The sequence below is a fragment of the Schistocerca gregaria genome, chromosome 11 (assembly GCF_023897955.1).
Source record: "Schistocerca gregaria isolate iqSchGreg1 chromosome 11, iqSchGreg1.2, whole genome shotgun sequence".
Classification (NCBI taxonomy): Eukaryota; Metazoa; Arthropoda; class Insecta; order Orthoptera; family Acrididae; genus Schistocerca; species Schistocerca gregaria.
In genome coordinates this window covers 73,400,469-74,549,286 of record NC_064930.1, presented here as the reverse complement: position 1 = coordinate 74,549,286, position 1,148,818 = coordinate 73,400,469, and the positions used below count along the sequence as shown (strand labels likewise).

Here is a 1,148,818-nt window from a genome sequence, read left to right as displayed (position 1 = left end):
GAAGGGTTGCACTTCTGTCATGTTGAACGATTCTCTTCAGTTGTTGGTCCAGTTCTTTCAGGATTTTTTACTGGCCACGGCAATGTAGGAGATTTGATGTTTTACCGGATCCTGATATTCGCGGTACACTCGCAGCTAATCCGCATATCAGTAGCGGACAAATTGCCCGAGAATCGGGAATCTCACAAAACGTCGGTGTTGAGAATGCTACATCAACATCGATTGCACCCGTACCATATTCCTATGCACCAGGAATTGCATGGCGACGACTTTGAACGTCGTGTACAGTTCTGCCACTGGGCACAAGAGAAATTACGGGACAATGACAGATTTTTTGCACGCGTTCTATTTAGCGACGAAGAATCATTCACCAACAGTGGTAACGTAAACCGGCACAATATGCACTATTGGGCAACGGAAAATCCACGATGTCTGCGAAAAGTGGAACATCAGCAACTATGGCGGGTTAATGTATGGTGCGGCATTATGGGAGGAAGGATCATTGGCCCCCATTTTATAGATGGCAGTATAAATGGTGCAATGTATGCTGATTCCCTACGTAATGTTCTACCGACGTTACTACAAGATGTTTCACTGCATGACAGAATGGCGATGTACTTGCAACATGACGGAAGTCCGACACATAGCTCGCGTGCGGTTGAAGCGGTATTGAATAGCATATTTCAAGAGAGGTGGATTGGTCGTCGAAGCACCATACCGTGGCCCGCACGTTCACCGGATCTGACGTCCCCGGATTTCTTTCTGTGGGGAAAAAATGGCTCTGAGCACTATGGGACTTAATTACTGTGGTCATCAGTCCCCTAGAACTTAGAACTACTTAAACCTAACTAACCTAAGGACATCACACACATCCATGCCCGAGGCAGGATTCGAACCGGCGACCGTAGCAGTCGCGCGGTTCCGGACTGCGCGCCAAGAACCGCTAGACCACCGCGGCCGGCCTGTGGGTAAAGTTGGAGGATATTTGCTATCGTGATCCACCGACAACGCCTGACAACATGCGTCAGCGTATTGTCAATGCCTGTCGAACATTACGGAAGGCGAACTACTCGCTGTTGAGAGGAATGTCGTTACACGTATTGCCAAGTGCATTTAGGTTGACGGACATCATTTTGAGCATTTATTGCATTAATGTCGTATTAACGGGTAATTAGTCTGTAACAACTTGCGTTCTCAGAAATAATAAGTTCACAAAGGTAGATGTATCACGTCGGAAGAACAGAAATAAAATGTTCAAACGTAGCTACGTTCTGTATTTTAATTTAAAAAACCCACCTGTTACCAACTGTCCGTTTAAAATTGTGAGCCATATATTTGTGCCTATTACAGCGCCATCTATCAGAAAGCGAAAAAAGTGGCCCAACTAAAACATTCATATTTCTTTACGTACTACACGAATACGTAATAAAAAATTGGGATTCCTGTTTAAAAAAACGCAGTCGATATCCGTTTGACCTATAGCAGCGCCATCTAGCGGGCCAACCATAGCGCCATCTGGTTTCCCCCTTCATGCTAGACGAGTTTCGTTCTTTATAGTCTCTTCGTTTGACGCTTATTTCGTGAGATATTTTGCCCGGTCACGATCAGTTGACCACCATGTATAATGATGAATAATTTTCAATCTCCGAGTGGGATACTTTCAGATCGTTCGCCTACGCTAACACTTCAGACCTCTACCCTGCATCAATGCTGACTCCTCACATTTAACATCCATCACTGCTGGCTGTTCACCTCCAACTGCCCAACAACACACCCATCACTGCTGACGACTAACTTCCAACTGCCCAACGCTACTGGCGATTAACTTACAGCAACGAGTCCAACCAGCCATAGAGTAAATATCCGTGCAGTGAGCATTACGTTCTGCGCATGTTAACAGCATTAAACCAGGATTGTCACGTGTTTTCGGGACTTCGCTATGCGCGTGTGCTTTCCGCAGACTTTTATGTTTAATATCAAGAGTTTTTGTTGTGTTTTCACCGTTTGTTGATAGTGTAATAGCTATGGTGAATTACTCTTGTTGCTACGGAAGCAAAGAAAAATATGTGAAAGGAGGGATAGTAACTTTTCATGGGTACTATATTTAAAAATTTCGCGACGTGTTACAATTAAGGCTTGATTCTGTAGAACTATTTTTCTACGATTTTATGACTATATAATAGATATTACGGCTTGTACAAAAGCTTACAAACAATCGCTTTCTCTCGTGAATTTGCTATTGGAACAGGAAAAGGAATGGTTAGTTGTTCCAGCAAATACTATCCTCCATGTATTTATCAGTGACTTCTCGATTATGTATCTAGATCTGAAAGACGGGAGACAGATAAATTCAATAGAGTGGGAGTCTGTAATTGTCTTCGTATAATATGTGTGTCCAAACATTTTTGTTTACTATAAAGTTTCAGTAGGAGGCCATGTTAAGTGTGTCTAGAACTTGGAGAATGATTATGTGTGATTTATATTTTAGCTTCCCTAAGGATGTACAACGAGTAAAGATGTGGCTCCAGAACATAAGGAGGAGTAATTTTGTCCCCACAAAATATTCCGAAGTATATTCAAAACACTTTGAAGAGGGATGTTTAGACAGAGAAAAATTTGGACGTGTGTGGCTGAAGGTAGATGCTATACCAACTATTTTTAATTTTCTACAGCACCTAGTACCAATTTCTGCATTCAGCTTAAATACATTTTCTGCCCAAATCAAATAAAAAACACGATAGTGCAGCTAATCAAAGTACGCATTCATCTTCTTTGGTGTATTTTGCCTTGAATTTATTTTCTTCACAATTTGATTAAGAAACGTAAAATATTAGTAAACATGTCCTCAAACTCTTTCATTTGTGTCACTTACCACTTCCCTTAATGGTGTTAAATAGGTTGACTGTTACATGACCAACTGTATTTGCTTTACAGTACATTTATTCTCCGGTCGCCTCCCCCCCCCCCCCCCCTCTTCTTGCTCAGTCTACTATTTATTTAATAAACTAGGAGCACGTACGTAAAATGCGTTAAATAAGCACTTCAAAGTGTCACCAGCAAGAAAAATTGTGCTTTAGGTCGCAAGAAAGAGAAAATACATACTCAGAGCCGGCCGCGGTTGCCGAGCGGTTGTAGGCGCCCCAGTCCGGAGCCGCGCTGCTGCTCCGGTCGCAGGTTCGAATCCTGCCTCGCGCATGGGCGTGTGTGATGTCCATAGGTTAGTTAGGTTTAAGTAGTTCTAAGTCCTAGGGGACTGATGACCACAGCAGTTGAGTCCCATAGTGCTCAGAGCCATTTGAACCATTTTTTTGAAATACGCAGAAATAGCAGAAAGAAGGACGAATTAGCACATCGCTAATGTGTGGCAAATTCTGTGTTTTTCGGACGCTTGCAAAAGTACTAGCGCACTGTCAAGTCGTTTTCCAAGAGTATCACTGCAAAAATGTACGTCAGGCTGTGTAATACTATAAAGTGCCGTATCATACCACAAATCTAGTGCATCTGAACTGTGACACCTATCGCAAAGAAGCAGAATGTAATATAACTTGCCCTTAAAAGTTACGCAGCTGGTTTATTGCCAGTATCAAATGGATATTGTTAAAATGTCTGCGCAACATACGTAAATAATCCACGACAGGTACGAAAAGAATCCGTCTGTAGTAGGGATGTAGTGACATTCGAAATATACAGGGCTATGCGGACAAACACACGACGTCCCGAGAACACGTGACCAGGCCGGCAATGTATGTTGACAACACAAAGTCTGCTCTGCGCATGTGAGTTAGTCTAGTGTAGTTGGCGAAAGAACTAGTTCGGAAGAACACTCACACAGGCGAACTGCGAGAACTAGTTCACGGATAAACTCGCTACTTCGTTCGTTCGCTTTTTTCCGAGGGCCGACGGACAATGGCGAGACGAAGCAGTAGGCTTTAAAAAAATCACGTGCTGCCCTTACTCGGTCCATTCTATAAAATTACGGTAGAAATCAGTGCCGAAAGAGATGTGACTTTGTCAAAAGTTATTGTGTTTTGTAACCCGCTCAACAGTTTTCTGCAGAAGCATGCTTCTAACAATAAAAAAATTGTCGCCGTGCAATCAGTGCTCAAGAAAGGCATGGCAGACGGTTTTAAAGGTTATGAGGATAACATTCTATACGCTGAGTGTACTATTGTGGACCCCCGATTTAGACAGAGGTAATTTAGAAATCAAAAAGCTTGTGAAGCTGCAATACAACGCCTCGAAAATAAAGTCGGCAGAGTGCAGTCACCTCAGAGGGAGAATCGAGATATTTTAGTGGCCGATCCTACTGCTAGCGACCCTTCGGCGTCTTGTTCTAGTGGCAGCAGAAATGAGCGGGGCGAGCATGACCAAGAAATAAGAAAAATCAATAGGCCAGATAACCAACTTGCTGCTGGTATTCGCGAACTCGATAAATACCTCAATGAAGAGTATTTAGATCGAAAAAAAGATCCGCTTGAATGGTGGCACGGGCGTCGCCAGTTATATCCTCGTGTATATGCACGTGTGTTAACGACATTTTCATAGCAGCAACATCAGTGCCCTGCGAACGGCACAAATCCTTAATGAACGAAGAACACTTATCAACGAAGAAAGTTTCCAAATTAATGTATAATAATATGTAAATTTTTGCAATACTTGACTCGAAAATTAGGAGACTGATTATTTAAAGAATGATAGTGCGAAGCAGAAGAAGTATGCTTTAGAATACCATCTCACTCAGGGGTCATAGTTATTTTTTCTATGTCTAATAGTTTGGTAACAAATTACAAGTGTCAGTGTTTCTTCTGTTAATGATAACGGTATTATTGTTTGTGCCATATAGTACTTAACCTGTACCTCAAGCAGAAATATTTTTGTTGGTTGTTTCACAAACTTTAAAAAAGTAAAATTATTTATGAAAGTGTATTTTTATTAAAATCGCATTTAGCATATTCTGTAAGTAATATTCCTACAATGAACTAATAAATAAATATATTTTAAAATTAAAATACTACGGGTGCACTGTATGTAAAGTAAAGTAGTTGACTACCCCATTTTACCCATTTGTGTAAATAACTGGTTTATTTGCCCTTTCCAAGTTTAATTACTCGACATAAAACTGTAATAATACAGGCATTGGCAACACTGGTCATTACTTAAAGGCACAGCGAACAAAAGAGCGTGTGCAATAGCGGTAGCAAAGCGAGCGAACTGACTTTCTGGAAAACGAGATGGGAGCTAACGAACTAAGAGAGCGACCTAGTTCGCGACGGAACCTGGAACTGAACTGAACGTTCCCATGCACAAGACAAATGCAAATGCTCACTGCGGAGATATTTACTCTATGCAACCAGCCCTTCGGCCACAGATACCAGTAGACCGGCCTCGCTGTGCAGAAGCTATAGAGCTGTGTGGCTCCAACAGAAACCGCGTGACTGTTAGCAAAACGTGGCGGGATTTCAAATCAGCGGTCTGCCATCCTACGTTTGTATCGTATTTTCCCCACATTTCTCAATTGACTGCCAAACGCTTCCAACAAAAATTACTGTTCTACTTGCGGAAAATTATGCCACAGCTACATTTGACCTGGATTTGTTACAGTACCATTTATAAAATCTAACAAATACATCGAAGACGCCTCTGGTGGGCAGCGGGACGAAACTACTATAAACTGTCAATTGGAGTAAAATGTCGTTAAAATTCTTTTAAACAGTAAGAGTGGGCTCGGGTCAAAACTTTAAACATTGTATTCGCCGCGTTTTGAGCTCTAGCCACTTATAAAAGAAGATGGGATATGGGAATTATGTCAACTATAGGTGCCAAAATTGTCGACTTTAGGAGCAGTTGCATTTTAGAGTGTCAAATTTAGGTGCTCTTCAAAGGTTCAGTTCCTACTATTTTTTACAAAAGTTTAAATTATCAGTTTAAAAAAATTATATTTTAGATGAAAGGTGAGACTTTGAAGTTTCAGAAAATAATTTTGGAGCCTACATTTATTTAATAGTATTAGAGGGTAGAAAAAAAATTCTCTTCATGTGTCGACTATAGGTGCTCTTACCTTATTATAGTCTCACCTCTATATACAAAAAGGCGCGTATGTGCAGATGGCTTAAAGATTTTCCGTTTCAGGGCCTGTATCCAAAGCTGCCTTCGTTTTTCATCCTTGGGGAACCTATGAGTAGGAACGAGAAACAGTTATACTTACTTATGTAACCGAATTATCACAGATACTTTCCAAGACGTAATATGAATCTGACTTTACAGGCATCACTTTCGACACTTTAATTTACGTGATACTCTATTTCAAGTGTAAAAAAAAACCATATAAAAGTCACTCCAGCAGATTTTAATAAACGCATCTGCACTATCATAGAAACCCTTACATGTGAAATGTAATGCCATTTCCCCCGACAAAACGCTGAGTTCAGCCATAAGCGCAACACGAAGCAATCATGTTTTGCCAACATTCACGTGACTTTAGCCCAGAGATGTTGGAGCTACGAAAATGACGTCAGGGCCAGTCTATTATATTTATGGTCGGAGAACCAGCCACAGAGTCTCTTACAAAGAAAGCGCAATCAGAGATCCAATGCAGAGCGCTATGCAGCGCCGCCAACACAGGAGCAGCCCACTAACATAGCCCACTCCCCCCCCCCCCCCCCCCCCTGCTCCACACAAAAGAATTACTAATTATTTTGGGCAGTGGCCAGGAGCAATTTGTTAATTTTTTTAGATTGACAATATCAAATAGACGAAATGCACACAATTATTAATGCACCCCAGGACAGGCGCTGCAGGCGATGTGGTGCACGCTGGCGCAGACCACTAACGCCGAACTTTTGCAGCAGGCCCTAACGGATACGTTCGTCGTAAGGCCCACATTCATTTCTGAGGTCATTTCACGCAGTGTTGCTGGTCTATTAGCACCGACAATTCTACACGCTCCCGATCGTTAAGTAAAGATATTCGATCACTACGTTCTTTGTGTAAGACGTGTATATTTCTATTGTCTATTGTCAAACCACAATTTATGAAAGATGTTTATATTTTATTAATAGGATTAAGTAGGAATAATTAATATTTGTCACGTTGGAGTAGATATTAAAATCCATCGAGAAGAAATAAAAACTTTAAGGTTCGCCGATGACATTGTAATTCTGTCAGAGGCAGCAAAGGACTTGGAAGAGCAGTTGAACGGAATGGGCAGTGTCTTGAAAGGAGGATATAAGATGAACATCAACAAAAGCAAAACGAGGATAATGGAATGTAGTCGAAATAAATCGGGTGATGCTGAGGGAATTAATTAGGAAATGAGACACTTAAAAGTAGTAAAGGAGTTTTGCTATTTGGGGAGCAAAATAACTGATGATGATCGAAGTAGAGAGGAAATGAGACACTTAAAAGTAGTAAAGGAGTTTTGCTATTTGGGAAGCAAAATAACTGATGATGATCGAAGTAGAGAGGATATAAAATGTGGACTGGCAATAGCAATGAAAGCGTTTCTGAAGAAGAGAAATTTGTTAACATCGAGTATAGATGTAAGTGTCAAGAAGTCATTTCTGAAAGTATTTGTATGAAGCGTGGCCATGTGTGGAAGTGAAACATTGACGATCAATAGTTTGGACAAGAAGAGAATAGAAGCTTTCGAAATGTGGTGCTAGAGAAGAATGCTGAAGATTAAATGGGTAGATCACATAAGCAACTAGGAGGTACTGAACACGATAGGGGAGAAGAGAAGTTTGTGGCACAACTTGACTAGAAGAAGGGATCGGTTGGTAGGACATGTTCTGAGACATCAAGAGATCACCAACTGAGTATTGGATGGCAGCGTGCAGAGTAAAAATCGTAGAGGAAGACCAAGAGATTAATACACTAAGCAGATTCAGAAGGATGTAGGCTCCAGAAGGTACTGCGAGATGAAGAAGCTTGTACAGGATAGAGTAGCTTGGAGAGCTGCATCAAATCAGTCTCAGAACTGAAGACCACAACAACAACAACATGTTGGAAATAAGACTACTGAAGGTATGTTTGCACATTGCTAGTTGTAAGATTATCGTAAAAAGTAAGTCCCATTTGAACGTTCGTAAAATCATTTCATTAACAAAAGTAAATATTTGAAGCGTTTTCAGAATATAATTAATTTTTGCCAGCAATGTTGCATTACTGATTATAATCCACCCAAGAAACCATCAACGTAGAACTCTGCAAAAATTTTATTGTTGTCAAGAAAAAGTGTAACTATGAATTACGTATCTTCAGCCAAATTAATTAAAGAATAACGTCAGCTTTGCTAATGAAGAATAATGTCAGCTTTGGTAATAAATACAGCCACTTATAATGACAGTACTTGCAGCGGATCCTGATAAAGTTTGGAATTCCTGTGTGATGTTCTGGATAGGTGTCTGCCTATTACACAATACGACCGCCTCCAATGTCGGCGGTCTCTGTCAGTCAACAGACGAGGTCGGCCTGTACGCTTTTGTGCTGTACGTGTCCCTTCACGTTTCCACTACACTATGACATCCTGAAACAGTAGGCCTAGGTATGTTCAAAAGTATGAAAATATTGTGTACAGACGTTTAGAAAATTGCAGCGAAATCCAGGAATATCTGCAGCGGTTAGGCACTTGGTGCAGGGAGTAGCAACTCTCACTTAACATAGACAAATGTAATGTATTGCGAATACATAGAAAGAAGGATACTTTATTTTATAATTATATGATAGCGGAACAAACATTGGTAACAGTTACTTCTGTAAAATATCTGGGAGTATGTGTACGGAAATTCTGGTCGTATGTAAAGTACACAAGCGGCAGTCAATGCCTTCACTGCGCAGTGCCGATGGTACTGTTACCGACGACTGTGCCGCTAAAGCGGAGTTATTGAACGCAGTTTTCCGAAATTCCTTCACCAGGGAAGACGAATGGAATATTCCAGAATTTGAAACACGAACAGCTGTTAGCATGAGTTTCTTAGAAGTAGATACCTTAGGGCTTGCGAAGCAACTGAAATCGCTTGATACGGGCAAGTCTTCAGGTCCAGATTGTATACCGATTAGGTTCCTTTCAGATTACGGTCATACAATGGCTCCCTACTTAGGACTCATATACAACCACTCGCTCGCCGATAGATCTGTACCTACAGATTGGAAAACTGCGCAGGTCGCACCAGTGTTTAAGAAGGGTAGTAGGAGTAGTCCATCTAACTACAGACCTATATCATTGACGTCGGTGTGCAGTAGGGTTTTGGAGCATATACTGTATTCAAACATTATGAATCACTTCGAAGGGAGCGATCTCTTGATACGTAATCAGCATGGTTTCAGAAAACATCACTCTTGTGCAACGCAGCCAGCTCTTTACTTGCACAAAGTAATGGCCGCTACCGACAGGGGATCTCAAGTTGATTCCGTATTTCTAGATTTCCGGAAAGCTTTTGACACCGTTCCTCACAAGCGACTTCTAATCAAGCTGCGGGCCTATGGGGTACCGTCTCAGTTGTGCGACTGGATTCGTGATTACCTGTCGGGAAGGTCGCAGTTCGTAGTAATAGACGGTAAATCATCGAGTAAAACTGAAGTGATATCAGGTGTTCCCCAGGGAAGCCTCCTGGGACCTCTGCTGTTCCTGATCTATGTAAATGACCTGGGTGACAATCTGAGCAGTTCTCTAGGTTGTTCGCAGATGATGCTGTAATTTACCGTCTAGTAAGGTCATCCAAAGACCAGCATCAGTTGCAAAGCGATTTAGAAAAGATTGCTGTACGGTGTGGCAGGTGCCAGTTGACGCTAAGTAACGACAAGTGTGAGGTGATCCACACGAGTTCCAAAAGAAATCCGTTGGAATTCAATTACTCGATAAATAGTAAATTTCTCAAGGCTGTCAATTCAACAAAGCATCTGAGTGTTAAAATTACGAACAACAGCAGTTGGAAAGACCACATATACAATATTGTGGGGAAGGCGAGCCATAGGTTGCGTTTCATTGGCAGGACACTTAGAAGATGCAACAAGTCCCCTAAAGAGACAGCTTACACTGCACTCCTTCGTCCTCTGTTAGAATATTGCTGCGCGGTGTGGGATCCTTACCAGGTGGGATTGACAGAGGACATCGAAAGGGTGCAAAGAAGGGCAGCTCGTTTTGTATTATCACGTTATAGGGGAGAGAGTGTGGCAGATATGATACGCGAATTGGGATGGAAGTCATTACAGCAAAGACATTGTTCGTCGCGGCGAGATGTTTTTACGAAATTTCAGTCACCAACTTTCTCTTCCGAATGCGAAATTATTTTGTTGAGCCCAACCTACATAGGTGGGAATGATCATCAAAATAAAATAAGAGAAATCAGAGCTCGAACAGAAAGGTTTAGGTGTTCGTTTTTCCCGCGCAATGTTAGGGAGTGGAATGGTAGAGAGATAGTATGATTGTGGTTTGATGAACCCTCTGCCAAGCACTTAAATGTGAATTGCAGAGTAGTCATGTAGCTGTGGATGTAGATTATAGAGCCTCCACCAACTCGGACACTCCACTGCTGACATGCAGGGTCCATCGATTCAACGAAAGTCGTCCGTGTTTCCAGTGATGTCGGGCCCAGCCGAGGCGTAAAGCCTTGTATCGTGAAGCCACCAAGGATATATGAGTTCGCCTCCGGCTCCATCTCGTCAAATGGTTCGCACGCTGACACTTGTTGATGGCCCAGCATTGAAACTGCAGCATTTTGCGGAAGGGTTTCACTTCTGTCACGCTGAACGATTCTCTTCAATCGTCGTTGGTCCCTTCTCGCAGCGACGTCGGAGAATTGATGTTTTACCGCACCGCTGATGTTCACCGTACAATCCTGAAATGGTCGTACGAGGAAGGGCAGTAGTTGACGGCGGCGGCTCAGGACAAACCCTCGACTTTCCGGCCAAAAGATGACGATCACCTTTTTGCAAAATTCCGGCGCTCACTTGACGCTACTTCGCTGCCACTCTTTTTTCGGAAGCGGCTTTTCGTGATCACTTTTTCTCGGAGAGGGCGATTTTCGTCCAAAAGATAGCAGCCCCTTTTTCGCGGGCGCATTTTGTCACAAGCGACAAAAACCGGCAATCACTTTTTCGCGGATACTTTTTTTAGGAAAGGACTTTTTCGTTGAAAGCCGGCAGTCACTTTTTCGCGGCCGCTTTTTTTTTTTTTTAAGCGACTTTTCGTCCGAAAGACACCAGCTTCCAGGTTTTTCGGAAGCGACTTTTTGACGGTTATTTGCGGCTACTGTTTTGCAAAATTTCAGCGGTTATTTTTCGCAAAATGTTGACGCCTTTCTCGCGGCCAGTTTACCAGCAACGACTTCATGGCGACCACAAGTCTGAAATTTTATAGGCCTTGACTTCATTTATCCTTACCAGTTCTTATATGACACCTTTATTAGTTCTTCGTTGGCAAATGTCGTATTAATTATTTCTATGCGGGCCAGGGTGGCCGAGTGGTTCTAGGCGCTACAGTCTGGAACCGCTACGGTCGCAGGTTCGAATCCTGCCTCGGGCATGGATGAGTGTGATGTCCTTAGGTTAGTTAGCTTTAAGTAGTTCTACGCTCTCGGAGCCATTTGAACTATTTTTGAATTATTCCTATATTGTCATCGAGAATGAGCTCGTACCAACGAGCAGGATCATCGACGAATTCTGTAATCACTGTTCCCATCAGTATACGCAAAAGTTTTTCTTTAATATCCCCATCGAAGTGCATCAGTTATGCCGTCTTGTTTCCTCTAGAAGCATACGCTTATCGTAGTTAAATTTAAACTCTTTTGCTACAAATTTATTCAGCAGGTTTTTCGTCTTCTTACCTCTCGTAATCATGTTGTTACTTATGATAATCTTATCTTCATAAGTCTGTATTAATTCAGTCTTCGTTTTCATGTCGAATTTTACGGAATTTTTTCAGTTCAGAGTATAGCGATTATTTTTGATAGCGTTTGCCTTTATATGTCTGTTAAGCATAGCATTTGGCCGAGTGCTTGTCCATTCAATGGCAAAATCGTCTTTGCCAAATTCATCTGTCCATTCGCCAAGCATGCAACCTGCGTGCACTGTTTTTGCCCTCATCAATATAAACAAGAGAGTTTTTCCGTAGTATACAATGTTATCACAATGTTAGCATATCATACAGCCTCATCCTAGCGTTAGAAGTGGTGAAGGCGGCAACGAATGCGTTAGTACTATGTTCCACATACTAATCGTTGTAACGGTATGTCACTTCAGTGACTTCCTCATTGATGAATATTACGTTAGTAAGATCTGTCGCATCATCGAGTAAAAGTTCATAGCAACGACTAGCATTATCTATAAATTCCGTTTGCGTCATATTCAGTCTTCGACCAAATTTTCTCCAAAGAGAGTTGAGACTTACTTGGAAACATCACGTTTGCCTGCGTTTGATTCAATATCGCTAACATAAAGGTCGATATCTTGCTTTTTTTTGATAACTCGTCTGTGTTCTTCATTTTACTTGTAACCATCTTCCAAAGAGCTAGTTTCCAGTTTGATCTTCATGAAGGTTTTTACGTAGTCTTTAAACAGTTCATTACTTATTCGAGCAAAATGTCATACCTCGTAAAAGTCTTGCATTTTATAGCCTTTTTCGATGGCTTTGTTGAGTTCTGTTGTTGTCCACGTTCCTACAAATGCTCGCTCATCGTCACTGTGGTTTCAACAGCGATGAGTTTTGATCTTCTACACATTTTGCCGTAGACCGAACAAAAGCTTTTCCTGTTTAACTGGTTGCACAGGATGATACAAGCCACGCGGCACAACCGCTTTGCATCTAACAAAACCAAACCATTCCTCGTCGCATTTTCCTGATTTCATTATCTGTGCAGGATGACCTGCAGGATAATTGTCGTAAAACATCGCTGTAGGACAAAGACTGCAGATGTCAATGTATCACTGCTTCTTGCTGAAACCTTCAATTCAGCAGTGTCTGTTCTTCCGCCGAAAAAGGCATCTCTAGGATTCACTAGTTCTACAACTTTTGTTTCTTTATTTACGTTCTTTTTGTAAGTCTTAGAATTTTTCCACTCACAACTCCCCATCTCCACAACGTTATAACAAGCATTCCTTAACTCTTGTGTGCGATATGTTGTCTTTAAATAGAGCTCGCCCATTGAAATATTATTCACATTATTTATAGTGTCGGGTTAATAATACTCAGGACAACCGTGCCTAAAGCAGCCGTGATACTGATACATTGTTTTCGTGTTTGCGTCTTGACCATGAACTTCTGCGCCGCATATTGTAACTTGCCCGCCATGTAGAGCATGCTGTACATTAGGGAAAGTATTTATCTATGCCAACGATTCTTTGCCGAACATTTCCTTCTTTTGATCTTTGAGCACGGCAATAGCATTAGGTTAAAGAAAATTTGACTTGTAAATCGCCATACTATTCACATCTCCACAACTTGACGACGTTATAACCAGCAATCCCTTAACTCTTGTGTGCGATATGTTGTCTTTAAATAGAGCTCGTCCATTGAATCATTATTCACCCTCCCGACAGTCTGGATTTAGCCCCGTGTGACTCGAAGACGAAGAAACGCCTTCGTGGGAGGCATTATCAATCATCAGAAGCAATGGTAAAGACTGCGGATGCGATTTTGAAGGACCTCTCAAGAAATGGTTTCCAGCATATATTTCAAGACTGGCAGGGACAATTGCATCGCACTCATGGGAGACTGCCTTGAGGAGCACCGTAAAAATTATGACATCAGTAAAGGTGTGTAGTCAAAACATAATCATTCTTTATTGAAGAGCCCTCGGGTTTTGTAGACTTCAAAATGGAATGTAGTATAACTTAGGTCTACACTTTCGTTAGATGTGACAATTCTATCAGTCTGTGCAAGTAGTCGTGAAGCACTGACATTTACGTTACCCTTCGATGATACTGCGAGATTAAAAGAGTCATTTTCAGGCACGATCTTCATTTGATCACTTTTCTTGATCTCAGTTAATTTGTAGCGTGTACGGCTTGTCTGACTGCTCTCATCTGCTCGAATGGATCGCCTTTCAAGTTCTACGGTAAGATGTCTGCCAAATGCTTTATTTTTTATGCAATTTCATACGAACACATGGCTTAATTTCGAAGGGTAGTCTGTCTTCTTTCAGTAAAGTAAACCCTTTTTGCTTGAAGGGAAAAATTTGGCCGAGGTTTTGTTCACGTGGTTGTTCATTACGTTGCTTCTTTTCTTTTCTTTTCTTCAATGTCCTAAATACATCGCGTTTAAATGGAAGAAGCTGACCTATTTTTTTCTCACAATTTTTTCTTACCATTCTTTTTCCTCGCCCGTGATTATGTGTTTTCCATCTAACAGTTCTGTTGTAAATTGAATTGTTGCTGATTTTCTTTAAAAATTCTATCTCTGCATCTATGAGAGCCACCAAACCATTTCTGTGTGAATTTGGAAACCCTCTAACTCTATTTTCCTTTGCAATCCGATTCAACTCACGTACAGTTTTGTTAGAAACTAAGTAAAACAAGCCGCTTGTCGCTGCTGTGGAATAACTCTTCTCTATAGCATCGACAAGAGCGTCCTTTTTCGTTTTGCATAAGCCTTTAACTCTGAGCGCTTTTCCGTGCGCTCAGAGACTTTGATAATAGTAATAGAATTATTATTTTTATTTGTATCCATTTTATATATAGAGATTATATTTGGAAATTTAGACGGTTCAGTTTTTCGAGACACCGCAACGTTGCCGTGTTAGGCACGGCTGACAAACTTCCGCGATAGCAGCGGCGGCGTAACCGCCGAGGCCACAGCCCCTCACCGCTTTCCTCGCTGTTATCGCTAGGCTGGCGCGTGATTCATAGCTTCAGCTGTTGTAAATTGACGATACGTTAAATGCTCTTGCAATAAATAAGCACAAAAATGCAGGCACACACGTGGACGACACGTTAATGTTATTGCAGCGTTTGTCCCTCTTTCAAAAAGGTTCAATTGGCTCTGAGCACTATGGGACTTAAGTTCTAACGTCATCAGTCCCCTAGAACTTGGAACTACTTAAACCTAACTAACCTAAGGACATCACACACATCCATGCCCGAGACAGGATTCGAACCTGCGACCGTATCGGCAAGAGCAGTTTCGCTCATGATCTTACGCACGGAATAATTAGTGACAACTTTTAGGCATGTGTTTCTTTAATGAATCTCGATCCACTGAAAATGTTCAGTCAATATTTCTCTTCATGACTGTTCTGCACATTGGACTGTTATTTTGCACTGATAACCACCCGGCAATGCATTCCTTATGAAAAAGGTGTTTGGATTTTGTCAGCACGAATTGACCACTTTCATTTGTTAAGCATATAGAACAGTCATTTTCAGGTTCTTCTGTCAGTATTTCATATGGACATAACATCTTTTGTCTGAACGATTCAGATAGATTTTGAAATTTTAAAATTACTTCCCAGTTTACTTACTGCTGAAATTCCATTACAGAACCTTCAGACAGCTTTTCACAAAGCGATATCCCATTCCAGAACAATCTATCCTGGCAAGCCCGCATCAAATCTTCAGACATCTTTTTTTTTGTGCAATGACATAAATTCCCAGTCTAATCTGTCAGCGAATTCTCGCCTGAAATTTTCAGACAGTTTTTGATGTGCTGATATTGGAAATCAATCTAATCTGTCTTGTAATTCTCTCATGAAATCTTGAGACAGCATTTCATGTTTTGATACGTTATGCCAGCATAATTTGTCTTGAAATTCTCTAATGAAATCGTCAGTTTGTGCTTCCATGCTATTGCATATCAGTATAATCTGTTTTGGAATTATCTTATGAAATTTTCTGATATTTTTTGATGCAATGACAAATATTCCCAGTTTACTCTGTCTACGAATTCGCGCATGAAATTTTCAGACAACGTTGCCCACATGAGGCATCATAACAACGTTTCACCAGGCAACGCCGGTCAACAGCTGTTTCTGTATGAGAAATCGATTGGAAACTTTCCTCGTGTCAGCAAGTTGTAGGTGTCGCCAACCTTGTGTGAGTGCTCTGAAAAGCTAATCATTTGCACATCACAGCATCCTCTTCCTGCCAGTTAAATTTCGCGCCTGTAGCACGCCATCTTCGACGTGTACCAATTTTAATGGCCAGTAGTGTATGTTTCGCAAGGCAAGCGCTCTAAAAAATTCGGGAAATTTGGAAATTTGTGTTGCTGACTCTTTTCAGCTATTCACCTGAGCCACCATTGTGACACTGGGTGGATACATGGTGTAACTGACTTGTGGTGAACAACGTTTCCTGACTGATGCTTGCCACAGATCTGCCTGTGACCCCTAATTGCACCAGATGTAGTGTTTAAGGGCAAAGGGCTGCTCAGTTGGCGACGACATGTTTCAGGATCATCTCCGATGTCACACGCTCAGAAGATGGAGGACGCGCCAGCAGAGGCAGTGCGTGCGCAGACTCACTCCACAGCCAGTGTCACGGGAGGCGAGACTGCGCCCGAGCAGATCGACTCCATACCCAGTGTCACGGCAGCTGAGGCGGTGCCTGTGCAGACTCACTCCATCCCCGGTCTGAAAGCAGCCGGGGCCGTGCGTGCTCTGACTCGCTCCGTGCCTGGTCTCACAGATGCTGGCGCCATTAACCTCTTAAAGGGTCACTTACAGCTGATGGCTGTACAGCATACGCACTCGACACCGAGTGTTACGGCAGACCAGGGAGCGTCTACGCAGAATCACTCCGCCCGCAGTCTCGAGGCAGCCTGGGCTGTGCGTGCGCTGACTGACTCCTTCCCCGGTCTCACGGGTCCTGGCGCCATTAACCTGTTAAAGGGTCACTTACAGCTGATGGCTATACAGCACAGCTTGGCACTCACGGAAGACAAGGCAAGGTAAGCATGAGCTTAGTCACTCACTTGTGTTCGCCGGTTCTGCACACATCCAAAAAAGTTTTGTATCACTCGAGTTCCCGGAACTCCTGAAGATAGACGCTGACTGGTGATATTGTATCTCAGATACAGTCCCTTTGACTGTTCAGAGATGTCACTAAACCCGACCAAACCATGCATGAGCAGCGCCTATTAGACAGAGGGGGTCCGACAGCCCATCAGTTCCGGTCATTCCACCAGGAATGAGTTACACTGCTCGCGTCATCTGTTGTTCAACCGTGCCTAGACGGTCAATACCACTGTTCGATCGCGCTTGCATTATCAATCTGTGCCAGGAAGGGTTCTCAACAAGGGAAGTGTCCAGGCGTCTAGCAGTGAACCAAAGCGATGTTGTTCAGACATGTAGGAGACGCAGCGAGACAGGAACTGTCGATGACATGCCTCGGTGACGCCGCCCAAGGGCTACCTACGGATTATGGGTCGGAGGAACCCTGACAGCAACGCATCCATGTTGAATAACGCTTTTCGTGCAGCCACAGGACGTCGTGTTACGACTCAAGCTGCGTCCAATAAGCTGCATTATGCGCTGCTTCAATCCCGACTTCCATGGCGAGGTCCATCTTTGCTAACAAGACACCATGCAGCGCGGTACAGATTCCGAATGGACCACTCACGATGGGCATAACGGTTTCTTCACCGCATATGCCTCCAACCAGACAATCGTCGCAGACGTGTTAGGATGCTACCCGGTGAGGCTGAACGCCTTAGACACACTGTCCAGCGAGTGCTCCAAGGTGAATGTTCGCTGCTGTTTTGGGGTGGCATCGTGTGGGGCCGACGTACGCCGCTGCTGGTCACGGAAGGCGCCGTAGCGGCTGCACGATACGTGAATGCCATCCTACGACCGACAGTGCAACCATATCGGCCGCACATTGGCGAGGCATTCGTCGTCGTGGACGACAATTCGCGCCCCCATCGTACACATCTTGTGAATGACTTCCATCAGGAGAACGACATCGCTGGACTGGAGTGGCCAGCATGTTCTCCAGACATGAAACCTCTCGAACATGGCTGGGATAGATTGAAAAGGGCTGCTTATGGACGACGTGGCGTAGTGTCCCACCAACCACTCTGAGGGATCTACGCCGAATCGCTGTTGAGAAGTGGGACATTTTGGACCGACAGTGCCTTGATGAACTTGTTGATAGTATACCACGACGAATACAGGCATGCACCAATGCAAGAGGACGGGCCGCTAGCCACTGTGTACAGCAACCTGGACCACCACCTCTTAAGGTCTCGCTGTATGGTGGTTCAACACGCAATGTGTGCTTTTCATGAGGAATAAAAAGGGCGGAAATGATGGTTATGTTGATCTCTATTCCAATTTTCTATACAGGTTCCGAAACTCTCGGAATCGAGGTGATGCAAAACTTTTTTCGAAGTGTGTATACACGTATGTGTCTCACTACCTACAGTGTCTGCCACTGTGTTCCTTAGTGGTATTTTGACTTGATTGACAACTACAAAAGGCATTTGCAGGTAGCACATACACATAATGCATTCACTGGCTGCCGTGGAGAAATGTTCTCAAAACTCCCCTGGCTAAAAACGCAGCTGAGAAAGATTCTAGCCCCCTGCCACACACTGTGGCTACAGGTAGGAGCACCTCAGAGCCATTCACAGAATGTACGGCCGCGTATATTCTCCATGTCACGTCAGTCTGAAAATTACAGTTAGCCGTAAACCATAATGTTTATTACCAGTAGAAAGTGTGTAACCGAATTAAACACAGTTTTTAATTACGTGCGTGAGCAAAATGACATTTAATGAATGGGCATCCTCTGTTATATTCTAATGGAATGTCTGTGGGAAACTTAGATTATTATCGAGAAGAAGCACAAGTCAACAGGGATTTCTTCTTCCGCAACATTACTTGCAGCTTACGTGGAGACAGCTCCCGAAACATTTCGAGGACTCTGGCTTCTCGACATGAAGATGATACGTGACGAATATGCAGATGAAGCCATCTTGGTGATCAGCAAGAAGGAAGTTTAGTTATCCAAAAAAGATACACTATGTGATCAAAAGTATCCGGACACCTGGCTGAAAATGACTTACAAGTTCGTGGCGCCCTCCACCGGTAATGCTGGAATTCAGTATGGTGTTGGACCACCCTTAGCCTTGATGACAGCTTCCACTCTCGCAAGCGTACGTTCTATCAGGTGCTGGAAGAATTCTCGGGCAATGGCAGCCCATTCTTCACGGAGTGCTGCACTGAGGAGAGGTATCGACGCCGGCAGATGACGTTGACCGGGTATTCACCACACCCACACCCTGCCATCGGCTCGCCACATTGTGTACCTTGATTCGTCACTCCAAACAACGTTTTTCCACTGTTTAATCGTATCATGTTTACGCTCCTTACATCAAGCGCGGCGTCGTTTGGCATTTATCTGCGTGATGTGTGGCTTACGAGCAGCCGCTCGATCATGAAATCCAAGTTTTCTCACCTCCCGCCTATCTGTCATACTACTTGCAGGGGATCCTGATGCAGTTTGGAACTCCTGTGCGATGGTCTGGATAGATGTCTGCCTATTACACGTTACGACCTTCTTCAACTGTCGGCGGTTTGTCAGTCAGCAGACGAGGTCGGCCTGTACGCTTTTGTGTTGTACGTGTCCCTTCACGTTTCCACTTCACTTTCACATTTGGAGCAGTGGTTCTCAGCATGTTTAGGAGTGTGGAAATCTCGCGTACAGACGTATGAGACATGTGACACTCAATCACCTGGCCACGTTCGAAATCCATGAGTTCCGCAGAGCGCCCAATTCTTTGTTTTTTTTTACTCCCGATACTTTGGATTACATAGTGTGTGTCAAAGTGACAGAAGTGAACGTTTCCTTTAAGAAAATCATAGCTTAGGAATAACTGGATTATTATGACCGAGGAAAGCACGTTGTCGAGTAGAGACATGATAAAAGCCAGCCCATATCTTCTGACAACAAGAATCCCACAGCAAATGCGCCAAGGATATCAAATAGCCTCTTGGCAGTGGTAGGCCCTGAGGACGGCGGTAACGTGCCGCAGAAACTCGTCGTGTGACACAATAGAGGCATTCTCAAGATACAGCTGTGGCGTTATTTTTCTCAGAATGTTCTTGCTTTTCTTTTGTATGGGTGTTGCTGAGTTTTACTTCTCCCCTCAAGTAACACAGTTTGCAGTACATCAACATACTTTGTGTGCTAGGTTCATTGTGGCGAAGCAATGAAAACAGAATTGTTTGTTTCTCAGTGCACACTTCAGCAGTGTTACGCATACAGTGTAGTGGAAAAGCCAAGGTTTACTTACAAGAAGTTTTGTCATTGTAACCTACATGAGTGCATGAGACATTACTGTAGTCTGTAAGTCCACAGGTTTTAAAGTCGCATTCAGATACATGGCAGGCATAATAATTTACTTGCAAGTGGATGTGTGTGTGTGTGTGTGTGTGTGTGTGTGTGTGTGTGTGTGTGTGTGGATGGATGCGTGTATGTGGTTGAGTGTGTTATGCAGACGTTTCTGTGCATCATGCCAAACAATAAGTTCTTGTGTTTGGTGTGGTTGAGTTGCGAAATTAACTATGAAGATGCCAAGCAACTGTTTTAAGCCCTCGCTGTAGATGTTTAGTGTCTTTGCTAGCTTGAGAAACGTTTGCTGCACACAAAGGACCAGTGATAGACGTATTAAGAACCTGTTTCATTGCAGGTCAGTTCTTAGATGTGAAGGTGAAAGGAAGTGAATGTCAAGTGTGACTCTGAGAAAATGTGTCAACAGAATTTCTTGAGTGATTGAGAACACGGATTCTTAATGGGAAATGGACGTGCATTTTGATACAGGGATGCAATGATATATGTGTACTTTAAGCGACACAGAATTCTATAAGATAAAAGGGAGAATGTTTTATATTGGTAATTTAGAACTGGACAGTTGCGTTTCATGAATTCTTGTCTGTTTCACATAGTTTTCTTGATAAAGTATGTGTGTGTTTATAGTAAAGTATGGGAATGTCTCTGTTTTGTGTAGGGAGCTTTCTCAAATGAACAGCCGGATGATCCAGATGGCAGATGACGGGATGGTGGAAGAGGTGGAGAGGCTGCTGATGTTAGGGGCGAACGTGGAGGCGAAGGAAGAGAGGTATGGCTGGACAGCCCTTCACCCTGCATCAATCGACGGACACTTGGGCGTGGTGCAGTGTCTGCTGAGGTACGGAGCGGATGTGGGCGCGAGAGACAGCGAAGGGCGGACGCCACTGCACTGGGCCGCGAGGTACGGACAATTGGAGGTGCTGGAGTATCTGCTGGAGAACGGGGGGGATGTGCAGGCGAAGGACGTCGAAGGCCAGACGCCGGTACACTGGGCAGCAAAGAATGGCAGTTTGGGGGCGCTGGAGGCCCTGCTGGAGAGTGTGGTAGGCGCCGAGGACAACAATGACGACACCCCTCTCCACTTGGCCGCAACCTGGGGCTACACAGAAGCGGCGCTGCTACTGGTGAGGTTCGGTGCTGACCTGGGTGCCGAAGGCCAGGAGGGGCTGACGCCGCAGCAGAGGGCCGAACGCTGGGGCCACGAAGGCACGGCAGCTGCACTGCTAGCAGCAGCCTCCCAGACTGGAGTCCAGCAAATGTCTGTGGACTAAAATTCAAATAGTTTCACTACACATTTTTTCTTTTCTGGAATAAAGCATACAAAAAAGTTATGCTACAGTCACTCATTTGCACCCTCTTTGCACTATACAACAACTGAAGTAAAACACTGCAGCTAAACTAAGATGAAGGTAGGTATGTCAAACTATTATCAAGTAAACACAGTAACAAGAGACAACCTTTCTTTCGAATGAAACGTCTGAAATACATTCGTAGGAACAACATTCGAAACTTCGACAAGAACTGAAAAATACACGCGGCGTCATTATTCGATAAGCGTAACTACTCAACAAGTTTTCACATACTGTAAAGTATTTCATAGTGGTTTGCTAGGTATTCTGTGCAACTAGTATAAATTGCACAGTAGCCACGTTAGAGCCACATAAGGTCTACGGTCAGAATGGATCTTCGAGTCAGATCTGTTCTAGAATTTAATGTATGTCTGTCTCTGCAGCACAGATGATGTCATGCTTTGATTAATTCCAAAATGAAATAATTGGCAATATTTACACTACATCGAGCACTTATCGTGAGGAATCTTATGATCAGTTCACGTGTAGCTCAGGAGAATCGAAGAACAATCTCCAATTGTATGTTGCTCGAATAGCTGTAACGCTGCTGTTCAGCCTGCTAAGTAAGACGAGTCGTCACTCTCAAACAACAGAAGCCTACAACAGATTTTCCGGCTTTCACAACATTCCTTACTACCACCTACAGCCAACTGATTGTGAGGCCGTTCCACTCAGACGGGGAACTCCACGTCACGTGTAACGCTGCTGGATGACAAAACATCGCTCCAACAACACTGCTTACGTTTGCTTTTCTCCACATACGCCACTGAATGACCTGCAGAAGAGACGCCCGCCTGTGTTACTCCACGCCAGTATAACGCCAGCACGGGTTCCACAATATCGTAAAAGCAGCGTCGGATTCACAAGGACACGGTACTGACTTTTAACGCATTTAATCGCGCTCGCAGACCGTCGAAATATAGAAGGTTGAGTTTATTTCTCCGTTAACTCTCCGTCTCCTGCGGCCCACAGAGCTTTGTCGATGCTTCAGCGACTGATTGTTGCTCCTGGCGCTCCACAATATCGGAGGTTCGCAACATTCTCGCGAGTGATGGTGGTTTTATGGAGAAAGTGAAAACGGGAAAAAATTATAACAAATGCACAATCACCAGTCAGACTTTACGTTTATCGAAGTTGTAAGCGAGTAACTGTATGTAGTCTATATAAACCAGCATTTAGTGTCAGGTCTCCTACACACAAACACGAAAAGATATCGTTCTGTCCAATCGAAATTACGCGTCGTATTCTTCGATGAAAAATGCTACTGACCTCTACCGATGACTTGTGGTGTCTTGCCTCCATAACACTTCCACCTTTCGACAGCAAACGATTGTGTACTACTTTACACACTCTGTCCGCACATAACAGCACTTCAGACTGCTGTGTGTAACGAAAGTATAAAGCGAATAATGCTAACAGTGCTGTTTGAGCGAGGTTTGCCATCCAGCAGCGTTATACAGGGCGTGGAGAAACAATTTGACCAAAATTGCAGGGCGAAAGGACACCATGAGACATAGGAGTTTCTGTATGGGAACTAAGAGTCGTAAATGCATGTTTTCAGCGCTACAGGAACGTAATCGAAATCTAACATACGGAGGCCCTTGTTCTAAATGACAGGTAATTTGCAGAAAATGTATCCGTAAACAGAACGTTGGCACTAACCAGTCGTCACGTTGAGAACAAGACAAATTTAAAACATCACTAACACGTGTATCGTATTTAGTTGACGAACGAGACGGTACTTGTTCAGAAATGAGGACAATCACATGTCCACGTTTCTTGTTTGGATATGTCTTAAAAAGGTCAAAATTGTTAACATAAGTATGTATAGAAAATGTTCAAACTGACCACCGTTTTCATGCTGGCATAGTGGTTTTTCTCTACTCAGATTCCTTCATTGATACTGCCTTCGTTAGATTGGTTTTCCGCGCCCCGTGTATGCCAGACAATGCATTACACTCTGTTGTTGGAATTCTCACGAGTCCAGTACTCTTAATCTTTGGTAGAAAGAGCTAAGAACGGCAAAATGGCGGGAATACGTTGGTAGCGACTAGTAACTTTAAAATACAGAAGACAGTAACTAGGTAAAAGGAAATGTGACACTTATAAGGAAGCACTACTTAATTAGACGTGAAACACGTTTCATGATTACAAAAAGTCCTCTAGTAGAGTGGTGGACGCAGAAATGCCGTGACAAGAGTGTCTGTCACGCTATTGTAGGGCAACGTATGAGGCCACACAGAATAGGTATTAGTGAAAGCAAGCACCGTTGCTCGGTTGCCAAAGCGTTTAAAATTAAAGACGAAATAAATTTATGCCGTCTACGATGTTGAAGTGATGTTTCGGAGCAGCATGACTACGGTTAAATTGATTATTCTTTCTTAGTTCGCTATATATCTACGACACAAGGACGATACCCTATGGAACCAAGTAACCCCTACTCCTTCTCCTGACCAGAGGCAAACACTATTCTACTTATTAACTGTTTTGATTATACTGAAATGTGGTGAATATTGCTTCTAGCCCTGCATCAAGGTGGGCTAACAGAATCGGATACCTGCTGCGAGTTTCCATGTTTGTACTGAGCAGTCGAGACGAACGGCGCGACACAGACGGCGAGCACGCGGGACACAACATCGGGATGACCAAATTTTCCGAAACAAATTTTCTGTAGTCCTGTTTACACGTTAAACCTTAATCTATTCTACTAGCCGGAACGAACGTCTGCGATACGTTCCAAGATTGATACGTTTCAGACCCATGGTCTCCGCTGAGCAAACTATCGACGATGGAACGAACTTAGTGGTGTTTTCGTATTGCGAAACGAAGAGGTCATCAAGTAATGTAGAGTACGAATCCCTCACGGACGCCAGTGAAAATATAAGCTGGGTGAGGTGAGACGTGAGGGGGTGTTCTAAAGTCTAAAGTCTTATCCAGGCCCACTACATCGTCAGTGGCTCCTCTGCTAACCGACCAGGATTACGCTCGTTGTCGAAAGAAATGCGAGGCGGCCACCGGTGGAAGGGTTTTACACCTGAAAAGATTAGGCGTAGGCGTTTAGGGATGGCCAGAAAACTTGTGATAGAGTAAACAATCAGTGTCGTGTGATGGAGCCTATGCCCCTAAGCGAGAGGTTGGCTGTGATTATAAGGGCATTTGCAGCATCGATATTGCAGTGTTTCCGTGATAAGACAGAACTGCTATTGACAGATCGATCTGCAATGACGGCCCTATGTGGAATGTATTAACAGTCCTACTACTTTACTGTCAAAGAGACGATTTGAAGACGTCACGCACATCCCTAAATATGTATATTACCAACAAATCAGGGATTCAAACAGTAGATAATAATTGTATGATAACAAATTTGTCGCAGATGTGCTTGTCCCACACTGGGGAATGATTTAGAAAGAGTACATAGATATACAAATCCCACTGACTTGAGGGACAACTCTGCGATGCGACACGAGGGACAGCTCATTCAATAGAGGAAATCAAAATGATAACTCTTGGAGGTTTCGCGGCAATTTATAAAGACCGCGTCATTTTGGTTGTTCGTTTATCTCGCACTGACGAATTACAGAGGTGTGACGCGGAGAGAAATGAGATTGCGATGATGAGTTGCAGGCTTTTCTTAGCTGCGGCGTAATCGGAGGAGCGCAACATTTCTTATCGTCTTTTCTGTGGATTAAGGAGGACAACACTATGCTCTTTTATTCTGCGAGTTTTGATATTTACTTCGAAACAAAAGTAGTAGGCGACATTCACTGAAATGTTCAGTGTACTTGTGACGCTACCTATGTAGAGTCAGGCAGATGAAAGATTCTAATGGTGCACAGTAGTTTCGACTCGGTGACTGCGTTTGCCCTAATTGGGACATGGCTTCCAAAGAATTGCATTACATGTACGGCGTTTGCCAATTTGTAGCACAGATTCCTAGTAGTATGGACTTTTCGGACACGTCGTACGAGAACCTTGGAGTGATAAATTTCTTCTCTATTGTCATCGAGGCAACTTTCATACTGGGCTGATACGTGGCTGGAATGTGCAAGAGGAAGAAGCAAACTACAACGAAAACTCTTTGGCAACAAAGGCTGTGCGATTCGTTTGTCGATGCAGAAAACAAAGCGACGGAAATTTGTGCGTTTGGAACTTGTAATCCCTGTTTTCCTAGCGACCGATTAGATGTGCGCCATTTATATGTTTTGATAGTATATTAAAGCAGTAGCAGTACACCATTTAGATGCTAAAACTTCAAAATAGGACAAATCTTTTGCAAATACTGAAGGCATCGTCTTAGTAAGAATACTGCAAGGCCGAGTTCTGTCTAAGGCAGGGGCTGCACGTGTGGCGCTGCAGAGTCGGCCGTAATAAACAGAGCGTGTGTGTCCGTGTTGTGACGTCACGGCTGTGGACCGCGCGACGAGGCCTGCCGCGATGAGTACAGAGTGCGCGGACACGTTGCACAGTAGGTGTCTACGCCTGCATGTTGTGCGTTCCCCGGCTGGGTGGGCGGCGGTGAGTTACCGGCTCTGCTCGCTGTACAAGTGCTTGCAGACCGTCTCAAACACACGCGAAACAAACGCCGTTACAGTTTGCCCGGTGGCGGAGCTGTGAGGAGTGTTTGGACACACTCTCTAAGTAGGGAGAATTTTAACCCCACTGACTCCACAAGCTACGCACGAAACTTGTTTCAAAGTCGTCGCATAGGTAGAAAGTAGGGATGGGTGTCGGTCGTCAGCTCCAAAACGCTACGAATGGCGAAGATTCTGAGGCGACACGATGTGAATCTCTAACTCGGTATGTGAATGTCGTCCATCAGTGACGTATTCGGTAGATCACGCTCCATATCTCGATACTGTGTCGCTATCTGTACTGGAGTATGCAGAGGTCATAGCCTCTTATTCTGTGCACTTTCGGACATCACGGATGTTAGTTCTTGAAGCATAATAACACACCTCACACGTACTCCCGATGAAACGGCCAGAAAACGATATTCCTCCCGCCAAACCGATTCTGCGGAAGCGGCCAGCTAAATGAGCCACATTCCTGCAAGAACAGGAATTCGTCGTATTACTGTATTCTGTCGTTTGTGAAAATAAAGAATTGTCAGGGCAGTGTTTGGAACGATTGATGTAGTTTCAGGTGGCCAACTGCAATCAGGACAGTTGTCGGATTAACACTGCGAGTCTTGGGGAAATTAGCTCAACTTCATTATTACGTGTGTGATACTAATACAACAAGGAGATCAGCTGTTGAAATGAGTCCTTGATTCTACCTATAAATGCTCCAGAATGAAATTTTTATAAATACTAAAACTGCCTTGGTTTCGAACCGCAACGCAGCAAGGATAGATGCACGTGCCTTATATGTGGTTATCTGTAAGGCCTAAGGTATGAAACGTGGAGTGTGTCCGCATGCGCCAAAGAGCAGTGTGTAACGCAGTCAGCCACCGTAAAATAAAGCTTTGCTGACTTTCGTTCTCCCGATCATTGCTCTCCGGCGACATGACAGAGTAATATCGCGGACAGAAGATTTTTTGTTTTTTGTTTTTATCGCCTTTCCAGTAAATTAGTTGTGACCTTCACGGCGGTTCTCCTCTTCACATATGCAGCGTGTGAAAGCTGACGACAGATCTCTTTTCTTATCCGTTACCAGACACGAACGCAATCTGTAGAAAGGGACGAACAACAGTTGGACACATTGTACGAAGTAAAACACGTTCTGATACTGCGGTTATAATCCGCGTCGATACGAAACACACGACGGTCTCAACTTCTTTATTATGTCTTGACAATCGATAGACGGTGACTAGGTATCTTCTGCTAATCCTATGTACGTGTTTAAGGTTTCGCCTTGACACGAGAGGAATTTTTCGAGCCATCACACGTCTTCAAAACCGTGCAGTCCCATCCCTTTTCGCTGCGCAAACTCCGCACAACGCATGTCATGCAAGCGAGCATAATAAAAGTATCACGTGCGGCAATTGGCTTGGATAAAAACGTTTTGACGGTATTTTTTGACGATTAGTATACGTGTTTTCGGGAAGATTTACTCACAGAATCCGCTCCTTCTCAGGAGTGTAGGGTAAGATCAGCTGGAGGCAGCTGAGACAGAAGGCTACCCATGTCGGTGCGGAGTGCGAAACAGCACACTTCGAATGCATTACAATGGTACAGCTGCCAGCGATTAGGAGTGCGATTCTTGCCGGGTTCGATTCCCGGCGGGGTCAGGGATTTTCTCTGCCTCGTGATGGCTGGATGTTGTGTGATGTCCTTAGGTTAGCTAGGTTTAAGTAGTTCTAAGTCCTAGGGGACTGATGACCATAGATGTTAAGTCCCATAGTGCTCAGAGCCATTTGAACCATTTGTAGGAGTGTGATTCACGTGTGGGAATGGACACGCATCTCGCAATTGGCGGACAACGCAAGAGTCTGCTGTTCCTAAATATTAAAAATTAAGTCGCTGTGCCAATTAGGAATTCACTATCGTTTCGATGACGAACGCTTGCATATATATATTTTCCTCCCGTTTTCGTTTATCTCAGGAAACCGCCGATACTCGCGGCAGAGCTAAAATTAACACCGACCCTCGTGGTGGCAGCAGCAATCAGTCACTGGGGCAGAGACAAAGCTCTGTCGGCTGCAGGAGACGGAAGACCAGCAGGAACAGGAATTCAGCTTCTCCACTCCTGCTGTGTACTTTTTTAAATTTGCTCACACTCTGCACAGTGTAATTGTGAGGAGCTGATGCTGGTTTGACGGCTTGTGTGTCGCGTGCTAGCGTTCCAGTGACGTGGTGGGCGATCGGCGTGGCAGTCATCGAATGACAAATGCGCAGCGAATGTAAAGCATTAAAAATTTAAGCAGTGCTGATTCAGCGAATCCAGCATCGTTATACAGGGTACATACAAAATATATGATGAAAAGTGCAGCCTGGAAAGGCTGCATGAAACACAGAAATTTGAGAATAGCATTTAGGCGTGCAATTGCACATTTTCGGCGGTACCGGAACGTAACTAAAATCTCCCACACGGGCGTCTTGGCACCAAATGATGGTTAATTTACCGGAAATGTAACGTATGAAATGATCGATGAAAATAAATGATTAATTGCAGCGGATACAAGAAGACTTGGTTGCCAAGTGACGTCACACGTCAGTGTGGTCTGCTGCCGTCTCTAAAGGCCCCTCAGCCGCTGTCGTCACCATTAAGACGTCACGGAAGCCTCAGCTGTCACGACACCCCTGTGATGGCAGACATCTGTAGCCAAGTCTTTCTGTTTTTTTGCTTGTTTATCGTTGTTGCCGAGAAAACTGCCGTATTCATTCACGCAATGTAGTAGGCCTACGTAATTCGGTTTGGAAGGTCACATATGAATTACATGTAATGACAAAATCATTCATATGTCGCAACAGGAAATGCTCTGGCTAAAGGTATTGTTTCCTGGGTGATAGCGTGCTAGACACAAGGCTACTACGCCATGTGAGCGTTTTGCTCGTTCGTTACGAAATGAAGATAAAAAAGTAGGAATAGTAACAGTCAACTTCGTCATGAATTACAGGCTTAATTATGTGTAGCTCATAAGAAATATTCTGATTCAGTTGTGTGTAAAATGAAATGTGGCAAGGAGGACAACTTTTAGTGAGTTTGTCCGTTGCGAGCGTAACTTTAAACTTTGATTTTTTTAAATAGATAAAACTCTTTATCTTTTAAAACTGGCGTCGCATTAAACAAAAAACAAAGTGCTGTCTGACTGCAAGCTGCTGCGTTCGTTACTTCTTTCTGTTTTCATTTCTTTAATGGAATCCCAGTTACTCCAGAGAAAGTCAGAATGTAACTGCCATCTTTCCGTGGCGCCTACGGCAACAATCGACCGCTGATGCACCGACAGAGCTCTGTGGTCTTCGAGAGATGGAGAATTATCGGAGAGATAAACTCGGCTTCTATATTACTACGATCTGCATTTGCAGAATGTGTATACGTAAACAGAATATTTGAAGAACAGGATAAATTAAAGGTATCACACGTGTATCGGACTTGGCTGACGCACCATGTTTCATTTTTCAACATCTCATAAAAAAGCCAAAATGAATGACGGATAAGCATCCACTTAATCTTTGATGGAAAGTGTGAAAAACGGCAAAATGACGGAATGCGTTGGTAGCAATTTGTAACTTTAAAATTCAGTGGATGATAACTATGAAACGTTTAACAAAGGCGCTAAGGAAATAGACGTTTCTTGATTACAAAATGTCCTCAGGTAAAGTAGTAAATGTACAAGTGTCGTAACAAGTGTGTCAGTCACGCTATTATGGGGAAACACGTGCGACAGCACAGTGTCAGTATTAATGAAAGTAAACACTATGCACCGTCGGTCAATTGCCAAAGCATTGAAAACGAAGCAAAATTTTTAACTGCGTTGGTCACATTGTTACCATCAACGTGAGTAAAGGCCGCACTCTTTTTTATCGTCTGTGATTCGGTATCGGTGACTCAGAGACTGTTGAATACAGCGATATTAACTTCTCTTTGTATTTCAATAAACATGTGAAACATGTGGACAACAATCTATGGAACCACGTGGACCTGGACCAGAATTTAATATTTTCTGTGATTTAGCTCCTAGCCTGGTTACTGAGCAGGTAAGGTGAACGGTACGACAGATATGACGTTTACACCGGACACAACATTCACAAGACGAAACTTTGGGCAACTGCTTTTCTCTAGTCATGTTTGCATATGAAACGTTAGTCCGAAGAAGCCTCTATTTTGCGAGCTTCATAACATTTACGCTCATAGCCTCTGCAATGCAACTATCCTCGGTACAGCGAACTTTTCGGTGTTTCCCTAATATCGAGAGGAGACATTAACAAACGGTGGAGGGTACGGACTTGTTACGGACGCCAGTGAAAACATGGGGAGCAGGAGGAGGTTGCACATAAATGGATGTTCAAAAGTATCCATGTCCGTTAGAGCGTTGGATGGTGCTGTATTGAGCGGCAAAAGTTACGTTTACTGGTGCACGGTTGTGGATATAGATATAGGTTGCGCACTTGTTTCTTTTACGGCTTTGTGGTGCCCACTATTCAAACACGATAGATAAGGGACAGGATACTAGACAAGAGGTTACAAAACGGATAACTTTACGTGTTTCCACATTGTCAACAAGACGAGTACCGGCCTGTTTTTGTACACGACCGGAATGTACAGGAGACCACAGCACCATTTCCGGAAAGAACATGTCACAGCGATGTAAACATGTCGTCTACACGGCTCGCGCCATCCTTTTGCACAACCAGCAGACAGAGCGATTAATAATTATATCAGTTGGCAGCTGTTGAAACCAGTCGGAAAGATGTCCGCCGTTTACGTTTTCAAGGTGTATTAAGCGTATAGTAGAGCAAAAATGAGACACATAGAAATGGGAAAAAATTGTTTCTTCTGTACTTTAGTAATAAGAATTTGAGGCCAGGGTCACTAGATTACAGGCGTGGCGTGTTTGCCAGTGCAGGATCGTTGGTAATGAATGACTCGCGAGTGTCGATGTTACGACGTCTCCACAGTGCATCAGCAAGAGACGCCCTCCACAGACCTCAATTTGTGTAACACAACTGAAGCGAAGGGAACAGTTAATTCTGGGAAGCGCGCCATGTTTCTAACATTTTCCCTCGTTTGCCACTTGCATCATCTAAGTGTAATACTTTGCCTAGCGTTTTACGTAAAAATAATCCGGCATCTGTGACCAGGTTTCGGGAGCCGATATGATAGCGTTTACATGACGAACCAGACGCGGTAGCGGCAGGTCGGTTTATAGAAAGTACATTCGTTAGCCGTGTGTAGAACTGTTAAATAACGTTTATATTTTGTTTGACAGAATGAAAGCGATTATTAACATACCGTTACTTTCTGTTACCAACAAAAAATATAGGAATACAGACATTCTTTTGTATAAGAAAAGGGCTTCACATCTTTCTGTCGTCAGAGAGGCCGCAAAAATCAGATCCCTCCCCCCCCCCCCCAAAAAAAAGAAAAAATTCGCTTTGTGCAGCGGCTATCCTACGGAGCAGTTGGTCGAATCATTTGCGTCCAGACGTGGGGGAGCAGCGTCGCAGACGTCGACACCTTGTCTGGCAGCACAGCGACAGTATAAAGGCGACTAATCTTTCTAAAGTAATCCTGAACAGATAGAAAAGTTTAACTCGACAAGAGCACGGACAGCGTATGACGCAAGAATGCCCTCGCGAGCGACTCCGTTCCCCGTTGTAACGGAGTTTTAGGCGCACAGCTGTTTTCGCGACAGTTTATTGTAAACACTGCGTCATTTGAATTGTCCGTTTATCTGATTGTGGCGAATTACAGGGCGGTGAACTGGAAGGAACTGCGGTTACGATGACAAGTTGAAGGTTTTCCGTAGCTGTAGATTAATCGGAAGAACGTAACATTTCTTATGGTATCTTGTGTGGATTAGGGGACACCACACCATGCTGATTCAGCCTGTTCACCTATGCGATGAAATGAAAGAATTAAACAGATTTACCCCTAGCTCGCAAATGCCTTCATCGCCTCGCTAGCACGGACGACCTCCAGATTCAGCCGTTGACGAAAGTTTGCTACCGACGCTTCCTTGTTTCCCACACAGAGCAGGGCACACAGCGAGAGGTGAATAACGTACACAGAAATGAATGACTTCGTTAAATATACTCATATCAGCTGTCTTTTTTTTCCTTTCTGCTCTCACTATGCAGCTACGGCACAAGAGTGACACACACTGTGTGACGAGGTGGTTGTGCGTGCAGGAACGGTAAAGTATAATGTGGCGCAACTAAGAGGTGCCATCAGTTTCTTCTGACCACACGACAAAGCAGCTTCAAATGTTACCAGTACTGACTAAACTGGACGACAAAGTTCCTTCGGCTGCAGGAGACGGAAAATTCACAGAAAAATAAACCCAGCTTCTACATTACTGCTGTCTGTATTTGTGACTAACGTCTAAATGTGCCGGCAATCAGTACAGAGTAATTATGCAGATCTGGTGCTGGTTTCGTGATTTTGTGTGTCGCGTGCTGGCTTTCCACTGACGTGGCGCAATGTGGCCGGGAGACCGGGGTGGGAGTCATTCAGTGACATATGTGCAGCGTACGTGAAAAGTGAACAATTCAAGCACTGCTGGTTGAGCAAGGTTTTGCCTTCCAGAATCATTATACAGGGACCGGAGAAACGATTTGACCGAAAGTGTAGGGCGGAAAGACAGTGCGAAACATACTGAGTACAACAAGTCAGGGTCCCAAATTTGTATTTTCGGCGCTACAGGAATGTAATTAAAATCTGACACGTGGACGTCTTTACTAAAATGAAACATAATTCACAGAAAAAGTAAGTGTAATCACAGTCTATGGACGAACCAGTCTCAGGAACGTAACAAGGAAAACTCAAAGCATCACATAACACGTGTATAATACTTAGCCGACGTTCCAGACAACGCTTCTTTAGACAATCACAAGTCCATGCTTTATATTTCAAGACGTCTTCAAAAGGGCAAAGTAAAGTAAAAAATAATCCTCCACTTAATTAGCGTCCTGTATGTCGCAGCAAATGTTCAAACTGCCCTCCGTTTTCGTGCTGGCATAGCGCTATAAATATTCAACAGCGACCTCTAGTTCCTGTACTCGGATTACTTGTTTTCAATGCTGTCTTTCTGCCCTACACTTTGGGTCTGTTTCTTCTCACGCTGTATATGTGAGACAAGACGAGGCAGAATGATGGTCAACTTCTCAGGAGTCCATAGAAAGTGCTGGAAACGGCAAAAAGACGGAATGCGTTGGTACCGGTAGATAACCTTAAAATTTAATAGAAAAAAATGCGATACGTTTAACCAAGGCGCTAGAGTGTAAGATACGTTTGTTGGTCGCAAAAAGTCCTCGACTGAAGTAGTGAATCTCTAAATGTCATGACAATAGCCTCCGTCACGTTACTATGGAGCAACATATGAGCCCCTACAGCATCGGTATTCATGAAACGAGACACAATGCACCGGTGGTGAGTTGCCAAAGCATTGACAATGAAACACAATTCTTAACTGTGTCGGTCACACTGCTCCCATCCTCGTAAGCAAAGACGAAGTATTTTTATAGCTCCTGTGATGTGGACGTGATGACAGAGACCGACGAATAGCGTGATATCAACTCCCCAGACACGTTAATGTATGGAACCAAGTAGCCCCCATTTCTTCTTCTGATCAGAGGCAAACCATATTCTATTTATTTGCGGTTTTGACTGTACTGAAACGTGGTGATTTTTGCCTCTAGTCCTCCATCCAGGTATCTGACACCTGCTGCGAGTTTCCATGTTTGTACTGAGCAGCCAAGATGAACGGTACGGCAGAGACGACGGTTGCACGGGAGACAATATTCAGGTGAGGAAAATTTCGGAAACCGTTTTTCTCTAATGACGTGATTACATGTTAAAAACTAATCGGCTTTGACACGATGAGCAAACGTCGACGTCCCGAGCTTCATAATTTTTACACGCATGGTCTGTGCAATGCAGCTACCCTTTGGCGAAGCGAACTTGTCAGTCTCTTTGTAATGTGAAGAGCCGACATCAACAGGTAGTGGAGAGTACGGATTCCTGGCAGACGCCCGTGGAGCCGTGATGTGGGGGACGGTGAGGAGGAGACTGCACCAGAGGGACGTCCAAAAGTCTCGTGCACTGCCACTGAGGCGTACACAGATGGTGTATTAAGCGACCTGGATTACGCTCGTTGTGGAAAGAAGTGCGAGATGGTCACTGTTGCAGACACATTTCACAAAAAGCTTTAGGCGTTTAGGCACGGCGACAAAACTTCTCGAAGGCTAAAGACCCATCCGCACGGCTGTGCAAAGAGTTAGGGGCTGCCTTGTCTGCGACCACTGTTTGCCGTAGCCCTCGCCACTAAGCGAGAGGCTGGCTGTGCCTGCAAGCACATTTCCAGAGTCCACATCGCAATGTTGCGTGATAGGCGGAACTGCTACTGGCGGGTCGGTTTGCAAACACTGCCCTACGTTCTATGTAGCAGCTGCCCTACTATTTGACGTTCACAGAAACGGACTGAGTACCAGATACGCTTTCCTACGTAACTTTATTACTGAGAAATCGGAGATTCGAATAGTAGAGAACAATTGTGTCATCGCTAATGCCCTGCAGTTGTGTTTGACCCATATTGGAAATCACTTCGTGAGAGTGTGTCGATATACAAATCGCGCCCATCTGTGGTACAGCTTTGCGATGTCGACTGTTGAAACACGACGAATGGTACGTTTAATAAGAGGAAATAAAAAGGACAACTTTTGTTTTCGTGGCCATTCAAATATATCGCGGGTTTGTTTTAATATATACCAAGAATGTGGAACCGACTACGGTAGAATTCCGAGATATAAGACGCTGCAGGAATAAAATCAGCATGTTGGCAACAGACGTCACGTAATCCGTTTGTCGAGGCGAACACAAAGCCATGAGGAGTACACGTTTTGCGCTTGTAGCCCGGTGAGTTAAACAAGATCGGACAGATATCCGCCGATTACACGCTTTCCAAGTGTGTTAATACCTGTAGTAAGAGAAAAGTCGTATTAAATGGGAAAAAATCTTCTGTCCAGAAATGCATGGCTCTTTTTAGAGTATTTACCGTGTTATTCTAGTGAGAAGCAAAAGGGCCGGGCCAGCACACGTGGTGGCAGTGCAGAGCCGTAATGAATGAGACGCGAGTGTGGATGTTATGACGTCACTCTGGTCTACGAGCAAGTGACTCCGGCCGCGGTCTTTAGTTAATGAAGTATCGCCGCAAGGAGACTGCAGAGCTACGCACTAAGCTCTCGATAATACGAGATACAATAATAACAACAACTCATTCTCTATCCATTATCGTCACGGCAATTGTAACACTCTTTTAGTGTGTGGCCGAATATGTAAAGGGACACAGCACCACGTCGCAGTGGAAGGTGCCAAATTAAACAAAACATCTCAGGCAGTCAGCTCCTAAAACACAGGTCTAGGCCAGATTAATTGTACGTAAGCGACAGAGTTGCAGACGGTAACATAAACACCTCTGAGAGTGTATTGAAGCTAGAGACAAACAAAAAAAGTATGCCACTGAAATTCCTTATCTTCCTTAAACGACGGTCTTTTCCGAGTGCTACACGTCTTCTCTTAGTGCGGCCAACAACAGGCCAAGCTGTGTCGGCTCTAGAATAGATGTAAACCTTCACAAGTTGCTTTCTCGGTAAGCAAATTTCTCTCCGATGCTGGTTTGACGACGCAGAGTTTCCTGCACTGCTACTGGTGCATTTGATTGCCGACGGCCACAAACACATGTGAAAACAGTGAGGGTATTAGGAAACCTGAATATGCTTAGGACGATAATGCGAGAAAACAGTTAGTAATAAATGTAAATATTCGCCGTAGAGTTTCGACAACATTATTTACATTACATATGTTCAGGTAAAACCAAGGTACATATTTTGCGTGAAAAGACAGGCCGCAGAGATGAGAATGTACAGCAGTAACTTGTACCGTCACGGCGGCTACTGCCTTAGGGTTGAGAAGCTGCAGAGGCTCTCCTAGACTTGATAACTTTTAACCCGTGGTGGAAGCAGCGTCGCAGACATCGAGATACGTCCGAACCTCGGTTTGTTACTCACGGCTAACCCGGCGAAGAACGCCGAAAGCGAGTGTCACAGCAATGTCGCTGCGACTCACTCCGTCCCCATTTGTAACGAAAGTTTCGGCTCGGTTCCAAGTCTCTGTAATTGTTCGTTTGCGTATTGCTGAAGAAACGAAAGCCTCTGAACTAATTACGATGGTGGGTTTACGAAACATTCAGCTTTTCGAAGACAACGGCTATGGAAATTACTCTGGCTTATCTAAGTTAATATCATTTTCTAGCGACCAGTATCATAGGTAGTTTCTGTTGGAACGAACGACAACTTTTGCGATTGAGTTTTACGTCTGCGTCTACGAGTTTCAACCGCTGTTTCAGAGCGATAAAACATTATCAATCCCTGTTAACAGGGAGCTCACGCAACGTTTGTGAATGCCGGCATGAGAATTAAGCAGTAACAAGACGAAAAATATTTTTAGCTCGTCAATTACTATTGCGAAATTATTGAAATGATTTTATATGCGGACAGTGTTTAATATAGCAGACAATCGTTTGCTATAGGGAGGTGGAACTGCCCCGCAAGCTCGACGCCACAAGTGATTAGTGGAAGTGAGTAGCATTATTCATTGAAGAATACGATGCGGAATTTCGATAGGACAGAAGGATAACTTTTTCGAGTTTGTGTGTGGAAGGCGTAACTCTAAGTGAGGGTTTACATGGACTTCATACAGTTATGTGTGCCCCGCCGACGTTATTCATCGTTTAAAGGTTTATCGTTTACATTTGATTGGTGTTTGCGCATTTACTACCATTTTTCCGTTTTCATTTTCTCCATAAAACCGCCATTGTCCGCGAGCAAGTTTCAAACTGCCGACATTGTGGAGCGCCAGCAGCAACAATCAGTCGCTGAGGCAGCGACAAAGCTCTGTGGTGCAGCAGACGCAGAATTAACGGAAAAATAAACTCAGCTTCTGTCTTGCTACGATCTGCAAGCGCGATTAAAAGTTCTCAACGTCACTACCGTGTCATTATGCGAATGCAACGCTGCTTTTACGATTTTGTGTAACCCGTGCTGGCGTTCGAGTGCCGTCCCTTCTGGCAGTCGGCCAGCGACGTGTGTGGAAGAAAAGACGCAAACGCGAGCAGCGGCGGCTGGCCGGGGTTTCGTCATCCTGCACCGTTACACATTATCACACATGACGGGACAGGGGTGGTGACCGCTGTCTCAGTTCTTCGATGAAATGAAAGTGCTTAAAACCGTAAAATGATGGAATGCTGTGCTAGTGTTCTTTGTCCCTTCGAAATACAGAAAGAAATCCGGCATCTGTGATCAGGTTTCGGGAGTCGATATGATAGCGTTTACATGACTAACCAGAAGCGGTAGCGCAGATCGGTTTATGAAAAGCACATTCGTTAGCCGTGTGTAGAACTGTTAAATAACGTTTATATTTTGTTTGACAGAATGAAAGCGGTTATTAACATACCGTTACTTTCTCGAAAAGGAAACAGAGAGAAACAAATATTTTATTTTTACGCTAAACATTTCTCCTCCTTTCGACATTTATAATTATCTAGAAAAAGGTACCAGAATTTCCGTGTCCATATTATACACAATGGAGCCCGTAGACATCTTTTTCGCGCTGTGTGTTCCGATTCACCGTCATATTCCCTGTATCAAAGTTTAACGCGGCAAGTCGCATGCTGCCATCTGTCGGCCATCGACGACACTGCGTCCTCTGTAACTCCTTTCGCAGTTACCTTCTTCTGCAACACGGGGCGCCACCACAGCGTGTCTTTCGATACCGCTGATTCGGGTGCGAATCAAGAAATAAAAACAGAACATTCGTACATCGAAATCTCTTGTTGTGGACAACAAGGGAAGGCTGTACCCTATTTGTATGACAGAAGGTAAATTGAGACAACTGTGAGCGGACAAGACTGCCACACCAGAGAAACGGGCGGCTGCGATTTCAAATCCGCCTCCACACAGCACCAGAGAATGTCGTGTAACGCAGTCAGGAGCCGTAGAATAAATTTCAGATTGTTTTCGTTCTCCAGCGAAGCGTTGGTCAGCACTTTCAAATACGTAATAGCATATTAAAACATGAAACAAGTTTATATTTCGTATTTATTTTGAAAAGAATGGAAATAAATACTGTTTTTTTTTCGTCACATTCCAACACTCCCCGGAACATCTTTTCTTTTTTCCTGAGAGGAAAAGAATTGATTTCAATGTCAGGTGCAGCTATGTTGCCCACGAAGCGTACTTTTCAACTACTTCAAATAATGAGTGGCATTATTTTTTCTTTAGTTCTTCAGTAAAATGGCACAATACGTAGCATGGAGTAACAAGAGGCATAAGCAGTTAGGTGCGACCCTTGATGATACTTTATCTGCATGGAGAAAGAGCCAAATTAACAACCGGCGGCAGTCTGTAGAGGAAGCGGTCGCGGATCGCGTGTTACGAGCGATCGACTGTCTGGCGGATTTTGAAACGGAGAATCTGAAGTACATCGGCAGCAGCGGGAGGCAAAGAGCGGAAAAGTTCTGTTAGGTAGGCAGAGTATGCAGGAATCTGTGGGCGGCGATATGGCACCGGGTGGACAGATTAAAATCGGCGTAACTGCTCGGTGAGTGGGACACGGTACTGGAATGGATCTTACAACTGGCAGCAGACGCGAAATGACGTCTGCGGTTTTCATAGACAATCAAGTTTTGCATGCAAATCATACAGATGTGTTACGCACCTAATACTGCTAGAGATGTACCTTGTAAAGGCGGGCCAAGTTTCACAGGTGCACGTAACTTGCTGGACGCTGGGTTTAGAATGAGGAAATACAGTAACTTACGAACAACTACCCGACAAAATTGAATGTAAAATTGTTAATAATCGTGCCGCTCGTGAAAAGTATGATACAGAGCGTTTAAATCGATTGTATTGATACCGAGAAAATATACTGGAGTTCAAAGGTGAGTTAATATGGAAATGCTCGATAAAGGGAAACAAGTGATTAGATACAGGAAAACACGTCGTGCGTTGTCTGGGAGACAGGGGTGCCTTGTGACGTCACCCCACACTGTGGGCTGCTGCTGCATCTGTAGCCGAGCCTCAGCAGCCGTGGCCACCATTAAGATTTCACGAATGACTCAGCTGCCACTGCAGCTCGCTGACGGCAGGTATCTGCAGCCGAGTCTCAGTATTTTGTGCCTGTTGTTCTTGGTTGCAAAATCGCAGCATTCATTCACACTATGCAGTACTTAACTCGGTTCGCCCTTTTACTAAATAGTTTATACAGTAAAGCATCAATTACATGCAAAGGTAATTCTAAGATCATTCCTGTGTCGGAAAACGAAATGCTCTGCCTGGAGGAATTGTTTCCTGGATGACTGCATGATGGACGCAAGACTGCTTTCTCGTGTCAGCATTTTGCTAATTCCTTTCCTAAAAAAAATACGAGTTAGTAGAAGTAATAGTCAACTTGATCATGAATTACACGCTCATTTGTGTGTAGTTTTTAAGAAATGCAATTCCGTCGTGTTTAAAATGAAAATTGGCGGGGACGATAACTATAGTGAGTTTGTCTGTGGAGGGCGCAACTTGAAATCTGGGTTTCTGTTATTGCTGGTAACTCAATCGCATCACGAACGTTCTCGTTCAAAATTGTCATCGCATTAAACTACAAGAAACGTACTGTTTTATTCCGAGTTGCCCCATTCGTACCTTCTTTCTCTTTTCATTCCTTTTACAGAATCCCAGTTGCTCGGGAGAAAATCTGAATCTACCTGCCATCAGCCCGTGGCGCCAACAGCGACAATCGACCGCTGATGCAGCGACAGAGCCCTGTGGTCTGCGGGAGACGGAGAATGAACGGAAAGATAAACTCAGCTGCTACGTTACTATGATCTGCAGTTGCGATTAACGTCCGAATGTGCTCACAACCAGTACAGTGTCACTATGCGAATCTGGTGCGGTTTCGTGATTTTGTGGATCGCGTGCTGGCTTTCCAGTGACGTGGCGGAATATAGGCGGGCGACCTGGCTGGTTGTCACTCAGTGACGTATGTGTGACGAACGTGTGGAGCGACTAATGTAAACAGTGCTGTTTGGGCGAGGTTTGCCATGCACCACCGTTATACAGGGCGTGCAGAAACAGTTTGACCGAAAATGCAGGGCGGAAGGACAGCTTGAGACATAGGAATGTGTGTATGGCAACTAAGAGTCGTAATTGCATATTTTCAGCGCTACGGGAACGTAATTGAAATCTGACATACTGAGGCCCTTGTTCAAAATGATAGTTATTTGACAGAAAATGTATACGTAAACAGAATGTTCGGACTAACCAGTCGTCACGATGAGAACAAGGTAAATTTGAAGCGTCACAAACACGTGTATCGCATTCAGCTGACGAACGAGACAGTACTTCTTCAGAAATGAGGACAATCACATGCACATGTTTCTTCTTTGAGTATATTTAAAAAAAGTTAAAATGAGTGAAAAATGAGCGACCACTTAATTAACAGGAGTATGTATAGAAAATGTTTTAACTGACCACCGTTTCCATGCTGCCGTAGCGCCTTCAATATTTAACTGCGACCTGTATTTTCTATACTCAGATTCCTTCGTTTGACGCTCTCTTTGTGCCCTACGCTTTTGGTCAAATAGTTTTTCCGCCCTGTATATGGCAGACGATGCGTTACAGAATGTTGTTCGAATACTCAGGAGTCCAGTACACTTACTCGTTCGTAAGATGTTCTAATAATGGCAAAATGTCAGTATGCGTTCGTAGCGATTTGTAACTTTAAAGTTCAGTAGACAGTAACTATGTTAAAGGAAATGTGACACGTATAACGAGGCACAACGGAATTAGACGTGTAATATGTTTTCTGATTACAAAAAGTTCTCTAGCAGAGTGGTAACTGCATAAATGTCGTGACAAGTGTGTCTGTCACGCTACTATGGAGCAACGTATGAGACCCCACAGAACCGCTATTAGTGAAAGTATGCACAGTTGGTCAGCTGCCAAAGCGTTTAAAATTAAACCAAACATTTAACTGGGTCTATGACATTGAATGAAGACGAAATAAATTTATAGTGCCTATGATGTGGAAGTAATGATTCAGCAACTGATGAATACGATGAAATTAATTCCTCTTCCTTTTTTTTTTTTTGTTCGGTAAATATCTACGACACTATTTAACCAAGTAGCCACTATTCCTTCTCCTGACCAAAGGCAAACACTATTCCACATATTAACTGTTTTGATTATACTGGAGTGTGGTTAATATTGCTTCTATCCCTGCACCAAGGTGGGCTAACAGAATCGGATGGCTGCCGCGAGTTACCATGTTTGTACTGAGTAGTCAAGACGAAAGGCGCGGCACACAACATTTAGATGACCAAAGTGTCGGAAAGCGATTTTCTGTTGTGATGGTTATGTGTGAGACCTTAATCGATTCCACTAGCCGGAACGAACGTCTGCGGTGCGTTCCAAGCTTCATACGTTTCACACCTATGGTCTCCGCTGAACAACTGTCGACGATGAAACAAACTTGGCGGTGTTTCCGTATTGTGAAAGGAAGACGTCAACATGTAATGTAGAGTACGAATTCCTTACGGACGCCAGTGAAAATATAACATGGAGAAGTGTGAGGAGCAGATCAAACGTAATGGGGTGTTCAAAAGTCTTATCCAGGGCCATTAAAGCGTTCGTGGCTGCTTTATTAGTAGACCGGAATTACGCTCGTTGTCGACAGAAATACGAGGCGGGCACTGGTGGAAGCGTTTTGCACCTGAAAAGATTAGGCGTTTAGATATGGGCAGAAAACTTGGAGTAAATTCACATTCCCACGGCTGTACGCAGGGTTAGGGGACGTTTTTGTCCCCAGCCACTGCTGTGAGCCGGGGCCTGTGCCACTAAGCGAGAGGCGGCTGTGGTTGTAGGGACGCATCCAGCATCGACATCGCACAGGCAGTCCTACTATTTTACTGTCACAAAACGATTTGAGGGTCGCATACAGCTCCCGTAAATGTGTATATAACCGACAAATCGGAGATTCGTATAGTAGATTACCATTGTATCGTAACGAATTTCCCGCAGATGTGCTTGTCCCATAGTGGGCAATCATTTAGGAAGAGTACGTAGACACACAAACCGCACTGGGTCGTGGGACAACTTTGCGATGCCGACTATTGAAACACGAGTGACAGCGCGTGTAATAAGACGCAATCAAAATACTGACTTTTGTTTTACGAGATAATCAAAAAAGTTGGCAAGATTGTTTTAATATATGGCAAGAATATGAAGGACACTACGGCAGAGTTTCGAGATTGGCCGAAGGTACGGAACACGGTTTGTGTCCAAAATTTTACACAGGCCGACGTGCAGCGACTAACGCATTCAGGCACCGTGAACAAAGCTCTCGTGGCGTTGGTTCTCGCGACCGGCTCTGCCCAGCAACAGGACAGAAGTGTATGGATGCACTGGTTTTTTGTTTTAATGTTGTTCCGCCTTGTCAGAGAATTACCGTTTGACTTGAACGTGTTCTTTGTCCTCACAGGTACAGTGTGTGAAGGTTCTGGATAGACATATTTTAATCTGTTTCCAGTTACGAATGGAATCTGTCGATACACACTGCGTTTAAATTCCGCATCGGCGCAAAGCAGGTGACACTGTCGACAATTTTTTATACATCTTCAGAATCGATGTCTGTTGACGAAATAGGCGCTGATAATGCGTATATGGTTAAGACTTGGCCGTGACTCAAGACGAATCTTTCTAGCCGTTACAGGTCTTCATAACCTTGAGGCGTAAATACGTAACACCTCTTACCACACAAAGCGTGTGATCCGGGTGAGCATAATAAAACAGAATCTCATGCAATAACTGACCCGGATAAAAATGTTTTGACGGTGATTTTGACGATTTGTGTACGTGTTTTGTGGAACATTCTCTCACACAACCTCCTCCTCAGAAATTTAGGATACTATCAGCTGGAGGCAGCTGTAACAGAAGGCCTCCCGTGAATGTGCGGACTGTGAAACAGCAGCGTCGCGATGCAGATGCATTGAAACAGTGCAGCTGGCCAGCGGCTAGGCGTGTGATTCACGTGTTGGACCGGACACGCATCTCGCGAATGGCGGGCGACGCGGCGTCCTGCTGTGGGCAGATTTAAAAAAAAATTTCCCGTTTTCAGTCACGTGAGAGAAGTGCCATCACTCGCGAGAGAGTCGAACTGCTGTCCTTTCGGAGCGCCATCAGTGGCAGAACTCTGTAGGTCGCAGGGGACGGAGAAGTGACGGAAAGATGTATTCGGCTTAACTATGTAAAATATTTGGCACTTGCGTTTTAAGCAAAAATATTGGCAGCACTGTTATTAATGCAAAACCGAAGTAAACAGACTATTTTATTTCATACAAGGGTTTTACGTCTTCTGTCATCAGAGAGGCCGCACAGATCAGATTTCGCAACTGTAGTTTCAACCTGGACAGCGGCTGCACTCCAGAGTAATTGGTCGAATCATTGACTTCCCGACGTGGGGAAACAGCGTCGCAGACATCGACGTCTTCTCTGACAGCACGATGGCAATGACACGGTCACCAAAAAAAGAGCCATGGAACTTCATAAGACAATCCTGGATCGCTATTCAAGTTTAACTCGGCGAGAACACGGACAGCGTCTGACGCAGAAATGCCGTCGCGACCATCTCCGTTCCCAGTTGTGACCGAATTTCCGGCCCACAGCAGGTTTCGTGGCAATTTATAAACAACGCGTCATCTTAGTCGTCCTTTTATCTCATAGGGAAGAGCTATAGAGCGGTGAGCGAGAAAGAAATTCGATGACGATGATGAAGTGAGGGCTTTTCTTAACTGTAGTTTAATCGGAAGACCGTAATATTTCTTATCGTGTTTTCTATGGGTTAAGGGAGACAACACTATGCTCTTTCAGTGAATTCCCCTACACAATGAAAGTGAAAAACAGAATATTTACCCAGAGTTGGGAAATCGTTTCATCGCCTCGCTAGTAAAGGCGACCTCATTTCATGGCAGCTGTGGTTTGGAAACTGAGTGTGAGCTGTGGGCAAAAGTTTGCTACCGAAACTAACTAGAGACGCTCCTTACTTCCCAAATAAAGCATCGCATACGGCGAGAACTGAATAACAGGCACAGAAATGAATGAGAGAAACTCATATATATTGACTTCATCGTTTTTTCCCTCTCTGGTCTCAATATATACCTGCGGCACAACCTGAGCAAAACGTGTGTGACGTTGTGGTCCACGTGTTGGAACGGCCAAGCATACTCTGTCGGAACAAAGAGGTGCTGTCAGTTTCTTAAGACCACAAGACAACACAGCTTCATTTGTCACCAATGCTGATTAGACTGAAAGCTGCTGCATGCGGCCTCTGGAACCGTACGTGGATAAACTCCAAAGCAGTTTCGATATTTACTTCGAAGCGTCGGTCGGAACGAAAGAATAGTAGTATGCGTCATTCACAGAAATATTCAGAGTACGTTATAGTGCTACAACGATGGGAAATAATATTTCGACACTGTCAAACCTTACTTTCATGATATAAAGAAGAACTGACGATATTAAAACCGTAATTACAATTTTATTATTTTAATTTTTGTGCTCAGTGAATCTATTGCACGGAATAAACTAGCATTGTTTGTACTACGAAACTATATATTTATGATTGTTAAGTGAGAAGTAATACTATGTAAGACATTTTGACTGGGCGGATTATGTTCTCGTACTGGTCAGTAGAGAAAGAAAACTTTCTTAATCGATGTATGTAATGTGAATGTATAAAGGCTATAAAAAGGAGAGAGAGAGAGAGAGAGAGAGATAATCCTTGCGGACAATGAACATATTGTATAAGAAAAGGTAAATAAAAGTTATTCAAAACAAATATCTCTAAAGCGTATCGTACTGTGATTTAAAAAGACTGAAAATTGCGGTGTGTAATCTAAACCTGTCCTGAATAACAGCGAAGAACATTTATGTCATCATATATTTTCTTTGCTTGACCAAGGGATTCGCATGTTACTTTTTGTTACGCGACGTGTTAGGAATATTTTCATCATACGCGCAAAAGTGCACACAGCTTTGATCGAACCTGCATCTTTCGGAAACGATAACTCTTAATCAGTACAATTACGCGAATACCGTCTGAATCGCAACCGTGATCACAAAAGTGTTTCCTGGACCTGATTTTTATTAATGTGTAGACTAGAAAGCGAACAATATTGCACTATCGCTGGCTCACAACAATTGAAAGAAACCAAAACAGGGAGCGAACAACTTTAAATTTTAAGGCCGTCAGCGTTACGAAATCTGAACGACGTAAGTTAATTAATTAAATATTAACAGGAAGAGAATTATTAAATTTTAAAGATTAAATGATAGCAAGAATTTAAAGCATTCTAGGATCAGTACGTTTCTTTGCATTAGTACTTGTGTATCAGATACCATCATATCTATTTAAAAGATAGTGCGTAAATAAAATTGCCACCTTTTATAATTATTGTTCCAGCAATTCAATGTGAGACGCTTTCCTACGTAAAGTCAGTGTATCGAAGACATATTAAACATTTTATTAGTACACACTAGTTTTAGCTTAGCAACTGTGCTTGCCGTAATTGGGACAAGGTTTTTAAAGATTATCAGCATACACAATGCGTGCCATTTTGTAGTGCGGTTTCCTGGTACGGACTTTTCGGACACGTCGGAGAGCGGACACGACACTTCGTACGAGCGCCTAGTAATGTCAAATTTCTTCTCTATTCTCACTAGGGCAACTTTCATGCCTATTTGATACGTGGATGGAATGTGTAAGAAATCACAGCACTACTTCGCAGAGGAGGAAGCAAACCACAACGAAAACTCTTTGGAACAAAGGCTGTGCGATTCGATTGTCGATGCAAAAAATAAAGCGATGGAATTTTGTGCGTTTGGAACATGTAATCACCGTTTTCCTAACGATCGATTAGATGTACGCCATTTATATGTTTTTGAGAGTATATTAGAGCAGTAGTCGAAGGCAAGGATAGATGCATTTGTCGTCTACATGTGTGTGTCTATGGTCTAACGTATGAAACGTGGTGTGTGTCCAAAGTTTCACGTACGCCAACGGGCGCCGTACAACGCAAACAGCCGCCGAAAAATAAGGCTTTCGTGGGGTTCGTTCTCGCGTTCGGCGCTGCCCAGACACGACAGAATAATATCGCTGACGCAAGACTTTATTTTTATGTTTATCACCTTTCCAGTAAATTAGTTGTTATTTTCCATACCGTACTTCTCCTCACATGTGCAGTGTGTTCAGGCCGATGATTGATCTTTTTCCTTATCCGTTACCAGATACGAATGCAGTCTGTAGAAACACAGGACAGCAGCTGGACACACTGCCACGAAGTAAGGCAGGTTCTCACACTGCGATTACATTCCGCCTCGATGCGAAGCAGACGACGCTGTCAACGTGTTTATTAAACCTTCACAATCGATGGGTGGTGACAACATATCTGCTAATCCTGTGTACTTGTTTAAGGTTTCGCCTCGACTCGACAGGAATTTTTCTAGCCATCATACGTCTTCAAAGCCATGGAGTGTAAATAAGTTCCATCCCTTACCGGTACGCATATTCTTCACCACGTGTTTCATTAAAATGAGCATAATATAAGTAGCACAAGCATTAACTGGCTTGGATAGAAAGGTTCTGAAGGCATTTTTTGGCGGCTTCTATACGTGTTTTCCAGAAGATTTTCTCACAGAATCGTCTACTTCTTAGGAGTGTAGGATACCATCAGCTGGAGGCAGCTGAGACACAAGTCCATCCATGTAGGTTTGGTGTGCGAAAGAGCACACTTGGAATGCATTACAATGGTACAACTGCCAGCGATTAGGGGATGCGATTCACGTGTGGGAATGTACACGCATCTCGCAACTGGACGGCTACGCTAGGCTCTGCTGCTCGTAAATATTAAAAATTAAGTCGCTTTGCCAATTAGCGATCCACTCTCGATCAGATTATGCACATACGTTTTTCTTCCGTTTTGGTTTGCTTTAGAAAACCGCCTTTACTCGCGGCAGACTTTAAAATTGACATCGTTCCGCGTGGTAGCGGCAACAATCAGTCGCTGAGGCTGTGACAAAGATCTGTCGCTTGCAGGACGCGGAAGAATAACAGAAAAAAGAAATTAATCTTACACATTACTACTATCTACATTTGTGATTATCGTTTAAATAATGCACATAATCGGTACAGTGTAGCTACGCGGATCTGATACTGGTTTCGTGATTTTCTGTGTCACGTAGCGTTCCAGTGACGTGGCAGATGTGGGTGACAGTCACCCAGCGTTCGTACAAAAAGAAAAATTTAAGCTGTTCTGATTCAGTGAAGTTTGCCATCCGGCGTCGTCATACAGGGTGCATAGAAACAATCTGACCAAAAGTGTATCGTGGAAACGGCAGCATCAAACACAAAAATTTTGAGTATAGCAAATAGGCTTCGCGAATGAATATTTTCGGCGGCACCGAAACGTAATTACAATCCCACACACGAGCGTCTTGGCTCTAAATGATTGGTAGTTTACAGAAAGTGTATACGTAAACACAGGCTGTGTGAACTAACCAACCGCTAATATGAGAACAAGATAAATTAAAAGCGCCACTTACACGTGTATCGCACTTAGCTGACTTAGAGATAAAGAGAATCGGATGTCCATGTTTCATGTTACAATACGTCTTAAAAAGGTGAAAATGAGTAAAACCCGATCCGCCACTTGTTGCTACATGTCATAGCAAATGTTCAAAGTGACCACAGTTGCCATGTTGGCATAGCCCCGAAATATTCAGCTGACACTTGCAGTACCGAAATTCCTTTACTTGATGCTGCTTTCCTGCTCTGCACTTTCGGCCAAATTGTTTTTCCCCGCCCTGTTTGTTCTAGACGTGACGCGACAGCAATGGTCGAATTCTCAGCCATACAATACACTTCGTCTATGGTGGAAAAGGCTAAATACGGCAAAATGACGGAATGCGTTACGACCGACTTATAACTTTGAAGTTCAGTAGACAGTAACTACGTAAAAGCGCATGCGATACATTTAACCAAATCGTTCGGAAGCAAGGAAGGTGTAAAATACGTTTCTCGATAGTGAACAATGATTTCTGAGGAGTATGTAGATGCACAAATCATACCAATCTGTGCTACAACTGTGCTATGTCGGTTATTTAAACGCGACGGATAGCACACTTCAGAAGACGAAATAAAAATGATAATTTAGTTTTTCGTGGTCAACAAAAAAAATGCAGTATTTTTTAACGTATAGCAGAAAGGTGAAACAGAATACTGTAGAATTTCGAGGTGGAAGACGTGACGGGAGCAGTGTCAGCATGTTGCCAACAGAGGACGGGGGATCCGTTAGTCGAGGCCAAGACAATGCCTTAAAAAAGTATTTTAGCGCTTATCGACCAGAGAGTAAAACACAGTCCAACAGTTATCCGCCATTTCCACGTTTTCAAACTGTACTACACTTACAGTAGAACAAAAATGAGACGCTTTGAAAAAGCGAAGAATTTACCTTTTTCAAAAAATCGTAATGTGTCAGAGCGCTCATTGTATTATTTTAGTGAGGAGAATGTGAGGCCAGCCCCACTCCATTACAGAGATAGCATACGTGGCAGTGGAGAGCCATTCGTAATGAATGAGTCGCGAGTGTGGAGGTCATGACGTCACCATAGAGTATCAGCAAGAGACGCCTGCCCGATCTGTAGATAATGAAGTACTGTCGCAAAGAAACTGCATTGATACTCACTAAGCTCTTGATAGTACGAGACACAATAATGGCAACTTTTTCTTTTCCATCACCATTGTCATCATGACAATCATAACACTCTCTAAATATGTGGCCGGAATATGTAAAGGGCCACAGCCTCACTTAGCAATGGAAAATGTTGTAATAAGGAAAACATGTCACCAGTCAACTAGTAGAAACACGGGTAAGGCGAGATAAATAATATGTTAGGTGCAGAGTTGCAAACGGTTACATATACACGACTAAATGTTTTTATGGCGTTTTAAAGCTAGAGCGAAACAAAAAGTGCGCCATTGACATTCCCTGACTTCCTAAACAGACGGAATTTTTCGGGTGCTAATTTTATTTTCTTAGTGTGGCCAATAACAGAGTAAGCTGTGTAGGTTCCAGAATACGTGTAAACTCTCGTAAGTAGCTTCCTTCCTATGTAAGCAAATTCGTCTCCGTGCTGGTTTGACGACGATGAGTTTTCTGTGCTTGTAATGATGCATCTGCTTGCCGACGGCCACAAGCACATACGAAAACAGTTAAGGTATTACGAAACCTGAATACATTTAAGATGAGTAATGCGAAAAAGCAGTTACTAGTGACTGTAAATATTGGCTGTGGTGTTGTACGCAAACATAGCAACGTTACTTATATTCACGTAAAACCAAGCCGCATCACTTGTGTGAAAAGACAGGCCGCAGAGAGGAGAATGTAGAGCAGTAACTTGTTGCCGTAGCATCGGCAGATGACAGAGGAGTGTCAAGACTCGTTTACGTTTTAAGCATGGGGGAAGCAGCGTCGCAGACGTCGACACCTTGTTTGGCAGCACGGCTGGTGTCAGCTGGTCCAGGAAGAAGCGGGGGAGACATTCACCCGAACTTCGGTTTGTTGCTCACGTCTCAGCAGGCCAAGAACGCCGGCAGTGCGAGCCACAAGAATGTCGCTGCGACACACTCCGTTTCCAGTCGTAACGGAATTTTCGGCACAGTGCTGTTTTAGCGGCATTTTATAAATATGTCGTCTTTGAAACTGTAGCTTTGTGTATTGCTGAAGAACTGAAAACACTTGACTAAGAAGAATGCAATTAACCGTTGACGAAACATTTAGCTATGGAAAGAGAACGGTTATGGAAATTACTGTCGCTTTTATCAATAAGTACAGTTTTCTAGAGACGAATGCGATAGTTAACTCATGTACCGATGAACGATGAGTTTCGTGATTCGGTTTCCACATGTGCTGTTTGATGACAATAAATCATTATCTCTCCGTGTGAACAAACCGGTGGTCGACGCTCACATAACATACGTGAATACTGACGTGATAATTAAGAAGACCAAAGGTGACAGCTTTGAGTATCTCCTAAATTACTATTGCGGAAATATTGAAGTGCTTCTACATCGGACAGAATGTGTAATAGAGCTGACAACCGTTTACTGTAGTGAGGTGGAAGTGTTATGAAAACATTACGCCACAAGTGATCAGTGGAAGTCTGTGGCATTTTTCATCGAAGAATACGATGCGTAATTTCGTTTGGATATAACGGTAAGTTTTGCGACATTGTGCGCGGAAGCCCCAACTCTGAATGTGGATTCATGCAATAACGGTTATGCGTGCCCCATTGTCGTAATTTATGGCTTAAGGCTTTGCTCGCCTATAACATCGCTAAACGTTACGTTTGACTGGTGGTTGTGCAATTATTATCATTTTCCTCCGTTTTCATTTCCTTAGTAATATAGACATTACTAGCTAGAAAGTTTCACTGCCGACGTTGCGGAAGGCTACCAGCAACAATCAATCGCTGTGGCACTGACAAAGCTCTGTGGGCTGCAGAAGAAGGAGAATCAACAGAAAAATACATTCGGCTTCTACGCTACTAAGATCTGTAAGCGTAATTAAATGCGTTCAAAGTCAATACAATGTCATTATTTGGCGATTTCGTGTAGCCAGTGCTGGTATTCGAGTGACGTGGCGGAACATGGGCGGACGACCCGATTGGAAGTCATCCAGAGACTGTGTGCCACGTGTGTGAAGAGAGGCGTAACTTAAGCAGTGCTGTTCAAGCGAGATTTTGTCGTCGTGCACTGTCGTTCTTGCCAGAGAAGAACCCACTAGAGCGCTGACCGCATCCCCAGGAATTCCATACTTAGTCTCTGATGAAACGATTGTGCTTCAAACGGTAAAATGATGGAATGTTGTGGTAGCGTGTTTTACCTTTAAAATATAGTAAACAATCCGGAACCAGTAACCGCATTTCGAAAACCGATTTGACAGTGTTTACATGACGAACCACAAGCGGTAGTGGAAGATCCGTTTGTGAAAAACACATTCATCAGCCATATCTAGAACTGCTAAGGAATGTTTTCACGCAATGAAAGTAAATATGAACATAGTATTCCTGTTACAAAACGGAAACACAGGGAAGCAAAGATTTTATTTTTACGCTTAACCTTTCTCCCGCTTTCGATATTTACAATTGTCAACAAAAGGCTATCAGAATTTTCGTGTGCACTATTTTGATCGCCGCGTGTCACAAGACGCCCAGTAGACATGTTACTCTTTTCCGCGCTGTTTATTTCTTTTTAGCGTCTTATTGTTTATATCACTGCCGAACACGGCAAGTCGCCTGCTGCCATCTGTCGGCCAACGGCTGCACTGCGTCCTCCGAAACTCCTTTCGCAGTCAACGTCTTCTGCCACGCGAGGCGCCAATACAACGTTATATCGCTGGTTCGGCGCGAATCACGCATTTTCGTGAAATGAAAAAAAAAATTTTAATCTGTTTCATGTGCGTGCAGAGAAGGCTGCGGTCATTTAGCACGAAAGGAGTTAACACGAAATATGAAATAACTGTGAGCGAACAAGACTGCCACGTCACAGAGACAGGCGGCTGCGATTTCAAATCCGTCAGCACACAGCGCCAGAGAGTATCGCATAACGCAGTCAGCCGGTGTGGAACAAACTTTGGATTGCCTTCGTTCCCTGCCGCAGCGTTGGCCAGCCCTTTCAAATTAATGTGTATTACAAATCTGGGATTAGTGGATTTTTTGTACTGCTTTTCTAGAGAATGGAAATAAATAGATTCCTTTTTTCGTCACAGCTTGCAACACTACAGGGAACATGTTATTTCGTTGAAGGAAAGCTCTGATTTGAATATCGGGTTCGAGGTTACTCGCTAAGAACTGTTACTTCCATCAGTTTAAAATAAGAGTCTACGTTGCCTTTTCATTCAGCTCTTCGTAATGCAGATCACCATTCATGGCATAGAGTAACAAGGGGCATCAGTCTTTAGATTCAGCGCTGGAACAAACGTTATGTGACTGGAGAAGGAGCTAAGCTCACAATCGGCGGCAGACTGCAAAGAAAGCGGTCGTGAAACACGGACTGGGAGCGACTGTCATTTGGCAAAGCTTGAAACGGAAAATGTAAAATGCTTAAACTGGAGATAAAGGCCTCGCACGTTGTGTTACGGAGGAGTGGTAGTCAATAATCTGTGGACGGCGAAACGGCTCTCTCTGGACAGGTTACAATGGCGTAACTAATCAGCGACTACACGTTGAAGGCGGCAGTATATGCGAGAATGAGGTACGGGCGGAGTTTCGGACATTAGTTCGCCACTTCAGGTAGGGAGAGACTCCAACGTGTATCTTTAACTGAGATAAGGATTGACGTCTGTCTTTTTCGTAGAAGATTCAGTTCTGCGTGTAAATTATAAAGACATGTTATGTACCTAATATTTATAGAGATGTACCTCGTAAAAAGGTCCAAGTTTCGGAGATACATGTGGTTTGCTTGACGCTAACTGAGTGTAGAAAGAGGAAATAGGGTAACTAGCAAATAAGCTATTGAAGAAAATTGAATGTAAAATTGTTAACAATAATGCCCCTCGTAAGGAAGTATTATACAACAGGTTTCATTTGTTTATACTGATACAAAAAAAACTGACGTTTTAGGTATGGGCAAATAGTGAATTGATCAAATGCAGCGAAACACGTTGTGGGTGGTCAACCAAGACAGGGGTGCCTTCTGACGTCACACCTCAGTGTGGGCTGCTGTGCGGTTGCCACGCGCCTCAGCCGCTGTGGTCACGGCCAAGGTTTCATGAACCACTCGGCTGTAACGGTGGCTCTGTGTTGCCACTCATCTACAGCCAAATCTCGGCATTCACTGATTGTTTATTGTTGTTGCCACCAAAATTGCAGCAATTATTCCCACTATGCAGTATGTAATCCGGTTGGACCTTTTACTAAATATTGACTTTATAAAGTTACAAATGATTTCCATGAATTCCATGTAGATGTAATCACAAGATCATTCCTATGCTGCAACAGAAAATGCTCTGTCCTGCGTCAGTGCATGTTAAACGCGAAATTGCTATTTCGCTCGTTCCTTACCTAAGAAGGATACGATAGTAGTAACGGACAACTTCGACATGAGTTATGGCCTGCGTTAGGTGCAGTTCATAAGTAGTAGTCAGAGTCAGTTGTTTGTAAAATGAGATGTGGCAAGGAAGAAAACTTTAATGAATCTGTACATCGAGGGTATAATGTAGCTTACTGTAATTGCTCTTAGTTCCACTGCGTAGTTTATTGTTTAAAATTGTCATAGCATTAAACCACCAAGAACGTTGAGTTTGACTGCTAGTTGCCGCTTTCGTTACTTCTTTCTATTTTCGTTTATTTCGTAGAATCCTTTATACTTTGGAGAAAATTTGAATTTAACTGCCATCATTCCGTGGTGGCAACAGCAACAATCGACCGCTGATACAGCGATACAGCTCTGTGGGTCGCACAGTACGGGAAACGGCCGGAGAAACGAGACGAGACATATTCATTGCTGCTTTCTGCAATTGCGATTAATATCGAAAGTAGCACACGATTAATACAATAGCTTTACAAGAATGTGATGCATGTATCGTAATCAAAGTCTTAACTCTATTGTTCGCCGAAACTTTCATCAATGACCATTATACGTGAATCTATTTTGAAACGATTCAAAATTACATACATCTCTTAACAGAGCCAGTTAATTTACTTCCTCGCATAGTCAGTCAGGACGACCGTGTGTTAATAATGTCTTTGCATTAAGCGTTTTGAAGATGTTCACTACAACAACAACTTGCAATGTCATTTTACTTACGAAATTAATATTATCTTAGCAAACAAGAAGTGAGTTATGTCGATGTGTGTAGGTTACCTAGCCCCATAAACTGAGTAGCTGTGACGTGAAGTCTTTCTGTTATCTCGTTATATGCATACGACACAGTAACGAATCTGCCCCTTGGATGGGACAGTGTACTGATACGAAGTGTTAAGCTCTGTCTGTGGAAACAAATAATCGCTTTTACTTTCTCCTGGCCAGAGATTACTTTTATTCTACTTACTAACAATTTCAACAATATCGGAAGGTGGTAAATGTTTCACATATTCCTTAATGTAATACTTGCTGTAAGTTACACGATGGCGATATCGAGACATCAGTATGAACTATGCAACAGAATTGTTTCCGGAGGTTTCAAACACATGGTGGCATTACACTAGGACCTGAATCACAGCTGTCGAACTGATTCGGTCAAGTTCAAAGTTTCACATGTGTGTCTGTGCACGATTTTCGCTGGATGCTTACTAAGATTGCAAGAGGGGAGAGGAATGGTTACCTCATCCAAACCAAGCGACAGAGGTGGATATGTATGTGACACTTATCCACAGCTTTCATACTGATTGCATGGGATGAAAGAGTTGGATTTATGAAATGTGATACGTTATGAACCCATCTCAAGCTTAGAGGATTGCTGCTTTAATCACAAACAGCGTAGGGAGCTCCCTAAAAGCAAGTAGCTCGAAAGACTTTATGTATGAGGCAAACATTGGTATTATTCTAGTTAGAGAAGTAAAGGGTACTGCACTACACGATGTGTTGGGATATAGTGCTGTAATTAATGCTGGAACTGGAGATGAAATGGAGACGGTGATACTGGCGAAAGAGCGTATAATAGTCGATCACATTGAAAATTGAGATGTCATACAGTTGTAGCTTGTACTGAGTGTTACACCTGGATATTTAATATATATCTTCCAGCAGTATACGACGTAATCGAGAAGAGTTTCTTTAAATACGAAATTGTCCCTCTCTTCAGATTTCATTAAGGTAATATCATTTTAGCAGAAAATATCAAAGGTGCTCTACGTCCAAGAGGTCAATCTCCTAATCAGAACTCTTCTATTGAATTATAAAACATTAGGAAACAGTACCACTAAATTGACACATGAGAGCACAAAACAGCGACATGGCTGGGTATACATTAATTATTAACTGCTTGGAAGGTCGCTCGTATAAGCTACATCTGTGGTACACAGACGAACGTGCTGCACACAGAAGTGTGGCGCAGCAGCTGCACTGAGCAAGCAGCACTCGTGTGCACAGCTGATGTGGAGCGACAGGGCGCCCACCACACCAGAAGTCATGACGGAAGCTCAACCCAGCACTCATACTGCCAGGTGCCCAATGCTGCGACCGTTCCCGCAAAAATCGGCAGGAATGCGAAGGTAAGTTCACATCCTATGTTTCTTCCCTGAGTTTGTGGACATTATGCACAAGAGTAAACTGTCTCCAGAAGGTGTGCTGCCTTTGGGATATGTGCTGTCTTTTGGAGGAGTGCTGTATTAAGGAAATGTGCTGTCTTTGCAAGGTGTCCTGCATTTGCAATGTGTGCAGCCTCCACAAGGTGTGCTGCCTTTGGAAGGCAGTTGTTCTTTTCAAGGTTTACCCTCTTTCCAAGATTTTTTGCCATTGCATTGTGTTTTGTCTTTGCAATGTGTGCTACTTTCGCTTGGTGTGCTGCCTTTGCAAGCTGTGCTGCCATGACACAGTGTGTAGCCTTTGCAAGATGTGCAGCCTATGCTATGTTTTCTGCCTCCACAAGATGTGAAATTTTCAGAAGATGTGCTACCTTCACAAGATGTGCTGCCTTCTCAAGGAGTGCTGCTTCACAAGATGTACTGCATTTGCTAGGTGTGCTGCCTTCACAATGTGTGCTGCCATTGAAAGGTTACCTTGCAAAAGCTGCATATCTGGTGAAGGCAGTCAACCTTTCGAAAGTAGCAAAACTTGCGAAGGTAGCACACCATGCAAAGGAAGAAGACCATGTAAAGAAATAAGGCACTGCAAGGGCAGTACATACTGTGAGGAAGGACCAACTTGTGAAGGCAGCACACCTTGTGAAGCCAGTACACTGTGTAAATGCAGCACACATTGTGAAGGCAGCACACATTGCGAAGACAGCAGCACTTGTGGAGACTGCAAACATCGCAAAGGCAGCACACATTGTGAACAAAGCACAAATTGCTAAGGCAGCATACCTTGTGAAAGCTGCACACATTGCGAATGCTGCACACCTTGCAAATGCTGCACACCTTGTAATCACTGCAAGCATTACAAATACTACACATCTTATGAAGGATGCATACCCTGTGAAGGTTGCTTGCCCTGTGAAAGCAGCAGAAGCTACAAAGGCAGCACACACTGAAAATGCAACACATGCTCAAATGCAGCACACACTGCAAAGAGGCACATCCTGCAAAGGAAGCACATGTTGCAAAGTCAGCACATACTGCAGAAGCACCACATGCTGCAAAGGCAGCACACATTGCTAAGCCTGAAACACACTGTAAAGGCAGCACACACTGGAAAGCAGCACATACTGTAAAGGCAGCACACACTGGAATGGCGCAGTTATTGGCAAAGAATCAGAAACTGGATATGCAAAACCCACTGGAAACGCAGAACAGACTGCAAAGCCACATCATTAGAAAACCACATACAATGAGAGGGAGCACACATTGCAACTGCAGCCTTAACAATGTGTGGTGCCTTTAAAATATGGGGTGACTTTCCAATGTGTGCTGCCTTTCCAATATCTGCAACCCTTGCCATGTGTGCTGCCATTGCTGTGTGTGCTGCCATTGCAGTGTGTTGCCATTGCAGTGTGTGCTGCCATTGAAGTGTGTGCTGCCATTGCAGTGTGTGCCAAGGCAGGACGCCTGGCCAAACATCATGTCTTCTCAAGACACTACACCTTGCAAAGAAAGCATGGCTTGCTAAGATAGAAAACCATGCTATGACAGAAAGGACCACACCTTGCCAAGACAGCACAACTTGCCAAGACAGTATGCCTTGCCAAGACAATATACCTTGCCAAAACAGCACGCCTTGCCAAGACAGCACAACTTGGCAAGACAGCACAACTTGCAAAGACAGCACCCCTTGCGAAGACAGTACGCCTTGCCAAGACAGCACGCTTTGCCAAAACTGCACACCTTGGAAAGACAGCACACATTGCCAATACAGCATGCCTTGCCATGACAGCATGCTTTGCCAAGAGAGCACGCCTTGACAGGACAGCATGCCATGCAGAGAGAGCTTGCCTTGCCAAGACAGCACACTATCCGAAGACAGTATGCCTTGCCAAGACATCACGCCTTCCAAGACAGCACACCTTGTCAATACAGCATGCCTTGCCAAGACAGCACGCCTTGCCAAGATACCACACCTTGCCAAGACACCACACCTTGCCAAAACAGCACGCCTTGCCAATAAAGCGCAAGTTGCCAAGAATGCACACCTTACAAAGACAGCACACCTGGCAAATACAGCACACCTGGCCAAGACAGAGGGCCTTGACAAGACAGCATGGCTTGACAAAATTGCACGTCGTTCCAAGACAGCATGACTGGGCAAGACATCACGCCTTGCGAAGAGAGTATGCCTTGCCAAAACAGCATGCCTTGCCAAGACAGCATGGCTTGTCAAGACAGCATGCCTTGTCAAGACAGCATGCCTTGCCAAGACAGCACGCCTTACCAAGACAGGACGTCTTGCCAAGACATCAGATTAAGACACCACAACTTGCTAAGACAGCACACCTTGCAACGACAGCACACCTTGTCAAAACAGCGCACCTTGCCAAGACAGCATGCCTTGTCAAAAAGCATTTCTTGCCAAGAGAGCACGCCTTGCCAAGATAGCACACCTCGCCAAGGCAAGACACCAAGGCAGCATGCCTTGCCCAGGCAGCACAGCTTGGGAAGACAGCATGCCTTGCCAAAACTGCACACCTTGCTAAGACAGCACGCCTTCCTATGACAGCTGCGTTGCAAAGACAGCACTCCTTGCCAAGACAGCACAATTTACCAAGATAGCATGCCTTGTAAAGACAACACACTTCGCCAAGATGTAACGATTTGCCAAGATGGCATGCTTTGCCAAGTTGGCACACCTTGCCAAGACAGCACGCTTTGCCAAGACTACTTACATTGCTATTTTAGCACCCTTTGCCAAGACATCACACCGTGCCAAGACAGCATGCCTGGCCAAGACAGCATGCCTTCCCAAGAGAGCACGCCTTTCTAAGACAGCACACTTTGCCAAGACAGCACGTCATGCCAAGACAACACGCATTGCCAAGACAGCACGCCTTGCCAAGACAGCACGCCTTGCCAAGACAGCACCCCTTGTGATGACAGCATCCCTTGTGAAGACAGTACACCTTGCCAAGACAGCATGCCTTGCCAAGACAGCACGCCTTGCAAAGACAGCACGCCTTGCCAATACAGCACACCTTGCCAATACAGCATGCATTGCCAATACAGCATGCCTTGCAAAGGCAGCACACCTTGCCGAGACAGCACACCTTGCCAAGACAGCACACCTTGCTAATAAAGCACACCTTGCCAAAACAACATGCCTTGCCAAGGGAGCACGCTTTGCCAAGACAGCACGCCTTGCCATGACAGCACGACTTGTCAAGAGAGCATGCCTTGCCAATACAGCACGCCTTGCAAAGACAGCATGAATTGCCAAGTCAACACGCCTTGCCAAGTCAACACACCTTGCCAAGACAGTTCACCTTGCCAAGACAACACGCCTAGCCAACACAGCACGCCTCATCAAGACAGCACACCTGGCCAATACAGCTCGCCAGTCCAAGACAGTAAGCCTTGAGAAGACAGCACTGCGTGACAAAACTGAACGTCTGCCCAAGACAGCACGACTGGCCAAGACAGATTGCATTGATAAAACAGCACGCCTTGCCAGGACAGCACGACCTGCAAAGACAGTACGCCTTGCCAAGAGAGCACGCCTTGGCAAGACAGAACGCCTTGTCAATACAGGACGCCTTGTCAAGACAGCACACCTTGCCAAGACACCACGCCATGCCAAAACAGCATGCCTTGTCAAGACAGCATGCTTTGCTAAGAGAGCACGCCTTGCAAAGACAGCATGCCTTGCCAATACAGAACTCCTTGTGAAGACAGCACGCATTGCCAAGTCAACACGCCTTGCCAAGTCAACACACCTTGCCAAGACAGGAAACCTTGCCAAGGCACCATACCTTGCCAAGACAGCACGCCTAGCCAAGACAGCACGCCTCATCAAGACAGCACACCTGGCCAATACAGCTCGCCTGGCCAAGACACTACGCCTTGACAAGACAGCATGCCTTGCAAAGACAGCATGCCTTGCCAAGACTGCACGCCTTGCCAACACAGCACACCATCCGAAGACAGCACACCTTATAAATACAGCACGACTAGTCAAGACAGCACGCCATGGCAGGAGAGCAAGCCTTGCCAAGACAGCACACCTGGCCAATACAGCTCGATTGGCCAAGACATTACGCATTGACAAGACAGCACAGCTTGACAAAACTGCACGTCTGTCCAAGAGAGCATAGCTAGCCAAGACAGCACACATTGCCAAGTCAACACGCCTTGCCAAGTCAACACACCTTGCCAAGACAGCACACCTTGCCAAGACAACACGCCTAGCCAACACAGCACACGTCTCATCAAGACAGCACACCTGGCCAATACAGCTCGCCTGGCCAAGACAGTACGCCTTGCCAAGACAGCACTCCTTGCCAAGACAGCACACCTTGTAACGACAGCACGCCTTGCCGAGACAGCAACCCTGCAAAGACAGCATGCCTTGCCAATGCAGCACTCTTTGTGAAGACAGCACGCATTGCCAAGACAACACGCCTTGCCAAGTCAACACACCTTGCCAAGACAGCAAACCTTGCCAAGACACCATACCTTGCCAAGACAGCACGCCTCATCAAGACAGCACACCTGGCCATTACAGCTGGCCTGGCCAAGACAGTACGCCAAGACAGCATGGCTTGCAAAGACAGCATGCCTTTCCAAGACAGCACGCCTTGCCAAGACAGCACACCATCTGAAGACAGCACGCCTTATAAATACAGCATGACTAGTGAATACAGCACGCCATGCCAGGAGAGCAAGCCTTGCCAAGACAGCACGCCTTGCCAATTCAGCACGACTTGCAAAGACAGCCCGCATTGCCAAGTTAACACGCCTTGCCAAGTCAACACTCCTTGCCAAGACAGCACACCTTGCCAAGACACCACGCCATGCGAAAACAGCATGCCTTGTCAAGACAGCGCGCTTTGCCAAGAGAGCACGCCTTGCGAAGACAGCAAGCCTCGCCAAGACAGCAGACGTAGACAGCACACCTTGCCAAGACAGCACACCTTGCAACAACAGCACACCTTGCCGAGACAGCAACCCTACAAAGACAGCACACCTTGCCAATACAGCACGCCTTGCAAAGACAGCCACCTTGCCAAGACAGCACACCTTGCCAGGACAGCATGCCTTGGCAAGACAGTACGCCTTGCCAAGACAGCATGCCTTGTTAAGACAGAATGCCTTGTCAAGACAGCACGCCTTGTCAAGTCAGCACACCTTGCCAAGACACCACGCCATGCCTTGCCAAGAAAGCAACCCTGCAAAAACAGCACACCTTGCCAATACAGAACGCCATGCTAAGACAGCACGCCTTGCAAGACAGTTCGCCTTGTCAAGACAGCTCGCTTTGTCAAGAAAGCACTCCTTGCAAAGACAGCATGCCTCGGCAAGACAGCAGACCAAGACAGCAAGCGTTGCCATGACAGCACACCTTGCAATGACAGCATGCCTTGTCAAAACAGCACACCTTGCCAAGACAGCAAACCTCGCCAAGACAGCATGCCTTGCCAAGACACAATGCCTTGCAAAGACAGCATGCCTTGTCAAGACAGCACACCTTGCCAAAACGGAATGATTTGCCAAGATGGCCCACTTTGCCAAGATGGTTCACTTGCCAATAAAGCACGCTTTGCCAAGACTACTTACCTTGCTAATTCAGCACACATTGCCAAGACATCACATAATGCAGAGACATCACGACCTGACAAGAGGGTATGCCTTCCAAAAAAGGACATCTTGCGAAGACAGCACAACTTGGAAAGACTGAAAGACTAGCCAAGACAGCACGCCTTGCCAAGACAGCACGCCTGGCGAGGACAGCATGGCTAGCCAAGAGAGCAAGCCTCTCCAAGTCAGCACACTTTTCCAAGACAGCACGCATTGCCAAGACAGCAAGCCTTGCCAAGACAGCACGCCTTGTCAAGACAGCACGCCTTGCCAAGACAGCACACCTTGCCATGGCAGCACACCTTGTTTGGCAGCACGGCTTGCCAGGTCAGCACGCCTTGCCAGGACAGCACGCCTTGCCAGGACAGCACACCTTGCGAGGACAGCACGCCTTGCAAAGACAGCACACCTTCCCAAGACAGCACACCTTGCCATGACAGCACACCTTGCCATGACAGCACACCTTGCCAAGACAGCATGCCTTTCGAAAACAGCATGCCTTGCAAAGACAGCACACCTTGCCAAGAAAGAATGCCTTGGCAAGACATCACACCTTGCCAAGAAGGAATACCTTGCCAAGGCAGCATGCCTCATCAAGACAGCACGCCTGACCAATACAGCTTGCCTGGCCAACACGGCACGCCTTGACAAGACAGCACGCCGTCACAAAACTGCACGTCTCTTCAAGACAGCACACCTGGCCAAGACAGCGGGTATTCACAAGTCTGCACACCTTGCCAAGACAGCACACCTTGAAAGACAGCACGCCTTGCCAATAAATCACGTGTTCGGAAGTCAACACTCCTGGCCAAGACAGTATGCCATGTCAAAAAAATATGCCTCGTTAAGACAGCACACTTTGCCATGACAGCACACCTTGACAAGACAACACGCCTTGTCAAAACAGCACGCCTTGAAAGACAGCACGCCTTGCCAAGGCAACGCATTTGGCCAAGGCAGAACAAGCTAAGAAAGCACGGCTTGCTAAAACAGCATGGATTGCTATGACAGCACGCCAAGCTAAGACTGCACAGCTTGCCAAAACTGCATGCCTTGCCAAGACAAATGCTTTCCCAAGACAGCATGCCTTGCCAAGACAGCACAACTTGCCAAGACAGCACACCTTGCCAAGATGGCACATGTTGCCAAGACAGCACACTATGCACAGACAGCACGCCTTGCCAAGACAGCACACCTTGCAAAGACAGCATGCCTTGCAAAGACAGCATGCCTTGCCAAGATAGCATGCCTTGCCAAGGCAACACGTGTTGCCAAGGCAACATGCCTTGCCATAACAGCAAGTCTTGCCAAGACAACTCACCTTGTCAAGACAGCACGCCTTTCCAGGACAGCATGCCTTGCCAATACAGCACGCCTTGCCAAGACAGAACACCTTGCTAAAACAGCATACCTTGCCAAGACAGCACACCTTGCCAAGACAGCACACCTCGCCAAGACGGCACATGTTGCCAAGACAGCACACCTTGCACAGACAGCACACCTTGCAAAGACAGCATGTCTTGCAAAGAAAGCATGCCTTGCCAAGATAGCATGCCTTGCCAAGGCAACACATGTTGCCAAGGCAACATGCCTTGCCATAACAGCAAGTCTTGCCAACACAACACGCTTTGTCAAGACAGCATGCCTTGCCAAGACATCACGCCTGACCAATACAGCACGTCTGGCCAACACTGCACGCCTTGACAAGACACCACGCCTTCACAAAACTGCATGTCTCTCCAAGACAGCACACCTGGCGAAGACAGCATGAATTAACAAGACAGCACATGTTGCAAAGACAGCACACATTGCCAAGACAGCACGCCTTGTGAAGACAGCACGCCTTGCCAAGAATGCACACCTTGCCAAGACAGCATACCTTGCCAAGACAGCACATGTTGCCTAGATGGCACACCTTGATAAGACAGCAAACCTTGATAAGACAGCACACCTTGCGAAGACTGCACACATTGCCAAGACAATACACCTTGCCAAGACAGCATGCCTTGCCAAGACAGCACACCTGCCCAATACAGCATGCATGAGAAACTTTGCACGCCTTGACAAGACAGCATGTCTTCACAAAACTGCACGTCTCTCCAAGACAGCACGCCTGGCCAAGACAGCGCATATTGACAAGACAGCACACCTTGCAAACACAGCACGTCTTTCAAAGACAGCACGCCTTGTAAAGACAGCATGCCTTGCAAAGGCTGCACTCCTTGTGAAGGAAAGCTCATCTTTTGAGGACAACACACCTTGTGGCTGCAGTCCATGTGAAGGCAGCACTCCATGCGAAGGCAGCACTCCATCTGAAGGCTGCACTCCATGTGAAGGCTGCATTCCATATGAATGGCTGCACTCCATGTGAAGGCTGCACTCCATGTGAAGGCTGCACTTCATGTGTAGGCTGCACTCCATGTGAATGCCTGCACTACATACGAAGGCTGTACCCCAAGCAAATGCTGCTGTAGGTGTGAAGGCTGCACCCCTTATGACTGATGCACTCCTTGTGAAGGATACACTCCATGCCAATGTTGCACTCCATTGGGAAGGCTACACTCCATGTGAAGGCTTCACTCCATGTGAAGGCTGCACTCCATGTGAAGGCTGAAATCCATGCAAAGGCCACACTCCATGCGAAGGCGGCACTCTTTGCGAAGGCTGCACTCCATGCGAAGGCTGTACTCCTTGCGAAGGCTACACTCCTTGCGATGGCTGCACTCTTTGCTAAGGCAGTACTCCTTGCGAAGGCTGCAATGCATGTGAAAGCTGCATTCCTTGCAAAGGCTGCACTCCATGTGAAGGCTGCACTTCATGTGTAGGCTGCACTCCATGTGAATGCCTGCACTACATACGAAGGCTGTACCCCATGCGAATGCTGCTGTAGGTGTGAAGGCTGCACCCCATGCGACTGACGCACGCCTTGCGAAGGCTACACTCCATGTCAATGTTGCACTCCATTGTGAAGGCTACACTCCATGTGAAGGCTTCACTCCATGTGAAGGCTGCACTCCATGTGAAGGCTGCAGTCCATGCAAAGGCCACACTCCATGCAAAGGCGGCACTCTTTGCGAAGGCTGCACTCCATGCGAAGGCTCCACTCCTTGCGAAGGCTGCACTCCTTGCGAATGCTGCACTCCTTGCGAATGCTGCACTCCTTGCGAAAGCTGTACTCCTTGCGAAGGCTGCAATGCATGTGAAGGCTGCACTCCTTGCGAACGCTCCATTCCTTGCAAATGCTGCACTCCTTGCGAATGCTGTACTCCCTGCAAAGGCTGTACTCCTTCCAAAGGCTGCAATGCATGTGAAGGCTGCATTCCTTGCGAAGGCTGCACTCCTTGCAAAGGCTGCACTCCTTGCAAAGGCTGCACTCCTTGCAAAGGCTCCACTCCTTGCAAAGGCTGCACTCCTTGTGAAGGAAAGCTCATCTTTTGAGGACAACACACCTTGTGGCTGCAGTCCATGTGAAGGCAGCACTCCATGCGAAGGCAGCACTCCATGCGAAGGCAGCACTCCATCTGAAGGCTGCACTCCATGTGAAGGCTGCATTCCATATGAAGGCTGCACTCCATGTGAAGGCTGCATTCCATATGAATGGCTGCACTCCATGTGAGGGCGCACTCCATGTGAAGGCTGCACTTCATGTGTAGGCTGCACTACATGTCAATGCCTGCACTACATACGAGGGCTGTACTCGATGCGAATGCTGCTGTAGGTGTGAAGGCTGCACCCCATGCGACTGATGCACTCCTTGCGAAGGCTACACTCCATGCCAATGTTGCACTCCATTGGGAAGGCTACACTCCATGTGAAGGCTTCACTCCATGTGAAGGCTGCACTCCATGTGAAGGCTGCAATCCATGTGAATGGCTGCACTCCATGTGAAGGCTGCACTCCATGTGAAGGCTGCACTTCATGTGTAGGCTGCACTACAAGTGTATGCCTGCACTACATACGAAGGCTGTACCCCTTGCGAATGCTGCTGTAGGTGTGAAGGCTGCACCCCATGCGACTGATGCACTCATTGCGAAGGCTACACTCCATGCCAATGCTGCACTCCATTGCGAAGGCTACACTCCATGTGAAGGCTTCACTCCATGTGAAGGCTGCACTACATGTGAAGGCTGAAATCCTTGCAAAGGCCACACACCATGCGAAGGCTGCACCCCATGCGAACGCCGCACTCCTTGCAAAGGCTCCACTCCTTGCGAATGCTGCACTTCTTGCGAATGCTGCACTCCTTGCGAAGGCTGTACTCCTTGCGAAGGCTGCAATGCATGTGAAGGCTGCACTCCTTGCGAAGGCTCCACTCCTTGCGAATGCTGCACTCCTTGCGAATGCTGCACTCCTTGCAAAGGCTGCAATGCATGTGAAGGCTGCATTCCTTGCGAAGGCTGCACTAGTCGCAAAGGCTGCACTCCTTGCAAAGGCTGCATTCCTTGCAAAGTTTCCACTCCTTGCAAAGGCTGCACTCCTTGTGAAGGAAAGCTCATCTTTTGAGGACAACACACCTTGTGGCTGCAGTCCATGTGAAGGCAGTACTCCATGCGAAGGCAGCACTCCATGTGAAGGCTGCACTTCATGTGTAGGCTGCACTTCATGTGTAGGCTGCACTCCATGTGAATGCCTGCACTACATACGAAGGCTGTACCCCATGCTGATGCTGCTGTAGTTGTGAAGGCTGCACCCCATGTGACTGATGCACTCCTTGCGAAAGCTACACTCCATGCCAATGTTGCACTCCATTGGGAAGGCTACACTCCATGTGAAGGCTTCATTCCATGTGAAGGCTGCACTCCATGTGAAGGCTGAAAACCATGCAAAGGCCACACTCCATGCAAAGGCGGCACTCTTTGCGAAGGCTGCACTCCATGCAAAGGCTCCACTCCTTGCGAATGCTGCACTCCTTGCGAATGCTGCACTCCTTGCGAATGCTGCACTCCTTGCGAAGGCTGTACTCCTTGTGAAGGCTGCAATGCATGTGAAGGCTGCACTACTTGCAAACGCTCCCCTCCTTGCGAATGCTGCACTCCTTGCGAATGCTGTACTCCTTGCGACGGCTGTACTCCTTGCAAAGGCTGCAATGCATGTGAAGGCTTCACTACTTGCAAACGCTCCCCTCCTTGCGAATGCTGCACTCCTTACGAATGCTGTACTCCTTGCAAAGGCTGTGCTCCTTGCAAAGGCTGCAATGCATGTGAAGGCTGCATTCCTTGCGAAGGCTGCACTCCTTGCAAAGGCTGCTCTCTTTGCAAAGGCTGCACTCCTTGCAAAGGCTCCACTCCTTGCAAAGGCTGCACTCCTTGTGAAGGAAAGCTCATCTTTTGAGGACAACACACCTTGTGGCTGCAGTCCATGTGAAGGCAGCACTCCATGCGGAGGCAGCACTCCATGTGAAGGCTGCACTCCATGTGAAGGCTGCATTCCATATGAATGGCTGCACTCCATGTGAAGGCTTCACTCCATGTGAAGGCTGCACTCCATGTGAAAGATGAAATCCATGCAAAGGCCACACTCCATGCAAAGGCGGCACTCTTTGCGAAGGCTGCACTCCATGCAAAGGCTGCACTCCTTGCGAAGGCTCCACTCCATGCGAATGCTGCATCCCTTGCGAATGCTGCACTCCTTGCGAAGGCTGTACTCCTCACGAAGGCTGCAATGCATGTGAAGGCTGCATTCCTTGCGAAGGCTGCACTCCTTGCGAAGGCTGTACTCCTTGCAAAGGCTGCAATGCATGTGAAGGCTGCATTCCTTGTGAAGGCTGCACTCCTTGCGAAGGCTGCACTCCTTGCAAAGGCTGCACTCCTTGTGAAGGAAAGCTCATATTTTGAGGACAACACACCTTGTGGCTGCAGTCCATGTGAAGGCAGCACTCCATGCGAAGGCAGCACTCCATGTGAAGGCTGCATTCCATATGAATGGCTGCACTCCATGTGAAGGCTGCACTCCATGTGAAGTCTGCACTTCATGTGTAGGCTGCACTCCATGTGAATGCCTGCACTACATATGAAGGCTGTAACCCATGCAAATGCTGCTGTAGGTGTGAAGGCTGCACCCCATGCGACTGATGCACTCCTTGCGAAGGCTACACTCCATGTCAATGTTGCACTCCATTGCGAAGGCTACACTCCATATGAAGGCTTAACTCCATGTGAAGGCTGCACTCCATGTTAAGGCTGAAATCCATGCAAAGGCCACACTCCATGCAATGGCGGCACTCTTGGAGAATGCTCCACTCCATGCGAAGGCTGCACTGCTTGCGAAGGCTCCACTCTTTGCGAATGCTGCACTCCTTGCGAATGCTGCACTCCTTGCAAAGGCTGTACTCCTTGCGAAGGCTGCAATGCATGTGAAGGCTCCACTCCTTGCGAAGGCTCCACTCCTTGCGAATGCTGCACTCCTTGCGAATGCTGCACACCTTGCGAAGGCTGTACTCCTTGCGAAGGCTGCAATGCATGTGAAGGCTGCATTCCTTGCGAAGGCTGCACTCCTTGCAAAGGCTGCACTCCTTGCAAAGGCTGCACTCCTTGCAAAGGATGCACTCCTTGTGAAGGAAAGCTCATATTTTGAGGACAACACACCTTGTGGCTGCAGTCCATGTGAAGGCAGCACTCCATGCGAAGGCAGCACTCCATGTGAAGGCTGCACTCCATGTGAAGGCTGCATTAAATATGAATGGCTGCACTCCATGTGAAGGGTGCACTCCATGTGAAGGCTGTATTACATATGAATGGCTGCACTCCATGTGAAGGCTGCACTCCATGTGAAGGCTGCACTTCATATGTAGGCTGCACTCCATGTGAATGCCTGCACTACATACGAAGGCTGTACCCCATGCAAATGCAGCTGTAGGTGTGAAGGCTGCACCCCATGCGACTGATGCACTCCTTGCGAAGGCTTCACTCCATGCCAATGTTGCACTCCATTGGGAAGGCTACACTCCATATGAAGGCTTCACTCCTTGTGAAGGCTGCACTCCACGAGAATTCTGAAATCCATGCAAAGGCCACACTCCATGCAAAGGCGGCACTCTTTGCGAAGGCTGCACTCCATGCGAAGGCCGCACTCCTTCCGAAGGCTCCACTCCTTGCAAATGCTGCACTCCTTGCGAATGCTGCACTCCTTGCGAATGCTGCACTCCTTGCGAATGCTGCACTCCTTGCAAAGGCTGTACTCCTTGCAAAGGCTGCAATGCATGTGAAGGCTGCATTCCTTGCGAAGGCAGCACTCCTTGCAAAGGCTGCACTCCTTGCAAAGGCTGCACTCCTTGCAAAGGCTCCACACCTTGAAAAGGCTGCACTCCTTGTGAAGGAAAGCTCATCTTTTGAGGACAACACACATTGTGGCTGCAGTCCATGTGAAGGCAGCACTCCATGCGAAGGCAGCACTCCATGTGAAGGCTGCACTCCATGTGAAGGCTGCATTCCATATGTATGGCTGTACTCTATGTGAAGGCTGCACGCCATGTGAAGGCTGTACTTCATGTGTAGGCTGCACTCCATGTGAATGCCTGCACTACATACGAAGGCTGTACCCCATGCGAATGCTGCTGTAGGTGTGAAGGCTGCACCTCATGTGACTGATGCACTCCTTGCGAAGGCTACACTCCATGCCAATGTTGCTCTCCATTGGGAAGGCTACACTCCATGTGAAGGCTTCACTCCATGTGAAGGCTGCACTCCTTGCGAATGCTGCAATCCATGCAAAGTCCACACTCCATGCGAAGGCGGCACTCTTTGCGAAGGCTGCACTCCAAGCGAAGGCTGCACTCCTTGCGAAGGCTCCACTCCTTGCGAATGCTGCACTCCTTGCGAATGCTGCACTCCATGCGAAGGCTGTACTCCTTGCGATGGCTGCAATGCATGTGAAAGCTGCATTCCTTGCGAAGGCTGCACTCCTTGCGAAGGCAGCACTCCTTGCAAAGGCTGCACTCCTTGCAAAGGCTCCACTCCTTGCAAAGGCTGCACTCCTTGTGAAGAAAAGCTCATCTTTTGAGGACAACACACCTTGCGGCTGCAGTCCATGTGAAGGCAGCACACCATGCGAAGGCAGCACTCCATGTGAAGGCTGCACTCCATGTGAAGGCTGCAGTCCATATGAATGGCTGCACTCCATGTGAAGGCTGCACTCCATGTGAAGGCTGCACTTCATGTGTAGGCTGCACTCCATGTGAATGCCTGCACTACATACGAAGGCTGTACCCCATGCGAATGCTTCTGTAGGTGTGAAGGCAGCACCCCATGCGAATGCTGCACTCCTTGCGAATGCTGCACTCCTTGCAAAGGCTGTACTCCTTGCGAAGGCTGCAATGCATGTGAAGGCTGCATTCCTTGCGAAGGCTGCACTCCTTGCAAAGGCTGCACTCCTTGCAAAGGCTGCACTCCTAGCAAAGGCTCCACTCCTTGCAAAGGCAGCACTCCTTGTGACGGAAAGCTCATCTTTTGAGGACAACACACCTTGTGGCTGCAGTCCATGTGAAAGCTGGACTCAATGCGAAGGCAGCACTCCATGTGAAGGCTGCACTCCATGTGAAGGCTGCATTCCATATGAATGGCTGCACTCCTTCTGAAGGCTGTACTCCATGTGAAGGCTGCACTTCATGTGTAGGCTGCACTCCATGTGAATGCCTGCACTACATACGAAGGCTGTACCCCATGTGAATGCTGCTGTAGGTGTGAAGGCTGCACCCCATGCGACTGATGCACTCCTTGCGAAGGCTACACTCCATGCCAATGTTGCACTCCATTGGGAAGGCTACACTCCATGTGAAGGTTTCACTCCATGTTAAGGCTGCACTCCATGTGAAGGCTGAAATCCGTGCAAAGGCCACACTCCATGCAAAGGCGGCACTCTTTGCGAAGGCTGCATTCCATGCAAAGGCTGCACTCCTTGCGAAGGCTCCAATCCTTGCGAATGCTGCACTCCTTGCGAATGCTGCACTCCTTGCGAAGGCTGTACTCCTTGCGAAGGCAGCAATGAATGTGAAGGCTGCATTCCTTGCGAAGGCTGCACTCCTTGCGAAGGCTGCATTCCTTGCAAAGGCTGCACTCCTTGCAAAGGCTGCACTCCTTGCAAAGGCTGCACTCCTTGAGAAGGAAAGCTCACATTTTGAGGACAACACACCTTGTGGCTGCAGTCCATGTGAAGGCAGCACTCCATGCGAAGGCAGCACTCCATGTGAAGGCTGCACTCCATGTGAAGGCTGCATTCCATATGAATGGCTGCACTCTATGTGAAGGCTGCACTCCATGTGAAGGCTGAAAACCATGCAAAGGCCACACTCCATGCAAAGGCGGCACCCTTTGAGAATGCTGCACTCCATGCGAAGGCTGCACTCATTGCGAAGGCTCCACTCATTGCGAATGCTGTACTCCTTGCGAATGCTGTACTCCTTGCGAAGGCTGTACTCCTTGCGAAGGCTGCAATGCATGTGAAGGCTCCACTCTTTGCGAAGGCTGCACTCCATGTGAAGGCTGCACTCCTTGCGAAGGCTCCACTCCTTGCGAATGCTGCACTCCTTGCGAATGCTGAACTCCTTGCGAAGGCTGTACTCCTTGCGAAATCTGCAATGCATGTGAAGGCTGCATTCCTTGCGAAGGCTGCACTCCTTGCAAAGGCTGCACTCCTTGCAAAGGCTGCACTCCTTGCAAAGGCTCCACTCCTTGCAAAGGCTCCACTCCTTGCAAAGGCTGCACTCCTTGTGAAGGAAAGCTCATCTTTTGGGGACAACACACCTTGTGGCTGCAGTCCATGTGAAGGCTGCACTATATGCGAAGGCAGCACTCCATGTGAAGGCTGCACTCCATGTGAAGGCTGTATTACATATGAATGGCTGCACTCCATGTGAAGGCTGCACTCCATGTGAAGGCTGCACTTCATGTGTAGGCTGCACTCCATGTGAATGCCTGCACTACATACGAAGGCTGTACCCCATGCAAATGCAGCTGTAGGTGTGAAGGCTGCACCCCATGTGACTGATGCACTCCTTGCGAAGGCTACACTCCATGCCAATGTTGCACTCCATTGGGAAGGCTACACTCCATATGAAGGCTTCACTCCATGTGAAGGCTGCACTCCACGAGAATTCTGAAATCCATGCAAAGGCCACACTCCATGCAAAGGCGGCACTCTTTGCGAAGGCTGCACTCCATGCGAAGGCCGCACTCCTTCCGAAGGCTCCACTCCTTGCAAATGCTGCACTCCTTGCGAATGCTGCACTCCTTGCGAATGCTGCACTCCTTGCGAATGCTGCACTCCTTGCAAAGGCTGTACTCCTTGCAAAGGCTGCAATGCATGTGAAGGCTGCATTCCTTGCGAAGGCAGCACTCCTTGCAAAGGCTGCACTCCTTGCAAAGGCTGCACTCCTTGCAAAGGCTCCACACCTTGAAAAGGCTGCACTCCTTGTGAAGGAAAGCTCATCTTTTGAGGACAACACACATTGTGGCTGCAGTCCATGTGAAGGCAGCACTCCATGCGAAGGCAGCACTCCATGTGAAGGCTGCACTCCATGTGAAGGCTGCATTCCATATGTATGGCTGTACTCTATGTGAAGGCTGCACGCCATGTGAAGGCTGTACTTCATGTGTAGGCTGCACTCCATGTGAATGCCTGCACTACATACGAAGGCTGTACCCCATGCGAATGCTGCTGTAGGTGTGAAGGCTGCACCTCATGTGACTGATGCACTCCTTGCGAAGGCTACACTCCATGCCAATGTTGCTCTCCATTGGGAAGGCTACACTCCATGTGAAGGCTTCACTCCATGTGAAGGCTGCACTCCTTGCGAATGCTGCAATCCATGCAAAGTCCACACTCCATGCGAAGGCGGCACTCTTTGCGAAGGCTGCACTCCAAGCGAAGGCTGCACTCCTTGCGAAGGCTCCACTCCTTGCGAATGCTGCACTCCTTGCGAATGCTGCACTCCATGCGAAGGCTGTACTCCTTGCGAAGGCTGCAATGCATGTGAAAGCTGCATTCCTTGCGAAGGCTGCACTCCTTGCGAAGGCAGCACTCCTTGCAAAGGCTGCACTCCTTGCAAAGGCTCCACTCCTTGCAAAGGCTGCACTCCTTGTGAAGAAAAGCTCATCTTTTGAGGACAACACACCTTGCGGCTGCAGTCCATGTGAAGGCAGCACACCATGCGAAGGCAGCACTCCATGTGAAGGCTGCACTCCATGTGAAGGCTGCAGTCCATATGAATGGCTGCACTCCATGTGAAGGCTGCACTCCATGTGAAGGCTGCACTTCATGTGTAGGCTGCACTCCATGTGAATGCCTGCACTACATACGAAGGCTGTACCCCATGCGAATGCTTCTGTAGGTGTGAAGGCAGCACCCCATGCGAATGCTGCACTCCTTGCGAATGCTGCACTCCTTGCAAAGGCTGTACTCCTTGCGAAGGCTGCAATGCATGTGAAGGCTGCATTCCTTGCGAAGGCTGCACTCCTTGCAAAGGCTGCACTCCTTGCAAAGGCTGCACTCCTAGCAAAGGCTCCACTCCTTGCAAAGGCTGCACTCCTTGTGATGGAAAGCTCATCTTTTGAGGACAGCACACCTTGTGGCTGCAGTCCATGTGAAAGCTGGACTCAATGCGAAGGCAGCACTCCATGTGAAGGCTGCACTCCATGTGAAGGCTGCATTCCATATGAATGGCTGCACTCCTTCTGAAGGCTGTACTCCATGTGAAGGCTGCACTTCATGTGTAGGCTGCACTCCATGTGAATGCCTGCACTAGATACGAAGGCTGTACCCCATGCGAATGCTGCTGTAGGTGTGAAGGCTGCACCCCATGCGACTGATGCACTCCTTGCGAAGGCTACACTCCATGCCAATGTTGCACTCCATTGGGAAGGCTACACTCCATGTGAAGGTTTCACTCCATGTTAAGGCTGCACTCCATGTGAAGGCTGAAATCCGTGCAAAGGCCACACTCCATGCAAAGGCGGCACTCTTTGCGAAGGCTGCATTCCATGCAAAGGCTGCACTCCTTGCGAAGGCTCCAATCCTTGCGAATGCTGCACTCCTTGCGAATGCTGCACTCCTTGCGAAGGCTGTACTCCTTGCGAAGGCAGCAATTAATGTGAAGGCTGCATTCCTTGTGAAGGCTGCACTCCTTGCGAAGGCTGCATTCCTTGCAAAGGCTGCACTCCTTGCAAAGGCTGCACTCCTTGCAAAGGCTGCACTCCTTGAGAAGGAAAGCTCACATTTTGAGGACAACACACCTTGTGGCTGCAGTCCATGTGAAGGCAGCACTCCATGCGAAGGCAGCACTCCATGTGAAGGCTGCACTCCATGTGAAGGCTGCATTCCATATGAATGGCTGCACTCTATGTGAAGGCTGCACTCCATGTGAAGGCTGAAAACCATGCAAAGGCCACACTCCATGCAAAGGCGGCACTCTTTGAGAATGCTGCACTCCATGCGAAGGCTGCACTCATTGCGAAGGCTCCACTCATTGCGAATGCTGTACTCCTTGCGAATGCTGTACTCCTTGCGAAGGCTGTACTCCTTGCGAAGGCTGCAATGCATGTGAAGGCTCCACTCCTTGCGAAGGCTGCACTCCATGCGAAGGATGGAAATATAAGACAAGTTATTTCGTCTTAAGTGTGCCGAAGTGCAATGTCACGCCTCTTGATAAAGCATGCTTCTATCGCACGTGGCTGTATTTCGCTCTGTGGATTTGAAACGTGTATATTTTGTACTGGATGCCATCAAACTTTATTCAGAACAGTGGAAGTTGAAATGTCTTGTGGTGCCTCTGGGATCAGTTTTTCAAGGCCTATCCACTGTGCCAACTTATAACTAAATCTGAGGGGGTGCGATGTGGAGGTTCCTTTGTCAGAGCCATTTAAACCATACACACCAGCTTCTCAAGCATGAGATCGAAAAGTAGTATTACGAAATTTTTATATAAATTTGGAATCGTCTTCTTCTTCCGTGATTTGTGTGATGTCCCCGTTTCTCCTCCTTCCTCGTTCTAACAAACAATCTTGTCATCAGCAATTCTGCAGTCATTCCTACCATTGCCAAATTTGTTCCCCGATTAATTTCAGTAATGCTGCCAGAATCACAGGTTTAGTTATCCTGCCATTGTTTTCCGGTTAGGCGTTGTTTCGTGTTCGTACAACACGATTTCCGCGTTACTTCCAGAATAGAACTTAAGCGGCTGCTAGCCGGGTACTGTGCAATTCGTCCTTACTAGTGTAGCGATCTGGCCAAACATTTTCTGTCAAAATATCATTTTCTTGGGTACACCTTGAAGATAGTACGTAATCTTCCTCACTTGTTGTTCCTGTCAGTCGTTTATTTCCTTCTGGTAGTCTGAATCTATGGACTTCGCTAGTAATTATAACAACGCTGATCATTCACAAAACCAATCAACCACATAGTCAGACAGCGATTGGCATTCATCCGTTCGGCTTTACTCCACACAGCTCGGATAGCCCCGACGCCTTTCGTCTGCGGAAAGTTTATTTCTAGAGGTGACGAGGATTCTCCTGACAGAGGTATCACGTACACTACGTACGCTTTCAAAAATCAACTTATGATTCTGTAAGGTGTCAGGCAAATCCAACACCTTCCATTTTTGTTTTGAACGCAGTTGGTTTTTACCATCCTGTATTAAAACATTTCCTTTTATCAAGAGTGCAATTTATAAACAATGTTTTGTGAGTAGAATAAAATTTCCAATGGTAAACGTACAATTTGTACAGAAACCAGGTGGCAGTTATAAGAGTCCAGGGGCACGAAAGGGAAGCAGTGGTTGAGAAGGGAGTGAGACAAGGTTGTAGTCTCTCCCCGATGTTATTCAATCTGTATATTGAGCAACCAGTGAAGGAAACAAAAGGAAAATTCGGAGTAGGTATTAAAATCCATGGAGATGAAAGAAAAACTTTGAGGTTCGCCGATGACATTGTAATTCTGTCAGAGACTGCAAAGGACTTGGAAGAGCAGTTGGACGGAATGGACAGTGTCTTGAGAGGAGTATATAAGATGAACATCAACAAAAGCAAAACGAGAATAATGGAATGTAGTCGAATTAAGTCGGGTGATTCTGAGGGAATTAGATTAGGAAATGAGACACTTAAAGTAGTAAAGGCGTTTTGCTATTTGGGGAGCAAAATAACTGATGATGGTCGAAGTTGAGAGGATATTAAATGTAGACTGGCAATGGCAAGGGAAACGTTTCTGAAGAAGAAAAATTTGTTAACATTGAGTATAGATTTAAGTGTCAGGAAGTCATTTCTGAAAGTATTTGTATGGAGTGTAGCCAAGTATGGAAGTGAAACATGGACGATAAATAGTTTGGACAAGAAGAGAATAGAAGCTTTCGAAATGTGGTGCTACAGAAGCATGCTGAAAATTAGATGGGTAGATCACATAACTAATGAGGAAGTATTGAATAGGATTGGGGAGAAGAGAAGTTTGTCGCACAAGTTGACCAGAAGAAGGGATCGGTTGGTAGGACAAGTTCTGAGGCATCAAGGGATCACCAATTTAGTATTGGAGGGCAGCGTGGAGGGTAAAAATCGTAGAGGGAGACCAAGAGATGAATACACTAAGCAGATTCAGAAGGATGTAGGCTGCAGTAGGTACTGGGAGATGAAGAATCTTGCACAGGACAGAGTAGCATGGAGAGCTGCATCAAACCAGTCTCAGGACTGAAGACAACAACATGGTAAACGTAACTGCTTTTTCTACGTTATTTTACCAGCTAACTAAAAATAGGAAAGCCTCGAACCACTTCCACTAAATTTAGTTAGTATTAAGATTGTTTTACAGGGAGTACAGTGGAGCTGACGCTGAGATCATTAAGTATTTGGTTATATCATCGCTAGTCTCACTGAACTCTTCTGAATTCTACACGTCGTGTGTGGTCTGGCGTCTCCTTACCAGCAACAGGTCCCAGGTTCAAACTAGTCAATTCCCTAAAAAACAAGCTCAGAGCGCCGTTGCGCGAAAGCGGTAGGGAGACACAATATAGAACAAACAGACACCGCCATGAATGTTTAGAAAATGGCGACCCTGCCAGGATGGTAAAATACCATGATGGAAGGTCGACCACATGCCTAAATATGTCAGAAAAATATCCTGTTGAAAAATTTTCGTGGTAAAATTTTTTTAAAAGTTATACATAGTCGAAAACAGTGGCTGCAGTGACAGATAGTAAGAAAGTATTCTAGAAATGTGAGACATTCTGGAAGAGACAATAGCATAATTAAGTTATGAATTTTAATATTGTTAGAATTAAGTTTTCTCTCCAATGCAAGCGCGCAGGCGGCGGATACCTCGTTGACAAGTTGATTCTGACCCAACAAGCAAGTGAATGGTTTGTCAAGTAGTGTGTGCAAAAAGTTTATGAAAAGCGTGAGATCGTATGAGCGCATGTTGACGCGAAGTAGGGCGCGTGAATTGCTTTTTAATCAGAAAATAAGGGATTCCGAAAGATTAGCAATGGCAGATCGAGACCTTGACCGAATTGAGGTAGAGACCCAGCATGAAAATGGACAGAGAATAGAGGACAGTACAACAGACGATGCAATATCGCGAGATATAGGACAGATAACGCACCATAACGAGGATAATGTACGCCAAGGCACAGAAAACCTAGGTCAGCGTACGACAGAGGAACAGGAAAGTAGAGAGACAGTCGATGAGGATTGTAACTTGCGTCTTGAATACGTAGAACCCATAGTTCAAGTAATCAGAATTCCCTTACCACAGAGTACAAGGAATGCGAGCAGAAACGTGTCACAGCACAGTTCAATGCAATCGGTTGCGAACCAACACTTGGGCGAAAGCACAGAGCGTAGGACGTCGGTAGAAGACGCAATAGGACTCACCAATCTGGCAGAATTATTGCAATTAATTACGGAAACCATGACAAGGCAAAGTAAAGCAATTGCGAACCAAATTAAAATTCAGAATGCAGAAACGACGAAACAAATTGCAGAAACCACGAGACAAATGCGTGAGATTAAAGAACAAAACAAAAAAATTCAGTTACACCCAAGTCATATTGAAGACAATCAGTTGAGAACAGACATTGACAAGGTACAAGCGGACGTACAAACATTGCGTAATGACACTCAGGACGAGATCAAAACATTACGAAACAACACCCAGGGAGAAGTCAAGAAACTAAAGAAAAAGATAAACGAAATTACTAGACAAGCAGCAGGTACAGCGCGTGAAATTGTTGAAAACAGTGTGTTACACAAACGTATCACAAAAGCGGCGCTGAAAAGATATGATAACCGCATAGTCAAAATAGAAGCGCAAACGAAGCGACAATTTCAGAAATTGCGAACAGAGTTGTTGCAAACCATTGAAGAGCGTAGTGAACAGGATCGAACAAGCACTGAGTCTGCAACCACGTCTGTATCTGTAACAGCACCGGACACACAAGTAATTAAGGAACACATTATGCATTTGCGATTCCAGTCACAAGCGGAAAGTAGCATATGTGAAATCAGACAGCCTGCACCGTGGCTACGCGAAAGTTACAGTGGACAATATCCAATGGATTTACCACAACCGGAAAGAACGACGAGAGAAATGATCAGAAACAAAAGTGGCGAAGAATCGCGAATTTCATATGGAACTATGACGAAGTACGACAACGATCATTTCCTCACAGTCAGAAAATTTCAACACTTTCGAGAAGGAAACTCATTACATCCACGAACTTTTATTGATCAATTCCGAGTAGGATTACCAGAACACTGGACGCTAGCACACAAATTAGACTTTATATGTGCACACATGTCAGGAACAGTCGCAGAAACCATGCAGAATGTTGCAGCGACATGCCGATCGTACGAAGATTTCAGAGAGAAGTTTCTCTCACGATATTGGTCCAGCGAAGCACAGAACAGAGTGAAGTACGAATTATTGCACAACCCATATTTTGACAATTCAGGAGAGAAGAGTCCCGTGAAATTTTTCGAAGTAATGGAAAACAAAAATCAATGCTTAGATGTACCATACAGTGACGGAGATTTGATTAAATTATGCGCGATGAAGCTACCATTGAAATACCAGCATTCATTAGTAGGTCGCGGAGGCAATGACGTCGAAGCATTTAAAGGTATTCTAAGGGAACTAGAGTTCATATTTTCGGAAGACGACGCAAGAAAAAGACGAAGCGCACGTGAAAAAGAAAGCAAAAAGCAGTGAAATCCACAAGACACAGTACGAAGAAAATAATTACGAACCACGTGATAACTTCGCACCAAGACAACAGGATCGGACAGAAATTACCCCACAACATCAGCACACAAAACCCTCTGCATCACACAGGCGTATACAAAATTAAATGTTTAGACTGTGACTGCTTCTACATAAGGCCAGACAGGGAGATCATTTGAGATTAGGTTCAAAGAACACATGGCAGCATTAAAAAACAAAAAATACCACACATCAGCTATTGCCACCCACCTACATGAAACAAAACACCATGTTAACAACACAAGTATCAGCATCCTACACATCCAACCAAAAGGCAGGAAACTAGACATCCTTGAAACACTCCAAATATACAAACATCAAACTAAACAACCTGAATGCATCTTAAATGACAAAAATGACAATATTTACAGTAGTATCATCTCCGTTTTCAACAACTGCCTACGTCATTAAAAATTGCTAAACACACACACACACACACACACACACACACACACACACACACACACACACACACAGACCCTAAGATTTACCACTAATATGTATTTATGTTACCATAACAGCCCTGAGTGTACAGGAGATTGACTTCATTTACAGATATACAATCACACCAACAGCTTGTACCCCTTGTCAGCTTGAAACTATGTATACAACTGCTGATACAAATGCACATCCATGTGCACTTTTTAAGCATTTACCAATGTATTACCACAATCTTTAGACAGTTAATACATGCAACAGATATAATCTTAAGATCCTTTGCCTTCTAAAGTTTGCTGTCATACAATCTCTCTCTCCACCCTCTCCCTCCCTCTCATGTTCTCTTTATATTCCTTCCCCCTCTGCCTCCAGCCTTTCATATCTACCTATGAACCCCTATAAGAATTGTCAATTGTATATTATTTTATTTTATTTTATCACTGTAGCCAATATGATTATTGTACTTAAAGTTTCTAACACCTCACCTGAGTGTATAAATGAGTATGAACTTTATGCTATTTTAAGCTGTCAAAATCGTATTTACTTACTGCCTGAAATATTTACTCCAACAAATGTATTCAGCACCTCCAAATCCTTCAAAAAAGTTTTCTGTAATAATGTTGTTAGGACGTATATTCTCTGGACTTTGTGAGAACGTTTTCTCTTTTGCTGTACGATCCATGCACCTAATAGATTACGACGCCATATTTGTTTATACAATATGATAGTGTTCATGTGATGTGTTACGACTGTGAAAGGATCCTGTGACCACTGGAGGTACTTTATCTTATTTAATTTATGTTTACTGCTAGATACAAGTTCAATTTTTGTCAAAACAGACCAAGTTCTGAAATACTGTTTTGTTTTCTCCACTAGACAGTGTCACAACTTCCTCCTAAGAAATCGTAACACAACACATACACACAAATGCCATATTAACTGATGTATATCCACCTGATGATGGAGGTTTAAACCTTCGAAACGCGTCGTGGAAACAAATAAAGAGTGACTGGTAACAGTAAACTTATTGTTTCATTTAGTACCAAAGCTCGTCTCCTCTCTCTCCGACGTGCACGACTGCATGGTGTCGTGGTGCGTTCCCGACGACAAGACCTCCTCCACGACGAAACCCCATCCGCATCCGACCATAGTCGTCGACGTCGACTTTTCGTCTCCAACATCACGACCTCCGATGGTGTTCACCACACAACACAGGCGGCGGTGGTGTCTGCCTTTGCTGAACATTATCGCCAATTTTATGATGATGAACAGATGGCGACGCCCATTCCTGATGATCTCCGTCCTTCCCCTGACCGGACCCTCACCGTAGCGGAGTCAACGTCCATGATGTCTGCAATCACCGCAGAAGAGGTGGTAGATGCGATCAACAGAGGGGCCAAGAACAAATCAGCAGGACCAGATGATCTCCCAGTGGAGTTTTACCGGGCGTTCACCACGTTGATGCTTCCTCGCTGGACGGAAATGATTCAGGAACTCTTTACTCCATACTTCCCAATTCCACCTGAATTCGTCACTGGCATTCTTCTACCTGTGCCTAAACCGAAGGGAGGGTCTCATGTCTGTGCATATCGCCCCCTTACACTCCTGAATGCAGACTATAGAATCTATGCACGCCTCTTAGCAGCGCGCATGCGCACCGTCTTACCTACGGTCCTTTCACCTGAGCAGACTGCACGTGGTTGTGGGGCCACCTTACAAACAGCCCTAGGAGAAAGCCGTAACCTCATCGCACTGGCGTCGGTTTGTCGCCTTCGTGCACCACTGGTATCCGTCGATTTCACGAGTGCCTTTGATCGCGTTCGACACCCATTCCTCCTCATGGTGGCCACACGTATGGGGTTCCCATTACTTTTTGTCGATGCCATTCGCCGGTTACTACTTCCCGCCGTCTCGATGGTACAAGTCAATGGGAGGCTTGTAGGACCGATTCCTACACGCCGCTCTGTACGTCAAGTATGCCCTATGTCTACTTTACTATATGCCATTGCACTTGAGCCCTTCATCACTGCAGGGCCTCACTTTGCGTGACCTCACCTTCCACTGTAGGGCTTATGCGGACGATCTCCCTTTTCTCACCTGCTCCTCCACGAAACTCAATGACGCCATCCAATGGATCCACCAGTATGGACGTGTTTCTGGTAGCATTCTTAATGTCCGTAAATCGACTTTGGTGCAGGTTGGGCGCGGCCTCCCGGCTATGGTGCCGAACCCACTCCCAGTCAGTACCACCCTTCGTTACTTGGGTATCGAATTTACGAGCTCCACACACCGCACAGTGGCCCTGGCATACCGGCGGCTTTTGCAGTCGATTCGGCACCATGTCCGCGGTCAGGTGCACCGTAACTTAAACCAACTCCAACGTGTGTCCTATGTCAACATGTATGTAGCCCCTAAACTGGTACACGTCGCCCAGATCCTTGGCCGCCGCATCCAATCAGCCTTTGGATATTTCGTGTCAGCAGGGGCACTTTTCAAAGTCCGCTACAGCACTCTAACATTGCCTCCTGCAAAAGGTGGCCTCGGACTCGTCAACGTGCGGGCACGATCTTCTGCACTCTTTGTTCACACTCTGTTGCGGCACTGGCAGGGGACGCCCCGTCCTTAACACGCAGTCTCTTAGATATCCTCCGACCAGCTTCTCTCGATCCACCGATCAATGTGGCACCTATTTCTCCATTATTGTACCACGTCGCCAATTGTTTCATAGAACTCAGCTATGTTCGGGCCGATCTTCCTGTCACCCGTCCTCCCCGTACAAAAGATTATCATCGTTTGTTTATGCTGTCCAACCCTTGCGACCCCGTGGTGCTACAGCATCCTGACATTAACTGGCGCACGGTTTGGGGGTGTGTGCATGCACCCTTTTTACCGTCGCCTGTGTCTGCGCTCTGTTACGTTTTAGTCTATTCCCGCCTAATAGTCGACTTTATCGCATAGGACTGGCCACCTCCCCACTCTGCCCTGACTGTCAGCTCCAAGACACCGACGAGCACCGTCTCACGTGCCCCCTGAAACAAAACGTATGGCTCCTCATCCAACGAATCGTGGGCTTTTACCTCCGTGCCCCGCCGACGACGGTAACCCCGGATTTCCTGTTGTTGCCCCAGACATTTCACTACCCTCTTGCTAAGCACCATACTCTCATCTGGTTTCGAGGACTGGCTTTAGAATACCTCTTTCAAAATGGTCCGCATACAGTCCTTGACTTCTGGTACAAAGTTGTGACCTCGCATAGCACCCTCACCCGAAAACCATCTTACCGACAAACTTTTGCCGGTTATCTCCGCACCGTCTTCCTTGACCCCCCCCCTCAAAGCTGGGGTGTACCATGCATACCTGTCACATGATGCAACACCCTTATCCACGTTTCCATGCATCGACTATATATATATATATATATATATATATATATATATATATATATATATATATATACACAAGAAGACAGAATATGTTATACTTTGTTGTATTTAATGTTTTTCTTTTTAATGTATTTATTTATTTTTTTGCTTAACTAACACTCATTTGTATATGTTTCAATGGAATGGTACCTTGAAGAACTCTTGCATAGTGAATATATATGTACCTTTAGTTTCTATAATACAAATTATTACAAAAAAAGGATGTTATATTTTGTTGTTGTTGTTGTTGTCTTCAGTCCTGAGACTGGTTTGATACAGCTCTCCATGCTACCCTATCCTGTGCAAGCTGCTTCATCCCCCAGTACCTACTCCAACCTACATCCTTCTGCATCTGCTTAGTGTATTCATCTCTCGGTCTCCCTCTACGATTTTTACCCTCCACGCTGCCCTCCAACGCTAAATTGGTGATCCCTTGATGCCTCAGAACATGTCCCACCAACCGATCCCTTCTTCTAGTCAAGTTGTGCCACAGACTTCTCTTCTCCCCAATCCTATTCAATACCTCCTCATTAGTTATGTGATCTACCCATCTAATCTTCAGCATTTTTCTGTAGCACCACATTTACAAAGCTTCTATTCTCTTCTTGTCCAAACTAGTTATCGTCCATGTTTCACTTCCATACATGGCTACACTCCAAACAAATACTTTCAGAAACGACTTCCTGATACATAAATCTATATTCGATGTTAACAAATTTCTCTTCTTCAGAAACGCTTTCCTTGCCATTGCCAGTCTACATTTTATATGTTGTATTTAATGTTATTCTAATAATTTGTTTACCTGACACTCATTTGTATATGTTTAACTGGTACCTTGAAGAACTGTTGCTTTGTGTATATATACATATGTACTATCCGTGTGTTCAATAAAAAATAAATAAAAAAACAAAAAAAAGTAGGTAGAAAAAAAATTAAAAAGTGGTCAGCGCGACAGAATAAAAAAATGGTCAGCGCTACGGACTGTCAATCCTGAAGGGCCCGGGTTCGATTCCCGGCTGGGTCGGAGATTTTCTCCGCTCAGGGACTGGGTGTTGTGTTGTCCTAATCGTCATCATTTCATCCCCATCGACGCGCAAGTCGCCGAAGTGGCGACAAATCGAAAGACTTGCACCAGGCGAACGGTCTACCCGCCAGGAGGCCCTCGTCACACGACATTTCATCTCACTTAGGCGAGACAGGTGGTAGGTCTGACTGCCTTTAATTCGTGCGAACCCAACCAAGGGACAGTCACGGACCGACCGATAACCGCTTGCTTGCAACGGCGGAGTACACGAGAATTCAAGGCCCCAAAACACTTACAAGTATCACTATCCCCAAACAAACGCGTATGTGAACTGAGCTGCCAAAACTACACACCATGTTGGGCAGCAACAACAGGCGAGGAAAAGAAACTGCCTGAATTTACGTTAGCGGCCACGGCAGGCAACCAGAACACTAACGGCCACAAGGGAGAAGATTCCACTGGTGCACTTGACTATGGATAAATTAATTTGGTCAATTCCACCTGACGGCTTTTTCCAAAGCTGTTTCACAGAGGAAGACTGCACTGTAGTTCCTTCTCTAGATGGATGACAAAATGGTAGATATCGTAATAGACGACAGAGGGATAGAGAAACAATTAAAATCGCTCAAAGGAGGAAAGGCCGCTGGACCTGATGGGATACCAGTTCGATTTTACACAGAGTACGCGAAGGAACTTGCCCCCCTTCTTGCAGCGGTGTACCGTAGGTCTCTAGAAGAGCGAAGCGTTCCAAAGGATCGGAAAAGGGCACAGGTCATCCCCGTTTACAAGAAGGGACGTAGAACAGATGTGCAGAACTATAGACCTATATCTCTAACGTCGCTCAGTTGTAGAATTTTGGAACACGTATTATGTTAGAGTATCATGACTTTTCTGGAGAATAGAAATCTACTCTGTAGGAGTCAGCATGGGTTTAGAAAAAGACGATCGTGTGAAACCCAGCTCGCGCTATTCGTCCACGAAGGCCATAGACACGGGTTCACAAGTACATGCCGTGTTTCTTGACTTCCGTAAGGCGTTTGATACAGATCCCCACAGTTGTTTAATGAACAAAGTTAGAGCATATGGACTATCAGACCAATTGTGTGACTGGATTGAAGAGTTCCTAGATAACTGGAGGCAGCATGTCATTCTCAATGGAGTGAAGTCTCCGGAAGTAAGAGTGATTTCAGGTGTGCCGCAGGGGAGTGTCGTAGGACCGTTGCTATTCACAATATATATAAATGATTTTGTGGATGACATCGGAAGTTCACTGAGGCTTTTTGCAGATGATGCTGTGGTGTATCGAGAGGTTGCAACAATGGAAAATTGTACTGAAATGCAGGAGGATCTGCAGCGAATTGACGCATGGTGCAGGGAATGGCAATTGAATCTCAATGTAGCGAAGAGTAATGTGCTGCGAATACACAGAAAGATAGATATCTTATCATTTAGCAACAAAATGGCAGGTCAGCAACTGGAAGCAGTTAATTCCATAAATTATCTGGGAGTACGCATTAGGAGTGATTTAAAATGGAATGATCATATAATGTTGATGGCCGGTAAAGCAGATACCAGACTGAGATTCATTGGAAGAATCCTAAGGAAATGCAATCCGAAAACAAAGGAAGTAGGTTACAGTACGCTTGTTTGCCCACTGCTAGAATACTGCTCAGCAGTGTGGGGTCCGTACCAGATAGGGTTGATAGAAGAGATAGAGAAGATCCAACGGAGAGCAGCGCGCTTCGTTACAGGATCATTTAGTAATCGCGAAAGCGTTACGGATAGATAAACTCCAGTGGAAGACTCTGCAGGAGAGACGTTCAGTAGCTATACAGATTCGAGAACGTACATTCACCGAGGAGTCAAGCAGTCTATTGCTCCCTCCTACGTATATCTCGCGAAGAGACCTTCAGGATAAAATCAGAGAGATTAGAGCCCACGCAGAAGCATACCGACAATGCTTCTTTCCACGAACAATACGAGACTGGAATAGAAGGGAGAACCGCTAGAGGTACTCAAGGTACCCTCCGCCACACACCGTGCGGTGGCTTGCGGAGTATGGATGTAGATGTAGATGTACATCTCGAACACTTCACCCGTTGTCTCCCACAGGAAAACCTCCACAACAGCAATGCCGGATACAACAACGTAATGCTCAAAACTACTAAACCTTCACGTCGGCAAGCGACGACGCTCGTACCGATCAGACAGCTCCAGGCAGACTCCGACACTGCGCAGAGGCCGACAGCGGGCCCAGTTGACTGCGCCGCACGGAGATGTCCTCGGACGAACCGACCGACCACCAGTCCACCAAAGGTCAGGCCCGGCTTATGAGATGAAATGAAATGTCGTGTGACGAGGGCCTCCCGTCGGTTAGACCGTTCGCCGGGTGCAAGTCTTTCGATTTGACGCCACTTGGGCGACTTGCGCGTCGATGGGGATGAAATGATGACGATTAGGACAACACAACACCCAGTCCCTTGGCGGAGAAAATCTCCGACCCAGCAGGGAATCGAACCCGGGACCTTTGGATTGGCAGCTCACGACCCGAACTGCCGCCGTGAACTCTCCTCCTCGCACGTTCCGACTCACTCCACGACAGATGGCAACCGGGAAGTAATAGCAGCCGAGCAAAGTTCCCATAAGAGGGGATATATCCATACTCGCTACTGGCGCCGATGACGGTCAGGAAAAACAGCAACTCAGTAGCGCCAGTAATTTAAATCAACCAGCTGAGATGGAAATGCGTTAAACAGGGTGTAAAAATACCAAATGGTGGGAGGGCGAGCCTTGCAAATACTTTTGCCACATCCTACATCAGTGTTCTAGCTTTGTTCCCCTTGAATAGTAACAGTGCACTGACATTTCTTTTTAATTAATATCCTTTTTAAAGGCTCGAACCAAAAGTACCATGCGAGGAAGGTTTCATGGCATCTTTAGGAGATGTCTTCCAGTATCAACATGTACATCTGATCCAAGTTTGTAGACAGTCCAGATGTTTGGTAATTAATTATCGGCGCGGGATCTGAGACGCCCTGTCACGGTTCGTGGGGCTTCCCCGTCGGAGGTTCGAGTCCTCCCTCGGGCATGGGTTGTGTGTGTTTGTCCTTAGCGTAAGAGTTTAAGTTAGATGAAGTAGTCTGTAAGCCTGAGGACCAATGACCTCAGCAATTTGGTCCCATAGAAATACAGGGTGTTACAAAAAGGTGCGGCCAAACTTTCAGGAAACATTCCTCACACACAAATAAAGAAAAGATGTTATGTGGACATGTGTGCGGAAACGCTTCATTTCCATGTTAGAGCTCATTTTAGTTTCGTCAGTATGTACTGTACTTCCTCGATTCACCGCCATTTGGCCCAATTGAAGGAAGGTAATGTTGACTTCGGTGCTTGTGTTGACATGCGACTCATTGCTCTACAGTACTAGCATCAAGCACATCAGTACGTAGCATCGACAGCTTAGTGTTCATCACGAACGTGCTTTTGCAGTCAGTGCAATGTTTACAAATGCGGAGTTGGCAGATGCCCATTTAATGTATGGATTAGCACGGGGCAATAGCCCTGGCGCGGTACGTTTGTATCGAGACAGATTTCCACAACGAAGGTGTCCCGACAGGAAGACGTTCGAAGCAGTTGATCGGCGTCTTAGGGAGCACGGAACATTCCAGCCTATGACTCGCGACTGGGGAAGACCTAGAACGACGAGGACACCTGCAATGGACGAGGCAATTCTTCGTGCAGTTGACGATAACCCTAATGTCAGCGTCAGAGAAGTTGCTGCTGTACAAGGTAACGTTGACCACTTCACTGTATGGAGAGTGCTACGGGAGAACCAGTTGTTTCCGTACCGTGTACAGCGTGTGCAGGCACTATCAGCAGCTGATTGGCCTCCACGGGTACACTACTGCGAATGGTTCATCCGCCAATGTGTCAATCCTCATTTCAGTGCAAATGTTCTCTTTACGGATGAGGCTTCATTCCGACGTGACCAAATTGTAAATTTTCGCAATCAACATGTGTGGGCTGACGAGACTGCGCACGCAATTGTGCAATCACGTCATCAACACAGATTTTCTGTGAACGTTTGGGCAGGCATTGTTGGTGATGTCTTGATTGGGCCCCATGTTCTTCCACCTACGCTCAATGGAGCACGTTATCATGATTTCACACGGGATACTCTACCTGTGCTGCTGGAACATGTGCCTTTACCAGTACGACACAACATGTGATTCATGCACGATGGAGCTCCTGCACATTTCAGTCCAAGTGTTGGTACGCTTCTCAACAACAGATTCAGTGACCCATGGATTGGTAGAGGCGGACCAATTCCGTGGCCTCCACGCTCTCCTGACCTCAACCCTCTTGACTTTCATTTATGGCGGCATTTGAAAGCTCTCGTCTACGCAACCCCGATACCAAATGTAGAGACTCTTCGTGCTCGTATTGTGGACGGCTGTGATACAATACGCCATTCTCCAGGACTGCATCAGCGCATCAGGGTTTCCATGCGACCGAGGGTGGATGCATGTATCCTCGCTAACGGAGGACATTTTGAACATTTCCTGTAACAAAGTGTTTGAAGTCTCGCTGGTACATTCTGTTGCTGTGTGTTTCCATTCCATGATTAATGTGATTCGAAGAGAAGTAATAAAATGAGCCCTAACATGGAAAGTAAGCGTTTCCGGTCACATGTCCACATAATATATTTTCTTTCATTGTGTGTGAGGAATGCTTCCTGAAAGTTTGGCCGTACCTTTTTGTAACACCCTGTACATAGGGTGGTCCATTGATAGTGACCGGGTCAAATATTTCACGAAATAACCATCAAACGAAAAACTACAAAGAACGAAACTCGGCTAGCTTGAAGGGGGAAGCCAGACGGCGCTATGGTTGGCCCGGTAGATGGCGCTGCTATAGGTCAAATGGATATCAACTGCGTTTTTTTTAAAATAGGAACCCCATTTTTTATTACATATTCGTGTAGTACGTAAAGAAATATGAATGTTTTAGTTGAACCACTTTTTTTGGCTGTAATACTCACAAACGTATGAGTACGTGGTGTCACGTAACATTCCGCCAGTGCGGACGGTATTTGCTTCGTGATACATTACCCGTGTTAAAATGGACCGTTTACCAATTGCGGAAAAGGTCGATATCGTGTTGATGTGTGGCTATTGTGATCAAAATGCCCAACGGGCGTGTGCTGTGTGTGCTGCTCGGTATCCTGGACGACATCATCCAAGTGTCCTGGCCGTTCGCCGGATAGTTACGTAATTTAAGGAGACAGGAAGTGTTAGCTATATGTGAACGTCAGGTGTTTTAGCTGCTGTCACGGCTGATCCGCACATCAGTAGCAGACAAATTGCGCGAGAATCGGGAATCTCAAAAACGTTGGCCCGGATTTCTTTCTGGGGGGAAAGTTGAAGTATATTTGCTATTGTGATCCACCGACAATGCCTGACAACAAGCGTCAGCGCATTGTCAGTGAATGTGCGAACATTACGGAAGGTGAACTACTCGCTGTTGAGAGGAATCTCGTTACACGTATTGCCAAATGCATTGACGTTGACGGACATCATTTTGAGCACTTTTTGCATTAATGTGGTATTTACAGGCAATTACGCTGTAGCAGCATACGTTCTCAGAAATGATAAGTTCGCAAAGGTACATGTATCACATTGGAACAACCGAAATAAAATGTTCAAACGTACCTACGTTCTGTATTTTAATTTAAAAACCTACATGTTACCAACTGTTCGTCTAAAATTGTGAGCCACATGTTTGTGACTATTACAGCGCCATCTATCACAAAGCGAAAAAAGTGGTCCAACAAAAAAAAAACAACAAAAAACGCAGCTGTTACCCTTTTGATCTATGGCAGCGCCATCTGGTTTCCCTCTTCAAGCTAGACAAGTTTCGTTCTTTGCAGTTTTTTCGTTTGTCGCTTATTTCGTGAGATATTTGACCCCGTCACAGTGAATGGACCAACCTGTATAATATAATAATCACTGGGGTGCAAGATAGTGCTTTTTGAACCAATCTGGTTACAAGACAAAAACATCCCTGTATTGGACTGCCCTGCACGGAGTCCTCGCCTGAATCCTACAGAACACCTTTGGGATGTTTTGGAACGCCGACTTCGTGCCAGCCCTCACCGACCGACATCGATACCTCTCCTTAGTGCAGCACTCCGTGAAGAATGGGCTGCCATTCCCCAAGAAACCTTCCAGCACCAGATTGAAGCTGTCATCAAGACTGAGGTTGGGCCAACACCGTACTGAAATCCAGCCTTACCGATGGAGGGCGCCACGAACTTGTAAGTCATTTTCAGCAAGGTGTCCGTATACTTTTGGTCACATAGTGTAGCTGTTTTGGAGTGTTTGTCAATTGCTTTTTAACACTATGCCATAAATTGCCCTTGTTGTGCTGCAGTTCTGAAAATTCTACAGTTCACTCACTGCAGTTTACATTTGAGAAACTCAACGTTGATCGCCCGCAGGCTTCTCCTCCAACAAATCTGAATGGAAGAACTAACACAGTGGGAGGTACAAGATTTTTGCCACCATACATGAATGATTTTGACACTTCATGTTTACTCTGTATCGGATTGCAATTTAGCTGGGATTATTGCATTATTGATCATATGTTGCTTGATACGAAGTGCTATCTTTCACACTAAGTATTCAGTCTATACCTCGAAGAAGCAATGAAGGAAATACAAGAAATGTTCAACAGTGAGGTTAAAATTCGAGCTGAAAAGATATTAGTGTTGTGGTTGGCAGGAGAGCCAACACCGTGTTACTGGAGGAGAGCGAAATGCACGCGTGTTAGCTAACGCAGGCTGGCGTGAGGTCTGGAACAGGACAAGGGAATTAGAATTGAGAAACAACGGACGTAGCTGGTGGAAATTCTTAACTTTAATCCATTAATGATGAACGTCGGTCTTGACGGTACATGATTTACAATATCAATAGTAACTGATAATGGCGCCTTGCTAGGTCGTAGCAAATGACGTAGCTGAAGGCTATGCTAACTATCGTCTCGGCAAATGAGAGCGTATTTTGTCCGTGAACCATCGCTAGCAAAGTCGGCTGTACAACTGGGCTGAGTGTTAGCAAGTGTGGTGTCTGGCGGGGTGACACCAGAATTAGTGATGATATACTGATGAAATTGCTATCGTCAGTTATGGTGAAGCAAATTTACAGAATCTGTTGAATGGAATGAGCAGTCTAATGAGTACGGAATGTGGAATGAGAGTAAGGCAGAAAAATACAAAAGCAACGAGAAGTTGAACATACGAGAGTAGCCAGGAAATAAACATAAAAATTTGTGATCACGTGGTAGAGGAAGTTAAGAAATCCTGCTAAACTGGAAGCAAAACAATCCATGACGTATGAGGCAAGGAGGACATAGAAAGCAGACTAGCACTGACAAGAAGGACACCCCTGGCCTCAAGAAGGCGACTAAAACATAGACCTTAGTTTGAGCAATGAATTCCTAAGAACGTACGTTTGGAGCACAGCACTGCATGGTGTTGACTCACAGACTGAGGAATCCGGAACAGAAGTAAAGCGTTTGAGATGTGGTACTACAGTAGAATGAAATACAGGTAGAGTGAGAAGGAATCGTGAGAAAGAATATATGAAAAAAACTGACAAAGAGAAGGGATAGGCCGATGAGACGTGGGTTAAGACGTCAGGGGATAACATCCGTACTACTACAGGGAGCTGTAGAGGGTAAAAATTGTAGGGGAAGACAGAGATTCGAAGACATCCAAAAAATAATTGAATACATAGGGTGACAATACTTCTCTGACGAGGGAAGGTCCCAAGAGGTGCAACGGACTTTTTAAAACTACAGTACTGGCCATTAAGATTGCTACACTACGAAGATAACGCGCTTCAGACGCGAAATTTAACCGACACGAAGAAGATGCTGTGACATGCAAATGATTAGCTTTTCAGAGCATTCACACAAGGTTGGCGCCAGTGGCGACACCTATAACGTGCTGAGATGACGAAAGTTTCCAACCGATTTCTCATACACAAACAGCAGTTGACCGGTGTTGCCTGGTGAAACGTTGTTGCGATGCCTCGTGTAAGGACGAGAAATGCGTACCGTCACGTTTCCGACTTTGATAAAGGTCGAATTGTAGCCCATAGCGATTGCGGTTTACCGTATCGCGACATTGCTCCTCGCTTTGGTCGCGATCCAATGACTGTCGGCAGAATAGGGAATTGGTGGGTTCAGGAGGGTAATACGGAACGCCGTGCTGGATCCCAACGGCCTCGTATCACTAGCAGTCGAGATCACAGGCATCTTATCCGCATGGCTGTAACGGTTCGTGCAGCCACGTCTCGATCCCTAAGTCAACAGATGGGGACGTTCGCAAGACAACAACCATCTGCACGAACTGTTCGACGATGTTTGCAGCAGCACGGAGTATCAGCTCGGAGACCGTGGCTGCGGTTACCCTTGACGCTGCATCACAGACAGAAGCTCTTGCGATGGTGTACTCGACGACGAACCTGAGTGCACGAATGGCAAAACGTCATTCTTTCGGATGAATCCAGGTTCTGTTTACAGCATGACGGTCGCATCCGTGTTTGGCGACATCGCAGTGAACGCACATTGGAAGCGTGTATTCGTCTTCGCCATACTGGGGTACCACCCGGCGAGATAGTATGGGGTGCAATTGGTTACACGTCTCGGTCACCTCTTGTTCGCATTGACGGCACTTTGAACGGTGGACGTTACGTTTCAGATGTGTTACGACCCATGGCTCTACCCTTCATTCGATCCCTGCGATACCATATATTTCAGGAGGATAATGCACGACTGCATGTTGCAGGTCCTGTACTGGCCTTTCTGGATACAAAAATTTTCAGCTGCTGCCCTAGCCAGCACATGCTCCAGATCTGTCGCCAATTGAAAACGTCTCATCACGATACGCCAGTCACTACTCTTGATGAACTGTGGTATCATGTTGAAGCTGCATGGGCAGCTGTACCTGTACACGCCATCCGAGTTCTGTTTCACTGAATGCCCAGGACTATCGTTTATTACGGCCAGAGGTGATTGATGTGGGTACTGATTTGTCAGAATCTATGCAACCAAATTGTGTGACAATGTAATCACATGCCAGTTGTAGTATAATATATTTCTCCAACGGATACTCGTTTATCATCTGAATTTCTTCTTGGTGTGGCAATTTTAATGGCCAATAGTGTAATGACACCTGGTGGTTACTGTAAATATACGTGTACAATGTATTAAGGAAACAAAATATGCTGTAGATGAGCCGTGAACGTCGACGAAAGCACAGGTGGTGAGCGCGCGCGACTTCAGCGATGCAACAACTCAGCTTCGCTGGGTCCAGAGATGCTGCCTGTACGACGCGCGGTAGCCGGCCGCTGTCGTGGAGAACCGACAACAGCAACGAAGAATTAATTAATTGTCAAAAAATGGCGTGGCACTGCGTGTTTGTTTGTTTTAATTGGTTCCTATGGTATGACATAAAGAGTTAGTTAGTCCCACCGACTAAGTGGATATATCGGAGTGCGTCTAGGTCTGACAGTGGAGCGACCCACTGCGTGGTGTATTGAGGCAACGCAGCCAGCGGTTAAGGCTTGGGAGAGGGAAAGGAGAACGGATGGGTGGTTCCAGTATTTTAATTTGGGTACAGTTCGCGGAGGCAGCGTGGTTAATATTCTGTTACGCCCCTGCTCATATACGTACGTGGCTGTGATGGTTGTTCCCTCCCAACGCTGAGCGAGGAAATTGAGCGGTAGTAAAGTTCGCTTCGAAAAGCGCGCCGCAGCGCGTAGCGTGAAGCATTTTGTGTAGTGAGAGAGGACCCCTAACACATCACGTGGTTAAAATATAAGGACGCACTACCCGGAAAATCCCGGGATAAATCAATCCAAAGTTTTTTAAGTGACGTATGTGTACAAAATGTGAACGCGTTGCCGAGTCGCCGTCTGTCCTAGATGTTTAGGGCTCTTACGCCAGAGGTCTCGGGTTCGATTCCTCCTCTGACACTTTTTTTTTCATCTGTTTCATTTTCTTTGGTTATTCCACCAATTATTCACAAACTTTCCCAAACCTAAACTGTCTTTAACAAATTAGTTTCAGTACTGAATAAAAGTTATTTGCTTTTTGTCCAACAACACAATTCATGGCGGTGGGGTTTCCATTTTTCATTAGATGTTTAGGGCTCGTACTCTTATGCCAGAGGTCTCGGGTTCGATTCCTCCTCTGGCACTTTTTTATTCACCTATTTCATTTTCTTTGGTTATTCCACCAATTATTCACAAACTTTCCCAAACCTAAACTGTCTTTAACAAATTAGTTTCAGTACTGAATAAAAGTTATTTTCTTTTTGTCCAACAACACAATTCATGGCGGTGGGGTTTCCATTTTTCATTAGATGTTTAGGGCTCGTACTCTTACGCCAGAGGTCTCGGGTTCGATTCCTCCTCTGACACTTTTTTTTTCATCTGTTTCATTTTCTTTGGTTATTCCACCAATTATTCACAAACTTTCCCAAACCTAAACTGTCTTTAACAAATTAGTTTCAGTACTGAATAAAAGTTATTTGCTTTTTGTCCAACAACACAATTCATGGCGGTGGGGTTTCCATTTTTCATTAGATGTTTAGGGCTCGTACTCTTATGCCAGAGGTCTCGGGTTCGATTCCTCCTCTGGCACTTTTTTATTCACCTATTTCATTTTCTTTGGTTATTCCACCAATTATTCACAAACTTTCCCAAACCTAAACTGTATTTAACAAATTAGTTTCAGTACTGAATAAAAGTTATTTTCTTTTTGTCCAACAACACAATTCATGGCGGCGGGGTTTCCATTTTTCATTAGATGTTTAGGGCTCGTACTCTTACGCCAGAGGTCTCGGGTTCGATTCCTCCTCTGGCACTTTTTTTTTCATCTTTTTCATTTTCTTTGGTTATTCCACCAATAATTCACAAACTTTCCCAAACCTAAACTGTCTTTAACAAATTAGTTTCAGTACTGAATAAAAGTTATTTTCTTTTTGTCCAACAACACAATTCATGGAGGTGGGGTTTCCATTTTTCATTAGATGTTTAGGGCTCGTACTCTTACGCCACAGGTCTCAGGTTCGATTCCTCCTCTGGCACTTTTTTTTTCACCTATTTCATTTTCTTTGGTTATTCCACCAATTATTCACAAACTTTCCCAAACCTAAACTGTCTTTAACAAATTACTTTCAGTACTGAATAAAAGTTATTTTCTTTATGTCCAACAACACAATTCATGGCGGTGGGGTTTCCATTTTTCATTAGATGATTAGGGCTCGTACTCTTACGCCAGAGGTCTCGGGTTCGTTTCCTCCTCTGGCACTTTTTTTTTCTTCTTTTTCATTTTCTTTGGTTATTCCACCAATTATTCACAAACTTTCCCAAACCTAAACTTTCTTTAACAAATTAGTTTCAGTACTGAATAAAAGTTATTTTCTTTTTGTCCAACAACACAATTCATGGCGGTGGGGTTTCGATTTTTCATTAGATGTTTAGGGCTCGTACTCTTACGCCAGAGGTCTCCGGTTCGATTCCTCCTCTGGCACTTTTTTTTTCATCTTTTTCATTTTCTTTGGTTATTCCACCAATTATTCACAAACTTTCCCAAACCTAAACTGTCTTTAACAAATTAGTTTCAGTACTGAATAAAAGTTATTTTCTTTTTGTCCAACAACACAATTCATGGCGGTGGGGTTTCCATTTTTCATTAGATGTTTAGGGCTCGTACTCTTACGCCAGAGGCCTCAGGTTCGATTCCTCCTCTGGCACTTATTTTTTCACCTATTTCATTTTCTTTGGTTATTCCACCAATTATTCACAAACTTTCCCAAACCTAAACTGTCTTTAACAAATTAGTTTCAGTACTGAATAAAAGTTATTTTCTTTTTGTCCAACAACACAATTCATGGCGGTGGGGTTTCCATTTTTCATTAGATGTTTAGGGCTCGTACTCTTACGCCAGAGGTCTCGGGTTCGTTTCCTCCTCTGGCACTTTTTTTTCATCTTTTTCATTTTCTTTGGTTATTCCACCAATTATTCACAAACTTTCCCAAACCTAAACTGTATTTAACAAATTAGTTTCAGTACTGTATAAAAGTTATTTGCTTTTTGTCCAACAACACAATTCATGGCGGTGGGGTTTCCATTTTTCATTAGATGTTTAGGGCTCGTACTCTTACGCCAGAGGTCTCCGGTTCGATTCCTCCTCTGGCACTTTTTTTTTCATCTTTTTCATTTTCTTTGGTTATTCCACCAATTATTCACAAACTTTCCTAAACCTAAACTGTCTTTAACAAATTAGTTTCAGTACTGAATAAAAGTTATTTGCTTTTTGTCCAACAACACAATTCATGGCGGTGGGGTTTCCATTTTTCATTAGATGTTTAGGGCTCGTACTCTTACGCCACAGGTCTCGGGTTCGATTCCTCTTCTGGAACTTTTTTTTTCACCTATTTCATTTTCTTTGGTTATTCCACCAATTATTCACAAACTTTCCCAAACCTAAACTGTATTTAACAAATTAGTTTCAGTACTGAATAAAAGTTATTTTCTTTTTGTCCAACAACACAATTCATGGCGGTGGGGTTTCCATTTTTCATTAGATGTTTAGGGCTCGTACTCTTACGCCAGAGGTCTCAGGTTCGTTTCCTCCTCTGGCACTTTTTTTTTCATCTTTTTCATTTTCTTTGGTTATTCCACCAATTATTCACAAACTTTCCCAAACCTAAACTGTCTTTAACAAATTAGTTTCAGTACTGAATAAAAGATATTTTCTTTTTGTCCAACAACACAATTCATGGCGGTGGGGTTTCCATTTTTCATTAGATGTTTAGGGCTCGTACTCTTACGCAAGAGGTCTCGGGTTCGATTCCTCCTCTGGCACATTTTTTTTCACCTATTTCATTTTCTTTGGTTATTCCACCAATTATTCACAAACTTTCCCAAACCTAAACTGTCTTTAACAAATTAGTTTCAGTAATGAATAAAAGTTATTTTCTTTTTGTCCAACAACACAATTCATGGCGGTGGGGTTTCCATTTTTCATTAGATGTTTAGGGCTCGTACTCTTACGCCAGATGTCTCGGGTTCGATTCCTCCTCTGGCACTTTTTTTTTCACCTATTTCATTTTCTTTGGTTATTCCACCAATTATTCACAAACTTTCCCAAACCTAAACAGTTTTAACAAATTAGTTTCAGTACTGAATAGAAGTTATTTTCTTTTTGTCCAACAACACAATTCATGGCGGTGGGGTTTCCATTTTTCATTAGATGTTTAAGGCTCGTACTCTTATGCCAGAGGTCTCGGGTTCGATTCCTCCTCTGGAACTTTTTTTTTCACCTATTTCATTTTCTTTGGTTATTCCACCAATTATTCACAAACTTTCCCAAACCTAAACTGTCTTTAACAAATTAGTTTCAGTACTGAATAAAAGTTATTTTCTTTTTGTCCAACAACACAATTCATGGCGGCCGGGTTTCCATTTTTCATTAGATGTTTAGGGCTCGTACTCTTACGCCAGAGGTCTCGGGTTCGATTCCTCCTCTGGCACTTTTTTTTTCATCTTTTTCATTTTCTTTGGTTATTCCACCAATAATTCACAAACTTTCCCAAACCTAAACTGTCTTTAACAAATTAGTTTCAGTACTGAATAAAAGTTATTTTCTTTTTGTCCAACAACACAATTCATGGCGGCCGGGTTTCCATTTTTCATTAGATGTTTAGGGCTCGTACTCTTACGCCAGAGGTCTCGGGTTCGATTCCTCCTCTGGCACTTTTTTTTTCATCTTTTTCATTTTCTTTGGTTATTCCACCAATAATTCACAAACTTTCCCAAACCTAAACTGTCTTTAACAAATTAGTTTCAGTACTGAATAAAAGTTATTTTCTTTTTGTCCAACAACACAATTCATGGAGGTGGGGTTTCCATTTTTCATTAGATGTTTAGGGCTCGTACTCTTACGCCACAGGTCTCAGGTTCGATTCCTCCTCTGGCACTTATTTTTTCACCTATTTCATTTTCTTTGGTTATTCCACCAATTATTCACAAACTTTCCCAAACCTAAACTGTCTTTAACAAATTAGTTTCAGTACTGAATAAAAGTTATTTTCTTTTTGTCCAACAACACAATTCATGGCGGTGGGGTTTCCATTTTTCATTAGATGATTAGGGCTCGTACTCTTACGCCAGAGGTCTCGGGTTCGTTTCCTCCTCTGGAACTTTTTTTTTCACCTATTTCATTTTCTTTGGTTATTCCACCAATTATTCACAAACTTTCCCAAACCTAAACTGTATTTAAGAAATTAGTTTCAGTACTGAATAAAAGTTATTTTCTTTTTCTCCAACAACACAATTCATGGCGGTGGGGTTTCCATTTTTCATTAGATGTTTAGGGCTCGTACTCTTACGCCAGAGGTCTCGGGTTCGATTCCGCCTCTGGCACTTTTTTTTTCATCTTTTTCATTTTCTTTGGTTATTCCACCAATTATTCACAAACTTTCCCAAACCTAAACTGTCTTTAACAAATTAGTTTCAGTACTGAATAAAAGTTATTTTCTTTTTGTCCAACAACACAATTCATGGCGGTGGGGTTTCCATTTTTCATTAGATGTTTATGGCTCGTACTCTTACGCCACAGGTCTCGGGTTCGATTCCTCCTCTGGCACTTTTTTTTCATCTTTTTCATTTTCTTTGGTTATTCCACCAATTATTCACAAACATTCCCAAACCTAAACTGTCTTTAACAAATTAGTTTCAGTACTGAATAACAGTTATTTTCTTTTTGTCCAACAACACAATTCATGGCGGTGGGGTTTCCATTTTTCATTAGATGTTTAGGGCTCGTATTCTTACGCCACAGGTCTCGGGTTCGATTCCTCCTCTGGCACTTTTTTTTTCACCTATTTCATTTTCTTTGGTTATTCCACCAATTATTCACAAATTTTCCCAAACCTAAACTGTATTTAACAAATTAGTTTCAGTACTGAATAAAAGTTATTTTCTTTTTGTCCAACAACACAATTCATGGCGGTGGGGTTTCCATTTTTCATTAGATGTTTAGGGCTCGTACTCTTACGCCACAGGTCTCGGGTTCGATTCCTCCTCTGGCACTTTTTTTTCATCTTTTTCATTTTCTTCGGTTATTCCACCAATTATTCACAAACTTTCCCAAACCTAAACTGTCTTTAACAAATTAGTTTCAGTACTGAATAAAAGTTATTTTCTTTTTGTCCAACAACACTATTCATGGCGGTGGGGTTTCGATTTTTCATTAGATGTTTAGGGCTCGTACTCTTACGCCAGAGGTCTCAGGTTCGATTCCTCCTCTGGCACTTTTTTTTTCACCTATTTCATTTTCTTTGGTTATTCCACCAATTATTCACAAACTTTCCCAAACCTAAACTGTCTTTAACAAATTAGTTTCAGTACTGAATAAAAGTTATTTTCTTTTTGTCCAACAACACAATTCATGGCGGTGGGGTTTCCATTTTTCATTAGATGATTAGGGCTCGTACTCTTACGCCAGAGGTCTCGGGTTCGATTCCTCCTCTGGCACTTTTTTTTCATCTTTTTCATTTTCTTTGGTTATTCCACCAATTATTCACAAACTTTCCCAAACCTAAACTGTCTTTAACAAATTAGTTTCAGTACTGTATAAAAGTTATTTTCTTTTTGTCCAACAACACAATTCATGGCGGTGGGGTTTCCATTTTTCATTAGATGTTTAGGGCTCGTACTCTTACGCAAGAGGTCTCGGGTTCGATTCCTCCTCTGGAACATTTTTTTTCACCTATTTCATTATCTTTGGTTATTCCACCAATTATTCACAAACTTTCCCAAACCTAAACTGTCTTTAACAAATTAGTTTCAGTACTGAATAAAAGTTATTTTCTTTTTGTCCAACAACACAATTCATGGCGGTGGGGTTTCCATTTTTCATTAGATGCTTAGGGCTCGTACTCTTACGCCAGAGGTCTCGGGTTCGATTCCTCCTCTGGCACTTTTCTTTTCATCTTTTTCATTTTCTTTGGTTATTCCACCAATTATTCACAACTTTCCCAAACCTAAACTGTCTTTAACAAATTAGTTTCAGTACTGAATAAAAGTTATTTTCTTTTTGTCCAACAACACAATTCATGGCGGTGGGGTTTCCATTTTTCATTAGATATTTAGGGCTCGTACTCTTACGCCAAAGGTCTCGGGTTCGATTCCTCCTCTGGCACTTTTTTTTCATCTTTTTCATTTTCTTTGGTTATTCCACCAATTATTCACAAACTTTCCCAAACCTAAACTGTCTTTAACAAATTAGTTTCAGTACTGAATAAAAGTTATTTTCTTTTTGTCCAACAACACAATTCATGGAGGTGGGGTTTCCATTTTTCATTAGATGTTTAGGGCTCGTACTCTTACGCCACAGGTCTCAGGTTCGATTCCTCCTCTGGCACTTTTTTTTTCACCTATTTCATTTTCTTTGGTTATTCCACCAATTATTCACAAACTTTCCCAAACCTAAACTGTCTTTAACAAATTAGTTTCAGTACTGAATAAAAGTTATTTTCTTTATGTCCAACAACACAATTCATGGCGGTGGGGTTTCCATTTTTCATTAGATGATTAGGGCTCGTACTCTTACGCCAGAGGTCTCGGGTTCGTTTCCTCCTCTGGCACTTTTTTTTTCTTCTTTTTCATTTTCTTTGGTTATTCCACCAATTATTCACAAACTTTCCCAAACCTAAACTGTATTTAACAAATTAGTTTCAGTACTGAATAAAAGTTATTTTCTTTTTGTCCAACAACACAATTCATGGCGGTTGGGTTTCCATTTTTCATTAGATGTTTAGGGCTCGTACTCTTATGCCACAGGTCTCGGGTTCGATTCCTCCTCTGGAACTTTTTTTTTCACCTATTTCATTTTCTTTGGTTATTCCACCAATTATTCACAAACTTTCACAACCTAAACTGTATTTAACAAATTAGTTTCAGTACTGAATAAAAGTTATTTTCTTTTTGTCCAACAACTCAGTTCATGGCGGTGGGGTTTCCATTTTTCATTAGATGTTTAGGGCTCGTACTCTTACGCCAGAGGTCTCGGGTTCGATTCCTCCTCTGGCACTTTTTTTTTCATCTTTTTCATTTTCTTTGGTTATTCCACCAATTATTCACAAACTTTCCCAAACCTAAACTGTCTTTAACAAATTAGTTTCAGTACTGAATAAAAGTTATTTTCTTTTTTCCAACAACACAATTCATGGCGGTGGGGTTTCCATTTTTCATTAGATGTTTATGGCTCGTACACTTACGCCAGAGGTCTCGGGTTCGTTTCCTACTCTGGCACTTTTTTTTTCATCTTTTTCATTTTCTTTGGTTATTCCACCAATTATTCACAAACTTTCCCAAACCTAAACTGTCTTTAACAAATTAGTTTCAGTACTGAATAAAAGTTATTTTCTTTTTGTCCAACAACACAATTCATGGCGGTGGGGTTTCCATTTTTCATTAGATGTTTAGGGCTCGTACTCTTACGCAAGAGGTCTCGGGTTCGATTCCTCCTCTGGCACTTTTTTTTTCACCTATTTCATTTTCTTTGGTTAGTCCACCAATTATTCACAAACTATCCCAAACCTAAACTGTATTTAACAAATTAGTTTCAGTACTGAATAAAAGTTATTTTCTTTTTGTCCAACAACACAATTCATGGCGGTGGGGTTTCCATTTTTCATTAGATGTTTAGGGCTCGTACTCTTACGCTACAGGTCTCGGGTTCGATTCCTCCTCTGGCACTTTTTTTTCATCTTTTTCATTTTCTTTGGTTTTTCCACCAATTATTCACAAACTTTCCCAAACCTAAACTGTCTTTAACAAATTAGTTTCAGTACTGAATAAAAGTTATTTTCTTTTTGTCCAACAACACTATTCATGGGGGTGGGGTTTCCATTTTTCATTAGATCTTTAGGGCTCGTACTCTTACTCCAGAGGTCTCAGGTTCGATTCCTCCTCTGGCACTTTTTTCTTCACCTATTTCATTTTCTTTGGTTATTCCACCAATTATTCACAAACTTTCCCAAACCTAAACTGTCTTAAACAAATTAGTTTCAGTACTGAATAAAAGTTATTTTCTTTTTGTCCAACAACACAATTCATGGCGGTGGGGTTTCCATTTTTCATTAGATGTTTAGTGCTCGTACTCTTACGCCAGAGGTCTCGGGTTCGATTCCTCCTCTGGCACTTTTTTTTCATCTTTTTCATTTTCTTTGGTTATTCCACCAATTATTCACAAACTTTCCCAAACCTAAACTGTCTTTAACAAATTAGTTTCAGTACTGAATAAAAGTTATTTTCTTTTTGTCCAACAACACAATTCATGGTGGTGGGGTTTCCATTTTTCATTAGATGTTTAGGGCTCGTACTCTTACGCAAGAGGTCTCGGGTTCGATTCCTCCTCTGGCACTTTTCTTTTCATCTTTTTCATTTTCTTTGGTTATTCCACAAATTATTCACAAACTTTCCCAAACCTAAACTGTCTTTAACAAATTAGTTTCAGTACTGAATAAAAGTTATTTTCTTTTTGTCCAACAACACAATTCATGGCGGTGGGGTTTCCATTTTTCATTAGATGTTTAGGGCTCGTACTCTTACGCAAGAGGTCTCGGGTTCGATTCCTCCTCTGGAACTTTTTTTTTCACCTATTTCATTTTCTTTGGTTATTCCACCAATTATTCACAAACTTTCCCAAACCTAAACTGTCTTTAACAAATTAGTTTCAGTACTGAATAAAAGTTATTTTCTTTTTGTCCAACAACACAATTCATGGCGGTGGGATTTCCATTTTTCATTAGATGTTTAGGGCTCGTACTCTTACGCCAGAGGTCTCGGGTTCGATTCCTCCTCTGGCACTTTTTTTTTCACCTATTTCATTTTCTTTGGTTATTCCACCAATTATTCACAAACTTTCCCAAACCTAAACTGTCTTTAACAAATTAGTTTCAGTACTGAATAAAAGTTATTTTCTTTTTGTCCAACAACTCAGTTCATGGCGGTGGGGTTTCCATTTTTCATTAGATGTTTAGGGCTCGTACTCTTACGCCACAGGTCTCGGGTTCGATTCCTCCTCTGGCACTTTGTTTTTCACCTATTTCATTTTCTTTGGCTATTCCACCAATTATTCACAAACTTTCCCAAACCTAAACTGTCTTTAACAAATTAGTTTCAGTACTGAATAAAAGTTATTTTCTTTTTGTCCAACAACACAACTCATGGCGGTGGGGTTTCCATTTTTCTTTAGATGTTTAGGGCTCGTACTCTTACGCAAGAGGTCTCGGGTTCGATTCCTCCTCTGGCACTTTTTTTTTCACCTATTTCATTTTCTTTGGTTAGTCCACCAATTATTCACAAACTATCCCAAACCTAAACTGTATTTAACAAATTAGTTTCAGTACTGAATAAAAGTTATTTTCTTTTTGTCCAACAACACAATTCATGGCGGTGGGGTTTCCATTTTTCATTAGATGTTTAGGGCTCGTACTCTTACGCCACAGGTCTCGGGTTCGATTCCTCCTCTGGCACTTTTTTTTCATCTTTTTCATTTTCTTTAGTTATTCCACCAATTATTCACAAACTTTCCCAAACCTAAACTGTCTTTAACAAATTAGTTTCAGTACTGAATAAAAGTTATTTTCTTTTTGTCCAACAACACTATTCATGGGGGTGGGGTTTCCATTTTTCATTAGATCTTTAGGGCTCGTACTCTTACTCCAGAGGTCTCAGGTTCGATTCCTCCTCTGGCACTTTTTTCTTCACCTATTTCATTTTCTTTGGTTATTCCACCAATTATTCACAAACTTTCCCAAACCTAAACTGTCTTAAACAAATTAGTTTCAGTACTGAATAAAAGTTATTTTCTTTTTGTCCAACAACACAATTCATGGAGGTGGGGTTTCCATTTTTCATTAGATGTTTAGGGCTCGTACTCTTACGCCAGAGGTCTCGGGTTCGATTCCTCCTCTGGCACATTTTTTTCATCTTTTTCATTTTCTTTGGTTATTCCACCAATTATTCACAAACTTTCCCAAACCTAAACTGTCTTTAACAAATTAGTTTCAGTACTGAATAAAAGTTATTTTCTTTTTGTCCAACAACACAATTCATGGTGGTGGGGTTTCCATTTTTCATTAGATGTTTAGGGCTCGTACTCTTACGCAAGAGGTCTCGGGTTCGATTCCTCCTCTGGCACTTTTTTTTTCATCTATTTCATTTTCTTTGGTTATTCCACCAATTATTCACAAACTTTCCCAAACCTAAACTGTCTTTAACAAATTAGTTTCAGTACTGAATAAAAGTTATTTTCTTTTTGTCCAACAACACAATTCATGGCGGTGTTGTTTACATTTTTCATTAGATGTTTAGGGCTCATACTCTTACGCCAGAGGTCTCAGGTTCGATTCCTCCTCTGGCACTTTTTTTTTCACCTATTTCATTTTCTTTGGTTATTCCACCAATTATTCACAAACTTTCCCAAACCTAAACTGTCTTTAACAAATTAGTTTCAGTACTGAATAAAAGTTATTTTCTTTTTGTCCAACAACACAATTCATGGCGGTGGGGTTTCCATTTTTCATTAGATGTTTAGGGCTCGTACTCTTACGCAAGAGGTCTCGGGTTCGATTCCTCCTCTATCACTTTTTTTTTCACCTATTTCATTTTCTTTGGTTATTCCACCAATTATTCACAAACTTTCCCAAACCTAAACTGTCTTTAACAAATTAGTTTCAGTACTGAATAAAAGTTATTTTCTTTTTGTCCAACAACACAATTCATGGCGGTGGGGTTTCCATTTTTCATTAGATGTTTAGGGCTCGTACTCTTACGCCAGAGGTCTCGGGTTCGATTCCTCCTCTGGCACTTTTTTTTTCACCTATTTCATTTTCTTTGGTTATTCCACCAATTATTCACAAACTTTCCCAAACCTAAACTGTCTTTAACAAATTAGTTTCAGTACTGAATAAAAGTTATTTTCTTTTTGTCCAACAACTCAGTTCATGGCGGTGGGGTTTCCATTTTTCATTAGATGTTTAGGGCTCGTACTCTTACGCCACAGGTCTCGGGTTCGATTCCTCCTCTGGCACTTTGTTTTTCACCTATTTCATTTTCTTTGGTTATTCCACAAATTATTCACAAACTTTCCCAAACCTAAACTGTCTTTAACAAATTAGTTTCAGTACTGAATAAAAGTTATTTTCTTTTTGTCCAACAACACAAGTCATGGCGGTGGGGTTTCCATTTTTCATTAGATGTTTAGGGCTCGTACTCTTACGCCAGAGGTCTCGGGTTCGATTCCTCCTCTGGCACTTTTTTTTCATCTTTTTCATTTTCTTTGGTTATTCCACCAATTATTCACAAACTTTCCCAAACCTAAACTGTCTTTAACAAATTAGTTTCAGTACTGAATAAAAGTTATTTTCTTTATGTCCAACAACACAATTCATGGCGGTGGGGTTTCCATTTTTCATTAGATGTTTAGGGCTCGTACTCTTACGCCAGAGGTCTCGGGTTCGTTTCCTCCTCTGGCACTTTTTTTTTCTTCTTTTTCATTTTCTTTGGTTATTCCACCAATTATTCACAAACTTTCCCAAACCTAAACTGTCTTTAACAAATTAGTTTCAGTACTGAATAAAAGTTATTTTCTTTTTGTCCAACAACACAATTCATGGCGGTGGGGTTTCCATTTTTCATTAGATGTTTAGGGCTCGTTCTCTTACGCCGGAGGTCTCTGGTTCGATTCCTCCTCTGGCACTTTTTTTTTCATCTTTTTCATTTTCTTTGGTTATTCCACCAATTATTCACCAACTTTCCCAAACCTAAACTGTCTTTAACAAATTAGTTTCAGTACTGAATAAAAGTTATTTTCTTTTTGTCCAACAACACAATTCATGGCGGTGGGGTTTCCATTTTTCATTAGATGTTTAGGGCTCGTACTCTTACGCCAGAGGTCTCGGGTTCGATTCCTCCTCTGGTACTTTTTTTTTCACCTATTTCATTTTCTTTGGTTATTCCACCAATTATTCACAAACTTTCCCAAACCTAAACTGTCTTTAACAAATTAGTTTCAGTACTGAATAAAAGTTATTTTCTTTTTGTCCAACAACACAATTCATGGCGGTGGGGTTTCCATTTTTCATTAGATGTTTAGGGCTCGTACTCTTACGCCAGAGGTCTCGGGTTCGATTCCTCCTCTGGCACTTTTTTTTTCATCTTTTTCTTTTTCTTTGGTTATTCCACCAATTATTCACAAACTTTCCCAAACCTAAACTGTCTTTAACAAATTAGTTTCAGTACTGAATAAAAGTTATTTTCTTTTTGTCCAACAACACAAGTCATGGCGGTGGGGTTTCCATTTTTCATTAGATGTTTAGGACTCGTACTCTTATGCCAGAGGTCTCGGATTCGATTCTTCCTCTTGCACTTTGTATCATCTTTTTCATTTTCTTTGGTTATTCCACCAATTATTCACAAACTTTCCCAAACCTAAACTGTCTTTACAAATTAGTTTCAGTACTGAGTAAAAGTTATTTTCTTTTTGCCCAACAACACAATTCATGGCGGTGGGGTTTCCATTTTTCATTAGATGTTTAGGGCTCGTACTCTTACGCCAGAGGTCTCGGGTTCGATTCTTCCTGTGGCACTGTTTTTTCATCTTTTTCATTTTCTTTGGTTATTCCACCAATTATTCACAAACTTTCCCAATCCTAAACTGTCTTTAACAAATTAGTTTCAGTACTGAATAAAATTTTTTTTCTTTTTGTCAAACAACACAATTCATGGCGGTGGGGTTTCCATTTTTCATTAGATGTTTAGGGCTCGTACTCTTACGCCAGAGGTCTCTGATTAGATTCTTCCTCTTGCACTTTTTTTTCATCTTTTTCATTTTCTTTGGTTATTCCACCAATTATTCACAAACTTTCCCAAACCTAAACTGTCTTCAACAAATTAGTTTCAGTACTGAATAAAAGTTATTTTCTTTTTGTCCAACAACACAATTCATGGCGGTGGGGTTTCCATTTTTCATTAGATGTTTAGGGCTCGTACTCTTACGCCAGAGGTCTCGGGTTCGATTCTTCCTCTGGCACTTTTTTTTCATCTTTTTCATTTTCTTTGGTTATTCCACCAATTATTCACAAACTTTCCCAAACTTAAACTGTCTTTAACAAATTAGTTTCAGTACTGAATAAAAGTTATTTTCTTTTTGTCCAACAACACAATTCATGGCGGTGGGGTTTCCATTTTTCATTAGATGTTTAGGGCTCGTACTCTTACGCCAGAGGTCTCGGGTTCGATTCCTCCTCTGGCACTTTTTTTTATCTTTTTCATTTTCTTTGGTTATTCCACCAATTATTCACAAACTTTCCCAAACCTAAACTGTCTTTAACAAATTAGTTTCAGTACTGAATAAAAGTTATTTTCTTTTTGTCCAACAACACAATTCATGGCGGTGGGGTTTCCATTTTTCATTAGATGTTTAGGGCTCGTACTCTTACGCAAGAGGTCTAGGGATCGATTCCTCCTCTGGCACATTTTTTTTCACCTATTTTATTTTCTTTGGTTATTCCACCAATTATTCACAAACTTTCCCAAACCTAAACTGTCTTTAACAAATTAGTTTCAGTACTGAATAAAAGTTATTTTCTTTTTGTCCAACAACACAATTCATGGCGGTGGGGTTTCCATTTTTCATTAGATGTTTAGGGCTCGTACTCTTATGCCAGAGGTCTCGGGTTCGATTCTTCCTCTGGCACTTTTTTTTCATCTTTTTCATTTTCTTTGGTTATTCCACCAATTATTCACAAAATTTCCCAAACCTAAACTGTCTTTAACAAATTAGTTTCAGTACTGAATAAAAGTTATTTTCTTTTTGTGCAACAACACAAGTCATGGCGGTGGGGTTTCCATTTTTCATTAGATGTTTAGGGCTCGTACTCTTACGCCACAGGTCTCGGATTCGATTCTTCCTCTGGCACTTTTTATCATCTTTTTCATTTTCTTTGGTTATTCCACCAAGTATTAACAAACCTTCCCAAACCTCAACCGTCTTTAACAAATTAGTTTCAGTACTGAATAAGAGTTATTTTCTTTTTGTCCAACAACACAATTCATGGTGGTGGGGTTTCCATTTTTCATTAGATGTTTAGGGCTCATACTCTTACGCCAGAGGTCTCGGATTAGATTCTTCCTCTGGCACTTTTTTTTCATCTTTTTCATTTTCTTTGGTTATTCCACCAATTATTCACAAACTTTCCCAAACCTAAACTGTCTTCAACAAATTAGTTTCAGTACGGAATAAAAGTTATTTTCTTTTTGTCCAACAACACAATTCATGGCGGTGGGGTTTCCATTTTTCATTAGATGTTTAGGGCTCGTACTCTTACGCCAGAGGTCTCGGGTTCGATTCCTCCTCCGGCACTTTTTTTTTCATCTTTTTCATTTTCTTTGGTTATTCCACCAATTATTCACAAACTTTCCCAAACCTAAACTGTCTTTAACAAATTAGTTTCGGTATTGAAAAAAAGTTATTTTCTTTTTGTCCAACAACACAATTCATGGCGGTGGGGTTTCCATTTTTCATTAGATGTTTAGGGCTCGTACTCTTATGCCACAGGTCTCGGGTTCGATTCCTCCTCTGGCACTTTTTTTTCACCTATTTCATTTTCTTTGGTTATTCCACCAATTATTCACAAACTTTCCCAAACCTAAACTGTCTTCAACAAATTAGTTTCAGTACTGAATAAAAGTTATTTTCTTTTTGTCCAACAACACAATTCATGGCGGTGGGGTTTCCATTTTTCATTAGATGTTTAGGGCTCGTACTCTTACGCCACAGGTCTCGGGTTCGATTCTTCCTCTGGCACTTTTTTTTCATCTTTTTCATTTTCTTTGGTTATTCCACCAATTATTCACAAACTTTCCCAAACTTAAACTGTCTTTAACAAATTAGTTTCAGTACTGAATAAAAGTTATTTTCTTTTTGTCCAACAACAAAATTCATGGACGTGGGGTTTCCATTTTTCATTAGATGTTTAGGGCTCGTACTCTTACGCCAGAGGTCTCGGGTTCGATTCCTCCTCTGGCACTTTTTTTTTATCTTTTTCATTTTCTTTGGTTATTCCACCAATTATTCACAAACTTTCCCAAACCTAAACTGTCTTTAACAAATTAGTTTCAGTACTGAATAAAAGTTATTTTCTTTTTGTCCAACAACACAATTCATGGCAGTGGGGTTTCCATATTTCATTAGACGTTTAGGGCTCGTACTCTTACGCAAGAGGTCTAGGGTTCGATTCCTCCTCTGGCACATTTTTTTTCACCTATTTCATTTTCTTTGGTTATTCCACCAATTATTCACAAACTTTCCCAAACCTAAACTGTCTTTAACAAATTAGTTTCAGTACTGAATAAAAGTTATTTTCTTTTTGTCCAACAACACAATTCATGGCGGTGGGGTTTCCATTTTTCATTAGATGTTTAGGGCTCGTACTCTTACGCCAGAGGTCTCGGGTTCGATTCTTCCTCTGGCACTTTTTTTTCATCTTTTTCATTTTCTTTGGTTATTCCACCAATTATTCACAAACTTTCCCAAACCTCAACTGTCTTTAACAAATTAGTTTCAGTACTGAATAAAAGTTATTTTCTTTTTGTCCAACAACAAAATTCATGGAGGTGGGGTTTCCATTTTTCATTAGATGTTTAGGGCACGTACTCTTACGCCGGAGGTCTCAGGTTCGATTCCTCCTCTGGCACTTTTTTTTTATCTTTTTCATTTTCTTTGGTTATTCCACCAATTATTCACAAACTTTCCCAAACCTAAACTGTCTTTAACAAATTAGTTTCAGTACTGAATAAAAGTTATTTTCTTTTTGTCCAACAACACAATTCATGGCGGTGGGGTTTCCATTTTTCATTAGATGTTTAGGGCTCGTACTCTTACGCAAGAGGTCTAGGGTTCGATTCCTCCTCTGGCACATTTTTTTTCACCTATTTCATTTTCTTTGGTTATTCCACCAATTATTCACAAACATTCCCAAACCTAAACTGTCTTTAACAAATTAGTTTCAGTACTGAATAAAAGTTATTTTCTTTTTGTCCAACAACACAATTCATGGCGGTGGGGTTTCCATTTTTCATTAGATGTTTAGGGCTCGTACTCTTACGCCAGAGGTCTCGGGTTCGATTCTTCCTCTGGCACTTTTTTTTCATCTTTTTCATTTTCTTTGGTTATTCCACCAATTATTCACAAACTTTCCCAAACCTAAACTGTCTTTAACAAATTAGTTTCAGTACTGAATAAAAGTTATTTTCTTTTTGTCCAACAACACAATTCATGGCGGTGGGGTTTCCATTTTTCATTAGATATTTTGGGCTCGTACTCTTACACCAGAGGTCTCGGGTTCTATTCTTCCTCTGGCACTTTTTTTTCATCTTTTTCATTTTCTTTGGTTATTCCACCAATTATTCACAAACTTTCCCAAACCTAAACTGTCTTTAACAAATTAGTTTCAGTACTGAATAAAAGTTATTTTCTTTTTGTCCAACAACACAAGTCATGGCGGTGGGGTTTCCATTTTTCATTAGATGTTTAGGACTCGTACTCTTATGCCAGAGGTCTCGGATTCGATTCTTCCTCTTGCACTTTGTATCATCTTTTTCATTTTCTTTGGTTATTCCACCAATTATTCACAAACTTTCCCAAACCTAAACTGTCTTTACAAATTAGTTTCAGTACTGAGTAAAAGTTATTTTCTTTTTGCCCAACAACACAATTCATGGCGGTGGGGTTTCCATTTTTCATTAGATGTTTAGGGCTCGTACTCTTACGCCAGAGGTCTCGGGTTCGATTCTTCCTGTGGCACTGTCTTTTCATCTTTTTCATTTTCTTTGGTTATTCCACCAATTATTCACAAACTTTCCCAATCCTAAACTGTCTTTAACAAATTAGTTTCAGTACTGAATAAAAGTTTTTTTCTTTTTGTCAAACAACACAATTCATGGCGGTGGGGTTTCCATTTTTCATTAGATGTTTAGGGCTCGTACTCTTACGCCAGAGGTCTCTGATTAGATTCTTCCTCTTGCACTTTTTTTTCATCTTTTTCATTTTCTTTGGTTATTCCACCAATTATTCACAAACTTTCCCAAACCTAAACTGTCTTTAACAAATTAGTTTCAGTACTGAATAAAAGTTATTTTCTTTTTGTCCAACAACACAATTCATGGAGGTGGGGTTTCCATTTTTCATTAGATGTTTAGGGCTCGTACTCTTACGCCACAGGTCTCGGGTTCGATTCCTCCTCTGGCACTTTTTTTTTCACCTATTTCATTTTCTTTGGTTATTCCACCAATTATTCACAAACTTTCCCAAACCTAAACTGTATTTAACAAATTAGTTTCAGTACTGAATAAAAGTTATTTTCTTTTTGTCCAACAACACAATTCATGGCGGTGGGGTTTCCATTTTTCATTAGATGTTTAGGGCTCGTACTCTTACGCCAGAGGTCTCGGGTTCGATTCCTCCTCTGGCACTTTTTTTTCATCTTTTTCATTTTCTTTGGTTATTCCACCAATTATTCACAAACTTTCCCAAACCTAAACTGTCTTTAACAAATTAGTTTCAGTACTGAATAAAAGTTATTTTCTTTTTGTCCAACAACACAATTCATGGCGGTGGGGTTTCCATTTTTCATTAGATGTTTAGGGCTCGTACTCTTACGCCAGAGGTCTCGGGTTCGATTCTTCCTCTGGCACTTTTTTTTCATCTTTTTCATTTTCTTTGGTTATTCCACCAATTATTCACAAACTTTCCCAAACTTAAACTGTCTTTAACAAATTAGTTTCAGTACTGAATAAAAGTTATTTTCTTTTTGTCCAACAACACAATTCATGGCGGTGGGGTTTCCATTTTTCATTAGATGTTTAGGGCTCGTACTCTTACGCCAGAGGTCTCTGGTTCGATTCCTCCTCTGGCACTTTTTTTTATCTTTTTCATTTTCTTTGGTTATTCCACCAATTATTCACAAACTTTCCCAAACCTAAACTGTCTTTAACAAATTAGTTTCAGTACTGAATAAAAGTTATTTTCTTTTTGTCCAACAACACAATTCATGGCGGTGGGGTTTCCATTTTTCATTAGATGTTTAGGGCTCGTACTCTTACGCAAGAGGTCTAGGGATCGATTCCTCCTCTGGCACATTTTTTTTCACCTATTTTATTTTCTTTGGTTATTCCACCAATTATTCACAAACTTTCCCAAACCTAAACTGTCTTTAACAAATTAGTTTCAGTACTGAATAAAAGTTATTTTCTTTTTGTCCAACAACACAATTCATGGCGGTGGGGTTTCCATTTTTCATTAGATGTTTAGGGCTCGTACTCTTATGCCAGAGGTCTCGGGTTCGATTCTTCCTCTGGCACTTTTTTTTCATCTTTTTCATTTTCTTTGGTTATTCCACCAATTATTCACAAACTTTCCCAAACCTAAACTGTCTTTAACAAATTAGTTTCAGTACTGAATAAAAGTTATTTTCTTTTTGTGCAACAACACAAGTCATGGCGGTGGGGTTTCCATTTTTCATTAGATGTTTAGGGCTCGTACTCTTACGCCACAGGTCTCGGATTCGATTCTTCCTCTGGCACTTTTTATCATCTTTTTCATTTTCTTTGGTTATTCCACCAATTATTAACAAACCTTCCCAAACCTCAACCGTCTTTAACAAATTAGTTTCAGTACTGAATAAGAGTTATTTTCTTTTTGTCCAACAACACAATTCATGGTGGTGGGGTTTCCATTTTTCATTAGATGTTTAGGGCTCATACTCTTACGCCAGAGGTCTCGGATTAGATTCTTCCTCTGGCACTTTTTTTTCATCTTTTTCATTTTCTTTGGTTATTCCACCAATTATTCACAAACTTTCCCAAACCTAAACTGTCTTCAACAAATTAGTTTCAGTACTGAATAAAAGTTATTTTCTTTTTGTCCAACAACACAATTCATGGCGGTGGGGTTTCCATTTTTCATTAGATGTTTAGGGCTCGTACTCTTACGCCAGAGGTCTCGGGTTCGATTCCTCCTCCGGCACTTTTTTTTTCATCTTTTTCATTTTCTTTGGTTATTCCACCAATTATTCACAAACTTTCCCAAACCTAAACTGTCTTTAACAAATTAGTTTCGGTATTGAAAAAAAGTTATTTTCTTTTTGTCCAACAACACAATTCATGGCGGTGGGGTTTCCATTTTTCATTAGATGTTTAGGGCTCGTACTCTTATGCCACAGGTCTCGGGTTCGATTCCTCCTCTGGCACTTTTTTTTCACCTATTTCATTTTCTTTGGTTATTCCACCAATTATTCACAAACTTTCCCAAACCTAAACTGTCTTCAACAAATTAGTTTCAGTACTGAATAAAAGTTATTTTCTTTTTGTCCAACAACACAATTCATGGCGGTGGGGTTTCCATTTTTCATTAGATGTTTAGGGCTCGTACTCTTACGCCACAGGTCTCGGGTTCGATTCTTCCTCTGGCACTTTTTTTTCATCTTTTTCATTTTCTTTGGTTATTCCACCAATTATTCACAAACTTTCCCAAACTTAAACTGTCTTTAACAAATTAGTTTCAGTACTGAATAAAAGTTATTTTCTTTTTGTCCAACAACAAAATTCATGGACGTGGGGTTTCCATTTTTCATTAGATGTTTAGGGCTCGTACTCTTACGCCAGAGGTCTCGGGTTCGATTCCTCCTCTGGCACTTTTTTTTTATCTTTTTCATTTTCTTTGGTTATTCCACCAATTATTCACAAACTTTCCCAAACCTAAACTGTCTTTAACAAATTAGTTTCAGTACTGAATAAAAGTTATTTTCTTTTTGTCCAACAACACAATTCATGGCGGTGGGGTTTCCATATTTCATTAGACGTTTAGGGCTCGTACTCTTACGCAAGAGGTCTAGGGTTCGATTCCTCCTCTGGCACATTTTTTTTCACCTATTTCATTTTCTTTGGTTATTCCACCAATTATTCACAAACTTTCCCAAACCTAAACTGTCTTTAACAAATTAGTTTCAGTACTGAATAAAAGTTATTTTCTTTTTGTCCAACAACACAATTCATGGCGGTGGGGTTTCCATTTTTCATTAGATGTTTAGGGCTCGTACTCTTACGCCAGAGGTCTCGGGTTCGATTCTTCCTCTGGCACTTTTTTTTCATCTTTTTCATTTTCTTTGGTTATTCCACCAATTATTCACAAACTTTCCCAAACCTCAACTGTCTTTAACAAATTAGTTTCAGTACTGAATAAAAGTTATTTTCTTTTTGTCCAACAACAAAATTCATGGAGGTGGGGTTTCCATTTTTCATTAGATGTTTAGGGCACGTACTCTTACGCCGGAGGTCTCGGGTTCGATTCCTCCTCTGGCACTTTTTTTTAATCTTTTTCATTTTCTTTGGTTATTCCACCAATTATTCACAAACTTTCCCAAACCTAAACTGTCTTTAACAAATTAGTTTCAGTACTGAATAAAAGTTATTTTCTTTTTGTCCAACAACACAATTCATGGCGGTGGGGTTTCCATTTTTCATTAGATGTTTAGGGCTCGTACTCTTACGCAAGAGGTCTAGGGTTCGATTCCTCCTCTGGCACATTTTTTTTCACCTATTTCATTTTCTTTGGTTATTCCACCAATTATTCACAAACTTTCCCAAACCTAAACTGTCTTTAACAAATTAGTTTCAGTACTGAATAAAAGTTATTTTCTTTTTGTCCAACAACACAATTCATGGCGGTGGGGTTTCCATTTTTCATTAGATGTTTAGGGCTCGTACTCTTACGCCAGAGGTCTCGGGTTCGATTCTTCCTCTGGCACTTTTTTTTCATCTTTTTCATTTTCTTTGGTTATTCCACCAATTATTCACAAACTTTTCCAAACCTAAACTGTCTTTAACAAATTAGTTTCAGTACTGAATAAAAGTTATTTTCTTTTTGTCCAACAACACAAGTCATGGCGGTGGGGTTTCCATTTTTCATTAGATGTTTAGGGCTCGTACTCTTACGCCACAGGTCTCGGATTCGATTCTTCCTTTGGCACTTTTTATCATCTTTTTCATTTTCTTAGGTTATTCCACCAATTATTAACAAACCTTCCCAAACCTCAACCGTCTTTAACAAATTAGTTTCAGTACTGAATAAGAGTTATTTTCTTTTTGTCCAACAACACAATTCATGGTGGTGGGGTTTCCATTTTTCATTAGATGTTTAGGGCTCGTACTCTTACGCCAGAGGTCTCGGGTTCGATTCCTCCTCTGGCACTTTTTTTTTCATCTTTTTCATTTTCTTTGGTTATTCCACCAATTATTCACCAACTTTCCCAAACCTAAACTGTCTTTAACAAATTAGTTACAGTACTGAATAAAAGTTATTTTCTTTTAGTCCAACAACACAATTCATGGCGGTGGGGTTTCCATTTTTCATTAGATGATTAGGGCTCGCACTCTTACGCCAGACGTCTCGGGTTCAATTCCTCCTCTGGCACTTTTTTTTTCATCTTTTTCATTTTCTTTGGTTATTCCACCAATTATTCACAAACTTTCCCAAACCTAAACTGTCTTTAACAAATTAGTTTCAGTACTGAATAAAAGTTATTTTCTTTTTGTCCAACAACACAATTCATGGCGGTGGGGTTTCCATTTTTCATTAGAAGTTTAGGGCTCGTACTCTTACGCTAGTGGTCTCGGGTTCGATTCTTCCTCTGGCACTTTTTTTTCATCTTTTTCATTTTCTTTGGTTATTCCACCAATTATTCACAAACTTTCCCAAACCTAAACTGTCTTTAACAAATTAGTTTCAGTACTGAATAAAAGTTATTTTCTTTTTGTCCAACAACACAATTCATGGCGGTGGGTTTTCCAATTTTCATTAGATGTTTAGGGCTCGTACTCTTACGCCAGAGGTCTCGGATTAGATTCTTCCTCTTGCACTTTTATTTCATCTTTTTCATTTTCTTTGGTTATTCCACCAATTATTCACAAACTTTCCCAAACCTAAACTGTCTTCAACAAATTAGTTTCAGTACTGAATAAAAGTTATTTTCTTTTTGTCCAACAACACAATTCATGGCGGTGGGGTTTCCATTTTTCATTAGATGTTTAGGGCTCGTACTCTTACGCCAGAGGTCTCGGGTTCGATTCTTTCTCTGGCACTTTTTTTTCATCTTTTTCATTTTCATTGGTTATTCCACCAATTATTCACAAACTTACCCAAACCTAATCTGTCTTTAACAAATTAGTTTCAGTACTGAATAAAAGTTATTTTCTTTTTGTCCAACAACACAATTCATGGAGGTGGGGTTTCCATTTTTCATTAGATGTTTAGGGCTCGTACTCCTACGCCACAGGTCTTGGGTTCGATTCCTCCTCTGGCACTTTTTTTTTCACCTATTTCATTTTCTTTGGTTATTCCACCAATTATTCACAAACTTTCCCAAACCTAAACTGTATTTAACAAATTAGTTTCAGTACTGAATAAAAGTTATTTTCTTTTTGTCCAACAACATAATTCATGGCGGTGGGGTTTCCATTTTTCATTAGATGTTTAGGGCTCGTACTCTTACGCCAGAGGTCTCGGGTTCGATTCCTCCTCTGGCACTTTTTTTTCATCTTTTTCATTTTCTTTGGTTATTCCACCAATTATTCACAAACTTTCCCAAACCTAAACTGTCTTTAACAAATTAGTTTCAGTACTGAATAAAAGTTATTTTCTTTTTGTCCAACAACACAATTCATGGCGGTGAGGTTTCCATTTTTCATTAGATGTTTAGGGCTCGTACTCTTACGCCAGAGGTCTCGGGTTCGATTCCTCCTCTGGCACTTTTTTTTTCATCTTTTTCATTTTCTTTGGTTATTCCACCAATTATTCACAAACTTTCCCAAACCTAAACTGTCTTTAACAAATTAGTTTCAGTACTGAATAAAAGTTATTTTCTTTTTGTCCAACAACACAATTCATGGCGGTGGGGTTTCCATTTTTCATTAGATGTTTAGGGCTCGTACTCTTACGCCAGAGGTCTCGGGTTCTATTCTTCCTCTGGCACTTTTTTTTCATCTTTTTCATTTTCTTTGGTTATTCCACCAATTATTCACAAACTTTCCCAAACCTAAACTGTCTTTAACAAATAAGTTTCAGTACTGAATAAAAGTTATTTTCTTTTTGTCCAACAACACAATTCATGGCGGTGGGGTTTCCATTTTTCATTAGATGTTTAGGGCTCGTACTCTTACGCAAGAGGTCTCGGGTTCGATTCCTCCTCTGGCACATTTTTTTCACCTATTTCATTTTCTTTGGTTATTCCACCAATTACTCACAAACTTTCCCAAACCTAAACTGTCTTTAACAAATTAGTTTCAGTACTGAATAAAAGATATTTTCTTTTTGTCCAACAACACAATTCATGGCGGTGGGGTTTCCATTTTTCATTAGATGTTTAGGGCTCGTACTCTTACGCCAGAGGTCTCGGGTTCGATTCTTCCTCTGGCACTTTTTTTTCATCTTTTTCATTTTCTTTGGTTATTCCACCAATTATTCACAAACTTCCCCAAACCTAAACTGTCTTTAACAAATTAGTTTCAGTACTGAATAAAAGTTATTTTCTTTTTGTCCAACAACACAAGTCATGGCGGTGGGGTTTCCATTTTTCATTAGATGTTTAGGGCTCGTACTCTTACGCCAGAGGTCTCAGATTCGATTCTTTATCTGGCACTTTTTATCATCTTTTTCATTTTCTTTGGTTATTCCACCAATTATTCACAAACCTTCCCAAACCTCAACTGTCTTTAACAAATTAGTTTCAGTACTGAAGAAAGTTTTTTTCTTTTTGTCCAACAACACAATTCATGGCGGTGGGGTTTCCATTTTTCATTAGATGTTTAGGGCTCGTACTCTTACGCCAGAGGTCTCGGATTAGATTCTTCCTCTGGCACTTTTATTTCATCTTTTTCATTTTCTTTGGTTATTCCACCAATTATTCACAAACTTTCCCAAACCTAAACTGTCTTTAACAAATTAGTTTCAGTACTGAATAAAAGTTATTTTCTTTTTGTCCAACAACACAATTCATGGCGGTGGGGTTTCCATTTTTCGTTAGATGTTTAGGGCTCGTACTCTTACGCCAGAGGTCTCGGGTTCGATTCTTCCTCTGGCACTTTTTTTTCATCTTTTTCATTTTCATTGGTTATTCCACCAATTATTCACAAACTTTCCCAAACCTAAACTGTCTTTAACAAATTAGTTTCAGTACTGAATAAAAGTTATTTTCTTTTTGTCCAACAACACAATTCATGGAGGTGGGGTTTCCATTTTTCATTAGATGTTTAGGGCTCGTACTCTTACGCCACAGGTCTTGGGTTCGATTCCTCCTCTGGCACTTTTTTTTTCACCTATTTCATTTTCTTTGGTTATTCCACCAATTATTCACAAACTTTCCCAAACCTAAACTGTATTTAACAAATTAGTTTCAGTACTGAATAAAAGTTATTTTCTTTTTGTCCAACAACACAATTCATGGCGGTGGGGTTTCCATTTTTCATTAGATGTTTAGGGCTCGTACTCTTACGCCAGAGGTCTCGGGTTCGATTCTTCCTCTGGCACTTTTTTTTCATCTTTTTCATTTTCTTTGGTTATTCCACCAATTATTCACAAACTTTCCCAAACCTAAACTGTCTTTAACAAATTAGTTTCAGTACTGAATAAAAGTTATTTTCTTTTTGTCCAACAACACAATTCATGGCGGTGGGGTTTCCATTTTTCATTAGATGTTTAGGGCTCGTACTCTTACGCCAGAGGTCTCGGGTTCGATTCCTCCTCTGGCACTTTTTTTTTCATCTTTTTCATTTTCTTTGGTTATTCCACCAATTATTCACAAACTTTCCCAAACCTAAACTGTCTTTAACAAATTAGTTTCGGTATTGAAAAAAAGTTATTTTCTTTTTGTCCAACAACACAATTCATGGCGGTGGGGTTTCCATTTTTCATTAGATGTTTAGGGCTCGTACTCTTATGCCACAGGTCTCGGGTTCGATTCCTCCTCTGGCACTTTTTTTTCACCTATTTCATTTTCTTTGGTTATTCCACCAATTATTCACAAACTTTCCCAAACCTAAACTGTCTTCAACAAATTAGTTTCAGTACTGAATAAAAGTTATTTTCTTTTTGTCCAACAACACAATTCATGGCGGTGGGGTTTCCATTTTTCATTAGATGTTTAGGGCTCGTACTCTTACGCCACAGGTCTCGGGTTCGATTCTTCCTCTGGCACTTTTTTTTCATCTTTTTCATTTTCTTTGGTTATTCCACCAATTATTCACAAACTTCCCCAAACCTAAACTGTCTTTAACAAATTAGTTTCAGTACTGAATAAAAGTTATTTTCTTTTTGTCCAACAACACAAGTCATGGCGGTGGGGTTTCCATTTTTCATTAGATGTTTAGGGCTCGTACTCTTACGCCAGAGGTCTCAGATTCGATTCTTTATCTGGCACTTTTTATCATCTTTTTCATTTTCTTTGGTTATTCCACCAATTATTCACAAACCTTCCCAAACCTCAACTGTCTTTAACAAATTAGTTTCAGTACTGAAGAAAGTTTTTTTCTTTTTGTCCAACAACACAATTCATGGCGGTGGGGTTTCCATTTTTCATTAGATGTTTAGGGCTCGTACTCTTACGCCAGAGGTCTCGGATTAGATTCTTCCTCTGGCACTTTTATTTCATCTTTTTCATTTTCTTTGGTTATTCCACCAATTATTCACAAACTTTCCCAAACCTAAACTGTCTTTAACAAATTAGTTTCAGTACTGAATAAAAGTTATTTTCTTTTTGTCCAACAACACAATTCATGGCGGTGGGGTTTCCATTTTTCATTAGATGTTTAGGGCTCGTACTCTTACGCCAGAGGTCTCGGGTTCGATTCTTCCTCTGGCACTTTTTTTTCATCTTTTTCATTTTCATTGGTTATTCCACCAATTATTCACAAACTTTCCCAAACCTAAACTGTCTTTAACAAATTAGTTTCAGTACTGAATAAAAGTTATTTTCTTTTTGTCCAACAACACAATTCATGGAGGTGGGGTTTCCATTTTTCATTAGATGTTTAGGGCTCGTACTCTTACGCCACAGGTCTTGGGTTCGATTCCTCCTCTGGCACTTTTTTTTTCACCTATTTCATTTTCTTTGGTTATTCCACCAATTATTCACAAACTTTCCCAAACCTAAACTGTATTTAAGAAATTAGTTTCAGTACTGAATAAAAGTTATTTTCTTTTTGTCCAACAACACAATTCATGGCGGTGGGGTTTCCATTTTTCATTAGATGTTTAGGGCTCGTACTCTTACGCCAGAGGTCTCGGGTTCGATTCTTCCTCTGGCACTTTTTTTTCATCTTTTTCATTTTCTTTGGTTATTCCACCAATTATTCACAAACTTTCCCAAACCTAAACTGTCTTTAACAAATTAGTTTCAGTACTGAATAAAAGTTATTTTCTTTTTGTCCAACAACACAATTCATGGCGGTGGGGTTTCCATTTTTCATTAGATGTTTAGGGCTCGTACTCTTACGCCAGAGGTCTCGGGTTCGATTCCTCCGTTGGCACTTTTTTTTTCATCTTTTTCATTTTCTTTGGTTATTCCACCAATTATTCACAAACTTTCCCAAACCTAAACTGTCTTTAACAAATTAGTTTCGGTATTGAAAAAAAGTTATTTTCTTTTTGTCCAACAACACAATTCATGGCGGTGGGGTTTCCATTTTTCATTAGATGTTTAGGGCTCGTACTCTTATGCCACAGGTCTCGGGTTCGATTCCTCCTCTGGCACTTTTTTTTCACCTATTTCATTTTCTTTGGTTATTCCACCAATTATTCACAAACTTTCCCAAACCTAAACTGTCTTCAACAAATTAGTTTCAGTACTGAATAAAAGTTATTTTCTTTTTGTCCAACAACACAATTCATGGCGGTGGGGTTTCCATTTTTCATTAGATGTTTAGGGCTCGTACTCTTACGCCACAGGTCTCGGGTTCGATTCTTCCTCTGGCACTTTTTTTTCATCTTTTTCATTTTCTTTGGTTATTCCACCAATTATTCACAAACTTTCCCAAACTTAAACTGTCTTTAACAAATTAGTTTCAGTACTGAATAAAAGTTATTTTCTTTTTGTCCAACAACAAAATTCATGGAGGTGGGGTTCCATTTTTCATTAGATGTTTAGGGCTCGTACTCTTACGCCAGAGGTCTCGGGTTCGATTCCTCCTCTGGCACTTTTTTTTTATCTTTTTCATTTTCTTTGGTTATTCCACCAATTATTCACAAACTTTCCCAAACCTAAACTGTCTTTAACAAATTAGTTTCAGTACTGAATAAAAGTTATTTTCTTTTTGTCCAACAACACAATTCATGGCGGTGGGGTTTCCATATTTCATTAGATGTTTAGGGCTCGTACTCTTACGCAAGAGGTCTAGGGTTCGATTCCTCCTCTGGCACATTTTTTTTCACCTATTTCATTTTCTTTGGTTATTCCACCAATTATTCACAAACTTTCCCAAACCTAAACTGTCTTCAACAAATTAGTTTCAGTACTGAATAAAAGTTATTTTCTTTTTGTCCAACAACACAATTCATGGCGGTGGGGTTTCCATTTTTCATTAGATGTTTAGGGCTCGTACTCTTACGCCACAGGTCTCGGGTTCGATTCCTCCTCTGGCACTTTTTTTTCATCTTTTTCATTTTCTTTGGTTATTCCACCAATTATTCACAAACTTTCCCAAACTTAAACTGTCTTTAACAAATTAGTTTCAGTACTGAATAAAAGTTATTTTCTTATTGTCCAACAACAAAATTCATGGAGGTGGGGTTTCCATTTTTCATTAGATGTTTAGCGCTCGTACACTTACGCCAGAGGTCTCGGGTTCGATTCCTCCTCTGGCACTTTTTTTTTATCTTTTTCATTTTCTTTGGTTATTCCACCAATTATTCACAAACTTTCCCAAACCTCAACTGTCTTTAACAAATTAGTTTCAGTACTGAATAAAAGTTATTTTCTTTTTGTCCAACAACAAAATTCATGGAGGTGGGGTTTCCATTTTTCATTAGATGTTTAGGGCACGTACTCTTACGCCGGAGGTCTCGGGTTCGATTCCTCCTCTGGCACTTTTTTTTTATCTTTTTCATTTTCTTCGGTTATTCCACCAATTATTCACAAACTTTCCCAAACCTAAACTGTCTTTAACAAATTAGTTTCAGTACTGAATAAAAGTTATTTTCTTTTTGTCCAACAACACAATTCATGGCGGTGGGGTTTCCATTTTTCATTAGATGTTTAGGGCTCGTACTCTTACGCAAGAGGTCTAGGGTTCGATTCCTCCTCTGGCACATTTTTTTTCACCTATTTCATTTTCTTTGGTTATTCCACCAATTATTCACAAACTTTCCCAAACCTAAACTGTCTTTAACAAATTAGTTTCAGTACTGAATAAAAGTTATTTTCTTTTTGTCCAACAACACAATTCATGGCGGTGGGGTTTCCATTTTTCATTAGATGTTTAGGGCTCGTACTCTTACGCCAGAGGTCTCGGGTTCGATTCTTCCTCTGGCACTTTTTTTTCATCTTTTTCATTTTCTTTGGTTATTCCACCAATTATTCACAAACTTTCCCAAACCTAAACTGTCTTTAACAAATTAGTTTCAGTACTGAATAAAAGTTATTTTCTTTTTGTCCAACAACACAAGTCATGGCGGTGGGGTTTCCATTTTTCATTAGATGTTTAGGGCTCATACTCTTACGCCACAGGTCTCGGATTCGATTCTTCCTTTGGCACTTTTTATCATCTTTTTCATTTTCTTTGGTTATTCCACCAATTATTAACAAACCTTCCCAAACCTCAACCGTCTTTAACAAATTAGTTTCAGTACTGAATAAGAGTTATTTTCTTTTTGTCCAACAACACAATTCATGGTGGTGGGGTTTCCATTTTTCATTAGATGTTTAGGGCTCGTACTCTTACGCCAGAGGTCTCGGGTTCGATTCCTCCTCTGGCACTTTTTTTTTTCATCTTTTTCATTTTCTTTGGTTATTCCACCAATTATTCACCAACTCTCCCAAACCTAAACTGTCTTTTACAAATTAGTTACAGTACTGAATAAAAGTTATTTTCTTTTAGTCCAACAACACAATTCATAGCGGTGGGGTATCCATTTTTCATTAGATGATTAGGGCTCGCACTCTTACGCCAGACGTCTCGGGTTCAATTCCTCCTCTGGCACTTTTTTTTTCATCTTTTTCATTTTCTTTGGTTATTCCACCAATTATTCACAAACTTTCCCAAACCTAAACTGTCTTTAACAAATTAGTTTCAGTACTGAATAAAAGTTATTTTCTTTTTGTCCAACAACACAATTCATGGCGGTGGGGTTTCCATTTTTCATTAGAAGTTTAGGGCTCGTACTCTTACGCCAGTGGTCTCGGGTTCGATTCTTCCTCTGGCACTTTTTTTTCATCTTTTTCATTTTCTTTGGTTATTCCACCAATTATTCACAAACTTTCCCAAACCTAAACTGTCTTTAACAAATTAGTTTCAGTACTGAATAAAAGTTATTTTCTTTTTGTCCAACAACACAATTCATGGTGGTGGGTTTTCCAATTTTCATTAGATGTTTAGGGCTCGTACTCTTACGCCAGAGGTCTCGGATTAGATTCTTCCTCTTGCACTTTTATTTCATCTTTTTCATTTTCTTTGGTTATTCCACCAATTATTCACAAACTTTCCCAAACCTAAACTGTCTTCAACAAATTAGTTTCAGTACTGAATAAAAGTTATTTTCTTTTTGTCCAACAACACAATTCATGGCGGTGGGGTTTCCATTTTTCATTAGATGTTTAGGGCTCGTACTCTTACGCCAGAGGTCTCGGGTTCGATTCTTTCTCTGGCACTTTTTTTTCATCTTTTTCATTTTCATTGGTTATTCCACCAATTATTCACAAACTTTCCCAAACCTAATCTGTCTTTAACAAATTAGTTTCAGTACTGAATAAAAGTTATTTTCTTTTTGTCCAACAACACAATTCATGGAGGTGGGGTTTCCATTTTTCATTAGATGTTTAGGGCTCGTACTCCTACGCCACAGGTCTCGGGTTCGATTCCTCCTCTGGCACTTTTTTTTTCACCTATTTCATTTTCTTTGGTTATTCCACCAATTATTCACAAACTTTCCCAAACCTAAACTGTATTTAACAAATTAGTTTCAGTACTGAATAAAAGTTATTTTCTTTTTGTCCAACAACATAATTCATGGCGGTGGGGTTTCCATTTTTCATTAGATGTTTAGGGCTCGTACTCTTACGCCAGAGGTCTCGGGTTCGATTCCTCCTCTGGCACTTTTTTTTCATCTTTTTCATTTTCTTTGGTTATTCCACCAATTATTCACAAACTTTCCCAAACCTAAACTGTCTTTAACAAATTAGTTTCAGTACTGAATAAAAGTTATTTTCTTTTTGTCCAACAACACAATTCATGGCGGTGAGGTTTCCATTTTTCATTAGATGTTTAGGGCTCGTACTCTTACGCCAGAGGTCTCGGGTTCGATTCCTCCTCTGGCACTTTTTTTTTCATCTTTTTCATTTTCTTTGGTTATTCCACCAATTATTCACAAACTTTCCCAAACCTAAACTGTCTTTAACAAATTAGTTTCAGTACTGAATAAAAGTTATTTTCTTTTTGTCCAACAACACAATTCATGGCGGTGGGGTTTCCATTTTTCATTAGATGTTTAGGGCTCGTACTCTTACGCCACAGGTCTCGGGTTCGATTCCTCTTCTGGCACTTTTTTTTCACCTATTTCATTTTCTTTGGTTATTCCACCAATTATTCACAAACTTTCCCAAACCTAAACTGTCTTTTACAAATTAGTTTCAGTACTGAATAAAAGTTATTTTCTTTTTGTCCAACAACACAATTCATGGCGGTGGGGTTTCCATTTTTCATTAGATGTTTAGGGCTCGTACTCTTACGCCAGAGGTCTCAGATTCGATTCTTTATCTGGCACTTTTTATCATCTTTTTCATTTTCTTTGGTTATTCCACCAATTATTCACAAACCTTCCCAAACCTCAACTGTCTTTAACAAATTAGTTTCAGTACTGAAGAAAGTTTTTTTCTTTTTGTCCAACAACACAATTCATGGCGGTGGGGTTTCCATTTTTCATTAGATGTTTAGGGCTCGTACTCTTACGCCAGAGGTCTCGGATTAGATTCTTCCTCTGGCACTTTTATTTCATCTTTTTCATTTTCTTTGGTTATTCCACCAATTATTCACAAACTTTCCCAAACCTAAACTGTCTTTAACAAATTAGTTTCAGTACTGAATAAAAGTTATTTTCTTTTTGTCCAACAACACAATTCATGGCGGTGGGGTTTCCATTTTTCATTAGATGTTTAGGGCTCGTACTCTTACGCCAGAGGTCTCGGGTTCGATTCTTCCTCTGGCACTTTTTTTTCATCTTTTTCATTTTCATTGGTTATTCCACCAATTATTCACAAACTTTCCCAAACCTAAACTGTCTTTAACAAATTAGTTTCAGTACTGAATAAAAGTTATTTTCTTTTTGTCCAACAACACAATTCATGGAGGTGGGGTTTCCATTTTTCATTAGATGTTTAGGGCTCGTACTCTTACGCCACAGGTCTCGGGTTCGATTCCTCCTCTGGCACTTTTTTTTTCACCTATTTCATTTTCTTTGGTTATTCCACCAATTATTCACAAACTTTCCCAAACCTAAACTGTCTTTAACAAATTAGTTTCAGTACTGAATAAAAGTTATTTTCTTTTTGTCCAACAACACAATTCATGGCGGTGGGGTTTCCATTTTTCATTAGATGTTTAGGGCTCGTACTCTTACGCCAGAGGTCTCGGGTTCGATTCCTCCTCTGGCACTTTTTTTTCATCTTTTTCATTTTCTTTGGTTATTCCACCAATTATTCACAAACTTTCCCAAACCTAAACTGTCTTTAACAAATTAGTTTCAGTACTGAATAAAAGTTATTTTCTTTTTGTCCAACAACACAATTCATGGCGGTGGGGTTTCCATTTTTCATTAGATGTTTAGGGCTCGTACTCTTACGCCAGAGGTCTCGGGTTCGATTCCTCCTCTGGCACTTTTTTTTTCATCTTTTTCATTTTCTTTGGTTATTCCACCAATTATTCACAAACATTCCCAAACCTAAACTGTCTTTAACAAATTAGTTTCAGTACTGAATAAAAGTTATTTTCTTTTTGTCCAACAACACAATTCATGGCGGTGGGGTTTCCATTTTTCATTAGATGTTTAGGGCTCGTACTCTTACGCCACAGGTCTCGGGTTCGATTCCTCCTCTGGCACTTTTTTTTCACCTATTTCATTTTCTTTGGTTATTCCACCAATTATTCACAAACTTTCCCAAACCTAAACTGTCTTTAAAAAATTAGTTTCAGTACTGAATAAAAGTTATTTTCTTTTTGTCCAACAACACAATTCATGGCGGTAGGGTTTCCATTTTTCATTAGATGTTTTGGGCTCGTACTCTTACGCCAGAGGTCTCGGATTAGATTCTTCCTCTGGCACTTTTATTTCATCTTTTTCATTTTCTTTGGTTATTCCACCAATTATTCACAAACTTTCCCAAACCTAAACTGTCTTTAACAAATTAGTTTCAGTACTGAATAAAAGTTATTTTCTTTTTGTCCAACAACACAATTCATGGCGGTGGGGTTTCCATTTTTCATTAGATGTTTAGGGCTCGTACCCTTACGCCAGAGGTCTCGGGTTCGATTCTTCCTCTGGCACTTTTTTTCATCTTTTTCATTTTCATTGGTTATTCCACCAATTATTCACAAACTTTCCCAAACCTAAACTGTCTTTAACAAATTAGTTTCAGTACTGAATAAAAGTTATTTTCTTTTTGTCCAACAACACAATTCATGGAGGTGGGGTTTCCATTTTTCATTAGATGTTTAGGGCTCGTACTCTTACGCCACAGGTCTCGGGTTCGATTCCTCCTCTGGCACTTTTTTTTTCACCTATTTCATTTTCTTTGGTTATTCCACCAATTATTCACAAACTTTCCCAAACCTAAACTGTATTTAACAAATTAGTTTCAGTACTGAATAAAAGTTATTTTCTTTTTGTCCAACAACACAATTCATGGCGGTGGGGTTTCCATTTTTCATTAGATGTTTAGGGCTCGCACTCTTACGCCAGAGGTCTCGGGTTCGATTCCTCCTCTGGCACTTTTTTTTCATCTTTTTGATTTTCTTTGGTTATTCCACCAATTATTCGCAAACTTTCCCAAACCTAAACTGTCTTTAACAAATTAGTTTCAGTACTGAATAAAAGTTATTTTCTTTTTGTCCAACAACACAATTCATGGCGGTGGGGTTTCCATTTTTCATTAGATGTTTAGGGCTCGTACTCTTACGCCAGAGGTCTCGGGTTCGATTCCTCCTCTGGCACTTTTTTTTTCATCTTTTTCATTTTCTTTGGTTATTCCACCAATTATTCACAAACATTCCCAAACCTAAACTGTCTTTAACAAATTAGTTTCAGTACTGAATAAAAGTTATTTTCTTTTTGTCCAACAACACAAGTCATGGCGGTGGGGTTTCCATTTTTCATTAGATGTTTAGAGCTCGTACTCTTACGCCACAGGTCTCGGGTTCGATTCCTCCTCTGGCACTTTTTTTTCACCTATTTCATTTTCTTTGGTTATTCCACCAATTATTCACAAACTTTCCCAAACCTAAACTGTCTTTAACAAATTAGTTTCAGTACTGAATAAAAGTTATTTTCTTTTTGTCCAACAACACAATTCATGGTGGTAGGGTTTCCATTTTTCATTAGATGTTTTGGGCTCGTACTCTTACGCCAGAGGTCTCGGGTTCTATTCTTCCTCTGGCACTTTTTTTTCATCTTTTTCATTTTCTTTGGTTATTCCACCAATTATTCACAAACTTTCCCAAACCTAAACTGTCTTTAACAAATTAGTTTCAGTACTGAATAAAAGTTATTTTCTTTTTGTCCAACAACACAAGTCATGGCGGTGGGGTTTCCATTTTTCATTAGATGTTTAGGGCTCGTACTCTTACGCCAGAGGTCTCGGATTCGATTCTTCCTCTGGCACTTTTTATCATCTTTTTCATTTTCTTTGGTTATTCCACCAATTATTCACAAACCTTCCCAAACCTTAACTGTCTTTAACAAATTAGTTTCAGTACTGAATAAGAGTTATTTTCTTTTTGTCCAACAACACAATTCATGGCGGTGGGGTTTCCATTTTTCATTAGATGTTTAGGGCTCGTACTCTTACGCCAGAGGTCTCGGGTTCGATTCCTCCTCTGGCACTTTTTTTTTCATCTTTTTCATTTTCTTTGGTTATTCCACCAATTATTCACCAACTTTCCCAAACCTAAACTGTCTTTAACAAATTAGTTTCAGTACTGAATATAAGTTATTTTCTTTTTGTCCAACAACACAATTCATGGCGGTGGGGTTTCCATTTTTCATTAGATGATTAGGGCTCGCACTCTTACGCCAGGCGTCTCGGGTTCGATTCCTCCTCTGGCACTTTTTTTTTTCATCTTTTTCGTTTTCTTTGGTTATTCCACCAATTATTCACAAACTTTCCCAAACCTAAACTGTCTTTAACAAATTAGTTTCAGTACTGAATAAAAGTTATTTTCTTTTTGTCCAACAACACAATTCATGGCGGTGGGGTTTCCATTTTTCATTAGATGTTTAGGGCTCGTACTCTTACGCAAGAGGTCTCGGGTTCGATTCTTCCTCTGGCACTTTTTTTTCATCTTTTTCATTTTCTTTGGTTATTCCACCAATTATACACAAACTTTCCCAAACCTAAACTGTCTTTAACAAATTAGTTTCAGTACTGAATAAAAGTTATTTTCTTTTTGTCCAACAACACAATTCATGGCGGTGGGGTTTCCATTTTTCATTAGATGTTTAGTGCTCGTACTCTTACGCCAGAGGTCTCGGGTTCGATTCTTCCTCTGGCACTTTTTTTTCATCTTTTTCATTTTCTTTGGTTATTCCACCAATTATTCACAAACTTTCCCAAACCTAAACTGTCTTTAACAAATTAGTTTCAGTACAGAATAAAAGTTTTTTTCTTTTTGTCCAACAACACAATTCATGGCGGTGGGGTTTCCATTTTTCATTAGATGTTTAGGGCTCGTACTCTTACGCCAGAGGTCTCGGATTAGATTCTTCCTCTGGCACTTTTTTTCATCTTTTTCATTTTCTTTGGTTATTCCACCAATTATTCACAAACTTTCCCAAACCTAAACTGTCTTCAACAAATTAGTTTCAGTACTGAATAAAAGTTATTTTCTTTTTGACCAACAACACAATTCATGGCGGTGGGGTTTCCATTTTTCATTAGATGTTTAGGGCTCGTATTCTTACGCCAGAGGTCTCGGATTCGATTCTTCCTCTGGCACTTTTTTTTCATCTTTTTCATTTTCTTTGGTTATTCCACCAATTATTCACAAACTTTCCCAAACTTAAACTGTCTTTAACGAATTAGTTTCAGTACTGAATAAAAGTTATTTTCTTTTTGTCCAACAACACAATTCATGGAGGTGGGGTTTCCATTTTTCATTAGATGTTTAGGGCTCGTACTCTTACGCCAGAGGTCTCGGGTTCGATTCCTCCTCTGGCACTTTTTTTTTATCTTTTTCATTTTCTTTGGTTATTCCACCAATTATTCACAAACTTTCCCAAACCTAAACTGTCTTTAACAAATTAGTTTCAGTACTGAATAAAAGTTATTTTCTTTTTGTCCAACAACACAATTCATGGCGGTAGGGTTTCCATTTTTCATTAGATGTTTAGGGCTCGTACTCTTACGCAAGAGGTCTCGGGTTCGATTCCTCCTCTGGCACATTTTTTTTCACCTATTTCATTTTCTTTGGTTATTCCACCAATTACTCACAAACTTTCCCAAACTCAAACTGTCTTTAACAAATTAGTTTCAGTACTGATTAAAAGTTATTTTCTTTTTGTCCAACAACACAATTCATGGCGGTGGGGTTTCCATTTTTCATTAGATGTTTAGGGCTCGTACTCTTACGCCAGAGGTCTCGGGTTCGTTTCCTCCTCTGGCACTTTTTTTTTCTTCTTTTTCATTTTCTTTGGTTATTCCACCAATTATTCACAAACTTTCCCAAACCTAAACTGTCTTTAATAAATTAGTTTCAGTACTGAATAAAAGTTATTTTCTTTTTGTCCAACAACACAATTCATGGCGGTGGGGTTTCCATTTTTCATTAGATGTTTAGGGCTCGTACTCTTACGCCAGAGGTCTCCGGTTCGATTCCTCCTCTGGCACTTTTTTTTTCATCTTTTTCATTTTCTTTGGTTATTCCACCAATTATTCACAAACTTTCCCAAACCTAAACTGTCTTTAACAAATTAGTTTCAGTACTGAATAAAAGTTATTTTCTTTTTGTCCAACAACACAATTCATGGCGGTGGGGTTTCCATTTTTCATTAGATGTTTAGGGCTCGTACTCTTACGCAAGAGGTCTCGGGTTCGATTCCTCCTCTGGCACATTTTTTTTCACCTATTTCATTTTCTTTGGTTATTCCACCAATTACTCACAAACTTTCCCAAACCTAAACTGTCTTTAACAAATTAGTTTCAGTACTGAATAAAAGTTATTTTCTTTTTGTCCAACAACACAATTCATGGCGGTGGGGTTTCCATTTTTCATTAGATGTTTAGGGCTCGTACTCTTACGCCAGAGGTCTCGGGTTCGATTCCTCCTCTGTCACTTTTTTTTTCATCTTTTTCATTTTCTTTGGTTATTCCACCAATTATTCACCAACTTTTCCAAACCTAAATTGTCTTCAACAAATTAGTTTCAGTACTGAATAAAAGTTATTTTCTTTTTGTCCAACAACACAAATCATGGCGGTGGGGTTTCCATTTTTCATTAGATGTTTAGGGCTCGTACTCTTACGCCAGAGGTCTCAGGTTCGATTCTTCCTCTGGCACTTTTTTTTCATCTTTTTCATTTTCTTTGGTTATTCCACCAATTATTCACAAACTTTCCCAAACTTAAACTGTCTTTAACAAATTAGTTTCAGTACTGAATAAAAGTTATTTTCTTTTTGTCCAACAACACAATTCATGGAGGTGGGGTTTCCATTTTTCATTAGATGTTTAGGGCTCGTACTCTTACGCCAGAGGTCTCGGGTTCGATTCTTCCTCTGGCACTTTTTTTTCATCTTTTTCATGTTCTTTGGTTATTCCACAAATTATTCACAATTTTTCCCAAACCTCAACTGTCTTTAACAAATTAGTTTCAGTACTGAATAAGAGTTATTTTCTTTTTGTCCAACAACACAATTCATGGTGGTGGGGTTTCCATTTTTCATTAGATGTTTAGGGCTCGTACTCTTACGCCAGACGTCTCGGGTTCGATTCCTCCTCTGGCACTTTTTTTTCCATCTTTTTCATTTTCTTTGGTTATTCCACCAATTATTCACAAACTTTCCCAAACCTAAACTCTCTTTAACAAATTAGTTTCAGTACTGAATAAAAGTTATTTTCTTTTTGTCCAACAACACAATTCATGGCGGTGGGGTTTCCATTTTTCATTAGATGTTTAGGGCTCGCACTCTTACGCCAGAGGTCTCGGGTTCGATTCCTCCTCTGGCACTTTTTTTTCATTTTTTTCATTTTCTTTGGTTATTCCACCAACTATTCACAAACTTTCCCAAACCTAAACTGTCTTTAACAAATTAGTTTCAGTACTGAATAAAAGTTATTTTCTTTTTGTCCAACAACACAATTCATGGCGGTGGGGTTTCCATTTTTCATTAGATGATTAGGGCTCGTACTCTTACGCCAGAGGTCTCGGGTTCGATTCTTCCTCTGGCACTTTTTTTTTCTTCTTTTTCATTTTCTTTGGTTATTCCACCAATTATTCACAAACTTTCCCAAACCTAAACTGTCTTTAACAAATTAGTTTCAGTACTGAATAAAAGTTATTTTCTTTTTGTCCAACAACACAATTCATGGCGGTGGGGTTTCCATATTTCATTAGATGTTTAGGGCTCATACTCCTACGCCAGAGGTCTCGGGTTCGATTCCTCCTCTGGCACTTTTTTTTCATCTTTTTCATTTTCTTTGGTTATTCCACCAATTATTCACAAACTTTCCCAAACCTAAACTGTCTTTAACAAATTAGTTTCAGTACTGAATAAAAGTTATTTTCTTTTTGTCCAACAACACAATTCATGGCGGTGGGGTTTCCATTTTTCATTAGATGTTTAGGGCTCGTACTCTTACGCCAGAGGTCTCGGGTTCGATTCCTCCTCTGGCACTTTTTTTTCATCTTTTTCATTTTCTTTGGTTATTCCACCAATTATTCACAAACTTTCCCAAACCTAAACTGTCTTTAACAAATTAGTTTCAGTACTGAATAAAAGTTATTTTCTTTTTGTCCAACAACACAATTCATGGCGGTGGGGTTTCCATTTTTCATTAGAAGATTAGGGCTCGTACTCTTACGCCAGAGGTCTCGGTTTCCTCTCCTCCTCTGGCACTTTCTTTTTCTTCTTTTTCATTTTCTTTGGTTATTCCACCAATTATTCACAAACTTTCCCAAACCTAAACTGTCTTTAACAAATTAGTTTCAGTACTGAATAAAAGTTATTTTCTTTTTGTCCAACAACACAATTCATGGCGGTGGGGTTTCCATTTTTCATTAGATGTTTAGGGCTCGTACTCTTACGCCAGAGGTCTCGGGTTCGATTCCTCCTCTGGCACTTTTTTTTCATCTTTTTCATTTTCTTTGGTTATTCCACCAATTATTCACAAACTTTCCCAAACCTAAACTGTCTTTAACAAATTAGTTTCAGTGCTGAATAAAAGTTATTTTCTTTTTGTCCAACAACACAATTTATGGCGGTGGGGTTTCCATTTTTCATTGTAAAGTATAGGAGACGAAACATTGCCTTTTTAATCAGAATAACAAAGTCGATTGGAAAACATCCACTTTTTATACATATAATAATTATAAACAAGAACCGCCGTGATAATTATCGTAAAGACAAACAAAGCAATAATTTCTGCGACTACTCGCGCAACATATAGAACAGGATTTTTTTACAATCACTGGGCGTTGGAATAAATCTGTACCAAAACATGGCCCATTAACATTTACGAAAATGTTTCGAGTTTCTGACAATTTTGAGAAAAACCAGGCATATTGAATCATGTCTCGGAATATTGGTTACGATAATTGATGGTGAATTATAAAATAAATTTTTGTACAATCTTCCCGGTAATTAATTTCACGATTCTCCTGTAACAATGCGCTGCAATTTTGCAAGTAACAGAGGAAAAAAGAAAAGTGCCGGAGGTGGAATCGAACCCGAGTTCTTTGGCGTAAGGCTCCGAGCGCTAGCCAGGTTTTTTTTTTCTTTTCTTCATTTTGTTCGTCGCCCCCCATGAACCATGGACCTTGCCGTTGGTGGGGAGGCTTACGTGTCTCTGTGATACAGATAGCCATACCGTAGGTGCAACCACAACGGAAGGGTATCTGTTGAGAGGCCAGACAAACGTGTGGTTCCTGAAGAGGGGCAGCAGCCTTTTCAGTAGTTGCAGGGGCAACAGTCTGGATGATTGACTGATCTGGCCTTATAACACTAACCAAAACGGCCTTGCTGTCCTGGTACTGCGAACGGCTGAAAGCAAGGGGAAACTACAGCCGTAATTTTTTACGAGTGCATGCAGCTTTACTGTATGATTAAATGATGATGGCGTCCTCTTGGGTAAAGTATTCCGGAGGTAAAATAGTCACCCATTAGGATCTCCGGGCGGGGACTACTCAAGTGGATGTCGCTATCAGGAGAAAGAAAACTGGCGTTCTACGGATCGGAGCGTGGAATGTCAGATCCCTTAATCGGGCAGGTAGGTTAGAAAATTTAAAAAGGGAAATGGACAGGTTGTAGTTAGATATAGTGGGAATTAGTGAAGTTTTGTGGCAGGAGGAAGAAGAGTTCTGGTCCGGTGAATACAGGGCTATAAACACAAAATCAAATAGGGGTAATGCAGGAGTAGGTTTAATAATGAATAGGAATATAGGAATGCGGGTAAGCTACTACAAACAGCATAGTGAACGTATTATTGTGGCCAAGATAGATACGAAGCCCACACCTACAACAGCAGTACAAGTTTATATGCCAACTAGCTGTGCAGATGACGAAGAAATTGAAGAAATGTATGATGAAATAAAAGAAATGTATGATGAAATAAAAGAAATTATTCAGATAGTGAAGGGAGATGAAAATTTGATAGTCATGGGTGACTGTAATTCGAGTGTAGGAAAAGGGAGAGAAGGAAACGTAGTAGGTGGATAAGGATTGGGGCTAAGAAATGAAAGAGGAAGCCGCTTGGTAGAATTTTGCACAGAGCACAACTTAATCATAGCTAACACTTGGTTTAAGAATCATGAAAGAAGATTGTATACATGGAAGAACCCTGGAGATACTGACTGGTTTCTGATAGAATATATAATGGTAAGACAGAGATTTAGGAACCAGGTTTTAAATGGTAAGACATTTCCAGGGGCAGATGTGGACTCTGACTACAATCTATTGGTTATGACCTGTTGACAGATGTGAAAATTACCGAAATATCAGTTTAATAAGCAACAGCTGCAAAATACCAACACGATGTCTTTACAGACGAATGGAAAAAATTGTAGAAGCCGACCTCGGGGAAGATCAGTTTGGATTCCGTAGAAATACTGGAACACGTGAGGCAATACTGACCTTACGATTTATCTTAGAAGAAAGATTAAGGAAAGGCAAACCTACGTTTCTAGCATTTGTTAGAGAAAGGTTTTGACAATGTTGATTGGAATACTCTCTTTCAAATTCTAAAGGTGGCAGAGGTAAAATACAAGGAGCGAAAGGCTATTTACAATTTGTACAAAAACCAGATGGCAGTTATAAGAGTCGAGGGACATGAAAGGGAAGCAGCGGTTGGGAAGGGAGTGAGACAGGGTTGTAGCCTCTCCCCGCTGTTATTCAACTGTATATTGAGCAAGCAGTGAAGGAAACAAAAGAAAAATTCGGAGTAGGAATTAAAACCCAGGGAGAAGAAATAAAAACTTTGAGGTTCGCTGATGACATTGTAATTCTATCAGAGACTGCAAAGAACTTGGAAGAGCAGTTGAATGGAATGGACAGTGTCTTGAGAGGGGTATATAAAATGAACACCAACAAAAGCAAAACGAGGATAATGGAATGTAATCGAATTAAGTCGGGTGATGCTGCGGGAATTAAATTAGGAAATGAGACACTTAAAGTAGTAAAGGAGTTTTGGTATTTGGGATGCAAAATAACTGATGATGGTCGAAGTAGAGAGGACATAAAATGTAGACTATCAATGGCAAGGAAAGCGTTTCTGAAGAAGAGAAATTTGTTAACATCGAGTATTGATTTAAGTGTCAGGAAGTCTTTTCTGAAAGTATTTGTATGGAGTGTAGCCATGTATGGAAGTGAAATAAGTAGTTTGGACAAGAGGAGAATAGAAGCTTTCGAAAAGTGGTGCTACATAAGAATGCAGAAGTTTAGATAGGTACATCACATAAGTAATGAGGAAGTATTGAATAGGATTGGGGAGAAGAGAAGTTGTGGCACAACTTGACCAGAAGAAAGGATCGGTTGGTAGGACATGTTCTGAGGCATCAAGGGATCACCAATTTAGTATTGGAGGGCAGCGTGGAGGGTAAAAATCGTAGAGGGAGACCAAGAGATGAATACACTAAGCAGATTCAGAAGGATGTAGGCTGCAGTAGGTAATGGGAGATGAAGAAGCTTGCACAGGATAGAGTAGCATGGAGAGCTGCATCAACCCAGTCTCAGGACTGAAGACCACAACAACAACAACATTTTGTTCGTTGTCGATCGTTGTTTGGCCGTTGCAGACGTCACAATGACATCCATTCAAGTGTGTTTGTTGATCCTTCCACTCAGTTTTTGTTTATTACATAGGCCAACTGGGTCTCTGACCGAACACGCTGAGCTACTGTGCCGGCATCTCTTTTTGTTCGCTTTGGTTCGTTGCTCTCTTCAGGGCGGACGTCGTACGACATACGTTTTAGTTCGTTGATGATCGATTACCTTACTTTTTTTTATTACTGAGAGCGCATAACCCTCTGTCCGAACACGCTGAGCTACCATGCCCGCCGATAAAATCTCATTTTGTTCGCTTTTGTTCGTTGTATTTGCTCAGGGCGGACGTCTTAAGACATCCGATGAAGTTCGTTGAGGATCGATTAACTCAGTTTTTTTACTACAGAGGGCACTTAACCCTCTGACCGAACACGCTGAGCTACCGTGCCGGCGTCTCTTTTTGTTCGCTTTGGTTCGTTGCTCTATTCAGGGCGGACGTCGTAAGACATCCGTTTAAGTTCGTTGATGATCGATTACCTGACTCTTTTTTATTACTGAGAGCGCATAACCCTCTGTCCGAACACGCTGAGCTACCATGCCCGCCGATAAAATCTCATTTTGTTCGCTTTTGTTCGTTGTATTTGCTCGGGGCGGACGTCTTAAGACATCCGATTAAGTTCGTTGAGTATCGATTAACTCAGTTTTTTTATTACAGAGGGCACTTAACCCTCTGACCGAACACGCTGAGCTACCGTGCCGGCGTCTCTTTTTGTTCGCTTTAGTTCGTTGGTCTCTTCAGGGCGGACGTCGTAAGACATCCGTTTAAGTTCGTTGATGATCGATTACCTGACTCTTTTTTATTACTGAGAGCGCATAACCCTCTGTCCGAACACGCTGAGCTACCATGCCCGCCGATAAAATCTCATTTTGTTCGCTTTAGTTCGTTGTATTTGCTCGGGGCGGACGTCTTAAGACATCCGATTAAGTTCGTTGAGTATCGATTAACTCAGTTTTTTTATTACAGAGGGCACTTAACCCTCTGACCGAACACGCTGAGCTACCGTGCCGGCGTCTCTTTTTGTTCGCTTTAGTTCGTTGGTCTCTTCAGGGCGGACGTCGTAAGACATCCGTTTAAGTTCGTTGATGATCGATTACCTGACTCTTTTTTATTACTGAGAGCGCATAACCCTCTGTCCGAACACGCTGAGCTTCCATGCCCGCCGATAAAATCTCATTTTGTTCGCTTTTGTTCGTTGTATTTGCTCGGGGCGGACGTCTTAAGACATCCGATGAAGTTCGTTGAGTATCGATTAACTCAGTTTTTTTATTACAGAGGGCACTTAACCCTCTGACCGAACACGCTGAGCTACCGTGCCGGCGTGTCTTTTTGTTCGCTTTGGTTCGTTGCTCTCTTCAGGGCGGACGTCGTAAGACATCTGTTTAAGTTCGTTGATGATCGATTACCTGACTCTTTTTTATTACTGAGAGCGCATAACCCTCTGTCCGAACACGCTGAGCTACCATGCCCGCTGATAAAATCTCATTTTGTTCGCTTTTGTTCGTTGTATCTGCTCGGGGCGGACGTCTTAAGACATTCGATTAAGTTCGTTGAGTATCGATTAACTCAGTTTTTTTTACTACAGAGGGCACTTAACCCTCTGACCGAACACGCCGAGCTACCGTGCCGGCGTCTCTTTTAGTTCGTTGCTCTCTTAAGCGCGGACGTCGTATGACATCCGTTTAAGTTCGTTGATGATCGATTACCTGACTTTTTTTTATTACTGAGAGGTCATAACCCTCTGTCCGAACACGCTGAGCTACCATGCCCGCCGATAAAATCTCATTTTGTTTGCTTTTGATCGTTGTATCTGCTCGGGGCGGACGTCTTAAGACATCCGATTAAGTTCGTTGAGTATCGATTAACTCAGTTTTTTTACTACAGAGGGCACTTAACCCTCTGACTGACACGCCGAGCTACCGTGCCGGCGTCTCTATTTGTTCGCTTTAGTTCGTTGCTCTCTTCAGGGCGGACGTCGTAAGACATCCGTTTTAGTTCGTTGATGATCGATTACCTGACTTTTTTTTATTACTGAGAGCGCATAACCCTCTGTCCGAACACGCTGAGCTACCATGCCCGCCGATAAAATCTCATTTTGTTCGCTTTTGTTCGTTGTATTTGCTCGGGGCTGACGTCTTAAGACATCCGATGAAGTTCGTTGAGGATCGATTAAGTCAGTTTTTTTACTACAGAGGGCACTTAACCCTCTGACCGAACACGCCGAGCTACCGTGCCGGCGTCTCTTTTTGTTCGCTTTAGTACGTTGCTCTCTTCAGGGCGGACGTCGTAAGACATCCGTTTTAGTTCGTTGATGATCGATTACCTGACTTTTTTTTATTACTGAGAGCGCATAACCCTCTGTCCGAACACGCTGAGCTACCATGCCCGCCGATAAAATCTCATTTTGTTCGCTTTTGTTCGTTGTATTTCCTCGGGGCGGACGTCTTAAGACATCCGATGAAGTTCGTTGAGGATCGATTAACTCAGTTTTTTTACTACAGAGGGCACTTAACCCTCTGACCGAACACGCCGAGCTACCGTGCCGGCGTCTCTATTTGTTCGCTTTAGTTCGTTGCTCTCTTCAGGGCGGACGTCGTAAGACATCCGTTTTAGTTCGTTGATGATCGATTACCTGACTTTTTTTTATTACTGAGAGCGCATAACCCTCTGTCCGAACACGCTGAGCTACCATGCCCGCCGATAAAATCTCATTTTGTTCGCTTTTGTTCGTTGTATTTGCTCGGGGCGGACGTCTTAAGACATCCGATGAAGTTCGTTGAGGATCGATTAACTCAGTTTTTTTACTACAGAGGGCACTTAACCCTCTGACCGAACACGCCGAGCTACCGTGCCGGCGTCTCTTTTAGTTCGTTGCTCTCTTCAGGGCGGACGTCGTAAGACATCCGTTTAAGTTCGTTGATGATCGATTACCTGACTTTTTTTTTTTACTGAGAGGTCATAACCCTCTGTCCGAACACGCTGAGCTACCATGCCCGCCGATAAAATCTCATTTTGTTTCTTTTGTTCGTTGTATCTGCTCGGGGCGGACGTCTTAAGACATCCGATTAAGTTCGTTGAGTATCGATTAACTCAGTTTTTTTACTACAGAGGGCACTTAACCCTCTGACTGACACGCCGAGCTACCGTGCCGGCGTCTCTTTTTGATCGCTTTAGTTCGTTGCTCTCTTCAGGGCGGACGTCGTAAGACATCCGTTTTAGTTCGTTGATGATCGATTACCTGACTTTTTTTTATTACTGAGAGCGCATAACCCTCTGTCCGAACACGCTGAGCTACCATGCCCGCTGATAAAATCTCATTTTGTTCGCTTTTGTTCGTTGTATCTGCTCGGGGCGGACGTCTTAAGACATTCGATTAAGTTCGTTGAGTATCGATTAACTCAGTTTTTTTTACTACAGAGGGCACTTAACCCTCTGACCGAACACGCCGAGCTACCGTGCCGGCGTCTCTTTTAGTTCGTTGCTCTCTTAAGCGCGGACGTCGTATGACATCCGTTTAAGTTCGTTGATGATCGATTACCTGACTTTTTTTTATTACTGAGAGGTCATAACCCTCTGTCCGAACACGCTGAGCTACCATGCCCGCCGATAAAATCTCATTTTGTTTGCTTTTGTTCGTTGTATCTGCTCGGGGCGGACGTCTTAAGACATCCGATTAAGTTCGTTGAGTATCGATTAACTCAGTTTTTTTACTACAGAGGGCACTTAACCCTCTGACTGACACGCCGAGCTACCGTGCCGGCGTCTCTATTTGTTCGCTTTAGTTCGTTGCTCTCTTCAGGGCGGACGTCGTAAGACATCCGTTTTAGTTCGTTGATGATCGATTACCTGACTTTTTTTTATTACTGAGAGCGCATAACCCTCTGTCCGAACACGCTGAGCTACCATGCCCGCCGATAAAATCTCATTTTGTTCGCTTTTGTTCGTTGTATTTGCTCGGGGCTGACGTCTTAAGACATCCGATGAAGTTCGTTGAGGATCGATTAAGTCAGTTTTTTTACTACAGAGGGCACTTAACCCTCTGACCGAACACGCCGAGCTACCGTGCCGGCGTCTCTTTTTGTTCGCTTTAGTACGTTGCTCTCTTCAGGGCGGACGTCGTAAGACATCCGTTTTAGTTCGTTGATGATCGATTACCTGACTTTTTTTTATTACTGAGAGCGCATAACCCTCTGTCCGAACACGCTGAGCTACCATGCCCGCCGATAAAATCTCATTTTGTTCGCTTTTGTTCGTTGTATTTGCTCGGGGCGGACGTCTTAAGACATCCGATGAAGTTCGTTGAGGATCGATTAACTCAGTTTTTTTACTACAGAGGGCACTTAACCCTCTGACCGAACACGCCGAGCTACCGTGCCGGCGTCTCTATTTGTTCGCTTTAGTTCGTTGCTCTCTTCAGGGCGGACGTCGTAAGACATCCGTTTTAGTTCGTTGATGATCGATTACCTGACTTTTTTTTATTACTGAGAGCGCATAACCCTCTGTCCGAACACGCTGAGCTACCATGCCCGCCGATAAAATCTCATTTTGTTCGCTTTTGTTCGTTGTATTTGCTCGGGGCGGACGTCTTAAGACATCCGATGAAGTTCGTTGAGGATCGATTAACTCAGTTTTTTTACTACAGAGGGCACTTAACCCTCTGACCGAACACGCCGAGCTACCGTGCCGGCGTCTCTTTTAGTTCGTTGCTCTCTTCAGGGCGGACGTCGTAAGACATCCGTTTAAGTTCGTTGATGATCGATTACCTGACTTTTTTTTTTTACTGAGAGGTCATAACCCTCTGTCCGAACACGCTGAGCTACCATGCCCGCCGATAAAATCTCATTTTGTTTCTTTTGTTCGTTGTATCTGCTCGGGGCGGACGTCTTAAGACATCCGATTAAGTTCGTTGAGTATCGATTAACTCAGTTTTTTTACTACAGAGGGCACTTAACCCTCTGACTGACACGCCGAGCTACCGTGCCGGCGTCTCTTTTTGATCGCTTTAGTTCGTTGCTCTCTTCAGGGCGGACGTCGTAAGACATCCGTTTTAGTTCGTTGATGATCGATTACCTGACTTTTTTTTATTACTGAGAGCGCATAACCCTCTGTCCGAACACGCTGAGCTACCATGCCCGCTGATAAAATCTCATTTTGTTCGCTTTTGTTCGTTGTATCTGCTCGGGGCGGACGTCTTAAGACATTCGATTAAGTTCGTTGAGTATCGATTAACTCAGTTTTTTTTACTACAGAGGGCACTTAACCCTCTGACCGAACACGCCGAGCTACCGTGCCGGCGTCTCTTTTAGTTCGTTGCTCTCTTAAGCGCGGACGTCGTATGACATCCGTTTAAGTTCGTTGATGATCGATTACCTGACTTTTTTTTATTACTGAGAGGTCATAACCCTCTGTCCGAACACGCTGAGCTACCATGCCCGCCGATAAAATCTCATTTTGTTTGCTTTTGTTCGTTGTATCTGCTCGGGGCGGACGTCTTAAGACATCCGATTAAGTTCGTTGAGTATCGATTAACTCAGTTTTTTTACTACAGAGGGCACTTAACCCTCTGACTGACACGCCGAGCTACCGTGCCGGCGTCTCTATTTGTTCGCTTTAGTTCGTTGCTCTCTTCAGGGCGGACGTCGTAAGACATCCGTTTTAGTTCGTTGATGATCGATTACCTGACTTTTTTTTATTACTGAGAGCGCATAACCCTCTGTCCGAACACGCTGAGCTACCATGCCCGCCGATAAAATCTCATTTTGTTCGCTTTTGTTCGTTGTATTTGCTCGGGGCTGACGTCTTAAGACATCCGATGAAGTTCGTTGAGGATCGATTAAGTCAGTTTTTTTACTACAGAGGGCACTTAACCCTCTGACCGAACACGCCGAGCTACCGTGCCGGCGTCTCTTTTTGTTCGCTTTAGTACGTTGCTCTCTTCAGGGCGGACGTCGTAAGACATCCGTTTTAGTTCGTTGATGATCGATTACCTGACTTTTTTTTATTACTGAGAGCGCATAACCCTCTGTCCGAACACGCTGAGCTACCATGCCCGCCGATAAAATCTCATTTTGTTCGCTTTTGTTCGTTGTATTTGCTCGGGGCGGACGTCTTAAGACATCTGATGAAGTTCGTTGAGGATCGATTAACTCAGTTTTTTTACTACAGAGGGCACTTAACCCTCTGACCGAACACGCCGAGCTACCGTGCCGGCGTCTCTATTTGTTCGCTTTAGTTCGTTGCTCTCTTCAGGGCGGACGTCGTAAGACATCCGTTTTAGTTCGTTGATGATCGATTACCTGACTTTTTTTTATTACTGAGAGCGCATAACCCTCTGTCCGAACACGCTGAGCTACCATGCCCGCCGATAAAATCTCATTTTGTTCGCTTTTGTTCGTTGTATTTGCTCGGGGCGGACGTCTTAAGACATCCGATGAAGTTCGTTGAGGATCGATTAACTCAGTTTTTTTACTACAGAGGGCACTTAACCCTCTGACCGAACACGCCGAGCTACCGTGCCGGCGTCTCTTTTAGTTCGTTGCTCTCTTCAGGGCGGACGTCGTAAGACATCCGTTTAAGTTCGTTGATGATCGATTACCTGACTTTTTTTTTTTACTGAGAGGTCATAACCCTCTGTCCGAACACGCTGAGCTACCATGCCCGCCGATAAAATCTCATTTTGTTTCTTTTGTTCGTTGTATCTGCTCGGGGCGGACGTCTTAAGACATCCGATTAAGTTCGTTGAGTATCGATTAACTCAGTTTTTTTACTACAGAGGGCACTTAACCCTCTGACTGACACGCCGAGCTACCGTGCCGGCGTCTCTTTTTGATCGCTTTAGTTCGTTGCTCTCTTCAGGGCGGACGTCGTAAGACATCCGTTTTAGTTCGTTGATGATCGATTACCTGACTTTTTTTTATTACTGAGAGCGCATAACTGTCTGTCCGAACACGCTGAGCTACCATGCCCGCCGATAAAATCTCATTTTGTTCGCTTTTGTTCGTTGTATTTGCTCGGGGCTGACGTCTTAAGACATCCGATGAAGTTCGTTGAGGATCGATTAACTCAGTTTTTTTACTACAGAGGGCACTTAACCCTCTGACCGAACACGCCGAGCTACCGTGCCGGCGTCTCTTTTTGTTCGCTTTAGTTCGTTGCTCTCTTCAGGGCGGACGTCGTAAGACATCCGTTTTAGTTCGTTGATGATCGATTACCTGACTTTTTTTATTACTGAGAGCGCATAACCCTCTGTCCGAAAACGCTGAGCTACCATGCCCGCCAATAAAACCTCATTTTGTTCGCTTTTGTTCGTTGTATTTGCTCGGGGCGGACGTCTTAAGACATCCGATGAAGTTCGTTGAGGATCGATTAACTCAGTTTTTTTACTACAGAGGGCACTTAACCCTCTGACCGAACACGCCGAGCTACCGTGCCGGCGTCTCTTTTAGTTCGTTGCTCTCTTCAGGGCGGACGTCGTATGACATCCGTTTAAGTTCGTTGATGATCGATTACATGACTTTTTTTTATTACTGAGAGGTCATAACCCTCTGTCCGAACACGCTGAGCTACCATGCCCGCCGATAAAATCTCATTTTGTTTGCTTTTGTTCGTTGTATCTGCTCGGGGCGGACGTCTTAAGACATCCGATTAAGTTCGTTGAGTATCGATTAACTCAGTTTTTTTACTACAGAGGGCACTTAACCCTCTGACTGACACGCCGAGCTACCGTGCCGGCGTCTCTTTTTGTTCGCTTTAGTTCGTTGCTCTCTTCAGGGCGGACGTCGTAAGACATCCGTTTTAGTTCGTTGATGATCGATTACCTGACTTTTTTTTATTACTGAGAGCACATAACCCTCTGTCCGAACACGCTGAGCTACCATGCCCGCCGATAAAATCTCATTTTGTTCGCTTTTGTTCGTTGTATTTGCTCGGGGCGGACGTCTTAAGACATCCGATGAAGTTCGTTGAGGATCGATTAACTCAGTTTTTTTACTACAGAGGGCACTTAACTCTCTGACCGAACACGCTGAGCTACCGTGCCGGCGTCTCTTCTTGTTCGCTTTAGTTCGTTGCTCTCTTCAGGGCGGACGTCGTAAGACATCCATTTTAGTTCGTTGATGATCGATTACCTGACTTTTTTTTATTACTGAGAGCGCATAACCCTCTGTCCGAACACGCTGAGCTACCATGCCCGCCGATAAAATCTCATTTTGTTTGCTTTTGTTCGTTGTATCTGCTCGGGGCGGACGTCTTAAGACATCCGATGCAGTTTGTTGAGTATCGATTAACTCAGTTTTTTTACTACAGAGGGCACTTAACCCTCTGACCGACACGCCGAGCTACCGTGCCGGCGTCTCTTTTTGTTCGCTTTAGTTCGTTGCTCTCTTCAGGGCGGACGTCGTAAGACATCCGTTTTAGTTCGTTGATGATCGATTACCTGACTTTTTTTTATTACTGAGAGCGCATAACCCTCTGTCCGAACACGCTGAGCTACCATGCCCGCCAATAAAATCTCATTTTGTTCGCTTTTGTTCGTTGTATTTGCTCGGGGCGGACGTCTTAAGACATCCGATGAAGTTCGTTGAGGATCGATTACCTCAGTTTTTTTACTACATAGGGCACTTAACCCTCTGACCGAACACGCCGAGCTACCGTGCCGGCGTCTCTTTTTGTTCGCTTTAGTTCGTTGCTCTCTTCAGGGCGGACGTCGTAAGACATCCGTTTTAGATCGTTGATGATCGATTACCTGACTTTTTTTTATTACTGAGAGCGCATAACTCTCTGTCCGAACACGCTGAGCTACCATGCCCGCCGATAAAATCTCATTTTGTTCGCTTTTGTTCGTTGTATTTGCTCGGGGCGGACGTCTTAAGACATCCGATGAAGTTCGTTGAGTATCGATTAACTCAGTTTTTTTACTACAGAGGGCACTTAACCCTCTGACCGACACGCCGAGCTACCGTGCCGGCGTCTCTTTTTGTTCGCTTTAGTTCATTGCTCTCTTCAGGGCGGACGTCGTAAGACATCCGTTTTAGTTCGTTGATGATCGATTACCTGACTTTTTTTTATTACTGAGAGCGCATAACTCTCTGTCCGAACACGCTGAGCTACCATGCCCGCCGATAAAATCTCATTTTGTTCGCTTTTGTTCGTTGTATTTGCTCGGGGCTGACGTCTTATGACATCCGATGAAGTTCGTTGAGGATCGATTAACTCAGTTTTTTTACTACAGAGGGCACTTAACCCTCTGACCGAACACGCCGAGCTACCGTGCCGGCGTCTCTTTTTGTTCGCTTTAGTTCGTTGCTCTCTTCAGGGCGGACGTCGTAAGACATCCGTTTTAGTTCGTTGATGATCGATTACCTGACTTTTTTTATTACTGAGAGCGCATAACCCTCTGTCCGAACACGCTGAGCTACCATGCCCGCCAATAAAATCTCTTTTTGTTCGCTTTTGTTCGTTGTATTTGCTCGGGGCGGACGTCTTAAGACATCCGATGAAGTTCGTTGAGGATCGATTAACTCAGTTTTTTTACTACAGAGGGCACTTAACCCTCTGACCGAACACGCCGAGCTACCGTGCCGGCGTCTCTTTTAGTTCGTTGCTCTCTTCAGGGCGGACGTCGTATGACATCCGTTTAAGTTCGTTGATGATCGATTACCTGACTTTTTTTTATTACTGAGAGGTCATAACCCTCTGTCCGAACACGCTGAGCTACCATGCCCGCCGATAAAATCTCATTTTGTTTGCTTTTGTTCGTTGTATTTGCTCGGGGCGGACGTCTTAAGACATCCGATGAAGTTCGTTGAGTATCGATTAACTCAGTTTTTTTACTACAGAGGGCACTTAACCCTCTGACTGACACGCCGAGCTACCGTGCCGGCGTCTCTTTTTGTTCGCTTTAGTTCGTTGCTCTCTTCAGGGCGGACGTCGTAAGACATCCGTTTTAGTTCGTTGATGATCGATTACCTGACTTTTTTTTATTACTGAGAGCGCATAACCCTCTGTCCGAACACGCTGAGCTACCATGCCCGCCGATAAAATCTCATTTTGTTCGCTTTTGTTCGTTGTATTTGCTCGGGGCGGACGTCTTAAGACATCCGATGAAGTTCGTTGAGTATCGATTAACTCAGTTTTTGTACTACAGAGGGCACTTAACCCTCTGACTGACACGCCGAGCTACCGTGCCGGCGTCTCTTTTTGTTCGCTTTAGTTCGTTGCTCTCTTCAGGGCGGACGTCGTAAGACATCCGTTTTAGTTCGTTGATGATCGATTACCTGACTTTTTTTTATTACTGAGAGGTCATAACCCTCTGTCCGAACACGCTGAGCTACCATACCCGCCGATAAAATCTCATTTTGTTTGCTTTTGTTCGTTGTATCTGCTCGGGGCAGACGTCTTAAGACATCCGATGAAGTTCGTTGAGTATCGATTAACTCAGTTTTTTTACTACAGAGGGCACTTAACCCTCTGACCGACACGCCGAGCTACCGTGCCGGCGTCTCTTTTTGTTCGCTTTAGTTCGTTGCTCTCTTCAGGGCGGACGTCGTAAGACATCCGTTTTAGTTCGTTGATGATCGATTACCTGACTTTTTTTTATTACTGAGAGCGCATAACCCTCTGTCCGAACACGCTGAGCTACCATGCCCGGCGATAAAACCTCATTTTGTTCGCTTTTGTTCGTTGTATTTGCTCGGGGCGGACGTCTTAAGACATCCGATGAAGTTCGTTGAGGATCGATTAACTCAGTTTTTTTACTACAGAGGGCACTTAACCCTCTGACCGAACACGCCGAGCTACCGTGCCGGCGTCTCTTTTTGTTCGCTTTAGTTCGTTGCTCTCTTCAGGGCGGACGTCCTAAGACATCCGTTTTAGTTCGTTGATGATCGATTACCTGACTTTTTTTTATTACTGAGAGCGCATAACCCTCTGTCCGAACACGCTGAGCTACAATGCCCGCCGATAAAATCTCATTTTGTTCGCTTTTGTTCGTTGTATTAGCTCGGGGCGGACGTCTTAAGACATCCGATGAAGTTCGTTGAGGATCAATTAACTCAGTTTTTTTACTACAGAGGGCACTTAACCCTCTGACCGAACACGCCGAGCTACCGTGCCGGCGTCTCCTTTTGTTCGCTTTAGTTCGTTGCTCTCTTCAGGACGGACGTCGTAAGACATCCGTTTTAGTTCGTTGATGGTCGATTACCTGACTTTTTTTTATTACTGAGAGCGCATAACCCTCTGTCCGAACACGCTGAGCTACCATGCCCGCCGATAAAATCTCATTTTGTTCGCTTTTGTTCGTTGTATTTGCTCGGGGCGGACGTCTTAAGACATCCGATGAAGTTCGTTGAGGATCGATTAACTCAGTTTTTTTACTACAGAGGGCACTTAACCCTCTGACCGAACACGCCGAGCTACCGTGCCGGCGTCTCTTTTTGTTCGCTTTAGTTCGTTGCTCTCTTCAGGGCGGACGTCGTAAGACATCCGTTTTAGATCGTTGATGATCGATTACCTGACTTTTTTTTATTACTGAGAGCGCATAACTCTCTGTCCGAACACGCTGAGCTACCATGCCCGCCGATAAAATCTCATTTTGTTCGCTTTTGTTCGTTGTATTTGCTCGGGGCGGACGTCTTAAGACATCCGATGAAGTTCGTTGAGTATCGATTAACTCAGTTTTTTTACTACAGAGGGCACTTAACCCTCTGACCGACACGCCGAGCTACCGTGCCGGCGTCTCTTTTTGTTCGCTTTAGTTCATTGCTCTCTTCAGGGCGGACGTCGTAAGACATCCGTTTTAGTTCGTTGATGATCGATTACCTGACTTTTTTTTATTACTGAGAGCGCATAACTCTCTGTCCGAACACGCTGAGCTACCATGCCCGCCGATAAAATCTCATTTTGTTCGCTTTTGTTCGTTGTATTTGCTCGGGGCTGACGTCTTAAGACATCCGATGAAGTTCGTTGAGGATCGATTAACTCAGTTTTTTTACTACAGAGGGCACTTAACCCTCTGACCGAACACGCCGAGCTACCGTGCCGGCGTCTCTTTTTGTTCGCTTTAGTTCGTTGCTCTCTTCAGGGCGGACGTCGTAAGACATCCGTTTTAGTTCGTTGATGATCGATTACCTGACTTTTTTTATTACTGAGAGCGCATAACCCTCTGTCCGAACACGCTGAGCTACCATGCCCGCCAATAAAATCTCTTTTTGTTCGCTTTTGTTCGTTGTATTTGCTCGGGGCGGACGTCTTAAGACATCCGATGAAGTTCGTTGAGGATCGATTAACTCAGTTTTTTTACTACAGAGGGCACTTAACCCTCTGACCGAACACGCCGAGCTACCGTGCCGGCGTCTCTTTTAGTTCGTTGCTCTCTTCAGGGCGGACGTCGTATGACATCCGTTTAAGTTCGTTGATGATCGATTACCTGACTTTTTTTTATTACTGAGAGGTCATAACCCTCTGTCCGAACACGCTGAGCTACCATGCCCGCCGATAAAATCTCATTTTGTTTGCTTTTGTTCGTTGTATTTGCTCGGGGCGGACGTCTTAAGACATCCGATGAAGTTCGTTGAGTATCGATTAACTCAGTTTTTTTACTACAGAGGGCACTTAACCCTCTGACTGACACGCCGAGCTACCGTGCCGGCGTCTCTTTTTGTTCGCTTTAGTTCGTTGCTCTCTTCAGGGCGGACGTCGTAAGACATCCGTTTTAGTTCGTTGATGATCGATTACCTGACTTTTTTTTATTACTGAGAGCGCATAACCCTCTGTCCGAACACGCTGAGCTACCATGCCCGCCGATAAAATCTCATTTTGTTCGCTTTTGTTCGTTGTATTTGCTCGGGGCGGACGTCTTAAGACATCCGATGAAGTTCGTTGAGTATCGATTAACTCAGTTTTTTTACTACAGAGGGCACTTAACCCTCTGACTGACACGCCGAGCTACCGTGCCGGCGTCTCTTTTTGTTCGCTTTAGTTCGTTGCTCTCTTCAGGGCGGACGTCGTAAGACATCCGTTTTAGTTCGTTGATGATCGATTACCTGACTTTTTTTTATTACTGAGAGGTCATAACCCTCTGTCCGAACACGCTGAGCTACCATACCCGCCGATAAAATCTCATTTTGTTTGCTTTTGTTCGTTGTATCTGCTCGGGGCAGACGTCTTAAGACATCCGATGAAGTTCGTTGAGTATCGATTAACTCAGTTTTTTTACTACAGAGGGCACTTAACCCTCTGACCGACACGCCGAACTACCGTGCCGGCGTCTCTTTTTGTTCGCTTTAGTTCGTTGCTCTCTTCAGGGCGGACGTCGTAAGACATCCGTTTTAGTTCGTTGATGATCGATTACCTGACTTTTTTTTATTACTGAGAGCGCATAACCCTCTGTCCGAACACGCTGAGCTACCATGCCCGGCGATAAAATCTCATTTTGTTCGCTTTTGTTCGTTGTATTTGCTCGGGGCGGACGTCTTAAGACATCCGATGAAGTTCGTTGAGGATCGATTAACTCAGTTTTTTTACTACAGAGGGCACTTAACCCTCTGACCGAACACGCCGAGCTACCGTGCCGGCGTCTCTTTTTGTTCGCTTTAGTTCGTTGCTCTCTTCAGGGCGGACGTCGTAAGACATCCGTTTTAGTTCGTTGATGATCGATTACCTGACTTTTTTTTATTACTGAGAGCGCATAACCCTCTGTCCGAACACGCTGAGCTACCATGCCCGCCGATAAAATCTCATTTTGTTCGCTTTTGTTCGTTGTATTAGCTCGGGGCGGACGTCTTAAGACATCCGATGAAGTTCGTTGAGGATCAATTAACTCAGTTTTTTTACTACACAGGGCACTTAACCCTCTGACCGAACACGCCGAGCTACCGTGCCGGCGTCTCTTTTTGTTCGCTTTAGTTCGTTGCTCTCTTCAGGGCGGACGTCGTAAGACATCCGTTTTAGATCGTTGATGATCGATTACCTGACTTTTTTTTATTACTGAGAGCGCATAACTCTCTGTCCGAACACGCTGAGCTACCATGCCCGCCGATAAAATCTCATTTTGTTCGCTTTTGTTCGTTGTATTTGCTCGGGGCGGACGTCTTAAGACATCCGATGAAGTTCGTTGAGTATCGATTAACTCAGTTTTTTTACTACAGAGGGCACTTATCCCTCTGACCGACACGCCGAGCTACTGTGCCGGCGTCTCTTTTTGTTCGCTTTAGTTCGTTGCTCTCTTCAGGGCGGACGTCGTAAGACATCCGTTTTAGTTCGTTGATGATCGATTACCTGACTTTTTTTTATTACTGAGAGCGCATAACCCTCTGTCCGAACACGCTGAGCTACCATGCCCGGCAATAAAATCTCATTTTGTTCGCTTTTGTTCGTTGTATTTGCTCGGGGCGGACGTCTTAAGACATCCGATGAAGTTCGTTGAGGATCGATTAACTCAGTTTTTTTACTACAGAGGGCACTTAACCCTCTGACCGAACACGCCTAGCTACCGTGCCGGCGTCTCTTTTTGTTCGCTTTAGTTCGTTGCTCTCTTCAGGGCGGACGTCGTAAGACATCCGTTTTAGTTCGTTGATGATCGATTACCTGACTTTTTTTTATTACTGAGAGCGCATAACCCTCTGTCCGAACACGCTGAGCTACCATGCCCGCCGATAAAATCTCATTTTGTTCGCTTTTGTTCGTTGTATTAGCTCGGGGCGGACGTCTTAAGACATCCGATGAAGTTCGTTGAGGATCAATTAACTCAGTTTTTTTACTACAGAGGGCACTTAACCCTCTGACCGAACACGCCGAGCTACCGTGCCGGCGTCTCTTTTTGTTCGCTTTAGTTCGTTGCTCTCTTCAGGGCGGACGTCGTAAGACATCCGTTTTAGTTCGTTGATGGTCGATTACCTGACTTTTTTTTATTACTGAGAGCGCATAACCCTCTGTCCGAACACGCTGAGCTACCATGCCCGCCGATAAAATCTCATTTTGTTCGCTTTTGTTCGTTGTATTTGCTCGGGGCGGACGTCTTAAGACATCCGATGAAGTTCGTTGAGGATCGATTAACTCAGTTTTTTTACTACAGAGGGCACTTAACCCTCTGACCGAACACGCCGAGCTACCGTGCCGGCGTCTCTTTTTGTTCGCTTTAGTTCGTTGCTCTCTTCAGGGCGGACGTCGTAAGACATCCGTTTTAGTTCGTTGATGATCGATTACCTGACTTTTTTTTATTACTGAGAGGTCATAACCCTCTGTCCGAACACGCTGAGCTACCATGCCCGCCGATAAAATCTCATTTTGTTCGCTTTTGTTCGTTGTATTTGCTCGGGGCGGACGTCTTAAGACATCCGATGAAGTTCGTTGAGGATCGATTAACTCAGTTTTTTTACTACAGAGGGCACTTAACCCTCTGACCGAACACGCCGAGCTACCGTGCCGGCGTCTCTTTTTGTTCGCTTTAGTTCGTTGCTCTCTTCAGGGCGGACGTCGTAAGACATCCGTTTTAGTTCGTTGATGATCGATTACCTGACTTTTTTTTATTACTGAGAGCGCATAACCCTCTGTCCGAACACACTGAGCTACCATGCCCGCCGATAAAATCTCATTTTGTTCGCTTTTGTTCGTTGTATTTGCTCGGGGCGGACGTCTTAAGACATCCGATGAAGTTCGTTGAGGATCGATTAACTCAGTTTTTTTACTACAGAGGGCACTTAACCCTCTGAACGAACACGCCGAGCTACCGTGCCGGCGTCTCTTTTTGTTCGCTTTAGTTCGTTGCTCTCTTCAGGGCGGACGTCGTAAGACATCCGTTTTAGTTCGTTGATGATCGATTACCTGACTTTTTTTTATTACTGAGAGCGCATAACCCTCTGTCCGAACACGCTGAGCTACCATGCCCGGCGATAAAATCTCATTTTGTTCGCTTTTGTTCGTTGTATTTGCTCGGGGCGGACGTCTTAAGACATCCGATGAAGTTCGTTGAGTATCGATTAACTCAGTTTTTTTACTACAGAGGGCACTTAACTCTCTGACCGAACACGCCGAGCTACCGTGCCGGCGTCTCTTCTTGTTCGCTTTAGTTCGTTGCTCTCTTCAGGGCGGACGTCGTAAGACATCCATTTTAATTCGTTGATGATCGATTACCTGACTTTTTTTTATTACTGAGAGCGCATAACCCTCTGTCCGAACACGCTGAGCTACCATGCCCGCCGATAAAATCTCATTTTGTTCGCTTTTGTTCGTTGTATTTGCTCGGGGCGGACGTCTTAAGACATCCGATGAAGTTCGTTGAGGATCGATTAACTCAGTTTTTTTACTACAGAGGGCACTTAACCCTCTGACCGAACACGCCGAGCTACCGTGCCGGCGTCTCTATTTGTTCGCTTTAGTTCGTTGCTCTCTTCAGGGCGGACGTCATAAGACATCCGTTTTAGTTCGTTGATGATCGATTACCTGACTTTTTTTTATTACTGAGAGCGCATAACCCTCTGTCCGAACACGCTGAGCTACCATGCCCGCCGATAAAGTCTCATTTTGTTCGCTTTTGTTCATTGTATTTGCTCGGGCGGACGTCTTAAGACATCCGATGAAGTTCGTTGAGGATCGATTAACTCAGTTTCTTTACTACAGAGGGCACTTAACCCTCTGACCGAACACGCCGAGCTACCGTGCCGGCGTCTCTTTTTGTTCGCTTTAGTTCGTTGCTCTCTTCAGGGCGGACCTTCGTAAGACATCCGTTTTAGTTCGTTGATGATCGATTACCTGACTTTTTTTTATTACTGAGAGCGCATAACCCTCTGTCCGAACACGCTGAGCTACCATGCCCGCCGATAAAATCTCATTTTGTTCGCTTTTTTTCGTTGTATTTGCTCGGGGCGGACGTCTTAAGACATCCGATGAAGTTCGTTGAGGATCGATTAACTCAGTTTTTTTACTACAGAGGGCACTTAACCCTCTGACCGAACACGCCGAGATACCGTGCTGGCGTCTCTTTTTGTTCGCTTTAGTTCGTTGCTCTCTTCAGGGCGGACGTCGTAAGACATCCGTTTTAGTTCGTTGATGATCGATTACCTGACTTTTTTTTATTACTGAGAGCGCATAACCCTCTGTCTGAACACGCTGAGCTACCATGCCCGCCGATAAAATCTCATTTTGTTCGCTTTTGTTCGTTGTATTTGCTCGGGGCGGACGTCTTAAGACATCCGATGAAGTTCGTTGAGTATCGATTAACTCAGTTTTTTTACTACAGAGGGCACTTAACCCTCTGACCGAACACGCCGAGATACCGTGCCGGCGTCTCTTTTTGTTCGCTTTAGTTCGTTGCTCTCTTCAGGGCGGACGTCGTAAGACATCCGTTTTAGTTCGTTGATGATCGATTACCTGACTTTTTTTTATTACTGAGAGCGCATAACCCTCTGTCCGAACACGCTGAGCTACCATGCCCGCCGATAAAATCTCATTTTGTTCGCTTTTGTTCGTTGTATTTGCTCGGGGCGGACGTCTTAAGACATCCGATGAAGTTCGTTGAGGATCGATTAACTCAGTTTTTTTACTACACAGGGCACTTAACCATCTGACCGAACACGCCGAGATACCGTGCCGGCGTCTCTTTTTGTTCGCTTTAGTTCGTTGCTCTCTTCAGGGCGGACGTCGTAAGACATCCGTTTTAGTTCGTTGATGATCGATTACCTGACTTTTTTTTATTACTGAGAGCGCATAACCCTCTGTCTGAACACGCTGAGCTACCATGCCAGCCGATAAAATCTCATTTTGTTCGCTTTTGTTCGTTGTATTTGCTCGGGGCGGACGTCTTAAGACATCCGATGAAGTTCGTTGAGTATCGATTAACTCAGTTTTTTTACTACAGAGGGCACTTAACCCTCTGACCGAACACGCCGAGATACCGTGCCGGCGTCTCTTTTTGTTCGCTTTAGTTCGTTGCTCTCTTCAGGGCGGACGTCGTAAGACATCCGTTTTAGTTCGTTGATGATCGATTACCTGACTTTTTTTTATTACTGAGAGCGCATAACCCTCTGTCCGAACACGCTGAGCTACCATGCCCGCCGATAAAATCTCATTTTGTTCGCTTTTGTTCGTTGTATTTGCTCGGGGCGGACGTCTTAAGACATCCGATGAAGTTCGTTGAGGATCGATTAACTCAGTTTTTTTACTACACAGGGCACTTAACCATCTGACCGAACACGCCGAGATACCGTGCCGGCGTCTCTTTTTGTTCGCTTTAGTTCGTTGCTCTCTTCAGGGCGGACGTCGTAAGACATCCGTTTTAGTTCGTTGATGATCGATTACCTGACTTTTTTTTATTACTGAGAGCGCATAACCCTCTGTCCGAACACGCTGAGCTACCATGCCCGCCGATAAAATCTCATTTTGTTCGCTTTTGTTCGTTGTATTTGCTCGGGGCGGACGTCTTAAGACATCCGATGAAGTTTGTTGAGGATCGATTAACTCAGTTTTTTTACTACAGAGGGCACTTAACCCTCTGACCGAACACGCCGAGATACCGTGCCGGCGTCTCTTTTTGTTCGCTTTAGTTCGTTGCTCTCTTCAGGGCGGACGTCGTAAGACATCCGTTTTAGTTCGTTGATGATCGATTACCTGACTTTTTTTTATTACTGAGAGCGCATAACCCTCTGTCCGAACACGCTGAGATACCATGCCCGCCGATAAAATATCATTTTGTTCGCTTTTGTTCGTTGTATTTGCTCGGGGCGGACGTCTTAAGACATCCGATGAAGTTCGTTGAGGATCGATTAACTCAGTTTTTTTACTACAGAGGGCACTTAACCCTCTGACCGAACACGCCGAGCTACCGTGCCGGCGTCTCTTTTTGTTCGCTTTAGTTCGTTGCTCTCTTCAGGGCGGACGTCGTAAGACATCCGTTTTAGTTCGTTGATGATCGATTACCTGACTTTTTTTTATTACTGAGAGCGCATGACCCTCTGTCCGAACACGCTGAGCTACCATGCCCGGCGATAAAATCTCATTTTGTTCGCTTTTGTTCGTTGTATTTGCTCGGGGCGGACGTCTTAAGACATCCGATGAAGTTCGTTGAGGATCGATTAACTCAGTTTTTTTACTACAGAGGGCACTTAACCCTCTGACCGAACACGCCTAGCTACCGTGCCGGCGTCTCTTTTTGTTCGCTTTAGTTCGTTGCTCTCTTCAGGGCGGACGTCGTAAGACATCCGTTTTAGTTCGTTGATGATCGATTACCTGACTTTTTTTTATTACTGAGAGCGCATAACCCTCTGTCCGAACACGCTGAGCTACCATGCCCGCCGATAAAATCTCATTTTGTTCGCTTTTGTTCGTTGTATTAGCTCGGGGCGGACGTCTTAAGACATCCGATGAAGTTCGTTGAGGATCAATTAACTCAGTTTTTTTACTACAGAGGGCACTTAACCCTCTGACCGAACACGCCGAGCTACCGTGCCGGCGTCTCTTTTTGTTCGCTTTAGTTCGTTGCTCTCTTCAGGGCGGACGTCGTAAGACATCCGTTTTAGTTCGTTGATGGTCGATTACCTGACTTTTTTTTATTACTGAGAGCGCATAACCCTCTGTCCGAACACGCTGAGCTACCATGCCCGCCGATAAAATCTCATTTTGTTCGCTTTTGTTCGTTGTATTTGCTCGGGGCGGACGTCTTAAGACATCCGATGAAGTTCGTTGAGGATCGATTAACTCAGTTTTTTTACTACAGAGGGCACTTAACCCTCTGACCGAACACGCCGAGCTACCGTGCCGGCGTCTCTTTTTGTTCGCTTTAGTTCGTTGCTCTCTTCAGGGCGGACGTCGTAAGACATCCGTTTTAGTTCGTTGATGATCGATTACCTGACTTTTTTTTATTACTGAGAGGTCATAACCCTCTGTCCGAACACGCTGAGCTACCATGCCCGCCGATAAAATCTCATTTTGTTCGCTTTTGTTCGTTGTATTTGCTCGGGGCGGACGTCTTAAGACATCCGATGAAGTTCGTTGAGGATCGATTAACTCAGTTTTTTTACTACAGAGGGCACTTAACCCTCTGACCGAACACGCCGAGCTACCGTGCCGGCGTCTCTTTTTGTTCGCTTTAGTTCGTTGCTCTCTTCAGGGCGGACGTCGTAAGACATCCGTTTTAGTTCGTTGATGATCGATTACCTGACTTTTTTTTATTACTGAGAGCGCATAACCCTCTGTCCGAACACACTGAGCTGCCATGCCCGCCGATAAAATCTCATTTTGTTCGCTTTTGTTCGTTGTATTTGCTCGGGGCGGACGTCTTAAGACATCCGATGAAGTTCGTTGAGGATCGATTAACTCAGTTTTTTTACTACAGAGGGCACTTAACCCTCTGACCGAACACGCCGAGCTACCGTGCCGGCGTCTCTTTTTGTTCGCTTTAGTTCGTTGCTCTCTTCAGGGCGGACGTCGTAAGACATCCGTTTTAGTTCGTTGATGATCGATTACCTGACTTTTTTTTATTACTGAGAGCGCATAACCCTCTGTCCGAACACGCTGAGCTACCATGCCCGGCGATAAAATCTCATTTTGTTCGCTTTTGTTCGTTGTATTTGCTCGGGGCGGACGTCTTAAGACATCCGATGAAGTTCGTTGAGGATCGATTAACTCAGTTTTTTTACTACAGAGGGCACTTAACTCTCTGACCGAACACGCCGAGCTACCGTGCCGGCGTCTCTTCTTGTTCGCTTTAGTTCGTTGCTCTCTTCAGGGCGGACGTCGTAAGACATCCATTTTAGTTCGTTGATGATCGATTACCTGACTTTTTTTTATTACTGAGAGCGCATAACCCTCTGTCCGAACACGCTGAGCTACCATGCCCGCCGATAAAATCTCATTTTGTTCGCTTTTGTTCGTTGTATTTGCTCGGGGCGGACGTCTTAAGACATCCGATGAAGTTCGTTGAGGATCGATTAACTCAGTTTTTTTACTACAGAGGGCACTTAACCCTCTGACCGAACACGCCAAGCTACCGTGCCGGCGTCTCTATTTGTTCGCTTTAGTTCGTTGCTCTCTTCAGGGCGGACGTCATAAGACATCCGTTTTAGTTCGTTGATGATCGATTACCTGACTTTTTTTTATTACTGAGAGGTCAGAACCCTCTGTCCGAACACGCTGAGCTACCATGCCCGCCGATAAAATCTCATTTTGTTCGCTTTTGTTCATTGTATTTGCTCGGGCGGACGTCTTAAGACATCCGATGAAGTTCGTTGAGGATCGATTAACTCAGTTTCTTTACTACAGAGGGCACTTAACCCTCTGACCGAACACGCCGAGCTACCGTGCCGGCGTCTCTTTTTGTTCGCTTTAGTTCGTTGCTCTCTTCAGGGCGGACCTTCGTAAGACATCCGTTTTAGTTCGTTGATGATCGATTACCTGACTTTTTTTTATTACTGAGAGCGCATAACCCTCTGTCCGAACACGCTGAGCTACCATGCCCGCCGATAAAATCTCATTTTGTTCGGTTTTTTTCGTTGTATTTGCTCGGGGCGGACGTCTTAAGACATCCGATGAAGTTCGTTGAGGATCGATTAACTCAGTTTTTTTACTACAGAGGGCACTTAACCCTCTGACCGAACACGCCGAGATACCGTGCTGGCGTCTTTTTTTGTTCGCTTTAGTTCGTTGCTCTCTTCAGGGCGGACGTCGTAAGACATCCGTTTTAGTTCGTTGATGATCGATTACCTGACTTTTTTTTATTACTGAGAGCGCATAACCCTCTGTCTGAACACGCTGAGCTACCATGCCCGCCGATAAAATCTCATTTTGTTCGCTTTTGTTCGTTGTATTTGCTCGGGGCGGACGTCTTAAGACATCCGATGAAGTTCGTTGAGTATCGATTAACTCAGTTTTTTTACTACAGAGGGCACTTAACCCTCTGACCGAACACGCCGAGATACCGTGCCGGCGTCTCTTTTTGTTCGCTTTAGTTCGTTGCTCTCTTCAGGGCGGACGTCGTAAGACATCCGTTTTAGTTCGTTGATGATCGATTACCTGACTTTTTTTTATTACTGAGAGCGCATAACCCTCTGTCCGAACACGCTGAGCTACCATGCCCGCCGATAAAATCTCATTTTGTTCGCTTTTGTTCGTTGTATTTGCTCGGGGCGGACGTCTTAAGACATCCGATGAAGTTCGTTGAGGATCGATTAACTCAGTTTTTTTACTACACAGGGCACTTAACCATCTGACCGAACACGCCGAGATACCGTGCCGGCGTCTCTTTTTGTTCGCTTTAGTTCGTTGCTCTCTTCAGGGCGGACGTCGTAAGACATCCGTTTTAGTTCGTTGATGATCGATTACCTGACTTTTTTTATTACTGAGAGCGCATAACCCTCTGTCCGAACACGCTGAGCTACCATGCCCGCCGATAAAATCTCATTTTGTTCGCTTTTGTTCGTTGTATTTGCTCGGGGCGGACGTCTTAAGACATCCGATGAAGTTTGTTGAGGATCGATTAACTCAATTTTTTTACTACAGAGGGCACTTAACCCTCTGACCGAACACGCCGAGATACCGTGCCGGCGTCTCTTTTTGTTCGCTTTAGTTCGTTGCTCTCTTCAGGGCGGACGTCGTAAGACATCCGTTTTAGTTCGTTGATGATCGATTACCTGACTTTTTTTTATTACTGAGAGCGCATAACCCTCTGTCCGAACACGCTGAGATACCATGCCCGCCGATAAAATCTCATTTTGTTCGCTTTTGTTCGTTGTATTTGCTCGGGGCGGACGTCTTAAGACATCCGATGAAGTTCGTTGAGGATCGATTAACTCAGTTTTTTTACTACAGAGGGCACTTAACCCTCAGACCGAACACGCCGAGCTACCGTGCCGGCGTCTCTTTTTGTTCGCTTTAGTTCGTTGCTCTCTTCAGGGCGGACGTCGTAAGACATCCGTTTTAGTTCGTTGATGATCGATTACCTGACTTTTTTTTATTACTGAGAGTGCATAACCCTCTGTCCGAACACGCTGAGCTACCATGCCCGCCGATAAAATCTCATTTTGTTCGCTTTTGTTCGTTGTATTTGCTCGGGGCGGACGTCTTAAGACATCCGATGAAGTTCGTTGAGGATCGATTAACTCAGTTTTTTTACTACAGAGGGCACTTAACCCTCTGACCGAACACGCCGAGATACCGTGCCGGCGTCTCTTTTTGTTCGCTTTAGTTCGTTGCTCTCTTCAGGGCGGACGTCGTAAGACATCCGTTTTAGTTCGTTGATGATCGATTACCTGACTTTTTTTTATTACTGAGAGCGCATAACCCTCTGTCCGAACACGCTGAGCTACCATGCCCGCCGATAAAATCTCATTTTGTTCGCTTTTGTTCGTTGTATTTGCTCGGGGCTGACGTCTTAAGACATCCGATGAAGTTCGTTGAGGATCGATTAACTCAGTTTTTTTACTACAGAGGGCACTTAACCCTCTGACCGAACACGCCGAGATACCGTGCCGGCGTCTCTTTTTGTTCGCTTTAGTTCGTTGCTCTCTTCAGGGCGGACGTCGTAAGACATCCGTTTTAGTTCGTTGATGATCGATTACCTGAATTTTTTTTATTACTGAGAGCGCATAACCCTCTGTCCGAACACGCTGAGCTACCATGCCCGCCGATAAAATCTCATTTTGTTCGCTTTTGTTCGTTGTATTTGCTCGGGGCGGACGTCTTAAGACGTCCGATGAAGTTTGTTGAGGATTGATTAACTCAGTTTTTTTACTACAGAGGGCACTTAACCCTCTGACCGAACACGCCGAGATACCGTGCCGGCGTCTCTTTTTGTTCGCTTTAGTTCGTTGCTCTCTTCAGGGCGGACGTCGTAAGACATCCGTTTTAGTTCGTTGATGATCGATTACCTGACTTTTTTTTATTACTGAGAGCGCATAACCCTCTGTCCGAACACGCTGAGCTACCATGCCCGCCGATAAAATCTCATTTTGTTCGCTTTTGTTCGTTGTATTAGCTCGGGGCGGACGTCTTAAGACATCCGATGAAGTTCGTTGAGGATCGATTAACTCAGTTTTTTTACTACAGAGGGCACTTAACCCTCTGACCGAACACGCCGAGCTACCGTGCCGGCGTCTCTTTTTGTTCGCTTTAGTTCGTTGCTCTCTTCAGGGCGGACGTCGTAAGACATCCGTTTTAGTTCGTTGATGATCGATTACCTGACTTTTTTTTATTACTGGGAGCGCATAACCCTCTGTCCGAACACGCTGAGCTACCATGCCCGCCGATAAAATCTCATTTTGTTCGCTTTTGTTCGTTGTATTTGCTCGGGGCGGACGTCTTAAGACATCCGATGAAGTTCGTTGAGGATCGATTAACTCAGTTTTTTTACTACAGAGGGCACTTAACCCTCTGACCGAACACGCCGAGCTACCGTGCCGGCGTCTCTTTTTGTTCGCTTTAGTTCGTTGCTCTCTTCAGGGCGGACGTCGTAAGACATCCGTTTTAGTTCGTTGATGATCGATTACCTGACTTTTTTTTATTACTGAGAGGTCAGAACCCTCTGTCCGAACACGCTGAGCTATCATGCCCGCCGATAAAATCTCATTTTGTTCGCTTTTGTTCGTTGTATTAGCTCGGGGCGGACGTCTTAAGACATCCGATGAAGTTCGTTGAGGATCGATTAACTCAGTTTTTTTACTACAGAGGGCACTTAACCCTCTGAACGAACACGCCGAGCTACCGTGCCGGCGTCTCTTTTTGTTCGCTTTAGTTCGTTGCTCTCTTCAGGGCGGACGTCGTAAGACATCCGTTTTAGTTCGTTGATGATCGATTACCTGACTTTTTTTTATTACTGGGAGCGCATAACCCTCTGTCCGAACACGCTGAGCTACCATGCCCGCCGATAAAATCTCATTTTGTTCGCTTTTGTTCGTTGTATTTGCTCGGGGCGGACGTCTTAAGACATCCGATGAAGTTCGTTGAGGATCGATTAACTCAGTTTTTTTACTACAGAGGGCACTTAACCCTCTGACCGAACACGCCGAGCTACCGTGCCGGCGTCTCTTTTTGTTCGCTTTAGTTCGTTGCTCTCTTCAGGGCGGACGTCGTAAGACATCCGTTTTAGTTCGTTGATGATCGATTACCTGACTTTTTTTTATTACTGAGAGGTCAGAACCCTCTGTCCGAACACGCTGAGCTACCATGCCCGCCGATAAAATCTCATTTTGTTCGCTTTTGTTCGTTGTATTTGCTCGGGCGGACGTCTTAAGACATCCGATGAAGTTCGTTGAGGATCGATTAACTCAGTTTTTTTACTACAGAGGGCACTTAACCCTCTGACCGAACACGCCGAGCTACCGTGCCGGCGTCTCTTTTTGTTCGCTTTAGTTCGTTGCTCTCTTCAGGGCGGACGGCGTAAGACATCCGTTTTAGTTCGTTGATGATCGATTACCTGACTTTTTTTTATTACTGAGAGCGCATAACCCTCTGTCCGAACACACTGTGCTACCATGCCCGCCGATAAAATCTCATTTTGTTCGCTTTTGTTCGTTGTATTTGCTCGGGGCGGACGTCTTAAGACATCCGATGAAGTTCGTTGAGGATCGATTAACTCAGTTTTTTTACTACAGAGGGCACTTAACCCTCTGACCGAACACGCCGAGCTACCATGCCGGCGTCTCTTTTTGTTCGCTTTAGTTCGTTGCTCTCTTCAGGGCGGACGTCGTAAGACATCCGTTTTAGTTCGTTGATGATCGATTACCTGACTTTTTTTTATTACTGAGAGCGCATAACCCTCTGTCCGAACACGCTGAGCTACCATGCCCGCCGATAAAATCTCATTTTGTTCGCATTTGTTCGTTGTATTTGCTCGGGGCGGACGTCTTAAGACATCCGATGAAGTTCATTGAGGATCGATTAACTCAGTTTTTTTACTACAGAGGGCACTTAACCCTCTGACCGAACACGCCGAGCTACTGTGCCGGCGTCTCTTTTTGTTCGCTTTAGTTCGTTGCTCTCTTCAGGGCGGACGTCGTAAGACATCCGTTTTAGTTCGTTGATGATCGATTACCTGACTTTTTTTTATTACTGAGAGGTCAGAACCCTCTGTCCGAACACGCTGAGCTACCATGCCCGCCGATAAAATCTCATTTTGTTCGCTTTTGTTCGTTGTATTTGCTCGGGGCGGACGTCTTAAGACATCCGATGAAGTTCGTTGAGGATCGATTAACTCAGTTTTTTTACTACAGAGGGCACTTAACCCTCTGACCGAACACGCCGAGCTACCGTGCCGGCGTCTCTTCTTGTTCGCTTTAGTTCGTTGCTCTCTTCAGGGCGGACGGCGTAAGACATCCGTTTTAGTTCGTTGATGATCGATTACCTGACTTTTTTTTATTACTGAGAGCGCATAACCCTCTGTCCGAACACACTGTGCTACCATGCCCGCCGATAAAATCTCATTTTGTTCGCTTTTGTTCGTTGTATTTGCTCGGGGCGGACGTCTTAAGACATCCGATGAAGTTCGTTGAGGATCGATTAACTCAGTTTTTTTACTACAGAGGGCACTTAACCCTCTGACCGACACGCCGAGCTACCGTGCCGGCGTCTCTTTTTGTTCGCTTTAGTTCGTTGCTCTCTTCAGAGAGGACGTCGTGAGACATCCGTTTTAGTTCGTTGATGATCGATTACCTGACTTTTTTTTATTACTGAGAGCGCATAACCCTCTGTCTGAACACGCTGAGCTACCATGCCCGCCGATAAAATCTCATTTTGTTCGCTTTTGTTCGTTGTATTTGCTCGGGGCGGACGTCTTGAGACATCCGATTAAGTTCGTTGAGTATCGATTAACTCAGTTTTTTTACTACAGAGGGCACTTAACCCTCTGACCGAACACGCCGAGATACCGTGCCGGCGTCTCTTTTTGTTCGCTTTAGTTCGTTGCTCTCTTCAGGGCGGACGTCGTAAGACATCCGTTTTAGTTCGTTGATGATCGATTACCTGACTTTTTTTTATTACTGAGAGCGCATAACCCTCTGTCCGAACACGCTGAGCTACCATGCCCGCCGATAAAATCTCATTTTGTTCGCTTTTGTTCGTTGTATTTGCTCGGGGCGGACGTCTTAAGACATCCGATGAAGTTCGTTGAGGATCGATTAACTCAGTTTTTTTACTACACAGGGCACTTAACCCTCTGACCGAACACGCCGAGATACCGTGCCGGCGTCTCTTTTTGTTCGCTTTAGTTCGTTGCTCTCTTCAGGGCGGACGTCGTAAGACATCCGTTTTAGTTCGTTGATGATCGATTACCTGACTTTTTTTTATTACTGAGAGCGCATAACCCTCTGTCCGAACACGCTGAGCTACCATGCCCGCCGATAAAATCTCATTTTGTTCGCTTTTGTTCGTTGTATTTGCTCGGGGCGGACGTCTTAAGACATCCGATGAAGTTTGTTGAGGATCGATTAACTCAGTTTTTTTACTACAGAGGGCACTTAACCCTCTGACCGAACACGCCGAGATACCGTGCCGGCGTCTCTTTTTGTTCGCTTTAGTTCGTTGCTCTCTTCAGGGCGGACGTCGTAAGACATTCGTTTTAGTTCGTTGATGATCGATTACCTGACTTTTTTTTATTACTGTGAGCGCATAACCCTCTGTCCGAACACGCTGAGCTACCATGCCCGCCGATAAAATCTCATTTTGTTCGCTTTTGTTCGTTGTATTTGCTCGGGGCGGACGTCTTAAGACATCCGATGAAGTTCGTTGAGGATCGATTAACTCAGTTTTTTTACTACAGAGGGCACTTAACCCTCTGACCGAACACGCCGAGATACCGTGCCGGCGTCTCTTTTTGTTCGCTTTAGTTCGTTGCTCTCTTCAGGGCGGACGTCGTAAGACATCCGTTTTAGTTCGTTGATGATCGATTACCTGACTTTTTTTTATTACTGAGAGCGCATAATCCTCTGTCCGAACACGCTGAGCTACCATGCCCGCCGATAAAATCTCATTTTGTTCGCTTTTGTTCGTTGTATTTGCTCGGGGCGGACGTCTTAAGACATCCGATGAAGTTCGTTGAGGATCGATTAACTCAGTTTTTTTACTACAGAGGGCACTTAACCCTCTGACCGAACACGCCGAGATACCGTGCCGGCGTCTCTTTTTGTTCGCTTTAGTTCGTTGCTCTCTTCAGGGCGGACGTCGTAAGACATCCGTTTTAGTTCGTTGACGATCGATTACCTGACTTTTTTTTATTACTGAGAGCGCATAACCCTCTGTCCGAACACGCTGAGCTACCATGCCCGCCGATAAAATCTCATTTTGTTCGCTTTTGTTCGTTGTATTAGCTCGGGGCGGACGTCTTAAGACATCCGATGAAATTCGTTGCGGATCGATTAACTCAGTTTTTTTACTACAGAGGGCACTTAACCCTCTGACCGAACACGCCGAGCTACCGTGCCGGCGTCTCTTTTTGTTCGCTTTAGTTCGTTGCTCTCTTCAGGGCGGACGTCGTAAGACATCCGTTTTAGTTCGTTGATGATCGATTACCTGACTTTTTTTTATTACTGGGAGCGCATAACCCTCTGTCCGAACACGCTGAGCTACCATGCCCGCCGATAAAATCTCATTTTGTTCGCTTTTGTTCGTTGTATTTGCTCGGGGCGGACGTCTTAAGACATCCGATGAAGTTCGTTGAGGATCGATTAACTCAGTTTTTTTACTACAGAGGGCACTTAACCATCTGACCGAACACGCCGAGCTACCGTGCCGGCGTCTCTTTTTGTTCGCTTTAGTTCGTTGCTCTCTTCAGGGCGGACGTCGTAAGACATCCGTTTTAGTTCGTTGATGATCGATTACCTGACTTTTTTTTATTACTGAGAGGTCAGAACCCTCTGTCCGAACACGCTGAGCTACCATGCCCGCCGATAAAATCTCATTTTGTTCGCTTTTGTTCGTTGTATTTGCTCGGGGCGGACGTCTTAAGACATCCGATGAAGTTCGTTGAGGATCGATTAACTCAGTTTTTTTACTACAGAGGGCACTTAACCCTCTGACCGAACACGCAGAGCTACCGTGCCGGCGTCTCTTTTTGTTCGCTTTAGTTCGTTGCTCTCTTCAGGGCGGACGTCGTAAGACATCCGTTTTAGTTCGTTGATGATCGATTACCTGACTTTTTTTTATTACTGAGAGCGCATAACCCTCTGTCCGAACACACTGTGCTACCATGCCCGCCGATAAAATCTCATTTTGTTCGCTTTAGTTCGTTGTATTTGCTCGGGGCGGACGTCTTAAGACATCCGATGAAGTTCGTTGAGGATCGATTAACTCAGTTTTTTTACTACAGAGGGCACTTAACCCTCTGACCGAACACGCCGAGCTACCATGCCGGCGTCTCTTTTTGTTCGCTTTAGTTCGTTGCTCTCTTCAGGGCGGACGTCGTAAGACATCCGTTTTAGTTCGTTGATGATCGATTACCTGACTTTTTTTTATTACTGAGAGGTCAGAACCCTCTGTCCGTACACGCTGAGCTACCATGCCCGCCGATAAAATCTCATTTTGTTCGCTTTTGTTCGTTGTATTTGCTCGGGGCGGACGTCTTAAGACATCCGATGAAGTTCATTGAGGATCGATTAACTCAGTTTTTTTACTACAGAGGGCACTTAACCCTCTGACCGAACACGCCGAGCTACCGTGCCGGCGTCTCTTTTTGTTCGCTTTAGTTCGTTGCTCTCTTCAGGGCGGACGTCGTAAGACATCCGTTTTAGTTTGTTGATGATCGATTACCTGACTTTTTTTTATTACTGAGAGCGCATAACCCTCTGTCCGAACACGCTGAGCTACCATGCCCGCCGATAAAATCTCATTTTGTTCGCTTTTGTTCGTTGTATTTGCTCGGGGCGGACGTCTTAAGACATCCGATGAAGTTCGTTGAGGATCGATTAACTCAGTTTTTTTACTACAGAGGGCACTTAACCCTCTGACCGACACGCCGAGCTACCGTGCCGGCGTCTCTTTTTGTTCGCTTTAGTTCGTTGCTCTCTTCAGGGCGGACGTCGTAAGACATCCGTTTTAGTTCGTTGATGATCGATTACCTGACTTTTTTTTATTACTGAGAGCGCATAACCCTCTGTCCGAACACGCTGAGCTACCATGCCCGCCGATAAAATCTCATTTTGTTCGCTTTTGTTCGTTGTATTTGCTCGGGGCGGACGTCTTACGACATCCGATGAAGTTCGTTGAGGATCGATTAACTCAGTTTTTTTACTACAGAGGGCACTTAACCCTCTGACCGAACACGCCGAGATACCGTGCTGGCGTCTCTTTTTGTTCGCTTTAGTTCGTTGCTCTCTTCAGGGCGGACGTCGTAAGACATCCGTTTAAGTTCGTTGATGATCGATTACCTGACTTTTTTTTATTACTGAGAGGTCATAACCCTCTGTCCGAACACGCTGAGCTACCATGCCCGCCGATAAAATCTCATTTTGTTTGCTTTTGTTCGTTGTATCTGCTCGGGGCGGACGTCTTAAGACATCCGATTAAGTTCGTTGAGTATCGATTAACTCAGTTTTTTTATTACAGAGGGCACTTAACCCTCTGACCGACACGCCGAGCTACCGTGCCGGCGTCTCTTTTTGTTCGCTTTAGTTCGTTGCTCTCTTCAGGGCGGACGTCGTAAGACATCCGTTTTAGTTCGTTGATGATCGATTACCTGACTTTTTTTTATTACTGAGAGCGCATAACCCTCTGTCCGAACACGCTGAGCTACCATGCCCGCCGATAAAATCTCATTTTGTTCGCTTTTGTTCGTTGTATTTGCTCGGGGCGGACGTCTTAAGACATCCGATGAAGTTCGTTGAGGATCGATTAACTCAGTTTTTTTACTACAGAGGGCACTTAACCCTCTGACCGAACACGCCGAGCTACCGTGCTGGCGTCTCTTTTTGTTCGCTTTAGTTCGTTGCTCTCTTCAGGGCGGACGTCGTAAGACATCCGTTTTAGTTCGTTGATGATCGATTACCTGACTTTTTTTTATTACTGAGAGCGAATAACCCTCTGTCCAAACACGCTGAGCTACCATGTCCGCCGATAAAATCTCATTTTGTTCGCTTTTGTTCGTTGTATTTGCTCGGGGCGGACGTCTTAAGACATCCGATGAAGTTCGTTGAGGATCGATTAACTCAGTTTTTTTACTACAGAGGGCACTTAACCCTCTGACCGAACACGCCGAGATCCCGTGTCGGCGTCTCTTTTTGTTCGCTTTAGTTCGTTGCTCCGTCAGGGCGGACGTCGTAAGACATCCGTTTTAGTTCGTTGATGATCGATTACCTGACTTTTTTTTATTACTGAGAGGTCATAACCCTCTGTCCGAACACGCTGAGCTACCATGCCTGCCGATAAAATCTCATTTTGTTTGCTTTTGTTTGTTGTATCTGCTAGGGGCGGACGTCTTAAGACATCCGATTAAGTTCGTTGAGTATCGATTAACTCAGTTTTTTTATTACAGAGGGCACTTAACCCTCTGACCGACACGCCGAGCTACCGTGCCGGCGTCTCTTTTTGTTCGCTTTAGTTCGTTGCTCTCTCCAGGGCGGACGTCGTAAGACATCCGTTTTAGTTCGTTGATGATCGATTACCTGACTTTTTTTTATTACTGAGAGCGCATAACCCTCTGTCCGAACACGCTGAGCTACCATGGCCGCCGATAAAATCTCATTTTGTTCGTTTTTGTTCGTTGTATTTCCTCGGGGCGGACGTCTTAAGACATCCGATGAAGTTCGTTGAGGATCGATTAACTCAGTTTTTTTACTACAGAGGGCACTTAACCCTCTGAACGAACACGCCGAGCTACCGTGCCGGCGTCTCTTTTTGTTCGCTTTAGTTCGTTGCTCTCTTCAGAGCGGACATCGTAAGACATCCGTTTTAGTTCGTTGATGATCGATTACCTGACTTTTTTTTATTACTGTGAGCGCATAACCCTCTGTCCGAACACGCTGAGCTACCATGCCCGGCGATAAAATCTCATTTTGTTCGCTTTTGTTCGTTGTATTTGCTCGGGGCGGACGTCTTAAGACATCCGATGAAGTTCGTTGAGGATCGATTAACTCAGTTTTTTTACTACAGAGGGCACTTAACCCTCTGACCGAACACGCCGAGATACCGTGCTGGCGTCTCTTTTTGTTCGCTTTAGTTCGTTGCTCCTTCAGGGCGGACGTCGTAAGACATCCGTTTTAGTTCGTTGATGATCGATTACCTGACTTTTTTTTATTACTGAGAGGTCATAACCCTCTGTCCGAACACGCTGAGCTACCATGCCCGGCGATAAAATCTCATTTTGTTTGCTTTTGTTCGTTGTATCTGCTCGGGGCGGACGTCTTAAGACATCCGATTAAGTTCGTTGAGTATCGATTAACTCAGTTTTTTTATTACAGAGGGCACTTAAACCTCTGACCGACACGCCGAGCTACCGTGCCGGCGTCTCTTTTTGTTCGCTTTAGTTCGTTGCTCTCTTCAGGGCGGACGTCGTAAGACATCCGTTTTAGTTCGTTGATGATCGATTACCTGACCTTTTTTTATTACTGAGAGCGCATAACCCTCTGTCCGAACACGCTGAGCTACCATGCCCGCCGATAAAATCTCATTTTGTTCGCTTTTGTTCGTTGTATTTGCTCTGGGCGGACGTCTTAAGACATCCGATGAAGTTCGTTGAGGATTGATTAACTCAGTTTTTTTACTACAGAGGGCACTTAACCCTCTGACCGAACACGCCGAGATACCGTGCCGGCGTCTCTTTTTGTTCGCTTTAGTTCGTTGCTCCTTCAGGGCGGACGTCGTAAGACATCCGTTTTAGTTCGTTGATGATCGATTACCTGACTTTTTTTTATTACTGAGAGCGCATAACCCTCTGTCCGAACACGCTGAGATACCATGCCCGCCGATAAAATCTCATTTTGTTCGCTTTTGTTCGTTGTATTTGCTCGAGGCGGACGTCTTAAGACATCCGATGAAGTTCGTTGAGGATCGATTAACTCAGTTTTTTTACTACAGAGGGCACTTAACCCTCTGACCGAACACGCCGAGCTACCGTGCCGGCGTCTCTTTTTGTTCGCTTTAGTTCGTTGCTCTCTTCAGGGCGGACGTCGTAAGACATCCGTTTTAGTTCGTTGATGATCGATTACCTGACTTTTTTTTATTACTGAGAGCGCATAACCCTCTGCCCAAACACGCTGAGCTACCATGCCCGCCGATAAAATCTCATTTTGTTCGCTTTTGTTCGTTGTATTTGCTCGGGGCGGACGTCTTAAGACATCCGATGAAGTTCGTTGAGGATCAATTAACTCAGTTTTTTTACTACATAGGGCACTTAACCCTCTGACCGAACACGCCGAGATACCGTGCCGGCGTCTCTTTTTGTTCGCTTTAGTTCGTTGCTCTCTTCAGGGCGGACGTCGTAAGACATCCGTTTTAGTTCGTTGATGATCGATTACCTGACTTTTTTTTATTACTGAGAGCGCATAACCCTCTGTCCGAACACGCTGAGCTACCATGCCCGCCGATAAAATCTCATTTTGTTCGCTTTTGTTCGTTGTATTTGCTCGGGGCGGACGTCTTAAGACATCCGATGAAGTTCGTTGAGGATCGATTAACTCAGTTTTTTTACTACAGAGGGCACTTAACCCTCTGACCGAACACGCCGAGATACCGTGCCGGCGTCTCTTTTTGTTCGCTTTAGTTCGTTGCTCCTTCAGGGCGGACGTCGTAAGACATCCGTTTAAGTTCGTTGATGATCGATTACCTGACTTTTTTTTATTACTGAGAGCGCATAACCCTCTGTCCGAACACGCTGAGCTACCGTGCCGGCGTCTCTTTTTGTTCGCTTTGGTTCGTTGCTCTCTTCAGGGCGGACGTCGTAAGACATCCGTTTAAGTTCGTTGATGATCGATTACCTGACTTTTTTTTATTACTGAGAGGTCATAACCCTCTGTCCGAACACACTGAGCTACCATGCCCGCCGATAAAATCTCATTTTGTTTGCTTTTGTTCGTTGTATCTGCTCGGGGCGGACGTCTTAAGACATCCGATTAAGTTCGTTGAGTATCGATTAACTCAGTTTTTTTATTACAGAGGGCACTTAACCCTCTGACCGAACACGCCGAGATACCGTGCCGGCGTCTCTTTTTGTTCGCTTTAGTTCGTTGCTCTCTTCAGGGCGGACGTCGTAAGACATCCGTTTTAGTTCGTTGATGATCGATTACCTGACTTTTTTTTATTACTGAGAGCGCATAACCCTCTGTCCGAACACACTGAGCTACCAAGCCCGCCGATAAAATCTCATTTTGTTCGCTTTTGTTCGTTGTATTTGCTCGGGGAGGACGTCTTAAGACATCCGATGAAGTTCGTTGAGGATCGATTAACTCAGTTTTTTTACTACAGAGGGCACTTAACCCTCTGACCGAACACGCCGAGCTACTGTGCCGGCCATGTAGGCCAGAGGACGGCTCGGCAGTGGACTAACATTTTACACTTATAAAGCGCTTAAGAAACTTTGGATCGATTTTTCTCGCGAATTTCCGAGTAGTGCGTCCTAATATTTTAACCACGTGAGGTGTTAGGGGTCCTCTTTGACCACACAAAATTGCGGACATATCCCCGACCCCACGGTCGCGCCGTCTCCTTGTAAGAGTTGGCTGTATGGGCTGGGGAGCTGGCAGTCAGGGCATCGAGAAGCGACTTCTCTGTTGGTGCTGGAGGGACAGGACGCAGACCGCGGCGTCAGCGTAAGCGACGCGAGCAGCGGCTCCGCGGTATGGGTCGTTTTAACTGGTCGTCGCCTAAGGAATCTTCCTGAGCGTGGGTCCGCCTACCGGCGAGGAGGTTCTGAAAATCGGCGCGCCTTCGTTGAAACCGCTGGCAGCGGGCGGTTCTGCAGGGCATTTGCAGGTTGGTTCAGTCTTCGGAGTCGTAACGCACCGGAGGTTGAGTATCGATCGTTAACACACTTTATGAATTTTGACTGATTTCTATTTGCTATTGTCAATTATACCAGCCGTATTTTTGGGGGTTTCCCGCCATTCATTCTCGTCTCCCCCACCCGCGGGAAAACCGGTAATGTTAGGAAGGGTGGTCCGTTTGTCGCCTTTTGAGGACGAATGAGGGGGGTTGGGGAGTCAGAATGAATCTGTGGCCCGGATTGCTTGTTTCCCCTCCCAGCTTACCGACGTAGCTATTCGGCTGTTAGCCCCTGCCATGTCTGTGAAAGTCTAAGGCACCAATGGCTGAACTGTTTGAAATGCCAGGGACTAAGATCTGATCCATCCTGTTGCCTGCCCTAGCTAGTATTACTGGACTTGGTTCAAATGGCTCTGAGCACTATGGGACTTAATATCTATGGTCATCAGTCCCCTAGAACTTAGAACTACTTAAACCTAACTAACGTATGGACATCACACAACACCCAGCCATCACGAGACAGTGAAAATCCCTGACCCCGCCGGGAATCGAACCCTGGAACCCGGGCGCCGGAAGCGAGAACGCCACTGCACGACCACGAGCTGCGGATATATTACTCGACTCACGTGTAAAACGTACTCTAAGAAAGAATCCCTTTTGCCTCGTGGCAAGAACTAGTCAATTGCATAACGAATTCCTTCTCACCTGGAAGCTGTAACTTACGTAAATTTGTGTTTATGTATATTTGGCTATAATCAAGCAAGGTTGTTAATGTACGCCGTAGTGGATTTTTTATATTGTTTATAGTCAGCAACAACTGTTGTGTGTTTTTTTCCAATTCAATACCTTTTAAGGCTTTTAGTCAACGTTCTTATGTGTTTTATAGAGGTAGTTGGTTATTTGTGTGTTTTCTTGTCATGCAGAAGTTTGCCATTTCATTATGGGTAGAAATTGTTGCCTTGAAAGGAGAATGTTGAAAAAGTTCCTACCTTGCGAGCGTTTGTGTTTGCCATAAGTTAACTGGCAGAAATTTGTGAAATTTGTTTTTCTTAATATATATTTTGAAAACGTAAATATGTTATTAACTGTGTCTCTCCCCCCCCCCCCCCCCCCCCCCCGTGTGCATGATTCATTCGTTTTGTATTTTGAGAACTCAGGATTGTCTTTATATGTTGCAGACAAGTTAGATTCTGCGCCATTTAATGAGCTTGAGTGAGGCTGTTGTGGGCGGCTGTTGTAACCAAAGGGGAAATTTGTCAGCCCAAAAGTGAAGTCATATACATTCAAAGCGTATTCATTTATTAATGGAGTGAAATTCACGTGTAATTGAGCTGAGCTTGAAATATTATACAGCGTTGTATACGTTAAATTGCTTGCCTGTACTTGCCTTTTGCTGGCCCGAAATTTTTTATAATAATTCTAAAGTCCTTTCCTATCGTAAAGAGTGACTTATTCGTTAAACGATTGTTGCATGTTTTTTTAAATGTCGTAAAGTCTTGCACCAAGTTTGAATAAAGAGTGGTACTGGAAATTGTGCGTAATTTCACCAGTTATTCCTTGGCACCTACTTCCACTTTACATTTTGTGTATTAATTGTGATTAATAGTCTTTGGTGAACTAGTAGTAATTTTACGGTTCAGAAACATACAGTGATTCTGTGGGATTTTCTGAACAGTCGCTGGTGATACACTGGTTCTGGCGAATTTGGTTGCACGAGCTATCAATTGATTGTCGTCTTGTGGACCGTTTCCGTCGTTAAGTTTGCTGTGGTAAATCTGGTTAGAATGAGAAGTAGATGTGTAGGTGGAACCGATATCTCGTCCATGTTGTACGATTAGTGGTCGCAGCTCGCGCAGAGGTAATTGGGTTGTTAGCAGTTTTATTGAAGTGTTTTGGTAGTGATTGGTGTGTGTGCCGAGAAGGGAAAGCCTCGAACACATGTACGCAATTGTTGTCTAAATACCACTATCTTACAGCGGACCGAGAATTGGCTCGTGTAAACACGATCTATTTCACTATATTGTGATAGAGTGCACCAGTAGTTGAGTGGATAAGCGAAGAGAAAATAACTATTTTACAAGCAGCGCGCAGCTAAACAAAAACTTGATTAGGCAAAGTGACGAGTGGCCGAATTGAAGTAGAGAACTTAGTGGGTCGCGTATTGTCACCGCCAGAAGAGGTTCAGAATTGTTTTAAATTGTCACTTAAGGTTAGATTTAAAGTGGTGGTGGCATTTAGGGTTTTTGTTTAATTTTTTTATTACTGAATTGCCGTGTTGTGGGGTGTAGTCTATGATAGCAATCGCTCACTTACGTGAATGAAATTGTATTGGAGTACCTAGAGAAAATAAATTCAAGTTTTCTTAGGTTAACATAAACCTTACGTGTATTTAATTGGTATCTGGTTGTGTATATACCGGGTCATCAAAAAGTCAGTATAAATGTGAAAACTTAATAAACCACGGAATACTGTGGATAGAGAGGTAAAAATTGACACACATGATTGGAATGACATGGAGTTTTATTAGAACCAAAAAACTTGCTAGACGCGCGAAAGATGTCCCCAGACCTCACTCCGTGCGATTATTGGCTTTGGGGTTACCTGAAGTCGCAAGTGTATCGTGATCGACCGACATCTCTAGGGATGCTGAAAGACAACATCCGACGCCAATGCTTCACCATATCTCCCGACATGCTTTACAGTGCTGTTCACAACATTATTCCTCGACTACAGCTATTGTTGAGGAATGATGGTGGACATATTGAGCATTTCCTATAAAGAACATCATCTTTGCTTTGTCTTACTTTATTATTGCTATTCTGATCAGATGAAGCGTCATCTGTCGGACATTTTTTGAATTTTTGTATTTTTTTTTTTTTTTGGTTTTAACAAAACCCCATGTCATTCCAGGCATGTGTGTCAATTTGTACCTCTCTATCTACATTATTCCGTGATTTATTCTGTTTTCAAATTTATACTGACTTTTTGATCACCCAGTAAATTTTACGAGAAAAGAAAAGGGTGAATTCCAGAAACATTAATACCGCATTGCAGGACACAAGCATATGCAGGTATTTGTAAGTGTGCCTAATCAAAAGTTCATTGATTGAGTGGAACCACGATAAATCTACAGAGGGTAGATATTCTAAAAAGTTTAAACGGTTTCATTGATGGAAAGAGCGTCTACGTAAATGCAAGTAGAATTGAAGTTGTCGTAATTTATAATGGAAAGGTCAACGATTAGACCAAGGGCAAAGATTATTGAATCTGTGAAGTACGTAACGTCGTATTATTTACATAGCAACGCTGGGCTAAGTGGAAATAGATTTAGTGGTAGCATTAACTATTTCAGTTCTTATCGATATTGGTGGAAGCGTCTTAATACGAACTGGTCGTAACACGACGGCATATGGAATAGGAATTTTTGTAAGTAATTAAAAAGTTACGAGTCTTTTCCAGAGACAATGTACTGCGTTGTGAGAATTTTGTGGTGTGGGAGAACAATTGCAAGCTAGTTGGGGCATTTTATCTCGACATAATAGGAACAGGTACTGTATTTAAAGAGATTTGATGCTTGTATTCGACCAGTAGCTTAAATAACGAGAGTTGTTATCTAAATCGGCCTATCTCGTGATTACTGCTTGATATTGGTGATCATTGTCATTAGAATGTTTGGATGTGTCTATTCGTAGTGTAATCGTGTCATTGTTCGATCTCGACGTTGAGTATAGTAAGGGCGCTGTCTTTCATTATTCGATATTCGAGCCGGCTGCATAGTCAGTGGTTGAGGTTGCCGTACTGGTAATTATAGTAAGGGTGATCTGTCTTCAGTTTATTCCTTGAGAGTGCGATTACGGTACGAGCTAAACTTCGAGCAGTCACCAGGCTCTCCACTACGACTGGAATCTATTAAAATCAGATAGCGATCCTCAGTCGTTACATCGACTGTGAAATTAAAAACTGTACCTAATTATAGCTGTAGTGGTCGATTGAATCGCCCAAGTATTTTGCGCGGCAGGAAGCCATACATTAACAGCATAGCGACGTTGGTACAGTTCGATCTATTGTCATTGTAAGTTCGGTCTTGGGTACCGCCAGTCAGAGCGTTACAACTTACTTATTTCTATTGAGCACCACACAACATTTCTTCTTTTTTTTTGTCAGTTACTCACAAACGAGGGCCCACCTTGGTGAATGGCTGCCATGTGTGATATCTGGGATCTCAACCTGAAACGTCCCCTTAGAAAAATTATACACGACTGTGCTTAAACTGACACACAATAGTTTTTAGCGCAACGCAATCTGACTTTCAATAATCCCTACAAGAGAATGGCCCTGACTAACATTAACCTATATGTTTCACAAATCACTTACCTCACAAAAATCTGCGTTACTCGAACTACTGCAATACAGCGAGCGCCACTACTGCCAGCTAACTAAAAGATTCAAACTACGGAAGTCACTAACTACTGATAGGCACAAATAGCAAATGAAAGATTTTAATAGAGAACAAACAATGTATTTACCTTTATAGTCATAATATATATATCAGTTCATGACACCAATTCTTACAAATTTCAAAACTCCGCCATCTCTCTCCCCACGTCCACCACTGCTGGCGGTTCACCTCCAACTGCCGCAACGCAATGCGCTGTTAGCATCCAGCTGCCGCTGCCCAACACTACAATGGCAGACAACAATGCAAACCAGCCACAGACTGCACACGGCACAGCCAGTGATTTTTCATACAGAGCGCTACGTGGCGTTACCAATAAGAAAACCTAAACAGCCTACTTACATAGCCCCCATGCACCCTACAAAAAAATTTACAAATTGTTTTTGGCAGTGGCCAATACAGATTTGAAATTTTTTTTCATAATTATGATTACAATAACAAAGAAATCAAATGCAAACACTTATCGATACAATGTTGGTCAAAAGCTAAAATTTTCTCACAGTCCATATAGACAGGCGTGATCATTCATCAAAGTAAAATTGCAGTGTTTTTCTCAAAGACTGAGCAATAAAAGAAAATGCACACGGAAGTAGTGGATTTCCTTGAAGAAGTAGTGTTGTCCTTCCAACGGAAAGACAGTGCTGACTCTTGACATGCAGACAGGTAATGGGCCACAACAGAGGAAACCCACAGCAGAGTCAGTCAAAGTTTTGAAGAATATTGGTAGGTAGGTCGCCACAGAGTAGACCCACTGTAGTCCTGGTAGAGAGTATTGTAGTGGTGGGGCATCACAGGTGCAGACCCACTGCAGTCCTTGCAGAAATAATGGTATTGGTTGGTCATCAAAGGTGCAGACCCACTTCAGAAATAATGGTATTGGTGGGTCATCAAAAGTTCTGACTCACTGTAATCCTTGTAGAGATAGCCAGCAGCCATCTGTTGCGACTGTGCAGGTGCACAATCACCATCGAAGAGTCTAGCGGAGAATATAGCAAGTCCATCAACCACCACTTGTGCACGCACAGAGTTTTTGGAATTGTCCTTAGAACCAGCAACGCTATTATACCAGTCCCTTGCTGAATTATCAACACATGTGCAAACACTAACAGTCCCTACTTCTCACATATTGTCCATATACTATGACCAACAGAAACGTGTGCAGTGAAATGATACTTAATTTGAAGAACTGGTGTCTATACAATTATAAATTTACAACATAAAAATACAATTACAAAGGCACAAAATACATCATTAAATAACATAACAATACAGCTAACATTTGTAGTAAAACGGGCTTTACAAAAGAATAGAAATAAACATGTACATCAGTCTTACAGGAATTATGACATAAGTAAATACATAAAAGATCAGAATAACTTTCGAAACATCAACTTCACACATGAGCATTAAAACAAAACAGAATAAATAATGTCTAAGCATCTTTGCTAAGTAAATAACATGTTATTAATGCAAATTATATTTGAGGATAACAGTATTCCTCATCATAGTGAATGTAGCTTAGTATTAGAAGAGGAAAAATTCTATGAACAGTACACAGAGACAGGAAGAAAACAAATACACAAGGGTACACAAACACATAGTGGGATGACACAAGAGGAAAGGGCAGGGTTTGTTTTCAGTGTAACATTTGGTACTGCAGTCCGACCCAAAACTTCATTCCATAGATCTTTCGTCTTATTTCAACATTTGTTTCCACCAAAAAAATCCTATCCAAGCATGCTTTCTGTATTTATATGTTCACATATTTCTTACCTCATCATTTATTTTCCAGTATCCTACCTCATCATTTATTTCCAAGAGAATCCTACCTATACCTGCTTTCTGTACATTTTTCATATAACCTCTCAGTGCATTTCTTCCAATTCATCGCAACTCATTCTTTTATATAGGCTACCCCCTCTTAAGCTAACTTAAATCTACTGAGCTCAGATGCTAAACTAAGGGACGAGGCAATGCAGCAGCACAAAACAATTAACACAAACAGCAATGATTAAAAAAATGGAAATTGGCAAAAAAGAGGCAGCAATATTACAACTAATATAAGGCAATGCGCAGCAAACAAGAAAAAATAAATGCGTAGTAAAACTGGATTAACAGAGTAACACAAAGTCAAATTCAGTAACATTATGCCTGGTAAACAGCAGCAGCATATGCAATAACTTTTACATAAACATGACAAAGCTGGAGCAGAAAAAATATTAAAGTGAAAATGTTTAATACCTATGTCACATCTTAACACTAGAGTGATGCATCACAAGAACATACGCTAGCAGACAAGTTACGAAATTGTAAAAAAAAAAAAAAATATTTATGCAGTTCCTGTGAAGGGAAATGCCTATTTATGTTCCCTCGTTTTCTTGGTAGTAGATCATTTTTTTTTTTACTGGGTCTGTAGGCATAAAATAACTATATTAGTACATCTATTAAATTTTATTTTAACCAATGCTGCAGTGCAGCTAGAAACTAGATATTAAACAATATAGGCAAAGCAAGGCGTGAAACGTCATTCGCTAGCCATAAGGCATTTCATAATGCAGTAAACAATCTTCCAACTAACAAAACAATAAACATGAAAGGTTGCTCATCATTTCATTTCAGTAAATATCATAAATTAAGAACTCCACAGTGTAATCATGTTTTCAAGTTTGAGGGTGTCGTATTTACTATCCTTTCTACAAAGGAATGTCAATAGCGAGGATAATGGCCTCTTTTTTTTTTTTTACCTGTGCCTCTGAAAGGCGCACACTAATGGCTTTTCTCCCAGGCGACTGTCGCACAGCTGGGTGCCCACGATGCATTATGTGCAGGTGGTCACTTACCTTTCTTACTGAAAAATTTACGACAGCAGTTTCCGCTACAGTGACAGTCTCATATAAAAATATTTTCACAGGTTGAGAATTTGCGTTACAAATCTGTAGAAACAAAATCCTTCAAATATAATAGTGTCCAAACAATTTTCACCAGCATTGTAATACATTCATGCATTTACATACATTTCATAACTTTTAAAGTACGATTCTTGGTTTCCAACCACCTTTTTCACAAACCAGAGTCCCTAAACATGACTCATTATTCCTTACCTTATTCGTCGACACTTCTTCAATATTTCATCATAACAGATATGTAGCATAATCAAATAACTCATATAGCAACAGCTTATTGATCATAAACATACCGCAACAGCATAATACACAGTCATCGTAATAATAACATCATAACACCTCAGTCAAAATCGTCGTAGCTTCATCCAATAATTTCAAAACCTAAAAAATTTCTCTGCTCATGTCAAAAGTGTGATCTACCTCAAACGTACTTTAAAAATCATGAACCCCTACCAAATAATTCATTCAAAGCTCTCATACTGTCACAATGGTTCCGAAAAAGTATGAACAGTTCACAAAGTACAGACAAAATACAATTTCATAAGTGTGAAGTTATCCAACCGTGCAATTACTGTCAGCTAACTAAAAGATTCAAACTACGGAAGTCACTAACTACTGATAGGCACAGTTAGCAAATGAAAGATTTTAATAGAGAACAAACAATGTATTTACCTTTATAGTCATAATATATATATCAGTTCATGACACCAATTCTTACAAATTTCAAAACTCTGCCATCTCTCTCCCCACGTCCACCACTGCTGGCGGCTCAACTCCAACTGCCGCAATGCAATGCGCTGTTAGCATCCAGCTGACGCTGCCCAACAGTACAATGGCAGACAACAATGCAAACCAGCCACAGACTGCACACGGCACAGCCAGTGATTTTTCATACAGCGCGCTACGTGGCGTTACCAATAAGAAAACCTAAACAGCCTACTTACAAACCTACATCACTGTATAGGTAGTTTCAAAAAGCCGATTGCACTGCTGTGGACCTCTCCTTGTGAGATAAAAAGGAATTCTTGGGGGTCCCATCAGACCAGTCAGAAGAGCGACGACGAAAAAGGAACTGGGTAGCCGCATAGTAACATTTCTGTAGGGTTGCAGGCAGTCGGGTGTCGAGAGGACATGTATCGTTGGATAGTTTAGATTAGATTAGATTTACTTTCATTCCAATTGATCTGTAGTGAGGAAGTCCTCCATGATGTAGAACATGTCAGAAAAACAACAATACATGACAAACATATATGATTCAAACAAATAAGCTAATGTACCATTCCACAGGTCCCAAGTGGCATGGTCGTCATTTATTAATGAACGCTATATGAAAGAATAGTTCTACAAATACTAATGCACTGAATTTAAAATAAAAAAGTTTTTTATTTATTTATAATATAATAACGTGTAATACAACTACTATAATACTTATTTACAATGAACACATTACTGCATTGAACTGGTGCTGAAGTTAGATTGTACTTGCACACACACACACACACACACACACACACACACACACACACACATACACACTCAAACACACACACACACACACACACACTTATTTATAATTAACATATTACTTCACTGAAATTGTGCACAAGTTATATTGTACTTATATATATATACACATACACACGCACACACACACACACACACACACACACACACACACACACACACACACACAAATCAATTGGTTCTACTGAGAAATTCATCAATGGAGTAGAAGCAGTTGGCCACCAATAAATCCTTTAGGCTTCTCTTAAACTGAATTTCATTGGTTGTTAAGCCTTTTATGGCTGCTGGCAAGTTATTGAAAATGTGTGTTCCTGAATTTATGCACACCATTTTGTACAAGACTAAGTGACTTCAAGTCCTTGTGAAGATTTATTTCTAATATTGATTCCAGGAATTGAGCTGTTGGTTTGAAGAAGTGATATATTTTTAATGACAAATTTCATTAAGAAATAAATATATTGGGAAGCAGTAGTTAGTATCCCTCGGTCCATAAACAGGCTTCTGCAGGACGTTCTTGAGTTCACACCACATATAACTCTTACTCCACTTTTTGTGCCCAGAAAACTTTAGCTTGGCCTGATGAATTACCCCAAAAAATAATCCCATGTGACTTTATGGAATGAAAGTAAGCATAGTATGCCAGCTTTTTCATTTTTATATCCCCTATCTCTGAGACAATTGGCAAATAGAGATTTCTTAAGACACTTCAGCAGTTCTGCGGTGTGCTCCTCGCAGTTGAATTTATTATCAAGCTGTAATCCCAAGAATTTAACACTGTCCACTTTTTCTATCTGCTTGTCATCGTCTGTTTGGCATATACTCGTGGGACACCACTTACAAGTTCTGGACTGCATGTAGTGTGTTTTTTCAACGTTTAGTAACAAAGAATTGGCTAGGAACCAGTGATTATCTCCACAAATATTTAATTAGCTGAGCTTTCTAAGAGTTACAGTTGATTTGCTATTTATTCCAATGTTTGTATCATCGGCAGACAAAACGAACTTGGCTTCTGGTAATGTTACTGATGAAAGGTCATTGACATGTACAAGAAAAAGTAAGGGCCCTAAAATGGAACCTTGTGGGACCCCACATGTAATTAGTTCCCAGTTGGATGATGCCTGATAGCTTGATACACGTCTCTTTCCTTATAACACCCTTTGTTTCCTGCCAGAGATATAAGATTTGAACCTTTTGCAGCATTTCCTGTTACACTATAATATTGTAATTTACTTAAAAGGATATTGTGATTTACACAGTCAGATGCCTGATAGCACCCTTTGTTTTCTTCCAGAGACATAAGATTTGGACCATTTTGCACCATTTCCTGTTACACTATAATATTCTAATTTACTTTAAAGGATATTGTGATTTACACAGTCAAATGCCTTTGACAGATCACAAAATATACCAAATGCCTGCAATTTTTTGTCTAATGAATTAAGCACATTTTCAATGTAAGTGTAGATAGCCTTCTCAATATCAGAACGCTTTAGAAATCCAAACTGTGACTTTGACAGTATGTTATTTGAGATAAGATGGTTATAAAGCCGATTGTACATTACTTTTTCTAAAATTTCTGAGAATACTGGCAAATGTGAAATTGGAAGGAAATTTGATGCTATTTCTTTATCTCCCTTATTAAACAGTGGCTTAACTTCAGTGTATTTCAACCATTCAGGAAATATTCCACTGATAAATGACTGGTTACACAGATAGCTTAATATGTTACTTAACTCAGAACCACATTCTTTAATTAACTTTGTTGATATTTCATCATACCCACTAGATGTTTTTGATTTTAAAGATTTTATTATGGATATTATTTCTGCTGGGTTAGTGAGGGTCAAATTCATATTATGGAAGTTACTTTAAATGTCTGGTCTGAGGAATTCCACAGCACCGGCATCTACAGAATCTGACAACCCCATCTTGTCAGTAACAGTTATAAAATGTTTGTTAAAAAGTTCTACAACACTATACACGTCTCTCACCAATGTATCATTTACTCTTAATGCTATTTGTCCCTCTTCATGGCTGGTTCTACCGGTCTCCTCCTTCACTATATCCCATATAGTCTTTATTTTGTTATTTGATATGACTATCTTTTCCTTGTCATATATTTGCTTTGATGTCTGTATTACAGTCTTTAATATTTTGCAGTATTTTTTCTGTCATAAATAAGTGAAGAATATCAACCCAGGAATTCTTTACCAACTGCTGTAATGGAAGCCATCAAACCTATATTCAGGGATCTTAAAAATGAAAACTTATTGAAAAAATGTCTTGATGGCGGTACCCAAAACCCAAATGAAAGTTTTAACCAATCTGTATGGGAAAGATTGTCAAAAACCATTTCTGTGGGCAAAAAATGCACTTGCTATTGGTGTTTATGATGCAGTTTCATGTTTTAATGGTGGTGTGCAAACCAGGAAATATGTTTTAGAGAAAATGGGAATTAAGCTCGGAGTGAACATCATCAAAGTGTTGTATGTGATAGAAAGAGACTGTGCAGTGAAAGCAGAAAATTCATTTTTGGAGGTGATAAAATCAAAAAGAGTCCATCATAGGAATGTGAAAAGGAAGAAAACTGATTTAGAAAATGGAAAAGAACCTGCTTAGGGTGCTGGGCAGTTCTAAAAGAACACCAAATACAAGCACAAACTTTAACGGCCATTTTCCCCAAAACACAAATTTCCGTATTTAGGTACATTAACATCGAAAATAAATATGCTATTACTTTAAAACCTGGTATGCTTATTAAACACAGACTGCTTAATGCAAAACTCTAGAATTTTACAAATCTATTAAAAACTGTGGTAAAAATTGAGGTAATCAACTATAAAATTCGAGTTTTTTCTAAACATAAAGTTTAAAGTATAACAGCTCATTCATTTTTTCATAAATTAAAAAACCCGTGAAGAGATAGAAAAAAGTATGGGGAATACACGAGCAGATATAGCCTGGAATGTATTAAAAATAATAAGAACACAGAAAAAGATAAATCATATATAAATCTGATTAGCATGCAGGAATGGGTACAACACTACCAGGGACTACTAACTGAGAGCAGAGCGGCATTCACTGAGAATCCACCAGACACTGAAATCAGTAATCATAACATACAACCGATAACCCCGAAGGAAGTCCAAAATGCAGTTAATACCATAAAAAACAGAAAGCCGTCATTTCCAGGATTTATTTATACACTCCTGGAAATTGAAATAAGAACACCGTGAATTCATTGTCCCAGGAAGGGAAAACTTTATTGACACATTCCTGGGGTCAGATACATCACATGATCACACTGACAGAACCACAGGCACATAGACACAGGCAACAGAGCATGCACAATGTCAGCACTAGTACTGTGTATATCCACCTTTCGCAGCAATGCAGGCTGCTATTCTCCCATGGAGACGATCGTAGAGATGCTGGATGTAGTCCTGTGGAACGGCTTGCCATGCCATTTCCACCTGGCGCCTCAGTTGGACCAGCGTTCGTGCTGGACGTGCAGACCGCGTGAGACGACGCTTCATCCAGTCCCAAACATGCTCAATGGGGGACAGATCCGGAGATCTTGCTGGCCAGGGTAGTTGACTTACACCTTATAGAGCACGTTGGGTGGCACGGGATACATGCGGACGTGCATTGTCCTGTTGGAACAGTAAGTTCCCTTGTCGGTCTAGGAATGGTAGAACGATGGCTTCGATGACGGTTTGGATGTACCGTGCACTATTCAGTGTCCCCTCGACGATCACCAGAGGTGTACGGCCAGTGTAGGAGATCGCTCCCCACACCATGATGCTGGCTGTTGGCCCTGTGTGCCTCGGTCGTATGCAGTCCTGATTGTGGCGCTCACCTGCACGGCGCCAAACACGCATACGACCATCATTGGCACCAAGGCAGAAGCGACTCTCATCGCTGAAGACGACACGTCTCCATTCGTCCCTCCATTCACACCTGTCGCGACACCACTGGAGGCGGGCTGCACGATGTTGGGGCGTGAGTGGAAGACGGCCTAACGGTGTGCGGGACCGTAGCCCAGCTTCATGGAGACTGTTGCGAATGGTCCTCGCCGATACCCCAGGAGCAACAGTGTCCCTAATTTGCTGGGAAGTGGCGGTGCGGTCCCCTACGGCACTGCGTAGGATCCTACGGTCTTGGCGTGCATCCGTGCGTCGCTGCGGTCCGGTCCCAGGTCGACGGGCACGTGCACCTTCCGCCGACCACTGGCGACAACATCGATGTACTGTGGAGACCTCACGCGCCACGTGTTGAGCAATTCGGCGGTACGTCCACCTGGTCTCCCGCATGCCCACTATACGCCCTCGCTCAAAGTCCGTCAACTGCACATACGGTTCACGTCCACGCTGTCGCGGCATGCTACCAGTGTTAAAGACTGAGATGGAGCTCCGTATGCCACGGCAAACTGGCTGACACTGACGGCGGCGGTTCACAAATGCTGCGCAGCTAGCGCCATTCGACGGCCAACACCGCGGTCCGTGGTGTGTCCGCTGTGCCGTGCGTGTGATCATTGCTTGTACAGCCCTCTCGCAGTGTCCGGAGCAAGTATGGTGGGTCTGACACACCGGTGTCAATGTGTTCTTTTTTTCCATTTCCAGGAGTGTATACACTACTTTTCATTAAAATTGCTACACCAACACGAAATGCAGATGATAAACGGGTATTCATTGGACAAATATATTATACTAAAACTGACATGCGCTTACATTTTCACACAATAGATCCTGAGAAATCGGTACCCAGAACTACCACCTCTGGCCGCAATAACGGCTTTGATATGCCTGGGCATTGAGTCAAACAGAGCTCGGATGGCGTGTACAGGTACAACTGCCCATGCCGCTTCAACACGATACCACAGATCATCAAGAGTAGTGACTGGCGTATTGTGACGAGCCAGTTGCTCGGCCACATTCGACCAAACGTTGTCAATTGGTGAGAGATCTGGAGAATGTGCTGGCCAGGGCAGCAGTCGAACATTTTCTGTATCCAGAAAGGCCCGTACAGGACCTGCAACATGCGGTCGTGCATTATCCTCCTGAAATGTAGGGTTTTGCAGGGATCGAGTGGAGGGTAGAGCCGCGGGTCGTAACACATCTGAAATGTAACGTCCACTATTCAAAGCGCCGTCAATGCGAACAAGAGGTGACCTGGACGTGTAACCAATGGAACCCCATACCATCATGCTGGGTGATACGCCAGTATGGTGATGACGAATACACGCTTCCAATGTGCCTTCACCGCGATGTCGCCAAACACGGATGCGACCATCGTGATGCAGTAAGACAACCTGGATTCACCCGAAAAAAGACGTTTTTCCATTCGTGCATCCAGATTCGTAGTCAGTACACCATCGCAGGCGCTCCTGTCTGTGATGCAGCGTCAAGAGTAACTGCAGCCACAGTCTCCGAGCTGATAGTCCGTGCTGCTGCAAACGTCGTCGAACTGTTCGTGCAGATGGTTGTTGTGTTGCAAACGTCCTCATCTGTTGACTCAGGAATCGAAACGTGGCTGCACGATCCGTTACAGCCGTGTGGATAAGATGCCTGTCATCTCGACTGCTTGTGGTACGAGGCCGTTGGGATCCAGCACGGCGTTCCGTATTACCCTCCTGAGCCCACCGATTCCATACTCTGCTAACAGTCATTGGATCTCGACCAACGCGGGGAGCAATGTCGCGATACGATAAACCGCAATCGCCATAGGCAACAATCCGACCTTTATCAAAGTCGGCTACGGGTAGGTACGCATTTCTCCTTACAAGAGGCATCACAACAGCACTTCACCAGGCAACGCCGGTCAACTGCTGTTTGTGTTGAGAAATCGGTTGGAAACTTTCGTCATCTCAGCACGTTGTAGGTGTCGCCACTGGCGCCAACCTTGTGTGAATGCTCTGAAAAGCTAATCATTTGCATATCACAGAATCTTCTTCCTGGCGGTTAAACTTCGTGTCTGTAGCACGTCATCTTCGTGGTGTAGCAGTTTTAATGGCCAATAGTGTAATTAAACCTAGGTAACCTAAGGACATCACACACATCCATGCCCGAGGCAGGATTCTAAGCTGCGACCGTAGCAGCAGCGCGGTTCCGGACTGAAGCGCCTCGAACCGCTCGGTCCCACCACGGCCGGCGACAAAGTTTTATGAGGTTATTTGAAAAAAAGTGTAGACAGTGGAAGTTAAAATGTCTTGTGGTGCCTCTCCTACCCCCTTAGTTCCACTGGTATCGTCACAGAACGCTTTGCAATCCGTGCCAGTCAGGGTGGAGGCTTTCTGAATTTCGATGTTGATCAATGACTGAGGGTATCTTACATAACGATCAGTTTGGCATTAGGAAATGTGAAACGTACCAGAGAGGCAATTCTGACATTGTAGTTGATAACGGAAGCAAGAGTAAAGAAAAATCAAAACGCCCTCATAGGATCTGTGGACCTGGAAAAGGCGTTCGACAATGTAATATGGTGCAAGATGTTCGAAATTCTGAGAAAAATAGGGGTAAGCCAAAGCGGGGGGTGGGGGGGGGGGGGAGGGGCGGGCAATAAACAATACGTACAAGACTTGTGAATTGCAGACTGCAGCGAACATTTGTCCTTTTTAAATTTCATTGTGCAGTTTTAGATTTTGACTAGAAGCTGGCCATTCTCAATGCACCATTATTTTCGCTCAGTGCATGTAATTCCGACCAACAGGCATTACATGCATTGAGCGAAAATAATGGTGCATTGAGAATGGCCAGCTTCTAGTCAAAATCTAGCATGTTATTCCGACCAACAGGCATTACATGCATTGAGCGAAAATAATGGTGCATTGAGAATGGCCAGCTTCTAGTCAAAATCTAGATCTGCACAATGGAATTTAAAAAGGACAAATGTTCGCTGCAATCTATAATTCACAAGTCAATATAGCAGTCGCTGAGTGCAACAGCTTTTTGAACGGAAAGCAACCTGATCTGTACAAGAGCCAAGAGACAATAATGAGAGTGGACGACCAAGAACGGAATGCTCGGATTAAAAATGGTATAAGACAGGCACCCCTACTGTTCAATCTACACATCGGAAGAGCAAAGCCGAGTATAAAAAAAAGGTACAAGAGTGGAATTAAAATTCAACGTGAAAACTTATCAATTATACGATTCGCTAATGACGTTCCTACCCTGAGTGAAAGTGAAGAAGAATTACATGATCTGCTGAATGGAATGAACAAGCTAATGAGTACAGAATATGGATTGAGAGTAAACCGAAGAAAGACGAAAGTAATGAGAAGTATCAGACATGAGAACAGCGAGAAACCTAACATCAGGACTGATGGCCACAAAGTAGATGAAGTTAAGGAATTTTGCTACCTAGGCAGTAAAATAACGTATGGCGGACGGAGCAAGGAGGACATCGAAAATGACAGAAAAGGGCACTACTTGCCAAGAGAAGTCTACTACTCGTAGCACCAAACGTAGGTCTTAACTAGAGGAAGAAATTTCTGAGAATGTACGTCTGGAGCACAGCATTGTATGCTAGTGAAACATGGACTGTGGAAAAATTGTAACAGAAGAGAATAGAAGCATTTGACATTTGGTTCTTCAGCCGAATGTTGAAAATTAGGTGGCCTGGTAAGGTAAGGAATGAGGAGGTTCTACGCAGAATCGGAGAGGGAAGGAATATGTGGAAAACACTGATAAGGAAAAGGGACAGGATGATAGGACATCTGCTAAGACATGAGGGAGTGACTTCCATGGTAATAGGCAGCTGTAGAGGGCAAAAACTGTAGAGGGAGACAGAGATTGGAATACGTCAAGCAAATAATTGAGGACGTAGGTTGCAAGTGCTACTCTGAGATGAAGAGGTTGATGCAGGAGAGGGAATACGTGGCGGGGGAAAAAAATCAGTGTCAACCATTTAGTGCAACCATTGAATAAATGGCAACACGATTTCGATTCAAGTTCTAGATGGTTCAAATGGCTCTGAGCACTATGGGACTTAACTTCTAAGGTCATCAGTCCCCTAGAACTTAGAACCATTTAAACCTAACTAACCTAAGGGCATCACACACATCCTATTCCCAAGGGAAGTACGGTCGCACGGTTCCAGACAGCAGCGCCTAGAACCACTCAGCCACCCCGGCCGGCCAAGTCGTAGATGTTTCGTCGATTAGTAAATAGGAGTTAATGTTCTAGTCAATACTTGTTCACTTATCATACTCTTCTTTGAGCATTGGTTTTTACAATAAATGTCTTGTCAGAAGCCAGTTGTTCTACGAGGTGTTCAAAAAGTCTGTCCGCAGTGCCGTATGATTGTTAAGTGCTATATGATTGTTTGCCTGACTGGCTTACTTCCCTTCAAGTGGACTTTCCCAACATTCACTGTTTCGTTTATCTCAGCCATAGAGTAAATATCTATGGAGTGAGCATTCACATGCGCAGAACAGATTTTGTGTTGTCAACATACATTGCCGGCCTGGTCACGTGTTCTCGGGACGTCGTGTGTTTGTTCGTATAGCGCCCTCTGTATTTCGAATGCCACTACATCCCTAGCACGGACGGATTCTTTTCGTACGTGTCGTGGATTATTTACATATGTTGCGAATACATTTTAACAGTATCCATATGATACCGGGAATTAACCAGCTATGTAAATTTTAAGGGCAAGAGATATTACATCCTGCTTCTTTGCGATAGCTGTCACAGTTCAGATGCACTCGGTTTTTGGTAGTTTTCGGTGTGATACAGCACTTTATAGCATTACAGAGCCTGACGTACATTTTTGCAGTGATAGTCTTGCAAAACTACTAGACAGTACGCTAGTACTTTTGCAAGTGTCCGAAAAACACCGAATTTGCCACACATTAGCGATTATATCTATACTAATTCGTCCTTTTTTCTGCTATTTCTGCGTATTTGTTTTGTCGTTTTTGCGACCTAAAGCACAATTTTTCTTGCTGGTGACACTTTGAAGTGTTTATTTAACGCATTTTACGTACTTGCTCCCAGTTTATTAAATAAATACTAGGCGGAGGAAGAAAGGGGAAAAAAGGCGATCGGAGAATAAATGTACTGAAAAGCAAATACATGTGACGGTCAACTCATATCACCACTAACGGAAGTAGAAAGTGACACAAATGAAAGAGTTTGGGGACATGTCTACTAATATTTTACGCTTCTTAATCAAATGGCGAAGAAAATAAATTGAAGGCAAAATACACCAAAGAAGATCAATGTGTACTTTGATTAGCTCCACTACTGTGTTTTTTATTTGATTTGTGCAGAAAATGTATTTAAGCTGAATGCAGAAATTGGTAGTAGGTGCTGTGGAAAATAAAACATAGTTGGTATAGCATCTGCCTTCAGCCACACACGTCCAAATCTTTCTGTCAAAACATTCATCTTCAAAGTGTTTTGAACATACTTTGGAATATTTTATTGGGGACAAAATTACTCCTCCTTATTTTCTGGAGCCACGTCTTTTCTCGTTGTTCATCCTTCGGGAAACTAGAATATAAATCACACATAATCATTCTTCATGTCCTAGACACACTCAACATGGTCTCCTACTGTAACTTTATAGCAAACAAAAAGGTTTGGACACACATATTATATGAAGACAATTACAGATTCCCACTCTATTGAATTTATCTGTCTCCGGTCTTTCAAATCTATATTCATAATCGACAAGTCACTGATAAATGCATGGAGGATAGTATTTGCTGAAACAACCAACCATTCCATTTCCTGTTCCACTACCAAATTTACGAGAGGACGCGATAATTTTTAAGCTTTTCTAAGAGCCGTAATATCTATTATATAGTCATAAAATCATAAAAAATAGGTCTATAGAATCAAGCCTTAATTATAATGCGTCTCGAAATTTTTAAACATAGTACCCATGAAAAGTTACTGTACTATCCCTCCTCTCACATATTTTTCTTTGCATCCGTAGCAATTCACCATCGCTATTACACTATCAACAAACGGTGAAAACACAACAAAAACTCTTGATATTATAAACTTCAAACGCTGCAGAAAGCACACACGCACAGCGAAGTCCCGAAAACATGTGACTATCCTGGCTTAATGTTGACAACATGTGCAGAACGCAATACTCACTCCAGAGATATTTATCATCTGAGCCAGCGTCAGTAGCATCGTTGGTGTGTGCCGTTACGTGTTGACATGAACGTTTAAGTTTAGTACCTTGGTTTCGTTTTTGTCACTGTTAATATGCTAACCATTGAAGAACGCGTGTTTTTAACTGAACAAGTGTTCAAAGCTGGCGGTAAGTACACGATTTCAGTTCGTCAAACATTTAATTCAGTTTTCCCAGAGACAACACACCCACATCGCTATACTGTGCGAGTTTTGATTAACAAATTTCGAAGTACGGGTTCAGTGACAGATACACCGAGAACCGGCGTCCCAGCTTTTTGCCTGAGGATAAACTACTCGATATTTCCGATAAAATGTCCGAGAGTCCGAAGAAGTCAGTAAGAAAACTCGCCCAGGAAATCGATGTTAGTGTCGGAATGGCCCACACAGCTGTAAGGAAAAAATTAGAACTTTTCCCACACAAAGTGACAGTCGTGCAAGAACTGAAAAATACTGATCGTGGTAAGAGAATGCATTATTGTCAATTGTTCAAAAAATTCGTTCAACAAAATTGAAGGCATATTCTTAATGAAACGCTTTTCACTGATGAGGCGTGGTTTCATTTTTCCGGGTACAGGAACTCGCAAAATTCTCGTATGTGGAGTACTGGAAATACACTCCTGGAAATGGAAAAAAGAACACATTGACACCGGTGTGTCAGACCCACCATACTTGCTCCGGACACTGCGAGAAGGCTGTACAAGCAATGACCACACGCACGGCACAGCGGACACACCAGGAACCGCGGTGTTGGCCGTCGAATGGCGCTAGCTGCGCAGCATTTGTGCTCCGCCGCCGTCAGTGTCAGCCAGTTTGCCGTGGCATACGGAGCTCCATCGCAGTCTTTAACACTGGTAGCATGCCGCGACAGCGTGGACGTGAACCGTATGTGCAGTTGACGGACTTTAAGCGAGGGTGTATAGTGGCCATGCGGGAGGCTGGGTGGACGTACCGCCGAATTTCTCAACACGTGGGGCGTGAGGTCTCCACAGTACATCGATGTTGTCGCCAGTGGTCGGCGGAAGGTGCACGTGCCCGTCGACCTGGGACCGGACCGCAGCGACGCACGGATGCACGCCAAGACCGTAGGATCCTACGTAGTGCCGTATGTTACCGCACCGCCACTTCCCAGCAAATTAGGGACACTGTTGCTCCTGGGGTATCGGCGAGGACCATTCGCAACCGTCTCCATGAAGCTGGGTTACGGTCCCGCACACCGTTAGGCCGTCTTCCGCTCATGCCCCAACATCGTGGAGCCCGCCTCCAGTGGTGTCGCGACAGGCGTGGATGGAGGGACGAATGGAGACGTGTCGTCTTCAGCGATGAGAGTTGCGTCTGCCTTGGTGCCAATGATGGTCGTATGCGTGTTTGGCGCCGTGCAGGTGAGCGCCACAATCAGGACTGCATACGACCGAGGCACACAGGGCCAACACCCAGCATCATGGTGTGGGGAGCGATCTCCTACACTGGCCGTTCACCTCTGGTGATCGTCGAGGGGACACTGAATAGTGCACGGTACATCCAAACCGTCATCGAACCAATCGTTCTACCATTCCTAGACCGGCAAGGGAACTTGTTGTTCCAACAGGACAATGCACGTCCGCATGTATCCCGTGCCACCCGACGTGCTCTAGAAGGTTTAAGTCAACTACCATGGCCAGCAAGATCTCCGGATCTGTCCCCCATTGAGCATGTTTGGGACTGGATGAAGCGTCGTCTCACGCGGTCTGCACGTCCAGCACGAACGCTGGTCCAACTGAGGCGCCAGGTGGAAATGGCATGGCAAGCCGTTCCACAGGACTACATCCAGCATCTCTACGATCGTCTCCACGGGAGGAGCCTGCATTGCTGCGAAATGTGGATATACACTGTACTAGTGCTGACATTGTGCATGCTCTGTTGCCTGTGTCTATGTGCCTGTGGTTCTGTCAGTGTGATCATGTGATGTATCTGATCCCAGGAATGTGTCAACAAAGTTTTCCCTTCCTGGGACAATGAATTCACGGTGTTCTTATTTCAGTTTCCAGGAGTGTACATTGAGTATTCATGAGGAACCACTTCATTCTGTCAAAATAGGAGTTTGAATTGGAATTTCTAGACGTCGGATTGTGGGTCCCATATTTTTGAACGAAACAGTAAACGCACTACGGTACTGCAGTGATATTATGTGACACGAGACCTTGTGTTGAGTGAAATACTGAACGGTTGCTTTCAACAAGATGGTGAAACCGCGCATACAACTCTCGTCTCAATGTCTCTCCTTGCTGATGTTTTTGGTGATCGCATAATTCCACAGGCACTTTGGCCTGGCCACGATCGGCTGGCCTAACACCACCTGACTTTTTCTTCCGGGATGCAGCGAAAGCAACTGTCTATAAAAATCGTCCAGAATCCATCGATGAATTGAAAACTGCAATATCCACTTTCATTGCTTCTGTTACAGAAGAAATGTCACAGCTTGTGTTTGGAAACATTATTAGGCGAATTGAACTGTGTATTCAACAACAGGGGGGGGGGGGACACTTTCAACATTTAAAGTGAAAAATTGTAGGTTAAAATGGTTCTGAGCACTATGGGAGTTAACCTCTGAGGTCATCAGTCCCTTAGAACTTAGAACGACTTAAACCTAACTAACCTAAGTACATCACACACATCCATGCCCGAGGCAGGATTCGAACCTGCGACTGTAGCGGCCCTGCGGTTCCAGACTGTAGCGCCTAGAACCGCTCGGCCACACCAGCCGGTAAATTTGTAGGTAAAAATTAATATTCAATAAATTACTAACTTGTTTTCACTGTGTTTCATTACGGTATATTCACTGCGGCATACGGCACGCGCGACTAGCAATCATACGGCACTGCGGAGAGACTTTAAGAACACCCAGCACTTTTCACGTGATTAGATTCCAAATACCGATTCTGGTTAAGTTAACATAGAGAATGAGCTCAACTTGGTGAACTAATCCACATGTTATTCCCAGTTTGCAAGTTGTCGATGGCAGGTTTAATTTAACTGACTTTTTAGGTGTAACCACTCCATTACTAACGCAACGTTGGCAGCGATCACAGGCACAAACGCCCAAACGCCTTATGGCACAACTCCCACTGCACACTGAGGTAGCAATGGAATCGGACAGCGTTTGCTTATTGTAAAAACATTTTACGCAAATTGCGGACGTACCTTTGTGGTGAGACATGCTTTCAGCAGCACATTTGGTTCAAATGGCTCTGAGCACTATGGGACTTAACTGCTGTGGTCATCAGTCCCCTAGAACTTAGAACTAGTTAAACCTAACTAATCTAAGGACATCACACACATCCATGGCCGAGGCAGGATTCGAACCTGCGACCGAAGCGGTCACGCGGTTCTGGACTGAAGCGCCTAGAACCGCTCATCCACCCCGCCCGGATTTTCGAGATAATCACCATTTCTGTCGATGCATTTTTGTAGACACTGTGGCAGTTTTTGTATGCCCATGTCATACCAGCTCGCCGCCATGCTGTTCAGAAAGTTATGGATCTCTTGTTTCACCTCGTCGTCGGAGCTGAATCGCTGGGACCACGATTAACGCTGACAGGTAGTGTGAGACTCAGAAAAAACTCAAACGGGCAATTCAGAACCGGAGAAGAGCAATGTTAAGCAAGGGCGTACACATTCTCCGTGACAACGCTCGCCCACACATCGCTCGGCAAACCGTTGCTCTCCTGCAACAGTTTCAGTGGAACATAATCACCCACCCACCCTATAGTCCTGACTTGGTGCCCAGTGACTGTCACCTGTTGCCTAGGTTAAAAGAACATCTGGCCGGAGAGCGATTCAGCTCCGTCGACGAGGTGAGAGAAGAGGTTCATAACTTTCTGAACAGAATGGCGGCGAGCTGGTATGACATGGGCATACAAAAACTGCCACAGAGTCTACAAAAATGCATCGACAGAAATGGTGATCGAATTGAAAAATAGCTATATGTTCATGCTGTAAACTGATGTAAACCATTGTAGAAATAAACAGTTCCATGAACTTATAAAAAATAGCAGACCTTAGTCTTGGGATTACCCTCGTAGTATCACACGAAAGTTGTGAAGAAATCAATGAGGATTTGCAGAAAATAAATGCGTGGTGTAATGACTGGCAGCTATCTCTCAATATTAGTAAGTGTAAGCTACTGAGTATAACAAAGCGAAAATCCCTTGATGCCTCAGAACATGCCCTACCAACCGATCCCTTCTTCTGCTCAAGTTGTGTCACAAACTTCTCTTCTCCCCAATCTGATTCAATACCTTCTCATTAGTTACGTGATCTACCCACCTAATCTTCAGCATTCTTCTGTAGCACCACATTTCGAAAGCTTCTATTCTCTTCTTGTCCAAACTATTTATCGTCCATGAATCACTTCCATACATGGCTACACTCCATACAAATACTTTCAGAAATGACTTCCTGACACTTAAATCTATACTCGCTTTCCTTGCCATTGCCAGTCTACATTTCATATCCTCTCTACTTCGACCATCATCAGTTAATTGGCTCACCAAATAGCAAAACTCCTTTACTAATTTAAGTGTCTCATTTCCTAATCTAATTCCCTCAGCATCACCCGAGTTAACTCAACTACATTCCATTACCCTCGTTTTGCTTTTGTTGATGTTCATCTTATATGCTCCTTTCAAGACACTATCCATTTCGTTCAACTGCTCTTCGAAGTCCTTTGCTGTCTCTTATAGAATTACGATGTCATCGGCGAACCTCAACATTTTTATTTCTTCTCCATGGATTTTAATACTTACTCCGAATTTTCCTTTTGTTTCCTTTACTGCTTGCTCAATATACAGATTGAATAACATCGGGGAGAGGCTACAACCCTGTCTCACTCCCTTCCCAACCACTGCTTCCCTTTCATGTCCCTCGACTCTTATAACTGCCATCTGGTTTCTGTACAAATTGTAAATAGCCTTTCGCTCCCTGTATTTTAGCCCTGCCACCTTCAGAATTTGAAAGAGAGTATTCCAGTCAACATTATGAAAAGCTTTCTCTAAGTCTACAAATGCTAGAAACGTAGGTTTGTCATTCCTTAATCTAGCTTCTAAGATAAGTCGTAGGGTCAGTATTGCCTCACGTGTTCCAACATGAGTCCAAACTGATCTTCCTCGAGGTCGGCTTCTACCAGTTTTTCCATTCGTCTGTAAAGAATTCGCGTTAGTATTTTGCAGCTGTGACTTATTAAACTGATAGTTCGGTAATTTTCACATCTGCCAACACCTGCTTTCTTTGGGATTATATTTATTATATTCTTCTTGAAGTCTGAGGGTATTTCGCCTGTCTCATACATCTTGCTCACCAGATGGTAGAGTTTTGTCAGGACTGGCTCTCCCTAGGCCGGCAGTAGTTCTAATGGAATGTTGTCTACTCCGGGGGCCTTGTTTCGACTCAGGTCTTTCAGTGCTCTGTCAAACTCTTCACGCAGTATCGTATCTCCCATTTCATCTTCATCCTCTTCCATTTCCATAATATTCTTCTCAAGTACATCGCCCTTGTATAGACCCTCTATATGCTCCTTCCACCTTTCTGCTTTCCCTTCTTTCCTTAGAACTGGGTTTCCATCTGAGCTCTTGATGTTCATACAAGTGGTTCTCTTATCTCCAAAGGTCTCTTTATTTTCCTGTATGCAGTATCTATCTTACCCCTAGTGAGATAAGCCTCTACATCCTTACATTTGTTCTCTAGCCATCCCTGTTTAGCCATTTTGAACTTCCTGTCGATCTCATTTTTGAGACGTCTGTATTCCTTTTTGCCTGCTTCATTTACTGCATTTTTATATTTTCCCCTTTCATCAATTAAGTTCAATATTTCTTCTGTTTCCCAAGGATTTCTACTAGCCCTCGTCTTTTTACCTACTTGATCCTCTGCTGCCTTCACTACTTCATCCCTCAAAGCTACCCATTCTTCCTCTACTGTATTTCTTTCCCCCATTCCTGTCAATTGCTCCCGTATGCTCTCCCTGAAACTGTACAACCTCTGGTTCTTTTAGCCAGGTACCATCTCATTAAATTCCCACCTTTTCGCAGTTTCTTCAGTTTTAATCTACAGCTCATAACCAATAGATTGTGGTCAGAGTCCACATCTGCCCCTGGAAATGTCTTACCATTTAAAACCTGGTTCCTAAATCTCTGTCTTACCATTATATAATCAATCAGAAACCAGTCAGTATCTCCAGGCTTCTTCCATGTATACAGCCTTCTTTTATGATTCTTGAACCAAGTGTTAGCTATGATTAAGTTGTGCTCCGTGCAAAATTCTACCAGGCGGCTTCCTCTTTCATTTCTTAGCCCCAATCCATATTCACCTACTACGTTTCCTTCTGTCCATTTTCCTACTACCGAATTCCAGTCACCCATAACTATTAAATCTTCGTCACCTTTCACTATCTGAATAATTTGTTTTATTTGATCATACATTTCTTCAGTTTCTTCGTCATCTGCAGAGCTAGTTGGCATATAAACTTGTGGGCTTCGTATCTATCTTGGCCACAATAATTCGTTCACTATGCTGTTTGTAGTAGCTTAACCGCATTCCTATTTTCCTATTCATTATTAAACCTACTCCTGCATTACCCCTATTTGATTTTGTGTTTATAGACCTGCATTCACCTGACCAGAAGTCTTCTTCCTCCTGCCACCGAACTTCACTAATTCCCACTATATCTAACTTCAACCTATCCATTTCCCTTTTTAAATTTTCTAACCTACCTGCCCGATTAAGGGGTCTGACATTCCAAGCTCCGATCCGTAGAACGCCAGTTTTCTTTCTCCTGATAACGACATCCTCTTGAGTAGTCCCCGCCCGGAGATCCGAATGGGGGACTATTTTACCTCCAGAATATTTTACCCAAGAGGACGCCATCATCATTTAATCATACAGTAAAGCTGCATGCCCTCGGGAAAAATTACGGCCGTAGTTTCCCCTTGCTTTCAGCCGTTCGGAGTACCAGGACAGCAAGGCCGTTTTGGTTATTGTTACAAGGCCAGATCAATCATCCAGACTGTTGCCCCTGCAACTACTGAAAAGGCTGCTGCCCCTCTTCAGGAACCACACGTTTGTCTGGCCTCTCAACAGATACCCCTCCGTTGTGGCTGCACCTACAGTACGGCTATCTGTATCGCTGAGGCACGCAAGTCTCCCCACCAACGGCAAGGTCCATGGTTCATGGGGGGAGGGTTGAAGCGGTATTGAATAGCATGTTTCATGACAGGTGGATTGGTCGTCGAAGCACCATACCGTGGCCCGTACGTTCACCGGATCTGACGTCCCCGGGTTTCTTTCTGTGGGTAAAGTTGAAGGATATTTGCTATCGTGATCCACCGACAACGCGAGACAACATGCGTCAGCGCATTGTCAATGCATGTGCGAACATTACGGAAGGCGAACTACTCGCTGTTGAGAGGAATGTCGTTACACGTATTGCCAAAGGCGGACACCATTTTGAGCATTTATTGCATTAATGTGGTATTTACAGGTAATCACGCTTTAACAGCATGAGTTGTCGGAAATGATAAGTTCACAAAGGTACATATATCACATTGCAGCAACCGAAATAAAATGTTCAGACGCACCTACGTTCTGCATATTTAATTTTGAAAAACCTACCTGTTATCAACTGTCTGTCTAATATTGTGAGCCATATGTTTATGACTATTACAGTGCCATCTATTACAAAGCGTAAAAAGTGGTCCAACTAAAACATTCATATTTCTTTACGTACTACACGAATATGTAATAAAAATGCGGGTTCGTATTTAAGAAAACGGAGTTGATATCCGTTTGACCTATGGCAGCGCCATCTAGCGGGCCAGCCATAGCGCCATCTGGTTTCCCCCTTCAATCCAGATGAGTTTCGTTTTTTGTAGTTTTTCCGTTTGACGCTTATTTCGTGAGATATTTGGTCCGGTCACGATCAATGGACCACCCTGTATACTAAGAGCGATAATACAACACAATTCCGGATTTAATAAATTCGGTGAGTGTCGCAAGGGCACCCAGGCGTGTTTTGAGCATGTGAGTCTGGTAACGGCTCACATGGAGCCGTTACAATATGCACAAATGCAGATGCCACTAGTATCTTACACACAGCATATAAGAAAAGCAGTCCATTGGTGGAGCTGCTCATTGTCAATGATTCATGCGAAATGGTTTCGGAGGCCTGAGTGGGCGAGCGGTTCTAGGCGCTACAGTCTGGAACCGCGCGACCTCTACGGTCGCAGATTCGGATCCTCCATCGGGCATGGATGTGTGTGGTGTCCTTAGATTAGTTAGGATTAAGTAGTTCTAAGTATTAGCGCACTGAAGACCTCAGAATTTAAGTCCCATAGTGCTCTGAGCCATTTGAACCGACGTGTTTATGGCCGCAGGACTGGAAAAACGCACTCTAACGTACAATGCGAGTTGGAGCTAGACGCATTGGACATTCCATTCTGGAAATCGTTCAAAAATTAAGTGTTTCTAGATCCACAGTGTCAAGAACGTGCCGAGGATATCACATTTTCCGACATTCTCTCTCTTCACGAGAAAGTAGTGGCCGAAGGTCTTAACGACCGAGAACAGCGGCGTACGCATACAGTTGTAAGTGCTAACAGACAAGCAACACTGTGAGAAATACACTACTGGCTATTAAAATTGTTACACCACGAAGATGACGTACTACACATGCGAAATTTAACCGACAGGAAGAACATGCTGTGATATGCAAATGAGTAGCTTTACAGAGCATTCACACGAGGTTGGCGCCAGTGGCGACACCTACAACGTGCTGACATGAGGAAAGATGGTGGTGGTTAGTGTTTAACGTCCCGTCGACAACGAGTTCATTAGAGACAGAGCGCAAGCTCGGGTTAGGGAAGGATTGGGAAGGAAATCTGCCGTGCCCTTTCAAAGGAACCATCCCGGCATTTGCCTGAAACGATTTAGGGAAATCACGGAAAACCTAAATCAGGATGGCTGGAGACTGGATTGAATCGTCGTTCTCCCGAATGCGAGTCCAGTGTGCTAGCCACTGCGCCACCTCGCTCGGTGACATATGAGGAAAGTTTCCAACCTATTTCTCATACACAAACAGCAGCTGACCGACGTTGCCTGGTGAAACGTTGTTGTGATGCCTCGTTGAAGGAGGAGAAATGAGTACCATCGCGTTTCCGACTTTGATAAAGGTCGGATTGTAGCCTATCGCTATTGTGATTTGTCGTATCGCTACATTGCTGCTCGCGTTGGTCGAGATCCAATGACTGTTAGCAGAATCGGTGGGTTCAGGAGGGTAATACGGAACGCCATGCTGGATCCCAACGGCCTCGTTTCACTAGCAGTCGAGATGACAGGCATCTTACCCGCACGGCTGTAACGGATCGTGCAGCCACGTCTCGATCCCTGAGTCAACAGATGGGGACGTTTCCAACGCAACAACCACCTGCACGAACAGTTCGACGACGTTGGCAGCAGCATGGACTATCAGCTCGGAGACCGTGGCTGCGGCTACCCTTGATGCTGCATCACAGACAGGAGCGCCTGCGATGGTGTACTCGACGACGAACCTGGATGCACGAATAGAAAAACGTCATCTTTTCGGGTGAATCCAGGTTCTCTTACTGCATCACGATGGTCGCATCCGTGTTTTGCGACATCGCGGTGAACGTACACAGGAACCGTGTATTCGTCATCGCCATACTGGCGTGATGGCATGGGGTGCCATTGGTTACACGTCTCGGTCACCTCTTGTTCGCATTGACGGCACTTTGAACATTTGAGATGTGTTACGACCCATGACTCTACTCTCCACTCGATCTCTGCGAAACCCTACATTTCAGCAGGATAATGCACGACCGCATGTTGCAGGTCCTGTACGGGCCTTTCTGGATACAGTAAATGTTCGACTGTTGCCCTGCCCAGCACATTCTCCATATCTCTCGCCAATTGAAAACGTCTGGTCAATGGTGGCCGAGCAACTGGCTCGTCACAATACGCCAGTCTTGATGAACTGTGGTATCGTGTTGAAGCTGCACGGGCAGCTGTACCTGTACACGCAATCCAAGCCCTGTTTCACTCAATGCCCAGGATCTATGCACCCAAAATGCGTGAAAATGTAATCACATACAGTTGTAGTATAATATATTTGTTCAATGAATAACCGTTTATCATCTGAATTTCTTGTTGGTGTAGCAATTTTAATGGCCGGTAGTGTAACTGCACAAGTCGGTGTGAGGCGTACGACGAACGTCTGGCTAAACACAGTGCGGCGAAATGTGACGTTAGGACCCACGAGGCCAAAGACCTCAGATATCAACAAGGCACTGTGCAAGATGGTGGTAGCTCCACAATGGTGCGGGCTGTGTTTACACGGAATGCAGCGGGTCCTCTGGTCCAATGGAATCTCTTGGAGGGCATCAGCAGCCATTCACGAACTTCATGTTGCCAAATAACGATGACATTTTGGTGGATGACAATGTGCCATGCACCCAGGTCACTATAGGGTATTTGACCTTTTTCCGGAACTCGTCTTAAATGGTTAACTATGTCATTTTATGCTCGAAACATCCATTTTTCTTCTTCAGTTTCAGTACTCTTTTATAAAAACGGGAATGATATTTATCAATTGGAGACATGAAGTCTGTACACGTGTCCGCAATCACTTTATTTTTGGCCTTTTTTATTTTCTCAAGTCCGTCTTGATCACACAGATTTCTTTACACGTTATTACCGGTTGCGGCTTACGTGCCACTGTCATTACCTCCCTTTCCCGTTCCAGTCGCGTACGGTTCGCGGGAAGAACGACTGTCTGAAAGCCTCCGTGCGAGCTCGCATCTCTCTAATTTTACATTCGTGATCTCCTCGGGAGGTATAAGTAGGGGGAAGCAATATATTCCATACCTCATCCAGAAACGCACCCTCTCGAAACCTGTACAGCAAGCTACACCGCGATGCAGAGCGCCTCCCTTGCAGAGTCTGCCACTCGAGTTTGCTAAACATCTCCGTAACGCTATCACGCTTGCCAAATAACCCTGTGACGAAACGCGCCGCTCTTCTTTGGATCTTCTCTATCTCCTCCGTCAACCTGACCTGGTACGGATCCCACACTGATGAGCAATACTCAAGTACAGGTCGAACGAGTGTTTTGTAAGCCACCTCCTTTGTTGATGGACTACATTTTCTAAGGACTCTCCCAATGAATCTCAACCTGGCACCCGCCTTACCAACAATTAATTTTATATGATCATTCCACTTCAAATCGTTCCGCACGCATACTCCCAGATATTTTACAGAAGTAACTGCTAACAATGTTTCTTCCGCTACCATATAATCATACAACAAAGGACCCTTCTTTCTATGTATTCGCAATACATTACTTTTGTCTATGTTAAGGGTCAGTTGCCACTCCCTGCACCAAGTGCCTATCCACTGCAGATCTTCCTGCATTTCGCTGCAATTTTCTAATCCTGCAATTTCTCTGTATACTACAGCATCATCTGCGAAAAGCCGCATGGAACTTCCGACACTATCTACTAGGTCATTTATATATAGTGTGAAAAGCAGTGGTCCCGTAACACTCCCCTGTGGCACGCCAGAGGTTACCTTAACGTCTGTAGACGTCTCTCCATTGAGAACAGTATGCTGTGTTCTGTTTGTTAAAAACTCTTCAATCCAGCCACACAGCTGGTCTGATATTCCGTAGGCTCTTACTTTGTTTATCGGGCGACAAATGGTTCAAATGGCTCTGAGCACTATGGGACTTAACCTCTGAGGTCATCAGTCCCCTACAACTTAGAACTACTTAAACCTAACTAACCTAAGGACATCACACACATCCATGCCCCAGGCAGGATTCGAACCTGCGACCGTAGCGGTCGCGCGGTTCCAGACTGTAGCGCCTAGAACCGCTCGGTCACCCCAGCCGGCCACGGAACTGTATCGAACGGCTTCCGGAACTTAAGGAAAATGGCATCCACCTGGGAACCTGTATCTAATTGTTTCTGGGTCTCATGAACCAATAAAGCGAGTTGTATTTCACACGATCGCTATTTCCGCAATTCCTACAGTGTAGATTCTGATACGCGAGCAGAAAACATGTCCTAAAATTCTACAACAGATATTCCAATAAAAATCATCGTCACGTTAAACATGTGAGTACATGGTACGCGCTCACATGTTTAACTTGACCATGTTATTTTAACTATCTGAAGATGGTGTTAAGCCGAAATCGGTAATAAAGTGTAAAGAAATCCGTGTGATCATGACGGACTTGTGAAAATGAAAGTGCCGGAAATGAAATTGAAATAAAACGCTCCATTGCATGTGACGTCACCGGCTAGCTCGCTGCTCCTCCTGCCATAAAACTAATTAACAGTGACGTACTGTTTTGGAGCTTACGTTTCTCAAAATGGATTACAAATGGTGTTCAATACCACACTGTAGAAGTACATCCATAAAAACTTTTAGAAAATTGGTTTTTAGTCTTTCAGAGAATGAGAAGGTGTGTAAAAATGTTTTGCACTGTGCTGGCAAAATGCCACCGCGTCGGAGCCCAAGTTCCATTACTTAATTCAAAATGTCTTGAATTCTGAAGTTAACATTAATTTACATCCGCGATATGCTTTCCCACTGTTACAAAAAAGGACGAAATTAAACTCTTCGTAAAATTTATCGAAATACCCGTTTCCTTGCACATTTTTGAGAGTTCGGTTGGAAGAATGGTCCATTGTCAAATATTAAATGATGATATCCCTAAGTCACCGGTTCGAACCTAGCAAACAATAATATTTTGACTTATTTATAAGACAAATCGAATGTCCTTTCATATGATAATCAAAACTTCACCACACCGATTAGAAACCGAGTGTTACTGCGATTTTCTTGGCGCTTACATGCACTTACATGTACAATAGCTGTTCACACACGTCACGTTCAAGAATGTTATTATGAACACACACCTTTTGCTTTATCAGAAACGTTTTTTTTAATATCCTAAACTGTCCAGCCAGTATCCTTATTGTTTAAGCTTTTGAAGTTTCATCTCACATATGATGAAGTTAAGTCTGTTACAGACACTGACGTTAGATAACGCTCACAAACAACACAACCCTTACCTGCACGTTGTACAAGCTTTATACCGCTCTGTATTTCCCTACACGTCCTGTACTGTGGGACTATGCTGATATCTTCACTAGCAGCAATGCTTTCCAAAGCAAAGCTTGCTTTTACCCTCAAATGTCAAAATGGCTCTGAGCACTATGGAACTTAACTTCTGAGGACATCAGTCCCCTAGACCTTAGAACTACTTAAACCTAACTAACCTAAGGACATCACACACACCCATGCCCGAGGCAGGATTCGAACCTGCGACCGTAGCGGTCGCGCGGTTCCAGACTGTAGCGCCTAGAACCGCTCGGTCACAACGGCCGGCCCTCAGTTGTCCCTTTCGCAGACTAATATAAGATTAATGTGAATGTATAATACACCGTCGGAACAACTGCCACAGTGAGTTCTTGCTGACGCTATTTTCATATTTCGTGTAACAGTTAAAAAAAATTTTGACCCTTCTAGGTCTCGAACCTGTCTTTAATTTCTCTGTTGTCTCATACGCTAACCAAACGCGCCACAGAGCGCGTGCTTATAGCATTACCTCTGTTGAGCATCTAGTAGAGCGGATATCGGCACTAAGATTTGCCAAGAATAACTGAAGGCATGTGCGGAAGAACAGGCTAACTTTGAAACGTACAAACTTAGAGAAAAGTGCTGCCATCAGTTGCTGGGTACGAGAACTATCAAAATTGCGTATCTTGAAATATATTTCGCTCTGGGTCATATTTCATGACCGATAGCCGACAATCTAGGTATAAGATATAGAGCCAGTTGCAAAAGTTCCACAATTCCTTATTTTTGAGTGGGTTTAATGATAATACTCTCTTTCAAATTCTGAAGGTGGCAGGGGTAAAATATAGGGAGCGAAAGGCTATTTACAAATTGTACAGAAACCAGATGGCAGTTATAAGAGTCGAGGGGCATGAAAGGGAAGCAGCGGTTGGGAAGGGAGTGAGACAGGGTTGTAGCCTCTCCCCGGTGTTATTCAATCTGTATATTGAGCAAGCAGTAAAGGAAACAAAAGAAAAATTCGGAGTAGGTACTAAATTCCATGGAGAATAAAGAAAAACTTTGAGGTTCGCCGATGACATCGTAATTCTGTCAGAGACAGCAAAGGACTTGGAAGAGCAATTGAACGGAATGGATAGTGTCTTGAAAGGAGGATATAAGATGATGATCAACAAAAGCAAAACCAGGATAATGGAATGTAGTCGAATTAAGTCGGGTGATGCTGAGGGTATTAGATTAGGAAATGAGACACTTAAAGTAGTAAAGCAGTTTTGCTATGTGGGGAGCAAAATAACTGATGATGGTCGAAGTAGAGAGGATATAAAATGTAGACTGGCAATGGCAAGGAAAGCGAGTATAGATTTAAGTGTCAAGAAGTCGTTTCTGAAAGTATTTGTATGGAGTGTAGCCATGTATGGAAGTGAAACATGGACGATAAATAGTTTAGACAAGAAGAGAATAGAAGCTTTCGAAATGTGGTGCTACAGAAGAATGCTGAAGATTAGATGGGTAGATCACATTACTAATGAGGAAGTATTGAATAAGATTGGGGAAAAGAGAAGTTTGTGGCACAGCTTGACCAGAAGAAGGGATCGGTTGGTAGGACATGTTCTGAGGCATCAAGGGATCACCAATTTAGTATTGGAGGGCAGCGTGGAGGGTAAAAATTGTAGAGGGAGACGAAGAGATGACTACACTAAGCAGATTCAGAAGGAAGTGGGTTGCAGTGGGTTCTGGGAGCTGAAGAAGCTGGCACAGGATAGAGTAGCATGGAGAGCTGCATCAAACCAGTCTCAGGACTGAAGACCACAACAACAACAATGATGTTGCAGGAAGCAGGGTAAAAAATGCCCTTCCTTGAACATATCGCGCTCTAAATGCGTGGAGCATAAACGCATCGATTTTCGTAAGCTTTCCACTATCAGAGTTCACGAAATTTCTCTCTATTGTTGCTTAAAAGTTGTAAATGCGTTTTCCATCACTATCTAAACTATTTGCTGAAAAAGGTCGTAAGAACCTAGTAACTACAGCTAACATTCCTGTAACACACGTATAGCTTTGTCTTACTCCTAGTCTGTGACGTCACCAGATCTTCAGCCAACAACAGAGCGTTTTCGAGCACGTGACCATATCTTGATTATTTACTGATTTACTAACAAAGAGATAGAGGGGCTGGCCAGTACTTACCTGAGCTCAGTACAGCCGATAGAAACACAAAAAACAACCGAAAATTTAAGTTCCTAGCTTTCGGAATAAATGTTCCTTCATCAGGGGGAACTTGCACTCCAGCACATCCTTTCATCCCGCCATCCCCCTGGACTGAACCTATGTTAAACAACCTCACTCCCATTTACTTTTCAGTCTTCTCCTCTTTTCCTTTCCTCTTTAGCCATTCATGCATCTTTTCATCCTACATCTTTATACTATACACCTCTTTACTTCCGTATGCATCCTCTTTGGTTTGAAGCTGGCACAGCACCTACAGTAGAATATCTTTGGCTTCCCTCTGACAACCATGCCTCCATCCTTGCTACCCTCCCTGTTTTCCTTTCCCTGTTGCTTCATAACCTGCGTTGTGAGTAACTAAAACCACTTTCCCTTCTTCCCTTTCTTTCCCCTCTCTCCTCTCTGATGAAGGAACATTTATTCCGAAAGCTAGGAACTTAAATTTTCGGTTGTTTTTTGTGTTTCTATCGGCTGTACTGAGCTCAGGTAAGTACTGGCCAGCCCCTCTATCTCTTTGTTAGTAATTGTTTCACATCTTTATATGAGATTTTCCATTAATTATTTACTGATTTTTAAGCTTTTATTAAATCATAATAACATACATTTTGTGAGAATACTGACCACAAATGCGATTTGAATGTTATAATCACTCCGAGTAACAACCATACGAACCATATTTTTAACGTAGGTAAACAGCCCATTGTTAGCGATTGGTTTGAAGAACATTCTGGACAGTTTGAGAGAATGGTCTGGCCATCCAGATTGCCTGACATGAATCCCATCGAACATTTATGGGGCACGATCGAGAGGTCAGCTCTTTGTCAAAGATATTTGATGGTGTAATAGGAACTTTGTCAAATGTCGTCCAATATTTGATCAAATGTAGGTCCTCGCCGTAGATTTGATCAGAGAAATAGCTTGTCTTCTGTTCACTACAATATCACATGTTACCACATGGAGCGCTAGCATCGCTGCAGCGTTCTGTCGTCTGTAGTGTTTTTATAAACATTGCCGGTAAATACAATTGGTGTGTGCCGACAACTACAGAATTAATAGAGATGTATGAAGCTGATGAGGCGCTTTACAACGTTGAGGCACCCTGAATACAAAAATAGATTAAGAAGATTGGAGACGTGACCTGACCTGACCTAACCTAACATGACCCTCTCCTGTAGCAAGGAATCGGAGTGTTACAGTGATCTTGTCTTCTGAAGATGTAGCAGTTCTTACGTGAATATTGTGCTTTGTGATATGAGGATACACTTCACTGAGCACATACAGAAATGTATGCTCATCCATTCTTAAGTAATTGTTTTATGACATGACGTCTTCCACTGTATGCACACGTAACAAGTTTTGTTGAATGCTTCTATCGTGTCGTCGTAAAACCCACGGCTTCACCCAGATTAGATTAGTTTTTCTTTCCATAGATCCGTGCTGAGGAGATCCTCGTGGATGTGGTACATGTCAATTTTTTAAAGCTGAAATAACAATATTAATAATATGAATAAATACAACACATCATTTGTTTCTATTAAAAATTTCGTCAATGCAGTAGAAGGAGTTGGCCACTAGTAAGTCTTTCAGGCTCCTTTTAAACTGATCTTTATTTGTAACTAACTTTTTTATGTTTGCTGGCAAATTATTGAATATGAGAGTTCCTGAGTAGTGGACCCCATTTTGAACTAAAGTAAGTGCTTTTAAGTCTCTGTGCAGATCATTTTTGTTCCTGGTATTGTACGTATGAACTGAGCTGTTTGTTGGAAAAAGAGATATATTATTTAGGACAAATTTCATTAAGGAGTAAATATACAGAGAGGCAGTAGTTAGTATACCCAGTTCTTTGAAGAGGTTTCTGCAGGACGGCCGTGAATTTACTCCACAAATAATACGTATTACACGCTTTTGGACTCTGAAAACTTTTGACTTGAAGAGTTTCCCCAAAATATTGTACCATATGACATTATGGAATGAAAGCAAGCTTTTCCATTCTTATGTTGCCTATGTCTGCTAACACTCGAATTGTAAATACAGATTTGTAAGGCGTTTCTGCAGTTGTGTTGTGTGCTCCCCCCAACTGAATTTATTATCAAGTTGTAACCCCAGCAATTTAAGACTGTCAACCTCGTATGTATGGTTCCTTTCTCTCCCCCACTTCTTTTCCGCATATGCACACAATGCAATTGCGGTACGTGCAGCTGCTGCGGTTAATAACAAGTTGATGTCAGCCATCTTGAACTTTGACGAAAAATTTGATGACAGTGTAATAATACCCCTTCTAGCGCTACGTCAAAGGTCTTTGTCAAATATATTTGACGGAATATTTGATCACATCCTTGATCAAATCTTTGACAAAGAAATTTGATAGTGTAATACCGGCCTTACCTCAGTCTACTGTTGCATCTTGAAGAAATGATTTTCTCTATGATACAGGAGTTAAAGCTATTAATCATGCAACAGAGATACGTGTCCGTCTGCCTACTACTATTTGCCGGAATTTTGATCTCTTGAACCGTTCACGGAATAAAAATGGCAATCGAGCTTCCGTGTTGTCGGCGTTTCGGGCGCTAGTGTAATTTGGTTGCGCGATGTTGGCAGCGGCGCAGCCCCCCCACCCCAGCACGCCAGACGCCTGTAGCGGCCGCACACGGATCTTTGCTGTCAGTTCTGCGGCGCCGCCATAGCGGTAATGTGTTAGAGGTGCGCGTCACACGCCGTTGCGAGTACGAACGGGATCGGTATTCTTTTGTTCCCCTTCCTTTTTTTTTTGTTTTGTTTTACTCCGAAGACACACTCTTTCCGTACGAGCGGCTGCGGGACACTATTTCGAAAATAGCCGGTGACCGTTTTTACATTTGTGTTTCGTGTCGAATAAATTGTCTCGTTACCAGAGTGTCGGCCACCTCTCAAAAGAAATAAATAACGAGCTGCATAGACAGCTTACCTCCTGAGATCTCGTGGTAACTGCTGAATTTGACGTGCATCAGTGGTGCATAACAGTGCTTTTTTGTGAACAGCGGAAGAAAATTTTCTAAAATTCGTTTGAAAAAAGTGCAAATACCATAGTGCCACCGCTCAATGCGGACAGGATTATACGTGGAGCCAACGTCCTCAGGAATTCTCCGTCGTTGCTGCAGCAGCCCAAGGTGAATAAATTGCTCAGTTTCTCCTTCATCATCGATAATAAAAATTTTAGCAAGTGCTGTGATTACTGTTCGATGCTAGAAAACAGCTCGTACATTGGTGCTATGATCATATCACAACACTTCTAAAGGCAACAAGCATCTCGTAATATAAAATGTGGCCATATTTCCGTTCAAAGGCGCAACTTGCGTGAGTTTCACAAGCAGTGTGAAGTAGTCCTATCTGTCAGGAAATTCTTTGCCTCTCTTGCTTGTTTAAAAAGTTAATATGTGCGAGTAGTCTGTCATTCATTCGAAATCTTGACGGTATATATTTGGTATTGACGCAAACAAAAAGAAGTTACACACATACCTTTGTGGAAATGGGATCCATGTTACAGTACGGGCAAGAGACCAGCAAATTTTGGCCGGCAGTAGGGTTTTGTAATACTGTCGACGATGCTACGTTATACTTAAAAGGGAAGTTTCGTATATTTTCCTGCTGTTGTTACTGTAGAACGATGAGTTTAACATAAATAGGATTTTCCTTCGCAACAAAGAAAACTATTTTTTGTTGTTGTGAAGATCACTGTTATTTAGGTCAGTCAGCTTTCCGTTTATGGCGTCCATTGCATTACTCTGATTCGCCTCGACACACGTCCGTTTCTAGACTTTATTATGTCTGTGTGTTTGTGTTTAAACGTGTCGTGTTAAGCAGTGACTTTCTTGCTGGTGCGTTTTCGTTTCCTCTTTGCGACTCCGGTTGGAGGGAAAGCGGAAAAGATTCGTCAGTGTGAATCATTTCTCTCCTCTTTCGCTGTCGCCGTCAATCGATTAGTTGTCTGCGCAGGAGACTCGCATCTTGCCTCTTCGCTCCTGGCAGGGGGAATTTTCGTGTTTTGTCCGAAAGGCTCGCGACACAACGCGAACTTCCTCTGCATGTGTCTGCCAGTCTGGGTCCGGTTTTTGTTGCTGCTGTCGTCGCAAGGAAGACAAATCGCTATCTCAGAGGGTGTGGTAGAGCAAGGGGTTGGCGGTGGTGGCGCAGGGGAGGGGAAATTTCGTGTGCGCCCTGCCACGATCCATCTCGCAGTCCTGTAATTTAAACTTGCTAACGTCCACTGCAACACGCAGTCGTATATGGTTAAATCGCGCTAATTCAATGTCGGACTGGAAATACTCTTACCGTTAGCTCGCGCTGCCACTTCTGCGTAAAACGTCCCGTCTACATCTTCAGTACACGGCAAACAGTGCGTGGCGGAGGCTGTTTCGTATCAGTAGTATCGATTTTATTTTCTGTTCCAGTTTCATTAACCAATAATTACTCTATTTCTCAAATATTAGCATTAACCAGTGACTCACTGTGCCAGAGGTGAAAGCTGTTGTTATTGTCTTCAGTCCTGAGACTGGTTTGATGCAGTTCTCGATGCTACTCTATCCTGTACAAGCTTCTTCATCCCCCAGTACCTACTGCAACCTACATCCTTCTGAATCTGCTTACTGTATTCATCTCTTGGTCTTCCTCCACGCTGCCCTCCAATACTAAATTGGTGATCCCATGATGCATCAGAACATGTCCTACCAACCGATCCCTTCTTCTAGTCAAGTTGTGCCACAAGCTCCTCTTCTCACCAATACTATTCAATACCTCCTCATTAGTTATGTGATCTACCCATCTAATCTTCAGCACTCTTCTGTAGCACCACATTTCGAAAGCTTCTATTCTCTTTTTGTCCAAACTATTTATCGACCATGTTTCACTTCCATACATGGCTGCACTCCATACAAATACTTTCACAAACGACTTTCTGACACTTAAATCTATACTCGATGTTAAAAATTGCTCTTCTTCAGAAATGCTTTCCTTGCCACTGCCAGTCTACATTTTATATCCTCTCTACTTCGACCATCATCATTTTACTCCCCAAATAGCAAAACTCCTTTACTACTGTAAGTGTTTCATTTCCTAATCTAATTCCCTCAGCTTGACCCGACTTAATTCGACTACATTCCATTAGCCTCGTTTTGCTTTTGTTGATGTCTTATATCCTCCTTTCAAGACACTGTCCGTTCCGTTCACCTGCTCTTCCAAGTCCTTTGCTGTCTCTGACAGAATTACAATGTTGTCGGCGAACCTCAACATTTCTATTTCTTCTCCATGGACTTTAATAATTTATCTTTTGTTTCCTTTACGTCATTTAAAGAAAAATCTTCAAAGAAAATTCTTTTTCAGTTCTGAAGTATAGTTAGACATTAAAGTTGACGATGGTGATGAGAGTGTGTTACTAGTTAAAATATGGTTACACTCAGTCGTAATGGCCTCGGAAAGGTTGGGAACCGCTTGAAGCATTCCCAACTCTCTTGTGGTTCCCTTTTTAGGGACTCCACGTCGGCGTCTGCTCGTAGACACGTATCGTCGGTAGGTTTTTCGGCTTTACTTCCCGACGCCACAGCGGTGACTCTCCGATGAGGTGCGGATCTTGTTTTGCTATTAATGCGAGTCTTGTAAATATCGCTTTTATTTAGTAGTTTGCCCGGCTAAAACTCTCCACTTCTATGATTAAGACAGCCTGCGCCACCTTTCGGATGGGGTGGGGGACATCAAAAACTCTCAAAAGTTCATATTAAGCAGTCTATAAAAAACTTCAGTTAGGGTGTTGGTTAATGCCTACGCTTTCCGCTAGGTGGTGCTGACTTACTGCTGAATAGCTTTGGTTCCGTAAAACCTTCACTGATTGGTACTAGGTAAATCAAATAAGTACAACACTGTTGCATTTCACTTTCACTCTCTATTCAAGAATTAAGATGGTGATGGATGATGGTCTATTTAAAAGGTTCCCAGCCCGGAGGAATCGAAACAGTCCGCAAATGCCGATATGCACGCGCTCTACGTCCAGATTCGCAACTAACGGCACACGGTATTTTCGAAAAGTCCACACGTTAATATCTGATTACCGATACCTCTGAATTCACTCGTATCAGCAGATAATTTGAGTTTCTGTCGTCTATATGTCCGTAAACTTCCAATCTAGCACTAAATTCCTAAAATCTCCTTAATACTCCGTTGCTAACAACAGTCAGAGATCGTACACTACATCACTTTTCATCTCCGTAATATTCTAACAGTGTATCGTGAAGCCGGCCGGGGTGGCCGCGCGGTTCTGGGCGCTACAGTCTGGAACCGCGCGACTGCTACGGTCGCAGGTTCGAATCCTGCCTCGGGCATGGATGTGCGTGATGTCCTTAGGTTAGTTAGGTTTGAGTAGTTCTAAATTCTAGGTGACTGATGACCTCCGATGCTAAGTTGCATAGTGCTCAGAGCCATTTGAACCATTTTTTGTATCGTGAATCTTAACACGATAAAGTCCAATCTAATTAATGTCTCGCTGACTGACACGGGATCCCCGCCCTTTAACGAAGCAATCAAGGAAAAAAGGCGACAATACTGACGATGAGGCCTTTTTATAGGTTTTTCATCACAAGAGTTTAGCGTCAGTGTCTTCTCCATGACGGAGCTTCCGTGCCTTTGCTGTACTTAGACGTTAAACTTGTAACCCCCCCCCCCCCCCCCCCCACACACACACACACACAAAATAAAATAATATGAATAATATTCTCATTTAGTGTAACCTCCCAACAGTGAAAATATAATACAATGTGACAAACCTATAACCTTTCAATAATTGACAGTCAATTTACCCTGGTAAATTTTGGACGACAGCAGTGCTGCGTCATGGCCATGATACATCATTCTGAATAAACTGAAAAATCTTACCTTAATTACATCGCCGGATAACGCGTATATATATCTGCTCCTATGAGAAATTTTCCTGGCGCAGCTAAGTGCAATGCTGGCCGATAGATTTGTCTTACAAAAAAGGAAAGAACTGACTTTTCTTTTCAATAATCGGGATTGCCAAGGATTGGGGAAATTAGTGAATTCTTTAAATTGAGATAAATGTCAAAAGTTACTTTATGTGAGAAAGATTATTATTAACAGATTTTTTAAAACATTTACATGGGACTTGATGTAACAATAATACATATGCGCGAGGCTGCCTTTACCTTATCCTACAACGCTCAGGCTCCGCCATCGCAGTACACGACCGGCCCAGCCAACACGATACACCATACACGACTGCTCGCTAGCAACAACTTACTCCTACTGCTACACAGTTCCTACTGCAGTCAACACTGCTCTTTGGTCTCAAATTCTCTTCTAGCTTACATATCGCAGGCAGCGCGTGAGCAATACATTGAAATTACATCAGCTCGAGTGCGCTAGCAACAAACTCTTTAATCATGGACCTCTTACAAACTACTTGCTGATATACTAAAATTTTGATCTGCAATTACCAAACTCTGATTCTACACTATTTTCCTCTCTAAAAAAAATCTATTCTTAATTTTAAATTATTCTTTCTATAGCTTTTATCACTGTAAACTGAACTGAGGTGTTACTCGCTGGTGTAGCTCGTGTAACCCTAAGTTTTATAAGAATGCAGCCTTTACAAACAGCGGGTGTTGATAATACTGAACGAACAGAATAGAAGGAAGTTGTGCTGGATGCTGAAAAAGCGTTGGAAGGAGAGCAAATTTTAGTGACAGGGAGAAATGACGAAGGGGATATCACCAAGTTGTTCCGCGAGGAATGGTCAGATGTAGGGAATGGCCATCCGGAGGAAACAACTGTAATAAAAAGTGGGCTAAAATGCATACCTTATGAACAATGAGCACTTCTTTATCTCCGATACAGTATAACAAATCTCTTCTTCCACAAGTTCTTTGGCTTCCATATTTTGGGAGGAAGTGGTACGGACCAAAACGAAAAAAGTTAAGTAAGCAAGCGCTCTAATATGAAGGCCTTGTTCAGTACATCTACGTGGATACTGTGCAAATCACATTTAGGTGCCTGTTTCATCGAACGACCTTCACAATTCTGTTTTTCCAATCTCGTATAGCGCGCGGAAAGAACAAACTCCTATATCTTTCCGTACGAGCTCTGATTTTCCTTATTTTTGCCGTGGTGCTCGTTTCTCTCTATGTAGATTGGTGTCAACAAAATTTTTCGCATCCGGAGGAGAAAGTTGATGACTGGCATTTCGTGAGAAGATTCCGCCACAACAAAAAACGCCTTTGTTTTAATGATGTCCAGACCAAATCCTGTATCATTTCTGCGTCACTCTCTCCCATATTTCGCGATAATACAAACCGTGCTGCCTTTTTCGATGTACTCCGTCAGTCCTATCTGGTAAGGATCTCACACCGCGCAGCAGTATTCCAAGAGAGGGCGGACAAGTGTAATATAGGCAGTCTCCGTAGTAGATCTGTTACATTTTCAAAGCGTCCTGCTAATAAAACGCAGTCTTTGGTTAGCCTTCCCCACAACATTTTCTGTGTGTTCCTTCCAATTTAAGTTGTTCGTAATTGTAATTCCTAGTTATTTAGTTGAATTTACGGCTTTTAGATTCAACTGATGTATCGTGTAACCGAAGTTTTACGCATTCCTTTTTGCACTCACGTCGATGATCTCAAAATTTTCGTTATTTAGGGTCAATTGTCAACTATCGCAACATACAGGTATCTTTCATAAATCGTTTTGCAATTTGTTTTGATCTTCTGGTGACCATATTAGTCGATGAAGGACAGCATCTGCAAACAACCGAAGACGGCTGCTTAGATTGTCTCCCAAATGGTCAATATAGATAAGGAACAGCAAAGTGCATATAACATTGCCTTGGGGAACGCGAGAAATCACGTCTATTTTACTCGATGACTTTCCGTCAATTACTACGAACTGTGTCCTGTCTGAGAGAAAATCACGAATCCAGTCACATAACTGAGACGAAATTCCATAAGCAAGCAATTTCACTACAAGCCACTTGTGTGGTAGTGTGTCAAAAGCCTTCCAGAAATGCATAATCAATTTGAAATCCCTTGTCAGTAGCACTCAAAATTTCATGCGAGTAAAGAGCTAGTTGTGTTCCACAAGAACGATGTTTTCTAAATCCATGTTAACTGTGTGGTAGAAAAGACCGTTTTCTTCGACGTAATTCATAATGTTCGAAAACACAATATATGTTCCAAAATGCTGCTGCATATCGATGTTAATGATATGAGCGTGCAATTTCATTCTTGAATATTGGTGTGACCTTTGCAACTTCCCAGTCTTTGGGTACGGATCTTTCTGCGAGCAAGCGGTTGTATATGATTGTTAAGTATGGAACTAATTCTTCGGTATACTCTGAAAGCAGGGTGTATACACGACCCGCGATTTTTTATCCCGGAGGAAACCGGGAAAAACCAGCGAATTTTTGAGAATTCCGGGATTTTTTGTTATAGTTTTCAGTTAAATTATTGTTATTTTGACTGGTAAGAAATAATATTCAAACAAAGGATAATACTGTATCCCGCTACTGCAGAATAACACTGTAAGCAATAAAACATGAACGAGAGAAAATAACTAAAAAAAACTTAAGTTGCAAAGGAAATGCGCCATGTACAACAAAACACAGTGCTCATACAAGCATCTACCACCACGAAAATGTGTCAAAGGCTTTAGGAAGACTATGCAATGCTTTATAACAACACATTGCCCCCGACGAGGGTGACGTCACGACTGTTTAAATTAGATTCGTGCGAGCAGTTGCATGCGGGCGCAGTTGAGTCGCGCACGTGTAGTACCTTCTCCCGCTTCTCGCTACAGAAGTGTTGCAGTTAGCTGCATAAGCAATAGCAGCAAGCAGCCAGATGCTGTCCGGAAAAACTTTACTGTCGCGCGTAAGCTGCCATATTCACTGGGAGGGAACCGGGGTATCTGCCCCGGGCGGCAATTTCACTCTAGCATTAATCGCCTTGCAGAACAGTTATTTTTGTCGGTTTGCTGAAGCAATGTGGTTTTTATTAATCTTTTACGCTGATGCAGTCGATTTATTAATAAAGAAATGTTTAACTCCACACTATTGGCTAGTTTCAACTGTTGTCTGCATTCCAAAAGAGCATATTTTCGTCTTCTTGCAAGTATGGCATATGCCATAATAGAGAACCAAAAATGAAATAATACAGTACCGACACACCAAGAAAATTTACAACGGAATCTGGACGCACGAAGGCGCACTTTAAAACGAAAATGCACGTTATTGTATTAAAAAAAAAAATGGCTCTGAGCACTATGCGACTTAACGTCTGAGGTCATCAGTCGCCTAGAACTTAGAACTAATTAAACCTAACTAACCTCAGGACATCACACACATCCATGCCCGAAGCAGGATTCGAAACAGCGACCGTAGCGGTCGCTCGGTTACAGACGGTAGCGCCTAGAACCGCACGGCCACTGCGGCCGACGCACGTTATTATATATAGTTCATGAATTTCCGATGATCTTGGAATATCCTCTGATGTCTTGATTTTTTTAAAAAAAATGCCATAACGTAAGATCTTTTAAAGTTTTACACGTACGAACATACGGACTTCTTGTGTCATCATAGCTGCGCAAGCGGTGTGACGCTTGCTATCTGGCGCTCTCTGGCGACTGCTGAAACCCCGAACCTCTAACAGGTCGCGGGAAAATAATCCGAATGATTGATTGTAAAGCGTTACTTTCAAAGTAAATTTCCTTTTACGCAAGATGAACTATATGCGATGAGATTTTTTTTAATCACAGAGCATTTGACTCTCACTTAAAAATCAACTCTTTGAGCATGACCATTTAGAAAAATTTCGAGGCGCCGAAGATCAGACATTCAAGTCGGTATTAAAAAATTCACTGGCATATTTGTGTTACGTATCTTGAAGTGTAAACGCGCAAAGAAGATCAGCGTTGTACGTGAAAGTTTAGCTTCTCTTGCAGCTTGGTTGATACCAATATGGTATGTGAAAGCTTTGTTTTTCTTGTAGCGACACTATGTATATTAAATTAAACTATTAACTTTTCCTATTTGTGTGCGCGCGCTACTTAACAGTGATAATGTCATTGGCTGACTACATGACGTCTCTACGCTTTGAATATCCGCTGTATCGGCTGGCGAGATCACGTGTCAGGAGCTACGACTCACGTGCAAAGGCGCGTTGCAATCTCGATAAACTGAGAAGTTTTGCAGTTCCGAGGAAGAGTATAGTGTTACTTTACACGGAAAAAGTGTATTTTTACTCGGTAGAAAGTGTACTTTTATCCGGGAAATCTTTTTTTTTTTTTTTTTTTTTTTTTTTTTTTTTTTTTTTTTTGTGTGTGTGTGTGTGTGTGTGTGTGTGTGTGTGTGTGTGTCCACGTAACCATCGTACTGAGCGAGGTGTCGCAGTGGCTAGCACACTGGACTCGCATTCGGGAGGACGACGGTTCAATCCCGCGTCCGGCCATCCTGATTTAGGTTTTCCGTGATTCCCCTAAGTCGCACCAGGTAAATGCCGGGATGGTTCCTCTGAAAGGGCACGGCCGACTTCCTTCCCCGTCCTTCCCTAATCCGATGAGACTGATGACCTCGCTGTGTGGTCTCCTTCCCCAAACAACCCAACCCAACCCCACGTATACACCCTAATTGGTATACGGTCTGGTCGGGAAGACTTGCTTTTATTAAGTGATTTGAGTTGCTTCACTACTCCGAGGATATTTACTTCAACGTTACTCATGTTGGCAGTTGTTCTTGATACGAATTCTGAAATATTTACTTCGTCTTCTTTTGTGATGGAATTTCGGAAGTCTCTGTTTCGTAACCCTGCTTTGACAGCACTGTCTTCGATAGTATCTCCATCGCTATCGCGCTGAGACGGCATTGATTGTTTTCTTGCCGCTAGCATACTTCACATACGACCAGAATATCTTTGGATTTTCTGCCAGGTTTCGAGACAAAGTTTCGTTGTTGAAACTATTATAAGCATTTCGCATTGAAGACCTTGCTAAATTTCGAGCTTGTGTAACAGATCCCCCGTCTTGCAGATTTTGCGTCTGTTTAAATTTGACATGTTTGTTTCGTTGTTCCTGCAACCCGTTTTGTGTACCAAGAAGGATCAGCTCCGTCGTTTCTTAGTTTATTTCTCTCACTTGCTGCCGATACTATTTCTTTGAATTTGAGCCACATCTGGTGTACACTTATATTGTTAATTTGGAAGGAGTTTGTCTCTCAGGAAGCCGTCAAGTGAATTTTTATGTGCATTTTTGAATAGGTTTATTTTTGGAGGATTTGGGGGTTACAGTATTCAGTCTCGTTACAAAAACCCTGTGTTCACTAATCCCTGAATCTTTTTGATACTCGTTATTAACTCAGGATTATTTGTTGCTCAGAGGATAAGGGTGTTTTCACAACCGTTTACTATTCGCGTGCGCTCATGAACTAACCGCTCGAAATAATTGTCAGAGAATGCGTTTAGCACAATTTCGGATGATGTTTTATGCGTATCTCCGGAATTGAAAATGTATTTTCGCCAACATACCGAAGGTAAATTAACGTCACCACTAAATTAATCGTATGAGTTTGTATGTGTTTCCGAGATCAGACTCACGTTTTCTTTGAACCTTTGAGCAGTTGTATCATATGAATTGAGAGGTCGGTAAAAGGACCCAATTATTATTTTATTCCGGTTGCCAACAATGGCCTCTACCCGTAACAAGCCACAGGAACTATCCACTTCAGTTTCGTGACAAGATAACCTACTTCTAACAAACACGCCACCGCCGATCGTGTTTAGGCTATGCTAGAAGAAATGAAATTCAGAGCAACTACGATGGACAAGCGGTCTTAAGATAAGCACTTTACAGCCCACGTTTTGTCCGCCCTATTTTGGAGTACTGCTGTGCGGTGTGGGATCCGCATCAGGTGGAACCGACGGATGACATCGAAAAAGTACAAAGAAGGGCAGCTCGTTTTGTGTTATCGCGAAATAGGGGAGATAGTGGCACAGACATGATACGTGAATTGGAGTGGAAACAAAGGTGTTTTTCGTTCCGACGGGATCTTCTCATGAAATTTCAATCACCAGTTTTCTCCTCCGATTGCGAAAACATTCTGTTGGCACCCACCTACATAGGGAGAAATGATCATCACGATAAAATAAGAGAAATCAGGGCTCGCACAGAAAAATTTAAGTGCTCGTTTTTCTCGCGTGGCGTTAGAGAGCGGAATGGTAGAGAGACAGCTTGTAGGTGGTTCATTGAACCCCCTGCCAGGCACTTTATTGTGAATAGCAGAGTAATCGCGTAGATGTGGATGTAGACATTTTTGTTTCTTGTTTTGGTTCATGTGAACGTGGAAAGGAAAGAGGCAGCAGTAGGAGAAAGACGTTTTACGAGTACTCTGTGCAGATATTATAGCCCAGAGGCTCCTCTAGCCACACCAGTACCTGTCAGTCTAACATGACTCCTTTCCTGTAAAATTTTATGCTTTCATATGTGATAGAGCACTCCATGCACTCGGTTTTTGTAAAACTCAGTAAGAATGCTCACTTTGTTTGTTGGATGGTTGGTTTGTGGGGGCTGAAGGGACCGGACTTACAAAGGCCATCTGTCCCACTTTGCTTGTAAAAGAAGTAATACACGTAGAGTATGCCCAGGAAAATTAATCAAGTCGGATGTTGTTGGTACAGGGAAACACACTAGCCCCTGAAAGGGAGGCAAGATTGCCACTCAAGAATACACAACGAATTGTTACGTAGTAACTCCAGTGTGAGAAAAAATGCAACGTGCGCCCTGCTTCAAACAAAGCCGATACTAGCACGCTTCAGGCTTTGACGCGTAGACTGCATCTAGAAATATCAAAGATAGAAATGCTAGATGAAAACTCCAATATCTTTAAAATATATTGAAATATTTCAGTAACATCACGAAAGTCTGATTTTTTTTTATCTCAGACGCGAGCTGTCCCCGGTTATCAATCATTATGCCCAAATATTGTTTTTGCAGACAGTCCTAGTCTGTTGTTGTTGTTGTGCTCTTCAGTCCTCTGTCACTCCGACAGGTGACACGTAGGTAAGCATGCATCCATTCGTGTCCATTGTTCATTCCGACGGACTTGGGCAATTCCAGCAGGACAAAGCGACACCGTACACGCCCAGGATTTGCTACAGAGTTGCGCCAGGAACATCCTTACGCTTTTAAACACTCGCGATGACCAGCAAACTCCCCAGACCTGAACGCTACTCAGCATATCTGTGATGCCCTGCAACGTGACTTCGACCGCCTCGCACTCTTACGGACAGCCCTGCAGGATTCATGGTGTCGCTGCGCTCCAGCACTACTTCAGACATTAGTAGAGTCCGTAGACATTCTGTTGCGGTACCTCTCCATGCTTGCGGGAGCCCTACACAGCAATAGGTAGGTTTCCCAGTTTCTATGGCTCTTCAGTGTACTTCAACTACGGCGGCACGCAGACAGCTTGCAAACTTACCCGTTTCCGGAATGCTTCCACCCTTGTCATTATGGACGTCAGATAAATAGATGTACACTCCTGGAAATTGAAATAAGAACACCGTGCATTCATTGTCCCAGGAAGGGGAAACTTTATTGGGGTCAGATACATCACATGATCACACTGACAGAACCACAGGCAACAGAGCATGCACAATGTCGGCACTAGTACAGTGTATATCCACCTTTCGCAGCAATGCAGGCTGCTATTCTCCCATGGAGACGATCGTAGAGATGCTGGATGTAGTCCTGTGGAACGGCTTGCCATGCCATTTCCACCTGGCGCCTCAGCTGGACCAGCGTTCGTGCTGGACGTGCAGACCGCGTGAGACGACGCTTCATCCAGTCCCAAACATGCTCAATGGGGGACAGATCCGGAGATCTTGCTGGCCAGGGTAGTTGACTTACACCTTCTAGAGCACGTCGGGTGGCACGGGATACATGCCGACGTGCATTGTCCTGTTGGAACAGCAAGTTCCCTTTGCCGGTCTAGGAATGGTAGAACGATGGGTTCGATGACGGTTTGGATGTACCGTGCACTATTCAGTGTCCCCTCGACGATCACCAGAGGTGTACGGCCAGTGTAGGAGATCGCTCCCCACACCATGATGCCGGGTGTTGGCCCTGTGTGCCTCGGTCGTATGCAGTCCTGATTGTGGCGCTCACCTGCACGGCGCCAAACACGCATACGACCATCATTGGCACCGAGGCAGAAGCGACTCTCATCGCTGAAGACGACACGTCTCCATTCGTCCCTCCATTCACGCCTGTCGCGACACCACTGGAGGCGGGCTGCACGATGTTGGGGCGTGAGCGGAAGACGGCCTAACGGTGTGCGGGACCGTAGCCCAGCTTCATGGAGACGGTTGCGAATGGTCCTCGCCGATACCCCAGGAGCAACAGTGTCCCTAATTTGCTGGGAAGTGGCGGTGCGGTCCCCTACGGCACTGCGTAGGATCCTACGGTCTTGGCGTGCATCCGTGCGTCGCTGCGGTCCGGTCCCAGGTCGACGGGCACGTGCACCTTCCGCCGACCACTGGCGACAACATCGATGTACTGTGGAGACCTCACGCCCCACGTGTCGAGCAATTCGGCGGTACGTCCACCCGGCCTCCCGCATGCCCACTATACGCCCTCGCTCAAAGTCCGTCAACTGCACATACGGTTCACGTCCACGCTGTCGCGGCGTGCTACCAGTGTTGAAGACTGCGATGGAGCTCCGTATGCCACGGCAAACTGGCTGACACTGACGGCGGCGGTGCACAAATGCTGCGCAGCTAGCGCCATTCGACGGCCAACACCGCGGTTCCTGGTGTGTCCGCTGTGCCGTGCGTGTGATCATTGCTTGTACAGCCCTCTCGCAGTGTCCGGAGCAAGTATGGTGGGTCTGACACACCGGTGTCAATGTGTTCTTTTTTCCATTTCCAGGAGTGTATTTCCGCATTACGATGGTGGCGCAGCGAGAGCTGGCTGTCAAAGGGCTAAACATCTCAAAGATTTATTAAAACTAAACATTATTTACGGCCGGCCGCGGTGGTCTCGCGGTTCTAGGCGCGCAGTCCGGAACCGTGCGACTGCTGCGGTCGCAGGTTCGAATCCTGCCTCGGGCATGGATGTGTGTGATGTCCTTAGGTTAGTTAGGTTTAAGTAGTTCTAAGTTCTCGGGGACTGATGACCACAGCAGTTGAGTCCCATAATGCTCAGAGCGATCTGAGCCATTATTTACGTTGCTGAATTTTTACGTCCAAGCGGATGAACTGAAAAGAAAAAGAAGAAACAGAAATTAAGACCGCTCACAAGGACCATTGGTTGCAATCAGTCGAGTTTCAAATCATAAAATTAAAAGTTACTCGTAAGAACGAATTGACACGACAGTGACTCCTTGTCAAATCTCTAAATTCGTACGAAACTCTGGTAAAGATACCCTATTAGGTTTTAAACTCATGAGCTAATTATTTTAAAAGAATCCTACTCTTTCAGATTCATTAGAATTTTTCAATTTTGTTCGAAATCTTTTCTTACTGGAAGTGACAGTAATGAAATACCGAAAATCGTTTATTTCCGAAACAGGTTAAACAGGAGATCGGATGAATTGGTGTAACCGAAAAGCGTTTGTTTCGGCGGTAACCGCCGTGCCTACAGGAGCCCCCTTCGTGTTTCATGAAGTTGCGATAGGTAACGGCGCCATATGTAACCTCAAAACTGCCCCCTGTAACGGAGGTGTGTTCCAAGCAGAGAGCTGTCGGTGAGTTACCTTTGGCGGAAAACCGGATCACCAAAGATATTCGTAGGCGCTTCCAGGGTGTCTACGGAGACATGGCAGTGAACAAAAGCACGGTGAATCGTTGGGCGAGGCGTCTGTCATCGTCGTAACAAGGCCCCGCAAACCTGTCGCATCTCCCACGTTACGGTCGTCCGCACACAGCTGCTACACCTGCAATGTTGGAACGTGCGGACACTCTCGTTGTAGGTGATCAAACACCTCGCTGCTCAACTGGCCGTCTCTGTTGGTAGTGGCGTCCGGGCACGCAGGCCCTGGTTCAAATGGCTCTGAGCACTTTGGGACTAAACTGCTGTGGTCATCAGTCCCCTAGAACTTAGAACTACTTAAACCTAACTAACCTCAGGACATCACGCACATCCATGCCCGAGGCAGGATTCGAACCTGCGACCGTAGCAGTCGCGCGGTTCCAGACTATAGCGCCTAGAACCGCACAAGATTTGCAGCGGTCGCTGTGAGATGTCTTTGTCTCCGTGCGACCACGTGGCCTGCAGCTTGGGCCACTGTTTGGTTTTACCCGAGAACTACGTGACTTACGGCGAAGAGCGATGCGGCAGCGGATTGTGGTCAGCAATACGCACCTTCTGAACGATCGATGTTTATCTCAAGTCACGAGGCGCAAAAGTTATAGCAACCTCAAAATCGGTTAATATCACGAATACTGAAAGATCAATAAAAACAGTAAACAACTTACAGGGGTGAGCGAGCACTCATTTAAAACGTTCCGTCATAGCAGATCGAGTGCCGTAGTCATATGTTAAGATTCGTAAATAATTAAGCCCGTATAGGGCAATAAACAAAGTTTGACGGAAAATTCTTTATAAAATTCCATAGAAAATTCATGACGTAAAGAACGGCACTATATAATACTTTTTGGGTGGCATCACACGTATTTTAAACTAGTTAAGTTATACTATACACTTAACTTGCAATAGTTCTCATTGTTTGCAAATTATTATTAATCGCCCACAGTTAATTAATTGTTATAGATATAAAGATTTTGAGCAGCGCAATGTAGAGATCGCTATAGATTACGTGTAAAAACGGTGCTATATGCAGTTCTACGTTAAAACATTGCAGCACAGATGTCAATAAACAAATTTGCGCTAAGTGGCGAAATTTTGCAAGAAGTGGAACTTGATTTACGGGCGATAGAATAACCGTAGAAATTAATGTAAAATAGTCAGTAAGATGTACTTTTTTCCGATGTTGTGCTTATTTCTGTCGAGGGATGTATGTATCAGTATTTGTAGCCTTAGCTGGTGACATTGGTACTTGCATAAGCAGGGGGTTGGCGTCCTAGCCTATATATAAGCAAGCGGCCGTTTTGGCCAGGGGTCAATCGTTGCTCAATCATTTCGGAGGGTGGGTCGCGAGCGAACCCCACTTGAGGGTGGCCCATGTGATCGTATAAAAATTTATTTCGACAAAGAGTATTGTTTAATAGGTGGTGAACTGGAAGTGCTACGATTATTTGAGTGCGAATTACGAGGTATACATCGGCGTAAGTGAACATGTGGCGATCTGTGATTTCGCGCCAAAACTGCTACAACAAAGAGGACAGTGGGACTTGTGATTCTGTTCGAATTGACTGAATAACTTTCGATTATATCAGCCTACATTACTGCTATTGGGGGCTGGGAGTCAAATTATTATTAAAGTAAAACTGTAAGCAGTCTCACCAGTGGTAATTTCATTGTGTGAAAGAAAAGGACAACGCCAATATATAGTGATTGAACTGTGTCGTGAAAAACTGATTTTAATATGATAATCGCCTAATTTTGACGTCGACCCGTTGTAGAATTTTAGAACATGCTTTTTTGCTCGCGTATCACGTTTCTGCAAACCCAGAATCTACTCTGTAGGAACCAACATGGATTCCGGAAACAGCGATCGTGTGAGAACTCGCTTTCTTTGAGACCCAGAAAATATTACATGCAGGCTCCCAGGCAGATGCCATTTTCCTAGACTTCCGGAAGGCGTTCGATACAGTTCCGCACTGTCGCCTGATAAACAAAGTAAGAGCCTACGGAATATCAGACCAGCTGTGTCGCTGGATTGAAGAGTTTTTAGCAAACAGAACACAGCATGTTGTTCTCAATGGAGAGACGTCTACAGACGTTAGAGTAACCTCTGGCGTGCCACAGGGGAGTGTTATAGGACCATTGCTTTTCACAATATATATAAATGAACTAGTAGATAGTGTCGGAAGTTCCATGCGGCTTTTCGCGGATGATGCTGTAGTATACAGAGAAGTTGCAGCATTAGAAAATTGCAGCGAAATGCAGGAAGATCTGCAGCGGATAGGCACTTGGTGCAGGGAGTGACAACTGACCCTTAACACAGACAAATGTAATGTACTGCGAATACATAGAAAGAAGGATCCTTTATTGTATGATTATATGATAGCGGAACAAACACTGGTAGCAGTTACTTCTGTAAAATATCTGGGAGTATGCGAGCGAAACAATTTGAAGTGCAATGATCATATAAAATTAATTGTTGGTAAGGCGGGTACCAGGTTGAGATTAATTGGGAAAGTCCATCAACAAAGTAGGTGGCTTACAAAACACTCGTTCGACCTATACTTGAGTATTGCTCATCAGTGTGGGATCCGTACCAGGTCGGGTTGACGGAGGAGATAGAGAAGATCCAAAGAAGAGCGGCGCGTTTCGTCACAGGGTTATTTGGTAAGCGTGATAGCGTTACGGAGATGTTTAGCGAACTCAAGTGGCGGACTCTGCAAGAGAGGCGCTCTGCATCGCGGTGTAGCTCGCTGTCCAGGTTTCGAGAGGGTGCGTTTCTGGATGAGGTATCGAATATATTGCTTCCCCCTACTTATACCTCCCGTGGAGATCACGAATGTAAAATTAGGGAGATTCGAGCGCGCACGGAGGCTTTCCGGCAGTCGTTCTTCCTGCGAACCAAACGCAACTGGAACAGAAAAGGGAGGTAATGACAGTGGCACGTAAAGTGCCCTCCGCCACACACCGTTGGGTGGCTTCCGGAGTATAAATGTAGAGGTAGATGTCGATTGTTGTTTCCTAGCATAAACTGTACTTAATAATAATTAATCCAAAAACTATAACAAATGTGCGAGTGTGAAAGTGTACTAATGCACCAAGTGTGGAAACCATCCCCTTGAGACTCACGTCAGAGCCAAAATTTGCAATAACATTTTTTGACCAACATTTGTGTATGCATTTACGCGTGTGAACGCTGCAACCGCACTTCTTCTTCTTCTTTATTATTTTACCGCCCCCTCGCAAGTGGCTTATCGCCGCCGCATTTAACGGTGGTTATGCTGGAAAATAGAGTTTTGTAGCTAAAAGAGAGGGAATCCTATGGTATATTGGGATCCTTGATGAAACCAGCCTACTTTCAGAAAAAAAGAATGTGTTGCAGTACTTACTGAACATAAACAATAATTTTTAGCGTCCCAGTGACCTTCCGCAAATCTACATCTTCAGGGGTTGAAACGGAAGTATTCCACGATGTCACTCATTGTGTTTTTTGATTGGTAAACCGGAACTGGCCCAGAAAAAAAAAAGTGTGTAGCGTTACTTACTGAATGTTCCACGTACATGCAATCATGTCCGGAGAGGGTTGCGCAGTACTATACAGACATGTAAACTACAGACATTGAAAGTCAGTATTGCCCGCCCAGCAGGGCAAAATCGACGCGAACAGCCTTCCCTCTTCCTGTGCGGGAATTACTAGGAACGGTGTGTGGGCACGTTACAAGGAAACCGTGACATGTGGAGATTTGGATCGGTGCGGGAGGTATGCAGGGAAGCCAAAGTGATCAACGCTTGCAATAACAAAAGGGGACAGGGTGCTACTTTGTGCCCACATTTTGAAAATATTGTAGTCTAGTCAGTTACTTTATATTTCAAGATCTTGAAAAAACTATTCAATGTTTCTAATTAATTCTTCTACCGGATTCCATAAATGTTTTAAATTTTTCAGTTAAACATCACACTTTCCTCAATGAACGTCGTATTCTGTATATTCTCGTTCAGGGAGTTGCTTAACACGTCAATATCTCTGTATAAGGTATGTTGTAAGAGTCAACAACATCAACGAAATTTGCAGTGTATACAGTCTTTTTGTCGGCTGGACATAAAGTGTGTGTGTGTGTGTGTGTGTGTGTGTGTGTGTGTGTGTCTGTCTGTCTGTCTGTTGGGTTGATACTTTCGCATTATTAGGGGTCTCTTACGTATGTTGTTAGTTTACACTGTGTAGTCAAAAGTATCTGGACACCTGGCTGAAAATGCAGCCCATTCTTCACGGAATGCTGCACTGAGGAGACGTATCCATGTCGGCGTTCCAAAACATCCCAAAGGTATTCTGTAGCATTCAGATCAGTATTCTGTACAGGCCAGTCCACTATCATGGATGTTGTTGTTGTGTAACCACTCCACGACAGGCTATGCACTTATGAACAGGTACTCGATCGTGTTCAAAGACGCAATCGCCATCCCCGAATTGCTCTTAAACAGCGGGAAGCAAGAAGGTGCTTAAATCATCGGTGTGTGCTGTGATAATGCCACGCAAAACAACCCCCCTCCATGAAAAACACGACCACACCATAACACCACCGCCTCCGAATTTTACTGTTGGCACTACACACGCTGGTAGATGACGTTCACCGGGCATTCGCCATACCCACACCCTGGCATCGCCACATTGTGTACCGCGATTCGTCGCTCCACACAACGTTTTTCCACTGTTAAATCGTCCAATTTTTACGCTCCTTACACCAAGCGAGGCGTCGTGTGGTATTTACTGGAGTGGTGTGTGGCTTATAAGCAGCCGCTCAACCATGAAATCCAAGTTTTCTCACCTCCTGCCTAACTGCCATAGTACTTACAGTGGATTCTGGTGCAGTTTGGAATTCCTGTGTGAAGATTCAAATCGTTCAGAGCACTGTGGGATTCAACTTCTAAGCTCATTAGTCCCCTAGAAATTAGAACTACTTGAACCTAACTAACCTAAGGACATCACACACAGCCATGCCCGAGGCAGGATTCGAACCTGCGATCGTAGCGGTCGCTCGGTTCAGACTGTAGCGTCTAGAACCGCACGGCCACTCCGGTCGGCAGGAAGAAGTTGCTGTGATATACAAATGATTAGCTTTTCAGAGCATTCACACAAGGTTGGCGCCGTTGGTGACACCTACAACGTGCTGACATATGAGAAAGTTTCCGACCGATTTCTCATACACAAACAGCAGTTGACCGGCGTTGCCTGGTGAAACGCTGTTGTGATGCCTCTTGTAAGGAGGAGAAATGCGTACCATCACGTTTCCGACTTTGATAGCGGTCGGATTGTAGCCTATCGCGATTGCGGTTTATCGTATCGCGACATTGCTGCTCGCGTTTGTCTAGATCCAGTGACTGTTAGCAGAATATGGAATCGGTGGGTTCACTAGAGTAATACGGAACGCCGTGCTGGATGCCAACGGCCTCGTATCACTAGCAGTCGAAATGACAGGCATCTTATCCGCACGGCTGTAACGGATCGTGCAGCCACGTCTCGATCCCTGAGTCAACAGATGGGGACGTTTGCAAGACAACAACCATCTGCACGAACAGTTCGACGACGTTTGCAGCAGCACGGACCCTCATCTCGGAGACAACGGTTGCGGTTACCCTTGACGCTGCATCACAGACAGGAGCGCACCCGATGTTGTACTCGACGACGAACCTGGTTGCACGAATGGCAAAACGTCATTTTTCGGATGAATCCAGGTTCTGTTTACAACATTACAATGGTCGCATCCGTGTTTGGCGACATCGCAGTGAACGCACATTGTAAGCGCGTATGCGTCATCGCCATACTGGCGTATCACCCGCCGTTATGGTATGGGGTGCCATCGGTTATACGTCTCGGTCACCTCTTGTTCGCATTGACGGCACTTTGAACAGTGGACGTTACATTTCAGATGTCTTACGACCCGTGGCTCCACCTTTCATTCGATCCCTGCGAAATCCTACATTTCAGCAGGATAATGCACGACCACATGTTGCAGGTCCTGTACGGGCCTTTCTGGATACAGAAAATGTTCGACTGCTGCCGTGGCCAGCACATTCTCCAGATCTCTCACCAACTGAAAACGTCTGGTCAATGGTGGCCGAGCAACTGGCTCATCACAATACGCCAGTCACTACTCTTGATGAACTGTGGTATCGTGTTGAAGCTGCATGGGCAGCTGTACCTGTACACGCCATCCGAGGTCTGTTTGACTCAATGTCCAAGGCGTATCAAGGCCATTATTACGTCCAGAGGTGGTTGTTCTGGGTACTGATTTCTCAGGATCTATGCACTCAAATCGTATGAAAATGTAATCAGATCTAGTATAATATATTTGTCCAATGAATATTCGTTTGTCATCTGCATTTCTTCTTGGTGTTGCAATTTTCATGGCCATTGGTGTTGGTAGCGCGCCAATTCGCCGCTGCCACCTTTTTTACTCCCCCGAGGCACTTTCGTTTCGAACAAAAGGACTGCGGCTTTTACATAACACCTATGTCTTACATTGTTCCTAAGTGTGACCATTTCTTACAATTGTCAAATTTATATCAACATGAACAGTTTATGCACACAAGCATTGTTGAATACAAAGTGTTATCAGAAATTTATTGAACATAGTAAACAATTTAAGTAGTATTTATATATACATTACTCACATGCAATGCAAAAAACTTCAACCTCCAGTATATCACACTTTGCATATACAAAAAGTATAGTACCAATATGCGAAAATTTTAAAGCAAGGAATTATAAAAATTTAGATGAACTTTAAACAGATAGTGGTAAAAGCACACCGCTCTCCCGGCCGTATGTCACTTTACGAGACCGGAGCTGCTACTTATCAGTGGAGTAGCTCCTCAGTTTGCCTCACAAGGGCTGAGTGCACCCCGCTTGCCACAGCGCTCGGCAGACCGGACGGTCACCCATCCAAGTGCTAGCCCAGCCCGACAGCTCTTAACTTGGGTGAAGTGACGGGAACCGGTGTTGCTACTTCGGCAAGGCGGTTGGCTTCGAGTTTCCTTGGGGCTTCACAATATCATTGTGCACTGACGGTCTCCTCCCCCAGGCAGAAATCCGAGCAAAGTGACGCCATTTCCACCCAAAGACGCTAAGACCGTGAATTATCTGGGTTTGTTGGGGTTGAAGGGACCAGACTACGTCGGTCGATGATTTTTCTCCCCCGGAGTTGTAGTTTTGAATTTATTGGCAGACTGGGAATTTGTGTGACACCACTGTGACGACGTTCTGCGGGTGTATACGACCCGGGACAAACGGGAGATCCGGGAAAAAACCCGGGAATTTTTTTAGAATTTCGGGAATTTTTCATTGTTTTTGTTTTGAGTTAAATTTCAGTAATTTTGACTGGTAAGAACTGAACCTCTAACAAAGGATATTACTGTATCGCGCTGCTACAGATAATACTGCAGCAATAAGACATGAACGACAGAAAAAACGAAAATAAAACATAAATTGCAAAGGAAATGCGCCATATACAGCAACAAAACACAGTGCTCATACAAGCGTCTACCAACAGCAGAATGAGTCAAAGGCTTTAGCAAGCCGCTTCGCAACAACAAATTGCCTCCGACGAGCGTGACGTCACAAGTGTTTACATTAGATTCGTTTTAGCAGTTACGAGCGACATAGAGCGCATGCGCAGTTGAGTAGTACCTTCTCCCGCTTCTGGCTACTGAAATGTGGCTGTTGGCTGTGTAAGCAGTCGCAGCTAGATGCTGCCGGGAAGAATTTTACTGGAGCGCCCAAGTTGCCAGATTCTTGCATGCGCAACAGGTTCTGTAGATCTAGGAGGGGGAGGGGTGTGGGCAAATTCATATTCTTGAGGGGGGGGGGGGGAACCTTGTTTCACAAAGCGGCTAGCATGCAGCGCACTTAAACCTACCCTATGACTTTGAAACGTATCCCTGTCCGTTTTTCAACACATAAGATGATTTCTGAGTGAATCATACGTTGATTTGTGAATGCGTGCACAGTGTACATAATGTCTCTGTCGGGGGAATCCTCGTCGCGTGTAGAAACAAACTTCCCTACAGACGAAAGCGGCTATACGAGCTGACTGGAGGAGAGCCGAATGGCTGAATGCCAACCGCTGTCTGATTGTCTGGGTTTGCGAATGATGAGCGTTGTTATATTTATTAGCCAAATCCATAGATTGACTACAGAAGTGGAAATAAACGAATGTTGTTGTTGTCGTGGTCATCAGTCCTGAGACTGGTTTGATGCAGCTCTCCATGCTACTCTAGCCTGTGCAAGCCTCTTCATCTCCCAGTACCTACTACAACCTACATCCTTCTAAATATGCTTAGTGTATTCATCTCTTGGTCTCCCTCTACGATTTTTACCCTCCACGCTGCCCTCCAGTACTAAATTTGTGATCCTTTGATGCCTCAGAACATGTCCTACCAACCGATCCCTACTTCTGGTCAAGTTGTGCCACAAACTCCTCTTCTCCCCAACGCTATTCAACATTTCCTCATTAGTTATGTGATCAACCCATCCAATAGTCAGCATTCTTCTGTAGCACCACATTTCCAAAGCTTCTATTCACTTCTTGTCTAAACTATTTATCGTCCATGTTCCACTTCCATACATGGCTACACTCCATACAAATACTTTCAGAAATAACTTCCTGACACTTAAATGTATACTCGATGTTAACAAATTTCTCTTCTTCAGAAACGCTTTCCTTGCCATTGCCAGTCTACATTTTATATCCTCTCTACTTCGACCATCATCAGTTATTTTGCTCCCCAAATACCAAAACTCCTTTACTACTTTAAGTGTCTCATTTCCTAATCTAATTCCCTCACCATCACCCGACTTAATTCGACTACATTCCATTATCCTCGTTTTGCTTTTGTTGATGTTCATCTTATATCCTCCTTTCAAGACACTGTCCATTCCGTTCAACTGCTCTTCCAAGTCCTTTACTGTCTCTGACAGAATTACAATGTCATCGGCGAACCTCAAAGTTTTTATTTCTTCTCCATGGATTTTAATACCTACTCAGAATTTTTCTTTTGTTTCCTTCACTGCTTGCTCAATATACAGATTGAATAACATCGGGGAGAGGCTACAACCCTGTCTCACTCCCTTCCCAACCGCTGCTTCCCTTTCATGTCCCACGACTCTTACAACTGCCATCTGGGTTCTGTACAAATTGTAAATAGCCTTTCGCTCCCTGTATTTTACCCCTCCCACCTTCAGAATTTGAAAGGGAGTATTCCAGTCAACATTGTCAAAAGGTTTCTCTAAGTTTACAAATGCTAGAAACGTAGGTTTGCCCTTCCTTAATCTAGCTTCTAAGATAAGTCGTAGGGTCAGTATTGCCTAACAGGTAATAAAGATTACATATTCCCTCCTCGGTGTATCGAAGAAAATGAAATTTTTACGGAAAATTTGTGTCCAGATCGCTATACTAGCAAGGGCCAGTCGCATATTGCCCGGCTAGCAGCCGCTTTAAGTTCTACTCTGGAAGAAGTGCGGAAAACGCCTTGTACGAACACGTAACAACGCCTAACCAGAGAATAATCGCGAATAACTAAACCGATGATCTAGCAGAGTTAGTGAAGTTAACCTGTGAATAAGCTTTTGACATTGGCAGGACTAGATACAGAATTAGTGATAACAAGCCTGTTTGTTAGAACGAGGAAGGAGAAGAAACGGGGACATTACACAAATCATGGAACAATATGATGATTCCAAGTTTGTATAAAAATTTCGTACTACTACTTTTCGATCATGTTTGAGAAACTGGAGCGTATGGATGAAGTGTGAAACTATACCCTAACGTAAAGCCTTTCGCATGTAGTAGGCCTAATAGCCATTTGATATTGGTACTTTGTGAAATATATTCTGTCGTTACAAAAAAGACCGTTTGTGCCAAAACAGTCTCGTGTATTTAGTGTCTGTTATAATTGTTGCCGTGAGAAAATAGACATAATTAGATCGGGAAACCACACCTGTCTTGGGGCCTATATGTATTAAGAGCTTTTTCGGTATTAGACAGCAACATTTCGATTTCTCATGTAGCAAAACGTTTGAGGAACTTTCGCAGAAAGGCTAGCACGCCATATAAAGCTGTAGCAAGATTAGAGAGAAAAAAAAAAATTCTAGGGGCTAAGGATTGTACAGGGTGTCCAGAAAAAGGACTCCCTGATTTCAAAATTAAATATCTCGAAAACAAAGATCGATAGAGGAATGCAGTGAACGGTATGTTTATTGTGAAAGCTGTAAGAAGTTTATACAGCAGTTTGAAATAATAGTTACAAAAGCTGCTGACAGATGGCGCTGTACGCTGTACAGCTCATATCAGCATACATAAGTGAAATATTCGTATGAAACCAATCTTTGCAAACAATCACATCACAATGTTTTCAAAATGTTCGCCATTGGCACTACAGGGGTGGCGCAAACGAAGAATGAAATTCGCCATCACATTTCGTAGTGTCTCAACCGAAATGGATTGGCATGCCACAGAGATCGCCGATTCCAGCTCGTCCAGCGTGGCGGGATGCTTCGGGTAGACCGTGCCTTCCACTGTGCTCCACAAAAAAAAAGTCACAGGGAGTCAAATTCGGCGAACATGGAGGCCAATCCATGCCTGCACCAGTAAATTTGGGATATTCCAAAGCAATGACTCGATTCCCGAAGTATTCCTCAAGAAAGCGAAACACTTGTTCGGTCCGATGTGTTCGGGCTCCATCTTGCATAAACCATTCAGTACCTGGTCGATCCTCTAACGCTTGCTGTGTGGCGACAAATTGTTCCAAAATTGCAACGTAACGTGCACCAGTGACCGTTTGTCGAATGAAAAAAGGGCCAATAATGCCTCTGCTGCGTACTTCAGCCCACACAGTAACTTCAGGAGGATACAGGGGTTTCGCTTCAGACCAATATGGCTTTTCGGAACCCCAAAATCGCCAGTTCTGCTTATCCACGTATCCATTCAGGTGGAAGTGTGCTTCATGTGTAAACCAGATGCAGCCAACATCGAATCCTTCACTATCAATCATTGTGAGCATCTGATTAGCAAAGGCAACCCTTTGTTGCACAGCTCGTACGGGTATGGCCTGGTGCGTTTGAATTTCGAGTGGAAATATGTGTAGGCTCTTTCTCAGTATTTTCTGCGTGCCGGCACGCTTCAAACCAGTCTCAGATGCAATTCAACGGACGGATGGCATTGGATTTCGCTGAATAATTCCAGAAACTGTGGCGATATTTTCAGGCGTAACTGCGGTTTGCTTGCGGCCAACATTACCTCACTAGATCATCAGTTACGCTGCCTGTCCGTTGAAATTTTGCGAAGAGCGTACCAATGGTTTTCGCATCGGGTCCTTTTGGGACATTAAAACGTGCTTGAAAGCTTCGCCTCGTTGGCGTAGGACTCTCTTCTAACCTGTGGTACTCCAGCACCAGAAAAACGCGCTGTTCAATGGAGTACACGGATTTAATCTCTTCCTTCGTTACGCTAACCTCCTTTCACGTTTCAATAGTGGAACTGAGCGCCCTGGGCTTCGGATCACTATACTAGTATGGCGATTACAGCGCCAACTGTTAGCAGCTTTTGTACCTATTATTCCAAACTGCTGTATAAACTGCTTACAGCTTTCACAATAAACATAGCGTTTACTGCATTCCTCTATCGATCTTTGTTTTCGAGATATTTAATTTTGAAATCAGGTAGTCCTTTTCTGGACACCCTGTATATTGTCTTGCTTGTCTCATGTCTTTACTGGGTCTATGTGTCCTATTTTTAATTTTATGTCACAAAAAGCAGCAAGTTGTTAGGTGATAGAGAATAAAGAGTGCATATTTTCTGAAGAGTTCTTTTTTTGTGTGTTATTTTATAAAAGATGGACAGGATTTCAAACCGGCTGACTGTAAGCTGGAGAGGCACCAAAGATCATTTTAATTTCCATTGTCCTGAATATGGTTTGATGGCATCCATTACAAAATACAGAATATACATGTTTCAATTCCACAGAGCGAAGTACAGTGACGTGCGATAGATTTCTGTGTGAGGAGGCGAGGCACGGCACTTTGGCACACCTAGACCAAATAACGTTTTACATTTCCTCGAACACGTATGTTTTCAGACTCTTCAGAAAGCTGAGCGCTACAATATGAACATATTTTTGAGAATTTGCTTTTTTTACATTTTTGAGGTCCTGTCTCAAACGCTGGGCGAGTGTCGGGGTATTGCCCCGGTTCGGAAATATCGTAGAGACACAGAGCTGATGCGCAGAGCAGTCTGAGCTACAGTAGGCAAGTGGGGAGTCTCCACGTGACGCGTGTTTACATTTACTGACTTTGCTGTTTCCTCTTCATTCACTGCTCTCACGTGCCGGCCGGGGTGGCCGAGCGGTTCTAGGCGCTACAGTCTGGAACTGCGCGACCGCTACGGTCGCAGGTTCGAATCCTGCCTCGGGCTTGGATATGGGTGATGTCCTTAGGTTAGTTAGGTTTAAGTAGTTCTAAGTTCTAGGCAACTGATGATGACCTCAGTAGTTAAGTCCCATAGTACTCAGAGCCATTTGAACCACTTTTTTTTGCTTTCACGTAAAATGGAAAGAAAACAGATTTCTGTGGCGGGGGCCATCAAATGAATTAAAATACATTCACATAATTATGGAAGGCTAAAATGTGTTGTTAGTTGCAGATTTTATTTTATTTCCACCTTCCTGACAGTCAAGCAGTAATTGCCTTGCACAACAATGAAGTTATTTTTGTCGGTTTGCTAAGCAAATTTTCTTTTATTAATTTTTTCCGCTGACGCAGACAGTATACTTGAAACGAAGTGTTTAATTCCACACACTGGTTCGCTGCATTTCAAGTGCGCGTTTTCAACTTCTAGCACGTATGGCGCTATGTCATAATAAACAACCAATATAACGCAGTATTAGTACTCCAAGGAAATTTACACCCCGAAAACCACATTGATAAGCTTAATATCAGGTCGTGGCGTGATATATTTCTTTTTTTTATTTTATTTTTAACCGGGAAATCCTGGACATACGAACTTAAAATGTGCAAATTTCAGTATGGGTCGCGAAATTCCGATGCTCTTGGAGTATCCTCTGATGTCTTGTTCCTTTTATGACATAATGTAAGATCCTTTAATGTTTTACACGTACGAACATATGGGCTCCTTACGGCACCATAGCTGCGCAAGCTGGCGCTCTCTGGCAACTGTAGAAGCGAACCTGTTTCGAACAGGTCGCGGGAAAACATTCCGAATGGTGGTTTGAAAAGCGTTACCATCAAAGCACATTTCCTTTTGCGCAAGTTCAACTATGTGCGAGAGTGTACGATGAATTTCCTAAATCACAGAGCGTTTGACTCTCATTTGAAAATCAGCTGCCGGCCGCGGTGGTCTCGCGGTTATAGGCGCGCAGTTCGGAACCGTGCGACTGCTACGGTCGCAGGTTCGAATCCTGCCTCGGGCATGGATGTGTGTGATGTCCTTAGGTTAGTTAGGCTTAAGTAGTTCGAAGTTCTAGGGGACTGATGACCACAGCAGTTGAGTCCCATAGTGCTCAGAGCCATTTGAACCATTTTTTTGAAAATCAGCTCTTTGATAACGAGCCATTTAGAGGAATTTCGAGCCCAGAAAGATCAGACATTTATGTCGTTATCAAAAGTTTTACTGGCACATTAGTGTGATATATCGTAAATTGTAAAACGCGCCAAAAGACCAGCATTGTATGTGAAAGCTTAGCTTCTCTTGCAGCTTGTTAATCTTATCGACCAATATTACATGTGAAAGCTTTCCGTTTCGTGTAGCAAAGACTATGTATATTAATTTAAACCATTAACTTTCACTGTTTGTGTGTTCGCGATACTTAACAGTGATGTTGCTATTGGCTGACTACAACACGTGTCCTCAGCTCTGAATACCCGCTGTCATCGGCTGGCGAGATCTCGTGACATGAGCTATGACTGGCTTACAAAAGCGAATCGAAATCTCGATTTCAATGCTCGGAAAATGACATGCGGTGTTTGGTGGAATTCGAATTTATACTTTCGTAATACTTGTTGGTGCACATCAAAGATGGTTCCGAAACGTGTTTTTCCCTCGTGTTTAGTTTTCTAAAGCGCCGGGAAATTCTACGCCCTTGTATAAAACCCATTCAAAGGACTGATAAGTTATACTGCTCCGAGAGAAAATATAGTGTCAGTTAACAGGGAATAAGCATGTTTTCACCCGGGAGAAAGTGTATTTGTAACAGGGAAATCCGGGAGAAATCCGGGAATTTTTTTTCGTTGTCCACGTATACGCCCAGCGTTCTGTTTGGCTCAGGCGTGTAACGCATCCAGTCACAGTGGAACTCAGGAAATCCTCACCTTCCAGAAGTTCGCGGGCGCTATTCTTCCCATTGTGCTCGTGGCGCTCTGTCAGCTGTTTTGGGATTCTCGCCAACAACTCGTCAGTCAAAAATGAAAGGTCTTGCACCGCATGAAAGCTTGTTCTGCCCCCGCTAAACTCACTACCACGCCACTTACAAGCACTCGTTCTGTTCAGTAACACCTTCGCCGAAAACCGTTTTGATCCGCTGAAAAGCTTCGGTAGGTGTTTTCTTTCTCTGGTTAGGAAGCGAATCACAGCACGTGGCTCGCACTTAGTGGGCTTTCTTAGCGACATGCATTACGACGCGAATTTACGTACTAACAAGGGAACCTCCCCATCACACCGCCCACAGATTTAGTTATAAGCTGGCACAGTGGATAGGCCTTGAAAAACTGAACACAGATCAATCGATAAAAAAAGGAAGAAGTTGTGTGGAACTATGAAAAAAAAACAAGCAAAATATACAAAATGAGTAGTCCATGGCCAGATAGGTAACATTGAAGACAAAATTAGCTGAGGAGCGCCGTGGTTAGCGCGAGCAGCTACAGAACGAGAGGTCCTTCGTTCAAGTCTTCCCTCGACTGAAAAGTTTAATTTTTTATTTTCAATTATATGACAAACTCTTACGTTTTAATCACTTTTTTGGGAGTGATTATCACATCCACAAGAAAATCTAAAATCAGGCTAGGTAGAAGAATCTTTTTACCCATTCGCCAAGTGTACAAGTTTGGTGGGTCGACAACATATTCCTCTCATGTGACGCACATGCCGTCACCAGTGTCGTATAGAATATATCGGACGTGTTTACCTGTGGAGGAATCGGTTGACCTATGACCTTGCGATCAAATGTTTTCGGTTCCCATTGGAGAGGCACGTCCTTTCGTCTACTAATCGCACGGTTTTGCGGTGCGGTCGCAAAACACAGACACTAAACTTATTACAGTGAACAGAGACGTCAATGAACGAACGGACAGATCATAACTTTGCGAAAATAAAAAAAGTAAACTTGACTTGAACCAAGGCCCTCTCGTTCACGCTAACCACGGGACCACGGCGCTCCTTATCTCATTTTGTCCTTGATGTTGCCTATCTGGCCATGGACTACTCATTTTGTATATCTTGCTTGTTTTTTTTTTTCATAGTTCCACACAATTTCTTCCTGTTTTCTCGATTGATCTGTGTCCAGTTTTTCAAGGCCTATCCACTGTGCCAACTCAAAACTAAATCTGAGGGGGGTGTTCTTGCGATGCTCGCTCTGGATAGCCCCCCCCCCCCCCCCCGCCCCTACCACTCAGTGTTGCCAACCGTGAAAAAAGAAAACCTCATAGCCCGTTATTATCACAGTACACTTACTTTTAAACGTGCCTCATGCAATACATAAAACGCAAAATAACTCAGTGCATACCTTTAATGTTTGAAACATTTGCTTTGCGACTTGGAACAAGACCAGGGTACCGGGAAACACAATACCACTTACACGCGTTTTGTGAGAAAACGGTTCACGGAACGTCTGACATTTTCTCTCTCTCTCTCGCCTACTCGTGCAGCTACCAACAGCTCTGATGAAATATGCGGAATGTTTCTTATGTTTTGCATTTGATACAGAGATCTTGAAAATCTGCTAATGTATGAAAGTGCTATTTTATTTCTTTTTAAGTGCTTCGTACCGCTTTATGAAACTGGTGTCGGGTCTCCGACCTCCGTACGTTGTTAAGTATGGACAGAGGTCAGTGGGTAAGAATCCCCTTATAAGTTCGTGGAACGTGCATCGTTTGTTGGCCAGGAAGCCATTTTGTGATGATGACGTGCTGTGAGCCGAAACGGCTTTCCCAGAGTGTCGTCGCCTTCAGTGTAGCGATATCGCCCCCCACCCCCTCATTTCCCCCTTTTATGTATATTGCCAGCAGGAGCAATTTCGCAGCCCTCTAACTCACAGCGATGTGTCCGCTACGCTGTGTCGCCAAAGTCTCGCGTTTCTTAACAAGCGCTCCACAACTTTTTACTTCTTGCACATAACTTCTGTAAGAGTTTTCATTACACAACGCAGCCGTTTTCGGAGATTCCAGTTTTTTTGCAAGCGTGTACACCGACGAAAAATGTTAGTCGCGTCGGAAGACCCATGAGTATGTACTCGGGTGATGCTGTTTTTCCGGGTCGCCAAAATAAAACTGGCCTGGAAAATATTTATTTTTTGTATATGTAATTTCCAATTTTTTTACTATATGACTACCATTTTCGATGACGTTCGGTCATCTTCATATAGTTCTGTAAGCAACCTGTCGTGTCTATGTCGGAAGTTCACATCAGAATAATGACATGTATCTAGATTTGAAGATGATAGAGCGCGGTCGAAACTAATCGTACTGCGAAAATGAGCAGCTGAGACGGAAAAGTCAACTTTTTATATATATATTGCTTCTTGTCGGCTTCATCTTGATTGCATTTTTGGTTGCACATATTTCTTTCATCTCCCGGCTGTGATCTTGCTTGGGTTCTTCGGTCCATTTTACACCTGTTCGTTTGTCACAGTGTATCTCATGTAGTTTACTTCTCTAAACAATGTTTCTGAATTTTATTCTGTCGCTTATTGTGCCTGCTGTTATGTTGAGTTGCTTCAGGTAGTTTTTTACCTCTGCCACCCATTTGTTGTTTGCAGTGGTTACCCAGTCAAAGATCTGTTTGGTCAGTCTGTGTGATGGCATTCTGTATTTGTGTCCATAGAATTGTACTATGAGTTTTCTAATCTTTTCTGTGATTGTCTTCGTATGTTTGCATAGTTCCTTTGTAGGTTTCTTGATCCATATTCCATTGTTGTTAGTTGAGCCAAATATTTCTCTAAGTATTTTCCTTTCTACTTTTCTAGTTGTCTGACACGTGTATGCCCTGGGATTAGTGTGGTCTCTGCTGCATTTAGTGGCTTTTTGTGTGATACACTTCTTGTTGTAATGATTTCACACTACTCTATACGCCTTGTCCAGTTTAGTTTTTCTTTCTTCGTTTGAGTCTCTATTATGTCAGCTCATTTGTAGTGTTTCACCGAGGTATTTGAAGTTTGCCGTTTAGCAAATCGTGCCGTACTTCGTGTTCAAAGATGAGAGTTTCTATGTGCTCATAAATCGTGTCTTTTCGTAAAAGACCTGTAGTCCAGTTTTGGAAGCGATTTCGTGTAGTTTTCCAATAGCGTCTTTTGTTTCGTTGATACCTTTCGTGACAATCACCAAATCGCCTGCAAAAGCCAGGCATTTAATCTGCACGTTTCCTAAGGTTATCCCTTGTTGTGATGTTTACCATTCTTTTATTACCTTATCTAACACTATATTGAAAAGGAGAGGTGAGAGACCATCGCCTTGTCGGGCAGCTGTGCGAATTTCAAAGGGCTCTGTTAGTTCTCCACAGAACTTTACTTTGGAGGTCGTGTTGCTTAAGGTTTGCTCTGTGATAGTACGTGTTTTGTCGTCTACTTTGTATTCTGGTAGAACTTTGAAGAGTTTTCCGGTCGAGACAATCGTAGGTCTTTTCGAAGTCGACAAAGGTAATGATCAGGTTCTGTTTCTGTTGCAAAATCTTCCTTTACGGAAGCCTGCTTGGTATTCTCCAATCGAGTAGTCGGTCAGGCTTTCTAGGCTGTTTAGTAAAGCTTTAGAGAGGATCTTGTATGTGAACGGTAGTAGGGATATTCCTCTGTAGTTGTTCGGGTCAATCTTGTCACCTTTTCTGTGTAGTGGGTGTATCAGGGCTGTTTCCCAGTCTTGAGGAATTTTTATGATCTTCCAGATATATTCCAAGATCCTGTGGATGTGTTTGGTGAGTTCTGGGTCTTGTAACTTCGACATTTCCGCGATGATGCCATATTCTCCTGGTGCTCTACGACTCTTGAGTGACTTGATTATTTCTTTAACTTCTTCTAGAGTTGGAGGTTCACTATCTGGATTGTACGTACTCGTTTCTGTCATCACTTCTTCCATAGGAGGGGGGGGGGGGGGGGGGAATCCACGTTGAGCAGATTCTCAAAGTACTTTGCCAGAATGTCACAATTGTTTTTGGTATTGGTTTCCAGGGTTCCATCCGGTCTTCTGAAGCACAAGTTAGGTTGTTGATATTCCAACAACCCTACCACAGCAAAGGTCAAAATTTAATTATGATTGTGGTGTTGCTCACGCTGCTAAATACTCCATTTTCGGGCAACAACAAAGTTATATTATGTGGCAGGTGTCATTAGAGCACAGTTAATAAAGTCATTTCATATAATAATGAATAAACTAGGCACTCATCTTTTCGTGTTTCCCACGCTGGTCTCGTTGTAAAATCATGGCTCAATCGTCGAAAATCTAGGTGGTGGTGATTCCAAGCTCGGATGCAAAGAGGCCTAGGTGTTGTTATGCGATATTCAAAAGTTTTGTAGATGCGCTTCACAAACCATTCTTGAAGATTAAACCTTTGAAAGCTAGCACAATGGTGATGTAAAAAAAATAATCAGCACTCCGAATTTTAAGTTACACTTCCTTTTTATTGCTTTTGTTGCAATATCACGTAACACACAAAACATCACTTCACAATACAAAACATACTTGAAAACATCTTCCTCACTGTTAAAGTTCACATTTTATAAGCTGACTACAATATGCGTCTTTCCAACGTGACGTCCAAGACTTGACTTTCTCAAAAGGTCCGACTCCCTAACAACTAACTGGTAATCGCTTACGCGCCAAAAAATCAGAGTTACAAGAACGTCAAAGATCATAGCGACAAAAGAAAGAATTCACATAAGAATAATATCGTTGCAATATAAACATATCGATGTATCGAACTGCCTCTACATTAATGAAATCAAATCTGAATGTTGTCTCAGAAATATGTCAACTACTTTACAGAAGCACAGTACAATATTGCTGGTATCGAGAGGTTGAGATGAGGTGCCGTAATGGTTACGTAATTCAAGTACCATTACAATATCCAGTCATATTTTCTCTTGACGCTCTGTAGAAGTCTCTTGTATTGTTCTTCGTGAAGTCCGATTCGATCTCCGTCAGTGGCCGTCTATCATACTGTCATTTTTCACTGCGAATGATTTTGCTCGATTGTTTCTGTGTTTTCAGGAAGTTCATCCAATTCTCTTGGGTGCTAAATTTTCTCCATGCGCTGATTCGTTGGTCGGTAGCTTGGTCACACATGTGGTTCCACCAACGGTGTTTCCTCGTGCGTGGAGCTTGTGCTACTTTCATAGCCTCTCGGATTCTTCCTGCAAGTTGTGTTCAGTCTGTCGTTTTCTCCGTTTTAATTTTGTCTAACATTTGTGTCTGGTTTAAAGTAATGTATTCTGGATCTGTTCTAACAGTTTTGTTTTTCTTGGGCAAAAGACGAATCCTGATCTGTAGCAGGTGGTGGTCGGAGTCGAAGTAGACTTCACGTTTCTCTATGTTCAAAATTTCTTTTTGTGAGTCTTTCTGGACTATAACGTGGTCGATTTGTAGTTCTTGCTCTCCGCTGGGGAATTTCCACGTGGAATACGAGGGTTGCAACTTTAATAGTGGTGACATTTATTTAGGGCTCGTACAAAATAGATACGTGTTTCAAAGTATTCCCGACCTTCAGAGTAATCACCAGCATCGTGTATAACCCGTTGCCAGCGATGTGGAAGTCGTAGGATACTCTCAGCAGTGCCAGTTGTGTTGACAGTTCGCGGTCTATTGCCCGACGAATTTGTATCAGTTCTGAAGTGAATGCCGTGCAGTGTTTCCTTCAGTTTAGAAATCGAGTTGAACTCACGAGGGCTTAAGTCAGGGGAGTGCAGTAGGTGGTATAGCACTTGGCAGCCCCACCAGTCAAACAGATCAGTAACAGCTTGTACTGTATGAGCTTGAGCATTGTAATGCAAAATGGTCAGGTCCTGCAGAAAAGGGGTGTCAAGATGTATGACAACAACTTCTTATACTTCTGAGCACATCTAGAAGAAAATGGGGGGAGGGGGGGGGCTACCTGGGTGAAGCCGTGGGTTTTACGACACGATAAAGGCATTCAGCAACATTTGTTACGTGAGCTTGTAGTGGAGGAATAAACAGGTATTAATTTGACAACTATATTATAATAGCACTGACGTGATTACATTTTCACGCAATTTGGGTGCCTAGATCCTGAGAAATCAGTACCCAGAACAACCACCTCTGGCCGTAATAACGGCCCTGATACGCCTGGGAATTGAGTCAAACAGAGCTCGGATGCCGTGTACAGGTACAGCTGCCCATGCAGCTTCAACACGATACCGCAGTTCATCAGGAGTAGTGACTGGCGTATTGTAACGAGCCAGTTGCTCGGCCACTATTGACCAGACGTTTTCATTTGGTGAGAGAGCTGCAGAATGTGCTGGCCAGGGCAGCAGTCGAACATTTTCTGCATCCAGAAAGGCCCGTACAGGACCTGCAACATGCGGTCGTGCATTATCCTGCTGAAATGTAGGATTTTGCAGGGATCGAATGAAGGGTAGAGCCACGGGTCGTAACACATCTGAAATGTAACGTCCACTGTTCAAAGTGCCGTCAATGCGAGCAAGAGGTGACCGAGACGTGTAACCAATGGCACCCCATACCATCAGGCCGGGTGATACGCCAGTATAACGATGACGAATATAATTTTCTAGTGTGCGTTCACCGCGATGTCGCCAAACACGGATGCGGCCATTATGATGCTGTAAACAGAACCTGGATTCATCCGAAAAAATGACGTTTTGCCCTTCGTGCACCCAGGTTCGTCGTTGAGTACACCATCGCAGGCGCTCCTGTCTGTGATGCAGCGTCAGAGGTAACCGCAGCCACGGTCTCGGAGCTGATAGTCCGTGCTGCTGCAAAGGTCGTCGAACTGTTCCTGTAGATGGTTGTTGTCTTGCAAACGTCCCCATCTGTTGACTCAGGGATCGTGACTTGGCTGCACGGTCCGTTACAGCCGTGCGGATAAGATGCCTGTCATCTCGACTGCTAGTGATACGAGGCCGTTGGGATCCAGCACGGCGTTCCGTATTACCCTCCTGAACCCACCGATTCCATATTCTGCTAAAATTGGATCTCGACCTACGGGAACAGCAATGTCGCGATGCGATAAACCGCAATCGCGAGAAGCTACAATCCGACCTTCATGCAAGTCGGAAACGTGATGGTACGGATTTCTCCTCGTTACACGAGGCATCGCAACAACTTTTCACCAGGCAACGCCGGTCAGCTGCTGTTTGTGTACGAGAAATCGGTTGGAAACTTTCCTCATGTCAGCACGTTGTATGTGTCGCCACCGGCGCCAACCTTGTATGAATGCTTTTCAGAGTGTTTCTAAGCACCCTGTTTATGTATTTTATATCTTTGACTCTTTCCGAACGAGTAATGCTCTTTAGGTTAGCAGCTACTATTTATTATCCGTCTTGAGCTTACTGCAATTTAATTAAGGAGGATTACAGCAGACGCGTTTCGCTTTTATTCTTAAAGCACCTTCTGTGGTTGTTCTACAAATTAGAGGCGCACTTCGTACATTTTGGTTGTTTTGATTAAGGAAGGGCAAACCTGCGTTTCTAGCATTTGTAGACTTAGAGAAAGCTTTTGACAATGTTGATTGGAATACCCTCTTTCAAATTCTAAAGGTGGCAGGGGTACAATACAGGGAGCGAAAGGCTATTTACAATTTGTACAGAAACCAGATGGCAGTTATAAGAGTCGAGGGGCATGAAAGGGAGGCAGTGGTTGGGAAAGGAGTGACACAGGGTTGTAGCCTCTCCCCGATGTTATTCAATCTGCATATTGAGCAAGGAGTAAAGGAAACAAATGAAAAATTCGGAGTAGGTATTAAAATCCATTGAGAAGAAATAAAAACTTTGAGGTTCGCCGATGACATTGTAATTCTGTCAGAGACAGCAAAGGACTTGGAAGAGCAGTTGAACGGAATGGATAGTGTCTTGAAAGGAGGGTATAAGATGAACATCAACAAAAGCAAAACGAGGATAATGGAATGTAGTCGAATTTAGTCGGGTGATGGTGAGGGAATTAGATTAGGAAATGAGACACTTAAAGTAGTAAAGGAGTTTTGCTATTTAGGAAGTAAAATAACTGATGATGGTCGAAGTAGAGAGGATATAAAATGTAGACTGGCAATGGCAAGGGAAGCGTTTCTGAAGAAGAGAAATTTGTTAACATCGAATATAGATTTATGTATCAGGAAGTCGTTTCTGAAAGTATTTGTTTGGAGTGTAGCCATGTACGGAAGTGAAACATGGACGATAAATAGTTTGGACAAGAAGAGAATAGAAGCTTTCGAAATGTGGTGCTACAGAAGAATACTGAAGATAAGGTGGATAGATCACGTAACTAATGAGGAGGTATTGAATAGGACTGGGGAGAAGAGAAGTTTGTGGCACAACTTGACTAGAAGAAGGGATCGGTTGGTAGGACATGTTCTGAGGCATCAAGGGATCATCAATTTAGCATTGGAGGGCAGCGTGGAGGGTAAAAATCGTAGAGGGAGACCAAGAGATGAATACACCAAACAGATTCAGAAGGATGTGGGTTGCAGTAGGTACTGGGAGATAAGGAAGCTTGCACAGGATAGAGTAGCATGGAGAGCTGCATCAAACCAGTCTCAGGACTGAAGACCACAACAACAACAACAACAACAACAGATTTAAAACGGCATTTTATTTGTAAAGTTGGTGTGTAAGCTACTTACGGCCTTCCTTTACGTATTCTGCTTCTTTCCTCCTCGCGGCTGCCGTCGCAAGGCTTCGATTGGCATATGCACTTGGCACATTTTGCCCACTCTGCACTGTTCCTTGTGCTTCACTTTTGCAAACTAGAGCGCGCTTGTGGTGTGTGAGTTACTGTAAATTAGTGAAATTGCCTTGTACGTTAGATGTGGACCCGCCAATATAAGAGATGTTGGGGATGTATTTTGCTATTAGTAGAGTAGCCATGATAGTGGTGTGGGTCAGTCAGGACAACACAGTGACTTCGAACGTCTATGGATATCACCTGAGTAGCAAATCCGTCAGTCATATTGGAATCCGTACACAGAAGACTACATTCTTTTCGCGAAACATTAGTGAGAAAGTTTGGAGAACCAGCTTTTGTGACAGGCTGTAGAATAGTCGCGTTGCCAGGAACATACATCTCGCTGAAGGACAATAGAAGAAGAATCAGGTATCGTACGTAATTATACAAAGGGTGGTCCATTTATAGTGACCGGGCCGAATATCTCACGAAATAAGCATCAAACGAAAACCTGCAGAGAACGAAACTCGTGCAGCTTGAAGGGGGAAACCAGATGGTGGTGTGGTTGGCCCGCTAGATGGCGCTGCCATAGGTCAAACGGATTTCAACTGCGTTTTCTGAAATACGAACCCCCATTTTTATTACATATCCGTGTAGTACGTAAAGAAATATGAATAGTTTAAAACTTCGGTAGCTCAGATGGTAGAGCACTTGCCCGCGAAAGGCAAAGGTCCCGAGTTCGAGTCTCGTTCGGGCACGCAGTTTTAATCAGCCACGAAGTTTCATATCAGCGTACACTCCGCTGCAGAGTGAAAATCTCATTCATGAATGTTTTAGTTGGACCACTTTTTCGCTTTGTGATAAATGGCGCTGTAATAGTCAGAAACATATGGCCTACAATATTAGATGAACTGTTGGTAACAGGTAGGTTTTTCAAAATTAAAAATACAGAACGTAGGTACGTTTGAACATTTCATTTCGGTTGTTCCAATGTGATACATGTACCTTTGCGAACTTATCATTTCTGAGGACGTATGCTGTTACAGCGTGATAACCTGTAAATACCACATTAATGCAATAAATTCTTATAATGATGTCCGTCAACCTCAATGCATTTGGCAGTACGTGTAACGACATTCAACAGCGAGTAGTTCGCCTTCCGTAATGTTAGCACATGCATTGACGATGCGCTGACGCATGTTGTCGATAGCAAATATCCTTCAACTTTCCCCACAGAAAGAAATCCGGGGACATCAGATCCGGTGAACGTGAGGGCCACGGTATGGTGCTTCGACGAAGAATCCACATGTCATGAAATATGCTATTCAATTCCGCTTCAGCCGCACGGGAGCTATGTGCCGGACATACATCATGTTGGAAGTACATCGCCATCCTGTCATGCAGTGAAACATCTTGTAGTAACATCGCTAGAACATTACGTAGGATATCAGCATACATTGCACCATTTAGACTGCCATCGATAAAATGGGAGCCAATTATCCTTCCTCCCTTAATGCCTCACCATACATTAACCCGCCAAGGTCGCTGATGTTCCACTTATCGCAGCCATCGTAGATTTTCCGTTGCCCAATAGAGCAAATTATGTCGGTTTACGTAACCACTGTTGGTGAATGACGCTTCGTCGCTAAATAGAACGCGTGCAAAAAATCTGTCATCGTCCCGTAATTTCTCTTGTGCCCAGTGGCAGAACTGTACACGACGTTCAAAGTCGTCGCCATGCAATTCCTGGCGCATTGGAATATGGTACGGGTACAATATATGTTGATGTAGCATTCTCAACACCGATGTTTTTGAGATTCCGGATTCTCGCGCAATTTGTCTGCCACTGATGTACGGATTAGCCGCGACAGCAGCTAAAACACCTACTTGGGCATCATCATTTGTTGCAGGTCGTGGCTGACGTTTCACATGTGGCTGAATGCTTCATGTTTCCTTAAATAACGTAACTATCCGGCGAACGGTCCGGACACTTGGATGATGTCGTCCAGGATACCGAGCAGCATACATAGCACACGCCCGTTGGGCATTTTGATCACAATAGCCATACATCGACACGATATCGACCTTTTCCGAAATTGGTAAACGGTCCATTTTAACACGGGTAATGTATCACGAAGCAAATACCGTCCGGACTGGCGGAATGTTACGTGACACCACGTACTTATACGTTTGTGACTATTACAGCGCCATCTGTGACAAAGCGGAAAAAGTGGTCCAACTAAAACATTCATATTTCTTTACGTACTACACGAATATGTAGTAAAAAATGGGGTTCCTACTTTAAAAAAACGCAGTTGATATCCATTTGAGCTATGGCAGCGCCATCTACCGGGCCAACCATAGTGCTATCTGCTTTCCTCCTTCAAGCTAGACGAGTTTCGTTCTTTGTAGTTTTTTCGTTTGATGATGATTTCGTGAGATACTTGGCCCGATCACGATGAACGGACCACCCTGCACAGGGTGTGCATTCTAAATGATTATATAAAGTTCCGGCTGATTAGTGTAGATGTCCAGACACGTTTGATCAGATAAGAGTAGTTAACGCGGAAGCGCAGTCATTTTCGGTGTTGCTTGTATGCGCCGCCCTACCCAGCGATATTCGTGAATCAGCTGGATCGTTTCCGGAGTGGTGGTAAAGTGGGTAGCCGCTCCCAGGAAGTCGCCGGAGCAGCTACAAGGGTAGTAGCGGCGAAGTAAGCGGGCGGGGGACGCCTGGTTTTGCAACCCCTGGCGGCCGCTCTCACCGCCCCCGAGGGGCTGCGGGGGCGGCGGAAGGTGTGGCTGGGGTGGGGGCGAATCAATAGCCGGCAGCGGTCGCCCTCCACCCCCGCTGCCGCCTCCGCGGTGAGTCCGCGTTCACGGCTGTACTCACGGCAGCTCTGTTGCCGTCAACGTAGCTGCAATATTGCCGGATGGCCTGGCAGTATCGCTGACGGATCAGGCTGCCACAGTCGTTGCTCATGATGTGCACAACCTGTGGGGAATATTTCCGTATGGAAGGGACTTTCAGTAAGTAGTGCAAATTATTTGTCTACTCGGCCGGTTTTCTGTTGAAAAAAAAAAAAAAAAAAAAATCTGAATTGGTTGTCGGACATAGTGGAATATCCCTGCTGCATGACTTAGTTATACACTACTGGCCATTAAAATTGCTTCACCAAGAAGAAATGCAGATGATGAACAGGTATTCCCGGGTTCGCTTCCCGGCGGGGTCAGGGATTTACCGCTGCCTCGTGATGATTGGGTGTTGTGTGATGTCCTTAGGTTAGTTAGGTTTTAAGTAGTTCTAGGGGACTGAAGACCATAGATGTTAAGTCCCATAGTGCTCAGACCCATTTGAACCATAAACAGATATTGATTGAAAAAATATATTATACTAGAATTGACATGTGATTACATTTTCACGCAATTTGGGTGCATAGATCCTGAGAAATAAGTAACAAGAACAACCACCTTTGGCCATAATATCGGCCTCGATACGCTTGGGCATTGAGTCAAACAGAGCTTGGATGGCGTTTACAACTACAGCTGCCCACGCAGCTTCAACACGATACCACATTTCATCAAGAGTAGTGACTGGCGTATTGTGACGAGCCAGTTGCTCGGCCACCATAGACCAGACGTTTTCAATTAGTGAGAGATCTGGAGAATGTGCTGGCCAGGGCAGCAGTCGAACATTTTCTGTATCCAGAAAGGCCAGAACAGGACCTGCAATGTGCGGTCGTGCATTATCCTGCTGAAATTTAGGGTTCCACAGGGATCGAATGAAGGGTAGAGCCACGGGTCGTAACACATCTGAAATGAACGTCCACTGTTCAAAGTGCCGTCAGTGCGAACAAGAGGTGACCAAGACGTGTAACCAGTGGCACCCCATACCGTCACGCCGGGTGATACGCCAGTATGGCGATGACGAATATTTATTTATTTAACCTGATCAGATTAGGGCCATCAGGCCGTCTCTTACGTCGGACCAGTGTTTTACACACGCAGCATTTCTCACATCAGAGTAACATCATGACAATACTTTAAATAAGAAAATTAGATTACTCTAGTGACAATATGAATAAAGAATAATGACGAAGACCTAATAAAGTAAGTCCAGGCAGTATTTTCACAACAGGTGCTATACATCCAAATTATGATAAAAGCAATAATAGTAACAGTAAAAAATAAAATAATGATAAACAACAGAAAAATTGGCAATAGTAATGTAGATTTGTGCAGATGTACATTAATATCTTGGTGTGTAAAGTAGATGTTTACTAGTATAGCGAGTTTTGGGGAAGGGTGATTTAAGGAGGGGGAAAGAGGGAAGTAATGAGGTGAAGTCCATTCGTGTACAGAGGAAGGCATTACTGTTACTTAAGCAGATACATCAATGACTGTTTTTTGAAGCCGGGCATGTTTTTAAGTTCTCTTACATAACGACCCATGCACCTTGACGTTGGTGGGGAGGCTTGCGTGCCTCAGCGATACAGATAGCCGTACCGTAGGTGCAACCACAACGGAGGGGTATCTGTTGAGAGGCCAGACAAAAACATGGTTCCTGAAGAGGGGCAGCAGCCTTTTCACTAGTTGCAGGGGCAACAGTCTGGATGATTGACTGATCTGGCCTTGCAACATTAACCAAAACGGCCCTGCTGTGCTGGTACTGCGAACGGCTGAAAGCAAGGGGAAACTACAGCCGTAATTTTTCCCGAGGGCATGCAGCTTTACTGTATGATCAAATGATGATGTCGCCCTCTTGGGTAAAATATTCCGGAGGTAAAATAGTCCCCCATTCGGATCTCCGGGCGGGGACTACTCAAGAGGACGTCGTTATCAGGAGAAAGAATACTGGCGTTCTACGGATCGGAGCGTGGAATGTCAGATCCCTTAATCGGGCAGGTAGGTTAGAAAATTTAAAAAGGGAAATGGATAGGTTAAAGTTAGATATAGTGGGGATTAGTGAAGTGCGGTGGCAGGAGGAACAAGACTTCTGGTCAGGTGAATACAGGGTTATAAATAAAAAATCAAATAGGGGTAATGCAGGAGTCGGTTTAATAATGAATAAAAAAAATAGGAGTGCGGGTAAGCTACTACAAACAGCATAGTGAACGCATTATTGTGGCCAAGATAGATACGAAGCCCATACTTACTACAGTACTACAAGTTTATATGCCAACTAGCTCTGCAGATGAAGAAGAAATTGAAGAAATGTATGATGAAATAAAAGAAATTATTCAAATAGTGAATGGAGACGAAAATTTAATAGTCATGGGTGACTGGAATTCGGTAGTAGGAAAAGGGAGAGAAGGAAACGTAGTAGGTGAATATGGATTGGGGCTAAGAAATGAAAGAGGAACCCGCCTGATACAATTTTGCACTAAGCGCAACTTAATCATAGCTAACACTTGGTTCAAGAATCATAAAAGAAGCTTGTATACATGGAAGAAGCCTGGAGATACTGACAGATTTAAGATAGATCACATAATGGTAAGACAGATTTAGGAACCAGGTTTTAAATTGAGAGACATTTCCAGAGGCAGATGTGGACTCTGTTCAAAATCTATGGGTTATGAACTGTAGATTAAAACTGAAGAAACTGAAAAAAGGTGGGAATTTATGGAGATGGGACCTGGATAAACTGAAAGAACCAGAGGTTGTACAGAGTTTCAGGGAGAGCGTAAAGGAACAATTGACAGGAATTGGGGAAAGAAATACAGTAGAAGAAGAATGGGTAGCTTTGAGGGATGAAGTAGTGAAGGCAGCAGAGGATCAAGTAGGTAAAAAGACGAGGGCTAGTAGAAATCCTTGGGTAACAGAAGAAATACTGAATTTAATTGATGAAGGGAGAAAATATAAAAATGCAGTAAATGAAGCAGGCAAAAAGGAATACAAACGTCTCAAAAATGAGATCGACAGGAAGTGCAAAATGGCTAAGCAGCGATGGCTAGAGGGCAAATGTAAGGATGTAGAGGCTTATCTCACTGCGGGTAAGATAGATACTGCCTACAGGAAAATTAAAGAGACCTTGGGAGAACAGAGAACCACTTGTATGAATATCAAGAGCTCAGATGGAAACCCAGTTCTAAGCAAAGAAGGGAAAGCAGAAAGGTGGAGTGAGTGTATAGAGGGCCTATACAACGGCAATGTACTTGAGGACAATATTATGGAAATGGAAGAGGATGTAGATGAAGATGAAATGGGAGATACGATACTGCGTGAAGAGTTTGACAGAGCACTGAAAGACCTGAGTCGAAAAAGGCGCCGGGAGTAGATAATATTCCATTAGAACTACTGACGGCCTTGGGAGTGCCAGTCCTGACAAAACTCTACCATCTGATGAGCAAGATGTACGAGACAGGCGAAATAGCCTCAGACTTCAAGAAGAATATAATAATTCCCATCCCAGGTGCTGACAGATGCGAAAATTACCGAACAATCAGTCTAATAAGTCACGGATGCAAAATATTAACGCGTATTCTCTACAGACGAATGGAAAAACTGGTAGAAGCCGACATCGGGGAAGATCAGTTTGGTTTCCGTAGAAATGTTGGAACACGTGAGGCAATACTGACCCTACGACTTATCTTAGAAGAAAGATTAAGGAAAGGGAAACCTACGTTTCTAGCATTTGTAGATATATAGAAAGCTTTTGACAATGCTGACTGGAATACTCTTTCAAATTCTGAAGGTAGCAGGGGTAAAATACAGGGAGCGAAAGGCTATTTACAATTTGTACAAAAATCAGATGGCAGTTATAAGAGTCGAGTGGCATGAAAGGGAAGCAGTGGTTGGGAAGGGAGTGAGACATCCCCAATGTTATTCAGTCTGTATATTGAGCAAGCAGTGAAGGAAACAAAAGAAAAATTCGGAATAGGTATTAAAATCCATGGAGAAGAAATAAAAACTTTGAGGTTTGCCGATGACATTGTAATTCTATAAGAGGCAGCAAAGGACTTGGAAGAGCAGTTGAACGGAATGGAAAGTAGGGTATAAGATGAACATCAACAAAAGCAAAACGAGGATAATGGAATGTAGTGGAATTAAGTCGGGTGATATGGAGGGTATTAGATTAGGAAATGAGACACTTAAAGTAGTAAAGGTGTTTTGCTATTTGGGGAACAAAATAACTAATGATGGTGGAAGTAGAGAGGATATGAAATGTAGACTGGCAATGGCAAGGAAAGAGTTTCTGAAGAAGAGAAATTTGTTAACATCGAGTATACATTTAAGTGTCAGGAAGTCTTTTCTGAAAGTATTTGTATGGAGTGTAGCCATGTATGGAAGTGAAACATGGACGATAAATAGTTTGGACAAGAAGAGAATAGAAGCTTTTCAAATGTGGTGCTTCAGAAGAATGCTGAAGATTAGATGGGTACATCACATAACTAATGAGGTATGGAATAGAAATGGCGAGAAGAGAAGTTTGTGGCACAACTTGACTAGAAGAAGGGATCGGTTGCTAGGACATGTTCTGAGTCATCAGGGTATCACAAATTTATCATTGGAGGACAGCGTGGAAGGAAAACTCGTAGAGGGAGACCAAGAGATGAATACACTAAGCAGATTCAGAAGGATGTAGGTTGCAGTAGGTTCTGGGAGATGAAGCAGCTTGCACAGGACAGAGTAGCATGGAGAGCTGCATCAAACCAGTCTCAGCTCTGAAAACAACAACAACAACAACAACAACAAAGTCTAGAATAACGTGATTGATAGTGTAGTGTATTACACATTAGTGTACTGCTGTATACTTATTAAAATCTATGTTTTTCACTTAACACGATTTTTTTTTTTTTAACACGAGCTCCTGATTTTTCTGTCCTCTTCGGATTCGTGTTAACGAAGTTTTACTGCACTTAAACCTAACTAACACACATCCATGCCCGAGGCAGGATTCGAACCTGCGACCGTAGCAGCAGCGCGTTTCCGGACTGACGCTGACGCTTCAAGAACCGCTCGGCCACAGCGGCCGGCTGTCCCCGAACGGCGATGGCATTTTTGCGGGTGACAAATGCGCCATGCCACCGGGACAAAGCGTTCGCGACTGGTTTGGAGAACATTCTGGACAGTTCGAGCGAATGATGTGCCCGCCTGGATCGCTCGATATGAATCCCATCGAACATTTGTGGGACATAATCGGGAGTTCACTTCGCGCACAATGTTCTGCAGCGGCAACACTTCTGCTAATATGGATCGCTATAGAGGGCAGCACGTCCTTGGAGGAGACTTGGAAACCACTTGTCGAATCTACGTCGCGTCGAGTTACTGCATCGCGCAGTGACGGTATTGACTCCTTTTTGCCACTGGTGTACTTAACATGCGACCACGATCTCTTTGCGCTCTCTACCAAATTTTGAGACAATGTTTAATGGTTTCCACAATGAAACATTGTCTCAAAACATGGTAGAAAACCCAAAGAGATTCCGGTCGCATGTGAAGTACACCAGTGGCAAATAAGATCAATACCGTCACAACGCGATAGCGGTGGAAATGTTACCGATGATGGTACCACTAAAGCGGAGTTACTAAATACAGTTTTCCGTAATTCGTTCACGAAAGAAGGTGAAGTAAACAATTCGAAACCAGAACAGCTGTTAGCATGAGAGCCATAAAAGTAGATAGGTGTTGCGAAACAACTCAGATGACGTAAGAAAGGCAAGTCTTCCGGCCGAGATGGTATACCAGTCAGTGGTGGTGGTTAGTGTTTAACGTCCCGTCGACAACGAGGTCATTAGAGACGGAGCGAAAGCTCGGGTTAGGGAAGTATTGGGAAGGAAATCGGCCGTGCCCTTTCAAAGGAACCATCCCGGCATTTGCCTGAAGCGATTTAGGGAAATCACGGAAAACCTAAATCAGGATGGCGGGAGACGGGATTGAACCGTCGTCCTCCCGAATGCGAGTCCAATGTGCTAACCACTGCGCCACCTCGCTCGGTGGTATACCAGTCAGGTTCCTTTCAAGGTATGCACACACAATAGTGCCTTTCTTAGCAATCACATACGACAGTTCACTTGACGAAAGGTCTGTTCCTGAAGACTGGAAAGCAGCACAGGTCACAACAATATTCAAGAAAGGAAATAGGAGTAACCCATTGAATTACAGACCCATACCACCGACCTCAATTTGCTGTACGATTTTGGAGCATATAATGTACTCAAACATTACGAATCACCTTGAAGAAAATGACTTATTTTTACATAACCGACACAGATTCAGAAAATGTCGTTCTTGTGCAACACAGCTAGCTCTTTATTCCAATGAAGTAATGAGTGCTGTATACTGCTAGATTTCGAGAAGGCTTTTGATACCATTCCTGACAAGCGACTATTAATCAAATTGCGTGCATATGGAGTATCGTCTCAGGTGTCTGGATTTGTGGTTTCCTCTCACAGAGGTCACAGTTCGTAGTGATCGATGGTAAATCATCGAGTATAACAGAAGTGATGTCTGGCGTTCGGCAAGGTAGTGTCATAGGTCCTCTGCTGTTCCTGATTTATATATATGATTTAGGTGATAATCTGAGCAGATTGTGTGCAAATGACGCTGTAATTCACCGTCTACTAAAATAATCATACGATGAATTCCAGTTACAAAATGATCTAGAGAGAATTTCTGTATGGTGCGAAAAGTGGCAATTGGCACTTAACGAAGAAAAGTGCGAGGTCATCCACAAGGGCACCAAAAGAAATCCGATAAATTTTGGGTATACGATAAATCGCCCAAAACTAAGGGCTGTCAAACACCTAAATACCTAGGAATTACAATTACGAGCAACTTAAATGGCAAAGACCACATAGATAATATTGTGGGGAAGGTGAAACAAAAGACTGCGCTTTGCTCGCAGAACACTTAGCTCTTTATTCGCACGAAGTAATGGCCGCTATCGACAGGGGATCTCAAGTTGATTCCGTATTTCTAGATTTCCGGAAAGCTTTTGACACCGTTCCTCACAAGCGACTTCTAATCAAGCTGCGGAGCTATGGGGTATCGTCTCAGTTGTGCGACTGGATTCGTGATTTCCTGTCAGGAAGGTCGCAGTTCGTAGTAATAGACGGCAAATCATCGAGTAAAACTGAAGTGATATCAGGTGTTCCCCAGGGAAGCGTCCTGGGACCTCTACTGTTCCTGATCTATATAAATGACCTGGGTGACAATCTGAGCAGTTCTCTTAGGTTGTTCGCAGATGATGCTGTAATTTACCGTCTAGTAAGGTCATCCGAAGACCAGTATCAGCTGCAAAGCGATTTAGAAAAGATTGCTGTATGGTGTGTCAGGTGGCAGTTGACGCTAAATAACGAAAAGTGTGAGATGATCCACATGAGTTCCAAAAGAAATCCGTTGGAATTCGATTACTCGATAAATAGTACAATTCTCAAGGCTGTCAATTCAACTAAGTACCTGGGTGTTAAAATTACAAACAACTTCAGTTGGAAGGACCACATAGATAATATTGTCGGGAAGGCGAGCCAAAGGTTGCGTTTCATTGGCAGGACACTTAGAAGATGCAACAAGTCCACTAAAGAGACAGCTTACACTACACTCGTTCGTCCTCTGTTAGAATATTGCTGCGCGGTGTGGGATCCTTACCAGGTGGGATTGACGGAGGACATCGAGAGGGTGCAAAGAAGGGCAGCTCGTTTTGTATTATCGCGTTATAGGGGAGAGAGTGTGGCAGATATGATACACGAGTCGGGATGGAAGACATTACAGCATAGACGTTTTTCGTCGCGGCGAGACCTTTTTACGAAATTTCAGTCACCAACTTTCTCTTCCGAATGCGAAAATATTTTGTTGAGCCCAACCTACATAGGTAGGAATGATCATCAAAATAAAATAAGAGAAATCAGAGCTCGAACAGAAAGGTTTAGGTGTTCGTTTTTCCCGCTCGCTGTTCGGGAGTGGAATAGTAGAGAGATAGTATGATTGTGGTTCGATGAACCCTCTGCCAAGCACTTAAATGTGAATTGCAGAGTAGTCATGTAGATGTAGATGTAGATGTAGAAGATGAGAAAAAAGAGCCACTACAGAAACAGCCTACATGGCCTCTGCTGGAATATTACTGCGCGATGTGGAATCCTTACCAGGTAGGATTCACGGAGGACATCGAAAAAGTGCAAAGAAGGGCAGCTCGTTTTGTGTTATCGCGCAATATGGCTGAGAGGGTCACTGATACGATAGACAAGCTGGGGTGGCAGTCAATGAAACAAAGGCTGTTTTCTTTGCGGCGGGATCTATTTCCGCCGGCCGGAGTGGCCGAGCGGTTCTAGGCGCTTCAGTCTGGAAACGCGCGACCGCTACGGTCGCAGGTTCGAATCCTGCCTCGGGCATGGATGTGTTTGATGTCCTTAGGTTAGTTAGGTTCAAGCAGTTTTAAGTTCTAGCGGACTGATGACCACAGATGTTAAGCCCCATAGTGGTCAGAGCCATTTGAATCATTTGATCTATTTACGAAATTTCAGTCACCAACTTTCTCTTCCGAATGGGAAAATATTTTGTTGACACCCACCTACGTAAGAAGAACTGATCATCATAATAAAATCAGAGCTCGAACGGAAAGATTTAGGTGTTCCTTCTTCCAACGCGCCATGCGAGAGCGGAATGGTAGAGAAGTGGAAATGGTTCGATGAGCCCTTTGCCAGGCACTTAAGTGTGAATTGCAGAGTAACCGTGTAGATGTAGATGTACGAGGGTCACTCCAAAAGAAATGCACACAATTTTTTTAGATCCGTCTCTTATTCCAAATGTTTGAAAGTTTTGCAACGTGTAGATACATCCTTTGGGAACAATATTTTCATTTCTCCACATAATTTCCATCCCTCTCAACTGCCGTGCGCCATCTTGGCACGGTAAAATTCTGGACCAACCTGTTGGAGTCATTGTTTGGCAGCGTGCACAAGGGAGTCATCATCTTGAAACCTTCTTCCACGAAGAGAGTCTTTCAGTTTCCCAGAGAGATGCTAGTCACATGGAGCCACGTCAGGGCTGTAAGGCGGGTGTTTCAGTGTTGTCCATCCGAGTTTTGTGATCGCTTCCACGGTTTTTTGACTGACATGTGGCCGTGCATTGTCGTGCAACAGCAAAACATCCTGCTTTTGCCGATGTGGTCGAACACGACTCAGCCGAGCTGGAAGTTTCTTCAGTGTCGTCGCATATGCATCAGAATTTATGGTGGTTCCACTTGGCACGATGTCCACAAGCAAGAGTCCTTCGGAATCGAAAAACACCGTAGCCATAACTTTTCCAGCAGAAGGTGTGGTTTTGAATTTTTTTTTTCTTGGGTGAATTTGCATGATGACACTCCATTTATTGCCTCTTCGTCTCTGGTGAAAAATGACGGAGCCATGTTTCATCACCTGTCACAATTCTTCCAAAAAAATTCATCTCTACCATTCTCGTACTGATCCAAAAGTTTGCTGCATACCGTTGTTCTTGTTTCTTTGTGAGCCACTGCCAACATCCTGGGAACCCACCTGGCACAAACCTTTAACGCCAACACTTTCAGTACTCTGCAAACACTTCGTTCCCCTATCCCAACGTAGCGCGACAATTTGTTCACTGTGGTGTGTCTGTCAGCAGTCACCAATTCGTCAACTCCCTGCACATTGTCTGGAGTGTGTGCAGTACGAGGCCTGCCGCTGCGAGGACAATCCTCAATACTGCCGTGCCCGCTTTCGTCACGTAACCTTCTCGCCCACCGACCAACTGTACTGCGATCGACAGCAGCCTCTCCGCACACCTTTTTCAACCTCTCGTGGATGTCTCCCACTGTCTCGTTTTCACAGCACAGGAATTCTATGACAGCACGTTGCTTCTGACGAACGTCAAGTGTAGCAGCCATCTTGAAGACGTGCCGTGACAGCGCCACTCACGGGAACAGGTAGAACTAAGTTTGAAAACAAGCGAGAAGGATGTATCTACACACTGTAAGACTTTCACAAATGCAGAATGAAAAATGTATTTTTACAAAAATAGTGTGCATTTCTTTTGGATTGACCGTCGTAGATGTAGATGCGCGGGTCAAAATAATGTCCGACGTGACGTTAAGAGGCAGCTGTGATATTCGTCACGTTGGTATCTCAGTGTGGAAGTGGAATAAGCTATAGTGTGTCGTACAGTGGGAAATCTGCCGTGTCACGCCGGTCGTGGTGGTCTACATCTACATCTATACTGTGCAAGCCACCCAACGGTGTGTGGCGGAGGGCACTTTACGTGCCACTGTCATTACCTCCCTTTCCTGTTCCAGTGGCGTACGGTTCGCGGGAAGAACGACTGCCGGAAAGCCTCCGTGCGCCCTCAAATGTCTCTAATTTTACATTCGTGATCTCCACGGGAGGTATAAGTAGGGTGAAGCAATATATTCGATACCTAATCCAGAAACGCACCCTCTCGAAACCTGGACAGCGAGCTACACCACGATGCAGAGCGCCTCTCTTGCAGAGTCCGCCACTCGAGTTTGCTAAACATCTCCGTAACGCTATCACGCTTACCAAATAACCCTGTGACGAAACGCGCCGCTCTTCTTTGGATCTTCTCTATCTCCTCCGTCAACCTGACCTGGTACGGATCCCACACTGATGAGCAATACTCAAGTACAGGTCGAACGAGTGTTTTGTAAGCCACCTCCTTTGTTGATGGACTACATTTTCTAAGGACTCTCCCAATGAATCTCAACCTGGCACCCGCCTTACCAACAATTAATTTTATATGATCATTCCACTTCAAATCGTTCCGCACGCATACTCCCAGATATTTTACAGAAATAACTGCTACCAGTGTTTGTTCCGCTACCATATAATCATAAATAAAGGATCCCTCTTTTTATGTATTCGCAATACATTACTTTTGTCTATGTTAAGGGTCAGTTGCCACTCCCTGCACCAAGTGCCTATCCGCTGCAGATCTTCCTGCGTTTCGCTACAATTTTCTAATGCTACAACTTCTCTCTATACTACAGCATCATCCACGAAAAGCCGAATGGAACTTCCGACACTATCTACTAGGTCATTTATATATATATTGTGAAAAGCAATGGTCCCATAATACTCCCCTGTGGCACACCAGAGGTTACTTTCTCTGTAGAGGTCTCTCCATTGAGACCAACATGCTGTGTTCTGTTTGCTAAAAACTCTTCAACCCAGCCACACAGCTGGTCTGATATTCCGTAGGCTCTTACTTTGTTTATCATGCGACAGTGCGGAACTGTTCGGAACGCCTTCCGGAAGTCAAGAAAAATAGCATCTACCTGGGAGCCTGTATCTAATATTTTCTGGGTCTCATGCACAAATAAAGCGAGTTGGGTCTCACACGATCGCTGTTTCCGGAATCCATGTTGATTCCTACAGAGTAGATTCTGGGTTTACACAAACGACATGATACTCGAGCAAAAAACATGTTCTAAAATTCTCCAACAGATCGACGTCAGAGATATGGGTCTATAGTTTTGCGCATCTGCTCGACGACCCTTCTTGAAGACTGGGACAACCTGTGCTCTTTTCCAACCATTTGGAACCTTCCGTTCCTCTAGAGACTTGCGGTACACGGCTGGCAAGGTCTTTCGCGTACTCTGTGTAGAATAGAATTGGTATCCCGTCAGGTCCAGTGGGCTTTCCTGTGTTGAGTGATTCCAGTTGCTTTTCTATTCCTTCGACAATTATTTCTATGACAGCCATTTATACGTTCGTGCGAGGATTTAGAGAAGGAACTGCAGTGCGGTCTTCCTCTGTGAAACAGCTTTGGAAGGAGGAGTTTAGTATTTCAGCTTTACTCGTGTCATCCTCTGTTTCAATGCCATCATCATCCCGGAGTGTCTGGATATGCTGTTTCGAGCCACTTACTGATTTAACGTAAGACGAGAACTTCTAGCGGTTCTAGGCGCTCAGTCCGGAACGGTGCGTCTGCTCCGGTCGCAGGTTCGAGTCCTGCCTCGGGCATGGACGTGTGTGTGATGTCCTTGGGTTAGTTAGGTTTAAGTGGTTCTAAGACTAGGGGACTGATGACCACAGATGTTAACTCCCACTTTGCACTGGTTCTGCAGATCACGCACCGTATGTAGACGCACCGATTGGAGGCCATACGCAGTGCGTGGGCGGTTCCAGTTGTATGCACTCCCTCAGCGTTTGGGTGACTGCGCGACCTTCGCCTGGGATATCGAACACCTGCGTTGGGATTTGCCGGGCGGTGAATATTTGAGCCTCCCTGCGGGATTACCACTGTCTGTCTGTCTGGCCCGCTGTTGAGGCGACAAAGCGTTTGCGAGCCCAGCTGAGTTATCGGCTGCTGTCCATTTTATTGCAACCGTGGCATCTCTCAACAGAACCTCCTACACTTTCTGTGTTAGCAGTCCTGTGTGTGAGGCCTGATTTTTAAGATTCTGCAAAGGCGGACAGTGAAACACAGTTTTCGATATACAAGGTTTTATTCCTGGCACATTAAAACTGTGTGCCGAACCGAGGCTCGATCTCGGGACCTTTGCCTCTCGCGGGCAAGTGCTCTACCAACTGAGCTACCCAGGCACGACTCACGCCCCGTCCTCACAGCTTTACTTCTGCCAGTACCTCGTCTCCTACCTTCCAAACTTTACAGAAGCTCTCCTGCGAAATTTGTAGAACTAGCATTCCTGAAAGAAAGGATATTGCGGAGACATGGCTTAGCCACAGCCTGGGGGATGTTTCCAGGATGAGATTTTCACTCTGCAGCGGAGTGTGCGCTGATATGAAACTTCCTGGCAGATTAAAACTGTGTGCCCGACTGAGTCTCGAACTCGGGACCTTTGCCTCTCGCGGAGGACGGGGCGTGAGTAGTGCTTGGGTAGCTCATTTGGTAGAGCGAATGGCAAAGGTCCCGAGTTCGAGTCTCGGTCCGGCACACAGTTTTAATCTGCCAGGAAGTTTCATATCAACGCACACTCCGCTGCAGAGTGAAAATCTCATTCTGGAAACATCCCCCAGGCTGTGGTTAAGCCATGTCTCCGCAATATCCTTTCTTTCAGGAGTGCTACTTCTGCAAGGTTCGCAGGAGAGCTTCTGTACCTCACCTTACACTTGCCGGAAACTTTTTTTTTCCAGGATTGGTGTGATAGCCGCCATAATATGTATTAATGATGGAGTAAGAAGCAGATTAAAAATTACTAGCACCCTACGCATCAAAATTGCGACAACATGAAACAGTGGACACAAGAGGCAAGAATAACAAAGAAAACTAAAGAAGTTGAAAATGACGCTCGGGATCAACAAGATCATGGAGCTGGAATGTTTTGGCATGTTATTATTGAGAAGAAAACAACACGAAAATATTTAGTTTCTGTTTCCCGTAGTCAGCGTTTCTGCATACTTAGGTGTCATTATGTCATTCAATATTAAAGCGCCGAAAACCAAATTTTGCATCAGTAATACAATGTAATGTAGAGCTTGCCTTCGTAGTGACCCACTTTCTTCAACAATGTATTAAATACTTTGGGTATCTGTTGAGAGGCCAGACAAACGCATGGTTCCTGAAGAGGGGCAGCAGCCTTTTCAGTACTTCCAAGGGCAACAGTCTGGATGATTGGCTGATCTGGCCTTGTAACAATAACCAAAACAGCCTTGCTGTGCTGGTACTGCGAACGGCAGAAAACTACTGGAAACTACAGCCGTAATTTTTCCCGAGGGCATGCAGCTTTACTGTATGGTTAATGATAATGGCGCTTTTTTTTTGTCGTCAGTCTACTGACTGGTTTGATGCGGCCCGCCGCGAATTCCTCCCCTGTGCTAACCTCTTCATCTCAGAGTAGCACTTGCAACCTACGTCTTCAATTATTTGCTTGACGTATTCCAATCTCTGTCTTCCTCTACAGTTTTTGCCCTCTACAGCTCCCTCTAGTACCATGGAAGTCATTCCCTCATGTCTTAGCAGATGTCCTATCATCCTGTCCCTTCTCCTTATCAGTGTTTTCCACATATTCCTTTCCTCTCCGATTCTGCGTAGAACCTCCTCATTCCTTACCTTATCAGTCCACCTAATTTTCAACATTCGTCTATAACACTACATCTCAAACGCTTCGATTCTCTTCTGTTCCGGTTTTCCCACAGTCCATGTTTCACTACCATACAATGCTCTACTCCAGACGTACATCCTCAGAAATTTCTTCCTCAAATTAAGGCCGTATTTGATATTAGTAGACTTCTCTTGGCCAGAAATGGCTTTTTTGCCGTAGCGAGTCTGCTTTTGATGTCCTGCTTGCTCCGTCCGTCATTGGTTATTTTACTGCCTAGGTAGCAGAATTCCTTAACTTCATTGACTTCGTGACCATCAATCGTGATGTTAAGCTTCTCGCTGTTCTCATTTCTACTACTTCTCATTACCTTCGTCTATCTCCGATTTACTCTCAAACCATACTGTGTACTCATTAGACTGTTCATTCCGTTCAGCAGATCATTTAATTCTTCTTCACTTTCACTCAGGATAGGAATGTCATGAGCGAATCGTATAATTGATAATTTTTCACATTGAATTTTAATTCCACTCCTGAACCTTTCTTTTATTTCCATCATTGCTTCCTCGATGTACAGATTGAAGAGTAGGGGCGAAAGGCTACAGCCTTGTCTTACTCCCTTAATACGAGCACTTCGTTCTTGATCGTCCACTCTTATTATTCCCTCTTGGTTGTTGTACATATTATATATGACCCGTCTCTCCCTATAGCTTACCCCTACTTTTTTCAGAATCTTGAACAGCTTCCACCATTTTATATTGTCGAACGCTTTTTCCAGGTCGACAAATCCTATGAACGTGTCTTGATTTTTCTTTAGCCTTGCTTCCATTATTAGCCGTAACGTCAGAATTGCCTCTTACCGGAGGTAATTCAGAAGGATGTAGGTTGCAGTAGGTACTGGGAGATGAAGAAGCTTGCACAGGCTGGAGTAGCATGGAGAGCTGCATCAAACCAGTCTCAGGACTGAAGAGAACAACAACAACAACAACAACAACAGCAGCAGCAACAAGCTGGTGCGTGTCATATGTTCTTAAACTGTTAGCAGAAAAAAACTTACTTCCAAGAAAAACATTTTTTTAAATACACAGAACAAGAAGTTGGTAAATATTTCTGGTTTACTGTTTCAACAAGTTAATACAGTAATAAAAAGAATAAAGTTTGTTGCGACCTTTTATTTTGAATAGTGTGTAAGTGCAGTCTTCCCAAAATAAAAATTACATGTAATTCAGTACGGAAGATAACCAATATTCACTCCAGTGTGTATTCTACAGTTTCTAGACTTCTTTTCACGTACAGGACACAATATATTGATGATTTGGTGAAAGTTTCGTTCCAATATCTATTAAAGTTTTTAGTCATTAATTTTCAAAGTTCAAGTAAAGGCTGCAGCCAGTGGCGTCCGGGTCACCTTAAGGCCCCATTTATTTTTTAAATATAATTTATTGGCCTTTGGCCTCTTCTTCTCAGGAACGAGTAGACCTATTGGCTCGAATTTGTGTGTAATACTAAGTCTACGGAGAGGGTAAATGTATTCATAAGATAGAGCCACTTAAGTCACTCGTAAAGTAACTGTAGGTGAACTGCCTGCGTACATAATTAAGTTGGTACGGAACACTTATGAGAGTGTGACCAAACTTTTTTTTTTTACGCGAGAAATAGATGTCGTATACATAGGATAAGAGCTGCTACATTCTTAATTAATTTGTCTCTTATCAGTATTAAGGCCATCTGTGCACATAGTTGCTTTTCCACCTTGAAGCAATAGCAATACTTGTGCGTTAAAAATCATGGTCCAGTGGAGGCTGAAAACTCACAAATACATCTCCAGAACCATATACACTCCTGGAAATTGAAATAAGAACACCGTGAATTCATTGTCCCAGAAAGGGGAAACTTTATTGACACATTCCTGGGGTCAGATACATCACATGATCACACTGACAGAACCACAGGCACATACACACAGGCAACAAAGCATGCACAATGTCGGCACTAGTACAGTGTATATCCACCTTTCGCAGCAATGCAGGCTGCTACTCTCCCATGGAGACGATCGTAGAGATGCTGGATGTAGTCCTGTGGAACGGCTTGCCATGCCATTTCCACCTGGCGCCTCAGTTGGACCAGCGTTCGTGCTGGACGTGCAGACCGCGTGAGACGACGCTTCATCCAGTCCCAAACATGCTCAATGGGGGACAGATCCAGAGATCTTGCTGGCCAGGGTAGTTGACTTACACCTTCTAGAGCACGTTGGGTGGCACGGGATACATGCGGACGTGCATTGTCCTGTTGGAACAGCAAGTTCCCTTGCCGGTCTAGGAGTGGTAGAACGATGGGTTCGATGACGGTTTGGATGTACCGTGCACTATTCAGTGTCCCCTCGACGATCACCAGAGGTGTACGGCCAGTGTAGGAGATCGCTCCCCACACCATGATGCCGGGTGTTGGTCCTGTGTGCCTCGGATGTATGCAGTCCTGATTGTGGCGCTCACCTGCACGGCGCCAAACACGCATACGACCGTCATTGGCACCAAGGCAGAAGCGACTCTCATCGCTGAAGACGACACGTCTCCATTCGTCCCTCCCTTCACGCCTGTCGCGACACCACTGGAGGCGGGCTGCACGATGTTGGGGCGTGAGCGGAAGACGGCCTAACGGTGTGCGGGACCGTAGCCCAGCTTCATGGACACGGTTGCGAATGGTCCTCGCCGATACCCCAGGAGCAACAGTGTCCCTAATTTTCTGGGAAGTGGCGGTGCGGTCCCCTACGGCACTGCGTAGGATCCTACGGTCTTGGCGTGCATCCGTGCGTAGCTGCGGTCCGGACCCAGGTCGACGGGCACGTGCACCTTCCGCCGACCACTGGCGACAACATCGATGTACTGTGGAGACCTCACGCCCCACGTGTTGAGCAATTCGGCGGTACGTCCACCCGGCCTCCCGCATGCCCACTATACGCCCTCGCTCAAAGTCCGTCAACTGCACATACGGTTCACGTCCACGCTGTCGCGGCATGCTACCAGTGTTAAAGACTGCGATGGAGCTCCGTATGCCACGGCAAACTGGCTGACACTGACGGCGGCGGTGCACAAATGCTGCGCAGCTAGCGCCATTCGACGGCCAACACCGCGGTTCCTGGTGTGTCCGCTGTGCCGTGCGTGTGATCATTGCTTGTACAGCCCTCTCGCAGTGTCCGGAGCAGGTATGGTGGGTCTGACACACCGGTGTCAATGTGTTCTTTTTTCAATTTCCAGGAGTGTACATTAGTTACCAGCGCTAGAAATCGTAACAAATACCGAACGATAGATTCACAGTACGAAACCTGTGTTACAAAAGTTGCTTCTAACCTAAAAAAAAAGAGAAAAACACGACAAACTGTAATATAGAAGCATATTATATCTACCACATGACACGTTTATTGTGTGTATAAAAGGCCACTGATGATGCTTCCCAAATGAAAGCAGCGAAACGCGTATGGCAATAAGCAAACTGCCTCTCATTTAGTTACATAGACACTACATAGCTCCACGAATTTTGAGCAATTGAGGGAAAGACAGAAAAAAATTACGAGTAAAAAAAGTTCGTTGCAAAAGATGTTGATCTTTGTAAGCCATTTTTGTACGTTATTGTTTGTGTAATGTTCATGTGTCAATTTTCACAAAAAGAGGTATTTACATGTAGCAAATGAAACTTGCTGGAGCTGGAAACCACACATTCATCACTGGCGAATTTCGAATGTCACCTACATTTCTCGAGTTGCCTCGTTAAAATTTGCTTCTTTCGTCAGAACAAAGCGGATTTTACACACCGTCACCTCGCTAACATCCTAACGAAGTTGAAAATGCGAAACAGTCGTTTATCAAACGAGGAACCGACAAGTCGGTCCATAAGCTTATGAAAAAGCACATTCTCGGAGTAAAAGTAAACATGTAATTTCGTCACTTACCTTGTACCAGAGGCGCACTAATTCTCGCTGCACCAGCTACCATTGACTTAAAAAACTACGTCATTCCCTTGCAAAAGTATTGTCACTCGTACATACACACATCAAAAAACGTTTTGCAGCACACCGGTTTCGAGAACTCCCGAAGATAGGCGTTGACTGTGGACACTGTATCACAGACACAGTCTCTCTGTTTAGAAATGTCACTAAACGCGCACAAAGATGTAAACAACCATGCATGAGCAGCGCCTATTAGACGGAGGGGTCCGACAGCCGGTCAGTTCCAGTCATTCCACCAGGAAGGAGGGACACGGCTCGTGTTGTCTGTGGTTCAACCGTGCCTAGACGGTCAATACCGCGGTTCTATACCGTCCGCGTTGTCCCTTTGTGCCACGGAGGGCTCTCAACAAGGGAAGTGTCCAGGCGTCTCGGAGAACCAAAGCGGTGTTGTTCGAACGTGGAGGAGATACAGAGAGACAGGAGCTGTCGACGACATGCCTCGCCCAGGAAGGAGGTACACGGCTCGTCTTGTCTGTGGTTCAACCGTGCCTAGACGGTCAATACCGCGGTTCTATACCGTCCGCGTTGTCCCTTTGTGCCACGGAGGGCTCTCAACAAGGGAAGTGTCCAGGCGTCTCGGAGAACCAAAGCGGTGTTGTTCGGACGTGGAGGAGATACAGAGAGACAGGAGCTGTCGACGACATGCCTCGCCCAGGAAGGAGGTACACGGCTCGTCTTGTCTGTGGTTCAACCGTGCCTAGACGGTCAATACCGCGGTTCTATACCGTCCGCGTTGTCCCTTTGTGCCACGGAGGGCTCTCAACAAGGGAAGTGTCCAGGCGTCTCGGAGAACCAAAGCGGTGTTGTTCGAACGTGGAGGAGATACAGAGAGACAGGAGCTGTCGACGACATGCCTCGCCCAGGAAGGAGGTACACGGCTCGTCTTGTCTGTGGTTCAACCGTGCCTAGACGGTCAATACCGCGGTTCTATACCGTCCGCGTTGTCCCTTTGTGCCACGGAGGGCTCTCAACAAGGGAAGTGTCCAGGCGTCTCGGAGAACCAAAGCGGTGTTGTTCGAACGTGGAGGAGATACAGAGAGACAGGAGCTGTCGACGACATGCCTCGCCCAGGAAGGAGGTACACGGCTCGTCTTGTCTGTGGTTCAACCGTGCCTAGACGGTCAATACCGCGGTTCTATACCGTCCGCGTTGTCCCTTTGTGCCACGGAGGGCTCTCAACAAGGGAAGTGTCCAGGCGTCTCGGAGAACCAAAGCGGTGTTGTTCGAACGTGGAGGAGATACAGAGAGACAGGAGCTGTCGACGACATGCCTCGCCCAGGAAGGAGGTACACGGCTCGTGTTGTCTGTGGTTCAACCACTCCTAGACGGTCAATACCGCGGTTCTATACCGTCCGCGTTGTCCCTTTGTGCCACGGAGGGCTCTCAACAAGGGAAGTGTCCAGGCGTCTCGGAGAACCAAAGCGGTGTTGTTCGAACGTGGAGGAGATACAGAGAGACAGGAGCTGTCGACGACATGCCTCGCCCAGGAAGGAGGTACACGGCTCGTCTTGTCTGTGGTTCAACCGTGCCTAGACGGTCAATACCGCGGTTCTATACCGTCCGCGTTGTCCCTTTGTGCCACGGAGGGCTCTCAACAAGGGAAGTGTCCAGGCGTCTCGGAGAACCAAAGCGGTGTTGTTCGGACGTGGAGGAGATACAGAGAGACAGGAGCTGTCGACGACATGCCTCGCCCAGGAAGGAGGTACACGGCTCGTCTTGTCTGTGGTTCAACCGTGCCTAGACGGTCAATACCGCGGTTCTATACCGTCCGCGTTGTCCCTTTGTGCCACGGAGGGCTCTCAACAAGGGAAGTGTCCAGGCGTCTCGGAGAACCAAAGCGGTGTTGTTCGAACGTGGAGGAGATACAGAGAGACAGGAGCTGTCGACGACATGCCTCGCCCAGGAAGGAGGTACACGGCTCGTCTTGTCTGTGGTTCAACCGTGCCTAGACGGTCAATACCGCGGTTCTATACCGTCCGCGTTGTCCCTTTGTGCCACGGAGGGCTCTCAACAAGGGAAGTGTCCAGGCGTCTCGGAGAACCAAAGCGGTGTTGTTCGAACGTGGAGGAGATACAGAGAGACAGGAGCTGTCGACGACATGCCTCGCCCAGGAAGGAGGTACACGGCTCGTCTTGTCTGTGGTTCAACCGTGCCTAGACGGTCAATACCGCGGTTCTATACCGTCCGCGTTGTCCCTTTGTGCCACGGAGGGCTCTCAACAAGGGAAGTGTCCAGGCGTCTCGGAGAACCAAAGCGGTGTTGTTCGAACGTGGAGGAGATACAGAGAGACAGGAGCTGTCGACGACATGCCTCGCCCAGGAAGGAGGTACACGGCTCGTCTTGTCTGTGGTTCAACCGTGCCTAGACGGTCAATACCGCGGTTCTATACCGTCCGCGTTGTCCCTTTGTGCCACGGAGGGCTCTCAACAAGGGAAGTGTCCAGGCGTCTCGGAGAACCAAAGCGGTGTTGTTCGAACGTGGAGGAGATACAGAGAGACAGGAGCTGTCGACGACATGCCTCGCCCAGGAAGGAGGTACACGGCTCGTCTTGTCTGTGGTTCAACCGTGCCTAGACGGTCAATACCGCGGTTCTATACCGTCCGCGTTGTCCCTTTGTGCCACGGAGGGCTCTCAACAAGGGAAGTGTCCAGGCGTCTCGGAGAACCAAAGCGGTGTTGTTCGGACGTGGAGGAGATACAGAGAGACAGGAGCTGTCGACGACATGCCTCGCCCAGGCCGTAGTGGGTGACCGCTGCCTACGGATTAAGCGTGGGAATAACTCTGACAGCAACGCCACCATGTCGAATGATGCTTTTCGTCCAGCCCCAGGACGTCGTGTTAAGACTCAAACTGTGCGCAATGGGCTGCATGATGCGCAGCTTCATCCCGGCGTCCATGGCGAGGTCCGTCTTTGCAACCACAACACCGTTCAGCGCGGAACAGATGGGCCCAACATCATGCCCAATGGACCGCTCAGGATTGGCACTATGTTCTCTTCACGGATGAGTGTCGCATATGCCTTCAATCAGAATATCGTCGGAGACCTGTTTGGTGGCAACCTGGTCAGGCTGTACGCCTTAGACACACCGGCCAGCGAGTGCAGCAAGGTGCCCTGCTGTTTTAGGGTGGCATTATGTGGGGTCAACTTACGCCGCTGGTGGTCATGGAAGGCGCCGTAACGGCTGTACGACACGTGAATGCCGTCCTCCGACCGATAGTGCTACCATATCGGCCGCACATTGGCGAGGCATTCGTCGTCGTGGAGGACAATTCGCGCCCCCGTCTTCTACATCTTGTGAATGACTTCCATCAGGAGAACGACATCGCTCGACTGGAGTGGCCAGCATATTCTCCAGGCATGAACCCTATGGAACATGCCTGGGATAGATTTGAAATGGCTGTATATGGACGACGTGACCCATCAACCATCAGAGGTGTCTACGCCGAATCGCCGTTGAGGAGTAGGACAATCTGGACCAACAGTGCCTTGATGAACTTGTGGATAGTATGCCACGACAAATACAGGCATGCATCAGTGCAGGAGGACGTGCTGCTGGGTATTGGAGGTACCGCTGTGTACAGCAATCTGGACCACCACCTTTGAAGGTCTCGCTGTATGGTGGTACAACAGGCAGAATGTGGTTTTCATGAGCAACAGAAAGGGCGGAAGTGATGTTTATGTTGCTCTCTTTTCCAGTTTTCTGTACATGTTATGGAACTCTCAGAACTGAGGTGATGCAACTTTTTTTTTAATGTGTATACATCGTGCTAGGTACGGAAACTCGGTCTTTTTGCCGTATGGCAGAATAGAGTTACCTTTGAGTGCTATCTTATGCCAGAAATGTCGTTTCGCTATCTCAAACCCGTTTGTGACGGGAACAACAGGGCAAGCGCCAGTAGCCGACTTGCCCGAAACTTCGCTCTGTTAAGGACATCGGCGAACATGTGCCTCGGCTTATCCGTAGATACTCGACCGTTGCCAAGAAAACGGCTGTCGCAGTTTTTGACCTACTTTCTGTACCTTTTAACGAGAAAGTTTTTCAACTAAAGCGGTAGCAGAGTGGCTGGCGTCGCTGCGTCACACTTTTCAGACCGGTGTTCGAAATCCAAAATTGTTTATTTCTGCTTCTCATTTATCCACCAATCTCGGTAGAAGGTTATTAGAAGAATGTTTTCCAGTATATATTGAAATGGCGTTCACATGCTTATACTAGCTGTGGTGTCGCCGCCAGACACCACACTTGCTAGGTGGTAGCCTTTAAATCGGCCGGTCCGTTAGTATACGTCGTGTAAGTAGGCTGTTTAGGTTTTTTTATTGGTAACGCCGCCGCCACGTAGCGCTCTGTATGAAAATCACTGGCTGTGCCGTGTGCAGTCTGTGGCTGGTTTGCATTGTTGTCTGCCATTGTAGTGTCGGGCAGCGGCAGCTGGATGCTAACAGCGCGTAGCGTTGCGCAGTTGGAGGTGAGCCGCCAGCAGTGGTGGACGTAGGGAGAGAGATGACGGAGTTTTGTAATTTGTAAGACTGGATGTCATGAACTATGATATATATTATGACTATTAAGGTAAATACATTGTCTGTTCTGTATTAAAATCTTTCATTTGCTAACTATACCTATCAGCAGTTAGTGGCTTCAGTAGTTTGAATCTTTTATTTAGCTGGCAGTAGTGGCGCTCGCTGTATTGCAGTAGCTTGAGTAACGAAGATTTTTGTGAGGTAAGTGATTTGTGAAACGTATAGGTTAATGTTAGTCAGGGCCATTCTTTCGTAGGGGTTTTTGGAAGTCAGATTGTGTTGCGCTAAAACTATTGTTTCAGTTTAAGCACAGTCTTGTAAAAATTTTTCTAAGTGGACGTTTCAGTCGGACCCGCGTGTCTCCACTATCAGTGATTGCAGACCGAGCGCCGCCACACGGCAGCTCTAGTCTAGAGAGACTCCCTAGCACTCGCCCCAGTCGTACAGCCGACTTTGCTAGCGATGGTTCACTGTCTACATACGCTCTCATTTGCCGAGACGACAGTTTAGCATAGCCTTCAGCTATGTCATTTGCTACGACCTAGCAAGGCGCCATATTCAGTTACTATAATCTGAACAGATAATATTGTGACTCATGTACCGTCAAGAGCGACGTTCATCATTTATGGAATAAAGTAAAATATCAAACTGATTACGTCCGCTTTCTGAATTCTAATTCCTTGTCATGTTCCAGACCTCACGTCAGTATAGTCCTTCCCTCCTCACGCCAGCCTGCGAGAGCTAAAACGCGTGCATTTCGGCCTCCTCTCGTAACACGGTGTTGGCCCTTCTGCCAGCACTACACTATCCGTATATTTAGTGAGTGAAAAAAATCAATAAAAGAGTGAGAAAAATATTTGAAAATGTTTTGTGCATCGTGTTTCGTAATCAGTTGCAACCGCCAATTTTTGGTAAGGCGATCCGTTATGCGTGGTTTGCCGATGCCTGAATTCTTCACGGTGGCCGAGCTGTTCTAGACGCTACAGTCTGGACCGCTACGGTCGCGGGCTAGTTAGGTTTAAGTAGTTCTAAGGGACTGATGGCCTTAGAAGTTAAGTCCCATAGTGCTCAGAGCCATTTGAACTATAATCCCCACTTCATCGCTATCTCGGAGCTGCTGTGTCCCATAGCTCCATCGCTCGTGCGCCGACTGTAAAACTATTTTCAAACTCGGTTAAATCTTGATAAGCTGCCATTGTAGCAGCAGTAGCCGATCTAACAACTGCGCCAGACACTTCTGCTATGTAGGCGTTGCCGAGCGCAGGCCCGTTTTCTGCGGGTTTACAGATATCTCTGCGTTTGAATACGCCGTGCCAATACGTTTCTTTGGCGCTTCAGCGTGTAATAAATGTATGACACTAATTGTAAAACAGTGTTGTCAGTTTTTTATTTTTTTTGAGGGGGGGTGGGGGGGGGGGGGGGGGGGGTATATAGGAATGCGCTCGCCGCTTACCTTATGCCCAAACATGCTCTCCCCTTTGTTGCTTTCTTCAGCTAGTCTCTCAACTATAAATTCATTTGTTTGCAATGGAAAGAGAAACAGCCCTCGGTCACAACTTTTAACAAATTAACCTGGTCTCAACACTGCCAGGAGTGTCTTCTACAAAATTTAAAACTAAGAATGGTCTATATTCTATAACATGGTCACGGAATAATGACTAAAAACGTATGACAATGTGACCATGTTATAGAATATAGACCATTCTTTGTTTTAAATTTGGTACAAGACACTCCTGGCAGTGTTGAGACCAGGTTAATTTGTAAAAAATAGTGACCGAGGGCTGTTTTTCTTTCAATTGTAACTATTCACGGTCTCTGAACGTGCAGCCACGTACGAAATTTTGCCATTTGTTTTCTATATGTTGTGGTTACACTTCAGAAAAAAATTTCACAAATTGTTGAAAATTGAGTTTTGTTCCGAAATGCATAAATATAAATAAAATTTAAAGGATTTTGGGTGTCTTCTAGCGGACAGATTTCTGCAGAGATCGTCTTCTCAGAGCTTTGCTGTTGATGGAGCTGAATCCACAGTCTATTGCGATTGTCGTATACTTTTATTTCCACCACGTCTTTTGACCAGTTTCTGCTTCGCTTAACTCTGATAGTATCAATCGCGGAAAGCGCTGCAATACTAATTGTTTTGTTAATTTGAAAGTACAGTTCGTAAACTAGATAGTACTTCCGTTCATGTTCAAAAACAAAATTATTATTAATATTATTATTATAAGTTAGTATTTGCTACAGAAGAATGCTGAAGATTAGATGGATAGATCACATAACTGATGAGGAGGTATTGAATAGATTTGGGGAGAAGAGGAGTTTGTGGCACAACTTGACTAGAAGAAGGTATCGGTTGGTAGGACATGTTCTGAGACATCAAGGGATTACAAATTTAGTATAGGAGGGCAGCGTGGAGGGTAAAAATCGTAGAGGGAGACCAAGAGATGAATACACTAAGCAGATTCAGAAGGATGTAGGCTGCAGTAGGCACTGGGAGATGAAGAAGCTTGCACAGGATAGAGTAGCACGGAGAGGTGCATCAAACCAGTTTCAGGACTGAAGACCAAGACACACTTGGAACGACATTTTCCCAGAAGCGGCCGAGTATCTGGGGATATTTTTGACTCGTCTTCTGCTGAGCGAAGTTTCTGAGAAATCGGATTGTGGCACTTGCCGGGTTCTCGTGGAATATGGAGAGGGAGCAGGCGGGCCTGATATGAGTATTTCATTCCAGCCTTAGTGCCGGCGCACGGTCTCAGACACGGTGGTCTAGTCTCCCCAAGTAGCGGTCGACCGCTCGACGGCTGAGGCACAGTGGCGAGCCGAGAGCTTACGGGACTGCTTCCTCGCTTGCATTCCGTTCCGTCTGTCGGCCGTGACCGCCATCGAGTACGTCAAGCCGAGCGCGGTCGGCCGACACCCTGCACCGACATTCCAACCAGCTGACGCCACACCGAGACTGAGCAGCATCCTCTCTGCGAGCCCAGTCAACGAAGACCGAAAAATGTGACTGCGGGGAAAAAGATAAGATGCGTGTAGACGAAATCTTCTGTACAGTGATATAGGAGATCGACATCTACATCTGCACATGTACTATGCAAGCCACTGTGGCGGTTTTTCTGTATCATCGACGTCAACAAGTGCAACAAGTTGAAATAAGTGGTTCATGTAATGTTAAAACAACAGCTGATTCCTCAGACTGCGGGGCTGTCAGGTACGGGGTCCCACAGGGTTCGGTCTTAGGTCCTTTACTGTTCTTGATATACACTCCTGGAAATTGAAATAAGAACACCGTGAATTTATTGTCCCAGGAAGGGGAAACTTTATTGACACATTCCTGGGGTCAGATACATCACATGATCACACTGACAGAACCACAGGCACATAGACACAGGCAACAGAGCATGCACAATGTCGGCACTAGTACAGTGTATATCCACCTTTTGCAGCAATGCAGGCTGCTATTCTCCCATGGAGACGATCGTAGAGATGCTGGATGTAGTCCTGTGGAACGGCTTGCCATGCCATTTCCACCTGGCGCCTCAGTTGGACCAGCGTTCGTGCTGGACGTGCAGACCGCGTGAGACGACGCTTCATCCAGTCCCAAACATGCTCAATGGGGGACAGATCCGGAGATCTTGCTGGCCAGGGTTGTTGACTTACACCTTCTAGAGCACGTTGGGTGGCACGGGATACATGCGGACGTGCATTGTCCTGTTGGAACAGCAAGTTCCCTTGCCGGTCTAGGAATGGTAGAACGATGGGTTCGATGACGGTTTGGATGTACCGTGCACTATTCAGTGTCCCCTCGACGATCACCAGAGGTGTACGGCCAGTGTAGGAGATCGCTCCCCACACCACGATGCCGGGTGTTGGCCCTGTGTGCCTCGGTCGTATGCAGTCCTGATTGTGGCGCTCACCTGCACGGAGCCAAACACGCATACGACCATCATTGGCCCCAAGGCAGAAGCGACTCTCATCGCTGAAGACGACACGTCTCCATTCGTCCCTCCATTCACGCCTGTCGCGACACCACTGGAGGCGGGCTGCACGATGTTGGGGCGTGAGCGGAAGACGGCCTAACGGTGTGCGGGACCGTAGCCCAGCTACATGGAGACGGTTGCGAATGGTCCTCGCCGATACCCCAGGAGCAACAGTGTCCCTAATTTGCTGGGAAGTGGCGGTGCGGTCCCCTACGGCACTGCGTAGGATCCTACGGTCTCGGCGTGCATCCGTGCGTCGCTGCGGTCCGGTCCCAGGTCGACGGGCACGTGCACCTTCCGCCGACCACTGGCGACAACATCGATGTACTGTGGAGACCTCACGCCCCACGTGTTGAGCAATTCGGCGGTACGTCCACCCGGCCTCCCGCATGCCCACTATACGCCCTCGCTCAAAGTCCGTCAACTGCACATACGGTTCACGTCCACGCTGTCGCGGCATGCTACCAGTGTTAAAGACTACGATGGAGCTCCGTATGCCACGGCAAACTGGCTGACACTGACGGCGGCGGTGCACAAATGCTGCGCAGCTAGCGCCATTCGACGGCCAACACCGCGGTTCCTGGTGTGTCCGCTGTGCCGTGCGTGTGATCATTGCTTGTACAGCCCTCTCGCAGTGTCCGGAGCAAGTATGGTGGGTCTGACACACCGGTGTCAATGTGTTCTTTTTTCCATTTCCAGGAGTGTACATTAATGACTTACCATTCCACAGTTAGTTCTTTTTGCTGATGATACAAGTATAGTAACAACGTCCAAAAACCAAGAGCTAAGTGATGTAATTGTAAATGATGTTTTTCACAAAATTATTAAGTGGTTCTCAGCAAACGGACACTCTTTAAATTTCGATAAAACACAGTATATACAGTTCCGTACGTTAAATGGCACAACTCCAGTAATAAATATAGACTTTGAACAGAAGTCTGTAGCTAAGGTAGAATTTTCAAAATTTTTAGGTGTGTCCATTGATGAGAGGTTAAACTGGAAGCAACACACTGATGGTCTGCTGAAACGTCTGAGTTGAGCTACGTATGCTATTAGGGTTATTTCAAATTTTGGTGATAAGAATCTCAGTAAATTAGCTTTCTATGCCTACTTTCATTCACTGCTTTCGTATGGCATCATATTGTGGGGTAATTCATCGTTGAGTAGAAAAAGTATTCATTGCTCAAAAACGTGTAATCAGAATAATTGCTGGAGCCCACCCACGGTCATCCTGCAGACATCTATTTAAGGATCTAGGGATCCTCACAGTAACCTCACAGTATATATATTCACTTATGAAATCTGTTGTTAATAATCGAACCCAGTTCAAAAGTAACAGCAGTGTGCATAGCTATAACACCAGGAGAAAGGATGATCTTCACTATGCACGGTTAAATCTGACTTTGGCACAGAAGGGGGTAAATTACGCTGTCAAAAAAGTCTTTGGTCACCTACCAAACAGCATATCAAAAGACTGACAGATAGCCAACCAACATTTAAAAATAAATTAAAAGAATTTCTAGATGACAACTCCTTCTACTCATTGGCTAAATTTTTAGATATAAATTAAGGGAGGGGGAAAAAAAAACCAACTTAAACATTAGTGTTATGCAATATTTTGTGTAATGTAATATCTTGTACAGACATCTTTTATTAACCTGACACGTTCCACATCATTACGAAGTGTCGTATTCATGATCTATGGAACAAATATTAATCTAATCCAACCTATGGATGATACGATACTGGCGGACCCCTTCTTCAGTCGAAAATCAATGGCGGACCCCTAGCCAGTCAAGAGCACAGTAACTTCAAATTTCAGAGCGAAATCCATGGGAACTTCTTAATGCGGGTGCCATGTTCCCAATAACACGCCCCCCCCCCCCCCCCCGAAGCATCGATAATTTTTGGTTTAGAGATGAATGAAAACAACTTGAAATTAACGATCCAATTTGAATTCCCATTGTATCCAGACACTTACTAGTGGATTTACTCCCTTTGTTCAACACACTATAGCCTGATTAAAATTACTTAATAATTGAAATTTCACACAGTGGAGCTTTCTTCCTCCAAGAGCAATCAACGTCACGTCCAAACTGTTTCGCTGTTGACGAGCTGTCGCTTATGACCTGCTCACTTCCACTATTTGGCTACTATTGTGTAAGGAGCATACGTATTTCGTAACAGTCGTGTGTCTGGTTTTTCGTTAAGACGATGGAGAAACTGCAGCCTTCTTCAGTGATCCCGACTTCAGCCACCGATCCATGTTAGAAGTAATAAACCGGTCAACAACCGACTTAAGAAACACAGGTAGTGCACTGACAAGGCAAGTTTAACATGTAATGATGCCCGGGGCGCATAGGTGCCAGCGAGCGCTGTGATTGGTCGACAAAGCTCGCTCCGCGCATGCGTAAAAGGTTTCAGCGCACCTTGCTAAACAGTCGATCAGAGAAGCCGCTTTCTCCGGCACTGAACTGTGTATGCATTCTCACTTTAGGAACCGCAAAGGCTGCTTGGCGATACGACCTAAAGTAAAAGTACACATGTTTTTCACACGAAAAAACAATATGGATGAATTTGATTTTCACATTTTTATTCAATAATTTTACTCATTATTTTACACGGTTTGGTGAAAGCTGGCCGTGGGCCCTCTAGAAAGAGCCCTGCTCTATGGTATTCTGTGGTTTGAATTCACTCTGCCTTTTTTTTTCAGTTGCATTAATTTGATTTTGTAAATGACACTGACAATATTATACAGATGTATAATGCATTATTCATACTACAACTTCTCCCTGATAATTGTTTTGTTCAAATTGCTCAAGAATTCCATCCGACGTAATAAAATAATATTGACTGTAAGCTGTGTTCGTATCACAAAAATTACAGATCGTACATCAGAGCTCTTATAATTTTTGTCTTCGATGGATTTAATTATTCTTAGCAGATTGATCATGAAGCGGAACCACAGAATACCACCCGCACACAACGCTGACGTATGCTACCAAAAAAATAATTTTCTCCGTGATTCGTCCGTAGTTTAATTTTGGCCTCATACACCAGCAATGAAATCTTGTTCAACAATAAATACCGTCAACACTGTTCTTAGAAAATGCACTCTGATTCGATTAATTTTTTTTCTTTTATAGAGTTCAGCACCACCGGTGCACATTTATTTCTTACACATCGGAGTATTGAAAGTTCGCAGTTTCAAGTAATTTAAATTTGCCGCTGTAATAAAAGTTACGATGGCGGCCAACAAAAAATAAAGGATTTCTTTTTTAATTAAGATTTTCCTTTTCCCATTAAATCATTTAAAGCATTTAAATTGATGCCACCAATAAAAAAATTATTAAATTGTTTTGAAAATTAGTTTAACACAAACCCATGCTACTTTCAACTGGAAGTACAGGCGAAGTTGCTATATAATCGCAACTAACAATGGCTGCGCTTCTTGCGGCTATGTTAAACAATTAATACAAAATTATAATTAAAAGAGGAAGTGAATTTTCAATAATTAAATCATAAATAGTTTTAACGCATTTGGCTCTATTTGTTTTACCAGCAAATGAACATAATCACTATGTGATGTTTATGGAATAAAAGTACAATAATTTTACATTGAATGTTTTTCATTTAACAGACCTCTAATCGATTCGCGTCTTGCGTCGGCGATATACATCAGAAGAAGACGACAAAACGGTACAAAACAAAAGAAAAGAATGACATAGATTAACAAAGAATGTCAGACAAATATTATCTCTGTTTTACATAATTGTCATCTTTTTAAGAAATAATTACATGATTGAATGAATATTATCCACACGTTCATAGTCCACTCGTAATAAAAAAATTATATATATCGTGGATGTTAAACCACCCTACGGTGCGTGGCAGTGGGTACCCTGCACCACTACTACTCATATCCTTTCCTGTTCCACTCGCAAATAGATCGAGGGAAAACGACTTTCTATACGTCTTACCTCTCTTACCTTATTTTGGTGGCCATTACGTGCAATGTATGTTGGTGGTAGACTCGTTCGGCAGCCGGTGCTCTAAATTTTCTCAATAGAAAACAACGCCGCCTTCGCTTCATGGATTCCCATTTGAGTTCCGGAAGCATCTCCGTAAAAATTAAGTGTTGTTTCAACCTACCCGTAACAAATCTAGCACCCCCCCCCCCCCTCCCCCTTCGTTTGAATTGCTCCGGTGTCTTTCTTCTATCTGATTGGTTCAAATGGCTCTGACAAGGGAACCTCCCCATCGCACACCCATCAAATTTACTTATACGTTGGCACAGTGGATAGGCCTTGAAAAACTGGACACAGATCAATCGAGAAAACAGGAAGGAGTTGTATGGAACTATGAAAAAAAATAAGCAAAATATACAAACTGAGTAGTCCATGTGCAAGATAGGCAAGATCAAGCTAAGGAGCGCCGTGGTCCCGTGGTTAGCGTGAACGGCTGCCAACGAGAGGTCCTTGGTTCAAATCTCCCCTCGAGTGAAAAGTTTACTTTCTTTATTTTCGCAAAGTTATGATCCGTCCATTCGTTCATTGGCGTCTCTGTTCACTGTAATAAGTTTAGTATCTGTGTTTTGCGACCGCACCGCAAAACCGTGCGATTAGTAGACGAAAGGACGTTCCTCTCCAATGGGAACAGAAAACATTTGATCGCAAGGTCATAGATCAACCGATTCCTCCACAGGTACACACATCTGATACTTTCTATACGACACTGGCGACGGCATGTGCGTCACATGACAGGAATATGTTGTCGACCCACCTAACTTGTACACTTGGCGAATGGGTAAAAAGATCCTTCTACCTTGCCCGATTTAGGTTTTCTTGTGGATGTGATAATCATAATTTAAATAAAATAAATTAAACTTTCCACTCGAGGGAAGACTTGAACCAAAGACCTCTCGCTCCGCAGATGCTCACGCTAACCAACGAGACAACGGCGCTCCTGAACTCAGATTTTCCTTGATGTTGCATATCTTGCGCATGGACTACTCAGTTTGTATATTTTGTTTATTTGTTTCATAGTTCCACACAACTTATTTTCTCGATTGATCTGAGTTCAGTTTTTCAAGGCCTATTCACTGTGCCAACTTATAACTAAATCTGAGAGGTGTGCGATGGGGAGGTTCCCTTGTGAGCACTATGGGACTTAACATATGTGGTCATCAGTCCCCTAGAACTTAGAACTACTTAAACCTAACCAACCTAAGCACACCATACACATTCATGCCCGAGGCAGGATTCGAACCTGCGATCGTAACGATCGCGCGGTTCCAGACTGTAGCGCCTAGAACCACTCGGCCACTCCGGCCGGCCGTTCAATCTGACCTGGTTCAAAAATGGTTCAAATGGCTCTGAGCACTATGAGATTAACTTCTGAGGTCATCAGTCCTCTAGACTTGGAATAACTTAAACCTAACTTACCTAAGCACATCACACACATCGATGCCCGAGGCAAGATCCGAACCTGCGACCGTAGCAGTCGCGCGGTTCCGGACTGATGCGCCTAGAACCGCTCGGCCACTACCGCCGGCTAGAAGTAAAAAGGGATGAGCAAAGACACGACATAGCTTTGAATGTCATTTAATTACTGAAAAGATTGAAATAATATTCGGGAAAACTGCAGCACAACCGCGCGCTTCTTACGTGACCAGACGAAAAGCATAAAATGCTCTCGTTTCCATCCTACATAGTATTCTAATTACAAACAGCAGTGATGAAAATTCCTAACGTTAACACACAATAATTTTTCTGAGCGAGCTATGAGTGATGCAAAAGCGTACGAAAGGGATTTCACCGAACTGTTCAATACTGAAGTCATCGATGGTATTAATTACAGTCAGTCGCCTGGTAATGTCTTAGCTCCTTCCTCATCGGAATCCGAGACATACATTTCAGTGCTGGAACCGTGATCTGTTACGTTGATAACGAGTCGATCAACAACAGAATGCACGAAGCTAAGCACGCGCCTAATTTGCTCCTTTTCTTTTGTGACGAGCCGTTCTACATCCCGCCAGCGTTCGGCAGTGACCTGTGAAGAAGCTGCGTGCGTTAGTTCCATTACGTGTAGGAACACTGTATTTTCCAATTCAAATCTGTGAACTTGGCACCAGGTCAATTCTGCTGGATCATAATGTACTGGTACAGTGGCAAACGTAAAAATGCAGCATTTGTATGGTCTGTTCGATGCTGTGAAAATGATTGTTTCTCATATCTCTACGACAGTTATCTACATTGGACGTAGTCCTAATAAAACGTATTTAGTTTTTCATTTCTGCCCTAAAATTAAATTGTTGTGGCCGAGCGGTTCTAGGCGCTACAGTCTGGAACCGCGCGACCGCTATGGTCGCAGGTTCGAATCCTGCCTCGGGCATGGGTGTGTGTGCTGTCCTTAGGTTAGTTAGGTTTAAGTAGTTCTAAGTTCTAGGGGACTGATGACCACAGCAGTTAAGTCCTATAGTGCTCAGAGCCATTTGAACCATAAATTGTTTGGTTTTCTTAATTTAAGCAACCTTTATTAACAATCATAAAATATCGGTAAATAGGAATTTATATTTGAAATGAAAATAAGCGTTTCGCGTACAATATGTAATTGAAAACAAGAAGACGTGCATTATTCGTAAAAGAGTTATCATGAATTTTTCAATTACGAGATGTATGTACTTCAAGTACAGCGATAGAAAACGTAACTCAGAGGAGATTCGAATCCCCGAACTATGATCTGCAAGAGATACGCAAGTTACTACGCTACCGATTGCGCTATACATACATGGACAATTAATGTGTTAATTGTATCTAATACACGCCCCGGAAAACTTCAAAGTCGATTATGTCTGTAAATTTATGAAAAACATTAAGAACAACCTATTTCTCGGCACTTTTAACCGTGTTCCACTACGGAGCAACAAGGCAAGTCAGCCATTTTCATACTGCGTATTAACAGCGCATTGTCTGTGACTGCACGATTTTTAAGATAAATGCTACATAGCTAAATCGTGATTAAGAAATACGTCGGTGGTTGTCAATACATTTGAATATCTTGCACTTTATTTAACGTAACTTAGTAATAATTACGGCCCGGATTTTAATGACAAGTCATATTTTTTCTGAACTGTAGGGTGAATTTTAGAACAATTTATACACAAATCTAGGCATTTAAGTGTCGAAAAATGTATTTTGATTGTGCATAAAAGTCATATTTCAGCAAATTTTTAGTAATAGGCCATATTGCGGCTAACTTTTAATATAATACATCGTATTTCCGTCAACTTTTGCCAAAAACTGCATACACTGTTTTTCTCCTGTCTTACGGGACCCATGAATAAGAAAATGAATATGTTGTCACGAGACAATATTTAACGTGCTATTATGAAAGAGAAACAGACAAATTAGAACACAGCTGTATTTCTCAGGACTGTAGCAGAAACTTGGCATATATCAACGCTAATTTTTCAGTGATATCAAAAGCCATCAAAACGACTGGAAGCTGTTGGCACTCAGCTATCTGAGGCCCTGAGTATTCTGCAACATGAGCAGAGTGAGTTGGGTCAAGCTCGTGGTCATGTGGCTGACAAAGTGGAATCCAAATTGCAAAGTTTTCTCCAACGGAACCCTGGATATTCTACACTGTGCAAAATTAGTGACAGTCTTTGAGGGACTGCCGCAGCACTTGAAGATACTGGAACAAAGTTGACCTCCAGTGACCTGTCTGCCTTCAAATACGCTCCAGTGACGTCTTGTGAAGTGGAGAGGAGCTTTTCCAGGTACAAAACTATCCTCAGTGACAACCGTAGATCTTTGACAATGGAAAACCTGAAAATGCACCTTGTGATCCAGTGCAACTTAGCAGACACTAAAGATTGACATGTGGTATTAAATAATGTGAAATTCTTTAAATACTATGTAGAAATAAAAACATTGTTTTCCTGTTCCGAAAGATGATCTTTTCACTGTACTTTGTGTTTAGAAAATAAAACATTCAGGAGTTCAAAAAATAGCTCCAAATTAGCTACAAACCGTACAAAAAGAAATATTTTGAGTAGTGAATTTTGGATTACTTTATGGTGAATAAAAAATTAAGCAAACAAACAAGAATGCTTTAAATAAACTTCTATTAAGTCATATTTTATTTTTTAAGGTTATATTTATGTAAGTTTTAGGTCATAAATGCTTGCATATTTCACTGTTTTTTAGGTAATGAAAATCTGGGCCCTAGTAATAATATAGCTCATACATCACTAGGAGGTACTTGTACACACAACCTGACAAGTAGATGGGGTCTCACCAGTCCTGTTTAACATAGTCTGAGACAAAATTGTCAAACAACGGGAAGAACAAGTTAAAGGAATGCAGCTAGGAAGAACACGTGAAACAAGAGCAATCAGAAAATGTCCGGCATTTGCAGATGACATAGCCATACTTAGTAATCACACACAGGAGGCAAAGGAAGTACTGGAACACCTACATGAAATAACTGCCAAAACAGGTCTACAGATATCGTATGAGAAAGTACATGGAACAACAAACAACAATGTACACATCATGCAAACGATGTATGGATCCGTAAAGAGTCGAAAAACTTAAATATTTAGGGTAATACATACAAATAGGAGGATCAAACAAGGCACCCAGAACGAACAGAAAGACTCCACAAGGCATACAAATTCAAATGGTGGTCACATTATAATACGAAAAGCGTATCAATACAGGCCAAAATTAGACACTACAAAACAGTTGTATTACCGGAAGAACTATATGCGCCGGAAACGACCACAATTCGAGCATCAGGCAAAATAGAACGCAAAATTCTCTGGAAAATATTCGGACCAATACATAAAGATGGCATATGGATTAAAAGACCTGCCAATGAGTTATACCAACACACAGACAGACTCACACGATCAGAAATCGCAGACTAAATTTCTACGGACACAATCAGAGAATAGAAAACTCCAGACTTACAAAGAGAATCTTTGATGTAGTAAAACATTCAAGCCTTAAAACAGACTGGTATCATGAAATAGAGGAAGACATAAGGTAGCTGGGGATCGACAAACAAATAGATAAAAGACAGAAAGGAATTCAGGAACTGAATTAGAAATAAAAATGGGAGAATGAGAAGAGGAAGACGGGAGCATTATGGATGGAACAAAGGAAACAAGTGCATAGTCAAAGGATGAAGAGATTTTGGGAAGAGAAAAGTAAGAAAGGAAAGAAGTGAAAACACTGTCCATGAGGGCAAAAATGATATGAATGAATGAAATAGGAGCTACTTCCAGGAGCGTAACACAACCAATGTACCTGTGTGACCATTCATCGCGTTTGTGTTTGTTTACTTCAGTTTTATTCTTATGACGAATGGAGTGTAGGCTACCAGTATCGGCTTTAACCGGTCGGATTTTCGCACTTTTACAGCCCAACGGTCGTAACCTTTTTCGATGTACTCCGTCAGTCCTATCTGGTAAGGATCCCACACCGCACAACAGTATTTTAAAAGAGGACGGACAAGCGTAGTGTAGGCAGTCTCCTTAGTAGGTCTGTTACATTTTCTAAGTGTCCTGCCAATGAAGCACAGTCTTTGGTTAGCCTTCCCCCACAACATTTTCTATGTGTTCTTTCACATTTAAGTTGTTCGTAATTGTAATACCTGGGTATTTACTTGAATTTGCGGCTTTTATATTAGACTGATTTATCGTGTAACCGAAGTTTGAGTTCCTTTTAACACTCATGTGGATGACCTGAGACTTTTCGTTATTTAGGGTCAACTGCCACTTTTCGCACCATTCAGATATTTTTTTCTAAATTGTTTTGCAGTTTGTTTTGTTCTTCTGATGGCTTTATTAGTCGATAAACGACAACGAAACGGCTGCTCAGATTGTCTCCCAAATCGTTTATGTAGCTACGGAACAGCAAAGGGCCTATAACACTGCCTTGGGGAACGCCAGAAATCACTTTTGTTTTACTCTAAGACTTTCCATCAGTCACTACGAACTGTGACCTCTCTGACAGGTAATCGCAAATCCAGTCACATAACTGAGACGATATTCCATAAGCACGCAATTTCACTACGAGCCAGTTGTGTGGTACAGTGTCAAAAGCGTTCTAGAAATGCAGAGTCAATCTGAAATCCATAGCACTCAACATTTCATGCGAGTAAAGAGCTAGTTGTATTTCACAAGAACGATGTTTCCAAAATCCGTGTTGACTGTGTGGTAAAAAAGACCGTTTTATTAGAGGTAATTCATAATGTTCGAACACAATTTATGTTCCAAAATGCTGCCGCATATCGATGTTAACGATATGGGCCTGCAATTTAGTGGATTACTCCCAATACCTTTCTTGAGTATTGGTGTGACCTGTGCAACTTTCCAGTGTTTGGGTACAGATCTTTCGTCGAGCGAACGGTTGTATATGATTGTTAAGTATGGAGCTAATTCATCAGCATACTCTGAAAGGAACCTAATTGGTATACAGTCTGGACCAGGAGACTTGCTTTTATTAAGTGGTTTGAATCGCTTCACTACTCTGAGGTAATTTACTTCTACGTTACTCATGTTGGCAGCTGTTCTACATTCGAATTGTGGAATATTTACTTCGTCTTGTCTTCTGAAGGCATTTCGGAAGGCTGTGTTTAGTAACTCTGCTTTGGCAGCACTGTCTTCTATAGTATCTCCGTTGTCATCGCGCAGGGAAGGCATTGATTGTTTCTTGCCGCTAACATACTTCACATACGACCAGAATCTATTTGGATTTTCTGGCAGCTTTCGAGACAGTTTCGCTGTGGAAACTGTTATAGGCGTCTCACATTGAACTCCGCGCTAAATTTCGAGCTTCTGTAAAAGATCGCCAATCTTGGGAATTTTGCGTCTGTTTAAATTTGGCGTGTTTGTTTCGTTGTTTTTGCAGCAGTGTTCTAACCCGCGCCATGAGTTCTGTCGCGGGCCCTGTGGTTTATATCGTAAGTCAAATGAGTTGGTGAAGAAAATCTTCTGCACGGGCTGTTAAAAACACTTTTACCGGTTTGGCAACAGTAGAAATAAATCAGCGGATAGGTGACAGGTTTCTTTTAAACAGTCGCGGCGCGGGAAAGTGGTTTCTTAGAGCCAGGCCACATTATTCAACGTCAAGACAAAAACAGATAGCACGGGTGACAGTACACGATGGGACTCGGCTCTACTTTGCTGCGCCTTGACTGTGTAATTTTACCTATCAGCAGAAGATGCGTTTGTACTGATGCGGAACCGGTTGTGAGTTTGTAAAAAAAAAAAAAAAAAAATTTAACAGCCAGCGCAGAGCATTGTATTCACTATGTGGCATTTTGGCTACGGTTGCCGGACGTCTGAAATAATATGACCAAACGAGTTGATGCGGAGTGACAAACAGGATGATTCACGAAGATATGCAAATATTTCAATATATTATTCTATAAGTAAAACTGAAGAAAGAACTTGCGATAAAAATCCGCAAGTCTTTAGCTGCGGAGTTAATGCTAGTAAAAGATTTTGCCTGAAATTTTCGCTTGTATGAAGCCATTACAAAAATACGAGGTTAAAGTAGAGCAGGATTTCCATTTGTTGTTGATGTTGTTGTTTTCAGTCCTGAGACTGGTTTGCTGCAGCTCTCCATGCTACTCTATCGGGCGCAAGCTTCTTCATCTCCCAGTACCTACTGCAGCCTACATCCTTCTGAATCTACTTAGTGTAGTCATCTCTTGGTCTCACTCTCCGATTTTTCCCCTCCACGCTGCCCTCCAATACTAAACTGATGAACTGTTTATGCTTCAGAACATGTCCTACCAACCGATCCCTTCTTTTAGTCAAGTTGTGCCACAAACTTCTCTTCTCCCCAATCCTATTCAATACCTCCTCATTAGTTATGTGATCTACCCATCTAATCTGCAACATTCTTCTGTTGCACCACATTTCGAAAGCTTCTATTCTCTTCTTGTCCAAACTATTTATCGTCCACGTTTCACTTCCATACATGGCTACACTCCATACAAATACTTTCAGAAACGACTTCCTGACACTTAAATCTATACTCGATGTTAACAAATTTCTCTTCTTCAGAAACGCTTTCCTTGTTATTGCCAGTCTACATTTTATATCCTCTCTACTTCGACCATCATCAGTTATTTTACTTACTAAATAGCAAAACTCCTTTACTACTTTAAGTGTCTCATTTCCTAATCTAATTCTCTCAGCATCACCCGATTTAATTTGACTACATTCCATTATCCTCGTTTTGCTTTTGTTGATGTTCATATTATATCCTCCTTTCAAGACACTATCCATTCCGTTCAACTGCTCTTCCAAGTCCTTTGCTGTCTCTGACAGAATTACAATGTCATCGGCGAACCTCAAAGTTTTTATTTCTTCTCCGTGAATTTTAATACCTACTCCATATTTTTCTTTTGTTTCCTTTACTGCTTGCTCAATATACAGATTGAATAACATCGGGGAGAGGCTATAACCCTGTCTCACTCCCTTCCCAACCACTGCTTCCCTTTCATGTCCCTCGACTCTTATAACTGCCATCTGCTTTCTGTACAAATTGTTAATAGCCTTTCGTTCTCTGTATTTTACCCCTGCCACTTTAGAATTTGAAAGAGAGTATTCCAGTCAACATTGTCAAAAGCTTTCTCTAAGTCTACAAATGCCAGAAACGTAGGTTTGCCTTTTCTTAATCTTTCTTCTAAGATAAGTCGTAAGGTTAGTATTGCCTCACGTGTTCCAACATTTCTGCGGAATCCAAACTGATCTTCCGCAAGGTACGCTTCTACCAGTTTTTCCATTCGTCTGTAAAGAATTCGTGTTAGTATTTTGCAGCTGTGACTTATTAAACTGATAGTTCGGTAATTTTCACATCTGTCAACACCTGCTTTCTTTGGGATTGGAATTATTATATTCTTCTTGAAGTCTGAGGGTATTTCGCCTGTCTCATAAATCTTGCTCACCAGATGGTAGAGTTTTGTCATGACTGGCTCTCCCAAGGCCGTTGGTAGTTCCAATGGAATGTTGTCTACTCCCGGGGCCTTGTTTCGACTCAGGTCTTTCAGTGCTGTGTCAAACTCTTCCCGCAGTATTGTCTCTCCCATTTCATCTTCATCTTCATCTGCGTCCTCTTCCATTTCCAGTACATCGCCTTTGTATAAACCTTCTATATACTCCTTCCACCTCTCCGCCTTCCCTTCTTTGCTTAGAACTGGGTTTCATCTGAGCTCTTGATATACATACAAGTGGCTCTCTTTTCTCCAAAGGTCTCTTTAATTTTCCTGTAGGCAGTATCTATCTTACCCCTAGTGAGATAAGCCTCTACATCCTTACGTTTGTCCTCTAGCCATCCCTGCTTAGCCATTTTGCACTTCCTGTCGATCTCATTTTTGAGACGTTTGTATTCCTTTTTGCCTGCTTCATTTACTGCATTTTTATATTTTCTCCTTTCATCAATTAAATTCAATATTTCTTCTGTTACCCACGGATTTCTATTAGCCCTCGTCTTTTTACCTACTTTATCTTCTGCTGCCTTCACTACTTCATCCCTCAGAGCTACCCATTCTTCTTCTACTGTATTTCTTTCCCCCATTCCTAGCAATTGTTCCCTTATGCTCTCCCTGAAACTCTCTATAACCTCTGGTTCTTTCATTTTATCCAGGTCCCATCTCCTTAAATTAGCACCTTTTTGTAGTTTCTTCAGTTTTAATCTACAGTTCATAACCAATAGATTGTGGTCAGAGTCCACATCTGCCCCTGGAAATGTCTTACAATTTAAAACCTGGTTCCTAAATCTCTGACTTACCATTATATGATCTGTCTGATACCTTTTAGTATCTCCAGGGTTCTTCCATGTATACAGCCTTCTTTTATGATTCTTGAACCAAGTATTAGCTATGATTAAGTTATGCTCTGTGCAAAATGCTACCAGACGGCTTCCTCTTTCATTTCTTCCCCCCAATCCATATTTACCTACTATGTTTCCTTCTCTCCCTTTTCCTACTGACGAATTCCAGTCACCCGTGACTATTAAATTTTTGTCTCCCTTCACTACCTGAATAATTTCTTTTATCTCATCATAGATTTCCTCAATTTCTTCATCATCTGCAGAGCTAGTTGGCATATAAACTTGTACTACTGTAGTAGGTGTGGGCTTCGTATCTATCTTGGCCACAATAATGCGTTCACTGTGCTGTTTGTAGTAGCTTACCCGTACTCCTATTTTTTTTTATTCATTATTAATCCTACTCCTGCATTACCCCTATTTGATTTTGTATTTATAACCTTGTATTCACCTGACCAAAAGTCTTGTTCCTCCTGCCACCGAACTTCACTAATTCCCACTATATCTAACTTTAACCTATCCATTTCCATTTTTAAATTTTATAATGTACCTGCCGGATTAAGGGATCTGACATTCCACGCTCCGATCCGTAGAACGCCAGTTTTCTTTCTCCTGATAACGACATCCTCTTGAGTAGTCCCCGCCCGGAGATCCGAATGGGGGACTATTTTACCTCCGGAATATTTTACCCAAGAGGACGACATCATCATTTAATCATACATAAAGCTGCACGCCCTTGTGTAAAATTACGGCCGTAGTTTCCCCTTGCTTTCAGTAGGTTACAGTACGCTTGTTCGCCCATTGCTTGAATACTGCTCAGCAGTGTGGGTTTCGTACCAGATAGGTTTGCTCGAAGAGATAGAGAAGATACGACGGAGAGAAGCGCGCTTCGTTACAGGATCGTTTAGTAATCGCGAAAGCGTTACGGAGATGATAGATAAACTCCAGTGGAAGACTCTGCAGGAGAGACGCTCAGTAGCTCGGTACGGGCTTTTGTTAAAGTGTCGAGAACATACCTTCACCGAGGAGTCAAGCAGTATATTGCTCCCTACAACGTATATCTCGCGAAGAGACCATGAGGATAAAATCAGAGAGATTAGAGCCCACACAGATGCATACCGACACTTTTTTTTTTTTTTCACGAACAATACGAGACTGGAATAGAAGGGAGAACCGATAGAGGTACTCAGGGTACCCTCAGCCACACACAGTCAGGTGGCTTGCGGAGTATGGATGTAGATGTAGACGTAGAAGGGCATTGCGAATGGTCACAGGTTTGTGTGATCCGTGGGAGAGAACAACGGAGGTGAAGGAACCGAACTGGAACCGAACTGGCACACTCTACGAGACAAACGTAAACTGCCTCGAGGAAGTCTAATGACAAAGTTTCAAGAACGCACTTTAAATGACGACTTTCGAGATATACTACGATCCCCTACATACCGCTCATATAGGGGTGGTGGGGATAAGGTTGGATTAATCACTGCAGGCACAGAAGCATTCAAACAAACATTATTCCCGCCGTCCATTCCTGAATGGAACAGGAAGAAACCGTAATAACTGGTACAGTGGGATGTGCCATCTGCCATGCTCCTCGCGGTGATTTGCAGAGTGAAGATGCAGATGGAACCTCGTACGATGTCCTCAGTGGCGAATGTTCATCATGTCGTCAGCACTGTCTGAGGGAAGTGTGAGAAGAGAGCTAGTGTTCTCTTGGTAGATAAACGATATGACTGACTGGGCAGCGATCTGCAGCCCTTCGCTGAAGACAACGGCAAGGAAGGAAGAATGAAACGATTGTTGGTTTTAGTAACGATCATCCTCTGCATTACTGCAGACGACGTGTCGCTGAGCACATTTGTTCTGCGCACGCAGTACACGTGAGGTGCCTAGTTGTTTCCACTGCACTGTGTGGAATACGAAGGTTCTGTTATAGTTGACTACAAGAGGCACCCACATGCCTTGCTCATACTGCGACATCAAGCAGTCAGGCCTGCAAGATGAGTGGTCTGCCAAGCGAGTGGACTCATTCTTGTTTACCGAGTAACATGAACTCTAGTACTCACAATTAAGTTACAAATTATTCTCCTCTTTGAATATTACGCAACGGAAACGGATACGGCACATCTGACTATTAGTAATTTACACAACTCTGATTGTTCACTACCCATTGGCAATACCACATTTTCTTTCTTACCCAACGGCTTTGACCAACACGTGGCCCTCGCACTGAATGTGAATGGCACACACATTATAAATTGTGGATATCACGACAACATACAATTCGAAGGAAAAGGCCACCAATCTTTTTCTTTTCACTATCTTTTCTATTCCGATAAATTCTATAACCTAAACACATCATTAGATTTTCTACAACAATTGCACATGAGAAACTCCGCCCAGAGGGCATGGCCTTACATTGGTGATTCTCTATCTTATGGTCTCGTAATTATCTAACGCTACAGTGCACTTTCTGGATAGGATGGTGGATCTTTTGCTATATCTCACACTTCGACACTCACACCCATCATCACGAAAATTTCCTCCAAACCGAGCGGTACAAAAAGGAACATGGATAACCCACTGCCTCTGAACCTATCTTGCTACACTCCCATGCAAACCACACATACTTAAATTACATGAAATACACCACACTGGCAGCATGGAATACAACACAATGAATAGTCGCAACGTTATAACCACATCACTTTCAGCTTTCCCACTTCAATTAGTATTCATCCCAGTTTCACACGACACTGCCCCACTTCGTAACTTTTCTTTCCTAGTACGAACTCTGGAGGATTTTTGCACGTCTTCCTGTGCAATGCAAGCCAAGTGGCGTTGCTGGATAGACGGCCGACTCACCTCGCTTCTCTCTCAGAGTATTATACATTCCTGGAAATGGAAAAAAGAACACATTGACACCGGTGTGTCAGACCCACCATACTTGCTCCGGACACTGCGAGAGGGCTGTACAAGCAATGATCACACGCACGGCACAGCGGACACACCAGGAACCGCGGTGTTGGCCGTCGAATGGCGCTAGCTGCGCAGCATTTGTGCACCGCCGCCGTCAGTGTCAGCCAGTTTGCCGTGGCATACGGAGCTCCATCGCAGTCTTTAACACTGGTAGCATGCCGCGACAGCGTGGACGTGAACCGTATGTGCAGTTGACGGACTTTGAGCGAGGGCGTATAGTGGGCATGCGGGAGGCCGGGTGGACGTACCGCCGAATTGCTCAACACGTGGGGCGTGAGGTCTCCACAGTACATCGATGTTGTCGCCAGTGGTCGGCGGAAGGTGCACGTGCCCGTCGACCTGGGACCGGACCGCAGCGACGCACGGATGCACGCCGAGACCGTAGGATCCTACGCAGTGCCGTAGGGGACCGCACCGCCACTTCCCAGCAAATTAGGGACACTGTTGCTCCTGGGGTATCGGCGAGGATCATTCGCAACCGTCTCCATGAAGCTGGGCTACGGTCCCGCACACCGTTAGGCCGTCTTCCGCTCACGCCCCAACATCGTGCAGCCCGCCTCCAGTGGTGTCCTGACAGGCGTGAATGGAGGGACGAATGAAGACGTGTCGCTTCTGCCTTGCTGCCAATGATGGTCGTATGCGTGTTTGGCGCCGTGCAGGTGAGCGCCACAATCAGGACTGCATACGACCGAGGCACACAGGGCCAACACCCGGCATCATGGTGTGGGGAGCGATCTCCTACACTGGCCGTACACCTCTGGTGATCGTCGAGGGGACACTGAATAGTGCACGGTACATCCAAACCGTCATCGAACCCATCGTTCTACCATTCCTAGACCGGCAAGGGAACTTGCTGTTCCAACAGGACAATGCACGTCCGCATGTATCCCGTGCCACCCAACGTGCTCTAGAAGGTGTAAGGCAACTACCCTGGCCAGCAAGATCTCCGGATCTGTCCCCCATTGAGCATGTTTGGGACTGGATGAAGCGTCGTCTCACGCGGTCTGCACGTCCAGCACGAACGCTGGTCCAACTGAGGCGCCAGGTGGAAATGGCATGGCAAGCCGTTCCACACGACTACATCCAGCATCTCTACGATCGTCTCCATGGGAGAATAGCAGCCTGCATTGCTGCGAAAGGTGGATATACACTGTACTAGTGCCGACATTGTGCATGCTCTGTTGCCTGTGTCTATGTGCCTGTGGTTCTGTCAGTGTGATCATGTGATGTATCTGACCCCAGGTATGTGTCAATAAAGTTTCCCCTTCCTGGGACAATGAATTCGCGGTGTTCCTTTTTCAATTTCCTCGCAGTTTGGTCTCTTCCCACAAACAACCCAACCCAACCCAAGCACAATCTCTGCTGTACTGTATTTGAAAAGTGGAACAACACATTAAGCAGCTGGTCATAATGTTTTGGCTCATCGGTGTACACACTTCGCACCTCGTAACAGCATGGAGGAAGGCAACACCAAGCCCCATCCACTGTGAGATTATTCTGTTTAGGTTGTCTGGTAGCGGCCGTGCTGCCAACGCAAACAGAGATAAGGGTGAGGTAGTTTTCTTTCGTGCTTCCCACTGCTCGGTTCCGCTCACAGATAAGGCGGCCGCTTTTGTCACCGGCCGCCTGTTGTCAAAGCGCTCTCCGCCAGTGAGGGTGATTGAGGAGGCCTAGATAACACAGCCGCTTCCCACGTGCGTTGATGGTGCGTAACTGCTGCCTCCCCAGTACACTAGATAGCACCGGTGCGTCACTAGAGGGGCATGTTAGTGCCTGACATAACTCCCTTGTCTAAATCACTAGCAGGGGAAAACAGCTGCTGTCGCGTCGGACTCCGGCATAGGTTTCTAGAAGAGCATAGCGTTCCAAAGGATTGGAAAAGGGCACAGGTCATACCCGTTCTCGAGAAGGGACGTCGAACAGATGTGCAGAACTATAGACCTATATCTCTGACGTCGATCAGTTGTAGAATATTGGAACACGTATTATGTTCGAGTATAATGACTTTTCTGGAGACTAGAAATCTACTCTGTAGGACGACGGTTCAATCCCGCATCCGGCCATCCTGATTTAGGTTTTCCGTGATGTCCCTAAATCGCTCCAGGCAAATGCTGGGATGATTCCTTTCAAAGGACACGGCCCTAATCCGCTGAGACCGATGACCTCGCTGTCTGGTCTCCTTCCCCAAACAACCCAACCCTACTCTGTAGGAGTCAGCATGGATTTCGAAAAAGACGATCGTGTGAAAACCAGCTCGCGCTATTCGTCCACGAGACTCAGAGGGCCACAGGTAGATGCCGTGTTTCTTGACTTCCGCAAGGCGTTCGACACAGTTCCCCACAGTCGTTTAATGGACAAGGTAAGAGCATACGGACTATCAGACCAATTGTGTGATTGGATTGAGGAGTTCCTATATAACAGAACGCAGCATGTCTTTCTCGATGGAGAGAAGTCTTCCGAAGTAAGAGCGATTTCAGGTGTGCCGCAGGGGAGTGTCGTAGAACCGTTGCAATTTACAATATACATAAATGACCTGGTGGATGACATCGGAAGTTCACTGAGGCTTTTTGCAGATAATGCTGTGGTGTATCGAGAGGTTGCAACAATGGAAAATTGTACTGAAATGCAGGAGGATCTGCAGCGAATTGACGCATGGTGCAGGGAATGGCAATTGAATCTCAATGTAGACAAGTGTAATCTGCCTGCGAATACATAGAAAGATAGATCCCTTATCATTTAGCTACAATATAGCAGGTCAGCAACTGGAAGCAGTTAATTCCATAAATTATCTGGGAGTACGCATTAGGAGTGATTTAAAATGGAATGATCTTATAAAGTTAATCGTCGGTAAAGCAGATGCCAGACTGTTATTCACTGGAAGAATCCTAAGGAAATGCAATCCGAAAACAAAGGAAGTAGGTTACAGTACGCTTGTTCGCGCACTGCTCGAATACTGCTCAGCAGTGTGGGATCCGTACCAGATAGGGTCGATAGAAGAGATGGAGAAGATCCAACGGAGAGCAGTGCGCTTTGTTACAGGATCATTTAGTAATCGCGAAAGCGTTCCGGAGATGACAGATAAACTCCAGTGGAAGATTCTGCAGGAGAGACGCTCAGTAGCTCGGTACGGGCATTTGTTAAAGTTTCGAGAACATACCTTCACCGAGGAGTCAAGCAGTATATTGCTCCCTCCTACGTATATCTCGCGAAGAGACCGTGAGGATAAAGTCAGAGAGATTAGATCCCACACAGAGGCATACCGACAATCATTCTTTCACGAACAATACGAGACTAGAACAGAAGGGAGAACCGATAGAGGTACTCAAGGTACCCTCCGTCACACACCGTCAGGTGGCTTGCGAAAGTTAGATGTAGATGTAGATGCAGTCAGTGGTTTACGGGCACGTAGGTGGCGCCCGATGTGTGTTCCAGTGGGTACAGATCAAGCACGTTTGTTGAGTTCACTATAATGCCCCTTAGAGCACTGCAGCTCGACTCTGACCTTGCAATGCGGACAGTTATCCTGCTGGAAAATGTCTCGGCCGTGTGTGGTGTCTTCAAGCATGAAGAGATGTAGGTGGGCCGCAGTAGGTTTCGTGAAGTTCGCTGCTGTCTCGATGCTTTCGATTACCACCACAGATCCCACGGCACCCTAACTTAATGTGCCCCGTAGCATATTTCTGCCCCCATTGGCCTGCATCTGTGGCGCGGGGCATGTTTCTGCAGCCATTCGCCTGGATAATAATTGGCAACCAATGCTGTACAATCGCAATAAAGTCATGAGATGTTCAATTGACTCTTTTATTACAACATGTTACGCGTTTCGGGATTACACCCATCTTCAGTCATGTGTTGCAAAAAAAGTACAAAATACAAGTGAACATCACACGCTACACGTCTCGACGTTACGGAAAATGAGATCTGGCCATATGAGTTACATGCCACAAACTCCTTCCTAACCAACCAGGCGTACAGCCTTGACAACTCGAGCTGTAGTCCCGGCAGGTACGAATTCGTGGTGGACATACGTCAAAGAAGACAATGAACACGGTGTTCATCCTGGACTTGCTCGTGCGTGGGGCGACGATGGCGTGTGCCACTGTGAACTCTGCCGTTTTATCTCAGGGTCGTACTCAGAGATCCACGACTCATCACCGGTGATAACTGAGTAAGAAATGAGGATGATTTTCACGCCGGCCGCAGTGGCCGAGCGGTTCTAGGCCCTTCAGTCTGGAACCGCGCAACCGCTACGGTCGTAGGTTCGAATCCTGCCTCCGGCATGGATGTGTGTGATGTCCTTAGGTTAGTTAGGTTTAAGTAGTTCTAAGTTCTAGGGGACTGATGACCTCAGAAGTTTAGTCCCATAGTGCTCAGAGCCATTTGAGCCAAGAACAGAATGGGGCGCTCCACAGAACTAACGGACTTCGAATGTGGTCAGGTGACTGGGTGTCACTTGTGTCATACGTCTGTACGCGAGATTTCCACACTCCTAAACATCCAAAAGTCCACTGTTTCCCATGTCATAGTGAACTGAAAGCAATATTGAGAGTGGTAGTGATGTTCAGTCCCAATGGGGCACTGTTAAGTGGGGCGTTCCCCAAGGGTCGGTGCTGGGGCCACTGCTGTTTCTTATTTATATAAATGATATGCCTTCTAGTATTCAAAAATATTTCTGTTTGCTGATGACACGAGCTTGGTAGTGAAGGATCTTGTGTGTAATATTGAAACAGTATCAAATTACGTAGTTCATGATATAAGTTCTTGGCTTGTGTAAAATAATTTGATGCTAAATCACAGTAAGACTCAGTTTATTCAGTTTCTAACTCACAATTCAACAAGAACTGATATTTTGATCACACAGAATGGGCATGTTATAAGCGAGACGGAACAGTTCAAGTTCCTAGGCGTTCAGATAGATAGTAAGCTGTTGTGGAAAGCCCATGTCCAGGATCTTGTTCAGAAACTAAATGCTGCTTTATTTACCATTAGAACAGTATCTGAAATAAGTGACAGTTCAACACGAAAAGTAGTCTACTTCGCATATTTTCATACGCTTATGTCGTATGGTATTATTTTTTGGGGTAATTCTTCTGATTCAAAACGGGTAGTTTTGACTCAAAAACGGGCTGTTCGAGCTATGTGTGGTGTAAGTTCGAGAACCTCTTGTAGACCCCTGTTAAATAGTCTGGGAATTCTGACATTGCCCTCACAGTATATATTTTCTTTAATGTCGTTTCTTGTTACCAATGTTAGCTTATTCCCAAGAGTTAGCAGCTTTCACTCAGTTAATACTAGGCAGAAATCAAATCTGCATGTGGAATGCACTTCCTTGACTCTTGTGCAGAAAGGAGTGCACTATTCTGCTGCATCCATTTTCAATAAGCTACCACAAGAACTCAGAAATCTTAGCAGTAGCCCAAACTCTTTCAAGTCTAAACTGCAGAGTTTCCTCATGGCTCACTCCTTCTGTTGTGTCGAGGAGCTCCTGGAAGAGCTAAAAAATTAAGCAAATATCTGTGTTACATTATTGATTTTCTTTATTTAAACTTACTTGTCACCTGAATATGTTTTTAATATTTCATTTTATCTGTTTCTAATATCGTGTTATAATTTCATGTATTGACTTGTTCCATGACCATGGAGAGTTCTCCTTAATTTGGTCCCACGGAACATGAAATAAATAAATAAAAAAATAAAATAGAAACGTGAAGGGACACGTACAGCACAAAAGCGTACAGGCCGACCTCGTCTGTTGACTGACAGAGACCGCCGACAGTTGAAGAGGGTCCTAATGTGTAATAGGCAGACGTCTATCCAGACCATCACAGGACTCACAAACTGCATCAGGATCCACTGCAAGTACTGTGACGGTTAGGTGTGAGGTGAGAAAACTTCATCATGGTCGAACGGCTGCTCATAAGCCACACATCACACTGGAAAATGCCAAACGACGCCTCACTTGGTGTAAGGAGCGTAAACATTGGACGACGGAACAGTAGAGTGATGAATCACGGAACACAATGTGACGATCCAATGGCAGGCTCTTGGTATGGCGAATGCCCGGTTAACGTCATCTGCCAGTGTGTGTAGTGCCAACAGTAAAATTCGGAGGCGTTGGTGTTATGGTGTGGTCGTGTTTTTCATGGAGGGGGCTTCCACCCCTTGTTGTTTGGGAGGCACTATCACAGCACAGGCCTAAGTTGATGTTTTAAGCACCTCCTTACTTGGCGATGGCGATTGCATCTTTCAATACGATCTACCACCTGTTCATAATGCACGGCCGGTGGCGGAGTGTAATGGACTGGCCTGCACAGAGTCCTGACCTGGAACCTATACAACACCTTTGGGATGTTTTGGAACGCCGACATCGCTACCTCTCCTGAGTGCAGCACTCCGCGAAGAATAGGCTGCCATTCTCCAAGAAACCTTCCAGCACCTGATTGAACGTATGCCTGCGGGAGTGGAAGCTGTCGCCAAGCTAAGGGTGGGCCAACTCCGAAATTGTGAGTCATTTTCAACCAGGTGTCCGGATACTTTTGATCACATAGTGTATATGTTAGTAGTTTCATTGCTTATTTGTCCAATTGCGTTATTATCTACATCATCATCACCACCACCAACACCACCAATGCTTCGTTCTTCATCCAAAGAGTTGCATGCCACAGCCGGAGGAATAACTCGATGATTTTCATCCGAAGCAGAGCTTATATTTAAAAGGAACCGTCATCTGCAGCCACCCATTGAGTAACAATTGATTCAGAATGTACAGTTGAAAAACTTACGCCATCTTCTTTCTGTTACTTTTTTTATGTACAGATACCGACTTTGTCTGAAAAAGAACAATATCAGGAAATAACGTAAGGACTCTCGTTTTCTAAGGGCTACAGGAATAGTACTGCTTCTCACGTTAAAGAAGGCGCGCCCACATGGAATAGCATACGAGATATGTGGGTGGCTCGAACAGAACCCAGTATGTTGTCCTCGACAGCGAATGTTCATCAGAGACAAGGGTCTTCAGCAGGGAAGTGTGATAAGACCGCTTGTATTTTCTTTTACACTGAACGCCAAAGAAACTGGTGTAGGCATGCGTATTCAAATACAGAGATGTGTAAACAGGCAGAATACGTCATTGCACTCGGCATCTACATCAATACTTCGCAAGCCACCTGACGGTGTGTGGTGGAGGGTACCTTGATTACCTATATCGGTTCTCCCTAGTCTCGTATTGTTCGTGGAAAGAAAGAATGTAGGTATGCTTCTGTGTGGGCTCTAATCTCTCTCATTTTATCCTCATGGTCTCTTCGCGAGATATACGTTGGAGTAAGCATATATTGCTTGACTCCTCGGTGAAGGCATGGTCTCGAACCTTCAACAAAAGCCCGTACCTAGCTACTGAGCGTCTCTCTTGCAGAGTCTTCCACCGGAGTTTATCATCTCCGTAACGCTTTCGGGATTACTGAATGATCCTGTAACGAAGCGCGTTGCTCTCCTTTGGATCTTCCCTATCTCTTTTATCAGTCATATCTGGTACGGAATGGCAACACCTATACAGGGTGTTACAAAAAGGTGCGGCCAAACTTTCAGGAAACATTCCTCACACATAAAGAAAGAAAATGTGTTATGTGGACATGTGTCCGGAAACGCTTACTTTCCATATTAGAGCTCATTTTATTACTTCTCTTCAAATCACATTAATCGTGGAATGGAAACACACAGCAACAGAACGTACCAGCGTGACTTCAAACACTTTGTTACAGGAAATGTTCAAAATGTCCTCCGTTAGCGAGGATACACGCATCCACCCTCCGTCGCATGGAATCCCTGATGCGCTGATGCAGCCCTGGAGAATGGCGTATTGTATCACAGCCGTCCACAATACGAGCACGAAGAGTCTCTACATTTGGTACCGGGGTTGCGTAGACGAGAGCTTTCAAATGCCCCCATAAATGAAAGTCGAGAGGGTTGAGGTCAGGAGAGCGTGGAGGCCACGGAATTGCTCCGCCTCTACCAATCCGACGGTCACCGAATCTGTTGTTGAGAAGCGTACGAACACTTGGACTGAAATGTGCAGGAGCTCCATCGTGCATGAACTACATGTTGTGTCGTACTTGTAAAGGCACATGTTCTAGCAGCACAGGTAGAGTATCCCGTATGAAATCATGATAACGTGCTCCATTGAGCGTAGGTGGAAGAACATGGGGCCCAATCAAGACGTCACCAACAATACCTGCCCAAACGTTCACAGAAAATCTGTGTTGATGACGTGATTGCACAATTGCGTGCAGATTATCGTCAGCTTACACATATTGATTGTGAAAATTTACAATTTGATCACGTTGGAATGAAGCCTCATCCGTAAAGGGAACATTTGAACTAAAATGAGGATTGACACATTGATGGATGAACCATTCGCAGAAGTGTACCCGTGGAGGCCAATCAGCTGCTGACAGTGCCTGCACACGCTGTACACGGTACGGAAACAACTGGTTCTCCCGTAGCACTCTCCATACAGTGACGTGGTCAACGTTACCTTGTACAGCAGCAACTTCTCTGACGCTGACATTAGGGTTATCGTCAACTGCACGAAGAATTGCCTCGTCCATTGCAGGTGTCCTCGTCGTTCTAGGTCTTCCCCAGTCGCGAGTCATAGGCTGGAATGTTCCGTGCTCCCTAAGACGCCGATCAATTGCTTCGAACGTCTTCCTGTTGGGACACCTTCGTTCTGGAAATCTGTCTCGATACAAACGTACCGCGCCACGGCTATTGCCCCGTGCGAATCCGTACATCAAAAGGGTATCTGCCAACTCCGCATTTGTAAACATTGCACTGACTGCAAAACCACGTTCGTGATGAACACTAACCTGTTGATGCTACGTACTGATGTGCTTGATGCTAGTACTGCAGAGCAATGAGTCGCATGTCTACACAAGCACCGAAGTCAACATTACCTTCCTTCAATTGGGCCAACTGGCTGTGAATCGAGGAAGTACAGTACATACTGACGAAACTAAAATGAGCTCTAACATGGAAAGTAAGCGTTTCCGGACACACGTCCACATAACATCTTTCCTTTATTTGTGTGTGAGGAATGTTCCCTGAAAGTTTGGCCGAACCTTTTTGTAACACCCTGTACAGGCCATGCTTGTTGGGGCAATTTGACGCACAGTGGTTGAGTACATCATTTTACTCCACTTCAGTTTCATACCAGCGAAAGTAGGTAAGTAGATGAGATATGTAAATGTGTATTTAATGAACGCCAAAATGCTGTGAATGCTACCAAATGGACGCCAAATAATTTAAATAAAGTGCAGCTATTTTACTCAGAGTGTAAGCGCGTGGAACTATTTGTAAGTTTGTTATGTTTCGTCGTAATGTTTGATACAGTACTTACATACCACATGTCTATTCTACGTCGACGCACTTGTGTCAAACCCTTTTACATTTTGACTTAGATGTTTGGTTAAAGGAGTATTCTCTGACGAGCAAATGTAGGGTTTACTCACGTAAACTGGACCTCCTAAAGTTGATTAAAGTGAAACCGTTACTTTTTTTAGGTTTAAAGTCTACCTGTATTCGTACACACTTTTATTCTCTTGCTGATTCCATGAGTGTAATCGGAAAGATTGGTCAGTGAAAGTGGAGTCTGCCTAAAATAGCTAAAGCTATTGGTGTAGTTCAAAAACAGGTGAGTTGGAAGAAGTTTAATGTTGCAAAAATTATGAGGGTGTCCAACAAGAAGTATACAGTTCACCTGCGGAAGCAGCAAAAACAAAAAGAGACAGCCCTGTACTTTTGGGTAAAGATCTTGAAGAAGAGCTGGTTTAATACTGTCGTGCTGTGCAAGCTTCGATTTTTCATGCTTACCCACAGTGACATTGAACACCCTTTCAAATACGAAATTGCTGGGAAAATGTGGGTAGTTCTTGAACGACACATAAGCAAAATGTTAAAAATAAATCTTACAGAAATATCGTATAGCAGGGCCAGCAAAGAAAACACAGAGCAATTTATGACTTGCTGGAAGATTTTATATTATACCAACCTTGTAACTAGTTTATGTTATATCCAGTTTAATACGTCTTCTGATTTTGTTTAGGGCTATTCCGATTATTTGTTCTTGGGAACCGATTTTGTCAGCTACTTTGGAACTAGCTAATTGTAAAGTTTTTAAAAAGTTCTTCATAATAATTTTCTTTTAAGTTCCAAGTACTAAGATTTAAATGGTGCTTAACGTTATACAGTAAATATTCCATTCTTTCAAAACAGTTTTTTACTCTTTTCTGCTTGTTAAATAAAAAGGAATGCGGGTCCGCTTTTAGGCAACTTAAGCTGTAGAACCCTTGGGAATAGGGACATAGTCGGAAAAGCCGAACAGATATTTGTGACAAGTAAAAATGACTTCTGGTCTCAGAATCCGTTACAACAGTAACGAAAAAAAAAATACATTCAACAAGCGGCGAACTGCTTACACACTAATTACGAAGCCCTACCACACCTGAACATACAGGACAAGCATCAAAGTGGGGTCTCCTGGCGCCTTTTTCGGGCGATTCATTCTTAACTGATATTTAATTATAAGAGATCTTACCAATGGTGGTACGATAAATCTTCAATGCGTCAAAAACAACTTTAGGAAGAAAACGAATATACAGGGTAGACCATTGATAGTGACCGGGACAAATATCTCACGAAATAAGCATCAAACGAAAAAACTACAAAGAAGAAAACTCGTCTAGCTTGAAGCGGGAAACCAGATGGCACCACAGTTGGCCCGCTAGATGGCGCTGCCATATGTCAAACGGATATCAACTACGTTTTTTTAAACAGGAACCCCCATTTTTTATTACGTATTCGTGTATTACGTAAATACACTCCTGGAAATGGAAAAAAGAACACATTGACACCGGTGTGTCAGACCCACCATACTTGCTACGGACACTGCGAGAGGGCTGTACAAGCAATGATCACACGCACGGCACAGCGGACACACCAGGAACCGCGGTGTTGGCCGTCGAATGGCGCTAGCTGCGCAGCATTTGTGCACCGCCGCCGTCAGTGTGAGCCAGTTTGCCGTGGCATACGGAGCTCCATCGCAGTCTTTAACACTGGTAGCATGCCGCGACTGCGTGGACGTGAACCGTATGTGCAGTTGACGGACTTTGAGCGAGGGCGTATAGTGGGCATGCGGGAGGCCGGGTGGACGTACCGCCGAATTGCTCAACACGTGGGGCGTGAGGTCTCCACAGTACATCGATGTTGTCGCCAGTGGTCGGCGGAAGGTGCACGTGCCCGTCGACCTGGGACCGGACCGCAGCGACGCACGGATGCACGCCGAGACCGTAGGATCCTACGCAGTGCCGTAGGGGACCGCACCGCCACTTCCCAGCAAATTAGGGACACTGTTGCTCCTGGGGTATCGGCGAGTACCATTCGCAACCGTCTCCATGAAGCTGGGCTACGGTCCCACACACCGTTAGGCCGTCTTCCGCTCACGCCCCAACATCGTGCAGCCCGCCTCCAGTGGTGTCGCGACAGGCGTGAATGGAGGGACGAATGGAGACGAGTCGTCTTCAGCGATGAGAGTCGCTTCTGCCTCGGTGCGAATGATGGTCGTATGCGTGTTTGGCGCCGTGCAGGTGAGCGCCACAATCAGGACTGCATAAGACCGAGGCACACAGGGCCAACACCCGGCATCATGGTGTGGGGAGCCATCTCCTACACTGGCCGTACACCTCTGGTCATCGTCGAGGGGACACTGAATAGTGCACGGTACATCCAAACCGTCATCGAACCCATCGTTCTACCATTCCTAGACCGGCAAGGGAACTTGCTGTTCCAACAGGACAATGCACGTCCGCATGTATCCCGTGCCACCCAACGTGCTCTAGAAGGTGTTAGTCAACTACCCTGGCCAGCAAGATCTCCGGATCTGTCCCACATGTTTTGGACTGGATGAAGCGTCGTCTCACGCGGTCTGCACGTCCAGCACGAACGCTGGTCCAACTGAGGCGCCAGGTGGAAATGGCATGGCAAGCCGTTCCACAGGACTACATCCAGCATCTCTACGATCGTCTCCATGGGAGAATAGCAGCCTGCATTACTGCGAAAGGTGGATATACACTGTACTAGTGCCGACATTGTGCATGCTCTGTTGCCTGTGTCTATGTGCCTGTGGTTCAGTCAGTGTGATCATGTGATGTATCTGACCCCAGGAATTTGTCAATAAAGTTTCCCCTTTCTGGGACAATGAATTCACGGTGTTCTTATTTCAATTTCCAGGAGTGTAATTATGAATGTTTTAGTTGGACCACTTTTTTCGCTTTGTGATATATGGCGCTGTAATAGTCACAAACGTATAAGTACGTGGTATCACGTAACATTGCGCCAGTTCAGACGGTATTTGCTTTGCGATACATTACCCGTCTTAAAATGGACCGTTTACCAATTGCGGAAAAGGTCGATATCGTGTTGATGTATGGTTATTGTGATCAAAATGCCCAACGGGCGTGTGCTATGTATGGTGCTCGGTATCCTGGACGACATCATCAAAGTGTTCGGACGGTTCCCCGGATAGATACGTTACTTAAGGAAACAGGAAGTGTTTAGTCACAGGTGAAACGTCAACCACGACCTGAAACAAATGATGACGCCAAGTAAGTGTCTTAGCTGCTGTCGCGGCTAATCTGCACATCAGTAGCAGACAAATTGCGCGACAATCGGGGATCTCAAAAACGTCGGTGTAGGGAATGCTACATCAACATCGATTGCACCCGTACCATATTTCTATGCACCAGGAATTGCATGGCGAAAACTTTGAACGTCGTGTCCAGTTCTGCCACAGGGCACAAGAGAAATTACGGGACGATGACAGATTTTTTGCACGCGTTCTATTTAGCGACGAAGCGTCATTCACCAACAGCGCTAACGTAAATCGGCATAATATGCACTATTGGACAACGGAAAATCCACGATGGCTGCGACAAGTGGAACATAAGCGACCTTGGCGGGTTAATGTTAGGTGCGGCATTATGGGAGGAAGGATAATTGGCGCCCATTTTATCGATGTCAATCTAAATGGTGCAATGTATGCTGATTTCCTGCGTGATAATCTACCGATGTGACTACAAGATGTTTCACTGCGTGACAGAATGGCGATGTACTTCCAACGTGATGGATGCCCGGCACATAGCTCCGGTGCGGTTGAAGCGGAATTGAGTAGCATATTTCGTGACAGGTGGATTGGTCGTCGAAGCACCATACCGTGGCCCGCACGTTCACCGGATCTGACGTCCCCGGATTTCTTTCTGTGGCGAAAGTTGAAGGATATTTGCTATCGTGATCCGCCGACAACACCTGACAACATGCGTCAGCGCATTGTGTGCGAATATTACGGAAGGCGAACTTCTCGCTGATGAGAGGAATGTCGTTACACGTGTTGCCAAATGCACTGAGGTTGACGGACATCATTTTGAGCATTTATTGCATGAATGTGGTATTTACAGGTAATCACGCTGCAACAGCATACGTCCTCAGAAATGATAAGTTCACAAAGGTACATGTATCACATTGGAACAACCCAAATAAAAAGTTCTGTATTTTAATGTAAAAAACCGACCTGTTACCAACTGTTCGTCTAAAATTGTGAGCCATATGAAACTTCCTGGCAGATTAAAACTGTGTGCCCGACCGAGACTCGAACTCGGGACCTTTGCCTTTCGCGGGCAAGTGCTCTAACCAACTGAGCTACCGAAGCACGATTCACGCCCGGTACTCACAGCTGTACTTCTGCCAGTACCTCGTCTCCCACCTTCCAAACTTGACAGAAGCTCTCCTGCGAACCTTGCAGAACTAGCACTCCTGAAAGAAAGGATATTGCGGAGAAATGGCTTAGCACAGCCTGGGGGATGAGTCGTGCTTCGGTAGCTCAGTTGGTTAGAGCACTTGCCCGCGAAAGGCAAAGGTCCCGAGATCGAGTCTCGGTCGGGCACACAGTTTTAATCTGCCAGGAAGTTTCATATCAGCGCACACTCCGCTGCAGAGTGAAAATCTCATTTTGTGAGCCATATGTTTGTGACTATTACAGCGCCATCTATCATAAAGCGAAAAGGCAACTTGTCGTTTATCATCACGCGAAGGGGAAAACCTGCACGGAAGTTGCCGCAATAGTGAACATGAAGAAAAGTACAGTTCACGACATAATTAAACGGTTCGAGAAAGAAGGGCGATAGGAATTCCGTTGCAGTACAGGACGGCCACGGACATTTTCACATGGTTGGTTCACATGGCTCTGATCACTATGGGACTTAACATCTTAGGTCATCAGTCCCCTAGAACTTAGAATTACTTAAACCTAACTAACCTAAGGACATCACACACATCCATGTCCGAGGCAGGATTCGAACCTGCGATCGTAGCAGTCCCGCGGTTCCGAACTGCAGCGCTAGAACCGCACGACCACCGCGGCCGACATTTTCACAGAGAGATGGACGTGTGATTGTGCGAAAGGTACAACGGAGTCCGAAAATATCTGCCACACGAATTGCAAGTGAGGTGGAGCGGCACGGCGAAAGCCGTTCATAAATGCAGTCAACCAGAAGAAACGGATGCAGTTTGCGATATTTTGCGACGAATGTAAACTTACATTATGGCAAAGCGACGGAAAGGCAAACTTGTGGCGAAAGACCAATGAAGAGCTGATTTCCAGGAACCTCAAACCGACAGTAAAGTTTGGAGGTGTGAGCATCACGGTATGGGGATGCATGTCCGGCAATGATGTGGGTGATTTGGCGTTCATTGATGATACGATGTACAAGGAAGCGTATTTGCTTATACTGCGAGGACATTTGAAGCAGAGTGCACGACATCTAGGTATTGCGAACAACTTTCATTTTTATCAGGATAATGACCTCAAGTATACCGCGCATGTTGTACAGATGTGGTCGCTCTTCAATTGTCCGAAAGTATTGCACCCCCCTCCCCAATCACCAGACCTTAACCCATTCGAACATTTGTGGGATAAATTGAAACGGACCCTCCGCGCGGATAACATCTATACGAAGGAAACCTCGAAAGAGAAACTGCGCCAAGAATGGGCAAATATAGCCGGCCGCGGTGGTCTAGCGGTTCTAGGCGCGCAGTCCGGAACCGCGCGACTGCTAAGGTCGCAGATTCGAATCCTGCCTCGGGCATGGATGTTTGTGATGTGCTTAGGTTAGTTAGGTTTAAGTACTTCTAAGTTCTAGGGGACTGATGACCACAGATGTTAAGTCCCATAGTGCTCAGAGCCATTTTTGAATAGGCAAATATAGGCCCAGATTTCACGAAAAAAAACTTGTGGAAAGAATGCCTAGTAGATTGGAGGAGGTATTGAAAATGAAAGGTGGACTCTCAAGGTATTGACATTTTCGTCGTACAACTTATGAACATTTATTGGACAGTGTCCTAATACTTTTGTAGTTCAGGATGTTTCATTTTTGTTGTTAATTTTTTCTGTTATTTATGTTTTGTAAACGAAATAATACAATAATTCTTTTGTAATTAATGTTGTTACGCATATATATTGCTAATAAATGGAGGGTCCTATGCCAGAGTGAACCAACTACAAATTTTGACATTTTAGGTTTGCTATTGATAATGGTGCAGAAAATTATGAAGATTCGTATGGCAAAACGAACAAAGACTCTTGAGGGACAAAGAGATTTTTTTTATGTTTGCACTTCTGGAGTGTCTCAGATCTACATTTATCTCTGGTGCCAGAGTGAACTAAATCCAGTAACAAGATGGCAGACGAAGTTGCATACAGGAGTTCTGAAGAGTCAAATGACAGTAATGTTGACATTGAGTGTGGTTCCAGCGATGAATATGTGCCATTATCACGTCAAGCAAGTAGTGAAGGTATGTTTTATACTTAAAACTGCATACATTTGGCTAAGAATGGTGTACAACATTACTTCGATGCATGCAATTATTGAAGGCTACTGTCATATGCAAAAGAGAACTACATGATGTGCTGTGCTACCTTCTATGGAGTAAACTGTGAACTACGTAGTGGAATACTCACAACTACCTTAGGGACATGTTCCTGATCGATTATTACAGTCGCTGAACATCGAGAATGCCGTCTGCGTTAGGAACGTAGTTGGTGCACATTGGCAAATGAATTATACGAAAACGCATCGTTTTGACAGCACATCTGTTGTCAATTTTTATTTAACTATTGTACTTGCTGATTTGTATTCGTAATGATTTAAGTGGAGAACATGTACGCGGTAGTTTTACATTAAGATTTTTTTTTATTTTTTTGCAGAATCCAAAGAACCAATTAGGATGAAGGGCAAGAAAAGCAATCCAGGTAACTGGAAAAAGAATGTTCGGAACACTAGCAAAAACAGCGGAAACGCATTTACATCATCGACGGGACAAACAGTAATGGGACATGTCGTCGCAAATGTTATGAAAAAGTCTCACTGCAGGATCGACAGTTATTTTTTGATATGTATTACAGTGATGGACGGTATGAAACACAAACAGCTTTGATTGGACGGTCTGTAAAAACCTTCATTGTGAAGGACAGAAGATCATATGCTGAAGATCCCCTAAGAACATTTACTCGACATTACTTTATTCCTACATCAGGTGACGTGAAGGTTTGCAAAAATATGTTCCTAAACACACACTGTGTTAACAGTGCAAAGATTCACAGAGCTCTTCTGAAAGTGAAGTCTGGTCAGCTACAAGACAGAAGAGGGAAGCATGAGCCGCATAATAAATTTGCTGAGGAGAGAATTCGTCGCATCAGAGATCATATTAATTCATTTCCATGCTTTAGGAGCCACTATTGTCGGATAGGAAGTGTCTCTCCTGTCACCTCAATTTGAGCTTGATGTACAGGCTGTATAAAGGGCAACTGATAGCAGAAAATGCAGAGTCTGACAGTGTGTCACAATCGTTGTATGAAAAAGTTTTCAAAACTAAGTTCAACTTCTCATGTAAATTGCCACACAAAGACACATGGAAGAAATGTGATATCTTTCAAATTCAAACCAACTCTCTAAAAGCACTAGAGAACACTTCTGACAATGCGAAAGCTCTTGAAGATGTAAACATGGACAGAGAGCTACATCATCGACAGCTTGACCTTGCAAGACAAAGCAATAAATGGTGAGTGCACAGTCCTTGCGTTCGATCTGCAACAGACAATTTCGCTGTCAAAAGTTCCCGCTGGTGTTGTGTATTACAAACGTCAACTTTCTTGCTTCAATTTGGGTACATCAGAAGGAACTATGCGCCTTTGGCATGGGGGAATAGCAGGTCGAGAACCAGATGAGATAGGATCGTGTCTTACGAAACACCTAAATGCTAATCCTACGGAAGGAACTGTTGTGTTTTGGTCAAACTCATGTGGTGGCCAAAATAGAAATTTCAAACTGGTAACAATACAAATGCGTATCGTTCAAGATCCTGCTCAGTGTGCCAAAGAAATCATTCAAAAATTTTTAATCCCAGGTCACAGGTGTCTGCCCAATGACACTGATTTCAGTCATATTGAGAACAAGATGAGATGCAACCAAAACATTTACCGTATTGTAGGGAAGCAGCCTACTCACGCCGTATAAAATTCACATCAGTCTTTCCATTGTGTGCCAGCCAGTCCGTTGTAACTAGCTCTGACGTCATAAACGTTGAGCAATACTTTATCAAGTAAAGAACCTGAAACGTTTCTAGCATGTCAGGAGTAATACTAAACCAATATGTGCTGAATATCAGTTCAGTAACTTTAACCACTTCTGAAATTTGGACGTTTTTCTGTAAAAATCATTGGTGGAACAGAAAAGAGCTAGAAATTTAAAAATTTATATTTAGATTCCTTTTGCGTAACAATTTAGCAGAAACAGTATTCTGGATCTCACAAATTAAAATTTTAGTTGAAATTCATGATTTTCTGGTTTTTGTCTTGAAAATTAAGGAAGCAAGATAGATTAAGTACGCGAATAAATAAAGCTAGGATGTTTAAATTTAAGTAGAAGGTAGATACGCTACAATCATAAAGATGTGAGAAGTTTCAACAGAACAACTATAAAACTATAGCGATAGCGTATCTCCAAAGGGCAAGTTCAGAGCTCATCTACTGCGTGTAGTGTAATTAAATTAATTCTCTCGCCCAAAATATTGGACTTAGCCACATCAGACTTTTATTATGATTACTTACCTGTGTGCTGATTGCACATTTAAACTGAGACCTTCATTGGCCATCAGCAAAGGAAGCGATGATTTATTTGATAACTTGAAGTGGTGAATTACTAGCCCAGCGGCTAGCCGGGACAGCGGATTTAATCAGGCGTTCCCTTAGCCGTCCGCACCGCGGCTTTATACACTCCTGGAAATGGAAAAAAGAACACATTGACACCGGTGTGTCAGACCCACCATACTTGCTCCGGACACTGCGAGAGGGCTGTACAAGCAATGATCACACGCACGGCACAGCGGACACACCAGGAACCGCGGTGTTGGCCGTCGAATGGCGCTAGCTGCGCAGCATTTGTGCACCGCCGCCGTCAGTGTCAGCCAGTTTGCCGTGGCATACGGAGCTCTATCGCAGTCTTTAACACTGGTAGCATGCCGCGACAGCGTGGACGTGAACCGTATGTGCAGTTGACGGACTTTGAGCGAGGGCGTATAGTGGGCATGCGGGAGGCCGGGTGGACGTACCGCCGAATTGCTCAACACGTGGGGCGTGAGGTCTCCACAGTACATCGATGTTGTCGCCAGTGGTCGGCGGAAGGTGCACGTGCCCGTCGACCTGGGACCGGACCGCAGCGACGCACGGATGCACGCCAGGACCGTAGGATCCTACGCAGTGCCGTAGGGGACCGCATCGCCACTTCCCAGCAAATTAGGGACACTCCCGCACACCGTTAGGCTGTCTTCCGCTCACGCCCCAACATCGTGCAGCCCGCCTCCAGTGGTGTCGCGACAGGCGTGAATGAGGGACGAATGGAGACGTGTCATCTTCAGCGATGAGAGTCGCTTCTGCCTTGGTTCCAATGATGGTCGTATGCGTGTTTGGCGCCGTGCAGGTGAGCGCCACAATCAGGACTGCATACGACCGAGGCACACAGGGCCAACACCCGGCATCATGGTGTGGGGAGCGATCTCCTACACTGGCCGTACACCTCTGGTGATCGTCGAGGGGACACTGAATAGTGCACGGTACATCCAAACCGTCATCGAACCCATCGTTCTACCATTCCTAGACCGGCAAGGGAACTTGCTGTTCCAACAGGACAATGCAAATCCGCATGTATCCCGTGCCACCCAACGTGCTCTAGAAGGTGTAAGTCAACTACCCTGGCCAGCAAGATCTCCGGATCTGTCCCCCATTGAGCATGTTTGGGACTGGATGAAGCGTCGTCTCACGCGGTCTGCACGTCCAGCACGAACGCTGGTCCAACTGAGGCGCCAGGTGGAAATGGCATGGCAAGCCGTTCCACAGGACTACATCCAGCATCTCTACGATCGTCTCCATGGGAGAATAGCAGCCTGCATTGCTGCGAAAGGTGGATATACACTGTACTAGTGCCGACATTATGCATGCTCTGTTGCCCGTGTCTATTTGCCTGTGGTTCAGTCAGTGTGATCATGTGATGTATCTGACCCCAGGAATGTGTCAATAAAGTGTCCCCTTCCTGGGACAATGAATTCACGGTGTTCTTATTTCAATTTCCAGGAGTGTATATAAGAACGCTGCGCGAGAAAAAAAGGCCCCAGTTCTCTCCAGACGCTGATCAGCGCACCACCTGTGCCGGGAGTCGCGTCGCGTCGGTATCATTGCTATAAACAGCCTCGGATGCCGTAATAAGTTACTCGGGATACGCGTAACTATGCAATCATTTTCGAGTGAAGTGTTAATTCTGGGATGCCTTTAATGGCCTATCTTCAGTTTGTGTATGTCGTATTTTCACGTGCCGCCGCGGGACAGACATCCTACTATTATTTAGCGTGGCGTTTGATGAACTTTATCATCAAATTATGGCGAGCATTCACTTAAGCATTTAATTTGAACAGTTATAGTTGCATCAGCGCATTAGACTCTGAACTGCTCTGGTAGTTGGATTGTGTGGATTCTTTTTGGTCTGTGACTTTCAGAATATAGTGAACATTTTAGAGTGAATCGTTTTTGATTATGAATCCCAGACAATCTCCTAATTCCTCAGAGCTATAAGCTGTAGCTATAAGTGTATTTCTCAGATGAAGTGGGCCCTAGGAATTCTAATTACAGGCTTAATGTTTTGCTAATCACTTTCTGGTTGCCAATATTGTAGTTAGAGAGCCATTGTTGAGAACGGCAAACAACAGCATTAAATAAATCATAGGAACATTTTAATAACAATAATTTCCATACGCCGCCCCACAATATGCATGAAATCCAGAACATAATGAAAACATGCAGAGTCAAGAAACAAAAGTTCGGTGTGGTGGAAATGAAACTTGATGATTTCTTCAGCTCTGACAGCTTAACATCGGTTTTAAGAAACAGGAAAAAGTTGATGGACTAACTCTAGCTTGGATGAAAATAAGGTGCATCAGAATAAGCAAAGAGAAGGCCAACGTAATGCAGTTGAAATACACACACAGATGATGTGGAGTACTATGAAGTTAGTTTCTCTAAACGATCTAGAGGTCGGACACCCAACTTCACCACATAGCACTGAGTTTCAAGTATCGCAGAGGAAGACCACTTACGAGTGCAAAGAAGAAAGATCTTGAGTCAATGCTGTGCTTCATTCCCCCTATCTACCATTTTTACAAGAACTTGCAAAGTGCTGCAGAGATAGCTGGAAATTCCAGTGAAGACAGGTTACCAGAAGATGAAAGAGATTCCCGAAAATTTTGTATAAAATGTACCAGACACAGTTTTCCTTATAGTATATAACGTTTTCTGTTGTGTGTGATGTCCTTAGGTTAGTTAGGTTTAAGTAGTTCTAAGTTCTAGGGGACTGATGACCATAGATGTTAAGTCCCAGAGTCATTTGAACGTTTTCTGTTGAAGAAGGAAACAAGACTGCTATAAACATAACATGTGTGACGAAACAATCTGTTGAAGATCATTTACTGCCCTCAGTATCTCATCAGATTATTTTTCTGTAGTTTAACTTTAGAGCTGAATAACATTCCATTTGAACTACTGATGGCCTTGGGAGAGCCAGTCCTGACAAAACTCTACCATCTGGTGAGCAAGATGTTTGAAACAGGCGAAATACCCTCAGACTTCAAGAAGAATATAATAATTCCAATCCCAAAGAAAGCAGGTGTTGACAGATGTGAAAATTACCGAACAATCAGTTTAATAAGCCAGAGCTGCAAAAATACTAACACGAATTCTTTACAGACGAATGGAAAAACTAGTAGAACCCGACCTCGGGGAAGATCAGTTTGGATTCCGTAGAAATGTTGGAACACGTGAGGCAATACTGACCCTACGACTCATCTTAGAAGCTAGATTAAGGAAAGGCAGACCTACGTTTCTAGCATTTGTAGACTTAGAGGAACCTTTTGACAATGTTGACTGGAATACTCTCTTTCAAATTCTAAAGGTGGCAGGTGTAAAATACAGGGAGCGAAAGGCTATTTACAATTTGTACAGAAGCCAGATGGCAGTTATAAGAGTCGAATGACATGAAAGGGAAGCAGTGGTTGGGAAGGGAGTGAGACAGGGTTGTAGGCTCTCCCCGATGTTATTCAATCTGTTTATTGAGCAAGCAGTAAAGGGAACAAAAGAAAAGTATGGAGTAGGTATTAAAATCCATGGAGAAGAAATAAAAATGTTGCGGTTCGCCGATGACATTGTAATTCTGTCAGAGACAGCAAAGGACTTGGAAGAGCAGTTGAACGTAATGGACAGTGTCTTGAAAGAAGGTTATAGGATGAACATCAACAAAAAGAAAACGAGGATAATGCAATGTAGACGAATTAAATCGGGTGATGGTGAGGAATTAGATTAGGAAATGAGACACTTAAAGTAGTAAAGGAGTTTTCCTATTTGAGGAGCAAAATTACTTATGATGGTCGAAGTAGAGGGGATATAAAATGTAGACTGGCAATGGCAAGGAAAGCGTTTCTGAAGAAGATAAATTTGTTAACATCGAGTATAGGTTTAAGTGTCAGGAAGTCATTTCTGAAAGTATTTGTATGGAGTGTAGCCATGTATGGAAGTGAAACATGGACGATAACTAGTTTGGACAAGAAGAGAATAGAAGCTTTCTATATGTGGTGTTACAGAAGAATGCTGAAGATTAAATGAGTAGATCACATAACTAATGAGGAAGTATTGAATAGGATTGGGGAGAAGTTGGTGGCACAACTTGACTAGAAGAAGGGATCGGTTGGTAGGACATGTTCTGAGGAATCAAGGGATCACTAATTTGGTATTGGAGGGCAGTGTGTAGGGTAAAAATCGTAGAGGGAGACCAAGAGATGAATACACTGAGCAGATTCAGAAGGATGTAGGCTGCAGTAGGTACTGGGAGATGAAGAATCTTGCACAGGGTAGAGTAGCATGGAGAGTTGCATCAAACCAGTTTCAGGACTGAAGACCGCAACAACAACAACAATCTCGAAATATGTAATTTGTAGTTGGTTCACTCTGGCTTAGGACCCTCCAAATATGTTTGGGTTTCATAGTGAAGTGTTTCTCGAGTACTCATTGTGAAACTTCCCAGTGCCCGAATACTTTTGCGACTGAGTGTATGTTGAGGTATGCACTTCAGAGGCCAAGTTTACCAGATCGTTTTGCTTCGGATGATCGATCCTGCCCTACTCCTGAATAATGACCATTTCCCCTGGGGCAGCCAGTACAGGCTGCGAAAGACGGCCACTGCAGTGAACTTCATCTGACTCTCCCTTTTTTCTGTTCATTTTCAGGATGCCAGAGTCGGTGAAGAAACGGTGACACTCCGAGCTGTGGCGGCAAGGCTCGTCAAGGACGCGGTCTCCCTTACTACTGCGAGCAGGAAAGAGGCGAGCGGAGGAGAGAACAACGACAAAAAAGCAACCAAGTCTCAGGAGGAGTGCCCCATCCTCGCTTTTAATTCATTCCTGTCTGGGAAGAGAGAGAGAGAGAGGGATTAAGACGTGCAGACGAGCTGACAGAAGGGAACGAGACAATAATCTCTCGCTGCGCCGGCTGAATGAAATGATTTATCTCCCCCTTGCGTGATATCGGCCCATTCTCGGTGCGGCATATCTTCGGGCACAGGTCCTTAAGCTCTGGAGCAGCGAGGATCCTTTCCCACTTTTCCCCCCCCTGTTGTCGCGACGGAAGAAGACGTTCTTGATTCGACATCGAACGATACGGGTGACGTCTAGTGCCTTCAGAGCGTTTTTTTTTATGTTGACGATACTGTCAAATATGAGCAGAGATTCGTCTCTTTGACAGTGTGACGAAGAAAAAAAAGAAGCGACAAATACGAGCGCCTTGTAATATCTCTGCGTTTTCCACAGAGGTATAAACTCACTGAGAGTATATATTGTGCGGTTTTGTTTGTGTGTGTGTGTGAGTGTTCTTTTTTTCTTGCGCGAGAAGTGCTCGATCGCTCCGTCGTTTCGGTTCGTTCCGCGCGAAGTTTTTCCGCGAAATTCTGCGCTTGCCGGTTTCGTTCGTCGCGCCGCGTTTTCCGAAAATTTGTTAACCGCTTTGCTGACCGGCAGGGAAGGAAATAAAATAACAGTTTTCTGCTGCACTCCTTACCGATTCATAGTAAATGTGAAAATCGTAGGTTGTGCACGTAGATTTATTTTATTGTTTTTTACGTTTGGTTTTACTGCAAACAGTGAGCGCGTTTGGCAGTGAAGACTGTCGTGGAACAGTAGCTCAGATTTGTTTCTTCGTTTCGCGTGTGTTCACTGGTGACGTCACGTCCTATCTGTTCAGTGACCGCGTTGCAGCGGATTGAGGTGGTGGTTGTTGTTCATCGAGCAATCCCTGATCGTCGGAGAAAACCGGCAGCTGTCACGAGGAGAAGAGAGTTCCTTGGATGCGGATAGCGATTTTTGGTGCGACCAGGGACGGCGAGAAGAGATACGACTGTTGTGAGTATCACACACATAATTGTCTTTTTTCTTCGTTTCACAGCAATTTAGTGTGTGTGTGTGTGTGTGTGTGTGTGTGTGTGTGTGTGTGTGTGTGTACATGGGTGTGTGTGTGTCTACATGGGTGTGTGGGTGTCTATGTGTGTGTGTGTGTGTGTGTGTGTGTGTGTGTGTGTGTGTACGTGTGTGTGTGTGTGTGTGTGCACGTGTGTGTGTGTGTGTGTGTGTGTGTGTATGTGCACGTGGGTGGGTGTGTGTGCATGTGGGTGTGTGTGTAAGTGCACGTGGGTGTGTGGGTGTGTGTGTGTGTGTGTGTGTGTGTGCATGTGGGTGTGTGTATGCTACCAGCACACGACTGTTGTATCACAGACATAATTATAGAATAGAATAGAATCTTTATTTGCCTTTCAATATGTTTTCCATACAATTGGCATCGTCAGTGTTTTCAATACATTTTTTTAAAAAAATTACAATAATTATTATTGTACATAACTGTACCTGTGCAGGGCAAGCAGATACAATGCTAAAGTAATATTGGTAATACCACAATTATTCATTCACAATAGTAATAATAATAATAATAATAATAATAATACTACATCATAACAGTTAAATATACAACAGTATCAGAATATATTTATGGTACATCTTATGTATCCATGTAAAAAATCTTTGCTGGTACATTACTGTCACAAACATATATGTATAATTGACATGGCAGTTTTTTGTTTCATGTAGCATGTCTCTTTTGTGTCACTGTTTAGAAACTCATCAAGTGAGTAATATGGCATACATTTGAGCCACACTTCTATTGACTGCTTAAAGTTATTAATCGGTAGTTCGCTGACAGGTTTTGGGAGTTTGTTATAAAATTTTAAGCTACGGTGTTTGTGGGTCTTTTGTGTCAATGTCAGCCTTGTGTACGGTAGGTCTATGTTACTATTATTTCGAGTATTATGAACATGCACTTCAGATCTCAAGTTAAAGTTCTTTACATTCTCTTTGGCATATATTAAACAATTATACATGTATATACTAGGTAGTGTCATTATCTTTAGTTATTGAAAATGGTTTTTGCAACTTTGTCTTGGTGCTGGTTCTAAAATGCACCTGACTGCTTTCTTCTGCCACTTGAAGATGGTACTTGAACCCACTGAGTTACCTCAAAGAAGTACCCCGTATTGCAGTTGTGAATGGAAAAAAAGCAAAGTATGTGCAGATCAGCAGATTTTTACTGATAACGTGTCTCAGCTTGTATGATAGAGAGAGAGTTCGAGCGAGTTTGCCACATAGATAATTTGTGTGTCTGCCCCATGTAAGCTTTAGGTCTATATGTAAACCTAATAACTTGACAATTTTTTTGTATTCTGTTAAATTGGGTTCAGGGTGAAGTAAATGTCTTCAGTTTTCAATTTGTTTATTGATAAAAGATTGACCCTGCACCAGTCACTGCTCATTCCAGTTAGTATTTTGTTGTATTCCATGACATCTTGCAGATTTTCTCCATCTGTTATTAGTGTCATATCATCAGCATACAGTACATTGTTGCATGGCATATAATTTGAGAAGTCATTGATGTAAACAATGAACAGGAAAGGGCCAAGCACTGAGCCTTGTGGAATTCCTCTCTTTACTTTCATGGGTGTTGACTTTTGATAGTTTGTTTTTACTAACAGTACCCTATTGCTTAAGTATGATTGAAAAAATTGTAATGGTTTGTCTACAATACCATGAAGTTATGGTTTTTTAATCATTATTTCTAATTAATTGTCTTCTGTCTTCTTTTCAAGCAATATAATGTGTGTGTGTGTGTGTGTGAGAGAGAGAGAGAGAGTGTGTGTATGTTGTCCAGTGGTGTAGATCGGCGTGCAGTGATGTACGTCGTTTCCTTGTAAACATTTTATTTCGGCGTAAACCGATTTCGTAATAATGCATTAGCTTATCCTGCCACGTTTCGTTGTTATACGTAAATTACAGTCCACATTATACCTCCGTGACAAGCCGAACTTTAATTACAGACACCCAGTACATTCATGCCTCTGTTGAAGAAAAGCGGTTCGTAAAAATTTTGCTGTCACAATTATGGCCCCTTTGCTCGTAAATTTAGTAATTGGTCAGTTAAAAAATTGGACTGTTCTCTCAGATTTGCGTCGTGTGTATCACTTTTCTTAAAGCTTCACCATTCGCCACGTTCTGCAAATAGCGGTATTTCCGTTGCAGGCGGCTGTCTAAATCTGTATGGTGCGAAAAGTGGCAATTCACCATGAATAAGGAAAAGCGTGAAGTTATTCACATGAGTACTAAAAGAAATCAGCTAAATTTCGATTACGCGTTAAGTCACACGAATATGAAGGCTGTAAATTCAGCTAAATACTTAGGGATTACAATTACAAATAAAATAAATTGGAACGATCACATAAATAATGTTGTGGGTAGAGCAAACCAAAGACTGCCATTCATTGGCAGAACACTTGGAAGGTGGAACAGGTCTCCCAAGAGACTGCTTACACCACGCTTGTCCGCCCGATTCTGGAGTACTGCTGTTGCGGTGTGGGATCCCCATCAGGTGGGACTGACGGATGACACCGAAAAAGTACAAAGAAGGGCAGCTCGTTTTGTATTATCGCGAAATCGGGGAGATAGAGTCACAGACATGATACATGAATTGTAGTGGCAATCATTAATACAAAGGCGGTTTTCGTTGCGACGGGATCTTATCATCAAATTTCAGTCACCAGTTTTCTCCTCCGATTGCGAAAACATTCTATTGGCACCCACCTACATAGGGGGAAATGATCATCACGATAAGATAAGAGAAGTGGGGGTTCCCACAGAAAAATTTAAGTGCTCGTTTTTCCCGCGTGCCGTTCGAGAGTGGAACGGTAGAGAGACAGCTTGAAGGTGGTTCGTTGAACCCTCTGCCAGGCACTTTATTGTGAATAGCAGAGTAATCGCGTACATGTAGATGTAGAAGGTGGACATATCGGCTATTAGGTGGATGGTCCTAATGTTCTGACTGATCAGTGTTCGTACAAACACGTTAAACGATAGCTATAAAGAACGAAATGGTGCCTATTTACCTTATCCATTATATTCGTTTTTCTTAACACATGAACTGCTGTATCTTTCACCTTCATTAAAGCTGAACTCTTCAAATGTTATGTAATAAAAATTGTTTCTTCAACTGATGGTCTTATTTATATACATCTACATCTATATGACTACTCTGCAATTCACATTTAAGTGCTTGGCAGCGGGTTCATCGAACCACAATCATACTATCTCTCTACTATTCCACTCCCGAACAGCGCGGGAAAAACGAACACCTAAACCTTTCTGTTCGAGCTCTGATTTCTCTTATTTTATTTTGATGATCATTCCTACCTATGTAGGTTGGGCTCAACAAAATATTTTCGCATTCGGAAGAGAAAGTTGGTGACTGAAATTTCGTAAAAAGGTCTCGCCGCGACGAAAAACGTCTATGCTGTAATGATTTCCATCCCAACTCGTGTATCATATCTGCCACACTCTCTCCCCTATAACGTGATAATACAAAACGAGCTGCCCTTCTTTGCACCCTCTCGATGTCCTCCGTCAATCCCACCTGGTAAGGATCCCACACCGAGCAGCAATATTCTAACAGAGGACGAACGAGTGTAGTGTAAGCTGTCTCTTTAGTGGACTTGTTGCATCTTCTAAGTGTCCTGCCAATGAAACGCAACCTTTGGCTCGCCTTCCCGACAATATTATCTATGTGCTCCTTGCAACTGAAGTTGTTCGTAATTTTAACACCCAGGTACTTAGTTGAATTGACAGCCTTGAGAATTGTACTATTTATCGAGTAATCGAATTCCAACGGATTTCTTTTGGAAGTCATGTGGATCATCTCACACTTTTCGTTATTTAGCGTCAACTGCCACCTGACACACCATACAGCAATCTTTTCTAAATCGCTTTGCAGCTGATACTGGTCTTCGGATGACCTTACAAGACGGTAAATTACAGCATCATCTGCGAAGAGTCTAAGAGAACTGCTCAGATTGTCACCCAGGTCATTTATATAGATCAGGAACAGTAGAGGTCCCAGGACGCTTCCCTGGGGAACACCTGATATCACTTCAGTTTTACTCGATGATTTGCCGTCTATTACTACGAACTGCGTAGGTGTCAAATGTTATTGTTAAACTTAAATAGCTTTTCGTGTGCAGATATCTTAACTCTTCTGTGTAAGAACACTCCATCGAAAAAAATACGCAAGTCGTCATGGAACATTTGCAATTTGCCGCGAAAACAAAGCATAATAATAAAATGAAGCTTACGAGGACACAAAAGCACGAAGTCCACTTCTATAATACGTGTGAAGGCGGCGAAAATACGTTAATTTACGATGTCGGCAGACGATGACACCGTCAAAACTTTCTTCTTTAGACACCTTCAAGCGACGTAACGCGACGTGACGTCGTTTTGACGACCTGTGCGAATGCCGCCATTTGATATGCATTGCGGAATGTTTTGACGTGACGGCGACTGTGAATTGAGGTGAAACAGCTTCGTCCCAAGCTCACGTGACGTGTTCACTTCTGAGGTACCGTATTTACGCGAATCTAGTGCCAACCTTTTTTTACCGTATGAAGTACTCAAAATTGGGGTGCGCATAACATTTGATGGCGCAATGGATTCGACTTCAAACTTGAACCGTTCACCGTTATTTCCTACCCTACGTCATCTGAAGTACAAAAACATTTATTGAACTCTAGCAAGAAAATATAGGTACGGTGTCTATGAGTTAAAGAAATGGAGATGTAAATCGGGTAAGAGGTTATCGAGTTAAAAGAGCTGCTATATATTTCCAGTTCTGAATTCTGTTCGCAGGCGTTAGAACCAAGTCCATTACTGCCACGGGAGGAAATTTTCTTTAGTCGTCTGTTCAAATAGAACGTGTCTTTTATTTGTTTGTTTTCTATTGGTTCGTTGAAATTTAGGTACTGCTTGTTCACAAAAAGAAGAGCCAGGCCTCCCTAGTTCTGAGTCGCTAAAATTCGGTCCACTTCGGTTCAATCGTATTTAGCGTCCGGCCGCTGCCAACGTCGGTGATGTAATATTGAACTGTGCGTAGCCATTGTAAAGTGACTGGTGAGCTCCGCTACGTTCCTCAGTGAAGTTCTACGCTGCATTATGAGTGATGAGGAGGTTTCTGACCCATCGCGGCACACTACGGAGTCGAGAAAGAAAAATAATTAGTAATGTCGCTAAATGCTGCGAAGAAGAGAGCAAAAATAAAAAATTGCTCCACCCTCTTCGGCAGTCAATAACACTAACAGGCACTTATACAGGCGTGGGCGTCAGATCCGTGAAAAGAATACGTAGATTTTCTGATGACAACCTTGGAAAATCACCAGAAACTGCCGGCAAAGAAAGGTAAATTTCAGTTCAAATTTTCCAGTTCGACATTGCTTTGAATCTGCCTTACCGTTTGTCTGAATTACTGCAGTCGTTTTGTTTGTATGGTGTGAAAGAATTTCTTGTCCTCCAATATGCATATTAACTTGGGTCTAAAGCTGTAAATTAGTCACGTTAACGCAATTCGGTTTGTAGCGTAGCGGTTATGCTGCTTGATTGCTGTACCGAAGGTGACGGCCACGAATCCTGTTATATCGCAATTTTTTAAATATTAATAGCAAGGACTCTTATAATCATTTTCACTCAATTCAGTTAAATGTGACTGCATAGTACGACACCAGGAACCATAACCTACTACACTAACACTATAAGTGTTTTAAAAAAAGTGGATTCTTCACCTGGAAACGTCTCCTTGTTACTTCCAACTACACATCATTACAGTGTGACTCTCTAATCCTTTATTAAAATTCTCTTTTATTTAGGTCAAGATCTACAGAAAAAATCCAGTCGGATAATTTCGACAGGAGTGTCGTAAACAAACAATCGAAGATTTTTATATGGTACAGAAGTTTGCTCCCAGTCTGAAAGCACTTCGTCCTGTACAATAAGAAAAGATCGGCTGGACGTGGGGTATTACTTCACTGCGGAACATTTTGTTATCCATGGGATACACATGGCAAAAAGTACAAAATAAGCCGTCTTTACTGCTAGAGTATGGAGACATTGTTGATTGGCGGTCGCGTTTCGTTGTGCAAGTGAAACATCTGAGGGAAGCAGCCACAGAAATATTCTATTTGGATGAAACGTGGATAGACAGCAAGCAGTATAGTAGTAGGTAAGAGTTATATTGTCGGCGTTGTGGCTTGGGGAACTTCCTCCAAAAGACTGATTATTGGAAGCGTTGGATCAAGGAAGGGATTTGTCAGGGAAGCCGAACCAAAATTTTGACTACCATGGTCAGATGAATTCAGGAAATATTGAAAGGTGGTTTTCAAGCATGGTGCTCTCGAAAGTTCCTCCGAAGTCGGTAATTGTGATGGACAACGCTCCATACCATAACAGACAGGTTGAGAAAACACCCACACGGTTGTGGGAGGATGTTGGAATGGCTTCAAAATGGGCTTGTCGCCTGTAATGAGAGCATGAGAAAGCAGGTTCTGTTCGCCTTAATACAAGAGCATAGACCTGCTAAAAAAACATGTTATTGACGAAATGGCGAAAGAGAAAGGCCACATGGCTGTACGCTTGTCTCCCTACAATTGTGATTTGAGTGCGGTTGTACTGGCATGGGCGAAAGTAAAACGGTTGTCTAGGGAGCGCAACATTCCAGGGGACATGTCGAAAGCTAACCTTTTTGCGACAGCAAGTTGTAATGGTACTTGAATTACTCAACCATTACGGCACCTTACCTGAACCTCTCCATACCAGTAATATTGTACTGTGTTTCTGCAAAGTTGTTGACATATTTCTGAGACAACATTCAGATTTGATTTCATTTGTGATACATCGATATGTTTATATTGCAATGATATTATTCTTATGTGTATTCTTTCTTTTGTCACTATGATCTTTGACGTACTTGTAACTCTGATTTTCGGGTGCGTAAGCGATTATTATTTAGTTAGTTGTTGACTTGTTAGAGAGTCGGACCTTGAAAAAAGTGTTGGACGTCATGTTGGAAAGATGCATATTGTAGTTGGCTTATAAACTGTGAGGAAGATGTTTTCAAGTATGTTTTGTATTGTGAAGTGATGTTTGTGTGTCACGTGTTATTGCAATAAAAGCAATTAAAAGGAAGTATAACTTAAAATTTGTAGTGCTGATTATTTTTTTTTTTTTTACATCACCATTGTCCAGCAAAAGTGTGATCTTCAAGAATGGTTTGTGAAACGCATCTAAAAAACTTTTGAATATAGCACGATAATCTAGGCCTCTTTGCATACGAGCTTGGAATCATAAGCACCTAGATTTTCAACGATTGAGCCATGATTTTACGACGAGACCAGCGTGGGAAACGCAAAAAGATGAGTGCCTAGTTTTTTGACTATTACATGAAATGACTTTATTAACTGTGCTCTAATAATACCTGCCACATAATAACTTAGTTGTTGCCCGAAAATGCAGTATTCAGCAGCGTAAGCAACACCACAATCGTTATTAAATTCTGACCTTTGTTGTGGTAGGGTGGTTACAAAGTGAATCCCTTTTGTCTGTAACTCCCGATGACTGGGAATAGTACTGCAGGAAGGGCCAACAACTAGAAGAAGAATATTGGAGGCGTGATGGTGTTGGCATTGTGTATACCTCTTGGAGCCCAACTTTTATGTGGACGCCAGAGTGTTACCAGCACTGCGTAACGTTTGCGCGACTTATTACCCCACCATTATGCTGTGTGCCGGTGGGCGGAGCTTATCTCCTCTATACCCCCCCCCCCTCCACCCCCCAGAATTAACTCTTCTCTTTGTGAACAAGCAGTACTGTGCCGTACATTACAATGCATTGTTGTACTTCTCAACTTCGTTTCATTATTGTTGGCCTACTACGGTACTTCGCATAGTGTTTGCATTAGGGAGTCACGGAATGAAAGACAAACAGAGAAGAATACGGTGTGAAGCTGCTTTCACGCGTAAAGTAACTTTAAGCTGAATAATACGGCAACAGAAGGGCAGGAAGAAAGTTCAGTGTAGCTGGGAGTAACGTCCGCTTATGGAAGAAACAGAATTTGGGATTCTTTGCAACTACTGCTATTAGCAAGAACATGGTTCGCAGGAGAGCTTCTGTAAAGTTTGGAAGGTAGGAGACGAGGTACTGGCGGAAGTAAAGCTGTGAGGACGGGGCGTGAGTCGTGCTTCGATAGCTCAGGTGGTAGAGCACTTGCCCGCGAAAGGCAAAGGTCCCGAATGCGAGTCTCGGTGCGGCACACAGTTTTAATCTGCCAGGAAGTTTCATATCAGCGCACACTCCGCTGCAGAGTAAAAATCTCATTCTAGAAAGAAAATCACTCACAAAGTAAGACATCGTGACGTTGAAGTAAATGTTTTGGAATTCGTCCGAGAACGGAGGAAGAATGGGCAACCTGTTACAAGTAAATAAAAAAAAGAAGAGGGGGCTGCAACTCTTAATATGCCGAAGCGAGAGTTTAAAGCTAGCTGGGGATGGGTTGATCGCTTTATGAAACGTGCGGGCTTATCTTTGCGACGCAGTACAACAATATGCCTAAAGCTTCCACAGTATTTTGAGAAGAAACTTCACGAATATCAGTGGTATGTTATCATACTTCGGAAAGAGAAGACTTTTTCAATGAGCCAAGTAGGCAACGTTGATGAGACTCCCAATTTGGTCTGATACGCCATGTAATTACACGATTGGCGAGAAGGGTACAAAAGAAGTTACCATCAAAACATCTGGGTGTGAAAAACAGCGCTTAATGCTAATGTTGGCAATCATAGCGGATGGGAACAAACATTCCCCCTTTTATAATTTTCAAGCGAAAAGTCTTCAGTCCTGAGACTGGTTTGATGCAGCTCTCCATGCTACTCTATCGTGTGCAAGCTTCTTCATCTCCCAGTACTTACTGCAACCTACATCCTTCTGAATCTGCTTAGTGTATTCATCTCTTGGTCTCCCGCTATGATTTTTACCCTCCACGCTGCCCTTCAATACTAAATTGGTGATCCCTTGATGCCTCAAAACATGCCCTACCAACCGGTCCCTTCTTTTTGTCAAGTTGTGCCACAAACTCCTCTTCTCCCCAATTCTATTCAGTACCTCCTCATTAGTTATACGACCTATCCATCTAATCTTCAGCATTCTTCTGTAACACCACATTTCGAAAGCTTCTATTCTCTTCTTGTCCAAACAATTTATCGTCCATGTTTCACTTCCATACATGGCTACACTCCATACAATCACTTTCAGAAACGACTTCCTGACACTTAAATCAATAATCGATGTTAACAAATTTCTCTTCTTCAGAAACGCTTTCCTCGCTATTGCCAGTCTACATTTGATATCCTCTCTCCTTCGACCATCATCAGTTATTTTGCTCCCCAAATAGCAAAACTCCTTTAATACTTTAAGTGTCTCATTTCCTAATCTAATACCCTCCATATCACCCGACTTAATCCGACTACATTCCATTATCTTCGTTTTGCTTTCGTTGATGTTCATCTTATATCCTCCTTTCAAGACACTATCCATTCCGTTCAACTGCTCTTCCAAGTCCTTTGCTGTCGCTGACAGAATTACGATGTCATCGGCGAACCTCAATGTTTTCATTTCTTCTCCATGAAATTTAATACCTACTCCGAATTTTTGTTTTGTTTCCTTCACTGCTTGCTCAATATACAGATTGAATAACATTGGGGAGAGGCTACAACCCTGTCTCACTCCCTTCCCAACCACTGCTTCCCTTTCATGTCCCTCGACTCTTATAACTGCCATCTTGTTTCTGTACAAATTGTACATAGCCTTTCGCTCCCTGTATTTTACCCCTGCCACCTTTAGAATTTGAAAGAGAGTATTCCAGTCAACATTGTCAAAAGCTTTCTCTAAGTCTACAAATGCAAGAAACGTAGGTTTGCCTTTTCTTAATCTTTCTTCTAAGATAAGTCGTAAGGTTAGTATTGCCTCACGTGTTCCAACATTTCTACGGAATCCAAACTGATCTTCCCCGAGGTCGGCTTCTACCAGTTTTTCCATTCGTCTGTAAAGAATTCGCATTAGTATTTTGCAGCTGTGACTTATGAAAATTACCGAACTATCAGTTTAATATCTGTCAACACCTGCTTTCTTTGGGATTGGAATTATTATATTCTTTTTGAAGTCTGAGGGTATTTCGCTCGTCTCATACATCTTGCTCACCGGCTGGTAGAGTTTTGTCATGACTGACTCTCCCAAGGCCGTCAGTAGTTCTAATGGATAGTTGTCTACTGCCGGGGCCCTGTTTTGACTCATGACATAAGTTGACATATTAATTTAAATATTCAGGAAAAAAATTTTGTACAGCTATTACTGAAGTCCCTTGTCATTTTATATAATCTAGTCCTTCCTGTTGTTTATAACAAGAGTTACGTTATTGAGTAATGTTGCTCTAGACAAGTTTTCTGTAGACACATCGAAATTGCAAAACAAATTGTGTATATATCTGTAGTTGAAACTATGAGACTAATGAATGGCAAAGGAACTGAGGACTAATAAAACTGAAGCCGCATCCTAAAACAACCTGTTATTGTTATTCAGTGAGGCCCTTATACAATTCAGTACAGTAATCATTGAACTATACAACTTTACAATATATATACAATGAATTATTATAATTTATTACTGTATACAGGGTTTTTACTGTTCTGTCCATCCAACAGTTTTTCAGTCTTCCACGTATTTTTTCTTTCTTCTTTTGAATTCACCCTTCCTGTAGCCCTTTTATTGATATTTGTTTATAGTCTGATTTGTGTGTCCTGTACTGTTTTATTGTTTTCGGCTTTTTTTGGTTATGAACTGTAATTTAGAGTTCTCTTACATTTTTCTTAATTTCTGTAATGCATTTAATGTTGTTCTTACTATTCTACAATTTTTCTTTTGTATTGTCGTTCTACATCTGTTAGCCAGTGTTCTGACCACATATCAAGAGAATAAGAAGCGTTTCTTACAGAACTTGCTTATTATCGATTCTATTTTCTTATATACTGTTTCTTTTGAAGCTTTTCTTAATTCCAGTGAAATTAATGTTATTGATTTACGCCTGTGTATGTCCTAATCATTCTTGTTTCTATCTTGAGTATTGTGTCAATTTCTTCTCAGTTTGTTGTTTTGAAGATGGTCTCAGCTGCGTATATGTTTTTCTTGTTGTGTAACTTTTATAATTTTTAATCTGTAACTATTGATATGCTTTTTGTTGTATATGTTTTTGGTAATGTAATTAGCCTTGTTCAATTTTTTCATTCTGTTTAGTCATGTCCCTTTTGTCACTGAGACATATGTTAATCATGAATTCACCTAAATACAGGGTGTTTTAAATGAATATCGGGTTTTTAACGCTTTGTAGTATTTATTACAATAAACTCACAGTTATAAATGATATGTCAAATGAAAGAGCAACTCAAACAATTTTACCAAGAACTTTATAAAATATTCAATGTGAGCACCATTTGTCACACGGCACACATCAAGTCTATAGCCGAGCGCTGGACAGGCCGCAAGGGGCCCAATGACAGGTCTTGCTTCACATGGCCTCCACGTTTACCCGACCTAACGTCATGTGATTTTTTCCTTTGGGGCTTCATCAAGGAACGTGTGTACGTGTTTCCGCTACCAGCAGACCTCCCTGAATTAAGGAACCAGGCTGAAGCAGCTGTTGCTACAATCACTGAAGACACACTTAACAACGTTTGGGAAGAACTCGGCTATAGACATGATGTGTGCCGTGTGACAAATGGTGCTCACATTGAACATTTATAAGGTTCTTGGTAAAACTGTTTGAGTTGCTCTTTCATTTGACATGTCATTTATAACTGTAAGTTTAATATAATAAATATTATAAATCATCAATATTTAATTCCTATTTTGCTATAGTAATTTTGTTTGCAAATGGTGGATTTTTTTTCAATAAAATTATAATGTCGATTTTCTGTGCTATTTCTTGCAGCGATTTAACTTCTTGTTTGGTTTCTTGAACTACGTTGGTTAGGAGAGCAACATCATCAACAGATCCCAAGCAGTTTAAACTTACAACTTTTGAGATTCCAATTCTCATGTTTTTTGTGTTATCCTTTTTACCATTGTTTCATTGTACAGGGCGTTAAGAAAAGTATTCCATATTTTGAAAGGTGGTAGTATGAGCCGAAACAAGGTAAAACATCACTATTCTGTCAGATATCCAAAAGTGAGAGCTTCTCTCTAAAGTACCGGCTACATGTTTTACAACAACTCATTGTTCAATACATTTTCGTCAATGTCTTCTTCATCCGTTATTACATCTGCATCGGATGGAATAATCGCCAATTCTACGTCATCATCTTCATCGTCACTCTCTCGATGGTTCGCTAGTTCTGCTAGAATTTTTCAAGTGTAAGTCCACGCGGCATGTTTTTGTCCTGTTGGAATCTTAAAATTCGAATAGAACATGAAAAAAGCAGATATAAACAACGTAAAATGCAATTCTTCTCTGTATAATACGTGTATACAAGAATAGGGCACATCACCAATAAATGATAGTGTAACATGCCGTTGTCCCATTATTGGGACGCATAAAATATATCGATATTGCACTTGCTTGAAAAAATCTGAAGTATACTTAATCTTACATGGCTGTCCATATGTTCATAACAAACACGCCCAGACAACTAAATCACAGGACATTGTCATCCAGGAACTACCAGCAGACATACAGTACTGCCAATTGCGAGAACAAAAAATCGGCAAGTTTATAATTTTCCTTACGTGAAGTATTTAGAAAAAAGTTATTTATTTTACATTTACAGGCATTATAGCAGTTAGTTGAACCTACAGGTGCAACAATAAAGGCTAAAAGCTCCATTGCTTACGTAGAAATAAGTAAAATATACGCGTCCCAAAAAAGGGACTATGGCCAGTAATGGGTTTAACCCAACTAACCTAAGGTCATCAGGTCATCCATGCCAGAGGCAGGATTCGAACCTGCGACCGTAGCGGTCGCGCGGTTCCAGACTGTAGCGCCTAGAACCGCTTGGCCACCTCGGCTGGCGCAACAATATGCGATGCATTTCTCGCGACACATCCGAACCGCAAGATGGCGTAATGTTTTGGATCACGAACAAGGTGCGAAAGTTGTTTCTCTGTGTCTACATGACAAATTACGTAACAACCTAATACACACGAAAACTGTATCCACAACACTGCCGCCGCAATGCCAACTGTATAACTGACATACATAACTTTACGTTTTCGTGGCAGATGACATGATGTACACCGATGAAAACGGCACCGAAAAAACACAGAGAATATGCTGGAAACAGCGACAACAATCGTAAAAAGCTTGCTGTGACGCAAAGTAAATACGGTATTATGAAACCATTCACAGAAAACAACATTTGAAACAAAATAGTATAAATACAATAAAGTTTTACAGTGAGAAAGAGCACTTCATCACAGATTGAAGAGAAGTAAGAATCTAGCTGACAAACAAAAGCTGAACGTAGCGAAAAGGAGCGTAAGGAGAGCCATGAGAGGAGCGTTAAATGATTTTGAAAGTAAGACGTTGTCAACCGACCTGAGTAAAAGCCCTAAGAGATTTTGGTCGTATGTAAAAACAATAAGTGGGTCAAAATAACATGTTCATTCTTTGAGCGACCACACCGGTACCGAAATGGAAGATAACAGAGGGAAGGCCGAAATATTGAATTCTGTCTTCGGAAGTTGTTACACCGCGGAAGGCCGTAAAACTGTCCCTCCTTTCAATCGTCGTGCGAACGTCGAAACGGCAGATATTGAGATAACCGATCGCGGAACTGAAAAGCAGCTACAGTCGCTTAATAGTGGAAAGGCTTCGGGACCAGATGAGATACTTATAAGATTCTATAAAGATTATCGCGAAAGAACTTGCTCCCTTTCTAGCAGTAATTTATCGTAGATCGTTTGAGCAATGAAAGGTACCTAATGACTGAAAAAAAAGCGCAGGTTATTCCCATTTTTAAGAGCGGCCGTCAGACGGATCCATACAATTATAGACCTAAACCATCGACGTCTCTCTATTGTTGAACTATGGAACATGTTTTATGCACACGAATTATGGCGTTTTTGGAAAATGAACAACTCCCCTATAAAAATCAACATTAATTTCGGAAACCGAGACCAGGCCAAGTTGTCTGGTAGACAACTTCACGTGTCATGTAGATAAAACATTGCGCATTATACACTGAAAAGCAAAAGAAACTGAACACCTGCCTGATATTGTTTAGGGTCCCCGGTGCGCACGCAGAAGTGCCGCAACACGATGTGGCATGGACTCGATTAACGTCTCTAGTAGTGCTGGACGGAACTGACACCATGAATCCTGCAGGGCTGTCCATAAATCCGTAAGAGTACGAGGGGGTGGAGGCCTCCTCTGAACAGCATGTTGCAAGGCAACCAGAAATGTTCGATAATGTTCATATCTAGGGAGTCTGTAGGCCAGCAGAAGTGTTTGAACTCAGAAGAGTATTTCTGGAGCCACTCTGCAGCTCTTCTGGACGTGTGGGGTGTCGCATTGTCCTGCTGGAATTGCCCACGTCCGTCGAAATGCACAATGGACGTGAACTGGTGCAGGTAATCAGACAGGATCCTTACGTACGTATCACCTGTCAGAGTCATATGTAGACGTATCAGGGGTCCCATATCACTCCAACTGCATACGCCCCACACCATTACAGAGCCTCAACCAGTTGAACAGTCCCCTACTAACATGCAAGGTCCATAGATTTATGAGTTTGTCCCCATACCTGTACATGTCCATCCGCTCTACACAATTTGAAAGGAGGCTCGTCCGACCAGGCAACGTTTTTCCAGTCATCTAAAGACCAATGTTGGTGTTGGCGGCTCCAGGCGAGGCGTAAAGCCTTGTGTTAGTGCAGTCATCAAGGGTACACAGGTAGCCCTTCGGCTCCAACAGCCCATATGGATGTTGTTTCTTAGGCACTTGTCACATGCTAGAGTCGCATCTAGACGTATCAGTGGTCCCATATCAACCCAACTGCACACGCCCAACACCATTACAGAGCCTCCACCAGTTGAACAGTCCCCTACTAACATGCAGGGTCCATAGAATTATGAGTTTCTCTCCATACCCGTACATGTCCATCCGCTCTATACAATTTGAAAGGAGGCTCGTCCGACCACGCAACGTTTTTCTAGTCATCTAAAGACCAATGTTGGTGCTGGCGGCTCCAGGCGAGGCGTAAAGCCTTGTGTTAGTGCAGTCATCAAGGGTACACAGGTAGCCCTTCGGCTCCAACAGCCCATATGGATGTTGTTTCTTAGGCACTTGTCACATGCTAGAGTCGCATCTAGACGTATCAGTGGTCCCATATCAACCCAACTGCATACGCCCCACACCATTACAGAGCCTCAACCAGTTGAACAGTCCCCTACTAACATGCAGGGTCCATAGATTTATGAGTTTGTCCCCATACCCGTACATGTCCATCCGCTCCATACAATTTGAAAGGAGGCTCGTCCGACCAGGCAACGTTTTTCCAGTCATCTAAAGACCAATGTTGGTGCTGGCGGCTCCAGGCGAGGCGTAAAGCCTTGTGTTAGTGCAGTCATCAAGGGTACACGGGTGGTCCTTCGGCTCCAACAGCCCGTATGGGTGATGTTTCTTAGGCACTTGTCATATGCTAGAGTCGCATCTAGACGTATCAGGGTCCCATATCAACCCAACTGCACATGCCTCACACCATTACAGAGCCTCCACCAGTTTGAACAGACCTCTGCTGATATGCTGGGCCATGGATTGGTGAGGTTCTCTTCACACTCGTACAAGTCAGTCTCGTCGATACAATTTAAATCGAGACTCGTCCGACCAGGCAACATGTTTTCAGTCATCAACAATCTAATGTCGGTGTTGACGTGTTCAGTGGAGGAGTAAAGCTTTGGATCATGCAATCATCAAGGGTACAAGAGTGTGTTATTGGCTCCGAAAATCCTTATCGTTGATGTTTCGTCGAATGGTTCGCACGCTGACACTTGTTGATGGCCCAGCATTGAAATCTGCAACAATTTGTTGAAGGGTTGCAGTTCTGTCACGCTGAATGATTCTCTTCAGTCGGCGTTGGTCCTGTTCTTGCAGGATCTCTTTCCGGCCTCACCGATGTCGGAGATTCGATGTTTTACATGATTTCAGATAATCACGGTACACTCCTGAAGTGGTCGTGGGAAAATCCCACTGCATCACTACCTCGGAGATGCTGTGTCCCATCGCTCGTGTGCCGACCTACCTGCCACTGTAATAGCAGTAGTCGATCTAACAAAGGCGCCAGACACTTGTTGACTTATAATAGGCGTTGCCGATCACACCACCGTATTGTACTGTTTACATTTGAATACGCATGTCTATACCAGTTTGTTTGGCACTTCATAGTATGACTAACCTTTATACAAGGTGGGGCATTGGTTGACCGGGCCAAATATCTCACGAAATAAGCGCGAAACGAAAAAACTACAAAGGACGAAACTTGAAGGGGGAAACCAGATGGCCCTGTGGTTGGCTCGCTAGATGGCGCTACTATAGATCAAACGGATATCAATTGCGTTTCTTTAAAATAGAAACCCCCATTTTTATTACGTATCCGTGTAGTACGTAAAGAAATATGAATGTTTTAGTTGGACCACTTTTTTCGCTTTGTGATAGATGGCACTGTAATATTCACAAACATATGGCTCACAATGTTAGACGAACAGGTAGGTTTTTAAAATTAAAATACACAACGTAGGTACGTTCGAACATTTTATTTCGGTTGTTCCAATGTGATACATGTACCTTTGTGAAAATATCATTTCTGAGAACGCATGCTGTTACATCGTGATTACCTGTAAATACCACATTAATGCAATAAATACTCAAAATTATGTCCGTCAACCTCAATGCATTCGGCAGTACGTGTAACGACATTCCTCTCAACAGCGAGTAGTTCGCCTTCCGTAATGTTCGCACATGCATCGACAATGCGCTGACGCATGTTTTCATGCGTTGTCGGTGGTTCACGATAGCAAATATCCTTTCAATTCACCCCACAGAAAAAAATCCGGGGACGTCAGATCCGGTGAACGTGCGGGCCACGGTATGGTGCTTCGACGACCAATCCACATGTCATGAAATATGCTATTCAATGCCGCTTCAGCCGCACGCGAGCTATGTGCCGGACATCCATCATTTTGGAAGTACATCGCCATTCTGTCACGCAGTGAAACTTTTGTAGTAACATAGGTAAAACATTACGGGGGAAATCAGCATACATTGCATCATTTAGATCGTCATCGATAAAATAGGGCGCCATTATCCTTCCTCCCATAATGTTGCACAATTCATTAGACCGCCAAGGTCGCTGATGTTCCACTTGTCGCAGCCAACGTGGATTTTCCGTTGCCCAATAGTGTATATTATGCCGGTTTACGTTACCGCTGTTGGTGAATGACGCTTCGTCGCTAAATAGAACGCGTGCAAAAAATCTGACATCGTCCCTTAATTTCTCTTGTGCCCAGTGGCAGAACTGTACACGACGTTCAAAGTCGTCGCCATGCAATTCCTGGTGTATAGAAATATGGTACGGGTGCAATCGATGTTGATGTAGCATTCTCAACACCGACGTTTTTGAAATTCCCGATTGTCTCGCAATTTGTCTTCTACTGATCTACGAATTAGCCGACAGCAGCTAAAACACCTACTTGGGCATCATCATTTGTTGCAGGTCGTGGTTGACGTTTCACGTATGGCTGAACACTTCCTGTTTCCTTAGATAACGTAACTATCCGGTGAACGGTCCGGACACTTGGATGATGTCGTCCAGGATACCGAGCAGCATACACAGCACACGCCCGTTGGGCATTTTGATCACAACAGCCATACATTAACACGATATCGACCTTTTCCGCAATAGTTAAAGCGTCCATTTTAACACGGGTAATATATCACGAAGCAAATACCGACCTCACAGGCGGAATGTTACCTGATACCACGTACTTATACGTTTGTGGCTATTACAGTGCCATCTATCACAAAGCGAAAAAAGTGGTCCAACTAAAACACTCATATTTCTTTAAGTACTTCACGAATATGTAATAAATAATGGGGGTTCCTATTATTTAAAAAAAGCAGTTGATATCCGTTTGACCTATGGCAGCGCCATCTAGCGGGTCAACCATAGCGCCGTCTGGTTTCCCCCTTCAAGCTAGACGAGTTTTCTTCTTTGTAGTTTTTTCATTTGATGCTTATTTCGTGAGATATTTGGTCCGTCACTATCAATGGATCACCTTGTATAATATTCTACAGTTTATCTATCAGAGAACTTGGTGTGAGGTTCCAACTCAAAATGAACACATTTTGGAACAAAAATTTTTGAACACCTGAAGATGACGGCAAGGTTAGTCGAAATTGGTTGTCTGTAAACGAAGGAATATTTATGCGCTCTTGGCGTTAGAAAGTTTTCACCTAAAAATAAATTGCTTTATGCGGTCAAGACTCGTTGTAAATGGAATTTTTAATGTCTGCAATGTCCTGGCCTGCCATAGTCCCGACATGAAGGCTGTAGAAAACGTTCACTCAGACTGCAGCGTCATACATCACTACCCTCCGTAGTTTCAGCCCTGGGGGAAGAATGGGGTGCTATTCCTCGACAGACACATCTTAGCAACAAATAATCGTGACTTAATAAGCAGCATCAAAACCGATATTGGGATTAGCGAACATAGGGTTGTCGTAGCGAGATTGAATATTGTAATCCCCAAATCCTCGAAAAATGAGCGAAAAATATACTTATTCAAAAAAGCCGATAAAAATTCACTTGGCGCTTTCCTGAGAGACATCTCCACTCATTCCAAATTATAATATAAGTGTAGACCAGATGTGGCTTAAATTCAAAGAAATAGTATCGGCAGCAGTTGAGAGGTTTATACCAAATAAACTAACAAACGAGGAGCTGATCCTTCTTGGTACACAAAACGGGTTAGAACACTGTTGCAGAAACAACGAAACAAACATGTCAAATTCAAACAGACGCAAAATCCCCAAGGCTGGTCATCTTTTACAGAAACTCTATATTCAGCGCGGACTTTATTGCAAGCTGCTTATAACAGTTTCCACAACGAAACTTTGTCTCGAAACCTGGCAGAAAATCCAAAGAGATTCTGGTCGTATGTGAAGTATGGTAGCGGCAAGAAACAATCAATGCCTTCTCTGCGCGATAGCAATGGAGATACTATCGAAGCCGGGGTTGCCAAAGCTGAGTTACTAAACACAGGTTTCCGAAATGCCTTCACAAAAGAAGACGAAGTAAATATTCCAGAATTCGAAACGAGATCAGCTGCCAACATGTGTAACGTAGAAGTAAATATCCTCGGAGTAGTGAAGCAACTTAATCACTTAATAAAAGCAAGCCTTGTGCTCCAGACTGCATACCAATTAGGTTCCTTTCGGAGTATGCTGACGCATTAGCTCCATACTTAACAATCATATACAACCGTTCGCTCGACGAAAGATCCGTACCCAAAGGCTGGAAAGTTGCAAAGGTCACACCAATATTCAAGAAAGACAGTCGGAGTAATTCACTAAATTAGAGACCCATATCGTTAAAGTCGATAAGGAGCAGGATTTTGGAACATACATTGCCTTCCACCATTGAGAATTACCTCTAAGAACACCGTCTATTGACACACAATCAACACTGATTTAGAAAACATCGTTCTTGTGAAACACAACTAGCTCTTTATTCACACAAAGTGCTGAGTGCTATTGACAAGGGATTTCTAGTCGATTCCGTATTCCTGGATTTCCGGATGGCTTTTGACACTGTACCACACAAGCGGCTCGTCGTGAAATTGCGTGTTTATAGAAAATCGTCTGTTATGTGACTGGATTTGCGATTTTCTGTCAGAGAGGTCAGAGTTCGTAGTAACTGACGGAAAGTCTTCGAGTAAAAGAGAAGTGATTTCTGGCGTTCACCAAGGTAGTGTTATAGGCCCTTTGCTGTTCCTTATCTATATAAACGATTTGGGAGACAATCTGAGCAGCCGTCCTCTGTTGTTTGCAGATGACGCTGTCGTTTATCGACTAATAAAGTCATCAGAAGATCAAAACAAATTGCAAAACGATTTAGAAAAGATTTATGAATTGTGAGATAAGTGGCAGTTGACCCTAAATAACGAAAAGTTTGAGGTCATCCACATGAGTGCTGAAAGGAATATGTTAAACTTCGGTTACACGATAAATCAGTCTAATCTAAAATCCGTAAATTCGACTAAATACCTAGGTATTACAATTACGAACAACTTAAATTGGAAGGAAGACACAGAAAATGTTGTGGGGAAGCCAACCAAAGACTGCGTTTTATTGGCAGGACACTTAGAGAAAATGTAACAGACCCACTAAGGAGACTGCCTACACTACGCTTGTCCATCCTCGTTTAGAATACTGCTGCGCGGTATGGGATCTTGACCAGATAGGACTGACGGAGTACATCGAAAAAGTACAAAGAAGGGCAGCACGTTTTGTATTATCGCGAAATATAGGAGAGAGTGTCGCAGAAATGATACAGGATTTGGGCTGGAAATCGTTACAAGAAAGACGTTTTCCGTTGCGACGAAATCCCAATAAACCAGCTTTCTCCTCCGAATTCGAAAATATTTTGTTGACACCGACCTACATAGGGAGGAACGAACACCACGGTAAAATGAGGGAAATCAGAGCTCGTACGGAAATATATAGGTGTTCATTCTTTCCGCGCGCTATATTGGAATAATAGAGAATTTTGAAGGTGGTTCGATGAATCCTCTCCCAGGCACTTAAATGTGATTTGCAGAGTAGACATGTAGATGTAGATATAGACATTTAGAAACAGGACTGGAAGTGTCGCCAGCAGACAAACTGTCATAAAGGCGAAGGGCGAATACAGACCGTATTAAATGCCCACTAATAGCTGTGCGGATATTTATGATGTGATGATTTATAGTATACGTCATTCCAGTTTGACGCTTGTCGCTTGCCTCATTTGTGGTGTCACAATGTTAATGGTAAGGAGAGTAGTTTTTTCAGTGCAGTAACTAGCGGTCCAGCAGAAGCTCTGTTCTGCGTTTCTCAAGCGTCCCGGACTGTTTCTGGTGACCCGCCAGCGACAATCTCGCCGCGTATAAAGTTCTTACTCCGTCAGGCGCCCAATTAATTGCTCGCACTCCGCCAGTGGAGACACCGCAGATGACCCCATAAAGTTCTACCCCTGGCTTTTGCCAGGCACTGCGGGGGTCACTGTTTTTTGTGGCTGCTAACAGAACTAAAAGTGTAAGAATATCTACGGAGTCAGCATCTGAGATGCAGCGAACAGATTTTTTTGTCGCCAACGTACTTCGTCTGCGAAGTAACGTGAATGTGGTGGAGTAGTAGATTTTCCCGTAAGCGCTCTGCAGATTCTGAGTGTCACTGTACCGCTAGTACAGGCAGAACTTTTCAAAAGTACAGCGGATTTTGTACACGCGTTTGATAGGTGCCTCAATAATTTGCATTCTTTACCTGAACTAACTTAGATTAAAACTTTGAAGGCACAAGCACAAGTCACTTCTCTCGTTTGCTGTAAGTGTCGGAGTTTAGATGTCACATTTTTTTTTTTTTTTCATGTTGAAAGAATGGATATTATCATTTGCCATGTTGCTGTCCAAATAGCAAAACTTCCGCTTCTGTTGTCCGATATGCAAATCCAATTCCCTCAGCAACGACATATTTAATTCGGCTACACACTATCACACTTGTTTAACTTTTCTTGGTCTTCATTTTATAACCTCTTCTCAAGATACTTTCAGTCTCCTATGCCGCCACTGACAGAATTATATTCTCACCGGCAAATGTCATTTTTTTTATTTCTCCTCGCTTAACTTCAATCCCCGTTCCAAATTTCTCCTTGGTTTCCTTTACAGCTTACTCAATGCACAGACTCAATAACTTGGGGTATAGACTACACTTCTGTCTCACTCCCTTCTCAACTACTGCTTCCCTTCCATGCCCTCTGACCCTCATAACTTAACTCTGCTTTCAGTACAAGCGTCTTGTAACCAAACTTTGAACAGTGGACGTTACATTTCAGATGTGTTAGGACCCGTGGCTCTACCCTTCATTTCATCCGTACGAAATCCTATATTTCAGCAGGATAATGCACGACCGCATGTTGCAGGCACCTGTTCGGGCCTTTCTGGATACAGAAAATGTTCGACTGCTGCCCTGGCCAGCACATTCTCCAGATCTCTCACCAATTGAGAAAGTGTGGTCAATAGTGGCCGAGCAACTGGCTCGTCACAATACGCCAGTCACTACCGTTGATGAACTGTGGTATCGTGTTGAAGCTGCATGGGCAGCTGTACCTGTACACGCCATCCGAGCTCTGTTTGACTCAATGCCCAGCCATATAAAGGCCGCTATTACGGCCAGAGGGGGTTGGCTCAAATGGCTCTGACCAATATCGGACTTAACATCTGAGGTCATCAGTCCCCTAGAACGTAGAACTACTTAAACCTAACTAACCTAAGGACATCACACACATCCATGCCCGAGGCAGGATTCGAACCTGCGACCGTAGCAGTCGCGAGACCACCCCGGCCGGCGGCCAGAGGTGGTTCTTCTGGGTACTGATTTCTCAGGATCTATGCACCCAAATTGCGTGAAAATGTAATCACATGTTAGTTCTAGCATAATATATTTGTCCAATGAATACCCGTTTATCATCTGCATTTCTTCTTGGTGTAGCAATTTTAATGTCCAGTAGAGTAATTACGTGCTGTAGGAATCTATTGTTTCCCTGCTATTCAACTTAAATTTTATTTAATTGCTGGACCATCGACATCAATAAGTGTTTTGCAGAAATATACCGCATTGTCAGAAGTACTTCTACTAGAGTACTCATCATTTAAATTCGTTAAGATAGTACCTCCAGATTCTATTTAATTGCAAATCTTTCATTTATAAATTTGTGTGTTACGTTCAAAAGTCGCAATTTCCGAGTGATAGAACCCTTCGACCATTCGATTCATGTGACTATTTTTATCGCATACTGTAGACAACGAAACCAGCCAAAACTTTTAATATTGCAACGTTGAGTCGGAGGGTGCGTAGTTGAGGTCCCCAACACCTTTTCATGTATTTGATAGCCCGCAAGCTGGACGTCTCTGTTTGTAGTCACATTCGTCCAGCAGTTGTAACACTCAAAGGTGTGGGCTGGTTCAAATGGCTCTGAGGACTATGCGACTTAACACCTGAGGTCATCAGTCCCCTAGAACTTAGAACTACACTCCTGGAAATGGAAAAAAGAACACATTGACCGCGGTGTGTCAGACCCACCATACTTGCTCCGGACACTGCGAGAGGGCTGTACAAGCAATGATCACACGCACGGCACAGCGGACACACCAGGAACCGCGGTGTTGGCCGTCGAATGGCGCTAGCTGCGCAGCATTTGTGCACCGCCGCCGTCAGTGTCAGCCAGTTTGCCGTGGCATACGGAGCTCCATCGCAGTCTTTAACACTGGCAGCACGCCGCGACAGCGTGCACGTGAACCGTATGTGCAGTTGACGGACTTTGAGCGAGGGCGTATAGTGGGCATGCGGGAGGCCGGGTGGACGTACCGCCGAATTGCTCAACACGTGGGCCGTGAGGTCTCCACAGTACATCGATGTTGTCGCCAGTGGTCGGCGGAAGGTGCACGTGCCCGTCGACCTGGGACCGGACCGCAGCGACCCACGGATGCACGCCAAGACCGTAGGATCCTACGCAGTGCCGTAGGGGGCCGCACCGCCACTTCCCAGCAAATTAGGGACACTGTTGCTCCTGGGGTATCGGCGAGGACCATTCGCAACCGTCTCCATGAAGCTGGGCTACGGTCCCGCACACCGTTAGGCCGTCTTTCGCTCACGCCCCAACATCGTGCAGCCCGCCTCCAGTGGTGTCGCGACAGGCGTGAATGGAGGGACGAATGGAGACGTGTCGTCTTCAGCGATGAGAGTCGCTTCTGCCTCGGTGCCAATGATGGTCGTATGCGTGTCTGCCGCCGTGCAGGTGAGCGCCACAATCAGGACTGCATACGACTGACGCACACAGGGCCAACACCCGGCATCATGGTGTGGGGAGCGATCTCCTACACTGGCCGTACACCTCTGGTGATCGTCGAGGGGACACTGAATAGTGCACGGTACATCCAAACCGTCATCGAACCCATCGTTCTACCATTCCTAGACCGGCAAGGGAACTTGCTGTTCCAACAGGACAATGCACGTCCGCATGTAATTCGTGCCACCCGACGTGCTCTAGAAGGTGTAAGTCAACTACCCTGGCCAGCAAGATCTCCGGATCTGTCCCCCATTGAGCATGTTTGGGTCTGGATGAAGCGTCGTCTCACGCGGTCTGCACGTCCAGCACGAACGCTGGTCCAACTGAGGCGCCAGGTGGAAATGGCATGGCAAGCCGTTCCACAGGACTACATCCAGCATCTCTACGATCGTCTCCATGGGAGAATAGCAGTCTGCATTGCTGCGAAAGGTGGATATACACTGTACTAGTGCCGACATTGTGCATGCTCTGTTGCCTGTGTCTATGTGCCTGTGGTTCTGTCAGTGTGATCATGTGATGTATCTGACCCCAGGAATGTGTCAATAAAGTTTCCCCTTCCTGGGACAATGAATTCGCGGTGTTCTTATTTCAATTTCCAGGAGTGTATTTACTGCAGAAGAACAGGGTAAGATGGCTTCCTACCTACTCAATTGCGCCGAAATATATTTTGGACTACTTCCTATAGAAGTAAGGAAACTAGCTTACCAATGCCGTGAGCAGCTTAATGCTAAAAACATTCCTCCTTCTTGGCATCAAAATAACATGGCTGGTACTGACCGGTTCCAGAATTTTATGCGCAGAAACCCACAATTATATTTAAGGACATCAGAAGCGACGTCATTAAGTCGAGCGACGTTGTTTTAAATTTGCAATACAGGGTGTCCCAGCTATCTTGTCCACCCAAAATATCTCTGGAACAATAACAGCTATTGGGAAACGACTTTCACCGGTATCAATGTAGGGCTGGGGCCCATGAATGTACATATTTGGAAACATTCTAAAACGAAAGTATATGTGTTTTTTAACACAAACTTATGTTTTTTTTTAAATGGACCTCCAATATTTTTTTATTCAGCAATCCACAGCATGAAGAAGCACATACACAATGACGTTGATTGCATCGCAATATTCCCATTACATCCCGAGATATTGAGACGCGAAGTTGACACTTGAAACACCTGACATGCGATGCTAGCGCACGTCATGAGGCTCAGGCGTGAACCCCATTTTGCCCGTAATCGCCATGTGACTGACATGTGTAATCACACCTCCATACTTATCAAGAGGTCCGAAACGAATACTACGGTCTGCTGCCATTCTGCATTAACGTCGTACATTCCAGCACGTATTTATCCCATAGGCTAGAGGTGATGCGGTTCTGTAACATATCTGTGTACCGCAACGTTAGTCACAAAGTTAACTTCGCTTATCGTTAATCCGTTACTAAAAAGGTAATGCCGTTCAACGTTAAAACTTTACTTTACTGTAGATCTAGCACAAGTGACAGTTAATCATTCACGCGTAATAGTAAAATTCATGTTGATGGTTTTAGTGAAACGAGCAAGTGGACTAAAAGTCTTACCGTTGTTTAGGTAAAAATGTCGTGATTTCGGAAGTTCAGGTAGGACATAGAAGATTGAATGTAAACATGTTTAACCAATTAGTTTTATTATCACATAATTATGAATGTTATGTTTATCTAATGCGTTAAATGACTAATTGTTGCAAACAAATGTTTCTATCAAATGTTTCTTAACATCACTGGGTAAAATGGGCCTTTGTAGAAACCTCCGCTGTGATACCAGCACTACATACTAAACATAGCGTTCACATCTCATGCTCAACGTGATGCCCATTGGCTTGTATACATAGGGTCACTCTGCTGATGAAGGATGCCCTACTTCGTGCTACTGTTTCCTCTTTGATGGCTGTACAAGCATCAACAACGCGTTGCTTCATGTCCTCTGATGTTGTAGGTTCATGTTGGTAAACAGCATCCTTCACTGCTCCCCAAAGAAAATAACCGAGCGGTGTAAGGTCCGGAGATGGGGCAGGCCACCTAACTGGGCCACCTCGTCCAATCCACCTACCAGGGAACTTACGGATCAGAAGTCGTGCTCGTAAGGCGTTGTGTGCAGGGCATCCGTCATGCTGATACCACATGACCATTCTCCGGTTCAGAGGTACAGTATAATGCGTTAGATAAACCTTATTTTCGGTGTGCAGGATAAATAAGGCAACCTGACGGGTGTACACCGATCGGTACTGGTTCATATTGTGTACGTAGATACGTAAAACGTGCAAGAGGGAAACCATTATGTGCTTATGAGAGTTGATGGCAGCAGACCGTATTATTCGTTTCGGACCTCTTGGTAAGTATGGAGGTGTGATTACGCATGTCAATCACATCGCGACTACGGGCAGCGTGGGGTTCACGCCTGAGCCTCAGGACGTGCGCTAGCAGCGCATGTCGGGTGTTTCGAGCGTCAACTTCGCATCTTAATATCTCAGGATGTAATGGGATTATTGCGATGCAATCAACGCCATTGTGTATGTGCTTCGTCATGCTATGGATTGCTGAATAAAAAAATATAGGAGGTCCATTAAAAAAAACATAAGTTTGTGTTAAAAAAACACGTATGCTTTCGTTTTAGAATGTTTCCAAATATGTACATTCATGGGCCCCAGCCCTACATTGATACCGGTGAAAGTCGTTTCCCAATAGCTGTTATTGTTCCAGAGATATTTTGGGTGGACAAGATAGCTGGGCCACCCCATATATCAACGACTTCTCCAAAAACATCAGTTCAATGCTTCTCGAATATGGAACATTGACGAAACAATGTTTGTCGTTACTGCTTGCCCCGGTAGACGTTACAACTTACCCCAAGCACGAGGTAAGTTGTAACACCGCACTTTTTCTGGCAAACAACTGATTGTAAAATAATGACCAATAGTTATGGTATTATTTTTACTTGATTTGGTAGACGAAGAGTTACAGCATCCATCCATCTTTATTTAGTAGCAATGTCATCAATGCACCTCAAGATATATTAGTTTTCATGAAAACTTTTACGACAAGCCCTCGCTCCCCTATTAGACTGCAGTCTCTGTAACAAATTATGATTCAATAAATGGCCTCAAACATGGAAACCATGTATTTCCGGACATAAGTTAAGTAGAACTTTTGTGTTACGAATCCTCTCATCGGTCAATCCCAAGAGTTTGTACTCGTTGGTGAAAATCACCCTGCAGCAGCAGAATGCCATGTCAGGTTTTCAACCTTCACAGCGGACGTGAGAGGGAAAAATATTTTTAGTTGGAGGGGATTAGGCTACAGAACATAGGTATCTGTCGTGGAGTTCGCAAGAAAGGTGTGCTGAAATAGCGAGTTACTGCTATGTCTTTAATCAGTTTATTGTTCTAACGAACACATCTGTTTAGTGAGCTGCATGTCATATGCTTTCGCTTGTGAATGCTATAAAAATACGATTAAACTGAAGCAAGCAATAATCTCTGCAGGCTATATAGCCACGCGAGCGAAGTAACAGGCGCTAAGGTACTGCTGGTATCCAAGCACTGACATGGAGGAACGTCGAACAGATGTGCAGAACTATAGACCTATATCTCTAACGTCGATCAGTTGTAGAAATTTGGAACACGTATTATGTTCGAGTATAATGACTTTTCTGGAGACTAGAAATCTACTCTGTAGGAATCAGCATGGGTTTAGAAAAAGACGGTCGTGTGAAATCCAGCTCGCGCTATTCGTCCATGAGACTCAGAGGGCCATAGACACGGGTTCACAGGTAGATGCCGTGTTTCTTGACTTCCGCAAGGCGTTCGACAGTTCCCCACAGTCGTTTAATGAACAAAGTAAGAGTATACGGACTATCAGACCAATTGTGTGATTGGATTGAGGAGTTCCTAGATAACAGAACGCAGCATGTCATTCTCAATGGAGAGAAGTCTTCCGAAGTAAGAGTCATTTCAGGTGTGCCGCAGGGGAGTGTCGTAGGACCATTGCTATTCACAGTATACAGGGTGACCAAAAAGACAGTACACATTTGAAAACTGAATAAATCACGGAATAATGTAGATAGAGAGGTACAAATTGACACACATGCTACGAATGACATGGGGTTTTATTAGAGCCAAAAAAAAAAAAAAATACAAAAGTTCAAAAAATGGCCGACAGATGGCGCTTCATCTGATCAGAATAGCAATAATTGGCATAACAAAGTAAGAAAAAGAAATGATGGTGTTCTTTAGAGGAAATGCTCAATATGTCCACAATCATTCCTCGACAAGAGCTGTAGTCGAGGAATAATGTTGTGAACAGCACTGTAAAGCACGTCCGGAGTTACGGTGAGGCATTGGCGTCGGATGTTGCCTTTGAGCGTCCCTCGAGATGTCGGTCGATCACGAAACACTTGCGACTTCAGGCAACCCCAAAGCCAATAATCGCACGGACTGAGGTCTGGGGACCTGGGAGGCCGAGCATGACGAAAGTGGCGGCTGAGCAGACGATCATCACCAAACGAAGCGCGTCTAGCAATTTCGGGGGGTTCTAATAAAACCCCATGTAATTCCAAGCATGTGTGTAAATTTTTACCTCTCTACCTGCATTATTCCGTGGTTTATTAAGTTTTCAAATTTATACTGACTTTTTGATCACCCGGTATATAAATGACCTAAAGGATAAGATCGGAAGTTCACTGAGGCTTTTTGAGGATGATACTGTAGAATGTCGAGAGGTTGTAACAATGGAAAATTGTACTGAAATGTAGGAGGATCTGCAGCGAATTGACGCACGGTGCAGGGAATGGCAATTGAATCTCAATGTAGACAAGTGTAATGTGTTGCGAATACGTAGAAAGATAGATCCTTTACCATTTAGCTACAATATAGCAGGTCAGTAACTGGAAGCAGTTAATTCCATAAATTATCTGGGAGTAGGCATTAGGAGGGATTTAAAATGGAATGACCATATAAAATGAATCGTCGGTAAAGCAGATGCCAGACAGATTCACTGCAAGATTCCTAAGGAAATGCAATCGGAAAACAAAGGAAGTAGGTTACACTACACTTGTTCGCCCACTGCTCGAATACTGCTGACCGGTGTGGGATCCGTGCCAGATGGGGTTGATCGAAGAGATAGAGAAGATCCAACGGAGAGCAGCGCGCTTCGTTACAGGATCATTTAGTAATCGCGAAAGCGTTACGGAGATGATAGATAAATTCCAGTGGAAGACTCTGCAGGAGAGACGCTCAGTAGCTCGGTACGGGCTTTTGTTGAAGTGTCGAGAACATACCTTCACCGAGGAATCAAGCAGTATATTGCTCGCTCCTACGTATATCTCGCGAAGAGACCGTGAGGATAAAATCAGAGAGATTAGAGCCCACACTGAGGCATACCGACAATCTTTCCACGAACAATACGAGACTGGAATAGAAGGGAGAACCGATAGAGGTACTCGAAGTACCCTCCGCCACACACCGTCAGGTGGCTTGCGGAGTATGGACGTAGATGTAGGAAGGTTGGACACACTCGATATTAATGTCCACTACGTGTTGACATGTTGACCCAACGACGCCGCCAGTTACAATTGCAGTGGGCAGGGGACCGTCGGTTGTCGAGCAATGGAAAAGTGTCGGCTCTTCGGGTGAATCATAATTTTTCTACACTGGGTCGCTGATCGTCTCCACAAACGCCACAATGGAGGTGAACGGCAGCTCGTGGCCGTGCGGTAGCGTTCTCGCTCCCCGCGCCCGGGTTCCCGGCTTCGATTCCCGGCGGGGTCAGGGATTTTCTCTGCCACGTGATGACCGCGTGTTGTGTGCTGTCCTTAGGTTAGTTAGGTTTAATTAGTTCTAAGTTCTAGGGGACAGATGACCACAGATGTTAACTCCCATAGTGCTCAGAGCCATTTGAACCAATCTTAACGTATGCTGTGGGAGACATGCTGCTGTGACTGCATCGTACCTGTGGTAGTAATCGAAGACACACTGACAGCTGCCAACCAGCAGCATCGCTTCGTGGTCGATGTTTTTTTTCCCAACGGCGGTGCCATCCGTTAGCGCTATAATTTTCCGTGTGTCGGAGTAGCCGCGTGGTCTTCGCCGCTTTGCCATGGTTCTCGCGGCTTCCCCTGTCAGAGGTGGAGTCCTCCCTCGGGCACCGGTGTATCTTAGTTTACGTTAGATTAGGTACTTTGTGTGCTTAGGGAACTATGACCTCAGCGGTTTGGTCCTATAGGAACTTACCACTAATTTCCAAAATTTTCGTCACAACGAGAAGCGTGCTACAGTTGTTTCAGAAGTATTATACTGAATCTACGTTGATGTCTGGGCGGCCAAATTCGCGTGATGTAAATCCTATGAAGCCCATCTGGGTCGCTATTGGGCACAACCACCGCGTGTGGAGATCAGCGGTCCGTTATTTACGCGAATTACAAGTGGCAGGGCTAAAATACAGGGAGCGAAAGGCTATTTACAATTTGTACAGAAACCAGATGGCAGTTATAAGACTCGAGGGGCACGAAAGGGAAGCAGTGGTTGGGAAGGGAGTGAGACAGGGTTGTAGCCTCTCCCCGATTTTATTCAGTCTGTATATTGAGCAAGCAGTAGAGGAAACAAAAGAAAAATTCGAAGTAGGCATTAAAATCCATGGAGAAGAAATGAAAACATTGAGGTTCGCCGATGACATCGTAATTCTGTCAGAGACAGCAAAGGACTTGTAAGAGCAGTTGAACAGAATGGACCGTGTCTTGAAAGGAGGATATAAGATGAACATCAACAGAAGCAAAACGACGATAATGGAATTTAGTCGAATTAAGTCGGGCGATGCTGGGGGAATTAGATTAGGAAATGAGACACTTAAAGTAGTAAAGGAGATCTGCTATTTGGGGAGCAAAATAACTGATGATTTTCGAAGTAGAGATGATATAAAATGTAGACTGGCAATGAGAAGGAAAGCATTTCTGAAGAAGAGAAATTTGTTAACATCGATTATTGATTTAAGTGTCCGGAAGTCTGAAAGTATTTGTATGGAGTGTAGCCATGTATGGAAGTGAAACATGGACAATAAATAGTTTGGCCAAGAATAGAATAGAAGTTTTCGAAATGTGGTGCTACAGAAGAATGCTGAAGATTAGATGGGAAGATCACATAACTAATGAGGAGGTATTGAGTAGGATTGGGGAGAAGAGAAGTTTGTGGCACAACTTGACCAGAAGAAGGGATCGGTTGGTAGGACATGTTCTGAGGCATCAAGGGATCACCAATTTAGTATTGGAGGGGAGCGTGGAGGGTAAAAATCGTAGAGGGAGACCAAGAGATGAATACACTAAGCAGATTCAGAAGGATGTAAGTTGCAGTAGGTACTGGGAGATGATGAAGCTTGCACAGGATAGAGTAGCATGGAGAGCTGCATCAAACCAGTCTCAGGACTGAAGACAACAACAACAACAATCTGTGCGTAGCGATCTAACGCCACATACCTGTCAACAAACTGTCGGGTTCCAGATAGGCAGAATGAGTGATCTATTTCGTTCCAGAGACGGACGACCAAGTTACTAAGCAGTTGGTCATAGTGTTCTGGCGCATCAGTGCAATTTCGTAGCTTACCTTTTTCGAGGCGCTGACGAGAAGTTGAGTACCGCCGCCCAGAAGACGGCGAGCAGCCCGCTTCTGGCTTCTGGCCGTTCCTCGCCCAGCGCTGACTTCGGGCCAAGTTTAGCAGAGCGCTGGCGACGCCCGCTATCTGCGTAATTACGCCGCCGCCTTCATTTAGCACGGATGCGCCCGCAAATTAATTCCTTATCGGCGGCGCAGATCGCGCCACGGAATTGGCCCGCCCCACGAGCGAGCGGGTCGAGATGCAAACCCCCGGCTTGCGCCGGCCTCGTCGATTTGTGTGGCCTATTAGCCCCGAGCTACTGCCGCCGATTGAATTCGCAGTTGTTCCGCACTGCTGCACAACCGACTTCTCGTTGAAGTTATTACTATCTTTGTATCTCGCCTCAGACTGTGTGTGATCTTCAGTCCGAAGACAGGTGTGATTCAGCCGTGCGGGGTAGTCTGTGTTGTGCAAGCCGCTTTCTCTCTGCTTGGCATTACCTTTGGGTTTCCGTGTCCAACAAGCGGTCCCTCCATACTGTAAATAACAGATTTCGATGCGCTCCAAATACACTACTGGCCATTAAAATTGCTACACCAAGAAGAAATGCAGATGATAAACGGCTATTCATTGGACAAATATATTATACTACAACTAACATGTGACTACATTTTCACGCAGTTTCGGCGCATAGATCCTCAGAAATCAGTACCCAGAACAACCACCTCTGGCCGTAATAACTGCCTTGATACGCCTGGGCATTGAGTCAGAGCTCGGATGGCGTGTACAGGTACAGCTGCCCATGCAGCTTCAACACGATAACACAGTTCATCGAGAGTAGTGACTGGCGTTTTGTGACGAGCCAGTTGCTCGGCCACCATTGAGCAGACGTTTTCAATCGATAAGAGATCTGGAGAATGTGCTGGCCAGGGCAGCAGTCGAACATTTTCTATATCCAGAAAGGAGCGTACACAACCTGCAACATGCGGTCGTGCATTATCCTGCTGAAATGTGGCGTTTCGCAGGGATCGAATGAAGGGTAGAGCCACGGGTCGTAACACATCTGAAATGTAACGTCCACTGTTCAAAGTGCCGTCAATGCGAACAAGAGGTGACCGAGACGTGTAACCAGTGGCACCCCATACCACCACGCCAGGTGATACACCAGTGTGACGTTGACGAATACACGCTTCCAATGTGCTTTCACCGCGATGTCTCCAAACACGGATGCGACGATCGTGATGCTGTAAACAGAACCTGGAGTCATCCGAAGAAATGACGTTTTGCCATTCGTGCACCCAGGTTCGTCGTCGAGTCTGTCTGTGATGCAGCGTCAAGGGTAACCGCAGCCACGGTCTCCGAGCTGATAGTCCGTGCTGCTGGAAACGTCTTCGAACTGTTCGTGCAGATGGTTGTTGTCTTGCAAACGTCCCCATCTGTTGACTCAGGGATCGAGACGTGGCTGCACGATCCGTTACAGCCGTGCGGATAAGATGCCTGTCATCTCGACTGCTAGTGATATGAGGCCGTTGGGATCCAGCACGGCGTTCCGTATTACCCTCCTGAACCCACCGATTCCATATTCTGCTAACAGTCATTGGATCTCGTCCAACGCGAGCAGCAATGTCGCGATACGGTAAACCGCAATCGCGGTAGGCTACAATCCGACCTTGATCAAAGTCGGAAACGTGGCGGTACGTATTTCTCCTTACACGAGGCGTCACAGCAACGCTTCACCAGGCAACGCCGGTCAACTGCTGTTTGTGTATGAGAAATCGGTTGTAAACTTTCCTCATGTCAGCACGTTGTAGGTGTCGCTACCGGCGCCAACCTAGTGTGAATGCTCTGAAAAGCTAATCATTTGCATATCACAGCTTCTTCCTGTCGGTTAAATTTCGCGTCTGTAGCACGCCATCTTCGTAGTGTAGCAATTTTAATGGCCAGTTGTGCATGTAATGACCTAACCGTACAACACGTGACACACAGTAATGGGAGACCCCTCAGACAGGTGCTGAAGTAGTGTGACGTGGTCGCTGCAGTCACATACACACGAGCGCTATACCGCCCAACCCTTTGCCAGTAAACCTATCCATACTACTGCTGTCTAGCAGTGTTATTAACCCATCGACTCTTGACAATATAAACTGCTATTTGCAAAAAGTGGAACACTCGCAAGCAGTGGTTTGCAACACGCCGTGGTAAGAGTACGTGTAGAACAGTGGAGTCACAATCAGTGACTTACATTGGAGAGAGGTGGCGTGAACGTAGGACTAACGGCGTCTTTTGTGTGACCGGACAGGGCAGTGTTAACGCAACACTCAGTCGGTGAAATGAAATGTCGTGGGGCAAGGGCCCCTTGGTGGATAGACCGGTGGGCTGGTGCAAGCCTTCAGAGTTGACGCCACTTCGGCGACTTGCGTGTCTATAGGGATGAGATGATTATGATGAAGACAACACAACACGCGGTCCTTGAGCGGAGATAATCTTCGATCCTGCCGGGAATCGAACCGAGGCCCGCTGCCCTGGGGGGGGGGAACACGAACACGAACACGTACACGTTACCACCAGCTAAGCACGCGGACATTACACTCAATATATTGCGGTAATGACTGGGGTTCCTATCTGTTCTAGGTATTTTTCAAAGAAGGCACTCGGCGATCTTCCACAGGATGTCTGATAACGCCCACCAGTAACAAAACTGTACGAGGCGTGTTTTTTAAGTAGGTACCGTTTTGAAATTTAAAAAAAGACGTGCTAACATATCTCAATAATTTTATTTTTACATGTAGCCTGTACCTTAATCTACGCACTGACTCCATTACAGTCTGATTCTCCCTTGTTTACGTTGTGTACTGAGTCCTTAAGATCCCTCCGATAATCGTGAGTCCCGCCGACTGTGAAGTACGGGCTGTTGTAAGATATCTTAGGGCTAAAGGCCTAAAAGAGATCGATATTCATCGTGAGATCTGTGCAGTTTCAGGAGAAAATATTATGAGTGACGGAATGGTATGAAAGTGAGTGAGAGCATTTAAAGATGGCCGCACAAATGTGCACGATTAACAACGCAGTGGGCGTCCTTAGATCGTTAATGAAAGTTTGGTGCAGGAAGATGAGAGAAAACAGACGCTTTACGATTTGCTCCTTGCGGGATGACTTTACTAATGTTTCTCCTAGTGGTTTTGTATGGCGTTGTGACCGAGCACTTGAGCCGGCCGCGGTGGCCGAGCGGTTCTAGGCGCGTCAGTCCGGAACCGCGCGACTGCTCATATATTCTATACGACAGTGGTGACGGCATGTGCGTCACATGACAGGAATATGTTGTCGACCCACCTAACACTCGGCGAATGGATAGGTGGTCTAGGTGGTTAGTGTTTAACGTCCCGTCGACAACGAGGTCATTAGAGATGAAGCGCAAGCTCGGGTTAGGGAAGGATGGGGAAGGAAATCGGCCGTGCCCTTTCAAAGGAACCATCCCGGCATTTGCCTGAAGCAATTTAGGGAAATCACGGAAAACCTAAATCAGGATGGCCGGAGACGGGATTGAACCGTCGTCCTTCCGAATGCGAGTCCAGTGTGCTAACCACTGCGCCACCTCGCCCGGTGGCGAATGGGTAGAAAGATTCTTCTACCTTGCCCGATTTAGGTTTTCTTGTGGATGTGATAATCACTCCAAAAAAGTTATGTAAAGGTAAGAGTTTGTCACATAAAGTGCAACAGTTTATTTTGGAGAGCAAAGTTGATTACATAAAAAGTTAAAATTATCACTCGAGGAAAGACTTGAACCAAGGACTTCTCACTCCACAGCTGCTCACACTAACCACGGGACCACGGCGCTCCTGAGCTCATACTATCCTTGATGTTCCCTATCTTACACATTGACTATTCAATTTGTATATTTTGTTTATTTGTTTCATAGTTGCACACAACTTCTTCCTGTTTTCTCGATTGATCTGTGTTCAGTTTTTAAGGCCTATCCACTGTGCCCCCTTATAACTAAATCTGAGGGGGGTGCGATGGGGAGGTTCCCTTACGAGAGATATCTCCCCAAATTCTGTCTAATTTGTGCGTTACATCATCAGAATCCGGAGATGGTTCATGGACCAGGCCTCTAATGCCCCAAAGGTTCTCAGTAGGGGGTAGATTCGACGATCTTGTTGGCCGAGGTTGGGAGTCTCACGCAGGAGTGCAAGCAGTAGAATCTCTCGCTGTGTGTGCGATCAGTATCGTGCTGAAATATAACACCACGATGGCTTGCCATAAAGGGCGAAAAAACGAGGCGTTTGACAGCAGATGACAACCAAAAGGATCTAACTATAAAAATAAATCGCAACCGCAAACCATCACTGCTGGTTGTTCGCCCGTATGGCGGTTGACAGTCAAACTGACATCATGTACCTGTCCAGGCACGACTCATCAAGACTCTACTCCAGTCAGTGAAATTCCAGACTGAAGACGTGTTAGGAGATGACCCGGACAGCACAGGAATTGTTGAATCCTGTCTAGTCGTGAACTACGGGTGGTCTAGGAACACCACGTCCTCGGATCGCTAAACGACATTTAAACAGAATGAGATTTTCACTCTGCAGCGGAGTGTGCGCTGATATGAAACTTCCCGGCAAATTAAAACCGTGTGCCGGACCGAGACTCGAACTCGGGACCTTTGCCTCTCGCGGGCAAGTGCTCTACTATCTGAGCTACCCAGGCATGACTCACACCCCGTCCTCACTGCTTTACTTCTACCAGTACCTCGCCTCCTACCTTCCAAACTTTACAGAATCTCTCCTGCGAACCTTGCAGAACTAGCACTCCTGAAAGAAAGGATATAGCTGAGACATGGCTTAGCCACAGCCTGGGGGATGTTTCCAGAATGAGATTTTCACTCTGCAGCGGAGTGTGCGCTGATATGAAACGTCCTGTCAAATTGAAACTGTGTGCCCGACCGAGACTCGAACTCGGGACCTTTGCCTTTCGCAGGCAAGTGCTCTACCAACTGAGCTACCCAGGCACGACTCACGCCCCGTCCTCACAGCTTTACTTCCGCCAGTACCTCGTCTCCTACGTTGCAAACTTAACAGAAGCTCTCCTGTGAACCTTGCACTTACAGGCGAAAGGCAGATGTCCCCAGTTCGACTCTCGATCCGGCACAGAGTTTTAATCTGCCAGTAACTTTAAATTTGACGTCTATTGCACTTCGTCCTCGCCGTGTCGCAATTTAATGGCAGAAATGTATACCGCGTTTGAAATTAGTTGCGTCATTTGACGTTTAGTTCCCCGATAGGGAGGTGACACCGTTTTGCCCAGGCAACAGCAATGGCGAGGCGGCTAAGCCGCCAGCTGTTAGGTGGGTAAAAGGGCCCCTGTTGCCTCGCCGTGTATAAACAGTAGCACGTAGTGTCTCACATTAGATGCAAGTGTGCATTCGTCAGCTGCCGTTGCAAAGTGGTATTTTCTGGCACCGACGTGTCCTGCAGCCGGCATGTATTGCAAAAGCGTGTTGGCGTTGCATTAACAATAACAGTACAGCACGTCCGAACACCGAAATTCGCAACCGCTGCGACTACAGATGTGGTGCGATTGGCGGAATGCGTGACGTGCTTCCCGCATATGGAGGGTGTTACAAAAAGGTACGGCCGAACTTTCAGGAAAGACTCCTCACACACAAATAAAGAAAATGTGTTATGCGGACATGTGTCCGTAAACGCTTGCTTTCCATGTTAGAGCTCATTTTATTACTTCTCTTCAAATCACATTAATCATGGAATGGAAACACACAGCAACAGAACGTACCAGCGTGACTTCAAACAATTTCTTACAGGAAATGTTCAAAATGTCCTCCGTTAGCGAGGATACGTGCATCCACCCTCCGTCGCATGGAATCCCTGATGCGCTGATGCAGTCCTGGAGAATGGCGTATTGTACCACAGCCGTCCACAATACGAGAACGAAGAGTCTCTACATTTGGTACCGGGGTTGCGTAGACGAGAGCTTTCAAATGCCCCCATAAATGAAAGTCAATAGGATTGAGGTCAGGAGAGCGTGGAGGCCACGGAATTGTTCCGCCTCTACCAATCCACCGGTCCCCGAATCTGTTGTCGAGAAGCGTACGAACACTTGGACTGAAATGTGCAGGAGCTCCATCGTGCATGAACCACATGTTGTGTCGTACTTGTAAAGGCACATGTTCTAGCAGCACAGGTAGAGTATACCGTATGAAATCGTGAAAACGTTCTCCATTGAGCGTAGGTGGAAGAACGTGGAGCCCAATCAAGACATCACCGACAATGCCTGCCCAAACGTTCACACAAAATCTGTGTCGATGACGTGATTGCACAATTGCGTGCGGATTCTCATCAGCCCACACATGCTGATTGTGATAATTTACAATTTGATCACGTTGGAATGAAGCCTCATCCGTAAAGAGAACATTTGCACTGAAATGAGGATTGACGCATTGTCGGATGAACCATTCGCAGAAGTGTACTCGTGGAGGCCAATCAGCTGCTGATAGTGCCTGCACACGCTGTACACGGTACGGAAACAACTGGTTCTCCCGTAGCACTCTCCATACAGTGGCGTGGTCAACGTTACCTTGTACAGCAGCAACTTCTCTGACGCTGACATTAGGGTTATCGTCAACTGCACGAAGAATTGCCTCGTCCATTGCAGGTGTCCTCGTCGTTCTAGGTCTTCCTCAGTTGCGAGTCATAGACTGGAATGTTCCGTGCTCCCTAAGACGCCGATCAATTGCTTCGAACGTCTTCCTGTCAGGACACCTTCGTTCTGGAAATCTGTCTCGATACAAACGTACCGCGCCACGGCTATTGACTCGTGCTAATCCGTACATCAGATGGGCATCTGCCAACTCCGCATTTGTAAACATTGCACAGACTGCAAAACAACGTTCGTGATGAACACTAACCTGTTGATGCTACATACTGATGTGCTTGATGCTAGTACTGTAGAGCAATGAGTCGCATGTCAACACAAGCACCGAAGTCAACATTACCTTTCTTCAATTTGGGCCAACTGGCGGGGAATCGAGGAAGTACAGTACATACTGACGAAACTAAAATCAGATCTGACATGGAAATTAAGCGTTTCCGGACACATGTCCACATAATATCTTTTCGTTATTTGTGTGTGAGGAATGTTGCCTGAAAGTTTGGCGGTACCTTTTTGTAACAAATGGTTCAAATGTCTCCGAGCACTATGGGACTTGTGCTGTTTGAGGCTTCCCCGACGCTGCATCTGCTTGATAGGTTCACGGGAATTACGCCGGATAATATTGTAGAAACCGCACAATATTTCAGCGAGACAACTGCCCGCCACTTCAGGTGCTACTGTTGCGTAGTGTTGGGGAGCTTGTGAATGAGTCGTTAAAATGAACGCTTCACTCCAGTGAAGTGTGAACTAACCACTCAATTTCAATGAACTGGTACTTCAAAGTCTTCCCAGATAGCACACTCCACACTTTTTTCTAGTTCACTCACTCTCTTTCCCTCTCCCTACCCCACTACATCGGCGCTACGTCACTCATCCTCCCTTCACTTCAGACCTCCCTCAACTCAAAGTCCGTAAAAAAAAAAAAAAAAGCCTGTCGACGAATCGCGCGGTGTTTGTGGCGAACGATAGGTTTACGAGGGATTGTGGGGTGAGGGGCGAGGGGAAAGCAGCATCAGTTGCTTCCTGCAGTGCTGCCATCATTCATTACCCGTGACTAATTGCGCAGTTACACTCCGCTTCTACGGGTAGCCTACCGTTGGCAGCGCTTCCAGACAAATCAACATTAAAGATACAAACGAAGAGGCTGGCTGTGTGAGCACGCACAGCCGACATGAAAATAAAAGGTTTGTTAATAACACTGAAAGAACGATTTTACCTGAAATCGTACCAATGACTAAATGTGACAGTTTACGTTTTGAAGCTGTAGGGTTATTATTCTCAACAAAAATAAAATCCACAGGAAAACTTTCTGAATAATTACTTAATGTAGGTATACAGACTTTGTGGCAGTGGTAAACAAACTCATTCTATTTTGGATTCAATTTTAAAAGGTACATAGAATTGGACTGCATTTCGTTGGTAGCCGTAGTTTTCAGTCCATGAATACATCAAACAATGTTTTATTTGGCAGATAAAACCTTTTTTGGGCGCTTCATGAGAAAATTAAATGTAATACCTTTTTTATATGTGACAGGCTTCTCTGTTTAACTTTCCTTTGTCCCCTTCGACCATGCTCTATTTAACTCACTGTCAGACGCTGTAAGAGCGTAAACCGTTGCGTGCACGTTACTGCATAGTTCGGCTATGTGTTGGTAAAATTATGAAGTATTACGAAGCTTTATTGTACGAGCGAGCGAAGCGAGCGCTGCCGCGGCTGAACGGCGAACAGGGCAACTTCGCCAGGCGTTGGTACTTCACGAATGAACTATTCATTTGAACGCTTCACGGCAAAGAGTGAAACGAATGAAGTAGTTCACGGGAATGAACGAGTTCGTCCCATATCTACTGTCGCGTCGCTGAGAAGCTCGCCAATTTATATGCTGGCTTTCTACAACAGCGCAGGCGCCAGCGGGGCATGACGTCATCGAATACCAATCGTAGACAGCGTCGAATACAAGAGCCCTCTGCTGGAGAACGGATCGCGGTCTGCGAAAGCGCGCCGCTGCAAGGAAAATGCGGCCGGGAGCGATTTTATATATTCCTGGTCTTCTCAGGCCGAGGTTGTCTTTAACAGAGCCCAGCATTGATCGCACTCGTGCTGGAGGCGGGAATACACATTTAATCGGGTACTTCTTGAAAATTCTGCCCATCTTAAAAGACACGCCCCCGACATACGGTAGGAAAACCAACCTCGTGGTGTCTCTGCTTCTTCAGGCTCTTCTTGAGGTTTGGAGCGTGCTGGTCGAAATGCCGTTCCGGATCTGCTTCTCGGAGTACCCGTTCTGGTCAAACACAGAGCGGAGATGGCTAAGCTCTGCCGATAAGCTATCCTGATCTGAGATAGCTCTAGCTCATGCACTAGCGTCCCTAATACACCGCTGTGCTGTGAGGGATGATGACAGCTCGTAGCTTGTAAATACAAGTCTGTGTGCGTAGGCTTCCAGAACACACTGTCACCCAAGGAGCCGTCTCCTTTTCTACGAACAAAAACATCCAGAAACGGGAGCTCACCATCTTTCTCTACCTCCATGGTGAAGCAGATGCTTGGATGGAGGGAGTTCAGATGTTGCAGGAAAGAACGAAGCGTTGCTGTCCCATGCGGCCATACCACAAACGTATCATCTACATATCTGCAAAAACATTTGGGTTTCAAAACCACCGTCTGAAGTGCTTTGTCCTCGAAATCTTCCATAAAAAGATTAGCTACTATGGGAGACAGAGGGCTACCCATAGCAACACCGTCAGTCTGCTCAAAATACTGGTCGTTAAATAAAAAGTAAGTCGAGGTAAGCACGTGTTTGGAAAGGTGTAAGTCGTCCTCTTCCAGCTTTGCTCCTATGACTTGTAATGAGTCCATCAGAGGCACCCGTGCGAACAAAGAAATCACATCGAAACTCACTAGTAAATCGGTAGATTCAAGGGCGCAGGTTCTTCAGTCGCCGTATAAAATCTTCTGAGTTTCGAATATGCTGTTCACATTTCCCCAGCATGGGACTCAGAAGAGAAGCCAAATGTTTAGCTAGGTGGTATGTTGGGGCACCTATATTACTGACGATAGGGCGAAGCGGAACATTCTCCTTATGTATCTTTGGCAGGCCATAAAGTCATGGCGGAACTGGTGCTCGTTCTCTTAAGCTCTTCTTCAGATGGTCAGGAAGTTTGCTGGATTTGAGGAGAGCGGATGTCTTCCGTTGTACGGCATCGGTCGAATCTCTCTGGAGACGACGATACGCTGTATCCTGTCGTTATGTCCATCATCTTGCCAAAGTTAGATGTAGCAGGCAGAAGAACAGTGGCGTTACCCTTGTCAGCAGGTGAAATTACTATATCATTGTCTTCTTTTAAAGAACGGAGCGCTCCTCTTTCTTCAATGGTGACGTTCTGCTTGGGTGCAGGCATCCTGGTTACTGATCTGCAAGCCTCTCGCCTTATTTCTTCAGCAGCATCATTCGGAAGTTTTAAAACACCCTGTTCAACGGCACTGATCTACTCCTTGATGGGCAAGGTCTTGGGACTAGGCGCAAAGTTAAGTCCCCTGTCTAACACTGACATTGCAGCGTCACTCAGTGGTTTATCTGTGAGATTAAACACAGTCCGTCTGCTAAATTTCTCTTCTTCCAATGGCCGGTGTGTAAGGCGTTTGGAACTTAGAAGTTTGACGTGCCGTTGAACAGGGTGTTTTAAAACATCTCACATCAGGACAGCTTATCGGCAGAGCTTAGCCATCTCCGCTCTGTGTTTGCCCAGAACGGGTACTGCGAGAAGCAGATCCGGAAAACATTTCGACCAGCACGCTGCAAACCTCAAGAAGAGCCTGAAGAAGCAGAGACACCACGAGGTTGGTTTTCCTACCGTATGTCGGGGGTGTGTCTTTTAAGATGGGCAGAATTTTCAAAAAGAACCGGATTAAATGTGTTTTCCGGCCTCCAGCACGAGTGCGATCAATGCTGTGCCCTGTTAAAGACAACCTCGGCCTGAGAAGACCAGGAATATATAAAATCGCTCCTGGCCGCATTTTCCTTGCCGTGGCGCGCTTTCGCAGACCGCGGTCCGTTCTCCAGCAGAGGGCTCTTGTATTCGACGCTGTCTACGATTGGTCTTTGATGACGTCATGCCCCGCTGGCGCCTGCGCTGTTGTAGAAAGCCAGCCTATAAATTGGCCAGCTTCTCAGCGACGCGACAGTAGCACCTGAAGATTGCGGGCAGTTGTCTCGCTGAAATATTGCGCCGTTTCTACAATATTATCCGGCGTAATTCCCGTGAACCTATCAAGCCCTATGGGACTTAACACCTGAGGTCATTAGTCCCCTAGAACTTAGAACTACTGAAACCTAACTAACCTAAGGACATCACACGCATCCATGCCCGAGGCAGGATTCGAACCTGCGACCGTAGCGGTCGCTCGGCTCCAGACTGTAGCGCCTAGGACCGCACGGCCATTTCGTCCGGCTTTTTGTAGCACCCTGTATACATGTACGTGCAGGGACGTGGAAAGTACTCAACAGCTGGGACAGATATGCGATTGGACTGGGCTGTGGCGTGAAGTGATCCGTACAGAAGCAGTCTGCCCGTATCACATCGTGTCCTGGGGCGGCGTTACTGCTGCCTGCACAGGCTGCTCCACAAGTTCTGTCTCGAGTATCGCACAGGAGGCGTTGCAGGCTTTTCGAGCCTCCCTGTGCTGGACTTTTATGAGATTTCTTGGGGGAACTACGATGTTTCCACAACCCAATAACAAAAGTAATACCGGGCTCTTGCAGAGGGGCCTTTTCGCCCCACGCTCTGACAGCTCAGTACTGTGTACACCCCAAGTTCTGCCCGGTCTCGTCTGTCGCCGAAAAAAAAAGAAAAAAAATCGCTCTGAAACTTCCGACACACGATGATATTCCTTCATTTGTCCATGCTATTTTTTATTTTTTTTTTATTTTTATTTTTTTATTTTTTATTTTTATTTTTTATTTTTTTTTTTTTTTTTATTTTTATTTTTTTATTTTTTTTTTTGCATCTACATCTACACGTACATCAGCATAGCTACTCTGCAAATCACACTTAAGTGCAAGCGTTCATCAGACCACCTTCACAACAATTCTCTATTATTGGAAAATTGCTCAAGTCACACCAACACCCCAAAGGGGAAGTAGGAGTAATCCGCTGAATTACAGGCCCATATCAGTAACGTCGATTTGCAGTAGGGTTTTGGAACATATACTTTATTCGAACGTTATGAAGTACCTCGAAGAAAACTATTTATTGGCACATAGTCAGCACACATTCAGAAAATCTCGTTCTTCTGAAACACAGCTAGCTTTTCATACTCATGAAGTAATGAGTGCTATCGACAGGGGATGTCAAACTGATTCCACATTTTTAGATTTCCAGAAGGTTTTCGACACCGTTCCTCACAAGCGTCTTCTAACCAAACTGCGTGCCTACGGAGTATCGCCTCAGTTGTGTGACTGGATTCGTGATTTCCTGTCAGAAAGGTCACAGTTCGTAGTAATAGACAGAAAGTAATCGAATAAAACAGAAGTAATATCCGACGTTCCCCAAGGAAGTGTTGTAGGCCCTCTATTGTTCCTGATATATAATAACGACAAAGGAGACAATCTGAGTAGCCGTCTTAGATTGTTTGCAGATGATGCTGTCATTTATCGTCTTGTAAAGTCGTCAGATGACCAAAATGAATTGCAAAATGATTTAGACAAGACATCCGTATGATGCGAAAAGTGGCAATTGACACTGAATAAGGAAAAGTGTGAAGTTATTCCCATGAGTACTAAAAGAAATCAGCTAAATTTCGATTACGCAGAAGTCACACAAATCTGAAGGCTGTAAATTCAACTAAATACTTAGGGATTACAATTACAAACAAAAGAAATTGGAACGATCACATAATATTGTGGTTAGAGCAAACCAAAGACGGCTATTCATTGGCAGAACACTTAGAAGGTGCAACAGGTCTACCAAAGAGGCTGCTTACACCACGCTTGTCCGCCCTATTCTGGAGTACTGCTGTGCAGTGTGGGATCCGCATAAAGATGGGACTGACGGATGACAGCGGAAAAGTACAAAGAAGGGCAGCTCGTTTTGTGTTATCGCGAAATAGGGGAGATAGTGTCACAGACATGATACATAAATTGGAGTGGCAATCATTAAGACAAAGGCGTATTTCGTTGCGACGGGCATCTTCTCATGAAATTTCAATCACCAGTTTTCTCCTCCGATTGCGAAAAGATGCTCTTGCCACGCACCTACATGGGGAAAATGATCATCATTATAAACTAAGTGAAACCGGGGCTCACACAGAAAAATTAAGTGCTCGTTTTTCCCACGTGCCGTTGGAGAGTGGAAAGGTAGAGAGACAGTTTGATGGTGGTTCATTGAACCCTCTGCCAGGAACTCTATAGTGAATAGCAGAGTAATCACGTAGATGTAGATTATTCCGCTGCCGTAAAGCACGCGGAAAAAACGTAACCTATATAGGATGGTTGGAACTAAAATAGTGATCTATTTATTCAGAACCGATACAAAAGAGTTACATGTTGGCACCTGTTACTGTCCTTCAAAGTAGTCACCAGCGGTGTGCAGAACCCGTTGCGAGCGATGTGGAAGGCGTAGTGTACCGTTAGCAGAGCCTGTTCTGTTGACGGTACGAATGGAGTGGTCGACTGCCTGTCGAATCTCTGGAACAGTTCTGAAGCGGATGCCACGAAGCATGTGCAGGAATGTTAACCATGGTGTGATGCCCAGTACGCAAGGAGAACACCGTTCGAGTCCTGGCCGTGGCACAAATTTTAATTCATTCCTTCAGCTTCCATAATTATTGTAGATCAATAAACTTGAATCTCTTGGGGAACATTTAATTATAAGATGTATCAGTTCATCAATGTTCTGTGAAGTTCAAAATAAATAAATTGCCATAACTCTGCGGAATTGTGAACTTTAAGCCTTCTGTCCACACAGTAGCGAAGAGAAAAAGAGAAAGGAAGCTGCAAGAGCCGCTAGAAGATGGAGTTGTATGAAATGCGAAGCCGGTAATGGTTTGAGTTAAATAAAATAGCGTAGTTAACATTAGATGCCATATCCTATCTGTTTTCTTACTTCCGTACTTCGTTCTAAGACCCTTTGTCTCACGATATGGATGTATTACACGTTTCTGGTTGGAAAAAAAAAAATGGTTCAAATGGCTCTGAGCGCTATGGGACTTAACTTCTATCAGTCCCCTAGAACTTAGAACTACTTAAACGTAACTAACCTAAAGACATGACGCACATCCATGCCCGAGGCAGGATTCGAACCTACGACGTAGCGGTCGCGCGGTTCCAGACTGTAACGCCTAGAACCGCTCGGCCACTCCGTTCGGCGCTTCTGGTTGAAGAAATGAACCGAGAAGCTAATTTGCTCGGTTGAGAAATGGTGCAGGCGAGGAATGTGACTGCCGCAGTTGTACTAATAGACAGACCATGTTCAAATGGCTCTGAGCACTATGGGACTCAACTGCTGTGGTCATTAGTCCCGTAGAACTTAGAACTACTTAAACCTAACTAACCTAAGGACATCACGCACATCCATGCCCGAGGCAGGATTCGAACGTAGGACGTAGCGGTCGCGCGGTTCCAGACTGTAACGCCTAGAACCGCTCGGCCACTCCGTTCGGCGCTTCTGGTTGAAGAAATGAACCGAGAAGCTAATTTGCTCGGTTGAGAAATGGTGCAGGCGAGGAATGTGACTGCCGCAGTTGTACTAATAGACAGACCATGTTCAAATGGCTCTGAGTACTATGGGACTCAACTGCTGTGGTCATTAGTCGCGTAGAACTTAGAACTACTTAAACCTAACTAACCTAAGGACATCACGCACATCCATGCCCGAGGCAGGATTCGAACCTGCGACCGTAGCAGTCGCACGTTTCTGGACTGCGCGCCTAGAACCGCGAGACCACCGCGGCCGGCTTTCGAAAACAGATAATGGATAAGGCTCCGATGAGTATGTGGATGCGTGTTACACAAATGCATCGTATGTAAACTACTAAAAATGCAAGCTGGTGTCTACTATGCAACTTTTAACAAATGTTTAACAACTGTACTCACAAGACTGATAATTTTTCCGATAGTGTAATTCGCAGTTAAACTTTTGTCTGTATTTTCAAATACTGCGTTAGCACTAGTCTCAATGTCAACTTGTAACTGTACGATCACTGCTTTCCAATATTTTCACTTGCACACCATCAATCTTAAAACACGTAACAGTTCCACGTGCTGCTGAACGCTCAGGAGCGATGCGACTATGTGCACACGGTACGTGGGCCCCAACGTGGTATGCGCGATCGCAGCGCACTCCACCGGCAGTTGAGGGATGTTCCTAGTTCGTAAATCACACTGGTTACTCAACGGGCGCGCGTAAAATTCCCACGTTAGCTCTATTAAAACGCACGTTTGCTGCATCGTCCACGAAAAGGACTGTACCGTGTCCAGTCAATAAGGACACAGGCTAGTAAAAGTTCCACTACAAACAGTGTGGTACAAATTTGCAATACTTCTCCGCATAAGATGAACATTATTTCGTCATTCCCACAATTTTAGTAAAACCGCAAGGTCAGTCTTACTTGATCACTTTTCCTACCCAGTGGCAGAATCTTCGTAAGACGTGAATTGCGGAGCGTAAAAGAAAAAGGAGCAAAATATCTTTATACAAGTAGCGCAAGCTGTCCTGCAGATTAAGCCAGTCGAACAAAGTCACCCCTCGAAAAAGAGTGAACTTATATTTACAGATCATCAGATATTAAAAGTAATAAGAAAGTATCAGAACCTAATAAAAACCACCCTAGATTACAATCTTTAGGCAGACCTGTGACGCTCCTCATTACGGTACAGTAACTACACACTGCTTTCAACAAACTTTTCTGAAAACTTTAATCGTAGATATGTTACTGATTGAAATTTAAGCAAGAACAATGGGTTTTGGGTGGATCCTCAATGTGTCGCTGCCTTCAAATAGCCTACTCTCATAACACGCAAGTTACAATCATTCTTTTGTCACGAATATGTTGTTTCTCATTATTTTATTGGAACGAATCACAGAGTTAAGAACGGGTTTTCCAGTGATTATAAATTTTCTGCTGCTCAGAAACGGCATATATACGTATAGGGTTGAAATGAATGCCAATATGGCGCCTCACAAACTCCGTACTGAAGGGAGACGGCGTGCGTGTGACGTAGGTGGCGTTGTGCCATCTCATTGGTCAACGCTCAGAACATCTGACACGCCAGATACTGCTCTGCGCGTTCGGAAAGACTCGCGCGAACGTCTTATTCCACGCTGAGACATCAGAAAGCCGGCACGCTCAACGCTCAACGTTCGGATGCACGGTCCGTGTGCCAGCTTAACGTAGACCTTGGGCTATGCTACAGGTCATAGCAACCACCATTCAAAGTGGGAGGGTAGGTCGGATCAGTATCACATCTCGCAGACGGCCGCGTATGGCCGAGCGGTTCTAGGCGCTGCAGTCCGTAACCGCGAACCGCAACGGTTCGAATCCTGCCTCGGGCATGTATGTGTGTGCTGTCCTTAGGTTAGTTAGGTTTAAGCAGTTCTAAGTTCTAGGGGACTGATGACATCAGAAGTTAAGTCCCATAGTGCTGAGAGCCATCACATCTCGCAAGTTCTATAACCAAACACACTGAAGAAAATTTTGGTGTATGAAATGGAAGATCAAAATGGAATTTTCATAATTCACTGAGAAGTGTTGTTCACATTAATGTATCATCCCTTTAAAATCACAGAATTACTTGAATGACACACTGTACCAGTACTCATTTTGCACTCTTATAGTATCAATATTATGGCTCTTATACGCAGGGTTGTTTTGAATCTTCTAGATGTTTGTGGGTACATAGAGCAGTCACTAATCGAATGGGAACTGCTCCTGGCATTATTAAACTTTTATACTGCTACTAATTACTAGAAATATAATTCACATTATACAACTGCTAATACTTGTGGTAATGAAAGCTGTGGAGTTCTGGAGGTTTCATACTTTGCATAAACGATGTACTTACTTTCATTCACAAACATAGAAAGCAACCATACTTTTGACCAAGACCGTGCAAAGCCACTGAGGCAACATTCCCAGTTCTCGTGTCACTCATATTTTGAGTCATTGCTATATCGAGCGACTGATAATGTGGTTCACGTACTCATGAACCAGTGTTCTAAACGTGAACTCCTATGGTAATGTGTGGTATATCTGTTATGATTCTCAACATGACACTATCAATGTCTTCATACTCGTTCTATTAATATAAAATTAAAGCCAAAGGAAGAAGATAAGTGAAACATACTTAGTAGCCGGTCTCTGTGGCCGAGCGGTTCTAGGCGCTTCAGTCCGGAACCGCGCTGCTGCTACGGTCTCAGGTTCAAATGCTGCTTCGGGCATGGATGTGTGTGTGATGTCCTTAGGTTAGTTAGGCTTAAGTAGTTCTAAGTCTAGGGGACTGATGACTGTATATGTTAAGTCCCATAGTGCTCAGAGCCATTTGAACTAAATACTGAGAGTTTTGTCGAGACGAAATTTTGTCCGTGGGCAAACGTATCTGTCGTTAATCACGTAACAGCTGAGGAAGAATCGTTTGAAATATTAGTAATACAATTCCAGGTAACTTTTTGTCTGTTGGGTTACTGAAACGTTACATTATACCCTCATAAATAACTGCCAATAATGGGAGAACAAATAAGGTGCGTTCAAAAAGTAACTAGCCGCAGTGTGGAATGCACAAACAGGTGACAGGAGGGTAATATCGTGCCGTGTGTAACGAGGTGTTGTTCTGACCAGAGCGTTGAAGTTCACAGCCCGTCGCTAGAGGAGGATGCCAAGTTCACCCAACCTGGATATGATGTGACGTCATTATGAAGTATATACGCTTTAGTCGATTAACACACCTATCGACTTTTACGAACGTTCGAGACTCTAAACTGTCGTCACCTAGTGGTTTGTTCTGATACGTGCGATTCTGAAAACAGCTCAGTGTAGCAGCGTATATGTATTTCGCCAAAAAAAAGTAAAAGAGCTGGATATTAATAGAAATATTCCTGACCGTGGCCTTGAAAACACCACAGACAACACGTTTCGTAAAAAAGTGAAGTTTTCTTATGTCCCGACCAGATTAGATTGTTGTATTGAATGCTTACGCCGAAAATAATGTTTATTTATTATCAACATTTTAGTATGGTTTCATACAATTGGTCTTGTCAGTACATATTAGATTGTAGCAGCATACTCTTGCTGACTTTTTTTTCTTAATTTATATGCCTGAAAGAGAACTCGTGCAAGTTTGTTAACTAAGTAATTTACATGTCCATCCAAAGATAGTTTTTTGTTTTTCTTGTTGTGGTCTTCAGTCCTGAGACTGGTTTGATGCAGCTCTCCATGCTACTCTATCCTGTGCAAGCTTCTTCATCTCCCAGTACCTACTGCAACCTACATCCTTCTGAATCTGCTGAGTGTATTCATCTCTTGGTCTCCCTCTACGATTTTTACCCTCCACGCTGCCCTACAGTGCTAAATTTGTAATCCCTTGATGCCTCAGAACATGTCCTACCAACCGATCCCTTCTTCTAGTCAAGTTGTGCCACAAACTTCTCTTCTCCCCAATCCTATTCAATACCTCCTCATTAGTTACGTGATCTATCCACCTTATCTTCAGTATTCTTCTGTAGCACCACATTTCGAAAGCTTCTATTCTCTTCTTGTCCAAACTAGTTATCGTCCATGTTTCACTTCCATACATGGCTACACTCCAAACAAATACTTTCAGAAACGACTTCCTGATACATAAATCTACATTCGATGTTAACAAATTTCTCTTCTTCAGAAACGCTTTCCTTGCCATTGCCAGTCTACATTTTATATCCTCTCTACTTCGACCATCATCAGTTATTTTGCTCCCCAAATAGCAAAACTCCTTTACTACTTTAAGTGTCTCATTTCCTAATCTAATTCCCTCAGCATCACCCGATTTAATTTGACTACATTCCATTATCCTCGTTTTGCTTTTGTTAATGTTCATCTTATATCCTCCTTTCAAGACACTGTCCATTCCGTTCAACTGCTCTTCCAAGTCCTTTGCCGTCTCTGACAGAATTACAATGTCATCGGCGAACCTCAAAGTTTTTACTTCGTCTCCATGAATTTTAATACCTACTCCAAATTTTTCTTTTGTTTCCTTTACTGCTTGCTCAATATACAGATTGAATAACATCGGGGAGAGGCTACAACCCTGTCTCACTCCTTTCCCACCCACTGCTTCCCTTTCATGCCCCTCGACTCTTATTACTGCCATCTGGTTTCTGTACAAATTATAAATAGCCTTTCGCTCCCTGTATTTTACCCCTGCCACCTTTAGAATTTGAAAAAGAGTATTCCAGTCAACATTGTCAAAAGCTTTCTCTAAGTCTACAAATGCTAGAAACGTAGGTTTGCCTTTTCTTAATCTTTCTTCTAAGATAAGTCGTAAGGTCAGTATTGCCTCACGTGTTCCAACATTTCGACGGAATCCAAACTGATCTTCCCCGAGGTCTGCATCTACCAGTTTTTCCATTCGTCTGTAAAGAATTCGCGTTAGTATTTTGCAGCCGTGGCTTATTAAACTGATAGTTCGGTAATTTTCACATCTGTCAGCACCTGCTTTCTTTGGGATTGGAATTATTATATTCGTCTTGAAGTCTGAGGGTATTTCGCCTGTCTCATACACCTTGCTCACCAGCTGGTAGAGTTTTGTCAGGACTGGCTCTCCCAAGGCGGTCAGTAGTTCTAATGGAATGTTGTCTACTCCGGGGGCCTTGTTTCGACTCAGGTCTTTCAGTGCTCTGTCAAACTCTTCACGCAGTATCGTATCTCCCATTTCGTCTTCATCTACATCCTCTTCTATTTCCATAATATTGTCCTCAAGTACATCGCCCTTGCGATATACGGTTTCTATCGTTTTCGATGCAGGGTGTATACGTCATAATGACGTCACATCGTATCCAAGTGCGGTGAACTTAGCATCCTCCGTCGCTAGAGGGCACACGTGCATGTCACGTGACTGTACGGAGCTAGCAGCTGCATGCATCAATCGTGCAATGCTGCCAGTCGCGTTGCAAACAGCGACACGGAAGCGTCAAGAGAAGAGCAAAGAGGTGTTGTTAGTTTTCTGACAGCGGAAGCAGTAGGAGGAACGGACATCCATCGAGGAATGTGACGAGTGTACGCCGAACACTGCGTGTCGCTTGCAAGGCTGAAGGCGTGGAACAAGCGCTTCAGGGAAGGACGGGCGTCGTTAGCCGGTGATGCCCGGTCTGGAGCACCGCACCGCGTTACCGATGACGTCGTCCAGCTGGTGGATGCACTCATCACCCAGGACCGCAGAGTGACCGTGAAAGCCACAGCCGCCGTGGTCACGGAGGAATGACTGCCCATGTGCAAAGTGTGTGCCCAGTGGGTGCCCCCACAGTGTCCGACCACACCAGGAAGCATTTCGAATGGCCCATCGCCTTGCTTATCTGCAGCGCTATGCCCGGGAAGGGAATGCCTTCCTGGCCCGAGTGTTGGCTGGAGACGAGTCATTTTGCCATCACCTCGAACCAGAATCAAAACGACAAGCTCTCCAATGGAAGCCAAGTACATCCAGACGAGTGCAGGTAAGGTTACGCTGACGTTCTTCTTTGATCAACAATAATATTATCTTGCAACTCCTCCATTTGGTCCATGTTTGCATAGAAAAAAGTGATATCATAAATTGAGTCCGCCTTGATGCAAACACCGTGTTATTTGTTTATATCTTTGTTATCCCAAACTAGTTTCGGCGACAAATATCACCTCATCAGTGGGACTTTTTTTAATCTGAAACGTACAGAAAATGGTATGGTTGTACAAACACAGTAAATTACATTTTTACAAATCGTGTTTTGAAATATAGTTTTATATTGATACTTTCATACTACCTTATTTATTTTATGCTACAGCACGTTTTAAGCTATTTTTGGCGCTGTTTGTGGCATTTCCTGTGATCTGTTTTCTGTGGCCGTCTTTTTATACAATAAATAAGGCTGTATGAAAGTATCAATATAAAACTATATTTCAAAAGACGATTTGTGAAAATGTAATTATGTTTTACTGCGTTTGTACCACCATACCATTTTCTGCATGTATTAGATTAAAAAACCCCCACTGATGATGGTGGTATTTGTGGCCGAAACTACTTTCGGGTAATAAAGAAATAAACAAATAACACGGTGTTTGCGTCAAGGCGGACTCAATTTGTGATATTACTGTTCTTTGACCAAGATGGCGCCCTTCTCATTCACTTCCTGCTGCACGCGACAACAGTGGACGCCCGGCGCTACTCGCAAACCTTGACCATCCTTCGCCAAGCGATCAGATCAAAACGACCTGGAAATCTCACCCGTGCGGTCATTCTGGTCCACGACAAAGCAAAACCTCGTAGGGCCAACACAGTCGCGGCACTCCTGCAGAAATTCAAATGGAAGGTTCTCGCCGCGTGACTGCTACGGTCGCAGGTTCGAATCCTGCCTCGGGCATGGATGTGTGTGATGTCCTTAGGTTAGTTAGGGTTAAGTAGTTCTACGTTCTAGGGCACTGATGACCACAGCTGTTAAGTCCCATAGTGTTCAGAGCCATTTGAACCACTTGAAGGTTCTCGGCCACCCTCCATACAGTCCGGACCTGTCTCCATGCGGTTACGCCATTTTTGGTCCCTTCAAAAGGCTCTGAGGGGCAAACGATTCACCTCGGACGACAACCCTCCCCCCCCCCCCCCCCCTGTATGTTCGGAACTGGTTAACGTCACAGCCCCGCGAATTTTATGAGGCAGCCATTCACCGCCTTGTGTCACAGCGGGACACTGTCTCAACAGCCACGGTACGTACTTCTAACACACAGGTTTCTGTAATTACACCTCCGGCTCGTTTCTTTCTGAACGCCCCTTATATTTCTCGGCTGCATCGACACAGTTCACTTCTTACTCGCACCTGATGCCAGTGTCACATCTGTAAGTAGGCTGTTTAGGTTTTTATATTGATGAAAATCACTGGCTGTGCTGTGTGCAGTCTGTGGCTGGTTGGCATTGTTGTTCGCTGTTGTAGTATTGGCCAGCTGGGTGTTAACAGCGCGTAGCGTTGCGCAGTTGCAGGTGAGCCGCCAGCAGTGGTGGATGTCGTAAGAGAGATGGTGGAGTTTTGAGAGCGGACGATCTGAACGTGTGTCCCTCAGAAAAAGGAAATTTGTAAGACTGGATGTCATGAACTGGTACATATATTATGACTTTTGAACACTATCAAGGTAAATACATTGTTTGTTCTCTATCAAAAACCTTCATTTGCTATCTATGACTATCAGTAGTTACTGCCTTCCGTAGTTTGAATCTTTCATTTCGCTGGCAGTAATGGCGCTCGCTGTATTGCAGTAGTTCGAGTAACGGAGATTTTTGTGAGGCAAGTGATTTGTGAAAGGTATAGGTTAATGTTAGTCAGGGCCATTCTTTTGTAGGGATTATTGAAAGTCAGACTGCGTTGCGCCAAAAATATTGTGTGTCAGTTTAGTGTTGATCAGAATAAGTAGAGAGCGAAGTGTCTGAGTACGTTCAGTTTTGCTCAGGTGTTTCAAAATCAAATAATGTAAGAGGTTTATCAGCGCAGTAATTCAATAATTTTTCTAAGGGGACGTTTCACGTCTACTTTGATAAATCGCGGAAAGCGCAGAAGTCGCTGCAGTATCGGAGGGATAAAATTTGTGAATTCGTAACTGCGACTCTTAACTGAGACAAATCGCAGTTTAGAGTCGCAGTTTCAGAAAAGTAGCATTTCACAGAAATCACTGATATCGGAATATCGTAGTTAGCCCACCCACGCCAAATGCTATTTCTATATGTACAGCTGGCCCAAATGTCGGTTCACCTCTCTCCAGCTGCCTTGGGGGGAATGTGAGGTGGGGGTCGCCACCGCTGGTACATCTCCGACCTTCGCGCCATCTTTTAAGCCGTCGGCACACGGACCGTACATCCGAGCGTTGAGCGTTGAGCGTGCCGAGTTTCTGATGTCTTTCCGAACGCGCAGAGCGATATCTCGCATGTCAGATATTCTGAGCGTTGACCAATGAGATGGCACAACGCCACCTACGTCACACGCACCCCGTCTCCCTTCAGTACGGAGTCGTGAGGCGCCATATTGGCATTCATTTCAAGCCTATACGTACACTCCTGGAAATTGAAATAAGAACACCGTGAATTCATTGTCCCAGGAAGGGGAAACTTTATTGACACATTCCTGGGGTCAGATACATCACATGATCACACCGACAGAACCACAGGCACATAGACACAGGCAACACAGCATGCACAATGTCGGCACTAGTACAATGTATATCCACCTCTCGCAGCAATGCAGGCTGCTATTCTCCCATACAGACGATCGTAGAGATGCTGGATGTAGTCCTGTGGAAAGGCTTGCCATGCCGTTTCCACCTGGCGCCTCAGTTGGACCAGCGTTCGTGCTGGACGTGCAGACCGCGAGAGACGAAGCTTCATCCAGTCCCAAACATGCTCAATGGGGGACAGATCTGGAGATCTTGCTGGCCAGGGTACTTGACTTACACCTTCTAGAGCACGTCGGGTGGCACGGGATACATGCGGACGTGCATTGTCCTGTTGGAACAGCAAGTTCCCTTGCCGGTCTAGGAATGGTAGAACGATGGGTTCGATGACGGTTTGGATGTACCGTGCACTATTCAGTGTCCCCTCGACGATCACCAGAGGTGTACGGCCAGAGTAGGAGATCGCTCCCCACACCACGATGCCGGGTGTTGGCCCTGTGTGCCTCGGTCATATGCAGTCCTGATTGTGGCGCTCACCTGCACGGCGCCAAACACGCATACGACCATCATTGGCACCAAGGCAGAAGCGACTCTCATCGCTGAAGACGACACGTCTCCATTCGTCCCTCCATTCACGCCTGTCGCGACACCACTGGAGGCGGGCTGCACGATGTTGGGGCGTGAGCGGAAGACGGCCTAACGGTGTGCGGGACCGTAGCACAGCTTCATGGAGACGGTTGCGAATGGTCCTCGCCGATACCCCAGGAGCAACAGTGTCCCTAATTTGCTGGGAAGTGGCGGTGCGGTCCCCTACGGCACTGCGTAGGATCCTACGGTCTTGGCGTGCATCCGTGCGTCGCTGCGGTCCGGTCCCAGGTCGACGGGCACGTGCACCTTCCGCCGACCACTGGCGACAACATCGATGTACTGTGGAGACCTCACGCCCCACGTGTTGAGCAATTCGGCGGTACGTCCACCCGGTCTCCCGCATGCCCACTATACGCCCTCGCTCAAAGTCCGTCAACTGCACATACGGTTCACGCCCACGCTGTCGCGGCATGCTACCAGTGTTAAAGACTGCGATGGAGCTCCGTATGCCACGGCAAACTGGCTGACACTGACGGCGGCGGTGCACAAATGCTGCGCAGCTAGCGCCATTCGACGGCCAACACCGCGGTTCCTGGTGTGTCCGCTGTGCCGTGCGTGTGATCATTGCTTGTACAGCCCTCTCGCAGTGTCCGGAGCAAGTATGGTGGGTCTGACACACCGGTGTCAATGTGTTCTTTTTTCCATTTCCAGGAGTGTATATATGTCGTTTCTGGGCACCAGCAAATTGAGAGTCACTGGAAAACCCATTCTTAACTCTGTGATTCGTTCCAATAAAATAATGAGAAGCATCACATTCGTGGCAAAAGAATTATTGTAAGTTGCGAATTATGGGAGTAGGCTCTTTGAAGGCAGCGACACCCTGAAGATCCATCCAAAACGCATTGTTCTTGGTACAATTTGTTATAATTAAATTTCAATTAGTAACATAATTATCTACGATTAATGTTTTTATCAAGAGGTAATACAATATGGCTAATATTAAGCAGCGTGTTGTTGGTTTAGCGTGATCGCCGGCACGGTAGCTCAGCGTGTTGGGTCAGAGGGCTGCGTGCTCTGTAATAAAAGACTGAGTCAGGGAACGAACGATCAGTTTGAACGGATGTCTTGTGACGTCCACCCCGTCCAAACGCAACGGACTATATCGAACAAAATGAGTACAAACAAAATATTTAAAAAAATAGGGTTCGCTGCCATCTGAAATAAAACAAAAACTGAGTGAACGGATCAACGATGAATTTTAACAGGTGTCATGGGACGCCCGCCCCGAACATACACAACGAACAATTTCGAAGAAAATGAGATCAGAAAAAAAGGAGTAGCGTCTCTGTCCAGTTAAGAGTTTTTGTTGGAGTAGTGGTTCGCGTTTTAACACTTATAAATTCTTTGTCCTAACATTCGCGTTTTTATTAGGTTCTGATAGTTTATTATTAGTTTATGTAAATATAAGTTCACCTTTTTACGAACAACTTCAGTTGGAAGGACCACATAGATAATATTGTCGGGAAGGCGAGCCAAATGTTGCATTTCATTGGCAGGACACTTAGAAGATGCAACAAGTCCACTAAAGAGACAGCTTACACTACACTCGTTCTTCCTCTGTTAGAATATTGCTGCGCGGTGTGGGATCCTTACCAGGTGGGATTGACGGAGAACATCGAGAGGGTGCAAAGAAGGGCAGCTCGTTTTGTATTATCGCGTTATAGGGGAGAGAGTGTGGCAGATATGATACACGAGTTGGGATGGAAGTCATTACAGCATAGACGTTTTTCGTCGCGGCGAGACCTTTTTACGAAATTTCAGTCACCAACTTTCTCTTCCGAATGCGAAAATATTTTGTTGAGCCCAACCTACATAGGTAGGAATGATCATCAAAATAAAATAAGAGAAATCAGAGCTCGAACAGAAAGGTTTAGGTGTTCGTTTTTCCCGCTCGCTGTTCGGGAGTGGAATGGTAGAGAGATAGTATGATTGTGGTTCGATGAACCCTCTGCCAAGCACTTAAATGTGAATTGCAGAGTAGTCATGTAGATACATGTAGATGATGTGAATTTGTTCGATTGGCTTAATCTACAGGACAGCTTGCGCTACTTGTATAAAGATATTTTGCTCCTTTATCTTTTACGCTTCGTAATTCACATGTTGCGAAGATTCTGCTACTGGCTAGGAACAGTGATCAAGTAAGACTGACCTTGGGTATTTTACTAAAATGTGGGAATGACGAAGTAATGTTTATCTTATACGGAGAAGTATTCCAAATTTGTACGGCACTATTTGTAAAGGAACCTTTATAAGCCTGTGTCCTTATTGACGGGACACGGTACTTTCCTTTTCGTAGACGATGAAGCGAATGTGCATTTTAATGGAGCTAACGTGGTAAATTCACACAGGCCCCTTTTGTGAACAGTGTGATTTACGAACTAGAAACGTCCCTCAACCGCCGCTGGAGTGCGTTGCGATCGCGTATACCACGTTGCGCCCCACGTACCGTGTGCACATAGTCACATCGCTCCTGAGCGTTCAGCAGCACGTGGAACTTGGCACGCTCCACGTTGACGTTCGGCAGCACGGTCCGTGTGCGACGGCTTTATGGAGCCCGGCTCCGCCTGCTTGGGCGACGCCCTTGTGTGACCTTGAGAGGGCACGAGAAGCGCTTCAGCAGGCGGCCTTTGTCCGGGTCGGGCACGAACCTGCCATTAGCTGGCCCCCGGCGCTCCAAAGCGTGCGCCCGGCCCAGCAACGCAGCTTAATTTGCCCGCGCTGCACGAACCCTCGGTCGCCATCGTTCGGTGCGTCGCGCCTCTCCTCACAAATCGTAGCGAGCCCTCGCCACACGGACCGTTCTGTCGAACGTCAACGTGCAGCGTGCCGAGTTCACCGTGCTCCCGAACGCTCAGAAACGACGCCATTTGTGCACACGGTACGTGGCTCCCAACGTGCTACATGTGATCGCAGCGACCTCCAGCGGCAGGTATCTGGCTTGAAAGTCATACTGTTTACGAAATGGACGCACGTAAAATTACGTTACCTCTACTGAAACGCTCGTTTCCTTCGTTGACTACACCCTACTCACGTTATTAAGCCTGTACGATTGTGGTTGTTGTTGTGGTCTTCACACCACAGACTGGTTTGACGCAGCTCTCCATGCTACTCTATCCTGTGCAAGCTTCTTCATCTCCCAGTACCTACTGCAGCCTACATCCTTTTGAATTTGCTTGGTGTATTCATCTCTTCGTCTCCCTCTACGATTCTTACCCTCCACACTGCCCTCCAATACTAAATTGTTGATCCCTTGATGCCTCAGAACATGTCCTACCAACCGATCCCTTCTTCTAGCCACAAACTCCTCTTCTCCCCAATTCTATTCAGTACCTCCTCATTAGTTATGTGATCCACCCATCTAATCTTCAGCATTCTTCTGTAGCACCACATTTCAAAAGCTTCTATTGTCTTCTTGTCTAAGATATTTATCGTCCATGTTTCACTTCCATACATGGCTACACTCCATACAAATACTTTCAGAAACGACTTCCTGACACTAAAATTTATACTCGATGTTAACAAATTTCTCTTCTTCAGAAACGATTTCCTTGCTGTTGCCAGTCTACATTTTATATCCTCTCTACTTCGACCATCATCAGTTATTTTACTTCCTAAATAGCAAAACTCCTTTACTACTTTAAGTGTCTCATTTCCTAATCTAATTCCCTCAGCATCACTCCACTTAATTCGACTACATTCCATTATCCTCGTTTTGCTTTTGTTGATGTTCATCTTATATCCTCATTTTAAGACACTGTCCATTCCATTCAACTGCTCTTCCAGGTCCTTTGCTGTCTTTGACAGAGTTACAATGTCATCGGCGAACCTCAAAGTTTTTATTTCTTCTCCATGTGCACCTTACTACCTACTCCGAATTTTCATTTTCTTCCTCTACTGCTACCTCAATATACAGACTGAATAACATCCGGGATAGGCTACAACCCTGTCTCACTCTCTTCCCAACCGCTGCTTCCCTCTCATGTCCCTCGACTCTTGTAACTGTCATCTGCTTTCTGTACAAATTGTAAATAGCCTCTCGCTCCCTGTATTTTACCCCTGCCACCTTCAGAATCTGAAAGAGAGTATTCCAGTCAGCATTGTCAAAAGCTTTCTCTAAGTCTACAAATGCTAGGAACATAGGTTTGCCTTTCCTTAATCTTTCCTCTAAGATAAGTCGTAAGGTCAGTATTGCCTCACGTGTTCCAACATTTCTACGGAATCCAAACTGATCTTCCCCAAGGTCAGCTTCTACCAGTTTTTCCATTTGTCTGTAAAGAATTAGTGTTAGTATTTTGCAGCCCTGACTTATTAAGCTGATAGTTCAGTAATTTTCACATCTGTTAACGCCTGCTTTCTTTGCGATTGGAATTATTATATTCTTCTTGAAGTCTGAGGGTATTTCGCCTGTCGTCCCCTTATGCTCTCCCTCAAGCTCTCTACAGTCTCTGGTTCTGTCAGTTTATCCAGGTCCCATCTCTTTAAATTCCCACCTTTTTGCAATGTCTTCAGTTTTAATCTACAGTTGATAACCAATAGATTGTGGTCAGTGTCCACATCTGCCCCTGGAAATGTCTTACAATTTAAAACCTGGTTCCTAAATCTCTGTCTTACCGTTATATAATCTATCTCAAATCTTCCAGTATCTTCAGGCCTCTTTCACGTATACAACCTTCTTTCATGATTCTTGAACCAAGTTTTAGCTATGATTAAGTTATGCTCTGTGCAGAATTCTACCAGGCGGCTTCCTCTTTCATTCCTTACCCCCATTCCATATTCACTTACTACGTTTCCTTCTCTTCCTTCTCCTACTATCGAATTCCAGTCACACATGACTATTACATTTTCGACTCCCTTCACTATCTGAATAATTGCTTTTATCTCATCATACATTTAATCAATCTCTTCGTCATCTGTGGAGCTAGTTGGCATATAAACTTTTACTGCTGTGGTAGGCGTGGGCTTCGTGTCTGTAGGATACATAAATAAAAACTTAAATATCGGTGAAAATGTTATAAGGCAAAAAGAAAGGTACCATGTCCAGTCAGTAAGGACATTGGACATTGACTTGTAAAAGTTCCATTGCAAATAGCGCGATTCAGCTTTACAATAATTCTCATCAGATAGAAATTATTAGATCACTACTTTTAAGTAAAACCTTACGGTCATTTTTACTTGATCACTGTTCCTATTTAGTACTAGAAACTTTAAAACATACGAAATTAAAAACTTAAAAGATGAAAGGGCAAAAATATCTTACTGGAAGTAGCGCAAACTGTCCTGCAAATTAAGCCTATCGAACAAAGTCACTCCTCAAAAAGAGAGCAATAAAATTTGTTTAACATCGAATATTATAGTACATAGTTACCTGAAGCTAACGACACATAACATTTTACGATGCGGATCTGTAAACCTCCTCGCTGCGGCGGTTTTTTATGGCTCTCGATGCACGGAAACTATTACAGCCCAGTGTTGGCTTCATATTTGTCTTCTCGAAGAATTGGACTCCATTGAGTCCACAATAATGTACTGATTGTCCTGTGTCTTGTGCGTCGTTTTCCAGAATTATTTCACCATTTCGGCTTCTCGTAAGTTAAGGGCGCGCCACTCGCCCAATGGTGCACATTTGAAGTTGCATCGTCGTTGCTCCAAATAATGACGAAGGTACTTTTTTAACTCAAACTGAAGTAGTGATTTCGGACATGAGTGTTGCCTGAGAGCTAAATGTGCCTTTACATTTTTCCATAACACCAAACTTTTTTCTAAAGGCACTAACCGTGCGCCGTGCTCTCATAAATAGATTTTCTGAAAATTTAAACATAGACGTTATGTAAATATAAAGAACCTTCAGGATACATTTATTTAATTTAGGACAATAATGCATGCGTTCCTTCTGTAGTGCGAAAAGGCAGTAAGACACGACTACATACGTAGACGATGCTCTTTGCTTTTTAACGCTCTTCGCAAAAACTGCCGGCAAATAGCCATCCATCTTGCTCTTCCATTTTATTTGATGGGAAGTTTTCGTGCACTCTTACATGAAATTGAAATTCGACTAGAGATTAAACTGACGATGAAGTGCCTTGGCCCTTACCTAAGATTCTTACCATTCGAGAAAACTGTGATCATAACTATTTTATTAATTTAATTATAACAAACTGTACCAAGACTAATATCTTTTTAATGGATCCTCAGTGTGCCATTAACTTCAAACAACATATTGTGATAAAAGGCAAATCAGTTATGTAGGCACAAATAAGACGTTTCTCGTCGTTTTATTGGTTCAAATGACTCTGAGCACTATGGGGTTTAACATCTATGGTCATCGGTCCCCTAATTCCCTCAGCATCACCAGACTTAATTTGACTACATTCCATTATCCTCGTTTTGCATTTGTTGATGTTCATCTTATATCCTCCTTTCAAGACAATGTCCATTCCGTTCAACTGCTCTTCCAAGTCCTTTGCTGTCTCTGACAGAATTACGATGTCACCGGCGAACCTCAAAGTTTTATTTCTTCTCCATGGATTTTAATACCTACTCCAAATTTTTCTTTTGTTTCCTTCACTGCTTGCTCAATATACAGACTGAATAACATTGGGGAGAGGCTACAACCCTGTCTCACTCCCTTCCCAACCACTGCAGGTTTTTCTAAATTTTGTTTCGGTTGTTCCAATGTGATACAAGTACATTTGTGAACTTATCATTTCCGAGAACACATGCTGTTACAGCGTGATTACCTGTAAATACCACCTTAATGCAATAAATTCTTATAATGATGTCCGTCAAACTCAGTTCATTTGGCAATACGCGTAACGACATTCCTCTCAACAGCGAGTAGTTCGCCTTCCGTAATGTTCGCACATTCATTGACAATGTGCTGACGCGTGTTGTCAGGCGTTGTCGGTGGATCACGATAGCAAACATCCTTCAACTTTCCCCACAGAAAGAAAGCCGGGGCGCCAGATCCGGTAAACGTGCTGGCCATGGTATGCTGCTTCGACGACCAATTCACCTGTCGTGAAATATGCTAATCAATACAACTTCAACAGCACGCGAGCTATGTCTCGGACATTCATCATGTTGGAAGTACATCGCCTTTCTGTCATGCAGTGAAACATCTTGTAGTAACATCGGTAGAACATTACGTAGAAAATCAGCGTACATTGCACCATTTAGATTGCCACCGATAAAAATGGGGGCCAATTATCCTTCCTCCCATAATGCCGCACCTTACATTAACCCGCCAAGGTCACTGATGTTCCACTTGTCGCAGCCATCGTGGATTTTCCGTTGCCCAATAGTGCATATTATGCCGCGTTACGTTACCGTTGTTGGTGAATGACGCTTTGTCGCTAAATAGAACACGTGAAAAAATCTGTCATCGTCCCGTAATTTCTCTTGTGCCCAGTGGCAGAACTGTACACGACGTTCAAAGTCGTCGCCATGCACTTCCTGGTGCACAGAAATATGGTACGGGTGCAATCGAAGTTGATGTAGCATTCTCAACACCGACGTTTTTGAGATTCCCGATTCTCGCGCAATTTGTCTGCTACTGATGTGCAGATTAGTCGCGACAGCAGGTAAAACACCTACTTGGCGTCATGATTTGTTTCAGGTCGTTGCTGACGTTTCACACGTGGCTGAACACTTCCTGTTTCCTTAAATAACGTAACTATCCGGCGAACGGTCCGGACACTTGGATGATGTCGTCCAGGATACCGAGCAGCATACATAGCACACGTTGGGCATTTTGATCACAACAGCCATACATCAACACGATATCGACCTTTTCCGCAATAGTTAAAGCGTGCATTTTAACACGGGTAATGTATCACGAAGCAAATACCGTCTCCCCTGCGGAATGTTACCTGATACCACGTACTTATACGTTTGTGACTATTACAGCGCCATCTATCACAAAGCGAAAAAAGTGGTCCAACAAAACAGTGATATTCCTTTACGTACTACACGAATATGTAATAAATAATGGGGGTTCCTGCTTTAAAAAAAAAAAAGCAATTGGTATCCGTTTGAGCTATGGCAGCCTCATCCAACGGGCCAACCATAGCGCCATCTGGTTTCCCCCTTCAAGCTACACAAGTTTCATTCCTTGTAGTCGCTCCCTCGCTCACGCAATGTATGTTGACAACAAGAGTAGACAAGAGAGCAGATGAAACTTTTCTGTACTACTATCACCGAAGTGGGTAGGGCAGGAGCTTGCTTTCATGGTTCGCTAGAAGAACGGGGGCGAACACAAGCGAATGCGAACCGAACACGACCGTGTCTAGTGTGCTCGCACTCGCCTATCGTTTATTTCACATATAATTCTCGTTCGCTTCGGTGTTCCAAGTTTCAGAAGGTGACAGGGAGGTGATTGACATTAACAGTTTCCCGGCGCCTAACTTACTGTGTACCGTTCTCGGGGCGTCACCTAAAGCACCGTTTGTTTAGCGATCTGTCAGCGTGATGTCATGTGTTACTGCCCGTGCCTAAGTGCTCGAACATGATTTTCCTAGGCGGTTAACGGACTGGCAAAGCTCCAAATACGTCGGCGTGTTCAGAAAACCCGACCTGTTTCCTAGCGTTTCACCCACAGAGCTGTATGTTACTGTCGCTTCATTCAGCTGGATATTGACACGCAGAATGCAGCCGTAAATGGTTTTATTTGTGGTTGTGCAGTCTAAATTACCCCCAGTCGCCGATTTTTTTGTTCCGTTTTATTCATTTTTTTCCCGTCAGAAGTGAGTTTTTTGCACGCGGTGACACGGGGTATTATTGGCCGCTTATATGTGTGTTTTATCGACAGTGATAAAATGAAATGTCCTCGCGGGCCGTGACGGCATTTTGCGGTCCCGGTCTGGTGTATCGGCCGACATGGTTGGATACCGCCGCTACTGTAGCGAACAGGCGGCCGCGTTTGCTCGTTTTTAACACGCCTTTCCCATAACACTAGCTGGAAATGTTAGAGTGCAACACGCACAGTGGTGGAAGAAAAATCGCAACACCGAGGAGGAGTCATGCGACATCAACGAAAGTTGGTAGGCGTGTTTTTACATCTGAATCGAGATGTCTATTCAACTTCCGCGCCAAAGTCGTTAAGAGTGGCGCTGGTGGCGTCAGTATGAAAATGAAAATTTTTTTTGATCGTGAGTTCCTAAGACGAATTCGTGCCGGGTGGCGTCAAAGTAGTCAGAAGGCTGATAAAAATAAAATTCCTCGGCTTACACACTACTTAAGCCAGGACAACGCACACACCCATGGCCGAACCTACGACGGGGGCAGCCGCGTGAACTGAGACAAAGCGATGAGGATGCAAATCAGGTCTGCTTTAAACACACTACTGGCCACGAAGACGACGTGCTACAGACGAGAAATTTAGGAAACAGGAAGAAGATGCCGTGATATGCAAATGATTAGCTTTTCAGAACATTCACACAAGGTTGGCGCCGGTGGCGACACCTACAACGTGCTGACACGAGGAAAGTTTACAACCGATTTCTCATACACAAACAGAAGATGACCGGCGCTGTCTGGTGGAACGTTGTTGTGATGCCTCGTGTAAGGAGGAGAAATGCGTACCATCACATTTCCGACTTTGATAAAGGTAGGATTGTATCCTAACGCGATTGCGGTTTATCGTATCGCGACATTGCAGCTCGCGTTGGTCGAGATCCAATGACTGTTCGCAGAATATGGAATCTGTGGGTTCAGGAGGGTAATACGGAACGCCGTGCTGGATCCCAACGGCCTCGTATCAATAGCAGTCGAGATGATAGGCATCTTATCCGTACGGCTGTAACGGATCGTGCAGCCACGTCTCGATCCCTGGGTCAACAGATGGGGACGTTTGCAAGACAAGAGCCATCTGCACAAACAGTTCGAACACGTTTGCAGCAGCACGGACTATCAGCTCGGAGACCGTGGCTGCGGTTACCCTTGACGCTGCATCACAGACAGGAGCGCCTGCGATGGTGTAATCGACGACGAACCTGGGTGCACGAATGGCAAAACGTCATTTTTTCGGACGAATCCAGGTTCTGTTTACAGCATTACGATGGTCGCATCCGTGTTTGGCGACATCGCGGTGAACGCACATTGGAATCGTGTATTCGTCATCGCCATACTGGCGTATCACCCCCCGTGATGGTATGGGGTGCCATTGGTTACACGTCTCGGTCACCTCTTGTTCGCATTGACAGCACTTTGAACAGTGGACGCTACATTTGAGATGTGTTGCGACCCGTGGCTCTACCCTTCATCCAGTCCCTGCGAAACACTACATTTCAGCAGGATAATGCACGACCGCATGTTGCAGGTCCTGTACGGCCCTTTCTGGACAGAGAAAACGTTGGACTGCTGCCCTGGCCAGCACTTTCTCCAGATCTCTCACCAATTGAAAACGTCTGGTCAATGGTGGCCGAGCAACTGGCTCGTCACAAAACGCCAGTCACTACTCTCGATGAACTGTGTTATCGTGTTGAAGCTGTATGGGCAGCTGTACCTGTACACGCTATCCGAGCTCTGTTTGACTCAATGCCCAGGCGTATCAAAGCCGTTATTACCGCCAGAGGTGGTTGTTCTGCGTACTGATTTCTCAGGATCTGTGCACCCAAATTGCGTGAAAATGTAGCCACATGTCAGTTGCAGTATAATATATTTGTCCCATGAATACCCGTTTATCATCTGCATTTCTTCTTGGTGTAGCAATTTTAATGGCCAGTAGTGTAGACGCTCTAACGGTCGCGAGCGTTTGTCACCTTTGAGACTGGACGTGCTGTTATTCTACAATGCCCTTAATTCGCCAACGAGGCCATTATCAACAACTGACTGAGTTTGAACGATTTTAGAACCATATATTAATACATTCGTATGCTGACGTGCGTTGATATATAGCATCGGGGACAGGTGAAAATGTGTGCCCCTACCGGGACTCGAACCCGGGACCTTCTGCTTACATGGCAGACACTCAATCCATCTGAGACACAGGACACAGAGGATAGCGCGGCTGCAGGGACGTATCTTGCCACAACTCCCGCGAGACCCACATTCCCACCTTGTATGTCCACACACTACATTCGTAGTGTCCTACCCCAACACACTCCATTACTCGTGGAAGACATTCTTACCTAGTCCCGTAAGAGTTCAATCTATATGTGTGCATCCGCACTGTCTATAATCTTACAAGTACAGGGTGATTCAAAAAGAATACCACAACTTTAGGAATTTAAAACTCTGCAACGACAAAAGGCAGAGCTAAGCACTATCTGTCGGCGAATTAAGGGAGCTGTAAAGTTTCATTTAGTTGTACATTTGTTCGCTTGAGGCGCTGTTGACTAGGCGTCAGCGTCAGTTGATGCTAAGATGGCGACCGCTCAACAGAAAGCTTTTTGTGTTATTGAGTACGGCAGAAGTGAATCGACGACCGTTGTTCAGCGTGCATTTCGAACGAAGTATGGTGTTATAAACGTCCTGGTAGGTGGTGTATTAAACGTTGGTATAAACAGTTTACAGAGAATGGGTGTTTGTGCAAAGGGAAAGTTCTGGACGGCCGATACCGAGTGATGAAAATGTAGCACGCATCCAGCAAGCATTTGTCTGGAGGGGGCCATATTGAACATCTCTGAACTTGTTTTTGAGTGAAAAAAAAACCTTTTTAAATACTCTTTGTAATGATGTATAACAGAAGGTTATATTATGTTTCTTTCATTAAATACACATTTTTAAAGTTGTGGTATTCTTTTTGAATCACCCTATATATTCACGAAACTTTGTCTGCATGGCCTGGAAGGATTCAGGAATAACACTCATAACATTAGAGCTTCAAAAACATAACAAAATAATTTTATACATGTGAATTTTCATCATTTTTTCACTTACTATGGGCTGCATTTGTTGCTATAGGTCCCCTTTTCTTCATAAGTAAGACAGATTCTTCGATGAATTTTGCACAGAATACAAACCATACTTGCAGGTGTATTAACCTCTGTTGTTGTTGTTGTTGTTGTTGTTGTGGTCTTCAATCCTGAGACTGGTTTGATGCAGCTCTCCATGCTACTCTATCCTGCGCAAGCTTCTTCATCTCCCCGTGCCTACTGCAACCTACATTCTTCTGAATCTGCTTAGTGTATTCACTCCATGCTACACTCCGATACTAAACTCGTGATCCCTTGATGCCTCAGAACATGTCCTACCAAACGATCCCTTCTTCTAGTCAAGTTGTGCCACAAACTTCTCTTCTCCCCAATTCTATTCAACACTTCCCCATTTGTTATGTGATCTACCCATCTAATCTTCAGCATTCTTCTGTAGCACCACATTTCGAAACCTTCTATTCTCTTCTCGTCCAAACTATTTATCGTCCACGTTTCACTTCCATACATGGCTAACAAATACTTCCAGAAACGACTTCCTGACACTTAAAGCTATACTTGATGTTACCAATTTCTCTTCTTAAGAAACGCTTTCCTTGCCATTGCCTGTCTACATTTTATATCCTCTCTACTTCGAACATCATCAGTTATTTTGCTCCCCAAATAGCAAAACTCCTTTACTACTTTAAGTGTCTCATTTCCTAATATAATTCCCTCAGCAACACCCGACTTAATCCGACTACATTCCATTATCCTCGTTTTGCTTTTGTTGGCGTTTATCTTACACCCTCCTTTCAAGCCACTGTCCATTCCGTTCAACTGCCCTTACAAGTCCTTTGCTATCTCTGACAGAATTAAAATGTCATCGGCGAACCTCAAAGTTTTTATTTCTTCTCCATGGATTTTAATAGCTACTCCAAATTTTTCTTTTGTTTCCTTTACTGCTTGCTCAACATACAGATTGAATAACATCGGGGAGAGGCTGCAACTATGTCTCACTCCCTTCCCAACCACTGCTACCCTTTCATGTCCCTCGACTCTTACAACTGCCATCTGGTTTCTGTACAAATTGTAAATAGACTTTAGCTCCCTGTATTTTACCCCTGCCACCTTCAAAATTTGAAAGAGAGTATTCCAATCAACATTGTCAAAAGCTTACATCACCCCTCATGGTAATGTGCGTCGGTGAAAAAGACCAATGAAAAGGTGTTAGCATGTGGACGTAATGTGCTGTTCCAGTCTCTTCTGTACCTAAGGTCCATCACCGTTCCCTATAGATCCCTACGTAATTCGGTGCTCTACGATACACACGATCGAACAACGGAGGAGTGGTACTCAAGCGTCAACTTTAGGTTACAATATCTCCGGGTGTAATTAACATATTACAGTGCAACAAACGGCACTGATTACGTATTTGTTTATATGTTCAGATGTGCTAACAAAACTAACGGGGTTCCATTTAAAAAAAACGTAGGTTTGTGTTAAAAAACATACTTCCGTGCATTTTTGTATGGTTTGTATTGACCAATTACACTAGCCCCTCTCCTCACGTTCGGTCTGTGGAATCGATTCGTCAGTATTTGATGTGGTTTACGAAATATATCCAGCGGTAACGTTAGGTGATTCACCCTGCATATTTATATGACTTTTGAAAAAACACACACACATATATATATATATATATATATATATATAGTTCATGCCATCCAGTCTTACAAATTTACTTTCTCTGATGGACACACGTCCAGATCGTCCGCTCTTAAAACCCCGCCATCTCTCTCCCCACATCCACCACTGCTGGCGACTCACCTCCAACTGCGCAACGCTACGCGCTGTTAACAGCCAATTGTCCAACACCACAATAGCATATACTACAACAATGCAAACCCACAGCTTTCACACAGCACAGTCATTTTCATATAGAGCGCTACTTGGCGTTGCCAACATAACAACCTAAACAGCCTACTTCCAAGTGTTATGTTGAAATCAAACTATCAAGCAGCCTTATTAACAGAGAGCGTGGATTTTGTTTAAATGCTGCTTGGAATCCGTCTCTGTCTCTCATCAGAAAACAGAGGGGCAGAATTGGTGATTAGTCACTATCGATATTTCTGGTGTGATTCATCTTTGTTTATGTTGACACTTGTTGTGTGTGTGTGTGTGTGTGTGTGTGTGGCATCTTCCTTGTTTCTCCTCTGTGAACCGGGGTATTAAATTCCGCTGCACATTGCTTCCTCCTTGCAGTTGTGCCGTGAGATTGGCGGGGTGTGCTCCTGTCGACGTCACCCGGCAGCAAACCCGTAAGTTGTTCGAATAAGTCTCAGAAGAATTTCCGAGCACCAAGTATGCATATAAAATCGGCGTAACTTCTGAACTGGTTTGCGTTATGACGTTCAAACTGTATGTTTGGCTGACGCTCGCATGCATACGTGCCTTGTTGCTGTCGTCCATTTGCACATGAAAATGTCGCGGTACAGCGTGACTGATCATGTAGCCTACTATGCGAGCGATAACAGCCCCACTGCGGCTCATAGGAAGTCTACGAGCCAGATTGAAGCTGAAGACAACCGCTCCAAGTGTGGTACCGATCGTGAATTTGATCAAGTTTGAGAGAAAGGGAAGTGTTCACGATGGCAGTGTTGGCTGTGTCGGTCGCCCACAAAAGGGTGCAAAATACGCGCCGTGTTTCAAACGAGCCCCATGAAGTACAAAAAATGGTTCAAATGGCTCTGAGCACTATGGGACCTAACTTCTGAGGTCATCAGTCGCCTAGAACTTAGGACTACTTAAACCTAACTAACCTAAGGACATCACACACATCCGTGCCCGAGACTGGATTCGAACCTGCGACCGTAGCGGTCTCGCGGTTCCAGACTGTAGCGCCTAGAACCGCACGGCCAGTCCGGCCGGCCCCCCGAAAGGTACGTGAAGGTTTTGGAAGACGATTTCATCCCCATTATGCAAAGACGGAGCTCGACGCCATCGAAACAGGAGAGTGTCTGATGTCCTGGAGGAACACTTTGGGGACCGCATTCTGGCTCTGGGGTACTAAGAGGCCACTGCCCTGGGCGTCCATTAGGCGTAGTATTCTCCGGACCTGACAACATGCGTCTCCTTTTCGTGAGGCCACATTCAAGACGAAGTGTACAGCAATAACCCCAAAAACAGTCATTCAGGAGAATTTTAGAACATGTTTTTTGCTCGCGTATCATGTCGTTTCAGGAAACCCAGAACCTACTCTGTAGGAATCAACATGGATTCCGGAAACAGCGATCGTGTGAGACCCAACTCGCTTTATTTCTTCATGAGAGCCAGAAAATATTAGATACAGGCTCTCAGATAGATGCTATTTTCCTTGACTTCCGGAAGGCGTTCGATACAGTTCCGCACTGTCGCCTGATAAACAAAGTAAGAGCCTACGGAATATCAGACCAGCTGTGTGGCTGGATTGAAGAGTTTTTAGCAAACAGAACACGGCATGTTGTTACCAATGGAGAGACCTCTACAGACAAAGTAACCTCTGGTGTGCCACAGGGGAGTGTTATGGGACCATTGCTTTTCACAATATATGTAAATGACCTAGTAGATAGTGGCGGAAGTTCCGTGCGGCTTTTCGCGGATGAAGCTGTAGTATAGAGAGAAGTTGTAGCATTAGAAAATTGCAGCGAAATGCAGGAAGATGTGCAGCGGATAGGCACTTGGTGCAAGGAGTGGCAACTGACCCTTAACATAGACAAATGTAATGTATTGCGAATACATAGAAAGAAGGATCCTTTATTGTATGATTATAAGATAGCGGAACAAACACTGGCAGCAGTTACTCCTGCAAAATATCTGGGAGTATGCGTGCGGAACGATTTGAAATGGAATGATCATATAAAATTAATTGTTCGTAATGCGGGTATCAGGTTGAGATTCATTGGGAGAATCCTTAGAAAATGTAGTCCGTCAACAAAGGAGGTGGCTTGCAAAACACTTGTTCGGCCTGTACTCGAGTATTGCTCATCAGTGTGGGATCCGTACCAGATCAGGTTGACAGAGGAGACAGAGAAGATCCAAAGAAGAGCGGCGCGTTTCGTCACAGTGTTATTTGGTAAGCGTGATAGCGTTACGGAGATGTTTAGCAAACTCAAGTGTCAGACTCTGCAAGAGAGGCGCTATGCATCGCGGTGTAGCTTGCTCGCCAGGTTTCGAGAGGGTGCGTTTCTGGATGAGGTATCGAATATATTGCTTCCCCCTACTTATACCTCCCGAGGAGATCACGAATGTAAAATTAGAGAGATTAGAGCGCGCAAGGAGGCTTTCCGGCAGTCGTTCTTCCCGCGAACCATACGCGACTGGAACAGGAAAGGGAGGCAATCACAGTGGCACGTAAAGTGCCCTCCGCCACACACCGTCGGGTGGCTTGCGGAGTATAAATGTAGATGTAGATTGTAGACAGCATAGATGTTTCAGTACTTCAGGGGGTCATGACGAATTCCGCCATTCGTCTGCGCACAATGATGGCAGGCACAACAGACGTTCGGATTTAGCTTATGACGTATTCGATACACGTCGTAACATAAATCCTAATATATGTAATGACGTTTACATGTTGAATAAAGTGTGTAGTTTGTAACTAATTAATTTTTTTTCGTGTAGTTCAGTAATTTATCTACGATAACGTTGGAAGCTGAAGAAGTGAATTAAAATTTGTGCTGCAGCTGGGACTCGAACCCGGGTCTCCTTGCTTACATTTTTTTTAATTCCACAAAAACAGTAACAAAAATGGCTACATTGAAATGACATAAATAAGGTGACAGATAATTGCAGTCATAAATTACAGCGTTCAAAGAATGAGGAATCATATCAAGTCTTTAGCACAAGCTCACATTTAGCACCTTCACCGTCACTTTCAACTGGTGGCAGTTCAGCAGCACATTTCCTTCTTCTTCAGCCTTAGGTTCCTTGTCATCATTTCGCAGACCCAAATTAATCATTCAGTAAATCCTTGACGTGTGTTCCTTCCTGGGTAAATTAACGTGGATAGAAGAGCAGTCCCGAACAGCGACATACCAAAATCCTTCACAGCCTTGTTATTCTGATCATTTCCAGCCTTCTACACGTATCTTTAGGGAGTTTAAAATCTTCCTTTATATCAGACACTTAACTGGAATACTCTCTTCCAAATTCTAAAGGTGACAGGGGAAAATAGAGGGAGCGAAAGGCTATTTACAATTTGTACAGAAACCAGATGGCAGTTATAAGAGTCGAGGGACATGAAAGGGAAGCAGTGGTTGGGAAGGGCGTGAGAGAGGGTTGTAGCCTATCCCCGATGTTACTCAATCTGTATATGGAGCAAGCAATAAAGGAAGCAAAAGGAAAGTCAAGAGTAGGTATTAAAATCCATGGAGAAGAAATAAAAACTTTGAGGTTCGCCGATGACATCGTAATTGTCAGAGACAGCAAAGGATTTGGAAAAGCAGTTGAACGGAATGGACAGTGGCTCGAAAGGAGGGTGTAAGATAAACGCCAATAAAAGCAAAACGAGGATAATGGAATGTAGTCCATTTAAATCAGGTGATGCTGAGGGAATTAGATTAGGAAATGACACACTTAAAGTAGTAAAGGAGTTTTGCTATTTGGGGAGCAAAATAACTGATGATGGTCGAAGTAGAGAGGATATAAAATGTAGACTGGTAATGGCAAGGAAAGCGTTTCTGAAGAAGGGAAATTTGTTAACATCGAGTATAGATTTAAGTGTCAGGAAGTCTTTTCTGAAAGTATTTGTATGGAGTGTAGCCATGTATGGAAGTGAAACATGGACGATAAATAGTTTGGACAAGAAGAGAATAGAAGCTTTCGAAATGTGGTGCTACAGAAGAATACTGAAGATTGGATGGGTAGATCACATAACTAATGAGGAGTTATTGAATAGAATTGGGGAGAAGAGGAGTTTGTGGCACAACTTGACTAGCAGAAGGGTCTGGGTAGAAGGAGATGTTCTGAGGCATCAAGGGATCACAAATTTAGCATTGGAGGGCAGCGTGGAGGGTAAAAATCGTAGAGGGAGACCAAGAGATGAATACACTAAGCAGATTCAGAAGGATGTTAGGCTGCAATAGGTACTGGGAGACGAAGAAACTTGCACAGGATAGGGTAGCAGGGAGAGCTGCATCAAACCAGTCTCAGGACTGAAGACCACAACAACAACATCAGACACCACATAGTTGCCGCCGTATTGTTGTATGTACTGTGCTACTGACTTATTTTTCATGGCTTACTGGGCAGAAATGCTGACCATTGGATCATAGCAGCATTATGATTAACATAGCTGCACGAACTACCCAAGCCAAGTACTCTCCCCCAACGCAAACTCCACATGTCTCCTTATATTGTCACTCTCCGACATTGGAATAGCACCCCAGCATTGGACGGAACGGGAGAGTGCTGTACTACATGTGATCGTATACGTCTTAAATTTTCCCTGAGACATTTAAGTCGCTAATTTATAACGTTGTAAGCTGAAAAAGTGAATTAAGATTTGCGGTGCGACCGCGACTCAAAGCCGGGTGTTGTTGCTTACTAGGCAGCATATGTTGACCATTACACCACTGCAGCACCGTAGTCAACCTAGCTGGTATAGTGACAACATAAGGGGAGATGTGAATTGGAATTTGTGTTGGGGAGGGTACCTGACTTGGTAGTTCGTGCAGCTCTGTGCTGCCGTGGCGTAGTGATCAGTGTATCTGTGCCTACTAAGTAAAAAGACCCGGGTTCGAGTCCCGTAGATAAATTAGAGGTTTAAACGTGTGAGGGAAAATTGAAATTATGTTCAGCAGTTGTCACCCTGCTGGTTTTTCTTTGCGAGGTACCTACCGACGTGAGCTAAGTGGTCAGTTGGCTGCCACAATGCGCTGGCAGAGCACGTACTGACTTGTGTACAAGCAGCCAAATCCCCGCCTCCAGCCTGCATTACATTACCCAGCCGAGATTCCTGGCAGCTGTCATTGAATAACAGCTTCTGTTGTGGCGCAGTGACTTGGGCCCCAGCCATGGAAGAGAACCGGTTCCACAGGTTCAAGTGAATTTTATTGGATCAATTTCATTTCTTCATGAGTCACATTTATCTTGGCCACCCTAAATAACTCTTTGTCCAGATGCAAATTACAAAATGTTTCAAGCGTATGTTCCTTAGCCGTCAGGGGAACATCAGTCAGCATGTTTGCCTTCGTTGTAGCTTTGTTTTTTACAAAGATATGAACAGCAGTATGACTTTTTTAAATGGCAGTGTTTATTTCGTGACATACTTGGCCCTGTCGCTATCAATGGACCACCCTGTATATCTCTAAATTGTGTGCTATTTCATTCAAATCGTACAAGACAAATGCTTTGTAACCCTATTTTTAAGATCACTTTTCACATGATTCTTCAAGGTATGTTTTCCGTTGGAAGGAATTGTCTGTTCGTCTACTGACAACTTTTCACTCATGGGGATACTTCGAAAAATTCCAGCCAATGGCTCCAGAAAGGACCTGATCTTATACAATTTGAAACGTCCCCTTAGAAAAATTATACAAGACTGTGCATAAACTGACACACAATATTTTTTTAGCGCAACGCAATCTGACTTTCAGTAATCCCTACAAAAGAATGGCCCTGACTAACATTAACCTATACCTTTCACGAATCACTTACCTCACAAAAATCTTCGTTACTTAAACTACTGCAATACACCGAGCGCCACTACTGCCACTAAATAAAAGATTCAAACTACTGAAGGCACTAACTACTGATACGCACAATTAGCAAATGAAGGTTTTTGATAGAGAACAAACAATGTATTTACCTTAATATTGTTCAAAAGTCATAATATACACTCCTGGAAATGGAAAAAAGAACACATTGACACCGGTGTGTCAGACCCACCATACTTGCTCCGGACACTGCGAGAGGGCTGTACAAGCAATGATCACACGCACGGCACAGCGGACACACCAGGAACCGCGGTGTTGGCCGTAGAATGGCGCTAGCTGCGCAGCATTTGTGCACCGCCGCCGTCAGTGTCAGCCAGTTTGCCGTGGCATACGGAGCTCCATCGCAGTCTTTAACACTGGTAGCATGCCGCGACAGCGTGGACGTGAACCGTATGTGCAGTTGACGGACTTTGAGCGAGGGCGTATAGTGGGCATGCGGGAGGCCGGGTGGACGTACCGCCGAATTGCTCAACACGTGGCGCGTGAGGTCTCCACAGTACATCGATGTTGTCGCCAGTGGTCGGCGGAAGGTGCACGTGCCCGTCGACCTGGGACCGGACCGCAGCGACGCACGCATGCACGCCAAGACCGTAGGATCCTACGCAGTGCCGTAGGGGACCGCACCGCCACTTCCCAGCAAATTAGGGACACTGTTGCTCCTGGGGTATCGGCGACGACCATTCGCAACCGTCTCCATGAAGCTGGGCTACGGTCCCGCACACCGTTAGGCCGTCTTCCGCTCACGCCCCAACATCGTGCAGCCCGCCTCCAGTGGTGTCGCGACAGGCGTGAATGGAGGGACGAATGGAGACGTGTCGTCTTCAGCGATGAGAGTCGCTTCTGCCTTGGTGCCAATGATGGTCGTATGCGTGTTTGGCGCCGTGCAGGTGAGCGCCACAATCAGGACTGCATACGACCGAGGCACACAGGGCCAACACCCGGCATCATGGTGTGGGGAGCGATCTCCTACACTGGCCGTACACCTCTGGTGATCGTCGAGGGGACACTGAATAGTGCACGGTACATCCAAACCGTCATCGAACCCATCGTTCTACCATTCCTAGACCGGCAAGGAAACTTGCTGTTCCAACAGGACAATGCACGTCCGCATGTATCCCGTGCCACCCAACGTGCTCTAGAAGGTGTAAGTCAACTACCCTGGCCAGCAAGATCTCCAGATCTGTCCCCCATTGAGCATGTTTGGGACTGGATGAAGCGTCGTTTCACGCGGTCTGCACGTGGGCTCTGTTGCCTGTGTCTATGTGCCTGTGGTTCTGTCAGTGTGATCATGTGATGTATCTGGCCCCAGGAATGTGTCAATAAAGTTTCCCCTTCCTGGGACAATGAATTCACGGTGTTCTTATTTCAATTTCCAGGAGTGTATATAGCAGATGATGATATCCAGTCTTACAAATTTCAACACTCCGCCATCTCTCTACCCACATCCACCACTGCTGGCGGCTCACCTCCAACTGCGCAACGCTACGCGCTGTTAGCATCCAGCTGCCGCTGCCCAACACTACAATGGCAGACAACAATGCAAACCAGCCACAGACTGCACACGGCACAGCCAGTGTTTTTTATACAGCGCTGCGTGGCGCTACCAATATAAAAACCTAAGCAGCCTACTTACAAATTTGTCAGCTGGATCTATATTTTCGTTATCGTCACTGCTCGCACCCATTGCGGCTCATTATATCAGCAGCAGCTGGAATCCGAGTAGCAGTTTTCCAATACATGCGAGATGATCCAAGTCCGGAAATTGACATGTACAGTCGTGGACAAAGCGAGCGAGACCCCTCGCCTTTTCGTTTTGCTGATCCGCACAGCATAACTGACAAAGCGACCAAGTGCTACCAACATACTATGCATAAGCGTGAAATTCAAAAACTGTACTAACTTTGTCAGACTGTTTTCAATCATGTCTAAGAGTATAGTAAAGCTGATCACAACACGTAAATATAAGATATAAATGAAATAAGAAACGCTAATTAGTATGAACTGTACTAATAAAAATGAATTTCAGCATATCGAGATTACATAACTGTTTCAGTAAGACAAAGTACCCCAGATCGGTAACGTTGCTGACCTACCGTGAAAGTGTGCAAATTTAGCAGTGAGTGAAGATTCACAACGAAATTCAGATAAAAATCAATTCAATTATTGGCAGAAGCGGAAAAAGGAGGCAGTAACAAGTATGAAATTCTTCTAATAATTTCCGGGTATGACATTCTGCCACGATATTTCGGCCCACAGACGTCCGGCCATCATCAGGTGAGTACACAACTACTGAAGAGCCCAGGTGCAGTCGCGGTATTTATGCCGATTCTCGCGCACGTGTTGACATACGCGGCATAGCCGAGTTGTACGTGCTGCCCTCGGTGGTGAAAGTAAAAGATCATCTAGTCATTTAGTATCGAAGGACGCTGTCTATTCCGCTGTGAATGTATAATTTTAATAACAGGATTCCAATTTTTATCCAGCTGAAAGCCGTTGTCACGATTTATAAGATTATCGGCAAGACGTATTTCCACTGATTCCTTGATTGCGGAATCCCAAAATCCGGAAACTAGAGCTAAAATTTTTGTTCCATCGTATTCCATTGAATGTCCCAATGAAATACAGTGCTCTGCTACTGCCGATTTTGACGGTTGCCGCAGACGGGAGTATCTTTCATGTTCTGTACATCGTTCATGGACAGTTCTTGGCGTCTGGCCAATATATGCAGAGCCACATTCACAGGGAATTTTGTAGACGCCTGCTTTCTTAAGTTGCAAACCGTCTTTAACGGATCCAACCAGGGCCCGGTTCTTTGCTGCTGTACGGAAGATCACCTTGATTTTACTCTTCTTCAGTAATCGGCCTATTTTCGACGACACACTCCGAGCGTATGGAAGAAACGCAGTTGATTTAAACTCGTCATCAGCGTCCTCAGTGCGCTGCTTCTTGTTATGACAGTTGCGCATGGCCTTTCTTATTTGGCGTGAGGTGTAGCCATTCTCTTTAAAAACCTTCTGCAAGTGTTCTAATTCTGCGTGGAGGTTTTCATCGTCCGATATTACATGCGCTCGATGTATTAAGGTACTGAGAACACCGGCTGTTTGTGCTGGGTGGTGGCAGCTTGACGCCTGGAGATACAGATCTGTGTGAGTCGGTTTCCTGTACACAGAATGTCCTAATGACCCATCATTTTTACGGCGTACTAGCACGTCTCTGGGCCGAAATATCGTGGCAGAATGTAGACGGGATGCGGCTGCATACCCGGAAATTATTAGAAGAACAAATACGCCGGGAAAATTTCAGAAGTCACAAGTATGAAATTGTATAACCGTTTCATATTGACATCCACAGGGCGCCGGTACAGAATAAACGCAGAAAAAAAAACGTATTGGGGGACCGAGAAATTCTTAAAATTGCATTATTGATAGTCTATCTGGCTCCATCGAGATTAGAACCGAAAACAAACCTCCCTTGCTGTAGAGCAAACACGTTTCACTATGCTAGCACACAACCCAGGCAAACAGCCCTCTATTTTTACCCCAGACATGAATAAGGCGGAAATTTCGCAACGAAAATGGCAAAATGATCTACAGTTTCTGTTGCATAGAGCTTTCTGGACTCAAAAACATGAATTTTCTACCTTTATGTCACCGCTTATGTGACAATCATTAGGGATGTTTATCGAAATACCAAATACTCTTATTAGCAAGTAAACTTAGTGGGATAATTCTGCACCACCCCAGGAAATAAACCGTGACATAGCTGCCAAACGTATTCTACAATTTAAGAACTTTCAGCATTGCAGCGCGTCAGCAATCGTAATTATCTAAATAAATTATCAATAATAATTATCAATAATAATGAACACCCACGACTACAGTGCAGTGGAGAGCCTGTGACCCATCGCACGTTGGCTGGGGCGAGGCAGCACACACAGTTAATTAGTGTTATTGACCGTGTAATGTTAATAAATTTTATGGGGACCTGCCGTTGCGGGTGTTCATTTTAGAAATTGACTATGCCCATTTAGGCAAGCTGTTTTTTATTTCGTTCTGAAGAAGGCGTGGTTATCCACCTTGAAACCTGGGTAAACACCGGGAATTTTCGCAATCGAGGCGGATTATTCATAATTTATTTGTATTCTACAATGTTTCGAATACTCCATTAGACTCGCCACAGCCAGAAAACCTTTATTAGCCGAAGTGTTTCTTAAGCTAGCTAGCAATGGGAATGCCCGCACTTCTAAAACGTTGGCATTAATACTGGGATGTTAATTACTACTTGTATAGGCAAATGGATTTTATTTGCATTCCTGTAAAGATGATTTGGATCGAAAGCGTAGCTACGATTAATATGCTGATGTATCGACTGCAGCTAGAACATTTTAAATAAAAAATAGGGGCAATAACGTATGCGGCCCTCATCTTCAGTAACTGTCGTAGCTATTTTCGTAGTTAGGATTTCGTCACCTAAATCGGCAAAAATGGAACCCTACAAGTCTCACTTTCTTGACCGTCTATCTGTCTACCCAACCGTTAAAACCCGTTTACCTCCAGTACGGTTAGACATAATAAGAGGAAATGTATCGCACTTCCTGTGGTATACGGTCCCATGGTGGTGTAAAGAAGTGAGCTTCTATGTCGACGCAATCTAAAGATACGGCTGTTTATGTAAAGCATATTTACGCAACGGTAATCCAGTATGACTAATCTGAACCTTGACACAGACCGTTTCGCGGCCAAGTGTGCGTAATATTTTGCTAATTCGTAACGATATGGAGTACTTTGTCTTACTAAAACAGTTACGTTATCTCGATAAGCTGAAATTCAATTGTTATTAGTACAGTTCATACTAATTAGCGTTTCTTATTTCATTTACATCTTATATTTACGTGTTGTGATCACCTTTAATATACTCTTAGACATGATTGAAAACAGTCTGACAAAGCTCGGATAGTTTTTGAATTTCACGCCTACGCATAGTATGTTGGTAGCACTTCCTCGCCTTGCCTGTTATGCTGTGTCGCAGACTTTAAAGCTGTGCGGATCAGCAGAACGAAAAGGCGAGGGGTCTCGCTCGCTTTGTCCACGACTGTACATACAACAACCAAAAATTGTTTACTAGTTCAGTAATGCCATCCTGTAATGCATATAAGTTGGTTTGAGAAGCAACATTTTCCACAATTTTGTCATCTAACAACTGCCTGAAATATGTCACAGGTTGACGAGGCTCTTTCGCTGCGCAAGCGATGGCTCTGAGCACTATGGGACTTAACATCTGTGGTCACCAGTCCCCTAGAACTTAGAACTACTTGCACCTAACTAACCTAAGGACATCACACACATCCATACCCGAGGCAGGGTTCAAACCTGCGACCGTAGGAGTCGCGGGTGCACAAGGGAGAGAATTCTCCCACGGTTGAACACGACAAATAATACGGTGGGTAGCACGTCTCCAGTCATTACAGACTTGCGCTTCATCACTAACATTCTCTTTATCACTTTCATTATGTACAAGTACACCATTATCTGTGTCCTCTCCACTACCATTTTCATTCTCGTCTATAATTACTCTACTCGCCATACAATTGCTGCACCGAGGACAAATGCAGATGATAAACGGGTATTCATGGGACAAATATATTATACTAGAACTGGCATGTGATTACATCTTCACGCAATTTGGGTGCATAGATCCTCAGAAATCAGTACACAGAACAACCGTGATACGCCTGGGCGCTGACACAAACAGAGCTCTCGGATGGCGTGTACAGGTACAGCTGCCCATGCAGCTTCAACACGATACCACAGTTCATCGAGAGTAGTGACTGGCGTATTGTGACGAGCCAGTTGCTCGGCCACCATTGACCAGACGTTTTCAGTTGGTGACAGTTCTGGAGAATGTGCTGGCCAGGGCAGCAGTCGAACATTTTCTGTACCCAGAAAGACCCGTACAGGACCTGCAACATGCGGTCGTGCATTATCCTGCTGAAATGTACGGTTTCGCAGTGATCGAATGAAGGGTAGAGCCACGAGTCGTAAGACATCTGAAATGTAACGTCCACTGTTCAAAGCGCCGTCAGTGCGAAAACAGGTGAGCGAGACGTGTAACCGATGGCACCCCATACCATCACGCCGGGTGATAAGCCAGTATGGGGATGACGAATACACGCTTTCAATGTGCGTGCACCGCGAAGTCGCCAAACACGGATGCGACTATCATGATGCTGTAAACACAACCTGGATTCATCCTAAAAATTACGTTTTGCGATTCGTGCATCCAGGTTCGTCGTCGAGTACACCATCGCAGGCGCTCCTGTCTGTAATGCAGCGTCAAAGGTAACCGCAGCCACGGTCTCCTAGCTGATAGTCCGTGGTGCTGCAAACGTCGTCGAACTGTTCGTGCAGATGGTTGTTGTCTTGCTAACATCCCCAGCTGCTGACTGAGGTATCGAGACATGGCTGCACGATCCGTTACAGCCGTGCGGATAAGATGCCTGTCATCTCGACTGCTAGTGATACGAGGCCGTTGGGATCCAGCACGGCGTTCCGTGTTACCCTCCTGAACGCACCGATTCCATGTTCTGCTAACACTCATTGGATCTCGACCAAAGCGAGCAGCAATGTCGCGATACGATAAACCGCAATCGCGATAGGCTACAATCCGACCTTAATCAAAGTCGGAAACGTGACGGTACGCATTTCTCCTCCTTACACGAGGCATCACAACAACGTTTCACCAGGCAACGCCGGTCAACTACTGTTTGTGTATGAGAAATCGGTTGTAAACTTTCCTCGTGTCAGCACGTTGCAGGTGTCGCCACCGGCGCCAGCCGTGTGTGAATGCTCTGAAAAGCTAGTCATTCTCATATCACAGCATAATCTTTCTGTCGGTCAAGTATCGCAGTCTGTAGCACGTCGTCTTCATGGTGTAGCAATTTTAATGGCCAGTAGTGTAGAATCTGGGAGGGGCGGAAATGAAGCTTTGTTGGCGTAACAGGGGACGGGGCGGATCAAGGATTTGTAGGTGGATGTAGACTCGACGTCCGGTCGGACCGGAGTTTCATGAGGCGGAGCCGGTTGTGAGGTTTGTTTTGGATGGTGAGCAGAGAGGGAGTCCAGGTGAGGTTGCGGTCGAGGGTGAGGCCAAGGTATTCGAGGGTAGGAGTGAGGTGGAGAGGACGGCCATAAATGGTGAGGTAGAAATCACGGAGACAGATGGAGCGCGTGTTGCGTTCTATGATGACCGCCTGGGTATTGGAGGGTCTACGAGGTGCATTCAAGTTCTAAGGCCTCCGATTTTTTTTTTCTAATTAACTACTCACCCGAAATCGATGAAACTGGCGTTACTTCTCGACGTAATCGCCCTGCAGACGTGCACATTTTTCACAACGCTGACGCCATGATTCCATGGCAGCGGCGAAAGCTTCTTTAGGAGTCTGTTTTGACGACTGGAAAATCGCTGAGGCAATAGCAGCACGGCTGGTGAATGTGCGGCCACGGAGAGTGTCTTTCGTTGTTGGAAAAAGCCAAAAGTCACTAGGAGCCAGGTCAGGTGAGTAGGGAGCATGAGGAATCACTTCGAAGTTGTTATCACGAAGAAACTGTTGTGTAACGTTAGCTCGATGTGCGGGTGCGTCGTCTCGGTGAAACAGCACACGCGCAGCCCTTTCTGGACGTTTCTGTTGCAGTGCAGGAAGGAATTTGTTCCTCAAAACACCTGTTACCGTAGTACCCTTTGGAACGCAATGGGTAAGGATTACACCCTCGCTGTCCCAGAACATGGACACCATCATTTTTTCAGCACTGGCGGTTACCCGAAATTTTTTTGTGGTGGTGAATCTGTGTGCTTCCATTGAGCTGACTGGCGCTTTGTTTCTGGATTGACAAATGGGGCACCCACATCTCATCCATTGTCACAACCGACGAAAAGAAAGTCCCATTCGTGCTGTCGTTGCGCGTCAACATTCCTCAGCATTCGTGGCACCCACCTGGATGACACTTTTCGCATTTTCAGGTCGTCGTGCAGGATTGTGGGCACAGAACCCACAGAAATGCCAACTCTGGAGGCGATCTGTTCGACAGTCATTCGGAGATCCCCCAAAACAATTCTCCCCACTTTCTCGATCGTGTCGTCAGATCGGCTTGTCCAAGCCCGAGGTTGTTTCGGTTTGTTGTCACACGACGTTCTGCCTTCGTTAAGCTGTCGCACCCACGAACGCACTTTCGACACATCCATAACTCCATTATCACATCTCAATTGGTTTTACACCAGGCTAATTCAGAAAACGAATGATTGCACTCTTTTCGAGTAAGGAAAACGTCGCCATTTTAAGTTTTTAAAACAGGTCTCATTCTCGCCGCTGGCGGTAAAATTCCATCTGCTGTACGGTGCTGCCATCTCTGGGACGTATTGACAATGAACGCGGTCTCATTTTAAAACAATGCGCATCTTTCCATCTCTTTCCAGTCCGGAGTAAAAAACATCGGAGGCCTTAGAACTTGAATGCGCCTCGTACAAATACGGACTACACTGTCCATAGTTCTCATTACTTAGTGAGAACAGAGAGATAATTGTGTTTGAGAAGGACGAGTTTTCGTCAGTCAGTGGCGACTGTTAGTCGATAAATCGTTCTCTTCGAGATTATTCATTATGTTCGAACAAAGTACATGGTACAATACATCGCTCCTACTTGTATCCATCCCGCCACCCGGGCGACGTCTATGGTGCGGTGGTGTCTCTCGTTTTGAGCAGCGGTCGCCGGTGAAACGTTTCCGGGGCAGTTAGGCGACTTTCACCCAGGATGCGAGGCCCGCGGCTTCACGGGAAGCAGGCCGTGCGAGTAAGCACTTCCTCCGCACCGTGGAGGTAGAATATCTCTCCTCAGTCCAGCACTCCGTGAAGAATGGGCTGCCCTTCCCCAGCAAACCTCCCAGCACCTGATTGAACGTACCGCCTGCGGGAGTCGAAACTCTCATCAAGGCTAAGCATGGCCGAACACCGTATTCAATTGCAGCATTACCGACGGAGGGTGCCACGAAGCCATTTCAGCCAGGTGTCCGGATACTTTTGACCACAAAGGAAGATCCTTTATCGTATGATTATATGACAGCGGAACGAACACTGGTAGCAGTTACTTCTGTAAAATATCTGCGAGTATGCGTACGGAACAATTTGAAGTGGAATGATCGTATAAAATTAATTGTCGGTAAGGCGGGTAGCAGGTTGAGATTCATTGGTAGAGTCCTTAGAAAATGTAGTCCATCAACGAAGGAGGTGACTTACAAAACACTCGTTCGACCTATACTTGAGTATTGCTCATCAGTGTGGGATCCGTACCAGATCGGGTTGACAGAGGAGATAGAGAAGATCCAAAGAAGAGCGGCGCGTTTCGTCACAGGGTTATTTGGTAACCGTGATAGCGTTACGGAGATGTTTAGCAAACTCAAGTGGCAGACTCTGCAAGAGAGGCGCTCTGCATCGCGGTGTAGCTTGCTGTCGAGGTTTCGAGAGGGTGCGTTTCTGGATGAGGTATCGAATATATTGCTTCCCCCTACTTACACCTCCCGAGGAGATCACGAATGTAAAATCAGAGATTCGAGTGCCCACGAAGGCTTTCAGACAGTCGTTCTTCCCGCGAACCATACGAGACTAGAACAGAGAAGGGAGGTAATGACAGTGGCACGTAAAGTGCCCTCCGCCACACAATGTTGGGTGGCTTGCGGAGTATAAATGTAGATGTAGAAAGTGTATCAGTTGACTGGCTGTGTGGCGCTCCGTTGCCCGGCGATGAGAAGCCATGCAACGGTACGACGTGACTACATTTAAAATATGAGCGAATAAACTTTCCACTCACGCATGTCACGCAACGAGATGTTGGAACCGTCTGCCATTATTTTCCACGAATTTCTGACATCTACTCACGAAATTATTAATCCCGCGATGTAATTCTCTCTGAGATATTGAATTAATTGATTCGTGTGTGTTATCCTTGAGTTCCTCTACTGTATGAGTTTTTCTTGTTTATACCTCGTCTTTCAGTGCACCCAACAACTAAAAATCGCACGGAGTTAAATCAGGACTTCTAGCGGGCCAGATATTTCCAGGATGAGATTTTCACTCTGCAGCGGAGTGTGCGCTGATATGGAACTTCCTGGCAGATTAAAACTGTGTGCCCGACCGAGACTCGAACTCGGGACCTTTGCCTTTCGCGGGCAAGTGCTCTACCAACTGAGCTACCGAAGCACGACTCACGCCCGCCCCACACAGCTTTTACTTCTGCCAGTATCTCGTCTCCTACCTTCCAAACTTTACAGAACCTCTTCTGCGAACCTTGCAGAACTAGCACTCCTGAAAGAAAGGATACTGCGGAGACATGGCTTAGCCACAGCCTGGGGGATGTTTCCAGAATGAGATTTTCACTCTGCAGCGGAGTGTGCGCTGATATGAAACTTCCTGGCAGATTAAAACTGTGTGCCCGACCGAGACTCGAACTCGAGACCTTTGCCTTTCGCGGGCAAGTGCTCTACCAAGCACCTGCCCCAAGAGGCAAAGGTCCCCAGTTCGAGTCTCGGTCCGGCACACAGTTTTAATCTGCCAGGAAGTTTCATATCAGTACACACTCCGGTGCAGAGTGAAAATGTCATTCTGGAAATGTACCCGAGGCCGTGGCTAAGCCATGTCTCCGCAATATCCTTTCTTTCAGGAGTGCTAGTTCTGCAAGGTTCGCAGGAGAGGTAGGAGACGAGGTACTGGCAGAAGTAAAGCTGTGATGACGGGGCGTGAGTCGTGCTTGGGTAGCTCAGATGGTAGAGCACTTGCCCGCAAAAGGCAAAGGTCCCGAGTTCGAGTCTCGGTCCGGCACACAGTTTTAATCTGCCAGGAAGTTTCGGGCCAGATATTGTTACTAATCACTCTTTCATCGAACATATCGTGAATTTCGCGCAAAGAAACATTGGCCGTATAAGCCCTTGCCGAATCCTGTTGAAAAATAAGAAGCTTCGTTCTATTTCACTCAGTCAATTAAAAAACAGTCGCAGTATGTTTCCCACACATCTTTCGCTTGTAACTGGGCCTACTATTCTGTCACCAGTAACTGCACACCACACCCATATTTTCTGATCATGAAGGAGTTCCTCATGGAGCACAACAGGTCTACCTGCTCTCCAATTTTGGGAATTAACGTACCCGTGCAAATGGAACCGAGCCTCGTCTGGAGACAGAATGAGGTAAGGATACGTTTCACCGTCATGCACTCGCTTTAAAACCCATCTGCAAAACTTAAGCAGCTTAGCACCTCTGTGCAGAGGTCCACGATATTTCTGCTCGTAGCGAAAGACGTCTATTGTTGTTGTTGTTGTTGTCTTCAGTCCAGAAACTGGTTTGATGCAGCTCTCCACACTACTCTATCCTGTGCAAGCTCCTTCATCTCCCAGTACCTACTGCAACCTACACCCTTCTGAATCTGCTTAGTGTATTCATCTCTTGGTCTCCCTCTACGATTTTTACCCTCCACGCTTCCTTCCAATACTAAATAGGTGATCCCTTGATGCCTCAGAACATGTCCTACCAACCGATCCCTTCTTCTGGTCAAGTTGTGCCACAAACTCCTCTTCTCCCCAAGGATCCTTTATTGTATGAATATATGATAGCGGAACAAACACTGGTAACAGTTACTTCTGTTAAATATCTGGGAGTATGCGTGCGGAACGATTTGAAATGAAATGATCATATAAAATTAATTGTTGGTAAGGCGGGTACCAGGTTGAGATTCATTGGGAGAGTCCTTAGAAAATGTAGTCCATCAACAAAGGAGGTGACTTACAAAACACTCGTTCGACCTATACTTGAGTATTGCTCATCAGTGTGGGATCCGTACCAGATCGGGTTGGCGGAGGAGACAGAGAAGATCCAAAGAAGAGCGGCGCGTTTCGTCACAGGATTACTTGGTAAGCGTGATAGCATTACGGAGATGTTTAGCAAACTAGAGTGGCAGACTCTGCAAGAGAGGCGCTCTGCATCGCGGTGTAGCTTGCTCGCCAGGTTTCGAGAGGGTGTGTTTCTGGATGAGGTATCGAATATATTGCTTCCCCCTACTTATACCTCCCGAGGAGATCACGAATGTAAAATTAGAGAGATTCGAGCGCGCACGGAGGCTTTCCGGCAGTCGTTCTTCCCGCGAACCATACGCGATTGGAACAGAAAAGGGAGGTAATGACAGTAGCACGTAAAGTGCCCTCCGCCACACACCGTTGGGTGGGTTGCGGAGTATGAATGTAGATGTAGATCCTATTCAATACCTCCTCATTGGTTATGTGATCTACCCACCCAATCTTCAGCATTCTTCTATAGCACCACATATCAAAAGCTTCTGTTCTCTTCTTGTCTAAACTATTTATCGTCCATGTTTCACTTCCATACATGTCTACACTCCATACAAATACTTTCAGAAACCACTTCCTGACACTTAAATCTATACTCGATGTTAACAAATTTCTATTCTTCAGAAACACTTTCCTTGCCATTGCCACTCTACATTTTATATCATCTCTAGTTCGAAAATAATCAGTTATTTTGCTCCCCAAAAAGCAAAACTCCTTTACTACTTTAAGTGTCTCATTTCCTAATCTAATTCCTGCAGCATCACCCGATTTAATTCGACTACATTCCATTATCCTCGTTTTGCTTTTGTTGATATTCATCTTACACCCTCCTTTCAAGACACTGTCCATTCCGTTCAACTGCTCTTCCAAGTCCTTTGCCGTCTCTGACAGAATGCAGCATTAAATATAGTAAACCATTGTACGAAATTTTGAAGAGTTTGCAGAGGTAAAAGTCCATAGCGTATACTTCCCGTATGGTCGATTTTAGTTGGCACAATGTTGAGAATGAAATGTGGACATGATACCTTAATTTTTGGGGCCAAATAGTTCTTGTGAAATCGAATGATAAAGCGTGTCAAAGCAGTCGGAACACCATGTGTCTGCATAGGCGAGCAGTGCAGTGATGACAAAATCGAGCACAACGCAGAGTGCGTGGAGCACGTCTCTGTAGCAGCGAAAGGGTTAATGAAGAGAAAAACCCTAGAAATTTCAAAAAATTGCATTCAAACGAATATAATTCGTGAAATAAGGCACTTCGATATTGTTTTTTAATAATGAAAATATTAAGCAGCACACAAGGTTTGAACTTATAACCTTTCGCCTAGAAGCCCAACACCTCAACCCTTACGCTATTGCAGCTCATCTGACTGCAGAACGCCAAGAGGACTTTAACATGTGTCGCAAAATACTGAAAAACACTGTTGGTATGGCTATGAATTACTCACGCTTCGTCGAAGTACAATAGGAAATAAACAATTACCGCAGTTCTTTATTGCAAAAAAGCGGTTCGTGAGATTGATACAAACAGCTTTCCTTGCTATCGCCTGAATTACCAGGCTTATTGCTTGTTTGGTTTAATTAATTAATAGAATATGAAGCAGAATATCATGGGCACCGAGTAGTTTTAAATCCAGGTGGGAAAAGAAGAAAGAAATCCGCAACTAAGACAGATGAGATAGTTTCTAAGATCTTTACAAGACTCCAAGTTGACGCCAATATAAAATCATTTCTTACTTGCGTGGCTTATGCACAGAAATTACAATGAAAAGGAAATGGCTGAAGCTACAGCAACACTTGTAAATATTGAGAAGGGGTTCAGTTCACGCTGATAGCACTATTGTAAGAATTGTAAATAAATAATCATCCTGTAAATATTGTAAATAAATATAATGGGGCATCTTGGACATATTCTGAGTCCTGGTCACCTTTGTGCTCATACGGCAAAGACTACCAAATCCACCGGTTAGTCCCTCAACCGTTAGGGGTAAAACTCAATGGGACTCGGGGCAAGTAAGGCTAGCAACCTGCTTCCCTGGTACTTTACATATGATGCTGACAACAATCAGAGCAAAATGCCTCGGACCTTTGGAGGTGACGGAGTCCCACCTCTAACTGACAAAACAGGGACTCCGAAGATACGACTTGGCAAACAAATGGTAATGAGATGGGGAGCTATTAATATCGATGGGGGCTACTCTGGGAAGAAGGTAGAGCTGGCAGAGACTGCAAGTAAGATGGGGCTGGACGTTTTAGCTGTTAGTGTCATCCGGGTAAGGGGTGAGAAAGAAGAGGAAGTGGGAGAATACAAGGTCCACCTGTCAGGACTCAAAGCAGGAATAGCACAATGGGGTGTAGGGCTTTACATCAGGAAAGAAATGGAACCCAGCGTAGTTGCAATAAGGTATGTAAACGAACGACTGATGTGGATAGATTTGACAGTGTCTAGCAAGAAAATTAGGATTGTGTCAGTATATTCGCATTGTGAAGGGACAGCTCAAGATAAAATGGATAGTTTTTATGAGGCACTCAGTGATGTAGTTGTTAGAGTAAAGGACAAGGACAGTGTTCTGCTCATGGGGGATTTTAATGCCAGGATTGGAAATCGAACAGAAGGGTATGAAAAGGTTATGGGTAGATTTGGAGAGGATATGGAGACCAACAGGAACGGGAAACAACTCTTGGATTTCTGTGCCAGTATGGGCTTAGTAATCACAAACCCCTTTTTTAAACATAGCAACATTCACCGATATACTTGGGAAGGCAGGGGAACCAGATCTGTCATTGACTATATAATAACAGATCAGGAATTCAGGAAGGCTGTGAGGGACACACGTGTATTCAGGGGATTCTTTGATGACACTGATCATTATTTAATCTGCAGTGATATTGGGATTGTGAGGCCGAAAGTGCGGGAGATCAGGTCCATATGTAGGAGGATAAGTGTGGAGAAACTTCAGGATAAGGAAATCAGGCACAAGTACACAACAGCGATCTCAGAAAGGTACCAGTTAGTTGAATGTAGTCAATTACAGTCATTGGAAAAGGAATGGACAAGGTACAGGGACACAGTAGTAGAAGTGGCTAAAGAATGTCTTGGAACAGTAGTGTGTAAAACTAGGATGAAGCAAACAGCTTGGTGGAATGACACAGTCAAGGCAGGCTGTAAAAGGTAAAAAGAAGGCGTATCAAAAATGGCTACATACTAGAATTCAGGTAGACAGAGAAAGTTATGTTGAAGAAAGAAAAAAAGCCAAACAGATAATTGCAGCATCCAAGAAGAAATCTTGGGAAGGCTTTGGAAACAGGTTGGAGACCTTGGGTCAAGCTGCTGGAAAACCATTCTGGAGTGTAATTAGCAGTCTTCGAAAGAGAGGTAAGAAGGAAATGACAAGTATTTTGGACAGGTCAGGAAAACTGCTGGTGAATCCTATGGATGCCTTGGGCAGATAGAGGGAATATTTTGAAGAGTTGCTCAATGTAGGTGAAAATACGATCATTAATGTTTCAGATTTCGAGGTAGTATGGGATAGGAGTGATGATGGAAATAGGATGACATTTGAGGAAGTGGAGAAAATGGTCAATAGATTGCAGTGCAATAAAGCAGCTGGGGTGGATGAAATTAAGTCGAAACTCATCAAATACAGTGGAATGTCAGATCTTAAATGGCTACACAGGATAATTGAAATGGCCTGGGAGTCGGGACAGGTTCCATCAGACTGGACAAAAGCAGTAATCACACCAATCTTTAAACATGGAAACATGGAACAGGACCAGATCTATAGCTTACGGCAAATAATGGAGAAGTGTTATGAGTAGAACAGGGAATTGTATCTATGCTTTATACATCTAGAAAAGGCACATGACCGGGTTCCTAGGAGGAAGTTATTGTCTGTTCTATGAGATTATGAAATAGGAGGCAAACTTTTGCAAGCAATTAAAGGTCTGTACATAGATAGTCAGGCAGCAGTTGACAGTAAATTGAGTTCATGGTTCAGAGTAGTTTCAGGGGTAAGATGAGGCTGCAACCTGTCTCCACTGTTGTTCACATTATTTATGGATCATATGTTGAAAACAATAGACTGGCTGGGTGAGATCAAGATATGTGAACACAAAATAAGCAGTGTCGCGTATGCAGATGACTTAGTTGTGATGGCAGATTCGATTGAAAGTTTGCAAAGTAATATTTCAGAGCTAGATCAGAAATGTAAGGACTATGGTAAGAAGATTAGCATCCCCAAAACGAAAGTAATGTCAGTGGGAAAGAAATATAAACGGATTGAGTACCAAATAGGAGGAACAAAGTTAGAACAGGTGGACGGTTTCAAGTACTTAGGATGCATATTCTCACAGGATGGCAACATAGTGAAAGAACTGGAAGCGAGGTGTAGCAAAGCTAATGCAGTGAGCGCTCAGCTACGATCTCCTCTCTTCTGCAAGAAGGAAGTCAGTACCGAGACTAAGTTACCTGTGCACCGTTCAATCTTTCGACCAACTTTGTTGAATGGGAGCGAAAGCTGGGTGGATCCAGGTTACCTTATCAACAAGGTTGAGGTTACGGATATGGAAGTAGCTAGGATGATTGCAGGTACTAGTAGATGGGAACAGTGGCAGGAGGGTGTCCACAATGAGGAAATCAAAGAAAAACTGGGAACAAACTCTACAGATGTAGCAGTCAGGGCGAACAGGCTTAGATGGTGGGGTCATGTTACACGCATGGGAGAAGCAAGGTTACCCGAGAGACTCATGGGTTCAGCAGTAGAGGGTAGGAGGAGTCGGGGCAGACCAAGGAGAAGGTACCTGGATTCGGTTAAGAATGATTTTGAAGTAATAAGCTTAACATCAGAAGAGGCACCAATGTTAGCATTGAATAGGAGAACATGGAGGAATTTTATAAGGGGGCTATGCTCCAGACTGAATGCTGAAAGGCATAATCAGTCTTAAATGATGATGATGATGATGAATATAATGGAGGAGGAAGAGAGACTACCTCCTCGTGCTGTTCCCTGGACACGACACGGAGTCGTCTAAATGCCTTTTGCAAATTGTAAAAGGTTCACTAATGAAGTATGAAAAGTCATAGGTTTTCTAACAGTCACAATCAGCATTTTTGTCTAGAGGATTTTAGAAACAATGTCTCTTTGAGTGGACGATGAATACACCTTGTTTCAATACATAAATTGCATTCCTTAATGCTAGTTGCTAGCAGGACTCACATTAGACCTCAGTACACTTCCCTGCGTGGTACGGGAAAATTGAGGTGTATTTCGAAAGAATTAAAGAAAAAAGTTTCCACTGACAACCAAATTCTTTAGTTGGCTCCTCTTAATATAAGGAAAAAGGTTTGCACTCCTATGATATCAAAATTTGGGTGAGGGGTTGAAAGATGGAAAACATTTTCGGTATCTATAGTTTCTGTTAAATATATCGTTAATTATGAGGTTGAGCGAAAATTATGCCCTATGTAAGATTAATCAGAACGAAACTTCCAATGAAAACGGACTTAAGGATAACTGTGCTGCAACTAATGGTTGACATGCTGCAACTAATGGTTGACATGATATCGTGCGGGAAAAGAAGCAGCTCTGATTTCTAATCTGACTAAGGCCACTCTTCCTTGCTAAAAAAAGTTCTGAAATAACGTAACCTGGCTGCACTGGGGGAGTGTGAACGGGCCGGCTCAGGCCGAGCGCTCAGCCACACACACCGAACGGCAGCAGGTGCTGGCGCACCATTTGCGACACACCCTGTGCCGCTCCCTCAGTATCCCGGATTTCTCACAAGGGTCGCTACATTCCAGTTTCCCACGAGTGTCTCTTCTCATAAGTGTCCACAACTCAACTGATCCAACCCTCCCTCTACCATTCGCGAACGGCGCGTCGGAGCACTGCTCGTCAGTAAGTGTCTTTTTTTTTTTTTTTTTTTTTTTTTATCAGTCTACTGACTGGTTTGATGCGGCCCGGCACGAATTCCTTTCCTGTGCTAACCTCTTCATCTCAGAGTAGCACTTGCAACCTACGGCCTCAATTATTTGCTTGACGTATTCCAATCTCTGTCTTCCTCTACAGTTTTTGCCCTCTACACCTGCCTCTAGTACCATGGAAGTCATTCCCTCATGTCTTAACAGATGTCCTATCATCCTGTCCCTTCTCCTTATCACTGTTTCCCACATATTCTTTTCCTCTCCGATTCTGCGCAGAACTTCCTCATTCCTTAACTTAGCACTACAGTCTGGAGCCGAGCGACCGCTACGGTCGCAGGTTCGAATCCTGCCTCGGACATGGATGTGTGTGATGTCCTTAGGTTAGTTAGGTTTAATTCGCATAGTGCTCAGAACCATTTGAACCTTACCTTATCAGCCCACCTAATTTTCAACATTCGTCTGTAGCGCCACATTTTCAACATTCGTCTGTAGCGCCACATCTCAAATGCTTCGATTCTCTTCTGTTCCAGTTTTCCCACAGTCCATGTTTCACTACCATACAATGGTGTACTCCAGACGTACATCCTCAGAAATTTCTTCCTCAAATTAAGGCCGGTATTTGATACTGTCCGTCATTGGTTATGTTGCTGCCTAAGTAGTAGAATTCCTTAATTTCATGTACTTCGTGACCATTATTCCTGATGTTAAGTTTTTCTCTGTTCTCATTTCTGCTACTTGTCATTACTTTCGTCTTTCTTCGATTTACTCTCAGTCCATATTCTGTACTCATTAGACTGTTCATTCCGTTCAGCAGATTATGTAATTTTTCTTCACTTTCACTCAGGATAGCAATGTCATCAGCGAATCGTATCATTGATACCCTTTCTCCTTGAATTTTAATTCCACTGCCGAACCTTGCTTTTATTTACAGCCACGCAGGACTAGACGAGCGGTCTGAGACGCTGCAGTCACGGACTCTGCCGCCGGTCCCGGCGGAGGTTCGAGTCCTCCCTCGGGCATGGGTGTGTGTGTGTGTGTGTGTGTGTGTGTGTGTGTGTGTTTGTCCTTAGGATAACTTAGGTTAAGTAGTGTGAAAGCTTAGGGACTGATGCCCTTAGCAGTTAAGTTCAAACGTCCCCTTAGAAAAATTATACGACTGAACTTAAACTGACACATAATATTTTTAGCGCAACGCAATCTGACTTTCAATAATCCCTACAAAAGAATGGCCCTGACTAACATTAACCTATAGCTCTCATGAATCACTTACCCCACAAAAATCTTCGTTACTCGAACTACTGCAATACAGCGAGCGCCAATACTGCCAGCTAAATAAAAGATTCAAACTACTGAAGGCACTAACTACTGATAGGCACAGCTAGCAAATGAAAGATTTTGATAGAGAACAAACAATGTATTTACCTTAATAATGTTCAAAAGACACTATATAATCAGTTCATGACATCCAGTATTACAAATTTACTATTTCTCGCAGACACACGTACAGATCGTCCGCTCTCAAAATTCTGCCACCTCTCTCTCCCGACATCCACCACTGCTGGCGGCTCACCTGCAACTGCGCAACGCTACGCGCTGTTAACAGCCCAACACTACAACAGCGAACAACAATGCAAACCAGCCACAGACTGCACACAGCACAGCCAGTGATTTTTATACAGAGCGCTGCGTGGCGTTACCAACATAAGAACCTAAACAGCCTACTTACAAAGTCCCATAATATTTCTCACACATCTGAACTTTTTTTTTTTATTTACATCATTGCGTCCTCGATGTACAGATTGAACAGTACGGGCGAAAGGCTACATCCTTGTCTGACACCCTTTAGCGTACCCCTATTTTTCTCAGAATTTCGAACATCTTGCACCATTTTAGACTGTGGAACGCTTTTTCGAGGTCCACAATTAACCTTCTTTCTATTATTAACCGCAACTCGAGAATTGCCTCTCTCGTGCCTTTACCTTTCCTGGAGCCAAACTGATCGTCATCTAGCGCATCCTCAATTTTCTTTTCCATTCTTCTGTATATTATTCTTGAAAGTAACTTGGATGCATGAGCTGTAAGCTGATTGTGCGGTAATTCACGCACTTGTCAGCTCTTGCCGCCATTGGAATTGTGGGGATGATGCTTTTCCGAAAGTCAGTCTCCGAGATCGCTGCGACTGGAAAAAGATCCTGCAAGAACGGAACCAGCGACGTCTGAAGAGAATCGATCAACGTGGCAAAAGTGCAATCCATCCGCAGATTGCTGCTGACTTCAGTAATGGGCTATCAACAGGTATCAGCGTACGAACCATTAAACCAAACGTCACCGGTGTCGGCTTTCGGAGCTGAAGGCCCACTCGTGTACCCTTCATGGCTGCACGGCAGAAAGCTTTACGCCTCGCCTCTGGCCGTCCCAACACCGACATCGGACTGTTGATGACTGGAAACATGTTGCCCGGTCGGACAGATCTTGTTTCAAACTGTATCGAGCGGATGGACGTGTACGGGTATGGAGACAACCTCACCAATCCATGGACGCTGTATATCAGCGGGGGACAGATCATGCTTGTGGAGGCTCTGTGATGGTGTAAGGCGTGTTTAGTGGGAGTGATAAGGAAATCCTGATACTTCTAGATACGACAGTGTCGGGTGACAGCTACGTAAGCATCCTGTCTGATAACATGCATCCAACCATGTCCATTGTGCATTCCGATGGACCCGGACAATTCCAGCAGGACAATGCAGCAACCCACACGTCCAAAATTGCTACAGCGTCGCTCCACGAACACTCCTATCAGTTTAAACACTTCCGGTGGCCAGCAAGTTTCCAGAAATCAACATTATTGAGCAAATCTGGGATGCCTTGCAACGTGCTGCTCAGAAGAGATCTCCACCCCCTTGTACTGTTAGGTACGTATGGACAGCCCCGCCTGATTCATGGTATCAGTTGCCGGCCGCGGTGGTCTAGCGGTTCTAGGCGCTACAGTCTGGAACCGCGCGACCGCTACGATCGCAGGTTTGAATCCTGCCTCGGGCATGGTTGTGTGTGATGTCCTTAGGTTAGTTGGGTTTAAGTAGTTCTAACTTCTAGGGGACTAATGACCACAGCAGTTGAGTCCCATAGTGCTCAGAGCCATTTGCACCAGCCACATGGTATCAGTTGCGTCCGGCACTACTTCAAGAGTCCACGCCACGTTCGTGTTTCGGCGCTTCTGTGGGTATTAGGCAGGCGTGCCAGTTTCGTTGGCTCTTCAGTTGGTATACAGATGGCGACATCAGTCTTCGTGATGGTATCGCTGATATTGCCGCTAAATCTGTCGATTTTGTTCCGTTAAGAGCGACGTGCTGAGTTGTGGCTGGCAGGAAGTTACGAATCGACTCACAAATCTGGCCCGACACCCGTCCCTCTCGTGATTTGTTCATTAGGCGCCAGTGCGGAACTGTGTCGCATGCCTTTGTGAAATCAAGGAGCATAACACCAATGAGGGCGCCGATGTGTCTTTTTCAAAACAAAACAAAAAAAAATGGTCCAAATGGCTCTGAGCACTGTGCGACTAAACATCTGAGGTCATCAGTCCCCTAGAACTTAGAACTACTTAAATCTAACTAAGCTAAGGACATCACACACATCCATGCCCGAGGCAGGATTCGAACCTGCGACCGTAGCAGTCACGCGGTTCGGGACTGAAGTGCCCAGAACCGCACGGCCACCACGGCCGGCTGTCTTTTTCCAGTGTCCATGTTGGTAGAGGAAATTCTACCTCCAAAAATTCATAATATGTCAGCCACCTTTAGAGCGATGACAGTAAATTATGTGACAGCTCGATTGGTGCTGACGTATTAATTAACGAGCACGGCATGTTAAGGAGACTTGGGTGGGTGTTAATGGAGTAGTTACTCCGTGCTCGGTGCCGCAGTGCGAGAGGGGCTAAGAGAATTGCCGCCGTGTTTAATTAGAGAGCCGGGTTTAACGGTCGGCAGAGGGCCCGTATAATTAGAAGCGTTACTCACCTACGTATGCAATTAGCCGCGCGCGTAAAAACGCACAGTGGCCACGCCTAGCGCGGCCCTAGCCTAACGTAGGCTGCCACTGGGGCCCGGGGCATGAGTAGCGTTACGTATCGCTCTGCCTACTGATCTCGCCGCTGTTGTTGTTGTTGTGGTCTTCAGTCCAGAGACTGGTTTGATGCAGCTCTCCATGCTACTCTATCCTGTGCAAGCTTCATCTCCCAGTACCTACTGCAGCCTACATCATGCTGAATCTGCTTAGTGTATTCATTGCTTGGTCTCCCTCTACGATTTTTACCCTCCACGCTGCCCTCCAGTACTAAATTGCTGATCCCTTGATGCCTCAGAACATGTCCTACCAACCGATCCCTTCTTCTAGTCAAGTTGTCCCACAAACTCCTCTTCTCCCCATTTCTATTCAACACCTCCTCATTAGTTACCTTCAGCATTCTACTGTAGCATCACATTTCTTCTTGTCCAAACTATTTGTCTTCCATGTTTCACTTCCATACATGGCTACACTCCATACAAAAACTTTCAGAAATGACTTCCTGACACTTAAATCTATACTCGATATTACCATATTTCTCTTCATCGGAAACGCTTTCCTTGCCATTGCCAGTCTACATTTTATATCCTCTCTACTTCGACCATCATCAGTTATTTTACTCCCTAAATAGTAAAACTCCTTTACTACTTTAAGTGTCTCATTTCCTAATCTAAATTCCCTCAACATCACCAGATATAATTTGACTACATTCCATTATCCTCGTTTTGCTTTTGTTGGTGTTCATCTTATATCCTCCTTTCAAGACACTATCCATTCCGTTCAACTGCTCTTCCAAGTCCTTTGCTGTCTCTGACAAAATTACAATGTCATCGGCAAACCTCAAAGTTTTTATTTCTTCTCCAAGGATTTTAATACCTACTCCGAATTTTTCTTTTGTTTCCTTCACTGCTTGCTGAATATACAGATTGAATAACATCGGGGAGAGGCTACAACCCTGTCTCACTCCCTTCCCAGCCACTGCTTCCCTTTCATGCCCCTCAACTCTTATAACTGCCATTTGGTTTCTATACAAATTGTAAATAGCCTTTTTCTCCGTGTATTTTACCCCTGCCACCTTTAGAATTTGAAAGAGAGTATTCCAGTCAACATCGTCAAAAGCTTTCTCTATGTCTACAAATGCTAGGAACGTAGGTTTGCCTTTCCTTAATCTAGCTTCTAAGATAAGCCGTAGGGTCTGTATTGCCTTACGTGTTCCAATATTTCTACGGAATCGAAACTGATCTTCCCCAAGGTCGGCTTCTACCAGTTTTTCCATTCGTCTGTAAAGAATCCTCGTTAGTATTTTGCAGCCGTGACTGATAGTTCGGTAATTTTCACATCTGTCAACACCTGCTTTCTTTGGGGTTGGAATTATTATATTCTTCTTGATTTCTGAGGGTATTTCGCCTGTCTCGTACATCTTGCTCACCAGACGGTAGAGTTTTGTCAGGACGCTCTCCCAAGGCCGTCAGCAGTTCTAATGGAATGTTGTCTACTCCCAGGGCCTCGTTTCGACTCAGGTCTTTCAGTGCTCTGTCAAACTCTTCACGCAGTATAATATCTCCCATTTCATCTTCATTACATCCTCTTCCATTTCCATAATATTGTCCTCAAGTACATCGCCCTTGTATAAACCTTCTATATACTGCTTCCACCTTTCTGCCTTCCCTTCTTTGCTTAGAACTGGGCTGCCATCTGAGCTCTTGATATTCATACACGTGGTTCTCTTCTCTCCAAAGGTCTGTAGGCAGTATCTATCTTACCCCTAGTGAGATAAGCCTCTACATCCTTACATTTGTCCTCTAGCCATCCCTGTTTAGCCATTTTGCACTTCCTGTCGATCTCATTTTTGAGACGTTTGTATTCCTTTTTGCCTGCTTCACTTACTGCATTTTTATATTTTCACCTTTGATCAATTAAATTCAGTATTTCTTCTGTTACCCAAGGATTTCTAGCAGCCCTCGTCTTTTTAACTACTTGATCCTCTGCTGCCTTCACTACTTCATCCCTCAAAGCTACCCATTCTTCTTCTACTGTATTTCTTTCCCCCAATCCTGCCATTTGTTCCCTTACGCTCTCCCTGAAACTCTGTAGAACCTCTGGTTTACTCAGTTTATTCAGGTCCCATCTCTATAGCCTAGCGACTGAAAAAAGTGCAGGTTATACCCATTTCCAAGAAGGGCCGTAAGACCGTTGCACGTAATTATAGGCATTTATCGTTCACGTCTTCCCGTTGTAGAATGTTTTATGCACAGAATTATGACTTTTTTTTAGCACAAAGGTCTTGCCTATTAAAATCAACATGGGTTCCGCAAACGGAGATCTTGCGAAGCTTAGCTCGCTTTGTTTGTCCGTGAGATACATAACGCTATAGACATCAGCGCTCAGGTTGATGTCATGTTCCTTGACTTCACTAACGCATCTGGCATCGTCCAGCACTGCCGTTTAGTGAAAAAAAAAAACGAGGTTAGCGGGTATCGGATCATATTTGCGATTGCATTCAAGACTTTCTTGCAGATAGAACTCAAACACGTCGCCCTTAACGGAACTAAATCGACACAAGTAAAGGTAATATCCAGAGTGCCATAGGAAAGTGTGACAGGACCGTTGGTGTTTACAGTCTACAGCGTGGTCCATTGATCGTGATCGGGCCAAATATCTCACGAAATAAGGATCAAACGAAAAAACAACAAAGAACGAAACTCGTCTAGCTTGAAGGGGGGAACCAGATGGCGGTACGGTTGGCCCGCTAGATGGCGCTGCCCTAGGTCAAACGGATATCAACTGCGTTTTTTTGAAAGGAACCCCCATTTTCATTGCATATTCGTGTATTACGTAAATAATTATGAATGTTTTAGTTGGACTACTTTTTTCGATTTGTGACAGATGGCGCTGTAATAGTCACAAACGTACAAGTACGTGGTATCACGTAACATTCCGCCAGTGCGGACGGTATTTGCTTCGTGATACATTACCCGTGTTAAAATGGACCGTTTACCAATTGCGGAAAAGGTCGATATCGTGTTGATGTATGGCTATTGTGATCAAAATGCCCAACGGGCGTGTGCTATGTATGCTGCTCGGTGTCCTGGCCGACATCATCCAAGTGTCCGGACCGTTCGCCGGATAGTTACGTTATTTAAGGAAACAGGAAGTGTTCAGCCACATGTGAAACGTCAACCACGACCTGAAACAAATGATGGTGGCCAAGTAGGTGTTTTAGCTGCTGTCGCGGCTAATCTGCACATCAGTAGCAAACAAATTGCGCGAGAATTGGGAATCTCGAAAACGTCGGTGTTGAGAATGCTACATCAATATCTATTGCACCCGTACCATATTTCTATGCACCAGGAGTTGCATGGCGGCGACTTTGAACGTCGTGTACAGTTCTGCCACTGGGCGCAAGAGAAATTACGGGACGATGACAGATTTTTTGCACGCCTTCTATTTAGCGACGAAGCGTCATTCACCAACATCGGTAACGTAAATCGGCATAATATGCACTATTGGGCAACGGAAAATCCACGATGGCTGCGACAAGTGGAACATCAGCGGGTTAATGTATGGTGCGGCATTATGGGAGGAAGGATAATTGGCCTCTGTTATTATCGATGGCAACCTAAATGTTGAAATGCATGCTGATTTCCTACGTAATCCTCTACCGATGTTACTACAAGATGTTTCACTGCATGAGAGAATGGCGATGTACTTCCAACATGATGAATGTCCGACACATAGTTCGCGTGCGTTTGAAGCGGTATTGAATAGCATATTTCATGACAGGTGGATTGTTCGTCGAAGCAGCATACCATGGCCAGCACGTTTACCGGATCTGATCTCCCCAGTTTTATTTCTGTTGGGGAGAGTTGAAGGATATTTGCTATCGTGATCCACCGACAACGCCTCAGAACATGCGTCAGCGCATTGTCAATGCATGTGCGAACATTACGGAAGGCGAACTACTCGGTGTTGAGAGGAATGTCGTTACACGTACTGCCAAATGCATTGAGGTTGACGGACATCATTTTGAGCATTTATTGCGTTACTGTGGTACTAACAGGTAATCACGGTGTAACAGCATGCGCTCTCAGAAATGGCAAGTTCACAAAGGTACATGTATCACATTGGAACAATCGAAATAAAATGTTCAAACGTACTTACGTTGGGTATTTTAATATAAAAAAACCTACCTGTCACCAACTGTTCGTCTAAAATTGTGAGCCATATATTTGTGACTATTACAGCGCCATGTATCACAAAGCGAAAAAAGTTGTCCAACTAAAACATTCATATTTCTTTACGTACTACACGAATATGTAATAAAAAATTGGGGTTCCTATTTTATAAAACGCAGTTGATATCCGTTTGATCTATGGCAGCACCATGTAGAGGACCAACCATAGCGCCATCTGGTTTCCCCCTTCAATCTAGACGAGTTTCGTTCTTTGTAGTTTTCGTTTGACGCTTATTTTGTGAGAGATTTGGCCCGGTCATGATCAATGGGCCAACCTGTATCTAGTGGAATGCGTCGGATGCACCATAAGGCTATTCGCAGATCATGCTGTTGTTTATACCAAAGTAGCAAAGCCAGAAGATAGTAAGACCGGTACGGTCGTAGGTTCGAATCCTGCCTCGGGCATGGATGTGTGTGATGTCCTTAGGTTAGTTAGGTTTAAGTACACTCCTGGAAATTGAAATAAGAACACCGTGAATTCATTGTCCCAGGAAGGGGAAACTTTATTGACACATTCCTGGGGTCAGATACATCACATGATCACACTGACAGAACCACAGGCACATAGACACAGGCAACAGAGCATGCACAATGTCGGCACTAGTACAGTGTATATCCACCTTTCGCAGCAATGCAGGCTGCTATTCTCCCATGGAGACGATCGTAGAGATGCTGGATGTAGTCGTGTGGAACGGCTTGCCATGCCATTTCCACCTGGCGCCTCAGTTGGACCAGCGTTCGTGCTGGACGTGCAGAGCGCGTGAGACGACGCTTCATCCAGTCCCAAACATGCTCAATGGGGGACAGATCCGGAGATCTTGCTGGCCAGGGTAGTTGACTTACACCTTCTAGAGCACGTTGGGTGGCACGGGATACATGCGGACGTGCATTGTCCTGTTGGAACAGCAAGTTCCCTTACCGGTCTAGGAATGGTGAACGATGGGTTCGATGACGGTTTGGAGGTACCGTGCACTATTCAGTGTCCCCTCGACGATCACCAGAGGTGTACGGCCAGTGTAGGAGATCGCTCCCCACACCACGATGCCGGGTGTTGGCCCTGTGTGCCTCGGTCGTATGCAGTCCTGATTGTGGCGCTCACCTGCACGGCGCCAAACACGCATACGACCATCATTGGCACCGAGGCAGAAGCGACTCTCATCGCTGAAGACGACACGTCTCCATTCGTCCCTCCATTCACGCCTGTCGCGACACCACTGGAGGCGGGCTGCACGATGTTGGGGCGTGAGCGGAAGACGGCCTAACGGTGTGCGGGACCGTAGCCCAGCTTCATGGAGACGGTTGCGAATGGTCCTCGCCGATACCCCAGGAGCAACAGTGTCCCTAATTTGCTGGGAAGTGGCGGTGCGGTCCCCTACGGCACTGCGTAGGATCCTACGGTCTCGGCGTGCATCCGTGCGTCGCTGTGGTCCGGTCCCAGGTCGACGGGCACGTGCACCTTCCGCCGACCACTGGCGACAACATCGATGTACTGTGGAGACCTCACGCCCCACGTGTTGAGCAATTCGGCGGTACGTCCACCCGGCCTCCCGCATGCCCACTATACGCCCTCGCTCAAAGTCCGTCAACTGCACATACGGTTCACGTCCACGCTGTCGCGGCATGCTACCAGTGTTAAAGACTGCAATGGAGCTCCGTATGCCACGGCAAACTGGCTGACACTGACGGCGGCGGTGCACAAATGCTGCGCAGCTAGCGCCATTCGACGGCCAACACCGCGGTTCCTGGTGTGTCCGCTGTGCCGTGCGTGTGATCATTGCTTGTACAGCCCTCTCGCAGTGTCCGGAGCAAGTGTGGTGGGCCTGACACACCGGGGTCAATGTGTTCTTTTTTCCATTTCCAGGAGTGTAGTTCTAAGTTCTAGGGGACTGATGACCTCAGGTGTTAAGTCCGATAGTGCTCAGAGCCATTTAAACCAGTTTTGAAGAGCGTTACTTCAAAAATTTCGGGACAGCACTTTTAAAGAGGATTCGTACAACATATTACTTCCCCCCACATACATCTCGCGTATGGACCACGAGCAGAAAATTGCAGGCGTTACAGCTAATACTACCCACAATCATTTTTCCCAAGCGCCGTTCGCGACAGGAACGGGGAAGGTTGGAATCCGTGTGCCCTCAGACACACAGCGCCAGGTGAGTCGCCATGTATTGATGTAGACGACTAGCTGTAGATGCTCATACGTAGCTGTAGACGTAGACTCGGTAATGAAGGCGCTACACGTAGAGAAGGAAGGAGTGAACGTAGGTGGCGGGAATGTAGACTGCGTCAGACTCGCTGGCCAATGCGTGCAGATAACGTAATATCTCTTCCTGGAACACTATCCAGACATGGAGGAAATCCAAGAGTGCAGAACAAAAATCATCAGAGAAAAACTAAGGTCAAGAGAGCACATGACAAACAAGATGTGAAACTGAAAACAAATGAAGGTTTCGTTGAACAAGTTGCAGAGTTCGTCAGTTCCAAGTTCCATAAATCATCTGAACAATCATTCTGTCTAAATGATACTGAACCATTCAGATTACACGACATTTATTCTTGATTCGTGTTAGTATTAATGAACACATTATTTTTCTAGTCGCACTCACGCAGCTACACTTAAAATCAATTATACACACAGACACACACACACACACACACACACACACACACACACACACACACACACAGACACGAAAATATACAGGGTGAGTCACCTAACGTTACCGCTGGATACATTTCGTAAACCACATCAAATACTGACGAACCGATTCCACAGACCGAACGTGAGGAGAGGGCCAGTGTAACTGTTTAATACAAACCACAAGAAAATGCACGGAAGTATGTTTTTTAACACAACCTACGTTTTTTTAAAAATGGAACCCCGTTAGTTTTGTTAGCACACCTGAACATATAAACAAATACGTAATCAGTGTCGTTTGTTGCGTTGTAAAATGTTAATTACATCCGGAGATATCGTAACCTAAAGTTGACGCTTGAGTACCGCTCCTCCGTTGTTCGATCGTGTGTATCGGAGAGCTCAGAATTACGTAGGGATCCAAAGAGAACGGTGATGGACCTCAGGTACAGAAGAGACTGGAACAGCACATTACGTCCACATGCTAACACCTTTTTATTGGACTTTTTCACTGACGCACATGTACATTACCATGAGGGGTGAGCTACACGTACACACGTGGTTTCCGTCTTCAATTACTGAGTGGACTAGAGTGTGTCCCGACATGTCAGGCCAATAGATGTTCAATGTGGTGGCCATCACTTACTGCACACAATTGCAATCTCTGGTGTAATGAATGTCGTACACGCCGCAGTGCATCTGGTGTAATGTCGCCGCAGGCTGCCACAATACGTTGTTTCATATCCTCTGGGGTTGTAGGCACATCACGGCATACATTCTCCCTTAACGTACCCCACAGAAAGAAGTCCAGAGGTGTAAGATCAGGAGAAGGGGCTGGCCAATTTATGCGTCCTCCACGTCCTATGAAACGCCCGTCGAACAAACTGTCAAGGGTCAGCCTAGTGTTAATTGCAGAATGTGCAGGTGCTCCATCATGCTGATACCACATACGTCGACGCGTTTCCAGTGGGCCATTTTCGAGCAGCGTTTGCAGAAACGCGATGTATGTTGCAGTTGTTTGGGCCCCTGCAATGAAGTGAGGACCAATGAGGTGGTCGCCAGTGATTCCGCACCGTACATTTACAGTCCACGGTCGCTGTCGCTCTACCTGTCTGAGCCAGCGAGAATTGTCCACGGACCAGCAATGCATGTGCCGTAGATTCACTGCCCCGTGGTTTATGAAACCCGCTTCATCGGTAAACAGGTAGAACTGCAACGCATTCTCTGTTAATGCCCACTGAGAGAATTGCACTCGATGATTAAAGTCATCACCATGTAATTGTTGATGTGGCGACACATGAAACGGCTGAAAGCGGTGACGATGCAGTATGCGCACGACACTACTTTGACTCAGTCCACCGGCTCTCGCAATGTCCCGTGTACTCATGTGTGGGTTCATGGCAACAGCAGCTGACACACCAACTGCACCCGCTTCTCCTGTGACGGGCCTGTTACGGACCCGTTTGCGTGCTACGACCATACCTGTTGTATACAGTTGGCGGTAGGTGTTTTGCAATGTGCGGCACGTTGGATGCTCTCTGTCCGGGTACCGTTCTGCATACACCCTGCAGGCTTCAGCTGCATTTCGTCGACACTCGCCATAGATGAGTATCATCTCCGCCTTTTCAGAGTTCGAATACGCCACGGTCACAGTTCCTACAACACTACACTATCACAGACGTCTGGTAACACGGTGTACTGCAGTTGGCCTGCGTGCGGAGACGAATGCAGAATAACAATAGCAGCAAGCGCTACATGCGGACACTGCGACAGCTAGAGCAAACCACAACGGGTCACTACAGCCACACTCGTAAACACGGTCGTCACCGTAAACATGTCCCTGCAGATGCTGCTCGCCGTCCGTGGCCCGTGTTTGTTACAACACGCAACTGAACGTCGGAGGTTTCAAGCGTCAACTTTAGGTTACAATATCTCCGGTTGTAATTAACATTTTACAATGCAACAAACGGCACTGATTACGTATTTGTTTATATGTTCAGATGTGCTAACAAAACTAATGGAGTTCCATTCTAAAAAATACGTAGGTTTGTGTTAAAAAACATACTTCCGTGCATTTTTGTATGGTTTGTATTAACCAATTACACCAGCCCGTCTCCTCACGTTCGGTCTGTGGAATCGGTTCGTCAGTATTTTATGTGGTTTACGAAATAAATCCAGCGGTAACTTTAGGTGACTCACCCTTGAGTCACTAACTAACTATTGTAGAATGAAGGCTTTCACGACCGGGTGACATGGCTGTTGATATACTTTCCGGGATGTGATATCGTGGTCCAAGAACTTTTTCTGCTCCTTACGTTTCGTCCAGGACTGCGCTGGACTTCCTCAGAGGCGCTGAGTCTTGCCCACTGACTGGTCGGGTGTCTCAGAGCGACTTGTATATTGTGAGAAAGGGGGGGCGTGGTTCAGGTGACACGTGATGAGCAGTGATAATCCATAGCAAAGATAAGGTTGACTATCGATTACCACCTTGTAAACATAAAAATTGCTAGCAATTTTGTAGAGCCACTGTCCATATATCGCTGAGTTTCATAGCCTCCTCTTTCCTATTAAAATTATCGTGATGTTTATAAATTTCAATAGCTTCTCTATATAGCAGTGGGTAGTAATTTAACGTTGTAGATAGAACTTCAGTATCCGAAAACTTCACTCGGTGGTTGCCTGGTTGAAGAGCATGTTCCGCTACAGCTGATTTTTCTATTTTTCCAAGTCGACAAAGACTTTTATGCTCTCTTTCAGTCGCGTATTTACGCTTCTTTTGGTAGTACCATTATAAACTTTCCCACAGGTACATGGAATTTTATACACACCACATGTCGACAGGGGAGGGCGTTTATCCTTCACAGATCGTAGTACTTGACTTATTTTCTTTGTTGGTTTAAAGACCGGTGTTATGTCATGCTTTCGTAAAATCTTACCGATCCGATCTGTTACTTTTTTAATGAAAGGGAGAACTACTGTATTTTTCTGTCGTTGTGGTTCATTCTTATCTTTTGGTCTTCTGTTCCTTGGACGCAAAATTCTATTTATCTCTTTTCTTGAGTAGCCGTTTTTTTTTCGAAAGCCTGCTTCAGATGTTTCACTTCAGCATCCAAATGTTCAGGTGTACATATTCGTTCCGTTCGATCGACAAGACTTTTTATGACACCTCTTTATTGTTGTGGATGATGATTAGAATTTTTATGTAAATATCTGTCCGTGTGTGTTGCCTTTCGAAAAACTTTATATTCCAAGCTTCTATCAGACCGTCTCATAACTGAGACATCCAAGAAAGATATTCTGTTATCCTTTTCTATTTCTATGGTAAACTGTATTTTTGGGTGAATTTTATTTAAATAATCAAAGAAATCGTCCAAGGCTTTTCTGCCATGGGGCCAAACCACAAATGTGTCACCTACATATCGATACCAACGAGATGGTTTGTTATTAGCTTTTTCTCGAGCTGATTGTTCAAATCTCTCCATGTAAAGATTGGCAATCGCAGGGCCTAATGGTTTACGCATTGCTACTCCTTTAAGTTGTTCATAAAATGCATTATCCCACTGGAACTGACTTGATGTGAGACAATGTCTAAAAAGAACAGTCAAGTCTTCTGGAAAAATATCCGCTATGAAAATCATAACTTCGTTAACAGGAATCATTGCGAATAAGGACACAATGTCAAAACTTACAAGAATATCTTCAGGGGCCACAGTTAGTCCCTCTAGTTTTTCAATAAAATGACGCGAGTCTTTTATATATGAGTCCGTTTTTCCAATAAATGGTTGTAAACAAGTTGTTAAATATCTTGCTATTTCATAAGTGGGAGAATTGATGGCACTGACTATGGGTCTTAAAGGAAAATCTATTTTGTGAATTTTAGGTACACCATACAATCGGGGACACATAGCTTCACTTTTCAACAAAGTTCTTTTATCTTCTTTTTGGATAGAGGTAGATGACTTAATCAAATTATTAGTTTTCCTGAGTACACTGGCTGTAGGATCTCTCGCAAGTTTTTTATACTCACCTGACGTTAAAAGGTTCAAAATTTTTCTTCTGTAATCTACTGGAACTGCTCAAGTCCGTCTCCACAGTGCACAATGGATATGAATAAAAATGGTTCAAATGGCGAAGATATATAAGTCGCTCTCAGATACCCGACCAGTCAGTCGGCAGGACTCAGCGCCTCTGAGGAAGTCCAGCGCAGTCCTGGACGAAACGTAAGGAGCAGAAAAAGTTCTTGGACCACGACCTCACATCCCGGAAAGTATATCAGTAACTAACTATTGCCACCTAGAATAACTCCGATAGTGTGATAGTAGCTGAAACGTTTCTGCGACAAAAGTAGCATGGGACGACGGGGGGCAGAAAATGACGTTGGTCTTGTGTTGTTAGGTGGGGTCGCTTCTGTGATATGAAGGTCAACTTTTTTATTTTTTTTAATTGGATGCTACACTTTGGTACTTCTTGTAGGATAGCAGGTATAGAGACGAACCCAATGCTGTGTAACAGTAAGGTCTTTGGAGGTCAACGTCCGTTTGCAGAAGGTGTTTGAAGTGGTGACTATTGGTATCAATGCAGTCGTGGATTGAATATTCCTTATCACATCGGCAATTGTCGAAGCACATGCTGTGACAATTCTCTCTCGCATATCTTCGGAACGTCTTTATGAACAATGTCTTTTACGAATCCCCACAAGGAAATATCCAGAGGCGTCGAGTGTGGGGAACGAGCCGGTCACGACACATCTCTTCCGTATCCAATCCAACGATCTGCGAATCGTCTCTGGAACTCAGCGAAAAACGTGCCGGACATCCAACGTGTTGATACCACATACTGTTCCTGGCTCCTAAAGGTATTTCGTCCGATAACAGACCTAATGTTGTACATAGTCTACTGATTTGCCGCCGGATCACGTTGTGTAAAAGTGCACACTATTTCCCCGGAGCAACTGTCCGACATCTTCAGGTGGTTCAAACTTGCTCGTGGGTTGGTACGACTCACGGTATCCGCACACAGACGTCCCATTCTTAGAACACGCGCGCGAAAATTGCGCAGTCGCCGAAATCGCGCATGCGCAGTGATTTGCCACATCAAACCCCCTCTGCCGAAAATCGCTGCGTTTTTTGTCAACCCAACGTACCCCACCCAATATCCATAAGAATGGGGCACCTCTCCGTTCCATTGTACGTAACATACGAGCACCTACTTATTTTGTTGGCAAATACCTGACTGGGTGAGATTAAGATATGTGCACGCAAAATAAGCAGTCTCGCATATGCGGATGACTTAGTTGTGATGGCAGATTCGTTTGAAAGTTTGCAAAGTAATATTTCAGAGCTAGATCAGAAAATAAGGACTATGGTATGAAGATTAGCATCTCCAAAACGAAAGTAATGTCAGTGGGACAGAAATATAAACGGATTGAGTGCCAAATACGAGGAACAAAGTTAGGACAGGTGGACGGTTTCAAGTACTTAGGATGCATATTCTCACAGGATGGCAACATAGTGAAAGAACTGGAAGTGAGGTGTAGCAAAGCTAATGCAATGAGCGCTCAGCTACGATCTACTCTATTCTGCAAGAAGGAAGTCAGTACCAAGACTAAGTTACCTGTGCATCGTTCAATCTTTCGACCAACTTGCTTGTATGGGAGCGAAAGCTGGGTGGATTCAGGTTACCTTATCAACAAGGTTGAGGTTACGGATATGAAAGTAGCTAGGATGATTGCAGGTACTAGTAGACGGGAACAATGGCAGGAGGGTGTCCACAATGAGGGAATCAAAGAAAAACTGGGAATGAACTCTATAGATGTAGCAGTCAGGGTGAACAGGCTTAGATGGTGGGGTCATGTTACAGGCATGGGAGAAGCAAGGTTACCCAAGAGACGCATGGATTCAGCAGTAGAGGGTAGGAGGAGTCGGGGCAGACCGAGGAGAAGGTAACTGGATTCGGTTAAGAATGATTTTGAAGTAATAGGTTTAACATCAGAAGAGGCACCAATGTTAGCACTGAATAGGGGATCATGGAGGAATTTTATAAGGGGGGCTATGCTCCAGACTGAACGCTGAAAGGCATAATGAGTCTTAAATGATGATGATGATGGTGATGATGATGATACCTGACATGACTCTTGGGACCTCTCGTAGCGTTCCTGAAGAAGAGAAATTTGTTAACATCGAGTATAGATTTAAGTGTCAGGAAGTCGTTTCTGAAAGTATTTGTATGGAGTGTAGCCATGTATGGAAGTGAAACATGGACGATAAATAGTTTGGACAAGAAGACAATAGAAGCGCGACAGTGCTTAACTTCGGTGAGCGAATGGGAACCGGTCGAAGATTTGAGTTGCACATTAGAATCGAACGTGGGAGTACTAAATGTTATATTTGAAAATATTTCGTTCGTAGGATTCTGGCCACTGTGTATTTTCGCAAATAAACGGTTTCATAGGCCTTAACCTGAGCACTGATTAAAAAATCACAGTCTTAATCGTAGACGCCCTCTACAGCTAAATTACTGCCCTTCGCGCATTTTCTCGCTGCTGTCTACAGGCAGTCCTATCAAACTACTCTGTTTCGTGAAAGGTATTATACGTGAATTTTCCGGTTCGAAAAATAATTTGCCAGTAGTGAGATGCTTTCATCTGAAGCACCGGTAGATTCCATTCGCTTGTTCAGAAGGGGCGGCCATTAATAAGATGTTCATACTGTCAACACTGTGTATTTTAATTTATTTTTATTTTCTCTGCACCATTTTCATTGGAGGCTATTTTAGGTTTTATCTAGCCTAAATGAACTACTGAAGGAGCCTATTTTAGGTGCCTAAAACACACCTTTTTACGACCGTGGTCTACTTATAACCGTATAGATCCATCCGCTCGATAGAATTTGAATGGAGGCTCGTCCGACCAGGCAACATGTTTCATCTACATCTACATCCATACTCCGCAAGCCACCTGACGGTGTGTGGCGGAGGGTACCCTGAGTACCTCTATCGGTTCTCCCTTCTATTCCAGTCTCGTATTGTACGTGGAAAGAAGGACTGTCGGTATGCTTCTGTGTGGGCTCTAATCTCTCTGATTTTATCCTCACGGTCTCTTCGCGAGATATACGTTTTAGGGAGCAATATACTGCTTGACTCTTCGGTGAAGGTATGTTCTCGAAACTTCAACAAAAGCCCGTACCGAGCTACTGAGCGTCTCTCCTGCAGAGTCTTCCACTGGAGTTTATCTATCATCTCCGTAACGCTTTCGCGATTACTAAATGATCCTGTAACGGAGCGCGCTGCTCTCCGTTGGATCTTCTCTATCTCTTCTATCAACCCTACCTGGTGCGGATCCCACACTGCTGAGCAGTATTCGAGCAGCGGGCGAACAAGCGTACTGTAACCTACTTTGTTGTCGGATTGCATTTCCCATCAAAAGTCCAATGTAGGTGTTCCAGGTTCGAGGCGAGGCATAAAGCTGTGTGTCGTGCAGTCATCAAGGGTACACGAGTCGGCCTTCGGCTCCGAAAACCCATATCGATGATGTTTCGTTGAATGGTTCGCATGCTGACATCTGTTAATTTGCCCAACACTGAAATGTGCAGAATTTTTGCGGGAGGGTTGCATTTCTGTCACAATGAACGATTCTCTTCACTCGTCGTTGGTCCAGTTCTTGCAGGATCTTTTTCCGGTTGTTGCGATGTCGGAGATTTGAGGCTTTACCAGAGTCCTGCTATTCACGGTACACTCGTGGAATGGTCGTACGGGAAAACCCCCACTTCATCGCTGTGTCCCATGGCTCGTGCGCCGTCTGAATTACTTACAGCTTGGTAACCTACCATTGTAGCAGCAGTAACCGGTCCAACAGCTGCGCCAGACACTTGTTGTCTTATACAGGGTGTTACAAAAAAGGTACGGCCGCCCAACTTTCAGGACACATTCCTCACACGCAAAGAAAGAAAATATGTTATGTGGACATGTGTCCGGGAACGCTTACTTTCCATGTTAGAGCTCATTTTATTACTTCTCTTCAAATCACATTAATCGTGGAATGGAAACACACAGCAACAGAACGTACCAGCGTGACTTCAAACACTGCGGTACAGGAAATGTTCAAAATGTCCTCCATTAGCGAGGATACGTGCATCCACCCTCCGTTGCACGGAATCCCTGATGCGCTGATGCAGCCCTGGAGAATGGCGTATTGTATCACAGCCGTCCACAATACGAGCACGAAGAGTCTCTACATTTGGTACCGGGGTTGCGTAGACAAGAGCTTTCAAATGCCCCCATAAATGAAAGTCGAGAGGGTTGAGGTCAGGAGAGCGTGGAGGCCAAGGAATTGGTCCGCCTCTACCAATCCGTCGGTCACCGAATCTGTTGTTGAGAAGCGTACGAACACTTCGACTGAAATGTGCAGGAGCTCCATCGTGCATGAACCACATGTTGTGTCGTACTTGTAAACGCACATGTTCTAGCAGCACAGGTAGAGTATCCCGTATGAAATCGTGATAACGTGCTCCATTGAGCGTAGGTGGAAGAACGTGGGGACCAACTGATACATCACCGACAATACCTGCCCAAACGTTCACAGAAAATCTGTGTTGATGACGTGATTGCACAATTGCGTGCGGATTCTCGTCAGCCCACACACGTTGATTGTGAAAATTTACAATTTGATCACGTCGGAATGAAGCCTCATCCGTAAAGAGAACATTTGCACTGAAATGAGGATTGACACATTGTCGGATGAACCATTCGGAGAAGTGTACACGTGGAGGCCAATCAGCTGCTGATAGTGCCTGCACACGCTGTACACGGTACGGAAACAACTGGTTCTCCCGTAGCACTCTCCATACAGTGACGTGGTCAACGTTACCTTGTACAGCAGCAACTTCTCTGACGCTGACATTAGGGTTGTCGTCAACTGCACGAAGAATTGCCTCGTCCGTTGCAGGTGTCCTCGTCGTTCTCGGTCTTCCCCAGTCGCGAGTCATAGGCTGGAATGTTCCGTGCTCCCTAAGACGCCGATCAATTGCTTCGAACTTCCTGTCGGGACACCTCCGTTCTGGAAATCTGTCTCGATACAAACGTACCGCGCCACGGCTATTGCCCCGTGCTAATCCATACATCAAATGAGCATCTGCCAACTTCACATTTGTAAAGATTGCACTGAGTGCAAAACCACGTTCGTGATGAACACTGACCTGTTGATGCTACGTACTGATGTGCTCGATGCTAGTACTGTAGAGCAATGAGTCGCATGTCGACACAAGCACCGAAGTCAACATTACCTTCCTTCAATTGGGCCAACTGGCGGTGAATCGAGGAAGTACAGTACATACTGACGAAACTAAAATGAGCTCTAACATGGAAATTAAGCGTTTCCGGACACAGGTCCACATAACATCTTTTCTTTATTTGTGTGTGAGGAATGTTTCCTGAAAGTTTGGCCGTACCTTTTTGTAACACCCTGTACAGGCCATCCTTGTTGGGGCAATTTGACGTACAGGGGTCAAGTACATCATTTTACTCCACTTCAGTTTCATACCAGCGAAAGTAGGTAAGTAGATGAGACATGTAAATGTGTGTTTAATGAACGCCAAAATGCTGTGAATGCTACCAAATGGACGCCAAATAATTTAAATAAAGTGCAGTTATTTTACTCAGAGTGTAAGCGCATGGCACTATTTGTAAGTTTGTTATGTTTCGTCGTAATTTTTGATACAGTACTTACATACCACATGTCTATTGTACTTGTGTCAAACCTTTTTACATTTTGATTTAGACGTTTGGTTAAAGAAGTATTCTCTGACGAGCAAATGTAGGGTTTACGCACGTAAACTGGACCTCCTAAAGTTGATTAAAGTGAAACCGTTAATTTTTTAGGTTTAAAGTCTGCCTGTATTCGTACACACTTTTATTCTCTTGCTGATTCCATGAGTGTAATAGGAAACATTGATCAGTGAAAGTGGAGTCTGCCTAAAATAACTAAAGCTACTGGTGTAGTTCAAAAACAGGTTTGTAACGTATTCTGCCTGTTTACATACGTCTGTATTTGAATACGCATGCCTATACCAGCTTCTTCGGCGCTTCAATGTACACTCCTGGAAATTGAAATAAGAACACCGTGAATTCATTGTCCCAGGAAGGGGAAACTTTATTGATACATTCCTGGGGTCAGATACATCACATGATCACACTGACAGAACCACAGGCACATAGACACAGGCAACAGAGCATGCACAATGTCGGCACTAGTACAGTGTATATCCACCTTTCGCAGCAATGCAGGCTGCTATTCTCCCATGGAGACGATCGTAGAGATGCTGGATGTAGTCCTGTGGAACGGCTTGCCATGCCATTTCCACCTGGCGCCTCAGTTGGACCAGCGTTCGTGCTGGACGTGCAGACCGCGTGGGACGACGCTTCATCCAGTCCCAAACATGCTCAATGGGGGACAGATCCGGAGATCTTGCTGGCCAGGGTAGTTGACTTACACCTTCTAGAGCACGTTGGGTGGCACGGGATACATGCTGACGTGCTTTGTCCTGTTGGAACAGCAAGTTCCCTTGCTGGTCTAGGAATGGTAGAACGATGGGTTCGATGACGGTTTGGATGTACCGTGCACTATTCAGTGTCCCCTCGACGATCACCAGAGGTGTACGGCCAGTGTAGGAGATCGCTCCCAACACCACGATGCCGGGTGTTGGCCCTGTGTGCCTCGGTCGTATGCAGTCCTGATTGTGGCGCTCACCTGCACGGCGCCAAACACGCATACGACCATCATTGGCACCGAGGCAGAAGCGACTCTCATCGCTGAAGACGACACGTCTCCATTCGTCCGTCCATTCACGCCTGTCGCGACACCACTGGAGGCGGGCTGCACGATGTTGGGGCGTGAGCGGAAGACGGCCTAACGGTGTGCGGGACCGTAGCCCAGCTTCATGGAGACGGTTGCGAATGGTCCTCGCCGATACCCCAGGAGCAACAGTGTCCCTAATTTGCTGGGAAGTGGCGGTGCGGTCCCCTACGGCATTGCGTAGGATCCTACGGTCTTGGCGTGCATCCGTGCGTCGCTGCGGTCCGGTCCCAGGTCGACGGGCACGTGCACCTTCCGCCGACCACTGCCGACAACATCGATGTACTGTGGAGACCTCACGCCCCACGTGTTGAGCAATTCGGCGGTACGTCCACCCGGCCTCCCGCATGCCCACTGTACGCCCTCGCTCAAAGTCCGTCAACTGCACATACGGTTCACGTCCACGCTGTCGCGGCATGCTACCAGTGTTAAAGACTGCGATGGAGCTCCGTATGCCACGGCAAACTGGCTGACACTGACGGCGGCGGTGCACAAATGCTGCGCAGCTAGCGCCATTCGACGGCCAACACCGCGGTTCCTGGTGTGTCCGCTGTGCCGTGCGTGTGATCATTGCTTGTACAGCCCTCTCGCAGTGTCCGGCGCAAGTATGGTGGGTCTGACACACCGGTGTCAATGTGTTCTTTTTTTCCATTTCCAGGAGTGTATATACAGGATCTGAAAGGAGAGTGTGTGTCTGTCTACAGCGAGGCGCCTCAGCTTCCCTGACGTAATCAGCGTTGACCGCAGGGTCGGGAGATCGTGGCAGAGCAGATATCTCGACGGCCTAGTTGTTTTTGTTCTCGGCAGCCGGACAGCTGTTGCTTATTTTGCGAGCAGTCGCTTGACGCTAGGCCGGGCCTTCGTCGTGTGCAGCGTAGCCGGCAGTCGGCAGTCGGTACTGCTGGGGGAGCGGCTGCCTCGTTGTTTACCTGCTCCTGCAGTTCCGCTGTGAGGTGTGCTATTTCGCTACTGTCGGTGTCAGGTGTTGTTTACGTGAGTCATCGCCGTTTCTGCGGTGTCAAGGAAAAGTGTAACTGCAATGGAAACATACCCACAAAGCAGTAGCGTCAAAATTGAATTTTCGAAGGATAGCGACAAGCCAGCAGCTTCACAAATGAGGTATTGGGTAAGTACCTTTCTCACACTTACTGTACTATCAAGGAGAGGTCCCGTGGCGTGCGATCGACTTTTTGGAACCATCTAAACGAAGATGTACACTATGCTTCTCCAATACTTCACTGCTTCATTGCCTGGCTGGGCTGGCCATCGTAAGTTCATGTTTTAAACCACTAAATGAACTTTAAAGTCAGTTGCCCTAGCTTCAATATAATACTATTCATACTGCGTTTCTGTTTGACCTCTGCCTAAAACCTTAGGAAAATAGTTGAATAGTCTGATTTCCTTATCCATTATACAGATAACACGGCCGAATCCTGTAAAAAGGGTAACTCTATTGATTAGCTTTTTCTTATTAACAGGACCATCCCCCCATAGCGTACTTTATGTGGAAACTAAACTAAATGTCAGTTACAGGATTATATGTAACTGGACTATTGGTTCTGTTGGGGTATATAGTATACGTGACAACATAGAGACAGGCTTTTTTTGTTATTTACATAAAAGCATACTAAATTACAATAGTACAGGTAGGGTTATAACAATGGTTCTTCACAACACAGAAACGTGAATATACACTATGTGATCAAAAGTATCTGGATACCCCCCCCCCCAAAAAAAAAACCACACGTTTCTTATATTAGGTGCATTGTGCTGCCACCTACTGCCAGGTACTCCATATCAGCGACCTCAGTGGCCATTAGACATCTTGAGACAGCGGAATGGGGCGCTCAGCGGAACTCACGGAAGCGAAGATCATCAGGTGATTGGATGCCACTTGTGTCATACGTCTGTACGGGAGATTTCCACACCCCTAAACATCCGTAGGTCCACTGCTTCCGATGTGACAGCGAAGTGGAAACGTGAAGGGACACGTACAGCACAAAAGATACAGGCCGACCTCGTCTGTTGACTGACAGAGATAGCTGACAGTTGAAGAGGGTCGTAACGTGTAATAGGCAGACATCTATCCAAACCATCACACAGGAATTCCAAACTGCATCAGGATCCACTGCAAGTAGTATGACAGTTAGGTGGGAGGTGAGGAAACTTGGATTTCATGGTCGAGCTGCTGCTTATAAGCCACACATCACGCCGGTAAATACCAAACGACGCCTCGCTTGGCGTAAGGAGCGTAAACATTGGACGATCGAACAGTGGAAAAACGTGTGGAGTGACTAATCACGGTAGAGAATGTGGCGATCCGATGGTAGGGTGTGGGTATGGAGAATGCACGGTGAACGTCATCTACCAGCATGTGTAGTGCCAATAGTAAAATTCGGAGGCGGTGTTGTTATGGTGTGGTGGTGTTTTTCGTGGAAAGGCTTGCACCCCTTGTTGTTTTCCGTGGCACTATCACAGCACAGGACTACACTGATGTTTTAAGCACTTTCTTACATCCCACTGTTGAAGAAGAATTCGGATGGCGATTGCATCTTTCAACACGATCGAGCACCTGTTCATAACGCACGGCCTGTAGCGGAGTGGTTATACGACAATAAAATACCTGGAATAAACCGGCCTGCACAGAGTGCTGACCTGAACACGTTTCGTATGGTTTGGAACGCCGTGCCAGGCTTCACCGACAGACATCGATACCTCTCCTCAGTGCAGCACTCCGAGAAGAATGGGCTGCCATTCCCCAGGAAACCTTCCAGCACCTGACTGAACGTATGCGAGAGTGGAAGCTGTCATTAAGGCTAAGGGTGGGCCAACACCATACTGAATTGCAGGATTAGCGATGGAGGGCGCCACGAACTGGTAAGTAATTTTCAGCCAGGTGTCCGGATACTTTTGATGACATATTGTACTTTAAGACACCAGGTATCAGGTATTGTTCTGTTCGTAAGTCACTCACAAACGAGTGGTTGCCACTCACCCTACCGGGTCTTCGTTTGTGAGTGACGAATAACACAATTCGGAATTTTGTGTGGTACTCAGTAGTGCTAAAAATGTCTGGTTATGTGGTATAATGGATAAGTTAAGAGCTTCGCATGCAGTAGGTTGTGGCTTCGAATCTCGTCAGGCGCAGTCATTTTTTTCCACTTTTAAATCTTTATCAAAATGACTTTGATCATCACTTCTATTCAGTTAATGATTTATACGTAGTTATTCAATTCCATTCCTTGGTCACATAATTCCAATCATAATATCAATTTCTTTATTCGTTCTCATTTTTCTTCCTGTCATTCTTTCTCCATTTTCTTTATTCACGTGTTTTTAATTCATTTCGTGTATCAATTTCGATTTAATTTCTTTTGTTTCTTCACACTTTTGTTCCGTCCACATTATTACCTTCATTGCATCTGTTGCTCATTTTGGTCGAATTTCGTTTTACTTACAAACCCTTGTTTCATTTAAATTTTCATCTGTCTTATTTTCACAATAGTTGCAATAGGTGTTTAGGTTGCATTTTAAATGTTTGTATGACGATTACTGCGCAAAAAAAAAAAAAAAAATGCACGTCTGGTAACAAATATACGTTTTTCACAACACTGTATAAATATAAATAGATTATTTCGTCTTTTATTTTTTAACTGATAGTCCAGAATTTTCAAATAATTGTATATTATAATAGATCAATATAATTAAATTCATATTCATAAAAATTCCAATTGGAAGAAGGATGATACAATGAAAAAATGAAACAAATGAAAGAGATCATATGGTGATGAAAATGATGACAAAGGAATGGAATTAAAAAATTACATTCATGCCAGTTAATTAAATTAAAATAATGACCGAATTAATTTCAATATAGATTTAAAAATAAAGAAAACTTCCAGCACCTGACGAGATGCGAAGTAACAACGTCCTGCATGCGAAGCTGTTACGCTATGCATTATAGCAGCATACAACCATGCTGTGCGACGTAACTTTTTTAACGCTACTGAGCGTCACACAAAATTCCAAATTTTTTTCTTCGTAAATTATTCACAAACGAGGGACCACCAGAGTGAATGGCTGCAGTGTGCAAAACGTGGGATCTTAAGATAAATCACCGTGTACATAGTTTTAAAAAATCGAACGCACCGCTGCAAACCTCTCCTTGTCAGCGGACAACATACAACTCAATTGTATAAGAGGCAGTCTAATGAAAACGAGTCAGGTCGAAAGGTAACTACACTGCTTGTTACGTCAAAAGTAAACGCCGTTAACTGTTAATACACTACTGGCCAGTAAAATTGCTACACCAAGAAGAAATGCAGATGATAAATGGGTATTCATTGGACAAATATGTTATACTAGAATTGACATATAGTTACATTTTCACCCAATTTGGGTGCATAGATGCTGAGAAATCAGTACCCAGAACAACCACGTCTGGCCGTAATAACGGCCTTGATACGCCTGGGCATTGAGTCAAACAGAGCTTGGATGGCGCGTACAGCTACAGCTGCCCATGCAGCTTCAACACGATACCACAGTTCATCAAGAGTAGTGAGTGGCGTATTGTGACGAGCCAGATGCTTGACCACCATCGACCAGACGTTTTCAATTGGTGAGAGATCTGAAGAATGTGCTGGCCAGGGCAGCAGTCGAACATTTTCTGTATCCAGAAAGGCCCGTACAGGACCTGCAACATGCGGTCGTGCATTATCCTCCTGAAATGTAGGGTTTCGCAAGGATCGAATGAAGGGTAGAGCCACGGGTCGTAACACATCTGAAATGTAACGTCAGTGCGAAAACAGCTGACCGAGACGTGTAACCAGTGGCACCCCATACAATCTCGCCGGGTGATACGCCAGTATGGCGATGACGAATACAAGCTGCCAATGTGCGTTCACCGCGATGTCGCCAACACGGATTCGACCATCGTTGTGGTGTAAACAGAACCTGGATTCATCCGAAAAAATGACGTTTTGCCATTCGTGCACCCAGGTTCGTCGTCGAGTACACCATCGCAGCCGCTCCTGTCTCTGATGCAGCGTCAAGGATAACCACAGCCACGGTCTCCGAGCTGATAGTCCGAGCTGCTGCAAACGTCGTCGAACTGTTCGTGCAGATGGTTGTTGCCTTGCAAACGTCCCCATCTGTTCATTCAAGTATCAAGATGTGGCTGCACGATCCGTTACAGCTATACGGATAAGATGCCTGTCATCTCGACTACTAGTGATACGAGGCCGTTGGTATCGAGCACGGCGTTCCGTATTACCCTCCTGAACCCACCGATTCCATATTCTGCTAAAATTGGATCTCGAGCAACGCGAGCAGCAATGTCGCGAGAGGATAAACCGCAACCGCGATAGGCTACAATGCGAACTTTATCAAAGTCGGAAACGTGACGGTACGCATTTCTCCTCCTTACACGAGGCATCACAACAACGTTTCACCAGGCAACTCCGGTAAACTGGTGGCTGTGTATGAGAAATTGGTCGGAAATTTTCTTCATGTCAGCACGTTGTATGTGTCGCCACCGGGGCCAACCTTGTGTGAATGCTCTGAAAAGCTAATCATTTGCATATCACAGCACCTTGTTCCTGTGGGTTACATTTCGCGTCTGTAGCACGTCATCTTCGTGGTGTATTAGTTTTAATAGCCAGTAGTGTACATTTATTGCATTGTGAGACAAGACGGTCAAGGCGATTAAGGGGAAAACGTTCGCGGTTGGCTACGGAACCGCCCATGATTGTTCCCGTGCGTGCACGTCTTCGTTCGAAGCAAAGCAACAGCCACGAATTTCTTTCTTCACGACTCCAAATGTATGGGACTCGCATGGGAAGAAATATGCACTGTACGTGTACGGCGTTTCCCAACGAGACCTCTGCAACGTTGTCGGTTCGGCAGCATTCTGTTGGAGCCTAACGAGCACTGACATGCAGCCAAGACTGTCCCCAGTATGCTGTGGAAGTTTCATTTGTTTTAATTTGTTGTCTACCGGAACGTGCCCAACAGTTATCTCAGTTATGACGAATGTAGGGACAAGACAACACCCAGTCCCCCAGGGGAAAAAGTCTCCGACCCGGCCGGTAACCGAACCCGGGCGCCATCACTTTACAATCCGCCGCGCCGTTCCAGGCGGACACTGGGAAGTTCCGCTGGGAAGCCCTTACACATGCTCCGTACAGTCCCGATCCGTCCCCCACACGATTTCCATATTTCTGGAGTTCCCAAGAAAGCCATTGAGCACCGTCGAAGAGGATTCAATCATGGACGGTTCCGTACCCAACCTCAAAGATTTTTCCAGAGTGAGATTTTCACTCTGCAGCGGAGTGTGCGCTGATATGAAACTTCCTGGCAGATTAAAAGTGTGTGCCCGACCGAGACTCGAACTCGGGACCTTTGCCTTTCGCGGGCAAGTGCTCTATCATCTGAGCTACCCAAGCACGACTCACGCCCCGTCCTCACAGCTGTACTTCTGCCAGTACCTCGTCTCCTACCTTCCAAACTTTACAGAAGCTCTCCTGCGAACCTTGCAGAACTAGCACTCCTGAAAGAAAGGATACTGCGGAGACATGGCTTAGCCACAGCCTGAGGGATGTTTCCAGAATAAGATTTTCACTCTGCAGCGGAGTGTGCGCTGATATGAAACTTTCTGGTAGATTAAAACTGTGTGCCGAACCGAGACTCGAACTCAGGACCTTTGCCTTTCACGGGCAAGTGCTCTACCAACTGAGCTACCCAAGCACGACTCACGCCCCGTCCTCACAGCTTTACTTCTGCCAGTACCTCGTCTCCTACCTGCCAAACTTCACAGAAGCCCTCCTGCGAACCTTGCGGAACTAGCACTCCTGAAAGAAAGGATATTGCGGAGACATGGCTTAGCCACAGCCTGGGGGATGTTTCCAGAATGAGATTTTCACTCTGCAGCGGAGTGTGCGCTGATATGAAACTTCCTGGCAGATTAAAACTGTGTGCCGTTTTCTGACACAAGTTAAAATCAAGTAACAGCACATTTCACAACAGGTGCAAGTATTTCGGGGATCGCGTTCAGCGTGCGTCGCGCAGTGCCTACCTTCAGTTCAGCTACGTTCGTAAACTGGAGCAGTGAACACGGCATGTTCCGGCGTAAGCGCGGGCACGCCAGCCGGGAGCGAGAGAGCAGAGAGAGCTGTGTAGAAGTCAGCCAATAGAACGCTGACCGACCGTTCTCCAGGGCGACAACGGGCCAGCAGCGGCCTCTGTGCGAGGAGGACATAAGCGCCGTGGTCGACCGGCCGATGAGAAACTTGAATACCAGCGACCTGAATAGAAGCGTCAACTGTATTACTTCACTTGTATTGGAATTGTGCGAGGATTGGAACTTAAATAGGGGCAACTATTTATTCACAACGGATGGAAAAGAGTTACATGTTTGCACCTGTTACTGTCCTTCAAAGTAGTCACCAGCGGTGTGCAGAACCCGTTGCGAGCGATGTGGAAGGCGTAGTGTACCGTTAGCAGAGCCTGTTCTGTTGACGGTACCAATGGAGCGGTCTACTGCCTGTGGAAACTGTGCATCAGTTCTGAAGCGAATGCCGCGAAGCCAAAACTGAAACACCAATCCAACGAATGGCGTCATTATGGGTCGCCGCGGAAGTCGAAAGTGCGTCAGAGCCCCAGCATGGTGAAAGTTATGGTGATTCCCGTGTACGACTGTAATGGTGTCTCGAACCGCGTGACCGCTACGGTCGCCGGTTCGAATCCTGCCTCGGGCACGGGTGTGTGTGATGTCCTTAGGTTAGTTAGGTTTACGTAGTTATAGGTTCTAGGGCACTGATGACCTCAGATGTTAAGTGCCATAGTGCTCAGAGCCATTTGAACCATTTTTATTCATACAGGGTATTTCAAAAATGACCGGTATATTTGAAACGGCAATAAAAACTAAAGGAGCAGCGATAGAAATTTGTTGCAATATGCTTGGGACAACATTACATTTTCAGGCAGACAAACTTTCGAAATTACAGTAGTTACAGTTGTGAACAACAGATGGCGCTGCCGTCTGGGAATCTCTATAGTACGATATTTTCCACATATCCACCATGCGTAGCAATAATATGGCGTAGTCTCTGAATGAAATTACCCGAAACCTTTGACAACGTGTCTGGCGGAATGGCTTCACATGCAGATGAGATGTACTGCTTCAGCTGTTCAATTGTTTCTGGATTCTGGCGGGACACCTGGTCTTTCAAGTGTCCCCACAGAAAGAAGTCACAGGGGTTCATGTCTGGCGAATAGGGAGGCCAATCCACGCCGCCTCCTGTATGTTTCAGATAGCCCAAAGCAATCACACGATCATCGAAATATTCATTCAGGAAATTAAAGACGTCGGTCGTGCGATGTGGCCGGGCACCATCTTGCATAAACCACGAGGTGTTCGCAGTGTCGTCTAAGGCAGTTTGTACCGCCACAAATTCACGAAGAATGTCCAGATAGCGTGATGCAGTAATCGTTTCGGATCTGAAAAATGGGCCAATGATTCCTTTGGGAGAAATGGCGGCCCAGACCAGTACTTTCTGAGGATGCAGGGACGATGGGACTGCAACATGGGGCTTTTCGGTTCCCCATATGCGCCAGTTCTGTTTATTGACGAAGCCGTCCAGGTAAAAATAAGCTTCATCGGCAAATCAAATGCTGCCCACATGCATATCGCCGTCATCAATCCTGTGCACTATATCGTTAGCGAATGTCTCTCGTGCACCAATGGTAGCGGCGCTGAGGGGTTGCTGCGTTTGAATTTTGTACGGATAGAGGTGTAAACTCTGGCGAATGAGACGATACGTGGACGTTGGCGTCATTTGGACCGCAGCTGCAACATGGCGAACGGAAACCCGAGGCCGCTGTCGGATCACCTGCTGCACTAGCTGCGCATTGCCCTCTGTGGCTGACGTACGCGGTCGCCCTACCTTTCCGGCACATTCATCCGTCACGTTCCCAGTCCGTTGAAATTTTTCAAATAGATCCTTTATTGTATCGCTTTTCGGTCCTTTGGTTACATTAAACCTCCATTGAAAACTTGGTCTTGTTGCAACAACACTGTGTTCTAGGCGGTGGAATTCCAACACCAGAAAAATCCTCTGTTCTAAGGAATAAACCATGTTGTCCACAGCACACTTGCACGTTGTGAACAGGACACACTTACAGCAGAAAGACGACGTACAGAATGGCGCACCCACAGACTGCGTTGTCTTCTATATCTTTCACATCACTTGCAGCGCCATCTGTTGTTGAAAATTGTAACTACTGTAATTTCGAAAGTTTGTCTGCCTGAAAATGTACTGTTGTCCCAAGCATATTGCAACAAACGATGTATTTATGTCGCTGCTCGTTTAGTTTGTATTGCCGTTTCAAATATACCGGTCATTTTTGAAACATCCTATTTTATATAGACCGACGCCAGTGGCCTCGGGGTACCCTGCTTCGGTAGGCTCGAGCTCAGTCTTGCATGAACCATCTCGTGTCGGAGTTGATAATGGGGATGAAATCATCTTCGGAAACAGGAAATCACGAATCCAGTCGCACAACTGAGACGATACCCCATAGTACCGCAGCTTGATTAGAAGTCGCTTGTGAGGAACGGTGTCGAAAGCTTTCCAGAAATCTAGAAATACGGAATCAACTTGAGATCCCCTGTCGATAGCGGCCATTACTTCGTGCGAATAAAGAGCTAGCTGCGTTGCACAAGAGCGATGTTTTCTGAAACCATGCTGATTACGTGTCAATAGATCGTTCCCTTCGAGGTGTTTCATAATGTTTGAATACAGTATATGCTCCAAAAGCCTACTGCAAACCGACGTCAATGATATAGGTCTGTAGTTCGATGGATTACTCCTACTACCCTTCTTAAACACTTGTGCGACCTGCGCAATTTTCCAATCTGTAGGTACAGATCTATCGGTGAGCGAGCGGTTGTATATGAGTGCTAAGTATGGAGCTATTGTATCAGCGTAATCTGAAAGGAACCTAACCGGTATACAATCTGGACCTGAAGACTTGCCCGTATCAAGCGATTTGAGTTGCTTCGCAACCCCTAAGGTATCTGCTTCTAAGAAACTCATGCTAGCAGATGTTCGTGTTTCAAATTCTGGAATATTCCATTCGTCTTCCCTGGTGAAGGAATTTCGGAAAACTGCGTTCAATAACTCCGCTTTAGCGGCACCGTCGTCGGTGACAGTACCATCGGCACTGCGCAGCGAAGGTATTGACTGCGTCTTGCCGCTTGTGTACTTTACATACGACCAGAATTTCTTCGGATTTTCTACCAAATTTCGAGACAATGTTTCGTTGTGGAACCTATTAAAGGCATCTCGCATCGAAGTACGTGCCAAATTTCGCGCGTCTGTAAATTTTAGCCCATCTTCGGGATTTCGCGTTCTTCTGAACTTCGCATGCTTTTTCCGTTGCCTCTGCAACAGCGTTCGGACCTTTTTTGTGTACCACGGGGGATCCGTTCCATCTCTTACCAATTTATGAGGTATGAATATCTCAATTGCTGTTGCTACTATATCTTTGAATTTGAGCCACATCTCGTCTACATTCGCATAGTCAGTTCGGAAGGAATGGAAATTGTCTTTCAGGAAGGCTTCTAGTGGCACTTTATCCGCTTTTTTAAATAAAATTATTTTGCGTTTGTTTCTGATGGATTTGGAAGAAATGGTATTGAGCCTAGCTACAATGACCTTGTGATCACTAATCCCTGTATCAGTCATGATGCTCTCTATCAGCTCTGGATTGTTTGTGGCCAAGAGGTCAACTGCTCGAAATAATTTTCGGAGAAAGCATTTAGAACAATCTCGAAAGACGTTTTCTGCCTACCACCGGTTTTGAACAAGTATTTTTGCCAACATACCGAGGGTAGATTGAAGTCCCCACCAACTATAACCGTATGAGTGGGGTATTTATTTGCTACGAGACTCAAACTTTCTCTGAACTGTTCCGCAACTGTATCATCGGAGTCTGGGAGTCGGTAGAAGGAGCCAATTATTAACTTAATTCGGCTGTTAAGTACAACCTCCACCCATACCAATTCGCACGGACTATCTACTTCGACTTCACTACAAGATAAACCACTACTGACAGACACAAACACTCCACCACCAATTCTGCCTAATCTATCTTTCCTGAACACCGTCTGAGACTTCGTAAAAATTTCTGCAGAACTTATTTCAGGCTTTAGCCAGCTTTCTGTACCTATAACGATATCAGCTTCTGTGCTTTCTATTAGCGCTTGAAGCTCAGGGACTTTTCCAGCGCAACTACAACAATTTACAACTACAATTCCGACTGTTTCTTGATCCAAGCACGTCCTGTAATTGCCAAGCACCCTTTGACATTGCAGCCCATCCCGCACTTTCCCTAGGCCTTCTAACCTAAAAAACCACCCAGTCCACGCCACACAGCCTCCGCTACCCTCACGCCGGAAGTTTGTACAGGATCCAACAGAACGCGTATTCATGACAGGCAAAGATTTTCCTTACAACGGTGGAACAGTTTCACACCTCCTACAGCATATTATTTTTTATCTCGCAGTACTTTTATGTTTTCACGATCAAATATGTATCACATGCAGCTATTAAACCTGAGATTGTACATAGATTACTTTCAGTGCAAATACAGGATGTCCAATTGATGGTAACCGGGCCAAATATCTCACGAAATAAGCGCCAAACAAAAAAAAATAAAAATAAAAAGAACGAAACATGTAAAGCTTCAAGGGGGAAACCAGATGGCGCTATGGTTGGCCCGGTAGATGGCGCTGCCATAGGTCAAACAGATATCAACTGCGTTTTTTTCAAAATAGGAACCCCCATTTTTTTACATATTCGTGTAGTAAGTAAAAAAAATATGAACGTTTAGTTGGACCACTTTTTAACTTTGTGATAGATGGCGCTGTAGTAGTGACAAACATATGGCTCACAATTTTAGACGAACACTTGGTAACAGGTAGGTTTTTTAAATTAAAATACAGAAAGTAGTTACGTGTGAACATTTTTTTCGGTTGTTCCAATATGATACATGTACCTTTGTGAACTTATCATTTCTCACAACACATGCTGTTACATCGTGATTACCTGTAAATACCATATTAATGCAATAAATGCTCAATGATTTCCGTCACCCTCTATGCATTTGGCAATACGTGTAACGAGATTCCTCTCATCAGCGAGAAGTTCGCCTTCCGTAATATTCGCACACAATGCGCTGACGCATGTTGTCAGGTGTTGTCGGCGGATCACGATAGCAAATATCCTTCAACTTTCGCCACAGAAAGAAATCCGGGGACGTCAGATCCGGTGAACGTGCGGGCCACGGTATAGTGCTTCGACGACCAATCCACCTGTCACGAAATATGCTACTCAATTCCGCTTCAACAGCACCGGAGCTATGTGCCGGGCATCCATCACGTTGGAAGTACATCGGCATTCTGTCATGCAGTGAAACATCTTGTAGTCACATCGGTAGATTATCACGCAGGAAATCAGCATACATTGCACCATTTAGAGTGCCACCGATAAAATGGGGGCCAATTATCCTTCCTCCCTTAATGCCGCACCATACATCAACCCAGCAAGGTCGCTGATGTTCCACTTGTGGCAGCCATCGTGGATTTTCCGTTGCCCAATAGTGCACATCATGCCGGTTTACGTTACCGCTGTTGATGAATGGCCGGCCGGAGTGGCCGAGCAGTTCTAAGCGCTACAGTCTGGAACCGCACAACCGCTGCAGTCGTAGGTTCGAATCTTGGCTCGGGCATGGATGTGTGTGATGTCCTTAGGTTAGTTAGGTTATGTAGTTCTAAGTTATGGGGGACTGATGACCTCAGAAGTTAAGTCCCATAGTGCTCAGAGCCATTTTTTTGTTGGTGAATGATGCTTCGTCGCTAAATAGAACGCATACAAAAAATCTGTCATCGTGTCGTAATTTCTCTTGTGCCCAGTGGCAGAACTGTACACGACGTTCAAAGTCGTCGCTATGCAATTCCTGGTGCATAGAAATATGGTACGTGTGCAGTCGATGTTGATGTAGCATTCTCAAAACCGATGATTTTGAGATTCCCGATTTTCTCGCAATTTGTCCTACTGATCTACGAATTAGCCGCGACAGCAGCCAAAACACTTACTTGGGCATAATCATTTGTTTCAGGTCGTGGTTGACGTCTCACTTGTGGCTGAACACTTCTTTGTTCCTTAAATAAAGTAACTATCCGGCGAACGGTCCGGACACTTGGATGATGTCGTCCAGGATACCGAGCAGCATACACAGCACACGCCCGTTGGGCATTTTGATCACAATAGCCATACATCAACACGATATCTACCTTTTCCGCAGTTCGTAAACGGTCCATTTTAACACCGGTAATGTATCACGAAGCAAATACCGTTCGCACTGGCGGAATGTTACGTGGTAGCACGTACTTATACGTTTGTGACTATTACAGCGCCATGTGTTACAAAGCGAAAAAAGTGGTCCACCTACAACATTCATATTTCTTTACGTATATACGAATATGTAATAAATAATGGGGGTTCCTAATTAAAAAAACGCAGTTGATATCCATTTAACCTATAGCAGCGCCATCTACCGGGCCAACCATAGCGCCATCTGGTTTCCCCCTTCAAGCTAGAAAAGTTCGTTCTTTGTAGTTTTTTCGTTTGCTGCTTATTTTGTGAGATATTTGGTGCTGTCACTATCAATGGAGCACCCCGTATATCCGTGGTACTGTTTTATGCAAGACGGAAGTAAAATAATGTAACCGCTGGCAAGGTTTTTTGTATTTTTTTTAAAATTACATCATAATGATGTAGAGTAAAATTATAGATGTCTAGTACTTTTTTTCCGGAATTTTTACGAGCATTTGCAATTACCACTGACGGATAATGCTGTGAGCCAGTGAGATGACGGTGGCTATGTTCGTGGCGGCCACGGCCGCCATAGTGTCGGTATTCGTTGCAGAAGCAGGTTCTGGCGTGCTGGTGGGGGAGTGTGCGTTACATGGAATGCGCGCGTGTTTCAGAGCGTGGCGGTCGCGATGCTGAAGGCGCTGCGCCGGCGGCCGGTGCGTTTCGCGGCGCTGGCCGCCGCCGTGGCCGTGGCGCTGCTGTGCCTCTACTACCGCAACATGGCCGCCGCGGGGGAGTCCCCGGCGCCGGCGCCTCTGGCGGCCGCGGGCCGAAGCTCGGCGCAGGGCGGGCCGCGCGAACCGCTGCCCCAGCAGCAGCAGCCGCCGCAGCCGCAGCAGCAGCTGCAGCAGCAGGGCGACGACCGGGAGGAGGACAACGAGGTGCTGGCGCAGCCGCCGGGGGCCGGCGGAGGCGAGCCGCCCCCCGCGCCACAGCCCCCGGAGGCGGACGACCTGCCCGACGCCGTCGTCAGCCGCGACAACTGCCCCGCGCTCGTCGTCGCCGACGCGGACGTCGACACCTCGGAGCAGTTCCGCAAATTCGAGTTCCAGGTGAGTCGCCCGCGCCTCTTCCCTTCTGCACCTCCGCGCTTCAGCACGCCGCCGTCGACGCAAAAAAGGTCATAAATTGTAATTTTTTTATTGAAGCCGCCAATAATAGGGCCATTCGCTGCTCCTGCCCTGTCACGTCTAACCAGGCATCCTTCATAATATTCATTACATTCACTACGATTAGCATCGTGTAAGTTACATATAATACAGGATCATACATTTCCATATTACAGTAGTCAGATATGAACACACAATTTACATTCCTCTATGAGAACTGCAGCAAGAAGAATAACTTCCCAGAACGTGCGCCTAAACTAGAAACGTCCAACAATTGGGCCCGCGAACCGCAGTCGGGGGCCCTACCCTGTATCGTTCATACCGATCGGTGTAGTAGGTTAGTCTCGGTAGTGACGTCATTTTCGGTTCTTTACCGAAATTCAGTAAGCTTCTGAGATTCGTTACCGAACGGTCCTCCCACCGATTTTACGATAATTGTCCCGAGAGGTTTTGGATTTAAGTGTCGGTGAGCTGTGGTTCATGTACACCTATAATTTGTTATTTTAAACATATTTAGAGGTTTTAGCTTTGGATTTAGAAACAGTGTTACTAAAGAATCGCCAGAGGACGCATCCGGTTGCTAAGTGAGTTCGTAATAGACACTTTTCCTTTGTTAGAAATATGGTTAGGTTAGGTCAGGTCGGGTTGTTACTGCCACGCCACGGCATCTGAGTAAATAAATGTGTGACGAGGGCCTCCCGTCGGGTAGGCCGTTCGCCGGGTGCAACTCTCTCGATATGACGCCACTTTGGCGACCTGCGCGCCGATGGAGATGAATTGATGATGATGACAAAACAACACCCAGTCGCTGAGCGGAGAAAATCTCCGACCCAGCTGGGAATCGAATCCGGGCCCTTGGGATTGACATTCTGTCGCGCTGAACACATTTTTTGCTTTATTTAATCGTTGTCTTTGCTCGTTGCCGACGTCACGTGACATACACTACTGGCCATTAAAATTGCTACACCACAAAGATCACGTGCTACAGACGCGAAATTTAACCGACAGGAAGAAGGTGCTGTGATATGCAAACAATTAGCTTTCCAGAGCATTCATACAAGGTTGGCGCCGGTGGCGACACCTACAACGTGCTGATATGAGGAAAGTTTCCAGCCGATTTCTCGTACACAAACAGCAGTTGACCGCCGTTGCCTGGTGAAACATTGTTGTCATGCCTCGTGTAAGGAGGAGAAATGTGTACCATCCCCTTTCCTACTTTGATAGAGGTCGGATTATAGGCTATGGCGATTGCGGTTTATCGTATCGTGACACTGCTGCTGGTGTCGGTCGAAATCCAATAGGCCGAATATATTCGTAATTTTTATCTGCTGCAAACTGTCGGCATACAGCCAGATGGAGACAATTTCGCACATTGTCACATTCGGGTTGCTACATAATCATCATTTACTTAATTTTACTATCGAAAGAAGGTTTTTATGCAAATATGCTGATCAAAGTATTTTAGCAGGTGTGCAACCTCACAAGGACGTATATATTTATACGGATATGGTGTCTGTTCTTTCGGACAGAAAGAGCAGACACCTTTGATGACCGGCAGCGGCCTAGAACGAAATAAGAATTACATTAATACCTTCAGCTGCCGGCGGTCGTTGATATATATCAACAGGAACAGGTAAAAATGTGTGCCTCTCCTCAGCCATGACCTTCGTCTTCTGTGCGGGTGCACACATATTCGCCGAACTCTTACGGGACTTTGTAAGAATGTCTTCCACGTGTAATGAGTGTGTTGGGGTGGGACACTAGGAATGCAGTTTGTGGACATACAAGGTGAGAAAGTGGGTCTCGCGGGAAGCGCGCCAGAGGTAAACCCCTGCAGTCGCGCTATCCTCTGTGTCCTCTGTGGCTCAGATGGATAGAGCGTCTGCCATGTAAGCAGGAGGTACCGGGTTCGAGTCCCGGTCGGGGCACACATTTCCAGCTGCCCGTCAGCAGCTGAAGGTATTAATATAATTCTAATTTCATTAAGGAGCAGCTTTGCAACGTCACTAATGAGACGTGGAAATTCTACCTGAGGAAAACAATGTAGACACCGTGGGCATAAAAAACAAAATTGTCCTTAAAAGGTGAATTACCCTAGACACCAATCAGTTACGTATGTACATGCACGGGGGCGCTTTCAACTAAAACAGCAAACAGTCTCAGAAACAAATGTAACTGTGGCAGAGTCCTGTAAACGTTGAGAAACCTAGAATGAGATTTTCACTCTGCAGCGGAGTGTGCGCTGATATGAAACTTCCTGGCAGATTAAAACTGTGTGCCCGACCGAGACTCGAACTCGGGACCTTTGCCTTTCGCGGGCAAGTGCTCTACCAACTGAGCTACCTATCCTTCTGAAAGCCACAATGAATTCTTCAAACCTCACGTTTTCTTTAACACCAATCACGTTAGGGAAATGGACAGTGATTTTTTTTTATTTTTTGAGAGAATTTGCCCCTCCTGCAGTACGTTTTTCTTTTTAAATGCCTCCTCATCAAATCTCAAAGAAGCAGTTTTTCAGCTTGCACTGTCTTACTGCGGCCAATGTGCAGTCAAGTCCAGTTGAAAAGCGAGAGCTGCTTTCCGTTCCAGATGTTCTGATATTCGTTGCTGCACTCCTTTCTCCTTCATGAATTCAACAGTAGCGAGCTTTGAATCGAAAATCGTTCCAAGCATAGCCGCAGACATAAACTGCACAGTTCGCGGTAATGTAAGGGGTGATCAAAAAGTTGCTGTTCGAAGCTGTACTGTTCAGAATCCATATACCATTCAGACAAAATCGCCTTGAGGATTGAGGCAATCACATGCTCTTCCGACAGCAGTCGTCAACCGATCAAAGTGTTTGGTAAGGGACCGAAGGTGTGATAATCGCATGGGGCGAGTTGAGCAGCCGGCCGCGGTGGTCTCGCGGTTCTAGGCGCTTCAGTCCGGAACCGCGCGACCGGTACGGTCGCAGGTTCGAATCCTGCCTCGGGCATGGATGTGTGTGATGTCCTTAGGTTAGTTAGGTTTAAGCAGTTCTAATTTCTAGGGGACTGATGACCTCAGATGTTTAGTCCCATAGTGCTCAGGGCCATTTGAACCATTTGAGTTCAGCACTACCGAACAAATTCTCGAGTGTAATGGATGAGCCTGAACCTGCCAGATTGACCTGTGTCGTGTCTCCAGTCATCACCGACACGGAACGTTATGCACCATTCCACAACGGTGAACCGTGAATTTACACTTTCAAAATCTTTTCTTAAGAATTTACTTTATTTACTAGCGATTCATCTAGAACATTAACACACATTAGTCACACTGTGTGAGCGCGGAAGTAGTTGCCAAAGGGTAACTGATGAAACCAATTAAAAATGTTTTTCAATAAATGGAAATTTCATTCCCAACAGATGTCCTTTTTTTTAAACAGATTTAAAATTATAATCAGAAACAGCACCCTGTAAATATCAAGTTACAATTTATACGGAGGGGGAAATAACATTTGTTTTTAATAGTATGAGCTTTCGGGCTGAGCACCTTGCCGCTCCCTTTTGACACGGCCACAGTGACGACCGCTCACAAGAGCCTCTCAAAGACTACACTGGTGCCAATCTGCAACACACCAGATTACCTTAAAGTAAAAGTTTTAACAACTCACACAAACACACAAACTATGCACCCTGTAAGAGGGATAGAAATGGTACAAACACTCTGTAACATTACAGGACATATTGGGACATATTGAAGTATTCTATACTGTAGACTTTTAGGGGATGTCGATACAGATATGGAAAATGTAAAGGGAAACTTTGGTGATGTTTAAATATTGTACTGTGTCAATATTAGGACATTTTGCACAGAAAGAAGAAAAATAGAATTAATGGAAATATATATTAGTGTTAGTAACCTATTTTCATTCAATTTTGTAATTATATTTCATTTTGTAAAAGAAAGACTCACTGTTTGCTGTAGCTCTGATTAATTGTATAAATTATCAGTTTTGAGCTAAATTATTTCGTATAATATGGACAAGATACTTTTAAAAACTCACCAGCTAAAGAGAAAGTCTGTAAATGAACGTTTAATGCACACTTCTGGAACTTTCTATGGAGAAATTCTATATTATTGATCGAAAAAATAGGAAAACTTGTGAAAACTGTTTCATAACCTGATTTCGAAAGACGATTTGTATCAAGAAATATTGCTAAAAAGATTTATTTACGTTTTGAAACACGATTTAAATCATTTTGCATATAAATAGTTGTTCTAAATCACTCTAGAAATATCCAGAATCAAATGTCAAGATATTTCTGGGAACATCGGTACAAATCTGGTGAAGGTTATCCAGAAGCTGGTAGAGAAATGTTATAAAATCTATTTGGAAATTATGCTTGTAAGAATTTATATGTACTGATCCTTTTACTTACTTTAATCTGTGCTAAAGTTCTGTAATGTCTAATTTAGTTTTAAGTCGTGAATTGCTATCGTATTGTAAACAAAACATTGTCAAAGACTCTCATTGTTTGGAAAGATATTAATACACCTAGGAGTTGTCAGTTGCCAGTTCAGTTCGGATGTGCAGTGCGGTTAGCTCGGAGAGTCAGTTGTTGAGTCTGTGAAGTCTGTCAGTTCTGTTTGTAAATAAACGTCTGTAATGAAGAATTACTTGTTGTCGTCAATATGAACTGAAGACCTTTTGCACGAAGCAGACACCTCCTAATGCAACGTTTTAATTTGGTTGAGGGAGCTGAAACGTTATAATTTGGTGGAGCAGCTGAAATATTATAACTCGCACTAAGAAATTATTTGCCACCGAAAGTGCAATTTCTTTTTAAAAGGACTCTTACGGTGGAAGGATGGCAACTTTATAAACATGGCTATTTAAATAAAATCCATGAAATTCAGACTTGCATAAAATGTGCAACATGCTCTGTATTACACATGTACCGCCTCGCAAGATGATAGGCGAGATAAAAACTTTTTTTTAGGAATTCGGCCTTTACACCGTAATTCTATAAATTCGTTAACACCGAATCCGACGAACGTGACCGAGGCAGCTATTAACATACGGCAGACAGACAGACAGACACTAACTGCCTAACAAATGCGAACGAGAGACAAAACCAGCAACTGGTGACGCGAGAAATTGAAATACACTCCTGGAAATGGAAAAAAGAACACATTGACACCGGTGTGTCAGACCCACCATACTTGCTCCGGACACTGCGAGAGGGCTGTACAAGCAATGATCACACGCACGGCACAGCGGACACACCAGGAACCGCGGTGTAGGCCGTCGAATGGCGCTAGCTGCGCAGCATATGTGCACCGCCGTCGTCAGTGTCAGCCAGTTTGCCGTGGCATACGAAGCTCCATCACAGTCTTTAACACTGGTAGCATGCCGCGACAGCGTGGACGTGAACCGTATGTGCAGTTGACGGACTTTGAGCGAGGGCGTATAGTGGGAGCGGACCGCAGCGACGCACGGATGCACGCCAAGACCGTAGGATCCTACGCAGTGCCGTAGGGGACCGCACCGCCACTTCCCAGCAAATTAGGGACACTGTTGCTCCTGGGGTATCGGCGAGGACCATTCGCAACCGTCTCCATGAAGCTGGGCTACGGTCCCGCACACCGTTAGGCCGTCTTCCGCTCACGCCCCAACATCGTGCAGCCCGCCTCCAGTGGTGTCGCGACAGGCGTGAATGGAGGGACGAATGGAGACGTGTCGTCTTCAGCGATGAGAGTCGCTTCTGCCTTGGTGTCAGTGATGGTCGTATGCGTGTTTGGCGCCGTGCAGGTGAGCACCACAATCAGGACTGCATACGACCGAGGCACACAGGGCCAACACCCGGCACCGTGGTGTGGGGAGCGATCTCCTACACTGGCCGTACACCTCTGGTGATCGTCGAGGGGACACTGAATAGTGCACGGTACATCCAAACCGTCATCGAACCCATCGTTCTACCATTTCTAGACCGGCAAGGGAACTTGCTGTTCCAACAGGACAATGCACGTCCGCATGTATCCCGTGCCACCCAACGTGCTCTAGAAGGTGTAAGTCAACTACCCTGGCCAGCAAGATGTCCGGATCTGTCCCCCATTGAGCATGTTTGGGACTGGATGCGTCGTCTCACGCGGTCTGCACGTCCAGCACGAACGCTGGTCCAACTGAGGCGCCAGGTGGAAATGGCATGGCAAGCCGTTCCACAGGACTACATCCAGCATCTCTACGATCGTCTCCATGGGAGAATAGCAGCCTGCATTGCTGCGATAGGTGGATATACACTGTACTAGTGCCGACATTGTGCATGCGCTGTTGCCTGTGCCTATGTGCCTGTGGTTCTGTCAGTGTGATCATGTGATGTATCTGACCCCAGGAATGTGTCAATAATGTTTCCCCTTCCTGGGACAATGAATTCACGGTGTTCTTATTTCAATTTCCAGGAGTTTATAAATTAGTTAACACCGAATCCGACGAACGTGACCGAGGCAGCTATTAACATACGGCAGACAGACAGACAGACACTAACTGCCTAACAAATGCGAACGAGAGACAAAACCAGCAACTGGTGACGCGAGAAATTGAAATATATAGCCTCACTCCGACTGACCCCCCTTGCCGAGCTGCGCAGACAGATCGTCGCGTGTGGACAGATGATTTGCACCAACCTGAGGTGTGTGCAAACGTGGAAGTTGGAGTTGGAGGTTTGACCGAAGCCTCTGAAATCTGAGGGTTCAAACCACATCTGCGCAGACAAGCTGGAGCGCGTGGACAGGAGGGCGCCGCGAATCTGGCGCCAAACAGCTGTTTGTTCAGTCTAGTGTTTGTATTTGTGCGCACAGGGCATTGAAATGGTCGATACTCGTCGGTGTTCTCGAGAGTTTGTAAGTGAATTCATTGGAATATATAGAAACCACCCGTGTTTGTGGAAGATTAAAAGTACAGAATATAGTGACCGAGACAAAAGGACAGCAGGACACAATGATCTAATTGAAAAATTGCGAGCAGTTGGCGCCTCGGCAAACAGAGAAACAGTAATTAAAAAAATAAATTCGTTGCGAACTGGAGAAATTATTTGCGGGTGGATGTCGAAACTTATAATTATCTCTTAAAGCCTGTAACCGCTCATATTATGAGAAAAAATACTTGTATGAGAAGGGCAATTTTTCCTCACCAACGGCTGGCGGTTACATTGATTCCTAGCAACAGGAAGGAGCTACAACGATTTGGAATTTTCAACTGCAATATCGAAACAAGCGTTGAGTAAAATAATACCCAACACTCGTGAAGCTATTTACGCTGTCCTGAAGGATGTGTTCATGAAGGCAAGCTAAGTAAATTAAGTCTGTCAGCGAACTATTTACCGAAAAGAGTTATCCAAAGTTCAGAAATCTAGGAGGTCTGGTGTAGGAGTAGATCAAGTATAAGAGCCAACGTTATGGTATTTTGATCTGCTTGGCTTTCTTAGTGATCAAGAAACGCCAAGACGAAGCAGGAGCACAACTGAAGATGAAACGGGAGTGTCAGTGTGCCAGGAAATGGAACGCGAGGTAATGCAAAACAAAACAGGTTCGCCCTGCAACTGTCGCGGTAAATGTACGTGAGAAAACTGCTTTCGCTTCAGCAGCCACTGTCTACCTCATTTTCACCGCTTTCTCTGTTTCCTGCGCTTGGTCTGATTTTTTTTTTTTTTTTTTTTTTTTTTTTTTTTTTTTTGCAACACAAGTTGCGAGCACGCACCACAACAGAACTGCCTCCATTTCTGTATTTCAAAATAACCGAATTACATTTTTGACGTTTGCGGGGAGCGTAGTCGCTTGCCACCGATACTTCTTTTCTACACTGACAGGTGGCGCGCGAGTAGCAGATTGGGGGGTTTGTGTCGTGCGAACACACCGCATTTGCAGCGATCTCTTCCATGCACGGACACCTGCGCCCGCGTCTGCGCAGACAGATCGTTGCGTGTGGAGCGGGCTTTCCGCGAATGGCGCACCATGTAGCGCGCTCGCTCTCCACAAAGCAATCCTTGCATACTAGAAATATTTATCTAGCGAAACGGGGAAGGGGGGGGGGGTTTGTACTGTCGCACCGTTCCTGTGCGATTACTGATGACCAATGTGCCGTGTCTGTCCGTAAACTCACGTTGTAAAATAATGTTTGAAATATCTGTCGTCAACTGAGCGGTTACCCACGTGTCTCAATATCGATGTGTTTTGTCAGTCGGTATTGAGTTTCGGCACTTGCGTGCTACGTGGTATGTTTCAGCCAGTGCCAGTCTTTTTGCCGCTCTCTGCCCCATACACACACACACACACACACACACACACACACACACGCGCGCGTACGCACTGTCGAAGTCAGAGAATTTAGAAAACATTTTCGTCCGTCACGTCACGTACTTTGCATTGGACCGCGCAGCGGTATCGGTCTACTGGGGCTGCGTGCTCCGGAGCGGCTGCATTTGACGTGATGCTCGGCGGCAGTTAGCGAGCTGGCATCCGACAGGACCGGGCTTCGGTCCGGAGCGCAGATACGTCATCGCGTATCCGCGGCCACTGTCACGTGCAGTAATTGGGCGCTTCCCCCCTGCTGACAGATGTAACTGCGCTGCAGCGCGAACCCCTCTTTATTTGACGTGCTGCGAGCTCGCTCCACCGCCGCTGCTGCTCCCCGTAACATAATGATGCCCTCGTGTGAAACAACACTGCACGATCGTAATGACCCGTTGTAAAAAAAAAAAATTGCTGTTTTAGAAGAGCGCGCCGCAGCGCGTGGTGTGAAGCTGTCGCCCTCCGTTTCTGGCGGTGGCGCCGCTGTGGCGATCGCAGCTTCGGTGTCTCCCTCTGGGTGGGAAATGGGGAACAGGTGGCCTGTTCACGTGCATTTAAGGGGCGCTGTGAAGAGTAGGCTGAAGTTCGAGAGATTAGTCAGGAAGAATCAATACGCTAAGAAGTGGGATACGGAAATCCTAAGGAATGACGAGATACGTTTGAAGTTGTCTAATACTATAGAAACAGCAATACGGAATACCGCAGTAGGCAGCACAGTTGAAGAGGAATGGACGTCTCTAAATAGGGCCATCACAGAAGTTGGGAAGGAAAACATAGGTACAGAGAAGGTAGCTGCGAAGAAACTATGGGTAACAGAAGAAATACTTCAGTTGATTGATGAAAGGAGGAAGTACAAACATGTTCCGGGGAAGTCAGCAGTACAGAAATACAAGTCGCTGAGGAATGAAATAAATAGGAAGTGCAGGGAAGCTAAGACGAAATGGCTGCAGGAAAAATGTGAAGACATCGAAAAAGATATGATTGTCGGAAGGACAGACTCAGCATACAGGAAAGTCAAAACAACCTATGGTGACATTAAAAGCAACGGCGGTAACATTGAGAGTGCAACGGGAATTCCACTGTTAAATGCAGAGGAGAGAGCAGATAGGTGGAAAGAATACGCTGAAAGCCTGTATGAGGGTGAAGATTTGTCTGATGTGATAGAAGAAGAAACAGGAGTCGACTTAGAAGAGATAGGGCATCCAGTATTACAATCGGAATTTAAAAGAGCTTTTGAGGACCTACGGTCAAATAAGGCAGAAGGGATGGATAACATTCAATCAGAATTTCTAAAATCATTAGGGGAAGTGGCAACAAAACGACTATTCACGTTGGTGTGTAGAATATATGAGTCTGCCGACATACCATCTGACTTTCGGAAAAGCATCATCCACACAATTCCGAAGACGGTAAGAGCTGACAAGTGCGAGAATTATCGCACAATGAGCTTAACAGCTCGTGCATCGAATGTCTCTCTTTGGGGGATGAACGTTTAGAGCCGGCAAAATAAGAGTCTTGCCACTCCTCCAGTAAGAGAAATCTAAACATATGGAGTGAATCTGACATCCCCTGTCGATAGCACTCATTACTTCATGAGTATAAAGAGCTAGTTGTGTTTCACAACAACGATATTTTCTGAATCCGTGCTGACTATCTGTCAATAAATCGTTTTCTTGTAGGCACTTCATAATGTTCGAATACAGTATATGTTCCAAAATCCTACTGCAAACCGACGTTATTGATATTGGCCTGTGCCGCGCGGGATTAGGCGAGCGGTCTGGGGCGCTGCAGTCATGGACTGTGCGGCTGGTCCCGGCGGAGGTTCGAGTCCTCCCTCGGGCATGGGTGTGTGTGTTTGTCCTTAGGGTAATTTAGGTTAAGTAGTGTGTAAGTTTAGTGACTGATGACGTTAGTAGTTTTTCCCATAAGATTTCACACACTTGAACATTTTTTAAATACAGACCTGTAATTCAGCTGATTACTCCCACTTCACTTTTTGGTTTTCGGTGTGACTTGTGCAATTTTCCAGTCTTTAGGTACGGACCTTTCTGTGAGCGAGTGGTTGTATACAATTGCTAAATATGGAGCTACTGTATCATCATACTCTGAGAGGAATCTCAACGGAAAAGTTACTGGCCTTATGTCGCGTTCTGTGATGTTCTTTCAACATTTCACTTGGCGTGCTTTTATCATGTATGGAAATGACGATCGTACTGAGCCGTGGTAAAAAAATTGCTGTTTTGAAGAGCGCGCCGCAGTGTGTTGTGTGAAGCAGTCGCCCTCCGTTTCTGGCGGTGGCGCCGCTGTGGCGGTCGCAGCTTTGGTGTCTCCCTCTGGTGGGAAAGGGGAAAGGTTGCAGGTTGCCTGCTCACGGGCATTTAAGGGGCGCTATGAGCTGGCTAGGGGGTGGGAGTGGGGGGAGTCTGGTCAGTTGGTCAGCCGAGTCAGTGTGGGGCAGTCAGTGTCTGTCTGTCGTCGGAGTACGAGTATGTCTGTCGTTTGGATCAAACTTTAAGCCAGAAAATTACTCTTGCCACTCCTCCAGTAAGAGAACTCAGCTAGTGGTCGCCCGGTCGGAGCTGAGTTCCTGCATCTGCGTCTGCGCGTTAGGCAGCCCGTCTGCTCGAGTTTGCTCGGGCAGTGGTCACTGGCGGTTGGATCGGTGGGTTGGTCGGTCGCGCACTCAGACACGAGATGACTTGTCCGCCTGGAGCGTCGGCGCGTGTGAGGTCGCCACGTGAGTCCAGAGGGCCGCGCCGTATAGCGAGGGGTAGTGGACGACAGCAGCAGGAGTCGACCCACGACCTGTGTCTGGCCGGCGCGAGCTGCGACGCCGTGAGGCGGGAGGTCGGCGCGCCTTCCTGCGTCCGTTGAAGCGGCTGGCAGCGGGCGGTTCAAGAGAGCGTTGCGGGTGCTGCGCCAGGACGAGAAATCGTTGTTTATTGGAAGTTAAAAGACTGGTGATATGCTCTTCATTTACTTGTTAAATTCTACTTGTTATCTTGGTGAGGTCACCAGTCGCTTTGTTTTGGCGTCGTCCCACCATTCTTCTCCGTTTGCCCACCCGCGGGAAGGTGGTTATTTGTGAATTGGGTGGTCCGCCCCTTGTGGAGTAGGGGCGGGTTAGAGCAACCTGCGGTTCGGGTTGTTCGGTAATCTCCCTATCAATGTACCGTATGTTAGTAGTTTGTCGGATTTGGTGTGGTAACAAATTTATTGCTTGGAGTGTAATGGCCTAATACCTGAAATATTATTGCCTATGACCTTCAGAGGCGGTATCTGTGTACTGTAGAGCATCTTAACTATTGTTTGGCCAACCTTGTAGAATTCTGTATAAGATTGCATTTCATGGGCTTTTATTTAAATGGCCATTTCAGTATATAAAGTTGCCACCCTATCGCCATAACACGTTCCTTAGAAGTTAAAATCAAGTTGCATCATCTTTGGTGGCAAGGTTAATATTTTAATTGTCAGTGTTTTTTCCATTCTTCCTACTGGGGGTGCATAGTTTGTGTGCTTCTGTAAATTGTTAAAACTATGTATGGTGTGTTGCAGATTTGCACCATTGTAGTCTTTCAGAGGCTGTCGTAACTACGGCCGTGTCAAAAGGGAGCAGCAAGTTTCTCTGTCCGAAAGCTCATACAGTCAAAAACTTGTTCTTTCTGTCTCTGAATAAATTATAACTTTGATATTTAGAGGGTGGTTTCTGATTATAATTTTAAACCTGCTTCTTTAAAAAAAAATAGCTTTTAGCAATAAAATTCCCATTTGTTAAAAGCAATTTGGTTATGATTTAAAGAGTTACTCCCTGGCAACTACTTCCATGCTTACATAGTGTGATTAAATGTGTTAATGTGCTTGATGAATCGCTAGTAAACAAAGTAAATTGTTTAAGAAAATATTTTGAAAGTAAATTTACGGTTCAAGTAAGAGTTACGAAGCGAGCGATCTGTTGCACAGGACAAGCTTTTTGTTGCGAGCATGCATTCTGGAGAAACGTACGAAGACGTGAGGGAATGCGACTGATATTAACCTGTAAAGACAAGTCGTAATTTAACATTCTTATCAAAATTGTCGCAAAGTGGTTCACCAATGTACTTCGTATTTTTAGAACAACATCTACATCTACATGACTACTCTGCAATTCACATTTAAGTGCTTGGCAGAGGGTTCATCGAACCACAATCATACTATCTCCCTACCATTCCACTCCCGAGCAGCGCGCGGGAAAAACGAACACTCAAACCTTTCTGTTCGAGCTCTGATTTATTTTATTTTGATGATCATTCCTACCTATGTAGGTTGGGCTCAACAAAATATTTTCGCATTCGGAAGAGAAAATTGGTGACTGAAATTTCGTAAACAGATGTCGCCGCGACGAAAAACGTCTATGCTGTAATGACTTCCATACCAACTCGTGTATCATATCTGCCACACTCTCTCCCCTATAACGTGATAATACAAAATGAGCTGCCCTTTTCTGCACCCTTTCGATGTCCTCCGTCAATCCCACCTGGTAAGGATCCCACACCGCGCAGCAATATTCTAACAGAGGACGAACGAGTGTAGTGTAAGCTGTCTCTTTGGTGGACTTGTTGCATCTTCTTTAAGTGTCCTGCCAACGAAACGCAACCTTTGACTCGCCTTCCCCACAATGTTACCTATGTGGTCTTTCCAACTGAAGTTGTTCGTAATTTTAACACTCAGGTACTTTGTTGAATTGACAGCCTCGAGAATTGTACTATTTATCGAGTAATTGAATTCCAACGGATTTCTTTTGGAACTCGTGTGGATCACCTCACACTTTTCGTTACTTAGCGTCAACTGTCACCTGCCACACCATACAGCAATCTTTTCTAAATCGCTTTGCAACTGATGCTGGTCTTCGGATGACCTTACTAGACGGTAAATTACAGCATCATCTGCGAATAACCTGAGAGAACTGCTCAGATTGTCACCCATGTCATTTATATAGATCAGGAACTGCAGAGGTCCCAGGGAACACCTGATATCACTTTAGTTTCACTTGACGATTTGCCGTCTATTAATACGAACTGCGACCTTCCTGGCAGGAAATCACGAATCCAGTCGGACAACTGAGACGATACCCCGTAGGCCCGCAGCTTGATTAGAAGTCGTTTGTGAGCAACGGTGTCAAAAGCTTTCCGGAAATCTAGAAATACGGAATCAACTTGAGATCCCCTGTCGATAGCGGCCATTACGTCGTGCGAATAAAGAGCTAGCTGCGTTGCACAAGAGCGATTTTTTCTGAAGCCATGCTGATTACGTGTCAATAGATCGTTCCCTTCGAGGTGATTCATAATGTTTGAATACAGTATATGCTCCAAAACCCTACTGCAAACCGACGTCAATGATATAGGTCTGTAGTTAAATGGATTACTCCTACTACCCTTCTTAAACACTGGTGCGACCTGCGCAATTTTCCAATCTGTAGGTACAGATCTATCGGTGAGCGAGCGGTTGTATATGAGTGCTAAGTAGGGAGCTATAGTATCAGTGTAATCTGAAAGGAACCTAATCGGTATACAATCTGGATCTGAAGACTTGCCCGTATCAAGCGATTTGAGTTGCTTCGCAAGCCGTAAGGTATCTACTTCTAAGAAACTCATGCTAGCAGCTGTTCGTGTTTCAAATTCTGGAATATTCCATTCGTCTTCCCTGGTGAAGGAATTTCGGAAAACTGCGTTCAATAACTCCGCTTTAGCGGCGCAGTCGTCGGTAACAGTACCATCGGCACTGAGCAGCGAAGGTATTGACTGCGTCTTGCCGCTTGTGTACTTTACATACGACCAGAATTTCTTCGGATTTTCTACCAAATTTCGAGACACTTCCCCAACTTATTTCAATTTTCTACGCAGTGCTCCAATAGGCATCCAGACAGACATAGTCTATATACTTTCTTAAACAACACATGAATGTCTCCAAAATTACACTGTAGAGCCAAAACTTTGTGTCCACCTGCTTAATAGCTTCTTTCTCCGTCTTTGGAAGGCAATACGTCACTGATTGTGCGTATCAGGGATTCGTCAGTTTGTTGGTAGGTTTGTGGAGGTATGTGGCATTAGATGACTACGCACAGGTCACCTAATTCGCTTAAATAAGTGGCGGCTGATTTGCGTACGCGGTGATGGCGCCCGATAGCGACTGTGATGGCTTCCATACGATTTACATTAAGCGAATTAGGTCGGCGAGTTATCAATATGAGTTGACTATAATGTTCCTCAAACCGCTGTAGCACTGTTGTGCCTCCGAGACACAGAGAATTATAGTGCTGAAAGATGAAACCGCCGTCGGGCAAGGGATGTAGGTGGTTCTCAGATGTCAGCGTGTCCCTAGGTCCACTGTTTTCGGTGTGATGGTGAAGTGGAAACGTGAAGGGACACGTACAGCACAAAACCGTACAGGCCGACCTCGTCTGTTGACTGACAGGGACCGCCGACAGTTGAAGAGGGTCGTTATGTGCAATAGGCAGACATCTATTCAGGCCGTAACACAGGAATTCCAAACTGCATCAGGATCCACTGCAATTACTATGACAGTTAGACGGGTGGGGAGAAAACGTGGATTTCATGTTCGAGTGGCTGCTCGTAAGCCACACATCACGCAGGTAAATGCCAAACGACGCATCGTGTCGTGTCAGGAGCGTAAACATTGGACGATTGAAGAGTGGAAAAACGTTGTTTGGAGTGACGAATCACGGTACACAATGTGGCGATCTGGCAGGGTGTGGGTATGGCGAATGGCTGGTGAACGTCATCTGCCAGCGTTTGTAGTGCCAACAGTAAAATTCGGAGACGGTGGTATTATGGTGTGGTCGTGTTTTTAATGGAGGGGGCTTTCAACCCTTGTTCAACTATCACAGCACAGGCCTACATTGATGTTTTGACCACTTTCTTGCTCCCCTCTGTTGAAGAGCAATTCGGGGATGGCGACTGCATCCTTCAAAGCGATCAGTTCATAATGCACGGCCTGTGGCGGAGTGGATACACGACAGTAACATCCCTGTAACGGACTGGCCTGCACAGAGTTCTGACCTGAATCCTACAGAACACCTTTGGGATGTTTTGGAACGCCGACCTCGTGCCATCCCTCACCGGCCTACATCGGTACCTCCCGATCTATTAAAATTGTAACGGTTAGGAAGGATTTTCTGAAGGTGGGCCTTGTGCAGAAGAAAAAGCGTGACGGACAAGCAGTTGAGACAAGGAGATGATAGAAGCTTTCGAAATTTGCTGTTACAGAAGACTATGCTGCTGACTGTATGGGTAGCTCGAGTAATTAACGAAGAGGTACTGAATCGCATTGGGGGAGAAAGAAAATTTATGCCACAGCTCGAGTAAAAGGTGGGGGCAGTTTACAGGTATCAGTGTTGGTTTGTGGATTTTTTGGCTGGTTGGTTCGGGGGAGGGGACCAAACGGTGACGTCATCGGCCCCATCGGGTTAGGAAAGGATGGGGGAGGTAGTCGGCCGTGCCCTCTCAAAGGAACCATCCCGGCTAGGGATTTAGGGAAATCACGGAAACCATAAATCGGGATTGCCGGACGCGGGTTTGAAACGACGTCCTCCCGAATGCGAGTGGAGTGTGCTCGACACCTCGCTCCTTATACATAAGGAATCCTTAGTTTGGTCATTGGTAGCAAGTGCGCGGTGAGGGGGTAAAACGTTGTAGAGGGAGACGAGAGCAGGTTGAAATGGAAGGAAGCGTAAAGTATCTAACACGGTGCCGCATTGCAGGCTGGTAACGAAGGTAGGAGCGTACGGGATAAGTTGCCAGACATGTGAGTGCTTCGAAGATTTATTAAGTAAGAGAAGCCAGTATGTTGTCCACGACGGCGCGTGTATCGTCAGGAGTGCCCCAGGGAAGTGTGGCAGGACCGGTGTTTTTCTCTGTATTCGTAAATGATTTGGCTGACAGGGTGTGCGGGAATCTGCGGTTGCTCGCTAATGATGCCGTGCTTTACGGTAAGGTGTCGAAGTCAAGTGACTGTGGTGAGATGCAACACGACTCGGCCACAGTTTCCAGTCGGTGCTATGAAATTCCAGCTAGAGCTCTAAATGTGGAAAAATATAAGTTAATTAGAGTAAGTGGGAAAAAGAAATCTGTAATATTCGGACCTGCTTGACACAAACACGTCGTTCAAACACCTGGGCGTAACGTTGCGAAGCGATATGAAACGGAAAGAGCGTATGAGCACAGAGGTAGGGAAGGCGAGTGGTCGATTTTGGTTTATTGGGAGAGTTTTAGAAAAGAGTGGTTCATCTCTAAAGGAGACCGCATATAGGAGGCTGGTGCGACCTATTCTTGAGTACTGCTCGGACGGATTGATGGGCGACATCGAAGCAACTCGGAGGCGGGTTGCTAGATGTTACCACTAGGTTCGAACAGCACGTAAGTGCTACGGAGGTGCTTTGGGAATTCAAACGGGAATTTAGAGAACCGGCATTTGAAGCTGACTCTGCGAAACGATTCTTCTGCCGGCAACATACATTTCGTGTAAGGACCACTAGGATAAGATAAGACACGACAAATCAGGGCTCGTACGGATGGATATAGACAGTGGTTGTTCTCTCAGTCCATTTGCGAGTGGATCAGGAAGGGAAACGAGTAGCAGTGGTACGGAGTACCCTCCGCCACGCACCGTAAGAAGGACTGCGGAGTATGTATGTAAATGTAGAAGATCGGTGTTGTTTAACGAGGCAGATTCTAATGGTTGTAGGCTGCAGCAGATATGTAGAGATGAAGGCGACAACAACAATATTGAGGGTGTATACATGGACAAGGAAAACAAATTCCCGGCTTTTTCCCTATATTTCCCGGTTAAAAATATAGTTTCTCTCGGGCCAAAATACACTTTTTCCGTGTTAAGTGACAGTATACTCTTCTTTGCCACTTTTTTTTTTTTTTTTTTTTTTTCATCAGTCTACTGACTGGTTTGATGCGGCCCGCCACGAATTCCTTTCCTGTGCCAACCTCTTCATCTCAGAGTAGCGCTTGCAACCTACGTCCTCAATTATTTGCTTGACGTATTCCAATCTCTGTCTTCCTCTACAGTTTCTGCCCTCTACAGCTCCCTCTAGTACCATGGAAGTCATTCCCTCATGTCTTAGCAGATGTCCTATCATCCTGTCCCTTCCACATATTCCTTTCCTCTCCGATTCTGCATAGAACCTCCTCATTCCTTACCTTATCAGTCCACCTAATTTTCAACATACGTCTATAGCACCACATCTCAAATGCTTCGATTCTCTTCTGTTCCTGTTTTCCCACAGTCCATGTTTCACTACCATACAATGCTGTACTCCAGACGTAAATCCTCAGAAATTTCTTCCTCAAATTAAGGCCGGTATTTGATATTAGTAAACTTCTCTTGGCCAGAAATGCCTTTTTTGCCATAGCGAGTCTGCTTTTGATGTCCTCCTTGCTCCGTCCGTCATTGGTTATTTTACTGCCTAGGTAGCAGAATTCCTTAAGTTTATTGACTTCGTGACAATCAATCCTGATGTTAAGTTTCTCGCTGTTCTCATTTCTACTACTTCTCATTAGCTTCGTCTTTCTCCGATTTACTCTCAAACCATACTGTGTACTCATTAGACTGTTCATTCCGTTCAGTAGATCACTTAATTCTTCTTCACTGTAATACTCATCAATCCTTTGATTGCTTATGGTTTCATATACCGACGTAGAATTTCCTGGCATTTTAGAAAATTTAACTCGGGCGGGGAGGGGTAAAAAAAAACGTTTTGAAAGACCTTTCATGTGCAGCAACATGCACGCTGTATATATTCGTATTACGAAGGTATAAATTTGAATTCCACCAAACAGCGCATGTTACTTTCCGAAGCTTTGAAATCGAGATTGCGTTACGCTTTTGTAAAACAGTCATAGCTCATGTCACGTGATCTAGTCAGCTGATGGCAGCATAAGACACGTAGTAAGCCAGTAGCAAGATCACTCTTCACAAATAAGAAAAGTTAATGGTATAAATTAATATACATAGCATTGGCATATAATATTGGTCTCTAAGATTAATAAGCTGGAAGAGAAGCTAAGCTTCCACTACTACAAAATGTTGATCTATTTTGCGCGTGTTACACCTTAAGAACGTCACACAAATGTGGCAGTAAAATGTTTAATAATGACGTAAATGTCTGATCTTCTGGGCTCGAAATTGTTCTAAATGGTCGTCGTCTCAGAGTTGATTTTTAAATCAGAGTCAAACGCTTTGTGATTTAAGAAATTCATCATACATTCTCGCACATAGTTCATCTTGTGTAAAAGGAAACCTGCTTTGAATGTATCGCTTTTCAAACCACCATTCGGAATATTTTCCCGCGACCTGTTGGAAATAGGTTCGTTTCAGCAGTTGCAAGACTGCACCAGATAACAGGCGTCGCTGCGCTTGAGCAGGTACGATGACGCAGGAAGCCCATATGTTCGCACGTGTTAAACATTAAAAGATCTTACATTATGTCATAAAAGAAAACAATACATCAGAGTATACTTCAAGAGCGTCGTAATTTCGTGAACCATACTAAAACGAAGAATTCGGCTTAAAATGCACATTCGTATGTAAATTTTCTTTGAGTACCAGTACTGTATTATCTCATGTTTGGTTCTTTATTATGGCATAATGCCATAAGTGTACTTGGAATACTGCGAACAGTTGAAACTAGCCAATAGTGTGAAACTAAACACTTCGTTTCAAATAAACTGACTGCCTCAGCAGAAAAGATTAATAAAAGCCAAATCTCTTTAGCAAACCTTCAGAAATAAGTGCATTGTTGTGCAAGGCGATTAATGATTGTCTGTCAGAAAGGTGGAAATAAAATCTGGAACTAATAACATATTCTAGCGTTCCGAAATTATGCGAAAGCATTTTAATTCATTTGATAGTTCCCGGTCACAAAAATCCGTTGTCTTTTCATTTAACGTGAGAGCCATAAACTAAAAGGAAACAATAAAATCACTGAACATATACCAAAGTCACGTGCGGACTTCCCCTCCCCCCCCCCCCCCCCCCCAATCACAGACTGCTCTGTGCACCAGCCTCAGATTTACTATATTTCCGAACCGGGGCAGTATTAGATAGTGGCGCCGAGCCAAACTTCTGAAACCAGAACCGGGAAAATGTACCACTCACACGCTACTCCAACTGCGCAAGAGCCGCCCGCAACTGTTCAAACGAATCTAATTTGAACAGCTGTCACGTCGCGTTCATCGACGTCAATTTGTTGTTATGAAGTATTGCACAGTGTACCTAAAGCCTTTGACAAACTTTGCTGGTGGCAGACGCTTATATGAGCACTGGGTTTTGTTGTTGTATGTGGCGCATTTCCTTTGAAACTTACGTTTTATTTTCGGTTTTTGTCGTTCATGTTTTGTTGCTTTAGTATTATTCTGCAGTAATTGATACAGTAATAACCTTCGTTCTTACCAATCAAAAGCGCAAAAATGTTACTGAAAACCAAAACAAAACAAAAAAATATCGTAATTCTAAACAATTCCCGGTTTTTTTCCCGGATGACAAAATTCCCGGGTTTTCCCCGGATCTCCCGGGTCGTATACACCCTGTAATTATAATACAGGGTGATTCAAAAAGAATACCACAACTTTAAAAATGTGTATTTAATGAAAGAAACATAATATAACCTTCTGTTATACATCATTACAAAGAGTATTTAAAAAGGTTTTTTTTTTCACTCAAAAACAAGTTCAGAGATGTTCAATATGGCCCCCTCCAGACACTCGAGCAATATCAACCCGATACTCCAACTCGTTCCACACTCTCTGTAGCAGTTGGGATAGCTGCTGTTATTTCTCGTTTCAAATCATTAATGGTGGCTGGGAGAGGTGGCCGAAACACCATATCCTTAACATATCCCCATAAGAAAAAATCGCAGGGGGTAAGACCAGGGCTTCTTGGAGGCCAGTGATGGAGTGCTCTGTCACGGGCTGCCTGGCGGCCGATCCATCGCCTCGGGTAGTTGACGTTCAGGTAGTTACGGACAGATAAGTGCCAATGTGGTGGCGCTCCATCCTGCCGAAATATGAATTGTTGTGCTTCTTGTTCGAGCTGAGGGAACAGCCAGTTCTCTAACATCTCCAGATACTGCAGTCCAGTTACAGTAGCACCTTCGAAGAAAAAGGGACCCAAAACTTTATTGGCTGAAATGGCACAGAAGACGTTCACCTTAGGCGAGTCACGTTCGTACTGAGTTGTTTCCCGCGGATTCTCAGTGCCCCATATACAGACATTGTGACGGTTGACTTTCCCGTTAGTGTGGAAAGTTGCTTCATCACTGAACACAATCTTTGAAACGAAAGATTCATCTGTTTCCATTTGAGCAAGGATAAAATCACAGAAACCGATTCTTTTAATCTTATCAGCTGCAGACAGTGCTTGAACCAATTTCAGACGATAAGGTTTCATAACCAACCTTTTTCGTAGGACTCTCCATACAGTTGATTGTGGAATTTGCAGCTCTCTGCTAGCTCTGCGAGTCGATTTTCCTGGGCTGTGAACAAATGCTTGCTGGATGCGTGCTACATTTTCATCACTCGTTCTCGGCCGTCCAGAACTTTTCCCTTTGCACAAACACCCATTCTCTGTAAACTGTTTATACCAACGTTTAATACCCCACCTATCAGGAGGTTTAACACCATACTTCGTTCGAAATGCACGCTGAACAACGGTCGTCGATTCACTTCTGCCGTACTCAATAACACAAAAAGCTTTCTGTTGAGCGGTCGCCATGTTAGCATCAACTGACGCTGACGCCTAGTCAACAGCGCCTCAAGCGGACAAATGTACAACTAAATGAAACTTTATAGCTCCCTTAATTCGCCGACAGATAGTGCTTAGCTCTGCCTTTTGTCGTTGCAGAGTTTTAAATTCCTAAAGTTCTGGGATTCTTTTTGAATCACCCTGTATTATATCAGGTATGAATTTCCTTCGCTTGAAAATGAATACTTAGCTGTCACTTCGCGAGTGTGAAAAATTGGATAGTAAAAGGACACTTCTATCCGTGTTACCACATCCAGTGTCGCCTATTATTTCCATTATACTCACTGGAAACCACCGTGAGGTGCGGGACTCCCTTGCTCTCCAGGTCGATAGCCACCCCCTCACCTACCACCAACCTGATGACGTTACCCGTGCTGCCTCCTTTCTCCAGCAGACCTTGTCTGAGGCCGTGGAGGCCCACGTCCCTACCATTGCCATCCATCCGCACCGCCCCACCTTACCCCCACAGGCCGTCCTTCTCCTGCGTGAATCCCGCCGGCTCTACCGTGCCTTCCTTCACACACGTGACCAGGACACACTACGACGCCACCGGCAACTACAGCGACACATCAGGAACTTACTCACGGCAAAGAAACGCCGGGACTGGCGACAGACATGCACCCGTCTTAATGCCACCTTACCTATCAACTCGTCCAAGTACTGGTCAGCCTTCCGCCGCCTTACCGGATCTAAACCCTCTCCCTACTACCCTCTCCTTCATGATGACCACCCCTTCCCTGATGCCCTTAGTAAGGCCAACCATTTCGCCTCCTACCTCTCCGATATCCTTACCATCCCTGACGATCCCCAGTTCGATTATTCCCTCTTTCCTGATGTCCGTGATCGAACTGATACCTCTGTCCCCCCGCTTGCTCCTGGCTTCCAGTACTTGGACAACATCACACACACAGAACTAAATACCCCAATCACCACTCAAGATATCATTGCTACACTTCGCCCTAAACGCAACACTGCTCCCGGTCACGATCGTGTTACTTACCGTCACCTCCGTGAAGCTCCTGCCTCCTTCCTCTCCACATTGGCCAGGCTCTACAATGTGGTCCTGTCCACCGGCTACTACCCCGACCTGTGGAAAACCTCCCGGATCCTGATGTTCCTCAAGCCCGACAAACCGCCTTCCGCTGTCTCCTCCTACCGTCCCATCAGCCTTACCTCGGTCTTCAGCAAGGTCCTGGAATCCATTCTTACCCGCCGCCTACACAAGCACCTTCACCAACACCGCCTCCTCCCCCCTACCCAATGTGGCTTTCGGCCGTCCTTCTCAGCCGATGACCTCCTCCTTCACCTCACTCACCTCCTCTCCGAACAACTCAATTCCCGTCGTTCCGCCATCTTCCTTTCCCTCGACCTCGAACGCGCATATGACCGTGTATGGCATTCCGGTCTCCTTTTCAAGCTCCAAACCTTTGCTCTTCCTCTCAACTATGTCCGTCTGGTCGCTTCCTTCCTTTCCCACCGTCCTTCCTATGTCACCATCCACAACACTGATTCCTACACCTTCTACCCCTCCGCCGGTGTGCCCCAAGGTTCCGTCCTTTCCCCTCTTCTCTACCTCCTTTACACGGCAGACATGCCTCCACCTGCACCTCCCCTACACCTTCTCCAGTACGCCGATGACACTGCCTTCCTTGCCCTCGCTCCCACCCTGCAACGCTCCCAGCACCTTCTCCAATCCTATCTTGACCGGTTCACCACTTGGTGTAACCAGTGGTTGCTCAAGGTCAATCCTTCCAAGACCCAGGCGATCATTGTAGGCAAAACCACTCGTTCCTTCCGTCTCCTTGATTTCTATCTTACTATTTATGGCCGTCCCATCACCCTCACACCTACTCTCAAGTACCTTGGTGTCACCCTCGACCGTCGCCTCTCCTGGAACCCACATCTCCGGACGATCCAAGCCAAGGCACGCTCCCGCCTCCGCCTCCTTAAGCTCCTTTCTGGCCGTACATGGGGTCTGGACCCTTCCACCATCCTCTACACCTACAAGTCCCTCATCCGTCCTATCCTTTGCTATGCTCATCCCGCCTGGATCTCTGCCCCTCCTACCTTCTACAAGTCCATTCAGATCCTAGAACGCCATGCGCTCCGCCTCGCCTATCGCATCCGTCTCCCTTCCCCCACGCGGATCCTCTATGACCTGATTCCCTTCCCGCACCTCCTCCTTTTCCTCGAACGGTTACGGATCCTCTACACCTCCCGCAAGCTTGATCCTCCACACCCTCTTGTCTCTCCCATCCTCTCCCACCCCAACCCGCTGCCGCGCCTGCATTCCTATATCCCACCTGCTCTCCATCTTTACACCCTCCACACCCTCTCCCTCGGTGGCTTCCGTCAACTCCCCCTCCCTGATGATGCCCTCCTCCCCTCCATCTACCCCTCCTACCAACTTTGAGCCTTACCTTCCCTCTCCTCTCCTTTTCCTGTGGGCACCCTCTCTCCCTTCTCTCCCTCCCTCCCCTCCCCTTTCTCCTTGGGCTTCCACTCCCCCTACCCTCCCCCTTCTCCTCCATCCCTCTCCTCCACTGGCATCTTCCCCTCCCCCTCTCTCTCCTCTTCCCCACACCTTTTCCCCTTGGCAGGCCACGACTCTGCTGTCTTCCATCAGTTACTTTCATCGTCCTACGCCGAAGACCATCGCATGTGTTTGTGCCTCGACTCTCCTGCAGTGTGTTTGTGTTTCGTCGTTTGTGCTCCGCTGGTTCACGTGTGGCCATCTGCCATCTGCGTTTGTGCACCGTGTTTCTCCGCTTTTATCCATTGTGCTACGCACGTGACCGACTCCGTTTTAACTCTGTTTTGTCTACTGTTTGTACCCCGCCGTCTTGATTGTTTTTATATCTCACTCATCTCTGTTCTGTGTATACTCTGAGGCCGAAGAGCGGCATACTTGGTCCGCTGCCGGCCTACCTGTTTGTCACAGGTATTAAAATCACAATAAAGGAAAAAAAAAAAAAAAAAAAAAAAAAACCGTGAGGTGCATGGCAGAGGGTACGTCCCACTGTACCAGTTATTAGGTTTCTTAGTGTTCCATTGCCCGCATCTCGTGGTCGTGCGGTAGCGTTCTCGCTTCCCAAGCCCGGGTTCCCGGGTTCCATTCCCGGCGGGGTCAGGGATTTTCTCTGCCTCGTGATGGCTGGGTGTTGTGTGATGTCCTTAGGTTAGTTAGGTTTAAGTAGTTCTAAGTTCTAGGGGACTGATGACCATAGGTGTTAACTCCCATAGTGCTCAGAGTCATTTGAACCATTCGTATGGAGCGAGGTAAGAATAATTGCTTGAATGCCTCTTCGGATGCAGTAGTTATTCTAATCTTATCCTCGGTAATCGTATGTGAGCGATAAGTAGCGCATTGTAGTATATTCCTAGAGACATCATTTAAAGCTAGTTCTTGCAACTTCAATAATAGACTTTCTCAGGGTACTTTGTCTTCAGCAGTCTTCCAGTTCAGTTCCTTCAGTCTCTCTGTGACAGTCTCCCACGGAACAGACAAATATCTGACCATTCGTGCTGCTCTTCTACATCTCCATGGATACTCTGCAAATCACATTCAAGTACCTGGCAGAGGGTTCATCGAACCACCTTCACAATCCTCTATTATTCCAGTCTCGTATAGCCCGCGGAAAGAATGAACACCAGTATCTTTCCGTGTTGTTGTTGTGGTCTTCAGTCCAGAGACTGGTTTGATGCAGCTCTCCATCCTACTCTATCCTGTGCAAGCTTCTTCATCTGCCATTACCTACTGCAGCCTACATCCTTCCGAATCTGGTTAGTGTATTCATGTCTTGGTCTCCCTCTACGATTTTTACCCTCCACGCTGCCCTCCAATACTAAATTGGTGATCCTTTGATGCCTCAGAACATGTCCTACCAACCGATCCCTTCTTCTCGTCAAGTTGTGCCACAAACTTCTCTTCTCCCCAATCCGATTCAATACTTCCTCATTAGTTATGTGATCTACCCATCTAATCTTCAGCATTCTTCTGTAGCACCTCATTTCAAAAGCTTCTTTTCTCTTCTTGTCCAAATTATTTATCGTCCCTTAATTCAATACTCTATGTTAACAAATTTCTCTTCTTCAGAAACGCTTTCCTTGCCATTGCCAGTCTACATTTTATATTCTCTCTACTTCGACCATCATCAGTTATTTTGCTCCCCAAATGCAAAACTCCTTTACTACTTTAAGTGTCTCATTTCGTAAACTAATTCCCTCAGCATCACCCGACTTAATTCGAATACATTCCATTATCCTCGTTTTGCTTTTGTTGATGTTCATCTTATATCCTCCTTTCAAGACACTGTCCATTCCGTTCAACTGCTCTTCCAAGTCCTTTGGTGTCTCTGACAGAATTACAATGTCATCGGCGAACCTTAAATTTTTTATTTCTTCTCCATGGATTTCAATACCTACTCGGAACTTCTCTTTTGTTTCCTCTATTGCTTGCTCAACATAGAGATTGAATAGCATCGTGCAGAGGCTACAACCCTATCTCACTCCCTTCCCAACCACTGCTTCCCTTTCGTGTCCCTCGACTGTTATAACTGCCATCTGGTTTCTGTACAAATTGTAAATAGCCTTTCGCTCCCTGTATTTTACCCCTGCCACCTTCAGAATTGTAAAGAGAGTATTCCAATCAACATTGTCAAAAGCTTTCTCTAAGTCTACAAATGCTAGAAACGTAGGTTTGCCCTTCCTTAATCTAGCTTCTAAGATAAGTCGTAGGGTCAGTATTGCCTCACGTGTTCCAATATTTTACAGAATCCAAACTGATCTTCCCTGAGGACCACCAGTTTCTCCATTCGTCTGTAAGGAATTCGCGTTAGTATTTTGCAGCTGTGACTTATTAAACTGTCAGTACCTGCTTTCTTTGGGATCGGAATGATTATATTCTTCGTGAAATCTGAGGATATTTCGCCTGCCTCATACATCTTGCTCACCAGATGGTAGAGTTTTGTCAGGACTGGCTCTCCCAAGGCCGTCAGTAGTTCCAATGGAATGTTGTCTACTCCCGGGGCATTGGTTCGACTCAGGTCTTTCAGTGCTATCTTTCCGTACGAGCTCTGATTTCCCTTATTTTATCGCGGCGATCGTTTCTCCCTATGTAGGTCGGTGTCAACAAAATGTTTTCGCACTCGGAGGCAAAATTTGATGATTGGATTTTCGTCAGAAGATTCCGTCGTAACGAAAAACACCATTCTTTTAATGAAGTCCATCCCAAATACTGTATCATTTCTGTGACACACACGCCTATATTTTACGATAATACAAAACGTGCTGCCTTTCTTTGAATTTTTTCGATGTACTCCGTTAGTCCTACCTGGTAAGGATCCCACACCGTCCAGCAGTATTCTAAAAGAGGACGGACAAGCGTAGTGTAGGCAGTCTCCTTAGTAGGTCTGTTACATTTTCTAAGTGTCCTGCCGATAAAACGCAGTCTTTGGTTAGCCTTCCCCCACAACATTTTGTATGTGTTCTTTCCAAATTAAGTTGTTCGTAATTGTAATACCTAGGTATTTAGTTCAATTTTCGGCCTTTAGATTAGACTGATGTATCGTGTAACCGAAGTTTAACGAGTTCCTTTTAGCACTCACCTAGATGAACTCACACTTTTCGTCATTTACGGTCAATTGCCACTTTTCGCACCAGTCAGATTTCTAAATCGTTCTGCAGTTTGTTTTGCTCTTCTGATGACTTTATTAGTCGATAAACGGCAGCGTCATCTGCAAACAACCGAAGGCGGCTGCTGAAATTGTCTCCCAAATCTTCTATATAGACAAGGAACGGTAAAGGGCCTATAACACTACCTTGGGCAACGCCAGAAATCACTTCTGTTCTACTCGATGACTTTCCGTGAGTTACTACGAACTGTTGACCTCTCTTGACAGGAACTCACAAATCCAGTCACATATCTGAGACGATATTCCATGAGTACGCAATTTCACCACGAGCCACTTGTGTGGTACAGTGTCAAGAGCTTTCCAGAAATTCAGAAATACGGAATCAATCTGAAATCCTTTGTCAAAAGCACTCAACACTTCATGTGAATAAAGAGCTAGTTGTATTAGACAGGAACGATGCCTTCTAAACCCATGTTGAGTGTGTGTCAGTAGAGCATTTCCTTCGAGGTAATTCATAATGATCGAAGACAATGAGTGTTGCAAAATGCTGCTGCAGAGCGATGTTAATGATATGAGCTTGCAATTTAGTGGATTACTACTACTACCTTTGTTGACTATTGGTGTGACCTGTGCAATTTTCCAATCTCTGGGTACGGATATTTCGGCAAGCGAACGGTTGTATATGATTGTTAAGTATGGAGCTAATTCATCAGCACACTCCGAAAGGAGTCTTCTCTGTATACGTTCAATATCCCCTGTTAGTCCTATGTGGTAGAGTCCTACACATTTGAGCACAAGTGATTTGTTAGCAATCTCGTTCATGGTCTAATTGCATTTTCCCAGTATTCTATCAATAAACGGAAGTCTGTCACCTACTTTACCCACCACTGAACCTATGTGATCATACCATTTCATATCTCTATAAATTCTTACACTCAGGTATTTGTATGAGTTGGCCGATTCCAACAGAGACTCATTGATGTTGTAGTCAGGATACAACATATTTTCGTTCTGTGAAGAGCAAAGTTTTACATTTCTGAACATCTAGAGCAAGTTCCCAATCTCTGCGCAATGTTGAAATCTTATTGAGATCTGACTGAATATTTATGCAGCTTCTTTCAGACAGTACTTCACTGTAGATAACTGCATCACCTGCTAAAAGCCTGACTTTTACTATTAATATTATTTGCATGGTCATTAATATACAACATGAACAGCAAGGGACCCAGACACTTCCACGGGCACACACGAAGTTACTTCTATATTTTGGCAATGACTCTCCATCCATGATAACATGCTGTGTCCTCCTTATCAAAACGTCCTCAGTCCAGTCAGAAATTTCACATCATCGCGATATGATGGAACTTTTCATAGTATGTGTAGGTGTGGTAATGAATCAAACGCTTTTCGGAAGTCAAGGAATACGGAATTTACCTGTTTGCCTTGATCCATAGCTTTCAGTATGTCATGCGAGAAAAGTCCGAATTGGGTTTCAGATGATCGATTTTTCGGAAATCCCTGGTGCTTGGTACTGAGGAGCTCATTCTGTTGAGGACACCTCACTATGTTCGAGCTCAGAATATGTTCTCAGGTTGTTCAGCAGATGGACGTCAAGGGTATTGGGCGGTAGTTTTCTGGGTCCAGCGTTTCTTTTTTCTTTTTTCAGAGATTTTCCTTTGTAGAGAAACATTTGGAATCAGACTTAGGCATTTCAGCTTTTGCTTTGCTACCCTCAATTTCAACTCCTGCGTCTATTGCTAGGCACTGGACTTTGGTACCACTAAAAATCTTGACATACGACCAGAATTTCTTTGGGTTATGTGAAACATCATTTGCCAGTACTCTCCTACAGAAGTCATTGTAGGCTTCACCCATTGCGCTCTTGACACCCAAATCCGTTTCATTCAGTATCTCTCTTTATCTGTGCTTTGTTTTACACCTGCTATGCAGTAATCTCTGTTTCTTTAGAAGGTTACCGGCCGCTGTGGCCGAGCGGTTCTTGGCGCTTCAGTCCGGAACCGGGCGACTGCTACGGTCGCAGGTTCGAATCCTGCCTCGGGCATGGATGTGTGTTGGTTAGTTCTAAGTTCCAGGGGACTGATGACCACAGATGTTAACTCCCACAGTGCTGAGAGCCATTTCAACCATTTTAGACGTTTCTTTGAAACCTCCCCTTAGAAAATTGTGTATTACTGTGCTGATAAACCTCTTACGTTATTTGATTTTCAAACAGCTGAGCAAAACTGAACGTACTCAGACATTTCTCTCTTTACTTATTCTGATCAACAGTAAACTGACACACAGTATTTTTTTTTTTAGTGCAACGCAATCTGACTTAATAATCCCTACAAAAGAAAGTCCCTGACTAACTGTGGTGTCCGTACTGTAAGACCTTCGGTACGCACACCATCAGATTATTTGACTTGTCGCTCTAACGAAGTGAGCGAGTGTCAGCAATATGTCTCGTGGTCTTATCGTGGCGTGTTTATCTTCTGCTGTTAGGTCGGACGATAGAAATGCCACTTGCACGCTTAGAGTAGCAGATTGACGGTGACCAACTTTAAACAGAACTTCATTAATTTTCACACACATTTATTAAAATAATAACAAGCATAAAAATTACTTAACTTGGTTCTGGATGCTGTTTACAATTGACAATCTGAAGTTCCTTTGGTCTTGGTACGTTACTCTTATTCTCACATACCTCTGATACTTGAAAAAGTGTCTATACATTTATCTTCATGGCTATGTACAGGAATATGGTAATCTTATTAGGCGCAGACTGAAACTTGACTATAGACTAATGCAGATTGACTAATCGGAGATCTCTACACTCGTTATAATACCTCGCGCGTTCATGTATCACTGCGTGAGTGTGATCCGCGAGGAGAAAAGGTTCCACGTTAGCAGCAATCTCATTGGCTGCGTTACATATTAATACGCAGACCGGCGGAAGCAGAATTTGGTCCGTCTCTAAGGCAGCGCCATCTCGTAGTGCGGAGGCGGACGAACGCTGCGCCTGCGCTGCTGTGCTTAGCGGGGCGCACTCTAGTGGGAAAGTTGTGTACGCGCTGACTACGCGGAACTATGTACACAACAAGTACACAACACTAACAAAAACCGATACCTTTCATGAATCACTTACCTCGCAAAAATCGTCGTTACTGAAACTACTGCAATACAGCGAGCGCCAATACTGCCAGTTCAATAAAAGATTCAAACTACTGAAGGCACTAACTACTGATAGGCATAGTTAGCAAATGAAAAATTTAGATAGAGAACATACAATGTATTTACCTTAATAATGTTCAAAAGACATTATATAATCAGTTCATGACATCCAGTCTTACAAATTTCCTTTTTCTGAGGGACACACGTTCAGATCGTCCGCTCTCAAAACTCCGCCATCTCTCTCCCCACATCCACCACTGCTGGCAGCTCACCTCCAACTGCACACCGCTAAGCGCTGTTAACAGCCAACTGCTCAACACTACAATAGCGAATATTCCAACAATGGCAACCAGCCACAGACTGCACACAGCACAGCCATTGATTTTCATACAGAGCGCTACGTGGCGTTACCAACATAAAATCCTATTTACATCTTTACAATGTTTGTCATGGACGGTTACTCCAATTATGAACTGTTTTAATAGGTTCATATTTATTTCGTGCGTAGTCAACTATTCTTTTAAATTTTCAACCACAGCTCCTCTGCATGCTCATGCCCTTAGAGAAAGAATTACATTTTGTCTGTGTTCCTCGATGTAGGTAAAATATCCTATTGATTAATTCGGTGTCGTGAGGAAAGAAACAAGAGCGGGAATAATGTTTGGTTTAATAAACGCGGACGGCTTAATGGTTAATGAGTCATAAATATCGTGACGGCGGACACAGCAGGATGTAGACGATGGTCTGTAGGAAGGAGAGACGGGTTTAAAGAGAGGCGCTCTTGTGCGGAGAAAGACGCCTTAATGCGCGCTCCATTTCGTTTCGTCGTAAAAGCCGGGGGTAAAACGGGCCGTACTAAAGATAAGGCGGCATACTAATGGGGGGCCATCATCCCGGCTATTCTAGCTGTAGAGCGGCGAATGGTGGGGGGGGGGGGGGGAGAGGAGGGGGGAGAGGGACCTAGTTGAGTATGATGTGATGCGAGGCTTTGGATAGAAGTGCGGACTGATCAGCCAGAACATTATAACCACCGACCTACCAACGATATAAATCCGTCAAGGACCATAGTAGCGGCACCTGGCGAGGAATGACAGCTAGTCAGACACACGGACCGTATACGTAGCATCGGTGAGCCTACTGTCCGTGTGCAGAATGGGGAAGGCGCCCGATCTGTCTGGGCTTGACCGAGGGCAGATTGTGACGGCCTGAAGGCTCGGCACGAGCGTTTCGGGAACAGTGTTCCAGGAGTGCTGTGGTGAGTGTCTTCAATACGTAACAGGCGAAACCGATGTGAAACCACGTGAGGCGCCGTTGGGTTGGCTGGCCACCCCTCATTATACACCACTGGCCATTAAAATTACTACACCACGAAGATGACGTGCTACAGACGCGAAATCTAACCGACAGGAAACAGGTGCTGTGATATGCGATTGATAAGCTTTGCAGAGCATTGACACAGGGTTGGCGCCGGTGGCGACACCTACAACGTGCTGACATGAGGAAAGTTTCCAACCGGTTTCTCATACACAAACAGTAGTTGACCGGCGTTGCCTGGTGAAACGTTCTTGTGGTGCCTCGTGGAAGGAGGAGAAATGTGTACTATCTACATCTACATGACTACTCCGCAATTCACATTTAAGTGCTTGGCAGAGGGTTCATCGAACCACAATCATACTATCTCTCTACTATTCCACTCCCGAACAGCGAGCGGGAAAAACGAACACTCAAACCTTTCTGTTCGAGCTCTGATTTCTCTTATTTTATTTTGATGATCATTCCTACCTATGTAGGTTGGGCTCAACAAAATATTTTCGCATTCGGAACAGAAAGTTGGTGACTGAAATTTCGTAAATAGATCTCGACACGATGAAAAACGTCTTTGCTTTAATGACTCGCGTATCATATCTGCCACACTCTCTCCCCTATAACGCGATAATACAAAACGAGCTGCCCTTCTTTGCACCCTCTCGATGTCCTCCGTCAATCCCACCTGGTAAGGATCCCACACCGCGCAGCAATATTCTAACAGAGGACGAACGAGTGTAGTGTAAGCTGTCTCTTTAGTGGACTTGTTGCATCTTCTAAGTGTCCTGCCAATGAAACGCAACCTTTGGCTCGCCTTCCCGACAATATTATCTGTGTGGTCCTTCCAACTGAAGTTGTTCGTAATTTTAACACCCAGGTACTTAGTTGAATTGACAGCCTTGAGAATTGTACTATTTATCGAGTAATCGAATTCCAACGGATTTCTTTTGGAACTCATGTGGATCATCTCACACTTTTCGTTATTTAGCGTCAACTGCCACCTGACACACCATACAGCAATCTTTTCTAAATCGCTTTGCAGCTGATACTGGTCTTCGGATGACCTTACTAGACGGTAAATTACAGCATCATCTGCGAACAACCTAAGAGAACTGCTCAGATTGTCACCCAGGTCATTTATATAGATCAGGAACAGTAGAGGTCCCAGGACGCTTCCCTGGGGAACACCTGATATCACTTCAGTTTTACTCGATGATTTGCCGTCTATTACTACGAACTGCGACCTTCCCGACAGGAAATCACGAATCCAGTCGCACAACTGAGACGATACCCCATAGCTCCGCAGCTTGATTAGAAGTCGCTTGTGAGGAACGGTGTCAAAAGCCTTCCGGAAATCCAGAAACACGTTTCCGACTTTGATAAAGGTCGGATTGTAGCCTATCGCGATTTCGGTTTACCGTATCGCGACATTGCTGCTCGCGTTGGTCGAGATCCAATGACTGTTAGCAGAATATGGAATCGGTGGGTTCCGGAGGGTAATGTGGAATGCCGTGCTGCATCCCTACGGCCTCGTATCACTAGCAGTCGAGATGACAGACATCTTATCCGCACGGCTGTAACGGATCGTGCAGCCACGTCTCGATCCCTGAGTCAACAGATGGGGACGTTTGCAAGACAACAACCATCTGTAAGAACAGTTCGACGACGTTTGCAGCAGCACGGACTATCAGCTAGGAGACCATGGCTGCGGTTACCCTTGACGCTGCATCACAGACAGCAGCGCCTGCGATGGTGTACTCGACGACGAACCTGGGTGCACGAATGTCAAAACGTCATTTTTTCGGATGAATCCAGATTCTGTTAACAGCATCACGATGGTCGCATCCATGTCTGGCGACATCACGGTGAACACATATTGGAAGCGTGCATTCGTCATCGCGATACTGGCGTATCATCCGGCGTGATGGTATGGGGTGCCATCGGTTACACGTCTCGGTCACCTCTTGTTCGCATTGACAGCACTTTGAACAGTGGACGCTACATTTGAGATGTGTTACGACCCGTGGCTCTACCCTTCATCCAGTCCCTGCGAAACCCTACATTTCAGCAGGATAATGCACGACCGCATGTTGCAGGTCCTGCACGGCCCTTTCTGGACAGAGAAAACGTTGGACTGCTGCCCTGGCCAGCACTTTCTCCAGATCTCTCACCAATTGAAAACGTCTGGTCAATGGTGGCCGAGCAACTGGCTCGTAACAATACGCCAGTCACTACTCTGGATGAACTGTGGTATCGTGTTGAAGCTGCATGGGCAGCTGTACCTGTACACGCCATCTAAAGCTCTGTTTGACTCAATGCCCAGGCGTATCAAGGCCGTTATTACGGCCAGAGGTGGTTGTTCTGGGTACTGATTTCTCAGGATGTATGCACCCAAATTGCGTGAAAATGTAATCACATATCAGTTGTAATATAATATATTTGTCCAATGAATACCCGTTTATCATCTGCATTTCTTCTTGGTGTAGCAATTTTAAGGGCCAGTGGTGTAGATATCGGACGTCATAGGCTGGGCAGACTGGTAAAACAGCATTGCCGGTGATCTTAGGCGGAAATAACATCAGACTTTAATGCTGAGTTTTTGAAAACGAAGTGTACCAAACAGTCCTAATGATGGGCCTCCACAGCCAATGATTCAGTGTGAACACCACGACACCGGCAACTGCGACTGAAATGGGCACATGACAATTGATGTTGATGTTGGAGTAGTGTAGAGCATTGCACGGTCTGAAGAATCCCGATACTTCTTTACCGCAGCGGTGGGAGGGTGCGAATCCGTCGTCTTCCAGGTGAGTAGGTCCTTGACACTTGTGGTGCCGGCGGAGACAAGCTGGCGGCGGCTCCATTATACTCTGGGGAATATTCAGATGGCCACCCGTGCGCCCAGTGGATAACCCAAGAACTTTTGTACAGCACTGGTTGCAGACCACATACACCACTTCATGACGATCCTGTTTCCCGGTGGCAGTGGCATTTTTCAGCAGGATAACGCGCACGCGGCACAAGTCCAGCAGTGTCATGGAGTGGTTTGAGGAGCACACTCGCCAGTTCCAATTGACGTGATGGCCTCCCCACTCACCACATCTGAATCCAGTCGAACACATCTGGGATGTTATTGAACGTGGCGTCAGAGGTCATGTCCCCAACTCCTTCCAGCGACTTACCAAGGTCTCATTGCTACCACACCACGATGCGCCGCCGCTCTTAACCGTGCCAAAGTTGGTCATAGACTTATCGCAGTTGATACTGTGTTCAATACTAATGTAGTTGTTGTTGTGGTCTTCAGTCCAGAGGAGCCTGGTTTGATGCAGCTCTCCATGCTGCATCTCCCAGTACCTACTGCAACCTACATCCTTCTGAATCTGCTTGGTGTACTCATCTCTTGGTCTCGCTCTACAACTTTTACTCTCCATGCTGTCCTCCAATACCAAATTAGTGATCCCTTGATGCCTCAGAACATGTCCTACCAATCGATTCCTTCTTCTGGTCAAGTTGTGCCACAAACTTCTCTTCTCTCCAATCCTATTCGATACCTCCTCATTAGTTATGGAATGTACCCATCTAATTTTCAGCATTCTTCTGTAGCACCACATTTCGAAAGCTTCTATTCTTTTCTCGTCCAAACTATTTATCGTCCATGTTTCACTTCCACACATGGTACGCTCCATACAAATACTTTCAGAAACGACTTCCTCACAGTTAAATCTCTACTCGATGTTAACAAATTTCTGTTCTTCAGAAACGCTTTCCTTGCCATTGCCACTCTACATTTTATATCCTCTCTACTTCGACCATCATCAGTTATTTTGCTCCCCAAATAGCAAAACTCCTTTACTACTTTAAGTGTCTCATTTTCTAATCTAATTCCCTCAGCATCACCCAATTAATTCGACTACATTCCATTATCCTCGTTTCGCTTTTGTTGATGTTCATTTTATATTCTCCTTTCAATACACTGTCCATTTCGTTCAAAGTTTTTATTTCTTCTGCGTAGATTGTAATACCTATTCCGAATTTTTCTTTTGTTTTCTTTACTGCTCGCTCAAAAGTAATGTCTCAATAAAGCTGCAGAGACATGCGGTCGGAACTTGATAAGATTACAAACTGCTGCAAATATTCGGGACTTGGGTTAAATATTGAGAAATGTAAAATTGTGCCCGTCATGAATCGAAAAAGACATACTATGATATGGCTACAAAATGAACGAGTCACATGTGGAATCGGCCAACTCATACCTGGGTGTATTACTTCGATAGAGGTATGAAATGGATTGATCAGATAGTTTCAACCGTGGGTAAAGCAGATGGTAGAGTTCGTTTTATTGGTAGAACCGTGGAGAAGTGAAATCACTCTACAAAGGGCAATGCTGACAAGTCACTCATGCGATAACCCATGAATATTGCCCAAGTACGTGGTACTAACATTCTATATTGAGATTTTGGAGAGAACAGCATCACGAATGGCGAGAGTTATGGGAGAGTGTCACACAGATGTTGAAAGAACTATACTCGCAGACTGTTGAAGAGAGACGTACACTATCCCGAGAAACCCTACTTGCAAAGTTTGAAGAACCGGTTTTAAATGGCAGCTCTAGGGATGTAATAAAATCCCATACGTGTTGCTCCCATAGGGACCGTGCAGACAAGATTAATTAGAGCACGCACAGTGGCGTTAATTGGATTCTATGTTACTGTGAAGCTCTGGAAGCTACAGAACGCCAAATGGTTCAAATGTGTGTGAAATCTTATAGGACTTACCTGCTAAGGTAATCAGTCCCTAAGCTTACACACTGCTTAACCTAAATTATCCTAAGGACAAACACACACACCCATGCCCGAGGGAGGACTCGACTCTATTGTTGTTGAGCGAGGTGGCGCGACTGTATTGTTGTTGAGCGAGGTGGCGCAGTTGTTATCGCACTTGATTCACATTCGGGAGAAGGACGGTTCAAATCTGCGTCCTGCCATCCGGATTTATTGTGATTTCCCCAAATCGCTTCAGGTAAATGCCAGGATGGGCGGTTAGAAGCACCATGTCACTGATTACGCGGTTTCTCCCGCCGGAGGTTCAAGTCCTCCCTCGGGGATGAGTGTGTGTTTTGTTTTTAGCATAAGTTAGTTTAAGTAGTGTCGAAGCCGGCCGCGGTGGCCGAGCGGTTCTAGGCGCTACAGTTTGGACGGCGCGACCACTACGGTCGCAGGTTCGAATCCTGCCTCGGGGATGGATGTGTGTGATGTCCTTAGGTTAGTTAGGTTTAACTAGTTCTATGTTCTAGGGGACAGGTGACAACAGCAGTTAAGTGCCATTGTGCTCAGAGCCAATATCAATAAGTAGTGTGTAAGTGTAGGGAGCGATGACTTCTACAGTTTGGTCCCTTAGGAATTCTAGCACATTTGAACATTGGCGATCGCCGGGAAGGTTTATTTGGAAGGGCACGGCGATTACCTTCCCCCTCCTTGAAAAAGTGCTCGCTTCTGTCTTTAACAGCCGAATCTTCTTTCTTCCTTCCGCCCATGTGCATTGTTAACGCAGCTGCCGTAACCGCAAAATCAACTAGTGACTTGTTGATTGTGTATATTAAGTAAGTTGCAAATAGTAGCCAATAGTTACTGTGAAAATTGTCCAGAGAGGCTTCCGGAGGAAACTGAAATTCGCTTTACAACTTTCGATCGCGTTGTCTCGTGTTATATGCGGCAGGGTGCTGCCGTCTCGCTCCCAGCCAGTCTGCTACGGCTCTGATAGAGCTGTACATATTTTCTCCAGCCGCCTGCCGCCCAACAGATGTTGCTATTTTCATAAGCTCTCTAAAAATACTTACCGTGCGCGACGAGGCAGTTAAAAATTTCGTCAGTAGATTTCTTTCGCTGTACTCGTAGTATATGAATAAACTTTACGGCATGTGGGACAGGACCGTTCCCGTCTCTGTACCGCCCGGAGTCTAATGGGGCAGAGCGTAGGGTAGAGAGAGAGAGAGAGAGAGAGAGGGAGAGAGAGAGAGAGAGAGAGAGAGAGAGAGAGGGGGAGAGGGAGAGAGAGAGAGAGAGAGAGAGACAGACAGAGGACTAGAGCGGTGCGACCAGCGCGTGGCCTTGAACCCGCGTCACGAGGCGAGCCGCTTGAGAGCCGCCGCCAGCCACAGGGTGCGCCAGCAGTGCGGTGCCGCACACGGTGCCCAACAAGTTTCTCCGCTGGCGGTCGCGACGGAGTCGAAAGGCTCTCTCGTCGTTTCTATTAGCGAAGTGGGCAACTGCGCAACCTACACTTACTGCGCTCGTGTATTCAGAGAAAGCTTCTGCTCAAATCTTGAGTGAGATTCACTGCTGCGCCAAGAATTTGTCAAGTATTCAGTAATGAAGAAGACGGAACCGGTAGGTTACCTGCAACTTGTATGCTGGGTGAGCCACGACTCCAAATGACGACATTCCGGACGTTGTTCGTAGGAACTTTTAGCGTATTGTGATATGAAGGTCCCACCGCTTCTCTGGCATCTTGCTACGGTTCCTTGGCGGCGCGGGATTAGCCGAGCGGCCTGGGGCGCTGCAGTCAAGAACTGTGCGGCTGCTCCCAGAGGGGGTTCGAGTCAAGCCCCTACCACGCCTTGGCGGAGAAGCGAGGCAACTGTCCCCCAATTGAAGCAGCTGATCGCCGCCATTTGCAGGGATGAATGCTAGTACTGGGGTTGTGATTTGAGGTATATGAGACGCAGCAAGAGCAAATTGAAGCACAAATTAAGCACATGTTTGTTTAAAAAAATACTGAGTATTCGAGTCTATTTTAAAAGTAAACTTAAATGAATGAAGTTTCCTGATTTCCGAAATACGTCTCCGTAGAGACGCGAAATTTACGAATGTAAGGCTCTTCCCTGACAATGTGGAGCGAGTTTACATCGAGTTATTTGCATTAGATAATTACATGAAACGTTTAAAGTAGCAGACAGTACGGTTCTTATTTAATTCACATAATTTTCCTGTCAGGTCCTGTTTAATTTTTGCCGACTACTGTGTACGTTTTGCACGCTTACTTTTGTTTAGCACAGTATTGTCTACACTCGAATTTTGGTATCATTAATTATAATAACCTGTATCATTTTAAATACCGTAGGAACTTCATCCGCAAATTAGTGGAAGTGGTTGAGTTTGCAACATTTGATCAAATATTTGACCGTTTACGAAGTATAATCAACACCTGACAAGACATAAGTATCTAAACGCAATTATTCGACCTAGCTCTGATTCATACTTCATATATATTTGACTAAAAATCTAAATACCTATCATGTGCCTACTTCTCCATTCAGTTAGTACATTAACCCTGTTAGCATTTTAGTAATTTATATGCAAATACGATATAAGTACTTGAAATGCAACAAAGTACCTTTGTCTGTAATCTAACACTGCAACTTTTTCCCTATATAGCTTGCTATTTTTGTAGCGGATACAGTATAAGGTGTAAATATAGACATCAGGTCAGGCTATAGAACAATCTGCCGTCACCTACATTTAGCATTTGCATTAATTGGCTTTGCAGACAGTATACCTTTTTCAAATGAGTTGGAAATCCAAACACTGTCCTTCAGTTGACGTCTATTTACATAATATTCCACGTAACAATTCTCTTCAAAATGAAGAGAGCACAGCAAACGATTTGCTGTCGGTTGGAAGTTCTCACTCCGACTAACAACTATCCATTTCCGATTTAGAAAATCATTTGTAAGGGGAAATCTAAACAAAAACAAACGCTCATGGTGTATTATTTTCCCATGAAAATACTACATACAAGTAATGGAAAGTAACAAACACCCAGAAATGACTGACCTGTGAAATGTAACATTGTTTCCGTCTTCGTCTTTGCTTCCAATCGTACTGTTACAATTAAAAGCAGCACACGATCGAACCATGTTTACGCGCTGTTTCCCTGCAAATGGCGGCTTCTGCCGCGTTCAGCGTGGGGACGCGACACTAGCGCCAATGCACGGTCTAGTTTTTATGTAGTAAGTCTGTGGTTCGAGTCCTCCCTGGGGCATGGCTGTCTGTGTTTGTCCTTAGGATAATTTAAGTTAAGTAGTGTGTAAGCTTAGGGACTGATGACCTTAGCGATAAGTCCCATAAGATTTCAGACACATTTGAACATTTTGAACGCTTCCTTCCCCCGTAACCTGGGCAGTTGTACTGCGCTGAAAGCAATGCCAAACAGTACAAATATCGGCAGTATACGCTGTGTACGGTGCTTACTGAAGACATGGGAAAGACCGAAACCGTTAAAAACGGTATCGGTTTATTACTTTTGATTAACCGGTATATCTAGGTATTTGTTTGGTCCCGGTTATAACAGGTATTTTTCTTTTTTTTTTTTTTTTTACCGTAACAACGCTGCTAAAATTTATGGAGTTTGATAAAACTTTTTTTTCTGAAAGAAAATGACTTTGGTAGAGCGTTTTCTTGCTTCTTAGATTGATATGGATTTTTAAATTCCTCGATATACCGAGTGTACATAAAGTCCGGGAACACTTTCTATTATTTATTGCACAAGAACTAAACATTTTACACATGTCATACATATCGCATTTTGAAGAGAAACTCTGATTTTATTTTTTACAAGCATTCGACAATGCCAACCATGAGTAACTCGGCATACGTAAATAAGTTAATCGAATTCTCTCCCCACATCCGTCCCAGCACGGCATCGTCGACTGTTGCAGTAGCTTCCCGTATTCTCTCCCGGAGCTCTGCTACATCACGTGGTTCAAAAAGTGGTTCAATTGGCTCTGAGCACTATGCGACTTAACATCTGAGGTCATCAGTTCGCCTAGAACTTAGAACTACTTGAACCTAACTAACCTAAGGACATGACACACATCCATGCCCGAGGCAGGATTCGAACCTGCGACCGTAGCAGCAGCGTGGTTCCGGAGTGAAGCGACTAGAACCGCTCGGCCACAGCGGGCGGCCATGACGTGGTAGAGGCGGTACATACATCAGGTCTTTAACGTCCGCCCACAGAAAAAAGTCACACAGAGTGAGATCTGGGGGTCGGCGAGACCATTTCGTGCAACAGCTGTAGCACGGCCGATGCATCGATGCTGTAGCTCCGTGTTCAGGTACCACAGAACTTCATGATGAAAATGGTATGGAGCCACATCGTGCTGAAAGATGAACGGAGAGTCAGATTGTATTTGAGGCATCTGCCATTGCTGCAACATGTCCGAGTAGGAATATCCAGTGACACTGATCTCGGCGAAGAAGAATGGCCCGTACGGTTTTCGACGTAACAAGGCACGAAAACATTTATCTTTGGAGAATCACTCTCGAATTCAGTGCATTCGTGTGGATGCTTTGTACCCCAGATTCGACAATTAAGCCTGTTCTCTTTTCCATTAGTGTGAGAAGTGGCTTCGTCGCTAAAATATGAGCGATCAACAATGCCATCCACGCCCTCATTCAGTTGTTGCAGCTGCGAACAAAACTCGAAACGTTTGTCTTTGTTGTCGTCATTGACCTTCTGCACTAGACACGGGTCGAACTCGTTCATTCCCGTGAACTACTTCATTCATTTCACTCTTTGCCGTGAAGCGTTCAAATGAAGTAGTTCATTCATGAAGTACGGAACCATAGCGAAGTTGCCCAGTTCGCCACTGAGCCGGGGCAGCGCTCGCTTCGCCTCGCTCTTACAATAAAGCTTCGTAATACTTCATAATTTTACCAACAGATGGCAGAACTATGCAGTAGCGTGAACGCAACGTTTCACGCTCTTACAGCGTCTGACAGTGAGTTAAATAGAGCATGGTCGAAGCGGACAAAGGAAAGTTAGAGAAGCCTGTCACATATAAAGAAGGTATTACATTTAATCTTGCTCGACATTTTCTCGTGAAGCACACAAAAAAGTCATTATCTGCCAAGTGAAACATTGTTTGTTGTATTCACGGACTGAAAACTACGGCTACCAACGAAATGCAGTCCAATTTTATGTACCTTTTAAAATTTAATCCAAAATAGAATGAGTTTGTTTACCACTGCCACAAAGTCTATATACCTACATTACGTAATTTGTAGTCATTGGTACGATTTCAGGTAAAATCGCTCTTTCAGTGTTATTAGCAAACCTTTTATTTACATGTCGGCTGTGCGTGCTCACACAGCCAGCCTCTTCGTTTGTATCTTTAATATTCATTTGTCTGCAAGCGCTGCCAACGGTAGGCTACCCGTAGAAGCGGAGTGTAACTGCACAATTAGTCACGGGTAATGAATGATGGCAGCACTGCAGGAAGCAACTGATGCTGCTTTTCCCTCGCCCCTCACCCCACAATCCCTCGTAAACCTAGCGTTCGCCACAAACACCGCGCGATTCGTCGACAGGCTTTTTTTTTTTTTACAGACTTTGAGTTGAGGGAGGTCTGAAGTGAAGGGAGGATGAGTGACGTAGCGCCGATGTAGTGGAATAGGGAGAGGGAAAAAGAGTGAGTGAACCAGAAAAAAGTGTGGAGTGTGCTATCTGTGAAGACTTTGAAGTACCAGTTCATTGAAATTGAGTGGTTAGTTCACACTTCACTGGAGTGAAGCGTTCATTTGAACGACTCATTGAGAACCTCCCCATCACCAGTGCACTATCTCCGGTTTGAATGCTTTCACAGACAGCTTCTGTCGCAGGACTTTCCACGCTTCTATTGCAGCCATTTCGAGTTCACAGAAGGCACGACCCACCGATTTCTTTGGACTCCTTCCGAATGTCTCTCGTACGCACTCCACATTCACTTCACTCACACTAGGACGTCCGCTTCTCTTTGCTGGGCACAAGCAACCCGTCGTAGCGAATTTTGTTGTGCCGGTGGTAAATGGCCTACCTTATTGGTGGTTTCTTACCGTACTCGGTTCTAAACATCCGTAGCACGCTTGTTTTTGTGGAACTTCAACACACAGAAAGCTCGCTCCGCACAACTCGCCATGTATGCGACTAGCGCTGTCTATCGGCAGATTACCAAACTACGCTGTGGCGGCATACATGAAAAAGAACTTTTAGAGTTGCTCTTCAAAACGACATATGTATGGTACCTGTACAACGTTTGCTTCTTGTGCAGTGAATAATTGTGTTTCCGGACTTTATGTACACCCTGTATTATATAACTAGTATTTATGAACATATTGGACAATAAACGTTGGCCACTCGTTTAATTCATTATTGAAATTTTGACGACTGTCACCAAATTGTTCCTGCTAAGTGATATATTTCGCGCTCTATCTAAATAGCTCATTTGATCTTTTTGAAAGAGTAATTTTAGGTTTTCTGAGGAAAAAATAAATTGTGCCCAAAGTTGCGCCGAAAGGTAAACTTTGACAAAGAAACGGCTTTTCATTCGAAATACGTAAAGAGGAAGAAACCCATAAGTTTTACACAAAAGCGATCACTTCTGTGAAATGCTAAAAGACGAAAAAAGTTATGGCAACGATAATAAATGGAAAACGCCACAATTCATTCATATTTTTAAATTAAAATGAAAAAGTTGCTGACCTGCTCACTATTTGTACATAATATGCCTTTGCTTGCACGCTCAGCAATGGACAACGTAACAAGAAAAATTAGAGTTCTCCAAAGTCAGGTTTCACTTTTCAGCTCTAACTATGCGTGTTGCCCAATTCGTGGTATGATCCATAATTAAATCGTGATTTTTTAAGAGAATTAAAAAGCTAGAGTTAATGGGAGAATACCGGTGAATTTTTTGTAGTAGTCAACCCCTTATTTTTGGAGAAAAGGAACGAACGATGGACAAACAGTCTTCTTTTATTTACGTATTTTATTGGATGTTTGAGTCATGTACCATGAATCGTTGTTGTTGTTGTTGTTGTTGTTGTTGTGGTCTTCAGTCCTGAGACTGGTTTGATGCAGCTCTCCATGCTACTCTATCGTGAGCAAGCTTCTTCATCTCCCAACACCTACTGCAGCCTACATCCTTCTGAATCTGCTTAGTATATTGATCTCTTGGCCTCCCTCTACGATTTTTACCCTACACACTGCCCTCCAATTCTAAATTTGTGATGCCTTAATGCCTCAGAACATGTCCTACCAACCGGTCCCTTCTTCTTGTCAAGTTGTGCCACAAACTCCTCTTCTCCCCAATTCTATTCAATACCTCCTCAGTAGTTATGTGATCTACCCATCTAATCTTCACCATTCTTCTGTAGCACCACATTTCGAAAGCTTCTATTCTCTTCTTGTCCAAACTATTTATCGTCCATGTCTCACTTCCATACATGGCTACACTGCATACAAATACTTTCAGAAATGACTTCCTGACAATTAAATCTATACTCGATGTTAACAAATTTCTCTTCTTCAGAAACGCTTTCCTTGCCGTTGCCAGTCTACATTTTATATCCTCTCTACTTCGACCATCATCAGTTATTTTGCTCCCCAAATAGAAAAACTCTTTTACTGCTTTAAGTGTCTCATTGTCTTATCTAATACCCTCAGCATCACCCGACTTAATTTGACTACATTCCATATCCTTATTTTGCTTTTGTTGACATTCATCTGATATCCTCCTTTCAAGTTACTGTCCATTCCGTTCAACTGCTCTACCAAGTCCTTTGGTGTCTCTGCCAGAATTACAATGTCATCGGCGAACCTCATCGTTTTTATTTCTTCTCCATGGATTTTAATACCTACTCCAAATTTTTCTTTTGTTTCCATTACTGCTTGCTCAGTATACAGATTGAATAACATCGGGGAGAGGCTACAACCCTGTCTCACTCCCTTCCCAACCGCTGCTTCCCTTTCATGTCCCTCGACTCTTATATCTGCCATCTGGTTTCTGTACAAATTGTAAATAGCCTTTCGCCACCTTCAGAATTTGAAAGAGAGTATTCGAGTCAACATTGTCAAAAAGCTTTCCCTAAGTCTACAAATGCTAGAAACGTAGGTTTGCCTTTCCTTAATCTTTCTTCTAAGGTACGTCGTAGGGACAGTATTTCCTCACCTGATCCAGTATTTCTACGGAATCCAAACTGATCCCTCCTGAGGGCGGCTTCTCCCAGTTTTTCCATTCGTCTGTAAAGAATTCGTGTTAGTATTTTGCAGCTGTGACTTATTAAACTGATTTTTCGCGAATTTTCACATTGTCAACACCTGCAGATAAAGAAACGCGGCGTAACCGAAAAACAGTTGTTTCCGGGGTAACCGCCATCTCTAACTTGCAGCTAACAATACAAGTACCAACATGCAACAGCGGGAGATTAGTGTTTAACGTCTCGGCGACAACGAAGTGTTGGGACGGAGCAGTAGTTCTGCTTAGGGAAGGATGGCGAAGGAAGTCGGCTGAGCCCCTTCAAAGGAACAGTCCCGGCACCTGCCCGGAACGATCTGGAGAAATCACGGAAAATATAAATCGCGGTGGCCGGACGCGGGTTTGAACCGTCGTCCTCCCGAACACGAAACCTGTGTGCTAACCACGGCGTAGTATTTACCAGTGTTGTACTCTTCGCGCCTTCAAGCTTGTGTGTCCAGTACTGCTCAGTTTTGTCTAGGGTTTATTTTCCTGACAGCTTTAGCTGCACCTTACCAGTGCTGATGAAAACTGACCGGTACCGCACCTCATGTGTGGGTTCGCTGAACTCAGAGAACTAGGCCGCTGTGTTGTTCTGTGCAAGGACTTGTTTCAAACAACTTACGGCAATTCCGCCAGGTAATATTAACAGCGACCGCCGTTAATACACTACTGGCCATTAAAATTGCTACACCAAGGAAAAATGCAGATGATAAACGGGTATTCATTGGACAGATATATTATACTAGAACTGACATGTGATTACATTTTCACTCAATTTGGGTGCATAGATCCTGAGAAATCAGTACCCAGAAACAACCACATCTGGCCCTAGTAAAGCCCTTGATACGCCTGGGCAGCGCAGATGGCGTGTACAGGTTCAGCTGCCCATGCAGCTTCAACACGATACCACATTTCATCAAGAGTAGCGACTGGCGTATTGTGAAGAGCTAGTTGCTCGGTCACCATTGACCAGACGTTTTCAATTGGTGAGAGATCTGGGGAATGTGTTGGTGAGGGCAGCAGTCGAACATTGTCTGTATCCAGAAGGGCCCGTACAGCACCTGCAAAATGCGGTCGTGCATTATCCTGCTGAAATTTAGGGTTTCGCAGGGATCGAATGAAGGGTAGAGCCACGGGTCGTAACACATCTGAAATGTAACGTCCACTGTTCAAAGTGCCGTCAATGCGAACAAGAGGTGACCGAGACGTGTAACCGAGACGCTGTACATCGCAACGAGGTAGCACATCCTGAAAAATGGGTGTCTATCAGTAACATAAAATGCATAACGAATTGAAAGTGAAAAGTTGTATTGCAATTGCAAAGAAAAGCTCTTCCGAAAAAAAAGAGGGGAGAACAATTTAAGAGGTGTTTGCACTAGTGTGTGTGTGTGTGTGTGTGTGTGTGTGTGTGTGTGTGTGTGTGTGTTTTGGGCGCGAGGGCACACGTCCAACGGCGCACATTCTTGCGTAAGAGCGGGGCCAGAGGCTTATGAATGTGAATGCTATTCCAGTCCACCGCCGGCTCGGGCTCAGACACCAACTGTGCGACCAGCTTACGTCACAGCTTCTCTTGCTACTATTTCTACGACGGGTCTCACAGTTTTTAGTATACTATACAGGCTGTTACAAAAAGGTACGGCCAAACTTTCAGGAAACATTCCTCACACACAAAGGAAGAAAATATGTTATGTCGACATGTGTCCGGAAACTCTTAATTTCCATGTCAGAGCTCATTTTAGTTTCGTCAGTATGTACTGTACTTCCTCGATTCACCGCCATTTGGTCCAATTGAAGGAAGGTAATGTTGACTTCGGTGCTTGTGTTAACATGGGACTCATTGCTCTACAGTACTAGCATCAAGCACATCAGTACGTAACATCAACAGGTTAGTGTTCATCACGAACGTGGTTTTGCAGTCAGTGCAATGTTTACAAATGCGGAGTTGGCAGATGCCCATTTGATGTACGGATTAGCACGGGGCAATAGTCGTGGCGCAGTACGTTTGTATCGAGACAGATTTCCAGAACGGAGGTGTCCCGACAGGAAGACGTTCGAAGCAATTGATCGGCGTCTTAGGGAGCGAGGAACATTCCAGCCTATGACTCGCGACTGGGGAAGACCTAGAACGACGAGGACACCTGCAATGGACGAGGCAATTCTTCGTGCAGTTGACGATAACCCTAATGTCAGCGTCAGAGAAGTTGCTGCTGTACAAGGTAACGTTGACCACGTCACTGTATGGAGAGTGCTACGGGAGAACCAGTTTGTTTCCGTACCATGTACACAGTGTGCAGGCACTATCAGCAGCTGATTGGCCTCCACGGGTACACTTCTGAGAATCCGCACGCAATTGTGCAATCACGTCATCGACACAGATTTTCTGTGAACGTTTGGGCAGGCATTGTTGGTGATGTCTCGATTGGGCCCCATGTTCTTCCACCTACGCTCAATGGAGCACGTTATCATCATTTCATACGGGATACTCTACCTGTGCTGCTAGAACATGTGCCTTGTGCCTTTACAAGTACAACACAACATGTGGTTCATGCACGATGGAGCTCCTGCACATTTCAGTCCAAGTGTTCGTACGCTTCTGAACAACAGATTCGGTGACAGATGGATTGGTAGAGGCGGACCAATTCCGTGGCCTCCACACTCTCCTGACCTCAACCCTCTCGACTTTCATTTATGCGGGCATTTGAAAGCTCTCGTCTACGCAATCCCGGTACCAAATGTAGAGACTCTTCGTGCTCGTATTGTGGACGGCTGTGATGCAATACGCCATTCTCCACGGCTGCATCAGCGCATCATGGATTCCGTGCGACGGAGGGTGGAAGCATGTATCCTCGCTAACGGAGGACATTTTGAACATTTCCTGTAAGAAAATGTTTGAAGTCACGCTGGTACGTTCGGTTGCTGTGTGTTTGCATTCCACGAGTAATGTGATTTGAAGGGAAGTAATAAAATGAGCTCCAACGTGGAAGGTAAGCGTTGTAACACCCTGTATATATGATTCTTGTATAACCGTACCAGATTCCCTACAATGAATAACGTCCCAAGGTCGGTATCGTTGTCACTAAGATCTACTAGAATTTCATGTACAGAATCTCGTTTTGTATAAACGTCAGCAGATATGAAGTACCACGAAACGTTACAGCGTACCGCCGTTTCCTTGTGCTATCATAAAAGGAACTGCGCATCAATTTCGCCCTTATTTAACCATCGATTGGCATTATTACCTACAAGCTACTGGCTTTTCGTGACCAGATTTATACAGGGTTTTCCAGAAGTGATGGAAAGTAGAGGCGAAAAGTAGCTAAAAAGCTCCAATAAACTTGGGTCCACAAATCAACCGTTGCCGACGTATAGCATTAATTATAGCCGGGAACTAACTGTAAACGCCTCCGCATATCGCGGTGTTTACGTCGTTAGCCCAAGATCTGGGATCGAGTGTCTGTTTAAGCATGCGCAAGTACTTCCCTTGCCCCTCCGTGAACTGTGCCATAGCGGCGTCGCAATCAGTTACGACCATGAAGGCACCATGGGCAGACTTTTAGGTTACACCAATGAAGAGTACGCTGACGTGCGCTTTAGGCACGGCAGCGCCCTTGAGGCTGCACGATTGCATGAAGGAGCTTTTCCTCCGCGCAGGCAGCCAGAAACAGGTACATTTAGCCGGTTACATCAGCGCCCTAGAAAACTGCGAGTTTCGTACACCGTGTGCGAAATGGTCGACTCACATCCTTAACACGCGATGCTGAGCAAAGGGTGTTTAACGGCATTGTACACGAAGGTCCGAGTACTTCGACATCTACGAATGGCACCCACGAACGTGTCCTGAGTCGTAGCGGTGTGTGTGGCGCACTTTACAGCGGCAAATACTCTCCGTATCAACTCCAACGAGGAGAATTTCTGCCGATGGATGCAGCAACAGTATTTCCTAAATCCCCTGTTTGTAAGCAGTGTTCTCTTCACGGATGAGGCTGGATTTACCCGTGATGGGATTTTTGACTAACATAACTGTCCCATTTGGGCCGATGTCAGTCTTAACACGTATCACGAGATCAGCAGCGTGTTTCTTTAAACGTCTGCGCAGGACTGCTCGGAGACCGCATAATTGGTCCAGATTGTTCAAATGACTCTAAGCACTATGGGGCTTAACATCTGAGGCCATCAGTCCCCTAGAACTTAGAACTACTTAAACCTAACTAACCTAAGGACATCACACACATCTAGGCCCGAGGTAGGATTCTAACCTGGGACCATAGCTCGGAGATCACATTATTGGTTTAAATGGTTCAAATGGCTCTGAGCACTACGGGACTTAACATCTGAGGCCATCAGCCCCCTAGACTTACAGCTACTTAAACATAACTAACCTAAGGACATCTCACACATCCAGGCCCGAGGCAGGATTCGATCGTGTGACCGTAGCAGCAGCGTGATTCCGGACAGGAGCGCCTAGAACCGCTCGGCCACCGCTGCCGGCCGCATAATTGGACCACTCTGTTCCTAGTAGAGACTAACCGGACAGCAGTACGTGCGGTTTCTGCGGACTGTACTTGTAGGTGTACGTGACGCTGTCCGACTAAACCAACATCTGAATATGTGGTTCGTGCAAGACGGTGCTCCGGCCCATTTTCATTTACGAGTGCGCATGAGACGCCCTGATAAACCCACAGGACAGGACAAGTTGTAGGAATTGTGGAAGGGGGCCAGAATGAGCGGCTGTCAGTTACACTCCAAACATAACACTTAATTTAGTTGTCCAAACATTACAGCGCAACTTCTAAGCTTGACTATCGACAGAAAACGTCTTTAATTCTAAAACGGCTGAGAGCCCATGAATTAAATACTACTGCTGTAATTTTTTTTATTTTTTAAATTATTTTTGAGACAGAAGGCTCTAGGCGTTAACCTTAAATAGTATTTAAAGCCAAGGGATGTAAGACTTGACTAGTCAAATTCTAGCAGAGCGGGGCATAGTGGAAACAATGTGGAACAGTAACCGAAGGTCGCGGGTTAGAGTCCGATTGGCGATACTGTTTTATGTTCTCTATTTGCAAATTTTACGTTACTTACACTGCGAAATAAACGGAAATAAATTTTCATATAATGTAATGGGTAACAGAAGAAATATTGAATTTAATTGATAAAAGGAGAAAATATAAAAATGCAGTAAATGAAGCAGGCAAAAAGGAATACAAACGTCTCAAAAATGAGATCGACAGGAAGTGCAAAATGGCAAAGCAGGGATGGCTAGAGGACAAATGTAAGGATGTAGAGGCTTATCTCACTAAGGGTAAAGTAGATACTGCCTACAGGAAAATTAAAGAGACCTTTGGAGAAAAGAGAGCCACTTGTATGAATATTAAGAGCTCAGATGGAAACCAAGTTCTAAGCAAAGAAGGGAAGGCGGAAAGGTGGAAGGAGTATATAGAAGATTTATACAAGGGCGATGTACTGGAAATGGAAGAGGATGCAGATGAAGATGAAATGGGAGATACGATACTGCGTGAGGAGTTTGACAGAGCGCTGAAAGACCTGAGTCGAAACAAGGCACCGGGAGTAGACAACATTCCATTAAAACTACTGACGGCCTTGGGAGAGCCAGTCCTGACAAAACTCTACCATCTGGTGAGCAAGATGTACGAGACAGGCGAAACACCCTCAGTCTTCAAGAAGAATATAATAATTCCAATCCCAAAGAAAGCAGGTGTTGACAGATGTGAAAATTACCGAACTATCAGTTTAATAAGACACAGCTGCAAAATACTAACACGAATTCTTTACAGACGAATGAAAAAACTGGTAGAAGCGGTCCTTGCGGAAGATCAGTTTGGATTCCGCAGAGATGTTGGAACACGTGAGGCAATACTAACCTTACGACTTATCTTAGAAGAAAGATTAACAAAAGGCAAACCTACGTTTCTAGCATTTCTAGACTTAGAGAAAGCTTTTGACAATGTTAATTGGAATACTCTCTTTCAAATTCTGAAGGTGGCAGGGGTAAAATACAGGCAGCGAAAGGCTGTTTACAATTTGTACAGAAACCAGATGACAATTACAAGAGTTGAGGGGCATCAAAGGGAAGCAGCAGTTGGGAAGGGAGCGAGACAGGGTTGTAGCCTCGCCGCAATGTAATTCAATCTGTATATTGAGCAAGCAGTAAAGGAAACAAAAGAAAAATTTGGAGTAGTTATTAAAATTCACGGAGAAGAAATAAAAACTTTGAGGTTCGCCGATCACATTGTAATTCTGTCAGAGACAGCAAAGGACTTGGAAGAGTAGTTGAACGGAATGGACAGTGTCTTGATAGGAGGTTATAAGTTAAACATCAACAAAAGCAAAAGGAGGATAATGGAATGTAGTCAAATTAAATCGTGTGATGCTGAGGGAATTAGATTAGGAAATGAGACACTTAAAGTAGTAAAGGAGTTTTACTATTTAGGGAGTAAAATAACTGATGATGGTCGAAGTAGAGAGGATATAAAATGTAGACTGGCAATGGCAAGGAAAGCATTTCTGAAGAAGAGAAATTTGTTAACATCGAGTATAGATTTAAGTGTCAGGAAGTCGTTTCTGAAAGTATTCGTATGGAGTGTAGCCATGTACAGAAGTGAAACATGGACGATAACTAGTTTGGACAAGAAGAGAATAGAAGCTTTCGAAATGTGGTGCTACAAAAGAATGCTGAAGATTAGATGGGTAGATCACATAACTAATGAGGAGGTATTGAATAGGATTGGGGAGAAGAGAAGTTTGTGACACAACTTGACCAGAGGAAGGGATCGGTTGGTAGGACATGTTTTGAGGCATCAAGGGATCACCAGTTTAGTATTGGAGGGCAGCGTGGAGGGTAAAAATCGTAGAGGGAGACCAAGAGATGAATACACTATGCAGATTCAGAAGGATGTAGGTTGCAGTAGGTACTGGGAGATGAAGCAGCTTGCACAGGATAGAGTAGCATGGAGAGCTGCATCAAACCAGTCTCAGGACTGAAGACCACAACAACAACATAATGTATTTACACTGAAGCGCCAAAGAAATTGTTATTCACATGCGTATTCAAATGCAGATATATGTAAACAGACATAATATGGCGCTGCGGTCGACAACGCCCGTATAAGATAAGTGCCTCACGCAGTTTTTATATCGGTTACTGCTGCTACAATGGCAGGTTATCAAGATTTAAGTGAGTTTGAACGTGGTGTTATTGCCGGCGCACGAGCGGTGGGTCACAGCATCTCCGAGGTAGCGATGGATGTGGCGATTTTCCTGTACGAATGTCAGGAATCCGGTAAAATATCAAATCAGCGACATCACTTCGGTCGGAAAAAGATCCCGCAAGAACGGCGCCAACAACGACTCAATCACCCAACGCGCCAGAAGTGCAAGCCTTCTGCAAATTGCTGCAGATTTGAATGCTGGGCCATCAACAAGTGTCAGCGTACGAAACATTCATCGAAAAATCGTCGATATGGGCTTTCGGAGCCGAAGACCCACTCGTGAACCTTGGGTGACTGCACGATACGAAGCTTTGCACCTCATCTGGGCCGCTAAACACCGACATTGGGCTGTTAATGACTGGAAACATGTTGCCCGGTCGGACGAGTGTCGTGTCAAAATGTATCGAGTGGATGGACGTGTACGGGTGTGGAGACAACCTCATGAACCCATGGAACGTGCATGTCAGCAGGGGAATGTTCAAGCTGGAGGCTATGTAATGGTGTAAGGCGTGTGCAGTTCGAGTGATATGGGATCTCTGATACGACTTGTGACAAGTACGTAAGAATCCTGTCTGATCACCTGCATCCATTCGTGTCGTTTGTGCATTCCGACGGACTTGGGCAATTCCAGCAGGACAATGCGACACCTCACACGTGCAGAATGGCTACGGGGTGGCTCCACGAACACTCTTCTGAGTGTGAACACTTCCGCTGGCCACCAAATTCCCCAGACATGAACGGTACTCAGTATATCTGGGATGCTTTGCAACGTGCTGTTCAGGAGAATCTTCACCGCTTCGTACTCGTACGGAGTTATGGACAACTCGTACGGATTTATGGACAGCCCTGCAAGAACCGTGGTGTCAATTCCCTCTAGTACTATTTCAGGCATTAGACGATTCCGTGCCACTTGCCAGCCGCAGTGACCGATCGGTTCTAGGCGCTTCAATCCGGAACCGCGCTGCTGCTACCGTCGCAGGTTCGAATCCTGCCTCGGGTATGGATGTGTGCGATGTCCTTAGTTAGGTTTAAATAGTTCTAAGTTCTGGGGGACTGATGACCTGAGATGTTAAGTCGCATAGTGGTCAGAGCCATTTTCCATGCAACGTCTGTGTGCTCGTGGGGGCCCTATACGATCAGAGCGGTTCTAGGCGGTTCGGTCGGTACCATCTTAACCTGCTTGTCCGTAGTTTGTCTGAGGCAACTCCAACTCGCAGTGGAAAGTGGAAGTGTGTTGCACGGTCACATCATGTAAACCTAAGGGATTACCGGAGCATACGCATTTCCGTCACCTGTAGAACCTGCTCACACTTCGTTGTCGCTCGCCAAACCTCCGATCATGAACTGTAGATATTCATGTATAGATGAACTGTGTACATAATTAGCGGGCCGGGGTGGCCGAGCGGTTCTAGTCGCTTCAGTCCGGAACCGCGCTGCAGCTACGGTCGCAAGTTCGAATCCTGCCTCGGGCACGGATGTGTGTGATGTCCTTAGGTTAGGTTAGGTTTAAATAGTTCTAACCCTAGGGGACTGATAACCTCATATGCTCCCATAGTGCTTACAAGGGAACCTCCCCATCGCACCCCCTTCAGATTGTTGGGATTGTTGGGGGCACAGTGGATAGGCCTTGAAGAACTGAACACAGATCAATCGAGAAAACAGGAAGAAGTTGTGTGGAACTATGAAAGAAATAAGCAAAATATACAAAGTGAGTAGTCCATGGGCAAGATAGAAAACATCAAGGACAGTGTGAGCTCAGGAGCGCCTTGGTCCCGTGGTTAGCGTGATCAACTGTCACCGGCACGGTAGCTCAGCGTGTTCGGTCAGAGAGCGGGTTGGTCTCTGTAACAAAAAAGAACTGAGTGGATGGATCAACAATCGAACTTGACCGGCTGTCATGTGACGTCATCAACGAACAAACACGACGATCAGCAACGAATAAAATGGAGGAAAAAAATTAAAAAATAAAATAAAATAAAAAAACTGTGGAGTTAGAGGTCCTTGGTTCAAGTCTTCCGTTGTGTGAAAATTTTTCGTCCTTTATTTTCGCAAACGTTTGATCTGTCCGTTCGTTCATTGACGTCTCTGTTCACTGTAATAAGTTTAGTGTCTGTGTTTTGCGACCGCACCGCAAACTTACAGTTCGGAAAATATTCATTGATCTCGTTATTGAAGTCGCGGGCTATATTTGCTGGATTCATATTGCCCACGGAATACATCTCACGTATTTAATGCACTCTCGTCCAAATTAGCGAACAGTCAAATGCCATCCAGGGAGCCTCGTTAGCAGGAATACTCTCTCTTCCGTGCGCTGTTGTCGACTGACGTCGTGTGTTTCGATGTTTGTTTAGGTGTAGCGTCCCCATACTACGGTGCAGTTACGTCGCATCGGACGGACTGAGGCACAGATTAATAATTGTCTGAAAATAAAAAGAAATAAACTCTTCACTCGAGGGAAGACTTGAATCAAGCACCTGTCGTTCCGTAGCTGCTCACGCTAACCACGGGACCACGGCGCTCCTGAGCTCACGTTCTCCTGTTGTTGCCTATCTTGCAAATGGACTACTGAGTTTGTATAATTTGCTTGTTTTTTTTTTCGTAGTTCCAGACAACTTCTTCCAGTTTTCTCGATTGATCTGTGATCAGTTTTTCAAGGCCTATCTACTGTGCCATCGTATAACTAAATCTGAGGGGGGTGGGGGAGGGGTGCGATGGGGAGGTTCCCTTGTTAGAGCCATTTCAACCCTCTACACGATATTAAGCAGTTGCACCAGTTTCTTTGGCTCTCCAGTGTAACAGTCGTATCTGCTACGCACTACTCTTCTCCAAGTAGACGGCCGTCTCCCGCTCAAGGGATGGTAAAACAAATTCAAACCTTTCTGGTTACATAGGTTCTAAACTAACTTCCGCGGTGGCCCCAAAGAGATAGGTCGCGCGGTAACGGAGCCGTCGGCGCGCCTCTGAACTCCCGGGCGACACACAAGGCAACGTGACGGGTGTGAGCGACCCGTTCGGCCAAACGGTGCGACGGAGCAGGAAGAGGGCGTGGCTGCGCGCTGGCGTAGCGAGGCGGCTCTGCCTTTTGAAGTCCGCCGGTGCGGAAGGCCCGTTTTGGCGAGGGGAAAGAGGGGAAAAAAAAAGATGGAAACGTGCAGGGGCTAGGCAGTGTGACCTTTGTAGCCGTCGCCGCTCCACTGAGTCAACTTTTACCCCGCCCTTCCCCCCCCCCCCACCCCCACCCCTTATTATTTTTTTTCCTTGCCTCCTCTGCCCCCCTCGCCTATGCGCGCTCTCGCCCAAGCCGCCCGCTCTCTCCGGCTTTCCGTAGCGGAGCCGCCAGCTCAAAGAGGCGAGCATTCGCCGTTTTTCCTTTTTTCGCGCGCGCCTGCGCCTTATCCGAGAGCAAAGCGATATCGAGTTAAAAGCAGCGCACCAGAGGGTGCGTTAAACGCCGCCCCCTGCCGTCTGCTTCGCCCGGCTGCGTCAGTTCTGTCCCCGCGCTCTCTGCTAGCCACCTGGGTAAGTGGCAGGTGCGGCAGAGTGCGTACGTGTCGACTACGCACGCCCCTTGCCCTACTGTGTTCGGGGTTTGAACTGACGTGACTCACGTGGCGGAGGGCAGAGAGCCCAGCTTAGGCCGGCATTACACTATCAAATTTGTCTGTCCAAAATCTTTGTCAAAGATATTTGATGGTGTAATAGGCACTTTGTCAAATGTCGTCCAATATTTGATCAAACCTAGGGCCTCGCTGTAGATTTGACCAAAGAAATCGCTTCTCTTCTGTTCACTGCAATGTGACGTGTTACCACGTGGAGCGCTAGCGTCGCTGCAGCGTTATGTCGTCTGTAGTGTTTTTATAAACATTGCGGGTAAATGCAATTGGTGTGTGCCGACAACTACAAAATTAATAGAGGTGTATGAAGCTGATGAGGCGCTTTACAACGCGAGGCACCCTGAATACAAAAATAGATTAAGAAGATTGGAGACGTGACCTGACCTAACCTAACATAACATAACATAACATAACCCACTCCTGGAGCAAGGAATCGGAGTGTTACAGTGAGCCTGTCTTCTGAAATTGTAGCAGTTCTTACGTGAATATTGTGCTTTGTGATATGAGGATACACTTCACCGAGCACATACAGAAATGTATGCTCATCCATTCTTAAGTAATTGTTGTACGACATGACGTCTTCCACTGTAAGCACACGTAACAAGTTTTGTTGAACGCTTCTATCGTGTCCTCGTAAAACCCACGGCTTCACCCAGATTAGATTAGTTTTTCTTTCCATAGAGCCGTGCTGAGGAGATCCTCGTGGATGTGGAACATGTCAATTTTTTAAAGCTGAAATAAGAATACTAATAGTATGAATAAATACAATACATCATTTGTTTCTATTAAAAATTTCGTCAATGCAGTAGAAGGAGTTGGCCACTAGTAAGTCTTTCAGGCTCCTTTTAAGCTGATCTGTAACTAAATTTTTTTATGTTTGCTGGCAAATTATTGAAGATGATTGTTCCTGAGTAGTGGACCCCTTTTTGAACTAAAGTAAGTGCTTTTAAGTCTCTGTGCAGATCATTTTTGTTCCTGGTATTGTATGTATGAACTGAGCTGTTTGTTGGAAAAAGAGATATATTATTTAGGACAAATTTCATTAAGGAGTAAATATACCGAGAGGCAGAACTTAGTATACCCAGTTCTTTGAAGAGGATTCTACAGGACGTCCGTGAGTTTACTCCACAAATAATACGTATTACACGCTTTTGGACTAACTTTTGTTTGACTTGAAGAGTTACCCTAAAATATTGTACCATATGACATTATGGAATGAAAGCAAGCTTTTCCATTCTTATGTTGCCTATGTTTGCTAACACTCGAATTGCAAATACAGATTTGTTAAGGCGTTTCTGCAGTTGTGTTGTGTGCTCCCCCCAACTGAATTTATTATCAAGTTGTAACCCCAGCAATTTAAGACTGTCAACCTCGTATGTATGGTTCCTTTCTCTCTCCCCCACTTCTTTTCCGCATGTGCACACAATGCAATTGCGCTACGTGCAGCTGCTGCGGTTGATAACAAGTTGATGTCAGCCATCTTGAACTTTGACGAAAAATTTGACGACAGTGTAATAATACCCCTTCTTAGCGCTACGTCAAAGATCTTTGTGAGATATATTTGACGGAATATTTGATCACATCCTTGATCAAATCTTTGACAAAGAAATTTGATAGTGTAATACCGGCCGTAAGGTCGCGAGTCACACGTCCGGTCCGGGGAAGAAAACTGTGGGTCCACAGTGCCTGGAAAACAAGGCCAGCACACGGAGAGCTTCCAACATTATTTTCTCATCTCATAGATGATGAGGCCAAGTTTTATGAATATTTTAGTATGACGCAGTACACCTTCTGCGAGCCAACTAGAACCAACACTGAGGAAAAAACGGCACTTTCTGGGGGTATCAGTTTCACCAACTGACGGTTTTTTTTTTTTTTTAAGGTAGGTTAAAGGAAAGAACACAAATAAATAAGAAGTTTTAAGGACAGCATTTTTATTTTATTACTTTAGTAATTCAAAGATAAAAACTTAAGTTAGTAAATAATACAGTTAAATTTCTACTGCCCTAAGAAAAACTAATGACGACGCTTCAGTGAATTAGTTTCTGAAGCTCATGAGGATAGAGAGGGGAGCGTGGAGGATGATGCAATTCGTTATTTATATACGAATTGTGGCAATCCCTTTGCAGAGCCAAAAGCTGCTGTGTCGGTTCTGTTGAATCGTTTTCCACAGGTGAAGGATATGGCGTTGAAACAGATTTTGCTGAGGAACTGCAGGACGATGGAGTGAATTGATGAACTGATACGTTTTATTAATGAGTGGCTTCAGTTCAAAGTCTTGTACAATTGAAAAAAATCCTACTTTTAGCTTGATGAAAAAGTAGTGGATACACCAGGCGAAAAAGCATCAACTGGGTTTTGTATTTCTCTCTGTTTTTCAGCTTTTTTTTCTGCCAAAATGTGAGCCATCAGCTGGCTTGATGCAGATTCTTGTGGTTTAACCTCACGCTGAAATTTTCGTTTCAGTGATGGTTTCATAAACGTGTTCATATTTGAAGTGACGGGCGAATGAACTGAGGAGGTCTTGGAATGCCGAGTGCGCGCTATCAAATTCTCTGCATCACTTCCATGGGTTTTAATGATCCATTCTTCATCTGCAGTGTCTTCTTGTGTAGACTCTTTTTCGTTTTCAACAATAGACTGCTCCTCTTGGCAATCTATTTGGTTCTTGTTTATGCTCATTATTGTCTTCGGTGTAAGGAACATTGGAAACTTTCTCGTTCTACCATGTAAGGTAGCAGGAACTTTAAGAGATCTTCATATATTTATGTTGATGAACATCAGTTTGTCCTGAAACAGTTTTCCTTTTCTGCAGGGCCTTCCTCAGTTCGTCACGAACAGATGACCATTTTTTTTTGTTCTTCTATTCCACCTGTACCAAAAATATTTTAAATCGCGTATTTATATTACAAGGTTTGAAATTCTGTAAACATTTTATAGATTATACAGTATTTCTCATCTTATGCAGTTCAATTTTTTCAGTTTCCTTGCTACAGGAGATTCCTTTAAAACTATTTCCTTCAGCTACAGGTTGGGAAAATCCACAGTCGGAGCTATCGTCCATGACTCCTCTACAGCAGTTATCGATTTATTGTTAGAAGAGGTGACGCCTGTGGCGAATGAAGAAAAATGGAATGCCGTAGCTGAGGAGTTTTGGACAAAATGGGCAGTTTCGAAACTGCATTGGATCTTTAGGTGGAAAGCGCGTAACAATACAGGCTCCAAGCAAGTCAGGAAGTCTCTATTGGAATTACAAAAAAAATATTCCATTGTGCTTCTTGCTCTGGTTGACCCATGTCATAATTTTATTCCAATAGACGTGGGAGCGTACGGAAAAAAACTCTGATGGAGGCTCAAATGGTTCACATGGCTCTGAGCACTATAGGACTTAAGTGATGGAGGCATTCTAGTAAATTCAAACCTTGGAAAGTTAATGCAAAACAATACGCTTTGCTTTCCAAAGAACAAAACTTTACCCGGAATTGATGTTGAACTTCCAATGGTAATTGTAGGCGATGAAGCTTTTCCTCTCAAAACATACTTGATGCGTCCGTATCCTGGCAGGAACTTAAGAAATGACAAGGGTATATTTAATTATCGTTCGAGTCGGACAAGAAGAATATCGGAAAATGCATTCGGAATATTGCAACAGAAATTTCGAATATTTAGAAGAATCCTTCAGGGACATCCTAATAACTTTACAATGATTGTGACGGCTGCAGTGTGTACTGTACAACTTTATTCGAAAAATTGGAAGTTTATAGGGTGCCCGAACAGAGGACGCATCGAAAGGAAGCTGCTGAGGGTTCCGGAAGATCGTCAAATCTTCGAAACCTACCTCGAATTCGTGGGAGAGCGAGAGATGCTGCATTTGCTGTACGAGAACCACTAAAAAAAAAAAATCCTGAATTCTCCACAAGGGACTGCGGAATGGCGAGAACATGTCGCCTTGGCGATACAAAGATGACATAAACCAAACATCTGTTTGTAAAATTAAAAGTACATAAATGTCAGTCGGGTATTAAAACTTGTATAGTTTCTATCTTACCTTTGGCTTGTTGCAATTCTCTTCCAAACTCTGCCTTTGTACTCGATATTCCTGTAGTTTCCTCTTCCCTGGCCGTATAGAACAGGAGACTTACGAACTTGTTCTATGAGTCGTTCCACATCCGTGTTTTGTACACAGAACAGTCTTGCGCAGTTGCACAGCTCACAAGACAATTCTACCGTCAGGCCGAGTCCGTCACGTGAAAAATTAAACAAGGCGAATCGCGCCAAGCCCGCTGACGTTCCCCGTGCAAGGCCCGGTCAAGTGGGGCCCGCTACGCTACATTTGTTTTGATGACGTATTTCGTTGCCCGGGTGACGGCCGATACTCGGACGTGTCTCGGCACGGACACGGTCCGGACATGTGTGTCCCGACCTTTATGACGTCACGCGCTGTGCTGTGTGGAGCCGTCACTTAAAGCCGTCCTCTCACGGGACGTGAAAATACCGGCGGACGAGGGGCTCGTGACGTCACAACATGTAATCCGAGGCCCACGAGAATGACAGGCCGTCACGTGTACGTCACAGCAGGCGACGCTGCAGGCGACGCTGCAGCTGCTGCGAGACTCCGGCGGGGAACGAGTGACTGTTTCAGACCAGTTTAATACGAGGGTCACTCCAAAAGAAATGCACGCTATTTTTGTAAAAATACAGTTCTCATTCTGCACGTGTCAAAGTTTTATAGTCTGTAGATACGTCCTTCCCGCTTGTTTTCAAACTTAGTTCAACCTGTTCCCGCGAGTGGCGCCGTTCAAATGGCACTGACCACTATGCGACTTAACATTTGAGATCATCAGTCCCCTAGTACTTAGAACTACTTAAACCTAACTAAGGACATCGCACACATCCATGCCCGAGGCAGGATTCGAACCTGCGACCGTAGCGGTCGCGCGGTTCCAGACTGAAGCACCTAGAACCGTCGGTCACAGCGGCTGGCAAGTGGCACGGAAATTGTGCTGGAGGGAATTGACACCACGGATCTTGTAGGGCTGGCCATAAATCCGTACGAGTACGAGGCGCTGTAGATTCTTCTAAACAGCACGCTGCAATGCATCCCAGATATACTGAGTAACGTTCATATCTGCGGAATTTGGTGGCCAGCGGAAGTGTTCAAACTCAGAAGAGTGTTCGTGGAGCCACCCCGTAGCCATTCTGCACGTGTGGGTTGTCGCATTGTCCTGCTGGAATTGCCCAAGTCCGTCGGAACGCACAATGGATACGAATGGGTGCAGGTGATCAGACAGGATGCATACGTACGTGTCACCTGTCAGAGTCGTATCTAGACGTATCAGCGGTCCCACAACACTACAACCGCACAGGCCGCACACCTTTACAGAGTACCCTACTGACATGTAGGCTCCATGGATTCATGAGGTTGTCTCCACATCCGTTCACCTCCAGGAGGCAGGATTCGAACCTGCCACCGTAGCAGCAGCGCAGTTCCGGACTGAAAGGACTAGAACCGCTCGGTCACAGCGGCCGGCTACTTATCTACACAAACAGTTCACGTATAGATGAATATATATAGTTCATGATCGCAGGTTTGCCCACCGACAACGAAGTGTGAGCAGGTTCTACACGTGATGGAAATGCATATCCTCCGGTAGTTCCTTGGGTTTACACGATGTGACGCTGCAACACACTTGGACTTTCGGCTGGGACTTAACTTCTAAGGTCATCAGTCCCCTAGAACTCAGAACTACTTAAACCTAACCTAACCTAAGGACATCACATACATCCATGCCCGAGGCAGGATTCGATCCTGCGACCGTAGCGGTCTCGCGGTTCCAGACTTTAGCGCCTAGAACCGGTCGGCCACCCCGACCGGCTGTAATTCTGTGTTCAGAAATGTTCAAATGAGTGCGAATTCCTAAGGGATCAAATTACTGAGAGATCCCTAGACTTACACACTACTTAAGCTAACTAATGCTAAGAACAACTCACACACACCCGTGCCCGAGGGAGGAGTCGAAACACTGGCGGGAGGGGCCGCGCAATCCCTGACATGGCGCCTAGAACCACGCGGCCAGTCCACGTGGCGATTGTGTGTTCCTCCAATGCACTGCGACTTGCTGGTCAGTTAGTGTGTGACAGTCCAAAGAGTAGGTCTTGAGTGGGCGATGGGATTTACCAGCGCAGAAAAAACCCTGCTCATGGTGTATGGAGAGTGTATGGCGAATGCAGTTCGTTCATGTACGGTGTTGCCGCTAGATATCACAAGAGGCGTCAACCATCTCGGCAGTTACTTATCAACCTCTTCAGCCACTTACGTAACAGGAAGAAGCAAGTGACGACAGAAGAGGAAGAAATTAGAGTGCTGCAACGCTGAATGTTTGACCGGACACGGCTCGCCAGTTCAAGTGGGGACCGAGTCGCTCGTGTCTGGCCCCATACGACTCTGCTCGGTCACGTACTCGCCCCATGTCTGTTGTCCGGACACCGGACACGCGGATAACCAAGCATGACCGGTCACCGCTGACGTCTCACCTCCCCACGCCACGGCTCGTCGCACTGTACTGTACAAATCCAACGCCTCTCTCTCTCTCTCTCTCTCTCTCTCTCTCTCTCTCTCTCTCTCTCTCTCTCTCACACACACACACACACACACACAATACAGTTATCTCTGTCTGTCCCTGTCTGTCTGTCTGTCTGTCTCTCTCTCTCTCTCTCTCTCTTTCAATAGAAAAGTAACGTTTCGAAGAGCGAGTACGTGACACAGCTAAGTTCATAAAGAACTTGGAAAGTAAAATGATATTTCAGTACAATCGCGGATAGAAGATGTAGCAGTTTTATGTCTGGAAGTATATCACAGTCTTCTCACAAACGAAAGGCAAAGCACAAATTTTAATCCTTTGTACCTCCCGTTAAAAAATACATGTGTTACTACACATGTATTACGCTAGTTAATTATAAATCTATCGCGTATCATAATGAAACAGTGCTTTTAACTGCAGTAATTGTTCACCTCACAGTCAGTGTCATTGACACTGCAAATTTGTTGCAGTTTGTGAAAACAAAGAAGAACTAACTGGATTGTCCGTTCTTTTTCGCCTTGTAATTCAACTCTGGCCTGTTTAAATAGTCTCAGAAAATGAGCAGTTTTTCCTGCAAGCTCATTATCCTATCCTTGTAATCTGGAAGCGGAGTCCTTTTCCTTCAGCAAAGCAGCAACGTCGTTATACTGAGTGTGTAAGGATTCCAGCATAGTGTACAAGCTGTTCCAGCGTGTGCAGACCTCTTGTTTCAACACTGATTTCAAAGACGAGCAGAGGCCACTTTTCCTGATGTCCCTTACAGTGCATTTTGCAGTATTTATTGTTGATGCGATGTTCGGGGCATGATTTAACAAGAAATTATCTTCATCGAAAGTGTGGCTAAGTGCTGTGTTAATACAGTGAGCGGCACAAGGAATCCTTTCGTGTTTTTCCAAACCCTTTATTACATTGGCACACTGGTCGGAGCCAAAAACAAAACTCTGCAACATGTCCCAATCAGCCATCCTTTCTTCAATTTCTTTCATAATATTTACTCCTGTCTTCTCAACGTCCGGGAAGTATGTTGTAAATAAAACATTGTTCACAAGAGACCAATCTGTGTTAATGTAATGTATTGTAAGCGTCAGATAGTACATCTACACTCCTGGAAATGGAAAAAAGAACACATTGACACCGGTGTGTCAGACCCACCATACTTGCTCCGGACACTGCGAGAGGGCTGTACAAGCAATGATCACACGCACGGCACAGCGGACACACCAGGAACCGCGGTGTTGGCCGTCGAATGGCGCTAGCTGCGCAGCATTTGTGCACCACCACCGTCAGTGTCAGCCAGTTTGCCGTGGCATACGGAGCTCCATCGCAGTCTTCAACACTGGTAGCATGCCGCGACAGCGTGGACGTGAACCGTATGTGCAGTTGACGGACTTTGAGCGAGGGCGTATAGTGGGCATGCGGGAGGCCGGGTGGACGTACCGCCGAATTGCTCAACACGTGGGGCGTGAGGTCTCCACAGTACATCGATGTTGTCGCCAGTGGTCGGCGGAAGGTGCACGTGCCCGTCGACCTGGGACCGGACCGCAGCGACGCACGGATGCACGCCAAGACCGTAGGATCCTACGCAGTGCCGTAGGGGACCGCACCGCCACTTCCCAGCAAATTAGGGACACTGTTGCTCCTGGGGTATCGGCGAGGACCATTCGCAACCGTCTCCATGAAGCTGGGCTACGGTCCCGCACACCGTTAGGCCGTCTTCCGCTCACGCCCCAACATCGTGCAGCCCGCCTCCAGTGGTGTCGCGACAGGCGTGAATGGAGGGACGAATGGAGACGTGTCGTCTTCAGCGATGAGAGTCGCTTCTGCCTCGGTGCCAATGATGGTCGTATGTGTGTTTGGCGCCGTGCAGGTGAGCGCCACAATCAGGACTGCATACGACCGAGGCACACAGGGCCAACACCCGGCATCGTGGTGTGGGGAGCGATCTCCTACACTGGCCGTACACCTCTGGTGATCGTCGAGGGGACACTGAATAGTGCACGGTACATCCAAACCGTCATCGAACCCATCGTTCTACCATTCCTAGACCGGCAAGGGAACTTGCTGTTCCAACAGGACAATGCACGTCCGCATGTATCCCGTGCCACCCGACGTGCTCTAGAAGGTGTAAGTCAACTACCCTGGCCAGCAAGATCTCCGGATCTGTCCCCCATTGAGCATGTTTGCGACTGGATGAAGCGTCGTCTCACGCGGTCTGCACGTCCAGCACGAACGCTGGTCCAACTGAGGCGCCAGGTGGAAATGGCATGGCAAGCCGTTCCACAGGACTACATCCAGCATCTCTACGATCGTCTCCATGGGAGAATAGCAGCCTGCATTGCTGTGAAAGTTGGATATACACTATACTAGTGCCGACATTGTGCATGCTCTGTTGCCTGTGTCTATGTGCCTGTGGTTCTGTCAGTGTGATCATGTGATGTATCTGACCCCAGGAATGTGTCAGTAAAGTTTCCCCTTCCTGGGACAATGAATTCACGGTGTTCTTATTTCAATTTCCAGGAGTGTAATTGTGCGAATCAGTCCACATATCAACTGTCGCTGCACATTTTTTATTAATAACTTCCGCAATAGCAGAAGGCTTTACGCTGTTTCGTATTGCACCAGTTTGTTCTTTGACATGTCTGCTTATAGTAGAGGGGTGTGGCGTGACATCTGCCACGTTGGGTCGGCCGCGGTGACCGAGCGGTTCTAGGCGCGTCAGTCCGGAACCGTGCGACTGCTACGGTCGCAGGTTCGAATCCTGCCTGGGGTATGGATGTGTGTGATGTCCTTAGGTTAGTTAGGTTTAAGTAGTGCTAAGTTATAGGCGATTGATGACCACAGCAGTTGAGTCCCATAGTGCTCAGAGCCATTTAGCCAATCTGCCACGTTAACTTCTCCATAATACGCACCTAAATGTATCAATTCTTGGCCTAGTTCTCTGAAACCTTCACCAGAAACATTAAAAGGTCTCATACCATTAACACACATTGGAACACATTTTGCTGTATTACTATTTTTATTACTGCCGGTATCCCTGAAGGAGTTGCATCTTTGTGAGGTTTCCTGCAACTGTGTTTGTTTAAATGAATGGTTCGCGACAGAAAACACAATAATGTGGAGCAGTTTATGCACGATACGTACCCAGATGACGCACTGTTTTCGTCTACAACCAACAGAAATGTACTCCACACTTGGCTTTAGAGACCTTTCCGTTTGTTCAATGTGTAAACATTGGTTTCAATCTTACGTGTTACTGCACTGGCTTCCTCGCGCTGCATGATTATAGAGAGAGCACAACATAAATGAGAAGCTCGTGCTGGCTGCAGTCTCACACAGATAATAACACGTGTAATGTGTCTGAAGTTACGTGCTACGTATTCGGTCACGTCATCTACTCTCGGTGACAAATACTCGTGCGGGCAGCCTATCCAGTTAGGGTGTGCTCGCCCCATCTCGTATTTTGTGCTCGCATACTCGGGGACTCGAGAAGTAATGTTCTTGCTGCTGTTGTAGTTGATACGCTCGTTAGTTCCCGCGCAAACGCACGAGGATGTGACTTGAGTCAGGCATGGGTCCTACGCATTCACCACCGACGTAGGTTCCATACCTACCACATCTCTGTCCTTCAAGAGCTGCATAGAAACGATTGTGAGAATCGTGTTAACTTGTGTACATGGGCATCAACCATGACGTATCACGTACCTCGTTTAATGATAATGCCACATCTGCCAACCGCGGCCAGGTGCACATCCGGAACGTGCACCATTGTTCTGTTGACATTTCCCGTCGTCTTCGTCAGGTGGAGCTCGAGCGTCCATGGGGAGTAAACGTGCGGTGTGGTATAGTGGACCATCAGATCATAGATACGCTCGTTAGTTCCCGCTCAAACGCACGAGGAAGTGACTTGAGTCAGGCATGGGTCCTACGCATTCACCACCGACGTAGGTTCCATACCTACCACATCTCTGTCCGTCAAGAGCTGCATAGAAACGATTGTGAGAATCGTGTTAACTTGTGTACATGGGCATCAACCATGATGTATCACGTACCTCGTTTAATGATAATGCCACATCTGCCAACCGCGGCCAGGTGCACATCCGGAACGTGCACCATTGTTCTGTTGACATTTCCCGTCGTCTTCGTGAGGTGGAGCTCCAGCGTCCATGGGGAGTAAACGTGCGGTGTGGTATAGTGGACCATCAGATCATAGATACGCTCGTTAGTTCCCGCGCAAACGCACGAGGAAGTGACTTGAGTCAGGCATGGGTCCTACGCATTCACCACCGACGTAAGTTCCATACCTACCACATCTCTGTCCGTCAAGAGCTGCATAGAAACGATTGTGAGAATCGTGTTAACTTCTGTACATGGGCATCAACCATGATGTATGACGTACCTAGTTTAATGATAATGCCACATCTGCCAACCGCGGCCAGGTGCACATCCGGAACGTGCACCATTGTTCTGTTGACATTTCCCGTCGTCTTCGTCAGGTGTAGCTCCAGCGTCTATGGGGAGTAAACGTGCGGTGTGGTATAGTGGACCATCAGATCATAGTCCGGTTTTTCACAGACGGGACACGAGCATCGGAGCCTCCTAACAGAGCGTGTTCAACGGATGCTAGAAGACGTTCCTCTGTAGACTGAGAGGATGCTGAGGTACCAACATTGTGGCTGTCGAACCGCGCAGAGCAAAAAGGTGTACAGCAAGTCTACACGAATTGTTTCTAAACCGTTGGATTCGTCGCAGAGGGCCTGTACCTTGGACTGTCCGTTCCCCGGATCTGACGACTGTAGACCTTTCTCTGTGGCGAAAGATGAAAGATGCTGTATACAAAGACATACCAACTACACCCCATGATATCCAACGACGTCTTACTGTAGACCGCTCGGACATCTCGGCTAGTTGCTAACTTGTGTAGAGCAGTCGTTCCATATCACACTTGAACCGTGTATTGCTGCTAAAAATGGCTCTGAGCACTATGGGACTGAACTGCTGTGGTCATCAGTCCCCTAGAACTTAGAACTACTTAATCCTAACTAACTTAAGGCCATCACACACATCACTGCCCGATGCAGGATTCGAACCTGCGACGGTAGCGCAGACTGTAGCTCCTAGAACCGCTCGGGCACCCCGGCCGGCTGTATTGCTGCTGTCGGTGGTCATTTTGGACACAACCTCTGATGGCCTGTTGTCTCGTTACTGGTCACAATCCTCATAACTGGCGCTTGCATTTGTTTTGTTCTTTAGTCTGTGGAAACTTTTCAAAATACGCTCTTCAATAAAATGTTTGTAGCATCCCGCTTCCCAGAACTGCTGAAGATAGACGTTGAATGTGGATATTGTATCACAGACACAGTCCCTTTGACTGTTCAGAGATGTCACGAAACCCGCCCCCTCCCTTACTACGCCGGCCGCGGTGGCCGAGCAGTTCTACTAGACGCTTCAGTCCGGAACTGCGCGAGTGCTGCAGTCCCAGGTTCGAATCCTGCCTCGAGCATGTGTGTGTGTTAGTTTTAAGTAGCTCTAAGTTGTAGAGGACTGGTGACCTCAGATGTTATGTCCCATACTGCTCAGACACATTTTCAAATCCGCCCAAAGATGTAAACAACCATGCATGAGCAGCGCCTATTAGATGGAGGGGGTCTGAGAGTTGATCAGTTCCAGTGATTCCACCAGGAAGGAGGTACACGGCTCGTGTTGTCTGGAGTTCAACCGTGCCTGGACGGTCAATACCGCGGTTCGATCGCGTCCACATTGTTACTTTGTGCCAGGTAGGGCTCTCTGCAAGGGAAGTGTCCAGGCGTCTCGGAGTGAACCAAAGCGATGTTGCTCGGACATGGAGGAGATACAGAGAGAGAGGAACTGTCGATGGCATGCCTCCCTCAGGCCGCCCGAGGGCCACTACTGCAGTGGATGACCGCTACCTACGGATTACGGCTCGGAAGAGCTCTGACAGCAACGCCACCATGTTGAATAAACCTTTTCGTGCAGCCACAGGACGTCGTGTTACGACTCAAACTGTGCGCAATAGGCTGCATGATGCTCAACTTCACTCCCCACGTCCACGGCGAGTTCCATCTTTGGAACCACGACACCGTGCAGGGCGGTACAGATGGGCCCAACAACATGCCCAATGGACCGCTCAGGATTGGCATCACGTTCTCTTCACCGACGAGTGTCGCATATGACTTCAACCAGACAATCGTCGGAGACGTGTTTGGAGGCAACCCGCTCAAGCTGAACACCTTAGATACACTGTCCAACAAGTGCAGCAAAATGGGGGTTTTGGGGTGGCATTATGTGGGGCCGACGTACGCCGCTGGTGGTCACGGAAGGCGCCGTAGCGGCTGCACGATACGTGAATGCCATCCTCCGACCGATACTGCAACCATACCTGCAGCATATTGGCGAGGCATTCGTCGTCGTGGACAACAGTTCGCGCTCCGATCGTGCACATCTTGTGAATGACTTCCTTCAGGAGAATGACATCGCTCGAGTAGAGTGGCCAGCGTGTTCCCCAGGCATGAACCGTATCGCACATGCCTGGGATAGATTGAAAAGGGCTGTTATGGACGACGTGACCCATCAACCATCTGAGGTGTCATCGCCGTTGAGGAGTGGGACAATCTGGGCCAACAGTGCCTTGATGAACTTGCCACGACGAATACAGGCATGCATCAATGCAAGAGGACGTGCTACTGGGTATTGAGAGGTACCAGTGTGTACAGCAATCTGGATCACCACCTCTGAAGGTCTCGCTGTATGGTGGTACAACAGTCAGAATCTGCTTCTAATAATTTTCGGGTATGGAGCCGGATCCCGTCGACATTCTGCCGCGATATTTCGGTCCAGACACGTCCGGCCATCATCAGGTGAGTACACAACTACTGAAGAGCCCAGGTGCAGTCGCGCATGTGAAATGTACTGGCACCCTACAGCGCATCCTGATGAAAGTAAAACATCATCTAGTCATTCAGTATCGAATGACGCCGTCGATTCCGCTGTGATTGTATAATTTTAATAACAGGATTCCAATTTTGATCCAGCTGAAAGCCGTTGTCACGATGTATAAGATTATCGGCAAGATGTATTTCCACTGATTCCTTGATTGCGGAATCCCAAAATCCGGAAACCGGAGCTAAAATTTTTGTTCCATCGTATTCCATTGAATGTCCCATTGAAATACAGTGCTCTGCTACTGCCGATTTTGACGGTTGCCGCAGACGGGTGTATCTTTCGTGTTCTGTACATCGCTCATGGACAGTTCTTGGCGTCTGGCCAATATATGCAGAGCCACACTCACAGGGAATTTTGTAGGCGCCTGCTTTCTTCAGTTGTAAATCGTCTTCAACGGATCTGGGCCGAAATATCGTGGCAGAATGTTGACGGGATCCGGCTGCATACCCGGAAATTATTAGAAGAACAAATACGCCGGGAAAATTTCAGAAATCACAGGCAGAATGTGGTTTTCATGAGCAATAAAAATGGCGGAAATGATGTTTATGTTGATCTCTATTCCAATTTGCTGTACAGGTTCCGGAATTCTTGGAACCGAGGTGATGTAAAATGTATAATATCTCATAAACGACTCTCAGCAAAATTTTGCAACAAACACAACTGACATTCTAATTTACGCCACTTTTAGTTTGTACATATCAGTAAAGACTGTTCGATATAAGAAGTGCATCTTTGTACAAATAATACACTTTCGAGGTATTATTACAGTCTGCTGAGTGGCTAACAATACGGTCTCGTGACTATTAATCCAGTCTTCGAAAACAGCACGCCAATAGTTTTTAGGTGGTTCGGCCTGTACAAGCGATACTAACAAATAGGGGCGGAGGTTTCAGTTTATGAAGACTTGGTATCGGGCAGTAAGTTTACTAGCGCCGCGCCGGCCGTGACAGACAATGCAGCCGGAAGACGTCGGCGGAATTTGCGTTCCACGGAATGTCAGTGCGGACTCAGAAAAAAAAAAAAGTAGCAGCAAAGGTCGTAGGGGCGGTAGCGAATCGAACCCGGTTATAAATAGCGGCGCGAGACCTACGGTGGGTGACAGCAGTCTGGTTGGAGACCAGGCAGTGAGTACACGTAACACACAAAGTCGCAACACGTGAGTAGGCCGGCTGGCTTGGTAAACGAAATACTGTGCGAAAACGGTGATAGAATACCGGCTGAACGTGCAGAAAGACGACGATAATGAACAAAGTCGAGGAAGCTGGAAAGGAGCGATCAGAAGAGAATCCTGCCAGTAGATGCGTTACGCCCACAGTTTGCTTTGTAGCTGAGAGAAAATTATGTTGACGAGGAGAATGTCTCCCTCTCTGCTTGTATTAGCGCGGACGATTTCTCCGTACGCCGTAGAACCACAAATCCGCCTGTGAATTTTCATTCTGTTTATAACTCTCTATCTGAATTGACTCGCCGTGAAATTTACATTTTTTGACAAACCTAAGTGATATGCGAAGAACTACTGTTAACATTGACTTTTTTCCTGACATTTTGATAGTACTAATTATTGTTTTTAAATTTTATTATGATTTCTGTGTTATGTATTATGATTTAAAATTGAACTAATCAGTAAATAAGAAAAAGTGTTTCCCATTTTTTAAAAAAAATTTATTAACCCTCAAAATAAACAAGGTGTTGCACCAAAGTAAAACAATCCTCAGAGGGTTGCATCAGAGGCGGTACAAAAGATATCAGAAACTTACAAGAAAACCAAAACAGCTATTCTCCTATAGCAACATTGCGAAAGGGCATAACGGTGCCGGCCGGTGTGGCCATGCGGTTCTAAGCGCTTCAGTTTGGAACCGCGTGACCGCTACCGTCGCAGGTTCCAGACCTGCCTCGGGCACGGATGTGTGAGATGTCGTTAGGTTAGTTAGGTTTAAGTAAGTCTATGTTCTAAGGGACTGATAACCTCAGTAGTTAAGTCCCATAGTGCTCAGAGCCATTTGAACCATTTTGGGCGTAACGGTCAGATAGACAGGTCGAGACGATAGGAGAAGAGCGATAGAGAGAAGGGGATAAGGATATTGGGACGTATATCAAATTACCATACATACACTGCTGGCCATTAAAATTGCTACACCACGGAGATGACGTGCTACAGACGCGAAAGTGAACCGACAGGAAGAAGATGCTGTGATATGCAAATGATTAGCTTTGCAGAGCATTCACACAGGGTTGGCGCCGGTGGCGACACCTACAATGTGCTGACGTGACAAAAGTTTCCAACCGATTTCTCATAGACAAACAGCTGTTTACCGGCGTTGCCTGGTGAAACGTTGTTGTGATGTCTCGTGTAAGGAGGAGAAATGCGTACCATCACGTTTCCAACATTGATAAAGGTCGGATTGTAGCCTATCGCGATTTTGGATTATTGTATCGCGACATTGCTGCTCGCGTTGGTCGAGAACCAATGACTGTCAGCAGAATATGATATCGGTGGGTTCTCAACCCATGAGACCGATGACCTCACTGTCTGGTCTTCTTCCCGAAACAACCCAACCCATGAGACCGATGACCTCGCTGTCTGGTCTTCTTCCCCAAACAACCCAACCCATGAGGCCGATGACCTCACTGTCTGGTCTCCTTCCCCAAACAACCCAACCCATGAGACCGATGACCTCGCTGTGTGGTCTCCTTCCCCAAACAACCCAACCCATGAGACTGATGACCTCACTGTCTGGTCTCCTTCCCCAAACAACCCAACCCATGAGACCGATGACCTCCCTGTCTGGTCTCCTTCCCCAAACATTCCAACCCATTAGACTGATGACCTCGCTGTGTGGTCTCCTTCCCCAAACAACCCAACCCATGAGACCGATGACCTCGCTGTCTGGTCTCCTTCCCCAAACAACCCAACCCATGAGACCGATGACCTCGCTGTGTGGTCTCCTTCCCCAAACAACCCAACCCATGAGACTGATGACCTCACTGTCTGGTCTCCTTCCCCAAACAACCCAACCCATGAGACCGATGACCTCCCTGTCTGGTCTCCTTCCCCAAACATTCCAACCCATTAGACTGATGACCTCGCTGTGTGGTCTCCTTCCCCAAACAACCCAACCCATGAGACCGATGACCTCGCTGTCTGGTCTCCTTCCCCAAACATTCCAACCCATTAGACTGATGACCTCGCTGTGTGGTCTCCTTCCCCAAACAACCCAACCCATGAGACCGATGACCTCGCTGTCTGGTCTCCTTCCCCAAACAACCCAACCCATGAGACAGATGACCTTGCTGTCTGGTCTCCTTCTCCAAACATCTCAACCCATGAGACCGATGACCTCACTGTCTGGTCTCCTTCCCCAAACAACCCAACCCATGAGACCGATGACCTCACTGTCTGGTCTCCTTCCCCAAACAACCCAACCCATGAGACCGATGACCTCCCTGTCTGGTCTCCTTCCCCAAACATTCCAACCCATTAGACTGATGACCTCGCTGTGTGGTCTCCTTCCCCAAACAACCCAACCCATGAGACTGATGACCTCACTGTCTGGTCTCCTTCCCCAAACAACCCAACCCATGAGACCGATGACCTCCCTGTCTGGTCTCCTTCCCCAAACATTCCAACCCATTAGACTGATGACCTCGCTGTGTGGTCTCCTTCCCCAAACAACCCAACCCATGAGACCGATGACCTCGCTGTCTGGTCTCCTTCCCCAAACAACCCAACCCATGAGACCGATGACCTCGCTGTGTGGTCTCCTTCCCCAAACAACCCAACCCATGAGACTGATGACCTCACTGTCTGGTCTCCTTCCCCAAACAACCCAACCCATGAGACCGATGACCTCCCTGTCTGGTCTCCTTCCCCAAACATTCCAACCCATTAGACTGATGACCTCGCTGTGTGGTCTCCTTCCCCAAACAACCCAACCCATGAGACCGATGACCTCGCTGTGTGGTCTCCTTCCCCAAACAACCCAACCCATGAGACCGATGACCTCCCTGTCTGGTCTCCTTCCCCAAACATTCCAACCCATTAGACTGATGACCTCGCTGTGTGGTCTCCTTCCCCAAACAACCCAACCCATGAGACCGATGACCTCGCTGTCTGGTCTCCTTCCCCAAACAACCCAACCCATGAGACAGATGACCTTGCTGTCTGGTCTCCTTCTCCAAACATCTCAACCCATGAGACCGATGACCTCACTGTCTGGTCTCCTTCCCCAAACAACCCAACCCATGAGACCGATGACCTCACTGTCTGGTCTCCTTCCCCAAACAACCTAACCCATGAGACCGATGACCTCGCTGTCTGGTCTCCTTCCCCAAACAACCCAACCCATGAGACAGATGACCTTGCTGTCTGGTCTCCTTCTCCAAACATCTCAACCCATGAGACCGATGACCTCACTGTCTGGTCTCCTTCCCCAAACAACCCAACCCATGAGACCGATGACCTCACTGTCTGGTCTCCTTCCCCAAACAACCTAACCCATGAGACCGATGACCTCGCTGTCCGGTCTCCTTCCCCAAACAACCCAACCCATGAGACCGATGACCTCACTGTCTGGTCTCCTCCACCTAACAACCCAACCCATGAGACAGATGACCTCGCTGTCTGGTCTCCTTCTCCAAACATCTCAACCCATGAGACTGATGACCTCACTGTCTGGTCTCCTCCCCCTAACAACCCAACCCATGAGACTGATGACCTCACTGTCTGGTCTCCTTCTCCAAACATCTCAACCCATGAGACCGATGACCTCACTGTCTGGTCTCCTTCCCCAAACAACCCAACCCATGAGACTGATGACCTCACTGTCTGGTCTCCTTCCCCAAACAACCCAACCCATGAGACCAATGACCTCACTGTCTGGTCTCCTTCCCCAAACAACCCAACCCATGAGACAGATGACCTCGCTGTCTGGTCTCCTTCCCCAAACAACCCAACCCATGAGACCGATGACCTCACTGTCTGGTCTCCTTCCCCAAACAACCTAACCCATGAGACCGATGACCTCTCTGTGTGGTCTCCTTCCCCAAACAACCCAACCCATGAGACCGATGACCTCACTGTCTGGTCTCCTTCCCCAAACAACCCAACCCATGAGACCGATGACCTCGCTGTGTGGTCTCCTTCCCCAAACAACCCAACCCATGAGACCGATGACCTCGCTGTGTGGTCTCCTTCCCCAAACAACCCAACCCATGAGACCGATGACCTCGCTGTGTGGTCTCCTTCCCCAAACAACCCAACCCATGAGACCGATGACCTCGCTGTCTGGTCTCCTTCCCCAAACAACCCAACCCATGAGACCGATGACCTCGCTGTGTGGTCTCCTTCTCCAAACATCTCAACCCATGAGACCGATGACCTCACTGTCTGGTCTCCTTCCCCAAACAACCCAACCCATGAGACTGATGACCTCACTGTCTGGTCTCCTTCCCCAAACAACCCAACCCATGAGACCAATGACCTCACTGTCTGGTCTCCTTCCCCAAACAACCCAACCCATGAGACAGATGACCTCGCTGTCTGGTCTCCTTCCCCAAACAACCCAACCCATGAGACCGATGACCTCACTGTCTGGTCTCCTTCCCCAAACAACCCAACCCATGAGACCGATGACCTCGCTGTGTGGTCTCCTTCCCCAAACAACCCAACCCATGAGACCGATGACCTCGCTGTGTGGTCTCCTTCCCCAAACAACCCAACCCATGAGACCGATGACCTCGCTGTCTGGTCTCCTCCCCCTAACAACCCAACCCATGAGACAGATGACCTCGCTGTCTGGTCTCCTTCCCCAAACAACCCAACCCATGAATAATTTTCAGTCTCCGAGTCGAACACGTACAGATCTTCAGCCTACGCTAACACTTCAGACCTCTACCCTCCATCAATGCTAACTTCTCACATCTAACATCCATCACTGCTGGTTGTTCACCTCCAATTGTCCAACAGTACTTCCTTCACTGCTGGCGACTAACTTCCAACTGTCCAACAACGATTAACTTCCAACAACGAGTCCCACCAGCCACAGAGTCTCTTACAGATAAAGTGCAGTCAGAGATCCAATGCAAAGCGCTACACAGTGCTGCCAACACAGAAGCAGCCCAGTTACAATGGGAGCTCACCTGCGTATCACTTAACATATAGAATACACTGAGGTGAGAAAAGTCGCGGAACCGATATGCACATATACAGATGGCAGTAGTATCGGCTGTACAAGACATGAAAGGGCGGAGAATTGGTGAAGCTGTCATTTGTTCTCACGTGATTCATGTGAAAACGTTTCCGACGTAATTGTGGCCGTACGGCAGGAATTAGTACTTTAGACATGAAATGGCAGACGCGTGAGTCTTTCCATTTCGGAAATCGTTGAGGAATTCAATATTCCGAGATCCAGAGCGGTAAATGTAGTACAACACTTCAGGCATTGGCTCTCACCAGGACGGTGCAGTGGCACACAGCATTCACTTAACGACCGAGAGCAGCGGTGTTTAGCTAGAGTTGTCAGTGCTGACAGACAAGCATCAATGCCTGAAATAATCGCAGGTATCATTGTGGTACGTTGTCAGTGCTGACAGACAAGCATCAATGCCTGAAATAATCGCAGATATCATTGTGTTACGTACGACGATCGCTTCTGTTAGTACAGAGCAGGGAAATTTGGGGTTAATGGGCTGTGGCACCAGGCGACTGGCGCCTATGTATTTGCTAACACGACATCGCCTCCAGCTCATGAACCGATTGTTGGTTGTAAATGGCAATGTTCGGCTGGCTGGACAGCAGTTGCAGCCATTGATGTACTTTGTGTCCCCAAACACCTCATTGGCTACAGTTGCTTGCGAATGGTTTCAATAACATTATGGACAGTTGGAGCGAATCATTTGGCCACCATATTTGATATGAATACCACAGAACATAGAACCTTCATTTCTAGCATTTGTAGACTTAGAGAAAGCTTTTGACAATGTTGACTGGAATACTCTCTTTCAAATTCTAAAGGCGGCAGGAATAAAAAACAGGGAACGAATCGCTATTTATAATTTGCACAGAAAGCAGATGACAGTTATAAGAGTCGAGGGACATGAAAGGGAAGCAGTGGTTGGGAAGGGAGTGAGACAGGGTTGTAGCCTATCCCTGATGTTATTCAGTCTGTATATTGAGCAAGCTGTAAAGGAAACAGAAGAAAAGTTCGGAGTAGGTATTAAAATCCACGGAGAAGAAATAAAAACCTTGAGGTTCCCAATGACATTGTAATTCTGTCAGAGACAGCAAAGGACTTGGAAGAGCAGTTTAACGCAATGGACAGTGTCTTGAAAGGAGGGTATAAGATGAACATCAATAAAAGCAAAACGAGGATAGTGGAATGTAATCGAATTAAGTCGGGTGATGCTGCGGTAATGAGACGCTTAAAGTAGTAAAGGAGTTTTGCTGTTTTGTTAGCAAAATAACTGATGATGGTCGAAGTAGGGAGGATATAAAATGTAGACTGGCAATGGCAAGGAAAGCGTTTCTGAAGAAGAGAAATTTGCTAACAGCGGGTATGGATTTAAGTGTCAGGAAGTCGTTTCTGAAAGTATTTGTATGGAGTGTAGCCCTGTATGGAAGTGAAACGTGGACGATAAACAGTTTGGAGGAGAAGAGAATATAGTACAAGTTTTCGAAATGTGGTGCTACGGAAGGATGCTGAAGATTAGATGGGTAGATCACATAACTATTGAGTAGAATTGGGGAGGAGTTTGTGGCACAACTTGACTAGAAGAAGGGAAGGTTGGTAGGACACGTTCTGAGGCATCAAGGGATCACCAAATTAGTATTTGAGGGCAGCGTGGAGGGAGACCAAGAGATGAATACACTAAACAGATTCAGAAGGATGTAGGCTGCAGTAGGTTCTGGGAGATGAAGCAGCTTGCACAGGATAGGGCAGCATGGAGAGCTGCATCAAACCAGTCTCAGGACTGGAGACCACAACAACAACAAACCAGCAAACACTTGTGGGACATAATCGAGCGTTCAGTTTGGACACACAATCCTGCACTGGCAACACTTGCGCAGTTATGAACTATCGCAGAGGCATCATGAGTCGATATTTGAGCCAGTGGCACGTCGCCAGGGTAAGGGAGGCCAGACAAGATGTTATGAGGTATTTTGTCACCTAAGTGTTCAAACGGTTCAAATGGCTCTGAGCACTATGGGTCATCTGAGGTCATCAGTCCCCTAGAACTTAGAACGACTTAAACCTAACTAACCTAAGGACATCACACTCATCCATGCCCTAGGCAGGATTCGAACCTCCGACCGTAGCGGTGTCGCGGTTCCAGACTGAAGCGCCTAGAACCGCTCGGTCACTCCGGCCGGCTCTCACCTGTCTGTATAAAAAGCGAATCAAAACGTCGGGGTGTAGCTGAGCGTAGTCTTGTTGTCAAGGTGATTGTCCGAGAACCGCCGGTGGTTTTGCTGCGGCTAAAGACCCCTAGGATCGGCTGGTCTTTCCCTCGAGCCTCGAGCAGCCCGTTCCTCCGTAACTGTGAGCGCTGAAGTAATGGTGGAGATGCACACAGCGGGAGGCTATTGAGGGGACGGTGTGAGCCGCGCCAGGGCGGGGGAATGCAGTGTGGGCAGCGGCTGTCCAGGGCTGCACAAAGCGCAGCGCCGTCTGTGTCTGTGGGCGGCAGTGCCGTATTGATCGCTGACGCCGGGCGCCGCGACGCCAGCGCCGCCAAGCGGAGGCGCGCCGCAGCTGCCGGCACCTTCGCCGCCGTCCCGAGAGCTACCGTACGTCCCGACTTTTCCGCCACATCTCCGGTGTTACCGACACAGAGCACCTCTCCGGCACCTATTTGTTTCAGGCACTTTTTCCTTTGCTTACACTGATCAGTCAAACCTAACAGCCGGAATGCCGGACATTTGCCACACTTGCCCCTTCGCCAGGTAGCTTGAGTAGCGATCCCTCAGGTAAGGGACAACATTCCTCGTACTTCTTCCGTCCGCTTTCTAACCACCGTCTCCACATCTTACTCGGTACAACCAGTACGTAAACGGACCTCCTTCATCGACTTCTTGGCCAAATACGGAGCATCCTTTCCGAAGTCGAAATATTTATAATTTTTAGGATACGAAAGCAATACCGACGATTAAGTCAGTATATAATTAGTCCTGCCAGGTATAAATATACACGGTGCTCCATTCATAGTGACCTGGGTAAATATCTCACGAAATAAGCGTCAAACGAAAAAAGTACTAAGAACGAAACTCGTCTAGCTTGAAGGTGGAAACCAGAAGGCGCTATGGTTGGTCCTCTAGATGGCGCTGCCATAGGTCAAACGGATATCAACTGCGTTTTTTTTTAAATAGGAACCTCCATTTTTTTATTACATATTCGTGTAGTACGTAAAGAAATGTGAATGTTTTAGTTGGACCATTTTTTTCTCTTTGTGACAGATGGCGCTCTAATAGTCACAAACATATGACTCACAACTTGAGACGAACAGTTGGTAACAGGTAGGTTTTTTTAAATTAAAATACAGAACGTAGGTACGTTTGAACATTTTATTTCGGTAGTTCCTGTGTAATACATGTACCTTTGTGAACTTATCATTTCTGAGAACAAGTGCTGTTACAGCATGATTACCTGTAAATACTACATTAATGCAATAAACGCTCAAAATGATGTTCGTCAACCTCAATGCATTTGGCAATACGTGTAACGACATTTCTCTCAACAGCGAGTATTTCGCCTTCCGTAGTGTTCGCACATGCATTGACAATGCGCTGACGCATGTTGTCAGGCGTTGTCGGTGGATCACGATAGCAAATACCCTTCAACTTCACCACAGAGAGAAATCTGGGGAGGTCAGATCCGGTCAGATTCGACGAACAATCCACCTGTCATGAAGTATGCTAATCAATACCGCTTCAACCGCACGCGAGCTATGTGCCGGACATCCATCACGTTGGAAGTACATCACCATTGTGTCATGCAGTGAAACATCTTGTAGTAACATCGGTAGAACATTAAGGTAGGAAATCAGCATACATTGCGCCATTTAGATTGCCATCGAGGAAATGGGGGCCAATTATCCTTCCTCCCATAATGCCACACCATACATTAACCCGCCACGGTCGCCGATGTTCCAGTTGTCGCAGACATTGTGGATTTCCCGTTGTCCAATAGTGCACATTATGCCGGTTTACGTTACCGCTGTTGGTCGCTAAATAGAACGCGTGCAAAAAATCTGTCATCGTCCCGTAATTTCTCTTGTGCCCAGTGGCAGAACTGTACACGACGTTCAAAGTCGTCGCCATGCAATTCCTGGTGCATAGAAATATGGTAAGGGCTAAATCGATGTTGACGTAGCTTTCTCAACACCGACGTTTTTGAGATTCCCGATTCTCGCGCAGTTTGTCTGCTACTGATGTGCGGATTAGCCGCGACAGCAGCTAAAACACCTACTTGGCCAACATCATTTATTGCAGGTCGTGGCTGACGTTTCACACGTGGCTGAACACTTCCTGTTTCCCTAAATAACGTAACTATCCGGCGAACGGTCCGGACACTTGGATGATGTCGTCCAGGATACCGAGCAGCCTACATGGCACACGCCCGTCGGGCATTTTGATCACAATAGCCATACATCAACACGATATCGACCTTTTCCGCAATTGGTAAACGGTCCATTTTAACACGAGTAATGTATCGCGAAGCAAATACCGTCTGAACTGGCGGAATGTTACGTGATACCACGTACTTACACGTTTGTGACTATTACAGCGCCATATGTCACAAAGCGAAAAAAGTGGTCCACCTAAAACATTCCTATTTCTTTACGTACTACACGAATATGTAATAAAAAAATGGGGGATCCTATTTAAAAAACGTAGTTGATATCCGTTTGACATATGGCAGCGCCATCTAGCGGGCCAACCATAGCGCCATCTGGTTTCCCCATTCAAGCAGACGAGTTTCGTTCTTTGTAGTCTTTTCGTTTGACGCTTATTTCGTGAGATATCTGGCCCGGTTACAATCAATGGACCACCATGTATTTAAAGTGAGCCTGACTTTCATCCTCACAGTGGCGCTGGCAGCGCCACTGTTCTGCAACTGGCGCGAATTCTGAATGTACCTCGTCTTTCAGATGTAGCGACACACCAAGCAGCTACCGTTTCTGTCGCACAACTGCTTTACGGTGTTGCGATTTTTTTTACTCACAAGCAGCTAGCATCTGCATTCATGTTAAAGCATGAATTTCTCGCAGTGTTTTCGTGGCTTTGTTAAGCCCTGTACTTGAAACGTTATCTGGCGCTACGCAAGACAACACCCATTTCTGTTAACAACGTAAAATATGGCGGAGAGTTGTGCAGTCTGCCTCAGTGGCGTCTGTGGTATTGGCTCTGTGATCGCGACACGCTCAGCCACGCGCTCGTTATCTACTGCCACCGACCGTTTCTTGGTAAAGTGTCTACAGGACTGGTCTGAGGTGAACAGTCCCCTACACGTGAAACCACTTAAACCTGAACAACCTGAGGACAACACACACATCCATGCCCGAGGCAGGATTCGAACCTGCTAACGTAGCAGCAGCGCCGTTCCGGACTGAAGCTCATAGAACCACCCCATCATAACAGCCGGCACAGTAACTTTCGAATAGGAACTTATGAACTTGGAAGTAATCGTCAGTTGAAAGCGTTTGGAATGTCCGGAGGAATAAGGACAATCAGTACACATGGGCGTGATGCCAGAGTTGTTGAATTGTGTTGCCGAATACGTTGCAGGACTTTCCTAATTACTGGCGCAGCGCTGACGCGAGTTGACATTAAAACGCTTCTGCAGGAATCAGCTATTATGATGCCTGCGAGCGTCGACTGACATTTTGCACCGCTAGCCATGAAATGTCAGGCTGGCGTTCGACTCAGCAGTCAGAGGGGGACCGCGTTAGCAGACTTGCCGCAGAGGGTGCAAAAAAATGTTCGAATGTGTGTGAATTCCTAAGGGAGCAAACTGCTTAGGTCATCGGTCCCCAGGCTTACACACTACTTAAACTACACTCATGTCCATAAATTAAGGATAATGCTGATACATTGTCAAAAAACGCTCTGGTGGGCGGTTTGCGGGTTTAAATCACCTCGGGGTATGACCATGTGGTGCATTTTGCCTGCGGTCGTAGCACGGTGGCGCTGGCAGCAGTCCAGATGCACAGAGGTGTGTTGGTGCATGTCAGAGTACGGTGCAGCGAGTAAGTCTGCAGACGTTTTCAGACGTGCTAATGGTGACTGTGTGTTGGAAATGGCTCAAAGAACACATATTGATGACGTTATGAGGGGTAGAATACTAGGGCGACTGGAGGCTGGTCAAACACAGCAGGTCGTAGAACGGGCCCTCCGTGTGCCACAAAGTGTGATCTCAGAATTATGGCAACGACTCCAGCAGACAGGAAACGTGTCCAGGCGCTACAGTACGGGACAGCCACAGTGTACAACACCACAAGAAGACCGATATCTCACCAACAGTGCCCGCAGACGGCCACGGAGTACTGCAGGTAGCCTCGCTCGGGACCTTACCGCAGCCACTGGAACAGTTGTCTCCAGACACTCAGTCTACAGACGACTGAACAGACACGGTTTATTCGCCCGGAGACCCGCAAGGTGCATTCCACTGACCCCTAAGGCCTGGTTTCAAGAACACAGTACATGGCCATTGGAACGGTGGTCCCAGGTTATGTTCACAGATGGGTCCAGGTATAGTCTAAACAGTGATTCTCGCCGGTTTTTCATCTGGCGTGACCCATGAACCAGATACCAACCCCTTAATGTTATTCAAAAGGACCTGTATGGAGGTCGTGGTTTGATGGTGTGGGGTGGGATTATGACTGGTGCACGAAACCCTTGCATGTCTTTCACAGAGGGACTGTAACAGGTCAGGTGTATCGGGACGTCATTTTGCAGCAGTATGTCCGCCTTTTCAGGGGTGCAGTGGTCTCTCCTTCCTCCTGGTAGATCTGCCATCGTGGAGGAGTACCTTGAAACAGAAGATATCAGGCAAATGGAGTGGCCTGTCTGTGCTCCAGACCTAAACCCCATCGTACACGTCGGGGATGCTCTCGGTCTACGTATCGCTGCACCTCTTCAGACCCCTACGACACTTCAGGTTCTCCGACAGGCACTGGTGCAAGAATGGGAGGCTATACCCCAGCAGCTGCTCGACCACCTCATCCAGAGTATGCCAACTCATTGTGCGGCCTGTGTACGTGTGCATGGTGATCATATCCCACATTCATGTCGGGGTACATGCGCAGGAAACAGTGGCGTTTTGTAGCACATGTGTTTCGGGACGGTTTTCTCAACTTATCACCAATACCGTGGACTTACAGATCTCCGTCGTGTGTGTTCCCTACGTGCCCATGCCATTAGCGCCGGTTCTGTGTAGTGCCACGTTGTGTGGCACCACATTCTGCAATTATCCTTAATTTATGAGCATGAGTGTAACTTAATAACTTGCCCATGCCCGAGGCAGGACTCGACTCTCCGGCGGGAGGGTCCCCGCAGTCCGCGCAAAGGATACACAGAGCAAGCTGTGAGCTTAGGACAGTTTCGCGTACTTCTGCAAGATGCTTATAACCTCTGCTCATACACATGCTGACTCCTAAGTGCTCCGTCACTTCACTATTTATAGTAGTAGCTGTAAACCCCTACATCCTTAAAGAATCGAGTTGCCATGTGAGCCGTGAATTTACTTTCAAAATCTTTGCTTAAAAGATTTTACTTTGTTTACTAGCGATTCATCAAGAACATTAATACATTTAATCACGCTAGGTGAGCCAGTAAGTAGTTGCCAGGGAGTAACTGATGAAATTACCTTTAACGATTGTGAATTTTATTCCAAAAAGCGTTTTCAAAAACAGATTTAATATTTATAAGCAGAAAAGCACCCTCGAAATATCAAGTTACAATTTTATTTAGAGGCAGAAGGAACAATATTAACAGTAGGAGCATTCGGGCTACGAAGCTTCCGCTCCCTTTTAACACGGCCGTAATCACGACCGCTCACACCAACCTCCGAAAGACTACACTGATGCAAATCTGCAACACACCACATTACTTTAAACTGAAAATTTTAACAGCTCACACAAACACAAACTCTGCACCCTGTAACAAAGATGGAAATGGTACAAACACTAGCACTAAGAAATTATTTGCCACCGAAAGTGCAATTTGTTTTTAAAGGACTTACGGTGGAAGAGTGGCAACTTTATGATAATGGCTATTTAAATAAAACCCATGAAATTCAGATTTGCGTAAAATGTACAACATGCTCTGCATTACACTTGTACCGCCTCGCAAGATGATGTTGTTGTTGTCTTCAGTCCTGAGACTGGTTTGGTGCAGCTCTCCATGCTACCCTATCCTGTGCAAGCTTCTTCATCTCCCAGTACCTACTGCAACCTACATCCTTCTGAATATGCTTGGTGTATTCATCTCTTGGTCTCACTCTACGATTTTTACCCTTCACGCTGCCCTCCAATGCTAAATTTGTGATCCCTTGATGCCTCAGAACATGTCCTACCAACCGATCCCTTCTTCTGCTCAATTTGGGCCACAAACTTCTCTTCTCCCCAACCCTGTTCAACACTTCCTCATTAGTTATGTGATCTACCCATCTAATCTTCAGCATTCTTCTGTAGCACCACATTTCGAAAGCTTCTATTCTCTTCTTGTCCAAACTATTTATCGTCCATGTTTCACTTCCATACATGGCTACACTCCATACAAATACTTTCAGAAACCACTTCCTGACACTTAAATCTATACTCGATGTTAACAAATTTCTCTTCTTCAGAAACGCTTTCCTTGCCATTGCCAGTCTACATTTTATATCCTCTCTACTTCGACCATCATCAGTTATTCTGCTCCCCAAATAGCAAAACTCCTTTACTACTTTAAGTGTCTCATTTCCTAATCTAATTCCCTCAGCATCACCCAACTTAATTCGACTACATTCCAGTATCTTCGTTTTGCTTTTGTTGATGTTCATCTTATATACTCCTCTCAAGACACTGTCCATTCCATTCAACTGCTCTTCCAAGTCCTTTGCAGCCTCTGACAGCATTACAATGTCATCGGTGAAGCTCAAAGTTTTTATTCCTTCTCCGCCGATTTTAATACCTACTCCGAATTTTTCTTTTGTTTCCTTTACTGCTTGCTCAATATACAGATTGAATAACATCGGGGAGAGGCTACAACCCTGTCTTACTCCCTTCCCAACCACTGCTTCCCTTTTATGTCCCTAGACTCTTACAACTGCCGTCTGGTTTTTGTACAAATTGTAAATAGCCTTTCGCTCCCTGTACTTTACCCCTGCCACCTTCAGAATTTGAAAGAGAGTATTCCAGTCAACATTGTCAAAAGCTTTCTCTAAGTCTACAAATGCTAGAAACGTAAGTTTGCCCTTCCTTAATCTAGCTTCTAAGATAAGTCGTAGGGTCAGTATTGCCTCACGTGTTCCAACATTTCTACGGAATCCAAAAGTGATCTTCCCCGAGGTCGGCTTCTACTAGTTTTTCCATTCGTCTGTAAAGAACTCGCGTTAGTATTTTGCAGCTGTGACTTATTAAATTGATAGTTCGGTAATTTTCACATCTGTCAACACCTGCTTTCTTTGGGATTGGAATTATTATATTCTTCTTGAAGTCTGAGGGTATTTCGCCTGTCTCATACATCTTGCTCACCAGCTGATAGAGTTTTGTCAGGACTGGTTGTCCCAAGGCCGTCAGTAGTTCCAATGGAATGTTGTCTACTCCGGGGGCCTTGTTTCGACTCAGGTCTTTCAGTGCTCTGTCAAACTCATCACGCAGTATCTTATCTCCCATTTCATCTTCATCTACATCCTCTTCCATTTCCATAATATTGTCCTCAAGTACATCGCCCTTGCATAAACCCTCTATATACTCCTTCCACCTTTCTGCCTTCTTTGCTTAGAACTGGGTTATGCATCTGAGCTCTCGATGTTCATAGCAGTTGTTCTCTTATCTCCGAAGGTCTCTTTAATTTTCCTATAGGCAGTATCTATCTTACCCCTGGTGAGATAAGCCTCTACATCCTTACATTTGTCCTCTAGCCATCCCTACTTAACCATTTTGCACTTCCTGTCGATCTCATTTTTGAGACATTTGTATTCCTTTTTGCCTGCTTCATTTACTGCATTTTTATATTTTCTCCTTTCATCAATTAAATTCAATATTTCTTCTGTTACCCAAGGATTTCTAGCAGCCCTCGTCTTTTTACCTACTTTATCCTCTGCTGCCTTCACTACTTCATCCGTCTGAGCTACCCATTCTTCTTCTACTATGTTTCTTTCCCCCATTGCTGTCAATTGTTCCCTTCTGCTCTCCTTGAAACTCTGTACAACCTCTGGTTCTTTCAGTTTATCCAGGTCCCATCTCATTAAATTCCCACCCTTTCGCAGTTTATTCGGTTTTAATCTACAGGTCATAACCAATAGATTGTGGTCAGAGTCCACATCTGCCCCTGAAAATGTCCTACAATTTAAAACCTGATTCCTAAATCTCTGTCTTACCATTATATAATCTATCTGATATATTTTAGTATCTGCAGGATTCTTCCATGTATACAGCCTTTTTTTATGGTTCTTGAACCAAGTGTCATCTATGATGAAGTTGTGCTCTGTGCAAAATTCTATCAGGCGGCTTCCTCTTTCATTTCTTAGCCCCAATCCATATTCACCTACTATGTTTCCTTCTCTCCCTTTTCCTACTGACGAATTCCAGTCACCCATTGCTATTAAATTTTCGTCTCCCTTCACTACCTGAATAATTTCTTTTATCTCATCATACATTTCTTCAATTTCTTCATCATCTGCAGAGCCAGTTGTCATATAAACTTGTACTACTGTGGTAGGTGTGAGCTTCGTATCTATCTTGGCCACAATAATGCGTTCAATATGCTGTTTGTAGTAGCTTACCAGCATTCCTATTTTCCTATTCATTATTAAACCTACTCCTGCATTACCCCTATTTGATTTTGTATTTATAACCCTGTATTCACCTGACCAGAGGTCTTGTTCCTCCCGCCACCGAACTTCACTAATTTCCACTATATCTAACTTTAACCTATCCATTTCCCTTTATAAATTTTCTAACCTACCTGCCCGATTAAGGGATCTGACATTCCACGCTCCGATCCGTAGAACGCCAGTTTTCTTTCTCCTGATAACGACATTCTCTTGAGTAGTCCCCGCCCGGAGATCCGAATGGGGGACTATTTTACCTCCGGAATATTTTACCCAAGAGGACGCCATCATCATTTAATCATACAGTAAAGCTGCATGCCCTCGGGAAAAATTACGGCTGTAGTTTCCCCTTGCTTTCAGCCGTTCGCAGTACCAGCACAGCAAGGCCGTTTTGGTTATTGTTACAAGGCCAGATCAGTCAATTATCCAGACTTTTGCCCCTGCAACTACTGAAAAGGCTGCTGCCCCTCTTCAGGAACCACACGTTTGTCTGGCCTCTCAACAGATACCCCTCAGGTTGTGGTTGCACCTACGGTACGGCTATCTGTATCGCTGAGGCACGCAAGCCTCCCCACCAACGGCAAGGTCCATGGTTCATGGGGGGGGGGGGGGAGGGGGGGCAAGATGATTGGCAAGATAAAAACATATTTCAGGAATTCGGCCTTTACACCTGAATTCTATAAATTCGTTAACACCTAATCTGACAAACATGACAGAGGCAGCTATTAACCTTCGGCAGATTGACAGGGACTGGACAACCCGAACCGCAGATTGCTCTACCCCTCCCCAACTCCACAAGGGAAAGTGGACCACCTAATTGACAAATAACCACCTTCCCCTTCCCGCGGGTGGATCAACGGAGAAGAATGGTGGAACGACCCCTCACCAAGAACAGAAGTAGAATTTAACAATTAAATGAAACAACAAATCTGCAACTACTTAGCCGGCCGGTGTGGCCGACCGGTTCTAGGCGCTTCAGTGTGGAACCGCGTGACCGCTACGGTCACAGGTTCGAATCATGCCTCGGGCACGGATGTTTGTGATGTCCTTACGTTAATTAGGTTTAAGTAGTTCTAAGTTCTAGGGGACTGATGACCACAGCAGTTGAGTCCCATAGCGCTAAGAGCCATTTGAGCCATTTTTGATAGTGCACTTTAAAACATATGTAGGGGCATTCCCATCTGCAATGAGCGATAACACTCACTTGTTATTTTAACAGTTATTATCTACACTTGTATTGCAAATGAATGAAAATCGCAATTATACTGCGAAGTAGAAAGGTGTTTCTTTATAAACATAACGCTCAGTACATAAATGTGTGTGTGTATGTGCAGTGTCCTTGGAACCTGAAAGAAGGGTCAGTCACAACAAAACATGAGTAGTAACAAGTATATACGGTGCGCAAAACGTGTTGACACGTTTTTTTACAAATCACGGGATGTGCTAACTTGCCGATGAAATTTACATTTACATCGTTTGCTTTGCAGATGACAAGCTATCAGTACAGGACAGCATACAGTTGGTCCAGCAAAAAAAAAAAAAAAAAAAAAAGGTAATGCAAAATCACGGTAAGAAGCAAAACGAACAAAAACTTTAGGCGCCGCTTTGTTAAATCAGGTAAAACCTAAAATATTTTCACTTTTACAGTTTTCAGTAAACTAAAACCCACGGATGATGCCACTGAGGTGCTGAAACATGTTTGGGTTAAAAAGAAAAGCAGTGTCCTTGCAAAAAGGTGGCATCCATACCTTATAATTTAACAGCAAATGCGGAAAGAAAGACTAAAAGCTGCAGATCCAAAGTAGAATTGTGGAAATCAGTATGAAAGCAGGGATTATATGAATGTAATAGTACAATATGTGTAGAATACTGTATCGAATTTATTATGAAAGTAGTAGACACATATAAGCCGTAAACGATCATGACAGAATTACATAATTTCTTTCATAGCACGAGTAACAAAATAAGGCATCTCCATTTCGTGAATGAAAATTGGTGTAAAGACATTCTCTGTCCTGATAGATTTGTGCATTGTTAGTACTTTGTCCAGTCTCTGTTCTCCCTAATTACCACAAAAGTTCTGTTCGGCATTACTTTTGTTACGGTTTGCATCTCTTGCAGTGAGTTGTCGCCCACTCTTCTCCCATAGCACTTTTGAGCTCACAGACGACCTCAAATTGCCTTCCACGTTGATGAACACACCTTGCAAGTATTCCCCAAAGGTTTCTACGTGGCTCGCATCTGAGCTACGTGCAATCCAGGGCAAGACATGGATATCTTTATCTTCAAACCACTTTTTGGTTGTAGCAGAAACATGCACAGTTGCATTACCTTGTTGAAACATTACACTTCCGACCCATATGTCATCATGTCTTCTAATCAATTCTCTCTGTAGCATTTCAAGTGTACATGTTACAGTTCAGTCTTGTGTTCAGCAAGCCATGTGTCATTTATCCTCAGTGCACAATGCTGCCCATATTGTAACCATCAAAATATCTGCTCATTCTGACATGCTGTCCTGTTCTCACTTCATACCATTAAACTTCTTTTCATGACTGTTGATCACTTTATCATTTTCTGAGGTCCATGATATATGCTTTTCAGCAAGCTCCAGTGTAGCCTGCATATGTTTGGGTGTTGCAGCAGGTTTCTACAATCGTTTCTTCAAAAATGGTTCAAATGGCTCTGAGCACTATTGGACTTAACATCTATGGTCATCAGTCCCCTAGAACTTAGAACTACTGAAACCTAACTAACCTAAGGACAGCACACAACAGCCAGTCATCACGAGACAGAGAAAATCCCTGACCCCGCCGGGAATCGAACCCGGGAATCGTTCCTTCAATCCTGAATGTTTGTCATGTGACAAAATTTGTCATACACCTCTGATAGTTTGCTGACAATGGTAAATCAGCAACAAGGCCAGAAGAATATCTCTTTGTGGCCCTTGCTTTGCCCAAAAGTAACTGTTTCCATGCCACTTTGGCCGTATTTTCTGTTCCGTCCATATAGTCCTCCCCACCTAATCACACTATGAATCACTGTACTCGAACGGTTCACATTCTTGGCGATTTGCCGATTAGAGTGTCGCATTTCATTCCGTGAACTGATTTGTGCTCTTTCGTCTCACGAATGGCTTTGTCACAGTCGTGGCTTATGTACACAAGACACACTGTCACATATGTTATCTGCAGCAAAGGGACATTCTAACACGACACACAGCCGACTTCCTTGATAGCGAGTTCACCCTCTACGGCCCGAATCCTTCATGTCTTACTGTACTTCTGACATCTAATGCGATACCATTTTACTGCATTTGTGAGTATAGTGAACCTTGCACTATTCCATATATACTGTGCACAACTATTCCTGCCGAGGATGTCAACTTTCTTCCAGATCTCCATGCCTCTATACTGATTTCCACTACTGTATGGACACTGCCCTCAAGACCGTCGGTTTGCCCCAACCACGCCTGACGATCGACCCTCTTCATTAGACTGATGACGTCACCATCTGTGTGCTCTACACTCCATCCACATCTACGTGATTACTCTGCTATTGACAATAAAGTGCCTGGCAGAGGGTTCAACGAACCACCTTCAAGATGTCTCTCTACCGTTCCACTCTCCAACGGCACGTGGGAAAAACGAGCACTTAAATTTTTCATGTGTGAGCCCTGATTTCTCTTACTTTATAATGATGATCATTTTCCCCATGTAGGTGCGTGGCAACAGCATCTTTTCGCAATCGGAAGAGAAAACTGGTGATTGAAATTTCAGGAGAAGATGCCCGTCGCAACGAAAAACTCCTTTGTTTTAATGATTGCCACTCCAATTCACGTATCATGTCTGTGACACTATCTCCCCCATTTCGCGATAATACAAAACGAGCTGCCCTTCTTTGTACTTTTTCGATGTCATCCGTCAGTCCCACCTGATGCGGATCCCACACCGCACAGCAGTACTCCAGAATAGGGCGGACAAGCGTGGTGTAAGCAGCCTCTTTGGTAGACCTGTTGCACCTTCTAAGTGTTCTGCCAATAAATCTCGGTCTTTGGTTTGCTCTACCCACAACATTGTTTATGTGATCGTTCCAATTTAGGTTATTTGTAGTTGTAATCTCTAAGTATTTAGTTGAATTTACAGCCCTCAGATTTGTGTGACTTATCGTGTAATCGAAATTTACCTGATTTCTTTTAGTACTCATGTGAATAACCTCACGCTTTTCTTTATTGAGGGTCCATTGCCACTTTTCGCACCATACAGATATCTTTCTAGAGGACGCATGGAGTATCCTAATTAAAAGGTGTCCGCTGCAGTTTCATACTTTCTGTGAACTGTGTGACAGCTTCCCCAAACGCCGCAAATACCATGTCAAACAGAAAAATTGTATGTTTATGTTAGAAAGTAGTACCAACAAGAGACTGTCTTTATTTTAGCAAATTTTTAGAGGGACTGTTCGATTGGGTAATTGTCTTTACTATAATTACATTCCTAACATTTGCAATCATCTGATGACTTTACAAGACGGTAAATGATAGCATCATCTGCAAACAATCTAAGACGGATACACAGATTGTCTCCTCTATGTCGTTAATATAGACCAGGAAAATTAGAGGGCCTATAACACTTCCTTGGGGAACACCGGATATTACTTCTGTTTTACTCGATGACTTTCCGTCTATTACTACGAACTGTGACCTCTCTGACAGGAAATCACGAATCCAGTCGCACAACTGAGGCGATACTCCCTAGGCACGCAGTTTGATTAGAAGGCGCTTGTGACGAAGGGTGTCGAAAGCCTTCTGGAAATCTAAAAATGTGGAATCCCCTGTCGATAGCACTTATTACTTCATGAGTATGAAGAGCTAGTTGTGTTTCACAAGAACGATATTTTCTGAATCCGTGCTATGTGTCAAAAAATCGTTTTAAATCGACGTTGATATGGACAACTAATTCAGCGGATTAGTCCTACTTCCCTTCTTGGGGCCGGCCGTTGTGGCCGAGCGGTTCTAGGCGCTCCAGTGTGGAACCGCGCGACCGCTACGGACGCAGGTTCGAATCCTGCCTCGGGCATGGATGCGTGTGATGTCCTTAGGTTAGTTAGGTTTAAGTAGTTCTAAGTTCTAGGGGACTGATGACCACAGATCTTAAGTCCCATAGTGCTCAGAGCCATTTGAACCATTTCAAACCTTCTTGGGTATTGAGGTGACTTGAGCAATTTTGCAATCTTTAGGTACGGATCATTCCGTGAGCGAGCCGTTGTATATAACCGCTAAAAACGGAGCTACACTCCAGAAATCTCATCGGTCCTTTTAGCGCGCCTTAGTCAGGTTTGTTGCTGGTGTGACCAGTAGCTTCGCTTGATAAACCGCTCCCAAGACTCATTCCACAACTACAGAATTACGCTCCCGCTGCATCCGCGTCCGTTAGGTGTACATAATCACGAAAGAAGGCTCAATCCAATAAACTTATCTCCAAAAATAGCGCCTGAGTATCGTTAACCTGGCAACTAATGTGGAAACCCGACCTACTCAGCATCCAACAGAAAGCCAACAGTACTCGAAAAACTACTAAGCTGCCAAACACAGCAATCGCATCTCTCCTCCATCCTCTAGCCCTCGATCTTTCACCGTGCTGATATTGCCTGGATGTCTACTCTGCCAATGTTCTGTCACTCTTACTAAACCCTTGAACGTCGTTACCCGTCTTGCGTTGCATAACACAGTGATTTCTCCCACACCTACTAGACGGGACAGTTTCGAGGTAGTTGGTGGTACAGTATGTGATCAAAAGTATCCGGACGCCATTCAAAATATAAGTTTTTCATATTAGCTGCATTGTACTGCCATCTACTTCCAGGTACTCCACGTAACTAGTCATTAGACATCGTCAGAGAGCTGAATGGGGCGCTCCATGGAACTCACGGACTTCGAACGTGGTCAGGTGATTGGGTGTCACTTGTGTCATACGTCTGTACGGGAGATTTCCGCACTCCTAAACATCCCTAGGTTCACTGTTTCCGATGTGGTAGTGAAGGGACACGTACAGCACAAAAGCGTACAGGCCGAGCTCTTCTGATAAATGACAAGAGACCGCCGACAGTTGAAGAGGGTCGTGATGTGTAATAGTCAGACGTCTATCCAGACCATCACACTGGAATTCCAAACTGCATCAGGATCCCCTGCAAGTAGTATGACAGATAGGCGGGAGGTGAGAAAACTTGGATTTCATGATCAAGCGGCTGCTCATAAGCCACACATCTCGCCGGTAAATCCCAAACGGCGCGTCACTTGGTGTAAGGAGCGTAAACATTGGACGATTGAACAGTGGAAAAACGTTGTGTGGAGTGACGAATCAAGGTACACAATGTGGCGATCCGCTGGCAGGGTTTGGGTATGGCGAATGCCCGGTCAACGTCATCTGTCAGCGTGTGTAGTCCCAACAGTAAAATTCGGAGGCGGTGGTATTATGGTGTGGTCGTGTTTTTAATGGAGGGGGCTTTCAACCCTTTTTCAATTATCACAGCACAGGCCTACACTGATGTTTTAAGCACCTTCTTCCTTCCCACTGTTGAAGACCAATTCGGGGATGGCGATTGCATCTTTTAACACGATCGAGCACCTGTTCATAATGCACGGTTTGTGGCGCAGTCGTTACACGACAGTAAGATCCCCGTAATGGACTGGCCTGCACAGAGTCCTGACCTGAGTCCCATAGAATACCTTTGGGATGCTTTGGAACGCCGACTCCGTACCTGGCCTCACCGACCGACATCCATACCTCTCCTCAGTCCAGCTCTCCGTGAAGAATGGGCTGCCATTCCCCAGGAAACCTTCCAGCACCTGACTGAACGTATGCCTGCGAGAGCGGAAGCTGTCATCAAGGCTAAAGGTGGACCAACACCATATTAAATTCCAGCATTTCCGATGGAGGGCGCCACGAACTTGTAAGTCGTTTTGAACCAGGTGTCCGGATACTTTTGCTCACGTAGTGCATGTTTCCAAGCTTGTAGGCTGCTATTGCTGGATCGAATAGTTGAAATGGCTCTGTGCACTATGGGACATCTGAGATCATCAGTCCCCTAGAACTTGGACCTAATTAAACCTAAGGACATCACACACATCCATGCCCGAGGCAGGATTCGAACCTGCGACCGTAGCGGCCGCGCGGTTCCAGACTGAATCTGGCCGGCCTATTTCTGGATCAACTAACATGTTGGCTCTGGAGTATAATCTGCCGTGGCGGGCCGTGTAGGGGATACTGTATGCAAATCTTGATGTGGCGAGCGGCCATCTGGTGAAAATAAACGACTTATGTAAGGCGAGCGGCCTTGGCGGCGACCGCGGCAGGAATTGCCGCACTTGCGAAAATAAAAGGAGTGTGAGTGAGCGGAGGGGGGTGAGGCAAAAAGAAGGACACGTGACGATGAGCGTGGCGGTATCTCGTTACGACGCAGCTGGCGCTTGAGGCGATATAACCAGTCCTGACTCGTGGTGTCTAAACTGAGGATGAACCAACATGTAACATGTACTACCAGTACTTAAATGTTATTGTATGTGTGTGGTGCCCATTTAGTGCAGTGGGTAGAGTTTAGAGTTACAATACTCGAGTGCTGGAGTTCGATCCTCGGTTTAGGTTTACGGATTATTGTATATTTGATCAGCCCAATACTGCTGCAGTATAATCTCTTATTTATGTGCTACAACTATAGTTCTTAATGCTGAATACAACACGTTATCGGTCAGACATATCAAAATATTCCAATGATAAATTAAAAATCAATTATCTGTGATAAGGCCGAGATACAATACTATGTCATTCGGAAACCTCAAAGTTTTTGTTTCTTCTTCTTGAACTTTAATGTATGCTCCTAATTTTTCTTTGGTTTCCTTTACTGCTTTCTGAATGTACATGTTGAATATCATCGGGGATAGGCTACAACTCCATTCTCAGTACTGCTTCCCTTTCATGCCCCTCGACTCTTGTAACTGCCGTCTTGTTTCTGTACAAATTGTAAATAGCTTTTCGCTCCCTGTATTTTACCCCTGCCACCTTCAGAATTTGAAAGAGTGTTTGCGTCGACGTTGTCAAAAGCTGTGCCTAAGTCTACAAATCCAATAAATGTCGTTGTTGTTGTTGTTGTTGTGGCCTTCAACAAAGACTGGTTTGATGCAGCTCTCCATGCTACTCTATCCTGTTCAAGCCTCTTCATCTACCAGTACTTGCTGCAACCTACATCCTTCTGAATCTGCTTAGTGTATTCATCTCTTGGTCTCCCTCTACGATTTTTACCCTCCATGCTGCCCTCCATTACTAAATTGGTGATCCCTTGATGCCTCAGAACATGTCCTACCAACCGATCCCTCCTTCTTGTCAAGTTGTGCCACAAACTCCTCTTCTCTCCAGTTCTATTCAATACCTCCTCATTAGTTATGTGATCTACCCATCTAATCTTCAGCATTCTTCTGTAGCACCACATTTCGAAAGCTTCTATTCTCTTCTTCTCCAAACTATTTATCGTCCATGTTTCACTTCCATACATGGCTACACTCCATACTAATACTTTCAGAAATGACTTCCTGACACTTAAATCTATACTGGACGTTAACAAATTTCTCTTCTTCAGAAACGCTTTCCTTGCCATTGCCAGTCTACGTTTTATATCCTCTCTACTTCGACCATCATCAGTTATTTTGCTCACCAAATAGCAAAACTCCTTTACGACTTTAAGTGTCTCATTTCCTAATCTAATACCCTCAGCATCACCCGACTGAATTCGACTACATTCCATTATCCTTGTTTTGCTTTTGTTGATGTTCATCTTATATCCTCCTTTTAAGTTACTGTCCATTCCATTCAATTCCTCTTCCAAGTCCTTTGCTGTCTCTGACATGATTACAATGTCATCGGCGAACCTTAAAGTTTTTATTTCTTCTCCATGGATTTTAATACCTACTCCGAATTTTTCTTTTGTTCCCTTTACTCCTTGCTCAATGTGCAGATTGAATAACATCGGGGAGAGGGTACAACCCTGTCTCATTCCCTTCCCAACCACTGCTTCCCTTTCATGCCCCTCGACTCTTATAACTGCCATCTGGTTTCTGTACAAATTGTAAATAGCTTTTCGCTCCCTGTATTTTACCCCTGCCACCTTCAGAACTTGATAGAGAGTATTACAGTCAACATTGTCAAAAGCTTTCTCTAAGTCTACAAATGCCAGAAACGTAGGTTTGCCTTTCCTCAATCTTTCTTCTAAGATAAGTCGTAAGGTCAGTATTGCCTCACGTGTTCCAAACTGAATTTCCCCGAGATCGGCTTCTACCAGTTTTTCCATTCGTCTGTAAAGAATTCGTGTTAGTATTTTGCAGTCGTAACTTATTAAACTGATAGTTCGGCAATTTTCACACCTGTCAACAGCTGCTTTCTTTGGCATTGGAATTATTACACTCTTCTTGAAAGTGACCAGACGGAAAGCGCAAAATGCTCTCGATCTCGCCTGACATAGTGTTCTAATTACAAACAAGGGCGACGAAATTTTCTAGCTTGAACGTAGGTTAATTTTTCTGAGCGAGCTCTGTGTAATGCAAAAGCATACTACAGAGATTTCACACAGAAGCCACAGAGTATATTCATTACAGTCAGTCGCCTGGTAATCTCTTAGCTCCTTCGTGATCCGAATAACGAGAAATACGCTTCAATTCTAGAAGCGTCACCTGCTACGTTGATAACGAGTCGATCAACAACAGAATCCACGAAGCCAACCAGGCACCGCATTTCTCCTCTTCTTTTATTACGAGCCGTGCTATATCCCGACAGCGTTCGGCAGTGACGGCTGAAAAAACTGCGTGCGTTGGTTCCATTACGTCTAGCAGCAGGTAACACTCATGTTATTTTCCGATTCAAATCCCTGAACTTGGCTCCAGGCCAGTTCTGTTGGGTCATAATGTACTGGTTCAGTGGCAAATGTAAAAATGCGGAATTTATATGGTGTGTTAGATGCTGTGAAAATGATTGTTTTTCATGTTTCTACGACACGTGTCTATATCTGTAAGCCGGTCGCGGTGGTCTAGCGGTTCAGGCGCTACCGTCTGGAACCGCGCGACTGCTACGGTCGCAGGTTCGAATCCTGCCTCGGGCATGGATGTGTGTGATGTCCTTAGGTTAGTTAGGTTTCATTAGTTCTAAGTTCTAGAGGACTGATGCCACAGATGTTAAGTCCCATAGTTCTCAGAGCCATTTGAACCATTATCGTAACTTAGTAAGAAGGTGTCTAATAGGAGTTAGTTTGAAGATCGTAACAAGACCAGTGTACGATAGCTGCGGCTTCTGACCAATCATCGCGTTTGTGTTTGTTTACATCAGGTTTATTCTCATGGTGAACGGAGTATATCTTTCCGGGCAATAATTTCTTAACATGTCGCACTATCCAGAATGTCCCCCCCCCCCCCCCCCCTCCGCTTGTGAGCTGAAACACACATTACATTACTTTTCCTTAAGCTGAACCATGAACCATGAACCTTGCCCTTGGTGGGGAGGCTTGCGTGCCTCAGCGATAGCCGTACCGTAGGTGCAACCACAACAGAGGGGTATCTGTTGAGAGGCCAGACAAACGTGTGGTTGCTGAAGAGGGGCAGCAGCCTTTTCAGTAGTTGCAGAGGCAACAGTCTGGATGATTGACTGATCTGGCCTTGTAACAATAACCAAAACGGCATTGCTGTGCTGGTACTGCGAACGGCTGAAAGCAAGGGAAAGCTACAGCTGTAATTTTTCCCGGCGGCATGCAGCTTTACTGTATGAATAAAACAAATCCGCCGATGCATTGTAATTCTGTCAGAGACAGCAAAGGACTTGGAAGAGCAGTTGAAAGGAATGGATAGTGTCTTGAAAGGAGGGTATAAGATAAATATCAACAAAAGCAAAAGAAGGATAATGGAATGCAGTCGAATTAAGTTGGGTGATGCTGAGGGTATTAGATTAGGAAATGAGACACTTAAAGTAGTAAAGGAGTTTTGCTATTTGGGGAGCAAAATAACTGATGATGGTCGAAGCAGAGAGGATATAAAATGTAGACTGGCAATGGCAAGGAATGCGTTTCTGAAGAAGAGAAATTTGTTAACATCGAGTATAGATTTAAGCGCCAGGAAGTCGTTTCTGAAAGTATCTGTATGGAGTGTAGCCATGTATGGAACTGAAACATGGACGATAAATAATTTGGACAAGAAGAGAATAGAAGCTTTCGAAATGTGGTGCTACAGAAGAATGCTGAAGATTAGATGGGTAGATCACATAACTAATGAGGAAGTATTGAATAGGATTGGGGAGAAGAGGAGTTTGTGGGACAACTTGACAAAAAGAAGGGACAGGTTAGTAGGACATGTTCTGAGGCATCAAGGGATCACCAATTTAGTATTGGAGGGCAGCGTGGAGGGCAAAAACCGTAGAGGGAGACCAAGAGATGAACACACTATGTAGATTCAGAAGGATGTAGGTTGCAGTAGGTACGGGGAGCTGAAGAAGCTTGCACAGTATAGAGTAGCATGGAGAGCTGCATCAAATCAGTCTCTGGACTGAAGACCACAACAACAATAACACCCAGAGTGTTGCACTCGCCCGTCAGTTTACATTAATTCCATATTTAACTCCACCTGTGTACAGCTCTAACTGTTGCTGGCCGTACGGTCAATGTTAGACGAAGCCAGACTACGGGGAAAAAAAGCGTTCGGGCCGAAGCACAGCGTGTGTCGTTCAGATCGGACGTCGATGGCGCGTGCGTGCCCACGGTGGATGGCCGGTTGCGTCCGTGTTCGCTCCTGCGATACGGCGCACGCGAGGCCATTTATTCGAGGAAGCATACACCCGGGCGATGATGCCGTACTCGTGAATATAATACACAACGTTCCGCCAGGCCCGTGTGGCCGGGCTCACAGCAGATCCAGCGCGCTCACACACACACACACACACACACACACAAACACACACACACACACACACACGCACACGCACGCCACAGATATATCCGGTCCGATGGCCTCACACTGTTACCGTCAAATGCCTCGCAATTGATTTGCGGTCAAGTTGGACACACAAAGGGATATGCGGACAGCAAGAGGACGAGTTAGACCACAGTCTAATATATACAGCCGCGACACTCACTGCTGGGAAAGTTATTACCATTTGACAGTTCAAGTGACACTAGCGCCCCTAGCGGCCAGAAAGCTCGCTTTCCTCTGACGGCAGATGCGACGTAAAAATAATGTTTGTTTTTAATTCGTTTTGTACGTAATTTACAAAATAGTATATTTTTTCGTCACAAGTGTTAGGAGACCAGCGAGAGACATAAATGATCGTGAAATATAAGTAAACAGAGCACAAACTATTGAATGAAGTGATATAAGCTGCAACATATTCGAAAAGACATAATTATGAAGTAGCATACAGTCGCACGTATTCCACTGAAAGTAAAAGAATACACACCGTATATCCCACATATGAAGTATATAGATGCTCTTCCTTGTGTAAAAACAAAGCAACGCACCACTTTTCATTACGTTCTGCTTTGCAGGACGCCTGCTTCCAAAAATACAATTTGCGTCTTATTCTTTGTGCTATCATGTTATCTCAATAAAAAGCATGACTGTTTTAAAACTTTATTATATCCCATTGATACAGTTACCGAAAATAAAATCAAAAGAATGTCAGTCCAAACCAATCCCTGTGAGTTTTTTGACAACTTCAAAAAATGTGCGCCTCAGATGGGTGCCTCTTAGTGGTCCTTTGAAGAAATAATATACTAATGGCTGTTTAAAATTTGAGAATATGCCGTTAATCATTATAACTAACGCAGTGTTGGCAACCACAGATGTACGTATGAAACCGATGTCTTCAAATCCAATAACACGATCCCTAGAGCTGTCATAAATCAAATTTTCCATTAATGACATCTCATACATAGACTAATTAACAATTATATCAATTCCTGGTAACTGCTGCACTTTGTGATTTAAAAGATGAAATATGTTATTATTTATCCCACAATTTAATTGTATATCTTCCACATACCTTTGTAAGATAGGTGTGATAAAAGCTGTATGCCTGAGTACTATAACATGACAAATTAAGTGCAAATAATTTAGTTTCATCTTTCCACCTCGCACCACTCAGTGGTATACTGATTTGGCTTATCAATAAATCGAGAGCATCTTTGTTCAAGTACTTGGAACTAATACTTTTTAAAATGAGCTTGTCCTTTTGTACTTGTGTCCTGAGACGTTGTTGTTGCAGTTTATTCTTACGATGGGCACTTTCCTTGTCACGTAGTAATTTTGTACGAAGTCTAATGATTTGCACGTTTTTACATTTCACACGCCAACACGCGAATAATTTCACGTAATCTGAGCATTTCATCTTCAAAAGATGTCTGTTTTGCAGATTCCGTTGTTAGTGATTTTATGTATGTCTCTCGTGTAGGAACACTTGTGGTTGCTGTTTCTTCTGTGTCAGGAGACAGTTTTATTGTTTTTGCAGTAACACTTTCACGTTTGTATGGCAAATTTTCCCTTCATCGTCACTAGTTGTGGCTTATTCGTAACGTAGGAACTGCATTCCATACCAATGTCTTCTTTACCGCGCTCATGAACTGGTTTGACTCGATACGTAACGCACAAAACTTCACGTTATTCTGCAAATAAAGGTCATCTTTCTGCCTTCTAATATTTATTAACCATTGTTTGCTCCTAAAAAACAAATACAGTAATTCAATACTGTTTGCAAAAAAATTGTAAATAAAGAGCGCTCTAATGTGATGTTTCATACCTCTAAGGATCCTTAGCAAACAAATCAGGCGTCTTCTTCCTATTATTACTGCAAATGATTGCCCTGCCTTTCGTAAAAACCATGTTACTGAATACCGTATTCAGCAGCGTAGCTTCTCCGCCGCTTGGGGCGCTGTTGTCGCTGTGTGTAACCAAAATCAGCGAGAGTGTCGCGGCTGTATATATTAGACTGTGGTTAAACCACAGACTTACTAAATAAAAACTAGACCGTGCATTGGCGCTAGTGTCGCTTCCCCACATTGAACGCGACAGAAGCCGCCATTTGCAGGGAAACAGCGCGTAAACAGGGTTCGTTCGTGTGCTGCTTTCAATTGTAACAGTACGAATGGAAGCAAAGACGAAGACGGAAACAATGTAACATTTCACAGGTCAGTGATTTCTGGGTGTTTGTTACTTTCCATTACTTGTATATAGTATTTTCATGGAGAAATAATACACCATGAGCGTTTGTTTTTGTTTTGGTTTCCCCTTACAAATGATTTTCTAAATCGGAAATGGATAGTTGTTACTCGGAGTGAGAACTTCCAACCGACAGCAAATCGTTTGCTGTGCTCTCTCCATTTTGAAGAGAATTGTTATGTGGAATATTATGTAAATAGACGTCAACTGAAGGACAGTGTTTGGATTTCCAACTCATTTGAAAAAGGTATACTGTCTGCAAAGCCAATTAATGCAAATGCTAAATGTAGGTGACGGCAGATTGTTCTATAGCCTGACCTGATGTCTATATTTACACCTTACACTGTATCTGCTACAAAAATTGCGAGCTATATAGGGAGAAAGTTGCAGTGTTAGATTACAGACAAAGGTACTTTGTTGCATGTCAAGTACTTATATCGTATTTGCATATAAATTACTAAAATGCTAACAGGGTTAATGTACTAACTGAATGGAGAAGTAGGCACATGATAGGTATTTAGATTTTTAGTCAAATATATATAAAGTATGAATCAGAGGTAGGTCGAATAATTGCGTTTAGATACTTATGTGTTGTCAGGTGTTGATTATACTTCGTAAATGGTCAAATATTTGATCAAATGTTGCAAACTCAACCACTTCCACTAATGTGCGGATGAAGTTCCTACGGTATTTAAAATGATACAGGTTATTATAATTGATACCAAAATTCGAGTGTAGACAATACTGTGCTAAACAAAAGTAAGCGTGCAAAACGTAGACAGTAGTCGGCAAAAAGCAAACAGGACCTGACAGGAAAATTACGTGAATTAAATACTAATCGTGCTGTCGGCTACTTTAAACGTTTCATGTAATTATCTAATGCAAATAACTCGATGTAAACTCGCTCCACATTGTCAGAAAGAGCCTTACATTCTTAAATTTCGCGTCTCTATGGAGACGTATTTCAGAAATTAGGAAACTTCATTCATTTAAGTTTACTTTTAAAATAGACTCGAATACTCAGTATTTTTTTTAAACAAACATGTGCTTAATTTGTACTTCAATTTGCTCTTGTTGCGTCTCAAATACTTTAAATCACAACCCCAGTACTAGCATTCATCCCTGCAAATGGCGGCAATCAGCTGCTTCAATTGGGGGACAGTTGCCTCGCTTCTCCGCCACGGCGTGGTAGGGGCTTGAGTTAAGCCGGTATTACACGACGAACCGCCGGGAACGATACTGGTCTATCGCGACAGCCATCTAGCGGTAGGGCGGGTGAACTACGAAAATTAGCAGACACACTATCTGCACGCGGGAATAGAGGGCAGTTCTAAACTGCCGTCAATCCGCGCACGCGCAGTAGGCAGCGATAATTCGCGCATGCGCAGAAGGGTGTACCACGGTGCTTTCTTGTTATTTGGTTATTGTTAGGCGTCTAGTGGCTAATTTCAGACGTTCGCGTTGGGGATCTTCTGCATTTTTTTCAGTAAACAGGTTTCACAAATGCAGAAAAGAAACTTTTTTTGTAGTAGACTATTATATACTAGCTGTTTGTCAAAGGTTTTTTTTATTGATAACTTCGTATTCTAGAAATGAAATGGAGCAGAGAGGAATTAAGCCTCTGAAATCAGGCATTCAGCGAGGAAAGGTGTATGTATGACCCACTGTATCATAATAAGGTAGTCGGAAATCGTTTCTTTCTGAGGAATACGCACATAACGTTATACGGTGATGTTCGATTTGTATCGTAATGCCTTAGTTTACGAAAGTTCAGGTTTGATTTAATTGGACCTCTTGCTGGGTTTCAACATGCCAGAAAAGAGAAACTGGCAGTGAAAGGGAGAAAGTCCTTGCAGTGTACCCCAGTGCGACAGACGAGGTCTGCAGAATTCTGAGTTTAGTCCAAACTAGGAAAAATAACACACGGTCACCCAAGTATTGGTCATGTAATGTGTTGCAAATTGCAGTGCATGCATCCACAACAACTTTTGAGATCGTGGGCTCTTCTGTTCTGTGGCTAAAGGCCAGACTCTTAAAAGATTCCCCATTCGCCAGGCAATGTAATGTTACAACCAGCCAACAACATAACAGGGCGTTCACCGGTATTTTATTAGTGATCTAGGCCGGTATGATCACAAAATATAACCGTATAATTCTTACTCTCTAGAAGGTGAGACAGCCTCCCTCGTGACTGTGTCACACTCCCTGCTTCCATCTTCTATCATAGACAGCAGCTTCTCGAAACAGGCCGTGTCCATCCTAAGGAAGTTCCGAAATTCTTGCGCATCTTCGGGCGTCAGTTCTTCCATTAACAGTCAATATATTTCCCTGCCTTCCACCTTTGTTGTGAGCCAGGGTCGAACCCAACAGCGTCTGACTTTTCGTTTTCGTTGCCGTTCTGCCCTACGGAGATTCACTGTCACTGCCAGGGCAATAGCTCCAAAAACAAGTGGATCCTCCACGTGCAATATGCTGTATAAATGCAAATTTCGATATGCATATACCTGTGCAATCAAGTGTCGTAATATAAAACTGTTGCGTCTGTAATCCAGAACAGTCTAACCAACATTGGAGAAAAACTATTACTTAATACATAACGGTAGAAAAAATTTCTTTATAAATAGAAACCTTGAGTTCACAAATAATGTGAACGTATGACGCTTCAGTATATCATACAGTCGCCCTTGAGTTGCGCGCGGTAGAACGAACAACTTTACAAGACATCAGGACATAACACATCTATTTTCTTTTCGCGCGTACAGTCCGCTGCGCGCTAGGTATATGCTGATTGGATGGTGTAATAGGTCGGAAGTGAACCAGTCTGTAGTTACAGGTATGCACGCTAGGGGCGTTAGTGCATGGGTGTACGGTTTAGGCACATCGTGTAATACGGGCTTTACGGGCGTGGCGCACAGATGGCGTTGATGTGAGTGAACTTTTCTTTTGGACCCACCTGCGACGTCAGTTGCCGAACTTAGTATGAGCTTTTATCTTCTTTATATTTAGGCCTGCCTTCTGGAGTCGTAGTTATACAAATAAATAGGGTATGCACGCGCACACACACACACACACACACACACACACACACACACACACACACAGTCAGCTGCCCCTACTGATGTCGTTTTATGCAACCCGCAGTGTTAAAATATGGCTTAAACAACATAAAGAAAATACGCGCAAGAATTTCACGTTCTTTTTTGCTCGCTACTCGCAAACTATTAGTTCCAGAAAACAAATGAGCAGGACCGTTTTGTACAAAATTTAGTGTACCGCAGTTAAATTTTGTACTGGGACACGCTTGCCCTTACAGGAGGCAGTTTTTGGGTTATTGAAGAGTCACTTTCCAACGCTCCTTCACACCCCCACCCCCCACTCAACCCTCACCACTAAGGATTTCTAGTATCTTGTTCGTGGCACTCACTCCCAACACTGAACAAAAAAAAAAAAAAAAAAAAGGTGGAACAGCACGAACTGTTCCCGATAATCGACCTTTTTCGATCTCTGTTGATTGTGCTATTAGGCCATCAGCATAGTTGACTCTTTCGTTGTTGTTGTTGTGGTCATCAGTACTGAAGACTTGATTGATGCAGCTCTCCATGCCACTCTATCCTGTGCAAGCTTCTTCATCTCCCAGTACCTACTGAAGCCTACATCCTTCTGAATCTGCTTAGTGTATTCATCTCTTGGTCTCCCTCTACGATTTTTACCCTCCACGCTGCCCTCCAATGCTAAATTGGTGATCCCTTGATGCCTCAGAACATGTCCTACCAACTGATCCCTTCTTCTAGTCAATTTGTGCCTCAAATTTCTCTTCTCCCTAATTCTATTCAATACCTCCTCATTAGTTACGTGATCTACCCATCTAATCTTCAGCATTCTTTTGTACCACCACGTTTCGAAAGCTTCTATTCTCTTCTTGTCCACACTATTTATCGTCCACGTTTCACTTCCATACATGGCTACACTCCATACAAATACTTTCAGAAACAGCTTCCTGACACTTAAATCTATACCCGATGTTAACAAATTTCTCTTCTTCAGCAACGCTTTCCTTTCCATTGCCAGTCTATATTTTATATCCTCTGTACTTCGACCATCATCAGTTATTCTGCTCCCCAAATAGCAAAACTGATTTACTACATAAAGCGTCTGTTTTCCTAATCTAATTCCCGCAGAATCACCCAACTTAATTCGAATACATTCCATTATCCTCGTTTTGCTTTTGTTGATGCTCATCTTATATCCTCCTTTCAAGACACTGTCCATAGCGTTAAACTGCTCTTCCAAGTCGTTTGCTGTCTCTGACAGAATTACAATGTCATCGGCGAACTTTTTTTATTCATACAGTAAAGATGCATGCCCTCGGGAAAAATTACGGCTGTAGTTTTCCCTTGCTTTCACCCGTTCACAGTACCAACACAGCAAGGCCGTTTTGGTTAGTGTTACAGGGCCAGATCAGTGAATCATCCAGACTGTTGCCCCTGCAACTACTGAAAAGGCTGCTGCCCCTCTTCAGGAACCACACGTTTGTCTGGCCTCTCAACAGATATCCCTCTGTTGTGGTTGCACCTACGGTACGGCCATCTGTATCGCTGAGGCACACAAGCCTCCCCACCAACGGCAAGGTCCATGGTTCATGGGGGAAGCACAGCTTAAGGAAAAATAATGTAATGTGTGTTTCAGCTCACAAGCGACATTGAAGCAGGTAGCTCCTGTGACTTGGTGTAGACAGAGGTTATATTCGACAATCGGAATAAATTAATAACTGGCTCCTTTGACCTACCCCCGGTCTCAGATGAAACAGTTGCTGAACATTTCTAGGAAAACTAGAGTCTCATCGCAAATAGGTACCGTACTCATACAATTATAGCTGGCACTGACTTCAATCTACCTTCTGTATGTTGACAAAAATACATTTTCATACCTTATTGTAGATAAATAACAATTTCCATAATTGTTCTAAATGCTTGTTGTAAAATTATTTTGAACAATTAGTTCACGAGGCCGTTCAAATTGTAAATGGTTACGAAAACTCACTTGACCTCAGCCACAAATAGTCCTGAGCATCACGAAGGATACAGGGATTAGTGAACACACAGTCGTAGCGAGGCTCAGTTCTAGGGTACTAAAGTGAGCGTCATTTACGACGGAGGCCGAGTTTAGGTCCGTTCTGCGCATGTGACGTCACAGAAGGCAGTCAGCCAATGAACAGAGAACGACGTCGCCAGAGCTCCATTGCAGAGCAGAGCACGGACGAGTGGCTTCAGTTTTAGAAACGTTCAGTCATAAATAAACTAACTGAACCAAAGCAATTTCTTGATAGCAGACTTCCTTCTATAGAAAGTTTGGAAAAGCATTCTTCATACCAAACAAGCAATACGCCTCCTAATTGAGGCGATAGCAAGGAAAGGTGTTTGCATCATTCTCACGAACCGTTTTTTCGCAATAAAGAACAGCGGTAATTGTTTACTTCCTATTGTACTTCGATGAAGCGTGAGTAATTCATAGTCATGCCAAGAGTGTTTTCGGTATTTTGTGTGATATTTAAGAGTCCTCCAGGATTTCTATTCAATGACGAGCTGCGGTAGCATAATGGTTGAGTTGTTTGGTTGCTACGCGAAAGATTCATAGTTCAAACCTTGATCGGTGTTTAATATTTTCTCTATTTAAAAACAATATCGAAGTGTATTACTTCATGAATTTTATTCGTTTCAATGTAATGTTTTGAAATTTCTAGTGCTTTGTCCCTTCATTATAATCATAATAAGTTTTCGGTTTTCCTAATTTTGTCCTCCAATATTTCTTTTCACAGCAATTAAAAACAATGAAAAGGCACACATACAATATTAGTGTTATCTGTTTTGTTTGCATATCTTCCCTTCCACAGTCGCTGGTTTACTGTTCACATTCAGATACAGTCTTTTGCGACAGTATTGAAAGTGTTATTTAGGGCAGAATTTCGGCTCGTACCTTGCCGAGCTACTTGATTGTCTGACGCAATTGTTTGCTTCGCTGCTTTGGCAACATCATCATATTCAATGTTTTCGTCGACTGATCTATGTTTTGGCAAGTATTTGCTGTCCGTTGTGACAAACAGAAATTGTTCGCGCACTGCGCCTCACTGACAATATATTTTAGTTTCTGTTTCATTGCGTCCACAGCTCAGTTTTGTGTACTTCGCCAATTTTGTTTTAATCAGAACATTCTAGAAAAAAAGGGAAATGACTCTGGTATAAATAAAACTTTTATTACAGTCGCGACAGACGGAATGTTTCTCAATGTTACATACGGGATCTGTCTGGTACTTAAATTAAATGAGAAATTGTTATACAGTAAACTTTGTATGCAATTTAGGTATCTTGTCTACATTTCATTCTCAGCATTGTGGCAACTAAAATCGGGGAAACCGAAAGTATACACTGTGCACTTTTACCTCTGCAAACTCTTCAAAATTTCGTGCAATGCTTTACTACATTAAATGCTGCACAATAACTGCGTTGAACGTCGAAACGAAATTGTCATTTATGGGAGGAATGTATCAGTCAAGAAGATGGGTAAAAATCAAATTTTTGGGCCAAATAGTTTTTGTGAAGTCGAATGATAAGTGTGTCAACGTAGTCGAAACGCCATGTGTCTGCACAGGCGAGCAGTGCACCGATGACAAAAAGCGGGGAGCACGTCTCTGTAGCAGCGGAAGGGTTAATGCGGCCGTGGTGGCTTTACTTCATAAACTGCACGCTCCCTCCTAAACGTAAGTTTGCGAACTATACTGTACTATGGCGCTGCTTCTCTTGGCGCGTGCAACTGACAACGCAGCAATCTCCCGCGTCTGGGCGGTCATGTGCGACCCGCCAAGATCAAAGAATTGAACTATAATGACCTCAGATGTTAAGTTCCATAGTGCTCAGAGCCATTTGAACCATTTCGAAATAGATTTGCAAAATAAACCACGTTATTAGACTGACGACTAAAGAAATTTTAAAATAAAGCTATACGCTGCAAAAGGCAGTGTAAGTTAAACCTAGTGATTTCCCTAAATCACTCCAGGCAAATGCCGGGATGGTTCCTCTGAAAGGGCACGGCCGACTTCCTTCCCCCATCCTTCCCTACTCCGATGACCACACTGTGTGGTCTTCTTCCCCAAACCAACCAACTTAAACCTAGAGTACAGTAAGCAATGCCAGGAATAGGTCTAACGAGTGTTTGTTAAGCCACGAATTAAATTTCCTATAGATTCTTCCTGTCTGCCTCAGAGTGAATCTGGTTTTCCTGTTACTTTTACGCGCTCGTTCCACAGCAGGACGCCCCGGGCGGTTAGCCCTAGGTGTTGTACGGTTGTTAGCTGTGTGCAGCGTTAAACACCGGCAGCACAGCCGGAGACTTAATGCGCCCACGTCAATTGTGAGTGCAGATGTATTTGTAGAACGGGGATTCGGCGTGACTGCCAGTGGTTTTCGCCGGCAGTATTTCGTGGCACGGGACGGTGGGGTGGTGTTGAGCAGCAGGCGGCTGCAACTTTCCCCCCCACAGTCACGGATTACGCGGGGCGTGCGCGGGATTTATACCTGTTGTTTCTGGGAAACTTCCCGACCCGCCACACGGCCGTAAAGCGCATCGCTTCAGTTTCTTTATTGCAGGGGGGGACGACGCGAGAACATTTCTGTGTGGCTCGCGAAGAGAGGAAAAAGAAATGGAAGGAAGGAGAAGACCGTCCTGACACGGGGCGTGGAGCTGGACGAGTTCCGTGACGACACAACGTGGAACTACACGTCGCGGGGCAGTCAGAAGCGTCAAAGCCAGATTAAGACACGTCACATTTTTTTTGCTTCCTCGAGAGTTATATACACTACTGGCCATTAAAGTTGCTACATCACGAAGATGACGTGCTACAGACGCGAAATTTAACCGACAGGAAGAAGACGCTATGATGTCGAAATGATTAGTTTTCCAGAGCATTCACACAATGTTGGCACCGATGGCGACACCTACAACGTACTGACAGAACTAAAGTTTCCAACCGATTTCTCATATACACAAACAGCAGTTGACAGGCGTTGCCTGGTGAAACGTTGTTGTGATGCCTCGTGTAAGGAGGAGAAATGCGTACTATCACGTTTCCGACTTTGATAAAGGCCGGATTGTAGCCTATCGCGATTTTGGTTTATCGTATGGCGACATTGCTGCTCGCGTTGGTCGAGATCCAATGACTGTTAGCAGAATATGGAATCTGTGGGTTCAGGAGGGTAATACGGAACGCCGTGCTGGATCCCAACGGCCTCGTATCACTAGCAGTCGAGATAACAGGCATCTTATCCGCACGGCTGTAACGGATCGTGCAGCCACGTCTCGATCCCCGAGTCAACAGATGGGGACGTTTGCAAGACAACAACCACCTGCACGAACAGTTCGACGACGTTTGCAGCAGCACGGACTATCAGCTCGGAGACCGTGGCTGCGGTTACCCTTGATACTGCATCACAGACAGGAGCGCTTGCGATGGTGTACTCGACGACGAACCTGGGTGGACGAATGCCAGAACGTCATTTTTTCGGATGAATCCAGGTTCTGTTTACAGCATCAAGATGGCCGCATCCGTGTTTGGCGACATCCCAGTGAACGCACATTGGAAGCGTGTATTCGTCATCACCATACTGGCGTATCACCTGGCGTGATGGTATGGGGTGCCATCGGTTACAGGTCTCGGTCACCTCTTGTTCGCATTGACGGCACTTTGAACAGTGGACGTTACATTTCAGATGTGTTACGACCCGTGTCTCTACCCTTCATTCGATCCCTGTGGAACCCTAAATTTCAGCAAGATATTGCGCGACCGCATGTTGCAGGTCCTGTACGGGCCTTTCTGGATACAGGAAATGTTCGACTGCTGTTCTGGCCAGCACATTGTCCAGATCTCTCACCAATTGGAAACGACTGGTTAATGGTGGCCGAGCAACTGGCTCGTCACAAAACGCCAGTCACTACTCTTGATGAACTGTGGTATCGTGTTGAAGCTGCACGGGCAGCTGTACCTGTACACGCCATCCAAGCTCTGTTTGACTCAATGCCCAGGCGTATCGAGGCCGCTATTACGGACAGAGGTGGTTGTTCTGGGTAGTCATTTCTCACGATCTATGCACCCAATTTGCGTGAAACCGTAATCACATGTCTGTTGTGGTATAATGTATTTGTCCAGTGAATACCCGCATATCATCTGCATTTCTTCTTGGTGCAACAATTTTAATGGCCAATAGTGTATATACAGGGTGTTTCAAAAACAATATACGTATTACAAAATATTGTCCAAATCATCGATCGCTGCGCCTTGGCTATTGGAGTTGTCTACTGTTTTGCTTGGTCACCGTCATATGTTTAATATGGCTATTCCGCACCAGAAATCATTTTGTGTTCTCTGGTTTGCGAAGTGCAATTCCGTGATTATAGTTCGGCTTGAGGTACCAAACTGATCATCCGAATGGGTGGAACGTTCGCAGACGGTATCGACAGTTTCTAGATACAGTATCTGTATGTAAAGGAGAGAATCCTGTTCCTGAAGAAAATGTTGCACGAATTGAAACTGCTTTCCAGCGTAATCCAAAATCAACCCGCCGTCCCAGTAGGCAGTTACATCTGCCTACAACAACAATTTGGCGTGTTTTGAGACGTCGGTTGGCTATGAAGCCGTGCAAGGTACAGCCGATAGAAGCTCTGCGTCCTCATGACAAACGCAAACGTGTGGCATTTTGTAGCGAGATTCTTGATGCTATTGACAATGGTAACACTTTGGCACAACGCATCGTGTTCAGTGATGAAGCGACTTCCCATGTTAGTGGTCAGGCAAACAAGTACAATGTTCGAATTTGGGGCCTACAGAACCCACATGCAGTCATTGAATTCGAATTAGATTCGCCAAGTCAGTGTGTTTAGAGCGACATCCCAATTCTTCTTTGATGGAAACACGGTTAACAGTCAGCAGTATCCCGCTTTGTTACAAAACTGCTTGTTTCCGAGGCTGCATAAAGACAACTTCATTTTTCGACAAGACGGGGCACCCCCTCACTGGTTTCGCCAAGTGCGTGAATATCTGAATGAAACTCTACCGAAACGTTGGATTACTCGTCAAGGAGCTGGCGGCTTGGCATGTCTCAGCTGAGCTCCACGGCCACCGCATTTGGCACCCTCTGACTTCTTCCTGTAATCTTTTGTTAAACATAACGTGTATGTACCAACAGTCCCACAGAATGTGGAAGAGTAGGAGAACCCAACTGCCATAACATCAGTGACGGAGACGCTTCCCCGAGTATGGGGGCCGGCCGCTGTGGCCGAGCGGTTCTAGGCGCTACAGTCCGGGACCGCGCGACTGCTACGGTCGCAGGTTCGAATCCTGCCTCGGGCATGGATGTGTGTGAAGTCCTTAGGTTAGTTAGGTTTAAGTCGTTGTAAGTTCTAGGGGACTGATGACCTCAGATGTTAAGTCTCGTAGTGCTCAGAGCCATTTTTTATTTACCCGAGTATGGGAGGAATTTGAGTAGGGATGCGATTTTGTTCGAGTCGCTGATGGAGGACATATTGAACATCGGTAATCTGAACTTGAGGGGTTCGTAAATGTGTTTGTGAAGTTTCATAGTCGTACGTCTTAAACTTTAATAAATTTATGCATTCGACATACGTATATTCTTTCTGAAACACCCCGTGTATGTAGGGTGATTCACCAAGTTATACAACTATTTTAATCTGTTATTCTACAAGTGAAACGAAAGGAAAATGTTCGTATAAACATAGGTCCACAAATGTTTAGTTATGGAGTTACGGCCAATAAAAGATTTTGCCCGAAATTTAACAACTGCGCTAATATGAAGCCATCGCAAAACTGTACGAGGTTAAAGCAAAGCACGATTTCCATTTTTATTGTTGTTATTGCTCTGGTGACTCTAATGGTTGAAATGGTTCAAATGGCTCTGAGCACTATGGGACTTAACATCTATGGTCATCAGTCCCCTAGAACGTAGAACTACTTAAACCTAACTAACCTAAGGACAGCACACAACACCCAGCCATCACGAGGCAGACGAAATCCCTGACCCAGCCGGGATTCGAACCCGGGCGTGGGAAGCGGGAACGCTACCGCACGACCACGAGATGCGGGCGTGAATCTAATAAAACATGTCCCAGACGTGTATCTGCAGTAGTTTTCCAGAACATAAAAAGATGAGAAGCTTATTATACCGACAGTTCTTTTGCTTTCCAGCCGCCCGCTGTGGTTGAGCAGTTCTTGGCGACTCAGTCCGGAACCGCGTTGCTGCTACGGTCGCAGGTTCGAATCCTGCCTCGGGCATGGATGTGTGTGATGTCCTTAGGTTAGTTAGGTTTAAGTAGTTCTTAAGCGACTGATGACCACAGATGTTAAGTCCCATAGTGCTCAGAGCCAATTGAACCATTTTCATTTTACTTTCCATTAAGAACGTACAGACGTTTATTTCATTGTTGTCAACCGTAATTGAGTAGTTTCAGCCGTTCCCTAAACTTGAGACGAGTTACGTTTCTGTGTTGTTCAGTCAAAGAACATAAAAAACAGTATATTCAAGTGGAACCACATAGAAGGCCTAACTGTTGTAGATTGAAAACTTTAACTCGTTTGAAGGTTAGGAAACGACTGAAACAACTCACTGTTGCCAACAATGACATAAACGTTCCTATATGGAAATTAAAAAATGTACTTGTATAATAAGATTTTGCTTCTCTGGATGTTCTGGAAAACTACAGCAGATACACGTCTGCGACATGTTTCATTCGATTCACCAGAACAACAACAGAATAAATGGAAATCGTGCTTTAACCTCGTACAGTTTTGCGATGGCTTCATATTAGCGAAGTTGCAAAATTTCAGGCAATATGTTTTACTAGCCGTAACTCCGTAACTAAACATCTCTGGACGTATGTTTGTATGAGCTTTTTACTTTAGATTTACTTGGAGAATGTTGTTGTTGTGGTCTTCAGTCCTGAGACTGGTTTGATGCAGCTCTCCATGCTACTCTATCCTGTGCAAGCTGCTTCATCTCCCAGCACCTACTGCAGCCTACATCCTTCTGAATCTGTTTGGTGTATTCATCTCTTGGTCTCCCTCTACGATTTTTACCCTCCACGCTGCCCTCCAGTACTAAATTGGTGATCCCTTGATGCCTCGGAACATGTCCTATCAACCGATCCCTTCTTCTAGTCAAGTTGTACCACAAACTCCTCTTCTCCCTAATCCTATTCAGTGTTATGTGATCTATCCATCTAATCTTCAGCATTCTTCTGTAGCGCCACATTTCAAAAGCTTCTATTCTCTTCTTGTCCAAACTATTTATCGTCCACGTTTCACTTCCATACATGGCTACACTCCATACAAACACTTTCAGAAACGACTTCCTGATACTTAAATCTATACTCGATGTTAACAAATTTCTCTTTTTCAGAAACGCTTTCATTGCCATTGCCAGTCTACATTTTATATCTTCTCTACTTCGACCATCATCAGTTATTTTGTTCCCCTATTAGCAAAACTCCTTTAATACTTTAAGTGTCTCATTTCCTAATCTAATTCCCTCAGCATGAACGGACTTAATTCGACTACATTCCATTATTCTCGTTTTGCTTTTGTTGATGTTCATCTTATATCCTCCTTTCAAGACACTATCCATTCCGGTCAACTGCTCTTCCAAGTCCTTTGCTATCTCTGACAGAATTACGATGTCATCGGCGAACCTCAAAATTTTTATTTCTTCTCCATGGATTTTAATACCTACTCCGAATTTTTGTTTTGTTTCCTTTACCGCTTGGTCAATATACAGATTGAATAACATCGGGGAGAGGCTACAACCCTGTCTCACTCCCTTCCCAACCGCTGTTTCCCTTTCATGCCCCTCAACTCTAATAACTGCCATCTGGTTTCTGTACAAATTCTAAATAGCCTTTCGTTCTCTGTATTTTACCCCTGACACCTGTGGTTATAAAGTACCGACGAAACAATTGCAAAAAAAACAGAACAGGACAAAATTACGAAATTGGTATACAAGCACACTCAAAGCGCAGTTAAAGAAACATCAGACAGCCGGCTTCACTGATTTCAAGAAACTGGTGTAGAATTACAAACCGCTCTATACAACATCATTATGAGAAACATCCGTATGCTCTTAAAGTAAGCGACAAAACGTGAAAGGGCAAAAACACCGTTCAACATTCAATAAGTGAAATAATAGCTGAAGAACAAAACTGTATTAACGTCATATAACAATATGAGAAATGTGACATGCAGACAGGCATTTAAAACAAAGGAAACACCCAAAATGACTAACACAATGCAACCAACGGTATGTAAAATAGTGGCAGCAGAGCAGTGACATAAATAGCAGAAGAGAGCATTAATGAACGTTCAGTGTACAAAGAGACGTCTGTACGGAAATTAAGACGCAAAATTACGTATCCGATTATGAACCGGGGTCATGTCGTGTGCAAAAGAAGACCTCGGCACCTGATACAATAAAGTTGGATGCTCGTGGCTTTCAAATAATCGGTGAGCAAGTTATATTTATCAAAACGGTGGAGCGAAACAGGAACACTGGTTGGTAGGGGTAAGTTATCGCAAACAACTTATTACGTAAGACTGTGTAGTCGTGTGCTTGGAAGATTTGAATATGCTTTGGTTAAGGTCTGCTACTGCCGTCGTGTCCATATCGCAGTGTCCAGAAGTGAAGAGCAGCCGACGTAAGTGCGAATGTTAGGAGCCACATGGCATCTACTAACCAAACATGGCAATATCGCTTTCTGCGTCACACGGAGAACGTGCGTGACGCTGTATTGGATTATGTCGTTCGCAGCTGGAACACACATTTCGTTATTATTGCGTTTTTTTCGTGCTGGGAATGTGTGGTGTTTCAAAGCACTGCCACGTTGAGGATCTCACGGAAACTGGTGGTTTCTCGTACGATTTGCTGTAACAAAATGACAGGTAAATCACATGTTGATGATTAAGGGGGGTAGGACGTCAAACGGGGCGACGTGGAGCAGGAGAGGCATCAGAGGACATTTTAATTTCCAGTGCCTTTACTTTTACAAATAAATTCATAAAATGTGGTCAGCATCATTACGAAGGATTCAGGATTCACACCCATGCAGTGGAAGTTCGAAAACATAACAAAATAAATTTTTTTTACATGTGAAATTTCATCATTTTTTTCACTTACTAACGGCACAGCACACATACCATACTTACAGGTGTATGAAACTCTAGAATTTATCTAATTTATGAAAAAACGAATCAGATATTATATTTTAAACTTCATGGTTAGAAACAACACAAATTTTATAGTTATTACCTCAATTTTTACCACAGTTTTTAATAGATTTGAAAAATTGTAGAGTTTGATACACCTTTAAGTATGGTTTGTATGCCGTGCAAAATTCGTCTAACGATCTCTCTTACTTATGAAGAAAAGTGTACCTATAGCAACAAATGCTGCCGTTAGTAAGTGAAAAAAGATGAAATTCCACATGTAAACAAAAAAATTACTTCGTTATGTTTTCGAAGTTCCACTTCTATGAGTGTGAATCCTGAATCATTTCTGGTGATGCTGACAAAGTTTTATGAATTTATTTGTAAAAGTATAGGCAGCGGAAATGAAAATGTCCTGTGACGGCTCTCCTGCTCCAAGTCGCCCGTTTGACGTCCAGCGGCACCTGATGCGTCGGAAACCCGACCAGGGGACAGCCACGGACCGACCGACAAACGACTCGCTTGCCACCAATCGGTACACGAGAACTCGCAAGGGGAGACCGACAATTGTGAAATTCAGATGCGATTCATACTGCGCATAATAAAAGCTCATGGCCCGAGGAGTAATGTGGCAGAGCACCAAGATGCACTTCTCAGCCGTTGTCGAGAAAATTGACGGTTAAAAGAAACCGTTGGGGTGAAGTGCTCTCTACGCTTAATACACTCTTGGAAATTGAAATAAGAACACCGTGAATTCATTGTCCCAGGAAGGGGAAACTTTATTGACACATTCCTGGGGTCAGATACATCACATGATCACACTGACAGAACCACAGGCACAGGCAACAGAGCATGCACAATGTCGGCACTAGTACAGTGTGTATCCACCTTTCGCAGCAATGCAGGCTGCTATTCTCCCATGGAGACGATCGTAGAGATGCTGGATGTAGTCCTGTGGAACGGCTTGCCATGTCATTTACACCTGGCGCCTCAGTTGGACCAGCGTTCGTGCTGGACGTGCAGACCGCGTGAGACGACGCTTCATCCAGTCCCAAACATGCTCAATGGGGGACAGATCCGGAGATCTTGCTGGCCAGGGTAGTTGACCTACACCTTCTTGAGCACGTTGGGTGGCACGGGATACGTGCGGACGTGCATTGTCCTGTTGGAACAGCAAGTTCCCTTGCTGGTCTAGGAATGGTAGAACGATGGGTTCGATGACGGTTTGGATGTACCGTGCACTATTCAGTGTCCCCTCGACGATCACCAGAGGTGTACGGCCAGTGTAGGAGATCACTCCCCACACCATGATGCCGGGTGTTGGCCCTGTGTGCCTCGGTCGTATGCTGTCCTGATTGTGACGCTCACCTGCACGGCACACACACACGCATACGACCATCATTGGCACCAAGGCAGAAGCGACTCTCATCGCTGAAGACGACACGTCTCCATTCGTCCCTCCATTCACGCCTGTCGCGACACCACTGGAGGGGGGCTGCACGATGGGGTGTGAGCGGAAGACGGCCTAACGGTGTGCGGGACCGTAGCCCAGCTTCATGGAGACGGTTGCGAATGGTCCTCGACGATACCCCAGGAGCAACAGTGTCCCTAATTTGCTAGGAAGTGGCGGTGCGGTCCCCTACCGTACTGCGTAGGATCCTAATTCTTGGCGTGCATCCGTGCGTCGCTGTGGTCCGGTCCCAGGTCGACGGGCACGTGCACCTTCCGCCGACCACATCGATGTACTGTGGAGACCTCACGCCCCACGTGTTGAGCAATTCGGCGGTACGTCCACCCGGCCTCCCGCATGCCCACTATACGCCCTCGCTCAAAGTCCGTCAACTGCACATACGGTTCACGTCCACGCTGTCGCGGCATGCTACCAGTGTTAAAGACTGCGATGGAGCTCCGTATGCCACGGCAAACTGGCTGACACTGACGGCGGCGGTGCACAAATGCTGCGCAGCTAGCGCCATTCGACGGCCAACACCGCGGTTCCTGGTGTGTCCGCTGTGCCGTGCGTGTGATCATTGCTTGTACAGCCCTCTCGCAGTGTCCGGAGCAAGTATGGTGGGTCTGACACACCGGTGTCAATGTGTTCTTTTTTCCATTTCCAGGAGTGTACTTTCTTTTGTACATATGGTTGCAAAGCATTATGGAAGAAGTCCATGAACAAACCTGTTGTTAGTTTACCGGATTTGTAGGATGTAATAACGACATTGGTATACTTCTTGGTGTACTCGTAGACTGTCTTCTGTACTCTGGGTCCAAACGTACCTGTGGACTCTTGCAGGCATACGAAAACAAGAGGCAAGACTCGCCCAGACATCGTGATTGATTATTGTGCCGTATACGAATGCGCCACCTTGTTCAGGTCGTGTCGGGTTACCAGGACAGCCTTTGACCCTTTGTCGGTGAGAGTTCTGTTGAACGTGGGCTGGTACTGGCACCCTGACAAACAAAATATAAAAATATCGTTTATATAAGAAATATACGAAATCTGTGTTCTTCTAATAATTTCTGGGTATGCAGCCGGATCCTGTCGATGTTCTGCCACGATATTTCGGCCCAGAGACGTCCGACCATCATCAGGTGAGTACACAACTACTGAAGGGCTCAGTTTTTTTTCTTTATTGTGATTTCATTCCCCTGCCCCATATGGGCAGGGGTGAGCTGTCAGTGGCACAATCCGCCGCTCTTCAGCCGAGTGACACGACAACTGAAACAAGAATAAAATGATACATACATAAGGAGATAAAATGGGGAACATAAAACAGAGAAAGGGGAGAAAATGGAGCTAAAAATACACTGACATGGAGGCGTTCATGGGGGACAGTTTAAAAAAGTCACCAGAAAGTTAAAAAACACAATTGGCGCACTGAATGTGCAGGCACAGGTGAAAAGTCGGCCACAGTATTAAAATCACTCCGGAACAACACACTTAAAACCCACTTGGCGCACACACGGCGAACAATAAAACTGCCAGGTGGGACCTGCCGAGGGAAAGGTCAGAGAGGATGGAAAAGGAGGGGAGAGCAGGGGGCAGCTGGGGAGTGGCGGGATGAAGAGAGGAGGGGCATCAGTGGGTACACGAAGAGGCAGGAGATGAAGACAGGGCAGGAGGGAGTGCAGAGACACTGAAAGGAGGCACAAGATATTGAGGGGGAGTAGAAGGGGAAGCCGCTCAGGAGGAGGGAGGGGGAGGAGAGGGAGCCGTGAGGAGGAGGCAGGAAGATGGGGTTAGAGCTGGTAGGAGGGGTAGATGTCAGGGCGAAGCTCATCATCCAGGAGGGGTAGACGGTGGAAGTTGTGTTGGGAAAGGAGATGGAGGGTGGGACACAACGGTAAAGGCGCGGCAACTGGTTGGGGGTAAAGAGGAATGGAGACACCAGGGGGTGAGGGGGATCAAGGCGGCGGACAATATATAGTGTGCGGATGTGTTCAAGGAAAAGAAGGTGGGGGAAGAGGATCAGGTCGTAGGGGATGCATGTGGGGGACGGAAGGCGGATGCGGAAGGCGAGGTAGAGCGCATGGCGTTTGAGGATTTGGAGGGCTTTAACAGAACCGGGGAGGGGCGCAAATCCAAGCGACGCTGGCATAACAGAGGATGGGGCGGATCAAGGATTTGTAGGTGTGAAGGATGGTGGAAGGATGCAGACTCCACGTGCGGCCGGACAGGAGTCTCAGGAGGCGGAGGCGGTTGTGAGCTTTGTGTTGGATGGTAAGCAGATGTGGAGTCCAGATGAGGTGGCGGTAGAGTGTGAGGTTAAGGTATTTGAGGGTAGGAGTGAAGTGGATAGGACGGCCATGAATGGTGAGGTAGAAATCATGGAGGCGGAAGGAAGAGCCCAGGTGCAGGACGCTGATGACGACTTTAAATGAACTGCGTTTCTTCCATACGCTGGGAATGTGTCGTCGAAAATAGGCCGAATACTGAAGAAGAGTAAAATCAAGGTTATCTTCCGTCCACCAGCAAACAACCGGGCCCTGGTTGGACCGGTTAAAGACGATTTACAACTGAAGAAAGCAGGGGTCTACAGAATTCCCTGTGAGTGTGGCTCTGCATATATTGGCCAGACGCCAAGAACTGTCCGTGAACGATGTACAGAACATGAAAGATACACCCGTCTGCGGCAACCGTCAAAATCGGCAGTAGCAGAGCACTGTATTTAATTCGGACATTCAATGGAATAGAATGGAACAAAAATTTTAGCTCCGGTTTCCGGATTTTGGGGTTCCGCAATCAAGGAATCAGTGGAAATACGTCTTGCCGATAATCTTATAAATCGTGACAACGGCTTTCAGCTGGATAAAAATTGGAATCCTGTTATTAAAATTATACAATCACAGCGGAATCGACGGCGTCATTCGATACTAAATGACTAGATGATCTTTTACTTTCACCACCGAGGGCAGCACGTACAACTCGGCTATGCCGCGCATGTCAACACGTGCGCGAGAATCGGCATAAATACCGCGACTGCAGCTACATCAAGGTCTGGAGCCGCGGCGACAAGGCTAGGCGGAGACACAAGACCACCAAGAAGGCGGAGACAGCCGAGGCCGTTGCGTCCTCGCCACCCCCCGCTTTTGGCCGATCCGTGGTGGCCCATGACGTGGCTGTACCACAGGACGCAGTCAGCAAGGCAGCCCTCAAAGCCGCAATGGCGGAAGAGAGGGCAACACTACAAGCTCAGCTAGCCGAGGCTCGGCTGCTGGTGCACAGTGATGCATTGGCAAGCCAGCCCCACCCAGCACAGAAGTAGGATGCTGACACGCAGACAGCCGCCCCCGTGGAACTCGTAGTAATACAGGAAGCCACGAGGGTGGAAACACAAGACGCAGCCGCTCAGGCAATCGTCATCATGGAGGAGGCCCCTTGCCCCCTCTCCAAGACGCAGTTGCAGCAGGTGGTGTCCATTCACTTGGATACTCTGAGGTCCTACAACGCCCGCCCTCCTCTCACGCCTGTCCAGTGGGAAGCTCTCTTCGTCTCAATACAACAACAAGAACAAGAAGAGGAGAACGCAAGTCAAGAACAAGTTGCGAGACGCCGAAGCTGCCAACTGGGAGGATGTGACACATCCGAAAGTGTCACAAGCAGACACATTCCACAAGAAGAGGCAGGAGGACTTAGGAGACCCTCCTCACCCATCAGCATCATCATCATCAAATATCCGCTCTGTCAGTCGCTGACTGACAGTCCCAGGCTTCGACAGAGCCAGTCAAGTAAAGGTCCCTAACCGACGCATACCTGTCAATTCACGTGACCTACCGCCTGTTTCCGACCGGCAATCATACGTATCCAATACGCACAACCGTCCCAAAAAACCTCTACCCATCTAAGTGGAGTAAATTCTAAACATTCATGGTGGTGTCTGTTTGTTCTATATCGTGTCTCCCTACCACTTTCGCGCAACGACGCTCTGAGGGTGTTTTTTAGGGAATTGACTAGTTTGAACCTGGGACCTGTTGCTGGTAAGGAGACGCCAGACCACACATGACGTGTAGAATTCAGAAGATTTCACTGGGACTAGCGATGATATAAACAAATACTTAATGATCTCAACGTCAGCTCCACTGCACTCCCTGTAAAAGAATCTTGATACTAACTAAATTTAGTGGAAGGGGTTCAAGGCTTTCCTATTTTTAGTTAGCTTGTAAAATAACGTCGAAAAATCATTTAAGCTTACCATTGGAAATTTTATTCTACTCACAAAACATTGTTTATAAATTGCACTATTGATAAAAGAAAAGGTTTCAATACACGATGGTAAAAACCAACAGCGTCCAACAAAAATGTGAACGAATATTCCCTGAATGGGTTTCCAAGTTTTACAATGAATCAAAGGATGACCTAGGCCATATCACATCTATAATCTAGGTTTAATTTAAGTTTCACAAAAGAGTAAACTATCAAAATGGTCTACAGTCACCCTCAATTATCTTTAATTACTTATCTAACTTGTAGTAAATTACAGTGGCTGATGTGGCTTCTCAATAACGATATAAAAGAAAAATTATTGCGTTTCAGATTTTTACTTCAAGTGACAAATGAGAACACCATGAGTTTTAATTGACGATCGACACTAGTATTACGCAAAAAGGGGTGTAACAGATGGGACTTCTGCAGTTCTGAGTGAAGCCTTATGCGCTCAAAAGTGCGGCATCGCGTGTGTTCATTACCTTGTCGGTATTTAGGCAGCGTCAGGGCGACAGCGCCCGGCGCACCAGCCATCCAGCTTGCCGTCTCGGAACTAACTCTCCTAACTTCTCCTTACTACAATTTACCGAAGTTGGTTTAAAAAAACTATCTGGCTGTGTTTTCATCTGACCAATCAGGGTCTCAATGTTAACCTTAAGCTCCGCCTACAAAAATTCTTTCTATCCAATGAGAAACGTTATACTTTTCGTGGTGGGGCAATGTTTTTAAAGTTTGCAACGTAACAGAGACGCAAAAAAGTCTCACGCTAAAACCTGCAGCTGGTGTGGTCCTTTTAGCGTTATCGTAAGATCTATACTGTTCTTCTGGAGGGCTCTAGCTTTTAACATGTGCTTGGGGGGTGGTCCTTGACGTAACAGAGACGCAAAAAAGTCTCACGCTAAAACGTGCGGGTTGTGTGGCCCTAGTGGTTAGCTGGCGACATGGGGGTCCAGTCCGTCCCTTATCGTTGGGCCTTCTAGCTTAACACGGTTCTGCTCTCGGCTTCTGTTCTCGTTTCTCCCCTCGGAACTGCGTCTGCCTCACGGTGGGAAGGTACGACATGCATTTAGGCATTCTTGTGTTAGTCTGTGGTATTCCATTTGCTCACTCGTTACTCGTATTACTTTGGTTAATTTAATGTCACGATTTATTCGGAGCTATGTGACATACTACTGGATTTGCTTATCATGTCAGGGTTTTCATGTAAGGTGTTGGATTTGCCTGACACCTTACATAGGCAATCATACGTATCCAGTACGCACAACCGCCCCAGAAAACCTCAAACCATCTAAGTGGAGTAAATGTCTAACGACAACAAACTCCTCCTTAACATCCTCAAGGAGAGGAATTTCAAGTGCGAAGCAGCAGCCTCTTCAGTATTTGTGTACTCACCTGATGATGGCCGGACGTCTCTGGGCCGAAACATCGTGGCAGAATGTCGACGGGATCCGGCTGCATACCCGGAAATTAGAAGAACAAATACGCCGGGAAAATTTCAGAAGAAATCTGTGTTGTCTATCATATATCAAATTATCATATTCTATCATCATCTCATATGACATTTGTGAACAGCTCTTTACGTACCCGTTCGATCAGTATCAATTATGAAATCTTTGTGGAAGTTAGCTATCAACGTTCGCGTCTGGATGCGAAATGTGTCCGCTGCGGCCAAAATGTCGTCTTGGGTAGCCGTCTCTTTCCGCGAAACAAATTTTGTGATTTTCCGTTGCCGAATCCTATGCTTCCGTTTGTTTAACAGGCTGTACCAAAGCTCTCACGTCCGCACTGATTTTCGACGATGTTACGAGTTGCGCTAGGGACCGCATCTACCTTCTTTCGAAGTTAGCAGGCAACTACGCTGTTATGCGGCGCCTCGTTTCGGCCCATTCAACATCTGTCCTTCAAGTGTAACGAGCGAGTAACGGAGTTCATATTTCATACCTGCCACAGCAAGTTTGTGTTCGTGGGGTATCTATTCCATTTCGGACGTTTGACTTACGCTACACGTATTCGTTCCGGAATATCGTTTCTACGTCTTCCGTTAACTGTACGTGGTAAACATTATGAAGACAACATTTATGAAATACAACTTTGTTTGCGGAAAACATAATGATGTTCGAAGTCGCCAGTTTTTCCACGACAAACGACTTTCAGCAAATTATTATATGCATAATTGTTGCGACTGATTGCCGGGAATTATATATATTACAAAAAACAAATACTAAAAAAAAGTTGCATGGCGCGAGATTCGATCCGGCAGCTTTCGGATTACGAACCCGAGGGCTTACCGATCCGCCCCGACGCTGTAGAAAATTATTAAGCGTAGAGAGCACTTCACCCCAACTGTTTCTTTTAACCGTCAATTTTCTCGTCGACGGCTGAGAAGTGCATCTCGGTGCTTTGCCACATTACACCTCTGGCCATGAGCTTTTATTACGCGCAGTATGAATCGAATCTGAATTTCACAATTGGCGGCCTCCCCTTGTCAAACACAAAATGTTAAGGGGGTGGTTATCCACAATCAAGTATGTATATGTTTTAAGCTGTCAAAACTACACACCGTGTTGGACAGCGACAACAGGTGAGGAAAGGACACTGCCTGAATTTACGTCAGCGACCAGGGCAGGTAACCAGTACACTAACGGCCGCTAGGCAAAAAATACCGCTGGTGCACTTGAATTATAGTGAAGCAATATAGTTAATTCCACCGCATGGCGGCTAAATTTCAGTAATACAAACACCTGGTGTTGGTCACAGGAGAAGCTCCCCAACAGCGAACCACTGAAACGAACCACACAACATGAATGGGCGTGACGGTTCAAATGTCGAAATGTGTGTGAAATCTTATGGGAATTAACTGCTAAGGTCATGAGTCCCTAAGCTTACACACTACTTAACCTAAATTATCCTAAGCACAAACAAACACACCCATGCCCGAGGGAGGACTCGAACCTCCGCCGGGACCAGTCGCAGAGTCTGACTGCAGCGCCTAAGACCGCTCGGCTAATCCCGTACGGCTGAATGGACGTGGGTTGGGTACTTGAAAGCACTACTCAACTTCGATGATCATTATCGCCTGCATTATCAACTGTAAGTTAAAAACAGCACCCACAAGCACTGGAGGGCCGTGTGAAAACACTTGACCATGAACAGTGATCCGCGAACGTCTTTTCCTCATGTAGTAGCGACGCATGATAAATCTCGCTGCTTCTGCCCAGCGACTAACGTCGCCTCTGAACAGAGCGAGTTTATATGCAATCACTACGCCGGAAGCGCTTATCACTTGGCGCTGGCGCGGCCGGAAGTTTTGAATTTAGTGCATTGTTCCTGAGGCCGGTGTCACACTATCATATTTCATTGTGAAAGTTGACATGTCAGATATCGGTGTCAAAGAAATTCGGTGGTGTAATAGGGCACTTTGTCTAATCTCGCCTGTCGCCACAATTGACCAAATATCTTGCCTCGTTGTAGGTTTGAACGTGAAAGTCGCTTGTCTTCTGTTCACTGCAATGCGAAATGTTGTCACTTGGAGCGCTAGCATCGCTGCAGCGTTCTGTCGCCAGTACTGTGTTTGTAAACATGGTTGCGAAGTATAATACGTGTGTGCCGTCAGCTGCAAAATTAATAGAAATTTATGAAGCTGTTGAGACGCTTTACAACGTTAGCCACCCTGAGTACAAAAATAGATTAAGAAGAAAAAAAATTGCGGATGTCATTAGCTGTGAGATACGGCCCCGGGTGCATGGCTGACGACATAAAAAAGAAAATTAATGGTCTCCGCTCAAGGTACTCTCACAAGAAAGCAAAAGTACGTATCGACATAGAAGTAGGCTATTTAGGTTTCTATGTTGGTAACGCCACGTAGCGCTCTATATGAAAATCAGTGACTGTGCTGTGTGTAGTCTGTGGCTGTATTGCATTGTTGGAATATTTTCTATTGTAGCTTTGGGCAGTTGGCTGTTGACAGCGCGTAGCGTTGCGCAATAAAAACTAAACGAGCAGCGATAGAGATACACCGTTTGTTGCAATATGCTTGGGACAACAGTACATTTTCAGGCGGACAAACTTTGGAAATTACAGTAGTTACAATTTTCAACAACAGATGGCGCTGCAAGTGATGTGAAAGATATAGAAGACAACGCAGTCTGTGGGTGCGCCATTCTGTACGTCGTCTTTCTGCTGTAAGCGTGTGCTGTTCACAACGTGCAAGTCTGCTGTGGACAACATGGTTTATTCCTTAGAACAGAGGATTTTTCTGGTGTTGGAATTCCACCGGCTAGAACACAGTGTTGTTGCAACAAGACCAAGTTTTCAACGGAGGTTCAATGTAACCAAAGGACCGAAAAGCGATACAATAAAGGATATGTTTGAAAAATTTCAACGGACTGGGAACGTGACGGATAAACATGCTGGAAAGGTAGGGCGACTGCATACGGCAACCACAGAGGGCAACGCGCAGCTAGTGATCCGACAGCGGCCTCGGGTTTCCGTTCGCCGTGTTGCAGCTGCGGTCCAAATGACGCCAACGTCCACGTATCGTCTCATGCGCCAGAGCTTACACCTCTATCCGTACAGAATTCAAACGCGGCAACCCCTCAGCGCTGCTACCATTGCTGCACGAGAGACGTTCGCTAACGATATAGTGCACAGGATTGATGACGGCGATATGCGTGTGGGCAGCATTTGGTTTACTGACGAAGCTTATTTTTACCTGGACGGCTTCGTCAATAAACAGAACTGGCGCATATGGGGAACCGAAAAGCCCCATGTTGCAGTCCCATCGTCCCTGCATCCTCAAAAAGTATTGGTCTGGGCCGCCATTTCTTCCAAAGGAATCATTGGCCCATTTTTCAGATCCGAAACGATTACTGCATCACGCTATCTGGACATTCTTTGTGAATTTGTGGCGGTACAAACTGCCTTAGACGACACTGCGAACACCTCGTGGTTTATGCAAGATGGTGCCCGGCCACATCGCACGGCCAACGTCTTTAATTCCTGAATGAATATTTCGATGATTGTGTGATTGCTTTGGGCTATCCGAAACATACAGGAGGCGGCGTGGATTCGCCTCCGTATTCGCCAGACATGAACCCCTGTGACTTCTTTCTGTGGGGACACTTGAAAGACCAGGTGTACCGCCAGAATCCAGAAACAATTGAACAGCTGAAGCAGTACATCTCATCTGCATGTGAAGCCATTCCGCCAGACACGTTGCCAAAGGTTTCGGGTAATTTCATTCAGAGACTACGCCATATTACTGCTACGCATGGTGGATATGTGGAAAATATCGTACTATAGAGTTTCCCAGACCGCAGCGCCATCTGTTGTTGACAATTGTAACTACTGTAATTTCGAAAGTTTGTCTGCTTGAAAATGTACTGTTGTCCCAAGCATATTGCAACAAACGGTGTATTTCTATCGCTGCTCGTTTAGTTTGTATTGCCGTTTCAAGTATACCGGTCATTTTTGAAACACCCTATATATATGCCTCGAGATGACTGGGTATTGTGTCTTCATCATCATCATCATCATCATTCATCCCCACTACGGTCGAAAGAAGGCAATGGCAAACCACCTCCACAAGGACCTTGTCTAGTACACCGGTCCCCTACGCTCCTCGCAGTATGGGACCTCATATATATATATATATATATATATATATATATATATATATATATATATATATATCCTGAGCTCTCCGTTCTTCTTAATCTATTTTTGTACTCAGTATGCGTCACGTTACAAAGCACCTCATGAGCTTTATATATTTCTATTAATTTTGTAGTTATGGGCACAACACAAATAGTTCTTAATGCACATAAAGTGTATTGATCATTTATTTACTTTCAGATATTGGTCCTTTAGTGCTTTATAAATTGCTTCACATGTTTGAGATATTTCACTTAGTGAAGACTGAAATTTATGCTCATCCATTCTTGAGCAATTTTTGAATGACTTAACGTCCACCACTAAAAGCTTACGTAACAAATTTTGTTGGTTTACACACAGTGCAGTTGTGGTACGTGAAACGGCTGCTCATAATAACAAGTTATTGTGGTCAGCCATCTTGAACTTTAACGAAAAATCTGATGACCCCATTTTAGCCCCAGGTCAAGTATCTTTGTCAAAGAAATTTGACGAATCTTTGTCAAAAAAATATGATAGTTCAATGCCGGTCTCACAATTAAATCCTTGTCGTAATGTAGTTATCGGCAGTTGTAGATCGATTAAAATAAGTTTGTGACTGACAGATCGTGGGGGGGGGGGGGGGGGGGGAGAAGGCAGTTCCGGCGGCTCTTGAGACTCAGCGTCTTCTTTCTTCTTCATCGTCGCCTTGTTCCACGTCACGTAGGGTCGCCATTGCTCCTCTGGATCCTTTTCCTCCATAGTTCTCCATCCATTGCCTCTTTCTTCTTCCATCCTTTCTCCCTTAGGACCCCGGATATCTTATCCTTCCACCTCATCTTCGGTCTTCCTCTCCTTCTCGTTCCTTCAGCCTTTATATCTTGTACTCTGTTTCCGATATACTCTTCCCCTTTTCTCTGTAAGTGTACGTCCCACCTTAGTCTGCTCTCTTGTATCTCTTTCCCCATGGGTCCCACTTTCACAGCTCCTGTAACAAATTCATTTCTAATCCTGTCCTTCCTCGTTACCCCACACATCCACCTCAGCATCCTCATATCCGCCACTTCCATCTTCCTTTCCTGGGCTACTGTGGTTGGCCATGTCTCTGCCCCGTAGATCATAGCAGGCCTTAGGCCGGTATTACACTATTACATTTGTTTGTCAAATATCTTTGTCAAAGATATTGATGGTGTAATAGGAACTTTGCCAAATGTCGAATATTTGATCAAATCTAGGGCCTCGCTGTAGATTTGAACAAAGAAATCGCTTGTCTTCTGTTCACTGCAATGTGACGTCTTACCACGTGGAGCGCTAGCGTCGCTGCAGCGTTCTGTCGTCTGTAGTGTTTTTATAAACATTGCGGGTAAATGCAATTGGTGTGTGCCAACAACTACAAAATTAATAGAGATGAATGAAGCTTATGAGGCGCTTTAAAACGTCAGGCACCCTGAATACAAAAATAGATTAAGAAGATTGGAGACGTGACCTGACCTAACCTAACATAACATAACCCTCTCCTGTTGCAAGGAATCAGAGTGTTACAGTGAGCCTGTCTTCTGAAGATGTAGCAGTTCTTAAGTGAATATTGTGCTTTGTGATATGAGGATACACTTCACTGAGCACATCCTAACATATATGCTCATCCATTCTTAAGTAATTGTTGTACGACATGACGTCTTCCACTGTAAGCTCACGTAACAAGTTCTGCTCAATGCCTTTATCATGTCGTCGTAAAACCCAAGGCTTCACCCAGATTAGATTAGTTTTTCTTTCCATAGAGCCGTGCTGAGGACATCCTCGTGGATGTGGAACATGTCAATTTTTTAAAGCTAAAATAACAATATTAATAGTATCAATAAATACAATACATCATTTGTTTCTATTAAAAATTTCGTCAATGCAGTAGAAGGAGTTGGCCACTAGTAAGTCTTTCAGGCTCCTTTTAAACTGATCTTTATTTGTAACTAAATTTCTTATGTTTGCCAAATTACTGAAGATGATTGTTCCTGATTAGTGGACGCCTTTTTGAACTCAAGTAAGTGCTTTTAAGTCCTTGTGCAGACTATTTTTGTTCCTGGTATTGTATGTATGAACTGAGCTGTTTGTTGGAAAAAGAGATATAGTATTTAGGACAAATTTCATTAAAGAGTAAATATACTGAGAGGCAGTAGTTAGTATACCCAGTTGTTTGAAGAGGTTCCTACAAGACGTCCGTGAGTTTACTCCACAAATAATACGTATTACACGCTTTTGGACTCTGAAAACGTTTGTTTGACTTGAAGAGTTACCCCAAAATATTGTACCATATGACATTATGGAATGAAAGCAAGCTTTTCCATTCTTATGTTGCCTATGTCTGCTAACACTCGAATTGTAAATACAGATTTGTTAAGGCGTTTCTGCAATTGTGTTGTGTGCTCCCCCCAACTGAATTTATTATCAAGTTGTAACCCCAGCAATTTAAGACTGTCAACCTCGTATGTATGGTTCCTTTCTCTCCCCCACTTCTTTTCCGCATATGCACACAATGCAATTGGGGCACGTGCAACTGCTGCGGTTAATAACAAGTTGTTGTGAGCCATCTTGAACTTTGACAAAAAATTTGATGACAGAGTAATACCCTTCTAGCGCTACGTCAAAGATCTTTGTCAAATATATTCGACGGAATATTTGATCACATCTTTGATCAAATCTTTGACAAAGAAATTTGATAGTGTAATACCGGCCTTACCACCGACTTGCACACTTCCACTTTCAACCCAAAGCTCACCTTCTTGTCACACAACACTCCACTCATTTTCCTCCAGTTGTTCCAACCGCAATTTATTCGGTGTCGTATCTCGCCTTCCAGTCCTCCATTCCTCCGTATGTACGACCCCAGATATTTAAATTTGCAGACCGATTTCAGCTCATCATCCTGGATCCTCATCTGCACGTCCTTCAGTCAGAGGATGGCAGGGGATGCAAGTTCCGGCGGCTCTTGAAACTCGGCATGTCCCTACAAAAACAGGCAGCACGGCGGGCTTTGGAACATCTGCCATTGGCTGGCGGCTGACCCCTACCATTCGGCCGCTGAAACGTGAGTCACGGCGTTATACAGGGTGATTCAAAAAGAATACCACAGCTTTAAAAATGTGTACTTAATGAAAGAAACATAAAATAACCTTCTGTTATACATCATTACAAAGAGTATTTAAAAAGGTTTTTTTTCACTCAAAAACAAGTTCAGAGATGTTCAATATGGCCCTCTCCAGACACTCGAGCAATATCAACCCGATACTCCAACTCGTTCCACACTCTCTGTAGCAGTTTGGATAGCTGCTGTTATTTCTCGTTTCAAATCATTAATGGTGGCTGGGAGAGGTGGCCGAAACACCATATCCTTAACATACCCCCACAAGAAAAAATCGCAGGGGGTGAGATCAGGGCTTCTTGGAGGCCAGTGATGAAGTGCTCTGTCACAGGCTGCCTGGCGGCTGATCCATCGCCTCGGGTAGTTGACGTTCAGGTAGTTACGGACATATAAGTGCCAATGTGGTGGCGCTCCATCCTGCTGAAGTGTGAATTGTTGTGCTTCTTGTTCGAGCTGAGGGAACAGCCAGTTCTCTAACATCTCCAGATACTGTAGTCCAGTTACAGTAGCACCTTCGAAGAAAAAGGGACCAAAAACTTTATTGGCAGAAATCGCACAGAAAACGTTCACCTTAGGCGAGTCACGTTCATACTGAGTTGTTTCCCGCGGATTCTTTTGGATTCTCAGTGCCCCATATACAGACATTGTGACTGTTGACTTTCCCGTAAGTGTGGAAAGTTGCTTCATCACTAAACACAATCTTTGAAACGAAAGATTCATCTGTTTCCATTTGAGCAAGGATAAAATCACAGAAATCGATTCTCTTAATCTTATCAGCTGTAGACAGTGCTTGAACCAATTTCAGACGATAAGGTTTCGTAACTAACCTTTTTCGTAGGTCTCTCCATACAGTTGATTGTGGAATTTGCAGCTCTCTGCTAGCTCTGTGAGTCGATTTTCCTGCGCTGCGAACAAATGCTTGCTGGATGCGTGCTACATTTTCATCACTCGTTCTCGGCCGTCCAGAACTTTTCCCTTTGTACAGACACCGATTCTCTGTAAACTGTTTATACCAACGTTTAATACACCACCTATCAGGAGGTTTAAGACCGTTCGAAATGCACGCTGGACAACTCGCCGATTCACTCCTGCCGTACTCAATAACACAAAAAGCTTTCTGTTGAGCGGTCGCCATCTTAGCATCAACTGACGCTGACACCTAGTCAATAGCGCCTCAAGCGAACAAATGTACAACTAAATGAAACTTTATAGCTCCCTTAATTCGCCGACAGATAGTGCTTAGCTGTACCTTTTGTCGTTGCAGAGTTTAAAATTCCTAAAGTTGTGGTATTCTTTTTGAATCACCCTGTATTTTGATCGCAGTTCGGTGCGGCAGCTGTGAGCGTTACGAACGGTCTGCGGCGATTTGGCTCTCGTGCGTTGGCTTGCCAGGTCCACAAATAGAGAAACCGGACGAGGAGTTATATCTAGCGTGAGATTCTGCCCTAAAAGCCGGGCTGCCTATTTTAAGCAGAGAAAGACAACTGCACATTTCAAGTCGCTTATCAGTAAACAGTTCCAGTCCGTTTTTCTGCTAGATCAACCTGAAACCGTGCTTCGAGTAAAAAACAGTCTGTAGAAAGCCTTGTAATTTGGCAGTTATAATAGCAACCGAGTTCTCAGTCTTCTTCCGAAAACAATCTTACATCAAATTAAACTGAAAGTTCTTCATTAAACAGAATAAACAATTATCTGTTCAGCAACAGAAAACGAAAAGATATGCAACAAGTTTAGTCACTGGAGTTATATTCATAAGAAATGTCTGCAATTCGTGGTATCGCGGTAGCGTTCTTGCTTCCCGCGCACGGGGTCCCGGGTTCGATTCCCGCCGGGGTCAGGGTTTTTCTCTGCCTCGTGATGTCTGGGTGTTGTGTGTTCTTCATCATTTCATCATCGTTCACTCACAACTAAGAAGGACTTGTAATACGGCTGCCGAACTTCCTCGCATGGGGCCTCCCGGATAACAATGCCATACGATCATTTCATTTCATTATAAAAAAATAACAATAACCTGCAGTGACGTTCCATGTTAACATTTCCAAGAAACATTTTCAAGAAACTTTTTTCCTCGTAAACCATTTCGTGGAACTCTTCTTAATGTAGGGTTAAATTACACAACAATATCATCTTTATTATTCTGTCGGTTTGCAGTTTATTACGTTCCTTTGTCCATTAGGGCCTTATGAAAAAGCAACGTATACAATATGGCCAGGAACTGCAAAGTAATATCCTGGCAATTTCAATAATTGCGAATAAAATTCTTCGTTATGATCTAATTTGAAATAAGACGTCCACTTTTCATGTGCCAAAAGCTTGTTAAAAGACAAAGTCGTGTTTGCCTTGTTCCATGAATTTCGTGACATTTTGCCACTGATCGAAGAATATAGTCATAAAGCAGCGTCTTTCCTTTCCCTAGAAAAGCGCCGGTTCGTACGACTGTTTGCTTGGTGCAGTAAGTTGTAGCGTTTTTCTTTTTCATACCGCTATTCGGATTGCTATTGAATTATTTATCGGTTCTCGTCTTTTATCTGTAGTTCGCTATCGCTATATGAGTGTACACATCTTCAGTTTGCCATTTGGAGATAGTGAGTGTAACTGTGGACGTTAGAAAATGGAGTCCCACGTGGAGAAATCGGAACATTTCCGACGTATTCTTCTGTCTGAGTTCAGTACAGGGGTGACATCGGCGGAGGTAGTGAGATACATTTGCGCCGTGTATGGGGATAATGGTGTTGGAAAGACCACAGCAAGAGTATGGTTTTCTGGTTTTAAGGAAGATCGGCTTGACATTAGTGACCCTCTACGATCAGGAATACCTTCGCAGTTTGATGAAGATCGTTTGAGCGGTTTAACACTAGAACGGCGGATTTTTTGACACAACTAAAACGGCGCAAAGGGGTCATTTTGACCGACCGCACATAAAATATTTTCGTATATGACTTGAACAAGTACCTATTTTAGTGTTTGTCAATCCGCACTTTGTTTCTAGTAATCACAACAATTATTTACAATTATAAATAATAATTACTAATTCATTTGAACAACAATGTATCATACAAGTTTCTAGTTGCTACTGCCGGCCGCTGTGGCCGAGCGGTTCTAGGCGCTTCCGTCCGGAACCGCGCTGCTGCTACGGTCCCAGGTTCGATTCCTGCCTCGGACATGGATGTGTGTGATGTCCTTGGGTTAGTTAGGTTTGAGTAGTTCTAAGTCTAGGGGACTGATGACGTTAGATGTTAAGTCCCATAGTGCTCAGAGCCATTTGAACCATTTTATTGTTGCTACTGCTTAAAAGTTTCTCAACTGTAGGTTTTAATTTATAAACTATTCATACAACCTCCTAGACACGTTTAGTATATTTGGTCCCACATCCTCGCCCTTTGCCTGATGTTCTTTCTCGTTCGTTCGCTGGAGATCAGTTGCCAGTATGAACTTCTTGCTTACCATTTTCCTGTTCGTTACTATGTTCTAGATGGCCCATGCTTTTCACGTATTTGTAAATGATGACACAGTTTCGGTATGGAGATGATGATACGCAGCTGGTTCCCAAAGACATTCAAACCGCACTAAGGTGGTGAGGCTTTGGAGTCTGATGTTGTCTTGCAGCGTCCGTAGAGATGTCGGTAGATCACGATACACTTGCGACTTCAGGTAAACCCAAAGTCAATAATCGCACGGACTGAGGTCTGGGGACCTGGGAGGCCAAGCAGTACGGAAGTGCTGGCTGAGCACACGATCACCACCAAACGACGCGCGCAAGAGATCTTTCACGCGTCTAGCAATATGGGGTGGATCTAATAAAACGCCATGTCATTCCAAGCATGTGTGTCAATTTTTACCTCTCTATCTACATTATTCCGTGGTTTATTATTTCAACTTTTTGATCACCTGGTACATTGTAATTTTCTTTGGATGTATCAATACATTTTTCCCCACTGTGTCAAGACAGCTGTTATTTTTATTTACTTTTTTAGTTAATCCTTTTATGTGGACAGGAAACGCAATTCTGTTGTTGTTGTTGTGCTCTTCAGTCCTGAGACTGGTTTGATGCAGCTCTCCATGCCACTCTATCCTGTGCAACCTTCATCTCCCAGTAGGTACTGCAATCTACATCCTTCTGAATCTGCTTAGTGTATTCATCTCTCGGTCTCCCTCTACTATTTTTATCTTCCACGCTGCCCTCCAATGCTAAATTTGTAATCCCTTGATGCCTCAGAACATATCGTACCAGCCGATCCCTTCTTGTAGTCAAGTTGTGCCACAAACTTCTCTTCTCCCCAATCCTATTCAACACTTCCTCATTAGTTATGTGACCTACCCATCTAATCTTCAGCTTTCTTCTGTAGCACCACATTTCGAAAGCTTCTATTCTCTTCTTGTCCAAACTATTTATCGTCCATGTTTCACTTCCATACATGGCTACACTCCATACAAATATTTTGAGAAATGACTTCCTGACACTTAAATCTATACTCGATGTTAACAAATTTCTCTTCTTCAGAAACGCTTTCCTTGCCATTGCCACTCTACATTTTATATCCTCTCTACTTCGACCATCATCAGTTATTTTGCTCCCCGAATAGCAAAACTCCTTTACTACTTTATGTGTCTCATTTCCTAATCTAATTCCCTCAGCATCACCCGACTTAATTCGACTACATTCCATTATCCTCGTTTTGCTTTTGCTGATGTTCATCTTATATCCTCCTTTGAAGACACTGTCCATTCCGTTCAACTGCTCTTCCAAGTCCTTTGCTGTCTCTGACAGAATTACAATGTCATCGGCGAACCTCAAATTTTTTATTTCTTCTCCGTGCATTTTAATACCTACTCGGAATTCTGTTGGTTTACCAAATAACACATCCGGTTGCGGTCTTGAGTTTTAATAAATAAAGTTATTCTGCATCAACGACGGAGTGTTGACTGTATTTGACCGTAGGCGACAGTGAAAAGCCGGAGACGTGGCCTCTCTCCTCGTGTGTGTGTGTGTGTGTGTGTGTGTGTGTGTGTGTCACGTGCCTTTTAACGTCTGCCAGCTACACACCGCGGCATTAGTAGAGGTAGCGGGCCAGCGCCGAACCTGTCACGGTGGAGGTGTGCTGGTGTGAGAGCTGTTTAGGATGCTCCCCGCGCACAGTGTTGGGGGCTCTAATGAACGGCGTCAGCGGGTAATTTAGTGCGGCCGTGCAGTGCAGTGCAGTGGGAGCGTGCCGCTCGTTAAGAGCGCGGGGCAGGTTTCGTCAGCTGCGCCCGGCCGCGTTGCCTGGCAACCGGAGGTGGCGCGCTGCTCCATTCTACCCGCCAGACGGCTGCCGACCTTGAGGTGTCTGGCAGCCGCCGCTGGCCGCTTCTGTCGCTGGCAGCGGCTGCCAGTCAGCCGTTAACGCGGTCGCGAAAACCAGGGACGAGGGCTGCGAAAGCAACCACGGTAATTGCCGTGTTGCCGGCGGAGGTGAACAAACTCTCCCGCCAGCCTGACCGCCCTTGTCTCCGCTGGAACCGCTACAGACCGTCTCCAACGGAGCAAGGTTCGGCGCAAGTTTGCGAGATGGCGTGGATGCCTGCGTGCACGGTGCAAGATCGGCACCTATAGTTCAGTTCTTTTATCTCGGCGGTTCGCGCATGCCCGCCCAGACGCCGGAGATTGTTGCGTTGTCAGTTGTACGCGCCAAGAGAAGCAGCGCCTTAGTATACTACAGTTCGCAAACTTACGATTAGGGGCGAGCGCGCAGTTTATGAAGTAAAGCCACCACGGCCGCATTAACCCTTTCGCTGCTACAGAGACGTGCTCCCCGCATTTTGTCATCGGTGCACTGCTCGCCTGTGCACACACATGGTGGTGCGACTGCTTTGACAACAGACTTATCATGCGACTTCACAAAAACTATTTGGCCCAGAAATTATATTTTTACACATTTTCTTGACTTAATTTTGTTTCGACGTTCAACGCAGTTATTGTGCAGCATTCGATGTAGTAAACCATTGCACGAAACCGAGCGAGGTGGCGCAGTGGTTAGCACACTGGACTCGCATTCGGGAGGACGACGGTTCGATCCCGCGTCTCCGGCCATCCTGATTTAGGTTTTCCGTGATTTCCCTAAATCGCTTCAGGCAAATGCCGGGATGGTTCCTTTGAAAGGGCACGGCCGATTTCCTTCCCAATCCTTCCCTAACCCGAGCTTGCGCTCCGTCTCTAATGACCTCGTTGTCGACGGGACGTTAAACACTAATCTCCTCCTCCTCCTCCTCATTGCACGAAATTTTGAAGAGTTTTCAGAGGTAAAAGTCCATAGCGTATACTTTCCGTATGGTCGATTTTAGTTGCCACTAGAAATTACAAAAAAATACATTCAAATGAATAAAATTTATGAAGTAAGACACTTCGATATTGTTTTTAAAATAAAGAAAATATTAAGCACCAATCTCGGTTTGAACTCTTTTTTTTTTAACTCATTTTGTTCACTTTGGTTCGTTGCATCTGCTCGGGGCGGACGTCGTAAGACACCCGTTTAAATTTTAAAAAATATAAACCAACGAACAAGCTTTGAACTCGGAAACTTTCACTTAGCAGCCACACTGTAACCAACGCTAACGCAGCTTCTCATTCCATATTCCTCCCGAACGCTAATGCAGCTCGTCATTCAAGGTATCTCCCGGAGGGCTTTAAAATATCACGTAAAATACCGACAAACACTGTTTGTATGAATTACCCACGTTTCGTCGAAGTACGATAGGAAATAAACAATTACCGCTGTTCTTTATTGCGAAAAAGACAATAGTGACATTGATACAAACACCTTTCCTTGCTATCGCCTGAATTAGGAGGCTTATTAATTGTTTGGTTTAATTAATTGATTGAATATGAAGCAAAAAAGAAAGTCTGCTATCAAGACATTGCTTTGGTTCAGTTACTTTATTTATGACTGAACGTTTCTAAAACTGAAGCCACTCGTCCGTGCTCTGCTCTGCAGTGGAGCTCTGGCAACGTCGTTCTCTGTTCATTGGCTGACTGGGGTTTGTGACGTCAGATGCGCAGAACGGACCTAAACTCGGCTGCCGTCGTAAATGACGCGCACTTTAGCTGTTGTGATCGGCTGCATGTTGTATCGAACGAAGATGGCTGCTTCAGGTACCGATGTTCAGGGCAAACTGGCGTTATTAGCTGTTTTGGTCCTAAAGCAGGGGCGGGCAGGAATCCTGCACGTGTGCAGTTAACAGGTCGTCTGCGTCCACACAGGGGCAAGCAGGCCACCCGCTTCTCTCCCGTCCACAGCATACCGTCTCTCCGCTACTTCCCCTACAATGCGTTGTTTTTCCTGGCCTGCTTTATTGAATGAAGGAATAAGGTTAGTACGACTGCTTGAAAGAAATCATGATTTGAAAGAGTACCTATTACCTACGATACGTTGTATTTAATTATCACAGGTGGAGTTTAGTTTACAATACGTTTAATGTCTGGAACAAAATTTCTACATACAGACAAACGCAAACAGTTACGTAAATTTTCATTGCTGATGTTTGCTCTTAACCGAGACTTATTAATTTTCATAACAGGGAAAAATCCGTCACCAACGTACGTAGTGCCAAAGATATTATCTTCGCGTCTTCACGGTGGAGACGAGCAAACTCTTGCTGTGGAAAGTCGTGATAAAAAAAATCTATTACACGTCTTGCCAAAACGAACTTGTCTCTCATACGAGAACTGCGCTGTAGAATCTACAGTGCACATCTATTAATTCCATTTGCAACTACAGAAACAGCAAATTGTCAAAAAACTTGGGATAAGTATGATATATCCCCAAATCGCTTGAGAAATTCCTCTTTTATTGCACCAAGTACGGGAACATATTGAAATTTATTATAATGGCTGGCCAGCGAGAATACTGCCACATATTATACATTTCGAATTTTCACGTTTTTGCACAAAGAAAAAATGATCCTCTCATTCCTTTTTAAAAGGTAGCAAATCTCCACTTCTGCGTTTCCTCGATTCACTCTGCATTTTCCGGTTCTTGAAATACACCTTGGCCGGGCACTACACTGGCGCAGCCTGCCGGCTGTCGCCGCTCCCCCATTGGACGATTGCACGCGAGCAGCACACGTGCAGCGCTGTGCGATCAAAAGCGGCGCGCAACGTTTGCCCGCCCCCCGTTCTAAACGATGCAGAGACGCATGCTACTGAGAGAAGAAGAAAGAAAGAGTGGACGAAAAACTGCATTAAGAGGAGAAACGCTGGAAAAGGTGTGCTCTGCATGCTTCGTAAAGAGTTGACGTTGGTTCGCGTAACACCTGCTTTTGTTTGAAAGTATCACCATTTCATTACTGTTTGACTTTATAAATACACCAATAATAGCTGTTAGATACGACTTTATTTTTGCTATAGCACTCATTGCTCGTCGTATATGGTCGAACAAGACACACGGCACTTGCAACTCTTTCGACTGCTTCTGCGCACAAGTGTTTATTATAATAGTTTGCGCTTTTCACGACGTACAGACACCGTTCTTCCGTACAAGTACATATCAACGATTCAGTCCCTTCCTTGGACCACTGCGGTGCCATTATTTAATAATTACAAGAACTTCCTAGCGCACCTGACGTCACAAACGAAACGCCTCATGATTGGCCAACGCAGGTAGTACGCAGGGAACCTTACGAGAAAAATAGCACCGGACCTATCCCGGAAACCTTACCAGGTTCCCAGCAAGGTAGCCCGCAAGGTAGACGTCGCGCGAACCAGCAAGGAAACTTAACAGCGAATCTTGCTCCGTGTGAGACGGGCTGAAGGCTCGGTGCTAGCTAGAGCGAGCACGTGCTCGCAGCGAGGTAGCGGGTTCGCTTAAAGCAGCGCAGCTGCCACACTGCTACTGCCAAGCGCTAAAAACAGAGAGGCTTTAGTGCGCATGCGCAGCTACTGTGATGTGGAAATCGGTATTCGGTGTTTGCACGCTTCTCGTCCCACTTCTGGTTAGATTCCCGCGGGGTAGCGTAGGTGATAAGCTTACCGTACTATTAACAATGAAGTGTGAACGTGAAATAGCAGATCGCGGGAAGTGCAGCAGCTTCGAAACCTGTGAAAAAGGCGCCACAAACAAAACACGGGTCACGTGAAATGTACGCCCCACCCTGATCCAGACAGCTACGCGCATGAGCGAATCTGGCAGCTTGGCAGCGCCAGATAAATGTTTCAGGGTAGATTCTGTCGGGCTAACTCTCACTGTTTATACACCAGACAGACACAGTCCAAGTAACCACAAGCTGCAATAGGCGATGCTTATAGGGATGCGCCTCAAGCCGTCTGGCAGCTCCATTGAAGAACCTGGCGGCTTGAGAAATCTTCCCCGTGCCCAGACAGACGGCGGCCTCTTTCCGCCACTGCGCCGATCGTTTCGGTACTCAGGGGCACCGAACGGTCTGGTACTCGAATCAGAGCCCCTGCGTTATTCAGTATGCATTTCGGTAGCGGTACCGTTCCGGTGTAGAGAACCGAAGCGCTGTTGTCGGTTGGCGTCGCGCAGGCCAATCAAAAGCGAGCTGCGCAGATCCGCGCATGCGCACTGGAGCGCACACAGCGCCACGAACACAACGCGGGTAGCAGACTACACAGGCGCGCTATTCTTCCAAGTACCGAAAAGTGCTTCTATGTTGCCGTAACGCATGAAGCCGCATTTCATCCAGCAGACGTGCCCGCTCTCATCGCTCGTTCCTCCTCCTTAACAGTATCAGGCGTAGTATATCCATTTCCATGATACTCAGCTGAAATGCATAGAAATTTTTACAGTTTCCCTGGCCGCGTGTTTCCATGCATGCGTAATAACGATATCGTATTTGACTGTATTCTGCAGATTGTCGTAAATGCCGCATTATGTCATCTTATTCTCTCATTCACACTGACGTCTTGTTTTGGAGTTTACATTTCGAAAAAATGAGTCAGGAATAGTGTGTACTAATACATCAATAAAAACAACCGAAGAATTGATTCTGAGTCTTTCAAAGAACAAGAAGATAAACAGAATCTGGTTATAACTCGCTCCTAGAGACCCAAATGATTAAGTGGCGCGCTTCCCTATATGATACGTAAAAGATTTGGGTCTTAAAAACAAAAATGGAAAAAAACGCATTTTCGAGAGCTCCTGCAGTTGGTTGAAGTTTATAACATGCATCTCACGAATGAAAATGTTTCGTATATGGTGCTACAGTCTAAAAATATTACAGCGGAGATCTTTCATCTCTGTCTTCTGTGGTTGAGGATTCGATCGCAGATAAATACTTGTGATCAGCAAGATTATAAAGATTCCCAGTAATTTAAGTTGTGCTCTTAGATTCCTGTCTGACCGCATACTCGGAAATCACTACATATTCGGAAAAAATGATGAATTATTTCTGACAAGAAAAAATATAAAGGTCACTGTCGGTTGTTTCACTCACAGCCATTTCGTCCCCAGTAATTTCGTTTTTTAAGCACACAGAAGTCACGAAATCATTACTGAGGAAGTTCGCTCTTACATATAAGTAATAACGAATATTACAGAAAAATCTAAACTTACACGGATAACAGTGTCTCAGGACGGTTTGCATATATGGAGAAGGAAAAAAAAAATATTCCACCCATCCGTGCACGAAGCAATCCACCATACGGTGAGTGGCGGAGGGTTCCTCGTACCACAACTACCATCTTGTCTCCCTGTTCCACCCCCAAACATAAACGAGGGAAAAGTGACTGCCTATATGCCTCTGTACGAGCCCTAATCTCTCTTATCTTTGTGGGCTTTCCGCGAAATATAAGTTGGCGGCAGTAAAATTGTACTGCAGTCAGCTTCAAATGCTGGTTCTCTAAATTTCCTCAGTAGCGATTCACGAAAAGAACGCCTCCTTTCCTCTAGAGACTCCCACCACAGATCCTGAAGCATTTCTGTAACATTCGCGTGATGATCAAACCTACCAGTAACAAATCTAGCAGCCCGCCTCTGAATTGCTTCTATGTCCTCTCTCAATCCGACCTGATACGGATCCCAAACGCTCGAGCAGTACTCAAGAATAGGTCGTATTAGTGTTTTATAAGCGGTCTCCTTTACAGATGAACCACATCTTTCCAAAATTCTACCAATGAACCTTCCCCACAACTGCCACTACATGCTTGTCCCACTTCATATCGCTCTGCAATGTTACGCCCAAATATTTAAACGACGTGACTGTGTCAAGCGCTACACTACTAATGGAGTATTCAAACATTACGGGATTCCTTTTCCCTCTTCATTCGCATTAATTTACATTTATCTATATTTAGAGTTAGCTGCCATTCTTTACTCCAATCACAAATCCTGTCCAAGTCATCTCGTATCCTCCTACAGTCACTCAACGACGACACCTTCCCGTACACCACAGCATCATCAGCAAACAGCCGCACATTGCTATCCACCCTATCCAAAAAGATCATTTATGTAGGTAGAAATTGCACTGGGAGATTGCGGTGTGAATTGAGTAACAAGATTTCCGGTATGACGGTATTGCACACCTGTTGCGTTAAAAAACAATTTTTAACGCAACAAATGTGCTATTCCTTCATATCGGCATTTTTGAAAAGCAGCTGCTGAAAATGATTAACAAAAATCTAAATGTCGAGATTGGTCGCTGCTGCGGGCGGGGATGTGTGAGGGGAAATGCTGACGTAGTCCCCGGCACTTGTGGCCGAGCGGTTCTAGGCGCTTCAGTCCGGAACCGCGCTGCTGCTGCGGTCGCAGGTTCGAATCCTGCCTCGGGCATGGCTGTGTGTGCTGTCCTTAGGTTCGTTAGGTTTAAGTAGTTCTAAGTTCTAGGGGACTGATGACCACAGCAGTTGAGTCCCATAGTGGTCAGAGCCATTTGAACTGACGTAATCGCCGCTCGGCGCTACCTACAGAAACTGGAACGAACACCTTGACCAGGCAATTTTGATACTACAGCTGCTAGGTCGCTGGCGTTGGCAGAAATGAAAAACCAGGGAAGTCGACGTGAAGTGTTGCGGACAAATCCGATATGCGACGAAAGCGAACGACGTAGCCATCGGACACCTTCTGTTGTAGAGTTACCTGCAGTTACCATTTAGAGGAAAGAGTTTACCGCGAAGAGTGAACGTGCGTCGTTTTCCTTTCAAATCTTGCTCTGGGGAGGATGGGCAGGCAATAAATCAATACTTAAATTTACACCTCTAAAACTGGCAATCTGTTTAGAATGTGTTGCCGATATGTCTTCTCGGCTGGCACGTCAATTTCTTTTCGGCTGTGCATCGGCATATCGATAGCCTTTTTGTTATATCGAGACCGGGTAATGTTAGTTCTTAAGTTATCGATATATCGGATTCGCGATATTTTTTAAAAATATCAACATTCCTAATTTAAAAGCCGTCGGCACACGGCACAAGTGATTTTTCCGATGTCGGCAACTATCCAGCGGCAGATGATCGCTTTATTTGGCTCGCAAACCGTACAGTTTGTTGACAAAAATGGAGGCGCGTATAATCTCTATAATGTCTACGCTAGCTCTGTTAAAACGAACATTTCCTTTTGTGACCACATGCTAGTCGTGTTGTTGTGTCTGCGGTATACGTAAACAATAACTTTAATACCAGTGAACGTGTAATAAGGCGACAATGTAAGATACATGTCCACTCAGGAAAGAAATCAGCTTATAAAAGTTCACCAAATCAAACTCACTCCTGACGGAAAGCGCACTTAAATTTACGTAACAGCTGACTACGGCATGCTGCAACTCGCCTGTTAGCAGCCTCGCTTTAATGTTAATCACATTCAATTATACGACAAATCCTAATAAGGACGATACGTTTCCATGAATTTTAAGCGAGTCGTTGCCTTAAAACAGCGTCCTGTCCTTTCATGGGAGACATAATGCGAAAGTAAGTAACTAAGAAAATTCTCTAACCATCAGTTTGATGTTTCCCGTCTCTCTCTCTTTTTGTTACAACAGATCGTGTCAGTAACACTAAAAACCCACCGAATATGGGCTTCTAAAGAAAAATTGTTCAAATGGCTCTGAGCACTATGGGACTTAACACCTGTGGTCATCAGTCCCCTAGAACTTACAATTACTTAAACCTAACCTAACCTAAGGACATCACACACATCCATGCCCGAGGCAGGATTCGAACCTGCGACCGTAGCAGCCGCGCTGTTCCGAACTGAGCGCCTAGAACCGCGAGACCACCGCGGCCGGCAATATGGGCTTCTACAGTACAAGATAAGTGTAGCGTGTTTCGAAATGAACATAACGGTTTTAAGGCGTTGTGGTATTTATTACGTTCAACTTGCAGTTTTAAATAATACACCAAATGAAACCCACCGGTTATGGTCTTCTATGCTACACGACAAGTGCAGGGTGTTTCAAAATGAACACACCGGTTTTAAGGCGTTGTGCTATTTGTTGCGTTCAAGTTACAACTGTAAATAATTCACTAAAAGAAAAAGTAACTCAAACAGTTTTGTTTGTATATCTGTGCGGAATGGGAAGGGTATTGAATGACAAAGAGTGACTGAGAAACGTGTTGAACAAGTGCGAGTCTACCACGCTTAGCCCCAAGAAATCAACTGTAACTGATGTTTCTTATCTTGATGTGCTACAGCTACGGTTCAAAATGGTTGAAATGGCTCTGAGCACTGTGGGACTTAAGTTCTGAGGTCATCAGTCCCCTAGAACTTAGAACCGCTGAAACCTAACTAACCTAAGGACATCACACACATCGATGCCCGAGGCAGGATTAGAACCTGCGGCCGTTCCAGTCTCACCGTTCCAGACTTTAACGCCTAGAACAGCTCGGCCACTGCGGCCGGCGCTACAGCTGCGGCCCATGCCTCAATGACGCATCCTTATTTGTGAGCAAGAAGGTGCGCCGCCACATCGGCCATCTCAGTAAGCGAGTATATACTTATATGGATATGGTGGGCTATGTGTTCTTTCGGACAGGTCCGAAAGAACAGACACAATTGATGCCCTACAGCCATCTAAAACGAAATTAGAATCATATATTAATACCTTCAGCTGCCGACGGGCGTTGATATGTATCAACGGGGACAGGTGAAAATGTGTGCCCCAACCGGGACTCGAACCCGGGACCTCCTGCTTACAGGGCAGACGCTCTATCCACATTTTTTCATTTTTTTTTTCATCTCATTTTGTTCGTTGCATCTGCTCTGGGCGGACGTCGTAAGACATCCGTTCAAGTTCGTTGCTCATCGATTAACTCAGGTTTTCTATTGCTGGGGGCAGTTAACCCTATGACCGAACACGATCCATCTGAGCCACCGAGGGCATAGAAGATAGTGCGACCGCAGGGACTTATCGCCGCCACGCTCCCCGTCAGGCCGACATTCTCAACACACAGTGCACACACTACATTCGTAGTGTCCCTGCCGTTATACCCATTACATGCGGCAGACAATCCACCAAGTCGTGTAAGAGTTCAGTTGAGAATGTGGGTCTCACAGGGGGTGTGCCGCGAAAAGTCCCTGCGGTCTCACTATCTTCTATGCCCTCGGTGGTTCAGATGGATAGAGCGTCTGCCCTGTAAGCAGGAGATCCCGGGTTCGAGTCCCGGTCGGGGCACACATTTTCACCTGTCCCCGTTGATAAATATCAACGCCCGTCAGCAACTGAAGGTATTAATATATGACTCTAATTCAGGATGCGACTGCTGAGCAAGATGTATGAGAGAGGCGAAATACCCTCAGACTTGAAGTTGAGTATAATAATTCCAAACCCAAAGAAAGCAGGCGTTGACAGATGTGAAAATTTCCGAACTATCAATTTAATAAGTCAGAGCTGCAAATTACTAACACAAATACTTTACAGATGAATGGAAAAACAGGTAGAAGTTGAATTCGGGGAAGATCAGTTTGGATTCCGTAGAATTATTGGAATACGTGAGGCAATACTGACTCTACGACTTATCTTAGAAGACAGATTAAGGAAAGGCATTTGTAGACTTAGAGAAAGCTTTTGACATTGTTGACTGGAATACTCTCTTTCAAATTCTGAAGGTGGCAGGGGTAAAATACAGGGAGCGAAAGGCTATTTACAATTTGTACAGAAACCAGATGGCAGTTATAAGAGTCGAGGGACATGAAAGGGAAGCAGTGGTTGGGGAGGAAGGGAGACAGGGTTGTAGCCTCTCCCCGATCTCATTCAATCTGTATACTGAGGAAGCAGTAAAGGAAACAAAAGAAAAATTCGGAGTAGGTATTAAAATCCAGGGAGAAGAAATAAAAACTTTGAGGTTCTCCGATGACGTAATTCTGTCAGAGACAGCAAAGGACTTGGAAGAGCAGTTGAATGGAATGGACAGTGTCTTGAAAGGAGGATATAAGATGAACATCAACAAAAGCAAAACGAGGATAATGGAATGTAGTCAAATTAAATCGGGTGATGCTGAGGCAATTAGATTAGGAAATGACACACATATAGCAGTAAAGGAGTTTTGCTATTTGGGGAGCAAAATAACTGATGATGGTCGAAGTAGAGAGGATATAAAATGTAGACTGGCAATGGCAAGGAAAGGGTTTCTGAAGAAGAGAAATTTGTTAACATCGAGTATAGATTTAAGTGTCAGGAAGTCGTTTCTGAAAGTATTAGTATGGAATGTAGCCATGTATGGATGTGAAACATGGGCGATAAATAGTTTGGACAGGAAGACAATAGAAGCTTTGGAAATGTGGTGCTACAGAAGAATGCTGAAGATTAGATGGGTAGATCACATAACTAGTGAGGAGGTATTGAATAGAATTGGGGAGAAGAGGAGTTTGTGGCACAACTTGACTAGAAGAAGGGATCGGTTGGTAGGACATGTTCTGAGGCACCAAGGGATCACCAATTTAACATTGGAGGGCAGCGTGGAGGATAAAAATCGTAGAGGGAGACCAAGAGATGAATACACTAAGCAGATTCAGAAGGATGTAGGCTGCAGTAGGTACTGGGAGATGAAGAAGCTTGCACAGGATAGAGTAGCTTGGAGAGCTGCATCAAACCAGTCTCAGAACTGAAGACCACCACCACAACAACAACAACAACTGGTTAAGCGACGTTTGCCCCCACGTTCACACACGATGTTACGCGAGAAGTGTCTCTACACTGACCTTCAAATCGTGTTAGAATGTTGGGAATGGAATACGGCAGGATACTCGGTAAGGTCTTCTTGTAAGTAAGATACAAGGATCAGAGGTCCCTGAAGGCCTTTCTGGGGTGGCTGCAGCGAAAAATGACGGCCTGCGAAGAGAACTCGATGTTTTTAAAGTAGAAAATAGAATCAACAAACGGAAAGATGACTTTCACACGGAATACAATCCAAGCAGGAGAGGAAGCACATGGTTGAAATGGCTCTGAGCACTATGGGACTTAACACCTGAGGTTATCAGTCCCATAGAACTCAGAACTACTTAAACCTAACTAACCCAAGGACATCACACACATCCATGCCCGAGGCAGGATTCGAACCTGCGACCGTAGCGGTCTCGCGGTTCCGGACTGTAGCGCCTAGAACCGCGAGACCACCGCGGCCGGCTTTTGAGTTACATACCGAATGGTAAGAGACATTGGAATCCTTAGGAAACGTCGACAGCAACATCGTCTGTGACCAGAATAGGCGAATCGTCAGTCGGTGACACAAGGACGGAATACCAGGCGTGTGACGATGTCGGTGTGTGTCCTGGTGACGTGCTGTGAATTTAAGGGGGTTCGGGAACGGTGCCTTGTATGCGCAAAAGAGAAAGGGAGCAAGTGCCGTTTCAGAAAAGGGAAAGTAGAAATAAAGGAAAAGAACTGGTCGCATGGGATTTGCAACTTTCACCTGCCGCTAATGCAGATGAGAGCAAAATTACGCCGTTAAAGAAGTGGGGAAGTTGAGGCGCGCAAAAAAAGAAATTACCGGCAGGAGAAAAGAAGCGGATGAGGGAAAAAGGCAGGTGGGAAAATGTGCAGGGTGAGGAAGTGGGGGTGAATATTTAACTGGCGGCAGTCGCAGAAGTTCGTTAAATGTGGCTGCCAGAGACAAGGAAACGGCCACACAGATGGCAGCAGAAACTACTGCGGCAATACTTGTCACACGTTTCTTGATCGCTGGGTAGTCTATCGTTCAATTCTTTTATCTTGCCGGTTCGCGCATGCCCGCCCAGACGCCGGAGATTGCTGCGTTGCCAGTTGCACGCGCCAAGAGAAGCAGCGCCATAGTACAGTATAGTTCGCAAACTTACGTTTAGGAGGGAGCGTGCAGTTTATGAAGTGAAGCCACCACGGCCGCATTAACCCTTTCGCTGCTACAGAGACGTGCTCCACGCATTCTGTCATCGGTGCACTTCTCGCCTGTGCACACACACGGTGTTTCGACTGCTTTGACACACTTTATCATTCGATTTCACAGAAACTATTTACCCAAAAATTTGATTTTTACACATCTTCTTGACTGATACCTCCCCCTGGCCCCTAAATGACTCAATTTTATTTCGCTGTTCAACGCAGTTATTGTGCAGCATTAGATGTAGTAAACCACTGCACGAAATTTTGAAGAGTTAGCAGAGGTAAACGTCCATAGCGTATACTTTCCGTACGGTCGATACTAGTTGCCACTAGAAATTTCAAAAAATTTCATTCAAACGAATAAAATTCATAAAGTAAGACACTTCGATATTTTTTTTAAATAAAGAAAATATTAATCACAGTACAAGGTTTGAACATCGAACCTACTGCTTGGCAGCTAAACACTTAAAACTTTTTCTTTTTTAAATCGCATTTGTTCGTTTTTGTTCGCTGTATCTGCTCGTGGCGGACGTCGAGAGACACCCATTTCAGTTCGTTGTTGATCCATGAATTAATTTATTTTATTACAGACGGCAGCTAGCCCTCTGACCGAACACACTGAGCTACCGTACCGGCTAACAATTTGGATGTATGATGACCATTACACTAACGCAGCTCATCATTGAATAGAAATCCTGGAGGATTTTGATTTTGTTTTAAAGTTGAGAAAATATTAGACACCGAAGAATATTTCAACTCAGAACCTTCCACTTAGCTGTCATACACTTCAACAATTACGCTAACGTAGCTCGTCGATCAATACCTCTGCCAGAGGGCTTTAAAAATATCACGCAAAATACCGACAAACACTGTTGGTATGGCTATGAATTGCTCACGCTTCATCGAAGTACAATAGGAAGTAAACAATTACCGCTGTTCTTTATTGCGAAAAAACGGTTCGTGAGAATGATGCAAACACCTTTCCTTGCTATCGCCTCAACTAGGAGGCGTATTGCTTGTTTGGTATGAAGAATGCTTTTCCAAACTTTCTATAAAAGAAAGTCTGCTATCAAGACATTGCTTTCGTTCAGTTACTGTATTTGTGACTGAACGTTTCTAAAACTGAAGCCACTCGTCCGTGCTCTGCTCTGCAGTGGAGCTCTGGCAACGTCGTTCTCTGTTCATTGGCTGACTGTGTTCTGTGACGTCAGATGCGCAGAATGAACCCAAACTCGGCCGGCGTCGTAAATGACGCGCACTTTAGCTGTTGTGATCGGCTGCATGTTGTATCGAACGAAGATGGCTGCTTCAGGTACCGATGTTCAGGGCAAACTGGCGTTATTAGCTGTTCATCGGTACAAGCCGGCCGGCCGAAGTCGCCATGCGGTTCTAGGTGCTACAGTCCGGAACCGCAATGCTGCTACGGTCGCAGGTTCGAATCCTGTCTCGGGTACGGATGTACGCAATGTCCTTAGGTTAGTTAGGTTTAAGTGGTTCTACGTTCCAGGGGACTGATGACGTCAGAGGTTGAGTCGCATAGTGCTCAGAACATTTAAACCATTTTTGTAAAAGGCAATGCATGTAAATACGATCTGAAAAGACGCTAGTCTTGGCTCATGCGTCGTCACATTGGTGTCCATTGTAAAGGACAAATTTGTCGTAGGATCTTCTCGGACCAAACTGCTTAGGTCATGGGTCCCGAATCGTACACACTACGTAATTTAACTTAAATGAACTTACACTACGGACAACGCTCACACCCATGCCCGAGCGACGTCTCGAACCTCCGACGAGGGGAGCCGCGCGAACCGTGGCAAGGCGCCGTTGACCGCGCGGCTACCCCGCATGGCCATTGCAAACGGCGCGGCGTATGTTAGAATAAACGGCAAAAAATTTAAACCGCGACGAGCAATACAGAGTAACACTTCGAGACGGACTTAAGTGCGTAGAACTGCACTCACATTGGCCGGCAAATTCCAGCCTTCCTCGGCGCGACGCTTATAACAGATTCAACAACAAAACTTTGTCTCGAACCCTGGCAGATAATCCAAAGAGATTGTGGTCGTATGTGAAGTATGTTAGCGGCAAGAAACAATCAATGCCTTCTCCGCGCGGTAGCAATGGAGATACTATCGAAGACATTGCTGCCAAACCAGAGTTACTAAACACAGCCTTCCGAAATGGCTTCACAAGAGAATGCGACTTAAACATTCCAGAATTCGTATCAAGAGCAGCTGCCAACATGAGTGACGTAGAAGTAAACATCCTCGGAGTAGTGATGCAACTTAAACGACTTAATAAAAGCAAGTCTTCTGGTCCACACTGTATACCACTTAGGTTCCTTTCGGAGTATGCTGATACATTAGCTCCATACTTAACAATCATATACAACCGTTCGCTCGACGAAAGATCCGTCCCCAAAGACTGGAAAGTTGCACAGGTCACACCAATATTCAAGAAAGGTAGCAGGAGTAATCCACTAAATTACAGGCCCATATCGTTAAAGCCGATATGCAGCAGGATTTTAGAACATATATTGTGTTCGAACATTATGAATTACCTCTAAGAACAGCGTCTGTTGACACACAATCAACACTGACTTAGAAAACATCGTTCTTGAGAAACACAACTAGCTCTTTATTCGCATAAAATTGTTGAGTGCTATTGAAAAGGGACTTCAAATAGATTCCGTATTTCTAGATTTCCAGAGGGCTTCTGAAACTCTACCTCACAAACGGTTTGTAGTAAAATTGCGTGCTTATGGAATATCGTCTCAGTTATGTGACTGGATTTGTGATTTCCTGGCAGAGAGGTCACAGTTCGTAGTAACTGACGGGAAGTCATCGAGTAAAACAGAAGTGTCTTCTGGCGTTGCCCAAGGTAGTGTTATAAGCCATTTACCGTTCCTTATCTATATAGAAGATTTGGGAGACAATTTCAGCACCCGCCTTCGGTTCTTTGCAGGCATCAGAAGATCAAAACAAATTGCAAAACGATTTAGAAAATATATCTGAATGGCAGTTGACCCCAAGTAACGAAAAGTATGAGGCCATTCACATGAGTGCTGAAAGAAACTCGTTAAACTTCGGTTATATGATACATGAGTCAAATCTAACGGCCGTAAATTCAACTAAATGCCTAGGTATTACAATTACGAACAACTTAAATTGGAATGAATACATAGGAAATGTTGTGGGGAAGGCTAACCAAAGAATGCGTTTTATCGGCAGGACACTTAGAAAATGTAACAGACCTACTAAGGAGACTGCCTACACTACGCTTGTCCGTCCTCTTTTAGAATACTGCTGCGCAGTGTGGGATCCTTACCAGATAGGACTGACGGAGTGCATCGAAAAAATTCAAAGAAAGGCAGCACGTTTTGTACTATCGCGAAACATGGGTGACAGTGTCTCAGAAATGATACAGGATTTGGGCTGGAAATCGTTAAAAGAAAGGCGTTTTTCGTTGCGACGGAATCTCACGAAATTCCAATCACCAACATTGTCCTCCGAATGCGAGAATAATTTGCTGACACCGACCTACATAGGGAGAAACTTTCACCACTATAAAATAAGGGTCCGCAGCTCCTGGTCGTGCGTTAGCGTTCTCGCTTCCCGCGCCCGGGTTCGATTCCCGGCGGGGTCGGCGATTTTCTCTGCGTCGTGATGACTGCGTCTTGTGTGCTGTCCTTAGGTTAGTTAGGTTTAAGTAGTTCTAAGTTCTAGACGACTGATGACCACAGAAGTCAAGTCCCAAAGTGCTCAGAGCCATTTGAACCATCTATCACCGCAACCCGACCGAAGGGTTCCTTTGTGAACAAACAGATGAACTCCCACACAGCATTAGACGAGAAATGGCCACCGTGTCCTGCAAACCTGGAAACCCTGCAGTGTCAGCGGTTCCACAGGGAGCACACCATTAATCGTGAAATGTTGGCAGTAGCTGGGTATGGAAGCACGCCTTCCCAACTGCGCAGTTGATCTGGACGGCAACTCCCTGCTAGAATTTCACACAGCCTGGTAAAGTCGCGGAATGTCTTCATAAACTGCACCCGCTCCGCCTTAGGGCAGACCGGCGAGGTACAGGGCGGTGAGGGGCTCCCGCGGGCGAGAGATCTCAATAAAGCGTGGTGCGCGTAAAACGTGCAGGGGAATTTGCACCTCGCCGTTATTAAGGCGACTGGAGAATGGGGGATGGCGGCTTATAAAGGAGCGGTGGAGAGTGGCTGTGCCCGAGCAGCCTCGCTCCACCGCCTTCATCCGACTGCATCCAGAGCCAGGACCAGGCGGATGTCTGGAGCATCGCTTATCACCTGCAGGCGGAAAGAGGGCTGCAGAAATTCACGGCGGGCTTCCAGCAGCGAATGCTGTATGTGCTGAACGGATGTAAAGTGTGTACGTAACCCGGCAATGATAGGACTTGCGTTTAATTACAGTCTGTCGTGTTACCCAACTGGAACACCTCAGGAGTAATGAGTAATCACGGAGAGGTAGTCTTCTTACAGTCGAACTGGCAGATTAAAACTGTGTGCCGGACCGAGACTCGAACTCGGGACCTTTGCCTTTCGCGGGCAAGTGCTCTGCCAACTGAGCTACCCAAGCACGACTCACGCCCGGTACTCACAGCTACACTTTTGCCAGTACCTCGTCTCCTACCTTCCAAACTTTACAGAAGCTCTTCTGCGAGACATGCAGAACTAGCACTCCTAAAAGAAAGGATACAGCGGAGACATGGCTTAGCCACAGCCTGGGGGATGTTTCCGGAATGAGATTTTCACTCTGCAGCGGAGTGTGCTCTGATATGAAACTTCCTGGCAAAGCTCCCGAGTTCGAGTCTCGGTTTGGCACTCAGTTTTAATCTGCCAGGAAGTTTCATATGAGCGCACATTCCGCTGCAGAATGAAAATCTCATTCTGTGAGCCATATGTTTGTGACTATTACAGCGCCATCTATCACAAAGCGAAAAAAGTGGTCTAACTAAAACATTCGTATTTCATTACGTACTAGACAAATATGTAGTAAAAAATGGGGGTTCATATTTAAAAAAAAGCTGTTGATATCAGATTGACCTATGGCAGCGCAATCTAGCGGGGCAATCATAGCGCCATCTGGTTTCCCCTTCAAGCTGGACAAGTTTCGTTCTTTGTAGTTTTATCCTTTTGATGTTTATTTCGTGACATATTTGGCCCGGTCACGATCAGTGGACCACCCTGTATAAAACGACCTAATGGATGACGTCGTAAGTTGGATAAGTCTATTGGCGAATCGTGCTGTTGCATACACAGAAATCGGAACGCTACAAAAATGTAACGAAATGCAGGAAGGGCTGCAAAGAAGCGATGTTGCATGTAGGCAGTGGCAATTGACTCTCGACAGAAACGGATTTAACGTAGGCAGAGAGAGAGACCATTTACTATATGCCTATACACAATTGCACAAGAATCTCTGGACGCAGTTACTTATGCGCATGGGGTGTCTGGAAGTGGAATGATCACATGAGACCAACCGCTAGTACGGCAGGTGCTACAAAGATATTCCATGGACACCAAGTGAAGAAACAGACTCGTTGGAAAAGCACTCTTCACTCTAGGATCCATAGCATTCGGAGGAGACATTTGGTGATTGGAATTTCGTGAGAAGATTCCGTCGCAACGAAAAACGCCTTTCTTTTAATAATGTCCAGCCCAAATCCTGTATCAGTCCTACCTGGTAAGGATCCCACACCGCGCAGCAGTATTCTAAAAGAGGACGGACAAGCGTAGTGTAGGCAGTCTCCTTAGTAGGTCTGTTACTTTTCTAAGTGTCCTGCCAATAAAACGCAGTCTTTGGTTAGCCTTCCCCACAACATTTTCTGTGTCTTCCTTCCGATATAAATAGTTCGTAATTGTCATTCGCAGGAATTTAGTTGAATTTACGGCGTTTAGACTTGATTCATTTATCGTATAACCGAATTCTAACGGGTTCCTTTTAGTACTCATGTGGATGACTTCACACTTTCCGTTATTTAGGGTCAACTGCCAATTTTCGCACCATTCAGATATGTTTACTTAATCGTTTAGCATTGTGGTTTGACCTTCTGATGACTGTCGATAAACGATACCGTAATCTGCAAACTAGACAGCTGCTCTGCTTGTCTCCCAAATAGTTTATATATATATATATATATATATATATATATATATATATATATATATATATATATATGCTGTTGCATACACAGAAATCGGAACGCTACAAAAATGTAACGAAATGCAGGAAGGGCTGCAAAGAATATATATATATATAAGGAACAGCAAAGGGCCTAAAACACAACCGTGGAGGACGCCAGGAATGAGCAGGGCGCATTCAACTGGCGCCTGCACAAATCAATATATTTCGTTTTTCTATACAGGTGAACGTTATAAACTATGTAATTAAAAGTATCCGCTCACCCCCAAAATCATACGTTTTTCATATTAGCTGCATTGTGCTGCCACCTACTGCCAGGTACTGCATATCAGCGACCTCAGTAGTCGTTAGACATCGTGAGAGAGCAGAATGGGGCGCTCAGCGGAATTCACGGACTTCGAACGTGGTCAGGTGATTGGGTGTCACTTGTGTCATACCTCTGTACGCGAGATTTCCACTCTCCTAAACATCCCTAGGTCCACTGTTTCCGATGTGGTAGTGAAGTGGAAACGTGGAGGGACACGTACAGCACAAAAACGTACAGGCAGACCTCGTCTGTTGACTGACAGAGATAGCTGACAGTTGAAGAGGGTCGTAATGTGTAATAGGCAGACGTCTAGCCGGCCCATCACACAGGAATTCCAAACTGCATCAGGATCCACTGCAAGTACTATGAAAGTTAGGCGGGACGTGAGAAAACTTTGATTTCACGGTCGAGCGACTGCTCATAAGCCACACATCACGCCGGTAAATGCCAAACGCTTCGCTTGGTGTAAGGAGTGTAAACATTGGACGATTGAACATTGCAAAAACGTTGTGTGGAGTGACGAATCACGGCACACAATGTGGCGATTCGATGGCAGGGTGTGGGTACGGCGAATGCCCGGTGAACGTCATCTGCCAGCGTGTGTAGTGCCAACAGTAAAATTCGCAGGCGGTGATGTTATGGTGTGGTCGTGTTTCTCATGGAGGGGGCTTGCACCCCTTGTTGTTTTGCATCGCACTATCACAGTATAGGCCTGCATTGATGTTTTAAGCACCTTCTTGCTCCCCACAATTGAAGAGCAATTCCGGGATGGCGATTGCATCTTACAACACGATCGAGTACCTGTTCATGATGCACGGCCTGTGGCGGAGTGGTTGGATGACAATAACATCTCTGTAATGCGCTGGCCTGCACAGAGTCCTGACCTGATTCGTATAGAACACCTGTGTGATGTTTTGGAACGCCGACCTCTCCTCGGTGCAGCACTCCGTGAAGAATGGGCTGCCATTCCCCAGGAAACCTTCCAGCACCTGACTGAACGTACGCCTGCGAGAGTGGAAGCTGTCATCAAGGCTAAGGGTGGGCCAACACTATAGTGATTCCAGATTTACCGATGAAGGGCGCCACGAACTTTTAAGTCAGTTTCAGCCAGATGTCCGGATACTTTTGATCACTTGGTGTAGGTACGTAGACACACTGTGAAAACTCATGGGATACCGGTATACACGAAATGGCGGTATTATAACGTACACAAGATATAAAATGGCCCTGGATTGGCGAAGCTGTCATTGGAACTCTAGGTGATTCATGTGAAAAGTTTCCGAAGTGATTATGGCCGCAAGACAGGAATAACGGACCTTTGACGCCGGTTGGTAGCTGGAGTTAGACGGATGGGACATGCCATTTCGGAAACCGCAAGGGAATTTAGTATTCCGAGATACACAGTGCCAAGAGTGTGCCGAGAATACCAAATTCAAGCATTACTTCTCACCAGAGAACGCAGTGGCCTACGGCATTCACCTAACGGCCGAGACCAGCGGCGTTTGTTTAGAAATGTCAGCTCAAAGAGACACTGCCTGAAATAAGCGCAGAAATCAGTTCGAGACGTACGCCAAACGTAGCTGTACGATGCGATCCATGTCGGGCGATGTGCGAGGCCAGATCTTCCTATCGTATCGTCGAGAAGATTCTTCAAACTATTCCCGAACAACTGTGGCCCGATGACGTGTTTGCGTACTTGAAATCCGTTCAAAGTGGTTCAAATGGCTCTGAGCACTATGGGACTGAACTAATGAGGTCATCAGTCCCCTGGATCTTAGAACTGCTTAAACCTAAGGACATCACACACTTCCATGCCCGAGGCAGGATTGGAACCTGCGACCGTAGCGGTCGCGCGGATCTAGACTGTAGCGCCTACAACCGGTCGGCCACCCTAGACGGCCTCGGTCCATGGCTTCGTGGTCTCTGCACCACACTCGAATCCTACCATCAGCTGGAATTGGCTCGTTCTTCCACTTGTATAGGGTCGAACCGATATGATCACGAGCCCAGGAGAAGCGCTGCAGGCGATTGTCGTGCTGTTAGCAGTCTCGTCAGTCGTCTGCTGCATAGCTCATTAGCGCCGAATTGCGTCGCGCCGTCCTAAGGACCTGCCACACGATATTAGGAAGCTAGAATTATATGTTAATTCATTCGTCTGCTGACGGGCGTTGATATTTATCAACGGGGACAGGCGGAAATGTGTGCCCCGACCGGGACTCGAACCCGGTACCTCCTGCTTACATGGCAGACGCTCTATCCATCTGAGCCACCGAGGGCACAGAGGATAGCAGGACTGCAGGGGTTTACCTCTGGCGCGCTTCCCGCGAGACCCACTTTCTCACCTTGTATGTCCACACACTGCATTCCTAGTGTCCCACCCCAACACACTCATTACACGTGGAAGACATTCTTACCAAGCCCCGTAAGAGTTCGCCGAATATGTGTGCACCCGCACAGAAGACGAAGGTCATGGCTGAGGAGAGGCACACATTTTTACCTGTTCCTGTTGATATATATCAACGACCGCCGGCAGCTGAAGGTATTAATGTAATTCTTATTTCGTTCTAGGCCGCTGCCGGTCATCAAAGGTGTCTGCTCTTTCTGTCCGAAAGAACAGACACCATATCCGTATAAATATATAGGTCCTTGTGAGGTTGCACACCTGCCAAAATACTTTGATCAGCATATTTGCATAAAAATCTTCTTTCGATAGTAAAATTAAGTAAATGATGATTATGTAGCAACCCGAATGTGACAATGTGTGAAATTGTCTGCATCTGGCTGTATGCCGACAGTTTGCAGCAGATAAAAATTACGAATATATTCGGCCTATTGGATTTCGACCGACACCAGCAGCAGTGTCACGATACGATAAACCGCAATCGCCATAGCCTACAATCCGACCTCTATCAAAGTAGGAAAGGGGATGGTACACATTTCTCCTCCTTACACGAGGCATGACAGCAATGTTTCACCAGGCAACGGCGGTCAACTGCTGTTTGTTGTTTTAGTTGAAAGCGCCCCCGTGCATGTACATACGTAACTGATTGGTGTCTAGAACAATTTTGTTTTTTTTATGCCCACGATGTCTACATTGTTCCCCTCAGGTAGAATTTCCACGTCTCATTAGTGACGTTGCAAAGCTGCTCCTTAATGAAATTAGAATTATATTAATACCTTCAGCTGCTGACGGGCGTTGATATACATCGACGGGGACAGCTGGAAATGTGTGCCCCGACCAGGAGTCGAACCCAGGATCTCATGCTGCCGTGGCAGACGCTGTATCCATCTGAGCCACCGAGGACACAGAGGATAGCGCGGCTGCAGGGACGTATCTCCGGCACGCCTCCCGCGAGACCCACATTCCCAGCTTACAGTCCACACACTACATTCCTAGTGTCCCACCGCAACACACTCACTACTCGTGGAAGACATTCTTACCAAGTCCTTCGGGTAATATGTGTGCACCCGCACAGAAGACGAAGGTCATGGCCGATATTGCCAGAGTGGTTCAAATGGCTCTGAGCACTATGGGAGAACTGCTGAGGTCATCAGTCCCCTAGAACTTAGAACTACTTAAACCTAACTAACCTAAGGACGTCACACACATCCATGCCCGAGGCACGATTCGAACCTGCGACCGTAGCGGTCGCTCGGTTCCAGACTGTAGCGCCTAGAACCGCTCGGCTACCCCGGCTGGCGATGTTGCCAGAAATATACTTTTATATGGATATGGTGTCTGTTCTTTCAGATATGTCTTCGACGAGTAACGAGTGTGTTGGGGTGGGACACTAGGAATGTAGTGTGTGGACATACAAGGTGAGGACGTGGGTCTTGTGGGAGGCGTGCCAGAGATACGACGCTGCAGTCGCACTGTCTTCTGTGTCCTCGGTGGCTCAGATGGATAGAGCGTCTGCCATGTAAGCAGGAGGTCCCATGTTCCAGTCCCGGTAGGAGCACACAGTTTCACATGTGCTTGTTGATATATACCGACGTCCGTCAGCTGCTGAAGGTTTTAATATGTAATTCTAATTTCGTTCTAGACGGCTCCAGGTCATCAATAGCTACTTCATGTCGACTTCCCTGTTTCTTCACTTTTGCAATTTCCAGCGAACTAGCAGTTGCAGCGTCAAGATAGCGCAGGGAAGCCATACGTTCCGATCTATGGTGGTCGCTCCAGTTGCGTCAGCATTTACCCTCACACGTCTGCCCCTACCGTAAAGACCAATCTCGTTGTTTAAGGTTTTTGTTCATCATTTTCGGCAGCTGTTTTTGGAGACTGCCGATGTGTGCTGTTTTTTCACATCGGAAATGTTGTTATTCCATTTAACACCGGCGTCTCACAGTGTAATCGGACTTCTTCTTTTGTGCCACATATACTAGCTTCAAACAATCAAAGAAAAAGACTGGTCCTGATAAAAGTTCAAAAAGTCCTCCAGACACTGCAAGTAAAACTACACGTCTGCCCCTACCGTAAAGACCAATCTCGTTGTTTAAGGTTTTTGTTCATCATTTTCGGCAGCTGTTTTTGGAGACTGCCGATGTGTGCTGTTTTTTCACATCGGAAATGTTGTTATTCCATTTAACACCGGCGTCTCACAGTGTAATCGGACTTCTTCTTTTGTGCCACATATACTAGCTTCAAACAATCAAAGAAAAATACTGGTCCTGATAAAAGTTCAAAAAGTCCTCCAGACACTGCAAGTAAAACTATGTTCTACTACTACAATTTCAAAACGACAACTTATTTACCGAAAATTGCCAAAAAAATATCATATAAAACAATATATCGTCACTCCTTATAGCCATCCGATGTCGACATATCGATATACATCGGAATAAAATGACCGCGCTTTATATCGCTGCCTATTGGAAAAATATCGATATGAACCTGGCAGATTAAAACTGTGTGGCGGACCGAGACTCGAACTCGGGACCTTTGCCTAAACTCGGGACCTTTACCTTACGCTGGCAATTGCTCTACCATCTGAGCCACCCAAGCACGACTCACGTTCCTTACTCACAGCGTTACTTCCGCGAGTTGGGAGAGCACTTGCCGCGAAAGGCAAAGCTCCCGAGTTTAGGCAAAGGTCCCAAGTTCGAGACTCGGTCCGGGACACAGTTTTAATCTGCCAGGAAGTTTCATATCAGCGCACACTCCGCTGCAGAGTGAAAATTTCATTCTAGATATATCGATATGTTGATAATTTATCAGCGGCTGTAATGGAAACCGGTACTGAGTAAAGTAGATGGAAGAAATATACAGGGTAAGTCACCTAACGTTACCGCTGGATATATTTCGTAAACAACATCAAATACTGACGAATCGATTCCACAGACCGAACGTGAGGAGAGGGGCTAGTGTAATTGGTTAATACAAACCATACAAAAATGCACGGAACTATGTTTTTAACACAAACATACTTTTTTTAAAATGGAACCACGTTAGTTTTGCTAGCACATCTGAACATATAAACAAATACGTAATCAGAGCCGTTTGTTGCATTGTAATATGTTAATTACATCCGGAGATATTGTAAACTAAAGTTGACGCTTGAGTGTATCGGAGAGCACTGCAACATACATCGCGTTTCTACACAATGATCTGCCAACGTTGCTCGAAAATGTCCCACTGGAAACGCGTCGACGTATGTGGTATCAGCGTGATGGTGCACCTGCACATTCCGCAATTAACACTAGGTTGGCCCTTGACACGATGTTCGACGGGCGTTTCATAGGACGTGGAGGACGCATAAATTGGCCAGCCCCTTCTCCTGATCTTACACCTCTGGACTTCTTTCTGTGGGGAACGTTAAAGGAGAATGTGTGCCGTGATGTGCCTACAACCCCAGAGGATATGAAACAACGTATTGTGGCAGCCTGCGGCGAAGAGATGTACTGCGGCGTGTACGACATTCATTACACCAGAGATTGCAATTGTGTGCAGCAAATGATGGCCACCACATTGAACATCTATTGGCCTGACATGTCGGGACCATTCCACTCCGTAATTGAAAACGGAAACCACGTGTGTACGTGTAGCTCACCCCTCATGGTAATGTACATGTGCGTCAGTGAAAAAGACCAATAAAAAGGTGGTAGCATGTGGACGTAATGTGCTGTTCCAGTCTCTTCTGCACCTAAGGTCCATCACCGTTCCCTTTGGATCCCTACGTAATTCGGTGCTCTCAGAAACACACGATCGAACAACGGAGGAGTGGTACTGAAGCGTCAACTTTAGGTTACAATATCTCCGGATGTAATTAACATTTCACAATGCAACAAACGGCTCTGATTACGTATTTGTTTATATGTTCAGATGTGATAACAAATCTAACGTGGTTCCATTTTAAAAAAAAGTATGTTTGTGTTTAAAACATACTTCCGTGCCTTTTTGTATGGTTTGTATTAAACAATTACACCAGCCCGTCTCCTCACGTTCGGTCTGTGGAATCGGTTCGTCAGTATTTGATGTGGTTTACGAAATATATCCAGCGGTAACGTTAGGTGACTCACCCTGTGTATAAAGGCTGTACATTTGTTATGTAGTTGTATACAATAGCTGGAAAGAAAAATTAATAAGTGCTTTGTCCGCGAAAGACGACAATCGTGTGCTTGTTACTGCCCGGCAGACAGTTTTAGTCTGTCAGGAAATTAATTCACTGCAAAGCGGAATGCTGAGTACTTCCTCCGCAGCCGACTAAGGAGGTGAGGCCACGACGTTCGCACCTCCCATTTACTTCTAACTTTGTACACTTTCTTTCAGTAGTCCATTAGGAGAACATAATGTCCAAGCAGTGATGCGTACTATTTAGGCGATTTCTGGAAAATCAGAAGAGAAGGTTCGCGCGTTCGTGATGTGCCGGTGCGTCGCAACCATGAGCTCGGGGTGGCGGCGTTGACCTTCTCATTTCTAGAAAAAAAATAAAAAATAAAAAAAAGAAAGAAGAGGAAGGTTAAGTCTCCCGGATGACGAATGAAGGCTTGTAATCAGGTTTTTCCTTACAAGACGTCGTTTATCTGGTATGTGTAAATATGCGTAGAAAGCGCGTAATGTTTTCCTGGAAATGTTTGCGTGCCGTGACTTGAGAAATCCCCTCTTACCTGCTAGCGGGTAAAGTACGGGGAACTGCTCTGCACCTGGACGCTTCGATCTGCAGCTTTCAAGGAGGAGGGACAGACTTGCAAAGCCCAAGTCAAAAATCTGTAAATAAAGTTGTAAGCAACACGGAAAACAGAAATTAAAACCGCATCTAATACAGTGAATCACTGCAGAAGTTGAAACGGCATCTAATACATTGAATCGCTGCAATTCTCCCACTTTACGCGATCATACTGTAATCCTTGGTGGAGACTTTAATCACACAACGATTAATCTGCAAAATTACGGTTGTGTTTGTGGTGAGTGTAATAAGACAGGTTAGCCGGCCGGAGTTGCCGAGCGGTTCTAGGCGCTTCAGTCTGGAACCGCGCGACTGCTACGGTCGCAGGTTCGAGTCCTGCCTCGGGCACGGATGCGTGTGATGTCCTTAGGTTAGTCAGGTTTGAGTAGTTCTAAGTTCTAGGGGACTGATGACCTCAGATGTTAAGTCCCATAGTGCTCAGAGCCATTTGAACCAATAAGACAGGTTAGGTCAGGTCTGAAACATTGCTGAAGCCCTTATCTGAAAGCTGCTTAGCAGTGCGGTCTGGGGCGCCTTGCCACGGTTCTCGCGGCTATCCCAGTCGGAGGTTCGATTCCTCCGTCGGGCGTGTGTGTGTGTGTGTGTGTGTGTGTGTGTGTGTGTGTGTGTGTGTGTGTGTGTTCTCCTTACCGTAAGTTAGTTTAAGTTAGATTAAGTAGTGTGTAAGCCTAGCGACCGATGACCTTAGCAGTTCTGTCCCATAGACACACACACCACAAATTTCCAATGCCCTTCTCTGAAAATAGTTAGTTTGGAACACCACTCACAATAGAAATATATTGAAATTTTCTTTTTAAAATTCAGTCTTCATCGCACCACCTATGTTACAAGAACGTAGGTGAGCGGTTTCGGTCATATCACATGACCATCATCAGACCTGTAATTTAATTCAGAAAGTAACAGAACCCTTACTAGACTGACATTAAAATATGACGAAATGCTTATAAGGATAAAATACAATAAGATTTCTTATACCCATAGCGTCCTTCGAAGATGGTAGTTGGAGCACTCTTCTCAGCTGGTGTCATCTCAACTGGTGCCACCAAGTGACGGCCATACGCTTAAATATGAACGTGCTCCGCCTACCTCTTCTCCCTCTACCTCACGTCAACCAGTGAGTGTAAAACGGATTCACATAATCGTCAAAACGTAAAAACAAAGTACAGTAATAACATGAAAATAATTATGTGTAAAATATCTCTTTACAACCATGGGACTACTTAAGTATTGTATAAAATATCAATTAAAATCTTTAAAATAACTGTACAGACGATGTATACTCAGCGTGCGCTCCATGGGCTGTAGGGAAATGGTGGCTGATCATCTCCGAAATGGCGCTTCGGCAGCTGCTAAAATGGATTCGCAATGTGCAGAGGTGCGACATCTTGCATGAAAACGATCCCACCCACACACCCACGCTGTCGGAGAGCTGGAATGACGTGGTTGTGCAAAAAAACACTGATAGCGCTTTCCAGTGACGGTACAGGTAACAGGAGCGGAAGCACCTGTCTCTTCCAAAAAAATATGGTCCTGTGACAAACGATGCCGTAAACGCGCACCACACAGTGACCTTTTCAGGATCAAGTGGTACTGGTTTGTCTGCGTGTGGATTTCCCGCTGCCCATATACGACAATTCTGCGTATTGACGTAACCTATCAGATGGAAGTGGGCGCCGTCTGTCCACAAAATCTTCCACGGCCAATCATTCTCCACTCCCGTGAGGAAGAAATTCTGAAGCAAAGATCTCTTGCTGGCAGGTCAACAGGAAGCAACGCGCCCACTTGCGAAATTTTGAATGCATAGCAAATGGCCCTGAGCACTATGGGACTCAACTTCTGAGGTCATCAGTCCCTTAGAACTCAGAACTACTTAAACCTAACTAATCTAAGGACATCACACACATCCATGCCCGAGGAAGGATTCGAACCTGCGTCCGTAGCGGTCGCGCGATTCCAGACTGAAGTGCCTAGAACCGCTCGGCCAGAACGGCCGGGAAAAGTTTAATTTTAACTATAACCACCGTGTATTACAACTCCCTACGTATCGCTCACATAGAGATCGTGAGGACAAGATGTAAATGATTACTGCACGCACACAAGAATTACAACAATTTTCGCACTCTGCATGGGTGAATGGAACGGAAAGAAACGCTAGTAACTGGTGCAATGGGACGTGCCCTCTTCCGTGCACCTCACTGTGCTTTACAGAGTATAGATGCAGATGTAGATGAAGAAAACAAAGCTTGTTGAGATTCTGAAAAATTTCTCTTCCTTCCGACAATTTGGATGCATAACGCAACACTTTCGTAAATAGCGGTGCTGAAAATTGGCGATGTACAGTAGAACGTGTTTGAAAAGCGTCTTCGCGAAAAGGAATTTCTCGTCCGTTGTCAATCAAATATGAAGAAGTTTGAATTCGCTTGATTCAGTTTTTGACTTGCGTGTGGAAATAAAAGTCGAGTAATATATCTCGTAACAATACAGAGCGGTAAACAGCCAAATAACATTGGAAATCCAATAAACGGTCATGCAGATATTCATGAAATAGTATGACAAGTGTCGAAAGAAATATAAATTGAAAAAAAAGTGAGCAGGATTCGATCCACCAATTACGAAGCTTGAACATCACCACGTGACCGCTGCCTTTGCAAGCTCACGGTCGAAAGGCACCGATACATCATCGACGCCTAAAACTTCCGATTTTATCGAAATCGAGTAAGTCGTACGACTCAATAACTAAACTCCTCCCGAACAGGCCGTGATGGCCGAACGGTACCGACCGGCCGCCGTGTCATCCTCAAACAACAGCCGTCACAGGTTGTGAATATGAAGGGGCATGTAGTGAGCGCACCGCTCTCCCGGCCGTATCTCAGTTTCCGAAACCGGAGCCGCTACTTCTCAGCCAAGTAGCTCCTCAGTTTTCCTCACAAGAGCTGAGTGCACCCCGCTTGCGAACAGCGCTCGGCAGACCGGATGGTCACCCATCCAGGTGCCAGCCCAGCCCGACAGCGCTTAACGTCGGTGATCTGACGGGAACCGGTGTTACCATTGCGGCAAGGACATTGGCCCGTAGACCCTACTGGACTACTGAAAATGTAGAAAGTTTGACGTAAATCCGTGAAGCGAACGTCGTGCCCTCCCTTTGTTGGTTGTGTGTGCGAGTTGTGGCTAATGACCGAACCGGAGGACTGACCGGTCTCTGGTGGTTAGGGGACAGTGTGGACACACAGAGGCGATGCCAGCAGCTACACCGCACTGTTTCTGTTGGCTGTGTGCAGTGTAAGCGGCGAGCCACACGCCGTCTGCGCGATGACAGCCTGTTTACAGAGTCGCTCTGAGCTGCGGACGTCGCCCCAAAACGGCACTTGACGCACAGCTTCAGCAAACGACTGGTGACATTAAGTACACGCAGACCCGTGGGGACATCCACCTGCGCTTCCATGGTGTCTGTGATACTAACCGAACGTACCGCCAGACCTGTGGATTACGTGAATGCTGCAGCGGACCACATACGTCCCTTCGTGCTTGATTGCCTCCCTGACAGCGATGGCATTTCCAGCATTATAACTGCCCGTCTCACGAGGCCAGAAACTGCTACCTTTTTTCCCCCGGGAACGTGCCCGTGCAGCCATTCCAACATCGGAAATATTAGAGGTAATTCTCACAATTCAACTATACATTAGTGAGTTAACCCGCAGGACAGGACAGTTATTTTAAGTTGTGGAAAGGGGCCAAAATAAGGGGCTGTCAGTTACACTCGAACATACAACTTTACTATTTGATCAAACATCACAGCAGCCCAAAAGCAGTTTTTTAAAACACGCAGCTTTAATCTTTGGGACTTTCTTACCGGCTGAAAGTCACTTTAATTTAAAAACGTGTGAAGACCAATAACTTAAAACGGAAGCACAATCAGAAACTTAAAAGGCAAGCCTTATCTTTAAAAAAAAAAAAAAAATGGTTCAAATGGCTCTGAGCACTATGGGACTTAACATCTGTGGTCATCAGTCCCCTAGAACTTAGAACTACTGAAACCTAACTAACCTAAAGAGATCACACAACAGCCAGCCATCACGAGACAGAGAAAATGCCTGACCCCGCCGGGAATCGAACCCGGGACCCCGGGCGCAGGAAGGGAGAACGCTACCGCACGGCCACGAGCTGGGGGCTGCGTGTTGGAAACCGGATGCCATAGTATGGAACTTGTGTTACTGTGTGTTGACATTCGTCGTCAGCCGTTACAGGGAGCAGATGGCGCTACAGACGCGGTGCTACGGGCCCTACAGTAAAACTCGGGTTTCATACTCCCACACCTGTTACACCTCATGTTCTTGCCCATATCTCCCGTAGGGATCGCACAGACAACTCCTGGCAAATTACAGCTTGTGAAACTTCCCCTCTGAATGTAAAGAATGGCTGTACTGGGAAACTTGTACATTATTTGATACTGAAACAGCTGAGTAATACTGAACGTTCTCAGGCAGTTCTCTCTTTACCTGTTCTGATCGTCTCTAAACTGACACAGTAGGTACGGTAGAATCCTTACGCAACCACAACTATAAAGTACCGAAGGCGATAGTATTTGAGCCTCTGTAAATGATATCCCTAAGTAATTCACATAATTTAAGGACATAAAGTCCTTTAGCACTTCTACACACTGTTTTCAAACACACACCAAAAGCAGCGAGTTAAAGAACTCTCCTGTGTGCCCAAACTAAAGCTGAAAGAAGAATAAATTCAAACGTCCCCTTAGAAAAATTGTACAAGACTGTGCTTAAACTGACACACAACAGTTTTTAGCGCAACGCAATCTGACTTTCAAAAATCCCTACAAAAGAATGGCCCTGACTAACATTAACCTATACGTTTCACAAATAACTTACCTCACAAAAATCTTCGTTACTCGAACTACTGCAATACAGAGAGCGCCACTACTGCCAGCTAAATATAAGATTCAAACTACTGAAGGCACTAACTACTGATAGGCACAGTTAGCAAATGAAAGATTTTGATAGAGAACAAACAATGTATTTACCTTAATAGTATCAGTTCATGACACCAATTCTTACAAATTTCAAAACTCCGCCATCTCTCTCCCCACGTCCACCACTGCTGGCGGTTCACCTCCAACTGCGCAACGCTACGCGCTGTTAGCATCCAGCTGCCGCTGCCCAACACTACAATGGCAGACAACAATGCAAACCAGCCACAGACTGCGCACAGCACAGCCAGTGATTTTTCATACAGAGCGCTATGTGGCGTTACCAATAAGAAAACCTAAACAGCCTACTTACATAGCCCCCATGCTCCCCACAAAAAATTTTTACAAATTGTTTTGGGCAGTGGCCAATAATGATTTGATAAAATTTTTCATAATTACTACGACAAAGAAATGAAATGCACACACTTATCGATACAATGTTGGTCAAAAGCTAAAATTTTCTCACAGTCCATAAAGACAGTCCTGATGGTCAAAAGCTAAAATTTTCTCACAGTCCATAAAGACAGTCCTGATCATTCATCAAAGTAAAATTGCAGTGTTTTTCTCAAAGTCTGTGTAGTAAAAGAAAATGCACACGCAAGTAGTGGATTTCCATGCAGTCTTGTAGTGTTGTCCTTCCAATGGAAAGACAGTGCTGAGTCTTGACATGCAGACAGGTAATGGGCCACAACAGAGCAAACCCACAGCAGAGTCAGTCGACGTTGAAGACTATCGGTAGGTAGGTCACCACAGAGCAGACCCAATGAAGTCCTGGTAGAGATTACGGTATTGGTGGGCCATCAGAGGTGCAGACCCACTGCAGTCCTTGTAGAAATTATGCTATTGGTGGGTCATCAAAGGTGTAGACCCACTGTAGTCCTTGTAGAGATGGCCAGCAGCCATCTGTTTGACTGTGCAGGCGCACAATCACCATTGAAGAGTCTTGCGGATAATATAGCAAGTCCATAACCACCACTTGTGCACTCACAAAAATTGTTTTTGAAATGTTCTTACAACCAGAAATGTTCTTATCCAGTCCCTTACTGAATTATTAACACACGTGCAAACACTATCAGTCCCTACTTCTCACATATTGTCCATTTACTATGACCAACAGAAACGTGTGCAGTGAAATGCAATTTACAAGTTACTTAATTTGGTGAACTGGTGTCAATTACAATTTTATAACATAAGAATGCAATAACAAAGGTACAAAATACATCATTAAAGAACATAAGAATACAGATAACATTTGCAGTAGTACAGGTTTTACAAAGGAATCGAAATAGCAAATACATCAGTGTTACAAAAATTACGACATAAGTACATAAATAAAAGATCAGAATAACTTTTGAAACATCAACTTCACACGTGAGCATTAAAACAAAATAGAATAAATAATGTCTAAACATCTTTACAAAGTAAATAACATATTACTGATGCAAATTATATTTGAGGATAACAGTATTCCTCATCATAGTGAATTTAGCTTAGTATTAGAAGAGAAAAAATTCTATGAAACAGTACACAGAGATAGGAAGAAAATAAATACACAAGGGTACACAAACACATAGTGGGATAACATAAAAGGAAAGGACAGGGTTTGTTTTCAGTGTAACATTTGGTACTGCAGTCCAACCCAAAACTTCAGTCTGTAAATCTTTCGTCTTATCTGAACATTTGTTTCCTCCAAAAATATCCTATCCAAGCATGCTTTCTGTATTTTGTTCACATCCTCTTTCAAAAATAGTTTTTCTCCACTGTACACTACTTTTTTGGCCACATCATTTTCTTATAACTTCTCAATGCATTTCTTCCAATTCATCATAGTTAGTTTCTTATATAGTCTACCCCCTCTTAAGCTAACTTAAACCTACTGAGCTCAGATGCTAAACTAAGGGATGAGGCAATGCAGCAGCACAAAACAATTTACACAAACAGCAATGTTAAAAAATGGAAATTGGCAAAAAAAGGCAGCAATATTACAACTAATATAAGGCAATGCGCAGCAAACAAGAAAAATAAATCAGTAATAAAACTGGCTTAACCTAGTAATACAAAGTGACATTCAGTAGCACTATGAATGGCAAACAGCCACAGCAAATGCTATAACTTATACCTAAACATGACAAAGCTCAAGCAGAAAAAATGTTACACTAAAGACAACAATGCAGATAAGGACAATGTCTATTCACATCTTAATGTCTAAAGAAAATTATATATACAGTTACTGTTACTAGTCCCTTCTTATTGTTCTTTCCTTTCCAAGCGCTCCTTTTTTTTTTTTTTTTTTTGAAGAATGTGGATCATAAAATTATTATTTAACAGATCTGTTGACAGAAAGTTTTCACATTAGCAAATGCACTTACTTTTATTTTATAAAACCAATGCTGCAACACAGCTGGAAAACAGATATCAAATGAAATAAGCATTTATGTAAAAAGCATAAAAATATCATTCAATAGCGATGTGGCATTTCATAAGTTAGTAGAAATTCTCTCAATTCTCGTAGAAAGACGCTTGTCATTATCAGGTGTGCAGATGTAAGAAAGTATCTTTCCAAGTAATGAGCGTGTCGTTTTTGCGATGCTTTCTACAAAGGAATGTCAATAGCGAGGATAACGGCCTCTTTTTTTTTCTCCACCTGTGCCTCTGACAGGCACACACTAATGGCTTTCTTTTGTCAGGTGGCTGTCGTGCAGCTGGGTGCCCACGACGCATTACGTGCAGGTCGTCACTCAACTGTCTTACCAAAATATTTACGACACCAGTTTGCACTACAGTGACAGGCTCATATAAAAATTTCATAGGTCGAGAATTTGCGTTTCAAATCTGTAGAAACAAAATCATGTAAATATACCAGTGTCCAAAACATTTTCGCCAGCATAGTGATACATTCACACATATACACACATTTCATAACTCTTAAAGTACGATTCTCGGTTTCCAACATCCTTTTTCACAAATTAGAGTCCCTAACTTCTATTCATTATTCATATACCTATAAACACGTAATCAAATTCCTCATATAGCATCAGCTTATTAATTATAAACATACCTCAACAGCATAATACACATCGTCCTCGTAAAAATAACATCATAACACCTCAATCAAATCTCAAAAACGTCGTAGCTTTCTGCAATAATTTCAAAACCTAAAAGAAATTCTCTGCTCATTTCAGTAGTGTCATCTACCACAAACGTACTTTTTTTTTTACCTGTGCCTCTGAAAGGCACACACTAATGGCTTTCTTTTGTCAGGTGGTTGTCGCGCAGCTGGGTGCCCACGACGCATTACGTGAAGCTGGTCACTTAACTGTCTTGTCGAAATATTTACACCAGTTTCCGCTACAGTGGCAGTCTCATATAAAAAATATTTCATAGGTCAAGAATTTGCGTTACACATCTGTAGAAACAAAATCCTATTGATATAACAGTGTCCAAAAAATTTTCGTCGGCATTGTAATACATTCACGCATTTACATACATTTCATAACTCTTAAAAGTACGATTCTCGGTTTCCAACAACCTTTTTCACAAACCAGAGTCCCTAACCTCTACTCATTATTTCTTACCTTATTCGTCGACACTTCTTCAGTATTTCATCATAATAAATATGTAGCATAATCAAATAAGTCATATAGCATCAGCTTATTGACCATAAACATACCACAACGGCATAATACACATAGTTATCGTAATAATAACGTCATAACACCTCAGTCAAATCTCAAAATCGTCGTAGCTTCCTCCAATAATTTCAAAACCTAAAAAAAATTCTCTGCTCATGTCAAAAGTGTCACCTGCCTCAAACGTACTTTAAAAATCATGATCCCATACCAAATACATCATTCAAAGCTCTCATAGTATCACAATGGTTCTGAAAAAATATGAACATTTCACAAAGTACAGACAAAATACAACTTCGTAAGTGTGAAGTTATCCAACTGTGTTATTACGTAAACATCTGTCACTGATGTAGTAAAATAAATGTTTGTCTCTCCCAGTTAAATGATCAGATAGTTGTGTAATTAATGTGTTAGAGAAATACGGTACCGATGTGTAAAGTTGTATAAGCAAATACCATATTAGCTAGGGCTCCTTGTGCTTGCCACACACATGGTACACAAAGTAGGCATGTACCCCCCTGAGGATAACGTAATTATATCCTCAGGTGTTACAGATTACAGCAATGGAATGAAATGTATCACAAAAAACTTTCTTTTTAATTCTACAATATTAATAAATAAATGGTTTAAGTACGAAATTAATCACTCAAATGCGTGCCCTGTAGTGCTAAATGTGCGTTTTGCTGTAAGATAATTCGGTGGAACTGTCGTAGTTATCGTCCTCTGTAAGCAAAGTTCTGCTGAAGTCAATGTACTTACCTCATCATAAACGAAGGTGAAATGCTTTCCGTATAGATATCGTAGTTATTACGTACCTTACCGTGATGAAGAAAGTACTATAATGTAACGTATTGTTGTGCTACGATAAAGGCTGTCTCATTGTAGCTATACCACAAAAGTTACTACTAAAACATGTTTTACTTTCCAGAATAATACAGAAAAACTGTGCAGATATAAAACAGATACACCGCAAAAGCAACAATGTAAATCGTGTCACATATTAGTAGCGTCGTGATATAATCGTGTAGCTATTAGAGAAACCAAATGCTGAGTCATCTTTAATCTCACCGAATGAACTTCAAATAAAGAATGTGTTTTCAAGTAAACCAAAATGTTGCATTAAAATCTCATTAGCAGTACTGGTAAATGTTCTAAGTATGTAAGCCTTATAGTCGTTACGTAATCGTGCAACTAACAAGCAAGAATGTACACACACAATAACACTGTGACATCTGTTCACTATAACAATGCACTCGTAAATACTGTCTAAAATAAGTTCTCTAAGTTCTAGACTGGATAGTTAACTTCAAAACATTGTTGCATGTTAACAGATTCTTAGTGTGACAAAGTATACTAGTGACGTGATGTGAACAGCTTTATGGCAAACACAAAGTTAAAAAGCAGATTATCTTTCAATAAATTGTTTTACATGTGAAATGTGGCGCAATCTGTTACCCTTTATAGTACTCAGTTTCAACTTGAACGCAATTATCATGCGGTATACGTCGGTAAAGAATACTGGAATTTTGCTCAAGGTTAGCGCCTTTGTTATTTTTCTCTGAGTCAGCCGGCGCACGCGGCTGCCTGCGGTGCGAGTCATTGTCTGTTTCTTTGTTGGCGCGCGCCGTTAATGGGATTAGGAGACCTAACTTCTACAAATTCACCTTGCTGAGAGGGCCCAGCTCTGTTTGAATCCCGCCAGTTCTGATGCAATTCAGGTCTGTCGTTTTGTCGGTAGTTTACATAGTTTCTTGTTTGTCGGTCATGTGGTGGAGAATTTCTCCCGGAATCGTAACTGCGCGCTGAACTGTTGCGTCTGAAATTATTCTGTCTCCCTTGATAATAATACTTCTGGTTACCATATTGTCTGCTTCTGTGGTTGTCTTTGTGATAGTGATTACTACGGAAATACGATCTTTCTCTGTAACTATTACTGTGCCAGTGGTTGTCATACGGGTGGTGTCTGTTTTGATCGCAATTTGTGTTCTGAGAATAGCCTTGTCGTGTCCAGTTATTATTTCTTTCATCGCGGAATTGTGACAGGTGTGACCTGTAATTGCTGTGTTCCTGTTTTCGCGTTCCGCGATTGTCAGTGTCAATTTCCAGTTCTTGTAACAGTCCCTGAAAAGCTTCAATGTCGTCTTTGCATCGTCCTGCTAAAATAATCTGTCGTAAATGTTCTGGGAATTTGATTAAGCAAATGCGGATGAGTTCTGAGGGGCTGTATGGGTTTGAAAGATACTGATTCTTATGTAACATGTCTTCAAAATATTTGACAAGACTGGAAAATTCAGATTGTTCGAAATGTTTCATCATTATGATGCCATGTTTTACTCGGTCTTGTGTGGCTTGGGACCAATATGTTGAGAGGAAGGCATGATAAAATTCTCCTTCACTGTGGCAATCGTGAATGACCGATCGCATTCTTACAGCTGGTTCATTCTCCAAGTAGCCACACATAAATTCTAATCTGTGCTCTAGTGACCAGTTGGGAGGAAAACAATGAGAGAATTGATGGAGCCACGCTTGTGGATGAATGTCGTTGCCAGAATTCTTAAATGTTTTGAATTTACGTGCAGTAATGAACAGCTTATACTCAAAATCATCGTGTCGGCGGGTAGCATATCGTTCATTGTTACGTCGTATCGGCGGTTCCATCTCAAAATTCGGTGCACCTTGCCAATTACTTTCATGATTTCCGAAATGCCCTGTGTTATTTTGTGGTTGTTCTGTATTGCTATGTCCCTCTTCCCATACTGGGGCGCGAGTGTCCTCTGAAATATGTAATTCTTGTATTACTTGAGCCAACTGATCTTGTACTTCCCGCATTTCTCTTTTGTACTGTGTGTTGATTTGATTTTGATTCTGTTTGAATTTCCTAATTTGTTCATACTCTTCAGTGTCAGTGAAGGCTACAGGTTTTGTGTCATTCAGATCATCATCTACCTTCGTAGATAAGTTAGTGAACTGATCTGAAAGTTCGGCTACTTTATCCGACAGTGAAATTATTTCCTCAGTGTGTTTTTCTGAACCAAGTTTCAGAGTGTCCATTTGTGTTGAAATCGAATCTACTGTGTCCTTTAAGTTTTCCTGAGTTCTTGCAAGTTGCGTAACCGAATCGGTGGATGCAACTGAGTCCATTTTAGCATGCAAGGTGTCGTGATTTTCACGAACAACAGTTTGCAATTCTTTTATGGCTGCTTCGTGATTCTGTAATGAGTTTTCATGCCGCGAAAAAATAGGTTGAAAATGCTCACAAATTTGTGTTTTTACGTCATTACAGACTTTTTGACATTTCGATTCAATGTTATGTAACTCAGTAGTTAAATCTTCACGTGTTTGTTCAAGTGTGGTGTCTAACTTCCAAAGATTATGTTCCATTGTGTCCAACTGTTGCTGTGTTTGTCTCTGATTTTGTTCCATTGTGTCTAAGTTTTGAAGATTCTGTCCCATTTGTTTCTGATTTTGTTCAAGCGTTGTGTCTAACTTTTGAAGATTTTGTTCCGTTGTGTCTAAGTTTTGAAGATTTTGTTCCATTGTGTCTAACTTTTGAAGCTTTTGTCCCATTTGTTGCATTAATTGTAATAACAATGCACTGGTGTCTGAAACATGTTCCTTAGTCCTATTCGGCAATGCATTTCCACCGGCAATATTCGCAGTTTGAAAAACAGAAAATGTGTCTTGACTTACTTGAGAAAGCGGTGAGGACGCAAAACCTGAATCTACAATATTTGCAAGAATGTGTCCTGTCATTTCGGAATCCTGAGTCGAGCTGTTGCCGACCGATCGATCGATAACGCTTTCCTGTTCACTAATTGTTTCACTGCCTACACCATTATTTGCAACCCGCTCCATTTCCCTATGCACAATTACCAAATTACTACTTTGAACGTTAGTTAATTCATTACATGGTGGCGCTAACACACTGCTTTCGTCTTCACTGTCATTTCTCAGTTTACTTTGGAGCCTAGTGTTACGTTTTTCACACGCCATTATTGTCACAATTTTTCACACGACAACACAGAAAAACACAATTTGAAGAACAAAAGTAAGAGAACACATTAACATAGCACTGAAAATAATATCTAGTTAATTGCAAACGCAGCTGCGAAATACTTGGTGCAACTCTACATGCATGCCACAACTGTTGTACTGTACAACAATGAAAGACTGCAACTACAAAGGAAATTCTCTCTATGATTACGCGCTAGCAATAAACAAAGGCTACACTAATTACACAAACTACAAGAAAAAAAAAATCAGAAGATTCCAGTGAGGTATCCTCGGCTAAGGGTCGACATATGAAACGTCCCCTTAGAAAAATTTATACACCACTGTGCTTAAACTGACACACAATATTTTTAGCGCAACGCAATCTGACTTTCAAAAATCCCTACGAAAGAATGGCCCTGACTAACATTAACCTATACGTTTCACAAATAACTTACCTCACAAAAATCTTCGTTACTCGAACTACTGCAATACAGCGAGCACCACTACTGCCAGCTAACTAAAAGATTCAAACTACTGAAGGCACTAACTACTGATAGGTATAGTTAGCAAATGAAAGATTTTAATACAGAACAAACCATGTATTTACCTTAATAGTCAAAATATATATGATAGTTCATGACATCCATTCTTACAAATTTCAAAACTCCGCCATCTCTCTCCCCACGTCCACCACTGCTGGCGGCTCACCTCCAACTGCGCAACGCTACGCGCTGTTAGCATCCAGCTGCCGCTGCCCAACACTACAATGGCAGACAACAATGCAAACCAGCCACAGACTGCACACGGCACAGCCAGTGATTTTTCATACAGAGCGCTACGTGGCGTTACCAATAAGAAAACCTAAACAGCCTACTTACAAAATAAATAAATCGAAAATTTTTACCCTTTCATTCCCTATACAAGTAAAAATTAGACTTCAGTAGCACCACACACAAAAAAAAAAGTTAGCCGGTTCGTCGAGCCGGTAGCGTAAAGGTTTGACTTTTACAGGACTGAAATTCCACCTACGTTGGACTTCGTCCAATGGAACGTTTCTTTGCGCCCGGTGGAAAATAACCGCATTCCTCTAGAGCACTGTTCTAGATTTATCCATCAACCCGAGTGGAATGGCGAACTGCTCATCAATATTGTCGAATTTACCCGTATTCTCCAATTTCATTATCATGTTTTTTTTTAACCATATAATGACGTCACGCCTCTCCGCAGGCCTTTCAGTAATCGATACTGTGCAGCACTGTCTTATCGATAGCCATACTGTTCACTGCGAAATGACAGCCAGCTGGTCCCGGCGGAGGTTCGAGCCCTCCCTAGGGCAAGGGTGTGTGTGTTTGTCCTTAGGATAGTTTAAGTTAAGTAGTGTGTAGTAAGCTTAGGGACTGATGACCTTAGCAGATAAATCCCATAAGATTTCACACACATTTGTACTTTTTTTTTTTTTTTTTTGAAATGACAGCGTGGAATAGAAAAGCAACTGAAATCACTCAACAGAGGAAAGTCCACTGGACCTGACGGGATACCAATTCGATTCTACACAGAGTACGCGAAAGAACTTGCCCCCCTTCTAACAGCCGTGTACCGCAAGTCTCTAGAGGAACGGAAGGTTCCAAATGATTGGAAAAGAGCACAGGGAGTCCCAGTCTTCAAGAAGGGTCGTCGAGCAGATGCGCAAAACTATAGACCTATATCTCTGACGTCAAATTGTTGTAGAATTTTAGAACATGTTTTTTGCTCGAGTATCATGTCGTTTTTGGAAACCCAGAATCTACTCTGTAGGAATCAACACGGATTCCGGAAAGAGCGATCGTGTGAGACCCAACTCGCTTTATTTGTTCATGAGACCCAGAAAATATTAGATATAGGCTCCCAGGTAGATGCTATTTTCCTAGACTTCCGGAAGGCGTTCGATACAGTTCCGCACTGTCGCCTGATAAAGTAAAAGCCTACGGAATATCAGACCAGCTGTGTGGCTGGATTGAAGAGTTTTTAGCAAACAGAACACAGCATGTTGTTATCAATGGAGAGACGTCTACAGACGTTAGAGTAACCTCTGGCGTGCCACAGGGGAGTGTTATGGGACCATTGCTTTTCACAATATATATAAATGACCTAGTAGATAGAGTCGGAAGTTCCTTGCGGCTTTTCGCGGATGATGCTGTAGTATACAGAGAAGTTGCTGCATTAGAAAATTTCAGTGAAATGCAGGAAGATCTGCACAGGATAGGCACTTGGTGCAGGGAGTGGCAACTGACCCTTAACATAGACAAATGTAATGTATTGCGAATACATAGGAAGGAGGATCCTTTATTGTATGATTATATGATAGCGGAACACACACTGGCAGCAGTTACTTCTGTAAATATCTGAGAGTATGCGTGTGGAACGGTTTGAAGTGGAATGATCACATAAAATTAATTGTTGGTAAGGCGGGTGCCAGGTTGAGATTCATTGGGAGAATCCTTAGAAAATGTAGTTCATCAACAAAGGAGGTGGCTTACAAAACACTAGTTCGACATATAGACTTGAGTATTGCTCATCAGTGTGGGATCTGTACGAGGTCAGGTTGGCAGAAGATCCAAAGAAGAGCGGCGCGTTTCGTCACAGGGTTATTTGGTAACCGTGATAGCGTTATGGAGATGTTTAGCAAACTCAAGTGGCAGACTCTGCAAGAGAGGCGCCCTGCATCGCGGTGTAGCTTGCTGTCCAGGTTTGGAGAGGGTGCGTTTCTGGATGAGGTATCGAATATATTGCTTCCCCCTACTTACACCTCCCGGGGAAATCACGAATGTAAAATTAGAGAGATTCGAGCGCGCACGGAGGCTTTCCGGCAGTCGTTCTTCCCGCGAACCATACGCGACTGGACCAGGAAAGGGAAGTAATGAGAGTGGCACGTAAAGTGCCCTCCGCCACACTCCGTTGGGTGGCTTGCGGAGTATAAATGTAGATGTAGATGTCATTTCGGCATATAGTTCGTGTATAGCGCGAAATTTGCACCTGACGGCCAAAATTGCAACTGATTGTTTTCCAACTTAAATTGCTTCCGCATTAACACATTAGCACATCTACCGAGTTTCGCCACTATACGATAATTACAGCCCACACTGGACCTCTGTGGGTAGCTGCGTCTTAATTATGAATAGCTTCGTTCATGGGCCATATACATAAATGACCTGGTGGATGACATCGGAAGTTCACTGAGGCTTTTTGCAGATGATGCTGTGGTGTATCGAGAGGTTGTAACAATGGAAAATTGTACTGAAATGCAGGAGGATCTGTAGCGAATTGACGCATGGTGCAGGGGATGGGAATTGAATCTCAATGTAGACGAGTGTAATGTGATGCGAATACATAGAAAGAAAGATCCCTTATCATTTAGCTAGAAAATAGGTCAGCAACTGGAAGCAATTAATTACATAAATTATCTGGGAGTACGCATTAGGAGTGATTTAAAATGGAATGATCATATAAAGTTGATCGTCGGTAAAGCAGATGCCAGAATGAGATTCATTGGAAGAATCCTAAGGAAATGCAATCCGAAAACAAGGGAAGTAGGTTACAGTACGCTTGTCAGCCCACTGCTTGAATACTGTTCAGCAGTGTGGGATCCGTACCAGATAGGGTTGATGGAAGAGATGGAAAAGATCCAACGGAGAGCAGCGCGCTTCGTTACAGGATCATTTAGTAATCCCGAAAGCGTTACGGAGATGATAGATAAACTCCAGTGGAAGACTCTGCAGGAGAGACGCTCAGTAGCTCGGTACGGGCTTTTGTTGAACTTTCGAGAGCATACCTTCACCGAAGAGTCAAGCAGTATATTGCTCCCTACAACGTATATCTCGCGAAGAGACCGTGAGGATAAAACCAGAGAGATTAGAGCCCACACAGAGGCATACCGACAATCTTTCTTTCCACGAGCAGTACGAGACTGGAATAGAAGGGAGAACCGATAGAGGTGCTCAGGGTACCCTCCGCCACACACCGTCAGGTGGCTTGCGGAGTATGGATGTAGATGTAGATGGGCACGAGTCTACATCAGAGGTGGAGGGATCACGTGACCGCCTGCCACCAGCTCTAGACTACGTAAAGCGTCCATAAGTCAGCACTGTATATCTGTGTACGGGCGTGCAGGCGGTCGCCCTGTGGAGACAAACCACCTGCCCCGCCGCAGATGGCCGGCTCGAGTGAAAGTTGATCCACCGGTCGCGGGCTGCATCGCGTCCACCTTGAGCGCAGTCTCCAGACTCCAGCCTTCCAGCTTTCCAGTCGCCGGCGTGTCCCACACTCCGGATAAGGCGGTGCGCCAACTCTGCCGGGCAGGCTGTTGGCGCACGTTGTCTCAGAAATTTGCTTCAAGCGACCCGCGGTCTCCGGTCGCTTGTTACATAGAAATTCCACTCCCTTAGAGTTATTACCTCCATCTATGTTTGAATTTGCACTGCAGTGAAAGCAGTTGCGCAATAGAGCTAATACGGGCGCTTAGCGCCGTGTGTCTCGTCTGGAAACAAACTTGCCGACAGCTGGTACCGTCACTCAGTGCTACAACAGTAATGGCCGCTTGGCTCTAAGACCTCAATCTTGCTGCTCGGTTCTGTCTTTAGTTTGTTCTTTCCGGCCGTGTTAGTTGTACGTTGACGCTGAAACACAACGGCGGGATATGTTCACTGTTCAAAGGAAGAAAAAAAAAAAAGGGTTGATATGGCTCTGAGCACTATAGGACTCAACTGCTGTGGTCATCAGTCGCCTATAACTTTGAACTACTTAAACCTAACTGTCCTAAGGATGTAAAATTTGAAACGGAAGACGGGTGCACTTTTAAACTCTTCGTCGTTGGCTCCAGAGACCATCAAGCGGTTAAGACCACATGGCAGTGTACCACCGAGACTGTATGGTCTTCCTAAAGTGCATAAAGAAGGTCTGCCTTTACGACCTATAGTGAGTAATATTGACGCACCCACGTATGATTTAGCCAAACATCTAGCTTCCTTGCTGAGACCATTTGTGGGCAAATGTTCGCATAATATACGGAACTCTGCTGATTTTATCGATAGACTGGGGTTTCTCTCCACTTAAGTAGTTCGGATCTTCTAGTGAGTTTTGATGTAGTTTCCCTTTTCACAAAAGTACATCTACATGACTACTCTGCAATTCACATTTAAGTGCTTGGCAGAGGGTTCATCGAACCACAATCATACTATCTCTCTACTATTCCACTCCCGAACAGCGAGCGGGAAAAACGAACACCTAAACCTTTCTGTTCGAGCTCTGATTTCTCTTATTTTATTTTGATGGTCATTCCTACCTATGTAGGTTGGGCTCAACAAAATATTTTCGCATTCGGAAGAGAAAGTTGGTCACTGAAATTTCGTAAAAAGGTCTCGCCGCGACGAAAAACGTCTATGCTGTAATGACTTCCATCGCAACTCGTGTATCATATCTGCCACACTCTCTCCCCTATAACGCGATAATACAAAACGAGCTGCCCTTCTTTCCACCCTCTCGATGTCCTCCGTCAATCCCACCTGGTAAGGATCCCACACCGCGCAGCAATATTCTAACAGAGGACGAACGAGTGTAGTGTAGGCTGTCTCTTTAGTGGACTTGTTGCATCTTCTAAGTGTCCTGCCAATGAAACGCAACCTTTGGCTCGCCTTCCCGACAATATTATCTATGTGGTCCTTCCAACTGAAGTTGTTTGTAATTTTAACACCCAGGTACTTAGTTGAATTGACAGCCTTGAGAATTGTACTATTTATCGAGTAATCGAATTCCAACGGATTTCTTTTGGAACTCATGTGGATCATCTCACACTTTTCGTTATTTAGCGTCAATTGCCACCTGACACACCATACAGCAATCTTTTCTAAATCGCTTTGCAACTGATGCTGGACTTCGGATGACCTTACTAGACGGTAAATTACAGCATCATCTGCGAAAAGTCTAAGAGAACTGCTCAGATTGTCACCCAGGTCATTTATATAGATCAGGAACAGTAGCGGTCCCAGGACGCTTCCCTGGGGAACACCTGATATCACTTCAGTTTTACTCGACGATTTGCCGTCTATTACTACGAATTGCGACCTTCCTGACAGGAAATCACGAATCCAGTCGCACAACTGAGACGATACCCATAGCTCCGCAGCTTGATTAGAAGTCACTTATGAGGAACGGTGTCAAAAGCTTTCCGGAAATCTAGAAATACGGAATCAACTTGAGATCCCCTGTCGATAGCGGCCATTACTTCGTGCGAATAAAGAGCTAGCTGCGTTGCACAAGAGCGGGGTTTTCTGAAGCCATGCTGATTACGTGTCAATAGATCGTTCCCTTCGAGGTGATTCATAATGTTTGAATACAGTATATGCTCCAAAACCCTACTGCAAACCGACGTCAATGATATACGTCTGTAGTTAGATGGATTACTCCTACTACCCTTCTTGAACACTGGTGCGACCTGCGCAATTTTCCAATCTGTAGGTACAGATCTATCGGTGAGCGAGCGGTTGTATATGAGTGCTAAGTAGGGAGGTATAGTATCAGCGTAATCTGAAAGGAACCTAATCGGTATACAATCTGGACCTGAAGACTTGCCTGTACCAAGCGATTGGAGTTGCTTCGCAACTCCTAAGGTATCTACTTCTAAGAAACTCATGCTAGCAGATGTTCGTGTTTCAAATTCTGGAATATTCCATTCGTCTTCGCTGGTGAAGGAATTTCGGAAAACTGCGTTCAATAACTCAGCTTTAGCGGCACAGTCGTAGATAACAGTACCATCGGCACTGCGCAGCGAAGGTATTGACTGCGTCTTGCCGCTTGTGTACTTTACATACGACCAGAATTTCTTCGGATTTTCTACCAAATTTCGAGACAATGTTTCGTTGTGGAACCTATTAAAGGCATCTCGCATCGAAGTACGTGCCAAATTTCGCGCGTCTGTAAATTTTAGCCCATCTTCAGGATTTCGCGTTCTTCTGAACTTCGCATGCTTTTTCCGTTGCCTGTTGGGGATTCCTTGTTTCTAATTGGTCAACAGTTTGAATCGGACGTCACTTCTTTGTTTCGACATGCTCTTTCCTCAACTTATTTTAAGTTTAACCAGGAATTTTTTGAACAGTCTGACGGTGTCTCCATGGGCAGCCCTCTGTCCCCTCTGGTGGCTAACCTTTTCATGGAGGATTTTGAAGAGAGAGCACTTGAATCAGCGGTTTGTAAACCAACTGTTTTTTGGACGTACGTCGATGATACTTTCATAGTCTGGCCCCACGGAGAAGAAAAGTTAATGGAGTTTTTTCATCGTCTTAACTCCATCCATCAGAATATTCGATTTACCATGGAACTAGAGAAAGATGGTGTCCTTCCATTCCTGGATGTTCTGGTCAAACGGAAGGGTGACGGCTCGTTGGGACACTCTGTTTACCGTAAGCCGACTCACACTGATTTGTACCTGCGTTCTTCCAGTTGCCATCACCCATCCCAAACCATGAGTGTACTTAAAACCCTTGTGCACAGGGCACACACGGTGTCGGATGCAGACAATTTGGCTAAGGAACTTGCACATTTAAGAACGCTGTTCAGGGACAATGGTTACTCGACCCAGCAAATTAACAGGGCGTTCGCAACTAGAGCCAGGAACCGGGAAGTGGATAAAGAAGAGAGTGCGCCAGCCAAGTCTCTAGCTTTTCTTCCCTTCGTTGGTAATATCTCTTTTAAAATAGCAAGGATTCTAAATACTTTTCATGTGAAAGTTGTTTTTCGTCCGCCTTCTAAGATTTCAGTTTTGCTGGGTTCGGTGAAGGATGATCTGTTGCTGCGGAAGGCGGGAATTTACAAAATACCGTGTCAATGTGGTATGGCCTATATAGGACAGACAACATTTACTGTGGAAGAGCGTTGTACAGAACATCAACGTTGCACTCGTCTACTGCAACCCAGTAAATCTGCAGTTGCGGAACATTGTACACTCCTGGAAATTGAAATAAGAACACCGTGAATTCATTGTCCCAGGAAGGGGAAACTTTATTGACACATTCCTGGGGTCAGATACATCACATGATCACACTGACAGAACCACAGGCACATAGACACAGGCAACAGAGCATGCACAATGTCGGCACTAGTACAGTGTATATCCACCTTTCGCAGCAGTGCAGGCTGCTATTCTCCCATGGAGACGATCGTAGAGATGCTGGATGTAGTCCTGTGGAACGGCTTGCCATGCCATTTCCACCTGGCGCCTCAGTTGGACCAGCGTTCGTGCTGGACGTGCAGACCGCGTGAGACGACGCTTCATCCAGTCCCAAACATGCTCAATGGGGGACAGATCCGGAGATCTTGCTGGCCAGGGTAGTTGACTTACACCTTCTAGAGCACGTTGGGTGGCACGGGATACATGCGGACGTGCATTGTCCTGTTGGAACAGTAAGTTCCCTTGCCGGTCTAGGAATGGTAGAACGATGGGTTCGATGACGGTTTGGATGTACCGTGCACTATTCAGTGTCCCCTCGACGATCACCAGGGGTGTACGGCCAGTGTAGGAGATCGCTCCCCACACCATGATGCCGGGTGTTGGCTCTGTGTGCCTCGGTCGTATGCAGTCCTGATTGTGGCGCTCACCTGCACGGCGCCAAACACGCATACGACCATCATTGGCACCGAGGCAGAAGCGACTCTCATCGCTGAAGACGACACGTCTCCATTCGTCCCTCCATTCACGCCTGTCGCGACACCACTGGAGGCGGGCTGCACGATGTTGGGGCGTGAGCGGAAGACGGCCTAACGGTGTGCGGGACCGTAGCCCAGCTTCATGGAGACGGTTGCGAATGGTTCTCGCCGATACCCCAGGAGCAACAGTGTCCCTAATTTGCTGGAAAGTGGCGGTGCGGTCCCCTACGGCACTGCGTAGGATCCTACGGTCTTGGCGTGCATCCGTGCGTCGCTGCGGTCCGGTCCCAGGTCGACGGGCACGTGCACCTTCCGCCGACCACTGGCGACAACATCGATGTACTGTGGAGACCTGACGCCCCACGTGTTGAGCAATTCGGCGGTACGTCCACCCGGCCTCCCGCATGCCCACTATACGCCCTCGCTCAAAGTCCGTCAACTGCACATACGGTTCACGTCCAAGCTGTCGCGGCATGCTACCAGTGTTAAAGACTGCGATGGAGCTCCGTATGCCACGGCAAACTGGCTGACACTGACGGCGGCGGTGCACAAATGCTGCGCAGTTAGCGCCATTCGACGGCCAACACCGCGGTTCCTGGTGTGTCCGTTGTACCGTGCGTGTGATCATTGCTTGTACAGCCCTCTCGCAGTGTCCGGAGCAAGTATGGTGGGTCTGACACACCGGTGTCAATGTGTTCTTTTTTTCATTTCCAGGAGTGTATTTCTAACGGACATTCAATGGAGTACGACAAAACTTCGATTTTGGCCACAGCAACAACTTTTTGGGACTCCATTATTAAAGAATCCGTTGAAATACGCATTGCTGGAAATTTAATGAACGGGGACAGTGGTTACCAATTGAATAATGCATGGAATGCCGTCATCTCAGAAATTTTCTCGAGACGAAGACGCCAGAAGAGATCGATACCTGCGGCCAGCGACAATACCGACGGCACCTGAGTTTCGCAGTTCGACCAGCGAGGGCGCTGTTGCTGGGCGGTGTGGTTCTTCTGTCTCCGCGACTGCAACGCATGCGCGACAGTAGTATCAGCGCACTATATAAGACGGAACGGAGAACGTCTTCGTCAGTCCTCTTTCGGCTCACCTGAAGATGGCTGGCAGTTGTCCAGCCGAAATATCGTGCGAAGAAGTTTACAACGACCGGCTGCAAGCCCGAGATTTATTTGAACTATCCTAAGGATATCACAGACACCTATGCCCGAGGCAGGATGCGAACGGGCGACCGTAGCAGCAGCGCGGTTCCGGACTGAAACTCGTACAACCGCTCGGTCACAGCGCCGGCGGTAATAATATTTCGGGAATACATTTGTCTACGTAAGATATGTATGTGAGTAAGATTCCGAGATCACAGTTTAATCATTGTGAGCGCAAGATACTTGGACATTAGTAACTGGGGTAGCTGCCAGAATAGTGAATGCAAGCTTGCAAACCTGCACGTGCTGTGGCGTAGAGTTGCCGGATGTCTGTTCGTGGCATGGAGTTTCATGCCTGTTCCACGTGCCCGGTCAATACAGGGACGGCTGATGCTGGTGATGGATGAGGCTCGAGCTGTCATTCGATGATGCTCGATTGCAGACAGATGCAATGATCGAGCAGGCGATGGCAACATCTCGACCGGAATGAGATTTTCACTCTGCAGCGGAGTGTGCGCTCATATGAAACTTCCTGGCAGATTAAAACTGTGTGCCGGACCGAGATTCGAACTCGGGACCTCTGCTGCGAGGACGGCGCGCGTGAGTCGTGCTTGGGTAGAGCACTTGCCCGCGAAAGGCAAAGGTCCCGAGTTCGAGTCTCGGTCTGGCATTCAGTTTTAATCTGCCAGGAAGTTTCAGTAACATGTCGACCCTTTGTAGGGGATGTCGGGTAGGAACAGCGGTATGTGATCGAGCGTTGTCCTGTTGGAAAACAGCCCCTGGAATGCCTGAGTGCTGATCAGGTCAGATCGCGTGACTGACATACAAAAATTGCAGTCACGGTGCGTGGGACAACCGCGAGAGCGCTCCTGCTGTCATAGGAAATCGCACACCAGACCGCAACTCCAGGTGTAGATCCTGTGTGTCCTCGACTGGGAATTTACATAAAACATGCGGCAAACACTGTCACGGTGGCAGATCCAGCTTTCACCTGGAAACGCGACAGACCTCCAGCCTTCCCGCTAGTGAGCTCTGACTTGAGACCACTGAAGTAGCAGAGCGTTATTGCTTGAGGTCAGCGGGATCAAGGCTACAGGGTGTGCAGCAGATGCCGAAGACGATGGTTTTCTCTTTAGGGAGCGCCACGTGCGCCGGCCGCTGTGGCCGAGCGGTTCTAGGCGCTTCAGTCTGGAACTGCACGACCGCTACGGTCGCAAGTTCGAATCCTGCCTCAGGCATGGAAGTGTATAATGTCGTTAGGTTAGTTAGGTTTAAGTAGTTCTAAGTTCTAGGGGACTGATTACGTCAGGAATTAAGTCCCATAGTGCTCAGAGCCATTTTGTAAATGACAGGTAAATAAATACGCTCAAGAGCGAAGGAAAGTGGTACACCTGCTTAAATCGTGTCGGTCCCCCGCGAGTGAACAGAAATGCCTCAACCCGACGTGGCTACTAATGTGTGAAGTGGTGCTGGGAGGAAGTGACGCTATGGATCCTGTTTTGAGCAACAACTACTGACCATGTCCAATGTAAAAGTAGCTAACGCTCATGACCGTTAAATCGTCTACTTAAAGGAAACCCGATTTGCATCCTCATCTTCCAGATGTAGAAACACGCCTACCAACTTTCGTTTATGTCTATACAACTCCCTTCTTGGTGTTGCGATGTTTCTTCCGTCAGCGTAGTTGGAGCAGGTACGGCGACTTGGCCGCTACTGCACGCACGCACGGCTGCGTGACTGGCGCCCGGAAGTGTGGCGTCGCGCCGTTGGCAGCCGTGGCGACCGCCTAACGGGGGATCCCCGCCGGGAGGCCAGGCCAACGGCCCCCCAGGCGACTGTCTCGCGGGCCCACCTCAGCTGGTGGCCGTCGTAATTAGGAAGTCGGCGGTTACAGGAGGGCGCGCTGCTCTGTCTTCAGGCGACACTGTAGTAGCGGTGGAGGGGGCTGCACGGAGCGCAGCCGTGCCTGCAGGCTCCGCGCGCACTCCACTGCCGACCGCGGTCCGTAGTCACAGCACTGAGGCCAAGGGGTCGACTCGTACCTAGGCGTCACAGTTGGAACCTAGTCGCAGGCATAAGGCATGTGGCCGGTTCAATGCTAGGGTGTCGGCTGAAATGCAGTAAGCCTGCGAAGGAGACACGAACCATGTACATCTACAGGGCGTTACAAAAAGGTACGGCCAAACTTTCAGGAAACATTCCTCACACGCAAAGAAAGAAAATATGTTATGTGGACATGTGTCCGGAAACGCTTACTTTCCATGTTAGAGCTCATTTTATTGATCCTCTTCAAATCACATTAATCGTGGAATGGAAACACACAGCAACAGAATGTACCAGCGTGACTTGAAACACTTTGTTACGGGAAATGCTCAAAACGTCCTCTGTTAGCGAGGATACGTGCATCCACCCTCCGTCGCACGGAATCCCTGATGCGCTGGTGCAGCCCTGCAGAATGGCGTATTGCATCACAGCCGTCCACAATACGAGCACGAAGAGTCTCTACATTTGGTACCGGGGTTGCGTAGACAAGAGCTTTCAGATGCCTCCATAAATGAAAGTCAAGAGGGTTGAGGTCAGGAGAGCGTGGAGGCCACGGAATTGGTCCGCCTCTACCTATCCGTCGGTCACCGAATCTGTCGTTGAGAAGCGTACCAACACTTGGACTGAAATGTGAAGGAGCTCCATCGTGCATGAACCACGTGTTGTGTCTTACTTGTAAAGGCACATATTCTAGCAGCACAGGTAGAGTATCCCGTATGAAATCGTGATAACGTGCTCCATTGAGCGTAGGTGGAAGAACGTGGGGCCCAATCGAGACATCAACAACGACTGCCCAAACGTTCACACAAAATCTGTGTTGATGACGTGATTGCACAATTGCGTGCGGATTCTCGTCAGCCCACACATGTCGATTGTGAAAATTTACAATTTGATCACGTCGGAATGAAGCCTCATCCGTAAAGAGAACATTTGCACTGAAATGAGGATTGACACATTATTGGATGAACCATTCGCAGAAGTGTACCCGTGGAGGCCAATCAGCTGCTGATAGTGCCTGCACACGCTGTACACGGTACGGAAACAACTGGTTCTCCCGTAGCACTCTCCATACAGTGACGTGGTCAACGTTACCTTGTACAGCAGCAACTTCTCTGACGCTGCACGAAGAATTGCCTCGTCCATTGCAGGTGCCCTCGTCGTTCTAGGTCTTTCCCAGTCGCGAGTCATAGGCTGGAATGTTCCCTGCTCCCTAAGACGCCGATCAATTGCTTCGGACGTCTTCCTGTCGGGACACCTTCGTTGTGGAAGTCTGTCTCGATACAAACGTACCGCGCCACGGCTATTGCCCCGTGCTAATCCGTACATCAAATGGGCATCTGCCAACTCCGGATTTGTAAACATTGCACAGACTGCAAAACCACGTTCGTGATGAACACTAACCTGTTGATGCTACGTACTGATGTGCTTGATGCTAGTACTGTAGAGCAATGAGTCGCATGTCAACACAAGCACCGAAGTCAACATTACCTTCCTTCAGTTGGGCCAACTGGCGGTGAATCCAGGAAGTGCAGTAGATACTGACGAAACTAAAATGAGCTCTAACATGGAAATCAAGCGTTTCCGGACACATGTCCACATAACATCTTTTCTCTATTTGTGTGTGAGGACTGTTTCCTCAAGGTTTGGACGTACCTTTTTGTAACACCCTGTATAAACATACACTGCAGGTCACCACAAGTCGCACGCCGTATTGTACCTTCTGCCACTCCTAGTAACACCCTCCCGTTCCACTCGCCAAGAGACCTAGGATGGAACCTCCGTGTACTTGCCCTTGTTGACAGTCTATTCTTGTTTTGTCGTGATGGAGAGAGCTGGCGAAATTTGTTAGAAGCCAGTTGGAGATGCTGTGGGAACTGTGTGCGGTGTACATGTTCCAGTTCAGTGACCGTATTTCAGATAGTTTCTGATCTAAGTAAGGTACAGTATCTGGTCAAAAGTATCCGGACAGCTGGTCGAAAAACGTGGCGCCCTCCACCGGTAATGCTGGAATTCAGTATGGTGTTGGCCCACCCTTAGCCTTGATGACAGCTTCCACTTTCGCAGGAATACTTTCAATCAGGTGCTGCACAACCGCGCCCTCAGGAGGGCATTGGACTTACCCTTGGGTTCCCCATAGATGACCTGCACGCCGCAGCTGATATCCCACTATTGAGAGAGCGCTTCCAAGATCTGGCAAGGGCCTTCTACGAAGGTTCTTGCAGATCATGAAATGCCCTCATCCACTCCCTAGGGTCGGTACGACACGTCCCGCGATAAACATAAGCGCCCTATGACGATCTTCGACGATTAAGTCGAAGAGAAAATCCCAACACCCAATCCCTAATCCTGGTCCTTCTCGCCTACCTCAGGCAAGTACCAGACTCAAACAGAACAATCATCACAATATCACAGACACCAGAAAAATTAAAGAAAAATAACACACACAGTCATTCACAGGGGAGTAAAAGCCGAAAGGCTACAGACTACTACCTCACACTTACCCAAAGAGGGGAAAGTACAAGATGAGAGCAGCAGCGGCTCCAGTTCACCGCCGGCAATGCAGGGTGAAGCTTTGACAATGCCAGCCACTCGTGCTGGCGAAACGTCAGAAAAATCATTGGATGAACGTCGGCCGAAGAACCCGAGACAGAAGCCAATAGCCTTAACAATTTTGTATTCCAAATTTGTACGGCACTATTTGTAATGGAAATTTTATAAGCCTATGTCCTTATTGATTGGACATGATACATTCCTTTTCGTGGACGAAGGAGGAAATGTGCGTTTTAATAGAGCTAACGTGGGAATTTTACGCGCGCCCGTTGAGTAAACAGTGTGATTTACGAACTAGGAACATCCCTCAAAGTGCCGCTGGAGTGCGTTGCGATCGCATGTGCCACGTTGGGGCCCACGTAGCGTGTGCACATAGTCGCATCGTTCCTGAGCGCTCAGCAGCACGTTGAATCTTGGCACGCTCCACGTTAACGTTCAACAGCACGCTCCGTGTGCCGACTGCTTTAGATTACGCGTGGCTACTGGGACGGCTGAACAGCTGGTGGCGGCAATGGCGGCGCCTGTGACGTCAGCAGTGCCCATTCCTCAGACTGCCCCTCTTCCGTCCGATTTGTTTTTTTTCCCGGCGGACGAGGAAAACCGCCTGCTGACGCCACTGGCTTCTCCCGAACAGCCAGAGGTCGCCGCCGCCGCCGCCGCCGCCTTTACCCTGGCCTTGGACGAACCGGACCGCTACACAATAATGCAGCCGCATTAAGGCGGGTCGCAGCCGCTGCGGTTTCCCCTTCCATTACGCAACGGACGGACAAACAGCGAAGCAGACATTTGCGCGGCCGCTAAATATCAGCGGCCGTTACTTCGTTAAGAAAAGACACGCAAATTGTGTCTGCGTGCTCTACTCCTACTATTTTTGCAGTCAGCCAGAAAGCGAGAGAGAACGTACTAACCATAATTTCCAGTCCGAAGCACTACATTACTCTTTGTGTTCACTGAAATAAAATGTTCCTATTCCCTACTTACTCAGCTGGATCAGCAACTATGACTATAAATAAAAGTTTTGAGTTGTAACTAGTCGATACATTCCGTATAAGTCCCACACGCATAAAATATTAGTCTTAGTATTCTGTCTAATACACGTCCCGGAAACGGCACTAATGACAGTTCAGAGGCGACCTCTACCGGAAGTTTCAACTAAAATGGTCTTCTATTTGCCGAACATCAACAAAATCAAAACGAGGATTATGGAATGTACTCGAATTAAGTCGGGTGATGCTGAGGGAATTAGATTAGGAAATGAGGCGCTTAAAGTAGTAAAGGAGTTTTACTATTTGGGGAGCAAAATAACTGATGATGGTCGAGGTAGAGAGGATATAAAATGCAGAATGACAATGGCAAGGAAAGCGTTTCTGAAAAAGAGAAATTTGTTAACATCGAGCATAGATTTAAGTGTCAGGAAGTCGTTTCTGAAGGTATTTGTATGGAGTGTAGCCATGTATGGAAGTGAAACATGGACGATAAATAGTTTGGATAAGAAGGGAATAGAAGCTTTCGAAATGTGGTGCTACAGAAGAACGCTGAAGATTAGATGGGTAGATAACATAACTGATGAGGAGGTACTGAATATAATTGGGAAGAAGAGGAGTTCGTGTCACAACTTGACCAGAAGAAGTGATCGGTTGGTAGGGAATGTTCTGAGGCATCAAGGGATCACAAATTTAGTATTGGAGGGCAGCGTGGAGGGTAAAAATCGTAGAGGGAGACCAAGAGATGAATACACTAAGCAGATTCAGAAGGATGTAGGCTGCAGTAGGTACTGGGAGATGAAGAAGCTTGCACGGGATGGAGTAGCATGGAGAGCTGCATCAAACCAGTCGCAGGACTGAAGACCACAACAACAACAACAACAACAACAACAATTACCGAAAGTCAATTGCTCGACTTAAAAGGGAGCACGTGCCACACAGATTTCTCAACATTACTTGGGGCACACAAATACTTACTCCTGTGAAATGTAGGCGATCAAGGACTCTGTACAGCCCTCGCCAGTTCAGTTCCTACTCGTAAGCCTAGTTTACACCACAGAACAAGAAAAAAGAGAAACGCAATTCCCGTGTTAAAAATGGAAAACACACACCGACAGCTGCGCCTCAAGTGGTATGGAGATGAACTAAAATATGATAACATTGCAGGTTGCATCCCCTCCCCATGTTCCTTTCGTTGTAGGCTTTTATTTTTCTTTTAATTGTATTGCCTTGTTTCTCTGGGCATGCTTTGTAATTATTTTGGCTGGCATCATAATAAAATAATTGAAACTCAGCCATAGCACACTGTACTACAGCAGAGAGAAACCTATTCAGTAATATTTTCAGTCTATTTTTGACATTTGCGTCTGACAGACGAGAAAACATGATAGCAGCAGCGACTATCAGACCCAAACGTCAAAAATAGACTTTTAAACTGACGTGCTTACATTGTTACTTATCAACATGTAAAAGCTGCACCATGGATGCAACACTTGAAACTGAGAGTAGGTCGAAACAAGCTTGGAGCGTAAATAATTGAAGCAAAAGAAAAATAACATTGTAGCAGCTAGACTAGACTACAAATATTCCTGAATAATGCCACAATTTTTACCTTATACAAGCTGCTGGATCAATGGAGAAAAAAAAAAGCCTATTATTAAGAGAATAAGCAGCAGTTAAAGAGGTTCAATTAAGAAATATTTATCACAGTATTAATTAATGAAGAATTCTAAAATTTGTCACTACTATGTTTCAGAACTAGTAAGTTTTAGGACTAGTAAGTTCTGAGTAACTGCCCAGCAAACCTGCAGTACTGACCATTAATTTCTTAAAAAGGTTCCTACATCTTACTACTGTATATGCTTCAGCACCAGAAAGGAAACATCATTATCGAGTACCAAAAGCAGGAAAGGTGGATAAAAACAGTGAAGTGAAAACAAAACTTACTTTTTATTCCTCAAGCACACAAAAAATTTTTTTAACTGTTATAAGGCTTTAAACCGTTTTTCACCAGGAACACCTGTCACATGTTTTGGAAACCCACCGCTGTTTAGCCTATGCCTACTTTTATTCATAAAATCTTCTTCGAAAAAAATGATCTTCACAAACAAAATAAGAAGTACAGTTGACATCTGGTGACAGTTTACAAACACTCTTCCACTTTAGAAGCAACTCTTGTTGTTGTTTTGGAAACCTGTAGAAATGCTTGTTGCAAATTTCCTCCGTTGAACCCACGTAATAGCCAGATGAACAGCCGGGTAACTTGCAGGAGTATTTCAACGTCAATCTGTTGTGTTGAATATTCTGCAAAAAACTAAAAGTCTTCATTAAATAAAACTACTACAGGCATATCAAAGTTATTTAAATAAACAAACGGAAACCACACTGCTTAATTCACGATAGAAGAGAATACATTTCATTTATAAGCTACGAGATTATTTAATGAAAAATTAAATGTCTTACCTTACAATTAATTGTGGACATTTTTCAGCAGGAAATCTCTTCAATTCCACGGTGAACTTTATGAATTTAAAGTAAAAAATCTGTTTACAATGAAGATGAGTAGTATGTAAATATGAAACAAATACAAAGACGGCTGTAACAGAGGACCACAGATTTCAGTGCAGAGCAAGACGATAGAATATTTCAAAACAACCACCATTGGAGTTTAGACAGCTCTCATTGGTCAATTCCAGCATCGTTTGACCCGTAGCGCCTCTAGTGGTCTGGAATGGAACTACGAGGCTTGTTCCCACTTCGCCCATATAGCTTTCACCCCCGTGATTTACACTACGACGCTAGGGTGCAGGCAACTGCGCTATCGGCCACTGCGAATGCGCGCCACGCGTTTCCCCAACTCCTCGGTGAAACTAAACACTTTCGGCGTGTTCCAACTTTGTCGACACTCGTTGCATGAGTTTTTGAGGTTGTGTGTGTTCGTAGGGCGTAGACAAACTGAATTATGAAGTGGGGAACGGAGAATAATGTTCGCTTTTTGGATGTCACTGAATAGGTGTCTGTCGGATTTCAGTTATTCTGCTTACAAAAATAAGCAACATATTGCTGCCGCTGAGACCGTCGTGTGCGAACATAACATACATGGTCTGAGCTGCAGGGCAAAATGTATTGAGTTAGGAGCACATATACAACTGAACGAAGAAAAATACAAGCAAGTGTAATTCTAACTGTGGCAAAGCTCTCGTCTACAAGACTGACATTCCATTGTTCGATTTGGTAAACTCTTTGTTAAGCAATACTGTTGACGGGAGGGAAGGCTATACAAATTCAAGAAGTCGCATTCTTTATTCAATATTGATCTGTTTAAAACGTCGCTGCAGTGCTCCCCGTTCACATATGTTTGAATTTTGAAATATTGCCACTGTACAGATCTGTTCTTCAAGAGAGTAGTTTGCAAACCATTCTCTTCTTAATGCGGCCTGATTCGAATAATTACTGCTGCTAATGTTAATAATTGTTGGTGTTAACGAAAAAGCGTCATAACCAAGTAAAACTGCATCTTACAGCATGCCGAGTGTTCTCGATTGTAATGCACGTAGTATGATACGTAATATCAGCTCTGGCTACAGTGCTTCATTCATCACAGTACCTTTATTCCTTATTGCGTGATTGGCTCTATTTAGAAGAAATGTGAACAGTTCTGGTGACATTGTAAATTGATTAAAAGAACTTTTTGGATCTTCCGTTATAAGTTATTTCGGCAAGGATGCTGAGCAACGGAGCTGACGTCTTTTCTTCATCCAGTCACGAATCGAAACACTTTTTTTTTTTTTTTTTTTTTTTTTTTTTTTGAGCGATTCCACGCAACAACACAAGTTGTGCGACGTGGAGCTGCCAAAACTTTCGTTTCAGACACGACTCAGGGACCCACAAAACGACGAAACTGAAGTATATACTAGTGTCGCCGTGTCTACAGTCAAATATGAAACCACTTGCGCGCAACTCATTCCACGCAACGAGTGGCGCAACCCAGTGTCGTCGTGTGAACTAGGTTTTACTGAAAACGCTTTCAGCTCTGTGCAGCTATGACGTCATCTGAGGCCCAAAGCACACGGGTGTTAGACTGCTGCAGACAGATTGTTATCTCGGTGCGAAGTGTTTTTTCTGCGTTGCCCCTATGGCAGTATTTATACGTGGGCGCAGCGCACCGTCAAATGGAACATCGGCTACGAGTTGCCCTAGGCACAGATACCGGTATCTACCTCAATGGCGCCTTTCTCGGGAACGTTTTAACTAACAGCTCTATATTTAACACTCGTCTTGCTAAGGAAACATGGAGTTACCTGGAGCGATAGACGGCTAATTGGAAATTTATATTTGAACCAGAGTGCAAGAGTAAGAATAGGAGGTGTGGTGAGTGAAGAAATTGAACTGGGAAGAGGTGTAAGACAAGGTTGTTGTTTATCACCAACACTGTTCGATTTATATCTGGACGAAATTATTAGTGAAAGTTTCGATGCAAGGAGAGGAGTTTGTATAGGGGTCGGAGAGTGGAGTGTATAAGATTTGCAGAAGGCATGGTTGTGATGGTAGACAGTACAAATGTTAGATGATATAAACACAAAATTAGAAGATTATGGAATGAAGATTAACAAGAAGAAAACGAAAATCATGGTAATTGGACGAAAGGGGAGGAAGCGCCGTATGAAAATAGGGGGGAGAGGAAATAGAGCAAGTGAATAACTTCAATTATTTGGGAAGTGTAATAATCGATGATATGTATTGCTCAACAGAAACTAGGAAAAGAATTGCAATGGCAAAAGGAGGATTCAAGAGGAAACAAATTACTTTGTGGACCACCGAACAAAGATCTGAGGAAAAGACTTGCCAAATGTTACATCTGAAAGCGCTGCACAATATGGTACGGAGACCTGGACATTGAGGACGGAAGATGAAATAAGATTGGAGGCAGTAGAGATGTGGAATGGAGAATGGAAAAAGTGAAATGGGAAGAACGAGTAAGGAATGAAGAAGTATCAAGAAGAGTTAAAGAAGAAAGAAACATGCTGAAAATTATCAGAAAGAGACATTGTTTGAGGAAGGACTGTCTATTGAAGGAAGGAATAGAAGGAATGGTGGAGGGAAAAGGGGAAAAGGAAAAAGAAGATATCAGATGCTGGACAATATCAGAGGAGACAGATATTAAGAAATGAAAAGACAGGCTGTGGACAGACAAGAGTGGAAGAGGCTTAACCCATGGCAAGACCTGCGTAAGGCAGAATACAATACTAATGCTACTCGTCTTAATTTTACTATGAATGCAGTTCAGTCTGCTTTAGTTACAGAAAGAGTTTTGACTCGACTGCGTTTAAGCTTTGCTGATTAGAATTCTTAGAACGGAACCAACAACAGAACATCTCCTCAGAATTGCCTCTTTTAAGGATCTCCGTAACCATTGTTATTTACTATACGATCTGGAAACTTGTTAGAACTGCATTATTGAATGAACGTAATCGACTGTTGTGTTTAGAACTGTATACTGCAAATCCAAGTCGATACCTAATGTAACATGAATAATGACTTTATTTTTCCAAATTTCGATTTTAGTTAATAACTAGAAAACTAATTGAAGTAGCTTATTGGTGTCTCGTATTTAATGTTTTTACATCAAATTGAGGCGACATACGAATTTTCATCTGTCTGCGTCTGATATTTAGCTGTTTCAATTTTTCGTAAAAATGTCGATTTTAACCAAAATATTGCTCTGATCGAGCTGACACCTATAATGTTCAACTGCGATATACATTTACTTATTCTGAACACTTCTTGGCTTTCTAATCGCATTATTCAGCGCCGCTTATTTTTTTTCTTAAGATCGTATATTTTGCCTAATCTATTCGTTTGATCCTTGTGAGACTTAACAGTGTTGCCATCTGTGTATTGAAGCATTCACTAACGAAGATCGGAAAAGCTATTGTAACTTTTAATTCCACTCTTAGATTATGGTGCAATCCTTTGTACTCTATGTGGAGCACACGCGCGTTATGAAGACGTATCGCTGGTAGCAGTGAAATGGGGTAAGCCGTGGCACACTAGCTCGCTTCTGTATCTTGTTTCGCCTCATGTTGCCTTATACGCCGCGCTTACAAACTGACGCATAAAATAGTATAAACGGAAAACGAATGTGTTGCACTCCCGCACATCTTGCTTTAGAGAGCAGGCTACATCTACATACATGGATACTCTGCAAATCACATTTAAGTGCCTGGCAGAGTTTTCATGGAAACACATTCACAATTCTCTATTATTCCAATCTCCTATAGCGCGCGGAAAGCATGAACACCTATATCTTTCCGTACGAGCTCTGATTTCTCTTATTTTATCGTGGTGATCGTTCCTACCTATGTAGGTCGGTGTCAACAAAATATTTTCGCATTCGGAGGAGAAAGTTGGTGATTGGAATTTCGTGAGAAGATTCCGTCGCAACGAAAAACGCCTTTCTTTTAACGATGTCCAGCCCAAATCCTGTATCATTTCTGTGACACTGTCTTCCATATTTCACGATAATACAAATGTGCTGCCCTTGTTTGAACTTTTTCGATGTGCTCCGTGAGTCCTATCTGGTAAGGATCCCACACTGCGCAGCAGTATTCTAAAAAGAGGACGGACAAGCGTAGTGTAGGCAGTCTCCTTAGTAGGTCTGTTACATTTTCTAAGTGTCCTGCCGATAAAACGCAGTCTTTGGTTAGCATTCCCCACAACATTTCCTATGCGTTCTTTCCAATTTAAGTTGTTCGTAATTGTAATACCTAGGCATTTAGTTGAATTTACGGCCTTTAGATTAGGCTGATGTATCATATAACCGAAGTTTAACGAGTTTCTTTCAGCACTCATGTGAATGGTCTCACACTTTTCGTTACTTGGGATCAACTGCCATTCAGATATCTTTTCAAAATCGTTTTGCAATTTGTTTTGATCTTCTGATGCCTGCAAAGAACCGAAGGCGGGTGCTGAAATTGTCTCCCAAATCTTCTATATAGATAAGGAACGGTAAATGGCTTATAACACTACCTTGGGCAACGCCAGAAGACACTTCTGTTTTACTCGATGACTTTCCGTCACTTACTACGAACTGTGACCTCTCTGAGAGGAAATCACAAATCCAGTCACATAACTGAGACGATATTCCAAGAGCACGCACGAGGAATACGGAGTCTATTTGAAACCGTTTGTCAATAGCAGTCAACAATTTATGCCAATAAAGAGCTGGTTGTGTTTCTCAAGAACGATGTTTTCTAAATCAGTGTTGATTGTGTGTTAATAGACGGTGTTCTCAGAGGTAATTCATAATGTTCGAACACAATATATGTTCTAAAATCCTGCTGCATATCGACTTTAACGATATGGGCCTGTAATTTAGTGGATTACTTCTGCTACCTTTCTTGAATATTGGTGTGACCTGTGCAACTTTCCAGTCTTTGGGTACGGATCTTTCGTCGACCGAACGGTTGTATATTACTGTTATGTATGGAGGTATTGCATCGGTGTACTCCGAAAGGGACCTAATTGGTACATAGTCTGGACCAGAAGACTTGCTTTTAGTAAGTGATTAAGTTGCTTCACTTTTCCGAGGATATTTACTTCTACGTTACTCATGTTGACAGCTGTTCTCGATTCGAATTCTGGAGTAATTACTTCGTCTTCTTTTGTGAAGGCATTTGGGAAGGCTATGTTTAGTAAATCTGCTTTGGTAGCACTGTCTTCGATAGTATCTCCATTGATATCGCGCAGTGAATGCATTGTTTCTTGCCGCTAACAGAAAGGCTGGAATTTGCTGGCCGATGTGAGAGCAGTTCTACGCTCTTAAGTCTGGAACCGCGCTGCTGCTACAGTCGCAGGTTCGAATCCTGCCTCGGGCATGCATGTGTGTGATGCCCTTAGGTTAGTTAGGTTTAAGTAGTTATAAGTTCGAGGGCACTGGTGACCTCAGAAGTTAAGTCCGATAGTTCTCAGAGCCATTTGGAAACGCGTAGAATAATGAAAACGCACAGAATTGTTCGGGTTAAAAGAATGTTAATGGACTTTGATTTTATGCACCAAGCACATAGGACAATTGCAGTTTCATGACAGCAGTCTTTCCTTGGTATTGACCGAATTTTGTGTTAACGGTGCTATACGTTTTGCTACTGGTCAAATGTCAAAATGAAAAACAAAGTAGTGGGCGGAGGGGATTATGAAAAAAATGACATCTTCGACAAATGTGGGTGCACCGTTGTAACGTACATTAAAGAACCATGGTACTTTTATTTAATTTCTTGTATCTGTACCGTTTCATCTACATCTACATGACTACTCTGCAATGCACGTTTAAGTGCTTGGCAGAAGGTTCATCGAACCACAATCATACTATCTCTCTACCATTCCACTCCCGAACAGCGAGCGGGAAAAACGAACACCGAAACCTTTCTGTCCGAGCTCTGATTTCTCTTATTTTATTTTGATGATCATTCCTACCTATGTAGGTTGGCCTCAACAAAATATTTTCGCATTCGGAAGAGAAAGTTTGTGACTGAAATTTCGTAAAAAGGTCTCGCCGGACGAAAAACGTCTATGCTGTAATAACTTCCATCCCAACTCGTGTATCATATCTGCCACACTCTCTCCCCTATAACGCGATAATACAAAACGAGCTGTCCTTTTTTGCACCCTTTCGATGTCCTCCGTCAATCCCACCTGGTAAGGATCCCACACCGCGCAGCAATATTCTAACAGAGGACGAACGAGTGTAGTGTAAGCTGTCTCTTTAGTGGACTTGTTGCATCTTCTAAGTGTCCTGCCAATGAAACGCAACCTAAGGCTCGCCTTCCCGACAATATTATCTATGTGGTCCTTCCAACGGTATTCACTGAGAAATATTAAACTCATTTTTTTTCCAACCAGGTACTTACCCCATTAACGGCTTTATGTATACATATAAAATAAGTATGTGTCTCTTATTAGGATCTATAGTACAACACATTCAAAACCGATCAAAATTGGAGTGTATCCTTCGAGCAGGTTTACTTGTTAAATGGGTCAAATGGCTCTGAGCACTATGGAACTTATCTTCTTAGGTCATCAGTCCCCTAGAACTTGGAACTACTTAAACCTAACTAACCTAAGGACATCACACACATCCATGCCCGAGGCAGGATTCGAACCTGCGACCTTAGCTGTCGCGCGGTTCCAGACTGAAGCGCCTAGAACCGCTCGGCCACTCCGGCCGGCTTTACTTGTCAAAAGTTGGTTTCAACCCTCAACACGACAAAGATATCGACGTGCGCAGCCTAGGTGTATCGTGGTCTAGTGGCTAGCGTTGCTGCCCCTGCGTGATGAGGTCCGGGGTTCGATTCGCGGCCGTGTTAGGGATATTCTTTGCCGGGGGACTACGTTTTTGTGTTAATCTTATCATAATTCGGGAAAATGACGAGACTGGACAGCGTAACGATTGCACGTTTGTGGGGGCGGCGATAAGCGCCCTTGAGCACCCCGCAAACCAAACTCATCACCATGGTATATGTGTCTGTAATCTAATTCTTAGATGTGGCGTGCGAACGACAATAGCGCCATCGAATGGCGAGTCGCGTAATCTGGTTGGCCTTCCGCCGTTCCAGGAAGCAGGAAGGCGACTTCCCTCACAGATAGGCACGGCACCCAATGGAAACACAGCGACGCTCTGTAGAGCGCCCAATTACTGTGTTTTTATGGGCGGCTGTGCATGGCGTAACCTCTCCGGAGCGACCTTCGTCCATCGTCAGCCTTCTGCTACGTATGCATGTGAGCAGGGCTTTCTGGCTTGCGAAGTGCTGGGTTTTCTATCGAACAAAACGGTTCAAATGGCTCTGAGCACTATGGGACGTAACAGCTGAGATCATCAGTCCCTTAGAACTACTTAAACCTAACTAACCCAAGGGCAACACACACATCCATGCCCGAGGCAGGATTCGAACCTGCGACCGTAGCGGTCGCGCGGTTCGAGACTGTAGCGCCTGGAACCGCTCGGCCACTTCCGCCGGCTTTCTATCGAACATTCAGGTATTTCAAATTCCATTGATTTAGTTATTAATTTGCAATTCGTTTGCTAAATTTATTTAGGAAACGTATTGAAGCTCTGGAATCCGAATAAATAAACCCTATAGAATTATACACTGAAGAGCCAAAGAAACTGGTACACGTGCCTAATGTCGCGTAGGGTCACCGTAAGCTCGCAGAAGTGGCGCAACACAATGTGGCATAGAGTCCACTAATGTCTCATGTATTGCTGGATGGAACTGACACCATGAATCCTGGAGGACTGTTCGTGAATCCGTAACAGTACGAGGGGGGTGGAGATCTCTTCCTGAACAGCACGCTGCAAGGCATCCCATATACACTCAATTATGCTCACGTCTGGGGAGCTTTGTGACCAGCGGAAGTGTTTAAACTCAGAAGATTGTTCCTGGAGCCTCTCTGTGGCATTTCTGGACGCATGGGATGTCGCATTGTCCTGCTGGAATTGCCCAAGTCCGTCGGAATGCACAGTGGAGGTGATCAGACAGGATGCTTATATACGTGTCACGTGACAGAGTCGCATCTAGACGTGTCAGGGGTCCCGTATCACTCCACACGCCCCACATCGCTACAGAGCGTCCACCAGCATGAAGAGACAAAAATGGTTGAAATGGCTGTGAGCACTATGGGACTTAACATCTGAGGTCATCAGCCCCCTACATCTTAGACCTACTTAAACCTAACTGACCCAAGGACATCACACACATCCGTGCCCGAGGCAGGATTCGAACGGGCGACCGTACCAGTCGGGCGGTTCGAGACTGAAGCGCCTAGAACCGCTCGGCCACACCGGCCGGCCTCGAAGAGTCCATTGCTGACAAGCAGAGTCCATGGATTCATGGTTCTGTGCAATTTGAAACGAGGCTCGTCCGACCAGGCAACGTGTTTCCAGTCATCAACAGTCCAATGTCGGTGTTGACGGGCCCAGGCGAGGCATAAAGCTTTGCGTCGTGCCGTCATCAAGCCCACACGAGTGGGCCTTAGCCTCTGAAAGCCCATATAGATGATGTTTCGCTGAATGGTTCGCATGGGGACACTTGTTCTGGCTCAGCACTCAAATCTGCAGAAATTTGCGGAAGGGTTGCACTTTTGTCACGTCGAACGATTCTCTTCACTCGTCGTTGGACCAGTTCTTGCAGGATCTTTTTCCGGTTGCTGCGATATCGGAGATTTGAGGCTTTACCAGACTGCTGCTATTCACGGTACACCTGTGAAATGGTCGTACGGGAAAATCCCCACTTCATCGCTACCTCGGACATGGTGTGTTCCATCGCTCGTGCGCCGACAATATCACTACGTTCAGACCCAGTTAAATCTTCATAACGTGCCATAGTATCGCCAGACACGTGTCGCATACAGACACTGCCGACCGCAGCGCCGTATTCTGCCTGTTTACGTATCTCTGTATTTGAATAGCCATGCCTCTACCATTTCCTTCCGCGCTTCAGTGTATAATACTGTGGTTTTTGTAGTTGGCAGAAGAGCCAACGCCGTGTTACTAGGGGAGGCCGAAATGCACGCGTTGTAGCTCACGCAGGCTGGCGTGAGGAGGGAAGGACTATACTGACGTGAGATCTCGAACATGACAAGGAATTAGAATTCAGAAAGAGGACGTAATTAGTTTGATACTTAACTTTAATCCATTAATGATGAACGTCGCTCTTGACGGTGCATGACTCAATTCAGAAGACGTGGTAACTGAATATGGCGCTTTGCTAGGTCGTAGCAAATGACGTAGCTGAAGGCTATGCTAAACTGTCGTCCTTGCAAATGAGAGCGTATGTAGTCAGTGAACCATCGCTAGCAAAGTCGGCTGTACAACTGGGGCGAGTGCCAGGGAGTCTCTCTAGACCTGCCGTGTGGCGGCGCTCGGTCTGCAATCACTGATAGTGGAGACACGCGGGTCCGACGTATACTACCGGACCGCGGCCGATTTAAAGGCTGCCACCTAGCAAGTGTGGTGTCTGGCGGTGACATAACATTTTCTATCTACAATATGGTCTGAAAATGTATTTTTGTCGCCGGGCAGTGCGGCCGAGCGGTTCTAGGCGCTACAGTCTGCAACCGCGCGACCGTTACGGCCGCAGCTTCGAATCCTGCCTCGGGCATGGATGTGTATGATGTCCTTAGGTTAGTTAGGTTTAAGTAGTTGTAAGATCTAGGAGACTGATGACCTCAAATGTTAGGTCCCATAGTGCTCAGAGCCTCTATTTTTTAGCGTATGTAGACAGTGAACCATCGCTAGCATAATCGGCTGTACAACTGGGCCGTATGGAATCACGTAAGAACGCATGTTTCTTCAGAGCAAAGCAAGAAATTCTAAAACTAAATTAGGTTCAGCGAAATAAATTCACGAAAGGAGCTCTTGTAGCCTACCAGAGAGCTGAAGATTATGTTAAAAAAGTAACTTGACTACGAAAAATCTTCTCTTCTTTTGAAGTATTCACTTAAGTGGATGTAAGAAAAGTAGCTCGGTGCTGAGTACTGAAGAAGACGTCGGTAAAGATAGCCAATACGAAGAGATCCGTATACTGCATGACTCTTTGGCACAAATACGCAGACAGGTTCCTATTCCACAAACTCATTTTCGAGGAAAATGTTTTTAAAGGGAGAAGAAACGCGTAAAAAATTACCACAGCCATATAACGGCGATTCCATGCAGCAATGGTTATATGGAAAAAGTTTTGCGTCGCATTAATGTTTTATGTCTGTAGCTAGAAACAAATTAAGTGTCGGTATGGTAACAGCAGAATTACGCATTCGTTTTGCAACATGCAACCGCTTTCTCCAAAAAATTAAAGGTAATAAAAGCGTGTCGAGATCTGTTCCTGAGAATAACAAAATATAATTTTCAATATTTTGAAGTGCTTCATTGTCTTCTCCCTCAGACCTCATCCCAGCAAATCCTTTCGGCGGACATTGTTCCGTAGTTTTGTCGGTTTAATCTGACAACCCTAGGAGCTGTGTGTCTCCGTTTCCTAAGACCAATTGCTTCCTTCTTAACCCTTTTTTCGGGATAAAAGAAAGTAATGTAAAGTACGACAACCAACATTTGTCATTTTGGCAGGTTACGACCTTTGTAACCCCTGAAAGTTTGCGGAAAAGACTACATATCAGTGTATATATTCCTGAATTTCTTCTCGATTTGAAGGCTGCTTACAATTGAATTGTTATAACATACTAAGGCCAGTACATAAACGTTAGCGCTGCAGAAACAGATATACAACAGAAAGTGTTCGCTATTTTTTCCCCCATAAAAATTCTCAAAAATACAGTTAATTTAAATTTATTTTCCCATTATAAAATTCGCAAATACATACACTGTAGTAAATCACGTGAAGGCCACGAATGAACAATGGTTTGACGTTATTTTCGGTCTTTTAAACTTGTGTCACATATGAGTTCGTATGTCTGGGTAGATGAGGAGCAGGTTTCGTGGTGACAAACCAAACGTTTTGTCCAACGAATCATATTTCTCTTCGCTTGCATTTTTCAGTAGGAAAAAGTAAAGTAGCTTCCCTAAATAGCAAATAAAATTGATTTTATAACAATAGTTCCAAATTTTGTATACGAGACGAAGAAAGGAACTGGAAAGCGGACGAAGTTACAAACATCACTGGGATCTACACTCCTGGAAATGGAAAAAAGAACACATAGACACCGGTGTGTCAGACCCACCATACTTGCTCCGGACACTGCGAGAGGGCTGTACACGCACGGCACAGCGGACACACCAGGAACCGCGGTGTTGGCCGTCGAATGGCGCTAGCTGCGCAGCATTTGTGCACCGCCGCCGTCAGTGTCAGCCAGTTTGCCGTGGCGTACGGAGCTCCATCGTAGTCTTTAACACTGGTAGCAGGCCGCGACAGCGTGGACGTGAACCGTATGTGCATTTGACGGACTTTGAGCGAGGGCGTATAGTGGGCATGCGGGAGGCCGGGTGGACGTACCGCCGAATTGCTCAACACGTGGGGCGTGAGGTCTCCACAGTACATCGATGTTGTCGCCAGTGGTCGGCGGAAGGTGCACGTGCCCGTCGACCTGGGACCGGACCGCAGCGACACACGGATGCACGCCAAGACCGTAGGATCCTACGCAGTGCCGTAGGGGACCGCACCGCCACTTCCCAGCAAATTAGGGACACTGTTGCTCCTGGGGTATCGGCGAGGACCATTCGCAACCGTCTCCATGAAGCTGGGCTACGGTCCCGCACACCGTTAGGCCGTCTTCCGCTCACGCCCCAACATCGTGCAGCCCGCCTCCAGTGGTGTCGCGACAGGCGTGAATGGAGGGACAAATGGAGACGTGTCGTCTTCAGCGATGAGAGTCGCTTCTGCCTTGGTGCCAATGATGGTCGTATGCGTGTTTGGCGCCGTGCAGGTGAGCGCCACAATCAGGACTGCATACGACCGAGGCACACAGGGCCAACACCCGGCATCATGGTGTGGGGAGCGATCTCCTACACTGGCCGTACACCTCTGGTGATCGTCGAGGGGACACTGAATAGTGCACGGTACATCCAAACCGTCATCGAACCCATCGTTCTACCATTCCTAGACCGGCAAGGGAACTTGCTGTTCCACCACGACAATGCACGTCCGTATCCAGCATCTCTACGATCGTCTCCATGGGAGAATAGCAGCCTGCATTGCTGCGAAAGGTGGATATACACTGTACTAGTACCGTCATTGTGCATGCTCTGTTGCCTGTGTCTATGTGCCTGTGGTTCTGTCAGTGTGATCATGTGATGTATCTGACCCCAGGAATGTGTCAATAAAGTTTCCCCTTCCTGGGACAATGAATTCACGGTGTTCTTATTTCAGTTTCCAGGAGTGTATTATAATGGCCGCTAGAGCATCATAGGCCAGGCCGTTGACAATAGCGATTACACGCCGGAAACCGCAACGTGCGACTGAAATAAAGCCCAATATTTGAACACAAAGTGCTGCTAGCACTAGGAATGGCAGGCTGTTGATATGACTCCTGCACCAGCTCACCTCAGTGCGAAAAAGTGAATTTCCTCGTACACGGAAGCTAAATGTGCTGCACGCAGCAGACACTCTTAACAAAATTGTGGGCTGAGCTCACGCATGCACGCACAGTTAAACATTTCGTACCAGCTGTGGAAACCGGAAATTCCTAGGTGGAAGAAATTAGGCGCAGGGGCGATTCTTCGGGCCCGTTTGTTTATGCTTGTTTTAATTAATATCGTAGTCGCCACATGGGGAAGGGTGGCACATCCGGTACAGCGTTTGATTTTATCCATACTGGATGAGAGGTCGTGGTTGTGAATGTCAAATGTTAGAAAATATATCGGCTCAAGCACTTGTTTATAGTGTAAAATACTGATTGACGCGTTTCGGAAGTCAAGCTTCCATCATCAGAATAATAAAAAGTAAAAGAACCTGTTAAAACTCGCTAAAATGGAACATGCACCAGGCAATTTATAGTAAAATCAAAACATCGTGGCTACTTCCCTTGTTGCAGCCGTGTCTTCCAAGGTACATCTCCACATAGTCGTCAAAATATAAATAAAACTCTAAAATGGTGTCGCCTATGGTGTTCAACATCTAACCACATGGCTCTCTCCTCTATCGTCGTAAACCGCCCGTGCGTCTTCGTTGGTACCACACACCACGTAGCCAAACACGACACTGAAACGCGAGTGAGCTGACGCGCAAGTAAACAAGGAAGTCACAGAGATGTCTATACAAACAGATAACGTATACATGTTCCAAGGACCTCATGAAATGATGGTATCCTACCAATTGCTAAAAATGTAGTTACTGAAAGAAACCAGTGAAATGTTTGAAAAAGTTATTTGTATCACGAGTTAGCTGTTCATTCAGTGTGTTCTGATTATTCACGCTATGGATCGTGATTTCCAGCTGTTCTAGTAGTTTTTTGCCTTTGTCCTGTCTGTGTAAAATAACGAGATCCTGATCTATTCGCATTTTTAGTAATGGACATGATACCATCATTTCATGAGGTCCTTGGAACATGTATACTTTATCTGTTTGTATAGACATCTCTGTGACTTCCTTGTTTACTTGCGTGTCAGCTCACTCGCGTTTCAGTGTCGTGTTTGGCTACGTGGTGTGTGGTATCAACGAAGACGGTGCGACGCAGAGGGAAGTGTTCTACGTTCGAGCAAAGGCAGCTTGTCGTTTATCATCGCGCGAAGGGGAAAACCTGCAGGGAAATTGGCGCAATAGTGAACATGAAGAAAAGTACGGTTCACGACATAATTAAACGGTTCGAGAAAGAATGCCGATAGGAATTCCGTTGCAGTACAGGACGACGACGGACATTTTCACAGACAGATGAACGTGTAATTGTGCGAAAGGTACAACGGAGTCCGAAAATATCTGCCACACGAATTGCAAGTGAGGTGGAGGGAGATTTCTGTATAAAAGTTCATCCCGAAACCGCGCTGAGAGTATTACAACGATCGCAGTACCGTGGTCGAGTGGTACGGCGGAAGCCCTTCATAAATGCAGTCAACCAGGAGAAACGGATGCAGTTTGCGAGGGAATACGCCGAATACGATCAGGCTTGGTGGAATCGGGTGATATTTTGCGACGAATGTAAATTTACATTATGGCAAAGCGACGGGGAGGCAAACGAGTGGTGAAAGACCAATGAAGAGTTGATTTCCAGGTACCTCAAACCGACAGTAAAGTTTGGAGGTGGGAGCATCACGGTATGGTGATGCATGTCCGGCAATGGTGTGGGTGATTTGGTGTTCATTGATGATACGATGTACAAGGAAGCGTATTTGCATATACTGCGAGGGCATTTGAAGCAGAGTGCACGACATCTAGGTACTGCGGACAACTTTCATTTTTATCAGGATAATGACCCCAAGCATACCGCGCATGTTGTACAAATGTGGTTGCTCTTCAACTGCCCGAAAGTATTGCACCCCCCTCCCCAATCACCAGACCTTAACCCAATCGAACATTTGTGGGATAAATTGAAACGGAGCCTCCGCGCGGATAACATCTATACGAAGGAGACCTCGAAAGAGAAACTGAGCCAAGAATGGGCAAATATAGGCCCAGATTTCACAACAAAAAAACCTAGTGTAAAGTATGCCTAGTAGATTGGAGGAGGTATTGAAAATGAAAGGTGGATCCACAAGGTACTGACATTTTCGTCGTTCAAGTTATGAACGTCTATTGGACAGTGTCGAAATTCTTTTGTAGCAGCAGCGTGCGCAGTATGTTTCATTTTTGTTGTTAATTTTTCTGTTATTTATGTTTTGGAAAGGAAATAATACAATAATTCTTTTGTAATTAATGTTGTTACGCATACATATTGCTAATAAATAATTTTGGGTTTCATAGCCAGTGTTTCTCGAGCACTCATTGTGAAACTTCCCACTGTCCGAATACTTTTGCGACTGAGTGTATCTGTGCATTGCGATACGCACGCCTGTAGCTGCTTCTTCGGCGCTGGAGTGTAACACGGAAACGGGGTGGTAGGTAATCATTGAGTTTCTGCGGTACGATAGAATGTTAGGCGCCGCTGCCGCAGCACGTCCGCTCGCTTCGCCCTGTTCGTCGTGCTACAGCGTCCGTTGTTTTGTGTGTTGCAGCCCTACTGGATGAAGAGCCGCGAATACTGGGACGCCAACTTCGAGTCGCGCTACAAGGACAGGAAGGAGAAGTGGGCCGACATGCCGCTCAAGGTAAGGCCTTCTGCCGCCAGCGTCGTCCCAAAAGTAACTACATCTCTTGTTGTGGCCTGCAGTCTCGAGACTGGTATGATGCAGCTCTCCATGGCACTCTATCCTGTGCAGGCTTCTTCATCTCCCAGTACCTACTGCAGCCTACATCCTTCTGAATCTCCTTGGTGTATTCATCTCTTGGTCTCCCTCTACCATTTTTACCCTTCACGCTGCCCTCCAATACTAAATTGGTGATCCCTTGATGCCTCAGAACATGACCTACCAACCGATCCCTTCTTCTGGTCAAGTTGTGCCACAAACTCCTCTTCTCCCCAATCCTATTCAGTACCTCATTAGTTATATGATCTACCCACCTAATCTTCAGCATTCTTCTGTAGCACCACATTTCGAAAGCTTCTATTCTCTTCTTGTCCAAACTACTTATCGTCCATGTTTCACTCCCATTCATGGCCACAGTCCACACAAATACTTTCAGGAACGACTTCCTGACACTTAAATCTATACTCGATGATAACGAATTTCTCTTCTTCAGAAACGCTTCCTTGCCATTACCAGTCTACATTTTATATCCTCTCTACTTCGACCATCATCAGTTATTTTGCTCCCCAAATAGCAAAACTCCTTTACTACTTTAAGTGTGTCATTTCCTAATCTAATTCCCTCAGCATCACCTGATTTAAATGGACTACATTCCATTATCCTCGTTTTGCTTTTATTGGCGTTTATCTTACACCCTCCTTTCGAGCCACTGTCCATTCCGTTCAACTGCTCTTACAACTCCTTTGCTGTGTCTGACAGAATTACAATGTCATCGGCGAACCTCAAAAGTTTTGATTTCTTCTCCATGGATTTTAATACCTACTCCGAATTTTTTTTGTTTCCTTCACCGCTTGCTCAATATACAGATTGAATAACATCGGGGAGAGGCTACAACCCTGTCTCACTCCCTTCCCAACCACTGCTTCCCTTTCATGCCCCTCGACTCTTATAACTGCCATCTGGTTTCTGTACAAATTGTAAATAGCCTTTCGCTGCCTGTATTTTACCCCTGCCACCTTTAGAATTTGAAAGAGAGTATTCGAGTCAACATTCTCAAAAGCTTCCTCTAAGCCTACAAATGCTAGAAACGTAGGTTTGCCCTTCCTTAATCTAGCTTCTAAGATAAGTCGTAAGGTTAGTATTGCCTCACGTGTTCCAACATCTCTGCGAAATCCAAACTGATCTTCCGCAAGGTCCGCTTCAACCAGTTTTTCCATTCGTCTGTAAAGAATTCGCTTTAGCAACTGTGACTTATTAACTGATAGTTCAATGATTTTCACATCTGTCAGGAGCTGCTTTCTTTGGGATTGGAATTACTATATTGTCCTTGAAGTCTGTGGGTGTTTCACCTGTCTCATACATCCTGCTCACCAGATGGTAGAGTTTTGTGATGGCTGGCTCTCCCAAGGCTGTCAGTAGTTCTAATGGAATGTTATCTACTCCCTGGGCCTTGTTTCGACTCAAATCTTTCAGCGCTCTGTCAAACTCGTCACGCAGTATCGTATCTCCCATTTCATCTTCATCTACATCCTCATCCATTTCCATAATATTGTCCTCAAGTACATCGCCCTTGTATAGACCCTCTATATACTCCTTTCAGCTCTCTGCTTTCCCTTTTATGCTTAGCACTGGGTTTCCATCGAAGTTCAAAAAACAAGTACATGGACCTGTTTATTTCTACAATGGTTTACGTCAGTTTACAGCCGGAACATTTAGCTATTTTTCGACATAGTGAACATATCTGTCGATGCATTTTTGTATGCGCTGTGGCAGTTGTGCCGTGGCGGCGCTATTCCTGATCGATTCTCGATGGATGTCCTCCGAGTGGTGTTTCTTTCTGCGTTGCGGGGCGCCTCCTGGCGGAGGGTGACACCGTCTCTGCCCGGTGGTGTTGTTCGCGTGTTTCAGCGTGCTATGGCTAAGATTCTCTTCGTTGTTATGATTGTGTCGGAAACGCGGGCAAACCCCAGTGTTCGTGTTTCTCGGCATTCTGTGCGGTGATGTACCTTACTTAGTGTGTTTTTCTTGGCGTTCTATTGTGCCGTTGCAGAACTTCGTTTAACCTTTCCCCTCCTTACTCTTCTGCAGAGCGCCTTTGGATCCTGTGGCCTGTAATTTCGCTTGTGCCACGTTCCGGCGTTTTGGGGGATATGATTGGTTCAAATGGCTGTGAGCACTATGTGACCTAACTTCTGAGGTCATCAGTCGCCTAGAACTGAGAACTAATGAAACCTAACTAACTGAAGAACATCACACACATCCATGCCCGAGGCAGGATTCAAACCTGTACCGTAGCGGTCGCTCGGCTCCAGACTGTAGCGCCTAGAACCGCTCGGCCACTCCGGCCGCCTTTGGGGGATAATTGATTAAACTGTTTTGGACTTTATGGGATTCTGTGTGTTTGTCTGGGGTTTTTGCTGGCCCCAATTCCATGGTCGCAAGGCGGGTTTTCACTCCATTTTTGAAAAACTGTTTTAGATTTGTTGAACCGTTTAGGAAATAAAATTACTCTTACGTCATATGCGGACCACACTCTGCAAGTCTACCGGGTGAGGTGGCGCAGTGGTTGGCACACTGGACTCGCATTCGGGAGGACGACGGTTCAAACCCGCTTCGGGCCATTCTGATTTAGTATACCGTGATTTCCCTAAGTCGCTTGAGGCAATCGCCTTGACGGTTCCTTTGAAAGGGCACGGCCGACTTCCTTCCCTAATCCAGTGGTGAGACCACCTCGCTGTTTCGTCCCTTACTACCCCCTCCCCCCTCCTCCAACCAATTCGACCAACCAACCAATCTGGTAGTCTTTCAAGGAAAGTGGGATCGGAGCAGGAGATGAAGTACTTAAATATTGATAATAAAAACAACAGGTGTGGTGAAGTATCGACGAGCCGGCCGGAGTGGCCGAGCGGTTCTAGGCGCTACAGTCTGGAACCGAGCGACCGCTACGGTACAGGTTCGAATCCTGCCTCGGGCGTGGGTGTGTGTGATGTCCTTAAGTTAGTTAGGTTTAAGTAGTTCTAAGTTCTAGGGGACTGGTGACCACAGATGTTAAGTCCCATAGTACTCATAGCCACCTCAGAAGTTAAGTCCCATAGTGCTCAGAGCCATTTGAACGACTTGAAATATCAACGTCGCTACCCGTTTACTGGATGCTAGTCATTTTTGGCCCCACTTCCATACGCCTTTGTTGTTGCACGTTCTGGCGTAACTCTTCCCATTTGAAGGGTTCGTTGGTTTTTGTCATAGTTGTTGTGAATCCCAGGTTACGTTTGATTGGCTGATTTGGGGAGGGTCCAAACAGCGAGGTCATCGGTCCCATCGTATTACGGAAGGAATCAGCCCGGCATTTGCCTGAAACGATTTAGGGAAATCACGGGAAACCCAAATCAGGCTGGTTGGAAGCGGGTTTGAACCGTCGTCCTCTCGAATGCGAAAATGGTTCAGATGGATCTGAGCTCTATGGGACTTACCTTCTGAAGTCATCAGTCCCCTATAACTTACATCGACTTAAACCTAACTGACCTAAGCACACACACATCCATGCCCGAGGCAGGACTCGAACCTGCGATCGTAGCGGTCCAGACTGTAGCGCCTAGAACCGCTCGGCCACAGCGGCCGGCCCCGAATGCGAGTCCAGTGTGCTAACAACTGCGCCACTTCCTTCTGTGGCAGGTTACGCTCGAAGCCTGAAGATGACACCATGGTGCCGAAACTGGTGGCATGTGTTACAAAGGGAATAAACGACGTTGGATTCCAGGACAGTTGTTGGTTTTGTCATCATTCAAGTACAAGCTGTGTAATGTGAAACGGAGTGCGCTACAGATTGAAATTAGAAGTGTACAATGCACGGCTTGTTTAGAGGTACTGCAGGCCGGATTGGCCTAGCGGATCTAGGCGCTACAGTCTGGAACCGCGTGACCGCTACGGTCGCAGGTTCGAATCCTGCCTCGGTCATGGATGTGTGTGACGTTCTTAGGTTAGTTAGGTTTAATTAATTCTAAGTTCTAGGCCACTGGTGACCTCAGAAGTTAAGTCCGATAGTGCTCACAGCCATTTGAACCATTACTAAACAAAGTGTTGCCAAGTCGTGGCCGCAAGCTGACTGCGTTGGCTATGGGAAGCGCCGCAGCCACTTGGCGTTCCTGTGTGCCCTCAGAGCATTTCGCTCCCCCCCCCCCCCCTCCCCCCTCGCTAGGTTTATGAGGTAATTGAGCGGCCGCCATTTCCTTTAAATGGAGAACTTGGGCGCAGCAAGTCGCGAGCCGAGCCAACTCTGTCCGAGTTGTCCGCTAGTTGAGCTCCGCCGGGAAACCACATGCTGCCTCCCGCTCTCTCGCCGGCCAATTCGAGCCGTCGGCAGGAGGCGTAACCGCGGCTGGCTTCAGTTCCCGTACATGCCAGGGAGGTGCCTCTCCCAGAGCTACCTGTTTACGTGGGCCGTAATAGCAGCCGGGAATGTTGTCCTTCCATACGAATTGCAGCAACGTGTTCGGCAACTATTGCAGTATTGCAGAGCAGTATTTGTGGCAGTACGCTTTCGGGCCAGAGCGAGCTAGCTGGTGCTGTGGTTAGCACACTGGACGACGGTTCGAACCCGTCTCCGGCCATCCTGATTTAGGTTTTCATTTCCCTAAACCTTTTCACGCAAATGCTGCGATGGTTCCTTTGAAAGGGGACGGCCGATTTCGTTCCTAATCCTTGCCTGCCGCAGTGGCCGTGCGGTTCTAGGCGCTATAGTCTGGAGCCGAGTGACCGCTACGGTCGCAGGTTCGAATCCTGCCTCGGGCATGGATGTGTGTGATGTCCTTAGGTTAGTTAGGTTTAATTGGTTCTAAGTTCTACGCGACTGATGACCTCAGAAGTCGCATAGTGCTCAGAGCCTTCCCTAATCCGCGCTTGTGCTCCGTCTCTAGTGACCTCGTTATCGACGGGACGTCAAACATTAAGGTCAGGGGCGTTTACACGGGACTAACTATGGCCGCGAAATGAACGAAAGCGAGCTACCTAAGTGAGAACGGCTCTCCTTTACATTCCGCAAAGAAGAAGAAATTGCCGCAATGGTAACATTAGTTCCCGTCAAATCACCGAAGTTAAGCGCTGTCGGGCTGGGCTAGCACTTAGATGGGTGACCATCCGGTCTCCTGAGCGGGGTGCAGTCGGCCCTTGTGAGGCAAACTGAGGAGCTGCTTGACTGAGAAGTAGCGGCTCCGGTCTCGTAAACTGACACACGGTCGGGAGAGCGGTGTGCTGATCACATGACCCTCCATATCCGCATCCAGTGACGCCTGTGGGCTGAGGATGACACGGCGGCAGGTCGGTACCGTTCGGCCCTCCAAGGCCTTTTCTGGAGGAGTTTAGTTTTAAAGAGAAAAATTGCGCAGTAAAAGATAAATACGGCTTTGTGGAAGCATTCTCTTTCGAGTAACTGAACTGTTTGCGAATCTTTATCTCTTGAACTGGCATTGGATACACACCGCTGCCACACTGACGAAACACGACTTTGAATATACCGTTTAAAACTAATTCGTCCGTCTGGCTAGACCAGTACCAATATGACCGACTGTTTACCACTTACAATCACACTACAGATCATGGTAAAGTTTTGGTACTGATAATTCATATTGACGGTTCGATGGACCTCCTTAAAGTGACGCCCACGAACACGGAAACACACATCACGAAGCTTCAGAAAGTTTTGAATTTAAGGGGTGGGGGTGGGGTGCTGCTAAGTCCTTGGCTTCATAAAGAAGAAATACTGCTACAGCTTTGGAAAAAAAAAAAATATTTACTCAACATATCCCTCCATAAGCCCGACACATCTAGGACACTACAAATAACCTGTAGGCTGTGCAACTACAACTAAAAAAACTTGTCTATAATTCGAAGGACAATCAAACAATTTACATATTGTAAAATAGTCGATATTGAAATTGAGTGAAAGCCCAAATGCGCCATAGCTATTTATTATGTTTTCACTGTATGACGATCCATTTCATAACAATGTGTGCGAAATCTTATGGGACTTAACTGCTAAGGTCATCAGTCCCTAAGCTTACTCACTGCTTAACGTAAATTACCCAAAGGACAGAGACACACAGCCATGCCCGAGGGAGGACTCGAACCTCCGCCGGGACCAGCCGCACAGTCCATGACTGCAGCGCCCTAGACCGCTCGGCTAATCCCGCGCGGCGTCCGTTTTCATAAATCTTTGTTGGTTCATGGGCGGTTCCTTAGAAAAGTAAAACAAAGCCTCAGACCCGTTGCATACCCCGGAGGTCTGTCTTGAGGCCATATCTGCATTGACGCGCATTATTTATAAAAAATGGTGATGAATTTTACAGTTACGAAATGTAAGTATTTGAGTTTGAACGAAAAAAAAAAATAGGGTGACGAAGGCGAAATTGGAATTCCTTACACTGCACTGGATTACACAATATATTACGCTGCCGATTCCTCTATATCTCCAATATAGCTTTGACACTCTCACTGTATGAATACAGCCCCTTGGAAAACGTCAAATCCCATTTTTTTTTCCATTTTTATCAAGAGCATCGTGTGTTTCACTACGGAGCAGAAAGCAGCCTGAGCCATTTTCATACTGCGTATTAACGGAGCAAGGGAAGTGGAATGAAATGAAATGAGCGTACGGGATTGTGGGCCGGGAGTACCCCATTCGGGGAAGTTCTGCCGCCGAGGGGAAGTACGCCACACTCGGCGACTTGCGCGTCCGAGATGGGGATGAAATGGTGCTGTGGACAACACAGCACCCAGTCCGTCAGCGGAGAAAATCTTCTGTCCCAGCCGGGAGTCGAACCGGCGCCCCTTGGCGCAGCATTCCGCCGCGCGCTGACCACTCACCTAACGGGGGCGGACAAGGACAGCGCATAGCTTAAAGTTAGATACTGTGCGAATTAGTGAAGTTCGGTACAAGGATGCACAGGACTTCTGGTCTGGTGAATACACGGTTATAAATACCAAGTCTGATAGTTGTAATGCAGGAGTGGATTTAATACTGAATCAGAAAATAGGAACGCGGATAAGCTGCCGCCGACAGCATAGTGAATGCGTTGTTACAGCCAAGATAGTCACTAATCCCGCACCCACCACAGTAGCACAAACTTATATGCTAGCTACCGCCGCAGATGAGCAGAAAATTGAGAAAATGTATGATACGATAAAAGAAATTATTCAGATTATTAAGGGAGATGAATATTTAATAGTCATGGGGGACCGGAGTTCCATAGTAGGAATAGGTAGAGGTGGAAAAGTAGTAGGTGAATATCGACTGGAGGAAAGGGATTATAGAGGAAGTCGCGTGATGGAATGTTGGACAGAGCGTACTTCATTCACAGCTAATACTTGGTTTAAAAATCATAAAAGAAGGCTGTATTCGTGGAAGAGGCCGGGAAACACTGGAAGGTTTCAGATAGATTATATAATGGTAAGACAGATATTTAGGAACGAGGTTTTAATTTGTAAGGCGTTGCAGGCGCAGATGTGGACTCTGACCACAATCTATTGGTTATGAACTGTAGATTAAGACTGAAGAAACTGCAGAAAGGCAGGGATTTAAGGAGGTGGGACCTGGATAAACTGAAACAACGAGAGGCTGTAGAAGGTTTCAGGGGGAGGATTAGTGAACAATTGACCAGAACAGGGGAACGGAATACAGTAGAGAGTAGAAGAAGAATGGGTACGTTTCTAGCATTCGTAGACTTAGAGACAGCTTTTGACAATGTTCACTGGACTACTCTCTTTCAAATTCTGAAGGTAGTAGGCATCAAATACAGGGCGCGAAAGGCTATTTACACTTAATACAGAAAGCAAGTCGAGGGGCATGAAAGGGAAGCAGTGGTTGGGAAGGGAGTGAGACAGGGTTGTAGCCTCTCCCCGATGCTATTCAATCTGTATATTGAGCAAGCAGTAAAGGAAACAAAAGAAAAATTCGGAGTAGGTATTAAAGTTCATGGGGAAGAAATAAAAACTTTGAGGTTCGCCGATGACATTATGATTCTGTCACAGACGGCAAAGAACTTGGAAGAGCAGTTGAACGGAATGGGCAGTGTCTTGAAAGGAGGGTATAAGATGAACATCAACAAAAGCAAAACTAGGGTAATGGAATGTAGTCGAATTAAGTCGAGTGATGCTGAGGTAATTAGATTAGGAAATGAGACACTTAAAGTAGTAAAGGAGTTTTGCTATTTGGGGAGCAAAATAACTGATGATGGTCGAAGTAGAGAGGAAATAAAATGTAGACTGGCAATGGCAAGGAAAGCGTTTCTGAAGAAGAGAAATTTGTTAACATTGAGTATAGATTTAAGTGTCAGGAAGTCATTTCTGAAAGTATTTGTATGGAGTGTAGCCATGTATGGAAGTGCAACATTGATGATAAATAGTTTGGACAAGAAGAGAATAGAAGCTTTCGAAATGTGGTACTACAGAAGAATGCTGAAGATTAGATGGGTAGATCACATAACTAATGAGGAAGTACTGAATAGGATTGGGGAGAAGAGAAGTTTTGACCAGAAGAAGGGATCGGTTGGTAGGACATGTTCTGAGTCATCAAGGGATCACCAATTTAGTACTGGAGGGCACCGTGGAGGGTAAAAATCGTAGAGGGAGACCAAGAGATGAATACACTAAGCAGATTCAGAAGGATGTAGGCTGCAGTAGGTACTGGGAGATGAAGACGCTTGCATAGGATAGAGTAGCATCAAACGAGTCTTTGGACTGAAGACCCCAACAGAAATGACAGTAACAGCGTCACAATGCGAACATAACAGTACAGATACTGTGAGTGTACACGGTTCCTTATATAAAAGCTACACAGCTAAAGCATGGTTTGCAAAATCGTTGGTGGGTGTTAATGTTGTGGCTGGCAGGAGAGCCAACACCGTGTTACTAGAGGAGGCCGAAATGCACGCGTTTTAGCTAACGCAGGCTGGCGTGATGTCTGGAACAGGACAAGGCAATTAGAATTTAGAAAAACGGATGAAGCTGGTGGAATACTTAACTTTAACCCATTAATGTTGAACGACGCTCTTGACGGTACATGACTCACAATATCAATAGTAACTGAACATGGAGCCTTGCTATGTCGTAGCAAATGACGTAGCAGAAGGCTGTGCTAACTATAGTCTCGGCAAATGAGAGCGTAGAAGTCAGTGGACGACCGCCGTCAAAGTCGGCTGTACAACTGGGGCGAGTGCTAGGGAGTCTCTCTAGACTAGAGCTGCCGTGTGGCGGCGCTCGGTCTGCAATCACTGATAGTGGAGACACGCGGGTCCGACGTATACTAACGGACCGCGGCCGATTTAAAGGCTGCCACCTAGCAAGTGTGGTGTCTGGCGGTGACACCACTGTTAATATATTTGGATATCTTAAAGTTTCATTTAACACAACTTACTAATATGTTATCTAATATGCAAGTAGATCCTACAGTAATATGTAAGTAGGTCGTACATCCAAGAGCGTAACAACACCAATGTACGTGTGGTACAGCTGCTGACCAATCATCGCGTTTATGAAACTTCCTGGCAGATTAAAACTGTGTCCCCGACCGAGACTCGAACTCGGGGCCTTTGCCTTTTGCGGGCAAGTGCTCTACCATCTGAGCTACCGAAGCACGACTCACGCCCGGTACTCACAGCTTTACTTCTGCCAATATCTCATCTCCTACCTTCCAAACTTCACAGAAGCTCTGCTGCGAACCTTGCAGAACTAGCTCAGATGGTAGAGCACTTGCCCGCGAAAGGCAAAGGTCCCGAGTTCGAGTCTCGGTCGGGCACACAGTTTTAATCTGCCAGCAAGTTTCATATCAGCGCACACTCCGCTGCAGAGTGAAAATCTCATTCTGGAAACATCGCGTTTATGTTTGTGTAGATGAAGTTTACTCTTATCATGGACAGAGGGTAGCTTTAGTTGCGTGCTCTGCACACGTTAGTGACGCTCAGACACTGTTGTTCTGGTTCCCGGATAAGTTGTGCAGCAGTTCCCTCTAGATTGCGTACCAGGTGAGCTCCACTGTGGCGTTCTGCGGTACTGTGTGACACTCGTGTGCGGAAATGGAAACACAGGCGGTTTGTGAAGAGCGGTCGGAAGCTGTGCGGGAAGCGAGTTTGAGCTAACTGGCGAGCTCCGGTGCAGACAATGGCCGCTGGCGGAGGGCGTGAAATAGCGCGACACCGATCTGCCGTCCGTCGCTGCGGTGGAGCCCGTGTGGTCGCCGCCGAACTGAAAACTACCCGGGGCCTTCAAAACGTGGTGCAAGTGGCTCTCAGCACTATGGGACTCAACTTCTGAGGTCATCAGTCCCCTACAACCTATAACTACATCAAACCTAACTCGCCTAAGGACATCACACATCCATGCCCGAGGCAGCATTCGAACTTGCGGCCGTAGCGGTCACGCCGTTCCAGACTGAAGCGCCTAGAACCGAACGGCCACCCCGGGCCGGCTGCTCTTGCGGAATCAGAACGATGTTTAACAAGAAGCCTGATGGGTGACGTGCAAAACGTAAAAACTTCCCCTGTACAATTATTTCCGGGACTTTTGCACGTGCGAAAGGTGTGTGCCAAAATAGTACCGAAAAGACTCGCAACTGAACAAGAACATCAATAGAGAAACGCGTCCGTTGATCTTCGTGAGGAGTCGCAATGGCCACGAATGGTTCAGTCGTGTGATCGTTGTTGTTGTTGTTGATGATGATGTTGTTGTTGTTCTCTTCAGTCCAGAGACAGATTTGATGCAGCCCTCCATGCAGCTCTATCCTGTGCAAGCTTCTTCATCTCCCAGTACCTACTGCAACCTAAATCCTTCTGAATCTCCTTGGTGTATTCATCTCTTGGTCTCCCTCTACGGTTTTTATCCTCCACGCTGTCCTCCAGTACGAAATTGGTGATCCTTTGGTGCCTCAGAACATGTCCTACCAACCGATCCCTTCTTTTTGTCAATTGTGCCTCAAACTTCTTTTCTCCCCAATCCTATTCAATACTTCCTCATTAGTTACGTGATCTACCCACCTAATCTTCAGCATTCTTCTGTAGCACCACATTTCGAAAGCTTCTATTCTCTTCTTGTCTAAACTATTTATCGTCCACGTTTCACTTCCATACATGGCTACGCTCCATACAAATACTTTCAGAAAAGACGTCCTGACACTTAAATCTATACTCGATGTTAACAAAAATCTCTTCTTCAGAAACGCTTTCCTTGCCATTACCAGTCTACATGTTATATCCTCTCTACATCGACCATCAATGTTTATTTTGCTCCCCAAATAGCAAAACTCCTTTACTACTTTAAGTGCGTCATTTCCTAATCTAATTCCCTCAGCATCACCCGACTTAATTCGACTACATTCCATTATCCTTGTTTCGCTTTTGTTGATGTTCAGCTTATACCCTCCTCTCAAGACAATGTCCATTCCGTTCAACTGCTCTTCCAAGTCCTTTGCTGATTCTGACAGAATTACAATGTCATCGCCGAACCTCAAAATTTTTATTTCTTCTCCATGTGTACCTACTCCGAATTTTTGTTTTGTTTCCTTTACTGCTTGCTCAATATACAGATTGAATAACATCGGGGAGAGGCTACAACCCTGTCTCACTCTCTTCCCAACCCCTGCTTCCCTTTCATGCCCCTCGACTCTTATAACTGCCATCTGGTTTCTGTACAAATTGTAAATAGCCCTTCGCTCCCTGTATTTTACCCTTGCCACCTTCAGAATTTGAAAGAGTATTCCACTCAACATTGTGAAAAGCTTTCTCTAAGTCTACAAATGCTAGAAACATAGGTTTGCCTTTACTTATTCTACCTTCTAAGATAAGTCGTAAGGTCAGTATTGCCTCACGTCTTCCAACATTTCTACGAAGGTCGGCTTCTACCAGTTTTTTCCATTCTTGATACGCCTGGGCACTGAGTTAAACAGAGCTCTGATGGCGTGTACAGGTACAGCTGCCCATGCAGCTTCAACACGATAGCACAGTTCATCAAGAGTAGTGACTGGCGTATTGTGACGAGCAAGTTGCTCGGCCACCATTGACCAGACGTTTTCAATTGGTGAGAGATCTGGAGAATGTGCCGGCCAGGGCAGCAGTCGAACATTTTCTGTATCCAGAAAGGCCCTTACAGGACCTACAACATGCGGTTGTGCATTATCCTGCTGAAATGTAGGGTTTCACAGGGATCGAATGAAGGATAGCGCCACGGGTCGTAACACATCTGAAATGTAACGTCCACTGTTCAAAGTGCCGTCAATGCGAACAAGAGGTGACCGAGACGTGTAACCAATGGCACCCCATACCATCACGCCGGGTGATACGCCAGTATGGCGATGGCGAATACACGCTTCCAATGTGCGTTCACCGCGATGTCGCCAAACACCAGTGCGAACATCGTTATGCTGCATACAGAACCTGTATTCATCCGAAATAATTACGTTTTGCCATCCGTGCAAGCAGGGTCGTCGTCGAGTACGCCATCGCAGGCGCTCCTGCCTGTGGTGCAGTGTCAAGGGTAACCGCAGCCGTGGTCTCCGAGCTGATAGCCCATGCTGCTGCAAACGTCGTCGAACTGTTCGTGCAGATGGTTGTTGTCTTGCAAACGTCCCCATCTGTTGACTCAGGGATCGAGACGTGGTTGCACAATCCGTTACAGCCGTGCGGATAAGATGCCTGTCATGTCGACTGCTAGTGATACGAGGCCATTGGGATCCAGCACTGCATTCCGTATTACCCTGCTGAACCCACCGATTCCATTTTCCGCTAACAGTCATTGGATCTCGACCAACGCGAGCAGCAGTGTCTCGATACGATTAGCCGCAATCGCGATAGGCTACAATCCGACCTTTATCAAAGTCGGAAACGTGATGGTACGCATTTCTCCTCCTTACACGAGACATCGCAACAACGTTTCACCAGGCAACGCCGGTCAACTGCTGTTTGTGTATGAGAAATCGGTTTGAAAGTTTCGTCATGTCAGCACGTTGTAGGTGTCGCCACCGGCGCCAGCCTTGTGTGAATGCTCTGAAAAGCTAATCATTTGCATGTCACAGCATCTTCTTCCTGTCGGTTAAATTTCGCGTCTGTAGCACGTCACCTTCGTGGTGTAGCAATTTTAATGGCCAGTAGTGTATATAAACGGGGAGAAAGCAGCGCTGCGGTTGGGTACGCGTATATGAGACAACAAGTGTCTGGCGCAGTTGTTAGATCGGTCACTGCTGCTACAATGCCAGGTTATCGAGATTTAAGTGAGTTTGAACGTGGTGTTATTATCGGCGTACGAGCGATGGGTCACAGCATCTCCGAGGTAGCGGTGAAGTGGGGATTTTGCCGTACCAGCATTTCATGAGTGGACCGTGAGTATCAGGAATCCGGTAGAACATAAAATCTCCGACGTCGCTGCGGCCGAAAAAAGATCCTGCAAGGACGGGACCAACAGCGTGCGAACCGTTCAACGGCAAATCATAGATGTGGTCTTTCAGATACGAAGGCCCGCTCGTGTACTTTTGACTGCACGACACGCAGCTGTGGGCCCGTTACGGTAAGGAAACAGGAATGAAAGTGAGATAGTGTTAATACTTTCATCCTTCTTTACTTCCTCTGCATTACTGCAGGTCACGTGTCACAGAGCAGATTTGTACTGTGCATGCAGAACACGTGAGGTGCCCAGGTGTTTCCACTGCCTTGTATGGAATACAGAAGTTCTTCTACACTTCACTAACCTGCTGTCTTCACGATGATGATGTCCCCAGCGCAGAAAACGGGACGCAGGTCGTGGATTCTTTTTCTCGAGGCTGAAATTAGCTTCGCAAGCAACTGCTGCTACTAATAATCTATAACTCATTTGGGATGCCACTTGCGTTTTTACTGAGAAACTATTCTTGTTCACAACGTATGGAACATGTCTTTCCACAGTCATTATATCTGGCTAAAATAACATGAAATACATCCTGCCACAGGCAACATGGCTGTCTACTGGAACCGTCAGAACTGGAGAATAAAATTACATGAAAGAAATACTGCTGTAAGAGACGACGTGTCTGTCCACTGGAACGGTCAGAACTGGAGAGCCGGACTGCCCGAGACACTTGGCGCGCCGAGCCAGCCAGGCGCGAACCGAACGCCACCCAAGTGCATCGGCAGTAATATCTCCAGTCTTTTGTTTTAGTAATACTTTGATTTTAATAATTTTGAAATGACTGATTGATAGCTGGCTGTTGAGAGATGTTTATTTAAAAAATGAAGTTGTCTGGATAACAAGTTTAATTAATAATGGCAACTAAAGTTTAACGTTTTGGCGCCCTACCGCGGAACACAGCGGCCAATCACAGAGCAGCAGCATCGTGCAGGCGGTCTTTCTCACGGGAATGGTACCGAGTCTAACATCTGTCACCGGTACCTCATCTGACATTGCGTCAGCTTTGTGCTTCTTGCATCTCCACTGTCCTGGGAATAGCTTCCTGGAGCCTAATGTTGTTGTGGTCTTCAGTCCTGAGACTGGTTTGATGCAGCTCTCCATGCTTCTCTGTCCTGTGCAAGCTTCTTCATCTCCCACTACCTACTGCAACCTACATGCTTCTGGATCTGCTTGGTGTATTCATCTCTTGGTCTCCCTCTACGATTTTTACCCTCCACGCTGCCCTCCAGTGTTAAATTGGTGATCCCTTGATGTCTCAGAACATGTCCTACCAACCGATCCCTTCTTCTAGTCAAGTTGTGCCACAAGCTCCTTTTCTCCCCAATTGTATTCAATACTTCCTCATTAGCTATGTGATCTACCCATCTAATCTTCAGCATTCTTCTGTAGCACCACATTTTGAAAGCTTCTATTCTCTTCTTCTCCAAACTATTTATCGTCCATGATTCACTTCCATACATGGCTACACTCCATACAAATACTTTCAGAAATGACTTCCTGACACTTAAATCTATACTCAATGTTAACAAACTTCTCTTCTTCAGAAACGCTTTTCTTGCCATTGCCAGTCTACATTTAATATCCTCTCTACTTCGACCATCATCAGTTATTTTGCTCCCCAAATAGCAAAACTCCTTTACTGCTTTAAGTGTCTCATTTCCTAATCTAAATCTCTCAGCATCGCCCGACTTAATTCGACTACATTCCATTATCCTCGTTTTGCTTTTGTTGATGTTCATCTTATATCCTCCTTTCAAGACACTGACCATTGCGTTAAACTGCACTTCCAAGTCCTTTGCTGTCTCTGACAGAATTACAATGCCATCGGCGAACCTCAAACTTTTTATTTCTTCTCCATGGACTTTAATACCTACTCCGAATTTTTCTTTGGTTTCCCTTACTGCTTGCTCAATATACAGATTGAATAACATCGGGGATACACTACAGCCCTGTCTCACTCCCTTCCCAACCACTGCTTCCCTTTCATGTCCCTCGACTCTTATAACTGCCATCTGGTTTCTGTACAAATTGTACATAGCCTTTCGCACCCTGTATTTTACCCCTGCCACCTTCAGAATTTGAAAGAGAGTATTCCAGTCAACATTGTCAAAAGCTTTCTCTAAGTCTACAAATGTTAGAAACGTAGGTTTGCCCTTCCTTAATCTAGCTTCTAAGATAAGTCGTAGGGTCAGTATTGCCTCACGTGTTCCAACATTTCTACGGAATCCAAACTGATCTTCCCCGAGGTCGGCTTCTACTGGTTTTTCCATTCGTCTGTAAAGAACTCGCGTTAGTATTTTGCAGCTGTGACTTATTAAACTGATAGTTCGGTAATTTTCACATCTGTCAACACCTGCTTTCTTTGGGATTGGAGTTATTATATATGATGGCTGAATAAGCCAGAAATATCACACCGTCAAAACGGACGTTGGACTGTTGACGACTGTAAATATGTTGCCTGGTCGGAGGAGTCTGGTTTGAAGTTGTATCGAGCGGATGTGCGTGTAGGGGTATGGAGACTACCTCAGGAATCCATGGACCCTGCATGTCAGCAGGGGACTGTTCGAGCCGGTGGAGCCTCTATAATGGTGTGGGGTGTGTGCAGTTGGAGTGATACGGGACCCGTGACGCGTCTAGATACGACTCTGACAGGCGACACGTAAGACTTCTTAAGCTATAGAACCCAGTACGTTGTCCTCGATGGTGAGTGTTCATCGGAGGTGAGGGTATCATCTGGAGTGCCTCAGGGAAGTGTGGTAGGTCCGCTGTTGATCTACATAAATGATCTTTTGGATAGGGTGGATACCAGTGTGCGGCTGTTTGCTGATGATGCTGTGGTGCACGGAAAGGTGTCGTCGTTGAGTGACTGTAGGAGGATACAAGATGACTTGGACAGGATTGGTGTGAAGAATGGCAGCCGGCCGCGGTAGCCGTGCGGTTTTGGCGCTGCAGTCCGGAACCGCGTGACTGCTACGGTCGCAGGTTCGAATCCTGCCTCGGGCACGGATGCGTGTGATGTCCTTACGTTAGTTAGGTTTAAGTAGTTCTAAGTTCTAGGGGACTGATGACCACAGCAGTTGAGTCCTATAGTGCTCAGAGCCATTCGAACCATTTTTCTTTAGAAGCCCATATTCGGTGGGTTTTTAGTGTTACTGACACGATCTGTTGTAACAAAAAGAGAGAGAGACGGGAAACATCACACTGATGGTTAGAGAATTTTCTTAGTTACTTACTTTCGCATTATGTCTCCCATGAAAGGATAGTACGCTGTTTTAAGGCAACGACTCGCTTAAAATTCATGGAAACGTATATTAGGATTTGTCGTATAATTGAATGTGATTAACATTAAAGCGACTCTGCTAACAGGCGAGTTGCAGCATGCCGTAGTCAGCTGTTACGTAAATTTAAGTGCGCTTTCTGTCAGGAGTGAGTTTGATTTGGTGAACTTTTATAAGCTGATTTCTTTCCTCAGTGGACATGTATCTTACATTGTCGCCTTATTACACGTTCACTGGTATTAAAGTTATTGTTTACGTATACCGCAGACACAACAACACGACTAGCATGTGGTCACAAAAGGAAATGTTCGTTTTAACAGAGCTAGCGTAGACATTATAGAGATTGTACGCGCCTCCATTTTTGTCAACAAACTGTACGGTTTGCGAGCCAAATAAAGCGATCATCTGCCACTGGATAGTTGCCGAGATCGGAAAATCACTCGTGCCGTGTGCCGACGGCTTTTAAATTAGGAATGTTGATATTTTTAAAAAATATCGCGAATCCGATATATCGATAACTTAACAACTAACATTACCGGGTCTCGATATAACAAAAAGGCTATCGATATGCCGATGCACCGCCGAAAAGAAATTGACGTGCCAGCCGAAAAGACATATCGGCAACACATTCTGAACAGATTGCCAGTTTTAGAGGTGTAAATTTAAGTATTGATTTATTGCCTGCCCATCCTCCCCAGAGCAAGGATTCAAAGGAAAACGACGCACGTTCACTCTTCGCGGTAAACTCTTTCCTCTAAATGGTAACTGCAGGTAACTGTACAATAGAAGGTGTCCGGTGGCTCCGTCGTTCGCTTTCGTCGCATATCGGATTTGTCCGCAACACTTCACGTCGACTTCCCTGGTTTTTCATTTCTGCCAACGCCAGCGACCTAGCAGCTGTAGTATCAAAATTGCCTGGTCAAGCTGATCGTTGCAGTTTCTGTAGGTAGCGCCGAGCGGCGATTACGTCAGTTCAAATGGCTCTGACCACTATGGGACTCAACTGCTGTGGTCATCAGTCCCCTAGAACTTAGAACTACTTAAACCTAACGAACCTAAGGACAGCACACACAGCCATGCCCGAGGCAGGATTCGAACCTGCGACCGTAGCAGCAGCGCGGTTCCGGACTGAAGCGCCTAGAACCGCTCGGCCACAAGTTTCGGGGATTACGTCAGGATTTCCCCTCACACATCCCCGCCCGCAGCAGCGACCAATCTCGACATTTAGATTTTTGTTAATCATTTTCAGCAGCTGCTTTTGAAAAATGCCGATATGAAGGAATAGCACATTTGTTGCGTTAAAAATTGTTTTTTAACGCAACAGGTGTGCAATACCGTCATACCGGAAATCTTGTTACTCAATTCACACCGCAATCTCCCAGTGCAATTTCTATCTACATAAATGATCTTTTTGGATAGGGTGGATACCAGTGTGCGGCTGTTTGCTGATGATGCTGTGGTGTACGGGAAGGTGTCGTCGTTGAGTGACTGTAGGAGGATACAAGATGACTTGGACAGGATTGGTGTGAAGAATGGCAGCCGGCCGCGGTAGCCGTGCGGTTTTGGCGCTGCAGTCCGGAACCGCGGGACTGCTACGGTCGCAGCTTCGAATCCTGGCTCGGGCATGGGTGTTTGTGATGTCCTTAGGTTAGTTAGGTTTAAGTAGTTCTAAGTTATAGGGGACTGATGACCTAAGATGTTGAGTCCCATAGTGCTCAGAGCCATTTGAGCCATTTGAAGAATGGCAGCTAACTCTAAATACAGATAAATGTAAATTAATGCAGATGAATAGGAAAAAGCATCCCGTAATGTTTGAATACTCCGTTAGTAGCGTAGCGCTTGACACAGTCACGTCGATTAAATATTTGGGCGTAACATCGCAGAGCGATATGAAGTGGGACAAGCATGTAATGGCAGTTGTGGGGAAGGCAGATAGAATTTTGGAAGATGTGGTTCACCTGTAAAGGAGACCGCTTATAAAACACTAATACGACCTATTCTTGAGTACTGCTCGAGCGTTTGGGATCCCTATCAGGTCGGATTGAGGGAGGACATAGAAGCAATTCAGAGGCGGTCTGCTAGATTTCTTACTGGTAGGTTTGAGTGTTATGGAAATGCTTCAGGAAGTCGGGTGGGAGTCTCTGGAGGAAAGGAGGCGTTCTTTTCGTGAAACGTTGCTGAGGAAATTTAGAGAACCAGCATTTGAAGCTGACTGCAGTACAATTTTACTGCCGCCAACTTATATTTCGCGGAAAGCCCACAAAGATAAGAGAGATTAGGGCTCGTACAGAGGCATATAGACAGTCATTTTTCCCTCGTTCTGTTTGGGAGTGGAACAGTTACAAAATGGTTCAAATGGCTCTGAGCACTATGGGACTAAACATTTGAGGTCATCAGTCCCCTAGAACTTAGAACTAGTTAAAGCTAACTAACCTAAGGACATCACACACGTCCTTGCCCGAGGCAGGATTCGAACCTGTGACCGTATCAGTCGCGCGGTTCCAGACTGAAGCGTTTAGAACCGCGTGCGCACAGTGGCCGGCAGTGGAAGAGGGAGAGAAGATGCTAGTTGTGGTACGAGGTACCCTCCGCCTCGCACCGTATGGTGGATTGCGGAGTATCTTCTGTGTGCTCGCAGGGCGCCTACACGATATTAGACAAGTGTACCATTCTCCCGAATGAGATTTTTCACTCTGCAGCGGAGTGTGCGCTTATATGAAACTTAAAATTTGGAAGGTAGGAGACGAGGTACTGGCGGACTTAAAGCTGTGAGGACGAGGCGTGAGTGGTGCTTGGGTAGCTCAGTTGGTAGAGCACTTGCCCGCGTAAGGCAAAGGTCCCGAGTTCGAGTCTCGGTCCGGCACACAGTTTTAATCTGCCAGGAAGTTTGAGGTGTACCAGTCTGTTTGGCCCTTCAGTGTATGTAGACGCTGAGACGTGTTTTCCGGCGGACCTTGAGCAGGAAGCGCGTGCGATGTGTGGCGCCGAGCAGGCGCGCGCCGGCTGTTTATATGCGCGCTGCGCCGCCTGCGTTGCGGTCTCCAGTGACTCACTGCTGGCGAGACGCGAAGGCTGCAGGCCTGGCGCCGGGTCGCTGTGGCGCCTCCTTCACCGCCGCCTCGCCCTGCGCAGACGTCTGCATTCGGACATGCCGGACGATGCAACGCCAACACAGAGGCTACCAACAGCTGGGGCTCCGTTCTCCTAAGCGCTACATCGACGAGAATTTCGGAGTATGTAAGACAAAGTAAGCAACATATATATACTAAGATGGCAATTGTCCTTTCGGACATGTCCGACAGATACCATCTTAGTAGATACCGGGTGTTACAGAAAGGTACGGCCAAACTTTCAGGAAACATTCCTCACACACAAATAAAGAAAAGATGTTATGTGGACATGTGTCCGGAAACACTTAATTTCCATGTTACAGCTCATTTTAGTTTCGTCAGTATGTACTGTACTACCTCGATTCACCGCCAGTTGGCCCAATTGAAGGAAGGTAATGTTGACTTCGGTGCTTGTGTTGACATGCGACTCATTGCTCTACAGTACTAGCATCAAGCACATGAGTACGTAGCATCAACAGGTTAGTGTTCGTCACGAACGTGGTTTTGCAGTCAGTGCAATGTTTACAAATGCGGAGTTGGCAGATGCCCATTTGATGTACGGATTAGCACGGGACAATAGCCGTGGCGCGGTACGTTTGTATCGAGACAGATTTCTAGAACGAAGGTGTCCCGACAGGAAGACGTTCGAAGCAATTGATCGGCGTCTTAGGGAGCACGGAACATTCCGGCCTATGACTCGCGACTGGGGAAGACCTAGAACGACGAGGACACCAGCAATGGACGAGGCAATTCTTCGTGCAGTTGACGATAACCCTAATGTCAGCGTACAAGGTAACGTTGACCACGTCACTGTATGGAGAGTGCTACGGGAGAACCAGTTGTTTCCGTACCATGTACAGCGTGTGCAGGCACTATCAGCAGCTGATTGGCCTCCACGGGTACACTTCTGCGAATGGTTCATCCGACAATGTGTCAATCCTCATTTCAGTTCTAATGTTCTCTTTAAGGATGAGGCTTCATTCCAACGTGGTCAAATTGTAAATTTTCACAATCAATATGTGTAAGCTGACGATAATCTGCACGCAATTGTGCAATCACGTCATCAACACAAATTTTCTGTGAACGTTTGGGCAGGCATTGTCGGTGATGTCTCGATTGGGCCCCATGTTCTTCCACCTACGCTCAATGGAGCACGTTATCATGATTTCATACGGGATACTCTACCTGTGCTGCTAGAACATGTGCCTTTACACGTACGACACAACCGGTGGTTCATGCACGATGGAGCTCCTGCACATTTCAGTCGAACTGTTCGTACGCTCCTCAACAACAGATTCGGTGAGCGACGGATTGGTAGAGGCGGACCAATTCCGTCACCTCCACGCTCTCCTGACCTCAACCTTCTTGACTTTCATTTATGGGGGCATTTGAAAGCTCTCGTCTACGCAACCCCGGTACCAAATGTAGAGACTCTTCGTGCTCGTATTGTGGACGGCTGTGATACAATACGCCATTCTCCAGGGCTGCATCAGCGCATCATGGATTTCGTGCGGCCGTAGGGTTCTAGGCGCTACAGACTGGAAGCGCGCGACCGCTACGTTCGCAGGTTCGAATCCTGCCTCGCGCACGGATGTGTGTGATGTCCTAAGGTTAGTTAGGTTTAAGTAGTTCTAAGTTCTAGGTGACTGATGACCACAGATGTTAAGTCCCATAGTGCTCAGAGCCGATGTGAACCATTTGTTGAACCTTCCAATTTAAGTGGTTCGTAATTGTAATACCTATGTATGTACTTGAATTTACGGCTTTTAGATATGACTTATTTATCGTGTAACCGAAGTTTAACGAGTTCCTTCTACCACTCATGTGGATGACGTCACACTTTCCGTTATTTAGGGTCAAATGCCACTTTTTGCACCATTCAGATATCTGTTCTAAATTGTTTTACAGTCTGATGACTTTATTAGTCGATAAACGACGGCCTCATCTGCAAACAACCGAAGACGGCTGCTCAGATTGTATCCCAAATCGTTTATATAGATAAGGAACAGCAAAGGGCCTGTAACACTACTTTGTTGTCATATATCTTTTGTCTAAACAGCACGAAAGAGCCAGTGAACTCCCCTCGTACGACATTGCAATCACGGTTAACTCAGCACAGGTCGCCTATTAATGTCGTCACACCCCAGTATTCTTTATGTGGCACTGAATACACAATCCTCACTGCAGTTCACATCCCGGGTGTCCGGCGCGGTTGTCGCGTAATCACGGTGCACAAATGAACACTTAAACGCATCAAACAAATCAATTAACGCCATTTACGTATTTGCTAAAGGTCAGGTCGACGGCTTTGGGTGACACACACAGAGCAGTTAAACAATTGTAAATGTGGTTGGCCGCCCTGCTAAGCATCCATTAACTTATTGTTCGGAGTCTCAACACTGACTATTCTCTGGCGGGCGCTCCATTATCGATAGTACCTACTGCGACCTGCGTGAGGCAAAGATCTATTGTTCTCAATACGTTAAGGGGCGGTTGACCCCTTACAATACGTAGTAGGTAATGTAATTTCGTGCACAATGTATTTACCTTGCACACGTATACGTGGCTGAATAAGTGTTTCAGCTCTAGATTCAAATGATTTTTAATTAAAGGACTTCATTTCCCTAAAACAAAATGCAAACAGTCGGTGATGTTCGGCAATGTTCCTTTCTTCTTCACTTACCGCTGACGTGTGCCGGCAGGAAAACAGATGTAATGCGTAGTGGCGAATCTCCTACACACACACACACACACACACACACACACACACACCAGTGAGAATTGGCCGCCTCTATGGCTCGACACGGCTCTGTTGTTGACGAAGTACAGCCGCGGCGGCGCGAGAAAGCTTTTTCCGAATCGAGAGCAACGCAGATTCTCTCAGTATGCAATACATATCGGCGTTTATCTCTGTCTGATGTCTGGCGAACACAATGTAGTCATTAAAGCAATTTTCACATGCAACTCGCCCTAACTGCAACGGATTAAAAACAACATTGGGGGGGCGAACTCACAATTCGCTAAGCAGTGGGTTGGCTAGTGACTACTGCGCTGCCATCTGTTGGCGACGGCATGTAACAGCTGTGTAGCACGCCGTTCGGTAGAATCGTAAGACGGTACTCGATTTTATTTCGCACTTTGGCGTTTTGTCGAGTAGTAACTAAAGTAAAACGCGCCTCAACAACTACATATATCTCGTTCGTTAATGAAGTTGCGATTAGGGAACGTAGATTCGAATGTTTTGTGACAAGAATGTTTCATACTCGTTCAGATATTCCGTGGCGCATGTTACACTACCCTCGTAAAATCGTAAATGCTGGTGACCTGCGGAATTTGTTGTTAATTTTTGAATTTTTATAGCTGCTTGTGGCTGAGCGCTCTGCGCCGTTGATATAGAACGAATGTGGAAGCAGAGTCTAGCTGGGCGTGGTCGCTTCTGTTTTCTCGCCTCTATTTCGCGATACTGCAGAACTAACTGCCCGTCCTTGAACTTTTTCGTTGTCCTCCGACGATCCTGTCTAATGTGGATCCCACACTGGACAGCAGAATCCCAAAAGAGGCCCCACAACTGTAGCGTAGGCAGTCTCTTTAGTAGATCTGTTGCATTTTCTGAGTGTTATACCAGTAAATCGCAGTCTTTAGTTCGCTTCCCCCGCAACATTTTCCATGTGTTCTTTCCGATTTACGTTGTTCGTAACTGTAATTCCTAGGTATTTTACTGAATTTGCGGGCATTGGATTTGGTTGATTTAATGCGTAACCGAAGTTTATCAGATTGCTTTTAGCACTCGTGTGGATGACCTCACACTTTTCATTCTTTATGGTCGATTGCCAATTTTCGCACCATAGAGAAATTTCATATAAATAATATTGCAATTGGTTTTATTCTTATGTTGACGTCACTGCAAGGTAAATGACAGCGTCATCTGTAAACAGTCTAAGAGGGCTGCTCGGATAGTCTCCTATGTAGCTTATGTAGAACAGAAAGAGCACCTTTGGGGAACGCCAGAACTCACTTCTCTTTTACTCGATGTCTTTCCGTCAGTTACTACGAGCTGTCACTTCCCTGATAGTGAATCACGAATCCAGTCACGTGATTGAGACGATGTTCCATTAGCACACAATTTGACTACTAGCTCCTTGTGAGGTACAGAGTCAAAAGCCTTTCGGAAATCTAAAACTACGGAATCAATTTCAAATTCCTTGTCAATAGCACTCAGCACTTTGTATGTGTAGAGAGATAATTGTGTTTCACAAGAACGATGTTTTCTAAACCCATGTCGATTATGTGTCAATAGACCATTTTGGTGGAGGTAATTCATAATGTTCGAACACAATATGTGTTCCAAAATCCTGCTGCATATCGGCGTTAACGATATGGGCCTGTAATTTAGTGGATTATTCATATTGCCTTTCTTGAATATTGGCGTGACCTGTGCAACTTTCCAGTCTTTCGGTACGGAGCTTTCGTCGACCGAACGGTTGTATATGATTGTTCAGTATGGGGCTAATGCATCAGCATACTCCGAAAGGAACCTAATTGGCACACATTCTGGACCAGAAGACTTGCTTTTATTAAGTGATTTAAGTTGCTTTACTTTTCCGAGGATATTTACTTCTACGTTACTCATGTTGACAGCTGTTCTCGATTCGAATTCTGGAGTAATTACTTCGTCTTCTTTTGTGAAGGCATTTCGGAAGGCTATGTTCAGTAACTCTGCTTTCGCAACATTGTCTTCGATAGTATCTCCGCTGCTATCGTGCAGAGAAGGCATTGATTGAGTCTTGCCGCTAGCATACTTCACATACGACCAGGTTTCGAGATAAAGTTTCGTTGTGGAAACTGTTATAAGCAGCTTGCATTAAAGTCTGCGCTAAATATCGAGCTTGTGTAAAAGATCCCCCATCTTGGAGATTTTGCGTCTGTTTAAATTTGACATGTTCGTTTCGTTATTCCTGCAACAGTGTTGTGACCCGTTTTGTGTACCAAGCAGGATCAGCTCCGTCGTTTCTTAATTTATTTCTCTCACTTGCTGCCGATACTATTTCTTTGAATTTGAGCCACATCTGGTGTACACTTATATTGTTAATTTGGAAGGAGTTTGTCTCTCAGGAAGCCGTCAAGTGAATTTTTATGTGCATTTTTGAATAGGTTTATTTTTCGTTTATTTTTGGAGGATTTGGGGGTTACAGTATTCAGTCTCGCTACAAAAACCCTGTGTTCACTAATCCCTGAATCTTTTTGATACTTGTTATTAACTCAGGATTATTTGTTGCTCAGAGGATAAGTGTGTTTTCACAACCGTTTACTATTCGCGTGCGGTCATGAACTAACCGCTCGAAATAATTGTCAGAGAATGCGCTTAGCACAATTTCGGTAGATGCTTTATGCGTACCTCCGGAATTAAACACGTATTTTCGCCAACATATCGAGAGTAATTTAAAAGTGATCACTAACTGTAATCGGATAAGTCGAGTACGTGTTTCAAATTAAACTCAATTTTGTTTAACTTTTCAACTGTATCATCAGCTATAAAAAAAACCGCTGATGATGCTGATATTACAGTGAAACATGTCTGGGACAAGAAATAAAATTGTGTTTTGCTGAAGGCGGATCATAACAAAAACATGTGTGTTTCAGAGCAAACACACACAAAAGAGCATCAACCTGAAAATGATTGTCTCATCTGAATTGGGAGGTCGATCAAACCATCGAGTTATACTAATTTACAGGAACTATCTGCTTGAATTTCGCTACAAGATAACTTCTGCCAGTAGGAAACACGCCACCACCAACAGTGTTTAGCGTATGCTTTCGGAACAGATGAAACGGCCTTGCCGCAGCGGATACACCGATTCCCGTGAGATCACCGAAGTTAAGCGCTCTCGGGCGTGGTCGGCACTTGGATGGGTGAGCATCTACATCTACACTGCGCAAGCCACCCAACGGTGTGTGGCGGAGGGCATCTTACGTGCCACGTGCGCGCTCCAATCTCTCTAATTTCACATTCGTGATCTCCTCGGGAGGTATAAGTAGGGGGAAGCAATATATTCGATACCTCATCCAGAAACGCACCCTCTCGAAACGTGGACAGCGAGCTACTCAGCGATGCAGAGCGCCTCTCTTGCAGAGTCTGCCACTCCAGTTTGCTAAACATCTCCGTAACGCTATCACGCTTACCAAATAACCCTGTGACGAAACGCGCCGCTCTTCTTTGGATCTTCTGCCAACCTGACCTCGTACAGATCCCACACTGATGAGCAATACTCAAGTATAGGTCGAACGAGTGTTTTGTAATCCACCTCCTTTGTTAATGGACTACATTTTCTAAGGACTCTCCCAATGAATCTCAACCTGGTACCCGCCTTACCAACAATTAATTTTATATGATCATTCCACTTCAAATCGTTCCGCATGCATACTCCCAGATGTTTTACAGAAGTAACTGCTGCCAGTGTTTGTTCCACCATCATATGATCATACAGTAAAGGATCCTTCTTTCTACGTATTCGCAATACATTCCATTTGTCTATGTTAAGGGTCAGTTGCCACTCCCTGCACCAAGTGCCTATCCGCTGCAGATCTTCCTGCATTTCGCTACAATTTTCTAAAGCTGCAACTTCTCTGCATACTACAGCATCTTCAGCGAAAAGCCCCATATAACTTCCGACACTATCTACTAGGTCATTTATATATATTGTGAAAAGCAATGGTCCCATAACACTCCCCTGTGGCACGCCAGAGGTTACTTTAACGTCTGTAGACGTCTCTCCATTCGGAACAACACGCTGAGTTCTGTTTGCTAAAAACTCTTCAATCCAGCCACACAGCTGGTCTGATATTCCGTAGGCTCTTACTTTGTTTATCAGGCGACAGTGCGGAACTGTATCGAACGCCTTCCGGAAGTCGAGGAAAATAGCGTCTACCTGGGCACCTGTATCTAATATTTTCTGGGTCTCATGAACAAATAAAGCGAGTTGGGTCCCACACGATCGCTGTTTTCGGAATCCGTGTTGATTCCTACAGAGTAGATTTTGGGTTTACACAAACGACATGATACTCGAGCAAAAAACATGTTCTAAAATTCTCCAACAGATCGACGTCAGAGATATGGGTCTATAGTTTTGCGCATCTGCTCGACGACCCTTCTTGAAGACTGGGACAACCTGTGCTCTTTTCCAACCATTTGGAACCTTCCGTTCCTCTAGAGACTTGCGGTACACGGCTGTTAAAAGGGGAGTGAGTTCTTTCGCGTACTCTGTGTAGAATCGAATTGGTATCCCGTGAGGTCCAGTGGACTTTCCTCTGTTGAGTGATTCCAGTCGCTTCTCTATTCCTCGGACACTTATTTCGATGTCAGCCATTTTTTCGTTTGTGGGAGGATTTAGGGAAGGAACTGCAGTGCGGTCTTCCTCTGCGAAACAGCTTTGGTTCAAAATGGCTCAGAGCACTATGCAACTTAACTTCTGACATCATCAGTCGCCTAGAGCGTTGAACTAATTAAATCTAACCTAAAAACATCACACATGTCCATGCCCGACGCGGGATTCGAACCTGCGACCGTAGCGGTCGCTCGGCTCCAGTCTGTAGCGCCGAGAACCGCACGGCCATTCCGGCCGGCGAAACAGCTTTGGGAAAAGGTGTTTAGTATTTCAGCTTTACGCGTGTCATCCTCTGTTTCAAAGCCATCATCGTCCCGGAGTGTCTGGATATGCTGTTTCGAGCCACTTACTGATTTAACGTAAGGCCAGAACTTCTAGGATTTTCTGTCAAGGCCGCCGTGCGCTGTCGCCATTTCTTGAGCTGCACTCAGCCTCGTGACGCCAACTGAGGAGCTACTCGACCGAACAGTAGTGGCTCCGGTCGAAGAAAACCATCTTAACGACCGCGAGAGCGGTGTGCTGACCCCACGCCCCTCCTATCCGCATCCTGCACTGAGGATGACACGGCGGTCGGATGGTCCCGGTAGGCCACTCGTGGCCTGAAGGCGGAGTGCTTTTTTTTTTTTTTCGGAACAAATAACAAAGGCATCATAATGAGGTTACGTCCCACAGGTATGCAACGCACCTAAGATACAGGTAACGCAGTTAAGATCGTTACCGCCCAAAGATACTAGGAAATCTACCGTAGTGTACCCTTGCTACGGGAGTAGCGCGGTACGTGAATGTGCACTTGTGGGAAGTAATGGGGAAGGCAGCTGCGCCCCAGAAGTCGCTCGCAAAAGTGATGGGGCTGCCCAGAAACCAGGAGCCGTAAAGCTGCGTGTGATTTGTGGCGCGTCAGACGTCCTAAAAGCGTCGGGTTGCCGCGTATGAGGACTCGACGGTCTGAGGGTCGTAAGTCCCGCATCTCAATCCACTCTACTCAGTAATCTCGCCCCTGCCGAAAGTGTGCTCCGTTTCCGTAGCGCTGTGACGGCGTCGCTTCCCCATTCCCTGTCACGTTGTCCAGAGGTCACCTGCCAATTCGGTCACAACTGTCGCCCATTACGTTAACAGCGCAAGTTGGAACCGTTTTACGCGAAACATTTCAGCGAAAACTCTTTATACGCCTCATATCGTTACGTCTTTCCCAAGTTTGTCGAATGCAGACCGGAACGAACATACGAACGTAATCCCAAAAGTACGGTCTCCTATACATAGACCTGTTTCTTTCTACAATGGCTTACATCAGTTTACAGCTTGAACATTTAGCTATTTTTTTCGACATAATCACCATTTCTGTCGATGCATTTTTGCAGACGCTGTGGCAGTTTTTGTATGCCCATGTCATACCAGCTCGCGCCATGCTGTCGGAGCTGAATCGCTTTCCGGCGTGCGAGAGAACTTCCAAATACAAAAACCAGTAATAGGTGAGAAAACATTATAAATGACCAGACACACAACAATCCCAGCCCTGTAGAAACCACAAAATAATATCACAAACTGCGCAACATCTGCATCCTAGATCAACCATCAGCGCTGCGTAGTAAAGCAATAGTCTACACACACAGTAGTCAGGAGATGCTAGCTCCCTTTACACACAAACACACACACACAGACACAGCAGCAGCAGCAGCAGAAGCACTGCAAAAGTGTCTGGCAGAGGGTTCATCGAACCACCTTCACAATTTCCTATTATTCCACTTTGGTATAGCGCGCGGAAAGAATGAACACCTATATCTTTCCGTAAGAGCTCTGATTTCCCTTATTTTATCGTGGCGATCGTTTCTCCCTATGTAGGTCGGTGTCAACAAAATATTTTCGCATTCGGAGGAGAAAGTTGGTGATTGGAATTTCGTGAGAAGATTCCGTCGCAACGAAAAACGCCTTTCTTTTAACGATGTCCAGCCCAAATCCTGTATCATTTCTGTGACACTGTCTTCCATATTTCGCGATAATACAAATGTGCTGCCCTTGTTTGAACTTTTTCGATGTACTCCGTGAATCCTATCTGGTAAGGATCCCACACCGCGCAGCAGTATTCTGAGAGAGGACGGACAAGTGTAATGTAGGCAGTCTCCTTAGTAGGTCTGTTACATTTTCTAAGTGTCCTGCCAATAAAACGCAGTTCTTCGTTTACCTTTCCTGTGTGTCCTTTCCAATTTAAGTTGTTCTTAATTGTAATCCCTAGATATTTAGTTCAATTTTCGGCTTTTAGATTAGACTGATTTATCGTGTAAACGAAGCTTAACGAATTCCTTTTAGCACTCATGAGGACCATCTCACACTTTTCGTTATTTAGGGTCAACTGCCACTTTTCGCACCATTAAGATATCTTTTCTAAATCGTTTTGCAGTTTGTTTTAAACTTCTGATGACTTTATTAGTCGATAAACGACAGCGTCATCTGCAAACAACCGAAGACGGCTGCTTAGATTGTCTCCCAAGTCGTTTATATAGATAAGGAACAGCAAAGGGCCTATAACACTGCCTTGGGGAGCGCCAGGAAACACTTCTGTTTACTCGATGAGTTTCCATCAATTACTACGAACTGTGACCTCTCTGACAATCACAAATCCAGTCACATAACTGAAACGGTATTCCATAAGCACGGAAGGCCGCGTGTGTGATACAGTGTCAAAAGGCTTCTCGAAATCTAGAAACACGGAATCGATCTGAAATCCCTTGTCAATATCACTCAACACTTCATGTGAATAAAGAGCTAGTTGTGTTTCACAAGAACGATGTTTTCTAAACCCATGTTGACTGTTTGTCAATAGACCGTTTTCTTTGACGTAATTCGTAGTGTTCGAACACAATATATGTTCCAAAAATCCTGTTGCATATCGCCGTTAATGATATGGGCCTGTAACTAAGTTTATTACTACGGTGAATACGTTTAGTGTCTGTGAAAGTGTTATGTGCTGAAATCCAACACATACCTGTGGAACAACAGGGAAAATGACGTCAACAACAAATAACTGTGAGAGTCGATAGTAATTAATGTTCTTTATGATGGTAAGTAAAGCGTGAGAAGTGTTTATGGTGCCCACAAACCAAAGTGGTCACAAAAGTATATTGACAGAACCCCTATTGGCTTCTGTCTCGGGTTCTTCGGCCGACGTTCATCTAATGATTTTTCTGACGTTTCGCCAGCACGAGTGGCTGGCATCGTCAAAGCTTCACCCTACATTGCCGGTGCTCAACTGGAGCCGAGCTCGCGGCCGTAGACTATATAGTTTCTACCTGGCGCGCCAACGTCCGAGGGCTTCTCCGCGGTCATTTCCGGTGCGGTTCTCCTCTCGCTACCTGCGACCGTCGTTCGCTGCAGTACGGGAAGCCAGGATCCGTTTGCCTTAAGGCTTTCCTCTTTCTTGTTCAAACTGTTCGCGTGTTTTTGTATTTCTACAGCTTCTCTGAACAAGAGCGTGTGATAGTGCTTCTGTAGAGCCAGAACTTCCGTGTCGGCGAATTTCATTACGTGGTCGGTCTCGCTCAGTGCGTGCTGTGCCACGGCCGATTTCTCCACCTGCCCCAACCTGCAATGTCGCTTATGCTCTTCGATCCTGGTGTTAATTGATCGTCCAGTCATTCCGACATAAACTTTTGCGCATGTGCACGGTATACGGTATATCCCCGACATCACAAGTGGGTCTCTCTTCTCCTTCGCCGATCTAAGACACTGTTTGATCTTCCTTGTCGGTTTGAAAATCACGTTTACGCCATGTCTGCGCAATATACGGCCGATTCTGTCCGTCACTCTGGGAATGTATGGCAGAAAGGCCGTATCCGACATTTCTTTCTCTGGTTCCTTACTTCGCCGAGTGTTTGGCTCTGTTACACTTCTAATATAATTTGTGGAGTACCCATTGCTCCTCAGAACACTTTCCAGGTGTTGCACTTCTCGTCGGAGGTCCTGCGGCTCACATGTTCGTCCTGCTCTAGTTAAGAGCGCATTAATCATGCCTCTTTTCTGGCTCTGGTAGTGATTTGATTGTGCACGTATCGGTCCGTGTGTGTCGGTTTTCGATAACGGCTGTGTGGCAGGTTTTCGGTGCTCCTTGTGGCCAGCACATCGAGAAAGGGTAGCCGTTCGTCCTTTTCTACTTCCATGGTAAATTTTACGTTGGCATGAACGCTTTACAAGTATATTAGGAAGCGGGCGTTCGGAGCCTTTCTCGAGAAAGGGCTGAGTATATACACACTGAAGCAGCCAGGATAATGCGCTGAGCGTAACCGCCAGCTTGCAACCGGAGGAAAGAAGAAGTAGAACCTATTAAGAGTCTTAAGTCAAGAGTGCACTGGTACTGCCTGCCGGTAAGGGAAATGCGAACGTCCGAAGGAAGACCGAAGATTATGGGCAGAAAACCCGGGATCTATTAGACCCGACGACGTACCGAACGCAAGCTCGACTTTTTAATCATCAAACCTCGAATGGAGAGTCTCAAAGATTTCTGCTTGTTTTCGATACATACAGGGTGTTACAAAAGGGTGCGGCCAAACTTCCAGCAAACATTCCTCACACGCAAAGAAAGAAAATGTGTTATGTGGACATGTGTCCGGAAACGCTTACTTTCCATGTTACAGCTCATTTCATTACTTCTCTTCAAATCACATTAATCATGGAATGGAAAAGCACAGCAACAGAACGTACCAGCGTGACTTCAAACACTTTGTTACAGGAAATGTTCAAAATGTCCTCCGTTAGCGAGGATACGTGCATCCACCCTCCGTCGCACGGAATCCCTGATGCGCTGATGCAGCCCTGGAGAATGGCGTATTGCATCACAGCCGTCCACAATACGAGCACGAAGAGTCTCTACATTTGGTACCGGGGTTGCGTAGACGAGAGCTTTCAAATGCCCCCATAAATGAAAGTCAAGAGGGTTGAGGTCAGGAGAGCGTGGAGGCCAAGGAATTGGTCCGCCTCTACCACTCCATCGGTCACCTAATCTGTTGTTGAGAAGCGTACGAACACTTGGACTGAAATGTGCAGGAGCTCCATCGTGCATGAACCACATGTTGTGTCGAACTTGTAAAGGCACATGTTCTAGCAGCACAGGTAGAGTATCACGTATGAAATCGTGATAACGTGCTCCATTGAGCGTAGGTGGACGAAACTAAAATGAGCTCTAACATGGAAATGAAGCGTTTCCGGACACCATGTCCACATAACATCTTTTCTTTATTTGTATGCGAGGAAAGTTTCCTGAAAGTTTGGCCGTACGTTTCTGTAACACCCTGTATAGTGGCAAGATATCGTTCGTGGAAATTCCAAGACCGTGTCAAAAACACTATAATAGTTCCTCAGAGTCACTCGAACATGCAAAAAGATGCGATTAACGGACTTTAGTTTATGTATGTAGAGATAAGAGTTAATTAAATATTTTTTATTTACTTACCAATACATGATATGCATGCCGCAATCTTCGTCTGTTATGCTATGGACGGATGATGAATGCAATGGATGTTCAAATGGTAAACAATATTTTTTATGTGATATAATTACAATAAAACAAGTTTCAGACGTTTTAGCTGTGTGTGTGCTGTGAGACCTTGCGCCTTGCCGAATTTCGTGATTCTGCGTCAACATGGTGTATTCTACTGGTTCTGTGAGGGTGTATGCGAATACGAAAATATGTGATGTAAAAGGCCATATCTTTTGATTGCATTGACTTGGACGCTGAAAATGTTTTACAGTGCCAAGGGACAGTCGATGTTAGTATGTGAAATAAGTTTGAACTTGATGGGTCTATCCGTTCCGGAGAACAGCATCTAACAGACGCACGGACGACGAAGCGACTGTATAAGGGTTCCGTTCTTACAGAATGAGGCAAGGAACGCTGAAAAGGAGCGGTCAGCAGTGAACTTGAGAGGTTCCGTGCGGTCTTGTGCATGTCTCGTCTCATTTTCATCAATTTTATTAATGTTCTATGTCACTGCCCGGTTGTTATTGTAATGACAATATTTGTACTGACAGCTCAAAAAATACTTTTCACTTCATTCCTTGACATGTTGTTTTACTTCCGTAGGACTGCGTTTCCGGTTGGGGGCTGCACTTCTCCGAATTCTGTGGGGTCCGAACAATAGCTTTAGGCGCCTGACGTCGGTCGAGTTTCGCCTGTTGTATGCAGGGCAGAACGACCTGCCAGACATGTGAGTGTCGCCGCAGTGTATGCGTTTACCTTTCCGGCGCGTCGGGAACGAAGATTCCTGGCACCGACTGACTGCACTGCCCTCTTGATTCTGAGAATACCTGTGGACTGTGCCCTGCTGGGTGCAAATGTCTGGCGCTGGTCTAGGCAGGTTTTTTTCGTAGCCGGCCAAACGGCAAGTCAGTGACCTGAGCTGAATAGCAGATGCATGATTGGTCAACTGAAACTGGGGCTAGCTGACGTGATAAAGCTCTGCTCGAAATTGCAGGGAACGGTCGCTATTGGCGCGAATGATGTTCTGAGTCAGTGTCTCGAAATTTGGTAGAAAATCCGAAGAAATTCTGGTCGTATGTAAAGTACACAAGCGGCAAGACGCAGTCAATACCTTCGCTGCGCAGAGCCGATGGTACTGTTTCCGGCGACTGCGCCGCTAAAGCGGAGTTACTGAACGCAGTTTTCCGAAATTCCTTCACCAGGGAAGACGAATGGAATATTCCAGAATTTGAAACACGAACAGCTGCTAGCATGAGTTTCTTAGAAGTAGATACCTTAGGGCTTGCGAAGCAACTCAAATCGCTTGATACGGGCAAGTCTTCAGGTCCAGATTGTATACCGATTAGGTTCCTTTCAGATTACGGTCATACAATGGCTCCCTACTTAGGACTCATATACAACCGCTCGCTCGCCGATAGATCTGTACCTACAGATTGGAAAACTGCGCAGGTCGCACCAGTGTTTAAGAAGGGTAGTAGGAGTAGTCCATCTAACTACAGACCTATATCATTGACGTCGGTTTGCAGTAGGGTTTTGGAGCATATACTGTATTCAAACATTATGAATCACCTCGAAGGGAGCGATCTATTGACACGTAATCAGCATGGCTTCAGAAAACATCGCTCTTGTTCAACGCAGCTAGCTCTTTATTCGCACGAAGTAATGGCCGCTATCGACAGGGGATCTCAAGTTGATTCCGTATTTCTAGATTTCCGGAAAGCTTTTGACACCGTTCCTCACAAGTGCCTTCTCATCAAACTGTGGGCCTATGGTGTATCGTCTCAGTTGTGCGACTGGATTCGTGATTTCCTGTCAGAAAGGTCGCAGTTCGTAATGAAACTGAAGTGATATCAGGTGTTCCCCAGGGAAGCGTCCTGGGACCTCTGCTGTTCCAAAACTACATAAATGACATGGGTGACAATCTGAGCAGTTCTCTTAGGTTGTTCGCAGATGGTGCTGTAATTTACCGTCTAGTAAGGTCATCCGAAGACCAGTATCAGTTGCAAAGCGATTTAGAAAAGATTGCTGTATGTTGTGGCAGGTGGCAATTGACGCTAAATAACGAAAAGTGTGAGGTGATCCACACGAGTTCCAAAAGAAATCCGTTGGAATTCGATTACTCGATAAATAGTACAATTCTCAAGGCTGTCAATTCAACTAAGTACCTGGGTGTTAAAATTACGAACAACTTCAGTTGGAAGGACCACATAGATAATATTGTCGGGAAGGCGATCCAAAGGTTGCGTTTCATTGGCAGGACACAGAAGATGCAACAAGTCCACTAAAGAAACAGCTTACACTACACTCGTTCGTCCTCTGTTAGAATATTGCTGCGCGGTGTGGGATCCTTACCAGGTGGGATTGACGGAGGACATCGAAAGGGTGCAAAAAAGGGCAGCTCGTTTCGTATTATCACGTAATAGGGGAGAGAGTGTGGCAGATATGATACACGAGTTGGAATGGAAGTTACTACAGCATAGACGTTTTTCGTCGCGGCGAGACCTTTTTACGAAATTTCAGTCACCAACTTTCTCTTCCGAATGCGAAAATACACTCCTGGAAATGGAAAAATGAACACATTGACACCGGTGGGTCAGACCCACCATACTTGCTCCGGACACTGCGAGAGGGCTGTACAAGCAATGATCACACGCACGGCACAGCGGACACACCAAGAACCGCGGTGTTGGCCGTCGAATGGCGCTAGCTGCGCAGCATTTGTGCACCGCCGCCGTCAATGTCAGCCAGTTTGCCGTGGCATACGGAGCTCCATCGCAGTCTTTAACACTGGTAGCATGCCGCGACAGCGTGGACGTGAACCGTATGTGCAGTTGACGGACTTTGAGCGAGGGCGTATAGTGGGCATGCGGGAGGCCGGGTGGACGTACCGCCGAATTGCTCAACACGTGGGGCGTGAGGTCTCCACAGTACATCGATGTTGTCGCCAGTGGTCGGCGGAAGGTGCACGTGCCCGTCGACCTGGGACCGGACCGCAGCGACGCACGGATGCACGCCAAGACCGTAGGATCCTACGCAGTGCCGTAGGGGACCGCACCGCCACTTCCCAGCAAATTAGGGACACTGTTGCTCCTGGGGTATCGGCGAGGACCATTCGCAACCGTCTCCATGAAGCTGGGCTACGGTCCCGCACACCGTTAGGCCGTCTTCCGCTCACGCCCCAACATCGTGCAGCCGCCTCCAGTGGTGTCGCGACAGGCGTGAATGGAGGGACGAATGGAGACGTGTCGTCTTCAGCGATGAGAGTCGCTTCTGCCTTGGTGCCAATGATGGTCGTATGCGTGTTTGGCGCCGTGCAGGTGAGCGCCACAATCAGGACTGCATACGACAGGGCGAACACCCGGCATCATGGTGTGGGGAACTATCTCCTACATTGGCCGTACACCTCTGGTGATCGTCGAGGGAACACTGAATAGTGCACAGTACATCCAAACCGTCATCGAAACCATCGTTCTGCCATTCCTAGACCGGCAAGGGAACTTGCTGTTCCAACAGGACAATGCACGTCCGCATGTATCCCGTGCCACCCAACGTGCTCTAGAAGGTGTAAGTCAACTACCCTGGCCAGCAAGATCTCCGGATCTGTCCCCCATTGAGCATGTTTGGGACTGGATGAAGCGTCGTCTCACGCGGTCTGCACGTCCAGCACGAACGCTGGTCCAACTGAGGCGCCAGGTGGAAATGGCATGGCAAGCCGTTCCACAGGACTACATCCAGCATCTCTACGATCGTCTCCATGGGAGAATAGCAACCTACATTGCTGCGAAAGGTGGATATACACTGTACTAGTGCCGAGATTGTGCATGCTCTGTTGCTTGTGTCTATGTGCCTGTGGTTCTGTCAGTGTGATCATGTGATGTATCTGACCCCAGGAATGTGTCAATAAAGTTTCCCCTTCCTGGGACAATGAATTCACGGTGTTCTTATTTCAATTTCCAGGAGTGTATTTTGTTGAGCCCAACCTTCATAGGTAGGAATGATCATCAAAATAAAATAAGAGAAATCAAAGCTCGAACAGAAAGGTTTAGGTGTTCGTTTTTCCCGCTCGCTGTTCGGGAGTGGAATAGTAAAGAGATAGTATGATTGTGGTTCGATGAACCCTCTGCCAAGCACTTAAATGTGAATTGCAGAGTAGTCATGTAAATGTAGATGTGGGGGAATTCCGGAATCAGAACTGAATGCTGATCCGCAGTTTTCGAGGAGAGCTGGGAGTTGAGCGGCAGGGAATTCGGGATCTGATGTTCCTCGGACGGTCTCGCGACTCTGTCGCTCGTTTTCGGAAGAACTTAGAATTCTCGGGCAGGGTGGTGGTGGTGGTTAGTGTTTAACGTCCCGTCGACAACGAGGTCATTAGGGACGGAGCGCAAGCTCGGGTTAGGGAAGGAATGGGAAGGAAATCGGCCGTACCCTTTTCAAAGGAATGGCGGACAGATCCGGAGATCTTGCTGGCCAGGGTAGTTGACTTACACCTTCTAGAGCACGTTGGGTGGCACGGGATACATGCGGACGTGCATTGTCCTGTTGGAACAGCAAGTTCCCTTGCCGGTCTAGGAATGGTAGAACGATGGGTACGATGACGGTTTGGATGTACCGTGCACTATTCAGTGTCCCCTCGACGATCACCAGAGGTGTACGGCCAGTGTAGGAGATAGCTCCCCACACCATGATGCCGGGTGTTGGCCCTGCGGTTGCGAATGGTCCTCGCCGATACTCCAGGAGCAACAGTGTCCCTAATTTGCTGGGAAGTGGCGGTGCGGTCCCCTACGGCACTGCGTAGGATCCTACGGTCTTGGCGTGCATCCGTGCGTCGCTGCGGTCCGGTCCCAGGTCGACGGGCACGTGCACCTTCCGCCGACCACTGGCGACAACATCGATGTACTGTGGAGACCTCACGCCCCACGTGTTGAGCAATTCGGCGGTACGTCCACCCGGCCTCCCGCATGCCCACTATACGCCATCGTTCAAAGTCCGTCAACTGCAGATACGGTTCACGTCCACGCTGTCGCGGCATGCTACCAGTGTTAAAGACTGCGATGGAGCTCCGTATGCCACGGCAAACTGGCTGACACTGACGGCGGCGGTGCACAAATGCTGCGCAGCTAGCGCCATTCGACGGCCAACACCGCGGTTCCTGGTGTGTCCGCTGTGCCGTGCGTGTGATCATTGCTTGTACAGCCCTCTCGCAGTGTCCGGAGCAAGTATGGTGGGTCTGACACACCGGTGTCAATGTATTCTTTTTTCCATTTGCAGGAGTGTATTTGCGGTACTGCTATATAGTCGGGAGATTTATATAAGATTCACTAGGACCTTTTAATATTTCTGGCTTCGCCAGCCATCATATTAGGCTCCAAGAAGCTGTTCCCAGAGCAGTGGAGAGGCAAGAACTATATAGATGACGAAATGTGGAGTGAGGTACCTGTGACAGATTCGGTACCATTCCCGTGAGAAAGACCGCTTGCATAATGCTACTGCTCTGTTCAGAAAATGGCTCTGAGCAATATGGGACTTAACATCTGTGGTCATCAGTCCCCTAGAACTTAGAACAAATTAAACCTAACTAACCTAAGGTCTTCACACACATCCATGCGCGAGGCAGGATTCGAACCTGCGACCGTAGAAGTCGCGCGGTTCCGGACTGCGCGCCTAGAACCGCGAGACCACCGCGGCCGGCTACTGCTCTGTGATTGGCTGCTGTGTTCGGAGCAAGGGCACCAAAACGTGAAAAGTATAGTTGTTGTTATTATTAGTTAAAATACTCATTGGAATGACTTAACTTTTTAATATAAATATCTCTCAACAGCTGACTATCAGTCAGTCACTTTAGAATTATTAAAAACAATTTAGATCAAAAACAAAAGAGTGACGAAAATGTGGACGAAGCACTTCGGAGGCGATCGGGTCACGCCTTGTCTGGTATGACGCGCGAAGTGTTTCGGGCTGTTCGTCACTCCGGATTAGGCAGTCGAGAAGAAGAGACGTGTTGCCTGTGGCAGGATGTTCATGAGGCACAGACATGTGCCACAAATAGTGTAAAGACACTCTTTCGTAAACATTGTGTTTGATCACGTACTTTGCTGTATCAGAAGGTGTTGTCTTAAGATCACGTAGTCTTCTCGTGTGGCTATATTGAAATACGCCAGTGGCGTCCGAAAGAAGTGATACATTATTTCAGAACAGAGCCTCGCTAAACGTCAGTTTCAGCCTCAAGATACAGAACCCAGGGCCTGCGTGCTGTTTTCTGCGCTGGGGACATCAACTGGAAGACAGCAGGTTAGTGAACTATAACAGAACCTTCGTGTTCCACACAGGGCAGTGGAAACAGCTAGGCACCTCACGTGTACTGCGTGCACAGAACAAATGAGTCCAGTGACACGTCATCTGCAGCAATGCAGAGGAGGTAATGGAGGATGATGGTTAATAACACCAACCATCAATTCGTTCTTCCTTTCTTGCCGGAAGCTCCAGTCATTATCGTCAATCTATTGCATCACAGAGCGTAGGAACCCCTTCTTCTCGAGCCAACTCTTATAATATTTCAGTATACCCTATCCTTTAACCTACTGTGTGTGTCGACAATCACGTGCATTTATGTTCTGATGTATAATAAATCTCATTGTAGTATGTAATCCAAATATCATTTCGTAGATATAGGCGGAATCCCATTTTCTGTTCTTCTTCTTCTTCTTTCCTTTCATCCTCTTTGGGGTACGCTGGATCAATCATTTTGTGCGTTGTTCTTTTTTTAGGGCCCACTATTTCTTCATTCTTTCTGATCTTCTTCTCCTTTCTTCTTCCGAGATGAAGGGTTTGGACTTTTGTGTGGATTTGTCTTGGAACCTTATGTTTTCATCTTTAGTAATTAATTTAGCAGTTCCATCAATAAGTGAATTTTCTGAAATCTTTAATTCCACTAGGTCTTTCTCAGTTTCTTTAAACCAGTTGGGCTTCGTTTTTCGTTTACGGAAGAAGTCGAAGATTTGTTTAGTTAATCTGTTGGAATTCATTCTGAGAAGATGACCATAAAAATTTATTCTCCTTTTTCGCATAGAATCTGAAAGTTTTTTCAATTTTCTTGTAGAGAGTTTCATTTTTTTATGTATATAATCTTATATACATATATATACATATATAGGATTGGGGAGAAGAGAAGTTTGTGGCACAACTTGACTAGAAGAAGGCATCGGTTGGTAGGATATGTTTTGGGGCATCAAGGGATCACAAATTTAGCATTGGAGGGCAGCGTGGAGGGTAAAAATCGTAGAGGGAGACCAAGAGATGAATACACTAAGCACATTCAGAAGGATGTAGGTTGCAGTAGGTAGTGGGAGATGAAGGAGCTTGCACAGGATAGAGTAGCATGGAGAGCTGCATCAAACCAGTCTCAGGACTGAAGACCACAACAACAACAATCTTATTGTCTTGAAATTTTGGCCCAATGATTTTTCTTGAAATTTTTCTTTCCTTTACCTCAAGTTTCTCCATTTGGCCTTTGAAATTCATGTTAGGTGTTTCTGCTGCATACAGTGCTTCTGGCTTAATCACTACCTTGTAATGTGTAATTTTGGATCCCCATGAAAGGGATTTTTTGTTGTATTTATTTTTTGTTAGTTGGAAGGCCAATTCAAGTTTATTTTTTCTGGATTCCATTGCTTTGCTTTCCCCAGCATTCCAACTTATCCATTCTCCGATATATTTGAATTCTTTTACTATTTCAATCTTCTGTTCTTGAACGTTGAGGTATTTACATGAGTGTTTGATGTTTGTCAATATCTTAGTTTTTTCAGAGGAGATGTGAAGACCAATTTTAGCTGCTTGTTTCTTTAGTTCAAGGATTTGCTCCAGTGCTTCTTCCATTGTTTCAGCAAACAGGGCCATATCATCTGCAAAAGCAATGCAATTTACTTTAAGGTTCTTCTTTTTGCAACCCAGTCTTATACCACTCTTAATATTTGTGTTCCATTCTTTGACTACTTTCTCAAGCGCACAATTGAACAGGAACGGCGAAAGCCCATCGCCCTGTCGCACTCCCGTTTTTATTTCGAAGGGTTCCGATAGATCGCCCATAAATTTAACTTTCGAAAATGTATTTGTTGTTCATTATGATAAAGTCCTCTTTTTTTCTGAGTAGAGTAGGAGTTTTATTAAATTATCGCGAGTGTGCACTAATTTTACCAGCTAGCAGCGTCCACCATCAGTTCCTTCCGTTACCGCTGTGCGCGTAATTAATTACCTGGTAGGTAAGCAGGGGGTCGAGTGCATGTCTTGTTCTGATGCGAAATTCGTCCGAATTAAAGAGGTACAAACTCCTCTCCACCCCGGCACGTCGCAAACTGGTTCCCAAAGATGAACGCGTGCCGGCCGCGCACGTCCTCTATTTACCCTCGCCGACGAAACATTGCACTTGACAGTTCGCTTTTTGTCTAGTTAGGTTGGCTATACTGTAATAGCGATGTTGCAACAGCAGCCTCTATACACACAGCAGACGATACAGTTTTCCGTCCCGTCTCGTAAATGCAAGCGACTGAGCAATTACAATGTATATAAAAACTCGTTTTTAGTTGTACTACAATGACAGGAAGTAAACAACCGTATAATAATGCATTTAAAAGCATAACAATGCGCACCTTTTCGATAACGGAGCAAAGAAATATAAAAAACAAGCATCTGACGACTGGTACTTTAAAATCAATAATGTACGTAGTTTACAAAATAAATAATAACCGAGATTGCAATAAATAACCAATATTAGAATTTTTTCACTCACCAATTTACAGCGATAATGGCGGAATTCCATCCAGCTCGCCATCGTCACTGTTGTCCGATTCATCGCTAAAACCGTCTTCGTCGTCGTCATCGGCAAGACAAATCATTAATTGTTCATGGCCACTGATAATGCCTTCTATTGTCTGTGCTGCTCGTATAAGCTTCTCGACGTGCTGTACTTTTTTTCTCCGTGAGGCTGCATCCACAGTCACAAGAGCTTCACGCAACAGCTTTTCCACCTCTGTTATTGTAAAGGACTTGTTGTTGTTCCTTACATACATTTTTACGTCACTCCATACTAACTCAATAGGGTTGAAATGGCAGTGATATGGTGGCAGCCTTATTACAGTATGGCCCTGCTCCTTGGCAATTTCGTCTACTACGTATGTAGGTGTCGTAGGCTTATTTTCTTTAACAAGAGAATATAACAGAACCTTTGTCATACCCATATCCGCTGCGATATTTCGAGCCTGTAACCACTGCACCATAACTTCTTTCCGATCATTTGTAGTTGGGGCTTTGTTCTGTATCACCGAATGATATGGAGCATTCTCCATTACAATTGTTGTAGGGACAGGAAATTGTTTTAAAAGGTTCCTGAACCACTCAACAAATCGTGCGTGATGCATATCTTCATGGTAATGACCAGTCTTTTTTGATCTAAAAACTAAAAGTGCGCCAGGGACAAAACCACTGGAGGAGCCTGCATGGACCACAATTAATCTAGCTCCTCTTCCCGTCGGCTGATGGCCGCTACTGCTGGGTGTGTTATCCGTCCAACATTTACTGACAGCTTCCCCGGCATTAACCCACGTTTCGTCTAGCCAAATTATGGAATGAATGTCTCTGCCCACAATTTTGTGCAAGAAAATGCTACGGGCGGTAACAATATGTGCCCTCTCTAACAGTACTTTGCGTCCGTCTAGCGTTTTGTAACGGAAACCCATATCTTTTAGCACAATTTTTAGTGATGTTTTACCACCCGTGAAGAGTTCACTTTCTTTTAAAGAGATTAATAACTTAGCTACAGTCGGATACTCTTTTCTGCTGTAGTAAGCATAAACATGCCTACGAACTCCATCAGTCTGGGAAGAATCTAAATCTGTGACAGGACTTCGCCGCTTTTTCTTCTTTCCCGGGGTTGATAAAAATGTATTATTTGATCCAGACAGCTCGGAACCATTACGGCTCACTTCAGTATCTTCCAAGTTTTGTAGTAATACTCCCTTACTCATTACCGTTCTTGCACTAATACCAAGAGTTTTCGACGTACGTTCCTCCACTTTGTCGGCAGGAATTGATGGCTGTCCACGAATGCTTACGTAGTTTTTCTCCTGCTCGTGAAACTCACGAGTTCTGCGTAGCAACTCCAGTGCCTGGCTGTTTAGCGGCACCCCTCGACGCAAAGGATTGTCACTAGGTGAACGAAGTCTTTTCGGTGGCATTTTCCAAGTACGTAAACTGACAACGTAACAAAAGTCACAACGATATAGCACACAGTACAGCGATAACCCGCGGTAAACAACACACAACTCACGTTGTATACACATGCACTAAACAAAGCCGGCAACGCGGGAACTCTGACGTCACAGCACGTGAGTAACAGCAGTGCTCACTGCGCTGTGATTGGCTGGCGCCCCACGCTGAACGCCTAGCGCCTATCGTTCTTCACTTGTCACTCTGTTACGCTGCCAACTTCACACGCAAACGTCAGGTGCAATGTTTCAACGGCCCGGGTATAGTACCATGCAAGTCATTCCCTCATGTCTTAGCAGATGTCCTATCATCCTGTCCCTTCTCCTTATCAGTGTTTTCCACATATTCCTTTCCTCTCCGATTCTGCGTAGAACCTCCTCATTCCTTACCTTATCAGTCCACCTAATTTTCAACATTCGTCTATAGCACCACATCTCAAATGCTTCGATTCTCTTCTGTTCCGGTTTTCCCACAGTCCATGTTTCACTACCATACAATGTGTACTCCAGACGGACATCCTCAGAAATGTCTTCCTCAAATTAACGCCGGTATTTGATATTAGTAGACTTCTCTTGGCCAGAAATGCCTTTTTTGCCATAGCGAGTCTGCTTTTGATGTTCTCCTTGCTCCGCCCGTCATTGGTTATTTTACTGCCTAGGTAGCAGAATTCCTTAACTTCACTGACTTCGTGACTATCAATCCTGATGTTAAGTTTCTCGCTGTTCTCATTTCTACTACTTCTCATTACCTTCGTCTTTCTCCGATTTACTCTCAAACCATACTGTGTACTCATTAGACTGTTCATTCTGTTCAGCAGATCATTTAATTCTTCTTCACTTTCACTCAGGATAGCAATGTCATCAGCGAATCGTATCATTGATATCCTTTCACCTTGTATTTTAATTCCACTACTGAACCTTTCTTTTATTTCCATCGTTGCTTCCTCGATGTACAGATTGAATATAGGGGCGGAAGGCTACAGCCTTATCTTACACCCTTCTTAATACGAGCACTTCGTTCTTGATCGTCCACTCTTATTATCCCCTCTTGGTTGTTGTACATATTGTATATGGATGAACTGTTAAGCTGATTGTGCGATAATTCTCGCACTTGTCAGCTCTTGCCGTCTTCGGAATTGTGTGCATGATGCTTTTCCGAAAGTCAGATGGTATGTCGCCAGACTCATATATTCTACACACCAACGTGAATAGTCGTTTTGTTGCCACTTTCCGTAATGATTTTAGAAATTCTGATGGAATGTTATCTATCCCTTGTGCCTTATTTGACCGTAAGTCCTCCAAAGTTTCAGCGGCCCGGGTATACAGTGTCTGTAGCGGCGGGACTTCCCCTTTACGCGCGGGACTTCCCCTTTAGCCAGCTGCGGCGGACCGCTATCGGGCCCCTCGTCGGGCCTTGCTGAGAGCAGCGCTTTCAGGGGCTCCACCCCCACCCCCACCCCCCCCCCCCCCTCCTCCCACGCCACCCTCACTGCCGTATCGAGCGCTCGGACATGCTCGGGCCACGAGACACCGCCCCGCCGCCCTGGCTATATCTACGAGGAGTCCTCGTGTAATTCCCGATTCCCGCCTGGCACCGGCGCGCAACAAGCACGGGTTTTGGGGAGACCCTGGGCCTTTCTTAGGGTTTCCGCACTCACTCGCTAAAAACGGAGCCTTTGATGCAGGGGCACTTCTTCGTCCGGCCGTCTCCCTTATCAGTCTGTGATCCTTGCTAAAAACCCTTATCAAAGGGTAAGCGCATCTAAGAGGGGCGTTCGAAAAGTCCGCCCAAAGATAAAACTGGTTACGTGTTTGGGGTGAACCTTTCTTATTTTTCGACATATCCATTCCCAGTCCCAAACGAAGCAGGTGGTGACACATGCAAAAATTGCCGAATTATCAGTTTAATAAGCCACGGCTGCAAAATACTAGCACGAATTCTTTACAGACGAATGGAAAAACTGGTAGAAGCCGACCTCGGGGATGATCAGTTTGGATTCCGTAGAAATGTTGGAACACGTGAGGCAGTGCTGACCCTACGAGATAGATTAAGACAGGGCAAAACTACGTTTCTAGCATTTGTAGACTTGGAGACAATCTTGACTGGAATACTCTCTTTCAAATTATGAAGGTGGAATGGGCAAAATACAGGCAGCGTAAGACTATTTATACTTTGTACAGAAACCAGATGGCAGTTATAAGAGTCAAGGAACATGAAAGGGAAGCAGTGGTTGAGAAGGGAGTGAGACAGGGTTGTAGCCTCTCCCCGATGTTATCTGTATAGTGAGCAAGATGTAAAGGAAACAAAAGAAAAATTCGGAGTACGCATTAAAGTCCATGGAGAAGAAATAAAAACGTTAAGGTTAGCCGATGACATTGTGATTCTGTCAGAGACAGCAAAGGACTAGGAAGAGCAGTTGAACGGAATGGACAGTGTCTTGAAAGGAGGATATAAGATGAACACCAACAAAAGCGAAACGAGGATAATGGAATGTAGTCGAATTAAGTCGGGTGATGCTGAGGGAATTAGATTAGGAAATGAGATACTTGAAGTAGTAAATGAGTTTTGCTATTTAGGAAGTAAAATAACTGATGATGTTCGAAGTAGAGAGGATATAAAATGTAGACTGGCAATGGCAAGGAAAGCGTTTCTGAAGAAGAGAAATTTGTTAACATCGAGTATAGATTTAAGTGTCAGGAACTCGTTTCTGAAGGTATTTGTATTGAGTGTAGCCATGTATGGAAGTGAAACATGGACGATAAATAGTTTGGACAAGACGAGAATACAAGCTTTTGATAAGTGGTGCTATAGGAGAATGTTGAAGATTGGGTGGATAGATCACATAACGAATGAGGAGGTATTGAATAGGATCTACATCTCCATCTACATTCATACTACCCAACGGTGTGTGGCGGAGGGCACTTTACGTGCCACTGTCATTACCTCCCTTTCCTGTTCCAGTCGCGTATGGTTCGCGGGAAGAACGACTGTCTGAAAGCCTCCGTGCGCGCTCGAATCTCTCTAATTTTACATTCGTGATCTCCTCGGGAGGTATAAGTAGGGGGAAGCAATATATTCGATACCTCATCCAGAAACGCACCCTCTCGAAACCTGGCGAGCAACGTACACCGCGATGCAGAGCGCCTCTCTTGCAGAGTCTGCCACTTGAGTTGGCCAAACATCTCCGTAACGCTATCACGGTTACCAAGTAACCCTGTGATGATACGCGCCGCTCTTCTTTGGATCTTCTCTATCTCCTCCGTCAACCCGATCTGGTACGGATCCCACACTCATGAGCAATACTCAAGTATAGGTCGAACGAGTGTTTTGTAAGTCACCTCCTTTGTTGATGGACTACATTTTCTAAGGACTCTCCCAATGAATCTCAACCTGGTACCCGCCTTACCAACAATTAATTTTATGTGATCATTCCATTTCAAATCGTTCCGCACGCATAGTCCCAGATATTTAACAGAAGTAACTGCTACCAGTGTTTGTTCCGCTATCATATAATCATACAATAAAGGATCCTACATGATGAGGCATCAAGGGATCACCAGTTTAGTATTGGAGAGCAGCGTGGAGGGTAAAAATCGTAGAGGGAGACCAAGAGATGAATACACTAAGCAGATTCAGAAGGATGTACGCTGCAGTAAGTACTGGGAGATGAAGAAGCTTGCACAGGATAGAATAGCATGGAGAGCTGCATCAAACCAGTCTCAGGACTGAAGACCACAGCAGCAACAGTCTCCTTTCAGACTTACACACTTCGTCCAACGCTGTTCTAATTTGCTGACCCCTTCTGAATAATAGGAATTGTCCAAGTCCGCCAAATAGCTTTTACTCGCTGCAGTCACCTCCTCGTTTGAATGAAATCTTTGTCCCGCCAGCCATGTCTTCAAATTGGGAAACAAACAGTAGTCCTAGGGAGCCAAGAGTGGAGAATGGGGGGGGATGTGAAACGAGTTCGAATTCTATTTCCACTAATTGCGACCACGACTGCTGAGGTGTGTGCTGCTGCATTGTCGTGTTGGAAAAGGACTTTTTTGCGGTCCAATCGCTGACGTTTTTCATGCAGCTTGCTTTTCAGACGGTCCAGTAACGATGAATAATGTGCTACTGTAATAGTTTTACCCTTTTCCAGAAAGTCGATGAGGATTATCCCTTGCCAATCCCAAATGAATCGCCATAACCTTTCCGCCCGAAGGAATGGTCTTTTGCTTTTTTGGTGCAGATTCTTAGATTAGATTAGATTAGGTTAGTTTTTCGTTCCATAGATCCGTGCTGAGGAGATCCTCGTGGATGTGGAACATGTCAATTTTTTCTTTTTTTTTAAAGCTGAAATAACAATACTAATAGTATGAGTATATACGATACATCATTCTGAAACTGAAATAACAATACTAATAGTATGAATAAATACATTACATCATTTGTTTCTGTTAAATATTTCGTCAATGTAGTAGGAGTTGGCCACTAGTAAGTCTTTCAGGCTCCTTTTAAACTGATCTCTATTTGTAACTAAATTTTTTATGTTTGCTGGCAAATTATTGAAGATGAGTGTTCCTTTGTAGTGGACCCCTTTTTTGAACTGAAGTAAGTGCTTTTAAGTCTCTGTGCAGATCATTTTTGTTCCTAGTATTGTATGTATGGACTGAGCTGTTTGTTGGAAAAAGAGATATATTATTTAGGACAAATTTCATTAAGGAGTAAATATACCGAGAGTCAGAAGTTAGTATACCCAGTTCTTTGAAGAGGATTCTACAGGACGTCCGTGAGTTTACTCCACAAATAATACGTATTACACGCTTTCGGACCCTGAAAACTTTTGTTTGACTTGAAGAGTTACCCCAAAATATTGTACCATATGACATTATGGAATGAAAGTAGGCAAAGTATGCAAGCTTTTTCACTTTTATGTCGCCTATGTCTGCTAACACTCGAATTGCAAGTACAGATTTGTTAAGGCGTTTCTGCACTTCTGTGGTGTGCTCCTCCCAACTGAATTTCTTATCAAGTTGTAATCCCAGGAATTTAAGACTGTCAACCTCTTCTATCTGCTCCTCTTCGTACTTTATGCATATGCTGGCTGGAAAGCTCTTACAGGTTCTGAATTGCATATAGTGAGTCTTTTCCAAGTTAAATGTCAGTGAGTTGGCTTTAAACCATTTATTAATATCCATGGAAATATCATTATCAGATCTTTCTAGAACTACACTCGATATACTATTTGTTGCAATACTTGTGTCATCTGCAAATAAAACGAACTCTGCTTCTGGCAGTGTAACTGATGAGAGATCAAGAAAAAGCAATGGCCCTCAGATGGATCCTTGTGGGACACCACATCTAATTTCTTGCCATTATGATGATGACTGACGACTTAATTCGCTGGTCCCTTGCACTGACACCCTTTGTTTCCTGTTAGCGAGACATGACTTGAACCATTTTCCAGCACTGCCCGTGACACCATAGAATTCTAATTTATTTAAAAGTATGTTCTACCTCGGTAACCGGCTGATTAGATTGTTTCATCCACAGTGACGAAACGACGCTTAAAGTCCTGCGGGTTCTTCCTGAACAGCTGCAGGCCACCCTTGCAACACATCGCACGATTCCGTTTTTGGTCAAGCGTGTGCAATCGCGGAACCCATCTTGCGGATAGCTTTCTCATGTCCAAATGTTTATGCAAAATATTATGTACCCGTTCATTCGAGACGCCCACAGCATTAGCAATCTGAAGCACCTTAACTGTTCTGTCATCCATCACCACGTGACGGATTTTATCAATGATTTCTGGAGTCGTAACCTCCACAGGGCGTCCAGAACGGTCAGCATCACTTGTGCCCATATGGCCAATCCGAAAATTTTGAAACCACTTATAGACTGTTGGATTCGAAGGTGCAGAGTCACCGTAATGTTTATCAAGCTTCTCTTCAGCCTCCTGAGGCGTTTTGCATTGATTCACACGAATGCCAAACACGAAGAAATAGACCAATACGGCTGAAACTTGGCGTGCGTTCTTTCCAAAGATGCTACTAACTAAACATGGCGTCGATACGAGCCGTTAGTGCCATCTCTCGGACTTTGCACGGAGTTTTCGAGCGTCCCGAGTAAAATCCGTTGATGATCAGAATAAACCTTATGGAAACAAACACAAAGGCGATGATTGGTCAGAAGCCGTAGCACACGTACACCGGTGTTGTTAGGCCCTTGGCGGTGGCTCCTACTTCTGTATTATATATCGTATTACTAAGTTACGTTAAACGAAACTTTAAGATATTCAAATGTACTTAAGAGTTATGTAAGTTGTTCTTAATCACGCTTTAGCTGCGTGGTTTGTATTTCAAAAGTCATGTTGGGTCTGATCCTCTGCATTGTTGTGCTCTGATTGTCGCGTTGTTGCTGCGCAGTATGAAAATGGCTGAGGCTGCTTTCTGTTCCGTAGGGAAACACGCGCGTAGAATACGGTTAAAAAGTGGCGAGAAATAGACTGTTCTTGATTTTTTTTCATAATTTTACATAGATAATCGGCTTTGAAGTCTATTTGCAATGTTGTTTCGAATCTACCCAGTATCTTTTTTTTTTCTCGTTCAGTTTGAAATAGCTATATTACGTAATTACAAAACTCATCATTTCTTAATGCACGTCTTCTAATTACATATTGGACGCGAAATTCCTGTTTCGATTTCGAATACAAATTTTTAATTATCGGTGTTTTATGAAAGACTGTTCATAGGAGTTGTTTACGTTAAGAAAACATAACAATTTAAGTTTTTAAGGCAAAAAATGATGAACCAAATGCTCATTATTTGGACTATTGTCCATCGTCATACCACAGAGGTAGATAAATGTCGTAGAAACAGCATCGAGCACATCATACGAATGCTGCATCTTTACATAATGATTATGAGGTCCCATAGACTGACACAGAATAGGGGACGATGCGGGAGACACGCACTGCCGTACTAGGTAAGTTCCGAGTAGAGGTGGTTTGCCATTGCCTTCCTCCGATCGTAATGGGGATGAATGATGAAGAAGTAAAGTTCTATGTACTGACTTGGCAGAAAATCCTTAGAAATTTTGGTCCTATGTCAAAGCGGCAGGTGGATCAAAACAAAATGTCCAGACACTCTGTGACCAAAATGGTACTGAAACAGAGGATGACAGACTAAAGGCCGGAATACTAAATGTCTTCTTCCAAAGCTGTTTCACAGAGGAAGACTGCACTGTGCTTCCTTCTCTAGATTGTCGCACAGTTGACAAAATGGTAGATATCGAAATAGACGACAGAGGGATAGAGAAACAATTAAAATCGCTCAAAAGGGGAAAGGCCGCTGGTCCTGATGGGATACCAGTTCGATTTTACACAGAGTACGCGAAGGAACTTGCCCCCCTTCTTGCAGCGGTGTACCGTAGGTCTCTAGAAGAGCGAAGCGTTCCAAAGGATTGGAAAAGGGCACAGCTCATCCGCATTTTCAAGAAGGGAAGTGGAACAGATGTGCAGAACTATAGACCTATATCTCTAACGTCGATCAGTTGTAGAATTTTGGAACACGTATTATATTCGAGTATAATGTCTTTTCTGGAGACTAGAAATCTACTCTGTAGGAATCAGCATGGGTTTCGAAAAAGACGGTCGTGTGAAACCCAGCTCGCGCTATTCGTCCACGAGACTCAGAGGGCCATAGACACGGGTTCACAGGTAGATGCCGTGTTTCTTGACTTCCGCAAGGCGTTTGACACAGTTCCCCACAGTCGTTTAATGAACAAAGTAAGAGCATACCGGCTATCAGACCAATTGTGTGATTGGATTGAGGAGTTCCTAGATAACAGAACGCAGCACGTCATTCTCAATGGAGAGAAGTCTTCCGAAGTAAGAGTGATTTCAGGTGTGCCGCAGGGGAGTGTCATAGGACCGTTGCTATCCACAATATACATAAATGACCTGGTGGATGACATCGGAAGTTCACTGAGGCTTTTTGCAGATGATGCTGTGGTGTATCGAGAGGATGCAACAATGGAAAATTGTACTGAAATGCAGGAGGATCTGCAACGAATAGAAGCATGGTGCAGGGAATGGCAATTGAATCTCAATGTAGACAAGTGTAATGTGCTGCCGATACATAGAAAGAAAGATCCCTTATCATTTAGCTACAAAATAGCAGGTCAGCAACTGGAAGCAGTTAATTCCATAAATTATCTGGGAGTACGCATTAGGAGTGATTTAAAATGGAATGATCATATAAAGTTGATAGTCGGTAAAGCAGATGCCAGACTGAGATTCATTGGAAGAATCCTAAGGAAATGCAATCCGAAAACAAAGGAAGTAGGTTACAGTACGCTTGTTCGCCCAATGCTTGAATACTGCTCAGCAGTGTGGGATCCGCACCAGGTAGGGTTGATAGAAGAGATAGAGAGGAGATCCAACGGAGAGCAGCGCGCTTCGTTACAGGATCATTTAGTAATTGCGAAAGCGTTACGGAGATGATAGATAAACTCCAGTGGAAGACTCTGCAGGAGAGACGCTCAGTAGCTCGGTACGGGCTTTTGTTAAAGTTTCGAGAACATACCTTCACCGAAGAGTCAAGCAGTATATTGCTCCCTCCTACGTATATCTCGCGAAGAGACCGTGAGGATAAAATCAGAGAGATTAGAGCCCACACAGAAGCATACCGACAATCCTTCTTTCCACGTACAATACGAGACTGGAATAGAAGGGAAAACCGATAGAGGTACTCAGGGTAGCCTCCGCCACACACCGTCAGGTGGCTTGCGGAGTATGGATGTAGATGTAGAGGAAGACAACAGAGCAACACCCAGTCATCTCGAGGCAGGTGCAAATCCCTGACCCCGGGACGCCTTGGTTGGGAAGCGAGAACGCTACCGCGGGGCGACCACGAGCTGCAAACAAATTTGTTTCTATGCAATTACAATGTGAATCAAACAGAATTGTTTTGGAGGAAAGCTGCGGAATTTGGCCCGAGAACCAACGCACGCAGCTTTTTCAGCCGTCACTGCCGAACGTTGTCGGGATATAGCACGACTCGTCATAAAAGAAGAGGAGAAATGCGGCGCCTGGTCGGCTTCGTGCATTCTGTTGTTCATCCACTCGTTATCAACGTAGCAGGTGACGCTTCCAGCACTGAAATGTATGTCTCGGATTCCGATGAGGAAGGAGCTAAGACATTACCAGGCGACTGACTGTCATGAATATACTCTGTGGCTTCTGTGTGAAATCTCTGTAGTATGCTTTTGCATTACACAGAGCTCGCTCAGAAAAATTAACCTACGTTCAAGCTAGAAAATTTCATCGCCCTTGTTTGTAATTAGAACACTATGTCAGGCGAGATCGAGAGCAATTTGTGCTTTCCGTGTGGTCACCAGAAAAGCGCGCGGTAGTGCTGGACTTTCTCCGAATATGACATTCGAAGCCACATCATTTCTTTGCTCGTCTCTTTTTTTATGTCCGAAATGAAACTGCTCACGTCATTCCAGGTTAGTTGGACCGCTGGCTGGCCAGTGCGGTCCAAGTTCAGTGCGCCAGTGAAGCTGTTGTCCCTCGTTATCGCTTAGTCTGTGTTAGTGTGACGCTGGACAAAACGTATCCATACGATCGTACTCGACTGTACTGGTAACATTTAATTAGCTGTTTATACCTGGGACCCACAGTCAGGTAGAACTTTATAAAAGACATCATATTTACGCCAGTCACTGTAACACTGTCTTCGTTTCGCGATTGCAATTTCGGCCTTAGGCCATTATGAAGATGCCATGGCTATTAGGCCATGCCAACCTAAAACGAGCTGACACATTTATATGTCGTTCGTCACAGTTTGGTTTCCGCTCCACGTGGAACGAAAGCCAATGAGATTCTTGCAAACTCGGAAGAATACGTGACGTAATATTTAGATCAGGTTTGTTCTTATGATGAGATGAGTATAGCTGAAATTCATATCATATTAGGGAAGCCGGCAGTGCTTGGCCCTGTTAAATATTTTGTGGGGATTGGATGGGCGGCCTAATCTCTTTCCCCTCCCCCTCCCTCCATCCCTCTCCTCCTCCTCCCTACCTCTGTCCATCAGGTTCCCCCATTCCCTCCTCCTTGATTGCTCTGTATATATCCTCCTTCCTCTTCTCTATATCATCCTCTCCCCCCCCCCCCCCCCTGTTCTGCGTACACCTCGTGCTCCCCTTCTCTCTCACCTTACTTATCGTTATTGCAAACGAAACACTGATTGGCAATAGAAGCCGAAACGAATACGTAGATGGGTTGGAACTTTGCAGCCGATGGATCTCTCAGGATGGTAGCTTTTAATTGACAGCATTTCGCATGGTTTTAATACAAGAACAGGTAGGATTATAAAATTGGACACGAGCACAACTTTCCTGCTTTCTGTTAAAAATGACTGAGACAAGGAAAACAGCCGCGCGGGATTAACCGAGCGGTCTGAGGCGCTGCAGTCATGAACTGTGCGGCTGGTCCCGGCGGAGGTTCGAGTCCTCCCTCGGGCATGGCTGTGTGTGTTCGTCCTTAGGATAACTTAGGTTAAGTAGTGTGTAAGCTTAGGGACTGATGGCCTCAGCAGTTTAAAGTCCCAAAAGCCACACGCAATTGAACAAGCAAAACAAAACCACACATTTTCACAGCACAGATTAGCTATATTCTTTCTCGTAGCCGCTGCTTTATAGTGTGTTTAAAATTATAGTTGCGACTTCTGACGTTTGGCCGTGCGGAGGGGGGACGTGTTGCCGTTGCCCAGGTAACACCAATGGCGAACGTGCTTTCTCTTCGACGCCGCCAGCGGTGCGACTGGTAAAAGGTACCCAGTTGTCACACCATGAATAAACAGCACGCACTAGATTCTTCAACGTTCGTCAATTCTCGTTGTAACGACGCATTGTCTGGCGTCGACGTGTTCTGTAGTCCTCAGGCATTGTGAAAGAGTGTTTTGTGTTTCCATTGCATTAATAGCATCAGTCCAGTACATCTGAATAAGGGTCACCCTTCGCGAGCTGGGAAGGTAACATTGCGCTGCAAAACATTCCTCGCAATTTGGCAATAGTAATGGACTGAACGCCATACCACACGGCTGTGATGCGTAAATCTCCAACAATGCGATGGAGGAAAGGGGATGTTTTGCTCTGTGTACAGAGAAATGCTGCATGAGATAAAGTTGAACCTAACACCTGTAGAGCGAAGTTAAAGGAACTTGTAGGGCCGCATAAGCCAAACATTCGTCTGTCTGAAAGAACCCATGATCACATAAACTGGCAAAAAGGGCTTGAAATGCTGTGTGATGTGGTTGATGTCTGTACAAAGTCACAATTTTCAGACAGTCCAATCCAGCCATTATCACGAATGATGGTGATGATGATGATCATGAAATGACGAGGACAACACAAACAACCAGTCCCGTGGCAGAGAAAATCCCCAACCCGGCCGGGAGTCGAACCCGGGACCATGTGATCCAGAGGCAGCAAGGCTCGCCACTAAACTACGACCTTTATACTGCTGTCTCTGAAAGTACTTGGTTCGGTATAGCCGTGCTGCCTCTGGACCGTTTTCCCCTGCTTGGCCGCACACAAACACCATCTCGCTTTGTTGTGCTGCCTACATTACGCTGGAGCCGGCCGAAGTGGCCGATCGGTTCTAGGCGCCTCATCAGGAACCGCGCGACCGCTACGTGGCAGGTTCCAATCCTGCATCGGGCGTGGATGTGTGTGATGTCCTTGGGTTAGTTAGGTTTAAGTAGTTCTAACAAGGGGACCTCCCCATCCCACCCCACCTCAGTTTTAGTTGTAAGTTGGCACAGGAGCGCCGTGGTCGTGTGGTTAGCGTGAGCAGGTGTGGAGCGAGGGGTCTTTGGTTCAAGTCTTCCCTCGACTGAAAAGTTTACTTTCTTTATTTTCGCAAAGTTATGATCTCTCCGTTCATTCATTGACGTCTCTGTTCACTGTAATAAGTTTAGTGTCTGTGTTTTACGACCGCACCGCAAAACCGTGTGATTAGTAGACGAAAGGACGTGCCTCTCCAATGGGAATCGAAAACATTTGATCACAAGGTCATAGGTCAACCGATTCCTCCGCAGGAAAACACGTGTGATATATTCTATATGACACTGGTGACGGCATGTGCGTCACATGTCTGAAAATAAAAAAATTAAACTCTTCATACGAAGGAAGACTTGAACCACGAACCTCTTGTTCCGCAGCTGCTCACGCTAACCACGCGACCACGGCATTCCTGCGCTTGCAATATCCTTGATGTTGCATATCTTGCGCATGGACTACTCACTTTGTATATTTTGCTTATTTTTTTCATAGTTTCACACAACTTCTTCCTGTTTTCTCGATTGATCTGTGTTCAGTTTTTCAAGGCCTATCCACCGTGCCAACTTACAACTAAATCTGAGGGGGTGCGATGACGAGGTTTCCTAGTAAGTTCTAGGGGAGTGATGAACTCTAATGTCAAGTCCCGTAGTGCTCAGAGCCATTTGAACAGTACAGTGCGCCAATCACAGAGCCTGTCAATACACGAGGAATAGACGGCACGCCATCAGAGGAACTTTCGTTTGTGCCGCCGTCTACCATGGCAGAGACATCGTCACAGGACATTTTTTCCTCCATTTCCAGTCAGAAATCCGTCCCTGCAGATTGTCCGTTCCCCCATGTTCGTGCTGTACAGTTGTAAGGACAGCATTAAATAAACGAAATAGATAATACGGCTGTCCAGTGGCCTGTGGTTGTCGCCAGTCCAGAAACCGCGCCCTGCAGAAAGCGCACGCTATATATCGGCTCGCTGTCACCCTTGCCGCCGAGAGCAGCTGCCGCTCAGTTTAATTACGAGATGGCGGCCGCCTTATTTCCGCACCGCTCCACAGTTTTAATTTCACACGCCGATGAACTCTAATTAAGAGCCCGGCGTGACGTCACGGATGCTCGAGTGCTCGTGCACTCTACCCTGCGGTCGCGGAGGTGTGTTTACACGGGCTGTGTCGGGCCAATAGTGCTGGCGTCAACCTTCCTGCGAAATGGTTGCACTGCTTGGCAAATACTGCGATATAGCCCGGCAACATAGCTGATGGATCATGCTGTTACAAGTAGTTGCCTCGATATTGTCCGACAGGGGTTGAGACTAATGTAGTGACTCACATTATAATTCGGACAGTCGTTAACAACTAAATTACAACTATATTAGTAGCTAAATTATATTAATTAAGTTATATTAATAACTAACTTAGAATTATATTAATACCTTCAGCTGCTGAAAGGTGTCGATATATATCAACGGGCAAAGATGGAAATGTGTGCCCCGCCCGAGACTCGAACCTGGGATCTCCTGCTTACATGGTAGACGCTCTACCTATCCTTTTTTTCTCATTTTGTTCATTGTTGATCGTTGTGTTCGGTCGTTGCAAGACATCCTGTCCAAGTTCGGTGGTTGATCCATTCACTCAGTTTTTTTTTATTACAGAGGCCAACCGGCTCTCTGGCCGAACACGCTGAGCTACCGTGCCGGCATCCATCCGAGCCACCGAGGGCAAAGAGGCTACTGCGACTATCTCGCTCAGGGCTCCCGCGAGACCCACGTTCTCACTTTGCATGTCCACACACTACATTCGTAGTGTCCCTACCCATCGAGATGGCCGACGGGTTCTAGGCGCTGCAGTCTGGAACCGCGCGGCCGCTACTGTCGCAGGTTCGAATCCTGCCTCGGGCACGGATGTGTGTGATGTCCTTAGGTTAGTTAGGTTTAAGTAGTTCTAACTTCTAGTGGACTGATGACCTAAGATGTTAAGTCCCATAGTGCTAAGAGCCATTTGAACCATTTGAACGAAGGGAGATGCCATCATGTCTGCCCGAATAATTATGTGAGTTACCGTAATCTGCCTCTGTCCTGTGTAGATGCTGTCCTCTTAGGCTAGGTATAAACGCGAGAGTAAAATATCCACTACAGTCCTATTTCATAAACGGGAAAAGAGGGAATGGTAGCATGCAAAGAGGAGAGTATTTTGCCGTACGGTCATCATACAAAACTTCATTATCAACCGTGTTATTCCATTAACTACAGACTTTTTCGATGAAAGAATGCAACTTGTAATAGCCATCGATAGCTGGTGAAACGAGAAATGCTATGGATTTTGGAACAACATAAGTGAATACATTACACGTTTATTTTGTACCGAGGACGTGCTTTTTTTAAATAAGCGTCTGACCTTACTTAATAAACCACTGTTTGAGAATTCTCTTGCAGTTGCGTCTGCACGATGTGTTAGTGACGTGGGACTGTGTAGACTCCGCTATGTTGTGGCACAGAAGGAAATATTAACATGGCAGCGAGAGAAATGTGTTGGTTTCGCTCAAAATTCGCCACTCACGACGCTTCTCTGAATGTTACAAATGGTTAACAAGCCGGGCGAAAATAAATCGCTGCATTTCCGGTCGAATTCTTCTTACATACTATGACACTGCATCTTTTTGAATGGTCGCCAAGGGCGTGTAGGGGTCCCATTCAATATTTACGAAAAATGTGAGTGTAGGCCTCAGTTTAGAGCGGCACTTACCAGGTGTAGAAGTATGAAACCGGAACTTTGCTGCAATAATTACGGGTCTATTGTTTGAAACTGGTGAACAATAATTTGCATTGCTATTTATACATTTTTCTCACCTCTGCGGCAGGCTATGAATGCCACGCCAAAAAAGCCAGTTCTTCTCTCGAAGCCAACCAGTCAGCGAACTACACTCCTGGAAATTGAAATAAGAACACCGTGAATTCATTGTCCCAGGAAGGGGAAACTTTATTGACACATTCCTGGGGTCAGATACATCACATGATCACACTGACAGAACCACAGGCACATAGACACAGGCAACAGAGCATGCACAATGTCGGCACTAGTACAGTGTATATCCACCTTTCGCAGCAATGCAGGCTGCTATTCTCCCATGGAGACGATCGTAGATATGCTGGATGTAGTCCTGTGGAACGGCTTGCCATGCCATTTCCACCTGGCGCCTCAGTTGGACCAGCGTTCGTGCTGGACGTGCAGACCGCGTGAGACGACGCTTCATCCAGTCCCAAACATGCTCAATGGGGGACAGATCCGGAGATCTTGCTGGCCAGGGTAGTTGACTTACACCTTCTAGAGCACGTTGGGTGGCACGGGATACATGCGGACGTGCATTGTCCTGTTGGAACAGCAAGTTCCCTTGCCGGTCTAGGAATGGTAGAACGATGGGTTCGATGACGTTTGGATGTACCGTGCACTATTCAGTGTCCCCTCGGCGGTCACCAGAGGTGTACGGCCAGTGTAGGAGATCGCTCCCCACACCACGATGCCGGGTGTTGGCTCTGTGTGCCTCGGTCGTATGCAGTCCTGATTGTGGCGCTCACCTGCACGACGGCGCCAAACACGCATACGACCATCATTGGCACCGAGGCAGAAGCGACTCTCATCGCTGAAGACGACACGTCTCCATTCGTCCCTCCATTCACGCCTGTCGCGACACCACTGGAGGCGGGCTGCACGATGTTGGGGCGTGAGCGGAAGACGGCCTAACGGTGTGCGGGACCGTAGCCCAGCTTCATGGAGACGGTTGCGAATGGTCCTCGCCGATACCCCAGGAGCAACAGTGTCCCTAATTTGCTGGGAAGTGGCGGTGCGGTCCCCTACGGCACTGCGTAGGATCCTACGGTCTTGGCGTGCATCCGTGCGTCGCTGCGGTCCGGTCCCAGGTCGACGGGCACGTGCACCTTCCGCCGACCACTGGCGACAACATCGATGTACTGTGGAGACCTCACGCCCCACGTGTTGAGCAATTCGGCGGTTCGTACACCCGGCCTCCCGCATGCCCACTATACGCCCTCGCTCAAAGTCCGTCAACTGCACATACGGTTCACGTCCACGCTGTCGCGGCATGCTACCAGTGTTAAAGACTGCGATGGAGCTCCGTATGCCACGGCAAACTGGCTGACACTGACGGCGGCGGTGCACAAATGCTGCGCAGCTAGCGCCATTCGACGGCCAACACCGCGGTTCCTGGTGTGTCCGCTGTGCCGTGCGTGTGATCATTGCTTGTACAGCCCTCTCGCAGTGTCCGGAGCAAGTATGGTGGGTCTGACACACCGGTGTCAATGTGTTCTTTTTTCCATTTCCAGGAGTGTATTTTCGAACATATTCGCAGGAATCGAAGCGTTGTTCAGCGAGAGAGCGTGTCCCAGTGATGCAAACAGATGGTAATCGGGTGGAGCCGAGTCTGGAGTATAAGCTGCGTGCCGTAGTCTTCTCCAACTGAACGCCTCGATAGTTTCCCTGGCCCGTTTTGCTGTATGTGCCGTGCCGTTATCATGCAGCAATAAGACCTCGCGTTGCGTTTTTCCATATTCCGGTCGTTTTTCACGTAATGTTCGAGTCAAATCGGGCATTTGCTGCTGGTAGCCATCAGTGTTAACGGTTTCACCAGCTCACAATAGATGACACACCCTTCTTATCCCGAGAAACACACAGCATTTTCTTCTTGCTAAAGCGATTTGGTCTTGCAATGGACGTCAATTCACCCATGATTTACGACGCTTAGGATTCTCAACATATATCCATTTTTCATGGCCTGTCACTATTTGATGGAGAAACGACTTTCTTTTCTATCTCGCTAGCAGCATTTCACAAGTGGTCGTTCGATTTGCTTGCTGTCTTTCATTCAGTTGATGTGGTTGTTGTTGTTGTCTTCAGTCCTGAGACTGGTTTGATGCAGCTCTCCATGCTACTCTATCCTGTGCAAGCTTCTTCATCTCCCAGTACCTACTGCAGCCTACATCCTTCTGAATCTGCTTAGTGTATTCATCTCTTGGTCTCCCTCTACGATTTTTACTCTCCTCGCTGCCCTCCAATACTAAATTGGTGATCCCTTGATCCCTCAGAACATGTGCTACTGTGAGTAGCCTGTTTAAGTATTTTTATTGGTAACGCCAACACCACGTAGCGCTCTGTATGAAAAATCACTGGCTGTGCCGTGTGCAGTCTTTGTCTGGTTTGCATTGTTGTCTGCCATTGTAGTGTTGGGCAGCGACAGCTGGATGCTAACAGCGCGTAGCGTTGCGCAGTTGGAGGTGAGCCGCCAGCAGTGGTGGACGTGGGGAGAGAGATGGCGGAGTTTTGAAATTTGTAAGACTGGATGTCATGAACTATCATATATATTTTGACTATTAAGGTAAATACATTGTTTGTTCTCTATTAAAATCTTTCATTTGCTAACTATACCTATCAGTAGTTAGTGCCTTCAGTAGTTTGAATCTTTTATTTAGCTGGCAGTAGTGGCGCTCGATGTATTGCAGTAGTTGGAGTAACCAAGATTTTTGTGAGGTAAGTGATTTGTGAAACGTATAGGTTAATGTTAGTCAGGGCCATTCTTTCGTAGGGATTTTTGGAAGTCAGATTGCGTTGCGCTAAAAACTATTGTGTGTCAGCTTAAGCACAGTTGTATAATTGTTCTAAGGGGACGTTTCCTATAGACCAGTCGTGTACAATTTTTGTAAGGGGACGTTTCACTACCAACATCCCTTCATCTACTCAAGTTGTGCCACAAACTCCTCTTCTCCCCAATACTATTCAATACCTCCTGATTAGTTATGTGATCTACCCATATAATCTTCTGCATTCTTCTGTAGCACCACATTTCAAAAGCTTCTATTCTCTCCATGTCTAATCTATTTATCGTGCACGTTATTCAGTTCGTGTGGAAGCCATCTCCCGCACCTTTCCTGTAGCTTTTAAGCGAAGAGCAACGGCTTTCTGCGTCACATTCAATTGTTCCCCGAGTTCCTGTTAAGTTTGAATACAATCTTCATCCAATAAGGCCTGCAATTCGTTGTCTTCAAGCTTTTTCGGTGGTTTCCCGCGCTCGTCGCCTCTCACGTCAAAATCCAGTTTCGAATTTTGGAATCGCTCGAAACAGTGTGTTTTCGCGGGAGCATGTTCGCGGAAAGCTTCGACAAGCGTTCGATGAGATTCTGCAGCAGTTTTGTTCAAATGATAACAGAAAACCAATGCTGGCGCAAATTGTAGTTCGTAGGTACAAAACTTGACATATTTGAAAAAAAAAAAAAAAAAAAACGCTTCAAATGGCTCTGAGCACTATGGGACTTAACGTCTATGGTCATCAGTCCCCTAGAACTAAGCTAAGGACATCACACAACACCCACCCATGACGAGGCAGAGAAAATCCCTGGCCCCGCCGGGAATCGAACCCGGGACCTCGGGCGCAGGAAGCGAGAACGCTACCGCACGACCACCAGATGCGGGCTGCGTGTTTGAAACCGGATGCCATAGTATGGAACTTGTGTTACTGTGTGTTGACATTCGTCGTCAGCCGTTACAGGGAGCAGGTGGCGCTGCAGACGCGGTGCTACGGGCCCTACAGTCACGGCTAGGACCACTTATAGGGAAACTCCGGTTTCATACTGCTACACCTGTTACACCTCATGTTCTTGCCCATATCTCCCGTAGGGATCGCACAGACAACTCCTGGCAAATTACAGCTTGTGAAACTTCCCCTCTGAATGTAAAGAATGGCTGTGCTGGGAAACTTCTACGTTATTTGACACTGAAACAGCTGAGTAATACTGAACGTTCTCAGGCATTTCTCTCTTTACTTGTTCTGATCGTCTCTAAACTGACACAATATTTTTTGCGCAACGCAATCTGACTTTTAATAATCCCTACAAAAGAATGGCCCTGACTAACGATAACCTATACCTGTCACAAATCACTTACCTCACAAAAATCTTGGTTACTCCAACTACTGCAATACAGCGAGCGCCACTACTGCCAGCTAAATAAAAGATTCAAACTACTGAAGGCACTAACTACTGATAGGCACAGCTAGCAAATGAAAGATTTTGATAGAGAACAAACTATGTATTTACCTTAGTAGAGTTCAAAAGTCTTAATATATATATATCAGTTCATGACATCCAGTCTTACAAATTTCCTTTTTCTGGCGGACACACGTCCAGATCGTCCGCTCTCAAATCTCCGCCAACTCTCTCCCCACATCCAGCACTGCTGGCGGCTCACCTCCAAAACTGTGCAACGCTACACGCTTTTCACATCCAACTGCCCAACACTACAGTAGAAAATATTCCGACAGTGAGTCCAACCAGCCACAGACTGCACACAGCACGGTCAGCGATTTTCATACAGAGCGCTACGTGGCGTCACCAACATAAAAACCTAAACAGCCTACTTGCACTTGTGCGTAGGCGTTCAAGTAATCACTCCATGCGCGAATGGAAAAGGGGAGAAGCCTTGATCAGTAGTACGGATGGAAGTACCCTCTGCCACGAACTTCAAAGTTGCTCGGAGAGCACACATGCGTACTTTAAGAATGCAGTAGTTTCGGGTCGGTTACAAATTGAGTAGTCTTCTGCCTTCCATCCGCGCCAAGTGGTCAAAATGGTAGCACGACCTGTAGGGAAATCCCGGTTTCGCACTTTTTCACTCCGGCTGCCCTCAATCACCACCTCTTCCGGTCACCCCACGCGCGCCCTGCTCTCTGCCCTCGTACCGGCCACTGTATTCTGCGCGGACTCTGTGTAAACAAAGGTCAGTTCCGTATTCTGCCGTCGGCAGTTGTAGAGTCCTCTGGCTCTGAGCACTATGGGACTCAACTGCTGTCGTCATTAGACCCCTAGAACTTAGAACTACATAAACCTAACTAACCTGAGGACATCACACACATCCATGCCCGAGGCAGGATTCGAACCTGCGACCGAATTTTAAAGTGAACAGGTTATATAGGTAACTTGAAAACCAACAAATCTATAGCAAACGTGACAGAAAGGGAAGGCGAGACAGTGAGGAAACAAGCAGAGACAGGGTACACAATAGCGCAACCGGTGCTGCTCTAGGCCAGGAAGCTACCTTAGGGCACGCGGTCCTTCGCCACGGGAAAGGCCGCTCTACTTTATTTCTATGCTCTGTGTTCCTAATACAGCACGAAATCTGTTTTTTCTTTGCCACTAAAATTACAGGGTGTGCATAAAGTTCGAGGACACTTTCAATTATTCACTGCACAAAAACTAAACATAGTACAAATGTCATACATATTGCATTTTGAAGACAAACCCTGATTTTGTTTTTTTTACAAGCATTCGACAGTGGGAACCATGAGTAACCCGGCAGACGTCAGTACAGTAATCGAATTCTCTCTCCACACCCGTCCCAGCACGGCATCGTCGACTGTGGGAGTCGCTTCCCGTATTCTCTCCCGGAGCTCTGCTGCATCACGTGCATGAAATTGTAAGTAGGCTGTATAGGTTTTTTTTTTTATTGGTAACGCCACGTAGCGCTCTGTATGAAAAATCACTGGCTGTGCTGTGCGCAGTCTGTGGGTACTTTGCGTTGTTGTCTGTCATTGTAGTGTTGGGCAGTTGGGTGTTAACAGCGCGTAGCGTTGCGCAGTTGGAGGTGAGCCGCCAGCAGTGGTGGATATGGGGAGAGAGATGGCGGATTTTTGAGAGAGGATGATGTGGATGTGTCTGCGACAGAAAGAGTATATTCGTAATACTGGATATCATGAACTTATACAGTATATATACAGGGTGAGTCACCTAACATTACCGCTGGATATATTTCGTAAACCACATCAAATACTGACGAATCGATTCCACAGACCGAACGTGAGGAGAGGGGCTAGTGTAATTGGTTAACCATACAAAAATGCACGGAAGTATGTTTTTTTAACACAAACCTACGTTTTTTTACATGGAACCCCGTTAGATTTGTTATCACATCTGAACATATAAACAAATACGTAATCAGTGCCATTTGTTGCATTGTAATATGTTAATTACACCCGGAGATATTGTAACCTAAAGTTGACGCTTGAGTACCACTCCTCTGCTGTTCGATCGTGTGTATCGGAGAGCACCGAATTACGTAGGGATCCAAAGGGAGCGGTGATGGACCTTAGGTACAGAAGAAACTGGAACAGCACATTACGTCCACATGCTGACGCCTTTTCATTGGTCTTTTTCACTGACGCACATGTACATGACCATGAGGGGTGAGCTACACGTACACACGTGGTTTCCGTTTTCAATTACGGAGTGGAATAGAGTGTGTCCCGACATGTCAGGCCAATAGATGTTCAATGTGGTGGCCATCATTTGCTGCACACCATTGCAATGTCTGGCGTAATGAATGTCGTACACGCCGCAGTACATCTGGTGTAATGTCGCCGCAGGCTGCCACAGTACGTTGCTTCATATCCTCTGGGGTTGTAGGCACATCACGGTACACATTCTCCTTTAACGTACCTCACAGAAAGAAGTCCAGGGGTGTAAGATCAGGAGAACGGGCTGGCCAATTTATGCGTCCTCCACGTCCTATGAAACGCCCGACCAACATCCTGTCAAGGGTCAGCCTAGTGTTAATTGCGGAATGTACAGGTCCACCATCACGCTGATACCACATACGTCGACGCGTTTCCAGTGGGACATTTTCGAGCAACGTTGGCAGATCATTCTGTAGAAACGCGATGTATGTTGCAGTGCTCTCCGATAAACACGATCGAACATCGGAGGAGCGGTACTCAAGCGTCAACTTTAGGTTACAATATGTCCGGATGTAATTAACATTTTACAATGCAACAAACGGCACTGATTACGCATTTGTTTATATGTTCAGATGTGCTAACAAAACTAACGGGGTTCCATTTTTAAAAAAACGTAGGTTTTTGTTAAAAACCGTACTTCCGTGCATTTTTGTATGGTTTGTATTAACCAGTTACACTAGCCCCTCTCCTCACGTTCGGTCTGTGGAATCGGTTCGTCAGTATTTGATGTGGTTTACGAAGTATATCCAGCGGTAACGTTAGGTGACTCACCTTGTATATATATAAGTTCATGATATCCAGTATTACGAATGGCGTGTCTTGTTGGTGTCTTCTTACCGTACTCGGTTCTAAACATCCGTTGAACGTCTGTAGCATATTTCCAGAATGAGATTTTCACTGTGCAGTGGAGTGTGCGCTTATATGAAACTTCCTGGCAGATTAAAACTTACGAAAGAAAAACCTCGCGAAGAGTGATGTCTCGCCTCTCACAGACACGCTCATCTTGCTCCGTGTAAGCGCTTTGGACATCTGCTCTCGCAAGACTCTCGGACTTAACGCCATCGGCACACGGGGTGAGGCAGCTAAAAGTCCCTGTTACACGATGCGCATAAACCATACACGTATGCCCCAGCGCCCAAAGTGTGCACACCTGTGATTTCAGGCTGGTCCACGTAGATATATCACACCACCCACGCAGAACACACCTGGCGCACATGCGCAGTAGACGGCAATAACGCGCGAAACACAAACAGTACTGCTTGGTCTCTTGCAAAGTCGTCCGTTCTACCGCGCGAAATACAGGGGAGATATGTTGGAACGTCATTCGTTCAAGTTACACTCCTGGAAATGGAAAAAAGAACACATTGACACCGGTGTGTCAGACCCACCATACTTGCTCCGGACACTGCGAGAGGGCTGTACAAGCAATGATCACACGCACGGCACAGCGGACACACCAGGAACCGCGGTGTTGGCCGTCGAATGGCGCTAGCTGCGCAGCATTTGTGCACCGCCGCCGTCAGTGCCAGCCAGTTTGCCGTGGCATACGGAGCTCCATGGCAGTCTTTAACACTGGTAGCATGCCGCGACAGCGTGGACGTGAACCGTATGTGCAGTTGACGGACTTTGAGCGAGGGCGTATAGTGGGCATGCGGGAGGCCGGGTGGACGTACCGCCAAATTGCTCAACACGTGGGGCGTGAGGTCTCCACAGTACATCGATGTTGTCGCCAGTGGTCGGCGGAAGGTGCACGTGCCCGTCGACCTGGGACCGGACCGCAGCGACGCACGGATGCACGCCAAGACCGTAGGATCCTACGCAGTGCCGTAGGGGACCGCACCGCCACTTCCCAGCAAATTAGGGACACTGTTGCGCCTGGGGTATCGGCGAGGACCATTCGCAACCGTCTCCATGAAGCTGGGCTACGGTCCCTCACACCGTTAGGCCGTCTTCCGCTCACGCCCCAACATCGTGCAGCCCGCCTCCAGTGGTGTCGCGAAAGGCGTGAATGCAGGGACGAATGGAGCGTGTCGTCTTCAGCGATGAGAGTCGCTTCTGCCTCGGTGCCAATGATGGTCGTATGCGTGTTTGGCGCCGTGCAAGTGAGCGCCACAATCAGAACTGCATACGACCGAGGCACACAGGGCCAACACCCGGCATCATGGTGTGGGGACCAATCTCCTACACTGGCCGTACACCTCTGGTGATCGTCGAGGGGACACTGAATAGTGCACGGTACATCCAAACCGTCATCGAACCCATCGTTCTACCATTCCTAGACCGGCAAGGGAACTTGCTGTTCCAACAGGACAATGCACGTCCGCATGTATCCCGTGCCACCCAACGTGCTCTAGAAGGTGTAAGTCAACTACCCTGGCCAGCAAGATCTCCGGATCTGTCCCCCATTGAGCATGTTTGGGACTGGATGAAGCGTCGTCTCACGCGGTCTGCACGTCCAGCACGAACACTGCTCCAACTGAGGCGCCAGGTGGAAATGGCATGGCAAGCCGTTCCACAGGACTACATCCAGCATCTCTACGATCGTCTCCATGGGAGAATACCAGCCTGCATTGCTGCGAAAGGTGGATATACACTGTACTAGTGCCGACATTGTGCATGCTCTGTAGCCTGTGTCTATGTGCCTGTGGTTCTGTCAGTTTGATCATGTGATGTATCTGACCCCAGGAATGTGTCAATAAAGTTTCCCCTTCCTGGGACAATGAATTCACTGTGTTCTTATTTCAATTTCCAGGAGTGTATTTTTGTCAGCTCAACGTTCGTATTTAATAAGAAATTTTTTATTATTATTTAGTAAGTAATTGTTATTCTCTTATGCAGGTTACTACTTTTATGAATCAAATGGCTCTGAGTCATTACACCTAACTAACCTAAGGACATTTCACACATCCATGCCCGAGGCAGGATTCGAACCTGTGACCGTAGCGATCCTGCGGTTCCAGACTGAAGCGCCTAGAACCGCTCGGCCACCGCGGCCGGCTCAAAGACTCAACGGTTAGTTTTATTTTACGACTCTTCGTTACACAGGTATATGTGTGTTTAAATTTACATTTATACACCATTTTGCACTCGTGGAGACCACTTGTTTTTTGGAGCTATGCCCTGCCAGTGGCTGTAAGTCTTCGGATTAGGACAGCAGAACGACGACGAAAACGGAAAGCCACACGTTGTTGAGTTCGACCCTGGCTGAAAAGAAGGGACAAAGGCTGGGGATTGTGTTCACTGCCTATGAAAGAACTGTGGCTCGAAGAGCCGCATGAATGCCGGAGCTTCGTGAGGAAGGACATGGGCTGTTTCGAGAAGCTGCTGTCTGTGACAGAAGATGGAATTAGCGAGTGGGACACATTCATGAGCGAGGCTGTGGCACATTCTCGAAAGTCGGAATTAAATAATACGTTTCTGCGCTTTGTGATCATACCAGCCTCGATCACGAATAAAATACCGGTAAATTCCTTGTTACGTAGCCGTGTGGTTGTAACATTACGTTTCCTAGCTACTGGAGAATCAAAAAAGAGTCTGGCTTTTAACCCCAGAATAGCACAGCTCACCATTGCATAAGCAGTTGTGGATGTATGCACTGCAATTTGCTACATTTTCAAGGATCTATACTTAAAGGTGCACTTGTGTTATTTTTCTTAGTTTGGAATGTATGTTATACTACTAACAGTTTTGCAGTGGGCGTCTGGCCACTGGGGCAAATCACAAACACTTTCTCCTCTACCATTGCCAGTTTCTCTTTTCTGGCGTGCTGAAATAAAGCAAAAGATACAATGAGATCAAAGATGAACTTTCGTAAGTAAGGCAGTACGATATAAATCGAAAATTACCGTGTAACGTTATATGCACATTACTCAGAAAGAAACGATTGCCGACGTACCTTATTATGATACAATGGGTCATACATACACCTTTCCTCGCTGTATGCCTGAGTTTAGACGCGTCACGCCTCTTTGCTCCATGTCATTCCTATAACATGAACTAATCAAAAGAAAAAAATGCTTTTACAGGCAGCTAGTATAAAAGGGTCTACAGTAAAAAAAGTTTTGTTTTGTGCCTTATATGAAACCTACTTAGTGAATAAAAGTGCGGAAAATCCCCAACACTAAAATCTAGCCGCCTAGCAATAACCAAACAAGCAGATACTGATGTGGTACGCCCTTCTACGCATGCGCCACTTATTGCTGCCTACTGCGCATGCGCGGATTGAAGGCAGTTTGGAACACTCCATCCCGGAGCGCAGATAATGTGTCTGCTAATTTTCGTAGTTTCACCCCTTCTGCCGCTAGATGGCTGTCGTGCAGGAGCAGTACCGTTCGCGCTGGATGGTCGTGTAATACCCCCTCAACGTTTATGTGTACACCGAATGGATATCCCACGTCACGAGATACAGCTGGCTGGCGTGATTGGGTCGTAACCGACCTGCGACATCGGCAACCCGCGTGACACAACGGAGATGCGGGACGCCTACATCACAGCGAGTGAATCCAAAGCAGATGTTCAGGGCTCTACCGCACTGGGGCCGCTTTGCTGGCAACCTTCAGATCTGGCGGTGCGAGACGCAAGAGCAATGCCTTCAGTCACCTTTCAGTACAAGTGCAAAACTTCGAAATAAAAAGGTAATCCACAAAAGTTCTAGGCACTTCATGTTTATCACGGATCATCATACGAGCGTGTTTTTTTTTTAAGTAAGGACCGTTTTGAAATTTTAAAAAAAAGACGTGCTAAGATATCTCATTTTTACATGAAAGCCTGTACCTTAATCTACACACTGACGCCATTACAGTCTGATTCTTCCTTGTTTACGTTGTGTACTGAGTGTTTAAGATGCCTCCGATAATCGTGAGTCCCGCCGACTGTGAAGTACGGGCTGTCATAAGATTTATTAGTGCTAAAGGCCTAAAAGCGATCGATATTCATCGTGACATCTGTGCAGTTTACGGAGAAAACATTATGAGTGATGGAATGGTAAGAAAGTGGATGAGAGCATTTAAAGATGGCCGCACAAATGTGCACGATGAACAAGGGAGTGGGCGTCCTTCAGTTGTTTATGAAGGATTGGTGCAGGAAGTAGACAATAGGGTGAGAGAAAACAGACGCTTTGCGATTTTCTCCCTGCGGGATGATTTTCCTAATGTTTCTCGTAGTGTTTTTCATGGCATTGTGACCGAGCACTTGAATTACCGAAAATTGTGCGCACGTTGGGTACGGAAAATGTTGACGGATGTGCACAAAACCAAACGTTTAGACAGTGCATTGACTTTCGTCAAGCGGTACCACAACGATGATGATGATTTCTTAAGCCAAATTGTTACGGGGATGAAACATGGGTGGCCTACGTCACACCAGAATCAAAGCAACAGTCCACGGAATGGCGGCATTCAGATTCACCCAGAAAAGTGAAGCTTAAGCAAACAATTTTTGGCCGGAAAATGAAGTGCACAGTTTTTTGGGACAGTAAAGGAGTATTGCTTGTGAAATTTCTGCCTCGTAATGAGACAATCAATGCAGCAGTTTGCTGTAAGTCACTGCGCAACCTGCGACGTTCAATTCAGAACAAAAGATGTGTCAAGTTGAGCAAGGGCATCGTTTTGCTGCAAGGCAATGCCCGTCCACGTGTGGCTTATCAGACCAAACATCTCATCACATATTTTCGAAGGGAAACTCCAGATCATCCTCCGTACAGCCCCGATCTTGCACCCAGTAACTACCGTCTGTCCCTGCACTTGGAGAAACACCTGGGAGTCAGCGTCTTCAAGACGATGACGAAGTCAAAACAGTGACGATGCAGTGGTTAACAAAGTCAGGCAGACTTCTATGAGGAGGGTATTCAAAAACTGGCACAACGTCATGACAAGTGCCTCAATACTGACGGAAAGTATGTAGAAAATAGATTAAGGTACAGACTTTCATGTAAAAATAAAATTATTGAGATATCTTAGCACGTCTTTTTTAAATTTCAAAACGGTACTTACTTACAAAACACGCTTTGTATTAACGCGTTATTTGACAGTTTTATAATGATTTCAGAACTTTACAGCGCTAAATTTTCAAGATTCCTGAAAATGTCGTTCTGTTCATTTGACGAGATAGTGGAAATCTCCCGAGATTATCTGACGGAAAAGGTCACTGTTTTAAGAAAAGTAATCTGATTCTATATCTACATCTACATGTATACTCTGCAAATCACATTTAAGTGCCTGGCAGAGGGTTCATCGAACCACCTTCACAATTCTCTATTATTCCAATCTCGTATAGCGCGCGGAAAGCATGAACACCTATATCTTTCCGTACGAGCTCTGATTTCTCTTATTTTATGTTGGTAATCGTTCCTCTCTATGTAGGTCGGTGTCAACAAAATGTTTTCGCATTCGGAGGAGAAAGTTGGTGATTGGAATTTCGTGAGAAGATTCCGTCGCAACGAAAAACGCCTTTCTTTTTATGATATTCAGCCCAAATCCTGTATCATCTCTGTGACACTCTCTACCATATTTCGCGATAATACAAAACGTGCTGCCTTTCTTTGAACTTTTTCGATGTACTCCGTCACTCCTATCTGGTAAGGATCCCACACCGCGCAGCAGTATTCTAAAAGAGGACGGACAAGCGTAGTGTAGGCAGTCTTCTTAGTAGGTCTGTTACATTTTCTAAGTGTCCTGCCGATAAAACGCAGTCTTTGCTTAGCCTTCCTCACAACAATTTCTACGTGTTCCTTCCAATTTAAGTTGTTCGTAATTGTAATATGTGAGTATTTAGTTGAATTTACGACTTTTAGATTAGCCTGATTATTGTGTAACCGAAGTTTAACGTGTTTCTTTTAGCACTCATGTGGATGACCTCACACTTTTCGTTATTTAGGCCCCGCTGCTACTTTTCGCACCATTCAGATATTTTTTTCTATATCGTTTTGCAGTTTGTATTGATCTTCTGATGACTTTATTAGCCTATAAACGACAGCGTCAACTGCAAACAAGCGAAGACGGCTGCTCAGATTGTCTCCCGAATCGATCATATAGGTAGGCCGGAGTGGCCGAGCGGTTCTAGGCGCTACAGTCTGGAACCGCGCGACCGGTACGGTCGCAGGTTCGAATCCTGCCTCGGGCATGGATGTGTGTGGTGTCCTTAGGTTAGTTAGGTTTTAAGTAGTTCTAAGTTCCAGAATGAGATTTTCACTCTGCAGCGGAGTGTGCGCTGATATGAAACTTCCTGGCAGATTAAAACTGTGTGCCCGACCGTGACTCGAACTCGGGACCTTTGGCTCTCGCGGGCAAGTGCTCTACCAACTGAGCTGCCCAAGCACGACTCACGCCCGATTCTCGGTCGGGCACACAGTTTTAATCTGCCACGAAGTTTTAGTTCTAAGTTCTAGGGGACTGATGACCTCAGAAGTTAAGTCCCATAGTGCTCAGAGCCGTTTGAACCGTTCATATAGGTAAGGAACAGCAAAGGGCCTATAGCAGTATTTTGGGGAACGCTTGAAATGACTTTTGTTACCACACTGAACTCCACTATCTAGCTTCCGTCCTTTTTGCGACTGTACTGCGGCCCTTGTAGCCGATAACTGTATTGGAGCAAATATTGCCGGGCAATAGTAGCCAGAAATATTGACGTACATGTGGCTGGAGTACGTTTGGTCGCAAAGCTGCCCGGCGCGACTGTTCCTGGGTGCATTGTTGGCAATGTGCAATTTCTGTGGCCCGGCTAAACGCACCGTAAGTTGTACCCTAGTGTAAACAGACGCGCATTCAAAACGACACAGCGACTGGAATACAGCCGCACGGCTTGCTGCTGCGAATTAACCCTACTTGTGTACCAGTTATTCCGTTGTTATTCGACCGTGAATGACGCAGCGAGCCACGCTAGAATATTTAAAATCTCCACTGAGGCACATGAATACGACATATCTACTAAAAGCGATGCATTCACAAGGGCCTGCAGTTACTGACAGCGTACACCAAATATAAACGAACGCGCAGGAACGCAGCGCTCACTGTAAAACAAGCGGTACCACAGTACAAATATCTGTGACACAACTTTTGTGAAGTTGTACGCAAGTTCGGTGGAGTGCAAAGACGGGAAATGCAGAGAAAGAAAAGCGCGTTCCTTACAACCGAAAAACCGCGTTGGGAGAACAGCGAAACTGTGGTGTGCGTACCGTAAGACCTTCAGTACACACACCATCAGATTATTTGACTTGTCGCTCTAACGAAGTAGGCGAGTGTCAGCAATACGTCTCGTGGTCTTATCGTGGCGTGTTTATCTTCTGCCGTTAGGTCAGACGATAGAAATGCCACCTGCACGGTTACAGTAGCAGATTGACGGTGACCAACTTTAAACAGAACTTGATTAATTTTCACACACATTTATTAAAATAATAACAAGCATAAAAATTACTTCACTTGGTTCTGGATGCTATTTACAATTCACAATCTGAAGTTCCTTTGGTCTTGGTACATTAATCTTATTCTCACGTACCTCTGATACTTGACAAAGTGTCTATACATTTATCTTCATGGCTATGTACAGGAATATGGTAATCTTATTAGGCGCAAACTGTAACTTGACTATAGACTGGTAGAGACAAATGTAGAACTCGTACAGACTGGTACAGACTAATGCAGACTGACTAATCGGAGGTCTGTACACTTGTTATAATACGTCGTGCGTTCATGTATCACTGCGCGAGTGTGATCCGCGAGGAGAAAAGGTTCCACGTTTGCAGCAATCTCGTTGGCTGCATGACATATTAATACCCGGATCGGTGGAAGCAGAATTTGGTCCGTCTCTAAGGCAGCACCATCTCGTAGTGTGGAGACGGACGAGCGCTGCGCCTGCGCTGTTGTGCTTAGCGGGGCACGCTCTAGTGGGAAAGTTGTGTACGCGCTGGCTACGCGGGACTACGTACACAACAACAACCAAGCTATTTTTGGGATTAAAAACTGTGCCAACAACTGTAGAAAGAAGAGTCAACGTCAAAACACGTGAAGAAGGGCAATAAACAGCGTTAAGTAAAAGGGACACGAATGTTATAAAGCGAAAATGATTTTAATCTAGAAGCAGCAAAATGTACGAGTTGCGTTCAAAACATTCCGGAACTATGAATAAAATGTTGTCGGGTTTCCAACTGCGTCAGTTGCTTAAAACTACACGAGCTTTCGGCGAAGGACTCCTTGGCCATTGTCAAGTGTTATGACTGCCTGTGGGCTGTTGGTGCGCCCTTACATACGCCAGCTGCCGGCTGTGACGTCACTGGTGCCCATGACATGTTTTGAGTGTGCGTTCGATGTGCCCTCTCCAACCGCGCGATCGCTGGATCCCATGCAGCGCTGAGCTACAAGCCACGGTCTCTATTCAGGGTGTTTGCGGTAATTTTTATTTCAATAGCTTCCTTTATTAAACTGTCCCAGAAGCTGTTAGTGCGAGCCACGATAGAGGTTCTAACAATACCACCACTTGCAAACTAGGTTAGAAATGAAATAATGTTGCTCACGCGGCATATGTTCGCTTTATCGGGCAACAACAAGGTTATTGACTGCGGATGGTATCGTCAGAATGGAATTAATGAAGTCACTGTAAAAAAGTCATTAATTTTGGCACTTATCTCGAATGGATTCCCTTGTAGATTTCGTCGAAGTTGTTATGGGTCATCTTGTTGATTCTACGGCAATTCCACTTTGACTGCTAGAAGGTCTAGATCTGTATTTCAGCAATATTTGAAGACCTAACAAGTGCGTTTTTCCAGGAAATTCTTAATGATCAAACAATCCCATATCAGAACAATGGTATGGTAGAAATAATTTTTGACTTGGTGCTCACGATCCACATTTTGATTAAACTTCTTGTAAATTCACATATAGTACTTCTTAATTGTCACATCATCGAGAAAGCAGTTTTGCATAAATCTTCATATATTTAATTTCCACTTTAACCTGACACAAGACTTGACTGTTCTTTTACTTCTTAATTGTCACATCATCGAGAAAGCAGTTTTGCATCAATCTTCATATATTTAATTTCCACTTTAACCTGACACAAGACTTGACTGTTCTTTTACAAAGCGAAATAACTTAACTTCTGCAAAGTGAAACAAAGACTGCTCTGTGCGCATTCGCGCCAAAGCGCTTACAAGTAAGTCACAGATTATGACAGTCTCACAGAAATGAATACACACAAGAACCATATCACTGTAATATATTGATACATCGGAGTAGCTATACATTAATAAAAACCAAATGTGAATATTGTCACAAAAATATGTCTGTTACTTCGCAGAAAAGTAGTACGATATTACTGGTATCGGGAACTGGGGTTGGACTGCCGTAACGGCCACGTAAATAAAGAACCATTACAAGGTATCGTCAAATTTTATGTGGCGACCGTTTTCTAACGCATGCTCAGCTAACGCAGATTTCTATGGATAGCGTAGGCGATCATACCTCTCATGTTCTTTCCTGCGCTGTTCCACAGCACGCACTCTTTGTCCGATGTACTTCTGGCCATACACACAAACACACACACACACACACACACACACTCACACACACACACACACACGGTATTTCGTAGACTCCAGGTGTTCTGAGACCTACTGAGTCTTTAACTGGCCTCAGTAATTGATGGATTTTCGTTGGAGGCCAGAAGATTGACTTACTCTTGTGTCTTTTCAACAGGCGGCTTAACTTGCCCTACACAGAGCCACAAAATGGCAGCAAAGCAAGTTTCTTTTCCTGCTCTTCGTCTGTGGTCTTATTCTGATATTTCCCAGAAATCACTTATTTCACTTGATGGGCGCTGTAGCCGTTCTTCCTGAAAATCTTTCGTAGCTGGCTCACTTCGTGGGGCAGGTTATCGTCGTCTGATATTACTCTTGCACGATGCACCAATGTTTGTAACACTGTGCGCTTCTGTGCTGGATGGCGACGGCTGGTGGCGTGCAGGTACACGTCTCCGTGGGCGGGTTTTCTGTAGACGCTGTGGCCGAAGCACCCGTTTACGGTGCACAAGGACGTCGCGGAAGTTCAGTGCATTATCTTTTTCCACCTCCGTGGTGAACAAGATATTTCTGATGATGCCATTGAGGTGTTCCAAAAACTCGTCTAATTTCTCGCGTCCGTGTGGACAAATGACGAACGTGTCGTCAACGTATCGAAAAACACTTCGCCTTCAATGGCGCTGTATTCATGGCAATATCCTCAAAATTCTCCATGAAGAGGTTTGCAACAGCTGGAGCCAACGGGCTTCCCATTGCTACGCCGTCTGAGTGATAATAATACCAGCCGTTGTGCACGAAATAGGACGACGTAATAGTGTGCCTAAATAGCTCGACCACGTCACAAAGTACTGCGAAATATGGTCCAAAGCGTCTTTGATAGGCACATTCGTAAACAGCGCCACTACGTCAAAACTGACCATAATATCGTACTCACTAAGGCGTAGGCGGTTGATTCTGCTGATCTATTGATACGTAATCAGCATGGTTTCAGAAAACATCGTTCTTCTGCAACGCAGCTAGCTCTTTATTCGCACGAAGTAATGGCCGCTATCGACAGGGGATCTCAAGTTGATTCTGTATTTCTAGATTTCCGGAAAGCTTTTGACACCGTTCCTCGCAAGCGACTTTTAGTCAAGCTGCGGGCCTAAGGGGTATCGTCTCAGTTGTGCGACTGGATTCGTGATTTCCTGTCAGGAAGGTCGCAGTTCGTAGTAATAGACGGCAAATCGTCGAGTAAAACTGAAGTGATATCAGGTGTTCCCCAGGGAAGCGTCCTGGGACCTGTGCTGTTCCTGATCTATACAAATGACCTAGGTGACAATCTGAGCAGTTCTCTTAGGCTTTTCGCAGATGATGCTGTAATTTACCGTGTAGTGAGGTCATTATGTGTGAGTGCCTGAAGTTTGATAATTGAGACACGATCGCGTAAACAATACTGCTCTGTGTACCTGTGGAGCTTCGCAAAATCATAGAATCTTTTCATGAAGTATTTCACTTGCCGAAAACCTCGCATCGGACAGACGCACAAATAATAATTGTCTGAAAATAAAAATTAGACTCTTCACTCGAGGGAAGACTTGAACCAAGGACGACTCGTTCCGCAGCCGCTTACGCTAACCACGGGACCACGGCGCTCTTGAGCTCACATTCTCCTTAATATTGCCTATCTTGCGCATGGACTACTCAGTTTGTATGTTTTGCTTATTTTTTTCATAGTTCCACACAACTTCTTACTGTTTTCTCGATTGATCTGTGTTCAGTTTTTCAAGACCTATCCTCTGTGCCAACCTATAACTAGATCTGAGGGGGGTGTGATGGGGAGGTTCCCTAGTGAGGTCGCTGATATAGAGTACCTGGCAGTAGGTGGCAGGACAATGCACCTAATACGTATGTTTTTGGAGGTGTCCGGACACTTTTGATCACATAGTGTTTGTTTGTTGGTAAAATCAGTATCTTTTTTTCGTTATAAATACACCACTCGACATCTATTACTTATGTACTGTGTCTCAACCGGCCTCGGTGACCGAGCGGTTCTAGGCGCGTCAGTCCGCAACTGCGCGACCGCTACGGTCGCAGGTTCGAATCCTGCCTCGGGCACGGATGCCTGTGATGTCCTTAGGTTAGTTAGGTTTAAAGTAGTGAAGGAGTTTTGCTATTTGCGGAGCAAAATAACTGATGATGGTCGAAGTAGAGAGGATATAAAATGTAGACTGGCAATCGTAAGGAAAGCGTTTCTGAAGAAGAGAAATTTGTTAACATCGAGTATAGATTTAAGTGCCAGGAAGTCGTTTCTGAAAGTATTTGTATGGAGTGTAGCCATCTATGGAAGCGAAACATGGACAATAAATAGTTTGGACAAGAAGAGAATATAGTACAAGTTTTCGAATTGTGGTGATACAGAAGAATGCTGAAGATTAGGTGGGTAGATTAAATAACTAATGAGGAGGTGTTGAAATGAGTTGGGGAGAAGAGGAGTTTGTGGCACAACTTGACCAGAACAAGGGATCGGTTGGTAGGACATGTTCTGAGGCATCAAGGGAACATCAATTTAGTATTGGAGGGCAGCGTGGAGGGTAAAAATCGTAGAGGGAGACCAAGAGATGAATACACTAAGCAGATTTAGAAGGATGTAGGCAGCAGGCTGCAGAGGCAATTCTGACGTTACGGCTAATAATGGAAGCAAGGCTAAAGAAAAAGCAAGACACGTTCATAGGATTTGTCGACCTGGAAAAAGCGTTCGACAATATAAAATGGTGCAAGCTGTTCAAGATTCTGAAAAAAGTAGGGGTAAGCTATAGGGAGAGACGGGTCATACAGAATATGTACAACAACCAAGAGGGAATAATAAGAGTGGACGATCAAGAACGAAGTGCTCGTATTAAGAAGGGAGTAAGACAAGGCTGTAGCCTTTCGCGCCTACTCTTCAATCTGTACATCGAGGAAGCAATGATGGAAATAAAAGAAAGGTTCAGGAGTGGAATTAAAATACAAGGTGATAGGATATCAATGATATGATTCGCTGATGACATTGCTGTCCTGAGTGAAAGTGAAGAAGAATTAAATGATCTGCTGAACGGAATGAACAGTGTAATGAGTACACAGTATGGTTTGAGAGTAAATCGGAGAAAGACGAAGGTAATGAGAAGTAGTAGAAATGAGAACAGCGAGAAACTTAACATCAGGATTGATGGTCAGGAAGTCAATGAAGTTAAGGAATTCTGCTACCTCGGCAGTAAAATAACCAATGGCAGACGGAGCAAGGAGGACATCAAAAGCAGACTCGCTATGGCAAAAAAGGCATTTCTGGCCAAGAGAAGTCTACTAATATCAAATACGGGCCTTAATTTTAGGAAGAAATTTCTGAGGATGTACGTCTGGAGTACAGCATTGTATGGTAGTGAAACATGGACTGTGGGAATACCGGAACAGAAGAGAATCGAAGCATCTGAGACGTGGTGCTATAGACGAATGTTGAAAATTAGGTGGACTGATAAGGTAAGGAATGAGGAGGTTCTACGCAGAATCGGAGAGGGAAGGAATATGTGGAAAACACTGATAAGGAGAAGGGACAGGATGATAGGACATCTGCTAAGACACGAGGGAATGACTTCCATGGTAATAGAGGCAGCTGTAGAGGGCAAAAACTGTAGAGGAAGACAGAGATTGGAATATGTCAAGCAAATAATTGAGGACGTAGGTTGCAAGTGCTACTCTGAGATGAAGAGGTTAGCACAGGGGAGGAATTCGTGGCTGGCGGGCCGCATCAAACGAGTCAGTAGACTGATGACAAAAAAAAAAAAAAAAGGCTGCAGTAGGTACTGGGAGATGAAGAGGCACGTAGAGGATAGAGTAGCATGGAGAGCTGCATCAAACCAGTCTCAGGACTGAAGACCACAACAACAACAACAACAAGTAGTTCTAAGTCCTAGGGGACTGATGACCTCAGATATTAAGTCCCATAGTGTTCAGAGCCATTTGTACTGTGTCTCATGTCGTGCATTATTGCTCGCGATTTTTCCTGTCCAGCAATGTCTCTGTTTCTTAGCAGTGGTCAAACACCGTAGATTGAAGCTAAAAGTAGCTGCAGGTTTGCGAAGCGCGCAGTACTTTGGCGTTTGCGTTTGCGGGTTAACGAGAAGCTGTTTGCGATGGAGCGAGCGGTCGGCGATTAGTGCTCTTCGGCGTGTGAAATTAAAAACGGGGTTCGCGCTGCAGGTGCCAGGAAATTCACGCTTAATGGGAGCGAAGGCTGCACATTATTAAACTGCTCGTTTGCGCTTGCTGTTCCTCGACCGCGGGAAAAAGCCGGGCAGGCACCACAAAACAGTACGCGGTTACCCTGCAGCGCACGGATTAGGGCAGGTGCTCGCAGTTATAGCCCGAATCTCGGAGAGACTCCTGCAACCTGAGCTGGCCTGCCTGACAAAGTATAGGACATTCGTGGAGATTTCTAAGTAAACGAGTCGAAGAATTCGTCGCAAATATTGGTGGCTTCTGAGCTGCAGACTGCGCTAACCGTTTCAAATTCACTTGCTGCGACTGCAACAATTGGTTAGACAGGCAGAGCCTTAAAGACTAGGCTCATGGAACGCGAACGCAGCTGGAGATTACGTGACTCAAGAGCCCATCTCTGCCGAACACGTGCTGAAGTAAGGACACAGGTACCACCCCCACACAGAAGTACCGGGTGATCAAAAAGTCAGTATAAATTTGAGAACTTAATAAATCGCGGAATAATGTAGACAGAGAGGTACAAATTGAGACACACGCTTGCAATGACATGCGGTTTTATTAGAACCACACCATATTGCTAGACGCGTGAGTGATCTCTTGCTGAAACACAACATCCGACGCCAATGCCTCACCATAACTCCGGACATGCTTTACAGTGCTGTTCACTACATTCCCCTCGACTACAGCTATTGTTGACGAATGGTGGTGGACATATTGAGCATTTCGTGTAAAGAACATCATCGTTGCTTTGTCTTACTTTGTTATGCTAATTATTGCTATTCTGATCAGATGAAGCGCCATCTGTCGGACATTTTGTGAACGTTTGTATTTTTTTGGTCCTAATAAAACCCCATGTCATTCCAAGCATGTGTGTCAATTTGTACCTCTCTATCTACATTATTCCGCGATTTGATCAGCCGGTATGTAACGGGACACCCTCCTCCAGCATTACTTTTCCTCAACAGCAGTTGTCGATACCAGTATTATTTTTCGGGTTTTGGATACATCAGTATTACCTCAGTTGGTTTTCAGAAAACTTTCATATACTTTTACACACAGCATGTTACCTTTCGAGCTAAAATTTATGGAAAGGAATCACTTCACAAAATATTTTAGTTTCGATGTTATAATCGATAAATACCAGTTCCGATTGTGCAGTTACAATTTTTTTTAGAAACATTTGAAATTACTAATTATTGGCACACTTAAAAATTGTATTATTCATTACGCAATGCTGCACACTTTACTAGATGGTAAGTCAAATATTATCTGCAATTTAGTTATACTTTGATAGCACTGTCGTTTTAAGTTGATGACGCATGCTTTGTTTATTTGTAGTTATATGTTTGCAATTTTCAAGCTGCTAGGTTAGTTTCTTTATCGCTGCCGTGCTGTTAATCATGGCTGCTCCGCTGTCTATTTGCACCAAAGACGAGAAGCGTTCAGTGATCCGTTTTTTGTCGTCGGTAGGTGTATGAGGTGCCGAAATTCATAGAAGACTTTCGCGTACAGTACGGGAACAATGTTTTGCCGCAACGGAGTGTCTACGAGTGGACTGAAAAATTCCGTAATGGTCGGACAAGTGTTACGCTCGATGAAGCAGCCGGACGACCGTTTGCCGCCACAAATGAAGAAACCACTGAGCGTCCACGTGAAATGATTCTCTTTGACAGACGATTAACTATTGGCGAAGTGGCACATCGTCTGTAAATTAGTCACGCTTCTGCCTAAGAAACCATTCAAAACATACTTGGGTTTCAAAAGTTTGAACAAGGTGGGTACCTAAACAACTCACACAGTTGCATAAACAAACGCGCTCCGACATATGCAGAAAACATTTGGATCGCTATGGTAACTTCTTAGACAGGATCATTACTGGTGACGAAACGTGGACCCATCGTTACGAGCCGGAGAGCAAACGGCTCAGTATGGAAATGGAAACATCCAAATTCGCCGTATAAGAAAAAGTTTAAGACCCAACCGTCCGCAGAAAAACTTACGGTTTTTTGGGATGCAGTACTCTCTATTGCCTGAAGTTTAGTTTGCAATGTTGAGAAACATGTTTGTTGCACAACATAAATGAAGAGTACTCAGTTTTACAGTTTCTCAGCCAACGTCAAGAATACACAAAGCAGCATTGTAACCATTTAACATGTAATATAGTGTAGTTTAATTATTTATTGTACTCAACATTGTCCATTGTGTAAAGTGGCATTTCAGACTTAAGAAACAAGTTTCATGCGCAACACCCCATGGAAGTGATAATGTTCGGTTACCTAAGAACCAGCGTCCCCTGCCAGACGCCAGTCAGTTGCTTCCTGAAGATGGCATAAAAAGCTAATTGGAAATAAACAAAAATCAATACAACAAACACAACGTACTTGTTATTCAATCTTAAATATTGCCAAAATAGTTTTCGCATGAAGAAAAAGATGAGCTACTGATTGCCGCAGAGACACTGACCTTGGTGTTCAGTTGCGTGTTGTAAGCAAATATTAATGAAACTAATTGTAAACATGAAAATAGTTGTATGCAATCCGGAAAAAAATGGTTCAGATGGCTCTGAGCACTATGGGACTTAACATCTGAGGTCATCAGTCCCCTAGAACTTAGGACTACTTAAACATAACTATCCTAAGGACACCACACACATCCATGCCCGAGGCAGGATTCGAACCTGCGACCGTAGCGGTCGCGCGGAGTGTAGCGCCTAGAACCGCTCGGCCACCCCGGCCGGCTATGCAGTGCGAGTCGAAGACTATACTGAAGCAGCTAGCCGCAAAACGTAGAAATCTTTTCGCAATTGGAAAGGTGGAGAGGAATTTTATACGGCGTTGTCACAAATAAACATATAGGGACTGCATAGTAATTAACCACATTTCTATACATGTAGAATAGGACGAATGGTAATAAAATATGTTTATAGCGCACTGGACATTGTGAGGGAACCTGCACGAATGATATAACCTTCAAAGAATAAAGCAACAAATGAGATTCTGAATAAAAATTCGTATCACTGTGGCCTCAAACTATAATTTTTCCTCCTCTATACAATACAAAACGACGTATTTCTTTATAGCATAACAGCCGTATTGGATTACATTGGAACCGAGTTCTTAACTCATTAGATTTCATATTTACAACCTACAATGCAAGTTCTTAGCCACATTTTTATAGCCGTGTAATATTACGTTTCTATTTTCGATTTACACGAAAAGCGCATTCTTAATATCTCTATACATATTAACAACTGTTCAGACACTTCATGCAGTCTCAAATTTTATAAGAAATTGCCGTATCCTCAGAGTTGGGGAAAACATGGCGTGCGATTCAGCCTATTGCTTAGGAGCTCTACCCTACTCGGTGATGCCAAGGTGTCCTAGAATTATGGGAAACTTTTTATTCTCGCGCTTGGCCAAACAAGTTTGTGAAGAACAAATAAGACCAACTGTGCTTCAATAGCCGTATTGAAAAGTTGCTGCGAAAGCAAAGAGAGCTTGATCACAAATTTAAGCAAAGTGAAAGCGTCATTGGCTAACTGGAGCTGAATGAGACCGAATTGAAATTCAAATTCTAAACGTAGTAGGGATAAAATACAGGGGACTGAAAGGCTGTTTGCAACTTGTACACAAACCATTCTGCAGTTGTAACGGCCGAAGGACAAGAAAGGGAAGTAGTGGTTGACAAGGAAGCGAGACAGAGATGTAGCCGATCCCCGGTGTCATTCAATATGTACATTGAGCAAGCATAAAAGAAACGATGAGTTATCTGGACAGGGAACTGAAATAAGAGAAAATAAAAACCATGAGGTTTGGTGATGGCATTGTAATTTTGTCAGAAACGACCAAGAACTTGGAATATCATCGAGTCGGATGGGTAGTGTCTCGAGAAGAGGTTGTTCGATGAACATAAATACAAGTAAAACACGAGTAACGGGATGTAGGCGAGTTAAATCAGGAGGTGTTGACGGAAGATCCGTACACAGAGATTGGAAACTTGCACAGGTCACACCAATATTCAAGAAAGGTAGTAGGAGTAATCCACTAAATTACAGACCCATATCGTTAACGTCGATATGCAGCAGGATTTTGGAACATATATTGTGTTCGAACATTATGAATTACCTCGAAGGAAACGGTCTATTGACACACAGTCAACATGGGTTTAGAAAACAGCGTTGTTGTGAAACACAACTAGCTCTTTATTCACATGAAGTGCTGAGTGCGATTGACAAGGGATTTCAGATCGATGCCGTATTCCTTGATTTCCGGAAGGCTTTTGAAATCGCTTGCTTATGGAATATCGTCTCAGTTATGTGACTGGATCGGTGATTTCCTGTCAGAGAACTCACAGTTCTTAGAAACAGACGGAAAGTCATCGAGTAAACCAAGTGATTTTTGGCGTTCTCCAAGGTAGCGTTATTGGCCGTTTGCTGTTCCGTATCTATATAAACGGTTTGGGATACAATCTGAGCAGCCGTCTTCGCCTGTTTGAAGATGACGCTGTCGTTTATCGATTAATAAAGTCATCAGAAGATCAAAACAAATTACAAAAAGATATAAGAAAGATATCTGAATGGTGCGAACATTGGCAGGTGACCCTAAATAACTAAAAGTGTGAGCTCATTCACATGAGTGATAAAAGGAATCCGTTAAACTTCGGTGACACGATAAATCAGTCAAATCTAAAGGCCGTAAATTCAATGCCTAGGAATTACAATTACGAACAATTTAAATTGGAAGGAACACACAAAAATGGCTCTGAGCACTATGGGATTCAACTTCTGAGGTCATCAGTCTCCTAGAACTTGGAACTACTTAAACCTAACTAACCTAAGGACATCACACACATGCATGCCGAAGGCAGGATTTGAACCTGCGACCCGTTGCGGTCGCGCGGTTCCAGACTGTAGCGCGTAGAACCGTTCGGCCACCCCGGTCGGCAGGAACACACAAAATGTGTGGGGAAGGCTAATCAAAGGCTGTGTTTTCTTGGCAGGTAACTTAGAAAATTTAACAGACCTACTAAGGAGACTGCCTACACTACGCTTGTCCGTCCTCTTTTAGAATACTGCTGCACGGTGTGGGATCATTACCATATAGGATTCACGGAGTACATCGAAAAAGTTCAAAGAAGGGCAACACGTTTTGCATTATCGCGAAGTATGGGGGAGAGTGTCACTGAAATGATACAGGATTTGGGCTGGAAATCATTAAAAGAAAGGCATTTTTCGTTGCGACGGAATCTTCTCGCTAAATTCCAATCATCAACATTCTACACCGAATGTGAAAATATTTTGGCTGAAATGGCTCTGAGCACTATGGGACTGAACTGCTGTGGTCATCAGTGCCCTAGAAATAGAACTACTTAAACCTAACTAACCTAAGGACATCACATACATCCATGCCCGAGGCAGGATTCGAACCTGCGACCGTAGCAGCCGCACGGTTTCGGACTGCGCGCCTAGAACCGCGAGACCACCGCGGCCGGCTTGGATAGATCGTATCGTGGGTGCCAGTCTCTCGATCTGACGCCACTTCGGCGACTTGCCCGTCGATGGGGATGAAATGATGATGATTAGGACATCACAACACACAGTCCCTGAGCGGAGAAGATCTCCGATCGAGCCGGGAATCGAACCCGGGCCCTTAGGATTGACACTCTGTTGCGCTGACCACTTGGCTGCCGGAGGCAGACATAGCAAAACCCTCAAAAAGTTATTGACATATTTACTGCAATTTTTATAGAATACTCATAGAAACGTTTAGATGGGGAGATGTACCATATCACACAGTTCGTCAGTTTCTCAGTCCACGGATCTGGTATGAGAGGCCCTAGTTCCTTTGTGGCTAACTTTTCCTAGTGATTTCTTTATCTATTAGCTCTTAAATCAGACGCAACAGAGCTCATATCGTCACTGCAGACGAAAGCCAATCCCTGCGCAGTAAACGACCAACTTCAAACACAAAGTGCCGTTTGTGGAAATGATTGATTCAACTAGTACCACCGAGATGGTCAGTTGACTAGGATAGAGATGATTTGTTGGGGCCAAAAGCACACCGTCGTCGATTCCGCGTTTAACTGAATATCAGAGAAACCAGTGAGCCAGCTTTTCGTGAACCAGCGGGGACACTGTGGAGCCCACATCCACAAACTGTTCGCTCTTCCGCAATGGCACAGTGCATTTCTACTGCCGAATATGCTTACCCAGTCTGGTACAGATCATCTCATGCCACACAAGTAGATACTGCTCTCGGCAAAACCTGCAGGTTGATTACAGGTTGCTTTAGACCTACCCCAACCGATAGGCTCTGATCTGTGTACGCAGAGCAGTAGCTGCCTACAAGGAGTGGATCAAAGTGGAGCAGAAGAGTGCCCAACCACTGCACGGAAATAATCCACCACAACGCCATCCAAGTTCTGTTTGACTCAATGCCCAGGCGTATCAAGGCCGTTATTACGGCCAGAGGTGGTTGTTCTGGGTACTGATTTCTCAGGATCTATGCACCCAAATTGAGTGAAAATGTAATCACATGTCAGTTCTAGTATAATACACTGCTGGAAATTGAAATAGGAACACCGTGAATTCATTGTCCCAGGAAGGGGAAACTTTATTGACACATTCCTGGGGTCAGATACATCACATGATCACACTGACAGAACCACAGGCACATAGACACAGGCAACAGAGCATGCATAATGTCGGCACTAGTACAGCGTATATCCAACTTCGCAGCAATGCAGGCTGCTATTCTCCCATGGAGACAATCGTAGAGATGCTGGATGTAGTCCTGTGGAACGGCTTGCCATGCCATTTCCACCTGGCGCCTCAGTTGGACCAGCGTTCGTGCTGGACGTGCAGACCGCGTGAGACGACGCTTCATCCAGTCCCAAACATGCTCAATGGGGGACAGATCCGGAGATCTTGCTGGCCAGGGTAGTTGACTTACACCTTCTAGAGCACGTCGGGTGGCACGGGATACATGCGGACGTGCATTGTCCTGTTGGAACAGCAAGTTCCCTTGCCGGTCTAGGAATGGTAGAACGATGGGTTCGATGACGGTTTGGATGTACCGTGTACTATTCAGTGTCCCCTCGACGATCACCAGAGGTGTACGGCCAGTGTAGGAGATCGCTCCCCACACCATGATGCCGGGTGTTGGCCCTGTGTGCCTCGGTCGTATGCAGTCCTGATTGTGGCGCTCACCTGCACGGCGCCAAACACGCATACGACCATCATTGGCACCGAGGCAGAAGCGACTCTCATCGCTGAAGACGACACGTCTCCATTCGTCCCTCCATTCACGCCTGTCGCGACACCACTGCACGATGTTGGGGCGTGAGCGGAAGACGGCCTAACAGTGTGCGGAACCGTAGCCCAGCTTCATGGAGACGGTTGCGAATGGTCCTCGCCGATACCCCAGGATCAACAGTGTCCCTAATTTGCTGCGAAGTGGCGGTGCGGTCCCCTACGGCATTGCATAGGATCGTACGGTCTTGGCGTGCATGCGTGCGTCGCTGCGGTCCGGTCCCAGGTCGACGGGCACGTGCACCTTCCGCCGACCACTGGCGACAACATCGATGTACTGTGGAGACCTCACGCCCCACGTGTTGAGCAATTCGGCGGTACGTCCACCCGGCCTCCCGCATGCCCACTATACGCCCTCGCTCAAAGTCCGTCAACTGCACATACGGTTCACGTCCACGCTGTCGCGGCATGCTACCAGTGTTAAAGACTGCGATGGAGCTCCGTATGCCACGGCAAACTGGCTGACACTGACGGCGGCGGTGCACAAATGCTGCGCAGCTAGCGCCATTCGACGGCCAACACCGCGGTTCCTGGTGTGTCCGCTGTGCCGTGCGTGTGATCAATGCTTGTACAGCCCTCTCGCAGTGTCCGGAGCAAGTATGGCGGGTCTGACACACCGGTGTCAATGTGTTCTTTTTTCCATTTCCAGGAGTGTATATTTGTCCAATGGATACCCGTTTATCATCTGCATTTCCTCTTGGTGTAGCAATTTTAATGGCAAGTAGTGTACATTGCAAGCTATATTCCTACATAATTATTAATAAAAAATGATTGAAACTGGGAGTAATATATTCGCTGATTTCTGAAGTCATTTTATCCTGTGTAATATGACACTCCATGGGCGTGGGGTGGGGGGGGGTGGGGGTGGTATAGCCTTCATAGCAGCCCGTTCCCCTCCCCCCCCCCCCCCCCCCCCTTCTTGCTCACACCCCTTAGATTGCTGCTGTGGAATTTGAATCGTCCGAAACTTTGTAATCCTACCCATTTGCAGATTAAAACTGTGTGAAATACTGGCTCTGAAAATACTATCTTCACAGATCCAGCGGCGAAAGAGGTGTATCTCATACACCGCACACCAACAGTCCCAATCGACTCAGCCCTTCATTTTAAGCAAACTCAAATCCGAATGAAGGTTTCGTTTGCGGTACCAATAGACATGGTTCAAGATCATAGAGAGGAGAAAATGGACGGTGGACAGAAAAATCGGAAGAAGTTGAGGGAGAGAGGGGGGGGGAGGGGCAGAAGGATATCGACGAAGATGGTTCGCAGGAATGGACAGAAAGAGTGGGAGGTATTTCGAATCCGCGTCCATATTTAGTAATTGTGTGAATGGCCTTGACGCAATGGTAACACCGATTTGCGCCAGATCTCCGAAGTTAAGCGCTGTCGGGCTGGGCTAGCACTTGTATGGGTGACTGTCGGTCTCTTGAGTGTTGTTGGGATGCTGGCTGCACTCAGCCCTTGTGAGGGTAATCGAGGAGCTACTTGACTGAGAAGTAGCACCTCTGGTCACGAAAACTCACAACGGCCGGGAGACCGGTGTGCTGCCCACATGCCCTCCATATCCACATCCAGCTACACCTGTCGTCTGAGGATGACACGGCGGTCGGTCGGTACCGTTGGACCTTCCGAGGCCTCTTCGGATGGAGTTTTTGGCAGTAGCGAAGCGCTGCTGGGCGCTTTAATGTGACACTAAGTACTTTATAAAGTCTTATCTGGAGGTATTTGTATGGGGTGTAGCTTTGTACAGAACTCGAAACTACACGATAAACTGTTCAGAAATAAGACAATAGGTTTCGAAATGTGGTGCTACAGAAGAAGATGAAGTGAACCGCCTGAAGAAGAGCTGGAGCTGGGGACTGGCACAGAAGAGAGACAGCCACGGCCTCCGACCAGGGATGAAGTCGCACATGCCACAAGCGATCTAAAGAAAAGGCAACTGGAGAAGATGGTATAGCAGCCGAGGTGATAAAGTGGGGAGGCAACAAAGCAATAGACAACATGAGCAACACAATTCACCAGATCTGGAGAACAAAGAAGTAGCCAGAAGGATGGAAGAACGCATTTGTAGTACCAATACATAAGAAGGGGCACAAGAGAGATGCAAACAACTACAGAGGAATATCGCTACTAGAGGTCGGATACAAGGTGCTGTCAAAACTATTGCTCAAGAGAGTAGAAGAACAGGTCTAAAGTACAGTTGGCGACAACCAAGCGGGATTCGGGAAGGGAAGAGGCTGTATAGAACAGATATTTATCCTGAAGCAACTGATAGGGCCTTAAAAAAGAAACAAAAAGACAGTAATAACCTTCGTGGACTTCACAAAGGCATATGACTCCATTGACAGACAGACTCTTGTTAGGATCCTGAAGAACAGAGGACTTGATAGAACTACACAAGAACTCATGAAAGAAATTCTGTTGACACAAAGGCGAGGGTGAGATTCAGAGGAGCGCTGTCAAAAGAATTTGAGGTCAAGACTGGTGTTATATAGGGAGATGGATTGTCACCATTGTTGTTCAGTATAGCACTGGACGAAGCTCTGGAGGAAATGGGAATACCAAAGACGCATGTGGGGGACAAAAAGGGCAACAGGGCCCAAGTGGAGTGCCTAGCCTTTGCAGACGACATAGCAATAGTAAGTGAGACGGAAAGAGAAGCAAAGACACAACTCGACAACTTGAGTAAGGTAGCCAGGAAGTTGGGACTGAGAATCGCTTATAACAAGACAAAGACATTAAATACCCTGCAGACGGAAACACCAGAAGGCGCCGGGCAAAAGGTAGAAAAATATAAATACCTGGGAGAATTTATAACAGGAAGGAACAGTAGCAAGGAGGGAATAACAGAGAGGATAAAGATGATTAGGTCAGCCTTCTGTATGACGAGAGAGATATACAATAAAAAGAACACATCGACAGAGGCAAAGATAAGCCACTACAAGGTCACGGTGAGGAGTGTAGTATTATATGCTGCTGAGACGATTACACTAGGAAGAAATAGGGCAGAACAACTAGAGAAAGAAGAGAGAAAAATACTGAGAAAAATACTAGGTCCCGAAGGAGGTGGAGAGAGAGATGGGTGCGAAGACCTAGGGAAGAACTGTACCGGAACATGAGAACAACCGCCGGGGAAATCAGACTCAAAAAGGGCAAGGTTTGCTGGACATCTAGGTAGGATGAGTACGGACAGAATGACGGAGAGAGTGTGGGAAACAACTGGGAGGACAAGGGGAAAGACAGGAAGCGGAGTGGGTTGTTGAACTTCGGGATGAACGTCGAGGGAAAGGAAAACTGGAGGAACAAATATACACCGACCAATATGCCGGAGATGAATGACAGAGAAGAATACAGGAAAGCCGACAGGAGCAACGGAAACTGAAGATCTCGGAAGAAGAGCGGAAGAGAAGAAGAGAAAGAATGAGGAGGTTCTGGGAGAAGAAGAGGAAAATGCAGTCATTGAAGGGGCTACCCGTGGTCCTATAGAGGCCGTAACGAAAGAAGAAGCAGAAAAAGAAGAAGTAGAAGATGGATACTCTGAATAACAAATGAAAAATACTGAATCGAATTCAGGGGAAGGCACGTGCAGGAGAAATTAATGACGCAGCTTCACTAGGGAACGGACACATTCTGATGCATCATTGCGTAACGCAAGCGCCTTTTTTCCCTTTATTGTTCTTTTAACACCTTACTCAAAAGGTGGGCCAGCAGCGGCAATATTACGCCGCTCTTCAGCCACAAATAGTACAAATAGAAGCAAAGAAGACACAGAAAAACAAAACATAATGGTGAACAAAAAACAGTAGACAGACGAGTAAGGCGGCCGCGGTGGTCTAGCGGTTCTAGGCGCGCAGTCCGGAACCGCGCGACTGCTACGGTCGCAGGTTCGTATCCTGCCTCGGGCATGGATGTGTGTGATGTCCTTTGGTTAGTTAGGTTTAAGTAGTTCTAAGTTCTAGAGGACTGATGACCACAGATGTTAAGTCCCATAGTGCTCAGAGCCATTTGAACCAACACACGAGTAAAGAACACGGAGCCATCCACAGGTGTAGTAAAATAAAAAACGTTCAGCACTTGTACACGAACAACACAGCGACGTGAAAAAAATAGTTACGAAGTGCGTTAATGCGTTCTGGTTGCAGGGATGGAGGTTGAGTTCTAATGATTACAGCTTTTACATGACGACTTCTTTCCAGGTGCAGCATTTCTGTGCCGCGAGAGCTGCTACGTTTCTGTCTCGAGTTTCGGAGGCTAAAAAGTTGTTTTCTGTGCGGCGGAGTTTCTTAAGCGACGTGCCATTACCGGAATAATTAGAAAGTCGGCCGGAAGGTAGCGTTGGCGTCGCAGCCTCGCCTTTATAGCTTAGTTAAGAACTTTCCCTGCAGATAGCGCTGCCGCGCCGACAAACCGCGCAGAGCAAACAGCAATTTAATATCCGCAGAGGTGAGTGCTTTGCCTTCTTAAGAGTTCGCAGTTTCCCGTCTCCGGAAGACGCGGCAGTTTTATCTTTTTTTAGTGTTTGCCTCAGACAACAGAGCACGGCGAACTGGATACTGAGCGTAACTTGTAATTTGGAATTTTTCGTTTGTTTATGATGGGTATATGGTTTGCATCACATACAGGCTGTTACAAATAGGTACGGCCAAACTTTCAGCAAACATTCCTCACACACAAATAAAGGAAAGATGTTATGTGGACACGTGTCCGGAAACGCTTAATTTGCATGTCAGAGCTCATTTTAGTTTCGTCAGTATGTACTGTACTTCCTCGATTCACCGCCAGTTAGCCCAATTGAAGGAAGGTAATGTTGACTTCGGTGCTTGTGTTGACATGCGACTCATTGCTCTACAGTACTAGCATCAAGCTCATCAGTACGTAGCATCAACAGGTTAGTGTTCATCACAAACGTGGTTTTGCAGTCAGTGCAATGTTTACAAATGCGGAGTTGGCAGATGCCCACTTGATGTACGGATTAGCACGGGGCAATAGCCGTGGCGCGGTACGTTTGTATCGAGGCAGATTTCCAGAACGAAGGTGTCCCGACAGGAAGACATCGAAGCAATTGATCGGCGTCTTAGGGAGCACGGAACGTTCCAGCCTGTGACTCGCGACTGGGGAAGACCTAGAACGACGAGGACACCTGCAATGGACGAGGCAATTCTTCGTGCAGTTGACGATAACCCTAATGTCAGCGTCAGAGAAGTTGCTGCTGTACAAGGTAACGTTGACCACGTCACTGTATGGAGAGTGCTACGGGAGAACCAGTTGTTTCCGTACCGTGTACAGCGTGTGCAGGCACTGTCAGCAGCTGATTGGCCTCCACGGGTACACTTCTGCGAATGGTTCATCCAACAATGTGTCAATCCCCATTTCAGTGTAAATGTTCTCTTTACGGGTGAGGCTTCATTCCAACGTGATCAAATTCTAAATTTTCACAATCAACATGTGTGGGCTGACGAGAATCCGCACGCAATTGTGCAATCACGTCATCAACACAGATTTTCTGTGAACGTTTGGGCAGGTATTGTCGGTGATGTATCAGTTGGGCTCCACGTTCTTCCACCTACGCTCAATGGAGCACGTTATCATAATTTCATACGGGATACTCTACCTGTGCTGCTAGAACATGTGCCTTTACAAGTACGATACAGCATGTGCTCCATGCACGAAGGAGCTCCTGCACATTTCAGTCGAAGTGTTCGTACGCTTCTCAACAACAGATTCGGTGACCGACGGATTGGTAGAGGCGGACCAATTCCTTGGCCTCCACGCTCTCCTGACCTCAACCCTCTTGACTTTCATTTACGGGGGCATTTGAAAGCTCTCGTCTACGCAACCCCGGTACCAAATGTAGAGACTCTTCGTGCTCGTATTGTGGACGGCTGTGATGCACTACGCCATTCTCCAGGGCTGCATCAGTGCATCAGGGATTCCGTGCGACGGAGGGTGGATGCACGTATCCTCGCTAACGGAGGACATTTTGAACATTTCCTGTAACAAAGTGTTTGAAGTCACGCTTTTACGTTCTGTTGCTGTGTGTCTCCATTCCATGATTAATGAGATTTGAAGAGCAGTAATAAATGGAGCTCTAACATGGAAACTCAGCGTTTCGGGACACATGTCCACATAACACATTTTCTTTCTTTGCGTGTGAGGAATGGTTGCTGGAAGTTTGGCCGTACCTTTTTGTAACAGCCTGTATAAAGAAATCCGCCCCGATGTTTATGTGTCGTGCCACCTATAGCCCCTTCGCGTCTAGTCAAGCAGGGGATACAGCCCGTCGGCTTTGACCAATGACGTCTGAATTGGCCAGAGAGCATTTATTACACAGATGAAAGAGCTGACGAGGATGGTTCAAATGGCTCTGAGCACTATGGGATTTAACTTCTGAGCTCATAAGTCCCATAGAACTGAGAAGTACTTAAACCTAACTAACCTAAGGGCATCACACACATCCATGCGCGAGGCAGGAATCGGACCTGTAGCCGTAGCGGTCGCCTGGTTCCAGACTGTAGCGCCTAGAACCGCTCGGCCACTCCGGCCGGCAGCTGACAATGTTCAGAAACAAAGGAATACGAGAGACGCGTGTTTGTATCTTATTATTTATCGCGAAAATTAAAGGGGAAAAATGGATGTAAAATATTGGTAGCATAGAATAAATTACGTCACATATGTATGTGTTGTATCTTGAACCTCATTCGAATTGTATTGCTTAAGTGCAGTACGGGATACAAGTTTGGCGTACGTCTCTATCTTAGTTTTCACTGGCATTAGTGTCCTGTTGTTAAGTTGAACTATGTATCCCCTGCTTCACTAAATGAAGCATGGGATACATATTTTACGTATTGTTTATTTCGCCTCCGCCTACGTAGATATTAATACTACCGATGGCAGAACGAGCTACGTACATAATATTTGTATCCCATACTTCCATTGACACTGCTAACGAAAACGTGGAAATGGACGTACCTTACTTTTGCAACCTGTACCTCAGTTGAACTACGCGAAGAGTCAATAAGACGACATGTATACAATTTGTATCCCGTACTTCACTATGGGGTACAGTGTATTTTTTTCGCCTTCGATGCTAATAGTATCCCATTATTTACTTGAGCTATACACAACATTTGTATCCTGCTCTCCAGTTGACATATATTGGTAAATCTTAACAATGTTACATATGTCGTTCTTTTCGAATACGTAGTGTGAGTATAAAGGTCAGCTGAAGGACGGGATACTAATTTCAATTGTGCCGGCAGTTTCGCCTTCAATATTGCTAGTAGAGATTCGAACAAATTGCTGTGATACTAGTGCTGCGAAACGAAAGAAGAACAACGGCTGCGAAATTTCTATTACGTCCTGGACTACGCGAAAACCTAAGTATTGGTGTAATCTAACAACGAAATACGTCAAAATAGTCTATTGCAATAAAATAAGGAAATGGAAAAGTCAACGTACCAGACGAGAACTTCCTAAAAGAACCGAAGCTCGCCGAGAAAGACATCAACAAAAATCACATACTCACAAACACAACATTACGAAAAGAAAACACTCTTTTCGATTCCCGGCGGGGTCAGGGATTTTCTCTGCCTCGTGATGACTGGGTGTTGTGTGATGTCCTTAGGTTAGTTAGGTTTAAGTAGTTCTAAGTTGTAGGGGACTGATGACTATAGATGTTAAGTCCCATAGTGCTCTCTCTCTCTCTCTCTCTCTCTCTCCCTCTCTCTCTCTCTCTCTCTCTCTCTCTCTCACTCACTCACTCACTCTCTCTCTCAGTCTCTCTCTCTCTCTCTCTCTCTCTCTCTCTCTCTCTCTCTCTCTCTCTCTCTCTCTCTCTCTCTCTCTCTCTCACACACACACACACACACACACACACACACACACACACACGCACAGACACACACATTCCCCCTCCACCCCCCACCTTAATGTGAAATTACCCAACATATTTCGGACGGTACACTTGCGCAACATGTTTAATAAAACATCTTAAACGGGCATTCAGGTTGGGGAATACTATGTCTCCATGGATATTCGTCTAGGTGACTTTGAAGTTTGGAAATCTGGCGTTTTCCGTTCCCTACAAGTGATCTCACAGCTAACCAATAACCCTCTATGCTATTGGTGCAAGCCCTTGTGGATAATTATATGAACTCAATATTGTGATTCAGTACGAGATGCTGGTAACCCGTTTCCCCTGAATCCCTACATGAAGAAAACCCGTCTGAAATTACAATGGAACCCTGTGCAACGGGATCTTCAATTAAGCTGACCAAAACTTCCTTTGGACACTACTTTGAACACTGCACCGTCACACTCCTGACCTGAAACTACTGCCTCCCCCCCCCCCCCAAACCCATAATCCCCCCCCCCCTTGTGTCAAAATGATTTGTCAATTTCGCCCATAACCCCTCCTCCTCCACCACACCCCCAAACGGCCCCTTATATTTCATGTACTCACCACAATCTTCCCTACAAAAAAATAATACCATCCCACAAGCGTACGCTTACACGACATTCATGCACACACAGACACACAGGACGTCTCAAACACCGACAGTACGTGATTTTCACAATGTCTCTGAAGGCGCGCTTAGATTTTTCGAACCACGTCCCTCTTCTAATGGGTCGCCACAACCGATCTCTTCTGCAGCGCCATTCGAGTAAGTCGAGAGATACTCTTCTGAGGCGCATAAGTCCTCCCCACTCACGACACCCAACATACTCAGTCGTCTCACACATTCGGAAAAAACAAATCGTGGCCAACATGTCTTCGCCCATAGCCTCTCGTAAATCATCGAGGTTCATCAGAACAGGTAAATCCATACCTACAAACGAAAATGAGATGCTAAAAATTGTTCTAAAACAACAAACTAATAGTCCAGCTTACCTCAGTATCAGTAGGAACGAAATTAAGTCCCGAATGAATTAGAAACAACCAATTAATTTAATAAATGCACACGAAGAATATTTTCTGCAATATGTTGCGATCTCTTTTAAAATCACATTCAATTATTTTAATGTACATCGGATACCGCTTATCGGGAACACAGAACTGTTTTATTGTCTATGGTTCGAAGCGAAGACATTGCTACCTATGTATGACGTCATTGCTCAAAGGTGACGGGTTGCATCCCCTGCTTGCTGGCGCCACTGCTGTTTCTTATTTATATAAATGATATGCATCCTAGTATTACACGTGATTCAAAAATATTTCTGTTTGCTGATGACACCTGCTTGGTAGTGAAGGATCTTGTGTGTAATATTGAAACATTATCAAATAATGTAGTTCATGAAATAAGTTCGTGGCTTGTGGAAAATAATTTGATGCTAAATCACAGTAAGACTCGGTTTTTACAGTTTCTAACTCACAATTCAACAAGAAGCGATATTTTGATCACACAGAATGGGCATATTATAAGGGAGACGGAACTGTTCAAGTTCCTAGGCGTCCAGATAGATAGTAAGCTGTTGTGGAAAGTCCATGTCCAGGATCTTGTTCAGAAACTAAATGCTGCTTTATTTACCATTAGAACAGTATCTGAAATAAGTGACAGTTCAACTCGAAAAGTAGTCTACTTCGCATATTTTCATACGCTTATGTCATATGGTATTATTTTTTGGGGTAATTCTTCTGATTCAAAAAGGGTATTTTTGGCTCAAAAACGGGCTGTTCGAGCTGTGTGTGGTGTAAGTTAGAGAACCTCTTGTAGACCCCTGTTAAATAGTCTGGGAATTCTGACATTGCCCTCACAGTATATATTTTCTTTAATGTCGTTTCTTGTTAGCAATGTTAGCTTATTCCCAAGAGTTAGCAGCTTTCACTCAGTTAATACTAGGCGGAAATCAAATCTGCATATGGAATGCACTTCCGTGACGGAAAGGAGTGCAGTATTCTGCTGCATCCATTTCCAATAAGCTACCACAAGAAATCAAAAATCTTAGCAGTGGCCCAAACACTTTTAAGTCTAAACTGAAGTTTCCTCATGGATTCTATTCTGTCGAGGAGCTCGTGGAAGAGCTGAAAAATTAAGCAAATTCCAGTGTTACATCGTTGATTTTTTTATTTAAACTTAAGAATTGTCGCCTGAATATGTTTTTTTATATTTCATTTTATCTGTTTATAATATCGTGTTATAATTTCATGTATTGACTCGTTCCAAAACCGTGGGGACTTCTCCTTAATTTGGTCCCACGGAAAAATAAATAAATAAATAAAAAATAAAAAAGAAGTTAAGTCCCATAGTGCTCAGAGCCATTTGAACGATTTTCGATTTCTGCAAGGCTTTTGACACTGTACCACATAAGCGCCTTGTAGATAACGGAAAGTCATAAAGTAAAACACAAGTGATTTCCGCCTTGTTCGGTAACGACACGACTGAGATCCTTAGCGCCTATTTTAAGACCGGAGGACCGGAGGCCATACTCTGCAGTTTAACACAAAAGATGCTTTCCACAGTCCACCTCCCTTTTTGGTCAATGCGAAAATTGTCAGCGTCATATACTAAATTTTGATTGGAATACTCTCTTTCAAATTCTAAAGGTGGCAGTGGTAAAATACAGGGAGCGAAATGGTATTTAGAATTTGTACAGAAACCAGGTGGGAGTTATAAGAGCCGAGGGGCATGAAAGGGAAGCAGTGGTTGGGAAGGGAGTGAGACGGGGTTGTAGCCTCTCCCCGATGTTATTCAATCTGTGTATTGAGCAAGCAGTAAAGGAAACAAAAGAAAAATTCGGAGTAGGTATTAAAGTCCATGGAGAAGAAATAAAAACTTTGAGGTTCGCAGAACGGAATGGACAGTGTCTTGAAAGGAGGATATATGATGAATATCAAGAAACGCAAAACGAGGATAATGGAACGTAGTCGAATTAAGTCGGGTGCTGCTGAGGGAATTAGATTAGGAAATGAGACACTTGAAGTAGTAAAGGAGTTTTGCTATTTGGGGAGCAAAATAACTGATGATGGTCGAAGTAGAGAGGATTTAAAATGGAGACTGGCAATGGGGAGGAAAGCGTTTCTGAAGAAGAGAAATTTGTTAAGATCGATTATAGATTTAAGTGTCAGGAAGTCGTTTCTGAAAGTATTAGTATGGAGTGTAGCCATGCATGGAAGTGAAACATGGAGAATAAATAGTTTAGACAAGAAGACAATAGAAGCTTTCGAAATGTGGTGCTACAGAAGAATGCTGAAGATTAGGTGGGTCGATCACGTAACTAATGAGGAGGTGTAGAATAGAATTGGGGAGAAGAGGAGTTTGTGGTACAACTTGACTAGAAGAAGGGATCTGTTGGTAGGACATGTTCTGAGGCATCAAGGGATCACCAATTTAGTATTGGGGGGCAGCGTGGAGGGTAAAAATCGTAGAGGGAGACCAGGAGATGAATACACTAAGCAGATGCAGAAGGCTGTAGGCTGCAGTAGGTACTGGGAGATGAAGCAGCTTGCACAGGATAGAGTAGCATGGAGAGCTGCATGAAACCAGTCTCAGGACTGAAGACCACAACAACAACAACTGGAATCGTGATTAGAACCAAGCTGCTCGCACAAAAAAAAAATGTGTTGCACTGTATAGTGGACACGGACCGGGTCCCGCTGTAGGGCGGTCCGTCCCGTGTAGTTGGGGAGCGGCTCCGCTCTGCGCGGCTGCCGCCCTGGCGAGTGCCGCAGTATTGATCGGGCGGGCGCCGACACAGCGGAACACGCCCTGCCCTGCCCTCGCCTCGCCTCGCCTCCTCCAGTGGGACACTCCCACACCACAGCACCGCCCACTGTCTCCATCTACGTCCACACTCGGCCTGCGGCGGAGGGTACTTTGTGTATTACTTACCCCCTCCCGTGTTCCGATAGCGACTAGTTACTGCCAAGACAGACTCACGCTAACCCTGGAATCTCTCCAGTTCCTACGCGATCTTTCCGACAGTTGTACACTGATGAGCGAGAGCATTATGGCCACGTATCTAAGTAGCCGGTACGCCCGTCTATGGGACGGATAAGAGCGTCGACGCGTCGTGCAATGGATGCAATGTGCCCTTGGTAGAAAGCTGGAGGCTGTTGGCACCACATCTGCAAACGCAAGTCACGCAATTCCCCTAAATTCTGGGGATGAAGGAGATGAGCACTTCCCGTCACATCGCATGTGTTGAAATGGTTCAAATGGATCTGATCACTATGGGACTTAACATCTGCGGTCATCAGTCCACACAACTTAGGACTAATTAAACCTAGCCGGCCGGTGTGGCCGAGCGGCTCTAGCCGCTTCAGTCTGGAACCTCGCGACCGCTACGGCTGCAGGTTCGAATCCTGCCTCGGGCATGGACGTGTGTGATGTCCTTAGGTTTAAGTAGTTCTAAGTTCTACGGGACTGATGGGCACATCAGTTAAGTCCCATAGTCCTCAGAGACATTTGTCTTCACCGGTTACGAACTGTCAGCAAACATTTAGGCCACAACGCTCGTCGCATGTCGGATCTAACAAGATGTGATTTTTTCCTGTGTGTGTGTGGGGGGGGGGGGAGGGGAGGGGGGGGAGGAGACACCTGAAACAAAGCCACACTCAATACAGAAACTGAAAGACAACATCAACCGTGAAGTGCGCGCCGCCGGCGTGAGTGGCCGAGCGGTTCTAGGCGCTACAGTCTGGAACCGAGCGACCGCAACGGTCGCAGGTTCGAATCCTGCCTCGGGCATTGATGTGTGTGATGCCCTTAGGTTAGTTAGGTTTAATTTGTTCCAAGTTCTAGGGGACTGGTGAGCACAGATGTTTAAGTCCCATAGTGCTCAGAGCCGTTTTTGAAGTGGGCGCCGTCGATATCCGAACTTTATGCTGGGTGTATCTGAATATGCTTAGACGTGCACAGCTGTGTATTAATTTTGCAGGGAGTCAAAAATTTTGAAACTTTGTGGTAAAGTGCTATGGCACCAGCGCTGTTGGGCTTGGCCGGCACTGGGATGGGCGACCGTCTGGGTCGCCTTTCGCTGTTGCCATTTTTAGTGACGCCAAGTAGGGAGTTAGGCGACTGAATAGTGTCGGCTCCGGTCCCACAAAAGCATGATAACGACCAGGAGAGCGGTGTGCTGACCCCACGGCCCTTCAATCTGCATCCTCAGTTGAGGATGACACGGCGGTCGGATGGTCCCGATGGGCCACTCGTGGCCTGAAGACGCTTACAATGGCTCCAAGCTGCTGAGGTCATATGTTCCCTAGCCTCCGTCTTCAGGCCGTGAGTGGCCTACCATGATCATCCGACCGCCGTGTCATCGTCAGTGGAGGATGCGGATAGGACGTTATGATGGTATTCTTGACCGAAGCCGCTACTATTCGGTCGAATTGCTCCTCAGCTGGCATCGAGAGGCTGAGTGCACCCTGAAAAATGGCAACAGCGCACGGCGGTCTGGATGGTCACCCATCCAAGTGCCTACCACGCCCGACAGAGCTTAGTTTCGGTGGTCGCACTGGAAGCGGTGTATCCACTGCGGCAAGGCCATTGCCCGTACCTAGCCTTACACGCTACTTAATCTGACTTATGCAAGGACAACACACACACCCATGCCTGAGTGAGGAGTCCAACCTCCGTCAGCGGTGGGTGGAAGGGAGGTCTAGAAGGGGGGGGGGGGGGGGGCGAACCGTGACATGGCGCCTCAGGTCACGTTCATCATCTTTCATACATGTGTTTTTCACTGTAGTTTCGACTGTGAATAAATGGTAAGTCCATTTCAGCTCTTCGTTCTGTAATTTCACTGCATTTCCTTTATACGGGCTTGTTTTATCTGCGCCGACCTGTAGCAAAAGATTCAGTGTTCAGATGGCAGTGGGGTCTGCTTGTGAGTCATGCCAACCGCTTCAACCGAGACGAGAGTCGCGGCTTTTCGGTGGCGATGGTCGGGGCGTAGCGGTGAAGCCGCCAGCAGCAGGGATACGTGACAGGGCGTGACCGGCTGTGTCCGTGGCGAGCGCGCGGCGGTGTCAGTTTGAAGCTCGGCGCGTGCAGCTCCCGCGGTCCGTATGCAAATACAGCCGGGCTTTGTGTGCGGCCGGCACAAAGCGTGGATTGAGCGGCCGTTAATTGATTCCGCTGGATAATTAATTAGCCGCGGTATTTCACCGCCGCCGGCTCCCCGCCTGCTCTGAAGCTGGGGTCGATGGCGTCGATACCTGCGTTCGCGTCGCCTGCAGGACCCGTGTACAGACAAGTGTCGGCTGACAGTCTGCCGACGACGGCAGCGGGCAACCGACCTGCTGGCGGGGTTGGGAGAATGCGCGACCCTGTACGGCAGTGGCTCGGAACAATGGAGTTCGTACTGACTGTATACTGCAGCAACGCCTTCAGCCACTTGTCTTTATAATTTACTAGCTTTCCTCCCGCGGCTTCGCCGGCATACGTATTCGATGCGTACGTTACAGTCAGAAACTGTTTTTAGTTACAACGCGTTCTTACTAGTTAAAACTACACTGAGCCTCTTCGTCATGTAGTGGTTAATAAAAAAGGGAAGAGAGAAGAAAAGAAAAGGTTGAAAATGTGGGAAGAAATGGTGAATAAAAGGGGGGTTTTAAAATGGTTAATGACCGTGAAAAAAGGAAAGAATGAAATGCAAATCGGACTTCGTATTACAGAAAAGTTATCGCAAAAAGCTATTGTTGGGGTGGTCCTTGTGGCGTTTCTGAGCAAAAGTCAAACCAATTTCCACTACAAAAATTATTTGAAAGATAACAGAATAACAAAATTTGGTTAACAGGCGGAAGTGGCGTAGATAAGAGTTCATTCTTTACCATGTTAACATGTCTTCTCTCGTGCGGCGTCCAGGTCTTGTTCTCCAAAAATCTCCTACTTCATTTCTGCCTGGATGGTTTTGGCTGCTCGGAAATCTTGCAATAAATTTCATTGTCCAGGAATTGCTAATGTATATAAATTAAAACCGTATTGACATTGAATGCAATGTATTTTACGTTGCTGCTTCCATCCTCCGAATTTCATACAAACTTCCACATTACGCCTGCACATTAATAAGTTTTTTCGTCTTAATCAGACCAATACTAGCTAATAAGTAAGTTAAGCTTCCACTCTCAAGAGACAAGAGCGGGTATAAAACAAAAGGAGTTACAATTCTAGTACCTTCATTTTCTTATATATTTTCTCAGCCGTCGAAGCGCTCATACAGCTGCGACGCTATAATTTATATCTGAGGGAACGAGCGAAATTCAAAATCCCGCTACAGTCAAAACGCGTGTAGCCTAGTTTTAATTGACTTTCGCATTTGATCAGCAGTAAATTCTAGTCGTAACTACGGCTATCAGTAGCAACTATTTTAACCAGTAAGAACGCGTTCTAACTAAACTACTTTTCACTAAATTTATTTGTGGGCAGATATCAAAATTAAGAGCAACTACGTGTTGATTGAAATAAAAAACAGGACTGTGCAATGCAATATTTATTGAGAAATTGACCGTACAATTAAGTCATTAGTATTAACTACAGCAATACAAAAATAATCGTACACTGAAGAAACATTTTAAGGAACATTGCAGAGCCATATTAACACTATTAAACTACTGGCCGTTAGAACTACTACACTACCAAGATGACGTGCTACATAAGAAGATGCTGTGATACGCAAATGATTAGCTTTTCAGAGCATTCACACAAGGTTGGCGCCGGTGGCGACACCTACAACGTGCTGGCATGAGGAAAGTTTCCTACCGATTTATCATACACTAACAGCAGTTGACCGGCGTTGCCTGGTGAAACGTTGTTGTGATGCCTCGTGTAACGAGGAGAAATGCGTACCATCACGTTTCAGACTTTGATAAAGGTCGGATTGTAGCCTATCGCGACATTGCTGCTCGCGTCGTTCGAGATCCAATGACTGTTAGCGGAATATGGAATCGGTGGGTTCAGGAGGGTAATACGGAACGCCGTGCTGGATCCCAACGGCCTCGTATCACTAGCAGTCGAGATGAAAGGCATCTTATCCGCACGGCTGTAACGGATCGTGCAGCCACGTCTCGATCCCTGAGTCAACAGATGGGGACGTTTGCAAGACAACAACCATCTGCACGAACAGTTCGACGACGTTTGCAGCAGCACGGACTATCAGCTCGGAGACCGTGGCTGTGGTTACCCTTGACGCTGCATCACAGACAGGAGCGGCATCGATGGTGTACTCGACGATGAACCTAGGTGCACCAATCGCAAGACGTCATTTTTTCGGATGAATTCAGGTTCTGTTTACACCACTACGATGGTCGAATCCGTGTTTGGCGACATCGCGGTGAACGCACATTGGAACCGTGCATTCGTCATATCGCCATACTGGCGTATCACGCGCCGTGATGGTATGAGGTGCCATTGGTTACACGTCTCGGTCACCTCTTGTTCGCATTGAACAGTGGACGTTACATTTCAGAAGTGTTACGACCCGTGGCTCTGCCCTTCATTCGACCCCTGCGAAACCGTACATTTCAGCAGGATAATGCACGGCCGTATGTTGCAGCTCCTGTACGGGCCTTTCTGGATACAGAAAATGTTCGACTGCTGCCCTGGCCAGCACATTCTCCAGATCTCTCACCAATTGAAAACGTCTGGTCGATGGTGGTCAAGCATCTGGCTCGTCACAATACGCCAGCCACTACTCTTGATGAACTGTGGTATCGTGTTGAAGCTGCATGGGCAGCTGTGCATGTAAACGCCATCCTAGCGCTGTTTGACTCAATGCCCAGGTGTATCAAGGCCGTCACTGGCCACAGGTGGTTGTTCTGGCTACTGATTTCTCAGCATCTATGCACCCAAATTGCGTGAAAATGTAATCACATGTCAGTTCTAGTATGATATATTTGTTCAATGAATACCCGCTTATCATCTGCATTTCTTCTTGGTGTAGCAATTTGAATGGCCAGTGTTGTAGTTGCGAAAATAGAAACAATCATATAGTGAAAGTATATTAATTACTCATACACTTGACAAAAGTTGTTACATTCTTGCCGGCCGGTGTGGCCGAGCGGTTCTAGTCGCTTCAGTCCGGAACCGCGCGACCGCTACGGTCGCAGGTTCGAATCCTGCCTCGGGGAAGGATGTGTGTGATGTCCTTAGGTTAGTTAGGTTTAACTTGTTCTAGGGAACTGATGACCACAGGTGTTAAGTCCCGTACTGCTCAGAGGCATTTGAACCATTCTTTGTTACAGTCCTAATAAAAGAGAAACGTACTAAAAATTTGACAATTAAATTTTGATTATTTGTTATTGCAAAGCAAACTGTCGTGACATTTTAAGTTACAAAGGTTTCCTTTTTTCGTACGAAAGCTCCTATTTGAAATACATACACACAGCGAACAAATCTTTGTCCTCATCCCAAGGCTCCCATCTACGTCTCTGGGACGCCGATCCAGCAGCAAGAATTTCTCTTTGGACGCGTCGAAAGCGGATCCGGAAGAGAACATTTAATTAGCTTGTTTGCAAGGCAATTAGGTACTTAATACATATAAAATATATTACAATGTAAGTATTAAAACTTACAATATTAATTAATTACTCGAATAGTTAGCAACATTTTCAGAGCATTAAATCAATGAGTATGTGTGACATTTGTCCTTAATTATTGAAATCAATTCAGAAATACATACTTGCTGTACAATTTGTCGAGTATCCCATATTTCATTACAGTCTTGTGCAAGCCCTATTCATCTTTCTGAAGAACAACTCCAGTAATATTGGGGAGATCTGATTTTGCTCTGTCGATAACAGGAATCGGTATAATTATGTTGTCAATGATTTCTACTGTGGCGTGTGTTGAATCTGAAGCCATCTTCATTCTTTTTCTATTTGAAACTAGTTGACACTGATAGCCTTGATTACAACTATAATTTACTGCTTGTCACAAGCGAAAGTCAGTGGAAACTAGTTTTAACTAAGCAAAACCCGTTTTGACGAAGTGGCTCAGTAACAGTTAGTTTTAACTAGTAAGAAGGCGTTCTAACTAAAAACGGGTTTTAACTGTAACAAATACACTCCTGGAAATTGAAATAAGAACACCGTGAATTCATTGTCCCAGGAAGGGGAAACTTTATTGACACATTCCTGGGGTCAGATACATCACATGATCACACTGACAGAACCACAGGCACATAGACACAGGCAACAGAGCATGCACAATGTCGGCACTAGTACAGTGTATATCCACCTTTCGCAGCAATGCAGGCTGCTAGTCTCCCATGGAGACGATCGTAGAGATGCTGGATGTAGTCCTGTGGAACGGCTTGCCATGCCATTTCCACCTGGCGCCTCAGTTGGACCAGCGTTCGTGCTGGACGTGCAGACCGCGTGAGACGGCGCTTCATCCAGTCCCAAACATGCTCAATGGGGGACAGATCCGGAGATCTTGCTGGGCAGGGTAGTTGACTTACACCTTCTAGAGCACGTTGGGTGGCACGGGATACATGCGGACGTGCATTGTCCTGTTGGAACAGCAAGTTCCCTTGCCGGTCTAGGAATGGTAGAACGATGGGTTCGATGACGGTTTGGATGTACCGTGCACTATTCAGTGTCCCCTCGACGATCACCAGAGGTGTACGGCCAGTGTAGGAGATCGCTCCCCACACCACGATGCCGGATGTTGGCCCTGTGTGCCTCGGTCGTATGCAGTCCTGATTGTGGCGCTCACCTGCACGGCGCCAAACACGCATACGACCATCATTGGCACCAAGGCAGAAGCGACTCTCATCGCTGAAGACGACACGTCTCCATTCGTCCCTCCATTCACGCCTGTCGCGACACCACTGGAGGCGGGCTGCACGATGTTGGGGCGTGAGCGGAAGACGGCCTAACGGTGTGCGGGACCGTAGCCCAGCTTCATGGAGACGGTTGCCAATGGTCCTCGCCGATACTCCAGGAGCAACAGTGTCCCTAATTTGCTGGGAAGTGGCGGTGCGGTCCCCTACGGCACAACGTAGGATCCTACGGTCTCGGCGTGCATCCGTGCGTCGCTGCGGTCCGGTCCCAGGTCGACGGGCACGTGCACCTTCCGCCGACCACTGGCGACAACATCGATGTACTGTGGACACCTCACGCCCCACGTGTTGAGCAATTCGGCGGTACGTCCACCCGGCATCCCGCAAGCCCACTATACGCCCTCGCTCAAAGTCCGTCAGCTGCACATACGGTTCACGTCCACGCTGTCGCGGCATGCTACCAGTGTTAAAGACTGCGATGGAGCTCCGTATGCCACGGCAAACTGGCTGACACTGACGGCGGCGGTGCACAAATGCTGCGCAGCTAGCGCCATTCGACGGCCAACACCGCGGTTCCTGGTGTGTCCGCTGTGCCGTGCGTGTGATCATTGCTTGTACAGCCCTCTCGCAGTGTCCGGAGCAAGTATGGTGGGTCTGACACACCGGTGTCAATGTGTTCTTTTTTCCATTTCCAGGAGTGTATATTCCATACACCTCCTCCTCCTCCCCTCCCACTCTTGATCCATTTGCACACCCTCCCCGTACTCTATCCATCCCTGCCTCTCTGTGACCGTCTCGTCTTTCCCCCATCATCGCCCCCCCCCTTTTTACCCGTAAGGTCGATGAAGCAGATTGCTACTATTCCCACCAAACAAATGTCTTATGCAGGGCAGCCTATCTGGCAGGGGCTGCAGGAAAATGTGATTGTATCGGTTTCCGCTCCTAATGGATCTAGGAGGCTGTAAATCCCACAGTGCTGGCACTTGTTGAGCTCACTGTTTCTGCGCCATATTTAGCAGCAATCGATCGCAGTGCTTGGGAGGAGATCTTGGGCAGTGGACACACACACACACACACACACACACACACACACACATATATATATATATATATATATATATATATATATATATATATATATATATGAGGTGTCTCACCTAACTCTGCCACCTCAAATATCACTGAAACAGCAATAGATATTCAAAAACAATTTTCACTGGCATCAACGAACGGCTGGGGCTTAGGAAAGCAAATGCTATTCGAAATTTTAAAACCTAAACAAGTACTATTTTCACCACAAACTTGTCTATTTTTAAATGGACACCTCCTACTATTTCGTATCAATCAGTATCATGAAGAATCACAAAATAATGACGTTGGTTGTATCGCAATACGTCAATTAATCCCAAGAAATTGTGAAGTGAAGTTGACGTTTGAAATAAATGAAGTGCCCTGAGACTCAAAAATAGTTCAAATGGCTCTCAGCACTATGGGACTTAACTTCTGAGGTCATCAGTCTCCTAGAACTTAGAACTACTTAAACCTAACTAACCTAAGGACATCACACACATCGATGCCCGAGGCAGGATTCGAACCTGCGACCGTAGCGGTCGCGCGGTTCCGGATTCCGGACTGAGCGCCTAGAACCGGTAGACCACTGCGGCCGGCCCCTGAGACTCAAGCGTGCACCTGACCACACAATAGGAACGTATGCACAATCCACACAAATAAACAAGTAACACGTCCAACGCAAAGTTACGTTTTTCAAATTGTAAATATATGTTAATTCAAGCGAAATGACAACTAGAGCTACAATTAGAGGTAACACACTTGAATTCACTTTGCTAAACACATTTACTAGTGCCTTGTCGCCCAGAGAAACTGTACTGTTGTGCATTACATGCAGCGTAGAGAATACACCCACATCTTGACCAATGAAACTGTGTCACGTCAGCATATGTTCGGAGTGCCCTCCGATTGCATCAATACACGTTTGCAGACGGGTAACGAGAGAGTGTTGCACAGATTGTAGAGTTTCTGCAGATATTGCCTCACACGCCGCAGTAATCCGATGTTGCATATCCTCTACTGTCGTTGGGGGTTCTCGATGCACTCTGTCTCTCACTGGGCCCCACAAAAAGAGGGTTAATTGCGTCAAGTCGGGGACGATGCTGGCCATCGCACAGTACCTCTCCACCCCATCCAACTATTTGGAAATGTCGCATCTAGAACGTCTCTGGCGACTTTTGCATTGTGTGCGGGACGTCCTTCATGTTGGAACCACATTGAGAGATGAGTTTCAATCCTAGATCCACCATGAGGAGCGCTAGTGTGTGTGTGGACGAAATGAAGCGTATCGCTTTCCATTCAATGTTCCACGGTAAAAATAGGGACCTACTATATAGTTAGCAATGATACCGCACCAAACATTAACACTCCACTGTCGTTGATGAGCAACTTGGTGCATGTTCCGCAGATGTACATTACTATGATTTGTAAATGAAGCATCGTCCGTAAACAACGTATTGTTTAGGAATACTGGATTACCTTGCAACTGCTGAAGTGATTAACAGAGTTGGAGGTAGTTTCATATTGTATAGCATATGTACTGCATTCACAATGCGTTAAGCTTGTATGTTGTGGGTAATAAATGAGTAGGTTATGTTTGAGTTTCTTTGTCAGGTAAAATTCTGTAGATCAGTCTTTAATAAAAAAAGTAATTAAAGAAATATTTTCACACTGACAAACTGCGACAAAAGACGCAAGATGTTTGGGACAATTTATCACGGCTTCCTTCCAGCCCACGATATACAGTGACCATCCCAGACTTCATGCTGTGGGCGGCCATCGGTTACAACTCGGGGTCACATTTGGTGGTTCTGGAGGGTGAATAACTGAATAACCAGTGCGCATTGCAATGCATAGGTATTTTCTCGGTGTTTGTGCTATTTCTTCGACTGGAAGGTGATGTGGTTTTTCAGCAGGACAATGCACGTCCACATATGGCCACTGCTTCTCAATGTGCTCTTCGTGGTATGTAACTGCCCAGGCGATCAAGATCACCAGATTTCTTGCTAGTGGAACATGCGTGAGGGATGTGATTTAGTGGAAACTTACTCGTTCTCCAGGGCCTGCAACAACAACTCAGAACTGCAACAAAAGGCGCAACATTCTTTGGACAATCAATCGCAGGATGCGATTCGCCGCCTTTGTGACTTGTTTGCATTGGATAATTCACGCCTACACTGTCACCAGAGAGGGACTAGACTGTCTAAAATGCGACTGTCCGACCGCCCTTTTCTGAGAAATTTGTGTTTCATTTGGTCTGGATTTGTTTGTGATATCTTCCTACAAAGGTGAACTACATGTCATCTCATTCGTTAGTAAAATGACGTTGTCCTTGAGGATGTAGCACCTGTTTTTCCCCTGCGGTGTAGTTATTATTCTTTTCTTAAGCGGTGTGGCTTCTGCTTGAGCCTCCTTTGTAAGAGGGCGAACGAGAAGGCAGGACGTGTTTTCTCCTAGTCAGGCTCTTAGGCTGGAGGCAGACCCGTAGCGGCTGCTTACTTGTTGCACGCCAGCGCTGGCTTACCGTATCCGGGCCGCGCCCCGGGGGAAATGTTGGCAGCCCTGTCGCTATACTGCCGGCGCCTTGTTACTGCACCACCGCTTCTGGCCTTACAACGAGAACGTAACACGAGAGAGCCGAAATTCGGTCACTCGGCCAACCACTCAGCGATGCTAACAGCACATCCTTACACAATTTCGTCCCTCGTGCATATTTTCGGTAGAACACTGGCGTCAAAGCGAGTCAGTTTGACAGTATTGTGACCACATTTTTCTACAAGATCTTTGTTAAATGTAGAGTTGCTGTTCTCCGCAGATACGTGTTGTGGGTAGGGTTTTGTCGTAGAGTACTCTACACTACTGGCCATTACAATTGCTACACCCAGAAGAAACGCAGATGATGAACGGGTATTCATTGGACAAATATATTATACTAGAACTGACATGTGATTACATTTTCACGCAATTTGGGTGCATACATCCTGAGAAATCAGTACCCAGAAACAACCACCTCTGGCCGTTATAACGGCCTTAATAAGCCTGGGCATTGAGTCAAATAGAGCTTGGATAGCGTGTACAGATACAGCTGCCCATGCAGCTTCAACGCAATACCACAGTTCATCAAGAGTAGTGACTGGCGTATTGTGACGAGCCAGCTGCTCGGCCACCATTGACCAGACGTCTTCAATTGGTGAGAGATCTGGAGATTGTCCTGGCCAGGACAGCAGCCGACCATTTTCTGTATCCAGGACCTACAACATGCGGTTGTGCATTATCCTGCTGAAATGTAGGGTTTCGCAGGGATCGAATGAAGGGTAGAGCCATGGGTCGTAACACGTCTGAAATGTAACGTCCACTGTTCAAAGTGCCGTCAATGCGAACAAGAGGTGACCGAGACGTTTAACCGATGGCACCCCATAACATCACGCCGGATGATGAGCCAGTATGGCGTGAAGAAGACAAGCTTCAAATGTGCGTTCACCGCGATGTTGCCAAAAACGGATGTGACCATCATAATGCTGTAAACAGAATCTGGATTCATCCGAAAAAATTACGTTTTGCCATTCGTACACCCAGGTTCGTCGTTGAATACGCCATCGCAGCCTCCTGTCTATGATGCAGCGTCAAGGGTAACGGCGGCTACTGTCTCCGAGCTGATAGTCCGTGCTGCTGCAAACGTCGTCGAACTGTTCGTGCAGATGGTTGTTCTGAAAACGTCCCCATCTGTTGACTCAGGGATCGAGGCGTGGCTGCACGATCCGTTACAGCCGTGCGGATAAGATTCCTGTCATCTCGACTGCTAGTGATACGAGGTTGTTGGGATCCAGCACGGCGTTCCGTGTTACCCTCCTGAACCCACCGATTCCATGTTCTCCTAACAGTCATTGGATCTCGACCAATGCGAGCAGTAATGTCGCGATACAATAAACCGCAATCGCGATAGGCTACAATGCGACCTTTATCAAAGCCGGAAACGTGATGGCACGCATTTCTCCTCCTCACACGAGGCATCACAACAACGTTTCACCAGGCAACGCCGGTCAACTGCTGTTTGTGTACGAGAAATCGGTTGGAAACTTTCCTCATGACAGCACGTTGTAGGTGTCGCCACCGGCGCCAACCTTGTGTGAATGCTCTGAAAAGCTAATTTCAGCTGTTTCTCAACATCATTGAAACTAATACTTATTTCAGTCATTTTTTTCAGAGTTACGAGGATTAAATTGGGGCAATTCTCGTGGGTTTTCCTTTGTAAAGGAACATTTTGAAAACAGAGTTAAGCATTTTGACTTTTGCTTTGCCACCCTCCATTTCAAATGGTTCAAATGGCTCTGAGCACTATGGGACAACATCTGAGGTCATCAGTCCCCTAGAACTTAGAACTACTTAAACCTAACCTAACCTAAGGACATCACACACATCCATGCCCGAGGGAGGATTCGAACCTGCGAGCGTAGCCTAGATCCGCTCGGCCACTGCGGCCGGCCCCTCTATTTCAGTTCCAGTTTCGTTCGCTGGGAAGGAGACGCTAACCTGGGTGCGAGCAACAGCCTTCACATACGACCAGGTTTATACAAGGGCGATGTACTTGAGGACAATATTATAGATATGGAAGAGAATGTAGATGATGATGAAATGAGAGATACGATACTGGGTGAAGAGTTTGATAGAGCACTGAAAGACCTGAGTCGAAACAGGCCCCCGGAGTAGAACACATTCCATTAGAACTACTAACGGCCTTGGGAGAGCCAGTCCTGACAAAACTCTACCATCTGGTGAGCAAGATGTATGAAACAGGCGAAATACCCTCAGACTTCAAGAAGAATAAAATAATTCCAATCCCAAAGAAAGCAGCTGTTGACAGATGTGAAAATTACCTAACTATCAGTTTAATAAGTCACAGCTGCAAAATACTAACGCGAATTATTTACAGATTAATGGAAAAACTGGTAGAAGCCGACCTCAGGGAAGATCAGTTTGGATTCCGTAGAAACACTGGAACAGTTGAGGCAATACTGACCTTACGACTTATCTTAGAAGAAAGATTAAGGAAAGGCAAACCTACGTTACTAGCATTTGTAGACTTAGAGAAACCTTTTGACAATGTTGACTGGAATACACTCTTTCAAATACTGAAGGTGGCAGGGGTAAAATACAGAGAGCGAAAGGCTATTTGCAGTTTGTACAGAAACCACATGGCAGTTATAAGAGTCGAGGGACACGAAATGGAAGCAGTGGTTGTAAAGTGAGTGAGAGAGGGTTGTAGCCTCTCACCGATGTTATTCAATCTGTATATTGAGCAAGCAGTAAAGGAAACAAAAGAAAAATTCGGAGTAGGGATTACAATCCATGGAGAAAAAATAAAAACTTTGACGTTCGCCGAAGACGTTGTAATTCTGTGAGAGACAGCAAAGGACTTGGAAGGGCAGTTGAACGGAATGGACAGTGTCTTGAAAGGACGATATATGATGAATACCAATAAAAGCAAAAGGAGGATAATGAAATGTAGTCGAATTAAGTCGGGTGATGCTGAGGGAATTAGATTAGGAAATGAAACACTTAAAGTAGTAAAGGAGTTTTGCTATTTGGGGAGCAAAATAACTGATAATGGTGGAAGTATAGTGGATATAAAATGTAGACTGCCAATGGCAAGGAAAGCGTTTCTGAAGAAGAGAAGTTTGTTAACATCGAATATAGATTTAAATGTCATTAAGTCGTTTCTGAAAGTATTAGTATGGAGTGTAGCCATGTGTGGAAGTGAAACATGCACGATAAATAGTTTAGGCAAGAAGAGAATAGAAGCCTTCGAAATGTGGTGCTACAGAAGAATGCTGAAGATTAGATGGGTAGATCACATAACTAATGAGGAGGTATTGAATAGGATTGGGGAGGAGAGGAATTTGTGGCACAACTTGACCAGAAGAAGGGATCGGTTGGTAGGACATGTTCTGAGGCATCCAGGGATCACCAATTTAGTACTGGAGGGCAGCGTGGAGGGTAAAAATCGTAGAGGGAGACCAAGAGATGAATACACTAAGCAGATTCAGAAGGATGTAGGTTGCAGTAGGTACTGGGAGGTGAAGCAGCTTGCACAGGATAGAGTAGCATGGAGAGCTGCATCAAACCAGTCTCAGGACTGAAGACCACACCAACAACAACATTGCATAGCTGTTTTACAGTGTGTTTGTTAATTTTTTTTATAATTGCCATTCTTGTCGTTAAAAGAGTTCAGCCGCGACTGTGGTTACTTGCCTTAAAATTGTAATCGGAGTGACATCGGGTTGCTTTTAAAACATTATTTGCCATGTCTATATTTTAAGCTTGTTTGGCAAACTGTAATGCACTGAAACCACTATTAATTACAGAGTTGTTTATTCTTTCGTTAATAACGTGTGATATCTTTATTTATTGCTGACTCTGGAATTGTCGTTTTAAAATTAATGTGTGTAATTGCAAAAGGGAACCCACAGTAAATGATACCGGCGCCGTCGACAATCGTAACCGAATCCTGCCTTACTTGACACCCACGTTACAATAAAATAAAATAAAACAAAGCTGATTCATTTCGTTTCCTCTTGGTGCAAGCATCTGATCAATTTACCATATTTTTCAGTTTCGCAATACGCCCTTTTGAATGCTGTGGATCTGTTAGATGTCATAGCCGGCGTGGGTGGCCAAGCGGTTCTAGGCACTACAGTCTGGAACCGCGCGACCGTTACGGTTGCAGGTTCGAATCTTGCCGTTGTGTACGTAGTCCCACGTAGTCAGCGCGTACACAACTTTCCCACTAGAGCGCGCCCCGCTAAGCACAACAGCGCAGGCGCAGCGCTCGTCCGTCTCCGCACTACGAGATGGCGCTGCAATAGAGACGGACCAAATTCTGCTTCCGCACTACGAGATGGCGCTGCCTTAGAGACGGACCAAATTCTGCTTCCGCCGATCCGCGTATTAATATGTAATGCAGCCAATGAGATCGCTGCTAACGCAGAACCTTTTCTCCTCGCGGATCACAGTCACGCAGTGATACATGAACGCGCGAGGTATTATAACGAGTGTAGAGATCTCCAATTAGCCAGTCTGCATTTGTCTGTACCAGTCTGCATTAGTCTGTACCAGTTCTACATTTGTCTCTACCAGTCTATAGTCAAGTTTCAGTCTGCGCCTAATAAGATTATCATATTCCTGTACATAGCCATGAAGAGACCTGTATAGACACTTTGTCAAGTATCAGAGGTATGTGAGAATAAGAGTAACGTACCAAGACCAAAGGAACTTCAGATTGTCAATTGTGAATAGCATCCAGAACCAAGTTTAGTAATTTTTATGCTTGTTATTATTTTAATAAATGTGTGTGAAAATTAATCAAGTTCTGTTTAAAGTTGGTCACCGTCAATCTGCTACTCTTGGCGTGCAAGTGGCATTTCTATCGTCTGACCTAAAGTATACACACACCACGATAAGACCACGAGGCATATTGCTGACACTTCGTTAGAGCGACAAGTCAAATAATCTGATGGTGTGTCTACCGAAGGTCTTACGGTACGCACATCACACTTGCCTCAGGTATGGATGGGTGTGTGATGTCCTTAGGTTAGTTAGGTTTAACTAGTTCTAAGTTATAGGGAACAGATGACCTCAGCAGTTAAGTCCCGTAGTGCTGAGAGCCATTTTAAATGTCATAAACAACTGTCCGATCTACATTCTCCTATCAGAGACGTTACTTTCTCTTCTTACTACTCCTTCGGTCATGCAGCTCAAGTCGGAAACAGAAGTACACAAAGACAGAAGAGGAAAGGTTAGTACAATGCTAGCGCCGAAAAGGACGCGACGTGAGATTTTTTTGATGGGCCGCTGAAAGATCCCAACGCGAGCGAAGACTGGTGAGTGCTTACCGAACAGGGCCGAATGCATTTCTGCCGCGTTCGTCTACCGCTTACACGAGATTGAATTTTCGTTCGCCTGTGTTCGCTCCGGTGGCAGCCGGGCTTAAAGTCGCCCGGACTGTTTGAACGAATTGCGTGTAATCGATCGACTGGAAGAAAATTGCCACGTGACCCACGTACGGGCTTCTCCGCGAGGAAAGAGTTGTGATCTCGGGTCCCGTGCACAACGGTCGCCGGGGGAGAGGGGGGGCGGTGAGGGGAATTCCCGCGGGGGACGTTGGCAGCCCTGTTGCATCCTCTCCAACTTTACGAGGCGCGCCAGCGAGATTGCTTGTTGAGCCAGACATCCATAGCCACGTTCTGTTCCGTTACCTAGCTAGTTTTTCAAAGGCGTCCATTCTTTTTTGTGCTGCCCTGTTTCTTGTTTTATTGCGGAAACACTGTTACTTTTTTACACCGCGCCGTCCATCCCTTCATCCAGATATACATTTATGCTCTGCAAGCCGCTGTACAGTGTATGGTCGGGGTTACATCGTACCAGTCTATATTGTATAAATAAACATGTAAATGTTGGTTATTCAAATTCTTAAACCGGAAGTTGTTCACCGATTTACTTAAAGTTTTTACACTATGATATAATGAGCATTCGGGCAGAGGTAATATGGTGTTACAAAAGGTATGGCCAAACTTTCAGGAAACATTCCTCACACACAAAGAAAGAAAATATGTTAGGTGGCCATGTGACCGGAAACGCTTACTTTCCATGTTAGAGGTCATTTTATTACTTCTCTTCAAATCACATTAATCATGGAATTGAAACGCACAGCAACAGAATGTACCAGCGTGACTTCAAACACTTTGTTGGAGGAAATGCTCAAAATATCCTCTGTTAGCGAGGATACACGCATCCACCCTCCGTCGCATGGAATCCCTGATGCGCTGATGCAGCCCTGGAGAATGGCGTATTGCATCACAGCCGTCCACAATACGAGCACGAAGAGTCTCTACATTTGGTACCGGGGTTGCGTAGACGAGAGCTTTCAAATGCCCCCATAAATGAAACTCAAGAGGGTTGAGGTCAGGAGAGCGTGGAGGCCATGGAATTGGTCCGCCTCTACCAATCCGTCGGTCACCGAATCTGTTGTCGAGAAGCGTACGAACACTTCGACTGAAATGTGCAGGAGCTCCATCGTGCATGAACCACATGTTGTGTTGTACTTGTAAAGGCACATGCTCTAGCAGCACAGGTAGAGTATCCCGTATGAAATCGTGATAACGTGCTCCATTGAGCGTAGGTGGAAGAACGTGGGGCCCAATAGAGACATCACCGACAATGCCTGCCCAAACGTTCACAGAAAATCTGTGTTGATGACGTGATTGCACAATTGCGTGCAGATTATCGTCAGCTTACACATATTGATTGTGAAAATTTACAATTTGATCACGTTGGAATGAAGCCTCGTCCGTAAAGAAAACATTTGCACTGAAATGAGGATTGACACATTGTCGGATGAATCATTCGCAGAAGTGTACCCGTGGAGGCCAATCAGCTGCTGATAGTTCCTGCACACGCTGTACACGGTACGGAAACAACTGGTTCTCCCGTAGCACTCTCCATACAGTGACGTGGTCAACGTTACCTTGTACAGCAGCAACTTCTCTGACGCTGACATTAGGGTTATCGTCAACTGCACGAAGAATTGCCTCGTCCATTGCAGGTGTCCTCGTCGTTCTGGGTCTTCCCCAGTCGCGAGTCATAGGCTGGAATGTTCCGTGCTCCCTAAGACGCCGATCAATTGCTTCGAACGTCTTCCTGTCGGGACACCTTCGCTCTGGAAATCTGTCTCGATACAAACGTACCGCGCCACGGCTATTGCCCCGTGCTAATCCATACATTAAATGGGCATCTGCCAACTCCGTATTTGTAAACATTGCACTGACTGCAAAACCAAGTTAGTGATGAACACTAAACTGTTGATGCTACGTACTGATGTGCTTGATGCTAGTACTGTAGAGCAATGAGTCGCATGTCAACACAAGCACCGAAGTCAACATTACCTTCCTTCAATTGGGCCACCTGGCAGTGAATCGAGGAAGTACAGTACATACTGACGAAACTAAAATGAGCTCTAACATGGAAATTAAGCGTTTCCGGACACATGTCCACATAACATCTTTCCTTTATTTGTGTGTGAGGAATGTTTCCTGAAAGTTTGGCGGTACCTACGAGTTCCCTAGAACTTAGACCTAATTAAACCTAACTAACCTAAGGACATCACACACATCAATGGCCAAGGCAGGGTTCGAACTTGCGCAGTAGCGTGGTTTCGGACTGAAGCGCTCGGTCACAGTGGCCGGCTCGGACGGAATTAGTCTGCAAATTTTTAACATGCGCTATATAACGTGGAAAGATTTGCCACCAAAAGTTTCAACAAGTTCTCGACGTGATTACCTCGCACTGTTACGCGACACTGTATTGAACATTCGGACGGACTTTTCGCGCAGACTAAGTTGACAGTCGGCGCGGCGGCTGATGGGAGCGACTGTAGCTGGGAGATCTGCCTGCGGCCGTTTCCGTCAGCTGCCGCGCCGACTGTCAACTTAGTTTGCGGCACAGCAAATATACGGGGTGGTCCATTGATCGTGACCGGGCCAAATATCTCACGAAATAAGCGTCAAACGAAAAAACTACAAAGAACGAAACTTGTCTAGATTGACGGGGGAAACCAGGTGGCGCTATGGTTGGCCCGCTAGATGGCGCTGCCATAGGTCAAACGGATTTCAACTGCGTTTTCTTAAATACGAACCCCCATTTTTATTACATATTAGTGTAGCACGTAAAGAAATATGAATGTTTTAGTTGGACCACTTTTTTCGTTTTGTAATAGATGGCTATGTAATAGTCACAAACATGTGGCTCACAATTTCAGTGTATTTGCAGAGTACCTTGGCAGCCCTACTTGTGACGTAACGGAGTAAAGAAATGTAATGGACCTGAACGTCCCAATAATAATACACTCCTGGAAATTGAAATAAGAACACCGTGAATTCATTGTCCCAGGAAGGGGAAACTTTATTGACACATTCCTGGGGTCAGATACATCACATGATCACACTGACAGAACCACAAGCAACAGAGCATGCACAATGTCGGCACTAGTACAGTGTATATCCACCTTTCGCAGCAATGCAGGCTGCTATTTTCCCATGGAGACGATCGTAGAGATGCTGGATGTAGTCCTGTGGAACGGCTTGCCATGCCATTTCCACCTGGCGCCTCAGTTGGACCAGCGTTCGTGCTGGACGTGCAGACCGCGTGAGACGACGCTTCATCCAGTCACAAACATGCTCAATGGGGGACAGATCCGGAGATCTTGCTGGCCAGGGTAGTTGACTTACACCTTCTAGAGCACGTTGGGTGGCACGGGATACATGCGGACGTGCATTGTCCTGTTGGAACAGCAAGTTCCCTTGCCGGTCTAGGAATGGTAGAACGATGGGTTCGATGACGGTTTGGATGTACCGTGCACTATTCAGTGTCCCCTCGACGATCACCAGAGGTGTAAGGCCAGTGTAGGAGATCGCTCCCCACACCATGATGCCGGGTGTTGGCCCTGTGTGCCTCGGTCGTATGCAGTCCTGATTGTGGCGCTCACCTGCACGGCGCCAAACACGCATACGACCATCATTGGCACCAAGGCAGAAGCGACTCTCATCGCTGAAGACGACACGTCTCCATTCGTCCCACCATTCACGCCTGTCGCGACACCACTGGAGGCGGGCTGCACGATGTTGGGGCGTGAGCGGAAGACGGCCTAACGGTGTGCGGGACCGTAGCCCAGCTTCATGGAGACGGTTGCGAATGGTCCTCGCCGATACCCCAGGAGCAACAGTGTCCCTAATTTGCTGGGAAGTGGCGGTGCGGTCCCCTACGGCACTGCGTAGGGTCCTACGGTCTCGGCGTGCATCCGTGCGTCGCTGCGGTCCGGTCCCAGGTCGACGGGCACGTGCACCTTCCGCCGACCACTGGCGACAACATCGATGTTCTGTGGAGACCTCACGCCCCACGTGTTGAGCAATTCGGCGCCCACTATACGCCCTCGCTCAAAGTCCGTCAACTGCACATACGGTTCACGTCCACGCTGTCGCGGCATGCTACCAGTGTTAAAGACTGCGATGGAGCTCCGTATGCCACGGCAAACTGGCTGACACTGACGGCGGCGGTGCACAAATGCTGCGCAGCTAGCGCCATTCGACGGCCAACACCGCAGTTCCTGGTGTGTCCGCTGTGCCGTGCCTCTCGCAGTGTCCGGAGCAAGTATGGTGGGTCTGACACACCGGTGTCAGTGTGTTCTTTTTTTCCATTTCCAGGAGTTTATTTGCTACTAATCAATGGGGCCACTGGAAGAGCGTACACAGAAAACAGATTTGGCACCTAGTAGGTGCAGTGGAGTGAAACAATTCGCGTCCACGACGTACAAAAGGCGTCTTTAAAAGCTGACAAGTGAAAACTTTCGTAGTACGCAACTGCAAGTGTTTTGTAGGAGACCGACAGTAATCACTGAATGACGATTGAGACGCCAGATACCAAACCATGCAGGCTACTTTTAGCAAGTAAAAGAAAAGATGTTTCGACCCAGAATCGAACTCTGCACCTCTTGCATGGTAACCCAAAACGTTCTGCACTGCACCAACTGCTGTATGCTGACGTAGTTACCATACGTATGACTACGGTGTTGCGAGATTGCCAATTAGTAACATCCAGTCCATTCAAAACGTACTTTTTTTATCTAATCATTCACAGTCACAACCTGATCTAACCATATTTCTGACAAAGGAAAATAGTGTATTATGAACTCACTTTCCAACTGGATGCGTCCTCTGGTGATTCTCTAGTAACACAATCACTAAATCCAAAGCTAAAACCGCTAAATATGTTTAAAATAACAAATTATAAACCACAGCTCACCGATCGACAGGGCCGCACCGAAACCCAAAACCTCTCGGTACAATTGTCTTAAAATCGGTGGGAGGACTGTTCGGTAACAGGTCTGAGACTCTTGCTGAATAGGATATTTCGATAAGGAACCGAAAATGACGCCACTACTGAGAGTAACCTAGTACACCGATCGGTACGATACAGAATAGGGTCGCAGACCATGGTTTTCCAGTCGCCTAGGCTCCAACCGATATGGTGACGAGCCCAGGAAAGGCGGAGCAGGACTTTTTGATGTTAGCAAAGGCACACTGATTTCTTTCGTTATTTCATGCAGTGTTGCTTGTGTGTCGGCACTGACAACCCTACGCAAACGCCGCTGCTCTCGGTCGTTAAGTGAATGCCGTCGGCCACAGCGTGTTTCATGGCTACGAGGTGATGCGTGAAATGCGAGTATTCTCTGCACACTCTTGACACTGTGAATCCGAGAATATGGAATACCATAACGATTTCCGAAATGGGATGTCTCATGCATCTACCTCTGTTAATTCCCGTCGTGCAGCCAGAATCATCCCGAGAACCTTTACCCATGAATCACGCGAGTAGAAATATCAGCTCCTGCAATCTGCTGCCCTTTTATAATTTGTGCACGCGATCCTACTGCCATCTCTATATTTGCATTTCGATATCCCATGACTTGTCACCTCAGTCTATAAGGACAGGTGCGGAAGCAATGAGGCCCTGGCAGGTCGCTGCAAGCAGTTGGCGCCACATCTGCACACACATGTCACCTAATTCCCGTAATTTCCGGGGAGGGGGGCGAAGAGCTCTGATGCCACGTTCAGTCACATCCACCATATCTCCGATCGGCTTCAGATCTGGCGAGTTGGGAGGCCAGCGCGTCATCTGGGACTGGCTGCTGTGCTGCTCGAACCACTCTGTCACACTGCTAGCCTTGTGCCATGGCGCGTTATCTTGCTGAAGAATGCCACTGCCATCGGGAAACAGGATCGTCACGAAGGGGTATACGTGGTCTGCAACCAGTGCTCTATGATACTTCTTGGGTCATCCACTGGACGCATGGGTGACCATCTGAGTATTACCCAGAGCATAATGGAGCTGCCGCCAGCTTGTCTCTGTTCCGCTACACAAGTATAGGTGGTCTGCAACCAGTGCTGTATGATACTTCTTGGGTCATCCACTGGACGCATGGGTGACCATCTGAGTATTACCCAGAACATAATGGAGCTGCCGCCAGCTTGTCTCTGTTCCGCTACACAAGTGTCGAGGAGCTATCGACCCGGAAGACGACGGATTCGCAGCCTCCCATCGCTGCAATAAAGGAGGATCGAGATTCATCAGACCGTGCAGTGATGTATACTGCTCCAACATCCAATGCAGTGGTCGCGTGCCAATTTCAGTCGTGGTCGCCGATGTGGTGGTGTTAACATTGACTCATTGGCTGTGGAAGGCCATCATTAGGAGTGTTTGGTACACTGTCTGATCAGACACACTCGTTATCTTTTCAGCATTAAAGTCTGATGTCATTTCCGTCCCAGATCGCCGCCTGTCCTGTTTTACCAGTCTGCCCAGCCTGTTGTTGTTGTTGTTGTTGCCGGCGGGAGTGGCCGTGCGGTTCTAGGCGCTACAGTCTGGAACGGAGCGACCGCTACGATCGCAGGTTCGAGTCCTGCCTCGGGCATAGATGTGTGTGATGTCGTTAGGTTAGTTAGGTTTGAGTTGTTCTAAGTTCTAGGGGACTGATGACCACAGATGTTAAGTCGCATAGTGCTCAGAGCCATTTGAACCAGCCCTTTTTTGTTATTGTTGTCTTCAGTCCTGAGACTGGTTTGATGCTGCTCTCCACACCACTCTATCCTGTGAAAGCTTCTTCATCTCCCAGTACCTACTGCAACCTACATCCTTCTGAATCTGCGTAGTGTAGTCATCTCTTGGCCTCCCTCTACGATTTTTACCCTCCACGCTGCGATCCAATACTAAATTTGTGACCCTTTGATGCCTCAGAAGATGTCGTACCAACCAATCTCTTCTTCTAGTCAAGTTGTGCCACAAACTCCTGTTCTCCCCAATTCTATTCAATACCTCCTCATTAGTTATGTGATGTACCCATCTAATCTTCAGCTTTCTTCTGTAGCACAACATTTCGAAAGCTTCTGTTCTCTTCTTGTCCAAACTATTTATCGTCCACGTTTCACTTCTGTACATGGGTACACTCCATACAAATACTTTCAGAAATGACTCCTTGACACTTAAATCTATACTCTTTTTTTCAGAAACGTTATCCTTGCCATTGCCAGTCTACATTTCATATCCTCTCTACTTCCACCATCATCAGTTATTTTGCTCCCCAAATAGCAAAACTCCTTTACTACTTTAAGTGTCTCATTTTCTAATCTAATTCCCTCAGCATCACCCCATTTAATTCGACTACATTCCATTATCCTCGTTTTGCTTTTATTGATGTTTGTCTTATATCCTCTGTCCATTCCGTTCAACTGCTCTTCCAGGTCCTTTGCTGTCTCTGACAGAATTACAATGTCATCTTCGAGCCTCAAAGTTTTTATTTCTTCTGCGTGGATTTTAATTCCCACTCTGAATTTTTCTTTTGTTTCCTTCACTGCTTGTTCAATATACAGACTGAATAACATCGGGAAGAGACTACAACCCTGTCTCACTCCCTTCCCAACCACTGCTTCCCTTTCATGTCCCTCGACTCTCATTACTGCCCTCTGGTTTCTGTACAAATTGTAAATAGCCTTTCGCTCCCTGTATTTTACCCCTGACCAGCGTATAACGTGCGATATCTATAATGAGGCGTACCTTGGCTTCGCCACGTGTTCAAGACCAATGGTTCTGAGCACTATGGGACTTAACATATGAGGTCATAAGTCCCCTAGAACTCAGAACGACTTAAACCTACCGAGCGAGGTGGCGCAGTGGTTAGCACACTGGACTCGCATTCGGGAGGACGACGGTTCAATCCCGTCTCCAGCCATCCTGATATAGGATTTCCGTGATTTCCCTAAATCGCTTCAGCCAAATGCTGGGATGGTTCCTTTGAAACGGCACGGCCGATTTCCTTCCCCATCCTTCCCTCACCCGAGCTTGCGCTCCGTCTGTAATGACCTCGTTGTCGACGGGACGTTAAACACTTATCTCCTCGTCCTCCACTTAAACCTAACTAACCTAAGGACATCGCACAAATCCGTGCCCGAGGCAGGATTCGAACCTGCGACCGTAGCGGTCGCGCGGTTCCAGACTGTAGCGCCTAGAACCGCTCGGTCACCCCGGCCGGCATGTGTTCAAGACACTCACCACAACACTCCTCGCAGACACGGCGTGTCCTGCAGTTTCCGCAATGCTCTTGTGGAGGCTCCTGGCCATCACAGTCTGCCCTCTGTCAAGCTCCGACAGATCGCGCGCCGTCCCCATTCTACACACGGACAGCGCGCTCACTGATGCTGCGTGTGTCCGACCCTGCATTCAAATGGGAAAGAATGAATTGAAGCAACACGTTTAATTTAGAAGTGGAGCAGTAATGAATTGCGGCGCGGTGGCGCACTCGGTACGACGTTTGAGGTCTGCCCCGGCGGCGTGCAGTGCCGCGAGCTCGCCCTAAATTAATCGCGGGTACCAGCTCGAATAGCGGTGCTCACGTAACTGCCGCGCGTTAAAAACAGGGATGAAACGAGAGGGCAGGGAGGCTGGAATTGCGCTCTTATTGCTGGCCCGCGTTATTAAATTCAGCACCGGAGGGCACTCAGGAACGGGCATTTGCCTCGCGGGCAGCGGTGTAACTGCGGTGCCTCCGTTACGTCGACTCCCTCTCTCTCTCTCTCTCTCTCCCTGTCTCCCTCCCTCCCTCCCTCTCTCTCTCTTCCCCCCTCTCTCTCTCCCTGTCTCCCTCCCTCCCTCCCTCCCTCACTCTCCCCCCCTCTCTCTCTCTCTCTCTCTCTCCCTCCCTCTCTCTCCCCCTGTCCGTCTCTCCCTCTCCCTCCCCCCCCTCTCTCTCTCTCTCCCACCCTCTCTCTCTCTCTCTCTCTCTCCTCTCTCTCTCTCTCTCTCTCTCTCTCTCTCTCTCTTCTCTCTCTCTCTCTTTCTCTCCCTCCCTCTCTCTCTCTCTCTTACACACACACACACACACACACACACACACACACCGCCACGTCCCATCACCCGCCACTTTAGCCTCAGAACTCCACACATCTCAATAAACAAACAAGTGAATGTTCGTTTATCCAAAATCTTCAACCTCCCAAAACTCCTCACCCATTGCTTCCAAATGTTTACACTTCGGTTCCCTTCGAGTACGCACGCATACCATTAAAATTGCTACAGCAAGAAGAAATGCAGATGATAAACGGGTATTCATTGCACAAATATACTAGAACTCACATGTGATTACATTTTCACGCAATTTGAATGCGTAGATCCTGGCAAATCAGTACCGAGAACAACCACCTCTGGCCGTAATAAAGGTCTTCGTACGCCTGGGCATTGATTCAAACAGAGCTCGGATGGCGTGTACAGGTACAGCTGCCGATGCAGCTTCAACACGATACCACAGTTCATCAAGAGTAGTGACTGGCTTATTGTGACGAGCCAGTTGCTCGGCCACCATTGACCAGACGTTTTCAGATGGTGAGAGATCTGGAGAGTGTGCTTGCCAGGGCAGCAGTCGAAGATTTTCTGTATCCAGAAAGGCCCGTACAGGACCTGCAACATGCGGTCGTGCATTATCCTGCTGAAATGTAGGGTTTCACCGGGATAGACTGAAGGGTAGAGCCACGGATCGTAACACATCTGAAATGTAACGCCTACTGTTCAAAGTGCCGTCAATGAAAACAAGAGGTGACCGAGACGTGTAACCAATGGCACCCCATACCATCACGGGGGGTGATACGCCGGTATGGCGATGACGAATACACGATTCCAATGTGCGTTCACCGCGATGTCGCCAAACACGGATGCGACCATCGTAATGCTGTAAACAGAACCTGGATTCGTCCGAAAAAATATGACGTTTTGCCATTCCTGCACCCAGGCTCGTCATCGATTACACCATCGCAGGCGCTCCTGTCTGTGATGCAGCGTCAAGGGTAACCGCAGCCACGGTCTCCGAGCTGATAGTCCGTGCTGCTGCAAACGTCGTCCAACTGTTCGTGCAGATGGTTGTTGTCTTGCAAACGTCCCCATCTGTTGACTAAGGGATCGAGAAGTGGCTGCACGATCCGTTACAGCCGTGCGGATAAGATGTCTGTCATCTCGACTGCTAGTGATACGAGGCCGCTGGGATCCAGCACGGCATTCCGTGTTACCCTCCTGAACGCACCGATTCCATATTCTGCTAACAGTCATTGGATCTCGACCATCGCCAGCAGCAATGTAGCGATAAGATAAACCCAATCGCGATAGGCTACAATCCGGCCTTTATCAAAGTCGGAAACGTGATGGTACGCATTTCTCCTCCTTAAACGAGGCATCACCAGGCAACGCCGGTCAACTGCTGTTTGTGTATGAGAAATCGGTTGGAAACTTTGCTCATGTCAGCACGTTGTAGGTGTCGCCACCGCCGCCAACCTTGTGTGAATGCTCTGAAAAGCTAATCATTTGCACATCACAGCATCTTCTTCGTGTCGTTAAATTTCGCGTCTGTAGCACGTCATCTTCGTGTTGTAGCAGTTTTAATATCCGGTAGTGTATGAACGGCTGCACTCATAGGGTTATCTTCTAAACCCCAGGCTTGTGGAGCACCACATCATCTTTAACGGAACCCCGGAATGGCCGCAGTCTTTTCCGGAGGGCGAAAATTCACACGCAGCAAGTGCGGGAGCGTTAATCACCTCGGCTCACTGTTGGTGTAGCTGTGCTCTTAAGAGGTATTAAGCTCGCAGTGCCGTGTTGTGAGGCGAGACTTGCGAGTGGTCTGACGGTGTTGTTGTTGTTGTTGCAGGTGGTGATCGTACCGCACTCGCACAACGACCCGGGCTGGCTGAAGACCTTCGAGAGTTACTACCACTACCAGACGCGCAACATCCTCAACAACATGGCCGACAAGCTGCCCACGCTGCGCAACATGACCTTCATGTGGACCGAGATCGCCTTCTTCGCGCAGTGGTGGGAAACGTGAGTACACCTGCTCCTCAGCCCTTACTTCTGTCCAGCAGCCGTCACCGGTTCCAGCTGGAGGGGGCGTAACTATACCGCAGCTGAGGTCGCCCTCTAGCCGGCCGCAGTGGCCGAGCGGTTGTAGGTGCTACAGTCTGGACCGCTGCGGTCGCAGGCTCGAATCATGCCTCGGGCATCGATGTGTGTGATGTCCTTAGGTTTAGGTAGTTCTCAGTTCTAGGGGACTGATGACCTCCGAAGTCCCATAGTGCTCAAAGCCATTTCAACCATTTTTGATTCCCTTTGTAACACATGCGACCAGTTTCGACACCATGTTGCCATCTTCAGGCTTCGAGCGTAACCTGCCACAGAGGGAAGTGGCGCAGTAGTTAGCACACTGGACTAGCATTCGGGGCCGGCCGCAGTGGCCGAGCGGTTCTAGGTACTACAGTCTGGAACCACGCGACAGTTACGGTCGCAGGTTCGAATGCTACCTCGGCCCTGGGTGTGGCGTAACTGTTCCCATTTGAAGGGTTCGTAGGTTTTTGTCATTGTTGTTGTGAATCCGTGGTTACGTTTGATTGGCTGATTTGGGGAGGGTCCAAACAGCAAGGTCATCGGTCCCATCGTATTACGGAAGGAACCAGCCCGGCATTTGCCTGAAACGATTTAGGGAAATCACGGGAAACCCAAATCAGACTGGTTGGAAGCGGGTTTCAACCGTCGTCCTCCCGAATGCGAAATTGGTTCATATGGCTCTGAGCACTATGGGACTTAACTTCTGGGGTCATCAGTCCCCTAGAACTTAGAACGACTTAAATCTAATTAACCTGAGGACATCACACACATTCATGCCCGAGACAGGATTCGAACCTGCGACCGTAGCCTTCTAGCGGTTCCAGACTGTAGCGCCTAGAACCGCTCGGTTACAACGGCCGGCCACGAATGCGAGTCCAGTGTGCTAACTACTGCGCCACTTCCTTCTGTGGCAGGTTACGCTCGAAGCGTGAAGATGACACCATGGTGTCGAAACTGGTGGCATGCGTTACGAAGGGAATAAACGACGTTGGATTCCAGGACAGTTGTTGGTTTTGTTATCATTCAAGTACAAGCTGTGTAATGTGAAACGGAGTGGGCTACATACGGAAATTAGAAGTGTGCAATGCACGGCTTGTTTAGAGTTACTGCCAGCCGGAGTTTCCATGCAGTTCTAGGCGCTACAGTCTGGAACTGCACGACCGCTACGGTCGCAGGTTGGAATCCTGCCTCGGGCATGGATGTGTGTGTTGTCCTGAGATTAGTTAGTTAGGTCTGAGTAGTTCTAAGTTCTAGGGCAGGGCTTCGCACGGTTCTTTCTCGGGGGTCCGCGGCCATCCTTCGCCAAATAGTGTAAAATAATGAGTAAAATTATTGAATAAAAACGTGAAATCCCCAAGCAGCCTTTGCGGTTGCTAAGTGAGAATGCATACACAAATTAGTGCCGAATAATGCGGCTTCCCTGGTGGACTGTTTAGCAACAATACGGGGGTCGTTTGTGCGCCGGCTCACGGCGGCAGATGCGCTGAAACCTTTTACGCATGCGCGGAGCGAACTTTGTCGACCAATCACAGCGCTCGCTGGCACGTATGCGGCCCCAGGCATCATTAAATGTTAAACTTGCTTTGTCAGTCCACTATCTATTTCATAAGTCAATCTCTGAAAGTTGTTTTCATTCATCTCTAAACCAAAGACTGTGGATACTTTGGGGGGGGGGGGGGGGAGGGGAGCATTGGGAACATGGTGCTTGCATTAAGAAGCTTTCAGTTCCCATGCATTTCGCTCTGAAATTTAAAGTTAGTGTGCTCTTGACTGACTAGGGGTCCGCCATGGATTTTCGACTGAAAAAGAGGTCCACCAGCTGAAAATGTTGGGATGCCGTGTTCTAGAGGACTGATGACCTCAGCAGTTAAGTACCATAGTGCTCAGAGCCATTTGAACCATTTGACGCCCAACAGGGGGCGCATGGAAAACTATCCCCGAGTACTTGTCGCCCACCAGTTATCTTTCCAAGCTGTTGCGAATGCACAGATGTAGACCTTTACGTTATCTTATTTGTTATTTCTTCCCGTCAGATCACCGAAGTTAAGAGCTGTCGGGCTGGGCTAGCACTTGGATGGGTGACCGTCCTATCTGCCGAGCGCTGTTGGCATGCGGGGTGCACTCAGCCCTTGTGAGGTAAACTGAGGAGCTGCTTGACCGAGAAGTAGTGGCTCCAGTCACCAAAACTGACAACGGTAGAGAGAGCGGTGTGCTCACCTCATGCCCCTTTCTATCTGCATTATGGCTATTGATAAAATATCGATATGTTGATATGCCCTATGATTTCCAAAAATTATCGATATACCGGGTGATCGAAAAGTCAGTATAAATTTGAACACTTAATAAACCACTGGACAATGTAGATGGAGAGGTAAGAATTGACACTTGGAATGACACGGGGTTATATTAGAACTACCCCATATTGCTAGACACGTGAAAGATCTCCTGCGCGCGTCGTTTGGTGACGATCGTGTGCTCAGCCGCCACTTTCGTCACGCTTGGCCTCCCAGGTCCCCAGACCTCAGTCCGTGCGATTATTGGCTTTGGGGTTACCTGAAGTCGCAAGTGTATCGTGATCGACCGACACCTCTAGCGACGCTGAAAGACAGCATCCGACGCCATTGCCTCACCACAGCTCTGGACATGATTTACAGTGCTGTTCACAACATTATTCCTCGACTACAGCTATTGTTGATGAATGATGGTGGACATATTGAACATTTCCCATAAAGAACATCGTCTTTGCTTTTTCTTACTTTGTTACGCTAATTATTGCTATTCTGATCAGATGAAGCGCCATCTGTCGGACATTTTTTGACCTTTTTTTTTTGGGGGGGGGGGGGGGTTCTAATAAAACCCCATGTCATTCCAAGCATGTGCGTCAATTTGTACCTCTCCATCTACATTATTCCGCGATTTATTCAGTTTTCAAATTTATACTAAGTTTTTGATCACCCGGTATGTTGACCACATCTCCCACACCAATACATAAATATATCGAAATGGCAATAATAACTGCCGAAATTTTTTTGTTTTATATTTTTCGCAATTTTCGGTAAATACGAGGGTCATCGCAAAAGTAACATCTCCTATTTTTTTTTTATAAGTACAGAACTCTGTTTGTGTGGCAGTTGGTCGCACTGTTATGAAGATTGCTCCACGCGCTGTGTGTAAACAAACTCACGCCGCGCTGAAACGCTGTCTTGGCTTGGCAGCCGTCGACAATGGCGCTCCCGCTGCATGTTACCGCCAAGTGCGAATTGCGCGCTGTTATGCGGTTTTTTAACGCAAAGGCCACTGCGCCGATTGAAATCCATCGCCAATCGACCGAAGTGTATGGTGAGTCGTGCATGGATCTCAAAAGTGGCCGTAAGTGGTGTAGTGAGTCTGCAGCTGGTCGGGCCGAAATTCACGACGAACAAAGGAGCGGAAGACCGACAGTTTCTGAGGAGACAGTGCTGCAGATTGAGCAAAGCATGCGTGAAGGTCGGCAGATCACCCTGGATGAGCTCTGCACGTCGGTTCCTGGGGTTTCCCGAAGCACCGCTCACAGAATTGTAACGGAAACATTGAACTACCGGAAGGTGTGTGCAAGATGGCGGCCGCGCATGCTGTCTGAGGACCACATGCGGCAACGAGTTGATGCTTCCCGCGCATTCCTTCACCGCCTTGGCAGCTGAACAGGACAACTTTCTGGACTCAGTTGTCACGGGTGACGAAACCTGGACATACCACTTTACGCCTGAGACCAAGCAACAATCACGCCAGTGACGGTATCCCTCTTTGCCAAAACCGCGGAAATTCAACCAAAAACACATTCTGCCGCCAAAGTCATGACAACCGTTTTTTTCGGATCGGAAAGAGGTATTGTTGGTCGACTTTATGCCCACTGGGACCGCAATTAACGCTGACAGGTACCGTGAGGCACTGAAAAAACTCAAACTGCCAATTCAGAACCGCAGAAGAGCAATGTTGGACAAGGCCGTACACATTCTCCGTGACAACGCTCGCCCACACATCGCTCGGCAAACCCTTCGTGTCCTGCAACAGTTTCAGTGGAACATAACCACCCACCCACCCTATAGTCCTGTCTTGGCACCCAGTGACTGTCACCTGTTGCCTAGGTTAAAAGAACATTTGGCAGGAAAGCGATTCAGCTCCGACGACGAGGTGAAAGAAGGTGTTCATAACTTTCTGAACAGCATGGCGGCGAGCTGGTATGGCGTGGGCATACAAAAGCTGCCATAGCGTCTACAAAAATGCATCGACAGAAATGGTGCTTATGTCAAAAAATAGATAAATGTTCGAGCAGTAAACTGATGTAAACCGTTGTAGAAATAAACAGTTCTATGAACTTACAAAACGTAGGAGGCCTTACTTTTGGGAATACCCTCGTATATGAATTTGTCCTTTTAAAATTCTCGTAGAACATAATTTTACTTTCATTGTGGGAGGGAGTCTTGCTACTTTTTGTGCTTACATCACGTCCAACCTTTCTTTTTTTACTGTGTGAACCAAGTATAGGTGGCATTAGTTTGAAATGGCACTGAGCACTATGGGACTTAACTTCTGAGGTCATCAGTCCCCTGGAACTTAGAACTACTTAAACCTAACTAACCTAAGGACAACACACACACCTATGCCCGAGGCAGGATTCGAACCTGCGACCGTAGCGGTCGCGCGGTTCTAGACTGACGCGCGAAAGGAACGCGGAAGCTAGCCATGTGTGCCTTGTGAGCGGGAGTTCCAAAAACACTGTCATGAAAGTAGACGTGGATTTGTCAGCGGTAAATTTCAACAAATTAAACATATCTAATCACCACACTCTTTCAGGATACTCCTACTTTCGTAATAGTACCGACCTTTTTTTTTCATTTGTGTAGCCTGTTGTATAATTAGTTTATTAATGCTGATAACATGTATGCAACCACTGGTATCCTTTTTCTCGTCACGGCGAGCCGATTAAAACGTTATCCCTGAGGGCTTCTCGACTGCTTCTTACTTGCAGTGGAAATGTGATGTCCACAAGTACGTAGTATAATGTCTCTTATTACATCAATACCCAAGTAACGATACTGAGACTTATTTACTTCATATCTTCAACGCTTTTCAAGAAAAGTAACGAACGGTGAATGGACTAAGTATTCTTTTATTTACCTATTTTATTTGAGACATGTATCGAAGTATTGATTATATGTTCCTTCGAACGAATAATGCAGAAGACAATCTTAGAATTTTTCAAATGGTTCAAATGACACTGAGCACTACGAGACTTAACATCTGAGGTCATCAGTCCCCTAGAACTTAGAACTACTTAAACCTAACTAACCTAAGGACATCACACACATCCATGCTCGGGGCAGGATTCGAACCTGCGACCGTTGCAACAGCGCGGTTTCGGTCTGAAGCAGCTAGAACCGATCGGCCACAGCTGACCGTGTGGCACTAGGAGGAACTCAGATTGCACTCGGGCAGGGGGGGGGGGGAAAGGGGGGGGGGTGAAAATGGAATAAGTAGACATCCGATGTGAAGAAATAGTAAATAAGTTGCGTTAAAAAGCAAGTAAAAATGATGAAAAAAACCTAAATTACGAGATGGTTCTTTGCACTGGGGAGAGACGTGTGGGGGAAATGCCGACGTAATCGGCGTTATCAACAGAATCTGCAACGTTTAGCTTCACCACGCAGTTATGACACTATAACTGCCAGATCGCTGGCGTTTGCAGAAACGAAAAACAAACACGGGGAAGTCGACATGAAGTGTTCCGCACAAATCCGATATGTGACGAAACCGAACGGTGGGCGCATCGGACAGTTTTTGTTTTGCCACTTACTTGCAGCTACCATTGTTTGCAAAGTGGTTGTCGCCAAGAATGAACGTGCATCCTTCTCCTTCCAATTCTTCCTGTGAGGGGGATAAACGAGAGACTAGCTTGTTGATGTTCAGAATATCTGATAATACATCAGTACTTAAATATACAGCTCCCAAACTGGTAGTATATTCACAACATGCCGACCGGAGTGGCCGAGCGATTGTAGGCGCTTCAGTGTGGAACTGCACGACCGCTGCGGACGCAGGTTCGAATCCTGCCTCGGGCATGGATGTGTGTGATGTCCTTAGGTTAGTTAGGTTTAAGTAGTTCTAAGTTCTAGGGGACTGATGACCCCAGAAGTTAAGTCCCATACTGCTCAGAGCCATTTCAACCATTTTTTATTCCATTTGTAACACATGCCACCAGTTTCGACACCATGGTGTCATCTTCAGGCTTCGAGCATAACCTGCCACAGAAGGAAGTGGCGCAGTAGTTAGCACACTGGACTCGCATTCGGGGCCGGCCTCTGTGGCCGAGCGGTTCTAGGCGCTACAGTCTGGAACCGCGCGACGGCTACGGTCGCACGTTCGAATCGTGCCTCGGGCATGGATGTGTGTGATGTCCTTAGGTTAGTTAGGTTTAAGTAGTTCTAAGTTCTAGGGGAATGATGACCTCAGATGTTAAGTTCCATAGTGCTCAGAGCCACAGAGGATAGTACGCCTGCAGGGACTTACCCCTTGCACGCTCCCCGTGAAACCCACATTCCCAACTTAATGTCCACACACTACATTGGTAGGGCGCCTAATAGATGTTTGCCCACCACACTAATTACTCGTGGCAGATTAATGTACGAAGTCCCGTACGAGTTGAGGCATAGCGTGTGCGTTTTTTTGTGATCCGATCATATTTTAGCATTTGATAAATACTGAATAAGCCTAGAATTGTTCGTACATTAGCTCTCTGAAATTCGTTTGGGTCATGTTGTTACATTTTTTCCTGGTGACTGCAGAGACAGATCATCCGTCGGTAAATAGCAGCACTTGTCTGTGGGCTCGTGTTAAACTCCTTTGCCCTCTTGAGCTGCTCTATCAATGTTTTCTGATGTAGCAAGGTCTCCTGCCGTGAAGGCATCCGGATTTCTCAGCTGTTTGGGTGTGTGAGGGGTCCTAGAGCCTTTCCCTCTATCTTACAGCGTACTCTTAACCGATGCGCCACGCTGTTCAAATGAATGTCACAGATGGCCGTCACTGCTTGGTTCCGCTCTTTCTCGTTCCGTGGTTTGTTCCTCACAGAACGGTGATTCTCCTGGCGATTAATTTTATTCTCTATGGCTTAATAATCCCAATCCCAAAGGAAGCAGGTGTTGACGGATGTGAAAATTACCGAACTATCAGTTTAATAAGTCACAGCTGCAAAATACTAACGCGAATTCTTTACAGACGAATGGAAAAACTGGTAGAAGCCGACCTCAGTTTGGATTCGGTAGAAATGTTGGAACACTTGAGCCAATACTGACCCTGCGACTTATCTTAGAAGCTAGATTAAGGAAGGGCAAACCTACTTTTTAGCATTTGTAGACTTAGAGAAAGCTTTCGACAATGATGACTGGAATACTCTGTTTCAAATTCTGAAGGTGGCAGGGGTAAAATACAGGGAGCGAAAGGCTATTTACAATTTGTACAGAAACCAGATGGCAGTCATAAGAGTCGAGGGGCATGAAAGGGAAGCAGTGGTTGGAAAGGGAGGGAGGCAAGGTTGTAGCCTCTCCCCGATGTTATTCAATCTGTATATTGACCAAGAAGTGAAGAAAACAAAAGAAAAATTTGGAGTAGGTATTAAAATTCATGGAGACGAAGTAAAAACTTTGAGGTTCACCGATGACATTGTAATCCTGTCAGAAACAGCAAAGGACTTGGAATAGCAGTTGAACGGAATGGACAGTGTCTTGAAAAGAGGGTGTACGATGAACATCAACAAAAGCAAAACGAGGGTAATGGAATGTAGTCGAATTAAGACGGGTGATGCTGAGGGAATTAGATTAGGAAATGAGACAAAGTAGGAAAGAAGATTTGCTATTTGGGGGGCAAAATAACTGATGATGGTCGAAGTAGAGAGGATATAAAATGTAGAGTCTGTCTCTGACAGAATTACAAATCACTGTGCTGTCTCTCACTGAATTACAGTTCATTGGCAAACGTCAAGCTTTTTATTTCTAAGTTCTAGGGGACTGCTGAGGTCAGATGTTAAGTTCCATAGTGCTCAGAGCCACAGAGGATAGTACGCCTGCAGGGACTTACTCCTTGCACGCTCCCCGTTTCAATTACTGGTTGCTCAGTGTACTGATTGCATAGCATTTGGAGGCATGAATGTCACTTCCTTCTCGAGCATAGTTGTTCAGGGATATTTGGTTGTTTTGCTCCTACTGAAGTTCATCTTATAATCTCTTATCAAGCCGCCGTGCGGGATTAGCCGGGCGGTCTAAGGCGCTGCAGTCATGGACTGTGCGGCTGGTCCCGGCGGAGGTTCGAGTCCTCCCTCGGGCATGGGTGTGTGTGTTTGTCCTCAGGATGATTTAGGTTAAGTAGTGTGTAAGCTTAGGGACTGATGACCTTAGCAGATAAGTCCCGCGGTAGCATTCTCGCTTCCCGCGCCCGGGTTCCCGGGTTCGATTCCCGGCGGGGTTCTAGGGGACTGATGGCAATAGATGTTAAGTCCCATAGTGATCAGAGCCATTTGAACCATTTTTGAGTTAAGTCCCATAAGATTTCACACACATTTCTTATCGAGTCACTATGCTTCCTGTTCATATTCCGTTGCAAGTCGTGTGTGGTCTCTGGCAGGATTATTACACTACCGGCTAATTTCATAGTTCTCATTTCTTCTCGCAGAACATTAAATTGGCGGAAGGGTTGCACTCCTGTCACGTTGAACGATTCTCTTCAGTCGTCGTTGGTCTCGTTCTTGCAGGATCTTTTTCCGGCGGCAGCGATGTCGGAGATTTAATGTTTTAGCAGATTCCCGATATTCAAAGTACACTCGTGTAATGGTCGTACGGGAAAATCCCCACTTGATCGCTACCTCGGAGAATCTGTGTGTCACGGATCGTGCCCGGTCTATAACACAACGTTGAGACTCACATAAATCGTGAGAACCTGCCATTGTGGCAGCAGTAACCGATCTGAGCACTGCGCCACAAACTTGTTGTCTTTTACAGGCCTTGCAGACCGCAGCACCGTATTTTGCATGTTTACTCATCGCTGTATTTGAATACGCATGCCTATACCAGTTTCTTTGGCGCTTCAGCGTATTAAAAATATTGCTGTAAGTCTCCAGATGTTGTAATCGTAGGTTTACCTTTCTTTAGCCTGTCTTCTAAGACAGGTGAGCCTATTAAATCAGTTGAGGAGTAGGAGAAGCAGATTAATGTTTCGCGTCCCGTCGAGAACGAGGTCAATAGGGACGGAGTGGAAACTGGGATTAGGGAAGGATGGGGAAGAAAGTCGGCCGTACCCTTTCGCAGGAACCATCCCGGCATTTGCCTGAAGGGACTTTACGGAAATTAAGTAAAACGTAAATGAGGCGTGCGAGACGCGGATTTGAACCGAGAGTCCAGTGTGGCAACCACTCCGCTAGCTCGCTCGGTACTGTTAAGTAAATTCGGCCGGCCGGCGTGGCCGAGCAGTTCTAGGTGCTACAGTCTGGAACCGCGCGACCGCTACGATCGCAGGTTCGAATCCTGCCTCGGGCGTGGATGTGTGCGATGTCCGTAGGTTCGCTAGGTTTCAGTAGTTCTAAGTTATAGTGGACTGATGACATCAGAAGTCCCACAGTGCGCAGAGCCATTTGAAATTAGAAAAAAATAAATTCGGCCTGTTTTCCACTTATGACGTAATTTACCGAAACATTATCTTCGTTTCTTGACTAGTGTCGGCTTGTTCCGCTGTTGTGCCATGTTTAGATGCGTAAAAAATCTACACTGCATTACCTCTGGGGAACGAGATCACGGCGGTGTGAACGTGAGCTGGCGGAGAGGGTGCTTCCTAGAAGAGGGTCGTTCGCTTTGGTTTACACGTTTATCTGTTGTTGAGCGGGCTGCCGACATTATGCACAGCCACGGCGCGATAATGAGCGTCATTAATTACCGTCATTTGCCCACGCGGCAGAGCGAATTCAAATGAGAGCGCGTGCGCTAGCCAATTGCACCGCGCGACACATTGTCGGGGCAGTTTAGTGTGTTTAACGGCGGCCGTGACTGGACTGCCAGCAGCGAACGGCGCGCGTCCTTGCTGTGTGTTGCTGGCTGCCCACTCTATAGGCGACGCGGGCAATCTCGAGGCGGTTCGGTTTGGTTTTCAAGGGGAACACGAACTGTTACCGTACCGGCGATCAGCATTCACCGTGCAGGTTATGTCCGGAGTGCAGGCTGCTTTCTACGTCTACTCCTGTGCTCGTAAGCCTTGTTACGGTGAGTGGCGGAGGCTACTTCTGGCGCCACGGTAAGCCTCTCCGTGATGCAGAACGCCTCTCTTGTAGTGTCTGCCACTTCTGTCTCAGCGTTCCGTGACGCTCTCTCTCTCTCTCTCTCTCTCTCTCTCTCTATCTCTCCCCCTCTCTCCCCCCTCTCTCTCAACGCCTCCCTCTCTTCTTCTCTTCTGCTGATCTCTCTCTACTCCACCCCCCCCCCCCTCTCTCTCTCTCTCTATCTCTCTCGCTCTCTCTCTCTCTCTCTCTCTCTCTCTCTCTCTCTCTTTTCTGCTCATATTCCTTGTTGGATCTTCTGTCTCTATCTCTTTCTTCATCTCTCCTTCCCCCCCCCCCCCCTTTGTCTCTCCCTCTCTCCCTCTCTCTCTCTCTCTCTCTCTTTCTTCTGCTGATCCTTCTTGTTGGATCTTCTATACGTTTATTCATGTCTCCCACACCCCTCCTCTCATTATCTGTATCTCTTTCTTCTTCTCTCCCTCTCTTTCTTCTACTGATCCTTCTTATTGGATCTTCTATATCTTTATTCATCTCTCCCTCTCTTTCTCTCTATCTTTCTTCTGCTGATCCTTCTTATTGGATCTTCTATATCTTTATTCATCTCTCCCACACCCCTCCTCTCATTATCTGTATCTCTTTCTTCTTCTCTCCCTCTCTATCTTCTACTGATCCTTCTTATTGGATCTTCTATATCTTTATTCATCTCTCCCTCTCTCTCTCTCTGTCTCTCTCTCTCTCTCTCTCTCTCTCTCTCTCTCTCGCTCTCTCTCTCTTTCTTCTGCTGATCCTTCTTATTGGATCTTCTATATCTTTATTCATCTCTCCCACACCCCTCCTCTCATTATCTGTATCTCTTTCTTCTTCTCTCCCTCTCTTTCTTCTACTGATCCTTCTTATTGGATCTTCTATATCTTTATTCATCTCTCCCTCTCTCCCTCTCTCTCTCTCTCTCTCTCTCTCTATCTTTCTTCTGCTGATCCTTCTTATTGGATCTTCTATATGTTTATTCATGTCTCCCACACCCCTCCTCTCATTATCTGTATCTCTTTCTTCTTCTTTCCCTCTCTTTCTTCTACTGATCCTTCTTATTGGATCTTCTATATCTTTATTCATCTCTCCCTCTCTCCCTCTCTTTCTCTCTATCTTTCTTCTGCTGATCCTTCTTATTGGATCTTCTATATCTTTATTCATCTCTCCCACACCCCTCCTCTCATTATCTGTATCTCTTTCTTCTTCTCTCCCTCTCTTTCTTCTACTGATCCTTCATATTGGATCTTCTATATCTTTATTCATCTCTCTCTCTCTCTCTCTCTCTCTCTCTATCTATCTATCTTTCTTCTGCTGATCCTTCTTATTGGATCTTCTATATCTTTATTCATCTCTCCCGCACCCCTCCTCTCATTATCCATATCTCTTTCTTCTTCTCTGCCTCTCTTTCTTCTACTGATCCTTCTTATTGGATCTTCTATATCTTTATTCATCTCTCCCTCTCTCTCTCTCTCTCTCTCTCTCTCTCTCTCTCTCTCTCAATCTCTCTCTCTCTCTCTCTCTCTCTCTCTTTCTTCTGCTGATCCTTCTTATTGGATCTTCTATATCTTTATTCATCTCTCTCTCTCTCTCTCTCTCTCTCTCTCTTTCTTCTGCTGATCCTTCTTATTGGATCTTCTATATCTGTATTCATCTCTCCCACACCCCTCCTCTCATTATCTGTATCTCTTTCTTCTTCTCTCCCTCTCTTTCTTCTATTGATCCTTCTTGATAATGGAGCCAGAGTGTCGAATACATAACGACTGGCGGATCGAACGTGTTTCGAGCTTGAATTAAAGTGGGTGGGGGAACATCTTCATCTTGTTTTTAGTCGAAAACTCCTGAATAATTTAGGCCGTATGCTGTCGTCTGCTGCCATGGTGGAGTTCCCAGTCGTTCATACTCCACTTACGGCAACTGAGACAGGGATAAATTTGACGAGAGGAATTCATGTGTGTACAAACCGCTTCCCTCGAAAATTCTCTCCTTCATATCTCCTCTGTGTTACCACAGATGACGTCTCACTGATCTCATTTGTACTCACGAGGGGACCTTCTGCGAGGCTCTTCGAGTTATGAGCTCCCACTTCGCCTGCTTATAGTGTGGGTAGCCACCTATCACAGCCTGAAATTGTAGGTGCCAATGCGACGTCGTTTTTGAAATATTGCCTGTCAAAGTTTGGGGAGCTCTTTATATACAGAAACGTTTCAGTATGGTGGCAAGTGAGCGAGTAGCGGAATGCGCCTCCTGGCCAACGTTGCCATACGCTCACTTCATATTTCCATAAAACCGGCACAGTAGCTCAGCGTGTTCGGTCAGAGTGTTAGAGCTAGTCTCTGTAATAAAAAACTGAGTGAACGGATCGACGAAGAACCTAAACGGGTGTCATTGGGCGTCCGCACCGAACAAATTCCGCGAACAATATAGAACAAAATAAGATAAAACAAAGTGGCCAGCGAGCTAGATTCCCGTCCAGGCGACGCTGGTTCGAGACCCGTCTATGCTACTTTTGTTTCCTTTTCTTTTTTTAAATGCCTGTTTTATTTTATAATTAATCTTGAGCATACCGCAGGGAATTGATTAAAAAGGATTACAAGCCTCTATAAATAAAAATTAAAAATTGAATGTCACATTTTGTTTCAATTTTTTGCGTTTTATTTGAACAAGAATTAACCGTAATGTAACTTCTCGAAATATTTTATTATTGTTCAATTTGCTTTCGTTGCGTTTTTAATTTTGTTCCGCTGACGTAGGGAATATTAAAAACACCAACGAATGAGGGATTAAAATATGTTTCATTTAATGGAAAGTTAATCGATATTTGCTATATTTTGACGAGTACATTCCGACAGATGATACTTGATATAAAAACAATCAAAACATTTGTACTTTCGACACTACGAACATTGATTTTCGTCGCAATCGCATCTGTATTTTCTCAAGTGCGCAGGAAACGCCACTGCATTGATGCTATGGAGTACTTAGTTTTGCGATGGAGCTAGCGTCGTGAAAACGAAAGTAGCATAACCGGGTCCCGAACCAGGGTCGCCTGCCGCTCTGCTACTCGCCCACTTGTTCACTTGCCATAACAGAGAAACCTTACTGTATAAAATAGCTGCCCAAACTTTGACAGGCAATATTTCAAAAACCTACAATTTTAGTGTGTGGCAGGTGGCTACCCACTCTACAAGCTGCCGAAGTGGGAGCTCATAACTCGATGCACCTCGCAGAAGGTCCCCTAGTAAGACTGCAGTACAGGCAAAGTACTTAGATGCTCCCACCACCCTGAGTGGAATGCACAAATTCCGAACAACATTCACAAACCTGTTGTCTTATATTGTGGTTGTGCCCTGCGCAGAAAACGGCACGTCGGTCGCGAACAAGTCATCTTGAGGCTATAATAAACTCTTAGAGATGAACTGGTATTGTATGAATAAGGGCACTAACTGTAAACTTACTGTTATGCTCAATCTTCTCTTCAGTTGTGTGAACCATGTCATCAGTAACCACAGACGGGCGTCCACTTTGTTCTTCATCCTGCACTCGATCGCCTCCTTCATTGAACAGTCTGGTCCATCTTCTAACCATCGAATCACACGTAGCATTTTGTCCGTAATCTTCGCAGATATGCCAATGAATTAACTCCGGTTTAACTTTCTTTGAATTTAGAAAAGGAATCACAGATCTCATTTCAAGCGCGGCGGCATTTTCAATTACGGCTGACATTGTAAAGAAGCACTATAAAGCACACGTAGGCAGCAGCGATCTGAAAATGGCGTACATGTCTTCTCCTCGAGTCAGAGTAACTGCCGGGTCGTAGCGCTGGCGCGGATAGAAATAGAAACGGAACTTACTTTCTGGACAACCCACGTATACAGATATGAGCGACAGAAGCGAGCGACAGCCCGCGACAGCTTCAGGCGGCAAAACACAACCGCACGTGTCGTTACGGCAGCGACCTACGTGAGCGACATCTGTGTCGCTGCCTGTCTTCCGCTGCAACTGGCGACGTTTGAATCCAGACGTGTTTGAACCCTCGTCGCTGCATCACGCGCGACACAGATCGACAGCCGAGCGTCTTCTCGGCAAAGCTATGAATTACTTAACATCCGATTTTAAGAAAACTGTTCTGTGAAAAAAATTTGACTCTTACGAACTTAGAGCTTGATGTCCTGAAACGATAATGGTCTGAATTTATTTTAGTTATTTGTCATAGTTACTGTGCTGCACGAAACTGAGTGCATGGCTTCACGAAATTTTTAAGCATTTGCAGAGGTAAAGTCACACTGCATAGACTTCCCGGGTAGTTCATTTAAGGCCATACATTACTGCATATGAAATGTAACCAATGTGTCTAAATTGTATTTAAACTTGAGACCGGAATGATATCTCTTTTCATTCTTCAGCTATTGGTTGTTATACCTGCGGACGAGTCGCTGGCGGCACGTCCGAACTTTCCTCGCGCTTCGCGAATCAAGTGGTCGTAAAAATCGTCGTATCTCATAACAGGTTCAACACATCGAAACGACCAATTTCTAAAATGACAGCACTCGGAAAGGACTACTTTATTATATGATTAACACTCAATACGATGTTTTCAACATGTGAGCAGAGCGAAAACAAGACTCCCTATAACTTACACCATGAGGTTTTGTCCAAATTTTCATATCCAAACAAAGAGAAACAGGAAAACGGGATATGAAAGTGACCAACATGAGGTCTAGTTTGGCATGAAAATATTTAACTTCTTGAAAGTAATCAAGGTAATGAACGAAAACTTAATTAATAAGCTGAGGAAAAATTAAAAAATTCCACGAAAAACTGCTTTAAATGAAGTGTCAAAAATTTCATCTGTTCAAGGCCTAGCTATTTTTCACATAAAAAGATACATTGGTGCGGTTTCTAGATGTCAAAAAGGCATCCTTCCAATCAGGTACGTTAGGAATGCAGATGAGGAGTCAGTAAGATCACAATTTCTGAATAAATCTTAAATATCAAAAATGAAATAAATCAGTCAAACATTTTATGAAATGATTTGTGTAAAAGAAATAAGTAGATCAGAGAAATCAACAACAGAAAATGAGGTGCAGCAAACTTTTGCCTAATATTTTTTATTTCATACTTTTAGTCAAATCATTCTACAAAATGTTTTACTTTCTTTTCAAAAAATTTGTAAGCTTTACTTTTACAGACTATTTAGAGTAACTGCAACCCCCACCACAGCCGCTCACTCCACGAGTTCCCTGCCGACTTCACGTTATTCAGCAGTGTTTCAACCACTCATCGGGTTCTCTACTACACGACGAAGGGCACACTCTCCAAAGCTAAGAGTGCGGCACCCCCACAGAGCACCGCAGGCACTCCCCCTAGCTCTAAACATAACAGTCCCTCACAGCCACTGTAAACGAACGATAATTGTGTCGTATTTGACGTCGTAATTGCTATGGCGGGAACTGACGACAGGGCCCTCATCTGTGTTTGGGTGCATACTGTGAAGCGGGAGATGTCCTAAGTTACCGACCTTCAAACGTATTTAACATCCAAACGGTACATTTCCAGACATGGTTTCCATACCAGAACCTTACCTACGAAGTCCTCTCTGTAAAGATTTCAAACCTGTAACAAGGATTGCCAAGCAGCCTGCTTATATACTACTGGCCATTAAAATTGCTGCACCAAGAAGAAATGCGGAAGATAAACGGCTATTCATTGGACAAATATATTATAGTAGAACTGACATGTGATTACATTTTCACGCAATTTTGGGTGCACAGATCCTGAGAAATCAGTACCCAGAACAACCACCTCTGGCCGTAATAACGGCCTTGATACTCCTGGGCATTAGGTCAGACAGAGCTCGGATGGCGTGTACAGGTACAGCTGCCCATGCAGCTTCAACACGATAGCACAGTTCATCGAGAGTAGTGACTGGCGTATTGTAACGAGCCAGTTGCTCGGCCACCATTGACCAGACGTTTTCAATTGGTGACAGATCTGGAGAATGTGCTGGCCAGGGCAGCAGTCGAACATTTTCTGTATCCCGAAAGGCCCGTACAGGACCTGCAACATGCGGTCGTGTATTATCCTGCTGAAATGTAGGGTCTCGCAGAGATCGAATGAAGGGTAGAGCCGCGGGTCGTAACACATCTGAAATGTAACGTCCACTGTTGAAAGTGCCGTCAATGCGAACAAGAGGTGACGGAGACGTGTAACCGATGGCACCTCATACCATCAAGCCGGGTGATACGCCAGTATGGCGATGACGAATACACGCTCCCAATATGCCTTCACCGCGATGTTGCCAAAAACGGATGTGACCATCATAATGCTGTAAACAGAACCTGGATTCATGAGAAAAAATCACGTTTTGCCATTCGTGGACCCAGGTTCGTCGTCGACTACACCATCGCAGGCACTCCTGCCTGTGATGCAGCGTCAAGGGTAAAAGCAGCCACGGTCTCCGAGCTGATAGTCCGTGCTGCTGCAAACGTCGTCGAACTGTTCGTGCAGATGGTTGTTGTCTTGCAAACGTCCCCATCTGTTGACTCAGGGATCGAGTCGTGGCTGCACGATCCGTTACAGCCGTGCGGATAAGATGCTTGTCATCTCGACTGCTAGTGATACGAGGCCGTTGCGATCCAGCACGGCGTTCCGTATTACCCTCCTGAACATACCGATTCCATATTCTGCTAACAGTCATTGGATCTCGACCAACGCGAGCAGCATTGTCGCGATACGATAAACTCCAATCGTGATAGGCTGCAATCCGACATTTATCAAAGCAGGAAACGTGATGGTACGCATTTCTCCTCCTTACACGAAGCATCAGAACAACGTTTCACCAGGCAACGCCGGTCAACTGCTGTTTGTGTATGAGAAATCGGTTGGAAACTTTCCTCATGACAGCACGTTGTAGGTGTCGCCACCGGCGCCCACCTTCTGTGAATGCCCTGAAAAGCTAATCATTTGCATATCACAGCGTCTTCTTGCTGTCGGTTAAATTTCGCGTCCGTAGCACGTGATCTTCGTTGTGTAGCAATTTTAATGACCAGTAGTGTAAGAGAAATGAGAGTTCGCACGGAAACATTTGTTTTCCTCGCGCGTTGTGCGGGTTGGAACAGTAGAGACATGCCAGGCACCTAGGTCTGAAGTGCAGAGGATTCATGTGTATGTGGGTAAGACGTGATGATTGTAATTAATACATTTCGAGCAGTATGTTGTAGATTTGTGTTCGCACGCCATCTATGGGACTGCTGTTCATTCCGTGTATTTCATTGCGGCAGCCAGCCAGGTCTCAGTGCAAGGTCCCCCTGTTGCCATACACTTTGCCCGGCATTAAATCACCCCGCCTGCTGCGGCGTTCGCTGCTCATCATCTTCTTCCCCCCTCCCCTCCCCCACACCCATCGACTTCGCGTGACCTGTGGCCGTTACTGCGCTTTTAGCGGACGTCAGGCGTGATAAACATATCTGTGCAGCGCGCTAGATTCACGAACGCGACCCGTGGCGAAAGCTGGCTGGCGAAGCGTTTCGTGAAGCCAGCCGATAACTCGTCGCCGAAAGTTGGCAGCGCCGCATCCAGGGCCTTGGCGAAATACCGTGAGGCTGGCCCAGCTGCCAGTGGCGGCGATTTGTTTATCGCGTTTCTGAGGCAGGCCCAGCACTCCGTAAAAAATAACTCATACCGAAGTAACTACGAACTGTTGCTGTCAGTTCTTCACAGACAAGGGGTAGTTTTTATTCTGCAGAATTTATTGTTTTTCCTTTTTCTTTAGTCGCTCGAGGTCGCGCAGTAGCACGAATAATGATCTACAACTGCGTCTACAGGGTGCGTCAAAAAACGTATACACACTTTGAAGCGTCATAGAAAATTTATTTCCCGTTCTACAATGTTAAATTTCTGGAAATGGAAAGCTTAAAGTCCAGTTGGAGAAATAAATGTACTTTGCTAATGTTATTAATGTTCAAACTGGTGGCCTTCAGCATCAATACATTTCTGAGTACGAGTCGCCACTGATTCCGTACATAGTACCAAAGTGTCCAATGAGATTTCTGCGCGCAGCGCATGAATCTCATTCCAAAGTGTGTTCGGGTACATGGTTTACGTGTGTACACCTTATGTTTTACTGAGCCCCATAAGAAGAAATCCAGCGGCGTGAGGGCCTGGCACATGGTGATACAGGTATGCTGGTAGGTCCCTACTATAGTGCGATGGGGAGCCATCTTGTTGGAAATAAAACTCATCATTACCGTATAATGCACGAATGGCAGGGAATATGTAGTCAGCAAGCGTTGTTAGGTACGTTTCCGCAGTAACAGTACCTTCAAAGCGGAAAGGCCCAATGAGTTCCCTTGCAGACAAACCACACCACACATTTACACCAGGCGAATTCACAGACTTTTCAACTGTAATGTGAGGATTATCTTCAGCCCAGTACACACATTTGTGCCTATTGACAGTTACATTGAGTCTGAATTGGGCTTCATCCGACCAGATTATGCTACCCATAAATCCCAGTTCACGTCTCACCATCTCCTGAACCCATTTACAAAATTCTAACCTTCGATCTGGATCGTCGTCACTTAGCTGTTGCACCAGCCTCGAGATGTAGACAAGAAACTTGCCTTTCTTCAGAATGCGTAGCACACTACTAGCACATACATTACTTTGACGAGCCGCTTGCCTTGAAGATTTTTGAGGCGAACGGAAACAGTTTCGAGACCGCATTTGTGGAATCGTCACTTGTAGCTGTACGAGGCTGCTCTGATCGACCCTTATGCACATCACACGCTGCTCCACGAATTTAGAATTTGTCTCGTAGACGTGTAATTGTTAACCTTGAAGGTGGTTCTGTACCAGACTCACTTCTCCACTGTCTTCGAACTGCAGCTACATTCTCAAACTTACAGTACCACTTAATTATCGCCGGCCGCGGTGGTCTCGCGGTTCTAGGCTCGCAGTCCGGAACCGTGCGACTGCTACGGTCGCAGGTTCGAATCCTGCCTCGGGCATGGATGTGTCTGATGTCCTTATTTTAGTTAGGTTTAATTAGTTCTAACTTCTCGGGGACTAATGACCTCAGCAGTTAAGTCCCATAGTCCTCAGAACCATTTGAACTTAATTATATGCTTCCGCTCTTCAAAGCTCAAACGCACGTCCGCCATTTTGCAGTCACGTCCTCGCCACTGCTGCCACCTGTTGAAAAAACATTACTTTCTCACAGATATTCAACCTTGTAGAACGGGAAATAATTTTTCTAAGTCAGTTCGAAGTGTGTGTACATTTTTTTGACGCACCCTGCACATCCACGTGATTACTCTGCTATTCACAATAAAGTGCCTGGCAGAGGGTTAAGTGAACCACTCCATGCTGTCTTGAACCACCTTCATGCTGTCATCTATAGAAATGCAGTCATGGTCACAAGACACACAACGCATTGAACGAACGACTAGACATAGAACATTCAAAATTCTTTCTTTTTTTCTTTTTTATTTGTGGTAATTTCCTATGGGATCAAACTGCTGAGGTCATCGGTTTCTAGGCTTAAACACTGCTTAAGGTAACTTTAACTGACCTGCGCTAACGACAACACACACACACACACACACACACACACACACACACACACACCCATGCCCGAGGGAGGACTCGAACCTCCGATGGGGAGGGGGGGGGGGGGGGGAGGGGCGGGGGGCAGCCGCGCGAATCGTGGCAAGGCGTCTCAAACCGCGCGGGTACCCCGTGCGGCATTGCACTCATATTCACAGGACATGTACACTAGTATGTACTGCACATATGATTAGCATTTGAACCGTGTCGGCTCGGGAGTTCAAGGTCAACATCGCGCCGGCCGCGGTGGCCGAGCGATTCTAGGCGCTACAGTACGGAACCGCGCGACTGCTACGGTCCCAGGTTCGAATCCTGCCTCGGGCATCGACGTGTTTGATGTCCTTAGGTTACATAGGTTTAAGTAGTTCTAAGTTCTAGGCGACTGATGACCTCAGAAGTTACGTCCCATAGTGCTCAGAGCCATTTGAACCATTTTTCAACATCGCGGCGCAACACCACATACCGGTAAAATGTGCCTGCACATCTCGCTGTCGCTGTAAACGGAAGGTAATGGGTCAGTGTGACTTAACCGGAAATGAAGGATGCCTCGCAGACTTATGCACGAACCATACCGTCGAATCAGTGATTTCGAAGGAGGGCGCATTATTAGCTTGAGAGTATGTGAAGAACCCATCTAGAAAATTGCTGCTCATATGGGACGAAGTGTTTCGGCAGTGCAACGGGTGTGTGCAGGATGGGTCACGGAAGACCGTAGCGCACGACGAGATGGGTCAGGTCGAGAGATGGGTCGTCCGCGAACTAACGGGTCCAAAGGAACGGTTCAGTGAGATGGACGCAACGAGCGAGGAACGAATTATAAGGAACGCTCTTTCACAGTTCACTTTGGTCGCAGATGTCTGCTTGTAGTTTCCGGGAACGGGAAACGGTCGGTCTCGTTGAGTTGGCCGCTCTCGTTCCAGCCTCGGCCCCGTTCGGTCTCGTTCGGCCGGACTCGTCCTTCTTCGTATGGCCGCTCGTCGCAGTTGCACTGACTACTGCCCGTAGTTCGGTATCGAGTTGTTCGTTCGTTCGCTTCGCACGTCCGTTCTAGATCTTTTTCCCAACCTTTTTTTTTTTAACTCTGGACTTCTCGTTCTTTTCGTATTCTATTCAGCGTCCAGGACGGTAATTAAAACGTATTTTATAATTACGTAAATTACTTATAAATTACGTGGTATGTAATGCGTACATCTTTTCAGGGGACAAAACGGCATATCAGCTTACTTCACTATTTCCATAAACAGCAGAAGAAACAGTTGTAAAAAGGCAATATTTTTCGTTATTACACATGCAAAGGACGTCGGCGCGCACACACGAATGGCCATTTTCCGTCTTTCTTTGATCCAAGGCAAAAGGGCATGTCCGTTGTTATGGAAGGCAGAACGACTTAACAGCCGAATGAAGTCCGCGCTTCGTAATCCAGTGTCTGGTGTCACATTTTGTAAAGAAGAAAATACGGCAACTCGCACAGTATTGTTTCAGTGGTACAGGGTGGCGCACGAAAAATGGGCCCCCAAGTACTCGACTGCTCATCGTCGCCCACCAATAGTGATCTTTTGTTTCGAAGCTGTAGTTTGCATTAGTTTATTTGTTATTTCTCCACTGCCTGATTATCTACATCTGCAGCTTTATCGACATTCATACTCCGCAAGCCACCGAACGGTGTGTGGCGGAGGGCACTTTACGCGCCGCTGTCATTACCTCCCTTTCCTGTTCCAGGGAAGAACGACTGCCGGAAAGCCTCCGTGCGCGCTCGAATCTCTCTAATTTTACATTCGTGATCTCCTCGGGAGGTATAAGTAGGGGGAAGCAATATATTCGATGCCTCATCCAGAAACGCACCCTCTCGAAACCTGGGCAGCAAGCTACATCGCGCTGCAGAGCGCCTCTCTTGCAGAGTCTGCCACTCGAGTTTGCTAAACATCTCCGTAACGCTATCACGCTTACCAAGTAACCCTGTGACGAAACGCGCCGCTCTTCTTTGGATTTTCTCTATCTCGTCCGATCTGGCAGAGATCCCACACTGATGAGCAATACTCAAGTATAGGTCGAACGAGTGTTTTGTAAGCCACCTCCTTTGTTGATGGACTACATTTTCTGAGGACTCTCCCAATGAATCTCAACCTGGCACCCGCCTTACCAACAATTAATTTTATGTGATCATTCCACTTCAAATCGTTCCGCACGCATACTCCCAGATATTTTACAGAAGTAACTGCTGCCAGTGTGTGTTCCGCTATCATATAATCATACAATAAAGGATCCTCCTTTCTATGTATTCGCAATACATTACATTTGTCTATGTTAAGGGTCAGTTGCCACTCCCTGCACCAAGTGCCTATCCTGTGCAGATCTTCCTGCATTTCACTGAAATTTTCTAATGCAGCAACTTCTCTGTATACTACAGCATCATCCGCGAAAAGCCGCAAGGAACTTCCGACTCTATCTACTAGGTCATTTATATATATTGTGAAAAGCAATGGTCCCATAACACTCCCCTGTGGCACGCCAGAGGTTACTTTAACGTCTGTAGACGTCTCTCCATTGATAACAATATGCTGTGTTCTGTTTGCTAAAAACTCTTCAATCCAGCCACACAGCTGGTCTGATATTCCGTAGGCTTTTACTTTATCAGGCGACAGTGCGGAACTGTATCGAACGCCTTCCGGAAGTCTAGGAAAATAGCATCTACCTGGGAGCCTATATCTAATATTTTCTGGGTCTCATGAACAAATAAAGCGAGTTGGGTCTCACACGATCGCTCTTTCCGGAATCCGTGTTGATTCCTACAGAGTAGATTCTGGGTTTCCAAAAACGACATGATACTCGAGCAAAAAACATGTTCTAAAATTCTACAACAATTTGACGTCAGAGATATAGGTCTATAGTTTTGCGCATCTGCTCGACGACCCTTCTTGAAGACTGGGACTCCCTGTGCTCTTTTCCAATCATTTGGAACCTTCCGTTCCTCTAGAGACTTGCGGTACACGGCTGTTATAAGGGGGGCAAGTTCTTTCGCGTACTCTGTGTAGAATCGAATTGGTATCCCGTCAGGTCCAGTGGACTTTCCTGTGTTGAGTGATTCCAGTTGCTTTTCTATTCCTTGGATACTTATTTCCATGTCAGTCATTTATTCGTTCGTGCGAGGATTTAGAGAAGGAACTGCAGTGCGGTCTTCCTCTGTGAAACAGCTTTGGAAAAAGGTGTTTAGGATGGTTCAAATGGCTCTGAGCACTATGGGACTTAACAGCTGTGGTCATCAGTCCCCTAGAACTTAGAACTACTTAAACCTAACGAACCTAAGGACATCACACACATCCATGCCCGAGGCAGGATTCGAACCTGCGACCGTAGCAGTCGCACAGTTCCGGACTGCGCGCCTAGAACCGCGAGACCACCGCGGCCGGCAGGTGTTTAGTATTTCATCTTTATGCGTGTCATCCTCTGTTTCAATGCCATCATCATTCCGGAGTGTCTGGATATGCTGTTTCGAGCCACTTGCTGATTTAACGTAAGACCAGAACTTCCTAGGATTTTCTGTCAAGTCGGTACATAGAATTTTACTTTCGAATTCACTGAACGCTTCACGCATAGCTCTCCTTACGCTAACTTTGACATCGTTTAGCTTCTATTTGTCTAAGAGGTTTTGGCTGCGTTTAAACTTGGCTTGAAGCTCTCTTTGGTTTCGCAGTAGTTTCCCAACTTTGTTTTTGAACCACGGTGGGTTTTTCCCGTTCCTCACAGTTTTACTGTCTAAAACTCATTTTACGATTGCCTTCAACTTTTTCCATAAACACTCAACATTGTCAGTGTGGGAACAGAAAATTTCGTTTTGATCTGTTAGGTAGTCTGAAATCTGCCTTCTATTACTCTTGCTAAACAGATAAGCCTTCCTCCTTTTTTTTATATTGCTATTAACTGCCATACTCATGGATGCTGCAACGGCCTTATGATCACTGATTCCCTGTTCTGCCCTTACAGAGTCGAAAAGTTCTGGTCTGTTTGTTATCAGTAGGTCCAAGATGTTATCTCTACGAGTCAGTTCTCTGTTTAATTGCTCGAGGTAATTTTCGGATGGTACACTTAGTATAATGTCACTCGATGCTCTGTCCCTACCACATGTTTATCTGTTCTGCTCGTAGCGGTCAACAAATGGTGCGTAACTGGCGAGCAGTCTGTAATGTCAGCTCAAGGTTCCTATTTAACAAAAAATTGTTTTTCGTAATCATTGATTAAGTAATTGCAGTCTGTACTCGGGGCCGATTTTCCCTCCCCCCACCTTGCATTAAATGACTGCGACCAGCCACATAACGCTACAGTTGGCTAAACGAGAGGTTTTGCACAATCATGAAAATCCAAGTCAGTGAGAATTCTGTTATGAATAAAACGTTTACACTCCAGAGGGAAGGGGGGGGGGGGGCGGCAAGTGCCCTCTCTTCGCGCCTTCCATCTTCAGTCACCTATGCTACCAATTTTCAGTTTTGCATAAGAACCATATACGAAGCACAAATGACCGGTGAACGAGTAAAAATGAACGGTTCCCAAAACAGAGCGGTCACCGGTGAACTGGTTCCCAATCATGAACGAGTTTGCCCATCTCTGTAGTCAGGTCGCACCACCCAGACCACCCGCCGATGCCCACCTGCCGGCCGCGGTGGTCTAGCGGTTCTAGGCGCGCAGTCCGGAACCGCGCGACTGCTACGGTCGCAGGTTCGAATCCTGCCTCGGGCATGGATGTGTGTGATGTCCTTAGGTTAGTTAGGTTTAAGTAGCTCTAAGTTCTAAGGGACTGATGACCACAGATGTTAAGTCCCATAGTGCTCACAGCCATTTGAACCATTTTGATGCCCACCTCATCTGAATGGCAATGCAGGACAGATCTGTGTCCTACTCCACTCTGGCGTAACAGTGGAACACATCGTACATTATCAGGGGTGACGCTCCGTCGCCGTTCGTTACGTGCCGGGTTGCTCTGCCTACCTTTGATGAATCTGTATAATCATGCTAGACAGCAATGGTGTGTGAAATGACGTCACTGCGGATAGGAATGGCTTCAGACATTGTTTTCGGACGAATCCAGGTTGTGTTTGTTGGGAAATGGTGGTCACATTTCCGCTCGCCACAGACAGGCAGACCGGCATTACAGTGACTGCATCCGCACAAGACATAGAGCGACAACTGGAGGCCTTACGGCGTTGGGTGCTATTGGGTACAACCACAAACCACAGCTGGTGTGTGTCCAGGGCTCTGTGGCCAGTGTGACTTAAGTGAAAGACATAGTGCGACCTGTAGCCGTACTCTTTCTCCACAACATGGCAGACGCCATTTTTCAGCAAGACAATGCACGACCACATGCTGTTTGCCTCCTTGGTGTCGCAGGATGTCAGCGTTTTGCCCTGGCCCGCCACATGACCGGGCTTGTGGCCAGTCGAAAATGTGTGCGATATGGTGATACGACGCGTACAGTACTGTGATCCAATGCCGACCACCACAGATGAACTTTGGAACACACTCGAATACAACATGGATGTCTGTATCACCAGTGGCCGTTCGCGTCTTATACGCGTCGTTGCCAAGACGCACGGGACAAGGTGTCAGCGCCCGTGGAGGACTCTGTGTCTACTGGGCAAAGTGACACATGCTCATCCGAGGTGACTGAAATGCTTATCATTCGTCCAGAACATATTAATGCACATGCCGTGTCAATGTGGACATGCGGCCGGCCGGAGTGGCCGAGCGGTTCTAGGCGCTACAGTCTGGAGCCGTGCGACCGCTACAGTCGAAGGTTCAAATTTGACTCGGGCAACGGTGTGTGATGTCCTTAGGTTAGGTTTAAGTAGTTCTAAGTTCTAGGGGATTGGTGACCTCAGAAGTTAAGTCCCATAGTGCTCAGAGCCGTTTTTGTTAGGTCTGCTGATCGCGGAGGCCAAAGTCCCAGTAAAATTATGCGATCACCAAAAACATCAGCAAGGAGTAACATTGAAACGCGAGCTGTATGCGCGGTTGCACCACCTTGTCGAAAATAACCGTTCAGTATTTCACTTAACACAAGTACACCTATGAATGGGTACAGAATATCACTAATGTATCCTTGTGCGTTTATAGTTTCGTCGAGAAATATGGGACCCACAACCCGACGTCTAGGAATTGCATTCCAAACTCCTAGTTTCACAGAATGAAGTGGTTCCTCATGAATACACAATGGATTTGCAGTACTCCACATGCGAGAATTTTGCGAGTTCATGTACCCGCATAAATGAAACCATGCCTTACCAGTGAAAAACGTTTCATTAAGAATATGCCTTTTATTTTGTTGAACGAAATTTTTGAACCATTGACAATAATGCAGTCTCTTGCCATGATCGGTATTTTTCAGTTCTTGCACGACTGTCACTTTGTCTGGGAAAAGTTCGAATTTTTTCCTTACAGCTGTGTGGGCCGTTCTTTCGCTAACATCTCTCGTGTCCGTCGGCCGTCGTAATTTAATATATTATTATTATTGCTATTATCATTTCTTTGATTGTTGCCGACTTACGTGGTGGGCCTTAATAAAAATGATGTTTCATTCAATTTTAATTTACGATTAAATGCTTTTGTGAAGTTCTCCTTTTTAACAATATTAATCTTAGGTTATTTGTTACGTTAGTGAATGTTAGACTCGCTGAATCTTGAAACGTGAGCATGAACAATGGAATAAACAATGGAATAAACTTCTCATATTAATTTCCTCGGCTAGTCAGTTCACTTTAAAGCAAAAAATCGTTAGTCATTAATTACAGTTGCGGCCCACACACGCGCGAGAGTATTTTTTTTTCCTACCTCCGTTAACCACTGCATTGTAGACGGAGTCCTGGCTCTGCCTGTTGTACTGAAAGTAAGAACCTTAAAGCTACGTATTTTCTGCAACTTAGTGCGACAGTGGAGAAAAATGAGTATTATGTTAAGAGCGCGCGAGTTTTTCCCTTCCGCTAATTTTTTGTAAGTTAATATCGCCACATAATGGCGTCGTTGGCTGCATCGGCCGCTGCAATTGTTGAACTGTAAATTACTTGAATGCAGGTTAAAGGCGGACATGAAATCGGGATCACCTCTTACAGATTAAAAGTGCACAATAATATTAAATCAATATATTATCTGCTTAATTAGTACAAATATGCTTACATTTGCCAGCACTCGCAAGATGACCGTCTACACGCGAGCAAGACAAGAGAAGAATGGAAGACGAATAAAAAATTTACAAAAGAGCGTATCTTGTCGTCTCTTTAGATCATTTTGTTATATTTCTTTTGCACTCCAAACTTACATAGAGAAATTATTCTTTCACGGGTACATTGTAATATATATATATATATGGTGTTTCAAAAGTGACCGGTATGTTCGAAACGGCAATACAAACTAAACGAGCAGCGATTGAAATACACCGTTTGTTGCAATATGCTTGGCACAACAGTACATTTTCAGGCGGACAAACTTTCGAAATTACAGTAGTTACAATTGTCAACAACAGATGGCGCTGCGGTCTGGGAAACTCTATAGTACGATATTTTCCACATATCCACCATGCGTAGCAATAATATGGCGTAGTCTCTGAATGAAATTACCCGAAACCTTTGACAACGTGTCTGGCGGAATGGCTTCACATGCAGACGAGATGTACTGCTTCAGCTGTTCAATTGTTTCTGGATTCTGGCGGTACACCTGGTCTTTCAAGTGTCCCCACAGAAAGAAGTCACAGGGGTTCATGTCTGGCGAATAGGGAGGCCAATCCACGCCGCCTCCTGTATGTTTCGGATAGAGCAAAGCAACCACACGATCATCGAAATATTCATTCAGGAAATTAAAGACGTCGGCCGTGCGATGTGGCCGGGCACCATCTTGCATGAACCACGAGGTGTTCGCAGTGTCGTCTAAGGCAGTTTGTACCGCCACAAATTCACGAAGAATGTCCAGATAGCGTGATGCAGTAATCGTTTAGGATCTGAAAAATGGGCCAATGATTCCTTCAGAAGAAATGGCGGCCCAGACCTGTACTTTTTGAGAATGCAGTGACGATGGGACTGCAACATGGGGCTTTTCGGTTCCCCATATGCGCCGTCCAGGTAAAAATAAACTTCGTCAGTAAACCAGATGCTGCCCACATGCATATCGCCGTCATCAATCCTGTGCACTATATCGTTAGCGAATGTCTCTCGTGCAGCAATGGTAGCGGCGCTGAGGGTTTGCCGCGTTTGAATTTTGTATGGATAGAGCTGTAGTAAACTCTGGCGCATGAGACGATACGTGGACGTTGGCGTCATTTGGACCGCAGCTGCAACACGGCGAACGGAAACCCGAGGCCGCTGTCGGATCACCTGCTGCACTAGCTGCGCGTTGCCCTCTGTGGTTGCCGTATGCGGTCGCCCTACCTTTCCAGCACGTTCATCCGTCACGTTCCCAGTCCACTGAAATTTTTCAAACAGATCCTTTATTGTATCGCTTTTCGGTCCTTTGGTTACATTAAAACTCCGTTGAAAACTTGGTTTTGTTGCAACAACACTGTGTTCTAGGCGGTGGAATTCCAACACCAGAAAAATCCTCTGTTCTAAGGAATAAACCATGTTGTCCACAGCACACGCTTACAGCAGAAAGACGACGTACAGAATGGCGCACCCACAGACTGCGTTGTCTTCTATATCTTTCAGATCACTTGCAGCGCCATCTGTTGTTGAAAATTGTAACTACTGTAATTTCGAAAGTTTGTCCGCCTGAAAATGTACTGTTGTCCCAAGCATATTTGCAACAAACGATGTATTTCTATCGCTGCTCGTTTAGTTTTTATTGCCGTTTCAAATATACCGGTCATTTTTGAAACACCCTATATATATATATATATATATATATATATATATATATATATATATATATATATATATATATATATATAATTCAATTTTTTAATCTCTTCTTTATAAATACCATTTTTAAGTCTTTTCGTAATATAGCACTGGGAAGGCTATACATCGATTTCGTGGGCGAGTTTTCTTACGGACTTGTTCTGACTCGTGGACATTTCATCGGAAATATCGAGTAGTTTGTCCTCAGACAAAACACTATGACGACCACTTCTCGGTGCATGTGTCACTGAACCCCTACTTCGAAATTTGTTAACCAAATGTCGCACAGTATTGGGATGTGGGATTGTTGTCTCCAGGAAAACTGAATTAAATGTTTGGCGAAGTGAAACTGTGTATTACTGACAGCTTTGAACACTTGTTCGACTAAAAACACACGTTCTTCAATGGTTAGCATATTAACAGTGACAAAAACTAAACCAACGCACAAAGGAACTAAACTTATACGTTCACGTCAACACGTAATAACACATACCGACGATATTATTGGCGCTGGCTGAGATAAACGAGCCGGACACTGTGGCCGAGCGGTTCTAGGCGCTTCAGTCTGGAACCGCGCGACCGCTACGGTCGCAGGTTCGAATCCTGCCTCGGGCATGGATGTGTGTGATGTCCTTAGGTTAGTTGGGTTTAAGTAGTTCTAAGTTCTAGGGGATTGACGGCCTCAGATGTTAAGTCCCATAGTGCTCAGAGCCATTTTTTGAGATAAACGAAACAGTGGAATGTTGGGAGAGTCCACTTTAAGGGAAGTAACCCAGGCAGGCGAACAATCGTTCCAGAATCGTTCTGCATATCGACATCAATGATATGGGCGTGTAGTTTAGTGGGTTACTCCCACTACCTTTCCTGAATATTGAGTGACGTTGATCCGGCAATATCGCGTTAATACCCTCCATCTAATGCTGTCTCGATTTAAATTTATTTTAGCATTTCTTTCTTTCTACGTTCCCTTTCAGCGAGAGGTTCGTGGTTCTTGGAGATGGTAATCATACTTTGACGTTTCGACATCACATTTCAAACTCATACTGCGCCGTTAATTTTTGGTTATCGGGTATTGGGGGGGGGGGGGGGGGAGAGAGAGAGAGAGAGAGAGAGAGAGAGAGAGAGAGAGAGAGAGAGAGAGAGAGAGAGAGTTTGATTCTTTGCGACGGCAGCTTTTCACCAGATTTATGTCACAAACATTCCCCCGTCATAAATCAAATCCGAGGTGGCTTTGGAATGTGCAAATGTGCGTGAAATCTTATGGGACTTAACTGCTAAGGTCATCAGCCCCTTGTACACTACTTAACCAAAGTTATCCTAAGGAGAAACACACACACCCATGCCCGAGAGAGGACTCGAACCTTCGACGTGACCAGTCGCACAGTCCATGACTGCAGCGCCTTGTACCGCTCGGCTAATCCCGCGCGGCGCTTGGAATGATTTCGGTGTTCCCAAATGCTATTCGGGAGTGGAAAGGCCCAGAAATAACCCGAAAAATGGTTGTATAAACCCTCTGTAAAACTGGTGAGTGTGAACGCCAGAGTATTTATGTAGATGTAGACGTAGACGTAGATTCCCATTCCTGGGCGCATTATGGATGTTGGCGTCTCCGGCGGCGGCAGTCTCTGCCAAGCAGCTGTAGAGCGCCTTTGGAAACTTCGCAACTCCCCGAGGCAAGCAGATAGGCCGAGAGAGACGCACTACGCATGCGTAACAGGGAAAACTGTGGCAGATGCTTGAGCGCCGCGTCGGATTGCGCCGTCAGAATCCCCCGTCTGCCGAGCGCGCAGTTAACTGGGGCAAGTCTGTCCGTGCACTGCGGCAGGCCTCTCTGAATGGCCGCCGCGACTGCAAACGGCGGCTGGCCATTCAGCTGCGCCACTTTAGCAGCCGTATTATTCTGCAGATAGAGGCGCGCGCCTCCCGTCACCGCAATTCCGTTTATCGCCCTCTCTTCCTCAGCAAAATGGGCCCCGTCTGCAAGTATAAAGGCCAGCATGGCGTCCCAAAGATATACTCTGTCGGACAGATAACTGCACCGCACTCGTCTGCCAGACCGCGCTCAATGGTGGTCATTAAGACTGCTGCACAGTGAAGAAAAAAAAAATCGGGACCGACCGACCGCCGTGTCATCCTCTGCTAATGGCGGTCATTCGGATGCGGTGTGGAAGGGCATAGGGTTCAGCGCGCCGCTCAGCCGGTCGTCGCCGGCTTTCTTCACCAGATCTCAGTACTCCCTGCAAGGAAAAATCTGTGACAGTATCGACAATCGAACTGATGATGGTGCAAGTAGACTGGCAATGGCAAGGGAAGCGTCTCTGAAGAAGAGAAATTTGTTAACATCGAGTATAGATTCAAGTGTCAGGAAGTCATTTGTGAATGTATTTGTATGGAGTGTAGCCATGTATGGAAGTGAAACATGGAAGGTAAATAGTTTGGACAAGAAGAGAATAGAAGCTTTCGACATGTGGTGCTACAGAAGAATGTTGGAGATTAGATGGGTAGATCACATAACTAACGAGGATGTATTGAATAGGATTGTCGAGAAGAGAAGTTTGTGGCACAACTTGACTAGAAGAAGGGATCGGCTGGTAGTACATGTTCTGAAGCATGCTCTGAGGCATGACGGGATGGCCAATTTAGTACTGGAGGGCAGCGTGGAGATAAAAAATCGTAGAGGGAGACCAAGAGATGAACACACTAAGCAGATTCAGAAGGATGTAGCTTGCAGTAGGTACTGGGAGATGAAGAAGCTTGCACAGGATAGAGTAGCATGGAGAGCTGCATCAAACCAGCCTCAGGACTGAAGACCACAACAACAACAACGATGATTCTGGGACTGTTAACATTGTTTCTTTTGGCTGTGGCTGTGTGTTTGTGCTTTTCTGTTGTCCGGAGTTCGTCACCTTGGGCGACCAGTACCAGAGGGTAACCGCAGCCATGGTCTCCGAGCTGATAGTCCGTGCTGCTGCAAACGTCGTCGAACTGTTCGTGCAGATGGTTGTTGTCTTGCAAACGTCCCCATCTGTTGACTCAGGGATCGAGACGTGGCTCCACGATCCTTTACAGCCATGTGGATAAAATGCCTGTCATCTCCACTGCTAGTGATACGAGGCCGTTGGGATCCGTATTACCCTCCTGAACCCACCGATTCCATATTCTGATAACAGTCATTGGATATCAACCAACGCGAGCAGCAATGCCGCGATACGATAAATCGCGAACGCGATAGGCTACAACCCGACCTTTATCAAAGTCGGGAACGTGATGGTACTCATTTCTCCTCCTTACACGAGGCATCACCAGGCAACGCCGGTCAACCGCTGTTTGTGTATGAGAAATCGGTTGGAAACTTTCCTCATGTGAGCACGTTATAGGTGTCGCCGCCGGCGCTAACCTAGTGTGAATGCTCTGAAAAGCTAATCATTTGCTTATCACAGCATCTTTTTCCTGTCGGTTAAATTTTGCAACTCTAGCACGTCATCTTCGTGGTGTAGCAATTTTAATGGCCAGTCAGCTGTCTATTGAACAAGTAGACATTCAAGCGTTCTAGTTTTGCACTCTGGCCTACCTCTGTTGTCACTAGTTTCTACCTTTTCCTTACGAGTGCCAATATTCTATTGGAACTGCGACGTATTGGTGTAATAATATAATGCTTTGTCTTATCTTTCCCCCTTTAAAACTCATCTCTTTGTTCTGGGGCAAGTTTACATATTTTGAAATTTGAGATTTACAGTTAATTCTTTCAACCATTTTTAATTAGGCCTTGTCTTGATGTGATCTATGTTTGCAAAGGTGTTGGAAGAGCAGTTGAACGGAATGGACAGTGTCTTGAAAGGAGGGTATTAGATGAAGAAAACGAGGATAATGGAACGTAGTCGAATTAAGTCGGGTGATGCTGAACGAATTAGATTAGGAAATGAGACACTTAAAGTAGTAAAGGAATTTTGCTATTTGGTGAGCAAAATAACTGATTATGGTCGAAGTAGAGAGGATATAAAATGTAGGCTGGCAATGGCAAGGAAAGCGTTTCTGAAGAAGAGAAATTTGTTAACATCGAGTATAGATTCAAGTGTCAGGAAGTCGTTTCTGAAAGTATTTGTATGGAGTGTAGCCATGTATGGAAGTGAAACGTGGACGATAAATAGTTTGGACAAGAAGAGAATAGATCCTTTCGAAATGTGGTGCTACAGAAGAATGCTGAAGATTAGATGGATAGATCACGTAACTAATGAGGAGGTATTGAATAGAATTGGGGAGGAGAGGATTTTGTGGCACAACTTGACTAGAAGAAAGGACCGGTTGGTAGGACATGTTCTGAGGCATCAAGGGATCACAAATTTACCATTGGAGGGCAGCGTGGAGGGTAAAAACCGTAGAGGGAGACCAAGAGATGAATACACTAAGCAGATTCAGAAGGATGTAGGCTGCAGTAGGTACTGGAAGATGAAGAAGCTTGCACAGGATAGAGTAGCATGGAGACCTGTATCAAGCCAGCCTCAGGACTGAAGACCGCAACAACATATTCTGGGGCTGTTAACATTGTTTCTTTTTGCTGTGGCTGTGTGTTTGTGCTTTTCTGTTGAGCACTGCAGCGGGCACCTAATCCGTGTCCAAATCGATGTCCGGAGTAAGACACCTTGTGCGACCAGTACCAGAGGGAACGGGAGGTTCTTTTGGCGGCGGGGAAAATGGCAACCGATACGGCGGCCACTGAGTTCTTCTGGTTGCAGAGAGTGGGGATCTTGCATTGAGTTAAGTTTCCTCTGCTGTGGGATGCCAAGGCGTCTGTTCCGTTTGCTATACTGCTAATATATTTACCTTCAAAACCATAAAGGAAAGAGACTAGTGTTCTGAAATATACCTTACGTGCAGCGGAAGTTGAACTTACGTACATGTTAAACAGAAATACTTGGTTGGAAGCCGGCCGGAGTGACAGAGCGGTTCTGGGCGCTACAGTCTGGAACCGCGCGACCGCTACGATTGCGGGTTAGAATCCTGCCTCCGGTATGGATTTGTGATGTCCTTTGGTTAGTTAGATTTAATTAGTTCTGAGTTCTAGGGGACTGATGACCTCAGATGTTAAGTCTCATAGTGCTCAGAGCCATTTGAACCAGCCATAACTCTTAATTAAAGCACTGAACACAAATTATTAATTTGTACACAATCATGCTGCTAATGTCTTTCACTTTATGATTTAAACCATTCATATTTCTCGGAGCCCTGAACAGAAGAAAGAAACTCGCTCCGATTCTGAATCAGTCTATGAAATGTGTTCTTTAAGTTATATTGGGTTTGGAGCATTTACAGCGGAAAACTGAAACAATCGCGAAGAATCGATTATTGCACTGCTTCCACAGTCTGTTCTGAAAATAGCCGAGCGATTCTGAAGTGACACTGAATATCAGCACAGATTTCAACGGCTATCGTCAAGTTTTCAGGAGTTATGAAATACTTGATCGGTGGCCAATGGCAAAACTTGGGTGAAAAAATTTTTTTAGTTACTAGCCACTTTGTTTCTGGGACATTTTCCTGTTCGTCGAGGACACCAGTTTTCGAGCATAAAATCGCGGACTGTCCGCGAAATCCGCGACGTCTGGCAAGTGAAGCCAGCATGCAACCAACGTGAAACTGGGCATAAAGTGTTCCCCAGTGCTTCGTTATAGAAGTGATTGGTGTTCCAGGGTAACCACACAATAAGTAATGCAACATTTTTCTATCTGAATGCAGGATGGTTTTATTCTGGATTGCAGTAGATCATTTTATTCCCCAATGTTTTGGCAACAAAACTTTATTTTTCAAGATGAGCTCCGTTGTATGCCAGTGTCTCGTGCCACGCCACTAGGAGGGGCTCTATGCCGGCCGGCATCGTACCAGTGTAACCTACTGGTCGATGTCGGAAGCAACATCTTGCTGCCGGTAACTTCCCCGTCATCCACGGTACTACATGGCGCAGAGTGCATCGTTCATTGGGCCAGAGGGATGCAACTCGGAAGGTGCGAGGTCCAGGCTGTAGGGTGGAAGAAGAGTCCAGTGACATTTGTGAGCAAGATCTTGTACATGGCTGCACATTCAGAGACAACTGGAAGAAAATCAGTCCTCGGTCTCTGTTTTTAACAAGTTAACCTCGTTTCGACACTGCTAGGAGTGTCTTCTTCAGAATTTAAATCAAAGAATGGTCTATATTCTATTACATGGTCACAGCATTATGACTAAAAACGTTTGATAGAGTACGGAATCGTCGTGAAAGACTGGCGGTGCTTACATGTCATATATAAAATAATAAATGTGCTCAAAAATGGTTCAAACGGCTCTGAGCGCTATGGGACTCAGCATCTATGGTCATAAGTGGCCTAGAACTTAGAACTACTTAAACCTAAGTAACCTAAGGACATCACACAACACCCAGCCATCACGAGGTAGAGAAAATCCTTGACCCCGCCGGGAATCGAACCCGGGAACCCGGGCGTGGGAAGCGAGAACGCTACCGCACGACCAAGATCTGCGGACAGTAAATGTGCCTAAAGGGCATTACTCACAAAGATGTTGAAGATAAAGAAAACTGTGATGGTATTGTATACCAAATACTGTTTATTTTAATCATTTCTGCCTACATTTCAATGTGAAGTAGCCTAATTGTATGTACGGCTACAAGCAGTTCCGTGTTGACCTGGCCGCATTTGTTAACGCGGTCACCTCAGTCCGTTTAGCAATAATTAGCTTAACAAAGTAAGACGAAGCAAAGATGATGTTCTTTACAGGAAATGCTCAGTATGTCCACCACCATTCCTCAACAATAGCTGTAGTCGAGGAATAATGTTGTGAACAGCACTGTAAAGCATGTCCGGAGTTATGGTGAGGCATTGGCGTCGGATGTTGTCTTTCAGCATCCCTAGAGATGTCGGTCGATCATGATACACTTGCGACTTCAGGTAACCCCAAAGCCAATAATCGCACGGACTGAGGTCTGGGGACCTGGGAGGCCAAATGTGACGAAAGTGGCGGCTGAGCACACGATCATCACCAAACGACGCGCGCAAGATATCTTTCACGCGTCTAGCAATATGGGGTGGAGCGCCATCCTGCATAAACATCGTACGTTCCAGCAGGTGTTTATCAGCCAGGCTGGGGATGATGCGATTCTGTGACATATCGGCGTACCTCTCACCCGTCACGCTAGCAGTTGCGCAGAATCACGCATTTCCTCGAGGAAAAAAGGCCCGATAACGGTAGATGCGGTAAATACAACCCATACCTGACTTTCTCGTCGTGCAGTGGAGTTTCCACGACAGTTGTAGGATTTTCGGTAGCCCAAATTCTGCAGTTGTGGGCGATAACAGACCCTCGGAGCGTGAAATGAGCTTCGTCAGTCCACAACACGTTACTCTACCAATCGTCATCTTCCGCCATCTTTTGAAACGCCCACACCACAAATGCCCTCCGCTTCACTAAATCGCCAGGTAACAGTTCATGATGCCGATGGATTTTGTACGGATAGCATCGGAGGGTACGCCTAAGAGGCAACCAAACGGTAGTGTACGGAATGCCGGTGCGACGTGCGACTGCACGAGCGCCGACTTCCCCGTGCATAGACGAACCCGCTACAGCCTCCATTTCTTCCGGAACTGTCTCAGCAGCGTTACGCCTTGTGTTCGGTCGGCCACTACGGGGTCTATCGCCTAAACAACCCGCGGCTTCGAACTTCGAAATCATTCTCGCCACAGCTGCATTTGTCAACGGACCTTTACCCGTTCGAATCCCCTTCAAATGTTCAAATGTGTGTGAAATCTTATGGGACTTAACTGTTAAGGTCATCAGTCCCTAAGCTTACACACTACTTAAACTAAATTATCCTAAGGACAAACACACACACCCATGCCCGAGGGAGGACCTTGACCTCCACCCGGACCAGCCGCACAGACCATGACTGCAGCGCCTAAGACCGCTCGGCTAATCCCGCGCGGCGAATCCCCTTCCTATGGCAATAGGATCGTAACGCTGAACTAGCACATTCCCCTGCCCCTTGTTGGCAGGGGATTCTGTCTCTCATTACAGCTCCATTTATACACGATTGCCATGCGCAGTCACTGACGTTTTGCTGTCCAGCACCATCTGTCGGACATTTGGAGAATAAACCTTATCTGTTCAGTCGTCTGTAGACTGTGTGTCTGGAAACAACTGTTCCAGTGGATGCGGTAAGGTCCGGAAGCGAGGTTACCTGCAGTACTCCGTGGCCGTCTGCGGGCACTGATGGTGAGATATCGGTCTTCTTGTGGTGTTGTACACTGTGGACGTCCCGTACCCAGAACAACCACCTCTGCCCGTAATAACGTCCTTGATACAACTGGGCATTGAGTCAAACAGAGCTCGGGTAGTGTGACGAGCCAGTTGCTCGGCCACCATTGACCAGACGTTTTCAGTTGGTGAGAGATCTGGAGAACGTGCTCGCCAGGGCAGCAGTCGAAAATTTTCTGTATCCAGAAAGGCCCCTACAGGACCTGCAACATGCGGTCGTGCATTATCCTGCTGAAATGTTGGGTTTCGCAGGTATCGGATGAAGCGTAGAGCCACGGATCGTAACACATCTGAAATGTAACGTCCACTGTTCAAAGTGCCGTGAATGCGAACAAGAGTTGACCGAGACGTGTAACCAATGGCACCCCGTACCATCACGCCAGGTGATATGCCAGTATGGCGATGACGAATACACGCTTCCAATGTGCGTTCACCGCGACGTCGCCAAACACGGATGCGAGCATCATCATGAACTACAAAGAATCTGGATTCATCCGAAAAAAATGACGTTTTGCCATTCGTACACCCAGGTTCGTCGTTGAATACGCCATCGCAGCCTCCTGTCTATGATGCAGCGTCAAGGGTAACCGCGGCTACTGTCTCCGAGCTGATAGTCCGTGCTGCTGAAAACGTCGTCCAACTGTTCGTGCAGATGGTTGTTGTCTTGCAAACGTCCCCATCTGTTGACTCAGGGATCGAGACGTGGCTGCACGATCCGTTACAGCCGTGCGGATAAGATGCCTGTCATCTCGGCTGCTAGTGATACGAGGCCGTTGGGACCCAGCACGGCGTTCCGTATTACCCTCCTGAACCCACCGATTCCATATTCTGATAACAGTTATTGGATCTCGACCGACGCGGGCGATAAACCGCAATCGCGATAGGCTGCAATCCGACCTTTATCAAAGTCGGAAACGTGATGGTACGCATTTCTCCTCCTTACACGAGGCATCACAACAACGTTTCACCAGGCAACGAGGGTCAACTGCTGTTTGTGTATGAGAAATAGGTTGGAAACTTTCGTCATGTCAGCACGTTGTAGGTGTCGCCACCGGCGCCAACCTTGTGTGAATGCTCTGAAAAGCTAATCATTTGCACATCACAGCATCTTCTTCCTGTCGGTTAAATTTCGCCTCTGTAGCACGTCATGTTCGAGGTGTAGCAATTTTAATGGCCAGTAGTGTAGAATTACATAATGCACGGCCTGTGGTTGAGTGGTTACACGACAATATCATCCCTGTAATGGACTGGCCTGCACAGAATCCTGACCTGAATCCTACAGAACATCTTTGGGATGTTTTGGAACGCCGACTTCGTGCCAGGCCTCACCGACCGACATCGATACCTCTCCTCAGTGCAGCACTCCGTGAAGAATGGGCTGCCATTCCCCAAGAAACCTTCCAGCACCTGACTGAACATATGCTTGTGAGAGTGGAAGCTGTCATCAAGGCTGAGGTTGGGCCAACATCGTACTGAATTCCAGCCTTACCGATGGAGGGCGCCACGGACTTGTAAACCATTTTCAGCCGGGTGTCCGGATATTTTTGATCACATTGTTTACAGTCCCCAATTAGGGCTGAGAGGAGCATGGCAGACGCAAAAGTGCTTGTACCCCTAATTCTTCTGAGCTGTGTATTTCGTACCTTGGAATAACTCATGTTACAGTAAAAACTCGATTAACCGTCACTCTTTAAACCGTCAGTTTCTGGTAACCGTCACTCCTGTAACAGCATAATAATACTGTAATAACAGAATCGTCTAAGGTGCACTGACGCGTTGTCTTTGTTTAGTTACTCTATTTTAGTGGGAAGTGAGTGTACCCGCCCGCCGTAGAATGTCTTTGTCTCACTTGTGAGTCAACAATCACCACTGGGTCGGTTTCCAGTTGTGGCGAGAAGAGTGTAATTGTCGCAGTGTATCTAGCGGGCTGTTTTCCACTCGAACAAGCTTTATTGACTAACATTTCACACTACCGTATTTAGTGCCGGGGTGTGTGATACAGTGACTTGATAAAATGTCTGAAAAACGTAAACGTGTTGTTTTAGGACTTAATCAAAAGACTTGAAATTATAAAACGCTTAAGAAAGGGCGAAACTCCGACAAGTTGTAGTGGTTAATAAGAAAAGAAAAAGAGAAGAAAAGAAAAGGTTGAAAATGTGGGAAGAAATGGTGAATAAAAAGGGGGTTTTAAAATCGTAAATGACCGTGAAAAAGGGAAAGAATGAAAAGCACATCGGACTTCGTGTTACAGAAAAGCTGTCGGACTGCGCGATTCGGAAACCTATTTTTGGGGTGGTCCTTGTGGCGTTTTTGAGTAAAAGTTAAACCAATTTCCACTACAAAAATTATTGAAAAAGAACAGAGAATAACAAAATGTAACTGACAGGGGGGAAGTGGCGTAGGTAAGAGTCCATCCTTTACCAGGTTAACTTGTCTTCTTTCGTGCGGCGTCCAGGTCTTCAAAAATCTCCTTCATTTCTGCGTGAAAAGCCTGCTCCGAAATCTCGCAATCGTCCAGGAATCAGTAATTTATACCAATTAAAATCATCTTGATACTGTATGCAATTTAATTTACTTTGCTACTCCCATCCTCCGAATTTCTTAACAACTTCCACAATATGTGTACACATTAAAATCAGATCAAGACTACCTAATAAGTGGTTTTTTTTTTTTTTACGTCTTCATCAGATCACGTCTGCCTTAAGATTCGGCTATCAAGAGACAATAAAGAAACGGACAGACAACAAAAAAAGAATTACTCTCTGCTGTCGAGCGCTCATACCGCTGCGACGGTATAATTTTTATCCGAGCGAACGAGTGTAGCGCGGCGAAATTCAAAGTCCCGCTACAAAGTGTAGCGCTGATTTATGGTATTTGAAGAACGACAGTTAACGATATAAAAGGTGATGCTGGTAAAATAGAAGAAGATGTGCCAACAATGCAGAGCATGGATGGAGATGTGCGAACAAGAAAGACAATGAAACCTGCAAAATGTGATGAATTGGACAATGCAGTGTACCGATGGTTTATAAATAACTGATAGAGGTTACGTTTCGGAGGAATACAGTGTTTCTGTTATCCGTCTGTTCGCTCAGCCGTCACGACCACGCTCCGTAAGATGACGGTTAGTCGAGTTTCGACTGTACTAGCTTCCAGCCTCTTCGGGCGACATATTGTTCCGGAGCGTCTTGCGTGGTCGAGTCGCGCCCTGCTTCCGGAGCACGTATCGCACTTGGCAGGAAAATGTACAGCAGACAGGAGAGTTTGTCGGGGCGCAGCGTACGGCTTCGGTCTAATGAGGGAGGGGGAGGTAAGTTGTGACAACGCGAGGCGCTCCTGGCCGTGGGGCTTCCTTGCTAGCCGGCTGCTCTCCCCACGTCTACACGGCGCGAGAGTCTGAGGTAGCGACACAGCGTGCCAACCTATCAGCTTTCCTTGCAGCACTACATATACCTTACACACAGAATGTTTTCAAAAGGTGTCCTGTGCTATTGCATCGACTGAAGCAGAGGATAATGCAACGTGGAGTTTACGTGCGAACCGGTGACAAGTGAAATAATAACAACTACAGAAGACTTGCAAGATAAAACTGATTTATTACTGATCAACAGTTAGCCCGAAGGGCACAGCATTTACCAAAAATTTTCTGCAAGTGTCTCTTGTTCACAAGTCAGAAAAATACATTACACAGTACCATTTTCCACCGGCTGCTGTGGCCGAGCGGTTCTAGCCGCTTTAGTCCGGAACTGCGCTGCTGCTACGGTCGCAGTTTCGAATCCTGCCTCGGGCATGGATGTGTGTGATGTCCATAGGTTAGTTACGTCTAGGGGACTGATGACCTCAGATGTTAAGTCCCATAGTGCTTAGAGCCATTTGAACCATTTTTGAACAATATCTTTCTTATTGAATTGGGTGCAAACAAGTATTTTTTATAACTTGTACACTAACTGTAAGCACTTCAATAATAAAAGGTGAAATCAGTTTCATTCAGCAAGGAGTACTTGAATAATAAAGGTGAAATAAGTTTCTTTTAAATAGGTCACCTGGGCAAGCGCAATAGGACAATTTAAATTATTTCCAATTTCCGCTACCCATCAAGTATTTCAAAAATGGTTCAAATGGTTCTGAGTACTATGGGACTTAACTTCTGAGGTCACCAGTCCCCTAGAACTTAGAACTACTTAAACCTAACTAACCTAAGGACACCACACACATCCATGCCCGAGGCAGGATTCAAGCCTGCGACGGCAGCGGTCTCGCGGTTCCAGACTGCAGCGCCTAGAACCTCTCGGCCACTCCGGCGGGCTTCCCAACAAGTATTTCTCTTCAACCTGTACATAAGTTCAACTCCCGCTGCACGTAAGATATAATTCAGAACACTAGTCTCCTTCCTTTATGGTTTTGAAGGTAAATATATAGGCAGTATAGCAAGCGGAACAGACGCCTTGGCATCCCACAGCAGAGGAAACTTAACTCAATGCAAGATCCCCACTCACTGCAACCCGAAGAACTCAGTGGTCGCCGTATCGGTTGCAATTTTCCCCGCCGCTAAAAGAACCTGCCGTTCCCTCTGGTACTGGTCGCCCAAGGTGACGAACTCCGGACAACAGAAAAGCACAAACACACAACCACAGCCAAAAAAAAAACAATGTTAACAGTCCCAGAATACGCTGTTGTTGTTTTTGTGGTCTTCAGTCCTGACGCTGGTTTGATGCAGCTCTCCATGCTACTCTATCCTGTGCAAGCTTCTTCATCTCCCAGTATCTACTGCAGCCTACATCCTTCTGAATCTGCTTAGTGTATTCATCTCTTGGTCTCCCTCTACGATTTTTACCCTCCACCCTGCCCTCTAATACTAAATTTGTGATCCCTTGATGCCTCAAAACATGTCCTAACAACCGGTCCCTTCTTCAGATCAAGTTGTGCCACAAACTTCTCTTCTCCCCAATTCTATTCAATACCTCCTCATTAGTTATGTGATCTACCCATTTAATCTTCAGCATTCTTCTGTAGCACCACATTTCGAAAGCTTCTATTCTCTTCTTGTCCAAACTAGTTATCGTCTACGTTTCACTTCCATACATGGCTACACTTCAACAAATACTTTCAGAGACGAATTCCTGACATTTAAATCTATACTCGATGCTAACAAATTTTTCTTCTTCAGAAACGCTTCCCTTGCCATTGCCATTTTAAATTTTACATTCTCTCTACTTGCACCATGATCGGTTATTTTGCTTCCCAAATAGCAAAACTCCTTTACTACTTTAAGTGTCTCATTTCCTAATCTATTTCCCTCTGCATGACCCTACTTAATTAGACTACATTCCATTATCATTCCATTATCATCCTTGATGTTCATTTTATACCCTCCTTTCAAGACACTGTCCGTTCCGTTCAACTGCTCTTCCAACTCCTTTGCAAACACAGATCACATCAAGACAAGGCCAAATTAAAAATTGTTGAAACAATTAACTGTAGACCTCAAATTTCAAAATATGTAAACTTACCCCAGCACAAACAGACAAGTTTTGAAGGGGCAAAGATTAATATTATTAAACCAGTACGTCGTAGTTCCAGTAGAATATTGGCACTCGTAGGGAAAGGTAGAAACTAGTGATAACACGGATAGGCCCGAGTGCAAAACTAGAGAGCTTCAATGTCTACTTGTTCAATAGACAGCTGCGTGGTACGTACAAATCAGTACCCAAAACAACCACCTCAGGCCTCTGGGTATTGACTCAAACAGAGCTTGGATGGCGTGTACAGGTACATCTGCCCATGCATCTCCAACACGATACCACGGTTCATCAAGAGTAGTGACTGGCGTATTGTGACGAGACAGTTGCTCGGCCACCATCGACCACGTTTTCAATTAGTGGGAGATCTGAAGCATGTGCTGGCCAGGGAAGCAGTCGAACATTTTCTGTATCCAGAAAGGCCCGAACAGGACATGCAACGTGCGGTCGTGCATATCCTGCTGAAATGTAGGGTTTCGCAGAGATCGAATGAAGGGTAGAGCCACTGGTCGTAACACATCTGAAATGTAACGTCCACTGTTCAAAGTGGCGTCAGTGCGAACAAGAGGTGACCGAGACGTGTAGCCTTCCCATACCATCACACCGGGTGATACGCCAGTATGGCGATAACTGTATGTTTCTAATGTGCGTTCCCCGCGATGTCGCCAAACACGGATGTGACCATCGTGATGAAGTACAAAGAACCTGGTTTCATTCGAAAAAATGACGTTTTGCCATTCGTGCACCCAGGTTCGTCGTCGAGTACACCATCGCAGGCGCTCACGTCTGTGATGCAGCGTCAAGGGTAACGGCAGTCGCTGTCTTCGAGCTGATAGTCCGTGCTGCTGCAAACGTCGTCCAACTGTTCGTGCAGATGGTTGATGTCTTGCAAACGTCCCCATCTGCTGATTCAGGGATGGAGACGTGGCTGCACGATCAGTTACAGCTATACGGATAAGATGCCTGTCATCTCGACTGCTAGTGATACGAGGCCGTTGGGATCCAGCACGGCGTTCCGTATTACCCTCCTGTACTAACCGATTCCATATTCTGCCAACAGTCATTGGATCTCGTCCAACGCGAGCAGCAATGTCGCGATACGATAAACTAAAATCGCGATAGGCTACAATCCGACCTTCATCAAAGTCGGAAACGTGATGGTACGCATTTCTCCTCCTTACACGAGGCACCACAACAACGTTTCACCTGGCAACGCCGGTCAACTGCTGTTCGTGTACGAGAAATCTGTTGGAAAGTTTCCTTATGTCAGCACGTTATAGGTGTCGCCACCGGCGCTAACCTAGTGTGAATGCTCTGAAAAGCTAATCATTTGCATATCACAGCATCTTGTTCCTGTCGGTTAAATTTTGCAACTGTAGCACCTCATCTTCGTGGTGTAGCAATTTTAATGGCCAGTAGTGTAGTCCAACTCCACTAGCCGAAATGAATAGCACATTGCTCAGCGTCCTGTGTAAAAGAGAACGTGGCCCAGCCACGCCTCTAGAACTTGCAATAACAGGCCCGCTTCCGCACTCCGAGGCACACAGAGCGGTCAAATCCGGCTACCTCCACGCAGACACAAGTTTCACTCTCTGAGCAGCGACACGTACCGACTGTTCCTAAGCCCACCAGCACAACCACCGGCCAACGAGGCAAAGATAAGCGACGCCACAGGGAGACAATCGATCCGGGTAAATCGAACGGAGAAAGCGACTGCCTCATGGCCTCCCCACGTATCAATTAAGACGAGACTGCTGGCGGTAGACAGATATTGTCACTCTCCAAAACCTGTATTAAGACCTAGGAAACGGATCTGAATCACGAAAATAACATTAATAAAAAAAATACATACTGGAGCAACGGATTGCTGACTGAGAATGGAGGTCCTGTGAGCAAGTGTCCGGAAATGGACGATGTGCGTGCGTTGACAACGAATCGCCCCGGAACACAGTCCACTTCACAACAGATGTTCAGAGTGGCTTCCGTGGGACGCAATACAGCCGTTCACAAGTCATACACTGTCGCATTCTGTCGCACGTTCCGGCCTCTCTCCGAATAGCGCACGAGGAACAGGTTCAGTATACTCAGCGCGTTTCAGATGCCGCAGAGGTAAGAATCCGTAGGGTCTAAGTCCAGTGATGTAGCAGGCCGTGCTACAGGGCCTCTGCTTCCTATCCAACATCCTAGATGTTGTTGAGGTGTCAGTGAACTGTAATGGCGGAAGTTAACCTCTCATATTACCAAAGGCACACTCTCAGGCAGGGTATTCCGTAGAAATACTGTCGAGGCGTTGTCCAATAGTGACTGCTCCAAGTATCGGGTCGCTAAGAATCCCTGCCCACACACTGATGCTGACTGATGAGACACCTCAATCATTCCCCAAGGACTGTCTGTGGCCCACACAAGACTGATGATGCCAGTTCTGGTAGAGGTCGCTTCGTCGGTAGAGTCGGCTGATGACAGAAATGCCATAATTGTGATAAAATCGACAAAATCCTTCTCATAGAGACAAATCCGCTGCCGATAATCCTTGCTCTAGTTGCAGGTGATAGAGATAATAGCATTTGTCATGCACTCTCAGGCAGGATATTCCGTAGAAATACTGTCGAGGCGTTGTCCAATAGTGACTGGTCCAAGTATCTGGTCGCTAAGAATACCTGCCCACACACTGATGCTGACTGATGAGACACCTCAATCATTCCCCAAGGACTGTCTGTGGCCCACACAAGACTGATGATGCCAGTTCTGGTAGAGGTCGCTTCGTCGGTAGAGTCGGCTGATGACAGAAATGCCATAATTGTCATAAAATCGACAAAATCCTTCTCATAGAGACAAATCCGCTGCTGATAATCCTTGCTCTAGTTGCAGGTGATAGAGATAATAGCATTTGTCATGCACGATACGCACAATCGCACTTTGACTTACACTATTTTGGCGACGAGCCACTTGCCTGGAGCTTGTACTAGGGTTCAATCTGGTCCTCCAGATCTGGGGTACGCACACTGCGCTGTCTCCCTGCACGCTCGTATGTTTGAAAGCATCCACGGTTGCACAAAAATGGTTCAAATGGCTCTGAGCACTGTGGGACTTAACATCTGTGGTCATCAGTCCCCTAGAACTTAGAACTACTTAAACCTAACTAACCTAAGGACATCACACACATCCATGCCCGAGGCAGGATTCGAACCTGCGACCGTAGCAGCAGCGCGGTTCCGGACTGAGGCGCCTAGAACCGCTCGGCCACTCCAACCAGCTTCAAAATTGTTCAAATGGCTGTGAGCACTGTAGGATTTAACATCTGAGATCATCAGTCCCCTAGACTTGGAACTACTTAAACCTAACCTAACCTAAGGATGTCACACACATCCATACCCGAGGCAGGATTCGAACCTGCGACCGTAGCGGTCGCGCGGTTCCAGACTAAAGCGCCAAGAACTGCACGGCCACACAGGCCGGCTTTCTCTAAGTGTACAAATGCTATAAATGTGAGTTTGCTTTGCTTAACCTATCTTCTAAGATAAGTCATAGGGTCAGTATTGCCTCATGTGTTCCGACTTTTCTACGGCTGGACTGAAGCGCCTAGAACCGCCCGGTCACAGCGAACGGCAAAATACGGTCCCCACACAAAACATTCAGCAACGGCGCACCAAACTGTCAACATGAGGGCTGCCTAACGCTCGCTGATGAATTTCACAAGGGTTTTCTGCAGCCCAGTTGCGGAAATTCTGTATGTTTACAGTTCCTGATAAGTGGCAAAGCGCCTCATCCGAAGAAATAAACCAAGCACCAGATGCAATGTCTTGAAGAATTTCCTCACACGCAGCTCTGCGAGTTTCGAAATCTCTCGCACTGAATTCCTGAGTAACCATCATTTTGAAGGGGTGCATATGAAGTTCAAATGGTGAAAAGGGCTCTGAGTACCATGTGACTCAACGTCTGAGGTCATCAGTCCCCTACGACTTAGAACTACTGAAACCTAACTAACCTAAGGACAGCACACATTCATGCCCGAGGTAAGATTCGAACCTGCGGGCGTAGGAGCATCGCGGTAGCGGGCTGACGCGCCTAGAACCGCTCGGTCACAACAGCCGGCGCATATGAAGTTCTGTGTCAAGAATTCTTCTTACACTCCTGCAGCTAATACCAGGGCAACTCCATGGTGCAAAATGGTTCAAATGGCTCTGACCACCATGGGACGTAACATCTGAGGTCATCAATTCCCTAGAACTTAGAACTACGTAAACCAAACTAAGGTAAGGACATCGCACACATCCATGCCCGAGGCAAGATTCGAACCTGCGACCGTAGCGGTCTTGCGGTTCCGGAATGACGCGCCTAGAACTGCTGGGTCACTACAGCCTGCGCATATGAAGTTCTCTGTCAAGATTTCTTCTTACACTCCTGCAGCTAACAACAGGTCAACTGCATGGTTCAAATGGATCTGAGCACTATGTGACTTAACTTCAGAGGTCATCCGTTCCCTAGAACTTAGAACTACTTAAACCTAACTAACCTAAGGACATCACACACATCCATGCCCGAGGGGTAGGATTCGAACCTGCGACCGTAGCGGTCGTGCGGTTCCGGACTGAAGCGCCTAGAACCGCACGGTCACAGCGGCCGGGTCCTTTATCGGAGAAGAGGCGATAGTTGGTCAGTATTCGCATGGGACGGTCGTATGCAGTAGAGCTGCACAAAAAAAAGAACACGTTTCCAGATGTTGATAAAATGTGAAAAGTTGATGAAATGTTCTCGGGTTATCAGAGGAGTCGTGGCGTCGTGTTATTGCAAGCTTTCGCCGACTTTTCTACTCTTTATGTTCAGACGAAAGCGAAAACTGGCTATCGGTGATGAGTACCAGAGACGTCGAAATGTTACAACACGAGGCCGCGAGACAGCTGATAAACCGAGAAGATTTCACAATGACCCTAGCCGAGGCAATGTGCTTTCCCATCTCTACCTACTAAACAAAATGTCCTGACAGACTCACCATCGCCCAGCCCAAACCGTTACAGATAGAAACTTAAAATTGGTAGATTATGTGGATCTAATACTGTAGTCGCTGGTTAAGAAGCGATTGTTCGAAACTCCTGCCCTAAGGTGGGAAATAGAAGATAAAGGTTTTTTTTGAAAAAGTCGGTATTGAGGCATTTTCGGAGCTAGACCTACGAAAATTGGTATTTGATTTCTCGGTCAGAAATAAAGAAATTCGTTTTTCAGTATTTTTGGAAAAAAATCTCTATGAGCGTGAAAGAGTGAATGAAAACTTTTTTTGAAAATACATCATTATTAAAGAACAAGTCAAGTGTTTTTAAAGCTCCATCTACGAACTTCGGTATTTGACTTCTCAAGTGGAAATAAAAAAGTACACGTTTCAGTGTTTTTGGAAATAGACGATGAGATTTCTTATGAAAATATTTTATTATGAAAGCATTTTGAAAACTAAATTATAAGTTTTGATTTTGCTTGTCGGTTAGAAATTACTTGTTTCACAATTTTTGGGAATTCAAACCCTATGGGGGTGAAACGGGGGATGAAAGTTTTTATTGAGTTGTTTCATTATCGAAATATTTTTGAAGCTAAATACATGAAAATTTGTATTTGACTTTTCTGTTAGAAATAAAACGTTTTTGGAATTTGAACCGTGAAGGGCATGAAACGTTGTAAGGAAATATTTCACTGCGATAGCGTTTCTAAAGCTAAATCTTTGAAAATTGGTGTCCGATCTCTCGTCAGAAATGAAAAAAATTACGTATTTCACTGCTTTTTGGAAATTCAATCGCTAATGGAATTAAATAGGGGATGAATGCTTTTTGAAAGGGTGGAAAACTTGAAATTTGAAGAAGCTGTGGATCTTTCACTGTAGGCGTCGTTTACGAAGTGATTTTTCGAAAGTCGTATCCTAAGAGGGAAAATAAGGGTGAAGGGGTTTTTGAAAAAAATCGCTAATGCGGGAATTTCGAAGCAGGACCTACGAAAAGTGGTATTTGAGATCACAGTCGGAAAATAAAAAATTGTGTTTCAGCATTTTTGGAAATTCAATATCTATGGGGATAAAACAGTGAATAAAAGATTTTTTAAAATAAATAATTACTAAAGAACTACCGAAGAGTTTTTAAGGGAAGCAGGTGCTGACAGATGTCAAAATTACCGAACTATCAGTTTAATAAGTCACAGCTGCAAAATACTAACGCGAATTCTTTACAGACGAATGGAAAAGCTGGTAGAAGCCGACCTCGGGGAGGATAAGTTTGGATTCCGTAGAAATGTTGGAATACGTGAGGCAATACTGACCTTACGACTTATCTTAGAAGAAAGATTAAGGAAAGGGAAACCTACGTTTCTAGCATTTGTAGACTTAGAGAAAGCTTTTGACAATGTTGACTGGAATACTCTCTTTCCAATTCTAAAGTTGGCAGGGGTAAAATACAGGGAGCGAAAGGCTATTTACAATTTGTACAGAAACCAGATGGCAGTTATAAGAGTCGAGGGGCATGAAAGGGAAGCAGTGGTTGGGAATGGAGTGAGACAGGGTTGTAGCCTCTCCCCGATGTTATTCAATCTGTATATTGAGCAAGCAGTAAAGGAAACAAAAGAAAAATTTGGAGTAGGTATTAAAATTCATGGAGACGAAGTAAAAACTTTGAGGTTCGCTGATGACATTGTAATTCTGTCAGAGACAGCAAAGGACTTGGAAGAGCAGTTGAACGGAATGGACAGTGTCTTGAAAAGAGGATATAAGATGAACAACAAAAGCAAAACGAGGATAATGGAATGTAGTGAAATTAAATCGGGTGATGCTGGGGAATTCAATTAGGAAATGTGACACTTAAAGTAGTAAAGGAGTTTTGCTATTTAGGAAGTAAAATAACTGATGATGGTCGAAGTAGAGAGGATATAAAATGTAGACTGGCAATGGCAAGGAAAGCGTTTCTGAAGAAGAGAAATTTGTTAACATCGAATATAGATTTATGTATCAGGAAGTCGTTTCTGAAAGTATTTGTTTGGAGTGTAGCCATGTATGGAAGTGAAACATGGACGATAATTAGTTTGGACAAGAAGATAATAGAAGCTTTCGAAATGTGGTGCTACAGAAGAATGCTGAAGATTAGATGGGTAGATCACGTAACTAATAAGGAGGTACTGAAAAGGACTGGGGAGAAGAGAAGTATGTGGCACAACTTGACTAGAAGAAGGGATCAGTTGGTAGGACATGTTTTGAGGCATCAAGGGATCACAAATTTAGCATTGGAGGGCAGCGTGGAGGGTGAAAATCGTAGAGGGAGACCAAGAGATGAATACACTAAGCATATTCAGAAGGACGTAGGTTGCAGTAGGTACTGGGAGATGATGAAGCTTGCACAGGATAGAGTAGCATGGAGAGCTGCATCAAACCAGTCTCAGGACTGAAGACAACAACAACAACAACATCTATAACAACTGGTATTTGAGTTCTCGGTTAGAAGTAAAAAAATACGTGTTTCAGTGTTTGTGGAAATTCAACCCCTTAAGGGATTGCAATTTAAAGAAAAATATTTCTTTACATTGAAAAGAGTTGAGAGCTAAATTTATGAAATATGGTGTTTGACTTCTCGGTTCGATGTAAAGAAATATTTGTTAGGCGATGAAAGTTGCTATAGGAAATATCTCCACAAGAACGCAAGAGGCGTGATTAACAATACCTTTGGACTCCAGCTACCAGAATCGCTTTTTGGTCAGAAGTACATTCCGGAAAGACCAGGTTTCTATGGCCTTAAATTAGCGCTAGAAGCTTAGTGATTGTGCTACCTTTGCACGGCCAAAATACCACGGCTCTTTAAAAATTAACTCAGACCTAAAAATATTTGCATGAGGACGTTTTTTTAATTGATAAATAGGCGGAAATGAATTTTGCCTAGTTCCTTATAATAAGCTAGCAACAACAAATTTTTCATAGAAATAAATATACTAATTCAATCATGTTCACAGACCGTTTTAAGAAGAGTGCGCAACAGTGTTCGTCAAAAAAGACTCCGATTTGTGGCAGACACGAGACTGGTTTTTCCACCACTACAACGCTGCTGCACGCACAGCCGTCTCTGTTAGACAGTTTTTTGGCAAAAAATGGCACGGTTCCGCAACCCTGCGCACCTTCTTCGCCTGACGTGGCTTCGTGCGACTTTCTCTCATTTTCGCGCATGAAAAGGCGCACGAAAGGACACTGAATTGACAACTCTGAAGAAGTAAAGAAAAAAAAAACCGAGGGAACAGCTGTCCGCCATGTCTAAAGATGAGTACAAAAACTGTTTCGAACAGTGCAAGCAACAGCCGTGACAAATGTATTAGTTGTAATAGAGAGAATTTTGAAGGGAATACGGTTGTTACGTAAAAATTTGGAAACATGCAACTTTTAAAAAAATAATTCCTGTTTTTTTGGGTACCCACCCGTACGTATATGTAGCGGTGTTTGAAGAATAAAAAAGATGGATATAGATGGGAGGTTGAGTGCTTCCCGGGATCGCTGCTGGTGAAAGCATCAGAGACGCTGTGTAGTAGACTTTGCCACTGTTTCTATGTTTCGATACAGTGTACCGATACGTGCAACTGTTCCTGCGTTCCGAAACGGCTGTGGTTCACTGTTTCGAAACAGTGCTGTTTCATTCCGCACCTGTCTCGTATAACCGGACCAGATCCGTTCTCGAGCCAGACACACAAACTGTATCGTTGTCTCAAAATAAGGCTGTTTCAGTCCAATTGTGCTTGGAACGGACTAATTGTATCGAAACAGCGATGTTTCATTCCGCTCTCTGTCGGACGAGATTGGGCTCGGCACAGGTACTGAAACACAACATACCACTTCGTGAAACACTTTCAAGAGTGTCGAAATCGTTTTGACAGGCAATAGCATGAAGCTTCAGATGTTGTTGTTGTTGTTGTCTTCAGTCCTGAGACTGGTTTGATGCAGCTCTCCATGCTACTCTATCCTGTGATAGCTTCTTCATCTCCCAGTACCTACTCCAACCTACGTCCTTCTGAATCTGCTTAGTGTATTCATCTCTCGCTCTCCCTCTACGATTTTTACCCTCCACACTGCCCACCAATACTAAATTGGTGATCCCTTGATGCCTCAGAACATGTCCTACCAACCGATCCCTTCTTCTAGTCAAGTTCTGCCACAAACTTCTCTTCTCCCCAATCCTATTCAATACCTCCTCATTAGTTACGTGCTCTATCCACCTTATCTTCAGTATTCTTCTGTAGCACCACATTTCGAAAGCTTCTATTCTCTTCTTTTCCAAACTAGTTATCGTCCATGTTTCACTTCCATACATGGCTACACTCCAAACAAATACTTTCAGAAACGACTTCCTGATACATAAATCTATATTCGATGTTAACAAATTTCTCTTCTTCAGAAACGCTTTCCTTGCCATTGCCAGTCTACATTTTATATCCTCTCTACTTCGACCATCATCAGTTATTTTACTTCCTAAATAGCAAAACTCCTTTACTACTTTAAGTGTCTCATTTCCTAGTCTAATTCCCTCAGCATCACCCGATTTAATTTGACTACATTCCATTATCCTCGTTTTGCTTTTGTTAATGTTCATCTTATATCCTCCTTTCAAGACACTGTCCATTCCGTTCAACTGCTCTTCCAAGTCCTTTGCCGTCTCTGACAGAATTACAATGTCATCGGCGAACCTCAAAGTTTTTACTTCGTCTCCATGAATTTTAATACCTACTCCAAATTTTTCCTTTGTTTCCTTTACTGCTTGCTCAATATACAGATTGAATAACATCGGGGAGAGGCTACAACCCTGTCTCACTCCTTTCCCAACCACTGCTTCCCTTTCATGCCCCTCGACTCTTATGACTGCCATCTGGTTTCTGTACAAATTATAAATAGCCTTTCGCTCCCTGTATTTTACCTCTGCCACCTTTAGAATTTGGAAAAGAGTATTCCAGTCAACATTGTCAAAAGCTTTCTCTAAGTCTACAAATGCTAGAAACGTAGGTTTGCCCTTCCTTAATCTTTCTTCTAAGATAAGTCGTAGGCTCAGTATTGCCTCACGTGTTCCAACATTTCTACGGAATCCAAACTGATCTTCCTCCAGGTCGGCTTCTACCAGTTTTTCCATTCGTCTGTAAAGAATTCGCGTTAGTATTTTGCAGCTGTGACTTATTAAACTGATAGTTCGGTAATTTTCACATCTGTCAGCACCTGCTTTCTTTGAGATTGGTATTATTATATTCTTCTTGAAGTCTGAGGGTATTTCGCCTGTCTCATACATCTTGCTCACCAGCTGGTAGAGTTTTGTCAATTCCGAAATGGCGTAACATCTGCTCTACAAACACTAACCAAACAATAAAACAACGCATACTATTCACATTGAAAATAATAAATATGTGAAAATCATTCAGTTAAATTACGCTTTTTTTTATAACATACGCTTCTCTCTTAATGTACAGTAACCATATTATGAAACGCAAGTAAGCCTACAACATTTTGAATAAAAAAAGGCGTAGAGTGACAGTTATTAGACATATACATAAATTTGATGTAGGTATAGTTGCAAGCAATCTGTTAGACATATCACTGATAGTGTAATGGTGAACGGGAAGCGCTGGGAACCATGGTGATCGGTTCGAAACACCTTGAAAGACAAAAAAAATTTCTGTTATATTTTGTTATTTATTCGAATTACTTGGCGTTACTTTTGAGTCTATAGTCACTGTGCCTATTATCCACAATGATTCTACTTGTGTGCATGGAAATTAGCAGGATGGGTATATTACCCATACTAACGGATTGTGGGAATCCCAGTAGCACATCCGTTGTTTCTGCAGTTTGCTCCCATCTCCAGTTCCGTTCGAGCTGGCTCTTTTGTCTTCAGCTATGGCTGTCCTCAGCCAACTGAAAAGTATGAAAGTCACACGACACGAAAGCAGCGCATTTGCTGCAGGAAATGCGAAACTGCCAAGACGCCCAAGTGATAGTTTCATACTTTCTGCGACACCACATTTGTGTTTATATGGACATACTTAAACAGTAGACGTTGAAGATGATAAAATGTTTAGGTTTATTAGATTACAAAACACAAACTGTTTCACTGTTTCGAAACAGCGTATCGAAACATTACATTGTACTGTTTCATTTGTTAGGAAACAGTTACGTGTTTCAGTTTGCCCATCTCTGCTGTATAGTCTCCCGGGGCGACAACGGGTTTTGTCGGTTACGTGCAAAGCACGTGGCTATGCGCGCTGTCACACAGGTGAAGGGACTGGCGAAGTCGGAGGCGCTGCCGACTTTTATCAGAACTGTTTCCCCCACCTGTTCCAGCCCCTACCACCGCACTCCCCTAGCCCTCCGTTTGTTTGTACCGCGGTGGCGCGCCTTTTATTTTCATTCGTTTAAAAGCGAATCAAAGAAATCCGCGGAAGGGGATGTTGATCACAAGGCCCGCCCCACAGAGCTCGTTAGAAAAATGGCCTAATTTAAAAGGAGGCGGCTCCGCCATCAAAGGGACGGAAACAAACACACACACACACACACACACACACACACACACACACACACAAAGGGAGAGAGAAAGAGAGAGAGAGAGAGAGAGAGAGAGAGAGAGACAGAGAGAGAGAAGAGACCTGTGAAAGATTTCCTGTGAAGCAAACGGACCGACTGATACACGACGCACGCGCCCAACCTGTAATTTCAGTACAATGGCCGAGGACAAACAGGCGAATACACGAGCGAAGGGGATTGGCGAGATAACAGGGCGGAAAGCTATGGCGGGGAACGCGGGTCAAAACCAGCCCTGCCAGCGACACGCAGGCGCCATTTGACCGCCACACCCCTACCCCTCCCCCCCTCCAGTCTGCCCTTCCCCTCTCACCCTGCCCCCACCCTCTCCACACAGCTAAACAGATATATACACACACGCGCACCCCACCAGCGCCGTATCTCATGCCTCTAATTCTGTTTCCAGGTCACAAAAACGCACCGCTGCCCGACCCAGTTTCCAAATACCCCATCGTTTGTACCCCCCCCCCTCCCTCCCTCTTACACCCGCCCCTTTCCACTCCCGCCTTTAAAGGCACTTTGTGTCGACAGTCCAATAATTGCAGACCCCCGAAGAATCTAATACCGAGTCGGGTTAACGATTAAACACAGCTGTGTGCAGTACGACTTTAATATTTCACAAGCTTTTAAAACAGTTTGCAGCGCGTCCTTTGCGCTTCTGTACATTCTCGATTGACCTGCACTTTAATCTTTCTTATTTTCATTCTTCTGTGTTTCAGTCTTTTTTTAAAGCAGTATGCAGTGCGTTTTTACGCTTCTGTACATTCTGGATTGTCATGATTTTCTTTCTTTCATATTCTTGTTCTTCAAATCAGTATCTGCATTCGCATACGTACTCCACAGACCACCGTATCACCGTATAGTGCATGGCGGAGACTACTTTTTACCACTAGTACGCATTTCCTTTCCCGTTCCGGTCGCAAACACACACACACACACACACACACACACACACACACATATATATATATATATATATATATATATATATATATATATACCACGACTTCTTGGTAGATGATTGTTGCAGTGTCTGTGTGTTTGTGGGTTGCACTTTTTCATATGACTTGTCAAGCCAATGGCAGCACGGCATCTCTTGCCGCAATTGTGGCAAGTGTATCTGGCTGCTGAGGCAGGAGCAGTGGTAGCATTGCGAAGCTTGTTCTCCGTTAATCTGCCTAACAAGCCTAAATCATGCTTCTACATTCCAGATCATATATCATCACGCCACTCTGTTCTAATGCTAGCCCGTGGCTCCCATCTGTTTGTGTCGATTCCTTAGCTCTCCATATCTCGTTTACAGGACGTCCTTGAACCTCAATACACGACGTCCTACAGGTCTTTTGGCTGTAGAGATCTGTCAGGGCATCACCTCACGTGGTAATCCGTCAGGAACCATACGGCTGACGTGTCCCAGCCAGTTGAGTCGTCTCTGCTTCAACATAGCTGAAATACTGTTGCAGTTAGTTTTACATAGCACTGCTTCGTTAGCCACTCGGGCCTTCCACGTTACTCCGAGGATGGGGCTCAGGCACCGCATGTGGAAAGCATTAAGGCGACGTTCTTGTTTGGCACAGGTAGTCCATGTTTCCGATGCATAGAAAAGGATACTGAGGACGGAAGTTTGATGTACAAGAATTTTGGTGGTCAAACAGAGTTTGTTGTTTTTCCAAACAGGTGTAGAGGATTTGTCAAAAGTTGTCGCAGCTCTTCCAATGCGAGCATCAATTTCCTTGTCAACAGACATGTTTCGTTCTATAGTAGATCCAAGATAGCGGAAGTTATCTACGGCTTGCAGAGTAGTGCCATCTAGTGTGATATTCGCAAATAGAGCTAGGGAAAAGCGACTGTTTGTACGAATCCGTATGAGCCCTAATTTCTCGCATCTTATCTCCGTGGCCATTACGCGCAATGTATGTTGGCGGCAGTAGAATTGTGCGGGAGTCAGCTTCAGATGTCGGTTATCTAAATTTTCTCACTAGCGTTCCTCGAAAAGAACTTTGTCTTCCCTCCAGAGATTCCCATTTGACTTCAGGCAGCATCTCCGTATTACGCAAGTGTTCATTGAACCTACCCGTAAAAAATGTAGCAGACATCCTCTGAATTTATTCTGTGTCATACTTCAGTCCGATTTGGTGCGCATCCCAAACAGCTCAGCCGTATCCAAGAATGGGTCGCACCAGCGTTCTATACGGTCCGATGCCACTCTCCTTTTATTCGTATTTTCCGCTAAACTCTTCATTTCTCTATCAACATACTAATATAGGCGCATGGGCCGGAAATTTCAGTATACAGATTGAAACATCCCCTTTGAAGAATTCATGAATTACTGTGCTTATAAACCTCCATGCGGTCTAAGGCGCTGCAGTCATGGACTGTGCGGCTGGTCCCGGCGGAGGTTCGAGTCCTCCCTCAGGCATGGGGGTGTGTGTTTCTCCTTAGCATAATTTAAGTAGTGTGTAAGCTTAGGGACTGATGACCTTAGCAGTTAAGTCCCGTCAGATTTCACACACATTTGAACATTTTTGATTAATTTCCAACTGCGAGTCGGACCAGCCACAGAGTCTCTTACAAAGAAAGCGCAGTGAAAATGCAATGCAAAGCGCTAGGCAGTGCTGCCAACATAGAAGGACAGTGCATTTCTTCCAAAATTTGAAGACTAATGAAAAAGTTTGACGTGCGTGAGAGCTTTGTTCCACCGGCAAAAACGGCAGCTCTTGTGGGATCTGTGAGGGATGGCGTGGTTGTACGGAAGATGATTCGACGGGGTGGGGCGAACAGAAGTTGCCCCGGGCTACTGGCTACGACTGGGTGCCAATGTACGCAGCCGACCACAACCCGCGACGCGCACGTCACGTGTACGTCTGCCACGTGATGCACACTGGTTCAGAGCGTAGTGTTGGCTGTGTCAGTGTGAGTGGAGCAGCTCAGGGGGGGGGGGGGGGGGGGGGCGGCGTGATACTCGCAGTGGAGCAGTGGGTGTTCGTTGTGGAAAGTTACGTGACAGCAAAGTCGTGGAAACGGCGAGGACGGTTGCTTGCTGAGAAGTTTCGTGGTGTCAACGTGCCAGCAGAGACTGCCATGCAACGCTTACTCCCAAAATGGCGCCAGACAGCATCTGTTTTGTATGAGGCAGTAAACATTCCGAAATGTGCCCGCACACCAGAGAATCTGGCTGCTTCAGAGTGCTACCAAATCAACCCGACTCCGATCGGAAGAGACCGGCATGTGACATCGATCACGCTTACCAATACTCCAGTCTGGTTGCCCAACCCAGGTCACCGAATCTGTCCTGTGTGCGAATACTTTGTGTGGGGAGCCCTTAAGTGTGAGCTGTATCCCAACAACCCTCATAGTCTTCAAGAACTGCAGCAGAGCATTTCCGATGAGACTGCAGCAAATCGCGCAGTCCAGCTTCGGTCCGCTTGCAGCAAGTGGCTGACCAGGGCCCAAAAGTGCCAACAGACAACAGATAAATGGTGGTCACTTTCAACATCTACAATAGTCACGTTACCACTGTATTTCCTTTCCTCTGATGTATTTCTTTGTGCCTTCGAACGCTGTTCTCCGATCCACTTACATTTGCCTCACCCTGTATTCGAAATTCCTTGTGTGTGTGGTAAAAGGGACACAGATTTAAGATTTATAGACAGAAAAGCACCCTCCAAATACCAAGTTACAATTTTATTTAGAAAGAACAATATTGACAGTATGAGATTTCAGGCTGAGGACCTTGCCGCTCCCTTTTGACACGGCCTTAATCACGACCGCTCACAACAACCTCTGAAAGACTACATTGGTGCAAACCTGCAACACACCAGATTACTTTGGAAAAAAAATTACAACTCACACAGAGACGTAAACCACCGCGTAAGAGGGATGGAAATGGTACAAACACTCAGACTAAGAAATTATTTGCTACCGATAGTGCAAGATGTATGAGACAGGCGAAATACTCTCAGACTTCAAGAAGAATATAATAATTCCAATCCCAAAGAAAGCAGGCGCTGACAGATGTGAAAATTACCGAACTATCAGTTTAATAAGTCACAGCTGCAAAATACTAACGCGAATTCTTTACAGACGAATGGAAAAACTGGTAGAAGCCGAACTGGAGGAAGATCAGTTTGGATTCCGTAGAAATGTTGGAACACGTGAGGCAATACTGACCCTACGACTTATCTTAGAATCTAGATTAAGGAAGGGCAAATCTACATTTCTAGCATTTGTAGACTTAGAGAAAGCTTTTGACAATGTTGACTGCAATACTCTTTTTCAAATTCTAAAGGTGGCAGGGGTAAAATACAGGGGGCGAAAGGCTATTTACAATTTGTACAGAAAGCAGATTGCAGTCATATAGAGTCGAGGGACATGAAAGGGAAGCAGTGGTTGGTAAGGGAGTGAGACAGGGTTGTAGCCTCTCCCCGATGTTATTCAATATGTATATTGAGCAAACAGTAAAGGAAACAAAAGAAAAATTCGGAGTAGGTATTAAAATCCATGGAGAAGTAATGAAAATGTTGAGGTTCGCCGATGACGTCGTAATTCTGTCAGAGACAGCAAAGGACTTGGAAGAGCAGTTGAACGGAATGGATAGTGTCTTGAAAGGAGGATATAAGATGAACATTCACAAAAGCAAAACGAGGATAATCGAATGCAGTCGAATTAAGTCGGGTGATGCTGAGGGAATTAGATTAGGAAATGAGACACTTAAAGTAGTAAAGGAGATTTGCTATTTCGGGAGCAAAATAACTAATGATAGTCGAAGTAGAGAGGATATAAAATGTAGACTGGCAATGGCAAGGAAAGCGTTTCTGAAGAAGAGAAATTTGTTAACATCGAGCATAGATTTAAATGTCAGGAACTGGTTTCTGAAAGTATTTGTATGGAGTGTAGCCATGTATGGGAGTGAAACATGGACAATAAATAGTTTTGACAAGAAGAGAATAGAAGCTTTCGAAATGTGGTGCTACAGAAGAGTGCGGAAGATGAGATGGGTAGATCACATAACTAATGATGAAGTATTGAATAGGATTGGGGAAAAGAGTAGTTTGTGGCACAACTTGACCAGAAGAAGGGATCGGTTGGTAGGACATGTTCTGAGGCATCAAGGGATCACCAGTTTAGTATTGGAGGGCAGCGTAGAGGGTAAAATTCGTAGAGGGAGACGAAGAGATGAATACACCAAGCAGATACAGAAGGATGTGGGTTGCAATGGGTTCTGGGAGATGAAGAAGCTTGCACAGGATAGAGTAGCATGGAGAGCTGCATCAAACCAGTCTCAGGACTGAAGACTACAACAACACCAGTGCAATTTAATATTAAAAGGACTCTTCTGGTGGAAGAGTGGGAACTTTATAAAAATGACTATGTAAATAACCCATGAAATGCAGTCTTACATTAAATATACAAACATGCTCTACATTACACAAATACCATCTCTCAAGTTAATAGGGAAGCTAAAAACATATTTCAGGAATTCGGCCTTTACACCTTCAGCAATAAATTCGTTAACACCGAATCCGACAAACATGACAGAGGCAGCTGTTAACGTACGGCAGACCGACAGGCAGACACACAGACACTAACAGCCTAACAAATGCGGACGGGAGAGAGACTAGCAAGCTGGGGATGAGAGACTGGCCCCAGACTGACTCACCGGCTGGCGAGCTCATAGCGCCCCTTAAATGCACGTGCGCAGGCAACCTGCAACCTCTCCGCTTTCCCACCAGAGGGAGACACCAAAGCTGCGACTGCCACTGCGGCGCCACCGCCAGAAACGGAGGGCGACTGCTTCACATTACGCGCTGCGGCGCGCTCTTCAAAACAGCAATTTTTTTTACCACGGCTCACCGTGTTTTCAGTTCGTGTGTATCGCTGGCTTATTTTCACATTGTGGAAGGAATTGACGCTGAAATTTTGATATCGCTAGTTGAATCAAAACCTGTGTTACGGGACAAAACTTTAGGTATTTATAAGGATGGAAACGCAACAAGAAAAGCCTGGGAAGATCATACGGCACTCAACCCAGATTTTGAGAGGATTAGTGATACACAAAATATGCATTTGGTAAGCACTACCTATTAAGCAAAGTAAATACTAGGAGATGGATACTGGCAGAACTAAAGCTGTGAGTACCGGGCGTGAGTCGTGCTTGGGTAGCTGAAATGGTAGAGCACTTGCCCGCGAAAGGCAAAGGTCCCGAGTTCGAGTCTCGGTCGGGCGCACAGTTTTAATCTGCCAGGAAGTTTCAAAGTAAATACTAATTTGTTTTCTAGCTGAATAACATTTAATTTTCCTTATAAGGCGTTACGGCCGTGTGACGTTGGTCTACGCAGAATTTTACCGTCTAATCGTTAGTTCGGAAAATTTTGTTACGTAAATAATTAAAAACATGTGGTATTTATTCTTTCAATATAAGGTGGTCGAGGTATAACTAGGCTAACTAAATAAAATAGTACTGAAAGTTTAAAAAAAGCAATTTATTTCACGAAGGCTACAGAAAACTGAATTTCTATCTGCAGAAGAGACACTTCATACAATATTCTGTTTCACATTTGACAAATGATATTGTAGACATTTGCCAGGGTACACTTCCGACTTCTGACACAAAATATCTGCTGGGCACATTTCTGATATTGTTTGCTGCCAAGACTTCTACTGTAGTATTTTCCCCTGACAAATCTCCCAGGCCTGCGATTGTCGTTATGTCCTCAACAATATATCCGTGCCTGTCACGTACATAGTTGTGCAATACGACGCAACCATTGACAATGAGTACTGCAAAATGTGGCTGCACATTGATACGCCGATGGAACACACGCCATTTGTTACTAAGAATGCACATTTCACATATCTTCGTGCTCTGCACAATCAACAGTTAAATGGTTCAAATGGCTCTGAGCACTATGGGACTTGAGGCACGATTCGAACGTGCGACCGTAGCGGTCTCGCGGTTCCGGACTGAAGCGCCTAGAACCACTCGGCTACAGAGGCCACCAATCCTGCAGAGCTCTACATGTATCCGTAAGAGTACGAGGGCGCGGAGATCTCTTCTGAAGGGCACGTCGCAAGGCATCCCAGATGTGCCCCATGAAGTTCATGTCTGGGAAGTCTGGTGGCCAGCGGAAGTGATTAAACTCAGAAAATTGACCCTGAGCCACTCTGCAGCAACTCTGGACGTGTGGGGTGTCGCATTGTCCTGCTGGAATTGCCCAAGTCCGTCGGAATGCACAATGTTGACGAATCGATGCAGGTGATCAGACAAGACGCTTACGTACGTGTCACCTGTCAGAGTCGTATCTAGACGTATCAGGGATTCCATATCACTCCCATACCATACTCAGCAAAACGGATCAAGGAAAAAGTCGAGGCGCTCAGTTCGGAAATACTAGGTCATACGGTTTATTCTCCAGACTTGGCTCGGTCCGATTGTCATCTGTTTGCATCATTGGGACATGCTCTCGCTGAACCTTCAATTCGTATGAAAATGTGCGAAAATGGGCTCGCTCTGGTTCGCATCAGAAAAAGAACTTTTTAGGCGTGGTGCTGATAGCGTGCCGGAGAGGTGGGGGAAATGTATAAATAGCGATGGGGATTATTTTGAGTGAAATGTTGTTTATCAGTATCAAACAATAGACGTGTGATTATTGCAACCAAATTCCGGTTTCACACTCTACACGTGATATAGATTAGTCCCCTTCAAAGCAATACGCCTCAGATAGACCACAATTCTGGCAGCGGTTTCTGTACTGTTCGAAGCACTTCTGGAACTCACTTTTCGTTATGCTGTTGAGCTCCTTATGCGCTTCTGTTTTTATCTCATCGGTGGTGGCGAAACAACTTCCTTTCGTTGTTGTCTTCAGCCTCAGGAGCGGGAAAAGTCGCTAGGGTCCACGCCAGCCTACAGCAACCTAATTTATTTTTTTTTGCCAAAAGTCCACGAACAGCGGCTACCGTATGTGCGGGAGAATTAACGTGATGCAATTTTCACGACTAGTTTTGCCACAATTCTGCTCGTTTTTGCGGATTGCTTCACGAAAACGGCGCATAACTTCCAAGTAGTATTCCTAATTGACGGTACTACCATAAGACAGGAACTCCCATTGCAACTGAAGAAAGCCGCGCGGGATTAGCCGAGAGGTCTGGGGCGCTACAGTCATGGACTGTGCTGCTGGTCCCGGCGGAGGTTCGAGTCCTCCCTCGGGCATGGGTGTGTGTGTTTGTCCTTAGGATAATTTAGGTTAAGTAGTGTGTAAGCTTAGGGACTGATGACCTTAGCAGTTAAGTGCCATGAGATTTCTCACAAATTGAATATTTTTGAACTGAATAAAACAGTGAGAAGAACCTTCACATTTGATCGTGCTTGCCAAAATTTTTTTCGATCTTGGCTCTTGATGCAGTTTCCATCGGAACGTTGGGTCCTTTGTTTCGATGCCGTATCCGTATCACCCGTGTTTCATCACCTATTCTAACCTTGTTTGCAGTTCTGGATCGTTGTTGATTTCATTCAGCAATTCCTACGCGACGTCTTCCTTGGCCGAAACTGCACAGTTTCGGAACAAATCTTTGCTGCTGCATGTTTCACGCCCAGAACATCCAAAAAATATTGCTTCGTATGAGGCAAAGGATATGGAGACTTCAGCAGCAATCTCTCTGATGGCGATTCGGCCGTTTTCCGGAACCATTGTCTCCGTTCTTCTACATTATCGTCAGTGACTGGTGTACCAAGGGCGGTAGCAGTCTTCAACAACTTCTCAACCCTGTTTGGAAAGTTTGTATAAATCGTAAACTTTTATCTCACTTAAAGTAGATTCACCTAAAGCGACAGTCGCCAATATTTCGAATGCGCTGCTGCACTTTATTGCAGTTGTCAAGCAAAATTTAATGCCAGTTCTTTGAGCCATCTTTCTCAGAACTAAATATCGGACGACCACTCGAAAACACTTATAACATTTTCGACTGTCAATAACAAACTATACTACTGGCCGTTAAAATTGCTACACCAATTCGAAATGCAGATCATAAACGGGTATTCTTTGGACAAATATCTTATACTACAACTGGCATGTGATTACATTTTCACGCAGTTTGGGAGAATAGATCCTGAGAAATCAGTACCCAGAACCACCACCTCTGGCCGTAATAACGGCCTTGATACGCCTGGGAATTGAGCCAAACAGAGCTCGGATGGCGTGTACAGGTACAGCTGCCCATGCAGCTTCAACACGATACCACAGTTCATCAAGAGTAGTGACTGGCGTATTGTGACGAGCCAGTTGCTCGGCCACCACTGACCAGACGTTTTCAATTGGTGAGAGATCTGGAGAATGTGCCGGCCAGGGCAGCAGTCGAACATTTTCTGTATCCAGAAAGGCCCGTACAAGACCTGGAACATGCGGTCGTGCATTATCCTGCTGAAATGTAGGATTTCGCAGGGACCGATTGAAGGGTAGAACCACGGGTCGTAACACATCTGAAATGTAACGTCCACTGTTCAAAGTACCGTCAATGCGAACAAGAGGTGACCGAGACGTGTAACCAATGCTACCCCATACCATCAAGTCGGGTGATACGCCAGTATGGAGATGGCGAATACACGCTTCCAATGTGCGTTCACTGCGATGTCGCCAAACACGGATGCGACCATCATGATGCTGTAAACAGAACCTGGATTCATCAGAAAAAATGACGTTTTGTCATTCGTGGACCCAGGTTCGTCGTAGAGTACATCATCGCAGGCGCTCCTGTCTGTGATGCAGCGTCAAGGGCAACCGCAGCCACGGTCTCCGAGCTGATAGTCCGTGCTGCTGCAAACGTCGTCGAACTGTTCGTGCAGATGGTTGTTGTCTTGCAAACGTCCCCATCTGTAGACTCAGGGATCGAGACGTGGCTGCACGATGCGTTACAGCCGTGCGTATAAGATGCCTGTCATCTCGACTGCTAGTGATACGAGGCCGTTGGGATCCAGCACGGCGTTCCGTATTACCCTCCTGAACCCACCGATTCCATATTCTGCTAAAATTGGATCTCGACCAACGCGAGCAGCAATGTCGCGATGTGATAAACCGCAATCGCGATAGGCTACAATCTGACCTTTATCAAAGTCGGAAACGTGATGGTACGCATTTCTCCTCCTTACACGAGGCATCACAACAACTTTTCACCAGGCAACGCCGGTCAACAGCTGTTTGTGTACGAGAAATCGGTTGGAAAGTTTCCTCTTGTTAGCACGTTGTAGGTGTCGCCACCGGCGCCCACCTTCTGTGAATGCCCTGAAAAGCTAATCATTTGCATATCACAGCGTCTTCTTGCTGTCGGTTAAATTTCGCGTCTGTAGCTCGCCATCTTCGTAGTGTAGCAGTTTTAATGGCTAGTAGTATAAATAGAATAGCTAATTATGCAAACGTACATCAGGAACATGTTTACCAATAAGATAAAAAACAAGTTTTGAAAATGGGGTATATAAGGGCCGCGAAATTAAAAGTAAAAAATCGCGTTACTTTTTGATCGCACATCACATGTAATTCGTACGGTGTCCTCAGAAGCGGAGTCAAACTTAGGCGGTTTTTTCTTTCAAATCACTGGGCACACGTTTTTTGTTTATGGAATCTGCGGGCTACTGTGGATAAAATACAAGCTAACTCAGTTGAAAAATCTTTAGAGAGTGTGAAAGAGCATTTCATCGCACCTTGAAGTGTCGTTGAATGTTAACGATTTTTTGCTGTTAAAAATTCGGCGCCGCAATTGTGTTTTTGTTACTCACCGAGCCTTCTACAAAGTGGCCGCATACCCGCAATCGATGGGAAACCCGATCGATGCGCGCAGCATTAAACAATTAAATTTGTCTCTCTCTCTCTCCCCCTGTCTATTGTTTTGTTTCGACTGGCCGGCTGTTTGAAATGTAAAAAGAGCGGCCGTGCATTATTCGTCTCGGAAGCCATCCATTATTGGTGTCGGACTTGAGCAGTCTGCCGTCGCGAGACAACACAAATCCATAGAACTCCCGTCTGACGGTGTTAACCGGTACACGTGACTCGTCCCTCTCCGACTTCCGGACACAAGCCCTCCCGACTGGAAAATTTTCCGTCTACCGACACAGAACAGACTGCCACGCACGTTATTCGATATTTTGCGTCATCAAAATGGAGGACACGAACTCCTCACCGGAAACCTATATCCGCAAAATAAACGCAATAACGGGAAAGGGAATAACGTGGTGTGCTCCCCGAGGTAGCGTAGAGGACACTGCCCAAACGCGGCAACCGTTTATGATTTTTTTTGAAAGCAGAAAATTGTGAGAACTTGTACTTTAGAAGCGCGTAATATTTGTAATGTTATGCACCATTTATCTTCTACTCTTAGCACTCCGTCGTCAAGCCACGAGTGGCCTACCGCGACCATCCGACCGCCGTGTCATCCTCAGTGGAGGATGCGGATAGGAGGGGCGCTCTCCCGGTCGTTATGATGGTTTTCTTAACCGAAGCCGCTACTATTCGGTCGAGTAGCTCCTCAATAGGCAATACGAGGCTGAGTGCACCCCAAAAAATGGCGACAGCGCATGGCGGCCTGGATGGTCACCCATCCAACTGCCGACCACGCCCGACAGCGCTTAACTTCGGTGATCTCGCAGGAACCGGTGTATCCACTGCGGCAAGGCCGTTGCCGTATCTTTTACTCTTAGAGAATATAGTTAAAAGTTGATATGAAAAAAAAATCAAAAACCTTACTCTTAGCGAGAATGAAAAATGTTTCCCAAAATTAGGCCGCCGTTTGTGACCGAGCGGTTCTCGGCGCTTCAGTCTGTACCCGCGCGTCCGCTACGGTCGCAGGTTCGAATCCTGCCTCGGGCTTGGATGTGTGTGTGATGTCCTTAGGTTAGTTAGGTTTAAGTAGTTCTAAGTTCTAGGGGACTGATGACCACAGATGCTCAGAGCCGTTTTTTCTTGCAGAACTGGCACTCATGAGAGAAACGATATTGCGGAGACATGGCTTAGCCACAGCCTAGGGGATGACATTTTCACTCTGGAGCGGAGTGTGCGCTGATATGAAGCTTCCTGGCACATTAAAACTGTGTGGCCGGACCGAGACTCGAACTCGGGACCTTTGCCTTTCGCGGTCCGGCACACAGTTTTAATCTGCCAGGAAGTTTCATAAACGAAAGTTGGTACTCGTGTTTCTACATGTGAAAGATGACGCCTGGTCAAATTTCGCGCCAGTGGCATAACAGCGGCGCCAGTATAAAGGTGCAAATCAGGTTTGTTTTAAATACACGCTGTAACGGTCTTGGGCGTTGGTTGTTTTTGACATTAGACGTGCTGAGTTCATGTCAGTGAAGAATATTTGTAAGGTGACAAAAACACGATTATCAGCTGCGGCAAGGAAACAGGAATGAAAGTGAGATAGTGTTAATACTTTCATCCTCCTTTACTTCCTCTGCATTACTGCAGGTGACGTGTCACTGAGCAGATTTGTACTGTGCATGCAGAACACGTGAGGTGCCCAGTTGTTTCCACTGCCTTACACAAGTTGTTGTACACTTCACTAACCTGCTGTCTTCACGATGATGATGTCCCCAGCGCAGAAAACAGGACGCAGGTCGTGGATTCTTTTTCTCGAGGCTGAAATTAGCTTCGCAAGCAACTGCTGCTACTAATAATCTATAACTCATTTGTGATGCCACTCGCGTTTTTACTGAGAAACTGTTCTTGATCACAACGTATGGAACATGTCTTTCCACAGTCATTATATCTGGCTAAAATAACATGAAATACATCCTGCCACAGGCAACATGTCTGTCTACTGGAACCATCAGAACTGGAGAATAAAACTGCACGAAAGAAATACTGCTGTAAGAGACGACGCGTCTGTCCACTGGAACGGTCAGAACTTGAGAGCCGGACTGCCCGAGACACTTGGCGCGCCGAGCCATCCAGGCGCGAACCGAACGCCACCCAAGTGCATCGGCAGTAATATCTCCATTCTTTTGTTTTAGTAATACTTTGATTTTAATAATTTTGAAATGACTGATTGATAGCTGGCTGTTGAGAGATGTTTATTTAAAAAATGAAGTTGTCTGGATAACAAGTTTAATTAATAATGGCAACTAAAGTTTAACGTTTTGGCGCCCTACCGCGGAACACAGCAGCCAATCACAGAGCAGCAGCATCGTGCAGGCGGTCTTTCTCACGGGAATGGTACCGAGTCTAACATCTGTCACCGGTACCTCATCTGACATTGCGTCAGCTTTGTGCTTCTTGCATCTCCACTGCCCTGGGAATAGCTTCCTGGAGCCTAATGTTGTTGTGGTCTTCAGTCCTGAGACTGGTTTGATGCAGCTCTCCATGCTTCTCTGTCCTGTGCAAGCTTCTTCATCTCCCACTACCTACTGCAACCTACATGCTTCTGAATCTGCTTGGTGTATTCATCTCTTGGTCTCTCTCTGCGATTTTTACCCTCCACGCTGCCCTCCAGTGTTAAATTGGTGATCCCTTGATGTCTCAGAACATGTCCTACCAACCGATCCCTTCTTCTAGTCAAGTTGTGCCACAAACTTTCTTCTCTCCAATCCTATTCAGTACCTCCTCATTAGTTATGTGTTCTACCCATCTAATCTTCAGCATTATTCTATAGCACCACGTTTCGAAAGCTTCTATTCTCTTCTTGTCCAAACTAGTTATCGTCCATGTTTCACTTCCATACATGGCTACACTCCATACAAATACTTTCATAAAAGACTTCTTGACAATTAAATCTATACCCTATGTTAACAAATTTCTCTTCTTCAGAAACGCTTTCCTTCCCACTACCAGTCTACATTTTATATCCTCTCTACTTCGACCATCATCAGTTATTTTGCTCCCCAAATATCAAAGCTCATTTACTACTTCAAGCATCTCATTTCCTAATCTAATTCCCTCAGCATCACCCGACTTAATTCGACTACATTCCATTATCCTCGCTTTGCTTTTGTTGATGTTCATCTTATATCCTCCTTTCAAGACACTGTCCATTCCATTCAACTGCTTTTCCAAGTCATTTGCTGTGTCTGACAGAACTACAATGACATGTCCATGGATTTTAATACCTACTGCGAATTTTTCTTTTGTTCCCTTCACTGCTTGCTCAATATACAGATTGAATAACATCGGGGAGAGGCTACTACCCTGTCTCACTCCCTTCCCAACCACTGCTTCCCTTTGATGCCCCTCAACTCTTATAACTGCACAAATTGTAAATAGCCTTTCGCTGCCTGTATTTTACCCCTGGCACCTACAGAATTTGAAAGAGGGTATTCCAGCCAACATTGTCAAAAGGTTTCTCTCGGGAGCCTAATATGAGGGCTGAATAAGCCAGAAATATTACACAGCACCTCACTGAGTTTGAACGAGGTCGTGTAATAGGGCTTCGAGAAGCTGGATGTTCCTTCTTCGATACTGCAGAAACACTTGTCAGGAATGTAGCCACAGTACGTGGTTGCTGGCATAGGTAGTGACTGAAATGTACGGTAACGAGAAGACCGGGCTCGGGACGGCCACACGGCAATACCGAGGGGGAAGGCCATCGTGTTCGGCGTGTGGCTCTGGCGCATCGAAATGCATCTGGAGCAGCAATTCGAGCAGCAGTTTTCACCACGGTGACACAGCGAACTGGTACAAATTGGTTACTTCGAGGACAGCTCCTAGCCAAACAGCCTGTAGCGGGCGTTACACTGACTCCGAACCATCGCCATTTGCGCCTTCCGTGGTGTCAAGTGAGACCTAACTGGAGGGCGGGGTGCCAGTTCGTTGTTTTCTGGTGGAAACTGTTTCTTCCTCGTTGCCAATGATGGCCGTGTGTTGGTTTGCAGGAGTCCAGCTGAGGCTCTGCAACCAAGCTGTCTGCGTGCTGGAGACACTGCACCCACACCTGGAGTTGTGAATTATTCAAGAATAGTATTAATCGCATTTACTATTGTTGACCGCAGCTCGTGGTCTTGCGGTAGCGTTCTCGCTTCCCTCGCACTGGCTCCCTGGTTCGATTCCCGGCGGGGTCACGGATTTTGTCTGCCTCGTGTTGACTGGGTGTCGTGTGTCCATCATCATTTCCATCATCGTTGACGGCAGCAAGTTGCCGAAGTGGCGTCAACGTAAGAGGACTTGCAACACGGCGGCCGAAATTCCCCGCTTGGGGCCTCCCGACCAACAATGCCATACGATCATTTCATTTCATTTTCATACCGCCAACCGGTTTCGACCCGACGTAGGGGTCATCTTCTGGGCGTGTACACTGTGAAATTATAGACGTCCGTCAGAAAGACTCCATTATACAACAGCTAAAATTACGTTAATTTGAAATATGTTACCCACTGGTCGATTGCTGGTGGTGTCACTACTGTCTACATAACGGCAGCAAACTGTGCGGGACTTAACTTTCCTATTGGCTTAAATAGCGTGCTGAGATCACGTGAATAGACGGCAACACCACCAGCGGTGATCGACGGCATTTAATAGGCTGAAAGCAAGGGGAATCTACGGCCGTAATTTTTCCCGAGGGCATGCAGCTTTACTGTATGATTAGAGTAGCATGGAGAGCTGCATCAAACCAGTCTCAGGACTGAAGACCAAACAACAACAATTATATGTAATTACTATAGTTTAATTATTTTATGTTTGCGGTTCGCGCATGCCCGCCCATACGTGGGAGATTGCTGCGTTGCCAGTTGTACGCGCCAAGAGAAGCAGCGCCATAGTACAGTATAGTTCGCAAACTTACGTTTAGGGGTGAACGCGCAGCTTATGAAGAAAAGCCACCACGGCCGCATTAAGCCTTTCGCTGCTACAGAGACGTGCTCGCCGCATTTTGTCAACACTGCACTGCTCGCCTGTGCACACACTTGGTGTTCCGACTGCTTTGACACACTGTATCATTAGATTTCACAAAAACTATTTGGCCCAAAAATTTGATTTTTACACATCTTCTTGACTGATACCTCCCCCCCCCCCCCCCCCCCCCCATAAATGACTTAATTTTGTTTCGATGTTCAGCGCAGTTATCGTGCAGCATTAGATTTAGTACACCATTGTACGAAATTTTGAAGAGTTTTCAGAGGTAGAAGTCCATAGCATATACTTTCCGTATGGTCGATTTTAGTTGCCACTAGAAATTTCAAAAAATTACATTCAAATGAATAAAATTCATGAAGTAAGACACTTCGATATTGTTTTTAAAATAAAGAAAATATTAAGCACCAATCACGGTTTGAACTCCTTTTTTTTAAACTCATTTTGTTCACTTTGGTTCGTTGCATCTGCTCGGGGCGGACGTCGTAAGACACCCGTTTAAGTTCGTTGTTGATCCATTAACTAAGTTTTTTTTATTACAGAGGGCTGCTAACCCTCTGACCGAACACGCTGAGCTACCGTGCCGGCGAACTCAGACCATTTCGCTTTACAGGTAGGCACTTTAACCCTTACGCTAATGCAACTCGCCATTCTTCATTTCTCCCGGAGGACTTTAACATATCACGCTAAATACCGACAAACACTGTTGGTGTGGCTATGAATTACCCACGTTTCGTCGAAGTACATTAGGAAGTAAACAATTACCGCTGTTCTTTATTGCGAAAAAGGGGTTAGTGAGAGTGATACAAACACCTTTCCTTGCTATCTCCTCAATTACGAGGCTTATTGCTTGTTTGGTTTAATTAATTAATACCACATGAAGCAATTGGTATAAAGAATGCTTTTTCCAAACTTTCTATAAAAGAAAGTCTGCTATCAAGACATTGCTTTCGTTGAGTTCCTTTATTTATGACTGAACGTTTCTAAAACTGAAGACACTCGTCCGTGCTCTGCACTGCAGTCCAGCTCTGGCAACGTCGTTCTCTGTTCATTGGCTGACTGTGTTCTGTGACGTCAGATGCGCAGAACGGACCTAAACTCGGCCGCCGTCGTAAATGACGCGCACTCTAGTCACCTTGGTTTAACATAAATTTAAGTGGCGGTAAATAACAGATAACTGAACCATTTCATTTGAAAAGAGTTACAATTATAGTGTTAATTATAAAATAATAACAAATATTCCGTAGTCAACTCGTAAAAGTATATTACATTATGTGCTATAATATAAAGTAAAACAATTTTTGACACACAAAAACTGGTGTCGTCTTGCATTATAATATATCAGTTCGTACATTTAGGTAGAAAACATTTGAGTCAGTTGTCTAAAACGGCTAATATGGCAGGACTACAAAGCTCTTTATTCCTTGTGGTGAGGCAGCCGTTGTCATGGATTTCAAAGCGTTTGTCAGGCGCCCTCTGGTCTGCGTAGCGAGGACGCCTTGATTGTCGATATTTCCGCAGCCTCAAATAAGTGACAACATCTCTGTGGATGAAGAGCTATGACATGCCGCTACCACGGCAACGGACGCCGTGGCCAGGGCAGAGATAACACCGTACGAGCACACCAGCTGCTACCATGGCGACGGTGTTATCGCTGCACGGACTAGAGGGCGCCTGATACACGCTTTGTAATCCATGGCAACCACTCTGTAGTCCTTCCGTGTTAGCCGTTTTAGTAAACTGACTCAAATGTTTTCTACCTAAATGTACGAACAGATGTATTATAATACAAGACGACACCAGTTTTGGTGTGTCACAAATTGTTTTACTTTATATTAAAGCACATAATGTAATGTACTTTTACGAATTTTACGAGTTAACTACGAAACATTTGTCAACACTATAATTGTAACTGTTTTCAAAATGGAATGGTTCCGTTTTCTGTTATTTAGTATCACTAAAATTTATGTTAAACCAAGGTCAGTAGTAATTACATATAACAAACTGTATTAAATAAAGGCCGTTGATCGCCGCTGGGGCTGTTGCCGTCTATTCACGTGATCTCTGCACGCTATTTAAGCACATACGGAGGATGAGTCTCGCGTAGTTTCCTGCCGTTACGTAGACAGGAGTGACATCACCAGCAATCGACCAGTGGGTAACATATTTCAAATTAACGTAATTTTAGCTGTTGTATAATGGAGTCTTTCTGGCGGATATCTCTAATTTCACAGTATAAACGTCCAGAAGACAGTGTCGGAAGTTCCGTACGGCTTTTCCCGGATGATACTGTAGTATACAGAGAAGTTGCAGCATTATAAAATTGTAGCCAAATGCAGGAAGATCTGCAGCGGATAGGCACTTGGTGCAGGGAGTGGCAACTGACCCTTAACATAGACAAATGTAATGTATTGCGAATATATAGAAAGAAGGATCCTTTATTGTATGATTATGTGATAGCGGAACAAACACTGGTAGCAGTTACTTCTGTAAAATATCTGGGAGAATGCGTGCGGAACGATTTGAAGTGGAATGATCATATAAAATTAATTGTTGGTAAGGCGGGTACCAGGTTGAGATCCATTGGGAGAGTCCTTAGAAAATGTAGTCCATCAACAAAGGAGGTGGCTTACAAAACACTCCTTCGACCTATACTTGAGTATTGCTCATCAGTGTGGGATCTGTACCAGGTCTGGTTGACGGAGGAGATAGAGAAGATCCAAAGAAGAGCGGCGCGTTTCCTCACAGGGTTATTTGGTAAGTGTGATAGCGTTACGGAGATGTTTAGCAAACTGGAGTGGCAGACTCTGCAAGAGAGGCGCTCTGCATCGCGGTGTAGCTTGCTCGCCAGGTTTCGAGAGGGTGCGTTTCTGGATGAGGTATCGAATATATTGCTTCCCCCTGCTTATACCTCCCGAGGAGACAACGAATGTAAAACTAGAGAGATTCGAGCGCGCACGGAGGCTTTCAGACAGTCGTTCTTCCCGCGAACCATTCGCGACTGGAACAGGAAAGGGAGGTAATGACAGTGGCACCTAAAGTGCCCTCCGCCACACACCGTTGGGTGGCTTGCGGAGTATAAATGTAGATGAAGATCTAGAAGATGACCCTTACGTCAGGTTGAAACTGGCTGGCGGTCTAATAATAATAAATGCGACTGTTTGTGAATAATTGATTAACCATACTAATCGCTGCTTCATCTCCACAACCATGTTGTCCAAAAACCTGGAGTTATGGCCTGGGTTGCGATTTCATATGGCAGTAGGAGCACTCTTGTGGTTATTCCACACACCCTGACTGCAAATTTGGTACCTCAGTCTGTTGATTCAACCAGCTCTGCTGTGACTCATGAACGCCGTTCCAAGGGATGTTTTCCTAGAGGATAGCGCTCGCCCACGTATTGATTGTCGACAGGTTGCCCTAGCGTGCTCGATCACCATTCAATCTTTTGTCGAGTACATACGGGACATCGTCAGATGACAACTTTAGCGTCATACACAACCAACAATAGCTGCCCCCGTAGTGATCGACTAAGTGCAACAGGCATAGAACTCTATCCCACAAACTCACGTCCTTTACCTCTACAACATAATGCATCCACGTCTGCATGCTTGCATTGAACATTCTGGCGGTTACAACGGTTAATGTACCAACGCCGGCCGCGGTGGTCTCGCGGTTGTAGGCGCGCAGTCCGGAACCGTGCGACTGCTACGGTCGCAGGTTCGAATCCTGCCTCGGGCATGGATGTGTGTGATGTCCTTAGGTTAGTTAGGTTTAAGTAGTTCTAACTTCTAGGGGACTAATGACCACAGCAGTTGAGTCCCATAGTGCTCAGAACCATTTGAACCAATGTACCAACATTTCACATCTGCAATGGCGTATCACGCTTACAGTAACTTGTGATATTGCAATGTTAATCTCTGAAATGTATTACCTATAGAAATGTACTGTATTCCTGAAATCTCATTACTCCACATTAATTATTTCTTGCTGTCGTGATTTTTTTCTGTCAGTCTCTAATATCTTCCAGGAAGTTATAGAATTTCTGTGTGTGTGTGTATGTGTGTGTGTGTGTGTGTGTGTGTGTGTGTGTGTGTGTAGTTTTTTTTCCCCTGAAAACCGAAAGCTATCACAGTATTTTCCTGTTGCCTTTTCTTTCTGACAGTTTACTTTTGTAGCGTTTTAGAAAAAAGACTAAATCACTTTTTCACAGCAGTTTCGCCTTCGAAAGGCTGTTCATATTATTTCTCTCTGCCAGTTGTACACTCATTGCTCAGAAATAATTAGGAGTAAGCCAAAATATAGAGCCTTCCATACCGAGACAGTACTAAAGCAGCTCCGCTTCAAGAACTAAACTCCGCCCGAACAGGCCATGAAGGCCCACGGTACCGACCGGCCGCCGTGTCGTCCTCAGCCCACACGCCTCACTGGATGCGCATATGGAGGGGCATGTGGTCAGCACACCGCTCACCCGGCCGTATGTCAGTTTACGAGACCGGAGCCGCTACTTCTCAGCCAAGTAGCTCCTCAGTTTGCCTCACAAGGGCTGAGTGCACCCCGCTTGCCAACAGCGCTCGGCAGACAGGACGGTCACCCATCCGAGTGCTAGCCCAGCCCGACAGCGCTTAACTTCGGTGATCTGACGGGAGCCGGTGTTACCACTGCGCCAAGGCCGTTGGCCCTCTTCAAGAACATTACCAAAATTTCTAAGTCGGTCTCTTTTTTTGTTTTTGCTGCTTCCCCATGTGCTTCATGTTGGAAAACGCTATACTCATAAGTATTACTTTAGGAACAAAAATCTGTTTACTGATCTTCTTCGGACTCATCAACTTTCACTTTATTGCACCAAAAGCTTTAGCCGTTTACGACGGACTTCACTTCCTTTGACCAACCTCGTCCATTGCCCTCTTGGAATCTTCAACAGTAAGAGTTTGTACTAATACAAGCAGACTTCGATCATGAAAAAGTGAGCGTTCCAGTTTACGCAGTTATAGCCCACACATTTTTAAACAAATTTTCAAGAAAACATCCAATTGAAATCTTTTAGTCATAAATATTGACCTTACGCGTTACTATTCAAGAACACATACAGGCCGAAAGGCTTACCTGCCTATCTGTGCCGAAAATAACGAAAAATGTTGCGTAATGTAGAAACTTTTTCCATTGTCAAGGCACGTGCACTGACCAACTGACAGATAAGTGAAGTGGGAGCCTAAAGGACTGTTTGCAGAGTTCAGGAGAATGCAGCGCCAAGACACCAGTGGGTTCGCTTTAAGGGGGAGATGTGTCCAGTTTGGGGCACTTTTTTGTTCTAACATTACCTCTATACCCAGTTCATCATAAGAATAAAGCTGCTGTAAACATTACGCTACGTATTGTTCCGCGTCTGCAAGAATCTCATTGGATTTCGTTCCACGTGTGGCGGAAGCCAAGCTGTGACCAGTACAGTCAAGTTTTATGCTGTGTTAGACGTACACAGACTGAGCTACAATGCGGGACAACAGCTTCACCGGCGCATTATACTTGGACAGCACTGGCCAGCCAACGGTCCAGCTGACCTGCAGTGGTGTGAGCAGCTGTAGTTCAGATGTAAAAAAGAGACGTAGCTTCGAATGTCATTCAATTTTTAAAGACAATGGAATAATATTTGGAGAAACTGCAGCACTACCTCACGCTTCTTAGCTGACCAGACGAAAAGCGTAAAATGCTCTCGATCTCACCTGACATAGTATTCTTATCACAAACAAGAGTAATGGAAAATTTCTAACATAAATATAGGGTAATTTTTCTGAGCGAAAGCATACTGCAGGGATTTCATCGTGCTGTTGAATACTAAAGCTACTGCAGTATTAATTACAGTCAGTCGCCAGCTAATCTCTTAGCTCCCTTCCTTATCCGAATCAGAGGGATATATTTCAGTTCTGGAAGTGTCACCTGCTACATTGATAACGAATGGATGAACAACAGAATCCACGAAGCCAACCAGGCGCTGCATTTTAAGACGGGCCGTCATATATCCCCACACTGCTCGGCAGTGACGTGTGAAAAAGCTGCGTGCGTTGGTTCCGGTACGTCTGGTAGCTTAACAGTCTTTTTACATCTCGAGCCAAATCCCTCAGCTTGGCTCCTTATCAGTTCTGTTGGGCCGCGCAGGATCAGACGAGCGGTAGCCGACACGGTAGATCTCCGTGTTCGGCCAGAGGGTTAGCTGCCCTCTGTAATAAAATGAGTTGACCGATCAACGACGAACTTAAACGGGTGTCTTGTGACGTCCGCCCCGAGCAGATGCAACGAAGTAAGGCGAACAAAATGAGGTTAAAAAAAAAAAAAAGCGGTCTCAGGCGCTGCAGTCATGGACTGTGCGGCTGTTCCCGGCGGAGGTTCGAGTCCTCCCTCGGGCATGGGTGTGTGTGTTTGTCCTTAGGATAATTTAGGTTAAGTAGTGTGTCAGCTTAGGGACTGATGACCTTAGCAGTTAAGGTCATATTGTAATGGTACAGTGGCAACTGTAAAAATACAGCATTTGTATAGTATACTCGACGCTGCGAAAAAGAATGTTTGCCATGTTTATGCGACACTTTATCTACATCTGTGGTATAAAACAATCTGATGTTGATGCAATTAGATTAGGAAATCAGACACTTTAAGTAGTAAATGAATTTTGCTATTTGGGGAGCAAAATGACTGATGAAGCTCGAAGCAGAGAGGATATAAAATGTAGACTGGGTATGGCGAGGAAAGCGTTTCTGAAGAAGAGAAATTTGTTAACATAGAGTATAGACTTAACTGTTAGGAAGTCTTCTCTGAGATATGGAATGCAGCAACGTATGGAAGTGAAACACGGACTATGTATAGTTTAGACATGAATAGAATAGAAGCTTTCGAAATGTGGTGCTACAGAAGAATGCTGAAGATTAGATGGGTGGATCACATAACTAATGAGGAAGTATTGAATAAGATTGGGGAGAAGAGAAGTTTGTGGCACAACTTGACTAAAAGAAGGGATCGGTTGGTAGGACATGTTCTGAGGCATCAAGGGATCACCAATTTAGTACTGGAGGGCAGCGTGGAGGGTAAAAATCGTAGAGGGAGACCAAGAGATGAATACACTAAGCAGATGCAGAAGGATGTAGGTTGCAGTAGGTACTCGGAGATGAAGAAGCTTGCACAGGATGAGAGTAGAGCATGGAGAGCTGCATCAAACCAGTCTCAGGACTGAAGACCACAACAACAACACCAAATACTCTGACCAGATTTTACAAATACCCAATGAAAATATTTTTGAAACCGCAGTCTCCCACTGCCGACCGTGGAAGATGACCGCCAGCTCAGTATTGGACGGTAGCGACTATTGGGTTACACAGTGCATTTAAAGTTCGACTGTGCCTTACGGAACTTGTAGCTTAAGTCAAGTGTCAGAGTAACTTGAATAACAGTCTGTGTGTCTATTAGTAAACAATACTTTAAAGTTTGAAATTCAGCGACGACAATGAATTTGAACTAGCCAGTAGTGGAAGCTGTAGTTCCGAACCGACGCTTGAGATTACGGGTTTGTTGTAGAAAGAAGCAATAATGTCCATCTTACCCCGTGACCGACTGAAATGGCTTTAATCGTCTTTGTAAAATCTTTAAAGGTGACCCTTACATCCGACTGATGCTGTGTGAGATGAAAATTCAATGCAAAACAAATTTCTGTACGGAATAGACTACTGTGCACTTAATTTAAAAAACACAGGCGCACACACTGCGACTCGATAAAGGACATTTCTCGTGATATTTACCATATTTTATTAGCTTTTCATTGCCGCACGGGATTAGAAGACAATGGCGGGGACGTATTGTGGAAATGAAGCGGCTGCTTTGGGCACCATAAATATTCGTTTCCCCCGTCCGGAGGACTGCCCCTACAAAGAAGTGAAAGAAGCTTTTGTGCCGTGTCCAGAATCGCTTACTCCTATTCACACGGCTTCTTTCAATACTGCTCGAGTATTTATTATTTTTTTTTACAAAAATTCGGAGCAATATTTCTCTTTTTCTGAAAAGATAATAGGAGTCTGATTTCTGCAGGAAGAGTTGTTTTTCACTGTTGGCAGACGGCGTGGTTGGCTTGACAGCACTGCATCCGTCCGCAACTTGTGGATTTCTCCTCGTGTAACGGCATTTACACTCCTGGAAATTCAAATAAGAACACCGTGAATTCATTGTCCCAGGAAGGGGAAACTTTATTGACACATTCCTGGGGTCAGATACATCACATGATCACACTGACAGAACCACAGGCACATAGACACAGGCAACAGAGCATGCACAATGTCGGCACTAGTACAGTATATATCCACCTTTCGGAGCAATGCAGGCTGCTATTCTCCCATGGAGATGATGCTGGATGTAGTCCTGTGGAACGGCTTGCCATGCCATTTCCACCTGGCGCCTCAGTTGGACCAGCGTTCGTGCTGGACGTGCAGACCGCGTGAGACGACGCTTCATCCAGTCCCAAACATGCCCAATGGGGGACAGATCCGGAGATCTTGTTGGCCAAGGTAGTTGACTTACACCTTCTAGAGCACGTTGGGTGGCACGGGATACATGTGGACGTGCACTGTCCTGTTGGAACAGCGGTGCATTGTCCTGTTGGAACAGCAAGTTCCCTTGCCGGTCTAGGAATGGTAGAATGATGGGTTCGATGACGGTTTGGATGTACCGTGCACTATTCAGTGTCCCCTCGACGATCACCAGAGGTGTACGGCCAGTGTAGGAGATCTCTCCCCACACCATGATGCCGGGTGTTGGCCCTGTGTGCCGCGGTCGTATGCAGTCCTGATTGTGGCGCTCACCTGCACGGCGCCAAACACGCATACGACCATCATTGGCACCAAGCCAGAAGCGACTCTCATCGCTGAAGACGACACGTCTCCCTTCGTCCCTCCATTCACGCCTGTCGCGACACCACTGGAGGCGGGCTGCACGATGTTGGGGCGTGAGCGGAAGACGGCCTAACGGTGTGCGGGACCGTAGCCCAGCTTCATGGAGACGGTTGCGAATGGTCCTCGCCGATACCCCAGGAGCAACAGTGTCCCTAATTTGCTGGGAAGTGGCGGTGCGGTCCCCTACGGCACTGCGTGGGATCCTACGGTCTTGGCGTGCATCCGTGCGTCGCTGCGGTCCGGTCCCAGGTCGAAGGGCACGTGCACCTTCCGCCGACCACTGGCGACAACATCGATGTACTGTGGAGACCTCACGCCCCACGTGTTGAGCAATTCGGCGGTACGTCCACCCGGCCTCCCGCATGCCCACTATACGCCCTCGCTCAAAGTCCGTCAACTGCACATACGGTTCACGTCCACGCTGTCGCGGCATGCTACCAGTGTTAAAGACTGCGATGGAGCTCCGTATGCCACGGCAAACTGGCTGACACTGACGGCGGCGGTGCAGAAATGCTGCGCAGCTAGCGCCATTCGACGGCCAACACCGCGGTTCCTGGTGTGTCCGCTGTGCCGTGCGTGTGATCATTGCTTGTACAGCCCTCTCGCAGTGTCCGGAGCAAGTATGGTGGGTCTGACACACCGGTGTCAATGTGTTCTTTTTTCCATTTCCAGGAGTGTACATTCATGCACACGAGGCGAGCTTTCATTTCGGGTAACTCTGCTATGCGTCGACTGCTTCTAGGAACAAGGATAACGCACTAGGGAAGAGTAAAAAAAAATTATTTTCCGCTTTATTTATTGTAGCTAAACCGTACAGTCAGTTTATTTGTATAGCAAGTATTTTTTTATGTTATTCTCTTGATCTTCACTATGTAGGCTGGTACGATCTGCATCTATATCTACATCATACTCCGCAAGCCACCTAATGGTGTGTGGCGGAGGGTACTTTCGGTACCACTGTCATATCCCTTCAACCCTGTTCCACTTGCGAATACTGCGTGTGAAGAATGACTGGCGGTGATCCTCTGTATTGGCTCTAATTTCTCGAATTTTCTCCTCGTGGTCAATACGCGAGATGTATGTGGCGGGAAGTAACATGTTGTCCGACTCTTCCTGAAAACAACAGTAAAATTCCAACAGTAAATTTCTCCGTGATGCACACAACCTCTCTTGTAACGTCGGCCAGTGGAGTTTGTTTAGCTTCTCCGTAGCGCTTTCTCGCCAGCTAAACGATCCGGTGACGAAACGCGCCGCTCTTCGTTGGATCTCCTTTATCAGTCCTACCTGATAGGGATCCCAGATAGATAAACAATCATAATCGGGCGAACAAGCGCCTTATAAGCCACTTCAGTTGGTTCAAATGGCTCTGAGAACAATGGGACTTAGCCTCTGAGGCCATCAGTACCCTAGAACTGAGAACAACTTAAACCTAACTAACCTAACGGCATCACACGCATCCATGCCCGAGGCAGGATTCGAACCTGCGACCGTGGCAGCAGCGCGGTTCCGGTTCAAAAAATGGTTCAAATGACTCTGACCACTATGGGACTGAACGTCTGAGGTTATCAGTCCCCTCGAACTGAGAACAACTTAAACCTAACTAACCTAAGGACATCACACACAGCCACGCCCGAGGCAGGATTCGACACCTGTGACCGTGTCAGCAGTGCAGTTCCGGTTCAAAAAATGGTTCAAATGGCTCTGAGAACAATGGTACTTAACCTCTGAGGTCATCAGTCCCCTAGAACTGAGAACTACTTAACCCTAACTAACCTAAGGACATCACACACATCCATGCCCGAGGCAGGATTAGAACCTGCAACCGTAGCGGTCACGCGTTTCCAGACTGTAGCGCGTAGAACCGCTCGGCCCCCGCGGCCGGCGCGCTTCCGGACCGAAGCGCCTAGAACCGTTCGGCCACAGCGGCCGGCATGGATTTAACAGATCGATGGAATTGTCCTGCAGAAATACTGTCATCCTGCCTCAATAGCCTTCCCTAATAGCGGAAGTGTTCCCAGTGCGGGACTGTGTGTGCGAACTGACCTCTAGATTATGTCCTGTAAATGTTCGACAGCATTAATGTCGGGCAATCTTAGTGGCGAAACTATTCGCTCGAACTGTGATCAATTGTGATCCGGTCTTTGGGAACATTAAGTCCATGAATGTCTGCAAATGGTTCTAATGTAGCTGAGGATAACCATTTCCAGTTCGGTTCAGTTCGACACAGTATAAAGACAGCTGACATCATTATGCAGCCGCCACCAGATTGCACAGTGTCTTGTTGACAACCAGGGTCCGTCACTTCATGGGCACTGCTCCACACTCGAACCCTACCACCAGCTCTTGCCAAGTGAAATCGGGAATCATCTGATCAGGCCAAGGTTTTGGAGTCATCTGTAGTCCAACAGACATGGTCACTCCGGAGTCCTTTTCATGCGGGTAACCTGAGTGCAAATGACAGACCCGCCACTGTTCTGTCGTTTTATACCTTGTGTACACGATACTACCGGCATCTGTGTATGTGGTTGTCGCTCTCCAATAACATTTGCCACCCCAGTGCCTAGATTAAATAAAAAAAACACCTGTAAATAGACGGCATGTAACCATATTTACATAGGAATGATTAATATGAATGGAAAATGGCTCGCCGCGGATCATTACGATATGTCGTAAAAATTATGCACGGAATTTTAAGTATTAAAAACAAATTTAATCCTGCTTAACGAAAGGATATAGAGTTAGCACTCTCCACTATTGTTTCTCACACAAAAGAAGACTGTGCCGTTATGAAGTTAGATTTTTCTGTCGCTAGAGTTCTACTACTGGCCATTAAAATTGCTACGCCACGAAGGTGACGTGCAACAGACGCGAAATTTAACCGACAGGAAGAAGGTGCTGTGGTATGGAAATGATTAGCTTTTCAGAGCATTCACGCAAAGTTGGCGCCGGTGACGATACCTACAACGTGCTGTCATGAGGAAAGTTTCCAGCCGATTTCTCATACACAAAACAGCAGTTGACCGGCGTTGCCTGGTGAAACGTTGCTGTGATGCCTCGTGTAAGGAGGAGAAATTCGTACCATCACGTTTCCGACTTTGATAAAGGTCGGATTGCAGCCTATCGCGATTGCGGTTTATCGTATCGCGGCATTGCTGCTCGCGTCGGTCGAGATCCAATGACTGTTAGCAGAATATGGAATCGGTGGGTTCAGGAGGGTAATACGGAACGCCGTGCTGGATCCCAACGGCCTCGTATCACTAGCAGTCGACATGACAGGCATCTTATCCGCACGGCTGTAACGGATCGTGCAGCCATGTCTTGATCCTTGAATGAACAGATGGGGACGTTTGCAAGACAGCAACCATCTGCACGAACAGTTCGACGTCGTTTGCAGCAGCACGGACTATCAGCTAGGAGACCGTGGCTGCGGTTACCCTTGACGCTGCATCACAGACAGGAGCGCCTGCGATGGTGTACTCGACGACGAACCTGGGTACACGAATGGCAAAACGTCATTTTTTCGGATGAATCCAAGTTCTGTGTACAGCATCATGATGGTCGCATCCGTGTTTGGCGACATCGCGGTGAACGCACGTTGGAAGCGTGTATTCGTCATCGCCATACTGGCGTATCACCCGCCGTGATGACACGGGGTGCCATTGGTTACACGTCTCGGTCACCTCTTGTTTGCATTGACGGCACTTTGAACAGTGGACGTTACATTTCAGATGTGTTACGACCCGTGGCTCTACCCTTCATTCGATCTCTGCGAAACCCTACATTTCAGCAGGATAATGCACGACCGCATGTTGCAGGTCCTGTACGGGCCTTTCTGGATACATAAATCTTCGACGGCTGCCCTGGCCAGCACATTCTCCAGATCGCTCACCAACTGAAAATGTCTAGTCAATGGTGGCCGAGCAACTGGCTCGTCACAATACGCCAGTCACTACTCTTGATGAACTGTGGTATCGTGTTGAAGCTGCATGGGCAGTTGTACCTGTACACGCCATCCAAGCTCTGTTTGACTCAATGGCCAGGCGTATGAAGGCCGTTATTAGGGCCAGAGGTGATTGTTCTGGGTGCTGATTTCTCAGGATCTATGTACCCAAATAGCGTGAAAATGTAATCGCATGTGTGTCCTAGTACAATATATATGTGCAATGAATATCCGTTTATCATCTGCATCTCTTCTCCGTGTAGCAATTTTAATGGCCAGTAGTGTAAATAGCTGTAGCGGTAATGCATTCTGCGGGTCTCGCTCTGTTTACATCTGTCTGTGGTTGTCGCTGCTGAATTTTCCTAGTTGAGTCGTCCGGATTGTGCGCGCCATTCTAATGAGGGAAAGATCTGAAAAAAAAAAAAAAATCAAACACCGGGACTCGTGTGTGCACGGAGAGCGCCGGTGCCAAATGGCAGATGTGCCGGCGTGTGGCTGTGTAATTACCGCGTTAGCCGTGCAAACGTGCAGCTGGTTACCAGAGCATTATCAGCACACGCGCCGGCTCCTGAAGCGCCACAGCCATTGCCATCCCGCCAGTGCTGCTGAACGCGAAAACGAGCGCTGACGATGGGCTGCGAGGGCGAAACGCACCTGCCCACAATAGCTGCGTCAGCCATTGTGCGAGTTAGCATACTCTACAGCCGCAGTACGTGGTACAACAGTCACCGTCTTAATACGTCATAATTTTATGAGTGTTTCGTTGATATTTTTCCGCTTCAAAAATACAGAGGTTCAAAAGGTTACCTGTACACGTAAAATCCGGGATGAGGCGAAATCTAAGTAATAGATAACTGCAGCAGATTTCTCACATTTTAACGGTATATTCTCTAGGAAGTTACCTAGAAGCGCCTTTTTAAAAAAAATGTTCAAATGTGTGTGGAATCTTAGGGGACTTAACTGCTAAGGTCATCAGTCCCTAAGCTTACACACTAGTTAACCTAAATTATCCTAAGGACAAACACACACACCCATGCCCGAGGGAGGACTCGAACCTCCGCCGGAACCAGCCGCACAGTCCATGACTGCAGCGCCTGAGACCACTCGGCTAATCCCGCGCGGCGTCCGTTTTCATAAATCTTTGTTGGTTCATGGGCGGTTCCTTAGAAAAGTAAAACAAAGCATTTTTCCCGTTTTTCATAACGAATCGGAGCAATGCACAGCAAATGTCTGTAATTTTTATGATATATTCATAAGGTCTCCATCTCGAACAACCACAAAGTTATCCAGATATCGTTATCAGTTTCAGAGATACACAGACTGAAAGTAGCCGTACTCGTCCACATAAAATACACAATTAAAATCCGGTGTGAGGCAGAAACGTAGTTTACAAAAAGACGCGTCACAGAGAAATATGCTATGAAGTGTCGCCTTTATCATCAGAAGCGGGCGACTGTGGCCGAGCGGTTCTAGGCGCTTCAGTCCGGAACCGCGCTGCTGCTGCGGTCTCAGGTTCGGATCCTGCCTCGGGCCTGGATGTGTGTGATGTCCATAGGTTAGTTAGGTTTAAGTAGTTCTAAGTTCTAGGGGACTAATGACCTCAGAAGTTAAGTCCCATTGTGCTCAGAGCCATTTGAATTTATCCAGATATCGTTATCTGCTTCAGAGATACATAGGCTGAAAGTTACCCTACTTGTACACGTAAAATACGCAAGTAAAATCCGTTGTGTGGCAGAAACGTAATTTACAAGATGACACATCACGGAGAAATATGCTGTGAAGTGTGTCCTTTATCATCAGGGAGGTTTCGGAACCCTTTGTTGTGTCTACAAAATTTTTGTGCATGTAAAATTCATTCAGAAGTATAAAATTAGTTTTGGGTTACTTAAAGTTCAAATAAGTAAACTACCAAGACTTTACTGACCGATAAAGTTTTATTCATACGAGTGGCATGCGTGCTGTACCAAGAAAAGAAGGGAACCAGGCGAAAAATGCTCCCATCGGCGCTCAAAAGAGGAGGATATACCCTTCTTTTAAAGACTAACTGAAGAGTGGGGTACTAGCTCCGTCAGTCTAGTTTTCTCGGCATTTTTAAAAAAATTCCCAAAAATTGTAGCATTCGAAAATGTTACTGTTTTTTTGCGCTGAAACAATGGCATTGGGCAAGGCATGGAAAGCCTTGACAGTGGTTGTTGTATAGAAAGAGTGAAGGAGACAAGGGTCCTTAAGAGGAGAGGGACAGTTGGCAGCGGAACGTAGTTGACAGTGAGAGAATAGTTCTAGGAAATGAGTGAGGAGACAGTGGCAGTGAGACAGGAGTAAACAGAAGAAGAAAGTGGGAGGGGGTGAGAGCCAATGATAATGAGAGACAGAGTGTAAGACAAAGAGAACAATGAAAAGAGAGATAGTGACAGTGAGAGAAGACAGTAGCAGTAGGAAGGAAGGAATAAGATACCAGAAGCGAGAGGGAGACTGTATGTAATAGCACAGAACGAAGGGAATTGTGGCTGTGACATGGGAGACAGGGACAGTTAGAGAGATAATGACGTTCCATAGTCCGAGGAGTGTATGGGACGATTCGGGAAGCCCGCATCGCCGCACTAGGCAACGTCCTAGTGGAGGGGGTTTTCCATTGTCGTCCTCCGACCGTAATGCGACCGTAATGGGGATGAATGATGATGATGCAGACGACACAATACCCGGTCATCTCGAGGTAGGAAAAACCCCTGACCGCACCAGGAATTAACCCGGGACCCCGTGCTCAGGAAGCGAGAACGTGCAGACCGCGTGAGACGACGCTTCATCCGGTCCCAAACATGCTCAATGGGGGACAGATCCGGAGATCTTGCTGGCCAGGGTAGTTGACTTACACCCTCTAGAGCACGTTGGGTGGCACGGGATACATGCGGACGTGCATTGTCCTGTTGGAACAGCAAGTTCCCTTACCGGTCTAGGAATGGTAGAACGATGGGTTCGATGACGGTTTGGATGTACCGTGCACTATTCAGTGTCCCCACGACGATCACCAGAGGTGTACGGCCAGTGTAGGAGATCGCTCCCCACACCATGATGCCGGGTGTTGGCCCTGTGTGCCTCGGTCGTATGCAGTCCTGATTGTGGCGCTCACCTGCACGGCGCCAAACACGCATACGACCATCATTGGCACCGAGGGAGAAGCGACTCTCATCGCTGAAGACGACACGTCTCTATTCGTCCCTCCATTCACGCCTGTCGCAACACCACTGGAGGCGGGCTGCACGATGTTGGGGCGTGAGCGGAAGACGGCCTAACGGTGTGCGGGACCGTAGCCCAGCTTCATGGAGACGGTTGCGAATGGTCCTCGCCGATACCCCAGGAGCAACAGTGTCCCTAATTTGCTGGGAAGTGGCGGTGCGGTCCCCTACGGCACTGCGTAGGATCCTACGGTCTTGGCGTGCATCCGTGCGTCGCTGCGGTCCGGTCCCAGGTCGACGGGCACGTGCACCTTCCGCCGACCACTGGCGACAACATCGATGTACTGTGGAGACCTCACGGCCCACGTGTTGAGCAATTCGGCGGTACGTCCACCCGGCCTCCCGCATGCCCACTATACGCCCTCGCTCAAAGTCCGTCAACTGCACATACGGTTCACGTCCACACTGTCGCGGCATGCTATCAGTGTTAAAGACTGCGATGGAGCTCCGTATGCCACGGCAAACTGGCTGACACTGACGGCGGCGGTGCACAAATGCTGCGCAGCTAGCGCCATTCGACGGCGAACACCGCGGTTCCTGGTGTGTCCGCTGAGCCGTGCGTGTGATCATTGCTTGTACAGCCCTCTCGCAGTGTCCGGAGCAAGTATGGTGGGTCAGACACACCGGTGTCAATGTGTTCTTTTTTCCATTTCCAGGAGTGTAAAAACATTAAGCTGTAGCAGATTCAACCTAGAATATAAGGATAGACGCAGCAAAATTCACAAGTCCCTGTTGTAGAAAAGTTTTATCGAAAAAAAAAATTTTTGACCGTTCAACAAAGTCACAGAGTTTCTATATATTCGTTTTGCGGTCTGACACTCCTTTATATCTTTGCCACAATAAATTGAAATTCTCCTGGTTTTCATTAAATTTTTAATTAGTGTCACTAAAGAATCAATCCTGTTCTCATTCAACGAAATATTCCACGTTAAAACCGAACCTCCCGATCACAATCGCCAATAAAGTTTTGAAACTGAATGCTAACACACTTCACAGTATCGATTATTTTCAAAAGATTAATACGTGTCGACCTCTCACCAATAAGACTTCATACCAGTCAACCAGTGAAGATCGTCCACACTCTCGACAAAACCCTGCCATGACCTCTTCATGAAGTCTGAACTTAATAAAAGTTGAAAATCTCACACGTAAGTAATATTTACGATGCATGTCGAAACAACAGAGTCATCTGACTGTTCCAACTTCCAACTCGAAGTTTATTTAACAGTTGACAACCAATTGACATCCACTTACAGACTTTATCCTTCCACATTCAACACTTAACTCCTTTTTCTCTTATAAAAAAAAAACATAAAACATATTTTAATAATGGTCATCATGATGTTTCAACGGTTCTTCCAGCCGCCGGCCGTCGACTACAATGTTTTTTTTTTCTTTTATTGAATTTCGATTCCCCCTGCGGCTGGCAACGGCTTAGTACGCTGCTCTGCAGCCTACAGACTTTGTAAAACGTAAGAAGAAGACAAGAAACAATAAAAGCAGGCGATAAAACGGTGACTTAAATTGTAAAACGGCGGAAAATTGTGGAAAGTTTAAACATAAAGCAAAGGGTTGGCAATGCTAATAAAATACACAGTAATCACTCAAGTAACATAGTACACAGCCAATTAAAAAACATGGCGACAGTCTGGTTTCTGTTTGCAAGAAATAAAAAAAAAATCACAACCAGCGACAGTATGATGTCCGTTCGCAACACTTCTGAAAAGACACACAACACTCACGGTAAACTCTGCACGAAAACGTCAGCACAAAGATGACACCCTAGCCAAAGGTAGATGGGGGGGGGGGGACCTGGACAGATGAGGGGGGAAAACAAGGAGAGGAAAAACGAAAGGAGGGGAACCAAAGGAGGGAGAGGATTCATAAGGGGGGAGAGAGGTAGGGCAGACGCGAGAGGGAACGGGAAAAGGCAGCAGAGGGAAATGCAAAAGGACTCGGGGGAGAGAAGGAGGGGCAGAGAGGGGGTAGGTGGGGAAAAAGAGGATGGAATGGGGGGAGACTGAGCCCAGGAAAAGGACAGAGGAAAGGAGGGGAAGTGAGGATCAGAGTTGATAGGAGGGATACATGGAGGGAGAGAGGGCATCATCCGGGAGGGGGAGTTGACGGAAGCCACCTTGGGAAAGGAGATGAAGGGTGTAGAGATGGAGGGTAGGGGGGACACAACAGTGAAGGCGTGGCAGAGGGAGGGGATGGGAGAGGAGAGGAGCAAGCAGGGGGTGAGGGCGATCGAGGCGACGGGAGGTGTAGAGGATGCGGATATGTTGTAGTAATAGGAGCAGATGGGGGAAAGGAATGAGGATCCGCGTGGTGGACAGGAGGCGTATACGGAAGGCGAGGCGGAGTGCATGATGCTCAAGGATCTGGAGGGGCTTATAGAATTTGGGGGGGGGGGAGATATCCAGGCAGGACTGGCATAACAGAGGATGGGTCAGATTAAGGATTTGTAGGTGTGGAGGATGGTAGAGGGGTGCAACCCCCATGTCTGGCCAGAGAGGAGTTGTTTCTGTAGAAGTCTCCTTATCTTGTATGATACGTTCCCCAAAAATGGAACAGAAATAAAGTTATTACCCTCACTTCTTATCGCCCTGTTATCTCCTAAGGTGGAACATTTCACAGCTGTTTTAATTTTCTAACAATTTCGTCAATTAAGATAGGATCAAATCAATTGTTAATAGTTACAGATTTTACTAAATGCGTGCGAGTGCCTCTCTCACTGTTGCACCTCTACTGTAGGATGTGATTTTTGTAAGTGACAAAAGTTTTTGGTAATTTTTCATGGTACCTAAAGCTATAAGTGTTTGTTTTCTGTTATCTCAGTTAACGTTACTAAGACTTTTGCTGATAAAGGTATCTCTCTGTTCAGGTGTATTTTTGCTTTTGATGAAGGTATATTTAGATATACCGAAATCGTAATCAAGGATTTCAATAAATCTTTGTCCTGCAACTGTTTGGTTATCATTTACCGTCAAGATTTTCGACAGTTGCTGCTTCAGCCATGTTTAAAATTTTGAAATAACTATAATCTCGCAATATGTACGAGGTGCATTCGAGTTGTAAGGCCTCCGATTTTTTTTCTAATTAACTACTCACCAGAAATCGATGAAACTGGCGTTACTTCTCGACATAATCGCCCTGCAGACGTACACATTTTTCACAACGCTGACGCCATGATTCCATGGCAGCGGCGAAGGCTTCTTTAGGAGTCTGTTTTGACCACTGGAAAATCGCCGAGGCAATTGCAGCACGGCTGGTGAACGTGCGTCCACGGAGAGTGTCTTTCAATGTTGGAAAAAGCCAGAAGTCACTAGGAGCCAGGTCAGGTGAGAAGGGAGCACGAGGAATCACTTCAAAGTTGTCGTCACGAAGAAACTGTTGCGTAACGTTAGCTCGATGTGCGGGCGCGTTGTCTCGGTGAAACAGCACACGCGCAGCCCTTTCTGGACGTTTTTGTTGCAGTTCAGGAAGGAATTTGTTCCTCAAAACACCTGTTACCGTAGTGCCCTTTGGAACGCAATGGGTAAGGATTATGCCCTCGCTGTCCCAGAATATGGACACCATTTTTTTCAGCACTGGCGGTTACCCGAAATTTTTTTGTGGTGGTGAATCTGTGTGCTTCGATTGAGCTGATTGGCGTTTTGTTTCTGGATTGAAAAATGGCGCATCCACGTCTCATCCATTGTCACAACCGACGAAAAGAAAGTCCCATTCGTGCTGTCGTTGCGCGTCAACATTGCTCGGCAACATGCCACACGGGCAGCCGTGTGATCGTCCGTCAGCATTCGTGGCACCCACCTGGATGACACTTTTCGCATTATCAGGTCGTCGTGCAGGATTGTGTGCACAGAACCCACAGAAATGCCAACTCTGGAGGCGATCTGTTCGACAGTCATTCGGCGATCCCCCAAAACAATTCTCTCCACCTTCTCGATCGTGTCGTCAGACCGGCTTGTGCGAGCCCTAGGTTGTTTCGGTTTGTTGTCACACGATGTTCTGCCTTCGTTAAACTGTTGCACCCACGAACGCACTCTTCCATAACTCCATCACCAGATGTCTCCTTCAATTGTCGATGAATTTCAATTGGTTTCACACCAGGCAAATTCAGAAAACGAATGATTGCACGCTGTTCGAGTAAGGAAAACTTCGCCATTTTAAGTATTTAAAACAGTTCTCATTCTCGCCGCTGGCGGTAAAATTCCACCTGCCGTACGGTGCTGCCATCTCTGGGACGTATTGACAACGAACGCGGCCACATTTTAAAACAATGCGCATGTTTCTATCTCTTTCCAGGCCAGAGAAAAAAAATCGGAGGCCTTAGAACTTGAACGCGCCTCGTAGGTGTGGAGGATGGTAGAGGGGTGGACTACGATTCAATAGTGGTTAGCTCTCATCGTCTGCTGCGTCTGGAGTCCCCACTGGATCATCTTGCTGCCACGCTCGACATGAAAGAAAAGAAACAAAATCTTTTTAAATAACAAGTTTCCACTTAACATACCACAAATAAATGTATATTCTTAACTGGCGCCGCTCAAGCGGTAAAGAAACTCGATGTTTTCTGATTAGACTTTTGAAACACCACAAACTGCCTCTAGCTATTTCTTGATGCCTTAACACGTGTTCTATCATCGTCGTTGTTTGCCATATACTCCTGTCCTTCCCAATTCTGCGGAGAACCTCCTTACTTCGTATCGTAACGTAACATGACCTGATATTCAACATCCTTCTGTAGAACCGCGTCTCAGACGCTTCCGTTTCCGTTTTCCCAGATTGTACCGCAGTACATGATTCACTACCATACAACGGTGTGCTCGACACGTATAGGTACATTATCAGAAATTTATTCCACGAGCTAGGGCCGATGTTTGATGCCAGCAGAATTGTTTTCGCCATGAGTACCCCCTTCTGTTGGGCTAACTTGCTTTTTATGTTCTACTTGCTTTGTCTGTCACATGTTACTTTGCTTTCAAGGTAGCACAATTCATTCACTCCAGTTTGGTGTTATTGCTAACATTTATCCTGAAACTCTTCATTACTTTCCTCATTCTTCAGTTTCTCTCTCTTTGGTTTAACTTTAATCTACACTCATGTTCATAAACTAAAAATAATCGCAGAATGTGGTGCCACACAACGTGGCACTACACAAAACTGGCGCTAATAGCATAGGGACATAGGGGACACACACCACACAGATCTGTAAGTCCACGGTATTGGTCATAAGTTGAGAAAACCGTCCCGAAACACATGTGCTACAAAACGCCACTGTTTCCTGAGCATGTACCCCTACATCAGTATGTGATTGATCACCGTTCACACGTACACAGGTCGCACAACGGGTTGGCATAGTCTGGATCAGGTGGTCGAGCAGCTGCTGGGGTATAGCCTCCCATTCTTGCACCAGTGCCTGTCGGAGCTCCTGAAGTGTCGTAGGGGTTTGAAGACGTGCAGTGATGCGTCGACCGAGAGCATCCCAGACGTGTACGATGGGGTTTAGGTCTGGAACACAGACAGGCCACTCCATTTGCCTGATATCTTCTGTTTCAAGGTACTCCTCCACGATGGCAGATCTACCAGGAGGAAGGAGGGACCCACTGCACCCCTGAAAAGGCGGACATACTGGTGCAACATGACGTCCCGATACACCTGACCTGTTACAGTTCCTCTGTCAAAAACATGCAGGGATGTACGTGCACGAATCATAATCCCACCCCACACCATCAAACCACGACCTCCATACAGGTCCTTTTGAATAACATTAAGGGGTTGGTATCTGGTTCATGGGTCACGCCAGATGAAAAACCGGCGAGAATCACTGTTTAGACTATACCTGGACCCATCTGTGAACATAACCTGGCACCCCTGTGCCAATGACCATGTACTGTGTTCTTGACACCAGGCTTTACGGGCTCTCCTGTGACCAGGGCTCAGTGGAATGCACCTTGCAAGTCTCCGGGCGAATAAACCGTGTCTGTTCAGTCGTGTGTAGACTGTGTGTCTGGAGACAGCTGCTCCAGTGGCTGCGGTAAGGTCCCGAGCGAGGCTACCTGCAGTACTCCGTGGCCGTCTGCGGGCACTGATGGTGAGATAACGGTCTTCTTGTAGTGTTGTACACTGTGGACGTCCCGTACTGTAGCGCCTGGACACGTTTCCTGTCTACTGGAACCGTTGCCACAATCTTGAGATCACACTTCGTGGCACACGGAGGGCCCGTGCTATGACCTGCTGTGTTTGACCAGCCTCATGTCGCCCTAGTATTCTACCCCTCATAACGTCATCAATATGTGTTCTTTGAGCCATTTTCAACACACAGTCACCATTAGCACGTCTGAAAACGTCTGCACACTTACTCGCCACACCGTACTCTGACATGCACCAACACACCTCTGTGTATGTACACTGCTGCCAGCGCCACCGTGCTACGATCGAAGGTCAAATGCAAACCGCCCACCAGAGCGTTTTTTGACAATGTATCAGCATTATCCTTAATTTGTGAGCAGGAGTGTGTATTCTGTAGCGCCGCTTGGGGTTTGTGTATTTGTTTTGTTTTGCATTAGGGTGCAAAAACAACTGGAGTCATACGCGCCCAAATGAAAACTATAGAACACAAAGACAGAGAGGAGTTAAAAAAACGACTACACATCAGTCCCAACTGACATGTTGTTTGTTGTTGTTGTCTTCAGTCCTGAGACTGGTTTGATGCAGCTCTCCATGCTACTCTATCCTGTGCAAGCTGCTTCATCTCCCAGTACCTACTGCAGCCTACATCCTTCTGAATCTGCTTAGTGTATTCATCTCTTGGTCTCCCTCTACGATTTTTACCCTCCACGCTGCCCTCCAGTGCTAAATTTGTGATCCCTTGATGCCTCAGGACTTGTTCTACCAACCAGTCCCTTCTTCTAGTCAACTTGTGCCAGAAACTCCTCTTAACCCCAATTCTTTTCAATACCTCCTCGTTAGTTACGTGATCTATCCACCTTATCTTCAGTATTCTTCTGTAGCACCACATTTCGAAAGCTTCTATTCTCTTCTTGTCCAAACTAGTTATCGTCCATGTTTCACTTCCATACATGGCAACACTGCAAACAAATACTTTCAGAAACGACAAAAAAAAATGGTTCAAATGGCTCTGAGCACTATGGGACTCAACTGCTGTGGTCATTAGTCCCCTAGAACTTAGAACTACTTAAACCTAACTAACCTAAGCACATCACACACATCCATGCCCGAGGCAGGATTCGAACCTGCGACCACAGCAGTCGCACGGTTCCGCAGAAACGACATAAGAGAAGCCAACTAAAAACAGGGACGCAGAGAAAGGGCAAAAAAGACACCATACAGAAACGAAGGTACGAAATTAAAAATTAAATAGCCTTCGCCATATTGCTTTGGCGGATAAAAAGTAAAACGCGGTCGACAGCTCGCGCGTGATTTGCTGAAACTGCCGATAACTCAGACTGCTGACCCAAGTGGGAACGTAAACGGCTAAAAGATGGGCATTCATTCAGGAAGTGGCGAACAGTTAAAACTTGAGCGCAATGTGTACAATGTGACGGCCCGCGCGTGATAGCCGCGCGGTCTTAGGCGGCTTGTCACGGTTCGCGCGGCTACCCCCCCCCCCCCCCTCCTTCTCTCGGAGGTTCGAGTCCACCCTCGGGTATTGGTGCGTGTGTTGCCCTTAGCGTAAGATAGTTGGGTTAAGTAGTGTATAGGCCTAGAGACCGATGACACCCGTGCGTGTGTTGCCCTTAGCGTAAGATAGTTGGGTTAAGTAGTGTATAGGCCTAGAGACCGATGACCTTAGCAGTCTGGTCCCATGGGAACTTTCCACAAATTAAAAATTTATGTTCTGTGTTCATTAGACTTTTCATTCTACTGAATATGCCATGTAATTCTTCCTGACATTCAGTGAGGATGACATTGTCTTCAGTGAGTCTTATCATTGACATATTATTATTATTATTATTGATATTATTGTCATCCTGCCGGCCTGTGTGTCCGAGCGGTTCTTGGCGCTTCAGTCCGGAACCGCGCGACCGCTACGGTGGCAGGTTCGAATCCTGCCTCGGGCATGGATGTGTGTGTTGTCCTTTTAAGTTAGTTAGGTTTAAGCAGTCCTAAGTTCTAGGGGACTGATGACCTCAGATGTTAAGTCCCATAGTGCTCAGAGCCATTTGAGCCATTTTGCTGTCATCCTGAATTTATGTCGGACTGTTGTGCTAGTACTGTTCATAAATTAACGGCGAAAGACAAGTACCCTGTAACATTATGTGATTGCCTTATCAGTTTAAATCATTCACTAATCGAGCAGTCGCTCGGCAACAGCTACAGTTTAGCAAATGATGTTGCGAGAATGTAAAAGGTGAACGACCTGTGACGTAACTTGTTTATTGTCGAAGCGCCGTCAGAGATGCACTGAGTTATTGACTTTGAAAACCGCGGCGCGAAAAACGGACAGATGAAGAACACTTTTACACTTTTGTTTTATCTACGAGATATTCTCGAACAACAGTTACTCATTCTTCTCTTGTCTCTTGTGTCGGACGCGCATGTCTTGGCGTCGTATTATTATTATCGTTAAAAATAATAATGTTTTAGTTTAAAGTAAAAGTGCAATACTGCATAGTAGTAAATTTATTGTGCGACGTGTAGGTGAAAACGTCAAAGGAATTATTGTCATTGCGAGAAGAGAAGTGCCAGTCAAAACGGCATCCATTCTTCATTGTAGTGTAAGTTCATCTATTAATTGCCATAAATTCAGATTTAAATAGAATTGGTGTATGGACTATTTATTCAATATAGAATGTATGTCTCACTTCTTCATGAAGTTATTTAATTTCTTTATGTTTCTTCCAAATAGAGAGTTCACAGTCACGAATTCTTTCGCCGAAATCGGACGGAAGTTGTATGCGGCGAAATATTTTCTCCGCGCCACATTCTAGTGGTAAATCCATGATAAACTACGGTCCCTTAGGAAATTCATGTTGAGCTATCCAAAAATAATTATATTTTGAATAGGCATTTACTCTCCTGTGCAATGCAACTTTCGACTGATCAGACGATCCAACAAGAAACAGCCGCACACGGTCGGCGCTCGCAAATATACTCCCAACGCTGATTATAGCTATATGTTGCAGCACAAAAGTAAAACATATTGTTATAATTAGCGACTACGAACGGGGACATTTATAACTGTATGTTTATGTATACACATTACGTAAACATATCGTTATAACCCCTCATACATTGGGACAATTTGTTGGAAAAAATGGCTCTGAGCACTATGGGACTCAACATCTGTGGTCATAAGTCCCCTAGAACTTAGAACTACTTAAACCTAACTGACCTAAGGACATCACACACATCCATGCTCGAGGCAGGATTCGAACCTGCGACCGTAGCAGTCTCGCGGTTCCGGACTGAGCGACTAGAACCGCGAGACCACCGCGGCCGGCTAATTTGTCGGAAGTAATGATAAAATCATGAACTAAATAGTGATAGAAGCGAATTATTATTAGTGCCTTAAAACTTTTTTTATTGCTCTTACAATTAAAATCCTTTGCATCTGTAACATGTTGAAACTGGGTGTGAGCAGAAGTTACCTTTGGTTTAGTCAGAGAGTTTGTACTGTAATAAAACATCACTGTCCCCCGATCCCATAACCGAAACCTACACCCATGCTTGATGCAAAATGTAAACAAACAGCATTATGCTAAAGTTAAATGACACTTGCAGTCTGAAGTACATTACGTTATGCTGACAGCATAGAAATTCCTATTCTGTGACACTCTGTGGTGCAGTGTCTGAGTCACTGCGTTTCCGACCAACAGCTGTTTTAACCCTTTATTTGGCAGTGTTGCTCTCGAGCAACATCAAATTTACGTTGGCCTTATGGGACAACAAACACTTCCCAGTACCTTTTACTGGGATTTTTGCCTCCAGGCAACGTTCCTTTACACACTGCGAACATCAGTTGTTGTAATAGTTCCAAGTTTTCCACACGAGATGGCAGTTTGTGCAGTGGTGTTACAGAGATCTCCTCGTGTGTGCAACAGGGGTGTCTCATTTTGGTCCTGAAAGAGTTGATTACGTAAATAGTATAAAACTTTTATGTTGCCTGTTAGCAACATTGCCCATGGTTGGTACATGTGCTATTGGTATATCACATATTCTTACACCGTGACATAGTAGACATTTTTATTGTTGGGCACTTTTTAGCTATGGATTCCAGAATATTTTATGAAATTAAAAAAGCGAGAGGAATAGTAGGTCCACCAGAAAACCCTGCCTTGTCTGATCTAAGCGGATCTGAAGGCTCTGAACTCGAAGTTTTGGCAGACTGTAGTTGTGATGATCCATACTATATTCCAGAGCGTCAATCTCAGTTCCATAACCCAGTTATATCAGAAACTGATTCTGATTCAGGAAGTGAAATCTCAGAAGCTGAACATGTGCAAGGACCTTCTGCAGTGAATCCTTCTGGTGCAGGTGTTAGTCAAGCGAAAAAGAAAACTACAAAAGCAGTCACTTACATGTGGGTAAAGGAAGGTATAACGGCTAGGGCGAAAGTCTCTCTCCTGTGTTTTCTGATGAAGGCAGTACACCGCTGGGTTATTTCAGAAGATTCTTTGATTCAGAACTAATCTACAAAATTGTGCAGGAAACGAACTTATACTCTGTGCAACGAACTACCACGTCAGTAAACACCAATATAAATGAAATGGAACAATTTTTCTGTGTTCTGATATAAATGGGTTTTTCTTCTATGCTTTCGTACACTGACTATTGGTCTCAGTCAATGAATTGTGAAAAAATCACCAGCATTTTCAGTTTGAAGCGCTTTCAGAAACTCCGCCGATACCTGCTGTGAACTCTTCTGACAGACTTTTCACAATAAGACCTGTTATTGAGTCAATTGTAAAGAACTGCCGTGAGCAGAAACAAGAGTCGGAATTTTCTATAGATGAGATAATGGTTCCATATAAACGTACAGGAGCAGGTAATTTGCGCCAATATATTCGAAACAAGCCACACAAATGGGGTTTTAAGATTTTTGTTCGTGCTGGTGTGTCTGGAGTTTCCAAAAATTCTATTGCAAGAAGAACTAGAAGGGAAAATGAAACAGTTCTATTACACAGCAGGAATGCATAAATGTGTTTGTAAATTAAATTATTCACGTGCAGGAAACCTTTTGCTTGAGGTTATTGGCAAACACTTTTTTCTATAATATGTATAAATGTGGTCTACTGCTGGCAATGTTGCTTACAACATTTCATAATATTTGTCAAAAATTTCTAAAACTGACTGAATTGTATTTCTTTATGCATAATAAATAAATATAAGCACTGAAAAAATGTTTTTTGTTTTCATTTTCAGCATTTGCCAAATAAAGGGTTGTTGTTGTTGTTGTTGTCTTCAGTCTGAGACTGGTTTGATGCAGCTCTCCATGCTACTCTATCCAGTGCAAGCTTCTTCATCTCCCAGTAACTACTGCAACCTACGTCCTTCTGAATCTGCTTACTGTATTCATCTCTTGGCCCCCCTCTACGATGTTTACCCTCCACACTGCCCTCCAATACTAAATTGGTGATCCCTTGATGCCCCAGAACATGCCCTACCAACCAGTCCCTTCTTCTAGTCAAGTTGTGCCAAAAACTCCTCTTCACCCCAATTCTTTTCAATACCTCCTCCTTAGTTATGTGATCTACCCGTCTAATCTTCAGTATCTTCTGTAGCACCACATTTCGGAAGCTTCTATTGTCATCTTTTCCAAACTATTTATCGTCCATGTTTCACTTCCATACATGGCTACGCTCCATACAGATACTTTCAGAAACGACTTCCTGACACTTAAATCAATACTCGATGTTAACAAATTTCTCTTCTTCAGAAACGCTTTCCTTGCCATTGTCATTCTGCATTTTATATCCTCTCTGCTTCCGCCATTATTTTGCTCCCCAAATAGCAAAACTCCTTTGCTACTTTAAGCGTCTCATTTCCTAATCGAATATCCTCAGCACCTCTCGATTTAATTCAACTACATTCCATTATCCTCGTTTTTCTTTTGTTGATGTTCATCTTATATCCTTCTTTCAAGACACCGTCCATCCCATTCAACTGCTCTTCCATGTCCTTTCCTGTCTCTGACAGAATTACAATGTCATCAGCAAACCTCAAAGTTTTTATTTCTTCTCCATAGATTTTAATTCCTACTCCGAATTTTTCTTTTGTTTCCTTCACTGCTTGCTCAATATACGGATTGAATAACATCGGGGATGGGCTACAACCCTGTCTCACTCCCTTCCCAACCACTGCTTCCCTTTCATGTCCTTCGACTGTTATAACTGCCATCTGGTTTTTGTACAAATTGTAAATAGCCTTTCGCTCCCTATATTTTACCCCTGTGCCACCTTCAGAATTTGAAAGAGAGTATTCCAGTCAACATTGTCAAAAGTTTTCTCTAAGTCTACAAATGCTAGTAACGTAGGTTTGCCTGTCAAACTCGCAAATTTCAATTATAGTTCCGTATCAGCTGTAGAATATCTCAAAAAAAAAAAAAGATAATTTGTGCCGCACCGGAATTCGAACCCGGATATCCCGCTTGTTGCGAGCGGTGGCCTTAACCACTTCAGATATCCAACCATGCTTCCAGGAGCGGCCAAAATCTCTATTTGTACTGCTGTCTCCTGTCCCGCTTCTGGAAACATGCTTGGATAGCCGACGTGGTTCGGGCGACCGCTCACAACCATTGTCATATCGGGGTTCGAGTCCCGGCCTGGCACAACCTGTCTTTTTTTTCTGTTCTACAGGTGATGAAGAATGTATATTCTGTGAAGTTGATGACCTAGCGAATACTGTTGGGTGTTTTTGGTGCGCAGGGCTCACCCGACGAAGCGGCGAGTGGTGCGCCGGCTGCTGGAGGAGGGCCGGCTGGAGATGACGACGGCGGGCTGGGTGATGACCGACGAGGCCACCTCCCACCTGTACGCCATGCTGGACCAGCTCATTGAGGGTGCGTATAGCAGCCCGCCACTGGGGCCAGTACTGTTCTGTCACCCGCCTTGTTCACAGCTACATCTGGACTCCTCGACAAAAAAGTCAAGCAGCCAGACGACATGACCGGATGTCAGTGTAAACTCTAAGACAAAATAGGAACAGCGCACCGCCGAGCAATTATCAGGATGCGATGGAAATCGGTCGATGTGGTCTACATGTACAGACAAATAAATCATTACAGTGTCATACAATTTGATGATGTATTCAATAGAAAGAGAGTCACGAACTGATCAAGTCAGTAACGAGTTGGTCCACCTCTGGCCCTTAAGCGAGCAGTTATTGGGCTAGGCACTGATAGGTAGGGTAGTCGCATGTCCTCCAGAGGAATATACCAGGTGATCAAAAAGTGAGTATAAATTTGAAAACTTAATAAATCACAGAATAATGTAGATAGACAGGTACAAATTGACGCACGTGCTTGGAATGACACGGGGTTATATTAGAACCACCCCATATTGCTAGACGCGTGAAATATCTCTTGCGCGCGTCGTTTGGTGACGATCGTGTGTTCAGCCACCACTTTCGTCACGCTCGGTCTCCCAGGTCCCCAGACCTCAGTCCGTGCGATTATTGGCTTTGGGGTTACCTGAAGTCGCATGTGTATCGTGATCGGCCGACATCTCTAGCGACGCTGAAAGACAACATCCGACGCCGATGCTTCACCACAATTCCGGACATGCTTTACAGTGCTGTTCACAACATTATTCCTCGACTACAGCTATTGTTGAGGAATGGTGGTGGACAGATTGAGCATTTCCTGTAAAGAACATCATCTTTGCTTTGTCTTACTTTGTTACGCGAATTATTGCTACTCTGATCAGATGAAGCGCCATCTGTCGGACATTTTTTGAACTTTTGTATTTTTTTTTTCTTCTAGTAAAAGCCCATGTCATACCAAGCATATGTGTCAATTTCACCCCTCTATCTCCATTATTCCGTGATTTATTCAGTTTTCAAATTTATACTGACATTTTGATCACCCTGTAGTTACCAATCCTGTCCAACTGGTGTGTTAGCTCACCAAAATCCTGAGATGGTTGGAGGGACCTGCATCTAATGCTCCACACCCTTTCAGTTGCAGCCAGCCGCTGTGGCCGAGCGGTTCTAGGCGCTTCAGCGTGCAACTGCGCGACCGCTACGGTCGCAGGTTCGAATTCTTGCTTGGGCATGGATGTGTGTGATGTCCTTAGGTTAGTTAAGTTTAAGTAGCTCTCGCCGTGTGCGGCCTGGCATTATCTTGTTGAAATAAAGTACTGGCCATTAAAATTGCTACACCACGAAGATGACGTTCTATAGACGCGAAATTTAACCGACAGGAAGGAGATGCTGTGATATGCAAATGATTAGCTTTTTTGAACATTCACACAAGGTTGGTGCCGGTGGCGAAACCTACAACGTGCTGGCATGAGGAAACTTTCCAACCGATTTCTCATACACAAACACCAGTTGATCGGCGTTGCCTGGTGAAACGTTGTAGTGTTGCCTCGTGTAAGGAGGTGAAATGCGTACCGTCACGTTTCCGACTTTGATAATGGTCGGATTGTAGCCTATCGCGATTCCGGTTTATCGTATCGCGACATTGCTGCTCGCGTTGGTCGAGATCCAAAGACTGTTGGCAGAATATGGAATCGGTGGGTTCAGGAGGGTAATACGGAACGCCGTGCTGGATCCCAACGGCCTCGTATCACTAGCAGTCGAGATGACAGGCATCTTATCCGCACGGCTGTAACGGATCGTGCAGCCACGTCCCGATCCCTGAATCAGCAGATGGGGACGTTTGAAAGACAACAACCATTTGCACGAACAGTTCGACGACGTTTGCAGCAGCACGGACTATCAGCTCGAAGACAGCGACTGCCGTTACCTTTGACGCTGCACCACAGACATGACCCCTGCGATGGTGTACTCGACGACGAACCTGGGTGCACGAATGGCAAAACGTCATTTTTTTCGGATGAATCCAAGTTCTGTTTACAGCATCACGATGGTCGCATCCGTGTTTGGCGACATCGCGGTGAACGCACATTGGAAGCGTGTATTCGTCATCGCCATACTGGCATATCACCCATCGTGATGGTATGGGGTGCCATTGGGTACACGTCTCCGTGACCTCTTGTTCGCATTGACGGCACTTTGAACAGTGGACGATACGTTTCAGATGTGTTACGACCCGTCGCTCTACCCTTCATTCAATCCCAGCGAAACCCTACATTTCAGCAGGATAATGCACGACCGCATGTCGCAGGTCCTGTACGGGCCTTTCTGAATACAGAAAATGTTCGATGCTGCCCTGGCCAGCACATTCTCCAGATCTCTCACCAACTGAAAACGTCTGGTCAATGGTGGCCGAGCAACTGGCTCGTCACAATACGCCAGTCACTACTCTCGATGAACTGTGGTATCGTGTTGAAGCTGCATGGGCAGCTGTACCTGTACACGGCATCCGAGCTCTGTCTGACTCAATGCCCAGGCTTATCAATGCCGTTATTACGGCCAGAGGTGGTTTTTCTGGGTACTGATTTCTCAGGTTCTATGCACTCAAATTGTGTGAAAATGTCATCACCATGTCAGTTGTAGTATAATAAATTTGTCCAATGAATACCCGTTTATCATCTGCATATCTTCTTGGTGTAGCAGTTTTAATGGCCAGTAGTTTATAATTCCAAGATAGCTTGCCATGAAGGGCAATAAAACGGGGCTCAAAATATCGTCGATAAACCACATTTCTGTAAGGGTGTCGCGCATGACTGCCAAAGGGGACATACTATGAAATGAAAAGACACCCAGACTATCACACACGGTTGTAGGACCATATAGCGAGTGACAGCCTTGATGTTATCCCCCTGCTGCCAAGGGCGTCCCCAGACCCGTCTTGGCGTGGAATCTCATTGACTGGAGTAAAATTGTCTTCAGTGATGAGTCCTGTTTCCAACTGAGCCTCGATGACCAGAGGACGTATCTGAAGACGTCCACAACAGCAGTGGGATACCAAAATGACTGTTGTCCGGCATACGTCCCATCATCCAGGAGTGATGATCTGGCGTTCCATTTCTTTTCATAGTAGGACCCCTTTGAAACTTCCTGGCAGATTAAAGCTGTGTGCCAGACCGAGACTCGAACTCGGAACCTTTGCCTTTCACTGGCAAGTGCTCTACTGTGAAACGCGAAAGTCCCGAGTTCGAGTCTCGGTCTGGCACATATTGTAATCTGCCAGGAAGTTTCATATCAATGCAAACTTAGCTGCAGAGTGAAAATCTCATTCTAGGACGTCTTTGTGTTTGTCATCCACAACACCCTTACAGTACAACACTACGCCAACGATAGTCTACACCCCGTTTTTTGTACCCTTCGTGGCAAGCAGTCCTGGGCTTACATTTCAGCAAGATAATGCCCGCACGCACATGGTTTGTCATCATGCTTGTCAAACCCTACCTCCCCGAAGCAGCTCGCCACATATATCTCTAGCAATTGAGAACGTTTGCGACATGGTTGGCAGGGCCCTTTTGACGATCTAACGTCCCAATTGGACAGAATTTGGCAAGATATCCCTCAGGTGGGCAGCAAAAAATTTTCATCAATCAGTGGCAAGCCCAGTAACTGATTGTGTAACGTCGAGAGGTGGTCCATCGCGTTATTGACTTACTCAGTTTGCGAAGCTCTTTCTGTTGAATGCATCATCCAATTTTTCTCAAACGTATTTAACATTTATCGATTTATCCGTCATTTTGATATGCAGCTCCTTGTATTGGCCGTGTTTGCAGTTAAATGTGTTGGTTGTGAGGTCCGCCAGTTATGAAAAACACCGTTTTTCTCATAACCCAAACATGTTTCGGCACCACTGTGCCATCCTCAGTGGGTTTTCGTTTTTATTTATTCTGCAATGTGATCATTTTTTTAAACGATTATAAAAGTATGTGTATTTTTAGTTCAAACAACAGATCGTTTCTTTTTGTAAATACCTTTACATTTGGTGTGCATGAATTTTATGGATCACCTGTGTATTAGTTATTACAGGTAGCTAGTCATTTGCAGCCAAACAATGTTAATGAGAAAGTCTTTTGCTAGGAGTTAACCTATCTTCTAGAATGTAATTTAGTTTTTTCCGATGTTTTCGCGCCTGTATTCGTTTTTACTTACCTTTTCGTGTGGCAAGCACCTCCATTCTCTGCATAAAGCTGAGGTGTTGTGATGCACACGTAACTATAACAAGTATACAATTAACGTAGTAAAACACTTTTCACTTCACCAGAACACAGTGCGATTGTGGTTTGTTGTGTTTCCCAGCCCAGTCAGTGTTCATTTGTTCACCAGAGAGTTCGGCGCCAAATTCGAATTTTGTTTGCATTTTATCTTTGTGCGTGTGTGTGTGTGTGTGTGTGTGTGTGTGTGTGTGTATGTGTGTTGTCTTTTATATGGTATTCCTTTTGTGTGTAAACGATGCGTCTTTGCAGATTTTAGTGTATTTATTTCTCGTGTGTGTGTGTGTGTGTGTGTGTGTGTGTGTGTAGACTGTATCCGTTTGTGCTGTTTTTATTTGTAAAGTTCCTTTAATGTGTTAAATAGTCAAATAGTGAGCCCTTGCAGAGTGTAATGTATTCGTTTCAGACCTGTTTTCCTCCTGCTATTGCCTTCTGTATATGGAAGTTTTCCTCAATGGTCAATTTTCTGATCAAATGGTTCAAATGGCTCTGAACATTATGGGACTAAACTTCTGAGGTCATCAGTCCCCTAGACTTAGAACTACCTAAACCTAACTAACCTAAGGACATCACTCACATCCATGCCCGAGGCAGGATTCGAACGTGCGACCGCAGCAGCAGCAGCGCGGTTCCGGACTGAATCGTCTAGAACCGCTCGGCCACAACGGTCGGCTAAGTTTGCTGTATAGGCTGTGAAAGACTCCACCGATCTGATAAGCGAGAAATTCGACAACAACCTAATAAGGCTCTTCGAGTTCGTTCTCACCTCAACATACTCCCTGTTCGACGGAAATTACACTCCTGGAAATGGAAAAAAGAACACATTGACACCGGTGTGTCAGACCCACCATACTTGCTCCGGACACTGTGAGAGGGCTGTACAAGGAATGATCACACGCACGGCACAGCGGACACACCAGGAACCGCGGTGTTGGCCGTCGAATGGCGCTAGCTGCGCAGCATTTGTGCACCGGCGCCGTCAGTGTCAGCCAGTTTGCCGTGGCGTACGGAGCTCCATCGCAGTCTTTAACACTGGTAGCATGCCGCGACAGCGTGGACGTGAACCGTATGTGCAGTTGATGGACTTTGAGCGAGGGCGTATAGTGGGCATGCGGGAGGCCGGGTGGACGTACCGCCGAATTGCTCAACACGTGGGGCGTGAGGTCTCCACAGTACATCGATGTTGTTGCCAGTGGTCGGCGGAAGGTGCACGTGCCCGTCGACCTGGGACCGGACCGCAGCGACGCACGGATGCACGACAAGACCGTAGGATCCTACGCAGTGCCGTAGGGGACCGCACCGCCACTTCCCAGCAAATTAGGGACACTGTTGCTCCTGGGGTATCGGCGAGGACCATTCGCAACCGTCTCCATGAAGCTGGGCTACGGTCCCGCACACCGTTAGGCCGTCTTCCGCTCACGCCCCAACATCGTGCAGCCCGCCTCCAGTGGTGTCGCGACAGGCGTGAATGGAGGGACGAATGGAGACGTGTCGTCTTCAGCGATGAGAGTCGCTTCTGCCTCGGTGCCAATGATGGTCGTAAGCGTGTTTGGCGCCGTGCAGGTGAGCGCCACAATCTGCATACGTCCGAGGCACACAGGGCCAACATCCGGCATCAAGGTGTGGGGAGCGATCTCCTTCACTGGCCGTACACCTCTGGTGATCGTCGAGGGGACACTGAATAGTGCACGGTACATCCAAACCGTCATCGAACCCATCGTTCTACCATTCCTAGACCGGCAAGGGAACTTGCTGTTCCAACAGGACAATGCAGGTCCGCATGTATCCCGTGCCACCCAACGTGCTCTAGAAGGTGTAAGTCAACTACCCTGGCCAGCAAGATCTCCGGATCTGTCCCCCATTGAGCATGTTTGGGACTGGATGAAGCGTCGTCTCACGCGGTCTGCACGTCCAGCACGAACGCTGGTCCAACTGAGGCGCCAGGTGGAAATGGCATGGCAAGCCGTTCCACAGGACTACATCCAGCATCTCTACGATCGTCTCCATGGGAGCATAGCAGCCTGCATTGCTGCGAAAGGTGGATATACACTGTACTAGTGCCGACATTGTGCATGCTCTGTTGCCTGTGTCTATGTGCCTGTGGTTCTGTCAGTGTGATCATTGATGTATCTGACGCCAGGAATGTGTCAATAAAGTTTCCCCTTCCTGGGACAATGAATTCACGGTGTTCTTATTTCAATTTCCAGGGGTGTATTATGAACAGACTGATGGCGTCGCCATGGGATGCCTGCTTTCACCGGTTGTGGCTAACTTTTTTATGGAGAATTTCGAGGAGAAGGCACTAGAAGAAAAACCAACTTGTTTCTTTCCCAACATGGATGACACGTTCGTTGTTTGGCCACATGGGCAGGACAGCTTAAATGAATTTCTCGAACACCTCAGCTCGCTGCACCCCAACAGTGCACCATGCAGTTGGAGCAGGATGGTGCCCTACCGTTTCTTGACGCCCTGGTGAAACGGGAACCTGACGGCAAGCTGGGACACAGTGCATACAGGAAACGTACACACATCGATTTGTACGTAAATGCCTTTAGTTGCCACCACAACTCCCAGCTTTGCACACACTCGTTCACAGGGCACGATCGATCTGCGATCAGGAGAGCCTTCCAGCAGAACTGCAGCACCTCGAGACTACATCTCGGAAAAGTGGGTACAACCAGAAGCAAATAAGACACGCACTGAAACAGACTGCGCCAAGAGGACAATAAGAAGAAACAGAAGAACACAAGTCATTGGCGTGCATTCCGTTTCTCGGAAACGCCTCAAGAAAAATCGGTAGTATCCAGGGGAAGCACAATGTGAAATGTGTATTCCGACCCCCTGCAAAAAACTTGATTCTACTGGCTTCAGTGAAAGATGACCTAGGCCTTCGGTGCCTCCATACCGAATTACGCCAGGCCGCTGAATCAGACGTGGCTGACCACTGTATAAAGACTGGCCGTACTGTGGACAATGAAAAAACAAAAATACTCTGTCAATCCTACATGTACATGACTACTCTACAATTCACATTTAAGTGCTTGGCAGAGGGTTCATCGAACCACAATCATACTATCTCTCTACTATTCCACTCCCGAACAGCGAGCGGGAAAAACGAACACCTAAACCTTTCTGTTCGAGCTCTGATTTCTCTTATTTTATTTTGATGATCATTCCTACCTATGTAGGTTGGGCTCAACAAAATATTTTCGCATCCGGAAGAGAAAGTTGGTGACTGAAATTTCGTAAAAAGGTCTCGCCGCGACGAAAAACGTCTATGCTGTAATGACTTTCATCCCAACTCGTGTATCATATCTGCCACACTCTCTCCCCTATTACGTGATAATACAAAACGAGCTGCCCTTTTTTGCACCCTTTCGATGTTCTCCGTCAATCCCACCTGGTAAGGATCCCACACCGTGCAGCAATATTCTAACAGAGGACGAACGAGTGTAGTGTAAGCTCTCTCTTTAGTGGACTTGTTGCATCTTCCAAGTGTCCTGCCAATGAAACGCAACCTAAGGCTCGCCTTCCCCACAATATTATCTATGTGGTCCTTCCAACTGAAGTTGTTCGTAATTTTAACACCCAGGTACTTAGTTGAATTGACAGCCTTGAGAATTGTACTATTTGTCGAGTAATCGAATTCCATCGGATTTCTTTTGGAACTCGTGTGGATCACCTCACACTTTTCGTTCTTTAGCGTCAACTGCCACCTGCCACACCGTACAGCAATCTTTTCTAAATCGCTTTGCAACTGATACTGGTCTTCGGATGGCCTTACTAGACGGTAAATTACAGCATCATCTGCGAACAGTCTAAGAGAACTGCTCAGATTGTCACCCAGGTCATTTATGTAGATCAGGAACAGTAGAGGTCCCAGGACGCTTCCCTGGGGATCCTCCTACTTCCGGAACTGCGTTACTAAAGAGGCCATCGCGATCCGACTACAGGACGATCTAATTAATAAAGGCAGCGGCCTTCAACGTAGTCAGGCTTGGAACCGTGCACTCAGCCTGGAGAGAAAGATGCCGTCGCAGATATCGAGGACCGCCCTTGACGGCGGCAGCAGACCCCAGTTCAGATCCAGGCGCCGCTTCCCGCACCACCTTCAGTAGCCGCCTCGCTGGCCGCACCGAACACACCAGGAGAGGAACGGTAGAGGGGGTATCGGCTAGCATATGTAGGGCGCCTAGAGGAACAGCAACGCATTCGTCAGGAACCACCTGAAGATGGCAGCGTGTACGTCTGCCCAAATATTGTGGAGAAATTACGACGCTACCCGGTCGGATACCCGAGAACTGTTCAAATTCCTCTCTGTAAGTTCCAGTTTCCTGAGTCGGCCCTTTCGATTCATCAAGAGGCACTCAGAGGCATAGAGGGCAGAGGGCTTTACTACCGAGTTGTAGTGCTTCAGCTTTATGTCCTTGGATAGGTACTTGGAGGTATAGATGTGCTTACAGGAATGATAGGCCCTCTCTAACTTGATGCACCTGGCGTCCGTGGTCAAGGTTTCGCTCTCCTCTGCTCAGATCAATTCTCCCCAGTACCTGACTGCAGAATCTTTAGACAGTATTGTTTCCTAGTGGGATTGTAAAAGAAGCCTGCTTGATATTGGTGATGAACTCAATCGTCTGTATCTTGACCCTCAAGCCGGTTTTTGCCGCAATACTGTAGACTGTAGAGGCTGCTGAGTAGTCTCCTGCATGCTGTTGGCCAATAGGGTGAGATCATCAGCGAAGGCTTGACAGGATACATTTAGGTTGTCTCTCTTGTACCCAAGCTTCAGTCCTGCTTCTGGTGACAATGTGGAAGTCTATTCTCTGACGACTTTCTCCAGAACACAGTTGAAGAGGATGCGAGAGAGGCCATCCCCCTGGCTGATTCCTGTCTGGATTGGAAAGCTCACAGGGACCTCACCCCTGAACTTGACTTTGGAGGTGGTGATCTTCAGGCTGGCTTGAACCAGTCTAGTACTCTTCCCCTCTAGTTTCCACAGCATAGAGAAGAGGGTCTGTCACTCTATAGAGTCATACACCTTTTGGAAGTCTACCGTAATGGCTACCCAGCGGTGTTCCCCTCGGCTCCTATATGAGAGTGTGGTCTTGAGGTTTTGAATCCGTTCTGTGCAGCACCTACTTGCACGGAAACGAGCCTGGTATTCACCTAGTTGGGGGTCTAGCTGTTTGGTGACTCTATTTTGCAGTGCTTTAGTTCTAGGTTATAAACAACAAGGAGATGCCCGTGTAGTTGATGAGGTCAGTTGTACTTCCTTTCTTGTGTAGCAGATGGATCATGGCTGAGGTCCAACCCTCTGGTAAGACCTCTCCTTCCACATTTCTACCACTATACCATCTTCACCTGGGGCCTCGTTGTTCTTAAGGTCTTTGATGATCTCTGCTATATATGGTATGGTCCATTGATCATAACCGAGCCAAATATCTCATGTTATGCATCACCCAGGCTTCCAGAACTCCTGAAGATAGACGTTGACTGTATGACAGACACAATCCCTTTCACTGTTCAGAGATGTCACTAAACCCGCCCAGACATAAACAACCGTGCATGAGCAGCGCCTGTTAGACGGAGGCGGTCCGACAGCCGATCAGTTCCAGTCATCCCACCAAGAAGGAGGTACACGGCTCGTGTTATCTTTAATTCAACCATGCCTAGACGGTCAATACCGCGGTTCGATCGCGTCCGCATTGTTCCTTAGTGTCAGGAAGCGCTTTCAACAAGGGAAGCTCAAAATGTTCAAATGTGTGTGAAATCTTATGGGACTTAAGTGCTAAGGTCGTCAGTCCGTAAGCTTACACACTACTTAACCTAAATTATCCTAAGGACAAACACACACACCCATGCCCGAGGGAGGACTCGAACCTCTGCCGGGAGCACCTGCACAGTCCATGATTGCAGCGCCTGAGACCGCTCGGCTAATCCCGCGCGGCCAACAAGGGAAGTGTCCAGGCGTCTCAGAGTGAACCACAGCAATGTCGTTCGGACATGGAGGAGATACAGAGAGATGGGAACTGTCGATGACATGCCTCGCTCAGGCCACCTACGGATTATGGCTCGGAGGAACCCTGACATCAACGCCAGCGTGTTGAATAATGTTTTTCGTGCAGCCACAGGACGTCGTGTTACGACTCAAACTGTGCGCAATAGGCTGCATGATGCGCAACTCCACTCCCGACATCCATGGTGAGGTTCACCTTTGCAACCACGACACCATGCAGCGCGGCATAGACGGGCCCAACAACATGCCGAATGGACAGCTCAGGATTGGCATCACGTTCTCTTCACTGTGAGTGTCGCATATACCTTCAACCAGAGAATCGTCGGAGACGTGTTTGGAGGCAACCCGGTCAGGCTGAACGCCTTAAACACACTGCCTAGAGAGTGCAGTTTTGGGGTGGCATTATGTGGGGCCGACGTACGCCGCTGGTGGTCATGGAAGGCGCCGTAACGGCTGTACGATACGTGAACGCCATCCTCTGACCGATAGTGCAACCGTATCGGCAGCATATTGGCGAGGCATTCGTATTCATGAACGACAATTCGCTCCCCCATCGTGCACATCTTGTGAATGACTTCCTTCAGGATAACGACATCGCTCGACTAGGGTGACCAGCATGTTCTCCAGACATGAACCCTATGGAACATGACTGGGATTGATTGCAAATGGCTGTTTATGGACGACGTGACCCACCAACCACTCTGAGGGATCTATTCCGAATCACCGTCGAGGAGTGGGACAATCTGCACCAACAGTGTCTTGATGAACTTGTGGATAGTATGCCACGACGAATACAGGCATGCATCAGTACAAGAGGACGTGCTGCTGGGTATTGGAGGTACCGGTGTGTACAGCAATCTGTACCACCACCTCTGAAGTTGTCGCCGTATGGTGGTACAATATGCAATTTGTGGCTTTCATGAGCAATAAAAAGGGCGGAAATGATGTTGATGTTGATCTCTCTTTTTTATGTGTGTAATTCATAGTTTTATTACCTGGAAGTAATGTTTTTAAATGTCGCCTAACATGGTACTGTGAATAGTTTTATATGACTTCCTGACATCTTATTACCTGTGCGTTGTCATTAAGATTTACATCAGTTAACAGATTCGTGACTGTTTTAAGTGTGTAATGTTACGTGTGTACTATGTTATTTGGCATATGGGAATATGATGCTGGTCAGATGACTGGAACTGATAGTATAAATAAACTTTTTACTACCACCTCCTGAAAATAAATTGTTTTTCTTCCGGTTGACTTATATGGTATAGTGTAGCAATTTTTTTTTTTTTTTTTGCATGGTCCAAGTTTCGATGAGCTGTGTTACTTGGGAATCACAAATCGTGCGAGACTTATTAACGTCCTGAAGGTTAGCACATTAGTGTCGCTAATAGCCGGCCGCGTTGGCCGAGCTGTTCTAGGCCCTTCAGTCCGGAACCGCGTGACTGCTACGGTCGCAGGTTCGAATCCTAAATCGGGCATGGATGTGTGTGATGTCCTTAGGTTAGTTAGGTTTAAGTAGTTCTAAGTTCTAGGGGACTGATGACCTCAGATGTTAAGTCCCATAGTGCTCAGAGCCATTTGAACCTTTTTTTTGTCGTTAATGGTACGGAAAATAAATCGACAGAATAAAGAAAGTCAGAGGAAAGCATCAAATAAGCGAAAAGACTGATGACCTGTAAATAAGTGGGATGTGTCCTGTATGATTGTGTATTGGTCACTTTGTTGGCGAATAGTATGACATTTCATATCTCATCTTTATACACTGACCCAAAAAGATAGCAGCACAAAAAAATAATAAATGTAGAGTACTGAAATTTCTGGAATACGTTTCACTAGGTAACATGTTTAATTCATTATGATAGCAGGGTTACCAGTTAATGAGAGAGCGAGGTAACCATTGCAAATGTGGAACATCAGTATAGTAATAGACTGTGTAAGTGGCAGAATGTGGAATGCTAGCATGCGAACATGCGTGCATTGTATTTTAAAGTTGCTGGATGTCAGTTGGTGGTGTGGAGTTCCATACCTGCTGCACTTGGTCGGTCAATACAGGGAGGGTTAATGCTGTTTGTGGATGATGCTGGAGTTGTTGTTCGATGGTATCCCATAATTGCTCCATTGGAGGGAGATCTCTAAATCGAGCAGACCACGGCAACTTGTTGACACTCCGTAGAGCATGATGGGCTACAACAGTGGTATGTGGGAGACTGTCATCTTGTTGGAAAACACCCCCTGAAATAGTGTTCATGAATGACAGCTCAGTAAGTCGAATGACAGGATTGACGTACACTATTGAATTCAGGGTGCGTCGGATAACCACGACGGTCTCCGGCTGTCATATGAAATCGCAGGGCGTAACTTGAGGTATAGATCCAGTGTGTCTATAACGCCAACAAGTTCGTTGCAAACCCTCAACTCGCCTCGGCCGGCCGGGTTGCCCGATTGGTTCTAGGCACTACAGTCTGGAACCACGTGACCGCTACGGTCAAAGGTTCGAATCCTGCCTCGGGCATGGATGTGTGTGATGTCCTTAGGTTAGTCAGGTTTAAGTAGTTCTAAGTTCTAGTGGACTGATGACCTCAGACGTTAAGTCCCATAGTGCTCGGAGCCATTTGAACGATTTGAACTCGCCTCATACTAGCCAACACACGACCGTCATTGGCAACGAAGCAGAACGAGCTTTCATGAGATAACACAACACACAACAAACCTCTACCCTGTCCTCCAATGATGATGATGATGATGTTTGGTTTGTGGGGCGCTCAACTGTGTGGTCATCAGCGCCCGTACAAAGTCCTAATTTCAACACAGTCCAGATTTTTTACCCAATCCAGTCTAGCCACTGTCACAAATGATTATGATGATGATGATGATGATGATGATGAAATGATGAGGACAACTCAACTCCCCCCCCAGTCCTCGGACAGAAAAAATTCCCAACCCAGCTGGGAATCGAACCCAGGACCTCATGATCCAGAGGCAGCAACGTTAGCCACTTTGTTTTTTCGGTATAGTTTGTTGCGTTTGGTCTGGGCGGGTGTCACAAGGCATCCGTTCAAGTTGATCGTTGATTCCTTGAGTCTTTTATGACGGAGAGCACATAGCCCTCTGATCAAACACGCTGAGCTACCGTGCTGGCGTATTTTATGGTTTTCATTTGACTCACTCTCGTACTAAATCTAACTAACCTGAGGACACCACACACATCCATGCCCGAGGCAGGATTCGAACCTGCTACCGTAGCAGGCTTGTGGTTTATGACTGAAGTGCCTAGAACCGCTCAGTTACCGTGGCCGTCTCCGGTAGACATAGAGCTGCTGACATCTTCCAACGAGCTCTCGCTTGACACCACTGAAGTCGCAAATGACGGTCATTTGGGGTCAGCGGAATGCATTCTACAGGTCGTCTGGCTTGGAGTTATCCTTAACGTAACCAATATGTAACATTTCGTTGCTGCTCAAATTGTTGCTACAGACGCAGTACGATCCACTAGAGCCATACGCCCAATACGACGGTGTTCCTTCTTGATAGAGCCAAGTGGCTGACCAGCGCCGTGTATTCTGGCGACCGTACATTCTCGGGACCACCACTGTCAGCAATCAAGTACGGTGGCTACATCCTGGCAATCCTGATTTGCATCCTCGAAGTGTTGCTACTAGCGCCTCTTACACGACTGGGGTGAAATTTGATTGTAGAAAGATGCCTACCAACTTTCGTTTGTATGGCGTAACTCCTTCTTGGTAGTACGATTCTTTTTTTTCGTCAGTTTATTATAGAGGAAGAGGTAAGTTGTCACCCCTGTTCAAGGCAAGTCCCAGATTTGTGTTGCTGGGTGCATCCCAAGTCCAGGGTGCTACCCGTACGGACTCTCTGCTCCATCTGGTCAGCAGGTGTGCCCAATGTGTGAGCGGAGACCCCATGTGTGCGCAGGGCACCAGTGGCTGAAGAACAACCTGGGCGTGGAGCCGCGCTCCGGCTGGTCGGTGGACCCGTTCGGGCACGGCTCGACCGTCCCGTACCTGCTGAAGGCGGCTGGGCTGGGCGGCGCCGTCATCCAGCGCATCCACTACGCCTGGAAGCAGTGGCTGGCCGAGCGCCAGATGGGCGACTTCCTCTGGCGCCAGAACTGGGACCGCGACGGCAGCGCCGACCTGCTCGTGCACAACCAGCCCTTCGACATCTACTCCATCAAGCACTCCTGCGGCCCACACCCACAGGTAAATGCATCTCGCCTCACTGCTGGGGCCATCACCGTGGTGGACGCCAGTAGTGGATCAAGGGGAGTACGAGCACAGTTTTGAACCGTCTGCGTGACACCTGCCACCACAGTGGTGGACGCCAGTAGTGGGCCAATGGGAGTACGAGCACAGTTTTGAAATGTCTGCGTGACACCTGCCACCACAGTGGTGGACGCCAGTAGTGGGCCAATGGGAGTACGAGCACAGTTTTGATCCGTCTACGTCAGTGTCACGAGGTCCAATAGCATAACTAGACTAGCAGGAACGTGTTCCGGTCATATTTTCTTTTCTTAAATTCCGAATCGGGATTGTATGGTTGTGAAACAATGCGCATGTCTGTGAAAGAGGAGCCAGTTAGTGTGTCACCCTCCCATCGCCTATTCCACCAATCAGAGCCCTACTTTTAGGACTCTGGTGATGGAAAGCTCTGGGTTCGAGCCATGTCATGTTCAGTTTCTTTAAAATTAAGAAACGAACGTTGCTACACAATCAAATTATGGCTTTTAACTCCTTTTCAAGGTCACCATTTCAAAAACATACAAAATGGCACCTAGGGATGACCCTAAAAATAGTTGAAAGTGTAGGTTAAAATTATACCAACCTTCACTTCTTACGAATATTAATTTTTTTATAAAATAAACATGAAGATGCTCATACCTAGAATGATCCAACACTAGGACTCCGAGACCAGAGGTTTTACATACACATGCACATTAAGTGTGTCACAACATCACAATCCCGAATCCATAAATTTATGGGAACCAGATGAAATTTAAGAAAACTAACATGACGAGAATAGCACCCACACTGCTGATAGTCCAATTTTTGTATCAGATGCTCATGACATTGGCATATATGCCAGAACGAAGTGCTATCTTGGATGGGGGGGCAGGGTAATGTGCTGGCCTTGAAACCCATATAACATCTTTATAGATGGACCGAAAACAGTTCTTGTACTGCCTTTCATCCACTACTGATACTACAGTGTCTTGTACAGGATCTATCATAATTATCATTTTATCTTATTATTGTTATTATTATTATTATTATTATTATTATTATTATTATTATTATTATTATTATTTGTTATTTTCGAATAGGCTGCCATGATCAGGAAAAACAAAACTGACGTTCTACGGGTCGGACAGTGCAATGTTGATCTATTTATCGGTCTGTAGGTTGAAAAACTTAGAAAGGGTAATGGATAGGTTGAAGTTAGATATAGTGAGAAATATTGAAATTCGCTGGCACGAGGAACAGGTCTTCCGCCCAGGCGAATTGAGGATTATAAATACAAAATCAAACAGGGGTAATGCAAACAGGGGTAATGCAGTAGTAGGTTTAATTGTGAATAAGAAGATATGAATGTGCGTAAGCTACTATGAACGACTTAAGTGAACACGTTATTGTAGCCAAGATAGACATAAAGTCTACACCCAACGCAACAGTACAAATTAATATTCCAAGTAACTCCACAGATGATGTGACTGAAGAAATGTAGGATTAGAAGTTGTTCAGATAGTTAAGGGAGACGAAAATTTAATTGTGATAATGGGCTACAATTCCATAATGAGAAAAGAAAGAGAAGGAAAAATTGTAGATGAATATTGGATGGGAGGGGGGGGGGGGGTTAAGAAATGAAAGAGGAAACGGCTTGGTAGAATTTTGAGCACAGCATATTTCAATCATCGCTAACACTTGGTTTAAGAATCGTGAAACACGGGTGTATATGTGGAAGAGCCCTGGGGAGATTGGAAAGTTTCAGATTAAATATATTAGAATCGTGAAAGACGGGTGTATACATGGAAGAGCTCTGGAGAGACTGGAAAGTTTCAGATTAAGTATATCGTGCTAACACACTGATTTCGCAAACTGGAAGGAAATTAAGGTGATGGAACCTGGATAAGTTGAAAAGACCAAAGGTTGTTCAGCGTTTCAGAGGGAGCATTAGGCAACGATTGAGTAGAACAGAGGAAAGGAATACAGTAGAAAACGAATAGGTAGCTTCGAAAAATGAAATTGTTAAGGCAGCAGGGGATCAGGTAGATGAAAAACCAAGCCTAGTAGAGATCACACAATAAATGTTGATCTGAATGAAAAGAGAGAATATAAAAAATGCAGGAAATGATGCAGGCGAAAGAGAATACAAACGTGTAGAAGGTGAGATTGATAGGAAGTGCAAAGTGGCTAAAGAGAAATGGCTAGAGGACAAATGGTAGGATAGGGAACCATATATCACTAGGGGAAAATGGATACCACTTAGAGAAAAAGTTTGGAGAAACGAGAAGGAGGTGAATGAGTATCAAGAGCTTAGATGGCAAGCTAGTGCTAAACAAAGTAGGGGAAGCTGAAAGGTGGTAGAAACATGTAGAGAGCCTATACAAAGGAAATGATCTTCAAGGCAATGTTGTAGAACTGGAAGAGGACGTAGATGAAGATAGATGGGAGATATGACCGTGTGAGAAGATAGTGTGCGAAGAATTTTATACAATAGTGAAATACCTAAGTCGAAACAAGGCCCCGGGATTAGACAACACTTCATTAGCGCTAATGGTAGCCTTGGGAGAGCAAACCATGACAGAGCACTTCCTCCTGGTGAGCAACATGTATCAGACAGGCGAAACACCCTCAGACTTCAAGGAAATTGTAATCATTCCAATGCCAAGGAAAGCATGTGTTGACAGGTGTGAATATTACGAAACTATCAGTTAAATAAGTCATGATTGCAAAATACTAACACGAATTCCTTAGAGAAGAATGGCAAAACTGGTAGAAGCTTACCTCGGAGAATATCAATTTGGATTCTCGACAAATACAGGAACACGTGAGGAGATACTGACCTTACCACTTACTTAGAAGAAAGATTAAGGAAGGGCAAACCTACGTTTCTGGCATTTGTAGACTTAGAGAACGCTTTTGACAATGTTGACTGGAATACTCTCTTTCAAATTCTGAAGGTGGCAGGGGTAAAATACAGGGAGCAAAAGGCTTTTTACAATTTGTACAGAAACCAGATGGCAGTTATACGAGTCGAGGGGCATGAAAGGGAGGCAGTGGTTGGGAAGGGAGTGAGACAGGGTTGTAGCCTCTCCCCGATGTTATTCAATCTGTATATTGAGCAAGCAGTGAAGGAAACAAAAGAAAAATTTGTAATAGGAATTAATATCCATGGAGAAGAAATATAAACTTTGAAGTTTGCCGATGACATTGTAATTCTGTCAGATACAGCAAAGGACTTGGAAGAGCAGTTGAACGGAATGGACAGTGTCTTGAAAGGATGATATAAGATAAACATCAACAAAAGCTGAACGAGGACAATGGAATGTAATCGAATTAAATCAGGTGATGCTGATGGGATTAGGTTAGGAAACGAGACGCTGAAAGTAGTAGATGAGTTTTGCTATTTGGGGAGCATAATACCTGATGATAGCCGAAATAGAGAACAGGTTATATGATGTGTCTTTTTTAGGACATGTCTGAAAGAACACCTGCAGTTCTGATTCTGTCGTGATTATGAATCAAGACGCAACGGAATTAAAGACATTAGCTGCCAGTGGGCATTGATTTATGTGAATGTAGCAAGCTGAAAAATTAAAGCAGGAGTGGGATTCGAACGCGATCCGGAGACTGTCATCTCGCTGATGTCCGTAGAAGTTCCTGTATTGTGTGTATCCACTCTGAATGACCAGTGGCTCTCTAATTGCTTTGTGTGTTGATTCGTAGGGGCAGCAGGATCAAAATCGTGTGTGTTCTTTGGGACATGTCTGGTGGTCCATTGATCGTTACCAGCGCAAATATCTCACGAAATAAGTGTGAAACGAAAAAACTGCAAAGGACGAAACTCGTCTAGCTTGAGGGGGGAAACCAGATGGCGCTATGGTTGGCCCGCTAGATGGCGCTGCCATAGCTCAAACGGATATCAACTGCGTTTTTTTTTTTTTTTAAATAGGAACCCCCATTTTTTATTACATATTCGTGTAGTTCGACCACTTTTTTCGCTTTGTGATAGATGGCGCTGTAATAGTCACAAACATATGGCTCACAATTTTAGACGAACAGTTGGTAACAGGTAGGTTTTTTAAATTAAAATACAGAACGTAGGTACGTTTGAACATTTTATTGCAGTTGTTCCAATGTGACACATGTACCTTTGTGAACTTGTCATTTCAGAGAACGCATGCTGTTACAGCGTGATTACCTGTAAATAGCACATTAATGCAATAAGTGCTCAAATTGATGTCCGTCAACCTTAATGCATTTGGCAATACGTGTAACGACATTCCTCTCAACAGCGAGTAGTTCGCCTTCCGTAATGTTCACACATGCATTGACAATGCGCTGACGCATGTTGTCAGGCATAATCGGTGGATCACGATAGCAAATATCCTTCAACTTTCCCCACAGAAAGAAATCCTGCGACGTCAGTTCTGGTGAACGTGACGGCCACGGTATGGTGCTTCGACGACCAATCCACCTGTCATGAGATATGCATTTCAATACGCGAGCTATGTGCCGGACATCCATCATGTTGGAAGCACATCGCTATTCTGCCATGCAGTGAAACATCTTGTAGTAACATCGGTAGAACATTAACGTAGGAAATCAGCATACATTGCACCATTTAGATTGCCATCGATAAAATGGGAGCCAATTATCCTTCCTCCTATAACGGCGCACCATACATTAACCCAACAAGGTCGCTGATCTTCCACTTGTCGCAGCCATCGTGTATTTTCCGTTGCCCAATAGTGCATATGAAGCCGGTTTACGTTACCGCTGTTGGTGAATGACGCTTCGTCGGTAAATAGAACGCGTGCAAAAAATCTGTCATCGTCCCGTAATTTCTCCTCTGCCCAGTGGCAGAACTGTACACGACGTTCAAAGTCGCTGCCATGCAACTCCTGCTGCATAGAAATATGGTACGGGTGCATTAGATGTTGATGTAGCATTCTCAACACCGACGATTATCGCGACAGCAGCTAAAGCACCTACTTGGGCATCATCATTTGTTTGAAGGTCGTCGTTGACGTTTCACACGTGGCTGAACACTTCCCGTTTACTTAAACAACGTAACTATCCGGCGAACGGTCCGGACACTTGGATGATGTCGTCCAGGATACCGAGCAGCATACATAGCACACGCCCGTTGGGCATTTTGATCACAATAACCATAAATCAACACGATATCGAGCTTTTCCGCAATTGGTAAACGGTCCATTTTAACACGGGTAATGTATCACGAAGCAAATAACGTCCGCATTGGCGAAATGTTACGTGAAAGCACGTACTCATACCTTTGTGACTATTACAGCGCCATCTATCACAAAGCGAAAAAAGTGGTCCAACTAAGACATTCATATTTCTATACGTACTACACGAATATGTAATAAAAATGGTGGTTCCTATTTTTAAAAAATGCAGTTGATTTCCGTTTGACCTATGGCAGCGCCATCTAGCGGGCCAACCATAGCGCCATCTGGTTCTCCCCTTTGAAGCTAGACGAGTTTCGTTCTTTGTAGTTTTTTCGCTTGATGCTTATTCGTGAGATATTTGCACGATACTGGAAGCAAAAAAGTCTCGGTAAACATGGGGTCGAAAATGCATACGTTAAGATTGGTTCAAATGGCTCTGAGCACTATGGGACTTAACATCTATGGTCATCAGTCCCCTAGAACCTAACTAACCTAAGGACAGCACACAACACCCAGTCATCACGAGGCAGAGAACATACGTTAAGAGCTACGAACAATTACTCATCTACGATACTGTGAAGCAATTCTCGTCTACTGCAAGCTCTTTGCTTTCCTCGTTTTGGGAAGTGGTAGTATGAAACAAAACAAGGAAAAAATGTCCAGTAAACATTTGCTCTAAAATGCTTACCTTGAGAGCTATGAGCACGTGCTCGTCTTCGCAACTTGGCAACACAAATGTTCTAATGAACAATTTTCCAAAACGTGGAAAGCAAAGAGCTTACAGTAGAAGAGATTTGCTTCACAGTGTCGAAGATGAGTAATTGCTCGTAGCCCTTAACTTATGCATTTTCGACCCCATGTTTACCGAGACTTTTTTGCTTCCGGTATCGTGTACTTTCAACGGTATACCTTTACGCCATTAATTATGATACACCCTGTATATACGAGGTATGACAATAAAATAATGAGACTGATGTGAAAAAAGAAATGTTGCTTACTGTTTTAGTCAAGGTTAGTGTTGTCTCCTTCGAAGTATTTCCCTTCTGATTGCACACACTTTTTCCAGCGCCTCTGCCATTGATGGTAGCATTTCTGGAACTCATCTTCCGTAATATCCTCAAAGACCCACGTCACAGCTTTTTGGACATCTTGTGTCGTTTGAAAATGGTGTCGCTTGACCGCCGTTTTTGACTCTTGGAAATAGAAAAAAGTCGCACGGAGCGATATCTGGTGAAGAAGGTGGCTGTGGCAGTACTGAAATCTGTTTTGAGGTTAAAAATTGCTGTACTGACTGAGCAGTATGGGATGGCGCATTATCGTGATGCAGAATCCAGTTACCAGCAATGTTGGCACGGACAGGAAGAACTCTTTTACGAAGTCCGTCTAAAATTTCTTTGTAGTGGTATTGGTTAACTGTTTGTCCAGGAGGCACCCACTCTTCATGAACAATTCCCTCGGAATCAAAGATGCATTTCACTTTTGACTTTGACATGCGAGCTTTTTTTGGTCTGGGTAATCCCTTTGAGCACCATTGCGAACTTTGGCTTTTTGTCTCTGGGTCGTACTGAAAAAATCAACTTTCTTCACCAGTGATAACACGGCTCAACAATTCTGGATTGATTTCCGTTTGCTCTAACAGATCCGCTACCACATTTTCTCGTGTTTCTCTCTGCTCTGGTGTGAGATTTTTGGGGACCATTTATGCACAAATCTTTCTCACACCAAGATCTTCAGTTATTATTGGACGAACCGTTTCTCGATTGATGTTCAGTTCTTCTGCAGTCGTTTTCACGGATAATGTTCAATGAGATCTTACGAGTTCCCGCAATCTGGCCAAGCTGACATCCCTCCGTGAGGTTGATGGTCATCCACTGCGGTCTTCATATTCAACATTGGATCTGGCTTCTCTAAACATTTCATCCCAACGAAAAACTTGGGATCTTGACATAACCTTCTCTCCAAAAGCCGTCTGAAGCTTACCGTAAGTTGTCGTCGCGTTTTCACCCAATTTAACGCAAAAAGAAATGACATGACATTACGCAATATTTTGTGGTTCCATTTCCGTCACGAGAGACACAAAAACACGTGGTAAGTTATTACAGCATAACTAGCGACTTAGCAGTTGCATCGATGTGCCGCTTGGACTAGAAGCAGCTTATAGACCGAGGTCAGAGATATTGTGCCTACGCAAGTCTGCTGGGTTGCCACATCTTGCAAAGAAAATCAGTCTCATTACTTTATTGTCGCACCTTGTATGTACGGGGTGTTACAAAAAGGTACGGCCAAACTTTCAGGAAACATTCCTCACACACAAAGAAAGAAAATATGTTATGTGGACATGCGTCCCGAAACGCGTACTTTCCACGTTAGAGCTCATTTTATTACTGCTCTTCAAATCACATTAATCATGGAATGGAAAAGCACAGCAACAGAACATACCAGCGTGACTTCAAACACTTTGTTACAGGAAATGTTCAAAATGTCCTCCGTTAGCGAGGATACACGCATCCACCCTCCGTCACACGGAATCCCTGATGCGCTGATGCAGCCCTGGAGAGTGGCGTATTGCATCACAGCCGTCCACAATACGAGCACGAAGAGCCTCTACATTTGGTACCGGGGCTGCGTAGACGAGAGCTTTCAAATGCCCCCATAAATGAAAGTCAAGAGGGTTGAGGTCAGGAGAGCGTGGAGGCCACGGAATTGCTCCGCCTCTACCAATCCGTCGGTCACCGAATCTGTTGTTGAGAAGCGTACGAACACTTGGACTGAAATGTGCAGGAGCTCCATCGTTCATGAACCACATGTTGTGTCGTACTTGTAAAGGCACATGTTCTAGCAGCACAGGTAGAGTATCCCGTATGAAATCGTGATAACGTGCTCCATTGAGCGTAGGTGGAAGAACGTGGGGCCCAATCAAGACATCACCAACAATGCCTGCCCAAACGTTCACAGAAAATCTGTGTTGATGACGTGATTGCACAATTGCGTGCGGATTCTCGTCACCCCACACACGTTGATTGTGAAAATTTACAATTTGATCACGTTGGAATGAAGCCTCATCCGTAAAGAGAACATTTGCACTGAAATGAGGATTGACACATTGTCGGATGAACCATTCGCAGAAGTGTACCCGTGGAGGCCAATCAGCTGCTGATAGTGCCTGCACACGCCGTACACGGTACGGAAACAACTGGTTCTCCCGTAGCACTCTCCATACAGCGACGTGGTCAGCGTTACCTTGTACAGCAGCAACTTCTCTGACGCTGACATTAGGGTTATCGTCAACTGCACGAAGAATTGCCTCGTCCGTTGCAGGTGTCCTCGTCGTTCTAGGTCTTCCCCAGTCGCGAGTCATAGGCTGGAATGTTCCGTGCTCCCTAAGACGCCGATCAATTGCTTCGAACGTCTTCCTGTCGGGACACCTTCGTTCTGGAAATCTGTCTCGATACAAACGTACCGCGCCACGGCTATTGCCCCGTGCTAATCCGTACATCAAAGAGGCATCTGCCAACTCCGTATTTGTAAACATTGCACTGACTGCAAAACCAAGTTCGTGATGAACACTAACCTGTTGATGCTACGTACTGATGTGCTTGATGCTAGCACTGTAGAGCAATGAGTCGCATGTCAACACAAGCACCGAAGTCAACATTACCTTCCTTCAATTGGGCCAACTGGCGGTGAATCGAGGAAGTACAGTACATACTGACGAAACTAAAATGAGCTCTAACATGGAAATTAAGCGTTTCCGGACACATGTCCACATAACATCTTTTGTTTATTCGTGTGTGAGGAATCTTATTGGGTATATATTGGGTATATCATAATTAATGGCATAAAGACGAACAGTTGAATGTACACGATATTAGAGGGAAAAAAGTGTCAATAAACGTACGGTCGAAAGTGCATACCTTAAGGGCTACGAGCAATTAGTCATCATCGATACTGTGAAGCAAACGTCTTCTGCTGCAAGCTATTTGCTTTCCACTTTTTGGAAAGTGGTAGTATGGACCTGAACAAGAAAAAAACGTGCAGTAAACATTTACTCTAAAACGCATACCTTAACAGCTATGAGTACGTGGCCTTCTTCGCTACTTGGAAACACAACTGTTGTAATGAACAATTGCTCATAGAGCTGAAGGCATGGGTTTTAGAGTAAATGTTTACCGGACATTTTTTTCTTGTTTAGGTCCATACTACCACTCCCCAAAATGTGGAAAGCAAAGAGCTTGGAGTAGGATACTTTTGCTTCATAGTATCGAAGATGAGTAATTGCTCGTAGCCCGTAAGGTATGCATTTTCGACCCTACGTTTACTGACACTTTTTTTCTTCCAGTATCGTGTACTTTCATCTGTATGCGTTTACGCCATTAACTATGATACATTCTAATGACAAACATACTCGAGTATAATGTCTTTTCTGGAGACTAGAAATCTACTCTGTAGGAATCAGCATGGGTTTTGAAAAAGACGGTCGTGTGAAAGCCAGCTCGCGCTATTCGTCCGCGAGACTCAGAGGGCCGTAGACACGGGTTCACAGGTAGATGCCGTGTTTCTTGACTTCCGCAAGGCGTTTGACACAGTTCCCCACAGTCGTTTAATGAACAAAGTAAGAGTATACGGACTACCAGATCAATTGTGTGATTGGATTCAAGAGTTCCTAGATAACAGAACGCAGCATGTCATTCTCAATGGAGAGAAGTCTTCCGAAGTAAGAGTGATTTCAGGTGTGCCGCAGGGGAGTGTCATAGGACCGTTGCTATTCACAATGTACATAAATGACCTTGTGGATGACATCAGAAGTTCAGTGAGGCTTTTTGTAGATGATGCTGTGGTGTATCGAGAGGTTGCAACAATGGAAAATTGTACTGAAATGCAGGAGGATCTGCAGCGAGTTGACGCATGGCGCAGGGAATGGCAATTGAATCTCAATGTAGACGAGTGTAATGTGCTACGAATACATAGGAAGATAGATCTCTTATCATTTAGCCAGAATATAGCAGGTCAGCAACTGGAAGCAGTTGATTCCATAAATTATGTGGGAGTACGCATTAGGAGTGATTTAAAATGGAATGATCATATAAAGTTGATCATCGGTAAAGCGGATGCCAGACTGAGATTCATTGGAAGAATCCTAAGGAAATGCAGTCCGAAAACAAAGGAAGTAGGTTACAGTACGCTTGTTCGCCCACTGCTCGAATACTGCTCAGCAGTGTGGGATCCGTACCAGATAGGGTTGATAGAAGAGATAGAGAAGATCCAACGGAGAGCAGCGCGCTTCGTTACAGGATCATTTAGTAATCGCGAAAGCGTTACGGAGATGATAGATAAACTCCAGTGGAAGACTCTGCAGGAGAGACGCTCAGTAGCTCGGTACGGGCTTTTGTTAAAGTTTCGAGAACATATCTTCACAGAAGAGTCGAGTAGTATATTGCTCCCTCCTACTTACATCTCGTGAAGAGACCGTGAGGATAAAACCAGAGATATTAGAGCCCACACAGAAGCATACCTACATTCTTTCTTTCCACGAACAATACGAGACTGGAATATAAGGGAGAACCGACAGAGGTACTCAGGGTACGCTCCGCCAAACACCGTCAGGTGGCTTGCGGAGTATGGATGTAGATGTAGATGTAGGTTATGATGCTGACTCAGAATTGTGTACAGCGTGCAGTGCTTGTTGTTTGCGTGGAAGCAGCTTTAAGGTGCGCCAGTGTCTGTGCGAGGCAGCAGACGCGGAGTGTTGAGCTGCTGTCCGTGTGCGCGGCAGGTGTGCCTCAACTTCGACTTCCGCAAGATCCCGGGCGAGTACACGGAGTACTCGGTGCGGGCGGTGCCGATCGACCGATCGAACGTGCGCCAGAAGGCGGAGCTGCTGCTGGAGCAGTACGGCCGCACCGCGTCGCTGTCGCCCGCCAACCTGGCGCTCATCCCGCTGGGCGACGACTTCCGCTACGACCGCGACGTCGAGTGGCAGCAGCAGTACGCCGGCTACTCGCAGCTCATCGCCTACATCAACGCGCACCGCGACCGCTACCACGCAGAGGTGCGTACACGCACAGCTGCTGCAGCGCTCATTTTCAGAGAAACGCCCAGAGACAGCACACTCGTATTCACGCATTACTACACTACCGGCCATTACAAATGCTACACCATGAAGAAATGCGTATCATAAACCAGTATTCATTGGACAAATATATTATACTAGAACTCACATGCCATTACATTTTCACGCAATTTGGCTGCATAGATCCTGAGAAATCAGTACCCAGAGCAACCACCTCCGGCCGTAGTAACGGCAGCGATACGCCTGGACATTGATCCAAACAGGGCTCGCATGCCGTGTACAGAGCTGGCCATGCAGCTTCAACACGATACCACAGTTCACCAAGAGTAGCGACTGGCGTATTGTGACCAGCCAGTTGCTCGGCCTCCATTGACCGGACGTTTCCAGTTGGTGAGATGTCTGGTGAATGTTCTGCCCAGGGCAGCAGTCGAACATCCAGAAAGGTCCATACATTACCTGCGACATGCGGTCTTGCAATATCCTGCTGAAATTTAGTGTTTCGCAGCGGCCGAATGAGGGATAGAGCCAGGGGTGGCAACGAAAAAAATAATGGTTCAAATGGCTCTGAGCACTATGGGATTTAACATCTATGGTCATCAGCCCCTAGAACTTTGAACTGCTTAAACCTAACTAACCTAAGGACATCACACACGTCCATGCCCGAGGCAGGACAACACACAACAGCCAGCCATCACGAGGAAGAGAAAATCCCTGACCCCACCGGGATCGAATCCGGGTGGTAACATATCTTAAATGTAACGTTCACAGTTCAAAGTGCCGTCAATGCGAACAAGAGATGGCGAGTCGTGTAACCAATGGCAGCCCATACCATCATGCCGGGTGATACCCCAGTACGGCGAAGACGAATACACGCTTCAGATGTGTGTTCACAGTGATGTCGCCAAACACGGATGCGATCATCGTGATGCTGTAAACAGAACCTGGACTCATCCGAAAAAATGACGGTTTGCCATTCGTGCACCCAGGTTCGTCGTCTAGTACACCATCGCCGGCGCTCCTGCCTGTGATGCAGCGTCAAGGGTAACCGCATCCAAGGTGTCCGAGCTGATAGTCCGTGCAGCTGCAAACGTCGTCGAACTGTTCGTGCAGATGGTTCTTGTCTTGCAAACGCCCCCTTCTGCAGACTCAGGGATCGAGACGTGGCTGCACGATCCGTTACAGCCGTGCGGATAAGATGCCTGTCATCTCGACTGCTAGTGATACGAGGCCGTTGGGATCCAGCACGGCGTACCGTATTACCCTCCTGAACCCACCGATTCCATATTCTGCTAACAGCCATTGGATCTCGACCAATGCGGTCAGCAATGTCGCGATACGATAAACCGCAATCGCGATAGGCTACAATCCGACCTTTATCAGAGTCGGAAACGTGATGGTACGCATTTGTCCTCCTTACACGAGGCTTCACAGCAACGTTTCACCAGGCAACGCCGGTGAACTGCTGTTTTGTGTATGAGAAATCAGTTGGAAACTTTGCTCAAGTCAGCACGTTGTAGGTGTCGCCACCGGCGCCAACCTTGTGTGAATACTCTGAAAAGCTAATCATATGCATATCACAGCACCTTCTTCCTGTCGGTTAATTTTTGCGTCTGTAGCATGTCAACTTTGTGGTGTAGCATTTTTAATGGCTTGTACTGTGCCTGTCTTTTACTGCATTAAATTTTTTTTGTCTGAAAATATTAACGGGATATTAAACAACTGGCGCCGAAGACCTTAATGCACGTCATGAACCGATAGGCGGGTGGAGCTGGTTCAGGTAGCAAGGCGGTCCTAAACAGACCAGACCAAAAAACTGGTAACCTATACGAGTGTAGCTATGGTCTGAATCTCTCACAAAATGGCGGCTGTTTGAAAAAAGTAAGACAAATCAACTTCGTTTGGGCATGCAAGCGCAGGAACAAAATTGAGATTTTCAAAATAGTGTCAACTTTTACAGGTCCCGATGGTAGCCAGTTCAGTTCTACATCAAAATAGCTAAGCAGGATCAAATTCGACCGACTAGTTTTTCGGCAAACCAAACACAGAAAAAAGTGGATTTACCGTCAGTCAACGATGCCTTGAGCAAACAGTACTCCTTTCTCGATCTCGTAAATCTCGCTCGCGTGCACCGAAGCCTCCCAGGCCGCAGATCTGGCTTCCTGGAGGACGACGGTTCAAACCCGCGTCCGACCATACAGTGTTAAGTTTCCCGTGATTTCCCTAAATCGCTTCACGCAGATGCCGGACTGGTTGCTCTGAATGAACACGGCCGCTTTCCTTCCGTATCCTTCCCTCATCGGAGTTTGTGCTCCCTCTCTAATGACTTCGTTGTCAAAAAAATGGTTCAAATGGCTACTCTGCAATTCACATTTAAGTGCTTGGCAGAGGGTTCATCGAACCACAATCATACTATCTCTCTACTATTCCAGTCCCGAACAGCGAGCGGGAAAAACGAACACCTAAACCTTTCTGTTCGAGCTCTGATTTCTCTTATTTTATTTTGATGATCATTCCTACCTATGTAGGTTGGGCTCAAGAAAATATTTTCGCATTCGGAAGAGAAAGTTGGTGACTCAAATTTCGTAAATAGATCTCGCCGCGACGAAAAACGTCTTTGCTTTAATGACCTTCATACCAATTCGCGTATCATATCTGCCACACTCTCTCCCCTATAACGTGATAATACAAAACGAGCTGCCCTTTTTTGCACCCTTTCGATGTCCTCCGTCAATCCCACTTGGTAAGGATCCCACACCGTGCAGCAATATTCTAACAGAGGACGAACGAGTGTAGTGTAAGCTCTTTAGTGGACTTGTTGCATCTTCTAAGTGACCTTCCAATGAAACGCAACCTTTGGCTCGCCTTCCCCACTATATTGTATATGTGGTCTTTCCAACTGAAGTTGTTCGTAATTTTAACACCCAGGCACTTAGTTGAATTGACAGCCTTGAGAATTGTACTATTTATCGAGTAATCGAATTCCAACGGATTTCTTCTGGCACTCGTGTGGATCACCTCACACTTTTCGTTATCTAGCGTCAACTGCCACCTGCCACACCGTACAGCAATCTTTTCTAAATCGCTTTGCAACTGATACTGGTCTTCGGATAACCTTACTAGACGGTAAATTACACCATCATCCGCGAACAACCTAAGAGAACTGCTCGGATTGTCACCCAGGCCATTCGTTCCGTGCGTCATGGCAACGACGCGTATAAAGCGCCAATGGCGCTAGTGGTACAGCGATCCATGCTGCATTCACCTGGTTCCAAAGTTCATCTGTTGTGGTCGGCATTGGCTGACAGTACTGCACCCGTCGTATCACCTTATCGCACACATTTTCGACTGGCGACAAGTCCGGCCATGTGGCGGGGCGAGGGCACAACGCTGGCATCCTGCGGCACCAAGGAGGCAAGCAGCATGTGGTCGCGCATTGTCTTGCTGAAAAATGGCGTCTGCCGTGTTGTGCAGAAAGAGTACGGCTACAGGTCGCACTGTCTTTCACGTGAGTCACACTGGTCACAGAGCCCTGGACACACACCAGCTGTGGTTTGTGGTTTTACGCAATAGCACCCAACGGCGTAAGGCCTCCAGTTGTCGCTCTATGTCTTGTGCGGATGCAGTCACTGTGATGGCGGTCCGCCTGTCTGTGGCGAGCGGAAATGCGGCCACTGTGGTGTCACCGCCAGACACCACACTTGCCAGGTGGCAGCCTTTAAATCGGCCGCGGTCCGGTAGTATACGTCGGACCCGCGTGTCGCCACTGTCAGTGATTGCAGACCGAGCGCCGCTACACGGCGGGTCTAGTCTAGAGAGACTTCCTAGCACTCGCCACAATTGTACAGCCGACTTTGCTAGCGATGGTTCACTGACTACATACGCTCTCATTTGCAAGGACGACAGTTTAGCATAGCCTTCAGCTACGTCATTTGCTACGACTAGAGCTCTGCGCGGAAAAGAAAAGTGCAATGGGCGTCCGCACCGCATCCCCAAGTTCGTTATCTGCATCCGCATATATTTAAGTTTTGAATGAGTAATTAATAGTAAGAGACAGCAGTACTTAGAACTATGGTATGTAATGACATAGTTATTGTTAGGGTGCCATTTCTGCGACAACTTAACTACTTTTTATATATACTAACGCCAACGGGGACAGATGAAAATGTGTGCCCCGACTGGGACTCGAACCCTGGATCTCCTGCTTACATGGCAGACGCTCTATCCATCTGATGGCAGACAGTGGGCAGATTTGCCACCCAGAGAGCACTTCACAGGCCACACAAAAGACACGGCCGCCGAAACGGATTAGGCGCAGGTCTCTTGGGTACAGCTGCGTCGCTCATAGCCCGGGGCTGAGGACAACAGACATCCCCTCTACCTGGGCCCTGCAAGAATCCAAGAATGTCAACAGACTTGAAGTTTTCAACTAACATTGCAACATACGTACTGGGCAGATGCCTCGCTCATTATCCACAGATGACCCGCAGATATCCGCGCCGGTTGCAATTTTATCCGCCAAGTAACAAATACCGCGGATATCCGTGTCCGCGCAGACCTCTAGCTACGACCCAGCAAGGCGCCATATTCAGTTACTATGTCTTCTGAACAGATAATATTGTGAATCATGTACCGTCTAGAGCGACGTTCATCATTTATGGATTATAGTTAAATGTCAAAGTAATTCCGTCCGGTTTCTGAATTCTAATTCCTTGTCACGTTCCAGACCTCACGTCAGTATAGCCCTTCCCTCCTCACGCCAGCCTGCGTCAGCTAAGACGCGCGCATTTCGGCCTCCTCTCGTAACACGGTGTTGGCTCTTCAGCCGAGACAACAGCCACCATCTTGAAACAAACAGAACCTGGATTCGTCCATAAACACTGTCTGTTGCCATTCCTGTCCCCAGTGACGCCGTTCCGTACACCATTGCCGGCTAGCACGCCTCTGCACATTCGTGAAAGGTAAGCGGAGCAGTGGACGAGGCGGACGTAAGCCGTGCCATAACGAACTCCTTGTAGTTGTCCGCTCCAATAGCTGAGTGCTCAGCGTGACGAATTGCCGTCTTATGGGGCCGGGTTCGATTCCCGGCTGGGTCGGGTATTTTTCTCCGCTCATCGGCTGCGTGTTGTGTTGTCTTCATCATTTCATCCCCAGCCGACGCGCAGGTCGCCCAATGTTGCATCGAATGTAGCAAGACCTGCACTAAGGCGGCCGCACCTGCCCTTAAGGGGGCTCCCGGCCAATGACGCCAAACGCTCATTTCCATTTACCACTGATACTGTACGATGTGTTCCGTTGTTACACTATTGCGCCAAAGCCGTGGAGGACGCAGATCTGTGCTGCAGTGCCGTTCGGAGGACGTGTCGATCTTCTCGGGGGGTGGTCTGGGTGGTGCGACGTCACACATCTCGCCGTGTGCTGTGGTCTTGTCTACATGACTACTCTGCAATTCACATTTAAGTGCTTGGCAGAGGGTTCATCGAACCACAATCATACTATCTCTCTACTATTCCACTCCCGAACAGCGAGCGGGAAAAACGAACACCTAAACCTTTCTGTTCGAGCTCTGATTTCTCTTATTTTATTTTGATGATCATTCCTACCTATGTAGGTTGGGCTCAACAAAATATTTTCGCATTCGGAAGAGAAAGTTGGTGACTCAAATTTCGTAAAGAGGTCTCGCCGTGACGAACAACGTCTTTGCTGTAATGACTTCCATCCCAACTCGCATATCTTATCTGCCACAGTCTCTCCCCTATTACGTGATAATACAAAACGAGCTGCCCTTTTTTGCACCCTTTCGATGTCCTCCGTCAATCCCACCTGGTAAGGATCCCACACCGCGCAGCAATATTCTAACAGAGGACGAACGAGTGTAGTGTAAGCTGTCTCTTTAGTAAACTTGTTGCATCTTCTAAGTGTCCTGCCGATGAAACGCAACCTTTGGCTCGCCTTCCCGACAATATTATCTATGTGGTCCTTCCAACTGAAGTTGTTCGTAATTTTAACACCCAGGTACTTAGTTGAATTGACAGCCTTGAGAATTGTACTATTTATCGAGTAATCGAATTCCAACGGATTTCTTTTGGAACTCATGTGGATCATCTCACACTTTTCGTTATTTAGCGTCAGCTGCCACCTGACACACCATACAGCAATCTTTTCTAAATCGCTTTGCAGCTGATACTGGTCTTCGGATGACCTTACTAGACGGTAAATTACAGCATCATCTGCGAACAGTCTAAGAGAACTGCTCAGATTGTGTGAACCATTCTGCGCTCATCCGTTGCACTGTCGAAACACTTCGTCCCACACGAACAGCAATTTACCAGATGGATGTTTCACATTCCCTCATGCCAATAATGCGCTCACTTTCCAACTCACTGATTTGAATTCAAAATTAACAGCCTCAGTTGCGGAGTTACCTAGATTTACCTAGGTTTACCTAGGTTTCAATTTCAATAACCCAACCTTCTTCAGAATTACACTTACTAATGTTTGTCCATAATGGACATTGTCAAACTAAAAATACAAATACACCAAGTGTCGTCATATTTAAAAAAAAACTTAACTGAAACTGCCTCAGCCCCACTTCCCGACCGCGATGCGGCAGCCACGAGAATTGTACTGACCTTTTTTTTAATTTAATCGTATGGCTAGCCCCCCCCCCCCCCCTCCCGTCGGGTAGACCAGTCTTTCAATTTGACGCCACTTTGGGTACCTGCAGCCGATGACGATGATGATGACAGCACAACACGCACTCCCTGGGCGGAGGAAGTTCCCCCACCCAGCCGGGAATCGAATCCGGGCCCACAGGATTGACAATCCGTCACGCTGACCATTCAGCTACCGGGCGCGGACAGATTTGACAGTAACAGTAGGTGCATACGCCTGCGAAACATCCTTCACTTCTGCTCAAGTCACACTGACCCATTACCTTCGGTTTATAGCGACAACCAGAGTCGCAGGCACGTTTTACCGGGGAAGTGCTGTGGCGCCGTGATATCGATGTTGAACTCGAACCTGCGAGCAGGCGTGTTCCAAATGGTAATCATTTCTGTAGAACATACTAACGCTTACTTGGTAACATGTGAAAATATAACGTTTAAGGAACATTCGTCTGGAAGACTAAGATGACCAACTTTTTCAAAAAATTTGCACTGTAGTGAATAACGAAAATAAATAAGAATTTAAAACTTGATGAAAAATTAATACTAATATTTTTATTATCTTTCAATCACTTTTTGTAGTACAATACCAAAAAACTATAAAATTAAGTACTAGTTTTTACCTAAAATAGTTTATAAAGGATATTATTCTTTTGCAAAAATTCACAAAACTTCATATCTGTGTTTCAAATGAAATAGTTTCTAAACCTGACATGTTCAAATGGTTCAAATGGCTCTGAGCACTATGGGATTCAACTGCTGTGGTCATCAGTCCCATAGAACTTAGGACTACTTAAACCTAACTAACCTAAGGACAGCACACAACACCCAGCCATCACGAGGCAGAGAAAATCCCTGACCCCGCCGGGAATCGAACCCGGAAACCCGGGCGTGGGAAGCGAGAACGCTAACGCACGACCAAGAGATGCGGGCAACAACAACTTCACCTTGCCATGATAAAGTGTGTCAGTTTCGGTGTCATCATTTTCCCTATTCTGAAGAGAGTCAACACCATCTTGTTCATCTTCGGACGTGCAGAGAATATCATTCACATCTATTTCAGAATCAGTGTCATGTTCTGAATCTGACGCGTGACCTTCCTCAAGAACATAAGAATCCTCTGAGTGATGATCATCATGGGTTTCTTCAAACTGCTCTAAAGCCATCTGCACCATACTTTTGCTTCTTTGTAACACATAAGGTATCCCTAATAGCCATCTACAGGGTGTTTCAAAAATGACTGGTATATTTAAAACGGCAATAAAAACTAAACGAGCAGCGATAGAAATACACCGTTTGTTGCAATATGCTTGGGACAACAGTACATTTCCAGGCAGACAAACTTTCGAAATTACAGTAGTTACAATTGTCAACAACAGATGGCGCTGCGGTCTGGGAAACTCTATAGTACGATATTTTCCACATATCCACCATGCGTAGAAATAATATGGCGTAGTCTCTGAATGAAATTACCCGAAACCTTTGACAACGTGTCTGGCGGAATGGCTTCACATGCAGATGAGATGTACTGCTTCAGCTGTTCAATTGTTTCTGGATTCTGGCGGTACACCTGGTCTTTCAAGTGTCCCCACAGAAAGAAGTCACAGGGGTTCGTGTCTGGCGAATAGGGAGGCCAATCCACGCCGCCTCCTGTATGTTTCGGATAGCCCAAAGCAATCACACGATCATCGAAATATTCATTCAGGAAATTAAAGACGTGGGCCGTGCGATGTGGCCGGGCACCATCTTGCATAAACCACGAGGTGTTCGCAGTGTCGTCTAAGGCAGTTTGTACCGCCACAAATTCACGAAGAATGTCCAGATAGCGTGATGCAGTAATCGTTTCGGATCTGAAAAATGGGCCAATGATTCCTTTGGAAGAAATGGCGGCCCAGACCAGTACTTTTTGAGGATGCAGGGACGATGGGACTGCAACATGGGGCTTTTCGGTTCCCCATATGCGCCGTCCAGGTAAAAATAAACTTCGTCAGTAAACCAAATGCTGCCCACACGCATATCGCCGTCATCAATCCTGTGCACTATATCGTTAGCGAATGTCTCTCGTGCAGCAATGGTAGCGGCGGTGAGGGGTTGTCGCGTTTGAATTTTGTACGGATAGAGGTGTAAACTCTGGCGCATGAGACGATACGTGGACGTTGGCGTCATTTGGACCGCAGCTGCAACACGGCGAACGGAAACCCGAGGCCGCTGTTGGATCAGCTGCTGCACTAGCTGCGCGTTGCCCTCTGTGGTTGCCGTACGCGGTCGCCCTACCTTTCTGGCACGTTCATCCGTCACGTTCCCAGTCCGTTGAAATTTTTCAAACAGATCCTTTATTGTATCGCTTTTCGGTCCTTTGGTTACATTAAACCTCCACTGAAAACTTGGTCTTGTTGCAACAACACTGTGTTCTAGACGGTGGAATTCCAACACCAGAAAAAATCTCTGTTCTAAGGAATAAACCATGTTGTCCACAGCACACTTGCACGTTGTGAACAGCACACGCTTACAGCAGAAAGACGACGTACAGAATGGCGCACCCACAGACTGCGTTGTCTTCTATATCTTTCACATCACTTGCAGCGCCATCTGTTGTTGAAAATTGTAACTACTGTAATTTCGAAAGTTTGTCCGTCTGAAAATGTACTGTTGTCCCAAGCATATTGCAACAAACGTTGTATTTCTATCGCTGCTCGTTTAGTTTTAATGCCGTTTCAAATATACCGGTCATTTTTGAAACACCCTGTACAAGTAATGAGATATTTGAAAAATAAAGAGTATAACAAAAAATAGCTTACTGGGTTAGAGTAATATCCGTATGTCAGACGGAGCAAAAATCTCCCTCTACAGTAATATCCGCCTGTGAGACGATGTGACTGACGTTTGTGTGTGAGTAAAACAATACTATTATGGAAATGAGGCAATGTCGTCCACACAATAGCAAATTCAACTCACGAACGAAGCATAGCTTAAATATCAGATCCAAGTAACAATGCACATCTGTCAACAATACCTTGAGCTTTTATACCCGTCCAAGAGATGGATGTTACCAACTGAGGGCTGGTGTACATGTCCTATGAATATAAACGTCCTACCTCTATTTGTTCAAGGTGTTCTATTTTTTTCTGAACATGACTGTGTTACGAGCATTTCGTAATGGTGTTACACTGATAATAACAATTTTTTTTCCTAATGCTGACATTAACCCTTAAAGGGGTGTTGTGCTGTAGAGGTCCCATTTTTACCTCATTTTCAACTCTTCGTACTTTTAGCTGAAATCAACACACAGCGCCACGAAATGGCTCTGAGCACAATGCGACTTAACTTCTTAGGTCATCAGTGACCTAGAACTTAGAACTACTAAAACCTAACTAACCTAAGGACATCACACACATCCATGCCCGAGGCAGGATTCGAACCTGCGACCGTAGCGGTCGCGCTGTTCCAGACTGTAGCGCCTAGGACCGCTCGACCTCAGCGGCCGGTTAACTTTTAGAGGTTCCGATCATAGCCAGTTCAATTATACACTCCTGGAAATGGAAAAAAGAACACATTGACACCGGTGTGTCAGACCCACCATACTTGCTCCGGACACTGCGAGAGGGCTGTACAAGCAATGATCACACGCACGGCACAGCGGACACACCAGGAACCGCGGTGTTGGCCGTCGAATGGCGCTAGCTGCGCAGCATTTGTGCACCGCCGCCGTCAGTGTCAGCCAGTTTGCCGTGGCATACGGAGCTCCATCGCAGTCTTTAACACTGGTAGCATGCCGCGACAGCGTGGACGTGAACCGTATGTGCAGTTGACGGACTATGAGCGAGGGCGTATAGTGGGCATGCGGGAGGCCGGGTGGACGTACCGCCGAATTGCTCAACACGTGGCGCGTGAGGTCTCCACAGTACATCGATGTTGTCGCCAGTGGTCGGCGGAAGGTGCACGTGCCCGTCGACCTGGGACCGGACCGCAGCGACGCACGGATGCACGCCAAGACCGTAGGATCCTACGCAGTGCCGTAGGGGACCGCACCGCCACTTCCCAGCAAATTAGGGACACTGTTGCTCCTGGGGTATCGGCGAGGACCATTCGCAGCCGTCTCCATGAAGCTGGGCTACGGTCCCGCACACCGTTAGGCCGTCTTCCGCTCACGCCCCAACATCGTGCAGCCCGCCTCCAGTGGTGTCGCGACACGCGTGAATGGAGGGACGAATGGAGATGTGTCGTCTTCAGCGATGAGAGTCGCTTCTTCCTTGGTGCCAATGATGGTCGTATGCGTGTTTGGCGCCGTGCAGGTGAGCGCCACAATCAGGACTGCATACGACCGAGGCACACAGGGCCAACACCCGACATCATGGTGTGGGGAGCGATCTCCTACACTGGCCGTACACCTCTGGTGATCGTCGAGGGGACACTGAATAGTGCACGGTACATCCAAACCGTCATCGAACCCATCGTTCTACCATTCCTAGACCGGCAAGGGAACTTGCTGTTCCAACAGGACAATGCACGTCCGCATGTATCCCGTGCCACCCAACGTGCTCTAGAAGGTGTAAGTCAACTACCCTGTCCCCCATTGAGCATGTTTGGGACTGGATGAAGCGTCGTCTCACGCGGTCCGCACGTCCAGCACGAACGCTGGTCCAACTGAGGCGCCAGGTGGAAATGGCATGGCAAGCCGTTCCACAGGACTACATCCAGCATCTCTACGAGCGTCTCCATGGGAGAATAGCAGCCTGCATTTCTGCGAAAGGTGGATATACACTGTACTAGTGCCGACATTGTGCATGCTCTGTTGCCTTTGTCTATGTTCGTGTGGTTCTGTCAGTGTGATCATGTGATGTATCTGACCCCAGGAATGTGTCAATAAAGTTTCCCCTTCCTGGGACAATGAATTCACGGTGTTCTTATTTCAATTTCCAGGAGTGTAGATGTCTGCAGGATGACCGTGGGTGGGCTCCTGCAATTATTCTGATTACACGTTTTTGAGCAATGAATACTTTTCTACTCAACGATGAGTTACCCCAGAATATGATACCATACGAAAGCAGTGAATGAAAGTAGGCATAGTAAGCTAATTTACTGAGATTCTTATCACCAAAATTTGTAATAACCCTAATAGCATACGTAGCCGAACTCAGACGTTTCAGCAGATCATCAATATGTTGCTTCCAGTTTAACCTCTCATCAATGGACACACCTAAAAATTTTGAAAATTCTACCTTAGCTACAGACTTCTGTTCAAAGTCTATATTTATTACTGGAGTTATGCCATTTACTGTATGGAACTGTATATACTGTGTTTTAACAAAATTTAAAGAGAGTCCATTTGCTGAGAACCACTTAATAATTTTGTGAAAAACATCATTTACAATTACATCACTTAGTTCTTGGTTTTTAGATGTTATTACTATACTTGTATCATCAGCAAAAAGAACTAACTATGCATTTTCATCAATGTGGAATGGTAAGTCATTAATGTATATCAAGAACAGTAAAGGACCTAAGACCGAACCCTGTGGGACCCCGTGCTTGATAGCCCCCCAGTTTGAGGAATCAGCTGTTGTATTAACATTACATGAACCACTTATTTCAACTTTCTCCATTCTTCCAGTTAAGTATGAATTTAACCATTTGTGCACTGCCCCCATCAAACCATAATGATTTAGCTTATCTAAAAGAATTCCATGATTTACACAGTCAGAGGCCTTTGAGAGATGACAAAAAATACCAATGGGTGATGTTCGGTTATTCAGAGCATTTAATATTTGATCAGTGAAAGCGTATATAGCATTTTCTGTTGAAAAGCCTTTCTGAAAACCAAACTGACATTTTGTTAGTACTTTATTTTTACATGTATTGCAGGCTACTCTTGAATACATTACTTTCTCAAAAATTTTTGATACAGCTGTCAGAAGAGAGATTGGGCGATAGTTGTTGACATCCGATGTATCCCCCTTTTTATGCAATTGTTTTACAATGGCATATTTCAGTCTTTCGGGGAAAACACCCTGCTCCAAAGAGGTATTACATACGTGGCTGAGAATCCTACCTATCTGTGGGGAACAAGCTTTAAGTATGTTCCTGGAAATGCCATCAATTCCGTAAGAGCTCTTACTTTTCAGTGAGTTGAGAACCGCACTAGCTCTCTCATAATTCTTAGCACAATTCGTTTTATGTCTTGACTTGTTTCATCAACTGATTTACACTGACGACAGTATTTAGTTAGCACTTCAATTTCCAAAACTTTACCTGTGTCAACACTAGCGACAGTTGCAACTGCATTTTTTGGTGTGTGACGTATCTTCTGCCATGTGCCATGAACTGCAACAGATGAGTCTGTTGTGTTACTTAATTCTACTGCTGCTTTAGCAGCAGCTTTCATAGAAGCAACAGCAACAGATTTCACACATTGACCAATTACTTCTGCGTACTTACTTGATCTGGTTGGTGGGTTTGGCAAGTTCAGCGTAGCACATAATACTTCAGCTGCAGTCAAGCCTTTCCCAATGCACCTCATTCCATACAGGAATCTAACATTGCTCTCAAACAAGTCATTCTTGCACTTTTAAAACGTCCGAAATGATGCCGAGAGCCTGCAAACTTCGCACTGAATATCAAGTTTGTTAGCCAGTCCATTCTTTGCAGATGAGTCCTCGGAGATGCTAATTTGCCCACCACAAACCTTACATGACACAGCATCTTGCAAAACTTCTCCTAACACACTCAAATCTGAAAGAACGTAACCTAAACTATTTTGATCTTTGCCAATAAATAAATCCTCATGGTCTCCAAGTTTCCTCTTCGAAGCACTAGGAGGCGTGTCCTTATCATGGGTCTATGAAAAATCTATTTCAGGGTCAACACTGCATTCAGATTTTGTGTTATGCTGATTTCCATGAAAACGTTGCTTCTTAAAACAACCCTTCTTTTCGTCATGTTGAAAAGAGGTATAAGAGCGTATAATAACACACCAGACCACTATGTTTTCAGTTCAAAACTTACGAAACACGACAACCACAAAGTAAATAAACAAAATGTATGTACTATACCGCCATTTCTGTTTACACAGAGCATCCAACCTCTTAACACGAACATTAACATGGTTCCAAGGAATAAATAGCTGAAAACCACTGCTATCTAGATTGAATAGTTCAAGAGATAGAGATACTTCGGCAAGTCAGTGCAGAACGACTGGTTAATTTTACACACACACTATTAACTTTGAAATGATAAAAACTACACTTCTAATAGGAATTTTTCGACAAATAATGCATCAAATTATTCAAGAGAGATCAAATATTAATAAGAGATAATAATCAGAAAATTTCACTTTTTGGCCAATTCCGCCATACGTACTCCCGTTAATCTATAGGACAGCTTGCCCTACTTGTACAAAGATATTTTGCTCCTTTTTCTTCGTAATTCACATATTGCAAAGATTCTGCTACTGAGTAGGAACAGTGATCAAGTAAGACTGGCATTTTTACTGAAATTTGGGAATGATTACATAATGTTTATCTTGCCAGGAGAAGTATTGCACACTTGTGTCACACTGTTTGTAATGGAACTTTTATAAGCCTGTGTCCTTATTGATTGGACATGGTACTTTCCTTTTCGTAGACGCTGGAGGAAATGTGCGTTTCAGTAGAGCTAATTTTATGCGTGCCCGTTTAGTAAGCAGTGTGATTTACAAAATAGAAACATTTTGCAACTGCCGCCGGAGTGCACTGCAGTCGCGAGTACCACATTTGGGTCTGCATACCGTATGCACGAGTCACATCATTTCTGAGCACTCAGCAGCACGTTGAACTCGGCACACTCAATGTTGGCGTTCGGCAGCACGTTCCTTTTGCCGACGGCTTCAGTTTAGAACGGCACTTCCCCTCCAGCGCTCGGCATTTCCCCTGCAGCGCCTGCCTGCAACCCCCACCACTACCGCTCTCGCCGCGCTTGCCATGCCGACTGGATGCGGCATTCTCTGTGGACTCTACTCAGAGGAGTAATCACATATCCAGATACATAATCTATCCCAGATTCTTAATCGGCGGTAGTGTTATTTCAATACTCAATGAAACATAATTGGAAGAAAGCAGAATTGCATAAAATTAGGAAATTAGCATACAAACACACTATTAAAGTAAAATAAAAATGCAATTGGACAAACACCAAGCGGCGGCAATGATGACAGTGACATTGGAACAGGATTACAAACAGCACTATAGAGGAACATTGACAAATATGCAAAGGGTGACGGTTCAAACCTGCGTCCGGACATTCTGATTTAGGTTTCCCGTGATTTCCCCAAATCACTTCAGACAAGTGCCGGGACGGTTCCCTTGAAAGGGCCCCACTGACTTCCTTCCCCATCCTTCCCTAATCTTACAGGAATGATGACCTCGCTGTTTGGTCCGCTTCCCCAAATCGACCAACCAACCGAGGCGAAATGTGGTCGAGAGGAGATATTCGGTCGCATGGGTGCCGGGTGGCCACCCTTTGGCCGTGTCCCACGTGAGCGACAGGAACGATCGACTTCTGGATATGCGACACTCCAGCGACAGGCAGTAACATCGGGCGACAACCTTGGGTGTCCTGCATGGGAGCGACCATGTCGTGCTACAAGATGGCTGGTTAGAGCCAACCAGCTGTTTTTATGAAACGGCGTCCCTAACCTGTGGAATACTGCAGCTGGAGAGTAAGGCTACAGAATTAGGTTTACTTAAGTAAATAAAACGAAAAGAAATGCTGTGCATGAAATTTACAAAGAGAGGAATCGCCATGGAGGATTTCAGAAATATCATCAACAGTGAAGTCCACAAGACAAGTTCTTCGAACACACGTGAATGAGCAGAGGCGCATTCGGCTATCTCATCAATAAATTAAAGGCCAGCCGGAGTGGCCGAGCGGTTCTAGGCGCTACAGTCTGGAAACGCGCGACCGTTACAGTAGCAGGTTCGAATCCTGCCTCGGTCATGGGTGTGTTTCATGCCCTTAGGTTAGTTAGGTTTAAGTAGTTCTAAGTTCTAGGGGAATGATGACCTCAGAAGTAATGTCCGATAGTGCTCAGAGCCATTTGAACCATTTTGAATAAATTAAATACGAATGTTTTTTTTATAAATGATCAAGAACTTTTAACGGCCGACAGATGAGGGAGAGCGACTACCACACGACTAACTAACATAAATTCGGAGGTAGACTAGAATAATCAGCAGCTAGATGTGGGGCAGGGGCAGCTTTGCAGTTCTGGGTTATGTGCTACCAACAGGTCCTGGGTTTGATGCATGGCTGGTTATATATTTTAACTGATTCAGTATTAATTCTGTATACTATGTTTTGTGTACACTGATATGTATACTGTTTACACTGCATCGTTAAGTATATTTTTAAGGTCTTGCCAAGGAACTTGATCTTCACGCCTATCCCAGTATATTACACACATTGAATTCCTAATAAATTACAATGAACGATGAAATTTTACAGATATTTGATGTTGGGAACGTAATTCATCAGTGGTCAGTGTTAAGGGCAAGGCCTTCAATTACACTAAATAGTCCGTAAAAGTAAAAGTTACAAAATTTTTGAAAAGAATGTCCAACGTTTCGTGTAATGATTTCTTTAAAAGTATGAAATAAAAAAATATGAGGGAAACGTTGGTGCATCTCATTTTCTGTTGATGATTTCGAACATTATTCAAAGGCACGTAGAACTTTTTCTGATATACTTATTTCTTTTACACAAACCATTTCATAAAATATTTTACTGATATCTTCCTTATTTGGATTTCAAGTTTTATTCGGAAAATATGATCTTACTGACTCCTAGTTTCCCTTCATAACGTATGTCATTTGAAGGAAGCCTTTTTGAAATTTAAATACCGCACCGATGTATGTTTTTATGTGCAAAGTAGCTAGGCCTTGAACAGATGAAATGTTTGTGACTTCTAGTAAAGCAGCTTTTCGTGAAATATTTAAATTTTTCCTCAGCTTATTAATTAAGTTTTTGTTCATTCCCCTGATTACTTTGAAGCAGTTAAATATTTTCATGCCAAACTAGGCCTCATGCTGATCGGTTTGATACCCCGTTTTCCTGTTTCTCTCCCTTTGTTTGGATATGAAAATTTGGACAAAACCTCATGGTGTAAGTTATAGGGAGTCTTGTTTTCGCTCTGCTCACGTGTTGAAAACATCGTATTGAGTGTTAATCGTATGATAAAGTAGTCCTTTCTGCGTGCTGACATTTCCAAAATTCGTCGTTTCGATATCTTGAACCTTTTATGAGATATGACGATTTTTACGACCACTTGATTCGCGAAGCGCATGGAAGGTTCGGACGTGCCGCCAGCGACCCGTCCGCGTATATAACAACCAATATCTGAAGAATGAAAAGAGATATCATTCCGGTCTGAAGTTTAAATACAATTTAGACATATTGGTTACGTTTCATATGCAGTAATGTATGGCCTTAGATAAACTTCCAAGGAAGTCTACGCAGTGTGACTTTACCTCTGCAAATGCTTAAAAATTTCGTGGAGCCATGCACTCAGTTTCGTGCAGCACAGTAACTATGACAAATAACTAAAATAAATTCAGACCATTATCGTTTCAGGATATCAAGCTCTAAGTTCGTAAGAGTCAATTTTTTTTTCACAGAACAGTTTTCTTAAAATCGGATGTTAAGTAATTCATAGCTTTGCCGAGAAGACGCGTGGCTGTCGCTCTGTGTCGCGCGTGCTGCAGCGACGAGGGTTCAAACACGTCTGGATTCAAACGTCGCCAGTTGCAGCGGGAGACAGGCAGCGACTCAGGTGTCGCTGACGTAGGACGCTGCCGTAACGACACGTGCGGTTGTGTTTTGTAGCCTGAAGCTGTCGCGGGCTTCTGCCGCTCACGTAGGACACGGACTTATATAGTGCTGAGAGACCTGCCATTGACGGTTCCAAGAGTGTCAGACAGCGTCGATGTAAGGCTGGGCGCAAGTGGAGACGCTATAGCGCGACGCAGCGCAGCGCGCTTTTTTGTGACGTCACAGGTCAAATGGGGCCGCGGTGCAAACTGCGACGCGACGCGACTGGGACGCGACTCGCGTCTGCGGCAGGTCGCGCGGCGTTGTGGTTGCGGCACAGTTTCTCGCCTCGCTAGCACCGTGGCAAATTTGAGGCGGGGAGCGGAAAAGTAGCCCGGCCATATGCTCACATCGGAGCGGCGCATAGGAGAAGTGGTAGTATTGCCAATGCGATAAATTTTGCCTTACTGTGTACTAAATTTTATTGCCTTTGCGTAGTGTTTCGGTTTTCGCCATTTAAACGCTCCAGCTTTCTTCGTTACTACATTATACTTTTCTGTTATTAATATCTGTGTAGATTTGTTTTGTCTTGTTTTCCTTCTGTCAATAAAAATGCATTTTTCAGTAACTGATGAGCTATTGGCCGCTGGAATTGCACCATATGCCTCCGCGATGTTTTCAGATCGCAAGAAGTGACAGAGGGTAGTGAATTAGGAAGCAAGGCATATAAAATCATGTGATTAAGAAGCAAAGCAGGAAAGTAAAACAAGGTTATCTTCTCGCTGCCTAGTATGCTGGCGTATCTGTACGATCTGTTACAAAAATTTGGAAAGGGGTAATCTCTACAGGTGTGATCCCTTTGTGCTCCTGGTAAAAAGCGTCCAAGATCTCTAGTACAGAGGTCTCACTGTGATTACTCTGATATGATATGGACGTAATAATGTAATACGACACACTGTACTACAAGCCTGTGTACATCACATTTCCACTGCAAGCTGGGAACAGTCGAAGAGCAGTCACAAATAACAATGCTTTAATGATGAGAAAAAGCATTTCAATTGTTGCATGCACATTATCAGCATTAATAAAATAAGTATACAACAGGCTACACAAATGTAGAAAATGGTCGGTATTATTACGAAAGTAGGAATATCCTAAATGAATGTTATGATTAGAGACATTTAATTCGTTGAAATGTACTGCTGACAAAAGCAGATCTACTTTCATGACAATGTTTTACGAACTCCATCTCACAAGGCACACATGGCTAGCTTGTGCATTCCTGTCCCGCGAATTATCCTTCGCTGCTGACAATACACTGACCATTGTGTTGTGCGACAGATCAATTGTTTAGTTATCTCAATAACAACTATTTTATTCGCGATCACGCATTGTCAGTTTGGCAAGCCGTAGGCGAGTAACCAGTATCTGGCATGTGGCTATCATTCCGCCTGAAGGAACGCTCGTCATTTTTTTAATACTGCTCATATCAAGAGAAGGAATAAAATCCTTTGGTAAGTTTGCACTCCAGTCGCTCAGTGTTAGAAATACGATGGGTTACGGGGATTCCGCCAAAATTGCAACGGAATTGACAATCTATTTTTGTGTGAGTTGTTAACCGTTTTTCATTCGAAGAAGCATCGCCGTTTGTGAGTAACGGCCACATTTCTCTTGGTGACTGGTTTATTTGTACTTCCTCTGTCACAGTGTAATTTGCCAAACTCATCTCACAGCAGCTATTGCGACAGAATTCCGAAACGGAGTGTCTCATTAAACAAGTAATTGGCAATGACAGAGCTCAATAGCTTAAGAAAAGTGTCGGTTTGCAGTGACATAAAAGAAGGAATTTCATGTTTGTTTTCATAGTAGGAAGCTCTTGTTTGGCTAGCTGTCGATAACTCTTGAAACAATTACAGTCACTGGAGTGAAATAAATAGAAAGGGAAGTATAAATACTGGTATATCGCCATAGATAAGAAAGTTCTGTGTGTTTTAGAGTTGGCAAAACACTCTCTTGCTTGTCTGCTAGCATTCGCCAAACTTTTGTTTCGATGTCTCGAGCGGATTAGGAGATGCATGAGATGTTGGGAGTATTTCATTCTGGCGGGCATGAGATCGGAAGTGAGCGCGCTGCATGGGATCCATTTCGTCGAGATCGGAGGCAGATAGAGACCTCCTCGCAAGTCTAAACAAAGATTCAAAATTTTAGCTGAATTTCATTAGCAGTAACATACGGTGTAATACGCACCAAACGCAAGATCATAGCGACCTCTAATTTCCGTTGCAAACTTTTAGAGATATAGCGCTACAAGTAAGGGAAGAATCAGATAATTTCAGAGAATAGTTTCTGTAAAATCGTTTGAGAAAGGTAACAGGTTGCGCGCCACACGCGCTGGACGCGTCTCACTTTGCGCCCAGCCTGCAGTGCTTAGACACCTGCCATTGGCAGTTGCAAGGGCGCCGAGCAGCACGGATGTGAGGTGCGGCGTGGCCGGCGTGTTCGCAGGTCAACTTCGGCACGGTGTCGGACTACTTCGACGCGCTGCGCGAGCGCTCGGCCAAGCTGCGCGCGGCCAACAGCAGCGCCGGCTTCCCGCGCGTCCGCGGCGACTTCTTCGTGTACAGCGACATCTTCAGCGAGGGCCGGCCCGCCTACTGGTCGGGCTACTTCACGACGCGGCCCTACTGGAAGCTGCTGGACAGGGAGCTGGAGGCCGCACTGCGCTCCGCCGAGATCCTGTACGCCGTCGCGCTCGCCGCCGCGCGCAGGTCAGTACCGGCACTTGTTCTACAGGACACCTCGGCCGCCGGCGCTTCGTCTCCAGAGTTTTTAGGCCGCGGGCCACCTTGGCTCCTCCACGAAGTCATACGGGGCCAAGATGTACCTACTGGGGTTAAAGCAGCCTAGCACTCCACGATCACCGTGATGTAAGGCTGAAGGGGAGATGAAATCGCTAAGCTTGTGGGAATAGCTAGCACTGAAACGGACTACGATTTTTATTTAATTACAAAATGTGGGAAATGAAGGAGATGGGGCCTGGATAAACTGAAAGAACCAGAGGTTGTACAGAGTTCCAGGGAGAGCGTAAGGGAACAATTGACAGGAATAGGGGATAGAAATACAGTAGAAGAAGAATGGGTAGCTCTGAGGGATGAAGTAGTGAAGGCAGCAGAGGATAAAGTAGGTAAAAAGACGAGGGCTGCTAGAAATCCTTGGGTAACAGAAGAAATATTGAATTTAATTGATGAAAGGAGAAAATATAAAAATGCAGTAAATGAAGCAGGCAAAAAGGAATACAAACGTCTCAAAAATGAGATCGACAGGAAGTGCAAAATGGCTAAGCAGGGAGGGCTAGAGGACAATGGCAACCCAGTTCTAAGCAAAGAAGGGAAGGCACAAAGGTGGAAGGAGTATATAGAAGGGCGATGTACTTGAGGACAATATTATGGAAATGGAAGAGGATGTAGATGAAGATGAAATGGGTGATACGATACTGCGTGAAGAGTTTGACAGAGCACTGAAAGACCTGAGTCGAAACAAGGCCCCCGGAGTAGACAACATTCCATTAGAACTACTGACGGCCTTGGGAGAGCCAGTCATGACAAAACTCTACCAGCTGGTGAGCAAGATGTATGAGACAGGCGAAATACCCTCAGACTTCAAGACGAATATAATAATTCCAATCCCACAGAAAGCAGGTGTTGACAGATGTGAAAATTACCGAACTATCAGTTTAATAAGTCACAGTTGCAAAATACTAAGGCGAATTCTTTACAGACGAATGGAAAAACTGATAGAAGCCGACCTCGGGGAGGATCAGTTTGGATTCCGTAGAAATATTGGAACACGTGAGGCAATACTGACCCTACGACTTATCTTAGAAGAAAGATTAAGAAAAGGCAAACCTACGTTTCTAGCATTTGTAGACTTAGAGAAAGCTTTTGACAATGTTGACTGGAATACTCTTTTTCAAATTCTAAAGGTGGCAGGGGTAAAATACAGGGAGCGAAAGGCTATTTACAATTTGTACAGAAACCAGATGGCAGTCATAAGAGTGGAGGGGCATGAAAGGGAAGCAGTGGTTGGGAAAGGAGTGAGACAGGGTTGTAGCCTCTCCCCGATGTTATTCAATCTGTATATTGAGCAAGCAGTAAAGGAAACAAAAGAAAAATTTGGAGTAGGTATTAAAATTCATGGAGACGAAGTAAAAACTTTGAGGTTCGCCGATGACATTGTAATTCTGTCAGAGACGGCAAAGGACTTGGAAGAGCAGTTGAACGGAATGGACAGTGTCTTGAAAGGAGGATATAAGATGAACATTAACAAAAGCAAAACGAGGATAATGGAATGTAGTCGAATTAAGTCGGGTGATGCTGAGGAAATTAGATTAGGAAATGAGACACTTAAAGTAGTAAAGGAGTTTTGCTATTTAGGAAGTAAAATAACTGATGATGGTCGAAGTAGAGAGGATATAAAATGTAGACTGGCAATGGCAAGGAAAGCGTTTCTGAAGAAGAGAAATTTGTTAACATCGAATATAGATTTAAGTGTGAGGAAGTCACTTCTGAAAATATTTGTTGGGAGTGTAGTCATGTATGGAAGTGAAACATGGACGATAACTAGTTTGGACAAGAAGAGAATAGAAGCTTTCGAAATGTGGTGCTACAGAAGAATACTGAAGATAAGGTGGATAGATCACGTAACTAATGAGGAGGTATTGAATAGGATTGGGGAGAAGAGAAGTTTGTGGCACAACTTGACTAGAAGAAGGGATCGGTTGGTAGGACATGTTTTGAGGCATCAAGGGATCACAAATTTAGCATTGGAGGGCAGTGTGGAGGGTAAAAATCGTAGAGCGAGACCGAGAGATGAGTACACTAAGCAGATTCAGAAGGATGTAGGTTGCAGTAGGTACTGGGAGATGAAGAAGCTTGCACAGGATTTCGTCATCGCCATACTGGCGTATCACCCGGCGTGATGGTATGGGGTGCCATTGGTTACACGTCTCGGTCACCTCTTGTTCGCATTGACAGCACTTTGAACAATAGACGTTACATTTCAGATGTGCTACGACCCGTGGCTCTACCCTTCATTCGATCCATGGGAAATGCTACATTTCAGCAGGATAATGCACGACCACATGTTGCAGGTCATGTACGGGCCTTTCTGGATACGGAAAATGTTCGACTGCTGCCTTGGCCAGCACATTCTCCAGATCTCTCACCAACTGAAAACGTCTGGTCAATGGTGGCCGAGCAACTGGCTCGTCACAATACGCCAGTCACTACTCTTGATGAAGTGTGGTATCGTGTTGAAGCTGCACGGGCAGCTGTACCTGTACACGTCATCCGAGCTCTGATTGACTCAATGCCCAGGCGTATCAAGGCCGTTATTACGGCCAGAGGTGGTTGTTCTGTGTACTGATTTCTCAGGATCTATGCACCCAAATTCCGTGAAAATGTAATGATATGTCAGTTGTAGTATAATATATTTGTGCAATGAATACCCGTTTATTATCTGCATATATTGTTGGTGTAGCAATTTTAATGGCCAGTCGTGTATATGGAATAGTACGGAATTTGGTTCCTTAACATCAGCTGTATTAGCTACAGGGTCTGAGGGGGGGGGGGGGGGGGCGGGGGGCAAAGCTAAAAGTATTAAAGGCTGACAATAATGGGTAGCACGGATGAAACGAGTCAGTTGTAAGGTTTCACCACAACAGTGCCTAATGCCACCGTGGACATGGGGAAGGTCGTCGCACGCCGTGTTATTTACATTTCACCTCTTCTTTTAATGTCCAGAGTTGAAATCAGACGCTCTTCTTATCTTTGGCCGAGAAAACGTTTCGTGAACACTGCCGCTCTGGTTTGACACGTAAAGCCTTCAGGAGGTGGTATGCAAGGCGTCAATTACACTACCCCGTGCCCTGGGGCGTTGATTCACAGCATTTCGCGGTCAAAAACGACGGGCCACAATGCCATGAGCAACTGCACGACGTTTGTGACGAACGTTCAAGATTGCTGACAATCCTCAGGCGACTAAACCGTTCTGTAAGGACATCGTGACCCTGTGTTGCCGAACTACAGGCGGCCCTTCATGCTTGACAAGCATGCTTGTACGAGCGTGCTTGCCCATGCATGCTTAAAAGGGTGTGTAGCATAAATTTGCGCAAGCATTAAGACTGTACAAACAGCTTGATGCTTCATCGAATTTCCATTGTGCATGCTTGTGCAACCGTCCAAGCGTGTGTATGCTTGACCGTCTGTATCCAAGCATAGCGTGGCTTGTACAAGCATTTGTCTGTGATCTGGCTTGCTTTAATTTTTCTGCATCTACATATACACTCCGCTAACCACCAAGTGGTCTGCGACGGAGGGCACAATTCTCGCCAAAGTCATATTTCTCCCTCCTCTGTTCCACTCGCTGATCGCGCGAGGGAAAAACGACTGTCTGAACGCCTCGGTACGAGCTCTAATTTCCCTTATCTTTGGTGATCATTGTGCGATATGAAAGTTGGTAATAATAATACGTGCTCTACATCGTAGGCGAAGATCGGATTTCGTAATTTAATGAGCAGCCCCTTCCGTTGAGCGCGCCGTCTATCTGCAGGTGTGTCCCACTTCAAACTTTCTATGAGATTTGTAGCGCTCTCGCGATGGCTAAATGTACCAGTCGCGAATCTTGCCGCCCCCGCTCTCCTTTGGACCTTCTCAAACTCTTGAATCAGACCCAACTAGTAAGGATCCCATACAGACGAACAAAACTCCAAGACTGGACGAACTAAAGTATTGTAAGCTATTTCCTTTGTTGGAGGACTGCATCGCTTCAGGATTCTACCAATAAACCGCAGTCTAGAGTTGGCCTTGCTCGTTACTTGTGTAATCTGATCATTCCATTTGAGATCATTTCGAATAGTCACACCCAGATACTTGACGCATGTTACCTCTTCCAAAGAGTGAGCATTTATTTTGTACTCGTACATTAATGGGGATTTTCGCTTCTTTATACGCAGTAGGTTACACTTACTAATAATGAGAGATTACTGCCAGTCATTACACCACGCATCTACTTTCTGCAGGTCCTCATTGATTTGTTCACAACTTTCGTGTGATACTACTTTCCTGTAGAATACAGCATCATCGGCAAAAAATCTAATGCCGCTGTCAATACCATCAACCAGATCGTTTATGTAAATCGTAAAAAGCAGCGGACCTATTACGCTGCCCTGGGGCACACCTGATGTTACGCTTGTTTCTGTTGAAGTCTCCCCATTCAGCACGACATACTGCTCTCTGTCTGTCAGAAAACTTTCTATCCAACCACATATGTAATCGGATAGACCGTAAGCGCGCAGTTTTTGGAGCAAGGGACAGTGTGGAACTGAGTCGAACGTCTTTCGAAAGTCGAGAAATATGGCATCAACCTGGGAGCCGGTATCTAGAGCCTGTTGTGTATCATACACAAAGTGAGTCAGCTGCGTTTCGCATGATTGCTGTTTCCTAAAACCGTGCTGGTTTCTGCAGATGCGCTTCTCAGAGTTTAGAAAGGTCATTATGGCTGAACTCAAAATATGTTCCATGATTCTACAATAAATAGATTTTTATTTGGTTCTGTTAAATTACAATCTGTACATAGGTTATACTGTACTTCATATGCTACATTTTACCTTTTTTTTCCTAACGCAAGTAAAAATGTTGCCAAAGCCAGCTCATTGTCGTCTGAGCTACACATATTCTGATAAACAAACTAACGCTTGAATGAAATTTTCTCTCTACAGTGGAGTGTGCGCTGATATGAAACTTCCTGGCAGATTAAAACCGTGTGCCGGACCGAGGCTCGAACTCGGGACCTTTGCCATTCGCGGGCAAGTGCTCTACCAACTGAGCTACCCAAGCACGACTCACGCTCCGTCCTCACAGCTTTCATTCCGCCAGTACCTCGTCTCCTACTTTCCAAACTTCATAGAAGCTCTCCTGCGAATTTCCGCTGCAGAGTGAAAATCTCATTCTGGAAACATCCTCTAGACTGTGGCTAAGCCATGTCTCCGCAATATCCTTTCTTTCAGGAGTGCTAGTTCTGCAAGGTTCGCAGGAGAGCTTCTGTAAAGTTTGGAAGGTAGGAGATAGGTACTGGCAGAAGTAAAGCTGTAAGGACGGGGCGTGAGTCGTGCTTGGGTAGCTCAGATGGTAGAGCACTTGCCAACGAAAGGCAAAGGTCCCGAGTTCGAGTCTCGGTCCGGCACACAGTTTTAATCTGCCAGGAAGTTTCAACCTAATGCTTGTAGAAGAAGCTTGCTTGAATCGTGCGTGGGCACAAGGAATTTTGCATGCTTACACAAGCATGCTTGTCAAGCGTGCAGTTACCTTTGCGTCCGCCTTTAGAGGGACTCTTTGCCGTTTTATTCACACACATATCAATGTTCCACGCCCCCCCCCCCCCCACCCCCACCCCCACCCCCCCCAACCCCCCTCCGCCAGCCCCCTCGGCTCATCAGGCGACAGGAGGTCACGGAACAAGACAAATGCCTTTGCTGCTTCAGGTCTCGTTCAAATTTTGTGGCATGTTTCTGAACAGCCCCTTTTGGTTTCAACCTGCAAACCAGAGCAAAATTTGCAGACGCACACCAAAGGGGTCAGACCACGTTCCTTGGGATTGCAGTCCCACATCTACGTCTACATCTACATCTACATTTATACTCCGCAATCTACTTAACGGTATCTGGCGGAGGGCACTTTACGTGCCACTGTCATTACCTCCCTTTCCATTCCAGTCGCGTATGGTTCGCGGGGCTGCCGGAAAGCCTCCGTGCGCGCTCGAATCTCTCTAATTTTACATTCGTGATCTCCTCGGGAGGTATAAGTAGGGGGAAGCAGTATATTCTATACCTCGTCCAGAAACGTACCCTCTCGAAACCTGGCGAGCAAGCTACACCGCGATGCAGGGCGCCTCTCTTGCAGAGTCCGCCACTTGAGTTTGCTAAACATCTCCATAACACTATCACGGTTACCAAATAACCCTGTGACGAAACGCGCCGCTCTTCTTTGGATCTTCTCTATCTCCTCCGTCAACCCGACCTGGTACGGATCCCACACTGATGAGCAATACTCAAGTATAGGTCGAACGAGTGTTTTATGAGCCACCTCCTTTGTTGATGGACTACATTTTCTAAGGACTCTCCCAATGAATCTCAACCTGGCACCTGCCTTACCAACAATTAATTTTATATGATCATTCCACTTCAAATCGTTCCGTACGCATACTCCCAGATATTTTACAGAAGTAACTGCTACCAGTGTGAGTTCCGCTATTATATAATCATACAATAAAGGATCCTTCTTTCTATGTATTCGCAATACATTACATTTGTCTATGTTAAGGGTCAGTTGCCACTCCCTGCACCAAATGCCTATCCGCTGTAGATCTTCCTGCATTTCGCTGCAATTTTCTAATGCTGCAACTTCTCTCTATACTACAGCATCATCCACGAAAAGCCGCACGGATCTTCCGACACTATCTACTAGGTCATTTATATATATTGTGGAAAGCAATGGTCCCATGACACTCCCCTGTGGCACGCCAGAGGTTACTCTAACGTCTGTAGACGTCTCTCCGCCGGCCGCGGTGGTCTCGCGGTTCTAGGCGCGCAGTCCGGAACCGTGCGACTGCTACGGTCGCAGGTTCGAATCCTGCCTCGGGCATGGATGTGTGTGATGTCCTCAGGTTAGTTAGGTTTAAGTAGTTCTACGTTCTAGGGGACTGATGACCACAGCAGTTGAGTCCCATAGTGCTCAGAGCCATTTGAACCATTTTTTTGACGTCTCTCCATTCGGAACAACACGCTGTGTTCTGTTTGCTAAAAACTCTTCAATCCAGCCACACAGCTGGTCTGATATTCCGTAGGCTCTTACTTTGTTTATCAGGCGACAGTGCAGAACTGTATCGAACGCCTTCCGGAAGTCAAGGAAAGTGCCATCTACCTGGGAGCCTGTATCTAATATTTTCTGGGTCTCATGAACAAATAAAGCGAGTTGGGTGTCACACGATTGCTGTTTACGGAACCCATGTTGATTCCTACATGAGACGCGAGCGAAAAACATGTGCTAAAATTCTACAACAGATCGATGTCAGAGGTATAGGCCTATAGTTTTGCGCATCTGCTCCATGACCCTTCTTGAAAACTGGAACTACCTGCGCTCTTTTCCAATCATTTGGAACCTTCCGTTCCTCCAGAGACTTGCGGTACACGGCTGTTAGAAGGGGGGCAAGTTCTTTCGCGTACTCTGTGTAGAATCGAACTGGTATCCCGTGAGGTCCAGTGGACTTTCCTCTGTTTAGTGATTTCAGTTCTATTCCTTGGACAATGCTCGTAGAGTAGGCATGAAACGCCGAGAGGATGTCACCAGTGTCGAACATTGTGCTGTTGCTCATCTCACTGCGACATCAAGATTTCGACCACGAAATGTGTGGGAATCAAAGCTCCAAGGGAAAGGGTGTTTTCATTTACGTCCTTTATGTTGCCCCCTCAATCTGTATATTGAGCAAGCAATAAAGGAAACAAAACAAAAATTCGGTGTAGGTATTAAAATCCATGGAGAAGAAATAAAAACGCTGAGGTTCGCCGATGACATTGTAATTCTGTCAGAGACAGCAAAGGACTTGGAAGAGCAGTTGAACGGAATGGACAGTGTCTTGAAAGGAGGATATAAGATGAACATCAACAAAAGCAAAACGAGGATCATGGAATGGAGTCGAATTAAGTCGGGTGATGCTGAGGGAATTAGATTAGGAAATGAGACACTTGAAGTAGTAAAGGAGTTTTGCTATTTGGGGAGCAAAATAACTGATGATGGTGGAAGTAGAGAGGATATAAAAAGTAGACTGGCAATGGCAAGGAAAGCGTTCCTGAAGAAGAAAATTTGTTAACATCGAGTATAGATTTAAATGTCGGGAAGTCGTTTCTGAAAGTATTTTTATGGATTGTAGATATGTATGGAAGTGAAACATGGACGATAAATAGTTTGGACAAGAAGAGAATAGAAGCTTTCGAAATGTGCTGCTACAGAACAGTGATGAAGACTAGATTGGTAGATCACGTAACTAATGAGGAGGAATTGAATAGAATTGGGTAGAAGAGGAGCTTGTGGCACAACTTGACTAGAAGAAGGGATCGGTTGGTAGGACATGGTCTGAGACATCGAGGCATCACCAATTTAGTACTGGAGGGCAGAGTGGAGGGTAAAAATCGTTATCTGCGATAAGTTTTACGTGACTGTTCCACTTTGAATCGATTTGTACGCATGCTACTAGATCTATATCTACATCTACATCCATACTCCGCAAGCCACCGGACGGTGTGTGGCGGAGGGTACCTTGAGTACCTCTAGCGGTTCTCCCTTCTATTCCAGTCTCGTATTGTTCGTGGAAAGAAGGATTGTCGGTATGCTTCTGTGTGGGCTCTAATCTCTCTGATTTTATCCTCATGGTCTCTTCGCGAGATATACGTAGGAGGGAGCAATATACTGCTTGACTCCTGGGTGAAGGTATGTTCTCAAAACTTCAACAAAAGCCCTTACCGAGCTACTGAGCGTCTCTCCTGCAGAGTCTTCCACTGGAGTTTATCTATCATCTCCGTAACGCTTTCGCGATTACTAAATGATCCTGTAACGAAGCGCGCTGCTCTCCGTTGGATCTCCTCTCTCTCTTCTATCGACCCTATCTGGTACGGATCCCACACTGCTGAGCAGTATTCAAGCAGCGGGCGAACAAGCGTACTGTAACCTACTTCCCTTGTTTTCGGATTGCATTTCCTTAGGATTCTTCCAATGAATCTCAGTCTGGCATCCGCTTTACCGACGATCAACTTTATATGATCATTCCATTTTAAATCACTCCGAATGCGTACCCCCAGATAATTTATGGAATTAACTGCTTGCAGTTGCTTACCTGCTATTTTGTAGTTAAATGATAAGGGATCTATCTTCCTATGTATTCGTAGCACATTACACTCGTCTACATTGAGATTCAATTGCCATTCCCTGCGCCATGCGTCAATTCGCTGCAGATCCTCCTGCATTTGAGTACAATTTTCCATTGTTGCAACCTCTCGATACACCACAGCATCATCTACAAAAAGTCTCAGTGAACCCCCGATGTCATCCGTCAAAAGTCTCATGGAAATTCCGAAGTCATCTACTAGGTCATACCCTATGAGTGTATACCTTGAGACCTATGTGCACTTGCTCATCTTCGCTGCTGTGAAACACATTTCTTCTACTGGGAAAGTGCTCACAGGCCATAAGATACGCACGGCGCGAATTACACGACACGTTGCTCCGCAGACTTTCTCAGAATCCTTTATTGGCGTACCCAGATTAAGTCTCTGCAGTCTCATACGTAGCCCATCAGTCTCGTGTGAGCCGTGGCCTGTCATTCGCATTTGTCGTTTTCTGCATGTTTGAACCGCCGCCGCGGGTCACATCACGGAACTCCACGCTTTTGCGTCATCACAGAGGAATGTTGCAGGCACGTTTGAGCCAATTTTCAAACCTCTGCGTCGCTACGGGAGAGGATAGTGGGATTTCGAAACAGTTGCACGGGGTAGATGGATTGCTCCAGAGCATTAATTAGAAGTGGGCAGGGAATATCAGCAGCGGCCATTTCAACCGCGGCACAAAGCGAGGACGGCAGACCTTATTCAGACTGATGGGCTATGTATGAGACTGCAGAGACTTAATCTGGGTACGCCAATAAAGGATTCTGAGAAAGTGTACGGCGCAGCGCATCGAGTAATTGGCGACGTGCGCCAAGACTCTGCAGTTTCCGGCAGCGGCTGAAGCCATGGGTCTGCCGCGCGGACGCCGTGGAAGCTCCGAAGAACGTTTCGAAACGCATCAGCCTGTTGGCGCTGCGCGAGCATCGTTCTGTTCCTGAGATTACGTGTGGGACACTTGCCTTGTTTGTGCGAGGGGCATCGTGCACTCCTGCCCATTAAAATTGCTACACCAAGAAGAAATGCAGATGATAAATTGGTATCCATTGGACAAATATACTATGCTAGAACTGACATGTGACTACATTCTCGCGTAATTTGAGTCCATAGATCATGAGAAATCAGTACCCAAAACAACCACCTCTGGCCATAATAACGGCCTTGATACGCCTGGGCATTGAGTCAAACACAGCTCGGATGGAGTGTACAGGTACAGCTGCCCATGCAGCTTCAACACGATACCACAGTTCATCAAGAGTAGTGACTGGCGTATTGTGACGAGCCAGTTGCTCGGCCACCGTTGACCAGGCGTTCCCAGTTGGTGAGAGATCTGGAGAATGTGCTGGCTAGGACAGCAGTCGAACATTGTCTGTATCCAGAAAGGCCCGAACAGGACCTGCAACGTGAGGTCGTGCATTATCCTGCTGAAATGTAGGGTTTCGCAGGGGTCAAATGAAGGGTAGAGCCACGGGTCGTAACACATGTGAAATGTAACGTCCACTGTTCAAAGTGCCGTCAGTGCGAACAAGAGGTAACCGAGACGTGTAACCAATGGCACCCCGTACCATCAGGCCGGGTGATACGCCAGTATGGCGATGACTGTATGCTTCTAATGTGCGTTCACCGCGCTGTCGCCAAACACGGATGTGGCCATCGTGATGAAGTACAAAGAACCTGGATTCATTCGAAAAAATGACGTTTTGCCATTCGTGCACCCAGGTTCGTCGTCGAGTACACCATTGCAGGCGCTCCTGTCTGTGATGCAGCGTCAAGGGTAACCGCAGCCACGGTCTCCGAGCTGATAGTCCGTGCTGCTGCAAACGTCGTCGAACTGTTCGTGCAGATGGTTGTTGTCTTGCAAACGTCCCCATCTCTTGACTCAGGGATCGAGACTTGGCTGCATGAACCGTTACAGCCTGTCATCTCGACTGCTAGTGATACGAGGCCGTTGGGATCCAGCACGGCGTTCCGTATTACCCTCCTGCACCCACCGATTCCATATTCTGCGAACAGTCATTGGATCTCGTCCAACGCGAGCAGCAATGTCGCGATACGATAAACCGCAATCGCGATAGGCTACAATCCGACGTTTATCAAAGTCGGAAACGTGATAGTACGCATTTCTGCTCCTTACACGAGGCATCACAACAACGTTTCACCAGGCAACGCGGGCCAACTGCTGTTTGCGTATGAGAAATCGATTGGAAACTTTCCTCATGTCAGTACGTTGTAGGTGTCGCCACCGGCGCCAACCTTGTGTGAATGCTCTAAAAAGCTAGTGATTTGCATATCACAGCATCTTCTTCCTGTCGGTTAAATTTCGCGTCGGTAGCACGTCATCTACATGGTGTAGCAATTTTAATGGGCAGCATTGTATAAGTAATGCAACACATTAATTTTCTCTCGGCCATTTTCGGCTGAGAAAGGATGCTTTGTTCAAGTATATAGTGAAATATTCTTTCTTCGGCTACTATAATGTTATGATGTTCCGATAGGTGGTCGGTGCTACACCTAGCCTTCAAAATGACGTCGGTAACGGAGGTGCGGTCCAGGCAGAGAGGTGTCGTTCAGTTTCTCTGGGCGGAAAACCAGAGCATCGCACATATGCTTAGGCGCTTGCGGAATGTCTACGCATAGCTGGCTGTGAACAAAAGCACGGTGAATCTTCGGGCGAGGGCTTCTGTCTTCATTACAACTAGATCGCGCAAACCTGTCCGAGGTGCAGTGCGTCGGCCGTCCGTGCACAGCTGTGACTCCTGCAGTGTTGGAACGTGCGGACACTCTCGTTAGAGATAATCGATAGATCGCAGTCAAACATCTCGTTGCTCACCTCAACGTCTCCGTTGGTAGTGCTGACACACTCGTCCACCTGCTTGGCGGACTCAAAGGTGAGCGCCCGCTGGCACAACAGAACACCATAAGTAGCAACGGAGGACCATATGTGCGGAATTGCTTGCGCGTTACGAGACTGAGCGTGACAATTTTTTTTTTCGAACGTCGTCACAGGCGATGGAACATGGCTTCATCACGGCAAACGGGAAACAAAACGCCCATGGTTTGGCGCCACGCCACCTCCCATCCGAAAAATGAAGTTCAAAGCCGCAGCTTCAGGCGGTATAAAGTCATGGCGACAGTTTCGAGAAAAATACCTTCACGGAGGAGTCAAGCAGTCTATCGCTCCCTCCGACGTATATCTCGCGAAGAGACCACGAGGATAAAATCAGAGAGATTAGAGCCCACACAGAGGCATACCTACATTCTTTCTTTCCACGAACAATACGAGACTGGAATAGAACGGAGAACCGATAGAGGTACTCAAGGTACCCACCGCCACACACCGTCAAGTGGCTTGCGAAGTATGGATCTAGATGTAGACGTAAGCCCAGGATGGCTTACCATGAAGGGCGACAAAACGGGGCGTAGAATATCGTCGAGGTAGCGCTGTGTTGTAAGGGTGCCACAGACGACAAACAAAGGGGTCCTGCTACGAGCAGAAATGGGGTGTTGGACCATCACTCCTAAGTGTTGGGGCATATGCCAGGCTACATCTACATCTACGTGATTACTGTGCTATTCACAATGAAGTGCCTGGCAGAGGGTTCAATGAACCACCTTCATGCTGTCTCTCTACCTATCCACTCTCGAACGGCACGCGGGAAAAACGTGCGCGTAAGTTTTTCCGTGCGAACCCCGATTTCTCTTATTTTATCGCGATGATCATTTCTCCCTGTGTCGGTGGGTGCCAGCAGAATGTTTTCGCAAGCGGAGGAGAAAACTGGTGATTGAAATTCCATGAGAAGAACCCGTGGCAACGAAATACGCCTTTGTCTTAATGATTTCCACTCCAATTTATGTATCATGTCTGTGACACTATCTCCCCTATTTCGCGATAATACAAAACGAGTTGCCCTTCTTTGTACTTTTTCGATGTCATCCGTCAGTCCCAACTGATGCGGATCCCACACCGCACAGCAGTACTCCAGAACAGGGCGGACAAGCGTGGTGTAAGCAGCCTCTATAGTAGACCAGTTGCACCTTCTAAGTGTTCTGCCAGTGAATCGCAGTCTTTGGTTTTCTCTACCCACAACACTATCTATGTGATCGTTCCAATTTAGGTTATTTGTAATTGTAATCCCTAAGTAGTTAGCTGAATTTACAGCCCTCAGATTTGTGTGACTTATCGTGTAATCGAAATTTAGCTGATTTCTTTTAGTACTCATGTGAATAAACTCACACTTTTCTTTATTGAGGGTCCATTGCCACTTTTCGCACCATACAGATATCTTTCTAGAGGACGCATGGAGTATCCTAATTAAAAGGTGTCCGCTGCAGTTTAATACTTTCTGTGAACTGTGTGACAGCTTCCCCAAACGCCGCAAATACCATGTCAAACAGAAAAATTGTATGTTTATGTTAGAAAGTAGTACCAACAAGAGACTGTCTTTATTTTAGCAAATTTTTAGAGGGACTGTTCGATTGGGTAATTGTCTTTACTATAATTACATTCCTAACATTTGCAATCATCTGATGACTTTACAAGACGGTAAATGATAGCATCATCTGCAAACAGTCTAAGACGGATACACAGATTGTCTCCTCTATGTCGTTAATATAGACCAGGAAAATTAGAAGGCCTGTAACACTTCCTTGGGGAACACCGGATATTACTTCTGTTTTACTCGATGACTTTCCGTCTATTACTACGAACTGTGACCTCTCTGACAGGAAATCACGAATCCAGTCGCACAACTGACGCGATACTCCGTAGGCACGCAGTTTGGTTAGAGGACGCTTGTGAGGAACGGTGTCGAAAGCCTTCTGGAAATCTAAAAATGTGGAACCAGTATGACATCCCCTGTCGATAGCACTTATTACTTCATGAGTATAAAGAGCTAGTTGTGGTTCACAAGAGCGATATTTTCTGAATCCGTGCTGACTATGTGTCAATAAATCGTTTTCTTCGAGGTACTTCATAATGTTCGAATACAGTAAATGTTCGAAAACCCTACTGCAAATCGACGTTAGTGATATGGGCCTGTAATTCACCAGATTACTCCTACTTTCCTTTGTGGGTATTGTTGTGACTTGAGCAACTTTCCAGTCTTTTGGTACGGATCGTTCTGTGGTTGTATACTATTGCTAAATATGGAGCTATTGTATCAGCATACTCTGAGAGGAACCTGACTGTTATACGAGCTAGACCGGAGGCCTTGCCTTTATTAAGTGATTTAAGCTGCTTTGTTACACGGAGGAGCCGGCCGCGGTGGTCTAGCGGTTCTAGACGCTACAGTCTGCAACCGCGCGAATGCTACGGTCGCAGGTTCGAATCCTGCCTAGGGCATGGATGTGTGTGATGTCCTTAGGTTAGTTAGGTTTAAGTAGTTCTATTATTTATTTACTGTTCCGTGGGACCAAATTAAGGAGAAGTCTCCATGGCCATGGAACGAGTCAACACATGAAATTATAACACAATAGTAGAAACAGATAAAATGAAATACAAGAAACTTATTCAGGCGACAAATAAAGGAAATCAACAGTGTAACGCTGGAATTTGTTTAATTTTTTAGCTCTTTCAGGAGCTCTCCGACAGAATAGATGGAGTGAGCCATGAGGAAACTCTTCAGTTTAGACTTAAAAGAGTTTGGGCTACTGCTAAGATTTTTGAGTTCTTGTGGTAGCTTATGGAAAATGGACGCAGCAGAATACTGCACTCCGTTCTGCACAAGAGTCAAGGAAGTGCGTTCCACATGCAGATTGGATTTCTGCCTAGTATTAACTGAGTGAAAGCTGCTGATGACTTCAGCAGGTAAGTGCCGTAGTGCTGAGAGGCATTTGAACCATTCTGATAAAATCAGAGAGATTAGAGCCCACACAGAGGCATACCGACAATCTTTCTTTGCACGAACAATACGAGATTGGAATAGAAAGGAGAACCGATAGATGTATTCAAAGTGTAAGGTGTCAGGCAAATCCAACACCTTCCATGAAAACCCTGACATGATAAGCAAATCCAGTAGTATGTCACATAGCTCCGAATAAATCGTGACATTAAATTAACCAAAGTAATACGTGTAACGAGTGAGCAAATGGAATACCACAGACTAACACAAGAATGCCTAAATGCATGTCGTACCTTCCCACCGTGAGGCAAACGCAGTTCCGAGGGGAGAAACGAGAACAGAAGCCGATAGTAGAACCGTGTTAAGCTTGAAGGCCCTACGATAAGGGACGGACTGGACACCCACGTCGCCAGCTAACCACTAGGGCCACACAACCCGCAAGTTTCAGTGTGAGACTTTGTCGCATGTCTGTAACGTCAAGTACCACCCCCCAGCCCATGTTAAAAGCTAGAGCCCTCCAGAAAAACAGTATAGATATTACGATAACACAAAAAGGTCCACTACCTCCCGCAAGTCTTAGCGTGAGACTTTTCCGCGTGTCTGTTACGTTGCAAACTTTAAAAACATTGCCCCACATTTCGCATTGGTTAGACAGAATTTTTGTAGGCCAAGCTTAAGGTTAACACTGAGACCCTGATTGGTCAGATGAAAACACAGCCAGATAGGTTTTTTTAAACCAACTTCGGTAAATTGTAGTAAGGAGAAGTTAGGAGAGAGTTACTTGGGAGACGGCGAGGTGAGCTGTGCTGCGCGCTGCCCCCTGACGAACACAGAGAAGGTAATGAACGCACGCGATGCCGCATTTTTGAGCGCATAAGGCTTCACTCAGAACGGCAGAAGTCTCATCTGTTACACCCCCTTTTTGCGTAATACTAGTGTCGATCGTCAATTAAAGCTCATGGTGTTCACATTTGCCACTTGAAGTAAAAATCTGAAACGCGATGATTTGTCTGTTACATAATTATTGAGAAGCCACATCAGCCACTGTAATTTACAACAAGTTAGATAAGTAATTAAAGATAATTGAGGGTTACTGTGGACCATTTTGATAGTTTTCTCTCTTGTGAAACTTAATGTAAACCTAGATTATAGATGTGATATGGCATAGGTCATCCTTCGATCGATTGTAGAACTTGGAAACATATTCAGGGAATATTCGTTCACATTTTTGTTGAACGCAGTTGGTTTTTACCATCCTGTATTAAAACATTTCCTTTTATCAATAGTGCAATTTATAAACGATGATTTGTGAGTAGAATAAAATTTCCAATGGTAAACGTAACTGCTTTTTCGACGTTATTTTACCAGCTAACTAAAAATAGGAAAGCCTTGAACCCTTTCCACTCAATTTAGTTAGTATTAAGATTCTTTTACAGGGAGTGCAGTGGAGCTGACACTGAGATCATTTAGTATTTGGTTATATCATCGATAGTCTCACTGAACCCTTCTGAATTCTACATGTCATGTGTGGTCTGGCGTCTCTTTACCAGAAAGAGGTCCCAGGTTCAAACTAGTCAATTCCCTAAAAAACACACTCAGAGCGTCGTTGCGCGAAAGTGGTAGGGAGACACGATATAGAACAGACACCACCATGAATGTTTAGAAAAGTACCCTCTGCCACACACCACACACCGCCAGGTGGCTTGCGGAGTATGGATGTAGATGTAGATGTAGAAAATGTGTATAAATAAGCTCAGAAAAAATGAGTTCGGTTTCTTTCGGGTGGCCACTCGCACATAGGGATGTGGGTATACTTTTGCTCAGGTATTCTTCTCAGAATGATATTTTCACTCTGCAGTGGAATGTGCGCTAATATGAAACTTCCTGGCAGATTAAAACTGTGTGCCGGACCGAGACTCGAACTCGGAACCTTTGCCTTTCGCGGGCAAGTGCTCTACCATCTGAGCTACCGAAGCACGACTCACGCCCCGTCCTCACAGCTTTACTTCTGCCAGTACTTCGTCTCCTACCTTCCAAACTTCACAGAAGCTCTCCTGCGAACCTTGCAGAATTAGCACTCCTGAAAGAAAGGATACAGCGGAGACATGGCCTAGCCACAGCCTGGGGGATGTTTCCAGAATGAGATTTTCACTCTGCAGCGGAGTGTGCGCTGATACGAAACTTCGTGGTTCGCAGGAGAGCTTCTGTAGAGTTTGGAAGGTAGGAGACGAGGTACTGGCAGAAGTAAAGCTGTGAGGACGCGGCGTGAGTCGTGCTTCGGTATCTCAGTCGGTAGAGCACTTGCCTGCGAAAGGCAGAGGTCCCGAGTTCGAGTCTCGGTCGGGCACGCAGTTTTAACCTGCCAGAAAGTTGCAGGTACTCTTGTGTTTCTACAGGCTAGCCGCTTGGGGGCGCTAGCGTCGCACGGTTCTATTCTTTCCACCCCTCTCCCTGTAGTTTTGGAGTGTTTGCCTCAGCCTGTGGTGAGACTGGGCCGCGTTGTTGCAGGCCGCCCACCTCGTCGGCGCCGTCCAACTCCTCGGTGATGCGCCGGCTGCTGGAGCGCGACTTTGAGCGGCTGGAGCGCGCGCGCCGCTCGCTGGCGCTCTTCCAGCACCACGACGCCATCGCCGGCACTAGCAAGGCCTTCGTCATGCACGACTACGCGCTCAAGCTGTTCGAGGCCATCCAGGACGCCACGCAGGTAACGCTCTGGAGCCTGCCTCTGGCCAGGCGGTCGCTTCCAGCACGGCAAGCCAGCCTACATCGTCCCTACGTGCAGGCGAACGATGCAAGTCGGCTTGCCTAGCCTGAGATGCGCGAGGTACACTGGTTATTGTGGTCTTCAGTCCAGAGACTAGTTTGATGCAGCTCTTCATCCTACTCTGTCCTGTGCAGGCTTCTTCATCTCCCAGTACTTACAGCAACCTACATCCCTTCTGAATCTGCTTAGTGTATTCATCTCTCGGTATCCCCCTACGATTTTTACCCTCCATGCTGCCCTCTAGTACTAAACTGGTGATCCTTTGATGCCTCAGAATATCCCCTGTCAACCGATCCCTTCATCTACTCAAGTTGTGCCACAAACTCCTGTCCTCCCCAATCCTATTCAATACCTCCTCATTACTTATGGGATCTACTCATCTAATCTTCAGCATTCTTCTGTAGCACCACATTTCGAACGCCTATATTCTCTTCTCTTCCAAACTATTTATCGTGTATGTTTCACTTCCACACATGGCTACACTCGATACTAATACTTTCAGAAACGACTCAATGACATTTAAATCAATATTCGATGTTAACAAATTTCTCTTCTTCAGAAACGCCTTCCTTGCCATTGCCAGTCTACATTTTATATCCCCTCTACTTCGACCATCACCAGTTATTTTCCTCCCCAAATAGCAAAACTCCTTTACTACTTTAAGTGTGTCATTTTCTAATCTAATTCCCTCAGCATCACCCCATTGATTTCGACTACATTCCATTATCCTCGTTTTGTTTTTGTTGATGTTCATCTTATATCCTCCTTTGAAGACACTGTCCATTTCGTTCAACTGCTCTTCAAAGTCCTTTGCAGTTTCTGACAGAATTACAACGTCTTCGGCGAACCTCAAAGTTTTTATTTCTTCTCCATGGATTGTAATCCCCACTCCGAATTTTTCTTTTGTTTCCTTTACTGCTTGCTCAATATACAGATTGAATAACATCAGTGAGATGCTACAACCCTCTCTCACTCACTTTCCAACCACTGCTTCCATTTCATGTCCCTCGACTCTTATAACTGCCATGTGGTTTCTGTACAAACTGCAAATAGCCTTTCGCTCTTTGTATATTACCCTTACCACCTTCAGTATTTGAAAGAGAGTATTCCAGGCAACATTGTCAAAAGCTTTCTCTAAGTCTACAAATGCTACAAATGTAGGTTTGCCCTTCCTTAATCCAGCTTCTAAGATTAGTCTTAGGGTCAGTATTGCCTCACGTGTTCCAACATTTCTACGGAATCCAAACTGATCTTCCCTGAGGTCGGCTTCTACCAGTTGTTCCATTAATCTGTAAATAATTCGCGTAAGTATTTTGCAGCTGTGACTTATTAAACTGATAGTTCGGTAATTTTCACATCTGTTAACCCCTGCTTTCTTTGGGATTGGAATTATTATATTCTTCTTGAAGTCTGAGGGTATTTCGCCTGTCTCATACATCTTGCTCACCAGCTGGTAGAGTTTTGTCATGACTGGCTCTCCCAAGGCCGTCAGTAGTTCTAATGGAATGTTGTCTACTCCGGGGGCCTTGTTTCGACTCAGGTCTTTCAGTGCTCTGTCAAACTCTTCACGCAGTATCGTATCTCCCATTTCGTCTTCATCTACATCCTCTTCCATTTCCATAATATTGTCCTCGAGTACATCGCCCTTGTATAGACGCTCTATATACTCCTTCCACCTTTCTGCTTTCCCTTCTTTGCTTAGAACTGGGTTTTCATCTGAGCTCTGGATATTCGTACAAGTGGTTCTCTTTTCTCCAAACGTCGCTTTAATTTTCCTGTAGGCAGTATCTATCTTACTCGTTACATTTGTCCTCTAGCCATGCCTGCTTAGCCATTTTGCACTTCCTGTCGATCTCATGTTTGAGATGTTTGTATTCCTCTTTGTCTGCTTCATTTATTGCATTTTTATATTTTCACCTTTCATCAATTAAATTCAATATTTCTTCCGTTACCCAAGGATTTCTACTAGCCCTCGTCCTTCTACCTACTTGATCCTCTCCTGCCTGCACTACTTCATCCCTCAAAGCTAGCCATTTTTCTTCTACTGTATTTCTTTCCCCCATTCTTATCAATCCCTTGTGCTCTCCCTGAATCTCTGTACAACCTCTTGTTTAGTCATTTTATCCAGGTCCGATATCCTTAAATTCCCATCTTTTTGCAGTTTCTTCAGTTTTTATCTACAATGTGACTTTACCTCTGCAAATTCTTAAAAAAGTTCGTTCAGCCCAGTAACTATGGTGAATAAGGAAAATAAATTTCTGACCTTTATCATTTAAGGATATCAAGCTATAGGTTGCTGAAGAATCATTTTTTTCACCGAATAGTTTTCTTAAAATCGGATGTTAGGTATTTTATAGCTGCCGTCGCGTCCGCTCCGCTGCTTTGCCGAGAAGACACGTGGCTGTCGTTCTGTGTCGCGCATGCTGCAGCGACGAGGTTCAAACACGTCTGAATTCAAACGTCGCCAGCTGCAGCGGGAGACAGGCAGCGACACAGAAGTCGCTCCCATAGGACACCTCCGTAACTACTAGAGATGGGTAACACGATCCTTTTTCCCCATTCGATTCCTACGATTCAATCTCACACTGCGAATCGATTCCCACGATTCGTTCACGATTCATTCTAGTCTGCGATGGCACGATTCTTACGGAATACAGAAAGTTCTACATCTTACTCACAGATGGCAGGACATGTCTGAAATTGTCAATGGTGTGTGTGTGTGTGTGTGTGTGTGTAGTAGAGTTGTTACGATTCGTGAATGAGTCGTTCATTTGAACGACTCTAAATAAAGAATCGAATTGTGTTACGGACGAATCGTCGTTCAAAAGAAATGTAAGAACGATTGTGTGTTTCCGAGTCGTAACGATTCCGAGTTCCAGCGATTCATCAATTCTTAGTACGCTATGCTTCGGAGGCAACTTCCGAATCATGGCGAGTCGTGCCGAATGATTACGAGCGCCAGTCCAGTGTAGGGTGCGTGTGAACAAAGGAAGCTCGGAACGAACAAACGAAGTTCGTGGGCCGTGATATTATATTGGCTATTTGAGGTATGTCCTGCCTTCTGAGAGTAAGATGTAGAACTTTTTGCATTCCGTAAGAATCGTGCAATCGCAGACTAGAATGAATCGTGAAAGAATCGTGAACGTATCGTAGGAATCGATTCGCAATGCGAGATTGAATCGTAGGAATCGAATTGGGAAAAAGAATCGTGTTGCCCAACTCTAAGGTGTAGAGCTTCTTCACGAACTGAGCCTGACCTGTATATGTTTGTGGCAATACTTGCTTTCAACTGTGTTTAGACAAGAAACTTTGATACAGTTATGCAAGTAATCAGTAGTCTAATGCTGTAATGTGCATATTACTCTTGCTATTACCATATTGTGTGGAAGGCCGAGCTTAGCTTTGTTTCTTTTTGTAAAATCGTATTTTTTGGGAGTAGCTACTTCTTCAAATAAAGTTGAAAGCATTCAGTTAACTAAATATAAATTTTCATTTCCGAGATACCAGCGATCAGAAGAAACCATGTCTAACCTAAAACATATGTAGGATAATTGTTACTATTGGATGTACGTTAAGTCCAACGTGTTCGTATTCGGATAATGTTATACCGCCATCTCACAAAATTGTGATACTCCTCTACTGTAACATCCAATAGTAACACAGATTTACGAAAGAGTGATATAAAATACTTGTTGCGTAAAATCGAGTTTTTTTTTCAGGAAACACACCAATATAGATAAACTTAGAAAATCAAAATCCATATCTAAATATAAAATTTTATCCAAACTGTTAAAGCCGTTCCCAAAAAACACGAAATTCGCGTTTTTATTTAAAAGAAATTCTTTTGAGTAAAATCGCGTGCTGTAAGGAAAGACACCTACATACACATAAACATAAAAACCAAAACCTTAACTACATTCATTACGTACTAACAAAGTTTTACGAGATGGCGTTATAAAAACATGTGAAATAGCGTTTTTATAATATAAAATTGCGTTTTTACGAGTGGATATATATATATATATATATATATATATATATATATATATATATATATATATATGACTTTTTACGAAAGAATTGAACTATGTAGGTGAACTAAAAAAAAAGCAAAAACCAGTCTAAATACAAAATTTCATCCAAATCGTGTAGGGCCGTTTTCGAGATACGCGAAATATAATACATAGTCCAAGTGCTTTTGCTCGTGTGTATAGAAAATGTGCGTGTTTTGCATTGCATGTGCAACAGATAAGAGGTACGTATTTATTCATCATACTTGGATTTCTTGATTTTAATCGTGTGTATTGGGAGCTGTGTGCTCGCTGTATATCGTCTCTGTCATCACTAGTTCGTGTATTACTCGCGCCAACTAAGCCGACGTCGGCGCGGTGGCAGATGGTAGCGATAGTAAATGGGAAATGCCTGTACGCTCGTTCCCGTCAGCCACCGCCAGGTGTCAGCTTTGTTTTCACGAGTAATATGACGGCCCGCGAACTTCGTTTGTTCGCTCCGAGCTTCCTTTGTTCACACGCATCCTCTACTTGGCTGCCATCTGGCGGTCGTAAACATTCGGCACCACTCGGCATGATTCGGAAGTTGCCTTCGAAGCATAGCGTACTAACAAGGGAATCTCCCCCATCGCACCCCCCTCAGATTTAGTTATAAGTTGGCACAGTGGATAGGCCTTGAAAACTGAACACAGATCAATCGAGAAAACAGGAAGAAGTTTTTTGGAACTATGAAAAAAATAAGCAAAATATACAAACTGAGTAGTCCATGAGGAAGATATGGAACATCAAGAATAATGCGAGCTCAGGAGCGCCGTGGTCCCGTGGTTAGCGTGAGTAGCTGCGGAACGAGAGGTCCTTGGTTCAAGTCTCAGCCGGCACGGTGGCTCAACGTGTTCGGTCAGAGGGTGAGCAGCCCTCTATAATAAAAAAAAAAACTTAGCAAATCAATCAATAACGAACTTAAAACGGATGTCTTACGACGTCCGCCCCGAGCGGATGCAACGAATAACAGCGAACAAAACGAGGAAAAAAAAGTCTTCCCTCGAATGAAAAGTTTACTTATTTTATCTTCGCAAAGTTATGATCTGTCCGTTCGTTCATTGACGTCTCTGTTCACTGTAATAAGTTTAGTGTCTGTGTTTTGCGACCGCACCGCAAAACCGTGCGATTAGTAGACGAAAGGACGTGCCTCTCCAATGGGAACTGAAAACATTTGATCGCAAGGTCATAGTTCAACCGATTCCTCCACAGGAAAACACGTCTGATATATTCTATGCGACACTGGTGACGGCATGTGCGTCACATGACAGGAATATGTTGTCGACCCACCTAACTTGTACACTTGGCGAATGGGTAAAAAGATTCTTCTACCTTGCCCGATTCAGGTTTTCGTGTGGATGTGATAATCACTCCCAAAAAACTGATAAAACCATAAGAGTTTGTCACATTAACTGCAACAAATGAATGCAACAGTCGCACAGTGTTCCCTGTGCTCTGTCAAAACATATGTTTTTAACGTTTTCAAAATTTTCCGTGTGTAGACCGTCAAATCCTGCATATGTCCAAGCAAATCTGAACATGTCCTGGAATTCTGGAGAGCGAAGTTGATTAGGTGTGAGTGCCTGGACTTCGATAATTGACACACGATCGCGTAAACAATACTGCTCTGTGTACCTGTGGAGCTTCGCAAAATCATAGAATCTTTTCATGAAGGATTTCAGCTGCCGAAAACCTCTCATCGGACAGATAATAATTGTCTGAAAATTAAAAATTAAACTTTTCACTCGAGGGAAGACTTGAACCAAGGACCTTTCGTTCCGCAGCTGCTCACGCTAACCACGGGACCACGGCGCTCCTGAGTTCACACTATCCTTGATGTTGCCTATCTTGCGCATGGACTACTCAGTTTGTATATTTTTTACTTTTTCTTTCATAGTTCCACACAACTTCTTCCTGTTTTCTCGATTGATCTGTGTTCAGTTTTTCAAGGCCTATCCACTGTGCCAACCTATAACTAAATCCGATGGGAGTGCGATGGGGAGGCTCCCTTGCAAGAATCGATGAATCGTTGGGAACTCTGAATCGTCACGACTCGGAAACACGCAATCGTTCTTACGATTCTATTGAACGACGACTCGTCCGTATCACGATTCGATTCTTACGGTTCTTCGACTCACTCACGAATCGTAACAACTCTACTACACACACACACACACACACACACACACACACACACACCATTGACAATTTCAGACGTGTCCTGCCATCTGTGAGTAAGATGTAGAACTTCTGTATTCCGTAAGAATAGTACCATCGCAGACTAGAATGAATCGTGAACGAATCGTGGGAATCGATTCGCAATGTGAGATTGAATCGTAGGAATCGAATGGGGAAAAAGGATCGTGTTGCCCATCTCTAGTAGTTACGGAGGTGTCCTACGGGAGCGACATCTGTGTCGCTGCCTGTCTACCGCTGCAGCTGGCGACGTTTGAATTCAGACGTGTTTGAACCTCGTCGCTGCAGCACGCGCGACACAGAGCAACAGCCACGTGTCTTCTCGGCAAAGCAGCGGAGCGGACGCGACGGCAGCTATAAAATACCTAACATCCGATATTAAGAAAACTATTCGGTGAAAAAATTGATTCTTCTGCGACCTATAGCTTGATATCCTTAAATGATAAAGGTCAGAATTTATTTTCCTTATTCGCCATAGTTACTGTGCTGAACGAATTTTTTAAGCATTTGCAGAGGTAAAGTCACATTGTAGATAAAAACTGAAGAAACTGCAGAAAGATGGGAATTTAAGGATATCGGACCTGGATAAAATGACTAAACAAGAGGTTGTACAGAGATTCAGGGAGAGCACAAGGGAACAATTGACAAGAATGGGGGAAAGAAATACAGTAGGAAAAAAAATGGCTAGCTTTGAGGGATGAAGTAGTGCAGGCAGCAGAGGATCAAGTAGGTAGAAAGACGAGGGCTAGTAGAAATCCTTGGGTAAGAAAAGAAATATTGAATGTAATTGATGAAAGGAGAAAATATAAAAATGCAGTAAATGAAGCAGGCAAAAAGGACTACAAACGTCTCAAAAATTAGACCGACAGGAAGTGCGAAATGGCTAAGCAGGGATGGCTAGAGTCGTTTAAATGAACGACTCATTCACGAATCGCCACAACTCTAGTAACTACACCAGCGGCTGCGTTTTGTCACCTGAAGCTGTCGCGTCGTGTCGCTCGCTTCTGCCGCTCACGTAGGACATGGCCTTAGTGTTACCTCCACCTCACACCATTAGGTAGCTTTCGAAATACGACGTAGATGTGCGATGGTGAGTGGACGCTAGAATTTCAGCCCTGTCATACAGCGTCGAGTTGCGGTTGCCTGTGCGCTGCTCCGCCAGAGGTGATTTACTGCGCTGTGTGGAAGTCCGTTCTGTACGATCGACTTTCCGGCTAAACCGGACTGCTCGTGGGCGCGCCTCATTGGCTCGCGTGCGAACCAGCAGAGGAGCACGTGGAGAGAGCGCTAGTGACGTCAGTGGTCAGTTGTCTCTTCCCGAGTGCGTGTTAAACGTGCCACTGTCACGTGCTTTGCTGACGTCAGAAGCTGTGTAACCGATCCTCGCCGAGCTTTCGCGACACGCTGCAGAGGTTGCACCAGTCTGGCACTTTTCCCCACTTGCGTTCTTCCACAGAAGACGGAACATCCGAAAGTAAAAGGCATCACCGCTATTTACGTTTGGCCGCGCGGGATAAGCCTGCAGTCTAAAGGGGCTGCACTCATGGACTGTACGGCTGGTCCCGGCGGAGGTTCGAGTCCTCCCTCGGGCATGGGTGTGTGTGTTTGTCCTTAGGATAATTTAGGTTAACTAGTGTGTAAGCTTAGGGACTGATGACCTTAGCAGTTAAGTCTCATAAGATTTCACACACATTTTTTTTTAATTTACGTTTGGAATATCCATACCTCCACGAAAAAAGATTACTTTATGCGTAAATAGGAACCTAAGTAGATGAACGTTTTTGAATGAAAATACAGTGTGTTTCAAAACGAATATACCGGTTTTAAGGCTTCATAAGATGTATGAGACAAGCGAAATTCCCTCAGACTTCGAGAAGAATATAATAATCCCAATCCCCGAGAAAGCAGGCGTTGACAGATGTGAAAACTGCCGAACTATCAGTTTAATAAGTCACAGCTGCAAAATTCTAACACGAATTCTTTACATACGAATGGAAAAACAGGTAGAAGCCGACCTCGGAGAAGATCAGTTTGGATTCTGTGGAAATATTGGAACACGTGAGGCAATACTGATCCTAAGACTTGTCTTAGAAGCTAGATTAAGGAAGGGCAAACTTCCAAATTCTGAAGGTTATTCGATCTGTATATTGAGCAAGCAGTATAGGAAACAAAACAAAATTTCGGAGTAGGTATTAAAATCCAGGGATAAGAAATAAAAACTTTGAGGTTCGCGGTTGACATTGTAATTCTGTCAGAGACAGCAAAGGACCTGGAAGAGCAGTTGAACGGAATGGACAGTCTCTTGAAAGGAGGGTTTAAGATGGACATCAACAAAAGCAAAACGAGGATAATGGAATGTAGTCGAATTAAGTCGGGTGATGCTGAGGGAATTAGATTAGGAAATGAGACACTTGAAGTAGTAAAGGAGTTTTGCTATTTGGGGAGCAAAATAACTGATGATGGTCGAAGTAGAGAGGATATAAAATTTAGACTGGCAATGACAAGGAAGGCGTTTCTGAAGAAGAGAAATTTGTTAACATCGAGTATAGATTTAAGTATCGGGAAGTCGTTTCTGAAAGTATTTGTATGGAGTGTAGCCATGTATGGAAGTGAAACATGGACAGTAAATAATTTAGACAATAAGAGAATAGAAGCTTTTGAAATGTGGTGCTACAGAAGAATGCTGAAGATTAGATGGGTAGGTCACATAACTAATGAGGAGGTGTTGAATAGGATTGGGGAGAAGAGACGTTTGTGGCACAACTTGACTAGAAGAAGGGATCGGTTGGTAGGACATGTTCTGAGGTATCAAGGGATCACCAATTTGGAATTGAAGGGCAGTGTGGAGGGTAAAAATCATAGAGGGAGACCAAGAGATGAATACTGTAAGCAGATTCAGAAGGATGTAGGTTGCAGTAGGTACTGGGAGATGAAGAAGCTTGCACAGGATAGAGTAGCATGGAGAGCTGCATCAAACCAGTCTCAGGACTCAAGACCACAACAACAACAATCTTGTATTACTTTCAACATACAGTTATAAGTAATTGAAATAGTAGCTCAAACAGTTTTTCTTATAGCAGTTCAATATGAGCACCATTCCGAGGTGAGTTCTTCCCAAAACTTAATCTGTGACTGTGCAGTAACTGTTGCAACAATACTATTTCTAAAGTTCAGTATATCAGGAGGTAGCGGTGGCACATACACGTGATACTTTATGTATCGCACGAAGGTAAAAAATCAAATGAAGTCAGACCATGTGAAAATGTGGGAGGGTATTCTAAACAAGAATGTAGACTTTTACGGCGGGAAATGTCATGTCCATTATAATTAGCCGGGCTGTTATGCCGTGGTCGGTTGATGAGTTCTGTGTCAATTCCCAACTTTCCGTCCCCGACTGCGGAGGACATCTTCGAGGGGGTCTGTAGCTCGATGGAAGAAATTAAAAAAAAGAAAAAATGGTTCAAATGGCTTTGAGCGCTATGGGACTTAACATCTATGGTCATCAGTCCCCTAGAACTTAGAACTACTGAAACCTAAGTAACCTAAGGACATCACACAACACCCAGTCATTACGAAGAAATTCAAAGAGCAGGCCTTAGGTACTGCCAGCAAAAAAACCGAATGTATGGTTCCGATACACGGATGACACGTTTGTGCTGTGGAGACATGGCAGGGAGGAACTAAGCCGGTTCCAGGAACATCTGAATAGTATAAACTCGAGAATTCAGTTTACAATGGAGGATGAGGTCGACGGCAAATTACATTTCCTCGATGTGCTTGTTTTTAGAAACGAAAATGGTAGTTTGGGCCACTCAGTATACCGCAAACCCACGCACACGGACCGTTATTTACACCGGGATTCGAACCACTACCAACAACATAAGCGGGGTGTTATGAAGACGTTAGCGGACAGTGCTAGAAATATTTGTGAACCAGAGTTGCTCGACGCCGAGATGGAACATCTCTCCACAATGCACTAATGAAGAACGGATATGCGTCCGCCGAAATAAAACGTGCGTTGAGGCAGCCACGCAGAAATCATAGTGACCTACAGGCTACTGCAAAATGTAAGAATAGGGAGGATCTTGACGAAGCGGAATATTACCGTAATTTTCAAGCCCACCAGGAAGATACAGGAGCGCCTTAAGCCTGCCAAGGACGCTCGCAAACCATTGGAAAAAGCTGGAGTGTATAGGATCCCATGCAGCTGTGGAGATGTTTATGTGGGTACCACTGAAACAACTGTTTCAAAACGTTTGGAAGAGCATAGGGGCAACTGTAGGAGAGGAGAAGCGGAACGATCAGCTGTTGCGGAGCATGCTTTCCAGCCAGGGAACCACAATATTCGTTTCGAGGAGACGCAAGTACTAACGGCCACAAGCGGACATTACGAAAGGCTCTACAGGGAGGCAATCGAAATAGCTAAACACCCAAATAATTTCAACCGAAAGGAGGAGGGCGTGAAATTAAACGGTATATGGATGCCGGTGTTCAAGGAGATGTGTACCACCCGTCCACCACGGGGTGATGGCAACGGCGATCGACGGCGACGGACATCGGCCAATTAGACTGACGTTTTCAAAACACGTGACGTCACGCCGCGGCGCGGGAGCGCGCAGACACGGAACACGGAATTCAGCGGCAGTCAGTGGCGAGCCAGCGGGTGTGTTGGACCTTCCATCGAGCTACAGACCCCCTTGAAGATGTCTCCGGCATTCAGGGACGAAACGTTGGTAATTGACACAGAATTCATCGACCGACCACGGCATAACAGTGCAGATAATTATAATACACATTCTAAACCAGGTATGTCATCCAGCTACTTGTGGGCAGTCCAGAGGTCGGGTACAAAACTTTTTTTTTTTTAAGTTTGTGGTAAGATCTCATGGGACCAAACTCCTGAGGTCATCGTTCCCCCAATCTTACACACTACTTACACACTAACTTACGCTAAGGACAACACACACACACACCCATCCGGCCGCGGTGGCCGAGCGGTTCCAGGCGCTTCAGTCCGGAACCGCGCTGCTGCTACAATCGCAGGTTCGAGTCCTGCCTCGGGCATGGATGTGTGTGATGTCCTTAGGTTAGTTAGGTTTAAGTAGTTCTAAGTTCTAGGGGACTGATGACCTCAGATGTTAAGTCCCATAGTGCTCAGAATCATTTGCACCATTTTGATCCTTCCCTTGTCTTCCAGGTCTCGGAACTGTTACAAATCGGTCACTTCCCGGTTATAAGAACTTTCAGCATTGCAGTGCGTCAGCGATCGTAAGTATGGAAATAATTATGAAAAATCCGCCTCGATTGCACAAACCACCTGGTGTATACCTAGGTTTCAGCGTGGGTAACCACGCCTTCTTCAGAACAAAAATAAAACGGCTTGCCTAAATAGGCACAGTCAAAGGCTAAAATCAACACCTGCAGCGGCAAGAACCCATAATTGTTTTTTTTTTACAAATAGACGGTACATATGTACCAAGTCAAAAATATTACTTACCTCAAGCCTGTGTGTGCTGCCTGCTCCAGCCAACGTACGATGGTCACAGGCTCTCCACCGAACTGAGGCACCGCACGCTGCTATCGAAATCACTGCGCATGCGCGCCGACAGGAAACGCTTTTCTGGAGTTGTAGCGACTATGGTTGTTTCTGCCGCAGATATTATTAGTGCGGTTTCACCCGTTAACAATAACGTCCTCAGCATAGCTATCTTTTTAGTTTGGTTGTAATTTCTACCTAATTCTAGGGCCTCCATGTTAGGTTGTGGCTGATTTACCATCCGTGCACACACACTTTGTCGTGCGTTGCTATTCAGTATGTCTTAAATCAGTTAGATCACGATCCGTGTTAACTTTGTACTCCCGCTCCCATGGATAAGAACGAGCGTTTCCTGTCCGCGCGCATGCGCAATGATTTTGATAGCAGCGTGCGGTGCCTCAGTTCGGTGGAGATCCTGTGACCATTGTACGTTGGCTGGGGCGAGGCAGCACACACAGGTTTGAGGTAAGTAATATTTTTGACTTGGTACATATGTACCGTCTATTTGTAAAAAAAAAAAAACAATTATGGGGTGTTGTCGCTGAAGGTGTTGATTTTACCCTTTGACTGTGCCTATTTAGGCAAGCCGTTTTATCTTTGTTCTGAAGAAGGCGTGGTTACCCACGCTGAAACCTAGGTATACACCAGGTGGTTTGTGCAATCGAGGCGGATTTTTCATAATTACTTCCCGGCTAGCTTGGAGCCAGACGGATACATGAACAGCCATGAAGGATTGGCGGCCGCTGTGGCCGAGCGGTTCTAGGCGCTTCAGTCTGGAACCGCGCTGCTGCCTCGGGCATGGATGTGTGTGATGTTCTTAGGTTAGTTAGGTTTGAGTAGTTCTAAGTTCTAAGGGACTGATGACCTCAGATGTTAAGTGCCATAGTGACCAGAGCCATTTGAACACAAACCCGATCACCGATGGAGGATTCGAACCTCCGACGGCAAGGCGCCTGAGACCGCGTGGTTCCAGTCGCATACAGAGTTATGCCAGAGAGGCAGCGCGCCATCTTGCTGCCTAACAAAGTTCTGTGCATCAGCTTCTTCCGATCGAGAAATGCGCCACAGTTGTAGCTCATCTAGATACGAAATTCCAGTGACAGTTGCTCCGCTAAAAGGGAAAGGCCCATAAAACTCCCGACGGGATACGGCACAAAAGCATTCAGTTTAGCGGAGTTTCGTTGGCAACGGTACCTTCTCGTGGGGATTTTATGACCACCACTGTCGCACTAAATGTGTGTTTACATTTCCGCTGTGGTGAAATGTCGATACATCTCTGAACACGACACGACCTACAAAATCTTCATCGTCATGCGACAACGTTTCGTTTGCAAAGTTGGCGCTTAAACCGTAGTCTGCAGGCTTTAGAGGCTGTAACAACTGCAAACCATTTGGTACAAGGTCTTAACATCCGTATATTGATTTTGAAACACTTTTTAGTTTCTACAATTAAAAACTCAGAACCGTTTAGCGAGAAAAATAGTTCTCACTGTTATTTGGCTCGCTCTTAGAAAAAAAACAACATACAAACATTGAATTAAAAATGCGCTCTTTACTCTGTTGTAAATAGACGGGCAAATTTGTAAGTATACATGGTGATTCCCTGATAATGCTAAAAACTTTCAGGGATTATGGAGAAGAATAAATGTATCAACTTGCTGTGACGGACGCTGGTGCATAAACGAGGGAGTCGAATGTTATAACCGAAAATCTTTCTGATTACACGTCGACAGTGCAAGTCTTCTGCTGCAAGCTCTGTGGTTTCCATATTTTTGGAGGAGGTAGTATGGACCAAACTCGAAAAAAGTCCAATAAATATGAGCTCTAAATGAGCTATGAGGAGGAGTTGGACAGTAAAACAGAGCCGGCCGCTGTGGCCGAGCGGTTCTAGGCGCTTCAGTGCGGAACCGCGCTGCTGCTACGGTCGCAGGTTCGAATCCTGCCTCGGGCATGGATGTGTGTGATGTCCTTAGGTTAGTTAGGTTTAAGTAGTTCTAAGTTCTAGGGGACTGATGACCTCAGAAGTTAAGCCCCATAGTGCTCAGAGCCGTTTCAACCATTTGAATAGTAGAACAGAATAGCAAAGATTACCGAGTGCTCACAGCTCTTAACCCTGGATTTCATGGTTCTGTCATTTGTCAACAACCCATAAACTTGCGTATACTCCCATCTGGCAACACACAGAGCCTGGCTGCATCGTGCTAGACGGTATTTAGCGTCTTTATGTTGACAGAAACCGGTCAAAACCATAATATTTGCTAGAGGTCGAATGTACGTACACACAAGCCAAAGCAGCAGAAAGAGTGAATTACGTCTGCCACTTGGATCATATGTAGTTATATGTTTATGCTACGTAAAATGACGCTTAATCATAGCACAGAGTGTGCTTACATACTCTGCAACAACGATTAATAATTTATCAATATTTTCGGTTTGTTGCCATATGGAAACGAATACAATGTATTCAATAAATCAAAATTATTTAAAAATTTCTATGTTCAACCACTTACACATTATTGTCTATCAACCCCACCCTCAGATATTACACTACTGCCCATTAAAATTGATACACCAGGAAGGCTCAAATGGTTCAAATGGCTCTGAGCACTATGGGACTCAACTGCTGTGGTCACCAGTCCCCTAGAACTTAGAACTACTCAAACCTAACTAACCTAAGGACATCACAAACATCCATGCCCGAGGCAGGATTCGAACCTGCGACCGTAGCAGTCGGACGGTTCCGGACTGCGCGCCTAGAACCGCGAGACCACCGCGGCCGGCACACCAGGAAGATGACGTGCTATAGACGCGATATTTAACCGACATGAAGAACATGCTGTGATATGCAAATGATTAGCTTTTCAGAGCACTCATACAATGTTGGCGCCGGTGGCGACACCTGCAACGTGCTGGCATGAGGAATGTTTCCAACCAATTTCTCATACACAAACAGCAGTTGACCGGCGGTGCCTGGTGAAACGTTGTTGTGATGCCTCGTGTAAGGAGAAGAAATGCGTACCATCACGTTTCCGACTTTGATAAAGGAGCGCCATCATGAAAAATACACTCATGAAAAAAAAATTTCAAAACCACACCTCCAGCTGGAAAAGTTGTGGCTACGGTGTTTTTCGATTCCGAAGGACTCTCGCTTGTGGACATCGTGCCAAGTGGAACCACCTTAAATTCTAATGGTTATGTGACGACACTGAAGAAACTTCAAGCTCAACTGAGGCAAAAGCAGGATGTTTTGCTGTTGCACGACAAAGCACGGCCACATGTCAGTCAAAAAACCATGGAAGCGATCACAAAACTCGGATGGACAACTCTGAAACACCTGCCTTACAGTCCTAAACTGGCCCCATGTGACTGTCATCTCTTTGGGAGTCCGTAGCTCGTGGCCGTGCGGTAGCGTTCTCGCTTCCCACGCCCGGGTTCCCGGGTTCGATTCCCGGCGGGTAAGGGATTTTCTCTGCCTCGTGATGACTGGGTGTTGTGTGATGTCCTTAGGTTAGTTAGGTTTAAGTAGTTCTAAGTTATAGGGGACTGATGACCATAGATGCTAAATCCCATAGTGCTCAGAGCCACTTATTTAATTTCTCTTTGGGAAACTGAAAGACTCTCTCTTCGTGGAACAAGGGTTGAAGATGATGACTCCCTCGTGCACGCTGCCAAACAGTGGCTCCAACAGGTTGGTCCAGAATTTTGCCGTGCGGGTCTACAGGCGCTGGTTCCAAGTGGCGTAAGGCAGTTGAGAGGGATGGAAAGTACGTGGAGAAATGAAAATATTGTTCGTAATGGATGTATCTACACACTGTAAACCTTTCAAACATGTAGAATAGTATACAGATTTTTTTTAAAATAGTGTGCATTTCTTTTGGAGTGACCCTCGTACCTTGGGGGTGTTCAAAAAGTCTCTCCGCAGTGCTGTATGATTGTTAGCCGCGAGTGCCGTATGCAGCAGTGAATATATCGAAATGAATACACGTTATTAATTTATTGAATATTCATTTTTACTGAGATAAACGAAACAGTGTAATGTCTGGAGAGTCCACTTGAAGGGAAGTAACCCAGGCAGGTGAACAATCATACGGCTTTTGAACACCCCGTGGTCCGTAGTGCTTGAGACACTTAACAAACGTTAGGTGGCCGTTGGCTCCCTGCACACACTAATTAGTGTAATTTGTTTGGCAATCCTGCTCTCAGGTGACTTAACCACTGGCACCGATAAATAGTAACAACAATCAAAGCTATTTTCAGTCGTATGACAGCATTTGGGTTAGTTACCGTTGTAGTCAAATGGCTCTGAGCACTATGGGACTTAACATCTGTGGTCATCAGTCGCCTAGAACTTAGAACTACTTGAACCTAACTAACCTAGGGACATCACAAACATGCATGCCCGAGGCACGATTCGAACCTGCGACCGTAACGGTCACGCGGTTCCAGACTGAAGCGCCTAGAACCGCACGGCCACACCGGCCGGCGCTGTAGTCAGCTGGAATAAATCTCGGAGTAACAAGCAACTCCACCGAGCCTGCTAACTACCTAGAGTTATACTGTATAATGGTCTTTGCTCCCCTCCACCTAGCACCGAGCGAGGTGGCGCAGTGGTTAGCACACTGGACTCGCATTCGGGAGGACGACGGTTCAATCTCGTCGCCAGCCATCCTGATTTAGGTTTTCCGTGATTTCCCTAAATCGCTTCAGGCAAATGCCGGGATGGTTCCTTTGAAAGGGCACGGCCGATTTCCTTCCCAATCCTTCCCTAACCCGAGCTTGCGCCCCGTCTCTAATGACCTCGTTGTCGGCGGAACGTTAAACAACACTAACCTAACCTAACCATCCACCCAGCGTTCCCGCCTGCAGTACTGGTGAAACCCTATCACGACTGTCAGCAGAGAGCCTAGCAACTCCAAAAACTACGGATTCAGTATACAGAGTGATTCACGAAGATACGCAAGTATTTCAATATCTTATTCTACAAGCAAAACTAAAGAAAAGAGTTCGTATAAACATACGTCCGCAAATCTTCAGTTACGGAGTTACGGCTAGTAAAAGATTTTGCCGGAAATTTAACAACTTCGCTATTATCAAGCCATCTCAAAGCGGTACGAGGTTAAAGCAAAGCACGATTTCCATTTACTTTGTTGTCATTGGCCTGGTGAATCTAATGAAACATATCCCAGACGTGTATCTGCAGCAGTTATCCAGAACATACAGAGACGCAAAGACGTAATTTCGCAAATTTTCTAATTTAGTAACCACTTGGCCAGATTTGTTTTTTAAATTCCAGACAATTGCACAAAGTTTTCAGCAGAAGCTGAAATTCTGAACAGATACGCTAGAAAATTTACTCCCTTATGTTTACAGCCCTACCCAACGCTACTAGGGGCTAATGACAACGATGTGGTTCCGCAGGTGACCGCCAGGGCGGCGCTGTCGCTGCTGGGAGGCGACGGAGGCGGAGGCAGCGGTGGGGCGTCCATCGGAGGCGGTGCGGGGGCGGCGGCGGCGGGGAGCGGCGCGGGGGCGGCCAAGCTGTCGCTGCTGCCCGACACGGACCGCGAGTCCTACGAGAAGCTGCCGCGCAAGGTGGGGTGCGCCTTGCTAGCTCTGTCCTACCATACGCCGGCGCCACCCTTCCATTGCGTTCAGTGAAATGTGTTCTCCAGTCTGTTGTAGCGCACAACTCGTGTTGAAACAGTTTCAGTACTTCATTATTTTGTTTTTGGCCTTATGTGCTTATATGATTGTTTTGATAAAGAAAAGAAAAAAAAGTTGGTAGAGCACTTGCCCGCGAAAGGCAAAGGTCCCGAGTTCGATTCTCGGTCCGTGCACACAGTTTCAATCTGCCAGGAAGTTTCATATCAGCGCACACTCCGCTGCAGAGTGAAAATCTCATTCTGGAAACATCCCCCAGGCTGTGGCTAAGCCATGTCTCCGCAGTATCCTTTCTTCCAGGAGTGCTAGTTCTGCAAGGTTCGCAGGAGAGCTTCTTCTGTAAAGTTTGGAAGGTAGGAGACGAGGTACTGGCAGAAGTAAAGCTGTGAGGACGGGGCGTGAGTTGTGACTGGGTAGCTCAGATGGTAGAGCACTTGACCGCGAAAGGCAAAGGTCCCGAGTTCGATTCTCGGTCCGTGCACACAGTTTCAATCTGCCAGGAAGTTTCATATCAGCGCACACTCTGCTGCAGAGTGAAAATCTCATCCTGGAAACACTCCTCAGGCTGTGGCTAAGCCATGTCTCCGCTGTATCCTTTCTTCCAGGAGTGCTAGTTCTGCAAGGTTCGCAGGAGAGCTTCTGTGAAGTTTGGAAGGTAGGAGACGAGGTACTGGCAGAAGTAAAGCTGTGAGGACGGGGCGTGTGTTGTGCTTGAGTAGCTCAGTTGGTAGAGCACTTGCCCGCGAAAGGGAAAGGTCCCGACTTCGAGTCTCGGTACGTGCACACAGTTTTAATCTGCCAGGAAGTTTCATATCAGCGCACACTCCGCTGCAGAGTGAAAATCTCATTCTGCGCATAGTACCGCTGTCTATCGCTGTTAATGTACTGCTAGGACTGTCGGGAAACCGTAGACAGAAACAAGGTATACTGAAAGGTCATGCCCATATATTTGTACATTTTCCTCACAGAGGCTTATTACATGATGCAAATGTGCTACACGTATCATATATTATGTAACAAGCATCTGTGAGCAATACGTATATAGACATGGCCTTTTGGACAAGGTCAATCTGTTTTTAAATATTTTAGCGATGACAAACGTTTGTAATGTGCTGAGTTTTATCCACGTGACATCCTGTGCATGAAGCCCAGCGTATAATGAACAAGTTTTACTACATAAATGTTTAACAGCTGACGATGGTAGCTAATGCTGTTGAAACTGATTGTCTTGATTTTTTTTTAAAATATTTTATACAATCTTGGCTTTTGAATGGTTTTTAACAGAATGGTTTTTAACAACTAAAACAATCGCTCTTCAACATTCTCACAATGAGAAAATTGAATGAAAAATTCGCACAGAGCGTTGTAGGGATAGAGTAGGGGAGTGTATCGAGAGTGACAATAACTAAATATTTCCAGAATGAGATTTTCACTCTGCAGCGGAGTGTGCGCTGATATGAAACTTCCTGGCAGATTAAAACTGTGTGCACTTGCCCGCGAAAGGCAAAGGTCCCGAGTTCGATTCTCGGTCCGTGCACACAGTTTTAATCTTCCAGGAAGTTTCATATCAGCGCACACTCTGCTGCAGAGTGAAAATCTCATCCTGGAAACATTCCTCAGGCTGTGGCTAAGCCATGTCTCCGCTGTATCCTTTCTCTCAGGAGTGCTATTTCTGCAAGGTTCGCAGGAGAGCTTCTGTGAAGTTTGGAAGGTAGGAGACGAGGTACTGGCAGAAGTAAAGCTGTGAGGACGGGGCGTGAGTCGCGCTTGGGTACCTCAGACGGTAGAGCACTTGCCCGCGAAAGGGAAAGGTCCCCAGTTCGAGTCTCGGTCCGTGCACACAGTTTTAATCTGCCAGAAAGTTTCATATCAGCGCACACTCCGCTGCAGAGTGAAAATCTCATTCTGCCCATAGTACTGCTGTCTATTGCTGTTAATGTACTGCTAGGACTGTCGGGAAACCGTAGACAGAAACAAGCTATACTGAGTCCGAACATAATGACAAACAGTGAGTGGCCACGGCTGTTGTCAAAAGCAGGAGCCGCGCGGGGTAGCTGTGCGGTCTAGGGCGCCTTGCCACGGTTCGCGTGGCACCCCCGGTCGGAGATTCGAGTCCTCCCTCGCGCGTGGGTGTGTGTGTGAGTGTTGTCGTTAGCGTAAGTTAGTTTAAGTTAGCTTAAGTAGTGTGTAAGCCTAGGGACTGATGACCTTAGCAGTTTGGTCCCATAGGAACTCACCACAAAATTCCAAATTTTCAAAAGCAGGTACTGTCACTGAATGGGACGAATATCTTTCCAAACGACACACGCAGCGCATTTCGCACCACTGTGCAGATATTTCCATCAGTACGCAAAACAAGTATGAACGCTGTTGCAGAGGCAACGGAAAAAGAATGCGAAGTTCAGAAGAACGCGAAATCCCGAAGATGGGCTAAAATTTACAGACGCGCGAAATTTGGCACGTAGTTCGATGCGAGATGCCTTTAATAGGTTCCACAACGAAACATTGTCTCGAAACTTGGTAGAAAATCCGAAGAAATTCTGGTCGTACGTAAAGTACACAAGCGGCAAGACGCAGTCAATACCTTCGCTGCGCAGTGCCGATGGTACTGTTACCGGCGACCGTGCCGCTAAAGCGGAGTTATTGAACGCAGTTTTCCGAAATTCCTTCACCAGGGAAGGCGAATGGAATATCCCAGAATTTGAAACACGGACATCTGCTAGCATGAGTCTCTTAGAAGTAGATACCTTAGGGGTTGCGAAGCAACTCAAATCGCTTGATACGGGCAAGTCTTCAGGTCCAGATTGTATACCGATTAGGTTCCTTTCAGATTACGCTGATACTATAGCTCCCTACTTAGTACTCATATACAACCGCTCGCTCACCGATAGATCTGTACCTACAGATTGGAAAATTGCGCAGGTCGCACCAGTGTTTAAGAAGGGTAGTAGGAGTAATCCAGCGAACTACAGACCTATATCATTGACGTCGGTTTGCAGTAGGGTTTTGGAGCATATACTGTATTCAAACATTATGAATCACCTCGAAGGGAGTGATCTCTTGATACGTAATCAGCATGGTTTCAGAAAACATCACTCTTGTGCAACGCAGCTAGCTCTTTACTTGCACGAAGTAATGGCCGCTATCGACATGGGATCTCAAGTTGATTCCGTATTTCTGGATTTCCGGGTGGCTTTTGACACCGTTCCTCATAAGCGACCTCTAATCAAGCTGCGGGCCTATGGGGTACCGTCTCACTTGTGCGACTGGATTCGTGATTTCCTGTCAGGAAGGTCGCAGTTCGTAGTAATAGACGGCAAATCATCGAGTAAAACTGAAGTGATATCAGGTGTTCCCCAGGGAAGCCTCCTGGGACCTCTGCTGTTCCTGATCTATATAAATGACCTGGGTGACAATCTGAGCAGTTCTCTTAGGTTGTTCGCAGATGATGCTGTAATTTACAGTCCAGTGAGGTCACCCGAAGACCAGTATCAGTTGCAAAGCGATTTAGAAAAGATTGCTGTACGGTGTGGCAGGTGGCAGTTGACGCTAAATAACGAAAAGTGTGAGGTGATCCACACGAGTTCCAGAAGAAATCCGTTGGAATTCGATTATTCCATAAATAGTACAATTCTCAAGGCTGTCAATTCAACAAAGTACCTGAGTGTTAAAATTACGAACAACGTCAGTTGGAAAGACCACATAGGTAACATTGTGGGGAAGGCGAGTCAAAGGTTGCGTTTCGTTGGCAGGACACTTAAAGAAGATGCAACAAGTCCACCAAAGAGACAGCTTACACTACACTCGTTCGTCCTCTGTTAGAATATTGCTGCGCGGTGTGGGATCCTTACCAGGTGGGATTGACGGAGGACATCGAAAGGGTGCAAAAAAGGGCAGCTCGTTTTGTATTATCACGTAATAGGGGAGAGAGTGTGGCAGATATAATACACGACTTGGGATGGAAGTCATTACAGCATAGACGTTTTTCGTCGCGGCGAGAGCTTTTTACGAAATTTCAGTCACCAACTTTCTCTTCCGAATGCGAAAATATTTTGTTGAGCCCAACCTACATAGGTAGGAATGATCATGAAAATAAAATAAGAGAAATCAGAGCTCGAACAGAAAGGTTAAGGTGTTCGTTTTTCCCGCGCGCTGTTCGGGAGTGGAATGGTGGAGAGATAGTATGATTGTGGTTCTATGAACCCTCTGCCCAGCTCTTAAATGTGAATTGAAGAGTAATCATGTAGATGTAGTACAGACACAAAGAAAAATGCCGGTGGGCGGTAAGATGTGAAATGAAATGCAATTACTCACCACCCAAATCTGCAGATGTCTGACACTCAGATCGGTACCAGCTCTGTGTGTCGATAGAGAATCAACCAAAGCTCCGATTTAGTTCGTGATGGGTGCTGTTGTCTCGTGGAACATATGTGAATGGCAATTAAAAGTAACCGCAAAACTAGGCAGTATGTGGAAAGCATATATGTGAGTTGCGGCTGTGCAGATGTCTGGTAGGTGGGTTCATAGCCGGCAGGGTCGCTCAGCCTGTTCGGTCACAGGGTTAGTAGTAGTAGTACGGTATTCTGCCTTACGGCAGGTCTTGCCATGGGTTAAGCCTCTTCCACTTTTGTCTGTCCACAGCCAGTCTTTTCTGCATTTCTGAATATGTGTCTCCTTTTGTATTCTCCAGAATTTGATATCTTCTTTTTCCTCTTTCCCTTTTTCCCTCCACCATTCCTTCTATTCCTTCCTTCAATAAACAGTCCCTCCTCAAACAGTGTCCAATCCGTTTCAGTTTTCTCTTTATGATAACTTTCAGCATGTTTCTTTCTTCTCTAACTCTTCTTAATACTTCTTCATTCCTTACTCGGTCTTCCCATTTCACTTTTTTCCACTCTTCTCCACATCCACATCCACATCTCTAGTGACTCCAATCTTCTTTCATCTTCCTTCCTCAACATCCAGGTCTCTGCACCATATAGTGCAGCGCTCCAGATGTAACATTTGGCAAATCTTTTCCTCAGATCTTTGTTTAGTAGTCGACAAAGTAATTTCTGTTTCCTCTTGAATCCTTCTTTTGCCACTGCAATTCTTTTTCTAATTTCTGTTGAGCAATTCATATCATCCATTATTATACTTCCCAAGTAATTGAAGTTATTCACTTGCTCTATTTCCTCTTCCCCTATTTTCATACGGCATTTTCTCCCCTTTCCTCCAGTTACCATGCTTTTCGTTTCCTTCTTGTTAATCTTCATTCCATAATCTTCTAATTTTGTGTTTAGATCATCTAACATTTGCACTGTGTGCCATCACAACCATGTCTTCTGCAAATCTTACACACTCCACTCTCCGACAACCTTTACAAACTCTTCTCCTTGCATCGGAACTTTCACTAATAATTTCCTCCGCATATTTATCGAACAGTGTTGGTGATAAACAACAACCTTGTCTTACACCTCTTTCCAGTTCTATTTCTTCGCTTATCACACCTCCTATTCTTACTCTTGCTGTCTGGTTCAAATATAAATTCCTAATTAGCCGTCTATCCCTCCAGTCAACTTCATGTTTCCTTTGGATTTCTATCAGTTTGTTCCATTGGACACAGTCAAAAGCCTTCTCAACATCAATGAATGCAACATACACCTTACTTTTCTTCTCCATGTACCTCTCCCCTGTCACTCTCAGTATCCCAGTGGCCTGAAACCAAATTGTTCATCTCCTGTTACGCAAGTCAGCTTTCCATATAGCCTTCTGCTAAGTGTCTTCAGCAAGACTTTGGCTGCATGCGATATCGGGCTCACTGGTCTATGTTCCTCACACTTTTTCCTATTCTCTGTCTGTTCTATAGGCATTAAGATACTTTCTGTAAAGCCATTTGGCGATTTTCCTGTCATGTATATTTGATTACACAATTCAATCAACTCCCTTTTCCCCTTCTTTCTCAAATGACTTCAACAGCTCCGCAGGAGTCTTATCAGTTACCATTGCCTTTCCATTTTTCATCTCGTTCATAGTTTCTTCAATCTCTCTAGTTAGTATTGCATTTCCTTTGTCCTCATCGGCTGCAACTTCATCATCTTCTTCTTCTTCACTTGGTTGTCTGTCTGCAGCGTATAACCATTCTATATTTTCTTCCCATCTTCTCATTATTTCTTGGGGATCACTTACCATTTTAACGTCTGCTGCCGCTACTCCCTTTAGTCCATTGTTGTTTCTCTTTTCCCTGAATGTCGGATCCATTGCTTCTTTGTACAGCAAATGATATTTTCCTTCTTTCTCTAATTTCTGTATCTTGTCACACTTTTCTCTCAGTCATTTCTCCTTTGCTTTTCCTGTCTCCCTTCTTAATTCATTATTTAAGCTTCTGTAGTTGCGTTTCCCTTCTTCTGTGTTTACAGTTTCCCATTTCCTGCGATCATCCATCTTGGTTATATCTGGTGTTACCCATTCTTTCTTTACTTTTTTCCTGTCCTTGACTCCAAGCGTTTCCCTAGCTGCCTTTTTGATCCCATTTTTAAAACAATCTCATCTTCCTTCTGTGCATTCTGCTTCCTGTCCCTTCATCCTGATTTCACAATATGCGTTCTCTAATTTTTCACAATTGGCTATGTCTTTCAGTTTCTCAAAGTTAATGTGCTCCCTCTTCTGTCCTTTCCACGTTCTTTTCAATTTAACTAGAACTTCAGCTACTGCTAATATATGATCTGAATAAATATCTGCCCTGGATAGCTTTTGACGCTCTTTAGTCCGCAGTTCGTGGTCGTGCGGTAGCGTTCTCGCATCCCACGCCCGGGTTCCCGGGTTCGATTCCCGGCGGGTCAGGGATTTTCTCTGCCTCGTGATGGCTGGGTGTTGTGTGATTTCCTTAGGTTAGTTAGGTTTAAGTAGTTCTAAGTGCTAGGGGACTGATGACCATAGATGTTAAGTCCCATAGTGCTCAGAGCCATTTGAGCCATTTTTAACGCTCTTTAGGCAATTTCGGTATCTTTGTTGTTTCATTATGTAATCATTTTGGTATCTTTTGTTGTCAAATCGAGATATCCGAGTATACCGTCGTCTTTTGTGGTTATCAAATTGAGTATTTCCAAGTACCATAAAATTTTTATTGCACTATTACAACAATCTTTGCCCTCTCTCATTTCTTTCTCCCAGTCCAGAGCTTTTCCTTCTGGTCCTTCACCAACTACCACATTCCAATCACCCATTATAAGAATACATTCATTTCTTTTCTCTCTGTCTGCTAAGTTTTCTATCGTCTCATAATATTCTTCTACCTCTTCAACTGAATGATTACTTGTTGGCATATAGAGCTGGATGATAACTAACTCTTTCTTTTTCCCTTTCACTCTCATCATCATTATTCTTCTACTAACATATTCAAAGATGATAACCTTGCCCTTCAGTCTTTTACCTATCAAAATTCCAACCTCATACATTCCATTTTTATCTTCACCTGAATATTACAATCGGAAGTCGTCACTGTCTATTTCTCCACAGCCACCCCATCTCACCTCACACATTCCGAGTACATCCAATTTGTTTCTTGTTATTTCATGTTTGGCGTTTTCTGATTTCCCTTCCTGGAGAAGAGTCCCAATCCTCAATAAGTCTTCCTTTTTCTTCTCCTTCCTCCCTTTTCCATTTGCCCTAATCTCTGGAGTTGTATTCCCCTCGCGAAGATCCGATTGAGGGGGAGCTTTACCTCCGGAATGTTGTACGAAGAGGTCCATCCCATGAACGTTTAGGGAAGCAATTCCAGTGGTGGTTTCCCTTTGCCTTCCACTGTCGTCCACATCCTGTCCGCTCGATGACCCAGTTTCCCGCTGGGTTTGGTAACCCAACCTTTCACCGGATTGCTCAGCTTAACGGGGGCACCACGTGTAGGTAGGATTGTGGAGAATTGAGGAGAGAGAGGCTAAGAGAACTCTCATGTTGTGTTCTTGTATTCGCATCTCACCCCCATTTTTAGCCAGAGTCGCAAGGTTGTAGCAGTGACTCCACTACGTCATCTCCCAACGCCTCTGTAATAATAGGAATCAATGATCAACTTGAACGGATGTCCTGTGACGTCCGCCCAAAGCAAACGCAACGAACTATACCGAAGAAAATGAATACACGTAAAAAAAAAAATTTGGTAGAGCGTGAGATCATCCTTCTAAAGTCCCGAGTTCGATACTCGCCGTTGGCTTTTTTTTTAACACTTTACGCAGGAAATTGTTAAATGGAAGAACATTTTTCTGACTTGTAAAAGGACTTTTCGGAGTTTATAGCAATGTTCTTTTGGCAGCGTGATTTCGCTTCCTTAGTTGAACGTAGAAAACCTACAGAGTACATTTGTATAGATAGGTGGCGTGTGGTGTACACAAATGTATTGGTACTTTGAAATAACTAAGCGAAAGCACACTGCCAGAAGAACATTGGTATAAACTCCGAACAGTCCTTTTACATGTCAGAAAAATGTTCTCCCATGTAACAATTTCATGCGTAAACCGCTAACAGAATCGCAGTCAGTTAGCTTTGAACTCAGGACCTATAGTATGACGATCTGACGCTCTACAAACTTTTTTTTTTACGAAAGTCATTTCGTTCGTTGTATTCATTCGGGGCGGACGTGCGATGACAACCGTTCAAGTTCATCGTTGATCCATTCACTCATTTTTTTAAAAAAAATTTTATTTATTATTACAGAGGTTAGCTAACCCTCCGACCGAACACGCTGAGCCACCGTGACGGCTACTCGCCTACCAACGATCTCCCTATTCACAGTTCACAGAAACGGTTCCCTATACTCTGCAGTTCTGGTGTTCCTTTTAATTACTGTTTACGCATCTTCTAGTTGACATCAGCACGCAGCACGAACTAAATAGCTGTTTTCGTTGATAGTGCATCGACAAACAACATTTGGTACCGATCTGAGTGTCCGACATGTGGAGATTTGAGTGTCAGCTACGAGCCACCGGAGACTGCGGGTCCAGTGTTCCAAATTACTCACGAAACGTCCCTGAGGACACTCCGAAATGTCCTGGCCGGAGTTCAAGTTCACAGTTTAGGAAGATGACTGAAAACATCATGTCCATTGGCCACTTCCGGACGGAATACTGCTTGGTCGCGTTACGGGTACTTTATTTATTTATTTACAAGTAAAGTTCGAAATGGTTAAAATGGCTCTGAGCACTGTGGGACTTAACATCTGTGGTCATCAGTCCCCTAGAACTTAGAACTACTCAAACCTAACTAACCTAAGAGCATCTCACACATCCATGCCCGAGGCAGGATTCGAACCTGCGACCGTAGCGGTCACGCGGTTCCAGACTGAAGCGCCTAGAGCCGCTCGGCCACACCGGTTGGCACGTCAGGTTCCGTAGGGCCAAGTTGAGGAGCAAATCTCCAAGGTCATGGAACGTGTCAGTACATAAAATTACAACATAAAAGTAATAACAAATAAACCCGAAAAAAGTCAGTCCATAAGTTTATAAACCAACAATAAAACAGGAATAAGCATAATTTTTCAAGGAACTCCTCGACAGAATTCAAGGAGTGACGCAACAGGAAAGTCTTCAGTTTCGATTTCAAAGCTCGTGGATTACATTTTTGAATTCGAGTGGCAGCTTATTTAAAATGGATGCAGCAGTATACTGCACACCGTTTTGCACAAGAGTCGCCAGCCGCAGTGGCCGAGCGGTTCTAGGCGCTACAGTCTGGAACCGCGCGACCGCGACGGACGCAGGTTCGAATCCTGCCTCGGGCATGGATGTGTGTGATGTCCTTAGGTTAGTTAGGGTTAAGTAGTTCTAAGTTCTAGGCGACTGATGTCCTCAGCAGTTAAGTCCCATAGTGCTCAGAGCAATTTGAACTTTTTTTTTTTATACACAAGAGTCAAGGAAGTGCGATACAAATTCAGGTTCGATTTCTGCCCAGTGTTAACTGAGTGAGAACTGCTTATTCTTGTGAATAAGCTGATATTGTTAGCAAGAAATGAAAGTAAAGAATTAATGTATTCAGAGGCCAATGTCAAAATACCCAGACTCGTGAACAGTGGTCGACAAGATGTTCGCGAACTAACACTATTTATTGCTCGAACCGCCTGTTTCTGAGCCAAAAATATACTTTCCATACGAACATAAGCGAATGAAAAAAGCAAAGTAAACTAATTTTCGTGTCGAACGATTACTTATTTAACATGTTGCTGTTGTTGTGGTCTTCAGTCCTGAGACCGGTTTCATGCAGCTCCCCATGCTACTCAATCCTGTGCAAGCTTCTTCATCTCCCAGTAGCCACTGCAACCTACATACTTCTGAATCTGCTTAGTGTATTCATCTCTTGGTCTCCCTCTACGATTTTTATCCTCCACGCTTCCCTCCAATACTAAATTGGTGATCCCTTGATGCCTCAGAACATGTCCTACCAACCGATCCCTTCTTCTGGTCAAGTTGTGACACAAACTTCTCTTCTCCCTAATTCTATTCAATACCTCCTCATTAGTTATGTGACCTACCCATTTAATCTTCAGCATTCTTCTGTAGCACCACATTTCGAAAGCTTCTATTCTCTTCTTGTCCAAACTGTTTATCGTCCATGTTTCACTTCCATACATGGCTACACTCCATACAAATACTTTCAGAAACGACTTCCTGACACTTAAATCTATACTCGATGTTAACAAATTTCTCTTCTTCAGAAACGCTTTCCTTGCCATTGCCAGTCTACATTTTATATCCTCTCTACTTCGACCAACATCAGTTATTTTGCTCACCAAATAGCAAAACTCCTTTACTACTTGAAGTGTCTCATTTCCTAATCTAATTCCCTCAGCATCACCCGATTTAATTCGACTACATTCCATGATCCTCGTTTTGTTTTTGTTCATGTTCATCTTATATTCTTCTTTGAAGACACCGACCATTCCATTCAACTGCTCTTCCAAGTCCTTTGCTGCCTCTGACAGAATTACAATGTCATCGGCGAACCTTAAAGTTTTTATTTCTTCTCCATGGATTTTAATACCTACTCCGAATTTTTCTTTTGTTTCCTTTACTGCTTGCTCAATATACAGATTGAATAACATCGGGGAGAGGCTACAACCCTGTCTCACTCCCTTACCAACCACTGCTTCCCTTTCATGCCCCTCGACTCTTATAACTGCCATCTGATTTCTGTACAAATTGTAAATAGCCTTTCGCTCCCTGTATTTTACCCCTGACACCTTCAGAATTTGAAAGAGAGTATTCCAGTCAACATTGTCAAAAGCGTTCTCTAAGTCTACAAATGCTATAAACGTAGGTTTACCTTTCCTTAATCTTTCTTCTAAGATAAGTCTTAGGGTCAGTATTGCCTCACGTATTCCAACATTTCTACGGAATCCAAACTGATCCTCCCCGAGGTCGGCTTCTACCAGTTTTTCCATTCGTCTGTAAAGAATTCGCGTTAGTATTTTGCAGCTGTGGCTTATGAAACTGATAGTTAGGTAATTTTCACATCTGTTAACACCTGCTATCTTTGGGATTGGAATTATTATATTCTTCTTGAAGTCTGAGGGTATTTCGCCTGCCTCATACATCTTGCTCACCAGCTGGTAGAGTTTTGTCAGGACTGTCTCTCCCAAGGCCGTCAGTAGTTCTAATGGAATGTTGTGTACTTCAGGGGCCTTCACATACCGTCCCAATAATAAAAATAGCAACATTAAGTCTTTGAATAAGATCCTGAACCTTGGCGTTCCGTGACAGTTTACTATCTACCTTAACAACTAGAAATATGAACTGTTCAGTTTCACTAATCATATGTCCATTCTGTGAAATTAAAATGTCAGGTTTTGTTGAATTGTATGTTAGAAACTGTAAAAACTGAGTCTGACTGTGATTTAGCTTTAGTTTATTTTCTACAAGCCGATGACCTTATATCATGAACTAACTTAAACAACTCTCATGGCATATAAATAGTTCTAAAATTATCTACATTATCCCTTTCCCTCTTACTGGGATTTAATAGTTTATGTACATTTTAGGTGGTTACATAAATCTAGTATTAACAGACGTAAGTTAATGAAATGCTTTTAACCACTTTTGATGACCTTTGGCTTTTCTTCGAATGGTATGTTACTTTGAAATTGCTGCTATAAGTACAACGTGCTGTTTGTCGTTGAGAACAAGTTAAAAAAAATGGTTCAAATGGCTCTAAGCACTATGAGAGTTAACATCTGAGGTCATCAGACCCCTAGAATTAGAACTACTTAAACCAAACTAACCTAAGGACATGACACCCATTCATGCCCAAGGCAGGACTCGAACCTGCGATCGTAGCATCTGCGCGGTTCCGGACTAAAACGGCTAGACCCGCTCGGGCACAGCGGCCGGCCGAGAACAAGTGTCTTAAGTCATTTGAGTGTTCTTACGAAACCTACCGTCTGTTTTAGACGTGTGTACGTGCAACATGATGTTCTTCTCGTAACACGATTCTACAGTGCATGATTCAACTACTACACAAATATTTGCTCAACTGGAGAACGGCATTTGGTTTCAGAGAATCTTGGTAGTACAATACACAAACTAGCTGACGGCATCTTACCTCACCAAATGTCACGCTTCAAGTAAAAGGTGCGTCTCTACCAGTCTAGTAATGTGTGTCTGTGTCCACACGGTGTTCTTGGAACAATGCCTCTGCGACGTGCATGGCGTCGTCGCTGACGGCGCAGTGTACCTGTGTATCGCAGCTTGATGGCAATTGATATTGACCTTGCTGGTCAATTTAACAAGCAGCAGTTAATTGGAGGCCCCAATGTATTTCGTGGACTACATCTGAACTTTACCTGTGATGTACAGGCACTGTTTGGAGGTAGTACTTGGCTGACACTTGCTGTTGTGTGGGGCAATCAAGCAGATTATGGTGGCGTTGAAGCTTTTCCTGATGCCAATATTCTCACTTGGAAGACATGGAGCATTTCTGAGACTACAGGACTGTTGGCTAAACAGCCTTATGGTACTCTGGTTCCAAGCATGCTATTTGTTTTGAGTACAAGAAAGAAAAAAAAATAAACGCTGATGAGTACTTGTTTATATGGGCCAAAGTTGGTAATGGCAACTGTAAAATAAAGATCAAGATGGTAGGAATTGCAGACATTGCTACCATCCATACCGTCGTTCTGTACATGCCACACATCTCGCTGGGAATTTCACTGGGTTTACGCACTGTGGCCTTCATCAGCAAACGCGCGATGTTTGTTTAGTAGTTCAGGCTAGACTTGCACAATAAAACAGAATACGCTTTGTAGCGCTAACGTCAAACTACGCACAGCAGAAAAAGTTTTCCATCACCCCGGTTCCCAGAACTCCTGAAGATCAACGTTGACTGTGGATATTGTATCACAGACACAGTCACTTTGACTGTTCAGAGATGTCACTAAACCCGCCCAAAGATGTAAACAACCATGCATGAGCAGCGCCTATTACATGGAGAGGGGGTCCGACAGCCGATCAGTTCCAGTCATTCCACCAGGAAGGAGGCACACGGCTCGTCTTGTCTGTAGTCCAACTGTGCCTAGAGTGTCAGTACCGCGGTTCGATCGCGTCGACATCGTTACTTTGTGCCAGGAAGGGCACTCTGTAAGGGAAGTGTGCAGGTGTCTCGGAGTGAACCAAAGCGCTGTTGTTCGGACATGGAGGAGATACAGAAAGACAGAAACTGTCGACGGCATGCCTCTCTCTGGCCTCCCGAGGGCTACTACTGCAGTGGATGACCGATACCTACGGATTATGGCTCGGAGGAACCCTGACAACAGTGCCACTGTGTTGAATAATGCTTTTCGTGCAGCCACAGGACGTCGTGTTACGACTCAAACTGAGCGCAATAGGCTGTATGATGCGCAACTTCACTCCCGAAGTCCACGACGAGGTCCATCTTTGCAACCACGACACCATGCAGCGCGGCATAGACGGGCCCACCAACATGCCGAATGGACAGCTCAGGATTGGCATCACGTTCTCTTCGCTGTGAGTGTCGCATATACCTTCAACCAGAGAATCGTCGGAGACGTGTTTGGAGGCAACTCGGTCAGGCTGAACGCCTTAGACTCACTGTCCAGCGAATGCAAAAAGGTAGAGGATCCCTGCTGTTTTGGGGTGGCATTGTGTGGGGCGACGTACACCGCTGGTCTTCATGGAAGGCGCCGTAACGCTGTACGATACGTGAATGCCATCCTCCGACCGATAGTGCAACCATATCGGCAGCATATTGGCGAGGCATTCGTCGTCGTGTAGGAGAGTTCGCTCCCCCATCGTGCACACCCTGTGAATGACTTGGTTCAGGATAACGAAATCGCTCGACTGGAGTGGCCAGCATGTTATCCGGACATGAACCCTATTGAACATAACTGGGATAGATTGCAAATGGCTGTTTATGGACGACGTGACCTATCAACCACTCTGAGGGATCTATGCGAATCGCCATTGAGGAGTGGGATAATCTCCACGAACATTGCCTTGGTGAACTTGTGGATAGTATGCCACGACGAATACAGGCATGCACCAGTGCAAGAGGACGTGCTACTGGGTATTTGAGGTACCGGTGTGTACAGCAATCTGTACCATCACCTCTGAAGGTCTCGCTGTATGGTGGTGCAACACGCAATGTGTGGTTTTCATGAACAGTAAAAAACGCGGAAATGATGTTTATGTTGATCTCTGTTCCAATTTTCTGTACAGGTTCCGGAACTCTCTGAAGAGAGATGATGCAAAACTTATTTTGATGTGTGTATATATTGTCGGGAAACTTCACAATTTCGGCTACAATCCTCCTTGCTATATCGAGCTATCTGAGCTGTTTTTACTTGCACGCGCCGTTATTTCTATGCAAGACATTGTTGCTTCCGTGAGGCGGTCGAAGGCACGGGATTGTTCTGTGGTGACATGGAAGGCCACCACAATCGCCTTCGGCTGCACTTGTCTGTCTCTATTCGCGGCCTGCATTTGGCGAGATGGAACCGGCGAATAAATCAGTTCCGGGACGCCGTCCTGGGCAGTAAGTCAGTCGGCGGGGTATTAAGCGTGCGCTGAGTTTACGGGCGCGGGAAGTACCTCTAAACACTGGCCGACCACAAAGCAAGCGCTTCACCCAGGGTGGCCGTTAAACTGCCGCGCCGGCAGTTAAGATGTGGCGCGATACGATGGGACACGCCACGGGCACAAAATCCACTTCCTCGCGTCGAAGGCCGCCGCTTCCGGGTCGAGAGCCGATTCCCAGACAGTCAGTTGAACACGCCGATTGCGCGGTACAGGGGTCGTTCAGTTAACCCTTTGTCTTCCACCCCCACACAATATAGTGAAGAAAAATTATTAAGTTATTTAAAACATTTGAGCACTTCTATCATTTTTTTTCAGAATACAGTATGTTGCGTTGAAGCATCGCCGCTCACTAAAGGTAGATGGATGGTGCAATGTAATTACTACAACTGCTATCGCCTGCGGTCCATATTTCATAATTTCAGTCACTGTACCAGATCTGTGATAAAAATTGTCATGCATCTTAAACTCATACGCTGCACAGATCAAGATAGACATCATTTTCGCCTTTTTTTTCTGATGAAAACGACACATTGCATGTTGTACCACCATACAGCGAGACCTTCAGAGCCGGTCCAGACTGCTGTACACAGCGGTACCTCCAATACCCAGCAGCACGTCCTGTTGCATTGATGCATGGCTGTATTCGTCGTGGCGTACTATCCACAAGTTCATCAAGCCAATGGTGGTCCAGATTGTCCTACTGCTCAATGCCGAGTCGGCGTAGATCCCTCAGAGTGGTTGGTGGGTCACGTCGTCCATAAACAGCCCTTTTCAGTCTATCCCAGGCATGTTCGATAGGGTTCGTATCTGGAGAACATGCTGGCCACTCCAGTCGAGCGATGTCGTTCTCCTGATGGAAGCCATTCACAAGATGTGCACGGTGGGGGCGCGAATTGTCCTCCACGACGACGAATGCCTCGCCAATGTGCTGCCGATATGGTTGCACTATCGGTCGGAGGACGGCATTCACGTGTCGTACAGCCGTTACGGCGCCTTCCATACCACCAGCGGCGTACGTCGCCCCACATAATGGCACCCTAAAACAGCATGGAACCTCCACCTTGCTGCACTCGCTGGCCAGTGTGTCTAAGGCGTTCACCCTGACCAGGTTACCTCCAAACAGGTCTCCGACGATTGTCCGGTTGAAGGCATATGCGACACTCATCCGTGAAGAGAACATAGTGCCAATCCTGAGCGGTCCATTGGGCATGTTGTTGGGCCCATCTGTACCGCGCTGCACTGTGTCGTGGTTCCAAAGATGGACCTCGCCATGGATGTGGGGAGTGAAGTTGCGCATCGTGCAGCCTATTGTGCACAGTTTGAGTCGTAACATTACGCCTGCCCAAAAAGGCATTATTCAACACGGTGGCGTTGCTGTCAGGGTTCCTCCGAGCCGTAATCTTCAGGTAGCGGCCATCCACTGCAGTAGTAGCCCTCGGACGGCCTGAGCGAGGCATGTCACCGACAGTTCCTGACGCTCTGTATCTCCTCTGTGTCCGAACAACATCGCTTTGGTTCAATCCAAGACGCCTGGACACTTCCCTTGTATCTGTCATTTGTTCGTGCATGCATTTGTGTGTGTTTAGGTGTGATATAATTTTTTTTGTGCTGTGTGTGCGTGTGTGTGTGTGTTTTGGTATAATTTTTTGTGGGCTCTGCTTGTGTGTGTGTGTGTGTGTGTGTGTGTGTGTGTGCGTGTTTAGGTGTGATATAATTTTTTGTGCTGTGTGTGTGTGTGTGTGTGTGTGTGTGTGTGTGTGTGTGTTTTGGTGTGGTATATATATAATTTTTTGTGGGCTATGCTTATGTGTGTGTGTGTGTGTGTGTGTGTGTGTGTGTGTGTGTATGTGTGTGTGTGTGTGCGTGTGTGTGTCCAGGAGGTGAAGGGAGAAGTTTTTTTGTTGTTGTTTTGTTTTATCTTATCGCCAGCCGGGATGGCCGAGCGGTTCTAGGCGTTACAGTCTGGAACCACGCGGCCGCCACGGTCGCAGGTTCGAATGCTGCCTCCGGCATGGATGTGTGTGATGTCCTTATGTTAGTTAGGTTTAAGTAGTTCTAAGTTCTAGGGGACTGATGACGTCAGAAGTTAAGTCCCGTTGTGCTCAGAGCCATTTGACCAATTTTTTATGTTACCATTTCCTTTATAATGTGTTACGGAGCCTGTGAGGTTGTTCATTTATCACTTGTTTGTTTTCTGCTATGGCTTTCCGTATGTGGAAGTTTTCTTGTGTTTGTAAAGATGTTTGTCATGATGGTTTATTCTCATTATTTTCATTTCTTGTTTGGATGATGGTTATGGTGTTTTAAATGCTCTGCAAATGTGGAATGGTTTGTTTCATACTTCCAACATCTGATATGTTCTTTGTATCGTGTTTCAAAATTCCTGCATGTCATGCCTATATGTACTGCATCACAACTTTGACATTCAAGTTTATATGTTCCTGATTGTTGGATTTTGTCCCTCTTTGTTGCTGGCTGACTTAGGTGTGATTGGAGAGTTTGCCTAGTCTTATGTGCTATTTTCAAACCGTGTCTCTGTAGGATGTTTGCGACTCTGTGAGTTAGTTTGTGTGTGTAGGTCATGGTGTACCGTGGTGTTGGATATACCAACCACCAGAACATGTTTATAACATGTAGGTACAGTGACAAATGTGTAAATTAAACAGCAAACATATGTACATATTCCAGGCCACTGATGATGCCTTGCAGAAAATAAAGGCGAAACGCGTATGGCACTAAAATTGTGTTTTATTGAGTTGCTGTCAGACGGTTCACAAGTAAAAATTATCAATCTACCATAATTAACATTTAACCTTCTTCGCTGACCTTAATATTCTATTCCAATGGCAGTATTGTTTCCAGCATACGGCAATGAAACTGAATTTCTAAAAATGTAACTAGGGTGTGTTCTGTGAGAGTTCTGTTGCATAAATTGTTACCAGTGGACTTGCCACATTAATTCACTATGACTGATCTGCAAGTACGAGGGTTGACTGAAAGGTAATGCCTCCACCGTCGCAACTCTTCAACAGTTGGCAGCATTGGTATGTGGCAGGTACTGGCTTGTTCCGTAGCCTCTTCTCTACAGCTCCAGTCGGCGGGAAGCCTTAGCATTGAACAGGTGTGCTGTTACAGTGACGGTCAGTCTATGTGATTTAAGCAACGTGCAGTCATTGAATTCTTGACAGCAGAACGTGTCACCCCAAAGGAGGCTCATCAGAGAATTGAAAGCCGTTTATGGTGATTGTGTTGATTGGAGTACTGTGCATCGTTGGGCGAGTAAGTTAAAAGATGTTGAGGTGGGAACATTTGACCTGCGTGACAAACAATGAGTTGGACGTCCTGTGACAGCAACCACCGAGTTTCACAAGCAAAATGTTGACAGATTGATTCAGGACAATCGTCGTATAACACAGAGAGAAACTGCAAGCACAATCGGCATTTCACAAGAACGTGTGGGTCACATTATTGCTTTGCTTGGCTGTCGGAAGATCTGTGCACCATGCGTACCCCGGATGCTGACTCCTGAAATGAAAGCGCACAGACTTGAAATTTGCCAGGAACTCCTCTTGCGTTACGAGAATGGAGTTGACGCATGTCTCCATTCAATTGTTCAGAAATGTTCAAGTCTGTGTGAAATCTTATGGGACTTAACTGCTAAGGTCATCAGTCCCTAAGCTTACACACTACTTAACCTAAATTATCCTAAGGACAAACACACACACCCATGCCCGAGGGAGGACTCGAACCTCCGCCGGGACCAGCCGCACAGTCCATGACTGCAGTGCCCGAGACCGCTCGGCTAATCCCGCGTGGCTCCATTCAATTGTGACAGGAGACGAAACGTGGGTACACCATTACGACCCAGAGACGAAACGTCAGTCCTTGGAATAACGACAGAAAGACTCGCTCCACAAAAAGAAATTCAAGACGCACGGGAAAAAGCGATCCAACTAAAACTTTCATATTTCTTTATGTACTACACAAACATGAAATAAAAAATGGGAGTTCCTTTTTGAAAAAAACACAGTTGATATCCGTTTGACTTATGATCTGTGGCAGCGGCATCTAGCGGGCCAACCGTAGCGCCATCTGGTTTCCCCCCTCAAGCAAAACTAGTTTCGTTGATGTAGTTTTTTCCGTTTGACGCTTATTTCGTGATATATTTGGCCCGGTCACGATCAATGGACCACCAATATACAGGGTGTTACAAAAAGGTACGGCCAACCTTTCAGGAAACATTTCTCACACACAAATAAAGAAAAGATGTTATGTGGACATGTGTCCGGAAACACTTAATTTCCATGTTAGAGCTCATTTTAGTTTCGTCAGTATGTACTGTACTTCCTCGATTCACCGCCAGTTGGCCCAATTGAAGGAAGGTAATGTTGACTTCGGTGCTTGTGTTGACATGCGACTCATTGCTCTACAGTACTAGCATCAAGCACATCAGTACGTAGCATCAACAGGTTAGTGTTCATCACGAACGTGGTTTTGCAGTCAGTGCAATGTTTACAAATGCGGAGTTGGCAGATGCCCATTTGACGTATGGATTAGCACGAGGCAATAGCCGCGGAGCGGTACGTTTGTATCGAGACAGATTTCCAGAACGAAGGTGTCCCGACAGGAAGACGTTCGAAGCAATTGATCGGCGTCTTAGGGAGCACAGAAAATTCCAGCCTACGACTCGCGACTGGGGAAGACCTAGAACGACGAGGACATCTGCAATGGACGAGGCAATTCTTCGTGCAGTTGACGATAACCCTAATGTCGGCGTCAGAGAAGTTGCTGCTGTACAAGGTAACGTCGACAACGTCACTGTATGGAGAGTGCTACGGGAGAACCAGTTGTTTCCGTACCGTGTACAGCGTGTGCAGGCACTATCAGCAGCTGATTGGCCTCCACGGGTACACTTCTGCGAATGGTTCATCCGACAATGTGTCAATCCTCATTTCAGTGTAAATGTTCTCTTTACGGATGAGACTTCATTCCAACGTGCTCAAATTGTAAATTTTCACAATCAACATGTGTGGGCTGACGAGAATCCGCACGCAATTGTGCAATCACGTCATCAACACAGATTTTCTGTGAACGTTTGAGGAGGCATTGTTGGTGATGTCTCGATTGGTCCCCACGTTCTTCCACCTACGCTCAATGGAGCACGTTATCATCATTTCATACGGGATACTCTACCTGTGCTGATAGAACATGTGCCTTTACAGGTACGACACAACATGTGGTTCATGTACGATGGAGCTCCTGCACATTTCAGTCGAAGTGTTGGTACGCTTCTCATCAACAGATTCGGTGACCGACGGACTGGTAGAGGCGGACCAATTCCGTGGCCTCCACGCTCTCCTGACCTCAACCCTCTCGACTTTCATTTATGGGGCATCTGGAAGCTCTCGTCTACGCAACCCCGGTACCAAATGTAGAGACTCTTCGTGCTCGTATTGTGGACGGCTGTGATACAATACGCCGTTCTCCAGGGATGCATCAGCACATCAGGGATTCCGTGCGACGGAGGGTGGATGCACGTATCCTCGCTAACGGGGAACATTTTGAACATTTCCTGTACCACAGTGTTTGAAGTCACGCTGGTACGTTCTGTTGCTGTGCTTTTCCATTCCATGATTAATGTGATTTGAAGAGAAGTAATGAAATGAGCTCTAACATGGAAAGTGAGCGTTTCCGGACACATGTCCACATAACATATTTCCTTTCTTTGTGTGTGAGGAATGTTTCCTGAAAGTTTGGCCGTACCTTTTTATAATGTGTGCGCGTGTCTATGAGTAGTAAAATGTAATGTCGAAGAAAGACTGGAAAATATTTTTTTTATAAAGAAATTTTTTTATTATACTCACTTTGCTGTCACAGCTAGATGAAAACTCAAAAACTAGGGGTTAATGTTAACAAGAACGCAATGGGATTTTTGATATCAATGTCTGTATTAAAACTAGTTACTTTTAGCCCACATCGCTAACTACATTTGGTCTACTGCATTTTTTTTTACAAAGAAAAGATAAATTTGAAAGGGTTCTTTCACATAGATCGTTTCTCCTAAAGTGAAGTGTCTCAGTGAGTAGTAGTCCAGCAATGTAACCACAGGGACTGAGCAAAGTGCTGTAGCGGCTAACGCCCACATCTCGCGTTTGAGAGACCCGGGTTCAGTTCTCGAGTCGACCATGTACGTAACAGTTTTCTCAGTCATCCAAGTCATTCCATGCAAACGCCAGCGTGGCTGTTTAACAGGGCCACAGTGGCTTCCTTCTCCTCAAGTAGTAAGAGATACGTGCAAAGCTGCATCTCCCATACTTTTAGCTGTGTTGTTGTTTTTGGGGAAGGACACCAGACAGCGAGGTCATCGGTCTCATCGGATTAGGGAAGGACGGGGAAGGGAATCGGCCGTGCCCTTTCAAAGGGACTGTCCCGGCATTTGCCTGGAGCCCTTTAGGGAAACCTCGGAAAACCTAAATCAGGATGGTCTGACGCGGGATTGAAGCGTCGCCCTCCCGAATGCGAGTCCAGTGTCTAACCACTGCGCCACCTCGCTCGGTTTTAGCTGTGGACAGGACGTAAAATAACAATCTTTCTTCCGTCTTTCTTGTAATGACTGGATACGAAATGAGCAAATTCAAGCTAGTCGCTCTTATGAACACTTGTGTCCGAGAAAATAGCAGCTCGACAAATAGCGGTCAGTCTGTGACACGTTATGTGTTTATTTTTATTTTTTTAAGCCATTTTGACTATTTTTCGACGGTGACTGTGTCAAGAAATATGGAAAGTTTTTTTTTTTTTTTTTTAAATACCGCTACCTGTCACAAACTTTGTCAACTATTGTATTACTTATTTATTTAGCGACATGTTTCGAGGGTTATACCTCATCTTCAGGCTAAATGGCGTTACAAAAACAACTTTACAATAAGGTCATACAGATGTAATGCCATTTAGCCTGAAGATGAGGTATAACCCTCGAAACATGTAGCTAGATAAATGAGTAAATCAATAGTTGACAAAGAATGAGATTTTCACTCTGCAGCGGAGTGTGCGCTAATATGAAACTTCCTGGCAGATTAAAAGTGTGTGCCGGACCGAGAGTCGAACTCGGGACCTTTGACTTTCGCGGGCAAGTGTTCTGCCAACTGAGTTACCGAAGCACGACTCACGCCCCGTCCTCACAGATACTGGCATAAGTAAAGCTCTGAGGGCGGGGTGTGAGTCGTGCTTGGGTAACTCAGTTAGCAGAACACTTGCCCGCGAAAGGCAAAGGTCCCGAGTTCACTCTCGGTCCGGCACACAGTTTTAATCTGCCAGGAAGTTTCAATAGTTGACAAAGTTTGTGACAGGTAGCGGTAATTTAAAAAAATAAAAACACCTTTACATATTATGTGTTTATGCTATGAGCATCCAGACAAAGCCGTCTGTAGTCTGTAGTATGGATGTGTATGACGTCCTTAGGTTAGCTAGGTTTAAGTAGTTCTACGATCTAGGGTACTGATGACCTCAGAAGTCCCACAGTGCTCAGAGCCTTTTTTTGTTGTCTGTAGGGGTGTAGATTTCCAGCCACCTGGTGCCACACGAAATTGGCAATTTTCAACATTAAAAAAAAGAATATTGGTCGTCTGTTGTGAGAGTTTCTTTTGGATCCATTCCTTCTGCCTGTTAAAAGAACTGGGTAGGTTTCGGCATGGCGGAAGTGACCATTTCCTCTTGAGTGATATAGGATGGCGATAGGGCATTTCAACTCTTTTTTTTTTCATTCTGTATTCGCTGCCCTTGTGGGTTTACGAGGGGAACCCCTGAGGCTTCCGATATATATATATATATATATATATATATATATATATATATATATATATATATACTGTCGGCTAGTCGACAGTCGAACACAAGACGAAAATTATCGGAAGCCTCAGGGGTTCCCCTCGTAAACCCACAAAGTCAGCGAATACAGAATGAAAAAAAAAAGAGTTGAAATGCCATATATATATATATATATATATATATATATATATATATATATATATATATATATATTAAAAACAAAGATTCCATGACTTACCAAGCGGGAAAGCGCTGGTAGATAGGCACAATAAAAAAACACACAAACACACACACAAAATTTCGAGCTTTCGCAACCCACGGTTGCTTCGTCAGGAAAGAGGGAAGGAGAGGCAAAGATGAAAGGATGTGGGTTTTAAGGGAGAGGGTAAGGAGTCATTCCAATCCTGGGAGCGGAAAGTCTTACCTTAGGGGGAAAAAGGATAGGTATACACTCGCGCGCGCGCGCCCCCCCCCCCCCCCCCCCCCCCCACACACACACACACATATCCATCCACACATATACAGACACAGGCAGACATATTTAAAGGCAAAGAGCTGCCACATTTTAACGTCCTGTCCGAATTTTAATAGACCGCGCGTTGATCTTGGCCTGCAATGCATTCTGCATAGCATTTTAGCGGATGACAGAGGAGCACCTGCTCGCGTTCTTCGTTTTATCCATTTGACAAACCTGTCTAAGGACATTTGATTATGCTGTTTTCTTTTAATCCCTTGCCTGTTAATGTGCCTTTTATTGTGTTGTCCCTTTTAGTTGCTGTTTTACCCTTGTGTCTCGCAGTGCATTCATAACTTAGTGTGGGCGCTAATGACCACGGTAGTTGAGCGCCCTAAAGGCACCGAGCACTATGCGACTTAACGCCTGAGGTCATCAGTCGCCTAGCTTAGAACTAATTAAACCTAACAAACCTAAGGACATCACACACATCCATGCCCGAGGCAGGATTCGAACCTGCGACCGTAGCAGTCGCTCGGTTCCAGACTGTAGCGCCTAGAACCGCATGGCCACTCCGGCCGGCCTGCGCCCTAAAACCACAAAAAAAAAAAAAAAAAAAAACGGAGGGCATGTGGCCAGCACAGCATTCTCCCAGCCGTTGTCAGTTTCCAGTCAACTGGCTCCTCAATTGGCCTCACTAGGTCTCGGTGCGCTCATCTATCCAACAGCGGTCACCCATCCAGGTGCTAGCCGAGCCCGACAGGGCTTAACTCAGGTGATCTAAAGAAAACCGGGGTTGCCACTGCTGCGAGGCCGTTGGCATATATATACACTCCTGGAAATTGAAATAAGAACACCGTGAATTCATTGTCCCAGGAAGGGCAAACTTTATTGACACATTCCTGGGCTCAGATGCATCACATGATCACACTGACAGAACCACAGGCACATAGACACAGGCAACAGAGCATGCACAATGTCGGCACTAGTACAGTGTATATCCACCTTTCGCAGCAATGCAGGCTGCTATTCTCCCATGGAGATGATCGTAGAGATGCTGGATGTAGTCCTGTGGAACGGCTTGCCATGCCATTTCCACCTGGCGCCTCAGTTGGACCAGCGTTCGTGCTGGACGTGCAGACCGCGTGAGACGACGCTTCATCCAGTCCCAAACATGCTCAATGGGGGACAGATCCGGAGATCTTGCTGGCCAGGGTAGTTGACTTACACCTTCTAGAGCACGTTGGGTGGCACGGGATACATGCGGACGTGCATTGTCCTGTTGGAACAGCAAGTTCCCTTGCCGGTCTAGGAATGGTAGAACGATGGGTTCGATGACGGTTTGGATGTACCGTGCACTATTCAGTGTCCCCTCGACGATCACCAGAGGTGTACGGCCAGTGTAGGAGATCGCTCCCCACACCATGATGCCGGGTGTTGGCCCTGTGTGCCTCGGTCGTATGCAGTCCTGATTGTGGCGCTCACCTGCACGGCGCCAAACACGCATACGACCATCATTGGCACCGAGGCAGAAGCGACTCTCATCGCTGAAGACGACACGTCTCCATTCGTCCCTCCATTCACGCCTGTCGCGACACCACTGGAGGCGGGCTGCACGATGTTGGGGCGTGAGCGGAAGACGGCCTAACGGTGTGTGGGACCGTAGCCCAGCTTCATGGAGACGGTTGCGAATGGTCCTCGCCGATACCGCAGGAGCAACAGTGTCCCTAATTTGCTGGGAAGTGGCGGTGCGGTCCCCTACGGCACTGCGTAGGATCCTACGGTCTTGGCGTGCATCCGTGCGTCGCTGCGGTCCGGTCCCAGGTCGACGGGCACGTCACCTTCCGCCGACCACTGGCGACAACATCGATGTACTGTGGAGACCTCATCGCCCCACGTGTTGAGCAATTCGGCGGTACGTCCACCGGGCCTCCCGCACGTCCACTATACGCCCTCGCTCAAAGTCCGTCAACTGCACATAGGGTTCACGTCCACGCTGTCGCGGCATGCTACCAGTGTTAAAGACTGCGATGGAGCTCCGTATGCCACGGCAAACTGGCTGACACTGACGGCGGCGGTGCACAAATGCTGCGCAGCTAGCGCCATTCGACGGCCAACACCGCGGCTCCTGGTGTGTCCGCTGTGCCGTGCGTGTGATCATTGCTTGTACAGCCCTCTCGCAGTGTCCGGAGCAAGTATGGTGGGTCTGACACACCGGTGTCAATGTGTTCTTTTTTCCATTTCCAGGAGTGTATATGCTTAAAGACCAGAAAATTTCGCGAAATTGGCGTTTTTTTGCGAAATAACGCGAAATCGGCGATTTTTACGGAAAAGCCTGAAATTTGTCAGTTTCTCGGATAGTAAATGTAGTACAGGGAGGCGCAGGGGAAAGGGAAATTTTGAACGTTACAGTTGGCAGCACTGTAGCGCCGGCAGATGTTCGAAATTTTGCACAATTGATGTGAACGCATTGCCACTTAGTAATCGTGGAGAACTGGACTGGTGTGGAACGTGCAGTAGCTGCCACAGCGTTTCACAAAAGTGGTGATAGTGAGAACATTTCGACAGCATTACCAGCTTGGTCGCCACGGACGTGTCCCATCTGCGCATGCGGCTACAACGTGGGTGCGTAATTGTGAAGAAACAGGATCTGCCTTGAAAAAGAAGCCCCCAGGTGGCATTCCAACGGTACGTACCCCAGCTGCTAGAGCTGCAATCGAGACAAGTTCTCGCCGCTCCGTTCGACAGCGTGCATCTTCGCTAGGGATTAAGCGAGGAAGCTCACAAAGAATACTGCACGAATTAGACTTCCATCCTTATAAGTTGCAGATTGCGCAACACTTACATAAACGAGACCCAGCGTCACGTATGGCTAAAATCGACGAGGACGCGAATTTCCTTGGTAACTTACGGATATCATCCGAAGCCCATTTCCACCTGAACGGATTCGCGAACAAACAGATTTTTTCGTTATCGGGCACAGGACAATCCTTGTGAGTTTCACCAGCGACCACTACATAGCGCCAGGGTCACAATATGGGCCGGCCGCTGTGACCGAGCGGTTCTAGGCGCCATTTGAACCATTTTTCACAATATGGTGTGCCCTATCATGCCATTGTGTTATCGGCCCTTATTTTTTTGAACGTGAGGATGGTAGTGACATTAACATCCGCTCGATATGTTGAAATGCTTCAAACATTCTTTACACCGAGACTGTACGAGCTTAATCTTAACGTCGAAAACGTGTGGTTTCAGCAGGACGGAGCCACGTCACACACTGCTCAACAGTCGACGGCAGCAGTTCGTCAGTTGTTTGAAAGACGCATTATTTCACGTAACGGTGACATTGCATGGCCTGCGAGATCCCCTGATCTCAGTGTGTGCGACTTCTTCCCGTGGGGACACCTTAAAGGCAAGGTGTACCGTACACGTCCTGCAACAATCCACGAACTGAAGGAGAACATTGAAAACGAAATCACTGCCATTCCCCAAGATTTGCTACACCGCGCACTCCAGAGTTTTCGCAACAAGCTGTTAGAGTGTGAACGCCGAATGGGAGCACGTCTCTCCGATGTCATCTTTAAAAAGTAAAGAGACACTTTTGGACATTTTGATTGTAAAGACACACTGAATAATGGCATACTGAATACATTCACTTTCGTTAATAAATTACTAGTTTTATGAAATTATTCATGGAAATGACGTTATTTCGAAATTTCCGTTTCCCTGCGCCACCCTGTATACATCTGAGGCCGACCGTTTACCGTTATTCGTAACTGACAGTCATTGAATACTGAAATGGCATTTACCTCCTTTGAGGTTCGTGTATAATCTGGAGATGACAGCTCATTGCCTGCGTAACGAACTATGATGTGACATCAGAAATAGCACCGAAATTGGCAAACAGTGACTGCGACATTGTGTAAAATCTCCTTCTGTGTGACGTGCGTTTACTGATGGGGATAGAAAAATTGTCGATTGCACAGTGAAAGAAAAATAATTTAATAATTTTGAAATTCAACTGTGCCCGCAATTTGAGGATCATTCTCGATGGAATCGTTAGTCGAAGCACACATGAGGGATTTAGCGAGAGAGGTACGAACGGGTTACTTCTTGGCGCCATATTTCATGATTATTGTTAGTTTTACGATCTAGAAAGAAAGAAGAAAAATCTGCCTCGCTTTAGGTCGATGTCCATGGGGCAGAGGGCTTTTCTGATGACCTGATCTGGACAAGGCTATGACTCTTTTTAAGTTCTGGCAGCGAAACAGAAAAGTTAAAGACTGGCAAGCTCTTGACAAGGTTGGGAATTACTCTCTTAATATTTACGTACGCGCAGGCGGTCACTTCCGACACGAGCCAGGAATTAATCCGTTTTCATTTATGCCTTCATCTTCTCTGCCATAAAAGATGCCACAGGACTATAACAGGAATTATGCCCACCATTTTCTTCACTCGAACACTTATAATTAAATAACGAACAGCCAAACGCCCATCTGCCCAAACTCTAATCAATGCTAAAAAAGTAAGAACAACATCAATCTTAATACATCTACTGTTTTCGACAGAGATCATAAGATTCCATCCGGCACCGAAATTATTTATTGTAACGTTCCAGCTTCTTTTTTTAAAAAAGAAAAAAAACTTGACAACACAGAACACTGAATCTTGAAAAAAAATAGCGCCGAATTTGCCAAAAAATGATACCGACTTTGGCAGAAAAGACACTAAACATGGTCAAAAATTACATCTGATTCGGCAAAATAAAACAATGAATCTTGCAAAAAAATAGTCTCGAATTTGTCAAAAAGTGATACCTGTATTACCAAAAAATGTCACCGAATTTGGCAAAAAATGACACCGAGATTGGCACAAAATGACACTGAATGTGGCATAAAATGACACCCAATTTGGGTATAAAATTACACCAAATTTGGCATAAAATTACACCAAATTTTTGCAAAAATAACTCCGAAATTCGAAAAAACGAAGGAAAGGAAAAAACATGGAAACTGGCAGAACATGAGGGTGTATACGCCCCGGGACTACCGCGAAATCCGGGAAAAACCTGGGAATTTTTTCATGCCAGAGAAAACGGGGGAAAACTAGACTTTTTTAGATTTCAGAGAATTTTTCGTTGTTTGAGTTTTCGGGTAAATTTTTGTGATTTTGACTGTAGAATAATACTGCTGCAGTAAAACATAGACGATAGAATAACACCAAAATAAAACTGGAGTTGCAAAGAAAACGCGCCATTTACAGTTAAACACAGTGCATACACAAGCGTTTGCCGACAGCGACCTGTGTCAAAGATTTTAGGCCAAAGACTATGTAGTGCTTTGAAACAATAAACTGCCTCGAAGGCAGTGATGTCACAACTGTTTATATTTCTAACAGATCGGTATTGGTCCTTTGAGAAGCTGTACTTTTAAAGTGATTTTCCTTTTAGGCAAAATAAATTATGTTAGGTTTGAGAATGTGCAATGAATTTCTTGAATCACAGAGCGTTTGACTCTCATTCAGAATTTAACACTTGGAGGACCAGTCGCTAAGAAAAATTACGTTCCAGAAAAACCAGCTGTTTATGTCGGTATTTAAAATTTTAGTGGGACGTTTGTGTTTGATATTTCTTAAAGGGTAACATACGCAAAAGACGACCAATATTACATGAGAAAGCTTACCTTTTCTTGTGTCTATACTGTATGTATGTTAATTTAATTCATTTTTCCTATTTGTGTGTTCGCTCTAGTTAACGGTGATGTTGTTAACACGTGTCCTATACTAGCTAACTACAACACGTGCCGTATACTCTTGTCATTGGCTGGCAAGATGACGTGACGTGAGCTATGATTGGCTGGCGGAAGTACATCGCAATGTGGATTTCTTTCGGAAATTTGGTGGAATTGGTATTTATAGTTTTGTAATCCGAAAATATGCACTCCACATGTAGCCTCGCACGAAAAATCTTTCCAAAACACGTTTTTTTTTTTTTTTTCGTTTTGTAAAGTGCCGGAAGTTGTACGCCGGTGTATAAAATTTTTGCCATTCAAAGGATTGATAAGTCTTACAGGTGCGAGGTGAAGTATACTGTCACTTAACACGAAAAGAGTGCACTTTTATCTGGTAAAGAGTGTATATTTAACCTCTAAAATCGGCGAAACATTCGGGAGTTTTTTTTTTCTTGGAGCGTATACAGCACGAAAAGAGAAAATAATGAAAAAACCGAAAAAAAGAGTGTATATTTAACCTCTAAAATCCGCGAAACATTCGGGAGTTTTTTTTTTCCTTGGAGCGTATACAGCACTAAAAGAGAAAATAGCGAAAAATGAACTAGGCGACAAAGTAGCACTGATTTGGCAAAAACGGCACCAAAATTAGCAAATGTTGGGTTTTTTACAAATATCTTTTCTGCTACTAGTCACGATTTTCTTTTATTCGAATTTTACGCGACGCTTTTCGGAAAAAATGGTTCAAATGGCTCTGAGTTCTATGGGACTTAACAGCTATGGTCATCAGTCCCCTAGAACTTAGAACTACTTAAACCTAACCAACCAAAGGACATCACACAACACCCAGCCATCACGAGGCAGAGAAAGTCCCTGACCCCGCAGGGAATCGAACCCGGGAACCCGGGCGTGGGAAGCGAGAACGCTACCGCACGACCACGAGATGCGGGCACGCTTTTCGGAAAATGATTCCCTTTTTCATCTGTATTTCCTCTTTGTACTATGCCATTTTTACATAACGTTTTCGATGTTTGTGGTTGTGCTTTGTTGTGTTGACTTTATTTCGTTCATCATATTAGATGATGTGGTAAAGCCTACAGCTGTGTCATTCGTGATGTAAATAATAAAAACTGCACCAGTTATACATTTTTTGCTGCTTAGCACAACGCGTTTCCAGAATTTATTCTCATTTTCAAGCGCATTTGTTTACATGAATGTGTTTGGTGATGTTTGCATGTGTGATTTTCTGCCTCTCTTGCGTCTTTTCGAAGTTAGACTGCAATCGGAAAATCGGCCGAGATGAACTTTTTCTGAGGATTTTTTTAATGCTAATGTTAGAAATGGTATTTTTGTTTGGTTACGTACATTTATTGTGCCTCCTCCATTATATAGAATATCACACATGCGTTGATTGCAAAACATGCTATAAAGCTATGGGTTAAATGTAAATGTCGTGTGGCTATGGCCTCCCGTCGGATAGACCGTTCCGTCGGCGCAAGTGTCTCGATCTGACGCCACTTCGGCGACTTGCGCGTCGATGGGGATGAAATGATGATGATTAGGACACCACAACACCCAGTCCCTGAGCGGAGAAAAAAAATCTCCGACCCAGGCAGGAATCGAACCCGGGCCCTTAGGACTGACATTCTGTCGGGCTGACCACTCAGCTACAGGGGGCGGACTGACACTATGGATTGACAAAAAGCTTGTACACAGAGTTGTCACAGTGTTTTGAATTACAATTGTAAATAGTAAAATGTCTTTTTTATTTTACCGCTATTGACTACTAAATTATCGATTACTTTTTCTTTCCAATGGGCAAATGTACATATTTATGAAAATTCTCACATGTGGGAGAAACATTTGAGAAACCACTGTCTAGCTTGTCGAAGAATTTCTTTAGTTTTTTTGAGAAAGCAAGGAGAAAAAATTGTTAGTGACAAGCTACACAACGAATCAGTTAATTTCTTCAAACTTGTCTCCTGCATATGGTAACTGTGGCAATTACCAAAAATATGTAGATTGCCTCATATATATATATATATATATATATATATATATATATATATATATATATATATATATATATAGAGGGTGTTTCAAAAATGACCGGTATATTTGAAACGGCAATACAAACTAAACGAGCAGCGACAGAAATACACCGTTTGTTGCAATATGCTTGGGACAACAGTACATTTTCAGGCAGACAAACTTTCGAAATTACAGTAGTTACAATTGTCAACAACAGATGGCGCTGCGGTCTGGGAAACTCTATAGTACGATATTTTCCACATATCCACCATGCGTAGCAATAATATGGCGTGGTCTCTGAATGAAATTTCCCGAAACCTTTGACAACGTGTCTGGCGGAATGGCTTCACATGCAGATGAGACGTACTGCTTCAGCTGTTCAATTGTTTCTGGATTCTGGCGGTACACCTGGTCTTTCAAGTGTCCCCACAGAAAGAAGTCACAGGGGTTCATGTGTGGCGAATAGGGAGGCCAATCCACGCCGTCTCCTGTATGTTTCGGATAGCCCAAAGCAATCACACGATCATCGAAATATTCATTCAGGAAATTAAAGACGTTGGCCGTGCGATGTGGCAGGGCACCATCTTGCATAAACCACGAGGTGTTCGCAGTGTAGTCTAAGGCAGTTTGTACCGCCACAAATTCACGAAGAATTTCCAGATAGCGTGATGCAGTAATCGTTTCGGATCTGAAAAATGGGCCAATGATTCCTTTGGAAGAAATGGTGGCCCAGACCAGTACTTTTTGAGGATGCAGGGGCGATGGGACTGCAACATGGGGCTTTTCGGTTCCCCGTATGCGCCAGTTCTGTTTATTGACGAAGCCGTCCAGGTAAAAATAAGCTTCGTCAGTAAACCAAATGCTGCCCACATGCATATCGCCGTCATCAATCCTGTGCACTATATCGTTAGCGAATGTCTCCCTTGCAGCAATGGTAGCGGCGCTGAGGGGTTGCCGCTATTGAATTTTGTATGTATAGAGGTGGATACGTGGACGTTGGCGTCATTTGGACCGCAGCTGCAACACGGCGAACGGAAACCCGAGGCCGCTGTTGGATCACCTGCTGCACTAGCTGCGCGTTGCCCTCTGTGGTTGCCGTACGCGGTCGCCCTACCTTTCCAACACGTTCATCTGTCACGTTCCCAGTCCGTTGAAATTTTTCAAACAGATCCTTTATTGTATCGCTTTTCGGTCCTTTGGTTACATTAAACCTCCGTTGAAAACCTGGTCTTGTTGCAACAACACTGTGTTCTAGGCGGTGGAATTCCAACACCAGAAAAATCCTCTGTTCTAAGGAATAAACCATGTTGTCCACAGCACGCTTGCACGTTGTGAACAGTACACGCTTACAGCAGAAAGACGACATACAGAATGGCGCACCCACAGACTGCGTTCTCTTCTATTTCATTCACATCACTTGCAGCGCCATCTGTTGTTGAAAATTGTAACTACTGTTATTTCTAAAGTTTGTCCGCCTGAAAATGTACTGTTGTCCCAAGCATATTGCAACAAACGGTGTATTTCTATCGCTGCTCGTTTAGTTTTTATTGCCGTTTCAAATATACCGGTCATTTTTGAAACACCCTATATATATCTGTGTGTGTGTGTGTGTGTGTGTTCTCGACGTACACTGTGCACAGAAAATTGTGAGATACCACACAAACGGACCATAAGAAAACATAAGCGCAAGTTCTTTCTAATTTCACCACTAACTACATACGAAATCGATAACTAAATGAAAATTGGGCGCTTTTATATATTGTAGTAAAATCAACATACAGGTGCCTGCACCAGTTACCTCCTTTTTGCTGCTTAGCACAAAGTGTTTCGATAATTTGTTCTAATTTTCTGTTCCACATCGAATTTATCAGATGGTTCAAATGGCTCTGAGCACTATGGGACTTTTTTGAGGTCATCAGTCCCCTAGAACTTAGAAATACTTAAACCTATGTAACCAAAGGACATCACACACATCCATGCCCGACGCAGGAGTCAAACCTGCAGGCAACAAGGGTCTGGCGCAGTTGTGAGATCGGTTAGTGCTGGTACAATGACAGGTTATCAAGATTTAAGTGAGTCTGAACGTGGTGTTATAGCCGGCATTCGAGCGATGGGACACACCATCTCTGAGGTAGCGATCAAGTGGGGATTTTCCCGTACGACCATTCCACGAGTGTGCCGTGAGTATCAGGAATCCGGTACAACAAATCTCCGACATCGCTGCGGTCGAAAAAAAGATTCTGCAAGAACGGGAGCAACGACAACTGAAGAGAGTCATTCAACGTGAGAGAAGTGCAATCCTTCAACAAATTCAAGTGTCAGAGTGCGAACCATTCGACGAAGCATGATGGACATGGGCTTCCGGAGACGAAGGCCCACTCGTGTACCCTTGATGAGTGCACGGTACAAAACTTGACGCTACGCCTGGGCTTGGCCGGCCGGAGTAGCCGAGCGGTTCTCGGCGCTTCAGTCTGGAACCGCGTGACCGCTACGGTTGCAGGTTCGAATCCTGCCTCGGGCATGGATGTGTGTGATATCCTTAGGTTAGTTAGGTTTAAGCAGTTGTAAGTTCTAGGGGAAGGATGACCTCAGCAGTAAAGTACCATAGTGCTCAGAGTTATTTGAACCATCTGTTTCCACTGTCGCAGGCACTGGGAAGAATATTTATGTCAGAAATCAGGAAATTCGGAAGAAATAACATGGAATGGGCCAGAAATTGTAACGATTTTTTTCTTGTACTTGTTGTGGTCTTCAGTCCTGAGACTGGTTTGATGCAGCTCTCCATGCTACCCTATCCTGTGCAAGCTTCTTCATCTCCCAGTACCTACTGCAGCCTACATCCTTCTGAATCTGCTTAGTGTATTCATCTTTTGGTCTCCCTCTACGATTTTTACCCTCCACGCTGCCCTCCAGTACTAAATTGGTGATCCCTCGATGTCTCAGAACATGTCCTACCAACCTCTCCCTTCTTCTAGTCAAGTTGTGGCCACAAACTTCCCTTCTCCGCAATCCTATTCAATACCTCCTCATTAGTTATATGATCTACCCACCCAATCTTCAGCATTCTTCTATAGCACCACATTTCAAAAGCTTCTATTCTCTTCTTGTCTAAGGTATTTATCGTCCACGTTTCAGTTCCACGTATGGGTACAAATACTTTGAGAAATGACATTTAAATCGATACTTGATGTTACCAAATTTCTCTTCTTCAGAAACGCTTTCCTTGCCACTGCCAGTCTACATTTTATATCCTCTCTACTTCGGCTATCATCAGTTATTTTGCTCCCCAAATAGCAAAACTCCTTTACTACTTTAAGTGTCTCATTTCCTAATCTAATACCCTCAGCATCACCCGAGTTAACTCGACTACATTCCAATATCCTCGTTTTATTTTCCTCGATGTTCATCTTATATCCTCCTTTCAAGACACTGTCCATTCCGTTCAACTGCCCTTCCAAGTCCTTTGCCGTCTCTGACAGAATTACAATGTCATCGGCGAACCTCAAAGTTTTCATTTCTTCTCCATGGACTTTAATACCTACTCCGAATTTTTCTTTTGTTTCCTTTACTGCTTGCTCAATATACGGATTGAATAACATCGGGGAGAGGCTACAGCCCTGTCTTACTCCCTTCCCGACCACTGCTTCCCTTTCATATCCCTCGACTCTTGTAACTGCCATCTGGTTTCTGTACAAATTGTAAATAGCCTTTCGCTCCCTGTATTTGACCCCTGCCTCCTTGAGAATTTGAAAGAGAGTATATTCGAGTCAACATTGTCAAAAGCTTTCTCGAAGTCTACAAATGCCAGAAACGTAGGTTTGCCTTTCCTTAATCTTTCTTCTAAGATTAGTCTTAGGGTCAGTATTGCCTCACGTGTTCCAACATTTCTGCGGAATCCAAACTGATCTTCCCTGAGGTCGGCTTCTTCTAGTTTTTACATTCGTCTGTAAAGAATTCGCGTTAGTATTTTGCAGCTGTGACTTACTAAACTGATAGTTCGGTAATTTTCACATCTGTCAACACCTGCTTTCTTTGGGATTGGAATTATTATATTCTTCTTGAAGTCTGAGGGTATTTCGCCGGTCTCATACATCTTGCTCACCAGCTGGTAGAGTTTTGTCAGGACTGGTTGTCCCAAGACCGTCAGTAGTTCTAATGGAATGTTGTCTACTCCGGGGGCCTTGTTTCGACTCAGGTCTTTCAGTGCTCTGTCAGACTCTTCACGCAGTATCGTATCTCCCATTTCATCTTCATCTACATCCTCTTCCATTTCCATAATATTGTCCTGAAGTACACCGTCCTTGTATAGACCCTCTATATACTCCTTCCACCTTTCTGCTCTCCCTTCTTTGCTTAGAATTGGGTTTCCATCTGAGCTCTTGATATTCATACAAGTGGTTCTCTTTTCTCCAAAGGTCTCTTTAATTTTCCTGTAGGCAGTATCCATCTTACCCCTAGCGAGATAAGCCTCTACATCCTTACATTTGTCCTCTAGCCATCCCTGCTTAGCCATTTTGCACTTACTGTCGATCTCATTTTGTAATCCTTTTTGCCTGCTTCATTTACTGCATTTTTATATTTTCTCCTTTCATCAATTAAATTCAATATTTCTTCTGTTACCCAAGGATTTCTACTAGCCCTCGTCTGTTTACCTACTTGATCCTCTGCTGCCTTCACTACTTCATCCCTGAAAGCTACCCATTCTTCTTCTACTGTATTTGTTTCTCCAATTCCTGTCAATTGTTCCCTTATGCTCTCCCTGAAACTGTGTACAACCTCTGGTTCTTTCAGTTTATCCAGATCCCATGTCCTTAAATTCCCACCTTTTGCAGTTTCTTCAGTATTAAACTACAGGTCATAACCAATAGATTGTGGTCAGAGTCCACATCTGCCCCTGGAAGTGTCTTACAACTTAAAACCTGGTTCCTAAATCTCTGTCTTACCATTATATAGTCTGTCTGATACCTGTTAGTTTCTCCAGGCCTCTTCCATGTGTATGTGTGTGCGCAGGTGCCGCTGGTGGTGCCGCGCAACGAGCCGCGCCGGCTGGTGCTGTGGAACTCGCTGGCGCAGCAGCGGCAGGAGGTGGTGGCGGTGCGCGTCACGACGGCCAGCGTGCGGGTGCTCGACCCGGACGGGCGCGCCATCCCGCACCAGCTGAACCCCGTCTGGAACCTCACCGACGCCGCCACCGCCGCCCCCGACCCGGCCGCCGGCGGCCAGGACCGCCAGGACGCCAGGTACTCGGTGAGTACCAGCCCAGCCCCAACTCTCTGCTGCGTACACTACTGGGCGCTAAAACATATACTACAACTGACATGTCATTACATTTTCACGCAATTTGGGTGCATAGATCCAGTACCACCTCTGGCCATAATAACGGCCTTGATACGCCTGGGCATTGAGTCAAACAGAGCTCGGATGGCGTGTACAGGTACAGCTGCCCATGCAGCTTCAACACGATACCACAGTTCATCGAGAGTAGTGACTGGCGTATTGTGACGAGCCAGTTGCTAGGCCACCAATGACCAGACGTATTCAATTGGTGACAAGTCTGGAGAATGTGCTGGCCAGGGCGGCAGTCGAACATTTTCTGTATCCAGAAAGGCCCGTACAGGACCTGCAACGTGCGGTCGTGCATTATCCTGCTGAAGTGTAAGGTCTCGCAGGGATCGAATGAGGGGTAGAGCCACGGGTCGCAACACATCTGAAATGTAACGTCAACTGTTCAAAGTGCCGTCAATGCGAGCAAGAGGTGACCGAGACGTGTAACCAATGACAGTCCATACCATCACGCCAGTATAGCGCTGACGAATACACGCTTCCAATGTGCGTACATCGCGATGTCGGCAAACACGGATGCGAGCATCGGGATGCTGTAAACAGAACTTGTATTCATCCGAGAAAATGACGTTCTGCCACTCTTGCACCCAGATTCGTCGTCGAGTACACCATCGCAGGCGCTCCTGTCTGTGATCCAGCGTCAAGGGTAACCACAGCCACGGTCTCCGAGCTGATAGTCCGTGCTGCTGCAGACGTCGTCGAACTGTTCGTGCAGATGGTTGTTTGTCTTGCAAACGTCCCCATCTGTTGACTCAGCGATCGCGACGTGGCTGCACGATCCGTTACAACCGTGTGGATAAGATGCCTCTCATCTCGACTGCTAGTGATGCGAGCCCGTTGGGACCCAGCACGGCGTTCCGTATTACCCTCCTGAACCCACCGATTCCGTATTCTGATAACAGTCATTGGATCTCGACCAACTGGAGCAGCAATGTCGCGATACGATAACCCGCAATCGCGATAGCCTACAATCCGACCTCTATCAAAGTCGGAAACGTGATGGTACGCATTTCTCCTCCTTACAAGAGGCATCACAACAACGTTTCACAAGGCAACGCCGGTCAACTGCAGTTTGTGTATGAGAAATCGGTTGGAAACTTTTCTCATGTCAGCACGTTGTAGGTGTCGCCACCGGCGGCAACCTTGTATGAATGCCCTGAAAAACTAATCATTTGCATACCACACCATCTTCTTCCTGTCGGTTAAATTTCGCGTCTGTAGCACGTCAACCTGTGGTGTAGCAATTTTAATGGCCAGTAGTGTAGTTTCAAACTCACTACAGCCTCCCGTCGCATCGAATCACAACTCGGCCTCTCTGTATCCTCGGAGAGTCTAATCCCCAGTTTCCAACGCTAACCATTTCATTTCTTTTGTTTTTCTTTTTTTTTTAAGGGAAAGAAAGGAAAAAATGAGTCTCTTGTCGCGTCAAAGTTGCCCACACTGATCAGCCACCACCTTTAGCTCGGATAACAGTGGTGACGCATTGTGGCATCGAAGCAGTGAGGCCGTGCTAGATTGCTGGAGGGAGTTGGGACCACATCTGCCCACAGAGATCACTTAACTTCCACTTCAGCAGAGCAGGGATGTCACGTTCGGGGTGTGTTAGATCTGAGTCAGATCAGGTGAGTTTGTGGGGCCAGCACACCAGTTGGGCCGGCCGCGTTGGCCGAGCGGTTCTAGGCGCTCAGTCCGGAACCGCGCGACTGCTACGGTCGCAGTTTCGAATTCTGCCTCGGGCGTGGATGTGTGTGATGTCCTTAGGTTAGTTAGGTTTAAGCGGTTCTAAGTTCTAGGGGACTGATGGCCACAGCTGTTAAGTCCCATTTGAACCATTTGAACACCATTTGGAACACGCCACTTCCTCGAAGCAATCTATCACACTGGTGGCCTTGTGGCACGACGGATTATCTTGTTGAAAACTGCCACAGCCATAGGGAAAAGTGACCCTTATGAAGTACTGAGCATGGTCTTTGATCAGGGTACAATACCCTTTGGCCCTCATGGTGCCTTGCATGAGCTGGGCCCATAGTTTCTGATGCGAATAATGCCCAGAGCATAAGGGGGCGTTTGAGGCTACGGATTCCCCCATCTTCCATCGACATGGTCAATCCGACTGTGCAATGTTCTGTCACTCCACCAACATCCAGTGCCCATTTTAGCTGTACTAGCTGATGTCTTGGTGTCAACATTGGCACATGCACTGGCCGTTGGTTGCGGAGGCTGACCGTTAGGAGTCTTCGGTGCCCCGTGTGTTCAGACACACTTGTCCTCCGCTCAGTGTTAAAGCCGGATGTTAGTTCCGCCTGTCCTGTATTACCAGTCTGCCCAGCCTACGACGTCCGACATCTGTGATGAGGGGTGGGCGCCCAGCCCATGACATCTGTACGTAGTTTCATTTTGGGTTCGCCACTTTTTGAACACGCTGACCACAGCACTCCCCAAACACCTGACGAGCCTCCAGGCCGTCACAATCTGCCGTCTGTCAAATTCAGACTTATGGCGCGCCTTCCCCATTCTATACACAGACACCACGCTCATTGCTACTGTATGCACCATCCGTGGTCTAAATAGCGGTCATTCCTTACCAGGTGACGCCGCTGTCGCAGTTCGGTGGTCATAATGTTCTGGCTCGTGTATATCAGCCTGGAAAAAAGAAGACTCCCTAGAAGTGCTTCTGTAGCACACTGAAAACAAGATTGGAACATAGTCCATACAGTGACACCTCTGCCCTTTCCTCATGCGATGTCCATGTTTTCAGAGCCCGCAAAAAAGTCATTCGTGGCCGCTGATTTGGTTCGAACAAAGCAAGTGCACCCTAGTATACTATCCAGGTTCTCTAGGCACAGCAAACTTTTTTTCCATAAAGTCGTTATTTTCTCTCACAGTAGGATAAATGTATTAATCTAATAAGAGTTTACTCACTTTTTGTCCATCTGTCTCGCTTGTATTTCACTGCCACTTCTACATGCTAAGAGAAAAAATATGAACGACACACCATGAAAGAAGTATCCAAATAGCACAATAATCGGTGTGATGTACGTGTACAGACAAACTAATGATGACAATTTGAAAAAAAATTGGATCAGATATTCAAGAGAAAGAGCTTCACAAATTAATCAACTCTGTAACGGCTTAGTCCACTTCCGGCCCTTATGTAAGCAGTTACTCGTTTTCACATCGATTGGCAGTGTTCTAACACGTTCGCTTCAGGGATATCGTGTCAAATTCTGTCTAATTGGCGAGATAGATCGTCAGCTGCTTGGAGAGCCTCGTCCGTAATGCTACAAACATTCTCAGTTGGGGAGAGATGTGGCGAGCTTGCAGTTCTTGTCATTTGCGGGCCAGGATTACCTTGCTGAAATATAAGCATGGGGTGGCTTTCCATGACTGGCAACCAATTGGATAGGATGTGGCATGGTATCCCCCAGAAAGACATCCAGGAAATCTGTCAAGCAGTTGGCTGTCAGGTCATACAGCGGGTGACACTCAGGATGGTATTACAACAGTCCTCGGGCGTCTCCAGACACGTCTTTATCCTGAGATCTCATTGACCAGAGTAAAACTGTCTTCAGTGATGAGCCCCACTTCGAACTGAGCCTCGATGACTACCAGTCTAACGCACCAATTGGGTAGGATGTGGCATGGTATCCCCTAGAAAGACATGCAGGAAATCTGTCGAGCAGTTGGCTGTCAGGTCATATGGTAGGCGACAGTCGGGATGGTATTCCAACAGGTGAACAGTTGCCCTGGGCATGTCTAGACACGTCTTTCTTGTGAGATCTCATTGGCTAGAGTAAAACTGTCTTCTGTGATGAGCCGTACTTCAAACTCAACCTCGATGACCAAGAGTCTAACGCAACAGTTGGTTAGGATGTGGCATGGTATGCCCCAGAGAGACATCCAGGAAATCTGTCAAGTAGTTGGCTGTCTGGTCGTATGGTGGGCGACATTCAGGAGGGTATTCCAACAATTTCCCTGGGCGCCTCCAGACTCGTCTTTATCCTGAGATGTCATTGACTAGAGTAAAACTGTCTTCAGTGATGAGCCCCACTTCGAACTGAGCCTGGATGACTAGCAGTCTAATGCACCAATTGGATAGGATGTGGCATGGTATCCCCTAGAAAGGCATCCAGGAAATCTGTTGGGCAGTTGGCTGTCAGGTCGTACAGTGGACGATGGTAAGGATGGTATTCCAGCAGTTGCCCGGGTTATCTCCAGACATGTCTTTGTCCTGAGATCTCATTGAACAGAGTAAGACAGTCTTCTGTGATGAGCGCTGCTTCTAAGTCAGCCTTGATGACCAGCAGTCTAACGCATCAATTGCATAGGATGTGGCATGGTATCCCCCAGAAAGACATCCAGGAAATCTGTCGAGCACTTGGCTGTCAGGTCATACAGCGGGCGACACTAAGGATGGTATTCAAACAGTCCGAGGGCGTCTCCAGACACGTTTTTATCCTGAGATCTCATTGACCAGAGTAAAACTGTCTTCAGTGATGAGCCCCACTTCGAACTGAGCCTCAATGACTACCAGTCTAACGCACCAATTGGATAGGTTGTGGCATGGTATCCCCCAGAACGACATCCAGGAAATCTGTCGAGCAGTTGGCTGTCTGGTCGTATGGTGGGCGACATTCAGGAGGGTATTCCAGCAATTTCCCTGGGCGCCTCCAGACTTGTCTTTATCCTGAGATGTCATTGACTAGAGTAAAATTATCTGCAGTGATGAGCCCCACTTTGAACTGAGCCTCGATGACCAACAATCTAACGCACGAATTGGATAGGATGTAGCATGGTATCACCCAGAAAGACAGCCAGGAAATCTGTTGAGCAGTTGGCTGTCAGTACGTACATTGGCCGACAATCAGGATCGTATTCCAACTTTTGACCCAGGCAACTCCAGACATTTCTTTATTTTGAGATCTCATTGACCAGAGTAAACTGTCTTCAGTGATGAGCCCCGCTTCGAACTGAGCCTCGATGACCAGCAGTCTAATGCACGAGTTGGATAGGATGTGGCATGGTATTCCCCAGAAAGACATCCAGGAAATCCGTCAAGCAGTCCTGAGCCTTATAATGGCTTGCATAAGGCCAGAGGTCGACAACGTTTTGTTGACTTGCTCAATTTGTGAAGCTCTTATTTTTTTAATATATCAACCAGCTTTTCTGAATTGTATACATTTGTTTTTCTGTACACGTACATGACATCCCTGATCTCTCTGTACATGTACATCACATCTCTTGATGTCTGTCCCATTTGGATAATGTATATTTTGTATATAACTGAAGATCATGTAGTAGGTCTCTAGTTAATAAATCGCACTTGAGTCTTGTTTGTTTGTCTGGACATCGTATTCACCTGGTGTAAGGAAGAGAAATGTCTGTGAGCACTTGTCGGTATTTGACAGCGACAGAGTCATGTCCTACTGAGACCGCAGTCGATTGTTCGGCAATTCTGCTCTTCGATTGGTGGAAATCCCACGACTGTCACTTCGACATTTATTCTGTGAGTCAAGAGAGTGATACACAACGCCATGCGAGATCTTAATGACTCCCTCCAGTAGAACCAGAGAGTACAGATGTACATTGATTAAACAGAACATTATGACCACCGACCTAATACGGATATAAACCCATCAAGGCGAAGGGAGTGTTGCCCAAGGTTCCATACTAGGTCCATTACTGTTTCTTGTGTATATTAATGACCTGTCATCTGTTACATTACCAGATGCCAAGTTTGTCTTATTTGCAGATGATACAAACATTGCAATAAATAGTAAATCAAATATAAATTTAGGAAGGGCTGCTAATCAAAGTTTTACTGGCATTAATAAGTGGTTCATAGCCAATTCACTGTCTTTGAACTTTGAAAGACACACTATATGCAGTTCAGAACTTCCAAGAGATTTTTTCTGGTGTGTGTATAAAATATGATGACATGGAAATGGAAGTTGTGAGTGTAAAATTCGTGAGATTACAACTTGATAATAAATTCAGTTGCGAACTGCTAAAAGGTCTACACAAGTATGTGTTTGCAATGCGAATGATGTCAGACATAGGAGATATAAATATTTAAAAAAAATCTAGCATATTTTGCTTATTTTCACTCCATTATGTTATGTGGGAAGCGTATAATAAGAGTAATGAGAAGTGTAAATCCAAAAACATCATGTCGACACCTATTCAACGAATTGGGCATATTAACCACAGCTTCTCAGTATATTTATTCTCTAATGAAGTTTGTTGTAAATAATACATCTCTTTTTCCAACTAACTGCTTAGTACACAGTATCAGTACTAGGAATAGGAACAATATATATAAAGATTTAAAATCACTTACTCTTGCTCAGAAAGGAGTCCAGTATTTAGCAACGCATATTGTTAATAAGTTTCCTGCAACCATTAAGAGTTTAGTTTCAGACAAGGCACAAACATAATTTAAAAGAATTTTTGCTGGCCAACTCCTTCTATTCCATCCATGAGTTTCTCAACAAGTGAAGTAGACCATTTTTATGAAAATGTATTATACTTCAATTTTTGACAATACTTGTTTGTAACAGCCAAGTAACTACCTACTGTGTGAGTGATGGATGTATGGAAAGCAGATGTAACTCTTAACTCCGTAAATAGTGGAAGTTTAATTTTAAATCTTGTACATAATCTGACTGTTCTTAACTGAGGATCGCTGAACTGAATAGTTTACTTTAATTTTTGGCAATACTTGGTTGTAATAGGCAGGAAACTAGCAAATGTCTGAATGATGGATTTAATGAAAGCAGGTGTAAGTATTAAACCTGTAAATATTAGAAGTCTAAATTTAATTCATGTGCATAATTTTACTGTTTATTGACTGAGGATCATTAAAAGTAATGAAACTCAAGTATTTTCTAATTACATTTTTGTAATGTGTTTATCTGACATGTTTCTCACCCAGGAGCATTCCTCTTTTTATGGGTCTGTGGAATGAATAAATAATCTAATCGAATCTAATCAGCGTTATCTAGTGAGGAATGACTGCTTGTAAGACACATGCGCTGTGCATGAAACATCAGTGAGCCTACTGTCCCTGTGTAGAATGGGGAAGGCGCCCAATCTGTCTGAGCTTGACCGAGAGCAGATTGTGATGGTCTGGAGGCTCGGCACGAGCATTTCAGAAACTACACGACTGGTCGGGTGTTCTAGGAGTGCTGTGGTGAGTGTCTTCAACAGGGGCGAAACCAAGGTGAAGCCACACCCAGGCGCCATGGGGTTGGACGGCCACACTTCATTACAGATGTTGGCTGTCGTAGGCTGAGCAGACTGGTAAAACAGCACTGTGGTGGAACTAACATCAGACTTTAATGTCAGGCAGAGTACACGTGTGTCTGAACACGCAGTGCACCGAACACCCTTAACCTTGCGCTTCCGCAGCCGTCGATCTGTACATGTTCCAATGTCACCTGCATGACACTGGCAACTATGATTGAAATGGGCACGTGACCATCGGCACTTTCCTGTCAGAAAGGACACAGATCGTAGTGTTGTTGTTGTTGTGGTCTTCAGTCCTGAGACTGGTTTGATGCAGCCCTCCATGCTACTCTATCCTGTGCAAGCTTCTTCATCTCCCAGTACTTACTGCAACCTACATCCTTCTGAATCTGCTTAGTGTATTCATCTCTTGGTCTCCCTCTACGCTGCCCTCCAATACTAAATTGGTGATCCCTTGATGCCTCAGAACATGTCCTACTAACCGATCCCTTCTTCTGGTCAAGTTGTGCCACAAACTTCTCTTCTCCCCAATCCTATTCAATACTTCCTCATTAGTTATGTGACCTACCCATTTAATCTTCAGCATTCTTCTGTAGCACCACATTTCGAAAGGTTCTATTGTCTTGTTGTCCAAACTATTTATCGTCCACGTTTCACTTCCATACATGGCTACACTCCATACAAATACTTTCAGAAATGACTTCCTGACACTTAAATCTATACTCGATGTTAACAAATTTCTTTTCTTCAGAAACACCTTCCTTGCCATTGCCAGTCTACATTTTATATCCTCTCTACTTCCACTATCATCAGTTATTTTGCTCCCCAAATAGCAAAACTCCTTTACTACTTTAAGTGTCTCACTTCCTAATCTAATACCCTCAGTATCACCCGACTTAATTCGACTACATTCCATTATCCATTATCCATTCGTAGTAACAGACAGAAAGTCATCGAGTAAATCAGAAGTAATATCCGGTGTTCCCCGAGGAAGTGTTATGGGCCCTCTATTGCTCCTGATCTATATCAACGATATAGGAGACAATCTGAGTACCCGTCTTAGATTTTTTGCAGATGATGCTGTCGTTTACTGTCTTGTAAAGTATTGATTAAAAACACTGTTGGTTGAAATTTTAGTTTTTTTTATTTTTCAACGACGCGTTTCGCCTTATTTAGGCATCTTCAGGTTATGTTTTCTACATGGACGCGAGACGCACTTACGCTTCCTACCTGAGTCCCCATCTTATTGTTACTCGCTCCTGCGAACGGGAACGCGTTATGCAGATCTTGGTGCCTCTCGCGTCCATCTAGAGAAGATAACCTGAAGATAGTTAAATAAGGCGAAACGCGTCGTTGAAATAAAAAAAAAAAAACTAAAATTGGAACCAATACTGTTAAGCACTGGTTTGCTGTTATACCACATATGGACTGGAAGAATGTCTTGTAAAGTCATCAGATGACCAAAACGACTTGCAGAATGATTTAGAAAAGATATCTGTATGGCGCAAAAAGTGGCAATTGACCCTGAATAAGGAAAAGTGTGAAGTTATTCACATGAGTACTAAAAGAAATCAGCTGAATTTAGATTACTGGATAAGTCACACAAATGGATTTTATCCACAGAGCGTCCAGAACTTTCAGCGTTACTTGTGCTCGTATGACCACTCCGAAAATTTTGAAACCACTTATAAACTGTTCTAATCGAAGGTGCAGAGTCAACGTAATGTTTATCAAGCTTATCTTTAGTCTTCTGGCGCGTTTTGCCTTTCATGGTTCAAATGGCTGTGAGCAGTTGCTGAACAGTCCCAAGAAAACTTGAGTCATCGCAAATAGGTACCCTACTCATTTAATTAGATTTGGCACTGACTTTAATTTACCTTCCGTATGTTGACAAAAATGGTCCAGTGAGAGACTGCGGCCCGCTCCAGGCAGAATCGGATGCGTCGTTCTGAAAACATTGTCATGTTGGAATTGTTTGAACACTGTACCTGCGTCTAATTTGAAGAGGTCTCAGCCATACAATAAATTTAAGTCGTCCCACCTTTTCGGTGCACTGTTACATGCAAAATAATGTAGATCAAGTTCAAATGGCTCTGAGCACTACAGGACTTAACTGCTGAGGTCATCAGTCCCCTAGAACTTAGGACTACTTAAACCTAACTAACCTAAGGGCATCACACACGTCCATGCCCTAGGCAGGATTCGAACCTGCGACTGTAGCATCTGCGAGGTTCCGGACTGAAGCGCCTTGGACCGCTCGGCCACCGCCCCTTCATAAAGTAATGTTTAACCACCACACGAAATTCCTTTTCGTCCATTTTTTGACAATCACTCGACTTCCTTGAGTCACACGAATGCCAAACATCAATATCGCTGAAACTTGGTGTGCGTTCTTTCCAAAGATGCTACTAACCAAACATGACCTCGATACGCGCCGGTGATGCCATCTCTCGGACTTTGTACGGACTTCTCAAACGCCCCTCGTAAACACTGAGCGGAGGAAGATGGCGTAGAAACTACTTTGTACAGTTTACGTATAGCAAAACGAAAACACTGCTTCATTCGGTATCAGTAACAGTCAGTGTAAAGCAGCACAAAAAACGTTCGCGTAGTGTGCTGTTTGAAAAGGACGTAACGCTGTTCATATCTTCGTAACGAACGAAGTTAGAAGAGCGGCGGCCATGCTGCTAAGTGCCCTCCTCGTAGCTAAACAAGACTCTGGTTGATGAATTAAAAAAAAAAAATTCCTTCTGGACAAAAAGTTATTAGGGAAAGTGTCAGCAAGTGTCTGTGCATGTACCCTCTGCCACACGCCGCTTAATTTCTCACGGAGCACAGATGAACACATAGACTTGATGCTCAAGAGATACAGAATTTTAGCTGGTGGAGCATCGGCAAAATTCTGTGCACATTTCTAGGTCACTGGGAACTCCACGTCGAATGGTGGGAGAGGCTGAAGAGCGAGTGGCAAGTTTTAATTGAACAGCTCTCCACGTGGTCGCTCCCTCTTCACCTTCTCTGCTTAGTTTTTATCCGTCAAGCGGAAAGCTTTTGTCTTCTTTTTTTTAATTTTTAGTTTAGTTACGTTTCTAGTGCACTCTAGTCCAAAACACTGAGTGCTCTGCTTTTTGTATTCGTGACTCGGCGCGAATTTAATTTGTTTGATTACTTGCGTTTTCGTGTGATTAGTAACTAAATAAAAGGCTGTCACTTAAAGAAAAAGACTGAATATTTCTTGGGGTCCCTGAGGTTCTCAACATGGTTTATTATTAGTGTCAAGTTTTCTTTAATTTACGTCTGTGGTCACAAACGTTTTGTTAACAGATTATCGGTTTCGGTCTTTAATGACCTTCATCAGATCTGCAGCAAATATGGGAAAAAACATAAATATAAACTGTATACCGCTCAACCCATTACTGGCCAAAACTCTATCGGATCATTTTTTGCAAACATTTATACATAAATACGTTGCATTGAGTGATTAATTGAATAAAAAGTTGTTTTGAAAATTTTCAGTTTGTTAGAACAAAAACTACAGACCGTCCCATTTTTGGGACATTGGCCAAATGCGCTCTCCAAATTCACAGCCTTATTCTCCATGCATAATATTGTAAGAAACAACACAAACAATAAATAAAGACTGTTTTAATATTATTGAATGTCTATTCAGTATGAAATGAAGCAAAACACGTGTTGTGTACACCAAAATTGCACGTATCACAATTTTTGTTGTTTTTACTTGCAGCAAGCACATCTCTTCTGTGTTTTACTCTCTTCTGTGTTTTACTTGACACAATGATTTCCTGGATCTAGTCCTACATCTGTGCTCACCCGTCCTCCCATCAATTGGCTTCCTTGTGGTCCTCTGCGTTTTGGTACTGATCCTGTTTTCTTTGATAAGTAAAACTTCACTATTCTCTGTTGGACACCCAAAAAAGTGAGAGCTTCTCTCTAAAGTACCGGCTACATCTTGTACAACAGACTCATTGTTCAATACATTTTCGTCAATGTCTTCTTCATCTGTTATTACATCTGCATCGGGTGGAATAATCGCCTATTCTGCGTCATCATCTTCATCGTCACTCTCTTGATGGTTCGCTAGTTCTGCTAGAATTTCTTCAAGTATAAGTCCACGGGGCATGTTTCTATCCTGTTGGAATCTTAAAATTCGAATAGAACATGAAAAAAGCAGATATAAAGAACGTAAAATCAATTCTTCTCTGTATAATACGTGTATACAAGAATAGGGCACATCACCAATAAACGATAGTGTAACATGCCGTTGTCCCATTATTGGGACGCATAAAATATATCGATATCGCACTTAGCTTGAAAAAATCTGAAATTTACTTACTCTTACATGGACATCCATATGTTCATAACAAACACGCCCAGACAACTAAATCACAGCTCATTGTCATCCAGGAACTACCAGCAGATATACAGTGTTGCCAAGTGCGAGAACAAAAAATCGGCAAGTTTATAATTTTCGTGGCGTGAAATACTTAGAAAAAAGTTATTTATTTTACATTTACAGGCATTATAGCAGTAACCTGCAGGTGCAACAATAAAGGCTAAAAGCTCTATTGCTTACGCGGAAATAAGTAAAATATACGCGTCCCAAAAAATGGACAATGGCCAGTAATGGATTAAGAACAATACATAGACCATAATGAAAAGAAATGCTAACAAAATTTACATATGTGCGCTTTAAATATGAACAGGCATAGAGGTAAAGGTGGATAAATAGGCCCCCACTTTGCTTTTTTTTTATATAACACCTTTTATTTTAGTATAATGAACTGAAATTAACATAAAACATTTCTCTAGTATGTCCTGCAATAGTTACGACAAGTTTTGGTTCAGCTTTTTAATATTTAAAACAAAATTTTATTTTTTTCTTGGTAGTCTGCATTTTGTTGCGTCAAGAATTTGCGCTGGTAATATGGGCCCCAAGGTAGTTTGAAATAAAAAGAAACAAAAATTTGAAAAAAATAATTATACATACATACATATATATATATATATATATATTATTCTACTGTACGTGTGTATGTAACTGAACTGCTCCTAAACGGCTGGACCGATGTGAAAGAATTTTTTTTTATGCGTTTGGGTGGGACCCTGGATGGTTTAAATTCACCAATGATCCCGCCACATGGCGCTGCAGTCGGCATCTAGGTTATTTATCTATTCTGCAACGAAACGGCTGGATTGATTTGAATGAATTTTTGTGAGTGCATTCAAGTGGGGAGCTGGATGATTTAGATTCACAAATCAGCCCGGCAGATGACGCTGCAGTCGGTATTTAGGTTATTTATCCATACCGCAACTGAACGGTTGGATCTACTTGAATGAATTTTTGTGTATGCATTCAAGTGGGGGCCTGGAAAATTTACATTCTTTAATCAGCACGGTAGGTGGCGTTGCATTTTTGCGTGCAATATTGAGCGTATTATATTCATATATAAGTTACGTGCATAGGATTTCGTCTATTTTTCGACATTTTAATTTAAGTGTATTACATTATACACTCCTGGAAATTGAAATAAGAACACCGTGAATTCATTGTCCCAGGAAGGGGAAACTTTATTGACACATTCCTGGGGTCAGATACATCACATGATCACACTGACAGAACCACAGGCACATAGACACAGGCAACAGAGCATGCACAATGTCGGCACTAGTACAGTGTATATCCACCTTTCGCAACAATGCAGGCTGCTATTCTCCCATGGAGACGATCGTAGAGATGCTGGATGTAGTCCTGTGGAACGGCTTGCCATGCCATTTCCACCTGGCACCTCAGTTGGACCAGCGTTCGTACTGGACGTGCAGACCGCGTGAGACGACGCTTCATCCAGTCCCAAACATGCTCAATGGGGGACAGATCCGGAGATCTTGCTGGCCAGGGTAGTTGACTTACACCTTCTAGAGCACGTTGGGTGGCACGGGATACATGCGGACGTACATTGTCCTGTTAGAACAGCAAGTTCCCTTGCCGGTCTAGGAATGTAGAACGATGGGTTCGATGACGGTTTGGATGTACCGTGCACTATTCAGTGTCCCCTCGACGATCACCAGAGGTGTACGGGCAGTGTAGGAGATCGCTCCCCACACCATGATGCCGGGTGTTGGCCCTGTGTGCCTCGGTCGTATGCAGTCCTGATTGTGGCGCTCACCTGCACGGCGCCAAACACGCATACGACCATCATTGGCACCGAGGCAGAAGCGACTCTCATCGCTGAAGATGACACGTCTCCATTCGTCCCTCCATTCACGCCTGTCGCGACACCACTGGAGGCGGGCTGCACGATGTTGGGGCGTGAGCGGAAGACGGCCTAACGGTGTGCGGGACCGTATCCCAGCTTCATGGAGACGGTTGCGAATGGTCCTCGCCGATACCCCAGGAGCAACAGTGTCCCTAATTTGCTGGGAAGTGGCGGTGCGGTCCCCTACGGCACTGCGTAGGATCCTACGGTCTTGGCGTGCATCCGTGCGTCGCTGCGGTCCGGTCCCAGGTCGACGGGCACGTGCACCTTCCGCCGACCACTGGCGACAACATCGATGTACTGTGGAGACCTCACGCCCCACGTGTTGAGCAATTCGGCGGTACGTCCACCCGGCCTCCCGCATGCCCACTATACGCCCTCGCTCAAAGTCCGTCAACTGCACATACGGTTCACGTCCACGCTGTCGCGGCATGCTACCAGTGTTAAAGACTGCGGTGGAGCTCCGTATGCCACGGCAAACTGGCTGACACTGACGGCGGCGGTGCACAAATGCTGCGCAGCTAGCGCCATTCGACGGCCAACACCGCGGTTCCTGGTGTGTCCGCTGTGCCGTGCGTGTGATCATTGCTTGTACAGCCCTCTCGCAGTGTCCGGAGCAAGTATGGTGGGTCTGACACACCGGTGTCAATGTGTTCTTTTTTCAATTTCCAGGAGTGTAGATTTTCAGAAATTGTGAATCGGTATCAGGCATCGGCATTAATGGACCAATTTGATGATACGCTTGGCCCTGAACCTTAAACGCTGAGCGAAAATTGCGACCATCCTAACTCTGAACGATTTCTGTTGCTCCAGATGATGTCACTTGGAAGCGCGAATTGAATGGTTCCGGCGGCGAATTCAGTGGCGGCAGTACAACTTTCCCAGACGCGCAGCAGAAAACGGCCAATCCACCTTTGTAGTTGAGTGCATAACAGTGTGGTCATTGTTCGTTCATAGCACCGATTACAATTTGTGAATGTGACGAGTAGTCGATGTCCGGCTCATATTCAAACGCAAGGCGAAAAACTGATGCAAGTGTCAATGCGCGATACACTTGCAAACGCTGTTGTTCACGTGTTCCGAATGTGTCGGTGACGCGTTGACGGCCCACCCTTTGTCTCAATGCATCAGCTCGAAGGCGTTCGTTGCGTTGCTCATAAATGGTTCAAATGGCTCTGAGCACTATGCGACTTAACTTCTGAGGTCATCAGTTGCCTAGAACTTAGATCTAATTAAACCTAACTACCCTAAGGATATCACACACATCCATGCCCGAGGAAGGATTCGAACCTGCGACCGTAGCAGTTCCAGACTGTAGCGCCCAGAACCGCACGGCCACTCCGGCGGGCCCGTTGCGTTGCTCTCGACTTTCATTAGCACGTCGGATTGCAGCCTGGTTTCTTAAAAATTTTCATCGTCCGTCAGTTGATCTTCTGCCGATCTACTTAACCGACGGCTCTGGACTAATTGTGGATTCCGAGTCCGTCGACCAATATTTCCTCCTCGTCCACGAAGGCGTGGCATTGTTTTATGTACGTAACTTATATGTGGATATAATACACTTAATATTTACTGAAATGCCAGACCTGAAATATCAAAAGACACCGTAAAAAATGAAAATGTCAAAATGACGAAACACACACACTCCTGGAAATGGAAAAAAGAACACATTGACACCGGTGTGTCAGACCCACCATACTTGCTCCGGACACTGCGAGAGGGCTGTACAAGCAATGATCACACGCACGGCACAGCGGACACACCAGGAACCGCGGTGTTGGCCGTCGAATGGCGCTAGCTGCGCAGCATTTGTGCACCGCCGCCGTCAGTGTCAGCCAGTTTGCCGTGGCATACTGAGCTCCATCGCAGTCTTTAACACTGGTAGCATGCCGCGACAGCGTGGACGTGAACCGTATGTGCAGTTGACGGACTTTGAGCGAGGGCGTATAGTGGGCATGCGGGAGGCCGGGTGGACGTACCGCCGAATTGCTCAACACGTGGGGCGTGAGGTCTCCACAGTACATCGATGTTGTCGCCAGTGGTCGGCGGAAGTTGCACGTGCCCGTCGACCTGGGACCGGACCGCAGCGACGCACGGATGCACGCCGAGACCGTAGGATCCTACGCAGTGCCGCAGGGGACCGCACCGCCACTTCCCAGCAAATTAGGGACACTGTTGCTCCTGGGGTATCGGCGAGGACCATTCGCAACCGTCTCCATGAAGCTGGGCTACGGTCCCGCACACCGTTAGGCCGTCTTCCGCTCACGCCCCAACATCGTGCAGCCCGCCTTCAGTGGTGTCGCGAAAGGCGTGAATGGAGGGACGAATGGAGACGTGTCGTCTTCAGCGATGAGAGTCGCTTCTGCCTTGGTGCCAATGATGGTCGTATGCGTGTTTGGCGCCGTGCAGGTGAGCGCCACAATCAGTACTGCATACGACCGAGGCACACAGGGCCAACACCCGGCATCATGGTGTGGGGAGCGATCTCCTACACTGGCCGTACACCTCTGGTGATCGTCGAGGGGACACTGAATAGTGCACGGTACATCCAAACCGTCATCGAACCCATCGTTGTACCATTCCTAGACCGGCAAGGGAACTTGCTGCTCCAACAGGACAAAGCACGTCCGCATGTATCCAGTGCCACCCAACGTGCTCTAGAAGGTGTAAGTCAACTACCCTGGCCAGCAAGATCTCCGGATCTGTCCCCCATTGAGCATGTTTGGGACTGGATGAAGCGTCGTCTCACGCGGTCTGCACGTCCAGCACGAACGCTGGTCCAACTGAGGCCCCAGGTGGAAATGGCATGGCAAGCCGTTCCACAGGACTACATCCAGCATCTCTACGATCGTCTTCATGGGAGAATAGCAGCCTGCATTGCTGCGAAAGGTGGATATACACTGTACTAGTGCCGACATAGTGCTTGCTCTGTTGCCTGTGTCTATGTGCCTGTGGTTCTGTCAGTGTGATCATGTGGTGTATCTGACCCCAGGAATGTGTCAATAAAGTTTCCCCTTCCTGGGACAATGAATTCACGGTGTTCTTATTTCAATTTCCAGGAGTGTACTTCATGGGTGATGAGGTGCACCATACAAACGTACGCTGCCAGTACAACCATATGGAGCAGATGGAGGAGTGAGAAATTGAGGGTATTTTAGAACCGGTTTTACAGAATCACAATCAGTTGGTCCAGTTGTTCAATACCGTTTCAAACAGACTGCAAAACGACAACTATACAGCAGACAGAGAACCATCTGGTCAGCACGCGGGCCGATATAATGAAGTTGCAGTTGCTGTGGTTGGCGACGCATTTGAACGTTGAGATATATGAATTCGATGCAGAGATAACACACTGCATACCATTGAAGACAGTCATCGCTCTTACGACAGTTAGCAACATCCATTGATATTTTGGGAAGAAGGAGAAGATGGGTATCATTTGAGTACAAAAAAAAATGCAAGGCAACGTCTGTCGGGTCCACTAGTAATGAGAGAAAGATTCACTCTGAACATTGTTAATTAGTCTACTGGTGGGATGATTTTCACAGTCTACGCCTAATTTATTTTCAGTAGTCACACACATAAGTATCTTTTTCACATGCAGCGCATTCGTTGCGAGCCCACATCTGACAGGCTATATACACTGGACCTAAAGTTCACCTTTTGTGTCCTTTGAAAAAAAAAAAACCTTCTCAAAATAGACATGCAGCGTCGTCAACATCAGGGGCAGAAACACCAACTTCAATGTGTGGGAGGGATTCTCCCGAATCAAAACTTACACTCGCCCCTTCACCTTCTTCATCTGATTCATGTTCATACACTAACTCATTTCTCCTACTTGTTCTAGAATTTGGTTCTTTTTCATTGCCGCCTTCCTTCAGTGTACTGCCTCTTTTCTTTTCCGTCTTGTTTCTTCTTAGTTTTCTTATTTTTCTTTTCTTCTGCCCCGTCTAGTGCACGTTTATAAGGAGAAGAAGTTACAACAGCACAACTAATGGGTTTAGGGCCTTTGTTTGTCAATTTTATTTTTGGTCTTGGTATCGGCAATACGTCTTGGGGAGAAACATGACCAGAAACGTTGTTGGGAAGGGCATCCTGAGGGCCCAGCTTCTGCCAAGTCTCTTGCAGATGGTGTAGTTAATGTCGATGATGTGCCAGGATGAATGCATTGAGCTGATTGACTTGAAGGCTTCTCCTTAGGGATTCGCCCTTTACTGGCTTTCAGAGCATCTACAGTCAGACTTTGAACGCCGGTATCTTCAGAGGGAGCAAAGTCAATATCATTAAACACTTTGCGATTTACAGGAAAAATTCCTGTGACTGTGAACCCTGAAATGGCTGTTTCAGCTGTATGACATTTCAGAAATGCATTCCCAAGTAGCTCAGCAATATCGTATGGTCCAAGAGGCCTATTGTTGTGCAGCATTGCCTTATGATTCTTAAGGGGTCCCACGGAGCTCCTATCTAGTGGTTGCAGCTTGTGTGTAGTGTCCGGAAGCAAGCTTTGTAATGTGGGGTTCACGAGCTACGTCAATTACGTCAGTATACGTTGTGTGGGTATGGCGGACATCTAAAATAAGCAAAATAGGATCATCTTTTGATGGCTTTGTTTTAGAGATAAAAATGGATTAACCAATCAGTGAAAAGGTTGCTCTGAATCCAACCAGAGCGATCACACCTTCCTATAGAGGCAGGCAGAGCCCCTTTCATTGGGCAAAAGTACCAGACGCGCTCATGCAGAACACACACGTTACGAGTGACCCTCATTCAGCTGCAGATAATGCACCAACTTGCCTTTTTCTCCTCAAGCCGATGACACGAGAAATTTTGCTTTGAACGACACTAAAGGCCTGACTCGTCTACATTAAAAACTCTGTCCGCAGGATATTTGTAGTTACCGAACGCAGCTTCAAGTAAATTGAAGATATTGTCGACGGCCGGAGTGGCCGTGCGGTTCTAGGCGCCACAGTCTGGAGCCGAGCGACCCCTACGGTCGCAGGTTCGAATCCTGCCTCAGGCATGGATGTGTGTGATGTCCTTAGGTTAGTTAGGTTTAAGTAGTTGTAAGTTGTAGGCGACTGATGACCTCAGAATTAAGTTGCATAGTGCTCAAAACCAAGAAATTGTCGACAGTTTGTTTATTAAACCCATTAGCACGTGAAATCCAAGTTGCAGATGGCTTCAAAATAGACAGAATATTTTTGTGCCGTGACATAAGATGGTCAAACCAAGCTCGACCAGCAACTTCGTCCTTTACAAGTGGATGAGGGATTTTATTTCTTGTGCAAAGCTGGTAGGCCATGCGCCTGACGTCATTTCTGGTAAGGCCGTAGATTTTGGATTCCATAATGAGAAGATATTTAACCAGTTCGTCCTGAAGTCCCTGTGATAAAACCGGTGGAGGGCCGAAATTAATGTTAACTATTTCTTCGACCGGTTTATCGATTCGTGAAACCTTTGGAGCATAGAATGGGGGACACTTTAACTGCTTTTTCAACCCCATTTTTTTCTCTTTTATAGCTACAATATCATTTGCCATATTTGCTGTGTCCTACGATTGCCGTTTCGATTTTTTTGGGGGTACAAGATGTCTTCGAGGTATCTGAAACATAAAGAGTAGCAATATTTGTAAATGGTCCCATAAAATCTGATTGATTTTACGGGGCCCATAATACCAGCAGCAAAAGGGGCCCATAGCTCCACTATCTTGGGAAAACAATTTTGCCTACGGTTAGTTTGGTTCGCAACCGACGTTATTAATGTAAAACGGCATCCCAACAACAAGCCAAATACGTACCTTACCTTAGTTTTACTAATAACATGATAGAAATTTGAGTTTTATCAAACTTTTGATGACAGGAAAAAATTCACAGCACAACTACTCACAAACCATGACAGCTACTACGTCTGCGCACTCTACAGTCAAGTTTGGCAACTAGTTGCAGTAGTTCATGTGCTCTCCGCTAGACTTCGTGGCCTGTACGTCCAAATACGTTTTTGTTCTTGTTGTCTTCAGTCCTGCGACTGGTTTGATCCAATTCTCCATGGTACTCTATCCTGTGCAAGCTTCTTCATCTCCCAGTACCTACTGCAACCTACATGCTTCTGAATCTGCTTGGTGTATTCATCTATTGGTCTCCCTCTACGATTTTTACCCTCCACGCTGCCCTCCAATACTAAATTGGTGATCCCTTGGTGCCTCAGAACATGTCCTACCAACCGATCCCTTCTTCCGCCATTATTTTGCTCCCCAAATAGCAAAACTCCTTTGCTACTTTAAACGTCTCATTTCCTAATCTAATACCCTCAGCACCTCTCGATTTAATTCAACTACATTCCATTATCCTCGTTTTGCTTTTGTTGATGTTCATCTTATATCCTCCTTTGAAGACACTGTCCATTCTGTTGAACTGCTCTTCCAGGTCCTTTGCTGTCTCTGACAGAATTACAATGTCAACAGCGAACCTCAAAGTTTTTATTTCTTATCCCTGGATTGTAATACCTGCTCCGAAATTTTCTTTTGTTTCCTCTACTGCTTGCTCAATATACAGATTGAATAACATCGGGGAGAGGCTACAACCTTGTCTCACTCCCTTGCCAACCACTGCTTCCCTTTCATGTCCCTGGACTCTTGTAACTGCCATCTGGTTTCTGTACCAACTGTAAATATCCTTTCGCTCCCTGTATTTTACCCCTGCCATGTTCAGAATTTGAAGGAGAGTATGCCAGTCAACATTGTCAAAACCTTTCTATAAGTCTACAAATGCTATAAACGTAGGTTTGCCTTTCCTTAATCTTTCTTCTAAGATAAGTCTTAGGGTCAGTATTGCCTCACGTATTCCAACATTTCTACGGAATCCAAACTGATCTTCCCTGAGGTCGGCTTCTACCAGTTTTTCCATTCGTCTGTAAAGAATTTGCGTTAGTATTTTGCAGCTGTGACTTATTAAACTGATAGTTCAGTAATTTTCACATCTGTCAACACCGGCTTTCTTTGGGATTGTAATTATTATATTCTTCTTGAAGTCTGAGGGTGTTTCACCTGTTTCACACATCTTGCTCACCAGATGGTAGAGTTTTGTCAGGACTGGCTTTCCCAAGGCCGTCAGTAGTTCCAATGGAATGTTGTCTACTCCCGGGGCCTTGTTTCGACTCAGGTCTTTCAGTGCTCTGTCAAACTCTTCACGCAGTATCGTATCTCCCATTTCATCTCCATCTACATCCTCTTCCGTTTCCATAATACTGTCCTCAAGTACATCGCCCTTGCATATGTAGGGGGCCCATAATACCAGCAGGGGCCCATTTTTCCACCTTTGCCTCTACCTGTTTCATAAAAACAAAGCGCTAATGTACTGCAGCCATAGTGGCATCGCCAAATGTTAAATGCGGAATCAGCATCAGCTTCGTCAAATGCATATAAATAACATCTCATGCACGGGTCGTGTTGTCAGTAATACTACTGTTTAAAACAAGCTGCCGCACAGTAGCCACAAGATGTTTGTGTTGTAAGTACACCAGATGTCGCTAAAGTCGGCTACATTAGTTTTCAGTAATTAATTGAAACAGCGAAAATAAAGGGCGATACAATAGTTGAAGTCTGTAATAAGCTTATAACGTATAAAAGGCATTACAGCAAAAAAAAGAAGAAGAAGAAGAACAGGACAGAAGTAATATTGTGATTCTTGAGTTTCTCCCGGCGTATTTGATAATCGAAATATCGACGGGTGTACTGCCAGTCTACAGTGTCGAACGGGCACAATATTTTGGCGATAATAATGTCGCCATCATCAGGTGAACTGACGGACTGAGCTGCTGTGAACGCGCCGGCACGGAGATCCGTACGCTATGGCTGCTCAGGGGGAACTGGGTTCGGTCGCGGCGGCGGCCGATTTAAATACCCTCCGCCCGCGGTGCACACCCTCCGCCGTCCGCGCCACGGTCGCGCGGTAGAACAGATTGCGACGGCGTCTGAGATGACGTCGGAGTGATGGGTCTGTCCGCCGTGGTCGCCACAACTATACGTTTGCTCAATTTATTCTCGATTAACCCAATCGCGGTTTCCCAAGCCTTGCTAAGATTATAGCCACAGTCACGGTTTATGAGGTCGTCATTGGTGCGAATTTCGATGGCCTCTCTAACAACGCTGTCCCAGTATCTCGACGTCTGTACCAGAATCCTCGTTCGGTCATACTCCATAGCGTGATTTTCCGACAAACAATGTTCAGCGACCGCCGACTTGCTCGGATACATTAGTCTAGTGTGCCTCTGGTGTTCACGGCATCGATCCTCGACGGTACGCATCGTCTGACCAATATACGACTTGCCACATTGACACGGAATCTGGTACACGCCGGCCTTTCTCCGACCGAGGCCATGTTTGGCGCTCGCCACCAGTGCACGAGTTTTATCCGGAGGACAAAACACGGTTCCGACCCGGTGTTTCTTCAAAATGCGAGCGATTTTCCCCGAGAGTGCGCCTGTTTTTTCGAAATACAGTTCTCAAATGTTCCAATTCCTGGGGTAGACACTCTGCGTCAGAGCTAGTGCGCGCCCTATGTGCTGATGATAGCGACATGTTTGATCGCCGAAATATTGTGCCCGTTGCACACTGTGGACCGGCAGTACACCCGTGGATATTTTGATTAAATGTAATATTGTTAAAAAGAGGAAGAGTTTAGAAACAGTAGTTGACATGTGGTCCAGTGACAATATTCTAGTTGTTGTTGTTGTTGTCATCAGTCCTGAGACTGGTTTGATGCAGCTCTCCATGCTACTCTATCATGTGCAAGCTGCTTCATCTCCCAGTACCTACTGCAACCTACATCCTTCTGAATCTGCTTAGTGTACTCATCTCTCGGTCTCCCTTATATTATATTCTAGATAATGACATTAATATTAAACAGCGTTGATATTGCACCGGGGAATGTTAAACAACCATAAAACAAATCGCTAAAGGGGCCACAAATGAAAGATAATGTAGTGCTGCACATAATCTGTTATCGCTAACGCCAGAATTCCGCACAGGCGGGAGGTGGTTGGACGAACGTGACCGGCAGAGCGCTCCTCGCACCCTGCGGTACTCCGTTGCAAGCAAAGAATGACAAAATTCCGTGACAGTGGATGAACCACATTATCTGACCAATGTAGTCTATGAAATGAATAGAGAAGGAACAAGGACGTACTAGAGTCATGCTGCACTCAATACCAGGTGAACTTATCAACACACTTGTGCGTAATGCCAGCTTTATTTGGCAATGTTTTACTCTAATCACCTCTGTTGTATACAGTGTGTTGATAAGTTCACCTAGTATTGAGGCGTTAGTGTCTCGGAGCCGGTACTGTGCTAAAGTGGTTTGAGGAGTATTATAGTGAAATAACGTTGATTTCTCGGCGACCGACTTCGGCTGATATAAATCCTGTGGAACCCATCTTGGTAGCTATCGGGCGCCGTCAACGGTACGTAAATCGGAGGTTGGGTTCTCCCTCGAGCATCGGAGTTGTATCGTCCTTACCGTTGTGTGTAAGGTTAAGGACCGATGACCTCAGCAGTTTCGTCCCATAAGACTTTACCTCATATCTCCCCCCCCCCCCCAAAAAAAAAGCAAATCAGCTACCCGTTATTTGCGCGAATTACATGACCAGTTTGTAGAAAATCGTTCAAATGGCTCTGAGCACTATGGTACTTAGCATCGGAGGTCATCAGTCGCCTAGAACTTAGAACTACTTAAACCTAAGTAACCTAAGGGCATCACACACATCCATGCCCGAGGCAAGATTCGAACCTGCGACCGTAGCGGTCACGCGGTTCCAGACTGAAGCGCCTAGAACCGCTCGGCCACACCGGCCGGCCCTAGTTTGTAGACATCTAATGCCACGTACTTCCACAAATTTACCATCGAACTGTCAAATCCCTGATATGCAGAATCAGTAATACATTTGGTTACAAACAAGGTATAAAGCGGGTGGTCATAATGGCCGGCCTGTGTGGCCGAGCCGTTCTAGGCGCTTCAGTATGGAACATCGCGACCGCTACGGTCCCAGGTTCGAATGCTGCCTCGGGCATGGATGTGTGTGATGTCCTTAGGTTAGTTAGGTTTAAGTAGTTCTAAGTGGGGACTGATGACCTCAGATTTTAAGCTCCATAGTGCTCTGAGCCATTTGATCCGTTTGATTTGCGGTCATAATGTTTGTCCTAATCAGAGTACGTTCCACTAGTTATTCGGAGATAAGTCACAGCTGCAAAATACTAACGCGAATTCTTTGCAGACGAATGGAAAAACTGGTAGAAGCTGACCTCGGCGAAGATCAGTTTAGATTCCGCAGAAATGTTGGAACACGTTAGGCAATACTGACCCTACGACTTATCTTAGAAGCTAGATTAAGAAAAGGCAAACCTACATTTCTATCATTTGTAGACTTAGAGAAAGCTTTTGACAATGTTGACTGGAATACTCTCTTTCAAATTCTAAAGGTGGCAGGGGTAAAATACGGGGAGCGAAAGGCTATTTTCAATTTGTACAGAAACCAGATGGCAGTTATAAGAGTCGAGGGGCATGAAAGGGAAGCAGTGGTTGGGAAGGGAATGAGTCAGGGTTGTAGCCTTTCCCCACTGCTATTCAATCTGTATATTGAGCAAGCAGTAAAGGAAACGAAAGAAAAATTCGGAGTAGGTATTAAAGTCCATGGAGAAGAAATGAAAATATTGAGGTTCGCCGATGACATTGTAATTCTGTCACAGACAGCAAAGGACTTGGAAGAGCAGTTGAACGGAATGGACAGTGTCTTGAAAGGAGAATATAAGATGAACATCAACAAAAGCAAACTAGGGTAATGGAATGTAGTCGAATTAAGTCGGGTGATGCTGAGGAAATTAGATTAGGAAATGAGACACTTAAAGTAGTAAAGGAGTTTTGCTATTTGGGGAGCAAAATAACTGATGATGGTCAAAGTAGAGAGGATATAAAATGTAGACTGGCTATGTCAAGGAAAGCGTTTCTGAAAGAGAGAAATTTGTTAACATCGAGTATAGATTTGAGTGTCAGGAAGTCATTTCTGAAAGTATTTGTATGAAGTGTAGCCATGTATGGAAGTGGACATGGACGATAAATAGTTTGGACAACAAGACAATAGAACCTTTCGAAATGTGGTGCTACAGAAGAATGCTGAAGATTAGATGGGTAGATCACGTAACTAATGAGGAAGAATTGAATAGGATTGGAGAGAAGAGAAGTTTGTGGCACAACTTGACCAGAAGAAGGGATCGGTTGGTAGGACATGTTCTGAGGCATCAAGGGATCACCAGTTTAGCATTGGAGGGCAGCGTGGAGGGTAAAAGTCGTGAAGGGAGACCAAGAGATGAATAGACTAAGCAGATTCAGAAGGATGTAGGTTGCAGTAGTTACTGGGAGATGAAGAAGCTTGCACAGGATAGCGTAGCATGGAGAGCTGCATCAAACCAGTCTCAGGACTGAAGACCACAACAACAACAATAGTGTGACTAGGGCCTCCTGTCGGGTAGACCGTTCGCCGGGTGCAAGTCTTTCGATTCGACGTCACTTCGTCGACGTGTGCGTCGATGGGGTTGAAATGAAGATGATTAGCGCAACACCCAGTGCCGGAGCGGAGAAAGTGTCCGACCCAGCCGGGAATCGAACCCGGACCCTTGGGATTGACGTTCAGTCGCGCTGACCACTCAGCTGCCGGGGGCGGAGAAGTCTCATGTGAAGCTTCATGACGGTTCGTTGCTGAAATATTACACTTATCATTTTTCCGGCAAAACGAAGTAACAGCTCTTACACGAACGAAAACCACGACCACACTGATTTGTCTACAGACGTCGCAGTCGACTACGAAGGCGCCGCGGTTGTCCCGTTATTTTACAGCCACGCCTCGTAGATGTTGAAATCCTGGAAACACTTCGCGCAGCACATTTTCCTCGCAGTTAGTAATTAATCGCCACTTAACAGTTCTCTTCACTTCTGCTAGCGGACCCTTTAAATTCATTTTCCGAACAGCCGAGACAATGAATACTTTCTACTGCCTGTACTTCATTCAGACGGAAAGTATTCGTTGATAGTATGTAATGTCTACTCTAGAACCTCATGTGGACACTGTTTAAACAGACGCGTATACAGGTAACAACTCCACAGTACGTAAAATGGAAAAAAAACTGCCTAAAATTGAACCAACAGCTGGACATATCAGCCAGAAGCTCGCTAATAATCAGTCAAGCGTATAAAAACTGAGACAAACGCACAACATCTACATCTACATTCATACTCCGCAAGCCACCTGATGGTGTGTGGCGGAGGGTACCCTGAGTACCTCTATCGGTTCTCCCTTCTATTCCAGTCTCGTATTGTTCGTGGAAAGAAGGATTGTCGGTATGCTTCTGTGTGGGCTCTAATCTCTCTGATTTTATCCTCATGGTCTCTTCGCGAGATATACGTAGGAGGGAGCAATATACTGCTTGACTCTTCGGTGAAGGTATGTTCTCGAAACTTTAACAAAAGCCCGTACTCAGCTACTGAGCGTCTCTCCAGCAGAGTCTTCCACTGGAGTTTATCTATCATCTCCGTAACGCTTTCGCGATTACTAAATGATCCTGTAACGAAGCGCGCTGCTCTCCGTTGGATGTTCTCTATCTCTTCTATCAACCCTATCTGGTGCGGATCCCACACTGCTGAGCAGTATTCTAGCAGTGGGCGAACAAGCGTACTATAACCTACTTCCTTTGTTGTCGGATTGCATTTCCTTAGGATTCTTCCAATGAATCTCAGTCTGGCATCTGCTTTACCGACGATCAACTTTATATGATCATTCCATTTTAAATCACTCCTAATGCGTACTCCCAGATAATTTCTGGCATTAACTGCTTCCAGTTGCTGACCTGCTATATTGTAGCTAAATGATAAGGGATCTTTCTTTCTATGTATTCGCAGCACATTACACTTGTCTACATTGAGATTCAATTGCCATTCCCTGCACCATGCGTCAATTCGCTGCAGATCCTCCTGCATTTCAGTACAATTTTCCATTGTTGCAACCTTTCGATACACCACAGCATCATCTGCAAAAAGCCTCAGTGAACTTCCGATGTCATCCACAAGGTCATTTACGTATATTGTGAATAGCAACGGTCCTATGACACTCTCCTGCAGCACACCTGAAATCACTCTTACTTCGGAAGACTTCTCTCCATTGAGAATGACATGCTGCGTTCTGTTATCTAGGAACTCCTCAATCCAATCACACAATTGATCTGATAGTCCATATGCTCTCACTTTGTTCGTTAAACGACTGTGGGGAACTGTATCGAACGCCTTGAGGAAGTCAAGAAACACGGCATCTACCTGGGAACCCGTGTCGATGGCCCTCTGAGTCTCGTGGACGAATAGCGCGAGCTGGGTTTCACACGACCGTCTTTTTCGAAACCCATGCTGATTCCTACAGAGTAGATTTCTAGTCTCCAGAAAATTCATTATTCTCGAACATAATACGTGTTCCAAAATTCTACAACTGATCAACGTTAGAGATATTGGTCTATAGTTCTGCACATCTGTTCGACGTCCCTTCTTGAAAATGCGGATTACCTGTGCCCTTTTCCAATCCTTTGGAACGCTTCGCTCTTCTAGAGACCTACGGTACACCGCTGCAAGAAGGGGGGCAAGTTCCTTCGCGTACTCTGTGTAAAATCGAACTGGTATCCCATCATGTCCAGCGGCCTTTCTTCTTTTGAGCGATTTTAATGGTTTCTCCATCCCTCTTTCGTCTATTTCGATATCTACCATTTTGTCACCTGTGCGACAATCTACAGAAGGAGCAACAGTGCAGTCTTCCACATATTACACCTGTTTGTAGTTAGCTGTCGAGGCTCAGTCGAAATCCGAAGGCACCAGTAACGTTCGTATTTGTAATAGTACACCTACGTCTACAGGGCTGCTTCTCCAATTCACATCCAAGCCTTTGACAGACGGTTCAAAGAACCATTTTCAAACTGTTTATCTACTATTACACTATCGAATGGCGTTTGGGAAAAATGCACTCGTATATCTTTCCGTGCGAGCTCTGATTTCTCTTATTTTATCACGACGGTTATAGTTCCTGTGTAGGTGGCAGTCAACAGAATACACTTATGCTCATAAAATAAGGATAATTGCAGAATGTGGTGCGACACAAAGTGGCACTGCACAAAATTGGCGCTAATAGCATAGGCACAGGCAGCACAGGCAAGTCCACGGTATTGGTGATAAGTTAAGAAAACCGTCCCGAAACACATGTCTTACAAAACACCACTGTTTCCTGCGCATGTTCCCCGACGTCAGTATGGGATATGATGACCACGCACACGTACATAGGCCGCACAACGGATTGATGATTAGGACAACACGACACACAGTCCCTGACACAGCAGTACTATGGACAGAATGAGATTTTCACTCTGCAGCGGAGTGTGCGCTGATATGAAACTTTCTGGCAGATTAAAACTGTGTGCCCGACTGAGACTCGAACTCGGGAACTTTGCCTTTGGAAGGTAGGAGACGAGATACTGGCAGAAGTAAAGCTGTGAGTACCGGGCGTGAGTCGTGCTTCGGTAGCTCAGATGGTAGAGCACTTGCCCGGAAAGGCAAAGGTCCCGAGTTCGAGTCTCGGTCGGGCACACAGTTTTAATCTGCCAGGAAGTTTCATATCAGCGCACATTCCACTGCAGAGTGAAAATCTCATTCTGGAAACATCCCACAGGCTGTGGCTAAGCCATGTCTCTGCAGTATCCTTTCTTTCAGGAGTGCTAGTTCTGCATGGTTCGCAGGAGAGCTTCTGTGAAGTTTGGAAGGTAGGAGATGAGATACTGGCAGAAGTAAAGCTGTGGGTACCGGTCGTGAGTCGTGCTTCGGTAGCTCAGATGGTAGAGCACTTGACTGCGAAAGACAGAGGTCCCGAGTTCGAGTCTCGGTCCGGATGTGGCTGCCAAAGATGCACGTTCCCTCCCTCACGTTGTCGAATGTGCTGTCCCCCTCCATGCTGTTACCTCCCTTTTTCGTTTTCGTGTTATGCGTCAAAGGGAAGAGGAGAGGCTGGCAGTCGGTGAAAACAAGCTGCGTCTGGTCAAGGCCACCACGCGACCATGGCGTACGTCCTACCAGTCATTGAGGCGGGATGAGGTTCTCCTCGCTCGCCTCCGCGTCGGGCACAGCCCCTTAACGCTCGGTTTTTTACTCCGATTGGAGAACCCCACAATCTGCAGTGCTTGTGGCGTCCAGATTACTGTCCGCCACATCTTACTTGACTGTCTTTTTTTGTCTGACCAGAGGGCGGTGGTTTCCTTGCCAACGGATTTGCCCTCTATTTTGCAAGACGACGCGGCGACTGTGGTTAAGGTCTTAACGGTTTTGTCTCCTGTCCAATTTGTTGCCTCGGATTTTAGGGAGAGGATTTTAATGTGCTGCTGGGTGATTGGCTCACCCAGGCTTTAGGTAAGAGGTGCGCCTACTTGTTTCACTTCGATTTCTGTTCTCTTTTCCTTGTGTTTCATTTCCTTTTTTTAGTGCGTTTCTTTTCCTCTTGTTTTGCCTCTGTATGTGGGGATTTGGAACTGCGTCAGGTCTGTGTCTGTTAGCCATTGAGTCCGCATCTCGTATTCGTGCGGCAGCGTTCTCGCTTCCCACGCCCGGGTTCCCGGGTTCGATTCCCGGCGGAGTCAGGGATTTTCTCTGTCTCGTCATGACTGGCTGTTGTGTGCTGTCCTTAGGTTAGCTAGGTTTAAGTAGTTCTAAGTTCTAGGGGACTGATGACCATAGATGTTAAGTCCCATAGTGCTCAGAGCCATTTTTTTTTTTTTTAGCCATTCTCCTTGTTCGCTGTCCGTCATCGTTTCTTCACCGCATGTGTTCCCGTTTCCGTGCGTCTGGGCGCTGATGAGCACGCTGTTTAGCGCCCGAGAATCTCAAACCACACACACACACACACACACACACACACACACACACTCGGTCCGGCACAGTTTTAACAAGAAAGTGATCCTTCAGAGATGCCCGCTTTTAGCGACTGAGGTGCGGTAGCCTGAGAAGGGGAGGAGCTGTAGACACGGCGAGTGTGTGTCGGCAGGGCGGCGTGGGCGGCGAGTCGTCGCCGGGCCCCTACCTGCAGATGTCGGGCGACGAGTTCGAGCTGCTGTTCGTGGCGGACCTGGCGCCGCTGTCGCTGGCCGTGTACACGGTGGAGCGCGCCGACGCGCCGCCGCCGGGCTCGCGCGCCGTCGTCTACTGCGCGCGCTGCCGGCCGCCGCCCGCCCCCGCCGCCCCCGCCGGCCAGGAGGCGCAGCCGGCGCCGTTCGAAGTGCGGCCCGTGCAGGCGGGCGACGTCCAGCTCGAGAACCACCGCCTCAAGCTGCTGCTCGACGGCCGCACCGGCCTGCTCAGGTAGGCGGCACCACGCGTTGTCTTGCTGGAAGCTGCGCAGCCCTACCCTCCCCACTCCTAATATTCGTACTTCAAATCCCTCAGCGGAAGCGCTGATGAAAGTGCTCTCTTTCTCTAGTACAGACCTCTCGTAAATACTTTAAGCAACTATTACAACTCGTACCTCACACCCCCGGGGCAGTTTCTTGTTGGTGCATTGTCTTGTTGGAAAATGATCTTTTGTAGTACGGCTCTCGCCTTAAATACAGTACACTACTGGCCATTAAAATTGCTACACCAAGAAGAATTGCAGATGATAAACGAGTATGCATTGGACAAATATATTATACTATAACTGACGTGTGATTACATTTTCACGCAATTTGGGTGCATAGATCCTGAGAAATCAGTACCCACAACAACCACCTCTGGCCGTAATAACGGCCTTGATACGCCTGGGCGTTTAGTCAAACAGAGCTTGGATGACGTGTACAGGTACAGCTGCCCATGCAGCTTCAACACGATACCACAGTTCATCAAGAGTAGTGACTGGCCTATTGTCACGAACCAGTTGCTCGGCCACCATTGACCAGACGTTTTCAGTTGGTGAGAGATCTGGAGACCTGCAACATGCGGTCGTGCAATATCCTGCTGAAATGTACGGTTTTCCAGGGATAGAACGTAGGTTAGAGGGCCGGCCGCTGGTGGCCGAGCGGTTCTAGGCGCTACAGTCTGGAACCACGCGGCCGCTACCGTCGCAGGCTCGAATCGTGCCTCGGGCATGGATGTGTGTGATGTCCTTAGGTTAGTTCAGTTTAAGTTAGTTCTAGGCGACCGATGATCTCAGGAGTTAAGTCCGATAGTGCTCAGAGCCATTTGAACCATTCTTGACGCACGGGAGACGGACGGTTTTTAATGAAATAATACTGAGCCAACTTTAAAATTAATGTATGTATAGCCGCGCGTGATTAGCCGAGCGGTCAAGGACGCTGTAGTCATGGACTGTGTGGCTGGTCACGGTGCAGTGCAGTTTGTCGTTTTTATTAACGCTCACCCTACATAAGGAGTAGGATTGGACGCAAAATTGACCTCTGCGGGTCTGCATTTGTGTTTGCTCCCCAGCCACCGAAATTTTCTTCCGGCATTGTTTGAGTCGCTGAGCACAACCGATTACATTCTGCTTGTTACTTATGATTCAAATCGACAGTGCACAAAGACACCAGTCCCATCTTGAGATTTCAAAGAGAATAGCATAACAGCTCTAAACCCAGTTCTAAGCAAAGAAGGGAAAGCAGAAAGGTGGAAGGAGTATATAGAGGGTCTATACAAGGGTGATGTACTTGAGGACAATATTATCGAAATGGAAGAGGATGTAGATGAAGATGAAATGGGAGATACGATATTGCGTGAAGAGTTTGAGAGATCACTGAAAGACCTGAGTCGAAACAAGGCCCCGGGAGTAGATAACATGCCACTGGAACTACTGACCGCCTTGGGAGAACCAGTCCTGACAAAACTCTACCATCTGGTCAGCAAGATGTATGAGACAGGCGAAATACCCTCAGAATTCAAGAAGAATAAAGTAATTCCAATCCCAAAGAAAGCAGGTGCTGACAGATGTGAAAATTACCGAACTATCAGTTTAATAAGTCACAGCTGCAAAATACTAAAGTGAATTCTTTACAGACGAATGGAAAAACTGGTAGAAGTGGACCTCGGGGAAGATCAGTTTGGATTCCGTAGAAACACTGAAACAGTTGAGGCAATACTGACCCTAAGACTTATCTTAGAAGCTAGATTAAGAAAAGGCAAACCTACATTTCTGGCATTTGTAGACTTATAGAACGGTTTTGACAATGTTGACTGGAATACTTTCTTTCAAATTCTGAAGGTGGCAGGGGTAAAACACAGAGAACGAAAGGCTATTTACAATTTGTACAGAAACCAGATGGCAGTTATAAGAGTCGAGGGACATGAAAGGGAAGCAGTGGTTGGGAAGGGAGTGAGACAGGGTTGTAGCCTCTCTCTGATGTTATTCAATCTGTATGTTGAGCAAGCGGTAAAGGAAACGAAAGAAAAAATCAGAGTAGGTATTAAAGTCCATGGAAAAGAAATAAAAACTTTGAGGTTCGCCGATGACATTGTAATTCTGTCAGAGGCAGCAAAGGACTTGGAAGAGCAGCTGAATGGAATGGACAGTGTCTTGAAAGGAGGATATAACATGAACATCAACAAAAGCAAAACGAGGATAATGAAATGTAGTCGAATTAAGTCGGTTGATGCTGAGGGAATTAGATTAGGAAATGAGACACTTAAAGTAGTAAAGGAGTTTTGCTATTTGGGGAGCAAAATAACTGATGATGGTCGAAGTAGAGAGGATATAAAATGTAGACTGGCAATGGCAAGGAAAGCGTTTCTGAAGAAGAGAAATTTGTTAACATCGAATATAGATTTAAGTGTCAGGAAGTCATTTCTGAAAGTATTTGTATGGAGTGTAGCCATGTATGGAAGTGAAACGTGGACGATAAATAGTTAGGATAAGAAGAGAATAGAAGCTTTCGAAATGTGGTGCTACAGAATAATGCTAAAATTAGATGGGTAGATCACATAACTAATGAGGAAGTATTGAATAGGATTGGGGAGAAGAGGAGTTTGTGGCACACCTTGACCAGAAGAAGGGATCGGTTGGTAGAACATGTTCTGAGGCATCAAGGGATCACCAATTTAGTATTGGAGGGCAGTGTGGAGGGCAAAAAGCGTAGAGGGAGACCAAGAGATCAATACACTAAGCAGATTCATAAGGATGTAGATAGCAGTAGGTGCTGGGAGATGAAGAAGCTTGCACAGGATAGAGTAGCATGGAGAGCTGCATCAAACCAGTCTCTGGACTGAAGACCACAACAACAACAACATGACGTATGCAATGAAATACGGTGGAAAGAGCGCAAAACATACCAGCTGCCGATATACAGACATTAAAAAAGTTTTGCATCACCCCGGTTCCAAGAACTCCTGAAAATATTCGTTCATTATGGATGTTTTATCACAGACACAGTCCCTCTGATTACGCAGACATGTCACTAAACCCGCCCAAAGATGTATGACGGAGGGGGTCCGACAGCCGATCAGTTTCAGTCATTCCACGAAGAAGGAGGTACACGGCTCGTGTTGTCTGTGTTCAACCGTGCCTAGACGGTCTATACCGCGGTTCGATCGCGTCCGCATTGTTACTTTGTGCCAGGAAGGGCTCTCAACAAGGCAAGTGTCCAGGCGTATCGGAATGAGCCAAAGCGATGTTGTTCGGACATGGAGGAGATACAGAGAGACAGGAACTGTCGATGACATGCCTCGCTCAGGCCGCCCGAGGGCTACTACTGCAGTGGATGACCGCCACCTACGGATCATGGCTCGGAGGAACCCTGACAGCAACGCCACCATGTTGAATAAGGCTTTTCGCACAGCCACAGGACGTCGTGTTACGACTCAAACTGTGCGCAATAGGCTGCATGATGCGCAACTTCTATCCCGACGTCCATGGCGAGGTCCATCTCTGCAACCACGACTCCATGCAGCGCGGTACAGATGGGCCCGACAACATGCCGAATGTACCGCTCAGGATTCGCATCACGTTCTCTTCACCGATGAGTGTCGCATATGCCTTCACCAAGTGTTTGGAGGCAACCTGGTCAGGCTGAACGCCTTAGATACACTGGCCAGCGAGTGCAGCAAGGTGGAGGTTCGCTGCTGTTTTGGGGTGGCATTATATGGGGCCGACGTACGCCGCTGGTGGTCACAGAAGGCACCGTAACGGCTGTACGCCACGTGAATGCCGTTCTCCCACCGATAGTGCAACCATACCGGCAGCATATTGGCGCAGCATTCGTCTTCATGGACGACAATTCGCGCCCCCATCGTGCACATCTTGTGAATGACTTCCATCAGGAGAACGACATCGCTCGACTGGAGTGGCCAGCATGTTCTCCAGACATGAACCCTATGGAACATGACTGGGGCTGTTTATGGACGACGTGGCGTAGTGTCCCACCAACCACTCTGAGGGATCTTCGCCGACTCGGCATTGAGCAGTAGGACAATCTGGACCAAAAGTGCCTCGATGAACTTGTGGGTAGTATGCCACGACGAATACAGGCATGCACCAGTGCAAGAGGACGTGCTACTGGGTATTCTGTGCAGCAGAACGAAGCATGGCTTGATATGCTGGGATTCACGCCAGTACATGTGTGAGTGTTCCCCTGGTAAATCTGCCCTTCACGTAGCCCCACAACTAGAAATCGCAGGGAGTGATATCAGGTGATTGTGATGGCCGAGCATTTGGAAACGATCGGCTGAAAATTCGATCGTTGCCAGATGAGTTTCGGAGAAGGAGGTAAACTTGATGAGCGATGTGTGGTGGAGCCCCATCTTGCGCGGAAACTGTAGGGAGGGTATGACATGCTGGCGAGTCACACTGCACCTCTTTGGGCCTAGAGCGCCAACCTGTTCAAAGAAAGAATGGGCCAGCGGTGAAGATATCGTGGAGCCACACCATACGGTGACGCGTTCACCATGCAGCGGAACTTCATGCGCATTGGCTGCACCTGAAGATCTCCACATTCGGCAATTCTCAGAGTATGAGCTTCATCTGCCCATAGGTTGCTGCAGGGCCAGCCCTCGTCAGCTTCAATCCGTGCGAGAATGTGGAGTCAACAGGTTGTTGTGCGTTGTGGGTCAAGCTGCTGTACGGTATGGATCTTGTACGGATACCATTTGAGAATGGTCCGAACACATTTTGTATGTGGACCGCGCGATGTTCAACTGTCGTGACACAGCACGCGCACTGGCTGACAATCGGGCATTGCGCGCTGCGTTGTCTGCCATAGCAACGGCGACTTCATCAACCACCTGCGGTGCAACCGCTCGCCGGCCTCTTCCCGGAGAGAAGCCCACTTCTCCAGTTGATTCGACCTTCTTCGCCATGCTCCGCACAGCAGTTGGGGACTGAGGGTCCTTTCAGCCGGCGATATTCTCCAAGTGCGGCTGCAGCATTGCTGTTGTTTTGATAACAGAGATTCACCAGTAATGCGCTGCTCCTTTTGTCCGAGCTCACGTTGGCACGTTGAGAAGTGCACTGTGACTGGTCAGGTGAATCACGGTGACTCACCACGGCGCCTGGTGGCCGCAGTTGGAACTGGACGGTGGCGCTGTGACGCATGCAAATCGTGCATCCCACGCTCTGGACATTAATATTACCATGTCTGGTACTCGTACCACAATGAGTCTCCGTGTTATAATGTGTTAAATAGGAAAAGTTTAATTACATCCACCCGGCATATAAGCAAGGTCTGAACGAGAAATCAGACTGGGAGCTCAGTCGAATTGTCCGAATCGATTACTTTTTTTCGCAAAAGGATTTCATTGGGATGAAAGTAATGCTCAACTAATTCTACCATTTTAATTGAGTACGCACCGTTCGGATTTTATGTGCAAAAACGCGAAAAAAAGTTCCATTTTGAAGCGCGACTTCGATACTTTAAATTTGTACGAATCGATTCAAAGTTGCACGAAGACAGATGAATGGATAAAGTCAAGACAGATTTTTATTTATCCAACAAGCTTTGTGCGTTGTCGAGTTACGATGGTTTAAAGTCGAACTGAATGTAGCCCATAAAATTCGTTCCTACATTAATTGAGTGCGCAGAAACGATTTAAAATGAATCAAATAAATTAAAAAGGCTTTCATTCGATAAAATTGAAAACTCGCTGTCAAAAATCTAGCTTCATTCCTATTTTACCTGCTAAAAAACTCATTTTTGTGAGTTTTTTGTACGCGCCACTTCTGTGCTTCAAACGTGTGCGAATCTTTTCAGATTTTGTTGGTTCGGATGGCTCTGAACACTATGGGACTTAACATCTGAGGTCATCAGTCCCGTAGAACTTAGAACTACGTAAAGCTAACCAACGTAAGGACAACACACACATCCATGCCCGAGGCAGGATTCGAAACTGAGACCGTAGCAGTTGCGCGGTTCCAGACTGAAGCGCCTAGAACCGCTCGGGCATCGTGGCCGGCTGAGATTTTGTAATAACACAAGTCAATACATGTAATTAATGATTATCGTGTTGCTTTGTCAAAGCTTTATCCATTGCCGCGATATAAGCAACGTAGTTCGAAAGGCAATATAAAAACTCCTGTATCGCATCAGTCATCGACCGAGTCATCAAAAATCTACATCAGTTGCCAAGCTATTGGACTATAGTGTCAAAATTGTAGTAAACTAAAAGTTGCGAAGCAGAATGAAAAGTGCTCTTGTCATAGCTCAAAAAAGACAAATATATCCTTGGACGAGTAAAAGAAGGGAACTAGCCGACCGAGTTATGTGACAGCTTCAAAGATATATAAGTCAAAACATCTTGACGTATTTGAGTTAACCATACTTCCACAGTGCAGTGAACTTGCTTAGCTGCAACCTGTTGGCACACACGCATCTTGCAATTTATAGGCTAGAGTACCCATCATGTGTCCAAAATCTAGAAAATTGCCCAACCATAGTGAACAACATATACCTCAAGAGCATACATGTAATGGCTAAAAAAAAAAAAAAATGCTGGAGGGTTGAAATTTCTGGGGGTGGATTTGTTCCTGTGTGTGTAGAGCTGATTTTTTTCCCTAAGGGGATCATTTCTCTCGCAAACCAATTTCTGTTACATGTATGGTGGGGGATGTACGAACAAACAAATACACATGTATGTTTTTCTAGAGAGTCGGATGCAGCTACAATAGGAAAAATACGAGTGTCGGGGTACATCTGCAGCAGGAAGTGTCCGAGATTGGGTATGCATGCAAGGTAGTGTTATAGGTCCTCTGCTCGTTCCCCAAGGTAGCATTATAGGCCCTTTACTGTTCCTTGTCTATGTAAACGATTTACCAGACAATCTGAGCAGCCGTCTCAGGCTGTTTTTGCACGTGACATTGTCGTTGATCGACTAGTAAAGTCATCAGAGGATCAAAACAAATTGCAAAACGATTTACAAAAGATATCCGCGTGGTGCAACAGTTGGCAATTGCCCCTAAACAACGAAAAGTGTGAAATCATCCACACAAAGTTCGCTTGCACAATAAATCAGTCAAATCTGCAGGCCGTAAATTCAACTAAATATCTTGGAAATACAATAACGAACAAGTTAAATTGGAAAGAACACATAGAAAATGTTGTGGGGAAGGCTAACCAAAGACCGGAAAATGTAACAGATATACTAAAGATACTGCCTACACTACGCTTGTCCGTCCTCTTTTAGACTACTGCTGCGCGCTGTGGGATCCTTACCAGATAGAATTGACGGAGTACATCGAGAAAGTTCAAAGGAGAGCAGCACGTTCTGTATTATCGCAAAATAGGGGAGAGAGTATCACTGGCATAATACAGCATATGAGGTTTACATCATTAAAAGAAAAGCGTTTTTCTTTACGGCGGAATCTTCTCAGAAAATTTCAGTCACCAACTTTGTCCTCCGAATGCGAAAATATTTTGGTGCCGCCGACCTACATAGGGAGAAACGATCATCACAATAAAATGAGGGAAAACAGAGCTCTCACGGAAAGATATACAGGGTGTTGAGAAAAGGACTCCCTGATTTCAAAATTAAATATCTCGAAAACAAAGATCGATAGAGGAATGCAGTAAACGCTATGTTTATTGTGAAAGCTGTAAGAAGTTTATACAACAGTTTGAAATAATAGTTACAAAAGTTGCTAACAGATGGCGCTGTAAGCTGTACAGCTCATATCAGCATACATAAGTGAAATATTCGTATGAAACCAATCTTTGCAAACAATCACATGACAATGTTTTCAAAATGTTCACCATTGGCACTACAGAGGTGGCGCAAACGAAGAATGAAATTCGCCATCACATTTCGTAGTGTCTCAACCGAAATGGATTCACGTGCCACAGAGGTCGCCGATTCCAGCTCGTCCAGCGTGGCGGGATGCTTCGGGTAGACCGTGCCTTCCACTGTGCTCCACAAAAAAGTCACAGGGAGTCAAAGCCGGGGAATATGGAGGCCAATCCGTGCCTGCGCCAGTAAATTTGGGATATTCCAAAGCAATGACTCGTTTCCCGAAGTATTCCCCAAGAAAGCGAAACACTTGTTCGGTCCGATGTAGTCGGGCTCCATCTTGCAGAAACCATTCAGTACCTGGTCGATCCTCTAACACTTGCTGTGTGGCGACAAATTGTTCCAAAACTGCAACGAAACTTGCACTAGTGACCGTTTCTCGTATGAAAAAAGGGCCAATAATGCCTCTGCTGCGTACTTCAGCCCACACAGTAACTTCAGGAGGATACAGAGGTTTCGCTTCACACCAATATGGCTTTTCGGAACCCCAAAATCGCCAGTTCTGCTTATCCACGTATCCATTCAGGTGGAAGTGTGCTTTATCTGTAAACCAGATGCAGCCAACATCAAATCCTTCACGATCAATCGTTGTGAGCATCTGATTAGCAAAGGCAACCCTTTGTTGCACAGCTCGTACGGGTATGGCCTGGTGCGTTTGAATTTCGAGTGGAAATATGTGTAGGCTCTTTCTCAGTATTTTCTGCGTGCCGGCACGCTTCAAACGAGTCTCAGATGCAATTCTACGGACGGATGACATTGAAATTCGCTGAATAATTCCAGAAACTGTGGCGATATTTTCAGGCGTAACTGAGGTTTGCTTGCGGCCAGCATTAACTCACTAGATCATCAGTTACGCTGCCTGTTCGTTGAAATTTTGCGAAGAGCGTACGAATGGTTTTCGCATCGGGTACTTTTGGAACATTAAATCGTGCTCGAAAACTTCGCCTTGTTGCCGTAGGACTCTCTTCTAACCTGTGGTACTCCAGCACCAGAAAAACGCGCTGTTCAATGGAGTACACCGTTTTAACCTCTTCCTTCGGTACGCTAACCTCCTTTCACGTTTCAATAGTGGAACTGATCGCTCTGGGCTTCGGATCACTATACTAGCAGAGCGTATGGCGATTACAGCGCCATCTGTTAGCAGCTTTTGTAACTATTATTTCAAACTGCTGTATAAACTTCTTACAGCTTTCACACTAAACATAGCGTTCACTGCATCCCTCTATCGATCTTTGTTTTCGAGATATTGAATTTTGAAATCAGGTAGTCCTTTTCTGGACAGCCTGTAGTTGTTCGTTTTATCCGCACGCTGCATGGGATTGGAATAACAGTGAATTAGTGTGAAGATGGTTTGAAGAGACCTCTGCCAGCCACTTAAGTGTGATTTGCAGAGTATCCATGTAGATGTAGATCGTAAACTTTCATGACACTTTCTGTCGTATTGTACGACATGACGAAACCCATAGTTGATGACACGATGGACTGTGTCGTGTTACACGACATGACATTATATATCATGTTACTTAACTTGACGCTATGTTACATGACTTGGGTACTAATAATAATGCGTGAAAAAGCGCGAATATTTTATAATGTTTTGATTTAAATGTGTGTGAAACTGGTAGACAAGTCGAAAAACTAGTTCCTTTCTTTTACATCTGTAACTGTGCACAGGACATACAGGGTGTTACAAAAAGGTACGGTTAAACTTTCAGGAAACATTCCTCACACACAAATAAAGAAAAGATGTTATGTGGACGTGTGTCCGGAAACGCTTGATTTCCATGTTAGAGCTCATTTTAGTTTCGTCAGTATGTACTGTACTTCCTCGATTCACCGCCTGTTGGCCCAATTGAAGGAAGGTAATGTTGACTTCGGTGCTTGTGTTGACATGCGACTCATTGCTCTACAGTACTAGCATCAAGCACATCAGTACGTAGCATCAACAGGTCAGTGTTCATCACGAACGTGGTTTTGCAGTCAGTGCAATGTTTACAAATGCGGAGTTGACAGATGCCCATTTAATGTATGGATTAGCACGGGGCAATAACCGTGGCGCGGTACGTTTGTATCGAGACAGATTTCCAGAACGAAGGTGTCCCGACAGGAAGATGTTCGAAGCAATTGATCGGCGTCTTTTGGGAGCACGGAACATTCCAGCCTATGACTCGCGACTGGGGAAGACCTAGAACGACGAGGACACCTGCAATGGACGAGGCAATTCTTCGTTCAGTTGAAGATAACCCTAATGTCAGCGTCAGAGAAGTTGCTGCTGTACAAGGTAACGTTGACAACGTCACTGTATGGAGAGTGCTACGGGAGAACCAGTTGTTTCCGTACCGTGTACAGCGTGTGCAGGCACTATCAGCAGCTGATTGGCCTCCACGGGTACACTTCTGCGAATGGTTCATCCGACAATGTGTCAATCCTCATTTCAGTGCAAATGTTCTCTTTACGGATGAGGCGTGATTCCAACGTGACCAAATGCTAAATTTTCACAATCAACGTGTGTGGGCTGACGAGAATCCGCACGCAATTGTGCAATCACGTCATCAAGACAGATTTTCTGTGAACGTTTGGGCAGGTATTGTTGGTGATGTCTCGATTGGGCCCCACGTTCTTCCACCTACGCTCAATGGAGCACGTTATCATGATTTCATACGGGATACTCTACCTGTGCTGCTAGAACATGTGCCTTTACAACTACGACACAACATGTGGTTCATGCACGATGGAGCTCCTGCACATTTCAGTCCAAGTGTTGGTACGCTTCTCGACAACAGATTCGGTGACCGACGGATTGGTAGAGGCGGACCAATTCCGTGGCCTCCACGCTCTCCTGACCTCAACCCTCTTGACTTTCATTTATGGGGGCATTTGAAAGCTCTTGTCTACGCAACCCCGGTACCAAATGTAGAGACTCTTCGTACTCGTATTGTGGACGGCTGTGATACAATACGCCATTCTCCAGTGCTGCATCAGCGCATCAGGGATTCCGTGCGACGGAGGGTGGATGCACGTATCCTCGCTAACGGAGGACATTTTGAACATTTCCTGTAGCAAAGTGTTTGAAGTCACGCTGGTACGTTCTGTTGCTGTGCTTTTCCATTCCATGATTAATGTGATTTGAAGAGAAGTAATGAAATGAGCTCTAACATGGAAAATAAGCGTTTCCAGACACATGTCCACATAACATATTTTCTTTCGTTGCGTGTGAGGAATGTTTCCTGAAAGTTTGGCCGTACCTTTTTGCAACACCCTGTATAAATGCCCTGCTTTTACACATATATTTGAACGCAACTGCAGCAGTTCTTAACTGAATTTTTCGTCATTAATGGGGAATGGAGGGCCACCAAACCGTACAACCCCCATGCGGCTGCGGTAGTGATTTGCTGAGTTATGGCCGGCCGTTGTGGCCGAGCAGACGCTTCAGTCTGGAACCGCGCTGCTGCAGGTTCAAATGGTTCAAATGGCTCTGAGCACTATGGGACTCAACTGCTGTGGTCATTAGTCCCCTAGAACTTAGAACAACTTAAACCTAACTAACCTAAGGACATCACACACATCCATGCCCGAGGCAGGATTCGAACCTGCGACCGTAGCAGTCGCACGGTTCCGGACTGCGCGCCTAGAACCGCGAAACCAGCTGCAGGTTCGAATCCTGCCTCGGGCATGGATGTGTGTGATATTTCCTTAGGTTAGTTAGTTAGGTTTAAGTAGTTCTATGTTTTAGGGGACTGATGACCTCAGATGGTAAGTCCCATTGTGCTTAGAGCCATTTGAACCATTTTTTGACTCCACACCTGTTCCTTACCACACACTGTCGCTGTTTCTGCCGAATAAAATCATTAAATAAATTATAAATATCCATACTGTGTACAATAACTTCGTTTTTATTTTCCCTTTTTTCGAAATCATTGGTAAGTGTCTCTTTAAGTCCACGTGTATTGGGAGCCTATAACCAGCTGTGGATACCAAATGGATGACCGATAGTGATGTGGGCTAGTGGCTCATTCCATAGGACGTGGATCGGCTTGCACGTGTTGAGCCAGTGTGTCTGTGCTTCAGCGCGAGCTGAGGTGTTTGGTTGCTGTTGTCAGGGCCATCACCCGCAAGGCGACGGGCCGGGTGACGCAGTGCGGGCTGCTGTTTGCAGCGTACCCGTCGGCGCAATTCCACAGCGGCGCCTACCTCTTCATGCCGGACCCCAACTCCAGGGAGCCCGAGAGGGAGGTAAGCATAATACACACCCTACCACATCTGCCTCGCACCGCGCCTCCAGCCACACACGCCTTCCGTGTGCCACTGAGGTGACGACAGCCATCCGACACCACCTAATGTCGTGTCGGACCTGCTTGTGCCCGGTGTAGCGCGGCGAGGGTTCAACCAGTCGCTAGAATACAGGGCGAGTCAGAAGTCCTTGGACACCTTCACAAGTCGGAAGATTAAAGGGCAAATTTAAATGAGATGATGGGAACATAGGTTTGACTTGGGGCCGCAACTTTGGAGTGAATGTTATGCATGGCCACCATCATGAAATCCGCCATTTTGGATTCAAGCCATCTTTTTTTAAATGGGAAGGGGGGTGTATGACACACCAAATAACACTCGTTTGAGCTCTGGAATTTAGTGGTGTAATTTGTTTCTGTCTATCTCGTACAGTTTAGCAGTTATTAATGTTCAAAGTTGGGAAATTACCTTCATACCGACTGCTCCAATACGTGTTCTCCGTGTTGTCCATCCCGAGACATGAGTCGGTATCAAGGTAAGTTTGAACATTAATAACTTTTATACTGTACAAGATAGACAGAAACAAATTACACCACTAAATTCCAGAGCTTCCAACTTATGAAGGTGTCCAAGGACTATTCACTCGCCCTGTATTGAGGCTATTGTGCCATGAATGACATTCACTCCAAACGTTGGTGGCCCCATGTCAAACCAATGTTCCCATCATCACATTTCAACTTTCCCTTTAATCTTCCAACTGATGAAGGTGTCCAAGGAGTTCTGACTCGCCCTGTATTGAGGCTATTGAGCCATGCTGCCTCTACATCCGGCCACAATTGTGAAAATGTTGCCGGTACAGGATTTTGTGCACTAAATGACCTCTCAATTATGTCCCAGAAAGGTTCCGTGGGGTTCATATCAGGCAACCACGCGGAGCGGCCGCGTGGTTCGAGGCGCCATGTCACGGATTGCGCGGCCCCTCCCGCCAGAGGTTCGAGTCCTCCCTCGGGCTTGGCGTGTGTGTTGTTCTTACCATAAGTTAGTTTAAGTGGTGCGTAAGTCTAGGGACTGGTGACTTCAGCAGTTCGGTCCCTTAGGAATTCAGACACATTTGAACATCTGAACATGTGAGGCAATCTTGGTGATCAAAGCCATTCGCTCGAACTGTGCAGAATAGTCTTCAAACCAATTACCAACAACTGTGGCCCGATGACGTGACATCGTTGTTCGGGAACAGGAAGCCCACGAATGGCGGCAAATGGTCTCGAAGTAGCCAACGGTAATTATTGCCAGTCTTTGATCAGTTCAGTTGGACCACAGCACGCAGTCCATTCTCTGGTACCGCGCGCCGCGGAATTTGAATCCGTGCCAGACGTCATGGACGTCGAAGATACATAGAGGCTGCTGCACCGTAAGCTGTGGCGGCGCGCGCCTCCTGGCTCGCTTTAAGTGTGGGGGCGCCACAGTGGAACACGTGGTCCCAGCGTCCAATAGCGGCGCCCCCGAGAGCGTACTTAAGCACCAGCCACTCACTCATCCAGTCCACCTTCTCCTTTCCCTTGAACACATCCGCACACTATATATTGTCCGCCGCCTTGATCCCCCTCACCCCCTGGCGTCTCCCTTCCTCTCCACCCCCAACCAGTTGCCCCGTGCCTTTACCGTTGTGTCCCACCCTCTCTCCATCTCCACACCCTCCATCTACTTTCCCAACGCAACTTGCACCGTCTACCCCTCCCGGATGATGAGCTTCGTACCAACCCTAACCCCTTCTTCCTGCCTCCTCCTCAAGGCTCCCTTTCTCCCTCCCTCCCTCCTCCTGAGCGGCTTCCCCCTCCTATTCCCCCTCCCTCTCTTGTGCCTCCTTCCAGTGTCTCTGCACTCCCTCCTGCCCTGTCTTCCCTCTTCATCTCCCGCCCCACGTGTCTCATGCCTGTTCGTGAACTCACTGATGCCCCTCCTCTTTTCATCCCGCCGTTTCCCCTGCTGACCCTTGCTCTCCCTTCCTTTTCTATCCTCTCTGCTCTGTCCCTCGGCAGGTCCCGCCTGTCAGTTTTCTTCTTTGTCGTGTGTGCTAAAAGTGGGTTTTAAGTGTGTTGTTCCAGAGTGTTTTTACTACTGTGGCCGACTTTTCCCGTGCGCATGTCCTTTCAGTCTCTTCTCTGAGTTTTAAAGAATCGCCAACTGTGTTTTTTATCTTTCTGGTGCGTTTTTTTAACTGTCCTCCATGAACGCCTTCGTGTTAGTCTATATTTTTTTACCTCCATTTTCTCCTATTATTCTAAGTTCCCCTTTATCGCCTTATGTATTTACCATTTTATTCTTATTTTAAGTTCATGTCACTGAGCTGAAGAGCGGCGGATTGTGCCACTGACAGCCCTCCCCTGTTCATATGTGGGAGGGGAATGAAATCACAATAAACAAAAAAATGTCACTTAAATCGGTTTACACCTCACTTGCACTAGACCACTTTTTTCCTGGTTTGTATACGAGTTTGTTTCCTTGTGACTCGGTTGTTTCATCTTGTATTCATTCTGTGCTACGTTGGTCGTGTCCGTCCGTTTCTGTTGTGATGTTGTTCGCGGGCCCCTCGCGGGTCCAGCCGCGCCTTTCATCAGAGCTACCCCACGACCGTCCTGGTCATACTTACAACGCAGTTAGAACACATTCCATATGAACACAGACCACACCATCATGTATCCACCATCAGCTTGCACAGTGTCATCGTCACAACTTGGTATGATGGCCACACTAGAACCCTACCGTCAGCTCTTACCAAATTTAATGAGAACTCATTTGACCAGGCTACAGTCTTCCAGTCGTCGTGATCCAATTCTTCAAACCAATCACCGACAATTGTGTCGTGATGACGTGACATCGTTGTTTGGGAAAATGAAGCCCACAAGTGGCGGCAAATGGTCTCGAAGTAGCCAAAGGTAATTATTGCCATATTGCCATATGGTCACGTGCCGAGGGAAGGTGCTGCAGGCGATGTCGTGCCGTTAGCAAAGGCACTCGCATTACTTGTCTGCAGCCACAGCCCATTAGCGTCAAATTTCGCCAGACTGTCCCAACGGATACTGTCGTTGCACATCCCACATTGATTTCTGCAGTTCTGTCACGCACTGTTGCCTGTCTGTCAGGGGTGACACCCTACGCAAATGCCACTGCTCTCGGTCGTTACGTGGAGGCCGTCGGCCACTGCGTTGTCCGAAATAGAATGTCCCGCGCATCTAGCTGCCACTACCAATCTGTGTTCAGCATCTGTTAATTCCTGTCGTGTGGCCATAACCACGTCAGAACCTTCTACATCTATATATACACTCCGCTAGCCACCAAGCGGTGTGTGGCGGAGGGCACAATTCGCGCCAAAGTCATATTTCCCCCCGTCTGTTCCACTCGCGGATCGTGCGAGGGAAAAACGACTGTCTGAATGCCTCAAAATGGTTCAAATGGCTCTGAGCACTATGGGACTTAACATCTGTGGTCATCAGTCCCGTAGAACTTAGAACTACATAAACCTAACTAACCTAAGGACATCTCACACATCCATTCCCGAGGCAGGATTTACAAGTATGAAAAAGAAAGTAAAGGCGCGAAGCCTTCAAAAAATTTTCTATTTCTTAGTAGGAGTTGGTCGTTAAGGATATTGTCTTTAACATGTAGCAGATGCTTAAAGATCTGCATTTCTTCCAAAGCATCCAGTTTTAAGCCCTTAAACTCGCCATGAAGTAACTCGATATTAACAGTTTATCGCTCTTACTCTGCAAGGAGTGAATTAAATTCCTATGTAAACTATTATTAGTAGAATAGGCGACTCTGAAACTTTCCCAATCAGGAGCATATAAAAATACATGTGCGGATTGTCCAAAATTTTACATTGATCAAACGGGGCGAGCTCGAATCTCAGGTATAAAGAGCATATTCCTACTAGAAACGGTGACGGTGCTAAGGGCTCTACTTATGCGGAACACCTTGTGCAAACGGCTCATGCGTCGAGGCCTCCTGTTAATATCGAGTTACTTCATGCCGAGTTTAAGGGCTTAAAACCGGATGTTTTGGAAGAAATGCAGATCTTTAAACATCTGCAACATGTTAAAGACAATATCATTAACGACCAACTCTTACTAAGAAATAGAAAATTTTTTGAAGGCTTCGCGCCTTTACTTTGTTTTTCATACTTGTAAATCTGATGATCTGCGACTATCATATTCGTGCGCTGATTAGCGAGCGCGGTTGGTCAAGCTGTTCACCTTCTTTCTTTCCATCCTCATTTGTCCTTTACCATGAAGGTGACGTTAGCCCGTTGAACACCTCACGTTTTATCCCTGTATCTTTATTACCACGACGTCTTTAGATTACTTCCCCTTAGCGCCCCCCCCCCCCCCCAGGCTAACTGCTGGCTTTAGGTATAGTTTTTAAGAGTTCCTCCTGTTGCCATAGGTAGCTTCATATATAAGTTTCTTTACTAGCACAAGCAACCGTGTGCGGTTATTTTTAGGTTTCGTCTCCTATTTAGCTCGTCTCTTGTTCTATCCATTTAATTTTCTGATATACGTTGATCCACGGTTGGGAATGTATGGGCTATTTAGCCCCGACCCATGTATAAACTTTCTCGTTTGCGCATGCGCACTCGAGTAACTTCCCTTGTCTTGGCGCATGCGTATAGGTAGCGGCTCAGTCTTGTAAGTGAGTGAGCGTTTGTAGCTGCAGTTTATAGCGGGTCATGGTCCCATCGAACATAGGCCGGTGTGAGGTGGAGCGTAAACCATTAAGTTAAGTAGTGGTTTTTACTTTGTACATATGTACTGTTGGTGTTTTCCTTTTCTTTTTCGTTTATAAATGTATAGCTATGCTGCTCTTTTAATCATTGACAAATGTCTTCTTATGCACTTGTGGGTTTTATTGTTGTTCTGAAGAAGCTGTACTTATCTACGCCGAAACCTGGGTTGACTCTTAACACTAGGTGCTTTTTCAGCAACCGTGGCGGGTTTTTAGTTTTTTAATATATTAACCAACGAATTTCTGACGCGCTGCGATTTTGAAGGTTCTTATGGAAGTAAGCCTTCATACTCTAGAGCATGGAAAAGTAAAATGCCTTTATTGACAATACGAAACCAGAAACACTAGCTGGAAGCGATGGTCTCGCGGTTCTAGGCGCGCAGTCCGGAACCGTGCGAATGCTACGGTCGCAGGTTCGAATCCTGCCTCGGGCATGGATGTGTGTGTTGCCCTTAGGTTAGTTAGGTTTAAGTAGTTCTAACTTCTAGGGGACTGATGACCACAGCAGTTGAGTCCCATAGTGCTCAGAGCCATTTGAGCCAAAAACACTAACTGGATATGCACTATACACATTGGCCAGTCGCCAATGCAGCTATGTTGGTATATAGAATGAGAGTGAACAACCCTTTAAAAAACAAAATACAAAAAGTCTCCCATATTCTCTACTGCGCTGGAAATTAAGTATTCATACACCAACAGAAAATGATACTTCTGACAAAGCCATAAGATGTTTAATACTTCGTATGCATACCCTTCCGATGTATTACTTCTTGCAACCTCCATGGCATGGGATGGACCAGTTTTCTTGTAGTTTCCGACGTGATACCTTCCCATTCTCGAAGGAGAGCCTCTTTCAAAGAGGCCTTACTACGGATGTGGTGTTTCCGCACTCGTGTTTCCAGCTCACTCCACAAGTGTTCGATGTGATTCAGGTACGGACACTGAGCTGGTGTTTTAACAGTGTGTGGAGCGTTGTAGAGCAACCACAGCCGGACAGTTTGCGCCGTACGTTTGGGATCATTGTCCTGTTGGAAGTAGTAATTTCTAGGAAGTCCCAAGGTGTCACTCTGTTGTAAGTTCTGTCTGAGAATGTTCATATAATCTGTCCACAGTACCTTCCACAAGCACTAATTTTCCGACACCGGAGGCTGACGCACAACCCCATACCATCACTCCACCACCTTCGTGCTTCACCGTGGGTTGAGTGTTATTTCGGTCGAAGTCTGTATTCGGTCTTCTCCAGGCCAAGATCCTACCACCATTGTGCACGATATTCAATTTGCTTTCATCGCTATACAATATAGTATCCCAGAAGTCTAGCCGGCCGGAGTGGCCGTGCGGTTCTAGGCGCCTCAGCCTGGAACCGAGCGACCGCTGTGGTCCCAGGTTCGAATCCTGCCTCGGCCATGGATGTGTGTGTTGTCCTTATGTTAGTTAAGTTTAAGTAGTTCTAAGTTCTACGCGAGTGATGACCTCAGAAGTTAAGTCGCATAGTGCTCAGAGCCATTTGACCCATTTTTGAACCAGACGTCTGCTGTCTACATCTACATCTACATCTACATCCGTACTCCGCAAGCCACCTGACGGTGTGTGGCGGAGGGTACCCTGAGTACCTCTATCGGTTCTCCCTTCTATTCCAGTCTCGTATTGTACGTGGAAAGGAGGATTGTCGGTATGCTTCTGTGTGGGCTCTAATCTCTCTGATTTTATCCTCATGGTCTCTTCGCGAGATATACGTAGGAGGGAGCAATATACTGCTTGACTCTTCTGTGAAGGTATGTTCTCGAAACTTTAACAAAAGCCCGTACCGAGCTACTGAGCGACTCTCCTGCAGAGTCTTCCACTGGAGTTTATCTATCATCTCCGTAACGCTTTCGCGATTACTAAATGATCCTGTAACGAAGCGCGCTGCTCTCCGTTGGATCTTCTCTACCTCTTCTATGGACCCTATCTGCTACGGATCCCACACTGCTGAGCAGTATTCAAGCAGTGGGCGAACAAGCCTACTTTGTTTTCGGATTGCATTTCCTTAGGATTCTTGCAATGAATCTCAGTCTGGCATTTGCTTTACCGACGATCAACTTTCTATGATCATTCCATTTTAAATCACTCCAAATGCGTACTCCCAGATAATTTATGGTATTAACTGCTTGCAGTTGCTGACCTGTTATTTTGTAGCTAAATGATAAGCGACCTATCTTTCTATGTATTCGCATCACATTACACTTGTGTACATTGAGAGTCAATTGCCATTCCCTGCACCATGCGTCAATTCGCTGCAGATCCTCCTGCATTTCAGTACAATTTTCCATCGTTACAACCTCTCGATACACCACAGCATCATCTGCAAAAAGCCTCAGTGAACTTCCGATGACATCCACCAGGTCATTTATGTATATTGTGAATAGCAACGGTCCTATGACACTCCCCTGCGGCACACCTGAAATCACCCTTACTTCGGAAGACTTCTCTCCATTGAGAATGACGTGCTGCGTTCTGTTATCTAGGAACTCCTCAATCCAATCACACAATTGATCTGATAGTCCGTATGCTCTTACTTTGTTCATTAAACGACTGTGGGGAACTTTGTCAAACGCCTTGCGGAAGTCAAGAAACACGGCATCTACCTGTGAACCCGTGTCTACGGCCCTCTGATTCCTACAGAGTAGATTTCTAGTCTCCAGAAAAGTCATTATACTCGAATATAATACGTGTTTCAAAATTCTACAACTGATCGACGTTAGAGATGTAGGTCTATAGTTCTGCACATCTGTTCGACGTCCCTTCTTGAGAACGGGGATGACCTGTGCCTTTTTCCAATCCTTTGGAACGCTACGCTCTTCTAGAGACCTACGGTACACCGCTGCAAGAAGGGGGGCAAGTTCCTTCACGTACTCTGTGTAAAATCGAACTGGTATCCCATCAGGACCAGCGGCCTTTCCTCTTTTGAGCGATTTTAGTTGTTTCTCTATCCCTCTGTCGTCTACTTTTATATCTACCATTTTGTCAACTGTGCGACAATCTAGAGGAGGAAGCACAGTGCAGTCTTCCTCTGTGAAGCAGCTTTGGAAGAAGACATTTAGTATTTCGGCCTTTAGTCTGTCATCCTCTGTTTCAGTACCATTTTGGTCACAGAGTGTCTGGACATTTTGTTTTGATCCACCTACCGCTTTGACATAGGACCAAAATTTCTTAGGATTTTCTGCCAAGTCAGTACATAGAACTTTACTTTCGATACACGCTGTTTCCCGAATTCCATCCGCCACTTCCTGTTCTTTTTGCTGATGTGGGGCTTTCGTGTCGGGACCCTGGCTCTGTAGCCCGAATGATTGAGGATGGTACCAACTGCCCTTGGAGTGATGTCCTTTCGGGAGCGGTCATGCACATATGCGGATAGTGCCGTCTCTGTCGTCTTCGGGTTTTTCTTCATAATTCTTAGTAGCATTCTGGTCTGTCTTGTTGTAAGCTTCTGTGGACGCATTTCCATCACTGTATTTCGTTCTAGAGGCGGACAAACAAGCTATTAAGCAGGTGGTGACAATGTTTTGGGTCATCAGTGCGTGTATGTGTGTTTGTTTATTACATTCGTAGTGACTCCTACACGTCATGCTGTTGCTTTGGCTGGAGCCCTGGGTTAACAGAGTGGTGTCGCGTGCTTGCAGATCCTGGGCCAGGGTGAGGAGGGCGAGAACGGGCCGCCGCTGATCGTGATCACGTCGGGGCCGATCGCCTCGGAGCTGCGCACCGTCTCTCGGCCGCCGTCGCTCATCGACCACACGGCGCGCATCTACCACGCAGCGGGACCGCTCGCCGAGGTGAGTCAGTCGGCTTGCGAGCCACTGGCGCGTTGCCAGGGGCCCTATTCTGTACCGTTCCCACCGATCGGTGTAGTACCTTAGTCTCGGTAGTGACGTCATTTTCGGTGCCTTATCGAAATACCCTATTCAGTAGGCTTCTCAGAGCTGTTACCGATCGGTTCTCGCACCGATTTTACGACAATTGTACCGAGAGGTTTTGGATTTCGGTGCGGCCCTGTCGATCGACGAGCTGTGCTTTATGTACACCTGTACTTTGTCATTTTAAACAGATTTAGTGGTTTTAGTTTTGGATTTAGTGAGTGTGGTACTAAAGAATCACCAGAGGACGCATCCAGTTGGAAAGGGACTTCATAACAGACCATTTTTCCATTGTTAGAAATATGGTTAGGTTACTGTGAATGATTACATCAAAAAACAGTTTTCAGACAATATTGTCTCAAAATGCGTGTTATTTTTATGCAAATAAGACTTTCAAGATCGTTTAATATCAAAACGTATATTACATCAGTATGAACTGACGTTGCTACTGACTTTGTCTACTTACCACACACCGACAAATGGTTTAGTCAGTAATTATCGAAACATGTTTACAACTTTCAAGTAACAATGGAAAGCAATTATGTGGAGCCTGATATTGGAAACCTTCCAAACTATCACGCATTTACGACTTACGAAGCACCATTTGGCAACCAAATCAGCCTACGTTACTCTGCACAATACTACAACAAATAAGTGCTGAGTTTCTGATGTTTGTCATGGCCAAGTGGTTAGCGCACTGGAATATCATACTAAAGGAAATGGGTTCACGCACGGATGGGCAAAAATAATTTTTTTTTCCTCGTCATATATGCAACACATTCTGAGACAATTTTTATTCCTGTGATGGTGGTTAGTGTTCAACGTCCCGTCGGCAACGAGGTCATTAGAGACGGAGCACAAGCTCGGATTAGGGAAGGAAATCGGCCGTGCCCTTTCAAAGGAATCATCCCGGCATTTGCCTGAAACGATTCAGGGAAATCACGGAAAAGCTAAATCAGGATGGCCGGAGACGGGATTGAACCGTCGTCCTCCCGAATGCGAGTCCAGTGTGCTAACCAAAGCGTCACCTCGCACGGTTGTTATTCCTGTAAGTTAAGAATTTTCTGCAATGTTCGTTATTACTTACATGTATGAGCGCACTACCTCAGTAATGGTGATTTCTGTGTGTTTACAAAACGAAATACGAAATTGCTGGAGATGAAATTCCTGTGAGAGAAACAACCAACAGTGACCTTTATACTTTTTCCTGTCAGAAATAATTCACCCTTTTTTTCCGAATATGTAGCGATTTCCGAGTTTCGGTTAGACATGAATGTAAGAGCACATGTTAACTTACTGGGAATCTAACTAGCAGTGGTCACCTTCATAATCTTGCTTGTCACAAGTATTTATCTGCGATCGAATCCTCAACAACAGTAGACAGGGATGAAAGATCTCCGCTGTAATATTTTTAAACTGTAGCACCATATACGAAACATTTTCATTCGTGAGATGCATGTTATAAACTTCGACCAACGGCAGGAGCTCTCGAAAATGCGTTTTTTTTTTCAGTTTTGTTTTTAAGACCCAAATCTTTGACGTATCATACAGCGAACTGGGCTTCTTAATCATTTGGATCTCAATGAGCGAGTTATAACGACATTCTGTTTATCTTCTTATTCTTTGAAACTCAGAATCAATTTTTCGGGTGTTTTTATAGATGTATTAGTACAATGTGGCACTACACACTATTCCTAACTCCTTTTCCGAAACGTAAAATCCATAACAAAATGTCTGTGTGAATTAGAATAAGATGACATAACGCGGCATTTACGACAATCTGCAGTATACAGTCAAATACGCTATCGTTTTATGCATTCATGGAAACATGCGGTCAGGGAAACTGTAAAAATTTGTATGCATTTCAGCTGAGAATCATGGAAATGGATGTACTGCGCCTGATACTGTTAAGGAGGGGGCAAGAGCGATGAAGGCGTCATGCGTTACGGCGACGTAGACGCAGTTTTCGGTAAGAAGAACAGCGCGCCTGTGTAGTCTGCTACCCGCGTTGTGTTCGTGGCGCTGTGTGCGCTGCAGTGCGCATGCGCGGATCTGCGGCAGCTCGCTTTTGATTGGCCTGCGCGACGCCAACCGACAACAGCGCTTCGGCTCTCCAGACCCGATCGGCACCGCTACCGAAATGCATACTGAATAACGCAGGGGCTCTGATTCGAGTACCAGACCGTTCGGTGCTCTTGAGAACCGAAACGATCGGCACAGTGGCGGAAAGATACATAATAGGAACCCAGGAGTGAGCAGTTATATAATTGGTCCGAGCTTCAACCCCGAGAGTCCGCCCAGATAGCCGAGTGCTGCTGGCACTCAGCGTGTTCGGTCAGAGGGTTAGTTGCCCTCTGTAATAAAAAAAAACTGAGATTATGGATCAACGACTATCTGAAACGGGTATCTTGCGACGTACGCCCCGAACGGATACAACGAACGAAAACGAACGAAATGCGATAAAAAAAAGTGGCCAGCACAGTGGTCTGTTATGCAAAGGGGCCTGGGTTCGATTTCCGGGTGCGTCGGAGATTTCCTCCGCTCAGAGACTGGGTGTTGTGTTGTCCTCATCGTCATTTCACCATCATCAGTGCAAGGCAACAGGGAACCAGCACTGGAATCACTCCCCCAAGACGCTCATGTGATGGACCTCTCTGACGAGGCTTCCCCCACGACACGACCTGTTGTAAGGCAGACCACAAGGTTTTAACAACTCCCTGGTATATGGTCACCCTGTATTAAGGGGACTTAAAACGGAATTTTTTTCACATTTTCGGATTTTTATCTTCTTATAAAATTCGCAGTTTTCCGAATAAAATGATATATGTATCATTTATAAACTCACATGGGAAGTGGTTTTTTTAAGTATAATCTATACCAGTTGATGATGTTAATTTATATAGAAGGCTGTGGATTGCTGTGTTATAAAGGTTAAATTGCGTGTTTTTATTGGTAGCGCCGTTTCATAGCATAAACAGGCGTTGTATGTCGAAGTGCTAACGTTTTTCCGAGGAAAGTCACGAATATATTGGTAAATCTCTCCAAAAATAAAGTATGACGCTAAAACGAAGTGTTTTTGAGAAACGTAGGTTTCATGGTAATAGATTTTGGAATAAAGGGAAACATTGTGTTCAGCATGTGGCGTGTAAAGTTACAGACAGTGAGATACAGCTACACTCGTCAGTATCTAGAGAAACACACACATGGTGTTTGAAGATTAAAATAAAGCGTTGTGATACACAGTTATATTCTGATAGATTTGCACATCCTAACAAGGGTGTTAGTTGAATGTGTGTGTTGTAAAATATGTGGAGGGCCAGTTAGTTTACATGAAGCCAGTAAGGTATCAAATGAACTAGCCAGGGAAATTATCATTAATTGTGCCGCCGTCCGAAGTGTCCGTGCGGTTCTAGGCGCTGCAGTCTGGAATCGCGAGACCGCTATGGTCGCAGGTTCGAATCCTGCCTCGGGCATGGATGTGTGTGATGTCCTTAGTTTATTTAGGCTTAACTACTTCTAAGTTCTAGGGGACTAATGATCTCAGAAGTTGAGTCCCATAGTGCTCAGAGCCATTTGAACCATCATTAATTGTGCCATTTGTAAATATACTCATTCATTTTGGAATTCTGATGAGTGGAAAGATAATTATTATGTTAGGTGGTTTCATGGATTGAGAGCTATTGGCAAAGAACACAGTGCAGCAGAAACAATGTGTGCCGTGATGAATATGCCACGCCCACAGTATAAAATCGACAAGTATACAGGATTTATTGGAGCTGCTGTGGAATCTGTTGCACATGAGGCAGTGAAGGGTGCTGCAAGCGAAGCTGTTGAAATAAATGATGTTGTGGCTGACGTAGCAGTAGCTTTTGATGGCACTGAGCGCAAGTGCGGTTACAGTTCTAAGAATTCTGTTGCTACGGTGACCAGCGTGGATACTGGAAAGGTAATAGATTTCCAGATTTTAACCATTGTTATAAGAGTAAATCAGGAAATGAAGCAGGGCATATCTGTGACAGAAATTATGAAGGAACAGGTGGTGGTATGGATGCCTCTGCAGCTACTGAAATTTTTAGTCCGTCTGTGAACGAAAGGGGAGTGTGTTACTCTAAAAGACTCAGAACCATATAACAGTGTAGTAGCCGGTCAGCCTTATGGTGAGGAGGTTATCACAAAACTGGAATATGTTGGTCATGTCCAGAAGAGGTTGAGGAAGTTGAAACAAAGTTTGAGAGACAAGAAACTTTCTGATGGTAAAACCTTAAGAGGAAGGCTGACAGACAAAATGATTGATGAACTACAGCAGTATTATGGGATGGCCATTAGAAATAATACTGAGAATTTGTTGAAAATGAAGCAGACACTATGTGCTACCTTCTTCCACAGAGTGTCAACCGATGAAAACCAGTTCATCACCTTTGCCCTCCAGGACCTGATTCATGGGGCAATTACCGCAATGCCCAGTACTCAAGCAGTTCATACAGCCGTAAACATCCCATCCCAGCAGCAGTCATGAATATCATAAAACCTGGCAAATTCTGAATTACTGAAGAAATGTCTGCATGGTGAGACCCAACATCCTAATGCGTCGTTCAGTAATCTTATATGAACTCGCTTACCAAAAAATGTTTTGTTGGAATGAAGACACTAAAGTTGGGGGACAGTGATGCTGTTATTGCTTTTAATTATGGCAACATTGGTAGGGTAAAAGTGCTCCAGCATATGAGAATTAATCCTGGAGCAAACTGCATCAGAGAAACCTTGGACGCATGGACAAGGTTCGCATTTATAAATCAGACTCTGCGACACAGTTGGCCACTAAGAAGTCCAGAAAGAAGAAGAGAAGAAAAAGGATAAAGAAGATGATATACAGTATATATTAAGTGTGTTGCAGCCTTTTGAAACTTCAGAAACCGTCCCTGAAACTTTTTCCCTAAATCTCAGAAACCACTTCGAGTAGAGTATTCAAATTTTCAGGGAGTAACAACATACATATCCCGAGTCTACTGAACTACAACAAGAACATAACGTTATGTATAATTAAAAGTATTTAGTATACCGTACAAAAAAAGTACACCAAATTTCAGCCGTGTAATTAAAGAATGGTATTTTCGAAAGCAGTGGCGGAAATGCAATTGTTGTAGTTCAGTAGACTCAGAATACACGATTTAATGAGCCGTAAAAGTTTCATGTCAATGGCTACAGTGATTCCTGAAATACAGGGTAGCCAAGACACTAAATTTAACGCTCTGAACGGAACGTCGGTCTCAGATACCGCCCTTGTTGACGTTAACAATGCCGCATGGTTTCCGAAGGAGCCAGCCGGAGCTGTTCTAGGCGCTTCAGTCTGGAACCGCGCGACCGCTACGGTCGCAGGTTCGAATCCTGCCTCGGGCACGGATGTGTGCGATGTCCTTGGGTTAGTTAGTTTTACGTAGTTCTAAGCTCTAGGCGACTGATGACCTCAAATGTTAAGTCCCATAGTGCTCAGAGCCATTTAATTGCCCGAGGGAGGGGAGAACCTGAGTAATTTTCGGTTGGGTCCGGAAGGGCAGCTGGCGAACAACTCACTGTCGGCGCATTCATTGTTTTGCAGTACGTAGATTTTTTGTTGCATATTGAGGGTGTGTGAGACCGTGTTCCGAAAATGTGCATTCTCTTCCCGGTCTGACAGATCGCGATTCCTTAAAGCGTCAAGCTTCTGCTGGTCCCTCCGACCAGGTGCTCCCAAAAGTGTCACGTATTTATCCGTCTGCTTGATCGGCGTTCCCCGCTTCCAAGAATTTTCTTTTCTTAATCGAAACATTTCATCAATTTGATTGGAAGTTTTGTTTCTACACTACGGTTAATATTTTTGTATTCACAGCGGGAAAAAAAATTGTAACAACACCCGTTTCAAGTTTTAATTTTAATTATTCCGTTATTCGCACACGCAATCCAATTTTCTATGCAGTCTTGTTACAGTAATAGAAATTTCTCCATTAAAGTTCGTTAAAATATATTTTTCGTGATTTGCCTACAAGTTTACAGCGGAAGGCCCGAAATACGTTTCAAATCGGTCGGAAAAAATGGTAGCCCTCAAGATTACTTAAAAGAATCCGACTTGGAAGTGGATTCAGACGAATCCTACATTCCGAATGAGGACCTTACTATCCTAGATTCTCATAATGAAACAGATAATGACGATGACTCTCCCAATGATGTTGATGATGATGATCGCGGTGATGAAATTCTTCGAGAAATATTTGAAGTAGAAAATACCTTATTCCGGGAAGAAATCGGATAACGACAGCCTGACAGAAGCTCTAGAGGAAGCATACTTATCACTCCACAGCTGCCTACTGATGTTTCGAGCTCAGCTACGCATTGAGCACGACAATCAAGATGAGAGTTGTCTTCCAGCTTCTTACTACGGAACAAATAAATGTTTCACAACGTCATCATTTCCTGTACGTTCTAGGACGCGAACCAGCAGCATCTAACATCATAAGAGTACGGCAATCCGATACAAGGTCCTGTGGGGGGAAAAAAAACAAGGTCAGGAGAAGTTTGCCGCTTTTTCTTTACCGACGACATGATTGATACGATTGTAATTCATTCAAATGAAAAGTTTTCGAAAATGCGTTCTGCTATTGAACTAAGGTAAAGTATAGCATATAATCACTAATGTGCGTGAAGTGAACGCTGTGATTGGACTCACAGCCCTTTGCAGCATATTGAGATCTGCGAGGGAGCCCGTGACCTCGTTGTTTTCCGCTTCGGTCTTGAAGAGGCCAATTTTTCGATCAGTCATACACAACTGGCCATTTAAAATTGCTACACAACGAAGATGACGTGATACAGACGCGAAATGTAACCGACAGGAAGAAGATGCTGTGATACACAAATGATTAGCTTTTCAGGGTATTCACACAGGGCTGGCGCCGGTGGCGACACCTACAACGTGCTGGCATGAGGAAAGTTTCCGACCGATTTCTCATACACAAACAGCAGTTGACCGGCGTTGCCTGGTGAAACGTTGTTGTGACGCCTCGTGTAAGGAGAAGAAATGCTTACCGTCACGTTTCCGACTTTGATAAAGATCGGATTGTAGCCTATTGCGATATTGCTGCTCGCGTTGGTCGAGATCCAATGACTGTTAGAAGAATATGGAATCGGTGGGTTCAGGAGGGTAATACGGAACGCCGTGCTGGATCCCAACGGCCTCGTATCACTAGCAGTCGAGATGACAGGCATCTTATCCGCACGGCTGTAACGGATCGTGCAGCCACGTCTCGATCCCCGTGTCAACAGATGGGGACGTTTGCAAGACAACAACCATCTGCACCAACAGTTGGACGACGTTTGCAGCAGCACGGACTATCAGCTCGGAGACCGTGGCTGCGGTTAACCTTGACGCTGCATCACAGACAGGAGCGCCTGCGATGGTGTACTCGACGACGAACCTGAGTGCACGAATGGCAAAACATTTTTTTCGGATGAATCCAGGTTCTGTTTACAGCATCATGATGGTCGCATCCGTGTTTGGCGACATCGCGGTGAACGCACATTGAAAGCGTGTATTCATCATCGCCACACTGGCGTATCACCCGGTGTGATGGTACGGGGTGCCTCTGGTTACACGTCTCGCTCACCTCTTGTTCGCATTGACGGCACTTTGAACAGTGGACGTTACATTTCAGATGTGTTACGACCCGTTGCTCTACCATCCATTCGATCCCTGCCACCTTCTGCACGTCATATCTAGTGTGCCTGTTCAACTTTTTGTGGCTTTTTAAAAAGATATGTTTTCCGGTTTACCATATGCAAGGCAATGTAATTGGAATGGTGCATTGTCGATATAAATAGGACTGCCATTTTTGGGGGGTGGGGGAGACATAAGAAAGCAGTATCATGTATTTTGTAAAGCCATAAAGGTTACATCCAATTTGACGAGCGATTGTTGCTCGAAATTTGTCTGATATCTGGGGTTTGTTCCTTTTTACTGCCCCAGCTAATGTCAAATTGTGAGTTAGTAGCTCCTGAGCAAGTTCTAAAGAACGAAACCAGTTGTCGCAACTGATATTTCTGTTCGTGCCGTACAGCCCTTTAGATAGACGGAATGGTAGTGGGAATGCAAATTTTTTTTCTACGGGGTGATCAAAAAGTCTCTCCGCAGTGCCGTATGATTGTTCGCCTGCCTGGGTTACTTCCCTTCAAGTGGACTCTCGCAACACTCCACTGTTCCGTTTATCTCAGCCAGCGTCAGTAGCATCGTTGGTGTGTGTCGTTACGTGTTGACTTGAGCGTTAAAGTTTAGTTCCTTTATTGGTTTGTTTCGTTTTTATCACTCTTAAAATGTAGAACGTGTGTTTTTAGTCGAACGAGTGTTCAAAGCTGCCGGTAAATACACAGTGTCAGTTCGTCAAACATTTAATTCAGATTTCCTGGAGACAACACTCCCACATCTCGATACTGTGCGAGATTTGAGTGACAAATTTCGAAGTAACTGTTCAGTGACAGATGAACTAGAAATGGCCGTCCTATCGTTCTGTCTGAGGATAAACTACTCGATATTTCCGATAAAATGTCCATCAGTCCGAACAAGTCAGTAAGAAAACTCGCCCAACTTTTCCCACACAAAGTAACAGTCGTGCAGGAACTGAAAAATACCGATCGTGGCAAGAGACTACATTATAGTCAATGGTTCAAACATTTCTTGAACAAAATGGAAGGGATATTCTTAATGAAACGTTTGTCACTGATGAGGCGTGGTTTCATTTATGCGGGTACATGAACTCGCAAAAATTCTCGCATGTGGAGTACTGCAAATCCACTGTGTATTCATGAGGAACCACTTCATTCTGTGAAAACATAAGTTTGGATTGCAATTTCTAGACGTCGGATTGCGGATCCCACATTTGTCAACGAAACAATAAACACACACTACGATACTGCCGTGATATTGTGTACCCATTCAAACGAGAATTAAGGTGAAATACTGAACGGTTATTTTCAACAAGATGGTGCAACCGCGCATACAGCTCGCGTTTTAATGTCGCTGCTTGCCGATGTTTTTGGTGACCGCATAATTTCACAGCGACTTTGGCCTGGCCACGATCGGCTGGCCTAACACCACCTGCCTTTTTCTCCCGGGATGCAGCGAAAGCAACTGTCTATAAAAACCGTCCAGAATCCGTTTATGAATTGAAAACTGCAATATCCACGTTCACTGCTTCTGTTACAGGAGAAATGTTACAGCTTGTGTTTGGAAACATGAGTAGACGAATTGAGTTGTGTATTCAACAACAGGGAGGACACTTTCAACACTAAATGTGAAAATTTGTAAGTAAAAATGAATATTCAATAAATTAATAACTTGTATTTCACTGAGTTTCATTTCGGTATATTCACTGCGGCATACGTCACGCGCGGCTAAAAATCATACGGCACTGGGGAGAGACTTTCAGAACACCCCGTACTACAGAATGTGTGGCTCCATCACATCTTTTTCCAGAGTAGATGTAGGCGTTGTAATTACATGCACTATGTGCATCTGCCAGGCCCATGACTTGGATGCTGTGTTCTGCGGGTTGTTTGGGCACATATATATGGAATTTAATCCGACCTCTGAAAGACACCAAAGCTATCAAATACACTCCAGAGCTATAAATCTACTGACGGTTCCAAATAAATTTGTTAAATGTGTCCGTAATAGCAGCAGCTGGATCATTTTTCACCCTGATTCCTCGTGGCCGATTCATCGAATACAATTGCTGAAAGCAAAATTCCTAATTGCTTTTCTGTTACACTACTGGCCATTAAAACTTGCTACACCAACAAGAAATGCAGATGATAAACGGGTATTCATTGGATAAATATATTACACTAGAACTGACATGTGATTACAATTTCACGCAATTTGGGTGCATAGATCCTGAGAAATCCGTACCTAGAACAACCACCTTTGGCCATAATATCGGCCTCAATACGCCTGGGCATTGAGTCAAACAGAGCTCGGATGGCGTGTACAGGTACAGCTGCCTATGCAGCTTCAACACGATACCACAGTTCATCAACAGTAGCGACTGTCGTATTGTGACGAGCCAGTTGCTCGCCAACCATTGACCAGACGTTTGCAATTGGTGAGGTATCTGGACAAAGTGCTGGCGAGGGCAGCAGTCGAACATTTTCTGTACCCAGAAAGACCGTTACAGGACCTGCAACACGCGGTCGTGCAGTATCCTGCTGAAATGTACGGTTTGGCAGGGATCGATTGAAGGGTAGAGCCAAGGGTCGTCGCCAAACACGGATGCGACCATCACGATGCTGTAAACAGAACCTGGATTCATCCAGAAAAATGACGTTTTGGCATTCGTGCACCCAGGTTCGTCGTCGAGTACACTATCGTAGGCGCTCCTGTCTGTGATGCAGCGTCAAGGTTAACCGCAGCCACGATCTCCGAGCTGATAGTCCGTGCTGCTGCAAACGTCGTCGAACTGTTCGTGCAGATGGTTGATGTCTTGCAAACGTCCCCATCTGTTGACTCAGGGATCGAGACGTGGCTGCACGATCCGTTACAGCCGTGCGGATAAGATGCCTGTCATCTCGACTGCTAGTGATACGAGGCCGTCGGGATCCAGCACGGCATTCCGTATTACCCTCCTGAACTCACTGATTCCATATTCTGCTAACAGTCATTGGATCTAGACCAACGCGAGCAGCAATGTCCCCATACGATAAACCGCAATCGCGATAGGCTAAAATGCGACCTTTATCAAAGTCGGAAACGTGATGGTACGCATTTCTCCTTGTTACATTAGGCATCAAAACAACTTTTCACCAGACAACGCCGGTCAACTGCTGTTTGTGTACGAGAAATCGGTTGGAAACTTTCCTCATGTCAGCACGTTGTAGGTGTCGTCACCGGCGCCAACCTTGTCTGAATGCTCTGAAAAGCTAATCATTTGCATATCAGAGCATCTCCTTCCTGTCCGTTAAATTTCGCGTCTGATGCACGTCATCTTCGTGGTGCATTAGTTTTAATAGCCAGTGGTGATGACAGAACATTACACAAGGCAAAACGTTTTTAGTTCGAGTTGATTATTCTTCATGTCCAACGGACAAGCTTGAAGAAAGAAAAACTTGTCGATTTTATCCATATTAATAAAAGAGGAAAACTGTATACTAGAGTACAGGGTGTACGTTAAGTCCGGGAACACTCACAATTATTTATTGCAGAAACAATGTACAGATATCATAAATATGTCATTTTGAAGAGAAATCCTGAAAGTATTTTGTTTTTCATGTATACAGCCACAGTGTAGTTTAGTAATTTGCCAAACGGAGCTTCCGCATCGATGGATCGGCCGTGCTACAGAAGCGGACAGCTGTTTCGTGAAATGGCCTCCCCGATCGCCAGATCTAAAAATGGTTCAAATGGCTGTCAGTGCTATGGGACTTAACTTCTGAGGTCATCAGTCCCCTAGAACTTAGAGAACTACTTAAACCTAACTAACCTAAGGACATGACGCACATCCATGCCCGTGGCAGGATTCGAACCTGCAACCGTAGCAGCAGCACGGTTCCGGATTCAAGTGCCTAGAACCGCTGGGTCACAGCGGCCGGCTTCATGTTGCATTTTGAAGAGAAACTCTGAAAGTTTTTTTACATATAGCGTAGCGGTCGCGCGGTTCCAGACTGAAGCACCTAGAACCGCTCGGCCATCTCGGCCGGCGATCACCAGATCTTACTCCGTGTGACTTTTTCTGTGGGGACACATTGAAGATGTGGTGTTATGTACCGCCTGTACCACGTGATGTAGCAGAGAGAAGACGGGAAGCGACGGCCAAGGTCGACGATGCCGTTCTTGGACGGGCGTGGCAAGAAATCGGTTACCGGTTTGCCGGATCACTAATGGTTCGCATATCGAATATATGTAAAAAAAAACTTTCAGAGTTTCTCTTCAAAATGCAATATGTAGCCGGTCGTTGTGGACCAGCGGTTCTAGGCGCTTGAATCCGGAACCATGCTCCTGCTACGGTCGCAGGTTCGAATCCTGCCACGGGCATGGATGTGTGTGATGTCCTTAGGTTAGTTAGGTTTAAGTAGCGCTACTTTCTAGGGGACTGATGACCTCAGATGATAGGTCGCATCGTGCTCAGAGTCATTTGAACCATTTTTGCAATGTGTATGACATCTGTACTATGTTTAGTTCTTGTGCAATAAATAATGGGAAGTGTTCCCGGACTTTATGTACACCCTGTAGTTGTTGTGTAGAGCGAACGTGCTTTGGGTGTTCACGAAAAGTGTGCAGAACTTGTGCTATGAAAAATAAACCTAAAATTTAGTTGTTGAATTACTTGTGGGTATTCAGTTTCTTTAGATGTAATTGTCATAATGTAAAAACAAAAAATTTCTCAACGAGTAAAATGTAAACAACCAGGTACTGCAGATTGATGTTCTTTGCAGTAATAATTTAAATGAGCTATCTTGCAAATTAAACGCAAAACTTTCTTTTGCATTTTTAAAATGTTTTCGACATGTGGAGAATGTCCCCATATAATAAGACCATTTGTTGTATGGGATTGGAAAAGTCCAAAGTATGTCATGCTAAGGTAATCCATACTTACCATGTCCCTTAGTTTCAAAAAGAGGTATGAAACCCCAGATATCTTTTTGCAAACATGATTGATATGTTCTTGCCAATTAAGTTTGGAGTCAATGTGAATACCTAGGAATTTTACTGATTTAGTTTCTATATCCTTTATCATGCCTAGTATGAACTGTTGTGTTTATTGGGATTACATAACAGTTTATTAGCACTAAACAAGTCCAAAGTTGTGTCAAGAGATTCTTTTGTTATGTGACTGAGTTTAGAGATGTTCTGATGAGAGGTAAACAGTGTAGCATCATATGTGTAACATATGACAGGATATGGTATGTTGCAAGGCAGGTACTTGATTGCAACAATGAAAAAGATGGGTCCGAGCGTAGATTGTTGGGGAACACCTTTGTCTATCTCGAGTGAGAAAGAATGCATATTCGTGACTGAAACGAATTGTTTCCTGTTGTTCAAGTAGGAAGTGATGACGGGTAAAGAGTTCTCTTGCAACCCCTAGTATTCAAGTTTCTTTAGTAGGATGTCGACAGGAATGCAATCAGATGCCTTGCTTAAAGTCACATAATACAAGTGATACTTTGTTTTTGGTTTCAGTATCAGATAACGTTCGAGCAATGGTTTCCAAGGCAGCAGCAGTTGTGTTTTTTCCCTCGCGAAATCCAAACTGAAAGTTACAAAGTATGCCGTGGTCTTCAAAGTAGGTATTTAGCTGGTTGTGCATTAGTGTCTCATATGTTTTTGGCAATATAGGCGCAACTGAAATTGGTCGGTGATGTAGTGTGGGAAGGTGGGGACACTTTCATCCAAGGGGGCGTGGCCATCAGGGCTCGGAACGTGCGGACACACTCGCTGGAGGCGATCCACGGATCACAGCCAACACTTCGCCGCTCAGGTCGACATCTCTGTCGGTAGCGCCGGCACACTGCTTCGCCGTCTAATACAACACCGTTAAGAACAATGAAGGGCCATCCGTGTGGAGGTGCTTGTTCATTACGGGGTTGGTGATGACAATTTATTGTCGAATATCGTCGCGGGCGATGAAACGTGGGTTCATCACTTCGAACCGGAGACAAAACTGTAAACCGCGGAATGGTTCCATACCATCTCTCCTCTGAAGGAAAACTTCAAAGCTGCACCCTCAGTGCAGTGAAGTGTATTGTGCTAGACTCAGGAAACTTGAAGAAACGACTTCTGTGCCTTCATTGCCACAAAAGTGCGAACAAATTTCTCCTTCTCTGTTATAATGCAAGGCCTCACACAACTCTGCACAGCCAAGAAGAGCTCACAAGACTGCATTGGACTTTTCTTCTCATCAGCCCTATTCGTACACTGTCCAGCTTACGCATGTTTTTGCCTAATGAAGCATGCATTCCACAGGAAGCAGTATAAAGATGATGGCTATTGATGCAGAAAGACACTGGCTCCGACGCTGAACAGTCGAGTGGTACCGTGTGGGCATACAGGCCCTTCTAGTAAGGTGGCGTACGGCGATGGCACTGAACAGAGGTGATGTTGAAAAATAGCGTTTTTTAGCCAAAAGTACGGGTAATAGTTTGGTGTACTGTAATCGTCAATAAAACCAACCCGCTATCTCAAAAACGTGTAGCATTACTTATTAAACGCCACTTGTGTAAACTAACAAAATCACATTGATCATATGTGCTTGTGTGATCTGCCAGAACACACAGTTCGGCGAAAAATTCAGTCTCGAAAAAACTCACAGTTGAATGAAGAATGTAAATACGTTGTTGTTGTTCTTGTTGTTGTTGTGGTCTTCAGTCCTCAGACTGGTTTCATGCAGCTCTCCACGCTACTCTATCCTGTCCAAGCTTCTTCATCTCCCAGTACCTACTGCAACCTACATCCTTCTGAATCTGTTTAGTGTATTCATCTCTTGGTCTCCCTTCACGACTTTTACCCTCCACGCTGCCCTCCAGTACTAAATTGACCATCCCTTCATGCCTCAGAGCATGTTCTACCAATCGATCCCTTCTTCTAGCCAAGTTGTGCTACAAACTCCTCTTCTCCCCAATTCTATTCAATACCTCCTCATTAGTTACGTGATCTACCCATCTAATCTTCAACATTCTTCTCTGGCACCACATTTTGAAAGTTTCTATTCTCTTCTTGTCCAAACTATTTATAGTCCATGATTCACTTCCATACATGGCTACACTCCATACAAATACTTTCAGAAATGACATCCTGATACTTAAATCTATATTCGATGTTGACAAATTTCTCTTCTTCAGAAACGCTTCCTTGCCATTGGCAGTCTACATTTTATATCCTCTCTACTTCGACCATCATAAGTTATTTTGCTCCCCAAATAGAAAAACTCCTTTACTACTTTAAGTGTCTCATTTCCTAATCTAATTCCCTCAGCATCATCCAACTTAATTCGACTACATTCCATTATCCTCGTTTTGTTTTTATTGATGTTCATCTTATATCCTCCTTTCAAGACACTGTCCATTCCGTTCAACTGCTCTTCCAAGTCCTATGCTGTCTCTGACAGAATTACAGTCTCATCGGCGAACCTCAAAGTTTTTACTTCTTCTCCATGGATTTTAATACCTGCTCCGAACTTTTCTTTTGTTTCCTTTAATGCTTGCTCAATATACAGATTGAATAGCATCGTGCAGAGGCTACAACCCTGTCTCACTCCCTTCCCAACCACTGCTTCCCTTTCATGTCCCTTGACTCTTATAACTGCCATCTGGTTTGTGTACAAATTGTAAATAGCCCTCCCCTCCTTGCATTTTACCCCTACCACCTTCAGAATTGGAAAGAGAGTATTCCAATCAACATTGTCAAAAGCTTTCTCTAAGTCTACAAATGCTAGAAACGTAGGTTTGCCTTTCCTTAATCTTTCTTCTAAGATAAGTCGTAGGGTCAGTATTGCCTCGCGTGTTCCAGTGTTTCTACAGAATCCAAACTGATCTTCCCCAAGGTTGGCTTCTACCTGTTCTTCGATTCGTGTGTAAAGAATTCGTATTAGTATTTTGCAGCCGTGTCTTATTAAACTGATAGTTCGGTAATTTTCACATCTGTGAACACCTGCTTTCTTTGGGATTGGAATTATTATATTCTTCTTGAAGTCTGAGGGTATTTCACCTGTTTCATACGTCTTGCTCACCAGATGGTAAAGTTTTGTCAGGACTGGCTCTCCCAAGGCCGTCAGTAGTTCTAATGGAATGTTGTCTACTCCGGGGGCCTTGTTTCGACTAGGGTCTTTCAGTGCTCTGTCAAACTCCTCACGCAGTATCTTATCCCCCTTTTCATCTTCACCTACATCCTCTTCCATTCCCATAATATTGTCCTCAAGAACATCGCCCCTGTATAGACCACCTTTCTGCTTTCCCCTCTTTGCTTAGAACTGGGTTTCCATCTGAGCTCTTGATATTTATGCAAGTGGTTCTCGTTTCTCCAAAGGTCTCTTTAATTTTCCTGTAGGAAGTATCTATCTTACCCCTAGTGAGATCAGCGTCTACCTCCTTACATGCGTATACAGATATAATTTTGCCCCACGACCTTCCCCTCTTCAAAAGCCCCAGCCACCTAACATTTGTTGGGATGCCACTTACACTCCCCCACTTATGGGTGGCCTTGCCTTGTGTCAAACAACGTGCCACTGAGCTCTTTTTGTTATCTCTGTCTGGTACAGGTCCCTCATACAACAAATGTTTTGTAGCCATTCCCCTCTACAGACACATAAAATTTTTTCGGTATACTGCTACTGAACTGAAGTCTCCCACCTGCACCTAGCAGCTAAGCATGGGTATTATTGAAAGTTGTACCAACCTCTGGGCTACGGAAGCTCACACACATAATGTTGAGAGTGAGAACTTCGCTTGCAGTGCTGTAGTACTTGGTGCACAGCTGACAGCCTGAGCCTGGCCTGTATTCATGTCTCTTTTTTCCCCTTACAGGGTGTGAGCCTGGATGTGGTGGTGGACCTGGGAGCGCCCCCCAGGAACCGGGAGACGGAGCTCTTCATGCGGCTCGTCACCGACATCAGCAACGGGGATCCCCCAGAGTTCTACTCTGACCTCAACGGCTTCAGCATGCAGCGGCGTGTCAAGGTGGGTAGCAGCCACCCACAGCACCTTTTTTCCGCTTATTGTTATTTAACACCTTGCGTAAGGTAGGGTGGCAGCAGCACAGTACGCTGCTATTCGGCCACAGGTTTTACTAGAGAAAAACAATGGAGACACAGAATATACAGAACATAGTAGGGGACAAAAAACAGTAGACACAGTAACGAAAAACACGAAGCCGTTTACACGCGAAGACAACCAAAGAAACTGTTAGCACTGAACACGGACACTGATGATGGAGATGACACATCAACGATGCAGCGTGGGCGGCGAAAAACACTGAGGCACAAACACGGCAGCACACACACTAAACTGATGATCTCCAGCGCGCGAATGTCCACTTAACGTGTGTCAGTCCGGGGACCTGCCAAGAGGCGAAGCAGGTGGAGGGGGAGGGAGAGGGAAGGGCAGAGACGCCAATGAGAGGGGAGATGGGGGAGGAATGAAGGTATGGGGGGTGTAGGGGAAGCCCAGGGGAGGAGGGGGGAGGAAGGGAGGAGGGAGGGAAGGGAGAGAGAAGGGAGAAAGGGAGAGAGGGTGCCCTGAGGAAAAAAAACACGGGAAGTGGGAGCGGAGGATCCGAGTTGGTAGGAGGGGTAGATGGAGGGGAGGAGGGCATCATCAGGGAGGGGGAGCTGGCGGAAGCCGCCTCGGGAGAGGGTAAGGAGGGTAGAGATGGAGACCGGGTGGGACGTGGGAATAGAGGGGCGGGGTCGGGAGAGGATGGGCGAGACCAGCGGGTGAGGAGGATCGAGTTTAGGGGTGGTGTAGAGGATCTGTATCCGTTCGAGGAAGAGGAGGAGGTGGGGAATTTAAGGAATACCAAGCGATCAGTTTTAAATTCACATTCAATTATTTTAATGTAGCACTTATCCAGAACACAGAACTGTTTCATTATGTATGCCTCGAAGTGAAGACATTAGGCTACTATGACTAATGTATGACGTCATTGGTCACAGCCGACGGGTTGTATCCCCTGCTTCATTAGACCCCAAAAATCTGACAGACAATATTTTCTATTTCATGCTGCACAGTGCAGTTGAAATTGGTATTCCACACTGTGACGTCACCCTCTCCCGACCATCTGCGTTTTCACGTGCCATGAGAAGAAGGCTTTGGGACGATATAACGCTATCGAATTTCTTTGACAAAGTTGGTTTAAGAAATATATTTGACGTAATTCAACTTTTGCCAAATGTTGGCTTCGTCAAATTTATTTGACCAAACCGAGTGCCTCGCCTTAGATTTGATCAAAGAAACCGATTGCCTTCTGTTTACTGCGAGGATAAATCTAAACCCCCTTGGTTTAATCAGAGTCCAAGACAACGAGTCACGAAGCTCCTAATGTTTCTACGCAACTTCGCCACTGTTGCACCAACAATTTCCAAGAATGATTGCCTATGGAAGTCGCGGGGTGCAAACGATACATATCGAACGTGCGATCGTAAATCGATCATGCGACGCTGGCGGGCGTTAATAAGTATGTTTACGCTGGTCACTACAGCAACGACAAAAGAAGAGCGTTACAAAAATACTCGTAATTGCAAAGGGAAACGACTTACCTTACTCGTCGTCGGTACTGTCGCCATGTGAACCTCCATTACGGTGGTGTGGGTGGATAATTTGCAAGAGACGAACCATGCATTCTTCCTGATACTCGTTCGTTTATCGCAGTGTCCGCAATGAAATTGTAACGGTATTTCAGCGTCGAAACAGTTCTTACGAAGTTTTACGTATTTCGCACAGTCCCTTCTTTCCTCGTCCGGTAGTACTCCATATTTTCTACAAAAAGTCGAACAATTTTCTAGTCTGCATAAACATGGAATTAGATTCTTCCATGTGAGAGAATCCGCCGAAGAAACGTCAACAACATCAGACGTCCCACTCACTAACGACATAAATCGTCTGGGTTTCCCTAGCAACAAGTAATTGGCGGAGGTATGTAATTTAGTGCAAGTAAGGAAACGACGGAATACAGATAAAAATGACGATCACAACGCCCGCCACCTGGGTCGCATGATCGATTTACGATCCAGCGTTCGATAGGTATCGTTTGGACCCCGCGACTTCGATAGGCAATCATTCTTGGAAATTACCGATAAATCTAAGCCCCTATGTTCAATCACAGCGCAAGACAATGAGTCACGAAGCTCCTACCGTTTCTACGCAACTTCGCTACTGTTGCACCAACAAGCGGCTGGCCGATGTAAACACACTGCCAAACGAAAGTGTAATGTTTGTACGACGCCTGTTGGAAAAATTCCGGAACATTTGTAATTTCGCGCCAATTGTGTGTTGGAGCGAAATGCGGCTGGCATTGCTGCACAGAGCTGTGTTGGTTTTGTAACTGCCGCAACTTTCATTGTTGTACGAGGTTCGTCCGCAAAGTTAAGTTCCGTTTCTATTTCTATCCGCGTCAGCGCTACGATCGCAGTTCCGAGCATGTGCGGCAGTTACTCTGACTCGAGGAGAAGACATGCACGCCATTTCCAGATCGGTGCTGCCGACGTGTGCTTTGCAGTGCTTCTTTATAATGTCAGCCGTAATTGAAAATGCCGCTGCGTGTGAAATCAGATCTGCGATTCGTTTTCTAAATGCAAAGAAAGTTAAACCGAAGTGTTTTTATAAACATTGCCGGTAAATACAATCGGTGTGTGCCGACACCTACAGAATTAATAGAGATGTATGAAGCTGATGAGGCGCTTTACAACGTGAGTCACCCTGAATACAAAAATAGATTAAGGAGATTGGAGACCTAACCTAACCTAACCTAACCTAACCCTCTCCTGTAGCAAGGAATCGGAGTGTTACAGCGAGCCTGTCTTCTGCAGCTATAGCAGTTCTTAAGTCACTATTGTGCTTTGTGATATGAGGATACACTTCACTGAGCACATACTGACATATATGCTCATCCATTCTTAAGTAACTGATGTACGACTTGACGTCTTGCAGTGCAAGCTTCCTTTTTCCCCCGCTTCTCAGTTGTGGTACATGCAACTGCTGCACTTAATAACAAGTTGTTGTTGTCAGCCATTTTGAACTTTGACGAAAAATATGATGACAGAGTAATACCCCTTTTTACCTCACGTCAAAGATGTTTGTCAAATATATTTCACGAATATTTGATCACATATTTGATCAAATCTTTGACAAACAAATTCCATTTTTATTGCCAAAGTTGGAAACACTGTTGAAAGGACGGAGATCTGCAACGATTGACGAGATAATAGAATATTCGCAGACGGCGCTTCTTGCGATCCAGCAAGAGGTGAACTGAGACTGCTTCCGGAAATGGAAACCGCGTTGGGACCGGTGTATCAATTTCGAAGCAAACTGTGCACAATAAGTAAAAGGGAAACGCATAAAAATTTTGTGGACAAAGTTCCGGAATTTTGTGAACAGACTTCTTGTTCACAACATTCCTCATATTTCATAAATGCTTTGAGAAATGGAAACGTGATTTTGGTAAATGATAGCACGCAAAGAGAATAGTATTTTGGCATGTGATTATTATGTGAAACCTCATTATCTGGCATGTTAATCTGCTAACTACAGACTTTTTGGATGAAAGAATGTAATTTTAAGGGCCACCAATAGGCTGCTTACACCACGCTTGTCCGCCCTGTTCTGGAGTACTGCTGTGCGGTGTGGGATCCGCATCAGGTGGGACAGACGGATGACAGCGGAAAAGTACAAAGAAGGGCGGCTCGTTTTGTACTATCGCAAAATATGGGAGGTCAGGATTCTCTTGTAATTGTGTCTGCGCAACATGTTAGTGAGATGAAACACTGTAAACTCCGCTGTTTCTTCGCAAAAGAAGCTAATTTTAACGTGGTAGCAAGAGAAATGTAGGTTTTACTCAAAATTCACCACTCATAATGCTTCTCTGAAAGCGAATAAATGTCGTGTGACTATGTCCACCTGTCGGGTAGACGGTTCGCCAGGTTTCGATTTGATGCCACTTCGGCGACTTGGAACCCGGGCCCTCAGGATTGGCATTCTGTCGCACTGACCACTCGGCTACCGGGCGCGGTCCTGTGAAAGTTTCTTTTTTTTTTTTTGTCATCAGTTTACTGACTGGTTTGATGTGGCCCGCCACGATTTCCTTTCCTGTGATAACCTCTTCATCTCAGAGTAGCACTTGCAACCTACGTCCTCAATTATTCGCTTGACGTATTCCGATCTCTGTCTTCCTCTGCAGTTTTTGCCCTCTACAGCTCCCTCTAGTACCATGGAAGTCATCCCCTCATGTCTCAGCAGATGTCCTATCATCCTGTACCTTCTCCTTATCAGTGTTTTCCACATATTCCTTCCCTCTCCGATTCTGCGTAGGACCTCCTCATTCCTTACCTTATCAGTCCACCTAATTTTCAACATTCGTCTATAGCACCACATCTCAAATGCTTCGATTCTCTTCTGTTCCGGTTTTCCCGTTTACAGATGGTTTAAAGCCAGGCAAAAGTAAATCGCCACATTTTCAGTGAATTTCTGTTCAGATACGAACCAGGGCAGAGGTGACTGTGGGTCGTTTAGAATGCTCTCCATGCAAGTATGGCGTGAAGGGGTACCACTTAATATTTACAAAAAAATGTGAGCGTAGGCTTCAGTTCAGAACGGATCTTCCCCTCCAGAGCTCGGCATTTCCCCTACAGCACCTGCCCGTAACCCCCACACCTACCCACAGCTCTCTCCACCCATGCCCTGCCACCTGCGCATCTTCCGGCCACTGTATTCTACATGCACTACACAGAAAGCTTTTGTTTGCTGTCTTTTCTGCTTCTGCGCTCGTCGGCACGAGTTGTGTGAGCGACAGTGTGGAGAGCCATAATGTTGTGGATAGGATAAATATGATAGGTGCTTCTGGGAAGCTACAGAACCAAATACCAAAGGAAAAGATGTATGATTGGTAGAAAAATTACCATGGAAAACACTCGAAGGTCGAACAGGGATTGTGAGAAAGATATATTTCTTAAACGCTTACATTAAGCAAGAAGGGAGTGAATAAGCAAAAGCTCTGTTATTGTTTTTACACTTCTCGCCATTAAAATTGTCACACCACGAAGATGACATGCTAGTTATTTAATTTAACCGACATAAGAAGATGCTGTGATAAACAAATGATTAGCACTTCAGAGCATTCACACAACGTTGGCGCCGGTGGCGACACCTACAACGTGCTGACATGAGGAAAGTTTCCAACCGATTTCTCATACACAAACAGCAGATGACCGGCGTTGCCTGGTGAAACGTTGTTGTGATGCCTCGCGTAAGGAGGAGAAATGCGTACCATCACGTTTCCGACTTTGATAAACGTCGCATTGTAGCCTATCGCGGTTGCGGTTTATCGTATCGCGACATTGCTGCTCGCGTCGGTCGAGATCCAATGACTGTTAGCAGAATATGGAATCGGTGCGTTCAGGAGGGTAATACGGAACGTCGTGCTGGATCCCAACGGCCTCGTATCACTAGCAGTTGAGATGACAGGCATCTTATCCGCACGGCTGTAACGGATCGTGCAACGTCTCGATCCCTGAGTCAACAGATGGTGACGTTTGCAAGATAACGACCATCTGCACGAACAGTTCGACGACGTTTGAAGCAGCACGGACTATCAGCTATCCAACTAAAACATTCATATTTCTTTACGTACTACACGAATATGTAATAAAAACTGAGGGTTCCTATCTTACAAAACGCAGTTGATACCTGTTTGACCTATGGCAGCGTTATGTAGTGGGCCAATCATAGCTCCATCTGGTTTTCCCCTTCAAGCTAGACGAGTTTCGTTCTTTGTAGTTTTTTCATTTGGCGCTTACTTCGTGAGATATTTGGCCCGCTCACGATAAATGTGGACGACACTATATAACCATATATAGTGTGGTCCATTTATCGTGAGCGGGCCAAATATCTCACGAAATAAGCGCCAAATGAAATAGATAGATAGATAGAGAGAGAGAGAAAGAGAGAGAGAGAGAGAGAGGGGGGGGGGGGGAGAGACAGAGAGAGAGACAGTGATAGTCAGGTATTGTATTGTAGAATTCTCAGGTGTTTGTACTCCACCTCTGTGGCCGTTTTCTCCTCCTGATCTCCATGAAACATATTACATTGCGATGGACTAGTTATTTACTGACTGATTAACGGGGACGTACCCTTCATGAACAGTATGATACAAACAAGTTACTGACTTAATCTTACGCTCGTCTTGTTGATGATTACATTTTATCCTGAAAATCACAAGAATAAAGCAACATTTACCACCGCTGATAAATTTCGGAAAAAAGTCTGAATCATCTTGAAGCATTTTTTTGTACCTTGCTATCTTCGACACAGTACTGCTTCTTACCATCTTGCAACTATCCTGGCATAAATTGGCCGCATTTGTTCTTGTGTTCAGCTCTTTTGGAAGACTGTAGCTTATCATGACATATTTCCAAAATAACTATAGAGATCTTTGGTTGGCTGTGTTCCGTCTTGGAGCACCAGATCCCTCAATTCCTGAGTAGTTGCTAGTATGATACCAATTGACAGCCAACTGGAAGGTCATCGTTATCTTTTGTTTTTCCCTTTTTTGAGACACTTATACTAGTTAAAACTTGCTGGTAGGTGAAAACTGTGTGCCCGACAGAGACTTTTGAATCAACATCATATTTTTGATTCTAGAATGGAACATTGTGGGACACAGTGCCTTTGAAGCACCACGACAAGGAATCTTGAGGTCATAAGCAGTAGTGGTTTTGCTCCAAAGGTCAAACCTCGTAGGCCGTGCGGGATTAGCCGAGCGGTCTAAGGCACTGCAGTGATGGACTGTGTGGCTGGTCCTGGCGGAGGTTCGTAGCCATGGAAGGGAAATTCCCGAGGAGAGATCAGAATTGGTGCTGGTTCAAAAACGAAACCTTGTGGATCATTGGGTGTTTGTAATACCACAAGAAGCAGGATTGAGCCAAGAAGTGGAGAATGGTTTCGAGCCTAGAGCCAAGCATTGTAGGACAGTGTGTTTAATGACCTGTGAGGACGGAGCTGGGATTAATATCGGTCACGAGATAGAACCTCACATGTAAGACGTCAACTTGTTCCATAGCCAGGCATACTTTTAGCTCAGTTATGATAGGTGTGTCCTCTGTGGTGGCCAGGTGGAGCGTGTGGGCATCGAGGGCAACTACTCTCCAATTCACCAATACATAATCGAACCACTCATTTCACAGCTAATTATGGCACTGGTGCAACAGGAGTTTATTAATGTTTTGAAAACTTTTGAATACAACCTCATATTTTTGGTTCTGGAGTGGAACACTGTGGGACATGGTGTCTTTGAAGCACCACAAAAAGGAGTCATGAGGTCATAAGTGGTAGCAGTGTTAGTCCAAGGGTCGAAACTTGTAGAACAGTGTGAAGGGAAATCCCTGCATCAGAGAATTAGTGCTGGTCCAAGAACGAAACCTTGTGGAACTTTGTGTGTTTGTAATACCACAAGAAGTAGGATTGAGCCCAGAAGTGGGGACTAGTTTCGAGCCTAGGGGTGAACATTGTACTACAGTGCATTTGGTGATCTGTGAGGACGGACCTGGGCATTAGTTTGGGCCACTAGATAGAACCTGTTTTGTAAGACGCCAACTTGTTCCAGAGCCAGGCATACGTTTAGCTCGGCTGTGACAGGTGTGTCCTCCGTGGTGGCCAGGTGGACTGCATGTTCATCGAGGGCAACTACTTCCCAGTTCACCAGTACTAATCAAACGACTCATTTCACATCCAATTATTGGACAGATGCATAAGAGGTTAATTCATATTATGAAAAATTTTGAATACAACTTCATATTTTTGATTCTAGAATGGAACATTGTGGGGCACAGTGTCTTTGAAGGACCACAACAAGGAGTTATGAGGTCATAAGCAGTAGTAGATTTGTTCCAAGGATTAAACCTTGCAGGACAGTGTGTTCATAGTCGAGCATGGGAAATTCCTGAGGACAGCTGAGAATTATTACTGGTCCGAAAACGAAACCCTGTGGGACATTGTGTTTTTGTAATACCACAAGAAGCAGGATTGAGAAGTGGGGAATAGTTTCGAGCTTAGGGCAGAACATTGTAGTACAGTGTGTTTGCTGACCTGTGAGGACGGAGCTGGGGATGAGTTTTGATCACAAGATAGACCCTCACGTGTAAGAAGTCAACTTGTTGCAGAGCCAGATGTACTTTTAGCTTGGCTGTGACTGGCGTGTCCTGTCTGGTGGGCAGGTGTGTGGGCAGGTGGAGCGCATGGGCATCGAGGGCAGCGACATCCCGGTTCACCAGTACTAATTAAACGACTCATTTCATAGCCAATTATGGCACTGATGCAAAAGAGGTTAATTCATATTTTGCAAACTTTTGAATACAACCTCATATTTTTGGTTCTAGAATGGAACATAGTGGGACACAGTGTCTTTGAAGCACCACGAGAAGGAGTCATGAGGTCATAAGCAGTAGTGGTTTTGGTCCAAAGGTCAAACCTCGTAGGCCGCGCGATGTTAGCCGAGCGGTCTAAGGCACTGCAGTGATGGACTGTGCAGCTGGTCCAGGCCGAGGTTCGTAGCCATGGAAGGGAAAATCCCGAGGAGAGCTGAGAATTAGTGCTGGTCCAAAAACGAAACCTTGTGGGACATTGGGTGTTTGTAATACCACAAGAAGCAGGATTGAGCCCAGATGTGGGGAATGGTTTCGAGCCTAGAGCCAAGCATTGTAGGACAGTGTGTTTGATGACCTGTGAGGACAGAGCTGGGGATTAGTTTCAGTCACAAGATAAAACCTCACGTGTAAAATGTCAACTTGCTGCAGAGCCAGTCATACTTTTAGCTCTACTGTGACCGGTGTGTGGTGGCCAGGTGGAGTGCATGGGCATTGAGGGCAGCTACTTCCCGTTTCACCAGTACTAATCGAACCACTCATTTCACAGCTAATTATGGCACTGATGCAAAAGAGGTTAATTTATATTCTGAAAACTTTTGAATACACATTTTTTTTTAAATCTAGAATGGAACATTGTGAGACACAGTGTCTTTGAAGCACCATGAGAAGGAGTCATGAGGTCATCAGCAGTAGTAGTTTTGGTCCAAGGGTGTAACCTCGTAGGACAGTGTGTTTGTAGCTATGGAAGAGAAATCGCCGAGGAGAGCTGAGAATTAGTGGTGGTCCAAAAACGAAACCTTGTTGAACTTTGTGTGTTTGTAATGCCACAAGTAGCAGGATTGAGCCCATAAGTAGGTTATTGTTTTGATCGTATCACCAAACATTGTAGGACGGTGTGTTTAATGACCTGCGAGGACAGAGCTGGGGATTAGGTTCGGTCACAAGATAGAACCTCATGTGTAAGAGGCCAGCTTGTTGCAGAGCCAGGCATACTTTTAGCTCGGCTAAATGTGTAAGAGGCCAGCTTGTTGCAGAGCCAGGCATACTTTTAGCTCGGCTGTGACCGGTGTGTCCTCTGTGGCTGCCAGATGGAGTGCGTGGGCATCAAAGGGCAACTACTTCCCGGTCACCAGTACTAATCGAACCACTCATTTGACAACCAATTATGGTACTGATGCAAGAGAGGTTAAATCATATTCTGAAAACATTTGAAGACAGCCTCATATTTTTGGTTCTAGAGTGGAACATTGTGGGACATGGTGCCTTTGAAACACCACGAGAAGGAGGCATGAGGTCATAAGCAGTAGTGGTTTTGGTCCAAAGGTCAAACCTCGCTGGCCGCGTGGGATTACCCGAGCGGTCTAAGGTGGTGCAGTCATGGACTGAGTGGCTCGTCCTGGCAGAGGTTTCAGTCCTCCCATGGGCATAGATGTGTGTGTTTGTCCTTAGGATAATTTAGGGTAAGTAGTGTGTATGCTTAGAGACTGATGACCTTAGCAGTTAAGTTCTTTAAGATTTGACACACATTTAAAGATTTTTCGAGCTTCGTAGGACAGTGTGTTTGTAGCCACGGAAGAGATAACCCTGAAGACAGCTGAAAATTAGTGCTGGTCCAGAAACAAAACCTTGTGGGACATTGTGTGTTTGTAATACCACAAGAAGCAATATTTAGACCAGAAGTGGGGAATGGTTTCGAGCCTAGAGCCAAATATTGTAGAACAGTGTGTTTAGTGGCCTGTGAGGACGGAGCTGGGCATTCGTTTGGGCCACTAGATTGAAGCTGTTGTGTACAGACGGCAACTTGTTCCAGAGCCAGGTGTAATCTTAGCTGGACTGTGACCGGCGTGTCCTGTGTGGTGGCAGGTGGAGCACGTGGGCATCGTGGGCAACTACTTCCCGGTTCACCGGTACTAATCGAACCACTTATTTCACAGCCAATATTGGCACTGATGCAAAAAAGGTTAATTGATATTGTGAAAGCTTTTGAGTACAACCTCATATTTTTGATTGTAGAATGGAACATAGTGGGAAACTGTGTCTTTGAAGCACCATGAGAAGGAGTCATGAAGTCATAAACGGTAGTAGTTTTGGTCCAAGGGTCGAACCTTGTAGAACAGTGTGAAGAGAAATTCCTGCATCTGAGAATTACTGCTGGTCAAAGAACGATAGCTTGAGGGACATTGTGTGTTTTGTAATACCACAAGAAGCAGGATTGTGCCCAAAACTGGGTAATAGTATCGAGCCTAGGGCCAAACATTGTAGGACAGAGTGTTTAGTGACCTGTCAGGACAGAGCTGGGATCACAAGATAGAACCTCACGTATAAGATGCCAACTTGTTCCAAAGCCAGGCGTACTCTTAGCTGGACTGTGACCGGCGTGTCCTGTGTGGTGGCAGGTGCAGCGCGTGGGCATCGAGGGCAACTGCTTCCCAGTTCACCATAGTAATCGAACCACTCATTTGACAACCAATTATGGTACTGATGCAAGAGAGGTTAAATCATATTCTGAAAACATTTGAAGACAATTTTTGGTTCTAGAGAGGAACATTGTGGGACATGGTGTCTTTGAAACACCACGAGAAGGAGGCATGAGGTCATAAGCAGTAGTGGTTTTGGTCCAAAGGTCAAACCTCGCTGGCCGCGTGGGATTACCCGAGCGGTCTAAGGTGGTGCACTCATGGACTAGGTGGCTTGTCCTGGCAGAGGTTTCAGTCCTCGCTTGGGCATAGATGTGTGTGTTTTTCCTTAGGATAATTTAGGGTAAGTAGTGTGTATGCTTAGAGACTGACGACCTTAGCAGTTAAGTTATTTAAGATTTGACACACATTTAAAGATTTTTCGAACGTCGTAGGACAGTGTGTTTGTAGCCATATAAGAAATAACCCTGAGGACAGCAGTAATCTAACCACTCATTTGACAACCAATTATGGTATTGATGCAAGAGAGGGTAAATCATATTCTGAAAACTTTTGAAGAGAACCTTATATTTTTGATTCTAGATTGGACCATTGTGGGACACGGTGTCTTTGAAGCACCACAAGGAGGAGTCACGAGGTCATAAGGTAGTTTTGGTCCAAGGGTGTAACCTCGCAGGACAGTTTGTTTGTAGCTACGGAAGAGAATTCCCCGAGGAGAGATGGGAATTAGTGCTGGTCCAAAAACGAAACCTTGTGGGACATTGTGTGTTAGTAATACTACAAGAAGCAGGATTGGGCCCAGAAGTGGGGAATAGTTTTGAGCGTAGGGCCAATCATTGTAGGACAGTGTGTTTAGTGACCTGCCAGGACAGAGCTGGGGTCGCAAGATAGAACCTCACGGTTAAGACATAAGCTTTTTCCAGAGCCAGGCGTACTCTTAGCTGGACTGTGACCGGCGCGTCCTGTGTGGTGGCAGGTGGAGCGCGTGGGCATCGAGGGCAACTACTTCCCGGCGACGACGGCGGCGCTGGTGCAGGACTCCGGCCGGCGGCTGACGCTGCTGGTGAACCGGGCGCAGGGCGCGGCCGGCTGGCAGCCCGGCTGGCTGGAGGTGATGCTGGACCGGCGCACGCTGTACGACGACTCGCGCGGGATGGGCGAGGGCGTCGTGGACAACAAGCGCACCGCCTCGCGCTACTGGCTGCTGCTCGAGGAGCTGGACCCGGCCGCCGCGCCAGGTACCTACCGACCGGACTGCGTCCGAGCCTACTGGCGGTTGGACCGTCAGCTAGGGCTCATCAGAAACAACCACTCAACTACTCATGTTATTCCAAAACGTTATCGTGGAAGTAGGGGCCGGGAGGTCCTGGTGAAAAAACACACACTGCCAAATATACCTTTATATTTTAAAGAATTTCTCAATAATAAATTTTTAATCCTGCCATTTAAAAAAATACAATTTCCAAAACACTTCCCAATAGACGCTATATTTTCTTTATGAAAAGGAGATTACAAGGTCTCACATTAACAACTTGCCAATAATAATATTTTTAACTTGACACACACATGCACACACACACACACACACACACACACACACACACACACACACACACACACACACACACATATATATATATATATATATATATATATATATATATATATATATACACTCCTGGAAATTGAAATAAGAACACCGTGAATTCATTGTCCCAGGAAGGGGAAACTTTATTGACACATTCCTGGGGTCAGATACATCACATGATCACACTGAGAGAACCACAGGCACATAGACACAGGCAACAGTGCATGCACAATGTCGGCACTAGTACAGTGTATATCCACCTTTCGCAGCAATGCAGGCTGCTATTCTCCCATGGAGACGATCGTAGAGATGCTGGATGTAGTCCTGTGGAACGGCTTGCCATGCCATTTCCACCTGGCGCATCAGTTGGACCAGCGTTCGTGCTGGACGTGCAGACCGCGTGAGATGACGCTTCATCCAGTCCCAAACATGCTCAATGGGGGACAGATCCGGAGATCTTGCTGGCCAGGGTGGTTGACTTACACCTTGTAGAGCACGTTGGGTGGCACGGGATACATGCGAACGTGCATTGTCCTGTTGGAGCAGCAAGTTCCCTTGCCGGTCTAGGAATGGTAGAACGATGGGTTCGATGACGGTTTGGATGTACCGTGCACTATTCAGTGTCCCCTCGACGATCACCAGAGGTGTACGGCCAGTGTAGGAGATCCCTCCCCACACCATGATGCAGGGTGTTGGCCCTGTGTGCCTCGGTCGTATGCAGTCCTGATTGTGGCGCTCACCTGCAAGGCGCCAAAGACGCATACGACCATCATTGGCACCAAGGCAGAAGCGACTCTCATCGCTGAAGACAACACGTCTCCATTCGTCCCTCCATTCACGCCTGTCGCGAGTCCACTGGAGGCGGGCTGCACGATGTTGGGGCGTGAGCGGAAGACGGCCTAACGGTGTGCGGGACCGTAGCCCAGCTTCATGGAGACGGTTGCGAATGGTCCTCGCCGATACCCCAGGAGCAACAGTGTCCCTAATTTGCTGGGAAGTGGCGGTGCGGTCCCCTACGGCACTGCGTAGGATCCCACGGTCTCGGCGTGCATCCGTGCGTCGCTGCGGTCCGGTCCCAGGTCGACGTGCACGTGCACCTTCCGCCGACCACTGGCGACAACATCGATGTACTGTGGAGACCTCACGCCCCACGTGTTGAGCAATTCGGCGGTACGTCCAGCCGGCCTCCCGCATGCCCACTATACGCCCTCGCCCAAAGTCCGTCAACTGCACATACGGTTCACGTCCACACTGTCGCGGCATGCTACCAGTGTTAAAGACTGCGATGGAGCTCCGTATGCCACGGCAAACTGGCTGACACTGACGGCGGCGGTGCACAAATGCTGCGCAGCTAGCGCCATTCGACGGCCAACACCGCGGTTCCTGGTGTGTCCGCTGTGCCGTGCGTGTGATCATTGCTTGTACAGCCCTCTCGCAGTGTCCGGAGCAAGTATGGTGGGTCTGACACACCGGTGTCAATGTGTTCTTTTTTCCATTCCAGGAGTATATATAATATATAGGAGATTACAAGGTCTCACATTAACAACTTGCCAATAATAATATTTTTATCTTGACCCACTCACACACATATGTATGGTTTTACAAAAAGGTAAAGCCAAACTTTCAGGAAACCCACTCCCCTGTGGGTCAAACGATCCTGTGACCTTTCATGCTGCACTTCTTTGTATACATAGGTATATTTGGTAAGGGTCCAGTACACTTGAGTAATACAAGTACTTTAAGATGGGTCTCACAAGTGTTTTATAACCAACCTCCTTTGTAGAGTGACCACATTTTACCAATACAGTGCCAGTGAACTGAAATCAGTCTCCTGTCGTCACACAACAGAGACAATGTGAACATCCCATTTCGAATTCTAGAAATTGTTACATCCAGGTATTTATATAAGTGCCACGGTGGTAACACTGGTTCCCGTCAGATCAGTGGACTTAAGCACTGTCACGCTAGACTAGCACTTGGAAGGGTTCCCATCTGGATCTGCCAGTCACTGTTTGCAAGTATGGTGCACTCAGCCCTTGTGAGGCCAATTGAGAAACTAGTTGAAGGGGAGAAGTAGCGGCTGCGGTCACAAAAACTGACAATGCCTAGGAGAGTGGTGTGCTGACCTCATGCCCCTCCATATCAAGTACACCTGTCAGTTGAGTATGACACAGCAGTTGGCCGGTATTGTTGGGCCTTCCTAGGCTCATTCGGATGGAGTTTAGTTTATGTTTTCTTTATACAGGGTGTTACAAAAAGGTACGACCAAACTTTCAGGAAACATTCCTCACACACAAAGAAAGAAAATATATGTGGACATGTATCCGAAAACGCTTACTTTCCATGTTAGAGCTCATTTTATTACTTCTCTTCAAATCACATTAATCATAGAATGGAAACACACAGCAACAGAACTTACCAGCGTGACTTCAGACACTTTGTTACAGGAAATGTTCAAAATGTCCTCCGTTAGCGAGGATACGTGCATCCACCCTCTGTCGAATGGAATCCCTGATGCGCTGATGCAGCCCTGGAGAATGGCGTGTTGTATCACAGCCGTCCACAATACGAGCACGAAGAGTCTCTACATTTGGTACCGGGGTTGCGTAGACGAGAGCTTTCAAATGCCCCCATAAATGAAAGTCAAGAGGGTTGAGGTCAGGAGAGCGTGGAGGCCACGGAATTGGTCCACCTCTACCAATCCATCGGTCACCGAATCTGTTGTTGAGAAGCGTACGAACACTTCGACTGAAATGTGCAGGAGGTCAATCGTGCATGAACCACATGTTGTGTCGTACTTGTAAAGGCACATATTCTAGCAGCACAGGTAGAGTATCCCGTATGAAATCATGATAACGTGCTCCATTGAGCGTAGGTGGAAGAACGTGGGCCCAATCAAGATATCACCAACAATGCCTGCCCAAACGTTCACAGAAAATCTGTGTTGATGACGTGATTGCACAATTGCGTGCGGATTCTCGTCAGCCCACACATGATGTGAAAATTTAGAATTTGATCACGTTGGAATGAAGCCTCATCCGTAAAGAGAACATTTGCACTGAAAGGAGGATTGACACATTGTCGGATGAACCATTCGCAGAAATGTACCCGTGGAGGCCAATCAGCTGCTGACAGTGCCTGCACACCAACAATGCCTGCCCAAACGTTCACACACCTTTTCTATTTTTCGACATAGTGTCCTTTTAGACTTATACACTTCGTACATCGCTGTTCTAATTTGTTGATCCCTTCCGAATAATAGGAATTGTCCAAGTCCGCAAAATAGCTATTAGTTGCTGCAATCACCTCGTTTGAATAAAATCTTTGTCCCACCAGCCACTTCTTCAAATTGGGGAACAAATAGTAAACCGATGGAGCCAAGTCTGGAGAATAGGGGGTGGGGGAGATGTGAAACGAGTTGGAATCCTATTTCCACTAATTTTGCGACCACACTGCTGAGGTCTGTGCTGGTGCATTGTCGTGATGAAAAAGGACTTTTTTGCGGTCCAATCGCCGGCGTTTCCCTTGCAGCTCGGTTTTCAAACGGTCCAATAACGATGTATAGCACTCACTTATAATAGTTTTCCCCTTTCCCAGATAGTCAATTCGAGAGACAGATCTGGTGATCGAGCAGGCCAAGGCAACACCTCGACACTCTGTAGAGGACGGTTGGTTACAACAGCAGTATCTGGCCAGGTGTTGTTCTCTTGCAAAACACCCTGTGGAATGCTGTTTATGAATAGCAACACAGCTGGTCGAATCACCAGACTGATGTATGAGGGCAGTTTTTTTTTCAACCCTGATAGGCTATAAATCAAAGACAAGTTTATAGAAAACAATAATTTCACTATCAAAAGTTTTGTACACTTATGGTTACTTTTCAACATAATCACCGAAATGATTGAGACATTTATCGTACCTGTGCACAGGTTTTGCAAAGTTTATTGTTGTTGTTGTTGTTGTTGTTGTGGTCTTCAGTCCTGAGACTGGTTTGATGCAGCTCTCCATTCTACTCTATCCTGTGCAAGCTTCTTCATCTCCCAGTACCTACTGAAATCTACATCCTTCTGAATCTGCTTAGTGTATTCATCTCTTGGTCTGCCTCTACGATTTTTACCCTCCACGCTGCCCTCCAATACTAAATTGGTGATCCCTTGATGCCTCAGAACATGTCCTACCAACCGATCCCTTCTTCTGGACAAGTTGTGCCACACATTTCTATTCTCCCCAGACCTATGCAGTACCTCCTCATTAGTTACGTGATCTATCCACTTAATCTTCAGCATTCTTCTTTAGCACCACATTTCGAAAGCTTCTATTCTCTTCTAGTCCAAACTATTTATCGTCCATGTTTCACTTCCATACATGGCTACACTCCATACAAATACTTTCATGTCCATGAGTTACTAGATTTGGAAGATTGTGCAAGGAAGCAGCTAGATTTCACGTAGCACTCACCCTGCCACGTCACTGGTTTGGTGACATCATGGAGTCTGTCATTTGTTGCGTACTCTGTATCCATTAGACTATGGAAGGACTCTTTCCAGCCATTATCCTACTACCTGTGTGGTAGATATGCTAAATACAGTAAACTCAATGTTTGTGAGTTCAGTTGTAGTTAGTTACATGTTCCATACATCATCTGAACAATTCTTTCATCCAAGTGATTTCGAATTGGTCCACTTACACGATATGTTTATATGATTAGTGTTAACATTAATGAACACACTATCATTTTATTCCTTCTCTAGCAACAACTACACTTCAAAAATAGGTGTTTTTTTACTGGCTACCAGTTTTTAAATAGAAATTCATCAGTGTAATAGAAGATGTTGTTTGGGAGAAATGATTTTAACTTAGGTTTAAAACTTGCTTGGTTGCCTGTCAGATGTTTTGTGTTATTGGGCAAATGAATGATAATAAAATTTTATTTCTGCATATTGAAATTCTCTCTGATGTGCAATAAAGATCATTTTTCATTCTAGCGTAGCAGGTATGTACAGCACTGTTCTTCTCAAATTGTGATACATTATTTATGATGAATTTCATCAGCAAAAGTATGTATTGTGATGGCACAGTTAAAATACCTAGCTCCTTAAAGAGGTCTGTAGGGAACACCATATGTTATTCTTACTGCTTGCTTTTGTGGTATGAATACTTTGTTTATAAGTGATTAGTTACCCCAAAAAATTATTCTGTTCGACATCACTAATCGGAAATATGCAAAATATGTCAGGAGCTTGTCAAATCCCTCAACATGCAAACTAATCCTTCATCCGCAGAAAGAACCGCAGTCCACCACCTAAAAACTGATCACGTTCTTATAATCCTGTAGACAATGGCTCTTCCACTGTTGTTTGAACTGCAAGGATTACCAAGCAGGACTTCGATAGCTGTCAGATTCGTCCACTTACAAACCTTGCCACAGTGACCCCATTCCTGAAATCAAGCAGGATCTCCAGTCACTCCTCAAATCCTTAGGCCCATCCCAGAACCTCTCCCCAGAGTTTGTCTCTGTGCTAACCCCTATGACCCCCCCCCCCCCGCACTCCTACCTTCTACATGCTTCCCAAAGTCCACAAACCCAGCCAACCAGGATGCCCCATTGTGATCGGTTACTGTGACCCCACTGAGAGAATCTCTGCTCTCGTAGCCCAACACCTCCAACCTATTACCCAGAACCTACTATATGATTGATACCAACCATTTCCTCCTCTGGCTCTCCACAGTTCCTGTCCCTTTACCATACAGTGCACTGCTCATCATTATTGATGCCAACTCCCTTTACACTAACAACCATAATGCCCATGGCCTTACCAGTTTTGGACACTACCGTTCCCAATGCCCGACAGATTCGAAACCAACAACCTCCTTCCTCGTCACCATGATCAACTATATCTTCACCCACAATTACTTGTCCTTTGAAGACATTACCTAAGACAAATCCGGGATATGGCTATGGGCACCCACTGGGCTCCATCCTATGCCAACATATTCATATCCCATCTAGAGGAATCCTTCCTAAACACCCAAAATCCAAACCCCTCACCTGGCTCAGATTCATTGATGACATCTTTGCAATTTGGATCGAGGGTGAGGACACCCTATCCAGATTCCACCAGAACCTCAACAACTTCTCCACTATTTGCTTCACGTTTTCCTACTAAACCCAACAATGCAACTTCCTAAATGTTGACCTCCACCTCAAAGATGGATACATCAGTACTTCCACCAGTAGTTCCACCAGCAATACCTCCACTTCAACAGCTGCCATCCGTTCCATACCGAGAAGTCCCTGTCGTACAGCCTAGGCACCTGTGGTCATCGCACCGGCAGTGAAGAGTGGTCCCTCACGAAATACACTGAGGACCTCACTGAAACGTTCACAGACCGTAAATATCCTCCCAATCTTGTACAAAAACAGTCCGCCCCTAGTAGCTGAGTGGTCAACGCGACGGAATGTCATGTCTAATGGCCCAGGTTCGATTCCCGGCTGGGCCGGAAATTTTCTCCACTCGGATACTGGGTGTTGTGTTGTCCTTATCATTATCATTTCATCCCCATCGACACGCAAGTCGCCAAAGTGGCATCAACTCGAAAGACTTGCACCCGGCGAACGGTCTACCAGATGGGAGGCCCGAGCCACACAGCATTTCCATTTGTACAAAAACAAATCTCCCGTCACTTATCTTCCCAGTCACCCATCACCTGCCAAAGTCCCACCGTCTGGATACAGTGGAGCATTCCCCTCTTAACTCAGTACCACCCAGGACAGGAGGAATTGGATTACATACTCTGCCAGGGTTTCGACTACCTCTTGTTGTGCTATGAAACTTCTTCTAATTGTAGCATTACTTCAAATTATTCAAAGATCAATCTCCTAGGGTCTTGTTAAACCCATAATTCACCCCAAGCTGCACAGTGCATGACTAAGAAGATATAATTCCTGTTTCTTGCTAAAGTCAGTCAACCAATCCTTTCCTGCCAATTTTGTATTTCGGTTAAACCCTGTAATCAAGATTAAAATCGAATGCCAGCCTTATCACGTGTCTTCTGGTCGGACCATAAAACTGGGCATCCAGTTCCCAGTAATTAGCTGCAACTTTTTTCTCCTTGACTGTATTGATTGTGTTCATGAATCTGGCTAGTGATGTGAGGATGTACCCTGCAAAGATAATCTCTTCAGACTTATGTACATTGCATCACACCTAAAGGCCACCAGAATAAAAGTCCTTACCTTGGGTAAACAACAACAACAACAATAATAATAATTACAATAGTAATAAGGAAATACTTACTGCTTCTATTCATTTCCTTAGCATATAGACATTCATTTTCAAGGACTTGGCAATGTTTCTTTTTCTTTCCCCATTGACAGTTGTATTTCTTGTCTCTTCAGTTATAAACCATAAAAGTGAGCCTCATTTCTGTTTTTCTCTTGGATTTCCCCATTTTATGGTTCCTACATATTTTGAAATAAAACATGTCTTAAATAAAAGAAACAGCATTTGCAACAAAACACATATTGTTTTTTATTTCCACGGTTTGTCATTCTGCGGTTTATTCCTCACTGAACAGTGATTCTTCTGGGCCAACCGAAGTGGCCATGCGGTTAAAGGCGCTGCAGTCTGGAACTGCAAGACCGCTACGGTCGCAGGTTCGAATCCTGCCTCGGGCATGGATGTTTGTGATGTCCTTAGGTTAGTTAGGTTTAACTAGTTCTAAGTGCTAGGGGACTAATGACCTCAGAAGTTGAGTCCTATAGTGCTGAGAGCCATTTGAACCATTTTTGATTCTTCTGGTAAATATTTTTATTTTAAAGTGAACCCCTTACCAGCTATAACTAATAAATTTGCTAGAGCTCTTCAAGTTTACATATGACAGTGTCACTGTAGAATCAACAGCTGAATGTAGTTTTCTATTTTTATTCAGTGTTGCCAATGTAGAGAAAATGTCACTGTGAACTGTTAACAGACGTGTACTTTTAGCAGACGTTACCCTATGCTTTTTTCAATGTTAAATAGAATATCATTGACGTATATGAGGAGTAGGAGCGGACCCAAAATTGAACCCTGTGGGATCCCCAGTGTGCTTTTATTTAGTTTTTTCAAAGCACCTGTCACTAAAATTTACTGCGTTTTGGGAATTGTCTGAATTATTCAGCACAACCTTTCACATTATGTTTGGCAAGTATGATTCTAAGCAGCTATGTCTAAAGCCATCGATTCCATAGAATTTGATTTTCTCTAAGAGAATATCATGATCCTCACATCCAAAGGCCTTGGAGAGATCTTGAAAAACACCAACTGCTGATATATTATCATTTAAAGCTTTCGCAATTTGATGATGATTGAAAGTATAAACAGCATTTCAGTAAATCAACCTTTCTGCAAACCCAACTGTGACATGCTAAGTAAATTGTTTCCACTTAAGTATCCGAGTACTGTAACGATTCATGTTGAATGTTACTTAAATTTCTTCTGCCAGGTCCATTGATGAATGAATGGGAATTTTTCATGCTTCACAAACTTTATTCACATTAATTGACATCCAAACTGCACACTTGTCATGAAAACAAAACACAGACAGACTTCACTGATCTCTTTGACTTCCAAAAATCTGACTTGCAAAACAGCAACTCATTAAGTAACTCGCAGCCTTCGTTTACATAGAATTTTAACAATAAATTCCAAAATAAAGCATTATTAATTTTGTATAATTTTGGTCCTAGAATTAAAATTTACAAAATGTAAAGAAACTGATGTTACAGCCGAATAAGGTATAAAATACAATATTCAGTGACAATATTTTATTGTAATATCTTTAATTTTCCATAAGAAAATAATTCTGAGCTTTAATTACAATAATGTCTCATTTTATTTTAGTTACATAATTAATTACAGTTTGGATTTGGTTACTAACATGTAATGGCACTACGCAGTTGGTGCTTTATCCGATTAAACACATAGAATGCACAAATAAGGCCTCAAATTCTGGAAATTGGAAAACTGTGAGATGTAAACAATTGGAGAGTTAATTAGAAATGTAATTACAAAGCGTATTAAATACAGAGGAAGACATAAAAACAAATAACAAATGAAAATACGTTGCTTGATAATAACTTTTAGGCTGTTTCTCTAGATAGTACTTTTGTTACAGAATTTTTAGATTACCATTTTATTAATCAGAAGCATTGATTTTTCATGCTAACATCTCTGTAGCCTCTAGTTATTTATTGCTAAGGACTTATTACTTCAATTTCTCGATTAATTACTTAATTTAGTATATGTACCTAACTTTATCAATGACAACAATCCACCGATAATCACGACAACGCACGTCCATCAAGAACATTCCACACGCCTACTCAATTAATATCAAGTTATTTATCAAATAGAGCAGAATAATATAAAGGTTGGTCCATTGATAGTGACTGGGCCAAATATCTCACGAAATAGGCATAAAAAAAAAACTACAAAGAACGAAACTCGTCTAGCTTGAAGGGGAAAACCAGATGGCGCTATGGTTGGCCCGATAGATGGTGCTGCCATAGGTCAAACAGATATCAACTGCATTTTATTCAAATAGGAACCACGATTTTTATTACATATTTGTGTAGTACATAAATAAATATGAATTTTTTAGTTGGACGACTTTTTTCGCTTTGTCATAGATGGCACTGTAATGGTCACAAACGTATAAGTACGTGCTATCACGTAACATTTCGCCTATGCCGATGTTATTTGCTTCGTGATACATTACTCGTGTTAAAATGGACCGTTTACCAATTGCGGAAAAGCTTGATATCGTGTTGATGTGTGGCTATTGTGATCAAAATGCCCAACGGGCGTGTGCTGTGTATGCTGCTCGGTATCCTGGCCGACATCATCAAAGTGTCCGGACGGTTCGCCGGATAGATACGTTACTTAAGGAAAGAGGAAGTGTTCAGCCACGTTTGAAACGTCAACAACGACCTGCAACAAATGATGATGTCCAAGTAGGTGTTTTAGCTGCTGTCGCGGCTAATCCGTACATCAATACCAGACAAATTGCGCGACAATCGGGAATCTCAAAATCATCGGTTTTGAGAATGCTACATCAAACATCGATTGAACCTGTACCAAATTTATATGCACTAGGAATTGCATGGCGACAACTTTGGACGTCGTGTACAGTTCTACCACTGGGCACAAGAGAAATCACGGGACGATGACAGATTGTTTGCACGCGATCTATTTAGCGACGAAGCGTCATTCACCAACAGCGGTAACGTAAACCGGTATAATATGCACTATTGGGCAACGGAAAATCCAGAGTGGCTGTGACAAGTGGAACATCAGCGACCTTGACGGGTTCATGTATGGTGCGGCATTATGGGAGGAAGGGTAATTGGCCCCCATTTTATCGATGGGAATCTAAATGGCGCAATGTATGCTGATTTCCTAAGTAATGTTCTACCGATGTTACTACAAGATGTTTCACTGCATTAGAGAATGGCGATGTACTTCCAACATGATGGATGTCCGGCACATAGCTCGCGTGCGGTTTGAAGCTGTATTGATTAGCATATTTCGTGACAGGTGGATTGGTCGTCGAAGCACCATACCGTGGCCCGGACATTCACCGGATCTGACACCCCGGATTTGTTTCTGTGGGGAAAGTTAAAGGATATTTGCTATTGTGATCCACCGACAATGCCTGACAACATGCGTCAGCGCATCGTCAATGCATGTGCGAACATTACGGAAAGCGAACAACTCGCTGTTGAGAGGTATGTCGTTACACGTGTTGCCAAACGCATTGAGCTTGACGAACATCATTTTCAGCATTTATTGGATTAATGGGGTATTTACAGGTTATCACGCTGTAACAGCATACGTTCTCAGAAATGATAAGTTCACAAAGGTACATGTATCACTTTGGAACAACCGAAATAATATGTTCAAACATACCTACGTTCTGTATTTTAATTTAAAAAATCTACCTGTTACCAACTGTTCGTCTAAAATTGTGAGCCATATGTTTGTGACTATTATAGCGCCATCTATGACAAAGCGAAGAAAGTGGTCCACCGAAAACATTTATATTTCTTTACGTGCTGCACGAATATGTAATAAAAATGGGGGTTCCTATTTTTTTTAAAAAAAACGCAGTTGATATGTGTTGGAGCTATGGTAGCGCCTTCTAGGGGGGCCAACGATAGCGCACATCTGGTTTCCCCCTTCAAGATAGACGAGTTTCGTTGTTTGTAGTTTTTTCGTTTGAGGCTTATTTCGTTAGATATTTGGCCCGGTCACGATATATATATATATGGACACACATACAAGGCCTTAGGAAGCACTGAATTGTCTGATACGTATCTGGTATCTGGATGTGTATGAAAAGAGGTTGGAATCAGACATTTCATATGAGGGGGAGGTTATACCGTTATAGTACTCTTGAGTAACAAGGTGTCCCCCCCCTTCCGCCCCCCCCCCCGCCCCCCCACTCACACACACCTGGTACTTCCTGTGGGACCCCCTGACTCTCGCTACTACCCGTTCCACGCATGTCGGCCACACACACACACACACACACACACACACACACACACACACACTACATCTTGTGGCACCCCCTGACTCTCGCTACTACCCGTTCCACGCATGTCGGCCACACACACACTACCACCTCGCTACTACCCGTCCCGCTCACGTTGACCTCTGCCGACCGCAGGCCAGGTGACGCGGCTGAGCCTGGCGGCGCACCACCTGTCGAACGCGCTGCTGTACCCGCCGTCGCTGCTGGTGGCGGAGGGCCCTGCGCGCCAGCCGCGGCCGCAGCGCCGCCGCCTGCTGCTGGACCGGCCGCCGCCCTGCGACGTCCACCTGCTCACGCTGCGCCAGGCGCCCGCCCACGACGACCCCGCCTTCCCCTCCACCTCGGCGCTCATGGTGCTGCACCGGCAGGTCAGTCTCCCGCACAGGGGCCAGCGTCCACGGCACTCCACGGGCTTCTTGTCCCTATTCATTCATACATTGTGGTCAGGGCCAACCGGAGTGGCCGAGCGGTTCTAGACGCTACAGTCTGGAACCGCGCGACCGCTACAGTCGCAGGTTCGAATCCTGCCTAGGGCATGGGTGTGTGTGATACCCTTAGGTTAGTTACGTTTAAGTAGTTCTAAGTTCTAGGGCACTGGTGATCTCAGCAGTTAAGTCCCATAGGGCTCACAGCCATTTTGAACCATTATAGCCAGGACCAGACTGCAAACCTTGTAAGGCTGTTGCAGGAGAGATTGGGCAGAGGAATAATTCTTAAGAAAACAAATCATCACATTGTCCCATTTCTGAGATTCAGTACTGGCCATTAAAACTGCTGCACCAAGAACAAATGCAGATGATAAACGGGTTTCCGTTGGACAAATATTTTATACTGCAACTGACATGTAATTACATTTTCACGCAATTTGGGTGCATAGATCCTGAGAAATCACTACCCAGAACAACCACCTCTGGCCGCAATAACGGCCTTGATACGCCTGGGCATTGAGTCAAACAGAGCTCGAATGGCGTGTACACGTACAGCTGCCCGTGCAGCTTCAACACGATACCACAGTTCATCCAGAGTAGTGACTGGCGTATTGTGACGAGCCAGTTGCTCGGCCACCATTGACCAGACGTTTTCAATTGGTGAGAGATCTGGAGATTATACTGGCCAGGGCAGCGGTCGAATATTTTCTGTACCCAGAAAGGACCGTACAGGACCTACAACATGCAGTCGTGCATTATCCTGCTAAAATGTAGGGTTTCACAGGGATCGAATGAAGGGTAGAGCCACGAGTCGTAACACATCTGAAATGTAACGTCCACTGTTCAAAGTGCCCTCATTGCGAACAAGTGGTGACCGAGACGTGTAACCAATGGCACCCCATACCATCACGTCGGGTGATACGCCAGTATGGCGATAACGAATACACGCTTCCAATGTGCGTTCACCGCGATGTCGCCAAAAACGAATGCGAGCATCGTGATGCTGTAAAGAGAACCTGGATTCATCTGAAAAAATGACGTTTCGCTATTCGTGCACCCTGGTTCGTCGTCGAGTACACCATCGCAGCCTCTCCTGTCTGTGATGCAGCGTCAAGAGTAACTGCAGCCACGGTATCCGAGCTGATAGTCCACGCTGCTGCAAACGTCATCGAACTGTTCGTACAGATGGTTGTTGTCTTGCAAACGTCCCCATCTGTTGACTCAGGGATCGAGACGTGGCTGCACGATCCGTTACAGCCGTGCGGATAAGATGCCTGTCATCTCTACTGCTAGTGATACGAGGCCGTTGGGATCCAGCACGGCGTTCCGTATTACCCTCCTGAACCCACCGATTCCATATTCTGCTGATAGTCATTGGATCTCAGCCAACGCGAGCAGCAATGCCGCGATACGATAAACCGCAATTGCTATACGCTACAATCCGACATTTATCAAAGTCGGAAACGTGATGGTACGCATTTTTCCTCCTTACACGAGGAATCACAACAACGTTTCACCAGGCAACGCCGATCAACTGATGTTTGTGTATGAGAAATCGGTTGGAAACTTCCGTCATGTCAGCACGTTGTAGGTGTCGCCACCGGCGCCAACCTTGTGTTAATGCTTTGAAAAGCTAATCATATGCCTATCACAGTATCTTCTTCCTGTCGGTTAAATTTCGCGTCTGTACCACCTCATCTCCGTGGTGTAGCAGTTTTAAAGGCCAGTAGTGTATTCAGCATTGAAGGTATGTGCGGGTGCAAATTCGAGCACTTGCGTGTAATTAAATGCAGTAATGCATCAACGGACGTGGGTCTGAAGGTTACCATTTTGTTCCAACGCTCATTACCAGTTAAAATGTGCCATCATCGGAAGTGACAAATTTAGGCTAGGTAAGCATAAGCTACGTTTGTTTGGTTTGAGGGTGCCAAGCAAAGAACACATTTGTTAGCACCACCTCTGGCAAGTTCCTTATATTTTCTCAGAACTTCACTACTGGCCATTAAAATTGCTATACCACGAAGATGACGTGCTACCTACGCGAAACTTAACCGACAGGAAGAATATGCTGTGATAGGCAAATGATTAGTTTACAGAGGATTCACACAAGGTTGGCGCCGGTGGCGACACCTACAACGTGCTGACATGAGGGAAGTTTCCAACCGATTTCTCATACACAAACAGTGGTTGACCGGGGTTGCCTGGTGAAACGTTGTTGTGATGTTTCGTGTAAGGACGAGAAATGCGTACCATCACGTTTCCGACTTTGATAAACGTCGGATTGTAGCCTATCGCGATTGCGGTTTATCGTATCACGACATTGCTGCTCGCATTGGTCGAGATCCAATGACTGCTAGCAGAATATGGAATCGGTGGGTTCAGGAGGGTAATACGGAACGCCGTGCTGGGTCCCAACGGCAGTCGAGACGACAGGCATCTTATCCGCACGGCTGTAACGCATCGTGCAGCCACGTCTCGATCCCTGAGTCAACAGCTGGGGACGTTTGGGGCAAGACAACAACCGTCTGCACGAACAGTTCGACGACGTTTGCAGCAGCACGGACTATCAGCTCGGAGACCGTGGCTGCGGTTACCCTTGACGCTGCATCAGCGATAGGAGTGCCTGTAATGGTATACTCGACGACGAACCTGGGTGCACGAATGGCAAAACGTCATTTTTTGGAATGTATCCAGGTTTTGTTTACATCATCATGATGGTCGCATCCCTGTTTGGCGACATCGCACATTGGAAGCATGTGTTCGTCATCGCCATTTTGGCATATCACCCGGCGTGATGGTATGGGTTGCCTTTGATTTCGCATCTCGGTCACCTCTTGTTCGCACTGACGGGAACTTTGAACAGTGGACGTTACATTTCAGATGTGTTACGACGCATCCACCCTTCATTCGATCCCTGCGAAACCCTACATTTTAGCAGGATCATGCACAACCGCATGTTTCATGTCCTTTACGGACCTTTGTGGATACACTAATTGTTCGACTGCTGCCCTGGCCAGTATATTCTCCAGATCTCTCACCAATTGAAAACGTCTGGTCAATGGTGGCCGAGAAACTGGCTCGTCACAATACGCCAGTCACTACTCTTGATGAACTGTGGTATCGTGTTGAAGCTGCACGGGCAGCTGTACCTGTACACGCCATCCGAGCTCTGTTTGACTTAATGCCCAGGGATATTAAGGCCGTTATTATGGCCAGAGGTGGTTGTCGTGGATACTGATTTCTGAGGATCTATGCACCTAAACTGCGTGAAAATGTATTCACATGTCAGTTCTAGGATAATATATTTGTCCAATGAATACCCGTTTATCATCTGCATTTCTTCTTTGTGTAGCAATTTTAATGGTCAGTACTATATGTGATTAACTAACATAAATTCTTGAGAACTTGGAAACAGTGCAACGGTTCAAATTTTTTTCTTAACAGTTATTTCCCAGGACAACCTGCCCTACAATATCCCTACAAACCTTCAGGTTGTTTCTGAATACCTTGTATATGTACAGGATCTTCTAGGAGGAATGGAGAGTATTCAGGGATATAACAGGAATACGTATTTGATGCAAAAAACTTCATATGGGCATATGTCCCATTGCGAATGGTTGCCATGGTAGAAGACATTTGATGTAAACTTGTTTTTGGACTGGTAGCACACACACATGTGTCTTACCCACCCAGTCAGACGAGCAACACAACTTGTTCTCCCAAGAGTTCACAAATGCAGTGAAGTTGATGGTGGAGTAATATTATGAACTATAATATTATGAACTATACAACATCCAGAATGTGATGATGATGATAATGCTCGGAGGTGAATGTGTCGCAAATGTCTATTTTTCAGTTTATACTTTGTAAAAGAATATTGCCCTGTTTATACTTGTTGAAGCTTGGCAGTTTACTGAAAAATGCTGAAATTAAATAATAATGTACTTTAAATGTGTTGTATCTCAGAAACCACTCGGAATAGGTCATATGTCCATCTGAATATTTTTTGCTTGCAATGATCGTTCCCGTCTTATCCTTGAATACCGGCCATTCCTCCATGGACACCATATTTATGTCCACTGGAAGTAGTACCACAGAAGAATGTTCATAAGGCAAAAAGTATGACACACAGATGCATATCTTTTGTTTTGAAATGATGGTAAATTTCTCAAGTTTTTGTGTATGTGTACACACACACACACACACACACACACACACACGATTAATAAATTATGCTGTGTGTTGCTCTTGTTGCCTGAAGAACATCGAAACAATATCGTATGTCCATCCATGTGTTGGTCAATATTTTGTGAGGCATGGATGTTATTATCACAGTAATTCAGTGCCACAATTCTGCAATGTTGACCACTGGTGTTTGGTAAACATTGTCCTTCACATAGCCCAAAAGGAGGAAATCCGGTGGTGTTGTGTCAGGATATTAGAGACGCCACATGATGGGGCCTTAACACCCGATCCATCTTCCCAGAAATGTTGTATCCAAATTTTTCTAACCTCCAATCAAGTGGTGCACTATCTTCTTGCAAAATTAAATCTGGAATGTCTCGAACCTATGGCAGAACAAATAAATGCAACACATAAAAATAATTATTGGCTGTGACTGTCATTATAGTGAAGAAAAAAAGCCCTGTGTTGCTACTGTGGATCAGACCTCTCCAAAAGTTCAGCTTAGGGCTGTCTCCGATGGTCTCAAACACAGCACGGGGATTATTGGACTCTCTGATCCTAACATTGTATTGGTTGACAACACCGTTCAAATAAATGTCACCTCACCTCAGAAAAGACACATTTCAGATAGTCATCATCTTTCTTAGTCGCAGACAGCATGGTAACAGCCTAGTCATGAGTGTAATCTGTCAGTCAGGGTGACTGCACTATCCATATTTGTATGCAGAGAAAAGAAGTTGTTTACATACCTAGGATGCAGTGCACAGTTTTTTGGATTTTGCAATTCACCATGAGGCCCTGCTGATTGACTTCTTAGAGCTTCCTAAGAAGGTGTCTCTCACTGTCTGAATTGTCTGCACACTAGATCTGTCCTGCCTGTTCTAGGCAGATCACAGACGCTCCCTGTCTCCTTAAACTTCACCATTAGCTTCTGGTTGCTGACTATGGTATGCTGTCTGGAATTCTCTCCGGACTGTTCTTGGTGACTGTTTCTTGTGATATCAAAGGACACACTGGGCTTTCTCCTGATTTGAGTACATGTTGTTTGCAAGTGGTGTTCACTTCCACTGTTATTACGTCAGTGGGCCAAGTAAAGAACAGAGTAACAGTAAGTATGTTGGTACACAAAAACTTGAATATGTCACATCCGATACCAGATGTTTAAAATGAGGGAAAGAGCTCAGGTACACCTGGTACAACTGCCGCATACACACACTGCTTTGACAGTTGTTACTGTCTGACAGTTGAAGGCACGCTAGAACTCCTAGCGAGAGAAAAATTTGTCACTTAACGTCATATGTGCTGTACGATTAAGGTTGTTTTTAATTCTTTTTGCACTTAGTTTACAAAATAGTTGTTACCAGTAAAAGAGTCAAACTCCTGCATGTGAAACAGCTTTAAATTGTTGGAAGTTGCTAACTGCTGTCCTTATCAAGGACTGGCCGAGTATAGTATGGGTTGTTTCCACTCCGTTTTAAGCGAGCACCAGTGTTTCACTCATCTCAATGTTTATGAGGCCATATATCCTTAATTATGTGCCGTATACTGCTATGATTTTGAAGGTGCATTCAGTTGTACATGTGGGTACTGTATCCAAAATGTGTTTCAAAAGTAGTTGATTAAGACATCATGCGTAAGGCTCAAGTTTTACTACACTACACAATGTCGCCTGCGGCACCTCTCCTGGCCTTGTAACCATATTAGTTGGACCCTAGACAACTGGAAAATTGTTGCCTCGTCAGGTGAGACCAGATTTCATTCGGTAAGAGGTGATGGAACGGTTCAAGTGTGGTGCAGACCCCACGAAGCCACGGACTTTAGTTGTCAACCAGGCACTGTGTGCGGTGGTGGTGAGTCCATAATGGTGTGGGCTGTGTTTGTATGGAATTTCCTGGCTCCTCTGTTCCAACTGGACCGATCATTGACTCGAAATTGTTATTCTCGACTACTTGGAGGCCACATGCAGCCAATCACGGCCATATTTCCAAACAGCGATGGAACTTTTACGGATGACAATACACCACATAATCGGGCCACAGTTGTTCGCAAGTGTTTGAAGAACATTCTGGACATCTCGAGCGAAAGATCTGGCAACCCAGATCACCCGACATGAATTCCATCGTATATGTATGGAACATAATTGAGAGGTTGCACTGGCAACACTTTCTGACTTGTTGGTGGTTGTAGAGGCAGCATGGTCCATTATTTCAGCAGGGGACTTCCAACAACTTGTTGAGTCCGTGCCCCATTGAACTGCTGTACTGTTGTGGTCTTCAGTCAAGAGACTGGTTTGATGCAGCTCTCCATGCTACTCTATCCTGTGTTAATCTCCCAGTACATACTGCAACCTACATCCTTCTGAATCTGTTTAGTGTATTCATCTCTTGGTCTCCCTCTACCATTTTTACCCTCCATGCTGCCCTCCAATACTAAATTGGTGATTCCTTGATGCCTCAGAATATGTCCTGCCAACCGATCCCTTCTTCTACTCAAGATGTGCCAGAAATTTCTCATCTCCCCAATTCTGTTCAATACCTCCTTATTAGCGATGTAATCTACCCATCTAACCTTCAGCATGGTTCCGTAGCACCACATTTCGAAAGCTTCTACTCTCTTTTTGTCTAAACTATTTATCGTCCACATTTCACTTCCATACATGGCTACATTCTGTGCAATACTTTCAGAAAAGAGTTCCCCACACTTAAAACTATACTCAATTTTTACAAATTTCTCTTCTTCAGAAACGCTTTCCTTGCCATTGCCAGTCTACATTTTACATCTTCTCTACTTCGAACATTTTCAGTTATTTTGCTCCCCAAATACCGAAGCTCAGTTACTACGTTAAGCATCTAATTTCCTAATCTAATACCCTCAGCGTCACCCGATTTAATTCGACTACATTCCATTATACTCGTTTTGATTTTGTTGATGTTCATCTTACATCCTCCTTTCAAGACACTGTCCATTCCGTTGAGCTGCTCTTCCAAGTCCTTTGCTGCCTCTGACAGAATTACAATGTCATCAGCGAACCTCAAAGTTTTGATTTCTTCTCCACGGATTTTAATTCCTACTCCAATTTTTTCTTTTGTTTCCTTTACTGCTTGTTCAATATACAGAGTGAATAACATCAGGGAGAGGCTACAGCCCTGTCTCACTCCTTTCCCAACCACCGCTTCCCTTTCATGCCTCTCGACTCTTGTAACTGCCATCTGGTTTCTGTACAAATTGTAAATAGCCTTTCGCTCCCTGTATTTTACCCCTGCCACCTTCAGAATTTGAAAGAGAGCATTCCAGTCAACATTGTCAAAAGCGTTCTCTAAGTCTACAAATGCTAGAACGTAGGTTTGCCTTTCCTTAATCTTTCTTCTAAGATAAGTCGTAGGGTCAGTATTGCCTCACGTGTTCCGATATTTCTATGGAATCCAGACTGATCTTCCCCGAGGTCGGCTTCTACCAATATTTCCATTCGTCTGTAAAGAATTCGTGTTAGTATTTTGCAGCCGTGGCTTATTAAACTGATAGTTCGGTAATTTTCACATCTGTCAATCCCTGCTTTCTTTGGGATTGGAATTATTATATTCTTTTAGAAGTCTGAGGGTATTTCGCCTGTCTCATACATCTTGCTCACCAGATGGTAGAGTTTTGTCATGACTGGCTCTCCCAAGGCCATCAGTAGTTCCAATGGAATGTTGTCTACTCCAGGGGCCTTGTTTCGACTCAGGTTTTTCAGTGCTCTGTCAAACTCTTCACGCAGTATCGTATCTCCTATTTCATCTTCATCTACATGCTCTTCCATTTCTATAATATTGTCCTCAAGTACATCGCCCTTGTGTAGACCCTCTATATACTCCTTCCACCTTTTTGCTTTCCCTTCTTTGGTTAGAACTGGGTTTCCATCTGAGCTCTTAATATTCATACAAGTGGTTCTCTTTTCTCCAAAGGTCTCTTTAATTTTCCTGTAGGCAGTATCTATCTTACCCCTCATGAGATAAGCCTCTACATCCTTACATTTGTCCTCTACCCATCCCTGCTTAGCCATTTTGTACTTCCTGTCGATCTCATTTTTGAGACATTTGTATTCCTTTTAGCCTGCTTCATTTACTGCATTTTTATATTTTCTCCTTTCATCAATTTGATTCAATATATCTTCTGTTACCTAAGAATTTCCAGTAGCCTCGTCTTTTTACCTACTCGATCCTCTGCTACCTAGTGTCGACTGTTAATTTTTTTGTAAGTCGTCGTTCTGTAAATCATACCTAGATACAAGTTTTAAGGGATGTTTTAACACAAAATAATTTCAATAGTCCCATGCAATGCTTAGTGTTGCACGTGCCACTTTAGGATGGTTAACGGAGCATTTCTCTACGACGCTGCCTACTTCATTAATTTGAAAACTTAGTGTAGATTGTTGTGTTGCATAGTAGTTTTGAAAAACGCCCCAATTTGGGCTACCGAAAATCCTAGAACTGTCGTGGAAAGTCCATTGCACGGCGAGAAAGTCACGGCATGGGTTGGATTTACCACATCTACCTTTATCGGGCCTTTTTTGTTCGAGGAAATGCGTGATTCTGCTACTGTGATGAGTGAGAGGTACGCCGACATGTTAGAGAATCGCATCATCCCCAGCCTGGCTGATAAACACCTGCTGGAACGTACGATGTTTATGCAGGATGGCGCTCCACCCCATATTGCTAGACGCGTGAAAGATCTCTTGCGCGCGTCTTTTGGTGATGATCGTCTGCTCAGCCGCCACTTTCGCCATGCTTGGCCTCCCAGGTCCCCAGACCTCAGTCCGTGCGATTATTGGCTTTGGGGTTACCTGAAGTCGCAAGTGTATCGTGATCGGCCGACATCTCTAGCGACGCTGAAAGACAACATCGGACGCCGATGTCTCACCATAGCTCTGGACATGATTTACAGTACTGTTCACAACATTATTCCTCGACTACAGCTATTGTTGAGGAATGATGGTGGACATATTGAGCATTTCCTGTGAAGAACATCATCTTTGGTTTGTCTTACGTTGTTATGCTAATTATTGCTATTCTGATCAGATGAAGCGCCATCTGTCGGACATTTATTGAACTTTTGTATTTTTTTGGTTCTAATAAAACCCCATGTCATTCCAAGCATGTGTGGCAATTTGTACCTCTCTATTTACATTGGTCCGTGATTTATTCAGTTTTGAAATTTATACAGACTTTTTGATCACCCGGTACATATATACAAATTATAATAATACCGTGTGACTAGGGCCTCCCGCCGGGTGCAAGTCTTTCGATTTGACGCCACTTCGGCGACTTGCGCTTCGATGGGGATGAAATGATGATGATTAGGACAACACAACACCCAGTCCCTGAGCGGTGTGAATCTCCGACCCAGCCGGGAATCGAACCCGGGCCCTTCAGGATTGACAGTCCGTAGCGCTGACCACTCAGCTACTGGGGGCGGACATAAATAGATATTGACACACAAGAAACTTAAGCTTTTCTTTACAACTGAATATCAAGTCCTTGAATCCAGCGCACTGCATGTGGAGTTGCTAGCAGGAAATCCTGTTCGGCGCCGTGATAGGCTGGAATCTTGCATTCACTGACGATGTCCTGAACAGTCTGGTATGGAGCCCTGCAGTCACAGGCTGGATCAGGCAGCTTCTTCCACTTAAAGAGAGCATCCCTGCATCGGCCATGGCCGGTACGGATTCTGTTGAGAGTAGTCCAGGTTTTGCGTGTAAAGTCGAATCCACTTGGGAGTTTAGCACCTGAGAAGATGTTATGCAGACGCACATTTGTCACTGCTTCCCACCGACCTTTCCATTCTTCAGGAGGTTTGAAATCCTTAGCAACGATGTCATCAGCATCGCACAGAGTTGGATGGCGTGATTTCAGCCTCTTACGATTTAAAAGTGGCAGGGCGCTATGCACAGGTCGGTTAGAATTCCTGGAGATCTTGTGGAATTCTCTCACAAGGGCAGTACATCTGCGTAGATCAAGAGGCATTATACCGGTTAACAGTGGAACTGGAGTGGATCTGATTGTGCCAGATATTATGTGCATTGTCGTATTGAGCTGGGTGTCAACAAGCCTTGTATGATGGCTGTTCATCCAAACAGGTGCATCATACTCAGCACTTGAGTACACCAAGCTCAGAGCTGAAGGTCGCAGGGTGGTTGCATTAATATGATGTTGAGACCTAAACCGACAAGATAAGCCAGAAATCGCTTATCAGATTTATGCTGGTCTAACATCCAGAGACACCAGTAGATTCCTAGGGAAACATGCGATCCAGTGTTCTCTGCTCTCGTCAACGAAGATAAAAAGTGTTCTCTGTGAGATGACGACGACGTAGACTTCCAGAAGCCCGCTGTCTATCACATTCGATGCGAACGTGACGTCTTTTACGTGGAGCAGACTGTCAGAAAAGTCGATCAGAGATGCAAACGGCATCAGCGAGGCGCGCAAGTGAATCAACGAAAGGGGCCAGCATATCACATCGTGCCCACTCGTCTAATATAGGGTGGCTAGGAAGCTGTTTTCTCGGGTAGCTAGCAAAAAATTCAAGCAAATCTTATTAATGGAGTTTATTTCAGCAAGTTAAATTGACAATACTTAACTTTGCCCGTTTACAAGTACAAAGAGATGTTGCATGCAATTGCCGACAGCAAATAATCATTCAATGCAAGCAAAAGATGAAGTTCGTAACTCACGGTTAAATCGTTTGGATGACAGCTCTGCGGAGCGGTGCTTGTATTGTCTTCGTATAGTTGCCGCTCCTGTAGTAGTGACGTAGTGGTGGGCAGGAAATCGCGTATCTGTTAGAAATCACAGTGATTGAGAAGTCACAGATATCACCATAACAACTTAACAGAATCTAACTACGATTTCAATCGCGCTTAGCAGTCACAAGTTGCATTTCACATTCAACGCCGTGGGCCATCTGTTGGCCGAATTTCGTATTGCTTTCTGCGATATCAGTGACAAGTCGCAGCTAGAAGTCCCAAGTAGAAACTACAGGGTGGCGCACGAAATGTGTTACCATTTTGTTTTTGAATATAAACTTTACTGTCAATACAATCTGAAACGAACATACACCACAATGAAGAGCCGTCCATGGAGATTTGTTCTAACTCAGCACATGCTCAATGTGTCCACCATTTCGTTTCCTAACTTCCTTCAAACGAACACTGAAGTTAGTGATTACCCTACGGCATATGTCTTCCGTAATTTCACTGCAAGCTTGAAGAATAAGTCTTCTGAGCTCCATTAAATCACGTGGACGTTGTGGGAAAATTTTTTCCTTTAGGTACCCCCAAAGAAAAAAGTCAGTCGGATTGAGGTCTGGACTATTGGGGGGCCAATTTTGTCTGTCATTGAAGCTTCCTGGAAACCTGAGTGAAATGATCCGCATGTCGAAATGCTCGGGTATAAACTCCAACACAGTGTTTGCAGTATGTGGCCTTGCTCCATCTTGCATGAACCACTGTGTGTTGAAGGGCAAGGCAGTAGCAAGAAGCTGTGGAAAGAAGCTATTGCAAAGCATGCTCAAATAACGCTCGCTGTTCACAGTTTCTTCAAAGAAAAAGGGTCCAGTAAGTCCGTGACTGGAGATTGCTGCCCACGCTGTAATCCTCGGAGCATAATGTTGTCGTTCATGAAGCACTTGTGGGTTTTCAGAGGCCCAAAAGCGTACATTTTGTTTGTTGAAAATGCACCTCGTCTGAAAACCAAACATTGTTGAGAGTTTCTTCCCTATCCTCCGCCGACTGAGCAAACAGTAGCCTCTACTGCTTGTGTTCTTCAGTGAGCTTCTGTGCACAGGTCATCTTGTATGGGTACATATGGAGGTCACTGTTAAGAATGTGTTGAACGGAGCCTCTGGACTATCCCCAAGTTTCACTGCTGCTATTCTACACGATTTCCCGGGACTTCTCTGTACAGCAACTCGCACCGCTTCAATATTCTCCGGCGAACAAACAGGCTTAGGCCGAGGTCGCTTCGCTTCCAGTACTGTTCCTTTCTGTACAAATTTAATGTACACCCTGTGGATGGTCTTCTTGCAAGGGACCCATCGTGCGTTAAACTGTTGTCGAAAAAGCCTCAGGGTCACAACAAGGCTTTTCGTTTCACGAAAATGTAACACAATTCCCGATAGTTGCTGTGTCGTCAGTCTTCCATTGTCAGCCATTGCTGCTTACTAGTCTCCTAGCGGCAGTGTCGTGAATTACACGTCATTTCGTAACTCATTTGTTTTTCCAAGCTCTACTGGTACTGCTGTAGAGATCCCAGTGGGATATCTAATGTGCGTCGTAAATTGTGAAACGAACAATTGGTAATACATTTCGTGCGCGGGCCGTTAAAAAGCGCAGTTAACAGAGCCATCTGTTGGGCAAAGTTCGTACTGCGCTCCTTCCTGCGATTCGGTATCGAGTCCAACTGCGATTTTTGTGACAAGTCGAGACTAAAAGTCGCAAGTAGCAACTAAAAAGCGCAGTTAACAGTGCCATTTGTTGGCCAAACTTCGTACTATGCTCTTTCTCTGCGATTCGCTATCGAGTCCAACTGCGATTTCTGTGACAAATCGCAAGTAGAAGTCGCAAGTATCAAATAAATAGCGCAGTTAACATTCCTTTCTTAGTGCCATCTGTTGACCGACGTTCGTACTTGGTTATAAGAACCTTGCGCCTCACGTGATCGGCTGTACCGCGTATGCAAATTATATAACGACATGCACACTCAGCGCCAGTTATGGTCGGTCAAACACAGCTCTGATTCGGAATGTATTATATCAAGCTAGATTGCCTTTTTCTCCTGAAAATATCGTTTAGAGACAAGTAACCTAAAATGTGTTTGATTCTGCTTCCAATATGACAGTTGTGGTTAATACTACACGTGCCTACAGTACTTTGCAATGTTAACACAGCAGAACTCAGACATCAGTATAAGTGTAATGAAATGAAAACAATAAGGTATTGAGTCATACGAATGCCACACTTTTGTTGCGACACAGTTCAAGATTCTGGAGAAAAATTTCACTCCTGGTATTCTGCATGGTAATTGCAGACACAAGAACTTTTTGCCGACACTACAACCACCTACATGAGTAAGCTTTTCCTGGTTTATCTTCAAGTGCTTAACTGTAAGATCTGTACTTCCCACTTTCATATCAACAGCCTCATACTTTAAATGGGTCCAATGGCTCTGAGCACTATGGGACTTAACATCTCAGGTCATCAGTCCCCTAGAACTCAGAACTACTCAAAGCTAACTAACCTAAGGACATCACACACATCCATGCCCAAAGCAGGATTCGAACCTGCGACCGTAGAGGTCGCGCGGTTCCAGACTGAAGCGCCTAGAACCGCTCGGCCAGATCGGCTGGCTACATACTCTAGATCTCGGGCTATGTTACAGCCCAGATCACGTAAGAAACAGATTGCCCATCCTTACGACGGAACAGGCAACCGTAAAAATAGTTTTCCCGTCGGTCAACAGATGTCGCTGGCGACGCTGCAATGCTAACTGACCTGTCCATGTCGAGGAATTGGCAACACTGTATCTTCGGTGACGTGAATGAAGCTGATTTGCGTTCGGCTAGAGCGCTGAGCGCGAAATGCATTCGTCACACTGCTGACTGTAGACCATGATCGGCTGTGGTTTTTCCCGAGTTTTCAATCTAAGAATGTAGATTAGCTCCTGTAATTCTACAAACCAAGTTTATTCCTCGCAACCATATGCGAAATGAAATAAATGAAAAGTAACACACAAACATTTCTCGCGAGTTAGTGTTTAAATGCAGACTGTATTGCAGTCACAAGGGTTTTACACTCGCCCTCCATGCCGTCTATTTCCTCTTTGCTATACAGCTCTTCTGATACGGATTGTGGTGGTAAAAAAGATCTCCACGTGCAGTTTGACACTAGAAAGCTCTCAAAATCCGCACTCGGTTGTGATGCGAATTAAGGCTTGACATATTTCAGTGACAGTCATTTCAAATTTAAATTCTTTTACTTTGCATGTAACTCATCGTCAATGATTTAAGAGTGGCACAAAACGATGAAGTTTGGATTGTTGTTGAGAGGGGGCTGCAAACGCTGTAATATACAAGTGAAAGCGTGTTTTTCGAGCATACTTTGGCGGTGTCAACTTTGAAGAGCCACCGACGGCAAACCATAATTATGTTAAAAATTTGCTTTGTACAGTTTACAGATAACCCGCAAATATTGGCAACAGACGTACTCTTTTATCTGCAACTCACTTATTACTGGGGATATCCACAGTCACGCAGACCTGTTTACTATAAGTAGTGTGGTTTTCGAGTGAAAGCTGTGTGAGGATTATTAGAGCACAGATAAAAAAAATCAAAATAGTCAGCGTCTATAGTTTGCATGCTATGCTCGTTCTCTTCTATTCTCCTCCCTTCATTCCAGTATAAACGCTTGTTCACACGTATAAACGAATGGCAGTGAACATTGGCGAATTATCTATGAATACTCGTTTGCAGCAGTGTAAACGAGGTTTTACACTCGTTCACTTCGTTCGCTCTAGTATATACCAGGATTTAGAGGGACTGATGATCTAGCAGTTAGATGACGGCTAATATTCATTTATTTCACTGTTGCGATTTCAGCTCTAGAGCCATTTTCAAGTACCAAAGGAAAGGTCTTGTAAGGTAATGCTTCTTAAATTGTTTACCAAATGTTACCACACTATGCTTTGCATTTTGTTATCCATATCTTGTATTGGTTTCACTTTTCACATTGCACACAAAAATGCCTCTACACCCAAAATTACGATACTGAAGTGAATAAACAGTTTTAAAAAGTCCAAATCGCAGCAAAGATTTCATTTAAAAATTTTATGATATGATTCTTGTACAGGAAGGGCTGCCACGTTATATCGAGTATAACATCGACAAAATTTAAATAGCATCGAATGCTTAAGGCTCTTTATTAATTCTTATTCGTAACTAATTTATTGATTTACCTGAATTTAAAACCCACTCGCGTAACTTTTATCTTTGACTTGAACATATTTACACTCCTGGAAATTGAAACAAGAACACCGTGAATTCATTGTCCCAGGAAGGGGAAACTTTATTGACACATTCCTGGGGTCAGATACATCACATGATCACACTGACAGAACCACAGGCACATAGACACAGGCAACAGAGCATGCACAATGTCGGCACTAGTACAGTGTATATCCACCTTTCGCAGCAATGCAGGCTGCTATTCTCCCATGGAGACGATCGTAGAGATTCTGGATGTAGTCCTGTGGAACGGCTTGCCATGCCATTTCCACCTGGCACCTCAGTTGGACCAGGGTTCGTGCTGGACGTGCAGACCGCGTAAGACGACGCTTCATCCAGTCCCAAACATGCTCAATGGGGGACAGATCCGGAGATCTTGCTGGCTGGGGTAGTTGACTTACACTTTCTAGAGCATGTTGGATGGCACGGGATACATGCGGACGTGCATTGTCCTGTTGGAGCAGCAAGTTCCCTTGCCGGTCTAGGAATGGTAGAACGATGGGTTCGATGACGGTTTGGATGTACCGTGCACTATTCAGTGACCCCTCGACGATCACCAGAGGTGTACGGCCAGTGTAGGAGATCGCTCCCCACACCATGATGCCGGGTGTTGGCCCTGTGTGCCTCGGTCGTATGCAGTCCTGATTGTGGCGCTCACCTGCACGGCGCCAAACACGCATACGACCATCATTGGCACCGAGGCAGAAGGGACTCTCATCGCTGAAGACGACACGTCTCCATTCGTCCCTCCATTCACGCCTGTCGCGACACCACTGGAGGCGGGCTGCACGATGTTGGGGCGTGAGCGGAAGACGGCCTAACGGTGTGCGGGACCGTAGCCCAGCTTCATGGAGACGGTTGCGAATGGTCCTCGCCGATACCCCAGGAGCAACAGTGTCCCTAATTTGCTGGGAAGTGGCGGTGCGGTCCCCTACGGCACTGCGTAGGATCCTACGGTCTTAGGGTGCATCCGTGCGTCGCTGCGGTCCGGTCCCAGGTCGAGGGGCACGTGCACCTTCCGCCGACCACTGGCGACAACATCGATGTACTGTGGAGACCTCAGGCCCCACGTGTTGAGCAATTCGGCGGTATGTCCACCCGGCCTCCCGCATGCCCACTATACGCCCTCGCTCAAAGTCCGTCAACTGCACATACGGTTCACGTCCACGCTGTCGCGGCATGCTACCAGTGTTAAAGACTGCGATGGAGCTCCGTATGCCACGGCAAACTGGCTGACACTGACGGCGGCGGTGCACAAATGCTGCGCAGCTAGCGCCATTCGACGGCCAACACCGCGGTTCCTGGTGTGTCTGCTGTGCCGTGCGTGTGATCATTGCTTGTACAGCCCTCTCGCAGTGTCCGATGCAAGTACGGTGGGTCTGACACACCGGTGTCAATGTGTTCTTTTTTCCATTTCCAGGAGTGTAGTTCAGGATTTGTTCGTCTACTTCTTACGCAGTCCTCGGTATGACGACTCGATCCACAACCACCGGTACGTCAGAAACAGCTGTACTTCACAGTGGAAAGCTGGGCGCGTTCGGCCGATGTTGCCACATATTTCACAGAACAGAGTGCTATCTAGTGGTTGATTCCATAAGTAAGGGTGTGACGCTGTTTGCCGCCTGGTTGCCGTTCCCTGACAAGGGTTGCCTGCTAGACCAAGCGATCAGGCAAGCTGTTTCTTACGTGATCTGGGGTTACAGGTCAGTGTCACATCACGTTTGTGGGGAAAGGGGGGGGGGGGTGGCATGTCACTCTCCAACAAGTGTTTACCAATAATTAAATTGCGGAAAATTTACGGGCGTAGGACGGCTTAACATGTGGAAAATGAGATTTTAATTATTCACTCACTGTATTTAACATTATCATTGCTTTAAAATCGCATAACAACTTCAATTAAACACAGTTCAGTCACTCATTCTGCGCACTTGTGTCATAATTATGGCACTTTTTAAACTGCAAATCCTCTAAGAGCAGTCTCGAATCTTCACGGTTCTCTCTCAAGAGCATTGATGGGGATAGATACGTACAGCAACCAGTAATCAGAGTCGGAATTGCGTCTGCAAAATCACAGGGATTATTAAGCATTTTTGCTGTCACTAATTACAAGCAATGTAACTGATAGAGTAGTATTGCTAATATTTGCTGTAATGAAAGCCACTCAGTGGGGTATATTTCACATTTGCAAGAACGATCTCACTTAATTAAGTTTATCGAAACATTTAGAAACTAACCTCTCCTCTGACGAAGACGATCTAAAGACGCAGTGGCAATTTCTCCAGATCTGTTGACAGTGATATTCTGAACTATCGCTATAGTGAGTGACTGAAATGTAGTTATTTTGCTCCCCAAATAACAAAACTCCTTTACTACCCTAAGTGTCTCATTTCCTAATGTAATTCCCTCACCATCACCCGACTTAATTCGACCACATTCCATAATCCTCGTTTTGCTTTTGTTGATGTTCATCTTATACCCTCCTTTCAAGACACTATCCATTCCGTTCAACTGCTCTTCCAAGTCCTTTGCTGTCTCTGACAGAATTACAATGTCATCAGCAAACCTCAAAGTTTTGATTTCTTCTCCATAGATTTTAATACCTACTCCGAATTTTTCTTTTGTTTCCTTTACTGCTTGCTCAATATACAGATTGAATAACATCGGGGAGAGGCTACAACCCTGTCTCACTCCCTTCCCAACCACTGCTTCCCTTTCATGTCCTTCGACTGTTATAACTGCCATCTGGTTTTTGTACAAATTGTAAATAGCCTTTCGCTCCCTGTATTTTACCCCTACCACCTTCAGAATTTGAAAGAGAGTATTCCAGTCAACATTGTCAAAAGCTTTCTCTAAGTCTACAAATGCTAGAAACGTAGGTTTGCCTTTCCTTAATCTTTCATCTAAGATAAGTCGTTGGGTCAGTATTGCCTCGGGTGTTCCAGTGTTTCTACGGAATCCAAACTGATCTTCCCCGAGGTCAGCTTCTACTAGTTTTTCCATTCGTCTGTAAAGAATTCGCGTTAGTATTTTGCAGCTGTGACTTATTAAACTGATAGTTCGGTAATTTTCACATCTGTCAACACCTGCTTTCTTTGGGATTGTAATTATTATATTCTTCTTGAAGTCTGAGGGTATTTCGCCTGTCTCATACATCTTGCTCACCAGATGGTAGAGTTTTGTCATGACTGGCTCTCCCAAGGCCGTCAGTAGTTCCAATAGAATGTTGTCTATTCCGGGGGCCTTGTTTCGACTCAGATCTTTCAGTGCTCTGTCAAACTCTTCACGCAGTATCGTATCTCCCATTTCATCTTCATCTACATCCTCTCCCATTTCTGTAATATTGTCCTCAAGTACATCGCCCTTGTGTAGACCCTCTATATACTCCTTCCACCTTTCTGCTTTCCCTTCTTTGCTTAGAACTGGATTTCCATCTGAGCTCTTGATATTCATGCAAGTGGTTCTCTTCTCTTCAAAGGTCTCATTAATTTTCCTGTAGGCAGTATTTATCTTACCCATCGTGAGATAAGCCTCTACATCCTTACATTTGTTCTCTAGCCATCCCTGCTTGGCCATTTTGCACTTCCTGTCTTTCTCATTTTTAAGACGTTTGTATTCCTTTTTGCCTGTTTGACTTGCTGCATTTTTGTATTTTCTCCTTTCATCAATTAAATTCAATATTTCTTCTGTTACCCAAGGATTTCTACTAGCCCTCATCTTTTTACCTACTTGATCCTCTGCTACCTAGTGTCGACTATTAATTTTTTTTAATTCGTCGTTCTGTAAATCATACCTTAGATACAAGTTTTAAGGAATGTTTTAACACAAAAGAATTTCAATAGTCCCATGCAATGCTAAGCGTACACGTGCCACTTTAGGATCGTAAACGGAGCATTTCTCTACGACGCTGCCTACTTCATTAATTTGAAAACTTAGTGTAGATTGTTGTGTCACATAGTAGTTTTGAGAAACGCCCCCATTTCGAAAAATACGTCATATATGCAATGACTCGTAAGAGGTCTACGAAACGCGTAGCAAATGCACCAAATTACCACAAAGCGTAAAAAAAAAAAAAAAAAAACCACACGTTTTACGTTAATTGCCTGAACAGGTCTTTGCCAGGCAGATAGAATTACTTCACATGTTTCCATAGAATTTTACTTATTGTGTTTGCTGATATTACAGCCGGCCGCTGTGGCCGATCGGTTCTAGGCGCGTCAGTCCGGAACCGCCGCGCTGCTGCGATCGCAGGTTCGAATCCTGCCTCGGGCATGGATGTGTGTGATGTCCTTAGGTTAGTTAGGTTTAAGTAGTTCTAGGGGACTTATGACAACAGATGTTTAGTGCCATAGTGCTCAGAGCCATTTGAACCGTTTTTGCTAATATTACAGTAGGAAACTTTTAGAGCAGTAGAATGACCGTCCTGTTGCCAGACATATCGAAAATAACCCTTAATCGTATGTGGAATGCGAATGTCTCTTTCATGAACGTATTTTGCTTCTCTGTTTTATATCGTTTCAGTACTAATAACTTTTAGTACGATGTAGAACTCATAGGAAAATAAGTTATGAAATCTTTCGGGTTCTTGATTCTGATTTCAGTCAGTAAATTAAGTCAGTAAAATTTTTTCAACCAATCTCGCACCGATTTCCTCTTTCTGTTGCTTGCAAGCTGTAGCTAAAATAACTGCAGCACACGCATTCTTTTAGGTGTTCGACATCTTAAACTTATAAAATCGCGTTGTCGACTGACAATTTTTGTCAACTTCAGTATATTGAAAGTTTGACAGAGTAGTATTTGTCAATAAATATTCGACGTGTCCAGACCCGTGAAGCAAATCAGCCGCTGCAAAACACTGCCTCTGTAATTATAGTGAAATGAAATACCATGAAAGTTGTATCGTCGTGTAAGCGCCAAATTTCTGTAACAGCATAATTAAGGAGTCTATCGAAGTAAAAATGTAGGAAGACGTCATAAACGGGGACGGAGGTTTCTCCTTGGGGCTCGCCACTCAGTTTATTACGAGGATGAGTCAAATGAAAACCTTAAATATTTTTTAAAAAATATTATTTATTGTGCAGGAGTGGTACAGAGCTGTATCACTTTCCAACATAACCTCCCCCACGCTCAATGCAAGTACTCCACCGCTTATAAAGTGCATAAATTCCTTTAGCAAAAAATTCTTTTGTTAGTCCGCGCAACCACTCATGCACCGCGTGGCGTACCTCTTCATCAGAACGGAACTTCTTTCCTCCCATTGTGTCTTTCAGCGGTCCAAACATGTGGAAATCACTTGGGGCAGGGTCTGGTGAGTATGGTGGATGATAAAGACACTGAAAATGCAGGTCTGTGATTGTTGCAGCTGTTGTACGGGCAGTATGGGGCCTTGCATTGTCATGTTGGAAAAGGACACCTGCTGACAGCAATCCACGTCGCTTTGATTTGATTGCAGGCTGCAGATGACTTTTTAGGACATCTGTGTGTGATGCACTGGTGACGGTGTAATGCTCCAAAATGACGCCTTTTTCGTCCCAAAAGAGAGTCAGCACAACCTTCCCTGCTGATGGTTCTGTTCGAAACTTCTTTGGCTTTCGTAATGAGGAATGGCGCCATTCCGTGCTCGCTCTCTTCGTTTTCCAGTTGGTGGAGGTGAACCCAGGTTTTGTCCCCTGTAATGATTCTTGCAAGGAAGGCGTCACCTCCTCGTTCAAAGCGCCGAAGAAGTTGTTCACAAGCATCAACACGTCGTTCTCTAATTTCAGGACTCAGCTGCCGTGGCACCCACGTTGCAGACACTTTGTGAAACTGCAGCACATCGTACACAGTGTGGTGTGCTGACCCGTGGATAATCTGTAAACATGCTGCAGTGTCATTCAGTGTCTCTCGGCGGTTTTCCTTCACTACGGCTTCACCTGCTGCAGTGTTCTGTGGAGTCACAACTCGTTGTGCCTGACCTGGACGAGGAGCATCTTCCACTGAAGTCACACCGTTTGCGAACGTCCTATTCCATTCGTAGACTTGCTGCTGTGACAAACGTGCATCGCCGTACTGAACCTTCATTCGTCGATGAACTTCAGTAGGTTTCACACCTTCGCTACCCCAAAACCGAATAACAGAACGCTTTTCTTCCCTGGTGTAAGTCGCAAGTGGGGCAGCCATCTTTATGCTGATACTACAGTCTAATATATACAGTCGCGACACACTCACTGCTCTGAAAGTTGTTACCATTTGACAGTTCAAGTGACCCTAGCGGCAAGAAACCTCGCCTTCCACTGACGGCAGATGCGACGTAAAAATAATGTTTGTTATTAATTCGTTTTGTAAGTAATTTACAAAATAGTTAGTATACTTTTGCGTCACAAGTGTTAGGAGAACAGCGAGAGACATAAATGATCGTGAAATTTTTGTACTGGATCAGGATTTGGACCCACATACTTACCTTTGGAGGAGACCTTGAGAAGATTGCAGTCTTGGGAAAAGGAACAAAATGATTGAACTATACTGTTCCGAGAGATTCAGATCCTCTAAAGAGGAGATACAAACTATTGAATGAAGTGACATAAGCTGCAACATATTCGAAAAGAAATAATTATGAAGTAGCATACAGTCGCACGTATTCCACTAAAAGTAAAAGAATACACACCGTATATCCCACATATGAAGTATATAGATGCTTTTCGTTGTGTAAAAATGAAGCAACATCTCACTTTTCATTACGTTCTGTTTTGCAGGAAGCCTGCTTCCTAAAATACAATTTATATCTTATTCTTTGTGGTATGAGGTTTTCTCAATAGAAACAGGACTGTTTTAAAACTTTATTATATCGCATTGATACATTCACTGAAAATAAAATTGAACGAATGAGTCAGTCCTAACACTTTAGCACCCCAAATGAGCCAGCTTCATCACCTTTTTTATTTCTTCTCTTGCTCCTACAGACTAAGTCTTGATTCCTGAATTTAATCATGTAAAAGAGCCTCACTTTCACAAACAGTCTTATTAACAGCAGCTTGGTTTCAGCACAACTCCCAGGTGGAAAATTGGGGATGTCCAGCAGCATGTTCACAAAGAAAGCACCGTAATTACTTGTGTGAGCATATTCATCAAAAGTAGAAGTCTCACAATGACTTGAAAATTCTTTGACATCTTTTGTACAAATAAGTAGGCTTCCAAAGTTGCCTTAATAGTTTTTAAAATGACAATAAACTTTGTCATTTGCGTCTAAGTCTCGGCTGCCATTTACAAGTACGGTCCTACATTTATAACAGTCATGAATTGTAAGCAGGTCTGTTTGGACTTCCACATTTGGTAGTCTGATCACTGAACTCGTATCACTGATGTCCAACAGTGGTGAAACAAGTAATTTGGGCGCAGCTTTCATATCCACTATTGTCTGACCCCAGTTGATCCCCTCACAATTGGAAGTAGCTACACTGTGTGTGTTCATTAATTTGCTTAAAGGACAATTATTGAATGCAGCACAAAACTGTCGTGATGATGGGTTCCTACAAAAACCACCTTTATGCTTTATCACTGATAAAACGTTTTCGAGTGGTTCTTCATTAATTTTGCGTGTTAATAAATATAGCTTGGTTCCGTCCAAAACATCATCAACAAACATGTTAAAAGCGCTTATGTTACCCAGAAGTCCTTTAACACAGTTAATCCTAGATGAAAAATCTATCCCGTCAACATCTACAAATTTCCATGGCTGTGTCCATGGCTTCAGTGTCTTTAATATTTCCAAATCCATTGAGGCACTTGTAATGCAGTTCCTTAAGGATACAGGCCCTTTAACACTATATGCATTAAATATGTCAAAAATATCGTTTACCTTTTGGCAAAAATCTGCAGTAGCAGTAGCAGATGATGATACGGTGCGACAAGTAACAAGTGTCTCAATGCATGCTGCTACTCTATGACTCAACACACGAACTGCAGAGATTACCTTCATTTTTGAAAGTGCTGGCAGTTGGACAGCTCTTTTAGTGAGCTTGGGGGCCAACTTGTACTTCCTTTCACAATCACTTGAGTACAACCGACAAATGTCCTTCCATCCATCCTCTATCTGTTGTGTGGATAATGTTATGCCTGAATAAATTATTTCGTATGCTGTTTATCAAGTGTGGTATGTCATAAAAAAGTAGATCTTAACTCCCTTCGTGTACTAAGCATGGATTAACTGGTGTGAAACCCAGTCTGTGCCTCCACGCCACAAAATTCGAGCCTTGGTCAGTGACACATGTTTTTACAACCAAACCAATGTCTGTGAGTTTTTTGACAACTTCAAAAAATATGCGCGTCAGTTGGGTGCCTCTTAGTGGTCCTTTGAAGAAATAATATACTAATGGCTGTTTAAAATTTGAGAATATGCCGTTAATCATTCATTATAACTGTTGGCAACCACAGATGTACGTATGAAACCGATGTCTTCAAATCCAATAACACGATCCCTAGAGCTGTCACATATCAAATTTTCCATTAGTGACATCTCATCCATAGACTAATTAACAATTATATCAATTCCTGGTAACTGCTGCACTTTGTGCTTTAAAAGATGAAATATGTTATTATTTATCCCACAATTTAATTGTATATCTTCCACATACCTTTGTAAGATAGGTGTGATAAAAGCTGTATGCCTAAGTACTATAACATGACAAATTAAGTGTAAATAATTTAGTTTCATCTTTCCACCTCGCACCACTCAGTGGTATACTGATTTGGCTTATCAATAAATCGAGAGCATCTTTGTTCAAGTACTTGGAACCAATACTTTTTAAAATGAGCTTGTCCTTTTGTACTTGTGTCCTGAGACCTTGTTGTTGCAGTTTATTCTTACGATGGGCACTTTCCTTGTCACGTAGCAATTTTGTACGAAGTCTAATGATTTGCACGTTTTTACATTTCACACGCCAACACGCGAATAATTTCACGTAATCTAAGCATTTCATCTTCAAAAGATGTCTGTTTTGCAGATTCCGTTGTTAGTGATTTTATATATGTCTCTCGTGTAGGAACACTTGTGGTGGCTGTTTCTTCTGTGTCAGGAGACAGTTTTATTGTTTTTGCAGTAACACTTTCACGTTTGTATGGCAATTTTCTCTTCATCGTCACTAGTTGTGGGTTATTCGGCGCGTCAAATAACGTAACAACTGCATTCCATACCAATGTCTTCTTTATCGCGCTCACGAACTGGTTTGACTCTAAATGTAACGCACAAAAGTTCACGTTATTGTGCAAATAAAGGACATCTTTTTGCAGCAGGTCCTGTCTTCTACTATTTATTAACCATTTCTTGCTCCTAAAAAAGAGAAACAAATTCAGTAATTTAATACAGTTTAGAAGAAAATTGCAAATAAAGAGCACTCTAATGTGATGTTTCATACCTCTAAGGGTCCTTAGGAAACAAATCAGGCGTCTTCTTCCTATTATTACTGCAACTGATTGCGCTAAATACGCTGCCTTTCGTAAAAACCATGTTACTGAATGCCGTATTCAGTAGCGTAGCTTCTCCACCGCTTGGGGCGCCGTTGTCGCGGTGTATAACAAAAATCTGCGAGTGTTGCGACTGTATATATTAGACTGTGCTGATACTGCGACGGTATGTGTGCATCTGCACTATGCTGCCACCTACAGGCCATTCTGCACGCTGTTTGTAGCACGCGGAATTTCGAAGCCGGCCGGGGTGGCCGAGCGGTTCTAGGCCCTACAGTCTGGAACCGTGAGACCGCTGCGGTCGCAGGTTCGAATCCTGCCTCAGGCATGGATGTGCGTGACGTCCTTACGTTAGTTAGGTTTAAGTAGTTCTAAGTTCTAGGGGACTGATGAGCTCAGCAGTTAAGTCCCATAGTGGTCAGAGCCTTTTTTTTTTTTTTTTGAAATTTCAATTTGTTTTTAGAAATTTAAGGTTTTTATTTGACTCACCCTCGTAATATCTCGCCGGCCGTCACATCCACCAGAGCTGGTAAACGCCGAGAGAATAACGTGCGCTTCGCGGAACATAAGTGCGCGCTGTGAAACATAGTAGAGCATCAAGGAGGTAGAGATCATGTTGAAGTCGTAAATGGATGCAGGCAGTAAGTACTTTACTGGTCATTTTTTGCTAGTCCTGTTTAGTGTGCATTTGCCCGTTTCTGAGACAATTTTATCCGTTAGGGGACGAGTGTTTGCCGAGGCATATACTCTTTCGTTCGCTGTGGCATGCTGCAGTCTTGAGGCTGCCCTTAAGCTTCAGCGGTCGAACGCTGCTAATCTTTTGTAGTGGTGTTCCGAAGCCCACCAAACGCATGCTGCGCGCACCCAAGCTAACGTTTTGTAGGTGAAAATCACTGGTTCCGTTCTGGCGACACCGAAACACGTTCGTAGCGTTTTAATGAGGCCCGTTCTGTTTCTCGCTTTGTTTACGATTACGTCCGTAGGTCGTAGATGACACACACGGCGCATGGCGTCATTATATTGAAACCAGCATCTCCAGCTGCTTCTTGATCGACATCCATTAGCAGGAGGCTTCTGGACTAATGCTCAGATTACCTTTATCCGTATTGTATTACTTTCAGTAAAGGTTTCTTTATTACAACGGTGAAATCCTGTACAGGATTTGGTTTCACAGGAAGATGCGGTGACGGAAAAAAATCGTAACATCCAGAAGGAGCTGTGCAACGTAAACGAAGGTTGGCAGGCGTGTTTCTGCATTTGAGAGATTATACACTACGTGATCAAAAGTATCCGGACACTCTCAAAAGCATACTTTTCATATTAGGTGCGCTGTGCTGCCACCTACTGCCAGGTACTCCACATCAGCGACCTCAGTAGTCATTAGATTAGATTAGATTAATACTTGTTCCATAGATCATGAATACGACACTTCGTAATGATGTGGAACGTGTCAGGTTAGTGAAAGATGTCTTTACAAGATATTACATTACACAAAATATTGCATGACACTAATGCTTAAGTTAGTTTTTTTCCCTCCCTTAATTTATATCTAAAAATTCAGCCAATGAGTAGAAGGAGTTGTCATCTAGAAATTCTTTTAATTTATTTTTAAATGTTGGTTGACTATCTGTCAGGCTTTTGATGCTGTTTGGTAGGTGACCAAAGACTTTTGTGGCAGCATAATTTACCCCCTTCTGTGCCAAAGTCAGATTTAACCCTGCATAGTGAAGATGACATCGTGAGAGAGCAGAACGGGGCGCTCCGCGGAACTCACAGAATTCGAACGTGGTCAGCTGATTGGGTGTCACTTGTGTCATACGTCTGCACGCGAGATTTCCACACTCCTAAACATCCCTAGGTCCACTGTTTCCGATGTGACAGTCAAGAGGAAACATAAAGGGACACGTACAGCTCAAAAGCGTGCAGGCCGACCTCGTCTGTTGACTGACAGAGACCGCCGACAGTTGAAGAGGGTCGTAATGTGTAACAGGCAGACATCTATCTAGACCATCACTCAGCAGTTTATTTATAGTTGGGAATGGTCTTCCATTTGAGAGTCTTTATTAGTGTCTAAATGGTATTAACTGTGGTATGGACAATTGTACGACTTGTTTCGTAAAAATACGTTATTCCTGATATATAGAACATGATGAATGACGAAGATGTTTAGACAGCAGAATGTTAATATCTAACTACTATAGCAGTTATTCCGGTAATCAACGGTCTCCACATCTTGATATTCTATCGATATCTGTACTGGATTAAGCAAAACTTGTCAAAAATTGCGTGAAGTTCTTGATCGATTTACTTACGGACATAGGCCACATATTTATAAACAACAATTTATAAACAAAAATGTTGTGCCGTGCTCTTTCTCATAGTTTTAACTACAATAGTAGGGTATTTAAAACATTACAGAAGTTGTATCTCCCATGTGCACTCTTTCTCATTGTAAACAAAAACCGTACAGACAACAAATGTACTGTTTTGTTTCTTTCAAGCAGCGAATTTTCATAGAAAAGAGGAAGATTTATTTGTACCTTATAACTAGAATAATGTTACGAAGTAGGAATGGATAAGCCGACCGATTAAAACCAATATCGGTATTTCAGTTCTGAATAACTGGTATTTTTCTGGGTTTGGTTGGTTATAACAGGTGTTTTTCATTTTTTACTAATAACCGAGTAAAAAACTCGAAATATCAATTAGTCATAGCAGCAATGCTACAGTTTTTCGTTTTCAAATAAACCTCTTTTAATAAGGAGTAATTTATATTCGTAAAATTTGCAACGGTTTGAAATATTGCGTGATTATAGAAAACGAAAAAAGCGATCAGAGCTTTTTTAACAACAGTGCCGGTAGAAACCAACGACAGAGCAATGGTGTAACAACTGGTACAGCATAGCTGGTACGATAATGTCGCTGTTACACTGTAACCTGGTTTACGGTTAACTGGACTACCATTGCACTGCAGAATGGCACCTACCCTAGTCTGGAAATATTTCTATGAAGTGACTTAGCAATAAAGCACAATGCTTCATTTTCTTTAAAAGATTAAAGATTTCAGGATCAGATTTTCACTCTGCAGCGGAGTGTGCGCTGATATGACACTTCCTGGCAGATTAAAACTGTGTGCCCGACCGAGACTCGAACTCGGGACCTTTGCCTTTCGCGGGCAAGTGCTCTACCAGCTGCAGGAGTCAAGCTGTGAGGACGGGGTGTGAGTCGTGCTTCGGTAGCTCAGATGGTAGACACTTGCCCGTGAAAGGCAAAGGTCCCGAGTTCGCGTCTCGGTCCGGCACACAGTTTTAGAAGTTTCAGATTAAAGATTTGTCTGCCATTTCTATGACATAATAAAAGAGGTGGGAAATTATGGCAACAGTAATACACTCCTGGAAACCGAAATAAGAACACCGTGAATTCATTGTCCCAGGAAGGCGAAACTTTATTGACACATTCCTGGGGTCAGATATATCACATGATCACACTGACAGAACCACAGGCACATAGACACAGGCAACAGAGCATGCACAATGTCGGCACTAGTACAGTGTATATCCACCTTTCGCAGCAATGCAGGCTGCTATTCTCCCATGGAGACGATCGTAGAGATGCTGGATGTAGTCCTGTGGAACGGCTTGCCATGCCATTTCCACCTGGCGCCTCAGTTGGACCAGCGTTCGTATTGGACGTGCAGACCGCGTGAGACGACGCTTCATCCAGTCCCAAACATGCTCAATGGGGGACAGATCCGGAGATCTTGCTGGCCAGGGTAGTTGACTTACACCTTCTAGAGCACGTTGGGTGGCACGGGATACATGCGGACGTGCATTGTCCTGTTGGAACAGCAAGTTCCCTTGCCGGTCTAGGAATGGTAGAACGATGGGTTCGATGACGGTTTGGATGTACCGTGCACTATTCAGTGTCCCCTCGACGATCACCAGAGGTGTACGGCCAGTGTAGGAGATCGCTCCCCACACCATGATGCCGGGTGTTGGCCCTGTGTGCCTCGGTCGTATGCAGTCCTGATTGTGGCGCTCACCTGCACGGCGCCAAACACGCATACGACCATCATTGGCACCGAGGCAGAAGCGACTCTCATCGCTGAAGACGACACGTCTCCATTCGTCCCTCCATTCACGCCTGTCGCGACACCACTGGAGGCGGGCTGCACGATGTTGGGGCGTGAGCGGAAGACGGCCTAACGGTGTGCGGGACCGTAGCCCAGCTTCATGGAGACGGTTGCGAATGGTCCTCGCCGGTACCCCAGGAGCAACAGTGTCCCTAATTTGCTGGGAAGTGGCGGTGCGGTCCCCTACGGCACTGCGTAGGATCCTACGGTGTTGGCGTGCATCCGTGCGTCGCTGCGGTCCGGTCCCAGGTCGACGGGCACGTGCACCTTCCGCCGACCACTGGCGACAACATCGATGTACTGTGGAGACCTCACGCCCCACGTGTTGAGCAATTCGGCGGTACGTCCACCCGGCCTCCCGTATGCCCACTATACGCCCTCGCTCAAAGTCCGTCAACTGCACATACGGTTCACGTCCACGCTGTCGCGGCATGCTACCAGTGTTGAAGACTGCGTTGGAGCTCCGTATGCCACGGCAAACTGGCTGACACTGACGGCGGCGGTGCACAAATGCTGCGCAGCTAGCGCCATTCGACGGCCAACACCGCGGTTCCTGGTGTGTCCGCTGTGCCGTGCGTGTGATCATTGCTTGTACAGCCCTCTCGCAGTGTCCGGAGCAAGTATGGTGGGTCTGACACACCGGTGTCAATGTGTTCTTTTTTCCATTTCCAGGAGTGTATAATGAAAACATAACAATTCATTCATAGTATACAGTACTACTGATGCTGTCCACATAAGATGCCTTTATCTGCTTGTAGTCCTTGAAAACGGACGAATTAACACAAAGAATTCGCATTGTCCAAATACTGATATGTTCCCCGATTACGACATTATTTTTGAACACAGTTTAAAAAAATATAATCAGCAGGAGAATACTCCTGATTTACCACTTGCCACTTTCCGAGAAAAGCAGCTAACGGTGGACGACTAAATTTTCTTTGATTTGCGTATTTAATTTGATATTTTGGTTCAAAAATGGTTCAAATGGCTCTGAACAATATGGGACGTAACATCTGAGGTCATCAGGCCCCTAGAACTTAGAACTACTTAAACCTAACTAACCTAAGGACATCACACACATCCATGCCCGAGGCAGGATTCGAACCTGCGACCGTAGCGGTAGCGCAGTTCCAGACTGTAGCGCCTAGAACCGCTCGGCCACCACTACCGTCTTTTGGTTCTGTGCATCTTGAAACTGGTAATATCAAAAAAATTTCAATCTTTGTTCAATTTCTATGTTTATTATAGGAGATAACAGTAGTAACAAAACCGAAAATCGGTTATTTGAGAAACACGTTATTTTGAGTAGTTTTAAAAGTCAGGTTAAACTGGCGTGGGAAGAGAAACGATATGACCGAAAAGCCGTTGTTTCATCGATAACCACCACCCGTACTATGAAATCTGAATTTGCAAGAACAATGAACACAACTGAAGTTCAGAGGGAAGGCGGAAGAAGAGATGGTGAGAGAGTGGAGGAGGATGGGATGGAAAAGAAGAGGGGTGAGGAAGAATACATGTACAGCGAGAGAGGCAGGTAGAGATAGGCAGAGAGAGGAGGAAAGGAGATCAGGGCGCATATCCATTCCCCACACACAAAGCATAATACTACACTGAAGCGCCAAAGAAACTGGTATACTCATACGTATACAAATACAGGCAGAATACGGCGTTGCGGTCAACAATGCCTATACAGGGTGGTCCATTGATCGTGGCCGGGCCAAATATCTCACGAAATAAGCATCAAACGACAACACTACAAAGAAAGAAACTTATCTAGCTTGAAGGGGGAAACGAGATGGCGGTATGATTGGCCCGCTAGATGACGCTGCCATAGGTGCAACGGATATCAGCTGCATTTTTTTTTTTTTTCAAATAGGAACCCTTATTTTTATTACATATTCGTGTAGTACGTGAAGAAATTTGAATGTTTTAGTTGGACCACTTTCTTCGCTTTGTGATAGATGGAGCTGTAATAGTCACAAACATATGGCTCACAATTTTAGACGAACAGTTGGTAACAGGTAGGTTTCTTAAATTAAAATACAGAACGTAGGTACGTTTGAACATTTCATTTCGGTTGTTCCAATGTGATACATGTACCTTTGCGAACTTATCATTTCTGAGAACGCATGCTGTTACAGCGTGATTACCTGTAAATACCACATTAATGCAATAAATGCTGAAAATGATGTCCGTCAACCTCAATGCATTTGGCAATACGTCTAACGACATTCCTCTCAACAGAGAGTAGTTCGCCTTCCATAATGTTCACACATGCATTGACGATGCGCTGACGCATGTTGTCAGGCATTGTCGGTGGATCACGATAGCAAATATCCTCCAACTTTCCCCACAGAAAGAAATCCGGGGACGTCAAATCCGGTGAACGTGCGGGCCACGGTATGGTGCTTCGACGACCAATCCACCTGTCACGAAATATGCTATTCAATACAGCTTCAACCGCACGCGAGCTATGTGTCGGACATCCATCATGTTGGAAGTACATCGCCATTCTCTCATGCAGTGAAACATCTTGTAGTAACATCGGTAGATCATTATGTAGGAAATCAGCTTACATTGCACCATATAGATTGCCATCGATAAAATGGGCGCCAATGATCGTTCCTCCCATAATGCCGCACCATACACTAACCCGTCAAGGTCGCTGATGTTCCACTTCTCGCAGCCATCGTGGATTTTCCGTTGCCCAATAGTGCATATTATGCCGGTTTACGTTACCGCCGTTGGTGAATGACGCTTCGTCGCTAAATAGAACGCGTGCAAAAAATCTGTCATCGTCCCGTGATTTCTCTTGTGCCCAGTGGCAGAACTGTACACGACGTCCAAAGTTGTCGCCATGCAATTCCTAGTGCATAGGAATTTGGTACGGGTTCAATCGATATTTGATGTAGCATTCTCAAAGCCGATGATTTTGAGATTCCCGATTGTCGCGCAATTTGTCTGGTACTGATGTACGGATTAGCCGCGACAGCATCTAAAACACCTACTTGGACATCATCATTTGTTGCAGGTCGTTGTTGACGTTTCACATGTGGCTGAAGACTTCCTGTTTCCTTAAGTAACGTATCTATCCGGCGAACCGTCCGGACACTTTGATGATGTCGGCCAGGATACCGAGCAGCATACACAGCACACGCCCGTTGGGCATTTTGATCATAACAGCCATACATCAACACGATATCGAGCTTTTCCGCAATTGGTAAACGGTCCATTTTAACACGAGTAATGTATCACGACGCAAATAACGTCCGCATTGGCGAAATGTTACGTGACACCACGTACTTATACGTTTGTGACGATTACAGCGCCATCTATCACAAAGCGAAGAACGTGGTCCAACTAAAACATTCATATTTCCTTACGTACTACACTAGTATGTAATAAAAATTGGATGTCCATATTTTAAAAAAGACGCAGTTGATATTCGTTTGACCTATGGCAGCGCCATCTAGCGGGCCAACCATAGCGCCATCTGGTTTCCCCCTTCAGCTAGACGAGTTTCGTTCTTTGTAGTATTTTCGTTTGATGCTTATTTCGTGAGACATGTGGCCCGGTCACGATCAATGAACCACCCTGTATATGACAAGTGTCTGCTACATTGGCAGGTTATCAATATTTAAGTGAGTTTTAACGTGGTGCTATAGTCGGCACACGAGCGATGGGACACAGCATCTCCGAGGTAGCGATGAAGTGGGTATCTTCGCTGTGCATCAAAAACACGAATTCACTGAGGAACTCTAATTGTGTCTCTCGTGAAAGGAAACAACCGTCGCACAATATTTCAGTTTGTTAGACTTTTACCTGACTGCGATAGCCACAGCAGTGATGGGAGTTTCGATGAAACTAAGCACACTGTGCTACTGTTACACTACAACACTACTGGTCACTAAAATTGCTACACGACGAAGATGACGCGCTGCAGACGCCAAATCTAACCGACAGGAAGAAGATGCTGTGATATGCAAATCATTAGGTTTTCAGAGCATTCATACGAGGTTGGCGCTGGTGGCGACACATACAACGTGCTGACATGAGGAAAGTTTCCAGCCGATTTCTCATACACAAACAGCAGTTGGCTGGCGTTGCCTGGTGAAACGTTGTTCTGATGCTTCGTGTAAGGAGGAGAAATGCGTACCATCACGTTTCCGACTTTGATAAAGGTCGGATTGTAGCCTATCGCGATTGCGGTTTATCGTATCGCGACATTGCTGCTCGCGTTGGTCGAGATCCGATTACTGTTAGCAGAATATGGAATCGGTGGGTTCAGGAGGGTAATACGGAACGCCGTGCTGGATCCCAACGGCCTCGTATCACCAGCAGTCGAGATGACAGGCATCTTATCCGCACGGCTGTAACGCATCGTGCAGCCACGTCTCGATCCCTGCGTCAACAGATGGGGACGTTTGCAAGACAACAACCATCTGCACGAACAGTTGGACGACGTTTGCAGCAGCACGGACTATCAGCTCGGAGACCGTGGCTGCGGTTACCCTTGACGCTGCATCACAGACAGGAGCGCCTGCGATGGTGTACTCGACGACGAACCTGGGTGCACGAATGGCAAAAGTCATTTTTTCGGATGAATCCAGGTTCTTTGTACTTCATCATGATGCTCGCATCCATGTTTGGCGACATCGCAGTGAACACACATTGGAAGCGTGTATTCATCATTGCCATACTGGTGTATCACCCGGGGTGATGGTATGAGTTGCCATTGGTTTCGCGTCTCGGTCACCTCTTGTTCGCACTGACAGCACTTTGAACAATAGATGTTACATTTCAGATGTGCTACGAACCGTGGCTCTACCCTTCATTCGACCCCTGCGAAACCCTACATTTCAGCAGGACAATGCACTACCGGATGTTGCGGGTCCTGTACGGGCCTTTTAGGATACAGAAAATGTTCGATTGCTGCCCTGGCCAGCACATTCTCCAGATCTCTCACCAACTGGAAACGTCTGGTCAATGGTGGCCGAGCAACTGGCTCGTCACAATACGCCAGTCACTACTCTTGATGAACTGTGGTATCGTGTTGAAGCTGCATGGGCAGCTGTACCTGTACGCGCCATCCAAGCTCTGTTTGACTCAATGCCCAGGCGTATCAAGGCCGTTATTACGGGCAGAGGTGGTTGCTCTGGGTACTGGTTTCTCAGGATCTATGCACCCAAATTGCGTGAAAATGTAGGGACAAATCAGTTCTAGTATAATATATTTGTCCAATGAATACCCGTTTATCATCTGTATCTCTTATTGGCATAGCAATTTTAATGGCCATTAGCGTACTAAAGCTGCGCGGGGTAGCGGCGCGGTCTGTGGCGTCTTGTCACGGTCCAAGTTCGAGTCCTGCCTCGGGCATCGGTGTGTGTTTCGTCCTTAGCGTAACTTGGTTTAAGTTAGATTAAGCAGTGTGTAAGGTTAGGGAGCGATGACATGCGCAGTTTGGTCCCATAAGATCTCATCACAAATTTCCAGTTTCCAGCTACTACTACATATGTAATACTGGCACAGCAAGTCGTTCAGTTGTTAAAATCAGTGCTTCGTTTCAGCTATAAATGAGGAAAACTGTAGACGTCGGTTCTACTTTGCACAATGCGTAATGACAGAAACTATGCTCTGTGCCCACACACACGTAACTAACGGAACTTTACGGACTGCTCTGCCCTTTTGCATTTTATTCATACTTACATGATGTGGATGTCGGTGGCTGCACATCAGTTTCTTAAAACACTGCGATGCAGTCCTCGAAAAAATCTGCTTTGAGGATTGACATTAATTGTGGTTAATTAAGTAATTTGTCAGTAGCTCAACGTGTTTGCGGTTTGTGGTGAAGTCTACAGTTTACCAAGGATTCATGCTTTACTTTTTTGGTTTAACTAGTGTTACGAAGCAGGGTTTCCCAAAGTGTATTGCACGAAACACTGGTTTCCGCGGGAAATGAATAAGTGCTCTTCGAAACAGTATTGACAACATGGCATTTCTTTTCGACATTTTTCCTCATTAGATTATTATATATGTTATTATGATTTCCTCGCTGTGACTTAAGATTTAAAATAATAGTAATCACTTAATAAATCAAGTTTTTCTCGTTGTTTTTTTTTTTAAATTATTCGCCTTCAAAATAAACAATATATTCCGAGATAATAGCTAGATGCTCAAAGTGTTCCGTCAGAGGGAAAGTCGGCGAACCCCTGGTGTAGAGGAAGGTTTCAATTTCTAAGGATCCTTTAAAGAAATGTTTCAGTTCAGAGAGGTACGAAGATTTCAAGAGAACACTTTCGTTTCAGCAATGAGGGCAGCAGTGGTGACGCAAATGACAGTTCAACAGGAAGGTCAAGCAGCCAGCACCGACAAAGGCGAATGATCGCGAGCGCAAGATTGTGACTGTAAGGGGGAAATGGAAGGAAAACAAAGCTGTTGTTAATAAAGAAAGGTGGCTACGATATCAGACTCTCACTAATTAGGTTCAGCTTTTTTAATAAAAAATAATAGCTTGCTCGTCTTCTTCTGCCAATCCAGGATTAAGTCTTACGACCTCTTCCGGCCTGACCAAAAAATAAGTAAATAGATAAATTAAAAATAAAAACAAACATATGAAACCGGAAAAAATTACATAAATTCGCGTAGCGTAACCGGATTTTAGTGAAAAAATTTCTGGTTCGAATCTAGTTAGTAGCATACTTCCTTAAATTGTATTTTTCATTTTCATATTTATTTACAAATGGAAATGTTTGTCAACACACGTTGAAACATAATTTTTAAGACAGATAAAATGTTTTATTTTTAATTACTCTTTGTAGTAAAGTAAAGTTTGATGCGAACATGCGATGTGAGTTTTAGCGAAGTGAAAGGTATTATACAGGGTGAAAAATATTTAAACCGGCAAACTCTGGGAGGTTGTAGGGGACATCAAAACACATATTTTTCCCTAATTTCATTTTGTTCTATGAGGACTATTTAAACCGGTAGAGGAAGATTTCTCTGGCGGCAAATTAATTAAACCAACAAACACTTTTCCATTTTTTATGACCAAGAGACAACACATTAACACAACCCAATTTCATTTACAGTAGATTTTAAAAAATGCCTCCATTGACACGTAAACAAAGGTCACACCGTCGGATCATGTTCTGTCTGACACGGGCAAATACCCCAGGAGTATCCTGAATTGTTCCTGCTGCTGCTGCTATCCGGGCAACCAGATCCTCTTCTGATGCAACAGGAGTTGCGTAAACAAGGTTGCGCATCTCCTCGGACAAAAAAGTCCAGACGGGACATATCTGGGGATCGAGCAGGCCACGGTACAGCACCACCTCTGGCAAACCACGTTTCTGGGAACCGTCGGTCCACGAATCGACGCACACGGCGACTGAAATGTGCCGGCGCCCCCTCATGTTGGAACCACATGCGTTGTCTTGGAGGGAGCGCGACGTCTTCCAGCAATTCTGGCCATGCTCTGGCGAGAAAATTTGCAATAGTGCCTGCCATTTAGTGGTCTAGGTAGCAGATACGGCCCAGTTAAACAGTCCCCAACAACAACAACCCACACATTAACGAAGAACCGCACTTGATGAGCGCTAGTAACTGTGGCATGTGGGTTATCCTCACTCCAAACATGAGAAGTGTACATGGTGAAGACTCCATCACGCCCGAACGTTGCTTCATCGGTAAAGAACACAGAGGATGGAAATGTAGGATGCGTTTCACACTGTTCGAGGTACCACTGCGAAAACTGTGCTCTGGGGTAATTAACTGGTTCCAGGTTGTGGACACGCTGTAAGTGAAATGGACGTAACAATTGCTCTCGAACGACTGTTCTTACATTCGTCTGATTCATCCCCGTGTTACGTGCAATTGCACGAGTGCTGATTGGAGGATCCCGCTCCACATGCTGCAAGACAGCTTCCTCAAATTGCAGCGTTCTTACCGTGCGACGGCGTCGCTGTCCAGGTAATCTGCTAAATGACCCGGTCTCACGCAGACGTTGGTACACAGCAACAAACGCCGTATGATGCAGGATAGGGCGGTTAGGGTATTGTTGTTGATAAACCCGCTGGGCAGCTCGTCCGTTGTGTTGCGCTACGCAGTACGCACCAACCATATCAGTTTACTCACTCCAGGTGTATCGCTCATGTTAGTAAACAGAGACAATGCACTAATACACTGGTGGACAGCAGTTGCCTACAACTGAAGAGCGTAATACGGCCTCCACCGGTTTAAATAATCCTCATAGGAAAAAATGACATTATGGAAAAATATTCGTTTTGATGTCCCCTACAACCTCACAGAGTTTTGTCGGTTTACACCCTGTAGGTGTTAGTAATACCATTCAGTCTCCAAAAATAACGATAGCAATTTGTTTCTCAATTTTGTTCCAAATTTTAATCTATTGCGATAATGAAATTTTTATGAGAATACTCACGAAAAATAAAAAGAGTGTATTTTAGTTAACGTTTCCATTTTTTAATAGATATGACATTTAAAACAGGTATACTGGTAGCGAGATTCGAACCAGCGACTTTTTTAATCACACTTCAATTACGCTACACGCTGAGATACCCATTATTTCGTAAGTAATCTATAATTCTTTTGTACTTAACAGTGTTCGGAGATGTTCCTGATCCTCAAAGTCAAAGTTTTCGAATTTTTTTATTTTTTTAAAATTTTTAATTTTTTTTTTTTTTTTTTTTTTTTTTTTTTTTTTTTTTTTTTTTGTGTACAAGTGTGCCGTACTGGTTTAGAAAATTGACGCCCATCCTACGAATACAAAGCAAATTGGAGAGGGTCACTGCGTAAGGTCTCCATGTTGCGATTCAAGCCTGAGCGCAGTAGAGGTAGGGTGTCTGCGATCTACAGGGTGTTCAAAATAAAAACATAAAAAACTGGCCTGCAAAGTACAGGTTGCGACTATAAAACCTCCCACATTTGACGTAGCAGGCGTGCGAGTTGCAGTGCGCATACGTATGTGGGGAGTGTTTTGTTTGAAAGCGGTGTCCGCGCTATTTCCAGTGAGCGCCATAGCGTTGATTGGTGAGCATCGTGCGTTTGTTGTGGAGGAGTTTATTCGTAACTGTGGTTCTGTGATTAGTACTCAGCGAACGTTTCGGAGACGATTCGAACTTGGCCGACACGATCGTGTACCGGATAGAAAAACTATCCAACTGTGCGTGTCAAACTTCAGAAAGACAGGTTCAGCACTGAAAAGAAAACCTACCGCCGGAAAATGTGTCGCGTGAGAGTGTGTCTGTGCAAGAATCAGCCAATGCGATCAGCACTTATACATGCAGTTGTCCTGGTATTAGCTGTTGGAGTGTAAGAAGAATTCTTCACAGAGAACTTCATATGCGCCGGCTGTTGTGGCCGAGCGGTTCTAGGCGCGTCAGTCCGGAACCGCGCTGCTGCTACGGTCGTAGGTTCGAATCCTGCCTCGGGAATGGATGTGTGTGACATCCTTAGGTTAGGTTTAAGTAGTTCTAAGTCTAGGGGACTGATGACCTCAGATGTTAAGTCCTTTAGTGCTCAGAGCCATTTGAACAATTTTGAACATTTATTGTGAATGTATTGTGAAACTGTACGTACGCTGTACAACTTCCTTAACAATGAGATTTGTTTTTTCCGGTTTATCATGAATTCACGTGCACTATAGTATTGATAAAAGCAGATTATCTGACACATTGATACAGTTTCAGTTAACGTTATTGCCATCATTTTTCCAAAGTTACATTCTCTACAACTTGTGTTGAAAGCTTTGTGCAATTGTCTGGAATTTAAAAATCAAATTCGGCCATATAGTTAATAAATAAAATCTTTTAGAAAATTATGTCTTTGCTTTTCTGGATGTTCTGTAAAACTACTGCAAATACACGTCTGGGTCATGTTTTGTTGGATTCACCAGATCAATAACAATGAAATAAATGGAAATCGTGCTTTACTTTAACCTCATACAGCTTTGCGATGGCTTCATATTAGTGAAGTTGCTATATTTCAGGCAAAATCTTTTCTTAAGCGTAAGTCCGTGACTAAACATTTGCAGACCTATGTTTATGTGAACTTTTTTCTTTAGTTTTACTTGTAGAATAACATATTAAAATATTTACATGTCTTTTGAATCACCCTGTATATAATACATCTTTTTAGCAGTCAGTAATTTTTTTCATTTATCACATAATCATTTTACATATACACATAAACACATGAACCTCTTACTAATTAGAAGACCTAAGTAATAGTCATTATATAGTTAACATTCAAGAATTAATTATACAGTTTTACACATTTGGTGGATGATAGTTACACTGTTTCATTGTTTATTTCATTCAAGAATTAATTATATAGTTTTACATATTTAGTTAATGATAGTTACATTATTTCATTGTTTATACATTCTTTTCAAATTACTTCTAAGATATTCTTCAAGTCTGTAGTATGCTTTATTTTTAAACCCCGTGCCTAATACCTCCTTAAATTTAAAGAGGGTGAGGCTTTTGACTGTTGTGGCTTTATAACTTTAGACTTAGATGTCTGTGACTGTAGTGTGTCAGTGACAGCCTAGACTAAGGTATATCAAGCATGCAGTTGTTTCTAGTGCTGTGCAAATATAAATTCATTCTCTGTGTAAATTGTTGTATATTTTTTTGTATGTATATTAAGCAGTTATACATATAGAGACTTCGGAGATCATTATGTTTAATAGGATGTAATGTTCCTACAGGTTTCTTTTGGACCCAATCCTCGTATACATCGAATTGCATTTTTTTGTCATTTGAATACACAGTTTGTGCCTGTTGATTTATGGACAATATGGTTCCTGCTAGTTCCGCAGTGCAGATAAACACTCTAAAGCCCTAATAGAAGTTAGTTACATTTACAAGGATCATTTCGCACTGTAAATCGTAATGAGGAGAAACGAGACATTTTAGATTGACATTGCAACTTAATTTGCACGTATGGTTACATCATGAACGTTTCTAGTGTCTTTCTTTTCATTTTATTTTATTTTTAAAAATGTTGAAAGACATACAGACATGAGTTAGTAATTCCTGCCCACCAAATTTTACACACTACAGTAATGGAATTCTTCTACGGTATAGAAGCAGCTGCCAATAAAAAAATTTCTCAGCATTGCCTGGCATGAGCGTGTTTACAGCCCAGCAGCCGATTTTAGGTGACTTGCCTTTCAGGTTTTGGAATTTTTCCCGGATTCTTTTCCAAAGAGCAGGAGCCTCAAATCAACAGCCATTATCACTGCGCACATCTTTTGAAGTGCTTTTGGTTGCCATTAAAAAAAGTTGTTGTTGTTGTGGTCTTCAGTCCTGAGACTGGTTTGATGCAGCTCTCCATGCTACTCTATCCTGTGCAAACTTCTTCATCTCCCAGTACCTACTGCAACCTACATCCTTCTGAATCTGCTTTGTGTATTCATCTCTTGGTCTCCCTCTACGATTTTTACCCTCCACGGTGCCCTCCAATACTAAATTGGTGATCCCTTGATGCCTCAGAACATGTCCTACCAACCGATCCCTTCTTCTAGTCAAGTTGTGCCACAAATTTCTCTTCTCCCCAATTTTATTCAATACTTCCTCATTAGTTATCTGATCTACCCATCTGATCTTCAAGCATTCTTCTGCAGCACCACATTTCGAAAGCTTCTATTCTCTTCTTGTCCAAACTATTTATCGTCCACGTTTCACTTCCGTACATCGCTACACTCCATACAAATACTTTCAGAAACGACTTCCTGCTACTTAAATCAATACTCAATGTTAACAAATTCCTCTGCTTCAGAAACGCTTTCCTTGCCATTGCCAGTCTACATTTTATATCCCCTCTCCTTTGACCATCATCAGTTATTTTGCTCTTCAAATAACAAAACTCCTTTACTACTTTAAGTGTCTCATTTCCTAATCTAATACCCTCAGCATCACCCGACTTAATTCGACTTCATTCCATTATGCTAGTTTTGCTTTTGTTGATGTTCATCTTATATCCTCCTTTCAAGCCACTGTCCATTCCGTTCAACTGCTCTTCCAGTTAAAAAACTATATAATTATATTTTCAGAAAGTCATACTTGCTTCAATATCTCAATGGATAAGGTTTAAAGCTCTCTGTCACACACCAAAGTAGGTGAGCCTTAGTCTGCTATCATTTGCCGAAAGCCTCGTTTAGGTATCTGGAACCATTCACCAATTGTAATGGCTGTTACATTTTGTGTGACGTACCCTGTGACGTACTGAAAGAACCAGAGGTTGTACAGAGTTTCAGGGAGAGCATAAGGGAATAATTGACAGGAATAGGGGAAAGAAATACAGTAGAAGAAGAATGGGTAGCTCTGAGGGATGAAGTAGTGAAGGCAGCAGAGGATCAAGTAGGTAAAAAGACGAGGGCTGCTAGAAATCCTTGGGTAACAGAAGAAATATTGAATTTAATTGATGAAAGGAGAAAATATAAAAATGCAGTAAATGAAGCAGGCAAAAAGGAATACAAATGTCTCAAAAATGAGATCGACAGGAAGTGCAAAATGGCTAAACAGGGATGGCTAGAGGACAAATGTAAGGATGTAGAAGCTTATCTCACTAGGGGTAAGATAGATACTGCCTACAGGAAAATTAAAGATACCTTTGGAGAGAAGAAAACCACGTGTATGAATATCAAGAGCTCAGATGGCAGCCCAGTTCTAAGCAAAGAAGGGAAGGCAGAAAGGTGGAAGGAGTATATAGAAGGTCTATACAAGGGCGATGTACTTGAGGACAATATTATGGAAATGGAAGAGGATGTAGATGAAGACGAAATGGGAGATACGATACTGCGTGAAGAGTTTGACAGAGCACTGAAAGACCTGAGTCGAAACAAGGCCCCCGGAGTAGTCAACATTCCATTAGAACTACTGACGGCCTTGGGAGAGCCAGTCATGACAAAACTCTACCAGCTGGTGAGCAAGATGTATGAGACAGGCGAAATACCCTCAGACTTCAAGAAGAATATAATAATTCCAATCCCAAAGAAAGCAGGCGCTGACAGATGTGAAAATTACCGAACTATCAGTTTAATAAGCCACGGCTGCAAAATACTAACGCGAATTCTTTACAGACGAATGGAAAAACTGGTAGATGCAGACCTCGGGGAGGATCAGTTTGGATTCCGTCGAAATGTTGGAACACATGAGGCAATACTGACCTTACGACTTATCTTAGAAGAAAGATTAAGAAAAGGCAAACCTACGTTTCTAGCATTTGTAGACTTAGAGAAAGCTTTTGACAATGTTGACTGGAATACTCTTTCTCAAATTCTAAAGGTGGCAGGGGTAAAATACAGGGAGCGAAAGGCTATTTACAATTTGTACAGAAACCAGATGGCAGTCATAAGAGTCGAGGGGCATGAAAGGGAGGCAGTGGTTGGGAAAGGAGTGAGACAGGGTTGTAGCCTCTCCCCGATGTTATTCAATCTGTATATTGAGCAAGCAGTAAAGGAAACAAAACAAAAATTTGGAGTAGGTATTAAAATTCATGGAGAAGAAGTAAAAACTTTGAGGTTCGCTGATGACATTGTAATTCTGTCAGAGACGGCAAAGGACTTGGAAGAGCAGTTGAACGGAATAGACAGTGTCTTGAAAGGAGGATATAAGATGAACATGAACAAAAGCAAAACGAGGATAATGAAATGTAGTCAAATTAAATCGGGTGATGCTGAGGGAATTAGATTAGGAAATGAGACACTTAAAGTAGTAAAGGAGTTTTGCTATTTAGGAAGTAAAATAACTGATGATGGTCGAAGTAGAGAGGATATAAAATGTAGACTGGCAATGGCAAGGAAAGCGTTTCTAAAGAAGAGAAATTTGTTAACATCGAATATAGATTTATGTATCAGGAAGTCGTTTCTGGAAGTATTTGTTTGGAGTGTAGCCATGTATGGAAGTGAAACATGGACGATAACTAGTTTGGACAAGAAGAGAATAGAAGCTTTAGAAATGTGGTGCTACAGAAGAATACTGAAGATAAGGTGGATAGATCACGTAACTAATGAGGTGGTGTTGAATAGGATTGGGGAGAAGAGAAGTTTGTGGCACAACTTGACTAGAAGAAGGGATCGGTTGGTAGGACATGTTTTGAGGCATCAAGGGATCACAAATTTAGCATTGGAGAGCAGCGTGGAGGGTAGAAATCGTAGAGGGAGACCGAGAGATGAGTACACTAAGCAGATTCAGAAGGATGTAGGCTGCAGTAGGTACTGGGAGATGAAGCAGCTTGCACAGGACAGAGTAGCATGGAGAGCTGCATCAAACCAGTCTCAGGACTGAAGACCACAACAACAACAACCCTGTACCACCTACAAATTGCATGATGTTTTCTTCCTACTGTGCTGTATTCACATACTAATTGAAAGTTTGTTATTTACTATCCTTCATGGTGCTGCAGCGTTAATGGTCAACAACATAGAAATTTGCAGCCTGCCTAACACCTGTGTTCCCCCCACAGGGCTATGACTGCGCCGTGACGGGATCCACGGTCCCGCGCTGCGGGCCACTAGATGCGACGTCCGACAAGGCCTTCCGGCCGGGAACCACTTTCCGCCCCGAGACCCCGGTGTCCAGGGTGTCCCGGGTTTCACTGACTGGACTCCGGGAACTGCCGGGTGCCGTCCCCGATGCCGCCGACCTGGGAGCGGGGGCGGGTGCGCCCCGCGTCCGACCGATGGAGCTGACTGCGCTCAACGTCACCTTCGCAGTCGTCTGACGGGGAACCCGGAGACGGCTACAGCGGTGGGCGGCGTAGTGTGTCCGGCCTGACAACGCCCCCGCCGGACACCGCATTCGCCAGACTGCTGTGGCAACGACACCCGGGCGAGGCACTCGTGCGTGACCTCCCATCCACTTCTACGACAGGTGTTGACGAGACGTTAGTACAGTAACGTGAGGAATTCTTTCGGGCGTGGTGCAAACACTCAGGTCAGATCACTGCACCAATATTCCACTGTTCGGGTATTTTATTGTGTGACGTGCAGCATTGCACCGTCTCACCGGGAAGTCGGGCAGGGCACTCTATCCGTATTCGAGTGCCTCTGGGGCTAAATGAGGCTGAAGACAAATACGAGTGCTGTGTAGCCCCGACTTATTGTAGGTACAATAGCCAAAGCGTTATCTACTGTGTGGACCTACATCAGCTAGGGAGACACTGCGACCTTCCCTGTACCATTTGGAACCTACGTCACTCAGGCCAAACGAGACAGAAGCTCGGCAGGTGACCGGCAGCAGTGCGGTGCAGCCCAAATTATGCTAGGAACGATAGTCAGTCTTGGCTGTAGCAGATAGCTCTCAGGTGTGGCGCAAACACTCAGGTCAGGTCATCAGGTTATACCTTCGCACCAGTATTTCACTGCTGGGTATTTTTACTGCATTGGACAGGATTCCCACCCATACTCCAAGTATCGCAGTGGCTAAAGGAGACGAGGGAAATATCAGTGCTGTGTAGTCCTAGTTTATCACAAGGGCAACAGTCCAGCTCTCCTGTCCCATGTTTACCTATCGCACTTACGCAGATTTATGTACCAAGTGGACCTAATCACACTGTGACCTTCCCCACAAAATTTGGAACCTTTATCAGTTGGGCAGCATGGAACGCCCTAATTATGATCATCTCACTGGCCAAATGAAATGGAAGCTCAACTAATGATGAATGTGAGTGCTGTGGAGTTCAACTTACGCCAGGAGTCACTTTCAGCGTGCCCCTATCTAAACATGCATTAATCAGAAAGACTCTCCAACCTTTGTTGTACTGTTCGTCGCCCACTCAGTGACTCTGAGCCCTCAGTGACCACAGCATATAGGCAGCCAGGGTGTGATAAATCTTGCTGATAAACTGTCATACAGTCAAGTCCTTGAATCGTTGGTCTGTGCTCCTGCATAATGTGTGCAGGTACCAGAGAATGCTGAAACTTGTGCAGTGATCCCTGGTGTAAGAGGATAAATGTTCAAAATTTCACTTTCATCTGCTGTAAATTGCTCCCAAACCAGTGTAAATATTTTTATTGCTGCCAGAGCGTAATCAGGGTAACTATAATCAAAAATTGGGTTTCTTTTGTCATGATATAGTTCTCCACTGAAGGTGGTGTCTTCACTTGATAGATTAGATTTTGCAAGCTGTATTGACTGTACTGGCCAGTGACAAAAACGTCTTTCGTGGGAACTGCTTGATGTATGAAGTATTAGACAGTATGACACCAGTGCAGAACAAATGTATCAACATCTACATTACTGCATGTGACTTGTCTACATGGGTGTAATTACCATAAATGTGTTTTGTTGGGTCTATTTGATGATGATGAATGTTTAGACTTGCAGAAATGAGATTCTGAACTGAGGAGTCCCTACATTTCTCTTCGTGTTATGTGTGTCCTGATGATGTGAGTGATCAGTTATTTCCAACAGCAAAATTCTGTTGAGAGTAACAAAAGTGACCTGTTTGGCATTTTAAACTTTTGTACAGTTTAAGAAGACAAGTGCAATATGGTAGCAACATTTGACTCCTCTTCCTGAACAAATTTGCTTGCAGTTCTGGAGCTGTTGTTCACCCTCATGGAATCTACATTTTGGTCAGCTGGAGTTGGGCACGATACATCACAAGAAAAATGGCCCCTAATTGACTGGGAGGAAGGAGGGTTTGGGTATTTGAAAACTGAATGGTGCTTGCCTCATTCAGCAAGGAGGGCTTGAGTACATAAAATAGAATGGCACATAGGTGTAATGGGGGAAAGACAGCCTGGGTGCATAAAACTGGATGGTACATAACTGTAGTGAAGGAGTTGTCCATTGTATCCATTGTATCAAATAGGATGGGACATTGGTGTCAAAGTGGAATTCTATGTTGTTTTCCGTGTGACTGATATTTATTGACATTTTCTGAGGGTACTTCATGCTTTCTTTGACGTACTAAACACATCATTCATTCACCTGGCAAAGGGTGTCAAAATATAGGGCATATTGATGTCATGTTAATATTAAGAAATTGTGAAACACATTTAATGTGTTACTCAAAACATGCAATGTGTACAGTGGTTGCTGTCCATTGGTGCAATAATGGTGTTGACATCCAGTCACATACATGGCTGCATCATCAGGTAACAAAGTGTGGATTCCATTGGCCAATGCTAAATTGTGGAACGAAGTAGTTAACTATTACTGGTGACAGCATTGCCTTCCAGTCAAAAGGAGGATTTAATATATGGCTCTGTCTTCAGTGGCTGTTGTATCATTGATCCCCATCCATTGTATGGCCGTCTGGGTACACTATCTCTTTCCTGAACAATTTGATAAACAAATCATCACCTGTATTTAAAAATTAAAATTTTTGTTGCTCACAAAAAGGTGTGGAACAACAGTCGTTACATGAGCTCTTCATCCCTTGTTTCCTTTGGCCACATACCGCCTAACACTTACTTCACTGACTGCCTCGGAAATTCTTCTATGCATTCAGTCATGCATATCCTCGGCTGCTGACACAAACTTTATTACACGTATGCCTTATATGACATATTACCCACAGGTAGATTAAATTATGTGACACTCATTTCACTCTAGACCCACAGAGAGCGTAAGAGGTAAATGTTTACACACGCAGATGCCTTATTAGAAGACACCTACCTCTCATTTCCTGGCAAACTCCTCGCTCTCCATTCTGACAAACACAATACTTCCAGTTTTGTGCCAGGAATTTGCAGTGCAGCCATTCAACCATTTCACTTCATGCTAAAGGGTGGAATATTATTGTAACGTTGTTGTACAGCGTTTTCCTTGCCTGTAAAAGCAGTTTATGGAGAGGTCTGCTCAGTGTTGTTTTGTTCTTTTCATATCTTGCCATGCACTGTGAATCCAACTCAGTGCACACTTAAAACAGAGCTGTTATTCAAAGGAGGTTTTTGACTGCAGAGTCACAGAAAGTGGAAATGGTGTGCAGTGCCAAGAGGTATAGGTTCTGCATTCACCTGCATTTTTTAAACTTGACTTAATATTCTTTTTTTTATCAGTGAAAATTGTTGACATGGAAGTTGTATACATAACATAGTAGGGCCAAATGAGGATAGGGTTTACGAATCTCATGGGTCACATTTCATGTCTGTATTTGTATGTACAAAGAGCAATGGAAAATACCAAAAATTTAAATGAGAAGTAGACTTGCAAGACACTCTCTAATGGTAACAGATGTGTTTTTTGTAACAGTAAATTTCTTCTTCACCCCCCCCCCCCTTATTTCTTCTTTCCTCCTTTATTTCTATTAGCTGTACTGGGTCAAATTTGATGATGGGCACAGATAGTGAGTTAGTGCAGTTAGGCAGTGAACCAATCTGGATGACACAATTTATAATGTAAATGTGAGAATAACAGTTACATGACTTGCTGTGCCCTGCTTCTACTTTTCCTTGTCTTCTGGTTTGCCATTTTTGTTATATATATATACATATTTTTTTTACCAGAAAGAAACAAATGTGAAGGTAAATAAACATTTTTTCAGTGGAGATTCCAAGAACAGCAACTAAAAAGTGCTGAAATAAAAGTGTTAAATTGTAGGTAAAATGTGAATGAGAAGAAAATAATGTAGAACGTGCTTGCCATCAAAGAGCTTCTGTCGTCTACGAGTCCTGAACCACAGTGCATTTGGTGTGGGAATTGACCTGATGTGGAATTACAAGACTTGCGTGGGAGTGCATTTCCCGATTGATTTTTTTTTTTTTTTTTTTTTTAATATCACATGTGGTGCCCTGAAAGTGAACAATTTGAAATGTGTACGTGCGTGTTTATGTATGTGTCTGTATGTGGTGGGATCACTGTCTGGGTGTATATAGAATGGAAGTCTTGTTAAAAGTCAATATTTTTTACAATGATATTACTACAACTATTGGTGCAGAGAGAGATAGAAGAAAGGAACTGAGGACTGAGTGAGTGAATGAAGTAGAGAAAGGCAAATAAAACTGATGTTACTGTGAAATTATGTAAATAAAAATGTGATTCTATTAATATGGAATAAAAGTGTTATTAAAGGTGCTACAAGAATATACCAGCTTTGTATGGTGTTGTAGATGGTTGTTGGTTGCATGGTGTCCCCATATACTTCTTTTCTCTATAGGATACTAGATGCCATCTAGCCCTGGAAGAATCGAGTATCGCAACTCACCGGTGTCTTGCAAGGTAAATTAATTGTAACTCTCTTCTCGTACCACTGTCTGAGGCAGTCACAGCTACTGTGTGCAAATATATCACTGTTTGGAGTTGGATAAAAAGTGTGTAGAAGGATGAAGGTTATGCTGGAAGGTAAGCAACTACTAGCTATTAGCAGACAATTTTAATGAAATACAGGACAAAAGTTATACAATTTAAGACATTATGGGAAGGTGTCGGATGCATAGGACACCATCAAACATTGAGAGCTAAAATTAGATATTTCATTATTCTGTTAGTAAAATTTCCTCAAGCTCCAGCTATGTCAAGGGTGAAATACCCATGAACTTTCAGCTGAATGCCCCTTGTGCATTGTCAAGTTGTTACCTTGACACGACTGTAAGCTCGAAAAAATTGTATTAGTTTATATCGCCATGAGACTAACAGGTGTACCGGTATGAAATGAGCGTTTTTTTGGTGAAAATTAAACAATAATTTTGAATTGAAAAGTAAAAACATTTTATTCAAAGTACTGATCATTGCTTTCTATACATTTTGACCACCTTTCTGGCGATTTGTGGACACCACGCCAATAGAAATGTTCGTCTTTTGAAGCAAACCAATCAAACACCCAATTTTCGGCTTCTTCGTAGGAATCGAAGTGTTCCTCAGCCAACGTGTGTCCCATTGATGAAAACAAATGGTAGTCAGAAGGGTCAAGTCTGGTGAATACGGCGGGTGGGGTAGCAGCTCCCAGCCAAGTGTTTTGATTGTATCCTGAACCAGTTTTGCTTTGTGTGCAGGTGCATTGTCGTGTAAAAAAATTACTTTGACACGTCTTCTGGCCCATTCTGCTCTGTTTTTTATCAATGCATAGTTCCAATTGATCATTTGTTGTCTGTAGCAATTAGTATTCACAGTTTCCCCGGGTTTCAGAAGCTTGTGATACACCACACCTTTCTGATCCCACCAAACACAGAGCATTGTCTTCTTGCCGAATCGATCTGGTTTTGCAGTCGATGTTGATGGTTGTCCCGGATTAACCCATGATTTTTCCCGGTTAGGAGTCTTAAAATAAATCCATTTTTCGTCGCCAGTAACAATTCGATGCAAAACTGATTTTCTTCCACGTCTTTGAAGCAAAATTTGACAAATGGTTTTTCGGTTTTCCATCTGTCTTTCATTCAATCCATGTGGCACCCATTTTCCACACTTTTGGATCTTTCCCATAGCTTTCAAACGGTCAGAAATTGTTTGTTGTGCAACATTTAGCATTTCTGCCATTTGCTTCTGACTCAAAGTATCATCTACATCCAATATTGCTTGCAATTCGAACTTTTTGGTGGTCTTCCACGTTCTTCATTTCTTACATAAAAATCATTATTTCTGAACCATTGAAACCATCTTTTGCATGTTGCTTCTGATAGAGCACGAGCACCATATGCCTCGACAAGCATTCGATGCGACTCTGCAGCACTTTTTTTCAAATGAAAACAAAAAATTAATGCTTTCCGCAAATAATCACTTTCTGGTACAAAATTCGATGTTGTTAACACAATGAAAACATATGATGTTGTTTGTTCCATGACTTGATTTATACTAAATATCTTCAACAGATGTCATACAAACCAAACAAAAAAAAATTAAGGCTCGTTCACAATAAATGTACCCTATCGACACATTTGTCTCTTAATGCTCATTTCATACCGGTACACCTGTTATGTATGTGCAGACTTTACTTTATTGCATGGAAATTTAAGTAGTGCTAGAGATATTGTAAACAGAGATATCAATAATTTCCTTGAAGCTTTAGTTACATTTTTCTGAGGAACTGACCTTATTCAAGATCTCTGTTTACTTTTAATTAAATTTATTTATTCAACCTGATCAGATTAGGACCTTCAGGCCACTTGATGAATCAGAACAGGGTTTTACATACAAAATACTTTTCATGTCACAGTTTCTGAAAGTACTTTAATAATATGGGTGTATACAGGGTGAGCCACCTAACATTACCACTGGAAACCTCCCAAACCATGACAAACACTGAATAACAAATTCCACAGACAGAAAATGAGGAGAGAGGCTGTTGTAATTGGTTAATACAAACCATTGAGAAATGCATGGAAGTATTATTTTCAACACATACTTATGTTTATTAAATGGAAGCCTGTTATTATTTTTAGCACAACTAAAAATAGAAACAAATACTTAATCATTGCCATTTATTACATTGTAAAGTGTTAAGTACATCCAGAGTAATTTGTAAAGTAAAGTTGACACTTGAAACCTCAGACGTTCAATCGCGTGTTGTAACAAACAAGATCAGTACGGGTAAGTTTACGAAGACTACAATGTTTATGAGTTTGGTGTCTCCGTATCTGCATGTACCACTTGCTCAGTTGGTCCTTGTACTCAGATGAACTGTGTTACCGGGCATCTGTGATAGATTGCAAGTACAACAGAGTATACAGTGTTGTAACAACTGTGAAATTGGTTTATCCTAACTCAGAAAAGGCAGAGATGATACTCAACTATGGCGAGTGCAGACAAAATGCAGTTGCAGCCTACAGGTTGTATGCAGAAAGGTATCCAGACAGAGATCATCCAGCACATTTGAAAACGTCTGCAAGCAATTGTATGCAACAGGTATGGCCATAACACACAAACGGGTCTGTAACAAACCCACCACAGGAGAAGCGGGTGCAGTTGGTGTGGTAGCTGCTGTTGCTGTGTACCCACACACTAGTTTACGTGACATCGCTAGATGCAGTGCAATGAGTCAAAGTAGTGAAATGTGGATACTTCATCGTCACAAATTTCACCCGTATCGTGTGTCACTGCATCAGAAATTACATGGTGATGACTTAAATAACCGAGAGAATTTTTGTCAACAGGCATTAACAGACAATGCATTGCGGCTGTACCTGTTTACCAATGAAGCAGGTTTCACAAACCGTGATGCAGTGAATTTATGAAACATGCATTACTGGTCCATGGACAATTGTCACTGGTTTCAACAGATGGAGCAACATTGACCGTGGAATGTAAATGTATGGTGCTGAGTAATTTGTGACCATCTCATTGGTCCTCACTCCATTGGAGACATCCAAATGGCTACAAAATACATAGAGTTTCTACAAAATGATCTGCCAACGTTGCTAGAAAATGTTCCACTGGAAATGCGTAGATGTATGTTCAAATGGCTGTGAGCACTATGGGACTTAACATCTGAAGTCATCAGTCCCCTAGAACTTAGAACTACTTAAACCTACTAACCTAGGGGCATCACACACATCGATGCCCGAGGCGGTCGTGCGGTTCCGTACTGAAGCTCCAAGAACGCTCTGCCGCACTGGCTGGCAGATGTATGTGGTATCAGCGTGATGGTGCTCGTGCATATTCTGCAATGAAAACTAGGCTGACCCTTGACAGAATGTTCAACTGGCATTTCATAGGATGTGGCAGATGCATAAACTGTCCAGCCCATTCTGCTGATCTTACACCTTTAGACTTCTTTCTGTGGGGTACGTTAAAGTAGAATGTGTACCGTGAGGTGCCTAGAACCCCAGAGGATATGAAACATCGCATTGAGGCAGCCTGTGGCAGCGTTACATCAGGTGTACTGCATCGTGTAATACATTCATTACGCAGTAGACTGCAAATGTGTGGAGCAAATGATGGGCACCACTTTGAACATTTATTGGCCTGAAATGTCAGGACACACACTTTTACATTCTGAAATTGAAAACAACAAACAAATTTATATGTTTAACTAAATTCTCATGTTAATGTGCATTTTCTTCTAACAAGTTGGTGCCATACAGTATTCTTTAGAGAAAAAGACTAATTAAAAAGGTTAGCATGTGGACATAACATGCTGTTCAAGTTTCTTTTGTATCTACATTACATCACTGTTCTTTTTATACCCTTAATTAATTCGATTCATTCCGACACACACAATTGAACTGCTGAGGAGCTACTCAAGCATCAACTTTACATTACAAATTACTCTGGATGTAATTAATATTTTACAATGTAAGACACAGCATTGATTATTTTTTTCTATTTTCAGTTGTGCTAAAAATAATAACATCTTTCCATTTAAAAAAAGACATAAGTATGTGTTGAAAATCATACTTCCATGCATTTCTCAATGGTTTGTATTAACAAATTACACCAACCGTTCTCCCTACTTTCAGTCTGCATAATTGGTTATTCTGTGTTTGTTGTGGTCCGGGAGGTGTTTCCAGTGGTAATGTTAGGTGAACTCACCCTGTGTAAGGGAGACTTTAAGACAATGTGAGTTCAAAAGGAGTCACCAGCAAGGGGCTCTGGGAAATTAGGGAAGGGCATGTATTTGTAATACATACTAATCAAGTTAAACCGAGTGAAGGTGGAAGATATCAGCTTTGTGTGGTCTCATAGGCAGTTATTTGCTTTTCAGTCAATGTGTCTACGTGCACTTCATTTTCGTGGATAATAGCAGAGGGTGCCTAGCTCTGGAGGAATGACATGTCACTACCCACAGATAATCTGTCGTAGACTACATGGTGAATCACACAACTTTTTTATAGTCATACCATTGTCTGAGGCAGTGATTGCTGCTGTGTGCATATACAATGTATCCCTGTTCAGAGGTTAATAAAAGCCACTGAAAAGGATTACAGTTGTGATGTTTTCAATTATGTTAATGCGAGCAGCATCTTGTGCTAGTACAATAAATAGAATGAGTTACGTCACAGAGGTTAATAGCAGACCAGTGCTTTGGAGATTCTCACATTAGACCATAGAGTAAATGAACAAACTTGTATATTCTGGCTGAAGCCAGCTGTATTGAGAGAATTCTTAGAATATTGACTTACACATTACAAATTAAGTTGGGCTAAAATGTAAAATTGTTATTTAAAACAGAATCCCCCCCCCCCCCCCCCCCCCCCCCCGCATTTAACACTCGATTTTTTTTAGTCTAATCAGATATGTATTGTGTGTTAAGGAAGAAATTTGTGAGATATGTCTTCTTCAGAATCGAAAGAAAGAGGAATAGGAATAAACATGGTACTTACAATACCTTGTTACAGGGAAAAGAAAATCATTTACTGGGGTTATCAAATCCTTTTAATAAAATGTATGAGATAAAGATGTAAAATATTGGACAATACAGGAAAACATATGACAGAAAGATCCAATATTTAGATAGCATAAACGATCAAAGGTTCAGTCACACATTAAGTTATTTTGAGAAATAAGTAATGCCTTATGTATTGTACATTTAGATATCACTGATATCCTTGGAGTTTTGTATATATTTCTCCAAGGAACTAAAATTAAACAATATATTTATTTAATTTCCTTTAGTTTATTATACCAGGACCTTACGGCTATCTGTTGCAGCAGTACAGGTTTTAAACATAAAATGCTATTCACAACACAGTTTCTTAAAGAATGTTAATAATTTCAGTATGATAAATAATAAAATGGTAGCAATACAATGAAAAATGTATTGAAACTAAATACTAATACTAAAATGAATATCAGCACTGAGTAAGAATTACCGGCAATAATACTACTACTGCTAACGATTACAATAGTAGCGACAGCAGAAGACAAAACAGTGAAAGACCCAGGATGGAATAGTGACAGTATTATGAAAAGGAAAGTTGCCACTTATCATGTAGCAGAGATGCTGAGTCACAGATAGGCACAAATCTTTCAACCAAACACGCCCCCATAAGAACAGACAACATATGCGCGCGCAGACGTGCGCACACGGACACAGACACACACACACACACACACACACACACACACACACACACACACACACACGACAAAAGTCTGGCTGCCAAAGCAAGAGACTGTAGTCATGTGTGCGTGAGTTGCATTTGTGTGTGTCAGCAGCTCTGCTATATGGTGAGCAGAAACTTTCCTTTTCATAATATTGACAGATGACAAAATTTATGTATGAGAGCACTTACTTTTGCATACAGCATTCAGTCTGCTAAATAATTTCAGAGCCATTCTTACTCACCTGTTTATTTTTTAAAGTGTTCAACCACTTGTTGCTTTCAGCTGTCATAAAGTACAAATCTATCAGCTGACTGTATAAGTTCAGCAATAAACTTCTCCTTTTGTGGTGTGCGTACTGTAAGACCTTCGGTACACACACCATCAGATTATTTGACTTGTCGCTCTGACGAAGTAGGCGAGTGTCAGCAATATGTCTCGTGGTCTTATCGTGGTGTGTTTATCTTCTGCCATTAGGTCAGATGATAGAAATGCCACTTGCACGCTTAGAGTAGCAGATTGACGGTGACCAACTTTAAACAGAACTTGATTAATTTTCACACACATTTATTAAAATAATAACCAGCATAAACATTCCTTAACTTAGTTCTGGGTGCTATTTGCAATTGATAATCTGCCGTTCCTTTGGTCTTGGTACGTTACTCTTATTCTCACATATCTCTGATACTTGGCAAAGTGTCTATACATTTATCTTCATGGCTGTGTACAGCAATATGGTAATCTTATTAGGCGCAAACTGAAACTTGACTATAGACTGGTACAGACAAATGCAGACTGGCTAATCGGAGATCTGTACACTCATTATAATACCTCGCACGTTCATGTATCACTGCGCGAGTGTTATCTGTGAGGAGAAAAGGTTCCATGTTAGCAGCAATCTCATTGGCTGCGTCACATATTAATACGCGGATCAGTGGAAGCAGAATTTGGTCCGTCTCTAAGGCAGCGCCATCTCGTGGTGAAGAGACGGACGAGCGCTGCGCCTGTGCTGTTGTGCTTGGCGGGGCGCGCTCTACTGGGAAAGTTGTGTACGCGCTGATTACGCGGAACTATGTACACAACACCTGTTTTCCTGTATTAGTACTTTATTGTAAGGTATGATACTATGCATAGATACACATTCTTAAAAATCCTCAGGACATACAGTCTTCATACCAAAGAAACAAAATTGTTGAACTAACTTTAAGCAACACCAATACCAATGTAATGTTCAGGGAAAAAATTTCAAAAGCTTTCACAATAAAAATTGGTTTTAGACAAGCTGATGGATTATTTCCTCTGCTTTTCAATCTATCTCTTGATTACATCATGAAGATTTGGCAGAAAGGCAACACACCCAAAATCAAGATTGGAACAAAACTCTCAATAAGAATAAACAGCCTGGAGTGTGCAGATGGTTTAGCTGTCTTAGCTCTTGGTACAAAATAAGTTCAAGTCCATATCACCAGTCTCCCGAAAGTAGCCTTAAAGATATGACTACAAGTTTCCTTCGAGCGAAACTGAGATGATGGCCATGAAATCAATCTGCATAAGTAAAATCCTCATAAACAGCCACAAAATTAAGATAGTTCTACAGTATAAATATCTTGGAGAAATCATCAAGCACAATTGAGGTGAGAAAGAAATGGGGTTAATAGAACTACCAAAATCAAAAAAGGTCAGTTTCTAATCTTGCCAGAAATCAGAAATACTTGTCAGTATGAACTAAGATCCTACACAATAAAACTGTGACTCTTCCAGAAGCCACTTACGCTTGCAAAACCCTGTTCCAGTATAAAAATGAAAGAAGAACTGATGAGCTCCTCAAAACTGAAAGAAGTATTGTTAGAACTTGAATAAATTAAAAACAACAGTTCAAAGGCATCTGGAAATACTCCCCAATGAAACTGCCTATTGCAAGATTGACCCAATCAACAGCTGAATGAAGATAAAAACAATGTCTTTCACATATTGTGAATGCAAGGAAACAAGATTTTATGATGCCTTATGATGAGAAATCGTAGAGAGAAGACGAGGGCAATGGACCCAAGAAATTCAGCATCATCTACAAACAGTTGGGCTCCAAATAACTACATACAGTGAACAAAGATAAAATTAATAGTCCTCTTCAGATTTTCAGGAGAAATGATACGCAAAAGGGCTACAGAGATTATTACAGATGTAAAGAATGAAATGGTATCCGGTGGACCAGATGAACTGAATAGTAGAACCTTCAAAGAAAAATGAAATTGGAATGACTCAAGTGGTCCAATGTGGCCAATAATGTTAATAATTATAATAATTATTTCTGTAAGACCAAAATATCATAAATTACTATGCATTATTAGTTATTAATCTGCATGCATAGTCATTTTACTCTATTCAGTTCCTTCAGTCTTTGTTGAAGTTCTACTGTATTTGAAGCAAATGAAACTAAGTTACCTGGCAGTCCAAGGTAGTTAAGATACATGTTTTACTCCTTGCCCAGTTTCATGATGGAATGCTTCTTCAAAGGGCAGCACTGCCTAGTTTCTTGATGTAACTGCACGGAAATTGTATCTTTGTTATATATGGTCTTACATAAAAATGTGATACTGTCTTCTGAAGTTCAGTATCCAAGTTGCTCATCAGAATAATACATAGAAAAGAAAATTGAGGATCGATTAGTTGATGGTCAGTTGCCTTTACAAAGGTTGAAAACCACCAAGCAGGGTAGCTTAGCACACTGGATTCGCATTCGGGAAGATGACGGTTCAAACCTGCGTCGGGCCATCACGATTTAGGTAATCTGGCGTCTTAATGTGATGTGGTCCTCCCTGCACAGATACAGTACTCACATCGTGGACCCAGTGTTCTTGAAATGAGACTGTAAGAGAGTTCTTAGCGAGCTGTATACAACTCACTATTGTGTTTAATGAGGCACACACAGTAATGAAGTTCTGAGAAAAATAGATGTTTGTAAAAACAAAATTTTTAGGCAACCTATCAGTCTCCTAGGTATGAACTGTTTTTAACCACGAAAAAATAATGTTGTCACTTTATATTATGAAATATTAATTAATATTTAAGATTATATTCATTATTGATGCTAATTACCAAAATTTCCATGTATAAAGTTGTGACAGTAGTGTCTTTTGAGAGTTCTAAACTTTGTAATCAACTTGAAACTATGTCAGAATGTAAAGAAAACACACACACACACACACACACACACACACACACACACACACACACACACACACACAAATTATGACTGAGTCCAACACTTCATGATACACATTATCATCATTTTCATTAAGCACATACCGTGGCTTGACATTACACCTTTGATTATGAAGTATTACTATTAATACATAGTGCCCCAGATAAAAATTGAGCATTGCAGGGAAACAAAATTATACTTTGTGCTTTTCGTGAATGTTCATGCATACAGTGTGGTGGTACAGACATAGATAAAGCTGGTTCACCATAAGATAAACAGATGGCAGGAGCATCCATACATATTAAAATCCCAAAATTGATGACAGTGTGCTTTAGGCCCTTACAGTTCTCAATGCTTCAAATGGAAATGTGAAGTTTACTAGGATGCCAATGGCTTTTTAATAGTATTTGCACCAGGGAAAAGCATAAACTGATCACAAACGTTCACCTGCAAAGGCACACGTGAAGTAATTCAAATCCAGGGTGTCCCAGGAGGAATTGTCAGTTTTCATGAATATAGCAGGAACCATCATTCAGAGCAAAGAAGTCTAGTAAATAAACGCTCTAATACCTTAAGAACTATCAGCACGTGCTCAGCAGAAGAAATGTATTTGAAAGTAGTGAACAGGCGCTCGTAGCCCTTAAGATATGCACTTTAAAGCCCATGTTTACTAGACTTTTTTTTTCTTTGTGTTATCGCCCCACAAAATATGAAAACCAAAGAGGTTGCAGTAGAAGATATTTGTTTCACAGCATCAAAAGTGAAGAAGTGCTCATAGCTCTTAAGGTATGCATTTTGGAGCCCATGTTTACTAGACTTTCTGCTTAGAATGATCAGTCCAGTCATATCTCTGAATATTGACCACGCCTCCTAGGACACCCGATATGGGATATGGTACTCTTATAATCTTGATGCATTATAAACATTGCAGAAATACATTAAGTTGTACATCCTAAAGTCTCCAGATGATATTTTCACTCTGCAGCGGAGTGTGCGCTGATATGAAACTTCTTGGCAGATTAAAACTGTGTGCCCGACTGAGACTCGAACTCGGGCCCTTTGCCTTTCGCGGGCAAGTGCTGTACCATCTGAGCTACCGAAGCACGACTCACGCACCGTACTCACAGCTTTACTTCTGCCAGTATCTCATCTCCTACCTTCCAAACTTCACAGAAGCTCTCCTGCGAACCTTGCAGAACTAGCACTCCTGAAAGAAAGGATACAGCGGAGACATGGCTTAGCCACAGCCTAGGGGATGTTTCCAGAATGAGATTTTCACTCTGCAGCGGAGTGTCCGCTGATATGAAACTTCCTGGCAGATTAAAACTGTGTGCCCGACCGAGACTCGAACTCGGGACCTTTGCCTTTTGCGGGCAAGTGCTCTACCATCTGAGCTACCGAAGCACGACTCACGCCCGGTACTCACAGCTTTACTTCTGCCAGTATCTCATCTCCTACCTTGCAAACCTCACAGAAGCCCTCCTGCGAACCTTGCAGAACTAGCACTCCTGAAAGAAAGAATACAGCGGAGACATGGCTTAGCCACTGCCTGGGGTATGTTTCTAGAATGAGATTTTCACTCTGCAGCAGTGTGCGCTGATATGAAACTTCATGGGAGATTAAAACTGTGTGCCCGACCGAGACTCGAACTCGGGACCTCTGCCTTTCGCAGGCAAGTGCTTCTACCAAATGAGCTACCGAAGCACGACTCACTCCCGGTACTCACAGCTTTACTTCTGCCAGTACCTTGTCTCCAGAGCTTCTGTGAAGTTTGGAAGGTAGGAGACGGATACTGGCAGAAGTAAAGCTGTGAGTACCGGGCGTGAGTCGTGCTTCGGTAGCTCAGATGGTAGAGCACTTGCCCGCGAAAGGCAAAGGTCCCGAGTTCGAGTCTCGGTCGGGCACACAGTTTTAATCTGCCAGGAAGTTTCATCCTAAGGTCTGTTTCTTTCTTCATTGCTCACAGAGTCACCATGTCTTAAGACTTGAAATCCCGTGTCCATCCTCACGATTGTGTTCTGTGACCGCTCCTACACGAGTTACATGGTCATATATGAGGGGGGACCCAAAAGTAACTGGAATCGTAATGCTGCACATAGTGTACTTGTGGTAGCAGGTTGCGCCGCCAGAGGGTTGTAGTAGGAGCTCTGCTGAGTCATTCTGCCACACGGCTTCACCCAACAGTGAGAAGTGTGGTTTCTTTGGCAGTTCTTCGAGTGTGTGTACGGTGCAGACATGACACGTAGAAATGGCTAGTTCTTACGAACAACGTGCGGCAGTGAAGTTTTGTTTCTTGCTCTGCAAGAACGCAGGAGAAACTGTTGCGATGATTCAGACAGCCTACAAAGACCGTGCTCTTAGTACAACGCAAGTGTACGAATGGTTTTCTTGGTTGAAAAAGGGAGAAATGGTGGTTGAAGGTCAGGCCCGTTCCGATCAACCTTCAACTGCTCGAAGCGAAGACAACATCGACAAAATCCGTGATCTCCTCAGTGAAGATCGACGCAGGACAATCGACCAACTAGAGAACTTCTCCGGGTTGTCCTGGAGCTCAATTAAGCGCATCTTGACCACCGATTTGGGGATGCCAAGAGTGGCAGCAAAACTCGTGCCGAAGCTTCTTACCGGAGATGAAAGGGATCGTCATGTTCGAGCCTGTCTCGAAATGAAGGACGCGTTCAAAGATGAACCACATTTTTTCAACAAAATCATTCCAGGTGATGAGTCATGCTGCTACGGGTACGATCCAGAAAGTAAACAACCGTCATCACAATGGAAGTCACCTGAGTCACCTCGACCAAAAAGAGCTCAACAAGAGAAATCGAATGTGAAAACGATGTTGATGTGTTTTTTTGACATCAAAGGGGTCGTACACTCTGAATTTGTCCTTGAAAAACCAGACAGTAAACCAACAATTCTATTTGGAGGTTATGAAACATCTTCGCAGAGTTTGTCGCGGAAACAGCCGGCTTTGTGGGAATCTGGCGTGTGGTTCCTGCATCACGACAACGCTCCCACACGCACACGGCTCTCGGCGTTCGCCAGTATTTGGCCTCAACGAAGACCGACTGCCTTGACCCACGCGCCCTGTTCGCCGGGTTTAGCACCCTCGGACTTCTTCCTATTAGCGAGGATGAAAAGAGACTTGAGAACGAAGCGTTTTGCGGATGTGGAAGACGTAAAACGCAATGTCATCGAAGTGCTAGCAGGTATCAAAGAGGACGAATTTAAAAGGTGCTTCGAACACTGGAATAGAAGTTTAGACAAGTGTATTAATGCTGATGGAGAGTACATCGAAGGAGATTAAGGTTGTATTTGGAAACAATATAAAGTATATGCTTTCTAGAAAGAAATTCCAGTTATTTTTGGGTCCGCCCTTGTACAATGACTTCGCTGGGAGTGCTTTTTGTGGGAAGCCTAAGGCACACAAACTGACTTGTCTGAAGTTCGTAATTCAAATGTTATTAAAATTAGATATAAAAATTGCACTGAGTGGGGAATAGCTTCATCCTGAGGACTTTTCTCTCTTTTAGGTTATCGGTGATATCTGGATTCCACTCTGACAAAGACTAACGAAAGAAAATGTGAGACTTGGCATGCCGGTTCGAGGGTATTCTCTCCATCTTCTGTCGTGACAGTCAGTCAGATTTCATGACCACTAAGCTGGCGTAATTTCTCATGGAAGTGGTGCACGTTGTATAACCAGCTGTCTGCACCTCACTCCACTTTGTCGCGTCATATTTCATCCAATGCATTTTCACGCAATTAAGAAGTGACGTGTGGGACTGAATCTTAGCTTGAACAAGAGAAATGATGATACGACATGTCTTAAGACACGGGGACATAAATTGTGTATTTCTGGGGGGAAATGTATGGGAGACGAAGAATGGGATGTATAAGCTCACTGCACAAGGTATTAGTCATCTGCTTAAATGGAGCTATAACCGGCTGTGTGTGAGGGTGTGGTGCCAACACCGAATCAAAGCAAGGAAGGCCCCGGCGCTTGTTGGTGACATCACGTCAGCTAGGCACGGCGAACGCCAAGTCTGTTGCAGGCAGAAACGCCTCGGCGTGCTTATCACTATAAATCTCTTACTTTTGGACAAACTGTTTGGTATTGTTTTGGATTCTGCAGTTTTATTTAGATGAAAGATTTTCTTACTATCGTAAAGCTACAAATGAAGATCGTAGTTCTGTATTAAAGAATCCTGTCGAAACAAACGTAGATCACTATGAGAAGGCGCTTTGCCCCATTGCAAGCTTGGGAAATTTTGCATTCAAGTAACTATATTTACTTGATCCATTTTGTTATCGAAACTTACCCCAACCCCCTTACAATGAAATCGTTTCTTTTATTTATTTATTTTCGTTTTACATCGTCACTGGAAATGTGAACTAATTTACGTACAGGGTGTTTCAAAAATGACCGGTATACTTGAAACGGAAATACAAACTAAACGAGCAGCGATAGAAATACGCCGTTTGTTGTAATATGCTTGGGACAACAGTACATTTTCAGGCAGACAAACTTTCGAAATTACAGTACTTACAGTTGTCAACAACAGATGGCGCTGCGGTCTGGGAAACTCTATAGTACGATATTTTCCACATATCCACCATGCGTAGCAATAATATGGCGTAGTCTCTGAATGAAATTACCCGAAACCTTTGACAACGTGTCTGGCGGAATGGCTTCACATGCAGATGAGATGTACTACTTCAGCTGTTCAATTGGTTCTGGATTCTGGCGGTACACCTGGTCTTTCAAGTGTCCCCACAGAAAGAAGTCACAGGCGTTCATGTCTGGCGAATAGGAAGGCCAATCCACGCCGCCTCCTGTATGTTTCGGATAGCCCAAAGCAATCACACGATCATCGAAATATTCATTCAGGAAATTAAAGACGTCGACCGTGCGATGTGGCCGGGCACCATCTTGTATAAACCACGAGGTGTTCGCAGTGTCGTCTAAGGCACAAATTCACAAAGAATGTCCAGATAGCGTGATGCAGTAATTGTTTCGGATCTGAAAAATGGGCCAATGATTCCTTTGGAAGAAATGGCGGCCCAGACCAGTACTTTTTGAGGATGCAGGGACGATGGGACTGCAACATGGGGCTTTTCGGTTCCCCATATGCGCCAGTTCTGTTTATTGACGAAGACGTCCAGGTAAAAATAAGCTTCGTCAGTAAACCAAATGCTGCCCACATGCATATCGCCATCATCAATCCTGTGCACTATATCGTTAGCGAATGTCTTTCGTGCAGCAATGATAGCGGCGCTGAGGGGTTGCCGCTATTGAATTTTGTATGTATAGAGGTGGATACGTGGACGTTGGCGTCATTTGGACCGCAGCTGCAACACGGCGAACGGAAACCCGAGGCCGCTGTTGGATCACCTGCTGCACTAGCTGCGCGTTGCCCTCTGTGGTTGCCGTACGCGGTCGCCCTACCTTTCCAGCACGTTCATTCGTCACGTTCCCAGTCCGTTGAAATTTTTCAAACAGATCCTTTATTGTATCGCTTCTCGGTCCTTTGGTTACATTAAACCTCCGTTGAAAACTTCGTCTTGTTGCAACAACACTGTGATCTAGGCGGTGGAATTCCAAGACCAGAAAAATCCTCTGTTCTAAGGAATAAACCATGTTGTCCACAGCACAATTGCACGTTGTGAACAGCACACGCTTACAGCAGAAAGACGATGTACAGAATGGCGGACCCACAGACTGCGTTGTCTTCTATATCTTACACATCACTTGCAGCGCCATCTGTTGTTGAAAATTGTAACTACTGTAATTTCGAAAGTTTGTCCGCCTGAAAATGTACTGTTGTCCCAAGCATATTGCAACAAACGGTGTATTTCTATCGCTGCTCGTTTAGTTTTTATTGCCGTTTCAAACATACCGGTCATTTTTGAAACACCCTGTATGTAAATGTCCAACTGTTGCCAGTCATTAGATTACAGTCGTTTTCAACGAATGGAATTCTAAACAGGAAACAAAATAGCTTCATACATCGAAAATACTGCTGAGCTTAAACTTTTTTTTAAACATGCGCATTAGAAAAGATAAATATTCCCCTTTTGCAACTGAAAGGAGAAACTTGATTAGATAAAAAATTCTGTTTGATAAAACAAGTATCTCTCTTTTGCCTCTTCTCCTGTCCCCCACCCCTTCCCCCAACGTGTACAATCGCAAGATATTTCATTAACATTCAGTTGCTCCTCACCACACAGTCAACCAAGATACCTAAAGAAGAGCACCAATACGTTCACAGTTTCTTGAAAAAGCAACCCAGTACAAACGTAACTTCCTCAGATTTACAAATAATGTAAAGAAGCACGAATTCTGTTGCTGCTGGACTGTGAAGTTGTTTTTGTATGTCAATCCTTGAAACAGGTGGAAATTTAAGTTCAGGAGTACACTATTTGTTAAGAAGTGTAATGACACTATTTGTTAAGAAGTGTAATGAATTGCACAATTAATTGATTGCAGAAATCTCTCAGAACAATGTGTGTTGGTCAACTACCGCCAATAGTTTCACTTTTTCCTGTGTCAGGGAGGGAGACAAACACCATTATGAATATGCCTGCAATAGACCTGGCGTTCGCCACGCCTAGCTGACGTGACGTCACCAACAAGCGGCGAGGCCTTCCTTTGAGTCGGTGTTGGTGGTACAAGCTTCTGGTGGTTCTCTCATGTTTTGGAGGCATTCTATGTGCTATGGCTTGAGCCCCCCCCCCCCCCCCACTAATGTTACTGTGACCATGAACCAGGATGTTTATCACAATGTTTTCAGTGACCAAGTGCTGCGAATTCTTCTGTGAGAGCCTAAATGAAAAGGTACAAAATATCGTAACAACCAAACCAGTTGAAATTTGCATATGCCACTTTGGGATAACGTATTGAGACGTGTAGGGACGAGAATGTGGGGTCTAGTATGGTTGCGCAGATGCTGGGGCACATGATGCAGGGGAGAAACAGGCAGCTGCGTGTTCCATCCATCTGATGCGGCACTTCGTGTGACGGCACTGGTGCATTTCCTTTGCAAAATTCGACGATTGAGGAGCAGCAAGATGTTACCAGATTTCTGACTGCAGAGTATGTTAAACCAGCTGATATGCATCACCCGATAATTGCTGTATGTGGGGGAGACTGCATGCATGACAAGTCAGCGAGCAGGTGTTTCTTGTGAAGCCCGCGAATGTCTGAGTGATGACCCAAGATGAGGTAAGGGAAAAGCCGTAATCATGGCCGTGCTCATCGACAAGATGACCGACCTGCTGAGAAGTGATCATTGTGTCAGAACGTGGATGTTGGCAGTGATGCTTGTGGCTGGTGTTGGAATAATATGGAAGCTGTGCCAGACATGTTGGGTCCTGGAAGGTGTGCATAGAGTGGGTCCCGAAGAAGCTCAGCAAACCACAAAATAAACTGCCTATGGAACAACTGGTCCAGTATCATGGCGACCCCACTTTCCTGGAGTCCACTTCCAGCCAGAGCGAAAGTGGGAGAGCATGCAAGTGGACGGATATGATGTGAATCTCCCTAAAAAGTTCAAAGCTGCACCGTAGGAGCCAAGGCAATGCTCACTGTCTCTTTCGATATCCGAGGTCCGATAATCATCCAATTCCTCTAGGACAGAAGTAGCATTAACTATGAGATACTCCATAGGCTATGCAAATCCATCAAGAGCAAACACCCTGGGATGCTAACAGAGGGAAGAATTCTGCTCCATGATAAGGCACATTCATTCATCTCCAGGGTCACACAACTTGCAATGGGGAAGTTCAGTGGAAGCAGCTTGAGCAACCCTATAGCCCGGACACGTCACCCTGCAACTTCCAACTCTGGCAACGAACTGAAGCACACAGTGGAGCACTGGCTCCTTCCACAGCCACAAGAATCCTGGGATCAGCCAGCCTGTGCTGGCCGAGCGGTTCTAGGCACTACAGTCCGGAACCGCGCGACCGCTACGGTTGCAGGTTCGAATCCTGCCTCGGGCATGGATGTGTGTGATGTCGTTAGGTTAGTTATTTTTAAGTAGTTCTAAGTTCTAGGGGACTGATGACCTCAGAAGTTAGGTCCCATAGTGCTCAGAGCCATTTGAACCTGGGATCAGGAAATCTTCCAGCTCATGAAACTGTGCAATAGGTGTGCTACGGCCTCTGGTGATTATTTTTGAGTAAGGTTTCAATTACACCAACAGCATTGTTTCGAATCTTTTCTTTTGAACACTCCTCCTACTACTGGCTTCTTTATAAATAACTTTTCTGCTACCAAGTTACGATTTTCTTTTATTCATATTTTACGTGATGTATTTTCGGGAATGATTCCCATACCATGCCAGGAAATCTTCCATGTTCTACCCAGGGCAAACAGCCCAAACTTTCAACACCAGGTACACAGAGCACATAAAAGTCTACACACACAACAAACACACTACGTCAGCAATAGCAATACACATACGTAATACATTCCACCCATTTGGAAAACTACAGCAAAATATCGAAGTAATCCCCTCACTAAATAAAAGACCTAAATTATATTTGTTTAAAGAACTGGGCTTATGCTCACATTTCAGAAAACATGAAAATGAAATGTTAAACGAAAAACGTGATACTGAATAAGTGAACTTCAGTAATTT

At 44.9% G+C, this 1,148,818-nt stretch overlaps 2 protein-coding genes and 5 non-coding genes across 8 annotated transcripts; 4 read left to right on the top strand and 3 right to left on the bottom strand.

Annotated features, from left to right (window-relative positions):
• Window positions 1–16,409: 16,409 nt before the first annotated feature.
• LOC126295029 (poly [ADP-ribose] polymerase tankyrase-1-like) lies at window positions 16,410–21,590 on the top strand. Its single transcript, XM_049987279.1, has 2 exons — window positions 16,410–16,876; window positions 20,939–21,590. The coding sequence occupies exons 1-2, from the start codon at window positions 16,410–16,412 to the stop codon at window positions 21,549–21,551; spliced, it is 1,080 nt and encodes a 359-aa protein (XP_049843236.1). The 3' UTR covers window positions 21,552–21,590.
• A 185,879-nt stretch (window positions 21,591–207,469) lies between these two features.
• LOC126295334 (alpha-mannosidase 2) lies at window positions 207,470–1,131,084 on the top strand. 2 transcript variants are annotated; one of them, XM_049987803.1, is made up of 19 exons: window positions 207,470–207,954; window positions 313,978–315,144; window positions 443,887–444,324; window positions 649,619–649,711; window positions 774,402–774,574; window positions 873,617–873,750; window positions 887,943–888,229; window positions 899,216–899,491; window positions 919,462–919,724; window positions 937,294–937,489; window positions 954,749–954,922; window positions 991,090–991,326; window positions 1,021,050–1,021,363; window positions 1,033,339–1,033,471; window positions 1,041,913–1,042,065; window positions 1,058,680–1,058,832; window positions 1,070,622–1,070,883; window positions 1,082,949–1,083,181; window positions 1,126,515–1,131,084. In XM_049987803.1, the coding sequence occupies exons 3-19, from the start codon at window positions 443,902–443,904 to the stop codon at window positions 1,126,770–1,126,772; spliced, it is 3,762 nt and encodes a 1,253-aa protein (XP_049843760.1). In that variant the 5' UTR covers window positions 207,470–207,954; window positions 313,978–315,144; window positions 443,887–443,901; the 3' UTR covers window positions 1,126,773–1,131,084. The 2 variants fall into 2 exon arrangements, with proteins under 2 accessions (XP_049843760.1, XP_049843759.1); XM_049987802.1 differs by lacking the exons at window positions 207,470–207,954; window positions 313,978–315,144 and adding an exon at window positions 430,662–430,962.
• On the bottom strand, window positions 253,610–253,682 carry Trnaa-cgc (transfer RNA alanine (anticodon CGC)). The gene has a single exon. It is a non-coding gene; the product is annotated as a tRNA-Ala (tRNA).
• Trnas-cga (transfer RNA serine (anticodon CGA)) lies at window positions 351,910–351,982 on the bottom strand. Its single transcript has one exon. It is a non-coding gene; the product is annotated as a tRNA-Ser (tRNA).
• On the top strand, window positions 587,551–587,625 carry Trnat-ugu (transfer RNA threonine (anticodon UGU)). Its single transcript has one exon. It is a non-coding gene; the product is annotated as a tRNA-Thr (tRNA).
• Window positions 598,984–599,058, bottom strand: Trnat-ugu (transfer RNA threonine (anticodon UGU)). Its single transcript has one exon. It is a non-coding gene; the product is annotated as a tRNA-Thr (tRNA).
• Window positions 669,237–669,311, top strand: Trnat-cgu (transfer RNA threonine (anticodon CGU)). Its single transcript has one exon. It is a non-coding gene; the product is annotated as a tRNA-Thr (tRNA).
• Window positions 1,131,085–1,148,818: the final 17,734 nt, after the last annotated feature.

Coding starts and splice junctions, on each gene's coding strand:
- LOC126295029 (XM_049987279.1), top strand. CDS start 16,410: ATGGAGGACGCGCCAGCAGAGGCAGTGCGTGCGCAGACTCACTCCACA. Junction 16,877..20,938: donor CTCACGGAAGACAAGGCAAG/GTAAGCATGAGC, acceptor TGTTTTGTGTAG/GGAGCTTTCTCAAATGAACA.
- LOC126295334 (XM_049987802.1), top strand. CDS start 430,876: ATGGAAACATACCCACAAAGCAGTAGCGTCAAAATTGAATTTTCGAAG. Junction 430,963..443,886: donor CTTCACAAATGAGGTATTGG/GTAAGTACCTTT, acceptor CGCGTGTTTCAG/AGCGTGGCGGTCGCGATGCT. Junction 649,712..774,401: donor GGGCCGACATGCCGCTCAAG/GTAAGGCCTTCT, acceptor TTGTTGTTGCAG/GTGGTGATCGTACCGCACTC.